General features: G+C 37.9%; 43 protein-coding genes and 2 long non-coding RNA genes across 62 annotated transcripts; 23 read left to right on the forward strand and 22 right to left on the reverse strand.

Annotated features, from left to right (window-relative positions):
• Positions 1-5055: 5055 nt before the first annotated feature.
• Positions 5056-12823, reverse strand: LOC134661001 (thiamine transporter 2-like). Its single transcript, XM_063516896.1, has 7 exons — positions 12448-12823; positions 10813-10943; positions 10365-10509; positions 9134-9273; positions 8514-8705; positions 6788-7005; positions 5056-5296 (listed from the first exon to the last, which is right to left on the reverse strand). The coding sequence occupies exons 1-7, from the start codon at positions 12680-12682 to the stop codon at positions 5056-5058; spliced, it is 1302 nt and encodes a 433-aa protein (XP_063372966.1). The 5' UTR covers positions 12683-12823.
• A 1800-nt stretch (positions 12824-14623) lies between these two features.
• On the forward strand, positions 14624-19096 carry LOC134660759 (zinc finger protein 883-like). Of its 3 annotated transcripts, none has more exons than XM_063516544.1 (6): positions 14624-14763; positions 14847-14972; positions 15429-15634; positions 16635-16796; positions 17439-17513; positions 18292-19096. In XM_063516544.1, exons 1-6 carry the CDS (start codon positions 14645-14647, stop codon positions 18972-18974), a joined length of 1371 nt encoding a protein of 456 aa, XP_063372614.1. In that variant the 5' UTR covers positions 14624-14644; the 3' UTR covers positions 18975-19096. The 3 variants fall into 3 exon arrangements, with proteins under 3 accessions (XP_063372614.1, XP_063372615.1, XP_063372616.1); XM_063516545.1 differs by having other exon boundaries at positions 16635-16790; XM_063516546.1 differs by having other exon boundaries at positions 14642-14763; positions 14852-14972.
• Positions 19097-22762: 3666 nt separating this feature from the next.
• Positions 22763-68271, reverse strand: LOC134660644 (uncharacterized). Its single transcript, XM_063516419.1, has 6 exons — positions 68112-68271; positions 35160-35525; positions 28641-28765; positions 27034-27324; positions 26767-26956; positions 22763-26492 (listed from the first exon to the last, which is right to left on the reverse strand). The coding sequence occupies exons 2-6, from the start codon at positions 35501-35503 to the stop codon at positions 22790-22792; spliced, it is 4653 nt and encodes a 1550-aa protein (XP_063372489.1). The 5' UTR covers positions 35504-35525; positions 68112-68271; the 3' UTR covers positions 22763-22789.
• A 24384-nt stretch (positions 68272-92655) lies between these two features.
• LOC134661906 (MFS-type transporter SLC18B1-like) lies at positions 92656-100938 on the reverse strand. Its single transcript, XM_063518150.1, has 10 exons — positions 100510-100938; positions 99103-99272; positions 98439-98586; positions 97219-97405; positions 96638-96753; positions 96105-96298; positions 95680-95775; positions 95200-95368; positions 94616-94770; positions 92656-92886 (listed from the first exon to the last, which is right to left on the reverse strand). Exons 1-10 carry the CDS (start codon positions 100618-100620, stop codon positions 92715-92717), a joined length of 1518 nt encoding a protein of 505 aa, XP_063374220.1. The 5' UTR covers positions 100621-100938; the 3' UTR covers positions 92656-92714.
• A 1654-nt stretch (positions 100939-102592) lies between these two features.
• Positions 102593-118460, forward strand: LOC134660624 (protein takeout-like). The gene is made up of 5 exons (XM_063516399.1): positions 102593-102989; positions 112904-113144; positions 116054-116187; positions 116613-116762; positions 118278-118460. Exons 1-5 carry the CDS (start codon positions 102890-102892, stop codon positions 118427-118429), a joined length of 777 nt encoding a protein of 258 aa, XP_063372469.1. The 5' UTR covers positions 102593-102889; the 3' UTR covers positions 118430-118460.
• Positions 118461-120072: 1612 nt separating this feature from the next.
• On the reverse strand, positions 120073-137281 carry LOC134660645 (uncharacterized). Its single transcript, XM_063516420.1, has 16 exons — positions 136991-137281; positions 136012-136115; positions 135294-135430; positions 134648-134787; positions 133237-133380; positions 131319-131490; positions 128571-128792; positions 127936-128069; positions 127124-127264; positions 126463-126571; positions 123344-123432; positions 123163-123252; positions 122807-122954; positions 121137-121270; positions 120588-120740; positions 120073-120224 (listed from the first exon to the last, which is right to left on the reverse strand). The coding sequence occupies exons 1-16, from the start codon at positions 137046-137048 to the stop codon at positions 120073-120075; spliced, it is 2127 nt and encodes a 708-aa protein (XP_063372490.1). The 5' UTR covers positions 137049-137281.
• Positions 126385-129464, reverse strand: LOC134661300 (uncharacterized). Of its 2 annotated transcripts, none has more exons than XM_063517299.1 (5): positions 129288-129464; positions 128571-128808; positions 127936-128069; positions 127124-127264; positions 126385-126571 (listed from the first exon to the last, which is right to left on the reverse strand). In XM_063517299.1, the coding sequence occupies exons 1-5, from the start codon at positions 129409-129411 to the stop codon at positions 126420-126422; spliced, it is 789 nt and encodes a 262-aa protein (XP_063373369.1). In that variant the 5' UTR covers positions 129412-129464; the 3' UTR covers positions 126385-126419. The 2 variants fall into 2 exon arrangements, with proteins under 2 accessions (XP_063373369.1, XP_063373368.1); XM_063517298.1 differs by having other exon boundaries at positions 128571-128826.
• Positions 137282-148401: 11120 nt separating the features above from the next.
• Positions 148402-168428, reverse strand: LOC134661304 (protein takeout-like). The gene is made up of 5 exons (XM_063517306.1): positions 168205-168428; positions 160233-160324; positions 150884-151032; positions 149258-149391; positions 148402-148793 (listed from the first exon to the last, which is right to left on the reverse strand). The coding sequence occupies exons 1-5, from the start codon at positions 168269-168271 to the stop codon at positions 148495-148497; spliced, it is 741 nt and encodes a 246-aa protein (XP_063373376.1). The 5' UTR covers positions 168272-168428; the 3' UTR covers positions 148402-148494.
• Positions 168429-170721: 2293 nt separating this feature from the next.
• LOC134661303 (uncharacterized) lies at positions 170722-189223 on the reverse strand. Its single transcript, XM_063517305.1, has 6 exons — positions 189063-189223; positions 181006-181148; positions 180482-180576; positions 172359-172492; positions 171902-172051; positions 170722-170888 (listed from the first exon to the last, which is right to left on the reverse strand). Exons 1-6 carry the CDS (start codon positions 189127-189129, stop codon positions 170737-170739), a joined length of 741 nt encoding a protein of 246 aa, XP_063373375.1. The 5' UTR covers positions 189130-189223; the 3' UTR covers positions 170722-170736.
• On the reverse strand, positions 185465-186004 carry LOC134661311 (uncharacterized). The gene is made up of 3 exons (XR_010097947.1): positions 185962-186004; positions 185784-185824; positions 185465-185505 (listed from the first exon to the last, which is right to left on the reverse strand). It is a non-coding gene; the product is annotated as an uncharacterized LOC134661311 (long non-coding RNA).
• Positions 189224-193573: 4350 nt separating the features above from the next.
• LOC134660646 (uncharacterized) lies at positions 193574-196837 on the forward strand. The gene is made up of 3 exons (XM_063516422.1): positions 193574-193634; positions 193790-194052; positions 195767-196837. Exons 1-3 carry the CDS (start codon positions 193574-193576, stop codon positions 196820-196822), a joined length of 1380 nt encoding a protein of 459 aa, XP_063372492.1. The 3' UTR covers positions 196823-196837.
• A 1738-nt stretch (positions 196838-198575) lies between these two features.
• Positions 198576-201805, forward strand: LOC134661564 (uncharacterized). Its single transcript, XM_063517692.1, has 3 exons — positions 198576-198673; positions 199897-200162; positions 200613-201805. Exons 1-3 carry the CDS (start codon positions 198604-198606, stop codon positions 201666-201668), a joined length of 1392 nt encoding a protein of 463 aa, XP_063373762.1. The 5' UTR covers positions 198576-198603; the 3' UTR covers positions 201669-201805.
• A 994-nt stretch (positions 201806-202799) lies between these two features.
• Positions 202800-217090, forward strand: LOC134661305 (protein takeout-like). The gene is made up of 6 exons (XM_063517307.1): positions 202800-202956; positions 213420-213538; positions 214995-215116; positions 215414-215547; positions 215971-216120; positions 216939-217090. Exons 1-6 carry the CDS (start codon positions 202893-202895, stop codon positions 217088-217090), a joined length of 741 nt encoding a protein of 246 aa, XP_063373377.1. The 5' UTR covers positions 202800-202892.
• Positions 217091-229965: 12875 nt separating this feature from the next.
• On the forward strand, positions 229966-238399 carry LOC134661301 (uncharacterized). The gene is made up of 6 exons (XM_063517300.1): positions 229966-230101; positions 231453-231545; positions 232349-232496; positions 232949-233027; positions 236456-236639; positions 238214-238399. The coding sequence occupies exons 1-6, from the start codon at positions 229987-229989 to the stop codon at positions 238363-238365; spliced, it is 771 nt and encodes a 256-aa protein (XP_063373370.1). The 5' UTR covers positions 229966-229986; the 3' UTR covers positions 238366-238399.
• A 14621-nt stretch (positions 238400-253020) lies between these two features.
• LOC134661286 (transcription factor E2F5) lies at positions 253021-274291 on the reverse strand. The gene is made up of 10 exons (XM_063517278.1): positions 273876-274291; positions 273301-273506; positions 264627-264790; positions 264332-264528; positions 258907-259148; positions 258725-258830; positions 258532-258643; positions 257634-257806; positions 257171-257287; positions 253021-253173 (listed from the first exon to the last, which is right to left on the reverse strand). Exons 2-10 carry the CDS (start codon positions 273502-273504, stop codon positions 253046-253048), a joined length of 1443 nt encoding a protein of 480 aa, XP_063373348.1. The 5' UTR covers positions 273505-273506; positions 273876-274291; the 3' UTR covers positions 253021-253045.
• A 4151-nt stretch (positions 274292-278442) lies between these two features.
• On the reverse strand, positions 278443-284756 carry LOC134661693 (uncharacterized). Its single transcript, XM_063517859.1, has 4 exons — positions 284473-284756; positions 283761-283850; positions 282352-282459; positions 278443-278685 (listed from the first exon to the last, which is right to left on the reverse strand). Exons 1-4 carry the CDS (start codon positions 284698-284700, stop codon positions 278545-278547), a joined length of 567 nt encoding a protein of 188 aa, XP_063373929.1. The 5' UTR covers positions 284701-284756; the 3' UTR covers positions 278443-278544.
• Positions 284757-288006: 3250 nt separating this feature from the next.
• Positions 288007-293525, forward strand: LOC134661933 (protein archease-like). The gene is made up of 3 exons (XM_063518185.1): positions 288007-288173; positions 289562-289586; positions 293114-293525. Exons 1-3 carry the CDS (start codon positions 288110-288112, stop codon positions 293502-293504), a joined length of 480 nt encoding a protein of 159 aa, XP_063374255.1. The 5' UTR covers positions 288007-288109; the 3' UTR covers positions 293505-293525.
• A 7834-nt stretch (positions 293526-301359) lies between these two features.
• LOC134661287 (pre-mRNA 3'-end-processing factor FIP1-like) lies at positions 301360-312487 on the forward strand. Of its 2 annotated transcripts, XM_063517279.1 has the most exons (9): positions 301360-301562; positions 302497-302712; positions 303588-303762; positions 304524-304673; positions 306040-306116; positions 307965-308094; positions 309987-310255; positions 311243-311304; positions 312247-312487. In XM_063517279.1, the coding sequence occupies exons 1-9, from the start codon at positions 301410-301412 to the stop codon at positions 312440-312442; spliced, it is 1428 nt and encodes a 475-aa protein (XP_063373349.1). In that variant the 5' UTR covers positions 301360-301409; the 3' UTR covers positions 312443-312487. The 2 variants fall into 2 exon arrangements, with proteins under 2 accessions (XP_063373349.1, XP_063373350.1); XM_063517280.1 differs by lacking the exons at positions 306040-306116; positions 307965-308094 and having other exon boundaries at positions 301361-301562.
• A 2545-nt stretch (positions 312488-315032) lies between these two features.
• Positions 315033-620561, reverse strand: LOC134661276 (maternal protein pumilio). 4 transcript variants are annotated; one of them, XM_063517263.1, is made up of 18 exons: positions 619658-620561; positions 601289-601786; positions 581915-582047; positions 579901-580050; positions 578783-578978; positions 577922-578108; positions 576238-576310; positions 574780-574880; positions 559672-559845; positions 342630-343152; positions 340868-341051; positions 327940-328037; positions 325761-325965; positions 325429-325597; positions 324113-324271; positions 323655-323849; positions 316882-317087; positions 315033-316681 (listed from the first exon to the last, which is right to left on the reverse strand). In XM_063517263.1, the coding sequence occupies exons 1-18, from the start codon at positions 619889-619891 to the stop codon at positions 316435-316437; spliced, it is 3732 nt and encodes a 1243-aa protein (XP_063373333.1). In that variant the 5' UTR covers positions 619892-620561; the 3' UTR covers positions 315033-316434. The 4 variants fall into 4 exon arrangements, with proteins under 4 accessions (XP_063373333.1, XP_063373335.1, XP_063373336.1 ...); XM_063517265.1 differs by having other exon boundaries at positions 315033-316666; positions 619658-620558; XM_063517266.1 differs by lacking the exon at positions 579901-580050.
• LOC134661573 (uncharacterized) lies at positions 487990-488202 on the reverse strand. Its single transcript, XR_010097979.1, has 2 exons — positions 488120-488202; positions 487990-488086 (listed from the first exon to the last, which is right to left on the reverse strand). It is a non-coding gene; the product is annotated as an uncharacterized LOC134661573 (long non-coding RNA).
• A 13844-nt stretch (positions 620562-634405) lies between the features above and the next one.
• On the reverse strand, positions 634406-644228 carry LOC134661716 (small ribosomal subunit protein eS8). The gene is made up of 6 exons (XM_063517889.1): positions 644102-644228; positions 643760-643866; positions 643451-643550; positions 640449-640624; positions 638970-639099; positions 634406-634551 (listed from the first exon to the last, which is right to left on the reverse strand). Exons 1-6 carry the CDS (start codon positions 644103-644105, stop codon positions 634442-634444), a joined length of 627 nt encoding a protein of 208 aa, XP_063373959.1. The 5' UTR covers positions 644106-644228; the 3' UTR covers positions 634406-634441.
• A 3069-nt stretch (positions 644229-647297) lies between these two features.
• Positions 647298-671052, reverse strand: LOC134660647 (uncharacterized protein CG7065-like). Its single transcript, XM_063516423.1, has 26 exons — positions 670586-671052; positions 665375-665536; positions 664963-665077; positions 664035-664167; positions 663055-663208; positions 662316-662482; positions 661413-661522; positions 659711-659735; positions 659313-659382; positions 658438-658577; positions 657851-658055; positions 657216-657390; positions 656688-657042; positions 655065-655238; positions 654504-654786; positions 653866-654108; positions 653621-653749; positions 653476-653580; positions 653331-653435; positions 653186-653290; positions 652926-653032; positions 652614-652863; positions 651441-651629; positions 649845-649993; positions 648949-649318; positions 647298-648144 (listed from the first exon to the last, which is right to left on the reverse strand). Exons 1-26 carry the CDS (start codon positions 670682-670684, stop codon positions 647368-647370), a joined length of 4896 nt encoding a protein of 1631 aa, XP_063372493.1. The 5' UTR covers positions 670685-671052; the 3' UTR covers positions 647298-647367.
• An 8768-nt stretch (positions 671053-679820) lies between these two features.
• On the forward strand, positions 679821-688820 carry LOC134661283 (uncharacterized). Its single transcript, XM_063517273.1, has 5 exons — positions 679821-680313; positions 681782-682738; positions 683431-683709; positions 684391-684532; positions 688663-688820. Exons 1-5 carry the CDS (start codon positions 679951-679953, stop codon positions 688791-688793), a joined length of 1872 nt encoding a protein of 623 aa, XP_063373343.1. The 5' UTR covers positions 679821-679950; the 3' UTR covers positions 688794-688820.
• A 1740-nt stretch (positions 688821-690560) lies between these two features.
• LOC134661366 (DNA polymerase alpha catalytic subunit) lies at positions 690561-700682 on the reverse strand. The gene is made up of 10 exons (XM_063517406.1): positions 700570-700682; positions 700288-700485; positions 699886-700073; positions 699571-699807; positions 698529-699125; positions 695496-695687; positions 694911-695165; positions 694495-694624; positions 691982-694402; positions 690561-690855 (listed from the first exon to the last, which is right to left on the reverse strand). The coding sequence occupies exons 1-10, from the start codon at positions 700583-700585 to the stop codon at positions 690629-690631; spliced, it is 4461 nt and encodes a 1486-aa protein (XP_063373476.1). The 5' UTR covers positions 700586-700682; the 3' UTR covers positions 690561-690628.
• Positions 700683-701264: 582 nt separating this feature from the next.
• On the forward strand, positions 701265-712867 carry LOC134660771 (DNA replication licensing factor Mcm7). The gene is made up of 16 exons (XM_063516560.1): positions 701265-701354; positions 701432-701535; positions 701616-701756; positions 702890-703017; positions 703183-703274; positions 703582-703808; positions 704649-704831; positions 705224-705408; positions 706094-706262; positions 706880-707032; positions 708097-708263; positions 708722-708888; positions 709773-709884; positions 710193-710291; positions 711359-711479; positions 712711-712867. Exons 1-16 carry the CDS (start codon positions 701324-701326, stop codon positions 712789-712791), a joined length of 2160 nt encoding a protein of 719 aa, XP_063372630.1. The 5' UTR covers positions 701265-701323; the 3' UTR covers positions 712792-712867.
• Positions 712868-720244: 7377 nt separating this feature from the next.
• Positions 720245-794294, forward strand: LOC134661285 (division abnormally delayed protein). The gene is made up of 9 exons (XM_063517277.1): positions 720245-720507; positions 765741-765884; positions 774568-774908; positions 775021-775232; positions 776447-776615; positions 791158-791408; positions 792229-792355; positions 793685-793850; positions 793946-794294. The coding sequence occupies exons 1-9, from the start codon at positions 720375-720377 to the stop codon at positions 794077-794079; spliced, it is 1677 nt and encodes a 558-aa protein (XP_063373347.1). The 5' UTR covers positions 720245-720374; the 3' UTR covers positions 794080-794294.
• Positions 727056-883879, forward strand: LOC134661309 (HIG1 domain family member 1C-like). 2 transcript variants are annotated; one of them, XM_063517312.1, is made up of 3 exons: positions 727056-727060; positions 880580-880679; positions 883641-883879. In XM_063517312.1, the coding sequence occupies exons 2-3, from the start codon at positions 880586-880588 to the stop codon at positions 883829-883831; spliced, it is 285 nt and encodes a 94-aa protein (XP_063373382.1). In that variant the 5' UTR covers positions 727056-727060; positions 880580-880585; the 3' UTR covers positions 883832-883879. The 2 variants fall into 2 exon arrangements, with proteins under 2 accessions (XP_063373382.1, XP_063373381.1); XM_063517311.1 differs by lacking the exon at positions 727056-727060 and adding an exon at positions 880372-880471 and having other exon boundaries at positions 880582-880679.
• LOC134661297 (ras-related GTP-binding protein A) lies at positions 839742-843515 on the forward strand. Its single transcript, XM_063517295.1, has 7 exons — positions 839742-839896; positions 839984-840083; positions 840158-840375; positions 840584-840750; positions 840842-840935; positions 842879-843031; positions 843329-843515. The coding sequence occupies exons 1-7, from the start codon at positions 839885-839887 to the stop codon at positions 843506-843508; spliced, it is 924 nt and encodes a 307-aa protein (XP_063373365.1). The 5' UTR covers positions 839742-839884; the 3' UTR covers positions 843509-843515.
• LOC134661852 (HIG1 domain family member 1A, mitochondrial-like) lies at positions 848696-849612 on the forward strand. Its single transcript, XM_063518064.1, has 2 exons — positions 848696-848829; positions 849337-849612. Exons 1-2 carry the CDS (start codon positions 848736-848738, stop codon positions 849555-849557), a joined length of 315 nt encoding a protein of 104 aa, XP_063374134.1. The 5' UTR covers positions 848696-848735; the 3' UTR covers positions 849558-849612.
• Positions 862383-909269, reverse strand: LOC134661296 (serine/threonine-protein phosphatase 2A activator-like). Its single transcript, XM_063517294.1, has 3 exons — positions 909265-909269; positions 866329-866372; positions 862383-863456 (listed from the first exon to the last, which is right to left on the reverse strand). The coding sequence occupies exon 3, from the start codon at positions 863454-863456 to the stop codon at positions 862467-862469; it is 990 nt and encodes a 329-aa protein (XP_063373364.1). The 5' UTR covers positions 866329-866372; positions 909265-909269; the 3' UTR covers positions 862383-862466.
• On the forward strand, positions 866076-871716 carry LOC134661302 (beta carbonic anhydrase 1). Of its 3 annotated transcripts, XM_063517303.1 has the most exons (6): positions 866076-866317; positions 868262-868346; positions 868440-868627; positions 869101-869289; positions 871487-871526; positions 871615-871716. In XM_063517303.1, the coding sequence occupies exons 1-6, from the start codon at positions 866225-866227 to the stop codon at positions 871668-871670; spliced, it is 651 nt and encodes a 216-aa protein (XP_063373373.1). In that variant the 5' UTR covers positions 866076-866224; the 3' UTR covers positions 871671-871716. The 3 variants fall into 3 exon arrangements, with proteins under 3 accessions (XP_063373373.1, XP_063373372.1, XP_063373374.1); XM_063517302.1 differs by having other exon boundaries at positions 866080-866317; positions 871487-871710; XM_063517304.1 differs by lacking the exon at positions 868262-868346 and having other exon boundaries at positions 866205-866317; positions 871487-871710.
• LOC134661273 (uncharacterized) lies at positions 893293-914101 on the reverse strand. 3 transcript variants are annotated; one of them, XM_063517260.1, is made up of 12 exons: positions 913995-914101; positions 913671-913881; positions 913286-913412; positions 911071-911609; positions 907009-907337; positions 906392-906505; positions 904932-905622; positions 900097-900124; positions 899657-899734; positions 897807-897892; positions 897233-897281; positions 893293-897140 (listed from the first exon to the last, which is right to left on the reverse strand). In XM_063517260.1, exons 1-12 carry the CDS (start codon positions 914061-914063, stop codon positions 893438-893440), a joined length of 6024 nt encoding a protein of 2007 aa, XP_063373330.1. In that variant the 5' UTR covers positions 914064-914101; the 3' UTR covers positions 893293-893437. The 3 variants fall into 3 exon arrangements, with proteins under 3 accessions (XP_063373330.1, XP_063373328.1, XP_063373329.1); XM_063517258.1 differs by having other exon boundaries at positions 910795-911609; XM_063517259.1 differs by lacking the exon at positions 899657-899734 and having other exon boundaries at positions 910795-911609.
• Positions 914102-916457: 2356 nt separating this feature from the next.
• On the forward strand, positions 916458-939881 carry LOC134661275 (probable multidrug resistance-associated protein lethal(2)03659). 2 transcript variants are annotated; one of them, XM_063517261.1, is made up of 29 exons: positions 916458-916567; positions 917084-917178; positions 917748-917898; positions 921267-921338; positions 921585-921780; positions 925210-925347; positions 925928-926012; positions 926086-926242; positions 926595-926808; positions 927015-927147; positions 927937-928020; positions 928930-929021; positions 929374-929530; positions 929773-929969; positions 930053-930135; positions 930516-930639; positions 931273-931428; positions 931749-931915; positions 931993-932172; positions 934231-934378; positions 934977-935127; positions 935568-935795; positions 936037-936200; positions 936713-936847; positions 937189-937344; positions 937656-937776; positions 938190-938428; positions 938698-938838; positions 939846-939881. In XM_063517261.1, the coding sequence occupies exons 1-29, from the start codon at positions 916491-916493 to the stop codon at positions 939867-939869; spliced, it is 4065 nt and encodes a 1354-aa protein (XP_063373331.1). In that variant the 5' UTR covers positions 916458-916490; the 3' UTR covers positions 939870-939881. The 2 variants fall into 2 exon arrangements, with proteins under 2 accessions (XP_063373331.1, XP_063373332.1); XM_063517262.1 differs by lacking the exons at positions 937656-937776; positions 938698-938838; positions 939846-939881 and having other exon boundaries at positions 938190-938330.
• A 234-nt stretch (positions 939882-940115) lies between these two features.
• Positions 940116-954046, reverse strand: LOC134661516 (exocyst complex component 2). Its single transcript, XM_063517633.1, has 17 exons — positions 953771-954046; positions 951308-951460; positions 951012-951204; positions 950685-950796; positions 950416-950575; positions 949840-950054; positions 949626-949741; positions 949143-949273; positions 948493-948677; positions 947706-947876; positions 946742-946894; positions 945805-945993; positions 944603-944763; positions 944096-944324; positions 943510-943700; positions 943178-943237; positions 940116-940213 (listed from the first exon to the last, which is right to left on the reverse strand). The coding sequence occupies exons 1-17, from the start codon at positions 953877-953879 to the stop codon at positions 940129-940131; spliced, it is 2613 nt and encodes an 870-aa protein (XP_063373703.1). The 5' UTR covers positions 953880-954046; the 3' UTR covers positions 940116-940128.
• A 583-nt stretch (positions 954047-954629) lies between these two features.
• On the forward strand, positions 954630-957704 carry LOC134661517 (growth hormone-regulated TBC protein 1-A). Its single transcript, XM_063517634.1, has 6 exons — positions 954630-954777; positions 954857-955041; positions 955152-955418; positions 956241-956423; positions 956845-957098; positions 957432-957704. Exons 1-6 carry the CDS (start codon positions 954758-954760, stop codon positions 957534-957536), a joined length of 1014 nt encoding a protein of 337 aa, XP_063373704.1. The 5' UTR covers positions 954630-954757; the 3' UTR covers positions 957537-957704.
• Positions 957705-961325: 3621 nt separating this feature from the next.
• Positions 961326-962080, reverse strand: LOC134660751 (mitochondrial import inner membrane translocase subunit TIM14). Its single transcript, XM_063516534.1, has 3 exons — positions 961965-962080; positions 961649-961888; positions 961326-961539 (listed from the first exon to the last, which is right to left on the reverse strand). The coding sequence occupies exons 1-3, from the start codon at positions 961965-961967 to the stop codon at positions 961423-961425; spliced, it is 360 nt and encodes a 119-aa protein (XP_063372604.1). The 5' UTR covers positions 961968-962080; the 3' UTR covers positions 961326-961422.
• A 2011-nt stretch (positions 962081-964091) lies between these two features.
• LOC134660724 (importin-5) lies at positions 964092-987224 on the forward strand. The gene is made up of 18 exons (XM_063516508.1): positions 964092-964248; positions 972020-972256; positions 972504-972646; positions 972969-973170; positions 973316-973441; positions 973724-973935; positions 974292-974523; positions 975052-975195; positions 975278-975397; positions 976062-976257; positions 976555-976707; positions 976786-976959; positions 977229-977533; positions 977615-977755; positions 978313-978532; positions 984221-984521; positions 985633-985846; positions 986746-987224. The coding sequence occupies exons 1-18, from the start codon at positions 964168-964170 to the stop codon at positions 986833-986835; spliced, it is 3291 nt and encodes a 1096-aa protein (XP_063372578.1). The 5' UTR covers positions 964092-964167; the 3' UTR covers positions 986836-987224.
• Positions 987225-989630: 2406 nt separating this feature from the next.
• On the forward strand, positions 989631-1054265 carry LOC134661292 (choline-phosphate cytidylyltransferase B-like). Of its 3 annotated transcripts, none has more exons than XM_063517290.1 (9): positions 989631-989735; positions 1035330-1035511; positions 1039789-1040011; positions 1041205-1041302; positions 1041675-1041837; positions 1047891-1048060; positions 1048184-1048479; positions 1048610-1048674; positions 1054111-1054265. In XM_063517290.1, exons 2-9 carry the CDS (start codon positions 1035389-1035391, stop codon positions 1054218-1054220), a joined length of 1248 nt encoding a protein of 415 aa, XP_063373360.1. In that variant the 5' UTR covers positions 989631-989735; positions 1035330-1035388; the 3' UTR covers positions 1054221-1054265. The 3 variants fall into 3 exon arrangements, with proteins under 3 accessions (XP_063373360.1, XP_063373357.1, XP_063373358.1); XM_063517287.1 differs by lacking the exon at positions 989631-989735 and adding an exon at positions 989868-989990; XM_063517288.1 differs by lacking the exon at positions 989631-989735 and adding an exon at positions 1033758-1033774 and having other exon boundaries at positions 1035309-1035511.
• On the forward strand, positions 989641-1021002 carry LOC134661290 (choline-phosphate cytidylyltransferase B-like). 3 transcript variants are annotated; one of them, XM_063517285.1, is made up of 9 exons: positions 989641-989735; positions 990331-990533; positions 1007809-1008031; positions 1010128-1010225; positions 1011049-1011211; positions 1018988-1019157; positions 1019281-1019576; positions 1019707-1019779; positions 1020848-1021002. In XM_063517285.1, exons 2-9 carry the CDS (start codon positions 990366-990368, stop codon positions 1020899-1020901), a joined length of 1245 nt encoding a protein of 414 aa, XP_063373355.1. In that variant the 5' UTR covers positions 989641-989735; positions 990331-990365; the 3' UTR covers positions 1020902-1021002. The 3 variants fall into 3 exon arrangements, with proteins under 3 accessions (XP_063373355.1, XP_063373354.1, XP_063373356.1); XM_063517284.1 differs by having other exon boundaries at positions 989645-989735; positions 1019707-1019771; XM_063517286.1 differs by lacking the exons at positions 989641-989735; positions 990331-990533 and adding an exon at positions 1004297-1004522 and having other exon boundaries at positions 1019707-1019771.
• LOC134660648 (uncharacterized) lies at positions 1026716-1031499 on the forward strand. The gene is made up of 3 exons (XM_063516424.1): positions 1026716-1027175; positions 1027974-1028107; positions 1028524-1031499. Exons 1-3 carry the CDS (start codon positions 1026716-1026718, stop codon positions 1031497-1031499), a joined length of 3570 nt encoding a protein of 1189 aa, XP_063372494.1.
• An 8794-nt stretch (positions 1054266-1063059) lies between the features above and the next one.
• Positions 1063060-1064060, reverse strand: LOC134661913 (alpha/beta-tubulin-N-acetyltransferase 9). Its single transcript, XM_063518158.1, has 4 exons — positions 1063932-1064060; positions 1063671-1063780; positions 1063530-1063586; positions 1063060-1063405 (listed from the first exon to the last, which is right to left on the reverse strand). The coding sequence occupies exons 1-4, from the start codon at positions 1064006-1064008 to the stop codon at positions 1063065-1063067; spliced, it is 585 nt and encodes a 194-aa protein (XP_063374228.1). The 5' UTR covers positions 1064009-1064060; the 3' UTR covers positions 1063060-1063064.
• A 1573-nt stretch (positions 1064061-1065633) lies between these two features.
• On the forward strand, positions 1065634-1068840 carry LOC134660748 (uncharacterized). Its single transcript, XM_063516532.1, has 4 exons — positions 1065634-1065760; positions 1065905-1066263; positions 1066373-1066559; positions 1068543-1068840. Exons 2-4 carry the CDS (start codon positions 1065914-1065916, stop codon positions 1068801-1068803), a joined length of 798 nt encoding a protein of 265 aa, XP_063372602.1. The 5' UTR covers positions 1065634-1065760; positions 1065905-1065913; the 3' UTR covers positions 1068804-1068840.
• Positions 1068841-1082433: 13593 nt separating this feature from the next.
• LOC134661055 (lysosomal acid phosphatase-like) lies at positions 1082434-1085631 on the reverse strand. Its single transcript, XM_063516953.1, has 6 exons — positions 1085302-1085631; positions 1084982-1085077; positions 1084625-1084864; positions 1084247-1084547; positions 1083719-1083936; positions 1082434-1082650 (listed from the first exon to the last, which is right to left on the reverse strand). Exons 1-6 carry the CDS (start codon positions 1085503-1085505, stop codon positions 1082498-1082500), a joined length of 1212 nt encoding a protein of 403 aa, XP_063373023.1. The 5' UTR covers positions 1085506-1085631; the 3' UTR covers positions 1082434-1082497.
• A 6270-nt stretch (positions 1085632-1091901) lies between these two features.
• On the reverse strand, positions 1091902-1094909 carry LOC134661904 (retinol dehydrogenase 13-like). The gene is made up of 5 exons (XM_063518148.1): positions 1094756-1094909; positions 1094039-1094401; positions 1093817-1093938; positions 1093513-1093730; positions 1091902-1092044 (listed from the first exon to the last, which is right to left on the reverse strand). Exons 1-5 carry the CDS (start codon positions 1094871-1094873, stop codon positions 1091903-1091905), a joined length of 963 nt encoding a protein of 320 aa, XP_063374218.1. The 5' UTR covers positions 1094874-1094909; the 3' UTR covers position 1091902.
• Positions 1094910-1102742: 7833 nt separating this feature from the next.
• Positions 1102743-1109686, forward strand: LOC134660649 (retinol dehydrogenase 12-like). Its single transcript, XM_063516425.1, has 5 exons — positions 1102743-1102860; positions 1103683-1104045; positions 1107539-1107660; positions 1108844-1109061; positions 1109515-1109686. The coding sequence occupies exons 1-5, from the start codon at positions 1102743-1102745 to the stop codon at positions 1109684-1109686; spliced, it is 993 nt and encodes a 330-aa protein (XP_063372495.1).
• Positions 1109687-1126629: the final 16943 nt, after the last annotated feature.

Raw genomic sequence — 1126629 nt, forward strand, 5'->3', positions numbered from 1 at the left:
AATGAAAATATATTTTCTGAGAACCTAGAGGCTTAGTTTTATTTAGAGTAGTTACAAGTTAAGGTAAATGTGGTGTATATGGGAAGAGCGTCTACAAGCTCTTTCGTCCCTTTCATCTCACGCGTTTGTACACATGCTCCACTTTTACAAAAGGTTGGTAGAGCTGAAGGGGGAAGCTCTACCTTACTGACTAGGTCTGAGCGACGTACGTACACAAGTACGAGAGTTCTTGCTCTATCACTGTCTTCCCAGCAATCAATTTACTTATAGAGACTGTGCGGAACGAGAAGAGCCATTGAATGTATGGGGCCCAATACATTCCATGACTCTTCTCTTTTCACAACAACATATAACTATATTTTCTTATTAAAATTATCAACTGTAATAAAACGATTGTACCTACTTATTATGTTAAATTACATAAATTAAATATGTGTTACATACTAAATAAATATATATATATTTTACATTTTATAGATAAGTATGTTGTTACAGCCAAATGTTAATTATAATATCTGTTTAGTTGCTATAAACTTCTTTAGACTAAAAGTCGTGTTTGTATTGAGTTTGAACGTAAAGAGTTGTTCAATTTTAGTTTATTTACTTAATTATAAGTACATTTTACACTTAATACAGGATGGGCGAATAACCATAGATTCCACCGTCTAATTAGGAGTAAAATAAGATAGAGTAGTGGCACCAAAAGATGAATGTTTGGCTTTAAAATCGAAAGTGAAAGGGATGTTTAAAGTGAACGAAGTTTATGTATTGTGTTCGAGAAAAACACTAAATTAAAACTGCGATTTGTACTGAAATGAACATTACTGAAAAAATCGGCTCCGTCACCCACTTGCGGAGCACACCATCGAGTCCAGCGATAGCAACGGAGTTGACAGCAGTCGTCGTGGCCGAATCCATCCGGAAGATAAATATTAGAATTTAGATTAGGTAGATTCAGGGCCGGATTAAGCATGTCGGGGCCCCTAGGCAGTGCAATGCTCGGGGCCCCCTTAGGCCCTTACAGTCAATTCTGGATACATAATGTTCATTTTTCAGTTCAGGGAAGTAAGTTTGTGGTTTTAATTTCAACCTTCAGGTGTCGGTTGAGCCGATCCGAACATGCCAAGCGATGTCTTTTTCGCTCTTATTGCGTGGACATAAAGCTTTTTTCTATCAGTTTTTGCCGATTCCTTTTTGCGTCAAGTGTGGGTAGAGCCCTTTTTTTCTCAATAGGTAGTTAAATATTGTGCGAGGCTGAACAGCGATTGTCCGACCATAATACCATACGCCGAGCCACATGATTAAAATTAACGTAATAATAAAGATATTCCATAGGTTTAAATTACTATTGATTCACAAGTCAAGTTAGCATGTAGGTACAGGGTCAACCAGAAAAGCAGCAAAAAACGCGAGCGCAGCGAGCGCGAAATTTTTTGTTAAAAAATTGTGAAAGCGTGTTAAAAAGGCCGGGCCGGACCTAAAAATCCAAAGTTCCACAGTGAGCAGAGCTTTCATGCGAGGTCAAAGCCGTGCTTCAGGATAAGCTCAGCTAGAGCACAGACGCCAACCAATGTCCATTGTATTAAAAAGCGAGACCGCAGGCTAAGCTGAAGAAGAGGAGATTTTGAAGACAAACCAAAAATGGAGGTAAAAAGTGAGGCTGAAGGTCGAGCTCAGCAATCTCCACATTACTTAACAAGCCCGAAGCGTACTTATAACCAGCGAGGTGAGCTTTCATGCGAGGCAAAAGGCCAAGCTTCTTAAATCAATGTTTATATTTGTTAAAAAACGACGCCGAAGGTCGAACTGTAAGAAAGCAGCGCTCTGACACGAACCAATCGTCAAATGTTACTCGACAATAATATGTGCAAGAGTTACTTGGAGATGAAGTATTAGGCCCTCGGGAGCCTGAAAATCGAGCTCGATATTACAGACTTTAAATCTATAAAATAACATAATTTACATAATCATCTAATGATTGTGTATCTGAGAAACTGATATTGGACATTAAGTAGGTATTAGGTATAAATATTTAGGTACAATAAAAACAATATTTATGAATTTTGGCCATATGAAACAAATATTGTTTTTGGCGCGCGCGGGGCCGCCGGGGCCCCCTAGCCGAGGCGGGGCCCCCTAGCCGAGGCGGGGCCCATAGGCAGTTGCCTACTCTGACTTAGGGTTAATCCGGCCCTGGGTAGATTACGAAATACCATCAGGAAAAACGCGGTTAAAGTTTTTACGGTTATTTTCGCCCACTCTGTATACATACATGCCTAGGTATATTGATTATTCCGAACGTAACTGTGCGGGTAACAAGACCTAGATAGTTAGGTGTCGTATTGTAGCGGTACAAGGTATAAAGTGCTAAGTAAGCCGCGGGTGGTTACGTGGTATAAAGAGGCGCTCATAACTTAGAGTGGCCACACCCAGCAGCGAGATGGAATACCTAAGGCCTGGGTCTCCGGTCGCTGCCGTCCGCTGTGCAACAGCAAATTCTATGTAAAACGTGCTGTATTTACACTATTTACAGACACCCTAATTCGACGCTGTACGCAGCGTCATATACCAGACAAGGTCTAAGTTATACATTAGGTATACATCGCAAAACTGCGGGCTTGTCGTTTAGTACGAGGGAAAAATGGAACTTGGTACTTAGTGATTCATATGGTAGGTAAAGGTTCATTACGAAAAGTTTTTCTCTTATCAGCAAAATAAATGTAAGTACTATACCTTATTGAGTAAGTGCAGGTGTATTAAGCTGTCCATTCATTGGGTTAGTTAGGGTTTAGGTCAGATAGTTTGTAAGAAATTATATCAGGCTTGGCAGATGCATATATCCCATCAATTTGTTAGCTACCATAACACTGTTCTAATGCTGCTCAAAAACCTTGTAATAAACTATATGATTATTACAATAAGGTAGATAATAAAATGGACCATAAATGAAAAACCATAGGACAATTCACGACACAAAATAAATAAGTACACTACTACATCTAGATCAAATCTAGATCCTGGTAGGGCCGGTAGAGGGTACTAACATCTACAATAGGGTACTAGTCAAATCAGTTTCTTTTTTCGAACGATCAAAACGATTTTGCTACTATGGAATTTATATGAAACACTGGCATGTGACGTCACAATCAAATTACCTATTCTTTATAGTTTTATACGGGTTTTAAAATAGAAATTGTGTCTAAAAATAACTGCTGTCTACGTTTTTCTCTATTAATCTTCTGGTGCTTTATTTCATGCATGGTGTAAAATAATTTATTTTAAATACAGTCTACACCCTATAGTACTAGTATATAAAATCACATTATATCACAGTGTAATGTTATTTTTATTTCAATTTACAATATCTAATTATCTACACAGATAGGTATCAGGTGTGAAGTACAGTCACGGAATGTGAAGGTTCGTCACATTGGAACCTTATATAATAATATGGAATCGAAAAGTGATAAACGTTCAAATTCCGTCACTGTACATAAAAACCTGTGTACTACAGAGTACAGATGTAGCGCATACATATTTTCCATCGTATTTTCACGGAAACGTACGAACATGTCTTGCTATTTCAGTCAGTCTCGGTACAAAAAGTACTGAGGTTGACTGAAGTAGCATGACAAATACGAACGTTTCCTAGAAAATACGATGGAAAACAATTATGCACTACATCTGTAACAGCAGCACTCTCAACTGACCATCATCGGTGCGTCTTATGCTTTTGCAAAAAAGCTTTACAAATTGTCACTCAATTGTACTTTATGAACAGTGGCGGATTTGCAGTCTTTGCCGCCCTAGGCCCAGACCCTGTAGCCGCCCCTTCAGCATCAGCACCCATCATATTGACTACATTTAGGTCAGGCAACGAAAAGGTATGGAGGGAAATGCTTGGGACACATTTTTAATTTAGTAACTTTGTTTGGACTCGTTAGGAAGTGAAAATATCAAAAGTCCCCGGCCGTAGCCCTTGAGCGGGGGTAGGGGGGTTTGATTTGAAGGTTCCATTTTTCGGTTTTTCGCTTATAATATCTTAGCAAACTATGCGTCGTTGTGACATGATCATTATACAAAATGAAAGCTGATTAAATTTGCTACAAGTTTTATACAGTCGAGTTTTTCGATAGGTATCTGTTTAGTTTTTGAGATAGCCGCTTTTGAATGTCGTTAGAAAAAACGGGGAACAAGGCGCAAAGGCGTGAACAATCTGTGAAATCGACGCCACACTCGCACAACTGTGGAGGTCCCTCAAGATATCGAAAAACTGTACTAAATAAAACTTGTAGCAAATTTAATCAGCTTTCATTTTGTACAATGACCAGTCGTTAGAACGCATAGTTTCCGAGATATAAGCGAAAATCCGAAAAATAGGACCTTCAACAAACCTCCCTCTTCCCCCGGCTCAAGGGCTACGGCCGGGGACTTTTGATATGTTCACATCCTAACTAGTTCAAACAAAGTTACGAAGTCAAAAATTGTGTTCCAGAAATCATTTCCCTCTATACCTTTTTTTGAGAATTCGTTGCCTGGCTTAATTTTAAGTTATTTCTTGTTATCATCAGCGATTTTTTTGTCACAATTTGCCGCCCCTAATATCTCGCCACCCTAGGCACGTGCCCACTGTGCCTTATGGGAAATCCGCCACTGTTTATGAATGCGTTGCATTACGATTACATAAAATAAATACAAATCATTTATCTAAAGCTCTGTTTTCCTAGGATAGCCGTCTCGATACAAAATACTACTACAATTACTACATCCATATTTAGCCGTATTATTTTGTATGGACACGGCCGCTATCCTAGGAAAACAGAGCTTTAATCCATGTAATATTATGCAAAAGGTAGCTAATACTTATTTAAGTTACTAAAGACGATTTCTTGGCTAACAACAGCGACAACCGACACTGTTACTTTATACCTGAAAACGTCACATACAAACGCAAAATTATATTGAAATGCCACCTGTCAGCGTACCCATCGAGTTTGAAAAATATTATAAAGTTGTAGTTGCCTGCGGAAGTTGTTAGGAGGCAGCCGGTGGTTGCTAGTGGTCGGCGGCGGCCTTATTCTGGCGGCAGGCGTGCGCGGCCCAGCCCAGCAGCCAGCCGGCCGCCAGCAGCAGGTAGAGCGCGCCGAGCGCCGCGTACATCGCGTCCGCCCGCAGCGCCAGCGCCTGGTTCAGCACCAGCGTCAGCAGCGACTGCAGCACCGCGCCCGAGAACATGTTGATGCCGAAGATCAGCCCGAAACAGCTCTCGTCGCTCAGCTGACTCGCTATTTTAGTACTGAAACGATATAACAGTATTCCTTGCATGACGCTGGTTTGTTTCAGTTTGTTATTGAGTCGTAGTCGGGTAGCGAGGTACTTTGAGGAGTGAATAGTGATCAAATGAAGCATAGATGTATAGGGATGATGTTGAATTTTATAACAAAATGTAGTAAAATAGATAGCAAACGAGCAGTTTATCACAATAATGTGGATATTAAAATAAAATATTTAAAAATTACAAAAATACAGGACCTGAACATTTCAAAATTTAAGTTTTTTTTTTCAACTTCCAATAACGATAAAAGTAAGGGTACCATTCGATTCCTTACATTTCATCCAAAAAAATATTGTATAGCAACTACGAGTATAGCTACTGTTACACATGCTGATTTCTAGCACGAAAGCATGCCACTATTGAGCAATTGCTACTTAGTAGCATGTGTGTCGAAACATTGCTAATAATGAGCATGCTCGTTTTGAGTTTGCTCAAAAATCAACGGTCGTGCGATTTTTGGGCATGCTACCTGCAGCGCGGGTGGAGGGGGGCGTGCTTTTAGCGCGTGTGAACAGGTTTGCTTATTGAGCATGCTAGTATCGATCAGTCGTTTGCAACAGGTGCGCATGAACAATTTTAACGCCAAAATGTCTCGCTGGGGCGACGAAAAAACGCTCAAATTTGTAAATTTGTATCGAAATAACGAGTGCTTGTGGAATCCCCGCATACCGCAGTATAAAAATAATGTTTTTAGAAATAATGCGTACCAAGACATATTAACGAACATGGAGGATGCGTCCTTGACTTTGAAAATCATTAAAACTAAGATTAAGAATTTAAGGTCTGTGTACCATACCGAATTAAAAACTGACAGAGAGCGAGAGAGCACGCTATAAAATAGCATGTGTATTTGGAGTGTTTGCTTTGAGTATGCTTATTCAGGAGCATACTTAAAACTAGCATGCGTATTGCTAGCAAATGTAAACTGCTCATAAGCATGCTCGTATTGAGCATACTCAATAGCACGCTTTTTAGCATGCTATTTTAGAGCATGTGTAACAGTACCTTATATACATAAACGCAATATTTCACCGACAAAAACGCAATTTTCTTGTTTTGTCCATACTACAAGATGGGTTCCCAGAGACCTTGACGTCACGTTCCCTTATCGTTTTGTTTAGGGCGTTTCGCGAGTGAAGTGCGACTGTCGGCCTTCGACTACAGTTTCTGACTTTTGTGTTACTTTAATGCAATGGGTCCTCCTAAAAACAAACCCGATCGATAGATACCATAAATGAAAATTAGTCATGTAGCCTATATCACTGGCTATTCTGCCGCTGCACCCTGTAGAGTGAGCACAAAAATACCATAAAGTTACATTTATAAGTATAACCTATATGAGCTTAAAACAAGAGCTTTTTCGCAGTGGACTGTTATTATATTGCTTTTATTATGTTTCTACATTTTATTAGAACATTCTATTTTTTATCTGTCACGGTTAACTATACCAACCTGGCCATGGTGATGGTGAAGTGGAAGAGCGTGCCGAGCAGCACGTAGCAGGCGTAGGCCAGGTAGATGTCGGGCAGGTAGGCGGGGAGCAGCGCGGCGGCGGCCTGCGCGGCGGCGGCGGCGGCGGGCAGCGCGCGCCGCTCCGCGCTCGCCGCCGCCAGCGCGCCCGCCGCGCCCGCCAGCGTCGTCGCCGCTTCCACCGCCCCGTTGTAATCCATCTACACCAAATCATGTTTAACCCTTAAATGCATGATTTTTTCTTTTTGGCCGAAATTAATATATGTATCACATAATTGTTTGCCGTTTCTAGGAAAAATAGTAAAAAAAATTATATCATCGATTTTCATTGCGAAATCAGTGTTAAAAGTTGCATAGGCTAAATCATATTTTTGGAAATATATAGGTATTTGTAAAGGGTATAGGAAAAATCTTAACTGCCATCAGAAAGGTACACTATTTATGATGTTCCTATGATAAAGTTTGTAAATATAAAATAATTACAAACCCCGAAAAATCTGCCCAAAATCACATACTAAAAATCATCAACTTCCAGGTTTTTCCAAATTTTCCGACATTTCGTCTATAAACAAATGTAATTTTTATGAATTAAAATACTGCGTAAATTTATGTAATAATTCGGAAAATTTATTAGTTTTACTATTGAAATAATATACAAGAACAAATAGAATTTGTTTAATAATGCATAACATTTGATGTTTATGTTGTGTGTATAAATGCATCACTATGCATTTAAGGGTTAAGAACGACAGATTATACACGGCCCCTCAGGAGCAACGCAGCCATCGCCGAGCACCTGAAGTGGAGCAGCCTGGAAGAGTTCGTCGAGCGTCTTGCGCGGGGCATGTACGACCGCGCGGACAACTGCAGCCACGACCATCTTCGAGGGATCGCGCCGCACTACACGCGGCCACCGGACCAGCCAAGGGCTCGGCAGCTACCCCGAGCCCTCCTACACAAGGAAGAAGAAGACACACAACACTCGGATGACGCCACATAGGCACGACGCACACGCCAGCCTAAGCTGCCGGTCGCCTTCTCTGCGGCCCCGAAACCTGGCCCCGCTCAAACGGTATCACCAGGCTAGGGGTCGCGGGGTTGGATAACGGCCGGTAGTGATAAAGCTGGCACACACTGGAAACACAGCCGTCCTCCAAACGACGAGCGAAAGGACCGCCCCACAAGGTGGGGCGCGACCCGACACAGCCTCCGCAGCCGGAAGGCGGAAGAGGCCACTCGCACCCCCCTCAAAAGGGTGTCGAAAGAAACCCATCATCGGCCCCTCAGTCTCTCTCCTTCTCTCAATAAAATTTTAACTCAGGAACACAACAAAAGTCAGATAAATATTATCTTATTTGGTCTACAACATGTATCGCTCGCAGACGTATCTGCTTGTTAAAAAATTGGTTTCGTGTATACATGTTGTCGGCACTTAGTCCGCGTCGATATTTCATGTCTTGACTGTACCAATACGGGTCCTCGAAATTCGACGTTATAAGCGATATCGTTAGAAACGGGTTAGACTGATGTAGATATAAGTCGGTACTAAGCTAATAATTCTAAATTTCAGATAATGCCGACAGTTTTGTCTATTACATATAGATCTCTAATCGGCATAAAGACAATAGCGCTTTTGTGGATATTCCCATTGACACTTCCATAAAACCGTTCCGTTAGGACTTGGTGACAAGCCCCTTGGTAAGCTGACCTTGTGTTCGTCGTGCTGCTGGATCTGCTGCCAGAGCACCTGCATGTAGTACTGCGCGTGCGTGAAGAGCGCGAGCGCGGCGGCGTACAGCGCCGACCAGGCGAGCACGCGCGGGCGCGAGTACGCGGCGCGCGCGTGCCGCCACACCAGCCGCGCCGCCCTACACACGTTCGCCGTCAGCGCCTGCTTCTGCTAATAGATTACACTCACTGTATTTATTCATGGTCTGATGCACGAGCACAATACAAGCGTAGATCTTTAAAATTAATCATGAAAAAGTCTTAGTTTTCCTATCGAAATAATATATTTAAGTAAGTGTAAGGCCTGAGTGGACGCTCGAAGCGGAGCGTTCGGCGGGGCGTGCAGCGTGTCGTCGGGATCGCAAGTGATTTAAGCAGCGTGCGTGTACTAAGGCCGCTCCTATACGTTTGCATTTGTTTAACATTCACGCCGCACGCCCCGCCCCGCTGCACGCCCATCTCGAGCGTCCACTCAGGCATTACACTAATAGTGATGTACAGACTCTTGATCGTTTGTCGGGAAAGTGAGGGAATCGACGAACAGCATTAGCAAGGAGTCCGCTGCACCTATTTAATATTGTCAAGTTATTTTTTAAGTACCTTAGCTTTTGGTGAAATGAGATCCTTAGGCGGGTGGAGATTCTCCTGAAAGTTGCTTATGATAGAGGAGCGCCGGTGGAAGTAGATCCCGAAGTCAACGGAGGGCAACCAAAATGCCCATATAGTGGCCAGTATCTGAGCTGAAATGGTAACAATAATGTAAACTATGTTAAAGATATAAATAATTCATTTTTAAATAGACGCCTCAAAAGAGTATTCTGCGCTCATTATTTTTGTATTAGGGGCTAGGCATGTAAATACCTAAAGAAGTTTTACGGGACTTTTTGTTTTTAGGGTTCCGTAGCCAAATGGCAAAAAACGGAACCCTTATAGATTCGTCATGTCTGTCTGTCTGTCTGTCTGTCTGTCTGGCTGTCTGTCTGTCTGTCTGTCTGTCTGTCTGTCCGTCTGTCTGTCCGTCCGTATGTCACAGCCACTTTTCTCCGAAACTATAAGAACTATACTGTTGAAACTTGGTAAGTAGATGTATTCTGTGAACCGCATTAAGATTTTCACACGAAAATAGAAAAAAAAACAATAAATTTTTGGGGTTCCCCATACTTCGAACTGAAACTCAAAAATTTTTTTTTCATCAAACCCATACGTGTGGGGTATCTATGGATAGGTCTTCAAAAATGATATTGAGGTTTCTAATATCATTTTTTTCTAAACTGAATAGTTTGCGCGAGAGACACTTCCAAAGTGGTAAAATGTGTGTCCCCCCCCCCGTAACTTCTAAAATAAGAGAATGATAAAACTAAAAAAAATATATGATGTACATTACCATGTAAACTTCCACCGAAAATTGGTTTGAACGAGATCTAGTAAGTAGTTTTTTTTTATACGTCATAAATCGCCTAAATACGGAACCCTTCATGGGCGAGTCCGACTCGCACTTGGCCGCTTTTTTAACAAATATCACCCGTGAAACAGCTTGAGCTGTAGAGTGTAGACCCCGCAAGTCTGTGAATTGTCAAAACCGTATCGCCAAAAAAAATCTTAATTAGTTAATTTATTAGGTATCGAAACTTTCACGAGAAATGAGGCCTGTTAAGGAAAACAGACCTGTTCGAAAGCATTTTAACATTTTTGCTCAAATTAATTTAGTATTAAGCAGAAACGCCTGTAAAATATACTAGCTTAGAAATTGTGTTTTTATTTTGTTGAAAATGTTGAAATAAATGAAAAGTATAAGTAAATGAAAATTCATAGCAAAAGGCACGATAGTTACAAGAGAATGTTATGTAGTTGAGGTCTCGGAAGTCCATGAGGTGCAGGTGCGTGAGCAGCTGCGCGGTGACGCCGGACAGGAAGCGGCCGGTCAGCGCCGCCACGCGCGTCAGCGACGTCACCCGCGCGTACTTCGACGTCTCCACCTACGACAAGGACGAATGTTAGCCCCGTTTCCACACGCTGCAAACATACCAGTGGCCTTCAAAATCACTGAACTACTAGCACTGTTCGAGTTGGCTCGCGAGCCAGCCCGGTATCAATTGCGCGCGGCTGCCGCGCGAGCCAATGTTCGATAGCTTGCCGCGCGATATGGAGACGGGGCTTAAGCATTTCTTTCATTCATTTGTTTCTGTACCTATGCAAGTTCGACTCCAGCGCTACTGACGTCTAATTATCGTTAACAATCAACTACCATAGTTACTCAGTCACTACAAGAATCAAATTACCTTTGCATACATATATGTGTAATATGCGACTTCAGTAGCCATATATAATCCATACAAGAATTGGCTCACGAACAACCATTCTATGCTTGTAGTCCATAGCAGTATAGCATAGATTGATATTCCACACAGCCCTGAAATCAATTAAGCCATCATAATATATTAAACAAACCCGTTTTAATAAAAAAAATCTCTATCTACTTTAATCTATAGCACTAGACAGAGATTTGTGGAGAAATTGGGGGAGGCCTTTGCCCAGCAGTGGGACACGACAGGCTCCAAATAATAATAATAATAAAAGAATGTCCAATATTTATTTATTTATTTGAAAATAATAAACCGGTCAATTGGGTGTCGGACCACGCATAATGCAGGGTTCTGTACCTTCCGTACATAATACCCTCCTTTAAAAGCCAATCAAGCAAAAGGGTGTATCTTTGCAGAACTTAGGCTGATTTAAATGAGAAGTTCAGTTTTTTAAACTTATTAATGGCTCAACTTATCATAATAAGATATAATTAACTGAAATTTGGAACGCAGATGTATTTTGTGAGCCGCTACCATGCCGCTACTAAGTTTAGAAGTAAAATGGCTGCTACAACCAGACAGACTGATGGACACCATGAAACTATAAGGGTTCCGATTTTGGCGTATTGGCTATGCAATTCTAAAAAGAGACTAATAGTATATAAGTCCATAAAATAAATACGACCCAGATTGGAGGTAAATATTAAATCAGTTTTTCAAGATACCTATCAAATGTTACCTACAGTTGAAAATGGTTTCAATTTCATGGAAATTCTTAATACAGTTAGAGGTTCATGGGTCTTATAAGCGAAGAATGATTACCTTTCTCATTACTTCAGTCATTTTTTACAGTCAGATTAGGGGTATAAATAGTTATAAAGTTCTCATTTATCACATACTTGTGTTGTGTGTCTAGTGATGAATTATATGACAGGTATTAGCAGGTGCCTATTGCATGCATTAAAGATAATGTTTGCCTTTAAAGTGTCATTCAATAGAACTTGCGAACTATGTAAACAAAACTTGCTAGTAATTTGGCAATTTCTATTGAATGACATTTTAGGTATAAGATAAAGAGAATTGGAGTTAAAGTACAATCAAGGTATTAAAAATTGGCATGTAGGATATAGGGTGACTGCTATAGTGTGGCTATAGTTATTGGCCACTTTTAACAAAAGGCTTCAATTGGCTTGTTTCTTTCTGATTTCCTCCATATCACGAATGTCGTACACTCTTACCTCTTGGCTACCAGATAGGGTTGATTCAGACGGCGCGCAAACTCGCATGCGATTTTAGTTACATTGCGGACTGTTGGTTACGTCCAATTTAAAATTTAATTTAACAGTGTGGCGAGGGGGGGGTGGAAAATATGCTTGAAAACTTCCGAAGGGCGCCAAACCCTGATCAAGGGCTCGGGCCGGCACTGGCCCTATGCCTGAAGCTATGAGGTTCATGGACAAGTTATACAACATACAACTGCCTCAAGGGCATGCTCCCACTCCGTCTAGCTGGACTGATATGTTAGGTTTGATTTGATGAGCTTATGCAATAGTTAACACATGCCTTATAATTGTTATAATAATGTCACTTAAATAAATAAAGTATACTAACCTGACAAAATTATCACGGGTTTGAATCGCAGAAAATCTGTTATTAAAAATATCACTATTAGGACTGCCATATACGAATAAGTTCCTACTGGGTAAACATCACGAAACAACTGCTCGGAGGTTACATTTCGCCATTCTCCACTTAAAAATTCTGTAACGAAGGGTTCGGATGGCCTAATCTCACGTAATGTCCCAAAAGCGCAAAGTATAAGAGTTATTTTAAACCATTCCAGCATTTTAAATAATATTAAAGTAGAATGAATACGTTATTATAAGTTTGTAAACAGCAGAGGATGAAAGTCACTACTTCAAAGACCAATTCGGCAGTAGACTGTTATGTTAACTCCTCAACTATTTCAATTTTGGTTCGCGCTAAATGCAACAACTACTTATGTAAAGTTGTGACTGTCGTCAGAAGTACTAAACAGACTGAACTCATGAGAGTCATGAGTACAGCTGAATCTATCTGTCATTATTTATTGACATGATTGACATTGACTTTCAAAGACACGCCGCCACACATAGATATGAGATATAGTACTACCGACGAGGGTACGTTCAGCAACTAACGTTTTTTTTTAAATAATTACTTTTTGCCGGTTTTATAGCTGGTCAACCAAATCTTGTCAGTAAAAAAAGGCGCGAAATTCAAATTTTCTATGGGACGATATCCCTTCGCGCCTAAATTTTTCAAATTTGCCGCCTTTTTCTACTGTCTAGATCTGGTTGACCAAGTATATTTATCTATAATACGATTTCCTGATCTACTCCAAGCCAAAAATAGGTCCCCTCCATAGAAGGTAGGATCCTATAGAAGTGGTATACGCGTGCCTCCGCGAGGGACAAAACATAGGCAATGCGACACTATGATTGGTCGAATTTATTTGTTGCCCACCATAATATAGCTGGTCAAGCAGATCTTGTTAGTAGAAAAAGGCGGCAAATTTGAAAAATGTAGGCGCGAAGGGATATCGTCGCATAGAAAATTTGAATTTCACGCCCTTCTATACTGACAAGATCTACTTGACCATCTATACCATAGAGGTAGGATCCTATAGAAGTGGTATACGCGTGCCTCCGTGAGGGACAAACCATATCCAAACGCAATGCGACACTATTATTGGTCGAATTTATGTGTTGCCCACCATAATCTATACTAATTTACGGTGGGGAATAAAAAAAATGTGAGACTGTGACAAGGACAAACAATAATAGCGCTTTCGCTGCTACTCCTACTGAAAGATACATAAGACTATCCCGTTCGGTCATTTCCCCCACCCCTCATGCCAGATCCAGTTAAAATACTATAATAGATTCATGGTCCCTTGCTATAAGCCTGCTATCGGCTGCGACCTTGGTGCGGTGCGGTAGTGTGTTATGGCTTTTAAATAGGGCTTCTTAAGTGGAGTCCAGACGAGACAATTTTTCGCCAATCTGATGAAATTGTCCGATCGAATCAGGCCGTGGGAACGCAAATGCCAATTTGATTCCCCGAACAAATCAGCAGGTGCGGACACAAAAATGCCAATTTTCGAAGTTAGTATCTATGGCATGCAAATTGGTGATTAAATTGTGTACGTGTGGACACTAGATGAGATTGGCGCCAATTATTTTCCTGATCAAATCGGTCGATATGCCCAGCTCGTTTGGACTCTACTTTTTTGCTTCTTATTATATCTGGTCAACCAAATCTTGTCAGTAAAAAAAGGCGCGCAATTCAAATTTTCTATGGGACGATATCCCTTTGTGCCTACATTTTTTCAAATTTGCCGCCTTTTTCTACTGTCAAGATCTGGTTGACCAAGTATATCTATTTATGCTCCATACAGAGGGCCTATCGCGGATCACGTTCGACGTGTTGTCTCTCTGTCGCACTTGTAAATTTGTACGTAAGTGTGACAGGGAGGCAACACGTCGAACGTGGTTCGCGGTAGGCCCTCTGTTGTCAATGTCATTCATTTTGACTTTAACATACTTCTCTCTTCTTAGTTCTTGGTTCTTGTGTTTTTAGATTGTGATGCTATCATAGTTATCATATCGTACCATATCATTTATCGCTATTTCTATTGTTGATATTATTCACAAAATAGGTGCTCTTGCAAAGCGGACGGTGGCAATTTTTCTCTTTATAAGTACTTAGTATTTATATGACTCACATTACTCTTCATTGAGTTTAGAGATGAAAATTATGAAAAATCATGTTGAAGTGCGCTCATTGCGATAAAAAGTTCAAATACGAGAGTGAGCGGAAGAGACACCAGGAAAGTCATTTCCCCCAGTTTAGTTGTAAAGTGTGTGCAAAAAAATTTAGCTTTTTGTAAGTACTAGCTCTGTAGTCACCACTCTGTTCGTTGTTTTATTCCTTGCATAATTTGAATTAATAAAAAAAAATGTTTGTAGGTCAGCATTGCGAAGGCATCAAAAACAACATGAGAGGAAGGGGTCTGTGCGATGCAATGATTGTGGGGGCTGCTTCCGCGACGATAACTTACTTAAGAGACACATGAAGTATGCACATAAAGGCAAGTACTATTATTGTTCTTAGAAACATGACATTTAACTTTCACTGTTTATGTTTTCTAACATTGTTTTAGTGATGATTATGTTAACTTTGTGAGTGTACCTTCTTAACACACAGGAACAGGTAATGCACATAGTAATTTGTAAATGGTTTTGCCCGATTTTAGCTCCTTCCAGTTCTTAGTTTAAAAGTATGATATTATTTATGGTCTAAAGGTGGTACCCAAGAGGGAAAAAAAAGAAAGGCGAAGAAACCTTTAATGAGATGGGACGATGACATCGTGCAGGTAGCTGGCCGTACCTGGAGTAGAGTGGCAATAGATCGGAGAGAGTGGAGAAGGTTGGAGGAGGCCTTTGCCTTTTTTCTTAGGTTAAATGGAGGTAAATTCTCTGACCCCACATAACAGAACTCATCGTCATCAACATTGGCCTGTTACATAGGTATTGTCAATTGGCAGGAAGCTACAGCTGCCCAGATTGTGCGGCGACTTTCAGCAGCGAGCAGGCGCTGCGCACACACTCCAAGACCCACAAACCCGAGTCGGAGCGAAGGTTCCGCTGCGCGTTCGCCGGGTGTAAGAAGAGGTTCAACTTCCCCCATCACTTGAAACATCACGAGCTGACCCACACCAATGCTAAGCAGCACTTTTGTTATGTCTGTGAGAAAGGTTATTCATCATTTGCTCTTTGTTTTTATTCTATTAATGAAGATAAACGCGTAAATCTTAACGCCAATAGCGCTGCAATCGTTTAACCTTCTGAGGCCTGGTGATGTCATTTTTTTCAGACAAATTTTAACTTTAGCACTGTATGTATAGATACCATACTCTATTCTACGAGTATGTAATATATATGACACGGGGCCTCAGGAAGTTAAAAGAAAATCACGTAAATTAATTAAGTATGCCAAATTCAAAGAATCATTAAACACAACCTTTGGGTTCCTGATAGTTGGAACAATTTTGTTAAAGGCTTTTAGCTTATATGTGGTAGTTCTCTAGCTCTCTATTTTTTTTATAAACTGTCCAGCGGTTGACCCTAGTCTCACAGTATAATATCGCGTATATTCCGAGAGATATAAGCGCAAGCGCGAGCAGGCGTCCGTTCCGTAGCAATGCGCGGCAACTATTACTGCTACTGCTATACACACCAAAATTGCTGTGGGCTGCATGTACTAGTAGCGACGCGACGAAATCGCGGAGTGAGCCACGCCTGGTAGAGCCTTAGATGCCCACTGGTTTAGTAACACTCCCAGCCTTATTCATTGTTGTCTTAAAGAAACCTCGGTGATTTTTTCGGAACTATGTATGTATGGTGATGTCCTTCAAAAGTTTCTAAACCAAAATAATCATATCTCCATGAGTAAGAGCGGTTTTCTGTATGTAAGTATAGATAGACTATATGTATTTATGTTACACATTTATGTGATCCTGATCGTTGATGGTCCTTATCTTATTGCAAATGTGTTTACCATTGGACAGTTAACTGCAATATCCATGGTAGATTGGTAGAGTCTGTAAAAAGCTGTCTCAGCACAGTAGTTAGACTAGTTAGATAGGATTTTGGCATTTAAGGTGGCACTTTCTCACCTTCCTTTGAGCAAATCTGTACGGAACTAGTTTGGTCCGACTCTTACCAATATTATTATTTTATTATTTAATGTTTCAGGTTTCATTCAGTCTCATCATTTGAAAACTCATCTTAAATCTCACCACCCAGAAAATTGGTTATATTGTTTAATACCTGATTGCAAAAGAAAATTTACTACAAAACATGAGTTGAAGAAGCATATGTCTACACATAACAAATATGTTGATGTCAATTGTACAGGTAATTCATATCATATCTCTCAATAGTGCACCTATAGCGAAGTACTAGGTTAAGTCAGGATTAGTTGCAGGCAGGTGTGGAAGGAGTATTTTGCTGAGCGATCTCTTACTAAAGGAATTTGGTACCGAACAGTTCAATGTCAGCCCCCTAAGGTCCCATGGTTTGACAAAACGAAACGCCTTCTTTAAAAAAAACCGGCCAAGTGCGAGTCGGACTCGCGCAAGGAGGGTTCCGCACCATCAACAAAAAATAGAACAAAACAAGCAAAAAAACGGTCACCCATCCAAGTACTGACCCCGCCCGACGTTGCTTAACTTCGGTCAAAAATCACGTTTGTTGTATGGGAGCCGCACTTAAATCTTTATTTTATTCTGTTTTTAGTATTTGTTGTTATAGCGGCAACAGAAATACATCATCTGTGAAAATTTCAACTGTCTCGCTATCACGGTTCTTGAGATACAGCCTGGTGACAGACGGACGGACGGACAGCGGAGTCTTAGTAATAGGGTCCCGTTTTTATCCTTTGGGTACAGAACCCTAAAAATAGATTAAAAAAAACTGACAACTTGGTAAAATTGAATTATGCTTGTGTTTATTGTTAAAATTTAATTTAAAATATGTATATATACTTGTATTTTGTAGATACAAAATTAGACAGTGGCATCTCGTCAGATTCTAGTCCAGCAAATGATATTCACGGAAAAAATGACACACGAGGTGAGTTAATGATGGGGTTTTCGTATATACGTATTTGTTAATTTATAGAACAGTGATGATTAATTTATTATTCTTAGTTAAAAGTCCCTTAATACTTCTAAATCCTGTCACTTTAACTATATACCCTCACGGTACCTCAGTCATTATACTACTCGTTCAGTGGTGTCACTCACGAATTCGAGCCAATCGTGCAGTCTAACGCATCACGCGCGCGATTGGTCGCAACTAGTTGCGTTAGACTGCAGTCTGCAGTCGTGCACGATTGGTTGGTGACACCGCTGTACTGGCACCATTCTTAGTGCCCGTAAGCGCCCGTCTTTAAGAAGTAATATATAAGTCAATGACCAACGGTGAACGTTTCGCAAACCCGTTTTCTAATGAAAAAATAGTTTTCGAGTAAAATTCAAGAATTCAGACCAATTATTATATCTTATACCTTTAAACGAGCAATTCTTGTTTATTTATTTATTTAATATGTATATATATTTCGGGGATCTCGGAAACGGCTCTAACGATTTCGATGACATTTGCTATATAGGGGTTTTCGGGGGCGAAAAATCGATTTAGCTTGGTATTATTTCTACGAAAACGCGCATTTTCGAGTTTTTATGTTTTCCGAGCTTTGCTCGGTCTCCCAGATATTCTAAAATGATAAGTAGAAGTTTGAATTACTATAAAAGAAGAAATAGTTTACCACAGACTAAGTACAAATATAATTATAACACTGAATAGTGTTAAAACTAACGTCGCATTTATTAAGCAAATAAATTTGTTGCAGAGAAAGTTGAATGTATAACCTGCGGAAAATTAATAACACGCCTTCATTACTTACATCACACTTTGGAATGTACTACGGCACCTCAAGAACTTACTACACGTAACTCATTGGAGGATGTATTTATCCACCATAGTGACCCAAAACCCCAAAACTCCTCGGATAGTACTTATCAGGAAACTTCAGGTACTTATGCGGATATTGCAAAGGAAGGAATTAATGAAATAAGTAATAATGCTACTACGGGGCCTAAAGCTCATTTTGCTGCCAATTATGACGACAATGCAAGGACCGAGTGTGCTGGGTGTAGGTGCCTCGATGGTCGAGCTCCGCCTTCCCATGCTATTGACAAAACTTCGACGAAATCAGATACTTCCAAACTTAACAATATGCCAGAATTAGAATATCGAAAAGATGGAATTATCAAAATCAAAGAGACATTTGACGCGGATATCATAATAGTAAACAAAGTACCGGCAGAAAAGGAATCTAACGGGAAAATAGAACCCATTGATTTGAGAGATGTACCTTACAATAGCTGCAAAGCGGTATTAGGAAATTGCATAGTCAGTGCTGACGGGAGTGTCGGAGAGGGGTGTCTTTGTGCAAAAATGCTTGTCGACGAGCAAGTGAGCTCTCAAGAAATAGAAGAGTTGACCCCTAATCCATATGCGTTATGGGTTTGAGTATATTATTTTATGTCAGTTGTATACCTTATGAAAAGATGACCTTGTACCTACCTATATATTGTCTGTGATACCTACCAAATGTGGCCATTATCTTAAATATATGTCTATTTTGTTGTTAACAACATGTATTTTATTTTGCCTAACCAAGTTTACCTTATAATGTGCTGTCAATACGGCAACACTGTACACGTGCGGCTACACAGTGTTGTCGTATAGTGTTAGATCGTTGATCGGTGGAGACTGGTGCCGTTGGTCACTGCCGTCATCTGCCGTCACTGGTACCAGTGCCACTACGTTATATCTATAACGTTTGTTAATTAACTTATCTTCTTATCATACCTATACTCAGAAGGAACGATGGAAAGTGAAAGTAAAATAGCATTTTAACTAACTTTAGTTTTATTTACAACATAATTCTTTACAATTTCAACCATATTATACAAACATACAACCATATTCTACGTTAACAAATACTATAATAATAATTACAGTCGGACCTCACTTTCTCACAATATCACTTAGTAATATGTATAATAAAAGTAGTAGGTACCTATCTACGTCCAGCTACTATCCATGTGGCGGCATCTGTCACCGCTACCTATAATATATTTAATTTACTGCGCAAGTTATCACATCACGTAATGGCAGAGATAGTATTCACGCATAGGTAACATGTGCAGTCACGCTCCGTGATTGTTACGCCATTTAGGGTTTTAGCTAAATTGGACTTTCCATAGCATAGGTATGGAACAATCCGAACAACCAATTTAGCTAGGACCCTAAATGGCGTAACACTCCCATGTGGTGGCTGTACATGTACGTACCTATCTTAACAGCATGTTTCGACAAATGAATACAATTTCAGAAAAAATATAAATTTGTAGGTAGGCTGAGGTCGATTTCGATTCGATATTCCATCTATAGAGAACTTTATATATTCGTGTAAACATATATACGTAGCAATGTCATAAATAATCATAAGCTTACATCTTGAACCGGTGACATTGCATTAATGTATGTCAGTGCCAGCCCTAGCAATGTTTCAGGTGCTACGAGATATAAACGCCTAAGAAACTTCGTAAATCTTGCTCTATGAAAACAAATAAAAAATTTGACATTAGGGCCTTCCCCACCTCACCTTAAGTAAATACCTTAATTAAGTTAATTGACGAGGTCATTGACTGACCGTAACAAGAATATCCTCTCCCAGGAAGTGTAGGGAACAAGCATTTGGCTGCATTTGAAACCATATTTTGATAGATACTGTACGTTACAATTTCATTACAATACACTTTAACACGTAGGTGACAATGATAAAGTTAAAGTAATTATTACAATCCACGGAATTAGAAGTAGGTACGAAGTTGACTGGGGTACCTATTGTAATCGGTCATACCTATTGCATGGTCAGCTCTTACGGAGTCGAAGGAATATGTAGGTCACAGTATTCGTTTGTGTTTACTCATACTCATTTGATACAATTATTATATAAGCGCTAGACAAAAGGAATTTCTTGATGATTAACCTAAGGTTTTAATTCGCTTTTATTTTTCAAGACGCCTTTGATTATGATTGCAGCATCCACATACTATCACGAGATTAAATATATTCAAAAACGTATACATACATAATACACGCTTGATCAGATATTATAAAGTTACATTTTAATTAGTTTACCTTTTATTACGTAGGCACAGCTGAAACAAATTAGGGAGGTAGGTACCTAACTTATAACTTATAATGTACCTAGATACCGTACTCCGAATTTACTTCATGCCATAAAAAATATGTTTCATTTCTCATGATCTGAAAGAGGGTCATTGTTGTTCTAAAAAGTGTGTAGAAAGTGATACGTTTCTGCAATAGAGCATTTATTTTTCTTAATAAGATTTTTTTTATTCAATTGAAATTTGGTTTTAAATGGATTTGTTATACAATTTCCATTCTGATATTTCACTCCCCAATCAATAAATAACGATACTTTTAGCTAAATTGTTGATTGAAAGTATCATCAAGCAATAGTATAAAAATTTATACTCATTCATGTTTTTTAAAAACACATGCATTTTACTTTCCTCGTATTCCAAATGAAAGTAAAGTTTAACTCTGGTGAAAGGCATGATTTTAACCTCGGACTATTGGCGCTCGAACCTTGCTAGAAATAAGTGCTTTTGCCAAACCGAGTTGGTGGTAACTACTAGGAATTACATTTCCTAGTAGTTACCAGTGGTAACAACTTGGTGGTAACTAGTGGGAATAACGTTTTTATCATCTGGGGGTTTTCAGATAAAGTGTACATTTTTTTTTCGAAAAACTCATAACTATTGGGTTATTTCGACTGACATGGTAAAGTTTTTGCGGAAAATGCCCATCTGTTTACTTGTCGGGGTGGTAAAAACTGCTTGCACGCTCTCCCACAAGTAAAGGGTGAGAGTAGGTACAAGACTTATTTACAGGGATACTTAAGACACAACGTGTCCATATTAGGGACCATCACTATGATACAGCGTATCACTATGATACAGCGTAGGTACCTACGTAACAGGGCTAGCAAGGCAGCATTTATCTGTGACGTAAAAGCGTCCTTCCTTCCTATCTGGCATTAAATCCCATGTCAGCGATAAACATTACTTTGCTAGAGATTGACTTCAAATGTGACTAGTCTAATGTACAAATAGTTCATTACTTTCTTAACATATAATATATACGTACAAATGTCCGTTAGGCTCGGATTCCTTTTTTAACAAGGATAATAAAATCGATACCCGAATTCGATAGCGGATCGTCGACTGATATGGAAGAAACAATTGAGCAGAATTAGATTCAAGTTTCAAGTATTGTTGTTTACCTACTTATTGCTAACTATAGAGTAGGTATGTGCGGAAAGAGAAGAGTCGTGAAATGTATGGGCTCTGTTGCATTCCACGACTCTTCTCTTTCCGCACAGCTGTATGACTGTCAGTTGTATCGATAAGTCACTACGATTGTGAAAAACTAAATCCCCTATCAATCTGAAGGACTAATGTTTAGGTTTTTAGGTTCAAATGTGGGGTCGCATCAGCAGAAAGCTTGAAAAATTATTATAGAAAATATGTGGACAATTGCATTTCAGTGCACAATAGGCGGAAAGAGGCGGAGAAAAAAATTACTTGACTTGTTTCCACTTCTATTTTTGCTGTAGGTACCTATAAAATCTACATGTTTATCAGTTTTTTGGCTTTCTGCTGGATGGTACACTATTTTCATTGATTGATTTTTGTTAAACAATAACATGGGATATCTTAAAAATGTAATCAGGTTCCTGTTTTAAGTGTTATCATATCATATATAAAATCGGCACAAGTTACCCCCTACCTATTACTGTAATATTCTGCCGCCAGAGTGCAGTACTAGCACATATAGCAAACCATACCAAACTGCCTTGATGCATCAAAAGGGCCAATCAGATCCATACTTGCGAACGAGCCAGATTTCGGGCCTGTGCAAAGAGTTGTTTTCCGTTTCCGTTCGCAAGTGTGGATCTAATTTGCCCTTTTGATGCATCGAGGCAGTTTGTGTACAGAGAGTCTGTTTCGCGGTAGGCCCTCAGTTTGTGCTAGTAGTGCCCTCTAGTTTTGCGTAATATTTCCTATTGCCAAAGGGACCCGCGGTTCTGTATGTTCGTGGCAGGAGCTTTGTTATACAAACTAGAGTAGAGTAGTGTAATCTATGAACCGTTTGTCATTTATGGTCAATAAGCAATTGTATCTATATGTACGTAAGTATGACAACGGGCACCGATTTGCTTATATTGCGTACGTGAGCATGTCATTCTATTTGGTTAAATCTAATGTCCTTATGTCATTAAGTTCCAGTATATTTTCACTTTTAAAGTTTTTCTCAGGCACTTTAGTTTCATTATGAAGAGGAAGAACACTTAATAATTCCATGTTAGTGCTGTCATCTGTATATTTTTTTCTGCTTAATGTTTGTGTTACATCTGCAGATGCTGGATTAGACGCATCATTTTCTAAAATATTTTTTACCATGATAGGATTAGAAACCGTAGTGCGTTCCTTGCCTAAGTCTTCAGTATCAATTAGGAATGTTGAAATGGGTTGAATATCCTCGTTTTGGCTCCCTGATTTCTCAAATACACTTTTATGGCTAAGATTGGTGTTATTTGTAACGTCTGAAGTGTTACTAGTATTTAAATGTTCATTTTTACTATTGGCGAACATTACTTCAGGTGCGATAGTTGTGTAATAATTATTTATTACATTTGGGTTCTCGCTAGAATTGCTTTTTGCACCTGTTTGGCGTTCAGTTGGTATAGAATGATCATCATTGTTCTCATTTTGTTTGTCGTTAAGGTTAGTCGGCTCTAAATCGTGCCCTTCTTGTAGTTTTTTGACGAGACTTTTATTATTTTCTATTTCTGGTAAAAATGGGTTCATTTCTGTTTCATGGTCATCATATTCCGAAGAATGGGAGTTCATGTGTTTTGTCGTAGGGAATGTGTTATTGTCAAGGGCTGATATTTCATATATCGTAACATTGAAATTGTTTACGGGCGTTGTGTTGTCTGGTATACGTTCTGTACTTGCGTTCATATGTGTCTGATTAATGGTCCGTAACGTATTATTTTCGGTAGATTCTATGTTAAGTAAGTGTATGCCATTTTCGGATTCCTCCCACACGGGAGCGGGTTCAGTTTTGTTTATATCTTTCGGAGTACTTGTTATGTCGGCACTGTTACTTAAGAAAGATTCCTCAGTTGTTCTATAAATGTAGTCACTAACAGTGGTGGTTTCACTACGGTCGCTCGTTATTGAAGTTTCCGTCGGTTCCTTGGTAACCAGAAGATTTGTGTTATTTTTTGCTTCTAAGTTAACTCGTTTCACGCGTAATTCTTCATTGTCATAATCATGAGAAATATACATTGGTACAAACTGATCTGGTGCTTTAGTAGTAGTTTTATCCATATTGTTCAAATAATCTGGTTCAAAATCTTCGTTTGACATCCCAGGATTGATTACATCTTCTAATTCGTTGACCGTTGTAGTTTCGGCATCTTCCGGGATTTTGCTGAACGTTTTTGCATAATTGATTTCAGATACTGTTACACGTACCCAATCAGAATCGTTTGTAGTAGTACTTTGTTCAACAGTTGCTTTTGAGGTCACATGTTCTGTAACTGTACTATTTTGTTCTTCAATAGACTTTGATGAACTGTTAATGATATAATCAAAAGAAATATCGGAAGGTTCGTTTGTTGGTTCTTCTCCGTTAGTCTGAGAATCATGTGTAGCTTTTGTGTCAAGAGATTCCATCAAATGCTTTTTTTCTATCATTTCCTCGTTTTTTGGAGGCTCTAATTGGACGTCCTGTGTTTCGGCCCGATTTTCACTTTCAGATATACTATAAACTTGGTTAGTCGACAGTTGGTTTGTATTAAAATCTGCGGTATTTTCACTATCAGCGTGCACTGCAGGGGCTATTGTAGTTTTTGTTTCCTCTTCACCCATTTCGCTTGGAACTTCGTTATTCTTTGCAATGTATTCGAATGACAGTTCGTCGTCGGTTGCATTAGGACGGTCGGTTGCACCTAGGTCAGTCAAATGTATCTTTTTAGTCTCATCATCCTTCAAATTATCATTTTCAGTCGTGGTTATGATCTTATCATACTGAAGCCAATCATTGTCACCGTTGGAACTTATTAAATGTAAGTTATTTTCTTGTGGTTTGTTCTGTTTCAAAATGGATAGTTCTGAATTCGTTTCTAACGATGGTTCTGTTGTTGTAACAACGTTTTTATCATAGTCATTTATTTTAACTTCTCCTAAAACGTTGATAGGGGATAACATCACGTTTGTGACATCTGTGGATTCATCAGACAAGTTTTTTCCACCGTTTTTTGTCCGTTCTGTTTCAGATTCCTTTTCAAAATTGTTTTCTGTGCTACTTTCCACCGTATTTAATTTTGCTTTAGATTCATATATCAAATTAGGGTTAAATATTAATTCAGTCGCTATTTCTTCTGTATTTTCCTTTGTCGTAGTTTCGTATTGTGGTGCTGGCTTAGATTCAACTATTGAAGTATAATTTAATATTAGCATTGTGGACTTAGTTACACTTTCTTCTTTTGCTTCTGATTCTTCACCTTGTCCCTGCTTTACGATATGGTTTGGTTCAGTTATAGAATTTGAAACTATCTTAGATTCTGTTGTGAGATCATTCATACTGTCATTACTGTCTTTTACTGTTTCATGTTCATCTTTTGGTTTAGAAACTAGTCCCGTGTCTATTTTTACTTCGAGATCTGGTTTAGGTACTGCAATTGGTTCTGGTGTTGTTCTTAGTTCAGAGGTATAGTCTTCTTCGAAATATAATGAAGTCTTATTTAGTTCTGAGACTGGAGAAGTTTCAAGTTCTACCACTGCTTTGGGCTCAAGGCTTCCCTCTGTTTTTGAAAGTTTTGGCTGGGAAGAAACTTCCGGTTCCGGTTCCGTCGTAGGTTTGGGTGCAATTTCAGATTTTGTTTGAGATGCTTGTTCAGAGGAAGATTCCGGTTCCGGTACCGAAGTCGGCTCAGGTTCTGGTTCTGCCATAAGTTTAGGGCTCACTTCCAAATGTTGATTAGCCTCTGGTTCAGAAGATTCGGATTCGGATTCCGAAGATTGTTCCGCTTCTGGCTCTGACGATGGTTCAGGCGATGGTTCAGGCGACGGTTCAGAAGATGGTTCAGGCGATGGTTCAGGCGATGGTTCAGGCGATGGTTCAGGCGATGGTTCAGGCGATGGTTCAGGCGATGGTTCAGGCGATGGTTCAGAAGATGGTTCAGGCGATGGTTCAGAAGTAGGTTCTGGTTCGGATGTGGGTTCTGGTTCTGGTACTGCTGAAGGTTCGTGCTCTGCTTGGCTGGCAGGTTTACTTGTGTCTTTATTTTCAGTACTTGAATCCATATTCGCAGTGATTTGTTCATCCTCAGCATTGTTTTCACGGCCAAATATGTGCGAAAACTTAAGATCTGGATCTGTGGCGGTGGTAGTTTCTAACATCACAGTATGAGTTTCTTTCCAGTCGAAAACATTGCCATCTGAATGGCGTGTGTTATGTATATTAGTTTCGATGTTGATGTTAGTTGTGGTGTGGTCTGAATCCGAATTTGCGAAAGCGTTATTTGGTTTATGAGTTTCGTCATCCGACAAATTTGGTTCATCGGTTGATATACACCTGTGAGGGTTTGTGATATCTAGCATTTGATTTTGGGGACAGGTGCATGTAAAATCTAAGGTACTTTCATCGAACTCGCAGCCGTATTCACAATTATTTTTATTGATTTGACAGAGATTCAGAACTCGCCTCGCTTTTATTCCGTCTTTAGCGACATGATAAAGGTTTATCATCCTATTGTGTCTAACCAGATATTTTTCCAAGTCAGCCTTCAGTTCATTAGGGCCTAACTCATTGTTTGGCTCGTTATTAAGCGCTGATTTCCAATGTATTCTGTACATTATGATGCCCGACTCTTTCCTGAAACAAACAAATATATTTCAACTTCTATATCATGTAACAAGAAAAAGTATAGGGTAGGTTAATTAAAAAAGAACGAAGAACAGCTAAGGTGAATCAATAGCTAGGCAAGTGTGTCGTTAGTAGGTAGGGATTCCTCTTTCTCTTGGGTCAGTGCCTTGTGTCTGAGGATCGTGGTCAGTATCAGGGTTGCACCTGGAGCGGAGCGGAGCGGACGCCCGTCTAGAAATCACAGGACGACGTCATGCGCAGGTAGGTATAAAATAATGATTACCTGAGCATCATAAATTCTATTACAATGTCGTCGTTGCCGTCGTTCATCGAGTCTACCCCTAATAGGGCTTCTTTAAGTGCTTGCGTAAAATCTTCTGTAAATTGTTTATATTCGTTACTTCCAGGATCGTAAAGCGCAGCTGGGATTTCTTCGCTGTCTAGTTTTAATTCGCCCTCTATTACTTTAGGCACTGAAAAAAAAAGGTTGTTATCGTCTTGTCACCATACACTATTTAAATAGAAAGTGACTATGACTATTGATACACACCATACATTGAAAAATCATTATTATTTTCGACTTCGGGTTGGTCGTATTCTTCATCACTTCCGTGAGTCGTTGTCTCATCGTGACTGTGGCCAACTTGTTGGGGATCGTCAGGATTTTCTGCGTCCAGAGTTTGGTCGTCGTGGTGTGCGTGATCGTGGTCGTGACCGTGATTGTGGTGATGGTCGTGGTCGCGGTGGGACGCGTGCCCAATGCCGCCGAGCGCCCGTGCTGAGCTGACGGACGCGTTGTACTGTTCCACCGGTGTCGGGGAATTAGTAAATAAAACACCAGCTGCAACAGATAATGTTTTCATGGGAATAATTAAATAATAAATGTATCTCCTGAATCGAGACTGTTCACGATTGTAATAATAAAATTAAGCTTTATAGATAACCAGCATACGTGTGCAAACTTGAGGCACGAAAAATTAAAGAGATGTTTATTAAATTAATTTTGTATTAAGCAGAAACGTCTGCGAACGATGCTATTAAGTTTCGAAATAAATTAAAAGTGGAAAAATTCACTGTCTTGGGTGGGACTTGAACCCACGACCACTGGATCACTAGTACAGTGCTCTGCCATCTGAGCTACCAAGACCGTACCTAATTCAGCGAATATTTCCACCATATATGAGCCCCAGGGAGGCTCTTAGCGACATCTACCGTAAGAGTCCTACACTTCTTAAACGGCTACCAGATGATGATGGGAGATGTTTATTATTAAACTTCATTAAGTAGGTAGAGGATTATCAATGAGCAAATGTATAAGTATACACTAATAAACTTTAATAATAAACATCACTTACCAGCATGGCAAGGTTAAATGTCAAAAAATGGATAAGTAATTGTTTCCCATACCAGTTGTTACAAGAATTTTAAGGCCCAAGATGATATATCTCGTATTGAGTATTGGTAGGACGCGTGAGAAGTGCATAGTTATGAAGATATTTATGCCATGTAAAAGTAGCGGTATAAGTTTGTTTGTTCGTAGGTAGGTACCTATATGAGACAATTGCACAATGATTATTATAGCTTCTTCCAATTGCCATGTTTATCGGTTTTTAAAGATGTGCGAGTTAATCAATGATTCCGGTTTTTGATAACATCAAACATCAAACATCAACATTTATTCAGCAAATAGGCCACAAGGGCACTTTTACACGTCAACATGGAATTTACATACAGCAAAAAAAAAAACACATCTACAATTATAAAATACAACTTTCTAAGCCGCAAATATAAAATCAAACTAAAGTATTACATAGAGATGTATAAAGTCTCTAAATGTCGAATTACAAAAAAAAACGCTATAACAATAGTATTGAAAAAAAAAAGAACACAAAGATACAAAACTATAATCTAAAATTATTTAGAGATGTAAATGTCTCTAAGTGTCATCATAACTAAAAGATTACAATATATAGTAGTTAATCAAATTATCCTTAGAGATGTATAGGGTCGGTTATCTAACAGCGCCGCTCTAATCCTATGTTTAACTTAACACAGAAGTCGAGCGATCTCGTCAAATACGTGATGATATGCAAGTATATAACGTTGGTTTTCAAAAGATATGATATGAACGATAATATTGGCAAGGTATATACTGACTGGCGGCGAGCGCGATGAGCGCCACGACGGCAGCCACTACAAGCCCGAGCAGCGTCCAGCAGAGCGGCCGCTTGCAGCCGCCCTTCTCGCCACGCTTGTCCGCTGTCACGTACAGCTTCTCCCCTCTGAAAATCACAAATGGGAAATCTTTTTCACTAGTTACCTAAGTACCTACCTAATCGAAACGCAATACTAGCTAAATTATAGAGTCTGTGCGGAAAGAGAAGAGTCGTAGAATGTATTGGGTCCCATACATTTCACGACTTTTATCTATCCGCACAGACTCTAGAACAATGTAAAAAAATGCAGAATTATCTATCTATGAAAATCTTATGATAAATCTTATATTTTTTCTGAATGTTTGCAAAATGTGAAAGCTCTGTATTAAATAATCCACTACGCCTCCCTAATTAAATGTTTAAAAAATACATAGGCACCTTATTAAATATGTACTACTATTCTCAGAAAGATACATATCGCCGCGTTGTTAAAACCATATGTATATGTAGTAAATCTAAAGAACTAGGGCAACCGAGCTACAAAACCTTTTTGAAATGACTATGGAATGTCGGTGGTACTTACTTCGCGCGTTGTTTCGGATTGCTCGTCAATGCCACCTAGATTTAAGCCTAATGTCAAACACGCTTACCTAATAAACAATTGTCGCTTTCAATGAATCATAACATTGTGCAGCGGCATTGTGTTGTCATCGGTGGATAGGATTTTTTTCTATTGATACTTACAATCCGTTTTATTCTGCATAGTGGTAGAGATATGGGTAGCAGTGTGTTTAATTTTATCAAATAGGAAGTTATTCAGATTTTAACATGAGTTATAATAACATACAATAAGTGGCATTATCAAATAAGGACTAGGCATCATGAATATAGGTATAGTTAGTACAAGCGTATAGGTAAGTACGAGTATATTAGGTTATTACGCGTTATTCGGCGTCAAATTAGATGTTTATACAGGGTGCTTCCTGTAACAGGAGCAATAAATTAAACTAAAGACTGTACTCCTCAAACTGACCAACATTTGTTCAGCAACTTTTGGTAGACTGTATTTGCAAAGTCAAGTGTCGCGGACAGAGTGCTCTTCCCGTTGGAATAAAGCAATTAAAGGGTATAGCCGGGTAAGCATGGCCAAACTGCCCTTAGCGAAAAAAACAATTTCCTTTTACTGGATTATTAACCTATATATAAGTAGTGCTTTCACCAAATATTAAGCCTCAAATGCTTCAGATTTAAAAAAAAAATGCAAAAAAAGAAAAATCATTATTATTTTATTACAGCCAAAGTACTAATCCGATTTCTTTGTAATTTGGGTATGTTGTATATACAATTAAGGTCGCTTTATGAAAAAAATAATATTGAATTATCTCTTAAAATAATAGTAAAAAATTGAGATGAAAATTTTCATAAAAATAAAAAAAATACATGCGAGATAGCGACAGTTATCAAATTTATATATTTCATGTAGAATTTAATAATGTTTAACATATATTTTTTTCAAAAATTAAAATCGGGATTAACAGTGTTAAAAACTCGAATATGTAACATCCCATAATACCTTCTCTTCATACAAAATAACTTGTACGTTATACTAGAAAGTTATATTCCCAACGCAATTTGAATTTAGAACGCGACTTATTTTGCTGAGCGCGGACCTTAAACTCCGTGGCTGTATGCGGCTAGGGCGAACGGCATTCAGAGATTTAAAAAAAAAGCGCGGGAACAGGAAAATAGGCACGAATTTTATACAGAGCGTTAAGAGGCCCGTATCGATTTTAGTCGCAAAAATGTAAAATTGATAGATTTAGTCGATGAAATTGTACACCTTTTGTTACGTAATAGAAATAACAAGTACTGGTATCTATTAGCACGTCTTCTTATCTTGCATTTGTACAGATCATTTTTTTGAAAACTGACTCACTAAATTAGTAATGTTTTTTTTCTGATGGACGTTTAGGTAAACGCGCGTAAAGTACTGATTTAGTCGATCTTATTTGTAAATTTCGTAAAGTTTGGACTGCTAAAAATGATAATTTTGTATTACACATATCCTACACTCCAACTTGCATAGACTACATTTTTGTTATTTGATACTGAACGAGAGTAAATGAAAGTTATACGAAATCAATTTTCACCAGAAATTACTTCAAAACAAGTGAATATTTTTCGTGAATATCGACTTAATTTCAACGTAATATTGATACTTAAACAATCTACAACATTTCCTGAAACTGTTCTTATACATCATTTTTAGGGTTCCGTAGCCAAATGGCAAAAAACGGAACCCTTATAGATTCGTCATATCTGTCTGTCTGTCTGTCTGTCCATCTGTCCGTCTGTACGTCTGTCCGTCTGTCCGTCTGTCTGTCCGTCCGTATGTCACAGCTACTTTTCTCCGAAACTATAAGAACTATACTGTTGAAACTTGGTAAGTAGATGTATTCTGTGAACCGCATTAAGATTTTTACACAAAAATAGAAAAAAAACAATAAATTTTTGGGGTTCCCCATACTTCGAACTGAAACTCAAAAATTTTTTTTTCATCAAACCCATACGTGTGGGGTATCTATGGATAGGTCTTCAAAAATGATATTGAGGTTTCTAATATCATTTTTTTCTAAACTGAATAGTTTGCGCGAGAGACACTTCCAAAGTGGTAAAATGTGTGTGTCCCCCCCCTGTAACTTCTAAAATAAGACAATGATAAAACTAAAAAAAATATATGATGTACATTACCATGTAAACTTCCACCGAAAATTGGTTTGAACGAGATCTAGTAAGTAGTTTTTTTTTATACGTCATAAATCGCCTAAATACGGAACCCTTCATGGGCGAGTCCGACTCGCACTTGGCCGCTTTTTATAATTTTATGATGAATTTTTAAAAACTGCCCCTTCTCGTCATATATTGCCGGTGACGCACGCTCGGGACCTTATTATTAAAAGGCAAGATGAGAAGACGTGTTAATAGAAACCAATACTTGTTATTTAGATATTAGTATTACGTAACAAAAGGAGTACAATTTCAACGACTTAATCTATAAATTTTACATTTTCGCTCTAAAATCGTTAACGGAGCCTTAACGATTGAAAAATGTCTGTTCCTTTAATGAATAAAATACGTCACATTCTAAATTCAAATTCGTAAAGACTGCGTTCACAATATACTTCATTCGTTTATGACTACTTAGCTTTGCTTGTATGAAGAGAGAGTATTATGGGATGTTACAAATTCGAGTTTTTCACACTGTTAATCCCGATTTTAATTTTTGAAAAAAATATATGGTTAACATTATTAAATTCTACATAAAATATGTAAATTTGATAACTGTCGCTATCTCGCACGTATTTTTATTATTTTTCTGAAAATTTTCATGTCAATTTTCTACTATTATTTTAAGAGATAATTCAATATATTTTTTTTCAAAAAGCGACCTTAGTTATATATACAATATACACAAATTACAAAGAAATCGGATTAGTACTTTGGCTGTAATAAAATAAAAATGATTTTTCTTTTTTTGGATTTTTTTTTTAAATCTGAAGCATTTGAGGCTTAATATTTGGTGAAAGCACTACTTATATATAGGTTAATAATCCAGTAAAACGAAATTGTGTTTTTCGCTAAGGGCAGTTTGGCCATGCTTACCCGGCTATACCCTTTGACTACTAAGATCGAAATAAACAAATGTTCAACATGCCTTTTGATTTGACCATTATATTTGAAAATGAAAGTAGTGAATTTTCATAATTTTGTGCATGACTTTGTTTTGCTGATCAAAATAGAATAGGTATTTGGTGAAACACTGGAGTCTTTGCTGTAAGTAATTTAATTAAAAGTGTTTCGCTCAATGTGCCTTGTTTAGCTAAATATACAAAAAAAATAAGCCGATTGTTGAGAAATGTTTGTTGGTCTTAAGTTGCTGATCGTAATGAGACTATGTTTATTGCTGATCGAATAAACAACTGCCCTAACTTCAACTTACAGAGATGAATCCTAATAAAATAAGCTCGCAAGGGCCTGAGAGAAACGCGTCATAAAATAACGATGAGTTTACATAGTTGTGCGCGTTTAATGCACGATGGAAGGCAGAGAGGTCGAGTCCCAGGGGCGCGCTGCAGAGTGCTCTGGAGGTGAGCGGCGGGGTCGACGGCCGCGCATTGTGTGCTCCTGCCCGGCTCTAACACAATAACATACCACCAATCTCTGCACACTCGCACGTGAGTCCACAGCTCAACTAGTACGTGTATACGAACCGTACAATATCATCAAACATGAAAACCAATAATTCTTGAGCTTTTTATCTTAACCATTACCGATCTATTTTAAATGTAGGTACCTATAGATCTTTGAACAAGTAATATCTATTTCCACAGTTCTCTACGTTAAGGCTAGCAATGTATATTTTGCTATCTTTGCGCAAATACGGCTCTGCATACCTAACTATCTTTTGTTTTTCTTTATTAAGGAAAGAGTGAATTACATACTTAACATGTTCAGGAAATAATCCTAAGGTCAATGTTTGAGTAACTTTGGTAATAATGGCTCTAGTTTGACAATGATATAAAATACAGAGTCACAGAAAACCGCCAGAGTATTCCAAAGATTAAGTAGGTATGGAGTACTCTACACATCTGGACATTTTCTAGCTCACTGTTACAATGTGACCTAAAATATTATATAAGTAAATTGAATCAATTGAAACAATATATTTATACATTGTAAGTTATATTTACGTGATTTTTTTTATTTTGGCTCTATCGGATTTTATGTGACATATGTGTAGGTGGAGTATACGTAGTTAGCGTGACTAGAGCGCGGGGTCTGGGCACTGCACAAATAAAAAGGGTCAAGAGATAATGGAACCCACCGCGTGATGCTCTATTTGTATTATGCTTGGAATTTGTTTCAGTCGATCTCTGCTATTGTCTCGTGCCATCCGCCGCACTCATAAATATGCAGAGACTTTCTCAAAACAAAATGAAATACTTGAAATATAACGCGGCTTACCTACTTATTTGTTGTTTAGACACAATTGCTTAGTAAACATAAAAGAATTCTGATGACTCCTTAGTTCGAAAACTTTCTGCCGGATTTAAAAGAAAAGAAAAACTTGTTAAACTAATACCGTAGGTACTTTCTTGTTGCAACATGCATGCAAGAGACGAATTTATCCAGATCACGTTTACGTCTTAAATATTATACAAGTAACTTTACAATAAGTGCAGTTAACTCGGCCATATTGTAACAGTGGCGTGGCGATTGTTTTGTAGACAAGAGGGTCTTTTCTTAGTCGAATGATGTAGGTAAGTAGTGTTCAATCAAAATCCTATATTACAATTGACCATTCCGGATGAGCTAGAGTTCTATGTGGGTACGCCAGCGCATACGCTACTGATACATATTTGTATAAAAATATATTGGCATTAAGTGATTATCACCTATAGTGTGTCAAAGGTCTGTTTGATTTCAAACATAGACAGAGAGAATCATACTATCTTTGTCTAACACTAGTACTAGCACTCAAAAGAAAAGGATGAGTATAGTTTTTTTTGTTCCTATTTACTGACAAGATTTGGTTGACCCAGTATACTTACTTAAACGTTGTCGGTACCATGTACGAGTATGTAGTTACCATTAAATCTGCCTCTAAATTTAGACACCCTAATAGGTTTGCATGGGTATGGAAGGTAGATAAGTAAGTATTTATTATTATACATATTAATTAAAGCTGGCTACGCCTGAATAAAAGCATCGAGCTTCGGTGTTGCTACTTGCTAGACTAAATAACTTCTGCCGCGCCTTCGTCTGCGTGGGATGATTTCCGTGATATAAACTATCATAATTTGTTGTCCTGCAGGACTAAATTATCTAATTGTTGCCGAATTGCATTTACATCGGTTCAACGCTCGTTTCATTTAAATCCCACCGCGAGCGCGCCGAGATTTCGCCGAGTAGGTACTAAGATAGGTACTGGGCTATAACCGCGAGAATCGAATTTCGCAAATTGCGGGCATTTTTCTCTGTCACTCTAATTACGCCTGCATTGGAGTAAAAGAGAAAGATCCCCGCAATTTGCGAATTTCGGTTTTGGCGGTAGCCCCTCTGGGATTCTTTGAAAATAGGTTAGGTGCGTTTCAAGCTCGCTACGCGCTCGCCTCTCTTTCAACTCGCTCGCAAATCGCCAGTGTGGTTACGAAGTTTTGAGTTGCTAGCTTAAAATAAAACTTGAACCGCATACAAATTTTCGTCTCCTTTTTAACCCCTTCAGGGGTTGAACTTTTCAAAATCGCTTCTTATTTCTTGTCCACAATATAGATGGAACCTGATATGTATATTTCAACTTTCTATCTTTTGTAATAATTTCGGCTCTGCGTTGATATGAGAATGATGAGTCAGTCAGTCAGTCAGGACTTCAGGACATACGCATTTAGATAGAAATATAAATTAATAAACTGATTAGGTGTGTACTTAATTGTAGTATATTGTAAATGAAGATAGGTACCTCATATACTTCCTGTGCTCGTTGACTGGTACAAAATATTCATCATATGGGTTCGTTACATTCATGTCTACTTCAACATCTTTCTTTTTTGTGTTTCCATTTCTAGGTTGCAAATTGATGAGTTCCAAGTTGACCGCCTCTAATGTTTTCGTGTCGCCGTTCAGTTCCTTGGTGTGGCCATTCTGGTGCGTGTGGTTGGAGGCGAAGGAGTCGTTGTGGTTGGGGTCGTCGGGCTGGAAGGCGCTGTTGTCGACGCCGGCGGCGGGCGGCGTCGGCGGTGACGGCGGCCGATGCTGCGGCCGCGCCGGCGCGCCGGGCGACGCGGAGCGACTGTGGCTATCCATTACCCAAGGTGCTGACTGACATCTGAAACAAACAATCTGTTATAATTACGCGTCACTTTTTAGTACGTACCTACCTACTAACTTTTATGAAATATGAGCAATCTAAATAGGAAGTTAAACAGTATAACTTAATAACAACTAGGTACAGTTTATTGAAATTATTTAAAAACTAACTTTTCGAACTATTCATTTGATCAAACTGATATATTTTTCTACAAATAATTACACAATATCAATTTTTTTTTTATCCCGTGTTCGTCTTTTCTTGAGCTAACTCTAATTCTTTAATAAGTACTGTATGTAGGTATGCTTTCATTTATATTTATAATATTTTTTTAATTCGTAGGTATTTACTGGTGTGTACATCAATACGAGCACAACGTACATATATATATGTTCAAATTAGCTACGGTAGGTGTTCGGTTTTGTACTGTACTTCATTGATCGTTTTTTGTAACAAATATAAAGTTTCATTCCAGTTTACAATTAGAGTTATAAAACTTTATGTATTCGTGGAACAGAGCAAGGCTGAAGTAAATAGTGACGTGTGTAAGGTCACGTCACCTTACCAAAGCGCACGATCAAGCCCGCAATAGTAGAGGCGCGCGCGCAGCAGCCGTCCTTAATCCCAATACCGAAGTGGCGCTGACGAGGCAAACAGCCTCTTACCACGAACCATGCAGCCGTTCCTTGCCTAATTGTGACGTAATGTCACAAACACTAGTCATTTCTCTCGCTTACATTATGTTCATATAAAACGGAGCTAACATTTAGCTTTGGTAAATTAGGTATTATCAACATCTGCTAATGTCATTATTTATATATATATATATATATATATAAATAATGACATTAGCAGATGTTGATAATACCTAATGCAGATGCAGATGTTGATATATATATATATATATAATTGTCTATGAAATGGGGACAAAAATAACTCGGTATGTTAATATTGTCAAACAACGATGGACAAACGACCACCGAAGTACATATTTGTACCTACAGTCTCATAAGCTCTACGTTTAGTTGTTTTGCTAACGTTAGTAGGTACAAAACCAAAAAACAACACTGAATCAAATATTTTTATTATATATTTATAGTATCCTGAATGACCTTGGACAAATGGACCCGGATGTGTTGAACCCACGTGACAATATTTATACGAGTATATAGGTAAGTAATAACTATAAGTAAGTAGCTATGTATTTCCGCGGATACTTTTATAATTTAAAATTTGTATATGAGTAGTAGTTTTGTAAAGTAATGTAAGGCCCTTAGTTGATAACTGTTTTTTTCTCTTTGGGTTATTTTTTCCGGTATTCAAACGATATAAAATAAGGCAATATAGAAGCAAAATTTAAACACTGTAAGATATAGAAGCATAGGTATACCTACGCTTATTTTTCATGTTTGGTTCAATAAATCGAATCTCGAATAGCCATGCTTCTCTTTTGTTCGTGTACGGGAGCCATAAAGAATGACTCAAGCTAGACCGGGCCGGAGCTTTCGGCGCTTAGTTTTCTATGCCGCCATAGAAAATGACATGTTCGAGTAATCCTTAAACGGGTAATTCGGAAAGTTTAAATAGCAACTTACAGAAAAAATAGGGTATCATCAATTAAAGATTACAGCCGGCTGCATACATGAATCCTGATAATTCCCTCGAGATCTCGCGAGATACGAGATTGCATTCCCTAAACGGGTTATTACCACTAGTTACCATAAAGTAAAAAAGCGGCCAAGTGCGAGTCGGACTCGCCCATGAAGGGTTCCGTATTTAGGCGATTTATGACGTATTAAAAAAAAACTACTTACTAGATCTCGTTCAAACCAATTTTCGGTGGAAGTTTACATGGTAATGTATATCATATATATTTTTTTAGTTTTGTCATTCTGTTATTTTAGAAGTTACAGGGGGGGGGACACACATTTTACCACTTTGGAAGTGTCTCTCGCGCAAACTATTCAGTTTAGAAAAAAATTATATTAGAAACCTCAATATCATTTTTGAAGACCTATCCATAGATACCCCACACGTATGGATTTGATGAAAAAAAAAATTTTGAGTTTCAGTTCGAAGTATGGGGAACCCCAAAAATTTATTGTTTTTTTTCTATTTTTGTGTGAAAATCTTAATGCGGTTCACAGAATACATCTACTTACCAAGTTTCAACAGTATAGTTCTTATAGTTACGGAGAAAAGTGGCTGTGACATACGGACGGACAGACAGACGGACAGACGGACAGACAGACAGACAGACAGACATGACGAATCTATAAGGGTTCCGTTTTTTGCCATTTGGCTACGGAACCCTAAAAAACCCGTTGGCATGATTCATAGGAATTTGCTTCCGCCCATGTCCTGTCCAAGGTCCAAGGCGGGATGCCACCAGTGTACGGCCCTGTGCGGCAGAAGCATTTTTGTACTGAATATGCTTGTGCCGCACACTGGTGGAATCTCGCCTTTACATGTAGACGTAGTTTAATAGAATCCAGGTAGGCCATTCAGAAGGAAGATCTCACGTCACTACACCTGAGTACACCTTGGGGGCCTCGCCTAGCCAAGATGACAATCGTACATCGACAAACGCAACGATAAGAAAAAATGTAAGTAGGTATCGGGATGACAGATGCTACGAAAAGTCACGTGACTATTACCATACATTCTATACGTTCCTTTGTCATCTCGGCTAGCGGCCTCAAGCGGAGGACGGGCTCACCGGGCTCGGAGGCGCAGGCGCTTCCCGGGACGGGGCTTGTGGGCGCCCGACCACGAGTAGTGCAAGCACGGGGCGCCGCCGTCTCCGTGCGGGGGCGCCACCCTGTAGCGTCCGCGCTCGCTACGCAGGAACCTTCCGCTTGTCGGCATCATGGTTAGCCGATCATACTACTATCACCACTTCACGAATATATAACTGTCTATATTGTAAAGCGAACACTATCCGTATGATAACAAATTTTGCAATGATTGAACTGAGCAAGTATGTAACGCATGTAAGCCGAATCGTCTGCGAAGCACGCAATGACGTGCGAATGAATCTCTACAGAGCAAGGCAAACAACAATATTTTTGCTTTTGTGTAAACAATGTATTTCAGGGTGTTTCTTTTTTAATGATTAGAATATTTTATAAATACCATTTAAATTTTTGATGCTGCTCAATACGTGTTCTTGTGTCACTCGGCTATTATGAAAAGTAGAGAATAGATTCCTCCTTAGGTATACCGATTGAAATCTTGGATTGACGTACATATAAAATTATGATATTTGCCTATATCTTTTTTGCTGAACTATTTATACTTAAGAATATGTACAATTGAAATGCTTTTTATTAGTCGCGGTATTTAGCTGATTTTATTTGTGCATCCTGTAGGGCTATGATGGCCGGCTCTTTATCATTTGTCACCATGGCTGTCACGTTCTTACAAATATGTAAGTGCGAAAGTGACGCATAGCATGACAGGTGATAAAAATACGAGCATGATAGCTGGTCTGTATTATACCGATTGTATTATTATTAATTATGCATAATTGTTATTGCATCACTTCAAAGAGGCAAGTTACTCATTTTTAGGGTTGCGTAGTCAACTAGGTACCATTATAATTTTGTCATGTCCGTCTGTCTGTCTGTCCGAGGCTTTGGTCCGTTATCGTTAGTGCTAGAAAGGTCTACTAATAGCTCCCGTTTAACCTATTGTGACGGAAGGGTAACTATACTAACTATGGAACCCTACACTGACGTGCTCTTGGCCGTTTTTTTTTAATTATAGAACAAGTCAATATACCTACGTCTTATAAAATTATTTGTTCTGATTATTGAAATTGGATTTGTGTCACCGTATAGACATGTACGAGTAGGTACCTATTTAGCCTATTTAGGAATTAGTCGGCACACCTTAATATTTACTGTGGAATGTTTGGTATCCAATTGTGAAAGGCTAAGCGGCCCGGGCCCATAAGGTGGCCTTACCTCACCTTAGCCATTCGTCCACCGGCTATTGTCGGCTGTGGACTTCAATTTGTTTGTTGTTATTATCTCCATAAGCAGTTAAAAAGAAAGTACACCACTTTCTGATATTACCTATACATATGTATTAAACAATTTAAAAAGCGCCATTCAGGCAAATTGGCTTCCCGAAACAGTGCGACGTAATGAAAATTAAATGCGTGCCTATATTTGTTTGTTGCTATCATTTGTGTATGATATATTTACCTAAATTATTTCAGAAGTCGTTACAACTATGTGTGTTGGTAGATAGTAAATATGTTCTTTTGTCATAGCTGATCGGTTTAGCAAAATGGTGTGATGTACGCAAAGCAAGCGGGATTTAGATATTAGCACCTTACCAAAGTAAGCAGATGATGCAGGTGGCAGACAGGTTTTGTATGTTGAATTATATATACATATACACTTCGGCCTTAATGGAGCAGAGGGCGCGTCGCATTTGATATATGGTGAGTGAGTTTTGCATTTTGTCTTGACTGTAGTTAGCTAAGGAGGTTAGTGTAGCTATGCATAATATGTTAACCTGCCAGGAAAGGTCAGCAAAACTCTGAAGTTGTTAGACGAACGAGGAACCGTTAGCGCCACGTTGTGGGAGGTTCATTATGGATTCTTCATGGTAGAAAGTCATTCAAGCATGTCCGAGTGCCTACACTTATTATACATTATAAAGACAATCATCTGTTGTTAAGTATCACTTTTGACAGTTTTTTGTAAAAAATGTTTTTCTACTCGTCGACTTTAATGGTTGAATTAATACTTCGTATACCAAACTTAAATCGCATAATTTCCACTATGGACTTCCGACTCAACTATAATGACTTGAGATTTACGAAACGCTTTAGTTAATAATAATGAATTTGACCAATTAATGATGTGCATACTATAATCATATTTCACTGTGTCAATTAATATTTTATACTGGCAATAAAAAGTCCTAGATCAGAAAAGAGCCACTTTGATCCCTCCTATCAGAGAAGAAAACACCCCTGTCCGAATAGGTGATGACTGATGTGAAAAAGTATTATATTAGTTAACTTATGATGCAAAGGCTGCCCATCGCAATACAACGCGGCAACGCAGCGAGCGTGATGGGCACCTTTGCGTCAGGGACAGCCCGGGACGGGTTTTAGTAAGTATTTATTTTTTATATTTTTAGTTTGTATTTATATTTAAGTTTTTGCAATAAATGCCTTTTTTTTTACTTATAGAAATAGTATTGTAAACAATAGTGATATAATCAAGCTTTTCAATCTCGTACCTTACCCTACTCCACTGAAAAGCTCTTTAATATATGACGATTGTGTAAAATACTACTTTCCTAGCCCTCAATTCCTTCCATCTCTCCGTCTCTCTCTATTCTCCATCATGAGCGCAGCTAGACGGTAGGTTCCATACATGGCAATTCTGATCAAAGCTACGTAAGTATGCAAATTTTAACTTGTATGATTGTTATAAACAAAAGCTAATAATAACAATAACATAACAATAAGCTACATGACTAATTTTTTTTATGGTATCAATCGATCGGGTTTGTTTTTAGGATCAAATATCTATATGGGACCCATTGCATTCAAGTAACACAAAAGTCAGAAATTTTAGTCAAAGGCCGACAGTCGCACTTCACTCGCGAAACGCCTATACAAAACGGCCAAGGGCCGTGACGTCATCGCCCATCTTGTAGTATGGACAAAACAAGAAAATTGTGTTTTTGTCGGTGAAATATGCGTGTATGTATATAGTTGCCATACAATATTTTATTGCATGAAATGTAAGGAATCGAATGGTACCCTTACTTTTATCGTTTTTGGAAGTTAAAAAAAACTTTAATTTTGAAACTTTCAGGTCCTGTATTTTTGTAATTTTTCAATATTTTATTTTAATATCCACATTATTGTGATAAATTGCTCGTTTGCTATCTATTTTACTAGATTTTGTTATAAAATTCAACATGTGTCATCATCCCTATTATATCAGGGCAGCTTGTGGCGAGCTGTTGGGGAGTAACGACCCCACGGACCCGAGTGCTCCAGAGAGTCGGTCAGGGTCTCCGTCTCCGGCGTGTCTTCGTCGGTCGGTGTGGACGCCAAGGGGACCCGCAGGACTCTCGGCTCTGGCTTGCCTTAATTGGCCGTCCAGAGAGGAGTCGTTAGAGCTATATGCTCCAGGGGTGGAAGTGAAAGATGCATAAGACGCGAGTTGGCACAGCAATATAGTTTGGCTGTTAACAACCACTGGGTAGAAAGCGGCGCACACCTCCCGACACCCCTGAGCCGCTCACACCGATGTTGCCCCTGGTCGTCTTTACGACGGCAGTTTCAGGGGCCCATCTAGTCAGCGGCGAGTCACCACCTGCCTCGATAACGTGTGTTAGCATTGTTATGGCAGGTGTCCGGACTTCTTTTACAATAGTCCAGTCTCATTGTCCACCCAAAGTTCAATCCATAGACCGATTTACTGTTCACTTTTTCTACAATAGTTCCAATAGTTCCTGCTGCGGGTGTCCATTGTTGCGCCTGTGACCGGGTTCCAGCAGGCTTTCTACATGACTAAAAGCTCTCCAAGGGGCCTCTACGTGTTGGATCTATATCCCCACGCAAGCCTATCAAAAGACCGGGATTATAGGCCCGTGAAATCTAAGGAGATACAAATAACAGTAACATAATTACATTAACAACGCTTGGCCCTTGTTTGATCTCCGCTCGGGCTATGTGAGGAGTTCCTCATTCTCGTCGCAATAGGAAAATTATCTCAAGGTTAAAGTGCCTCAAAATTTAGGAAACCCTCAATATATGCAAAGCCATGTTGCGTTGCACTGCACCTTGTAAACCGTGACGCATCTGTTTCGTATTTCAAGAAACATCAAATTTCCATGTCATTTACTTAATTAGTTACTAAATTAAAGCTTATCAAGTTTCTAAATTTCTAATTTACTTGCAAGACTACCTTTACATCACCCGGTGTTTGAGTCTTCTTTTAATTAGCGATGTTCTCAATTTAGGGTGTATATGATTTGTTTAATTTAATATAACAGCTAAATATATATACATATGTATTAAGCTCACCAGCTTAAAGTTAACCTACTTTTAGAAAACAACACCATTATTGTGTGAAATACTTAAGCAGGTAGACAGGTAGGTATAACTAAGTAAAATTTTATTTAAAGAATTTTTAGAGAGCGTCATTCCGCCAAATTGGTATTCTGACCGACGACGTTCAAGGTCATACGTTCCATGTTGGCATCAACCTCAAATATACTGTCATATAAATTACTTTTTAAGTGTCCACGAAACGATCAGAGATTCTCCACAGGACGCTTTAAGTAGGCACGAAACATTGATAAAGATAAAGATAAGATAAGATAAAAGATAGTTTATTCAAGTAGGCATAATTACAATGTGCTTATGAACGTCAAATAAAGCTAGGTAGACCGGCTCCAACCCTACACCTCTGCCCCGAGAAGATTTAAATCCCCCCTCAATTGGAGGAGGGTATCCCATTATGGGACCGGCAACAAACTCGGCGGGACACATCTTTTCAAAAATAATTACATCATTGGTAATCGGTTTACCAGTAGCTGGTGAACAGTGTAACTTGATCCCTTGATCCGTGTGTAACAGATCATGCACATTTACACTTGTTTACTTGATTTACTGCGAAACGCTGTAGCTGAATACTTTATAGCCCTTTTCAGTATTAGGTAATTCCGATCGTCGCGCAAATGCTGTGAGGCAACACGCGGTATCTGCATACAATCGTGTCATCGTGTGCCGCCCTCGCCTACTCATCCACTGTGCGCAGCACACACACGACAGCCAGCAATGCCATTTAACAGCAACCAGATATTCCTAAATAATTGGTTGTAGGTACCTGCACTGTAGAATAGATGACAAATTTTAAGGGAAAAAATAAAAATTTGTCTTTTTCTGCTTTCCTATTCTAAATTACAAAACGACCATAAATTCGAAGTATTTATATCATATGTTAGGTCGATTTGTAGGAAAATTTAAGGAGTGATCGACATCAACTTCTCCACATTCTACTAAGATGCTACTATTGGATATTTTTGCACCTAAGTGTAAGTTAGCCTAATTTAGTTAGGTATAACTTTTGATCAACAACAGATATTGCAATCATCGTTTCGTCACAGTTTGTAAACTACTTACGAACGTAAAACAAACAAACATTTATGTTTGGTTAGTAAAATGTATTAAATTCATAACAAAAATAAATATTCAAGATATTATAACGATGGCGAGTAAGATGGCACACTTGCCCGCCTGGATAGAACAACAGGCACGCAATGCTCTGCGGCGAAGCAAGCCGCTCAACGAGCTTTTAGAAATGTTCAAAGACGACCCTCTGAACCAACACCATGCAGTGCCTTAACCCCCCCCCCCCGTGCCTTTTTACTACTGCTGCCCTACCATATTGAGCTAGGTACCTACCAGGGATGTTGCGAACATCCGCATCCGCATCCGCAACCGCGGAACATCCGCATTATTTTCAACATCCGCATCTGCATCCGCATCCGCATAAAATCGATGCGTAGCTTATGCGGATGCGGATGTCGAACAATCGGTATGGATCGTCTTAGCGGCGGCGTAAGTGCTAGGTAATTTCGTCATTACCTATAACGAAATCGTCTAGATCCAGAAAAGTCGGCCTAGTTAATGTTTATTAAATATAACGCACCTATATTCTTGCTCAAATACTAAACGTTTCGTTTTTTTTTAAATAAAAAAATACTAAAAATGTAATATTTGACGTTTTCTAAGTACCTAATCTTGACATCCGCATCCGCATCCGCATCCGCGGATGTGAGCCTTTAAATATCCGCATCCGCATCCGCATCCGCGGATGTCAAAAATTCTGCATCCGCAACATCCCTGGTACCTACCTACCCATAAGACGACAATGAGCCGAAACTTCATAGTAACTATCTAGTATAATTTATTTCTTTATGACTTCGGTGTCCATCACCCATCAATGATTTACGTATAACTCAAGATAGGCGTTCCAAAATTGAAGCGCTTACCTTGTGACAAATTGGACAAGTTTCCTTTAGACGCGGCTGGACAAGCGAGAAATGTGCACGTGCTAACGAGCTTCCGCACACCGAAAGAGAAAGAGACGACCTTATGTTTAACAACGAGTGTGACAAAGATGGATGTAATGAGAAAACTAATCAAAAATAACAGATTTCTTCGTAGGCACAGAAATAAATATGGAAGTATTTTTTGTGCTCCTCAAGTATGAGTATAACCTATCTATGGTTATATAATATCATTGTCACCCATCATCAGACTGACTAAAAGCTATGGTAGTTCGTAGGTACTGTTGCATCTTGCATCTCAGCGGCACTGCGCGAGCGAGTGCCTCCACGGCGCGGCCTCCCGTGCGTGGGATAAGCATGCGATTGTTTTCGCGCCAGCAACGCGTAACGTATCCCCCACAACGACCTCGCGGTGGTTCAATTATTAGCTAGCGCAACCTCCGTAAGCATTAAATACGAGTTCACTTCATGCGGCAATTCAATCCCAAATTATAAAAGCGGAGCACTTGTTACCATGTGCTGTAGACTCTTGTTTTCCTGAAAATGTATACACTTAAAATGTAATGCAGAGTCCTTTATAGTGAATATAACCTGCGAGAGTTGAAGAGCCTTAGGTAGGACCACGAAAGTCTACTCGTAGATAAAAAACCCAATTAAGAACGTATTATATATGAGCTGCGGGAACCTATTAGTTAAGTACGTCAAGCGTAGTTAGAACGATTAGTTCATCAATCTTGGATAGGTACTTATAGCCTTGGCCGTTTAGATAGTGTAACTTTTGGACATGATTATATTTTATAGAAGGGTTACCTGCACTAATAGGTATCCGTTAGGTTAGTGTACGCGAGTCGATCGCGACAAAATACGAAACAATGCAGAGCAATGCAAGGTCAACCGGCGTGGCGTGCTTGCGGCGGCGGCTGATGAAATTTTTCACATAATCGAGCTCGTGATCAGACCAATGACAATTTAATCAAACGTTACTCTACTAGGCAGCATTGGATTAGTAACTGCATTGTTATAAATAGGTAGTTAAATAATTTATTATTTATTTCTAATTTTTACCACTTGTGCTCTGTCCTGTATCTGCTCTCCATTTACTAGGTAAACAAGTGAAGGACCACAGTTGCTCGTGCCCTGACACAAATGCGTCGGAAATAGTTAGTTAGGTGGTACATGTATTTGAAGTTGTACAATATAAAATGCGAAGTAATTCGCGCACAAGAGTCTGCCACACACCGCCAAAGAATTTGAGCTGGAGACAAGTCACGCTTCGAGTGCACGACGCTTGTCATAAGTCAGGTCACGATACATTCAATCTAATGCAGTATAAAGAATATGCACAGGCACCTCAGTTAATAAGGCAAATTAAGGATCGCTTATTCTCAGGCGCGGGTTTTATAGGTCTCCCAGATATTACTAATTAAGTTTCGTAAAAATCATTGGTATGAATGAGCTTAGGTTTGAACCCGCGACCCCCGGCTTGCAAGTCGCACGCTCTTACCGCTAGGCCACCAGCGCTACATGCATCATAAATACATACATATGTACATACACCTTGACTGCATGAACTACATACATGATTTACTTTAAATGTCCGGTCAGTTTTGATTAAGTACCTGCGGAGTGAGCGTAGATCACGCGCGCGCACGGCTTGCGCACGCGACGCCTTCACCGTTACTTCCGCTGCAACCGGATATTCATACCAATATCAATCCAATCTCTCACAGGTCTTTACTACTATTAAGCTCGCTCGAGATACTGTTCGTTGTTTTTTTTTATGGCTTTACTCGTTGCCTTTGACCGGCTTAGAAAAGGCGAATCATTTCAACATTACGAAGACAGACAGTATTACAAATGACATCACGCCTAGCCTTATATGCAGTGTTGCCAACTCGGAATTTGAAAGAGTGCCAGACTTATGTCTAGATTATGCCAGAATTATGCTAAATAATTTGGAAAAGTGCTAAAAAAATGCTAAACAATATATAAGTAACTAAAAATGAGTGTCTTCCACATAAATCAAACAATGCTGTTTCTGAATTTTTTATAGAGTCAAACCAAGCTAACTTTGCACTGACTTAGTTAGCTATACTTGGTCAAGCCATAGACTAGGAATCCTCTAGACGGAGTTAAGACCATTATTTCATGAAACCGATGCTGCCAAAAATACTGGGGTGCGGGGGACGAAGTGAGCGAGTCCCGTGCCGTGATTGGTCCGTTCAAAGACACGGACGTCACACAAAGTCACTTTGACTCGAAGATGGAGTAAAACTACCGTATATTTGTGGCAGAGGGGGTAGCGTAATTATGCTCGGTCTAGAGGATGTCTTGTCTGTGCTTGTATCCAATCTTTAAAATCAGGCAATCTTTCCCACTCGGAGCGGTACATTTGCTTATAATTTGTTGGCGCCATTGCATTGTCTTTGTTTTTCCACTTAAATGTATTTATTACCGACAAAAATAATAACAAACCGGCCGTGAAAAAAGTAACAGATTTTGTTTGTAAACTAAGTTTATGACAATTATGACTATACCAAATACCAAGATAACACAAAACAGATTTGAGCACCAACTCGTCATAATTCCTATAGGCCTCTACAGACGTACTGACCTTAGAAGAAATGTCATGTGATTTTAAATAACTGCGGTGCGTTAGTCTGTTATAAGTTTAAGGTTCGTCGTATGTATAAAATTTCCTTTGACGGTTGTGCCATGAATTACACTGCCAAGTAGGTTTCAAACTTGGCTTAGGGACGCAATTCACTAATTATGCTAAAAATTATGCCAGGTGCTAAATGGATAATTTGGATGCCAAAGAGTGTGAAAAAGTGCCAGATCTGGCATCCATTATGCCAAGTTGGCAACACTGAGTAGGTTTACTCGAATCAGTATATCTACCTATGAAGTGTAGGTATACGTAACTTTTATTTTGTAATCAATGAGGAGTTGGGAGTACATTTTGAAACGGTAGGTATTGAAAGTTGTTTAATGCTTGACATAAATTGAGGTAAGTAATAAAATGAACAAACATTTGCAATGTTACAACATCAGCGAATGATTTCGGGCAGCCGCGCGCGGTTATCTCCGGGCAGTTTCTATTTATTTACTAGGTACCTTTATCTACCTATAAACTCAAGTCAAGCATCAAAATATATAATTACTTGTACTTATATACGTAGCTTATATAAAACTATACATATGTACAGTCAGCTAAAGGGAGTATGTCTTTGTTTGTACTAAGAAGGGAATACTTTTTGCAATACCTAACTCAAAAACGACTTAACCGATCAATTTCGCTATAGTTTTTATTAATATTTTTTGGACCCATGGTTCAAAAGTAAGAGGGAAAAGTATTTCCGAATATATTTGCTGTATACATATTCGTTTTGAAAGACCTATCTAACCCAACGATATCTATCCCACACGATAGGGTTGGAGCGAAAATAGTTATTTGTTTTACAAGGGGGCAAAGCTGTTGTTGAACCGCTGTTGTTGAGCTAACCCGAGCAAGCGAAAGATTCCAAAATTGAACCACGAGAGGAGCGCGTGGTTGGAATAATGGAATCTTGAGAGTTGCGAGGGTTTCAAAGCACGAGGGTTAAACTAAATTTGCCCCCGAGTGAACACAAAAATATTCACCCCACCAACCCGAATAAAAAAAATACTGTAAGATATCAATCAAAATCAAATCCAAATGAAAAATTTAACATTCTAAATCATCATTTAAAAGTCAATTCTACCAGCAAACATAAGACAACAACTCAAAATTTGCATTTGATTACTTTGCCTCACATGTGAATAAAATGCAACTTTGATATCAGTTTTTGAACAATCAAGAGAGCCTTTACCAGTTGGTGTGGTAAAATAATTATTTGTACAACAAGAGATCAAAGTTTGATATTTCTTCGAGTGCGTATTTTGAGTCCCGTGCAAGCGAAAGATTCTATACTATAATCGTATAGAATCTATAATATATAGAATAATCATTCGAATAAACAATAATTCACGATTTTTTTATTCGCGGATGATTTATTCGCGAATGATTTATTCGCGGATGATTTATTCGCGAATAATTTATACGCGGATAAATCATCCGACCACTTTTCAAATGACGAATGATTTATTCGTTATTTCATTCAAATAAATCCACGAAAAATATTTAAGTTTATTAGCTTATTCCATTCAAATAAACAACACGTTTAATATGACTTGTTTTTACTGTAAATTTGGTCTGACAAGTTAAAGATTGTTAAGGGTTAAAGGATAAGCCCAGGTAGTATAATAAACAAAGGATGAGCGTGAACAATAAATTACTCACACACAAAGTTATATTAGTAACTTTCTAGCCAGACCCAGAAAGAGATAGCTATATTAGCTATATACTAAAAGAGTGAGAAAACCAAATTTTCTTAGCAGTTGTTTGCTTCAGAGCGAATCTCACAACGCGTAACTTATATTCACAGTAACTATTTAGGTAGATATAGGACTTGCAGGTAGTTGTATCGCACATCACAAAATGGGATTGCTCACTGTTTTTAAGTAGCAAAGTACCCTTGTTCGAGCTGCTAAGGTGAAAACATTTTTTCCCCACTCTACGTGTAGGGGAGGTACCCAAAAAATTTTTTCCCGGTATTTATGCTACCACCTTGTTGGCATGAATGATTTACCTACATACCTATCCATGCCAAATTGCAGCTTTCTATAACGACCACCGAGCTAAGCCGCGGACAGAGAGACAGCCAAGCAGACGGACATGGCGAAAGTATAAGGATTCCTAGGACTACGGAACCCTAAAAAAGTATGATAACGGAACCCTTCGGGCGCGAGTCCGACTCGCACTTTAACCTATGAAGAGCCTACACGTAGGAAATCAACTACACGTAGGTTATCAAAATTGTTACTAACAGAAATAAAATAAAAAAACATGTTTATCGTTTTATAAACTCAGTTGGTTAGACAAAACACAATATTGTTCAACCTTGGGTGTTTAATTGATGGAATCTCATAATATTTTTTTGGTCCTTCTTCTTAGAGGTACTGTTTGAATCCGTCTAAGGTCATAAAGATTGATATAAATATGTTAGATTTAATTTAATTACCACATGATTTTAACTCTCCTGCCCTAAATTGTGTCTGTCAATCAATAAAAAAATATTTAATCCGTGTACCTGCTTTGTATTTTGTTTTCGCAAAACAAATAACTTTATAACAGAATACTTGACCTGAACCAGTATATTGTTTTGACCACGTTGAAGGTCAATTAATGTTAATTTATATAGGTATCCACTACATTGTGAGTTTTCATTATGGAAAATTTCATAAGTATCCTTTTTGTATGAGGAACGAAACTTTTCATTTCCAAAGTGGATATTTCCTTTATTTCTTTTTTTTCTTGTGAAGTTTCTAGAAATAACCCGAAATCTTCCGTAACGTACTTTAAATATAGGTAATTGAAATTAGCATTTTTTATTTGTGCACGTTTTAGCAAGTTTTTCGAACCTATATCAAGTCATAAGTTAGATACCTACAGATTCCTTCAGACAAATCTCATTGTAGCCGTGTAAAAACACACACAATGACATTTCATTATATTTAATCGTTAGAGAATTGTCACAGAAGTTAAATTGCGTAGTTTCGATGAGCTACGTTTGTCACACTTAATCAACGCGCAATGTCATTGCAATTGCTTTTGATTAGGAAACCTTATTAAGAACAAATGAAATTTACTTAAAAAGTAAGTAAGTAAGTTTACTTAAAAAGGCTTTAAACAATAACAAAAAGTTTATAAGAAAAACCGGCCACGAGTAAGTGCGAGTCGCACCACCCACCCCACAATCAATTGACAAAAGGCACTTTACTTCGTTACTTTTTGCGATATGATTTTAGATTTAAACTTATTTTTTAAATAAGATATGATGATGAGGGCTGCACCGATTGGTACCTACAACAATTTCTATTTCAATGTCTAAACGAAAATCTAATTAGATACGTTGTAAACGATACCTACGTCTTATGGTGTTACGATTAAGTGGTCATCCGACGAAATAAACGTATTACTCGTATGTGACAAATTGATTACAAAATGACAATCGGCATTAATTTAAAGATTCTATCCTATAAGTAATAAAAGGCTAACTGCACGTGCACAAATAAAATATGCTAATAGGCTACATGACTATTTTTTTTATGGTATCAATCGATCGGGTTTGTTTTTAGGATCAAATGTCTATATGGGACCCATTGCATTAAAGTAACACAAAAGTCACAAATTGTAGTCAAAGGCCGACAGTCGCACTTCACTCGCGAAACGCCCTATACAAAACGGCCAAGGGCCGTGACGTCATCGCCCATCTTGTAGTATGGACAAAACAAGAAAATTGCGTTTTTGTCGGTGAAATATTGCGTTTATGTATATAGTTGCTATACAATATTTTATTGCATGAAATGTAAGGAATCGAATGGTATCCTTACTTTTATCGTTTTTGGAAGTTAAAAAAAACTTAAATTTTGAAACTTTCAGGTCCTGTATTTTTGTAATTTTTCAATATTTTATTTTAATATCCACATTATTGTGATAAATTGCTCGTTTGCTATCTATTTTACTAGATTTTGTTATAAAATTCAACATGTGTCATCATCCCTATTTTAATTACCTACTACTTTGGAAATGAAAAGTTTCGTTCCCCATACAAAAAGGGTACTTATGAAATTTTTCCATCTCACAATTTAGTGGATATTACCTATATAAATTAACATTAATTGACCTTCAACGTGATCAAAGCAATATACTGGTTCAGGTCAGGTAACTAGTATTCTGTTATAAAGTGTTACTGAGAGTAGGAAGGCGTGGCCAGAACTTATGGAAACCTCTGCACCTCACGGATGCCTTAGGATAAGAACAATTATTGTCTCTACATTATCACTTCTTTATTCTGCACCGCTGTCTTACTAGAGGTTTGGCGTTGGCACTATCTGTATCTAAACTTAGGTTCGCTCAATACATAGCTTGATTTGAGAAAATCCTTAAGCTACACTTTTTATCTCCTTATGTGGGAACACCATCTATCTATAGTGTAATAATTATATTCTATTGAAGTGTGCAATTACGATATATATTTAAACTGGTATTTCGTGAATTGCACCAAAATGACATTCAGCAAGAGGAGCTGAAGACACTGGTGTAAGTAGAAAGTAACCTGAACTGCTAACTGCATTACGTCACTCGGCGGGAGAGAGCCCGAGCGGACCACATGAAGATGTTGAATTACATAACCCATTAGCCTGATTGATAGGCAAGTGCATGCCAACTGGTGAATATTTGTGCGTCGGACGACTCTTGGCTGAAAATGCTATTCTTGTGTGATATTGTAACAAGTCATTCATCACTTAATATTTCAACACTAGTATTCTTTAGCTTGTATTATAGTAATTAGAATTAGGCTAACTTTAGTATTAAGTAAGCACTGCATCTACTAATGTGAAAATAGAGATTCCAAGATACAGAATCAGCCTAGTTTGGAGTCTGGTGGATTTATCTCTGCACATGTGTAAGTACAACCTTTATGATAATAAATTGTATTTGTAACACGCATAATTTGAGTTATTCTACTCGTTACATCTATTAGAGTAGCTACCATATAGGGGCGAAATATCATTTGATATTTACCTTATTTGGCAAATCTTTTATTTAAGCAAGATTTTAGCATACCTATAAGGTATACTCGTAAACCGACATGGACTTTATTTTATTTTAAACTTTTTTTATTTAGTCGCGCATAGCCTACCTGCTATATGCTTGAATTAGTCGTGTCGTATGTTTGTACCTAACATTACACTTGCTTATTAACGACGGTTAGTCTCCGACGAATGTAGGCTTGTTGTTACATGAAATATATATTATGTTCAGGTTGCTCTTGGTTGAAGGTTGTCGACACGAGGTGAGACGATCACGAGACGGTGCGCGGGCGCAGCGCGACCTACAGATATGTTTGCGATTTCACTGAGAAAATGTGTGCTTTGGCATGAACGTAACTGAGTAACTATTGATTGAGCCACACTATATAATGACTACTGCACGATACTTCGAATTTCGTTCATTATATATATTATGACAAGGATGAAATGGTTTATTTGACGAGATCTAAAGCAATTTCGTATTTTTTATACTTACATAAATATTTTACATGGCACAATTTCTACAAGCTCGTCGTATAGTACTTAACTACTTAAGTAGTAGTTTTCCGAATATTGTCGAAAAAAATCATTTACAATATGTTACAATACCGAAATTATTAAATAACATTCTAAGAATCTATAGTCTAATTCGTTTATTTGATGGGGTTGTTAATCGATCAATAAGTGTGAATCGTCGGCGAGCCGCATGGACAGGCACAGACGGATTGGCTGAGGAACTGTTGCGAAAGCAGTTATGCCTTATTTGGGAGCACAACGACCGTTTACTGTTGACGACTTTCAGTGCACGCCTATCTTGGGATTTCATTTCTGGGGAGTGGTTGACAATGTTGACATTAGATACATTGAACCGAACCATTTTAAAATATGCACTTTTACTGCATTATTGTAATTTTTTGTAAGTGCAAATACTTACTTAAAAACTGCACTGTGCAAATGATACGCACAAAGCAAATGCAAATCAAATAAAAATTCTGAAATCCAGTTCAAAATCAGTGGAGCAAAGTAGATCACTTAGGTGAAGGCGAGCAATGATTGTGATGCACATTGTGCGGCGATGGCGGGCTCGGGGTCAACGCGTGTAAGAGCAGCTTATCGAATTATTGTATAAGCCGTGAAGGTAGGTACCTAGTGGCCACCGATAGTTACTTGTTAGCGTTATTGTATTTCTAGATATTTAAGGTTATCAATCTCTCCTTCATGTGTCAGGCTTGCTTAGTGTGGAGGTCAGTAAAAACTCTATCCAAACGAATATTTTACGGGAATACTAAAACGATTTTTATTTTTTTATTTTTAGTTTATGGCTATTTGAACAGAACGTTTAAAAACATCGTATTGGTTATAACATAAAGGTTGGCTTTATTTTTATTTCAGAGTGCCTTCCCCCTGCCAAGGTTTTTATTTGTCTTAGCATGTCAATGAAAAATATTAATAATGCACATTTACCTATTTATTACACAAGTCAGTTGTTCAACATAATTATGCTCTAAATGCCAACAATAACTAACTTTGCCTGCACGAAAACGGTATTTTATGTTTTGTCACTATTCATTACTGCATGATTGGACAGAGTAAGTACGGCATAGTTATATTACTTACGTATACGTAGGTACATACATTAAGCTACTTAGGCATTATTGTCCCTATACTTTTGAGTCAGACTCTCGCCGGTAAAAATATTTCAGCTTAAGATGGATGCAGTCAGCGAGAGTTGGAATTATGTAAAACGCGGGAACTGGTCCGGGTGGGATCAAAACTGGGTCGGGCAGCTTTCCTCGCAGGTCCCCGACCCGCGCCGGCCCGGCCGGCACGCGCTGCCGCCACCGCGGGCCTAACCTGCGAGTACCATGACACGACTGATACCAGTGATACCCCACAATGCGACATAACGCAAACTAGGTACCTAAACAGGTGAGCGCCATCGGGCTATTTATAATAACAAATAATTTAAGTAGCTTACACATGTACATACTTTCGTGTCGTATCCCATCAAACAATATTAATCTAACAAGCCTTAGACGGACTCGCCCACCGAGGGTTCCGTACAAATTAAACTTTTTTTTTAGTAATGTATAGTTTCCACATTTTTCCCTGTAGGTACTTGTAGTGTAAGACGATATTACTATTTGCTAAATTTCATAGTCCTAGGTCAACGGGAAGTATACCTACCTACCCTATAAATTTTGATTCCCGTGAGAGTGTCGAAATCTACGTTTTTTGTGGCATAAACGGCTGTATCTTTTTTGCGTTAACTTACAAGTTTGACTCGATACCTCCACGCGTTCCCGAGATAAAGGGTCTTGGCAGACGGACAGACGGGCAACAAAGTGATCCTATAAGGGTTCCGTTTTTTCTTTTGATGTACGGAAACCTAAAAAAGCGGCCAAGTGCGAGTCGGACTCGCCCATGAAGGGTTCCGTATTTAGGCGATTTATGACGTATTAAAAAAAAAACTACTTACTAGATCTCGTTCAAACCAATTTTCGGTGGAAGTTTACATGGTAATGTACATCGTATATTTTTTTTAGTTTTATCATTCTCTTATTTTAGAAGTTACAGGGGGGGGGGGGGGACACACATTTTACCACTTTGGAAGTGTCTCTCGCGCAAACTATTCAGTTTAGAAAAAAATAATATTAGAAACCTCAATATCATTTTTGAAGACCTATCCATAGATACCCCACACGTATGGGTTTGATGAAAAAAAAATTTTTGAGTTTCAGTTCGAAGTATGGGGAACCTCAAAATATTATTGTTTTTTTTCTATTTTTGTGTGAAAATCTTAATGCGGTTCACAGAATACATCTACTTACCAAGTTTCAACGGTATAGTTCTTATAGTTTCGGAGAAAAGTGGCTGTGACATACGGACGGACAGACAGACGGACAGACAGACAGACATGACATCTATAAGGGTTCCGTTTTTTGCCATTTGGCTACGGAACCCTAAAAAGGACTTGTGTAATGTCCTCCTAAGAACGGAATGATTAAATTAATGTGTAGACATTACCATTTTTTAAATAGGTAAGTGAAAAGTTGCACTATATTTGTCACAAAAGTGTGTCAAAAATTTGTTTTGTGATACACCCCTTGGAAAAAGTTAGAAATAAAAAAAAGTTTGGTCGCGTGTTATGTTAAAGGAGCCACCCTATGTACGAGTATATGTAGGTAGGTAATAGTACATATTTACCTATAGGTATGCTGGTGTGATGTTGATCAGAGGTCGCCAGATTCACATCCGCCGTCGGAAATGGCTGCCGGAACTGCTCATCATGGTGACAGGGTCAAATCTTTACAAAGTATATAGGTTCTTATGCGGACATAATAACTGTGCTTCATTCGTATTTCAAAGTAGTCTCCACTGGTAAAATAATACTTTGATAACAACACTACACGATTATTTATTATAACTGAACCGGCAGAAAAAGAAAACTAATTATGTTAGTCAATAAATGACCGCTGTCAATACAATGAATGGAGATCTTGTTTTAGAGCAGATTTGATTGTTATCATACGCTTTGCCGTTATTGGACATGGGCGGGGGGGGGGGGGAAGGGGGGTTTTGGCTCAGCACATGTAGAGGTAGGTACCCGCTTAATGGGAAGATTCTACCATTTTAGTGTTTTTAAGATGCCACTTATTATTTAAACGTTGTGTACGCCGATTGGATTGTGTAATGAGTTTAAAATTTGCCCTAATGACGACCGCGTCATTATGTGGATACGTAAAGCCTGAAATGATTCGACCATGTGGTTCTCAGTCAAGGCCATGGACTATGATTTTCCATCACGCGGAAACAATTTTAGTTTGTCATCAACTCTGCAGTAGGTATTAGGTCTGTTTAGTAGTAGACATGTACAGTATATAACAATAAAGGTTTAATCTGTAACCTGGTGTCCATTGTCAATTCGAATTCATATTTACACCCTAAACAATTTGTGTGTATGTGTGTAGTTAAACACTTACCAATACTAAAGTAGACACCAAACAGATGAGCGTCGCCCAATAGTCGATGAGCACTTTCGTATAACTTTCGGTTTCTGTGAGAGCTACGTGAATATGAAATGTTCACAACACACGAGTGTTACCAGTGCTAATTGGTACCAATAAATTATCTAAGTACCTATTAGATTTAGGCTATTCTTGGTTTGTTGGCCAGTAACTGAAACAAAAAAAAGGGTTCATCTTTAAAATGTACCTACGGTAAACACCTAATGGACGTGGCACCGGTAACAAGATGTGTAATTGTGTATGTGTACCTACCACAAATCCTGTAAAATAAGTATGTATTTAACATCAGTTTTTCACCGGCAATATTTTAAAATTCGTACAATTAACAAGAGTCATAGAGCTGCTTAAGTTTGACGTTTGATTAATTTCAGTTTGTATTAAAATATATGGCACCATACTGCCCATGAGTGGAGATAAAAAAGACGGTATTAATTTGATAATTATGTTGAAACCAATTGCAGTATCTTTCATTAAACGCCTCGAAAACATAAAATAAGAGTTGAATTCAACATTATACTTATAACGCGCAAAGCAATGAAAATTTTACAGGTGAAATATTACCTATGGATGAAATATAAAAAATACTCCAAATTTTCTCTTTGCTGTTGCATAATTTGTCTATAAAGGGATGAGGGTAAGGGGTGAAGACAACCAATAACTCTGTTACGAGTATACCCACCACTTAAATACTTTCTGTGCTAATTGTAAGATTAATATAGGTAGTTGTTTAAGCAGATCTTGTCAGTAAAAAAAGTCGGCAAATTTGAAAAATGTAGACGCGAAGGGATATCGTCCCATAGAAAATTTGAATTTCGCGCCTTTTTCTACTGACAAGATTTGCTTGACCATCTATAAATAGCACATTCAAATATAATTTATAATACTTTGAGTAGTCAAGCTTTGGAAAATATTTGGCACTGACACACTAACCACGAAAGTGTTTGTAACCTACATAATAATGAACGAGTAGGTATCTCAACAACGACTGTATTTCGATCATGCTAGGTAAAACTATCAGATACCTATGCAGTTTAGCAATGTGACCTTCCCGTGTTTGTCGACGTGACCGCTGCCGCGCCGGTCAGTCGCGCCATACGCTTAGAGCCCGGGCAGACTATTCGTGTTACCCACATGTGGTGTTACCACTTGATGTACAACAGAAGCACACACAAAGTGACGCGTAAAGTTTAAGTTTATGCCATTGTTTATCCGACTTGCAATAGTTGCTGCGCTCCTTCAGAAAGCGGAATTTGGAACTCCGAAGCGCGCTCTGTCTGCACGGGCTCTAACATGAGTCAGTATACCACGGTCGTATTCGCTAGCTACCTACTGCACAAACTCACTCGCAGTGCATCTCACTCGCTACTATAACTATAAGGATTCCTTATTTGCTATATTGGTTAAGAAAACCTAAAGATGTGGAGGGCCATTTTTAGGTTTTCTGTTTCTTCATAACTCCCGCAACATTTTTTTTTACGCCGTCATCTGAGCTCTGCATACATTTTTTTAGATTAAATAATATTTGGAAACATAATCGCCTTATAGGAGATAATAATTTCCTTATATGTAGTTGATGTAAAAACCAGTAGGTATGCGTCACATGATAGCCAAATATATCCACCTTAGGCGTTAATACATGTCACGCCGTAAATATGTAATTAATTAAATTTTACGGTGACATATATATTGCTATATATATGTCACCGTAAAATTGTAAACATTGGTCAGATTATAATCTCGCTAGTTAAATTATAAACTGACGGTAGGGAGATTATAAACTAACCTAACCTAACCTACGTTAGATTATAAACTAACGGGTTCACAATCTTACGGTGTCATATACAGGGTGCTTCCTGTAACAGGAGCAATAAATTGAACTAAAGGCTGTACTCCTCAAACTGACCAACATCAACAACAGCAACGAAATGTTGTATATAACGTAATTTTTTTATTTATTTATTTAGGAAACAAACAGTCACATACAAATATGTTTAAACTTGTAGATATACAATAAGACCTATAGTTCCATTACGTATAAAATAATGATATTGGTAATAAGTAGAAACAGGGCAAGTTCGGTTATGCCTATTAATGGGAAGATACACAAAAGTAACAATTGGATAGTTGGATACACAACTTAAAAAGTACATAAGTATCGATCATGCTTACAAACATTCATACATTTCATAAGACTGTAAAACAATGACTTTTTTTTACTTACAAAGTAAGTATACATAATAACATTACACTGCTATGGGAATATAACGTAATGTTTATTATACGTTGTTTTTGTTATATTATAATTTAATCTAAATCGTAAAATAAATAACTCCTATTTTAATATATTTTTTACCTAGTATAAAGACATATTGTATAATTTTAGTTATTTCTTTATTTATTTGGAAAGCAAACAGAAATAAGTAAGCAGGAGATAAGTTTACAAAGACTCACTAAGGACATTCACTTATTTCCTTAACAGCCCTCACTAAAACATGTATAATAGAAATATACTACACTTAATGCTATTAGTTGTATTATGTTTTAAAATAACGTAATAATATATACAATTATACTAAGTATAAAGACATATTTTACAACACGTTTTGTCGTCTTGTTTTGTAAAATAATTCTAGACTGTTCTAACCTACCCCAACCTACTTTTTGTTACGTAGGTACCTATGCGATTCTGCAAGGTTTCAGTTTTAACATAATTTAACCAACTTACTCGATTCTGCGGGGGTCGCAGTTCTAACCTAATCTAACCCACTTTTTTTAGATATTTGAATCTGCAGGGTCACAGTTTTAACGTAGCCTACTTTTCAGGGAGAATAGTTAATAATTATATAATTTTCATTTTATTTATTTCCCACAAATGTATAAGGTACTTATCAGTGTTTCTCCGAAACGGTTATACACGTCACTAGTTATAACTAATATATTTGATACTACTTATATGATAATTTTATCAGTGTGTATTAGACCTTTTTTTCCTAAATTAAGCGTCCTATATGCTTTTTATTTTATAGATATTGTTAATACACGTTAGCACTCTTCAATAAAAGATAATTTTGTTCTTAAATCTCACTTTTTGAATATTTTATAAGCAATCGTTTTTACCCACCTAAATGAGTAAATACGGGTATTTATCGGGTGCTTTGAGTAAATACCGAGTAAATACTCAGTATTTACTCACCCCTACCCATCTCTAAATGCACCCCACTTTGGGGTTTATATTTTATTTAAATAGTTAACCTTACTCTAATGTGTCTTAAAATCATTCATAATCTACATTCGACTTGGCCCGTGGAGGTGTATGTTTACTTGGTTATTGCGTCAAACGAATAACCCGTTCGTATATAGCGAATAAATTAACATTTAATGTAGGTGATAATGTGCATATTATTATAGAAAATCATGTTGGATTTATTTCATACGACCTTGTGCTGATCATTTGAATATTAATGTGCAATCTTAATATACAACGTTGTAAGCGTGGCAAGACTGGTATAAGTCGGTTGTTAATTTGAATCAACGTAGGTAGACGGGCATCGGTGGCGCGGGACTCGGGACCAACGTATGCACAGGCTGCGCACTTACAGTTTACGCGCTCACAAAAGTCTTAAGAAATCAAGATTCAGAGCTAACGAACGGAATTACTTTTTAACGCCGGTTGGAAGCTGTCCCCTTTGGCAAATATATGAAACAAAATCGAGCCACGAGTTATCTGAGATAAACTGCTTAACATTTTTTTTTTTATTAAAGAGTTTGTAGAGTCGTTTGTCATGTTTCTCTCGTTAGTTGCCGGTGCTTGGTTACAGCACCTATCGGTGATTCTGATTAGTGACAGTTGTTTGCGTAACGTAGGTGACGAATATGCAACGTAGTGTGGACGCGGCATGCGCGCGGTCCGCCGCCGCTCTCGGAGTGCTGTATCTTCTTCGCACGTGGCGCAACGATCGCCTCTTGATTGATTCTTCCAACTTATATTAAGTACATACATATATGATTTTGGATTTAGGGACTAGTGCAAGTTCAAGGACTTTGCTACTGGTAGAGAATAAATTCGTTATCAGCCAAGAAACAGGCAATAGAAAAGTTAGCCTGGAGTGATTGTCTGTTTGGTTTCGGGTGGTCTACTACTAGTGCTTAATTAGAGTTATTATTTTTGTAAATCAAATAGAGGGCTCCCAAAGAATGTATAAAAAGAAATAAAATTTGCACATTCATATTGATTAATAAAATCATTTTTTCTCACTTCGATTTTGCGTAAGTACAAGTAAATAAGGGGCGACCTAAATAGTAATAAGTAGTATTTAATCGGTCAGCAAGGGTCAGCAACATTTTTAATTTTAGTCAGCAGAAAATTTAAATTAGTCAGCAAAAATATCTAGTTCGTCAGCAGCATACCTACTGCCTAGAGTACCAATTTTAGTTGTACTGGGTGCGTAGCGAGAATAGCAAGCGAAACGCAACTGTCACTGTCGCAGAGTGATAGAGATAGATAACTAAACTATGATACCCTACGGAGAATTAACGATTGGCACGTTGGCTACGCGCCCGGGTAGGTACTTTCTTTTTTTTATAGTTAAGTAATGCAAGTATCTATGAGCTTTTTTGAAGTGAAAACTTCTTTAGCGGCGCTGGGCACTTTATGAGGTGGGGAAAAAATGATAAACTCGAGACAGCGTAAGGCGATCACGTGACCGTAAGGGGCGTAAGGTGGCCACTCATAATTTACCTATTTTCAAATAATTTGACTTTGTCATGGTAGTTTGTAAATAAAAATGTCAATGAAAAAGTGTGATCTTATTTGAGAATGATAATAATATATAATAAATAAATAGAATACCTCCGCTAAACGTATGTATCGTGTTACCGGGCGTCGGTAACATAGTGAGGTGAGTTTTAACTTCAATCGGCACTACCGGAGTGCAACCGTTGTTGCTTGTTTTTTTTTTTTCAAATTTGGAAGATGCAAAAGGTAATCAAGTAGAATTGATATTATTTATCAGCCTCAAGGCATGTTAGGTGTCCATTAGGGGCCCAGAACTGCAGAAAATCTAGACATAAACAAGTTTTTTTCTGATTTTAATAATTGCATACCTACATCTTTGACCTTCAATAACTGCATTTAAAAAACTAAAACATGTTTTGTGAATATCTTGGGAAGTAGATTAGATACACAAGACATTGCAATACGCAATATTTTCAACAATTCTTACATTTGTATACCTACGTAGAACTCCTAATCCGTATTAGTGCTGATTGATGTCTTCATACAGTTTGCCAATTGCAGTAAGCTAATTACAGCATTACCTATCTTTTCTAATTCATACGAGGAAGTACCTACCTACTCGTGACGCTCGAAATAAAACAAAAACGAGCTTAAGTGAGAAACTAAGTAATGTGCATGACCCTGGCTAAAGGTTTGACTAAAGGATGACTCACGCTAGACCGAGCCAGGGTCGGGCCGGAGCTTTCAGCGCTTCGTTTTCTATGGAAAGCACCAAGTGATCACCGTTCAGCCGTCATAGGAACTGACATGTCGGAAGCCTCGGCCCGGGCCCGGCCCGGTCTACCGTGAGTCGTCCTTTCGTCGAACCTTTAGCCAGGGTCATGCACAATTGCACATTACTTACACTCTCTCTTCAATAGTTTCTCATTTACGTTCGTTTCTGTTTTATTTAGATTTTAGAGCGTCACGAGTAGGTAGGTACTTCCTCGTATGAATTAGAAAAAATAATGCTGTAATTGGCTTACTGCAATTGGCAAACTGTGGTGGTTGGCTGGTTGGCATGTCGGCACTTAGCCGCGCGGCGGCGGCGCGCAGTGCTGTGAATGCTGTAATAAGTGTAGGTGCAAGGCATGCGAAAGTAAGCGGGCCGGGCGACCGGTCGGCTGAAGGCCGGCGAGCGCTTTTGTCTAACGTCCTGACGAAAGGAATAAGCGACCACGACATTCCTATCGTACTGATAAACGCTATGCAACTCCCTATAAGTTTGCCGGTCGGAGTATTTAGCAGATGGCGCCATCATAGCTTGCCCTGTCAATCCCTAGAATTGTGCCAAACATTTGTTTTTTTAAGGCCCTGGATGCCAGCCCTTTAAGCCAAATCTCATAGAAAAAGGGGCAAGCTATGATGGCGCCATCTATGCAACCCCATTCTGAAGTTTGGGCCTGGGGCAATGTCCTCTTCACCGCGATCACTTTGCGAAATATGTATTTAGATTTAAGAGGTAATTTTTGGGTAACACACTAGACGTACAAAACGTACCTACGGTTGGTATACCTAAAGAGGTAGTAGGTATACCTATTTACTTTATCTTATTTGCCAATAAGTTATATTCATATTAGAAGGTAATAATTTGGCGTTCTCCCATTAACATTATCATTAAGTGTCAGTTGCCACAATAGTAGTTTGTATAAGGGATCAAAATGATATATTTCCGTCAAGGGCGTACATTGAATCCTGAATGAAGCGATGAATTCTACAATAGAATCCCGAACGTAGTGAAGGGTTTCTAAAGTAGAATCCTGAGCGTAATGAGGGATTCAAGTGTTAACGCCCAAGACGAAATAATTTTGATACCGTGTGAGCGGTGTGACACATACCTACTGCTCTTCACATCAACTATGAGGAAAATAAAAAAATCTTAGTGTTGACACAATCTGATGCTTAAACAGATTATTTAAGCTAAAAAAATAATGTGCATAAAAATGTAAAAACAGTGTGCTAGAACGGAAAAGTGTTACTTTGATCCCTCCTAGCAGGGAGCAAAAGTGCCACTTTGATCCCTCCTAGCAGGGAAGAAAAAGCTCTTTTCCGAATAGGAGGTGTGAAAAACTTATTACGCCACCTAGTTCGGCTGTCAAACTCGAGGGCAAGAGTTTTTCTTAGTTATTTTTCTGTTCTACAATCAATAACTCTATGATAATTGCTTTAAATTGATACGAATGCATGTTCAAGGTTGCCTTGGCGACGGTTGAATAGTTATTCAATATCGCTTTAATCGTGGTCACCTGGAGAAAGGGTAGCAGTTCTTAATGTTATTAGTATTATTACGAAAGCTTTTATACTTATTGCTTTTAGTAGCAAGTCAGAGCTTAGGGGTCGAATAGGGATGATGACACATGTTGAATGTTATAACAAAATCTAGTAAAATAGATAGCAAACGAGTAATTTATCACAATAATGTGGGTATTAAAATAAATATTGAAAAATTACAAAATTACAGGACCTGAAACTTTCAAAATTTAAGTTTTTTTTAACTTCCAAAAACGATAAAAGTAGGGGTACCATTCGATTCCTTACATTTCATCCAAAAAAATATTGTATAGCAACTATATACATAAACGCAATATTTCACCGACAAAAACGCAATTTTCTTGTTTTGTCCATACTACAAGATGGGCGATGACGTCACGGCCTCTGGCCGTTTTGTATAGGGCGTTTCGCGAGTGAAGTCGCACTTCACTCGCGAAACGCCGGACTTTGACTACAATTTCTGACTGTTACTTTAATGCAATGGGTCCCATATAGATATTTGATCCTAAAAACAAACCCGATCGATTGATACCATAAAAAAGTTAGTCATGTAGCCTATTGTTTAAACTTTATACGACATTCGCATTGGAATAGGAGTAATATGACTTTACAAACAAATTAGATATGACAACATAATTCCAAATTCTGACGCTGATGGCACCACTCAATTATATAACTTTTGGTCTAGGATTCAAGTAGGTATGTAATCCTTTTCATGAAAAAAAAAACAAAATATAAGATTAACCCAAATCCACTAATTCAATAGGTACGACGACACTAAAAGGTCAGTGTCGTTCTTTTCAGCAACAGAAAACACTTCGTGGTCGTCTTTACCTACATGTTGAAAATTAGATGTTATTAAATGCCTACGTAGAATGATAGTTAACATATGTTCAATAGGTATATACAGGGTGGCCAAATAAGAGGTATACACTTTATTTTTGAAATGTTATTCTATAAAACATAAAAAATATTAAGTACCTATTCCTTGTTAAATATAATATGTAGGGTCAGCAATTACACATGGAAAATAATGTCAGACAAATGTCCACCTCTAGCAGCATGGCAGACGCTAACCCTTTTCATCGCGTTTTTCATCACTTTTTCACACATTTCTGGCGTTATCTCAGCGACAGTGTTTCGAATATTTTGTTTTAATTGCTGAAGGTTCGTTGGCCTATTAGCATAGACACGTCCCTTTAGATAGCCCCACAGAAAAAAGTCAGCCCTAGTAGCACGGTCGCATTTTTATCGTTTATCACCATGCCTGTCACGTTCTAACAAGTATGTAAGTGCGAAAGTGACGGGCATAGTGATAGTCGATAAAAATGGAACCGTGCTGAGCCCGCAGGAGCTGTTAAATCAGGCGAACTTGGGGGCCAGTCAATGTCACCGTTTCTCGAAATTAATCGACCGGGAAACGTTATTTTTAATGTTTCTATTGTTTTTAATGATTAAAACACGTTGTTCCGTCGTAAAAAGCTCCATAATAAATTTGCCGTATCTACACAAACTAATTTTCATGCAATAACTGTCATATTAGCGCCAAAATAAAATGGCGGCAAAAAAAAGTTGTATACCTCTAAGTTGGCCACCCTGTATTTATAGATCGTTCACTTGTATGCACTTCGCACATAGGTAGCCAATCTTTACAATTATGAATAGTGCGCCTCAGTTCTTTAGCTTGATGAGAACATCATTACATTACTTAAATAGAAAGAAGATTCGTGTGCAAATTCAAGGTCACGAAAAAGGAAGTTATTGATTACCTAACACATACTAACATCTGCGTTATTTATTACCTGTTAAACTACATAGTAGATATGATGTAAGGATGTAACTCTAGTTAAACTATCTGTTTTGTGTTTCAATTACAATAAGCAAGCGGATTTACGAATAAATATAAGTTGGTTTATGAAAACAACTTTAGTTTACTAAGTATATATAGGTAGTGGTCAGGTTGTTATGTTACGTTTTCTGTATAACAAACATTTGAATGTCAAATACGTACCTACCTAATTTACGATTCATAAAAAGCTTAAATTAGTAGTGACATTAGAGAGATTGACAACTACTACTACAACATGCTATATCCAAAGGTACTTAAATGTGAGTCAGACAACTTCAGGAAAGGCCAGTTTAAATTAAAATGCTTTTATAGTAATCGGAACCCGGAATAACTTGTGGCCTTGCTTGTCGTCTGCACCACACTCCGTCGGAATACATATAATATATATTTGGTCACAATATACCCTTACTTATTGTAACTGTCTATATGTTGTATTTTTGTGTTAATTTATTTGTCCAGAAGAAGAAGGAGAATAAACATTACCTAAATGTAGTCAATCAGTTCGAATTTTGGGCTGTTTTGTGAATATAATAAAAAAGTAACATTTTAGCTATATTTCGTAAACTGGCTATACACAAACTATTTTTTTGGGTCATATATAAATGTCAAAACAAAAGTTACCTATGTTTAAGAAAATATGAACGACTAAAAATCAGCTTAAGGTACCAAGTACATATTTACTAACAGATTAATGTGTGTTTAGTGTTGCCTGCTAATCATAATTAGCAACAAAAAATTGAGTGAAGCAAAACGGATTGCAAAATGTTTCTCAAGTGTTAATAAGGTAATTGGTATGTAATTAAAAGTAAGTGCAAGGTGTACAAACAGGAAAGACGGCACATCGGTGCTTCATGTTGCGCATGCGTCGCCTCGACCAATAATGCTTAGTGAAGCATGGCGACTTGCTTACTGACTCTATGACTAACAAAAACGGCTTTTTGGTGCCTATTTTTATTATTATAGATCATTCGGTATATTTATGTTGTATATTACCACACTATGTAGAGGATTTCGTATAGGTATGTATTGCAATCATTGGCAAATATTCCCGGTTATAATGTATAAGAATGTGTGCGTAGTCGTTGTTTATATTTAATTATAGATAGTATGTTACGTTACGATTATTGATTACGTATACACTCGTTAGTAGTAGTCCTGATTTGGAAATCCGACTTCTGTTGCGCGTTAAAATTTAACTTGTATGTATATATGTACCTAAGCCAGAGCTGAAAATTATTTATTTGCCCTACATTAGAAGCCCCGAATAGTGGTTTTGACCGAATACCGAATACAGAAAATTCGGCCCCTCCCTCGCTCGAAGCGCCGAATATTCGGCATATCATGTGTACATTTTGAGTCACATTTATGATGAAACTGTTCGCCAACAAAGCACAACGTTTGATAAGTTTTAATTTTGTTTGCTCAGAACTAATAAATGTAGTCAGAGGCAATAAGATCGACCCTATGATGGTAAAAATAAAATTATTAGTAACCAATAAATGCTCAAAAAAACAGTTTTCGTAATTAACAACTTTCCAAGAAAATACTTTAAATATTAAATACGTAGTGGTTTGCGGTTATTTTTATTGTGTAATTTATATTTTTAGTTAGGTGTAAGAAATATTCGGTATTCGGCCGAATAGTAGGCAACATTCGGCCGAATACCGAATATTCGGCGAAGGGGCCGAATACCGAATAGTTACCGAATATTCGTGGCATCTCTAATAATGAGAAGTTTATGGAAATTTACACACCTATATTAAGTATTATTTCTAAAGCTCTAATATTTTACTGAATGCTTGCATAAAAACAAATAGGTCATAATTATGATTAAAATAAATATGTAAATACAAAAAACAAGTCGCCATGCAGCACATTCGCTGGAATGCAAAATCGCTGTGGCTGACAGTCGCAGGAGCACTTGTCGCGGCGACCCACGACACGAGCCACCCTCCGCGCGGAAAGTAAAAGGAGGTTGCGGCGCGCGTGACGCAACCCGCTGCGCCCCCGCGCCGCGCCCGCTCTGGGCCCGCGTCGCGCCCGCTCCGGGCCCGCGCCGCAGCCGCCGCTGAGCCACGAAAAGCTCGCGGAACTTAACCCGCCTCTACACTCTACAGGCACAGGGCTATTCAGCGGTTATGTCGTCGATATGAAGTAAAAGGCATTGTGTATGCTATTCAGATAACATGTAAGCCGGGACTCATAAAACAAGAATAGTTTTAGTAGTTCTTAAACTAGAATAGACGTTGAACCTGACGTTACAGTTTTTTTATATTCTATAGTAAGTATTACAACGTACTTTGTAGGCAACTACGATAGATATGAATATGCCAAATAAGATTAGGTACATGTTGTAGTTATTGTAGAGGAACTACAGAGAAGTTTATAGTGTAGATATTTTGGTGGTATTCAAAATGAGGCATTTACATTACTTTCTTTGTCGCACCCTTTTAGGGTAGTTGAGATGAGATATATGTACGAGTACATATAGTCAACGTTTAGGTTAGTGAAGGCTAAGTTTGAGCTTGTCTGAAAAGCTTACGCGAAACACGTCTGCGAATCGACACTCGTTGAAGTCTTTTAGTAAGACGAATGACTGATCACGACTGTCCCGCAAACGATACTAGAATGTATCAATTAGCATCTTTGTATCGTCAAAAACTATTGGTATTTAGGATGTAACTAATTATAAAGCAAGGATTAAGGCATATCTACTCTAATTCAGGAAGACACTATTATTCTACGAAAATTGAAGGCACAGACCCGAAATTACGTAGTTACCTAATTAGTTCAACTGTATAAAGGATGCGGGCGGAATCGGCGATTAAATTAAAAAAAAAGATAATCAGTATACTAAAAACATCAACGGACGTCGCAGGTAAAGGTGAATATATATTAAAAAACAAGCACCAATAAATCTCATGACTCATGGATGTAATAAAACCAACCTGTCGAAGAAGCACCACAGAAATCACACGTGCACAGAGAAATCCTTTAAAAGTTCGTTACGCAGGCACTAACCGAATATTGAAATTTGAAATGAGCAACGGTTGCGGTCAGGGCGGCGGAGGCACGACGTGGTCGGCGGCGCGCACACGAATGGCGGCCGCGCGCCCCGCCGGCCCGCCGCGCCGGCCCGCGCCCGCCGCCGGCGCACGGAGCCCTCCTGTGCTTGCCTCCGTCTACTTACTTAAAACTTTAACCATTTCTACGATACTTACTGAGAATTTTCGTAATAAGCATTGTCTACTTAACATGACACACAACACAAAAAACATGTTTCCAACGCATCTTCAGACGGAAAGCTCCTTCCGCGGAGTAGCAAGTTAAAAGCAAAGTACCTAACGGATGGTAATGAGGTAATGGGGAAAAAGCTGTACAGAATCTATAGGTAATTGCGATAGTATTTACAGAATTAACTTAATAATATCTGTACACAGGTAGGAACTTCGGGTTCAACAACAACGGAGGCTGTTCGAGCGAACTCGGGAAGTTCCTTATGCTACAGCAAGATTGTGTGCTAAGCTGGTAAACGTCTGAAATATGTATTACTAAAATACCTCTACCAACGTCTAATAAGAAGCCATATTATTTTTGTAGGGTAAGGAGACCATTAAAATTATAATTCCCTAAAAACTACAGAAAACCCTCACAGAAATCTTACTGGAATCTAGAGTAACTAAATGTAACTATCACCAAGAACCCTGACAGCAGTACTATTTTAATCCTATCGTCCACGGCCATTCACACAAGGGTATAAGGTACACGAATGAAGAGACCGAGAGATAGTCCATATGATTATAGTAGTGTATAATTTTCTATAACCCGTTCAACAGTAGGTAGGTAATAAAGCATAAAATTCAGTTCACCTGCGTATTTAATTAAAACACTGCCTCGGTCGGTGCTTAAATTGGCCGTTCCGTTTAATTACCTTTTCTTAACTTAGCACAAGGATACACTTGAGAAGCAGGCACATTCTCTTAAAATCGTTTATTTGCTAAATTAAGCAGCGTTATTTTTAGAGGTGCGCAAGGTTAGTGAGGTTTGTATAAAATTATATATGTAATTAAAAGCTAACAGCAATTCAGCAGTACATAAATTATATATTATGTAGGTACTTCTTATGTCTTACAAAAGTTTCGATTAATAAGGCCTATGAGCATCACGCAATAATACCTATACATTTAAAAAAACGAATTTTCAGAAAATGATGTTACGTACAAAAATTATAATAACTAATATACCTACGTAGACAACGGTGAGTGCTTTCGAAATAAAGAACTGATCTTACTGAAAAAAAAAACATGATCTCACACTTTTTCGAAATCATACACATGGACAATGCCTTAATAAACTACCAGGTTTTATTAAAAAACGTACTACTCGTATAATATCTAAAACGTGTACTTTATTTGTATATTGGTCTAAATGTACAAGGAGCTACATTACCTTACATTTTTTAATAAATAACGATTTAAAGCGATTTGATAAAGTTAATTTGCTAGCTATAGTCGGCATTGATTACTCTAAAAGCAAACAACACTATTCTATGCACATGCAGCATTTGCAGAGACTTACTTCCATTTCCAACTGCAGTTGCACTACTGTTCATTTTACTATGGAAATTGACAGTAACAGCGACGCATTCAATACCAGTAGTGCAGCTGCGGTCAGAAATGGAATGTTACCCTTAAGGCCCATTTACACGATACAAGATTCTTGAACATTCAATACAATAAAATTGAGGCAACAAAAAACTTGCACTATCTAAACATACGTGACATTCTTGTATTCAAGTAGCAACTTGAATTCAATACTGGCATACGTGTAAACGAAGTCTAGTGCAGTTAATTGAATACAAGAAGTGCCAATCCATATTTTATTTTCGGCATGAATTCCGTACGCGAAGGTGTGTTCCTTGTCGCTGCTATAGTAGCAACCTAGCAACTGTGTTACGAGAAAGACTGTTAGAAAAACGTAACAAAAGAAGCGTTAAAAATGCGTCCATCAAATTGTACCACACAAGTTATTAATATGGCTTATAAACATCAGCACTGCTAGATCCAGTTCCCATTGAATCCTTCACTTTCTTCTTTTGAGCTTGATATTGCGTTCTTATGCCCTTAAGTTTCTTCGTTATTTCTTTGGGACCAAAACCTTCTACCCCAAATTCTTTTGAAAAAGCTGCAAGGGCAATCCCGCGAGCCTCGCGGTTTTTATAATTTTTATTCTCTGTGTCCCACGAACATTGATGAATTCTATAAATTTCTATGAATTTAATTATCTCCGAACTACCTAATTTAAAATTATTTTTGCTCATTTTATCAGTTTTACCACCCACAAAGAACGTTCAATATTGAATGAAAATCTGCCAATGCAAATCGGTTCAATTCTTGCTTCAATATGGCTTCAATACATCATACTTGATTCAACTTGAAGTTTAGACCTGTCAAGACTTGCATGCAATTATTGCCGTTCAATAAATGTCTTTGGTGTAAACGAAATACGGTCAAGCATATTGCCTATCAAGAATTGTATACAATAATTGCATTCAAGATTTTGGTTATTGCTCATGTGTAAACATTTTGATTCAATTCTTGAATTCAATTATTGAACGGCAAAACTTGCATACAATTATTGCCGATTCTTGTTCAAGAATCTTGTATCGTGTAAATGGGCCTTTAGACGAACTACTTATGAAGAAAGGCTGCGTGTCATAACCGCGAAGAGAGGCGGCGGCGCGGCTGTGCCAGGGATTGTGCGGTGTTCTCATAGTGTTACGAATGTGACGTCTCAGATGCGCCAGTATAAGTTTTTTCTCTGATCCGTGGTTATGATGGATGTAGAGGCTGCACTAATGCGTGCCCGGCTGATGCGCGGGAAGCGACGGGAACCACACAGCCTGCACCGGCGCAGGTATGCGCTGTTATCGCCCGCGGCGCGGCGCCGCGCTACTCGGAACTGAGACCGCGAATCATCGAGCTTGCCAATTCGTCCTAATGCCCAAGCCGTTGGCTTCATCGTTGTGAGTGAGATATTCTGCAGTATTCGAACTTCAAGATATTTACAAGAGACGACACGTACTAGATTTAGATTTCAACTAGTTCTATCTCTTTTGCAGCGCAATTCGAGCAACCATGCAATGTCACTTTTCCGTTAGATAGAGTTAGATATCTATTAAGGCTTCGTCACACAGGCGCGTTTTCCGGGCGGGGCGTGAGCGTTTTATATGTCAAAGCGGCGCGCCCCGCTCGCACCCCGCCCGGAAAGCGCGCCTGTGTGACGAAGCCTTTAGATGCGAATTGGATCTCTAAGCTATATATTGTGGAAATCGTTCAAGAGTATCTCCAGAATCGCGCAAATGTGAAATTTGACAGGTTAGATCTTAAACATATCGTTATCGTATCTTGGCGATGTCTAAAAGATATCTAACAGATGTCTATTTCAAAATCCGAATCGGGCCCATTCTGATTAAGATTCGTTTTAAATTTAAATCGTGCTTTTTTAAAATTATTGTAGGATTTAATAAGGTTATGGCTTTCCTGACTATACGGTAGGTATTCAAACAAGAGTGTCGCAGCCATTTCACGCTATATAAAGTATAAAAACTGCTAAGTGAATTAATGGCATTTAACTTTGGCCATTCGCAAACAAAAAAAAAACATTCGTAAGTTACGCGCGCTCGAATATAAGATTTCTTCTAATCTACCTGCTGCATGTTGCAAAGTCATTGACTAATGTAAAGCGTATTAATACAGTTTAAGCACGAGTACCTACTTCAGATTTTAGGATGCACACTCGCCAAATGTTATGATCGTTAAACTACATTGACGAACAGGATAGAAAATTGTAATATGAAACGCATGATCTCTCTTGAGCGTGTGACCTTGGTCAGCGTCGCAATGCGGCGCGGCAGGAAGCGTCGAGGGTGGCGAGCAAGTGGGGCTGCGACGCCGCCAGCGGAGCGCGACCGGGCCCTACACCTTACCACCATCACCTTCTTGCCTTCACATTACACCTTGCACGCATCTTTCATTGATCAAATTGCTACTAAAATTATATATTCATTGATTTATAAACAATAACAATATAGATACATTACATAGAAACGAAATACGTACCTACGAATACGTAAGTACATAGAGGTACGGAGATTTGCGGATAGTTGAAACATAACGTTTTTAATGCTTTATTTATTTTTATTACAGTTTCGTAGGAGTAGGTAAAAGTGAGTGTTATTAATACCAATTAAGTTAGATACCTACCTACATTGTCAAGGTCTACCACGTACAAATACGAAGCGAAAGTGATCGTTGTAAGGTCAACAGGAGTAAAAGCGGAAGCTTGAACGGGGCACTTGCTTGTATACATTTTGTACCTGTTTATCTGTTCATTGCCTATACCAGTTAATACTTGTCAGTTATACTATATCAGTTAATACTTGTAACTGATATTCTTGACTAAATCAAGAGTACAAAAAACGGTTAATTTGAGCAATATACACATTTATAATATAAATTCAAAGCAATTGTAATACTCGTATCGGTTATTTCAATAAAAAAGAGACTCGTTTTCATTGTACTTAAATGTGTTTTAAGCCTTTACTTTATTACTTTTGATGGTGAATGGTCAACGTTTAATGTTTGCACAAATTCATCCTGTATTTGGTTCGGCGGGTTACGATACGACCGTTACGGACCCGAGGCAGGTGAACAAACTGTAGCTACCTAATAGATGATTATAAATTTATAACAGACTAAACATGAATGATTTTTAACAAGCTTTTATTAGGTCGACCTGTATGTAACTACTAGCTGTTGCCCGCGACTTCGTACGCGTGGATTTGTATATTGGTGGTTATATATGGCTGCTATTTAACTGATCACCAAATTTAGTAAAATTTAATACCAAAAAAATGTATTTACCACCCTAAAATAATAAATGATCATCAAAATTATAACTCCATTTTAATGTGAAATGATTACCAATTTTATTACATTTTACTATCCTATTAAAGGAAATGACACCAAACTAATAATTATTAACCCAAAAATAGTAAATGATTACCAAATTTCAAATCCCATTTTAATGTGAAATGATAACCAAATTTTTACATCTTGCTATCTTATTAAAGAAAATGACACCAAAATAATCATTGTAAACCCAAAAATATTAAATGACCACCAAAATTAGAAACCCATTTTAATGTAAAATTATAACCAAATTTTTAAATCTTGGTATCCTATTAAAGCAAATGACTCCGAAATAATCATTTTAAACCCAAAAATAGTAAATGACCACCAAAATTGTAACCACATTTTAATTAAAAATGTGCAAATATTTAATATATATTATCGTTATCCTATTAAATTAATTAATCCACTTCGTCACCTTTTTCTAGTAGCATTTTATTTCTGTAACAGTCGTAGTTCTAACAACCTAACCTAACCCACTTTTCTAGTAGCATTTCGTTTCTGTAAGGGTCACAGTTCAAACCTAACCTAACCCACTTTTCTAGTAGCATTTCTTTTCTGCTAGGGTCGCAGTTCAAACCTAACCTAACCAACTTTTCTAGTAGCATTTCGTTTCTGTATGGGTCGCAGTTCAAACCTAACCTAACCCACTTTTCTAGTATCATTTCTTTTCTGTAAGGGTCGCAGTTCAAACCTAACCTAACCCACTTTTCTAGTAGCATTTCTTTTCTGTAAGGGTCGCAGTTCAAACCTAACCGAACCCACTTTTCTAGTAGCATTTCTTTTCTGTAAGGGTCGCAGTTCAAACCTAACCTAACCCACTTTTCTAGTAGCATTTCTTTTCTGTAAGACCAAGACAGCCAGACAGACAGACAGGGGCTTGTAATTTTGGCATCATTTTACTTTATTTGGTAATATGTATACATTTTTTGGTACCTAATCATAGTGGTTTAATTAGGTGAAAATATCGCATTAATTTGGTCTTCAAGATTTGGTGATCATTAATGATTTTAGGTAATCGTTCAATATATTTGGTATTTGAATACAATTTGAAGTGCAGTCGTAATTAAAACGGTGGTACTTTTGTAATTTTAGGCCTTATGTTTTTGGTGTTCAGTAATTTTTTTTGGTAAGCATGATTTTTTTATTTAGGGTACCAAAGTCTTTTTTGGTGGTCATTATATTTGTAGCCGTTAGCCGTTAGATATTCTACATTAGCTTAGAACATTATGCAGCAAAAGTTCGCAGTAGGACGGTTAATCATTTGTTAATTATTAATATTATACAACGCATGAGACTCTTTCACAACCAACGAAGTTTCAAGCCCCTAACTGAATAAAACTGTTCTCGATATAATCCCTCTCAACCCCCTTAGAAGATTTTCATGTCCTCTATTTAATAAAACCTACTACCTAACTACCTGTTTACGAAGTTTGAAGTTCCTAGCTTTAGGTAAATAAAATTTGAACTCTATACAAACTTTCAACCCCTTTTTAACCATTTTAAAAGATGAATTTTTAAAAACGCTGAAATTACTTTTCTTGTATTCTAATACTAATATGCCTTTATACAACGATTCAAGTCCCGCACTCAAATAAATGTTTGACCTCCATACAAATTTTCAATCCCTTTTTCACCACCATGGGGATGAATTATCAAAAACTCTGAAATTAGTTTTCTTCTCTTTTGATAAAATACCTTTTTACGAAGTTTCAAGTTTGTAGCTTTAAATAAAATTTGAACCCTTTACAAACTTTGAACCCCCTTTCGACCCTTTAAGGGATGAATTTTAAAAACGCTGAATTTACTTTTCTCGTATTTTAATAATATGCCATTTTACAAAGATTAAAGCCCCGCACTCACAAAAATGTTTGATCTCCATACAAACTTTTAATCCTTTTTCACCACCTTGAGGGATGAATTTTCAAAAATGCTGAATTTAGTTTTCTTCTCTTTTAATAAAATACCTTTTTACGAAGTATCGAGTTCCTAACTAAAAATAAAATTAGAATCCCATACAAACTTTCAACCCCTTTTTAACCCTTTTAAGGGATTCATTTTTAAAAACGCTGAAATTACTTTTCTTGTATTCGAATTATATGCCTCTGTACAAAAATTCAAGCCCGGCACTCACAAAAATGTTTGATCTCCATACAAATTTTCAACCCCTTTTTTACCATCTTGAGATATGAATTTTCAAAAACGCTGAAATTAGTTTTCTTGTATTTTAATTTAATATCTTTTTGCAAAGTTTCAAGTTCCTAGCTTAAAATAAAATTTGAACCCCATACTAACTTTGAACCCCTTTTTAACCCTGTTAGGGGATGAATTTTACAAAACGCTGAAATTACTTTTCCATTCTTCTAATAATATGCCCAAATACAAAGATTCAAGTCCCGCGCTCGAAAAAATGTTTGATATCCATACAAACTTTCAACCCCTTTTCACCACCTTAGGAGATGAATTTTCAAAAACGCTGAAATTAGTTTTCTTGTATTTTAATTTAATATATTTTTGCAAAGTTTCAAGTTCCTAGCTTAAAATAAAATTTTAACCCTATACGTTCTTTCCACCCCTTTTTAACCCTGTTAGGGGATGAATTTTACAAAACGCTGAAATTATTTATCCTGTCTTCTAATAATATCCCCAAATACAAAGATTCAAGTCCCGTGCTCGAAAAAATGTTTGATATCCATACAAACTTTCAACCTCTTTTTCACCACCTTAGGGGATGAATTTTCAAAAACGGTGAAATTAGTTTTCTTGTATTTTAATAATATATTTTTTTTACCAAGTTTCAAGTTCCTAGCTTAAAATAAAATTTGAACCCTATACGAAACCTCAACCCCTTTTTAACCCTGTTAGGGGATGAATTTTACAAAACGCTGAAATTACTTTTCCCGTCTTCTAATAATATCCCTAAATACAAAGAATCAAGTCCCGCGCTCGAAAAAATGTTTGATATCCATACAAATTTTAAACCCCTTTTTCACCACCTTAGGGAATGAATTTTCAAAAACGCAAAAATTACTTTTCTTGTATTTTAATTTAATACCTTTTTGCAAAGTTTCAAGTTCCTAGCTTAAAATAAAATTTGCATCCCAAGACGAACTTTCATCCCCTTTTTAACCCCCTTAGGGGTTGAATTTCCAAAAACGTTGCAATTACTTTTTTTGTAATCGGCTATTATGCCTTTCTAAGAAGTTTCAAAGCATTTGTAATGGATTCAAACTTTCAACCCCTTTTTAACCCTGTTAGGGGATGAATTTTCAAAAACGCTGAAATTACTTTTCCCATCTTATAATAATATCCCCATATACAAAGTTTCAAGTCCAACACTCACAAAAATATTTGATCTCCATACAAACTTTCAACCCTTTTTTCACCACCTTGGGGGATGAATTTTCGAAAACGCAGAAATTAGTTTTCTTGTTTTTTAATATAGTACATTTTTACAAAGTTTCAAGTTCCTAGCTTAAAATAAAATTTGCACCCCATACAACCTTTCATCCCCTTTTTGACCCCCTTAGGGGTTGAATTTTTCAAAATCGCTTCTTATCTCTTGTACACTTTATAAATTCAACCTAGTGTGCAAATTTCAACTTTCTAGCTTTTGTAGTTTCGGCTCTGCGTTGATGAATCAGTCAGTCAGTCAGGACACTTGCATTTATATATATATAGATGTAATGGAATCTAAGGTAAGTATCTAATTTAACCATCTTCCAAGGGTCAAGCGTCATGAAAATTGGCAGCTGTATGGTGTTCTGATGACAATACAATAATATATATGGTACTGTCGAACTGATCTGATGATGGAGACAGGAGGTGGCCATAGGAACTCTGTGATGAAACAACGCAACCTAATTGTGTTAGGGGTTTTTAGAATTGTCTCGATGAGTATTCATTGTCTGTCGTAAGAAAAGTACAGTCAGCGATGCGATAAAAGCTTGTACCAAAAATGAAATTTTTGCCAAAAACTTATTGTAATTTGTGTCGCAAAAAACCCAGAAAATATGAAAAAGTGGGTAAGGTATCCTGTAACCCCGGTATGTTGTACGTACACCTACGTTGTTCCCTCGTGTTTGCTTATCTGTCTACCTGAGTAGGTAGCACATGAATGAAAGGATGTGTGCAGAGGAGCGAATCCTTCCTAAAACAACACAATGATATCACGGGCGAAGCATTCCAAGCATTCGGCTTTGTTACTACAAGGACACTAACTCAACTATAACCTCTGTAAATATCTTGACGTTCAACTTGTTCTCATTCAAGTTCTTACCTTAGTTATAAGTCAGCGTTAATCTATCTAGAAAATAATGTAAATCTGTATTTTTTTATCCAAACTGATAGTCCCTCCTAGTCTTTATACCCATATATTAAGGTGGTGTGTACACATTTTTGTTACTTTGTCCGTGTCGATATTTAATGCCGTTACTGTAGATATCATCGGGTGAGAATATGTACGTTTGTGCCTTACGCTGCCACTTCATTGGTTTGCAGGAGAGAGAAACAAACAAAATATGTTGCAAAAAGTTTTCTAATTAGGAAATATTGAACTTATTTATCAATTTGACACACATGTTTACTATTTACATATACATAGTAGTGTTTAATATAATTGCGTATCGGGATGTGAAACGCTCTCTATGAATAATAGACAAAAGAAGCGGCGACCGTGTGACGAGCTTTGCTGGCGAATCTCGCGACGCGCACTGCGCGTGCGACTATGACTCACCGCGGCGCAACGGCTTCGAGCTTCCATAACGCATTCCTGCCTCAATTGCTACAGACAATGCGATGTTCTAGAGAAGATAGGTATCATTTTTTAAGAACTTACCTTTAAATAAAAGAAAACAATTATTTAAGTATACCTACCTACAGTTCATAACCGTTATTTTATGGTCTACATCAGCAGGTCAACTTCGCAAAATGGTACTTTTCGAGAACATTTGTTACACGTGTTACTATATAAATACGAGAAACTCTCTAGAAAGGTCTGTACTGTACCTAAATACATTGAGAAGTTTCCTCGATTTTCTGGCATCCGGTCATCAGATCCTGACTTGATGACAATGGGACCAACTGGAAGGTTTTTCAAACAAAAATTTCTGAAACGGTCTCCGAAAGTTGCGCGATGAAATTGTTTATATATCCTTGTTTTCAAGTCGGCTTATAAAGCAAATGCATTCGAGAACAACTGTATAATCGGTATAGTATAGTCGGTAAATGATAAAATAATGCGCCCCACTACTCATGCACACGGATCTTGCACACCGCTCTTCTCATAAACCTATTGTATTTACCTATGCAAAACAATAGTGGTCAGGTCGCAAATCCTTATCAGTGTTTTTATTGTCACTATGCGTCGGCATCACATCAGAGGTGCTAATTTCACAGTAGGTATCGTTATTTTAAAGATAAGAAAAAATAACAATGCTTTGCAGCTGCACCTTTGTAAATTATTACATTTACCACCGCAAGCTAATAATTTAAATAAAACAATATAATAAATATGTAACCACGTTTCATTTTTAACACCACACTAAGTATCAAAATAATATGAGTGCCGTATCGCTTCGGGGCGGTCTATGGTCCTACACTACCAAAACGTAATATCTAGAATATCAGTGACATTAAATTTGAACCTTAATACTATGACGATACCGGTTGTTTTTCAATATGAATGTTGTACTGGCACGTGCTAACGCTCGAGCTAGCGGCTTTGCGATAATAGAGACAATGGCCTTTGTTTGAAAGATTAAGGTTCGAAGCGAAAAGTTCACCTCAGAAGAGCCATACTATACCTACTTACTCAGATCAATAACACATTAAATTCTTTAAAGGATTGCTACCTTTTAATTTCATTTTGACAGAAAAACATTTTACCTAGGAATTGATTTTATTTATTCTACTCAGATAACATTAACACTCAAATAACGACCAGCATAAAGATACATAAACTGTTGTTAAAATTCTGAATATTAAAGAAGAAATTGCCTAAATTGTATAATTTTTGTTTTGTGTAAATCGCCACGTAGTGAGTGTTACGGCCAAAACAGTGACAAAAAATGGCATATAATTTTTATGTTTTGGGCTAAAATCCAATTTTTGTATGAAAAGGTTAAATGAATATTTGAGAAATGAATTCGTCGTCCCTAATTTATACCATACCTGACCTGAGTGCAGCTCGTGTAAGTAGAAATGCTGAACCGCCGTAGAAACTGGACCGCCGAAAAGCCGCCTTTCCCCCTTCCTTTTTTTGGGGGTAGCCAAGAGTTAATCTCGTGGCTAGGACAATCCAAGGAACATTCGGGATACTTGCTTCCCCCACTATTTACAACACTACGAAGAAGAAGAAGGCACTGTCAAGCGGTGAACATTGAACGACGCACCAACAGATCCTGTGATTTTTCTACCTATCAACTCTACAAAAGCAGTATTCTACAACACGTGACATGGTGACCTTTAGCCCATTTTTGTAAAGAGCATCGATTTTAATACCGTGACTACCTGCCAATATCGTATTACCTGTTCGAGGTATACCTATTATTTAAGCTTAAAAAAGTTGAAATGGACGGTGGAAGTGAATGGGTATTGCCTGATATCGCGGCCATGTGTACAACATTTGCGATGTTATGAGCCGTCAAAAACAACAAATACCGTTTTAAAAGTCTATCTTAGGCTATAGCCTAAACCCTTAGCCGTATTATAATAAAACATGGTCTAAATACCTAAGTAGAGGTACCTGAATAAGTCACACAGGTACCTTCATAATTTTGTAACTATGTAAAGTATGTAATTAGTTGCAAACATGGTGGGCCCCACCTACTTTAAACTAGTATATTGTGATAAAAAGTGTGATATTATGTTGGTTATTACACACGATGCGATGTGTATAATGACCACTGCACACGTGTTTCATACAACGTTTTTCAACGCACTTGCGAGGAAAATATCGGTCTTTACATATTAATAAAATTTTTATTATTAAAATATAAAAGTACAAAATGTGTCATTCTCGACGAGTCCGTGTCCGTGTCGATCCTCGACCTGCCGCAGGCGGTACGCGGGCCGCCGACGCCCTCCACTCCTTGTTGTAAAAGCTCTCGACTCGACTTGCGATAATATAATGAAAAAGCACGCGTTCGAAATATTTCGGTGTATAAGCCTAAAAGAGGTTCAACAAGTTCCATGTTATGAGCAAGTGTGTTGAAAACATTATTATATCTCCTATAATATAGCTTATCTATTTAAACACCTAGTTGAAGTTGTTGACCAAAATGACTACTTATATAGACACTGTGTTTCATCTTAAACTGGTATGTGATATAATAATGATTATGGCCGGTGTGACATTTGTTAAAACAGTAGGTATAATATGTCAAGGTGAGTGCCGTGCGCCGCGCCGCCCGTTCCGTTGGATCATTCGGGCGAGAATAGTCAACTGTACGTACCTACTCAGCGCTTAGACATTCATTAGGTAATTGTGGCACCTCCTTCATTAAAATTCTAGCTTTGGAATGGCCCATTGCATAATATACTTGTTGCTGATTAGTAGTTTTAACGAAAAGCAGTACCTACACTAAAATTAAAAGCTTTGCCTTATGCAATGAAATTTTTAACCCCACAGCACAGGTCATTTATTTAGTTTTATCTCAGTACGTATTAGGTAATAATAAAGACCCTAAAGACGTGCCACACACTGTGTACCTACCTATAACTATAAGTTACATTTGGATGGCGACCCCAGGAACGTTATTGTCAACTGACGTGACGATGTGACTGTTCTCGATGACGGGTTATTCCCACTAGTTACCACCAAGTTCTTACCAGTGGTAACTACTGGGAATTTATTTCCCACCTTTTACCACTGGTAACTACTGGGAAAAATAATTCCCAGTAGTTACCACCAACTCGGTTTGGTGGTAACTAGTGGGAATTTTTATTCCCAGTAGTTATCACCAAAATTTTGTTAGGGTTAAATACTAATAAAAACAGTACAAAAAAATTAAAAATAAATATAGAGTGATTTAATAAATCATTATTAAGTCGATTAGTGTTTTAGTAAACTGCCTTAAAAGTGACGAAAAAATATGGAAACAGTTTAACCGGTACTAGTACAAAAACTATAATATATGCAAGGATAAATTTAATAATCCATTTAGATTATTTTTAAGTGATTTTATTCGGTAATTCAAAATCACTCTATATTTATACTATACTATTTTATACTGTTTTTATTAGTATTTAACTCTAACAAAAATTTTAGTGGTAACTACTGGGAATATTTTTTCCCAGTTTTTTCCAGTTACCAGTGGTAAAAGGTGGGAAAAAAAATCCCAGTAGTTACCACTGGTAACAACTTGGTGGTAACTAGTGGGAATAACCCTCGATGACGGATTAAGGATACATTCGGAAGAAAACTGCAGCAGTATTGCTGTTACAACGATAGTTACTGTGTAGAAACAGGCAATGTCAATGTTAATCTGAATTAATGTTAATTCCGGCTTTTAGACAGAATTGTCGAATGATTTACCCTTTGAGGGCATATAATTATGTCCAAGTGTCAGAATGGCTAGATGTCATAAGGTCCAGGGTCAATAAGTCGGAATGTTATAATGTCCTGACACCGGAAAGCACACGTGTAAAATACAAAGGTGTTTGTAAGTACTTAGTAGATAATTTTAATTAACTGTTGCTTTAACTCACAAATCTCACAATACACCTTATTAAGTAAGCATCGGTGGGACCTGCGACCCGCGGCTCGAAACCCGATCCCGCGCGTGACTCAGGCCCGTTTGGCGGGTTTCCTATACCCATACGTCTAACCGGGTACCGAGGCAAATTGCACCCAACTCTTTGTTGATGAAATACAACTATGCACAACATGCTTTTTTCATAAATTCGTAATAGGTATTCAATGATCAATGTCGAAGTTGTGGGTAGTGTGATTCATTCATTATTATGTAGATATACAAGTAGATAAATAATTCTTAGAGGTGTAACCGCTGACGGTTATGATTTTCCGCCATCACGTTTACACATGAACATAAAGCTTAGGATAAACAGTCGTTAGCTAAGTGAGTTCTGCGGGTTTTGCTTGTGCTACGCATGGAACCCTCGTGGAACCAGTTCGCTGACATAATCCCGAGGTAGCTTTTGTTCACTGTTCAACCGACTGATTCACTGAAATCTCCATTCGTGCGGTCACCGGTGCACAAGGAAACTGGCTTGTTTCTTAAAGCAAAACAAAGAAACAGAGTTGAACACTTGAGAGGTACCCGGATGATACTGGATTAACCTAAATTAAAGGTTGTGTTAGAATTTGCCGAACACAAATAGACCAAGTTGATGGATTGATTTAAGATTTTGGCTTTAACTGACAATATCATCAGGTCTCGTGATATTAGGGTGTCCTCACGTGATTAAGTAACGCTAATTAATTGAGCATTAAGCAATGAGCTAATTATTTGTGACTGGTGCTCCGTGTTAGACTTAGAAATCACTTTTGATAATGTGGTTATGATTCACGACTTCAAAATCAACCAGTGTAAGCCTTAGCATGCCTTAGTCTATTTAGTGACTTTAGGTTTAGGTAGGTCCTTATTTCTATGGTAACAAAGATATTTAACAATAAATTTGACTACTTTAGCCGTATCTATTTGATGTTGACTGTATTAAAGTTAACTAGCTTTTGCCCGCGACTTCGTCCGCGTGGGGTAAGTACCTAATTTGGGTAGGTTATTTTTGGTCCAATCTGCTTTTTATCGATTCCCCGTACAAACCTCCACCCCCCTTTTCACCACCTTAAAGGATAACTTCTGGGATAAAAACTACCCTATGTTCTCCCCGGGGCTCAAACTATCTCTATACCAAATTTCAACTAAATCGGTTCAGCGGTTGAAGCGTGAAGAGCTAACAGACAGACAGACAGACAGACACACTTTCGCATTTATAATATTAGTATGGATTAATGTCGACCTGTTATTATAATTACATATAGCAAAATAGATAAGCGCAAGAGTTATAATAAAAAGAAGATAGCAATCAGGATGACTAAGAAAAGGCAAAATCTGAGTAATCAGATTTAGGCTTCGTGATGTCATTCGCTTAGGTACTGGTCCTTTGTTTCGAGTTCTCGACACAATACAAAAAAAAACTTTTGAAAATATAAGTATAAACAAATGAATACTATATTATATAAAATATTATTATATTTAGGGATAAAACCTTTAAGAAAAGAGCGTATTCCCATATTAAATGCCGCCAATGCACTTACAACTCTTACGAGCGACGGTAACCGCTTACCATTATGGCTCCTCTACACGATGGGCCAACGCCGGCCATTCCAAGGGACGCATTTATGCGTTAGAGGGAGCAAGTAATATTGCTATCTCATTCTACCGCATGGCTGCGTCCCTTGGAGTGGCCGGCGTTGGCCCATCGTGTAGAGGAGCCATTACGTGACACGTCTGCTTGTTTGCCTTTTATATCAAACGAAAATCGAATAAGATTTTAAGGAACCATCCCCAAGGTCATCAAAATATGGCCGCCGCGATTTTAGGGGTCGGGGCCCGTCTCTAATTGTGACGGACGGCTAATTACGGAACCTTACGCTGAGCGTGGCCTGACATGCTCTTGGCCGGTTTTTATTTCACCTTCATTTTAACGTGGCCTTTCGATATTGATAAAATTACCTACTCCGTTTTCCTTCTGTTTAACAGGATCGAAGATCGTACATATGTATGGCACGTTGGCATGGGCAAGCAGACGATGCTTGCAATAAAATATATGAGTATGAGTATGAGTAAGTAGTAAGTATAACTATGCTGCCTAGTCAAGGCAAGCAAGTGGTCCTAACCGTACGGTAGTTAATTAAAGCATGGACTGTGGTTACACCTCAAAGATTACTTCTTTAATCTATCGATTAATATTGGGTAGTTTATTTCTATTTCACACCTAGTTCTCAAGAAACCTCCATTTGGATGTAGATAAAGGTAACCCTACTAGAGTGATTAAGGAAATAAATACTTGCCTACAGCGAAATCAGCCTTCGCGCTCTTCTCCAAGGTGGCGATGATGAAACCTTGAAAAAAAGGGAAAACCGTTTGAATATTGTACAGGGAAAAGTTTCGAGTTTTTACGCAGAATAATAATATATGTTTAAAAGTATCATAGCCTCGGAGTTGTTTTCAACCCGCCGCTGCGAAGTGCTTATAGATAGGTAATAAAATTCAAAATAGAAGAGTAATCTTATGTACCTACCAAAGGATTGGGTCATACATACACACTATTAAATCTTCTCGGGGCAGAGGTGTAGGGTTGGGGCCGGTCTACCTAGCTTTATTTGACGTTCATAAGCGCATTGTAATTATGCCTACTTGAATAAACTACAATCTTTTATCTTATCTTTATCTTTATAGCCTGTAGATTAAGTTAAGAGAATCCAAAGCTAATTTTTACGCTGGACCCTAACAGGCGGGATGAATACATTATTTCAGTACTTTCTTTTGACGCAAATCTGGGGGCACGGCAGTGCCCCCGCCAAGTCGAGCGCGAAGCAAACACTGCTGTACCATCCTTTACTGGAACCATTTCGCCGCATTTTCAGGCCCCTATTTGAGAACCTCTGGATAAGACCAGAACGCAGAAATTTTCGTCATCCAGTAAGCTATAATCACATACTTAAAATCCAAAATTTCAAGTCTGTAGGTCATTTAGTTCCGAAGTTAAGCGAAAGCAAAGTTTCGCATTTATGACACTCACTCACTCACTCATGATCATCAGAATAGAACTAGTACTTCCCATAAACTCAGAGAGCTGAAATTTGGTATAGAGTTAGGGTTTAATGGCCACATAAAGGGAAAACCTAAAAATATTGCAATATCAGTCACGTTTTAAAGATCTAAGAACTGCATAAGTAAGTTTGTAATCCCATATAAATATATGATATTACAAAGTTACTGTTGCAGTTCCTACAAATAGTAGGTAAAGTAAAGGTACACTACGATGTACGATGTGAGTATGAATGAAGATATGTTTAGTTATGATATGCGTATACATAGTATGGGTATGAGTACCCGAAAAGAAGGACTGCCTACAAAAAGAGATGAGATCCCATCAAAAACATTAATGTAAAAAGGCGCAAGTCTCGCAACGGTTTTACTACAAAAAAGTTTTGAGATGTAATGTGAAACCAAGTCGGTTATTTTAATCAGTGCCAGGGGGTGTTAAAACCGTATCAATAAGATATCTTTAATTTGTAATACATATAATGACTTGGCAATCGCACATAATGCTTTACTCATACCGTACTCGTAAATATGTGTAATGCTCAAACTGCAATTAGCGCTAGCGTTATGTTCAATTAGAATTATTTTTAATAGGTGACGATGATCCTTTCGTCATTATGCAGCCGTGCGATGGCCAAGTCATTATACGTATTACAAATTAAAGATATCTTATTGATACGGTTTTGACACCCCCTGGCACTGATTAAAATAACCGACTTGGTTTCACATTACATCTCAAAACTTTTTTGTAGTAAAAGCGTTGCGAGACTTGCGCCTTTTTACATTAATGTTTTTGATGGGATAAGATAAACGTGAAGTGACCTTATTTTTAAACGTGTTTGAACCGAATAGGTATAACTGCAGGGCAAACAAGTCGTTTAGAATTAATACTTTAATACTTAGTTCCGACAGTAAGGAGGTTAGAAGACATTAAGTTATTGTGTCGTTTACTAGTTAGTACATCTATACCAGCGGTCGGCAACCCGCGGCCCGTGAACCTGTCACTTGCGGCCCGCGAGCCTCCCTGGCTATTTTGTATGTAATATTGACAAACGGTAATGTCTGATAAAGTCATAAATATTAACAAAGCGCGGCCCGCGTCAACTTCGTTAACTACTATGTGGCCCTTGGCTGCTAAAAGGTTGCCAACCGCTGATCTATACAGACCGAGATAAAATATTAAAATTATTAATACTTAATACTTAGTTCCGACAGTTAGGAGGTTAGAAGACATTAAGTTATTGTGTCGTTTACTAGTTAGTACATCTATACAGACCGAGATAAAATATTAAAATTATTAATATTTAGATAACAGCTTACCCTGAAGCTTATCCTATTAGCTCCTTTCGGAATGGGTATACGATACGAGTAATATGAGTTTATTAGATCTTACCACGTCAAAGGTCGAGCGTCTTCGTACTTCGTAGTCAGGATCCGCCTCTGACCTTTTCTTAAACGCTTGCGGAATGTAACCTTTTAAAACACCCTATGCATCTTACCTTTAAATAAAGTACCTATACATCTATAGCGAAGGCCTATACTGTACATTGGTACAATATAACTATAGTGTAGGTAATACCTACGCAAATTTCGGAGCATTGGAATGAAAGGATGACTCACGTTAGACCGGGCCGGGGCCAAAGTCAAATGACGTTCTAACAGTTTTAATCTTATGTCGAAAGATGGCAGTAAATTTACTGTGGCTACATAATTTACTTTGACATTCAGCCTCTATTTCAAATTCTCTTTGCTAGTCAATATAGTCATAGCCCACCCATAGCCGAAGCATGCACGCGAGCGACGCAGCGCGCCTTGTGAAAGCGCCATCTGAATTTTGCGTTGAGAAGTACAACGGTAGGTCTAATGTCAATCGGCAAAGAAATCCACGAGTTAGTGTACGTATGATATCGATCGTTCGAAAAGTAGAATATTATTTATCTACTTTTGTAACAGATGGCGTTACATGTTAAGTCTAACCATATATTAGTATACTCGTATGCATCTCTTGGCCAATAATGATTACCATCATGGACCTAGAATATTACGGACGGACTGTCACCTAAGACAAACTGTGACACTGCAATGGCGGACGGTTTGAATGTGTGCGTGTAGACGAGTGTTACCATGTAACACAAATTCTCCCCTAATGGTGAAACAATTATTTTTAATATCGTCCTTGTTTTCAAATAAAAAAATTAGGACAGTTTTACGTTAGACAATAAAAAAGGTGTGTACGTATCTGATTTTATAGGTCTTGAAAATGCGCAATATTGCACAATTACTTTGTGCAAACATTATTTTCAATACCTAATGAATAATGATAGTTAGCATCGTAATGAAATCAGTTCGTCATGTTTTTTTAATTTATACATTTAACTTGAAACGTATATAGTTTTCAACAAAAGAAATATAATACATAAGTTACATAACAAACAAACGTTAACTATCAAACATGCATGTAAGCGTCTAATCTCCTTAGTATCGGGAAATTACCATACCAACCTAGTTTGAAATGCACAATCAATAATTTAACCATTTACCTAAATGATCTCTTAATACATAATTATTTAATAAGAAGGGTATCAATTACCCTACTTTCGGGAAATTACCCTATTCATGTTCGTGGTCACACTCATGTTTTGCAGTTTGATAATTTATAAACAACAAATTATCGTGATTTTACGTACTAATTGATAAACTTAAGTATGAAAAGTTATTCCGTGACTTTTTTTCTTTCGATCGGTACAATTCTAGCAGGATTTAACTACGCATGCCGCGATATTTTATATTTTTCTTCGACATGTTTACTTCAATGACGTTTCGATTCGTCTGACGGCAAACTGGTGGATGTGGGCTGTCAATGTGTGTGTGTCACGCGTAAATACTATGAAACTGGTGGATGTTGGAATCACAGTTGTGTTGTAAGCGAAACTCTGTCCGTAATATTATAGGTTCATGATTACCATGTTCTTCAACATACAGTAATTTGGGCTGAAGAGAGAAGTGCTCACGCTTTATATACCTACAAATGTTTACGAGTATTAGATTTCCCACCGTTGCTCATTATGCTCAAACATATCTATATCTAATCATATGTTTGTAATAAAATTGACTTCTATTCGGCGGACAGCATCTCCGTAGAGTGAGATCTGAGATGAGGACCTACCTACAATACAACACGAAAAACTGTAAATCGACAGAGAGGCAGATAACATTTTTCGATTATGAAATTTAAAACTATTCTGCCAGAATCCGTTCCAATTCCAAATCCAAACTTGAATGATTTATATTTGTGCCTATATGTGTGTGCGTTTAGTATTGAAGACATGGGCACACTTTGTCATTGCAAATGGCATGCAGAGTTATGTAGCTTGGTCCGATTTTACTTAGTCTCCACTACTAGTCTCCAGTCTTTCTCTTTAGTCAGTGAGATACGAGTAGTAGGTAGGTACCTAATATGCGTCAAAATTATTTTACGCCCATAGGTAGGTATAATATATAGGGTTAGTTGTTGATCAATGAAACACTAAAAGTTCAAGCCTTTCTATCTCTGGTGTTTTTAAATTTACGAGTGTGACATTTCGCATGAAGATAAACAATTTAGTTGGCTATCGTATGGCATTCAAGGTTTCTACTTATCTTTAACAGTTTCTGTATTGTAAACCTTTTTTTGAAAAATGAGTTTTGTTTCATTGTGTCCTTGTGCATGTTTTCAATGAAACACTCTAATTTTTACAGTGAAACAGATGTAATATATATAGTCTACCATGAAACATCCTTAATAAACATTGAAACGTTGTAATAAATAAGTTACATTAATACATACATCCTTTCAATCAATTAATGAGAAAGGAAAGGAGAAAATAGTGGTAGGCTGAAATTTGTTATTTAAAAGGTTTCCGAAATATGGAATCGTTATAAGATTGCTGAAATATCTAAAAGCGAAAGACTTGTTTCATTGTACGCACACCTAAGTTTCATTGTGAATCGAAAATCTGGTCGGCACTTACGGCATGCTGCGAGAAAGGCGCCTTTTATGTCCACGGAGCATGTGCCAACTAGGTGGACGCGGGAGGGTTTTAAGCATCTCCATGCTCGATATCATACACTTTCTTGCAACATAGTGTTTATAAACGACTGTTTCAATGTTAGACATGTAACCTTAACCTTGCCATCAATGAAACATTCAACATATAAACTATCCTATCTCAGCCATTTCTAAAGTTAAGTATCTTATATTTTGTCATATGATAGACAAATTATTATCAATTTTCATGGTATTTTAGTTTCACAAATTTCGGACATAGTCTTTAATTAATTAAAAAAATAATGAGTTTGTTTCATTGTGTACTAATACTGATGTTCAGTGAACATCATGTTTCATTGTTTACTACATAAAAATGTTTCATTGTGAGACTAGGGGGTGTTTTTTGAAATCAATTAAAAAAAACTGCACCAAAGAGTGAAAGAAATTTAAAAATATTTAGCTCCAAAGTAACTTTAATACACATAGAACACAACAAAAAATTAAATAACGCCAAACTAGACTCTATATCTTGGTAAAAAATTGCGAAACGTAAATGAAAAATATTACTTTTGTCGCACGAATTCACAATAACGCTCGTAGCAACGTGCTCCTTCTCCGAGGCGCGCTCGCATATTGGGGAGGTGCTGGGGGTCCCTGAGCCTGCCCTTGCTTGACAGACGGCACTAGCTGATAACACCTAGTTTCCGAGATATCGCAAAGTTTCACTGTGTACGATTGTTTCAATGTTCGACAAGTGACCCTACCTATAATAGTATTTTATGCAACCGTTGTTTAAGAGAGGTCAAGAAAGGCGAGTGGCGTGAGTAACAATTTGAGGCGAAGCCGAAAATTGTTAATAAAGACGCCACGAGTATTTTTTGACTCAGTTAAACAACGTTGCGTACAATACTTTTTCTACGACCAAGCACTTACTTTGAAATAAAATTGTAAAGGTAACATAATTTTTAATTCAAAAAGTAGCAAAAATGGAGGGTACGGGCGGGAAAAGAACGAATGAAATTAAAAAAACATGTCTATGGTTCACTTATTTGTCAGAGATGACATTTAAAATAAGGTTGGCAACACTGTATTTCATTCAATATTTTTTAAGTGGTCATTACACGAAGTATCGTAAAATCGTCAAAAAGATACTGCGTGTATGCACAAATTCTTTTTTGGGGAATAGACTAAAGACTTGTCTTGACAACTATAAGGTAGGGTTTTAAAGGTGTGTGCACGACCCTTTAAATGAGAAATAAAAGGACGGGAGTAGAAAAAATAAATAACGATGATAGTATCCCTCAATTTTTATTTTAATATAATTACAACCATATTGACATCAAGCCGAAAGAGATTTCTTATTTATTCTTAGGAAGGTATGTAAAGAATAGGCATGTACGTATTGTAATTCTACATATACTAAATGCCTTATGGCATTTGATTTACTATGTATTGAATTGAGGTAGTCATATCACAACTATTTCTTTGACAAGTCAAATATATAGTCTGTAGTCCGTTTCCGTCAGTAGAAAAAAGCGGCCAAGTGCGAGTCGGACTCGCCCATGAAGGGTTCCGTATTTAGGCGATTTATGACGTATAAAAAAAACTACTTACTAGATCTCGTTCAAACCAATTTTTGGTGGAAGTTTACATGGTAATGTACATCAGGTAGGTAAAATCATTTATTTACAAACAAGATATATACAGTGTATTACTAAAAGAAATTAAAAACTAGCTTAAATCTAAAATAGGCCCTTGAGGCATTGTACCAAGGATGCTGGCGACATTTCCTCGCTGTATCGCAATGCTGATACGTTGTGCGAGGTAGCCGCCAGCTCTTCGGTCACCAGTTACGTCAACCAGACGCTTCGCGATTTCTGCGAACAACTTATGCGCGCTGGGACCCCATGGACCTAGATGTACATGTACATCATATATTTTTTTTAGTTTTATCATTCTCTTATTTTAGAAGTTAAAGGGGGGAGGGGGGGGACACACATTTTACCACTTTGGAAGTGTCTCTCGCGCAAACTATTCAGTTTAGAAAAAAATGATATTAGAAACCTCAATATCATTTTTGAAGATCTATCCATAGATACCCCACACGTATGGGTTTGATGAAAAAAACATTTTAGAGTTTCAGTTCGAAGTATGGGGAACCCCAAAAATTTATTGTTTTTTTTTCTATTTTTGTGTGAAAATCTTAATGCGGTTCACAGAATACATCTACTTACCAAGTTTCAACAGTATAGTTCTTATAGTTTCGGAGAAAAGTGGCTGTGACTTACGGACAGACAGACAGACATGACGAATCTATAAGGGTTCCGTTTTTTGCCATTTGGCTACGGAACCCTAAAAAGCGGCAAATTTGAAAAATGTAGGCGCTAAGGGTAATCGTCCCATATTTTTTTTTTAATTCGCGCCTTTTACTGCTGACAAAGTTATTTGACCGGCTATAGTACATAATTGAATTCAAAATGCAAAGGTAACATTACATTGACGCACATAAAAAGAGCTCTGCTCGCCGTACAAAACGTCGTTCGTCCGGAGCTTAAATATGCAACCGATACCGGATCATAGTCTCGGTGTCGCACTATGCACCAGGTTGGTCATTTGGCCATTAGCCGTATTTCTTGAGGCGAATATACCTATAGGTTTATTAAATAACCTTTACTGTAAGATCATCCATCAACCCCGAAAAAAATCGATCCCGGGTACAATAGTATAAGTAATTCAGCAGCACCAGTACCAGTACCTTCGAGCAGTACGGCTAATATAAACCTTTTAAAACACTCCGTATCCAGAGCAATCATTTTGTTATGGCTGACCAGACTCTTATGGGTGAATATGTACCTATATACATATTCACCCATAAGGGTCTGGTGGTGGTTGACCTCAACAGAATAACTTTTGCTATCCATAGGCTCCAGCAAACCCCGAAAACGCGAAATAAAACCGCCGGTCTTATACATTTCGGCGAATAGTAAGTACGTACCTATATCAATGATAACAGGGAGCCTAGCTAAGATGACCATCGTTTGTGCCGTATAGCGAACGAAACGCTAATGTATCTCTATCACTCTTCCATGTTAGTGCGATAGACAGAGGGAGAGGCGTTTTGTTCGCAACGCGCAAACGATTGTCATGTTGGCTAGGCCACAAGATATTTTTTTTTAGTTGTTTCGGGCTTGGCTCCATAGTAAAAGTTGTTAAGTAGATATGACCCACATATAAACTCCTAAGTAAGAGTATGGTCAGACATAATAAAACTACCTACCCTGTACCCACACAAATAAAGTAGGTACGGTACAAATATGTCGTTTCAGATGATACCTAAGTGCAATACTTATTTATATTACCTATCTGACTCGACAAGTTTAAGCAAGACTAAGATTTGCTGACAACTACAGATTCCAGACTAAGATTTGCTGACATCTACAGACTCAGTATTGTGTGATAAGAGGTCAGTCGTTGGATCAGGTGCCGTAGCCAAGATGACAATAGTTTATCGACAAACGCAAATCGAAAAGTAAAAATGTATCGGAGAAAAATCACGCGACATTTTCTATGTTTTCTATACAATATTTAATTGGTGCCAACATTACTAAAAGAAACTTAACTTTATTATTTTAAATTAAGAATGAATCTCCAATAGCCATAAATGTTGAGATTTGGGCGTATTGCAGGCCAGGCAACGATTTAAATTTGGATTGGCGTTTTCTGTAAAGGATTGTCACTCGGCGAGACCCTCAGGGGTTGTCAGACGACAGACATGGCCCCGCGGAAGCGCGCGTCCAGGCTGCCGTAGGAGGGGCGGTAGCGCCGCGTGCGTTGGCTCCACGGCGAGCGGCGGTTCTTGTAGCTGGAGCATGCGATCAGGCTGTTCATGGCCGGCGGCCGGGACTGCTCCACGCTGATGCCGCGCCGGTGGCTGCAAATACCAATCATAACTGAGCAGTACTTCTTAACTGGCGGTCCATGGAAGGGCCCGAAGCGGTCCGCGAATTTATCAATACCAGGGGGGTTTCACTCCGCAGTTTAGGTACATTTGGCCGGCGCGCCCACCGTACAGGCGTATAGCAGTGGGCTGCCGCTCGGCGCGCACGATAGTCGTGTCACATGGCGCTCGCGCAAAATTGAAAATACACAATGGCTTCGAAACTTACTTCCGCGAGAATCAGACATGCTATATTCGGATAAAAAATGTATGTTTACATAATCAACGTTTGTAATTCCTACATATTTATCTTAAAAACAATAAATCAGTGGGTATAGGTATAAAAACTTGTCAAGTGATAACCCCGTGCCGACACTCACAGCTCGGTCATAAAACTGCGGCGCGCAAAGGAGATTCACGGTTCGTGCGCGGTTATAAGTTTCAATTTTGCTTGCAGGCGGCGATATAGGTGTAATTTTATACCTAAACCTGACTTTTGTGAAGGAGTGAATTTTCTGTACGGTAGTACTATTAGTTATTCTGTGTCAATACAACAGTTTCTAAACAGCTTGTGGAGAAAAAATTGATTGGAAAAAAGAAATTTGCGAATAGTTTTACTAAACGCTATTCCAATTTAGACAGCAGGCTGGCAGCGGCCCGCGCCTAGCAGACGGCTGAGTGCGGCGGCAAACTATCCAACCCAATCGGTGAGAAGGCAAGAACCCAAGAAACTAGTAGTAGTTCATATAGAACTACTATTGAAGTGAAGTCGTCCTCACAAGATCGCACAAGTGAGTTATTTAAAGTTGAACCTACGCATTTTGGTCTAAATATTCCGTTACCGATTTTCATAGATGTTGTATAATGAAGAATCTATGAATAGTTTGAATAATATGGCCGAAATGGTTGCTACCATGGAGCTGTATTTTTACACGACATGAGCCACTCAAACAAAGTGAAGTAAGTAAGCTAAGCAGCCTAGCCTAAGTTGTCTCCAGGGCATGGTATAATAATATACTCCGCCTGGTACTCTCTTCCGAGATTCGCGAATGACCTAACTGTCACTTGCCTACGTCATCATGCTGTTTACAGGTTCTCAAACTTTAAAATGTGGGAGAATTTTAACCAACGGTGAAAATTATTTTAACGGCATTAATTTTAAGTTATTCATGTAGAAACATAGTAAAATAAAACAAATCTATACTGCACTTTTCACTCCTACTCTTACAGTTCCGAATAGAGAGCAGCCAACCATTTTCGTAACAAAACATTAATTACCAAGCTTACGACGTGAATAGTTTGGAAAACACTGCGACTGCTGACACTGAGCGAGAAGGAAATAACAATTAACACGCGTTCGACAAGGACGGTCGGTCAGGGACAAAATGGCAGATTGTCAAATGTGACAGCGCTATCCTGTGTTGCCAGTAGTGTAAACAGAATTACCCGAACGTCTGAAATTTCTTTCGTGAATCGGAAGATATTGCTAACGAATAATTAAAAATGACGTGCTATTGTAAAATTTAAGATAAAATACATATAAATGAAAATTATTAAATCATAAAGAAACAAATTAACTTATTAACCATAGATATAATGTACCCATGTAACATGTTATGTTGAAATAAAGTGGCAACGTTATTGTGACGTAGGCAAGTGACACTCTGGGAAGAGAAGACCATGTTTTATTAGACCATGCTCCAGGGTAAAAGTGCAGGGTAACCTCTTGGCGCGCTGAGTGGCGGGCGGGTACTCGTCGCCGATGAGCACGCTGCCGTCGAGCGTGCCATCGATCTGCAGCAGGTCGCCGGCCGACACCGACACGTCCAGCTTCGACGCGCGGTCCGAAGTCCACAGGAACACCACCACCATTAACATCTGCAAGCGATCAAATTCGTTACAAGCTATAAAAGTGAATGAGTACCTAGTTACGTATTTATGATTTGCTAGTCTATTTTTAATCACTGGTCTAATTGACGTGACACTTGGTAAACGGTACACCTAGCAACAAAAGTCCATGGTTACTTTTTGCTCCATTTTTTATGTGTCCATGCTATTTTGTAGCTCGTTGGACCTATGATGCACTTTCGTAGAATCTATTCTGCTAATAAAGCTTGTATTTATATGGAAGATTTTTTCTAAATTTAATAACTAGTGCGGGAAATCGTTAGTGAGACTGCACTGCACCTGCATCACCCGCAGTTCTTTAGGTGTGTTTTTTATGTTGACAATAAGACTATGACGGAAACGAAAGAATTGATTTGGACATATGGCAGTAGAAGTACTTAAATCAATTTACCAACTAACCACTATCAGATTCAATATGAAAACAAACATCGTAGAACTTCTGAAGCCGATGGAATCGAACAGGAGACCGGACACCGTAGGCCCGATGAACGCTCCCAGCGCAAAGGTGGACGTCCACATACCGGAAACCAGTCCGTACGTCTCAATAGAATTGGGCAGCCCACTCGCACTGAAATACAAGCACATTCCTTAATATTACTAGATTATTCCTATACCTATATATATATATATTATTTATCTACGTACGAATGTTATAAACTAAGACAATGGTAATGTCTGAGTTCCATTTCATAAAGTTCCAAATTTACTGGTGTAAACGTCCTAAAACGGCAACATTCATACTTATGTTGGTTGCGCGCCACCAGTAACGACAGGCGTTTGACTAGTGCTGTCGCTCTACACTTGTAAAATTATAGCTTGTTGCTAATGCAACAAGCTAGGCTATAATTAACATGCCTAAAATGGGTCCCGAATACTTACATGGCTGTACCGAGCGCGTCTGCGAAGGATGCTACCAGTTGACTCCCCATGCCTAATCCGTGTAGTACTAAGCCTAACACTGTTACCCACAGTAACCTGTAAGTACAAATATTCATATTATTTATTTTAAACTTTATATTGCACATCAAAAAATAAAGTACAAAAGGCGGACTTAATGCTTTGGATTCAGGTAATACTAATATCAAAGAAACCGTAATAAACTTATAGCCGCAAGGGGTTGTACTTAGTTCTTTATCCAAGAGCCAAATATGCGTTTGCGGGGTAAACAGCGCGTTGAAGTGATAGACAAAAGGGTGACTTTATGCGATAGTTTTATTTTAAAAAGTCGCCTTTTAGACCTGCACGACAGTGCGGTGCGGTGGTAAATATGATGAATTATTAAAGTGTAAGAAGGTTATATTTACGTCTGATCATAAATAAAGGGTGCCGGTCCGATGAGCAGGAAGGCGGCTGCGATGAAGGCGCAGCCAAGCACTGTGATGTACTTGGGCTTGATGGAGGGCCGGTCGCACAGCCAGCCCCACGCCGGCGCCGACACCGCGTACACGCCGCCGTTGATCACGAACATCAGCCCCAGGATCATGGGCGAGAAACTAAACTGGAAAAATCATGTATAAGGTCAATTTTAGAATAGCGCAATTTTAGATGGCGCTGTGCATTGCGGTAAATGTTTTATTTAAAGTTACACAATCTATAGATGTTACTAAGTAATATACACAATAGTGAGCTAGCTTACTTTTTCATATGGCAATATTTTATTATATTTGTTGTAGCTCTTCTGTTCGTGCCACTGTTGATGTATGCATGTACGCTGTACGCCACATACAGCCTCATGATGTTTAGAAATGTTGCCATCTTCCCACTCAATTTGGCGCTGTACGTGTAGGTACAGCGTCTACATGAGACCTAGACGAAAGGTCTTATAGGGTACACGTACCTGTCGCAGGTGCGGCTCAAGCGTGGCCTGCAAGAAACCGATGCTCATGCTGGTGCACATGATGCTCACGGCAGCCAGCAGCACGCCCGGGACTCGCAGCAGCGTGAAGATGCTCGCTGTACATCAACAACCACCGAGTAAAGCAACAATAATCAAAACCTAGGTAACAAAATTCATACTAATATTTTTACAATTATAAATGCGAAAGTGTGTCTGTCTGTCTATTAATTCTTCACACTTAAACCGCTGAACCGATTTAGTTGAAATTTGGTATGGAGATAGTTTGAGTCCAGCTCCAGGGGAAGGACATAGGGTAGTTTTTATCCCAAATAATAAGTTTGTATGGGGAATCGTTAAAAAGCAGATCGGGTAAAAATAAGCTACCCAAATTACTAACTCCACGCAGACGAAGTCGCGGGCAAAAGCTAGTACAATATAATTAACAATACAAGGAGGTACATTTAATATCCTTAGGTAGCCTTTCCTAAAACGACTCCATCTCGTTAAAATTGTCTGGACTCTGGTCTGGTCCAAAAAAATAAAGAGAGTTCAAATTATAGTAAATATGTTGGTGTAGTTACGTCCGGCGGGGCGCAGGTCCTCGTCGTCGTTGCCCCTTGGCAGCGCTACGCAGCTCATGACGGCTGCGCAGAACAGCGCCGAGCCCAGCACCGCGAACGGCAGCGTGTACCCGCCCAGCGCGTACAGCGCGCCGCCCAGCGCCGGGCCCACGATCAGCCCCAGCCCGAAGAACGTCTCTAACGACGCCTGCAATAGTAAGGGTAAGTGTAAGTAAGTTCAGTGAAAATATATGCACTTTAGTCTCAGGCGATGCCGCTTGGCACGATTGTTCCTTATGTCAAATGAATTACCAAGGCTAGGGTTAATTAATACTGTTTATAGTTATAGTTATTGAAATTAGTCGAATAAGTTAAGAACTTACTAGAATGCTTTTTTTTAATGACAGAAATGACGGAATGTTAATAAAGTGAACGTTGGCAATTTAATTGGTATCATTGTCACGACTTTGTTTCACCACGAGTGCCTTATATTGATGTTTTTATTATTTGTGTTTAGCCCCATCTAAGGAAATACATTAGATTACATTGAAACGTAGTTGTAGATATGGAACAGCTAACAAGAGGCGCGCCACGTGAAGCAGCTTAATTATCAACCGCAAATACTCGTAGCAATCACATTGTATTGTAACTACGAGTATTAAATTATACGCATTACACATTATTATCGTATTCGGCGCTGGCAATGTACCCGTATCGAGCTGTGATTAATTAACGAGGTTCGACAATAAGATAAGCAATGCTATCAATTGTCTCGCTGAAATGTCCATCGCACAGCTATAAAAGGCCCAAGAAAGACGCAAAGCAGAAAATTATAGGTTGACCTTTGCCAAAACTGATTAACAGAACGAATAAATAAATAACTTGATTTTATGTGGGATGGCTACATATTAATAGTAAAAATGTTTTATAATATAAGGCTAAGCAAAATGCAATATTTTTGGTTAGATTTTTTATCGTGTGTAAACAATACTGAATCCACAAACACTACTACTAAATAATGTTACCTATTACCTACTCTTATTAGACTATAAATTAATTGCGTCTCCGAATAATTAAATTAATAATTAAACTGTCTATTGCTTAACATTGCTTAGTAACATTGTAAGGGAATAACGCAACTTATCTCTTGAACGTGAACCGGTAACCAAACGGATGTAACGCTATTGCTATATTGAATGAATGTCTAGTCTTGACTATAACTAGCAATTTAGCAGACATACAAACATGACCGCGACGTTGTTAGGGAACTCCTTGGCGATGATGGCGAAGGAGGCGGTGAGGAAGGCGGCGTTGCCCATGGCCTCCACCATGCGGATGACGAAGCTCAGCGTGATGAACGCGCCGTGTCCCTCCACCTTGTCCAGCATCCTGTTAACAACGCAGCTCTTACTTCCCTGTTCTTTTGTTTCCCAGTACAACTGCAGCCTTAGATGCGATGCAACTCTCATTCCGGAGGAACATGCTAGTACCATCAGTCGGGCCAATTTATCTATTTTAGGTAACAGAATAACTATCACGTTTTCAAAAGTGCCACATGAGAGAATCCTAGTCACCGGTTTATACTGACCCGTTTTCGTTGATCTATGATTTCGACATACAATACAGTCATATCCCCGAGGACATCAGTCTATAGTTCTAGACGTTACCAAAACGAACACGAGAAAAATCACTGTTTTATTTACATACAAGATCTTCCTGTTAGTAATATTTACGTACCTATAAATTATGAAAATATTTATGTACTTGTTCAGAGTGGCTCGATAGTAATTAGTAGTCAGTACTTGGTTTGTTTGTTAACATTATCTTGCGTATAATTATACAGTGTGGGTAAAGACGTGTGCCCAGCGAAGCTTTGCAGATGGAGAGTAAGTATAGCGAGGTTACCCGAATAGAATAGCGCAGGTGCCGGTGGTGAGGATGCCGCCGTTGAAGAGCAGCTTGGGCCCGATGCGGTTGAGGTGCGAGCCGTACAGCGGGCTCACCAGGAACACCACCAGCTCGAACACGCCGAACACGAGCCCGTACTCCGTCGCCGAGCATTGCTTCTTCTCGGCCTGCATACCACAACGTTATTCATCTAATGGTGTGTGGAGGGGTGTGTACTCGATACGTACATTCGCAAATGGAGGCTGTTCATACTGCCATAGGGTTATTGCCACATTTTAGATTTGACTATATATATTCACGCGTAAGAAAGAAAAATCAATTTTATCAAAGTAAAAAAAAACAGACATCAACATACTTATAGTAAAAGAATCAGACATGAATAAGAGGATTATTTAATGTTGAACAGGTTAACACTGCCTGTTGTACCTACTTAAGTAGGTAATCAAGAGAAGAGATAATGCATATTTTTTATTCCTGCCAAAACATAACTATTTAATAAATTTTTATTGCGTAGGTAATTTTAATTAAATCAGTAAGCCGTGCAAAGAACAATCTTGAGGCAGTTGTTCGAAATTAGCGTTAGGTATTAGCGCCTGCACGGTAGGGTAGGCTATTTAATTGTGGCTAAGCGTTATAGAATGCTAAATGCTCAGGAGTTTGAAATACAGTTTCGTAGATTATGGCTCTTTTATAGTTGGTGTGGTTGACTGGCGTGGTGGTTCCCCAGTCAATATAGCTTAGCTTAAGATCAAAGTCTAATTACAATGATAGACAGGTAAACAGTGACAGCAAACTTTCCACCACACAACTGTCGACCACAATAACTGTTCGCGAACCATCTCAAGCAGCGATAGAACTTTTTATCATTTTGATACCTACCTATTTACTTACTTCGGAACTTTTATTCAAATATTAAGTCATGTTATAACGAATAATATGAGTACCTAATTCAACAATAATTTTGGATTTTGAATTAAATATATTTTTCTAGATTAGAAAATTATGCGCCACGCGTTGCGTCGTGTAAGTAAATTTATTACAAAATATGAATAAAGTGAGGCAATGAACAAAAAAAACTTGGATGAATTTGACCGTTATTGGTATGATTGAATTTAAAAAACCCCCAAAGCAAAGAAAAGGATGAATAACATTATTAACGTCTGGGATTGAAAAAAACCTAAGGTATCTACTTACATGCACACACCATAACCAAAGTGATTGACCCTACATTGCAAACAAAACTTTAAATGACGTGAGGCGGACGAATATTTCAGTCACATTCACAATGTTTTGTCACTATCACAAGTATGTATACACATCACATTCCATTAGTCTGTAATTGATGGACGAGACGTTTTACAGTGAATCAAGTCCGGAGGGAATTGACATGCAGCAGATACTGACCTCTTGAGGGTAGAACGGCGCCTGCAGCGCTACACATATTGCATTACAAAAGTCTGCTATTGAAATAACGACTATCGTCATCCACTGCCTTCGAGAAAAAACGTAGCCCATTATTTGTAAAATATATTTCAAAAATATAATAGTATTATTGTACTTAGTACCAAAATGACTAAACAAGACTTATTAAGAGTATAGAACTTCTGAATTTGAAAATTGATTTCATAATGATTCTTAATACTATTAAACAATAGAATTCTCGTATCCGCAAGTGAATTAACGAAATTAATAAATAAGAGACGTTTATGTATCTGGGAGGCGGCTAGGCCACTGACTGTTCTGGATAAGGAGGTGGTGTGATAACCGCGCCCGCGGGTGAACTCTGCCCGTATTAGCTACCTCACCAAACATTCGCTTCATTAGGGTTTGCTATCACGCACATTATGTTTTCTTTTCCTAAGTAATGGTGTTTTGACTTTCGATGCATTCTTGACGTTGTTTGTTCAAATATAAATAGGTTTGAAGTTATAACTACACGCTTGCTACATTTCTTGAAATTTAATCATAATCATAATACTTTATTGCGACGTTTCACATGGGCCCTGCGAAAGACTTTAAGGGGCTCTAAATATGGCTAAACTAGCTTTTGCCCGCGACTTCGTCTGCGTGGAGTTAGTAATTTGGGTAGCTTATTTTTACCCAATCTGCTTTTTAACGATTCCCCATACAAACTTTCACCCCCTTAAAGGGACATTTTTGGGATAAAAACTACCCTATGTCCTTCCCCAGGGACTCAAACTATCTCCATACCAAATTTCAACTAAATCGGTTCAGCGGTTATTGATTGCCCATACAAATTTCCACCCCCCTTTTCACTCCCTTAAGGGGTGAGTTCTGAAATAAAAAGTATCTAATGTCCTTCCCCGGAACTCAAGCTATCTTCATACCAAATTTCAACTAAATCGGTTCAGCGGTTTAGCGTGAAGAGGACACACAGGTAGGAGGTAACAGACAGACAGACAGACACACTTTCGCATTTATAATATGTATTAATATATGGTGCCGTAAACAGATGCCAAGCATACAAAATCGGCAACAATAAGCGCATAGAACTATATATGAAATTTGGCAAGTAATATCGTCTGCAAGTAATATAATACTACAAGCACAGGGAAAAATCTGAAAACTACATATTGTTATAAATTATAAGTCGAATTTGTACGGAATCCTCGGTGGGCGAATCCGACTCGCACTTATCCGTTTTTTTCAAGTCGATACCGATAATACTTTTAACCCGAGGGTGTTGCACTAGACTACCTTCATTTCTAGGCTTTTCTGGGTCCACAAATTATCCATCCATTAATAATCCAAAACTTACTGAATTAGATACTTGATGGATTCAAATACGAGTAGGTATTGTAAAATACACTCGAATACTGACACAGTAAAAGCAGGACCTTGTTGAGAAGGAATTGACATAAAAGCGGTCAAGCGTGATCCCGTTGAAAAAAGGCGTGATAATAAGATAAGACATAAATTGATAATAAAGATCCGAAGTGCACGACATCCCAAGTACGCTAATGTGCAAAAAATAATAATAATAAGGTATTATAATAATAATAATTTGTTTATATTCACATGAACCGTGAGCATGTAATGTAAAAGGTATATATTTTGACATGTTACGATGGTCGATGGTCCGAAGCGATATACACTTGTTTTTTTTAACTAGGATTATAAATAAAAACTTTCAAAGGTCAGATATTATTCATATATTTTCAGATAGCAGTTCTTATGTTTGGCATAGTCGACACGTACATCGTTAATATTTTTTGATTAAGTACCTATATTTAGTTAGTTAGTTTTTTTACCCATCTACTTAAGTAATTGAATGCAAAACAATTATTGAATGTATGTGGTAATTATTTTGAAGACAGGGAGGAGCTTCCTCTATTTTATCACGTTGGGACTGGTGACTTAATTAAAGTAGGCTGACGAGTTATCTTATTACTTATCTCATGTGTAAAGGCGAATTTATTTGACTCATCAAATTATGATTACCGCAATCATAATTTGATGAAGCACGTGGAGTTTGTAATTTGTTTGACAGCGAGGTGGGGAGCCCGCGAGGGATGACGAAAATTACGCGAGAATAAAACACATCGTCTCTAGGGCTTTCACTTCAAACAAAATGAAACACGCGCCCGTCGGCGGCCCCTTCGAGCACACGCCCGCCATCTGCCCAGCGAAACGCCAGCACACACACCACTCCTGCTTCCACTGACGTTACCGACACCGGAAAATATCGAAATACAAAGTAGTGATCTTGTGATTTTGGAATATTACACGCATTTAATCGTAATATAATATTGGTAAATAAACCATGGCGGGACACCTCCTGAAGAGCCTGGTGGTGCTGTGCAGCGTGGCCGGCATGTGCCGCAGCGGGACGGCCGCGGACAACGACAACTCCCTTACCACTCGTAAGTTGTAACTTATAACACTTGTATGTTTTCATTAGTAATTAATTATTATCATAATTTTTTGTGTATATCTATATACACGAAATGTGTTTTGCTAAAATGCATCTTTAATATTTTTTACCAAACCATATATTTTTACTAAGTATGTCCCATTATTATCTTTAGTAGGAAAAGTATTCCAGGGTGGCAGATATATAAATATTTGAATGCTGAATGTACAAGCAAGGTATAGGGATGTACAAATACTTAATATACGTAATATACATTTTGAAAGAAATGTAATCAAGCGTTATTAAATAGCTTTTGGAAAAAATAAAAATAAACTGATTCATAACAATATTGCCGGCTGTTTATTTATTACTATCAATATTAAATAGAACCATAACAGAGCTGAATAGCAATCCACACAAACAACCAACAAGTCGCTAATCGCGCAGTAAGATATAATTTTCATTCTTATAATTTTAATTCTAAATTAAGTTCCTGTAATATTACTTATCATTACTGATGATGACATTACAAGTATTATAAAGTTATAAGTTTATAAAACGTAGTGATATAGGAATCTACATAATTAAGCACTAAGTAGGTATAAATAGCCAGTGCATTTACATTTTTATGATAGATTGTGTTGCTTTTGATAAACACCTTTGAAATAACATTGACCATTATGTGCGTAAAACCGGGTGCTACTAGAGCCTATATACCATACGGCATTTGAAAGATGGATGTACATACACTGATGGATAACTTGAGGTGTGCAGGTACAAAGGTAAAATTATTTAGGCAATGCTATTAGCGAGAGTCCATGAATATTTGCCTATTTATAATGTGGTTAACATTCGTAAATCTTCTACACACACGTTTTATAATATGCTACTTAATCTATTTTGGTTAGTTCAATCAATTATCTTATATGCAAATAATGAAAAATAAATACAACACAAAGTAAATGCAAATAAACTCAAGTTGTAACTCATTAACTAAAAAAAAAGGTTTACCTTTACATACAAACTAAATATAAAACACTTTACCAATCAATCACGTCACATGTAGAGGGTAAATTATTCGTACATTTAGAAAATAGGTTGTAATTGTTGTAGGTACCATGTCATGCCTCTATTGTACTTATATTTTTGAAGTGAAAACTTCTTTAGCGGCGCTGGTCACTGTTTGAGGTGGGGGAAAAATGATAAACTCGAGACAGCGTAAGGCGATCACGTGACCGTAAGGTTTAGAGATGGCCACTGATGGCATTTAAATCAATAAAGAAAAACTCAATGACATTACATGAAAAAGGTTCTAATCTTGTACGGGCTGAAATACGAGGATCTCACAGTTACATTCTAACTTTATATCACTCAAATATAATTCAATAAACCTACATCTTGATGAAACCGCTAGTAAAAGTGAACTCTAGTACTGGTGAGTAAAACTCAAAATATCATGACCAATAGTAGTTTATGCAACAGTGATATAATAAAATATTATTAAAAAAAAGAGTTATTATAAAAAAAAAGAGTTATTATTTAAAAAAAATTGAGTTATTATTAAAAAAAAAAGAGTTATTATTGTAAATGAAAACATACCTCTTTCATCATCAAGATCAATCAAGATGATCGGAACTTGTATCTTTAAAAAAAATAAAGCAGTTGTATTATACTCATAAGATGACTGCTAGCAGTCATCTTATGAGCCTATAGACAAATCATTCAAATGACATTGCTTTAGATATCACTGTCAGTCATTTAATTGACACATTTAAGTGCTGGAGTAGAAAAATATATTTAGATGAGAGGTCTGCAAGGTAACTTTACAATTTCTATTCGAATTTTAAACAATTAACGCTACAAATTTAAGCTCACTGGCCAGCAATTTCGGAACTAAAGTTTTGCAATAGAAAGGAGGATGGGTCAATTATACATAGTGCTGCAGACATTTTGGACTAGTCATTGAGTTTTCACTTCTGTCGGCACTCCCGGAGTGCAACCCGTTGTTTTTTATTTGTGTATGAGCACGAGGGTGCTGAGGTACCTACGTGATATGTAGTCAATTTCCAGACGATTTAACTTACATTTACATAAAATGACTGATGGAGAATTGTGGATAGATCGTTAATAACCTGTAGCTGCCAGCAGTCAGCAATACTTAAACGTACATATTTATATTTAAGTATGTTATGTTTTCAAAAGACATTTATAAACATTTCTAGACGGCTATTTTGAACGAAGCACTGAATGCCCAGAAAAGCCCTATCACTGGCACTTAACGTCATCATTATAATAGCTAAGTTAGCGTCATACCCTAATTACGGGCTCGCGATCGTGAGGTTACTACAAAAATAATAGTTTCACCAGCGTCTGCGCAACTGCGGTGTCAAGGTTGCGTCACAGTTCACCACCGACCCCGCCGCGGCCTGAGCTAAACCCGACACTCCTTAGGAATGTACACATTAGTGTACACTCCTTAGGAATGTACACATTAGCGTCTGTCTAGATTATCTAAATATTAACCGCCCAGGCAGATTACCTTCCTTAAGTAGGTATCTTGTAAAACGTATTTCCCATCTCAGTGCAGTTTCAAAAATATATAGAACTGCTAAACAATTATAGTGTAAAGGTGAGGCCGCATTTTAAATAAATAACCTGAAAGTACCGTATACTTAGATGTCCTTTACTTAAAACTTAATAAGCAACTTCTTATGAAGCTGGTTGTTAACCCCCGACGCAAAAAGAAGGGAGTTATATGTATGACGCTAATGTCAGTCTGTCTGTATGTCTGTCTGTGGCATTGTAGCTTTCCAACGGATGGACCGATTTCGATGCGTTTTTTTACGTTAAAGCGAGATCCTTGCGGTGGTTCTTATTCTTAACTATGTTTGATAAAAATCGATTCAGCCGATTGAAGAGTATTAGCTCTTTTCCAAAATCATGTAAGGCATTTCTGGCATAAAATGGTTTAAAATCTTCTTATGATTACCGTAGGGGACTTTTTAGATACATTTTTAATTTAATAGTTAGGTACCTACAGGGTCAGGTAGGGTAAATATAAGACATGGGTAAAGATAAGACAAAGTTTATAAAACTCAAAAACTTATTCGATTTCATTACTACCTACTCGTATTCCAATTATAAATTACACACAAAGCTTAATTAAGCTTTGTGTGTAAATTTAATAATGTGTCTCGTATATAATAATATAGGGTCAGATGAAATTTCATCTGACCTTATACATTATTATATACGAGTATCTATTAATTTCCAACACCACAACTTTTTATTGATGGCTGATTTTTAACCCCCGACTCAAAAAGAGGGGTGTTACTTGTCTGTTTGAAGCCAATGTCTGTCTGTCTGTCTGTGGCATCGTAGCTCTCTAACGAATAGGCTTACGTGAAAGCGAGATTACTTGCGGTTCTTACCTATGTTTCATAGAAATCGGTCCAGCTGTTAAATAAGTATATATCAGCTCTTTTCCAAAATGATGTACTTAAGGCATTTTTGGCATGTAATGGATTTTGTTGGCGCCTTAAATAGGTTTTTTTAAAATTTTAATTTAATAGTTATCTTTTATTAGATGCCTTCTGGGTTTAAGTCCCTTTTTAATTTTTTTTTACTGTGCTCAAACATACGATACACATACCATACATAATGCAAGGAAGTAGGTACTACACGGTCAACAAATATGGATAATATATTTCATAGGAAAAGATGTAAGAGAAAGACTCGTGATTGACTATTTGATTACTTGATCAGAGTGTGGCCTCCAACAAGCGCGTCCTGATGCGGGTCACGCGCGCTATGAGACCATTTATATTTTAAAGAGTCTATGCATAAGGTTCGTCAAGGCTGAAACGGGCCATCTCTTACCGAAATGACACCTGAACTGAAGTGATAATATTATTCTGCTCAGGCTCGCGCGCACTGTTTGTGTCGTGCTTCAGCATGTGGACGACCGCCCTGATACCGCCTTTTCATACAAACTTAGTCCCCATTTCCTCTCTGGATAAGTATTAACATTATTGACAATATTTTGACAACTTTATGTACCTATATCAACCATCAATTTTTAATTAATACAAGAGTTGGAGCATTTAAAAGCATTTAAAAGTTTGTTTTGAATCGCTCCTAATTCTTATAATAATATAATAATCAAAATATTGAAAAAAGTCAAACGAAGGGGTAAAGCTTTGGTCAATAAACATCACATTGTGTAAACATACTTTCTTTATTATCCAGAGAGGAAAATGAGGACTACTTTTATATAGACAAGCCGCGTCGTACCCTTTCCTTACGTTTAACGCTTAACTAAATATCTTCCGCACAAGTTACCTATGTACTTCCACGCGCTATGACGCATCGAGAACCACAAATTTACATCCATTCTTCTCATTTCGATTGCTCACTCAATATATGTTTGTGTATATTTGCTTAACTTTTATACTCGTATATTAAACTCGTATAAAAATTGTGTTGTGGTTTTCTGTTCTAAGATTTGTCATTAATCAATCTATTTGCAGGTGTTTATTATGGTTTAGAACCGTTTTATCCCCAAAGTAAATGACTGGGATTTGTAAATATGATGATCACGTATAGCTAAGACCTTGATAAATGAGTTGTGTGTACGTTAGTTTTTCCTGATAAATATATGCGCCTGAAGTTTACTCAGACGTCCACGCCGGCGGAAGAGTATTTGCTCGCGCGGTGTTGCGTAGCCGCACCGGCCACGGAACCCAAACGTAATCGTGCAAACTGACCTTGGCACGAATGAGCTTTAAAATACGCACATCCTGGGCGACAATAATGCTTAATGCTGCACATTAACATTGGTACATGATTACAATCATTTCAGATTAATTAGATGTCTTTGACAACGCAATAAATTGATCAGTTAGATGGTCAAGAGCATCACGAGTTGTTAGCTGGTACGTTGCTTTAGGCTTATTAGACCTGTTTTTTACCTTGTAGCGCTGGCGGTCACCGGTTAATTCAGTAAAATGCTGCAAATGATGTTAAAAGTTATGAAAATCGGTACGAGTGATCTTTAGGAAATTTGAATCAATTTGACCCGAAGCACCAACCAAAAAAATTAAAGGAGAGGAGTTATGACGTCATCTTTTTTGTATGAATAAAAAAATCGTTTAGAAACCTATCGTGTGTAGCAGGGATGTTGCGAATATCCGCATCCGCATCCGCAACCGTGGAACTTCCGCATTAATTTCAACATCCGCATCCGCATCCGCATAAAATCGATGCGGATTTAATGCGGATGCGGATGTGGAACAGGTCGGTACAGGAATGTCTTAGCATCGGCGTAAGTGCTAGACTGCTAGGTAATTTTGTCATTAACCAAAAAAACCTATTAGAAATGAGCAGTCAAGCGTGAGTGGGACTTAATGTACGGAACTCTTGGAACAAGATTCCGACTCGCACTTGGCCGGTTTTTTGTAAATAAAAATTACTAAAATGTAATATTTGACGTTTTTTATGGTACTATCTTGACATCCGCATCCGCATCCGCGGATGTGAGCCTTTAAAAATCCGCATCCGCATCCGCATCCGCATCCGCATCCGCATCCGCGGATGTCAAAAAATCGGCATCCGCAACATCCCTGGTGTGTAGTATTAAACGAAAGGTCTTTCTGAGCCGATTCAAAAAATATATCACATCTTTACATTTCAGCCATTTTTTTTAAATTATAATAAAAATAATATTCACAACATATCAAGTTTGTGCTTCTCCAGATTCAATACCGTTCAAATTTTTTTTGTAAATTATACCTAATATCCTCATATCTAATCCTAATAAAGCAATTTTGAAAATATTGACATAAGGTTTTTTTTTTAATTTTTCAATTATTCAATTTAACACCATTTGCAGCGTTTTTTGGCGAACCGCTAGCGCTATTGTATATATGATGATTTGCGGTCCCTATGACGATATCGATGGTTCATAAATGCGTATATTGTCTAACTACGAGTACCTATGGTAAGTATTTACTGTAGGTACGTATATTCACGTATATTTATCGTTAGTCTTCGCTTTCAGATGGAAATGACAACATCTAACCGCGATACTTAACCCTTAAATGCATGATTTTTTCTTTTTGCCCGAAATTAATATATGTATCACATAATTGTTTGCCGTTTCTAGGAAAAATAGTAAAAAAAATTATATCATCGATTTTCACTGCGAAATCAGTGTTAAAAGTTGCATAGTCTAAATCATATTTTTGGAAATATAAAGCTATTAGTAAGGGGTATAGGAAAAATCTTAACTGCCAACAGAAAGGTACACTATTTGTGATGTTTCTATGATAAAGTTTGTAAATATAAAATAATTACAAACCCCGAAAAATCTGCCCAAAATCACATACTAAAAATCATCAGCTTCCAGGTTTTTCCAAGTTTTCCGACATTTTGTCTATTCAATTCAATTCAATTCAATTTCTTTATTCATAACGTAAGTTACATGTCAATTTTATTATACATATTTACATCCTAATTTTATATTAACAATAATAAGTATCTCATTTCAACAAACAAAACAAATAAACATTTTCTATAAACAAATGTAACTTTTATAAATTAAAATACTGCGTAAATTTATGTAATAATTCGGAAAATATATTAGTTTTACTATTGAAATAATATATACAAGAACAAATAGAATTTGTTTAATAATGCATAACATTTGATGTTTATGTTGTGTGTATATGCATCACTATGCATTTAAGGGTTAAAATGCAAGAAGAAAAAAGCTCCACTAGAGAATACATTTTGACATAATACATTGATACGTCATGTCAGAGGGCTTAGCCAAGATGCCAATCGTTTGCGCCGTAGCGAACGAGACGGTAATCTCTCTCTATCACTCTTCCATGTTAAAGCGACAAAGAGAAGTTTCATTCGCTACGGTGCAACCGATTGGCATGTGATGATGTGGGTTTTTCCGGGGACTCAGGGGCATCTGCGTCGGCCAGTCATTGGCATCTTGGCTTGGCACCCAGACCTACTTCAGTAGGTATTGCGATGCATTAAATGTACCTACTCGTACCTATATGCCTTATATGATATATGATAGATTAGAAACTGATGTGAATAATTGATAGGATGCAATGCTGGAGCCATCTTTCAGTCTCTTTCAAGTAGGTAGTTTCACAACGAGCGTAAGTTGCGCGACGAGCGGCGGGGCCCGGAGTACGGCGCGGCATCTCGGCTCGGCGGATTACACTATTACAATGTTGCGTCAAACGATCTGCCTTTATCACATCACTTATCAAATAAACGATCCACTTAACTGCACTATTCATTGCTTTTTTATAGGAAAGGCCTAGGGTACAATATTAGATATAATTTTATGGATGGACGAGAAAAAGTCGGAAAGAAATATTTTTTTCTCGTCTTACTCATTTTAATTTTTAACATAATCTTTGGAGATAACCTAGGTATACATACTTTTTTTTTGTTGACGGAGTGGTAAAATGCGATACGCAATTCCCCGGCCTGGGGAGCCATTGGGGGATATGTGGGACTCCCTCCTGCAGCCCTACTCTCCTATTGAGAGGGGGAGAGGAGGTATACCCACTAAAAGCCACTCCGGCGTCTCCCTTCTTATCGTTTTGAAGGAGCCATGGGATGCCTGGGATTCTACCGTGATTCATCAATAAGACTTTGTTTACCTTAAATAAAATACATATCAACTTAACCAACATCTACAATGGCAGATTAATTCTGAGTATGTACATTACAACGTTTGTAAAAGCGCGTTCATAAGTTTTGTTTATGTTGTATCAATAAATCATTAATTTCATTAATTATTGATACAACATAAACATTCTTTGACAATAACATTTTGTTTTTTTTTGACAATTACAAATTTCGAACTAGCTACTCATTACCTCATTACATACTCTCGTATCATCTCTTTTCTTTCTTTTCTTGAGTTGTTATTTGAGTAGGTACCTACGAATATGAGATGAGAAATGAGAATAAAAAAACAACGGGTTGCACTCAGGGAGTGCCGGCAGAAGTGAAAACTCAATGACTATTGCAAAATACATTATGTATAATTGAGGTTAACGCCATCTAGCGTTAGCGTTAATTACTTGAAACCCCTAAGCACATCACTGTTAGTACTCTAGTTATATTAATACCAGTTAGAGCGAAACTCACTAGATGGCATTTAAATCAATAAAGAAAACCTCAATGACATTACATGTAACAGTTTTTCGATCAGGTCACGTGACCGTCTTACGCTGTCTCGAGTTGAACATTTTTTACCCACATTTTCACTTCAAAAAATCCTTTCCCACAACAAGTAAAAAGGGGTAGAATGTGGTTTTTGTTTGTACCTAATAATAATCGCTAATTGGAGAATATTGGATTAGAGGGAAGAATGTGAGAATATTCGGAGAAATGCTATAAAGTGGGTTTGCAGGTCGCCGCGGTATTGCCACTTACATAACCAGATTTATGTAATCACTGCTGACCTTGTGCAAGAGCTTAAGTATCATACGAAATGACCACTGCCGTTCAAGTTCAACGTTATTCTTATAATCCTTACCTAACGATTACTAATCGATGACAAAGTAAATATGTATAGAGAACTAAGTAAACATTATTTTATCATCTTTTAGTAGGTAGGTACTTACCAAGTGAAGACCTATTGAATATTAGCTTGAAACAGGAGTAGCTTACGCATTCTTACACTTTTCACTAATTATTTAAAGATGGTTGTAACAAATTAAGTTATATTCGTTTTTTTAAGGCGACTTAAGTCACATACATTTTTAGTCATATTATTATAACGTGCGACCCGAGGGTTATCCAAGTGTCGATTAATTCAGCGATATAACAGTCTATATTACTCTCGAATGCAGTGCAAAACTATTTCAAGGTCACGTAACCTAAACGAAAGATGGCCAAATGAGATGTAAGGTAGGTATATCACCGGCGGTAGCATTTCTCGACTCACCTTGCCACCGCTGACCGCTTGCGTCACGGCATGCGGCACACTTCGCGTCTTACATAATCGCCCCACGTGTAATCATTTCTTGCAAACACATTGATTGCTGATTAACTAATTTAGTCATTGTTCACCTGCTAAATGCTGCGCCGGCAGCAATGCGATCCCCGAATCTGTCCAATTATAAAATATTACTATAGGTAGGAACTTTGTGCAGTTTTTATCGGGCTCTTTTAATTGTTAATAATTATGGAATTATCTATGTAGCATGGCCAGTACTTTAAAATTTTACCGCTAAAATAGTGCCCGATTTGAACCTCAAGCTTACTTCTGCGGAGTTCAAAAAAATAAAGTGTAATAATATGTTCTGTTAGCATCAAAAAGAGTGGATGAAACAACGCGTCAAAAGTATCTGTGACCCTGGAATACTTTCCTAAAACAGTCGTGTAATAATCATATATCGCTAGATAACAGTTCACGTTCAAATGTCAATCTGACACAGTATAATTGCTCAACATATAGAGACATAAATATTTTTGTTAAAGTTAAGTTACTTTTGATCCTGACTGTCCGGGACTGATGGTGAACACGGTCGGCCTACACTTACCGCATAGATCAGTTGTGCCCTAATTATTGAAATAAATTAGCAGTAAAGATTTCATTATAAATGGAGTACCTACCTAGGTATGGTGCAACTTGACATTTTGGTTAATATAGCCCACAGTGCAAGGCTCGCCATTTGAAATAAAAAGGCTTTGTATTTAAATGAAGCTTGCTTAACATGATTAAAAGATTGTCCAGAGCAGGTTTTATATTTACGAGTAAACTTCGCTTGTTCGGTGTTCGCCCTGTTTGTACCTATTTAGTTCTGTGATTACCAATCAATATTTCCAGATGCACATTTATCACTTTATTAAGTAATGTATATGTGAACACAATATTTTCAGCGGAGTACATCCTGCCGTGCAGCCGCAGCGACCCGCAGCTGGACTCGTGCGTGAAGCGGTCGTTCAACCACCTGCGGCCGTACCTGGCGCGCGGGCTGCCCGAGCTGGGCGTGCCGGCCGTGGAACCGCTGCGCATCGACCGGCTGGTGATGTCCAACGACGCGGGACCCGTGCGCGTCACCGCCGCCTTCACCAACATCACCGTACTCGGCCCCAGCAACTACACCGTCACTAAGATAAGGTGCGACTTATTGTAATGCACAACACAAACACAACACACACACGGAGGGGACTATCTATACCCGTGTAATAATTAAAAAAAAAAACTACTGACTTGATTCATATCAGAGAGTGAGTAGGTATATAATATATATATTTACGCTGATGAGTTGCCAATCTTATTAGCGTACCTATACCTCTCGCGTCTATTAATATCATATTTATTGTATCACTTACTTTTTAAAATTAAGTCCGGCCAAAAGGTTAATTTATTAGCAAAATCTGGGTGACCGAGCTTCGCTCGAAAAACATAAAAAAACACGAAAATGCGCGTTTTCCCAGAGATAAGACCTAGGTAGATCGATTTTTCGCCCCCAAAAACTCCCATATAGCAAATTTCATCGAAATCGTTAGAGCCGTTTCCGAGATCCCCGAAATATATATATATATATATATATATATATATATATATATATATATATATATATATATAAACAAGAATTGCTCGTTTAAAGGTATTAGATTAGATTAGTCGTAATTATCAAAATAGGTATTACCTAACTAATTCTACGAAAAACTGATTAAATACAGAAAAAAAATGGTTACTTCACCCATTACATTGTTATTAATATTTTGATGTTTAGGTATTTTGCATAAAGGTTACATACATGCTTTATAGTAAGTGTGCTATTGCGATTTGATTTCTGCAAAATATGTTGCAATGCGAATAATCTGGTACTTACCTTGTTTGTAAACTTGAGAACGTCTATTCTACTCATTGATATAGTATAAAGAACTGGATACCCAATCAGCCGCCAAAAATGGCCCCACAAAAGTGATGTCAAAACAGATCATGCATTACTTTTTCGTTTAGTCTTGTTTGAAACGCTCAAATGTGAAGTTGTCAACAATTACGAAATGTGCCGTTAAAATATGTAAAAATAACAATGATAAAACAAGGAAAAAGGATGGAATGTATTTCTTTCGGTTAGTTCTTTGGATAGCATTACATAATTTATGTAATCTGGTGGTAATTTTATGGTTTTGAATAAATTAATTTGTTAGTACCAAAGAAGGGATGTTAAGGAACAAAAATCTAATGAGTCGATGTGAGGTCAATATTTTTTTATATTTTTATATGGAATTCATAAGAAATAATATTATGTTTAAATTCAAGATTTCCAAGAAAACCTATGCGACGTGCAAAGTGGACTGCTATTTAATTATAGCAAGAGATAGGGGTGATGCAGTTTTAAACAAGGCAAAACGGCACTTGTGTGTTCGGGCCATTTCCCTGTTTCCGACATATACACCACCAATAAGGGCTTATATCGACTAACTGTAAATGCTAAACCTGTCGGAACACAGTGACAACCACAGGATTTTTTTTATAAAGTATAGGTAGACTTTATAAAAAAAATCCAATCAGTATCTAAATGTCCCCGTACACCCGCGCTATGAGTAAATGTAGATCTTAGATACACAGTTATTTAATAAGTAGAATTTATTTCAAGGAAATTAGTATTTAAAGACGTATACTTACGAATTAAAAATTTAATTTGTTTGAATTTGAACCACGAATTAATTTTATTTGAGCTCCCGATTAAATTAAATTTGTTTTATTTATTACTTCAATTGGTTTTCCTGTACAGTAATACATATTAAAGTGTACCAAAGTGACTCCATTCGTTCTAGTGATGGGTAGGACATCAATTTAAAATGAGTTTGTATGAGTACCTCATTTACTAAAATGAGGTGTTACAATGTCTTACTTCAAATGAGGTGAGGTACTAGCATATTTTCAGCGTCGACTATTCCATTAATTCCAACGGCGACAAAAATATTTAATGTATATACATATTTATGTATTCATCACTTCCTTTATAAATAAATAAATAGTAACATTTAATTGGAGTGCAATTCTGGAGGTTAAGAATAGAACTTTTAGGAGAAAGATAATTTTAGAATCAAGTAAAATGAATAGAGGAGTGAAGTAAGACATTTTTGCGGTACGAAGTACTGCGACAAATTAACAAAATGAGTGGTACAAATGAGGTGCCTCACGAGTGAGCGACTCAACACTAATTCGTTCATTATTCTCGTTTGACGTTGTTTGACGTAAATACGTTACGTTTAGTGCCATCGGACTAAATTTTTTAACAGTGTTGGTACTTATGTTTGCAAATTTGACACTTAATGCTTACGACATTAAGCTCTTTTCTGTACGAAACATTTATCTTGACTCAAAATTTACGTAAGCGTTTTTATCATCAATGCAAATGGTGCGAAACGTCATTGGGATCCACATTTCTTGACGTTTTTGTTCTGCTTTGTGTGTCTATTTCTTTTATATTAAGTCAGTGATTCTACTTGTAAAATAATGAGATTCGTTTGGGCAATTTGATATTTGACATGACAATACCTTTGTTTTTGTAATCTGTCAGCGTTGTCTTAACGCATCTCGTTCATATTTAGCGCATTTGGGTCGTTGAAATGCAATTCTCGCAGCTGTCGAGCTTGCGCAAACGTCGAGATCGCGCGTAAGATGGCTTGAGCGATTGCAACGCTAGGGACTAATCACGGACGGGCATGCACCGAAACTATCAACGCACACGCAATGTTAAAGTACCTAATCTTACTAATTAGGCTTGGGAAGGGATGTTCTTTACCTAACCATACATTTCTGGCTTTTTTATAATATTTTCGTGATTCACAGTGATTAGCGTTTATAAATGTGCAGTAGGTAGATATGTACTAAAATACATTTCTTTTTTCTGCACCTGTTTAGTGAGAGAGCGTACTTGCGAGGATAAATTCAACAGTGGATTATTAAAATTGAGATGATCGGTTTGTTACATGCGTCTGCCAGTATTAACCTAACAGTATTCTAGGTTTTAGAACAATATAAGAAAATAATAAAATGTGTTGCAGATCGGACCTGAGCAAGCTGCGCATCGACATGGGTCTGGTGCTCCCGCGCATCGAGATCACGGGCCGCTACGAGGTGTCGGGCCAGGTGCTGCTGTTCCCCGTACGCTCCCAAGGAGACTTCTGGGCTGCATTCAGTAAGTTATCGCTTGTTTTTAGTTGATTATATCAACACTTTGATCGAGCAGGTTCCCAATTCTTGGGTTAGGTACCTATTCGTCGTATTTTATGTACCTTCGACAAAATTATTTAGGTACCTATTTGTTTGAAGGGGAATACCTTCACAGTAATTAGACCCGTTGTGATATGGTCAATATCGTATAGGTAATGGAATTATCAAAGCTATTTAAAGTGAATAGTATATTTTTTTAATGACTTACTCTCAGAAAGCACAGTTTGGTAAAGTAGGTACCTAGTCGAGTAAATTAAAACTGCGGATGAAGACCGGCAATGAATGATGGCATTTGAAACTGGATCTTTTTTTTAAATAAGTATAAATGGAAAACCTGCTTACATTACAGATAAAAGTGACCATAAGCTCGTATAATATAACTTGTTATAGTCGATGTGGCCGCCATCGCAAAGGTGTTCGGCAAGGAGGTGGAGCGCGACAACGTCAAGTACATGGCGGCCGACCGGCTCCTGGTCGACTTCAAGCTGCGGAACTCGAGGTTCAAAGTGCGGGACACGGTCAATTATGGAAGCGTCATTGGTATGAAATCTATATTATTCAGCTTGTAAAGATCACCTTAGGCAATTAACTCGTTCGCGTCTTTCCTGTAGACATAGCAAAGTTAAGGTAATATAAAGCTAATTTTGACGCTACACCCTTACAGGCGGGATACTTTTTTCACTTTTAGAACACTGATTTCGTGTCCCTAGACTTCCTAGCAAAAAAAATCGTTTTTTCAAAAACCATGTTGATTTTTTGACTTTTTTTGTTTACGCGGGCATTATTAGATACGTAAATATTTAATTAACACAATAAATTAACAACTTGATGAGATAAAAGTTACATTTTGTACGGTAACGCAGTAGAAAAAGGCAAAAATGGTGTGTCCCTGATTTTTGTATGGGAGATAAAAAAAAATCTCTTGCGTTACCGTACAAAATGTAACTTTTATCAGATCAAGTTGTTAATTTTAATGTGTTCTTAAGTACTTATGGATCTAATAACGCCCGTGTAAACAAAAAAGTAAAAATATCGTCATGGTTTTTGAAAAATCAATTTTTCTTTCGTAGGGACTCTAGGGACACGAAATTAAGTGTTCTAAAAGTTGATTCACCCAAATATTACCAGAGTCGTTAACTTTTATAATGTTATATCCACAGAAGTAACTTTTTTTCTAAATTGTGTTTGACCCAAGTAGCGAAAGCGACGCGATGCAGTTATGCGACCGTATCTACATATAAGAATAAGAATAATATTAAGAATAAATATTATTATTAATAAAACAAATAGCAGAATATGTCAAGGGTCTCCGCACTAGGCTACGCCTGTTTCGCGGGGAACCAGTTACAGTTAACAATTATTGAGCTAGTTACACAATAAAGTAAGTATTGAAATAACAAACTTATTATATAAGTAAGAAGAACAAAATACAATCATATTGCAAAACATGAAAACCAAACTTAAAACAATTTAACTATAATATCTTCTGTCTGGGCATAACTAAGTGAATGTAAAAGTTTTAATAAGAGTATCTTAGCTTCTACAATGGAGCAGTCTTTAAGGTTACAGTATTTAAGCAAGGCATTGTAAGTAGTCACTCGGACTCTTTCCCCAAAACGTTTCCTAAAAGCGGAACGAACTTCTGGAATTGGTAAGTTTATTGATTAAAGGACTATAGCAAGGCAACAATTTTGAGGTTTTGTGTGTGTGTAAAGAGATTTTCATTAAAAATAACTGACGTACGGTTAAGACCTTTGCTTCGGCATAGAGATCTATGGTTGGAAATCGAAAGGGTTTTTTAAGCATCACTTTTAAAACAGAGCGTTGAGCCCTTTCAATTTCCAGCATAGAGGTCTTTTCCGCACTTCCCCAAACTGTGATTAACAATCTGACAAGTAAGACAACTGACATAATTAATTGTCCCTTGGTATCGCGTCATCGGTATTTATTGCGTCGCATATATCGCGCCACATCGCTTTTACCGTTTGACACTGGGTCACCTAGCCTTTATTCTCTGAACAATACTTACAAGTTTGAATTGTGCATACATTTCAGGCGAAGCAATGAACCAGTTTCTGAACAACAACGCGGCTGAGATCATCGAGGAGATGCGGCCGGCCGCGAGCGTGTCCATCGCCAAGCACTTCCAGGCCTTCCTCAACGCCGCCTTCACCAAGGTGCCCATCGACGTTTGGCTCAAACCTTAATGGCCGACACAAACATGTCAATAGAACGACATTGTTCCTAGTTAAGTTTTCTAGTGACTGAAGTGGCTTTAAGGGGGCATGACATGAGTTAGTTACCTACTGCATTGTAATTGGTAGGTGTCAAAAGGAGCAATGTTCTGAAAAGAATATCGAACGATCGCTTTTGATGACTCCTTTATTTTTTCCGAATACTAACAATTTTCCATTTGCTAATGGAAGTTCCAGATTTAAAACTATTGAAATCTGATAATTTTTCTGTAGACGCTAGTCCAAAGATGATTTTATTTCTTTTCGTAAAAATAGTATTGTAGAAACAGAACAATAACTTGGGTGTGTTAAGGCGGGTTTCCACCAGTGTGCGGTACTGTGCGGCACAAGCATAGTTACTCAGTACAAAAATGCTTGTGCCGCACAGTGCCGCACACTGGTGGATTTGCATGTGAAGAAAAGTAGGTAGGTGGTATTACCTTATAATTAATTAAAAAATATAATTGGTATTACCACCACAAATGTAACTAGTTAAGGTATTAGGTATAAAGATCGGGGTTTCAGAGCATGAGCTCTATCACCCAACCTCATAATACATGGTTACTAAAGGGTGACTCCGACTAGCGAGGCATAGCCAGCATAAGCCGTTTATTTTTAATGCATTTAAATAAGTACAACAATACCTAAATGATCTAACATTACAAAATATTATTACACTTTCATATTATTGTCCAATTACTACGAGCATGGCCAAAATGTTTTGTTAATAACTTGATATTTTTCAATTTTGCAAACATGTTAAATCACGTTGAACACGTAGGTAGTGCCTAATATTTACAAACAGTTTTATTCATTTGAATGTTTATTGTGGGTACAAAAATGTAAAAAAGGTAAACGACTATATTCTAAGAAAGACGTTGGCATACTGTATGTCTTTGGATTATAAGTATTATTTATTATAGCACCTATCCTAGTGAATATCTAATAAATAAGGGTAGTGCATATATTACAGTTATGGCTAAAGAAAAATTGTGTATTATAATTATGTAATTTAATTCTTAAGGAAATGTACCTTTTCGTTTGTCTGCAAATGGTTAGAAAAGCATGTTTAGTTTTTATGACTAAATAATAAACAAACAAAAAAAAGTTTAAACCATTTATTTTTTTAAATAATGTTCTTAACCTAGATAATAAATAAACAGGTACCTTTAATGTATTTGTTAATTAAGTTTAATAGAATGTTAAATACATTATGGAATATTTTAATAGTAGTAAAATTTTGAGTACGCAAAGCTACCATCAGTTTGGCACTGACATAAACGCCATCGAGAACGTAATTTACTTTCTATGCATCTCGCTCGTACTCGCATATTAGTGCAAACGAGATGTATAGAAAGTAAAATACGTTCTCGATAGCGTAATATATGTCCGTTTTGACACTGTCAGTGACTCATGGTACGGGCTCTTGTGCCCATTTTGGCTTAGGCTGGTGGAATGTAAACAGTTCACTTGAAGACCCAACTATACTTAGGTTAAATAATTTGAGAATAATTAACGGTACTTTGTGCAGTGTTTTGTCTAAAGAGTATATCAAAGTGGAATGACTTTTAATGAGCGAGTTTATATAGTCAGTTGGTGGGTGTGTGTTGTGGGTATCAGAGAGCCAGCACGTCGTCCGCGCGGAGCATGCCGAAGGCGTGGTCGGCCAGCGGCTTGAGGAAGTCGCGCAGCGCCTCCTCCAGCGGCGCCTGCAGCTCCTCGGCCAGCTTCTGCCAGTTCTCGTTCAAGAACTTGTTCATGGCGTTACCTGCGACACACTCAAAGGCTCACTACAAGAGAAGATACTACTACTACTCTTTATCTACGAAATTCAAGTGTTCAAATGTTCACTCGGACCCGATATGGCCATATAAGTAATCCAAATAAAGTCAACATATTATGAACTAAATTATGCAAGAAAGCATAGTAATAATTAAACTAAACTGCTGATTTTAAGAGACGCACACTGATTAATTTATGATAGATGATATAATCAGTATAATCAGATCAGGAACGTACCTACCAAAACCCTACCGGGTGAGTAGTATATTAGATATACTAAGGTAGAAGCAGTCATCCCTAATCCCCCTGACCTTTAGGAAAAGCCTAATATGATATTGTAGAAACGTACCCAACTCCCCATCTCCACCAAAAAGGTTGTCAAGCTGCAGCTCCGCGTGGCCGATGTGGAACTTGACGGCCAGGCTCTCGCAGGTGAGCGCGTCCGGCGCCCGCCGCCGCGGCGCGCGGCCTAGCGCGATCGACACCACTGCGTCGATATCCGCTGCAAGCCAACACGATATACTCGCACAGTTCTCGCATTCAGAGGAATGGTAGACGAGCCCCGCTAGCCCACCACAACCACAATTCCGGCCTGTGTACAGCGTGACGCACTCCACCGAGTACATATTAATCCTGATCAAAAAATAAGTAGGTCCATTTACTTAATATAATATTTGAACTGAAGTTCGATATACATTTTTTCCGCCTAGAAATTGTTTACCTAGAATCCTCACCGACCCCGACTAACAATTATCATCGCAGTTGAATATTTAGTCATGCAGCTGATAACATGTTTGATACATTTGTTGTATGTAAAGTGTTTTTTATTAAGAGACTGGTCGGGATTTTCACACAAAGTGCCTTTTTTTACAACAAAACGGTATCGAACAGTGCTTACCGTACTTTCCGGAGAATTGTCCCTCTCCTTCGATAGGCAGCATCAGCAGCTGCCCCGACAGCTTGTAGTTGCCCTTCACCCTCAGCTCGGGGATGTACAACTCTGACACTATTTTATGTTGTTTAGAGTCTACTCTAAAATGAAAACATAACAGGTCTTTTATCAAACAAGTGTAAGTTTCTTATGGGGGTAATAATGGGGTAATAATATCGCTTAAGTAACTTTGGTATCTTACACCAATCAGCGAGTTCGAGTAACTATATTATGTTCTTATACCTACCTATAATTGGGCTACGGTTACCAATCCTGTAGATTGCCCGAATGCACTGCTCACACGATGCGCACGCGCTGCATGCGCATTCCGCATTTGTGCTGTATTCGGGTAATTTGTTACGGTACGGGTAATGTAGGTACTCCTATAGAGACTTAACTGGAGAATTACCTGTACATAAGTACATTATAAGTGAAGCCAAAACATTAACAATTGTTAGCTTTACGGAGGCCCCAATTTCCCGTTTCAAAATCCAACCATTAAACATCCCATTAATTTTCATTATCTTAAAATATCTATTAAATTGAATTTACGATGAGGGTCGGGAAGTTCCGACTCGGTATTAGATATTTTAAGACAGTTACATAAGTTTAACAAAAACATTTTTGGGTAAAAAAGACCGAAAGGGCATTTATGTATACCTATGGTGAAAACAAAATAACGTTATGAAAATAGTTTGCATAATGTCAATAGGTACTCAGGGAGAACTAGCTAGGTTTGCGTGGAGAAATACATGACCGTCTGTTATGCTACTCCCGCAATAAAATTATATACATATGTATAATAATTTAGTATCAATTTTTTTAAAGACATCATGTGTTATTAATCAATCAATACTATTAGAATTAGCGCTTTGTCACTAAGCTACTATTATTATAATTGCTACACTTGAGCAAGTTATTCTTGCGCCAGACAATGGCAGTTTTCTTTCGGAAATACAGTGTGGCCAAATAAGAAGTATACAACTTTTTTTTGCCGCCATTTTATTTTGGCGGTAAATATGACAGTTATTGCATGAAAATTAGTTTGTGTAGATACGGCAAATTTATTATGGAGCGTTTTACGACGGAACAACGTGTTTTAATCATTAAAAACAATAGAAACATTAAAAATAATGTTTCCCGGTCGATTAATTTCGAGAAACGGTGACATTGACTGGCCCCCAAGATCGCCTGATTTAACAGCTCCTGACTTTTTTTCTGTGGGGCTATCTAAAGGGACGTGTCTATGCTAATAGGCCAACGAACCTTCAGCAATTAAAACAAAATATTCGAAACACTGTCGCTGAGATAACGCCAGAAATGTATGAAAAACGCGATGAAAAGGGTTCGCATCTACCATGCTGCTAGAGGTGGACATTTGTCTGACATTATTTTCCATGTGTAATTGCTGACCCTACATATTATATTAAACAAGGAATACTTAATATTTTTTATGTTTTATAGAATAAAATTTCAAAAATAAAGTGTATACCTCTTATTTGGCCACCCTGTATAATGTATATCAATAAGTTGTGGGTAATGCATACATAATATATGCAAGCAAATTCGCAGCAAGATGACTTAATGCAAGACAAGTTATGTAAGGCAACAGTCTTAGTTAGAGAAGTGTTACATACTGGACGTCCTTGACGCGCATAGTGGACGGGCCTCGCACGGTGACATCAGTGTAGGAGGAGGTGACGGCGAGCGGGCCCGCCGCCTGTTGCACCGACAGCGCGCCCACCACCAGCGGCTCGCACGCCGGCACGCCGTACTCCGGCACTCCTGCGCCAATTTTTGTTACACCTTGTAGGCATAAGGCAGGGAACATGTGGGGGGCGAGGCTCGTCGCGAACGAGGTGCCCAGGTGTGAGGTGAGGTGTTTCATAATTTTAGGTAGGTAGTTCTCGTTTTGGGGGATTGCTATGATATTACAGGATTAAAACTTAGGTGATTTAAATCGAAGTACCTAGGTAGGTACTAGTATTATTACCTGTAGCTAATTTGGGGATGTAGGCGTTGAGAGCATCACGCAGACAGCGGCCGAGCGCCTTTTCCTCGCGCGGGCACACGAACCCGCCGACTGGAACACACACACACACATGCATTACTCGTCATGTCGACGGTAAAACTTCACGCTAATCAATTGTATAACTAATTAAATTGTACATTACAGTTCACGAAGCCTTTGTCTATTGCTGCAAATACTGTACTGACTCCACTAAAGAGCCATATTATTTTCCACATTTTAATAAAATACTTTCTTTAATGGAAGGACTTCTTCGCTCAAGCTAATAAATAATAAAGGAAACGTGATGATAAATCATGATATTTATCTTAAAATAAGTTGCAATTTAGTAATAGTTATGGAAACACTATCATTAGATCTTATGAAATGATAAACTCATCACGTTTTATTTTCTGTAATAAAAGAGATTAACTTCTTTAAATTATAATTGATATTACGCCATTGTTTTGACCAGGTTACACATATATTAAATATTGGAGCACACTTGCATGTTTAGGTACTTAATTACCTAGTGCTTAGTGTACCTACTGTACACCTACCTAATACCGCTCTAATATGTGCCCAACACAAAAATTATAAACGTTTCATGTTTGTACAAAGTAAACCAAGCATTTTGTACCTACATGTACATTGTTTAACTTGTCCGATACATATAATATATTGCTTATTTTTTTTAACTAAAATCAAGTGTCTCATGTGCACGACTGGTCTGGCCTAGTGGGTACTAGACAGGCAGGGTCACTACCCACTGGGTAGTGACCCTGCCTGTGAAGCCGCGGTCCTGGGTTCGAATCCCAGGGCATAAGGGCATTTATTTGTGTGTTGAGCACAGATATTTGTTCCTGAGTCTTGGTTGTTTTCTATGTATTTGGATATTATATATATCGTTGTCTGAGTGCCAACAACACAAGCCTTCTTGAGCTTACTGTGGGACCTAGTCAATCTGTGTAAGAATGTCCTATAATATTTATTTATTTATTATTTTATTAATAATTAATAATAAACAAAACGTGGTTCATTGACTGACAAAATGAATAAGACTAGGAAACCCATATAGCATTTATATATATATATATATATATATACCCACGTGTTTCTATCGTATAATATCTATGGAATGTGATTGAAATGTCGCCACTTCAATTGGAATTAGCTACTTCTCTGGTATTTGATTTCGCAGAAATTTTGTTAAGTATACTTAAAACTGTGATGTGATGCATTAACGTGGAACTGATCTGATGACTCATATACTCTACTCATCGTCAAATTAACGAGTTTGTGCTTATTAGAAAGATCCCAATTGATAGGCTAGCTACGGACACAGCTAGATATTATTAATATGTAGCTTTAGTAGTATCAATGCCGCCACTTTATTTGTCAATTTCCTTGATAAAATGAGTAACGTTCTCCGTCGCAATACTGTCGCGATCTCATTCAAGGAAATTGACAGATAGGTGCATCGGCGGTATCTGCGCCACCGGCACCACCGCAGCAATGCCGCAACAGTACCTAAATACAGCTGCAGATGCAGTTGTCATCCGAATGTCTCCTTCCTAAACACGATCGTGGCTTTAACTATGGTTACGAGCTTTACCCACCTATCTGTTTTCCATCATTACTGACCATGACGCTAAATGATGGACCCCCATTGGAGTTGATAATAGGTGGTGGAGTGAATAAGGTGAATTAGGTTATCGTAGTTGGATGTTTAAGGGAGCGATGTAAATTTGGTCTTCGGTATGGCTGTGGCGTCAGAGGGCCCGTGTCCATGCAACATTCGCTCTATTTGTTTACACTGTGTTGCAGAAGTGTGACGCGACCGCGCCGGCACCGGCACGGTTACGTCACCCCCCGTTACGTTACGTCGTATTGGCTGCGCTAAAAACATCTCATTTTGATTCACTCTTGCATGATGCGTCAGGCTACTGAACCCTGTTAAAGTTTGATCCTGCCAGTTGAACCCAACAGATACAATGACAATGCTTTTCTGACTCTTTTGAATTGCAATGTTTGTAATACAACCTTGTCCCATTGACAATTTTAAACTATTCAAGAACTTGTGTAGGTAGGTATAGTCACCATCAGATATATCGAGGCGTCCTAGGTGCTCACAAAATTACCTGAACACGCACTCTTAGTCTAGTCGACAAGTTTAAAATGGTGAAGAATAGAGATAAAAACATGTGTGATTGGATTCGGAATAATGTCGCGAAAAAGTACTCGAAGGGTTTCTTAGCACACAAAAAATTGCAAACGTTATAAAAATGTGAAAAATCCGGCCAAGGTTGGAAAATGTGACAGTTATTCTGGCACTCAAATATTTTGTCACCAAAAAGTCGGGGCAGATTTAGCTTATAATTAAACTAATGACCTTTTCTTGGCTAATGCATGAGCTTACAATTAAAAATAATACACTGTTATCGTATCATTATCGCAGTACACTTTATTCAAATCCTAAATTCATAGGTCAACATACAAAAAAAAGTTGACTTTATAAAATTATAGGTCTGTATAGTAAAGCGGACCCCAGGCTCCCATGAGCAAATGTGGCAAATGCCGGGATTACGCGAGGAAGAAGAGGTCTGTATAGTACACATTGTGTATGAATAAATAGGCACCTACATACTACAAGTAATAAATATGTAATGTTAAACCCTTATAGAGAAGCCTCAAAATACTTATTGTTTAAAATATCGAATGTTCAAACACCTCTTTCACTAATTCGATATGTACCTACTAGGTGTACCTATACGAAAGTTAAAGGATTGGCATATCTGTATGATTGATATTTTTCCTACTCTAGAAGGACAACTCAAAGTCATCCAAATGTCTCAGCAAAAACCTCTAGAATAGTAAAAAATGCACTAGGTACCTTTTTATCGTAGTGTGTATTATCCGGTCAACATGAATAGAGTCGTAACTTTGACTTTATCTATTTAGCCTTAAAATTGTTTTGTAAAATAAAATATTTTTTCATTACACACACATAGATAGGCAGGTATGTACCTAGGTACATACATACCTACAATAGGTTCATACATGTACAGCCAGCCACGGCGCACGTCGCGTCGCCCCGGTTCACTCTAGGCCTAGGTCGCTATCCTGTCCGGCGTAATACATTGCGCACGGCCACAGAGCTTATAAAAATTATTTACTAATAATGCTGAAAGCTTTAGCACGGTGCGGTGTCAATGAGGCAATACCAGTGTACATGAATAGTGCTAGTTGGGGAAGACGGAGTCTGCAGGGAGATGCTTGAGGAACTTGTTGGCCACGTCCTCCAGCACCATGGCCAGCGCCGTCTCCAGCGCGGGCTGGACCTCGCCGGCGATGTCGCCGGCGTGCATGCGCGCTATGTGCTCCGTTATCATTTCTGAAAACAACAACATGATACGTGCGCATCAATGTAAATTTCCTCTAAATAAGTACTTGGTATAACTGTTTCGAAATTGTAGGTTGAGGTTGCATAATGGAGAGTTGCAGAGCGCGTCAAATTAGTTTTGATTGTAGTCTTGGGTAGGTATAATCGATATTTTCTTGTTTCATGGAAGTTAGCTGTAAACATTATTTGCCTTCCGGGTAGTAACGTTGCGTAACATTTAGTGTGCATTACTTATGTAGAACCATTGTCATCTACTTATCTTATATATATCGTATACAAAATGGAAATGTATATAGGTAAGTACTTACTTATTGATTCGACATGGGTGGTAAATATATTTATAATATGCAGACCTTTTGTTTCATTTCTGATAGGAATTGTCATTTTTGCCCTGCCTAAATGTAGAAACAAAACCATTTGATTCTTATACCTAATTTCTCCGATGTACCAAAATAATTGCTTCGCCAGAGAACAACCTACAGGTTGTGTAGATACGACGTTTACTATACTACAGTACACAGTGCACAGTGAAGTGTTTGTTACCCATCTCGCCGGTGGAGGAGTGCGCGTCCATGAGGTCCGCGCGCAGCGGGCCCGCGCAGCGCAGGCGCACGGCGGCGTCGCGCACCACCAGCCGCGTGTGCGCGCGCGCGCCCACCGCCTCGATCGACGCCGTACACTGAGCTGCTCACCAAAAGGAGGAAAAGTTAATACTTATTTGTCAATATCAGCTCATTTTGCTTCTCGTTTAATATGTACTTAAGAGGAAAGGGGACGGCTGCTTCTCCATACAAACGTAGTTCTCATTTTCCTCTCATTATAATATAGTAGATTCATGATTGCCATGATAAAAAAACTAACCAATCCCGGGACTCAAACCATCTCCAAACCAACTTTCATCTTAATCGGGTCAGCGTTTAATACTTTTCATTTACAATATTAGCCGTTAAAAGAGAGTCATTTCCTGAATCAAATCAACAGATCACCTGCAACTCTTTATGTTTGGGTAAGTACCTACTCACACTGCCGACTCCGATACCGCCTACATCGCTGACTCTGTAAAATATGTCTACCTACTTTACTGATTATTTTGAAGTCACCGTTTAAAAACTTATTTGGATTGCCGCTGACCTACAATCCAGCAGCATCCCATAATACTAACTGAATAAGTAGCCTACTGACAGATAAATAAATAAATAAATTCATTTATTTAAGGACCATCAGGGATCATTTTTTGTTAGTACTTACGACTATGCCTATGACAGAGGAAAGCTTCCGGTCTTATACGAACATTTTACTTACAGAGATTACAAATGTAATTGTAAGTAGGTATTCGTCTGATTCGGAATACTCACTGAAATTTACAGACATCTTCCCAGTAGATTCAACGGGTAGCATTTGGAATTCCCCCAGTATCACATACTCGCTGAACATGGCCAGCAGCGGCAGGCTGATGTTCGTGGTGACCTTCAGCTCTTCCGGGTAAACACTGCGAAAGGGAAGCATAAATAATAACTGCACTGCGGACTCCGGGCTCCGGCATGTCAACATCGACCTCGACCTTAATATTTTGGCGATATTGTGAATGCATGATGACGACATGCCGGATTTTGCCTACCTGCTAGGTACCTAATACTTAATAACTTATGAAATAATAAATGTGATGCCAAATTACAGCAAATATAATATATTAAATTTCGCAAAGGCAGTTTGGATTCGCAATTCAAAACAGTTAATATCATTTGGCGATATATTATTGCCTACATTTCTCGAAAATAAATTAGCTAGGAACACATGTGATAATTTTTGCTTTGCTTTAGCTTGACCTTCATTTCTGTCAAAAACATATGTAGGTTCCTACTAAGTAAACATCCTAGGGGTAGACAGCCTTTTTGTCACCTGTTAGGTACTGATAGGAGTTACGAGTAGATTGAGGATGCTAATTAACTATATTGGCAGCGTTAAGAGTTATCGTTTTCAGGGCACTTACTCTAATCGGTTGAAGGAGTAGTCTGTGAGTCCGTGGAGCGTGACGTCGGCGAGCCAGGCGTCGTACTTGAAGCTGCGCGCGGGCACGTTGTGCTGGCGCAGGCGGATGCTGGGCACGCGCAGCGGCTCGAGCGGCTGCACGCCCAGCGCGGGCGCGCCGCGAGCTAGCACGCTGCGCGCCGCCGTCGCCACGCGCTCGATGCACTTGCTCACCGCCGGGTCGCTGTAGTGACACTCCGCTAACAAAATAGAACATACTTTGTATTTTGGTATAATTAATCCCTGGAGTCCCTGGAATCTCGCGTCGGCAGAAAAGTTAATTACCTTTAAGACCCACGAACGTACTATCCACGCAGGCGATTTCATACTAAATACTGACAAGTCATAACCACGTTGACAATGGGGACTCAAGAGGTTAATAAATTAATATTTTGTGTGACTCAAATATTAGCCAACTAAAAATCTGAAAAAGTGGATTCCTGGAAATCAGATTCTATATGAAAATTAGTAGGTAACTTAGAGGTGTAAAATAAATTAGTCCAAATAATTTAACGCTACGAAATCGAAAGCTAAAGGAATATATTTACGGTAAAGTTTAGTGATGGTTATTATCTTATTATATTATAAAAATTACTAGGTACAAATTTTCTTTGACGACAAGCTTTTAAATTAAATAAATACTGTATAAAATATGTGTAATGTTGTTGTTTTAACTTACATAACGGGTTGTTTTGATGATCATCAGTTTCCGTGGTGTTCTTTCGGCCAGTCGGCAAGCGCCTCCCGCTGACACTTACAGCACACACCGTGACTAAAATTAACTTCATCAATATTAACCCCATCTTTCATTGAATACGTAGTGTCCTATGTGATATCAAACCTGATCTAAGACATTTATTGAAGGATTCCGTATTTATAAAAGAAGAAAACTAGTTTAGGTACAGTGCGATATGCCATATGTGGAAAGGATTCAACCTCGCGATTAAGGTCTAAGGCAACTTGATTGAAATCAATAAATAAATTGCATGCATACAATCGGAATTTGACGACTGTAATATTCTTTGTATATAATGTTTTTAAGTTTAAGTAGCGTCTAGGTTTTGAAAGAGCCACTTGCATTATTTCTGTAGTTTCAGAGCGTATTTGGTATGAGGCAAATCTTTGTAGAGTGACGGAAAATTTCACTTAAAATAATAAATAATCGTACAAAATTAGTTCCAAACTACCAAAATAATGCAAGTGGCTCTTTCATGCGACTTCTTCCCTGGCTAGGTACACGAAGAATCTTAAGCTTCGTGAAGCCGATTCAACTTGGCCCCGAGGGTTGTTCAGTTTGAAGATGATCGTAGGTAGGTATCATACATTCCATCTGACCCAGGAGTCCCAGGACCATCAGCTGAACAGACAGGGCTACCATCAAAAGGCCAAACATTAAAATTACGGTCCCAATTTATCTGCAGTATTTTTAATTACCTATAGCGTTATAATCGCATTGTAATGTAATCATGAATTGTACGAGTAAATTGTACCTAATGAAAACTATGCAAGGCACAACATTGACCTCAATTCACAGTCAAGATCACAATTAGATATACTTAGTGGTATATACCTAAATATTGTATTTATCTATTTGTTTAATTTAAGTAGGTGAGAAGATTATTGTACCCAAAGGATGATCACTGTTACTTTTCATAAATGTATGTCTGTAGGTACGTATAAACTCTTTATTGTACAAAACACAAATGAATAAATCATAAATCTATGATGTATCAATAAATATTTATATACTTATATAGTAGGTACATGAAAGTGTCTGAATAAGTAAACATTGACAGACTGAGTAGGGGCGCAGTCTCCGTTTCAGCTTGGACAAAATGATTTTGTATGTCCGGATGTTTTCCTCTACATTTCTCAACCCATTCTCATGAAATTTGATGAGCTGGTTCGATAATTAGTTAATTATCGTTGGCTAAGAGTGTAAACATGCTAATACTATTTTTTTAAATAGAGAATTTTGAACCTACTTTGATAGATATTAAAGTAAAAAAAAAAAAATTGAATTTTTAAATATGGCGCAGCCACACTGGGTTCGCGAAATCTACAACTCACACAGCCGCTAGTTTTAAAATAATAGTTTTATATAATTCATATAGGTACCTACTTTTATGATAAATGGTTAGGTTAATTAATCTTGAATCAAGTTATTCTTAGATAGCGTGTGTTCATATCAATTTAAATGTGAGGAGAAGGAGGAGGTGATACTCACAAACTATCAAGCCTTTGTTTGCTCTTACGTACACATGAAATATTTCTTACAATCAGTTCCCACAGGTGAAGAGAGGAGTTAGTTGTTGCTCACCACATAGTATATAACACAAGGATAAAAAAAACAGTCACATTAGAACATTTATTATGTAATTTCTAATCTTATCCTACAATAGCAGGTACACAAGAACTCTTTGGTGTCCTTAAGAAGAGGACAAAGAAAATTTTATAACTAAAAATATTTCTACAAATAACTTATGTGGTAATTTGTAAATGTTGGTAGGTAATGGTTAAATCAATCCTAAAACTGGATACCACTCCTCCAATTTGTTCACGCTTATATTTCGTCGACCAGTGGAGGGAAGGTCTTGCAATTTGGATTAAAGTACTAAGAAGCTTCTTCTATGCAATTTAGATCAGAATTGCAAACCGCGGTGTCGGCGCGTTCATTTTAAGATTGGTTTAATTTTAGAAGGAACTGAACTAAGAGGGCGGCGCATGGTCGTCCTCAAGCAGGAACTCGTGCAGGGGGATCTTGGCCAGCACCTTGTTGAGGAACACCTTCAGGACCGCCGCCGCCGTCTCGTCCACCAGCGGGCTGAGGATGTCCAGCACCACGCCTGGGCTGGCATTGAAGAAGTTCGCCGCTGAAGAAGCTGCCAAAGAATTTTATTTTAAATCCTTGGAACGCATAATACATTTACTTCCAGAAAATTATCTCCCTATTGTTAAATTCTTAAAATCGTTAGGACTTTTTTTAAATACATTCACAATTTATCTAAAACTACAGTACCATTCTCATTTTATAGTATTTTATGCAACCGTTATTTAAGAGAGGTCAAAAAAGGCGCGTGGCGTGAGTTAATAAAGACGCCACGAGTATTTTTTGACTTAGTTAAACAACGTTGCATACAATACTTTTTCTACGACCAAGCACTTACTTTGAAATAAACTTGTAATTTTAACAAATATTTTTCATTCAAGAAGTAGCCCAGATGTAGCCAGAGTAGCGGCTGCGGGGGCGGGAAAAGAATGGATAAAATTAAAAAAACATGCCTATGGTTCACTCATCTGTCAGAGATGACAGTTAAAATTAGGTTGGCAACAATGTATTTCATACAATATTTTTTAAGTGGTGATTACACGAAGGATACTTCGAAGGGCACTTTTACGATAGTACTGCGTGTATGCACAAATACTTTTTTGGGGAATAGACTAAAGACTTGTCTTGACAACTATAAGACAGGGGTTTAAAGGTGTGTGCACGACCCATTAAATGACAAATAAAAGTACGGGAGTAGAAAAAATGATTAACTGTCTAATCGTTTTTTTTTATAAAAGAGTAAGAAGCTATTTTCTTCTTAGTGAAGACCAATCGTCGAGTAGTAGCAGTAGTCTAATCGGAAAGAGAAGAATCGTGAAATGTATTGAACCCCATATATTCAGGTCGCTTCTCTTTCCGCACAGACTCTACCTAGGGGCTGTTCATAATCATTAATTACGTCATCGATTTTTGACGAACTTTGACCCCCTCCCCACCCCAAAACGTCATGCTACCATCATCCGATGTCCATACCCCCCCCCCCCCATTTAAAATGATGACGTAATTTATGAATAGCCCCCTAGGTCAGTTCAATGTTTCAACTGAGAAATGTAATTTGATATAAATAAATGGATTTTATTTATAATATTTATGTCTTCAATAGATCCGAATTAAGTAAGTAATAAGTACATAACTATAATATAATACGTAATTAATGTCGTTAACGGGTCTAACGCGATTTCATTATTTTACCTCTTTTCCGACGTTTCAGCCACCGAAATTATTAACATAATGCGAATCATGGACCTACAACAGTACTAACTAGTTTCCATTACAACATTGATTAAGTGTTACGCTTGTTTTCTCAACGGGGTTACCGTATAGTTTTCCGATTACTGCACGCACGTTCTTGATCGATATATGTAATGTACTAGAAATAGTTAACTAGGTATATAAATACTTGTCCAAGGTTGCAGATTGTATTAGAAACATATTGATGCCACCGTAATATTTTACACCGCAATATAGGCATGTCCTTGTATTTTTGACAAGGGATGTTTCTCATTCTTGTTCTACAGCTTGCCATGGATTGCATTGTTGTTCCACTTTATTTTACGAAACTAAATTAAAGCCTTAGGTTGGTTATTTCAATTTAAAATTACAATAAATTAGTCCGTGTCCTTAAGTTTTGTTTCCTTCACCAATAAGCAACTGATAAATAGTTCTAATTATATTTCACGTCAACATATGTATATGACGTCCAAGATACTAGAGCCGAGAATCAAGCCCACGTAACGTAAGCAGAACACTTTGCCGCTGGGCTAGCTGCTCTCAGGGGATGTTGTTAGAAGCCCATTACCTGCCAGAGGGCGCTCCGTGTCGTCGAAGGCCACCTGCCCGTGGCCAACCTTCACGCGGGTGACGATCTTGTCGGCCTGCAGGTAGCGGACGCCTTCCTTCTCCACCACCTTAGCCGCACCCTTGGCGATCACTGATATTCCAGCTGTGAAAAACAAGCGCACTGAAGTAGGTCCTAATTATCTACAATGCTTCTGGCATATTTCAGGAATAAGTCATTTGTAGCTCTATTTTCATGAGAAATGTTTTCAATTGGATCCAGAACATATGTATGTAGCGATAAGTAACAATTCCATTCCTAATTATAAATAAATTTTATATCTATTGTACGAACCTATTGTGTATAATAATAATATCTGGGAGACCGAGCTTTGCTCGGAAAACGTATAAAAACTCAAACAGAGATAAGTAAGAGTATTAGCTAGATCGATTGTTTGTCCCCGAAAACTCCCATATAGCAAACTTCATCGAAATCGTTAGAGCCGTAGAGCCGTTTCCGAGATTCTCGAAAATTATAATAATAATTAACATAATACGTACCTAATGAAAAAAATAAATTACTTATATAACCCCTTGTTTGTTGCTTAACTTACTTGTTCTCTTAATAAATATTATACTGTGCTTAACGCGTGCACACTGATTTAAATTCTTACTTGTTAACCCAAGTCGTGTTTTAATGAAGCATATATTTATGTTTAGAATGACACATTATTCTGATTCACTATAGTGGCCCTTTGTCTAACACTTGTTATCCTCATTACGGAACACTTCATATTCCGATCTCGATCAGTCGGAATATGAACAACAAATAGGAACATGTATAGATTCAATTGGCGTGGGTTTCCTAACATGATTGTGAATAATTAATTTGCCATTTAGCCGTAATATTTCTGAAACACGATTGTCACACTTCACGAATTACTTTTGACGTAATGCAAGTAAGTACGTTGCCTGCGGCTACGAGTATAATGTAACATATTGCGAGCATTGCAATAAGCGCATGTGGGCACAATAATATGTAAATATAGAAAATAGCGTGGATTGTATATGAGATTTTTACGGTTTATGTATTTAGGCTTTTAACCTAGTGTGCCTCGTACAAGAATACAAGGATCTTGACTTGGACAACCTCTAACATCTTTACTTACAACATTTATCTTTACTAATTGTAAGACCGATGTTGCTCTAACTAAGCACTAATCTTAATGTACGAAGGATGAAGAGCAAACAATAGACACGACAGAACTCGGTTTCGCATATACCCGAAGTGGTGAGAATTATGTACTTAGCTTTTTTAAACAATTTAAATTTAGTCGTGTATTGGCCACCGGGTCCTTATAAAAACAAAAGTCCCTGCGGAAAGTGTTTGATGTCGGGCTTAAGTGTGTACTGGACAAGAAAGCTAGGCTCACTGAAGTTGCCGCGCAGCTTGCCCTTGCCGTCGATCTCGAGCACGAGCAGGCGCGAGCCGCGCACGTCGTAGTCCGCCGTCACGGCCAGACGCGGCAGCGACAGCCGCACCTCCGCCGCGTACTTGTTGTTCAGGTTCAACCTGCAAATACACCACACAAACTTATAAATATACCTACTACATTTGACATACTGGTTAAAGTACTTAAATATATAACAATCGCAGCCGTAATCCCATAGATTACCTGCTAGGAAACTTTCCATTCAATGGGATTCTATTGCAATCCTTCTAAAATAATTTTAGAACTATTGTAACCAATGTCACTCACGATTTGAAACCATTACAACCAGTAATAATGAAAATAGGGTGATCCGATACTGTATCGTTGGTTGACACGTTCAGTCTTAATGCATAGCAATAAACAAGCGACACATGGGATTTAATTAATTGGCAAACTGGAATTATAGAGATTAGAAAACTTTGAGATCTCATTAATATTATATGAGTGTGGGTTCCGCACTTTACTTTCGTGGACACCTTTAATTTGATGGAAATTAGGGTTAAGTATCAAAGGTTTTAAAATCTACTGCTGAATACATAAATGTCACTTATAAGCATTATTATTCTAAGGCCAGGCCGTTACTTACTTAAGCTTCTCAACGACGAAGTTGGAGCCGCCGACGGCGCGGATGTTCTTGACGACAGCCTTTAGCCGCAGGTTGGGCTGCGTGCGGTCCAGCTTCAGTGTGGGCACCGCGAACGGCTCTATCGCTGGGATGTGCACCTGCCGTATGTACACAAGGGTTATAAGAATTTGGTCAGGCTGTTGGAGCGATTCACTAACAAAAGGAAAATTCATGCATGTAACTTATTTCGCTGTCGTACTTTTGAATTAAAAAAAGGCTCCTTTTTTGTGCCCAATACCAAGAATTAATAAATGACACCCAAAAATCAAACTACCATTTATCATAAAGGAAAAGGGGGCCGATTTTTGAAATTCGACCGCTCGATTTCGTGTATTTCGTTCAGTAATATCTCCACTACTAGGCATGTAAATTCTACTAATAGAATTGAAAACAAGTGGTAAATACCACTAGGTTCCCAATTTCTATCACTCATATTTCAAAAATCAGCATTTCGCTGTTTTCCACCGATTTTCGAGTGACGAAATCGAGCGATCGAAGTTCAAAAATCGGTCCCCTGGATTGGATAGGCAATTTAGTTAGGTAAGTACATATTATGACGTAAAGTTCCCAGAGGGAGACATTGCTCTATTAATTAGCCACCTTAGATGACAAACATGCCGTCAACATGCGAATTAGGATGTCAACACTAGGACGTTTGCCTTAAACACCCGTGACCCACCTCAGGAATGCCCTCGCGCAGGCGCGGCCGCATCACCTCGATGGCCTGCATGATGCACTTGTTTATTTCTGGGTCACTCTTCTTGCATTGCGGAAAGTAGTCGGCTGCGAATAAATAGTAATATATATTTATGTAGTATATACCATGGATGTAGGCCATGCGGACGGTATGGACATATAACTTATGAAACACAAAGAGCGGAGAGAATGTCGTTGACGGCTTTCGGTGGACGAACCTACCTTCGGGTTTTTAACAACTTACAACACACACACACACACAACAGTACAAACCTATACTTTTTTGAGATATGCGGCTTAAAAGCTGCTACTTTTTAAATATTCAATTTTACATCTATCTATATGTGTAGGTATTTCTTTAGACGTGAGTAAGTACCTATGTAAGTAGTTATTATAAAAATATAGTGGTAAACCGGCTTTGCAGTACCTACATACGATATGAATAATCATATTAAGAAATGTGCATCGCTGTAAAAGCATCATTTACATTATTATGCAGTAAGTATGCAGGTAATGAAAGGATCGTAAGGATTATTTAACAGAAATAAGCGTTTCATGGTAATCCGGTGCCGAGTAGCGGACACTCGGACAGCGGACAGATGCGGAGAGCGGCGAGCGGAAGGAAACACCTTGGGCCCGTTGCATTTCCTCAGTCATTCAGCCGTACTTGGCACAACCACTCCCGCCAATCTCATGTCATCAGGAAACATAACATAGTCACATAATCAAAACAATAACTAATCTACGAGTATTATCAACAAAGGCACACTAACCTAACCTAACCTAAGCAATGAGCAATTGTTATTTTAGGTTTTAGGTGAATCGTACCTACACCTTGCAGGGGCGTCTGTACTAATCTACTTAATTCATATAGTGTTTATATGTAAATATACCGAAACACAATAATTCTCGTACATAATCCTCACACTATATTTGAATATGCAAATGATGTTGTAACTTACGCGTAACTCTCCCTTGTGTCATAGCCAGACAGAACGTTAAAGCCAGAAACACCTTCATTTTCGCACGATTGTGATCTATTTTGATGCAGAGTTTATTTGCGAAGTTTGCATCGATTGGGTGTCTGTTGGTAAATGTGCGGCGGCGCCGAAATTTCTGTTATTTGTAGCGAGGGAGCGGCGCGGGCGCCGAGCCTGCGTTGCGCCACAAGCGCGCCGCGCCGGTCCTCGCTCCTCTGGGGATGTGCTCCATGCGCCCACAACTATCCTTGAACCTCCTGACTTCCAGAAGGATCTTTTTATTTTATTTGGAACCTTCTAGTATCCAAGGAAAGTTTAAGACAAAGTTTTGTTTACATTTTCAGTTCACTTACGGTTTTTAATGCGTTTACCGGTTTTTAGTTATTACTCTTCAATATCACTTACGGTTTTTATGCATTATTGCCTTTTTACGACACAGTGTATTATCAGTATATTACCTACATTTCTACATGGTTATTTTATGAAATGTCTTCCTTTTTGTCCACGACCCACCACAATGACGCAAAATATTCCATGACTACCTACTTATTTATACTTATCAGAGGGCTAATATACTAAAGATGCCCGCAGTTTGTAAACTTCGGTGTTCGCGGTAGACCCTCTGTTACCTACTAACTATACCAGCGGGCAGCTAATCGCGACTCGTAAACCGCATGCGGCTCTGTCATGATACAATTTTGCGGTTTTTGTAGTTTCACAAAAAAAAAATACATGTACAACGGTTACAGGCCAAATCAATATTCGTGGCTTTTTAAAGGTCAAAAAACTCGAGATTTTAGTTGATCGAGTGTTCCTATGTTTATTTTGTTGGCCGACCCCGGAATTAAACATTGACTGACGCTAGTTACCTATATCTTTTTGTACTTAGGCGGGTCAATCGCATAGGCTACCTATATTTTGAGAACATAAAATGTAGTTTACAAATCACTTATTACTCGTAGGTAATAAGTAGTTTATTTTAAGTACATACATACATAAGCTACTATATAAATTATACTTCCTACCGCCATAATATTTATTTACACATCCAAAAATAACTAATCCGCCAATATAGAGTGCAGTGGAGATGGAGACACTTGATCCCTTGACTAGCTACATTCTACATTGCAGTGGCCGACCAACAGACCCCGAAAAAAGTTGTTCAGACAACCGTAACATTATTGAACGATCTATCCAACTAATGACACTCCTACTTACTACAGACACCCCATCGGGTTGAGGCAAAATAATAATTTCACTTTACCTGTACTAGGTAAGATAGGTAAGTACCAATAAAAAAAAGCTCTATTTTCTAGATTTTATTTTATCGCTTCATCGGAAATTTGTAGGTATCTATCAGGGATGTTGCGGATGCAGATTTATGGACATCCGCGGATGCGGATGCGGATGCGGATGCGGATATTAAAAAGGCTCACATCCGCGGATGCGGATGCGGATGCGGATGCGGATGCGGATGCGGATGTCAAGATTAGGTACTTAGAAAACGTCAAATATTACATTTTTAGTATTTATTTATTTAAAAAAAAAACGAAACGTTTAGTATTTGAGCAAGAATATAGCTGCGTTATATTTAATAAACAGTAACTTGGCCGACTTTTCTGGATCTAGACGATTTCGTTATAGGTAATGACGAAATTACCTAGCACTTACGCCGCCGCTAAGACGTTCCTGTACCGACTTGTTCGACATCCGCATCCGCATAAGCTCCGCATCGATTTTATGCGGATGCGGATGCAGATGCGGATGTTGAAAATAATGCGGAAGTTCCGCGGTTGCGGATGCGGATGCGAATGTTCGCAACATCCCTGGTATCTATATCAAATTACAGTTATCTGGTAATGGTGGTAGGGGGTTGTGCACAAATCACGCGAGGTGTTTTCGGCTACTATTTGACCCTTCCCTCCCCCTTGGTGATATTTGCTGAGGTTTTTGGTTAACCCCCCCTCCCCCCCATAACCTCACGTGTATTTTTTTGAATTTTTACATTCGACCTAATTTTAAGTTACGCGCTCCAAAATTTCGTGAAATAAGATAATAGCGAGCTATTTTGAAGTACGGAGTGAGATTTATGTTTAACGAATCCGAGAAAAAGTATCTACTCATGATGTGGTAGGTATTTTTTCTTAGTTTCGTTCACTGTAGAAAAATACACGTGAGGTCTCCTTATACCCCCCCTCCCCCAACGTGATCTGTCGTGATTTTTTTGTGACTCCCCCCACCCCTATCGAACCTCGCGTGATTTGTGCACAAGCCCTAGATAGGAATTGTACTGCAGGAGGAAGGACGCTGAAGGAACGCTGACGCTGACTTTTCGGGCACCTAATAACAAAGTGTCGCTGTGTCGATGACATGGACGTATTTTACGTCATCACATGTACCTACAGAACAAGCAATTTAATAATTTTTCACATACCGGGTTAAATTGTGAATATTTTTAGCCAGCCCACTAAAACCACCAAATACTTACACAAAATAAAATTTGAATTTTTCTGGAATTAGTAATACAAATCGGTCATTTTCCAAAAAGTCTGCATATGCTTTTTGTATATTATTAGTATTATCACCAGGACCCTAAAACTGCCGGGAGACCATCTCTATAAAAGTATAGTGCCCTAGAATAAAAAAATGACGTCATAGGTGACCACAACCGAAATTTGAATAATGTAAATTGGAGCTATACATAGGTACTCGTACCTGTGAGTTACGTGAAATTAAATGTTATTAAATGTACTATACGCCTATGATTCATTAATATAAGATCGTGTTATATTTATTAAATAAAATTGAATTGAATTGAATTGTAGTGATGGGTAGGACATCAATTTAAAATGAGTTTGTATGAGTACCTCATTTTCTAAAATGAGGTGTTACAATGTCTTACTTCAAATGAGGTGAGGTACTAGCATATTTTCAGCGTCGACTATTCCATTAATTCCAACGGCGACAAAAATATTTAATGTATATACATATTTATGTATTCATCACTTCCTTTATAAATAAATAAATAGTAACATTTAATTGGAGTGCAATTCTGGAGGTTAAGAATAGAACTTTTAGGAGAAAGATAATTTTAGAATCAAGTAAAATGAATAGAGGAGTGAAGTAAGACATTTTAGCGGGACGAAGTACTGCGACAAATTAACAAAATGAGTGGTACAAATGAGGTGCCTCACGAGTGAGCGACTCAACACTATTGAATTGAATTAATACATTTTTTACAAAAATAATGTATTACCTATAATTTAATAGCTAATACGTAGGCCTAGCTCTTAAATATTATTGGTCAATTATATCATATTATTTAATTGCAGCGAATCACGAGGTATTCTATTTTTTCTGTTATATATGTTTTGTTAGCTTGGCAATATTGCGAGGTTGACATGAAAGTTGATTCTTATAGAACACTTCCTTATTGAAATCAACTTTCAAGTCAACATATTTATAAGGCAAAAACAAATCTAATCGATCTAAAGGATTTAGCATATGCATGGCATATGGCTTTATAACCTGGACCCGCGAATTATCTCCAAACGGGGTGGAATGGGAATCCTCAGGGCATCAACGTAATGACTTCTTTGCGCATAAGTCGTGGGCAGAGGATTCGTATTAGTTGTTGAAAAATGTAGTAACTTACTGTATTTTAAGACTAGATCTATAATTCTACTAGAGTCCCGCCCCGGCTTCGCACGGGTTACGCAAAACCTTAACAAATTATACACCCAAAACTTCCTCAATAATCAATATGTTGGTAGGTATAGGGAAAGTTTGAGGCTCGGAGAACGACATACGTTTTATTATTAAAGTAGGTATAAATTCTAAACTTGGAAATGTTGACTACTATGTAATTATATGAGTGACTCGTTAAATTCTGATTTCCAAGTCACTCAGCATAAGTAATCGTCTACATTTGTTTTCGTTAAAATTGCAACAACATATTTACTCATGTGGGTACTCTAGGTACACACACATGACTTTGTAGCAAAAAATTATAAATGGCAAACTTTTTATAACGTAAGCATTATTCATTTAATTTTTTAGTGTTGTCTATAGCCGAACAAAATAAAATTTGTAATAGGTCCGGTGTGAGTGTGATTGTTTGAGTTAGAGAATAATGATTATGTTTGTTTAAAACTAATATAAAATCGCGCAATCGTATTGGACATGAAATGGATCAGGTTATATAACCGCGTTAAGAATTATCTCATTGCAAAGACCTGGCTGGTTAAGTGAAGTAGAACTATGCTGCAATATCCGACGCGCACACGCAGTAGGGCCGGAGACAGTTTTATAAAAGGTTAATTTGTAATACAAGGCAGTCTATTTCAAATAAAGAAAGTTTTAGTTCATAATTAAATTTTGATATATACAAGCTTTTATTTTATTTATTTATTATTTAGAAATTTAATTCAGGCAACTAGGCCCATATTACAAATACTCACTCCTTTATCACTGACTGTACTATATTATATTTAGCTCAATAAGGTTGCGTTGTTATCACTGGCCAACTCCTATATATCTTTTTCATCAGATCAGCACAAAGTATAATCATCAAATAATATAATAAAAACATTAAACAATTAAAAATAATTTTATGCTCAGAGTGTCAGTAAATTTTGTAATGTATTATGAATATTAAGATTTTATTATTTTTACTGTAAATTATGTGTTAAGTTAAGGATGACTCACGTTGGACCGAGCCGTGTCCGGGCCGGAGCTTCCGGAGCTCCGTTTTCTATGAAAAGCAGCACGTGATCACCGGTCATCTGTCATAGAAAAGTAAGCGCCGGAAACTACGGCCCGGACACGGCCCGGTCTAACGTGAGTCATCCTTTAGATAAAAGTAGTAAATTTCCTAAGTAATCCTATCCGGGTTCATGTACCATAGTAATTAGTCTTAGGCAAAATGCATTGTACACTGTACAAGTGTACATGACTCCATAAACGAATATGCGGAATATGAATATGAATTATTCACTGGTTTTTCATAAGCATTGAAAGCAACTTACATACATAGATTTTACATTATAATATAACTACATATAGGTAGTTAATTAGGTACTTGTTAGGAATCTTAACGTCCTATTTAAGTATATGTGGCGAGTTTTCTTCTCGTTTGAGCATAGTAGGTGCCTAGAATTATGGTCAAATTAGGCGTAAAGATTCGACCGGACGACGGTCGAATAGCAGGAAAAATTTACACTGGATACTAAGTAAACGAATGGGTCAACATTAACGCATTAAGTATACCTGATAAATATTCCAAGTAGGTAATATACTATCAAGCTTATATATCTTACTTAACCTTCCGTCTTACCTATTTATAAATAAGTACTCACTACGTATGTTGCAAACATGTTTGTACTTTGGCATCCTCTTAATAAATAATAAATAAATAAGCCTTATATTATTTCTCTTTTTTTACATGCAACTAAAATAAAATTATTATATATTTCCATAATTATTGATTCAAAATATAAGTATATGTATAGAACTCCACGGAACCTCTGTGAGGGCGGCAGCTGCTGCAGAGGCGGCCGAAAATGCAAAGATGAGGAAATATCGCGGTCTCGGTGCCGAATACAGGTTTATTCCTTTCGGCGTTGAGACCCTGGGTCCGTGGGGTCCTGGCGCTCTGAGTCTCTTTGGAGACCTTTCAAAGAGACTCAGGGACGCAACTGGGGACCCAAGAGCTGGCAGTTACCTCGCTCAACGCTTCAGTCTGGCAGTTCAGCGGGGTAACGCAGCCAGGCCAGCATCTTGGGAACCTTGCCGCAGGGGCCTTTTTTTTAAATTTAGGTTAGTTTTAATTTAGAATAGTTTTTAGTTTGTATTTAGTTTAATTGTAATTTTAAATGGTTTTTATATATTGTTTTTTCTGTCATGTTTTTGTTCAATAAAGTTTAAATTATTTTTACTCAAAAATAAAGTATATGTATATACATTTCTATTGTTATCCATCATCGATTATTATTAATTCGAACTATAAATTACATTATCATCTTGCCGAGGGGCCTAGGTTTAGAAGGTAGGTTTTAGGGTTTTTTTTATTAGGTTTAGTTTTAGTTATTTTATTTTGGTACTTAAGTATTAAGTTTGTATTATTTACGTTAAATTAACACAGTGTATTACATCATTATATATCTATTTCAATTTACATCCATAAAAACGATTATTATTATTTCAAAAAATGTTCCTATAAAATCATTTTATTTGCATTTAAAAGTACTAAACTAATCAATCAATCAATCAATATTTTATTTGTTAAACATAGGTACATAGGTGTACAATTAATTACTTAGTATCACTATGTCTTTTCCATTTTAACCTCATAACTAATGAAACTCGCTGTTTCTGTATACTTATTTTTATTATGTGTTTAATAAATTCACTTTTACACCGAAACGTGCCGAAAGTCAATAAGTTCTACTTCGGCGACATCTACCAACCTACCGCCGATATACCTAATAAAGTGTCTCTAGAGCGGTAATCATTAATATAAAACGTGAACGTTTTTATGTAGGAGGTTCAGTAGACGGCTAAAAGATGGCGCTCAATAGCGCAAGGCATTAAGGGCGCTGGCAAACTGGCGAGGGTTATTCCCACTAGTTACCACCAAGTTCTTACCAGTGGTAACTACTGGGAATTTTTTTCCCACCTTTTACCACTGGTAACTACTGGGAAAAATAATTCCCAGTAGTTACCACCAACTCGGTTTGGTGGTAACTAGTGGGAATTTTTATTCCCAGTAGTTACCACCAAAATTTTGTTAGAGTTAAATACTAATAAAAACATAAAAAATAAATATAGAGTGATTTAATAAATCATTATTAAGTCGATTAGTGTTTTAGTAAACTGCCTTAAAAGTGACGAAAAAATATTGAAACAGTTTAACCGGTACTAGTACAAAAACTATAATATATGCAAGGATAAATTAAATAATCCATTTAGATTATTTTTAAGTGATTTTATTCGGTAATTCAAAATCACTCTATATTTATACTATACTATTTTATACTGTTTTTATTAGTATTTAACTCTAACAAAATTTTGGTGGTAACTACTGGGAATAATTTTTCCCAGTAGTTACCAGTGGTAAAAGGTGGGAAAAAAATTCCCAGTAGTTACCACTGGTAACAACTTGGTGGTAACTAGTGGGAATAACCCACTGGCGATTTGCGAGCGAGTTGAAAGCGAGGCGAGCGCGCAACGATATCGCCGCGAGCGCGCAACGATTTCGACATACTGATATGGGAGCGAACTCGAGACCACTCGATCGCGTGCTCGCGGCGATATCGTTACGCGCTCGCCTCGCTTTCAACTCGCTCGCAAATCGCCAGGGTACCAGCGCCCTTAAATACTAGTGTGGGTTTATGAAACGAGCTGAATGCGAGTGTTTTAATTTAATGCCTATGCCTAATTATGTACAGTTAGATACACTGCTTGATACACATATTATAAGCTCAGTGGCGTAACTAGGGGGGGGGGGGGCTGGGGGGGGCACGTGCCCCGGGCGCCGTCCAAGGGGGGGCGCCAAAATGGGCAAAGGACCTCCCATAGAAAATAGACCAGCCAAAATGTAGGAAACAGTCAAATTTTTTTTTCACGACTTAGGGGTTGGTTTCATATTAAAAATTGCTCAGTATAATCCCAAAGCCTCCCTGGCAACGGAAATGCAGTTATTTTTTAGCCACCGTGTATACAGGGTGGTCTAAACCTTGACGTCCAAAAAATTTTTTTGGAATCCTCGTCGTTGGTTATCAGAATATACCCCATGTATGTTAGCCGATTTTTCGTAGAATTCGAGTTTAACTTTTGTTAAGAAATTCCGGGGTGAAGCTTTGCGTTGCTTTTATGCCTTCTAATAATTGTTCGTGGTATTTGCACTGATAACATGAAATAGCGATGGGGAAGTGACCCCATAAAATAATAGTAGAAATAACAATAGAGGATTTTTGTAATGAATTACTAATTTGGAAGCTTTGCAGCTCCAGTTCCTTTGACCGGCGACTCTGACAAATTATGACTATTAAGTATCACTGCGCCGTTTGTGAAGGATTATGTTACAAAAAGAAATATTCAAAAAAGTTCAATAGTTTTTTTTTATAAATAATTGCTTCACCCCGAAATTTCTCAACAAAAGTTAAAAGAAATAAAAAATATACCTAATTCGAAAACTACGAAAAGTCGGCTAACATACATATTCTGATAGCCCACAGCGTGAGGAATCTAAAAAAAATTTTTGGACGGCATGGTTTAGACTAACCTATATAACACATGCCGTGCCAACATCGCTCGTTCTGTGATACTAGAATGCCGTGAAAAACCTGTGTCAGGTATTGAGAGCATTCTATCTAGAGTTTCGGTGTGGGATCGGGAAAATTTAGTCCAATTCAATCCCACCAAGGCTCAATTTTGCGCGTTTACCGCTAAGAAAACCTCATTTTTCAAAGCACAACCCTTCCCATGTCAGGGAGTATTGGGAGCTTCGGTGTTGACATCTCCATCATTGACGTCCAATTTCGTAGCCACCTTGCTGGGTAGGCTGCGCTCGTATCCAAAAAACTCGGTGTGCTCAATAAAGGGAGCCGATACTTTACTCTGGGGCAGACAGATCCATAGGCGTACCCACGGTGGGGCAAGGTGGGACAGTTGTCCCACCCTGGTCTCTGACCATAAGCTAAGAATCTCTGTTTCAACCGTACCCTGTTACAACGTCCCCAACCTCCCCTACTTCTGCCCCACCCCTTAAAAAATGCTGCGTACGACCATGGACAGATCCCATATAATGAGTACTGCTGTCACCTTTGGGCAGGAGCACCTAGATGCCACCTTGGTCCCTTCAAATCAGTCCAAAGGCGCGCTATGAATAGTCTACGATCCCAAACTTACAAGCGAACTTTCAAGTCTAAGGAGATCTCGAAAAAAGAAGTGTATAAGTTTTAAAATGGTCGGCAACGCGCATGTGAGGCCCCTGGAGTGTAGACGTCCATAGGATGCGGTGACCGCTTACCATCAGGTGAGTCGTAAGCTTGTTAGCCACCGATGGACTAAAAAAACACTTATTTGTCTAAATCAAAAGTAAACTTTAATAAGTAAAAAGTAACCCTTTCGTTAGTTCATTTCGTTTGGGAGGGGGGGGGGAGGCGCAAATTTGGTGCCTGCCCCGGGCGCCATATCCTCTAGCTACGCCACTGTATAAGCTCTCTGTGATGTTTTAAGAAACCGTATGTTACGAATTTGATAACACTGTTTGCAATTGTTATTCAAATTTTCACGTAAGCAAAAGTAGTAGCTACTTTACATTGGATTTTTCCTTACCATACAAGTAATTCTAGGTATTGGGTTGGGTACTATAATATTTTTATACTACTTTCTCAGCAAACTGGACAAAATAATCCTTTTGAAGTTAAGTATCTAGTTTTATACTACAAATCACTCGCAAACTGTACCTACGTAGGAACACACGCACTCAACCTAAAAAGGGATTTAACTTTTTCATTTATATTTAGTTTAGCAAACCAACGTTTGTTTGCCAAACTAAGTACTTTGTCCCGTACTAAATTTGACGTACCTACCTAGGCACAGAATAAATAATAGTACTAAGTACATCAGAAGACTCACTCTCTATCAAAACGCGTCTTTTACGTTACGATCAGCACAGATATGGCCGCTAGGTGGCGAAAGCGCCACGCGCGGCTTATGGCTTTCCCCAAAATTGGGGCCGAACGGATGTACTTTTAGCTACCTGTAGCAAAGCGACGAAATCGCAGAGTGAGACACGCCTGGCCTAGGTAAGTATTTTATTACTATAATTAAGATTATTTTTCATTCAAACACAATACTCTTTATTGCACACCTCACACATTTTACAATAAAAGTACTTACAGAAACAAATAAAGACCATTGGATAGAGGTAGCACCAGGCGGTCTTATCGCTTAAGAGCGATCTATTCCAGACAACCTTTGGGTAGCGGAGACAATAAAATTACAATATCTAATACTATATATACTTTGAGAAAAAACCCTAATAAGACATATAATTTTATTTATCTGAAAGGTGTCAACTACGTTTTTTACTTTTCGTTGATTAGTTATTATAAAGTACCTTCAGTCCTTATAGTAATTTATCTTCTTTTAACGTTAACCTTTAATCCAAGGCTACATTCATATACAGGTAGTATACCTGACTGGATACAGTGAGTACTAAACTAGGATTAGAGCAAAATTACTCGCTTTATTGATATCAAATATCGTTGTCAAATACATTTCGTAGAACAGTGTATTCAGCCAGCTAATGGGCATGCAATGTGCATTATCTTTTAATCGATACTCATATGAAAATGCAATATTTTTGGTCTTAATAAGAAGTGTGTGTGAATGAGCACAGCACAGGCACCTTCTGTAAACAGTACCGTAAAACGAGGTGACTTTAGGAAATTTTGGGGATACTTTGATAGTTTTAAAACTGCCACTAAATTATCATTATTCATTATTTTCTCGAACTGTTCGTGTAACAAGTTAGATTATTATACATACTTGTTTACCTACTACTAAAAAATCCGAATAAAAATATGTAACGGCTGAAAAACTGAAATATCGAAGTCGCCCCTGCATTTGAAAGTCACCCCGGTTTACGGTACCTAAACTTACTGTCGTAGTGTGTAAATGTCAAGATTAGGTTTCTGATTTTGACCACAATTTAATATGTTTTAGACAAAAGGACTTTATGGAGAGGGAGCTTTATATTTTTGAACCACCCGTTTACAGAATGGTAAAGATAAGTATCAAATTTTAAGAAATTACTGCATTTATTTTAGTAAAATTGTTTTGAGTTTTTACAACGATTGAGGGTACAGTCGAGTTCATAAATATGTATATACATTTCTTCGCCTTAATAAATTGCAATATAAGGTGAAAAAAATGCACACATACTTATGAATTCGACTGCAATTATAAGTTCCTATATAAATTACATAAAAATAATAGAATTTGCTTTACCGTATACTTAAACAATTAACCTACAAACCACCAAAAAACGAATTCAATAAATAGGTAAGTTCAGGTAAATATTAAGCTTCAATGTCTACTTCGTAATCAGTGTAAAGTATTCTATACACATAGCATATTTATTCGACTATTTAGAGTATTTAGACTGAGTTTAGGGTCGGTTGCACCAAAGCGTCTGTCGCCGTTAAAACGTTCGCTAAATGTTATTGTGTGGGATGTTTCAAACTTGACTGCTGCTCCTGCTGCTGCTGCTGTTGATCAGTCTGCCAGTGCTGGTTTGTGCAACTGGCCCGTATACATTTTATTCATCTTATTTTATATTAAACTAACTTTCTTAACTTTAATCCCGAGTCACTATACTTATTTATGTAAATACATTAAATATAATTAAAGATACATCACATCTTTCATATTGCTACTTAGCTAGAAGCCCTCCGGTAAGAGAGTGGGCACCGCTGCTATGGGAACAGCTCCTTGTAGGTAAATTTGGAAGTGATCTTGTTGGCCATCTCGGTAAAGAGATCGGCGAGGGAGCGCTCGAGCACGGGTCGGATCTCCTCGAGGAATAGCTGCGAGTTGTCGTTGATGACGCGGTTGGTGGCGGGCCCCAGCACGGGGTCGCCGTCGAACAGGTTGGTCAGGTAGATGGAGGACTCGCCCACGCGCAGCTTCACCTTGAACGGGTCGAACTTGAGATACTCTTCGGCGCCGCGCGTCTCCTTGTGCCCGCGCATCGTCACGTTGCACGCGTAGTCTTCTGCAAGGAACGGAACAAACGTAGGTATATAATACACTAAAATGCAAGTACATTGTATTAATCTGACATGTTAAGTACTTATTAGATATGTATGTCAAGACTTAAAACAAGATATAGGTCAGAGGCGCAGAAGTCGAAGCAGCTCTCCCCTCCTCCCACCGACGGTTAGCCGGGAGCTACAAGTATGAGCTAGTTTTATCTCTGCAGGAAAATCAATAACGGTAAAAACACTGTCAGACAATGCACCTTCTCGAGCTCCACTATTCGCGGGCGGAGGCTAGTACCACGTTGGAGCCAACGGGGGCAGCAATCAAAAAGCAAAGGGCAATCAGCAGTTCCATGGAAAACGATGACAAAGTCGCCGAAATGAAAGATATTTTATCACCTTTTCGGAGTTGCCTCAAATATGGCCAAACATAACCAACTACCCTATATAAAAGCTTCAAATAAATGTGTAAACTTACTGAAGGTGCCCGTGATGTTGCCGCGGCCCTGCAGCCGCAGCAGCAGCACTTGGATGTCCATCTTGTACTTCCCGTGGAAGTCCAGGCGCGGCAGCAGCAGGTTGAAGTCGAACCGGTTCTTGTTTAAATCAGACCTGAAACGACACACAATAATATCGCATGTTAAACAAGGTTTCATTTGTAATAGAGTCCCATACCATATAGGAGCACCATGATTGCTTGAATGGCGATTTATGTATTATGGGATACTTAGCATGGTCGGAGTCTAACACCATCTAATTACCGAAATACCGAAGTGATATTCCTGAAGGTAATATAAATAATGTACATGAGAGACTCTACGTGTTGGCTTCGGCTCCAGCTCCCAAATGTCCGGAACAATGTAATTTAATTTAAACCTTTTATTTAGGACGAAAAATGTCTAAAATAAAGGCCGTGGCAGGGTCAGGGAAAATGTTGTGCCTTAATAGATTTTCGGCCTGTTTTTAGGGTTGCGTACCCAAAGGGTAAAAACGGGACCCTATTACTAAGACTCCGCTGTCCGTCCGTCCGTCCGTCCGTCCGTCCGTCCGTCCGTCCATCCGTCCGTCCGTCTGTCACCAGGCTGTATCTCACGAACCGTGATAGCTAGACAGTTGAAATTTTCACAGATGATGTATTTCTGTTGCCGCTATAACAAAAAATACTAAAAATAGAATAAAATAAAGATTTAAGTGGGGCTCCCATACAACAAACGTGATTTTTGACCGAAGTTAAGCAACGTCGGGCGGGGTCTGTACTTGGATGGGTGACCGTTTTTTTGCTTGTTTTGCTCTATTTTTTGTTGATGGTGCGGAACCCTCCGTGCGCGAGTCCGACTCGCACTTGGCCGGTTTTTTTTCTAATGATGTGCCACGTATTAGTAAGTGCTACCTACACTAAATTTCACCCTCCGTCTTTTCTTGTTTTTGAATAATATTTCCGTCTCAATGTGAAAATAGGTATAATTTATGAATTTTATAATTTAATGCATTTTTTTCATGATTTATTAGTGCATAATACATGACGAGGTTGACTAGGTAGCCTGCCCTGCAGACTCCGGCCGGAGGTCAGAAGAAGGTAAACCTAAAACCAGACCTTGATTATATATACCTAGTCCTACATATGTACATATGTATTAATAATAAGTATTGTATAATGCATACTAAGCACCTACTTGTAAGAGGAGGTCTAGCTGGTAGAATACAAATCAGTGACTATGAAGCAATGATGAATCTAATCACCCATTTCAGTCGCGTATCTAAGGGCTACAGACTGAACTACCTGAGGGCCTACCGCTAACCACGTTGCGTACGAATTTACAAGTGCGACAGAGAGGCAACACGTCAAACGGAACGGTAGGTCCTCTGCTCATATTGGTTACCTGACCGACACATGTTGGATACTCGTATAGAGTCATCATCATCTTCCCCGCGTTGTCCCGGTATTTCTGCCACGGCTCATGGGAGCCTGGGGTCCGCCGCTTGGCAAAGGTGGTATGAGTAGGTACTCCCTGGAAATATTTTTTACGACTGGTCTCTGATCACTAACCACTGTTCTAAGCAAACAAAGTCGCGGGCAGAAGCTAGTGTAAAATGTTAGACTGACTTGAGTGTTTGTATGATGAAGTTGCTGGGCCCCTGCACCTTGACGTCGTTGACGACGGCGGTGAGCTTGGCGCCCTGTGGGCCGCGCGCCAGCGCGATCTGCCCCAAGCTCAGCGGCTCGATGCCCGGCACGTCCAGCTCGGGAATGCCCTGCACAGTTACAAGCAGTCATTGTCATTCATCATCATCGAGTCATTCATCAGTACTGAATAAGTGTCTACATGCGCTATGCGATATAGTTACCTACTACCTACCATAAGAAATACATTACTGGTGGCGGTGCCACTTTTTTGAGAAATAGCCGTGCAGTTATTTCTGTTCTTATAATCCACCGAAGGTAATTTTAACTCATCAAATATTTGCAGACTCCATTTATCTTGACATATTAACTTATTGCAAAACGCTCTTGACAATGACATACTTTTCAACCTGCTGTTAAAGCAAATATCTCCATACCTCTCTTTTATTATGTAGTTGCATGTACTAGTATGTACCTACGTATTACGAAGGTTACGACATAAATGGTATTTCAATGTTACTCTTTGGTCTCTAGCTGCTATGTTAACTTATCTTCTAGTCTATTAGATTAAGTACCTATAATTGTTATGCTTATGGAAATCGTTTGTAGGTACCTACACTTTATACTAGTATGATGAATTTACGAATCAGTGCAAATCCTCAATACCTAAGTGTTCAAATCGCAGTGAATAATGGTTCCCGACTGCACTATTATATAGGTACTTACTACTAATAGGTACGCTGTTTTCGAGAACATTTGCGCTTCAACAACAGCTAACCGCAGCTTTCCATGCTAATGTGTATAATTCGTGGGTCTGTGTATACGGACACGGACATAAACAGTTCACATAGCAGCGAGTACCTACAATTATTGGGCGGGTGGTGTAAGCTATACTATGAATAAATGTTACTTAGCCTCTATTATATAGGTACTTAAATGTAAAGAGCCGCCGGCAATAGGATGGTGTTGTAACGGATGTGTTGATAGGAAAACGAATGGTATTTAGCCTTCCTTGCAATGAAAAACGGTTAAATGTTTACGTAGGTGGTTAGTATTGGACGTAATGTTTCCTATAGGTACACGGTTTGTATACAGATAAAACCTAATGTACCTATAGAACTTGAACCATCTTCATTCAAGAGCTTCATTGCTTACCAAAATACTATTAGAGCATTTAGAACAAATTAAAATATGTCCACCCACCCATGCCGCCGTGGCCCGGGTGGCCGCCGAGGGGCTTCGGTACTTGCCGTGATAGCAGAGGACGCTGGTTCCGTTCCAGCCTTGGGCATTGGCGCTTTGGTATATGTCATTTATTTCGGCTTACATTTTTTACAATTTCTCTTCCATTCGACCTAACGGCTGGCTCAAGTCCCCGTTATCTATCGGATATTTTTTTAATGAAGTATGACAACCGTCGTACGTTTGTCATACTTCATTAAAACGTATTTAGAGAGTAATACCTAAGTATGTACATATTAGGCCCTGCATGATAATCAAAGTTCTGAAATGCAATTACATACTGCGAGAATAATCTAAATTGGCTATACTACTTAGATAAATTATATGCTAGTAGTGCCTGTGCTAATAACAAATATAATAATGTAGTTATAATAATATAAACACTGTATGCAGTTAATAGTAATATGAATATTTATCTGTTGACTAGAAACCACATAGTTATTTACGTTTGAAATACACTATTTTAATATTTGTAAATAATAGTTATCACAGTCATCATCATCACCTACGGCGGTGACACCTGTGACGATCGAGTCAACACACTCGTAGCATACTCTTACCTACTCTTATTTACAACCGCAGAACATGTAATTCTACCAAATTTTATAATAAATAAAACCGGCCAAGAGCATGTCGGGCCATGCTCAGTTTGGGTACCGTAGTTACTCGCTTGTCACAAGAGGCTGCCTTGAACTTTTTTTTCTGAACAAATATGTAGAATCAATCATGAATACCTACCACATATTCATGATTGATTTTACGGAAGTACCCTGATATTTTTTTTTTTTACCATTTTGTTTCCATGATTTGATTCACGGAGCAAATTTGATTCATGTACCTATTTGTAATTTTGTATTCAATTTGAAAGATTTTTTCGGCGAGGTACTCCGACTGAATAAACTAAACTACGTATAATAGACAGACTATGCATACATGGCGTGTGGATAGACTATGTTTTATTTAGACCAAATAGGTATGGTAAGATTTTGTATGCTGTGATTTTGCTTATTGATATACCTATATTGTGTTATCTATTATCTATTAAAATATCATTATATAATATATTTCATATCATATATCATTTTATTATAATAATATATCTAGTAGTATAAAATGGCACGAGGAGACATGCAAAATTTAACTAAAATCAGTGGTACTTATTACTACAAGAAGAATAATATTTTCACTAAAATCATAGATCATTCTGGACGCTAAATTTATATTATCGTCATCATCATCATCATCATCTTCCTCGCGTTGTCCCGGCATTTTGCCACGGCTCATGGGAGCCTGGGGTCCGCTTGGCAACTAATCCCAGTAATTGGCGTGGGCACTAGTTTTTACGAAAGCGACTGCCATCTGACCTTCCAACCCAGAGGGTAAACTAGGCCCGTATTGGGATTAGTCCGGTTTCCTCACGATGTTTTCCTTCACCGAAAAGCAACTGGTAAATATCAAATGATATTTCGTACATAAGTTCCGAAAAACTCATTGGTACGAGCCGGGGTTCGAACCCGCGACCTCCGGATTGCAAGTCGCACGCTCTTACCGCTAGGCCACCAGCGCTTCTATTATCTTATATTATCGCTTATATTATCGTATCTATTCAAATTAATAATGACGTAGGAAGCCCGTAGGTACCTACTTTTAATGAGTAAACGTAATCAATAAACGGAGCACGTGTGAATTGCATCAGCTGAGTGAGAGAAATAACAAAGCTGTATGTGCGCGGACACCGGCGCACCTGGCGTGCCGGCCTTATCGCCGAGCTCCTGAACAAAGGGCCTACGTGCCCGAACAATGTTCGGTCCTTCACTACACCAAATAATCGCTTCCTACGTATCACAAAAACTGTTCTATCTAACCACAACAATGTATAAAAGTGCATGTTATAGTTTCCGAATGAGTATTTGTTCAAAATGTCGTGGCTCCAAGCTACCATATTTATAGCCTATGGTTGTCTAATGATGGTAAGTGCTTTATTTTAATTAACACAATATGTAAAGGTACCTAATATTAAGTAATAAACGCAACACATTCATATTTACAGTGCAACTATAGTGAAAACCGGAGCTGTAAACAACAAAGGCCTTCTCTTGAGACACTCTTACGCCTATTGGCAATTCGAAACCAAATGAAGTACCCTTCTCAACAGCAAACGCCGCGTACAATGGTACCTTATCCCTACTGTAAAACATCTGATAATATTGAAACAAAAAAATCAATATCAGGATCTGGTTTAGAGTACAGAATTAAACTGCCTCTATACAAAGGCAAGCCCATCAAAACCAATATATACATTGAACTACCTAGATCTATGTTTCCTTTACCCAAAACATCAGAAAAATCAACCAAACCAGTAGAGAAAAAAGACGAGCCGGAAGAAAAAATAAGCAATGATGATACTAAATCTCCGAAAGATGGGACTTCAAAGGATGCGAACACCGAGAAAGGTGCAAAAGATGGAAAAAATGACAAACCTAATGACAAATCGTCTAAAAACACAAAACTAGAAGAGTCAGTCAAACCGGCTGACAAAAAAGACGATTCGAAAGAAAAAAAACCCAACGATAAGACAAAACCTGCTGCTGATGAAACATCAAAGGAGGCAAAGACCGCGGATGGGGCAAAGAGTGAAAAAAAAGACGAACCTAGTGACAAATCATCTACAGACACAAAACCAGACGGCTCGTCCAAACCAGCTGACAAAAAAGATAAGCCAAAAGAAACAAAGACCAATGATGAGAAAAAAACTGCCGGTGATGAAGCAAAGACCGCGGATGGGGCAAAGAGTGAAAAAACAGACGAACCTAGTGACAAATCATCTACAGACACAAAACCAGACGGCTCGTCCAAACCAGCTGACAAAAAAGATAAGCCAAAAGAAACAAAGACCAATGATGAGAAAAAACCTGCCGGTGATGAAGCAAAGACCGCGGATGGGGCAAAGAGTGAAAAAAAAGACGAACCTAGTGACAAATCATCTACACACATAAAACCAGAAGACTCATCCAAATCAGCTGACAAAAAAGATAAACCAAAAGAAACAAAGACCAATGATGAGACAAAACCTGCCGGTGATGAAGCAAAGACCGCGGATGGATCAAAGAGTGAAAAAAAAGACGAACCTAGTGACAAATCATCTACACACATAAAACCAGAAGACTCATCCAAATCAGCTGACAAAAAAGATAAACCAAAAGAAACAAAGACCAATGATGAGACAAAACCTGCCGGTGATGAAGCAAAGACCGCGGATGGATCAAAGAGTGAAAAAAAAGACGAACCTAGTGACAAATCATCTACAGACACAAAACCAGACGGCTCGTCCAAACCAGCTGACAAAAAAGATAAGCCAAAAGAAACAAAGACCAATGATGAGAAAAAACCTGCCGGTGATGAAGCAAAGACCGCGGATGGGGCAAAGAGTGAAAAAAAAGACGAACCTAGTGACAAATCATCTACAGACACAAAACCAGAAGACTCATCCAAATCAGCTAACAAAAAAGATAAACCAAAAGAAACAAAGACCAATGATGAGACAAAACCTGCCGGTGATGAAGCAAAGACCGTGGATGGGACAAAGAGTGAAAAAAAAGACGAACCTAGTGATAAATCATCTACAGACACAAAACCAGAAGGCTCGTCCAAACCAGCTGACAAAAAAGATAAACCAAAACAAACAAAGACCAATGATGAGACAAAGCCTGCCGGTGATGAAGCATCGAAGGATGCAAAGACCGCGGATGGTGTTAATAGTGAAAAAAAAGATGAAACTAGTGGCAAGTCATCTACAGATACAAAACCAGAAGATTCATCCAAACCAGCAGAGAAAAAAGAAGAGTCAAAAGAAATAAAGACCAATGATGCGACTAAACCTGCTGCTGATGAAACATCAAAGGATGCAAAGACCGCGGGTGGTGCAAACAGTGAAAAAAAAGACCAGCCTAGTGACAAATCATCTACCGATACAAAACCAGAAGACTCATCCAAACCAGCTGACAAAAAAGATGAGCCAAAAGAAACAAAGACCAATGATGAGACAAAACCTGCCGGTGATGAAGCATCAAAGGATACAAAGACCGCGGGTGGTGCAAACAGTGACAAAAAAGACCAGCCTAGTGACAAATCATCCACCGATACAAAACCAGAAGAGTCATCCAAACCAGCTAACAAAAAAGATGAGCCAAAAGAAACAAAGACCAATGATGAGACCAAACCTGCCGGTGATGAAACGTCAAAGGACGCAAAGACCGCGGGTGGTGCAAACAGTGACAAAAAAGACCAGCCTAGTGACAAATCATCTACCGATACAAAACCAGAAGACTCATCCAAACCAGCTGACAAAAAAGATGAGCCAAAAGGAACAAAGACCAATGATGAGACAAAATCTGCCGGTGATGAAGCATCAAAGGATGCAAAGACCGCGGGTGGTGCAAACAGTGACAAAAAAATCCAGCCTAGTGACAAATCCTCTACCGATACAAAACCAGAAGACTCATCCAAACCAGCTGACAAAAAAGATGAGCCAAAAGAAACAAAGACCAATGATGAGACCAAACCTGCCGGTGATGAAAAGTCAAAGGATGCAAAGACCGCGGGTGGTGCAAACAGTGACAAAAAAGACCAGCCTAGTGTCAAATCATCTACCGATACAAAACCAGAAGACTCATCCAAACCAGCTGACAAAAAAGATGAGCCAAAAGAAACAAAGACCAATGATGAGACAAAACCTGTCGGTGATGAAACGTCAAAGGATGCAAAGACCACGGGTGGTACAAACAGTGACAAAAAAGACCAGCCTAGTGACAAATCATCTACCGATACAAAACCAGAAGACTCATCCAAACCAGCTGACAAAAAAGATGAGCCAAAAGAAAAAAAGACCAATGATGAGACAAAACCTGCCGGTGATGAAGCATCAAAGGATGCAAAGACCACGGGTGGTGCAAACAGTGAAAAAAAAGATGAGCCTAGTGACAAATCATCTCCCGATACAAAACCAGAAGACTCATCCAAACCAGCTGACAAAAAAGATGAGCCAAAAGAAACAAAGACCAATGATGAGACAAAACCTGTCGGTGATGAAACGTCAAAGGGTGCAAAGACCGCGGATGGTACAAGCAGTGACAAAAAAGACCAGCCTAGTGACAAACCATCTACCGATACAAAACCAGAAGACTCATCCAAACCAGCTGACAAAAAAGATGAGCCAAAAGAAACAAAGACCAATGATAAGACAAAACCTGCCGGTGATGAAGCATCAAAGGTTGCAAACACCGCGGATAATGCCAATGGTGAGAAAAAAGATGAATCTAGTGATAAATCACATACAGACACAAAACCAGAAGGCTCAACCAAACCAGGTGATAACAAAGAACAGCCCAAAGAAAATAAACCTAGTGATGGGACTAAACCTTCCGTGAACTCAAAGGATGGAGGTAGCACAGGTGACGCAAATGGTGGCAAAACGCCGGAAGCTAGTAAGACAGCAGAAGCAGGACAACCTGCTGCTTGAAGTTCTCCGGATCCACAACGAGTACGTTAGGTTGTATTATCTTTAAAAAACAAAATTGCGTGATAACGTCATAAGAAAACATTGATGAAAAATTGCATACTTTTATACGTTACCATGGAAATCTGTACGGATATGATGGTCGTTCTTGTCTACGTGACAGCGTGATAAAACGGTGTCCGTCACTTTCTTTCCCACGGTGTTAAACAGTGACAGTTATTTTATCACGTGGATAAAGATGGATAAAGCTATCCATAATAGGCTGGCTGATTTAATCATGGAAGTCTTCTCCGAGACTACGGGGACAACGCCGTCCTAGAAACGTCGGAGGTAAATCTTAAAACTTAGATACGCGATTAAGTCCCGTTGTACAATTTAATAATATCATGGAAATCTGTCCACAGCGTTACCAAGGAGATCTGTCCACAACGTGACACTTTCGTGCATGCTACCGGTGTTCATCGATTAATAAGACGTTATCACGTCAAAAATGTTATTACATAATACTTTTAGAAGTGCATTCAGTGGTGCATTTTACTCGGTCGAGCCGTATGATTTTTTCGCATTTTACTTTATTATAAGCATACATCGGGGTTTTCGGTGCGGGAATGTTTTACACTAGCCAAATAACAGGTAAAAATTGTAAAAAACGATACTAATTTAACATTTCTAAGTACATTTGGACCTTACTACCTACGTTTAATTTATAGTTTGGTAATTATATTACAATAAATAAATACACGAAATCATTCCCGCACCGAAAACCCCGATGTATGATTATAAGAGTTAGGAGATTGTAAAAAAATGTATGAAACGAACTCTTACAATAGCATAGATCAGCGGTTGGCAACCCGCGGCCCGCGGCCCGCGGGCCGCATGCGGCCCGTGGACCTGTCACTTGCGGCCAGCGAGCTTCCCTGGCTATTTTGTATATAATATTGACAAACGACAATATCTGATAAAGTCATAAATATTAACAAAGTACGGCCCGCGTCAACTTCGTTAACTACTATGTGGCCCTTGGCTGCTAAAAGGTTGCCGACCGCTGGTATAGATTATAGGTAGATTAAGATTAAAATACATCAAATTGTGTAAAAACATTTTCAATAATGGATTATCCAGAGAGGCAAATGGGGAATATGTTTGTATGGAAGACCAGTTCAAAAGGCGGTCGTCCCCGTTCGTCTTAATTTGATTATCTACTCTAATCAGATCAGAACTTCGAGCTCATTTCGATTTTAATCAGTTTGTCGGTGTTGAACTTCGCTACCATTTTTTTCATATTTGTTTTTGAGTGGACCTTATTTTATGTAGTAGGTAGGTATTTAACATTTATATCCATGCCCATAGCATTTCTAGCACTAATTAATAGTCTCTGATCTCTGAGCTAAGAAAGGAGCGGAAGGACAACCAGGCAGACGGAAACGGCCGAGTTATAAGGTTTAAGTTCCTTGTTTACTACGGAAATTCAACAACCGCACCTACACTCTGAACGTCGAGTTCTTGTTGGTATTTTAAACAGATTTCAAAAAAGAAAGAGGTTTCCCCAATTTACCGGAATCTTAAAAGATTTAATCGTTAAATTTAATGGTTTTTATTTTACCACTTAGTCGGCATGATTGATCTATGTCAAATTGCAATAACGATCACGGAGCAAAACCGCTGACGGACAGACAGACGGACATGGCGAAACTATAAGGGTTCCTTTAAATGCCGATGCACAATCGAAAGTGAATTAAACGAACCGATGGATAGCCGGATGATATGATGAAGCAAAGGACCTTAGTTAAAAAAAGCGGCCAAGTGCGAGTCGGACTCGCCCATGAAGGGTTCCGTATTTAGGCGATTTATGACGTATAAAAAAAAACTACTTACTAGATCTCGTTCAAACCAATTTTCGGTGGAAGTTTACATGGTAATGTACATCATATATTTTTTTTAGTTTTATCATTCTCTTATTTTAGAAGTTACGGGGGGGGGACACACATTTTACCACTTTGGAAGTGTCTCTCGCGCAAACTATTCAGTTTAGAAAAAAATGATATTAGAAACCTCAATATCATTTTTGAAGACCTATCCATAGATACCCCACACGTATGGGTTTGATGAAAAAAAAATTTTTGAGTTTCAGTTCGAAGTATTGGGAACCCCAAAAATTTATTGTTTTTTTTCTATTTTTGTGTGAAAATCTTAATGCGGTTCACAGAATACTTACCAAGTTTCAACAGTATAGTTCTTATAGTTTCGGAGAAAAGTGGCTGTGACATACGGACGGACAGACAGACGGACAGACAGACAGACAGACATGACGAATCTATAAGGGTTCCGTTTTTTGCCATTTGGCTACGGAACCCTAAAAAATAGGCATGATGATGAAACCATGGACAACCCTTTCGTCGATAAAAGCCTATCAATGGGCGTCCCTTTATAACGGCTAACTCAGAATAAGACTTACCAGTACGAACTGCTAGCCCATTCATTTACTTATTTATTTCGGTTTATAAATATGATATTGTGTTAACATTGATAGGCGATAGGTTATTGTCACATAAATAAATTGTTAGAATGACCTACCTTGGATATTTTCGGGCGCAACTCGTCCACTGAGTTCATGATGCATTTGTCCACGTTGGGGTCGTTACGTTGACATATCTTTATGTAAGATGCTGAAACAAACATTAGTGCTTATACAACAAATTCATTTAGGTAGTTCAAAACAAAAAAAAAATATTTGATTACAAGTTTTGTAAAATACGAGTACAACTAAATAACAAAAATACTTATTTTTCACACCTACTAAAAAAAACTTTAATAAGCATATTTCAAAGCAAACTACGCACTGAATACCTACTATTTACTGAACTTTTTACGCCTTATGTTAAGACCTCTAACTAGAGACTAATGTCAGCTCAGGACACAGCTGTGTATTTGGATGAAGCTTATTTCATAATAAGTTGACTGTACTATTGTTGAAGTTTTTACGAAATTTCGTATTATCTATATATATAAATGCAAGTGTCCTGACTGACTGACTGACTGACTGACTGACTGATTCATCAACGCAGAGCCGAAACTACAAAAGCTAGAAAGTTGAAATTTGCACACTAGGTTGAATTTATAAAGTGTACAAGAGATAAGAAGCGATTTTGAAAAATTCAACCCCTAAGGGGGTTAAAAAGGGGATGAAAGGTTGTATGGGGTGCAAGTTTTATTTTAAGCTAGGAATTTGAAACTTTGTAAAAATGTACTATATTAAAAAACAAGAAAACTAATTTCTGCGTTTTCGAAAATTCATCCCCCAAGGTGGTGGAAAAGGGGTTGAAAGTTTGTATGGAGATCAAATATTTTTGTGAGTGTTGAACTTGAAACTTTGTATATGGAGATATTATTATAAGACGGGAAAAGTAATTTCAGCGTTTTTGAAAATTCATCCCCTAACAGGGTTAAAAAGGGGTTGAAAATTTGAATCCATTACAAATGCTTTGAAACTTCTTAGAAAGGCATAATAGCCGATGACAAAAAAAAGTAATTGCGACGTTTTAGGTAATTCAACCCCTAAGGGGGTAAAAAAGGGGATGAAACTTTGTCCTGGGGTGCAAATTTTATTTTAAGCTAGGACCTTGAAACTTCGTAAAAAGGTATTAAATTAAAAAACAAGAAAACTAATTTCAGCGTTTTTAAAAATTCATCCCCCAAGGTGGTAAATAGGGGTTGAAAATTTGTACGGAGATCAAATATTTTTGAGAGTGCGGGACTTGAATCTTTGTATTTGGGGATATTATTAAAATACAGGAAAAGTAATTTCAGCGTTTTGTAAAATTCATCCCCTAACAGGGTTAAACAGGGGTTGAAAGTTTGAATCCATTACAAATGCTTTGAAACTTCTTAGAAAGGCATAATAGCCGATTACAAAAAAAAAGTAATTGCAACGTTTTTGGAAATTTAACCCCTAAGGGGGTTAAAAAGGGGATGAAAGTTCGTTATAGGGTGCAAATTTTATTTTAAGCTAGGAACTTGAAACTTTGCAAAAAGGTATTAAATAAAGATACAAGAAAACAAATTTCAGCGTTTTTAAAAAATCATCCCCCAAGGTGGTAAAACATGGGGTTGAAAATTTGTACGGATATCAAATATTTTTGAGAGTGCGGGACTTGAATCTTTGTATTTGATGATATTATTAGAAGACAAAACAAGTTATTTCAGTGTTTTGTAAAATTAATCCCCTAACAGGGTTAAAAAGGGGTTGAAAGTTTGAATCCGTTACAAATGCTTTGAAACTTCTTAGAAAGGCATAATAGCCGATTACAAAAAAAAGTAATTGTAACGTTTTTGGAAATTTAACCCCTAAGGGAGTTAAAAAGGGGATGAAAGTTCGTCATAGGGTGCAAATTTTATTTTAAGCTAGGAACTTGAAACTTTGCAAAAAGGTATTAAATTAAGATACAAGAAAACAAATTTCAGCGTTTTTAAAAAATCATCCCCCAATGTGGTAAAACATGGGGTTGAAAATTTGTACGGATATCAAATATTTTTGAGAGTGCGGGACTTGAATCTTTGTATTTGATGATATTATTAGAAGACAGGACAAGTTATTTCAGTGTTTTGTAAAATTAATCCCCTAACAGGGTTAAAAAGGGGTTGAAAGTTTGTATGGAGTTCAAATTTTATTTTAAGCTAGGAACTTGAAACTTCGTAAAAATATATGTTATTAAAATACAAGAAAACTAATTTCAGCGTTTTTGAATATTCATTCCCTAAAGTGGTGAAAAAGGGGTTGAAAGTTTGTAAGGATATCAAACATTTTTTCGAACGCAGGACTTGAATCTTTGTATTTGGGGATATTATTAAAATACAGGAAAAGTAATTTCAGCGTTTTGTTAAATTCATCCCCTAACAGGGTTAAACAGGGGTTGAAAGTTTGAATCCATTACAAATGCTTTGAAACTTCTTAGAAAGGCATAATAGCCGATTACAAAAAAAAGTAATTGCAACGTTTTTGGAAATTCAACCCCTAAGGGGGTTAAAAAGGGGATGAAAGTTCGTCTTAGGGTGCAAATTTTATTTTAAGCTAGGAACTTGAAACTTTGCAAAAAGGTATTAAATTAAGATACAAGAAAACAAATTTCAGCGTTTTTAAAAATTCATCCCCCAAGGTGGTAAAACATGGGATTGAAAATTTGTACGGATATCAAATATTTTTGAGAGTGCGGGACTTGAATCTTTGTATTTGGGGATATTATTAGAAGACAGGAAAAGTTATTTCAACGTTTTGTAAAATTCATCCCCTAACAGGGTTAAAAGGGGTTGAAAATTTGTATGCAGTTCAAATTTTATTTTAAGCGAGGAACTTGAAACTTCGTAAAAATATATGTTATTAAAATACAAGAAAACTAATTTCAGCGTTTTTGAATATTCATCCCCTAAAGTGGTGAAAAAGGGGTTGAAAGTTTGTAAGGATATCAAACATTTTTTCGAACGCGGGACTTGAATCTTTGTATTTGGGGATATTATTAAAATACAGGAAAAGTAATTTCAGCGTTTTGTAAAACTCATCCCCTAACAGGGTTAAACAGGGGTTGAAAGTTTGAATCCATTACAAATGCTTTGAAACTTTTTAGAAAGGCATAATAGCCGATTACAAAAAAAGTAATTGCAACGTTTTTGGAAATTCAACCCCTAAGGGGGTTAAAAAGGGGATGAAAGTTCGTCTTAGGGTGCAAATTTTATTTAAAGCTAGAAACTTGAAACTTCGTAAATAGGTAGTAGGTTTTATTAAATAGAGGACATGAAAATCTTCTAAGGGGGTTTAGAGGGATTACATCGAGGACAATTTTATTCAGTTAGGGGCTTGAAACTTCGTACCTAGGTTGTGAAAGAAAAGTCTCATGCGTTGTATAATATTAATAATTAAGAAATGATTAACCGTCCTACCGCAATCTCTTGCTGCATAATGTTCTAAGCTAATGTAGAATATATAACCACCAATATACAAATCCACGCGTACGAAGTCGCGGGCAACAGCTAGTTTGTATATAACACGGTTAGCATTCTGCAGGTATATTTTACTCTCCAAACCTAGTTTTAAATAAAATATCGAATATTATAATTTGTAAATAAAGGATGAGTAAAGTTTTTTTTGTCCTTATTTACTGGCAAATTTGGTTTGACCAACTATTTAATACCTACAGAGGCAGAGGTAAACAACCCGTTGCAAGACTTGCAAGAAATTGAATGCCACGTCATGATTCGTAAAAAACATTTTTTTCCATTTTTCGAGCTTCATAGCCATATAAATAAAAATAGGTTCGCCCTGACTGTGTGTCTGTCCGCCCGCGCCTTAGCTCAGAGATCATTAGTACTACCTAGTAAGTAGAAATTTATTTCATTAGTATTAATTGTAATTTCAATAGTAAGTAGTAGAACAAATTTTACACCATAATAATATTTAGGGTACCGACCTCCATACATGTTTTAATTGAACAGTGGGGCTGTTTTTTTTTTTGCTTCAATCATTTAGTGTGTGGCGTCGTTATATTATTATTGGCATAGTAGGCATATATGTACTCTTAAAATTAATATTAGAAATACCAATCATAACTTTTAGGTAAAAGAAGAGGTTTTAACTAATATTCTGTATAAAAAATATTTTAGAACATAAGGTAGAATCCCTGATCTTGTCACCTTAGTCTAATGTTATCTGGAATGGAGTAGGTATAGGTAACATGTGCTGGATTCATTAATAATGGTTTATGGAATTAAGATCGAGGCTCAAAGGGGGTTGGGGTAAAGGCTTTGTGCCTCTCCATCACTCTTCCATATTAGTGCGACAGTGACAGTTGCATTTCGATCGCTAGATCGCTACGGAGCGTAAGCGATTGGCACGTTGGCCACGCGGCCTGGTTAATACCAAGGAAGGAAATGGTCACAGCGTTGCTTCGGCCATTCTCAGAGGAATTATGGCTCCCAATCCATAGGATTAAGCGAAAAATAGGCGGAGTAGTATTTATTGGCCCGACGATAGTGTATGGTCGAGAGTCGAGAGCCGCCCGCCAACTTGAACTCTGTCAGTTTTGGTTTGATCATGTTGAAAATTGATATTTGAAGATCCGTGAGGCCCTTTATTATGTACCTCAGACAAAATCTCAAATGGCGTCTGCCATCATGAAATTCTATATTTTGGGTCTGATTATGAAAAAAAAATCCATATTCAACGTTCCCAGAAACCTCTTAATTGTAAAAGACGGCTGACATCTTGACTTTCTTCATTTCTGTTGACGATCTGTTGAAGATCGGTCTCTGCGGATCTGCGTAACCTAGCTTTGTTCCGGCTATAAATCCCATGGCGATATCCACAAAATCCTGAAGTAGATTCATCATAATGTCACGGTTAAGGCAATCGGGAGTACGTATACTATTTAAGACTCCCACTTTCGTTGAATGAGAGTAGTGGTGCGGTGGTGGGAGAGACGCGAAGGGAATTATGTCATCGGCGCGTAACATTTAACCTCGATGTAAACACTAACACCGGCCTAACCACCGCATAACTAACCAGGAAAACTAGTGAAATATTCTCGGCCACATGTCTAACAGGACAGGAGCGGTACTCGACGTTGTTTCGAGAGCCTGTGACGTGAATAAATATCGCCCGATTGGCCACTCAATATAATAGGGATGATGACACATGTTGAATTTTATAACAAAATCTAGTAAAATAGATAGCAAATGAGCAATTTATCACAATAATGTGGATATTAAAATAAAATATAGAAAAATTACAAAAATACAGGACCTGAAAGTTTCAAAATTTAAGTTTTTTTTAACTTTCAAAAACGATAAAAGTAAGGGTACCATTCGATTCCTTACATTTCATCCAAAAAAATATTGTATAGCAACTATATACTTAAACGCAATTTTCTTGTTTTGTCCATACTACAAGATGGGCTCCCAGAGACCTTGACGTCACGTTCCCTTGCCGTTTTGTATAGGGCGTTTCGCCAGTGAAGTGCGACTGTCTGCCTTTGACTACAATTTCTGACTTTTGTGTTATTTTAATGCAATGGGTCCCATATAGACATTTGATCCTAAAAATAAACCGGATCGATTGATACCATAAATGATAGTTAGTCATGTAGCCTATTATGGATTTTCCTTGATACATGACAAGTGCCTAAAAATTCGGTTCTACGTCCGTTAGATTTTGAAACTGAAAGCAGCAATGTGGCATATGATCAATGTGGCATATGATCAATTTAGGGAAGTATATGGAAATGGTAAATCGTCAATTTACCTACATTACTAAGTCACAGTCTAAGATAAAACAATCAAATATTCAATTTTTAGTAGCGTTAATTTGAAGGTCTTTGTCAATAGAGAGCGTCTTAAAAAAGGCGAAGAAGCAATAACAGCTGATAGAATGTGCCAATAGATCGAAATTACCTATAATTATATGGCACAAGCCGAAGGCAATAGAGGATTGCATGATTTTTAACGCTCCGTGCCCGTTATTTTAAGCGTTTTGAATTGTAATGTGTAAACAAATATACCTATATTTCCTATGGATACCAAATACCCGTTATACTTTACTATAATAATACTATAAATAACTACGAATGAACTCGTACAGCAAAAATCTATCCAGGTCCAGCGAGAGCTTCGTGTTCCGGAAATTCTGGCAATTCAAAATTTATGCTTACAAGATTAACCCATTCGCTGCGATTGCCAGAAATAAACTTTTATTTCCAAAATGTAAGCCACTTCCCACTTGAACAAAATGAAGAATGCCGCGTTAGGTCACGACGTATGTCTTCCCGAGTTAGGGCCTGACCAGATACACAATTTGACTAGTCCAGCGGTTCTCAATCTTTTTTTTTGACGGAACCCTTTTGGAAAGCGAAATACCTACTTGATGAAACCCTACAATAAAACAATAGTTTTTAAGAGTGTATTTTTTTATTAATAAGCATAATAATTATGCTTATTTTATTATTCTAAATTTCCGCGGAACACACTTTGAGAATGGCTGGACTAGTCAATATACTTACTGTTGTTATGCTTGTATAGGTACACCTACGTAGACCTACACGGTGGTTTTTAATAATTCCGTTAATTACGAGGGTGCATTCCTGAGCTTAAGTTAAGTTACTTTCTCAAAGACACCGGTATTCTATTTAAGTAACTCCATTTCGGAGATAAATCAATAATTTATTTTAGAAGTGTGTACGCATTGGGTCTGTTCACATATTGGCTAGTGTTTAGTACGAGTTCATACAATTGCTACTAAACGTAAGTACTATCAACGTACTATTGGTTTGGTACTATCTCGGATGATCGATGTTCGAAATGACATTGATATGTTTACAGTTTTCACTATGCCCGTGTTACATCAACGCTTTTAATTAATTACTTTTCATCAAAATATGAATTTAATAAAATATTTTTTAAATTAACTATGCCATTTAGTTTCCTTAAACGTACTTACTTATTACCCATACCCCGAAATTAACGGAATTCAATAAAACACAGTGTATAGATAGGGTGACTTTTAAAGACGCTAGACAATCGCATTCCGACATAGAATGTTAACAAAATAGCTTCCAAAAATGTTATTATTCTAATCTACTTATTCCATAATTAATACCTATTGCGGGTCGATTTTCTGATTGCCTTTATTGAAAAAAAGAGCAGGTACAGAGCTTTATTTAACATCTAATATTTTTACCAATTTGTAGTTTTCAGGCAGTAAGTACATAAAATAACTAACCATAGACAAATCGGAATATCTGAATTTTGCTGCCGTAAATAAATAACACATTATGTACTTTTGCCTTTTGTGTATTAGGTAAGATAGGTAATAGTTATTTGTTTTACAAGGGTACAAAGTTGTGGTTTAACCTCTCGTGCTGATAATGATAGGTACCCGAGCAAGCGAAAGATTCCAAAACTGGACCAAGTGCGAAGCTAGTGGTTCAAAAAATGGAATCTTGAGCGTTGCGAGGGTTCAAGGCACGAGGGTTAAACAAATTTTGCCACCGAGTGAAACACAACATTTTTCACCACACCAACACAAGCAAAATACTAACTGTAAAATATCAAACATAATCAAAGCAAACCGATTCAAAATTAATGTTAATAAATATTTATCATTCAAAAGCATCATTTAAAAGTCAATTCTACCAGCAAAGATAAGAAAACAACTCAAAATGTGAGAGCCTTCAGCTGATGTAGTGAAAAAGTCAATGTCATAACTGTTATGAGAAAAGTAAGTTATTTTTAAACGAAAAAAAATATGTATAATCAATTCGCTTCAACTTGCATATTATACATTAATGCTTGCCTATGTGGAATTAAACGAAACCTACATAAACATGTGAGACGCTTTGTTGAAATTAAATCAACTTACATTAACATTTAGCAACCATTTTCAGCAATCATGATTCTATTGCAATCCAAATACGTAAGTAAAAGTAGTCGCCTTACATAGCTACACGTATGTATGTTACCACTGTAATACCGGTGTAATATTTATGAACTCTACCTAAGTACTTACGAATTTCAGCCGATACGAAATGCAGCGCTAGTAAAAGTACGGCAGCGGGCAACATGTCGATCGCCATAGTGACGGGTGCTGATGTACGGGCTCCGTTAGCTGCGCCGGAGTGGACGCGGTCTCAGCCAGCCCAGTCGCGTCGACGGCCGGCACTGTGCGCGCCCACCGCGTGCCGGCCACCTCTCCACCACTCGACCTAAGGACACGCGTGATTGTCCAACCGCCCTGCTATTCTGGATTCGAGGCGACTTGAGTGCTACTCCGCTCACAATACACCGAGTGTGAGCAAGATACAGATACCTTATGTACCTCCCGACTGAAGGTTGTATTGTAGAGAATCGTGTGCTCGGATTGATGTGTTCCGTCGGTTGCGCCAGGGGGAACTACGCGCCTGCGGCTATCCTGGATGCGCGACGCAAGCTCTTCCGATCTTAGCGCGCGATTACGTTGCGCAGCTTCCGCATTTTGCAATTGTCCCACTAAATATTTCATATGTTAGTATTTATTGAACTAAACTAAACTAGGACTAACAGACGTAAAGTAGTCGTCACTGTACCTGTACGAGTACGTGTCTTGTCTTCTTTAAACTTACTTCATTAGCAATATAGGTGACAGCAAAGTGTCAATTATTGGGCATTCGCCTGTCGAGCACAGGGACGTATAAGACTATGAGCTTCGTACCCCCCGTATTCTTAAACTTTCAATTCCTTCGCACCGAAGACCGAACTGGGTTTTGGAATAACTCTTTTGCTATCCTGACAAGCCGGCTCTGGAATTCGCTCCCTCTCAATATACCTAAGTCAAGCCTCAATCAAGTTTGCTTTCAAGCGGTTGCTACGTAAGTACCTATCTGCTGATAAAAAGGGTTTGAGTGTTCATAGTTTTATTTAAATATGTACTTAAGAAATATCGTAGTAGTTGGTCTAGGTATATTAATTATATATGATCCAGTATATTTATTATACATTTAGTCGAACGAGCGAGCGAAGCGAAGCGAAGTTCTTACATTCGACTTTGAACATGCGGCTGGCTAGCGGCACGTCTCGGCATTTCGATGTTTTTAAGCTGAACTGTCAGAAGATAGTTTGATACTCAATAACTTAAGTAAATTTGTTCTAATTTAAATGAAATTGGGTAAACGTGTAGTTGAGGGCATTATATTTTAGTCATTAAATTATGAGCAGGCCCGATCAAGAGGTTATTGAGCTAGAAGAGCTTAGAAGGCCAAAAAGCTGTTTGTGAGAGGTCTTGCTATTCTGGTCATTTTTTGCAAGAAACATGGTCGAGTTTAGTATCAAATGAAAGTGCTCGACTTACACTTTTATAATATCGTTTTTAGATTTACCATTTTGAAATAATTAGCAACATAAAAATAAAATACAATAAACATAATATATGTATTTGACATTTGACAGGAAATATTTCGGCTTAGCACAGATACAGTTTATTTTAATCTCTATGGTGGTGACTTAAATCCAGGGGAGAGACAGCCGTATACGAAGCCCTTTATTCGAAAAAATAGCGCCATTTATATTACTTAACGCTAAACTTGTAAATGGCGCTTCAAAATTGATGCAAAAAAGCAAATCTTGTCAGTAGAAAAAGGCGCGAAACTCAAATTTTCTATGAGACCATATCCCTTCGTGCCTACATTTTTTCTACTGACAAGATCTGCTTGGCCAACTATATTATGCATACTACTCTTTGCTTAAATCAATAAGTTAAGGGCTCCACAGACCTTGCAATAAATCCACGCGATCTTACGCGAGCGACATAAAACAGTAGAAATTAAATAAAATGGAACTCAAAAATGTCCATACTAAATTGTTGCCGTGTGTAAGCATTTTACGTCAAAAATGTGACAGTTACGTAGAAAGTGGCGCCCTCATTTATTTTCTATTATTTTATGTCGCACTATACGAGTACCTAAGTAGGTGCAACAAAGTCAATCGCTATATATTTTTTTGTTAACCGCGAGTTCTCAGTTCGGGGCGAACTACTAGTGTATTCCGTTTTTCAGGTGGTTGTGAAAAAAAGTTATAACTGGAAATGCATCCTCGAATATGACGAATATGACGATGTCACTGTCAATTTCGTTGATCAGTTGCGTTGCCTTATTATTTGTCACTCATTATATCAAGGAGATTGATTGACAGTGACTTCGGCCGTTTCCCGCTGGTGCCTCGCTGCGCTAGTAATGCTGCATCAGCAACGCTGCTGCAGTCGCAATGGGAATGTAACCTTTTTATTATATTTATTTACATCTCGTCGTTTTGTCGCTTTTGTGGCCTCAGTTAAAACAAAGCATTATGTATATTATAAGTGTACCTACAGGTATAATTTAATAGCTTTGTTAGCGGATTTAGATAAAGTTTAGTAGGATCCAATATTAAGAAATTGTCATTCAAATATATATTAGACTTTTGTTTTTAATATAAACTTTCCATTAACATAGTCATTCATTTCATACATTTTCCACAAAGTATGTGAAGATTTGAATTAGGGTAGTAACTCCTTGCAGTGTAGAGTCCGCTACTGCGGTATCAGCTGATCGAAGGGGAATATATTAGCAATCTTATTGGCAGTGTCAAGGAACAGGTTGGAGACAGTTTTCTCGGCGTAGGGCTTGGTGGCTCGGAGGATCTCCTCGCGGCTTTGATTGATGGCTTCATTCGCCGCATCGCCTGGAAAATAATATAATACATATTTTATTATTTAGTTTTAGTATTGTAAAATTTAAATAAAAAGTTAATTCGGGTACCTAAGTACACATTCAATATATTTTTTTTTTCATGCAATTCACCGTAGAAGACTTTTTTCTTATGTTGTCCATGACTTCGTTCGCGAATGGTTTAATAATTTAATAACACGATACATTTGTTTGTCACAACGTGTTTCTAGGAAATGTTAAAGTCGGCCTTCACTCACAATAAATGTCATTCGTTCTCGATACAAACTTGCAACCTGCTCTTGGCCCGCTTAAATAGATAAATATTTTTTGGTACTTAACGCCGAAATTGAACAGAATATAATTATTTGTATTCGCAAGAAACACAAACGATATAAATTACCTCATATTAAAAAACATAGAAAGATGACAGTGCCACGAAATGGCCTCATCTCAGCATCAAATAATAAATAAATAAATAATGTTTGATCCCACTTTTCACTAGTTTTTGAATTCTTGAAAACGCCGAAATAGCTTCTTGTTTTCTTTTTAATATTGTATCTTTCTACCAAGTTTCAAGTCCCTTATTCAAATCGTTTCATTATAAACTTTCTACACTTTTTTTACCCCCAGAATATGAAATTTCAAAAACCCTCAAATCTATTTTCTTGCTTTCTAATATTTTATCAAGTCCGTAACAATTTTTTTTTTATTTCCTACACAAACTTTCTACCACCTTTCGGGATGAATTAAGAAACGCTGAAATTACTTTTCCTTAATATTATTTGTGTTTTTACGACGTTCCATGTTCGAAGCTTAAACTAAAACCTATAGTTGGACTGTTGTTATGGTAGTCGCGTGAGTGAGTGAGCCACACGCACCGAGCGCCTTGTTGCCGTCGAAGAGCCCGTCGAGGCGCACGTCCAGCGCCGAGAACTGCACGTACTCCACACCCGCGCGCCCCACCAGCCGCGAGTGCAGCACTATCTCCGTGTCGCACTGTACTGAAACAACATCGGACACACGCACCGAGCGCCTTGTTGCCGTCGAAGAGCCCGTCGAGGCGCACGCGGTAGTCGCGCACGTCCAGGCGCACGTCCAGCGCCGAGAACTGCACGTACTCCACACCCTCGCGCTCCACCAGCCGCGAGTGCAGCACTATCTCCGTGTCGCACTTTACTGAAACAACATCGGACACACGCACTCAATATCAGTGAAAACAGTCAAATATGCTAAATATTATAAAATCTAGGTACCTACATACAGTAAGCACATTCTTAATTGAAAATCTAGACCTTCCAATTGTGTAAAGAAATGCGTACACCTACCTACATATTTTGTTTGTCGTCAATTCGTTTTTTAAATAGGTAAATAACAAAACCACTATTCCTTCAACCAAGTGGACATTATCGAAGCAACGTCACAGCAAAATTAAAACGCTAGGATGGTCGGAATGGAAGAAAAATGTGTATAAAATAAAACATACTGGCGTCAGCAACGATGGTGCCGGCGCCGTGCAGCGGCAGCACGAGCAGCCGCGCGTCCAGCACGTACCGGCCCACGAAGTGCAGCCGCGGGAAACGCACGCGCGCGCTGATGCGCAGGGACTCCAGGTCCACGCTGCAACACACTCATGTTACAAATGTTATAATAAGTACAACGTAATACTCGTAGAGTCTGTTCGGAAAGAGTCGCGGAATGTATTGCGCCCCATACGAGTACATTCCACAACTATTCTCTTTCCGCACAGACTCTATGTCAGAATTGTCAGACAACCTGCTCTAACATGACATGACATTACGAGATACGAGCTTTTTACACGACTGCCCAAAAAAAGGAGTGTATTGTTTTTATAGTAACTGCCAACAAGCGTTGACAGTTACCTACTTTAAAAAGCTCGTAGCTTGTGTGTTGCTTTACATTGAGGGCCGAAAATAATATGTCAATATAGGTACTTCTTAGGTCCTATGCTGTCCACCGTTTAAAAATATTCGCCCCTATTGAATTTACACACTGTACATAGTGAACAAACCTAATTATAGCTTAAGTAATTAGCTTATGTCTCCCAGCTTTGCATAATATCAGAAGGTGTAAGCAGGGACTTTAAAAGGAGGTTAAACGTTTCCTTTTTACTGATACGATAACGCACGAATTCGAAATAAAGTATGAATTAGATTTACTCATTTAAAGATTGAAATGATAATGATGATGAAACGTATTTCAAACACACGTTACACAGTAGCTAATGAAAACAATTGCAAGTATGTACTCGTAGGCGATGTAGGGAGGGTAATAGTATATTGCGGACGCCGCCGGTGTGCCGGCGCGGCGGCGCAGAGGGCCTACCGCGAACCACGTTCGACGTGTTGCCTCCCTGTCACACTTACGTACGAATTTACAAGTGCGACAGAGAGGCAACACGTCGAACGTGGTTCGCGGTAGGCCCTCTCGACCGTAACGCAACGCTTGCGCAAGCTAGGTAGGTAGGCAGATCATACGATGACTCTAGGCTAAAAGTGATGATTTTGATGAACTAATTCTGAGAACCTATTAAAGGGTAGGATGTTGCCGTACTCTCTGAGGGCGTAAGGTTTGTGATTCAGGCAAAAGTAGAGATAAATAAGTCATACGTTCCAAGTTAAAAAATTACTTGACATTGATAACAATTCCTGATAAAAATTAAATTATTCAATTTAATTCGTTAAATGAATAGGAACAAAATTAAATTCAAATATAAATACTTATAATAAAATTTCTTAGCATAGTAGGTAAATAATGAGTACGTAAATGTTACGTTTATTACAAATTTCAAATATAGAAAGTCTATCCAAAGAAATCACTACAAACAAAAGGGAATAAGTAACTAAGTTTTTACAGAGCAGCAGAAGTTGCTAAGCGGGCGAGGAGTTAAAAACTACCTAGACACGCTCTTATTTTCTTAACAATAAAGTCGCGTCAAGATCATTTTGAACACCTCGCCCGCTTAGCAACTTCTGCTGCTGACTGTACGCTAACATCACTGTTATTGACGTTACTTGTCACATTCAAACATAACAAAATTCGTAATACATTGCGTCTTAGAATAGAATTTACAGCGTAATTAAATCAAAACACTAGTTATTTTTAAAAGTTTCTGAACAAATGTTGGTCAGTGAGTTTAATTTATTTATTTATTATTTAAGTTTAATTTATTGCTCCTGTTACAAGCCACACCCCGTATACCTTTATACTTACTAACATTGCCTAGGCAACGAACATAGCAATTACATGGCTTCATATTAAAAATAAGTTGTTGTCAATAGCCGTACGAGATACGAGTACTACTTACTAACACCAACATACCTTACACTTACCTCTGCCTAAAGAGCAAAAACATTATTTAGGTGCAACGGAGCAAAGGAACTCATATATTGTTTACAATTCCTTAAAAATAATTATCTTATAAAATTCATTAAATATACAGTCATTTCAGATGTCCAGTAAAGGTAAGTAATTTACGAATGCTAATAATTACAGCTAGAAGTTCTTACATATTTAGTTTCACTTCCGCTCCGGTACAATACAACGGAGGTAGGTAAAGTACCTACCATATCTATCATACTATCCATCTGATAAATGTGTAAAATCTAATATTTAATCAAACTAGGCCTACTATCATAACTAGGTACTACAATTTTAGATAGGTACCTACAAAAAATATTAAGCAATGGAGAGTTGCCTCCATAGATTGCGTAAAAAAATTGTAGGGGGAAAATCTTTAAGTATTCTATTTTTTATTCGTGCACCACTTTTATACAAATTACAAATACCTCCAAAAACCTCCGGCTCAATGGAATACTTAGGCACCTAACCAGCTACCTTTAATATGTACCTATTAATAAACCAATTACGAAATAAACATGCTACAGATGGTACTTAATCCAGCTGTGATGAATAATAAATACTTAAAAGGTTATTTTTAGGGTTACGTAGCCAAATGGCAAAAAACGGAACCCTTATGGATTCGTCATGTCTGTCTGTCCGTGTATTTCACAGCCACTTTTTTCCGAAACTATAAGAACTATACTGTTGAGACTTGGTAAGTAGATGTATAGTTAGAACTAAAACTCAAAAAAAATTTTTTCATCAAACCCATACGTGTGGGGTATCTATGGATAGGTCTTCAAAAATTATATTGAGGTATCTAATATATTTTTTTTCTAAACTGAATAGTTTGCGCGAGAGACACTTCCAAAGTGGTAAAATGTGTGTGTCCCCCCCCCCCTTGTAACTTCTAAAATAAGAGAATGATAAAACTTAAAAAAAAAAATTGATGTACATTACCATGCAAACTTCCACCCAAAATTGGTTTGAACGAGACTAGTAAGTAGTTTTTTTCTAATACGTCATAAATCCCCTAAATACGGAACCCTTCATGGGCGAGTCCGACTCGCACTTGGCCGCTTTTTAAACTTTACTGAAGTCGATTAGCCTTAAGACTCTTAAGCCGAGCCGCTAATATTCCATTGAAAGTGACAAAAAAACCTACATGTTTTCAAATTGATTGCAGTGTGCTAATATGCGCGATACTTTGTTCTGAACCGATACAGTAAACTGAGGGGCTACCGCGAAAACCGAATTTCACAAATTGCGGGCATTTTTCTCTGTCAAAGAGAAAGATCCCCGCAATTTGCGAAATTCAATTTTCGCGGTAGCCCCTCTGGGCTATAACCGCGAAAAACGAAGTTCGTCAATTGCGGGCATTTTTCTCTGTTACTCTAATTACGCTTTAATGAGAGTAAAAGAGAAAGATACCCGCAATTTGATAATTTCGGTTTTCGCGGTGAGCCCCCTGATGTTTGAAACGAGATGACTGCGCTATGGTATTTTTATACATAATTTTATGTTTCTACTCCGTCATATTATATTTTTACTTTAAAACTAGAATTTGTATTACATAGAAAGGGTTTATTTACATATGACTTACATCTTATTCTGAATGACATTTTCAGAGTATACTTGTAAGGAGAAGGTGTAGGAAAGGAACAGGTAGGTAGGTAGTGTAACGGTTCACGGGCTCCCGTACAAGTATAAACTATAATATATATATATATATATACATATATATAACAAATACAATTAAACATATGTTAATATACATTCGCAATTAAATAAGTCAAGATAATTTAAAAACATAAAACATTGCTATAAAATTAACATAATCAAAAAGCTTGAATGGAATGTGACCTTGGAGACCAGGTGCGCTCCGAGGAAATTAGGTCAAGGTCGTTGCTATGGGAGTTGGGGATACCAGGGGTCGGAAGATTACTCGAAAAGTCGGGGGAATTTATGCCGAACGACGGGAGAATGAGAAATTTGAAATGGTAAAGTATCATAAGGGTTTTTATATATTTTGTCATTTTAATTACATTGAAATTAAAACAAAATAAAATAATGTAAAAGGAAATAATAGACAAGTACTATTATTTAGTGGAAAGTGGGCAAGGATGAATGTTCCAGGCTCAAGAGTATTTTCTGAATAAGCAGTAGAATATTAGGAAATATACAAAGGCTGTAGTATAAATTAGCTAATTATATTAATAAACATTCTTTATTTTTAAGAAAAAGTTCATAATACAAAATTAAAGATAGCTAAATGAGTAATTAAAGGAGGACAGATTTATCATTAGAAATCGAAGAGATCAATTTAAAGAAAAAAACTCACTAAGCAACTTTAATTAGTGTAAAGTATACTTTGAATAATTAATAATGTGGGGTTTATTCGGGTAATTCGGGATATCGGGAAATTCCGAAAATCATTGTAAAATCACTCATATTCCGTTGTAGTAAGAGTCAGCTTTCGGAATTAACCGCCACTATACATCATTCGGGAGTGCCCGAGTACACCTTACAATATTATTTAAATATGCTCTTGTAAAATAGTATGGATAATATTTTCTAATAAATGCCTTTCATCATCATCGAAACGAGTGGAACGGAAATTTTATTGGATAATTCAAATTGTAGCTGGTAACACCGTACATCAGTGGTCAATAACCTACGGCACACATCAACTATAAAAACTACTATGGAACACTTGATTAATAAAAAGGTTGCCGACCGCTGCGATGCGCGAATGAAGAGCTTACTGCGCATGACCAACAGTGATTGCAGAGATTGGACTATGAACACGATATGCACTATGTGGACTGTTTGGAAGTAAAAGAAAATGAACCATAAATTTAAGGGGATAGGGTTGAATTTCGAAAAACCTCGATCAGAAAAGAAAATTTACCATAAATAGTAGTGGTTTTTTATTTAGGGGTCATTTCAATTTCGGAAATTCAAACGTGTAAGGCGAAGCTCTGTCCGTCCGTACATTGAGCCTAGTCCTAGATTTATTTCGGGAAATTTATTTGTGCGTGTTTACTTATTTAATCTTAATTTAAATTCAAAAGGGTCATTCATTCTCAAACATTCAGACGTGTAAGGCGAAGCTCTGTCCGTCCGTACATTGAGCCTAGCCTATGGATTGTGTGGTAAATTAAACATAGCTCTGCCATCGCGCCGAGAGGCATTGAGCTTCGGTCAGGAGTTGGAGCCAGCAGGGAGCGTCTACAGGGAGCAGCAGGGTGCAGCAGGGAGCGTCTACAGGGTGCAGCAGGGAGCAGCAGGGTGCATTGAAGTACATTTAGAGAAGTTCGGCGGGGTGGTGAGCTAATTTATCTTATTATATTTTTCTTAACAAATAACAGATTGATTAACTAAATTTTATTCTCGTTTAGAAAGACTATTTGACCTTTAAATGTACATTTTTCATAATAAATAAATAAATAAATAATTAAATAAATATTATAGGACTTTCTTGCTCAAGTTGACTAAGTCTCACAGTAAGTAATAATAATTTAAGTCATAAATTATAGATTAATATCCTAACAAGTAACTTAATTTTGATTGAAAGTATCAATGATTATGTTCCATTAATTCCTTGATTTAAATGTAATTTGTGTACTAATCTTTTTATTAGCATTGCTCAACTTGAGGGTGGATATGTATAACGATGCCAACGAAGCTCTCGAGTTAATCAGTGATTTCAGGAGTGATAAGTGTTTTGATTCGAAGTGATAATCAGGCAGATGGCCATTTTAAAGCTAGGGCAGTAATAGTATACTAACGTAAGTCAGATTGACATAGACTTTGTTGTTGAACGAGAAGAAGGGGTCCTGAATCGGTGAGTGAATTTTCATTAAAGTGTGATAGAGTCAGTTGCATCAATCTGTTTATATTATTAAAGAGTTCAAAAAGTTATTTATGGAAAGTCTAATAGTAAAGCGTCAGGCATGCCGGTTAATGATGTTCAGTTTATCAAAAAATGGTTGGAGCAACTGGTTTTAATGTGTGTTTTTCAGGAATCGTTTATATGTACGTTTACAGGCGTACGGAACCTTGAAATTATGTGATTATATGTGTGTGTTTTTTTAGGAAATGATTATTTACATGTACGTTTACAGGCGTACGGAACCTTGAAATTATGTGATTATATGTGTGTGTTTTTTTTAGGAAATGTTTGTTTACATGTACGTTTACAGGCGTACGGACCTTTGAAATTATGTGATTTTATGTGTGTTTTATTTAGGAAATGTTTATTTTACATGTATGTTACAGAGCGTACGGAACTTTGAAATTATGCGATTTTATGTGTGTTTTTTTTTAGGAAATGTTTATTTACATGTATGTTACAGAGTGTACAGAGCTTTGCGAATTAAGTGATTTATGTGTGATTTTTCAGGATATGTTTGTTTTGTGTAATTTTACAAAGTAAACGTAAAAATAGATTTCTTTGTGTATATTTTTCAGAGCGTTTAGTATTTTAGGAATAAGCTTTTACTTCATAAAAGAGTCAATTTGATTTACAATTTACCCTAACCATTAATTTTTCATACCTATAGAGCTATTTGCTCAATTTGTATCTACATTCTTAAACATTAAATAACCATTCTAAAAAATGTTTACTAATGATGTAATTATTTATTCTCTATAGATATTATATATTTAAATTATGTATGCTTATTTCCTCTTGTAGTGAGCTTTCGAAATGGGATTTGGGCTAAGCTATTTTCTGACACTCCATACCATAACAGAACTAGTAAAGCTCTTGAAATAAGTCCATTTGTAACTATGGTAGACATATTCAAATTTAGAATTATTTTTAAGAGTTTAGAATAGATTAAATTATATAGAGTAATTTCGAGTAAACACAATATTAAATTAGACAGGGATTTTAAAATTTATTAAGGGAAGACATACTGTTTCACATAGTAATATTTGTTTTGTATCTAAAGAAGTATAAATTTTATAAATAAAGCTAGTGTTTTGTTTTAAATTCACATCTCTCAGCGCTTAGGCCATTTTATTATGGTAGGTTTTCGTCTCTATCACTGAAAGCTTGTGATTAGATTTCTATCAAACTACAAAATGTAGTTTGTTGATAGTATAATTTACTGATTTTGGCAAGTTGGAGTCAATAGATCCATCTGTTCATTTTATTAGAAACTGGAGAATTGTTCAGGAAAACGGACAATTCAAGCACTGACTGAGTGTAACACAAAGTCAGGTGATGGTCCGCTATACTTGGAACGTGGTATCATTACATGCAATTTGAATTTATATTCCGGATTTTTGAATAATTCATTAAGGCTAAGGCCTATCTATACTTTATTTTTACTTAAGGGTAAATTGAGTCCAAGGACTTGCCATATGACGGAATTGTACTTTAAATGAGTGAATTTCTTATTAGTATCAAAAGATGACCGAATGATAAGGGTCCAAATAGGAATATCCCAAGGGAATTCCACTTTCTTTGCTAGAACGAAAATAGGAATGAAGCAGTCCTCACCCTGATGACAGAGAGTGAAGTTGATGTAAAATAAGATCTCGCAACTCAAAATAACACAAGAGATCATGTGTTCCTTATTTTAGTCTTTATAGTACTTTAAACTGGTACTCACTCAGAAGTGTTAAGACACTTTTCTGAATCTCCTCCTAAGTGTTCTAAGGAACTTAATTACTCAATTATAAGAATGAGAATTGAGCCATCTACTTCATTTGGTCGCACGCTTCAGCTGGAGAAATGCTATAGATGATATATATACCTATAATATGTCTCCAGTAGGTAGGGGACATTAACCCCATTTTATAAAAAACTATTATTCATATCTTATATTTATTTTGTGTACTTCATGTAAAATAATTTCTACAATACTTTACCCTAATTTACATTCATATAAATTAATCATAATCTACTTGTGTCTTACTTGTCATCATGTAATAATTTTTGGTACTTAGTATGGGCTAATCTTATCCTTCTAGTGTAAAAAGAATTTGAGTTATTACACGCAACTTAGGAGTCCTACCATATATTAGACGATCACGATTTTCTTTGGCCAATTGATTTAAATCTAGACTGGGGTAATCTTCATCCTTTAAGTTCGTGGGTTTTGGTCTCGGTTACTGGGGTAGTCGGGTAGTTAAATATTGTTTTAGTTATGGGGTAAGGGTAGTTTTTTAGAGGTTAAAATATAGTGCGTAGGGGTGCGGTTACAGTAGGTACTTAGGTAGATAGGTACTCACTCGACATTTTTAATAGAGAAGTTCCCCGCGCCCGACACCTGCACGTCCTTGCCCACCGCGTGGAACTGGATCAGGTTGCCGCTGTCGACGATCAACTTCAAATCAAAGTTTTACATTTAAAATTATTTACTAACTAGACATTTAATACGTTACTGATTTATTTATTAGTTTATTAAGGATCTCTACAAATAATGTCCGAAACGTAGGTTTGAGTGTGAATGAATGTGCTCTGCTATTTGTTTTATATTTCTTAGGGGTTTGATTTTGTATAAATGTGAAAAATGTTCATGTTTAACTCAGCGAATTAGCGAACAATAACTAAGTAATAAATATATGAAAATAATTAAAATCCATTAATGTCCGCTGCCTTTAACTGTTTAGGTACGTTTGAAAAGATAACAATTAATTACCCAATTTTAAGTAGTTTTATCGAGTTACAGTAATAGGTAAAGAGTTTTAAAAAATCTAAAAAAATGGAATTGGTCATTATTGAACAAACATAACCCTGAGTAAATTATACGTACCTCAGGAATGTAGAAGGGTTCTATGGGCGGCACCTCAAACTCCGGTATGCCTTCAGCTAGTTTTGGTCGCAGCCTCTCGATGGATTTGCGAACGCACGAGTTGATCGTGCTCTGATCGCGCTTGCATACTTCGATATAATCAGCTGTAATGTTCATTTAATATACTTTTATGTTGGTACCTAACTAATGATATTACCGCTTTCTTTTGCGCAATAACTAATAATACATGCACCCAATATTCATCAAAAATAATTATGTAAGTAGTTAAAAATATTTTCATGTAGGTACCCATTGTTATTCAAACAAGAGGTAAACATCAGCAAGCATTAGGTACTTACTAGTGAATACGTAATGCTATAGAATAGGTTACAATCTTAGCGTTATGGGTAATAATGAGTGACCAAGTGATTATGTGAGATGAGCCAACAATGAAGGATGTGGTCGGAGACAAGCCACAATGGCGGCGCCGGCTCGAGCCCAGCGTTTATCCGCCGTGACGTGCCCATCGCCGCTATCTGCCCACTTTTAAATAATATATTATTTATTATAAGCCTATACAGTGTCCCACTGCTGGGCAAAGGCCTCCCCCCTCGATCTCCACTCTAAATTACCTTACCTACCTACTCACTCAAGAAGTTACACGATTCGTTAACCGTATAGCGTTTTTGCTAAATATTCTGCGGAAAATTACCCGCTCAAAATAAGCATTACGAAGTGCAGACCATTGGAATAATTATAGGCGTCATCCATCATCATAAAAAGGATGCATTTTTTGTTTTAACAAAACCAAGAGTAAAAAATTAAGTACTTAGGTACCTTCTGAAATATATTGGTGGATGGTTTTCTTTACCTACATCTTCAGCATTAAGCGGAATAGGTGGCCATTTTTAGATTTATTTTAGTTTAGAGTAAGGTTTTTTTTAAGATTGACTTAATCATGTATTTATTTATTATGAATAAAGCCAGTTTTACTTCATCAAATAGGTACCTACATATATTGATAAATAATAACAATACATATAATAACCATATTAATTTGCAGGGCCGATGAGTTGAAAATGACTTAATTTAACTGACCCACTTCCCAGTTTTCGCCTGCGATAAAATTTAGCATACCTACTAGTAGTTCGCCCCGAACTGAGAACTCGCGGTTAACAAAAAAATATATAGCGATTGACTTTGTTGCACCTACTTAGGTACTCGTATAGTGCGACATAAAATAATAGAAAATAAATGAGGGCGCCACTTTCTACGTAACTGTCACATTTTTGACGTAAAATGCTTACACACGGCAACAATTTAGTATGGACATTTTTGAGTTCCATTTTATTTAATTTCTACTGTTTTATGTCGCTCGCGTAAGATCGCGTGGATTTATTGCAAGGTCTGTGGAGCCCTTAACTTATTGATTTAAGCAAAGAGTAGTATGCATAATATAGTTGGCCAAGCAGATCTTGTCAGTAGAAAAAATGTAGGCACGAAGGGATATGGTCTCATAGAAAATTTGAGTTTCGCGCCTTTTTCTACTGACAAGATTTGCTTTTTTGCATCAATTTTGAAGCGCCATTTACAAGTTTAGCGTTAAGTAATATAAATGGCGCTATTTTTTCGAATAAAGGGCTTCGTATACGGCTGTCTCTCCCCTGGATTTAAGTCACCACCATAGAGATTAAAATAAACTGTATCTGTGCTAAGCCGAAATATTTCCTGTCAAATGTCAAATACATATATTATGTTTATTGTATTTTATTTTTATGTTGCTAATTATTTCAAAATGGTAAATCTAAAAACGATATTATAAAAGTGTAAGTCGAGCACTTTCATTTGATACTAAACTCGACCATGTTTCTTGCAAAAAATGACCAGAATAGCAAGACCTCTCACAAACAGCTTTTTGGCCTTCTAAGCTCTTCTAGCTCAATAACCTCTTGATCGGGCCTGCTCATAATTTAATGACTAAAATATAATGCCCTCAACTACACGTTTACCCAATTTCATTTAAATTAGAACAAATTTACTTAAGTTATTGAGTATCAAACTATCTTCTGACAGTTCAGCTTAAAAACATCGAAATGCCGAGACGTGCCGCTAGCCAGCCGCGTGTTCAAAGTCGAATGTAAGAACTTCGCTTCGCTTCGCTCGCTCGTTCGACAAGATATGATACATTTTATCATAAGTATACAGGGTGCTTCCTGTAACAGGAGCAATAAATTAAACTAAAGGCTGTACTCCTCAAACTGACCAACATTTGTTCAGCAACTTTTAAAAATTATGAATCCTTTAGACTTCCTCTTTTTCATACAAAATAAATATTGCCTTCAATGTACGCTGACATCAGTGTGTTTGACATTGCTTGTCACGCTTTAAACATAACAAAATTTGCAATACATTGCGTCTTAGAATAAACTTGAAAGTGTAATAAAAATCAAAACATGAGTTATTTTCAAAAGTTGCTGAACAAATGTTGGTCAGTTTGAGGAGTACAGACTACAGTTTAATTTATTGCTCCTGTTACAGGAAGCACCCTGTATACATAAATACCTACCTATCCTAAAAAACCGTTAGCAACTTTTTTTAAATGGAACAGTGGGTAAAGATGATAATTGTATTAACTACAATATTATCAAGATACAATTTGACATTCTTTAACTAGTAGATTAATTACCTAATAAAAAAATATGCCTACATATACGAATAATGGCAATACTAGAAATAAGGGTGGATAATAACTAGGTACTTCACTTGTAAATCTCACAACAACTATTTCCGCTTAAAAGGGTCATAGTACCTATTTAAGTATTTTTGCAGCCAACTGTACAAAGTATAATATTAGATATCGGACATGTAATTGGTACATTTACCTTAACCACCCTTAACCTACAGCTTGCATTGCGCAAGTCTAGGGAATTAACAAACACGTTGAAAGCCTACTTGTACAGAACTGATGGGGGGAAGCGGGTGACGGGTGACACCACCCCTCAGCCCTAGCAACGAAGTCCTTAAAATATCTGGGCGTAGCTCGAAAGCGTTTTCTACGAATTACAAGTATTACAGCCAACCATATGGCGTTAGTAAAAAAGTTTACAATTAAATGTTTTCAAAACGGCATAACATACGTGACTAATGAATCTAATGATCCCCTGCTTAGTTACGATTAAATCCTAGTCGGTCCTGATAACCTACACCTACACCCCTGTAGTGCACACAATTTATAAAATGGTAAGAGGTTAAGATATTAGGAATCCTGAGTTTTTGACATTCGCTCAATAAAAAAATATGGTTGTCTGTAAAGTCGGTTTACGGACGATAATTTTGCGTGATAACGTCATAAGAAAACATTGATGAAAAATTGCATAATGATTTTATACGCTACCATGGAGATCTGTACATAAGGTTACCAAGGAGATCTGTCCACAACGTGACACTTTTTCGTGCATGCTAGCGGTGTTCATCGATTTATAAGACGTTATCACGTTAAAAAATCACGAACTTTAAAATATTTGTAACAAATTATGTATGCAATATGAAAATTGCTTCTAAAAATCGGCAATATTATATTTGAGGGAACGTACCGATAACTTTTTTAAATTTACACGTACAAAATATTTAAATGATAAAATATGATATCGCGCCCGGGCAGGCCGGGCACGCACTTCCACCTCGCTCACGCTTACAGTTATAGTAAGAGAAGAGCACGAATTTACTGGGCCTTAACGGATTAAAAGCCCAGCCTGTAGAGATACATAATTGATCATTAAATTATGATGCGATTCGCAGTGGATTTGTAGTGGCGTGGTGGGGCCGGCTTGCCTAATTAGGTAAGTATGACTAATTACGATTGTCACGATTTTGCGATTCTTGTCACAAGAATTTCAATTTTGAATTTTGAGAATTTAACATCCTTGAACCATTAGTGAAATTATCTTAGTCAAATATCTTTAAAAAACTTGTTTTTCTATCTTCGTAGAGTGATATGTAATTACTGTAGGTAAATATATTCAGTATAAGGTACAAATTGATTAAACATACAAATTATAAACTAAATTAAACCTAGGAATGCGTAAAACTAACTTAACAAATAAAATATTACCCCCCACTCTGATTGTCTCCCGGATCAAATGTGCCAGAAATACTGGCGGCATTACCCCGCTGAATGGCCAGTGATATATGTAGGTATATATCTTGTGTATATTTATTTATTTATACAATTAATTCCAACAGCTATGAAATAGTAGTTTAACTTTTTTAATAGCACAACAGAGCTAATTATAGGAACTCGCAATTAGAAACTGAATAAATAATACGTTTTATATGATATGTTATTAACTGTATATATGCTAATAAACATACTTTGCCCTTAGGCTGCAAAAACATTTAACCCCTGGAGCGCCCCAGAATTACCGTAGTATGGAACTCCTATACTAGTTACTAGCACACGTGTCTTGTTATGGTCCACGAGCCAGGCGCAAATTTCGTCAGTCATCGCCTCCCGGGTGAAAACTCGTATACTGGTTAACGGCCATATATGATGAACCCTCGTGGACGTCAGCTGCCGCTACGTTGGTGGGTTGAGGAATGGCAGCCACCGAAACACGTAAAAAAAAAATTTTTTTTCAGTCATCGCCTCCCGTTTCATACTTAGTCAGATGAAAGTTTAGGTGCTATTGTTAATAAAAACAATCGTCAGCCGGTTGTATCGCGGTGGAATCACCGTCAGCTGTACACATGAACATGTAAAAAAAATTTTTTTTTTTCAGTCATCGCCTCCCGCTTGATACTTTGTCAGATGATAGTTTAGGTGCTATTGTTAATAAAAAAACTCGTCAGCCGGTTGTATCGCGGTGGAATCACCGTCAGCTGGTCACATGAACATGTAAAAAAAAATTTTTTTTTCAGTCATCGCCTCCCGCTTGATATTTTGTCAGATGATAGTTTAGGTGCTATTGTTAATAAAACAAATCGTCAGCCGGTTGTATCGCGGTGGAATGACCGTCAGCTGGTCACATGAACATGTAAAAAAAAAATATTTTTTCAGTCATCGCCTCCCGCTTGATACTTTGTCAGATGATAGTTTAGGTGATATTGTTAATAAAAAAAATCGTCAGCCGGTTGTATCGCGGTGGAATCACCGTCAGCTGGTCACATGAATTTATAAAGCAAATAAATAAATACAATCTAAAATTTAAAATAATTGGTTTCAGTCATCGCCTCCCGTTTGATACTTTGCCAGATGATAGTTTAGGTGCTATTGTTAATAAAAAGAATCGTCAGCCGGTTGTATCGCGGTGGAATCACCGTCAGCTGGTCACATGAACATGTAAAAAAAAATTTTTTTTTCAGTCATCGCCTCCCGCTTGATACTTGGTCAGATGATAGTTTAGGTGCTATTGTTAATAAAACAAATCGTCAGCCGGTTGTATCGCGGTGGAATCACCGTCAGCTGGTCACATGAACATGTAAAAAAAAAATATTTTTTCAGTCATCGCCTCCCGCTTGATACTTTGTCAGATGATAGTTTAGGTGCTATTATTAATAAAAAGAATCGTCAGCCGGTTGTATCGCGGTGGAATCACCGTCAGCTGGTCACATGAACATGTAAAAAAAATATATTTTTTCAGTCATCGCCTCCCGCTTGATACTTTGTCGGATGATAGTTTAGGTGCTATTGTTAATAAAAGAGATCGTCAGCCGGTTGTATCGCGGTGGAATCACCGTCAGCTGGTCACATGAACATGTAAAAAAAAAATATTTTTTCAGTCATCGCCTCCCGCTTGATACTTTGTCAGATGATAGTTTAGGTGCTATTGTTAATAAAAAACATCGTCAGCCGGTTGTATCGCGGTGGAATCACCGTCAGCTGGTCACATGAACATATATCAAGCAAATAAATAAATAAAATCTAATATATGTTCATATGACCAGCTGACGGTGATTCCACCGCGATACAACCGGCTGACGATGTTTTTTATTAACAATAGCACCTAAACTATCATCTGACAAAGTATCAAGCGGGAGGCGATGACTGAAAAAAAATTTTTTTTTACATGTTCATGTGACCAGCTGACGGTGATTCCACCGCGATACAACCGGCTGACGATTATTTTTATTAACAATAGCACCTAAACTATCATTTGACAAAGTATCAAGCGGGAGGCGATGACTGAAAAAAAAAATTTTTTTTACATGTTCATGTGACCAGCTGACGGTGATTCCACCGCGATACAACCGGCTGACGATTTTTTTTATTAACAATAGCACCTAAACTATCATCTGACAAAGTATCAAGCGGGAGGCGATGACTGAAAAAAAAATTTTTTTTTACATGTTCATGTGACCAGCTGACGGTGATTCCACCGCGATACAACCGGCTGACGATGTTTTTTATTAACAATAGCACCTAAACTATCATCTGACAGAGTATCAAGCGGGAGGCGATGACTGAAAAAAAAATTTTTTTTTACATGTTCATGTGACCAGCTGACGGTGTTTCCACCGCGATACAACCGGCTGACGATTTTTTTTATTAACAATAGCACCTAAACTATCATCTGGCAAAGTATCAAACGGGAGGCGATGACTGAAAATATTTTTTTTTTTTACGTGTTTCGGTTGCTGCCATTCCTCAACCCACCAACGGAGCGGCAGCTGACGTCCACGAGGATTCATCATACGTAGCCGTTAACCACTATAGGAGTTATCGCCTGGGAGGCGATTGGTCATGGAAACCTGTTCGTGGCTCGCGGTCTATTAGGGCGCTCCACGGGTTAACAAACGCAATAGGTATAATCGATGCCGACTTTATCATACAGGCACACGGGGCCCGTGCCCAGGGCCTCCATCCTCAGGGGGGGGCCGGAAAACAGACAGTAACAATATATTTGATTACTGATTAATAAATAGAAGATCATAGTAGAAAAATGTTAGTTTAATTCCCTTTCTTTACTTTCCAAAAGGGCCCCAAATTATTATGTGACTAAGGGCCCCAGCATAGCTTAATTACCTAACTAATGTAAAATGGAAATGGAAATAAAACTAATAATAAATAGTCTTGGCTAAAGCCCTTTGGTGTGCCAGTATATTAATACTTATACATATAGTACCTATAGGTACTACGAATACTTATTTTTTTGAATTTTGATATTTACGTCTTAGAAAGACATAAAATTTGCAAAAAGGAAAAGTGTAAGTAGCTATCTGCTACCAATATAATGATTTTAGCTAGGTACATAGTTGCTATGTTTGGCAAAGCTGCTCTGTATGCTAGAAATAAACTACTAAACGTACTAAAAATTAAGTATTTTGTTTTATTTGTTTACCCACTTTTAATATCATAATCATAATCACAATAATTAAATCAAAATTAAAGGATAACATTATTTGTAGGTACTTATATTATAATATGTACTTGGTTTATTTAATTAGTTATAATTGCAGACACAAGTTGGTGCAGATTTGATGAATTATGTTAATAATTATTTGATTTACAATTCAGTTATAATCGTATATGTATATAGTAAAGAATATCGATAGGGTGTTTTCCTTCCAGTCAAATCTGCTACTCTACATAAAATGAAAACGATTTGATACTGTATGAGAAGCACAATAAATGCACCTAATTTTTTATTACTAATTTAAAAATCATTTAAAGCTCCAAAACCTATTGTGACTTGTTTTTTTAGTTATTAGTTAAGGTAGGTATTATATATTTAGCGATTTGATTTCATTACTATTTTTTAATACCCTCATTAATATTTTGCCCAGGAAACTTAAGTTTATAAAGGATTAAAATTAAAAGCTCATCTAGTAGGTACTTATTAATTTTGGTTTAGTGGTGTACTTACACGTAACTAGTACCATTTTACTCGTGATATACTCGTATGTATATACAAATATACATGTGTTTTATTCTTTTGGGCGAACTTCGCCCAAAAACCCGTATGACGGTATACTTAAATAAATTACTATTGTACTATTTAATGGACGATTAATAATTATTAACCTGCGGTACGTGCGCATTATGGTTGGATATAGAGTACTGGACTCGCACGATCACTTACGTAAATCCTTCGGGAAAACACTGCTAACGACTTGCAAGAAAATGATTACCGAGAGAGACTTAGTCATTCTGCCAGAACCGAGCTAATGACAAGTTGCGAGGCCATAAGACAATAGGCAAGAGGCAGCCAACGGTGCTCACGCCACTAAGAGTTAGGGCCGACCTTGCCGAGTTATATACTGTACTGTACAGGAATCTAACTGCTACGTCATTGCTAAAGTTCGAGATCGTTCATTGAAATGGAATACATACCTATTGATATATGTATAGCTAATATCACTTAACGTTTGGAGTCCACAATAATAGAACCGTTTACACCAAACATGTTTAAGACTTCGTAATAAATCTCCGACTGATACCGGTACGAGGTAATGATCATATAAGATGACGAGTGAAAAACCCATCATGCATTATATCTTTGAATTCAATGAACACTTTACAAACACATACACAACTACATATTTAATTTAAACGTATGTAAGTACATATGTGGTACGTGCCGGTCCTTCTGTAAGATTATGATCAGCGCTTTATGCTACAGGTGCATGGGGTTTACAAAACCAAGAAATTAATCTAACAGGGAGGGAGTCTTTTTTCAGCATTCCGCTTACTTCTCGCTTAAAACTTTTTGTGAACAATTACGATGGAACCGATGTTCGTCGGTTATCCACAGTTTATTTTGATTAGGCATGTTGAATGAGATACCAAAGAAAACAGTTGACGAGTAACGACACTGCAAAAAGGAACTAAACTTAATGGTTTACTAATGAATGGGCCAAAAACGTTTCCCAAAGTATCACATCCCAAACTATGTTTCCCAAATTATCATTTCCCAAAAAAATGTTTGGCAAAACAACTTATCGCAATTTTTCAGTTAGCAATAGTCTTTTTTGGCAAGTTATTGTTTAGCAAATAACTTGGTCAAGTTTCATTTTACCAAGTATTATTAAGTCAAATGTATCATTAAGCATAACTTACATGTCCCAAAATATTACATGGCGTACAATTTACATACCAATAGAGGGCCTGCAGTATTTTTATTTTTGCTTTCATTTGAAATACTTTATCCCGACCTTGGTTTTTTTATCATTTTGGTTATGTTTTACGCAAACGGATGTAATTTGTTGAACCATGAATTCTATGCATTTCGCTCTTACTGACATATTAGTGCGAGTGGTGCGAGCGAGATGTAGGTACTATAGAATAGTTATTTGTACAACAAGAGATCAAAGTTTGATATTTCTTCGAGTGCTTATTTTGAGTCCCGTGCAAGCGAAAGATTCTATAATAGATTCACGAGCGTAGCGAGTGAATCTAATTTAGAATCTTGAGCGTAGTAAGGGACTCAAAAGCGCACGAGATGTAAATAACTTTGATCTCGTGTAGTTCACAAAACTTTTCACCTCAGCAGTGAGAACATATTAGAGAACCCGAAAAATGTATTCCTTCTTCATCACTTACCTCTATTCACTCATGTTTTCTTAAGATATACCAACAATTAAATTTTCACCTCAGCATCTCGAACAAGGGTACTTTGCTACTTAAAAACAGTGAGCAAAATCGCATTTTGCTCACTGAGTGAGCAAAATCACATTTTGCTCATTTTGTCTCACTCAGTGAGCAAAATGCGATTTTGCTCACTGTTTTTAAGTAGCAAAGTACCCTTGTTCGAGCTGCTGAGGTGAAAAGTAAATTACATGGTTACGTATATGTCAGTGTTGACACTGTCAGTGACTCATGGTTCGGGGTACTTAATAGTAAGGGAGCGTTCAAGTATTACGTAACGAATTTGGGGGGAGGGAGGGGTCTTGTAAAACGTTACGATGCGTTACAGGGGCGGGAGGGGGGGTTTGAACTACGCGTTACGTAACATTGTTTTTAAACCCTTCAGAACTTTTCGCCACTTTACGGTACTTTACGCCACAAATTGTAGCCTTTAGGTAAAACAGTGGCGGTACTTCCATACAAGCCCAAAAGCCGGGCTTGCCTTAGTTGCCTTACCGAAATTATGTAGTGATAAGATCAATATAGATTATTTAAAAACCGCGCGCCAAAAGAACCCGTATTAACATCGTATTATTAAATTCAAGCCACAGCTCTCCGACCGCGGCGCGTGTTGCAAATTTTTGCCGTGGCGCCACTTCCGCGCGAAAGAATTAAGTCGCAGGTTATGCTCGCTATCCTGCTCGCACTCGTCGGCTTGCAACCGGGCTTGCTTTTTCGTCCCGCTCTTAGGCGCTCCAGCCTACAAACCGCCATATAATGAATGTAACAATTTGTTGGTATATATAGCACTTTTGTACGGCGATTTAAGCCTGACTTTTAGTGTGAAGTTAGCTGCATAAGTTTGCTCGAGCGCGAGTTGATGCGGGTTGACTTCAAGTGTATTATTACTTAGTCAAAACAAAAGTTGAATTAGTGAATGTGGATTTGTTCGTTTGTTGTGGCGTTTATAAGTATCTAATTCGTTAACAATGGATGAAGTTGTTGCTTGTGATGGTATGAAATGCGTTCACGTATTACTCAACGAATTTAAAGATCTAATGGTATGACATTTTGATGATAAAACTTTTAAAAAACATAGTAATTTTTTTGGTACTGCATTGTACCTACCTACTATAACTTAATTTATGAAGATTACCCCCAATCTGCATTACACAGAACTGTGATTTTTTGTATTATTTCCAGTTAGAATCACGAGCTCTTTCGACCCTAATACGAGAAAAAAGTGTCCCCAAAATTTCATACAAATGCAGCAAAAACGAACGAACGAATTTAGGTTCAAATTTAAATAGTGATGCATATTTGCCAAATTTGCGAAGTAACAATTTGAGCAAATTTCTTTTTGGAATATAATATAATAATATTAGCCAATAAAAAACGTTTGCTAAATAAGTTTTTGTCCTAATAACATTTGACAAAGTAAAATCATGCCAAATGATAATTTGACCAAATAAGTTATATGCGAAGTGTAACTTTGCCAAAGGTTCCTTTGGGAAATGAAACTATTGCGATAAGTTTGTTGGGAAGTGAAATTTGGCGAAATGTATTTGGGCCAAACGGAAGTACACCAAACTTAATATGTACCTCTGCAACTCGAACAAATGTGTTTTGATGCTTACAAACAGTGAGCGAAATTCGATTTTGCTCCACAAGCCCAAAGTATATAATGTGCACTTCGTGCCTTACGTGTCCCTCGCTACACTAAAAATTTTAATTCCTTGAGCATAGCTAGTGATTTAATTTATAGGATTATAGGATATTATAGGATCTACTACTGAGAACTACGTAGAGATGGGCCCGATATTCGGTAATTATATTCGGCATATTCGACAAGTTTCTGAATTTTCGTATTCGATCGAATACGAGAGAGAGGTTGTTGTTTGAGAGTCCCTTGCTTGCTTCTTGCCTGTTTGCTTCCAGGGAATTTTGCCTACGCAGCGATCCATCTTTTAATGTACGTTGGTTGTCTTCAGTCAAAATTAGTAGAAGTTACAGCTGCATATGAGATCTGTCATTCAAGCGATTTATATTCGTCCTCATAAAACGTAATCTCCTAATACTTAGATTGGTTTATAAGTAGCCCTAGAACCCACCTAGACCTAGAACGACTACCAACCCGCCAACATAGACGGCAAAAACTGGTTAAAATTGAACTCCACGGGTAACAATAACAAGACATTACTCATAATATGACTGGCTCGAGTAACTACAAGTAATTCCCTCTTGGGCTCCCCTATCAGAACACAAGGCGTTCATGGTTTATTGTAAATAAAGTCAATCTGAAGCTATAACACAATTCAAGATGGTATTATATCGAGCAGGTAATTGTTTCAGATATGATACCATTTTGGTAATAAACGTCATATTGTAAAAAAAATATTATATTTAGTAAAGGAAAGGAGATGTTGAGTCCATCACTTTTATCTTAGAAACTATAATGTAAAATATATACGCATTTTATTACGGAAATAGACGTAATATTAGGTGTGAAATGAAACGGGAAATTGAAATACATAAGAAAAAGACAAAGTAGGTATTTCCGTACCGTAAGGTAGGGGTAGTTTAGCCCTTACAAGGTTACTTTGTCCACCCATGAGAACCCATTTCTTGAAATAATAAATTCTTAAAAACATATATTAATCACATAAAGTCGTTTTTAAGAATGTATCAGTTCAAAAAATTAGGATTTCATGGGTGGACAAAGTAACCTTGGAGGGCTATCATCGTACGACTTTATTCGAAAATGAACATTACTTATACGCGAAAGTTCTAACAATGTGATCATGATCATTGTGTTTTTACCTGAACCAAACCCTTCAATATGCATAACCCGAAAATGTTATTTTTATTTCAAGCTTAACTAGGTACCTATTCACGGAATAGATAAGAGATTCAGAAGTATAAGTATTGTATGAATCAATTCTGCGTAAAAAAACATGTGCGATAAAATGTGACCTGCGATAGTGGTACGATGGGAGCGAGTTGAGCAGTAGCGCCCGAGCCGCCGGGATGTGGGGCCCAACGCAGCTGTTGCTCTTCGCCGCTGCCGCCTCCGCCGCCGTCGCGCAAAGTGCGTCACAATGTTTTCAATATATCTGGCAGTAGCATGTTATGTATAATTAACAATGACAGTTATGTGTACATAATTACACCCAGTTGGATAAACGTACCTACCTTAACATCGTGAATACGCAAAGAATAAACGTTTTTTTATTTTATTTTAAGGAGTCGGTCAAGAGCAATCACTGGAATCTGGCCTGGAGCATGGCGAGAAAAAATTAAGCGAAGTGATCCTGGCGACGATGGAGCACTACCAGCAACCGGACCCGGTGGGGCTGCCCGGCGCCGACGTGCCCGACCCCTACCCCGTGCCTGATATGACGCACTCCATATCGTTCGGAACGACGCTGCACTTCAAAAACACTTTTGTCTATGGCATTAGCAAGTTTCGAATTCTACATATCAATGCAGAAATCGGAGACATGGAGGTATGAGTACAATTCCGTAGCAAACTGTATTACACAAAATTCTGTATTGTTTTATGTGATTTTTCCGTTGAAATGACTATAATTATATTAACTAAATACAATAAGAATAACAGCGAATGTTAACCTGAAGCTTTCCTGTACCGAGACCCAGAAGCAGTTGTTTTGTTTTTGAATTTAGAACCATTAGGGCCACTTGCACCATTCATAACAATTTGACACTGAGTTAACGGTTTAACCTCCTAGCCTTGTAAGTCTGTGTTTTTTAACAGCAGTAGTCATATCTGCCGGCTGTACTATACCAAGTACAAAGAATAGTGCTTCAGGCCGAGACAAAACGATGTCGGTTTAAGAGATTTTTTGAAGTAAGGTCTTGTTGTCTGTATTTTTTTTACAGTATGTTTATTATTTATAGCACCCATTATACCATGATAGCACCTTTTTTAGAAGGAAATTAATGATTTTGTACTTGTGTGAGTGCATTCGGTTTTTACACAGTATAATAAAAACAGTTTTCAAAAGTTAAAGGTATTATTTCGTATCAAAAATAAAACATTCATTTCCTTTAAACATCACTTAAGTAAAAAAAAATTACGCTATAATCTTATTATAAAAATAATTATATAACACAGTCTCAAAGACACTATCTTCATACCATTCTACATCTCCGGAGGTTAGGTTTGTTTTCGTTTAATTTATAATTATCACATTTTACAATCTGAAACGTTTGAAATGCGACTTGCGAAATGTTATTTTATTATAGTTACAGTTCATTCTGTATACCTACCTAATTGTAGGTCCCCTGGCATAAGGACCGTTTAAGGATGACTCACGCTAGACCTAGACGTGCCCGGGTCGGAGCTTCCAGAGCTTCGTTTTCTATAGAAAGCACCACGTGATTACCGATCAGCCATCATAGAATAGAAAATGACATGTCGGACGCCACGGCCCGGGCACGGCCCGGTCTAACGTGAGTCATCCTTTATCCTATGCAACCACCTATATATATAACATATTTTTAGTAAGTTATGTGCCTACAGTGTATTCTTACTTCATTCGAATCTTATCAAGTTTAAACTACGACCTTGGAATATGCTCCCACAGTGACTTGATGTTACAAGGTTTTATTGTACCTATACCTCATAATTACCTTAACTGAATACTTAGTCTACTTGCTGAACTCTGAGTTTAAAATAATAAAATAATTTCTTTTTTTTATAGTTTTGTCTAGAGTCTGTGCGGAAAGATAAGAGTCGTGGAATGTATGGGGCCCAATACATTCCACGACTCTTCTCTTTCCGCACAGAGTCTAGTATGTATTATTTTATTTGGCCCGGTTAGGGGCCAAAACTAGTTACAGTCTGTGTAAGAATGTCCTATAATATTTATGTATTTATCAATTTTATCATTTATTTATGAATTTACAGTTTTTAGATTCCTTTCTAACTTTATGAACTCAACACGTGTTACCATCCCTGAATTTCGACAAAAATAGAATGAAATTGGAAATCTGTCTTTTTGAATAAAAACGTGATGACTCAAAAAAAAAAGTAAATTGCAACAGCTCGCAACTAGATCAGGAAAATTGAGCATACAAGGGTGGGAAGAAGGTAATGAGAAGGTTCGAGGGTAAATAGCTGACGTCTTTTCTTAATCTGAGCTAGTTGGGTATAGAAGCTAATTGTACAAAAATAACCGTAATCCGGTACGTTTTCAGGTGACTGCTGCCTTATTGATAGACCATCTGCAAGCCAAGGGGAACTACACGTTATCGACGTGGTTAAACAGAAACAACGGGCCGTTCACAGTGCACGTCAGTGGCCTCCATATCACCGCCAAAGCCAATCTCGGGGTAGAGCGAGACGGAAAGCTCAGGGCTCAGGACATTGCCATGGACATGTCCTTCAGATCAATGGTTGCCAACTTTGAAAACCTTGGCACATTCGCCAGCATGCTTCAAAGCGTCATAAATTCAGCTGGTACTCTATTGTTTGATTCGATCAAACCATTCGTCCTCAAGGAAGCCTATACCAAAGCCAGAAATGGAATTAACGAAAAACTGGAGCAAGTAGCCGGTGATATGCAGTTCCCTAATTCCGTGTCGCCGTTAGATATGGTGATCGCAGACGCCCGAAAGATCGTACAGGATAAGGGCATGGATCCATATAAAGTTAAGGATTACAATACTACAGTCAGCATATTCACTGTGTCCTTGAGTAACATATGGATTACAGGAATATCGTCTTTTCACCGTGTCGGCAATATAACGTTGAGAATGGAAAATAATACGGCCATAGCCGACTTTGAAATAGGCACACAGAGAATGTTGGGTACTTTACAATGGGACTTAGCAGCCATCAGAGGCCTGGTGAAGCGTTCCGGGACTGCGTCATTTTCAGTTGAATATCTGAACGCGAGAATTGTCCTGGCCCAGCCACTAGACGTAAGACTTACTCCCGAATTTAGAGACTTGGATTTAGAATTGGGTAATATACAAGTTCGTTGTGATGGAGCAGGCACTGTGGACTACGTCATTGAACTGTCGGTCAACATATTGCCCAATCTATTACGTTATCAGATTATGGATGCTTCAGAAGGTCTCATAAAGGGAAAAGTGCAACATGAACTAGTTAAGATCAATGTCGAAGAAAGAATTAAAGAGGAATTACCAAAAGTGGATGAAATTCAGCAACAAGGTTTTAAATTATCATCTCTAAAAGATGTACCCTCTGTGACAGAATCTTTTGATGAAGATGATTTTTTTAATTTTTAGTTAAGTATCTACCTTTAAAAACCTAACTTAGTTAAGTAGGTACATATATTGCTTTATAATGTAACCTAACCTAACCTACTCCTAGCTAGGTACATCTATAAAATCAAGCCGGCTGACCCTGTTTATTCTACACCTTATAAAACAAAGTCCCCCGCTGCGTCTGTCTGTCTGTATGTTTGGGATAGGCTCAAAAACGACTAAACGGACTTTCATGCGGTTTTCAAAACATAAATTTGAAATGAGAGCCAAGTTCAATATTAAGAATAGGTATGCGTCGTTGTTGACTTTGCCGGAAAAATAATAGAGATCTATATATAATGAGTGCCAAGTCCAGTTCGCTTGGGATGTAATTAAAGTTCAGGATTTGACTTGGCTAGCTTTTATGTACCTACACGCTATACATTATATTTTTCTATGTTACTTTTCTAAAATTTAGTTTGTTGGTATAAAACTAGCCAAAAAGTATCCATTCATCGTAGTTGATATCGAAACTTAAATTTATTTTTGCTATAACAAATTCGATAGGCGCTTAGTGTGTAAATAAAATCTGTTTTTTTAGAAAATAAGACAAATCGTAAAAAAATCAGTTCCTTTATCTGGGTTTCGTAACGACACAATCGCCCAGCTGGATGCCAGATTTCAACTTGCTAGGTCATCTGGAAGTGGGTTAGGTTTTTTGAGAGTCCTTTGCCTTTTGAACAGTTTGTTTGTAGGATCAGTTGGTTCATCTATAGCTGCTAATGTAATTGAAGCGTTTTCAAATGGTTTATTAGAATGATACAGTTGAACCGAATAATTCAGGCAATATTAGTATTCGGCAAACTCCATATTTGGCCCAAACTACTTTTAAGTAATAATGTTGAACGATAAAATATTCAACGTTCATTTGAGTTTGTTATCAACAATAATTTTATACACAAATATTCCACACACTTGCTATTTAAAGTAGAATTTTTTATTACAATTAAATTTTGAGTTATTTATTTGTTTTTTTTTATTTTGTACGGGATAATGACATCCATTGAACAACACAAATTGTTGTTAATTATTCATACATTTTCCTTTTCTCTTTGCCATTTCCGCCCGCCATTACGTACGTGGGAAGATGAATTATGGAGACCCCTTTCAAAAAAAGGTAATATTTTTGGGATATTTTTGGGGTAATACATAAGTTTTAAAGTAAAGTAGATATAGGTAGATTCACACAAAGAGCTTTATTAATCTTATTATTCCATTTCCATATCCAGCTCAAGTTTTGTTTAAAAGTGATACCTGTTTAATCACATTTAATTTAGGACTGATTCCCTCGGTCGGTATGCTACTAGTAGCTGGTCAAGCAAATCTTGTCAGTAAAAAAAGGCGCGAAATTCAAATTTTCTACAAGACTATATCCCTTCGCGCCTACATTTTTCAAATTTGCCGTCTTTTTCTACTGACAAGATCTGCTTGACCAACTATACATAGGTATTTTGAAATATTATACTTATTGGTAAGCATTTCACTTACTTAATGATATTATTTGCATTATTTTTGTGTTATGGTAATCCACCGGCAGTAACTAGGAATTAAGCAAACAAGAAACAAAGTGCCGCGTGAACATTTTAAAGATAATCTTATTGTCTGCAATGCATTAACTAATGCATATCAAAATAACCACGAGACATCATTAGTACTGAGTCCCTACGATAACAAACTAAGGCGAAATGTGACGCGGCAGACAGATAAACTGTGACCCCTCCCGGATGGCGGGCGAGTAGTAGAGCGTTAGACGGGACGCGAGGATGTGGGCGCGCGCGCTGCTCATCGCAGTCCTCTGCTGCTCCTGCTGCTGCCGCTGCGACCTCGCTCAAGGTACATTTTTATTTTATTTGTTTTGAATAAAAACAATAATACTTAATGGTTAAACATGTCAATAATCGTGATATTGAGACTTCGCTAACTTTGAGAACACACTGCGTATGCAACCATGACTATCTTTGTTTGTCCATTTGCGAATTGCTTGTCTTCTTATGCGAACGGAATTACTGTTCTTTGATAATCAATTTGGATTATAAATATTATATTAACTATTAAAATTAAGTAAATGAGTTAATAGCCCAGTAAGTCCGTGCTCTTCTCTCACTCACACTAAGCGTAAGCGTAAGCGAGATGCTTTTTAATTTAATTTGTACATTTAAATAAATAAATAAAGTAATCGATATGTTCCCTCAAACATAATATTCCGAATTTTAGTTGCAATTTTCATATTATAGCTTTTGAGCATAATTTGTTACAAAATTTTCAAGTGCATTAGGTATGTTCGTGATTTTTTTCGATCGAGCGAATGTCAAACACTCAGAGGGTCTGCCGGGAAAACCATAATTCGCAAATTGCGAGGATCTTTCTCTTTTACATACTTTCATTAAGACGTAATTAGAGTGACAGAAAAAAATGCCCGCAATTGACGAACTTCATTTTTTGCTGTTATAGCACAGGATTGGAATCGACACAGAAAATTCAATATTGCTAATTAATTTATGGCAGCCGTATTGTGATCCAAAAAAGCGCTACGACTTTTTTAAACTCGTTTTCTTAACCCACCTTATTCATAGTTTTTTTATATATGTAATAAAAAATACTGCTAAGCACAACCCAGATGTAAATCGTTATATAAATTATATTGGTTAAGCTCAAAATTTTACCGCTTAACATTTTATTTTAATACTTCTTTGGTCTGTTTTTTTTTACTTTATATTTGTGGTGTCTTTAATCTAAGATACGGATTTACACACCTGTGTAGCTAAGGACAAATAAAAACCAGCCCCGCGAAAGCGCGTTCGTCAGATTTTCGAAAATATACCATTTTCGCTCGATTATCCTAAAATGTTGAAAATATAGATAAAACCTACGTTTTACAGGATTTTTGATTGTGGATTAGACGTCCATAACTGGAGTGTTTAGTGAAAACTTTCATAGGGTAGATACTATCTCATTAAACGCGAGTTTTCACTAGAAAACAACTCATAGGTATACTCAATAAGGAGGCAATACATATGCTTAGTTAAAACTCCATTAAATATTTGTGTTTTATTCAGATGCGGACATACCAGATGATAATACATCGGAAATGCTAGCCGAGGGTGAAGAAAGGATAAGCAAAAAAATAATACAAATCTTAGAACACTTCAAACAGCCGGACCCGATCGGAATCCCGGGCGCCGACATCCCGGAGCCCTACCCGGTGCCAAACATGAAGCAGACGATCTCGTTCGGCACCACTCTCCACTTCACGAACACGGCAGTATACGGAATCAGCAAATTCCGGATACTCCACGTGGACGCTGAAATTGGAGCTATGCAGGTTAGTAAGCTAGCGCAGTGTCGACATTTTCGTTTAGTTTTATTTTACCCTCACTAACAAATGGCCGCAAATTCGTCCGCGAGCGATTTGTATGCACATAGAGCCATTATAGGCACTTTCATACTAACTTCTATTCTAGGTATATTATGTACCCCTATAGTGAAAAAAATGTTGGTTTGAGTCTTTCCTGTGCGTATAACTTAATGTATTGACTCATTGGATTTTGGTACCCAGGATGCAAATTTGCTTAATGTGTTGTCATAGAGCCAGAGCCATATTTTCCATCATTTTAATAAATAAAAATGACTGACTTGTATCTAAGAGCTTTTATAATATAGAGAACGTCAAATCTTGAGAAACATGATGCATACTTCATGAAAGTCAGTCATCAACATGTGGAGACTACCTAAATAGATGTTACTTACACAGTTGCATTCTATTGTATTTCAGGTGAACGCGGCTATGCTGATAGATAAGCTGCAGGCCCGGGGCAACTACACCATGTCGACGTGGGTGAACAAGGCGCAGGGGCCCTTCACGGTGGACGTGACCGGCCTGCGCCTCACCGCCAAGGCCAACCTTGGCGTGGAGCGCGACGGGAAGCTCAGGGCTCAAGACATCCTCATGGATATATCCTTTAACACGATATCCATGAATTTCCAGAACCTAGGCTTATTTGGAGCCATGTTTCAAGGAATTGTCAATTCTGTCGGAAACTTTTTATTCGACTCCATCAAGCCATATATTCTTAAAGAAGCTTACACTAAAGCGAGGGCTGAAATTAATAAAAAATTAGATGAAGTCGCGGGAGACATGCAGTTCCCTAACTCCATATCACCGTTAGACATGGTGATAGCGGATGCGAGAAGAAAAGTACGCGAGATGGAAATGGACCCATACAAAGTAAATGATTATAATGCTACAGTGAGTATATTTTCTGTGTCTTTATCTAACACCTGGGTGACAGGTGCATCGTCGTTTCATCGCGTCGGCAATATTACTTTAAAGATGCAGAACAATACTGTTATAGCAGATTTTGAAATAGGCACTCAAAAATTAGAAGGCACGACGCAATGGGATATAGCTGCCCTCGGCGGTCTGCTGTCCAGAGCCGGCACCGCGTCCTTCTCGGTGGAGTACATCATCGGCAGAGTGGTCGTCGCCCAGCCGCTCGACACTAGGGAGAAACCCGAGTTCAGAAACGTGGACCTAGAGGTCGGTAACATTCAGGTGCGGTGCAATGGTGCCGGCACTCTCGACTACCTTATTGAATTCGTTGTCAATATATTACCTAATCTGTTGAGATATCAGATTATGGATGCCCTAGAAGGTCCTATAAAAGAAAAGATTCAGGCAGAACTAAACAAAATAAACGTCGAAGAAACTATTAAACAGGAGTTACCAGAGTTAGACAAAATGCAGGCACAAGGCTTAAAGTTATCTGCTATAAGAGGCGCTCCCACTACCGCTGAATCATACGACGAAGATGATTTCTTTAATTTTTAATGGAAAACACCCAAAAGTAATTTAAGTAGATACGTGTATAAATTAGAAAAATTATTAGTTTTAGTATATACTTATTATTTTATTTATATTATTCTAAAATGCCTAGAAATAATAAAATACTTACCTATATAAAAACATTAATGTTATTTGTCACCCTTACGTGTCGGAAGCCCGTGTTGATCGAAGTTGTCACCATAGTGCCCATTATCAGATGCCAGTAATCGGGTAATGTAAGATAAATTATTCAGTGCAACTCGAATTAAAATTCTATATCACCGTATAAATAGTATCTAGACTTGTAGGCTTGTCAGGCTACTTAACATATAAAATAAAAGTACTAGAGGCCGATTTACACATTGATTAGTGTTAAGTGCGATTTTACACATTTACTACTTGTGTTTAGTATGTAACTACTCACACTTAACACTAATCAATGTATAAATAAATCGGCCTTATGTACCTATAGTATAACGGTTCGCTTCTTATGTTTTTATGCGACTAAATTAATTGAAACCGGTCGAATTGAGCCAACGGTACCATTAACTGACGAGTGTTACGATCGAACTTATTGAACTTATTGTAAATGGTTAAAATGTAGATAGTGTAGATACATGCTTACAAATTAAAATAAAAGTAGAAATAAATACGGAATAAATTATTTAGGTACTCTGGCAAGCCAGCTTTGTCAGTAGAAAAAGGCAATAAATATGAAAAATATAGGCACGAAGGGTGGGCCTTTTATACACATTTTGAATTTCGCGTATCTTTCTACGGACAAAAGACGGGCAACTATAATATACCTACAGATGTAAGATCTCTAAATACGTCCTGGATGAGTCATCAAAAATCAATTAATCCTTACATCAGTCCATCTTTACAATTATTTTCATTTAGCGGCACAAAGGGATCCATTAATACTTGACCCATTTAGAAAACTTACCTTGAATCATCCTAGAATACATTGTATTTAATAGGTACTTATAATAGTAATAAGGGCCTACATTTATTACTTGATTCTCGTTTCTTACTTGATACCATAGGTAAGGAAGAATGAAAATGCCATCAGGGGGGGTGTGTATCGCTGGGGAGGGAGTGGTGGTGGCGCGCCGGCGCCGGCGCCGCCGCCGGCATTGCCCCAGCTGCTGCATTTCGCGGCGCACGCGCACCTCTCTTGACTTAAAGGTCACCTCGTACGCGTAAACACCTCAAATATACTTCAACGCGATGGATAAGTTACAAAATATTCTTATTTTTGCTGCTGTGCTCGCATCAGGAACTTGTAACACAAGTAAGTACCTACTAAACGTATTTAAAAGAAAACATTGGCTTTCTTTTTTCTCTATGTATGGTGCACTGCAGCACATTGTTACTTTTATTATATCCCGATATATATTTTTAGGGTTCCGTAGCCAAATGGCAAAAAACGGAACCCTTATGGATTCGTCATGTCTGGCTGTCTGTCCGTCCGTCTGTCCGTCTGTCTGTCCGTCCGTATGTCACAGCCACTTTTTTCCGAAACTATAAGAACTATACTGTTGAAACTTGGTAAGTAGATGTATTCTGTGAACCGCATTAAGATTTTCACACAAAAATAGAAAAAAAACAATAAATGTTGAGGGTTCCCCATACCGTAAAATGGGGTGAGTAGGCGCAAAACTGACATTCAAACCTCGATAACATTTTATTTTTACATATGCAAACTGAATGGTGTATATAATAAGTGTTCCGGACGTTTGTATTTTAGTTTTTATTTTATTTTGGGTAGTTCCATTTCATAACTTTAGAGAGACACTTACAAAGTGGTAAAATGTGTCCCCCCCCCCCTGTAACTTCTAAAATAAGAGAATGATAAAACTAAAAAATATATATGATGTACATTACCATGCAAACTTCCACCGAAAATTGGTTTGAACGAGATCTAGTAAGTAGTTTTTTTTAATACGTCATAAATCGCCTAAATACGGAACCCTTCATGGGCGAGTCCGACTCGCACTTGGCCGCTTTTTTGTAGTAACTGAACGCTAGCAACAGGCTGATATCTTCTGAAATAAATTATTTCTGAAAACATGTCTATCAAACCTGGACTAAAATTACCGGCTGCCAATTTTTAACGATCTTACTTTCAGCTGAGTATTAAGCTAAACTGACTCACCGATCAGTTTATTATAAAAAAAAGCGGCCAAGTGCGAGTCGGACTCGCCCATGAAGGGTTCCGTATTTAGGCGATTTATGACGTATTAAAAAAAAACTACTTACTAGATCTCGTTCAAACCAATTTTCGGTGGAAGTTTACATGGTAATGTACATCGTATATTTTTTTTAGTTTTATCATTCTCTTATTTTAGAAGTTACAGGGGGGGGACACACATTTTACCACTTTGGAAGTGTCTCTCGCGCAAACTATTCAGTTTAGAAAAAAATGATATTAGAAACCTCAATATCATTTTTGAAAACCTATCCATATACCCCACACGTATGGGTTTGATGAAAAAAATTTTTTTGAGTTTCAGTTCGAAGTATGGGGAACCCCAAAAAATTATCGTTTTTTTTCTATTTTTGTGTGAAAATCTTAATGCGGTTCACAGAATACATCTACTTACCAAGTTTCAACAGTATAGTTCTTATAGTTTCGGAGAAAAGTGGCTGTGACATACGGACGGACAGACAGACGGACAGACGGACAGACAGACAGACAGACAGACATGACGAATCTATAAGGGTTCCGTTTTTTTCCATTTGGCTACGGAACCCTAAAAAGTGCATTTAATTTCCAAAAAAATGTCATGGCCTGCATAGTACAGTTAATAATCCATGCACTCGCGAAATGTACCCTGATGGAGCCGCCCTATTTACCGGCCGCACCTGACCCAGCGCTTGATATTATAATGCACAAGGTCATCGTTCTCTAAATATCAACAGCCTCCTTAAGAAGACCAGAATGCGACTTAGAACGGACCAACTGTGCCAAGTAATAAATTAAGTAAAAAATTATAGTCAGTTCTGCGATGTTTTGCACTCGAAACTACATAAAGTGTGTATTATTAACGGCCGTGTTCTATTCGGTATTGTCTTACTATCAGGGTGGTATTCCGCGAGGTGCTGTTTTACTTGCCTGATAGCCAAAGAGACCGCAGAAACATTTTTGGGCATTATATTTTAGGCTTGATTACGTGGTTCAGGTGGCTTACAAGCAAACAAAGTTATTGTTTGCTCCTTGTGCTCATTTTGAGACCTGACCATGCGAAAGGTTTCAAAATGTAAACACGAGCAAAGCGAGTATAAAACAAAGTATAATTATTTTGAGCGTTAATTGTTAAACAAACTACCTATGCTATGCTCACCCCATCATCGCGTGAAAAACATTACAAATCAAACCCCGAAATAATTTGTTTTTAAATGTTTACTTAGTTTTTTAGGATTAGTCAGAACTCTGCCGAAGTAGGTAGGTACACATAAGGCAGTTCCTTTAAGCAGGCAGTTCATGCGTACTTAAGTAATGAGCACCTCGTGATAGTTTGAGGTCAAGTCATTACCTACTACCTAAACCTACTGCATTAAGTGCCCGATAACAGTCCTCATACTTAGTCTTTTAGGTACTTCTTCTAAATTATTGCTAAAAACCCAAGTAAAGAACGTACCTATAACTAAAAATCAGCGGTAATAATAGTTTATTTAAGAAAAAAGTCGTTTCAACCGTGTCCCTTAAAACGGAACAGGAATGCTTGGCAAGAAACAATATTAAATTATGAAATTATAATAATAGTACATTAATATCGAGGCGGGGAATGGAGCCTTAAGGAGGGAATTACCATTCCAGCCGAAACCTTTTTATTTCTCAGAAAATATTTATTCATGCTAAAATTAGCTCTGTTTATTAGTTCTAACAGTGTTTAAATTATAACGTAAATACAAGTCATTTCCTTTATAATCGTGAAATTTATTTGTATTTATTTCGCGTTATATAATGCCAATTGCAAATGGCAATTAATATAATGGCAATTTTCCGCACTGCAAGTGTATTTTTCGTACCTAAATAATAAACTTCCTATTAGTTGACATCGTTGACTGACTTTTTACATGAGAGTTTCAACTTTAACACAAATAATGGAATTCGTAGGTATGCAAATTTTCTTTTAAGCTCCCTCCTAAAACCTGCAAAGTCAATTTTGCCACCATATCTGAAAATTAATACGTAATGGACCCTATAATGGACGTGGAACCGGTAATGGGACATAAAACCACAAATCCTCTAAAATAAGTATGTAAAAGTAGTTTATAAACACTGGCAATATTTAACCATAAATAAGAGTCATATTAGAGCTGTTTAAGTTTGACTTTTTATTAATTTCGGTTACTTTTTAAGAAATTGGCGCCAACCCAAAAGTTGCCGTGTCACTGAAAAAATAACCAGTAAGAATTCTTAACAACTTCGCTAAGAGAGGTGAGTTCATATATTAAATTGTAATTAAATATTTCTTGGTGTAAACTAGAATGTGTTTTGTTAATTGCATTTACCATGAGATAAGGTATACAACACACTATGTTGTGACTCTAGATATGTATAAAAAATAGTGGTATTTTGCCCAATCCCATTATAGGAGCTGTAAAACTGCATACCTCCTATGATGGGACAATTTACATAATGATGCTTGCCATGGCGTAATTTCATGTTTAAACAATACAGAAGTATAATGTAGTTACGAACTATGTCAGGAGGTCTCCTCGGACCTGATCTTATGATGGAGACAGGAGGTGGCCATAGGAACTCTGTGATAAACGCAACCTAATTGTGTTTGTGTTTGTTAGAATTGTCTCGATGAGTATTAGTTGGCTGTCGAAAGAAAAATACATTCTTACATAAAAGCTTAAAATACCAAAAATGACTAATAACTAGTTTTTTGCCAAAAACTTATTCCCTTTTCCAATATCTTATACTGATCGGGTATGTCCATTATGGGGGGCCCATTACTGGAGCTTTGCTGTCCATGACTGGAGAAAAAAAACATACTTTTAATTTATTAATTATGTGGAAACTAATTGCAGTATCTTTGATACAACACGCCTTAAACATGAAAGAAGGATAGGATATTCATCTTTTAACAAGCTAAGCGGTAGTACTTTTACATGTGTCAGGGAAATATCACAAATACTCCAGATTTCCTCTTAAATGTCCCATGACTGGTGCCGTTACTATATACGTATGTATATATTTTTTAATTATTAAGGCACTATTTTAATTTTAACAGGTTGAAGCATAGACTAATCAGATGGTACCTAAACACGTTAGGCTCTAATTTTAGATTAATAAGTCATTGAAGAATCAAACAAGAATAAATTTAGGTCAAAAGTATACCGCGAAAACCCGACGGATACCTTTCACTTCCAATACTGAATTAAATCTTACCACTTTCTTCCATTTTGGCCCCGTTATGGCATCGCATTGAACATGTTTACTTACTCCGTTAGCATTATGCATCTAAGTGGGCCACAAATGTCGATATCAAGTTGTATGTGTTTTCAATCTTACAGACTTACCTTATCATTCCATGGACCAGAGTTTCAACTCCAAATGGTAGAGCCTGTGCGGAAAGAGAACAGTCGTGGAATGTATGAGGCCCAATACATTCCACGACTCTTCTCTTACCGAACAGATTCTACAAAATGGTACTATCTACCGAGGCTTATTTAAGTATTACAGGTCATTACGCATACCTTTCTACACGCGGAACTTAACATAATGACAGCGACAACACAGAGATGGTTAGATTGTACGTACCTGTCTCACTCAAGACACTCTGAAATTGTTGTAGGTATTACATAAATTGAACGCGGAAGAGTGGAAAATGTAGAAAACGCATTTCGCGCATGTGAAAAGTGGACACCGAGTTGAGTAACATGGGAAATGGCGATGCCCATGCACATTGGCCCAGCCAGGCACTGGCGCCGCCGCCGATCATCGCGCGGTCGCTGCCTCTGCTGTCTCTTCTCTGCACACCGTTGTCGATGTCGACTAGACCATCGTTATATTGCGACAAGTGACTTATTTTGTCCCCACTTCATTTACAAATTTTGGATGTGTATATAAGTACCTACCTACAGCAATTTAGTTCTTCTGCTTAAAGTAAAATGGGTAACAGGCACAGACCGAAGTCTGAACGGCCGGAATTAGGTACCTTTACCCGTGTTATTTCTCTATACATATATGGGATCTATACTTTTGCATTTCATAAGTTTCAGTGTACCTATATTACAAATATGTATGTATTGATAATAAATGTATATGTATGTATACGTACTTCCTCATTCTTCTCATTAATTACCGGTTTCCCGGTTGTATAACTAAGAACCTGAGATCTGCTCGGCCTAGGTACTAATTTCATAAATTGGAACATACTCAAAGGTCATTGGTGCAACTACTGTACCTACACGTATACCTACCTATATAAGGACGTGCAACCTATTACCGAGGTTCCGAAAAACTCTTTTTTAGCAATAAGTACCTATATGGCAATATGTAATTATACAGGGTGTCCGGTGGCAGATTTCTAATTTCAAAGTCAATTTAAAATAAAAAACTAAACAAATACATTTTGACGTTTGATGGCGTTAGAAAATTCAATGTTGTGGAGTTGCGGATTTTCTTTTCAATATGTCTCAGTGTCCAGTATCTCACCGTGTTTACGCAATTGAAGCATTTTTTAAAGCCAACGATTCGCTAGTTTTTGCACCGAACATTTTGTTCACATTACAATATTCGTCGTGTAAGTGATGGGCCGAGTGTTAAATTTGATTCGGTCATGGGTGCAAAGGTTTCGCAAAACGTCTTCGATCCAGAATATCCCAAGACAAAGCCCCAGCCCGTACACTCGGACGCCGGAAAACATATTGAGTGTGCAGCGGAGTTCGGAAAAAAATCCACGAACCCTATTTTTTTGAGAATTGCAGAGGCTAAGCAGGTTACTGTCAATAGTGAAGACTCTAGACAAATGATAAGTGGATTACTTTTTGCCAAATTTGCTAGCACATCCCTCATACTTGTCACACACCTGGTTTCAGCAAGATGGTGCTACGCTCCATACTGCCGGAGTGTCCATGAACATGAATGTGCTTCGCGAAAAATTCCCTAGAAAATTGATATGCCGTTTTGGTGATATCACGTGGCCACCGCGATCGCATGATTTTACCCCTATGGATTTTTTTCTATGGGGGTACCTCAAAAGCAGAGCAGAGCAGAGCAGAGCTTTATAATAACAACCCACAGTCTATAGCTGATTTAAAAGAAAATATCACCAATTAAATCCGCAACATTTCGCCGACTATGCTGCAGCGTGTAGTGCTAAACGAGAGGCTCCGCTTCGAAGAACGCGTACGTGTTCACGGAGGTCATTTAGAGGATATAATTTTTAAGTAACTAAATCCGCATTTGTGCTCTTTTCTAACAGATGTAAATAAATTTTCTACCTTAAGCCGTTGTTTTTAGGTTCCGTACCCAAAGGGTAAAAACGGGACCCTATTACTAAGATTCCGCTGTCCGTCCGTCCGTCCGTCCGTCGGTCCGTCCGTCCGTCCGTCTGTCACCAGGCTGTATCTCACGAACCGTGATAGCTAGACAGTTGAAATTTTCACAGATGATGTATTTCTGTTGCCGCTATAACAACAAATACTAAAAACAGAATAAAATAAAGATTTAAGTGGGGCTCCCATACAACAAACGTGATTTTTGACCGAAGTTAAGCAACATCGGGCGGGGTCAGTACTTGGATGGGTGACCGTTTTTTTGCTTGTTTTGCTCTATTTTTTGTTGATGGTGCGGAACCCTCCGTGCGCGAGTCCGACTCGCACTTGGCCGGTTTTTTTATTTCATATTAAAAACATAAATCTGCCACCGGACACCCTGTAGGTACTATCTAAGAAATAGTACTTATTTAATTTTTAGACAATTTACTCCTAAATTTTCTGTTTCTATATTTATTAAAATAATATCAATAAAATAGTGGCATAATCAAGCCAAAAATACTAAATTAATTACTATAGATCATTTCGCAAGTAATTGCTTAGCTATAGACAACCAAGACTTTGCTTGGAAATTGCAGTTACCTATTTCAAGAACGTCTATTAGTAGGCTGTAATTTGACTAAATTATACTCGTACACTACTGCAGATATATACTAGTTAACCCTGTGCAGTGTTCCAAATACATAAAATATAAACTTACTATAATGATATAATTATATTATAGGAGGTATAGGTAAGTAAACAACTTAGCTAAAGACCCTTTTGCTTGTGTGAGTATATATAGTATTTTACACAATATTGGAGATCATTTCAGTCGAGTACCGTGTTAAGGCCACGAAGCAATTGCAGATAATAGGTACGAGATTGAAAAGCTTGATTATATCGAGACGGTCCTTTGGCCACCTTCCCAGCAGCTTCATCAGATGAGCTCCACATTATAAGTAGGTAATAGGTACATACGTCCCTGCCCTACCATTACATAGTCACCAAAATCAGGGGAAAGCCAAATTTTACCTCAATCATACAATGAACGTGATTCAAATTTAACTCAAGCTCGGTTATTGGAAACTAAATAATGCTAACGTAAACTGTCGGGAGGTAGACATTAGAATAACTTTAGTAGGTTATTAGATTTGTCTACCTAGTTACCTAGTAGGTAGCAAACTGAAATGATAGTCAAGATTTTTACAAAAAAAATCAAGTACACTTCACATTCCAGTCCAGTCCAATTTATTCCAGTCCAGTAAAGATACGATTAACCGTGAAGGATCTCTTTCATTAATAAAAGAATTAATACAGAGTTCAAGAGCTAACAAGGACCCGCCGTGCCGTGACACGTGTAGAGTTTAGATAAACGCGGTGAAATCATTAGTGCGGCGGTTAGCCCGGAACATGGAAGCGAAATGCATTCCTGTAATAAGGAGAAACAACATAGGGAGTTGGTAGAACAACGCAAGCCCATCCAGATTTTTACCTGTTCCCAAAGCTTATTCCAGTATACAGTCAAGCCTCGCGCCTAGCGTGTGCAAAGAATTAACTGTATTGTGGAACAGTAAAGTGTTTTTGCGGGTGCCGAAGGAACTGGCGGGCCGGGCCGGCTGCGGCGAGGGTCATCGCTCTCGACGCGCGTTGCGGGCATGATGCGCTCCCATCATAAACCAGTTGCTTTCTTTATCACGTACATTTTAAAATTAGGCCTTGCATAGGTAATACCAATGTAATACGAGGGGAGACTGAAAAGTTCGCAGCCTTAGAAAAAAAAATGAAAGAGAGTATTAAAGTAAATGTTAATTAATAATCGTTAGTAATGGCGGCAATATTTAAACTGTCAAAGAGGCGGGGAAAAAGTAGCATTTTTTTTCTAGCTTAGGCCGCTAATAATGCCTCTCGTACAAGGCGCAATCGTAGCTAACGAGAACCTCTCCGGAGCTACAGCATCCGCAAAACTATAATAATATTAATACTACATTAGTATTAATACTAATGTATAATATAGAACATGGTGAACTGGGGAGACGTCTACGGGAGAGGGGTTGCGACCCCCGCTATGGGTTCTAACAAATAGGTAAGTGCGAAAGTGACGCATAGCATGACAAGTGATAAAAATGCGACCATGATACGCCGCCTGGTTCAACAGATCTCCATTGCAGTGCAGCGAGGAAACGCTGCAGGCATCATGGGGACTTTTGAGCCGGGTACGATGCAGGGTGGAGGCGCATATTAGACGTTTTTTAGTTTATTATTAGTTTTAATTATTATGTTTTTTTTATTATTAATGTTTGTTGAATAATAAAAATCTATAAGAACATTGGCCACAAAATTCTTGTCCTATGCGTTACAAAAAGCCACTCAATATTTTTGAAAGAATGAAATACCGTGATAAAGTTGATTCTGTTATTGATAAAATGGTTAAGTATTATTCCTATCTAAAACCACGTCTTCATGGTTTGTTTTGTGGATGAAAAACACTGCGGCCGGCAGCCGGGTCTTTTATCCCTTTGGTTTATCCAAAGCAGACAAGGGGTTTCATCTCAGTAAAACCAGACAGACAAGACAGACAGACAAGTGAATTTACAAATTAGGTAATTCTTGTACCCAGGATCATATGAGCTGATACAAGTGCAGACCAAACCGCCGGACCCATCTTAAAAAAAGCGGCCAAGTGCGAGTCGGACTCGCCCATGAAGGGTTCCGTATTTAGGCGATTTATGACGTATTAAAAAAACTACTTACTAGATCTCGTTCAAACCAATTTTCGGTGGAAGTTTACACGGTAATGTACATCATATATTTTTTTTAGTTTTATCATTCTGTTATTTTAGAAGTTACAGGGGGGGGGAGGGGACACACATTTTACCACTTTGGAAGTGTCTCTCGCGCAAACTATTCAGTTTAGAAAAAAATGATATTAGAAACCTCAATATCATTTTTGAAGACCTATCCATAGATACACCACACGTATAGGTTTGATGAAAAAAAAAATTTTTGAGTTTCAGTTCTAAGTATAGGGAACCCCAAAAACTTATTGTTTTTTTTCTATTCTTGTGTGAAAATCTTAATGCGGTTCACAGAATACATCTACTTACCAAGTTTCAACAGTATAGTTCTTATAGTTTCGGAGAAAAGTGACTGTGACATACACGGACAGACGGACAGACAGACAGACAGACATGACGAATCTATAAGGGTTCCGTTTTTTGCCATTTGGCTACGGAACCCTAAAAACTCATTCAGAATGATTACATTATCTTAGATATTTAGTAGATAAAAGTACCTATTATTTAAGTCAAAAAGACGCCCATTTATTTATTCCTTGTATTTAAACAAAATAGTCTGTTAGAATTAATCCAACCCCAAACCCTAGCTATAACCTATAGTTAATATAAATACTAACGGTATAATATTACCGTTTACAATTAGAGACGACCTTAACAGTGACGATTATTCACCTCAATCACCAGGATACCTATCATAAAATAATTATCATCGGGGATATAACTGTGCATTATACCTAATTCATTAGTTTTTAGTTTTAATTTAGTTTTATTTAGTTAAGTTAGTTTATTTATTGATGAATGTACATTCAAGAAGGATAAAGGAGTCACAGACTCATCAATAATTAACATACGAATATGGAAAGATGAGTAAAGCTTATCTTTCCTAATCACAAGACAAGAGACAAAGGCCATCCTCGAGGCGGGTTAATCATCAAAGGTTAACGCTGGCACGCGACGGGTGCAAGCATTGTGCGCCGCGGTCAAAGCCAAGCCAAAGCCGCGAAAGCCTCTACCGTTATGCGCGCGGAGGATCCTCTTGCATACTGATGCCGCGCGCTCCACATTACACGTTCACTGAGTCAGCTGTCCAACATGCATAAAAATTATATTACATTCAAAGTGATCCGTGGTTTTGAAAATCTGACGCGTTCAAATATGTCAAACTGTGTAGTTTATCCATGTAGATACGCCCTTTTCCTTACCGCACGCTGAAATCGTCTGATTGTTTATCTTAAGCACTCGAGTAATCATTTTACTAATGGGCTACCCCCTACCCTGAACTCGCAGCCCTATTATAGGGCTCTATATAATATAGAGCGCTTAAATTTGTTAAAGGTGATCAACAGGGTGCACGTTTTTTTAACGGGGGATACCCCATATGGTTTGTCTGCTGCGTCCGACAAATCAAAAATCCTTTTTAGGGGGAGAATACTATAGTTTTGTTTTTTTTTTGTATCAGACATGTTCGGTGGGCGCTGCTCGCGGCACGACCCCGCCGTGGACGCCTGCCTACTACGCGGTTTCAACTCGCTCGCGGAGCACCTGAAGGGCGGCGCACCGGAGCTGGGCATCGAGGAGGTGAGCCTGTTGTGTCCGACATGTTCGGCCATGTCATGCCTGCTGAGGGTTCAACTCGCTCGCGAGGGAGACTGACCTGTTCGGCGGTCGCTGCTAGGGCTTCCAATACCGGGATCCCGGGATCCCGAAATACCGGGATACCGCCTTTTTAAACGCATTTTTCAATACCGGTATTTTTAAATGCAATACCGGGATCCCGGTATTTTAAAAACGAGGGAAATGTGCAGTATAAACCCTTTAAATCCATTATATTTGGCTGTATCAAAAAGCTTACTCAACGTCAGACGCATCTTTAGTTAGACCAAGAAAAGTCTGCAACGATTTTGATAGCACACGCAGTGCAAGTGTTATTTTAAACGTCGGACTTCTATGAAATTATGACGTACAAATAGCACTTGTACTGCATATGCTATCAAAATCGTGGCAGACTTTACTTGGTCTAACTCTAACAACTAGCCTCTAGCCCTCATTTTATAATTGAACCAAGATCGTTGCCTATGCGTCAGATATATAAATATTTGGTGGTTGGTGATGGACGAATCCTGAAGTTTTGTGAGTGATGAATATGATGATAGCTTAGTGACATTAACATAATTAGTTCTTATAATTTTATCAAATAATAAAACAAAATAGCAAGGATAACTGTAATAATGGCAAACCAATTTTGACGGAAATTTGAAAAAAAGTGTTCTGGTTGGTTAAGTTGGACTAAAAATGTGACTGGTGACGTGAAGTCAACAAATTGGGTAAAATTATTGCCAACCTGGAGTGTGAATTAAATTATTGCAGATGGCGGCATTGTTGTAATAGCTTTTAGGACATATCTGGTATTCCAGTGAGCCTGTTAAAGTCCCTTTTTTAATAAAACTATATTTTTTTAAGCGATTCATATCCAATACCGGGATCCCGGGATCCCGGTATTGACGAAGACTATTTCGGTATTAATACCGGTATTGTGAGAAGTCCGGTATTTGGAAGCCCTAGTCGCTGCCCAGCCCTAGACTGCCAGACATAGCAGCTGGATTTTCTCCTAGGGGTTACAATTTAGAGGTTTACTTTCTGCCGAATGTAAATGTCTCTTCGTGCATCCGTGAACTCAACCCGGATGTATTATCATAACCAAAATGGTCCAACACGGAACAAATACGTGGTCCAACACGGTACATAAATATACGAGTACCTACTCACCAAATATTTACTTACTGTTCAATCTGCGTATGCAACGTCCCATGTTTATAAAACAATGTTAAATATTTATTTATCCAACTTGTAGGTAGGTAAGTAAATACGTAGTAGGTACCTGCTTTTGAGATTTGATATAGACAACTGGCAGAAATTAATCAAATATTATTATATTTATTATGTATAATACATATCAGTAGATGTAACCAATAGAATATTTATGTAGGTATCGTACCGTACAACTTGGTTCAAAATGGTCGGTTAACGTTTTCAGGACGAGCCGATAGTGATCGACGAGTTATCGATAGCCCTGGGGGGCGGGCCCGACGGCTACCGAGCCACCTTCAAAGACATACATGCCACTGGAGTCTCCAACATGACCATCACTAATGTCAGGTGCTGTATCTACTGTACATACATATTAAAACACAAAGCGAGAGAGATAGTCTTTAAAAATAAAGTTATGTCAAAATAAATATAGTCATGTCTAGTCTGTTACCCTCCGTGATTCTTCTCACTTGATTGTGTCATCGGAAGACCAGCGCTGGAAGCCACCAGCAACATGCTGAGATGAGGCCATTTCGTGGCACTTTAATCTTATTTTGTGTTTTCTTTTATATTATGTATTGTCTCGTTTGTTTGTGCTTACGAATAAATTCTATTCTATTATGCAACAGAGTTTTGAAAGTGCAGGTCCGACCTGGAGACTCACCAGTTCCAGCTGACGCTGTTCGGGCCGCACATCAGCGCGCGCGCGCGGTACCGCTCGTCGGGCGTGCTGCTGCTGGTGCGCGCCTCCGGCGGCGGCGACTACTGGGGCGAGTACGGTGCGTACATACTTACCTACCGACAGTTCGAGCTAACCCGTGCCGGTCTGGCCGCACATCAGCGCGCTCGCTAGCGCTCGTCACACTTGTAAACATTGGTACTGAGCCTAGGAATTACTACCTCATGGGGACTTACGCCGCTTTTCCATAGGAGTTCTAGTAAAATGGTTGGCACTTTAAACTCTGTATGGAGCCTGGCCCAGAAACAAATCCTCCTATAAGGGTTCCGTTTTTTCCTTTTGAGGTACGGAACCGTGAAAAAAACTATAACTCCCTAATGGAGCTTTATTTTTCACAATTCATAACTCCCGCGGGAACAATATAGATAGGCATTTGTCCTTCATGAAATAAGTGTGATGAAAAAGATTTTATGCTTGTTTAAATTTGTAATTAGACGACACACACCATACCTATTTATTACAGAGGGCGTGAAGGCTAAGGTGTACTTCCGCGGGGCGCCGTACGAGCGCGACGGGCGCACCTACCTGCGCCTGCAGCAGCTCAAGCTCGACTTCTCCGTCAAGGACATCCAGATGGGCGTCGAAAACCTGCAGAATGGGAACGCAGTGCTGCGTAAGATGCATTTCCTGTTTTTATTGCCTGTAACTTAACGATAAATACCTTATAATATGCCATTTGTGCAACGATAGGCATCGTCCGTGGCATCTAGGAAGTAAACAGTTACTTTGGTGATTACATAATAACCCCCAATAATACCTACTTTTATGTATGATTCTAGCGTAAAGTTGCCTGATTAATGTACACTAGCACTAGTATATGTAAGTACAGTGTGCAAATCCAATACAGGCAATAAATTAAACCAGATATAGAATTTTGAGAAGATTTTTAGAATGTGTAAAAGAAATAACTATATCCGTGTAATCATTAATTCAGAAGGTTTATTAAGTTACACGTGATATTAAGTTACAGATGCCAGCTTTTTATAAGTAAGTAGGTAACTGCTAACAAGCGTTGTCAGTTACTTTAAAAAGTGTATGTGTTGCTTTACATTGCGGGCCGAATTATTGCATGGTTAAAATTTTCATTGTATTTTTAAACAAAATCTTTCTCAATATACTTCGTAGGTCCTATGCTAACCACCGTTTAAATATTTGCCCGTACCTATTGGATTTACACACTACCCCTCCTACTTTTCCCATTCTGAATATTGTCTTTAGGCTGCATAGCCGGCTGATTATAACTAACCCTCCCCCATCCCAGAACGTGTCACTCTCCTAAAATTTCGTCCCCTGATGGGTATGCCGGCTGATCCGGAGCGGGCATGTACCCGGATGGGTGTGATGCATTCTTGTCTTGTCTCTTGTCTTGTATATATCTAATTACATATGTGTAGGATATAGGTAGGTAATGTTGTTGGTATGTACGTACAGAGGCGGCGCTGAACCTGTTCATCAACACGAACGCGCAGGAGCTGCTGAAGGAGATGAAGCCAGAGCTGAAGCGCGACCTGGCCGACAAGATGGCGCGCTTCCTGGCACGGATCCTCGACCACATCCCCTACGACGAGTGGATCCTCGACTGACCTGACCTCACCGCACGTGCATACTTGTAACCAACTCCTAACTTAACTATTCGCAACATTTTATTAATCACTTGTTGGAATTTAGTTTTTAATTTTAAGACTACCATTTATTTAGTTTATCTAACGTTATCTTGGCATGGGTAGTGTCACAGAATGTACTACCTAGATTACACCAAGTAAAAGTTTATATCATAACATAACACATATCCACTACTTTTGACGTGACTTATTAGTTTACAAATAGAGGTCACGTCAAAAGTAAGTTAATATACTCGTACCTACTTCAAATTGTGTCAAGTGCACACTGTATGTACTACGTACTTAGATACGCACAAAAATTAGATCTAGATATCTAATTTTTGTACGCAGTACCGATTACATGTTAAAATTATAAATAAAATTTAAGATAGGTAATTTTAATTCTTAGGTTCTTCTAATTTACTCATGTATTAATACCATTAATCACGATTGTATATCTAAACAGTATCTAAAGATTGAAGTTATTTTTTACTTATTAATTTAAAGTAAAAAGTTCAATACTTTTCTTGGCTGTGTCGTATGATGTATGTACATAGATACTAAATGGGATTTACCAAGATCCCTTGTATTTTGAACGAGACTTATTGATGGACCATCGATAACTGTTTTGGAACCTAATTAAATAGTTAGCGTGATTTAAGGATGACTCACGCTAAATAGAACGCAACGGGCGCCCGGGCCGAGGCCTCCGACATGTCATTTTCTATGACGGCTGATCGGTGATCAGACTGATCAGTGTGATCACGTGGTGTTTTCCATAGAAAACGAAGCGTTGGAAGCTCCGGCCCGGACTAGCGTGACTTATTCTTTATGATTTGATGGATAATACGTAATTGAGAGTAATTCCATAATGCCAAGATTTTACAAGTGGAACTTTGTACTTTGTACAGACCGAGTTTGTACGTTAATTTTAACGTCTTGAATGTCGGAACGTGGATACGCGCAGTAAGTATTGAATTCTAAGTAATTAATAATTAGAATTCAATACCTACTATCGTGGATCCGCGTTCCGGCATTCGAGAGGTTAATACAGTCCGTCTAAACTAACTCTGCACCGACTACAGCGACAAAGTGATACTTGCATAGGAACCTACTAAGTATAAACGTTTTATTATTTTCACGGTAATTTGATGTTTCTGTTGGCACTGCCACATTCTGCAGGTGCTTGAGGTGACAGAGAGTCGGTGAAGAGTTATCTAAACTTATCTTGAAGAGACAGCATTTAACATCTGTCGTATATTTTAAGTAAAATGATATGTGTAGGTACAAGAATAGCGCGTCTTATCTAAAATAGATCAGCCACCTCGGTATCATCAGATCAAAGGCTAATAATAATTAATATAATTTACGTATTATATTATGTTCAATAAAACCTTTAAAAAAAATAAGTGTAGGTCGTCTTATTCACCCTCAGACACTAGTTTAATATCGCCCAAATATATATGTACTGGCCACATACGGGCCTTATTACATCTACTCTTCCTTTTTCATGTCACTTTCTAAATATAGGTGTTAAACAAATGGATGGATTTCCGATGGCGGGGCGGAGCTTCTCCTACAGCAGCAGGGTTACTGGACCAGGCCAGGTCGAGGTCCAGGTCTAGGTTCCGGTCCAAGTCCAGGTCCCGGTCCGGGTCTCCATCATCAGATCAGCTCGATAGTATTGGAAGCTAGCTATAGCTTCATTGGAAGTCGCGAAGTGGGTCAAATTTAACTTGCAAGATTTGAACCGTACAAACATGACATTACATAGGTACACACCTACATTGCAAGTTAATAGAGTCGGACCAAAAAAAGTCTGCAGCGGATTTGATAGCCCACGCAGTGCAAGTGTTGTTTATAAGTCATAATTTCATAGAAGTTTGACGTTTAAAATAACACTTGCACTGCGTGAGCTATCAAATCCGCTGCAGACTTTTCTTGGTCTGACTCTACAAAGCTTGTAAAATTTCTAAAGTTGGGGTAGTCGCTTAAGTTAAACTTTTAGCCTGTGGGTACCTTTTTTTTTTCAATGTTAAAATTCCAGTCAGACATGTAAAGAACAGAATTTGTATATATATACCTAATTACCTAATTAATTAACATCTTAAATAAAACTAGTATTTTATATAATATAAAATTATAAACTATTATCCATCTAATCTATCTATCTAATCTAATCTAATCTATCTAATACCTTTAAACGAGCAATTCTTGCATATTTATATTTCGGGGATCTCGGAAACGGCTCTAACGATTTCGATGAAATTTGGTATATGGGGGTTTTCGGGGGCGAACAATCGATCTAGCTAGGTCTTATCTCTGGGAAAACGCAAATTTTTGAGATTTTATATGTTTTCCGAGCAAAGCTCGGTCTCCCAGATATTCTTATATGTTCATTTATTGGTGCCACTAATGCCCTAGGCAGCGTCACGTAGGATAACGGGATCTGTTTGGAATTTACATGATTCAAAGTGTTGCGTCAAAATATGTAACGAAATATGAATACCATACCATGATTACCATGATACCATAAACAGCGACGGACGGCACCGACGCGACACCCTGATACGATTGTTTGAGTTTCAGTCACGAATGTTGCATGATTAGAATCCGAGAAGGTAAGTAGGTAGGTAGGTACCTGCGGAGTGTAAGTGCTAAGTACTGTGGTGGGTGGCACTTGTGGCTGCAACCTATTTTGTAGCGCCATAATAGCTAACCATAATCACTGTGCGTGGTGAAACATCGTAAATAAACACATTGCAATCTTGCGCAGTGCCATATGTTGTATTACTAATGATAATGAATGAACTAATAAACGATCATTTATCGATTTAGGTAGGTAGATTAGTTACGAGTAGGGGAAGTCCGGGAGACTTGAACCATTGTGTTTAAAGAAGTGCTAAAATCAAAATAGGAATTTATTTATTTCATTAGCATTAAATATGAGAATATGACCTAACGATGATTACTTTTTCACGTCACCTATTTGGAAAAGGATCATTTCTCGAAGTGGCACTTTTCTTCCCTGCTGCGAGTGATCAAAGTGGCACTTTTCTGTTCTTATTTAGGACATACATATTTGTTTTCTTTTATGCATAGTTTTTTTTTCAGTTTAAATAATATTTTGAAACATAATAATTTTCTAATGATATAAAAAGCAGTAGGTATGTGTCACATGGTAGCAAAATAGGGTATTTGACTGTATTTAAAATAATTTACAGTACATATGGGGCTACTTTTCCGCACTAGTGCGTAAAATAGCACTTTTCGTGCGTATGTCGAAACTTTAAAGTGCCATATGTACTGTAAAACGTTGTTCGATACACGTGCGAATAGGTAATTCGCAACTCGTGTCGATTTAAAACACTCCCTTCGGTCGTGTTTTAATTTATCGCCACTCGTTTCGAATTTCCTCTTTTTCGCACTTGTATCGAAAATAACTATTATTTTACACCATGCATCAAATAAAGCACCAGAAGATTAATACAGAAAAGTTTTTAGACACAAGACACTAGTGACATAACTTTTATTTTATAACCCGTATAAAACTATAAAGAGTAGAGAGGTAATTTGATTGTGACGTCACACGCAGTGTTTCATATAAATTGATCGTTTTGACAATTCGAAAAAAACCGGCCGAGTGCGAGTCGGACTCGCGCACGGAGGGTTCCGCACCATCAACAAAAAATAGAGCAAAACAAGCAAAAAAACGGTCCATCCAAGCACTGACCCCACCTGACGTTGCTTAACTTCGGTCAAAAATCACGTTTGTTGTATGGGAGCCCCACTTAAATCTTTATTTTATTCTGTTTATAATATAAAATTACTAGCTGTTGCCCGCGACTTCGTACGCGTGGATTTGTATATTGGTGGTTATATATTCTACATTAGCTTAGAACATTATGCAGCAAAAGATCGCAGTAAGACGGTTAATCATTTGTTAATTATTAATATTACAACGCATGATACTTGTCTTTCACAACCTACGAAGCTTCAAGCCCCTAACTGAATAAAATTGTTCTCGATATAATCACTCTCAACCAGAAGATTTTCATGTCCTCTATTTAATAAAACCTACTACTTAACTACCTATTTACGAAGTTTGAAGTTCCTAGCTTTAAATAAAATTTGAACCCTATACAAACTTTCAACCCCTTTTTAACCATTTTAGGGGATGAATTTTTACAAACGCTGAAATTACTTTTCTTGTATTTTAATAATATGCCTATATACAAAGTTTACAACGATTAAAGTCCCGCACTCAAATGAATGTTTGACCTCTATACAAATCTTCAACCCCTTTTTCACCACCATGGGGATGAATTATCAAAAACTCTGAAATTAGTTTTCTTCTCTTTTGATGAAATACCTTTTTACGAAGTTTCAAGTTTGTTTGCAACTTTACAAACTTTCAACCCCCTTTCGACCCTTTAAGAGATGAATTTTAAAAACGCTGAATTTACTTTTCTCGTATTATAATAAAATGCCATTTTACAAAGACTCACAAAAATGTTTGATCTCCATACAAACTTTTTACCCTTTTTCACCACTTTGAGAGATGAATTTTCAAAAACGCTGAAATAAGTTTTCTTCTCTTTTAATAAAATACCCTTTTAAGAAGTCTCGAGTTCCTAGCTTAAAATAAAATTTGAACCCCATAAAAACTTTCAACCCCTTTTTAACCCTTTTAAGGGATGTACTTTTAAAAACGCTGAAATTACTTTTCTTGTATTCTAATAAATGCCTCTGTACAAAAATTCAAGCCCCGCACTCACAAAAATATCTGATCTCCATACAAACTTTCAACCCCTTTTTCACCACCTTGAGATATGAATTTTCAAAAACGCTGAAATAAATTTTTTGCAGTTTTAATTTAATACCTTTTTACGAAGTTTCAAGTTCCTAGCTTAAAATAAAATTTGAAACCCGTACAAACTTTCAACCCCTTTTTAACCCTGTTAGGGGATGAATTTTACAAAACGCTAAAATTACTTTCCCTGTCTTCTAATAATATCCCCAAATCCAAAGATTCAAGTCCCGCGCTCGAAAAAATGTTTGATATCAATACAAACTTTCAACCCCTTTTTCACCACCTTACAGGATGAATTTTCAAAAACGCTGAAATTAGTTTTCTTGTATTTTAATTTAATAACTTTTAACAAAGTTTCATGTTCCTAGCTTAAAATAAAATTTGAACGCTATACGAACTTCAACCCCTTTTAAACCCTATTAGAGGATGAATTTTACAAAACGCTGAAATTACTTTTCCTGTCTTCTAATAATATCCCCAAATCCAAAGATTTAAGTCCCGCGCTCGAAAAAATGTTTGATATCAATACAAACTTTCAACCCCTTTTTCACCACCTTACAGGATGAATTTTCAAAAACGCTGAAATTAGTTTTCTTGTATTTTAATTTAATACCTTTTTACGAAGTTTCAAGTTCCTAGCTTAAAATAAAATTTGAAACCCGTACAAACTTTCAACCCCTTTTTAACCCTGTTAGGGGATGAATTTTACAAAACGCTGAAATTACTTTTCCTGTCTTCTAATAATATCCCCAAATACAAAGACTCAAGTCCCGCGCTCGAAAAAATATTTGATATCCATACAAACTTTCAACCCCTTTTTCACCACCTTAGGGGATGAATTTTCAAAAACGCTGACATTAGTTTTCTTGTATTTTAATTTAATAACTTTTTACAAAGTTACAAGTTCCTAGCTTAAAATAAAATTTGAACCCTATACGAACCTTCAACCCTATTAGGGGATGAATTTTACAAAACGCTGAAATTACTTTTCTTGTCTTCTAATAATATCCCCAAATGCAAAGATTCAAGTCCCGCGCTCGAAAAAATATTTGATATCCATACAAACTTTCAACCCCTTTTTCACCACCTTAGGGGATGAATTTTCAAAAACGCAGAAATTAGTTTTCTTGCATATTAAAAATATATCTCTTTAAGAAGTTTCAAGTTCTTAGCTTAAAATAAAATTTGAAACCTGTACGAATTTGTAACCCTTTTTTAACCCTGTTAGGGGATGAATTTTACAAAACGCTGAAATTACTTTTCCTGTCTTCTAATAATATCCCCAAATACAAAGACTCAAGTCCCGCGCTCGAAAAAATATTTGATATCCATACAAACTTTCAACCCCTTTTTCACCACCTTAGGGGATGAATTTTCAAAAACGCTGACATTAGTTTTCTTGTATTTTAATTTAATAACTTTTTACAAAGTTACAAGTTCCTAGCTTAAAATAAAATTTGAACCCTATACGAACCTTCAACCCTATTAGGGGATGAATTTTACAAAACGCTGAAATTACTTTTCTTGTCTTCTAATAATATCCCCAAATGCAAAGATTCAAGTCCCGCGCTCGAAAAAATATTTGATATCCATACAAACTTTCAACCCCTTTTTCACCACCTTAGGGGATGAATTTTCAAAAACGCAGAAAATAGTTTTCTTGCATATTAAAAATATATTTCTTTACGAAGTTTCAAGTTCTTAGCTTAAAATAAAATTTGAAACCTATACGAATTTTAAACCCTTTTTTAACCCTGTTAGGGGATCAATTTTACAAAACGCTGAAATTACTTTTCCTGTCTTCTAATAATATCCCCAAATACAAAGACTCAAGTCCCGCGCTCGAAAAAATATTTGATATCCATACAAACTTTCAACCCCTTTTTCACCACCTTAGGGGATGAATTTTCAAAAACGCTGAAATTAGTTTTCTTGTATTTTAATTTAATAACTTTTTACAAAGTTTCAAGTTCCTAGCTTAAAATAAAATTTGAACCCTATACGAACTTTCAACCCCTTTTTAACCCTATTAGGGGATGAATTTTACAAAACGCTGAAATTACTTTTCTTGTCTTCTAATAATATCCCCAAATGCAAAGATTAAAGTCCCGCGCTCGAAAAAATATTTGATATCCATACAAACTTTCAACCCCTTTTTCACCACCTTAGGGGATGAATTTTCAAAAACGCTGAAATTAGTTTTCTTGTATTTTAATTTAACACCTTTTTGCAAAGTTTCAAGTTCCTAGATCAAAATAAAATTTGCACCCCAAGACGAACTTTCATCCCCTTTTTAACCCCCTTAGGGGTTGAGTTCCAAAAACGTTGCAATTACTTTTTTTTGTAATCGGCTATTATGCCTTTCTAAGAAGTTTCAAAGCATTTGTAATGGATTTAAACTTTCAACCCCTTTTTAACCCTGTTAGGGGATGAATTTTCAAAAACGCTGAAATTACTTTTCCTGTCTTATAATAATATCCCCATATACAAAGTTTCAAGTCCCACACTCACAAAAATATTTGATCTCCATACAAACTTTCAACCCCTTTTTCACCACCTTGGGGGATGAATTTTCAAAAACGATGAAATTAGTTTTCTTGTATTTTAATTTAATACCTTTTTGCAAAGTTTCAAGTTCCTAGATCAAAATAAAATTTGCACCCCAAGACGAACTTTCATCCCCTTTTTAACCCCCTTAGGGGTTGAATTTCCAAAAACGCTGCAATTACTTTTTTTTTTGTAATCGGCTATTATGCCTTTCTAAGAAGTTTCAAAGCATTTGTAATGGATTCAAACTTTCAACCCCTTTTTAACCCTGTTAGGGGATGAATTTTCAAAAACGCTGAAATTACTTTTCCTGTCTTATAATAATATCCCCATATGCAAAGTTTCAAGTCCCACACTCACAAAAATATTTGATCACCATACAAACTTTTAACCCCTTTTTCACCCCCTTGGGGGATGAATTTTCAAAAACGCTGAAATTAGTTTTCTTGTTTTTTAATATAATACATTTTTACAAAGTTTCAAATTCTTAGCTTAAAATAAAACTTGTTCCCCATACAACCTTTCATCCCCTTTTTAACCCCCTTAGGGGTTGAATTTTTCAAAATCGCTTCTTATCTCTTGTACACTTTATAAATGCAACCTAGTGTGCAAATTTCAACTTTCTATCTTTTGTAGTTTCGGCTCTGCGTTGATGAATCAGTCAGTCAGTCAGTCAGTCAGTCAGTCAGGACACTTGCATTTATATATATAGATAAACTGTTATGTTTCAAAGTTCTGGTTTACCTATACTTAATTAAATAAAATATATAGAGATGAAATACGCCAAACTGTCCCGCCCTCCATTACTATTTCAATGTGTGTAGTATTAAAATAGTAATGGAGGGGCGAGACAGTTTGGCGTAGTTCATCTACTTAATACTTGATTTATAATTTTTTTTACTGAGGTGTGCCAAAAAATAAAAAGTAATATTTCGGAATAAATTGAATTTAATAATAACAATGTAAAAATGTAAAATATCTTATTTGGATTATTCTATTATTATTCTATTCTATTATAAATTAATATTAATCTATTACAATTTAGCGGGTGAATAATGTACATAGCTGTAAAGATAAAATTTAGATTAAGTATTATTTAAGTAAAATGTTGCTATGCCCTAACGGGTGCATGTTGTAACCTAAGATATATAATAAAAGAGTATTCTGTCTATCTATCTATCTATTATACCTTTCGTTTTTGCAGCTGCCTTTGCATAATTATGCTGCATTGCACTGTGCAGGATAGACCCATCCTCCGACACGCGCAGCGCGTTGTTTCGCAGCCTTTTTTATTTATGGTCCAGGTATGATTATTTACGCCATATATCCCTGGCTTCAGACTATTGCGGTGTTCAATTGTCATTGGTTGACTTTCAACCCCTAGAAAATAGCAATGGCACAGAAGCATCATCAAAAATAAGGGCATAGTGGGATGCTGGTTACCAATTTATTTTGAGTAGCAAATAGTTGCGTACCAGGTTGACCTACAAATGTGCTGTTTGTGTGTCAGATAGATAGCAGGTGTCATTTTCCAGTATAGCCATGAATTATTCAGGAAAACTTTCTAATGACTGCGATATTTCTTTCAAAGCTGGCGTAACTTCAGGGTGTGATAACCATGTTTTGAAGCAAGACTTCTTTCCTTTTGTACGGAAATAAGGAGTAGTGTCACAACCTGTAAAGGTGTGAACGCCACGAAGAGCAGGACCCAAAGTATTAGCTATTTTATGAACTTCAACATAACGGCGTTTATTTGCAATCCCGATCAACAGCCATATTTTTTCAAGAGTACCAGCAGATCTCAGGCCTCATATCTACAACTGGTACAAAAAGTAAATTCGAAGAGAATAGACCTTGTATGGGATCTTTATCTGCCAAATAGCCGAGTTAGACAAGAACGAAAAGGAAGAGGGGCAGGCATTCGACGAGCCGCTGACCGGGCTGGCCTGCAAGAGTGGCCTGCTCTTGACCGGGACTGCAAATAAACGCCGTTATGCCGAAGTTCCTAAAATAGCTAATACTGAGTCCTGACAGATCGACCTCTTCGTGGCTTTCAAGCCTTTACATGGTGTGACACTACGAGGGGTATTCAAAATATTCTCGGTATGAGAATGAAAACAAACAAGTACGAAAAGTTTGATATTTTTATTTTTCAATATACTCCCCCCCTATGTTCATACACTTAAAAGATCGATCAATTATTTTTTTTAATCCCTCGTAAAAATATTTTTTATCTTTCGTGTAAAAATGCTCCTCCACTGCCGCCTTCAATGCTTCATCGTCAGAAAATTTATTTCCACGCAGATCCTTTTTAAGATTGGGGAGCAAAAAGAAGTCGCTGGGGGCTAAGTCCGGACTATACGGTGGGTGAGTAACAGTTTTAAACCCACATTCAACAATAGCTGCCTTGGCAATATGAATATCGTGGCCATGACCTTGCCAGCTGAAGGGATGACCTTCAACTTCTTGGGATGAGCTGAACCCTTAATGTGCCACTGCATGGACTCTTGTTTACTCTCTGGGTCATAATGATGAACCCAGGTTTCATCTCCAGTAACTATTCTTTGCAGCACCTCATCAGGATTTTCACCGCACAGGTCAATAAAATCGGAACAACAAGCTACACGCATGTCTTTTTGAAGCCGAGTCAGCATTCGCGGAACCCATCTTGCACTTACTTTTGACATATTAAGATGGTCATGTATAATATCATGTACGGTACCAATAGAGAGATTGGTTACTTGTGCTATAGATTTTACCTTCACTCGACCATCTTCCAATATAAGTTTTTCCACTTTATCAATATTTTCTTGTGAAGTAGCTACTACAGGCCGGCCAGGTCTAGGGTCATCTTCAATACTCTCCCTTCCGCGTTTAAACTCGCTTGACCACTTTTGAATGGTAGATAAAGAAGGAGCAGACTCACGGTAAACACAATCCATTTCCTCTTTTATGGTTTTTTGATTTTTATCCTGTTTTGTCAAGAATTTTATCACGCATCGATGTTCTAATTTAGTTAACATTGTCAATTCGCACAGGATGTTCATGTTTGTTCAGCAATTGCAGAAAAACAAAAGACTATCTCGGTTCGAATTATACTTTTTTTTAATGTCAATGAATAAACCTTAGCGGCCAGTAACGAAAGAAATTTTAGAAGAGGTCGTAAGATATCAATACCGAGAATATTTTGAACGCCCCTCGTACCTACTTCTTATTTCGACAACTCCTCCGATACAAAGATGTTCAGAAGCGACACATGAAAAGGTGCAACATCGAGCCCTCTCAGTGGGAAGGTTTGGCAGCACAGCGTCCTGAGTGGCGCTGGTGCAGGACAAAGTGCGCGATTTCGAGGAGCAACGTAAAGTTGACCTCGACGCTAAGCGCGACGAGCTGAAAACGCGCCAGCCTGCTCCCATTAGCTACCACTACGTGGCTGGTGTCCTCACGTGCCCTCAATGTGCGCGGGAGTTCACCTCGAAGATCGGCTACGTCAGCCATCTTCGGGCGCACGAGCGCCGAGCAAACTAGGAGTCGTAGTGGTCGCCATGGCCGTAATCGGCCGGAAGGATCATCATCATCATCATCATCATCATCATCATCATCATCATCTTATTTCCATACAAAAGGAAATAAGTCTTGCTTCAAAACGTGTTTGTCAAGGTTGTCACACCCTGAAGTTACACCAGCTTTGAAAGAAATATCGCAGTAAATAAAAATGGCTGCGAAACAATGAGCTGCACGTGTCAGAGGATGGGTCTACCCTGCACAGTGCAATGCAGCACATGCAAAGGCAGCTGCATAAACTAAAGGTACCTATAGATGATCTACGCCACACTGGGCGGGACAGTTTGACGTAGTTCGTCTCTATATATTTAATTTAATTATATGTATATTTTGTTCAGATTTCATATGAATTTTCTTTTCTTTTTACAGACTGTATTTGCATAAAATATATATACAATGGTACTACTGAAATAAATTCATAACTAGCTTAAATCTAAAATAGGCTGTTGAGGCATTGTACCAAGGATGCTGGCGGCATTTCCTCGTTGTATCGCAATGCTGATACGTTGTGCGAGGAAGCCGCCAGCTTTTCGGTCACCTCTTTTCTGTAAGTTCAACCGAAGGAGTAAATAATTAGCGGAAATATATTTTTTATTTATTTCTAGCTCATTAAAAGTAAGTAAATATATTTTGTCCTTTTTTACCTTTGAAAATAAAGAAAATTATCAAAGTTGTCAGTTTTGGCGCGAGCGGGCCGTTTCGGACGTTTTTTTGTAATGCATATAGTTCAAAAACTACTCAACGGATTGTCAAGCATTTTTTTTATTTTGTAGATAATAATATCAGGTTTCCTTGAAAGTAAAAAATATGTGATTATAAAATATTTAGTTGTTATTTTTAATAGAAAAAACTAGAAAATGTCATAATTTTCTTAATATTCGGCCGCCATCTTTAATTTATCAAGCGGAAATATCAAAAACTATTTATTTATACCCCATTAAATAAAGTAAATATATTTTCTATTGTTTTTTTTACCTTTGAAAATAAAGAAATATCATCAAATTTGTCAGTTTTGGCGCGAGCGGGCCGTTTTGGGCGGCTGTTACGCGCTTTTTGTAATACGTATAGTTCAAAAACTACTCGACGGATTGTCAAGCATTTTATTTTATTTTGTAGATAATATTATCCGGTTTCATTTAAATAAAAGAATATGTGACCATATCATAGAATATTTAGTTGTTATTTTTACTAAAAGGAAAAAAATGAAAATGAAAATCACAATTTTCTTAATATTTGGCCGCCATCTTTAATTTCTTAAATGGTATATTTTTTTTACAATTACAGGTGTTAATACAAATTGATTGATATATCAATCACTAAAATCGGTGCAGCCAATTAGTGTCTAGCATTTTTTTTAATTTTGCAGCCGCCATTTTGGAAAAGGTCCGCCATCTTGAATTCTGGTGGATGAAATTTGTGTTTCCTCGGATGAAATCATTCAGATTGGTCCCTAGTATCACTGAGTAAAGCGGCTTGCTTTCTGCATAAAATGCAGTTTTATTTTGCTAAGCCCTATCACTAGTACTAGCAGACCCCTCGAGACTGGGCTCATATACCTAATTCGTTTTGATAATGTCGATTTTTTGGGGGCAATAAGTACGGGTACAGTGTGTTGTCAATAAAAAGGTAAGTGGGTATGCTTTGTGGTCAACTAAAAGTGTTTTTAAATTGAAATTATTGATTATTTAGATATTTCTATTAGGATACTAGGACCTTCCGAGGAACAAGCTTTGGAGTAGGTAGGTAGAGGTCACATCGATGTCCGCAATCTGCGGCACTTTCGCAGCGCCTCGCACCTCACCTGTCCGCGCCTCGCGACGGACGGACGGACGGCACGGATCGCAATTGCACTTTACTAGTAGAACACGAAGCAGTGCGCACCTAGGCTTATAGATTGAATAACCAACATTTTTTTAACGTTATCATATGTTGTAGGCAAATAATTAACATTTCAATGCAAGTATTTAAAATAAACATGGATGCAAAATATGCACTATTTCAAACAATATTAATTATTCTCTGTGTACTTACTGGTAAGACGGAAAGTAACCACGAACTACAAGACATCGGTAAGTAAGTACTTTTAAAGTAGGAATGTAAGTCACACTCTACACATAATTAACTTAATCTTAATATACCTACATTAATGTTACATTTTTACCAAACCCTTTTGACTATATAACATAGTACCTGCTATCTATAGCCACGTGGAGTATAATACTAAAACATACAACCGAATTGGTAACCTCCTCCTTTTGAGATTTTGAAGTCGGTTAAAAAACGAGGTACCTAACTTATATAGGTAGGTACAGTGTGTAAATCCAATACGGGCAATAAATTAAACCTGGGGCCCATTTCTCGAACGGTACCTATTAGAAGACTAATAATATTAGTCCACGAACTGTCAAGTCGTATGGGTTACATGGTAACCCATGGGGCAACACAATAATAATATTAGACTAATACTGTTCGAGAAATGGGCCCCAGTGCCTCAGATATAGAATTTATCCGTGTAATCAAAAATTAAGAAGTTTTTAGGGTTCCGTAGCCAAATGGCAAAAAAAGGAACCCTTATAGATTCGTCATGTCTGTCTGTCTGTCCGTCTGTCCGTCTGTCCGTCTGTCTGTCCGTCCGTATGTCACAGCCACTTTTCTCCGAAACTATAAGAACTATACTGTTGAAACTTGGTAAGTAGATGTATTCTGTGAACCGCATTAAGATTTTCACACAAAAATAGAAAAAAAAACAATAAATTTTTGGGGTTCCCCATACTTCGAACTGAAACTCAAAAAAATTTTTTTCATCAAACCCATACGTGTGGGGTATCTATGGATAGGTCTTCAAAAATGATATTGAGGTTTCTAATATAATTTTTTTCTAAACTGAATAGTTTGCGCGAGAGACACTTCCAAAGTGGTAAAATGTGTGTCCCCCCCCCCCCTGTAACTTCCAAAATAAGAGAATGATAAAACTAAAAAAAATATATGATGTACATTACCATGTAAATTTCCACCGAAAATTGGTTTGAACGAGATCTAGTAAGTAGTTTTTTTTTTATACGTCATAAATCGCCTAAATACGGAACCCTTCATGGGCGAGTCCGACTCGCACTTGGCCGCTTTTTTTAAGTTACACTTTAGAGTCTGTGCGGAAAGAGACGAGTCGAGAACGTATATTACTGCCAACAATAAAGCTCGTATCTCGTAACTTCTTCGAGCAACACCGGGAAAGGGAGTCGGCATTCGCACTATTCAGGGTTTTCCCCTCTGCCGAAGCACATGCCCATCTAGGCATGCACACAACTCGAGGAATTTCCTCCCTCCGGCTGTGGAATGAGCTCCCATTCCGAGGTTTTCCCGAGGTTTCAATCTTGAATGGTTTCACCGTAGGTACTGATTCATGATAATTACTTCTTTCAGAAAAAATATTTTCAAAGTGCGAGAAGCACTCGGCACAATTCGATGCTTGCATGAAACAGGCTCTAAATGATCTGAAACCTTATTTTAAGCGAGGTGAGTTGAAGAAATGCTTGCATTATTACATTCCTACTCAGGGCCGGATCTAGGGTAGAGCGAGTGGAGCGGCCGCTCTAGGCGCCGGATGGCAAGGGGGGCGCCAAAATGACCAATTTGAAAGCGCTGGTGGCCTAGCGGTAAGAGCGTGCGACTTGCAATCCGGAGGTCGCGGGTTCGAACCCCGGCTCGTACCAATGAGTTTTTCGGAACTTATGTACGAAATATCATTTGATATTTACCAGTCGCTTTTCGGTGAAGGAAAACATCGTGAGGAAACCGGACTAATCCCAATACTCAGATCAGAAGGTCAGATGGCAGTCGCTTTCGTAAAACTAGTGCCCACGCCAATTACTAGGATTAGTTGCCAAGCGGACCCCAGGCTCCCATGAGCCGTGGCAAAATGCCGGGACAACGCGAGGAAGATGTGTAGATTGTCGTAAGTACATAGGTATATTTAAGGTTTGGTGCCATTTGTTGCTTTAACACCTCAAGGGCATTCACACGTAGAAATCTGAGTTTTCATACAAACGCAAAACTCAAAAATAATATAGGTTAGGTCAGCGGTTCTCAATAATTTTTTTTGACGGAACCCTTTTGGAAAGCGAAATACTTGATGGAACCCTACAATAAAACAATAGTTGTTAGAAGTGTATTTTTTTATTAATAAGCATAATAATTATGCTTATTTTATTATTCTAAATTCTTGCGGAACCCCTGCAGGGGTGTCGCGGAACCCTAGGGTTCCGCGGAACACACTTTGAGAATGGCTGGGTTAGGTAACTACTTGACGTTTATTTAAGGTATACCGGAAATTGGCGTCGCTTCTTTTGATCCCCACACGGCGAAGGAAGTCAAGCAAACACGTACAATGCTTGGACTTAAATACACTATCATTTTGCGCGATGTTTTTGAATATGGCTGGACTCAATCTACCGTTACTAAATTCAAGCGAGTACCAATTTCAAGTTACTTTTTGCTCACGTAAAGGTGACAGTCCATTTCCAACGACAGCTGCTCTACTGTTCATTTTACTATGGAAATTGACAGTAACAGCGACGCGTTCAGTACCAGTAGTGCAGCTGCGGTCAGAAATGGAATGTTACCCTAAAACTTTTACTGACTATTGATTGGATACATTACATTAAGCAGTAGAAGTAGTAATAAGTACCTACCCGGTTGAAATGTTAAACATAATTCTAATTAAACTCTAGAGGTATAATATTATTGCTAGTTCTGCTGCTGACTGTGCCAAACCGTCAAATGTTATTAAACATTTTCGTTACTTATCGATTTCCCTTAAATAATAAATAAATACATAATAAATTCCAATAGTTGTGGTTTTACAAAGTGATTTACATACTTAAGTATTACTTATGTAACTAACATCATGTATGTTTCAGGACTAACTGGGCAAACGAGTCGATTATCTATTCGCAGTATTTCCCAGAAAAATACTTAGAAGGACAATATGAATTCAAGGTAAGGTTCAAACCAATTATATGCACTCGTAGATACCTACCTAGATCTAAATACATACATCTCAACTGAGGCGATTCAGGCGATAAGTAACAAAATACGAAAGTTGGTCATTTTGCACCGAAGGCTTAGTACTTATTAGAATCAACCATTATTTATATTTACGGGAAATGCCGCTACGCGCCTCCCTGAGGTGTACACACAACGAAGGAAGTTATAGAATAATTCAGTTGTAATATAGTTCCTGGAAGCACCGTAGCAGCATCGTAGTGGTCCTACTTGCACCATTCGCACTTGACAGACTGATCAACGTCACCCGGCGTGCCGCGGCAGTTTACTGTGAAACTTTTCATACAATAAAATTCAGCGAACTCTTTAACGATGATAAACAGTTTGGTGCAACCAACCCTTAGTAAAATAGTTATTTGTACAACAAGAGATCAAAGTTTGATATTTCTTCGAGTGCTTATTTTGAGTCTCGTGCAAGCGAAAGATTCTATAGTACTCGCTACGCTCGTGAATCTAATTTAGAATCTTGAGCGTAGTAAGGGACTCAAAAGCGCACGAGATATAAATAACTTTGATCTCGTGTAGTTCACAAAACTTTTCACCTCAGCAGTGAGAACATATTAGAGAACCCGAAAAATGTATTCCTTCTTCATGACTTACCTCTATTCACTCATGTTTTCTAAGATATACGAGGGGTGTTCAAAATATTCTCGGTATGAGAATGAAAACAAACAAGTACGAAAAGTTTGATATTTTTATTTTTCAATATACTCCCCCCCTATGTTCATACACTTAAAAGATCGATCAATTATTTTTTTTAATCCCTCGTAAAAATATTTTTTATCTTTCGTGTAAAAATGCTCCTCCACTGCCGCCTTCAATGCTTCATCGTCAGAAAATTTATTTCCACGCAGATCCTTTTTAAGATTGGGGAGCAAAAAGAAGTAGCTGGGGGCTAAGTCCGGACTATACGGTGGGTGAGTAACAGTTTTAAACCCACATTCAACAATAGCTGCCTTGGCAATATGAGCAGTATGGACGGGGGCGTTGTCATGCAGAAGCAGAATACCTTTGGTTAACTTTCCTCGCCTCTTTTCTTTAATTACATCCTTTAATTGACGTAGAATGTTAGCGTAGTACTGTCCTGTGATATTTACACCTTTTTCTTTATAATCGATTAGTAATACTCCTTCACAATCCCAAAATATCGTGGCCATGACCTTGCCAGCTGAAGGGATGACCTTGAACTTCTTGGGATGAGCTGAACCCTTAATGTGCCACTGCATGCAGGGCCGGATTAACCCTAAGTCAGAGTAGGCAACTGCCTATGGGCCCCGCCTCGGCTAGGGGGCCCCGACGGCCCCGGCAGGGCCCGCGCGCGCCAAAAACAATATTTGTTTCAAATGGCAAAAATTCATAAATATTGTTTTTATTGTACCTAAATATTTATACCTACTTAATGTCCAATATCAGTTTCTCAGATACACAATCATTAGATGATTATGTAAATTATGTTATTTTATAGATTTAAAGTCTGTAATATCCAGCTCGATTTTCAGGCTCCCGAGGGCCTAATATCTCCGATTGGTTCGTGTCAGAGCGCTGCTTTCTTACAGTTCGACCTTCGGCGTCGCTTTTTAACAAATATGTATAAACATTGATTTCAGAAGCTTGGCCTTTTGCCTTGCATGAAAGCTAACCTCGCTGGTTATAAGTACGCTTCGGGCTTGTTAAGTAATGTGGAGATTGCTGAGCTCGACTTTCAGCCTCACTTTTTACCTCCATGTTTGGTTTGTCTTCCAAATCTCCTCTTCTTCAGCTTAGCCTTTAGCCTCGCTGCGCCAAGCTCGGCCTGCGGTCTCGCTTTTTAATACAATGGACATTGGTTGGCGTTTGTGCTCTAGCTGAGCTTATCCTGAAGCACGGCTTTGACCTCGCATGAAAGCTCGGCTTACTGGGGAACTTCGGATTTTTAGGCCCGGCCCGGCCTTTTTAACACGCTTTCTCAGTTTTTTTACAAAAAATTTCGCGCTCGCTGCGCTCGCGTTTTTTTGCTGCTTTTCTGGTTGACCCTGTACCTTCATGCTAACTTGACCGGTGAATGAATTTTAATTTAAACTATGGAATATCTTTATTATTACGTTAATTTTAATCATGTGGCTCGGCGTATGGTATTATGGTCGGACAATCGCTGTTCAGCCTCGCACAATATTTAACTACCTATGGAGAAAAAAAGGGCTCTCCCCACACTTGACGCAAAAAGGAATCGGCAAAAACTGATAGAAAAAAGCTTTATGTCCACGCAATAAGAGCGAAAAAGACATCGCTCGGCATGTTCGTATCGGCTCAACCGACACCTGAAGGATGAAATTAAAACCACAAACTTACTTCCCAAACTGAAAAATGAACATTAAATAAATGTATGCAGAATTGACTGTAAGGGCCTAAGGGGGCCCCGACATGCTTAATCCGGCCCTGACTGCATGGACTCTTGTTTACTCTCTGGGTCATAATGATGAACCCAGGTTTCATCTCCAGTAACTATTCTTTGCAGCACCTCATCAGGATTTTCACCGCACAGGTCAATAAAATCGGAACAACAAGCTACACGCATGTCTTTTTGAAGCCGAGTCAGCATTCGCGGAACCCATCTTGCACTTACTTTTGACATATTAAGATGGTCATGTATAATATCATGTACGGTACTAATAGAGAGATTGGTTACTTGTGCTATAGATTTTACCTTCACTCGACCATCTTCCAATATAAGTTTTTCCACTTTATCAATATTTTCTTGTGAAGTAGCTACTACAGGCCGGCCAGGTCTAGGGTCATCTTCAATACTCTCCCTTCCGCGTTTAAACTCGCTTGACCACTTTTGAATGGTAGATAAAGAAGGAGCAGACTCACGGTAAACACAATCCATTTCCTCTTTTATGGTTTTTTGATTTTTACCCTGTTTTGTCAAGAATTTTATCACGCATCGATGTTCTAATTTAGTTAACATTGTCAATTCGCACATGATGTTCATGTTTGTTCAGCAATTGCAGAAAAACAAAAGACCATCTCGGTTCGAATTATACTTTTTTTTAATGTCAATGAATAAACCTTAGCGGCCAGTAACGAAAGAAATTTTAGAAGAGGTCGTAAGATATCAATACCGAGAATATTTTGAACGCCCCTCGTACCAACAATTAAGTTTTCACCTCAGCAGCTCAAACAAGGGTACTTTGCTACTTAAAAACAGTGAGCAAAATCGCATTTTGCTCACTGAGTGAGCAAAATCGTATTTTGCTCATTATGTCTCACTCGGTGAGCAAAATGCGATCGATTTTGCTCACTGTTTTTAAGTAGCAAAGTACCCTTGTTTGAGCTGCTGAGGTGAAAAATCATTTGTTCCGGTGTCGGTTATTATTTGGCAGAGCGGGGTGTTGGGAGCGGGAGCCGAGTGGGCGCGCTCCGGTCGATGGAACCTCACGCTGCGCGACTACGCGCAGACGACGCGCGTGGAGCGGCGCGGCGCCGCGCTCCACGTGCGGGTGGAGATCGACCGCATAGGGGACATGGACCTGCATATCTCTAATCTACTTACTGGAACCGGATTAGGTAAACATGTTTGTTAACAATAGAAATAAATAGTCTTTATCTTTAACCAAGGGCCCATAGGCGCTGGAGCCTCTTAACATAATTTGTTATCTAAGCGGCAAATAATCAACTTATCATATTTTTTCAGATACATTTGCATATATTTTTTAATAATTTCTCAAAAACGTATGAATACGACAATACGATTAAGCTAGGGTTAATTTTGAAAATAATTAGTTTGCACGAGTTTTCGTGGTAGCCCGGTGGGTAGGTACTAAATTGTAAAGTACTTACCTTATGATGCGATTTAATTTTTAAACGAGGCAGGTAAATCGATCTAGATTTTTTTGTTGGTAAGATTCGATTTTGAGTGTTTTTTAGGGTTCCGTACCTCAAAAGGAAAAAACAGAACCCTAATAGGATCACTCGTCTGTCTGTATGTCTGTCTGTCTGTCCGTCCGTCCGTCTGTCACAGCCTATTTTCTCCGAAACTACTGGACCAATTAAGTTCTCTGGGAAGAGAAGACCATGTTTTATTAGACCATGGGTGTTTTAAAGATATTTTACTCACTTTTCATAAAAAAAAACATATTGTTAAAAATTTTGTAATGTACGGAACCCTTGGAACGCGAGTCCGACTCGCACTTGGCCGGTTTTTTAAATAGGTACATTGGGGTGTGTAAAGAAGTCCCCAATCCGCAGATCGGGGTTGATTGTCGGGAGGGCTTCCTTCGCCTACCTGCAAGTGCCTAGGTTAAACCTAGGGTTGCCAGATGGTCGGGATTTGGCGGGATTCTCCCGATTTTTAGCATGTGTTCCCGATTCCCGACCAAGTGCAAATTGTCCCGAAAAACAGGTTCACATTATAAGACAATGATTTCAAGTTACGAACTGTCGTCGAGCGAGCGTGCGTGGCGAGAGATTGTGCGGTGAGGGAGCGATGGTTTTTTCCCCGACTTAAATCCCAAAATCCCGAAAAATTGATATTTTTTCCCGATCATAGCGCCTTTCGATCTGGCAACCCTAGTTAAACCAGTATAAGATAATGTACACCAAGTTTTGTAACTTTATCTCAACTACAAGGGGGTGCTCAACCACTTTGAAATTTTTACCTTGCTGCTCCAAATGGATTTTCTTACAAAAAATATATTTTATGCAATAGTATATTCTGCATTATATAACAAAAAATTGAGGTTGTCGCTATCTCACAAGTATTAAAAAAAAGTTTAAAAATTAAAAATATGTTTTTTAGCCTTTATAAACAAGTTACAACCTTGATTTTTTTTTTTGAAAATGAACTATTATTAGGTGCAATTAACATCCAAATTTCACAAAAATCGAACCACTAGTTTAGCTATAAAAAAATAAAAACGATTAAAAAAAAAATTTTAGCCAAACCAAGGGGATTCTAGCCTTGAAATTTGGTAAAACGGTATCTTATAATAAGACAAATAAACGCACCTAAGAAAGGTATTTATACACTTCAGCCAGGGGCAGTTTCACTATGGGATTGCGGCTAGACCCTTTTCGGCAAACTTATTAAGGATGTTTTCAAAATCTGTCGACATATTATTATTTTGTTTTCTTTGTTTCAGAACAACTAGTTGATGGTGTGATTAAGACGTTTTGGAAACCGGGGTTCAGACTAGTCAGACCTGTGATCAATGACCTTGTAAGCAGTGCCTTTACCAATATCTGGAGTGAATCCTTTAAGAACTTCAATGTCCAAAACTTCATTAAAAACTAACTTCAGCTCGATCCACATATATTCACATAATACATTCATACACAATTAGTCCGCTTTAATATCTAAACTGTTTAGGATTTTGGTGGATTGTAGGTACCTATACATGCAGTACTTACATTCTTTGTAATGTGTCAATAATCCAAACTTGCTAAATTTATATAATATGTATCAAAAACGGTCATTCTCGTGTTTTAAGTCGAAAATCGCTCGATTTGTTTCATACGGCGCCGGTCCGCCAATGCGATCTCCCGATGATACTACTCTGTACGGAGTGAAACATGTCGAGCGATTTCCGACTTTAAATACGTGTGTGATCCGTTTTAATGTAATACTAATAATATCTTCCCTTAGCTTCCCTCGGAAAACGTATAATAACTCGGAAATGCGCGTTTTCCCAGAGATAAGACCTAGCTAGATCGATTTTTCGCCCCCGAAAACCCCTATATAAATTTCATCGAAATCGTTAGAGCCGTTTCCGAGATCCCCGATATATATATATATATATATATATATCGTAAATAAATAAACAAGAATTGCTCGTTTAAAGGTATTAGATTAATATATACCTGATATAACTCATTTCTGAAGAGACAAATTGGTTTTTAGGGTTCCGTAACTAGCCTCTATTAATCTTCTGGTGCTTTATTTCATGCATGGTGTAAAATCATTTATTTTAAATACAGTCAAATACCCTACCCTATTATGCCCTTAGTTAGCCTAGTACGGCAGAAGTCTGCAGATCTTCACTGTAGGTATGTAGGTACATTTATGTTCAGAAAATAAAACAACTGCTTAAATTACATATTTCAATATTATTATTATTTATTAAAAATATAACCTAACTATATATGACTTTAAATTTAAATTCAATTATATTGTAACTCAAACAACAAATAACTCGTACGTTTGTCGAAACTGGAATAGTAAAACCTCAGTCTTCCAACACAAATAATACAAATGAAACAGTCTTTACACCGAGAGCAACTGGTGCAAATGAGCACAGATGTCAGAGCCAATCTAGTCGAGCCTTTGCCGTGGCCTCGTAGGTTAGGTTCGCCGTATTTGTATATCCCCTTGCTTAATATAAATACCTACTTACGTATCTATAACATTGCACCTTAATTTCTTATCAATATATTAAATCAGAATTCTACAAACATTTCGAAAAGGCTACAGATGACAGCCAAATAGTGCTAGGTTTCATACATATGCAGAGCTCTACGTGTTTACATTATTTTATGAAAACGCGTGTAATAATAATTGTGAAGCCTGCCTTGTGTGTTGATGCTTGTCGCGGCTGTAGAGCCCAAATAATTGATTAGGTACCTATATCATGAACGTTGTCTCATTCAATGTGTCCTTCACTCAAACATTGTGGCGATTACATTCATTATTCGACCTTTTTTAGTAGGTATTAATAACAATAATAACGTTATTTTTGGCAGAAAGTAGAAAGAAACAAATACTATGACAAGATACATATATCAAAATGTAACGTCTCTTATACACATCCACGTTTTTAGGGGTCCGTACCAAAAACGTACAAAAGGAACCCTTATTTTCTATTGCATTCAGTTTATTACAACGTATTATTCATTTACAATCAATCAATTCACGAAGTACGATTCCCACCGCATGGGCCGAATCGGCGCGCATTTGACATCTGTACGGCCGCAAGCCGGTCGGCTGCTCGCAGACGCGACCGGCTCCAGACGGACGCCATCGCTTCTGCCATACATAATGTATCTAGGCACATTGAAAATGCGCTCCGGCGCGGCCCGACTCCAGCCGGTCGGTGGGAGTGTGCATTTAGATAAAACCTAATTGTTTTTTTTTTACCAAGTCTTTATCCGAAGGTTCGAGTTATTTTAAGTTGCGCGTAAAAGACTCAATAAAGGACTTAAGACTCGGAAGGTTTTTAAGCGCCGAGTCGTCTAAAAACAAGTAGTTATTCACATTTGGACTCAAAGACTCGAGTTCTTACCAACACTACGCGCGTCCCGTTGTATGTTATATATTTTAATGAGTGTAATGACTATGTGCGTGTATTTAAATGACGGTTTAGATCTGACTAAAGGTGGCGCTCAAAACAAATTATTCTATGCGACTGAACCTATTGATGGGTATATATGTATCTTTTTGTTTCAATTTAATCTAGGTACTCGTACAGTCTTTGCGGAAAGAGAAGAGTCGTGGAATTTGGGGCCCAATACATTCCACGACTCTTCTCTTTCTACTCTATAGGTACTATGTTTACTTTGTCGATTATTACTAATCTATTATTTTGAATTTCTCGATTAATAAATCGATAACGAACACCTCTAATGCAGCGCCACCTGCCGGGTACCATTACAAATCTAATATTCAGGGCCCTTTAATAGGGGGTACCTATTACTGAAATGTTCCGCCGCCAGAGTGCAGTACTAGGACATTTATTGTAAAATACCTACTATGCCTTAAACAGATTTTTGACAAGTATTCAGAGATTATTGGTTACGAATAAAAATGGCATTGATGCATCAAGGCGGTTTGTTTAAAGGGGGCCTACCGAAACGTGAAAATCGAAATGTCGTTATCTGCCTCCTTATCACTCTAATATATAAGACTGATAACGAAATTTCGATTTGTTTCGCGGCCAGCCCTCAGTATGTGCTAGTGGCGCCCCCTACGAAGAGTTTTGCGAAGTATTCCCTATTCACAAAAAAACCATCAGTCTTGCGAAATATAGCAGGTACAAAAAAAAATCCTTAGTGCATGATTACCCATAGATAACGTATGCGAAATGAAATCTGGACAAAGTTTTGGACAGGTAAATAAACTGAAATTATATCCATATATCCAACTGCCAATTTAAAGTCTATCGTCTTCCTCGCGTTGTCCCGGCATTTTGGCACGGCTCATGGGAGCCTTGGGTCCACTTGGCAACGAATCCCAGGAATTGGTGTCCCACTTAGATATGAGCGCCGATAGGCATTTAGACGGCGGCGGCGCGCCGGTCAAAATTGGTCGGCGGCGTGGCCTTGAAACACCTTCGATTAATGAAAAAGAATTCAAACCAAAATTTTACCGAAAAAACATGTTTTTGCTGTAGAAAGTTATGAAATAAATGCATTTTTTATTTTCAAGGTAAATTTATTGAATAATGGTACGAAAAAAATGGATATCGTATAAACTGTGGATAAGCGGTATCGCGCGGCATCAGAGGCGGTCTTAATCTTGGCAAGGCTCTGGCCAGAAGATCTTAGCAAGGCCCTTATCTTATGTGCTAAGTTAAAAATTGCGGATTGACTGTATCAGGAAAACGTCTTGTCGACAGTCAAAAGAAAATCGAGCTCCGTCATTAACCAATATCGACCCAACAAAACCGATTTATGTCAAAAAGTGAGGCCCAACGCCGAGCTCCATGTAACACCGAAGACTTGATTTCGACGCCTCCCAACCCAATGCGAGGCCAGAGAATGAGCTGCAGGTAAGCATACAGATAAGAATCGAACGCCAAGTGTAAGCTTGGCTGACGGCCGAACGCCTGGAGTGCCGATTGCGGCGCGCTTCTGTGCGAGGCCGAGCTGCTCTTGAGCAGAGCGAGGGTGCAGGCCGATAAAGACTGAAGCCATAGTATTAAAGTTCTGGAGCTTTCCTGTGGGCGCATTCGTGCGACGCCAAAGGCCGAGCTGCAATGGAGCTAAGATCGGATAAGGACCAATGCTCAAGCGTTTTAAAACAGGCCGAAAGTTGAGCTCCAAACAGGGCCAAAAACTTGCAGGTTCAGTTTAGCGGCTTAATTCCATGCGAGCGATGCAAAGTTTGAGCTGCGAGAGAGCAAAGCTTGAAATTTGAACAGTGGCCAAGTTTAATTGAGACCCGATTCCGACGCCCTTCCGTGCGAAGCCAACGGCCGGACATTTGGACGTGGAAACGCTCTCTAAAGGTGGCGACTGACGTGAGCATTTGCTCGATGCGAGCGCGTTACAAGTCGAATATTCGGCACGTCAGTACAGCGAGCGCAGCAGCTCGATGGCGAGCGCCGAACGCTCGAGCGCGCTCCACCCGGCTGTCGGTTTTTTGGCGAATCCCTTTGAATGTTACATTACACATCAGTCGCTACCATACCATACCATATCATACGAGCTATTCAAATGTCATTTTACATAACTACTGTCAAAATTATTTTAGTCAAATTGCATAACGTAAGAAATTCATATCATAAGTTTAAAATCATAATCACAAATGTCAAATCATAAATCATAAGTTTAAAATATATACAGTCATTTTTTAGAATATTCATCAAGTTCAATTCGCCAATTTCATTTCGCTTTTTGAACAAATTTGTTATCCATACAGGCTTTCTTCTTTCCTTTAAATAACAGTAACGTATTAAAAGGAACGCAGCACACACCACCTCTACGTCCGCCATTTTGCCTACTTCTAGATGAATGTATGGAGCACAGGCGAACATATAATCGAGGCGAATATTCAGGTGTTTTGAGCATTTGCTCACAACGAACAAATGCGAATATTCGCATCGTGCAAATGCTCACGTCAGTCGCCACCTTTATATCTCAAAATTAACCCCATTTTATACCTTTTAAAGACATTTAACCATGCTTGCAATGGTTAAATTCGCGGTAAATGACGGATGGTTAGCTGGCAAAATTAGTTATGCATTGGATCGGTAATCCAAAGATTGAGTCTCACGTTAGCCAGAGTTGATCACAGTTAATTTTTTCATTGTGATTGACATATCTAGTGTATATATACAATCTATAAATTGGAATGTGGAACGTTCCACAATAAAAATGGAAGGAAATCAGTATGTTTATTACAAGCATATTGATGTTAAAATTGATATTAAATAATTTCGTTTCCCCAAGACTAGTAGCGCGGTTACTAGACAGATAAGTTTGCATTTGCCTTCGATATTTTTGAATTATATGATGAGCCTAAAATACCTTTTGAATGCCTATAAACTATTCGAAGTGGCGCCGTTAATGATCTAAACTCGATTAAAAATATATTATCTGATTCTGAAAGTAGTAGTAACTACCAAGGTCACGCCGATGCCACGCCGATAGCGCAGCGTCGGCGGCGGCGGCGCGAAAATTTTGTCGGCGGCGGCGGCGCGCCGGCGCGGCGCTCATATCTAGTCCCACTAAGTCACAAAATCTTACAAAGAGGTCACGAGAACATTCGCAGAATGTGGCAGAAAAACTGATAAAAAATGTCTTGAAGATATGGGCATCGGCAAACGTTCAAGGAAAGTTAAGCCCACCATTTCCAAAAAAAAAACTCTGTAAGCTACGTCATTTGGTTAAAATGCAAAGAAAAAAAAACTTGAACAAAGTTTCCTAAGGAATATAAAATTTCAAAAATGCCAATATTTGTGTTTTCGACAGCGAGGGCCATAAAGTACCACACCTGCCGTTAAAAATCTCGCATTGGAGTAAACTTTTCTTGCAGTTAGCGTTGTTAAATACATTATTAAAATCATGAAAATTAATAAAAAATACTACCATGTTGTTTTTATTTAATACTACATTGAATTTTGACCAGATTTCATTCGGCATAGGTACGTTAGTTCGAGCTCGTCGTCAGGTCATCACTTCAAAGAATTTAGAAACCTCGTCAGAACTTTTGTTGTCTCTAGTAGGTATGTAGTTTATTTACTGCCGGGAGGACCATATCGTCAGTTTCGCCACAGAATAAATAATAGTACTAGGTACAGAAGACTCACTCTCTAACAAAACGCGTCTGTTACGATCAGCACAGATATGGCCGCTAGGTGGCGACAGCGCCACGCGCGGCTTATGGCTTTCCCCAAAATTGGGGTGGAACGGATGTACTTTTAGCTACCTGTAGCAAAGCGACGAAATGGCGGAGTGAGCCACGCCTGGTTTCGCTGAGAATAGCCAAGCCGGCATAAAAAGTTTCCCCATTACAGAGATTTTGTAAATATGATACTAATATCATATAGGTACCCATCTCAGTGCACCCTTGCCGAAGGAAATAAAAACAGTTGCTAGGGCAGGCTAAGAGTGGTGTGGTGTGATGTATCTCTTTTAAACCTCTTTAAACACCCCTTTATGAATAAATTCTAACCAAGCTAACTCTGCATGGCGTTTTCTAATATAAACGTCAAATTTCTTAGCAAAAATATGACATTTGTAATGACACTACGACACTTTGATGTCGGTGTAGTTAGCTTAAATGAGCTTTAGTCCAAATATATTGAGTATGTACCTGATTTCTCCATGATTTCACTTATTTAAACGAAGATTAAGTCACATCTGGGCTATGGGCGCTATAATACGTCCGATACGCCTTTGTAAATAAGTATGACAATATACTTTAATATAAGTATGTAATTGCTTATTTATGATTTTCCTCAATTTTTTACTACACAAACGACCTTTTTATGTTACATTATGAACATTTTTGTTTATCACATGATTACTACAGTTGTCATTAAGCAATTAAAGTAGGTAATCTATAAACTGAAAATTAATCAGAAAACGTCACAAGTCTTTGCAGAGCTAATCGTGATAAAATTTAAGAGCCCTACAACCGATAACTTTTGTGGAAGAATAGGTAACTATGCGTTCCAAATAATATTAAAACTGTTAAGACGGTCATCTTGTTAGACAGTTTGACATATTAAGGAAAGAGATGCAACACAAACACAACACAATACCTTAAAAAACCAGATTCGTAAACCACGATAAGTCTACACATTAATCGCAAAAAGCTCGACAAGTCCTCACCTTTTACACCACATGATCCCCCGTGCTAATATATATGTACCTTACGTCTAACATTTAAGATTATGTTGATATGCACTTAGTTAAGATTTATTACATTGACATTTGTGCCGCACCGAGGAAACGGCGGGGCGAGGACGAGTGTTGGATTGCGGCGGTGGTCGCACTGGCGCCGCGTCCAGCAGAGGCGCCACGCCAGTGCGACCAGTAGGTACCTACGCGGAGACGGCGAATGAAGTTACACGATAACCATATACATGTATAAACAGCGTATAACAGTTGTATCACAAATAGCATATCATTTTCGGGTTAGGTAGCTGTTACCAGCTGTTACCACAGCTAAGAGAAAATTCTCCGCTGTTACCAGTGGTCACAACTTGGTGTCTGAAATAAATAAACTTGGAATTTTCCGTTTTCCCGGCGTCGTCTGTGATTCTAGTGGAACACGTCACCTGGCGCCCAGCCGTTTGATATAACACTATGTACAAAGCTAACAAAACAAAGTACTTGTATTGAAACAACATAATTATTGCAATTACACTCTGCTATTATTTAGGTATATCAAGATATTTGGCAATCTTCGGTTACTTCGCAGCTCGGTTCATAGTTATAATTAGCATCATAAATTATTCATATTTATTATTCACAGTGATCCCAGCACACTTGCACTTGTTGTGATAATAATAAATAAAATACATTTAGGTACCCAGAAGTAGTACCTATAACAGTCGCTTTTATCACGATGGGTAGATCGTAAACGTAGTGCACATTATTTTGCATCCAATACCACACATGTATGAAAAATTTAAAATTCAAAAAATTGTATAGTCGGCATCAAATAGTACAACAATTTAATAACTAAAGTCAGCATTTCATTTTAGTTTGCTTCAGAAACAGCAATACTTGGCAAAATAATGGCAATAAATCCATCAGAATCTGGGATATCTTTCTTTTGAAGCAATTTTTCTTCGACACCTTAATTTATTAAGCACCACTTGCACCATCTCACTAACCCGGGGTTAACCGGTTTAACCGTTAACCCAGTGTCAAATTGTACTGGCAACCATGGTAACTCCAAGTTTAACCGGTTAACCCTGGTTAGTGGGATGGTGCAAGTGGCGGTAAGGTCCATTACTTTTTTCTTGCTTATAAAGCTTGGTCGAATTGTACTTTTTCAGACGGTCAATGGTTTATTTCTACAAAATTTTTAGATTTGAATTAAGGTGGCTGTTTGACGCAGGTACCTTATATCGGAACGGGTAAGTTTCACTCCATGTTGGGGAGCCGATGAGAGGATTTTTGTAGTTACTTGAGCGTATCGGCGTAGGGTTATTAACTATGTGAAATCAATACAGGGTGTCGTGTTCAGTTTCAGTGCGGATTAAATGACGCCCAATGATAGAGGACCTTTTAAGGTCTACCTATTTTACCCCTATGTATGTTTAGCGAGAGTTAAGGGCTTCAGAGAAGTTTATATAAATTAGTGCAATTGTTCTCTCTCGTTTTGGAAAATTTCATTGATATCAATGGCCAGGCGTCTCTAGGATCACCGTGAAATATTTTATGCGGTGGCACGAGTCTACATTAATGATAACATTAGGGCTAGCTTTACATATAATATCGAAGGCCGCTAAAATATCACTGTTCATTAATAGTAATATGTACAGGTTGGCAGCGCGCCCGCAGTTTGAGCGAGTCTATGTACAAAGCGGCCGCGGGCGCAAACAATCCGCTATTCATTATTCATTATAAACCTTCACTAAAACGAGAGCCTTGCCAGCGCAAGGATTGCTTTATAAGTTTCCTTACAAAATCTACCCGGCTTACTACGTCGATTATGTACATTAAAGTGCACAAAAACAACTGACATTCCCAAGCCTCACAACTTGACTTGTCGAGTACATACTTATTAATGAAATTACTGAAAAATATAGTGATATACGATTCAACACAATCGCAAAATTAACATGTGATTCATTGATTATCTATACCGTATTACAGTAAATCTATACCTTCAAATTCAACAGCTTACAGATCTCAACTTAAAACCTGACGTCTCTGAGATGACAAAAAAACGGTTTAAATATTACTAGACGATAAATTATACACAACACGCTAAAACGACACTGTACGCATGTAGCTTGTAGACCGACGGTTCACCCCAGATACAGATATTAATATAGCGTCACAACTTATAGTTTAGGCCTATTAAACTCCTCAAAGTAAGCTATATATGTATATGTCATATTTTAAGTATGGAGTCGCGCGCGACAATGCAATTCATGCTAAGCGATTTGGGTGTGCATGACAGTCTACTGATAATATTAAACCGCACCACACATGTCAAAGTAGATCACTATTCTAACAATTTGGTTAACAAATTATGTAAGTATAAAACAATTATAAACGAAAGCTTGTAATACATAGCTTGTTGCATATTCGTAATTAATTTACTGATGTTATACATTATAAGGTTATGTAGGCGGTTGTAAGAGGTTTGATCAATTATAAACATCCGGCAAACACGCCGCAATGCACGCCACGTTTCAACCTCGACAAACAGTAAGAATTTTTGATATCAATTCCAACAATTCATAACAGTAATATTGTTGTACCCTAACGCAGGGTATACAGCTAAACAGCTATTTTATTAAGATGCCAAGTAAGGTATCAAGTAAACGCAATTTGGCTATTTGTTGTTTTAAAATGTTAACTTAAAAAACTGCCTGCCAATGTATTTCGTCACTTGATGATTCAAACTACTCAAGACTTTTGGTCTAAGAGCTAGCCACGTAAATAGGTATGCAATTTATAGAGCAACGAAACCCCTCTAGTTATTATGCCATACTATCATTATTAATTAATCCGGGCGCCTGGCAGCTGTCTAGCGGTGGGTGCGGGAGTGGTTGGGCAACAAAGGGGTTGTAAAATCAATCGAAGGTGTGCAATTTATAGAGCTCTGATTTTGGTGTGATATAATAGCTTATTATGTATTTAATTCAAATATAAAAATGCCAGGCGTTTTAATTGGGGGAAAAGTAGTGCCAGGTGACTTACAAGATTTCGCGAAAAAGTACCAAAATAGGTTTGCATATATAGAGCAACGAAATCTTTCTAGTTAGTGTGCCATACTATCATTATTAATTAATCCGGGCGCCTGGCAGCTGTTTAGCGGTGGGTGCGGGAGTGAATGGGCAACAAAGTGGTTGTAAAATCAATTGAAGGTGTGCAATTTATAGAGCTCTGATTTTGGTGTGATATAATAGCTTATTATGTATTTAATTCAAATATAAAAATGCCAGGCGTTTTAATTGGGGGAAAAGTAGTGCCAGGTGACTTACAAGATTTCGCGAAAAAGTACCAAAATAGGTTTGCATATATAGAGCAACGAAATCTTTCTAGTTAGTGTGCCATACTATCATTATTAATTAATCCGGGCGCCTGGCAGCTGTTTAGCGGTGGGTGTGGGAGTGGATGGGCAACAAAGTGGTTGTAAAATCAATTGAAGGTGTGCAATTTATACAGCTCTGATTTTGGTGTGCAATAATAGCTAATTATGTATTTAATTCAAATATAAAAATGCCAGGCGTTTTAATTGGGGGAAAAGTAGTGCCAGGTGACTTACAAGATTTCGCGAAAAAGTACCAAAATAGGTTTGCATATATAGAGCAACGAAATCTTTCTAGTTAGTGTGCCATACTATCATTATTTATTAATCGGGGCGCCTGGCAGCTGTTTAGCGGTGGGTGTGGGAGTGGATGGGCAACAAAGGGGTTGTAAAATATGATGATAGTATGGCACTAGGGCTTGCAATTCGAATATTCGAATATTCGAATTTGTCGAATATTCGACCTGTTTTGATATTCGAATATTCGGCCGCTCAGGTTTCGAATATTCGAATATTTTTTATTACTATAAAAAAATCTATGTCATCCGCTGTAGTTACAGTTTCTGTGTGTTTTACGGGTATTTACAGTGAATGAGGAACGGTAGGTACCCAAATACGAAGGAAATAATATTTTTACTGTATTCCTCTCGATAGACTTCGTGAATACAGTGAAACCTAACTCAATTTAAAAGAAAACGAAATCAAAAAGTATGTTATTTTTACGGTGCGTAAGTTTTAAGTTAAAGGGTCATTCTGTTTATTCAGTACAAGCGTACGTTAAGCGAATTTTTGAAGTCTACGCCTTGCCACTTATCGCAATTCTCAAATTTAATCATACCAAACCTGCCCAACTTGGTAATCTAACCATGCACCTTTAGCTGACGAATAATCCACCCAGTACTCAACTAACTTTTTCCCTTAAATATTCCAATATTATATAATTAGCCGACCATTAAGAATAATAACTTGCCAAAACAAATAAAGTCAATAAAGATTCAAAATACAATGAAAATAAAGGCCTTTTTACAGGCCTCTGAGTGATTACAAGTTAATTTAAATCGGAAAATAATTACCTAAATAAAAAAATATCTTACATACCTAGGTGTTTGGATGGTTAAAGTTATATTATTTCACGCACCGACGCATTTATAATAAGTTTTATCTAGAAATATTAAATACGTCTAATTTTGGCGTTTTACTTGTTTTTATAAATGTGGGCATCTTATAAATAGTACGATGATAAAATCTAGTCAATTAAGTGGATTTCTGCCAAATATCCTTAGTTTTAGCAATATGTGAAAAAAGCTTTTGAATAAAACGATAATAAACCGATTTCTCGTTCCTTTTCTTATTTTTTATAATATTCGAATAATTATTCGAATATTCGAATACGTCGTCAGAAAAAGTCGAATATTCGAATATCTGAAAGTTTCGAATATTTGCAAGCCCTATATGGCACACTAACTAGAAAGATTTCGTTGCTCTATAAATTGCAAACCTATTTTGGTACTTTTTCGCGAATCTTGTACGTCACCTGGCACTATTTTTCCCCCAATTCAAACTCAAACTCAAAATATACTTTATTCATGTGGGCCTAGCAACAATCACTTATGAATCGTTAACATAAATATTATCTTAAGCTAATTATCAGAGCAATTTATTGATGTTATTATTCCATAATAATATTGGATTATTATACAAATCAAATTTAACACAAATTTAAGAATTTCACAAAAGGATCGTCAAATATGAAAAAAATTGTATAAAAAATACTAGTCTAGAATGTTTCTAGAATAAAATCTAAATGTCAAATAAATAAAAAAAAAACAAAAGAAGCACATACCTACATATTAAAACGCCTGGCATTGTTATATTTGAATATAATACATAATTAGCTATTTTATCACACCAAACTCAGAGCTCTATAAATTGCATACCTTCAATTGATTTTACAACCCCTTTGTTGCCCATCCACTCCCACACCCACCGCTAAACAGCTGCCAGGCGCCCGGATTAATTACTAATGATAGTATGGCACACTAACTAGAAAGATTTCGTTGCTCTATATATTGCAAACTTATTTTGGTACTTTTTCTCGAAATCTTGTAAGTCACCTGGCACTACTTTTCCCCCAATTAAAACGCCTGGCATTTTTATATTTGAATTAAATACATAATAAGCTATTATTGCACACCAAAATCAGAGCTCTATAAATTGCACACCTTCGATTGATTTTACAACCCCTTTGTTGCCCAACCACTCCCGCACCCACCGCTAGACAGCTGCCAGGCGCCCGGATTAATTAATAATGATAGTATGGCATAATAACTAGAGGGGTTTCGTTGCTCTATAAATTGCATACCTATTTACGTGGCTAGCTCTCCGGCTATTTGATCACTATTGCTTGTGCATCGCAGCGGCCGCAAACTCATTGAGAATTGAGACTAATTTAAGATTGATAGATAGATACCGCAATGAGACTGATAATTTCAGAATTCACCACTTGAGATGTGCCAGTAAAGGCTTGTCGCCGTGCAAGTTATCTTCTTCTGTATAGAGAAATATAAGTGAAGAGAAATATAAGAAAGAGTGGTAACTCCAAACATCAGTTATCTAACCAAAACGCGAGTTATTTTGTAGTCTACATCTAACGTCGAGTAGTGGAACTATCAGTACCGCTACTTGACACCAGATGCCACAAGTTTCGGTACTGACGAAAAATTTACTACCATAGAGAAAAAAATACCATACATCATCGCAGTATTGGTATCAAAAAGACTATTATTTTTGTAGTCAACATCTAGGATCGAGTAGCGGAATTATCAGTACTGCTACTTGACAATAGATGTAGTTGCACCGACCCAAAAGTCTAATGCTCAACAATTTTCAGCTGATAATGTAATCGGATTAGCCGGAACTCGATTTTCAACTCCTGCTTTAATATTAGTTGTAAATTGTTGTTCACTACAATTTTCGAAGTCTTGACTCTCTAGACATCTAGTATCAAGTAGCGGTACTGATAATTTCGCTATTCGATGCTAGATGTCGACTACGAAAATAATAGTCTTTTTGGTACCAAAACTTTGTATGGAGTAAGCACTCTATTCTTACTATATTTCTCTATATGGTGCTACTCTGTTACTAAAACAATTTACAACTAATATTATAAGCAGAAGGAGTTGAAAATAGAGTTCTGGTTAATCCGATTATAATATTAGCTAAAAAAAATTTGAGCATTAGTTTTATAATAATTTTATATTATAAATTTTATATTTTTTTTTTTTCATATTTCAGACGGAATTTATAAATCGTATTTTAATTGTAACCAATAGTCCTAATTGGAATCCACTAGAATTAAAATTATAATGTTCTGGATTGTTATCGCGGTGAAACTAACCTTAATACATGAGCTTTTGATTAAGGTATTGTGATTGAACGAAGATACATTTTCTTTAGACAGTTTGGAGTAAACTCTAAAACCACTGGCGCCCACAACAAATCTGCTGAATATAGCCATGTTTTATAAACTCACAGGTGACGTTATTTATCATGTAATTGTCAAAATCATGAAATTGTGTCCAATGAACTACAGATGTAGTGCATAATCCTTTACCATCGTATTTGTCATGCTACTTCAGTCAACCTAAATACTTTTTGTACTCAGACTGACACGTTCGTAGGTTTCCGTGAAAATACGATGGTAAAGGATTGTGCACTACATCTGTAACAGGCGTTCGACATAGATAAGACTCAAAATGTGGAGTAGGTAGATATTAAAATATACATTATAGATTTAAAATTAACATAAGTAGATCTATGTACCTATACTTATCTTTCTTTTCCTATAACTATAGGAAAATAGAATTTGGCTGTTAACTTTTAACGATAAAATCCTGTACACGATCAAAACATTTAGAACGAAACGGGTTACCACATCTCATAACAAAGTAATTGAACAAAAACACCGCTATATTGAGGAATACTTTCTACTTTTCCTTGCAAAGTACTCACTTGGGCCTGATTTCCGATCTAGTTATATTTTAGTGAAGGAGAGACACATAACAAATTTAGAAGGGATAAACGTCGTCTACAAAGAGTGCACTTAAATACAGTTGGTTGACGGCCCATTCATCTCCAGGAACAAGTGGCATTAATAGCTCGACACGTCTGTACGAGTACCTAACGGTATACTTTACTACAAACAAAAACACAAATCAATACTAATTCCTAATAACCATTTTAACGAAATTATTACAATTCATTCAATCATATTTTCCTATAAACTTTATATAAAATCAATTTATGTCAAATTCTGAACTACGATTGTGTAGTACTAAATAGCGCCCCATTGGAAGTGCTCAGTGTAAAACAGGCTCGACCGTAAAGCGAAGCCGCGCTCGTGGAGTCTCGCGTAGGCTATATCGCAACGAAAATAATAATAACCAAACCAGCTAGATTGAGCTGTTTTCACTAATCGATTGTTCGATACGCGTGTTTATGTGAGATAATAAGAGAGTTTGCTATGAGCCGGTGCCGGTCACTCGGGCAGCTTGAGATCGAAGTCGAAGAGCTCCGCCAGCCCCTCGTCGTGGTCGAGGCAGAAGCCGTAGTCGGTGGCGGACATGGGCGGCTCCAGCGCCAGGAACGGCTCCAGCTCCAGCGGCTCTGCAACACACCACCCCACATTCAACCCCACTACTCGCTTTGTCTATACTATCTATCTACATATACAGTGTGGAAAGATAAGTCGGGCCCTGGAGGGAAACTACCTTAAATGCTTAAGCTGGCTCATTTTACTTAAAGGAGACATTCCTTTATTTTTAAAAAGAAACAAAACTGCATTCAAAGATTTTCTAAAACTCGCTTGCCTCGCCCGGGACTCGAACCGTTTAAAAATTCCAAAAAATAAAAACTTGCAATTTTATTCTACTAGTCGATACAGTTAATGTTAATGATAACATTTCTCCAAGAAACATTAGGTCTTAAACTCGTCTGTCGTACAAAAAATCCATAAAATGTAATATTTAGTACTCAAGATTTTTTTAGACAAGCCAAATTGAAGAAAAAAAGAAAAATACTATGAATGCAGTTTTGTTTCTTTTTAAAAATAAAGGAATGTCTCCATTAAGTAAAATGAGCCAGCTTAAGGATTTAAGGTAGTTTCCCTCCAGGGCCCGACTTATCTTTCCACACTGTATACTTACTAAACTACTTTTATCCACCTACATATATGTTTCAAGGCACACTTTCGGTGATTTAAACAAAATTCTCTAAGAAATTTTGTCATATAATAGGCTGATTCGGTGGTGTTACCTAATTAGCCTATTGTATGCCAATATAACAGTCACTAATCAAACTTTCAAGAAAGCAAAACATATCGACCGAACCTGATATTTATGATGAAGGTCAATGCCATTACTTATGACTACTTAAAACCGATAGATAACTGTATAGCGGCAAACGACGCTACGTTACGCATTGATAAAACAATCATTGTGGACAGATCCCCGTGGCTTGCGTTTGTGCGTAGCGGGTTAAGTTAAGGGATTATTCCCAGTTGCTACCATCAAAATGTTACCCCTGGTAACACCTTTTTTTTTTTCAAGTTACACTGAAAATTCTAAATGAATCTGTTCACCTATCCACATATTAAAATAAAAATTGAACATTATAAAGAGATTATGGTTATAAATGTTATAACTACTAGGTCTATTTTGTTTTATCTGTTATCTATTGCGAAAACAAAATCCCCAGTAAAACGAATTATTACCAGTGGTAACCACTTGGGATAAGAGCTGGGAATAATCCCGTTTTTACACATTGACAAAAATCGCATAATAATAGATCGATTAATACGATTACTTCAAGTTTGAGTTTCGTTATGTCCCGGTTTAGTTTGTAAGGCTTTATTACATAATATATGTCAAAGAGAATTTATTGTAATAGAGTTGTAAAGTCTAAGAAAACGAAACGTGCCCCTTAGTTTGACATACAAAACAGATGGCGCTGTGCTGCGCCATGTTTTGCGGTCACTGAATTGTCAAACGTCAACTATTGACAATCAGAGTTACCGAAAAATGTATAGAGCTGTACAGCGTCATCTCGTTTACCTGTCAAATGCGAAGCACGAAATTGTCTTAGATTAAAGTATATTACTCAATCTATGTATCTTTGATATACTAAAATCGAGATAGCCCGTATCTCAAAATAATCGTACTCCCATCGCTCTAACGCACCTATCACATTTCAAATACAATAAAGTCAACAAATCACAATAACATTAATACAAATTAGAACTTGTCATACTTCAATTTGCTTACCATTTGCGATGTCGACTACAAATACGGAGTTGCGCGCAACAACGCAAGTCATGATAAGCGGTTGAAGTAATAAATCGACAAAATTGATTTAATTTATTAGATATCTTCAGCATAATGAGCACCATTAACAAATTCATGGTGGTAATAACAAATAAGTAAAAAATATTGTTATGAGGTTAAGGTGATAATAGTTAGAGATGAGAGCGCTGTTACCGAAGTAAGTATTAGTGGATGAGTCTGATGTTAGTGGGGCCGCCGTGAGCTGAATCCCATGGTGCTACACGGTAGCCACTAGACTGCAGCCGCACGAGATACAGCGCGCGGCGCGCCCCGGTCCCGTCCCGTCCCGTCCCGTCCGTGCCCGCCACGTGTACTTACCAAAACTGTATCACTAACAGTAACGCCCTCTAGTCTAGACACCTCGCACCAACTACTCTTGTTTATTCTCTCTCTCTCTCTCTCTTACCTATTCATGTCGATCGAGAAGGTGTCGCTGCCGCAACATGTCACGGATGTATCCCCTTTGGTTGAGTTGGTATTTCGTATTCACACGTTAAAGACGAACACATTACAAGATTATACATCATATACAAGGTAGGTATTAATCATTCGATTATTATTCTTGCAAGTTGGCAAATTTGATGGACTCTTATGTGGAGGTGTGCGGTGCAAAAACGATAGTTGTACTTTCGTAGCATTCGTTCAATAAGAGAAGCGATCGTGTATAAGCACTATTGGTTCATTAGAAACAGGACTGAAAGATGAGTCATAAGTCAGACAGAGTCAATCGTAGGTACACCGACCCGACACCGACAGTGTCATCATCATACCTAGTCACCTGGGTTACTCCCACTAGTTACCAACAAGTTGTTACCAATGGGTTTCCATTGGGTTACTGGGAATTTTTTACACACCTTTTACCACTGGTAACTACTGGGAAAAATAATTTCGTATTTTAATGCCTTTCATTATATAGCAGTCCCATAAACTAGTTAGGTATGTACTACTAATTAATCTAATTATGGACTCGGCCAACAATAAAGTTACAATAGGCTTCAGTTATAGTTACATTCTCATATTATTATGATGAAGTCTAATTCTCGTAATACTGTTTGCAATGAATACTACGAATTTAATCGCTTTCGTACTTCTTTAACAAATGATCACAAAGAAGCATATCATTGAACAGCGATGTCGAAAGTGAACATCGCGGTAATGCGGTTACAAAACAACTGACGAAACCGCTGCATGTCAGCACATTCTGACATCCCTAAGATTTCATATAACAGCAGTAAATAAAATCTTACGCGAAATCTTACCTAAAAAGACTGATCTTGATAGGTACCACCCCCTCACGATTTCCATACAAAGTCTACGAGGACCCAGAACCGCCATACAATGAAGTCGGTTAAAAAGGCTTTGGGAGAGTGAGCCGTGTGCGTTTCAGGGTGATTCCATTCTGATGAAAATGTATGCACTTGTTCAGAAAACGTTTAAGCACGCATAAAAGACTGCCTACCAAATTACCTACAAAATGTTAGTACTTTCTTACTAGTTTCCCCTCTTTTTAACTTCAGCATAATATGTCCAAGCAGTTTTTAGGTCCCAGTAGGACGTTATTTTAGAGTTCCAGAGCCAAAACTATTTGCCATTATCGATTCGGAAATGTTATTTTACTATAAAGTTAGTACGGAAGCTAGATGATGAAAATGAATGACGACCCAATAAGCATGCCTTGTTACTTGTAGTGTCCAGGTAGGGTCCGGGTCGGGGTCGGAGGGCGGCGGCTGGCTGCGCCGTGTAGCTAGAACTCCGACTGTGATGTGAATGAGCACACAAATCACAGTCTGAGGGCTAGCCACAAGACGTGATTGCCTCCTCGCGGTTTCCTCCATGATGCAATTCAACCTGCATACTTAAACATCTACTAAAAACCACTCTACTCATACCTACCCACTTGATGAAGCGACAGTAAATAAACCAATAGCAATAGGGAATATTACGCAACATTCTGCATAGGGGGCGCCACTAGCACAAACTGTAAACTACCGACTTGATGGATCAATGTCATATTTATTCATAACAAATAATCAGTGAATACGTGTTAAAAAAACTTAAAAGGTATTGTATATATAAGTTACAATATGGTTTACGGTTTGTGCTAGTGCTGCTTCTGGTGTCACGGCAGAACATGCAGTATTACTCCCTATTGGTAAACTTTTATTTTGTTAAAACCTACACCTATACAATAATAGACGGTGTTACTGGTCTGTCTGGAAAATAAGCCCGTGAATACACAAGTAAGTGAGTTTTGTGTTTAAGTACAAATCGTATTTACTTACCTGACTCGGTATCTTGGTCTTCCGTTTGCATCTGAAAGCGGCCGCTGCCCATGATCGGCGCAAAGTCGTCGCTGTCGGCAATCAGCGCGTTGCGTAGTCGACCCCGCGCCGTACCATCTACAAACACAAAAACGAAAAACATCTACAAACACGATTCAGAGTACTCAGATTGTCCGCTGAAGAGGCGTAGTCCAAAAGATCCCGTACCGCGCGCTATCCGAGAGTAACTCCGCGTTGAAAATGAAATACGCGCCTTGAAAACAGCCGATCCATTCTTGTTGAATCGCTGTCATTTTTGACAATACATACTCAAAGAGTCATGAGCAAGTGTGATGAAACTGATGAAATAGTATTTATGTACAAAACTTCTTAATCATGGTACCTTATAATGTGATAGTTGGACGTAATTTCCTACATAATGGGTTGATGTATGAAGTGTGGATACAGTGGACCGGATACTCACTGTCAGGCGTGGTTTGAGGGGTGTGCGGTGCGTCGTCGGTCGCGTTGGGCGCGGCTCGCGCGCGGCCCGCGGCGGCGAGCGGCAGCGTGGGGTCGGTGACGCACGGCGAACACACCACCAGGCCGCGCGACCCGCCCGCACTCTCCACGCCGGGCTCACGCTTAATAGGCGTCCTGCGGTCATCAACACAACTTCACTGCTTTCACATTCCACATAAAAATCCTTTGCCCCATAGGCTACAGTGTATACTTACCATCAGGCGGAGTAGGCGGACCCTTCAGTGGGTAAATATATTGCAACACACCTTTATAGCAATGAGGATGTGTTGCGATATATTTGTCCAGTTCGGCTGTCACCTTGCCTCCAACAAGGTATAATAAAATTACATGCAATAACCTCTTCACTAATAGATACTAACTAAACTAATAATCAACTATAACATTGACCAGTTGAATACCTTATAATAACATAAGTCCACTTTTTGTACTCTAGGATCTTACAATATATGTTTTGTTATTAAAATCTCTATCAATAACTCTTTGACTGAAATTGTGTTAACGCAAACGCAGTGTGCAAAAAATAAATCACGCAAATATTGGCGAAACGTGTTATTCCGCAATTCAGTTCAATGGGTCACATAGCTTCTTCTACGCCTCTGTGAATTACAATTTCGAGAAGCTACAACTTTTGAGTTACAGGGTACACCCATGAGCCTGGGGTTCTATTTTATAAAGCTACAAGTCATATTATTTTACGGATGTAAATCGCTCACATGGATACAGTTGAAATGCATTTGACCAATGTCAAGCGTCCAGTGTCACTGGTTCCGAGTGCAACAATTGCAACAACACACTCTACACTAGGGCTACAAGAATAAGTAAAGAAAAATGGTAGTTACGAGAAGTTGGCGGCGAAACAGGCGGGCGGCGCGGGCTGCATCTGCGCCACGAGCGGCGCCAGGAGCGCCTTGTTGTCCTCCAGCAGCGGGTCCGCCGGCAGCACACCCATAGCTGCAATCACAACAACAGTGTGCACGTCTCACCTGCACTTGCACGCACGTGACATAATCATAACAGCATACGATAACTTACGTGGAGGTGGAGATAAAGGTCGTTCTTTGGGACATAGATACACCTCAATTTCGCCCGATAATGACTTCAAATGTATCATATATCCCTTTTCGTCAGGATGGGGAACCTAAAAAAAAATACTATATATAGCCGCTGTAAGTACGTGTAGCAAAATTTCAAGAAAATATTAGAGTTAAACTTACGCTTAATCTTGTGTCCGGCGGCGCCTTAATAGGAATAACCGTTTGGTTGCGGAAATCCTTAATAGAGCGTAAGTCGGCGTAGGTGATGTAGGCGAGCGCACCGTGGTCGGCGGAGAGGCGGCCGAGCGCGAGCTCTGCGCTGGCGACGGCGCGCGACACCCGCGCCTCGCGCGTCGCCAGCGCGCGCACCTCGCGCCGCAGCCGCCGCGCGCGCGCCTGCTCGCCGCCGCACGCCGCCGACCCTGCTCCACGCACAACACATCACAAACATTATACATACATACACCACTAATACTATCGACAGTCCTACATTTCAAGTGTGTTGTTCATGAATAAAACATTTCCTTTTGATTTGACGTGTTTATTAACAGATTTCAAAGTGAAGATTATAGATTCGACTAGATATTGGTTATTTTTGTTTTTATTTTCAATTTGTCGCTTTATTAAAGACTTATTTTTTTAGGGCTGTACTTCACAGTTCATCAAGTCCGGTTCTCATAACGGAATCTATCCCTATTTGCCTCCGCCCGTTGTTCCCAGTGCAAAACAATGGACGAATAAGTTCCTATTACTTTATTACCCAAAATAGTTAATTGGCCTGATGACAAATTTTGAAATCCCTTTTATTATTGACGGTACAGTTGTACTAGTTCCGAAAAACACAATATTTCAGCTATACTCTTAAGATTTAACATAAACAATTGCATTTTTTTATAGCTAGTTTAAACCTCGCCCGAAAACGCCTCGCAAGCCATTTGTGACGTCACGAATTAGTTGGTGGAAGGGTGATAGACATTGTTTACATACTTACAGTTACGAATTTTCCCTTGAATCCGAATGATATTGTCAATTCAGCACCATATATTACGATTAGGGATGATAAATACATTACAAACATGAATCACAATAACTCATTTTATACAAAAACTCTCACACGGTTGCAATTTAAGATGAATTATTTAGATACATGCAAATTCTGTGTGAAATCACGGAGCGCCGGTTTTACTTTTTAATTTTTCATTTTTTCTGGTTCCAACAGCCAACATGGCAATGATAGTTCCATTCAGCCAAATAATTAAAAAAGTTTTTTGGTGAAATATCGTATTATTTAGCATTTTATTTGATTACAAATAAATATTTACTTTATATCGTGTAATAATATTTTTTGGACCTAATAAATGTTTAGTGGCGAAATAATACTTTTTTTGAACCTCCAAACTCTTTGGTGAGGATTTATGGATTAAGGTCAATGAGAATTGATGACGTCACCCTTTAGCTCGCTTCTGATTGGCGTTTCAGTCAAAATGGCTGATTGGAGAATTTTGCACTTTTATTTTATTAAATATATTAATCATCCTAATGTTTATACTGAGATTGGGGCATTTTTTAGAACTATATTAACATATATGTTTCTTTGAAACCATTATTTCCATGATTCTTTGTTACTGTCATCAGGCCAATTGTACTTCGTGCTTATTTCATATGACTGAATGCATGATTGATATATGTACAGTCAGCAGCAATAGTTGCTAAGCGGGCGAGGTGTTCAAAATTATCTTGATGCGAATTTATTGTTAAGAGAATAAGATCGCTTCAAGGTAATTATCAACACCTCGCCCGTTTAGCATCTATTGCTGCTGACTGTATATACTTATAGGTTAGATTCGGACCAAGCTAACTCCACATAACCAAGTGTGGTCATCATAAACGTCAAATTTCTATGAAGTAATGACGTTAATAATGACTCTCCCACACTATGTTCTGTCAAAGTGTGCATTTGTCAGGGCAGAGTAAGAATAGACGCACTGACAATCCAACCTCTAGACTGAGCTTAGGCCAATTTTTTCATGAAACCGATGCTGCCAAAAATACGGGGGGACGAGGTGAGCGAATCCCGTGCCGTGATTGGTCCGTTCAAAGACACGGACCAATCACGGCACGGGATTGACTCGAAGATGGAGTAACGCTACCGTATGTGTGGCAGAGGGGGTAGCGCGACTATGCTATGTCTAGAGGTTGGATTGTCTGTGGAATAGACGTTGTTGTTGTTATTCCAATTGCAATTAAATAAAGTCGTTCAGTTACCACGTTTTTGACAAAATCTCTTAATTTTTTACTGGCAAATTTGGCACTGATACATACGCATGTTGCATAGGTAGGTACACTACCGAGTCAGTAGTACCATAGAGAAATAAAGACAAGAGTGCTCACTCCATAAATCAGTTCAGACTATTAATTTCAGTGTCTACATCTAGCATCGAGTAGCGGAACTATCAGTACTGCTGCTTGACAATAGATGTAGCACCGACCGGAAAGTCTTATCTCAACAGCATAAGACTTTCCGGTCGGTGCTACATCTATTGTCAAGTAGCAGTACTGATAGTTCCGCTACTCGATGCTAGATGCTAATAGTCTTTTTGGTACTAAAACTGATGTATGGAGTGAGCACTCTATGTATTTTTTTCTCTATGGTAGTACTGACCAGCTGCTCGACAAAGGCACCTTGTCAAACTAACATCTAGACCTTCATGCATATGAAGTCGGTGCTAAACGGCTGCCTTAGCACATAATTGCTATTCTAAGAGAATAGAGTGTTTACAGGCTTATTGTCATAGTGAATTTTGTAGTCACAGTTAATCTACTGCCATCTTTCGACACAGGATTAAAACTAAAACTTAAAATGAATAAAAATATGTATAAATCAATATCAATCCTGTGTCGAACAAAGTACAAAGTTTACTATGACAATGGATAAATGATTTTCATATTTTATTATTTTTAGAAAGCCATATGAATTTGACCCATGTTCTTTCACTGATATGTGTTAAAATGGTTAAATATCAAACGATGTCGCCATCTACACGAGTAGAGGCCAAAGGTATGGCGCCATCTATTCTAGCATATTTTTTCTTGATTTTCCGAGGTACGTTTTTTTCTTTTTTCTTAGAAGTAGGTACTTATCACATTCGGAGTTACATATATTTTTGATAATGATTGAATTGGGTGATGATTTTACATTCTACAAGTGCTCCGGTCAAACCGATTAATAATTCCGCTTCAGAAACCAAGATAACAGAACCAAACAAATCCAACGATTTTGAAAAGTCCACACATCTATAAAATAACAATTTAAATAAAAATAACCCTTTACCAGGCCAAGGGATATAATATATTATATTTCCCACGTACGGCACTTCAAACATGTGTTCTATTTTCGATTGTCATTTTTGAACTGTCACACTGTCAAAAGGGATAATACCTAATTTGTAAATAACTTATTTCGCAGAGAAGCCAAGTAGGTAATCATTCGCTTTGCCGCAGGCAACATGCATGGCATTTAACAGAGTTAGATTAGGTTTCCAGTTAGATCCATTGTTTTAAATAGACAAGTAAACTTTACTTAACACATTCACTGCCCCCGACGCACATGTGCGTCCACCGTCATACAAGTTTGTTCCTAGGCCACGCCCCCTGGCAATGAATGCGTTAATAATATAGTCTGCAACAAACTAAGGATTTGGCATAATTGGTGTAAGTTTCTCCTAGTTTTACAAAATACCCCTCTCAATCTTAGGAGACAACTATTGTAAAGATACTGAAATGCGTTCGCAAAGCCAAGATTGAACAGTAGTAGGTATTGCTGTAGAATTAACATTCAGTGAATCACATCATGGATGACGAGAGTTAACGCGCCCTGAGAAGCCTAAAGGCGGCATTTTTGTACTTTTTGTACTGAATCTGCTTCTGCCGCACACTGGTGGAATCCCGCCTTTACCCAGAACTAATTAGCAAATGCGTGTGAGAGCCTCCTTAAAATTTCATGAACTAGACTAGATTAACTGGCCCTTCAACCAACGACTTCCCAACAATAATAATAAGTAAAAACAATCGATTTCACAATACAGTTTTGAAACTATGACATGTTAATAATAGGAACTGTGAGGTACATGTACCCTTTCAAACATTTTTTTTTTTATAAATCATAACATAACAGAAACAGTTTTTTAAATCGTAATAGTCGTAATACCCAGGGCAATTTTTAGGGTCTCGAATTTGGAACTTTGTTTTATTTCTACATATAAAGAGTTTAATACTCCATTATAATTTACTTCCCTATTGACAAATATCAACTTTTGACAACCAAAGTTACCGCACACTCTACGGGGCGATACAGCGACACCTACTTCAGCCGTCAAATTCGAGGTAGGATTTTGTCTCAAGACATTACTGTTAACCTTTTCGACGCCGTGTCAAACACAAAAGCTGTCACTCAGACGCCACGTCATTGAAGTGTCAAAACTGAAATTGAACTTTATGCATGTATGTCTATGTTGCTCTGTGGTCTGTGACCGATTAATCGGTCTTTGGCGTTGAACCATCGGTGCGGATATATCGGTCATTGGCGTCCAAAAGGTTAATTAATTACACTTTTGACTTTATGACGCGTGTCGATAACCGTTGAAATGTTCCATTTTCATCATTATCAATAACTCACGTGTGCCAAACTCATCTATGGATCAATGGGAATGCCTCACTTCCAGTCATTCCTTAGGATTTTTTCCGCCGTATTATCACTACCTACACTTTATAAAACAAAGCCGCGTCTGTCTGTGTGTATGTATGGTCGCGATAAACTCGGTTTTCTTCGCAAGTTGCGATTAAAAACATTGTGTATAACTCCGCGGGTAAGAATATTGCAAACTCGGGTCTTTTATTTACTCCAGCCTGCGGCTGTCGTAAATTAACACCCGTTTCCAATATTTCACTTACCCGCCACGTTGTACAATGTACTATTGTATTTCAGACGTTGACTTCTGAAAATTATTGTTAACTTCTAGTCTGTGTCTTATCTTATAAGAATCCTGGCAGATATTTAAGGAATAGTTTTTTTTTAGAGAACGATTTTTTCTGATCTTTTATTATACCTACCTATCATAACCAAGATTGGAACCCATGAGTTTTAGCCACCACACACATATGAAGGGTTAAAAACATTCAATATGATTAAGGGGATAGATCGATCGTTTTTTTAGCGATTTTTGAACCACTAAAAACATGTACGGCGTGAAATCACGTAATTTAACAACGATGTATTTCTTGGTCATAGTCATCATTTAACATTGTGTAGATTTATTTAAAATAACTCTAATTTAAGTTTGAAATATAACTTAGACAAAATCAATTTTCACTTGTTACGGCTTGCCTCTAGTAAATTATTTAAAACTTTCGCGTTTTGAACACATATGCTTTGTTTATGTTCGTTTATGCTATGTTTTGCTGGGACATCAGTTAGCCGCGACCATGACCAGTGAAACCTGTGTCGAAACGTCGGTAAATAAAGGTATGTGAATAAATTTCTCTAGTAAATTAGTTTACTTTCGATGTATCCCCTTGAGAGTTAATTATGAATGAAAAAATAACTCACCACACTTCCATTGAATATTATTTTTGGATCGCTTCTCTAAAATTCCTATACCCTCTAAAACATTAGTGATGTCGTATATGCGGCGTTTTTGAACCGAGAGGTGCTCCGCGGCTATATTCAAGTCGAGGACGCCGTTTGGGGAAGACTTCAGCAAAGCAACAAATTTTTTTGTAAGTAATCCTAATGATGTGTCGAACCTGAAAACATTTATTCCCCAGTGATGAATAGATTCAACACGGTGAACGACTTTACAATATCTAAACGATTATTCTTATATACCTATATTCAATCATACCTTGATCTTTCGCTGTACTTTTTCATAGAACTGGACGGTCGGCTGTACGGTGTGAGAACTTTGACTCGTTTTTGCTTCGGCGTCTTGAAATCTGCCTTCATAGGTACTACATGGCCTTGGCTACCGGAACTACTCTCACTCAAATTCAGTCTTCTTTTCACCGCCTGCGCAAAATATACAATTGTTGTTATCACATTTGAGATACAATGACCTGTAACCAAATAACTGTACATAAATAACATTCTCTATCGGGAAAAAGGTTAGTTTATGGCGATACAATGGCTTTAGAACATAAAGTAATTTACTAAAATAGCATAATTATTCTAGTAAATTACTTTACATATTAAGGGCCCACTGATTACCAGTCCGCCGTACGGTATCAGCCTTTCAGTTGTTCGGAGCTGTCAACTTTTTGTTCTAACTGACAGGCCGATATCGTCCGGCGGACTGTTAATCAGTAGGCCCCTTTACAATCATTACATTTTGATATCTCATCAAGTGGACGTGTATGGAGTACCATTAGTAAAACTTAAAGCAAGCATGTCATTTTATTCTAAGTGTAAGAGAAGCTTACATTTATAGAATACTAGCGTCTGCCCGCAACTTCGTCTGCGTGGGGTGATGATGGTGATGATTGATAAAACTTTTCTTATGTCCTTCCTCGGGCCTCAAACTATCTCCACAACAAATTTCGCAGTTTAAGCATGAAGAGGTAACAGACAAACAGACAGAGTTACTTTCGCAGTTGTAATATTAGTAGGAATTTAAGGAATTTATATATTGAATTCCAAAACGGGCTTTTATAACGGTACGGTATTTTATATAGGTACTTATTTTTTTGACTATATCACCAGGTTTCGGCGTACATGGGAGAGGGGTGTCTAATCTAATGGCAATCAATCGAACTGTAATTAATTAATTATCTAAGTATAAAGCCAGATAGGTTGGGCATCTGAATGTAATATTAGGAAAATTACATTAAACTGGTAGTTAATAAGATAAAAGTTATGGCAAGCGAAAGGCAGTTTGCCTGTTCGGTAAAACATTACAGTTCAATTACGTAATGAGAATACGAAGAACATATGTATGTAATCTTGAAAATACACCCTTCTTAATCATAGACAAACATTTCACGGCATGAATTAATGACTGATAACTATGAGAAAAAAAATACTGTTTAAAATTTATATCCGATGTAAAATACCCATCCACCTAAGGGAAACATAACAGGTAAAACATAACTATTTAACCGATTAACATTGCGTATAATTACTTAATGAATTAGTAGCGTACGTATGTACTCGCACTGTCACTAAACACATTATCATTAAACACTTTATACGTTTAAATAGTTTTATTGTGATGCAATGAGTACAAAACAAGAACTTAGATCCAGGACACTGCATGAAGTTTCGTGACGACATGCAACTTGATAATGATAGGTTAAATTTTCACTAGCAGAAAATTATGATTAAATCACAATTACCATACAAACTGAAGCGTCCCAATAGATCTAAGTATGTTATATGATTATAAATATTATATTTCTTACTGTCAACGCGAAAACGGTCATTTTTTAAAACTTCCGCAAATCCATTTTAATTTATCTGTAGGGTACTTAATGCTTAACTTGATTATCTAATCACTTAAAAGTGGAACACACTGGGGATTGTCAGCGAACTCGGTAAACAACAAATGCAACTGGAAGCCCACGCGGGCTCGAGCCGGCCCGGGCGAGTGGGGAGGGACCCGATGCCAACAATGCGGCACATAAATTACATTCTACACAAAAGGTACCAAGCTCTCGGAAGGGACTTCGAGCAAAAGAATGGCATCTTTTGGTCTTAAAATGAGTATTATTATTAATAGATAGCTATTGTCAATTGACTCGTTCGTAAGTTCCTTTTGCGCATGTGTGGAGCGCGTAATCAGAGCAGATGTGCCTCCGCGCTACGGCCTCAAGATAACACACAATAAGCACACCCCTCTCGGTGTTCAGTTTATTTTATTAGCATAATCTAATGAGCGCTCTAAATTAAACTACATTCATTAAAAAAGTATAATATGGTTCTTAGGGGTTCTTAAGGACCTTTATATGGAAGTCAATCTGCAGGAAATTTAATAAATGTGCTGCCCCGGGGCTGCAGTACTAACAGGTATTTCAGGAGAACAGAGATTTTGAATCATTTTTTATAGCTAATATTTTCAGAATTTCCGTTCATGTCACCTCGGATATGGGTAATTAAATCAATGCATTCAGTATGATGTCCTGAATACAAATATATGAGATGAGAAGCGCGAAAACGGCGGAGGTAGTAACTGCATACAGAAATATAAGCCAAGAAAGAGTTGCAACTCCATACATCAGTTTTCTTACCAAAACGCGAGTTATTTCGTAGTCGACATATTCGGCCAGCATGTCGTCAGTACGCATATACCTACTTTATAACTAACACACCATTTTCGACTACATATCTCGCAAATGAAATGATGTCTAACATCAATATATACAGGGTGGCCCATTTAGATTGGTCAGTATGGGAAAATCTGAAACTATAAGACATACGACGATCTCTTCTTAGGAACCATGTCATCGATTTTAGTAACAAGAAAAACTGCATTCATACATTTAAAAAAAATGTGTACTCAGCTCGAGAATCGAACCCGGACGTTTTGAAAAAAAAATCTAAAATTATTTCTATTTAGATATCGACTGTGTAGGTCTTAAGCAGTAAATGTTACTATGAAACATGATGTCTGAAATAAATAAAATGCATTATTTTCATATCCTTTAATTTATTTTAGTATGTTTTCGGAATGGCCACCATTTTTTTCAATACATTTTACATAAAAAAAAATTAAATGTATGAATGCATTTTGTCTTGTTACTAAAATCGATGACATGGTTCCTAAGAAGAGATCGTCGTATGTCTTATAGTTTCAGATTTTCCCATACTGACCGATCTAAATGGGCCACCCTGTATATGGTTAGTCCTTGTATGAAACATGTGCTTCTCAGACAATTTAAATACAGATTGATTGTCATCTTATACCTTTAAACGAGCAATTCTCTTATATTTATTTATTTATATATATATTTCGGGGATCTCGGAAACGGCTCTAACGATTTCGATGAAATTTGCTACATTCGGAGGCGAAAAATCGGTCTAGCTAGGTCTTATCCCTGGGAAAACGCCTATAAATAAACAATGCCTCTTTACACGTGTCGGATATAATGCCATTATGCCATATATTCACTATCCGTACTGCTCGGGGCAATATGCTACATGACTAATCTTCATTTATGGTATCAATCGATCGGGTTTGTTTTTAGGATCAAATGTCTATATGGGACCCTTTGCATTAAAGTAACACAAAAGTCAGAAATTGTAGTCAAAGGCCGGCAGTCGCACTTCACTCGCGAAACGCCCTAAACAAAACGACAAGGGAATGTGACGTCAAGGTCTCTGGAAGCATGGGAGCCCACCTTGTAGTATGGACAAAACAAGAAAATTGCGTTTTTCTCGGTGAACTATTGCGTTTATGTATATTTGCTATACAATATTTTTTTGGATGAAATGTAAGGAATCGAATGGTACTCTTACTTTTATCGTTTTTGGAAGTTAAAAAAAAACTTAAATTTTGAAACTTTCAGGTCCTGTATTTTTGTAATTTTTCAATATTTTATTTTAATATCCACGTTATTGTGATAAATTGCTCGTTTGCTATCTATTTCACTAGATTTTGTTATAAAATTCAACATGCGTCATCATCCCTATTAGTACGTTGGGTTATTCCCAACCTTTTACCACTGGTAACTACTGGGAAAAATTATTCCCAGTAGTTACCACCAACTCGGTTTAGTGGTAACTACTGGGAATTTTTATTCCCAGTAGTTACCACCAAAATTTTGTTAGAGTTAAATACTAATAAAAACAGTATATATAGTAAGAGTATAAATACAGAGTGATTTTGAATTACCTAATAAAATCACTAAAAAAATAATCTAAATGGATTATTAAATTTATTCTTACATATATTATAGTTTTTGTACTAGTACCGGTTAAACTGTTTAACTATATTTTTGATCACTTTTAAGGCAGTTTACTAAAACACTAATCGACTAACAATTATTTATTAAATCACTCGATATTTATACTATACTATTTATACTGTTTTTATTAGTATTTAACTTTAACAAAGTTTTGGTGGTAACTACTGGGAATAAAAATTCCCAGTAGTTACCACTAAACCGAGTTGGTGGTAACTACTGGGAATAATTTTTCCCAGTAGTTACCAGTGGTAAAAGGTGGGAAAAAAATTCCCAGTAGTTACCACTGGTAACAACTTGGTGGTAACTAGTGGGAATAACCCGTACGTTGTCAGGCGTGGCTCACTCCGCGATTTCGTCGCGTCGCTACAAAGTACCTACAAGTACATGCGGACCACACCAATTTTGGTGTCTAGCCATAGTAGTTGCCGCGCACCGCTACGGAACGGACGCCAGCTCGCCCTTGTGCCACCTACCGGTCATATCTGTCGTAATAAACGCGATTTGTTAGAGTGAATATTCTGTACCTAGTACTATTATTTATTATGTGACTTTGTTTAGGACTCTCCCAAGAAACTATGGAATTGTCTAAATTAAATACATAACCAGTGTAAAGGGGCCCACTGATTAACAGTCCGCCGGACGATATCGGCCTGTCAGTTGTTCGCAACTGTCAACTTTTGTTCTGACAGGCCGAAATCGTTTATAAAGGGCCTACCGGGAAACCCAAAAATCGAAATTTAGTTACCTGCCTTTATCGCTCGAATATGCTAGACTTGCTAGAGCATAGTTTCCCAAAGTAGGCAATACCGCCCCCTAGTGGGCGCTGAATAGTTTCAGGGGGACGGTCAGGGCCGCGGAAGCGATTGAGGGGCGTTCATGCTGCCCAGGGGGGCGCTTCCGCAAGTGAAAAAAAAAACTGAAATATTAGATAATACAAACAGATATATACCTGCGTATACGGTTTATTTATGTTTCCTACCTAGAACAGCATTTGAGGAATGAATTCTCAGCAAGCTGAAAAATCGTTTTAATACCTTCATTAAATATTTGGTTCTAAAATAAATGCGTGTAATCGGAGTTTGCTCGATTCCAGGAGGTGTGCATAAATTTTGTGAGCCTTGGAAGTTAAATTTTTCTTGGATTTCCAAACCACTCGATGTAGAAGGAATCATCAATTACAATGTCACGACCAGCAAGATTTTGTGGATCGGATACTGGCGAAAAATAATTTCGGATTAAACACAACTATACCAAAAAAACAGAAATTCAAAGTGGCAGCCAATTTTACAAACTTTGACTACGAATTCATATTTAAGATACTTTTCGGATCCTCAGATATCAATTTTTATCATGTTTAGACGAAAATTTCCGTCAGACGTAGGTACACTAGGTACCGTTTTCGAGCTACAAGCAAAAAACTGAAAATGAGCTAGAATTGTATGCACACCACCTCCTAGGATTGCGCAAACTCGGATTACACGCAATTAGGACCAAATGAATGTTTTAAAATGGGTTCCAGCTTGCTGGGAATTAATTCCTCTAAATGTTTTTTTGGTGGGAATCACAAATAAACTGTATGCTTAGGAATACATCTATTTGTATTGCCTAAAATTCAAATTTAATATAATTTTAACAAGATGAAAAAGTTATTCAATTAGGTTTCTTTAAGTCTTTCAGGCCAATTCGAACGTGCCCCTGACATCAAACCGTAATAAGTGTAGACATTCACAGTTATTCCGTGAATTAAAAATACGTTAATTCCGTTTTTAAACTGTGATGGTGGGCGCTGAAATTTTTTTGACACCTAAGTGGGTGGTGGCCCAAAAAAGTTTGGGAACCTATGTGCTAGAGTAATACTGCCCTGCTAAGCCGAAGAGCGCTATGTCAAAACAAAATTCATTGCTAACTTATACTTTAGTTTCTATAGCTGAGAAATCCATTTTCAAAATCATTTATTTTTGAGATAGCACACTTGGCTTAGAAGGGCAGAATAGAGAGATTAAATAACTAAATTTAGATTTTCTTGTTTCGCAGTATACCCTCAGATTGTGATGGATTGTGGTAGTGGCGCCCCCTACGCAGAGTTTCGCGTAATATTCTCTAATGATAAAAACTATCCTATCCTATATCCTTCCTCAGGCTTCTATCTCCATACCAAATTTAATCTTAATAGGTTCCACGGACTTCGCACAACAGACAGACAGAGTTTATTTACCTATACGAAACATTCGTATTTATATTTATAATTATAATACTAGTTAAAAATCCATAATACAGCAGAAATTAGAAATAAATCATACAGATAGTTCCATTTTGGATTTGACTTTACCGTACATATATGTTTATTGTTACTTCTGTCCCCTTTCCACCCCCCTATAAAATGTACAAAGTCTTTATTTATGGATCTTAAGATTGACTCTCATTTCACATATGTACTTGTAATGGGTATATCCAATCACAAGTCGACCCGTATGTCCAGTACAGGAGACAAATATTATTAAGGTCATTGGACTCCTGAGATAATACTTAACAAAGTGACTTTCCTGAGTCATGGATGTTTACTAGGTATGTATTATGTACACTTTACATATATCTAAACATTATATACATATATCATTGTCAAGTACCCACAACACAAATTAGCCTTCTTGAGCTTATTGTGGAACTAGGTTGGATTATGTAAAATGTATTATTGTATTTATTGATACCATAGGCATAACATATTATATACATTGCATAGTTAATAGTGATATCACTCTTCCAGGGTACTTTTTGCTGAACAGGTGTGGGTTACAAGAAGATGCTAATGCTAAGATGGGATGAGAAGATGGGATGCTAAGAAGCTACAGTAATACACTGTTTAACAGTATTATATAAACTTCAATTAAATTAACACTTAACCTTTTCGACGCCGTGTCAAACACAAAAGCTGTCACGCTGACGCCACGTCACCGAAGTGTCAAAACTGAAATTGAACTTTATGCATATGCATGTAGGTCTATGTTGCTCTGTGGTCTGTGACCGATTAATCGGTCTTTGGCGTTGAACCTACGGTGCGGATATATCGGTCATTGGCGTCCAAAAGGTTAAATACTGCACGTCAAGCTTCCTATTATACACAGGGCAGCAAATATTATTTGACATGTTAGAAATAAACACTAATGTTCCTAACATTAAAGTTATGAACTTCATAATAAGTAGGTACATATATAGGATATTTATGACTTTTATGAGTATGATATCTCTCAAAATGAAAGTCAGTTCCTTGCCATTTTTATCTCAACTCAACTATTAGAGTATTAGACTATTTATCTCTACTATTAGAACATAAATTTAACCTGTTCCCATGGTTACTGGTGCACAAATCCATTCTGCATAGTTTACAGTCAGTCATATATGTATAGTGTCTTACTCGTAGTAGTAGTAGAAGCCATGGTGTCACTTTCAGTATGCTATGCTAGAGGACCTTAAGAGCTACCAATTTGGCCCCGTGTATGATCAGGGAAAATTAATAGTTTCAGAGAAATCATTAATGTTGTATTCATCTGAATTATAGTAACCTAATGCTTATTAACTTGAAAAGTATGAATGTGCTGGTATGGACTAGATAATTGTCACGTCAGGAAACCAGAATGTAGTTAAAAACTGTTGTGATGGCTATCAATGTATGGAGCATTTGGCTCCATGCAACAGTGATTTCTTTGAAGCTACTAGTTTTCACTGAACATAAATGAGGATCAGTGCCTATATTATTTGGCTGTCTAGTACAGTCAGCATCAATAGTAGCAGATGTGCCAAAAGTATTTGCCACCCTGGAATACTTTCCAAACAGAGATAAATCTCTACAGCTCTGGTTCAAAAGTATTTGTTACAGACTGTTACAGTCTAATTAGACTCGGACATTTGTTAATCCCCATTGTTTCATTTTTTAATCTATCTAGACATTGGTTAAACGGTTAGAGAATGTTTTGTCATACATGATCTACCACTAACATTAATTTAAAAAAATATTATCTCACTAGAATATTAGCACTGGAAGTCGCCAGCAACATACTAAGATGAGGGCATTTCGTGACACTGTGTGTGTGACACAAATAAAAATATTTCTATAATTTCTAAAATAAAAAGTTATCCATAGCAGCTAGTGCCCGCAATGATATAGCCAAATCATGAAATCAAACTCCTAAATATATTAAGCAAGTATTTGTTATGCTTATAATTTTACCCGATTAGGCAAAATATATACATTTAATAAATTATGAAAACCCTTTTCTTTATTTATCCAACTACAACGTCAATCAATTGCAATTATCCTGCATATTAAAGCAGTTGGTCAGATTATAAAACTTATATGAGTGCATATTTTGTTATATATCTATGTAATTATAAAGTATACATGCGAAGTTGATTTAAACAAAGTCTTCGTTGTATCAATTTTTTGTTGCTAAAAATCGATATTGTTTATGTATCCAAATCCCAAGCTAATTGTCAGTCATCCTCCTAAGAGATTATTGTTTAAATATAAGTTTACCATTGTAATAAACTGGTTATAATTTACCCATCTGAAATTCACTATCATAGTGCTTAAGAAAATTTACAAGGTAATATAAAGGTACTAACTTCAGATGTCTTTGGTGGTGCAGAAGGTGCCTCCCTTCTGATCTGATGTTGTGGCGTGGCGCCATAGCCGTGATCAAGCAGATGGTAACTGATGGGCTGGCCTGGGCTGTCATCCAAAAGCGTAGTTTGCGACGGAGACGCCCCAACGCGTACCACCACCTCGCCCTCACCCTCCGCCGACCCTCGCTTCACCCCCCTCGGCATCTCTATTTAAAAAGGAATAAAAGGAAATAGAATATCATACAAACTCATAGCCTACTTTTTAATGAACGGTGTTGTAATCGTGACAATTTGATTAGAGTAGAGGTTAGAGGCGCCTTGCGCGCGGAAATAACTGACAAGAACCTCCGAAACGGAGTGGGTCGATATCAAATAAATTAGCTTTATGTAATAGGTATAAAACTTTTATATTATGGAATGTTTAGATTGCCTACGTCACTTTTAATAAAACATTTTTTCCGTAAAATGTCGACATCCTTAGGTACGGCAATACGTTTGCAAAACCGCTTTTTACTAGCGGCATCTCATTAAGTTATATTACAAAACTAAAACCTTTACAAAAGCATTATACTTACGAAAGGTGTAAGCGAACGATATCTTAAGTTATAACCATAAAACGACATGAATGTTTTCGACGCAACGCTACATTATCGAATACTCAAAATAAAATGTCCGCCGCTTTGTTAGTCTCGAACGAACTCGTGGACATTAAGACGCCAGATAATTTTCAGTTAGACTCACAGTTCACAAAGTACACATTGTTTTAACTATTCTTTAGACCTTTGACTTCGAAATAAAAACATGATATTAGTCCAAATGCACATTTCACTTAAATAATTGTTGGAGCGTTAAAGTATCGACAGAAAGCTTTTCTCAACATCTGGCTAGCTAGTGTGGCTACTGGCTAGCAAGCGACGTAGCCGAGTGGCGCGAAGTACGCGCGCAGGCGCGTAGCAGCTAAGCAACCCCTAACGGACGCACCACTCTTATCCGCTCCAAACGAAATTCCACCCCTCAGTCGACGCCGTTTGAAGCCATAAATAAAAAATACAGTCAACGATTTTTTACATCCCTTGGGCGAATGTAGCTCTAAATTATCTTGTTGGGTTTGTAAAACTCATTGGCACGATAATGAAGTAGGTACCCTTTAATTATTATCCTTTTGGTATACGGGTATTATAATTAGCAATATATGTATATATGCTTACATAAAATACCTAAAAACTGTTACTTAATGGAAAAATTAAGTATAATGAGGTAGGTAGGCTAATTCGCCTTAATCACTTTATAGTAGTTACCTAGCTAATAGTATTAGTGTACCTACCTAGTATTTAGATACTTATATGAGTTATATGACAAATTTTCATTAATGGTATCAATCGATCAGGTTTGTTTTTAGGATCAAATGTCTATATGGAACTGGAACCCATTGCATTAAATTAAAGCAATACAAAAGTCTGAAATGATAGTCAAAGACCGACAGTCTTACTTCACTCGCGAAACGCTTCTAACAAATTGATATGCGAACGTGACGTCACGGTCACATAGAGCCCATCTTGAAGTATGGACAAAACAAGAAAATTACGTTTTTGTTGGTGAAATATTGCGTTATGTATATGTAATGTATTATATGTATAGTTTTAATACAATATTTTTTTGGATAAAATGTAAGCAATCGAATCGAATGGTACCCTTACTTTTTACCTTTTTGGAAGTTTAAAAAAAAATTATGTAACTTTCTGTTCCTGTATTTTTGTGTTATAACTTCCATTATTATTTTAATATCCACACTATTGTGATAAATTGCTCATTTGCTCAATATATTTGAGTACTATACTTTGTTTTTGAAAATTGTTGAGCATTAGACTTTTGGGTCGTTGCAACATCTATTGTCAAGTAGCAGTATACTGATAATTCCGATACTCGATGCTAGATGTCGACTACGAAAATAATAGTCTTTTTGGTACCAAAACTGATGTATGGAGTGAGCACTCTATGTATTTTTTTCTCTATGGTTATGTTGATGGTATGGTGCTGCTGTGCACGTGCTGTGCCCATCAATCAGTGCGTTTGTCAAGCTGCTGAAAATATACATGTGAGGAGTATGCCGGGACACATGGACTAAAGTACAACACTAGCAAGAGTGAGCTTTTAATTTTGAAAACAAAAAGTAAGTCCCTAGATATGGTACCAGTGTCGCTACCACCAGTTTGGCACTGACATAAACACTATCGAGAACGTAACTTACCTTAAATGCATCTCGCTCGTACTCGCGTGTTAGTGCGAGCGAGATGTACCTATAGAAAGTATATATTATATTAAGGCCACAATGGGCCAGCGCCGGCCACTCCAAGGGACGCATTTATGCGTTAGAGGGAGCAAGTGATATTGCTATCTCATTCTACCGCATGGCTGCGTCCCTTGGAGTGGCCAGCGCTGGCCCATTGTTGTGTACAGGGGCATTGAGAGAAATGGCAGCCTCTAGGGCCTTTGCCAGAGTCAGCGAGAGGTAGAGAATATTAACAAAATTAATTATATATTATATTATTAGCAAGAAAAATCGTTGCACTCCCACCACCAAGATGGCGGCAGGAATCCTCCTATCTCCTATAGAACATAAATTACGCAGACGTTAGCGTACTTGCATGATGCATATGCTTACTTTACTCTTTGCTCCATAATACATCAGTTTTCTTACCAAAATCCAAAACGCTTAGTTATTTCGTAGTCGACATCTAACGTCAAGTAGGTAGTGGAACTATCAGTACCGCTATTTGACACCAGATGGCATATATTTCGCTACTGACGTAAAATGTACTTAGTAATAAAATAAAACTAATTATAAGCTGAAGGAGATGAAAATATAGTTCCGGTAATCCGGTTATAATATTAACTAAAAATTGCCGAGCATTAGAGTTTTTGTTTGCCGCTACATCTATTGTCAACTAGCAGAACTGATAATGTCCGCTACTTGACGTTAGATGTAGATTACGAAATAACTCGCGTTTTTGTAAGAAAACTGATGTATGAAGGGTATGGAGTTACCACTCGTTCTTTACTTATATTTCTCTATGATTGTACATATGTAAAGTTTGGTGGGATAGGGTTAGGCCAAGGCCCGCTTCGTTGCCCCTTCGGCGAGTCGCGCTCGACCGCCTGTAAACCCTCGACCGCCTGTGTGCGCTTTGCTCGTTGGTTTCGTTGGTCGCTGACGCTGCCCTCGATGCTCCTCCACAACAATGATATTATATAACCATAGGTTATACTCATACTTGAGGAGCACAAAAAGTACTTCCATATTTATTTCTGTGCTTACGAAGAAATCTGTTATTTTTGATTAATTTTCTCATTCCATCTTTGTCACACTCATTAAACATAAGGTCGTCTTTTTCTCACATACACATTTCTCGCTTGTCCAGCCGCGTCTAAAGGCAACTTGTCCAATTTGTCACAAGGTAAGCGCTTCAATTTTGGAACGCCTATAACCTATCTTGAGTTAAAAAAACATTGCTCCACAAGCGCTCGCTCGACCTAACCGTTAACCTCTCCGTAACAATGAACACTTCCAGTGCCAGGCGCCCTATTTCCCGATGTTCATTTTTATATTGGACCGCAGCTTCGCCTTATTGGGGACCTTGGGCAACCAGTCTAGTCGGTCCTCCTAGCAAAAGGGAATAATAAATCTATTATTTATCTGGACATTTCTACTAGGAGAGACACTGAGACAGCACAGTTGCCTCAGCAGCAAAATATCAGAAAGTGTCCAGCGAAAGGATAAAGCTAACTTTGCAGTCTTGCAAAGCATGAAACAAAGTGAGGGAAAGTGTCATTATAACGTCATATTTTCATATAAAATTGACATTTCCACATTTTGTCATTGCAAATGTAAACGAGCAAGTAGCAGAAGTAGCATTCATTTTTCTATGGCGTATTTACCAGTATATGTTGCCGATTTGTCGTATTCAGCGAAAATCGAAGTTCGCAAAATGCGGGCATCTTTCTCTGGCACACTAATTAGGTACGGCTTCATTGGAGTAAAACATTAAAAGGTCCCCGAAATTTGCGAATTTATATTTTCGCGGTAGCCGGATTCCTGATTCGTCGGATTTTCAATATTAAACTATGCAATTACTGTGACTCCACTTTTGTTTTTAATATTTACTTAACTAGACGGAGCCCCGCCGGAAAAAAGCGTAGGTATGTAGGTTTTGTTCGTTAGGTAGCTTCAGATGCCCGAAGAGCAAACCGCCCAGGAATAGGCTCCGTCTAGTTACGTTGTGAAGGAAATTATTTTGGAAAAGAAACACTAATTTGCAATCTACCTTCGTTTCACTTTTGTAAAATGACGACGCCGTTTGAAACGGCGGATTCTTACAATTTGCCTGCGACATATAGATAATTCCGACGAAACAAAAATACGACGAATTAGGAATCCGACGAAACAGGAATACGACGAATCAGGAACCCGATGAAACAGGAATACGACGAATCAAAGGAACATTTCCAAGCCACTGCGCCAAGTATCACGGAATGCAGTTTACACGGTTGCTTTCGGTCCGACCGGCTCGGCTCTCCCCTCCCGCCAACACCTCCTGCTGCCACGGACTAACCCCGCCTTCACCCGCTTGATGGTAGAAGGGTAAAAGCAGAGAACGGCCGTCATACTCTGCGAGATATGTGTATATTTTATAGTCATGTGCAAGTCATGTCTTATAATAACTTACACATCGATTAGGCCCGATTTTATAGAGCTACAAAACTAGTAATATTACCTAAGTCTAGGTAACACCGGTCATAGGTCGCATTGCTCATCATTGTGTGCAGATTGTGTGTCAATCGCATGAATGTTGTCATATTCCACCTAATTAAGTATAATTTCTAAATGTGTTATACTCTGCTAGTGTAACAGGCTATTGGCTATGTAATGCAGGAAATTCGTGTAAATAACAGATATTTTATGTTACAGAATAATTTATTTTATCATTTTAGTCAAATAGAGTTAGGTCAAATAAACATAATACAATTTAAATAATAACCATTTTCAAAGCTTTAACGATTCGTAAAAAGCACGTCAGTTGGAAATATATGACTGACAAAACGAAGAATGTAGACAAATCCAATAAAAGTCCAGATTATTCCGAAATAAGTCCGGAAAAGCATAAAATCGACTAGATAAAGAACCAAATGCAGTAAAGCAGTGGTGGAGCGTAGAGTGGAAAGTGGAGAACCGAGGGATGGGCTCAGCTAATCCAGGCCGTTCCTGCGCTGCGGGAACAGCTTCTGCTCAGCCTGCTCGACGCGCCGCGCAGCGCCCGCCAGCTGCTCCGAGGCCGCCGCCGCAGCCGCGCCGCATGTCTCTGCTATTTCTTGTATTCCAAGCGATACCTGCCCCAAAAGAAATCATGATCAAATCTCTCATTTATAAAAGTACACTGAAACTTTACATAGTACATACCAACTGGAAGATTTCGTTCTAACATCAACTTGACCAATGGTGGAAATTTTCTTGGGTGAATTAGGGCAGCGTTTAAGGGAGAGAGGTCATGACCCTCGTTCCGGGTCTTTCCTGATGCAGAGGCTGTCCATCGCGGTTCAGCGTGGCAATGCGGCGAGCGTGATGGGCACCTTTGCGTCTGGAAGGGCGCGGGACGAGTTTTTTGACTGAGTTATGGCTTTGCTGAGTTTAGTTTTAATTTAGTTTATAGTTTAATGTATTTTTGATGTAAATTGTATAAATAAAATATTGCTAAATAATATTACATATTACTTATACATACTATGCACTATGTTTGCACATTCATTATAGCTATAGAGGCTTCAATCCCTCGCTGCGGAATTCTAGATGCGCATGAGCCACTTCGTGAATGGCGATTTAGCGATGGGGTTACCAGTTATTTTACATTTCTCAACATACATATATCAAAAATCAAAATGAACAGAAATTTTATATAGGTTTTATTGTAGTATGAGCACGAAAATGTTATTTAATCAAATATCCTATATATTTTTAAATATTTTTTATAGGTTATGTATTTAATTTTTCAAAAATATAGGTACACTTTTTGAACTACCTGTTATTATACGGCTTAGGGCCCGTGTAAAAAGCTGGGAGCGCTAGGAGGCCTAGGAGCTAGGAAGATGACGAGTTATTAAAGTATTGAAAGTAAGCAAGTGGTTGTTATTTAAATTCAGTGGAAATAGTAATTAAAGTCCGTCAACCAAATCTTGTCAGTAGTAAAAGGCGGCAAATTTGAAAAATCGCGGGTTAGCAACACTGTGTTCAAATAATTCCAAAACGCGTGTCATCTGTGTTTTATCTGTGGAATGTGGATCGTGAATGACAGCCGTCACCTTATTTGTTTTCATTTGGTTTTCATTCTGAATCGTTTCTGTTTCAAGAGATATTTCTGCTGTCACCATTAAATACCAATACATTAAATAAGAATAAGCAAAGCTAAGGGGCCTACAATGTACAATCATGCTCGTTGATGGTAAACATTACTAAAAATTGAGGTTATGACAAGTATTGGAAGAACTCTTTCGAACTTTTAAGATTATGTTCAGTTTTTTTGTTTTAGGGTTAAAAGGCATAAATAAAATTAAAACGTATGCCTAAATCTATCCAACAAGACCATAAATTGTGTCCTGGAAACCGTCCATAGGCCCACATGTCTAATATTTTCAGCAATCAGTTGTGACTATTTACAAAGGTAAACCTTTTAAACAGTATTAAGAGCCTTGATTTATATCGCCGTTCTTTCGCAATATCTACCTAATCCATACATGTTTGTTGCAGGATTAAATCTTGCCCAATATAAGGCGTTCGTAGTAGGTAGTATCTTTTCAGACAATACTTACCTATGGCGGTTTATGTACGTGTACAACGCAACCAAGTCGAAAAGTGACCCTTATCTTATTTACCTTTAAATTAAATAAACACCCAAATATCAGTTGTTTTATTTTTAATATGTATATTGTACAATATATACCAATCAAAAAAATTACACAGGTATGTCATATTCATCCAGAACAGTACACTAATTTACATTAACAAGTGGCATATTATATTGTAAATAACAAATATATGCACTATCTAATTATCTGCATTTTGATATGATTTTATTTTAGTAAACTTAGAAGACATAGATAGGGAACAAAGAGAATATAAGCACTACGATAGGGAGTTGTTTTTGATATCTTCAAATTTGTTCATCATTTTGATTAACATTGTTTTAACATCGCTTTTAAATTGTCCGTCCATGTTTCAATTTTTTTCAATAAACCGCGAGTGACAATTTGAATTGACGTACGCAGGGCGCGCTCAGCGGAAAAAAAAATGTTGATTCGATGTACATTGCTGCTTTTCTTAGCGCAATACTGCTCTTTGAGTGTTGCCCTACTTTAGTTTGCTTTACATTGCTACTGACAAGATTTGGTTGACGGACTATATATCACAATTTGTTTGTGTCACCTGCTAAATTTACATGTATGATTACAAATTAACATAGGTACATTCACCAAAATAAATTAAAAATGGTGGAAATTGTCAGTAACAGTTTGGAAGATGGTAATTTCATACAATATGAAAAAACCTTGTATCGGACAGGGACCGGCCCGATATCCCCTTATTATGGGATTTTGGACGGGGTATTTCGTAAGCTTTGCTTAACAAAGCCGTTGCTCTCTAAACCCTTTCATTCGGGGTTTAAAGCGCTTCATAATACGGGTTAGCAGCTCTCTTTGAATTTGAATGCCTGATACCCGTTCCTAAGCGTTGAACAGGTATCCCTAAAGGGATTACCAGTTCGCCGGACGATATCAGCCTGTCAGTTAAACGCAAAGGGTGACTGTTCCGAACGACTGACAGGCTTATGTCGTCCGGCAGACTGGTAATGGTATGCCATTTTGAACGTTCTCTTCATAAAAATATAACCAATATTGATAATTTATGTTTAAAGTGAAGGACTGGGTGTCTAGCGCGTTAACAGCACAGGTGTCATACTTTTTTGAATTGAAAAGGGGATACCCTTTCATTTGTAGCGGTAGCTCTGAAAGGGAACCTCTTCCTTGAGCTAAGCAAAATGAACGGGTAGTCAATTCAAAGGGAAAGCAAATCGTTGAGCTATTCGATAAACGACAGCCAGTTAAAGGCTCTTTTCGGTGTTGGGGTGGACGGGTCCCTGGTATCGGATCACTCACTCTCACCGTACCATCGAATCGTACCTATGATAAGGAAAACCCCAAACAAGCAAAACGGTGTTTAGACGAGGCACTTTTGTACTAGGTAGTTTTCGATGACAAAATGGCTGTATAAAATACCAACAAGTATGTATCCGGACAGACAGGCAAGACAGAGGACTTGACGAAGGTGGTTTGTAGGGTTCCGTACCCAAAGGGTTAAAACGGGATCCTATTACTAAGACTCCACTGTCAGTATGTCTGTCACCAAGCTGTATCTCATGAACCGTGATAGCTAGACAGTTGAAATTTTCTAAAGAAATTAATAGGTTTATTAGAAAACACAATTCCCTCAATGAGGGCGCCACTGGACGGACGATATAATCTTAAATGTACTTAGCTATAACCGAAGAGAAGGTATTATGGGATGTTACAAATTCGAATTTTTAACACTGTTAATCCCGATTTTAATTTTTGAAAAAAATATATGTTAAACATTATTAAATTCTACATGAAACATGTAAATTTGATAACTGTCGCTATCTCGCATGTATTTTTTTTATTTTTCTGAAAATTTTCATCTAATTTTTTTACTATTATTTTAAGAGATAATTCAATATTATTTTTTTCAGAAAGCGACCTTAATTGTATATACAACATATCCAAATTAGAAAGAAATCGGATTAGTACTTTGGCTGTAATAAAATAAAAATGATTTTTCTTTTTTTGCATTTTTTTTGTAAATCTGAAGCATTTGAGGCTTAATATTTGGTGAAAGCACTACTTATATATAGGTTAATAATCCAGTAAAAGGAAATTGTTTTTTTCGCTAAGGGCATGCTTACCCGGCTATACCCTTTAACATATACTTACTGCGTCTGCTTCAGCCTTTACTTCTGCTGCAGCTTGGTGCATGTTATCAACAGTTGCCTGCATTTCAGGAACATGCTGTATTGGTTCAGACTCTAATACTGGAACAGCCTAAAAAATAATAATTTAAAAAGTACAATAAAGACTACACTTAAAAAGAAATGTTCGTAAATTATTATTTCTACATATTAGATTCTTATCCTTTAAAATTAGATTCTTATTCAATGGTCAAATGGTGAAAAGCTACATGAGATAATTGAAAGTTTGTACTTTGTACGGAAACCTCGGTGCGCGAGTTAAACGGAGCTGCGCGTTAGATTTGGTTCGATTCGTGTCATATCAAAATATACATAAATACATTCACATTTTGTCGCACATAGAGTCTGTGCGGAAAGAGAAGAGTCGTGGAATGTATAGAGCCCAATACATTCCACGACTCTTCTCTTTCCGCACAGACTTTATCGGGCCGTCAAGGGAAGAAATTAATATAGTTACTCGGCATGGATTCTTTTTTATAAACCTGGTTTATAACACTTTCAGAAGGTTTTTTAATTAGGTAACACATTGGCTGCCATGAACATCACCAGTGGGATCAAGAGCTCATTACCTCTTTATTACCCTCAGTAATAATCCAATGCTGTGAGCAACATTAAATTTGTTTGGGGTATGGGAGCAACACTTCAACTTCAACTTCAACATTTATTCAGCAAATAGGCCACAAGGGCACTTTTACACGTCAACATTGAATTTACATACAAGCAAAATAATAATAATAATACATCAACAATTATTAAATACAACTACCAAATCAAACTAACGTAATACAATTACTTAGAGATGTATAAGGTCTCTTAATGTCGAATTACATAAAAAAACTATAATAATAATATTAAAATAAAAACAAAACAGATACATGGAAAAAAAATCTAAACTTATTTAGAGGTGTAAATGTCTCTAAGTGTCAGAACTAAAAAATAACATAGTTTATCAAATTATCCTTAGAGATGTATAGGGTCTCCAAGAGTCACAATCCTGTATGATTAACACATTACAAGAAAAAAAAACATACGAGAACCGAATGAGGCATCTCACTGCAATTAAATTAAAAAATAAAGTTACTAAATATATTTGTGTTAGCTTAAACAGACCCGTCTCCACAAACAGCACCCGTTCACGAGTACAACGCGTATCTCAGCCATCGCCTCACTTTAGGTGAAGTATGGTGGCCAACCAACATGTTAAAAACAAATTACTAAATCCCTATAAGCATGGTAATAAACTTCCATTGACATACCTAGGTACTCAATGTACACTGCTTATGGTTATACATGTATATTATAATATTAATATTAAAAAATACAAGCTGTGAACAAAGTAGGTTGTGCATATTATTTGGTGTATTGATCAGTGACCTGTTTGCAGCGGTGCATGCAGGAGCAGTGGTGGCGCAGCACGGGCTCCGCAGCTGCCACCGCCTGCTGGTGCTTGTCGCTCTGCTCGCTCTGAACCAAAACAAATATTTACATTTCTAACAGCTACAATACTTTTGTTTAATGATTCTGAAACTAAAAAAAAACATAAATATTGAAATAGGTATTGTTTTTGTAAAAGATCAATTTTGGGATTTATTTCGTAGTAAATTCATACAATCTTTAACTATGGTTATCTTCATAACCATGGGGTTCCGCGCCATAGGGGTTGGACTCACGTCACCCTCACGAGTAGCCCTTTGCTTCTCTACCCCCAACACCCCCTCCAAATCGAAGGTCCATAAAGTAAAGTTTATTTTTGACACATATTTGATGGCAGATAAAACTGGAGTGGACACTACTTCATAAATTGTGGCGGCGCGCCAGATGATGCTCAGGCGGTCTAGCACAACTTGCGTTCTCGCGCGCGAGTCCATACTTGAAGTCGCGCCTGATGTATGGAGTCGCGCGCGAGAACGCAACTCATGCTAGACCGCCAGGTGACATTAGAAAGACGGCAGAGCCAACCTGTCATACAACCTCCACAATCAATAGTACATGCCCAAGAAAGGGGCATATGTCGAGCAACGGACGTGAATATACAGAAAAGAAGAAGCGAGAGAGTTATAAATTATACGTTTTAAAATTCTCTTACCATTTCAACGAAATTTGGGTCGGTGTAATTATTCAGTTCATTGGCCATATTCACAGCTTCAGTGAGCTTTTCGTGTCCCACTGTGGCACTGTTCATAGTTTGAGCCGCGTTTAGTAAATGGCTGGTAGCAGAATCTCCCTGTTGACCGTCTGGAGTCGAACTCACAGCTAAACCTAATTTTGCTTCAAGTTGTTCAATTCTACTTTGTAAAACTGTGATTGGATCCATTTCAGAAATGATCGAAACAACTCAATATAAAAAAACGAAACCAATATAATTTGTTACACCGAGGACTGCAAGTAATGTGATAAATTAAGTATAAAAAAGTAGCAGGGAATTGATGAATTCTTATATTCTTTTCTTGAATTAAATATGACACATGACACTAACATAAACCAAAAACAAAAAAGGTAGGGTTTTGTTTTCCAGCTGGTCATACGATTTGCAATTAGGGTTGCCAGATCGGAAGGCGCTATTATCGGGAAAAAATATAATTTTTTCGGGATTTTGGGACTTAAGTCGGGAAAAAAACATTCAAATTAAAGTAATTGTATTAAAAACAACGATATTTTACATTATTGGCACTACGTCAGCTGCTCTTCCCATTACGGCTCGACGCGGGTCGCTCGCTCGCTCGACGACAGTTCGGAACTTGAAATTATTGTTTTATAACGTGAAGCTGTTTTTCGGGACAATTTTCACTTGGTCGGGAATCGGGAACGCATGCTAAAAATCGGGGAAATCCCGCCAAATCCCGACCATCTGGCAACCCTATTTGCAATACATTGCGGCATTCGATTGTTGAAAGTTTTGTTTGTATTCGAGGGGCTACCGCGAAAACCGAAAATCGCAAATGCGGGGATCTTTCTCTTTTACTCCAATGAAGGCGTAATTGGAATGACAGAGAAAAATGATACGGTCAAAATATCTCTTTCTAGCTCTAACTTATAGCTGCGTCTTTAAACGCATGTTCGGCAACCACCACTACACTACCGATACGTGCGCCGCATCGCACCAAATTGCGGTGATCTTTCTCTTTTACTCCAATGAAGGCGTAATTAGAGTGAAAGAGAAAAATGCCCGCAATTTGCGAACTTCGACTTTCGCGGTTAGGGTATGCACACACGGGCAACTTAGTCGCCAGGCGACTTATTTGTCTCTTATGGCTCCTCTACACGATGGGTCAACCAACGCCGGCCACTCCAAGGGACGCATTTATGCGTTAAAGGGAGCAAGTGATATTGCTATCTCATTCTACCGCATGGCTGCGTCCCTTGGAGTGGCCGGCGTTGGCCCATCGTGTAGATAAGCCATTACGACAAATTAATCGCCTCCTCGCCGTGATGCGCGAGCGAGAGCGACAGCAACACGACTTTTTTCTACGCAGCATCAACATGGATTGCGAAGAGACGGCTGTGGTCGTTGCACTCGTATAAAAAAAACCGATGAAAACGTCGAAAAAATCAATATTGGGTCACATTGGGTGCATCCAATTATGACTATGTTGTTTAAGTTAAATAAAGGATTCTACTTAATAAATAATTATTACAAAATATATAGAGGTCTCCATTCCACTTCTTCAATTAGCCTACTATTATCGATTATCATCTACGACCGGCATTTTACTTCGTATTGAATGCGGGCGCGTATCCGCACATGTACGTACACATACAAGCTCTCGCCGCGGCGGTCGAGTGGCATCGCCGGCCGGGTACTTATTTGTCGCCCGTGCGCGCACTAGCATTTAAACCAATAGGGAAGGAGACAGTTGCGTCGCGGACTTGTCTCTGAGGGCCTACCGCGAACCACGTTCGAAGTGTTACCTCCCTGTCACACTTACGTACGAATTTACAAGTGCGACAGAGAGGCAACACGTCGAACGTGGTTCGCGGTAGGCGCTCTGAACCCCGGACAAAAAAGTCTCCCGCGAGTCGCGTCGCTACGTGTGCGCACTTCCATACTAACCCTTATACGCGGATTATAATAGGCGAATTATAGTCGATTTAGACTCTCGCGCGAGCCACGAGACGAGCCGCGAGCCGAGCCACGAGACAAGAGTGTAAGCGGTGGGTTCGCGGCTCGTCTCGTGGCTCGCAAGCTCGTCGAGCTAATATAATTTAAACACTAACGGCACGGCATAAGGTTTATAACCGAATGACAAGCCGAACGCGAGTGTAAACGGTGGACTCGCGTCTCGTGGCGAGGCTCGCGGCTCGTCTCGTGGCTCGCGCGAGAGTCTAAAACCGAGTGTTAGACATAGCCTTATTTATTCTGTGGTTAGCTTAGCCTAGAAAAGCCATAACACACTACCGCACCGTACCAAGGTCACGATGCCGATATGGTGCCGATAGCTTTGAGTATATAGCCTAAGGAGATGTGATAACGTAAACTCTTCGAACAAATTTTTTCGCCACTTTTAGCGGGGGGCGAGGTAAACACCTACAGCACACCACCAAAAGATAAGTAACTCAACAGACACAGATTTTGCTGTTGCGACAAACGCACACTACAAAAAAGTTCAACACATCAAAAATTACACGCACACAAATAGAGTTTTCACATAACTATGCAGCATACATACGAACATGATAGTGATGGGACACATCTGAAGAATGAGTCAAATCAGTTTGATGAATGAACTGAATTGTCTTATACCTACTACTATTTATTATAAAATTGTAAAAGTGAAAATTCTGTACATTGAAGATATTAGGTAGCCAATAAAATGATTGTTTGTATGTATGGCTGTCTGTATTTATGTGTCTTTGTGTCTTAGCCAGCACGCACAGCTAAACTGTGGAATGAACTGTCGCCCGCAGGTTTTCCGGGCTGATACATAGGTAAAGATATCGTCCCATAGAAAATTTGAATTTCGCGTCTTTTTTTACTGACATTATTTGCTTGATCAGCTATATTAAACAAACTGCAGTGATTGAATGAATGAATGATTCATCCAATCATTCAAATGTTGAGTCGCTTTTTTGACTTTGTCACATCCCTTAAGACCGATTCGTCCCCGTACCACTGTATTCATGTTTACATTTTTCTGTCGTTTATGTATCGCAACGGTTTTTTCTTTAAATGGAGATTGTACTTCAATATACATTTAATAGTTAGTATAAATACTTATATATGATAGGAAACGCGATCTTGTTGCGAATTTGAGCTATCAGATCGCCTTTTACACGATAATACTGCACAAGTCATCATTTTTTAAGAGAAATGTCTCGCGACACGGAACGATGCAAAATGGCGGTGAAGCGACTTCAAGTAGTTTTATATAACGTGTTTGAACAGTTGACCAATGTACTTTGCCGGAGGGGGTCGCCCGTGTATCACATCTCCTTAGGCTATATACTCAAAGGCCGATAGTGTGGTATCACATTTACTTTTGGCTATAAATAAAAAAAAACTCCACTTCCACTGTCAAAGCTGTCAAAACTATCTCTAATTAATGCCCATATCATGCCCATGTTTCAATCTGATTCTGACTACAAACGTAGTGATTATATTCTCTTTGCTGACTACGATCATATTGTAATTGGAAATTTTGCAATCCAGTAATAAAATAGTAAAGATTATATATACATTATACATTTAAGACAATATCTAGTACTAGTACATTTGAATAACAGTCATGGATGAAGAATTAGGAGAAGTAATGCAAGAGAATTATGATTTACCTCCAGTGAAATACGAATGTAAGTTGCAGTTTATTTAAATTTAGAAAGGATTTCATTTCTCCCTTAAAATTACCTTCCAAGTGCAAAGAAAAAAAAGTGGTAGGCAGAATATGCATTTATTTATATCGTTTACTTTGGCTGCTTATTCAATTTAAACATTAGCTAGACATTATTTTGACATTTACTAAAGTCTGGCTGAAAATTTAGCCCTTGCTACACGGTCGCCGACAAGCCTTCAGACCGCGTGGCCTTGGTCCGTCCCGGATCATGTAGACAGTTGTTTCCAACAAAATTTGACCAAAACTGACCAAGGTCAGACGGTTAGAAGGCTTTTCGGCGACCGTGTAGCAAGGGCTTTTGTCCTCAGCTCATAGTTGGAACAGGATAAGACACCAGAATTGCAAGATGGTGCAAACCCTGTAGGGTTTTAAAACATATATTATTTGCATTCCCTAGGTGCACAACTTTTGTGGGCTTTTCTATGTTAAATCTTTTGAATTTGAAATAGCCTTTATTCCCTACACATAATTTTTTGTTACATTTTCTTCACTATGCAAGTAATGCATTTATTAATTTATGTTTTTATTTCTTTCCTTTTCTGTTTCTTCTTCTTTGTCAGGCTGTCTTTGACTGACACTCCTCGCGGTTTTTTTAAAGTCTTCTCCAGTCTTCAGGAAAGTCATCTTCCCATCTTTTGTATGGTTTACATAGGGTCTTTTCTTTCCTCTTGGGTACCATTTTGTCCATTAGTCCTTTTGTGAGCATCATGAGCCCTGTCCATTTCCATTTGAGTGGTCGGATTCTCTGGGAAACGTCTTCTATTTTCGTTATTTTCCTAATGTCTTTGAGTCTGCATCAATTCCTTAGTTTTATTCCCAGCATACTCCTCTCCATACTTTGTTGACTTTGTGCTCATTTTCCTTGGTTAAGGCCCAGGTTTCACAACCATATGTTAGTACTGGGAGTATCTATACATGAGTTCTAAATTTTTCTTTTCCTGGAGGTTGGCATTGAATTGGATTTCATAACTTCTTTTAGAGATAAATCTTTTGGACTAAATTTAGTTCCAACGGCTGCCACTAGCATTAATGTGCGAAATTCCATAAGATTATGTGCATTTGTGACAATAAGTGCAACTTTTCCCTCCACTAACTTTGCAAATTGCCAATAAAATCATCTTGTTATTGGAGATATTGCATGAAAAATATTTTATCATTTGTAACTGTTTGTCTAGTGCTCTAACATAGGTAGGTCTCTAAGAAGAATGCCATACATTGCCTGCTAACACCGTTGTGGCATAGCACCACAGGCTCTTGTAACTGCTCTCAATGCCCAATTTAAGAAATTCACATGTACATAGGTATTTCCTGCATTTGTAAATATCTATACATTTATATTGTTCACAGATTTGGACCACACTGCTGATGTACAGTAAGTACATTAGTGCTTCTTACATTTATATGGCTGCTGACCATATATTATGACCTGTTAGATACCAATAAGTATATTTAAAAATAAAAAATTATGCACTTCCACAATAAACATTTCTGGCTACTCGCAACAATAGTAGATTGTACAACAAGGGTATAAAGTGACCCATTATTACCCGAGGCAATTTTTTGGTCTGAGCGAAGCGAAGACCAAAATAGTAGACGAGGGTAAAAATGGACATTTATGCCCTTGTTGTACACTCTGCTTTTCACTTCGATTGCGAGGAAAATAAAACACATTTTTCACGGCAATTTCCACCACGAAATTGTCGTAAAGCGAAAGAACATAATACATAACCAATAGGCTACATGACTAATTTTTTTTATGGTATCAATCGATCGGGTTAAATGTCTATATGGGACCCATTGCATTAAAGTAACACAAAAGTCAGAAATTGTAGTCAAAGTCCGACAGTCGCACTTCACTCGCGAAACGCCCTATACAAAACGGCCAGAGGCCGTGACGTCATCGCCCACGTTGTAGTATGGACAAAACAAGAAAATTGCGTTTTTGTCGGTGAAATATTGCGTTTATGTATATAGTTGCTATACAATATTTTTTTGGTGAAATGTAAGGAATCGAATGGTACCCTTACTTTTATCGTTTTTGGAAGTTAAAAAAAACTTAAATTTTGAAACTTTCAGGTCCTGTATTTTTGAAACTTTTCAATATTTTATTTTAATATCCACATTATTGTGATAAATTGCTCGTTTGCTATCTATTTTACTAGATTTTGTTATAAAATTCAACATGTGTCAACATCCCTATTCCCGCCAACTAACTTTTTCATTATTTTTTAATTTTCAACATGTGAAAACGTCTGAAACTCTAGCGAAACTCTGAGTTTCAGACGCTTGGTTTTCTGCCAAGTCAAACATTTCGGAGCATTTTTGAACGATAATCGACTCCTATTTTATGTGATTTACTAAATTTAATGACAGAAAATACGGATTTCTAATAAATTGTAGCAAAAATAAAATAATATAACAAGTTTTACACAATTTTATTGCTCAGTAAAATTGATATGTTTTAACTGTTTGGCTGTTGAGACCGATTACCTTAGTCTTAGATGAAAATTTTACTTTTATGCTCTAGAGCATAAAATGCGATTTTATGTCGTCTACGCACGACAAAGGTGCACTTTTTGAGCATGAGAAGTGAAAACTCTTTTTATTAATTTTAAGTATTGTCATAGAGAAAAAAATACATAGAGTGCTCACTCCATACATCAGTTTTAGTACCAAAAAGACTATTAGCATCTAGCTTCGAGTAGCGGAACTATCAGAACTGTCCGGTGGCAGATTTATGTTTTTAATATGAAATAAAAAAACAACGGATTAAGGTAGAAAATTTATTTACATATGTTAGAAAAGTTCACAATTGCGGATTTAGTTACTTAAAAATTATATCCTCTTAATGACCTCCGTGAACACTTACGCATTCTTCGAAGCGGAGCCTCGCGTTTAGCACTACACGCTGCAGCATAGCCGGCGAAATGTTGCGGATTTCATTGGTGATATTTTCTTTTAAATCAGCTATAGACCGTGGGTTGTTATTATAAACTCTGCTTTTGAGGTACCCCCATAGAAAAAAATCCGTAGGGGTCAAATCGGGCGTTCGCGGTGGTCATGTGATATCTCCAAAACGGCATATCAATTTTCTAGGCAAATTTTCGGGAAGCACATTCTTGGATACTCCGGCAGTATGGTGCGGAGCACCATTTTGCTGAAACCAGAGTGTGTGACGAGTATGATGGATGTTCTAGCTTTGGCAAAAAGTAATCCATTATCATTTGTCTAGAGTCTTCACTATTGACATTTTGACACTATTGGCCTCTGAAATTCTCAAAAAATAGGGTTTGTGGATTTTCTTCCAAATTTCGCTGCACACTCAATATGTTTTCCGGCGTCCGAGTGTACCGGTTGGAGCTTAGTCTTGGGATATTCTGGACCGAAGAAGTTTTGCGAAGCATTTGCACCCATGATCGAATCAAATTAACACTAGGCCCATCACTTACACGACGAATACTGTAATGTGAACAAAATTATCGGTGCAAAAACTAGCGAATCGTTGGCTTTAAAAAATGCTTCAATTGCGTAAGCACGCTGAGATTCTGACCACTGAGACATAATTAAAAGAAAATCCGCAACATTTTGAATTTTATAATTTATAATGCCATCAAATGTCAAAATGTATTTGTTATATTAAAATTGTAAATTGACTTTGAAACTAGAAACCTGCCACCGGACACCCTGTAGTATTTATATGCTTTTACCACAGTGTAAAAAGTAACAGTGGACCCACGCCTTTGATGTTTGCGTAAATGTCGACACCGCACAAGAACACAGTAAGGGTACAGACTTACGCAAATGCCCAAAAAACTGCACATTTCAAATAAGACACCCTAGCCCTGTAAGTAGTACCAAGCTAATAACAATGGCGATGTATGCAACTCGGGTGCGCGCGACCTACCCCTCCCACCCCGCACGATTGCGCTGTCTAGATGGCTTCATTGTTTTACTCGTATAGACTGTGTTTTTACCATGGTACCAGCTTTCTTTAGAATGTGACTTAAAAAAAGGCCTATAACAGGATACATTCACTTTGCTGCCAATATATTGCAAATTTCCTTTTGCCTTCTCATTCCATAACTTTATATGAAAACAATAATGAAGTATACTATATATTATTATACTCTTTGAGTATGTCTTTGAGTATACTAAACTCTGATTTGTAATTCGAGACCAAAGAATTTATGGCAGATACGTCACTGTCAAGTAAACATTTTAGGTTTAATCATTTTAACCAACCTTTTTGTGATATGCTTCTTTATAGGGTCTGCGCGGAAACAGAAGAGTCGTAGAATGTATGGGCTCCCCTACATTTCACGACTCTTCTCTTTCCGCACAGAATCTATTAGAGAACATCATCATCGGTAGCTTTCAAGTTTGTACAAAGTGAACGTGATCAGTGTACGCTCTGACCACGTCCTCTATAGCGTTCAAAATTACCAACAAATAAATGTGGCTTTCCACAGGAAGGGTCCTTGTGCTTCTTGTGCACCGGTGCACGTGGAGCATGTGTGCTACTTATGCACGTAAAGCATATTAGGACAAAAGGTCCTTATGCTTTATGTGCATTTGGATATTTTATTGCAGTTGTATAACTATCGATTTTTTTTTGTCTTGAACTATAAATCAGAGTTTAGTATGAACTTTACTCTGGTAAGCCAACTTTGTAAGTAAAAAAAGATGAAATTCAAAATTTGTATGGGAGATAGATCTTTCGCGCATACGTGTTTCAAATTTGCCGCCATTTTCTACTGACAAATTTATGCTGCCATACTAAATTTTAGTAGTAAAAAGTGACATGACCAATTCCTAAAATTACCTATATCTAGTAGGGTAGGGAGGGATACTTTTATAATACAATGTACGGTTCTACCTCTGCCATTTGATTATTTTCAGATTACATGCCTGGGGCGACAGTCTGAAAGAAGCTTTTGAGCAGTGTGGAATGGCAATGTTCGGCTACATGACGGAGCTGAACTATGTGACCATCAGAGAGGTGCACACCATCGAGGCCAATGCTGATGACATGATGGGTCTTTTGTATCATTTTCTTGACGAGCTGTTGTTTTTGTTTTCAGTTGAACCATATTTAATCTGTAAGAAACTGGTTATCACAGAGTTTAATGTGGAAGAGTTTCGGATTGTTTGCAAGTGTTATGGTGAAGAGTTTCAGATTGGCAAACATCCCCAGGGGACAGAAGTAAAAGCTATAACTTATTCGGCTATGCAAATTATTGATGAACCAAAAGATAATAAATATGAAGTATTTGTTATAATAGATATATAACTAAATAAATATTGACTGCTTCATTCTTTTTAATCATACACAATTTAATTCCTATCCTTTTTATGTGCAGAGTCGCGTTTTAAAAAGGGTTGTAACCTGTAATCTGTAATCGTTTGCCTTTGCCTCATTGAAACAACCACATTTATGAAAAAGAGGCGGTTTATAACGCTATTCTGGCAGTGGCCAAGGTATCTCGGCGCCATTTTCTTGAATTGTTGTGTACTTAGTCGTCCTCTAGCTGGCGCGGGAGCACGGAGCGGGCGCATGCGCGCGCACCCCCGCAGGCGCAGGCGCAGGTGCCATTCCAGGTCAAAAAGTAGCCGAAAACACCTCGCGTGATTTGTGCACAACCCCTTAGTAGTCTAGTCGAAAAATTCAAAATGGTGAACGATAGAGATACTACTTCTAAAAATACGTCCGATACCTCATTGGATTCGAAATGATCTGTAAAAGAAAATTATTCGAAGCGTTAATTAACACACAAAAAATTTCAAAAGTTAAAAGTTTGAGATCCGGCATATATGGTCGACCTTCACCGATCTGTCTGACGGATGAAACTTACATATTATGAAAGAAAACATGTTCCTGAACATAAATAAATAGGGTTGCCTAAAGAAATATGGTCACGGCTATTTTTAATTAATTTTTGAAAAAAAAAATTCTTCAAATTTCACCGATCTGTCTGACAAACGAAATAAGTTCCAATGGAAAGTATACAACTTGTACAACATAAATCAACTAGGTTGCCTATCTTTTTCCGGTCACTATTATGTGGTTGCCTAGTTTAAACAGGTGAGTTTTTATCGATAATTGCACTCATCTGTCTGACGCTTGAATTATACATCAAAATGATGGTAATTTTATTGCGAATACAATGGCATAGGGTTGCCTGCGAAAATCCGGTCACAAATAAGGGTTGCCAGGCTTTTAAATAAAATAAGAAGGGAAGACTTTTAGCGATAACTCATAAACGGCTTAACTTATCAAGTTTGATTTAATTTTGTTTGAATGAGTTTTTTAAGCACTATTTTTATGATTTTTTTTCATATTTTTTTGGATCGATTTTTCAAAAGTTAGAAGGAATAACCGTTTTTTGTTTTTTTTAAATTATTATTTCCGAAATAATACACTTTATCAAAAAATGTTGTTTGCAGACCCCCATTTATTTTTAAAGACCTATCCAACGACACCCCACACTATAGGGTTAAAACGATAAAAATAAAATCACATACATTTTGTTTCTTTCAAAGCGATTATTTTCGAAAACATTCACGTAATCAAAAAATGTTTTTCTAAGACCCCTATTTATTTTAAAAGACCTATCTAACTATATCCCACATCGTAGGGTTGAAGTGAAAATAAAAAACCTCACATACATTTTGTTTCGTTAGAAGCGATTATTTTCTAAAATGTTCACTTTATCGAAAAATGTTTTTTTAAGACTCTTATTCATTTTAAAAGACCTATCCAGCGACATCCCACACATTAAGGTTGAAACGAAAAAAAATCGCCACATACATTTAGTTTCTTTCGAAGCGTTTATTTCCGAAAATTTTCACTTTATCAAAAAATGTCTATAGAAAACCCCCATCTATTTTAAAAGATCTATCCAACGACACCCCACATTATAGACTTGAAACGATGAAAAAAATTTCACACACATTATGTATCTTTTAAAGCGATTATTTCCGAAAATATTCACTTTATCAAAAAATGACTTTCTGAAACCCCTATTAATTTTAAAAGACCTATCCAACGATATCCCACATCATATGGTTGAAACGAAAAAAATAATGCTCACCTACATTTTGTTTCGTTAGAAGCGATTATTTTCGAAAATGTTCACTTTATCAAAAAATGTGTGGGGTGTCGTTGGATAGGTCTTTCAAAATAAATAGGGGTCTGCAAACAACATTTTTTGATAAAGTTAATCATTTCGGAAATAATAATTTAGAAAGAACAAAAAACGGTTATTCCTTCTAACTTTTGAAAAATCGATCCAAAAAATATGAAAAAAAATCATAAAAATAGTGCTTAAAAAACTCGTTCAAACAAAATTAAAAAAAACTTGATAAGTTAAGCCGTTTATGAGTTATCGCTAAAAGTCTTCCCTTCTTATTTTATTTAAAAGCCTGGCAACCCTTATTTGTGACCGGATTTTCGCAGGCAACCCTATGCCACTGTATTCGCAATAAAATTACCTTCATTTTGATGTATAATTTAAGCGTCAGACAGATGAGTGCAATTATCGATAAAAACTCACCTGTTTAAACTAGGCAACCACATAATAGTGACCGGAAAAAGATGGGCAACCTAGTTGATTTATGTTGTACAAGTTGTATACTTTCCATTGGAACTTATTTCGTTTGTCAGACAAATCGGTGAAATTTGAAAAAAAATTTTTTTTTTCAAAAATTGATTAAAAATAGCCTTGACCATATTTCTTTAGGCAACCCTATTTATTTATGTTCAGGAACATATTTTCTTTCATAATATGTGAGTTTCACCCGTCAGACAGATCGGTGAAGGTCGACCATATATATGCCGGATCTTAGACTATAAAGACAAAAAAGGGGTATATATAGCTGGTCAACCAAATCTTGTCAGTAAAAAAAGGCGCGAAATTCAAATTTTCTATGGGACGTTATCCCATCGCGCCTACATTTTTCAAATTTGCCGCTTTGACCTTGGTGGATGACGGTGTGTTATGACGCCGTGGTACTTTCCACATGTCGCCACCGTAAAGACGGCCGTCTTTTGCTGCCGCTATATGATGCGTCATATGACGGCACCGTTTTCGGAGGAATCCAAAGCTTAACTGGATCACAAACGCTCAGCTCGTGATTCTGAGTAGCAATAACAAATAAATTCACAAATTTAAAAAGAAGTGTAGGGGACAACTTTAAATAAAATGGCCCATATAGATGGTAGGATACTATTTATAGATTCATGATTAAAACGTACTTGAAGACTGCAATATTTTTATACGCTGGTAAAGCAAACCTTGTCATTTCAAATTTTCTATGGGACGATATCCCTTCGCGCCTACATTTTTTAAATTTGCCGCCTTTTTCTACTGACAAGATCTGCTTGACCAAGTATATTAATTTTTTGACTGACCATAAACTACGCACTTCGCGACCTATTTTTTAACCGGCAACGACGACTGTCGTCCATTTAAGCCCCCTCCACACTCACGCACGCGTGTGGAAGGGGCTTGAGAAATGCCTGCAACCCTTCGAGCGTACCGAAGCCGGATAGGGATACGCGGCCAGCAACCCCGTTTCTCATCCGAAATTTGTATAGTGCATTTCTCAAACTTGCAATGAAATATACATAGGCTACGGTGGCATTTGTTTGTCCGGTACGCCCGTCTACAGTACCTTAAAAAATTTAGTGACCATTAAGGCCTCAGTACACAATGGGCCATCGCCGGCCACTCCAAGGGACGCAGCCATGCGGTAGAATGAGATAGCAATATCACTTGCTCCCTCTAACGCATAAATGCGTCCCCTGGAGTGGCCGGCGATGGCCCATTGTGTACTGGGGCCTTAAAAGACGTATCCAGATTAGTCAATTTTTCGCCAATCTGATTCAATTGCCCGATCGAATCAGTAGGTGCGGACGCAAATACCAATTTGGCTCGCCGAATTCAACCGCCGATAATGACCGATATTACCGATAAAATGAGGTGCGGGCGCAAGAATACCAATTTGTGAGGCCAGTATTTTCGTTCTGGGGTATTTTTTCAATTTAGAGGGCTCTAATATCTAAAATTGGAGTTTGCGCCAATTTCATTTCTGATCAAATCGACCGATTTGATCAGTCCCGTCTGCGTACCAAAGTCATTGCCAGATTGTACTGCCAACCATAGATATAATTAAATAGTAGTCTGTGTAGGCTTTTTCATTTTAAGTTTGATGTTTTGTCAAATTGTCAAGTCAATGCCAATAATGCTATCTCCATTGCGTGAAGTTTGCGGTTTTTAACTCTCAATCTTTTAGCGCTAAGAGATGATAGGATAGATGGGTGGGATGGTTCCGCCCTTTTAATTCATAACAAAATCCCCTTCCACCACATACAAATTCCCGTTCACTCTAACGACATTTATATTGTTGCAGCCAGCATTAATAATATTTCTTATGTCTCAATTTACATTCCACATCCTTCTATAGCCAATCTGAACGAATTCTACTCTATAATAAAGAATATTCCCAATCCGATTGTTATTATGGGTGATCTGAACTGTCACCATACGTGTTGGGGTTCAGGCACTTCTGATAGAAATGGCAGGTATTTACTTGGTTTATTGGATAAATTGAACCTTTGTTGTCTGAATGATGGCAGACCAACTAGACGTACGGCCCCAAATCAGTTTTCCTCAGCAGTGGATTTAACTCTATGTTCCTCCAATTTAGCCCCTCAATTATCATGGAATATCTCTTTACTATCTCACAATAGTGATCATTTCCCTATATTTATTTCCTTACCCGGAAACCTTAATCCTTCAGCCTCTCTTCCTCCGTTACTAAAATATAGACTAGGGAAAGCAGACTGGGATAAATATTCTTCCACTTTGGATGACAACATTCAGATCCTGTTCTCTGTCACCCACCCAAGCTTAAATTCTGCTCACGAGTCATTCGTCTCTGCTATCCACAAATCAGCAGAGGAATCTATCCCTCTCAAAAAACCCTTTGTCCGTCGTAATAATAAACCTTCTCAACCATGGTGGGACTCAGAGTGTTCTGCCGCGGTAAAAGAACGAAATAAGGCTGAATTAGAATACGCTAAAAATATAACTATTGAAAACTACATCAAGTTCAAAAAAATTAGAGCGAAATGTCGTAAAATTCTCTCAACCAAGAAATCTGATGGTTGGAACTCGTTTTGCGAATCTATTTCCCCCTCCACTCCCTCTACGACAGTATGGAGGAATATACGAAGATTTCGCAGAGGCATTGCTCCTGTAACAGCCTCTGGATCGTCTCTCAACTGGACAAATGATTTTTTAAATAAACTAGCTCCTCCTACTGCTCCTAATGAGCTCGATATTCCAGCTACTTACTCTTTTAACAAATCGGACAATTTATTGGATAAGGATTTTAGTTTAGATGAACTCAAAACGGCTCTTGCTGCAGTAACTGACTCATCCCCAGGCTCTGATGGTATTGTTTACTCTTTCTTGAAAAAAGCTGGCCCAGCGTGCCTTAATTTCTATTTGGATTTAATTAATAAAACTTTTGAGTCAGGTGATGTCCCTGAATTGTGGAAGCTTCAAATCATTCTCCCTATCCTGAAACCGGGAAAAGATCCTGAGAACTTCAGCTCTTATCGTCCCATTGCTCTCTCCTCGGTTCTATGCAAGATAGTTGAGCATATGCTTAAAAACAGATTGGAATGGTATGTTGAGAGCTCGGGGCTTCTCTCGGAGACCCAATTTGGTTTTAGAAAAGGAAGAAGTGTTACTGATAGCCATGCTCTATTATCAACAGATGTCAGAATAGCTTTTTCTCAAAAGCAAGCCGTTGTTGCTGCTTTCCTTGACATATCCTCTGCCTATGACAATGTTCTTCTCCCGGTACTCTGCAGGAAACTGCGTTCCATGAGAATTCCGGAGAAAGTTGTTCTTTTCATTAATAATCTCTTATCAGGCAGGAAAATTTCATTAAGAGTAATTAACATGCATGATAATTCAAAACTTGTTTGGAGAGGTCTTCCACAGGGCTCGGTTTTAAGTCCATTACTTTACAGTATATATACCTCTGACTTAGATCAGTCCATCAATCAGCATTGCAATATCCTCCAGTATGCGGATGACATTGCAATATATTCGGCTCATAGGAACGTCGTTGATGCGACCCATTACATAAACAATTCTCTCGCCTCTCTGGGTCTTTGGCTAGAGGCCCATGGTTTAGACTTGTCTCCTTCTAAGAGCTCAGCTCTAGTCTTTTTCAGAGGCCGAAATTGCCCTCCTATTAATGTGTTTTTTCGTTCTCAAATCATCCCGGTCCATAGTAATGTAAAATTTCTAGGTGTTATCTTTGATTCCAAATTATCATGGATCGAACATATTAAAAGTTCAATTGGAAAGTGTGAAAAAAATTTAAATATAATCCGGGCCCTATCTGGCTCCTGGTGGGGAGCCCACCCATATTCTCAGAAATTATTATATAACGCCTTAGTCAGGTCTCTTCTCGATTTCGGTTCTATTATAATTGAGCCGTGTCGCAAAAAAGATCTTAAGAAACTAGATAGGATCCAATCTAAAGCCCTCAGAATAGTTACCGGTGCCATGAGATCTTCCCCCATTAGAGCGCTTCAAGTAGAATGCGCTGATCCCCCCTTAAAGATTCGTCGTCAGTATCTAGCTGATAGATATTTATTCCGTGTTGCTCAATTAGAAAACCACCCTATCTTCCCAAAGCTTCAAATATTACAATCCCATGTTGATGTGAATCGGTTATGGCTGAGAAGACCAAAACCAAATCTTGTTACCAGTCTAGTTAGATTAAATAATATTGAGGTTCCCTTAACTAAATTCTCTAAGATCCCCATTTATACAGTTCCTTTCGAGGCCCTCACGTTCCAGCAGAAATCAGTGAACATTGGCGTCAACCGTAGTTCGACTGACGTCAATGACAGATTCCTGTCTTCAGTAAGAACTAAGTGGCAGGAATGGGATTTACTCTTCTCGGATGCTTCAAAATCTAACAATAGTTTAGTTGGATGTGCCTTCATTCATGATAATTTGATGACAACCCGCAAATTTCAACTTCCCTCAGTTTGCTCTATCTTCACCGGAGAATGCGTAGCCATTTTGAAAGCAGTTAAATATATAATAGAACTCAAGGTGCCCAAATCGGTAATCTTTTCTGATAGTTTAAGCTCGATCCAGGCCATTACCTGTAATTCTATCAAAAATTGCTCAAAAGCCCCTATAATTTGCCTAATTAAAGAAGCTCTTTTTTCTTGCCACTTGTTAAATTTAGAAGTACAGTTATCATGGATTCCAAGCCACAAAGGAATCCACGGTAACGAAAAAGCAGATGAAGCTGCCAAAGAGGCGGCTACAAATGGTAGTAGGTCCTTTTTTAAATGCTTCAGTAAGGACTTGGACGTAGTTTCGTCATCAAAGCTACTTTCTGTTTGGTCGGATCTTTGGGTTTCTAATAACAAATTACAATTCTTTCAAATTCAAAAAAATATTTATCGTAAACCTTGGTTTTATAAACATAGGTTCAAAAAAAAAGTAACAAGTGTTCTGATTCGCCTTAGAATGGGTCATGTGTGCTCTCCGGAGTTTCTATTTAGAATTAATGTAAAAGGTAGCCCGGAATGCCAATGTGGGTATGGTGTAGGTACAATTGAACATATATTTTTCGAATGTCCGTTGAACCGTCTTTCTTTATACGATCTCTTGATAAAATTCAAAGTCTGCCTCCCCTGTAATGTCAAATCTCTTCTGGCTAGTTCTGAACCCAATGTATTAAAACTGTTGGCATATTTTATTGATAAAAATAATATAAGTCTATAAATATTTCTTATGTATGTTCAGCTATATATGTGTTTATTGCTAATGTTATATTATTAAAACTATTTTTATAAGTGTATAATTCTCTAAATTCAAAATTCTGGGCTAAATCATATTAGGTGCACTCCTCAGTTTGTCCTTATATTATAACTAAACTTGACATTGGCAAAGTGCCCTGGCAGCAAAAGCCATTCTAACAAAAAAAAAAAAAAAAAAAAAAACTCTCAATCTTTTTATAGGCATTGGACCACTAAATGTAATAAACTGAATTATTAACGTCTTAGCTCAATTACTTTCTTGTTTTCATTTAGTTTTACTTATTTTTAACGTCTTTCGCTCGTGGCTCGTGGCCTCTCAAGTCAGACGAAATGGCAGACGCCGTGGTTGAAAGTGCGCCAGGCGAAGACAATGACGATAGCTGGTTGTACGGAGACGGTCCAGGGGAGTTAAGAGAGGGTACTCCTCCCCCTCTCAATGAGAAGGGCCCGGCGGAGACTGGTCGCAACCCAGATTTGCCTGACGTGAGTGTTTAAAATTAAATAACCTTTCATGTTTCTTACATCCGAAGAAGAAACTCGGGTGGTTTGCTAATTAAGGGGCACTCTAACGCCAATGACCTGAATCCCTTAGTGTAAGGCCTGAGTGGACGCTCGAGTTGGGCGTGCAGCGGGGCGGGGCGTGCGGCATGCATGTTAAACAAATGCAAACGTATAGTAGCGGCCTTAGTGCACGCTGCTCAAATCACTTGTGAGCCCAACGCCACGCTGCACGCCCCGCCGAACGCTCCGCTTGAAGCGTCCACTCAGGCCTTACACTTAGATTTCTAATATTTTTTGTAGCTTATCAGATGAACAGCATCGGCTTTAGACAATATAGTAACCCATTTTTCTTCAAATTTCATTTTTTGCTGATTCACTGTTTTCTAGATATTTGGCAATTAATTTAAAGTTAAAATCTCTGACACATTTTTCGAGACGTCAAAGACGAAACCAAATATGTAGATTTCGTATATGTAACATCCTTCACAGTGACGAAAAGTGTTTTTTACAATGTTAAAAAAATCATAAAAAAATAAGTACTTATTTTTTTCAAAATCCGATAGCCGTTTGTCTTATAATTCTATCTGTAGTGCAAAATGTAGGTCAAAATCAAATTTTCAAATCTTCTCAAAAAACGATTACCATTGCTATAGATAGCTATATACATATATACAACACTAATCAAGGAGGAAACAGGTCCTAAAACAGTATGGAGACAGGTCGGTCAGTGGTGCGGATGTTAGGTATATTTTTTAATTTTCACTATTTTAGTAACTGCAGCAATCAGGTTTAACTCTAAATGTTTAACGAAAGAACTGTTTCTTATCCAGCTGTCATAGACAAGCTCAGTTGCATGATTAGTTAATGGTGCTATGTATTTAGTGAATGGCAAATTTGAAGTTAAATTATCTTTTAGGAAGACAAAGAAAAAGAACAAGAGAATGAAAATGATGACTCTCATTTTAATGATGAACATTTTGCCGATGTGGGAGGAGAAGAACAAGACAAGACTAATGGAGATGCTGCTAGTCCAGGCCATGCTGACTCCGACTCTGATGACAGCGATGATGTTAAAGTCACCATTGGAGATATTAAGTCAGGACCACAAGCTTATGCAAGCTTGAACATAAAAGTAAGTGAGCTATGTTCTTCTGGCTGGACTATAAAATGACTATACCCCCATGATCATAAAACTTTACAAGCCTCAATTAGTTAATTTAAGACAAACAATTGATTGTAGCGCGTATGTGATAACGCCATTAATATTTTATGTGTCACCTGAGCCAGCTGGCCAGGATTATATTCAATCGTAACAGCATAGTGCAGGTAAGAGCTCTGTTACAGCAGTTCTCAGGGTCTTATATACTTAGGATTTCAGCATAACTGCTTGTTGGTTTCATGTAGCATATTACAATGCTGGTCATGATAAATACTTAGTACTATACATAATATATATTTATTGTTGGAAAACTATATTATTGCACATTAAATAACAGCTCACCTATTTAGTACTAGCTTTTGCCTGCGACTTCGTCTGCGTGGAGTTCTTAATTTGGGTAGCTTATTTTTACCCAATCAGCTTTTTATTGATTCCCCATACAAGCTTCCACCCCCTTAAAAGGTGATTTCTGGGATAAAAACTACCCTATTAGGGTAGGGTATGTGATATGTGCGCGATTTTAATCAAATGAATTAATATCTTATGTATTTTATTGCTAGGTAACTATTTGTTAATCAAAATTTGAGCACATATCAGCTTTGGAAAGCGCAACGACGCTACGTCCTTCCCGGGACTCAAACTATCTCCATACCAAACTTCAACTAAATCGGTTCAGCGGTTTAAGCGTGAAGAGGTAACAGACAGACAGACACACTTTCGCATTTATAATATTAGTATGGATTTCAAACATTAACAAAAACAATTGAACCATTACGAAAAATAGAAAACGTAGATATTGAAAGAAGTTATAAGTGAGGTTGTTTAATAATGAGGTGTGGTAATGTCAGCGTGGCGTGGGTTTGGTGGCGGCCGGGGCGGAGAAGGCGCGCGGCCCGACGCCGGGCAAGGTGACGCTCGAGGACCTGGAGGGGCCCGGCAGCATCAACGGCGTCCCCGCGCTCGAGTTCAACATCGACACCATCGAGGACAAGCCCTGGAACAAGCCGGGAGCTGACATCTCAGGTGAGCGCCCTCTCCTACACACTGCACACCACCTCTAGGCCATCGGCTCGGAACCTGCTCAAGGGTAAACAGTTTTCCATGGGTGTAGCAGAGTTATAGAATAGTGGACATGTGGATAGACAAATTTGGGTTTTATTTTGCAAAAGCAATTAATCTAAAATTTCCCCATTAAATTCCTATTCCTATTGCAACCTGAACCTGAACATTTACATTACAGCCTTAAAAACATGATGGTATTTTTTTTGCATTTCTCCGTCTTTATAATAATCATGAGATGTAGTAAGATCTAGGAATCCCGGTACAGACCATGCTCAGAACTGGGAAATGAAATTGTTGGTACTGGGACCGGTACTGCACGCCCTACTTGAAACCCTCGGAACTCTCAAAATTCCACTTTTTAATTTTAGAATCCTTCACTTGCTCGGGAATCAACAGCAAGGGCAAAAAAAATTATTAAAAGTGTCCATGTAGGTCATAGGGCGGCACCATTAACCCTTTAACCGCTAGAGTCTAATATATATAAGACATTACATATCCAGCTCATTTCGCCACAGTCTGATAAATAAGACGAAGATCTGATTTGGTTTTTACAACACATTTATAACTCTCGTAACTATGCCAACCTTACTCTGCGTGGTACAATTACTGTCGGTGGCTACACGAGCACGCTCGATCAAAAATTGCTGGCGGTTAAAAGGTTAAAAAGATTGCGCTGTAGTTGGTCAGTGAAGGAATAGTGTAGTTGTCTGTGATGTGCACAGATTACTTCAACTACGGGTTCAACGAGATGACGTGGAGCGCGTACTGCGAGCGGCAGCGGCGCGTGCGCGTCAACGAGGCGGGCGTGTCGCTGCTGCTGGGGGCGTCGCCGCGCACGCCGATGCCCGACATGCACCGCGCCCGCATGCCAGGTATACCATCATTACTATGTACTAGAGAAACTAAACTAATTCTAATTTATTAAATTGTACAACGGGACTTAATCGCGTATCTAAGTTTTAACAACAATCTAGACACGCGGCAGCGTGTCCAGCCAAGTTCAAAGAAAAAGGAACTGGTGACGCAGCAACCGTGTGTAATATTACACGAACCATTTCGAGCTACTTTTGACCCCTTCACAACTTGAAACCTACTTAACCTACACACATGAAATTTGGCACATGTATTCAAGTCCCTTAGCTTGTATAAAATACAAAATTTCATAAACATAGCTCAAACAGTTATTGATAAATTACCGTTTAAAAACCGGCATTTTTGTGACTGACTGACATATAGATCAAAAACCTAACCCACTTCCAGATGACCTAGTACTTTAAATTTGGCATCAAGGTCTATTAGGTGTATATAGAGGGAAAAATGTGAAAACTGGAAATTATTGATATTTCGATGGAAAAAATAATAATTAATACTTATAGACCAAAAACCTAACCCACTTCTAGAAGACTTAGAAACTTGATATTTGGCATCAAGGTAGACTATTAGGTGCATATAGAGGGAAAAATCTGAAAACTGGAAATTATTGATATTTTGATGGAAAAATAATAATTAATACTTATAGACCAAAAACCTAACCCACTTCTAGATGACTTAGAAACTTGATATTTGGCACGAAGGTAGACTATTAGGTGCATATAGAGGGAAAAATCTGAAAACTGGAAATTATTGATATTTCGATGGAAAAAATAATTAATACTTATAGACCAAAAACCTAATCCACTTCTAGATCACTTACAAACTTGATATTTGGCATGAAGGTAGACTAGTAGGCGTATACAATAGAAAAAATCTGAAAACTGAAACTTTTTGACAATTAACCGCGCGTTAGCGAGGGGTCTCCTTTTCAGCTTAGGCAAACTGCTTTCATGATGAATACTATAGTAATTTCTGTACAAAAAGTAATGATATCCCCACTAAAACATAAATATGAAATGAGAGCCAAGTTCAATATTAAGAATATGTGTCGTGTTGACTCGCCGACAAAAGAATTGAGATCTATATGGGTGCCAAGTTCTGTGCTGTGTAGAAAATCCTGAAATTATAAAGGATTTGTCTTGGCTATACTCATCTCGCAGTATATGGCTAAGGCTACCTTTCTCACTTAGCTGTTTCTGAGGGGCTACCGCGAAAACCGAAATTCGCAAATTGCGGGGATCTTTCTCTTTTACTCCAATGAAGGCGTAATTAGAGTGACAAAGAAAAATGCTCGCAATTTGCGAACTTCGATTTTCGCGGTTATAGCCCTGCTGGTAAATGTATTATGGATATCGTACGTTACAGGCCCGCCGAGGAACGATGAGAGCATACTCTCATCGCCGATGGGCGGCAACTACCAGGTGCGGGAAAATACAATACAGGTATAATACTCATCCAAAATAATATATACGCGATGACTTTACAATAGACACATAACAGGTACATTATAGCGTTTACTCGAGACCAACTGTCAAGAAACTAAGCCTTTACAAAAGAGATGAATTGTTTTAATGGATATTATTTTATACTCGTAAATAGTCGTAGTCTTGGATTGGCTTCGGCGGCTCGTGTCGTCAAATTATTAGTACCCGACCCGTAAATCAAAAACATTATGAGTAAAACCTGGTTGATGTTTTTTTTGTATACTGCCATTTATTTAAAAACTACGTACAAAAATTAAAATACAATTACACAAATTGCATTACCTACGCAATTTCAAGCTAAATATTTTTTTGATGTACATAATCATATTAATCATGTTATAATTCATGTCTTTTTAGGGTTCCGTTGTCAATTAGGAACCCTTATAGTTTCGCCATGTCCAACTGTCTAGAAGGCTGCAATGTGGCATGGACATACAATAAAATCCAAACAATGTGGCATGGACGTACAATAAAATCCAAACAATTTTTTTTGGGTACCTACACGTAAAGTGGGGATGTAATGTTTCGCGTCAACCCTACAGTGTGTGGTATCGTTGGTAGGTCTGTATGGGTATTTCGAAAAGAATAGGTGTCTTCAACAATCATTTTTTGATAAAGTTAATATTTTCGGAAATACTCTCTCCGAAAGAAAAAAAAGTCTCTCCTTCATAGTAAAAAGACGTACCTACAGCCACAGATCAACGTTATTACGACATTAAATGGGGTTTTCAAGATATTTGGTATTATTCATATAAATAAAATGTAAGATAAAAATTGCTTATTATATTCATTCAATTGTTATTTAATATTTAAATTCTCTAAAACGTTTCACTGGCTGAATTAGTAATGCCGTTGCCTATTGGCAGTTTTAGAACGAAAAAGTAAAAAAATAAAGTAAGTGGCAATCCCGCTGATTTTCACACTTTCATTAACAATTAATTTTAAATTGACTGCAGTTTTTTTTAAATATGTGTTTTTTTATAAATGTTGCAATTTAATTAGTTTTACGCTATGGATTATTATGACCAGACATGCAGTCTCCGATTAAAAGTAAGTTCTAAGGAAAAAATCATGGCCATATGTCTATTACTTTAAAATTAATTTTAGTCACTGATTCTGCAAATTTGCCATGTCTTTTTGATTTCCTCGTATTCGATTTGAAAAGTAGATTTAGGTAATAACTCGGGTGAAAGGCACAAAGCATCATTTTATCCCTTCGTTAACAATCTTCTATACCTACTAATAGCTCCAGTTTAGCATATCGTGACGGAAGGGTAACTACGGAACCCTACACTGAGCATGGCCCGACATGCTCGTGGTCGGTTTTTTAACTATACTTGGTCAACCAGATCTTGACAGTAGAAAAAGGCGGCAAATTTGAAAAATGTAGGCGCGAAGGGATATCGTCCCATAGAAAATTGGAATTTCGCGCCTTTTTTTACTGACAAGATTTGGTTGACCAGCTATAGTACCTAACTTTATATTCTCTGTCTCAACGGGAATAGGTAAAACTTTTAACCGCGGGCGTTCTGACAGTTCTGACCGCCGCGATCCGAATGCCCGTTGTGTGTGAGATGTCGGTAGGAATTCTAATGTATAATGGCTCCTCTACACGATGGGCCAGCGCCGGCCACTCCAAGGGACGCATTTATGCGTTACACTTGCTCCCAAGTGATATTGCTATCTCATTCTACCGCATGGCTGCGTCCCTTGGGGTGGCCGGCGCTGGCCCACCGTGTGGAGGGGCCCTAAAAGGCCTCTGTCCGTAATACTGAAATGTCGTTGAGTGGGCAGTGTTGCCGGCAGGTGATGACGGCGGAGCGGCGCGAGTACGGGCGCGCGCACCGCGACGCGCCGCCGCCGGACTACTTCGCGCCGCCGCCCGACCACTACTTCGCGCCGCCTCACCCTCACCAGCCCTACGACGAGCCCTGGGGTTAGTACCTATGCTGTTGTATGCCGCCAGGTTTATCATTTTTAGACCAATCGCGTACTTACATGGTTAAATGGGAAGAAATCGTTGCCGTCCATGCCGCTTGGGGCGGAGACGGATGGGAATACACCGGATTCGGCATTAAAATTAACAATGTATTATTTGTTAATATCTCATTAGAATGAAATAAAATAAAATTAGGTTATTATCATTTTGACTGCGTTATGGAATAACGAACCAAGCTACAAAATCGAAATAAAGAAGTAAGTATGCAGGTCGAATCTAGGTATGAAAATCTATCTACTCTACTATCTCTGTATTCAATAAAATCATGTATATAGTTTTATTATAAGGTGTAGAATCAAGCGAGACATCAAATATTTAAGGGCTTATGCACTAACTCCTTACGTAAAACCGAATTGAGCGCCAAAGTTACATTTAAAAATTATAATAAACATCTTAAATTGCAAAAAGTAATTAAACGCTTAAAATTTGTCGTTATGTCTTTAAGTTTCAAAGTTTCAATGATTTAATAAACGCAATATCAATTTAACCTCCACATTATGTGTCGTTTAATTCGTTATTACATTATCTCAAATCGCATTATTGAGGACTAAATGGCAATTTTTGACTTTTTGATATACAGGGTGTTTGGCACATGTACCGACAATTTTTTTTGGGGGGTTTGTGGTGTCATTTCCTTCCCTTTCTTTCTTGGAACCTTGGTCCTAGGAGCCACGGATCTGTAGATACGATTTTTTTTTTCATAAATCATCCAAAATCTGATTTTCGGAGCCCCATAACTTTTTTTTATGGTCTTAAATGCATACTTTGTTTGTTAGTCTTACATTAGGCCTGTCTGCTTTCAAATACTAGTTTTTTGTTACAAATTTCAGCATAAAACGAACCATGGGCTTTTTTTATTACAAATAAACTGAATTTAAATTTAACCTAATTTTAATTTAGCTGATACTGGTAGCTTCGTCGTGTACCTAATTGTGTTTCGTTAAAAATTCGATTATCCGCTTTGTAATCGTTGCTCTAAAAAGTTACGCACACATGGAAACGCTCCAAGTCGCACACATGGAAAGTCTAGGTTTAGTTTGAAATCTGAGGGTAGTCAAATTTTAAGTGGCGTCACGGAAGTGCATGTCGTTGTGCTGCGTCGGTCAATTGTTAACTACGTACCTACGTTGTGTTTGCTACGTTGCTATTATTGACTTTTGTTACCGTTGTTTTAACTTTGCTATTGTCATGCCTAACTACACTAACGAAGAGTACTATGAAAAAAATAAAAAAATCGTATCTCCAGATACGTGGCTCCTAGGACCAAGGTTCCAAGGAAGAAAGGGAAGGAAATGACACCACAAACCCCCCAAAAAATTTTGTCGGTACATGTGCCAAACACCCTGTACATAGAAGAAAAATAAACTGAACAAAGAATTTTCTTAGTTAAGCCATGATAACGTTTTTCATTTCATTCTCGAAAGTTTTTTTTTCTGTTTATAAATAATGTATATTTTAATATTAAGCCAAATTGTTATCTGTATTCAGGTACATATTAGGTATTCTAACAATTATTGTTGTGGCTCAAAACTGTACATTTGACTTATTTACATTAAAACAATATACATATTAAAATGTCTGGATTAAATCTTATTCAATTATTCATCTCACCTCAAATAAATTGCATTAAAGAATCAAACGACAAATACGTCGCTTAGTACATTACTACGAAATAAATTACCCTCATCGTAGATTAAGTGGAAAAACGAATTAAGCGGAAAAACGCTTATAATTTAAACACTTAAACATGTCAGTAAACTGTGTTGTAAATCTGAAAATTTTAGGGGAATAGTTGTTATCAACATATAAAGTCGTGTGTGTGATTTCAGGGCACCCGGAGCAGAGCGGGTGGGCGCCCAGTGACATAAAGGAGCTGACACCTGGTCCCATGGGCCCGCCGGCCATGGGCCCGCCGGCCATGGGCCCCCCGGCCATGGGCCCGCCGGGCGTGGGCGCGCCTTTGCCGCACCTCATGGCCACGCCGTACGTGTCGCCGTACCGGCAGCACACGCCGCACGCGCTGGAGCGCCCGCGCGACCGCGACCGGGACCGAGAGCGCGACGATCGCGACCGTCGAGACCGCGACAGGCGAGACGATGTATGTATAATACATCCTTAGTTCTACTATTCTCCGGGGGCCTGGCAGCATACACACTGCATAATACCGGCTGGCATGCGGCTTGGCTTATTGAGGTTGTCTACGAAGCGTATCGAGAATCGGACCCTACTATAGTATTTTTCAAACTCGATGGGTAGGATGACAGGTGTCATCTTTATATAATTTATAACCTAAATATGACAAATCTCGCGAAATTGTATTAAAATAAGAATAATTTATTGAGAAAACCTTATTGCTAATGTTTTGCGCGAACTTTTACAAATTACGTACATTGTTACGTGCACCTGTACTAGGAATATAATCCTGTATCTCAGGCAAAGATATAATATAGTTAATTAGTTACCTAATTTAAAGAACGATGAAACAAATTAAAATCATGAACATAGAGACATAAATAGGTATTGCATTATCTTACACTTAGCTGACAAATGACTGATGTCATCCTACCCATCGAGTTTGAAAAATACTACATGTAAGGAGACGTTATTTATTTATTTATCCAACGCATAGACTAGGAATCCTCTAGCCGGAGTTTACAGCAATTATTTCATGAAACCGATGCTGCCAAAAATACTGGGGTGCGGGGGACGAGGTGAGCGAGTCCCGTGCCGTGATTGGTCCGTTCAAAGACACGGACGTCACACAAAGACACTGACTCGAAAATGGAGTAAAAGTACCGTATATTTGTGGCAGAGGGGGTAGCTATTATGCTCAGTCTTGTCTGTGATCCAACGTATCTGAGAAGGCCGTTTATGAAAAATACATAGTAACATTTGTAATAATGTACAACAGCCAATACCTGGGTAAACATTACATTATAAGTGATTGTGTGAAAATGCTTTACGAAGCCAAAATTAGCAGTTTGTTTCCAAATACCGATGTTTGTCGTGGGGCAGCATGTAATCGCGGTTTGATATTAATAACGAAGATTAGAAATAATAATTGTGTTTTTATTGCTGGTTTCAGGAGGATAGGGAACGGGAACGTGAACGGTCGCGTTCTATAAAACCGGACAGAATACGAGAAAAGTAAGTATATGGAGAGTGATATTATCCTGTTCCTTTGTGGGAACATAGTCCAGGTCCGGTGACCGTTATCAACTTTTTGACTAGGCTTGTTCGGACTACGTTAGTAATTTAGACGAGTAGCGATTATTTTAGTTACTGAAATCGACCAACTGACAAAAAACGTTCGCACTGCAGACGAGCGAGTTACGTAAAAAATTAGGAGAGTACGTAACAAAGATAAGGCCGGTTCGGACTACGTAAGTTAGTCAACAGCTATAGTTGATCAAAACAATTAGTAAATAAGAACCAAAAAAACCGGCCAAGTGCGAGTCGGACTCGCGCACGGAGGGTTCCGCACCATCAACAAAAAATAGAGCAAAACAAGCAAAAAACGGTCACTCATCCAAGTACTGACCCCGCCCGACGTTGCTTAACTTCGGTCAAAAATCACGTTTGTTGTATGGGAGCCCCACTTAAATCTTTATTTTATTCTGTTTTTAGTATTTGTTGTTATAGCGGCAACAGAAATACATCATCTGTGAAAATTTCAACTGTCTAGCTATCACGGTTCGTGAGATACAGCCTGGTGACAGACGGACGGACGGACGGACAGCGGAGTCTTAGTAATAGGGTTCCGTTTTTACTCTTTGGGTACGGAACCCTAAAACTATGCTCATCCTTTTCTTTTGGGTGCTAGCAGTGTTGGCCGAAGCGTTAATGCAATTGAAAATGTTGGCCATTAACCATTATAAATTGAACTGTAAACTGTAATCGTCCGTTACGGTTTAAGGTTCAATTTATAATGGTTAATGGCCAACATTTTCAATTGCATTAACGTTTCGGCCAACACTGGGTGCTAGTACTAGTGTAAGGACAAAGATAGTATGATTATCTGTCTGTTTGAAATGAGACAGTCCTTTGACAAATTATAGTATTGCAAATGCCTTGTTTATTTTTCTCTAGATCGTACAGACGCGAACGGTCACGGTCTCGATCCCGGCGTCACAAGTCTCGGTCCCGCTCGCCGCGGCTGCGGGACCGATCGCGCGAACGCGAGCGCGAGCGGGACCGGTCGCGGGACAGAGACAGGTCCCGGGACAGAGAAAGAAGTATCAAGCCTAAATCGAAAGAATCCAAGGATAAAGAAGAAGATAAATAAATTAATGTAGACAGATGTTAAAACATTTTCTCCTACTTCGATTTACTAGTATGTAAATCGAAGACACAGGTAATTAACAGACAATCATACAGAGACTCCTTTCACTAACGAGTGAAGTTATTGAATAAAATAAAATAAATACGATCTGTGTTTTATTTTTACATCTCTGAGTACCTTCGCAGTGTTAAATATAAAACGTAGACAAAAAGAGTTGGTACGCAAGATTTCACGCTTTACGTGTTTTATTCCACATAGGTAAACAGATTTTTCTCAATGTTTGATTATAATAAAAGTTAAGAGGGTGCTACCGCAAAAGTATAGTTTTTCATAAGTATTGAATTTTATTCAAGGTCAAATATACCTACGAGGAAAAATTCACTGACTATACTTACTTCCGTTGGCAATACATCCCGTTGTGGGTGTTGGCGTCCTCCACTGCCTTCCTCCAGGTGGTAGAGTCTGTGCGGAAAGAGAAGAATCGTGGTATGTATCGGGCCCCATACATTCCACGACTCTTCTCTTTCCGCACAGACTATACTTCCTCATCCTCTTCCACGCAGTCCAGCCACCTTAGCACATTCAGTGCCGAAAACCCGAGTATTGGGTATTTTATGATTTCGTTCCCAGGCCGGACGACCCGATATTCGGTTTCGTGGTACTACAGCTTTATATGACGAAATTTTTGTGGCCTGGCGCGGATGTCCTGATTGGCTGGGTGGCAATGAATGTGTTAACCCTTAAATGCATTATGATGTAGATCTACATCGTATATTTTGTGCCAGTGGCTCAATATGCATATATTATTTTTTAATTACTGATTTATTTCTTTATATTTCCCACAATCTATACAACATTACCCATCTATTTCAATTTATTAGGAAATTATACAAAAAATCATGCTAATGGTTAAGCTTACCACTATAGGCCTTTTCTGTTGTGGCGTCCACCTTGTCATAATTTTTGGAGCTCTCAAATGGGGCATTCTTTTTAGGTGATCCGCCCATCTCAGCCGCTAGGATTTGCAGAATATAACAATGGTCTCCTGTTTGATCAGAGCTTCCAGTTCATGGTTCATGTGCTGCCGGTAGCTACAGTCAGGTAAACAGGAGACCGTTGTTCCTCTAACAAGTTGAAAAGAACTTGAGTTTAGAATTAATTATAAGAGTCTGAAAGGACTCTAGTCTTAACCAGCACTATAATGAAACAATAATAAGCCATATAATGAAATTTGTATGTAACATTGCTGTCGTAAAGTCAAGACTGCAAAATGTTTCTATTTCTGCAGGACTTCATTGGCTTCCACTATAGAGATGGCGCCGACCCCTAAAATCGCGGCGCCGGCGCGTAGGCAAATAGAGGCCGGCGGCGGCGTGGCCATATTTTGATGACCTATATGGCTCCTTAAAATCTTATTACACTTTTTATGACATACGAGGCAAACGAGCAGACGCTCTTTCCGTAGATTACCGTCGCGCGTAAGTGCGTTTCCGGTCTTTTATATGGGAATATACTCAGAGTTTCAAAAATATAATGCCATCGAGTGGTAAACCACAAATTAGGATAACTACCACGTAGTCAAGAGCAGATTATAATCGCCTTGAAATGTTAGTATAGATTAACGACTCTATTTCTTATACAATAGACTACAAAGTAAACTAACTAAATAATGGATAACATAACTTTTTTTGCATTTTGCACCAGACTACTTCCCTGTCGTGGCGGTGGATATGACTTTACAAAAGATTGAATATGATATTATCTTTTTAGACCATTTAAACTCTATTCGACAAGGAATAAGGTTAAAAATTCAATATACATGCAATGTACTTTTGTAAGTAAACCAGTTGGCGCCTACGAGAATAAAAGCACATAATAGCATTGTAATATATAAAACAATGCCATTGTTAGTACAGGTAAATGAACAAGCTCACTTCAAAAAAATTGTACTATACATGCCATAGAAAATGGAAAGCAAGTCTACATCTGCCCACAGATGAGAACATTATTCCATTCCATTGGCATAGGGCCTTGCCAAAGCTGTAGGAGTAGGTGGGCCGGTGTGAAATACTATCTCGATCTGTTGAGCACACCGATGCATTTATGAGGCTAATTTGGCCTTACCCTCTAAAAGGGCGCGGAACTGAAATTCACCCGAGATGTCGTCGAAGTAAAGAAGTGCACCGATTGTTTTCAATAGGTACGTAATAGACAGCATTAGTACATCAATTTACATAAGAAAAAATAGCTAATATAATTTCTATCTATGAGTACGAGATGCGCGCGCGAGATGTAGCGCCGCTGCAGAGTATGCTCCCCAGCGGCGCCACTTTCAATGCCCATTATTTCGTTTCCTGTCACAGGTACTTTACTGTACAAGTACAGCCTTATGGCTGGCTGGCTATAATGTTTATACATTATAGGTAAATGATGTAAGTTTCAGGTACATCATTTAACCATATAATTCATTGATATTCATTATGGTGGCGCCGCTGCAGAGTAGCACACCATTCTAGATAGTCTGTGATTGATTACTAACGAAACGAGATTTTTGCCCCTTAGTAGTTAGGTAATTAAAGAATAAAACAACATATACTTTGTAATATTATTACAGAAATGCTTTATTATAATTAATGTCTAAATAGATGGATCATCATATAAATGTTATCTAGTACAACCTACAAAGCGGAACGGCGGGAGCCGCGACCAGTTTCACCTCGCCACTCTTGACGTTCCGCCTTATTCCATCACATACAGGTTTTACAAATCATTTGTAATCATTTTTGTACAGCCATATACAATAATTTTTAGTTACCTCTAAATGTAAAAAATCTGAGGTGTCATAGGAAACTACGCTTCCTATAAAATTAATTACACGGGGGAATGAGGAGCAGCTAGCTACGCTTGTGACGTGCATCCGGCAAGGTAGACCTCGGAACTACAACTATCAGTACAGGACTTTACAATCATCACTATAACCTAAGAGAGCGCGGGCGCGACGCGACACGTCCGCGGACCTTCGCTCCCGGCGAGAGGCGTCGCCTTCCAGCTTCCGACAAGGCTAATTACATAACTAAATAACTTAAATTAGTTACATAAAAATATACAAAAATATCATTTTCACAAAATTAAAGTAACTATACATTCCAGCATTAAACAATATTCGATAAGTATGATTTAAAAGCCGGGTTTAACTTAAACGAGAGCTTGACTTGAAAATACATTACTAAATACATAAATTACAATTATAAAATAGAATCACGGCTATAGTGCCGATTGTCTAGAACTGCATGCGGCATTTCTCAATCACTCGAAGATTCAAGGTCCCCTAGCCCAGCTAATAGTTATTCTACAACGAGCTAAATTACGGAAACGTTTCGGTCCTTGTGACCACCGTTTCCCTTCGATTCATAAATTACACGAGAATGAGAGACGTTCAAATATTTATACATAGATCATACGAACAACGAATAATACTAGAACACTTAAGAGCTAGAAACGCAATAAATCTACGCCACAGTGACGCGACGGCCGAGCACCAGAGTCGGCGTCAACGCTGTACAACTATTGTTACAGTAAGTAATCGTATCATTCTTTACATCAGTCTGCTGCTACGGTATGTACAGAGGGCGCCTCACGCTGCGCTGAAGCCACCCGCGCCCGCCGGTGCCGTCGCCGTCGCCTCTCACAACACAACAATACGACTAACACAATAATTATAGGTAGGTACTTCACGAGCTTACCATACACAGACACGACGCGGTGCACGACAATATTAATACCTAATCAGATTTTATGCGGCTGTTGTATGCCGCTACTTATTCTACGAGAGGGTCGCAGCGGGCGGCGTGATAATGCCGGTGAACGGTGGACGACGAAGCGGCGAGCTCTTAGTTACAAATGTACAATCTCAATATTCACAAAATTTATAATAGGCGGGGACACCCGCGCCGTCGCATCAGCTTGAGCCCGCGGACGTTAATACTTTACACATACTACAGGACAGGGTTTGGCGGCGGCGGCCCGATAGGTCCTAGCTCCGGCGCTTTCATAAAGAATTTCTCCAATTTGGCAATAATGTGTTTCCCGTAGGTATACTTGCGCAGCGAACCGATGTGTGGGCGTATCTTGTGCATTAGAACTTTGCGCTGCGTAGGTTCCGCTACGTCGATCATTTTCTGTACCACGTAGTTGGCATATTGATCCTTCATCATCACGTGAAGTGCACTGAAAAACGCACGACTGCGATCAATATTACAGACCGAACTAAGAATCGATCGAAAGGAATCGTATAGAAATTAAATATGATCATATATCAAATCAAAACCATTCCTTGATGATGAGACGCACATTGTGTAAATATAAATGAATGAATGGCAGCACCTCATCAAGGACAGTTTAAATGATTTGCGCAATGTAATGTAAGCAATGCAGATACTGACTTATCATTGAACCCGCACAGTTCATCAATGAGGAGCGCGCGTTCATTGCGCGTAGCGTGCGTGACGCACTTCTCGACCACGTTGGAGGCGAACTTGTGCTGCGACAGTTGCAGCACCTTGCCGCGCACCGCCGCCACCAGCCGCGACCGGTCCTCCGCCGCGCCGTGCTCCAGCACGTGTTGCACTACGTAGTTGCCATACTGATCCTGAACACACAACACACAACTGTCTGCTTACTCATTTTTGACCACACCAACTGGTAAAGTCTCACTTGATTGTTCAAAAAAGTTGTATATAGACATGTGAGATAAAATAAGCAAAGGGTATAGCCGGGTAAGCAAGGCCAAACTGCCCTTAGCAGAAAAAACAATTTCCTTTTACTGGATTATTAACCTATATATAAGTAGTGCTTTCACCAAATATTAAGCCTCAAATGCTTCAGATTAAAAAAAAATATGCAAAAAAAGAAAAATCATTTTTATTTTATTACAGCCAAAGTACTAATCCGATTTCTTTGTAATTTGGGTATGTTGTATATACAATTAAGGTCGCTTTCTGAAAAAAATTATATTGAATTATCTCTTAAAATAATAGTAAAAAATTGAGATGAAAATTCTCAAAAAAATAAAAAAAATACGTGCGAGATAGCGACAGTTATCAAATTTACATATTTTATGTAGAATTTAATAATGTTTAACATATATTTTTTTCAAAAATTAAAATCGGGATTAACAGTGTGAAAAACTCGAATTTGCAACATCCCATAATACTCTCTCTTCATACAAGCAAAGCTAAGTAGTCATAAACGAATGAAGTATATTGTGAACGCAGTTTTTACGAATTTGAATTTAGAATGTGACGTATTTTATTCATCAAAGGAACAGACATTTTTCAATCGTTAACGCTGTGTATAAAATTCGTGCCTATTTTCCTGTTCCCGCGCTTTTTAGGGTTCCGTACCCAAAGGGTAAAAACGGGACCCTATTACTAAGACTCCGCTGTCCGTCCGTCCGTCCGTCCGACTGTCCGTCCATCCATCCGTCCGTCCGTCCGTCCGTCCGTCCGTCTGTCACCAGGCTGTATCTCACGAACCGTGATAGCTAGCTGAAATTTTCACATATGATGTATTTCTTTTGCCGCTATAACAACAAATACTAAAAACAGGATAAAATAAAGATTTAAGTGGGGCTCCCATACAACAAACGTGATTTTTGACCGAAGTTAAGCAACGTCGGGCGGGGTCAGTACTTGGATGGGTGACCGTTTTTTTGCTTGTTTTTTTTTGTTGCTTGTTTTGCTCTATTTTTTGTTGATGGTGCGGAACCCTCCGTGCGCGAGTCCGACTCGCACTTGTTTTCTAAATCTCTGAATGCCGTTCGCCCTAGTCGCATACAGCCACGGAGTTTAAGGTCCGCGCTCAGCAAAATAATAAGTCGCGTTCTAAATTCAAATTGCGTTGGGAATATAACTTTCTAGTATAACGTACAAGTTATTTTGTATGAAGAGAAGGTATTATGGGATGTTATAGATTCGAGTTTTTAACACTGTTAATCCCGATTTTAATTTTTGAAAAAAATATATGTTAAACACTATTAAATTCTACATAAAATATGTAAATTTGATAACTGTCGCAATCTCGCATGTATTTTTTTTATTTTTCTGAAAATTTCCATCTCAATTTTTTACTATTATTTTAAGAGATAATTCAATATTAATTTTTTCAGAAAGCGACCTTAATTGTATATACAACATACCCAAATTACAAAGAAATCGGATTAGTACTTTGGCTGTAATAAAATAAAAAATGATTTTTCTTTTTTTGCATTTTTTTTTAAGTCTGAAGCATTTGAGGCTTAATATTTGGTGAAAGCACTACTTATATATAGGTTAATAATCCAGTAAAAGGAAATTGTCTTTTTCGCTAAGGGCAGTTTGGCCATGCTTACCCGGCTATACCCTTTGGAGTTGTTTTCTTATGATTGCTAGTAGAATTGACTTTTAAATAATGATTTTGAATGATATAGTATTTTTTCTACTCCCGTACTTTTATTTGTCATTTAAAGGGTCGTGCACACACCTTTAAACCCCTAGGTACCTTATAGTTGTCAAGACAAGTCTTTAGTCTATTCCTCAAAAAAGTATTTGTGCATACACGCAGTATCTTTTTGGCACTTTTACGATACTTCGTGTAATCGCCACTTAAAAAATATTGTATGAAATACATTGTTGTCAACCTAATTTTAATTGTCATCTCTGACAGATGAGTGAACAAGGTGGTTTGTTTAACCCTGTTTTGAAACCCTCGCAACGCTCAAGATACCATTTTTTGAAAATTAAAATGGTTCGCTTGTGCACCTATCAATATTAGCACGGGCGGTTAAACTCCAACTTTGACCCCTTGTAAAACAAATAACTATTGTACCTTATAGTCGATACAAAAAACATAGAACTATCTATTTTGATCGGGGCAATTTATTAGTCCGTGTTGTACTAAAACTAATATAAATCGAAAAGTTCATTACAAAAATGCATTTGTTAACTTCACTGGTTGCCATCAGTATGAACTAACAATGCATTGCAATATAATACAATCTTCAAATCTATGTTTACGGATTGGTAATAGTCGTACCGCAATGAACCTTAGCAAGTTATATGAAATCTTAGAAAGTTACCGTAAAGCTCTAAAATATTGCCCACTTTTTTCGATCTTTTCCTTTTTTTTTCGAGTTTATCCTTCCATATTGTATTACTTATCTGTGGCACTAACACATTAACATACTTTTCTTTATGTGAGTAAGCAAACTACAGTAAATTCAAGTTTAAGACTAGAAAATGGATCTTAAACAGGCGAGCCAAAAAAAAAGTTATAACTTTGACCAGTTTTGCATAATTATATTCTTAACTTTTGGCTTAACACATTTTATGGTCACGAATCTTGCAGACTATAATCTAGAATAGTTATGGCAAACTTGTATCGTATTAGAAGTCCTTTAAGTATAGGTAATATTCATACCTCGCAACCGAGCTAGCAAATCTGTAGCAGTTGTACGTCAGGGTTATCACTACTACGCATAAACTAAAGTACAAAAAATATATTTTCTTTGTTTTCAAACACACCAATATTATCAAGCAATAAAAATTCCATGTTAATATTTGAAATAAATGCGAAAAAAAAAACGTGATTTTATAAACAAAATAACAGATACATTGAGACGCATCTAATATTGACATTGACCTGTTAATTTATATTATTTGACAGTAAATTGAACCGGGTTATATCGGAAGAGGGTCAACAAGGTTCTCGATCAATTTTATTAATCTTACATACAATAAAGTTAAAGCAAAATGTTTCATCATAATCGCCAACCCTGACACAAAACTGTCATATGCTACGGTTTTGCTAGCTCCGTGGCGGGGTATGGAATATTTCACCTCCAAAGTTATGTGGGCAAAGTTCTAAATAAATATGGTGAATCCTTCATACAATATCCTGAATCTGATAGGGTTTTCAATTATTGCTTTTAACCGACTATGACTAAAAAGGTTAGTATGAGGATAATTTGGTGGATAATATAAACGGTGACAGGCCGGTAACGATTTTAGCCGCAAAAATGTAAAATTGATAGCTTTCGTCGGTGAAATTGTACACCTTTTGTTAACTAATAGAAATAACAAGTACTGGTTTCAAGCATGTCTTCTTATCTTCCATTTTAATGGATCAAATTTTTAAAAACAGACACTAAATTAGTAATGATTTTTTTGTCCCACCCATCCACCTTTCGGGTAACAGTAGAACTCCCCAGGAACACTCGGGTACGTGGGGTCGCTACTCCTCAACAGCTCGCCACAAGGTTGATTGAATGTGCTGGTGGAACGAGCGGGCGATGGTGTCGTCATACCTCTACGCCCGGTTATTATTATTATTAGGACGTTTTGAAAATGCTTCCCCTCAAGTCATTTGTAACATACGAGTGACAACCCTAAGGGTAGAATTGTGCGGGGCAAAGTTGTAAATACCCAAATGTGTTTTTAACATTGCCCACTGCCATCATTGCAAAAGTAATACAGATAAGGTGTTGAAATTTCGTCTCCAGCGTGTCTGAACTGCATAAGAGTTACAGTTAAAATTACAAACATGTGGGACTTTTGTAGACCGAGATACTATCGAAGTTTTTAGATCCTTTTTGGCCCACCAAAAACACATCCGCACTCACAGCTGGCAGCTGGCTCACGCGTGACTGAAGTTAGATTTAGATACGCGTCAAACAATAGGCCAGTATTTCCACCAATATTATGTATTACAGTGAAACCTGGATAATTGCAATCTCAAGGGACCGGAATTTTTTTGCCAATTAACGAGGTTCAAAAAATCGTTGTGTCAATTATAGAGGTTCTCATTAATAGAGGTGGCGTTCTGAGAAATTGCTTTTATGGAGGTGCAAATAACAATTGAAAGAAGATTTACAAGCTTACATTCTGGGTTTCTGGTCTATATATTATGTAACTTGCACTTTTACACTACATTAATTACTACTTTATTTTCTTATAGTCATTTGGGTTTTAAAATAAAATCCATTGAATTGTAGAATAAAGTTTAATTGGAATGTAAAAAGCATACTATGTTTTTGATTTATAATCAAAACTATTTCACCTACTACACTCTGTGATAGATAGCCAATAAATAAATTTACTTCCGGATGAAGATTTAAAATAAAATTATCATTGCTATTAAAATATTGTTTCTGTTCTCTACAAGTCTACATTCTTTCAATTACAGAGGTAATAAGTAAGACTTGTTTCAATAATAGAGGCAATGAGAAGAGCTAAAATAACGGGTTTTTTTAGCACAGTGTCAATTATAGAGGTCTTAGTTACAATGTGGTCAATTACAGAGGCAAAATTCCGAAAAGCAATTAAATCTAAATTGCAATTATAGAGGTTCGATATTTTCAATTATAGAGGCCTTTTGGTCTCAAGGGACCGGGACCGGATGGACCGGAGTCTTACTTATTACCTCTGTAATTGGTAATAAGTAAGACTTGTTTCAATAATAGAGGCAATGAGAAGAGCTAAAATAACGGGGTTTTTTTAGCACAGTGTCAATTATAAAGGTCTTAGTTACAATGTGGTCAATTACAGAGGCAAAATTCCGAAAAGCAATTAAATCTAAATTGCAATCATAGAGGTTCGATATTTTCAATTATAGAGGCCTTTTGGTCTCATGGGACCGGGACCGGATGTTTGGTTGCAATCATTGAGGTTTTGCATTTATCCAGCGGGCTCAGCACGGTTCCATTTTTTATCCACTATCACTAAGCCCGTCACTTTCGCACTTACATACTTGTTAGAACGTGACAGGCATGGTGATAAATGATAAAAATGCGACCGTGCTACTAGGGCTGGTGTCAATTAACCAGGTTTCACTGTAGTTATAAAACACAGTTTAAAAAAGAAAGTGTATGTGTAACTACTTTTAAGTTATTTCGCTTTTACTGAACTGTGACCCGGTGAACAAAGTTATGCTGAATGGGCAAAGTTTTAAGCTTCTACGGTATATGAAGTCATCGTTCTGAATATTGTATTTTCGGAGGGATTAATTATAAAACCATTCCCATGAACAATTGTTTAATCGTTGTTAATTAAAGTGACTATATAAATTATGTAAGCTTTTTGATTTGATTGATATTTAATTTTTTTTAAATTTTAATGAGAATCGTGTACCTAGTCAATAAAACTACATTTTACCTATTTTCATTCACAACAGTTACAAGTATTTTTTTATACCTGAAACTGACGACATTCCAATATTTGGGAAATAAGCTAACTCGGAACTCCGGCAAATATACTAGACTTAAACCAGGATAAGTCTGCAGTGTTATTTTAAACGTCAAAATTCTATGAAATTATGACGTATAAAGAACACTTTCACTGCGTGTGCTATCAAAATCGTTGTAGACTTATCTTGGTCTAAATCTATCTGAATGTATGACAGTTCTTAGTTTTTCCTTACATTTGTATCCAAGAAAATTGCTATAGAATTAAAACTGGAACTGTTACGTCAAGGCGGTTAAAAAGTTAAATCCTCTTTGGTTTTTAATAACAAAACTTCCGTGAGACACAAGACATATTAAATATATTAAAAACGCACTCACGTATTTTAAGTCGAAAACGCTTGATATGTTTCACTCCGTACCGAAGAGTGTTATCAGGAGCGTGCGTTAACGGTGACGGTCGCCGTACTACGCGCGGCAGAGTGTGGACGAACCATTACCGAATGCCGTAGTGAGTGTTGTGTGCAACCCATCATTTGACAATAATGCCGTAAACGAGGGTAGTTTTTCGCTCCCCCTGCCGCCACCGGCGCCCGCGCCTAGTCAGTCATCTTAATTCTTAACACAGGATTTTGACTCTTGGAGACCCTATACATCTCTAAGGATAATTTGATAAACTATATCATCTTTTAGTTCGATACTTACAGACATTTACACCGCTAAATAATTTTAGATTTCTTTATGTATCTTCTGTGTTATTTTTTAATATTGTTACTAAAGTTTTTTCTTAGTAATCGACATTAACAGTTCTTCTACATCTCTTAATAATTGTACACAATACTTTAGTTTTAATTGATATTTGCAGTTAGTTGAATTTTATAATTGTTGATGTATTTTTTTTGCTTGTACGAGGGGTAAGTTCCATCAGTTCCATGTTGAGAGTGATTGTTATGTTATGTTATGGGTGGTTGGTTGGTTGGTGTAAGGCCGGGCGGCACGAACCTGGATGAGCTGGTCGGTGTGAGCGTGCAGCTCCGACAGCACGGGCGCGGTCTGCTCGGGCGTGCAGTGCTCGAGGATGCGCTGGATGACTCGGCAGCCGTATGGATGTGTGGACAGCGCATACACCTGCCCTGAGAACGCGTTGATGATAAACTGCAGCGCCGTCGGCTCCACGCACTCGATGCACTTCTGTACCTGAACACAAGTACAATAAGCACTATTGACCTAACGCGCTCCTTGTAGCCATCGAACACGCATGTCTTATCGTATAAATACTTATTACAAAAAAAAACAGCAGTTCGCAAAGCAGCACATTCGCATAGTTAAAACAATTCGCGATACAATCGCTTATGCATATTCTTTGTAGGTAACAGGTCATTAAAACAACACATATAAGAACAAAAAAATATTGATAATTATAATGCATTTAGATTGATATTCGACGTTGAATGACTTACAACATGGTTTCCGTTCTGGTCCTTGACGCATTTGAGAACGTGTCCGTCGAGTTCACGCACCACCTCCTGCTGCTGCTCGGCGGGTATGGACTCGAGCGCCTTCTGGATCACCCGGCACCCGTACATCTGCAGCGCCAGCGCTAACACATGCCCGCGCACCTGCGTACACAATGTTCCATTAACGGACATACACATTAGGTACCATACTGACAATTATCTTATGACAAACAGTCAATCTGTAAGGTTAGCAAAAGTGCCATTTCGACCAACGCTGCGCGAGAAAAATATTTTTTTTAACCGCCTTCATTACTCGTCGACTAATGGTTATTTATATCAAATATTTTATGTACTTAGGCATTTCATAACAATCAGTCAGATTTATATAATATGTATTCTCATTTCTTTTTTGACTTTTTCCCTTTTTCATTATTAAAAAAAAAGTTAAAGGCAAAATCTTATTCTGCCATTCAGTACCCTTCAATATAACTGCAATACAAAATATAATTTGTCAAAGGACTGTCTCATTTCAAACATAGAGAGAATCGTACTATCTTTGTCTTACACTAGTACTAGCACCCAAAAGAAAAGGATGAGTATAGTTTTTTTTGTTCTTAACTAGTGCCCACGCCAATTACTGGGATTAGTTGTCAAGCGGACCCCAGGCTCCCATGAGCCGTGGCAAAAATGCCGGGATAACGCGAGGAAGGAAGAAGATAGTTTTTTTTTGTTCTTATTTGCTGACAAATTGGTTTGACCAACTATAAACTATAATAATACAGCTTTGTACACTGTAACTATACTGTACTAAACAAACTATCCCTTGGTTAACAACTACTATTCCGTGTCTGTATGTTTCTTATGCATATTTTCTCTATTTTCTGTGCCTTCGCATTCGTTATGGTACGTTTACACGCTTGGCAAATCTCGACAAGCTTCCACAAACACAAGCGTGTGAACGGGGTTGTTTGGCTTGGCTTGCGTGAGTTTGCAAGAGCTTGTCGCGATCCGGGCTAGTGTCGGTTTTTGGAGACAGATCAAAGGGAGCTTGCGGGAAGCGCTTGCGACGTATTTACACGTTGGCGCGTGTTTAGTGTTTACTTAGAGCAACTGCCGACACAACTTCAACGTCCACGTCTGCCATGCTTGCTTGTCCGGAACACAGTAACACACTCGCAAGCATGTAAATGGCATCCAAGCGTTTGTAAAGGCTTGAAGCTTGTAGACGCTTGCCAAGCCTCGGCAAGCGTGTAAACGTATCATTAAAAAAGCGCGCGCGAATAGGTAATTAAAGAATATGAAATGAGAAATGTTCGAACCTTTTGTGCCAAAGTCGTTTTCTGTTCTGTTGTCCCGAACTCGAAGAATTTTTGTATTACATAATTTCCAAATACGTCAGTCATGAGGCTGTAGGCAGCTCCAATGATTTCATTGAACACCATCTGTTTTTCCTGAACTGTTGCCCTTTCTAATTTTTGTTGAATGAATCTGCAATAAGGAACAAAAAACAAAATGTTTATTTACCTACATTAAATTACCTAGCGTATAGCGGTATACAAGAGCTGGCCCGAATAATTTCATTATTAAAAATGTAGCCAGGTGTATGTTCTAATAAAAAAGTATAGGATAGTCACGGGGGGAAGCAAATTACCTAGAACCGTGCTGGTCTTGTGAGAACTCCACAATGTGATTAGCGAGATCCCGTAATTGTAAATTAGGAAATCGATTGTTTCGGAAGTCCTCAAGAAGGCGAGAGCGGCCGGCGGGCGGCTTGTCCGCGACCAGAGCGCCCACTGAGACACCGCCGACTCCCACGCCGCTCACGCCACCCACACCAACACCGCCACCCACCAGTTCTGTAAGGAAACAATGCAATGACATTCCCTTATCCTACGGCACGGCGCTAGTGTGAACACGATTTCCTATTCGTTTTCACACCAGTGCCGCAAACGAATGCGTAAAAACTAGCGTCCCGTAGTGCGAAAACCGCCTAAAACGCAACGCTCAACGCAGATGATGCTAAACGATTGAAAGACGATGCAAACTAGACAACGTCTGAAGTCATTTCCTATAAATGAACTACTTACTAATTGAATCTAGCTCTGCAAAAATGGGCAATTTTGCCCAGTGAAATTTTACGATTTTCGACCCCGAAATCGGGAAAGATACTCATTTTACGGATAAAATCATAAAAGGATGTTGTAGAAAATGTAATTACGTTTCATTTAAGCATAGAACGACATCTGCGTACCCGTTTTTTACTCACATATCCTAAACATCATGAAAATGGGAAAACTGCATTTTTTGTTATGTTTACTTCCTACAATTTAGCTTTAGTAATAGTTTTTTGTTTTACAAGGGGGCAAAGTTGTTGTTTAACCGCTCGTGCTAATATTGATTTCCGAGCAAGTGAAAGATTGCAAAATTGAACCACCAGCGTAGCGAATGGTTCGAAAAATGGAATTTTGAGCGTTGCTAGGGTTAAACAAAATTTGGCCCCGAGTCGAAACACAAATTTTTCACCACACCAACCCGAAGAAAATATTAAAGGCTTCGGCACACAGGCGCGTTTTCCGGGCGGGGCGTGAGCGCGGCGTGAGCGTTTTGTATGTAAAAGCGGCGCGCCCCGCTCACGCCGCGCCCGGAAAAGGCGCCTGTGTGACGAAGCCTTAACTGTAAGATATCAAAATTATGAAACAAAACCAAACCAAATCAAATACAAATTAATGTTATTAAATATTTATCAATCAAAATCAGCCAGCAGAAGCAACCAGCAAACATAAGAAAACAACTCAATATGTGCATTTGATTACTTTGCCTCACATGTGAATAAAATGCAACTTTGCTATCAGTTTTTGAACAATCAAGAGAGCCTTTACCTTTGGTGTAGTAATTTATTTGTGTGGTTCTTGAGTCATGGCTGTTTTCTTTGTAAATAAGTATTTATAATTTAAATAAGTATTAGGTATAAGTATATATCGTTGTCTGAGTACCCACAACACAAGTCTTCTTGAGCTTATCGTCGGGCTAAGTGTAAATAAATTATTATTTATTTTTTAATTTATTTAAGATTTTCCTCGCGTTGGTATGATGAATATTGTGTTTCAATAAGCGCCACTTGCACCATTTTACTAACCCGGGGTTAAGCGGTTTTTGTTTTTGTTTGGACCCTCGTGAATGACACCCTGGCAACGCTAGTTTCCGCTTTTAGAATCACTCGCTTAAATTTTGGAATCTTTCGCTTGCTACGGTATCAGTATCAGGTTACACCACAACTTTCGCCCCTTGTAAAAGAAATAACTATTACTGTTATGTAGATATGGTGCTACTTTCCCGCGCTAGTGCGGGAATGAGTACTTTCCGTGCCTATGCCGAAAGTTTAAAGGACCATATGTAGGTATGTACTGTAAAACGTTGTACGATACAAGTGGGAAAAGGTAATTCGCAAATCGTGTCGATGTAAAACACTCCCTTCGGTCGGGTTTTAATTTATTGCCACTCGTTGCGAATTTCCTACTTTCCGCACTTGTATCGTAAATAACAATTACTTACATGGCCTAGTTTTGGCGTGTTCTACTTTAATCCTAAGGGCAGAGATACATTGATTGCGTACAATCTAAGACAATTTCGTGTTTCGAATTTGACAGGTAAACGAGATGGCGCTGTACAACCCCACACATTTTGTGGTAACTCTGATTGTCTAAACACATGGCGCAGTACAGCGTCATCTGTTTTGGATGTCAAACTAAGGGGCACCGGGCACGTTATTTTCTTAGACTACCTCTCCCGGAAGAAACGGCTAATACCTCCAAAGGTGGTGAAATATTTACCTGATATAGTGCCGACTCCGCTTAGCTTGCTGAGCAATGACGACGAGGAACCAAACATTGCATTTGAACTAAGTCCCTGTGCTAAACTGCTCACCGCTCTGAAAATATATTAAACACTGTAAATAATATATCATTAGCAATTTATAAAAATATCTATTGGGTTTGGAGTGGAATTCTACCAGGATTGAATAGAGTAAAACATTATATGTTCAGACAGTAAAACGATATATATTCATTTGTTCAAGTACACTGACAAAATAGAAAACCACAGACAAAACCAAATAGTCGCCAGCTCATGGCATAAGGTTTACAACCTGTTTGGTTTATAAGTTCCAACAATATCAATATCTTTTTTAATATTGATCCTAGTGAAAAAAAAGCGGCCAAGTGCGAGTCGGACTCGCCCATGAAGGGTTCCGTATTTAGGCGATTTATGACGTATTAAAAAAAAACTACTTACTAGATCTCGTTCAAACCAATTTGCGGTGGAAGTTTACATGGTAATGTACATCATATATTTTTTTTTAGTTTTATCATTCTCTTATTTTAGAAGTTACAGAGGGGGGGGAGGGGAGACACATTTTACCACTTTGGAAGTGTCTCTCGCGCAAACTATTCAGTTTAGAAAAAAATGATATTAGAAACCTCAATATCATTTTTGAAGACCTATCCATAGATACCCCACACGTATGGGTTTGATGAAAAAAAAAAATTTGAGTTTCAGTTCGAAGTATGGGGAACCACAAAAATTTATTGTTTTTTTCTATATTTTTGTGTGAAAATCTTAATGCGGTTCACAGAATACATCTATTTACCAAGTTTCAACAGTATAGTTCTTATAGTTTCGGAGAAAAGTGGCTGTGACATACGGACGGACAGACGGACAGACAGACATGACGAATCTATAAGGGTTCGGTTTCTTGCCATTTGGCTACGGAACCCTAAAAAGTAGCATTTATTTTATAAGAAATCTCAAACAAATTATTTACGTAACAGATAATTTTCTGCTGTGGGCTACCGTTTAAGAGTTATTTACGAAAAACTAAAAAAATATTAAGGCCGTGCATCGAAAAATAACAGGATCTTAGAAACGTGGCAGTGGCTAGCCCCGGAAACAAACAGTAGTGATTTTCGGATATATGTTTCTTGACTATATGATAAGTGATTTCGTAGTAGTCGAAACACGAATGCTTAAAATTTTCTCGATAGAAAATAAATCCAAACTTACGTGTTCATTTTTCGGTTTTAGCTTCGTGCAACTAGAAAACACATCCATATCCAGCACAATCCACCTTACAGCAAAGGTTTTCATCTCGTCTTAACTTTCAAAGAACTAAATATTAACTTATTATCCTTTACCGATGGATTTATTATCGATTTTTGATTTTATGAATTCAACAGCAAACGCCCGTTTTACGCAGTTCGGTTTCTCTTTCTGTCATGCGTCAAAGTCATAAATGCATCCTTTATGCCAGTAATGTTAGATGGCCGTCGTGCCTCAAAGAGGTAAGACCTATGTCACTTCGCGCAGCGCTCCGAATTACGTAAAATTTTAATATCCAATAAACGTTGAGTCGTAACTCCATTGAGTAGTAACGGAATCGAAGGTAAACCTATGATGGTGCCTTCTTACAGGCCTATACGTTACGCATGTGTGCGTGTTTGCTTAGCTACGTCATGCTACGTCGAAATCTATACTCTTTGTCAGTTACAACGGGTTAGGAAATTTCGACAGATATGGAAATGTATCGGTAGCTGTTTGGTATTTAGCCATCAGAATCTAACCGTAACTTTTTGCTTTATTTTTGTTTGAAAATAAAATATCTATAAGAATATATTTTTTGCTTTTTTCTATTGTAATGATAAAAATAAATCTAGTATTTTTCATGCTCAAATAATTTAAAATAATTGAATAAATATTAAAAACTAATAGATATTATTCGTTTTAATTATTATATTATTAAGTTTGAATAAAATATTTTATTTCAATAATACGAAAAGTTATTATATTTAAGTACCACTAAAAAAGGTCCCTACTTACAAAAGCTCACTTGCACGGGCCGGGGTTCGAACCCGTGACCTCCGGTTTGAAAGTCGCACGCCACTACAATTTCACATAAGTAATTTACAATGACATGATACCGTGGAAAAAGTGAATATTACAATGTACTGTGTTACTATCATTTTATAGTTTATTTTGGCTTGACAAGGAGGAATGAGAAAAACGTGCAGAGCGAGAGGATTAAATCTCTCTGTCCCTTTCTTAAAGTAGCCAATCCTAATTATGACATCTGTTTTGATATTAATTCTTTGAACATAATTTGTCGATGTTCTTTTTTATATCATCGAGATAGATTTTTATTAAAAAAAATTGTTGAATTTATATGTTTTATTTATGTTTTTTTGGCATAAATTTCATTACTTTTGACAAATTTTGATTGTGATGACAAACGATTTGATGTGATGTGTGAAACGAACCATGTGATCAACGATTTATCTAATAAAACTTCATTTAGTCGAAAAAAATAGTTGTCTACTACCGGGTGGAAAAAAATTATGGGCCCTGGAGGGAAAGTGCCTTAAACCTTAAGTTTGCTCATTTTACTTAAATGAAACATTATTGTTTTTTAAAGAAACAACTGCATTCAAAGATTTTTGAAGTGAAAACTTCTTTAGCGGCGCTAGGCACTTTTTGAGGTGGGGAAAAAATGATAAACTCGAGACAGCGTAAGGCGATCATGTGACCGTAAGGTTTAGATGGCATTTAAATCAATAAAAACTCAATGACATTACATGAAAAAGGTTATAATCTTGTACGGGCTGAAATACGAGGATCTCACAGTATTATAACTTTATATCACTCAAATATAATTCAATAAAGCTACATCTTGATGAAATCGCTAATAAAAGTGAACTCTAGTACTGGTGAATAAAACTCAAAATATCATGACCAAATATATTTAGATGCGAGGTCTGCAAGGTAACTTTACAATTTCTATTCGAATTGTAAACAATTAACGCTATAAATTTGAATTTCGAATTTTAAACAAGCTCACTGACCAGCAATTTCGGAACCAAAAGTTTTCAATAGAAAGGAGGATGGGTCAATTATACATAGTACTGCAGACATTTTGGACTAGTCATTGAGTTTTCACTTCTGTCGGCACTCCCGGAATGCAACACGTTGTTTTTTTTTAAATTCGCTTAGTCGCGCCCGGGAATCGAACCTACTTTTTCCACACTGTATAAAAGAACACAAATGCTTTTCTTCTGGTAACTTAAATGTTCTATCTATCTTGGTGATATGTCAATGCAATCAAATAATCTGAAAAAATAATAATAACCCAATTTATGAATTCCGTTCCTTCAGAAAAATGCGAAATGTACGTACAATTTTTAGGGATATCTTACTTTTCCCAGAGACAAATTTAGTTGGCTAAGACACATTTTCACTGATTTGGGGTCTGTACTAAAAATCTAACATAATATGATAAGGACTTAATCGTTTTAAGCTCAAGAGTGAGTTTTCCTAAAGCTTTTTCTAAAAATTATGTCTTTATTAACGTTAGGAGTGCACTGCAGCATGTCAAATGTATGCCAAAATGTCAAGGGAGAGAACAATAAATTAAGTTTAAATTCCACTTCCACTCATCAGCAAAGTGATATAAGTATATCAGCAGTTTAAAGTTATTTTATATTACAAAATTAGCGCATCAAAAAAATCAAAGTGCATAGAAAAAAAGTCTCCTGAGTCATAATAAAATTGATGTCTCTTGGGTCACCAGAAAAGTCACCAGGGAGAACGATGACCCAAATCAGATTTAAAAGAAAATGTAAATTTTGTGTACTACCTACGAACATTTTTCAAAAAACTATGTTTTTATAACATATTAGACCCAGGATAGATCTAATACCTCTTTTTTAGGTTCACGATGCTGCGTTGTACCCTTGCCTTCGTTGCGATATGTTTGGTAAGTCAGGAGACTTAAAAAATGAGCCATGATTTTGGGACATATTAACAAATATTTTTTGAATATATATTAATTTTAGCGGACTTTAATAATTTACCAGTTAAATTAGATGTAAATACCTTTTTAGTTAATCGTTAATATGATATATTAGTAGCAGTAAAACACTTTATTGTACAAAAAGACACATAAAACATGAAAAAACACACATCCTTCGTATATGGTAGAATATATTTTTCACACTTATAAGTAAAAACCAAAACCGATACGCGATTGGGAGACGCTCTTTTTGTATGGGATAAAAAAAATTTCTCCTGGGTCACCAAGAAAAAACGACATATTAAAATAATTCAGTTCGTTTTTAAGTTCTAGTCACATTGACTTTTTGGTTATTTGAGATAAACATGATTTGAAAAACATGATTTTCTATTTTGTTGCGATCGACCCGGGTAATAAAAATACGGCGAATTTTAACTTTTGTTTGTTGTCGTTGTAAAATGTATTAAAAAATAATGTAGGCACCCCTGACAATTGAAATTCAAAATTATCCAGAAAAAGCGGCCAAGTGCGAGTCGGACTCGCCCATGAAGGGTTCCGTATTTAGGGGATTTATGACGTATTAAAAAAAACTACTTACTAGATCTTGTTCAAACCAATTTTCGGTGGAAGTTTGCATGGTAATGTACATCATATATTTTTTTTAGTTTTATCATTCTCTTATTTTAGAAGTTACAGGGGGGGGGGGGGACACACACATTTTACCAATTTGGAAGTGTCTCTCGCGCAAACTATTCAGTTTAGAAAAAAATGATGTTAGAAATCTCAATATCATTTTTGAAGACCTATCCATAGATACCCCACACGTATGGGTTTGATGAAAAAAAATTTTTTGAGTTTCAGTTGTTCTAAGTATGGGGAACCCCCAAAAAAAATTTTTTTTTTTCTATTTTTGTGTGAAAATATAATGCGGTTCACAGAATACATCTACTTACCAAGTTTCAACAGTATAGTTCTTATAGTTTCGGAAAAAAGTGGCTGTGACATACGGACGGACAGACGGACAGACAGACATGACGAATCTATAAGGGTTCCGTTTTTTGCCGTTTGGCTACGGAACCCTAAAAATGAGTGTTTCAAAAAGGCACCCTGTATTCCTTACATACCTAAATAATCTCTTATTCAATAAAACATATACATAATTACTAAACACTGTGATTTATTTCAAATAAATTCAAATCGATCGGATAAAAGATATTAATACCTACCTATACAATGAATACGAGTACAGTCAGCTGCAATAATGTGTTACACACCGAAGGCCGTTTTGCGGTAGATCGTGTTAGATCTTATTTGTAGAGCCATAAGAGCGTGTCACATATTTTTGCGGCCGTCGAAGAGTAACATATTATTGCAGGTGACTGTACCTATGAAAAATTCGAGGGTTCAAAAGCATTTCAACCAAAGCATTTATAATAATAACGACTATGGACGCCTGCAACCCCAGGGGTATTGTAACCCCATAACAATAAGGTTGAAATTTGCATTTAGTGACCGAAAAGTCAGGTGAGCGTAATCAAGTAAGTAAATCTGTTTTCATCATATTTTATGAAAAATAATCTCTTTTCTGTTCTTGTGCTATTTTCTTATTATCAATAGGTACTCTTAACTTATATGCTATCTACGCTGCTGCTTCTATGCTGTTAACATCTTCCAAAACAACAATAAAATATGCAGGTTTATGAATTAATTATTTTATTGTTTGCTATTATGAACAAGTAACAACGCCATCTGTTTCAATTTTTTCCGAATTTAAGTTTCTGGCCGACCGCAGCGACCGCGTATAATGGTAGTTAACTTCTGTAACGTTAGATGGTGCTAAAAGGTAACACAAACTTCAAGTGCGGCGCGAAGCGTTTCCATGTGTGCGTGTTAGCGGGGAGGGAAGAACTAGCGGGCGTGGTTTACAAAGCGCCAGACGCGGCTGCAGTAGGCCCTTAACTACTTATCTAAACGTGTGCTGTACAGGCAGTATTCAGGCAGGCATATTAAACTTTGCTGTCAGACGAGCTTTCGCTGCATAGAATGCCTGCCTGAATACTGCCTGTACAGCACACGTTTAGATAAGTAGTTAAGGGCCTACTGCAGCCGCGTCTGGCGCTTCGTAAACCACGCCCGCTAGTTCTTCCCTCCCCGCTAACACGCACACATGGAAACGCTTCGCGCCGCACGTGAAGTTTGTGTGACCTTTTAGCACCATCTAACGTTACAGAAGTTAACTACCATTATACGCGGTCGCTGCGGTCGGCCAGAAACTTATATTCGGAAAAAATAGAAACAGATGGCGTTGTTACTTGTTCATAATAGCAAACAATAAAATAATTAATTAATAAACCTAAATATTTATTGTTGTTTTTGGAAGATGTTAACAGCATAGAAGCAGCAGCGTAGATAGCATATAAGTTAAAGAGTATTGATAATAAGAAAATAGCACAAGAACAGAAAAGAGATTATTTTTGATAAAATATGATGAAAACAGATTTACTTGATTACGCTCACCTGACTTTGCGGTCACTAAATGCAAATTTCAACCTTATTGTTATGAGATTACAATACCCCTGGGGTTGCAGGCGTCCATAGTCGTTATTATTATAAATGCTTTGGTTGAAATGCTTTTTAACCCTCGAATTTTTCATAGGTACAGTCACCTGCAATAATAAGTTACTCTTCGACGGCCGCAAAAATATGTGACACGCTCTTATGGCTCTACAAATAAGATCTAACACGATCTACCGCAAAACGGCCTTCGGTGTGTAACATATTATTGCAGCTGACTGTACTCGTATTCATTGTATAGGTAGGTATTAATATCTTTTATCCGATCGATTTGCATTTATTTGAAATAAATCAGTGTTTAGTAATTATGTTTTATTGAATAAGACATTATTTTATGTAAGGAATACAGGGTGTCTTTTTGAAACACCCATTTTCTGGATAATTTTGAATTTCAATTGTCAGGGGTTTTAATTAAAATTAATTTAAAATGTATTATTTTGTATTTGTATTAAATGTATTAATTTAAAATTAATTTTTTAATACATTTTACAACGACAACAAACAAAAGTTCAAATTCGCAGTATTTTTATTACCCGGGTCGTGTCGCAACAAAATAGAAAATCATATTTTTCAAATCTAAGCGTTATTGTAATTTATCTCAAATAACCCAAAAACCAATCTGACTAGAACTTAAAAACGAACAGAATTATTTTAATATGTCGATTTTTCTTGGTGACCCAGGAGAATTTTTTTTGTATCCCATACAAAAAGAATGTATCCCAATCGCGTATCGGTTTTGGTTTTTACTTATAAGTGTGAAAAATATATTCTACCATATACGAAGGATGTGTGTTTTTTCATGTTTTATGTGTCTTTTTGTACAATAAAGTGTTTTACTGCTACTAATATATCATATTAACGATTAACTAAAAAGGTATTTGCATCTAATTTAACTGGTAAATTATTGAAGTCCGCTAAAATTTATATATATTCAAAAAAATATTTGTTAGTATGTCCCAAAATCATGGCTCATTTTTAAGTCTCCTGACTTACCAAACATATCGCAACGAAGGCAAGGGTACAACGCGGCATCGTGAACCTAATAACGTAACGTTTCAGTTACTTTTTTAGTCGCCGACCATTTTATCCGGGGTACGAAAAGAGGTATTAGATCTATCCTGGGTCTAATATGTTATAAAAACATAGTTTATTGAAAAATGTTCGTAGGTAGTACACAAAATTTAAATTTTCTTTTAAATGTGTTTTGGGTCATCGTTATCCCTGGTGACTTTTCTGGTGACCCAAGAGACATCAATTTTATTATGACTCAGGAGACTTTTTTCTATGCACTTTGATTTTTTTGATGCGCTAATTTTGTAATCTAAAATAACTAATTGACCTATCCTCCTTTCTATTGAAAAACTTTAGTTCCGAAATTGCTGGTCAGTGAGCTTGTTTAAAATTCTAAATTCAAATTTGTAGCGTTAATTTTTTAAAATTCGAATATAAATTGTAAAGTTACCTTGCAGACCTCGCATCTAATATTTGGTCATGATATTTTGAGTTTTATTCACCAGTACTAGAGTTCACTTTTATTAGCGATTTCATCAAGATGTAGCTTTATTGAATTATAATTATTATTTATATTTGAGTGATATAAAGTTATAATGTAACTGTGAGATCCTCGTATTTCAGCCCGTACAAGATTATAACCTTTTTCATGTAATGTCATTGAGTTTTTCTTTATTGATTTAAATGCCATCTAAATGAGTGGCCATCTAAACCTTACGGTCACGTGATCGCCTTACGCTGTCTCGAGTTTATCATTTTTTCCCCACCTCAAAAAGTGCCCAGCGCCGCTAAAGAAGTTTTCTCGTCAATAATCTTTGAATGCAGTTGTTTCTTTAAAAAACAATAATGTTTCATTTAAGTAAAATGAGCAAACTTAAGGTTTTAAGGCACTTTCCCTCCAGGGCCCATAATTATTTTCCACCCGGTATAGTAGACAACAATTTTTTTCGACTAAATGAAGTTTTATTAGATAAATCGTTGATCACATCGTTCGTTTCACACATCACATCAAATCGTTTGTCATCACAATAAAAATTTGTCAAAATAATGAAATGTATGCCAAAAAACATAAATAAAACATATAAATTCAACACATTTTTTTAATAAAAATCTTTCTCGATGAAAAGAACATCGACAAATTATAGTGTGTCAAAGGTCTGTTTGATTTCAAACATAGACAGAGAATCATACTATCTTTGTCTTACACTAGTACTAGCACCCAAAAGAAAAGGATGAGTATAGTTTTTGTTGTTCCTATTTACTGACAAGATTTGGTTGACCCAGTATATGTTCAAAGAATTAATATCAAAACAGATGTCATAATTAGGATTGGCTACTTTAAGAAAGGGACAGAGAGATTTAATCCTCTCGCTCTGCACGTTTTTCTCATTCCTCCTTGTCAAGCCAAAATAAACTATAAAATGATAGTAACACAGTACATTGTAATATTCACTTTTTCCACGGTATCATGTCATTGTAAATTACTTATGTGAAATTGTAGTGGCGTGCGACTTTCAAACCGGAAGTCACGGGTTCGAACCCCGGCCCGTGCAAGTGAGTTTTTGTAAGTAGGGACCTTTTTTAGTGATACTTAAATATAATAACTTTTCGTATTATTGAAATAAAATATTTTATTCAAACAAACTTAATAATATAATAATTAAAACGAATAATATCAATTAGTTTTTAATATTTATTCAATTATTTTAAATTATTTGAGCATGAAACATACTAGATTTATTTTTATCATTACAATAGAAAAAAAGCAAAAAATATATTCTTATAGATATTTTATTTTCAAACAAAAATAAAGCAAAAAGTTACGATTAGATTCTGATGGCTAAATACCAAACAGCTACCGATACATTTCAATATCTGTCGAAATTTCCTAACCCGTTGTAACTGACAAAGAGTATAGATTTCGACGTAGCATGACGTAGCTAAGCAAACACGCACACATGCGTAACGTATAGGCCTGTAAGAAGGCACCATCATAGGTTTACCTCCGATTCCGTTACTACTCAATGGAGTTACGACTCAACGTTTATTGGATATTAAAATTTTACGTAATTCGGAGCGCTGCGCGAAGTGACATAGGTCTTACCTCTTTGAGGCACGACGGCCATCTAACATTACTGGCATAAAGAATGCATTTATGACTTTGACGCATGACAGAAAGAGAAACCGAACTGCGTAAAATGGGCGTTTGCTGTTGAATTCATAAAATCAAAAATCGATAATAAATCCATCGGTAAAGGATAATAAGTTAATATTTAGTTCTTTGAAAGTTAAGACGAGATTAAAACCTTTGCTGTAAGGTGGATTGTGCTGGATATGGATGTGTTTTCTAGTTGCACGAAGCTAAAACCGAAAAATGAACACGTAAGTTTGGATTTATTTTCTATCGAGAAAATTTTAAGCATTCGTGTTTCGACTACTACGAAATCACTTATCATATAGTCAAGAAACATATATCCGAAAATCACTACTGTTTGTTTCCGGGGCTAGCCACTGCCACGTTTCTAAGATCCTGTTATTTTTCGATGCACGGCCTTAAGAAGTGCGAGTCGGACTCGCCCATGAAGGGTTCCGTAATTTATGACGTAGGTATCTAAAAAAAAACTACTTACTATAGTTTTTTTTTTTAGCATTAGAAAGAACTTGGAAGAAGGTAAGCGATTTTGACATGTCTTTTAATTGAAAAACACATTTTAAAAACCAATAACTATTACTTATGAAAGCAGAAGACTACCTATAAAAGATCGTATTAGATTCATAATTGTTACATATTTACCGTAACTTATTTTTAAAATGTGTTTTTCAATTAAAAGACCCATCAAGATTGTTTACCTTATTTCTAAATCTAAAAAAATGAACTATAGATCTCGTTCAAACCAATTTTCGGTGGAAGTTTGCATGGTAATGTACATCATATATTTTTTTTAGTTTTATCATTCTCTTATTTTAGAAGTTACAGGACACACATTTTACCACTTTGGAAGTGTCTCTCGCGCAAACTATTCAGTTTAGAAAAAAATGATATTAGAAACCTCAATATCATTTTTGAAGACCTATCCATAGATACCCCACACACAGCCCCAATTTTTGAGTTTCAGTTCTAAGTATGGGGAACCCCCAAAAATTATTGTTTTTTTTCTATTTTTGTGTGAAAATCTTAATGCGGTTCACAGAATACATCTACTTAGAGTAAGACCAAAGAAAGTCTGCAGCGCTAGATTAAAAGTAGTTTTTAAAAATCAGTATGCGACAACACCACAGAAAATGGATTAAATAGTCTTGATGCTTGTGAAATTTCTACCATATTTACCGTCTATGAAAAAATTAAGCTGTATGCACAGCTTAATTTTTATGGTAAAATATATTTCATTCCAACAATAGATGTCACTATTAATATGTAGACATATACTAATATTGATAAATAATATTGGGAGAATGTGACATTTCGCTTCATCAAAATTAATAAGCTTTTGTAGGTAATATCCGCGACGGCGGTAAATAGGTACAGAGGGTCTACCGCGAACACTGAAGTTCTCAATATGCGGGCATCATTCTCTTTTACTCCCATGAAGGCGTAATTAGATTGACAGAGAAATTGCCCGCAATTTGCGAACTAAAGTTTTCGGAAAAACGAAATAAACCATTAAAACAATAAACATATATTAAAAATAAATTTTAGCTTTAACTAGTAGGTACCCATGTCGTAAGCATAAGCATGGAGGTTGTGGGTTCGAGCTCAAAACCCGGCTAGTACCAATGAGTTTCTCGAAATGTTAGAGTAAGTTCATAAGTATGCCTATACCTATTAGGTGTGTTCAATTTGCTGTGAAACCTTAGTCTAAACCAATATTATATTATCTAAGTAGGTACATATGGTGAAGTATTAAGATGTTTCATTCCACTTACCCGTCATCAACTCCAAATTTTGTAAACATTGTCGTTTTTCAGCTTGAATCGCCTCGTGCTGACTTTTTACAAGTCTAAAATTATTCGTCATGCGGAAAAGTAACTCCCGCACGCCGGTTTTGTGAGGTTTCACCATGTTTATTCCGTTCATCACAAAACACAACGAATATTTAAACGATTTTGACAAACACATACCATAGTGCATGACATTTACTGACTGCTAAAAAACATTGCCATATGTAGTTTTTTAATTCGCCGTTAAATTATTGCGCTGCAGACTTTCTTTGGTTTGACTCTACTAAGTTTCAACAGTATAGTTCTTATAGTTTCGGAAAAAAGTGGCTGTGACATACGGACGGACAGACAGACAGACGGACATGACGAATCCATAAGGGTTCCGTTATTTGCCATTTGGCTACGGAACTCTAAAACGACCTTAGAACAAATTACGGGTGTTTCCTGTAACAGGAGCAATAAATTAAACTGTAGGCTGTACTCCTCAAACTGACCAACATTTGTTCAGCAACTTTTGAAAATAACTCATGTTTTGATTTTTATTACACTTTAAAGTTTATTCTAAGACGCAATGTATTGCAAATTTTGTTGTTTAACCTTTTGGACGCCAATGTCCGATATATCCGCACCGTAGGTTCAACGCCAAAGACCGATTAATCGGTCACATATCACAGAGCAACATAGACCTACGTGCATATGCATAAAGTTTAATTTCAGTTTTGACACTTCGGTGACGTGGCGTCAGCGTGTCAGCTTTTGTGTTTGACACGGCGTCGAAAAGGTTAAAGCGTGACAAGCAACGTCAAACATACTGATGTCAGCGTACATTGAAGGCAATATTTATTTTGTATGAAAAAGAGGAAGTCTAAAGGATTCATAATTTTTAAAAGTTGCTGAACAAATGTTGGTCAGTTGGAGTTTGTTGGTTTAATTTATTGCTCCTGTTATAGGAAGCACCCTGTATACAGTGACTTTCCCACCTTAATATATTATAAATATAGCGTGTCAAAGGACTGTCCCATTTCAAACATAGACAGAGAGAATCATACTATCTTTGTCTTATACTAGTATTAGCACCCAAAAGAAAAGGATGAATATAGTTTTTTTGGTTCCTATTTACTGACAAATTGGTTTGACCATCTATATTAATCCTAATAGTGAAAAAGTGTACTGAATATTTTTCGTAGAAAATTTTATGTATTTACATAGATTACTTATGTAATAGAACTTTTCTTGCTACGGGCCACCGTTTAAGAGTTATTTACGAAAAAGGGACCTTAAACAATTTTTTCTGCCGAATTTCACTAATAAAAAAAAAATGTTTTGCTTCTTATACGACCTCAGGAATGAGTGGTTAAGATTTGTTGGGTTTTAACAGCCCACGGTGTAGATCTTACCTGTACTTAGCGGTTTCAGCTCCGGGTGCAGCAGAGACGGGGCGCAGGCCGACTGGGCCGAGCGCAGCGCCCAGCGGCGGCGACAACGGAGACGGGCCCCACTTGCGGGCGTACTCCTGTAGCGCGGCAGCCGGCCCGCCACCACCGAACTCGAGAGAGTCTCGACGCGTACCTCCTGCCCCGCCTGCAACACGACACACCCGTGTGCTGCACATTCTGTGTATTTACAGGTATGCAAAGGATGACGCGTGTGATTTGAATACCATTAGGATGGGGCGTAAAGCCACAAATTATAAAAGACTACGGCTTCTCATTAAAAAAGCAGGGAATGCCTGACTTGGCTTCATGCTATATTACTCGCAACGCAAGTGACACGGGAATGGTATAACCCCCACAGGTTTGTTCACAGCCTGACAGGGTTAATAAATACGGGAGGGGTCTTACTAGAGAAAGTGTCATTTTTTAGTATATCTTTTGTTTCATTTCTGATCATAACTTAGTATTAACATTGTATGACTTTTTAACTTGTCTACTTCATTTTCGACAATTGCCAGTCGCTTTACGGTGAAAGAAAACATAGTGAGGAAACTGGGCTAATCCCAACAAACCCTAGGTAGTTGCAGATTACTTGCAGAGCGGACCTAAGCTCCCATGAGCCTCAGCAAAAATCCAGAACAACTCTAGGAAGTTGATGATATGATGATCTTCGTTGTCCTCGCCATTGTCCCGCTACAGGGGGTCGGCTTTCTTAACCATGCCACGCCATTTGTTGCGGTCATATTCGTCATTGCATTCTAATCAGAGAATGTTCATGTCCCTTTGGACTGCTACCCCTTTTGCATGTTGCGATGGAAAGGCACTTCTTCACGACATAATCATCTGGTCTACGCATCACGGCCATTTATGGCCAGTTGCACCAACCACAATTAACGGACTGAGTAACGTCACTCAGCACTGAAATATTTGACCGTAGCGTAGCGAATCTCTCCGTTCAAACTGACATTTTGGTTCCGTATATTCTCCTCTATAGGTCGCAATTCTTAACAGATTCTCGTGAAATTTTGTGACCAGATCTATGATTAAAGAGAATTTTGTTGTCGATCAAGTAAAAAAAAATGCTGAATTTGGCATAAAAGACTTATTTAAGCGCCAATAGCGTCTATTGCGGTTAAGACTAGAGATGCCCCGAATAGTGGTTTTGGCCGAATACCGAATATTCGGCCCCTCTCTCGGCCGTATACCGAATATTCGGCCCCTCTCTCGGCCGTATACCGAATATTCGGCGACCGAATATTCGGCATGACATGCGAACATTTTGAGTCACAATTATTATGAAAACTGATAGCTAACAAAGCTCAACGTTAGATGACGTGAGCTAAAATATATTTTTGTTGAAGAGCATTAATGAATAGAGTCAAACAAAACAGACTAATGATAAAAATAAAATGTTTTTTAATCAACAAATGCTCAAAAAAGGGTCTTCGTATTTAACAACTTTCCAAGAACACATTCTAATATTTGGTTATTTTTATTGTGCAATTCTTCTTTTTAAGTAGGTGCAACAGATATTCGGTATTCGGCCGAATAGTAGGCAACATTCGGCCGAATACTGAATATTCGGCAAAGTGGCCGAATACCGAATAGTTGCCGAATATTCGTGGCATCTCTAGTTAAGACCATTGTGAGTTTTTATTTTATTTAGTTTATAGTAGCAGCAATACATCAAAGGTACATGCAAGAATGAACTTGTGTAGGTACATACCAGGTTGTTGCTGTGGTGGTTGGGGTTGTGCGCCGGCGGGCGGGGCGGCAGAAGCGGCTGGGTGGGTAGGTGCCGGTTGATACTGTCGCGGCGCTAGCACACCGCCTGGTGATACAAGTCTTAACGGCGTGCCATTGCGTCCACCCATGACCAGGGATCCGGGGTCATAGTACGGGATAACGTATTGCCCTTGTCCGTTCACTTGCTGCTCCCCTTGTTGGGGCGTCAGAGGTCGGCGTGGCTGTTGACCCTGCTGTTGGGCGGGTTGGGCGACTAGGCCTGGATAAACTCCCCATGGGGCTGCCACGCCGTAATAAGGGGGTACTCCGGCGATTAACGCGCTCACATAGGGCGCACCTTCCTGCCCAGCATTGATAACATAAGGCGCCTGCGTAAACGCCTGTTGCGCTGCTAACTGTTGTTGTAATTGGAACTGCTGTTGCTGCTGCTGTTGTAAAAGCTGCAATTGAGCTGCTGCTGCTTGTCCGCCGGCTGCCGCTGCTTGTTGTGATCGGAACAGTTGCTGAAACAAAGGTTAAATCCCATTCATTATTTAAGTTATTTTTTAAGCAATTATAATCAAGTAAAACAGGTAGTATACCATATATAGGTATTATTAGGGCGACATGTGTCATCTCCACATAATGTATAACCTAAAAATGCCAAAACTCGCAAACAGTTTTAAACTCGCAAAATTGTATTGAAATTACACCTGTCAGCGTACACATCGATTTTGAAAAATACTATAAAGCGCTTAACAATTCTACCTAAAATGCGCTCATAACTACTAAGCAAAGCACAGTCATTAGGACTCGTATAAGGGTATAAAGTATGTACTTAAATTATTCAAGGGTACATTCCTAAGCTTAAATTAAGTACCTAACTTTCTTAAAGAAACCTACACTTTTTTCAATATCCTATCTAACTGTATAGTTTTGCTTGCTTTGCGGGCTGATTCGGCTGCCGCTACGTCGCGGTGGATGCTCGAGCACCCGACGGAAGCCGAGCGCGTCCGTCCAAGCGCTCTTATATGCTAGATGCTAGAGCGATTTTAGACCAAAAGTGGTGCCAGTAACATTCAAATATGGGATCTGACTACTGTGCAGACGCTCTAAATTCTAAATTCCTTTAGCAACTCGTAAAATGCGCTTGGGCGCGCTCCGGCTCGGCCCGTTCGGTGGAAATAGCACTTTATGAATGCTATTAACTCAAGATCAAAACAATACACGATTCATCCTCATCGCCAGTCTTAAAAAATGACAATAAGAAAAATAAAATACAAAAAGATATGTTAGATGTAATTTTTTTGGTATATTGTTATAAATACCTATGTGTGCCATATAAAGGGTTAAATAAAACGAAATAACACACATATAGTTATACTCATATACAAATTTAGAATAACGCAAAAAAGGTTTAATTACTGGATTACAGCACCTAGTCATTTAAAAATTACATAGTAATTAAAAGTAGCTCTTACAAAAGTTTCCGCCGAAACCAAAACTTTTGGAGACTTGTTAAAATCGTTGAGAAAATGTCAATAAAACCGCTTTTAAACACATTATTAAGACGCCTACATAAATCAGTAGGTATATTAATATTGTTGTCCTACTTGTTCCCCAACTTTTGGTCCTTGTCACACAGTTTAGTTTCATACTTTCATAGTACGAAGTAGGTACCATTTTGTAAGTTTCGGCCCGGCCGAAAGGAAAAGCGTCGTCACTATCACAAAGTTTTACTTACGTTTCTTTAACTTAAGTACCTATTGATTACTTTCTAGGATTAGGTAAATAAAGGCTAATTAGGTAAATCTTAGGTGTAGGCGTACGAGTGAATATATTTTGTAATTAAGTGGCGGCAGCTGTGAATAGGTATTGGTACATTATTAGTATTACAGTGGTGTCATGGGCGCTAGCTCTCTAATGAAAGCAATGGCTTAAACAAATGATAACAAAGCTTAGCCGCAGACCGGCGCACATGCTGTTTCAAACCACGGAAGTACACTAATTATTCTTCGTGTACCTATAGATAGAACCCAGCAAGATCTTTTTATTAATAACTTCGCGTATTTGTCTCAATAACTACCGGGTGAGGCGTGTAACAAGAGCAAAAAATTAAACTATAGGGTCTGTAGGCTGTATCCTCAAACTGACCAACATTTGTTCAGCTACTTTTAAAAATAACTTATATTTTGATTTTTAGCACACTTTAAAGTTTATTTTAAGACGAAATTTATACATTTTGTTATGTTTAAAGCGTGTTAAGCTACGTCAATTACAATGACGCAATGTTATAAAACATAATAATTACAATGATGATGGCGTACATTGAAAATAATATTTAATTTGTATGAAAAATAGGAAGTCTAAAGATTTAATAATTTTAAAAAGTTATAAAACAAAAGTATCACCGTTTGAGGAGTAGGTACAATCTATGTTTTCTCAAAACGGCAATGAAATGTTGACATGACTTACTTCAAATTAGGTCCGGAAATACAACGTAGAGTCTGTGCGGAAAGAGAAGAGTCGTAGAATGTATTGGATCCCATACATTTCACGACTCTTCTCTTTCCGCACAGACTCTATCCAGTGTAATGAGTGAAGATGATATGTAAAGGAATTTCATACAGCCTTAAACACCTAGGCCTGTAATGCAAACTTCCTTTGTTTTTAAACGTCAAATCGTAACAACGTCTTGGCATATATCAACCATCAAAAAACCTATAAGCAATATATTTGGTACGTTATGTCATTCTGCCATTACGCTTTTTTTTCTTTTTTGTATTTTTATTATTATTACTTAGGTGTATTAAAGGGGAACCGGTGGGTATTGAATTGTAAAGTAGGTAATGATTCGATTTAATTTTCAAACCAGAAACTAACGAGGGCGAAACATATCCATCTAGGTTTTATCACCACAGATGTACAATATACCCCATAAAAAGTAACTAAAATACAAAATAGTATTTGGACTAGGAAGTCAAGTATCTAACATTTCAGATACAAGATACTTTTGGAAATGGTATTTGAAATACAAGATACGTATTTTAAGATACTTTTTTTAAGATAAAATACTTTTTGAAAGAAAACACTATTTGTTTCCCAAATCGGGACTTAAGTAACACCAAGCATAGATTTCTTACGCCAAAAGCAAAGTGAATAAAAACAAACTCTTTTATTAAATTATAAATTCGATTTTTTATCAAATTAAGCATTTTAGGCATTTAGACTTCGACTTTTTTATAAAAAGACCGTTCAAATCAAAATCGTCCGAATTCCGAATCGATTTTGGCAAATACTAAATCCCTCCCTAGTCATATCACTGTGACGTGCGGTCTCTTTCGCTCTACGGTTAAATGACAATATCAGGGAGACCGAGCTTTGCTTGGAAAACATATAAAAACTCAAAAATGCGCCTTTTCCCAGGGATAAGACCAAGCTAGATCGATTTATCGCCCCCGAAAACCCCCATATAGCAAATTTAATCGAAATCGTTAGAGCAGTTTCGAAATCCCCGAGATCCCCGAAATATATATATATAAATAAATATACATATAACTAAATAAATAAATAAACAAGAATTGCTCGTTTAAAAGTATTAGATTTAGGTGAGCGAGTCGGGCAGATACGAACTTAGACTTTTTCATGCTTTTTTCGCGATGAACCGCGAAAATTGAAACCGCCTTAAAAGACGGTTACAATATTCAAAGTTGATGGAAAAGTAAAGCTGCGTTTAGTTACAACATGCTGCGTGCGTTTTGAAAATAAAACTGCGAAATTAATTATAAAAAGTATCTTAGTCAAAAAAGTATTTACAAAATACTAAGATACCAACAGAAAGTATCTAAATACAAGATATAAGATAAATTTCTTAAATGTATCTAAGATAGATACGTGTTTTGAATCTTGTATCTGTATCTTAGATACTTTTATCTTAGATAAGTCACATCTCTGTTTATCACTACATAGTATAAAACAAAGTCGCTTCTCGCTGTTTGTCTGTCTGTCTGCTTAGATCTTTAAAACTACGCAACGGATTTTGATGCGTTTTTTTTAAATATTCTTAAATATTTTTAAAAATTCAAGTGGAAGGTTTATGTCGAAAAAGTGACAAAAAGATACTGCGTGTATGCACAAATGCTTTTTGGGGAACATACTAAAGACTTGTCTTGACAACTATAAGGTAGGGTTTTAAATGTGTGCACGGCCCTTTAAATGACAAATAAAAGTACGGGAGTAGAAAAAGATATTTCTATCGATTCGTCATTATGTTGAAATATGACTACTAAAACAGATGTCGTCGAACCATCTCCGTAATTTTAATTTCATTGCTTTTAAGTATCGCACCCTCTTTTATTTTTCATTAGCTAATTGACACGGAATCATTATCTAATGTCGTAACTTTGCGGTGGGTAAATCCAAAGTCTCATTTGGGCCGGAGTTACGTTTGATCTTCTAACTGATTCCGGCGGCAGCCTCTCGGCTCCACGGCAATTTAATTCATCGGGGCAGTGTAATTGAGCGAGGCGCCGGTGCAAGCGTCAAGCGCGGGTTGCGCACGTGCACACGGCGCAAAATAGACCAACTTGACCGCAACAGAATTAAGTATCTACTGTCGTAAGGTATGGCAGCGAGGCGCCGTGGCAGTGGCGGCTCGCATTCAATTAGACGCTCAGTAATCCGACTGCACCGAGCTTCCGATACCAATTACGAGGTTATTAGTGACGGGCTCCGCTTCTGTCCCTCTGGCTCATCTGGTAGATCCCGGCAGTGTAAATACTCTGTGTCGACATTATTTTGTATCTAAATAATTACGTTTTCATAAATATTCTGTCCAACATAAAGGTGTCTGTCTGCTCGTAATTTCCTGGTGTATTTATACATTCAAAGAAATTCGATAATATAACGATAAAATAGAATAGAATAATATTGTCCAGGGGAAGAAAATAGGCATTTCCTGGCTGATTATTAATTAAACGGATGAACCTTATGTGCATGTTGAGCATGTAATGAGGAGGGATGAAAGCCAAGTGACGCGAAAGGTAACTTATTATGAATAAATGTGGGTTAGGAGGGATGGTAGAGGAAAGGAATAGACTAAGAAAGATGATATGAAATAAAGCAGGTGAATATGACGAACGGCAGAAAGGTGTGGAAGAAAAGGACAATGCTGCGCCGACCATAAGTGAATGGGAAAAGGGCAGGTGAATAATGATGATGATGATGATGAATCTGGCTTGTATACGCTTAAAGTACAGTCTCAACCGGACGAAAGCATGAGAACTGACAACGTACAACGTTTTATCTAGTTGAGTAAGTAATCAGCTAATTATCGTACTAGTGCGCTAAAGTAGCACCATTATGTACTGTAAAAAGTCTAACTATTTTTTCACCACACCAGAACGGAAAGGCTTACTTTGCACTTCAAAAACTGATAGCAAAGTTGCATTTTATTCACATGTGAGGCAAAGTAATCAAATCCAAATTTTGAGTTTTTTCTTATGTTTGCTGGTAGAATTGACTTTTAAATGATGATTTTGGATGATAAATATTTAATAACATTCATTTGGATTTGATTTGGTTTGATTTTGTTTGATATTTTACATTTAATATTTGCTTCGGGTTGGTGTGGTAAAAAAAATTTGTGTTTCACTCGGGGGCAAGTTTTGTTTAACCCTCGTGCTTTGAAACCCTCGCATCGCTCAAGATTCCATTTTTCGAACCACATGGTTCAATTTTGGAACCTTTCGCCTGCTCGAGTATCAATAATTAGCACGAGCGGTTAAACAACAACTTTGCCCCCTTGTAATGTACGATGTACATTAAAACCACGTATCTAAAAGTTCAATTCGGAAAAAGATAATTTAAATTAGGTATATGAAATGTGTATCATAATAAAAACCGGCCAAGTGCGAGTCGGACTCGCGCACGGAGGGTTCCGCACCATCAACAAAAAATAGAGCAAAACAAACAAAAAAAAACAAGCAAAAAAAACGGTCACCCATCCAAGTACTGACCCCGCCCGACGTTGCTTAACTTCGGTCAAAAATCACGTTTGTTGTATGGGAGCCCCACTTAAATCTTCATTTTATTCTGTTTTTAGTATTTGCTGTTATAGCGGCAACAGAAATACATCATCTGTGAAAATTTCAACTGTCTAGCTATCACGGTTCGTGAGATACAGCCTGGTGACAGACGGACGGACGGACGGACGGACGGACGGACGGACGGACAGCGGAGTCTTAGTAATAGGGTCCCGTTTTTACCCTTTGGGTAGGGAACCCTAAAAATCGTGATCACAGGAGTAAATACAACCCTGTCAAACATATGTAACAGAATTAATGATGGTGATGTAAGCGCCATCGACAATAAGGTCCCTTTTCATAGATAACGTCACAATTAAACTCGTACATATAAGTCAACGTGACAACTTGAAAAATAAGCCCCCCAATGTATTTAATTTTTTATATCAGTATTTACTTACTTCGAGTATGTTATGTGATTTTAGTAATGTAATGGATGACCAAAATTTTATCTAATTAGATTCTGATACATTTTGAATTTTAAACGTTACTCGATAGAAATGTAACTTCTGTTATTTGTTATTTATTTGTCATAATCTTTCACTACTGTCAAATCGTTGTTGCTCCCGCGATAACGATGTATTTTTAAGTACCTATACAAAATATGTATCGAAAGTATCTTCTGCAATAACAATATGTATTTCTAAATTTCGTAACTATAGCAGATTATGAATTGATATATGATAATATTGATAATGTTTTAAGATTATAAGAGATTTTTATTTTTAGTCGCCGTAGTCGACACTTGACGAAATAATGTTTAATAGTACCTAAATATATTAAACTGTTTACAAAACCTATAACAAAAGGGACGGTAGCACGCGACTCCCCTGAGAATCTCTCGTCCTATCTTGGAAGGCGTTGGCAAACAAATTACGTGACAAAGCAATCAATTATAAATACAAGAATACCTGTAGCCGTGCCTCTACAATCGAACGCTCCGTCAACAAGAAGCTTTTAGCGACAACGGCGAAGCGTCACGTGCTTTACAGCAAAATACTACTCCACCACTGTACAATTCTGTACAAGTATCGTTTGGATGTTTGTCCAAGAGGTAAAAGTATCAGAAATAGAGAAAACTCACTTTGGTAGCAAATTAGATTGTCGATCAAGTACAAAAGGTAATTTGGGGAGAGAATCAGAGTCGACGGGAATGGGAATCACAACGAGATTACAAAGATACCGGCGGCTGGCGTGTTCTCGGCTGCCGCCACGCCGCGCCACCCGCGCTCGGCGTATCCTGATGTAACGAGTTTATCTGCCCCGCGGGTTGCGGCCCCGACCAGGGACGTTTATCTCTCGCTTTCAGCCGTTAAATGTAATTTCACTAAACATAATGAATCTTCAACATTCCATCAGAAAATGTTAGCATAAAAATGTAAACAAATGGCATCAAAAACCTTAAGAAAGATGGCGATAAGGATAACAATTAAATATATTTCGATTTATGAAATTGTTACCTAATGGTTGTCTGGAAGAGATCGCTCTTTAGCGATCAGGCCGCCTGTTGTTTACCTCTGTCTTTACGTATTATGTGAGTTTCCTTGTTGATCTAAGATACGTTATAAGGAATATCTACCCTCAGCTGTCATTTAAGGACCGTATCGAAAAGAAAGTAGACAACTACTTAGCGTAAAAGCTATATTCTAAGATATTGTTTTTGAAAAATAACAAAAGTAAATAGAAATATGTAATCTGTAAAAGGATTATTTTATAGATAAACAACTTGCAATGCCCCTACTTTGCCTGCAATCTGACTTTTCTTTTGATGTTCTGCATCAGGGTTTTGGACGACTTTCTTGGTCACGCTTTTAGAAGCCTTATTCCACTTTTTTTTAAAGTCAGCAAGGGAAGTTGCAGCCTTAGCATTTTTTTGAAGACATTTTTTAATAAAATGTAAGGAATCGAATGGTACCATTATTTTTTTCTTATTTGGAAGTTAATTTTCTTTTAAACTTAAAGGTGTTGACTTTTTTTATTACATATTACCATATATTTTTTATGTTTCCAATGTATTGTGATTAGGGCTTGCAATTCGAATATTCGAATATTCGAATTTGTCGAATATTCGACCTGTTTTGATATTCGAATATTCGGCCGCTCAGGTTTCGAATATTCGAATATTTTTTATTACTATAAAAAAATCTATTTCATCCGCTGTAGTTACAGTTTCTGTGTGTTTTACGGGTAGGTATTTACAGTGAATGAGGAACGGTAGGTATAGTACGGCTCTTCTGAGGTGAACTTTTCGCTTCGAACCTTAATCTTTCAAACAAAGGCCATTGTCTCTATTATCGCAAAACCACTTGCTCCCGACTTAGCACGTGCCAGTACAACATTCATATTGAAAAACAACCGGTATCGTCATAGTATTAAGGTTCAAATTTAATGTCACTGATATTCTAGATATTACGTTTTGGTAGTGTAGGACGATAAACCGCCCCGAAGCGATACGGCGCTCATATTATTTTGATACTTAGTGTGGTGTTAAAAATGAAACGCGGTTATTTATTATATTGTTTTATTTAAATTATTAGCTTGCGGTGGTAAATGTAATAATTTACAAAGGTGCAGCTCTTTGGTGCAGCTGCAAGCATTGTTATTTTTTCTTATCTTTAAAATAACGATACTGTGAAATTAGCACCTCTGATGTGATGCCGACGCATAGTAACAATAAAAACACTGATAAGGCAAACGTGGAGCTTTGAAGCGTACAGCTTTTCTAACAAAACGTCACGTGTCAACGGTCAGAAGAAAGGTCGGTTATAATATAAGAAAGAAATTGATTATATCTGATTTTTTATGACACGATTTTATCTAGTACGTATAACTGTTTATATACCTACACGGAAACATTTTGATTATACCTATGTTAAACTTATTAATCTTAAATTTACATTGTTACCTTAGATTTTGTTATATAACAAATATACAACGCTTTATCATAAATAACCGTGTTTCATTTTTAACACCACACTAAATATCAAAATAATATGAGTGCCGTATCGCTTCGGGGCGGTCTATCGTCCTACACTACCAAAACGTAATATATAGAATATCAGTGACATTAAATTTGAACCTTAATACTATGACGATACCGGTTGTTTTTCAATATGAATGTTGTACTGGCACGTGCCAAGTCGGGAGTAAGCGGTTTTGCGATAATAGAGACAATGGCCTTTGTTTGAAAGATTACGGTTTGAAGCGAAAAGTTCACCTCAGAAGAGCCGTACTATACCCAAATACGAAGGAAATAATATTTTTACTGTATTCCTCTCGATAGACTTCGTGAATACAGTGAAACCTAACTCAATTTAAAAGAAAACGAAATCAAAAAGTATGTTATTTTTACGGTGCGTAAGTTTTAAGTTAAAGGGTCCTTCTGTTTTCAGTACAAGCGTACGTTAAGCGAATTTTTGAAGTCTAAACCTTGCCACTTATCGCAATTCTCAAATTTAATCATACCAAACCTGTCCAACTTGGTAATCTAACCATGCACCTTTAGCTGACGAATAATCCACCCCATACTCAACTAACTTTTTCCCTTAAATATTCCAATATTATATAATTAGCCGACCATTAGGAATAATAACTTGCCAAAACAAATAAAGTCAATAAAGATTCAAAATACAATGAAATTAAAGGCCTTTTTACAGGCCTCTGAGTGATTACAAGTTAATTTAAATCGGAAAATAATTACCTACTAAAAAAAATATCTTACATACCTAGGTGTTTGGATGGTTAAAGTTATATTATTTCACGCAACGACGCGTTTATAATAAGTTTTATCTAGAAATATTAAATACTTCTAATTTTGGCGTTCTACTTGTTTTTGTAAATGTGGGCATCTTATAAATAGTAGGATGATAAAATCTAGTCAATTAAGTGGATTTTTGCCAAATATCCTTAGTTTTAGCAATATGTGAAAAAAGCTTTTGAATAAAACGATAATAAACCGATTTTTCGTTCCTTTTCTTATTTTTTATAATATTCGAATAATTATTCGAATATTCGAATACGTCGTCAGAAAAAGTCGAATATTCGAATTTCTGAAAGTTTCGAATATTTGCAAGCCCTAATTGTGATAAATTGCTCATTTTTTATCTATTTAACAAGACTTAGTTATAAAATTCAACATGTGTCAACAACCCTATTGCGTACGGACAGAAAAAAACATTTTTTTTTTACCTTTTTTTTGTTATTTAATCATACCTATAGGTACATAACGGGTTGGCTTAAAGTAATGAGAATTTTTATTTTCAAAAACATCAATAAAAACTCAATTTATATAGGTTTAAGGATTTTAATATGGTAAACTCAATCGTGTTTTATGTTTAAATTTAATATTATAATATTGCAAAAGGTCCCGCATCTTCGATTTTTCTTAGCTTACTTTTCACCGTAAGCATCATACTTTAAACGACATTCAAAAATGGAAAAAAGCGGCCAAGTGCGAGTCGGACTCGCCCATGAAGGGTTCCGTATTTAGGCGATTTATGACGTATAAAAAAAAAACTATTTACTAGATCTCGTTCAAACCAATTTTCGGTGGAAGTTTACATGGTAATGTACATCATATATTTTTTTTAGTTTTATCATTCTCTTATTTTAGAAGTTACAGGGGGGGGGACACACATTTTACCACTTTGGAAGTGTCTCTCGCGCAAACTATTCAGTTTAGAAAAAAATGATATTAGAAACCTCAATATCATTTTTGAAGACCTATCCATAGATACCCCACACGTATGGGTTTGATGAAAAAAAATATTTTGAGTTTCAGTTCGAAGTATGGGGAACCCCAAAAATTTATTGTTTTTTTTCTATTTTTGTGTGAAAATCTTAATGCGGTTCACAGAATACATCTACTTACCAAGTTTCAACAGTATAGTCCTTATACTTTCGGAGAAAAGTGGCTGTGACATACGGACGGACAGACAGACGGACAGACGGACAGACGGACAGACGGACAGACAGACAGACAGACAGACAGACATGACGAATCTATAAGGGTTCCGTTTTTTGCCATTTGGCTACGGAACCCTAAAAAGGGATTTCGAGGGCAGTGGTCAGAGACTCGTCGGGCCCAGCAATAAATGCCGACGTGTATCAACGTGACTGCTTACCTATAGTTCGACAGTTCATTACTAAGTATCATTCTGATGGTAAATATATATTTTGGCCTGATTTAGCTAGCTCTCACTACGCCACGAGCACACAAAACTGGTTGAAAGGCCATGGCATACATTTCGTACCAAAGGACGCCAACCCTCCGATCGTCCCTAAAGCTAGACCGATCGGAGATTTCTGAGCAATCTTGAGTAGACACGTATAGTGATGGCTGGGAAGCAAAATCATTGCAACAATTGAAACGAAGGATACAAAGTCAATTTAAAAAAAATGACTTAAATGTCGTCCAAAGTATGATGCTATCGGTGAAAAGTAAGCTAAGAAAAATCGAAGATGCGGGACCTTTTGCAATATTATAATATTAAATTAAAACATAAAACACGATTGAGTTTACCATATTAAAATCCTTAAACCTATAGCAATTGAGTTTTTATTGATGTTTTTTAAAATAAAAATTCTCATTACTTTAAGCCAACCCGTTATTACATCAAATAAAAGCTTATTAATCTAACTGTAATAGATTGCCTTATTAAAAAGTTGATCCAGTCCATGATTGCCTAGATTTTAGATTAAAATCGGTTAATATACAATAATTGCCTTATTTATTAGTGTTCAAATTGTGTGGCCCTAATTTTCAGTAATTTTGACTATATATATTTTCTACCGTTCGACGCTATTTAGGCAACGGAGGAGATATAGGCCCAGAAAAAATACTTTGGACTTCCAAGGAAAGTAATGAAAATCAATATTTACCGATAGTGTCAGTTTCTTTCCTTGACATATGTATAAAGCCTTCTATAAAGTTTTTGATCATCCAAACTCTTTGGTGTGGATGTATCGATTACGCTCAGAATTAAATTTAAAAAAGCTGGAAAAGTAAAAAGCAAAAAACAACTTTGCGAACGCTAAACAGCTACGTAAAGTAGCACTTCTTGAGCAACTGTATTAAATAAAAACCGGCCAAGTGCGAGTCGGACTCGCGCACGAAGGGTTCCGTACCATCAACAAAAAATAGAGCAAAACAAGCAAAAAAACGGTCACCCATCCAAGTACTGACCCCGCCCGACGTTGCTTAACTTCGGTGAAAAATCACGTTTGTTGTATGGGAGCCCCACTTAAATCTTAATTTTATTGTTTTTAGTATTTGTTGTTATAGCGGCAACAGAAATACATCATCTGTGAAAATTTCAACTGTCTATCACGGTTCGTGAGATACAGCCTGGTGACAGACGGACGGACGGACGGACGGACGGACGGACGGACGGACGGACGGACGGACGGACGGACAGCGGAGTCTTAGTAATAGGGTTACCCATTGGGTACGGAACCCTAAAAAAGCTTTCTTCTACAATATGCTCGGAAAGGTTCGGCAATACTTGGTTATTTTTGTTTGTTTGAAGCTCTAAAGTACTTGAGGTACACCCATGACAAACCAAGTAGTCGGTCAAAAATCAACAACAAAGTCCGAATGAATTGATGGACTTACTTCACTCTGGGACGAAGATCGTCTTATAGAAAACTTTTTTTTTCTGGATGATATGTAAAGGTTTCATTGGAAATAATAGGCAAGATACTAAATTACAATTATAGTACACAATTGTATTTCTTTTTGTAGGTTGTTAAAGTTTTGGTATCGACTTGGGTCGTCCCATTCGTTTTTTTTTCGTCTTAAATTAGTCGGTTATATAGCATAATTTCTAAAATCACATTTCCTAAGTACGAAATTCCTAAAACAGAACATCGAAAATCAAAATGTCTAATGTACGAAATTCCTAAAGACGCATGTCCTAATACACTTTTAATCGAACGATCTCATTTTCGAAAATCAATATTCCTTTGTACACAATACCTAAGGACAATACTTTGAAAGTCAATATGTCTAGTGCTCAAAATAGCTACGTTCAAAAAGCCTAATGACGATATATTGAAAATCAATATTTCCGAGAACATTTCCTTCTTACCCTAAGTTGACGGACTCCTATTTCTGGGCGGTTTGCCCTTCGGGCATCTGAAACTACCTAACGAACCTAACCTACCTACCTATTGATTTAGTTTAGTGTGACGTCCGTGAAAACAGTACACTTTGGGGAAAAAAGCGTAGGGAGGTAGGTAGGTTAGGTCCCTGCGAAGCGGGGCTCCGTCTAGTTAAGTTGTAAAGGAAGTTTTTTGAAAATAAAGTTGCGTACGTTTGACTCTTTAAGCTATGGTCAACTAATAAATAAAATAAAATAAAAAAGCCTTTAATTCCACACAAAAATACTTAAAAAATAATAATAATATAGTTAACATACCTAATTATTGATATTATAATAAAAAATAAAAAAACTTAATTACTATAGGTATATGTTTATGATTTGTGGACCTCTTTGCGAGTAAAGGCCTCCCCCAGCCTCCGCCATTCTGAGCGGTCCTGCGCTACCTCTTGCCATTTGTGCGGTATGGTGTCGGTGACGTCATCAACCCATCTTGTGGTTGGTCTTCCAGATTTTCTTTTCCCTTGTGGCCCTTTCCAAAGTGTCACACGTTTGGTCCATTTTTCGTCGCTCATCCTAGCTATATGGCCTGCCCATTGCCATTTAATTTTCAGACAGTGTTCTAATGCGTCGATGACTCTCGTTCTCTCTCTTATTTTTGTGTTCCTCACTCTGTCTAGTCTTTTTAAGTTTAGTATGCTTCTTTCTTGGGCTCTTTGGCAAGTTTGAATCTTGTGTCTTATGTCTTTGGTGTAGGTCCAAGTCTGACAGCCGTAGGTCAAGCACGGCAACAAACTAGAGTCTAGAACTTTTTTCTTTAGGCTTATTGGAAGATTACTTTTTAGGACCTCTTTCAGGCTCCAAAATTTGCTCCATGTTTTTGTTATTCTTCTGTCCAGTTCTTTAACTCCTCTGTTCTTATCGAATGAGATTTCCTTGCCTAAATATATATAGCTCTCTACATATTCTATTTCTTCTGTATCGATGTATATTTTGTCTCTTCTTCCGTTAGTCATTATTTTGGTTTTATTGATATCAGATACCAAAGTTTTTAAGTTTTTTAAAGAATTTCCGCGAGGTAGTAAAAAAGCCCATTTTCATGATATTTTTTTACTTCCAATGTTATTAAAGTAAATATTACAGTTAATTTTTGAAACACTGAAAAAAATATGATCTATCGAGCACACATTAAAATGATTTCATTAAGATTAACTGTTTTTACAATATCAACAAATGTACGTACGTCCGTACGTAACGTACAAACAGTAAACTTTACTGCTTGGTTCGATAGGCTCATATGGAAATGTTTAAAGCATTAAATGTTAATGCAATTTCGATTGTTTTAAACGATTTTTTTTTCTCAGTGAACAATGTCAAGTAATGAAGAAGAATTTAAAAATAAATCCGGCCAAGAGCATGTCGGGCCATGCTCAGTGTAGGGTGTGTAGTTACCCTACCATCACAATTTGCTAAACTGGAGCTATTAGTACCTATAGAACATTGTTAACAAAGGGATGAAATGATGCTTTGTGCCCTTCACCTGAGTTATAAAATCTACTTTTCATATCAAATACGAGGTAACCAAAACGAAAATTTGCAGAATCAGTAATTAAAATTCCGTAGTTACCCTACCATCACAATATGCTAAACTGGAGCTATTAGTACCTATATGGTGCTACTTTCCAGAACTAGTGCGGGAAACAGCACTATCCGTGCGTATGTCGAAAGTTTAAAGTGCCATATGTACTATTGTAAATCAATGTACAATACAACTCGCAACTCATGTCGATTTAAAACACTCCCTTCGGTCGTGTTTTAATATATCGCCACTCGTTTCGATTTTCCTCTTTTCTTCACTTATATCGTAAATAGATTTAGATAGAATTAGATTTTTACATTGATTTGTCACAACAATTCAGATTATTTGTATGAATTTTCCATTAGAATGTTAATATAATTTTGAGAAATGTCCAGTTGCCCACTTGTATATTATTACGTCTCTACTCTACGCATTTTGTCGAATACGCAGAATTACCATTTTTAGTACATTACGGTACAAGTGTGATTCTTAGATATCTGATGTCTAATAAGCACAGCTGCATTTGACATCATGAATTTAGTCTCTTAATCAGTTTCATCAATGTGAGCCATTTCTGTAGCAAGTATCCCGGGACCGCACCTAGGAAGGGCAGGATAGATTTTGAAACAACGGAAATGATCATTTTACTGACTGACTGGAACGTATCCCTTAAAGGGATAATTTCGGTTTTATACTAATGACGAATGCTATTCTTCCTGTTTTGTTTTGATTTTTGTACTATAAAGTGTTTTACTATTACAACTATCATCTTACGGAGTCGAAGTGGTATACATAGGTACTCGTACTAAGGGTTTGTATGTTTTGAGGACAACTCTACAAGTATGTTTTAAACAGAGCAAAGGTGGTAAAGGGCGAAGGCGGGTCGTACTTGGGCGGGGCAAAGACACGCCCACATGGCCCACGCCCTTCTTCTACCTAAATTTGTAGTATTGACGAATTATTACAAAAATGCAACTATGTAATCTTTTGATCGTTTGTAATTTAGATATTTATGTCATAAGCGAATTTTTACTTAGCTAAATACGACACCAACGATAATAGTACCTACATACTTAAAACTTGTCCCAGAAAAAAATGCCGTTTTGTACTCTCACTGGTTGCACATCAGACTTCTGACCAAAAGTTTGTTTTGAAAGACCTATCCAACGATATCCCACACTATTGAGTCAACGCACAAAAAAAATATCAAAAAAAAAACAGGGGAGGTACTTACCGTAAAAAAATCTTTAGTTGTAGTTTTTATTTTACCGTTCTGTCGCTATGCATGATTAATGTATCCATGAAAATTTGCAACTTTCTAGCACTACCGAGTCTACCGATCACGGAGCATACGGTACGGTGGTGAAACTATAAGGGTTTTAGGTGACTACGAAACCCTAAAATGGTAAAAAAAAAAACACTTAAATCGGCGTTTTAAAAGTATGAATATAATGTTTTCGTCCCTCAACTATCGCAACTTAATCGCTTAAGTATTCCATAACACGTCCAATTATGTAGTTAAATTTGACATAGGTACTAGGGATGTTGCGGATGCAGATTTTTTGACATCCGCGGATGCGGATGCGGATGCGGATTTTTAAAGACTCACATCCGCGGATGCGGATGCGGATGTCAAGATTAGGTACTTAGAAAACGTCTAATATTAAATTTTTAGTATTTTTTTATTAAAAAAAACCAAACGTTTAGTATTTGAGCAAGAATATAGGTGCGTTATATTTAATAAACAGTAACTTCGCCGACTTTTCTGGATCTAGACGATTTCGTTATAGGTAATGACGAAATTACCTAGCACTTACGCCGCCGCTAAGACGTTCTTGTACCGACTTGTTCGACATCCGCATCCGCATAAGCTCCGCATCGATTTTATGCGGATGCGGATGTTGAAAATAATGCGGATGTTCCGCGGTTGCGGATGCGGATGTTCGCAACATCCCTGATAGGTACCTATTTAATACTTAGTCCGAATTTTTTTCCGGATATGTTAGTGAATTCTGTTCTGAATGCTGCAATAGTCGCCCATGATGCCGACGGTCAATGCAGTTATGCGAGCGAGACAGCAATACAATTACGCGCGTGCAATAGAGACAAACTGGCGGGTCAATGCGCGAAATTCCTTGTGTTAAACTCCTTTCTTCACACTACGACAATACGAAAACGCATCAATTACATAGATACTTAACAACATTTTTACAATTTCAAATTAGTACGATCCCTAAAACCAATTTAAATGTAATTATAAATACTGATAGCTTTTTGATGAATAAAACTATAAGCAATGTCAGGCGTTAAGTAAGGCAGGAGCGGCCCCACAATGCTTTTATCAAAATTAACAGGCGCGCCCCTGCTCGACGCACCCAACTCGTAAAATGTGAAAACATCACGGTTTCATGGCGTAGCTCCCAGCACAGCGGCGCCGCCTTTTGACCACACCTTGCAACCAACACTAGGTACTCACCCCCTTCATGTCTGTGCCAGTAACGGTTGATTCTCGAAACCTGACACGGACTGACAATTCCAATAGCTCAGTACAAATTTAATCTCGCCGGCTTTATGAATCTTAACTATAGTTCTCTAACTAAAGGCTTATTATTATTATTATTATATAAATATCTGGGAGACCGAGCTTTGCTCGGAAAACATAAAAACTCAAAAATACGCGTTTTCCCAGAGATAAGACCCAGCTAAATCGATTTTTCGCCCCCGAAAACTACCATATAGTCAATTTCATCGAAATCGTTACAGCCGTTTATATATATATATATATATATTATATAAATATACAAGAATTGCTCGTTTAAAGGTATAAGATTCTTAAAGGCTAACTAATAGAGGCGAAGTTAACTAGGGGCACAAGTGAACTTACAGATTATACTGGTTCCAATTGTCTTCTTCCAACGTCCGAAATTAATATTGGTTCTTATTTCATACTACATATTTATTTATTTATTTTCAGATACATACGTGCTCTGCTTACTCGTACAGTGGTGATCAAACCTCAGAATATGGGAAAAATATGTCACACAATATAAATTTTACAATTATGCAAGCCAAATTAAAAAAGAAAAGTATATTATTAATTATTTAAAAACATTAAGTATAATTAGAAAATGTTATACTCAGACATATCTCCCAACTACCTACCTTGAGACGTCTGACAAAAACTTTTTCACCACACCAGCTCGGAAAGGCTTACTTTGCACTTCAAAAACGGATTTCGTTTGAATTTGATTTTGTTTGATATTTTACATTTAATATTTGCTTCGGGTTTGTGTGGTGAATGAAAAATGTTGTTTCACTCAGGGGCAAATTTTGTTTAACCCTCGTGCTTTGAAACCCTCGCAACGCTCAAGATTCCATTTTTCGAACCACTCACTACGCTCGTGGTTTAATTTTGGAATCTTTCGCTTGCTCGGGTATCAATATTAGTACGAGCGGTTAAACAACAACTTTGCCCCGTTGTAAAACAAATAACTATTAAATATTGGGATAGTTTGGAGCACAAAATCACACTTAACATTAAAAAGGTCAGCATCTAATCATCATCATTACCTCATCATCATCAGTGATTATGACGAAAAAAATAGGTATATAATGGATACCTACTCCACATTCTCGTACTCGGGTGTGATAATAAAGACAAATAAGAGGTGTGTACTACATAACAATAAGTAATGAAAACCGGACTACCCGAATTAGTTATAAAGAAAAAACATTGTATAAAAAAAAACCGGCCAAGTGCGAGTCGGACTAGCGCACGGAGGGTTCCGCACCATCAACAAAAAATAGAGCAAAACAAGCAAAAAAACGGTCACCCATCCAAGTACTGACCCCGCCCGACGTTGCTTAACTTCGGTCAAAAATCACGTTTGTTGTATGGGAGCCCCACTTAAATCTTTATTTTATTCTGTTTTTAGTATTTGTTGTTATAGCGGCAACAGAAATACATCATCTGTGAAAATTTCAACTGTCTAGCTATCACGGTTCGTGAGATACAGCCTGCTGACAGACGGACGGACGGACAGCGGAGTCTTAGTAATAGGGCCCGTTTTTACCCTTTGGGTACGGAACCCTAAAAATCGTGTTATGAACCCTAAGGGCGAGGATCCAACTCATAATAGGCCATTTCTTTGCCAGTGTCCAATTATTTCTCCCTTGCATTTCGCCCTTAGAATGGTCTTCCGCTCCATAATACTACTGGGAGAAAATTTGCCTAAATGCCACATGATGCGGTTTTTTTATTAAGCCTCTTACAAAACAGCATATGATTTTATATTTGAGCTCATTTGGTAGTTTACACATTTATAACTCATAATAATTAAATACAATATAAAAAAAATACCAAACATTTCATAAAATTTATTTTAGTTAAATAAAATGTATTTTTAGTACAATAAAATATTTACATATTACACATACCTACCTACTTAAAATATACCTCGTTTGTTCATCAATACTACACAATTATTCAAGTACTTGAATCACAGGACGGTCGGGAAGTGAGCAAATGCTGGCTAAGTACAGGTGTCTCGTGGCAAAACCTCCGATTTCAAAATCAAATATTTTTCGAACGTGTAGAGCGAGGGAGACGTGAGGTGTTTTTTAGTTTCGTCAGTGTTGCGAATTAATTAGTGACAATGGATCGCTATCCAGCAGAGCAGTCGAGCTTATGCTATTGAGACATAGATATTTTCTTTACTATAAAATATTTGCTTTGCCTACACTGAAACAAGATACAATTATACCCTAAAAGTTTGATCTGGTTTTTGTATTCCATAGCCATTTTAGTGTCCCTCTGCTAGGCAAGTTAGATTTTCACCACTAAAATTGTGTCGTATGTAAATTGTTCAGTCTTTGTCGAAAATACGAGTATCAAGAGGATAAATAAATAAGGTTAGCGATACTTTTACTTATCTAAAGTGTAATGTGAAAAACGTCGGAGTTATAAAGGAAAATCGGGAGAGCCGAAAGGATTTTTAGGATCAAGAATGACAGTTCAAATAGCTCTTTATGTATTCGGGCACGTATTAAAGATCAAGCCGGGATTGCAAGCATTTTGCATACACAAACTTAGCACAAACAACAACTTACAACACTAAATTCGACAACAAGCCAAAATATTAGAATGAACAAAACATTAAGGATGCAAAGGTGGTGAAAATATGAATACATTACTACAGCATGCAAGCAAAGCAATCATACGCACGCAAGAAATGGCTTCGCGCCCCGGAAAACAATATTTTTTTAAACCAATAATTCATCTTTCCTTCATAATTCAGGTTTTTATGAAAATAAAAGGGCTCAAAATGAACGGAATGAACGATAAATGAGAAGTTTCTCGTTACATAAGCGTAAACAACTGTGAGCTTGTGCACAAAATAAGCAGGAAGGCGGGTAAAATTTGTATTTTTCAAAGGGTCTAGCCGCAATCCTACAGTGAAACTGCCCCTGGCTAAAGTGTATACCTTTCTTAGGTGCGTTTATTTGTCTTATTATAAGATATCGTTTTACCAAATTTCAAGGCCAGAATCCCCTTGGTTTGGCAAAAAAAAAAATTTTTTTTTAATCTTTTTTAATCTTTTGTAGCTAAACTAGTGGTTTGATTGTTTTGAAATTTGGATGTTAATTGCATCTAATATTAGTATATTTCCAAAAAAAAAATCAAGGTTGTAACTTGTTTATAAAGGCTTAAAAAATATTTTCAATTTTTTAAACTTTTTTTTTAATATTTGTGAGATAGCGACAACCTCAATTTTTTTGTTATTTAATGCAGAATATATTATTGGATAAAATCTATTTTTTGTAAAAAAATCCATTTGGAGCAGCAAGGTAAAAATGTCTTACTAATGCATACAGGCCGTCCTTCTTACGTACTTTAGGGTGGTTCACGTTTGTATGGGAAAAATTCAAACTCTAGCTAGAAGAAGCGGCACCCCCTTATTTGGTTACACTTATTATGCTGATAATGTACACCAAGTTTTGTAACTTTATCTCAACTACAAGGGGGTGCTCAACCACTTTGAAAATTTTCAACGTTGTATGAAATCCAAAACTAAATTAATTAATTTATTTAGATTTTTATATAAATAGTTGTTCTCACATTATTTGTAAATGTGATATATACGTTATTAAGTAAAAATAAAAATATTTATATTTTTCATAATTTTTCAGATTTTTTTTTAATTCACCTGAAAAATTCTTAAAAAAGAAATATATTTTTTTATTTAATAACTTATAAATCACATTTACAAATAATGTGAAAACAACTACTTATATATAAATGTAAAAAAAATATTTATTTATTTTTGGATTTCATACAACGTTGAAAATTTTTAAAGTGGTTGAGCACCCCCTTGTAGTTGAGATAAAGTTACAAAACTTGGTGTACATTATCAGCATAATAAGTCTAACCAAATAAGGGGGTGCCGCTTCTTCTCGCTTAAGTTTGAATTTTTCCCATACAAACGTGAACCACCCTAAAGTACGTAAGAAGGACGGCCTGTATGCATTAGTAAGACATTTTTACCTTGCTGCTCCAAATGGATTTTTTTACAAAAAATATATTTTATGCAATATTATATTCTGCATTAAATAACAAAAAAATGAGGTTGTCGCTATCTCACAAGTATTAAAAAAAAAGTTTAAAAAATTAAAAATATTTTTTTAAGCCTTTATAAACAAGTTACAACCTTGATTTTTTTTGGAAATATACTAATATTAGATGCAATTAACATCCAAATTTCAAAACAATCGAACCACTAGTTTAGCTATAAAAAAATAAAAACGATTTAAAAAAAAAATTTTTTAGCCAAACCAAGGGGATTCTGGCCTTGAAATTTGGTAAAACGATATCTTATAATAAGACAAATAAACGCACTTAAGAAAGGTATACACTTCAGCCAGGGGCAGTTTCACTATAGGATTTCGGCTAGACCCTTTGAATTAAAAGATAAATTAATTAGCTTCTTAGCTCACAATGGATAACATGAATAAAAAATATTTCATTATAATTTTATCAGTGTTATGTACAAATTAGGAAACCCGCTTTAATAGGGATGATGACACATGTTGAATTTTATAACAAAATCTAGTAAACTAGATAGCAAATGAGCAATTGATCAAAATATTGTAGATATTTAAAAAAAATATGGAAATAAACGAAATAAGTAAGCATACCATTCGATTCCTCACATTTTATCCAAAAACAAAATCGCAATTTTCTTGTTTTGTTCATACTTCAAGATGGACTCTCTGTGACCTTGACGTCACGGTCACATATCGTTTTGTTCGGGGCGTTTCGCGAGTGAAGTAGTCGACTGTCGGACTTTGACTATCATTTCTGACTTTAGTACTATTAGTTATTCTGTGCTTTAGTATTGCTTTAATGCAATGGGTCCCATATAGACATTTGATCCTAAAAATAAACCTGATTGATTGATACCATAAATGAAAATGATTATAGTCTTTTTTAAAGAAAAAAAGTATTTTTTTTAGTACAAATATAAATTATATATAAACTAAAACTACTAATAAACTTACAGTAGTGTAATAAAATTACAATATAATAGCAAAACTATAACTTTAGATCAATTAAATTGGATCTTTTTTAGGGTTCCGTACAGGGATGTAACGGATGGATGTTTTCAGTTTAGTTTATCGGAATCGGAAACGGAAGCGGAAGCGGAACCGGAACCGAAAATGGAACCGGAACCAGAATCGAACCTGAGTGATAGATAAGTAGGTGGACGAGATGTTATAGTCCGTGGTGTTAACGACATAAAAATGTGCAATTTACGGGAAATGATGATGATGGAATTTCCTTTTGCACAGTTACTCCATTTGACTCACAGGAAGGGGAGCCAACCGAATTTCTGATGCAAAATTGACTTAGGGGGCGGGGGGGTGCCCCCCGAAATTTGTAAAAAATTAAATTTTGCTATGTGGTATCGATATTTTCGTGTAACTCAAAGATGCAATAAAGAATTCAATTGGCTCCCCTAACCTAAGTCAATCTGTGAGTCAAAAGGAGCAACTCTGCAAAAGGAAATTCTATCATCATCATTTGCCGTATAATTAAGTGAACACCACGGACTATAACGGTCGGTCTAATAAAAACAAAATTCCAAATCGAACTTTGAAACTGACTTTGATTTCATTGTTCGTTTTTTTACTCACTATCATTCACCACACACAGTAGCCTGTACTGTCCGTAGGTACACATTACGCAACACAACACATACGAATACGTAGGTAGTTTTAATTTCAATAGGTAACACGAATAATAACTAAACAACAAATTAGTGCAGCACGTGGCAAGCGGCGCGATGAGCGAATGACTGGTATAAACCTGTTTGTTTTTGATGCCGCGCTAAGCATTGACATCCGATATACTTCCGTTTCAAAAGTAACGGAACCGGAACAGAAACGGATGTGTAATACCAAACGGAAGTTCCGACTTAACGGAAACGGAAACGGAGCTCCGTAACATCCCTGACTTCCGTAGTAAACTAGGAACCCTTTTAGTTTCGCCATGTCCGTCTGTCTGTCTGTCCGAGGCTTTGCTTCGTGATCGTTAGTGCTAGAAAGCTGCAATTTAATAAATCCGACAAAGTGGTCCAATAAAATATAGACAATAATTTTTTTTGAAGTACCTTCGTACCCGTAAAGTGGGGATGTATTTTTTTTTCGCTTCAACCCTACAGTGTGGGATATCGTTGGATAGGTCTTTCAAAACGAATAGGGGTCTTCAACAAACAATTTTTGATTAAGTGGTTATTTTCGGATATAATCGTACCGAAAGTAAAAAAAAATGTGTCCCTCCCCTCTAACTTTTGAACTATCAATATCCAATACAATCGACGTCAAGGAATTGAAGTCAAAATTTAACAGTACGTATCGAAAGATTCCTCAATGGTAGAGTCTGTGCGAATAAAGAAGAGTCGTCGAATGTATGGGGTCCAATACATTCCACGACTTTTCTCTTTCCGCACAGACTAATACTTAAATCGCATATAGAGAGCCGGAGCTAATAAAAACTTTGAATCGGCCGTCAAAGTTTATTTATTAATTTATTGAAGGAATCCTTAACTGGAGATATGTGAAGCATTAGGTAGAAAGTATTAGGTCGTAAACTTATGCAAAGTTCGTCGACCGGGTATAGTCACATTTCGACGAACGTTCGTGTGAAGTGCCTAACAGATAAAGTTCTGTGTTAAGAAGATCGAGTGCCGTTATAAAGCGATGGCAGAGGTGAATGTACGCACGAAGTGTGCCAGGCGCAGAGAAATTCTTCGGAGTGGATACCGTTAGTGGAACGCGGTCAAGCCGGCAGCCGCACACTGGTGTCCGTGTATAAACTTTGACTATCCGGAATCTTGAAAGATATTCTTTGACATCAAAATACTGATGCAGTACTTTTTTATCGCTCTCGGCTGTTTAACCCCTCATAAGCGCTTAGTAACAAAGGTAATTTTAATATTATGAGCATGAGATTAGAGATTTAAAACAACAGGTTTCAATCCCTACGGTACCTGGTATTCGTGTGTAAGGGTGTCTAAACAAGTGACTAAATATTTAGGTTTCATTTCACTAGTTTTTCAACTTTAAGACGTTTCTCTTTGAGCGCAAAAGAGTGAGACTATGAGCGCCTTATTTGAACATATGACTTCTCACGATTCTAAAAGTAATATTGCTGACGCCATCATTGATTGATTTTGTTGCAATTTTCTCTTTTGTTAAGTTTGAAATCCGAAAATGTAAGACTAATCCACGAATTGCTATTCCCGCCGAGGCATTATAGGGCAGACCGGTACGGCTACCATCAGTTTGTCACTGACATAAACGCCGTCGAGAACGTAATTTACTTTCTATACATCTCGTTTGCACTAATATGCGAGTACGAGCGAGATGCATAGAAAGTAAATTACGTTCTCGACGGCGTTTATGTCAGTGACAAACTGATGGTAGCCGTACTGGTGTGGTTGTCTAACGGGTTGCTTGTCACAGTGGCGTAAACAATTTAAAAAACAACTGAATTAACGAACGAGTTCATCGACCGGTTAGAAGAATCTGCAAAGACTTCCTCCGAATGAGTCGATGATTTTATCACAGAGTTCCACGGCAACTTACTGTCTTCTTCAACAAATCAGTTCGGTGTCGTCATAGTATTGTATTGCCGTCAGTCTCATATATGTACCAAATTGCAGCACAGTCGGATACCAAATATTGCTCGATTTGTTTGCAAATATTGATGACAACTTTCACACACATAGCAATATAAAATGTCATTCAATAGAATTTGCTAACTATGTAAACAAACCGCCATACTAAAATTGACACTAAATGTCAAATTACTAGTAACTTTTGTTTACATAGTTCGCAAGTTCTATTGAATGACAGTTTATGTAGATAAACAAAAGTTTGTGAAAAAAACAAACGAGTACATCGGTCTGGCCTAGTGGGTACCCTGCCTATAAAGCAGATGGTCCTGGGTTCGAATCCCGGTAAGGACATTTATTTGTGTGATGAGCACACATATTTGTTTCTGAGTCATGGATGTTTTCTAAGGATTTTGTATATTATATGTACAGGGTGGATTTTCTTTTTGAGTCCGCGAGGGCAGCTACCAAATCCCGTGCTGCTACGAGAAAACGGTCGAGGACCTTCCCTCGATTTCAAATTAATGAAGATTGGCTTTTAAAGATTTTGGATAAAACATACAGGGTGCGAGAAAAAGGTAATTTTTGACAAACTTTTTTTTTGATGCCAATCGATCCCATTCCTATTGAGGATCAAAAGCTTGTATGGAGCGAAAAGAAAACCGGCTAGAATATCCACAAATCGAGGAAAACTTTTCCCATACAATTTGTATGAAAATAAAAACTTATTTTTTACATGTTTTTTATTTGTATGCCAATCGGTTCCATTCCTATGTAGTTTCAATAGTTTCTCAGCACGGCTAGCACATGATGGGCGCGACAGTCGACAGGCGAGAAAATGCCGCGACATAGAGCTCTCTCGCGAATCGGTAGCATAAGAGCCGCGCGACAACCCGCTGTCTCGCGGACAAATGTCAAAGCGACATAATTTTGTCGTTTGACAGTTCCACGCGGGATACTCTCGAAAATCGTAGCACGAGTGTACTATGGGAGACAAAATGTCCCGCGTTTGAACGTCAAAATGAGAGAAATTGTCTTCGAGGCTAGAGGGTCGCGACTAGGGTTTGCTCCCGGTACTGAGTTTGGCGACAAGCGCATTTGGTCGAAGTTTTGTTGACTTTTGTTCTAAAAGAAAGATAATTTTCCATATTTTATATTTATTTCATACTACAACACTTTTTTGTTTAAGTATAATTTGAATCTTGAGTTTCATGATCATGCTATTAATATCAAAATTATTATATTTTTTCACAATGACTTGTTTGTTCTCTTAAGTTAAACGAAAATCCGGCAGAAAAAAATCTAAGCCTAAGATTGTACGATCACGACCACATCAACAAAGCAAACCTTTGGTGGCGAATTGACTGGGGGATAATTAATAGAAACATAAATAATTGATACAAAAATATTACATTGCTAATCCGGGAAACAATTACGTGCTATCAATCAGTGCTAACCCGTTATATTTACACGCGTATTTTTACATGCAATTATTGTTGATAACCTATATTATGTCGCTCCTTAGGTGTTTCCATTCATTGTGGGATATAAACAACACAATCCCGACCTGAATATTGCGATCAACCTCACTTATAATAAGTAAATGCAAAAGTAAATCTGTACCTATGTACAGTCAGCAGCAATAGTTGCTAAGCGGGCGAGGTGTTCAAAATGATCTTGACGCGACTTTATTGTTAAGAGAATAAGAGCGCGTCAAGGTAATTTTGAACACCTCGCCCGCTTAGCAACTATTGCTGCTGACTATATGTTACCTCTTGACGCTTAATCCGCCGAACCGATTTAGACGAAATTTTGTGAAACAACATTCCACAAAGAATGCAAATAATGAATCTGGCAGCTCAACTCAAACTCCACCTCACAGAAGACCACAGCCGTAATACTTACTTTGTAGTGTACGAGTTGGTACTAGCCTAATCCTTAAGTTACGATTCCCACCGACCGGCTGGAGTTGGGCCGCGCCGGAATGCTTTTTCAGTGTACCTATTTACATAATGTGTGGCAGAAGCGATAGAATCCGTCCGGAGCCATCCGATCCGCAAGCAGCCGACCGGCTTTGGGCATACAAATGTGAAATGCGCTCCGACTCCGACGAATCGTACTTAAATCTGAGTACCTATCTCAAAAAGGTCAAAGTAAATAAAATCATTTAAAGTTTTTGGTACTATTTATTTAAAAGTCACATTATTTGAGAAGTGTTATCAACACTCGACTGTCCTTGCACGGAGTAGGTTCCCAACTTGAGCCCTTCTATGTCCTCCGTGATGGCAGGAGGGCTGCGGTTAGCAGCAGCATGCTTAGGTGTAGAGAATACCTCCGTGTTTGATGATAGGCTTGTGCATGATTGTCATTCAATCTATCTTCGAAGCCAGCAATGCAGCGGCTAGCCAGCCATAAGGGAGATATGTCGGGGATTAGCATAAGATATTTAGTCTGTAAATAAGATTTAAAAGGAATGTAATTTTTTTGCAAAAGACAACGGAAAAGAGCTTTATGAAGATTGAATTGTGTACGTAAGTACTTACAACTTGACTTCTTCGTAAAGATGGTATTTTGTTAGCCAAAACTTTTAACAAAACGCCAATTATTCGTAAGGAGTTGTATTTTAATGATTAGGTAGGTAATCTTTAGATAATTATAATAATATATTCCAACTTGTAACGACAAAGCGAATCAAATTTTGATTGACAGTATTGACACTGACATTTTCGACTTAAAAATAATATTTGCTATTTCTTATTCTTCATACTGCGAGAAAGAGACAAAGTTATCGTGACTAGGGACGCTCCGTTTCTAAGGCTGACTATTCATTACTTATCCGATTATTATTTTACCGATTCAGTGTTGCCACGAATGAAAAGTTTGTTCCATGTATAAATGGCCACATTGGCTAAGTCGCGCGCGGGATGGCTCTCTCTCGTGGAACTCTTTTCTCGATGTGCGAACTCATGCTGCCAAAATCGAGGAATTGACAGATAGAGATAGAAATTTGTGACGGGCGACTGCCGTCTCTCGCGGCGCGAGCTATCCCGCGGGTAATCATGTGCTAGCCGTGCAGGGGTCAACTTACAGTAATGTACTAAAAAGCCACAAAATAATAAAAACATTTTCCATACATTTACCATGGACAAAATGTGAAATTTTATTCACAATTTTCTATCTAGCCCATCAGTCCTACAGCAATGTCTTCATACAGTATTATTATGGTCCTTAAATGTAACAGGACTTTGTACGGCGACTCCTCCAACTGTTCTTAATCAGGAACATGGAATGCTTTGATGACTTGCGAAGCCAAACTTGGCTTTGAAAATGCGATTACATGGTGCGCAATGGAGCTGGCCGGCTGAGTTGTAGGTGTAGGTATACGAGGGCTTCGGTCGCGTCTTACGGAGATGGCGCTTAGCATCCAGGTCTTCTAAACGCCGCTGCTCGTATTGGTCTACTCTTTTATGAACAGTTGCACGCCATCCATTCTACGCATCGCAACTTCCTCCTAGGAATCACTTGGTATACCGCAAGTGGTTAGGTGACGTTTGAGGACGTCTTTATGGCGCAGGTACTGACCCCCTTGTTTCCTTTTTTCGCTGGAGAGTTCCGAATATAACACAGCTTTGGGTAATCTGTTATTGTTATTACCCATGCGCACGACGTGGCCACCCCACCTCAGCTGGTGTTTGATGATGAGTGCCTCGATCTGCACATCAAAAGCATACTACTCGGTGAAAGAATTCCTGGATGAATGATTAAATATGTCGAAACCATAAAATAAATTTATATAATATAAGCTAAGCTATCTTATAATAATTGTAAATAATGTTTGAGTCTTGACGATGTACAATTAATACAAATAAATATATTATATTCTATTCTATTCTACCAGGCAGGCAGTAAGAATGACTCATGCAAAGGTTAAATAATAAGACCAGTAGTCTAGGCAGGTGAGAGTCAGCATACCTATGTGTTCTATGCTTAGGCCGTCGTGTCCAGGAGATTTTCCCCGAGCCATTGATTGAATGACTGCAGAAACGTCGCATTAAATCTAGCTGTCATTTCCTGTCCGAGCATCCATTCATCACCTTTTGACGGCGATGCCACCAAAGGTGACGATACAGTGAAATGAGATTTAAATATGCTGGGTATACTGTTATGATCGCTAATGCCATTAATACTTGCCGGAAGACTAGGTTTGAAATTCAGCCTCTTAGTTGATTTCCAAAAGCTACAAAAGTCTTGATTTTTATGATGACTTGCCAAGATGTCCATTTTCATTGCGATTCCGATGCAGTCCGATAGACGAAGCAACGGGAAAAATAAATCCACGTCGTCCGACTAGTAGGACAAAGCAGTACGGAGTGACCAGAGGGGGTTTAGACACCACTTCAAACGCTGTATAAAAACATTACGGCATGCATGTCATCATAAACGCGTCCGGCTTTAGGTTTTCCATACCAAACCCATAACTTAAATTTATCCCTAGCCTCCAAATGCGCCGCACGGACATATTTGTTCCATCCAATTACTACTGGCTTCTTTTTAAAGGCACGTTTCAAAGAATAACAACTAGTTGCCGCATCGCTCAAAACCTCTATTATATTAACATATAATGCATTTATAAGTTTTTTGTGCCTCTTGTTATCACAACAATTAAGATTAGTACTATTTATTTTTAGATTAAGCTTTTAAGTTGTTTAGTTTAGTTATCTATTGGAGTTGTGGCAAACAAAATAAATGTATAAATACAGATTTACATATGTATTCATTTTAGACTAGTTATAATGTCACACATGAGGTGAAAAACTAACACTAAGTATGAAAAGTGACAATAATCGAAGCGAGTCGGTAGCAACTAAGCTGCCCGATGCCCGCGAAAAAAACAATTATTAAATTCGAAGTTTAAGTTACTAAAAATCGATTAAATCAAATACTTATCTCTGTGTTCACCTAGAGAAGTTGAACTAGAAGTTCCGGCGATCGAAGTAATCGGAGCGTTTCTAATACCCCACGCTCTGACTTGGTTTCACTGCACGCTTCTTACCTCGGGTCCTATTTATTCGTTTTGCGAAATCGTTTGAAATATGATAACGTTTTGTGCCAAGGGAATCAGTTATAGATATCTTTTCGCGATACTTTCACACAATCTTTTAAATGTCTAGTAGGTTGTGGGCTATAATAAAAACCTACCTTCTTACAATTTAACTACGAGTACTTTGTTGTAGGCTTACGAAAAAATCCAAACAATACTAAACAAGATGGGTTAGACGAATATTTTTAGCAATAATTACAGCGGTTGATGCAAGGCGTAAAGCAAAACGGGCGGCGCTGTGAGCGCTACAATTTGCATTACAAATGCACCCGCGATGCACCAGCCAGCCCCTTCGCATAGCGGTGCCAGTGGCGGACAATGTGATAATCAACCCCGCGTGGACGCTTTTTGGTCGTTAAATGATTGTCGATTGTAGTACACTATTACTGCAATGAAAAAAATCATCAACATATAAATAAATAACCTTCCCATGATTTTTTTGTGGACACTTTTTTTCTTTTTTATTTCGATACTTCTTGCGATTCTGAGTAGAATTAACCTAATGGTTTTTCGTAAAAAGTAATTTTACACTTTTTAGGGTTCCGTACCCAACGGGTAAAAATGGGAACCCTATTACTAAGACTCCGCTGTCCGTCTGTCTGTCACCAGGCTGTAACTAATGAACCGTGATAGCTAAACAGTTGAAATTTTCACAGATGATGTATTTCTGTTGCCGCTTATAACAACAAATACTAAAAACAAAATAAACTTAATATTTAAGTGGGGCTCCCATACAGCAAACGTGATTTATTTGCCGTTTTATGCGTACCTAATAGTACGAAACCCTTCGTGCCCGAGTCCGACTCGCACTTGGCCGTTTTTTTTTTCTTAAAATGCCCACATAAAAATTTTGCACGAATTCATTGTCTTGATTTTCATAAATGGTAATAGACAGTCAGTTCAAAGACACAAACACACATTGCGTCATTCTATACTATTTCATGACCATTTGTTTATTCAAATTGTATTCACAAATTGTACCTAAACCAAGTAATAGGAATTTGTTCTTCTTTAACTTTCCCGGCCTAATGCCAGGGAAACCTTATATCACACTACACCTTATAAAACGAAGTCCCCCGCCGTCTGTCTGTTTGTGTGTAGGTATGTATGTTCGCGGTAAACTCTAAAACTACTGAACGGATTTTCGTGCAGTTTTCACCTATCAATAGAGTGATTCTTGAGGAAGATTCAGGTGTATAATTTGTTAAGGTTTTGTGTAACCCGTATGAAGCCGGGGCGAGTCGCTATAATGATTAATATAAATAAATAATTCGGGAGACAATCAAAGGCCACTGACAAACTAACAGTAGTTATTATATTGGACATAATTATCAGGATTGATAGCCTAATTAATCCTCTTTTTTTCATTACAAAACAGAAAATGAAGTAACGGCCAAGTATTCTAAAATATAAATAGGTATGTATTTTACGAAAAAGAGTCAAAAACTTATGTACAACAATATATATATATATATGTATATATATATACTTAGAGATAGAGATATATCTAGGTATATATTCATATTGTGTAAACGAAACTTGAAAGACGGTGAATTAATAACAAAGTTCTTGAAACGCGTGATGACGGCTAACACGAGTACTGCATTAAAAGGGACGGTAACGTAAGAAAAAAAAATTGGCTTTTAAATAAATAAATATTTTGCTCGAAAATCCCGCATTTCTTTAGTAATCCGAAAACGTGAAGTGCCCATACTTTGTTTTCAAGTTTAAAAATCTGGGAAGTATTTAGCTTGACACAGGGTACATTAATCCCATGTAAATTCATTATTGTCCGCTGCGTTAAAAAATTTAAAAATCAGAAGGCTTTCGTAAAAATCAATACTCAGCCGAAAAAACCCAAAATGCATTAAATTAAAAATAAAAACATTTAGAGTATTTCGGGTTGACCTAAATATGTAATTATGAAATATGGCAAGAGCACAAGTATTTTCACAGTACATTATTATTATGGTGCTACTTTCCCGCACTAGTGCGGAAATAGGCATTTTAAAGAACAACAGAAAACACTCCCTTCGGTCGTGATTTAATCGTTGCGAATTTCCTACTTTCCGCACTTGTATTGTAAATAACTATTTCATCACACTTGCTCGAAAAATTCGTATTTCATACATGTGTCTTACTGAAGGACAAATGCCTATATTGTTCCCGCGGTTATGTAATGTGAAAAAAGCTATAACCCCTTAGGGAGCTATAGCTTTTTTTTATTATGTCATTATTTATTTTACTGTTTTTAATTATTTTCTGTTTATCTTATTTCTTTCCTCAAATAAATAAACAGTTAATGTTAAGCGTAAACTTTTCAGCAGTTTGTTACGGAGAAAATAGTTACAAAATACAAAACTATTTGAAATATAAATCTCTATATCTCGGCTAAAACAATAATAAGGGTCGTAAATTGCGATAACAAATGGTACTACAGTTTGTATAAATCCAAGTCCGAAGTCCGGACTAAAATATGACGACTATTCCCGCGTAATGGATACAATCACTAGCGGATTTAAGGGTTTTATACATCGCTCTCGTCAAGTTAAGCCTTCAATTGAACTCAACCTTTGGACTGGTGTGAAATAGTGGCCATTGCTGAAAGTTTGCGATTTGATCTTATTTTAACAGCATATTTTAACCCTGTATAGGGTAGGTACACTTAGAATATTTATAGATAATACGAGTATATGGCAAAAATTACCATCATAAACAAGTCTCCAAAAAATTGGAACTACCGGATTTGACGCAAACGTATAAATTACTGTATTAGTAGGGTCAAAAACCGATAAAGCGCTATTTTTCTATGTGTTCAAATATAATAAAATTTCTTGTAAATTGTGAGCAGATATTAAACAAATTTCATAGGTTAGATATAGATTGAAATAATTCTGGCGTGTAAGGGTGGTACGAAATGAACCGGGGAACCATTTGAAGCGTTAGATGGGAAGAATGGGCGGTAAAACAGCTCTTAATTAAATCAAGTGACACGTCTCAAAGCCTGCCTCTAACACAGGCACGACCCCAATAAACCCATCCTATGCGTCTACTACATCTTAAACACAATTTACACAATTCTGCATGTATGGAAATGAGATTAATTTAGCTAACATGGTAAAATAAGTAATTCAATTTGGATATTAACCTTTTATTTTATGACTAAGGTGTATTCGGGTAATTCAGAGTACCCCAAAATATCGGATAAATCCCAAAATGTTACCCTTATATGGGATGGGTTGATAACTTAACGGATGAAATCTGGTCAAAATTGAATGTTGTATTAAATATACGAGGGCTGTATATTTAATATCCCTCACAATGGTATAGTCCGTCAACCAAATCTTGTCAGTAGCAATGTAAAGCAAACTAAAGTAGGGCAACACTCAAAGAGCAGTATTGCGCTAAGAAAAGCAGCAATGTAAGTACATCGAACCAACAGTTTTTTTTTCCGCTGAGCGCGCCCTGCGTACAATTCAAATTGTCACTCGCGGTTTATTGAAAAAAATTGAAACATGGACGGACAATTTAAAAGCGATGTTAAAACAATGTTAATCAAAATGATGAACAAATTTGAAGATATCAAAAACAACTCCCTATCGTAGTGCTTATATTCTCTTTCTTCCCTATCTATGTCTTCTAAGTTTACTAAAATAAAATCATATCAAAATGCAGATAATTAGATAGTGCATATATTTGTTATTTACAAATTTTACAATATAATATGCCACTTGTTAATGTAAATTAGTGTACTGTTCTGGATGAATATGACATACCTGTGTAATTTTTATGATTAGTATATATTGTACAATATACATATTAAAAATAAAACAACTGATATTTGGGTGTTTATTTAATTTAAAGGTAAATAAGATAAGGGTCACTTTTCGACTTGGTTGCGTTGTACACGTACATAAACCGCCATAGGTAAGTATTGTCTGAAAAGATACTACCTATTACGAACGCCTTATATTGGGCAAGATTTAATCCTGCAACAAACATGTATGGATTAGGTAGATATTGCGAAAGAACAGCGATATAATCAAGGCTCTTAATACTGTTTAAAAGGTTTACCTTTGTAAATAGTCACAACTGATTGCTGAAAATATTAGACATGTGGGCCTATGGACGGTTTCCAGGACACAATTTATGGTCTTGTTGGATAGATTTAGGCATACGTTTTAATTTTATTTATGCCTTTTAACCCTAAAACAAAAAAACTGAACATAATCTTAAAAGTTTGAAAGAGTTTTTCCAATACTTGTCATAACCTCAAGTTTTAGTAATGTTTACCATCAACGAGCATGATTGTACATTGTAGGCAGGCCCCTTAGCTTTGCTTATTCTCATGGTCTAATAAAACATGGTCTTCTCTCCCCAGAGTGTCACTTGCCTACGTCACAATAACATTGCCACTTTATTTCAACATAACATGTTACATGGGTACATTATATCTATGGTTAATAAGTTAATTTATTTCTTTATAATTTAATAATTTTCATTTATATGTATTTTATCTTAAATTTTACAATAACACGTCATTTTTAATTATTCGTTAGCAATATCTTCCGATTCACGAAAGAAATTTCAGACGTTCGGGTAATTCTGTTTACACTACTGGCAACACAGGATAGCGCTGTCACATTTGACAATCCGCCATTTTGTCCCTGACCGACCGTCCTTGTCGAACGCGTGTTAATTGTTATTTCCTTCTCGCTCAGTGTCAGCAGTCGCAGTGTTTTCCAAACTTTTCACGTCGTAAGCTTCGTAATTAATGTTTTGTTACGAAAATGGTTGGCTGCTCTATTCGGAACTGTAAGAGTAGGAGTGAAAAGTGCAGTATAGATTTGTTTTATTTTACTATGTTTCTACATGAATAACTTAAAATTAATGCCGTTAAAATAATTTTCACTGTTGGTTAAAATTCTCCCACATTTTAAAGTTTGAGAACCTGTAAACAGCATGATGACGTAGGCAAGTGCCAGTTAGGTCATTCGCGAATCTCGGAATAGAGTACCAGGCGGAGTATATTATTATACCATGCTTATTCTTATTTAATGTATTGGTATTTAATGGTGACAGCAGAAATATCTCTTGAAACAGAAACGATTCAGAATGAAAACCAAATGAAAACAAATAAGGTGACGGCTGTCATTCACGATCCACATTCCACAGATAAAACACAGATGACACGCGTTTTGGAATTATTTGAACACAGTGTTGCTAACCCGCGATTTTTCAAATTTGCCGCCTTTTACTACTGACAAGATTTGGTTGACGGACTTTATAAATAATATTGTAATCGCATGAGTAGAGCCGGAGCAACCAACAACTTTCGGAACGTAATGGTTATTTTTTTATAAATTTTCATGTTTTTACTAATTTTATTAAGAGCCCGTTAACGATTTTAGAGCCAAAATGTAAAATTGATAGATTTAGTCGTTGAAATTGTACACCTTTTATTACGTAATATCTAAATAACAAGTATTGGTTTCTATTATAGTACGGCTCTTCTGAGGTGAACTTTTCGCTTCAAACCGTAATCTTTCAAACAAAGGCCATTGTCTCTATTATCACAAAAGCGCTTGCTCCCGACTTGGCACGTGCCAGTACAACATTCATATTGAAAAACAACCGGTATCGTCATAGTATTAAGGTTCAAATTTAATGCCACTGATATTCTAGATATTACGTTTTGGTAGTGTAGGACGATAAACCGCCCCGAAGCGATACGGCGCTCATATTATTTTGATACTTAGTGTGGTGTTAAAAATGAAACGCGGTTATTTATTATATTGTTTTATTTAAATTATTAGCTTGCGGTGCTAAATGTAATAATTTACAAAGGTGCAGCTGCAAACATTGTTATTTTTTCTTATCTTTAAAATAACGATACTGTGAAATTAGCACCTCTGATGTGATGCCGACGCATAGTAACAATAAAAACACTGATAAGGCAAACGTGGAGCTTTGAAGCGTACAGCTTTTCTAACAAAACGTCACGTGTCAACGGTCAGAAGAAAGGTCGGTTATAATATAAGAAAGAAATTCATTATATCTGATTTTTTATGACACGATTTTATCTAGTAGTACGTATAACTGTTTATATACCTACACGGAAAAATTTTGATTATACCTATGTTAAACTTATTAATCTTAAATTTACATTGTTACCTTAGATTTTGTTATATAACAAATATACAACGCTTTATCATAAATAACCGTGTTTCATTTTTAACACCACACTAAGTATCAAAATAATATGAGTGCCGTATCGCTTCGGGGCGGTCTATCGTCCTACACTACCAAAACGTAATATATAGAATATCAGTGACATTAAATTTGAACCTTAATACTATGACGATACCGGTTGTTTTTCAATATGAATGTTGTACTGGCACGTGCCAAGTCGAGAGCAAGCGCTTTTGCGATAATAGAGACAATGGCCTTTGTTTGAAAGATTACGGTTTGAAGCGAAAAGTTCACCTCAGAAGAGCCGTACTATAGCACGTCTTCTCATCTTGCCTTTTAATAATGAGGTCCCGAGCGTGCGTCACCGGCAATATATGACGAGAAGGGGCAGTTTTTAAAAATTCATCAAAAAATTATAGTGGTAAATTATACAAAATGATGTAACAGTTTCAGAAAATGTTGTACATTCATTAAAATTCAAAATTACGTCCAAATTAGGTCGATTTTCACGAAAAATTGTCTCTTGTTTTGAAGTAATTTCTAGTGAAAATTGATTTCGTCTAACTTTCATTTACTCTTGTTCAATATCATATAACAACAATGTAGTCTATAAAAGTTGGAGTACAGGATATTTGTAATACAAAATTACCATTTTTAGCAGTCCAAACTTTACCAAATTTACAAATAAGATCGACAAAATCAGTGCTTTACGCGCGTTTACCTAAACATCCATCAGAAAAAAAATCATTACTAATTTAGTAAGTGTGTTTTGAAAAAAAGAAATGATCTGTAAAAGTGCAAGATAAGAAGACGTGCTACTACCAGTACTTTTTTATTGTTATTTCTATTACGTAACAAAAGGTGTACAATGTAATCGACTAAATCTATTTTACATTTTTGCGACTAAAATCGATACCGGCCTCTTAATTACCTTTTAACTTTGAGTAGTAGTGTGGGATACAAGATTTTATCAAAGTAGTGCCGCCGATATTATTAAATAATATTAGTCACCCATAAATCCCATAATGCAAAACACAGGTGTTTTTTTTTTTTTAATTTTTAGCAAAACAAAAATATGCTGAAACCCAAACTAATCTAAATGTATAATTGATTTTAGCAGCTGTTTGAAAACCGTTGTTGATTATTTAATATACATTGTGTGCGTTATGCATTTCCTGTCAAATGATGACCAGCACACATTATTGCGGGTGTATACTGTATAACCAACGACATGATTGGTGAAGAGTAGCGTAAACATCATTAAGTAAAACACGATACCGTTTAGCTAGTTTAATTAATTGCCCTGACCGAGAGCGAGCCTAAGTGCGGTAGGGTTCGCCGCTGCCGTCGCGGGTTCGTTATGGAACTAAGTAATGAGTGCGACGAAAACTGCATCGCAGTGGAAAAAGTTTTTGGAGTCTGCGCCCCTGTGCCCACTTAGGTTTATTATTGTTGCTAGTTCTTTACGGTCATATTGATTTCCAACGTTGAACCATGGTACACATGGTTAGCTTGGATAAGTAATCCAATCCAATGCAGTAGTTGACTAAGTTAAGAGATGGCTTAGACATAGGATGTGTAGGTGCTAATTTGTACGACCTGTCGTAGGTACACGTGCATACAGTCATGACCAATTAAGTAAGTGAAAACAAACATTGTATTGTATTAGTGATAGCGGTACACCCCGAAATTCAGTAAAATGGTGTATTTGGTGTTAAAAGTATGAAAATCTGGAATTTGAATGTAAAAAAAAAAGATGACGTCATAATTCCTCTCCTTTTTAGGGTTCCGTACCCAAAGGGTAAAAAACGGGACCCTATTACTAAGACTTCGCTGTCCGTCCGTCCGTCTGTCACCAGGCTGTATCTCATGAACCGCGATAGCTAGACAGTTGAAATTTTCACAAATGATGTATCTCTGTTGCCGCTATAACAACAAATACTAAAAATAAAATAAATATTTAAGGGGAGCTCCCATACAACAAACACGACTTTTTTGCTCTATTTTTTGTTGATGGTGCGGAACCCTCCGTGCGCGAGTCCGACTCGGACATGGCCGGTTTTTTTTTGGTGCTACGGTTCAAATTGATTCTAATGGCCTAAAGATCAATCGTACCGATTTTTTTATGCTTTTACCACAATTTGCAGCATTTTTTGGCGAACCGCTAGTATGTATGTTATACAGTGTGGAAAAAGTCGGGCCCTGGAGGGAAACTGCCTTAAATCCTTAAGTTGTCTCATTTTACTTAAGGGGCCCATTTTAGATTTAAGCTAGTTTTTAATTTCTTTTAGTAATACCACTGTATAAGTATATCTTGTTTGTAAATAAATTATTATTTTATATTAAAAAAAAGGATACATTCCTTTATTAGAGAAATTTTATCCTGAATAGTAATCCTATCGATTAGTATAATAAAATAGCGAGTATTTGTTTTTTTAATTTTGGTGTGAGTCCCAGGCGAGGCAAGCGAGTTTTAGAAAATCTTTGAATACAGTCGTTTCTTTTTAAAAATAAAGGAATGTCTCCTTTAAGTAAAATGAGCCAACTTAAGGACTTAAGGTAGTTTCCCTCCAGGGCCTGACTTATTTTTCCACACATAGTGATATTATTCAAATGGAAAATTGTACATACGTTGACGGTATGTATTAATTCCAAATATAGATAATTATCTACAGTTCTCATTCTAAAGTATCTGCCACAGTATAATTTTACTGTTCTCTAAGTACATAAAAATAAAATAAATAATTAAATTAAATGCAATATACGCAAATGATTTTTGATGTATGGCGGACATCAAACGGTATTTAAATTTATGGTAGGCGACATAAATGTACCAGTGCTAGTACTGCTAGTTATTAATTAAATATCGACTCATGAGTCATGTGTTATCGATATCGATAGCAAGCAATTTCTATATCATAATAAGAGAAATGTTCATCCTAAGAAGAGAAGTATAATTATTTGTTTTACAAGGGGGCAAAGTTGTTGTTTAACCTCTCGTGCTTATATTGATACCCTAGCAAACGAAAGATTCCAAAATTGAACCATGAGCGCAGCAACTGATTTCACTGATGAGAAGAGGGTTTAACAAATTTTTCACCCGAAGGAAAAACAACATTTTTACCACTCCAACGCGAGGAAACTGGCAAACATCAAACAAAAACAAATTCAAATGAACGTTATTAGATGTTCATTCAAAATCATCATGATAGTCCACATCTAGTAACGTAGTCAAAAACTTGAATTAACAAGAGCATATTATTACATATGTATATATATATATATATATATATATATATATATATATATATATTTCAATGAGCTAATAATAAGTTACTTAAAAAAATACAATCAAATTTGATTTCTTCTCTACAATGTGATGTCACTGATGTCGTAACATCTGGCTGAGACTGTTACTTAAATTAGTTAACAATGACACATATTGCTGGCAAACAAACGCAGGACTCCTAAATAGAGCGCAAGCTATTCTTAACCCAACATCGTCACACCGGTGAGCGAGTCGTCTGCTGATTCATACACACCTCAAGGTAGTCCACAAACATACGTCCATCTTACAATTTATCACATTACAATCTTACACTATCACCGATTTATAATACAGTAACTTTAAACATTTAGCGTTTGCGTCAAATCCGGTAGTTCTGATTTTTTGCTGACTTGTTTATGATGTTGGCCCAATGAAGTTTGACACGTCGACCGCCGAAGCGCCGAACGCAACTTTGTCAAAAATCGAAAAAACTGCGAAAATTTCGGACTTTGTTTCGATTTGGGCGATTATAACCCTATACTTGGTCTAGTTTTTAATAGAAGTTTTCAAAACGTTTTTAAAGTAAACTAAATCTGCTACAATAACTACTATACTAGAATTGTCTCTGTAGATGTGTCTAATAGTTTCCGTCTAAGTAATTTACTTTCTATACACCTCGCTCGCACTAGTACCGTCGCCATCAGATATATCACAGCGGCCAAGGTGTTCACAATATCTGAAGTATCTACACGCACTCTAGCGCTCTGACAATAGAGGCGTGTTCAGATATTTGTGAGCGCCTTAGCCGCTCCGATATATTTAATGGCGACTACCTACACGAGCGCGATGCATAGTAAGTTACGTTCACGCTAGCGTTTAAGTCAGTGCCAAACTGATGGTATCAAATATTAGATTCCTTATTTATTTCATAGTAGGTGCCTTTCAAATTTTACAAGTCAATCTATGATAATGAAATGGCTGCTTGATGAAAATGGCTAAGTACGTTGTAATTATTATGTTTTATTATTCTGGCCGTGCAATGTATAAAGTAGAAAAATGATAAATATTCATATGAGAGATGATGAAAAACAAACGATATCCTAAAAACCGAAACAATTTTCAGAGCCGTACGAATACTCCACACGTTGACCGGAAATTAGAGGAAATTGCAAGATAAAATTAATTCTACGGAGTCGGTTCGTATTACCGCAAACATTTTGGGGTTTATTCATAAACGGCTGCTAACTTAATCAGTTGATGATCGTCGTTTGGCCCTATCTGTCGTTATGTCATAGAGAGGGAGAAACGATGATCATCAGCTGATTAACTTACCAAACGTTTATGAATAAGGGGGTAAGACGGCGTTATAACAGACGGCCTTATTCATTAAAAATAGGCTAGTATTTAACTGATCACCAAGTATAGTAGGTAGGTAGTTTAACATAAAAATAAATCATTTTTACCACCAAAAATAATAAATGATCACCAAAATTAGAACTCCATTTTAATGAAAAATGATCACCAAAATTTTAAACTCCATTTTAATGTGAAATGATAACCAATATTTTTACATCATGCTATCCTATTAAAGAAAATAACTCCAAACTAATCATTGTTAACCCAAAAATAGTCAATAGGTAATCGCCAAAATTTAACCACATTTTAATTAAAAATGTCATGCTAACGTTTAACATCTCGTTATACTATTAAATTAATTAATCCACTTGGACACCTTTTTCTAGTAGCATTCCGTTTCTGTAAGGGTCGCAGTTCTAACCCAACCCACTTTTCTGATAGCAGTTCGGTTCTGTGAGGATCTCAGTTTGTGAGAATCTCAGTTTAAACCTAACCTACTAACCCACTTTTCGGATATGGGATTGAGTGGGAGGGGCTAATAATTTTGGCATCATCTTACTTTTCACCACACCAACTGGTAAATAAGGCTCTCTTGATTGTTCAAAAACTGATAGCAAAGTTGCATTTTATTCGGTTTACTAACGAATGGGCCAAAAACGTTTCCCAAAGTATCACATCCCAAACTATTATTATTATTTATTATTGCGAGCCTATTGTGTCCCACTGCTGGGCAAAGGCCTCCCCCCTCTTCTTCCACTCCTCCCGATTTTGAGCTACATCTGGCCAGTCGCTCAAAAAGGAGTCTAAGTTATCCCGCCATCGCCGACGAGGTCTGCCGGATCTCCGGTTCGACTCACGGGGCACCCACTCTGTGGTTATCTTGGCCCATAAGTCATTCGGCATGCGGCAGACATGACCAGCCCAGTCCCACTTTAACTTGGCCGCTTTTCGAGCTACATCTATTATTTGAGTTTTAGAGCGCAGCGTGGTGTTCCGGATGCGATCCCTTAGTTTCACACCTAATATGCTGCGCTCCATAGCTCTCTGACAAACCCCGAGTTTGGACTTCTGAGCTTCCGTCAAAGACCAAGTCTGAGCACCATAGGTGAGGACTGGAAGTATGCACATGTCCATGAGCCTACGATTGAGAGACAGAGGTAGGCCTCCCTTCATGAGGTGTTTCATGGACCAATAGCTCTTCCAGGCGTTCTCGGTCCGTCTATCGACCTCTTTTTCTTGTCGCGCCTGGAAAGAGACTATTTGGCCCAAATAAAGGTATTCATGGACATATGCAATGTGTTCTCCGTTTACCTCAATCCTACGTTTTATGCCGTTCGTCATGATTTTGGTCTTTGACATATTCATCTTCAGTCCAACCTCGAGGCTTGCGTTGCTAAGGTCTTCTAGCATATGATGTAGCTCGGATGCCGTTGGGGAAAAAAGGACAATGTCATCGGCGAAACGAAGGTTAGTTAACCTTTTCTCGCCGACAACCAACCCCTTGTCTCCCCAATGCGGCGCAAGCTTCTGGAAGACATGTTCTAATGTACTGGTGAAAAGTTTCGGCGATAGCGGATCTCCTTGTTTCACTCCCCTTTGCACTTCGAAGGACGGGCCAGAAGACTGTAATTTTATGGCCGCTGTACTATGTTTGTATATGGTGCTTAGAAGTTGGATGTAACTAGGGGCTATGTTTTGGTGACTTAGAGCTGTAAAGATGGCATGGTGCGATATGCTGTCAAACGCTTTTGAATAATCTACGAAGGCTAAGTAGAGGGGGAGATTATGTTCGTGGCATTTTTCGATAACTTGGTTTAACGTGTGCAGGTGGTCGGTGGTAGACATGCCGGGGCGGAATCCCGCTTGTCCGGGTGGTTGGTGCAGATCAAGTTGACCCGAAATGCGGTTTTCTATTATTTTTATAAATATTTTATAAAGATGGGATACAAGGCTAATAGGGCGATAGTTACCTATATCAGCCTTGTCGCCCTTCTTGTGCAACAGGATTATGTTCGAGTGGCACATATTTTTGGGAAAAGTTTGAGTTACTATAATTTTATTAAATAATTTACAAATATGTGGAATTAATGATGGCTCCCCAACTCTCAATGCTTCAGTTGTGACGCCATCCTCACCCGCGCTTCTGCTGTACTTCATTTTCTGAAGTGCTAGGAATACATCATGCTCTGTAATTGGTGGGATGGCGTTGAAGCTATCGTCTTCGATTGGTGAATCTTGGGTTCGGAGGGAATCAGAGTAGAGAACCTTATAATATTCAGTAGCAATATTCAAAATTGTATTCCTGTCTCCCTGTTTTATTCCTCTGCTGTCCCTTAGGCTAGTTATCCAGTTTTGCCCCTGAGATGCACCTTTTTTTGCGGCCTTGAGGGACTTGTTTTTTGTTAGAGCTATTTCTACCAGTTTTGTATTATGGTGCCTGATATCTGCACGGATACTACGTTTTACCAATTTATCTTTTTTTTTTTACCAATTTATCTTTTTGTCTATATTCTGGGCTATTTCTTGCGTGGTGTAAAGACTGTCTCTCATCTATTTCCCAAATTATCATTTCCCAATAAAATGTTTGGCAAAACAACTTATCGCAAGTTTTCAGTTAGCAATAGTCTTTTTTGGCAAGTTATTGTTTAGCAAATAATTACTTGGACAAGTTTCATTTTACCAAGTATTATTTAGTCAAATGTATCATTATATCATTAAGCATAACTTATGTCCCAAAATATTGCATGGCGTTAATACGAGAAAAAAAGTGTCCCCAAAATTTCATACAAATGCACCAATAACATGGGGATATTTTTTCTCAGTAGGAATGGAGAAAGCTACTGATACTGAGTAGAAATATTATATAAAATATCTGGGTGACCGAGCTTCGCTCGGAAACCATATAATAACTCGGAAATGCGCGTTTTCCCAGAGATAAGACCTAGCTAGATCGATTTGTCGCCCCCGAAAACCCCTATATAACAAATTTCGTCGAAATCGTTAGAGCCGTTTCCGAGATCCCCGAAATTTATATATATATATATATATAAACAAGAATTGCTCGTTTAAAGGTATTAGATAGATACAAAATTCTAACAGAACAAATTTAGGTTCAAATTTAAATAGAGATGCCGGTCAGACTGTACAAAGGGGGGCGTTTTTGTGACAGATTTTTTTTTGAGAAAATGAAAAAAACATAGGTTTTCAAAACAGAATAATTTACAAGATGTTGATGAAAAAATCTCTTTTTTCTTAATAAACTCTTTAAAATTTAAAATGGCCGAGTTATACGCGACCGAAGATGTTTTAAAGGGAGCTGGGACTTGTAAAATTTTATTATTATAAAAAAGTCGGTTCTGGCACTTCGCCGGCCGCTGCCGCGGCACGCTCGCTTCGCTCGCTCGGATCGTGCGCTGTAAGATCACAGTTCTACCTAACACTCCTCCTCGCTTCGCTCGTCGTCGTACCTACACCGACCTGCCTTAAAAGAGAGATGTAAAACGCTCGATCTCCGCCATTTTCAATTTTAGAAAAAAGTTTTCCAAGTAAAAGTAGCCTATTTTGACGTGTTCTATACGTATAAGTACAATCATTTAAAATATATGTCATAAGTCATAAATTCATAATGACACCACTTTGTCAAAAAACTTCTAAGTCCCAGCCCCCCCTTTGCTAGTTAGTGATGGGTAGGACATCAATTTAAAATGAGTTTGTATGAGTACCTCATTTTCTAAAATGAGGTGTTACAATGTCTTACTTCAAATGAGGTGAGGTAAAGGATTACTGTTTCTAAGCAAGCTTCGTAAATGCCTGTTTGAGAGCGCGTACCGCGAACCAAGTTCGTCATGTGGCGTCCCTGTCACACTTACCTACGAATTTACAAGTGCGACAGAGAAGCAACACATCGAACTTCCTTTTAGTGACTGATTTCTCGCGCCATTTTGACAAGTAAGAAAGGATCAAAAAGGCGTAAGATGTATGACAGCTTGCAGCGCTTACGCTTGTTGTCTTTCGTGTTTAATTGTTAACGTATTTTCGGTGGTGACGCGAAGCGATATTGAAGTACGTTGCGTGTCTGTCTCACTCCCTCTTTGGGTATTTCTAATTCATTGTTTCATTTTGAAAGGATTTTTGAGGGGTTCATGTCACAGAGAGGCGGTGAGTGGTACAAACTCAACGCATTTCTCGGTGGACCTTTTGTCGTTGCAATAAGGTTTGTAGTTCGGCAGTTGACAGTGTGAACCATTATTCGTTTCTTCATTTGAGACATTTGAGTTACGAGTGTCGGCGAGCAGGCGAGCACCTAACGCCTCGCGCGATCCAGGGACTGGCAGGGACTCTCTTGCGAGTTTTGAGGAGTGTATGAGTTTTGAGGGTCGCGAGACTCGCGAGTGAATTAGAACGGATAAGCGTTTTTTGAAATTTGAAGTATGTGAATGATTTGTGTGGCAAGAGGTGTTTGTGATGCGCGCGAGTAAATGAGTAAAATGAATAGAGGAGTGAAGTAAGACATTTTTGCGGTACGAAGTACTGCGACAAATTAACAAAATGAGTGGTACCTCACGAGTGAGCGACTCAACACTATTTGCTACAGTCCAACCAAAACGTTTGCTAAATAAGTTTTTGTCCTAATAACATTTGACAAAGTAAAATCACGCCAAATCATAATTTGACCAAATAAATTATATGCGAAGTGTAACTTTGCTAAAGGTTCCTTTGGGAAATGAAACTATTGCGATAAGTTTGTTGGGAAGTGAAATTTGGCGAAAGGTATTTGGCCTAAACGAAAGTACACCATTTTATTCACATGTGAGGCAAAGTAATCAGGTCTCTATTGTTTCCCAAATAGTTTTAAGTCATAAATGTCATAATGTATTGTATCCCCTCATTTTCGTTAGTCATAATTCATTTGGTTCAAAAACGCGTCACTTTTCAGGATTGCCATAAAACAAACCTAACCCTATCTATAGGATATCCCTACGAAAATCCTGAAAACCCCAAAGTAATCAAATGCAAATTTTGAGTTGTTTTCTTATGTTTGCTGATAGAATTGACTTTTAAATGATTATTTTTAATGATAAATATTTAATAATATTAATTTGGAATTGATTTGGTTTGATTTTATTTGATATCTATTTTGTTTCACTCGGGGGCAAATTTTGTTTAACCCTGAAACCCTCGCAACGCTCAAGATTCGCATCGCATCGCATTATTTTGCTCTTCAAGATTTGGTGATCATTCATTATATTTGGTGTTTGAATACAATTTGAAGCGCAGTCGTGATTAAAACAGCTGGTACTTTTGTAATTTTAAACCTTATTTTTTTGGTGTTTAGTATTTTTTTTTTGGTAAGAGACTTTTTAGGGTTCCGTAGCCAAATGGCAAAAAACGGAACCCTTATAGATTCGTCATGTCTGTCTGTCTGTCTGTCCGTCTGTCCGTGTATGTCACAGTCACTTTTCTCCGAAACTATAAGAACTATACTGTTGAAACTTGGTAAGTAGATGTATTCTGTGAACCGCATTAAGATTTTCACACAAAAATAGAAAAAAAAAAACAATAAATTTTTGGGGTTCCCTATACTTAGAACTGAAACTCAAATTTTTTTTTTCATCAAACCTATACGTGTGGGGTATCTATGGATAGGTCTTCAAAAATGATATTGAGGTTTCTAATATCATTTTTTTCTAAACTGAATAGTTTGCGCGAGAGACACTTCCAAAGTGGTAAAATGTGTCCCCCCCCCCCCTGTAACTTCTAAAATAACAGAATGATAAAACTAAAAAAAATATATGATGTACATTACCGTGTAAACTTCCACCGAAAATTGGTTTGAACGAGATCTAGTAAGTAGTTTTTTTTTAATACGTCATAAATCGCCTAAATACGGAACCCTTCATGGGCGAGTCCGACTCGCACTTGGCCGCTTTTTGACCTAAGTTAAGCAACGTCGGGCGGGGTCAGTACTTGGATGGGTGACCGTTTTTATGCTTGTTTTGCTCTATTTTTTGTTGATGGTGCGGAACCCTCCGTGCGCGAGTCCGACTCGCACTTGGCTCGTTTTATTTTATTTCGGGTACTAAAGTATTTTTTGGTGGTCATTATATTTGTACCCTTAAAAATATATCAGAGGTTTAAAAAGATTCAATTCAATATTCATATTGTGTGCATGAATTGGCTAACTTAAACCATGTACAGTCAGCTGCAAAGAAAAGGTACCCTCTCCGGCATAGAAGTTTGTATGCAAAGGTGCTAAGCTAATAGCATTGCTGACTGTACATATTACTAACGCTATTGTCGTCTACGTGTTATCTACCTACATCCCATTAGGTATCGACACTATTTAACCTTTTCCACGCCGTGCACAAAAGCTGTCAATCTGACGCCACATCAGTGTCAAAACTGAAGTTGAACTTTATGTATATTCACGTAGGTCGATGTTGCTCTGTGGTCTGTGACCGATTAATCGGTCTGACGTTGAACCCACGGTGCGGATATATCGGTAATTGGCGTCCATAAGATTAAAGGAAAGTTTTGCTTCAGTAATTTGGAGCAACCTGGCAAAAATGGGACCTAAATAATATTTACCGTTAATGAATATTGCTGTATTTTCTGTTACACAGTAATGTTTAAATATAGACAACTGAAAGCGACTATAACGATTCTCGCTCGTTTGATTGATTTTTGGGTAGAGATTAAAATAAAAATTATTATTATAAATAGAGCAAAAGTGCTCATTCTCGGTCGAGTCTAAATCGCGACACCGGGATACCAGCCCGCTGCTCTACCAACGCAGAAGCATAGACGGCTAGCCAGTCTGTTGTTCAGTTGGTAGAGCGGCGATGTGACTTTGACTTTCTCCCGGGATAAGTAGCGAGTTTTTCCATTTTTCCTTCATTTGTAAACATTGTGTTAAGTTATATGAAAATGACATATAACTTGCCCTAGCTCCTAAGAGTAGGAAGAAATATATTATAGATTTATTTAATTATCGTATGGCATTAAAGTTACTGGATTTAATTTAAATATTATCCTAGAGATTGATGTTTGCACTCTTCAGATACTCGATGGCCCTTTCACTGAGGTTCGTGAGGTCTTCGATCCGTCCGTTGAATTTGGTGAAAGGGCATTCTAGAACAATGTGTTCGACTGTCTGCTCAGGGTCACCACAGGCGCACTGGGGGGAGTCACACCAGCCCCATTTATGCCAATGGTAGGCACAGTTTCCCACGCTTGTTCTGATGCGGTTCAATTGGCTCCATACCCGGCGCTGTTTGTCGAAGCCAGGTGGACGTGCTTTTGGGTTGAGTGTGAAAAGTTGTCCACCCTTAAGTTGTTGGGCACTCCACTCGGTCATCCATGAGTCGTGTATGTCCCACTCGTTGTCAATATGCACCATCCCAAGAGCTGGCGGGTTACGAGACTTGAGTCGTTTCTCTCCAAAGTCAGTGAGGTCTTTATGGATAGGCAGTGTGGGATGACATTTGGTTTTTATAGCCTCTCGGAGCTGGCACTTTTTTCGTCGCAGGTGTGGTGGTTCTATCGCGCTAAGAGCTGGGAGCCAGAATGTTGGAGTGGGTTTGAGGCAATAGTATAGATTGGACCTGGGGATCCAACCCTTTCCCCTCCCTTTTAGGGGGGGTAGGCACGGTACGATTTCATGGCTACCGGGCCAAATCAGCGTTGTTTGACCTTAGAAACAATCGTGCCAAGCGGCATCGCCTGAGACAAAAGTGCATACTCACTGCACTTAGCCTACAAATTCAAATTCAAAAAATTAAAAACTTTTGAAAGACTATCTCGGAAACTATTCAATCTACAGAGATAATTCTAGTGTCGTATTGTAGCAAATATAGTCTGCTTTAAAAACGCCCTGAAAAGGTACTATCAAAAACTAGTCTTTTAGGGTTATAATCGCCCAAATCTAAAAGAAAAATGACATTTTCGCGGTTTTTTAGATTTTTGACCATGTTGCGTTCGGCGCTCGAGGTCACAAACTTGGATTATTAATTGGGCCAACATCATAAATAAGTCTGCAAAAATCAGAACTACCGGATTTGACGCAAACGCTAAATGTATAAATTTACTGTATTATTTGTCTTAATTTGTCATTTTGACTAATGGGGTAGAGTCGGACCAAGCTAACTCTGCAGTTTGCAATGATAAAGTGTGGTTATGTCATCATTAATGTCAAATTTCTATAAAAAAAAACTTTTATAATGACACTCACTTCGTTCTATTCAAGTCTGTGATAAGTCAGCTTAGACTGGCTAAGACGGACTCTATGTCACTAAAATGTATGTATATGCATAACTGGCGCCTTTTGTTCCCCGCGAAACCTATACCTACATATACGGAGCCTAAAGGCATTCTTAGAAAAAAAATACGTTTTTATAAATCTATTTGTGTAAATTATTTATGTTAAAATTGGCGACATATCATAATCAAAGTAAAAAGTTAACATAAGTGGTTTCCATCAATCACACCAACAGACCCCGCGTTTCCGGGCTCGGGCTAGTGGAGCGAAACATTTCTTTGAATAATGAATGTGAAGGTAGGAAGGTAGGTATCGTGCTCCGTAACTGGACGTGATATACGCCGTCGTCGGCCGCATGCATAATTTCACTTATTTTATGTGGTTAATTGTCGAAAATGACCGCTCGGAAAATATATTACAACGCTCCCACACTGGCACTGTTGGTGGCAGCTAATGTATTCCAGCGCTCGTGCGCTCCGCCCTCGCCTTCGTGTTACCTCGTTCTTTGTTTAGACACATGTATTGTGTGTCGGTGGTGCCTGTCCGCACTCTACGATATTTTGTATCAAGAGTTTTCTAGCTTTATGGCTTTTTTTACAGCTTTTACAGCTTCTGCTCGTGATTGTCTTAATGTCTTGTTTATCGACACACATATCACGAACCCTCTATAGTGCGTACCCTCTACAAACCCAACAAATTACGCCCATCAAAGATAAACCTGTTTTGTAAGGACAAATTTTTTATCTGTGAAAATGTTATTATTCCATAATTATTTATTAACATAAATATCGATTTTATTATTAGGTATAAAAAGCAACACTCTTAACTGTCCATCGGTGGACCCTATACTTATAACAAAGGCATAAGGTCCACCGATGGCCAGTTAAAGTGTGGGCGATGGTACAGTCTGCATCAAATAAATAGTGGCGGCTGAAGTTGCCAAATATATCGTGATGTAATTTTTTTGCCATAGAAATAAGGATGCGTTCCGATATATTTGGCCACATTTGCCGTCACTATCTATTTGATGCTGAATGTACAGTTGGACACTGAAATTTCGAACAACTCAACTTTAAATAATAAAACCGGACAAGTCTGAGTCGGACTCGCCCACCGAGGGTTCCGTACTTATTAGTATTTGTTGATATAGCGGCAACAGAAATATACCATTTGTAAAAATCTCAACTGTCTAGCTATCACGGTTCATGTGATACAGCCTGGTGACAGACAGACAGACAGACGGACGGACAGACCGACGGACAGAATAGTCTTAGTAATAGGGTCCCGTTTTTACCCTTTGAGTACGGAACCCTAAAAAACTACGGTTGCGTGACATGCATTAAAAATATTTTCATTTACCGCTACTGAACGTCATTCAGTGTATCTTTTAATTAGTTGTATAAAATTAGTTTGCTTTGTTGTTTATAAACGAATTACTTATAGCAAACTTTCGTGTAGAACGAGCAATCTTAATATTTCGGAGACGTCACCTCATATCCGCGAGTTCTGCGACAGAGCAACTACTTATGCCGCAATGCCGGTCGTAACATGCTGTCCTTAATAGTCAACAAATCATAGAGAGCTTATTATACCTAATATGTGTCTAGATAAAATAGTGAATGTACATAATTAAGCACTCAATTACTCGTGTGATCCTATTTTGACCCCACACTAGTTAATGCGTTTCATTATGTAGCAATCACATAATAGTATTTTATAAAATCGTGATATGAGAGATTATAAACTGAAAAAGAAAAAGAAAAGGAATTCGTATAGGAAGTGCAAGGGCATATTGCTTGCCCTTAAAGTTGGTCAAAGACGTCTACTCTTAGTAAGATGCATATAGCATATATTCGAGAAATTGGGACGGGTTCCACCGTGGCTGGGTGGCCAAGGGCTTCCAGGCGTTAACCCGGATTGCTAAAGACGCCGGTTCGAATTCGGCCTTCACCACTGGAGGGCTTTGTCACTTTTTCTTTAATGTACGACATCTATTTCAGTTAATAATTTATATTTAGTACTGTGACTACTTGCAAAACACAAATCAAAAATGATTTTAATAAAATGATTTGATTTGTTCCCAACGTTGCGTGATATGAGAGCTTTACAGTCGACTACCGTGTTAAGGCCACGAAGCTGGCTGAGTGATCTTAATAGGTATGAGATTGAAAAGCTCGGAAATCATTATTGTATACAATAATTTATCAATGAGTCAACTATAATAAATAATAATACTTTAAACTAATTGAATCATATGACTGTGACATTCCACGGGTACCTAAAGGTGCTTATGTTATTAATATCGACGCTCCAATACCAATGCGGTGCTACGCGACGTAAGCGCCGACCGCAATAACGTACCTTTATACGTGGAACGTCACATATAGGTAAACAAACCATAAGTATACAGCTAAAATACGCGAGCAGCCGCTATACCTTCATACGCGCCCAGCCAGCTGGTCAACGACACCTCAAATGGAGACTAACATGAAACGATAAGCTGTCTCCGTAGTCCATGGATATTGCTATTTTAAGGGTGTCACATGCGCGTTTCTAACATATGAAGCAATTGTTTCTACAATACAACCTAAAATAAATAATTAATATCAGATCGTTTTGTTTCGTCCTCTGGAACGCGGCGGCACGTGATTGGTCAAATTTATTAGGGTAATTCCGGGGTAGATGGCCATAAGGGGGAGATTGCCCATCCAAATATTTCATGGTTCTGATGGCTAGATGTCGCTAGTTCTTGTTTAGTACGCTTCACGTCATGCTTGGAAGCAAAGATAAGGCCAAAATTTTGGAGGAAAAACTTGCAAAAGTACGTAAAATCCTTGTTGATTGTTTTGACTAGTGCAAACATTTCTTAGAGGCTTCATATTTTACATGGTGGTGATGCTAGTGTCTTATTCTAATGGCGTTATTTGCTTTTAGTGCAAAGTATACGGTTGTAGTATTGTTCTAACCTAAATAAAAATGAAGCTTGAGTCTCAACTTGTTTTGATTTTAGGCGTGGTCTTCTCTCCCGGACGAAAAGGAGAGATGGCCAGTTGAAGTTGGGGTATTATGGCCATATGGCCGTGAAGGCACACAGTGATGAAGATGTATCTATCACGAATTAGGTATTCCAAAGGTTATCAGATATCAGTGACAACATCCCCCTATGCATAATAACGATTAAAAAAGGAAAATGGAGTTCATTTAGAAAGATAACTATTGCAGGTGTGGGGAAAAAATATCACGTGCTTCTCCTCCATTATTGCGTTGAGTGCGCTGCTTGCTGGTATTAGGTGGCCTAGGCGGGGTCTTGAGAAGAAAAGGTACTTGGGGAATAAAAATGAAAAATAAATTATACTCAAATGAAGAGTTATGCTATGGCCATCTCTCCTGTAATGGTATGATCATCACTCCCGGATACCTCGAGAGAGATGGCCAATTTTAATTTTTTTTTAACAAGCTGTTCGCAATATGAATATTTTTTTGTTTCTTTCATTTTCGAAAGTCAATTAATCAAGGTTTATGAAGAAGTAAATATTTCTTTAATTACATGTATACTTATTTTTTTATCGAGTCCTAAAAAAACAGATTTTTGATATTTTTACATGCTAGTATGTACTATGTAACACTTGTAATTAAGTAAGATTCAAATCTATTGGTCGAGATTGACTAATCTTTCAAGCTGTGTATCTGAAATATTTCTCAAATCTCATGTTTAGATTCGAGAGCAGTACCTAAGGAACATTCAATAGTGAGTGCTTTACGAGGTTGTACATTGAATGTATGAGATGGGCCAGCGAGATACAGGCAGTAGCGGCAGCCGGCACGATGCGTTGAAAACTTCACGCATCAAATCAGGGAATGAGCCCCAAAACCTTTTCGTTACCTGCTAGTAGTGATTTACAAAATTCACTTTACACGTGAAAAACTAATAGAAGCTAAGGGTAGTTTAGATCAGTTAAATTACTTAGTATTTAAATTAGTAGCGCATTATTATTATTCTTATTATATATTATTACTTGGCAACTTTACCAATATTTACATCAAATCGAGGCAGGAATAATATCCAGAGAGGAAATGGAGGAAGGACGTTTTTACCAAACCTAAAAATACAGATTACAGACTTCTTAAATTTTTTTTCTATCGAGCGATAGTAATCAGGTTTCGAATCGAAATTACTAGAAAAAGACCTCAAGATTGCTAATAAAATTTTTGGCAAACGTATTGTGATCTAAAAAAGCACTACGATTTTCAAAAACTCTTCTGGCTGAACCTACTGCACCTTAATTAGGTCGAATGGTATATTTACCATGCCTCTACAATAAGATATTATTCATGTTCAATACTAAATAAACCTATGTATGTATCTATGTATATACACCGTCTTTTTAGGGTCCCGTACCTCAAAAGGAAAAAACGGAACCCTAATAGGATCACTCGTCTGTCTGTCCGTCCGTCTGTCACAGCCTATTTTCTCCGAAACTACTTGACCAATTAAATTGAAATTTGGCACACATATGCAAGTTTGACCCAAAGATGGACATGTAACGTAAATAAAACTAGCAACAACGGTTGCACTCCGGGAGTGCCGATAGAAGTGAAAACTCACCTCACTATGTTACCGACGCCCGGTAACACGATACATACGTTTAGCGGAGGTATTCTATTTATATATTATATATTATTATAATTCTCAAATAATATCACACTTTTTCATTGACATGTTTATATACATACTGCCATTAAATGGTCGCGTACTGTGCGGTTTAAGAGGAATTTCCTCCCGCTGACGCTCCGGCTGTGGAATAAGCTCCCTTCCGAGGTTTTCCCGAGGGTCTACGCTACGGTATGGGGTTCTTCAAAAAAGGACTGTACAGGTTTTTAAAAAAAGGTCGGCAACGCGCATGTAACTCCTCTGGAGTTGCAGGCGTCCATAGGCTACGGTGACTGCTTAACATCAGGCGGACCGTATGCTTGTTTGCCACCTATGTGGTATTTAAAAAAAAAGTCTTGAAAAGGAGTCCGCAACATAAATGTCAAATAACATTGAGTTTTTCTTTATTGATTTAAATGCCATTTAAATTATGAGTGGCCACCTTACGGGGCTTACGGTCACGTGATCGCCTTACGCTGTCTCGAGTTTATCATTTTTACCCCACCTCAAAAAGTGCCCAGCGCCGCTAAAGAAGGTTTCACTTCAAAAATATTAAATATGGAGGCAATTTTTGGGGGGTAAATGAGAAAATTAAAAAATAAAGTTTTTCAAACTATATCGTGTAAATCGTGTTACATATCAAATTAAACAGCTCATTGTAAGGATCTCAAATTTTATTTTATAATTTTAGGATTAATAGTTTAGCAGATATGAAGCGCTGGTGGCCTAGCGGTAAGAGCGTGCGACTTGCAATTCGGAGGTCGCGGGTTCAAACCCCGGCTCGTACCAATGAGTTTTTCGGAACTTATGTACGAAATATCATTTGATATTTACCAGTCGCTTTTCGGTGAAGGAAAACATCGTGAGGAAACCGGACTAATCCCAATACGGGCCTAGTTTACCCTCTGGGTTGGAAGGTCAGATGGTAGTCGCTTTCGTAAAAAAAACTAGTGCCCACGCCAATTACCGGGATTAGTTGCCAAGCGGACCCCAGGCTCCCATGAGCCGTGGCAAAATGCCGGGACAACGCGAGGAAGATGAAGATGATGAGTTTAGCAGATATTCTAGAAAATAAGCAAAAACTGACTATTCCCCCCCTTATCTCCGAACGAAACTACTGGGTCGAAAATTTTGAAAAAATACACAAAATAGTTCTTTATCTATAGATGACAGGAAAACCTATTAGAACTGTGCAGTCAAGCGTGAGTCGGACTTAATGTACGGAACCCTTGGAACGCAAGTCCGACTCGCACTTGGCCGGTTTTTTTTTTATTTCATTTAATTTCAAGGGTGCATTCCTGAGCTTAAATCGAGTAGCGTTCTCAAAGACACCGATATTCTAATTAAATCTATTTCGGAGATAATCAATACATTATTTTTTCCTGATAAGGCCCCTACGAGCGTGTAAACTTGCCTTAGGGCCTGTTGATATGTGACAGTTTTCAATTATTTGGTGGAGTTGCCAGCCAGTAAAGTGCGGGTGCCAGACTTTGACCATCATTTGTGACTTTTGCATTGCTTTAATACAATGGGTCCCATTCCCATACAGACATTTGATCCTCAAAACAAACCTGTACGACTGATACCATAAGCATTCCTAGACGAAATAGTTTTTTATGAAGGTACAAATTCACGTTTAGGTAGGACTCATAGTACATATTCTATAGTTTCAAAGCAGCTTATTGGCGGTCTAGCAGAGTTGCGTTCACGCGCGCGACTTCAAGTATGGACAACCGTAGACCGTCTGAATGGAATGAAAACGGTGTGTAGACGTATTAAAACAAAATAGGAACCCCAGTACCAGTACCATGAGTTAATGACAGTGTTAAAACTGACATATTTGTCGCGCACTGATATGCGAGTACGAGCGAGATGCATTGAAAGTAAGTTACGTTTTCGATAGTGTTTATAAATGTCAGTGCCGTACTGGTGGTAGCCACACTAGTGTGAATTTAATTCGATAGCGTTTGCGTTGTCTCATATTGTATGTGATTTTGAACAGCGTTTTGGAAACTCAAAATCCAGTGACGTCACGTCACGCTATCGAATGAAATTTATACTAGGGGGTAAGGGTATATTCAGTAGTAGTGAACATTTATAAACTCTTGTTGGCAACTACTGAGAAACAAAAAAAATCCCGGCAGTTAATATAAGTGGTAAGCCTGAAACCTTTCGCTTGGCAAGCAATGCATTCATATTTAAAAAAAAATACAAAAATAATTAGAACAAACTTATTAGATTATTCATAAGGGAAGAGGTTTATACTTCAAGAGGTTTATACCTTTGCGAACTGCGGTGGCCAGAATAACAGGGTAAAATGACAGCAGTTGTGAAAATACAAATTCGCAAATCAGACGTTCTTTCGTAAAAAATAAATAATAAGAAGTACTAGTAAAAACAAAACAAAATTTAATTAAGAAAAAGTAAGTATTAGCAATAGACGCGCAGTTTTTTTTAATACCTACACGTCAGACATCTATAAGGCTACCATCAGTTTGTCACTGACATAAACGCCGTCGAGAACGTAACTTACTTTCTATACATCTCGCTCGTACTCGGATATACTCGCTCGTACTACGTTCTCGATAGCGTAAATATCAGTTTTGACACTGTCAGTGACTCATGGTACGGGCTCTAATACACCATTCCACATCTAAAATACCTAGGAGTAATAGTATTTTTCCAACAGGAAGAGTACGGTGACCGGTCTATCGCAATACAATTTTGCGATGACTGACGTTTTAAGGTTATAAATTATAGTGAGATGACACCTGTCACGGTATACATCGTGTTACCAAAATACTATACATACGTCTTTTAAGTGTCATTTGTCACTTAGCTACTATAAATACTGGTACGGTCGACGTCAAAGATATATTCACACGTTTGGACCTTACTCTCTTGTATATAGGTAATACGAATATGGCGAAAAATGTTAACTTGTTAATAATTTCAAAACATCGTAATAAATCACGAGCCTTTATTACTTGCTACATATATTTGTTTAGGCCATATCTTAAATGCATGATAAGAACCATGGTGATCGGATCAGGTACTCCGAATTAATATAAAGCTAAACAAAACGGTTTAGCAACGGAATCAACGAGAAGGATTCGTTAAAACATCGCAATAAGCTGTACAAAGATATTATGTACCTATAAAACAGGCAAGCAAAACTTGCACTCATCGATAATGTAATTTTGACTGAAAGCGAAATAGATCTAATAACTATGAAAGTAATAATTAAAAAAAAAACCCTACGCTATATGCCATTAAATCCATTTTATGTCATAAATGCCTTACATGATTTTGCTAACTGCTGGATCGACTTCTATCAAACATAAGTAGCTAAGAACCGCCGGAAGGAAACTCGCTTAAACGTAAAAAAAAAACGCATCTAAATCGGTATATCTAAATCGTATGTTTATCTATATTGGTGTTTTGTGTTCTTAGGTTATATTCAATTCGACCTTTCATAGTTTTTCTTTGCGCCACCTACCGTATATTTTAATTCTGTTGTCTCCGATACCCAAAGGTTGTCTGGATGAGATTGCTCTTAAGCGATAAGACCGCCTGACCGCCACCTCAATCTAATTGTCTATGTTACAGTACATTTATTGTAAACTACGAGTATGTGATGTGTTCAATAAAGAGTATTGTATGTATTTATATATGTTGGATAGCGATGCCAAAGACAGGACATACGACATTGGCGTCAAACATAAAACACTCCTTTTTTGCGTCGGAGGAGGATTTATTTATTTATATATACATATATATATTTCGGGGATCTCGGAAACGGCTCTAACGATTTCGATGAAATTAGGTATACGGGGGTTTCCGGGGGCGAAAAATCGATCTAGCTAGGTCTTATCTCTGGGAAAACGCTAATATTAGAGATTTTATATGTTTTCCGAGCAAAGCTCGGTCTCCCAGATAGTATGTCATTGACAGTGATGTTAGATATTGGTTGTTAACAATTACTAGTAGTATATAATACATGAATATTTAACATAGTTAAATTATTACGATTACATCTGTATTTTTACTTGAAGAACAGTTTATTCAGGTTTAAATATCTAAAATATATACATTTTTCTATGTTTTATTTACTTACCTATTATGTACTTTAATACGCATATCGACAACATTATATCGCTGTCGTGCACTCGTTATTGGCAGAAACAAATCTAGTCTAATACCTATGTAAACACACTTTAAAATAAATAACACAGGTCAGAACATTTTTTATCATAAGTGACCCTTTTTAATTTACTCTTAACTGTGTGATAGTACTAATAATATCTTATGTGACGACCCTAACAAGACATTTAAACATGCAATAACTTCAATAGTCGATGAAATTACATAGTTAATGAAATATTTATGGCATATAGAAAAGATAACTAGCTTCCGTTCTATAAAATAACAGCTTAATATAGTAGATTTTTCGAGAAAAAAAAAAACAAAAATGCTGTTAGGACTGTGCTGATTATTCCGTTCCATAGTATATTGATAGTTATAAGTTTTTTTTTTTAACTATTTTTTTATAATCGGTATCGATCTCAGCATATTTTGAGTTTTAGTCAATACCGGGGTACATTATTCCCGACTTTCAAAAAATGGTTTCTCATAAACTAGTAACATTTGGCAATTGCGAGCTTTAGTGGTAGCATTGTTTTGGTCTAGGCTACCGGTTATTACCATCAACAGAACATTTCAAAAAATGAGGCTACTTGTCACAATGTGAATCGGTTAAAAGGAGCGTCATGAGAGAGAAGAAATACCTAATAGATGTGTGTATAATTATACAAAATAAACGGTTGTTTCTAATCAAGAAAGCTTACTATTTGCAATTTAAGGTCTTTTCCAGCTGCAGCTGCAGCAGTTGGTGATGTCGCCACAGGTGACAACCATTGATGAAGGTTAATATAACGCTTAGGTAAAAGTTTTAGAGAAACGTCCGCTTGCGCGTAAGCTCGTTCTAGACAAGCGGCTGCCGTACCATCCAGCGCGAGCGCCGGTTCAAGTAAAGCGCCACCACTTTCTAGCACTACCATGATTGTAACAGAATAGTTAACAATCAACAACACAACACAAGTCACTTAGTTAGCGGTAGATGCGAAACGGGACTACATTGTCTGTTTTGCAGCACGTGCCGACACAGCGGAGAGAGTCGCGGAACTGGCGCGGCGCGCACCTGCCATCGCGGTCACCGCCCGCGCCCCGCTTGCGCCTCCCACCGATTTGACAACAAACACCGCTTCTGCACCGCACCAGGCGCCCTGCACTAACGCTGCATTTCTACTACCACAAATTCATGCTTTTAATTTGGTAATGCCGTATCCTGTGTAATAGGTCAAATAAGGTGGAGAAATTAATTTGCTTTAAAAATAAAAAGGACGAATGTGGGAGTTAAACACTCTAATTTTTATTTCGAATACGTGGAAAGTAAAATGCATATTATGTTTGTTTACAATTTTATAGTATTTGTTGAGGGTACTTTGAGGGCAAAAGTATAGTTATTTAGAGCATGATAAATGAAAACATTGTTATACTGTCTTGCTCCCTAAACCTTCCTCAAGAATCACTCAATTGATATATGAAAACCGCATGAAAATCCGTTTACTAGTTTTCGAGTTTATCGCGAACATACATACATACAAACAGACAGACGCGGGGGGAGTTTGTTTTATAATATGTAGTGATCTTTTGGCAGCATATTAACCTTTTGTTCCTTTATTAAATCGTACCAAGGAGTTGGCGAAATAGTCTCAAATTAAGCTCGATAGGCATACTTTGTCAAATGTCGATCTAGTCAAGATTAGTTAGTAATATTGTCTTCGGTTACCGCGATAGTTACTCATGAAATAAAACTATTAAAACGGATTATATCGCGTATATTGAATTTATACCACCGTATCGAACCCTTTACAGCGTTCGTGGTCAACGGGTGACTGAGGAAAAAGTAGACTGTGCAAATCTACCCATTTACAAAATAATGAACCATCATAAACTATACATTTTAAGGCCAGTTAAAATTATACATGCAAAATTGGTTCATAAGGCTAGGTCTACATTACAACTATTTTCAAGTCGATAAAGCTACGCCGGTTCTAACCCTACACCTCTGACCCGAGAAGATTTAATTCCCTCCTAAATTGTAGATACCCATCCCAATATGGGACCGGCAAGAAACTCAGCGGGACACATCTTTTCAAAACATTACATTAAAGAAGACCAAATTTTTTAAAGAAGACTGAATTTGCTACAATACGAGACTAGAATTGTCGGTGTAGATCTAATAGTTTCCGAGATAAAGTCATTCAAAATTTATATTTTTTTCGAACTTGCAGTTCATTTTACCATGCCTCCTATAAGTACAAGTTATTATTTATCCTTACTACTACTTAAGTAAGTTATTATTAACTGATGGAGTGAGCACTCGAAGCTTATAGGCCGGTTACTAAACTTTAAATTGTTCGAGAGCATCACATTATATCCTACAGTATATTTGTGTTTGGAATATAATAGAACACTATTTTGTGAATGTATGTGTAAAGTAATCTCTAAAAAATATATTGAGATTTTTGGAAAAAAAAATTTAAAAAATTTAGTTTTTAAAAAGATGTAAACATCAAATTCTACAGTAGCGATTTTTTGTTCAAAAGGCATAACTAAATATTTTACACTGTAAGTAAAATATGCACCACTTAAATAAATAATTACAATACAACATTAATTAAACACTTGGTGATTTTCCACTATATTGTTACGCCAATTATTCTACTCAATCTAATAAAATAAAAAACCAGGGGATTTTATTTTTACTATTTTTTAAACAATTATAACGTATTTTACCCCACGCGCATTAATTCTACAGTATATTTTTTTAATGCACCATACAGCCTGTAATTAATGTTATCACAACGTCAAAGAATCTCCTATTAATACAATGAGCTTTTGTCACAATTGTAAAAATGGCTATCGTTAAATTATTTAAATGATCGGCGCGGGGCGGGAGGGGAAGCGATGGCGATACCTCAAGGCCGCACGGCCGCAAAGCAACGGATTGGATAGGATGAAGGTATCTTAGGGCGGTTACAGAGTAGCGTTTTATACGAGCGTACGCGTACAGTCACCAGCAATTAAATGTCTGCTAGTGCACGAAAATACTAACGACCTTTTTTCCTACGTCCAGTTGACCTAAGTTTAAAATGTATAAATTGCGAAACTTGTAACGACATGTGTCCCACGTTTAGCTGACCTAAGTTTAAAAAGTCTACCGTACCGCGAAGAAATTCAAAGGTGTATGTGAAGTCCCCAATCCGCATTGGGCTAGCGTGGGGACTACCGTACGAAACTGATAATTTTATTTAACATCACGATTTTTGGTCGTTCATGAACTGTCAAAAGTGACGTTTCTTCAAATAAAAACGTCACTTTTGACACTTGTATGGATGGGATATGTCAGTGTCAAAGAAGTGACTAAAGTGACGTTTTTTTTTAGAAACGTCACTTGACACTTGTATGGATGGGATATGTCAGGGTCAAACAAGTGAGAAAGGTGACGTGTTTTTAAGAAACGTCACTCTTGACACTTGTATGGATGGGATATGTCAGTGTCAAACAAGTGACAAAAGTGACTTTTTTTTAAAGAAACGTCACTTTTGACAAGTATGGATGGGCTATGTCAGTGTCAAACAAGTGACAAAAGTGACTTTTTTATTTAAAGAAACGTCACTTTTGACACTTGTATGGATGGGCTATGTCAGTGTCAAACAAGTGACAAAAGTGACGTTTTTGTAGGAAGGTCACTCTTGGCACTTGTATGGATGGGATATGTCAGAGTGAAAAAATTGACTTTTTTTTAAAGAAACGTCACTTTTGACATATATGGATGGGCTATGTCAGTGTCAAACAAGTGACAAGAGTGACGTTTTTGAAGAAACGTCACTCTTGACACTTGTATGGATGGGATATGGTCAGGGTCAAACAAGTGAGAAATGTGACTTTTTTTTTAAGAAACGTCACTTTTGACACTTGTGTGGATGGGATATATGTCGTTGTCAAACAAGTGACAAAAGTGACGTTTTTTATGAAATGTCACTATTGACACTTGTATGGATGGGATATGTCAGTGTCAAACAAGTGACTAAAGTGTCGTTTTTTTAGAAACGTCACTCTTGACACTTGTATGGATGGGCTATGTCAGTGTCAAACAAGTGACAAAAGTGACGTTTTTGAAGAAACGTCACTTTTGACATGTATGGATGGGCTATGGCAGTGTCAAACAAGTGACAAAAGTGACGTTTTTGAAGGAACGTCACTCTTGACACTTGTATGGATGGGATATGTCAGGGTCAAACAAGTGAGAAAGGTAACGTTTTTTTTTATAAATATTGACTTTCAAAGTATTGTCATTAGGCTTTTTGAACGTAGCTATTTTGAGCGTAGCTATTTTAAAAGTATTGGTCTCAAATTATTTGTTATTTATTTTGATTTCTCGCAAAGCACTTGTTATTATTCCAATATTTTTTTGATAACACGTGTTAAATAAACAGATAATTGTAGAAATATAAAATTTTCAAGTGAAGGATGAATAAACATATTTTTTAAGCATAAAATAAAAAATAAAAAATCATAATAAATAGATCTCACGGTATCCGAGTGGTGCAAATTTCCATATCAATTGAGATTAATATTATGACCTAATCATCAAATTTTCGAATTGTGTAGGAATTTTTAAGTTACATTTATATCGATTATTTAAAAAAAAACTATAGATTGAGCTTACTGTACACAGCTCACAGGAAACTCTCGGGATTTCTTTGTTATTAATCATGAACTAACTTAAGACATATAATTGATACATTATCCCGACTGTATGACTTAGTCTGTATAGTGTTCTAGATATTGACCCTAGGGTCATTAATTTCATGAAGAGCTCAAGTACGGTACTGGAGATAATCGTATCGTGGGCATCAGTAAACCCTAAATATTGATTAGAAAAAGCTTTCGAAACTGTACGAATTAATGCAAGCAAAATTTTTTCTTCCCCCGCCTATTACTTATTTATCTAAGCTCAGACGGACCGGACCTTAGCTAGAACAACCAAAATAAGATTGCTTTAAAAAATATGTAACACCGGGTGCGTTTTATTTTGAAATCTCGGGTGACCTACGTAAAATTAGTAGGAATAAGGGCCCCCCCACATCTAGCGTCTCCCGAACGTCGACGCCTCACCAACGCCCGCGCAGCGCCTCCGCGACGCCAGCGGCGACCAACGTCCAGTCAGACGCTCCGACGCTCGACAGCCGCCACTGACGTCGAGGAGGCGCGGCGCTAACGCGGCGCCGACGCCGCGCGGACGTCACTGCGACGTCGACGTTCGAGAGGCGCCGCAGCGTCGCGTCGGCGCTGCGGAAGCGCGGCGTCGACGCAGCGCGGGCGTTGGTGAGGCGTCGACGTTCGGAAGACGCTAGATGGGGGGGGGAGCATAAATAGCGTTTTAATATTAAACAACCGCTAATACAAAGCACATGGATATAATAGGCGACCACGACCGATTATCCGAATAAGTTTTAAGAGTCGCCGCCCCCCTATGCCAAAACACAATTGTTGTAGGTGTACCCCTTCAGCTATAAATTCCAATCTACAAAACAATTAAGGGGCTACCCGAGGTTTTTGATCGATTTTTGACAAGTTTTGAATCGTATCTATTTACTACTTTTGCACTACCGATAGAATTATAAGACAAACGGCTATCGGTTCTTTAATCTTTTATCTCCATTTTTGTCGACCTGATTTTGAAAGAAATGAATACTTATTTTTTTAATGATTTTTTTTAACCTTGTCTAAAAACACTTTTTTCTTAACTAGATTTCTCGTCTCGTCTCGTACGTCTCGAAAAACAAAAGTCATGGCCAGAAAACCAGTTTTGTGGCCTAAAATTCTTCAACTTTGATGCCAAATATCTCGAAGACAATGAACTTTGAAGTAAATATGGGATACTATATCTATATTGCTTAAAGCCGTTGCTGTTAATATGGTAAGCTACAAAAAAACATTAGAAAACTAAGTGATTCAGATAGAAGATCATAGCGTAGCCCCTTAACAAACAATCGACTATCTATTCATTCAGTAAAATAATTAATAATGTTGTCATATTTTCAAGAATATACGATTTAACAAATCTGGACTAGGAACAAAGAAAATAAATGTAACCATAGTGTAATTCTAACTTCCATCCAATTTATAAGAACGTCCCCGAGAGGGATATGTGGGAACAATGATAAAACTTGTCAAAATTCGATTACATATCTGGCTTCCAATGGTGAAGATTGTGCTATTCAGAATGAAATAGGCATTTATCAAATACTCTGGAAACAACATATTGAAACAGCATTCCATCCGGGCTTATTATATTAATCATCAACATACAATACAGTGAAAAGGTAAAACACTATATAGAGGACAGTTTTAGAAACTGAAAGCAACGTGATTCTTGATGATTTACAAAGCGGACACACATAGGTATACAGTAAATACCATAAACTCAGGTAACTTTAGTCCACAACTTACAAAACTACTATGGTCCAAATTAAGTTCCAGTAAAATATGTATATATATTTTTCTAATTATGTTGAGTATCTAATCTCGAAAATACATTAGTTAGTATAACTAAGCTCCAAATTAAATGTAACGAATATAAATAAAAAATGCTTTATATTATGTTAATTGATGTACTAATTCTGTTTATTACGTACGTATTGAAATAGTACATTATTGCAGAGGCCGGGAAAGGGCAATTTGTGGATGAGTTTCGACAAAGAAGACGAATCCACGAATTGCTATTCCTGCTGAGGCATATATAGTGCTTTTCTCCAAATCATGCGAGGAAATAAAGTAAAATAATAATTATTTAAGCATCGAGCATCACTCAAATCGAAACTTCACATCAAAAACGTCAAAAACAATTTCCCTCTTTAATTTATTTTTAAAAGTTAAAGGCACATACTTATTCTGCCATTCAGTACCATTCAATATTCGTTCATTGAAAATATAGTTGGTCAAACCAAATTGTCAGTAAATAAGAACAAAAAAAAACTATACTCATCCTTTTCTTTCGGGTTCTAGTACTGGTGTAAGACAAAGATAGAAACTATAATTGTGCAATATAAGCTTTATGAACACGGATGAGATCCTTAAAAAAAATATAAAAATAATCTTTGATTTTATTAAGCAGTATTCGCACGATCATACACGAGCACAATGGTCTTGTAAGAACGAGACATGTAAGGTCGTTTATATTACTATCTCACTCTATCCTATAGCTTGAAATGATAGCTGATCGCGGGTCGTGTAGACGCGGCCCGCGGCTATAATAATTGGCTGTTTGCGTTTTTTATTTAAAAAAAGTAAAAAACACTACAGTAATAAGTTATTACTGTAGTGTTTTTTTACTTCCCGTCCGCTAGAACAGGACAGCGATAGTTTTATTTTTTTAAATTAGAGTTTGTCAATAAAGAAGTACTTCCGGTACTATTTTTGCTACAATAAGGTGAACATTTCCGAGCATATTGGAGAAAATAATCATTATTCTGGTTATTGATTGGTTAAAATAAAACTCGAACTTGCAGCTGACAGGGTTCATTTAGACGGCGCGCGAACTCGTACTATGCGATTTCAGTTACATTGCGGATCGTTGACGCTACGTTAATTCAGCCGACCGATCAAATGACCCAATGTAATGAAACTCGCATGCAAGTTCTCGCACCGTCTAAATGAGTCCTTAGGTAGGTGATAGGTACTATATTTGGCGTCAAACTGCGCGCTGTACAGTTGAGTAGCTCTCGGTCGCGGCACAATATATATATATATATATAGGTTGGGGTCATTTTTGAGCTCTGCCTGACTGGCTTCCGCTAACCTAACCGCCGTTCCTAATGAAAAATGTAAATATCATCTAAGTCAATAAAATAAATCGAATTCTCAAGCAACCATATAAGTGATACAAAACAATAAAGCAATTAACTCTTTCTAAGGAATATTTTTCCTTGTCGACCGCTTCACATTGCACGAAGCGGTTCAGGCGGAGCTTTTCGTTTGTACAGTTAAGGGCCACGGAAAAACAGGCAGCGGTTCGCGTACAATAGTGTGCACGACAAGTTAAGCACGCTTCCTAGTTTACAAACTATGCCTACGATCATACTTTATGCTAAGTACCCACACAAAAAATACTAGTCTTTTTAGACATTGTTAAAGATCATTTCTCAATTTGCTCTTACTCTTTTACAGTAACGAACAACGATACGAAGTAATATATATGTCCATGGTAACGAATCGTTTTCACGTTTCATAAATAGAGGCTGGTTTGACTGGTTAGTTCACGGTCGTTATAACACGGTGGTTAGTTTTATAGTTTTTTCGTTGTTTTTAATCAAAATATGCGTTTTATTTATGATTAAACAATTTAAAAGTGTCTCTGCGATAACTCCAATAATAGAAGCTGATTAAAATCAACAATCACAACCTTTGTTCAAATGTGTAGGTAGACCATAACTGATGACCAAGGACATCCATCCCCTGGCAATATAAAGCTTAGTGCAAAAGCGAATCCAGGATACATTATTACAGAAATTGTTGCTTGGTTGCGTTTTTCAGAGGTTTGCTGCAATTACTGAAAACCAATATCTACTCAAACTAAAGTTACAAATTTTCCCTATTTAGTTTAAATATGGTAACATAACCTAAAATATTGGATAAATTTGTATATTTTACTCACAATCGAAGTGAAAACCAGGGTGTATATATAACTCAGGCATAAATGTCCATTTTTATCCGAGGCAATTGAGTTACTAGAAAATTTGCTGGTGTAGGTACTAGATACAAATACAATACAATTTTTGAAAATATACTTAAGAAGTTCAACAATCGAGTTGGGACACCAAAAAATATTACGTTTATATCACAAAATATTTTATTATTAATATTACTAGTAAATGAACACTAAATACTGAAAACTAAATTTGGATTTGATTTTAAAAATCTTCATTAAATAAAGCCTTAAATTTGCATAGGTATCATTATATCAAAAGTATGGGACAGCCCGTAAACGCTGTGTACAACTTTGAATAAAATGGCCCATATTTGTTTACATTATTTGCCATTTCTATTGAACCCACTTTAGTGATGTTTACTCTAGGGACAGGTAGGGGACCATTGGGCAGTCGGGGGGTTCGGGCACCCCCTTGTAAATCGTCCTGATTCATTCGTACAGGTCACATAGATATTGGCGGACCTTCCTTATGATGTGACAGTGGACTTTAACCACTTTGGAACTTCCATCACAATGTATTGTGTATTTTGCTTGGGGGTGGGTAAGTAAGAACAGATTCAAATAATTAATGATGTTACAATTCAAAGGAACCTAATGACGTCGTCTATCTTACAGTCCTTGCCATTCGCGACGAGGTAATTAACTTCTTTCGACGAAAGTCAAGCGGAGCATTTTAAATGAAGTTTGTAATTGTTCCTTCCGTACCGTACATTGATATTTGTCATTGTTTATTTAGGAATATCGAGCTCCGGATTATGCCAACCCTTTGCAAAGAAACTGGCGATGTTTGATGATACTAAGGTAAAAATTATACGTATGTTTAAATATAATAGGTATGCATATTTCGCTAACGGTTGCTATTCACTTCTACACATTTATATAGTACGACTACCACCAGTTTGTCACTGACATATTCGCTAGCGTGTGCGTAACTTACTTTCTACGCATCTCACTCGTACTCGCCTATTAGTGCGAGCGACTTGTTAAGAAAGTAAGTTACGCAGAGACACGCGGGAACGATATAATACGGGTTACTCTCGGAGACTCTAGTTTTCATACGTTACCAATCTTGTTTATATTTTCAATTTATCCGGTTAGTTTCGTTTTATTGCAGAAAAATGAACAACTTTTCAAAAACGTTGTCCCAATCATATTGTCCTCTCCCACAGCACTGCCACAGAATAAGTAATAGTATTATCATACAGAACGGACACGCATCGCCCCGCCCCGACTCGGATTACCTCGCCCCTCGACAGCAGTTAGCCGAGTTTTAGCCGCGCGCTCAGTTCGGTTAGCGACGCGATGACGGACGGAACGTTCAAAATGCCGGTCTATTGTGCTATGTACGAGTACCGAGTGTACCCTGTGTGTGTTATTTTAGAAATAAGTAATCAAGTTTAAATTTAAAGTACATGAAATGTGTATAAGGCTAAACTTTTGTATAATAACATTAATAACAGGTAATAATATCGTACATCACATACATACACGCCTACCGATTTTTTGTTCGTTGAATTTAGGAATGTTAAGTTAACATTTTAATACCTACCTACCTATTTTAATACCTACACAGATATTACTTGTAAATGTTTTATTTTTAGTTTTACACTCTTTTCACAAAAAAGAATTTATGCTCGGAATATTCGCGTTTCTATTGATTTATATATTTATATTTTGGAGATCCAACAGCTATCTATACAGAGTATCCCAAATTAGGTAAGAGATTAAGAAGAGATGTTTTTTTTCACCTCAGCAGCTCGAACAAGGGTACTTTGATTCTTAAAAACAGTGAGCAAAATGCGATTTTGCTCACTGAGTGAGACAAAATGACATTCAAGAACAGTAGTGAATCTTATGTGCCGCTGCGTGTACGTGCGCGCCGGGCGCCGTGTACGCACGCGCTGCCACGCACACATTCGCATAATATACGGGGGAATACGGTGGCGGCAGTGTGGGCCGTACCGCGACTGTGAAACTGTGATCGCGCGCATTCGAGTACGCTCGCATTTACCTGCTCTTACCGGCCTTAATTTATACCTCATTTATGAATTGATAGAACATTTCATTATATTATATAAATAGAAACCTAGTGCTACTCATAATACGCAAATAATATTTAACTAAAAATAAAAGTGACGACCCTAAGCGCCAACGCAAGAGTAGGTAAATAACTTGCCGAGCGGCCTTAGATTCACTACTGTTCTTAGTATACTGTGCCTTTATAGTCAAATGTCATTTCAACATGCGGGGTCTAATAAAAGTTCGAAATACTTGGGTTCTATTATCTCTGTCCTTTTCACACTGTTAGCAAAAAGAAACAGACAAAAAAAAGTTAAAACGACATTCAACGGTATATTCACGGTTTATATTAGACCTCCGAAAAACTTCAGACCGCATCGTTCCAAACCACGTACGAGTATGAATTCTTAATAATTAATTAATAAAAATAAAGTTTATTAATTTTAGGTATTTTATTGTACAATTAAAATAATGAACTCAAAAAAATACACAGATCATCACGCAAAATTAATTATTTTACTTTTAAGAATTTCTACCATAGTTAACAAATAGTACGTATCCGCAATTCGGACCGTATCTTACAAAGATTTTTTTTACAAAAAAAAGTTGACGATTGAAGTGTCAGTTAATGTTTGTTATTTCTATATTATTTTACTGGAATTTATTATTACGTTTTGTTTTTATGTTCCATTGCGGTAATTAAACTTATTAATTGTATGTATATATTAAGAAAACATGAGTGCAGGTATTAAGTGATGAAGAAGGATTACATTTTTCAAGTTGTCTAATAGGTATGTTCTCACTGCTCAGGTGAAAAATGTTGTGTACTACACAAGATCAAAGTTATTTACATCTCGTGCGCTTTTGAGTCCCTTACTACGCTCAAGATTCTAAATTATTATAGAATCTTTCGCTTGCACGGGACTCAAAATAAGCACTCGAAGAAATATCAAACTTTGATCACTTGTTGTACAAATAACTATTTATTGTAATATAATAATTAGGTATTTTGCCCAAAAACTCAGCCTCACTGTGCAGAGGGGGAACGCGGCCAGTATCCTGGGAACTGCCTCAGGCTAATTTAGGGTTAGATTTTTGATTTATTTTGTTATTGAATCTCTGTTATTAATAACATACCTATTGAAATTTTCCATTAGGTACGTATGTTATATAAAATCAATAGGTATCAACAATAACGTAAATATAATAATGGCGTAACAAAACAATTGGAGCGTAATTAAACTTAAACATTAGTTAACATATTTCGGTTGAATTATTCAACGCAGCGGGCGGCTCGTCGCCGTCGTCGTGTCACTTCGGCCGGCCTTGGCAAGCATCGGCTTAGCCTTCCCCGCGCGCCGCACGAGAGTCAGCCCTAAGCGACTTACACAATGACGCGTGTACAGACGTGCCGTTCACACATATAAACGCCAATGATTTTCGATGTATGGCTGCATGGATGGGCTCGAAACAAAATTGTCAGTACTTACATTGCAGAGCCGTGTTGTTTTCCCTATTTAGTAATAGCCCTTTTCACTTGTGTTATATTCCTACCCGTCAAATAGAAAATAAAAAAATCGTTATTATTGTTTTTTCGGTACAAACGGTATTTTTTGTATTTGAATATAGTTTTTGTTGAATATTAGCATATAAAATTAAACTATATTAGTATTAGCATTAAATATTAGTGATTATTAAAATAAAACATTATTTTTGTACAAACGCGAGAACCTCAAACAATGGTCTGGTCTCAAAAAAGGGGCTAGAATGGGCAATGCGCGCAAACTGTTTTCAAGTAATGCATTTTGACCAGTAGTCAGCGTTTTTGAACACTTTATAACATCCCGTTCTAAGGTAACATATATTTTATGTAGGTACTGTTTTTTTTTTTCAAATTAGGAATGAATATCTGGGAGACCGAGCTTTGAAAACATATAAAAACTCATTCATGACATTCGTGACATCCCTGAACTCTATCACTTATCCATATTAGTAGGACCGAGAGTCCTGGACTGAGGATCCATATTAGTAGTATCGTTCGCTTAGGAGCGAACGATTGGCATCTTGGCTAGGCACCCGGTTCTTTAAACGGTAACGGTATATAATATCGGTATATATATCCCTATCCTACCCCTCAACGAACGATATAAGTATCATTATTATTAAATCGGGATAATTATTGCTCGCAGAATACTGACGTGGTCATAGGCTCGTCGCTGTATTGGTTCAATTATTCACACGACATGGCGCTCGTAGCCGCATCATCCGCTTGCTGCCAAATTAAAAGTAAATAACAAAATGAAAACAAGCGCCCTCGTGCCGCGAGGGACTTGCAAACCTTTTACCGCTGTCGAGTAAACAACTATAGCTAACACTATAATTTTAACGGAAATCTGTTAGTCAATGTCACAATACAGAATACAGATAAGTAGTTTAGCTTAGCTATTAAATGTGTCTGGGTGCGTACTGTGCGTATCTAGTTAATGAGCCGAATAGTATCCGAAGGTCCGACCCAGAGAGTGCGACCCTCACCTCGGGCAGATACATTGGCAATTTGGCAATCGCGGCGACTCGGCTCACGGTTTTTGACCAACTAAACATCTGGCAGAACCTGATAACTGCTAAATGGGGTAACTTCGAAATGCACGGATGACTTTGGAATTTATGTTTTTAAGCCAATAGTTAAATTATATATGTATGTACAAAAAAAGAGCTAAGTTCGTTTTCGAGAAATCCATACATCCAGGTTCAAAATTCGATAATGTATTCCGTAAGTAGACCACAAGGACTCTTTTCACAAGTCGTATACAATACGCAAGAAATTGTGTTAACGAGTTATCGACTTAACCGAGAGTCTCGTATTAGAGAGGGTTTCGTTAGACTTATAAAGAGGTTGCGATTCGCGTTCCGCAAATTTCAAGTAAGGGCCAGTTGCACCAACATCAATCAGAGTGATCTCGTGACTCAGTAAATACATACAATAAAATTTATCGAACGCTTTATCGGTGACAGACGAGAGTTAAAACACAGAATAAGTAATAGTATTATCGTACAGAACGGACACGCACCGCCCCGCCCCGACTCGGAATACCTCGCCTCTCGACAGCAGTTAGCAGAGTTTTAGCCGCGCGCTCAGTTCGGTTAGCAACGCGATGACGGACGGAACGTTCAAAATGCCGGTCTATTGCGCTATGTACGAGTACCGAGTGTACCCTGTGTGTGTGTGTGTGTTATTTTAGAAATAAGTAATCAAGATCAAGTTTTTCAATTTAAAATACACGAAATGTGTATAAGGCTAAACTTTTGTATAATAATAGGTAATAATATCGAACGTCACATACATACACGCCCACCGATTTTTTGTTCGTTGAATTTAGGAACATTGTTAAGTTAACATTTTAATGTAAATACCTACACCAGTGGTTCCTAACCTGGGGGCACAGACAATCCAACCTCTAGACATAGCATAGTCGCGCTACCCCCTCTGCCACACATACGGTAGGCGTTACTCCATCTTCGAGTCAATCCCGTGCCGTGATTGGTCCGTGTCTTTGAACGGACCAATCACGGCACGGGATTCGCTCACCTCGTCCCCCCGCACCCCCGTATTTTTGGCAGCATCGGTTTCATGAAAGAATTGGCCTAAGCTCAGTCTAGAGGTTGGATTGTGAGTGCCTGGGGGTAAAACTGGTATTTTACGGGGGTAATAAGCTAACCTAATTTAACAATACAACAAACGTACACGTTTTATTTTTTATTACCACATTGGGAGTAGGGGTAAAATCAGGCTCCCTACTTAGTCATAGGGGTAACCGGACTGAAAAGGTTAGGAACCACTGACCTACACAGATATTACTTGTAAATGTTTTATTTTTAGTTTACACTCTTTCCACAAAAAAGAATTTATGCTCGGAATATTCGCGTTTTTATTGATTTATTTATTTATATTATGGAGATCCAACTTAGGGTTAATTTAGGGTTAGATTTTTGATTTATTTTGTTATTCAATCTCTGTTATTAATACATACCTATTGAATTTTTCCCGGAGGTATGTACCTATGTTATATAAAATCAATAGGTATCAACAATAACGTAAAAAAATATAATAATGGCGTAACAAAATAATTGGAGCGTAATTAAACTTAAACATTAGATAACATATTTCGGTTGAATTATCAAATGCAGCGGGCGGCTCGTCGTGTCTAGAGCTCCCGATACACGTGTTACACGCTGACACGGGTACCCGTGTTCTTAAGCCCGGCGGTATTAAGAACCCGAACTACACGAACCCGCCCGGATTCGGAAACGTTTACCCGTGTACCCGTGTATTTCGCGATCTTATTTACCCGCGGGTTCGACCCTTCACTCTCGTGTTGGGGAGATTCGTGCTTGAAGACATACGATTGAATTGGAAAATTCGATTACTTTGCAGTTTTACCGGATTTTTTTTGTTAATTTCTAATAGGTAGGTAAGTACACTTTGTTTCAATAATTCATATTTTTAGCTTTACTCTAAATAATATTAAAATTAACAATAGGTATCTTAGTATCCGTTGATTTCATTGATAGCTCGTTTTCTTCATTGTAGTTTTTTGATAATGAAAGTAAACCTAAATGATAATCTAATACAAAAGTAGCTAGTTATGCTTACTGAAACTACCACGAACGGATATGTCATTATTTTCCTTTGTAGCGCGAGTGTGGGCAATTCTGATGCTTGAACAAACCAGTATAATAATACTATCAAGACCCGAGACATAAGTATAATAATACTAATAATATAGCCATTGATTTCCATGCAAATTTACATTTAGTCGTTTTTTCCTTTACATGGCCCCGGTTTGGGTAAAAGCCTCCTCCATTTGTTTCCTTTTTATACTGTCTTGTGCTTTAAGCTTCGTCTCTACCAGCAATTCTTTGGATTTCGTCAATCCAGCGGTCTTTGGGTCTCCCTTTGCCTCTTTTTTTCCCGATAGGGCCCGCCCATTCAGTTACCCGTTTTGTCCCTCTTCTGTCTGTGATGCGAGCTACGTGTTGCCCTACGCGTGTTGTCCTGCGTCTATTAATTTAGTTTTCTCGCGAATGTTTTTGCTATTACATCTGTCACTGAGCTTAATGCCCAGGTTACTTCGTTCAATAGCTCGCTGATATGAACGTATTTTTGTTTTTATTATGTCCTTTGTGAAGAACCATGTTTGTGCATCGTAAGATAGACAAGGCAATAAGCACGCATCTCTGACCTTTTTACAAACATAAGTAGGTACTAGGTAACCTAAAAGCCCTCTTACATCGATTAGCGTGATCGATCAATTCGCCGCCGCTCCAGTGTATTTACAATCGTGCTGATAAATAAACTGTGTTGTTTTATCTAAATGTTGAATAGCATGAAGAAAATGTACAAGAATTCATACATACAGTTCATCACAAAAAGGGATTAAGTATTTAAAATGGCCATATGGTATGCAATAAACAAAGTGCAAGTGTTTCATTCAATATACCGTGTTGTTTTTACAATATGAATTGGTGCTTTTGGTGTTATCTCTTTGTAACAAGCTTAACACGTCTGCAAAAAATACAACAACTAATCATTCAGGTAGAATTATCTCATTGTTTTGTTGCAATGCGGCACTAAAGAGCATTTTGCTAATGACAAAGACAGCAAGAAATGAATAATATCTGTGCCTAAGATTTATAAAGTATCTCATCACGTACGGTATGGTCTTTATTTTATCTATGCATGTTATTCTACGTCTACGACGATAAAGAACTAAACCGTAAGTACATGTTTTTGGTGTAGCTACCTAATTATTACTTGAATAACGAGTTATTTTGTATAGGGGCTGTTCATAAATTACGTCATCGATTTTTGACGTTTTTTGACCCCCCTCCCCCTAAAATCATCCAAAAATCATGCTTCGAATGACCCCGTTTCCTTCTACATCATCCGATGTCCAGACGCCCCCCCCCCCCCCCCCAATTTGAAATGACGTAATTTATGAATATCCCTATATCTTAAATGATCGTAATCTCCGTAATCTGCATGTTTAAAAAATTGATTTAGTACGGGTTAGCACATTGTTACTGGTGAATTCTCAATGCAACTTGAGACTACGGTGCCGTTAAAGAGATGTAATCGTCTCAGGTAGATGTCGCTATACGCCACCCCAAAGGCGTGTGCATGAGGGAAGGAATGGAAAAATTCACAATATCCAGGTAGGCTTCCGTAGCTCAATTGGCAGAGCTAACGCACGGATTGCGGAGGTTGCGGGTTCAAGTCCTGCCGAAAGCGTAATTTTTCCATTTTTTCCTTTAATATAAAATTTGGAATATCGCTCGCAGACGTAATCTGCATGTTTAAAAAATTGATTACTTCAATCTCCGCTACACGCCAAGACGGGTTAGGCCCGCGTGTATTATTCCGTTCCTGTTCCCGTTATGTTCCGTTCACCGTGTACACGGGTACACGGATCTTAATTACACGGGTACCCGACTACACGTGTAGAACGGGTCAGAAAACCGTTTACGTGTAGTTCGGAAACGGGTACCGAACACATGTACACGAAACACGGACACGACCACGAGCCCTAGTCGTGTCACGGTGTCACTTCGGCCGGCCTTGGCTTCGGCTTAACCTTCCCCGCGCGCCGCACGGCACGAGATTCAGCCCTAGCGACTTACTCACACAATGACGCGTGTACAGACGTGCCGTTCACACATATAAACGCTAATGATTTTCGATGTATGGCGTGTCCGCCCTGTGGTTAAAATCACAATAATTACAATACCTACATAAAAGTACCCACCTTAATTGTTTTCATCGAGTTGCAGAGGTTAACAGGATCGATTAAGGTGAATTTGGGTAGGTACTTGAGAAAATCACTAACCACACTACACTAAGGTACTAAACCAGAAGCACTTAATAATATTTAGGCAACACTTATGCTATTGCATCATAACGGCTGCTAAGACATCTTGCTTACTGGTGCTGTAGACGAAACTGCTTCTGGTTTAGTAGATATTTGTTATTTTCTAAAATACCTCTTTTTAGGGTTCCGTACTCAACTAGGAACCCTTATAGTTTCGCCATGTCCGTCTGTCTGTCCGAGGCTTTGCTCCGTGATCGTTAGTGCTAAAAAGCTGAAATTTGGCATGTATACCAACAGGATACAGGATGGCTAAAAAATAACTGCAATCCCCTTGCAAGGGAGGTTTTTGGGATTATACCTACTGAGCAACTTTTACTATGGGGTAAAAAATTTGGCTTTTTCATACATTTTGGCTGGTCCATTTTCTATGGGACGGCAATGATGTATAACTCAAGATAGGTCATACATAGGCGTTCCAAAATTGAAGCCCTTAACTTGTGACAAATTGGCCAAGTTGCCTTTAGTCGCGGCTGGACAAGCGAGAAATGTGCACGTGCTAACGAGCTCCCGCACACCGAAAGAGAAAGAGATGACCTTATGTTTAACAACGAGTGTGACAAAGATGGATGGAATGAGAAAATTAATCAGAAATAACAGATTTCTTCGTAGGCACAGAAATAAAATATGGAATTATTTTTTGTGCTCCTCAAGTGTGAGTATAACCTAAGCTATATTATATAATATTATTGTGGGACGGTAATTTTAATTTCGCGATTTCGGGGTTGGTTCCATACTAAAAGTTGCTCAGTATAATCGCAAAACCTCCCTGGCAATGGGAATGCAGTATTTTTTTAGCCACCGTGTATAAATCAACCAATCCGTAAAAGTCATAAAAAAATGTAATAGTAGATTGTACAACAAGGGCATAAAGTGACCCATTTCTACCCGAGGCAATTTTTTGGTCTGAGCGAAGCGAAGACCAAAATAGTAGACGAGGGTAAAAATGGACATTTATGCCCTTGTTGTACACTCTGCTTTTCACTTCGATTGCGAGGAAAATAAAACACATTTTTCACGGCAATTTACACCACGAAATTGTCGTAAAGAGAAAGAACATAATGCATAACCAATTCCCGCCAACTAACTTTTTAATTTTTTTGTTAAATTTTCAACATGTGATCAGTTTCAGATGCTTGGTTTTCTGCCAAGTCAAACATTTCGGAGCATTTTTGAACGATAATCGACTCCTATTTTATGTGATTTACTAAATTTAATGACAGAAAATACGGCTTTCTAATAAATTGTAGCAAAAATAAAATAATATAACAAGTTTTGTCATCTACACAATTTTATTGCTCAGTAAAATTCCGCAATATGTTTTAACTGTTTGGCTGTTGAGACCGATTACCTTAGTCTTAGAAGAAAATTTTACTTTTATGCTCTAGAGCATAAAATGCAATTTTATGTCGTCTACGCACGACATAAAGGTGCACTTTTTGAGCATGAGAAGTGAAAATATATTTTTTTAGGTCATCCTCCCATACAAAATTCCCTCAATCAAATTCTCAAGCGTCGCTAATACTACTAGGTTACAGACTACGAGTTTGCGGCGCTCGCAGTAGCAACTTTGGGTCCCTGGTCAGCCGATATGAAGAAGGCTTTGTCGCCGAGGCTGGTCGATTCCACGCGGGACCGTAGGGCTGGCGCGTACCTCTCTCTCTACGTATCGCCCTAGCGGTACAGAGGGGTAACGCCGCCAGTGTAATGGGGTCCATTCCGCAGGCTGACCTGTTGGATGGGGTATTCTTTCTAATGATTGGGGTTTTATAGGTAAGTTTTAGTTCAGATTTTTTATTCTATTTTATTTACATTATTTTTGAATTGTAATTTAAGTTATATTAATTTATATAATTTATAATGGTAATTTAATTATAAGTTAAAATTAGTTTTTGTTATGTAATTTAATTTATTTTATTTTAATTTTTTAATTTTTATTTTATTAGATAAAATAGGCTATATAAATGAATATCTGATTAGGTTACAATATTTATTTCACGAAGGCTGATATTTGCTTGTAATTTCATACAACATTTTAAGGACAGTTGGATAGTAGATCTTATTAACCTTAAAATACGGTAACGTCAAACTCTTTATCTGTCAAATTCTACGGTGAATGGCAAATAGTCGTGTCATAATAGGTGTGTGTAGGAAGTATACATTCACATACATACGACTTTTTGTTTTCGAACGTCACGGTAAACGTCCCAACGGTTGGCTACTCGCAATCGTGTAGACATCTCGAAGATGCCAACTTGTAACATGACCGTGAGATCCGTAACAACTTACGCGTAATTGGAGAGCTTACATATACTTACAGGTTTCTTTAGCCCTTTTCCGAATATTTTCAGTTAAGTGCCTATACATATCTACAATCCGAAAAAAGTTTCACATGCATCGTGGTTTCATAGAACCACACAATTACTTTTTTTAACTAGGTACATAACTTACAAAAATTACAAACGTCAGTGTATATACAAGACTATTTTTTTTTTAAATCACTAATGGCGTTTTATAGTAACGCTTAGCGTCATACACATAGAGTGAATCAATATCATACCTAAATAAAACAACGCCGGTATATAAAACTACACTGTCTGTTTTTCACGTCATTATCAGAGTACAGTGTTCCACAACACGAAAACGTAGCATCATTAGCAGCTCCGACCGTCAGCAGACATGTAGTGTAGTGTCACATTAAGACAGGTGACATAGTAACGAGCGCCCGTAGAACCGCGTCATCGTCTTAACAAGTAGCCTCTCGTAGCAAAATTGTCACCACAGAAGACTATTTACTCGTAGTAACAATCTTTACGCCCACCCATTAGATTTATGTTGAGGAATTATGTATTTAACAATTTTTTATAAAAGAGATACATCTGCGAACGATATAACATATTTTTATATTAAAATAAATTTAATGGAGAAATTCACCGATTCTGACAATACGTTCGAAATGTCACAAGGTCGGAAGCTGTATTTTTTAACCGACTTCAAAAAAAAGGAGGTTCTCAGTTTGACCCGTATGTATTTTTTTCTTTAAATATAAAAATTTGGATGTTGCATCACTGTCACTATCACTACATAGTATAAGACGAAGTCGCTTCCCACTGTCTGTCTGACCCTATGTATGCTTAGATCTTTCAAACTACGCAACGGATTTTGATGCGGTTTTTTTTAAATAGAGTGATTCAATAGGAAGGTTAATGTATAATTTGTTAACCCGGCGAAGCCGGGGCGGGTCGCTAGTTAATAATAAATAGCATAAGCTAGTGCCGACCACTGTGAGGGTCGCTTTGAATACTCGTACTACATGTCTGTTATTGGATGCGTACAAAATCCACCAATAATTAATTGAAATACGCTTTAATATTTGGAGCTAGAGCTAGAGCGCTATACTTAAATTCGAAAGTAATGAATGTAGTCGGAAGTAATGGTTCTAAACAGCAAACAGTACTGTATGGGTTGAACGCCCGCGGGGGCATCGAAGCGTAGCTCTCACGGCTTTGCACTTTTAACTGCTTTACTAATTATATAAACAATATACTTCTCAGAGACAGAAAAAAATGGATGGGGGCTTAACCTAGCAGTAATATGTCCATATAAAGGTGACAATCACGCCCAGCTATGGATTCGTGAATAGTTCCGTGGCATTTAAACATTGTAATATAGAATTTGTGAGTAGGTAAGTAAAAAATGCACACGATAAAATCTGGCTATGATGAACCTTCGGCCGAAACAAAATTTGTAAGGTGAAACCTGCCGAAACCGAAACTCATTCTTCCAATGCCATTTTTGTATGGCGATTTTAGGTTCTTGGAGGTTTTGTATGAAATCCATGAGGCCATCCATGAGGGATCCATGATACCTATCGAGATTTAAGTTTCTTTTACACAAATATTTATGCAAATTTATTTTAAGTGTCATGTGAATACTGAGGGATCTCAGAAACTGCTAATATACAATTTTGTGTCAGTATTTTTTATTAACTGCACAACTGCGATGTAATCTATTGACGTCGCTCTTGAATGACATGCTTCTCTATGATCATCCATTAACCCGTGGAGCGCCCTAACAAGACACGTGTGCTAGTAACTAGTATAGGAGTTCCATACTACGGTAATTCTGGGGCGCTCCACAGGTTAAAGAAGTAAAAAAGCGATTGAATTAGACATTTTACGAATAAACAGATGTACGAGAACTAGGCTTCAATATGAAAATGTAACTGAAGCCTATTATAACTCTGTTGTTGGCTGAGCCCACAATGAAAATCGTTTAAAATAGTGACACGAAAAACTTATTGGGTCGAAATTGGAATAAGGATCGACGTAAAATTTCTAAATTGCCAGCTATCCTGAAACACAAGTCACGACCAAATGGCCATACCTCAAAAAATTATAAAGACATATATTTTCATAAATAATATGCCTCTTCTTGTTATAATATGAGGGATATCTAAATAGCATTTATAATATGACAATTGCTCATTTAAAAGTATTAGATAGATATGATCTCTAAGCAGTCTTTTCTACGAACTTTTAAGTTTAGTTTTAACTAAAAACCGCTAAGATACGTTGAGAGTAGTCAGCGCCAGCCCTACCGTCCCCTGTGGTGTCGACCAGCCGCACCAACAATGCTCACATAAATGTCAGGTCTGTGAGCAGGGGGACCCAAAGTCTCAACTGCGAGCGCCCCAAATTCATTGTCACTAAGGCCGAAAATTTGGGGAGCTTGAGAATCTGGGCCTGGTCACCAAATCAGTCACAATGCCGTGGCGGTATAAGAAAGCCCTTCTTGCACAAGAGAGGCAAGTGGCAACGGCAAGAGGCAGCTAGTACTTGCTGTCCTTATGCTACTTAGGTCCCGAACAGACTACTTAATTATTAATTTCCATAAAGAAAGTTAGGTTAAGCTATCTCATTATTTGTTAATTTTTACAGTTGTTATACTCAAATAGCATTTCATAATATTAAGTTTATTACAAAAATATGTTTCGCATATAGGAAACTATCGGTCTACATGTTTTATAATACGGTTTCTAAATAAAAAATTGTATTTTATGCAACCGTTGTTTAAGAGGGGTCAAAAAAGGCGATTGGCGTGAGTAACAATTTGAGGCGAAGCCGAAAATTGTTAATAAAGACGCCACTAGTATTTTTTGACTCAGTTAAACAACGTTGCATACAATACTTTTTCTACGATCCAACACTTACTTTGAAATAAAATTGTAAATTTAACAAATATTTTTCATGTCATCTAGTAGACCTACCTACGGTATCTACCTGTTTTTAGTGATTCTTGTGCTAATTACTGATATTTCTTCAGGCGTAGACACTAAGTTTTTGTCTTCATCCATTTTAACTTGAAAGACACACTGTTTATTAACACAAAAGTTAAGTTTTCATTCGACAGGCACAATCAATAGTATTCATATTCAAGAAGTAGCAAAGAATGGAGAGTACGAGCGGGAAAAGAATGAAAGAAATAAAAAAAACATGTCTATGGTTCACTTATTTGTCAGATATGACATTCACACCCATAAGCGAGAGCGAGAAAGATATATTTCTTTCTCGCTCTCACTTATGGGTGCTACGAACCAAGGTCGCGTTGCGGTGCGACAGTGTGTTACGACTATAAGGTTGGCAACAATGTATTTTTTAAGTGGCCATTACACGAAGTATCGTAAAAGAGCCAAAAAGATACTGCGTGTATGCACAAATGCTTTTTTAGGGAATAGACTAAAGACTTCTCTTGACAACTTTAAGATAGGGTTTTAAAGATGTGTGCACGACCTTTTAAATGACAAATAAAAGTACGGGAGTAGAAAAAATATATAAATAAAGTGTCGTAATGTCGTAATCCAGTAAAATTGTCGAATTTTGTTAAGGGGCTCGTTTGCGTCAAATCCCTTAGTTCTGATTTTTTGTAGACTTATTTATGATGTTGACTCAATGAATAATCCAAGTTTGTGACTTCGAGCGCCGAACTTTGAACTTCGAACTTTACCGCGAAAATTTCGGGTATTTCTTAGTTTTGGGCGATTCTAACCCTAAAAGACTTTATAGAATAAGGAAGCCCTCAATTATATGAAAAGAATATACAGTGTGGAAAGATAAGTCGGGCCCTGGAGGGAAACTACCTTAAATCCTTAAGCTGGCTCATTTTACTTAAAGGAGACATTCCTTTATTTTTAAAAAGAAACAAAACTGCATTCAAAGATTTTCTAAAACTCGCTTGCCTCGCCCGGGACTCGAACCGACTAAAAATTCCAAAAAACAAAAACTCGCAATTTTATTCTACTAGTCGATACAGTTAATGTTAATGATAACATTTCTCCAAGAAACATTAGGTCCTAAACTCGTCTGTCGTACAAAACATCCATAAAATGTAATATTTAGTACTCAAGATTTTTTTAGACAAGCCAAATCGAAGAAAAAAAGAAAAATATTTTGAATGCAGTTTTGTTTCTTTTTAAAAATAAAGGAATGTCTCCATTAAGTAAAATGAGCCAGCTTAAGGATTTAAGGTAGTTTCCCTCCAGGGCCCGACTTATCTTTCCACACTGTATAACTTGCCCTATTTGCTAAGAGTAGGAAGAAATATAGCTTATATTGGACCTGGGGATCCGACCCTTTCCCCTCCCTTTTTGGGGGATAGGCACGGTACGATCTCGTAGCTACTGGGCCAAATCAGCTTTGTTTGACCTTAGGAACAATCGTGCCAAGCGACATCGCCTCAGTCAAAAGTGCATAGTCACTGCACTCAATTAGCATACGAACTCAATTTCAAAAAAATCTACATTTTGAAAGCCTTAATCTCGGAAACTATGCAATCTACAGAGACAGTTCTAATCTCGTATTGTAGCAAACTTAGTCTTCTTTAAAAGCATCTAAGGAAGGTACTATAAAAAACTAGTCCTTTAGGGTTAGAATCGCCCAAAACTAAAAAAAAAACGAAATTTTCGCGGTTGTTTCGATTTTTGACAAAGTTGCGTTCGGCGCTCGAGGCACAAACTTGGATTATTCATTGGGCCAACATCATAAATAAGTCTGCAAAAAAATCAGAACTAACGGATTTGACGCAAACGCTAAATGTATACTGTATTTAGTTAGAAGTTAAAAAATATATATATATATATTAAAATTAAAATGTTAAATAAAATATTGCTTATCGTCTTATTGCTATTTTACAGTAACTAACAATACCTTCTATAAAGATGATCAAGCTTCGCCCGTCAGTTACTCTTACCTGAAAAAAATAAATAAAAATGTTGTAAGTCAGTCGTTATTTTTGTCTAAAACTCTTCTAGAGATCGATTTTCGCTCGGATATGAGCGAATGGAAAACGTCCAAAAATTTCACAATGCAGAGTTGGTTTTGAACTACTTTGTGAGTAGACCGAGTAGATTACAAATATGCATACCTATAACATACTATAACATTTCCACTACTTGAGGGTACATTATATTTTGTGAAGAAATTAAAGATTATTCAAGAGCATCTTATTACAGACCTAGTCTGGCCATAAATATTGCGGGGTTGCGTAATACATCGCAACCATGATGTGTGTAGTTTTTAGTTATAACATTTTTTTTTCTACTCCCGTATGATTGTAATTTAAAGGGTCGTGCACACATCCTTAAAACCCTACCTTATAAGCCGGGTACTCATTAGCGAGCTGTAACCGTAACCGTTGCATGTACTGTAACCAAAAAACATAGTGTGTAGGTACTAGGTACGTGGTTCGCCAAACCTGCTGAGAGCGGTACGCGAGCGGCTTGCAGCGCGCCGACGTTTACAACGCACTCACACGCGTACACACTAGAATCTCGTTACTGTATCACGCATGTTACGGTTACGGCTCGCTAATGAGTACCCGGCTATAATTGTCAAGACAAGTCTTTAGTCTATTCCCCAAAAAGCATTTGTGCATACACGCAGTATCTTTTAGGCACTTTTTTGATACTTCGTGTAATGACCACTTAAAAAATATTGTATGAAATACATTGTTGACAACCTTATTTTAAACTAGATTTTGCCCGCGACTTCGTCTGCGTGGAATTAGTTCCAGCAGTTAAAGTATAGCGCCTGGATAAAATCTAATAGCAATAATTTTGAGAATAATACTTTATTGCTTACACCAATTAACAGACAATTCATTTATTTTCTCACTTCCACACCCTCTTCATGGATGACTTCCGACATAAAAACTATCCTATGTCCTTCCCCGGGACTCAAACTATCTCTATACCAAATTTCAACTAAATCGTGCATCAGCGCCGGTGCTACACCGCGCGAGCGGGAGAGTTCCTATCGACAAAGTTTGTTATGCAGTTCTTGTTAAGTCCCCGTACAAAATTTCACCCCTTTAAGGGATGATTTCTGGGATAAAAACTATCATATGTCCTTCCTCGAGACTCAAACAATCTCTATGCCAATTTTCATCTAAATCGTTTCAGGGGTTTAAGCGTGAAGGGGTAACAGACAGACAGACAGACTTCCTTTTATAATATTAGTATGGATGTCATCTCTGACAAACAAGTGAACCATAGAATTTATTTTTTAATTTCATTCACTCCTTTCCTGCCGTGCCCTCCATTCTTTGCTAAGTACTTCTTGAATGAAAAATATTTGTTAAATTTACAATTTTATTTCAAAGTAAGTGCTTGGTCGTAGAAAAATTGTATTGTATGCAACGTTGTTTAACTGAGTCAAAAAATAGTCGTGGCGTCTTTATTAACACCACTCGCCTTTTTTGACCTCTCTTAAACAATGGTTGCATAAAGTACTACTTATTCATAATAAGTATGTATGCTAGTTTTAAGGAATGTATCTATGGACCATTAGTCGCCTTAAAATAAAGTATTTCATTTTATTTCACCGTCTCTCATTACCTATAATTTTAATTAGCCTCAAAACTGAAACAGCTCTGTTGTAGCGGAGTTTCATTCTGAGCATCATAAGCAGTACCAAATTTTTTAATGTAAATGCTTGGTTTGTTTACGATACAAAAAACAGTATTATGTATGCCTGTTAAATTTGAGGACTTCCATAGATTTCTCATGGATCCCATCATCAGAACTTGAACACTTACTAAAATAATAATAAATGTTCGTTTAAGAGCTAATGACTTTAATTTATATTTATTTAGCACCACCTTCGCAAATCGAAATTCCCGGCCGCAGGCAATGTGTACTTTTTACTAATAATACCTATTACAAGGCTTTAGGAGTTACATAGAAGGAACCAAGATTATTTTTTTTGACAGTGTTCCACCTTTACTAGGTTTATGAAACTTGATTATTATGTAGATTAGATGTTGGATCATATAAAAAAATGGTGTTTGTACCACTAGACGAAAAAGTTTAGAAGGCTCGTTGTGTTGTTTTATCACCGAGTTCCTAGTTCCTTATGACCACCTCCTGTCTCTATCATCAGATCAGCTCGATGGTACCATAATATTGCATTGTCACCCGACTTACATGTGTATCCAAATGTTCCGGAAACTAGGAAGTGCGTTAAATTTAACTTGCAAGTTTTGCGATTATGATTACAGGCCTACACAGACAAAGGGACAGGTAAATCTAAATAAAAGCTTGTAAAATCAGCAGCAAAATAACATTGATAACCTGCATAAAACCAGGCTAATGAATTCTTGGAACAAACAAAGAACACAGAGGATTATAACGGCTTTGGCGAAGAGCAGCTTTACAGACTTATGTGACAAAGCATTTTATACACAACAAAACCGCCGATTCAAAACAACAATTATGCGAGTCAAAGCAGGTATCTTAGAAAAGGCGCTACGGAATATAACAAATCGCTGCCGCAACAAAAGAGGCTTTCTCGCGGCCATTACAGTGTGATGCACGGAGAAAGACGTAACGGGCGAGTAGCGGACGGCGCGAGCGACACGAAAAACGAGGGGCTTACAAACATTTGCGATTAACGTATGTAGCGCGGAAGAGACGGTACTGGAGGCAACGGCGGAGCTGGCGTCACACCCGAGGGACGAGCCCAATTTACGATTGCCGCAAAGTGTATCTTCGACTAAGCATTTTTGCGAGCCACTCGTGGCCGAATAAACCAGTTGATTGCCTACTACATGCTAATTCTTAAGAGAATCTAGTCGGTTAGAGTTGAAGGCGAAAATAAATGGAATAAATTTCTTATCGCCCATACAATCCAAATTGTCAGGGATAGGTCGGTGAGGGATACGTAATAAGGACTACCATAAAATGTTACATTAGGTAATAGCGGCTTCTGGGGCGGCTATAAATATCTCCGTTCGAAAGTACGGATGTTGTCCCGCGGGAGGACGGCACGTCGCCGTGTTGGGCGGTTGCGGACGTGTCGCGCGAATAAAAACATCTCTCTTACCATTTTTACGGTACTTCAGACTCGCACACGTGCTTCTTTATCAATATTACTTAGCAACATGGAATACTTTGATGATAGTTGTTTAAAAATGTCAAAAATTATCAAAGTATAAAACTTGGGGGTATTGGGGTTTGATAACATTTTGTTAACAATTCATTTTATCATGTTTTTGATATCTGTAATTTTCACATTAAATTAAAACTTTGTTGTAGACTGCATACAACCTGTTGGTTGTATCACTACACCTTGTAAAACAAAGTCCCCCCGCCGCGTCTGTCTGTTTGTGCGTATATGTATTTTCGCGATAAACTCAAAAACTGCTGCACGGATTTCCAAGCCGTTTTCACCTATCAATATAGTGATTCTTGAAGAAAGTTTAGGCGTATAATTTGTTGACGTTTTGTGTAACCCGTGCGAAGCCGGGTCTGGTCACTGGTCAATTTTACTTAGGGTAAAAAAAGTTTGGAAAATAGACTGGTTTTGAATTTAAATAAGTGCCATCCAAAATATTATTTTCAGATCGTCGTCGACTATACTGGGCATTTTTATTTTTATTTGTACTTTAAAGCGCGACTTAATCGTCTTTCAGTAAAGTCTAACCGTTACATTCCTGACAAAATGTATGGGATTTGACATTGACTGTCAGTTTTGTAACGATTGCTAACAGGCCGTTAATGGTACACAGTTAAGTACAAATGCGAGTCGGACTCGCCCACCGAGACAAATTTAACATACTTCTTTTTTTTTTACAAATTTATAGTTATGTCATTATTTCCTGTATTTATAGTGTAAGGCTATATACTTGCTAAATTTCATAGTTGTAGGTCAACGGGAAGAACCCTATTAATTTTGATTCCTATAAGGTTGATGAGTGTCGAAATATACGTTTTTATCGGCATGAACGTCCGTATTTTTTTTGTACGTTAACTCAGAAGTTTGATTTTTTTACAGTTCCAAGGGACCGTAGACCTGAGTAAAGACCGTATCGTTAACTATGGGGACAAAATTACACATGTGTTTAATTAACATGCTTTAATAAGGTACACATTTCTTCCTGGGAGCTCGACGTAAAGCATAATTATGGTTTGGACGAAATTTACCCAATCCTCTCGAGTAACAATAACGACTGTGGACAAATACTACAAGAAAATTTGCAGTTGCGAACAAGACAATAACACACAAAAAAAATCGTAAAAATAAATACAAAATAATACACATGCCAACAGTTAGACCAGGTTTTATCTGTCCCTATACTTAACGATACGGTCTTCATATGGTTTAAATTTCAACTCGGTACCTCCACGCGTTCCGGAGATAAAGGGTCTTGACAGACAGTAGACGCACGGACGGACAACAAAGTGATCCTATAAGGGTTCCGTTTTTTCCTTTTGAGGTACAGAACCCTAAAAATTAAACAAGTCTGGTCGAATTCGTTGCGAATGTTGCGATGTACATGGAATCAACACGCCAAGAATGTTGACAAAAGAGTTGTCCAATGTGCAGATTACAGAACATATTAAAGAGGTTAGAAAGGCTATCGCGCGCAGTTAGTATCGGAACCGGTGTCGCCGATCGTTCCTCTCCACATTTCCACATTTCTCGCGCAACGGTAGTAAAAACTTGTGTGCCTGGTGAATGGATACGCCTCCTTTAGACAGATTTGATGTCTGGCTTCTTAACCTGAACATTATTGTGGCGCAAAAGGCATGTTTACGTTTTTCGGTCAGCGCGGGCGAGTACTAGCATGCGAGCGTTTGCTCATAACCGGCGGCGACACGTACCCTGCTCGCATCGCCATTCTACTTGTTCTGTGGTGCAGATGATGATGGGGTGGGGTACATTACGAAAAAAGTTCGCTAAGTACTAATATTTATGTCGGCGGCAGATCATAAAGTCGGGCATATCGAGATATTCCTAGGCATATCATGAAACGCCGCCATTTCATGATCTGACCAAGATTAACCCAGGCGTATCACGATCTGCCTTATAAAAGGGGCGGCCGATCGGTCAGACCAATGTATTCGTTGATATTCCTAGCTTCATACCGGGCGCATCGTAAAATAATTGATGAGATATTCCTAGGCATATCATGAAACGCCGCCATTTCATGATCTGACTAAAATTAACTCAGGCATATCACGATCTGTCTTATAAAAGATTCGGCAGATCGATGGGAGCAATGTATTCGTCGAATTCCTAGCTTCATTCATACCGATCGCATCGTAAAATAATTCCATTTTTTGCCACTGGTGGCGCTGCATTCTATATGGCGCTGCGTCCGAGTCCAGTGTTGCCAGATCGTACCTTTTAATACAAGTTTACGTTCCTTTTGAGCCTTGAGGTTTGCTCGATATGGCTGGTGGTCGCTAGGCAGATCATGAAACGCCGGCATTTCATGATCTGCCTAGCGACGACCAGCCATATCGTGCCAACCTCAAGGGGTGATATTCCTAGGCAGATCATGAAACGCCGGCATTTCATGATCTGTCTAGCTCGACCACCAGCCATATCGTGCAAACCTCAATGGCTGATATTCCTAGGCAAATCATGAAACGCCGGCATTTTATGATCTGCCTAGCGACGACCAGCCATATCGTGCAAACCTCAAGGGGTGATATTCCTAGGCAGATCATGAAACGCCGGCATTTCATGATCTGCCTAGCGACGAACAGCCATATCGTGCAAACATCAATAGGTGATATTCCTAGGCAGATCATGAAACGCCGGCATTTCATGATCTGCCTAGCGACGACCAGCCATATCGTGCAAACCTCAAGCGGTGATATTCCTAGGCAGATCATGAAACGCCGGCATTTCATGATCTGCCTAGCGACGACCAGCCATATCGTGCAAACCTCAAGGGGTGATATTCCTAGGCAGATCACGAAATGCCGGCGTTTCATGATCTGCCTAGGAGTATCACCCATTGATGTTTGCACGATATGGCTGGTGGTCGCGCTAGGCAGATCATGAAATGCCGGCGTTTCATGATCTGCCTAGGAATATCAACCTTTGAGGTTTGGACGATATGGCTGGTCGTCGCTAGGCAGATCATGAAATGCCGGCGTTTCATGATTTGCCTAGGAATATCACACATTGAGGTTTGTACGATATGGCTGGTGGTCGCTAGGCAGATCATGAAATGCCGGCGTTTCATGATCTGCCTAGGAATATCACCCCTTGAGTTTGCACGATATGGCTAATGGTTGCGCTAGGCAGATCATGAAATGCCGGCGTTTCAGGATATGCCTAGGAATATCACACCCTACTTATTTGATATGCCTAAACGTCGCTAGGCAAATCGTCAAACGTTGATGTTTGAACGATATGGCTGGTAGTCGCTAGTCAGATCATGAAATGGCGGCGTTTCATGGTATGCCTAGGAATATCTCGATATGGCCGATTTTACGATCTGCCTCCGACATTTACAACAGAAAATATTTTTTATTAATTTATATTATACATATTTAAATGCTAAATACATTACTATTTAAAATTCACCATTAATACCGTAGGGTCGAAGTACTTTAGCCCTTTGAAGGTTACTTTGCCCACCAATGAAAACCCATTTATTGAAACAATAAATTCATAAAAACGACCCTAAACGCTTACCCAAAAAAGATTAATCTATAATGTCGTTTTTAAGAATTTATCAATTCAATAAAATAGGTTTTCATGGGTGAATAAAGTAACCTTGGGGAGCTAAAGTACCCCGACCTTACGGTAACTTTGTTTTATTACTTATTTACTTACGAAAATAATAATAAAAAATACACGTCAAAGAATATTAAAATGGGACATCTCAGCAATCTTGAAGTGAATTATTAAATCGTAAGCGCGGACTTCAACTTCAACTGACTGCGGCCAGCAATCCCAACAGTTTGAATAAGTCAAAATCATCAAATTACCTTAGTAAAGCAAGCGAGTAAACAAGGGGAGACCCACAAATCGCCTTTGTTATTAAGCGGGCCTTTAAAAGTTTAGGGAGGGTTTGCAAAGGTAAACCCGAGGTTACCTAGGTGTGTTTGCTTTGTTGGCAATGTCAATAGTACAGTTGATCCCACTTTATTCGACATTATAATGTTTTAAACGAATATGATTGTGTCAAAAAACCAGAAAAAGTTCGACTTGACCGAAGGTGAAGTGAGCCGACTCAGATCGCAATCGCAACCTGTCCTACGCAAACAGAACGTCGTAGCCGCCGTAAAATTCAAGGCACTTACGCGTTTAGGTCGCGAGACTTACGCTCTGCTTCTATGGTTTGTTGACAAAACAACATCAACTCATAGCGCCAAATACTGGTTCTGTGTGCCGGTTCTATACGTTAGTAATAATACTTCTGGAATCAAAATATGATTGATTTTGTTCATACGCAGTCCTGAAATCAGCCCATTATCAACACACGATCAGATCGGCGAGAATACAGACTTGGACTGAAAGAAAGATCCAGACTTGAAGACCAAAGAAAACCAGATCGGTAAAAATTTCTCAGCGGTTCGTCAAAGGAAATACAGGGTAAGGCGAAAAATAAATATATGTGACGTCCCACGCATAAAGGTACCTTATGGCGGTTGGCGCCTACGCTATTATTAACGCCGCTCCAATACAATTGCGGTGCTATGCGACGTAAGCGCCAGGTGCCATAAGGTACCTTTTTCCGTGGAACGTCACATATTGTTTTATAATCGTTCGTAAGGAGTACACTCCAGTCGTGCGTCGGACCTGACACACATATTTTTTAATATAATTATTTGAGAAAACTTACACTGATAATTTTACAATAAAATCTTGCCTAATTTAAACAATCGATGGAAATATAATAAGCATCTAAAAAGAAGTAGTTATTTATCACCCTAGGCTGTACTTATCTTTTTCTGTTCCGTTTTTCGTATTATAGGTGCACTCGTATTTATTCATAGCGCAACCCTTACAGAAAAGAAATGCTACTAGAAAAGTGGGTTAGGTCACAGAATAAATAATAGTACTAGGTACAGAAGACTCACTCTATAACAAAACGCGTCTGTTACGATCAGCACAGATATGGCCGCTAGGTGGCGACAGCGCCACGCGCGGCTTATGGCTTTCCCCAAAATTGGGGTGGAACGGATGTACTTTTAGCTACCTGTAGCAAAGCGACGAAATCGCGGAGTGAGCCACGCTTGGTTAGGTTAGGTTAGAACTGCGATCCTCACAGAACCGAATTGCTACTAGAAAAGTGGGCTAGTTTAGTTTAGAACTCAGATCCTCAATTTACAAACCTAACTATTAACAACAAGTTTGGACTGGCCAGCCACATAAGAGCCAGTCTACAGAACAATAGTCATTCGACGAAGCCGCCTACACAGGGCAATCGAGCAGGGTGCGAGGGGTAGGTACGAGTAGGCGCACCCGACCTGCATAGAGCGCCATTGTTCGTAACTCGGTACTACTTACAGGGCTAGTGTGTCTTATGTCTTATTAATTGTCACATATTATTTTGTGCAGTTGTGTACTTCTTGTGCGGTGTCGGCATTTAGCAAACATCAAAGGCATCGGTCCACTGTTACTTATTATAATATGTAAGAGCTCATAAAAGGATTTTTCCTTCATTGCTGAGGTCGTCATCATCGAAATCGATGTGGAGGACAATATGAAAGACATTTATTAATTTGGTTACAAGCATTATACTTTTTCTATGGCCCACCAGCTCACCACACCGCGCCAGTACACAATATTAACTTTATTTGGAAAACTTTGTAATCAAGTGCAGTGTTAAGATAACCGATAGACACGTTGCCCCAAGAGACACGCCACAAGGCTATTAAGCCGGCTCTACGTCTACGTCTGTCACATGTCATTATCAATAACTGGAAGATGTGTAACGAGATAATTTACTTTTATATAAACAAACGACGTGTTTTACGTATTGTGTAAACATAAATAAGATTTTGAGGTATGTGTGAACACATTGTACAGTGTTATCAAATACTTGTATTGTAGTTCGGGCGACTTTCCGCAACTCGACGTCTTGCGCCTATTTTGCGTGATGGGGGGTGGGCTAGTGGGCTAATGTGGTCAAATACTTATCAATAAATAAAATACTAGGTTTTTGTTTACATTGCCCTTTTTAGGGTTCCGTACCCAAAGGGTAAAAACGGGACCCTATTACTAAGACTCCGCTGTCCGTCCGTCTGTCACCAGGCTGTATCTCACGAACCGTGATACAGATGATGTATTTATATTGCCGCTATAACAACAAATACTAAAAACAGAATAAAATAAAGATTTAAGTGGGGCTCCCATACAACAAACGTGATTTTTGACCGAAGTTAAGCAACGTCGGGCGGGGTCAGTACTTGGATGGGTGACCGTTTTTTGCTTGTTTTGCTTTATTTTTTGTTGATGGTGCGGAACCCTCCGTGCGCGAGTCCGACTCGCACTTGGCCGGTTTTTTTGTTTTATTTAGTACAAGGGCGAATCAACTTTTTTAGGGTTTCGTAACCACGTAAAAAAAACGGAAACCTTATAGGATCACTCGCGCGTCTGCTTGACTGTCCGTCTGTCACAACCTATTATCTCGGAAAGTACTGGGCCAGTTAAATTGAAATTTGGTACACACATTGATATAGTATTAAGAACTGGATACCCAATCAGCCGCCAAAAATGGCCCCACAAAAGTAACGTCAAAACAGATCACGCATTACTTTTTCGTTTAGTCTTGTTTGAAACAATTACGAAATGTGCCGTTAAAATATGTAAAAATAACAATGATAAAACAAGGAAAAAGGATGGAATGTATTTCTTTCGGTTAGTTCTTTGGATAGCATTACATAATTTATGTAATCTGGTGGTAATTTTATGGTTTTGAATAAATTAATTTGTTAGTACCAAAGAAGGGATGTCAAGGAACAAAAATCTAATGAGTCGATGTGAGGTCAATATTTTTTTATATTTTTATATGGAATTCATAAGGAATAATATTATGTTTAAATTCAAGATTTCCAAGAAAACCTATGCGACGTGCAAAGTGGACTGCTATTTAATTAAAGCAAGAGAAAGGGGTGATGCAGTTTTAAACAAGGCAAAACGGCACTTGTGTGTTCGGCCCATTTTCCTGTTTCCGACATATACACCACCAATAAGGGCTTTTTCCTGTTTCCGACATATACACCACCAATAAGGGCTTAATCGACTAACTGTAAATGCTAAACCTGTCTGAACACAGTGACAACCACAGGATTTTTTTTATAAAGTATAGGTAGTCTTTATAAAAAAAATCCAATTAGTACCTAAATGTCCCCGTGCACCCGTGCTATGAGTAAATGTAGATCTTAAATACACAGTTATTTAATAAGTAGAATTTATTTCAAGGAAATTGGTATTTAAAGACGTATACTTACGAATTAAAAATTTAATTTGTTTGAATTTGAACCACGAATTAATTTTATTTGAGCTCCCGATTAAATTAAATTTGTTTTATTTATTACTTCAATTGGTTTTCCTGTACAGTAATACATATTAAAGTGTACCAAAGTGACTCCATTCGTTCATTATTCTCGTTTGACGTTGTTTGACGTAAATACGTTACGTTTAGTGCCATCGGACTAAATTTTTTAACAGTGTTGGTACTTATGTTTGCAAATTTGACACTTAATGCTTACAACATTAAGCTCTTTTCTGTACGAAACATTTATCTAGACTCAAAATTTACGTAAGCGTTTTTATCATCAATGCAAATGGTGCGAAACGTCATTGGGATCCACATTTCTTGACGTTTTTGTTCTGATTTGTGTGTCTATTTCTTTTATATTAAGTCAGTGGGTACACATATGTAAATTAGTGACCAAAAGACGGACCATGTAACGTAAACAAATGAATTTTAAACATGAAGGCCATTTTTGGGGGGTAAATGAGAAAGTGAAAAAATAAAGTTTACCGAAATTATATCATGTTATAATATATGATTTCAAATATATTTTTATAATTTGAATATAAATAGCTTAGAAGTTATTTACGAAAATAGCAAAAATATCCATTTTATCCACCCCCTTTATCTCCGGTCAAAATAATTGAATTAAATACACAACAATACGCTATCCGTGTTAAGCTCTGATCCAGCTGAACCTTCCGCATTGACGCCAGCTCATTTTCTTAATGTTACTCCATTGAAATATCTTCCAGCTGCGTCTGTTGCGGAGGTAACATCTGATCATCTTTTGCAAAGATATCAATTATTAGATCGTTTAACGCAATCGTTTTACGCTACGCTCGTGAATCTATTATAGAATCTTTCGCTTGCACGGGACTCAAAATAAGCACTCGAAGAAATATCAAACTTTTATCACTTGTTGTATAAATAACTATTTATTATATACATATATTTGGCTACAAATATAATGACCACCAAAAAATACTTTGGTACCCTAAATAAAAAAAAGCGGCCAAGTGCGAGTCGGACTCGCCCATGAAGGGTTCCGTATTTAGGCGATTTATGACGTATAAAAAAAAACTACTTACTAGATCTCGTTCAAACCAATTTTCGGTGGAAGTTTACATGGTAATGTACATCATAAATTTTTTTTTGATTTATCATTCTCTTATTTTAGAAGTTACAGGGGGGGGACACACATTTTACCACTTTGGAAGTGTCTCTCGCGCAAACTATCCAGTTTAGAAAAAAATGATATTAGAAACCTCAATATCATTTTTGAAGACCTATCCATAGATACCCCACACGTATGGGTTTGATGAAAAAAAAATTTTTGAGTTTCAGTTCGAAGTATGGGGAACCCCAAAAATGTATTGTTTGTTTTCTATTTTTGTGTGAAAATCTTAATGCGGTTCACAGAATACATCTACTTACCAAGTTTCAACAGTATAGTTCTTATAGTTTCGGAGAAAAGTGGCTGTGACATACGGACGGACAGACAGACGGACAGACAGACAGACAGACATGACGAATCTATAAGGGTTCCGTTTTTTGCCATTTGGCTACGGAACCCTAAAAATCATGTTAACCAAAAAAAATTACTGGGCACCAAAAAAATAAGGCCTAAAATTACAAAAGTACCACCGTTTTAATTACGACTGCACTTCAAATTGTATTCGAATACCAAATATATTGAATGCTTACCAAAAATCATTAATGATCACCAAATCTTGAAGACCAAATTAATGCAATATTTTCACCTAAATAAATCACTATGATTACCAAAAATGTACACATATTACCAAATAAAGTAATGTGATGCCAAAATTACTAGGTTTGAACTGCGACCCCTACAGAAAAGAAATGCTACTAGATAAGTGGGTTAGGTTAGGTTTGAACTGCGATCCATACAGCAAAGAAATGCTACTAGAAAAGTGGGTTAGGTTAGGTTTGAACTGCGACCCTTACAGAAAAGAAATGGTACTAGAAAAGTGGGTTAGGTTAGGTTAGAACTGCGACCCTTACAGAAAAGAAATGGTACTAGAAAAGTGGGTTAGGTTAGGTTTAAACTGCGACCCATACAGAAAAGAAATGTTACTAGAAAAGTGGGTTAGGTTAGGTTTGAACTGCGACCCTTACAGAAAAGAAATGCTACTAGAAAAGTGGGTTAGGTTAGGTTTGAACTGCGACCCATACAGAAACGAAATGCTACTAGAAAAGTGGGTTAGGTTAGGTTTGAACTGCGACCCTTACAGAAAAGAAATTCTACTAGAAAAATAAGTTAGGTTAGGTTTGAACTGCCACCCATAAAGAAACGAAATGCTACTAGAAAAGTGGGTTAGGTTAGGTTTGAACTGCGACCCTTGCAGAAAAGAAATGCTACTAGAAAAGTGGGTTAGGTTAGGTTTGAACTGCGACCCTTACAGAAACGAAATGCTACTAGAAAAGTGGGTTAGGTTAGGTTTGAACTGCGACCCTTACAGAAACGAAATGCTACTAGAAAAGTGGGTTAGGTTAGGTTAGAACTGCGATTGTTATAGAAATAAAATGCTACTAGAAAAAGGTGACGAAGTGGATTAATTAATTTAATAGGATAACGATCTATTAAATATTGGCCTCTTTTTAATTAAAATGTGGTTACAATTTTGGTAGTCATTTACTATTTTTGGGTTTACAATGATTATTTTGGAGTTATTTGCTTTAATAGGATAGCAAGATTTAAAAATTTGGTAATAATTTTACATTAAAATGGAGTTCTAATTTTGGTGGTCATTTACTATTTTTGGGTTATACAATTATTATTTTGGTGTCATTTTCTTTAATAGGATAGTAAGATTTAAAAATTTGGTTATCATTTCACATTAAAATGGGGTTTGAAATTTGGTAATCATTTACTATTTTTGGGTTAATAATGATTAGTTTGGTGTCATTTCCTTTAAAAGGATAGTATAGTGTAATAAAATTGGTTATCATTTCACATTAAAATGGAGTTACAATTTTGGTGATCGTTTATTATTTTAGGGTGGTAAAATATATTTTTTTGGTATTAAATTTTACTAAATCTGGTGATCAGTTAAATAGCAGCCCATATATTTATATGATACTTTTCGGCACAGTGAGGAAAAACGAAATTAGGCCTTAAATCTGTCCTTACCCAGGCATGGCAGGCATGTCGTATGAGATGCCATATTATATCATACTATCTTGTATAGACATTTGTTAACCAGGAAAATAAGAAGAAATTTTCACTAGACAGTAATGGAGTTTATGTTTGTTTTCATTACGTAAAGCTTAAGTTGCCTGAAAACAATCTGCGAAGCGGGTAAATGAATTTTAAATAAAACAGCGAAAAGTCGAGTGCCGATGGCGACTGACTTGGGTCCAAGTTTTGTCATTGTTTCTATATTGCGCGAGGCAATTAGCGCTGTCGGAGGCGGCGCGGGTCTTCTTCCCTCTGTTGCCAATCAAATTACGGGAGCACCGCACCGCCCCCCTAACCATTACGGCAAACCTTTCCAATTCATATCGCAACATCGACACTCCAACTAACAATCTAAACAAATCAAGTCAGTTCGTTATTTTCAGGGATGGGAATTGTTTAAACTGAAGTGAAGTGAAGGTATAAATATCAGAATCTATTTTTCGCTACTTAGTTAATTCAGACCGCCTCGATTTATATTACGGGTTCTTTCTGTTTATTTTCAATTAACGATATAGGAACAGATTAGAAGAAAAACGAAATATACACATTGATGCATATTATTGCATTGGGAATATACGTATTGGCGTTTAATTATAGCAAATAAGGGTAAGAAGTTTATATCTAGGAGCCGGAGACGTCGCCACTGCACACGGCCCGGCCTATGCGATAATTACCAAAGTCGGTCGAAGGGGAGCGCACAAGCGATCTTCTGTCAAAAGGATCGCGTGCTGTGTGGCGAACGCCCGTATTAAAAGCTAGCGAAGAACCCGTGCCGCATCAGATAACATGCAATCAATTTCGCAATCTACATGCCTCTACGTCGGCACCGCCCCTGGACTGACGTCACGCCGATAAGCTCATAGTGCCAGCTAACTACTGGTACCACTTCGTCTAGCATACTCAAAATTCATGAATTGAATTCAATTTTGACGTAATGTTATGCTTTCTCCAAGGCCCAATTTCTGGTAAATCAAATATATGTAGCCAGCAAAACTATTACCTAAGCACCCCTTCATACTACTTATTTGTATGCAGGGATGTTAAGCTAATAATTTTGCGGATTGGACTACCTATTGTTGATTGGAAAGCTACACATTGTAAACGCGTAGAAACTGGAAGTGTGAGTCAAGCTAGCAAATAAATTAAGAGTGGAATAAAACCGGACGAGTGCGACTCGGACTCACCCACCGAGGGTTTCGAACTTTTTTTTATAGCTACCACACGAAAATATGTCCACCACGCGGGTTTTTATTTAAATTATTCTGAAACTATACCTATCTACTTTTGTTTAAAAGTTTGCTCGTCATACCATCCTTACTTTGAATCTCCCATAGATCCGATCGATCATATGATTAGGAAATAATCCTTTGAGTTTCAAACAATCGTTCTTATATTTGACCAATCATTTTATTACCGATCGGTCTTCGGGCGACAAATCCAGCATCGGCTGACAGATCGAGTATCGATTAATCGATCGGTACAAAGTATTCCAGCCAGCCTATTATGGATAGCTTTATCCATCTTTATCCACGTGATAAAATAACTGTCACTGTTTAACACCGTGGGAAAGAAAGTGACGGACACCGTTTTATCACGCTGTCACGTAGACAAGAACGACCATCATATCCGTACAGGGGGCTCAGCACGGTTCCATTTTTATCGACTATCACTATGCCCGTCACTTTCGCACTTACATACTTGTTAGAACGTGACAGGCATGGTGATAAACGATAAAAATGCGACCGTGCTACTAGGGCAGGACTTTTTTTTGGTATCAGCGTAATTCGTCCCATTCGTTTTTCGTTCATTTCTTATGTCCGTCTCATTCTGTGTTCGTCACTCATTCTTTATTCGTCTCGATCGCTATATGTCCCTATCGTCTTAAGTACAATTATGTAACCTGTCTCTTTCTTAACAAGTCTTTTTCGTTTTTCGTCACGGTCTTCCTAGGACTCATTCTTTCTTATTCCCTTTCGATTTTTGTCTCATTCACTTATTCGTCTCATTTTTTTTCATGCATTCGTTATTAGTCACATTCGTGATTAGTCTCATTCATTTTCAGTCTAATTCTAAGTTCGTTACATTCGTTTTGCGTCTCGGTCACTATTTGTAACTATCTTTTTCCGTCAATCTTATTTTTTTTTTTAATTATATCTTATTGACCGAGTGATCGTCATAATTTCATGTAATTTCGTAGTAGTCTGACATTTAAAATAACACTTTGAATTCTGACAGTTCATTTGCTTGGAAATGCTAAGGAGGTATGACTCTATTTATACAATCTGCGTACTTAATATTAAGACCTACTAGTACGGGACGATTAGCGAACGTGCCCAAAAAAGAACGGAACGAGTTACCATTAAAGACAAAAAAAGAGTGAGACGAATAACGAAAGTGACTAAAGATAAAGTGCGAATGGTACCAAAAAAGAGAGACACAAACAAAGACATAGTCCTAGGAAGACCGTGACGAAAAACGAAAAAGACTTGTTAAGAAAGAGACAGGTTACATAATTGTACTTAAGACGATAGGGACATATAGCGATCGAGACGAATAAAGAATGAGTGACGAACACAGAATGAGACGGACATAAGAAATGAACGAAAAACGAATGGGACGAATTACGCTGATAACTTTTTTTTAACCCTAAACGATAAAACGGGAGCTGTACGCCTCGGCAACCATGCAATGATTTAAAATGATTCTCAATTGTCTTTTTCTCTTTTTTGTACAAAAATTGTATAAAATATAAACATCTCCTACAACTAATATTCTGGGGAGGAGTGCTGTTTACCCTAAGTACAGGTTATAAGCTATTTAGGAAGCAGAGTTTCTAGTCTTTAAGGCAATCACTGTAATATGATGTTTATAAATAAATTATTATTATGCTCTTTATTCATTTGTCTTCTCTAAGTTAGGTTATTTTATAATATGGATATAAAAATAAAATACAAAAACATTTACAAAAACAATACAAAATACTTATAAACATATTATAAAAAACCTAATCTAGGGTGCCGCCAGCAGCGGGGCAAGGCCCAAGCTGCCGGTGGTCAGGGCTGCAGAGAGAGGAACCGGCGGACTATCCGCGCCGTGTCCAAGATCACCGCCTTCTGCATCTGACCCTTGATCCAACCACCTAGCGAGAGTCTCTCAAGATGTTGGTCGAGACTCTTCGCTATTAGACCGTTCGCTGATATAACTATCGGGACAATGATCGTCGAATCAACATCCCACATGGCGGTTATTCCGTGAGCCAAGTCTAGGTACTTACTGGACTTGTCCTTCTCGGCTTTCACGAGATTCTCATCATGGGGGATGGTGATGTCAACGAGCACGGCCCGGCGTTGCGCTCGATCTATTATCACAATGTCAGGCTTATTGGCTACAACAGTCCTGTCAGTGATGATAGATCGATCCCAATAGAGAGTGGCACGACCATTCTCGAGAACTGGCGCAGGTGAATACTTGTAGTACGGTACTTCGCGGTCCACAAGGCTGTATAGAAGAGCAAGCTGCTGGTGAATAATCCTGGCTACGAGATTATGTCTGTGCAAGTACTCGCCGTTAGCAAGATGAGAGCAACCGGAAATGATATGCTTGAGTGACTCTCCGGGACGGCGGCATGCCCGACAAATGTCGACCGTACCGTCCTTCAGGATATATTTCCGATAGTTGTTCGTCATCATTACTTCGTCCGCAATTGCACAGGCAAAACCATCGGTTTCTCCGAAGAGGTCCCCGAATCGTAACCAGTTCACCGACGCGAGCAGGTCCACATCGGGTCCCGTGAGGGCCTTGTAGAACCGCCCGTGTAGCACCTTACTCTCCCATGCCGCCTTGCGATCCGCAGTACTTAGTACCACAGGTTTGCGCCATTATTATTATTATTTCACTCTATTTATTTTTCATCACAAGTTACGAGGGGCGTTCAAAATATTCTCGGTATTGATATCTTACGACCTCTTCTAAAATTTCTTTCGTTACTGGCCGCTAAGGTTTATTCATTGACATTAAAAAAAAGTATAATTCGAACCGAGATAGTCTTTTGTTTTTCTGCAATTGCTGAACAAACATGAACATCCTGTGCGAATTGACAATGTTAACTAAATTAGAACATCGATGCGTGATAAAATTCTTGACAAAACAGGGTAAAAATCAAAAAACCATAAAAGAGGAAATGGATTGTGTTTACCGTGAGTCTGCTCCTTCTTTATCTACCATTCAAAAGTGGTCAAGCGAGTTTAAACGCGGAAGGGAGAGTATTGAAGATGACCCTAGACCTGGCCGGCCTGTAGTAGCTACTTCACAAGAAAATATTGATAAAGTGGAAAAACTTATATTGGAAGATGGTCGAGTGAAGGTAAAATCTATAGCACAAGTAACCAATCTCTCTATTGGTACCGTACATGATATTATACATGACCATCTTAATATGTCAAAAGTAAGTGCAAGATGGGTTCCGCGAATGCTGACTCGGCTTCAAAAAGACATGCGTGTAGCTTGTTGTTCCGATTTTATTGACCTGTGCGGTGAAAATCCTGATGAGGTGCTGCAAAGAATAGTTACTGGAGATGAAACCTGGGTTCATCATTATGACCCAGAGAGTAAACAAGAGTCCATGCAGTGGCACATTAAGGGTTCAGCTCATCCCAAGAAGTTGAAGGTCATCCCTTCAGCTGGCAAGGTCATGGCCACGATATTTTGGGATTGTGAAGGAGTATTACTAATCGATTATAAAGAAAAAGGTGTAAATATCACAGGACAGTACTATGCTAACATTCTACGTCAATTAAAGGATGTAATTAAAGAAAAGAGGCGAGGAAAGTTAACCAAAGGTATTCTGCTTCTGCATGACAACGCCCCCGTCCATACTGCTCATATTGCCAAGGCAGCTATTGTTGAACGTGGGTTTAAAACTGTTACTCACCCACCGTATAGTCCGGACTTAGCCCTCAGCGACTTCTTTTTGCTCCCCAATCTTAAAAAGGATCTGCGTGGAAATAAATTTTCTGACGATGAAGCATTGAAGGCGGCAGTGGAGGAGCATTTTTACACGAAAGATAAAAAATATTTTTACGAGGGATTAAAAAAAATAATTGATCGATCTTTTAAGTGTATGAACATAGGGGGGGAGTATATTGAAAAATAAAAATATCAAACTTTTCGTACTTGTTTGTTTTCATTCTCATACCGAGAATATTTTGAATACCCCTCGTAGGTTATTTATAATATGGATATAAAAGTAAAATATAAAAACACTTACAAAACAATAAAAAAAATACATATAAACACATTATTATTATTATTTGTATCTCCTTTTTTTGGGATCACGGGCCTATAAATCCCGGTCTTTTGATAGGCTTGCGTGGGGATATAGATCCAACACGTAGAGGCCCCTTGGAGAGCTTTGATGTCATGTAGAACGCCTGCTGGAACCCGTTCACAGGTGCAACAATAGACACTCATGAACCGGTCGCAGCAGGCATTGGGACTATTGTAGAAAAAGTAAACAGTATATCAGTCTATGGATTGAAGTTTGGGTGGACAATGATACTGGGCTATTGTAAAGAAGTCCGGACACCTGCCATAACAATGCTAACACACGTTATCGAGGCAGATGGTGACTCGCCGCTGACTAGATGGGCCCCTGAAACTGTCGTCGCAAAGACGACCAGGGGCAACATCGGTGTGACCGGCTCAGGGGTGTCGAGAGGTGTACACCGCTTTCTACCCAGTGGCTGTAAACAGCCACTGTGCCAACTCGCGCTTACGCAAATTTCACTTCTACCCCTGGAGCATATAGCTCTAACGACTCCTCTCTGGCCGGCCAATGAAGGCAAGCCAGAGCCGAGAGTCCTGGGTCCCCTTGGGGTCCACTCCGACCGACGAAGACACGCCGGAGACGGAGACCCTGACCGACTCTCTGGAGCACTCGGGTCCGTGGGGTCGTTACTCCCCAACAGCTCGCCACAAGCTGCCCTGCGGGCTTATTATTATTATTTGTATCTCCGTTATAAAACTCTCGGGTCTTTCGAGCCCGGTCATTTATAAGGCGTGCGTGGGGATATAGATCCAACACGTAGAGGCCATTTGGAGAGATTTGATGTCATGTAGAACGCCTGCTGGAACCCATTCACGGGTACATCAATAGATACCCATGAACCGGTTTCAGCAGGCATTGGAAGCTATTGTAGAGAATATGGACAGAGTACTGGTCTATGTTTTAAGTTTGGGTGGAAAAAAGACTGGGCTATTGCTAAGAGTTCCGGACACCTGCCATAACATTGTGTTATACAGTATTGTCGAGGCAGGCGGTGACTCGCCACTCGCTAGATGGGCACCTGATGCGCCATCGTACAGACGGCCAGGCGCAACACCGGCGTGAGCGGCTCAGGGGTGTCGAGAGGTGTGCTGCGCTTTCTCCGAAGTTACTCGCGGCGTTATGCCCTTTAACACTTCCACCCCTGGAGCATATAGCTCTAACGACTCCTCTCTGGACGGCCAATTAAGGCAAGCCAGAGCCGAGAGTCCTGCGGGTCCCCTTGGGGTCCACTCCGACCGACGAAGACACGCCGGAGACGGAGACCCTGTACGACTCTCTGGAGCACTCGGGTCCGTGGGGTCGTTACTCCCCAACAGCTCGCCACAAGCTGCCCTGCGGGCTTATTATTATTATAATCTATCGATCCATCGACGACAGTTGGCTTATAGCCCGACTATAGTTCGTTTTTTTTTAGGATTAGAAATAAGGTAAACAATCTTGATGTGTCTTTTAATTGAAAAACACATTTTAAAAATAAGTTACGGTAAATATGTAACAATTATGAATCTAATACGATCTTTTATAGTCTTCTGCTTTCATAAGTAATAGTTATTGATTTAAAAAAAGTGTTTTTCAATTAAAAGACATGTCAAAATCGCTTAGGTACCTTCTTTCAAGTTCTTTCTAATGCTAAAAAAAACGAACTATAAATAGTCAATCATTTTAGTAATACCTAAAAAACTTGCCTAGAAAAATAGGGTGACTGCTATAGTTCTTGGTCACTATATATGTACTAATATGTAGTAATTGGCCGCTCTTAACAAAAAGGTTTCAATTGGTTTGTTTCTTTCTGATTTGTTGGGAAAGGCCAATTACTATGCATTGGCCAATAACTATAGCAGTCACCCACCCTACAATATGTTTTATTTCTAGTTAACAAGACGTGGCGCGAATTTGCACGTATGTCTTTTGTAATATTGTTTTTTTAGTACCTATTGCATGAAGGTATGGAACCGTCCAAATATGCATTAATCGGAACACGCACGGTTTTTTACAGTTTTACTCCAACGGTATATTGCCCGCAAAAACTAAGTTTGGTGTTCTAGATGAAGAAAAACAAGTAGGTAGTTATAAGTAGTACGACAACGTCTCGCCTAATCAAGGCATTCGCCGACGCTACAATGCGAGTTAAAGTCACGCGATCGTTTTATCGCACTCCTTTCTGTTTTTATAGGAAGATAAAGTTTGTTTAAAAACATCGCATGTCTGTTCAACATCGGCAGTATATAGTCGTGAGAAGTGGTATGTTACCCTTGACGTGATAAGTTGAACAAAAATAAGCAATTTTGTCAGGTTGTCACCATACTGAAACCACCAATAATTAGGTAGTCGAGAGTGGACTACCTAATTATTCGTGGTTTCAGTCAGCCAGGTGGTACCTAAACGACGGCGTTGCATGAACAAAAGATTTCCTTTGGCAAGATTGGTCCTTAGGACACAAGGATGGATTTAAGTGGAAGTGGGCTCTCAACGTTATCTTGATATCTATATGATTTTAGTTACTAGTCCAAGTTTGGTATTGTTTTCGTATAAATCGGGGATGCCGAATTCATTTATTGTATCATAATGACACCATTCCGAAGTAAAAACACATAAAATATGAAAAAAAAAAACTTTTTTTTTTCAATTCCTCTTCACGCTTAAACTGCAGAACCAATTTAGTTGAAATTTGGTATAGAGATGGTTAGAGTGACCAATCCTGCCAAAGGAAATCTCTTGTTCATGCAACGCCGTAGTTGACCTTTTTATGCTCTGAGCACACTCGACTAAATAGGTAACAATACCGATATGTAGGTTCAGAACGATTCCAAAAAAATAGTTCCCTTTGGGTTCGTATGATATTGGTAACTAAAAATTGGTCACTAGATTCGAAACGGAAAACAATCTCAATCGGTACCTGACTTCATGGTGAGACTTATCCATTACCGATACGTAACCACGGTTAACAATGACAGCACAAAAAACCGTGTGACACCGTAACAGTGTCTGTGTGAAAAAACTGGTTAGAAAATGGGAATTTTCTATTACCTATTTCTAACCACGCTTGGTAACCAGCTTCAAAACGAGAAAAAAATCCCGTGTTGTAACTGGATACAAAATTAAGAGTTTTCTATTGCCACGCAGGCCACCGGGATCTAGGATTCCCATTTAGTAATGGAACGAATGAACCGATTTTGATAAATGCTAGACTTATATAGACCGGGATATGAACCGTAATTACCTTTAGCAAGTCTAATGAAACTAACCGTGAATCATTCAAAACTGTTATTAATAAATGCTCTCACTAGATAAACATTTATGAATCCGCGTTACAAATAACGGAATAAATCTCTTTTGTTTGGTTGTATAAAAAAGGTTACACATTACGTTAAATAACAACTTAAGCTCACATTAAATAACCTAGGCCTATGTACAAAAAATTCTTTGCAAGTCAATTCGTATTATGAGTTAATGGAGAGTAACACGGGCATGATTTACGCGCTGCTACCGATTCTGCTCGCGGGCAGGAACAATTATTGGCCCGCGGGCGCACTCAATTACAAAAAGGAGGGCCCGCGGGAGTTCACCTTCGAGCTCCATCCCTATAAGCCTTCTCTACGAACATTTATTAAATGGTATAGCGTTAGAAAGTAAAAATGAAACATAAAATAATTCATGCAGGTTATCAGATAAACGAATTCGCGTTCGACTAAGTGAAGAGCTGCGTTTTAATTTGCGCGGCGACACACGAGTGGACTCTACGCTATGGTTTGTGGGAAGCGACGCGTCGAGTGCTTTGCTAATTGCAACGCCACGCTACGCTATCCTATCCTCGGCCAACACCACCTATAGCAGTGTTCCTTGTTCGAATCAACATCAAATATTTTGCGGTTAGTATTTATTTTTTCTACTCCCGTACTTTTATTTGTCATTTGAAGGGTCATCCACACACCTTTAAAACCCTATCTTATAGTTGTCAAGACAAGTCTTTAGTCTATTCCCCAAAAAAGCATTTGCGCATACACGCAGTATCTTTATGGCACTTTTTCGATACTTCGTGTAATGACCACTTGAAAAATATTGAATGAAATACATTGTTGCCAACCTTATTTTAAATGTCATCTCTGACAAATAAGTGAACCATAGACATATTTTTTTTTTAATTTAATTCATTCATTCATTCTTTTTGCTACTTCTTTTTTGCTACTTCTTGAGTAAAGTATGTGCTTGATCGTAGAAAAAGTATTGTATGCAACGTTGTTTAACTGAGTCAAAAAATACTCGTGGCGTCTTTATTAACAATTTTTGGCTTCGCCTCAAATTGTTACTCACGCCACTCTCCTTTTTTGACCTCTTTTAAACAACGGTTGCATAAAATACTATTCTGTACTCCTCTTGCCACCAGGCAGACCCATGCTTAATAAAATTAATAGACAACCCTAACCACCGACAACCTACGTTAAGCTGGTCTCTGTCTGGTAATAAATAAATGTTTGGAATGGAGACCAGTGTGTGTGACCATCTTTCTAAAAATTAGTTTACCTAATACTTATAGAATGGTAATAACACACGCTATTTATATCTTTAAAAATAAAGATATGGCCTACATTGTCATTAAAGAGAACTAGGGTGATGGCTACTAAAAACGAAAGAAAAGTTCGTTTATCTCGAAAAACCATAACACCTTTACTTCTAGTTAAATAGATAGAAAGTCCCCAATCCGCTTTGGGCTAGCGTGGGGAGTATAGCCCAAGCCCTCTCGCGCATGAGAGGAGGCCTGTGCCCAGCAGTGGGACGTATAAAGGCTGAATTATTATATTATAAATAGATAGAAAATTAGCAATTTATCAAAATACATTAGAAATAAAAAAAATGGGAATAAAAAAATACAAGACCTTAAAGTTTCAAAAATATATATTTTTTTAACTTCCAAATATGAAAAAAATTATGATACCATTCGATTCCTTTATACGCATAATGCCAAAAACGCAAAACGCCATTTTGTCGTTTCGCGTAATTAAAAAAAATACGCATAACGCCAAATACGCTTTATGACATAAACGCAGAATACCAAAAAACGCATAATGCCAAAAACGCAGTAAGACAAAAACGCTTACATATAATGTTAACAGGAACTATATATAGTAATTAGGGCAGTATGGGCAATGGGCTTGCATGTTGCGGTAGTTATATGAAAAAACATTGGTTATTTATTTTTGAATCGAGGAAGGTGTGAATGGTGTGATGTAATACCCGATAATGTGAAAATAATAGAATAACAAAAGTACAAAGTTCTGTATTCGACTTAGGTATGTAACTATAGTTTGTCAAAGAACTGTCTCATTTCAAACATAGACAGAGAGAATCATACTATCTTTGACTTAGACTAGTACTAGCACCCAAAAGAAAAGGATGAGTATAGTTTTTTTTTATTCTTAATTACTGACAATTTTGTTTGACCAACTATAGGTAATTATATAACAGAGGGGCTACCGCGAACCACGTACGATGTGTTGCATCTCTGTCGCACTTGTAATTTCGTACGTAAGTGTGACAGGGAGGCAACACGTCGAACGTGGTTCGCGGTAGGCCTTCAGATTACATTTATGTATAGAAGGTTTGGGATGATATCAAATAATTTGTTGGGTGTCATTAGCTTTTGGCATTATGCGTATTTGCGTATTATGCGTATATCACATCATTACATTTGAGTCATCTTTTTTAAATTATAATAAAAATATTTTTCAAAACATACCAAGTTTGGGTTTCTCCAGATACAATACCGTTAAAATTTTTATTTACACACATGTCATTAGTGGTCTATAATGCGTTCAGAAACCGTAGAAAATGACCAGCTTTATTACAACCAATTTTACTATGAAAACTTTCTTATCTGTGGTAGTAGGAAAATTTGTACTGTAATGTTATAAGTAGTTATAACGTTACAAATTTTTAGTATCGTTATGAGTTTAAATTTGGAACAGCAGTCAAAACTCAAGTGGGTCTCTATTCTAGTATCCATAGATATTAAAACAGTAAACGATATGAAACGTCAGTTTAGTATGTTTTTTTAATATTAACCGCACGATATTTGATCTCGAGTGACATGAGAATAGGAACTTTATTCTTTTGTCTAGGAATTTAAAACAAACTATGGATGCGTGACATGCGTGAAAAAAGTTTTCATTCACCGTCATTTGGCGTACAGTTTATCTTTTAATTAGTTTTAAGTATGTGTTTAGATTCTGGAGGGAAACAACAGGTTTGAACCATTCCAAAGCGCTTAGAGACAAACCAAAGAAAGTCTGCAGCGCTAGATTAAAAGTAGTTTTTAAAAATCAGTATGCGACAACACCACAGAAAATGGATTAAATAGTCTTGATACTTGTGAAATTTCTACCATATTTACCGTCTATGAAAAAATTAAGCTGTATGCACAGCTTAATTTTTATGGTAAAATAAATTTCATTCCAACAATAGATGTCACTATTAAGATGTAGACATATACTAATATTGATAAATAATATTGGGAGAATGTGACATTTGGCTTCATCAAAATTAATAAGCTTTTGTAATATCGGCGACGGCGGTAAATAGGTACACAGGGCCTACCGCGAACACCGAAGTTCTCAATATGCGAGCATCTTTCTCTTTTACTCCCATTAAGGCGTAATTAGATTGACAGAGAAATTGCCCGCAATTTGCGAACTAAAGTTTTCGGAAAAACGAAATAAACCATTAAAACAATAAACATATATTAAAAATTAATTTTAGCTTTAACTAGTAGGTACCCATGCCGTGAGCATAAGCATGGAGGTTGTGGGTTCGAGCTCAAAACCCGGCTAGTACCAATGAGTTTCTCGAAATGTTAGAGGAAGTTCATAAGTATGCCTATACCTATTAGGTGTGTTCAATTTGCTGTGAAACCTTTGTCTAAACCAATATTATATTATCTAAATACTTCACCATCTTGGAGGATACAACTAAACGGAGTAGCCATTAACAGGCTTTCCCCTCTGTCGAAAATAGGCGGCCAACGGTCATACACAATGTATGGACTGACGTTTATCTGACATGGCTATTTTTACGTTACGCATACATTTGACGTTCCCCTCCCCCGCAAAAATCGGCAGACTGTTTTGTACAGAAAATTACAGCCATGGCGTCTCCGTTTGATTATATCCTCCAAGTTCACCATATGTACCTACATATGGTGAAGTATTAAGATGTTTCATTCCACTTACCCGTCATCAACTCCAAATTTTGTAAACATTGTCGTTTTTCAGCTTGAATCGCCTCGTGCTGACTTTTTACAAGTGTAAAATTATTCGTCATGCGGAAAAGTAACTCCCGCACGCCGGTTTTGTAAGGTTTCACCATGTTTATTCCGTTCATCACAAAACACAATGAATATTTAAACGATTTTGACAAACACATACCATAGTGCATGACGTTTACTGACTGCTTAAAAACATTGCCATATGTAGTTTTTTAATTCGATGTCAAATTATTGCGCTGCAGACTTTCTTTGGTTTGTCTCTATCAAGGCCTTCAGCAAAAAGGCGTCCTCGAACGCCTTAGCGCTGTCTAGGAACCAACTGCACAACTTGGTAAGGGTGCTTACTGGGCACTGTTGCCTAAATAAGCACATGCACACCATGGGGAAACGTGACATGGGGCGGTGCAGACTCTGTATGGAGGCAGAGGAGACGCCCTTGCACATCCTCACAGAGTGCCCTTGCCTAATGCGTACTCGTGACTTAATCCTGGGCGGGCACATATTGCGCCCGGAGGAGGTAAAGTCTCTCGAGTTCAAAAAGATCCTGCAGCTGTTTGAAGTTGCAGGTTTGGATCGAGAGTTGTAGTAGGTGGCGATCACAATAGATCAGCGATGGTCGCAGTGATACATAGGCTTTGGAGCCTTATATAGCCCCTAACAAGAAGAAGAAGAAGAATGTGTTTAGATAAAGTAGTGTATGTAACTGTACATAATTAGGCATTAAAACTCGTGTGATCCTATTAAGAAACTCACTAACGTTCGTTTCTTAAACCTACACTCGTATATTGATGCCTCTCATTATGTAGCAGTCACATAAACTACTATTTTTGTTAAATATACCTCAAATTATACCTAAAATATCCTCATATTTAATTCTAATAAAGCAATTTTGAAAATATTTACATTTAGTATATTTGTTTTAATTTTTTCTACTCCCGTACCTTTATTTGTCATTTAAAAGGTCGTACACACACCTTTAAACCCCTATGTTATAGTTGTTAAGACAAGTCTTTAGTCTATTCCCCAAAAAAGTATTTGTGCATACACGCAGTATCTTTTTGGTACTTTTACGATACTTCGTGTAATCACCACTTAAAAAATATTGTATGAAATACACTGTTGTCAACCTAATTTTAATTGTCATCTCTGACAGATGAGTACTAAGTGCATTGCTGCCAATTTACAAAATTGGCAGCAATGCAAGTGCATTACTAACAAAAACTCACCTTTAACTAAGTAGTTAAAGGTGAGTTTTTTCTGTTAATTCTTACATAGATAATTTTTACTACGACTTATAGATTCCGAGATATAAGCGACTTTCTGGAAAAATCGTTATACTTATATTAATTTTATGCTTTCTATTTAAATATTTTATTGAGAGATTCATAGATCACACTTTGTAAAATTTAAAATTTAAAAAAAGCATATTTCATGTAATTATTTTCAAAATTGCTTTCTTAGGGTTAGATATGAGGATATTAGGTATAATTTGAGGTATATTTTACAAAAAAATATTGATCGGTATTGTATCTGGAGAAGCCCAAACTTGGTATGTTTTGAAAATTATTTTTATTATAATAAAAAAAAATGACTGAAATGTAATGATATGATATTTTTGGAATCGGCTCAGAAAGCCCTTTCGTTTAATACCACACACGATAGGTTTCAAAACAGTTTTTTTAAATTCCATACAAAAAAAGATAACTCATCTCGTTTTTTTTTATTTAATGGTGCTTCAGGTCAAATTGTTTCAAATGTCCTGAAGATCAATCGTACCGATTTTCATACCTTTAACATCATTTGCAGCATTTTACTGAATTTCTCGGTGTACTGCCAGCGCTATTAAGAAGGCGCAGAAATAAAAAAACAATTGAAAAGAAAATTTTGGGTGAACCCATATCTTCCTATAATGAATGAAGATGCAAATCATTTCAAAAGAAAATACCGGCGCGGCACCGCAGAAATCTGTGGCGCCGCACGCCGCTCGGCGGCACCGCGCGCGGCGAATCTCACCGCTTTGCGGCACCGCGCGCGGCGCCGCGCACCGCTAAATTTTGCGTTGCGGCGGGCGTCGCCGCAGAGCGGTTTGCGGCGCCGCAGATTTCTGCGGTGCCGCGCCGCGCGGCGGCGGCGGCGGCGCCGCACCGCTGACATGTGGCCGGGCCCATAGGTTTTCCTGTCATCGATAGGTAAAGAACTATTTTGTGTTTTTTTTTAAATATTTTAGCACAGTAGTTTCGGAGATAAATTTTCCATGTGTCTAAATGACTATTCATTGACCAGTCAAGCTACCATGTAGGTTCAGGGTCAACAAGCTAAAAACGCGAGCGCAGCGAGCGCGAAATTTTTTTTTTTTTAAATGTGAAAGCGTGTTAAAAAGGCCGGGCTGGGCCTAAAAATCCGAAGTTCCCTAGTAAGGCGAGCTTTCATGCGAGGTCGAAGCCGTGCTTCAGGATAAGCTTAGCTAGAGCATAGACGCCAACTAATGTCCATTGTATTAAAAAGCAAAACCGCAGGCCGAGCGGTTAGAGCTTAAAAATTAAGCGACGCCGAAGGTCGAGCTGTAAGAAAGAAGCGCTCTAACACGAACCAATCGTCAAATGTACTCAACAATAATATGTGTCATATGTACAAGAGTTACTCGGAGGGCCGAAGTTCCATTGATGAGGTTTTAGGCCCTCGGGAGCCTGAAATTCGAGCTCTACATTACAGACTTTAAAAGCTATAAAATAACATAATTTACATTACCATCTAATGATTGTGTGTCTGAGAAACTGATATTGGACATTAGCTAAAAGTAGGTACCATAAAACATTTTTTTTTTAAATTTGGCCATATGAAACGTAGAAATGTAGGTATAATTATTATTATTTACCAAGTCCAGCCCCCTACTAAATAACTATGATTTTTAAACCGGGACAATTTTCTTATCGGCCGGGACGCCGGGACACCATGCTTCAAACCGGGACATGTCCCGGCGTACCGGGACGTATGGCAACCCTACGTTAGGTTCATCTTCATACCATACACTACATACTCGTATCTGGGGGCACGGCAGTGCCCCCGCCAAGACAAGCAAAGCGAAGCGCAAGGGCACTACCTACCTTTTCTCGAAACGCTTCGTCGTTTTTTTGTCCTAACTCTTTATCCTAAAAAAAATTGATTTAATCACAATGAGCTCTTTCATTTGATATGTTTCATTGATATAGTTTAAAAAACCTTATTTTTTAAGTTTCCCATTTACCTCCCAAAACCACTTTTGGGGGGTAAATCCCATGTTTAAAATTCATTTGTTTGCGTTACATGTCCGTCTTTGAGTCACAAACTTGCATATGTGTACCAATTTTCACCTTAATTGGTCCAGTAGTTTCGTAGAAAACATTTTAAAAAAACCCGTAGGGGTAGGGTCAAAGACTAAGTAATTAAGTTCGACTCACGCTTGACTGCACATTTCTAATAGGTTTTCCTGTCATCTATAGGTAAAGAACTATTTCGTGTATTTTTTTCAAAATTTTAGACCCAGTAGTTTTGAAGATAAGGGGGGGGAATGGTCATTTTTTGCCTATTTTCTTGAATAACCGCTAAACTATTTATCCTAAAATTATAAAAAAATACATTTGTGATTCTTACAATGAGCTCTTTAATTTGATATGTAACACGATATAGTTAGAAAAACTTAATTTTTTAATTTTCTCATTTACCCCCCAAAAATGGCCTCCATATTTAAAATTCATTTATTTACGTTACACGTCCATCTTTGGGTCACAAACTTACATATGTGTACCAAATTTCAACTTAATTGGTCCAGTAGTTTCGGAGAAAATAGGCTGTGGCAGACGGACAGACAGACAGACGAGTGATCCTATTAGGGTTCCGTTTTTTCCTTTTGAGGTACGGAACCCTAAAAAGGACTTTGAAAGCAATGAATACTATTTTTTTGTATTTTATTTAAACGTTGTCTATAAAAACATTATTTTCGTGAGTAACTGAAGTGCTGTAAAGGATCTTACGTAGGTATACGAAATCTACATATTTGGATTCGTCTTTGACGTCTCTAAAAACTGGTCAGATTTTTTTAATTTTAAACTAATTAACACAAAAGTTATGGCCAGAAAACCAGTCTTTTGGCCTAAAATTGTTCAACTTTGATGCCAAATAAAAGAACTTTTAAGTAAATATGGGATACTGTATTGCTTAAAGCCGTTGCTGTAATATGATAAGCTACAAAAACCATTAGAAAACTAAGGTATTCAGATCGAAGGTCATTGGCGCCAGGGAGCCCCTTAAAATACCTGGCGGCTGTTCACCATGACTACGACACTCCATCGATTCCCTTTTAGAGAGGGGATCATAGTATAAAATCATTGTTTCATCACTTTCATCCCCAGGAACAATTGACTCCAAAAACTCTGTGTATTTTATATGCATCTAAAACTTCCTGAGAGCACGCCTTTCGTCCTCCTAAAATCTATTTTTTTATTCGGTAGACTGAAATGACAGTTAATAGTATGAAATGACATTTCATGTCCATACAATTAACTGTCATTTCAGTCTACCGAATAAAAAAATAGACTTTACAGTAGCGGCAAATAATCTATCATATTTTTAACAGACTTCCAAATCTAAAAGGAGGAGGTTATCAATTCGGTTGTATGTTTTTTATTTTTTTATGTTTGTTACTCCATATATCCGTCATTACTGGACCGATTTAAAAAAAAAATTATTGTATGTATATGCATACAGATTGGTCCCGTTTTTGTCAAAACCCAGTTCTGATGATGGGATCCATGAGGAATCAAGGGAACTCCTCAAATCTTAAAGGCATACATATAGTATTTTTTGTGTTTTTATCAACAAATCAAGCATTTACATTCAAAAAAGTGACATTTGATGAAGTGGAACTGCTGATGATCATCAGAACAGAACTCTTTTCAACGACACAGTTCACGTTTGGCGATTTTGCTTTTCGATTTTGACTTGGACTGGGGCCCGGATCCCGGACTCGGGCCCCAACCCGGACCTTGACCCGGAAAACCACTATGATACCTAAACTAAATAAACCACTATGATTACCCAAAAATTTATACATATTACCAAATAAAATATAAGCGCCGTTAAGTGGATTAAGTTAGTAGTTAGAGAAGTCGGTTTTTTTTCTATTAAAGATTATTTCAGATACATTTGCATATATTTTTTGGTAATTTCTCAAAAATGGCTTTAGCGATGTCGATGAAATTTACGATATAAGGACGTAGGACAACGACAATTCGGGTACATTTTTAAAATAATTAGTTTGCCCGAGTTTTCGCGGTAGCCCGGTGAGTATTAAATTGATTCGATCTAATTTTCAAACCAGAGGCTAACGGGGGCGAAACATCGATCCGTCTAGGGTTTATTGTTGGTAAGATTCGCTTTTGAGTGTTTTCAAATAAGAAAGGTCAATATTTATAACTTATAACATTGGTGTGTGTAAAGTTCCAATAACTTGACGCAGTCAACGGCGAGTTTGGTCGGAGTGAGGTATTTTTTTAGGGTTCCGTACCCAAAGGGTAAAAACGGGACCCTATTACTAAGACTCCGCTGTCCGTCCGTCCGTCCGTCCGTCTGTCACCAGGCTGTATCTCACGAACCGTGATAGCTAGACAGTTGAAATTTTCACAGATGATGTATTTCTGTTGCCGCTATAACAACAAATACTAAAAACATAATAAAATAAAGATTTAAGTGGGGCTCCCATACAACAAACGTGATTTTTGACCGAAGTTAAGCAACGTCGGGCGGGGTCAGTACTTGGATGGGTGACTGTTTTTTTGCTTGTTTTGCTCTATTTTTTGTTGATGGTGCGGAACCCTCCGTGCGCGAGTCCGACTCGCACTTGGCCGATTTTTTTAAACCACCAAATCTTTTTAGTTAGAAATATTTATACCACATATATTATTATATATTATATTATTCTATTACTTAATCCGACATAATTATTATCTTGTAAGTACAACACTTCTCCATTTTTATAATTAACTCCTGAGTATCATGGCGGATTTATGTAGTTCATCTAAATAGGTACCTAATAAAACGTAATCCGCGAAAAAGACGGGTGAGAGGGGCGTTTTTTTTTGTTGTCCCCTACACTTTTTTTTTCTAATTTGGGATTTATTATGTTATTTCTACTCAGAATCACGAGCTCTTTCTAACCTAATAGGAGAAAAAAAGTGTCCCAAAATTTTCATACATTTTTCGATCTTTCCATTGCGCGACCGCCATACAAAGTCTATGAAAAATGGTGACGTAATGGAAATAAAAACCTTAGGACACTTTTTTTCTCCTATTAGGATAGAAAGAGCTCGTGATTCTGAGTAGAAATAACATAAAAAATCCCAAATTTGATAAAAAAAAGTGTAGGGGACAACAAAAAAAAACCCCCAGAGGCCAGTCCCGATATTGTAAAGCTAGTATACAGTAGGTAGTAGTAGGAACAGCGCTAGTAAAGTAGGCTCTAAATAACGTTTCATTATCTGCGCTTTGAGCCTTGAGCTCCCACAACGGACCGATCTGATAAGCTCTTACAACTGTAATCATATCGGACTGAACATTAATAATTTGTCGTTAAAATCGTATGTTACAAATATATAAAGCTCTGTGGAAATGAATGAAACGTGAAAGAATACAATATAGTCTGTACCAAAAAATCCCAGTAGTTACACCAAACCGAAGCAAACTAAGTTGAGCATTTCTTTTATTTTTTGCCATTTTTATATACAGTAGAATCCGTTTATAATGACATCGAACGGATGTGACAAACACGTCATACTAAGCAGATGTCATATAAAGCAAATTTGATTAACTTCTTATTTTAGTTGATTTTTCCAAATTAATCTCAAATTAATTTGTGGGAGATGAGTTTTATTAACCTTGTACCAATTATTTATTTATTTAAACTTTATTGCACAAAAGAAAAACTTATCGTACAAAAGGCGGACTTAATGCCAAAAGCATTCTCTACCAGTCAACCTTAAGGCAAAGCAGAGAGACTGCGGGCGGTGCAACTGCTACTACTACTAACAAAATTTAAAATAAACCGCAAAACAATAAAAAAAAAAATTACACACATATGCAAGTACATCAAAATAAACACGACACATATAATATATATACATATACCTAACATATAAATATATACAATAAAATACATATATAAATTAAATAACTAAAACTAGGAATCCTTCATTCTACCAGCAAAGAAAGCACGTACCGATTTCTTAAAATCGAACTTGTTTGGGGCATTTTTAATACTAAGGGGGAGTCGGTTCCAAAGGCGCGCTACCTGCACGCAGAACGAATCTGACATGAAGCCAGTGCGATGTGGAGGGATGGATAAAGCAATATTGCCAGAAGAGCGAAGCTGACGGTCGCGAGAAACGCCGTAGTATTGAAAGAGGGACTTGAGGTATACAGGAGAGAGTGGGTCGTTGAAAACAGAGTATAGAGAACAAAGCATGCGAAAACTGCGTCGTTAACGGATGGGAAGCCAGCTAAGCTGGGAGCGGTATGCAGAGACATGATCGTATTTACGCAGGCAAAAAATGAAACGAATGCAGTTATTGAGAAGGCGATCCAACTTATTGAGAAGTTCTTCAGAAAGGTCCGGATAAGACACATCACCATAATCGATTATAGGTAGAATTAGTGTGTTTATAAGGAGAATTTAAGTCTTAATGGGCAAAAAGTGCTTTAGCTTGTTTAGTGAATGAAGAGAACCCATAACTTTTCGGCTGACCTCAGAAACCTGCGCTCTCTAATCCAACGAACTGTCGAGCATAATGCCTAGGTCCTTAACACTGTGACTAAAGTTTACTGGTGCAATAGTGTCAAAATCCAGTCTGGCGACCTGTCGAGAACTACCAATAACGATGGCTTGGCACTTAGACGGGTTCACAAAAAGGCCATACTGTTCAGACCACTGTTGGATGTGCAATAGATCCAGGTTGAGCCTATCAATCGAACTCGACATATTAGTCACTTCACACTGGTCGTAAAGCTGCAGATTGTCGGCATACAGGTGGTGGGAACAACGAAGGCCAGAAGTGATAAAATTTATGAAAGTGGAAAAAAGGAGCGCAGACAAAATTCCGCCTTGAGGCACGCCAGTCGCAAGATCACACCAATCAGATAGAGACTTGTCAAGCCTAACCGCTTGTTGGCGACCACCCAGATTAGTCGCGAACCAGTTAAGGGCTTTCGGAGACATATTCAGATGATTATCAACTTTCATCGTGAATAAAACTAAAACAACTTAAACACCACGCACGCAACAAACGTCCTCGCAGTGAAAGATGCGGGGACGGCCACGAAAACCAGCGAATTTGTCAGTACAACCGGACATAATTCCATAAAAATAGGATTTATAGGTCATAGTAAACGGTTTGTCACTATAAGCGAAGTCATCTTATCCGACTTTGTCACAAAGAATTTCACATGAAAACCAAACTTCGCACAGTAATTGCGTCATAGTAAGCGGTTGGTCAGTATAAGCGGAGTCATAAATTCATAATAAACGGATCTCACTGTATTGTGACCTTTTTTGCCACTTTTGTATTATTTCTAGTCAGGATCGCGAGCCCTTTTCATCCTTATAGGAGAAAAAAGTGTCCTAAAATTTTCCTTTTTGTTACCGCCATACAAAGTATATGGGGAAATGGTAACACAATAGGAAAAAAACTCTGGGACATTTTTTATCCCATTAGGATTGAAAGAGCTCGTGATTCTGAGTAGAATAACACAAAAGTAGTAGAATACGGTGCGTCATATCAAAAAAATGAATATAACCTTTTTTGTTAAGAATTTAATAGGGATTATTTCTTTCCCCAAAAAATAAAAAAAACTGTCAACCGGGACATATTTCATGCTAAAAGGGGGGGGGGGGGGGGGTTGCGTCAGGGGGAGGGGATTGGACACTAGTGTGCGTAAAGCACCATACCCAAAGGTATCATACTACATTCATTGAATGCTGGATATAATTTGTTTTTTTTAAAAACACAATTTGACCGAATCACAAAATCCAATCTGTACTGACGACACAAATACATAGAAAGTGACACACTACACAGACAAATCTTGCATAGAGAAAAAAACAATAAATTTTGGGGGTTCCCCATACTTAGAACTGAAACTAAATAAAAATTTTTTCATCAAACCTATACATGTGGGGTATCTATGGATAGGTCTTCAAAAATGATATTGAGGTTTCTAATATCATTTTTTTCTAAACTGAATAGTTTGCGCGAGAGATACTTCCAAAGTGGTAAAATGTGTGTAAATTCTAAAATAACTTCCCTTTCCCCCCCCTGTAACTTCTAAAATAAGAGAATGATAAAACTAAAAAAAATATATGATGTACTACCATGCAAACTTCCAACGAAAATTGATTTGAACGAGATCTAGTAAGTAGTTTTTTTAATACGTCATAAATCCCCTAAATACGGAACCCTTCATGGGCGAGTCCGACTCGCACTTGTTTACTGTTTTTGTAATTCAATTACTTTTTGCCAAACGGGATATATTATGTTATGTGAGAGTCGGGGTAGTCTATGGTAAATAATTGTATTTCTTTCAGGACAAATACATGTATGTGTTTGACTCATGAAATGAAAGGCCGAGTTTCCAAGAGCAGAGATCGTGTGAAGTAATTTCTGAAGAAACAAATGAAACAGCTCCCCCTCACTCTAGAGAACGCTTTGCAAAGCGCGCGGCCCATGTAATCGGATAATAAAAAGGGCAAACGCGGTAAATATAAGATGAGGAAGACAGTTTTACGAGCAGTACCTAATTAAGTGGTGAACCAAACAGAACGAAGAAAACGTTTACAGTACCATAAGTATCCATATTTAAACTAAGCGATGAAATTATTATTTAGCTTCCCCTTTTTATAGTTTTTCGTAGATAACTCTTAAACGGTGGCCCGTAGCATAAAAACGTTCTATTATAAGTAATCTACATAAAATTTTCTACAAAAAAGATTCAGTGCACTTTTTTGCTACGCTCAATATTTTAATTTAAAATATATTAAGGTGGGAAAGTTACGTATTATTTGTTCTAAGAGCCCGTACCATGAGTCACTGACAGTGTCAAAACTGACATTTACGCTATTGAGAACGTAATTTACTTTCTATACATCTCGTTTGCACTAATATGCGAGTACGAGCGAGATGTATAGAAAGTAAATTACGTTCTCGACGGCGTTTATGTCAGTGACAAACTGATGGTAGCCGTATAGGTCGTTTTTAGGGTTCCGTAGCCAAATGGCAAAAAACGGAACCCTTATAGATTCGTCATGTCTGTCTGTCTGTCCGTCCGTATGTCACAGCCACTTTTCTCCGAAACTATAAGAACTATACTGTTGAAACTTGGTAAGTAGATGTATTCTGTGAATTGCATTAAGAGTTTCACACAAAAATAGGAAAAAAAACAATAAATTTTTGGGGTTCCCCATACTTCGAACTGAAACTCAAAATTTTTTTTTTCATCAAACCCATACGTGTGGGGTATCTATGGATAGGTCTTCAAAAATGATATAAACTGAATAGTTTGCGCGAGAGACACTTCCAAAGTGGTAAAATGTGTGTCCCCCCCCCCCTGTAACTTCTAAAATAAGAGAATGATAAAACTAAAAAAAATATATGATGTACATTACCATGTAAACTTCCACCGAAAATTGGTTTGAACGAGATCTAGTAAGTAGTTTTTTTTAATACGTCATAAATCGCCTAAATACGGAACCCTTCATGGGCAAGTCCGACTCGCACTTGGCCGCTTTTTTAATAGTTTTTCGTAAATAACTTGTAAAAGGTCGCCCACAGCAAAAAAACAATATTTTACATAAATAATCTATTTGAGATTCCTTATAAAATAAATGATACTTTTTTCGCTAGGATCAATATTAAAATAGTATTTTATACAACCGTTGTTTAAGAGGGGTCAAAAAAGGCGAGTGGCGTGAGTAACAATTTAAGGCGAAGCCGAAAATTGTTAATAAAGACGCCACGAGTATTTTTTGACTCAGTTAAACAACGTTGCATACAATACTTTTTCTACGACCAAACACTTACTTTGAAATAAAATCGTATATTTAACAAATATTTTTCATGTCATCTAGTGGACCTACGGTATCTTCCTGTTTTTAGTGATTCTTGTGATTCACTGATATTTCTTCAGGTGTAGACACTAAGTATTTGTCTTCATCCATTTTAACTTGAAAGACACACTGTTTTTTGAACACAAAAGTTAAGTTTTCATTCGACAGGCACAATAGTATTCATATTCATGATTCACAATGTTCAAGAAGTAGCAAAGAATGGAGGGTACGAGCGGGAAAAGAATTAATGAAATTAAAAAAAAAAAAACATGTCTATGGTTCACTTATTTGTCAGATATGACATTCACACCCATAAGCGAGAGCAAGAAAGATATATTTCTTTCTCGCTCTCACTTATGGGTGCGACGAACCAAGGTCGCGTTGCGGTGCGACAGTGTGTTATGACTATCAGGTAGGCAACAATGTATTTTTTAAGTGGCCATTACACGAAGTATTGTAAAAGAGCCAAAATGATACTGCGTGCACAAATGCTTTTTTAGGGAATAGACTAAAGACTTGTCTTGACAACTTTAAGATAGGGTTTTAAAGATGTGTGCACGACCCTTTAAATGACAAATAAAAGTACGGGAGTAGAAAAAATATATTAAAGGGGGAAAGCGTGACAAGCGTGGTTTAAATATTGATCCTAGAGAAAAAGTTTGAATAACCTTTTTGTAGGAAATTTTATGTTAATTATTAATGTAATAAAATATTTGCTATTCGCTATCGTTTACGAGTTATTTACGAAATACTAAAAGGGGACCTTAGAATTTATTTTCTTAAACTTTTTCACAAACAAGTACAAATTTCATAAACTTGATTTATTAACTGCTATGAATACTATGGTACAAGTATTTTTTTTCTATAGGAAACTAGCCTATTTTGAACTAAAGCAAAGTTAAGGGTTTAGATCGCAATGAGGTCCTTTTATCTAATTTATCACAAATATACCTAAATTGTTATGATGAATAATGAGTGTAACAGTGTTAACAGAGAATAAATGCCAAAAATAAACATTGCGCGTGTGAGTGAGTCGTCGAGCTATGCTATCATCATTCGCGGAGTATTTTGGGCGCGCAGGTAGGGCAGAGCGCTGCGGAATGCGACCTCACCTGGACGAAACTGATTCACTCGTGCTAAATCAGTACCGTCTACTAAGTTATTTGTAGTTGCTCTCAAAAACGATTGAAGCATTACGAAATGTAGTCAAAAATCACATTAATTTGGGTTTTCTTTTTTTACTAGTTTTAAAATCATAACAAAATAAAACCCTACAAAACAATAGAAACATGAAATTAATTAATTTACCCATTTACAGTACTAGTGCGATAATTAGCACATTTAGTAACTATGTCGAAAATTTAACGGGCTATATGTACTGTAATAGTAGTTTATATGACTGCTACATAATGAAATGCATTAAGATAGAGTCTGGGTTTAAGAAACGAACGAAGAGAGTTCGCAGCAAGCTCGGTTCTCCATACAAACGTAGTTACGCTCTTATTTTAAAACGACTATCTAGATTGCTATGCAACTTTGTACTTACAACAGGATACGGTATATCTATGCCTATAATTACTAATTATAGGCATAGGGGGTGGGAGGGGGTCAAGGAATGTGACCTGGGGGAGAGGGGGAGTCACTTTAACTTCACCTGTAACCGAACATTGAGGTCACGTCACACATACGGGGAGGGGTCCCTCCCCCTAAACGTGTGACGTAATTTTATTAATGGATGACCCCTGAGAAAAAATGCCACTAGTATTTTACTAGGTACTAGGATTTTTTTTCAGTTTTTACCAGTGGGAATAGGTGGGGAAAAAAATCCCAGTTGTTACAGCTGGTGTCAATTTGGTGGTAACTAGTGGGAAATAGCCGAAATAATCAGATACAGCCATTAATAACACTGTGTATTTAAGACCTTCGATCTGAAACCCTTAGTTTTCTAATGTTATTTGTAGCTTATCATATTAGGGAACAGCAACGACTTTAAGCAATATAGTATAGTATCCCATATTTACTTAAAAAAAAGTGTTTTTTTTAGACCATGTTTAAAAAAATCATAAAAAAAAGCATTCATTTCCTTCAGAATCCGGTCGACAAAAATGGAGATAAAAGATTGAAGAACTGATAGCCGTTTGTCTTATAATTCTATCTGTGGTGCAAAAGTAGGACATACCGTAAAATGGGGTAAGTAGGGTTCGCGGGGAGAGTTGGGTTATGAATGGGGAGAGAATGGATGAAAGGGGGGTGAGATGGGATTTTAAGGCTACTGCTACAAAAATAATGTATTCCAATTTAAAATGGAGCTATAGTAATACTCATAATAAAACAGTCGATCCAATTATCTTCCAAAATCACCTTTGTATGAAAACCCAACTCACACCAAATACGAGGGACTACGGGGTGAGGTGGGATTTCCTGTTTATCGTCAAAGTTATGAAATGGAATTACCCAAAATAAAATAAAAACTAAAATACAAACGTCCGGAACACTTATTATATACACCATTCGGTTTGCATATGTAAAAATAAAATGTTATCGAGGTTTGAATGTCAGTTTTGCACCTACTCACCCCATTTTACGGTACTATTCAAAACTCAAAAATCGGTGATAACCGCAGGAAGCCCTTTAAAATGTGTCATCGTAACTATGGACGGAGTGATGCTACAAAAGGGCTGACGCCGCATTTTGGTATTGTTATTCGTATAGTAGGCCACCAAATGAAGACCAAAAACAGCCACACAGGGGAAATAATAGGTGTATGAGCGAATTTTGGCACAGTTGTAGGTAAAAGTGCCTTACACAACATACTGAAAGTACTGGTGGATGGGGGTTGTGCTAACGGGTGGGGGGGGGGGGGTTTAAAGGTCCATTTTTTTAGTTTTTTGTAAATAACTCGTAAACGGTGGCTCATAGCAAAAAATGTTCTTATACATAAGTAATCTACATAAAATTGCCTACAAGAAAGATTCTATACACTTTTTTGCTAGGGTCAATATTCAAAAAGATATCAACACGCGAACGTTAATTAAAATCAATACAGTGATCTGTTTTTTTATATTTTCATATATAACTCGTAAAGAGTGGCCAATAGCAAAAAATGTTCTGAAACGGAAATAATCTACACAAAATTGCCTACAAAAAAGATATAGTACACTTTTCGCAAGGATCAATATTTAAAAAGTTATTAAAGGGGGAACGTTAGGTAATTATATTAAATTCTACTTTAGTCAATTTTATATCATGTATGTGTTTATTATCTACGTAAGAAAAAAAAAATGTCTCGGGCGAGATACGAACTCACGACTCTGGAACCAACCCATCGCTCTGCCAAGCCAACTGAGCTACCGAGACTTACCCGAAGACAACGAAAATTTCTACTACTACATCTTTCATATGTGCCTTAAGGTACCGTTTGGATTCAGACTACGTCAGCATTACTGCTACAGTATTCCACCAGGACATTACAGGACTGCAGCGCATCGGGGATGTTTGCTGACGCTAGGGTAGACTGTTTCTACACCACAATGCGGAAGCGGTGCACAACCCCGTCGCGTAGGGTGCGGGACAGCTCTAACATTATCCTGAGGGCATTTGCGTCAAGGTTTGACTGTCAGTACATAAACCATTGCCATATGATACATGTACTGACAGGCAAGCCAATATACTGTATGTAACTATGTAGAAATAGTCTGTTATGTCCTGTCTATACTAACCTTAGTTGTAGGATGATTAATTATGTATTTCATACTGCTACTAACACATGTAATATATAGTCCGTCAACCAAATCTTGTCAGTAGCAATGTAAAGCAAACTAAAGTAGGGCAACACTCAAAGAGCAGTATTGCGCTAAGAAAAGCAGCAATGTACATCGAACCAAAAGAATTTTTTTTCCGCTGAGCGCGCCCTGCGTAAGTCAATTCAAATTGTCACTCGCGGTTTTTTGAAAAAAATTGAAACATGGACGGACAATTTAAAAGCGATGTTAAAACAATGTTAATCAAAATGATGAACAAATTTGAAGATATCAAAAACAACTCCCTATCGTAGTGCTTATATTCTCTTTGTTCCCTATCTATGTCTTCTAAGTTTACTAAAATAAAATCATATCAAAATGCAGATAATTAGATAGTGCATATATTTGTTATTTACAATATAATATGCCACTTGTTAATGTAAATTAGTGTACTATTCTGGATGAATATGACATACCTGTGTAATTTTTTTGATTGGTATATATTGTACAATATACATATTAAAAATAAAACAACTGATATTTGGGTGTTTATTTAATTTAAAGGTAAATAAGATAAAGGTCACTTTTCGACTTGGTTGCGTTGTACACGTACATAAACCGCCATAGGTAAGTATTGTCTGAAGAGATACTACCTACTACGAACGCCTTATATTGGGCATGATTTAATCCTGCAACAAACATGTATGGATTAGGTAGATATTGCGAAAGAACGGCGATATAATCAAGGCTCTTAATACTGTTTAAAAGGTTTACCTTTGTAAATAGTCACAACTGATTGCTGAAAATATTAGACATGTGGGCCTATGGACGGTTTCCAGGACACAATTTATGGTCTTGTTGGATAGATTTAGGCATACGTTTTAATTTTATACCTTTTAACCCTAAAACAAAAAAACTGAACATAATCTTAAAAGTTCGAAAGAGTTCTTCCAGTACTTGTCATAACCTCAATTTTTAGTAATGTTTACTATCAACCATCAACGAGCATGATTGTACATTGTAGGCCCCTTAGCTTTGCTTATTCTTATTTAATGTATTGGTATTTAATGGTGACAGCAGAAATATCTCTTGAAACAGAAACGATTCAGAATGAAAACCAAATGAAAACAAAAGAGGTGAAGGTGACGGCTGTCATTCACGATCCACATTCCAAAGATAAAACACAGATTACACGCGTTTTGGAATTATTTGAACACAGTGTTGCTAACCCGCGATTTTTCAAATTTGCCGCCTTTTACTACTGACAAGATTTGGTTGACGGACTTTAATATATGAATGTTATAATTTAATTTTTTCTACTCCCGTACTTTTATTTGTCATTTAAAGGGTCGTGCACACACCTTTAAACCCCTCTCTTATAGTTGTCAAGACAAGTCTTTAGTCTATTCCCCAAAAAAGTATTTGTGCATACACGCAGTATCTTTTTGGCACTTTTACGATACTTCGTGTAATCACCACTTAAAAAATATTGTATGGAATACATTGTTGCCAACCTAATTTTAATTGTCAGTTCTGACAGATGAGTGAACCATGGACATGTTTTGGTTAATCATCATCATCATCAGTTTTCATCTTTATAGGGCTGTATCTCTTAAACCGTGCGTCGTAGCGCAAAAATAATAAAATTTTCGTTCCCCTTAGAAACCCGTAAGTAATATTTAAAAAACACGAAAAACAAAAAAAAAATAAAGAAAAATGTTTATGGGTTGTATCTCCTAAACCGTGCGTCGTAGCGCAAAAATAATAAAATGCTCATTCCTCTGTAATAAACCCCTAATTAATATTTAAAAAAAAAACAAAAAAGAAATAAAAAGAAAAACAAAAAAAACTTTATAATGCTGTATCTCCTAAACCGTGCGTCGTAGCGCAAAAATAATAAAATTTTCGTTCCCCTTTGAGTCCCCTAAGTAATATTTAAAAAACACAAAAAACAAAAAAAAAAAGAAAGAAAAATGTTTATGGGTTGTATCTCCTAAACCGTGCGTCGTAGCGCAAAAATATTAAAATGTTCATTCCTCTGTAAGAAGCCCCTAATTAATATTAAAAAAAAACACAAAAGAGAAAAAAAAAAGAAAAAAAAAACTTTATAATGCTGTATCTCCTAAACCGTGCGTCGTAGCGCAAAAATAATCAAATTTTCGTTGCCGTTTGAAACCCGTAAGTAATATTTAAAAAACACGAAAAACAAAAAAAAAATAAAGAAAAATGTTTATGGGTTGTATCTCCTAAACCGTACGTCGTAGCGCAATAAAATGTTCATTCCTCTGTAAACCCCTAATTAATATTAAAAAAAAAAAAAACAAAAAATAAATTAAAAAAATTATAAAAAAAATATTTATAGGGCTGTATCTCCTAAACCGTGCGTCGTAGCGCAAAAATAATAAAATTTTCGTTCCCCTTAAGAATCCCACGCACTGAACAACCTATCATATTAGGAAATTAAACAATCATCATCATCCATTTTTATTATTATTTCATTGCATTTCAAAGTAAGTGCTTGGTCGTAGAAAAAGTATTGTATGCAACGTTGTTTAACTGAGTCAAAAAATACTCGTGGCGTCTTTATTAACAATTTTCGGCTTCGCCTCAAATTGTTACTCACGCCACTCGCCTTTTTTGACCCCTCTTAAACAACGGTTGCATAAAATACTATAATTTAAATGTGTAATTATGGACCTGGTCTGAAATAAAAAATAAATATTATTATTATATTACTGTCAACAGCATTACTGTCGCAAATGACGAAAATCGCCCAGTAACATTGATTTTGACATTTGCGCTGTAATAGTGTTACAGTCGACTGCACGAGTGCAGGAAAAATCAAAAATGTAATGCTGGGTAACCCCTTACCACCTACCCAATGCGGATTAGCGAGAGCGGACGATGGCATCCGAAAGCCGGTGACAATCAACGACCCAGTGGCACCCGACTCCATTCTCAACACCATACGAGGGGCGTTCAAAATATTCTCGGTATTGATATCTTACGACCTCTTCTAAAATTTCTTTCGTTACTGGCCGCTAAGGTTTATTCATTGACATTAAAAAAAAGTATAATTCGAACCGAGATAGTCTTTTGTTTTTCTGCAATTGCTGAACAAACATGAACATCCTGTGCGAATTGACAATGTTAACTAAATTAGAACATCGATGCGTGATAAAATTCTTGACAAAACAGGGTAAAAATCAAAAAACCATAAAAGAGGAAATGGATTGTGTTTACCGTGAGTCTGCTCCTTCTTTATCTACCATTCAAAAGTGGTCAAGCGAGTTTAAACGCGGAAGGGAGAGTATTGAAGATGACCCTAGACCTGGCCGGCCTGTAGTAGCTACTTCACAAGAAAATATTGATAAAGTGGAAAAACTTATATTGGAAGATGGTCGAGTGAAGGTAAAATCTATAGCACAAGTAACCAATCTCTCTATTGGTACCGTACATGATATTATACATGACCATCTTAATATGTCAAAAGTAAGTGCAAGATGGGTTCCGCGAATGCTGACTCGGCTTCAAAAAGACATGCGTGTAGCTTGTTGTTCCGATTTTATTGACCTGTGCGGTGAAAATCCTGATGAGGTGCTGCAAAGAATAGTTACTGGAGATGAAACCTGGGTTCATCATTATGACCCAGAGAGTAAACAAGAGTCCATGCAGTGGCACATTAAGGGTTCAGCTCATCCCAAGAAGATGAAGGTCATCCCTTCAGCTGGCAAGGTCATGGCCACGATATTTTGGGATTGTGAAGGAGTATTACTAATCGATTATAAAGAAAAAGGTGTAAATATCACAGGACAGTACTACGCTAACATTCTACGTCAATTAAAGGATGTAATTAAAGAAAAGAGGCGAGGAAAGTTAACCAAAGGTATTCTGCTTCGGCATGACAACGCCCCCGTCCATACTGCTCATATTGCCAAGGCAGCTATTGTTGAACGTGGGTTTAAAACTGTTACTCACCCACCGTATAGTCCGGACTTAGCCCCCAGCGACTTCTTTTTGCTCCCCAATCTTAAAAAGGATCTGCGTGGAAATAAATTTTCTGACGATGAAGCATTGAAGGCGGCAGTGGAGGAGCATTTTTACACGAAAGATAAAAAATATTTTTACGAGGGATTAAAAAAAATAATTGATCGATCTTTTAAGTGTATGAACATAGGGGGGGAGTATATAGAAAAATAAAAATATCAAACTTTTCGTACTTGTTTGTTTTCATTCTCATACCGAGAATATTTTGAATACCCCTCGTATCTTTTTAAATATTGATCCTAGCGAAAAAGTGTACTAGATTTTTCTTGTAGGAAATTTTATGTTAATTATTTATGTATAAGAAACATTTTTGCTTTGATTGAATAATTTTACGGTTTAGACTCACTTGTTTTAAGTCACTAAAATTATTCAATGTTAGCATGTCTCACAACAGTTTAAATTCGATTTTTGCTTTGGGCCACCGTTTACTAGTTATTTACGAAAACCCCAAAAAAATAACCTGCAAATTGATTATAATTAACTTTTCCCCTTTAATATCTCGTGAAATATTGATCCTAGCGAAAAAGTATAAATAATATTTTTTGTAGAGAATTTTATCAGGATTATTTAAATATAACGTTTTTTTGCAATGGGCTACCGTTTACGAGTTATAGTCCGTCAACCAAATCTTGTCAGTAGCAATGTAAAGCAAACTAAAGTAGGGCAACACTCAAAGAGCAGTATTGCGCTAAGAAAAGCAGCAATGTACATCGAACCAAAAGATTTTTTTTTTCCGCTGAGCGCGCCCTGCGTACGTAAATTCAAATTGTCACTCGCGGTTTATTGAAAAAAATTGAAACGGACGGACAATTTAAAAGCGATGTTAAAACAATGTTAATCAAAATGATGAACAAATTTTAAGATATCAAAAACAACTCTCTATCGTAGTGCTTATATTCTCTTTGTTCCCTATCTGTCTTCTAAGTTTACTAAAATAAAATCATATCAAAATGCAGATAATTAGATAGTGCATATATTTGTTATTTACAATATAATATGCCACTTGTTAATGTAGATTAGTGTACTCTTCTGGATGAATATGACATACCTGTGTAATTTTTTTGATTGGTATATATTGTACAATAGGATTACATATTAAAAATAAAACAACTGATATTTGGGTGTTTATTTAATTTAAAGGTAAATAAGATAAGGGTCACTTTAGCTTACACTATAATTCAGGTCATTAATTGAAAAAATATAATGAAGTTACCAATGTTACCGGGTCACTTCAACCAAGCATAATACTCTGTAGTATTCTATTGCATCTTTGTAAATAGTCACAACTGATTGCTGAAAATATTAGACATGTGGGCCTATGGACGGTTTCCAGGACACAATTTACGGTCTTGTTGGATAGATTTAGGCATACGTTTTAATTTTATTTATGCCATTTAACCCTAAAACAAAAAAACTGAACATAATCTTAAAAGTTCGAAAGAGTTCTTCCAGTATGTACTTGTCATAACCTCAATTTTTAGTAATGTTTACCATCAACGAGCATGATTGTACATTGTAGGCCCCTTAGCTTTGCTTATTCTTATTTAATGTATTGGTATTTAATGGTGACAGCAGACATATCTCTTGAAACAGAAACGATTCAGAATGAAAACCAAATGAAAACAAATAAGGTGACGGCTGTCGTTCACGATCCACATTCCACAGATAAAACACAGATGACACGCATTTTGGAATTATTCGAACACAGTGTTGCTAACCCGCGATTTTTCAAATTTGCCGCCTTTTACTACTGACAAGATTTGGTTGACGGACTTTATTTATGAAAAACCAAAAAAAAGGGACCTGAGAAGTGATTGTAATTAACATTCCCCCTTTAATATCTTTTTAAATATTAATCCCCGAGAAAATAGTACATTATTGCAGAGGCCGGGAAAGGGCAATTCGTGGATGAGTGTCGATTTTGTCGGACGACGCGAAGCGAGTCCGACAAAGAAGACGAATCCACGAATTGCTATTCCTGCCGGGGCATATATAGTGCTTTTCTCCAAACATGCGAGGAAATAAGGTAAAATAATAATTATTTAAGCATCAAGCATCACTCAAATCGAACCTTCATATCAAAAATGTCAAAAACAATTTCCCTCTTTAATTAATTTTTAAAAGTTAACGGTACAAACTTATTCTGCCAGTCAGTACCATTCAATATTCGTTCATTCAATATAACTGTGCAATATAGTTGGTCAAACCAATTTGTCAGTCAGTAAGAACTATACCCATCCTTTACTTTCGGGTGCTAGTACTAGTGTAAGACAAAGATAGTATGATTCTCTCTGTCTATGTTTGAAATGAGAAAGTCCTTTGACAAACTATATAAGCTTTATGAACACGGATGAGATCCTTAAAAAAATATAAAAATAATATTTGATTTTATTAAGCAGTATTCGCACGATCATACACGAGCACAACGGTCTTGTAAGAACGAGACAAGTAAGGTCGTTTATCTTACTATCTCACTCTATCCTATAGCTTGAAATGATAGCTGATGTCGTGTAGACGCGGCTCGCGGCTATAATAATTTTTAAAAAGTAAAAAACACTACAGTAATAAGTCATTACTGTAGTCTTTTTTTCATTCCCGTCCGCTAGAACAGGACAGCGATAGTTTGATTTTTTTTAATTAGAGTTTGACAATAACGAATAACTTCCCGTACTATTTTTGGTACAATAAGGTGAACATTTCCGAGCATATTGGAGAAAATATTTATAGTGTGTGTATGTGATTTTTATAGAAAATTTTATGTAGATTATTTATGTTTTAGAATATTTTTTGATATGAGCTAACGTTTAAGAGTTATTTATAAAAAACTAAAAAGAGACTTTAAAATTAATTATAATTAACTTTATCGCTTTAGTATCTTTTTTAATATTGAGCCTAGTGAAAAGTATTCAGTATGTTTTTTATAGCAAATTGTATGTAGATTATTTATGTTGTAGAACATTTTCTGCTATGAGCTACCGTTTACGAGTTATTTACGAAAAACTAAAAATAAATGAACCTTAGAATTGATTATAAATAACATTCTTTCTTTAATAACTTTTTAAATATTGATCCTTGCGAAAAGTGTACTATATCTTTTTTGTAGGAAATTTTGTGTAGATTATTTCCGTTTCAGAACATTTTTTGCTGTTGGCCACTCTTTACGAGTTATACAACAAAATGAAAATATAAAAAAAACAGATGACTGTATTGATTTTAATTAACGTTCGCGTATTGATATCTTTTTGAATATTGACCCAAGCAAAAAAGTGTATAGAATCTTTCTTGTAGGCAATTTTATGTAGATTACTTATGTATAAGAAATTTTTTTGCTATGAGCCACCGTTTACGAGTTATTTACAAGAAACTAAAAAAATGGACCTTTAAACCCCCCCCCCCCCCACCCGCTAGCACAACCCCCATCCACCAGTACTTTCAGTATGTTGTGTAAGGCACTTTTACCTACAACTGTGCCAAAATTCGCTCATACACCTATTATTTCCCCTGTTTTTCCTTCGTTTGGTGGCTTATAGCTCCTAAACTATTTTGCGGCCCACTACGAAATTTTGCATAGAGTATAAAACATATTACATATGTATAAGCTTTCAAAACAATTCAAAAATAATGCGAACTTTGTAAATAACTAAAAAAAGCGGCCAAGTGCGAGTCGGACTCGCCCATGAAGGGTTCCGTATTTAGGCGATTCAAGACGTATAAAAAAAAACTACTTATTTTATCAGTCTCTTATTTTAGAAGTTACGGGGGGGGGGGGGACACATTTTACCACTTTGGAAGTGTCTCTCGCGCAAACTATTCAGTTTAGAAAAAAATGATATTAGAAACCTCAATATCATTTTTGAAGACCTATCCATAGATACCCCACACGTATGGGTTTGATGAAAAAAATTTTTTTGAGTTTCAGTTCGAAGTATGGGGAACCCCAAAAATTTATTGTTTTTTTTCTATTTTTGTGTGAAAATCTTAATGCGGTTCACAGAATACATCTACTTACCAAGTTTCAACAGTATAGTTCTTATAGTTTCGGAGAAAAGTGGCTGTGACATACGGACGGACAGACAGACAGACATGACGAATCTATAAGGGTTCCGTTTTTTGCCATTTGGCTACGGAACCCTAAAAATTAATTAAGTTATAAACGAAATGGAAATTTGAGGAAATAAAGGCTATTTGGTTAACTAAATGTAGCAGTTCGTTTGGTTCACTATACTACCTCTAAGTCGTGGCATTTAAAGAAGTATTAATCTCGCTTTTAGTCTTCTAAGACCCATAATTTGTGAAATAGGCTTCCAGTTGTAAAACTACTATTTCTTCCCTGCTAGGAGGGATCAAAGTAACACTATTTTTACATTTTTTTGCACATTATTTTTTTAGCTTAAATAATCTGTTTAAGCATCAGATTGTGTCAAAACTAACATTTTTTTATTTTCCTCATAGTTGATGTGAAAAGCAGTATGTGTCACACGGTATCAAAATTATTTCGTCTTGGGCGTTAACACTTGAATCCCTCATTACGCTCAGGATTTAATTGTAGAATCCATCGCTTCATTCAGGATTCAATGTACGCCCTTGATGGAAATATATCATTTTGATCCCTTGTAACACAAACTACTATTGTGGTCGTGTCGAAAACTCGTATATGCGTATGTACTCGAATATATCCGAAATCGGAAACCTCAACCATTTTACCCTGTCCGCTTCCCGTGAAATGACCCAACTATTAAATACAGTCAACATATTTGAGCTTTGCGATAACTAAACGATATCGGCCTGTCAGTTGCTCGGAACTGTCAACTTTTTGTTCTAACTGACAGGCCGATATCGTCCGGCGGACTGTTAATCAGTGGGCCCCTTAACTGGTGTGATATATAACCAGAGATCGGACAAATTTGCGTCATTGCTCGCAATAATGTGGACATGAATCCAAAATTGATTAATAATTAATCATTTAATTAATTTCTTACCTGAGGTTTAATTTTGTTTCATAATCAATAAATAACACAAAGATTTCTTATAAAGTAAATTTATTAAAAAAAATCAGTATGTTTTCCGAATTTTTTAAAGGTACTCATTTTTTTATCAAAAATATATTTAAGTGCTATTTAGCGACTAGGGAACAAAATTAAATCTCAGGTAAAAAATAAAATAAAATAATTTTATGATTAATTATTTAATCAAATTTGTAGCATGTCCACATTATTGCGAGCAATGACGCCAATCTGTCCGATCTCTGTATATAACTAACCTTTATTTTTGTGGATAAGTATAGTGATTAATGGTATGTTTACAGGTCTGTAACAGTTTAGGCGTGTAAACGCAATTTTGTGTGGGTCCTGGACAAACCCATGTCCCGAGACGATTCATTAGCTCGACCGCGTAAGAACAAACAAATTAAACCGTCCGGTGTTTTACTCGGTGAAAGGGCGCAAGGGCAGCGGGCTATGGGCGATGGGCGGTACGCCAGCTGCGTGCTGCCGCACAATAAATCTCGAGTGAAGCGCTGATCTGCCCGCGCCAATGTGACCGTAGGTAGATGATCGCTGCGGTCGTCATTCAAAATGAACCAACCTTAAGAGCGCTCCAACAAGAAAAGTCAAAATAATGCAAAATTGATGATATTCCTCGATGACATTCAGTACTTTAGGGTCATTATTAGAAACAATGAGTACTTATTACGGTAAAAGCGTCTTCTTATCTTTAGGAATTACTTTTTAAATATTAGAAAAAGGATTTATTAAATTAGTAATGATTTTTTTTCTGATGGTCGTTTCCGAAAAACCACGTCTAGTGCTGAATTGTGAGCTCGTATTTGTAAATGTTGAGAAGTTTACTCTGGTAAAGCTGGCTATTTTGTATTACTAATACCCTGTACATTAGGAATTACTTTTGACATTTTTCCTAAATACCTTTGAGAAAGAGAAAATCGAAGAAAAACAAACTCAATTTTCTCTCCGAAACAAGTGTCAATTCCTACGAAATTCTACTTAATATCGAAGTCATTTTCATACTCAAGCAATCTACAGCGTTTGCTTATACTGATGGTATACATTAGTGTTTATGAAATTCTACTATAATTTTTTGGCAATTTTTTGAAAACGACTCTAATATTACCGATGACGCGCGGTCGTGAGCTCAGTGCCGCGGCAGAGCTTGTAGAGGTAGGACGTGTGTCGGTCGGCTCCGCACGTTTTCAACGGCGACGACGAGGTTTTTTATCATTGTGTGCGGCAGGCGCCGTGTAAAATGCTATACTGTGTGCGTGACAGTGCGTGTATACGGCGACTGAGAAACTTTGATCCTAGTACTGTGTATTTGGTTTTATAGTATAGTATGTAACTACCGGACAGCATTAAAGATATTTGAAATGATCTGATATTTTATAGGTACTAAATTAAAAAATGGCTGAATACAAATGCTTTTGATGACATGTCAGAATCAGAATATATAGGTCTGATAATGGAGCTGGGAGGTGGTCACCGGTACCAATCAACCATGCAACTAAACCACTTCGTGTTTCGGCTCGTTTGATTCGTCTCAACAAGATCTTTGACACAAGATAGGATTCAGGGTCTGATGATGGAGCTGGAAGGTGGTCACCGGTACCAGTCAACCACGCAACTAAACCACTTCGTGTTTGGGCTCGTTTGATTCCTCTCAACGAGATCTTTGACACAAGATAGAACTCAGGGTCTGATGATGAAGCTGGAAGGTGGTCAACGGTACCAGTCAACCATGCAACTAAACCACTTCGTGTTTCGGCTCGTTTGATTCGTCTCAACAAGATCTTTGACACAAGATATTACTGAGGGTCTGATGATGGAGCTGGAAGGTTGGCACCGGTACCAGTCAACCACGCAACTAAACCACTTCGTGTTTGGGCTCGTTTTATTCCTCTCAACGAGATCTTTGACACAAGATAGAACTCATGGTCTGACGATGAAGCTGGAACGTGGTCAACGGTACCAGTCAACCATGCACCTAAACCACTTCGTGTTTGGGCTCGTTTGATTCGTCTTAACAAGATCTTTGACACAAGATAGTACTGAGGGTCTGATGATGGAGCTGGAAGGTGGTCACCAGTACCAGTCAACCATGCAACTAAACCACTTCGTGTTTGGGCTCGTTTGATTCCTCTCAACGAGATCTTTGACACAAGATAGAACTCAGGGTCTGATGATGAAGCTGGAAGGTGGTCACCAGTACCAGTCAACCATGCAACTAATCCACTTCGTGTTTGGGCTCGTTTGATTCCTCTCAACGAGATCTTTGACACAAGATAGAACTCAGGGTCTGATAATGAAGCTGGAAGGTGGACAACGGTACCAGTCAACCATGCCACTAAACCACTTCGTGTTTCGGCTCGTTTGATTCGTCTCAACAAGATCTTTGACACAAGATAGGACTCAGGGTCTGATGATGGAGCTGGAAGGTGGTCACCGGTACCAGTCAACCACGCAACTAAACCACTTCGTGTTTGGGCTCGTTTGATTCCTCTCAACGAGATCTTTGACACAAGATAGAACTCAGGGTCTGATGATGAAGCTGGAAGGTGGTCAACGGTACCAGTCAACCATGCAACTAAACCACTTCGTGTTTCGGCTCGTTTGATTCGTCTCAACAAGATCTTTGACACAAGATAGTACTGAGGGTCTGATGATGGAGCTGGAAGGTTGGCACCGGTACCAGTCAACCACGCAACTAAACCACTTCGTGTTTGGGCTCGTTTTATTCCTCTCAACGAGATCTTTGACACAAGATAGAACTCAGGGTCTTACGATGAAGCTGGAACGTGGTCAACGGTACCAGTCAACCATGCACCTAAACCACTTCGTGTTTTGGCTCGTTTGATTCCTCTCAACGAGATCTTTGACACAAGATAGTACTGAGGGTCTGATGATGGAGCTGGAAGGTGGTCACTGGTACCAGTCAATCATGCAACTAAACCACTTCGTGTTTGGGCTCATTTGATTTGTCTCAACAAGATCTTTGACACAACATAGTACTCACAGGGTCTGATGTGCAGCTGGAAGGTTGTCATCCCAGACACGAAGTGGTTTAGTTGCATGGTTGACTGGTACCGGTGACCACCATTCAGCTCCATCATCAGACCCTGAGTATCACCTAGTGTCCAAGATCTTGTTGAGACGAATCAAACGAGCATAAACACGAAGTGGTTTAGTTGCATGGTTGACTGGTACCGGTGACCACCTTCCAGCTCCATCATCAGACCCTGAGTATCACCTAGTGTCAAAGATCTTGTTGAGACGAATCAAACGAGCTCAAACACGAAGTGGTTTAGTTGCATGGTTGACTGGTACCGGTGACCACCTTCCAGCTTCATCATCAGACCCTGAGTCCTATCTTGTGTCAAAGATCTTGTTGAAATGAATAAAACGAGCCCAAACACGAAGTGGTTTAGTTTCATAGTTTACTGGTACCGGTGACCACCTTCCAGCTTCATCATCAGACCCTGAATATCACCTAGTGTCCAAGATCTTGTTGAAACGAATCAAACGAGCTCAAACACGAAGTGGCTTAGTTGCATGGTTGACTGGTACCGGTGACCACCTTCCAGCTCTATCATCAGACCCTGAGTATCACCTAGTGCCAAAGATCTTGTTGAGACGAATCAAACGAGCTCAAACACGAAGTGGTTTAATTGCATAGTTGACTGGTACCAGTGGCCACCTTCCAGCTCCATTATCAGACCCTGAGTGTCACCTAGTGCCAAAGATCTTGTTGAGACGAATCAAACGAGCCTAATCATGTTATTACATGGTTGATTGGTATCCGTGACCACCTTCATCATCATCATCAGGCTTCATCATCAGATGCTTAGTATCAGCTCGTTTCTAAACTTAAGATATAAATTAAAGGTTTTATTATATAGCTAAAATAGTTTCACTATACAACCTATACCATATGCAATGACGAAAAATGAAAATAAGCGAGTACCTAAGTATGTATAATTTCTTTCTAGTAATAATGACCTACATAAGTATGTATATTTGCACTGGATTTAGTATTTTCGTACCAAATAACATTTTTAGGACTTTGATATTAAAGTACAGTTAGTGTTGTTATGATTGATTTCAATATGCTTCACGATCGGATCAAGAATGTTTAATCCATCATTGTAGTGCGACCGAGGGAAAATGCGGTGGAAGGGTTCGGCGACCTGAGATCGCGGGGCCTGCCGCAGCGCGTAAAATACCTAAACTCGCTCATCCCCGAAATGTAATAGCACTCTTAACATTAAAAACACTGAAACAATCTGTATTATTTTTTCATACTGCCGTAAATGTGAGAGGTCTTATTATTTCTAGCGATGACATGGTATCATACGAAATTCAAACTCGCATCAAAAAATGTACAAGTCATGTACGAAATTGTACGCTAATAAACAATGTACTAAACCTTACGAGAAAACAATGATCAATCTGTCACCGCTAGAAAGCATACTTTCTGGCGGGCGCTATACTCGTACACCGTTTTAATTGAATTCCGTTAACTTCAGAGTATGGTTAAGTATGTTTAAGAAAACGAAATTTACGAAATGGCAATGTTAAGTAAAAAAATATTGTTGTTGTTTTTTTTTCCTATATAAAAAGTAATTAAATGTTGCATATACAGGTTATCCCTAGCCATTGGACAAAGCCGAAATGTACATATGCATTAGGGTATTTAGAACCAGTAAACAAAGTATCATCATAACAATCGGTGTAGAGGTTACGAAGAAATTAACAAATTACGATTGTTTACTTTGGAGCAACCTGTATGTGTTAGTAGCTCCTGAGGTAATAAATAGTATGAAACCTTCTTCGACATTTTTAATTGTCTTTTTTATTTATGACACTTTAATAAAAATATCTGGGAGACCGAGCTTTGCTCAGAAAACATAAAAACTTAAAAATGTGCGTTTTACCAGAGATAAGACCTAGCTAGCTAGATCGATTTTTCGCCCCCGAAACCCCCATATAGTAAATTTCGTCGAAATTGTTAGAGCCGTTTCCGAGATGCCCGAAATATATATATGTATATATAAATAAACAAGAATTGCTCGTTTAAAGGTATACGATTCAGAGGGCCTACCGCGAACCACGTTCGACGTGTTGCCTCTCTGTCGTACTTGTAAATTCGTACGTAAGTGTGACAGGGAGGCAACACGTCGAACGTGGTTCGCGGTAAGCCTTCTGACTTTTGACAAATGTCATCACTGCCGCATATTTTCGAAAGCACTGCCAATGATTAATACAGTATGTTTCTTTTTGTTGTCGATTATCGGAAATAACTTTTGTTTACAAAATTATCCCGAACGTAGTGAGGGATTCTAAAGTAGAATCTTGAGCGTAATGAGGGATTCAAGTGTTAACGCCTAAGACGAAATAATTTTGATACCGTGTGACACATACCTACTGCTTTTCACATTAACTACGAGGAAAATAAAAAAATCTTAGCGTTGCGTTGACACAATCTGATGCTTAAACAGATTATTTAAGCTAAAAAAATAATGTGCAAAAAAATGTAAAAATAGTGTGCTAGAACAGAAAAGTGTTAATTTGATCCCTCCTAGCAGGGAGGAAAAGTGCCACTTTGATCCCTCCTAGCCTAGCAGGGAGGAAAAAGCTCTTTTCCGAATAAGTGGTGTGAAAAAAATATTAACATTAGAGCATTCCTGAGAAGTAACCCTACGTGGAATTTCAGGGTTTGTCCAATGGCTAAGGTCACCCTGGATAGCGTTGTTGTAACACGGGCATTACGTTTAACTCAGCCAAACAATTGAAAACTGTGTCATGTCGAACATCGATCGTCCGAGATAGTACTTAAGTTTAGTAGCAAATGTATGAACTCGTACTAAACACTAATCAATATGTAAACAGGCCCTAAGGCTCGTGGGGACTTATCATAAAAAAATCCGAGAGTGCCGACAGAAGTGAAAACTCAATGACTAGTCCAAAATGTCAGCAGGACTATGTATAATTGACCCATCCTCCTTTCTATTGAAAAACTAGTTCCGAAATTTCTGGCCAGTGATCTTAAATTTGTAGCGTTAATTGTTTAAAATTCGAATAGAAATTGTAAATTACCTTGCAGACCTCGCATCTAAATATGTCATGTCATGTCATGACATTTTCAGTTTTATTCACCAGTACTAGAGTTCACTTTTATTGGCGATTTTATCAAGATGTAGCTTTATTGAATTATATTTGAGTGATATAAAGTTAGAATGTAACTGTGAGATCCTCGTATTTCAGCCCGTACAAGATTAGAACCTTTTTCATGTAATGTCATCGAGTTTTTCTTTATTGATTTAAATGCCATCTAAATGAGTGGCCATCTAAACCTTACGGTCACGTGGTAGCCTTACGCTGTCTCAGTTTATCATTTTTTCCTCACCTCAAAAAGTGCCCAGCGCCGCTAAAGAAGTTATCACTTCAAAAATTTATTGATTATCTCCGAAATGAGTTAATTAAAATACCGGTGTCTTTGAGAAAGTTACTTGATTTAAGCTCAGGAATGCACCCTTGAAATTAACGACAAAAACACGGTGTAGTATATTTTACTACTCGGGCACACCGAAATTGACGGGAATTGAGTAGTTTAGGCTGAGTTTGTATAAAACCTTTTTTGATACATGCATACTGGCTATTTACAATCACGACAATATTTCCTTAATTTAAATAAATATATGAATATATTATATTTATTACAGCGCTTTAAAAGGGTCTGGCCGGAATCCTATAGTGAAACTGCCCCTGGCTGAAATGTATACCTTTCTTAGGTGCGTTTATTTGTCATATTATAAGATACCGTTTTACCAAATTTCAAGCCCAGAATCCCCTTGGTTTAGCTAAAAAAAAATATCGTTTTTATTTTTTTGTAGCTAAACTAGTTGTTCGATTTCTTTGAAATTTGGATGTTACATGCACCTAATAGTAATTCATTTTCAAAAAAAAATTAAGGTTCTAACTCGTTCATAAAAGCTTAATTTTTTTTTATTAAAAAAAACATTAATACTTGGAAGATAGCGACAACCTCAATTTTTAGTTATATAATGCAGAATATATGTGACGTCCCACGGGTAAAGGTACCTTATGGCCGTTGGCGCTTACGCTATTATTAACGCCGCTCCGCTGCCGCGCCCTATTATTATTGCGGCGCTATGCGACGTAAGCGCCAAGTGCCATAAGGTACCTTTTGCCGTGGAACGTCACATATTATTGCATAAAATATATTTTTTGTAAAAAAATCCATTTGGAGCAACAAGGTAAAAATGTCTTACTAATGCATACAGGCCGTCCTTCTTACGTACTTTAGTTCACGTTTGTATGGGAAAAATTCAAACTCGAGCTAGAATAAGCGGCACCCCCTTATTTGGTTACACTTATTATGCTGATAATGTACACCAAGTTTTGTAACTTTATCTCAACTACAAAAGAGTGCTCAACCACTTTGAACATTTTCAACGTTGTATGAAATCCAAAAATAAATAAATAATTTCTTTTAGATTTTTATATAAGTAGTTGTTTTCACATTATTTGTAAATGCGATTTATAAGTTATCAAGTTAAAAAATAATATGTTTTTAAGAATTTATCAGCTGACATTTTAACACGTTCAATGCGAAGCTGCATTTTGTGAACTCGCTCTCAGTGCGTTACAACCCATGAGAGTCCTGTATTGAATTTTCTCGCTGTGCGGTACAAGTCAATTACAGCCTGTATCCGAGGGTTTTATAGTTTACCTGAAATATCTTTACTAAATATATATACAGGGTGTCCCAAGAAGTAGTGATATACTGAAGCTGGGAGGTAGAGGATCTAGAGGGCTATCTGAATCACCCCCATGTATGTTCCGCGATTTTTCGTATTTTTGGAGTTATGAATTTTTTTAATTTTTCACCTATCGCCGAGTACGATGAGATTTTTATTTATGGTGACGTGAATTATTGCGGTAGATGCTTGATTTTTTTTGTGTGCTAAGCTGATAGATAGTATCTCTGAATGGAATTAAAAAAAAAAATAATGCCAAGAAAGATAAAATTACCCAGTATGTTTTATTTTTTAAGCGCCCTTGAAGTTGTGAACATACTGGGTAATTTTATCTTTCTTGGCATACATTTTTTTTTTTAATTCCATTCAAAGATCTAACGATAGTAAATGTTACCATACTGAATTGGCCTATCTATCAGCTTAGCACACAAAAAAAATCAAGCATCTACCGCAATAATTCACGTCACCATAAATAAAAATCTCATCGTACTCGGCGATAGGTGAAAAATTAAAAAAAATCATAACTCCGAAAATACGAAAAATCGCGGAACATACATGGGGGTGATTCAGATAGCCCTCTAGGTCCTCTACCTCCCAGCTTCAATATATCACTACTTCTTGGGACACCCTATAATTGAATTATGATAATGTTTAGTCTAATAACTAATCTACCTTATATTGCCTTCGCCGAAGTTGATGACTGTTGGTTGAGCTTTTATAGAATAATTAATTAACAGGTCAAAATTGACATGTAACGCACAGCCAGGACGGGCTCAGGTAAAAGTGTCGATGATTCAGTAGTGATGGGAAAGATATATACGAGCAAATATATCGAATCATTTTTATTTTTATTTTTTACTATATATTTTCAGGCAATTCTTACTGATTTTAATGTCTATCATTAAAACAGTTTTTTTAACATTCCAGAACGTAAAAACTTTCTTCGCCCTTTTGTCCACTTTACAGATAATCATTGTTTGCTGTGTACCTAATTATACATTTCTGTATTTGATATTTTTAATTCAAATATTTTGTCTAACATTCTTTGTGACCGCTTTCTTCTAGATGCATTCATTTTTATGCACAAAAAGAAATAAACGCGTGTATTGATATCAGGGTAACAAGACTAATGCATTCAGTCCTTACCTGCAGTGCTATACAAGGCCGTACACAACAGGTCATATAGGTCCTGTTCCGCACTGAATAGCAAAAGTTTTAATCTGGTGCGCACAGGTCATACGTGACCTGTTAATTAATTTATATTCTGTCAGATATAATGTTAAATGACAAATATAAATGTATACTTCACTATATAAAACAATTAAAATATCACAACATTATCGCCCTCGCACCAAGGGGATGTTTCGTATTTCGGACGCCGCACCAGGCGAAAGTCCAGTACAGGTTCAAAATGACCTGTTTCGCAGTGAACGTGTTAAAAAAAATCTAACTTGAAAATTTATGAAAAATATAAATAAATATATAATTTTTTACTTAATAACTTATAAATCACATTTACAAATAATGTGAAAACAACTACTTATATAAAAATCTAAAAACAAATTATTTATTTTTGGATTTCATACAACGTTGAAAATTTTCAAAGTGGTTGAGCACCCCCTTGTAGATGAGATAAAGTTACAAAACTTGGTGTACATTATCAGCATAATAAGAGTAACCAAATAAGGGGGTGCCGCTGCCGCTTATTCTAGGTCGAGTTTGAATTTTTCCCATACCACCCTAAAGTACGTAAGAAGGACGGCCTGTATGCATTAGTAAGACATTTTTACCTTGTTGCTCCAAATGGATTTTTTTACAAAAAATATATTTTATGCAATAATATATTCTGCATTATATAACTAAAAATTGAGGTTGTCGCTATCTTCCAAGTATGTATTAAAAAATTTTTAATTAAAAAAAATTAAGCCTTTATGAACAAGTTAGAACCTTGATTTTTTTAAATGAATTACTATTAGGTGCATGTAACATCCAAATTTCAAAGAAATGGAACAACTAGTTTAGCTACAAAAAAATAATAAAAACGATATTTTTAATTTTTGTTTTTAGCTAAAGTCTATTTTTTTATTCGGTAGACTGAAATGACAGTTAATAGTATGAACATGAAATGTCATTTCATACTATTAACTGTCATTTCAGTCTACCGAATAAAAAAATAGACTTTAGCTAAAAACAAAAATTAAAAATATCGTTTTTATTATTTTTTTGTAGCTAATTTTTTACTTAATAACTTATAAATCACATTTACAAATAATGTGAAAACAACTACTTATATAAAAATCTAAAAACAAATTATTTATTTTTGGATTTCATACAACGTTGAAAATTTTCAAAGTGGTTGAGCACCCCCTTGTAGATGAGATAAAGTTACAAAACTTGGTGTACATTATCAGCATAATAAGAGTAACCAAATAAGGGGGTGCCGCTGCCGCTTATTCTAGGTCGAGTTTGAATTTTTCCCATACCACCCTAAAGTACGTAAGAAGGACGGCCTGTATGCATTAGTAAGACATTTTTACCTTGTTGCTCCAAATGGATTTTTTTACAAAAAATATATTTTATGCAATAATATATTCTGCATTATATAACTAAAAATTGAGGTTGTCGCTATCTTCCAAGTATGTATTAAAAAATTTTTAATTAAAAAAAATTAAGCCTTTATGAACAAGTTAGAACCTTGATTTTTTTAAATGAATTACTATTAGGTGCATGTAACATCCAAATTTCAAAGGAATCGAACAACTAGTTTAGCTACAAAAAAATAATAAAAACGATATTTTTAATTTTTGTTTTTAGCTAAAGTCTATTTTTTTATTCGGTAGACTGAAATGACAGTTAATAGTATGAACATGAAATGTCATTTCATACTATTAACTGTCATTTCAGTCTACCGAATAAAAAAATAGACTTTAAAGCAAGGGGATTCTAGGCTTGAAATTTGGTAAAACGGTATCTTATAATAAGACAAATAAACGCACCTAAGAAAGGTATACATTTCAGCCAGGGGCAGTTTCACTATAGGATTCCGGCCAGACCCTTTACTAGTCGATAAACAGAATGGGGTTCACGCGTGAAAATTTCCGTGCCCGAATTTTACACAACTTTCGCCGAGGGTTATTTCGTGATGGATGTCTCATCGAGCTTATTTCTTTATATGATGTTGAAGCACCTAGCCAAATGATAATATATCGCTGGTCTGCGGAGTTTTGAGGGGGTCGTGCCTCTCTCAGTACTCTACCTTCTACAAGTCGACCAAAAACAGCGGTAAGACTTGAAAACGACACGGCTGTGCAAAAAATAATTGAAGGTGACAGACATATGACATACGAGCAAATCCGGACAACTATAGGCATTGGAATGACAGCAATCCAATCCTATTTTGCATAGTGAATTAGGTTTCAGAAACCTGTATGGGTACCACATAATTTGGCAGAAGAGCAAAGTATGGCTTGTGTTGTTTGGTACCGATCTACTCTGAAACGCTTCAACGGAGTGAAATAAAAAGCCGTGTATAATATCGTCTCTGGTTATCAATCGAGGGTTTATTCATATGAATCTTTAAAGGAAGCATCAATCGGCAGTTTGGGTCTTCGAAGCCAAGGTCAAGCCAATGAAAGTCGTGCGTTCTCGTAGCGTTTCCCAGAATATGGGAGCTTCGTTGGTTTCAAAAAAGGACTTGTGGCCACTATATTTCCTTACAAGAATGAAGAACGGTTACCGCTGATTGGTACACCTCTGTTTTATTACCAGAGATGATGACCGATCTTCGCAGAGGCAACCCGACACATCGCGTCACCTTACATCACGATAATACGAGCTCCCACTGCGACCATAAAAAAATAGTATTTTTTCTACTCGTCGACTGCAATACTTGAATTAAGACTTCGTATACCAAAGTTCAATCGCATACTTTTTTCACTATGGGACCCCAACTCAACTATAATATTCATTTCGATACTGTTTAAGCAACTATAATATTCATTTCGATACTGCTTAGGCAACTATAATATTCATTTCGATACAGTTTAGTCAACTATAACGAAATTGACCAATCGAAAGCGCGGAGCAAGTACGAGGGCCCCATGAGTTACGAGAAGGTGTCGTTGACCAACCGGCCGGGGGCGCGGGTCGCGGGGCCGGGTCGCGTACGAGTATGAAGGTATCGCGGCTGCTCGCTAATCTTAGCTGTATACTTTTGGTTTTTTTACCTACATATATGATTCTTCTACTAGTTTTAAGTAATTTTTTTGATGACTCGTAGAAAAAGTATTGTATACAATAGTGATATAATCAAGCTTTTCAATCTCTTACCTTACTTAGGCAACTCAGCAAGCTTCGTTGCTTAAACACGGTACTCGACTCAAAAGCTCTCCATTATATCACGATTGTATAAAATGCTATTATACAATCGTGATATTATGGAGAGCTTTTCAGTAGAGCTTTTCAACGACACCTTCTCGTAACTCATGAGGCCCTGGTACTTGCTCCGCGCTAAATTAAATTTTTAGACAGTTTTTTTCTCGATTTTGGCCGCCGTAGCCTATGGAGACTAACAAGCAACGCTAAGCGGTTTTCGTAGTCTATGAATGTTGCTATATGAAGGGTGTCACATGCGCGTTTCTTTCTACTATACAGCAATTGTTTCTACTATACAAGCTAAAATAATTAATTTGAGCTATCGTTTTGTTTCGTCCTCTTGACCGAGGCGAGCTGGGTCTGGTCAATTTCGTTATAGTTGACTATCTGTATCGAAATGAATATTATAGTTGAGTTGGGGTCCCATAGTGAAATAAGTATGCGATTTCTCTTTGGTATACGAAGTCTTATTACAAGCATTGCAGTCGACGAGTAGACAGGTGTAGAGCGGCCGCTCTAGGCGCCGGATGACAAGGGGGGCGCCAAAATAAGCAACCGTTGTTTAAGAGAGGTCAAAAAAGGCGAGTGGCGTGAGTAACAATTTGAGACGAAGCCGAAAATTGTTAATGAAGACGCCACGAGTATTTTTTGACTCAGTTAAACAACGTTGCATACAATACTTTTTCTACGACCAAGCACTTATTTGAAATAAAATTGTAAATTTAACAAATATTTTTCATTCAAGAAGTAGCAAAAAATGAAGGGTACGGACGGGAAAAGAATGAATGAATAAAAAAAACATGTCTATGGTTCACTCATCTGTCAGAAATGACAATTAAAATTAGGTTGGCAGCAACTTAGGTTAGGTTGTATTTCATACAATACTTTTTAAGTGGTGATTACACGAAGTATCGTAAAAGTGCCAAAAAGATACTGCGTGTATGCACAAATACTTTTTTGGGGAATAGACTAAAGACTTGTCTTGACAACTATAAGATATGGGTTTAAAGGTGTGTGCACGACCCTTTAAATGACAAATAAAAGTACGGGAGTAGAAAAGAATTTTTGAAGTAGGAAGACGTTGATTTGATCTCATCCCCCTTACAGTGCTGATCTGAGTACAAATGATTTTTTACATTCCCTAGAATTAAAGTTTATTGCCTGGCCAGAGATTTGAAGACCCAGAAGCTGCCGTGGAAGTCTACAAATCGGCCATTTTGGTAATGCCTACTTCAGAGTAGAAAAACTGCTTTAATGAATGGTTCGAAAGAATGCAGAAATGCATTAATTGCAAAAGAACATAGGTACTTTAAAAAACAATAAATCATAATTTATGTATAACCTGCAGCTAGTTTTTTTATTACCGACCATTACGGTGTGCCCCTCGTATGTAGCAGCCGGGTATTCGACTATCTTGTGAATCAGAAAATATATACGAGAAATGTACGAAATTGTACTCTAATTAAAAAAAAAATAGTGCGAGTCAGACTCGTGCACGAAAGGTTCCGTACCATTACTCAAAAAACGGCAAAAAAATAACGTTTGTAACTTTGTAGTATGGGAGCTCCACTTAAATATTTTATTTTGCTGTCCGTCCGTCCGTCCGTCCGTCTGTCACCAGGCTGTATCTCACGAACCGTGATAGCTAGACAGTTGAAATTTTCACAGATGATGTATTTCTGTTGCCGCTATAACAACAAATACTAAAAACAGAATAAAATAAAGATTTAAGTGGGGCTCCCATACAACAAACGTGATTTTTGACCGAAGTTAAGCAACGTCGGGCGGGGTCAGTACTTGGATGGGTGACCGTTTTTTTGCTTGTTTTGCTCTATTTTTTGTTGATGGTGCGGAACCCTCCGTGCGCGAGTCCGACTCGCACTTGGCCGGTTTTTTTAGTTTAGGGTGGCCAGTTACTGGCGAATTACCCCATATAGATTTCAATTAGTTTTCCGGCGAAGTCAACAATTACGCATACCGTTAGGGTACGAAACTTTTGGACCATTTACAAAAACAATAAATTACCTTCTGGATTACCTATTGATGCTTGCTGATGTCGAAATCTCTATGCCACTGTACAACCCATCTGACTTAGGGCTCATTTAGACGGTGCGAGAACTCGCATTCGAGTTTCAGTACATCGCGTGAATCGCGTCGTTTGATCGGTCGGCTGCTTTGTTGTAACCTCAATGGTCCGCAATGTAAAGGCTTGGCCAGACACAGAGCGCGACGCAGCGCCGCGTGATGCCGACGCGATGACTGTTCAAACAGGGCGCGCGCGGACCGCGCTCTCAACACGCCCTCATCGCGCGCGCGAACGCGGCGCGGCCGCGCGCCACCGCTCGCTACCTAACGTCCGATCCGACTGATGTGACCCAGCGCGACGCGGCGCAGCGCTGCGCGGACGCAAGGGGCCGCGCGGCGCGGGGCGCGACAGAAGCGGGGCGTGATACCGGCGCGACGCAGTCTGTTTGACGTCGGTAACCTGTTAGCATGTGCCGCGGTCGCGGCGCTGCGTCGCGCTCTGTGTCTGGCCAAGCCTTTAAATCGCACCGCGCCGCCGCGCCGTCTAAATGAGCCTTTAAGCTCCAGACAGATACTGATAGCGTATCGATAGGGTGTTATTGACACCCTACATCTTAACACAAGTAAATGTGCAGTATTAGAATCACTAATGATGCCACGTTATTACCCTGCTATAAAATGTCATTCAATAGAACTTGCTAACTATGTAAACAGACTGCCATACTAAAATTGACACTGAATGTCAATTTACTAGTAACTTTTGTTTACATAGTTCGCAAATTCTATTGAATGACACTTTAGGTACGTATATCTTTTCTATCTAATAATAAAATTGTCATTATAAAGTCCATATTTTGTTAATATTCAATTTAGTGGAGTCTTTTGTGAAAAGGTGTCTGTGCGAAGTTACAGTGAATAGTTACAATAATCATTTTAAATTTTATACACAGCGAAAATATCGACTCATGAAGACATGAATTGAAAAAGGTCTAATCATATATCTTTTTTTTTATAAATATAGTTTACAGACACTGAATACATCAGAGTATCATATTTCCTAAAAAGAGATTATCATGGACTTGTAACTAAATAAGTGGGCGTCCATCGACCGACAGATGGTCGTCGGCCGCGCGGCACGTCACGGCTCTGATTAAACTTAATTAACTGAAGCCATTTGCACGCGGGGGGCTAGGCGCGTCCGCGTTTCTCACTACCGGTACCGTACCGCTATATGATGAACACATATATTTTATGTGTCTTCGTACGGTATCGGTCGCCGAGTCGCTGACACACTGCGCTTGACGATGACGACATCGTTTTGTGCCTTTCGTTGATTTCCGTACCATACTTACCTACCAATTATGTTATGTCCCGCGTATCTTGATTTTCAATATTAAAGAAAGTAATGCAAACACGAATATTTTTTAGACCAAAATGGCCCTCAGCGGCAGCTGAATGGCATCTACTCGTACAGTTGTCAATTTATTTGTTGGAATGTAATTTATAAACAGTAAATCTATTTGTTATAAGTAGGTAGTTATTCTCATTAACGGTTACACATGTTGCATGTAGGAATTCCCTTAATTCCTCGTGGATCCCATTATCAGGTCAAAAACAGAGTAAGTAATATGGGACCACGTTGACTTAACTCCTTTAAATAAAAATTACTCAAATCGGACAAGAGGGCTCGGAATAATCGGTGAGCATGCCTACATAAAAAACCGGCCAAATGCGAGTCGGACTCGAGTTCCAAAGGTTCCGTTATCCGTAGATTAAGTCCGACTCACGCTTGACTGTACAGTTCTAAAGGTTTTCCTCTCATCTCTATAGATAGATGACCTAAGTAAAGAACTATTTAGTGTATTTTTTCTACATTTTAGAACATTTTTAGAAATTTTAGTAGTTTCGGAGATAAAGAGGCGAATGGTCATTTTTCGGGTATTTTCTTTAATAACTTAAACGCAAACAATTGTGTTTTTACAAGAGCAAAACGTCGAATTATTCGACAACCAGCCGTACAGCCCTGACTGGAGCCCTAATGATTTCTTTACACTCCCAAAAATCAAGCAGTCTTCGTGGTTAACACAAGAAGATGCGGTTGACGTATACAAAACGGCCGTTTTGAAACCCCAACTTCGGAGTGGAATAAGTGGTTTCAAAACTAAATCGACCAAATGAAAAAGTGTGTTAAATATCACAGCAAGTTGTTAAAAACACAATAAATAGTACTTGAGGTTTAAATTGTCCTTAGATTTTACAAACGACACAACTCAAAAGGCACCCCTCGTATAATATGTATTACGAACGCAATGACGATAAATATGTCCCAACATGTTGAAGAAAAATCCTCCCCTTAAGGTAAGGTAAGGTAAGGAGAATTTTGACAAATTGGTATCGCTAAAGCAAGCTAAGGCGCTAAAGATAGTAAAGAATGGCGTGCCACGGGAACATTAACGCAGCGTGACGAATCGTCCGGTGGAATGGAGTTCATCGGCATGGGGAGGAGCGCGCCCGCACCGCTTGCCCTCCTCTCACGCGATCTTATCGCGCCTTCCGCGAACATAGCTTCGCGCTCTGCCCGCAACTGTCTTTTCCGTGACTGTCTATAAGCGTTATCTTCCCATGCTACCAACACATCAACTGTGAACTGGCCAACAACTGTATGATTTGGACTAAACAATGGATTCGGATTTGCTAGCACAGGGGGATAGTTTACTTTGCGTGGATACTACTCTACTGCGCGTAATGAACGGGGAATCCTTTGAAACGCTGTAGCGTGCAGCGGGACTGGCGCAAACGCCGACTAATTAGGCAACGCAAATCTGAAGCCACGACCGCGCGTTTGTGTTCATTAACATCCTCCCGTAAAAATATGTACGAGCTCAGTTACAAAAGTGTTATTTTTTCAACTAACTATTACCTAATTTAAACTTTTAACGAATAAATTAGATTTGATGGTGGCAGTAACAGCTATAGTACGGCTCTTCTGTTTTTCAATATGAATGTTGTACTGGCACGTGCTAACTCGGGAGAGCTAGCGGCTTTGCGATAATAGAGACAATGGCCTTTGTTTGAAAGATTAACGTTTGAAGCGAAAAGTTCACCTCAGAAGAGCCGTACTATAAATTTAACGACGAATTGTTTTTGCTCACTAAAACTGTGCAGCAAGGTTGACTTTGCTGGTTAACAATTTGGTGGCCAAGTGCTCAACTATGTACTTTCCATAGTGGGTCATATTAATACAATTTTTAACGTTCTCAATAATAGGGGTTTTAGCCGAATACCGAATATTCGGCCACGCTTTCGGCCGGAGCGCTGAATTTCTAATAAAGTTGCAGTTGTGTACATACACAACTGCAACTTTACTGCAACAACATAGAATAGCAAAATCTAGGCTATGATAAACAATAAATTGATTGAAATAAACAAATTCTTTTTTTTCTTCATATAATTTAGAGAACTATACGAGCAATTTAATGGAAGTCTGTCCTCCGCCTACTCCTTGATATTCATTCAATAATACAAGTTCGTTCGTACCCATTCAAATAATAGGTACCTTAATAAATACGTGGGGCAAACTGAAATTGTTTATCTGGGGGCATCTCACAGCTCATTCTTCCAATGCCAACACGAAGTGGTTTAGTTGCATGGTTGACTGGTACCGGTGACCACCTTCCAGCTCCATCATCAGAACCTGAGTACTCTTGTCTCAAAGATCTTGTTAAGACGAATTAAACGAGCCCAAACACGAAGAGGTTTAGTAGCATAGTTGATTAGTACCGGTACCGGACATTTAGCTTACGGTACGACTAATAAATACAGTTTTGTTTGTGTTTGTTTTTTAATAATCTGCAATAATATCTCAAGTAAAAATAAAAATTTAATATAAAAATTTGTTAAAAAAATTTGTTAATAATGTGACATACATACATAATAAGGATAACTTAGTGCAAGTTCATTGTGACAATAATATATAACCTCTTTTTTTGTAGTCGGTTAAAAATGAGTATGTACCTATTTTATGATATAATTCGTAATGAAACAGTTGATAGAATTGTATAATCACAGAGAGATTAATATATAGAACTGTAAGGTATAATATTCGAATGTATATTGACATGAAAATAATACTAACAACACTATTAGCACGTTAAAGGTTTATCTGTAAGTGCTAGTATGTGTAAAATCAACAATAGGTAAACAATAAACTATAATAATTTACGACGTGAATATTGTATAGGTAGGTCACTAAGGGACAAACCCCGAATTTGCGATAAGTAAATGACTCTCCAAAAGAAAATATCAACATCAGACCAGCCAAAATGTATGAAAACATTTTTTTGTTTCATGATTGATGATTATACTTAGCCTTTATTTATAGCTAAAAATGTATGTAATGTTTTGAAATTATTAAATGACAAATAAGTCACGGGTCGGCAAAAAGCCTCCTCTTTACCCATGCAAATACCAGAGTGAACTTTAAATGTCAGAAATCAATGTATTGTGACGCGATGGGTCAGAAGGAATTATCAATAACCCTGGCAAAATACCAAGCTCCACATTTTTTTATACAAAGTTCATGAGGTTTATTTTATGGGGTTTAGTTTATGAATGACAAACTCCTCGCCCTCGCAAGTTAGGTGGAAAGACAATAATGGAATCTACAAAGGTAATGGCTTATTCCACCAAAATATTTTTTTGTACAAATGTGGCTAAGACAAGACCATATAGCTCGCACTGTTCAAAAGTTAGAGTGCTGTTACTTAGTATTGGATCTCGTGTAGAGCAAAACTTCTAACTCTACAAGCCCTAACTTTAACATATCACAGAGCAAAACCTTGGACGTACACACAGACAGATGGACATGGCGAAACTATAAGGGTTCCTAGTTGACGAAGGAACCCCAAAAATCTAAGTAAGCAGAGATGTAAGACAGAGAAGCATTGGATGTACTTTTGATGCTACAGAGGAGGATGCAGTACATTTATTTTAGTTCACAAGTGACATTGTAATTTAATTAAGATAATGAATAAATCTTTTTTGTTTTTTATTTATAGTTCTGTCACCAAAAATCATTCAACCGATGCGTAATCGCGAAACCAATCATCAAAAATATATATCCATTTTTTTTCTGAAAGTACAGCCCAAGCTCCGAAAAGTTCCTCATCACTGGTAAATTATACACCAATTAGACCAGACAGTAGAAGAATTGAATCATCGCTCCGATGAATTAAGAAAATTAGAATTAAAGTTGATAAGCCTAAATAATAGAGACGAACTGTCAAGTAAAGCGTTACAGGAATAATAATAATGAAAAATAAATTATTATTATTATGAATAATGTTTTAGAACCGGGCAGCGGCTACCATCTGCGCATGGACTCGCCGCGGCCCCCGCCGCGCCGGAGTCGCCCGCGCTGCGCGCCGTCCTGGCCGCGCCGGGCTCGCCCGCGCTGCGCGCCCTGTTTGCGTGGCGCGCCTTCCTCGTGTCTGAGCTGCGCAGCGACTCCGAGCCTGCCCCCAGCCGAGTGGATTCGGCGCCCCCGCTGCCAACATCACCGCCGCGCCTAGTCGAGCAGGTTCCATCGTGGCCGGGCTTCGCTGAGCCGGCTCCATCGCTGCCGGGCCTTGTCGAGCCAGCTCCATCACCGCCGAGCCTTGTCGAGCCGGCTCCATCAGTTCCATCACCGCCGAGCCTTGTCCAGCTGGCTCTATCGCTGCTGACCTACGTCGAGCCTGCTCCACCGCCGCCTCGCCTCCCCTCCAGCACCATCGCCGCAGTGCCTTGTTGAGCTGGCTTCATCTCCGTTGCGCCTTGTTGAGCTGGCTCCATCGCCGCCACGCCCTGTTGAGCTGGCTACACCGCCGCCTCGCCTCCCCTCGCCAGCACCATCGCCGCAGAGCCTTGTTGAGCTGGCTTCATCTCCGCCGCGCCTTGTTGAGCTGGCTCCATCGCCGCCACGCCTTGTTGAGCTGGCTCCATCGCCGCCACGCCTTGTTGAGCTGGCTCCATCGCCGCCACGCCTTGTTGAGCTGGCTCCATCGCCGCCGCGCCCACGTATCCCCGCGCGTACCACCCTGTACTCGGACGAGGGGGGCGCCGGCCTGGGCGCGCTGCTGGCGGAGCGCTTGTCGCGGGGCGTCATCAACAACTGTCACCCGGGGGCCTCCGTCGATCGTCTGGTCGAATGTATTGCCGCAGGCGAGTTTGACCGCGACTCGACGCTTGTAGTTTTCGTAGGGAATAGTGTCGACTGTACTAAGCGAGATATCTTAAAATTATCCGCTACGCTCTCGGCGATTGATCGAGGAGGGGTTGCAAAAATAATTATCTGTGCGCTCCCATATAGAATGTCGAGCAAGGTCAATAAGAGGGTGTTTAATTACAATTCTTTATTGTATAACCTTTCCTTGTACAGTAGTACGATTTCGTATTTTGATACGAATAAATTTATAGAAGATTTTGTTATGCCCCATAAAAGAACCTACCTGCCGAGAAGATGTCTAGTAGATTGTGCTAACCTGTTAGCATATAATATTGAAGACCCCGTCGGGGCTAGCACGGCGTCTAGTAGCCTTAAGTCTCGTAGTATTGTACGCCTTGGTAGCGTAGGTTTTGAGATGGAGCCGCCTGGTGATTTGAATTTAAACTAACCGCTCCGACAACGTGTGCACCAGCCGGCTCCGTTCCTATTGGTCACTGTGATGCTAGTATATTTAGTAAAGCCGATGTACTGTATTTAGTTCATCAAAATATCCAAGGATTTACCTGTAAGGAACTTGAAATTGATCTGTTTTTACAGTCCACGAATGTTGACATTCTCTGTGTTACTGAGCACTGGCTTAAAGGTCATGAATTTATGTTTAATTTTAATAATCATAGTATAGTAAGTTCTTTTTTTAGGAGATCCTGCAATCGCGGCGGGTCATTGATATTAGTGAAACATAATTTAAAATGTAAGGAACGTAGAGACATTGTTGACATGTCTGTGGAACGGCATATAGAACTTTCCTGTGTTGAGTTGGAACAATTTATAATTGTATGCGTGTACAGGCCCCCTTCGGCGGACTATAACTTATTTGAATCTGTGATAGATGAAGTACTTAGTAGTGTTTTTAGAACTCAGAAAATTTGTGGCGATTTTAATATTAACTTGAAAATTCGCCAACTTGTGGAAGCTTACTAAATACTTTCAAATCTTTTAATTTAGATAACTTATTTTGTGAGCCCACTCTAATCACAGCAACCAGTGCTACATGTATAGATAACATCTTTAGTAACAGGGATGCGATTAGTAAATCTGTTATTAACAACCTAAGTTCTGACCACTGTGGACTAAAAGCTTCTTTCAGCGGGAAAACTGAAGAAATTCCTCAAGATGTGCAGGCCGATTTCCGAAAGGCGCCTAGATTTATTCAATCGTAATATCACTAAACAATTATGTTATCTTTCATGTACTCAGGAAGACCCCGATTGTTTGAGTTCCGAGTTGTTTAACTGTATTAAAAAGGAATTTGATGCCTGTTTTATTCAGAAGAAGGTTCAAGGTAAGGCCAAGACTAAATTTAGCGACTGGGCTACGCCGGATATTCACGAGAAAAGACGCCGGCTCTACGACTTATATGATTTAAAAGCAACTGATAAAAGGCCGGAATTTCTGGAGTACGTTAAGAATTTTTCTAAATCTTTTAAGATGATGTGTGTCGCCGCGAAAGCTGATTTTTGTCCAAAAAGATCCTAAATTCTAGTGATAAAGTTAAAACTGTATGGCAATTAATCAGCAATGAAACTGGAAAACGTAAAATGAAGGATCCGCACTACAACCTACGAATTGCTGACACTTTAGTAAGTTCCGATCGTGAAGTGGCAGATCATTTTGAGCGGTTTTTCTCGAATATACCGGTAGAAACGACAAAGGCTCTTAATTCATCGCCAGACGTCGCTGAAGAAATTTTGAAGACAAATGTGGCGGAATGTACAGAAATCTTCAAATTTTCATATGTCACTCCGAACACTGTTCTTAAGACTTTTAGGTCATTAAATTTAAAGAAAACAGAAGATCTTTGGGGCCTGTCAGTCAAAGTATTACATTCCATTATTGAATCGATTACACCATACTTGGCTGAGATTTTCAACAGATGCATTGATGCTGGTATTTTTCCAGATATTATGAAACATAGTAAAATCATCCCGCTGTTTAAATCAGGAACGAAAACAGATCCAGCGAACTTTAGACCAATTTCAATACTACCGGCATTAAGCAAAGTATTCGAGAAACTTATTCTGAATCAACTATTGTCACATTTCAACAGAAATAAACTGCTGGATAGCAATCAATTTGGTTTTACCAGAGGTCGATCTATTACTGACGCCGGTGCGGTACTTCTAAAACACATCTTTGACGCCTGGGAAAAAGCTCAAGATGCTGTGGGAATTTTCTGTGATCTGTCAAAGGCATTTGATTGCGTTGATTACGAAAATTTAAAGAGAAAATTAAGCCGCTATGGGATAAAGGCTAGTGCCCTTGACCTAGTCTCATCGTACCTTTCGGATAGAACTCAGCGAGTAGTTATTAATGGAGCTCAATCAGCGGGGTCCCGGGTAGCCCTCGGAGTGCCTCAAGGTTCAATTCTTGGTCCCTTCCTGTTTTTGGTATACATTAATGATTTACCAAAAGTTGTGCAAGATAGACATGATATAGTGTTATTCGCAGATGACACTTCCCTTATATTTAAAGTGGACAGAAAGGAAAATAGCTTCGATAGCATTAATGAAGCGCTATCTACTGTAGTAAACTGGTTTACGGCAAACAATTTGCTTTTGAACGCCAAGAAAACCAAATGCATCAAGTTTACGCTACCTAACGTCAAGCAGGTAACTAACAGCAAGATTAAAATAAAAGGTGATACGCTGGAATTTGAAGATCGAACTGTTTTCCTGGGAGTCACTTTAGACTCAAAACTGCAATGGCATGCACATATAGCCACTCTAACCGGCAAACTCAGTTCAGCAGCCTATGCAGTGAGGAGAATCAGACAACTAACAAACGTAGAGACGGCCAGGCTGGTATACTTTAGTTATTTCCATAGTGTTATGTCGTATGGAATTCTGTTGTGGAGATAAGCGGCAGACATTCAGACAATATTTGTGCTGCAAAAACGAGCTGTACGTTCCATCTATGGACTGGGCGCTCGAGTATCTCTAAAAGAGAAATTCAAAGAGGTTAACATTCTTACCGTTGCATCTCTATACATACTTGAGAATATTATGTATGTTCGGAAAAACATCCCCGAATTCAAGCTTAACAGTGACATCCATAACTATAACACTAGAAACAAACATAAACTTGCTGTGCCCGCCCACCGCCTCCGTAAGGTTAGTGTACGTCTTTCGTCGGGAACTGTACACGTTTTTATAACAAAGTCCCTACTGACATAGCGAATTTACCACTTACCAAATTTAAGTCACACATTAAGCGCTCCTTGTTAAGTAAGGCGTACTACACTGTAAATGATTTTATACATGATAGAGATGCCTTTAAGCCTGTAGCTTGATTTCGATAGTATGATAAGAGTTCAATAAACATTGTTTTTTCATTGTAAATTAAATATGGTAGTGTCCAGTAGAATTGACACATGAGACAATCATGTTCTCGCTTGATTATATTGTTTAATTTAATTTTAGTTTTGGACACTTGGAGACCATATACATCTCTAAGTAATCATTTATTTTATTTTTAATGATTCTGAGACTTGGAGACCTTTACATCCCTAAGTATTTATTCATTTTATTATTTTTATTTTATTGTACATACTTATATTTTTAATGATTCGGACACTTAGAGACCTTTACATCTCTAAGTCAATTTAGGCTAGTAATTATGTGAAGCTATACCGTCTTTTATGTAACATACGATACGAGCACAAAATGCTGTGTCTCACAGCTAAGTGTTATCACTATTTTAATATTAATATAGGCCGGTAGCTTGAACATGTCATGCTCGCTTAAAAGTCTTTGCTTACGGTGGCGTCGTTGATCGGGTCGCCACTTTCCCGAATGAAGGTTGAGGGAGGCGATGGCTGAGATACGCGTAGTACTCGTGAACGGGTGCTGTTTGTCGAGACCAGGGATGTTGCGGATGCCGATTTTTTGACATCCGCGGATGCGGATGCGGATGCGGATGCGGATTTTTAAAGGCTCACATCCGCGGATGCGGATGCGGATGCGGATGTCAAGATAGGTACATAAAAAACGTCAAATATTACATTTTAGTAATTTTTATTTCAAAAAACCGACCAAGTGCGAGTCGGACTCGCGTTCCAAGGGTTCCGTACAATAAGTCCCACTCATGCTTGACTGCTAATTTCTAATAGGTTTTTTTGGCTAATTACTAAATTACCTAGCAGTCTAGCACTTCCGCCGATGCTAAGACGTTCCTGTACCGAACTGTTCCACATCCGCATCCGCATTAAATCCGCATCGATTTTATGCGGATGCGGATGCGGATGTTGAAAATAACGCGGAAGTTCCGCGGTTGCGGATGCGGATGCGGATGTTCGCAACATCCCTGGTCGAGACGGGTCAGTTTAAGCTAACACGAATATATTTAGTAACTTTATTTTTTAATTTAATTGCAGTGAGACGCCTCATTCGGTTCTCGTATGTTTTTTTTCTTCTCGTAATGTGTTAATCATACAGGATTGTGACTCTTGGAGACCCTATACATCTCTAAGGATAATTTGATAAACTATGTTATTTTTTAGTTCTGACACTTAGAGACATTTACACCTCTAAATAAGTTTAGATTTTTTTCCATGTATCTGTTTTGTTTTTATTTTAATATTATTATTATAGTTTTTTATGTAATTCGACATTAAGAGACCTTATACATCTCTAAGTAATTGTATTACGTTAGTTTGATTTGGTAGTTGTAGTTGTATTTAATAATTGTTGATGTATTATTATTTTGCTTGTATGTAAATTCAATGTTGACAAAAGTGCCCTTGTGACCTATTTGCTGAATAAATGTTGAAGTTGTTGAAGTTGACAAAAAGCGGCCAAGTGCGAGTCGGACTCGTCCATGAAGGGTTCCGTATTTAGGCGATTTATGACGTATAAAAAAACTACTTACTAGATCTCGTTCAAACCAATTTTCGGTGGAAGTTTACATGGTAATGTACATCATATATTTTTTTTAGTTTTATCATTCTCTTATTTTAGAAGTTACAGGGGGGGGGGGGACACATTTTACCACTTTGGAAGTGACTCTCGCGCAAACTATTCAGTTTAGAAAAAAATGATATTAGAAACCTCAATATCATTTTTGAAGACCTATCCATAGATACCCCACACGTATGGGTTTGATGAAAAAAAATTTTTTGAGTTTCAGTTCGAAGTATGGGGAACCCCAAAAATTTATTGTTTTTTTTTCTATTTTTGTGTGAAAATCTTAATGCGGTTTACAGAATACATCTACTTACCAAGTTTCAACAGTATAGTTCTTATAGTTTCAGAGAAAAGTGGCTGTGACATACGGACGGATAGACAGACGGACAGACAGACAGACAGACATGACGAATCTATAAGGGTTCCGTTTTTTGCCATTTGGCTACGGAACCCTAATAAAAACGCACAGCGTCCTCAATTACCACGACTACTATGAAAAGACCATACCATACGACTAGGGCTCGCGGTCGCGTCCGGGTTTCGTGCACCCGATGCTGGGGCCCCGTTCTCATGCTACACGAAACCGGATTTGTGGCCCGTTCGGAACGGGTAATTAGGGTCCGTGTAATTAAAGTCCGGGTACCCGTGTTACCCGTGTGTCCGGATCCACGGATATTAATTACACGCGGGTCCGGCCCGTTCTCGACGTACAGTGACGATCGGACGCGTTCTTTATAAGAGCGAAGAACGAAAATTAGTCTCAATAACGAAAAATAAATGTTTAATATAAACCTCATGGACAAATTTAGAGGCACGAAAAAAAAAGGTTTTAATTACAGCATCAAAATAATTTATTTATTTATTTTTATACTTTATTGCACATAAAAAAGAAAAAAGAGTAGGTAGGTACAACAGGCTGACTTAATGCCGCTAATGGACCTAATTTCAAAATTAGTAATTAAACTTTATTTTGCAACTAGGTAAAACTATACATAAATGTATACAACTGAATTCAGATTAGAAACGTTGACCGGCGGTGTGGCAAACTAAAACCTTATTAATGACTAATGAGTACTTGTGAGTTCAAAAGCTGCCCCCTCTAAATCAACCGAAAAAATACCACTCTTATCTTGTTTGTAAAACAGCACGGCTAATTCTTCAACTTTCCAAACAAAAGGTATGCCTGGTAAAATACCAGTGTCAAAGGGAATTTAGGGAATCAAGGTGTCAAGTGTCAATATTATCAGTAAAAATTGCCACGGCGAACCATCTCTTTATCTGCACGTGCGACGTTAATCCTACTTACTTCTTTACTACAAAACAAAAGGCTGCTGCCCTAATTGATAACGAATAACTTAATAGTTCTTTCACTTAACACGACTTCAAAGACGTTTTATTTATTTTAAGTATCTCTATCAATATTTAGTACAAGTAGTTAGGTACCTAAATACCATAAAAATAATTAATAATTATGAAGACGCTATCCAGTTGCACCTGTCTGCCTAATCCTGATTATAATAGTAGTAGCCGAGCTATTTGCAACATAATATACTGAGCCTTCTTAAACTTGGTAGTAGACAACCTAGAGAGGAAACCTCATATGATTAAACTAATACAAAAAAACCACTACATAAATAATAGGCGTTAAAGCTGTAACATAATTAAAAAAAAAATCTTTATCTTTATCTTTCTCTTAGGTAATCTATATATAACAATAAAAATCTACACATGATTTTTCTAAGTTGTAAGCCATAAAGTTGTATTTTTCTTAGTTTTTTTTAAATAAACAGTTTAATTTTTTTAATAAAACCAGTAGTGTGCCGAATTCCATAATTGTCATCTTACAATACAAGAATACTGTAGGTACTAGTTTTGTATTCAATAACGCCCTTACTCGAATACATATAATCATTATAAATGTAACCGGTGCAAAAAATATAACTCGACATTGATTCAAATATATTTAAGTACCTAACCCCTATTCGTACGCAATATAACATAATTTTTAACATTTTATAATGAATTAATGATACCTAGGTACTTATTTCTTTCAACTCAAAACTCAAACCGGCCCGCGTGGGTCGGTCCACTCGGTCCGTCGGCGCCGTGTATTCAATACCTGAACGGAGCCGAGATCCGGATCCGAACGCACTACACGGGGGAACGGACTACACGGGAACGGACTTCGACGGGTTCGGGTAGTTCGGACGCTTAGCACCGCCGGGGCTAAGAACACGGACGCACGGGTTGGCGGGTAGAACGGATATCGGGAGCCCTACATACGACTAAGGTGTTCTACAAAACCTTTCTAGTATATTACTTGATTTCTAAAACAATTACGTGCTACATTTACAAAGCTCCTACAATCACACACATGTAAATTAATTTTGTATTAAGCAGAAACGTCTGCGAACGATGCTATTAAGCTTCGAAATAAATTAAAAGTGGAAAAATTCACTGTCTTGGGTGGGACTTGAACCCACGACCACTGGATCACTAGTACAGTGCTCTGCCATCTGAGCTACCAAGACCGTACCCAATTCACCGTGACCGTACTACACACATGTAGTATTCATTATAAATGCAATAACAAATGTAAACTTTTATATGCTAGTCTTATTGTCTTAGTTCCTATAAGTTTTTACCACTCATTTTAGGTAATAATCCATATAGGACGGTAACTACTTTTGATGACATATAAATACGAGGGCTGTTTGATAAGTACCCGTTTATGAAAAAAATAATCAGTTGTTTTTGTTTATATGCATTTATTTTTCTTCATAGTCTCCTTTTAACTCTATACACTTGTTCCACCTATATTCAAGCTTCAATAAACCATCCAAACAGTATGATTTCGGAAAGTCATTAAAATAGGCCTCTGTGGCGGCAATGACTTCGTCATTTGATCCAAATCGCTTACCACCGAGCCATTTTTTCAGGTTGGGAAACAAAAATAAATCGCATGGGGTCAAATCTGGAGAATACGGGGGGTAAGGCAATAGGGCGTAGCGTAATTGTGTCAATTTAGCCATCACAACTCTAGACGAATGAGCTGGTGCGTTGTCGTGATGAGACAGTACTTTTTTATTTTTTAAATGGGGTCGTTTGTCCTTCAACCCAGCGTCAAATTCATCCAATAAATTGGCATAGTACTGCCCTGTTATCGTTTTCCCCTTTTCTAAGAACTCAATATGTATAATACCCTGCGAATCCCAAAAAACGGTCGCCATGACCTTTCCAGCCGATGGAACGATTTTTGCTATCTTTCGCGCAGGTTCACCCAGTAAAATCCACTGCTTCGACTGCCCTTTCATTTCCGGGGGGTAGTGGTGACCCACGTTTCGTCTACGGTCACGAAACGACGCAGAAACTCCTTCGGGTTACGTTTGAACACGGCCAAACACTGCTCCGAAGTAGTCAGTCGGTTCCGTTTTTGCTCCTCCGTGAGTAAACGCGGCACCCACCTCGCCGATACTGTCTTCATACCCAATTTTTCTTCTAATATGTTTTGTACCCGCTCGATTGGAACATTTACAGCATCAACGATTTCTCGAAGTTCAATTCGGCGGTCGGCTAAAACGATATTTTCAATTTTCTTAACCATATCGTCTGTAGTCACCTCAATTGGGCGGCCTGGGCGATCCTCATCAAAGACGGTTGTTCTCCCCCGCTTAAACTCGTTAAACCAGTATCTGACGGTTGTCATAGAAGGAGCACATTCATGGTAAACCGCTTGCATTCTAACTTTTATTTCATCACATGTTTTTCCTTCCAAAAACAAGAATCTAATTACAGACCGATACTGCTCTTTCTCCATTTTCACAATTTTAAGTTCACGCTTTCACTGAATCGCTGTCAAATGAGAAAAAAACAAAAGAATGCTGTTTTTTTTAAAATTTTCCCACCTCTGAAAAATGGCTTAAAACGATTGTATACATATTTTCGGCCCGTGATATTAATACATTTGGAAAACGGGTACTTATCAAACAGCCCTCGTATCATATGATACCACTGACTTAATATAAAAGAAATAGACACACAAAGCAGAACAAAAACGTCAAGAAATGTGGATCCCAATGACGTTTCGCACTATTTGCATTGATGATAAAAACGCTTACGTAAATTTTGAGTCAAGATAAATGTTTCATACAGAAAAGAGCTTAATGTCGTAAGCATTAAGTGTCAAATTTGCATACATAAGTACCAACACTGTTAAAAATTTTAGTCCGATGGCACTAAACGTAACGTATTTACGTCAAGCAACGTCAAACGAGAATAATGAACGAATGGAGTCACTTTGGTACACTTGAATAGGTATTACTGTACAGAAAAACCAATTGAAGTAATAAATAAAACAAATTTAATTTAATCGGGAGTTTAAATAAAATTAATTCGTGGTTCAAATTCAAACAAATTAAATTTTTAATAAGTAAGTATACGTCTTTAAATACTAATTTCCTTGAAATAAATTCAACTTATTAAATAAAATAACTGTGTATTTTAGATCTACATTTACTCATCGCACGGGTGCACGGGGACATTTAGGTACTGATTGGATTTTTTTTTATAAAGTCCATACTTTATAAAAAAAATCGGGTTGTTCCCACTAGTTACCACCAAGTTGATATCAGTGGTAACTACTAGGATTTGTTTTCCCACCTTTTACCACTGGTAATTACTGGGAAAAATAATTCCCACTAGTTACCACCAAAGCGAGTTGGTGGAAATAACCCAAAAAAATCCTGTGGTTGTCAGTGTGTTCAGACAGGTTTAGCATTTACAGTTAGTCGATATAAGCCCTTATTGGTTGTCGGAAACAGGGAAATGGGCCGATCACACAAGTGCCGTTTTGCTTTGTTTAAAACTGCATCACCCCTATCTCTTGCTATAATTAAATAGCAGTCCACTCTGCACGTCCCATAGGTTTTCTTGGAAATCTTGAATTTAAACATAATATTATTCCTTACGAATTCCATATAAAAATAAAAATAAATATTGACCTCACATCGACTCATTACATTTTTGTTCCTTGACATCCCTTCTTTGGTACTAACAAATTAATTTATTCAAAACCATAAAATTACCACCAGATTACATAAATTATGTAATGCTATCCAAAGAACTAACCGAAAGAAATACATTCCATCCTTTTTCCTTGTTTTATCATTGTTATTTTTACATATTTTAACGGCACATTTCGTAATTGTTGACAACTTCACATTTGAGCGTTTCAAACAAGACTAAACGAAAAAGTAACGCGTGATCTGTTTCAACGTTACTTTTGTGGGGCCATTTTTTGCGGCTGATTGGGTATCCAGTTCTTTATTCTATATCAATGTATGATACTAATAAAATAATAGGTAAATAGCGTTAATTTAAGAAAATCAATTGAGACAGCAGGTAATAAAATTACAAAACATAGAATTTGATTGAAATCAGTTCCTATGACCCTTTATCAAGTAGTCGAATCAGAACACAAAAGCTACAGCTTATGTTGTTAGTACGTGCTCTATTGTAAACTTTCCATCGAAACGTAATCCAATAGAGGTATAAAAAAGTAGCAGCCTTTATGTTTATTAGACGCCTTTGTTTTCTTTTTATAAAAGCATAACTACCAAGCCATGTCGATTGTGTCGTGATAACACTATTTTGGAATTTGTATTTAATTGGCAGCTACTTGAGAACTATAATACTAAAACAAGGTTTTCTTTGTGGGCAGCAATGTATAGGTAAGGTCAATGTGGCTAGTTCCGTCATAGGGTATATTCCGTCTACGAATAGAACGTAATTTCTTTGATTTTCAATCGTAAGAAAAAAACATTTGCTTTTGATTGCTGAAAAAAACTAAAAGCAATTGGACGGAATAGCCCCTATGACTTTGATAGTTAGTGTGGGTTTGTTGGAAGGTAAATTTGACTCGCTTCCCAATTTCCGATTGAACTGAAATTTTGCATACTTACATATGTAACGATTGGTGTGGGACGCCACCTGTGTAGACACCATAGCCCCGTCTCATCTCCACGGTACTACCCCAAAAGCCGGCGCGGCAGCAGACCAACTATAGGAGTCTCGAATATGTTTTCGTACCTTTTGGCGTCGAGACCCGTGGGGTCCGAACGAATCCAAAATAGCAGACGCCACTGGTGATCGTAGAGCTGCGATTAAATTTTCAAACCAAAGGCTTATACGAGGGCGAATGCGAAACGCAAGGGCACTACCTACTATAGTTCGTTTTTTTTTGCATTAGAAATAAGGTAAACAATCTTGACGTGTCTTTTTATTTAAACACGTTTTAAAAATAAATAATGGCAAATATGTAACAATTATGAATCTAATACGATCATTTATATTAGAGATGCAACGGATAGTTGTTTGGCCGGATACCGGATATCCGGCCTGGACACTGGCCGATTATCCGGTATCCGGCCGCCGGATATTCGGCTGGCGAAACTATACCTATATTTTGAGTTTTGCAGGTACGCGTCGTGCAGGTTTCGACCTGTTTCGTAGTGAACGTTCGCCGGACACATTTCTAGGATCGTAACGAGTTTTATCATGTCATTACGTAGTAAGTTCGTTTATAGTTACAAGTGCGCGCGCGTATTTTTGTGTAAACAAATAAGTGTATTGTGTGACATTGGTTACGTTTTCATTTCTATCTACTGTGTCGTTAGTTTTGTTTTTTTGTTGTTTGCGAAGTTGTTTCCGAAAAACCACGTGAAGCACTAAATTGTGAGCTCGTATTTGTAAATGTTGAGAAGTTTACTCTGGTAAAGCTGGCTATTTTGTATTACTAATACCCTGTACATTAGGAATTACTTTTGACATTTTTCCTAAATACCTTTGAGAAAGAGAAAATCGAAGAAAAACAAACTCAATTTTCTCTCCGAAAATTCCTACGAAATTCTACTTAATATCGAAGTAATTTTCATACTCAAGCAATCTGCAGCGTTTGCTTATACTGATGGTATACATTAGTGTTTATGAAATTCTACTATAATTTTTTGGCAATTTTTTGAAAACGACTCTAATATTACCGATGACGCGCGGTCGTGAGCTCAGCTCAGTGCCGCGGCAGAGCTTGTAGAGGTAGGACGTGTGTCGTTCGGCTCCGCACGTTTTCAACGGCGACGACGAGGTTTTTTATTATTGTGTGCGGCAGGCGCCGTGTAAAATGCTATACTGTGTGCGTTACAGTGCGTGTAAACGGCGACTGAGAAACTTTGATCCTAGTACTGTGTATTTGGTTTTATAGTATAGTATGTAACTACGAGGGGTATTCAAAATATTCTCGGTATGAGAATGAAAACAAACAAGTACGAAAAGTTTGATATTTTTATTTTTCAATATACTCCCCCCCTATGTTCATACACTTAAAAGATCGATCAATTATTTTTTTTAATCCCTCGTAAAAATATTTTTTATCTTTCGTGTAAAAATGCTCCTCCACTGCCGCCTTCAATGCTTCATCGTCAGAAAATTTATTTCCACGCAGATCCTTTTTAAGATTGGGGAGCAAAAAGAAGTCGCTGGGGGCTAAGTCCGGACTATACGGTGGGTGAGTAACAGTTTTAAACCCACGTTCAACAATAGCTGCCTTGGCAATATGAGCAGTATGGACGGGGGCGTTGTCATGCAGAAGCAGAATACCTTTGGTTAACTTTCCTCGCCTCTTTTCTTTAATTACATCCTTTAATTGACGTAGAATGTTAGCGTAGTACTGTCCTGTGATATTTACACCTTTTTCTTTATAATCGATTAGTAATACTCCTTCACAATCCCAAAATATCGTGGCCATGACCTTGCCAGCTGAAGGGATGACCTTCAACTTCTTGGGATGAGCTGAACCCTTAATGTGCCACTGCATGGACTCTTGTTTACTCTCTGGGTCATAATGATGAACCCAGGTTTCATCTCCAGTAACTATTCTTTGCAGCACCTCATCAGGATTTTCACCGCACAGGTCAATAAAATCGGAACAACAAGCTACACGCATGTCTTTTTGAAGCCGAGTCAGCATTCGCGGAACCCATCTTGCACTTACTTTTGACATATTAAGATGGTCATGTATAATATCATGTACGGTACCAATAGAGAGATTGGTTACTTGTGCTATAGATTTTACCTTCACTCGACCATCTTCCAATATAAGTTTTTCCACTTTATCAATATTTTCTTGTGAAGTAGCTACTACAGGCCGGCCAGGTCTAGGGTCATCTTCAAGACTCTCCCTTCCGCGTTTAAACTCGCTTGACCACTTTTGAATGGTAGATAAAGAAGGAGCAGACTCACGGTAAACACAATCCATTTCCTCTTTTATGGTTTTTTGATTTTTACCCTGTTTTGTCAAGAATTTTATCACGCATCGATGTTCTAATTTAGTTAACATTGTCAATTCGCACAGGATGTTCATGTTTGTTCAGCAATTGCAGAAAAACAAAAGACTATCTCGGTTCGAATTATACTTTTTTTTAATGTCAATGAATAAACCTTAGCGGCCAGTAACGAAAGAAATTTTAGAAGAGGTCGTAAGATATCAATACCGAGAATATTTTGAACGCCCCTCGTACCGGACAGCATTAAAGATATTTGAAATGATCTGATATTTTATAGGTACTAAATTAAAAAATGGCTGAATACAAATGCTTTTGCTGACATGTCAGAATCAGAATATATAGGTCTGATGATGGAGCTGAGAGGTGGTCACCGGTTCCAATCAACCATGCAACTAAACCACTTCGTGTTTCGGCTCGTTTGATTCGTCTCAACAAGATCTTTGACACAAGATAGGACTCAGGGTCTGATGATGGAGCTGGAAGGTGGTCACCGGTACCAGTCAACCACGCAACTAAACCACTTCGTGTTTGGGCTCGTTTGATTCCTCTTTACGAGATCTTTGACACAAGATAGAACTCAGGGTCTGATGATGGAGCTGGAAGGTGGTCAACGGTACCAGTCAACCATGCAACTAAACCACTTCGTGTTTGAGCTCGTTTGATTCGTCTCAACAAGATCTTTGACACGAGGTGATACTCAGGATCTGATGATGGAGCTGGAAGGTGGTCACCGGTACCAGTCAACCATATAACTAAACCACTTCGTGTTTGAGCTCGTTTGATTCATCTCAACAAGATCTTTGACACAAGATAGTACTGAGAGTCTGATGATGGAGCTGGAAGGTGGTCACTGGTACCAGTCAATCATGCAACTAAACCACTTCGTGTTTGGGCTCGTTTGATTTGTCTCAACAAGATCTTTGACACAACATAGTACTCACAGGGTCTGATGTGCAGCTGAAAGGTTGTCATCCCAGACACGAAGTGGTTTAGTTGCATGGTTGACTGGTACCGGTGACCACCATTCAGCTCCATCATCAGACCCTGAGTATCACCTAGTGTCCAAGATCTTGTTGAGACGAATCAAATGAGCACAAACACGAAGTGGTTTAGTTGCATGGTTGACTGGTACCGGTGACCACCTTCCAGCTGCATCATCAGACCCTGAGTCCTATCTTGTGTCAAAGATCTTGTTGAAATGAATAAAACGAGTCCAAACACGAAGTGCATGGTTTAGTTGCATGGTTTACTGGTACCGGTGACCACCTTCCAGCTCCATCATCAGACCCTGAGTATCACCTAGTGCCAAAGATCTTGTTGAGACGAATCAAACGAGCTCAAACACGAAGTGGTTTAATTGCATAGTTGACTGGTACCAGTGGCCACCTTCCAGCTCCATTATCAGACCCTGAGTGTCAACTAGTGCCAAAGATCTTGTTGAGACGAATTAAACGAGCCTAATCATGTTACTACATGGTTGATTGGTATCCGTGACCACCTTCATCTTCATCATCAGGCTTCATCATCAGATGCTTAGTATCAGCTCGTTTCTAAACCCTCGTTGATACAAATTAAAGGTTTTATTATATAGCTAATACCATATGCAATGACGAAAAATTAAAATAAGCGAGTACCTAAGTAAGTACGTATAATTTCTTTCTAGTAATAATGACCTACATAAGTATGTATATTTGAACTGGATTTAGTATTTTCGTACCAAATAACATTTTTAGGACTTTAATATTAAAGTACAGTTAGTGTTGTTATGATTGATTTCAATGTGCTTCACGATCGGATCAAGAATGTTTAATCCATTATTGTAGTGCGACCGAGGGAAAATGCGGTGGAAGGGATCGGCGACCTGAGATCGCGGGGCCTGCCGCAGCGCGTAAAATACCTAAACTCGCTCATCCCCGAAATGTAATAGCACTCTTAATGCCAAACACGTGGAATGCCAAAGCTGTATAAAAACCAAATACGCATAATGCCAAAAGCTAATGACACCCAACAAATTATTTGATATCATCCAAAACCTTCCATGCATCACAGTAATACTAGAACTACTACCTAATACTTAGTACTTTCCTACTAGAAACCTACATCTTACGTAGGTTTTATTTATCGCCGTTACTGGCCACTTATGATTAATATTATTAAATGTAATGTGTTATATAATTACCTAGTTGGTCAAACAAAATTGTCAGTAAATAAGAACAAAAAAACCTATACTCATTCCTTTTCTTTTGGGTGCTAGTACTAGTCTAAGTCAAAGATAGTATGATTCTCTCTGTCTTTGTTTGAAATGAGACAGTCCTTTGACAAACTGTAGTTACCTACCTAAGGCGAATACAGAACTTTGTACTTTTGTTATTCTATTTTTTTCACATTATCAGGGTATTTATCACACCTTCCTCGATTAAAAAATAAATAACGAATGTTTTTTTTTTCATAATACCTACCGCATACCGCAACATGCAAGCCCATTGCCCATACTGCCCTAATTACTACATACAGTTCCTGTTAACATATAATTATATGTAAGCGTTTTTGTCTTTCTGCGTTTTTGGCATTATGCGTTTTTTGGCATTCTGCGTTTATGGCATAAAGCGTATTTGGCGTATGTGTATTTTTTTTTAATTACGCGAAACGACAAAATGACGTTTTGCGTTTTTGGCATTATGCGTATAAAGGGAAGGTCACCCCATTGTATTTTTGTGTAGGTATTAAAATGGTAGGTATTTCCGTTTTCTTTGAGAGATAAGTATCTGTTCGTAAGAACAATTTATACATATAATCTGTGCCTATACGCCCATATGACGGTAGCGAAACGGCCATGCCACATATTTTGACTAAGATGTAAAGTTTGTGAAGTTAGGGATTGTAGAGTTAGAAGCTTGGCTTTACAAGAGATCTGATAAGTTTTTGACGGATCTATATCTGAATCCCTAGTCTTTTCTCCTATCTTTGCATTCCCTAATCAATAATAATTAATTTGCATCGTTAGAGCATGTGCCCATTAGGACAAACCAGTTCGGGCAAGTGACTTTAGGACAAACGTTGTTAGGGATTCAGAATGACACCCGTTTTTGACAGTGCGAGCCTTATGGTTTCGTCTTGGCAACATTTTACATGAAAATGTTTTTGGTGGGATTCAATATTTCTTATTAATAATAAATATAAAATGCCAATTTACAATCAATGTAAAATGATGATTTAGTATCTGACAAAAATAAACATTAAAACCGTATAAAGCTGGAACAACGACTTCTGCCAACAGGCACATTTCATTAATCTGGGTTTGTACATTAAGCCCAGGCTACGCCAATGGTGACACGGGAAATCCTCGCGGCGACCGTAGGTTGGGGGATAGCAAATCCTTTTGTAAGATCTACGCGACAAATATAAAGAGCCCGTACCAACCAATATTAAACTCAATTCAACAGGATGCTGGGAGGTATCAAATATCATTAATTACTTTTTACTATCATTAATTCATTACATTAATATGTAAGAAACGTAAACTAAGGAAATTTAGTTCGTGTACCTGCAATAATAAGTAACACAACGAAGACCGCAAAAATATCTGACATGATTTTATTTGTAGCGCCATAAGAGCGTGTCACATATTTTTGGAGAATTCGAAGAGTAACATGTTATTGCAGGGGGCCTGCCTACTGCGAAAACGAAACCCGAAATTCGCAAATTGCGGGGATCTTTCTCTTTTACTATCATTCAGACGTAATAAAAGTGACAAAGAAAAATGCCCGCAATTGACGAACTTCGATTTTCGCGGTTATAGCCCAGGTGACTACGTACGTAACAAGAGAATTTGCTTATTTTGGAATTAAACGGGAGCACTGAAATAGTACAAGTGTGAATCTTTTGAACTGAACTAGTTTACTCAAAGAGTCTCAAGAATACAATACCATTGAGTGGTAAATCACAAATTAGGATAACTACCTTCACATCTTTTTGTAGGTTGATTATGACAATTTTCTGATTTAAAAGGTTGCGGGTGATTTACTATTAAAAATCCTGAAATACGTATTTTTTATATACAATCTGCTTTTTACTGATTCCCTATACAAACTTCAACCCCCTTTTCCCCTAACGCCTTTTTCCACCCCTTTTCACCCTTACGGGGTGATTTTGGGGTTGAAACTATTTTATATCCTTCCCCATAACAATAACTATCTACATACCAAATTTCAACTAAATCGGTTCCGCGGTTATTGATTTCCCATACAAAATTCCACCCCCCTTTTCACCCCCTTAGGGGCTAATAATTTCAAGTTTTTGAATTATTTTGTTGTTTGTGGACTAATACATCTCACATACCAAATTCCAGCTTCCTAGGACTTCAGGAAGTACCCTAGAGGTTTTGATGATCAACAGTGAGTGAGTCAGTGACGAAATCGGGGTTTTTTAGACATTAATAAAATCTAAAGTATAAGAGCTATGCAATTGAAAATTTTTATGCTTAATAAGTCCACTATTGACATCATATCCCGAAAGTTTTGTTTATCTGGTATAATCCAAACCCAAGTTAAGAGGGTTCAAAAAAACGACGAAGCGCTTCGAGAAAAGGTAGGTAGTGCCCTTGCGCTTTGCTTTGCTCGTCTTGGCGGGGGCACTACCGTGCCCCCAGATTATAACCGCCTTGAAATATTAGTATAGATTAACGACTCTTATTTCTTTAAACAATAGACTACAAAATACACTAACTAAATAATGGCTAACATAACTTTTTTTTGGATTTTGCACCAGACTACTTCCCTTTCGTGGCTAAGGTGGATATGACTTTACAAAAGATCGAATATGATATTATCTTTTTAGACCATTCTAACCCCATTCAACAAGGAATACCTAAGGTTAAAAATTCAATATACAGGCAATGTAGGTACTTCTAACTTATTTTGTAAGTAAACTGGTTGGCGCCTACGAGAACAAAAGCAGATAATAGGATTGTAATAAAACAAAGACATTGTTAGTACAGGTAAGTGAACAAGCTCAGTTCAAAAAAAAATTACTATAAGAGAAATTTTGCATACGAGGTAGATGCACGACAGCCACAGACTGGACTGGAGTGCATGAAAGAGTCGAATTTGCAATATACTCCCGGAGTTTTTAATACTGGAACCATTCTGAGATGATGTGTGTACTGTGTACATGTAGTTATGTACTTGTAAAAGGTAAATATATGTTGTAAGGTAATCATACTAATCATAAATAATAATAAATTGTAAAGTGACAAGGTAAGGTCGCCATCAGTTATATCGGGGCGGCCGAGATGCACAAAAATACACCGTGTTTTTATTGAATTCCGTTAACTTCGGGGTATGGTTATTTGGTTAAGTACGTTTAAGAAAAAAAGTTGAAAAAGTAATTAAATGTAGCATATAGCGTTGTTGTAACACGGGCATTACATTGAACTCAACCAAACAATTGAAATCTGTGACATATCAATGTCATTTCGAACATCGATTGACCGAGATTGTACTTAAGTTTAGTAGCAAATGTATGAACTCATTCTAAACACTAATCAATATGTAAACCGGCCCTAAGGCAAGTGTACACGCTAGTAGAGGCCTTATAGGAAAAAAAAAATATTGGTTATTCCGAAATGGAGTTAATTAGAATATCGGTGTCTTTGAGAAAGTTACTTGATTTAAGCTCAGGAATGCACCCTTGAAATTAACGGAAATCAAAAAAAACACGGTGTATAACTATAGTGGGATTATTCTTATTTGCGTCTTTTGACACATTATGACTGACGCATATAGAGATGTAACTAACCCAAATCGATTGTCACACAGCAAGCGATTACGATTGGATGGCACCTAGACTGAGGTATCGAATTGTGACGTTTAATGAATTTTTCTACTCCCGTACTTTTATTTGTCATTTAAGGGGTCGTGCAGACACCTTTAAATCCCTATCTTATAGTTGTCAAGACAAGTATTTAGTATATTCCCCAAAAAAGTATTTGTGCATACACGCAGTATCTTTTTGGTACTTTTACGATACTTCGTGTAATCACCACTTAAAAAATATTGTATGAAATACATTGTTGCCAACCTAATTTTAATTGTCATCTCTGACAGATGAGTACTAACTAGTAGAAACAATAAAATTGCTTCAGAAGTCAGAAACGCGCATGTGACACCCGTAATATAGCAAGATCCATAGACTACGAACACCGCTTAGCGTTGCTTGTTAGCCTCCATAGGCTACTGTGGCCAAAATCGAGAAAAAAACTGTCCAAAATTGTAATTTAACTAAAAGCAAGTACCAGGGCCTCATGAGTTACAAGAAGGTGTCGCTGACCAACCGGTCGTGGGGCGCGGGGCGCGGTGGCCGGGTTGCGTATCTTAGCTGTATACTTTTGGTTTGTTTACCTACATATATGTCCTATATGATTCCACTTGTTTAAAGTATTATTTTTGTTGAATGAAAAATATTTGTTAAATTTACAAATTTTTTTCACCTCAGCAGCTCGAACAAGGGTACTTTGCTACTTAAAAACAGTGAGCAAAATCGCATTTTGCTCACTGTGTGGGACAAAATGAGCAAAAGGCGATTTTGCTCACTCAGTGAGCAAAATGCGATTTTGCTCACTGTTTTTAAGTAGCAAAGTACCCTTGTTCGAGCTGCTGAGGTGAAAATTTAATTGTTGGTATATCTTAAGAAAACATGAGTGAATAGAGGTAAGTGATGAAGAAGGAATACATTTTTCGGGTTCTCTAATATGTTCTCACTACTGAGGTGAAAAATGTTGTGTACTACACGAGATCAAAGTTATTTACATCTCGTGCGCTTTTGAGTCCCTTACTACGCTCAAGATTCTAAATTAGATTCACTCGCTACGCTCGTGAATCTATTATAGAATCTTTCGCTTGCACGGGACTCAAAATAAGCACTCGAAGAAATATCAAACTTTGATCTCTTGTTGTACAAATAACTATTTCAAAGTAAGTGCTTGGTCGTAGAAAAAGTATTGTATGCAACGTTGTTTAACTGAGTCAAAAAATACTCGTGGCGTCTTTATTAACAATTTTCGGCTTAAAGTTACTCACGCCACTCGCCTTTTTTGACCCCTCTTAAACAACGGTTGCATAAAATACTATTTATTTGAGATTTAAATAAAGCTAGAATTATATGGTTAATAAATAATAATAAGAAGATATAATAAATTTAATAATGCTTTGTTATAAATATCGAATAACTATTGTAATATGAATGATTTATAACAAAATTTATCTAAATTTAATGATGTTTAAAAATTTGACGTTTAAAATGTATATTTTATGAATAAAACATTGAGTTGAATTGAATTGTTGCGACCTAAAATGAAAATGTATATCGATTTACTTAGACGACTACCGATTTATAACGGTGGTGTCCGGCCAACCCTAAATTAAAAAAAAAAGACGTAGAACGTAAACGTTCGCAGTGCAATTGTCTTCCTTTGTAATTTCGACGTGCAAGATATTTTACGTTCTATTGCTCTTGTCAGTGGCATGTGTCAAATGACGCAAATACGAGTGCACAAGGTATAACCACGCCACAGATATTAGTTAGCGCCTTCCGCCGAGGCTTCTCCGATAGGTATAGGTATATTTGAAGGCAACTGTACAGACATCTATTTCCTTTACTGTATCAGATTCGGGTTAACCCCTTAACCAATATTTTTTTCAAAGCAATAATTAAAAAATTTGCAAGCACATAAAATTTAGGTTACATATTATTTTTGTAAATTTTAAGCGAAATTAATTTTTTCACATCACTAGTTCCAAAGTAGTATCTACATTATTGCAGAGGCCGGCAATTCGTGGATGACCTTCGATTGCATTTGAGTCCGACAAAGAAGACGAATCCACGAATTGCTATTTCTGTCGAGGCATATAATAAGTGGTTTTCTCCAAACATGTGAGGAAATAAGGTAAAATCTGTTTTGTGAGCTATGTCAGCACGCTTGGGGGAACGTGGTCAAAGAACCCGAAGGCGACGGTGGACTTCGCGGGGATCTCTGCAGCCGCGGCGCCTGGGATGCACAGAGAGAGGCGTTATTTGATATACGTGTCGTAGATACCGACGCTCTCTCTTATATCTCACGTCCAGTAGCATCCGTCCTAAAATCCGCCGAAGAGGAAAAAACGAAAATACTCGAACGACTGTGAAAAGCGTCACGCAACTTTCACTCCCCTCGGCACATCCGTCGATGGAGTCTTCGCTCCGCAAATGTTCACCTTCATTAAACATCTCGGTGAAGCCATTGCAGACCGTTGCGACAGATCCCTTAGTGTAGTCATCTAAGATCCAAATTTATGATTTCGATAATGCAGCATGTGTATGCGTGGGAAACGGCAGATTCAAATCGATCCAACATTTCTTCGGTCTCAATGAATGACGGTGCAGCTCTACCTAACCCGTCTACCTCCGTCCGTTTACAAGAATTGCTCTTTTATAGGCATTGATATAGAATAAAGAACTGGATACCCAATCAGCCGCAAAAAATGGCCCCACAAAAGTGATGTTAAAACAGATCACGCATTACTTTTTCGTTTAGTCTTGTTTGAAACGCTCAAATGTGAAGTTGTCAACAATTACGAAATGTGCCGTTGAAATATGTAAAAATAACAATGATAAAACAAGGAAAAAGGATGGAATGTATTTCTTTCGGTTAGTTCTTGGGATATCATTACATAATTTATGTAATCTGGTGGTAATTTTATGGTTTTGAATAAATTAATTTGTTAGTAAGAAGGGATGTCAAGGAACAAAAATATAATGAGTCGATGTGAGGTCAATATTTTTTTATATTTTTATATGGAATTCATAAGGAATAATATTATGTTTAAATTCAAGATTTCCAAGAAAACCTATGCGACGTGCAAAGTGGACTGCTATTTAATTAAAGCAAGAGATAGGGGTGATGCAGTTTTAAACAAGGCAAAACGGCACTTGTGTGTTCGGCCCATTTCCCTGTTTCCGACATATACACCACCAATAAGGGCTTATATCGACTAACTGTAAATGCTAAACCTGTCTGAACACACAACCACAGGATTATATTTATAAAGTATGGACTTTATAAAAACAAGCAACAACGGTTGCACTCCAGGAGTGCCGATAGAAGTGAAAACTCACCTCACTATGTTACCGACGCCCGGTAACACGACACATACGTTTAGCGGAGGTATTCTATTTATTTATTATATATTATTATCATTCTCAAATATAATCACACTTTTTCATTGACATGTTTATTTACATACTGCCATGACAACGTCAAATTATTTGAACATAGGTAGAGTCTTGAAAAGGAGTCCGCAACATAAATGTCAAATAACATTGAGTTTTTCTTTATTGGCCACCTTACGGGGCTTACGGTCACGTGATCGCCTTACGCCCCTTACGGTCACGTGATCGCCTTACGCTGTCTCGAGTTTATCATTTTTTCCCCACCTCAAAAAGTGCCCAGCGCCGCTAAAGAAGTTTTCACTTCAAAAATTACCCACCTCTCAAAAATCCAATCATTACCAATAAATGTCCCCGTGCACCCGTGCGATGAGTAAATGTAGATCTAAAATACACAGTTATTTTATTTAATAAGTTGTTTTTATATTTAATAAGTTATCTGATTAGGTTTTTACAGCACATTTATAACTCCCGATATCAAATACTTAAAAAAGAACAGAATGGATTTCAAAAAAATAAAAGCACCACACTTGCTACGTTCAATCTAATAAACGACGTTGTTCGAAGTATTGATAAAAAGAAGCCAACAGTTGTAGTGTTCTTTGACATGTCTATGGCATTCGATTTTGTGTCTCATGAGCTATTAATTCAAAAACTTCACAATCTTGGGATAAGAGGACCTACATTAGAATGGCTTAAATCGTACTTAGCAAACAGACAACAATGTGTTGAAATAGGAAGCTCTAAAGACTCAACTATAATCCGTCATAGATCCACATACATGGAGAACAGCCTAGGAGTCCCACAAGGTAGTGTACTAGGACCACTACTTTTCTTAATTTATATTAATGACCTGCCAGATATCACTACACACCAATGTACACTTTTTGCTGATGATATATCAATTTTAATTACATGTAAAGATGAAGAACAGTACAATACTGATATTAATAATACAATTAAAACAGTAATAGAATGGCTTAAATTCAATAATTTATCGGTTAACCTTAATAAAACTCAATACATCCAATTTCATAACGCACAAAATAAAGGTAAAAAGTTAAACGTCACTTATAATGAATCACAAATTAATGAAGTAGATACAGCAAAATTTTTAGGTATTACTGTTGATAAAAACTGTAATTGGAAAAACCAAGTAGATACTGTATGTGAAAAACTGATCAAATTCGCATATGTTTTGAGAAGGTTGCGTAGCATTTCAGCTTGGAGGACAATCCTGATGGCGTATCACGGATGTATTGCATCAAATTTAAGGTATGGCCTTCTTTTATGGGGTAACTGCAGTGACATAAACAGGGCATTTATAGCACAAAAAAAGTGTATAAGGGCAATGTGTGGGATAGGTCAACGGGAATCATGTAAACCATTATTCGATAAACATGAAATTTTGACACTACCTTGCATGTGCATTTTTGAGACTACAGTTTTTGTAAAAAAATATCCAGATCTATTTAAAAAGGCCAAAGATGTATACAATAGAAACACGAGATATCCCAATAAACTTGTATTAGATTTTATTCCGAACAGTTCCCTTTTTATGAAAAATAGTTATTATTTATGTATGAAAATATTTAATGCCCTTCCGGAAAACATCAAACCCCTGCCTATAAACCCGTTCAAAGCACAACTATATCGTTGGCTTAAAAAACAGGTGTTTTACTGTGTAAGTGAGTTGTTCGATATGTAATACCTAGCTAGTATTAAGTAGAAATATTAATTTTAAGTTAACAATGTACCTACCAAATAGATGAAGACTAATACAACTATGAATAGCTTCAAGATAATATTTGCATGCTTAACAAAATATGTCTCTGTACGGGAATATCTTTCCAATAACACCTTGTTATACCATATTTTAAGCGAATAAAGAATTTTTCATTTAATTTTTTTTTCATTTTCATTTTCATTTCATTTTTCATTATGCACACACACCCTGTAACTATGTAAACAGACTTGTAACCATTGTTACCAATAAACTTTCATTTTCATTTTATGCCAACCTTACTCTGCGTGGTACAATTACTGTCGGTGGCGACACGAGCACGCTCGATCAAAAATAGCTGGCGGTTAAAAGGTTAAAGACGTATACTTACTTATTAAATATTAAATTTGTTTGAATTTGAACCACGATTAAATTTTATTTGAGCTCCCGATTAAATTAAATTTGTTTTATTTATTACTTCAATTGGTTTTTCTGTACAGTAATACCTAATAAAGTGTACCAAAGTGACTCCATTCGTTCATTATTCTCGTTTGACGTTGTTTGACGTAAATACGTTACGTTTAGTGCCATCGGATTAAATTTTTTAACAGTGTTGGTACCTCTGTTTGCAAATTTGACACTTAATGCTTACGACATTAAGCTCTTTTATGTACGAAACATTTATCTTGACTCAATATTTACGTAAGCGTTTTTATCATCAATGCAAATGGTGCGAAACGTCATTGGGATCCACATTTGTTGACGTTTTTGTTCTGCTTTGTGTGTCTATTTCTTTTATATTAAGTCAGTGTTTATAGGTAAAATATCTGGGAGACCAAGCTTTGCTCGGAAAAGATACAAAAACTCAAAAATGCGCGTTTCCCAGGGATAAGACCTAGCTAGATCGATTTTTCGCCCCCGAACGCTTTACGCCCCCCATATAGCAAATTTCATCGAAATCGTTAGAGCCGTTTCCGAGATCCCCGAAATATATATATAAAAATAAATAAATATACAAAGAATTTCTCGTTTAAATGTATTAGATAAGGTAGTAAAATAATCTATATTTAAGCATCAAGCATCACTCAAAACGAACCTTCACAACTTCACATCAAAAACAATTTCCTTCTTTAATTTATTTTTAAAAGTAATAGGCACAACTTATTTGCAGTGCAGTAAAAAAATAATAGGGTTGTTGACACATGTTGAATGTTATAACTAAGTAACTGTTTATAACTAAGTCTAGTTAAATAGATAGAAAATGAGCAATTTATCACAATACATTGGAAACTTAAAAAATATATGGGAATAAAAAAAAAATACACAACCCTAAATATAAAAAAATATAAAAAATTTGAACTTCCAAATAGGAAAAAAATAATGGTACCATTCGATTCCTTACATTTTATTTAAAAATAATATTGTATAGGAGCAATATACATAAACTCAATATTTCACCGACAAAATCGCAATCTCCTTGTGTGCAATACATAAGCAATACTAAAGAGTATTGATTTAATACATAGGGTCCTAATAGATGTGGTATACGCGTGCGTCCGTGAGGGACAAAACATAGGCAATACGACACTATGATTGGTCGAATTTATTTATTGCCTACCATAATCCATACTAATTTATGGTAGAGAATAAAAAAAAAAGTGAGACTGTGACATGGACAAACAATAATAGCGCTTTCGCTGCTACTCCTACTGAAAGATGCAAGACTATCCCGTTCGGTCATTTCCCCCCACCCCTCATGCCTGATCCAGTTAAAATACTAGATTCATGTTTTAATACAATGGGTCCCATACAGACATTATTTTGATCCTCAAAACAAACCTGATCGACTAATATCATTTATAAAAAATTGTCAAATACCCTATTGTGCAATATAAGCTGTATGAACACGCGTGAGATCCTTAAAAAAATATAAAAGTTAGTCTTTAATTTTATTAAGCAGTATTGGCACGATCATACACGACGGTCTAGTAAGAACGAGACAATTTATGGTCGTTTCTCTTAGTATCTCACTCTATCCTGTAGCTTGAAATGATAGCTGACCGGCCGGGGTCTAGTGGACGGCGTACGAACCCAATTCCAAAGAAAAACAGCATATCGATACGCATACTAGAGAGGTCAAAACAAAATTTGTGACCCGCAGTGCTTAAAAAGCTTGGGCCCCTCCCAAGTGCTGAAATCCACTGGTGGATGGAGACAGTGGAGTGGATCCTACAGGACAGAGAGCACTAACTCAAACGAACCAAGTAGGTTCTAAGTAAAATACATACTTGTTAAAATTCAAGGTATAAAATGAGTTTTACTTTAAAAATACTAACGTCTATAAATTAATTATCTTGTTTTTGTTTTAAAATATTTAATTTGATTAATTTAATACCCGTTTAAAATATTTTTACACAATTTTCAATCGTGGCTGAATGCCATATTGCTCTGTGCCTTGAAGGCACTGCCTTCGATGACTAACCTGTCAATAAATGGCAATATGTCGGACGAATGTTTGAAATGTCACCGAATTTAGGAATTATTAGTATTATTACGCTTAAAATTTAGTTTTCGAAGTACTTTTTAACGAAAAATAAAATGTGACTTTCCATGTAGAGTCTGTGCGGAAAGAGAAGAGTCGTGGAATGTATGGGGCCCAATCTTGGAGGATACAACTAAACGGAGTAGCCATTAACAGGCTTTCCCCTCTGTCGAAAATAGGCGGCCAACGGTCATACACAATGTATGGACTGACGTTTATCTGACATGGCTATTTTTACGTTACGCATACATTTGACGTTCCCCTCCCCCGCAAAAATCGGCAGACTGTTTTGTACAGAAAATTACAGACATGGCGTCTCCGTTTGATTATGTCCTCCAAGGGCCCAATACATTCCACGACTCTTCTCTTTCCGCACAGACTCTAACAAAAAAAATCTAATTACATAATCGATACTTACATTAGGTAAAAAACCGGCCACGTGCGAGTCGGACTCACGCACGGAGGGTTCCGCGCCATCAACAAAAAATAGAGCAAAACAAGAAAAAAAAACAAGCAAAAAAACGGTCACCCATCCAAGTACTGACCCCGCCCGACGTTGCTTAACTTCGGTCAAAAATCACGTTTGTTGTCTCGGAGCCCCACTTAAATCTTTATTTTATTCTGTTTTTAGTATTTGTTGTTATAGCGGCAACAGAAATATATCATCTGTGAAAATTTCATCTGTCTAGCTATCACGGTTCGTGAGATACAGCCTGGTGACAGACGGACGGACGGACGGACGGACGGACGGACAGCGGAGTCTTAGTAATAGGGTCCCGTTTTTACCCTTTGGGCACGGAACCCTAAAAAAGTAATGATTTAAGTTTAATTCGGGAACTAGAGACACATCTTTGAGAGAAACAATTTATAATAATAAGCCCGCAGGGCAGCTTGTGGCACAACATAAATAATAGTACTAGGTACAGAAGACTCACTCTCTAACAAAACGCGTCTGTTACGATCATATCTGTATATGACCGCTAGGTGGCGATAGCGCCACGCGCGGCTTATGGCTAGCCACCAAAATTAGTGCGTGGTAAAAAAAAAAAGCGACGAAATCGCGGAGTGAGCCACACCTGCTTGTGGCGAGCTGTTGGGGAGTAACGACCCCACGGACCCGAGTGCTCCAGAGAGTCGGTCAGGGGGAATGCCACGGGGAGCCGCAGGACTCTCGGCTCTGGCTTGCCTTAATTGGCCGTCCAGAGAGGAGTCGTTAGAGCTATATGCTCCAGGGGTGGAAGTGAAAGATGTATAAGACGCGAGTCAGCACAGTAGCTGGTAACAGCCACTGGGTAGAAAGCGGCGCACACCTCTCGACACCCCTGAGCCGCTAACACATATGATGCTCCTGGTCCTCTTTACGACGTCAGTTTCAGGGGCCCGTCTAGTAAGCGGACAGTCACCGCCTGCCTCGATTACGTGTAAAACATTGTCATGGCAGGTGTCCGACCTCTTTACAATAGCCCAACATTTTGACCAGCCAAACTTCAACACCATAACCGGCCCTCTTTCTTTGTTTACAATAGCTTCTACGCCAGCTGGGACTGGTTTACGGGTATCTATTTGTACCCGTGAATGGGTTCTAGCTGGTGTATTACATAACATAAAAAATGTCTAAGAGCCTCTGTGCTGTTGGCTTCGGCCGCACGCATGCCTCCCAAAGGTCCGGGACCTTATGGTCCCGAGATATGGCAAATGGCAAGGACAAACAAATAATAATAAAATAATTTCTTTATTTAGATAACTTATGATCCATTGGGGTTAGGTACGTAGTAACTTAAAATCTATTGTTAATATTTAAATATATGAAAGAAGAAATAATTACTTATGTATTTTTATTTAAAGCAAACTCTAATTCAAGTCTGTTTTACGCTACGATAACAAAATAGAGCCAACGATTAATCTAAGTTTAAAGAGCAAACAAGATGGTGAAGTGATCAGCAGGAGCGTTGTTGAAGTTTAATAAGCGTTAGTTAGCGGTGGAGGAGCGCGGCGCGGCGCGGCTCTGGCTGGTAATAAGGAAGGAGAATGTTATCTCCGGTGTTGTTAAAGCGACGGAGGTGGCCGAATTATTGCATCGGCGTTCTCGATCAAAACTATATCATCATATATGTATGTTTCATTTTTTAAGTAAACGAGTGAAAGAGTGGTTGACTCGCAAGCAATTTCATTAGATACCTTCTGGTATCGAATGAAAATGTTCGATTAGACGAGAGGCATTATCCAATTATCATATAAAATCATGAAATAACGACATTTATGACCACCACTTGATGTTTGGGGAGGGACCTCGAGGAACCGCTGTCATCTTGGAGGTACCATGGCAATGCAAGTGTGGAAAGTGTGTTATTATTAAGATGTCCCGGGATAAGTAAATAATAACACGTTCACGAGTACATTGAACGACGTTTTTTAATACATTTGCGAAAAAATCACAATAAAATAATTATTGGTGACATGAGTTAACACTTAAGTTACGAATTTCCCCTTGAACTTGAATGATATTGTATATTACATATTATTCAGCACTATAATATAAACTACGTACCGCGTTGATTTACATAGCAAAAATAAATCACATTAACTCATTTTATACAAAAACACTCTTAGAGTTGCAATTTAAATTAATTATTTTCATACAAGTGAAAATAGCGGGCGCCTGTTTTACTTTTTTCCGTTCCCCCACGCCAATGACCTTCGATCTGAATCCCTTAGTTTTCAAATGTTTTTTGTAGCTTATCATATTAACAGCAACGGCTTTAAGCAATATAGTATATACTTCAAAGTTCAGTCTTCGAGATATTTGGAATCAAAGTTGAACAATTTTAGGCCAAAAAACTGGTTTTCTGGCCATAACTTTTGTGTTAATTAGTTTTAAATTAAAATCCTCGACACGTTTTTCGAGACGTCAAAGACGAATCCTGATTTCGTATATTATCTAAGATCCTTCACAGTAAACTACATACGAAAATAGTGCAAGAAATATGTATATTTTACAGAAGCAACGTATATATAATATTTATATTTTCACAGAAAAAAGTAAAACCATTGCAAAGATTTGCTTTGCCGCCTTTTTTTTTAATAAAAAAATAGAAGTGTATTTTTCTGCTGAAAATTCGCCAACCTATTTGAGACACCTAAATAGTCGCGGTACCAACATTATATTAATAAGTACTGTGATCATCTGTTTGGCTGTTTAATGGACCTATTCAACTTTTCAACTTTTTATAAGTTTCGAACTCGACAAATAATGGAATTTGTATGCAACATTGCAGTCCCGAAATCGAGACTGCAATGTTTTTACTATATAATTTTTTGACTGACCATAAACTACGCACTACGCGACTTTTTTTTTAACCGGCAACGTCGGGGCTTTGCCGTCCATTTTTGATAATAAGTGTTTTTTTAGACAATGTTTAAGACAATATTTTATTTTTGCATTTTTTGAGTCCTGTCATCCTTACGCTAACGTTCCAGCGAGGGCTTAAAACATGTAAAAATTCTATACAGCACGAATCCTGCGTGACCTTGTTATCATTGATTTCATTGAAACATAAGCAAGTGCATGTAAAATAATAAAGTTACACGTGATTTGTTTTAATATCACCTAAACTTGGTCAACAGTAGAAAAATGCGGCAAATTTGAAAAATGTAGGCGCGAAGGGATATTGTCCCTTAGAAAATTTGAATTTCGCGCCTTTTTTTACTGACAAGATTTGGTTGACCAGCTATAGTACATTTTTTTTTTTGAGAAATAGGACCACTGATTCGTCTCAAAAACCAACCCAACTACGAGCGCCTATGCCTCTACCCTCATTTCATCCGATCGGCGGCATTCATTAACTCGTAACTAAGATTATTACAGTTCTTATTAATTGCTTGGATAATGGCTTAATGGCTTAACTAAATTTTAGAAAAGTAACATAGATAAATATAATGTATAGCCTGTAGTAAGTAACTAGAGGGCCGGCCGCACAGGCTTTAGGGTAATTTTCGCTCATGTCGGCTCGGATATGGGTAAATATGGTATCGATACATTCAGTGTAATGCCCTGAACACAAATATATGAGATGTCAAGCGCCAAAGTGGTGGGGGTAGTTGCTGTGACGTCATAAAGTCGGCAGTACAAACTTTTTTTAATTTTCTTTAAATATACCATGTGGGGTACCAAATGAAAGGGCTTCGTGAGTAGATCACAAATATACAGTGTGGAAAGATAAGTCGGGCCCTGGAGGGAAACTACCTCAAATCCTTAAGCTGGCTCATTTTACTTAAAGGAGACATTCCTTTATTTTTTTAAGAAACAAAACTGCACACAAAGATTTTCTAAAACTCCCTTGCCTCGCCCGGGACTCGAACCAACTAAAATAAAAAAAAAACAAACACTCCCTATTTTATTATTCTAATCGATAGTATTATTATTCAGGATAAAATTTCTCTAACAAACATTTGGTCTTAAAAATAAAAATGATCGTTAAATCTAACATTAACTTTATTTTAGTATCAATTTGTTACAAGATGGTGCACCTGCCCATAACAGCAGAATTGCCAGGGCTTACCTCAATGAAAATTTCAATGTCTGCATAGGTACAAACGGGACAATTAGATGGCAAGAAGTCCAGACCTGACGCCCATGGACTTCTTTTTATGGGGTCATGTAAAAAATGTAATTTATGAAACTTGCTATGAAACCGTTCAAGAGCTAAGGGTTGCGGTAGAAAATGTTATTAGGGGCATACACCACAAACACTTTGCTGCAGGCTACAAGAAATTAATTTCAACGGCGACTAAAATTTCTCTAACGTAGTAAAGATATGTGACGTTCCACGTCAAAAGGGACCATTGCCCCGGCTGAATATTGGAGCGGCGTTAATAATAGCGTAAGCGCCAGCCGCAATAAGGTACCTTTTGGCGTGGAACGTCACACATCTTTACTACCTATTTCATATCTAGTGAATCTCTAATTCACTTCCCGAATCGCGCCGTAATTTTGTGTAGCCGGAACGAGGGGGCTCATTTCGAATAATTTATCAGTTAAATAATTTAAGTGTAACAAATTGATAGTAAAATAATGTTAGATTTAACGATCATTTCTATTTTTAAGACCAAATGTTTATTAGAGAAATTTTATCCTGAATAATAATACTATCGATTAGTATAATGAAATAGGGAGTGTTTGTTTTTTAAATTTTAGTTGGTTCGATTCCCGGGCGAGGCAAGCGCGTTTTAGAAAATCTTTGCATGCAGTTTTGTTTCTTTTTAAAAATAATGTCTCCTTTAAGTAAAATGAGCCAGCTTAAGGATTTAAGGTAGTTTCCCTCTAGGGCCCAACTTATCTTTCCACACTGTATAACATACTGTAACATTTTAACTACTTGGTCAAACAAATTATTAGAAAACGTTCAAAAATAGTGCTCTAAATTGAAAATGGCTAAATGGATTAGTCCAAAATACATACCTACCAAGTGACTGTGTATATCTTCTATATAATGTTAAAAAATAACTAACCAGAATAAAAAAAAAAGTACATCAAGTTGAAAAACAGTACAATATTCTGTAACATTAAACTGCAACTATTATTAAAACAACAAAAAATCCGACTGCTTACATATATTTTTGAAATGGTCTTTTCACTAGCTTTCATATGAAAAATGAAAATACATAATTATGATGATAGACTTTCCTCACAACTGACCAAGATATACCGTCTGTAACATTAAAATACAAGTCTAGAGGCATAAAACTCATAAAGTCATAAAGAAGCTAAATGTGCCATTTTATAAAACTGAAATCCAACTACTTTCAACTTAACAAAAATGCAAATAAGCTTTAATACGAGACTTCAAACAGCCATTTAGGATTATAAAAGAGCTTGTAGGATTTGATAAAGGAGTAGTCTTTCATCATATTCTTTTCTACGAATTATTCCACTTACGTCAGCTACCACTTAAGTAATGTAAACAACACTGAAAGTTTTTAGAAAAGGCTACTTAGAGATCATATTACAAAGAGGCATACAGTTTATGAAAATATAACTCTTGACCATTTTGTGTTTGTTGTCCTGTGTGTCAGGATTGCTGGCAATTTGGAAATTGTAAGTCGAGCGTTATTCCAATTTTGATCCAAGAATTTATTCGTGTCACTATTTTTAACGATTTTCATTGTGGGTTCAACCAACAACAGAGTTACAATAGGCTTCAGTGATGATGAAAACATCCAAAATTAAAATGCTGTATATATTTGTGTTAAAGTATGTTCTATATTTATAAAATTAATGCATTAACTCAAAACGTTCTCCTTTGGTTCGTATAACTTTACGCAACCTCTCATAAAATGTCTTGCACGCGGCACGCACGACTTCGTCAGGTATCTCCTCCCATATTTTAATCAACCGATGCTTAAATGAATTCAAATTTAGTCCTTCCAGTCCAAGGGGTTCAGGTCTGGTGACGACGCAGGCCATTCTTCCCATAGTACGAAATCCGTTAAATTTTGTTGACACCAGTCCTGTGTACGTTTGGCTTTATGTGATGGGGCACTATCCTGTTGGAAACAGTAATACTCGTTCCCATATAACTTTTGAGCATTTGCAAGCAGATGATCTTGTAAAACGTTCTGTATGTAGAAGTCTTGGTTGATTTTCACTCCGCGGTCAATAAACAGTAGTGGCAACTTCCCTTTAGGACTTATGGCCCCCCATACCATAACTGCCGACGTGTTCTGGAATCGTTGTACTGCTAGTTTGTCCGCTGGAATATCCCGTGAACTAACTCCGTACACCCGGTTATTTTGTTGATTGTGGCTGTCTTGTAGCACAAACATCTTTTCATCCGAAAAAATCAACCTAACATGTCGCTACATTTTTTAACTCTAGCGTTTTTTTTAGCTATTGTCAAACCGTGTATTTTCTGTTTTTTGTAGGCCTTGAGGTTAAGGTCAATTCGCAATATTCGTCCCATTGATCTTCTTGAGACTTTCATGTCCTTCGCAAGTTTACTTGCACTTTGTGCTGGATTTCGCCTAATTCTCTCACGGACACGTTTTATTAGATTTCCTACACGTACCGAAGGTTTTCGTCCAGGTTTGGGCCTCGGTCGGCAAGATTCGGTTTTCATAAATCGTTTTATGGTCCGCGATATGAAATTTATATTTATATTTAGGTGTTTCAGTTTCCTAAGTATCTCGCATGGCCTGTTTTTTTGTACAAATCTATTACGAGTTCGCGTTTTGCGTCCATCGTTGACAAATGTAGAAAACAAAAGATAATCAATCTGTCATTATTATTTATAAAAATAAAATAATAAATACGCAATTTAAAAACTATAATAGTACAAAAAGTTCTGAAGTATTTTAAGAAAAAAAAAGTTATTTAAAACCAGGACACTTATTATGCCCAACCTGTATATTTATATATTTCAGGAATATCTGAAACGGCTCATACGATTTCGATGAAATTTGCTATTGTGGGGGTTTTCGAGGGCGGAAAATCGATCTAACTAGGTCTTATCATTGGGAAAACGCGATTTTTTTCAGTTTTTATGTTTTCCGAGTCTCCCAGATATTATACATATATTCACGCAAATGGTATAAATCGATGAATTGTAGTAAATGGCCTAACGATGGAGGAACAATTAAATTACTTGAAGTTTTGTAATTCGCTGCAAACATTCTAGAGGATCGTAGACTTCAATTTCTCCGCGTTCTCTGAAGCGTAACGACGTAATCGGGCGCGGCTGAGCGACTTCGATCTGATTCGTGTCGTTGCGACACTCCTGATGATCACTAGCAGTTGCGCTACCACTGCGAATGTACGCTTTTATACCAAATGTCCTTTTTATTCAAAATAAATAATTATTAATTTATAGTAAACGATCCCGTAATAAGGCACCTTCACCGATCTGCCTACCGTATGAAAGTTATATTTTATGAACTAATATGTTCCTGAACATAGGGGGAGTCGGTTTATATCGTACCAGTTTTTACTTTTAAACGTGGATACTTTGTTTTTGGAGGTCTAGGTACCTAGTTACAAATGAGTTGGACTGTGCATATATTCACTAATATAGTGCCAATACATATATACGAGGGCGGGATGATAAGTTTCCGAAACGGCACAGAAATAAGACAATATATATAAATGTTATATTTTATTTTTCAACGTAGGTCCCTTCTGAGTCCACGCACTTGGCCCAACGTTTCTCCAAGGCTATTATCCCATTTCTAAAAAACGATTCTTCGAGTCCCTCAAAATACCTATTAACAGCTTCTATGACTTCAGAGTTCGACGAAAATTTTTGTCCGCCTAGCCACTTTTTGAGATTTGGGAACAAATGGAAGTCGCAAGGGGCCAAATCTGGTGAATACGGGGGATGAGGTAACAATTCGTAGTGCAAATCTTCGATTTTAGCCATTGCAATTTTAGCCGTGTGAACAGGGGCGTTATCCTGATGGAGTAAAATTTTTTTCTTATTTAAATGAGGCCTTTTCTCTTTGATTGCGTTATCGAGGTTTTGTAGCAGATCAGCATAATATTGGGCGTTAATGGTTCTTCCCTTTTGAAGGTAATCCACGAAAACCAGTCCTTTGGAATCCCAAAATACGGTTGCCATTACTTTACCGGCTGACAAAACCACTTTTGCTTTCTTAGGGGCAGGTTCACCCCGATTTGTCCACTGCCTAGACTGTTCTTTTGTCTCAGGCGTGTAGTGGTGGATCCACGTCTCGTCAACCGTTATGTAGCGACGTAAAAACTCGTTAGGATTATGCCTGTACTTCTTCAAACACTCCGTCGAAACATCCTTGCGGGTTAGTTTTTGCTCGTCTGTTAAGAGACGCGGCACCCAACGAGCACAGAGCTTGTTCATTTCCAAGTGTTGGTGCAAAATGTTAAAAACACGTTCTTTTGAAATGTTTACCATCTCTGCTATTTCCACCAACTTCACACGGCGATCATCCAATACAATTTTTTTTACTTTGTTGATAATTTCCGGAGTCGTTACCTCATTGGGCCGTCCGCTGCGGGGAGCATCTGTACAGCTCTGCCGACCACGTCTGAAGTCGACAACCCAAGTGTGAACTGCGCTTAAAGAAGGCGAAGAAGATCCTAAAACGCGATCCAGTTTGGTTTTAATTTGTGTTGCAGTTTTGCCTTTCAAAACATAAAACTTAATTACCGCACGCACTTCCGATTTTTCCATTTTCACGAAAATGAATACAGTTTTTCTTTAGGTCGCTTTAATATATTATTATTTATATTATAAAAACTTGATATTGCTTCCGCATTAACGTAAAAGCCAAGAGGTTAGAATGACATTATTACTTTTTTAATTATATTTTTTTTAATCTTTCATTTCGGAGACTTACCAGCCAGCCCTCGTATTTACTAAGACAGTGTCAATACTATAATTAATCTTCTTATTTGTCACAAGTAATACTTATAACCACACAGCAATAACTGGTGCCGTATGAAAGTACGTAACTACCTACCGAAAAGTGTTTTTTCTACTCCCGTACTTTTATTTGTCATTTAAAGGGTCGTGCACACATCTTTAAAACCCTATCTTAAAGTTGTCAAGACAAGTCTTTAGTCTATTCCCTAAAAAAGCATTTGTGCATACACGCAGTATCTTTTTGGCTCTTTTACAATACTTCGTGTAATGGCCACTTAAAAAATACATTGTTGCCAACCTTATAGTCATACACACTGTCGCACCGCAACACGACCTTGGTACGTCGCACCCAAAGGTGAGAGCGAGAAAGAAGTATATCTTTCTCGCTCTCGCTTATGGGTGTGAATGTCATATCTGACAAATAAGTGAACCATAGACATGTTTTTTTTTTAAATTTCATTCATTCTTTTCCCGCTCGTACCCTCCATTCTTTGCTACTTCTTGAATATTGTGAATCTTGAATATGAATACTATTGTGCCTGTCGAATGAAAACTTAACTTTTGTGTTAAAAAACAGTGTGTCTTTCAAGTTAAAATGCATGAAGACAAAAACTTAGTGTCTACGCCTGAAGAAATATCAGTAATAGCACAAGAATCACTAAAAACAGGTAGATACCGTAGGTAAAAGTCCACTAGATGACATGAAAAATATTTGTTAAATTTACAATTTTATTTCAAAGTAAGTGCTTGATCGTAGAAAAAGTATTGTATGCAACGTTGTTTAACTGAGTCAAAAAATACTCGTGGCGTCTTTATTAACAATTTTCGGCTTCGCCTCAAATTGTTACTCACGCCACTCGCCTTTTTTGACCCCTCTTAAACAACGGTTGTATAAAATACTATTAAAGAAAATAGGTAAACGTTGACCACTGGCATTTTATAAAAGTCTATGTCTATGTATGTACTGACGACACTGTTCCAAAAAACATCATCTAATAATTATTTTGCTTAAAATTTAGTTTTTTCTTCGCAAGTGTGATCAAAAACACTGTGTAACTCCGGGCGTAAGCCTGCGGCTGTCGGGAATTATAGACCTTGTCTACAAAATCTCGCTTACGCCCCCCCCCCCTTTGTACAATGTACTATTTTTTCACAATCCATAACTCCCGCCGGAACAATATAGGCCTTTTGCCTTCAGTACACCTGCATCAAATAAGATCTTTTTCGAGCAAGTGTGATGAACTGATGAAAAAAAAGAAACAACTGCCTTTATTCTTATTCTTATTTTCATGCAAAATGTCAGCTGTAGGAAAATAAGACTAATTACAATTCTTAACTATGTAAAAAGTTGTTTGCAATTTACCCACACACAAAACCAGCAACAAGCCTTGCGGTCATTGGGTGACTTAGATAGAGGATACTGTGAACACCGTACTGATTACAGATGCATATTTAATGGCCCGCTCGTATGGGGAGAGGGCTCCCAAAGCAGCAGTGCCACCAAAAACTGTTTAGATACCTATACACTGTTACGACAATCAATAATGTAATAAAACAAAGTCTGTTTGTGTGTGTTCGCGATGAACTCAAAAACCGGACAAGTGCGAGTCGGACTCGTCCACCGAGGGTTTCGTACTTTTTAGTATTTGTTGTTATAGAAATACATCCTCTGTGACAGACATACAGTGGAGACTTAGTAAAAGGCCCCGTTTTTACCCTTTGGGTACGGGGACCCTAAATCTACTGAACGGATTTTCAGTTCACCTATCAATAGATTGATTCTTGAGGTAGGTGTAGTACTTATTTAATTTGTTAAGGTTTTGTGTAACCCGTGCGAAGCCGGGGCGGGTCGCTAGCATAACAATAAGATACATACCTAATTTATGAACAATTACGGTACTAGGACAAGACTATTCTTTTTTTTCTTCTGTTTCTTCTGTATTGCCTATATTTTCAAGATGCTATCTCTCAAAAACAGGCATCGTAAAAATCTGCTTATCACTTATATGTATAAAATAGAGCGGATTTATATTTGACCTGATTAATTTTTTGAGTAATATTGTTATTTGCTTTCCCGCTTAGAAAAAAAAAATTACATGTGATTTCTTCTCTGACCCCCCTCCCCCATCGTGATAATTCGTGATATTTTTTACCCCCCCCCCCCCCTCCCTAAACGATCACATGATTTCTGGACGACTCCTTTACGCGGATTTTCATAAACGATCATCAGGAAAAAAAAACATTAATTCAGACTCCTATTTTAAAATTGTGATCTAATAAAAGGAAAATATCTGGGAGACCGAGCTTTGCTCGGAAAACATATAAAATCTCAAAAATTAGCGTTTTTCCAGAGATAAGACCTAGCTAGATCGATTTTTCGCCCCCAAAAACCCCCATATACCAAATTTTAGCGTTTTTCCAGAGATAAGACCTAGCTAGATCGATTTTTCGCCCCCAAAAACCCCCATATACCAAATTTCATCGAAATCGTTAGAGCCGTTTATATATAAATAAATAAATATACAAGAATTGCTCGTCTAAAGGTATTAGATATGATATAAGAAAACGCGCTAATTGGAACAATTACTGTTTATTTCTATTAGTTAACGAAAACCGTGAAATTTCAACGATGAAAATGACCAATTTTAACATTTTTCAACTTTTTTCGTGAACGGACCTTAACTACTTCTCGAGACCTTTTTAACAAGCTTTTATTAGGTCGACCTGTATGTAACTATGTAATGGAATCTAAGGTAACTAATTTAACCATCTTCCAAGGATCGTAGCGTCATGAAAATTGGCAGCTGTATGTAGTTCTGATTAGAGATGCCCCGAATAGTGGTTTTGGCCGAATACCGAATATTCGGCCCCTCTCTCGGCCGAATACCGAATTTTCGGCATGACATGCGAACATTTCTTTTTTATTTATGAGTTTTATGACACTAATATGATTCTGACTTATGAAGTTATGACAAATGTCATCATTGCCGAACATTATTAAACAAATACTCAAAGACGTTTCCCATGATTAATACAGAATGTTTACTTTTGGTGTCGATTATTGGAAATAACTTATTTGAAAATTTATTTTTTTATAGTTTTTTTTGGTAAGGGAAAAATCGATTATGCAATGTTTTTAACTTATTAATTTTTAACTGACTAACAACATGCATTTCGCCTTCTAATTTTAAATCGGCGACTCAACCTTTCCGTCCACTTTTGAGAAAATTCAACTATCTATGTAATAAATCAATAATAATAATACCTTTAAACGAGCAATTCTTGTGTGTCTATTTATTATATATATTTTTTTTTTTCGGGGATCTCGGAACGGCTCTAATGATTTCGATGAAATTTACTATATGGGGGGTTTCGGGGGTGAAAAATCGATATAACTAGGTCTTATCTCTGGGAAATTCACTCATTTTTGAATTTTTACATGTTTTCCGAGCAAAGCTCGGTCTTTCAGATATTTTTTTATTACAAGAAGAGGTTATCTATTCTTTTACTATCACAAGAATGTCATATCGGTGCGAACTGACGGTTCTAAGAGAAAAGAGAATGTGACGGCAAAGTGAAAAGGTAGCGACACGTATACTAATTCATAATAAGAAATGAACACACACACAAGTCTTTGCCAAAACATGGTATCCCTTCGTCGCATACGAGTTTCTGTGGAATACCGAACGCCATTATACCAAATATTATAGGTACACATAATTAACGGTTGTTCACTTGACTATTCATTACTGGCAATTAATTCCCGCGGGTTGAGCACTGCGGCGCTGAGATCGACCTCGTGGGAAATTAAACTGCGCGGGCCGTCTTCTACCGCCCACCGCCGCCTCTCACCTCGCCCGGCCTTCCTTCACACGTGAACACTTTCTCCTCCGCTCCGCTACTAACCATAACATACAGCTTTTTCTTATTTTGTTTAATTCAGACAAATTTAACTGACTACCGTCAAATGGGGTGAATATGGACAATTTTGAACTTTGAGGGAGTTTTTAAAGGAATTTTTCCTCGATGGCCACAAATGTTAAAGTTTATATAAACTTTTGTCTTATGTTCCAGAATCGATTTGTAATAAAATAGTTCTTAATCATTTAGTTTTAATTACCTTTTTAGGGTTCCGTACCAAAAAGGTACAAAAGGAATTATGGTGCGACTCTGTCCATCCGTCCGTCCGTCTGTCATATTGCTAAATATCTCGAGAACTTGAAGCTATAGATTTGAAATAGTTATGAACAAATTTAATTTCTTTTTATTAATAGAAAATTACCAATATAAAGAGGGGGCAAAACTTCAAAGTCTAGTAACAAGGTCTAATTCGTTCAAGGTCCTTTAAAAACCAAATAAACTTAGAACTAGAAAGAAGAGTGGCATCCGCGTGGAAAAGATTTTGGTCCCTCAAAGAAGTACTTCACTTCCCTATGTCAGCCAAGAGAAAAGTGTTCAACTCATGTATCCTACCCTGCCTCACGTATGGATGCCAGACATGGGCACCGACTCAAAAACAACTCCTTAAACTGAGAACCTGTCAGAGAGGAATCGGAAGGAGCATGCTTGGTGTTCGGCTAAACGACCGCAAACGAGCAGAGGAAATACGGTCTACGACAAAGGTGGAGGATATAGTAAAGAAAATAAGACAGCTAAAATGGCGATGGACGGGACACATGACAAGAGATAGCAGGACAAAATGGACCAAAATTATAACGGAGTGGTTCCCACGGGAAAAAAATGTGACATGTTGTGACAGGGGGAGTCATAAACTTTGTGACGACACTAACTTATTTAAATTATTTAATTAGCTGTACAGTTAAATAACAAGTTTATGGAACGATAATAATTTTTATTCGTTTAATTTTCTGTCCTAACCAGTTTTAAGTTATGAAATGACATCCCAAGTAGCATTTCAAGCTGTATAAAAGCTGTATATAAGTTTATTTGTATACTATAAGCTGTACACTTAGGCTGTACAAAGTCTGTATAAGCGCTTATACAGCCCTTATAAGTTAAAAAAGGGCCCAAATTATACAGCTTTTCGCGTTATTGGAGCTGTAGAGTAGCTGTATATAAGCTGTATAAATTGTATAATAGCTGTATTATAGCTGTAATTTGGTGTAAAGGAAACCTTAACACTACAGATAATATCTTATAAGTACGATTTAAGAATATAAGTTGTAAATAAGTTTTTAAAAAGAAATACAAGAGATTAAAAATAATTTAATAAACTAAAATGTCTTCTTGTTCATTCGTAATATTTGTAATGGCGACAAATGTTATAAGTGGATGTGATAAGTAAGGGACTTTAAATATTAATAAAGGATCTCGGGAGCGGATATTATATTATATAGGTACCTAAGTGCCGATTAATATTTATTGTGAACCTGTGTATATTTATTTACCGGCAAAATATTCACGCGCCTGCAAAATAATCAAGAGAAACACAAGAAAAATAAAAAAAATTGCTAAGTTAGTGCTTGTTTTTAAGGTTAGAATGTATTTTTTTTATTAAATATAATTTCTTTTGCTATAGTCATTATAGTCAATTTATTTTAAGCTGGTAATCTTAAAACGGCTTTAATTTTTGCTAAATATTTGCAAGTATTTCTTTAATTACATTTTTAAATATGTTTTTATTCATTGTAAAATGGCGACAATTTTTAAACAGCCTACAAGATAGTTGGAGAGCATTATAATCTTAGTAGCTTTACTGTGTAATTAGTGGAGTAACTTTTATAGCTTTTGGATTCGAATCAGCTTTAAAATAGAATATTTTTAATCGTTTGGCTGTATTTTGGTTCTCCTTACATAAGGTATAATCCTTCAGTTTTATATTACACTCAGTGAGAACTCGTAAAACTATACTATACGAGTGTCAAATTACGCCACAAAATTGCTTTAATCGGCTCTGTCAGTAATACAGAAAAAAGCTGTACTATAGCTATCATTTATTCTTTTAGTTTTATAATACCCTTATAGGCAGAAGTTATACAACTACTATACTTATAGGAGAGTAAAACTACGCCATAAGAAATAATTTTAAAACGGAGTTGACGGATACTTTTGTACAGCTACAAGTGCCAAGTGATACTACAATACAGCCAATATACAGCTTTTACGCTAAAATTAGCTTGTAGTGTCTCACAACTCTTAAAGTTTTAAAACGGAGTTGACAGATACTTTTGTACAGCTACTAGTGCCAAGTGATACTACAATACAGCCTGTATACAGCTTTAAGGATAGAATTAGCTTGTAGTGTCACACAACACCTAAAGTTTTATAGTAAATTTTTTTTATTCTGATAAAGCACCTCATGCTTACGCAGTATCCTTTATAATGCTTTTATACAGCTTGAGCTGTATAATAACTGTAAAATACCTTTTATACAGCTTAAATCTTTTCTGACACCCTTATACGTCCCTTTAATTACTCTAAGTTCTAAATTGGCTGGTATATTGATTTTGCCGACACTTACATGCTACTTGGTATACATATATTACTTTTTCCAAAATTTTTGCTTGCCGCTTGCGTTGCCGATTTTGTTGAAAAAATGTGACGTCACACCAGGGGCGAAGGGTTTGCCAAATGTGACCAAGTGTGACAATAAGGGGGGAGGGGTCTAAAAACCTAGAAATTCGTGTGATGTAATTAATGGATGACCCCTAAATAATGATCTATGAAAGACCGATATACATACAGGTCGCGAAAATTAGTTAGTCAATTTGCCGATAAATAACGCTGTACTTGTATACAGAATACTAAGCGTAATTGTTTAAGCTTAGTACACTTCTCATCAAAAGTCTTACGTGCATATTGTTATATGGGAAAATTGAAAGTTTGTACGGAACCCTCGGTGCGCGAGTTAAACGAACTCGCACTTGACCGGCTTTTTTTGGGGGAAAACAGGCCATTTTGATGCATACTGGATCCGGGGTGAATAGGGACGAGAACGACTAAGGTACGAATAGGACAAGTGATCAGGGTTGTGAAAAATATAATAAGTTGACAAGTAAGTACCTACCTGGAGCCCTTTTCTCAAAAGCGTGTGACTTGTAATACAAGTGGAAGTCCCTTTCTAACAAAAGCTGTCAAAAGGTGACATCCGCTTATATTACAAGTTACAAGCTTTTGAGAAACGGGCCCCTGGTCTAGATAGTTTATTGTACATAGGTACTTTAGAATGATTAGGTAAATATTATAAGTTCAAACCCGAATAAAACGATGACTAAAAAATAAACTTTTAATTATTTGTTGTAGGTTATCATAAAAATATATAGGTACCTATAATGTCATTCTATGGAACTTGCTAACTAGGTATGTAAACAAAAGTCAGTATTAGTAAATTGACATTCAGAGACAATTTTAATATGGCGGTTTGTTTACATAATTAGCAAGTTCCATAGAATGACGCTTTATACCACACTCGGAATGATTACTCTTAATTGTTATTTAATTATTAAGCGGGGCTTGTTATACGGACGAAAGTAGTAATAAAAATCCTAATAATTAAAAACAGTTACTTAATATATTTATATATAATATATATATATACAAGTGTGAGCGTGGTTTTAACAATTAAAATTGAAATATGTCGAAAACAACTGTAGAAGCTGTAGAAAAAGTGATAAAAAAGTTTTTGGAAACATTAGAAACCATTATGATGGATCTAAAGAGATTAGAAGGAAAAATATGGAAGTTAGAAGTGACTCAACAACATTGCAAGTATTGCAACCGCGAGTGCCATCCGCGAGCTTCCGAATGTTAAAACCAATTTTTGGCAGCCCTGTCCCTATTTCCACTTATTGCGTCCCTATTAACTACCAGAGGCGTCCCGCTCCACTCTTCAGTCATCCCTATTCACCCCTATATTGCGTCCCTACGCACCTCGTGCTTTTTCGGTATTTTCATGGATCTCTATTTTCTCACATTTTTCTAACAAAACAAGATTACTACAGGGTGGCCAACTTAGAGGTATACAACTTTTTTTTGCCGCCATTTTATTTTGGCGGTAAATATGACAGTTATTGCATGAAAATTAGTTTGTGTAGATACGGCAAATTTATTATGGAGCGTTTTACGACGGAACAACGTGTTTTAATCATTAAAAACAATAGAAACATTAAAAATAACGTTTCCCGGTCGATTAATTTCGAGAAACGGTGACATTGACTGGCCCCCAAGATCGCCTGATTTAACAGCTCCTGACTTTTTCTGTGGGGCTATCTAAAGGGACGTGTATATGCTAATAGGCCAACGAACCTTCAGCAATTAAAACAAAATATTCGAAACACTGTCGCTGAGATAACGCCAGAAATGTGTGAAAAAGTGATGAAAAACGCGATGAAAAGGGTTCGCATCTGCCATGCTGCTAGAGGTGGACATTTGTCTGACATTATTTTTCATGTGTAATTGCTGACCCTACATATTATATTTAACAAGGAATACATAATATTTTTTATGTTTTATAGAATATAATTTCAAAAATAAAGTGTATGCCTCTTATTTGGCCACCCTGTACTAGAGCACCTATTAATTATATACTTAGCATATAATTAATAGGTGCTCAACTCCTCTTGGTACTATACTTGCCCAACTATAATTGCGGTTTAATCCTAAACTAAATGTGATATTTTTACTATTCTTGTTGAAAAACAGCGGCAAAACCTGTATCGTGGCTCAATAATATCATCAATCATCATTTATTTTAAATGTGTAAGCCGTTTCGTGATAAAGGATAAGACATTTAATAATTAATCATTTTGGCATTCGTTCAAAATGGGCTGTGGCAGGGATATCCACTTTTCAACGATTTTTGAGTTATTACAAAATGTCTTCTCTCTTCTTAGTAAAAATACGTACAACGCTGCGAAAGCAGAGAGCATGGGGGTTAAAGCTCACAGTCTCCAGTACAAAATGAATATACTCGTGACATAAATAAAATAGGTATCTTGATATGTCGTGTGAAAGCAGAATCAATTATAAACAGAGTTGGTGCTCTACAAGTGCTCCGATTTTCAAACATGCAAAAACTATATTAAATGCTAACGCAATGGCTTTCATCAGCGCTAACCTGATTTCTGTTTTCGCACGACTTGCATTCATTAAGAACAATACAAGTCGCAAAGACCCGTTGTTGTCGCTGGTGGTTCATTGAACTCTACTCGGTCGTAAAGCCTAAATGATATATATAAAATAAACCCTTACAAGGTTTGAAGCAGTATTTGTTAAAATCCTGATTTATATTTCGACGGTTATGAAATAACGAGGGTAACACTAAAAGTTCTTAGGAAAGGCTGCTTAGCGATCATATAATAAAAAGAGGCATATTATTGATGAAAATACAACTCTTTATAATTTATTTTGAGGTGTCTGGGACCCGTTTCTCAAAAGCTTGTAATACAAGCGGATGTCACTTATTGACAGCTTTTGTTAGAAAGGGACTACCACTTGTATTACAAGTTACAAGCTTTTGAGAAACGGGCCCTTGGTCGTTACTTATGTTTTAGGAATGCTGGCAATTTGGAAATCGTACGTCGAGCGTTATTCCAATTTAGACCCAATAATTTTTTCGTGTCACTATTTTAAACGATTATAACGACTATGGGATAGTGAACAAGTGAATTCAATGACCTTACTTATCTCTTTCTTAGAAGACGGTTGTGTATAATCTTTTGCTTTTTTTGGTTGCTTATAAAATCCCCTGTGGCCACGTAGTCCGACTGCTTTGTCCTACTAGTCGGACGACGTGGATTTATTTTTCCCGTTGGTTCATCTATCGGACTGCATGGAATCGCAATTCCATGTCGCCCGAGTGATCGGTCTACCTGGCCTTTTTAATTCCTGTTAGATCGACTAATCGGCCTGCATGGATTCGCTTAGTTCGAGTAATCGGTCTACCTGGCCTTTTTTTCCTGTTAGATCGATTAATCGGACTAGAAACTCTCACCATAAAGTCATTATAATAAAAACAATTAAGTTAAAGTAAGTAAGTATATATATCTAACTGAATAATTTAACAACAGGAAAAAAAGGCCAGGTAGACCGATCACTCGGGCGACATGGAATTGCGATTCCATGCAGTCCGATAGACGAACCAACGGGAAAAATAAATCCACGTCGTCCGACTAGTAGGACAAAGCAGTCGGACTACGTGGCCACAGGGATAAAATCAAAGACTAATAATAACATTTATATTTTTTAAAGATCCCAGGTGTGTAAAAACAGCGTGCACGTGCTGTGCGTATGCAATATAAGTATGCTATAGCGCTTACTTATAATGCGTCATTATTTAGAAAGAACATGACAGTGTGCGTTATGCGGGTTGTGCCTTATGGCTCCTCTACACGATGGGCCAACGCCGGCCACTCCAAGGGACGCATTTATGCGTTAGAGGGAGCAAGTGATATTGCTATTTCATTCTACAGCATGGCTGCGTCCCTTGGAGTGGCCGGCGTTGGCCCATCGTGTAGAGGAGCCATTAAACTTTAAAAAAATAATTGATGTGAAGGTTCGATGTGAATAATGCTTGCTGCTTAAATAATCAATTATTTTACCGTATTTCATCGCGTGCATGCTCCTGCAGGAATAGCAAATGCGTTTTTGTACTATTGTGTTATAAAGCGTGCAGATGAGCAAACAGTCTGCACATCAACTTTATACGTACCTAATGACAGATTTTTTTTTTAGAAGTACCTAGTGTTATTCTTTCGTACCCATAGAAAGTTCAACAAGCAAGATATACCAAAGAAGTCTCTTCAAGGTACTTTATCTTACATATCTTGCACTTAACCCTTCGTAGATCTAAGTACAGATCAGTTAAGCATGAATCTGATTTCTTCATTTACTACCTAATACCTATATAAGTACCTTTTTAGGGTTCCATACCAAAAAGGGACAAAAGGAACCCTTATAGTGCGACACTGACAATAAGGTGAGCATTTCCGAGCATATTATTGGAGAAAAATACATTATTCATTAATTTCGACAATGCTTGACAAGATTCAACCCTATCGCTCTCATCTTAAAGAAGTGTAAGAAAAAGAAGTTTACTCGTGTTTATAACGAGCGACTATCTCCGGGCGCGTTTCCACGGCGCTTGCTGGAGGAAGCAATAAACATACACCTTAACTACAGTTACCATTACTGCCTGTATGTGATAGCATCGGGCCGATCGCGTGAACCTATCAACGGCGTCTCAGACGTGTCAATAATGTCTTATCGATTTTAGGTGCGGATGCCGCGCAAGGCACATCAAATGCTTACTTTTTATATAGCCACCAAAATTGTTTAAAAAAATCAAAATCCTAATAGTAGGGCGGCGGATACTTTTCGTCCATATGTCATCTCGGATATGGGTAAATATGTTATATCAATGCATTCAGTATAATGCCCTGAACACAAACATGGGTAGTTGCCGTGACGTCATAAACTCACGGCGCACGAACTCGCATTTTTAATTACATTGCGGACTGTTTGTTATGTCCAATTCAACCGACCGATCGAATCCCGCAATGTAATGAAGCTCGCATGCGAGTTCTCGCATCGTCTAAATTAGCCCTTAGTAAATTTATTTAGTCCTTTTTTTTTAAACATACCATGTGGGGTAGGTACCAATGAAAAGGCTTTGTGAGTAGATCACAAATATACATATATAATAACATACTGTAACATTTTCACTACTTGGGGCCCGTTTCCCAAAAGCTTGTAACTTGTAATACAAGCGGATGTCACTTTTTGACAGCTTTTGTTAGAAAGGGACTTCCACATGTATTACAAGTTACAAGCTTTTGAGAAAAGGGCCCTGGGTCTAACAAATTATAAGAAAACGTTCACAATCCACAGTTGACTTTGAACTGCTCTACATTGAAAATGACTAAATGGATTATTCCAAAATACATATGTACTAAGTGACTATGAATATTATTGAATATCCTCTATAAGTATAATGTTTAATAATAAATAAGCAGATATACCAAATAATAAGAAAAGTACATCAAGTTGAAAAATAGTATAATTTTCGGTTACACTAAACTGCAACTATTGTTAAAACCAACAATATATGACTGTTTACCCTCTAGCCGCCCATAAGTCAAACCTTGCCAAGCAAAATGAAATGTTATTTTGTCAACACGAAGTTCAAATTGGAATGGAACAGGAGACCTTTTTATTGGGACCGTGCACGATGGCAGCGCCGCCTAGCGTTCGCAACGTGGTCGGCGCTGTCAAATAACGAGCGCAACAAAATAAAGATTATTCCTTAAAAATATTTACTATAATATACTTAACAATGTGCGGAATCTATTCCTATTTCATGTTAAATACACTTGGTTTTTGCTTTAGTGAAAACAGTAAGAATTATCTGTGTATTTTATATTATTCGGTCAATTTTCTTCGTTGTTGTTTCGTTACAAATTCAATGAAAAAATGTATGTTTCGCTATGTTTTGATGACTTACTTAGTGATCCTCATCCTGGGGATACGTACGATGCTTGCAATTATAAAAACTTTGACCTTTTTCACAGGTTTTAATCAACATATTTTGTGTTAAAAATGTATGTTCTCCCGCTTTAGGCACAATGTCTGTTGTGACACTTGTGACAGACGACAGATAACCCTACGTGCGAAAAGTGTGCCTTTGACGGGCTTTCAATAACTAATATTACATTCACTTAATGTTGGTACACTGTATTAGCCATACTATTTTATTAACATACAAGAAAAACTCTTGTGTTGACATAGACTAGATAAAATGTTTAGCCATTACGTTGTTAAGCCTGGAATAGTACTATATGATATAAAAGGCTAATATCTAGCTCGGCGTTGAAAATATATAAATTTTAATATTACTGTTTCGTCCAGTATTATTGCAGTTTACCACACAATAGCTATCGTGACCCATTTTTATCGTAAGTGTGATTATAAAGCTAAAATAACTGAGAAGTATGGGAATTGACAGAAACAAAGTTACCAAACTTGTCAGTATTGGCCACATCAAGCGCTGCGATCGTTTCGGCTTCCCCTACCAGGTGCTTTGCACGGAGCGAATAGGCCTCTGGGCGACTAGAGGTTAAATATATTTTTGAAAAGCCGCAGACTTCGCTTTTAGCTTAAAATATGTAATAGGGTAATTCGCCAGTAACTGGCCACCCTAAACTAAAAATGAATTCTATTCACCTATAAACAGAATTTATTTTAGTATAAGGTTTCAATAACTGGCCAATATGCTAATTATAATGTGTGTATTTTATTACTTATTATGTTAGAATGTGTAATGTGAATTTGTAATATTTTGTAAATTGTAACCCATTTATAGAAATAAAAGAGTGTTATTAAGGTTGTATAACTGGCCACCTTATACTAAAATGAATTCTGTTTATAGGTGAATAGAATTCATTTTTTGTTTAGGGTGGCCAGTTACTAACAGATGGCCAGGTACTGGCGAATTACCCTAGTAATAAAACTAATAAATAATTAATTTGTCGAGTAATTAATTATCACAGCAAACTCACATTAGTCGTTAATGCCATATATGTACCTTATTAGCGCTTAACCCTTAAATGCATAGTGTTGCCAAATGTCTACAAAGCATTAGACATCTCACAGATTAAGGGTTAAACAAATTCTATTTTCTCAAAAAATGGACGGCAAAGTCGACGTTGCCGGTTAAGAAATAGGTTGCGAAGTGCGTAGTTTAAGGTCATTCAAAAAATTAAAAAGTTAAAAACATTGCAGTCGCGATTTCGGGACTGCAATGTTGCATACAAATTCCATTATTTAACGAGTTCCAAACTTTTTAAAACTTTAAATGGCCATATCAAATGAAGGCATAGGTCCATTAAACAGCCAAACAGATAATCAGCACTTATTATTATAATGTTGGTACCGCGACTATTTAGGTGTATCAAATACGTTGGCGTATTTTCAGCAGAAAAATACACTTCTTTTTTTTAAAGGCGGCAAGCAAATCTTTTTAATGGTTTTACTTTTTTCTGTGAAAATTAGAACGTTGCTTCTGTAAAATATTTCTATTTCTTGCACCATTTTTGAGAGAAGCACTATATATGACTCGGCTGGAAGGCTACTTGCTGGCTTCGGATTCAATTAATCCTCAGCCTGCAAGTAGCTACTTCCGAACCTCTACAATAATGTACTATTGTTCCTTATATTATTTCAATAGTAAAACTAATACATTTTCCGAATTATTACATAAAGGCCATGGCAGGATAAGCTAAGTGAATCTGCCCCCAGCGAGTTTTGGCTTGTAATTTTTTTCGATGATGTGGCTTTGTATTGGTAACAAGTATGCAAAATTTGAGCCCCTCATCAATTTATAGTTTTAAAATAAAAAACGAAATATGATCTTTTTTCAATATATTTTTTTCTAGCCAGCCGATTTTGACGTGCGTCACGTATAATGTGCATATAGTAAAGACAGTTAATTATATGACATTAATTATAGGATAAATTGCCATACAAACAAAAAATACAATTACTTTTTTCAAAAAAAAAAAAATTACTTTCACGTCAGCGACACCTCCAAATTTTTCACCAAAGCTAGCCTCTTTAATAAGTTACAAAATAAATGCATTCACTTAATTTTATCTGTGGTAGAACACGGTGTTTTTTTTTAATAGAAAATACATCACTATACATTTTCTATACCCGCTCGTCAAACTACTCGATTAAAAAATCTTTATAGAAACGTGCATGCTTATACTGATGAACACTGACCACTTATACAACGACGAGCGGGTATAGAAAATGTATAGTGACGTATATTCAATTTAAAAAAACACCGTGTTCTACCACAGATAAAATTAAGTAAATGCATTTATACTTGGTCAACCAGATCTTGACAGTAGAAAAAGGCGGCAAATTTGAAAAATGTAGGCGCGAAGGAATATCGTCCCATAGAAAATTTGAATTTCGCGCCTTTTTTTACTGACAAGATTTGGTTGACCAGCTATATTTTGTAAAGTATTTGTATTTTTTTTTAATTGGCTGGCTAGGAAAAAAAAAGATCATATTTCGTTTTTTATTTTTTATTTTAAAACTATACATTTTTGGGGGCTCAAATTTTGCATACTTGTTACCAATACAAAGCCACATCATCGAAAAAAATTACAAGCCAAAACTCGCTGGGGGCAGATTCACTTAGCTTATCCTGCCATGGCCTTTACGCAGTATTTTAATTTATAAAAATTACATTTGTTTATAGACGAAATGTCGGAAAACTTGGAAAAACCTGGAAGTTGATGATTTTTAGTATGTGATTTTGGGCAGATTTTTCGGGGTTTGTAATTATTTTATATTTACAAACTTTATCATAGGAACATCATAAACAGTGTACCTTTCTGATGGCAGTTTAGATTTTTCCTATACCCCTTACTAATAGCTATACACCGCGGGATTTAATAACCCGAAAGATTTAAACCAACGATTTTAAAGCCTAATTAGAGTATATAAAGTTATATAACATATAGTCCAAAAACCCATAATTTAAGAGATATTAATTATTTAAAACAAATCACAAGTTAAAAAATCTCAATTCTAACACACCCTAATGCGTGACGTAGCCACCAACTAATTTTACACGCAGACGCACTAACTGCATGGTTATTACTTATTACTCTTATTAGCACGTTTGGTATCTATCCTACAAAAAAGGTTTCACTACCGAAATTTTGTTCTGTTCTCAATCGCGAGAGTGCAAACTATTTACCTTCACGATAACTGGCTGATAGTTTGAAATTGATGTCACTAAAATGACATTTTTCATTAGTACTTAGGGCATACTGATAATTCCTGGAACTGGCCACTTAGAAAACGAAAATTAAAAAAAAAATTACAGGGTTTGAAAAAGGAACTCTCTGGCAGTATATTACTTTTTAATTTGTGAGACTGTCATTTGTTTTTTCATCGTGACGTTGGGTTGAAATTCGTGTGTCGTTGTTGCAATGAAGTTAAGTCGTGAAAATTTTCGAAGCATGATTTTTTACGATTTTCGATATGGTTTAACTCAGCAAGAAAGTTGTCAAAGACTTCAATTAGCATTTGGCGATGAAGCCCCATCTCGTAGCTCTGTTTATTCGTGGTTTAGTGAGTTTAGACGAGGACGTGACCATCTCCATGACAATGAACGTGAGGGCCGGCCGGCGACAGCGGTTACCGATTGTAATATTGATACTGTACGACAACTAATTGAAACTGACAAAAAAATTACCTGTCAGCAAATTCGTACTACCTTAGGCATCGGAATGAGTCAGGTTCAAAAGATACTGCATTTGCACCTTAAGGTTCGGAAACTTTGTACGCGATGGATACCGCACGATTTGACGGAAGACCAGAAAGGACTGCGTGTAGAGTGGTGCCGTAAAATGATAAAAAAATTTGACGGCGGACAATCAACGGCTGTATATAATATCGTGACAGGTGACGAAACCTGGGTTTACTGTTTTGAACCAGAAAGGAAAAGTCAATCGGCGGAGTGGGTCTTTCCTTTTGAAGACTTGCCGACGAAAGTTAAAAAAAGTCGAAGCACTGGTAAGAAAATGGTTGCTTCTTTTTTCGGAAAATCAGGGCATTACACCACTATACCGCTTGAACACCAAAAGACAGTAACTGCAGATTGGTATGTAAACACGTGCTTGCCCAGAGTGTTTGACAAAGTTCGTGAAAAGCGTCCCCGTAGCAAAATAGTCCTCCACCACGACAACGCGTCGGCACATTCCGCCAAGGTAACGAATGCGTATTTGAAGGCCTCAAATGTGGAATTAATGACTCATCCGCCATATAGCCCCGATCTCGCACCATGTGATTTTTTTTTTCCAAAAATTAAAGATAAACTCAGAGGTTTACGATTTACAAGCCCGGAACTGGCAGTGAATGCTTTCCACGAAGCCATCGAAGAGGTCCCTAAGGAAGACTGGACCCACTGCTTTTCACAATGGTTCCAGCGAATGCAAAAGTGTGTAAATAGTGAGGGTATATACTTCGAAAAACAATAAATATGTCATAAGGATAATAAGTCGTTTTATTTATCAGAATCCAGAAACTTTCAGTATGACCCACGTATGAAGTAATAATTAACTGATTGTCACGCAAGATAAAATCTTAAAAATTTGATTGACTGTAATAAATAAAATTCGCCATGCCGCATTATCCTCCGGCTCATTTAGCGGATATTCACATTGTGTACGGAATTGGAAACCCGAAGAACTATGTGGTTCCGGCACGACGGACCCACTTCAGCCTAGAAGTTCGTAAATTGGCTAGACGAACAATACCCTGAGAGGTGGATTGGCCGTGGAAGCAACGTCCTAACCTGGCCCGCCCGGTCACCCGACTTAACACCATTAGTTTTTTTTATGGGGAACTCTGAAAGATAAGGAATACTCAACACCAGTGAACTCTGGAGAAGATTTTTTAAGAATTCGAACGGCTTCCGAAGAAATAAAGAACATTTTTGTAAACCTAAATAATGAAATCCGTTTAAAAATAAATCTTTGTGCAGAATACGGTGCACAGACAGGTATTGTGCCTCAGAAGCTGGCCAAAATCCATTTTTTTTATTTACGCTGTACCCCTTCTCAACCATTGTTTCTTAAAACTAGGATAACCCCTCCACACAGTAAAAAAAAATACCACGTGCTAAGGCCATCCACCACCCGCGCAGGCTTAGTCGAAAGTTACCGTTCGCCGAAAGTGTCCGCGTGATTGTTCGATGCGCTCAAATTTCATAGTTTTCAAATATGTGTTATTCCTTGATCGGGAAGTTTTGTGTTGGTTTTTAATATGGATCATGAAGAACCAGGTATGTACTTTATTTAACACTAAATTTTACTTAATAATTAATTGATTTTCTTCATTAATACCCTTGAGAAGTGAGTACCGGGAAATTTTATATAAAAAGACAAGTTTTTCAAGAACATTGGAAGTTTTAATAAGTTTCCAAGCATTTCCAAGCAAACATTTGAATGGCATGTGATAGAATGGACTTTCCTTAATAATATAAAGTGAAAAATAGCCACCCCAATGCACCCCTCTATTTTTGGTGATTTTTTTCTCCGTAAGCACATTCGATACTCAGTACATGAGATTTTACTTATAGTTGTGTTTTTTTGTTTTAGGTTCTTCTGGAATGCGGATATTATCTAGAAATGATTTATTTGCTATAATTGAACGCTCAGATAGCTCAACTTTTAACGAAAAGTTGCAATTTATGGAGCACGAACTACTGAATCAATATACAGAAAATGACCACAATATTCCTGACATAAAGCATAAACTGTCTCAAATCAAGCATCAATTTAAACAAAAATGGTCAGCTGCTCGCAATACAAAAGCCAGATTCCTAGATAACAACGTCGAGTGGCTCAAAGGATGCATATCTCTACCGAAAGCAGGTAGGTGATACCCAAATTTCGTTAATTCTTTTGTTTCGATTTTCTACATAATTAACACGTGGTTATTTACTTAAAAAAATATTTCGTGTAAATTATGATGAGATGTATTGCCAAAAAACGGCTGAGTTATACGTGAACTTGTATGAGTTCTACCCAATGACTCCGACCTTACACAAAGTGCTACGTCATGGGTCCCAGGTGGTAGCGGAAGCCATTCTTCCCATTGGACAACTTTCCGAAGAAGCGGCAGAAGCCCGCAACAAACATATAAGGATGTTCCGACTGAACTATACACGGAAGTTTTCCCGGGTAGCCTGCAACGTAGATGTTTTGAACAGACTGCTATTAACATCTGATCCTGTCCTGACAGGCATGAGAACCAGGAAAAATAAAAATAAACATCCACTTTCTGCTGATGTCCTGAATTTATTGTTAGAAAGTGACATTGCCAATGTAAGCTTTGAAGAAAATGACCAATAAAAGTTGAAATATAATACTTAATGTCTTTTTTTTACCTTCTTAACTCTAAAACCTAAATAACAAATGGTTAGGAGGCCATTGGGACAAAAAAATATTTTTGGCCAACTTTTAGGGTCAAATACCAGTCTGTGCGGTGGTACACACTTCGAAAACCTAATTCATTAAATTAATAAAAATAGCGTAATTGTTTAACATAGTTGTTTATTTTACTTTACTCAGTATAAATCAACACATCGCGAATTTAAAATACGTACTGATAATCATGATCGATACCTATTTTAACAAAAGGTCATTGATTTTAACAAAGTAATCATCCCTTTCCAGCTGTAGTATGAGTTAAAACAATAAGAGGCATGATTTCTTTCGGATAGAATCATAGTTAATGGCTTTGGTTACCTCAGTCAAAGGAAAAGATTTTATCGCAAAGTTTCAACAATAATAACTGCACTGTACTGTTGTAGTAACTAATAAAGTTTTGATACAATTTGTAGTATTATGTGGTGCCAATAAATTGAAATAATTTCAACGTAAACATCATCCTAACTAGACATGTCCTAGACATAACTTGACACTTCTTGTCATGGAACACAAGTCACTGCATTCGCCGTGCATCGTATGATATCGGAGTGATTCGTGAAATGTCATACTCGCTCTCTGTTTCTCTACTTGAGATTAATTAAACTCGCTCACTCCCTGGAGTAAAGGTTTGTTCACAAAGAAGCGGTAAATTAATATGATTTAATTTGTACTGAAATAGTAGTTTAATTAAAACACATAATTGGACCCATGTTGATATAACATTATTTACTCGTACTGTCGTCAAAAATACGTGGTTTAAATCTTTCGGATTATTAAATCCCGCGGTGTATATTTCCAAAACTATGATTTAGCCTATGCAACTTTTAACACTGATTTCGCAGTGAAAATCGAGGATATAATTTCTTTTTCTCAAATATGGACGGCAAAGTCGAAGTTGCCGGTTAAAATATAGCTCGCGAAGTGGGTTATGGTCAGTCAAAAAATAAAAAAGTTAAAAACATTGCAGTCTCGATTTCGGGACTGGAATGTTGCATACAAATTCCGTTATTTGTCGAGTTCCAAACTTTTTAAAAGTTGAAATTGCCGTATCAAATGAAGGCATAGGTCCGTTAAACAGCCAAACAGATGATGAGTACTTATTATTGTAATGTTGGTACCGCGACTATATCTCAAAAAAGTTGGCGTATTTTCAGCAGAACAATACTCTTTTTTTTAAGGCGGCAAAGCAAATATTTTCAATTGTTTTACTTTTTTCTGTGACAATTAGGCCGTTGCTTCGGTAAATAATTTCTATTTCTTGCACTGTTTTTGAGAAAAGCACTATGACTCGGCTGAAAATCTACTTGCTGCTTCGATCAACACAGAAGGGATGCGGCATTCGCACTATTTCCCTTCTGCCTAGGTACAAGATCAACTGATCTAGCGCGGGTAATAAAACTAGTTGCGCTCGGATTTTTAACTAGACCGAGTCCAGACGCGCGAGTGAACACAGCAGCAGAAAAAATAATAATTGCTCGGTTTTTTGTTGTAAAAAGAGGTCGGGGACATCAAATTTACAAAAAGATGGTGTTACATTTCACATGTAATATTTTTTTTTACATATCATACGTTTCATTACATTTAAACACAATTATTATATTTTAGTCTCATGTAATTGTTGGATTTATCGATTTTGCTCGCCCAGTACAAATTGCGGATCGGTCGAGCGACAAATCCGACTTCTCATCTTTCAGAATACAATAACATTCTTCGACGAAAATGTGTTAGTGTGCGTGTTGTGACACTTGTGACTCATCCGCACTCAAAAAGAGATCGAGGTTTGCAAGATTTGTCTTTGACGTGTGTCATTTTCTATGTATTTGTGTCGTCATTACAGATTGGATTTTGTATGTAAGTGAGTGAGAAGTGCGACTGTGTGCACGTTCCCTCCCGCGAAAAATGGCAAAATGATTTGAATGTCAAGATATCGCTTGGGCCTATCCCTTCCGACGTGTCGGAAGCCCGTGTTGATCGAAGACTTGCTGGCTTCGGATTCATTTAAACGGAATCCCAAGAAACGAATCCTCAGCCAGCAAGTAGCTACTTCCAAGCCTCGACAATAATGTACTATTACTATTTTTCCTAGAAACGGCAAACAATTATGTGATACATATATTAATTTCGGGCAAAAAGAAAAAAATCATGCATTTAAGGGTTAAATCCTTTATGTCAATTTCCGCGCGTTTGAATATTTTTTATTTCTTTTCCCTATATATTACAGTATAACCTATAAAGAATCAAATGCGAGTCGACTAATCAAATCAAATCCGGTATTTTACATGCGCCACGCCTCTAGCCGCGTCTTATTTGCGTCTAAAAACGTAATGGATCGCGCCCGCGCCGCGCCGCGCCGCTTTGCCATCGCGTCAAGACCGCTCACCTCTCACCTAGGACACTTACATAATAGGTATGTGTAAGAATGGTTTGTTGTACCTTCCGCGCCCCGTTCTCGCGATTTGCTGCATGTTAGATGAATTTCGCGAACGCCTTATTTAGTTGCAGCAAATTTTAAACTCGCATATTTTAGCGAAGCAAATTTTTATGTTGGTTATATTTTGCGAATGCCTTATTTAGTTGCAGCGTATTTCAGGATCGCATATTTTAACGAAACTAATTTTTGTTGGATAAATTTTGCGAATGCCTTATTAAGTTGCAGCCTCGGAGTAATAATCCAATATGGAGTGGTGACACGCACTAATTTCTATGTGAAAAATTCTGCCGTTTTCGGCGCGGGGGGCGAGGAACGCACACAAATAATGTAAACACTAATGCATTTTTTGCATGCGTCGCTACACACGCACACGACAAAATTATCAAACACTAGCATAAACTATATTCACACAAATACAAGAACAAACACAGACAACCCTGTCCGTGAACGAGATGATGTCAGTTCTAAGTAAACGTAGAAGTGCGAGGGACTTGTCGATAATATTGTCGATATTTTATTGACTGAATTTTAACTGTCTTCTTTAGTCAATTATAACCATCAAAAACATTACATGTAAAAAGGTGCAAGTCTCGCAACGCTTCTACTACAAAAAAGTTTTGAGATGTAATGCTAATGTGAAACCAAGTCGGTTATTTTAATCAGTGCCAGGGGGTGTTAAAACCGTATCAATAATATATCTTTAATTTGTAATACGTATCATGACTTGGCCATCGCACGGCTGCATAATGACATAAGGATTATCGTCACGTATTAAAAATAATTCTAATTTGAACATAACGCTAGTTGCAGTTTGAGCATTACATATATTTACGAGTACGGTAAGAGTAAAGCATTATGTGCGATTGCCAAGTCATGATATGTATTACAAATTAAAGATATCTTATTGATACGGTTTTAACACCCCCTGGCACTGATTAAAATAACCGACTTGGTTTCACATTAGCATTACATGTCAAAACTTTTTTGTAGTAGAAGCGTTGCGAGACTTGCACCTTTTTACATGTAATGTTTTTGATGGGATCTCATCTCTTTTTGTAGACAGTCCTTCTTTCGGGTACTCATACCCATACTATGTATACACATATCATAACTAAACACATCTTTATTCATACTCACATCGTACATACATCGTAGTGTACCTTTACTTTACCTACTATTTGTAGGAACTGCAACAGTAACTTTGTAATAGCATATATTTATATGGAATTACAAACTTACTTATGCAGTTCTTAGATATTTAAAACGTGACTGATATTGCAATATTTTTAGGTTTTCGATGGCTTGATAAGCTGAAAACTGCTTATGTTTAAAATTTATTGCATCTTTTGGAAATCTAAAAAAATAAATCAAAATAACAATATATTTATAATGTTCATATAGATTTTATCGATATTGGTTTTTATGGTGTCCCATCACTAACTATGGTAGAGTGATACCAGAGTAATAAATTAAAAGTGCCTATTTATGGAAATTGACGGCAGTAAATACCTTAAAATAAATAAATTACAATACAAACATTGGACATGTAAAATAAAAAATATACGATAGAAACTAAGAAAAAATGAATTTTCAAACAGTAGTAGGGTAGGTGCGTTAGTTTTCGACCAGCTTTAGTTTTCGTCCACTTGACGAAATTGAATATAAATCTACATTGCTGCACAAATTTGGACTTAATGCAATCCTTAATGTCGAGACAATATATCTATCTACATAAAAAATGTATTTGGCAAGTAGCAAATTAAATATCAAATATGTAATTTGCTAATCTGTCATGTGGACGAAAACTAGAGACTACCTAGAGCATGGACGGAAACTGCACAATGACCCTATATCGGTAATACTTATCACGTTATTTATGATTTATACTATTTATTTCATTGAATGGATTATGTTGATATAAAAATAAGGTGTTATAGAAAAATAATGTGTTATATAAATTATATAACAATAAGCAACACAAATTAGAAGTTAGGTATACCTAATGAATATTTAGAAAGTCTTCTTTAAATTTTACCCTAAATTAGATCTAGTACCATGAAGTGGTATCACTTTCAGATTGACAATGTTTTTTAGTTTTTTGCTAAATTAGTGTACTATTTCATAATATTTACATGTAATAGTACTTACATATGAAAAGAAACGTGTTTTTTAAGTACGCTAGATGTTTCCGATCGGTTTTTACAGGAGAAAACGCTACAATTCGGCATTTTCTGCTCCTAACATTCCGCTTAGACTGACGTTTGCTGAATGGCGTATGACGTATGGCAACTAGTTTTATATAACCTCCTTGACCGGCGGCCGCCGACTTTTGGCAGAGGGGAACGCCTGTTAATGGCGGTTCCTGTTGGTTTATTATTCCGAGGTTGCAGCAGATTTCAGGGTCGCATTATTTAACCGTAAACCGAAGCAAATATGTAGTATTATTATGTGTCTTTTCCATATCTCCTGGCAGGCCCTTCAATTTAATCTAAAAGCAAGGGATACACACGTGACGGATACCATCCCCGAGCTGACAATATGATACATCCGGAGATGGTCCCCGCCAGGTGCAGACTATTGCAGTGTAACACTTTTGTGCTGCGAAGGGATCTAAGGGGCTGTCAATAAATTACGTCATCTATTTTTGACGTTTTTGACCCCCCCCCCTTCCCTTCCCTTAAAATCATCCAAAAATCATGCTTCGAATGACCCCGTTTCCTCCTACGTCTTGCTACCATCATCCAATGTCCAGACCCCCCCACCCCTCCTAATTTGAAATGACGTAATTTATGAAGAGCCCCTAAGGTCATGGGCTATGGACTTGGAGGAAACAACTAAACGGAGTAGCCATTAACAGGCTTTCCCCTCTGTCGAAAATAGGCGGCCAACGGTCATACACAATGTATGGACTGACGTTTATCTGACATGGCTATTTTTACGTTACGCATATTACAGCCAGCCTATTATGGATAGCTTTATCCATCTTTATCCACGTGATAAAATAACTGTCACTGTTTAACACCGTGGGAAAGAAAGTGACGGACACCGTTTTATCACGCTGTCACGTAGACAAGAACGACCATCATATCCGTACTGAATCGCGATTAGAAAGGGATTGAGATAGCTGTCAATCCATATTGATTTTGACGTAAGTGTATGGAAATCTGTTATTTCTAATCCCTTTCTGATCGCGGCATGATAATACATTTGACGTTCCCCTCCCCCGCAAAAATCGGCAGACTGTTTTGTACAGAAAATTACAGACATGGCGTCTCCGTTTGATTATATCCTCCAAGGCTATGGATATGCAAGTTGGATGGACTGGATAATGGGCTATGGGAGGAGATTGGACATAATAGAGACTACGTTAGCAATGAAAAGCAAATTCAAGAAAGTGACCTTACGCAGAAAAATACGATTAACAAATTTTACATAATAACTATAAATAAAGCTTAAGCTGAAAATGAGGCACACAAAATTTCAACAAATAAAAAAAGGAAGTTGCGTAATTTATCTAATAATAAATTATTAAAACATAAATAAAGCGTTCGCTAAAATATGTGTCTGAAATTAACTGCAACTAAATAAGGCGTTCGCGAAATTCATCTAACAAATCCTCGCCGCGCCGCCCGACATTCGCGTGTATATCGCGCCGCATCACCCCGCCTCGCGTTCGCAACCAGATCATTCACGTAGGACACTTTTATAGTTACAAAGGATTGATTCATCCGCGTCGCTTGGGGTTCGCGAGTTGGTCGCCTAATGTTAACGTGTATTAACAAAATGTATACCATAGAAAGTAAATACGACGCTTATTTTTTGCAAAAATAACGTATTTATTAGAGATGCCCTTTTTTGAGCATTTGTTGTTTAAAACATTTTTTTTTTAACATATTGGTCTGATTAAGTTGACTTCAAGAAAAAATATATCTGCGCAAACGATGTGCTTTGTTAGCGAACATTTTTCATAATAATTGTGACTGAAAATGTTCGCATGTAATGCCGAATATTCGGCGCTTCGGCCGAGAGAGGGGCCAAATATTCGGGATTCGGCCAAAACTACTATTCGGGGCATCTCTAGTAATTATCAGTAAGAGGCAATTTGTGATATTGCATACGTAACAATTTTTCTCCAATATGCTCGGAAATGTTCACCTTATTGTAGCAAAAATAGTACGGGCAGTTCTTCGTTATAGTCAAACTCTAATTTAAAAAAATCAAACTATCTCTGTCCTGTTCTAGCGGAAAAAAAACACTACAGTAATAACTTATTACTGTAGTGTTTTTTACTTAAAAAAAAAAACGCAAACAGCCAATTATTATAGCCGCGAGCCGCGTCTACACAACCCGATCAGCTATCATTTCAAGCTATAGCTAGTAGCTATAGCTATAGATAGTAAAATAAACGACCTTACATGTCTCGTTATTACAAGACCGTTGTGCTCGTGTATGATCGTGCGAATACTGCTTAATAAAATCAAAGATTATATTTATATTTTTTTAAGGATCTCATCCGTGTTCATAAAGCTTATATAGTTTGTCAAAGGACTTTCTCATTTCAAACATAGACAGAGAGAATCATACTATCTTTGTCTTACACTAGTACTAGCACCCAAAAGAATAGGGTGGGTATAGTTTTCCTGGTTCTTATTGACTGACAAATTGGTTTGACCAACTATATTGCACAATTATATTTATTGAATGGACGAATATTGAATGGCAGAATAAGTTTGTGCCTTTAACTTTTAAAAACTAATTAAAGAGGAAAATTGTTTTTGACATTTTTGATGTGAAGGTTCGATTTGCCCGTTCGCGGTCTCTGCAATAATGTACTATTGTTTTAAATAAGAAGGTACTTTAAAAATATGGGACTTAAATTGTATCGATGTTCTAGATTACTTCATGTCGCACCAAAGTGCGTGTTTACGCGGCCCTTACCACCTTTTATTTAGGGTTTTTAACAGACTTCAAAAGGAGGAGGTTCTCTTTTTGGTTGTATATTTTTTTTGTATCGTTGTATCGGGTCGTCTCTGGTCTCCCAACTAAAATCACTTTTAAAAGCAATTCATGACAATTGTCACACGTTTTTGCGTTTAGAGTCTGCCACATTTCTATTGTTAAAAACATTCTTTTAATAATTTAATTAACGTATTTCCTAAAAATATAGAAATTTAAACATAAATTCATGAAATACGGACAAGTTCAAAAAAGTGCCTATTTATCAGGCGATCTGATGATGCTTCGATCAACACGGGCTTCCGACACGTCGGAAGGGATAGGCCCTAGCGATATCTTAACATACAAATCATTCTGCCATTTTTCGCGGGGGGGAACGTGCACACAGTCGCACTTCTCACACACGTACAAAATCCAATCTGTAATGACGATACAAATACATAGAAAATAACACTACACAGAAAAATCTTGCACACCTCGGATCTGTTTTTGTGTACGGACGAGTCACAAGTGTCACAACACGCACACTAACACATTTTTGTCAAAGAATTTTATTGTTTTCTGAGAAATGAGAAGTCGGATTTGTCGCTCGACCGATCCGCAATTTGTACTGGGCGAGCAAAATCGATAAATCCAGCAATTACATGATACTAAGATATAATAATTGTGTATAAATGTAATTATACGTATATACGTATAAAAATATTACATGTGAAATGTAACACCTTCTTTTTGTAAATTTCATGTCCCTGACCTCTTTTTACAATAAAAAACCGAGCAATTAGGCATTTTTTCTGCTGCTGTGTTCACTCGCGCGACTGGACTGGTCTAGTTAAAAATCCGAGCGCAACTAGTTTTATTACCCGCGCTAGATCAGTTGATCTGGTGCCTAGGCAGAGGGTAAATAAATAGTGCGAATGCCGCATCCCTTTCGTGTTGATCGAAGTGATGATGATTTGATGTTAACCGGTTAAGGGCAGCGTAACTATTTAACCCAAATATACAGTTAGCGTTCGCTAGCGCCATTTTTAACCATGATCAGCACATCAAATGGGCATTGTGCAACCCGCGCTTAGTCTATCACCCGGACCCAAAACTAGTGTACAACTCACCTGCACATCGAAAGGTTGGTGATGTTGAGAGGAATCGGGCGCTGACTGCACGACCGAGGCTCCATTGACGAGATTAGGACCCGCTCCTGCGCCGACGCCGCCGCTGGCGCCCGTCACGCCACCCACGCTCCCGACGCCGCCCACGGTGCCTACACCACCAACACCACCGCCATACTGTCGAAATAATATTTTTCTCAAACATGCAATGAAATGTCATCGCTCCGGGCGTTATATCAGGCTTCGAAGTATCACGTTTAGGGCGGAGCAACTCCAGAGAACTGTAAAGGAATTTCATACGAAATTGAAGGCCTAGGCCGGGAAGTATTTTTTTTAATTCTAATGTAAACATGGGGTCTGTGTCCATGAACAGGCTAAACAGCCGAATTATATTTTTTTATTTTATTTTTAGTGAATGAATGGTTATCGGACCAAAATATCCGTGTTAACGCCTGTTATACACGAACGTACTGATATTAAGAATACGAATCTGTATGATTCAATGTGTTGATGAATAAAGGACCCCGCAGCAAACACAGGGAAAAAGTGGTTTCAGTTAAAACTCACGAAATTTTAGTATGACGTTAATTTGGCTCTCCTGATTATATTTTTGTATGGGCACAACTCTCTCAGAAGTATACTTTCAGAAATAATTAAGTATATAATTTTCTATTTACGCGACATGTTTTCTAAAATCGATATATTGTTATGACACGCACTGACAGTTACTGACGTTATAAGGTGCAGCCACCAACTGTCAGTCATGTACGTTTGTTTAAGCCCGTCCGCCCGTGTATTTAAGTCTCAAACCTCGAGGAGCGATAAGATTATTGCAGACAAAGCAAGGATTTCTTGCTGCCATCATCTGCTACTTATAAGTATTTTGCTTATTTTATGTCATGTGCTTATACCTAATAACGTAATTATCAAAGATAAAATATGATCATTATAATACATATTTCTGTCACGTTGACATTCAGTGGCGGCCGGTAGCTATGTATTATGGGTGTTCACTCACAATAAAAAACAAAAACTAAACCTACACATTCAATTAACCGTCGCAAAGTACCTAGTTGTCGGTTTCCGTCCACCCGGTCATTGAACTCTCTCATAGATTTTCGGTATTACGAATATCTTGACGACCGATAGACGCCAACTGCAGTTCATTTTACAAATGGATATAATGTTTTTATTTCAATTTTATGAAAAGATGTGCTAAATTGTTAATAACACACCTGTTTCGCTCCAAACAAAATCACCGCACAGCCGCAGCCGTCGCTCGCGCCCGCGCCAAACACAAAACATATACTTAGATAACACGAAAAACAAAATAAGCTAGTTACTTTTATGACATTCACACAACACAACCACGGTGTTTTTGCATATTGATCTGATTTAAAAAATATATAAGTTTTTGTTTTTGACTAACATTGCTACGAAAGTTCAAGGTCGTCCATAATTTAACTCGAGTCGATTTTGTAAACTTTTTCACATTCTCACGTTAAATTCATTAATTTTTAAACACCTCACAACAAACAGATTATGTGCTTTAACTGTTTAAACTCTTGTTTCATTATTTAGAATGAAAAAAAAGCCAAAATTGCATTCCCGCACATAATTTAAAATTGACTAAGGTCTGTTTAGAAACACGTGACAACATCAACATGGCGCGCGGGATGCGCGCGCAAGGTCAACCGGGCTTGGCTCGGAGCGCCGCACCGATTTTGCCTCTTCCCTCATAGAAAATCTTCCGTTTCACGTGCGGACCCACAGTGAAACTTCTCTTTCGCTCTTATTGAATTTCCTATTGATCGAATGTACTAAATCTTTTTCCATAGGAGCGCAATCCAAAGCGCTCCGCTTCGCGCGTTACCTTTGATTTCTATGAAATTATAGGAGTACGCCGTGTAGGTAGTGGTGAGCTGTCTATAAACTTATAATGAATAATAGTATTTTTTCTACTCCCGTACTTTTATTTGTCATTTAAAAGGTCGTACGCACACCTTTAAACCCTTATGTTATAGTTGTCAAGACAAGTCTTTAGTCTATTCCCCAAAAAAGTATTTGTGCATACACGCAGTATCTTTTTGGTACTTTTACGATACTTCGTGTAATCACCACTTAAAAAATATTGTATGAAATACATTGTTGCCAACCTAATTTTAATTGTCATCTCTGACAGATTAGTACTAACTAGTAGAACCAATAAAATTGCTTCAGAAGTCAGAAACGCGCATGTGACACCCGTAATATAGCAAGATCCATAGACTACGAACACCGCATAGCATTGCTTGTTAGTCTCCATAGGCTACTGTGGCTAAAATCGAGACAAAACTGTCAAAAATTTTAATTTAACTAAGAGCAAGTACCAGGGCCTCATGAGTTACAAGAAGGTGTAGCTGACCAACCGGCCGGGGGCGCGGGGCGCGGTGGCCGGGTCGCGTATCTTAGCTGTATACTTTTGGTTTGTTTACCTACATATATGTCCTATATGATTCCACTTGTTTAAAGTATTATTTTTGTTGAATGGAAAATATTTATTAAATTTAAAAAAAGTTTCAAAGTGCTTGGTCGTAGAAAAAGTATTGTATGCAACGTTGTTTAACTGAGTCAAAAAATACTCGTGGCGTCTTTATTAACAATTTTCGGCTTCTAATACGTTTAATAATGTTTTTAATACGTCATAAATCGCCTAAATACGGAACCCTTCATGGGCGAGTCCGACTCGCACTTGGCTGCTTTTTTTTTCTCGATTTTGGCCAAACGCGCCCCGCGCCTCACGGCCGGTTGGTCAGCGACACCTTCTTGTAACTCATGAGGCCCTGGTACTTGCTCTTAGTTAAATTACAATTTTGGATAGTTTTTTTTTCTCGATTTTGGCCACAGTAGCCTATGGAGATTAACAAGCAACGCTAAGCGGTGTTCGTAGTTTATGGATCTTGCTATATTACGGGTGTCACATGCGCGTTTCTGACTTCTGAAGCCATTTTATTGTTTCTACTATAGAACCTAATAAATATTTTGTAAACAGGCAGCAATGCACTTAGTACTCATCTGTCAGAGATGACAATTTTATTAAAATTAGGTTGCAACAATGTATTTCATACAATATTTTTTAAGTGGTGATTACACAAAGTATCGTAAAAGTACCAAAAAAATACTGCGTGTATGCACAAATACTTTTTTGGGGAATAGACTTAAGACTTGTCTTGACAACTTAACATAGGGGTTTAAAGGTGTGTGTACGACCTTTTAAATGACAAATAAAGGTACGGGAGTAGAAAAAAATGGTTAACAAACACATATTTTGTATAAAACAATTACATTGATTATTTCTGAAAGTATACTTCCGAGAGAGTTGTGCCCATACAAAAAAATAATCAGGAGAGTCATTTTAATATCATACTAAAATTTCGTGAGATTTAACTGAAACCACTTTTTCCCTATGTCTGCTGCGGGGTCCTTTAAAATCTTGTCTATACGTAAGTCACCAGAGACCATAGACAATATTTAAAATCCTCTGCATTTATTTTATTTATTGAAATTGAGATTCTTATTATCAGGTTGTGTATAATGGCCCTAATAGGGTCTATTCGAACACTACACACGCGAAATACAGACGACTTCCGTAAAAAAAAAGTCATTATGGCAGGATTGGAAGGAAAATTAAAAAACTTTTGTCGTGTAGCTATTTGTGGTTGATATTTATAATTTGTTTTTTTTTTGAGTGGTGAATTTTTTTATTTCATTGCATATGTTTAAGAAAATCACTATACATGCCTAGCCGTGAAAAGGTCTTGCCGACTTCGTATCACTATACTCCCTACGGTCGGCCGTCTATACCTACTCACCCGGCAAGCCCTTCTTTCCCGGCGTCTGCAGTAATGTACTATTTTTTCTACTCCCATACTTTTATTTGTCATTTAAAGGGTCGTGCACACACCTTTAAAACCCTACCTTACAGTTGTCAAGACAAGTCTTTAGGCTATTGCAAAAAAGCATTTGTGCATACACGTATCTTTTTGGCACTTTTTCGATACTTAAAATAGTATTTTATGCAACCGTTATTTAAGAGAGGTCAAAAAAGGCGAGTGGCGTAACAATTTGAGGCGAAGCCGAAAATTGTTAATAAAGACGCCACGAGTATTTTTTGACTCAGTTAAACAACGTTGCATACAATACTTTTTCTACGACCAAGCACTTACTTTGAAATAAAATTGTAAATTTAACAAATATTTTTAATTCAAGAAGTAGCAAAAATGGAGGGTACGGGCAGGAAAAGAACGAATGAATGAATGAAATGAAAAAAAAATCATGTCTATGGTTCACTTATTTGTCAGAGGTGACATTTAAAATAAGATTGGCAACACTGTATTTCATTCAATATTTTTTAAGTGGTCATTACACGAAGTATCGTAAAATCACCAAAAAGATACTGCGTGTATGCACAAATTCTTTTTTGGGGAATAGACTAAAGATTTGTCTTGACAACTATAAGGTAGGGGGTTTTAAAGGTGTGTGCACGACCCTTTAAATGACAAATAAAAGTACGGGAGTAGAAAAAATATTGAATGAAATAACCAACCAACCAACCAACCAATAGCCAACCTTGTTTTAAATGTCATCTCTGACAAATAAGTGAACCATAGACATGTTTTTTTTTTAAATTTAGAATTCTTTTTCCGTCCGTACCCTCCATTATTGCTACTTCTCGAATGAAAAATATTTGTTAAATTTACAATCTTATTTCAAAGTAAGTGCTTGGTCGTAGAAAAAGTATTGTATGCAACGTTGTTTAACTGAGTCAAAAAATACTCGTGGCGTCTTTCGGCTTGGCCTCAAATTGTTATTCTTTGGCTTCGCCTCAATATGTTACTCTGCGGCTTCGCCTCAAATTGTTACTCACGCCACTCGCCTTTTTTGACCTGTCTTAAACAACGGTTACATAAAATACTATTATTAGTACAGTTAAATGCCCTTTTATATGATCATAAGATGTAAGACTTTTCGTAAATTCACAATTAATGATATTAAAAGTTGTAAGTACATTTCTTATTTGCAGATACACATGATTTTTTGTTAATTTTTACATGGTTTAAAATAATAATACTAAGATGTCTGGCTTACGTAAGTTAAAAAATAATTAGATTAAAAAATATACATTTCTTATTGACAGAATATATTCGGTGAAATATACCTATTTTATCGTGTACAGTATTTATAGTATTTCTTGCTTTTATTTTTTATTACTAGCACTTTATATTTATGGCTATCAAGTTATACTCGTATAATAAACCATGAAGTATTAGTATTTGAAGTCTTATATAAATAAAATACCAATATCTGGGACACCGAGCTTTGCTCGGAAAACATATAAAAACTCAAAAATGCGTGTTTTCCTTTTACTAGATCGATTTTTCCCCCTAAAAACCCCCATATAGTAAATTTCATCGAAATCGTTAGAGCCGTTTCCGAGATCCCCGAAATATATATATGTATATATATATATATATATAAATAAATAAACAATAATTGCTCGTTTAAAGGTATTAGATTAGATTTTGATAAGTAGCATAGGTACCTATACTGTATTTCTAATTTTCTACTCGTATTGCAACATTACAAGCAAAAACTACCCGCTCAGAAAAGGGTTTTGTAAACTATTTATTAAATTTCGTCTCTATAAACCACGGAATAAGGTTAAATATGACATAAATTGGTCATGCATCTTTTGTCTATTCCTTTGTAGCTCTTAAGTACGCTGGTTCGTTCCTTCGCTACTCGTCAAGGACGTGTCCGGAGCTACGGGTAAATAAGATCCGTTTCTTCGAAAATCCGTTTATCCGTGGAAAAGGATCTTAATTACACATGCGGAACGGGCCAGAAAACCGTGTACATGTTATTCGGAAACGGGTATTCGAAACGCGTAAACGAAACACGGACTCGACCGCGAGCCCTAATCTGGACACCACAAGGTACACCTGTACCAATTTTAAAAACCACACGAATTATTTCCGCAGATTGCTTAAATTCGGCTTAATTTGACGTGGCTATCGCGAATAAGGAATCAACATAGCATTCAAACTTCGATCAACACGGGCTTCCGACACGTCGGAAGGGATAGGCCCAAGCGATATCTTGACATTCAAATCATTCTGCCATTTTTCCCGGGGGGGGGGAACGTGCACACAGTCGCACTTCTCACACACTTATATACAAAATCCAATCTGTAATGACGACACAAATACATAGAAAATGACACCCTACACCTCGGAGTAATAATCCAATATGGAGTGGTGACACGCACTAATTTCTATGTGAAAAATTCTGCCGTTTTCGGCGCGGGGGGCGAGGAACGCACACAAATAATGTAAACACTAATGCATTTTTTGCATGCGTCGCTACACACGCACACGACAAAATTATCAAACACTAGCATAAACTATATTCACACAAATACAAGAACAAACACAGACAACCCTGTCCGTGAACGACATGATGTCAGTTTTAAGTAAACGTAGAAGTGCGAGGGACTTGTCGATAATATTGTCGATATTTTATTGACTGAATTATAACTGTCTGCTTTAGTCAATTATAACCATCAAAAACATTACCTACATGTAAAAAGGTGCAAGTATCGCAACGCTTCTACTACAAAAAAGTTTTGAGATGTAATGCTAATGTGAAACCAAGTCGGTTATTTTAATCAGTGCCAGGGGGTGTTAAAACCGTATCAATAAGATATCTTTAATTTGTAATACGTATAATGACTTGGCCATCGCACGGCTGCATAATGACATAAGGATCATCGTCACCTATTAAAAATATTTCTAATTGAACATAACGCTAGCACTAATTGCAGTTTGAGCATTACACGTATTTACGAGTACGGTACGAGTAAAGCATTATATGCGATTGCCAAGTCAGTATATGTATTACAAATTAAATATATCTTATTGATACGGTTTTAACACCCCCTGGCACTGATTAAAATAACCGACTTGGTTTCACATTAGCATTACATGTCAAAACTTTTTTGTAGTAGAAGCGTTGCGAGACTTGCACCTTTTTACATGTAATGTTTTTGATGGGATCTCATCTCTTTTTGTAGACAGTCCTTCTTTTCGGGTACTCATACCCATACTATGTATACACATATCATAACTAAACACATCTTTATTCGTACTCACATCGTACATACATCGTAGTGTACCTTTACTTTACCTACTATTTGTAGGAAGTGCAACAGTAACTCTGTAATAGCATATATTTATATGGAATTACAAACTTACTTATGCAGTTCTTAGATCTTTAAAACGTGACTGATCTTGCAATATTTTTAGGTTTTGGATGGCTTGATAAGCTGAAAACTACTTATGTTTAAAATTTATTGCATCTTTTGGAAATCTAAAAAAATAAATCAAAATAACAATATATTTATAATGTTCATATAGATTTTATCGATATTGGTTTTTATGGTGTCCCATCACTAACTATGGTAGAGTGATACCAGAGTAATAAATTAAAAGTGCCTATTTATGGAAAAAAGTCGGCAGTAAATACCTTAAAATAAATAAAATACAATAAAAATATTGGACATGTCAAATAAAAAATATACGATAGAAACTAAGAGAAAAATTAATTTTCAAACAGTAGTAGGGTAGGTGCGTTAGTTTTCGTCCAGCTCTAGTTTTCGTCCACTTGACGAAATTGAATATAAATCTACATTGCTGCACAAATTTGGACTTAATACAATCCTTAATGTCGAGACAATATATCTATCTACATAATGTGTTCGTATCATTAGCGGAAAGTCATTTGATCATCCCGCAAAAAGTTTATTTAAAGAGTATAAGATTCTCACTCTTCCAAGTGTTTTCATATTAACCGCATGTAAGTATGTTAGGGCTAACGTGGATCAATACGCTACCCATTCGCAGGCCCGTAGAAATAACCGGTTAATTGTCCCGCGGTGCAGGCTCGCAAGGGCCCGGAAGTCACTTGGGATCTTAGGCCTAAAATTATATAACTTGCTACCTGAGGAAATAAAACTATCAAAAACTGAAAAAAAGTTTGAAGGAAATCTTAAAAAAATGTTAACTGACTTAGCATGCTATAGCGTCGACGAATTCGTTGAAACGTGCACTAACCCTAAGTAATTTATGTACTATGTATAACCTGAGATGTATAATCAAATGTATACCATGTATGTATTAGTTGAATACGTACCTACCTGACCTGTAAAACATTGACTTTTATGAATAAATGTCTTGTATCTTGTATCTTGTATAAAAAATGTATTTGGCAAGTAGTAAATTAAATATCAAATATGTTATTTGCTAATCTGTCATGTGGACGAAAACTAGAGCATGGACGGAAACTAGCACAATGACCCTATATCGGTAATATCACGTTATTTATGATTTATACTATTTATTTGATTGAATGGATTATGTTGATATAAAAATAAGGTGTTATAGAAAAATAATGTGTTATATAAATTATATAATAATAAGCAACACAAATTAGAAGTTAGGTATACCTAATGAATATTTAGAAAGTCCTCTTTAAATATTACCCTAAATTAGATCTAGTACCATGAAGTGGTATCACTTTCAGATTGACAATGTTTTTTAGTTTTTTGCTAAATTAGTGCACTATTTGATAATATTTACATGTAATAGTACTTACATATGAAAAGAAACGTGTCCTTTAAGTACGCTAGATGTTTCCGATTGGTTTTTACAGGAGAAAACGCTACAATTCGGCATTTTCTGCTCCTAACATTCCGCTTAGACTGACGTTTGCTGAATGGCGTATGACGTATGGCAACTAGTTTTATATAACCTCCTTGACCGGCGGCCGCCGACTTTTGGCAGAGGGGAACGCCTGTTAATGGCGGTTCCTGTTGGTTTATTATTCCGAGCCCTACACAGACAAATCTTGCACACCTCGATCTGTTTTTGTGTACGGACGAATCACAAGTGTCACAATACGCACACTAACACATTTTCGTCAAAGAATTTTATTGTTTTCTGAGAGATGAGAAGTCGGATTTGTCGCTCGACCGATCCGCAATTTGTACTGGGCGAGCAAAATCGATAAATCCAGAAATTACATGAGACTAAAATATAATAATTGTGTTTAAATGTTATTAAACGTATGACATGTAAAAAAAATTATTACATGTGAAATGTAACACCTTCTTTCTTTCACCGTCTTTACTTAGGTACTCGCCATCGTCTTTGACAGTGTTAACCACTGGCCTCCTTTTATGAAAAGCGTTCCATTGAAAGAAGAAAGAGAAACAATACATCTAATCTTACTTTCCTTGTCTGTTCATGTGACACTCACGCGTGACGTATTTAAATTCTAATAATTCATTTGAATGTTGGCAATTTTCTACGTTATGGCTTTGTCGAGATACGCGTTTTCTAAAGTTAAACCGAATAAAACCAGATGTACAATTTTATTTACTACTCTATACGACTTTTCATAAGGCGCAAAATCAATTCAATGAGAATTTAAATAAATAAAGTTCCGCCAGGGTGCAAAATTTCATTAAGGCGGACAAAATAAAATTTGAAAATATATGGAAACAGTGTTGGCTAATGTACCCCTTATATCTTTACCGATTTACTTTTATGTGGTATATTCGCCTTTTGTTTTGCTATTAAATTAATAAAATGAAAATAAAAAATATTATACCGGTGTTCCACCGGTATTATTTCAGTGCTGATTATCTTCGATCGTAGCCTTGATAATGTAGGTGTTGATAGTTACTTACGGCGGTAGGAGCGGCAATGAACTCCATGCAGAGTAGAACGTGAGGTGCGTTGGGATAAGTGCATATATCTACTTATAATTCTTTGGCTGGTTGGTAACCCTATATCTTTTATTTTTTGTTTTACTGTTATCAGGTTAAGGGAGTTTTAGGGAGTGTAAAATAATGATTTTTCGATTTATGCGCTTGCGTGATTGCCGATCGATTATAATTAGACAAAAGAACTTGTTTTTCACGCATCGAATGTAGATCCCTATGACACTTCCTCCAAGTCTCCTCCAATAATGTTTATACCGTATTTTAATTACCTACCTTAAATGTTACATTTCGAAATATTTTTTTGTGCTATACATACTTCAAAAAAGTCGCTGGAGGCCTAGGAACCACTGGTAGCCTAGCGGTAAGAGCGTGCGAATTGCAATTCGGAGATCGCGGGTTCAAACCCCGGCTCGTACCAATGAGTTTTTCGGAACTTATGTACGAAATATCATTTGATATTTATCAGTCGCTTTTCGGTGAAGGAAAACATGAGAGAAAACCGGACTAATCCCAAGAAGAGTCTAGTTTACCCTCTGTGGGTTGGAAGGTCAGATGGCAGTCGCTTTCATAAAAACTAGTGCCTGATGATGATGTGACACATACTTCCAAAAAAATCTACAAATATTTTACGTGACAACTGCTTATAAGTAAATATTATGTCGGTACACTTATAAAGTATAAAGTAGAAAATATCTTATAGGTACATAAATATAAAAACCGATCATGTACGAGTATACCCAACTAACATTAGGCGCTAAATATAAGGGTTAAAAGAGATCTACATAAGCGTTTATTTACTCCAGAGGTTCTATTGATGTTCTAAAAATAAGAGTTATAGCCGGCTATAACCCCGTAATATCCCCGGATTGGGCACAAATTTTAACACCTGAGGTTGCAAAACGGCGGTTACAATAGAGAAATAAGAGGTAGACGAGCGCTAAAGTAGTGCTGTAATAGCGTTGATTAAGTACTTAGGGTTTAAAAGGGTGCCAAATAAGCGACTAATAACTATTTGAGTAGTAGTGTAGGGCCATATAGATGATATTTTCAGCTTTAGATGGTATATTAGCATTCAAAGTCAATATTTGTAACACCCAAGAAGGTAATTGGGCATTTTTTCCTTAGGCCATATCTGCTTTGGTTGCAATGTTTCCATTTTGTATTATTACCTATTCGTAAACTTGCACTGTGACAGCTTGAAGTGAAATGTAATGGCGGATAAATAAAAGCAAATAATTATTTTAGTTCACTGATGCCGGCTTTATCTGCGGATTTATGATGGCGAAATTAATTACACTGTCAATAACTATATGTATTGATAACAAAATTTTAAAGGGCCTCTGATCCTTTGCATATTTATCTGAATATAATATTTTTTTATTTGTGGTCCACCGTATTTAATTTTCGAAAAATTACACAATATACGTGAAGTCTGGTTTTAAATATAACAATACTAACATTAGGTCAATATTGAGTAAAAGTATCGATTTTTATTCAGTATTTACGTTCTAATCAATAGTTTTTGTTTTGCTTATTGATTCACCGGTCATCTTAACATGGCGCTATAGGCTTAGGTTGTAAGTAAGACTCTAATAACAGTATAAGATGCAGAAGCGTACTCGTCTGCGACTACATGATCTATAATAGTGACTCATAACTTCTCTTTTCGACTGTAAGTGATACAAGAGAGTTAAGTAGCGATTGCGATACACGGAGCTATAAAAGACTTTTTATCGCCTGTTTAGAGCCTTAAGTGAAATTTGCAGCTGTACGATAAAGCGTTGTATATTTGTTATATAACAAAATCTAAGGTAACAATGTAAATTTAAGATTAATAAGTTTAACATAGGTATAATCAACATTTTTCCGTGTAGGTATATAAACAGTTATACGTACTACTAGATAAAATCGTGTCATAAAAAATCAGATATAATCAATTTCTTTCTTATATTATAACCGACCTTTCTTCTGACCGTTGACACGTGACGTTTTGTTAGAAAAGCTGTACGCTTCAAAGCTCCACGTTTGCCTTATCAGTGTTTTTATTGTTACTATGCGTCGGCATCACATCAGAGGTGCTAATTTCACAGTATCATTATTTTAAAGATAAGAAAAAATAACAATGCTTGAAGCTGCACCTTTGTAAATTATTACATTTACCACCGCAAGCTAATAATTTAAATAAAACAATATAATAAATAACCACGTTTCATTTTTAACACCACACTAAGTATCAAAATAATATGAGCGCCGTATCGCTTCGGGGCGGTTTATCGTCCTACACTACCAAAACGTAATATCTAGAATATCAGTGACATTAAATTTGAACCTTAATACTATGACGATACCGGTTGTTTTTCAATATGAATGTTGTACTGGCACGTGGGGCATTTCATATGAAGCGGACAGGAAAAAAAAAGTGAGGTTCCCGAATTTGTTTATATTTGGTTTAGTTCTTCTTCTAGTAGGTATAAAACCGGACGCCAAATATTTTTTATATATGACGTTTATTTTAAAAATTATGAGCTTTTCAAAAATTACCGTAATTGAAATTCCGATTTTTTTAAACTCGAATATCGAATAATTTAAATATATAACTTATTATTAAACCAAGCGTTTTGTATAGAATTTTTAATGATCTTTTCAGCGAAGAAATCAATTTTGAAAAATAAATAAAAAATAATGGTTAAAACCGGAAGTAAACTTTTCGAAACTATTTTTCGAAAACTTTGACCAGTTTTTTTTTATTTATTTTTATCTCAAAATATAGCCCTAAGTATGTACAAAATACACTAGAAGTTGCAGAATGGGATCTCCATTGGTTAAGACAATAGGTCAATAAATGTACATACATGTCGCCCTGAGTGCGACGTACCGTACTGGTATACATGTCGCAGGGAAATGATCAAAACAGAGATTTGAACAAATCTCTAAGGGATATGATCAAATCACGCAGGATGTTAAAATGGCGAATCCATATCATCGTTTCCCTAGAAAAATTCAGTCATTTGACCAAATAACTGACTCTGTTTAGTGAAAAGACAAAATCGGCCAATAAACGCGAAACGCTTTTTCATTTCACTAGATTTGTTTAGGAATTTGACAAAATCCCTAACCACGACAGTAAGTTGACGAAACGAACTTAAAAAGTCAACTGGTTTTATCATTTCGCTAAACAAGTTTAGTGAAATGAGAAAGTCTCAACTGGAAGATGGTATATGGTGATTTGATTAAATCTCTGAACGGCGGTTTAGTGAAATGACGAAAGCAAGTACAGAATACAACAGTTTACTCTACAGTTAAGCGATTTGATCAAAGCTCTGACTAGATTAAGTGAAAATTTTTGAAAATATCGGCTGAAAAAATGAAAGAGACTTCTCTGCACAAATTTAAAGAGTTGCTAATCAAATCAAGCGTGTTGATGGACGTCCCTAAGGTAGACAGAGGTTCATTAGATGGAAGTAATGTACCGGGGATTGTTTTAAATAGGTATTTAAAATTATCCGTACCAAATCGGTACATCTGTCGGCATCATAATTTCAAACATTTTCACTTAATCTAGTCAGAGATTTGATCAAATCGCTTAACTGTAGAGTAAACTGTTGTATTCTGTACTTGCTTTCGTCATTTCACTAAACCGTTCAGAGATTTAATCAAATCACCATATACCATCTTCCAGTTGAGACTTTATCATTTCACTAAACCTGTTTAGCGAAATGATAAAACTAGTTGACTTTTTAAGTTCGTTTCGTCAACTTACTGTCGTGGTTAGGGATTTTGTCAAATTCCTAAACAAATCTAGTGAAATGAAAAAGCGTTTCGCGTTTATTGGCCGATTTTGTCTTTTCACTAAACAGAGTCAGTGATTTGGTCAAATGACTGAATTTTTCTAGGGAAATGATGATATGGATTCGCCATTTTAACATCCTGCGTGATTTGATCATATCCCTTAGAGATTTGTTCAAATCTCTGTTTTGATAATTTCCCTGCGACATACATACATATAGCACCTGTTTTACTTATAAGAACATGTATTCAGTAAGACTGCTGGTAAATTCTAATCATAACATAATGAAATAAGAAAGTCAACAATTCTAACCAGTTTATTTCATAATTTTTATTATTTTACAATAAGAATTATAAGCTAAACAGCTGCTATATGTATGTATACCAGTACGGTACGTCGCACTCAGGGCGACATGTATGTACATTTATTGACCTATTGTCTTAACTAATGGAGATCCCATTCTGCAACTTCTAGTGTATTTTGTACATACTTAGGGCTATATTTTGAGATAAAAAAAAATAAAAAAAAACTGGTCAAAGTTTTCGAAAAATGGTTTCGAAAAGTTTACTTCCGGTTTTAACCATTATTTTTTATTTATTTTTCAAAATTGATTTCTTCGCTGAAAAGATCATTAAAAATTCTATACAAAACGCTTGGTTTAATAATAAGTTATATATTTAAATTATTCGATATTCGAGTTTAAAAAAATCGGAATTTCAATTACGGTAATTTTTGAAAAGCTCATAATTTTTAAAATAAACGTCATATATAAAAAATATTTGGCGTCCGGTTTTATACCTACTAGAAGAAGAACTAAACCAAATATAAACAAATTCGGGAACCTCACTTTTTTTTTCCTGTCCGCTTCATATGAAATGCCCCACGTGCTAACTGGGGAGCAAGCGCTTTTGCGATAATGTTTGAACGAGATCTAGTAAGTAGTTTTTTTTTATACGTCATAAATCGCCTAAATACGGAACCCTTCATGGGCGAGTCCGACTCGCACTTGGCCGCTTTTTTTTTTAGTTTTTCGTAAATAATTTTTAAACGGTAGCCCACATCAATAAATTATCTGTTACGTAAATAATCTATTTGAGATTTCTAATATAATAAATGCTACTTTTTTTCGCTACAATCAATATTAAAGGGAGAATATTAATTCGAAGGTCCCCTTTTTTAGTATTTCGTAAATAACTCGTAAACGATAGCCAATAGCAAAAAATGTTTTATAACATTAATAATAAACATAAAATTTCCTACATTTTTTTTACTACTTTATTTTATTTTATGGTTTGTATATTTTTATTATACCCATATATTTTTTAAGTTTCTAGCGTATTTTAATAAACTGCTCATTTTCTATCTATTTAACTAGATTTAGTTATAATTTTCAATATCTATCAACAACTCTATTTTTTGGTGTTACCGGTTTTGACTTCCTTTGGTCGTTGGGCAGATTTAGTGAATTTTCGTTTCTTAAATACGAATAATATATCAATACCTGTTGAGTGCTTGCAAAACTGTTGTTGTCAAATTGAGGATGTTGTTCCATTTGTAACACCAGCTCTATGTGCTGGTTCATGGAATCGTTCAGAGTCATACCTGAAATGCACCAAATATAACAATATTTTATAGAATCAGGGTCAATTTAAATATACAGACTAATATACAGATAATATCTACAATTCCACATAGACCGCGAGGCAGCAACAAACACATTTTCATGTCATGACCAAGTTGGTCCCCCTCGAAATATCAATTACAAAATTATGAACAACAATCCAAGCTGCGGCCCGGATGCACAGAATAAATAATAGTACTAAGTACAGAAGACTCACTCTCTAACAAAACGCGTCTGTTACGATCAGCACAGATATGGCCGCTAGGTGGCGACAGCGCCACGCGCGGCTTAAGTCTATCCCCAAAATTGGGGACGAACGGATGTACTTTTAGCTACCTGTAGCAAAGCGACGAAATCGCGGAATGAGACACTCCTGCCGGATGTTAATTAGATTTCCTCCACTGTATAGGTAGGTATATTCAAGGGGGTTGTTTGTTTCACATAAAGTTTTAAGTCATAAGCAAACCCTGCAACGGAGCTAGCAAAACCGTAGCATATGACAGTTTTGTGTCAGGGTTGGCGATTATGATAAATAATTTTGCTTTAACTTTATTGTATTCTAGCACAATCGGATTACTACTTTTCCTGGCAAGTGTGATGTCATAACTTAAAGTATGAAGGTAGAAACTAAAGAGCGTTGATGCGTTTTTAGGGTTCCGTACCCAAAGGGTAAAAACGGGACTCTATTACTAAGACTCCACTGTCTGTCTGCCTTTCCGTCTGTCTGTCTGTGACCAGGCTGTATCTCGTGAACCGTGATAGCTAGACTGTTGAAATTTCCACAGATGGTGTATTTCTGTTACCGCTATAACAAACAATACTAAAAACAGAATAAAATAAATATTAAGGCTCCCATACAACAAACGTGATTTTTTTTGCCGTTTTTTGCGTAATGGTACAGAACCCTTCGTGCGCGAGTCGAACTCGCACTTGGCCGGTATTTTACAATAAGACTCGATAGCCGGTACCTTTGGACTAAGGTGAGTACACATATTGGACCAACGTAGGCCAATCGACACAACCAATCTCGGCAACACATAACCGCGTCCCTTACGATTGGCCTACGTTGGGCTAATATGTGTACTCGGCATCAAACAAAGCATTTAACTTTTTTTTTTTCATTTTATCATAATAGCGACCCACCCCGGCTTCGCACGGGTTAACAAATTAAACATAAACATTGCGTAGTTTTAAAGATCGAAGCATACATACAGACAGGCAGACAAACAGCGGGAGGCGACTTTGTTTTATACTATGTAGTGATAGTGATATGTACGCTTTATTAGTATCCCAAAAACGAGTTTAACGGTATCGTATAATAAGACTAACGTTACATACCAGGGTGAATTTGAGGATGTTGTGGATGCGGCAAACCCTGCAGTGGTGCTACTCCCAACATCCCAGGATGGTGCTGCAACATAACCTACATTGTATTCAAGCAATAGTACATTACTACAGAGGCCGTGAAGTAAGGGGTTGCCGGCCGAATAGCATAGACGTAGCGAGACAGGATAGTTATGAGGCCGGCAACCCCTTTTCAAGCCGAGGTATGTATAGTGCTTTTTTTCAAAAAAGTATTAAAATATTTTTAACTTATATTAGGTTCGCGAAACGTACGTTTAACGCCGAAATGGGGCACTAATTTTCAACGTTAGTACCTCAATCTAAATTACTAAGGTTAATACATATGTAATCATATCATATGAACACAGTATAAGTTGTATAAATATTTACTTATCCTATTTATTCAGTCATGCGTTGTACCTATTAGCAACTTCTTAATTTTGAATTGAAGATGTTTTTACTACCACATTCGTCTTCTATTATTGATAAATTGTTAAATATTCGCGGTGTGATATAGCTGCGCGTCCTTTTACCATAGTAGTTGCTGCGGTTGGTTCCATGAAATGAATGAATGAATGAATAACTTAACATTATCATGCACAGGCAGGACGTTCAATTTCTTAACTAATACCATTGAGAAGTATAGTAAGACAAGAGTGCTCACTCCCGATGTTACATCTATTGTCAAGTAGCAGTACTGCTAGTTCCGCTACTCGATGCTAGATGTAGACTATGAAAATAATAGTCTTTTTGGTACCAAAACTGATGTATGGAGTGAGCAATCTATGTATTTTTTTCTGTATGCTAATACTGTGTAAGTAATGTTTAATACAGTTTGCATTAGTTTTTACCCAATTTTTTTTAAATCACAATTGTAAGTTTAATATTTTGTCCAAATAAGTTTTTAAGGTGCGTCCATAAGCTATTAAACCGTATCCAATAATATTCCAATTACAGCGTCAGCCAGTGCATGGTATAAAATTTGTAATCTTTTATTATTATTTAACTATATTTTTAAGCTAATAATTTTACACAGTATAGACCTCAGTCTATTAAATACTGTATCTATGTGTTTTTTTCAGTTAATGTGTTCTAATGTTAAAAAAATGTCAGGTTCCGGATTTTGTTTATAGGTGAACGCGCATCTACGTTAGTAGTTATTGAACTCTAATTAACAATTATGTAATTAGAATTCAATACTTACTGCGCGGATCAGCGTTCGATACGAGAGATTAAGCGTTTGTTGATCAAGCTCGACTATAACTTATATTGTAGTTTCAAATAAAGTTTTTCACTTCAATCACATGTATTTAGTTGACGTAATTTCGTAATTCCAATTCAGGCATTTTGCGCTTTAGAAATTACATAGCTTAGGCCGTAGGCAAGCAGAGATTTAATCATTATGCTACTTATTCTGCTCATTAGGTATATAGCTTCTTAGACATTCGTTTGAGGCAACTTAGGCTTTTTGCTTTTTTAGAAGACCTTTTCATGAGCGATCTATCTCAGCGGTCGGCAACCTTTCGCTTGCGGCCCGCGGGCCTCCCTGGCTGGCAATATTGATAAACGACATATTGATAATGTCACAAATATGAACAAAGTGCGGCCCGCTTCAACTCCGTTAACTACTATGCGCCTGCTAAAAGGTTGCCGACATCTGAATAAGCGATAATCAAACCTGCGGGTGGGACAGATGTGGTAAATGGTGTAATTGTGCTGGTGCGGGAGCCGGAGCCTGCATCGCGTGCGGAGGCAGCAGCGGGAATGCGGCGGCCTCTCCGTTGCGGATGGCGCCGCCAACAACACCGCCTGTTCCGCCGCCTTCCTCCTCAGCAGGAGATGGTTGCCGGGAACCTGGAGTGCGACTGGAACAAATATAACGAACGTCATACTAACACATACATCACATTACATTGTATCCAGGCGTTTCGACTTTTATTACGTTTAGACTAATAATGGAATTCATAGGCAACATTATTGTCGCACGAATCAAAACTTGAAATACTATTTCTACTCGTCGACTGTAATGGTTGCATTAAGACTTCGTATACCAAACTGAAATCCCATACTTTTCACTATGGGATCCCGACTCAACTAATACTATACTATTCATATCGAAACGCTTTTAAGCAACTATATAATTTGACCAATCACATGGCGCCGCGGTCAAGAGGACGAAACAAAACATAGAAAATGTATTGTATGCAATAGTGATAAAAACGTAATGTGTATATTATATTGCAAAATATTATAATGAGTACTCCATGATTTCATCATTTTATCTTGTCGCAAAATAGTTTTGTTGTTTAGAAACTATTTGCTATTGCGCCACTTTCATGTAAAATGAGCGATCGATATTTCGGAGACGCTACCTGATACTTATGTATAACATGGGAGTCATGGGACTGAACATCGCCACAATGCCGGTCGTAACATGCTGTGCTTGAGCACATCATAAAGAGTTTCTATGTTAGACGTCCGAACACTGCCAACTAAAGTGGTCAATAAAAACTGACTGAATTAAGTTAGGTGTACTCACTTGAAAGCCTTATCATCTTCTTGTCCATTATGAAGACCATTAGGTAATGGACCATGCTCGTGCAATTCGTGGAGATCTTTTTCGAAAGGTGACGCAGATTTATCCTCTGGTCTTTCTTCTAAAACCATACCCCGCAGTCCCGCAACTACGCCAGCCACTTTTTCCCCTCCTCCAACGGTTGAAACTCCACCAGCTTCTGTACAAATTAAATGTGTACATAAGAAAGCCAGTAAAAGAGTTTTAGTCACAAGTTGTTATGCAATCGGCCCCTGGTTATTCAGTTATAAATTTAAATGAAACACCCGACTTATTTTTAACAGACTTAAAAAAATGAAGAGGTTATCAATTCGACCGTATTTTTTTGTTTTTGTTTGAATGTATTTAGTCCCTAGTTGGTCCCGTTTTTGTCAAAACCCAGTTCTGATGATGAGTGAGGAATCTAGAGGACTCCCCAAAATCTTAAGAAGATTATTTGAATGTTCAAATTTCGAATAGATACCGTAAGTATACATGCCAGTATTTTTTTGACTCTATGCCAGGAATTTGTACTTACTATGTACTTCATTCTAACTTATTATTATTGAACGCTCCTCGTAATTACGACTAAACTTGTGTTAGTGTTCAATAAAATATCAGCAAGATTATCTATTTCCTTATTTAACCTTCACGTTTTAGTTTAGCCTTAAAAAAAACCGGCTATGTGCGTGTCGGTCGGGCCACGCATAATGGAGGGTTCCGTACCTTACCTTCATACAATATTAAAATTCATGTCAAAAAAAGAGCGTATCTTTAAAATGTCTCTTTCTTTCATTTTTCATCACGGTCTTCCAATGCTAGTAGTGTACGAGTACAGCATAGTAAAGAGTATAAAGACCTTATCAGATATAAGTAATTTTGATTAATTTCAAACATTGAATTAGAGTGTTAGTGTCTTTGGGAATATAACTTTATTTAAGCTCAAGAATCCACACTTGATAATAGAGTTAAATTAAACGTTGTATTAAACAAACAAAGAAAACTATAATTTGACTAACTGTAATAACAGGCCAGACAAAAAAATACAATTGCAGTAACACATTCCCGGAAGAATGTCTACCTTAATAACGTCCTTCACATACCTGTAGGAGATCCTCCCAAGACGTATTCGACCATCTTTACGCCAAGGCCAGCTGTATCACGTGGCGATAAGATACTTCCAGCATCACCGCCTGGAAATGCGACTCCCCTACGAGTGCCAATCATCGGAACGCCAACATTATGTTCTATGGCTAGAAATATTAAAAAAAAACGTGTTTCAGGGATCGATAGTTTTTTTTTTCAAAACTAACCTTGCTTGCTAACTAACTTCGTCCACGTAAGAAAAAAACTTTTTCACCTCAGCAGCTCGAACAAGGGTACTTTGATTCTTAAAAACAGTGAGCAAAATGCGATTTTGCTCACTGAGTGAGACAAAATGACATTCAAGTGACCTTTATAGTCAAATGTCATTTCAACATGCGGGGTCTAATAAAACTTCGAAATACATGGGTTCTATTATCTCTGTCCCTTTCACACTGTTAGCAAAAAGAAACAGACAAAAAAAGTTAAAACGACATTCAACAGTATATTCACGGTTTATAATAGACCCCCGAAAAACTTCAGACCGCATCGTTCCAAACCACGTACGAGTATGAATTCTTAATAATTAATAAATAAAAATAAAGTTTAAGATTTGATAAAAACTGATAAAATACTATATTTTAGGTATTTTATTGTACAATTAAAATAACGAACTCAAAAAATACACAGATCATCACGCAAAATTAATTATTTTACTTTTAAGAATTTCTACCATAGTTGACAAATAGTACGTATCCGCAATTCGGACCGTATCTTACAAAGATTTTTTTTACAAAAAAAAGTTTGAAGTGTCAGTTAATGTTTGTTATTTCTATATTATTTTAATGGAATTTATTATTACGTTTTGTTTTTGTGTTCCATTGCGGTAATTAAACTTAATTGTTTGTATATCTTAAGAAAACATGAGTGCAGGTATTAAGTGATGAACAAGGATTACATTTTTCAAGTTGTCTAATAGGTATGTTCTCACTGTGCTGAGGTGAAAAATGTTGTGTACTACACGAGATCAAAGTTATTTACATCTCGTGCGCTTTTGAGTCCCTTACTACGCTCAAGATTCTAAATTAGATTCACTCGCTACGCTCGTGAATCTATTATAGAATCTTTCGCTTGCACGGGACTCAAAATAAGCACTCGAAGAAATATCAAACTTTGATCACTTGTTGTACAAATAACTATTAATGCTAGTTTCACCCCCTTAACTGACGCTTACGTTCATTAATGTTTTATCCCTGACTTATAAATCTTATAATATAAATATTTAGTCAGGTCATAAATCTTAACACTAACTGCCAACTTTAACTTTATTAACTGCCAGCGACTCGCTAGGGGAGTTCACTGTCCGTAGGCGCTTTTCGCTACATACGGTTTTTCCCGTGTTATCGGCTACGCTCGTAGCGCGTAGCTCGCGCTGGCACTGAATGTGTTAATGTTTAACTTGGCTCTCATTTCACATTTATGATTTTGATAGGATTATATGTATATTAGGGTCTAGGGTGTTGCTTATTTCGTCCAAGTTAAAATTTTCTACGTCAAATACAAAATACAAATTATTTATTTGCCAGAATACAGTGGGTATGTACGTAGATGATGACATAAAATCAAAAGTACAGTGCGTGCGTGCGTGTGGGGCCCTCTCGCCCCCTTAAGGGCCCATAAGTCATGTAGTCTCCAATGTAGATTTTTTTCTCAATTTTCAGTTACGTTTTAGAGTTCGCTACCGCACTTTGGAGTTTGGACCCCTCATACAAAATTATCATAAATCATTTATTCGCTCGAAAAGGGTACAGTGACTATAATTATCTGGATAATTTCGAACCCTGATTTTATTACAACTAAAATGGACCTTTACACAGACTACGTTAGGTTAGGACCCGCCGCCGACCATTCACACTGCACCGCGGGGCCGCTTGGTCACGCTGTCACGCTCACGTCGTGTGTGCGTTAAGCTTAAAATTGAATAAACATAAAGTGAATATAATACCAATAGTTACGTATACAAATATTACAGACCTTGAGCTGACCACGTCGGATCGCGCCACATTTGCTCAGGATTTAGTTGCAATGGAGGAAGATGTGGCGGACCCTTGCTGTCTCCACCAGCACCCGGCCCCTTGTCCCATAGCTTTTTTGCAGCAGGTGCAATCTGTAAACAAAAATCAAACTTGCTAAAATCTATATAGGTCCAGAAAACCACTAAAGTCAAAACTTCTGAGGGATACATAGCGGAATGTCTAAGTCGCAAAATGTCCAGGCTACGTAAAATGAGCAGACGGCAAAATGTGCAAATCTCATAATGAGAAGATCGCAAAATGTGCAGATCTCATAATGAGCAGATCGCAAAATGTGCAGATCTCATATTGAGCAGATCGCAAAATGTGCAAACAGATCGCATAATGAGCAGGTCGCAAAATGTGTAGATTTTGAAATAGAGCTCGGATTCTACAGGTCCAAAAAGCGTAATCCTTGCCAATAACGCTTCTGTTGATTACCGAATGCTAAAATATTTTGAAACAAACCAGGTATCTTTTTTTTATTATTATTATACCTTATCGTGACCTTGTTTTATGAGCAAATAATGTATGAGTGCTTTGAAATATGCCCGTCGGCCTTTCTACCATGCAGTTAAACTAGGGACGACACACAAAGCAAACGACATTACGATATGCACCTTTCGCGACCTGCACTTTTTACGATTTGCACATTTCGCGACCTGCACTTTTTACGATTTGCACATTTCGCGACCTGCTCGTTTTACGATCTGCAAGTTTTACTACCTGCACCTTCTGCGATTTGCACTAGTACTCATTTTGCGACTTGGACATTCTGCTATGTATCCCTTCTGAGGTGAGCATGTAATAATTATCATGTGTCATTGATTACGGCCTATTGCTATCAGTCCCCACCAGAAGTCGCTAGTGGGACAAATGGGGTAATTGCCTGTTACCACTATTGGGATGATGAAATCGCTGCCACTTGTCACTGTGTATAACTGGGAAATAATCTAATAGGTAGGTAATTCTAATAGGTTTTCCTGTCATCTGTAGGTAAAGCACTATTTTGTGATTATTTTTATTTAAATTTGGACGACTGGTGCAGATTTAAGGGTATAAAAATTGGAAAGCTCGATAAAAGAGTATAAGTTCAGTCCTACAGGCATACACAAACCAATAAGTAAATAAGTCGTACACTATAAATACAGGAAAAAATCTGAAAACCGTAAGTTTGTAAGTAATAAAATAGACAGGTGGAAATCGGCCTGTTTTGAGAAAAGTCGTCGACATCTCTTCTAAATACCTAAAACTGGTATGGATGTGTTCCTCGTGATCTCTAGAATACGAAATGACCGGTTTTAGTTTATGGAGTGGGGGACGGGTCGAAAAAAAGGGGGCAAAGATGGCGGTCGACCATCATTGATATTTGTTCACATCTTGAGTCCTATGGGACCGATCGGTTCGTGTGAGGTGTCGTTTGAAAGAGTATTAAACGTGCTATTATTGTTTCATAATAACCGTAGTCATAACTGTAGTCGTTTACAAAATATTTGATTTTATACCGTGCATGGATGGCATAAGTACTGATTAAATATGCGCCTAACTCAATAAATTACAACCAAACCGCAATTATTTTATTACAAAATATACGAGACATTTCATTAGCTTACCAAAAACATAAGTTTTATTGGCGTATGATATTATATAACCAATTAATAACGAATTTTGTTCAGCATGGGTCACTCCGCACCGTCACGTAAATGGCGGGCGACCGACGTAAACTTTTCATTATTTCTCGGGTTCTATTTTATTGATCAATTGCTGATAGGTACCATTTGAAAGGTTATTAAACGTACAATAAATGGTTTCTAATAGCCGTAGTCATAACTTTAGTAATTTACAAAATATTTTAAAATATTTGATTTTTTTACCGTGCATGGATGGCATAAGTACTGATAAAATATGCGTCTAACTCAATAAATTATAACTTTACTCCAATAATATTCTTACAAAATGTACGTGAAATTTCATTAGCTTTCCAAAAATATAAGTTTTATTGGTGTATGATATTATGTAACCAAGTAATTACGAATTTTGTTCAGCATGGGTCACTGTGTGCCGTCACGTAAATGGCAGGCGATCGGCGTCAACTTTTCATTATTTCTCGGGTTTTATTTTATTGATCAGTTCGTGATAGATACCATTTGAAAGAATATTAAACGTACTATAATTGGTTTTCAATAACTGTAGTCATAACTTTAGGCATTTTCAAAATAATTGAAAACATGATTTTTTACCGTGCATGCACATAAGTACTGCTAAAACATGGTTCTAACTTAATAAATTATAACTTTATCGCAATTAATGTATTTACAAAATATACGAGACATTTCATTAGCTTTCAAAAAACATAAGATTTATTGGTGTAAGATATTATATAACCAAGTAATAATGAATTTTGTTCAGCATGGGTCACTGCGCACCGTCATATAAATCCCAACAAACAATTAGGCGACACTTAGCACCTATTTTCTTACCTAAAGACAGCCTGACTCTAGAATAGCTACATCTATAGTCTTAGTTTACAGTTTACAGGCTCTGGTGAGATAAAAGTGTTTAAAAGGTTCATCTAAAGATTTAAGATCTACAGTAGCAGTTTTGGGCGCTATATTGCATGTTAAGCTGCTAGTATTATAGCTTATAGCTCAAAGTGAATTGAACAACCTTAACATCTATATGAGTAATAATCTGCAATTTGCACTTGATATGTGTGATAAAGCCTTCTACTTATAGCTTTTTATATCGCAATCGCTACTTAACTCTCTTGTATGACTTACAGTCGAACAGAGAAGTTATGAGTCGCTATTATAGATCTAAGATCATGTAGTTACAGACGAGCGTTATTTAAATAGGTACCGTAGTACATCTTATAACTGTCAATAGAGTCATACTTACAAGCTAAAACTACAATGTCAAACGCCAATGAATCAATAGGTAAGCAAAAACTATAAATTGGACCGTAAAATAAAATAGTAAATAAATATAATATAGATAGTTTACTCAATATTGACCTTATCTTACTATTACTATACTTAAAACCGGACTTCACGGATAGTTATTATGTGGACATACGCTGCTACTCAAATAGTAATCACTTATTTTGCATCCTGGAGCGTGCGGCGACAAATATCTCTTTAACGCCACAAGCCTCAGATCTCACTAAAAAGGTGATTTTAAATTATTAACTACGGAGTGTGTTTGAAAACGTTTTATGTGTAGACGCGTGAGTCAAATAACAACACAGATATTAAGTACTTCATATGCAGTGGTTTTGCAATCATGAAACCTACGAACTTAACGATGTTATGAACCTAGAACTGGGCTTTTGTCAAAAGAGTTAAAATATACTTATATCATTTTGGATACCTACATTATAAAATGTACTGTCAAACAATAATAGAATGCTGCTGGTCTACCAGGCGCTCGCCGCGCCGTGTGTTTGCTTGCTTGGCGAAATTGGTCCTGGCATACCTACATATATGTTTATAGTTGTACGGTAACTAAACAATATTTTTGGAAAGTTAATAAATAGTTTGTTGATTTTATTCTAAAAATTTCACGCTATATTTACTACATTATCTCTTTCTCAAATTATTTCAGTCACTAAGCAAACCTCTAAGGTAAAAATTAAACATTTTCTTTAATATTTTTAAAATGGTTATTTTGGGCCTCAGATTTCAAACAATCGAGTATTCACAGAAAATTTAATATGCTTGCAAATGGTATTTACCATGTATCAGAAAAATAGAACCCGAAATATAATGAAAACTCAACGATGGCCGGGCTCCATTTACGTGACGGTGCACAGTACCCATGCTGAACAAAATTCATGATTACTTAGTTATATACAACATTATAAAGCAATAAAACTTATATTATTGGATAGCTCATAAAATTTTCCGTATATTTTGAAAATATTTATTGCGGTAATGTTATAATCTATTGAGTTAGAAGCATGTTTTACCAGTACTTATGTCCATGCACGGTAAAAATCATATATTTTCAATTATTTTGTAAATGACTACAGTTATGACTACGGTTATTAGAAACCAATTATTGTACATTTAACATTCTTTCTAATGGTATCCATCACCAATTGATCAGTAAAATAGAACCCGAGAAACAATGAACAGTTGAGGTCGGTCGCCCGCCATTTACATGACGGTGCGTAGTGACCCATGCTGAACAAAATTCATCATTACATGGTTATATAATACCATACACCAATAAACCTTATGTTTTTAGAAAGCTAATGAAATTTCTCGTATATTTTGTAATAACATTAATTGCGGTAAAGTTATAATTTATTGAGTTAGACGCATGTTTTGTCAGTACTTATGCCATCCCTGCACGGTAAAAAATCATATATTTTAAAATATTTTCTAAACGACTACAGTTATGACTACAGTTATTATGAAGCAATAATAGCACGTTTAATACTCTTTCAAACGACACCTGAAACGAACCGATCGGACCCATAGGACTCAAGATGTGAACAAATATCAATGCTGGTCGGCCGCCCACATTCCCCCCTTTTTATCGACACGTCCCCCTCTCCATAAACTAAAACCGGTCAATTCGTATTCTAGAGACCACGAGGAACACATCCATACCAGTTTTAGGTATTTAGAAGAGATGTCTACGAAAATCGTGAAGGAGACGACTTGTGTTTAATTTACCTCCAGCCTAAAACAGGGGTACCCAAACTTTTTTTTAGGCACGCTCCCCTGCTGCATAAAATGAAGTTCCAACGCCCCCCTTTTCGCTTCGATGCAAGGGAACGGAGAACTATTAGTTAATCGTGTTCAAAATTCTCGAGGCCCAGCGCCCCCCTTAAAATGTGGTCGCGCCCCGCTATGGGGGCGCGCCCCCCACTTTGAAAACCCGTGCCTCAGATGATGATGATGATGAGATACCATAAGATACGGCATCTTACGATATCTTTTACGTACTATTTGACAGAGTCCACACACGAACCTGTAATATAATATTTTGGTATCTTACGATATCTTATCGCCAGGCATCTTAAGATACCCTAAGATGTTATAGCTCGGTATATTAGGATTTATTTTGGTATATTTCGGCTCTCTCACAATGTAGGTGCTAGACAGAGAGCGATATATTATATTTTGATATCGTGGGCGTGTGGTGACTTAGCGATACACTGATATCTGTCAACTTCGATTAAAATTATATATAACTTGCCCTAGTTGCTAAGAGCAGGAAGAAATATAGCATAGATTAGACCGACCAACCCTTTCCCCTCCCTTTTTGGGGGGTAGGCACGGTACGATCTCGTGGCTACCAGGCCAAATCAGCTTTGTTTGACCTTAGCAACAATCGTGCCAAGCGGCATCGCCTGAGACAAAAGTGCGTACTCACTGCACTAACTTAAGGCTTCGACACACAGGCGCGTTTTCCAGGCGCGGCGTGAGCGTTTTATATGTAAAAGCGGCGCGCCCCGCTCCCGTCTCGCCCGGAAAACGCGCCTGTGTGACGAAGCCTTTAAGCCTACGAAATCAATTACTTACAAAAAAATAATTAAATTTTTGAAAGGCTTTATGTCGGTTGATAATTCTAGTATGGTATTGTAGCAAATTTAGTCTTCTTTAAAACACGCCCTGAAAAGGTACTATCAAAAATTAGTCTTTAGGGTTATAATCGCCCAAATCTAAGAGAAAACCGAAATGTTCGCGGTTTTTTCGATTTTTGACAAAGTTGCGTTCGGCGCTCGAGGTCACAACCTTGAATTATGAATTGGGCCAACATCATACATAAGTCTGCAAAAAATCTGAAGTACCGAATTTGACGCTCGAATACCACGTTACAAAATTCGACAAATTTACTGGATTAGCTGCTGCTGCGGTTTGTGGTTCAGAAAGTAACATCAAAACAATGCCGTTTTTAATACACATTAAATAAGAAGTTCTGAAACTATACAATTATATAAAAATTATGTGGTTTGTTTCATACTTCTCTGTTAATATTTTACGAAAAACCGGCCAATTGCGAGTCGGACTCGCGCACGGAGGGTTCCGCACCATCAACAAAAAATAGAGCAAAACAAGCAAAAAAAAACGGTCACCCATCCAAGTACTGACCCCGCCCGACGTTACTTAACTTCGACGGTCAAAAATCACGTTTGTTGTATGGGAGCCCCACTTAAATCTTTATTTTATTCTGTTTTTAGTATTTGTTGTTATAGCGGCAACAGAAATACATCATCTGTGAAAATTTCAACTGTCTAGCTATCACGGTTCGTGAGATACAGCCTGGTGACATACGGACGGACGGACAGCGGAGTCTTAGTAATAGGGTCCCGTTTTTACCCTTTGGGTACGGAACCCTAAAAACCGACCAAGTGTGAGTCGGACTCGCGTTCTAAGGGTTCCGTACATTACACAATTTTTAACAATGTATTTTTTTATGTGAAACGTGAGTGAAATGTCTTTAAAAAACCCGTAAGGGTCGGATCAAAAACTAAGTAATTAAATCCGGCTCACACTTGACTGCACATTTCTAGTAGGTTTTCCAGATCTATAGATATAGACCTATTTTCTATAAAAAAAAATCAAAATTTTAGACCCAGTAGTTTCGGAGATAAAGGGGGGATGGTAATTTTTTGCCTATTTTCTTAAATTACTTCTAAACTATTTATCTTAAAATTATTAAAAAAAAAAATATTTGAGATTCTCACAATGAGCTCTATGATATATAACACGATACAGTTTGCAAAACTTTGTTTTTTAACTGTCTCATTCACCCCCCAAAAGTGCCACCTATGTTTAAAATTCATTTAATTACCTTACATGTCCATGTCTTTGGGTCACAGACTTACATATGTGTACCAAATTTCAACTTAATTGGTTCAGAAGTTTCGGAGAAAATAGGCTGTGACAAACGGACAGCCAGACACACGAGTGATCTTACAAGGGTTTCGTTTTTTTCCTTTTGAGGTATGGAACCCTAAAAATCACAATTTGGACATGTCTACGCTCTTTTATTGACTTTATCACATACAAACATACACTACATGTCAAATTATAAGGTAAAGCTCACCCCCGCAGATCTCTGATTATTATGGAGCATCTTTTTGTATATGCCCCACTTAGTATGTGAAAAATAAAGAAATCACCATTGCAGGGACCAAAAAAGAGGATTGGGTGTTTGACAGAATTATTTTTAAAAATCCCTATCAGTTTGGGAACCATATTGTTAATACCCAAAAAAGTCAATAGAGTTTCCATATTGACAGCCTTACACAATTTAGATTAATCAAATGAAGGGGGATTTGCAGTCCCTGAAAAGTCTTTAGTAAGCCAATTTTCAACCAGTTCTGTTATTCACTAGGCAGGTCTCCACACAAAATAAGCCATATAACGTAACTTGGTCTGTGTAAATTTGGCATACCTAAAATGATGTAGACAACAATCAAGCTGATCTGATGATGAAGATCAAAATTCCTCTTTACAACTTTGTGACAAGAAATGCAACATTATTGAGTTTGTGCTCCTTATTTGCCTTAATGAGCAGATAAAAAAGTACAGTCACCTGTTTTATCTCGGATTCTAAAATAAAATACCTATTTCTACCCATTCTTCAAGTTATATATTTTCTAAAGTGATAGATGGATATGGAAATTGATCGACCAAACTGTCATAGTATAGTAGTATCTCACATATAAACACAGAGCTTAATATACGAGATATAAAATCACAGTGTAGCACCCACAAACATAATTATCATTCAGGTATGCATCAGTACATCACAGAGCTAGAGTCCGACTAAGCTGTTTAACTTAGCACCAATTTGAACAGAACAGAGTGAGCAAGTGTCAATATAATAATTATAATCGTGATATTTTCATAGAAATTTTACATTATCATTCGAAATGCCGTGCAGAGTTAGCTTGGTCCAACTTTAGCATCATATTCTATCTGGCAACAGTGGCAACACTCGTTCGTGATGGCGACGAAACCGATCCATACATTTAGGCATTCCGTGTTTTGTAAATTTTATGAATGAAATTGTGTATAAAAGCCTATATCGTTTGGCAAAATCACATTCTAATAAGTAAAAGGTTTACAAAAGCACCACTTATTAGGTTTCAATTTAGCACAGGTAAATTGAAGTCTACCAAGAAATGGCCGACGCCGGTGACAAGTAAACAAAACAAAAACTGACCTGTTGCGTTAAAAATGTAATAATAACCAGACACCATGAATTAAAGCAACATTCCATTAGTGTTATCTATCAAATATAATGCTCAAACCTACCATGTCGGGGCCCATATCCTTAACATCAGCTTCAAAAAAAAAATCACTCAAAGGTTTCATACGAACGAACTAAAAGCTCAATCATGTACACCAATACAGTAAGCTTATACTAAAAGAAACTTTACACTCTTCACATTTGACTGCACTAGATTTCCACTATAAACACTGTGAATAGCTACTTTACGGCTTTCCTTACACTCCAACGTAAAAAAAGCACAATTTATTCAAGCTGAATAGGCAAACTATAGCCTACAATGTTGATTTGTTTCGAACAAAGGACGTACGCCGACCACAGCGCCTGCGCTAAAATGGTCCATACACAAACACTGAAATGTGGGCGACATTGGGTGAAGCGGAGCGTCCAACGAATAGAATAGACCTCTACCCGTGTACATAGAGGGCGTGCAAATCAAAAATTGATAGGTAATAGTTTTAGGGTTCCGTAGCCAAATGGCAAAAAACGGAACCCTTATGGATTCGTCATGTCTGTCTGTCCGTCCGTATGTCACAGCCACTTTTTTCCGAAACTATAAGAACTATACCTACTGTTGAAACTTGGTAAGAGATGTATTCTGTGAACCGCATTAAGATTTTTACACAAAAATAGAAAAAAAAACAATACATTTTGGGGGTTCCCCATACTTAGAACTGAAACTCAAAAAAATGTTTTTCATCAAACCCATACGTGTACCCTATCTATGGATGGATAGACCTTTAAAAATGATATTGAGGTTTCTAATATATTTTTTTTCTAAACTGAATAGTTTGCGCGAGAGACACCTCCAAAGTGGTAAAATGTGTGTCCCCCCCTGTAACTTCTAAAATAAGAGAATGATAAAACTAAAAAAAAATATAAGATGTACATTACCATGCAAACTTCCACCGAATATTGGTTTGAACGAGATTTTTTAATTCATTTTTCATCAGTTCATAGTAGTAAAATCTATACTCTTTGATAGTAGTTTATAAATGACTGCTACATAATGTAAGGCATTAAAATACGAGTGGACGATATTATCAAGATAAAGTATTCATTTAACTGTGTAATTTAGTGTATTTGTAGTTTTCGCTCTTTAAGCAGATCTTGTCAGTAGAAAAAAGGCGGCAAATTTGAAAAATGTAGGCGCCATGGGATATCGTCCCATAGAAAATTTGAATTTCGCGCCTTTTTCTACTGACAAGATTTTTTTTATAAATGCTTTGGATAGCATTCCCAACCAATAAAAACCGGCCAAGTGCGAGTTGGACTCGCGTTCCAAGGGTTCCGTAAATTACACAATTTTTAATGTACCGCATAAAACCGTAACCGTTGAGAACCGTAGAGATTTACTAGATTTAAAATTTCTCACTAAGCTTATAAGAAATAGTATAGATTGTCCACAACTCTTGAGTAGCTTTCGTTTCTCTGTGCCTAGAAGAATACCGCGTTTTGCTATCAATCCAATGTCTCGCCCCCAGCGCCGGACTATGTTAGGGTCAAACTCCCCGGTACCACGCTTGAGCAATCTACTTAATAGATATTGTAACAGGTTTGATATTCACTTTGACTCTCTGACCAAAATTAGAAATTTATTCATTAGAAGTTAGTATATTTAGTTTTAATTCCATATTTAGTTATATACCTACTTAACCAGTCTACATCGTGGTTGCGCTTTGCTCCTTATTCTATAGTAATAAGGTGTTCAAATGTGTTGGCTTTGTTGTTGACTTTGCTTTTTTAATCTTTGCATGTGGTGTTTACCAGTAATTAGTTATTTATTTATTTATTTATTTAGAAATTTAATTCAGGCAACAAGGCCCATATTACAAATACCTTACAGACTAACATACTTACATATGTATTTTATAAACTTAAAATTAAACACTAGTTATTTAGTCGATAAAACGGCGTGGCTCCGTTGCATCGGCTGCTCCTGTGTGTAGTTATACATTCAGCATGTTATTTAAGTTTGTATTGATGTAAGCCTCAATGTAATAACTGTTGGTGAACCTTAAAATAAAATAAAACGAAAAAACGGAACCCTTATAGGATCACTCGTGCGTCTGTCTGTCTGTCCGTCTGTCACAGCCCATTTTCTCCAAAAGTACTGGACCAAGTTGAAATTTGGTACACAATGTACACATGTACATTCGTGACCCAAAGACGGACATCTTACGTAAACAAATTAATTTTAAACATGGAGGCCACTTTTGGGGGGTAAATGAGAAAATTAAAAAATAATGTTTTATAAATAATAATTAAAAAACTATATCGTGTTAAGAGGGCTCCAGCCAGACTATGTGCGCACGATTGTGGAGGGGGCTTTACATATCAAATGAAAGAGCTCATTTTGAGGATCTAAATTTTATTTTTTTGAATTTTAAATTAAATAGTTTAGAAGTTATTTAAGAAAATAACCAAAAAAATTACCATTCCCCCCCCCCTTTATCTCCGAAACTACTGGGTCAAAAATGTTGAAAAAAAATATACAAAATAGTTCTTTACTATAGATGACAGAAAAACCTATTAGAAATATGCAGTCAAGCGTGAGTCGGACTAATTACTTAGTTTTTGATCCGACCCCTACGGGTTTTTTATAGGCAATTCACTCGCGTTTCACATATAAAAAATACATTGTTAAAAATTGGGTAATGTACGGAACCCTTGGAACGCGAGTCCGACCGCACTTGGCCGGTTTTTCATTGACGTATATCCCAGGACAGGCCTTACCTTACGGGCATTAAAACTGGTACTATTTCAGCGGTGTCACTCACGAATAGGGAGTATTACTGCAATGTTTTGCCGCCAGAGTGCTGAGGGGCTACCGCCAAAATCGAAATTCGCAAATTGCGGGGATCTTTCTCTTTTACTCCAATGCAGGCGTAATTAGAGTGACAGAGAAAAATGCCCGCAATTTGCGAAATTCGATTTTCGCGGTTATAGCCCAGCACTGGCGCCGTTAGTACACCATAGACTGTCCGACTCGCACTTGCCCGGTTTTCATTGACGTATATCCCAGGACGGGCCTTACCTTACGGGCATTAAAACTAGTAACACTGATTTAAACTTTCACGATTTTTACACATTATTAAATTGTACAACGGGACTTAATCGCGTATGTAAGTTTTAAGATTTATACAATTATAAAATTGATTGCAGTTGTGGTAGTTCCTATATCAGAGAAACAAAGCGCACAATAGCAGAAAGAGTTAAGGAACATATTGCAGCTGTCAAGAATCGTCAGGTGAACAAGTCTGCCGTGGCTGAGCATTTACTGGAGTCAAGACCAAACCACTGGATTGAGCTGCATAACCCTAAAATCCTGTCCACGGATCGTCATTTCTACAGCAGGAAAGTACGGGAAGCCATTAAAATAAAATAAAAAATTGTAATTTCAATCGGGACGAGGGTTTCAAGATCTCATCCACATGGAATCCAGTCATTAGTAAATGTAAACGTAAACGAATATCGATAGTCGATAAATCGAATATCGTTAGTATTGTGTGTCGACAGAGTGACATCCCTAGTGCGCAAAACGTTCAAGTTGATAAACAAGACCAAGTGCGGGTAGTTCGAAAAACTCGCGCGGTTAGAAGATGCTGATGTCAACTTAAGCCAGTCTTCTCCGAGTCCACGGGGACAACGCCGTCCTCGAAACGTCGGAGGTAAATCTTAAAACTTACATACGCGATTAAGTCCCGTTGTACAATTTAATAATTAAAACTAGTACTATTTCAGCGGTGTCACTCACAAATAGGGAGTATTACTGCAATGTTTTGCCGCCAGAGTGCAGTACTAGCGCCATTAGTAAATCATAGACTAACTTATACACACTGTGCCTTTAACTGTTTTTAGACAATTTTTCACAGAAAATAAAATATGGCATTGATAGAGTCTGACCAGCGAGCCGTGTCGTGTCACAAGCTATTTAAAAAAAATCTTTATATGGCAACTTTATTCCTATCAAATAAGCTGTCAGTTTCAAGCTGTCATTTAATCTCAAAGTTATTTTATTGCCAGGTGCGGTTTTTACTGAAATTCCCGCGTTTTTTTGTGACACGACTCACTGGTCGGACAGGTCGGACTCTAGTATTGATACATCAAGGCGGTTTGTTTACAAAAGGCCTACCGGGAAACGCGAAATCGAAACATTCAGCTATCTGCCTCTTTATAGCTCGAATATGCAAGAGTAATAGAGAGGTTAGATAACAGAATGTCGACTCTCTCGTTTGCTCATTTTTAGGGTTCCGTACCTCAAAAGGAAAAAACGGAACCCTTATAGGATCACTCGTGCGTCTGTCTGTCCGTCCGTCTGTCCCAGCCTATTTTCTCCGAAACTACTGAACCAATTAAGTTGAAATTTGGCACACATATGTAAGTTTGTGACCCAAAGACGGATATGTAACGTAATCAAATGAATTTTAAATATGGAGGCCACTTTTGGGGGGTAAAAGAGCAAATTAAAAAATAAAGTTTTTCAAACTATATCGTGTTACATATTAAATGAAAGAGCTTATTTTGAGAATCTCAAATATATTTTATTTATAATTTTAAGATAAATAGTTTAGCAGTTATTCAAGAAAATAGGCAAAAAATGACCATCCCCCCCCCCCTTTATCTCTGAAACAACTGGGTCTAAAATTTTGAAAAAAATGCACTAGATAGTTCTTTACATATAGATGACAGGAAAACCTATTAGAAATGTGCAGTCAAGCGTGAGTCGGACTTAAGTACTTATTTTTTGTTCCGACCCCTACGGGTTTTTAAGACATTTTACTCACTTTTCATTTTAAAAAACCTATTGTTAAAAATACATGTAACGTTAAAAATGAATTTTAAATATAGAGGCCACTTTTGAGGGGTAAAAGAGCAAATTAAAAAATAAAGTTTTTCAAAATATAGCGTGTTACATATCAAATGAAAGAGCTCATTTTGAGAATTTCATATATATGTCGGAGTGAGATCTATCAGAATGATAACAATGCGTAAACCATGAACCATGGTTAGTCGATTTGTAACTTAAGAAACGTCAGGTAGTTGCCTGGGTGAAATCAGAGATGGCGTTGCGGAGCTGTCACCTGGACAGTGACAGTTGGCGGCTATATAAGAAGGGCGGGAAAGACCGGCCCGGGGTCATTATGATATTTATGATTGAGGCGATCGTGCAAAGCGGTTGTGACGTGACGTCATCTCTGGGATCGCCACGTTTCTTGATAACTGATTTTTGTAATTCATGACAATCGAAGTGATCTTAAGTTATTTTGATGCGTAATCGATACTGTTAATTAAAACCAACTATCGGCTATCTCGACGTGTTATTATTTCATCGTCCACTTGTGAATCTATCGTCACGTGTGCATATTTCACCGGTAGAAGATGATCCTGCCGATATCTACCAACGGTTTTCCTATCCTCTTCTACACTACTGCTTCGTTATATATATATTTTTTAATTTTAAAATAAATAGTTTAGCAGTTATTCAAGAAAATAATCAAAAAATGACATTCCCCCCCCCCCCCCCTTTTATCTCTGAAACTACTGGGTCTAAAATTTTGAAAAAAATACACTAAATAGTTCTTTATAGCTATAGATGACAGGAAAACCTATTCGAAATGTGCAGTCAAGCGTGAGTCGGACTAGTACTTAGTTTTTGATCCGACCCCTACGGGTTTTTTAAAGACATTTTACTCACTTTTCATTAAAAAAACATATTGTTAAAAATACATGTAACGTAAAAAAAAAAAAAATTTTAAATATGGAGGCCACTTTTAATTTTAACTATATCATGGTACATATCAATTGAAATAGCTCATTTTGAGAATCTCAAATATATTTTTTTTATAATTTTAAGATAAATAGTTTAGCAGTTATTCAAGAAAATAAGCAAAAAATGACCATTGTCAACCCCCCCCCCCCCCCCCCTTTTATCTCTGAAACTACTGAGTCTAAAATTTTGAAAAAAATACACTAAATAGTTCTTTACCTAAAGATGACAGGAAAACCTATTAGAAATGTGCAGTTTTTGATGGGTTTTTTACAGACATTTTACTCACTTTTCATTAAAAAAAAACATATTGTTAAAAATTGTGTAATATACGGAACCCTTGGAACGCGAGTCCAACTCGCACTTCGCCGGTTTTTTTACGATAACTAGAGAGCTGTAGAACTTACTGACCCTTTCCTGTACTTAAATGAAAGGTAATTAAATTTGCTACAATTTTATTCATCACCATATATCTCATAGCATGAGCGGTTGTGCCGATATTTGTCTTGAAATATAGGAAAAACTAAAAATTTCATTTTAAGGAAAAAAATACCCTTTTTTCCATATCTCATGAACTATTTGACATACGGCGCTGTAAATGGGCTTAAATTGTTCCAAATTTAATGTTCTTACAACATTACGGCCCCTCGCCCACGGCGACTAAACGCGCGACAGCATCGCTACTAACGCGCGTTAGTCGCATTTGCAACGCGCTACAGCATCGCTACTAACGCGCTCAGCATCGCTACTAAGGCGCGTTAGTCGCATTTGCAACGCGCTACAGAAGCGATGCTAACGCGCTCAGCATCGCTACTAAGGCGCGTTAGTCGCATTTGCAACGCGCTACAGAAGCGATGCTAACGCGCTACAGCATCGCTACTAACGCGCGTTAGTCGCATTTGCAACGCGCTACAGAAGCGATGCCAACGCGCTACAGCATCGCTACTAACGCGCTACAGCATCGCGACTATCGATGCAAACGCGATACCGTCGCGCTTTTGTCGCGAATGTCGCGATGCAAACGCGATACGGTCGCGCTTCTGTCGCGAGGGCACACAGCTAGCAACCGCATCGCGACTGTATCGCTACTAATGCGCGACAGCATCGCTACTGCATCGCTACAAAAAGTCGCCGTGGGCGAGGGGCCTACATAGCAAGTTTTGACCATAAACCCAGTTTTATAATAAAACCGGCCAAGTGCGAGTCGGACTCGCGCACGGAGGGTTCCGCACCATCAACAAAAAATAGAGCAAAACAAGCAAAAAAACGGTCACCCATCAAGTACTGACCCCGCCCGACGTTGTTTAACTTCGGTCAAAAATCACGTTTGTTGTATGGGAGCCCCACTTAAATCTTTATTTTATTCTGTTTTTTAGTATTTGTTGTTATAGCGGCAACAGAAATACATCATCTGTGAAAATTTCAACTGTCTAGCTATCACGGTTCGTGAGATACAGCCTGGTGACAGACGGACGGACGGACGGACAGCGGAGTCTTAGTAATAGGGTCCCGTTTTTACCCTTTGGGTACGGAACCCTAAAAACTGAAAATAGTCCGAAATTTTTGCAGTTTTTCGCAAATTACGCAGGGCGCACAACTTTTTTTTACTTGAAAACATAGTTTCACATTCCTCCAAGGACTCTAAACAACATACAAATAAATACAGAACTACATCACGCACCACGCATTGTTTTTTTATTGTAAGATCTTCCCGTTAAGGGATCTCTTCCAGCTAACCTTTAAGTAACTGAGAGATACATTATGAAATGGTAGACAAACTAAGATAAATTGTACATGCCGGCGAGATTTAAAAGAAGTAGCTAACCCTAGAAACATAACTAAATACGATGCGAAATAGTTTAGCAGTTATTCAAGAAAATAGGCAAAAAATTACCCCCCTTCCCCCTTTATCTCCGAAGCTACTGCGTCTAAAATTTTGAGAATAATACACAAAATAGTTCTTTACCTATAGATGACAGGAAAACCTATTAGAAATGTGCAGAATGTGGGAACATGAAAGAGACCTTTAATTAACATACTCACCAAATTTCAGGATTCTCCTAAAGTCTATTTTTTTATTCGGTAGCCTATAATGACATTTCATAGTATGAATATAAAATGTCATTTCATACTATGAAATGTCATTTTAGTCTACCGAATTAAAAAATAGACTATAGAGATTTCGAGGTTAGAGCTAATCCGATTGTGCTATATTTGAGGATCTCTGACACGTCTCTTAACGATTTCGATGAAATTTGCTAGATGGGGGTTTTCGGGGGCGAAAAGTCGATCTAGCTAGGTCTGATCCAATCTTATCTCTGGGAAAACGCGCATTTTTGAGTTTTTATATGTTTTCCGAGCAAAGCTCGGTCGCCCAGATATTATACCCATATTCAAGATGACTTATGCGAAAATCGATTTCTATTAGAAGACTTTTAGACAAAGTATCGACTGATGACCCGTGCCAAAATCGATTTCTAGAAAACTTTTAGACAAAGTACCGAACTGACTATTTAGAGTTCTTATCTAGACTAGAATATTTGATATTCTTAATAGTCTTACTGGTTATGAAGCTTTTTTGCCCGAAAGCTGCATTTTGAGAGGAAAGCAAGCCGCTTTGCACGATGATAGTGGAGACCCAATAAAACGATTTTTTTCGAAGAACCCGTAATTTCGTCACTTAGGAGCTGAGGTGAAGCGAGGTCTGTTATAAACTGAAAAAAAATCTACAAATTTTACGGATCCTCCGATTTCGTTAAATTTTGGTGTCAATTGTAAAAAAAAATGACTTTCTTTATCGTAAAAAAAATTAAAACAAAATATGTCAATACAAAAATATTGTAAAAAAAATTGAAAACCTAATTTTTCCTTTTACACTTTATTTTTGCAAATAGTGTGTTTCAATATAGAAAAAAGTCTACAAAAAGCACTAAATGCTAAAATCAAACATATTTCTTATCGTATATTGAAAACCGCATCAAAATCGGTTAAGCCGTTTATGAGATTCAAGTTTTCGAATTTGGCTAAGTTTTATTTACATGTCGATTTTTAGTATTGGGCTTCTGTTAATGACCAAGTTTATGCGCTGTAGGTTGTTAGGATAAGCAAGGATACACATGTTGAAGTGTTTGTGTTTTGATGCCAGTGGAAGATGGCCCTTCGTGGACCAGAAGCTCTTCCAGGCATTTTCGATGCGTCGATCGATTTCCTTGGACTGCATATTATCGAAGGATTCTATCTGGCCCATGCAGGTATATTCGTCAACGAAATTGTATATCCTGCCCATCTACCGTGACCCTACGTTTCACGCTATTGACTATTAACTGGGTTTTTGTCCTGTTCATTTCGAATCCGACTTCAAGACTTGCTGGTCTAAGGTCTAACATTTTCTCTAAAGGAGGTGCAGTGTGGGAAAACAACACTATGTCGTCGGAAAAACGCAGGTTTTTGAACCTTATTCCGCCGACGTCAATGCCCATTGTTTCCCATTTAGCCACCAGCTTCTGGACGATTTCCTGTAGGCAAGAGGTAAACAGCTTTGGAGATAGTGGGTCGATCATCCTGTTTGACTCCTTTTTGGATTCAGAATTAGGGCCAGGAACTTGCAGTACTTTTGCGGTAGATGGTTCCGATGAGCTTGTGCCTATAACGCTGCTCGCGTTGCTTCGCTGTGTGGCTAACGACGTGTCTTGCACTAAATATGCGCCGGACCTGGGGTCGCCCCTTTTTTCACGTAGGCGTCATTGTCCTAACTTATTGATAGTTTTTATTTGCCTCAGCACACTAAGAGCCGCTTGTCTCTACGGCTACTGGTACCTATGTACAAATTCGTAGGCAGGCTCCAAATTGGAATATTTCGATCGTTTAAGTTTTGCTGCATTTTCGGCGGCTGCTCCGACGCGCCCTGTGGCTGAGGTGTGAAGCGGCAAGTGTGCTTACACACGTCGCACTCGCATCCCAAATGGGGCTGCGTTTTCAGCAGTGTCAAACCATCTGGCCTTTTTCCGTCAGCCCTATTTAGGCCTGAGACTCCAACACGTCCAGCGTCTAGTAGCATTTTGAAGTACCTCCTGCCTTTATAAGCTTATTTGGTTTCCTAGAAACCATTTTATTAAATTGTATGATACACATGCAGAGCACAGAACGGTTTTTTAAAGTAAAGAACAAACTTGTAACTAACCTTCCCTCAACTCAAGCTGCACTTCACAAACATACCTACGTTGCGTGCAGCGTACCATGTGAGCCAAGTACGAATGAAGGCGAATAGACCTTTTCAGGGTTCCGTACCCAAAGGGTAAAAACGGGACCCTATTACTAAGACTCCGCTGTCCGTCCGTCTGTCCAAACGGAACAGAACTGGTAAACATCAGACTGTATCTCATGAACCGTGATAGCTAGGCAATTGAAATGTTCACAGATGATGTATTTCTGTTGCCGCTATAACAACAAATACTAAAAATAGAATAAAATAAATATTTAAGTGGGGCTCCCATACAACAAACGTACATTTTTTGCCGTTTTTTGCGTAATGGTACGGAACCTTTCGTGCGCGAGTCCGACTCGCACTTGTCCAGCTTTTTGTGAATATATACACATATTTTTAAAATATATAAAGTAAATTCCCACAAAATACTTAAAATTTACTATGATTTACATGCTATTTGGTCTATAAAATAAATAAATAAAACTAAGCCAACTTCTGAAACATGGATCTCATAAACTGCTTAACCGATTTTGATGCGGTTTCCAGTATATGATAAAAAATGTATTTAATTTTATGTTACAGTACTTTTTTCTAAACATTATTCAATGTGGAAGACACTATTTGCACAAATAAACCGTAAAAGGAAAAAATTGGTTTTCAATCTTTTAACACTATTTTTCTTTAAAAATATTTTGTTTTTATTTTTTTTTATAATTAAAAATGTAATTTTCTTTCAATTGACACCAAATTTAACGAAATTGGATGATGATCCGTGAAACTTGTAGATTTTTTTTTCTGTTTTTAACAGACCTCGCTTCACCTCGGCCACTAAGGGATGAAATTACGGGTTCTTCGAAAAAAAATGTTTTAATGGGCCTCCACTATCATCGTGCAAAGCGGCTTGCTTTCCTCCAAAAGTGCAGCTTCTTTTTCATAACAAGCATGACTATAAGGCTTCGTCACACAGGCGCGTTTTCCGCCTAAAACGCGCCTGTGTGACGGAACCTTTAATGTCAAAGGCATGTTTAGTTGCACGGTGGCTGCATTCGGCTACTACTCACGAATCTCACGATATACCGATTGTATCAGGAAACTTAATTTGCACCTACCTGATTTCGGATGGCAGCTACAGGTGTGAGGCCAAGCTGGTTTTGTCCTTGTTGTAAGAATTGATTTGTGCCCGGTGCCAACATTCCCGCCTGACTTAAATACATGAGGTGTTCCGCACTTTTGCCCATACCATTCATGGCTTGCATGGGATTCCCGTGATGTTGATGTATGTCATATAGACCCTGTTGGCCTAATTGCGGCGCATTTTGTATGCCCTGAAGGGGTGGCATCATCATGGCATTGCTTTGTATAGTTAAGTTGTTCCCCATGTTGTGATTCTGTAGTGGAGCCAGTTGGGTGTGAACCATATTGGAGGTCAAGTGCTGCGGGTGACTACCAATAGCTGACGGATTTATTGCCAAATTTCCAACGGATGAAGCAATAGCCTGATTTATAAATTGCTGCGGGTTTGTTTGAGTATTTTTTATCTGCACTGGAGCTTGGTGATGCATGTTATTTATGGCCACAGGAATGGGATTCTTCCACTTGTCTTGATTCTGTAAAAAAATTGTATATTATTCATTGAATTAAGAGGAAATACCAGCTGAGCCCATTCTCTGATTTGAGAATTTTAGGCAAAAATCTACGTCGCGCTGACGGGGGCGGTTCCTTAATTTAGTGGTATAAGGACAACTGCAGCTTATAGGCGAAAAATCGTGCGTAAAAATCTCGAGGTTTCGTTCTCGACATTTTCCTCCTACTAAACTTAACCAATCGTAACGAACATCTTCTTACATCTGTTGCAAAAGTTGTCTCCACTGAAAGCCATTATTATCCTCGAGTTGTGCGAGAAACAATTGAAATTAAAATCGACACGAGTTGTGAATTACCTATTCGCACGTGTATCGTACAACGTTTTACAGTACATATGGCACTTTAAACTTTTGACATACACGCGGAAAGTGCTATTTCCCGCACTAGTTCGGGAAAGTAGCACCATAATTATGTACTGTAAAGTATTGTACGCAACGTTGTTTAACTGAGTCAAAAAATAATCGTGGCGTCTTTATTAACAATTTTCGGCTTCACCTCAAATTGTTACTCACCTTTTTTGACCTCTCTTAAACAATTCTTATTTTTTTACTTTTTCGTCTAAAACGCGCTATGCTATGCTCGTGGTCTCGTGGTTCAAAATAGTTCAAATTTAGAATATTTCGCTTGCTCGAGTATCAATATTAGCCCGAGGGTTTAACAAACAACCTTATCCACTTGTACTCAAAATTCCCTCGTGTGTCGTGGAAGTGGTCACTATTGTCACTACTATAAGTACTTGGGTTTAAAATTTAAATGTCGATAGTTGTTTTAATTGGAAGCGTGTGTAGTCACTTATTCATACAAACCAATAAGGAGGTTATAAGTAAAATACATACTTTGTTTAAAGTCAAGGTATAAGGTATAATATAGTTTTACTATTAAAATACTGACGATTACAATTTAATATCTTATACCTTTAAACGAGCAATTCTTGTATATTTATTTATATATACATTTCGGGGATCTCGGAAACGGCTTTCGATGAAATTTGGTATTTGGGGACGAAAAATCGATCTAAGTCTATTTTTAACCGACTTCAATTTCATAGAAGGAGGAGGTTCTGTATTCGGTTGTGGGTAAGTGAAAACTTCTTTAGCGGCGCTGGGCACTTTTTGAGGTGGGGAAAAAAATGATAAACTCGAGACAGCGTAAGGCGATCACGTGACCGTAAGCCCCGTAAGGTGGCCACTCATAAATTAAATGGCATTTAAATCAATAAAGAAAAACTCAATGTTATTTGACATTTATGTTGCGGACTCCTTTTCAAGACTCTTTACCTATGTTCAAATAATTTGACGTTGTCATGGCAGTATGTAAATAAACATGTCAACGAAAAAGTATGATCTTGTTTGAGAATTATAATAATATATAATAAATAAATAGAATACCTCCGCTAAACGTATGTATCGTGTTACCGGGCGTCGGTAACATAGTGAGGTGAGTTTTCACTTATCGGCACTCCCAGAGTGCAACTGTTGTTGCTTGTTTTTTTGACATTTCATATTATTTATTTCAACACTCTGCTAAACAACTGTAGGGTAAATCCACGGTGACTCACGTTACTTTGTAGTCACTATTCCTAACAATCTTGTCGTATATTTGAGATCAAGAGCTTTCTACGTCGAAAACTTGATAATAATATCACAGAGTACATTACTGCAAATCATTTATCGAAGTACTTTTTCTCCATCAAATTATAAAAATTGGAGAAAAGTGGAAAATAACTCCATGACTCACGTTACAAGAAATGGACACGGAGTTTTACGCCTTTTGTGTTTATTGATTTCCCTTTGATTATTGAATGAATTAGTTTTAACAAAATAACAAAACAATGACATAAATATGCAAGCTTCTTTAATAGTTAACCAAATAAAATCAAAGATACACCCTTATTTAAATAAAATATAAAACCTTACGAACTCACGTTACAGCGATTTCGTGAATCACGTTACTTGCGACTACCTAGAATATTTTGATATTTTTTATCATTTCTAGCAAACAAATAGCATATTTATTACTTATTATTATTAGAATTAGAACTTTTCTGATACGTTATTTAGCTCTACCCAAAGCTTGGCGATTAATTAACATCGAAGATGAGGATGCAATTGAACTATCTAAGGCTCTTGCTTATTCAGCTTTTTTCTTTGATCTATATGTTTTTCAACTCTTTTTCTGGTTTTTTCTCTTTCATCCTTTATAAATTGGTTTTTCTTTTTTTGAGTCATGTTATCTAGCAACTTCTTCTTTTGCCTGATTTTTTGGCGGCAAGCCTATGTTTTTTCTTATACTCTTCGTACTTTCCGTCGTCTTTCAGCTTCTGTCTTCTTCTTTTTGCCCTTTCTGCCGCTGATAGAGGCATTGTAGCTACAAAATACATTCAAATATTTAGTTACTCGCTTTACAGTTGCAACAACGCGATTCACTGTGACTCACGTTACAAGTATCTCAAGTCATGTATTTCTATAAAATAACACTTATGCGGAGAAATAAACCGCGAGAATGACACCATCTAAGCCCAATCATACACATAGTTCAATATAAGTTCGTTTGTCCAAAACTTCAGTACAGTAAATGAAAAATATTGTTTTTTACGTTACTCACGTTACTCAACGACATGCAATTTTCATTCACCTCTTACATATTTTTCTTTCAACTTATGATAATTGTAATCAAAGTAACGCGTGAATAATTTAATAGACAACAGATAAATAAAGGTTACTTACCTCTTCTTTGCGTAAAAATCAATTAAAGTCGTAATATTTATAATCACTTATTTTACGTTCGTAGTTGATTCCGCAAGCAGCACTTACAATGTCGGAAATTATGACAACCGTTGACTTATTATTGACTTAAGGTTATAAAATTTGTTCTGCTACCCTCATTTGATTATTCTACATTCAAACACATTCTAAATTCAATAGTTTATTTTTTCGTTGTCATGTCCGAGTTACGCGGAAAGACCCTGTACAGGTCCAGATCGCGCGAGGCTTTTGGTGGTCGGAACCCGGGAAGCCGGTTACTGGCTACATGCCCATCCTTCGCCCAATACTCGTACTTTCTTGGATCCGACCTCCCTTCAGACTGGCGACTGGTTTGCGGTTCGGGGTTTCGGTGTGTACGCCACACATATGCTCTTGTGGCATGGACGTGGACCGACTGGGACGCCATGGATTATCTTGTCAAAAAAGTGCAGGCAGTTTTTCGAGACATACGTCGCTAAATGACATAATCCGTCGGTCTCTTGCCACCATCAATGTGCCTGCTTTTCTTGAGCCGACTGGGCATTATCAGAGATAATGGCAAGAGGCCCGATGGGGTGTCCTTAGTTCCTTGGAGCTTGGGAAGGATGTTAGTGTGGGATGGTACCTGCGTAGACACACTGAAACCGTCCCACCTCCAACGGACTAATGTAAAAGCGGGCGGGGCCATTTGGAGTTGAAACTCTAGGTCCATGGGGTCCCAGCGCGCATAAGTTATTCGCAGATATCGCGAAGCGTCTGCTTGACGTAACTGGTGACCGAAGAGCTGCGGGCTACCTCGCACAACGTAACAACGTATCAGCATTGCGATAGAACGAGGAAATGTCGCCAGCATCCTTGGTACAACGCCTCAAGGGCCTATTTTAGATTTAAGCTAGTTATTAATTCCTTTTAGTAATACCACTGTATATATCTTGTTTGTAAATAAATTATTTACCTACATATAATGTCAATAACAGAAAAAAAAGTTATTTTAAGTTCATATTATGAAATGTCATTTTAGTCTACCGAATAAAAAAATAGACTTTAGGTTTTCTTTGTAAAAACGCGCATTATTGAGTTTTTTATATGTCTCCCAGATATTTATTGTTTATGTTTAAAAATATCATTTGATTAATTCAATCGTGGCTGAATGCCGAAGGTCTGTGCCATCGACGCCTAACCTGTCAAGAAATGACAATATGGCGGACGAATGTTTTAAATGTCACCGTATTTAATAATTATTTCGCTTATAATTTAGTTTTTAAGCAAGTGTGATGAAAATCATTGTGTGTAACTCCGGGGGTCAGAATATTGTAAACTCGAGTAATAGACCTCGTCTACAAAATCTCGATTACCTACCCCCCCACGTTGCACAATGTACTATTGTCTTTGGGTTTGGCACCGACTTCAAAACTAAGTAATTACCCGGATGGTTTTTATAAGAGATAATTATGAACTTATTAAAATTACAATTTACCTCTATATCTTATACCTTTAAACAACGAGCAATTCTTGTATATTTCGGGGATCTCGGAAACGGCTGTAACGTTTTCGATGAAATTTGCTACTCGTAGGTCGATCTAGCTAGGTCTTATCTTCAGAGATAAACTCAAAAATACGCGTGTACTCAGGTACACGCGTATTTTTGAGTTTCTATATGTTTTCCGAGCAAAGCTCGGTCTCCCAGATAACCGGGTATGTCATACTACGTCCAAATTATAGGAGATGCCAACTTTGAAATGTGAAAAAAATATCTTTAAGTACTCTTATTTAAATGTGTTATATTTGTTTGTATTGCTCATTTTGTCTATTTTAGGTTAATATTACTTGACCTTAAGTAATACTTACGGTTTATTTCATAAATAATATCATTTGAATAAGAAGTGTTATGTCAGTTTCCGACCACCTATGAGCTAGTGGTCGTCCACGTATGAGCTAGTTTCCGACCACTGCATTATTGAGTTAAAAATATATTATATATTTCGTTTTTAGTTCTTATGTTATACAATAATCATTTTTAGTTGGTTAAAGCTTCTGCCTGCGACTTCGACCGCGTATAATGATTATTTTCGTGATAAACCTAACCTATGTCCTGCCTTTCTCTCCTTTATTTTTAATTAGCTAGACGGACGGAGTTTAGAGCAATTATTTCATGAAACCGATGCTGCCAAAAATACTGGGGTGCGGGGGACGAGGTGAGCGAATCCCGTGCCGTGATTGGTCCATTCAAAGACACGGACCAATCAAGGCACGGGAATCTGACACTTTGACTCGAAGATGGAGTAAAACTACCGTATATTTGTGGCAGAGGGGGTAGCGTTACTATGCTCAGTCTAGAGGATGTCTTGTCTGTGACGGTAACACAAGACAAGCTTTCCAAATAATAAATGACATGAATCAAAACAATAGGGACGATGACACATGTTGAATTTTATAACAAAATCTAGTAAAATAGATAGCAAACGAGCAATATATCACAATAATGTGGATATTAAAATAAAATATGGAAATGTTACAAAAATACAGGACCTGAAAGTTTCAAAATATAAGTTTTTTTAACTTCCAAAAACGATAAAAGTAAGGGTACTATTAGATTCCTTACATTTTATACAAAAAAATATTGTATAGAAACTATATACATAAACGCAATATTTCACCGACAAAAACGCAATTTCCTTGTTTTGTCCATACTACAAGATGGGCTCTCAGAGACCTTGACGTCACGTTCACTTAACGTTTTGTTAAGGGCGTTTCGCGAGTGAAGTGCGACTGTCGGCCTTTGACTACAATTTCTGACTTTTGTGTTACTTTAATGCAATGGGTCCCATATAGACATTTGATCCTAAAAATAAGTTTTTAGCAAAATTTTAATTTTTGGTACAAGCTTTTATCGCTGACTGTACTTTTCTTACGATAGACAACTAATACTCATCGTGACAATTCTAAAAACCCCTAACACAATTAGGTTGCGTTGTTTCATCACAGAGTTCCTATGGCCACCTCCTGTCTCCATCATCAGATCAGTTCGATAGTACCATATTATTGTATTGTCATCAGAACTACATACAGCTGCCAATTTTCATGACGCTACGATCCTTGGAAGATGGTTAAATTAGTTACCTTAGATTCCATTACATGTTAGTTACATACAGGTCGAGAGTTCCTATGGCCACCTCCTGTCTCCATAATCAGATCAGTTCGACAGTACCATATTATTGTATTGTCATCAGAACTACATACAGCTGCCAATTTTCATGACGCTACGATCCTTGGAAGATGGTTAAATTATGTAGTAACCTTACACGGAGAGAATTTTTTTGTAGAATCAAGTAAAAAATATTAATCATTAGTAAAATTTTAGTGAATCCCATGACAAGTAGATTATACTAACGGTTATGAACCAGTTTTACTAATTGTATTTACTAACACCAAAAAAATTGATCTTTTTGAAACAACAATACTGTTTACTAAAAACAAGTAAACTTTACTAGAAATTACAAAAAAAAGTCATGGAATTTATAAAGCTGAGAAGTTTTATCTAGTGTTTTGTTTCTTGGTTTTACTAATCCCGTGACTAAAATTCACAATAGTTTGCTTGGAAATAATAAAGCAGCACTCTTATTTTCAGTAATATTTTTACTAGAAATTACAAACCTATAGAATAATTCATGGGATTCAGTAAGCTGCGATTTGATTTCAAGTAACCATAATTGCAATGTACAGATGCGTCCGCACCTGAGCCTGATCCAAGCGATCCAAACGCTATCGAAACGTACCAGACATATTTAGATCCCGTAAGGAACGATCACTTCTTACGTGATCTAAATTTGCGTGGCACGCTCCAATCGCGCTTGAATGGATTGGATCAGGATCAGGTACGGGTGCATCTGTAAATTGCAATTATGGTTACTTACAAGTCCCTGGCCCAATTTTACAGGTTTCTTTAGTAGCTGTAGTTAAAACTAGACTTAGTCATAGTTCCATTCAACGACACACCACATGCACCAAACATAATTTCTCCGATGAGCTCCTTTCGCCGATGAGGTTACAAGCAAAATGGACGAGTCAAAGATGGATACGGAGTACGCGTGCGGGGGAGGGGCGGCTAATGCGTTTAGGAATCTTGTTATTAGTACACTTTACTAATATCTATAAAGCTATTTACTATTTACGGAAATAAGAATAAAACTCATAAGAATAAGAAAGGGACTTGTTATTACAAGATTACCAAGTATAGAAATCAGAATTGACTTATAATTATTAATACTGATTTGTAGCCACCGATTTTAATAAATCCCATTTGTATTATCTAGTAATCTTTACGTACTGTAACTAGTACACCATTTATAAACTCAAGGAAAGTTTTATAGAATTTATACAAATCTGTTATTCCGAGTAAAGAATATTAATTTCACGATTAAGTAAAACCGTTTTGTATTTCCTATACTATGAAATTAATAAAACTTACTTGAAATTATATTATTTTCTATCGCCTAGAAAAAAAATGTAAAAATTAATAAAGTTTGATAATCCCGTCTTTTAGAAAGCAGGTTTTTAATTCGAACAATATTTTTTCTCTCCGTGTAGATTCCATTACATAGCTAGTTACATACAGGTCGACCTAATAAAAGCTTGTTAACAAACCCGATCGATTGATACCATAAATGAAAATTAGTCATGTAGCCTATTGCAGGGCCTAAATTTGAAAATATGTTGTAAACTGCGATGCCTAGTCGTCATTAATCTGCTCTCCATTACGTATAATTCCCACCGAACGGGCAGAGTCGGCGCGCATTTCACATTATTACGGCCGCAAGCCTCCGCAAGCTCCTCGCGGGCGCGACCGGCTCTCTCCATCTCCATCGCTTTTGCCATACTCGTACATAACATAATGTATAGGCACATTGAAAATGCGCTCCGGCGCGACCCGACTCCAGCCGCTCCGTGGGAATCGTACATTATAATTATAATCATAATAATATTTTTTTATGCCTGCCTGTGTATTTTTGTTTATGTTTAAAAATATTTTATCTACACACATATCATAAACCCTATATGATGCCTACAAAATCCGTAAATAATAATAACAAAAAAAAAAGGACACCCCTACCCCCCGGTACTTTTAGTATCTTGTTCAATACACCATTCCCTACAACTATGCCAAAATTTGCTTATAAACGAATTATTGCCCCTGTAATTCCTTCGTTTGGTGGCCTATACTTATGGAAATACACAAATGCTACTATAAACTAAATTATGCTTTTATGATATTCTTTATCTTAATAAAAAAATAACTTTTCACTTGACTTATTCGAAAATGGGCCTTTTCTTCCCTGCTAGGAGGGATCAAAGTGGCACTTTTATGTTCAAGGACGTTTTATTGCCAGTTTAAGAGTGCTATTACATTTCGGGGATGAGCGAGTTTAGGTATTTTACGCGCTGCGGCAGGCCCCGCGATCTCAGGTCGCCGAACCCTTCCACCGCATTTTCCCTCGGTCGCACTACAATGATGGATTAAACATTCTTGATCCGATCGTGAAGCATATTGAAATCAAACATAACAACACTAACTGTACTTTAATATCAAAGTCCTAAAAATGTTATTTGGTACGAAAATACTAAATCCAGTGCAAATATACATACTTATGTAGGTCATTATTACTAGAAAGAAATTATACGTACTTACTTAGGTACTCGCTTATTTTCATTTTTCGTCATTGCATATGGTATAGGTTGTATAGTGAAACTATTTTAGCTATATAATAAAACCTTTAATTTGTATCTTAAGTTTAGAAACGAGCTGATACTAAGCATCTGATGATGAAGGTGGTCACGGATACCAATCAACCATGTAGTAACATGATTAGGCTCGTTTGATTCGTCTCAACAAGATCTTTGGCACTAGGTGACACTCAGGGTCTGATAATGGAGCTGGAAGGTGGCCACTGGTACCAGTCAACTATGCAACTAAACCACTTCGTGTTTGGGCTCGTTTGATTCATTTCAACAAGATTTTTGACACAAGATATGACTCAGGGTCTGATGATGGAGCTGGAAGGTGGTCACCGGTACCAGTCAACCATGCAACTAAACCACTTCGTGTTTGAGTTCGTTTGATTCGTTTCAACAAGATCTTGGACACTAGGTGATATTCAGGGTCTGATGATGGAGCTGGAAGGTGGTCACCGGTACCATTCAACCATGCAACTAAACCACTTCGTGTTTGGGCTCGTTTGATTCCTCCCAACGAGATCTTTGACACAAGATAAAACTCAGGGTCTGATGATGAAGCTGGAAGGTGGTCAACGGTACCAGTCAACCATGCACCTAAACCACTTCGTGTTTCGGCTCGTTTGATTCGTCTCAACAAGATCTTTGACACAAGATAGGACTCAGGGTCTGATGATGGAGCTGGAAGGTGGTCACCGGTACCAGTCAACCATGCAACTAAACCACTTCGTGTTTGAGCTAGTTTGATTCGTCTCAACAAGATCTTTGACACTAGGTGATACTCAGGGTCTGATGATGGAGCTGGAAGGTGGTCACCGGTACCATTCAACCATGCAACTAAACCACTTCGTGTTTGGGCTCGTTTGATTCCTCCCAACGAGATCTTTGACACAAGATAGAACTCAGGGTCTGATGATGAAGCTGGAAGGTGGTCAACGGTACCAGTCAACCATGCACCTAAACCACTTCGTGTTTCGGCTCGTTTGATTCGTCTCAACAAGATCTTTGACACAAGATAGGACTCAGGGTCTGATGATGGAGCTGGAAGGTGGTCACCGGTACCAGTCAACCATGCAACTAAACCACTTCGTGTTTGAGTTCGTTTGATTCGTCTCAACAAGATCTTTGACACTAGGTAATACTCAGGGTCTGATGATGGAGCTGGAAGGTGGTCACCGGTACCAGTCAACCATGCAACTAAACCACTTCGTGTCTGGGATGACAACCTTCCAGCTGCACATCAGACCCTGTGAGTACTATGTTGTGTCAAAGATCTTGTTGAGACAAATCAAATGAGCCCAAACACGAAGTGGTTTAGTTGCATGATTGACTGGTACCAGTGACCACCTTCCAGCTCCATCATCAGACCCTCAGTACTATCTTGTGTCAAAGATCTCGTTGAGAGGAATCAAACGAGCCAAAACACGAAGTGGTTTAGGTGCATGGTTGACTGGTACCGTTGACCACGTTCCAGCTTCATCGTAAGACCCTGAGTTCTATCTTGTGTCAATGATCTCGTTGAGAGGAATAAAACGAGCCCAAACACGAAGTGGTTTAGTTGCGTGGTTGACTGGTACCGGTGCCAACCTTCCAGCTCCATCATCAGACCCTCAGTACTATCTTGTGTCAAAGATCTTGTTGAGACGAATCAAACGAGCCGAAACACGAAGTGGTTTAGTTGCATGGTTGACTGGTACCGTTGACCACCTTCCAGCTTCATCATCAGACCCTGAGTTCTATCTTGTGTCAAAGATCTCGTTGAGAGGAATCAAACGAGCCCAAACACGAAGTGGTTTAGTTGCGTGGTTGACTGGTACCGGTGACCACCTTCCAGCTCCATCATCAGACCCTGAGTCCTATCTTGTGTCAAAGATTTTGTTGAGACGAATCAAACGAGCCGAAACACGAAGTGGTTTAGTTCCATGGTTGACTGGTACCGTTGACCACCTTCCAGCTCCATCATCAGACCCTGAGTTCTATCTTGTGTCAAAGATCTCGTTGAGAGGAATCAAACGAGCCCAAACACGAAGTGGTTTAGTTGCGTGGTTGACTGGTACCGGTGACCACCTTCCAGCTCCATCAACAGACCCTGAGTCCTATCTTGTGTCAAAGATCTTGTTGAGACGAATCAAACGAGCCGAAACACGAAGTGGTTTAGGTGCATGGTTGACTGGTACCGTTGACCACGTTCCAGCTTCATCGTAAGACCCTGAGTTCTATCTTGTGTCAAAGATCTCGTTGAGAGGAATAAAACGAGCCCAAACACGAAGTGGTTTAGTTGCGTGGTTGACTGGTACCGGTGCCAACCTTCCAGCTCCATCATCAGACCCTCAGTACTATCTTGTGTCAAAGATCTTGTTGAGACGAATCAAACGAGCCGAAACACGAAGTGGTTTAGTTGCATGGTTGACTGGTACCGTTGACCACCTTCCAGCTTCATCATCAGACCCTGAGTTCTATCTTGTGTCAAAGATCTCGTTGAGAGGAATCAAACGAGCCCAAACACGAAGTGGTTTAGTTGCGTGGTTGACTGGTACCGGTGACCACCTTCCAGCTCCATCATCAGACCCTGAGTCCTATCTTGTGTCAAAGATCTTGTTGAGACGAATCAAACGAGCCGAAACACGAAGTGGTTTAGTTGCATGGTTGACTGATACCGTTGACCACCTTCCAGCTCCATCATCAGACCCTGAGTTCTATCTTGTGTCAAAGATCTCGTTGAGAGGAATCAAACGAGCCCAAACACGAAGTGGTTTAGTTGCGTGGTTGACTGGTACCGGTGACCACCTTCCAGCTCCATCATCAGACCCTGAGTCCTATCTTGTGTCAAAGATCTTGTTGAGACGAATCAAACGAGCCGAAACACGAAGTGGTTTAGTTGCATGGTTGACTGGTACCGTTGACCACCTTCCAGCTCCATCATCAGACCCTGAGTTCTATCTTGTGTCAAAGATCTCGTTGAGAGGAATCAAACGAGCCCAAACACGAAGTGGTTTAGTTGCGTGGTTAACTGGTATCGGTGACCACCTTCCAGCTCCATCATCAGACCCTGAGTTCTATCTTGTGTCAAAGATCTCGTTGAGAGGAATCAAACGAGCCCAAACACGAAGTGGTTTAGTTGCGTGGTTGACTGGTACCGGTGACCACCTTCCAGCTCCATCATCAGACCCTGAGTCCTATCTTGTGTCAAAGATCTTGTTGAGACGAATCAAACGAGCCGAAACACGAAGTGGTTTAGTTGCATGGTTGACTGGTACCGTTGACCACCTTCCAGCTCCATCATCAGACCCTGAGTCCTATCTTGTGTCAAAGATCTTGTTTAGACGAATCAAACGAGCCGAAACACGAAGTGGTTTAGTTGCATGGTTGACTGGTACCGTTGACCACCTTCCAGCTCCATCATCAGACCCTGAGTTCTATCTTGTGTCAAATATCTCGTTGAGAGGAATCAAACGAGCCCAAACACGAAGTGGTTTAGTTGCGTGGTTGACTGGTACCGGTGACCACCTTCCAGCTCCATCATCAGACCCTGAGTCCTATCTTGTGTCAAAGATCTCGTTGAGAGGAATCAAACGAGCCCAAACACGAAGTGGTTTAGTTGCATGGTTGACTGGTACTGGTGACCACCTTCCAGCTCCATCATCAGACCCTCAGTACTATCTTGTGTCAAAGATCTTGTTAAGACGAATCAAACGAGCCCAAACACGAAGTGGTTTAGGTGCATGGTTGACTGGTACCGTTGACCACCTTCCAGCTTCATCATCAGACCCTGAGTTCTATCTTGTGTCAAAGATCTCGTTGAGAGGAATCAAACGAGCCCAAACACGAAGTGGTTTAGTTGCGTGGTTGACTGGTACCGGTGACCACCTTCCAGCTCCATCATCAGACCCTGAGTCCTATCTTGTGTCAAAGATCTTGTTGAGACGAATCAAACGAGCCGAAACACGAAGTGGTTTAGTTGCATGGTTGATTGGTACCGGTGACCACCTCCCAGCTCCATCATCAGACCTATATATTCTGATTCTGACATGTCATCAAAAGCATTTGTATTCAGCCATTTTTTAATTTAGTACCTATAAAATATCAGATCATTTCAAATATCTTTTTTCTACTCCAGCACTTAAATGTGTCAATTAAATGACTGACAGTGATATCTAAAGCAATGTCATTTGAATGCTTTGTCTATAGGCTCATAAGATGACTGCTAGCAGTCATCTTATGAGTATAATACAACTGCTTTATTTTTTTTAAAGATACAAGTTCCGATCATCTTGATTGAAAGAGGTATGTTTTCATTTACAATAATAACTCTTTTTTTTTTTAAATAATAACCCAATTTTTTTAAATAATAACTCTTCTTTTAATAATAACTCTTTTTTTTTAATAATAACTCTTTTTTTTTTTTTTTTTTTTTTTTTTTTTTTTTTTTTTTTTTTTTTTTTTTTTTTGCTGCAGCTGTCATAGAAAAAGTAATGTATGCAACAGCTCATAATTGGTTCTTAAAATTCTCGGGTCTTTTTTTACAAAACTCGACTACGTCTCGTTTTGTAACTTCGACCCTTGAATTTTAAGAACCCTTATTATATCACTGTTGCATAAACTACTATAATGCTGTCCGGTAGTTACATACTATACTATAAAACCAAATACACAGTACTAGGATCAAAGTTTCTCAGTCGCCGTATACACGCACTGTCACGCACACAGTATAGCATTTTACACGGCGCCTGCCGCACACAATGATAAAAAACCTCGTCGTCGCCGTTGAAAACGTGCGGAGCCGACCGACACACGTCCTACCTCTACAAGCTCTGCCGCGGCACTGAGCTCACGACCGCGCGTCATCGGTAATATTAGAGTCGTTTTCAAAAAATTGCCAAAAAATTATAGTAGAATTTCATAAACACTGATGTATACCATCAGTATAAGCAAACGCTGTAGATTGCTTGAGTATGAAAATGGCTTCGATATTAAGTAGAATTTCGTAGGAATTGACACTTGTTTCGGAGAGAAAATTGAGTTTGTTTTTCTTCGATTTTCTCTTTCTCAAAGGTATTTAGGAAAAATGTCAAAAGTAATTCCTAATGTACAGGGTATTAGTAATACAAAATAGCCAGCTTTACCAGAGTAAACTTCTCAACATTTACAAATACGAGCTCACAATTCAGTACTAGACGTGGTTTTTCGGAAACGACCATCAGAAAAAAAATCATTACTAATTTAATAAATCCTTTTTCTAATATTTAAAAAGTAATTCCTAAAGATAAGAAGACGCTTTTACCGTAATAAGTACTCATTGTTTCTAATAATGACCCTAAAGTACTGAATGTCATCGAGGAATATCATCAATTTTGCATTATTTTGACTTTTCTTGTTGGAGCGCTCTTAATATATCTTAACACAATGAAATATGAAATTAGTATGCACATAATTGATAACAATTTCTTTATAATCTTTACTTGCTAGGTACTAGGTACTATATTTCTAACTTAATAATATTTTGTCGTAATTGTAATTAGCGTATTTTAAATTAATGAATAGCATATATTAACTTAATTTTATTAATTAGCGTAATATTTACGAATAACCCTAAACCAATTCTTTTTTTTATTCATTTAATGTTTATTTTGACATTTTAGGTGTCCCAAAACGCAGCCATATTTGACTAAATACCTATCTATATAATTGAAAGTTTTTTTTTATTTAAAGTTTTGTACCTACAAATGTTTCACAAAAGCATATGCGGAATTATTGTGTATCTTAGGGTAATTCGCCAGTAACTGGCCACCCAAAGGTACATTATTGTCGAGGTTCGGAAGTAGCTACTTGCAGGCTGAGGATTCGTTTTAAACGGACGACCTTGGGAGTCCGTATAATTGAATCCGAAGCCAGCAAGTAGCCTTCCAGCCGAGTCATATATAGTGCTTTTCTCAAAAATGGTGCAAGAAATAGAAATATTTTGCAGAAGCAATTTTCACAGAAAAAAGTAAAACCATTAAAAAGATTTGCTTGCCGGCTTTAAAAAAAAAAGAAGTGTATTTTTCTGCTGAAAATACGCCAACGTATTTGAGACACCTAAATCCCGAAATCGAAACTGCAATGTTTTTAACTTTTTATTTTTTTGAATGACCATAAACTACGCACTTCGCGACCTATTTTTTTACCGGCAACGTCGACTTTGCCGTCCATTTTTGAGAAAATGAATTTTATTCACCTATAAACAGAATTCATTTTAGTATAAGGTTTCAATAACTTTACTGGCCAGCCTTCAATAACTAGCCACCTTATACTAAAATGAATTCTGTTTATAGGTGAATAGAATTCATTTTTAGTTTAGGGTGGCCAGTTACTAACAGGTGGCCAGTTACTGGCAAATTACCCTATAAATACTTAGGTAAAATTAAAAACATTACATTATATACTTGGTCAACCAGATCTTGACAGTAGAAAAAGGCGGCAAATTAAAAATGTAGGCGCGAAGGGATATCGTCCTATAGAAAAATTGAATTTCGCGCCTTTTTTTACTGACAAGATTTGGTTGACCAGCTGTAATAATTAATACAAGTGATAATAAATCTTCCTAGTGTACTTCCGATGCATTTGGTTCAAAGGATAAGTAAAGTCAAAATATACTTTATTCATGTAGGCCTAGCAACAAGCAGCAGCAGGTGCAAGAAATAGAAATATTTTGCAGAAGCAACGTTCTAATTTTCACAGAAAAAAGTAAAACCATTAAAAAGATTTGCTTGCCGGCTTTAAAAAAAAAAAGAAGTGTATTTTTCTGCTGAAAATACGCCAACGTATTTGAGACACCTAAATCCCGAAATCGAAACTGCAATGTTTTTAACTTTTTATTTTTTTGAATGACCATAAACTACGCACTTCGCGACCTATTTTTTTACCGGCAACGTCGACTTTGCTGTCCATTTTTGAGAAAATGAATTTTATTCACCTATAAACAGAATTCATTTTAGTATAAGGTTTCAATAACTTTACTGGCCAGCCTTCAATAACTAGCCACCTTATACTAAAATGAATTCTGTTTATAGGTGAATAGAATTCATTTTTAGTTTAGGGTGGCCAGTTACTAACAGGTGGCCAGTTACTGGCAAATTACCCTATAAATACTTAGGTAAAATTAAAAACATTACATTATACACTTGGTCAACCAGATCTTGACAGTAGAAAAAGGCGGCAAATTAAAAATGTAGGCGCGAAGGGATATCGTCCTATAGAAAAATTGAATTTCGCGCCTTTTTTTACTGACAAGATTTGGTTGACCAGCTGTAATAATTAATACAAGTGATAATAAATCTTCCTAGTGTACTTCCGATGCATTTGGTTCAAAGGATAAGTAAAGTCAAAATATACTTTATTCATGTAGGCCTAGCAACAAGCACTTATGAATAGTAACTAGTTATTACATACATTATCGTATACCTTTATACGAGCAACTCTTGTTTATTTATTTATTTTTTTTTTTTTTTATTGAAAATTTTACATAAAAATACAGCATTTTAGTACCTTAATCTAATGTTTCGCCAAACTGTGAGACAGTTTGTTGGCGGTGAGACAGTTTGTTGGCGGATTTATATATATATTTCAGGGATCTTGGAAACTGCTCTAACGATTTCGATGAAATTTTCTATATGGGGGTTTTCGGGAGCGAAAAATTGATCTAGCTAGGTCTTATCTTTGGGAAAAAGCAAGTTTTTATGTTTTCCAAGCATAGCTCGGTCTCCCAGATATTATTATCTTAAGCAATGGATTATCTTATCTATACAAATCAAATTTAACACTAAGAATTTCAAAAAATGATCGTCAAACATGAATAAAATTGTATAAAAAAAATACTAGTCTAGAATGTTTCTAAAATAAAATCTAAATTTAAAAAAAAATAAAACAACAAAAGAAGTACATACATTGGAATATCCATTTCCTCATCATTAATCAAATGTACCTAATAAATAATTAAGCATTTCGAATCACAATTAATCCCACATTGATTTATTATTCATGTAGTTTTGTGTGGTATTAATAAGCTTTAGAAATAAGTTTATGCTTTACATAATTCTTAAATTTATTAATTGATAATTCAGTAATATGGTTTGGAAGTTTATTATAAAATCTCTATCTAACAATTACCCATGAATAATTTTTTAATTTTATGGAGGTGTGTGAAGGGCACTGCAAGCTTATGTTTATTTCTATTATTAATATTATGAAATGAATCTCAAAATTATTCCTAAAATAACAATATTTTTATTTACACTCAGAATATTCTCATAAATGTAACAATGTAACAATTTCCTTAAATTGATCTCTAAGTGAATTTCTGTGGTTCATTTTATATATTGCTTGAATAGCCCTCTTCTGCAGAACAAAAATGGTATTTAAATCTCAGAAGCACCACCCCACAGTAAAATACCATATGGTATAATGCTATGAAAGTAACTAAAATATATTAATTGAGCTGTTTTAAGAGCTAATTTGTTACCAGAAAAATCTGCAAAAATAATACACTTGATTTTCATGATATCATTTCAGGTGTTTGCTGCTGTCTTAGGAATATAATTATGTGCCACGGGTACATTTGAGCTGTACTACCTATGTAAGTATAGTATACTTCCTAGTATAGTATAGTAATGCTGAAATAATGTTTTGAAACCTATATGTAATTTTCTCATAGGGGATGGGAAAAGCTGTGTTACATGGTAGCAAAATGGCATTAACACTTGAATCGACTTTTCATCACCACACTCAGTAAAATTTACAATATTACATAAAATAAGTCTTTGTCAAAAATGTTATTTTTGATACAAGCTTTTATCGCTTGTGATGGTTAAGAGCACACAGTATGGAATGGATGGGCCATGGGTAGATGCGTACCTGCCATTGCTAGCCCACTACCTTCGATGTGCAGATGAAAAACCAACACCATGGCCATCCCGATGCACCATAAGCCATCCGCCACCACTACCTTTGCTACATGCTGGTCCATCTTTGTGGGCCACTATAACACCAAGATGCTCTCTAATAGATATGTAGCCCTTAACATTGCATGTCAAATAAAGGCTAAATATCTGGAAGACCGAGCTTTTCTCGGAAAACGTATAAAAACTCAAAAATGCGCGTTTTCCCAGAGATAAAACTTTGCTAGAGCGATTTTTCACCCCCGAAAACCCCCATATAGCAAATTTCATCGAAATCTCTAGAGCCGTTCCCGAGATCTCCGAAATATATATACATTTATATGTATATCTATTTCGGGGATATTTATATATATAAATATGCAAGAATTGCTCGTGTAAGGTATTAGATATAGATAATAGTATATGTATAGATATAGAGTATAGATACCTCCAGGCATGCGTCGTCCCCTACTGCCCAGCGTTGCTTTGGGGCTAGGCAGGGTAGTTCCGGGTCGTGGGAGTCGCGCTCACGCTGGAACACGTAGTGCACGCCGGCATCGTCCTGGGACTGGGACTGGGAGCGGGCCTGCGCAGTGCGCGCGCTCTGCAATCCTGCTTCGCCACTCTCTTCCTCCGCTCCCGACCCCGGCCACTTCATTGGGCTACCGTGGGGCTCAAGCATTCAGTTTCACTTCACTTGTATCTTTTACAGCCGTAAACACGAAGCCTTCGTGAAATTTCTCCGCTTCCCGATAAATCGACAATGATGCTCAACCCCAACACAATGAGTTGGCCAGTAGACGATTTACATGATCATAAAACACTGAGTATGAAGAACGTAGTTCAGGTAGTTCTCACTTGTAACCATTGATTATCGTTTATTAGGCAGCCTTTTTGTCTGTGTGAATGACAGCTAGCAAAATCGAAACTACGATGACAGCCGCCGCTAGGGCCGACCAAAATATTGCAGGCGCTTCTGGTATCACTGACGGATCCGAACACAAAGGCAACGGGATGAATCGATGATGAGGCAAAACATTTTTTTATCGTTTAGACTATGAACGCAAACTATTGTATTCACTAGATTCCGAAATTTACTATGTCGGCGTCAAAAAAATTAATCAAGTAAACACTCTAAACAAAAACACTATTCACAAAGATTCTAAACAAAAGGGCCACAAATATAATAACTATATGTACACGGGACTATTTACAATATTAAATTTTAAAAAATACCGAACTTATGCCATTGGATACTATCAATAATTTCCGATTCAGAAAAGACGACCAACATCCTTCCCTTCACTGCTTACTTATCCGCCATATCGGTAGGGTCGGGCAGATGCGATGCGCGCGCAACGCGCAAAGCTATATAAACATAACATTGCCTTGGCATACACATACTTGTACGTTACGTTCCGTTGCGTTCCGTACACTCAACAGTAATAGTTATTTTCGATACAAGTGCGAAAAAGAGGAAATTCGAAACGAGTGGCGATAAATTAAAACACGACCGAAGGGAGTGTTTTAAATCGACACGAGTTGCGAATTACCTATTCGCACGTGTATCGAACAACGTTTTACAGTACATATGGCACTTTAAAGTTTCGACATACGCACGAAAAGTGCTATTTTACGCACTAGTGCGGAAAGTAGACCCATATGTACTGTAAATAGAATTTTCATAATACTTGCTGGAAAAAGATCTTATTTCATGCGGGTGTACCGAAGCACAAAGGCCTATATTGTTCCCGCGGGAGTTATGGATAAAAAAAAGCTACAACTCACTAGGGAGTTACAGTTATTTTTTTAATTTGAAAAATTCACTGTCTTGGGTGAGACTTGAACCCACGACAACTGGATCACTAGTACAGTGCTCTACCATCTGAGCTACCAAGACCGTACCCAATTCAGCGAATATTTCCACCATATATGAGCAGTATATGAGCCCTAGGGAGGCTCTTAGCGACATCTACCGTAAGAGTCCTACACTTCTTAAACGGCTACCAGAGTTCCAAATCATATTGGAAATTCACCAGTAACGATGCGCTATCCCATACTAAATAAGCTTCGAAATAAATTAAAAGTGGAAACATTCACTGTCTTGGGTGGGACTTGAACCCACGACCACTAATTCACCACCACCACCACGACCACTAATTTAATTTATTTCGAAGCTTAATAGCATCGTTCGCAGACGTTTGTGCTTAATACAAAATTAATTTATACTTGGTCAACCAGATCTTGACAGTAGAAAAAGGCGGCAAATTTGAAAAATGTAGGCGCGCAGGGATATCGTCCCATAGAACATTTGAATTTCGCGCCTTTTTTTACTGACAAGATTTGGTTGACCAGCTATAGTATGGGATAGCGCATCGTTACTGGTGAATTTCCAATTTGATTTGGAACTCTGGTATCCCGCCATCCCACGCCGGCGCCATTGTGTACAGCACAGACCTAGAATTTTCGCGCTCGCGCTGTTCACACAGTCGCTATTGTTTGTTTAGTTTGACGTAAATACGCTGTCACTTTGACAGCTGGCTGGAGAGACCCGTTGTCATGAACCTATAGCTGGTCAACCAAATCTTGTCAGTAAAAAAAGGCGCGAAATTCAAATTTTCTATGGGACGATATCCCTTCGCGCCTACATTTTTCAAATTTGCCGCCTTTTTCTCCTGTCAAGATCTGGTTGACCAAGATAGTATTTTAACTGGACTGGACCAGGCATGAGGAGTGGGGGGAAATGACCGAATGGGATAGTCTTATGTATCTTTCAGTAGGAGTAGCTGCGAAAGCGCTATTATTGTTTGTCCTTGTCACAGTCTCACATTTTTTTTATTCCCCACTATAAATTATTTAGTATGGATTATGGTGGGCAACAAATAAATTCGACCAATCATAGCGTCGCATTATGTTTTGTCCCTCACGGAGGCACGCGTAGACCACTTCTATAGGATCCTACCTTCTATGCCCGCTGTTGTGTATATTGTATGCACCATTGTGTGAATGTGAACACCTACGTGATGTTAGCCTACAGTTGCGCATTGCAAAGCGTGGCTTGGCATGGACATTCCTTCACCACTGTGTACTGGGGCCTTTAAGAATCGCGGCGCGTTTGGCTCGCCTCGATACACTCGCGTTCGGCTTGTCATTCGGTTATAAACCTTATGCCGTGCCGTTAGTGTTTAAATTATGTTAGCTCGACGAGCTTACGAGCCGCGAGACGAGCCACGAGCTCGCGCGAGAATGTAAACCGCTTGATAGACAATTGGTGATAGAGTTAGACCAAGAAAAGTCTGCAGCGATTTTGATAGCCCACGCAGTGCAAGTGTTATTTACACGTCATAAATTCATAGAAGTTTGACGTTTAAAATGACACTTGCACTGCGTGGGCTATCAAAATCGCTGCAGACGTTTCTCGGTCTGACTCTACAACAACGAAATATCTGTCAACGTGGTCTATTCGGAAAGAGAAGAGTCGTGGAATCTATTGGGCCCTAGGAGGATATAATCAAACGGAGACGCCATGTCTGTAATTTTCTGTACAAAACAGTCTGCCGATTTTTGCGGGGGAGGGGAACGTCAAATGTATGCGTAACGTAAAAATAGCCATGTCAGATAAACGTCAGTCCATACATTGTGTATGACCGTTGGCCGCCTATTTTCGACAGAGGGGAAAGCCTGCTAATGGCTACTCCGTTTAGTTGTATCCTCCAAGATTGGGCCCCATACATTCCACGACTCTTCTCTTTCCGCACAGACTCTACACAAATTTGAAAAGCCCCCTCCACACTCGTCGAATCGCGGTGCGAAGCCGCGAACGGTCGATTTTCGCCGACAGCGAAATCGACTCCACACTCGCGTTCGCGGCTTCGCCAGGGGGGGGGGACAGTCACATATAAAGCCCTTTATTCAAAAAAATAGCGCCACCTTTATCATTGAACACTAAACTTAGAAAGCTGCAATTCGGTACCTATGGATACAAAAATCAATGATGCCGACTTTTTTTTGACAGAAGGGTAACTATATACGGAGCCCTACACTGAGTATGGCCCAACCTACTGCAGCAATCTTGCAAGCTAAACTAGACCCACTAGTATTTTGTTTCTAGATAAAAATGGATTCAATCACCATCATTTATTTTTAACTTGCGACCCGCCCCGGCTTTGCTGTGGTTAACAAATTATACATAAACCTTCCTCTTGAATCACTCTTATCAAAAAACCGCATCAAAATCCGTTGCGTAGTTTTAAAGATCTAAGCATACACACAGACAGACAGACAGCGGGAAGCGAGTTTGTTTTATACTATGTAGTGATTAAAATACATATACGTATGTGAGAAACATGAATAGAAAATATTTGTTAGTTTTTATTTTTTGGAGTCTCGATAGAATTGTAAGATCTCCTAAGTTATGAAGTACGCGCGTAAACAATGATTTTGTAGATTTCTTTGTATTCTTCTAGTGACACCTGCCACACAACATTCTGAGATGCCTACCATCAACAACATAACTACAGCAGAGTCTTCTGTATTGGCAGAATATAATTATAGTGGGATGACCCGTTCCAAAAGGAGGACATTAGATCAAGGTAAATGGCCCCCAAAAGTGGCCTCCATATTTAAAATTCATTTTTTTACGTTACATGTATTTTTAACAATATGTTTTTTTTATGATATGATAAGTAAGTAAATAGTAGATTGTTAATAAAGGGGTGAAAGGCACTCATTCCTGCCGAGGCAGTAGCTCGAACGCAGTGAGAGCGCCAATAGTCCGAGGCTGAAATGATGCCTTTCACCTGAGTTAAACACTCTACTTTTCATTTCGAATAGGAGGAAAGTAAAATGCATGTGTTTTTCAATAACATGAGTAAAAATAAATTTTCATAGTATTTCTTGAGGGTACTTTCAATTAACAATTTAGCCAAACGGATCGTTATTTATGGAATGCGGAGTTAAATATCAGAATGGAAATTGTATAACAAATCCATTTAAACCCAAATTTCAATTGCCAATTGTATTTTTTTTTTAAATCGTACTTGGAACGTAAAATGCTCTATAGTCCCTGGTGCAGACTTAATTATACGGCAAATGATGATGATGGAATTTCCTTTTGCAGAGTTGCTCCTCCTTTTCCTTTTGACTCACAGACTGATTTAGGAAGGGGAGCCAATCGAATTTTTGATGCAAAATTTGACTTCAGGGGGGGGGGGGTGCCCCCCGAAATTTGTAAAAAATAAAGTTTTGCTATTTGGTCAAGTTTGGTATCATTTTCGTGTAACTCAAGGATGCTCAATTCATTTCTGATATTTAATTTATATGGTTTCATATAAATCATTTGAAAAAAATAAAAATAAATCTACTTTATTTTTTTCGGAATAAATGCCAAAATCTTCCTTATTTTAATATATACACAAAAAATTTAAATTTCATGAAATAGCCCTACTATTCCTTGTTATAAAAAGTATACACATGGAATATATATTTCTCAAAAATGTGAAGAAAATAAAATAAAATGTAGACCTACTTTCGACCACAAGCTCACCGAATAGTAGGACTCATTATGCTAAAAGGTATCTATCATCATCAAACGCCGTAATTCTAATGGCTGTAACACACATCGTTGTATACTATTCGGTGAGCTTGTGGTCGAAAGTAGGACTACATTTTATTTTTTTTCTTCATATTTTTTAGAAATAAATATGCCATGTGTATACTTTTTATAACGAGGAATAGTAGGGCTATTTCATGAAATTTTTATTTTTTGTCTATATATTAAAATAAGAAAAATTTTGGCATTTATTCGGAAAAAAATAAAATAAGAAAACAAAAGCAGATAACAGCATTGTAATCTATATATATAAATGCAAGTGTCCTGACTGACTGACTGATTCATCAACGCAGAGCCGAAACTACAAAAGCTAGAAAGTTGAAATTTGCACACTAGGTTGCATTTGTAAAGTGTACAAGAGATAAGAAGCGATTTTGAAAAATTCAACCCCTAAGGGGGTTAAAAAGGGGATGAAAGGTTGTATGGGGTTCAAGTTTTAGTTTAAGCTAGAAAATTGAAACTTTGTGAAAATGTATTATATTAAAAAACAAGAAAACTAATTTCAGCGTTTTCGAAAATTCATCCCCCAAGGTGGTGAAAAAGGGGTTGAAAGTTTGTATGGAGATCATATATTTTTGTGAGTGTGTGACTTTAACCTTTGTATATGGGTATATTATTATAAGACAGGAAAAGTAATTTCAGCGTTTTTGAAAATTCATCCCCTAACAGGGTTAAAAAGGGGTTGAAAGTTTGAATCCATTACAAATGCTTTGAAACTTCTTAGAAAGGCATAATAGCCGATTACAAAAAAAAGTAATTGCGACGTTTTAGGAAATTCAATCCCTAAGGGAGTAAAAAAGGGGATGAAACTTTGTCTTGGGGTGCAAATTTTATTTTAAGCTAGGACCTTGAAACTTTGCAAAAAGGTATTAAATTAAAAAACAAGAAAACTAATTTCAGCGTTTTTAAAAATTCATCCCCCGAGGTGGTGAAAAAAGGGTTGAAAGTTTGTACGGAGATCAAACATTATTGAGAGTGCGGGACTTGAGTCTTTGTATAAAGCCATATTATTAAAACTCAAGAAAAGTAATTTCAGCGTTTTTAAAAATTCATCCCTTAAAAGGGTTAAAAAGGGGATGAAAGGTTGTATGGGGTTCAAGATTTATTTTAAGCTAGGAATTTGAAACTCTATAAAAATGTATTAAAAAATAAGAAAACTAATTTCAGCGTTTTCGAAAATTCATCCCCCAAGGTGGTGAAAAAGGGGTTGAAAGTTTGTATGGAGATCAAATATTTTTGTAAGTGTGTGACTTTAAACTTTGTATATGGGTATATTATTATAAGACAGGAAAAGTAATTTCAGCGTTTTTGAAAATTCATCCCCTAACAGGGTTAAAAAGGGGTTTAAAGTTTGAATCCATTACAAATGCTTTGAAACTTCTTAGAAAGGCATAATAGCCGATTACAAAAAAAGTAATTGCGACGTTTTAGGAAATTCAACCCCTAAGGGGGTAAAAAAGGGTATGAAACTTTGTCTTGGGGTGCAAATTTTATTTTAAGCTAGGACCTTGAAACTTTGCAAAAAGGTATTAAATTAAAAAACAAGAAAACTAATTTTTGCGTTTTTAAAAATTCATCCCCCGAGATGGTGAAAAAGGGGTTGAAAGTTTGTACGGAGATCAAATATTATTGAGAGTGCGGGACTTGAGTCTTTGTATAAAGCCATATTATTAAAACTAAAGAAAAGTAATTTCAGCGTTTTTAAAAATTCATCCCTTAAAAGGGTTAAAAAGGGGATGAAAGGTTGTATGGGGTTCAAGATTTATTTTAAGCTAGGAATTTGAAACTTTGCAAAAATGTATTATATTAAAAAATAATAAAACTAATTTCAGCGTTTTCGAAAATTCATCCCCCAAGGTGGTGAAAAAGGGGTTGAAAGTTTGTATGGAGATCAAATATTTTTGTGAGTGTGTGACTTTAAACTTTGTATATGGGTATATTATTATAAAACAGGAAAAGTAATTTCAGCGTTTTTGAAAATTCATACCTTAACAGGGTTAAAAAGGGATTGAAAGTTTGAATCCATTACAAATGCTTTGAAACTTCTTAGAAAGGCATAATAGCCGATTACAAAAAAAAGTAATTGCGACGTTTTAGGAAATTCAACCCCTAAGGGGGTAAAAAAGGGGATGAAACTTTGTCTTGAGGTGCAAATTTTATTTTAAGCTAGGACCTTGAAACTTTGCAAAAAGGTATTAAATTAAAAAACAAGAAAACTCATTTCAGCGTTTTTAAAAATTCATCCCCCGAGGTGGTGAAAAAGGGGTTGAAAGTTTGTACGGAGATCAAATATTATTGAGAGTGCGGGACTTGAGTCTTTGTATAAAGCCATATTATTAAAACTCAAGAAAAGTAATTTCAGCGTTTTTAAAAATTCATCCCTTAAAAGGGTTAAAAAGGGGATGAAAGGTTGTATGGGGTTCAAGATTTATTTTAAGCTAGGAATTTGAAACACTGTAAAAATGTATTATATTAAAAAATAAGAAAACTAATTTCAGCGTTTTCGAAAATTCATCCCCCAAGGTGGTGAAAAAGGGGTTGAAAGTTTGTATGGAGATCAATTATTTTTTAAGTGTGTGACTTTAAACTTTGTATATGGGTATATTATTATAAGACAGGAAAAGTAATTTCAGCGTTTTTGAAAATTCATCCCCTAACAGGGTTAAAAAGGGGTTGAAAGTTTGAATCCATTACAAATGCTTTGAAACTTCTTAGAAAGGCATAATAGCCGATTAAAAAAAAAAGTAATTGCGACGTTTTAGGAAATTCAACCCCTAAGGGGGTAAAAAAGGGGATGAAACATTGTCTTGGGGTGCAAATTTTATTTTAAGCTAGGACCTTGAAACTTCGCAAAAAGGTATTAAATTAAAAAACAACAAAACAGATTTCAGTGTTTTTAAAAATTCATCCCCCGAGTTGGTGAAAAAGGGGTTGAATGTTTGTATGGAGATCAAATAATTTTTAGTTTGCGGGACTTGAGTCTTTGTATAAAGCCATATTATTAATTCTCAAGAAAAGTAATTCCAGCGTTTTCAAAAATTCTTCCCTTAAAAGGGTTAAAAAGGGGTTGAAAGATTGTATAGGGTTTATATTTTATTTTAACCTACGAATTTGTAACTTCGTAAAAAGTTATTTCAAGAGAAGTTTTTCAAAATTCAACATTCAAGGTGGTGAAAAAGGGGTTGAAAATTTGTATGGAGGTCAATATTTTTTGTAAGTACGGGACTTGAGTCTTTGTATAATGACATATTATTAGAATACGAGAAAAGTAATTTCAGCGTTTTTAAAAATTCATACCCTATAAGGGTCCAAAAGGGGTTGAAAGTTTGTATAGGGTTCAAATTTTATGTAAAGCTAGGAACTTGAAACTTCGTAAAAAGGTATTTTATTAAAAAACAAAAAAACCTATTCAGCGTTTTTAAAAATTCATCCCCCGAGGAGGTGAAAAAGGGGTTGAAAGTTTGTATGGATATCAAATATTTTTGAGAGTGCGAGACTTAAATCTTTGTATACAGCCATAGTATTAGAACACAAGAAAACTTATTTCAGCGTTTATAAAAATTCATCTCATAACAGGGTTCAAAAGGGGTTGAAAGATTGTATAGGTTATAATTTTATTTAAAGCTAGGAACTTGAAGCTTCGTAAAAAGGTATTTTATTAAGAGAAAAGAAAACTAATTTCAGAGTTTTTGATAATTCATCCCCCAAGGTGGTGAAGGGGGTCGAAAATTTGTATGGAACCCAAATATTTATCGGAGTGCGGGACTTGAATCGTTGTATAAAGGCATATTATTACAATAGAAGAAAAGTAATTTCAGCGTTTTTAAAAATTCATCCCCTAAAAGTTTAAACAGGGGTTGAGAGTTGGTAGAGGGTTCAAATTTTATTTAAAGCTAGGAAGTTCAAACTTCGTAAATAGGTAGTTAGGTAGTAGGTTTTATTAAATAGTGGACTTGATAATCTTCTGGGGGTTGAGAGAGATTATCGAGAACAATTTTATTCAGTTAGGGGCTTGAAACTTCGTAGCCAGGTTGTGAAGACAAATCTTATGCGGTGTATAATAATTAACAAATGATTAACCGTCCCTACTGCTATCTTTTGCTGCATAATGTTCTAAGCTAATGTAGAATTTATAACCACAAATATACAAATCCACGCGTACGAAGTCGCGGGCAACAGCTAGTCAATATATATTATAAAAGAAAGTGTACAATGTGCGTGCCGCTAAAACTCAGAAATGAGCCCCGATACGATCGATGAAGTTGTATGGTGTGGTAGCCCTCTATCTCCCGTCCATGAAGAAGTTTCCCGTTTTTACCTGAAGCATGTGCTTTTGAAGATATAAGGGCTGAAAGTTTCGCCCACACCCAGACTTAGAAGCAGTCATATTGTTATTGAATATTGAACCTTAACTTAATAGACGAAAGTTCAGAATCGATCGTGAAACATATACCTTCAAAAATGTGTACCTGGGGTGGTGTCTCGGGTCTCGGAGGCTAGACATTTCTAGAACAGTCCAGAACATTCGGGGAAATTCGAGAGCATTCCACAGCATTTCAGAATATTCTGGAATGTTTTCAAATGTTTGAGAACAGCCTAGATCATTGTGGAACATTCCAGAACACTTTCGAATGTTCTGGAATATTCTGGACCATTCGAACGCTTTTTTATAGGGTCCGAGCGGAGCTACCTATTGGTAGGGGTATATAAAGCAAGATCCGTCGTGAGGTTCGAATGTTCGAGAACATCCCAGAATATTCTGGAATATATTTCCATGATGAAGGTTCCTCTTTTTACCTGAAGGGTGGTGCTTTTGAAGATATAAGGGTAGATAATTTCGCCCTCTAGACATTTCTAGAACACTTCAGAGCGTTCGAGAGTATTCGAGAGCATTCCACATCATTTAAGAACATTCTGGAGGGTTGTCGAATGTTCCAGAACACTCTCGAATGTTGTGAACTCTGGAATATTGGGCGCCATTTGATTTTTGCAACTACCACACAGTCACATGTCTACTTTCTGAGCGAAGCCGGGTACCTCAGCTAGTAAACTAATAATACAATGCCATTATTAGTGCAGGGAAGTCAATGAGCACTGTCCTACTGATAGAACCACGGACAAAAAAATTGCCCTTGGTACTACCAGTAGGACCACGGGCAACTAAAAAAAACCATTTTGTATAAGAGGTACCACCCTAAAAAAAATTTTTCACACCACCTATTCGGAAAAGAGCTTTTTCTTCCCTGCTAGGAGGGATCCAAGTGGCACTTTTCCTCCCTGCTAGTAGGGATCAAAGTAACACTTTTCTGTTCTAGCACACTGTTTTTACACTTTTTTGCATATTATTTTTTTGGGTTAAATAATCTGTTTAACCTTTTCCACGCCAAAGACGTATATACAGGGTGACACCCAAGACGTAATACAAAATAAGTAATTCTGACTTAATTGAAGATCGAGAACACGATGCACTAACTCGTTAAAGTTAATCAAAATTATTTTTTGTAATTTTCTAACAAAATAATTAATTAAAATCTCGTAGTGTGGACACACTGTCGTGTGGCACCTATTTGTCGTGTTAACTAATTCTGACATTTAAAACATAAAACTACACTCATATGATGTAAACTCGAAAGCAATGAAAATGGCTAACTTTTTATGGTGATTCTCATAGAAGGATACCGTTTTTGTTGCTCTTGAGTGCAGTAACATTCTTTTGTACATTATGTCTAATAATGTAATAATTAGCGATAAGTAGGTACTTGTTTAAAAGATTTTATTGCTAAATCAGACAAATCCAAAGTTTAGACTTATTTCAACAAATGTTCGAAGTGACCACCAACTTGCGCTTCACATTATTCTGCACGACGTCGAAGATTCCTCCCGACTGATTCTACCAAGTACAAACTGGTTGGCATTCAGAATTTCCTATCCAACGCTCAGGAAAAGTTCGGTCAAGGTAATTTCGTACCCGCAAAGAAAAATGTGCTGGAGCCCCATCTTGTTGAAAATACAGATTCTGTGGCTTCTGGGGGTCGGATAAAATACGTAAGCACCTGTGTTCGAAACGCCTCCGAGTATCTTGGGCGTCGACTTCTACGTTGGACATGAACTGGGACTGTAAATTGCCCATGGTCTCTCAGATTTTATGCGAGTATGTAGGAGTTGATCAATTGCCGTGTTGGAATTGGGCACTCTGTACCGTTCGTGAAAAAGTGCTTGCGTCCGCACCGTACTCCGCGATGTAAAGTACATTTCTGCCATTACAACTCGCTGGATATTTGTAAATGGATATGGAGGAGGCATTATTCATTTAATAACACGAGTTCGCTACAATGACAGGCTAACCAAAGTTTGTTATGACAAGCGATTTCAATAATGTGTCAAAATGCATTTTATTCATAAATTATCGGTCGAGATAATCAAAAAAGGTGAGTGCTTACTACAAAAGTGGTTACAAACTTTTTTTTCCATTTTAAGTAGGGTAACCATACCGAGCCTAAAAATTAGAGATAAAATTAAACCAATAATGTTAATGATTACTTTAACAACACGAGACCTAGCAGGGGCTTATAACACCAGGAAAATGATTCCGAAAAACATTTTGTATTACGTCTTATGTGTCACCCTGTATTGGCACCGTAGGTCCAACGCCAAAGACGGATTAATCGGTCACAGACCACAGAGTAACATCGACCTACGTGCATAGACATAAAGTTCAAGTTTTGACCACAGACTTGTCATTTTCGCGCTCGCGCTTGACAGACAGCTGAAGTGTGCGAAAGGGAAGCCATCAAGTATATGAACATCGCATGAGTGCGAAAGAGTCAGACTACAAATGAGAAAACGTGACCATTTTTGAGTTTGACGACGGCCGCGGACGGCCAAGAGCGTATCACCGTAATTTTCAATTTGAAAAATATACACAAATTCGGAAGAAAACTATTTGATAAAGTAATACAATGAAGATAGTGTCTTGTAGTGTACCGGATTTCAGTGTCACGGGGCCAAATAAACCTAGCAAATACTTATTTCAGAGGAATAATGATATTCCGAGCGAAATTTTCTTAACGATATTTTGTCAAATTAACAGCATAAAAAGTGTAAGAAGCCGGTTTATACAGTTGATTATAAGTTTTTCTTCCTTTGTGTGCTAATATTTTATCATATTACTCAATAATTTAAAATATATTGTGTAAAAACATAAACTGTTACTTTACGCTAGGGCTTGACAAAATGTTCAGATGACAGTATCGATAACTTGTCGGTATATTAATAGCTATGTAATCATTTCTTCACGAGACATAATTAAGATATTAACCTTTATAACCGACTTCAAATAATAACGATTGTTAAACCATTTTGAAGGTGCAGATGTTTAGCAGTAAATTTAAACTTCACTTTTTCAACACAGTAAGAGTTAGACTAAGATAAGGCTGTAATGATTTTGATCCGCGAATATTCGGCAACTATTCGGTATTCGGCCTATTCGGCCACTTTGCTGAATATTCGGTATTAGGCCGAATGTTGCCTACTATTCGGCCGAATACCGAATATCTGTTGCACCTACTTAAAAAGAAAAATTGCAGAATAAAAATAACCAAAAACTATGTAGGAATATTTATAATGTGTTCTTGGAAAGTTGGTAAATACGAACACCCTTTTTTGAGCATTTCTTGATTAAAAAACATTTCATTTTTATCATGAGTCTGTTTTGTTTGACTCTATTCATTAATGCTTTTCAACAAAAATATATCTTAGCTAAGGTTGAGCTTTGTTAGCGATCAGGTTTCATAATAATTGTGACTCAAAATGTTCGCATGTCATGCCGAATATTCGGTATTCGGCCGAGAGAGGGGCCGAATATTCGGTATTCGTTATTCGGCCAAAACCACTATTCGGGGCATCTCTAGTTTATTTTATACATCATAATGTCGTAGAATTTTAACGTTTAAAATAATACATTTGAAAAAGTAGTCGATAAAGCAATCAAACACCGACAGATTATTAATATGTTGTAACATGACATCACTATTTTTGATCTCACATAGACAATTTACGCACACACTTGCATTTCATTTTTGGTCGCACTTTTGAAGATTGACAGTTGTTCTTGTCTATTCTAATTCTATGGTTTTGACACTACAATGACGTGGCGTCAGAGTGACAGCTTTTGTTTGACACGGCGTCTTAAAGGTTAAGCCAAAGAGTATAATAATATAGGTATATGGGTTAAGCCTTCGATCAACACGGGCTTCCGACAGGTCGGAAGAGATAGGCCCAAGCGATATCTTGACATTCAAATCATTCTGCCATTTTTCGCGGGGGGGAACGTGCACACAGTCGCACTTCTCACACACTTGCATACAAAATCCAATCTGTAATGACGACACAAATACATAGAAAATGACACGCGTCAAAGACAAATCTTGCACACCTCGATCTGTTTTTGTGTACGGACGAGTCACAAGTGTCACAACACGCACACTAACACATTTTCGTCAAGAGATGAGAAGTCGGATTTGTTGCTCGACCGATCCGCAATTTGTACTGGGCGAGAAAAATCGATAAATCCAGCAATTACATGAGACTAAAATATAATATAATTGTGTTTAAATATAATTAAACGTATGACATGTAAAAAAAATATTACGTGTGTAATGTAACACCTTCTTTTTGTAAATTTGATGTCCCCGACCTCTTTTTACAACAAAAAACCGAGCAATTAGGCATTTTTTCTGCTGATGTGTTCACTCGCGCGTCTGGACTCGGTCTAGTTAAAAATCCGAGCGCAACTAGTTTTATTACCCGCGCTAGATCAGTTGATCTTGTACCTAGGCAGAGGGGAAATAGTGCGAATGCCGCATCCCTTCCGTGTTGATCGAAGGGTTAAGCATCAGATTGTGTCAAGCGCGAGCGGGAATTGTATGTCTGTGGTGTCAACACTAAGATTTTTTTATTTGCCTCATAGTTGATGTGAAAAGCAGTGTGTCACACGGTATCAAAATTATTTCGTCTTGGGCGTTAGGGCGTTTTTTTTTTGTTGTCCCAAACACTTTTTTTTCAAATTTGGGATTTTTAATGTTATTTCTACTCAGAATCACGAGGTCTTTCTATACTAAAAGAAGTGTCCCAAAATTTCCATACATTTTTCGATCTTTCCATTACGCGACCACCATACAAAGTCTATGAAAAATGGTGACGGAATGGAAATAAAAACCTTAGGACACTTTTTTTCTGCTATTAGGATACAAAGAGCTCGTGATTCCGAGTAGAAATCACATAAAAAACCCCAAATTTGAAAAAAAAGTGTTTGGGACAACAAAAAAAAAACGCCCGTTGACACTTGAATCCCTCATTACGCTCAGGATTCAATATACGCCCTTGACGGAAATATATTATTTTGATCCCTTGTAACACAAACTACTATTCTAGGTTTTACTGTACGACTTTGTCCGATTTATTATTTATATACATATATCCATGCCAGAGTTGACTATGGAACCCAAAAAATGCCAAAACGCAATTCGTCATGCGTTAGCATAACGTCAAAAATTCGATGTGTACAGATAAATGAAACAACATGAATGTGGTTTAGTGTTTTATTTCTACATTACATGTCCCTTATTTTGCTCTCTTGGACTTGATCTTCCTCAGATAGAACTCCAACTCCTTGCCTTCAAGCACGTAACCATCGGCGCGGCCGCACTGGCCCGGGCGGCTTGCAACGCACGCTGCATTAAACAAACAACAATTACAACAAGCCAATACAAATACACTTTCACAAATAACATTTTAAACTATCAGAGTAACTATGACAAGTAGATCATACAACTGCTAGACTGGCCCCAAAACGGGAACAGTCAGAAATGCAGATTCAAAACTTTTTGATTTCATCATATTAATTGTATCCTTATACATCCCGGTTTCCTGTATTTAAAATTAATCATTTCAAACCATGCACGAAATAAAGTACCAGATAATTATTACAAAAACATAGGATAAGGTCAATGTGGTTAATTCCGTCCACGAACGTACATTTCTTTGCTTTTCAATCGTAGGAAAAAAAACATCTGCTTTTTGATTGCTGAAACTAAAAGCAACCGCTGCTTTGTTGATGAAATTATAAATTTTGTTCGTTGTTCGAGAAAAAACGCTAGTAGACGGAATAGTCCCTATGACGGAATTATCCACATTGACCTTACACTTATTTTTTGACACAATTTCTATGTAATAAATCGGATAGAACTAAAAAAAGTTTATAACCGCAGCCGCGGCCCGCGATACTCTCATACTCGTGCGCGCCCCGGACGCTGGGGCCCGGCGATGCACAGGCCTTTATATTAACCTTGTCGCTTGTAACTACTAGATACATGACATACAACAATTAATAAGCACTGTCATAGAAGATAAAAAAATGGATTCATTATTACCCCTCCAGTACCATCGGTCCATTTTCCCAATCTGTCTACTTTACCAAACGGTCTACTTTCCCGATCTGCCTAATTGCTTTTCTCAATCCGTCTAATTACCTATCGGTCCACTTTCCCGATCCGTCTAATTGCCGATCGGTCCACTTTCTTCATTGGTCTACTTGACCAAATGGTCCGCTTTTCCGATCCCATGAAAAACATTTCATGTAAAATGTTGCCAAGACGAAACCACAAGGCTCGGACTGTCAAAAAGTTATCAGATATCTTGTAGAGCCAAGCTTCTAACTCTACAAGCCCTAACATCACAAACTCTACACCTTAGTCAAAATACGTGGCTTGGCCGTTTTGTTAGTACAAAAACAATTGTATAATAAAAAATTATGAATAGATTTCACCTTCCGCCCATCACGCCCATGTGACGGTAGCGAAACGGCCAAGCCACATATGTTGACTAAGATGTAGAGTTTGTCATGTGAGGGCTTGCAGAGTTAGAAGCTTGGCTCTACAAGATATCTGATAACTTTTTGACAGTCCGAGCCTTGTGGCTTCGTCTTGGCAACATTTTATATGAAATGTTTTTCATGGGATATTGTTTACTGGAATGATCCCAGACATTTTGTTCGTTGTAGTCACAAAACGGTAATTTGCTGCAACGCAATCAGTTATATTTGATTAAATACTGTCAGAACAATGACGGTGTCTCACTCGCACCTGTTACAATACTGATATGTCGGTCCTCTGAGGTTGACACATATTGACTTGGCATTATGCTGGCACTAAGCGTTTTTAGTATTCAGAGAAACTGGTGGTTTGCGTGTATAAAAAATACATTTCGCGAATCGCCAAATGAAAGTTCGCGAAGTTGGTACTATGCTACGAAACGAGTGAACCAATGGCGAAAGTAGACAACGTGCTCAAGTAGACAAATCGGGAAAGTGGACCGTTTGGCAAAGTAGACAGACCGGGAAAGTGGACCGATGGTAAAGTGGACACATCGCGAAAGTGGACCGTTCGGTAAAGTACACAGATCGCGAAAATGGACCCTTTGGTAAAGTAGACAGATTGGGAAAGTGGACCGATGGTACTGGAGGGATTATTACATGGTTCTATAGAGGCCTATGAATCAAATTGGTTGACTGTACAAGTATACAGTCAAGTTAAATGTAGACACGGACAAAGTGCCACAAATGTGTACATGTCGTAGTCAGATCGTATAATCCGCCGTATTACATTACGGCTAGCCGTTTTACAAAACAGAGGAGTTTTGAAATGCGGCGGTTCGACGATTAGCCGGATTGTCATTGCGATACGTTCTTCAATAAGGCGGCCTACGTTTAGCCGCATCGTATCTACTATTTAGATTGTAGAGTGACCAGTTCTTTCGGTCGCCTACGTAACCGGAGTTTGACAATGTTTGCAATTTAATTTATTTTTACCATGGTCCCACCGCACCACATGTGTTTCTTTTCCAAAACGTTTCCTTCACAACTTAAATAGACGGAGCTCCTATTTCTGGGCGGTTTGCCCTTCGGTCATCTGAAGCTACCTAACGAACCTAACCTACTTACCTACCTACGCTTTTTTCCCCAAAGTGTAATGTTTTCACGGACGTCTCACTAAATCAATAGGTAGGTTAGGTTCGTTAGGTAGCTTCAGAAGCCCGAAGGGCAAACCGCTCAGAAATAGGAGCCCCGCGTCTAGTTAAGTTGCGAAGGAAACGTTTTTTGAAAAGAAACAGTCCGACGAACTCCAGATTTGATGGACACCCCAGCGTTTTTCATAGTTTGTTGTTATGTCAAGCAGCGCCACGAGTGTTAAAAATGGGAACTAAAAACTGTCAAAGCGGCGGCTAATGACTCGCTGTATTACATTACGGTTAACCGTGTTGAAGAACGTATGGCACGTCATGCTCCGTGGAAACCCCACTGTCTGTTTTGTGATTTATTGAAACGTAATGCTGATGTACACAATATGTACTGAATTAGTACATACTTAAAAATAATTGTACCTCAATAGATCGAGAGTACAATTAACTCAATTCGGACTTGCTGTAGAGCATCTCCCCAGCAACCCCAAAATTTATTTAAAGAAAATTCACGTAAATACCTACTTTTTAGTAAATAAGACACTGAAAAAAATTGTACTGTGGTTTTTAACGTTGAATCAGTTAGCCATGGCTAGTTAAATTACCTAATTGTCGCCAGGACGCAAGCGCATCCAATCCAGCCGACTTCTCAAACGTACGAAACTTTGTATTTTTATATACAATGGGATACACACATTTTATTTATGTTATGAACTTGGTTTCTGGTGAGAGTTCCAATGTTTTCTTGTCAACCAGCAATGGTGCATTGATCATAAACGTACCTATTTATTTTTAGGGTTCCGTACCTCAAAAGGAAAAAACGGAACGGAACGGAAACTGCTGAACCAATTAAGTTGAAACTTGGTACACATATGTAAGTCTGTAACCCAAAGACGGACATGTAACATAATTAAATGAATTTTAAACATAGGGGGCACTTTTCGGGGGTGAATGAGACCGTTAAAAAACAAAGTTTTGCAAACTATATCGTGTTATATATCATATTAAAGAGCTCATTGTGAGAATCTCAAATATATTTTTTTTGTTCCAGGGTTCCATACTGAGGTCTTATGAAACAAATGAGTTCTTCACTAAGATACATACAGATTTTAAAATGTGGAACTCAAGCCCTTTCATAAATGATACCCCACACTTGACCTAATAATAGTACCCAGTAACATTGCTGGTTGACAAGAAAACATTGGAACTCTCACCAGAAACCAAGTTCATAACATAAATAAAATGTGTGTATCCCATTGTATATAAAAATACAAAGTTTCGTACGTTTGAGAAGTCGGCTGGATGCGCTTGCGTCCTGGCGACAATTAGGTAATTTAATTAGCCATGGCTAACTGATTCAACGTTAAAAACCACAGTACAATTTTTTTTCAGCGTCTTATTTGCTAAAAAGTAAGTTTACGTGAACTTTCTTTAAATAAATTTTGGGGTTGCTGGGGAGATGCTCCACAGCAAGTCCGAATTGAGTTAATTGTACTCTCGGTCTATTGAGGTACAATTTTTTTTAAGTATGTACTAATTCAGTACATATTGTGTACATCAGCATTACGTTTCAATAAATCACAAAACAGACAGTGGGGTTTCCACGGAGCATGACGTCGTATGGCGCCGAATACATTCCGTCGGATTTTCATTCAGTCGCATTCAATCCGGCTAATCGTCGAACCGCCGCATTTCAAAACGCCCGTTTTGTAAAACGGCTAGCCGTAATGTAATACGGCGGATTATACGATCCGACTGCGACATACACACTACCTTAATGTATGGGCAAGAGCGTATCGTAAACCTTGCCTGTACATGTCATCAAACTTCATGTTATTACAGAAGGAATTTTTAAAAGGAGAGCTAAGTTAGAGTGTATCGCGGCGGCTAGGTGCGGTGCGTGCGACTATTAAGGTAAGGTAAACAGTTATTTCAGTCCAACGGTAATGCTTCTGTAAATGCATCAATAATTGATATTATACTAGCGACCCGTCTGGGCTTCGCACGAGTACCTTAACAAATTAAACTCCTAAACCTTCCTCAAGAATGACTATTGATTGATAGATGAAAACCGCATAGTAAGAGCTCATTTGATACGGATCGACATAACATTAGGACTTGATATTAGACTTGCCCAATAGTCTGCCAGTGTGGAACTGTTCCTCTAGCGCAGCTTCGACTTTGGAGAGACGCTGTCTTGAGATGTACTTTTTGGCGGTCTTCTTGCTACGCTTCTTATTGATGATGGCATCCTCAGCTTCAGTCTGGAAATAATAGTCATATGATACAGTATAAAGCAATTTATTACTCTATACACCATTCTTAGAACTGAAACCATAGAAAACCCCCAACAGATTTTTGGGTTATTCGCAGGCATTGTCATCAAGTTGTTACCACTCGTAACAGTTGGGAATAAAATCTGTTTCTTTTTCCTTTCAGTACTTGTTGTCAGAAGGCGGCACTACCTCGCTTATGATGACTATTATCGAGTTGTCAGACGGTTAGGGCGAGTTTTTATTTTCATTTGCAGTTTTGCAAGATTTTGAGAGGATTGCATGAATTCAGTTTTGCATATTTATCAAACACATTTCAAACGAAACGCAAATCATCATTTTGTGCAACCCAACTTAAGTTCATACTATAATAAAATTTAATTTGTTCATAATTACTAAAATTTACTTTTATATATTTATTGAAACTATTGTACAGGTGTTGACATTATTTACCAGTCAACCAATGGGCCAAACAAGGTTTGTAAAATTTACATACATATTAACCCTACAAAAATATGATGTCATGTACATATTATTATATTTTACAAAACGTAAGACTAATTATTTTAAACTCAACTCTAGTTTGATCGAATTGCCGTTCTCATACGCCCCTATATTGTAAATTTCATTAAAATCGGTAGAACCGTTTTTGAGAAATCATTAAAAAATGTATGCAAAAGTATCTAAAAAATTTTATGATTTGCCACTACTGTAACTGCATCTTTAAAAATTCTTACTATTTGAAGGATCTTGCTCGAACGATTCTATTTGTAGGTTACTTTCAAATATCATGCAATACCAACTATTTTGTGCGATGCAAATATTTAAGACAAACAGTTGTGTTATTTATTATAAATAGTTAAAGATAAGATAAGATAAAAAAGATAAAAAATATATTTTATTGCACGGAAAGGATACAACAGTGGTTACAACACGAGTTACTGGTAAGAGTTGTGCATAACTAAATTGACATGCCGAAATTCCAGGAGTCCCCGCACTAGGCTAGGCCTGTATCGCGGGAGACCAGATGTACATTGTATGTCATGCAAGTTAACTTAAGAGGAGAAAGATACCTAATTCTAATTTTAACAATTGTGTAAACTATGTAAGTCTGTCTGTTATTACATTACTACTAATTTTTGTTTCTAGGTTCACCTTTAGTATCAGTTATAATATCTCAGTCTAATCAGTTATTTTTATATCTATTAAAGTTTTCAGTTAAACAGTTTTTAGAGTTATACAATTTTAGTCTAGTTTAGTTAGTTTTACATTTATTCGAGAATTGTGTTAAATTTTTAGAAGTAATGTCTCAGTTAAATGTAAACTATCTGCATACTTACTAGTTTAGCACCCTTCTTCCTGCCTAGCGGCAACAAGTAGTGTGACTCGTACCACTGACGGAAGGGAGTCGCGTCCACCACAACAATGGCGTTCTTCACCAGCGTTTTAGTACGCACCAACTCATTGTTAGACGCATTGTACACAACATCGATGATGCGAGCCTTTCGGGTGGAACCTGAAACAAATCCCAATCAATATAGCTAAATACAACTTGGGGCAAGAGGGCTTGCATGTACAAACAGCAACACTCTTAACTGTCCATCGGCGGACGTTATGTCTTTTGTAATAAGGATCAAATAGTGACGGCCAAACATATCGTAACGTACCTTCGTTAACATAGAAATTAAGATATGTTGCGATTTATTTGGCCCCTTTTGCCGACACTACGTGCGCCGCTCTAGTGCTAAGCCTACACAAGTACAAATAGAAGCGGTAGTCTGACAAGCCATTTCCGGCAGTAGAAAATGCTGCTTTTTTCTACTGCCGGAAATGGCTTGTCAGACTACCGCTTCTATTTGTACTTTTTTAAAAAATGTAGGCACGAAGGGTCAGCTTCCCATAAAAAGTTATCATTTTGCACCTTTTTCTATTGACAAAGTTTTTTGACAGACTATACATTAAAATTACTGTAGACCATTAATATTCATATCAACCACAAAAAATGTTTTATATCAATCATTCACATCGCATGTAGCATGAACATTCGCAAGACCAAGCCAAAACAATTTAATGTTTTACTATTCTACCTAGCCTAACCTTTTTAGGGTTCCGTACGCAAAGGGTAAAAACGGGACCCTATTATAAGACTCCGCTGTCCATCTGTTTGTCACCAGGCTGTAACTCATGAACCATGATAGCTAGACAGTTGAATTTTTCACAGATGATGTTGCCACTATAACAACTTAACAACAAATACAAAAATAGATACTTTGATTTTATTTACCATTTAAGGTGTTTGCTGCTGTTAGAAAAAAAGTATTGTGTGCAAGGGTTGCACTGCAACAGTACATAATAAGTTTCAAGCCTGTTTTGAACTTCTGCCCTTGGACATCAAGACTCATCAAGATCATGAATTCATGACACTTATTATGTACAGTCAAAGAATTTCCTACCCATTTTGCAACCTATACTTAATAATAATGTAGTGGTGTAAGTAATGCTACGCTTCTACATTATTACTTGATGTCACTACAGGGGTGACAGTCACTGTTTGACAAAACCCCTTTAAAAATTAAGAAAAAAAAAACATTTTGTACTTTGTCGGACTTCCGGTTCGAGCGCCATCTTGATGGTTAGCCTCGAGATTCATTCCTTTTTTACAGTAAACTAATGTGGTGGTGTTGTGAATGGAGTAATTATCTTGAAGCGCGTTTAACCACCATTTTGGAGTCAACGGCCGCTAGTCCACATGGACCATTTTATTTAAAGTTGTTCCCTATACTTTTTTTTAATTTGTGAATTTCTTTGTTATTTCTACTCAGAATCACGAGCTCTTTCTATCCTAATAGGAGAAACAAAGTATCCCAAGGTTTTTTTTCCATTCCATTACCATTTTTCATAGACTTTGTATGGCGATCACGGAATGGAAAGATCGAAAAATATATGGACATATTGGGACACTTTCTCCTATTAGGATCAAAAGAAGTTGATTAGGAGTAGAAATAACATATAAAATCACAATAAAGAAAAATTATATGGGGGACAACTTTAAATAAAATGGCCCACATGCTTCTTATAAGGCCGCTATCGCTTGACAAGAGCGAATAAAATCACCATACACTGTCTTGTACTAACCGTACAATTTTAGTTGTATTACCTTGCTCCTAATACCTTGATACTGGCGAAATGGTCCCACTGGACTGAAGCCATAATTTTAAAAGAATGAATGAACTTTCACATTGATTGGCTTATCTCTGTGCAATATCCTCCTAAGGCCCAAGGCATACAAATGCAAAACCAAGAAGCACTAATAACAACATGACGTTCGTTCTAGAAAAACCTCTACATCCCCATACAAAATGATATGACAATGTAATTATGTCCAAAGTGTGCTTACACTTTGAAGTTGTGAACCTATAGTGGAAGCACGGACTACTGAATATAAGTTTAATGACCTCCCATTGGAGGCACCCGGACAGGGAACAAGTGAAAAGGTATTCTAATGTAAAACTGACTCCTATTCATTCCCAGCTCCCAACAACCACTAAACTTAACCCCTCTATGCGGCATGTCAAATTTGGTCATTGAAAAAGTGACCTTGACATTTAAAACAATAGATTTAATTTCTCAGGCACCGTACGAAGGGTTAAGGAACTAAAAGACCAATTGACCCGAAGTGGAACACTATTTAGTGAGCTTCAATTCTGCAACCCACTTGTGTAATTTTCTCACAATGCATACAATTTTCAACACGAGAATAAAGAACACTAACATTTTGATTAATAATTCAAGTCATTTGTAGTTTTTAAGCTAAAGGTACTGTGGCTTAAGACATTTGTCCCTCAGGTGCTACTGAGCACTAGCACATGCTTAAAATAAGCTACAGTGACAACATGTCTAATAGATAAATACTACATAAAAATACATGCATAAATCTGGAACAAATACACATGTAGTGTAACCCGTGTAACACTAACACTAGGCAGTGACACTACCATCTAAGCTAGGAGGCCGTTATACCCACGGAACTAAAAAGTATTTTAAGATTACAATGTATTAAACTTGAAAATGGCAAGCCGGCAAGGTTTCCAGATGATTGAGCCAAATGGATTATCAATATTCAGGGGGCTATGTAAACTTTCTTTCGCAAACCTTGCTTTTAATGCCTCGCGATCATAACAAGTGAAGTAGCAACCAAGTTTGCCACATCATTTGAACCTAATAGAGGCATGACTCCAACTTACTCAGGTTCAAATTACGAAGCATTTGATAAAAAAAAATATGAGTCAGGGTCAGCGCAGCATGGACAAGCAAAAAAGTGCAAATAGCATGGATAACTTACACTCAGATCCCCAAGAGAAGTTGCCTGTGTCAAGGCGCAGGGCTCGATATTTCACGTTGCCACCACGCGAGCGCACTAAATGAATACGCTGGGAGCCAAGCTGCAATTAAGGAAAAGTAGCATTTAACAATGGTATCCACTTAGTGCAGATATGACTACGTTAATTAAGTCACATGTACACTTTTATAGGTTATAATATACAAAACAACTCGCATTAACAAATAAGTACTTATTAAGGCACATCACTGTAACTTTTAAAAGGTATTTGGCTTGGCATTCAAAAAAGATTAATTAACACACAATCCTTACCTTAGTGTTGGCTGCCGGGCGACCCAACTCATACTTCCTCTTCTTACGAATGGGTGCACGTTTGCCGCCAGTGGCTCTTCGCTTATGCCAATGATCACGACTGATACCTGATAAAACGGATAACACTCACTTAAAACTTAGAATATACACTAAAGACTTGCAGCAGTAAAGCTACAGGATCCGGCATGAATTCACATAGTGATTATGGACTAAACCCGAAAATATTAATACGAAATACGTAAAGGAATTAATGTCACATTTTACACCGCTCTTTAAAGAAAACTGAAATAAGAAACACGAGATTATAAGAGATTAAATATAAAACTACACGGAGGCACTCACCCATCTTTGCTGGATCGCGAAAGAAAGGATAAGTGGTAAGTTTGACGGAACCAACTCTACTTCGTCGAGTCTGTAGTCTATGGTATATTACTTCTATAACGGCGTTATCACACGGGTTTTTTTATGCACTCCGATATTGGATTGCAGAAATAAGAAATAATATGTACTTTTTTTCGACAGTTCTTATAATATATTGTAACAAATAAGTATTCTTTCGAAGACATTAATTAGTATGTTAAGATGAAAACGTTTAGGACCGCAAAGAAAGGCGCCCTTTTCAAATATGAATACTTCACTATCTTGAATTGTGGTTTATCTGAAAGAAAACATAATTGAACTCGGAACTTAAATTAAATCACAATTGTGTTCACAATCACTTCAAATCTGAGTAATTAATTATAATAACTTGAAACTATTTCACTGAAATCCACTAGATCAAAGAAATGTTATAACTTATAATAATTGAAAGAGTATGCGACCTTTCAAATAAGGAATTCGTTATTATTTGGATTTAACAAAAAATATCAGCCAGATACTCGCTATTCTATTAAAAAAAGGCGCGACACTGAAAAATACATAATAGTGTTAACAGACGGCCGCACCGGACCGCAACGTCCGCGTCGTTAGTGCAGTCCGGTACGATCGTGTAAAAGCCAAAACAGACTACCGCACCGCAAGTATACTTGGTCAAGCAGATCTTGTCAGTAGAAAAAGGCGGCAAATTTGAAAAATGTAGGCGCGAAGGGATATTTCAAATTTGTCGCCTTTACCTACTGACAAGATCTGCTTGACCAGTATACTAAAGGGGTTTCCAGATTAGTCAATTTTTCGCCAATCTGATTCAATTGCCCGATCTAATCAGGAGGTGCCAATTTGGCTCGCCGAATTCAACCGCCGATAATGACCGATATTACCGATAAAATGAGGTGCAGACGCAAGAATACCAATTTGTGAGGCCAGTATTTTCGTTCTAGGGAATTTTTTTTCAAATGACGTGTAAATAACACTTGCACTGCGTAGGCTATCAAAATCGCTGCAGACTTTTCTTGGTCTAACTCTACAGAATTTAACCCTTCGTATGTAGCACTGACCAGTGCGAACGAATTGAAACCTATTGTATTCAACAGGATTTAAATTCGTGCGCACTGATCAGTGCTTAAACATACGTATAGGGTTAATCACCAATTTGCATTCCATAGATACTAACTGATAGTAACTTAAAAAATTGGCATTTTTGTGTCCGCACCTGCTGATTTGACCGGGGAATCAAATTGGCGTTTGCGTCCGCACGGCCTGATTCGATCGGACAATTCCAACAGATTGGCTACTGACTTAATATAAAAGAATTACTATATCAATGAGATTGGCAAAAAATTGTCTCCATAGTAAAGCCGAATATATGATCACGAGCCATGTTGCGGAATTTCATTGAGAGTACTGCGACGGGATAACGCCAGGAAGATGACTGACCTGTCACCCTATAAGTACATGAGAATAACAGCGCCCTCTTCACAATAATCACTGGCATATCACTGGTTACGGAACGGACGCCTGCTTGCGCTTGCTTTTGTTAGAGAGTGAATCTTCTGTACCTAGTAGTCCTAGTACTATTATTTATTCTGTGCTACTTACTGCTTCGTACAAGCCACTATATTATTTACTTAGGTAAGTACCTAATTGTGACGTTATCTATGAAAAGGGACCTTATTGTCGATGGCGCTTACGCCATTATTAACGATGCTCCGATATAAATACAATGCCGTGCGACGCTGTGCGGCGTAAGCGCCATCGACAATAAGGTCCCTTTTCATAGATAATGCCCCAATTATTTTTCTAAGGAGATACAACAATAACAAGTTGTTTGTATGAAACATCTAACTATACACTAAAACATGCATAATTTCCAGTAGTTACATTAGAGTCGGCCCACGCTAAGTTTTCATGCCAAGTGTTACGCATGTATTTTTATTATATACCTATATGTATGCGTTCTTACTGCCAATATTGTGCAAAGTTAGCGTGGTCGGAGTCTACCTAATAGCCGGTTTAAACTCTCGGCTCGCGGCGCGTCTCGTGGCTCGCCTCGAGCGCGTAACGCTACGGCTTACGTAGGCGGACAACGCGCGAACGCGGCGCGGCGCGGCGAGGATGAAACAAACCGATGATACGTATAGGTATGTCCTACTCGTACATGAGCGATTTAGACGTGAATGCCGCGCGGCGTTCGCGCGTTGTTCGCCTACGTAAGACGTAGCGTAAGCCCGTCGAGCTACTGATTACACTCTCGCCTCGTGTCTCGGCTTGTGGCTCGTCCCGTGGCTCGTAAGCTCGTCGAGCTAATATATTTTAAACACTAACAGCACGGCATAAGGTCTATAACCGAATGACAAGCCGAACGCGAGTGTGAACGCAAGCGCGCGTCCCGCGCGAGCCCCTTTGGCTCGTGCCCAAAAAACCGCTCCTCCACGCGAGCCGCAAGACGAACCACGAGCCCAGCGCTTACTCTCGGATGCTCTCGGCTCGTCTCGTGGCTCGCGCGCGAGTCTAAACCGCTTTTAAAGAATATTCTGATGGAATGAAATGAATAAAAAAAATAGTTAATGCTATGTTTAAGTTTATTTTGTCATTGATAAAACATTCGCGACTTGGAAACACGCGTTTGAGGGTTTGCCATCTTGTGGCCTGAATCGGAAACAAACTGTACATTGACACTTCACGCCAAAGCAAGTGCTGCTCTCTACATTTCACGAACGTTTTCTTATGCATTTGTAGGCTCTGCATCTGCCATTGAAAGCTTAAACTTGAGATTTACACTTCGCGCCAATAAACAGGGGGCTCCTATGCTGCCTGCTACAGTTCATGCACGTTCCCTATACACACTCGCCGACTCTACAGTAAACTGTCATTCAGTTAAAAAACATTTACACAATAACGCGGCAATCCCATGAGATACACGCCCGCCCGCAGTTTTAGCTGTCAGTTTACTTTTTTTAATTCTGGATTGGAGGATACATAGTTTCAACAGCTACACGCAAGTATCAAGTATGGAGTCACAAAAAATTCAACATGTACAAAAGTTTTTTTTTTATGCCCTAAGTACATAAAATATTGGGAGCATTGCAAAAAAGGATTTTAACTAACATAGGAATTAAGTTTCATAAAAATCATGAATAAAGTAGAGTAAATAGTAACTCCATCAATCTATGAATAGAACCACGAGTTAGGTATTCTTCTATTATGAGTCAATGAAAATTTAAACTCGAAATTTAGTAATAGCCGCGTCCTCGGCCCCTCTTGGCACCCCCAGGACCGCCGAAATGACCTCGGCCTCCGCCGCCTCCTCTACGACCATAATTGTTTTGATCATACTGGGCTCGCTCGAACTGTTGACTCATCCCATCCTGCCTCGTATCGTAACTGTCCTGCATTCTACCGTTCATGAAATTACCCCTGGGTCCTTGTTGGTTGTACGGATTGTTTTGCCCATAATTACTATATCCGGGAGCCCTTAACATAGAACCTCTTACGTCTGGCATATTATGCATCGGTCTTTGATCCCAAACATTGATATGAGAATTGTTATTTCCGCCAAAATTGGGCCTGTCGTGTATAGGTACCGCTAATGAGCTATGGTGATTAGTGAAGGGAGCATGGTGCTGCAGGTTGTTGTAGCCGTCGAGTTGGTGGGCGGGTGGAGCGGCCAGTGTCGTTATGGGAACGGTTTGCATTTGCGGTTTGTTCGGCTCGCCGTGAACCGGCGGGATCGGCATATCGCCGAAAGACCTCGGCTGTAGGGTGCTGGCGACCACGCCCAAGGGAGGTGCGAGCGAGCCCGTGGCGGCCGCCGAGGACTGGATCGAAGCTTGCACTAGTGCCAGCAAGTTGGCCGCTGACGACATGTTTTTGGATACATCAGTCAGAGGAGCTCTCACTACTTCGCTTGCGACCGTTTCTGGTTTCGTCTCTTCCAAAGATTTCTTGACAATCTCCATTTCCTGACGTATCTGGTCTTCTTTTACTTTTTCTGTTACAGATTTGAATACCTAGAACAGAAAGTAGTTTTAAATATGTGAGTATTTCTATTGAGTTCCCTGAAATACAATTTTTCCAGGAATGCACGGATATGTACCGAGCATAGATATCTAGAGATACGCCGTCCTGGAGTATTTTTATTTGAGTGCTGCAGTGCTTTAAACGTTTATTAACACACAAATCTAAAAAAACAACATAATAAAACTTACTAAATCTACAGGTAAAAAAATTGCCCTAAACCGCTGTCAACGGGCAGGGTGCCCAGAAGGCTGGCTGCCTTATACAACCGACGCGCGCTTGGCCCTATGACTTTCGAACTACATGGGTCCAAAAATATGACAAAAATCGTAGAAATAGAGCTTAAGAAAGACATTAAATGAAAACTATAGTGAGCATGATCACTTTAGCCGTTTTTGAGTTATTACAAAATAGTATTCTCTTCTCAGTAAAAATTCGTACAAATACAAAGCGCTGCGAAAGTACTCCTTTCTGCTTGTAATGTACCTACATGATAATAACTCCCATTTAGCCTATTCTGACAAAATAGTAACTACGGGACCTTACACTGAGCATGGCCTGACATGCTCTTGGCCAATTTTTGTTTTTACATACGTAATCTAGTGATGCCAATTATAAAGTAAATTTAATATTTAAGTGTCTGTTAATGTAAATTCTACAAATTCTTGTCGGATTGTATTTGCTTTCTCTTTCTCAACTGTTTTTATCAGTCGGTTATACATAATGATAAGTGTTACTAGGGTTTATCAGCCTCCCAACGGAGCCTCAGTCAATACTACTGTGAATTCAAAACTTGCCTCCTCAACGGTGTAGTCGTCATCATCGCTGTCGATGGCGACGGGTTTAACGGCGGCGGCGGGCTCGGGCGCGGGCGCGGGCTTGCGCTCGGGCGCGGCGCGCGGCGTCTCGGTGCGCGCGGGCGGCTCGTCCGCGGGCGCGCCGAGGGCTTCGGCGGCGCCGGCGGCGGGCGCGCCGGGCGATGCGGCTGCGCTCACGTACTGCCTAAGTCGCTCCACCCGCTGAGGCTCACGCGCTTCTAATTTCTTCAGGTATGCTATGAGGCTGTGCTGTTCCTCCGCCGAAAGCTCGTTAAAGTTTTTTAACAATGTCTCCAGATCAGAGTCTGATAATCCGTCCATAGCGTCTGGTGCGTCCGCCTTTTCCGCTCTGCATTAAATTAAACAAAGCAAGTATTCACTTTTAAATTATTTACTATTTATTTATTTACCAGGACTGAGGTACTTAAATGTCTAAAGTAAGTACTTCGCAGTACATAATATGTTTAAATCTCCCGAGCGCGTGCGAGCTGTAACACGGCAGGCGTGTAAGTTGTGAAAAGTTACACAAGAAATATAGAAAGCTTCGATTTTTGAAATGGACAATTTCGAAAATAAGAGAAAACTTGAAGCTCATAAGTATTTAAAACTCAATACTCAATAAGTCGAATGGAGAGAGTGCACCTCATGTAGGTACCTATACTTTATTTATATATTCATTTATCATTTATACTATATGGCGCAAGCACATAAACCGTGTCCATCGCCGAATGTCAGTTGGGTATACCATCGCCTTAAGTTAATAGTAGGTAAAGGTCGGCGTGCAAATTGGCATCAGTGTGAATTAGCGACTATTAGACCTTTAAAATAGGTATTATATTATAATGCATAAGTTGAGAGAGATAATGTGGTGTTACTTCTTGTCGTTCTCGTCATAAGCTGACTGCAACATTTGCAAGGCCGAAGCGGTTCCACTGACGGTCTTGGCGGGTGGAGCAACAGTCACTTTTTGTTCCATCCTTTTCTTGGATTGTTCTTGTCGTTTCTTTTCTTCTGCTATCCCGACCTGCAAATAAAATTTAATATGCATCAATCTAATTTTTGCGTTGGTAGTCTACAGATAAGAAATGATCACTGGTTTAAATTAAATAAATTTTACATACTTAATATTGGATTTCTAAGCGCTGGTGGCCTAGCGGTAAGAGCGTGTGACTTGCAATCCGGAGGTCGCGGGTTCAAACCCTGGCTCGTACCAAAGAGTTTTTCGGAACTTATGTACGAAATATCATTTGATATATACTAGTCGCTTTTCGGTCAGGAAAACATCGTGAGGAAACCGGACTAATCCCAATAAGGCCTAATTTACCCTCCTGGTTGGAAGGTCAGATGGCAGTCGCTTTCGTAAAAACTAGTGCCAACGCCAATTCTTGGGATTAGTTACCAAGCGCCCAACTGGACTCAATATGTAGGACGAAAGTGCACGTACGGATGCATATGTAAATGTGTACATAGTTAGTTTCGGGCCATTCCATACGAAAACACCAATGAAATAGGGGCGCTGCATGATGTCACATTTTAATGAAAAAAATCATGGATGATTATATTGATTATACAGTACATAAAACCTTAGTTGTTTACTTTTTAAATCACCTGACATACTCGTAAGCTATAGGTAGTGTACGATGCCTTAACCTTGTTTACTGGTTAGCTAGATTTAGTTATAAAATTCAACATAATGTGGCAAATAATACCCTATTACCAAAATGTCATCATAAGCAGAAAGATAGTAGATCCCCATTATAGGTAAAATAAAAGAAAATATGACGTCGGCAAAAGATGTTTTGAGGGGAACATTGTCTTACAAAAACCTGTCTCTGCCATGTTACATGTTATGTAAGAAATATATACATATTTTTGTTGAAAATGCTATTTCATACTGATCAAATATGCCGATATTTGATAATTATTTTGATGTGTTCTGAATAAATATTCCCCTACCATGTACGAATGTACCCCCTCCGCGGGGTCGATTCGTAAACATTCGAAGGATTCTACTTAAATCCATTTATTTATTATAAAAGTTATAGGCTTCTAACTTTTTGGCAACCAAGCAAAATGTTATAAAATATTGATTGAACCATCTATCTGTAATACATAAGACAAATTTAAAGAAATCAGTCTAAAAGTGCCCATTTAGCCCTAAGGTTGGATGAATTATTCCACTTACGTTCAGCTGCCACTTAGGTCAGAGAATGTGTTATGATACTTATGATTGAGAGTATAAGATGAGGTGGGTATCGTCTTGGGTCGTCCCATTCGTTTTTCGTCAAGTTCTTAAATTAGTCCTATTCTTCTTTCGTCACTCATTCTACATTGAAAGCCACCGACGATTGTGATGAATGTAGAATGAGTGACGAAAGCAGAATAGGACTAATTTAAGAACTTGACGAAAAACGAATGGGACGACCCAAGACGATACCGATGAGGTGTACATGAATTGTATTAGTACTGACCACGGCGTCGACGAGCTGCGCGAGCTCCTCTGAAGAGACGTCGGTCTTGCCCTGCGCCACGAGCGCGGCGGCCATCTGCTGCGCGATCTGCGCGCGGTCCACGGACCCCACGCCCGCCACCGACACCCCCGCACCCGCGCCCGCGCCCGCGCCGCCTGCCTGTGCTGCGCTCGAGCCGCTCTTTAAACCCTGAATATCACAAGTACCATAGAGAAAAAAATACATAGAGTGCTCACTCCATACATCAGTTTTAGTATCAAAAAGACTATTAGCATCTAGCATCGAGTAGCGGAACTATCAGTACTGCTACTTGACAATAGATGTAGCCCCGACCGGAAAGTCTTATGCTGTTGAGATAAGACTTTCCGGTCGGTGCTACATCTATTGTCTAAAATTTCTACATAAATAGGTATGTACTATATATAATATGTCTAATTATACCTTACGACTAAGAGTACACTAAATAACCTTTCGTCGCGGAATGTCACATATTCATTACATAAATACTAATGTATAGCTGGTCAAGCAAGTCTTGCCAGTAAAAAAAGGCACGAAATTCAAATTTTCTATGTGCCGATATCCCTTTGCGCCTACATTTTTCAAATTTGCCGCCTTTTTCTACTGACAATATCTGCTTGACCAAGTATATTAAACAATGCACAATTTATTAATATAGTCTAAATACATGTTTGTGAACGCACTGAAACAGCAACATGCGTTATACTCTTTTCGTGGAATTACCCATCTGCAATCTTGTAATGTCGTCGTGATGACTTTACAGTTTTTTTCTTTCTAATTTTTCTGTATTTGTTGATGTCAGATTTTGACAATAAGCACTCGTTTTTTCTACAAAACGTTCTGGCTTATTATGGTAAGCGTGCGTTGTTTTTGTTTTTTGGAAATTAAGTTAGTCTATCTACCCGGGTTTTACATTTCAATTTCGTTAACCGTTTCGATGCGAATGGCACGACAGGCGTGTCATCAATGTTTTTAACGTGTGGCGTATGACACGATAGGCGTGCTATCCGCAACGAATATTGGAATCGCCGCTACAGTCAAAAGTTTCCGAAAATGGAACACGCAACGAAATCCTTAACTTTTCTATAAAACGATACACAATACCGTTAAGTTGTATCGTTTTGTTAGCAGGTCGGGCTCTTGCAGTAGGTATACCTTGTTGTGTTTGTGGGCGCGCGTGTCGGCCACGTGCAGCGTGGCGGCGGCGCGCACGATGGCGCCGCGCACGGCGCCCGCGGCGGCGGCGGCCACGAGCCCCGCCTGCACGGCGCCCTTCAGCTTCTCCTTGCAGTAGGTATACCTTGTTGTGTTTGTGGGCGCGCGTGTCGGCCACGTGCAGCGTGGCGGCGGCGCGCACGATGGCGCCGCGCACGGCGCCCGCGGCGGCGGCGGCCACGAGCCCCGCCTGCACGGCGCCCTTCAGCTTCTCCTTGCAGTAGGTATACCTTGTTGAGTTTGTGGGCGCGCGTGTCGGCCACGTGCAGCGCGGCGGCGGCGCGCACGATGGCGCCGCGCACGGCGCCCGCGGCGGCGGCGGCCACGAGCCCCGCCTGCACGGCGCCCTTCAGCTTCTCCTTGCAGTAGGTATACCTTGTTGTGTTTGTGGGCGCGCGTGTCGGCCACGTGCAGCGTGGCGGCGGCGCGCACGATGGCGCCGCGCCGCGGCGGCGGCGGCCACGAGCCCCGCCTGTACGGCGCCCTTCAGCTTCTCCTTGCAGTAGGTATACCTTGTTGTGTTTGTGGGCGCGCGTGTCGGCCACGTGCAGCGTGGCGGCGGCGCGCACGATGGCGCCGCGCACGGCGCCCGCGGCGGCGGCGGCCACGAGCCCCGCCTGCACGGCGCCCTTCAGCTTCTCCTTGCAGTAGGTATACCTTGTTGTGTTTGTGGGCGCGCGTGTCGGCCACGTGCAGCGTGGCGGCGGCGCGCACGATGGCGCCGCGCACGGCGCCCGCGGCGGCGGCGGCCACGAGCCCCGCCTGCACGGCGCCCTTCAGCTTCTCCTTGCAGTAGGTATACCTTGTTGTGTTTGTGGGCGCGCGTGTCGGCCACGTGCAGCGTGGCGGCGGCGCGCACGATGGCGCCGCGCACGGCGCCCGCGGCGGCGGCGGCCACGAGCCCCGCCTGCACGGCGCCCTTCAGCTTCTCCTTGCAGTAGGTATACCTTGTTGTGTTTGTGGGCGCGCGTGTCGGCCACGTGCAGCGTGGCGGCGGCGCGCACGATGGCGCCGCGCACGGCGCCCGCGGCGGCGGCGGCCACGAGCCCCGCCTGCACGGCGCCCTTCAGCTTCTCCTTGCAGTAGGTATACCTTGTTGTGTTTGTGGGCGCGCGTGTCGGCCACGTGCAGCGTGGCGGCGGCGCGCACGATGGCGCCGCGCACGGCGCCCGCGGCGGCGGCGGCCACGAGCCCCGCCTGCACGGCGCCCTTCAGCTTCTCCTTGCAGTAGGTATACCTTGTTGTGTTTGTGGGCGCGCGTGTCGGCCACGTGCAGCGTGGCGGCGGCGCGCACGATGGCGCCGCGCACGGCGCCCGCGGCGGCGGCGGCCACGAGCCCCGCCTGCACGGCGCCCTTCAGCTTCTCCTTGGCCGTCTCGATCAGCACCACCGCCGTCTCTCGCTCCAGGAGCTCCTCCGAAGAGTTCGCTTTGTCCTGTTTCGGAATGAGGCCACTAATTCGTAAGTGCGGAAGTACCTAACAAACATTTAGGCGACAGGGAAAGATCCAACAGTTGTTGTATGTACGCATAGCTTAAATTCGAGCGGACTACCGGAATTTAAATGAGCAGTTTACCCATGATTACTAAGGAACGTTATTCTGTTGTACACAGCAGTGGGGCAATTCTATTATCTATGACCTTTGTGAACAATTTGTAGCAACCAATGCGCCTGTAATTGTTTCTAATAATTTAGGATTTTTTTTTGTCAAACATGCAATGAAATATTGATGTTATGTTGAATTAAAGTATAAACGTAGTAAAAAACGAAAATGATTGCAGGTGATAGGTGTCAGGGGCTCAGAGGACTAAGGGCAATGCCAATTCATACCTTTTCCATTCGGATAGCCTCGGTGAGCAAGTCTACTATTTTAGGTCCAAGACTACCGAGGTAGTCCTCTAGCGCGACCAGCAGCCGCAGCGTGACCACCACGTTCTCGGGCGGGCCGAGGTCCTGCGGCGCGGCGGCGGGCGCGAGCGGCCCGCGGTACTCGCGCCGCGACCGCGACCCGCGCGACGCCACGCTGCCCGCGCGAGTGCCCGGCGACCGCGCCTCCGGCACTGACCCTATTGAATCCATGTCGTCCGAATTCCACGGTGATATGTTCTCATCGCTGAAATGAAACACATCAGTGTATTGACCTCTCAATAAACAAGTATTAAAAGTATGGTGCCATCCAGACGATCTTAGGCTTATGTAGGTAGGTACAAAAGATATAAAAGTAGAAACCGCTAATCAGTGTTGGCAGTTTTGTTGTAAGTTGTAACAATTGCCACAATTCCACAAATATATTAATTTTAAACTTATAAAAAATAAACTACATTTCTAATGAATGCTTATTAAATGGACCTCAATTCCATTTCGTGATGTTACAGATATAATAAAAGTTACATCTTAAGTTCGTCATCGGAGATGGTGACGGTCTGCATGCTGGGCGCGGCGTGGTGCGGGTGCGCGGGCGGCGCGGGGCTGCGGTTGCGCAGCTCGGCCTCGCGCCGCGACAGCGGGCTGCGGCTGCGGCGCACCGACTCCAGTGTGAAGTTGGTACGCACGGGGCTGCGCGCTCTACGCATTACACACAACATTCAAATCCTTCCAAAAATATATAACAAAATTCCGAATGACATTAAATTTACAGAAAGCGATTCAATATTCACTAAAAAACTTAAATGTTTACTTCTAGACCAAGCATGTTATTCTGTTGAAGACCTTATGTTATGACATTATGAAAGAGATTATTTAAAAAAATATATATAATTTATTAACGACTATTGCATGATCTTCATTTTATGGAATTGTAAACTTTTTACCATTGTATTTTTATCTAGAATTGTATTTAACTACCTATCATATTTCAAATGTACCTGTGTGACCTGTAAAATATTTTTTACCAATAAATAAACTGATTTGAACCTTAATAATAGTACATTATTGCAGATGCTGGTAAAGGGCAATTCGTGGATGAGTTTCGATTTTATTAAGAAGACGAATCCACGAATTGCTATTCCTGCCGAGGCATATATAATGATTTTCTCCAAACATGCGATAAAATAAAGTAAAATAATAATTATTTAAGCATCACTCGAATCGAACCTCCACATCAAAAACGTCAAAAACAATTTCCCACTTTAGTAAATTTTTAAAAGTTAAAGCCACAAACTTATTGTGGCCATTCAGTACCATTCAATATAATTGTGCAATATGAGCTGTATGAACACGGATGAGATTCTTAAAAGAATATAAAAATAATCATTGATTTTATTAAGCAGTATTGTATTCGCACGATCAAACACGAGACCCCTGTATCCGGAATCCCTGGGTGAAACAGTGATATTTAGCCTTAACTTTAAAGTAGGTGATAGTGTGAGCAAACATACAGTGATTGAGCAAGATGCGTAAAATCTAAGAAAATTTCGTGCTTCGAATTTGACAGGCAAACGAGATTACGATTGTAAACGTTGACGTTTGACAATCGACCGCAAAACAGATGGCGCAGTACAGCGCAATCTGTTTTGTATCTGAAACTAAGGGGCACGTTTTATTTATTAGACTTTACCTCTATTACATTCAATTATGTTTGGTGCAGGGATGTTGCGGATGCAGATTTTTTGACATCCGCGGATGCGGATGCGGATATTTAAAGGCTCACATCCGCGGATGCAGATGCGGATGCGGATGTCAAGATTAGGTACTTAGAAAACGTCAAATATTACATTTTTAAATTTTTTTTATTAAAAAAAAAACGAAACGTTTAGTATTTGAGAAAGAATATAGGTGCGTTATATTTAATAAACAGTAACTTGGCCGACTTTTCTGGATCTAGACGATTTCGTTATAGGTAATGACGAAATTACCTAGCACTTACGCCGCCGCTAAGACGTTCCTGTACCGACTTGTTCGACATCCGCATCCGCATAAGCTCCGCATCGATTTTATGCGGATGTTGAAAACAATGCGGAAGTTCCGCGGTTGCGGATATTCGCAACATCCCTGGTTTGGTGTGTGTATTCTGACCTGCGGTGATGCCGCGGGTCCGGGGACACGCGGCGGGCGGGCGACTTGCGGCGCGGCTCGAAGTGAGGCTCGCGGCGGCGCGGGTCGGGCGAGCGGGCGCGCGCGCGCTCGCGCGGCTCGGGCGAGCGCCGCTTGGGCGGCGAGCGGCGCCGGGCCTCCGGAGACCTACGCCGCTCCATCGACTTCGCCTTCAGCTCGGGCGACCGCGGTCTCATGTCGGGTGGTGAGATACAAAGTTTTCGGTAGATTTCGTTCACTACCACCTTCAATTCGGCGTCGTGCAATTCTTTCATGCGCGCCGTCCAAAACACGATCCATTCTGGCTTAAAATCGTGTTTCGATGGATCCTTGCCCTCTGTAAACAATTATAAAAACGTATTCAACAAACGAAATCTGTTTGAGCGTAGTAGAGCCAGCAGAAGTAGCTATTAAGCGGACGCGGCTTTCAAAATGACAATATTGAAGAGCTACGTGTGTGTAGGTATGAATAATTTAACCTTAGCCGAGTGTGCACACGGCGATACTGACCAGCTTGTATTTCTTTGTACCGCCTGTTCCAGAATTTCTTCCACTCCTCGGGGTAGAGCGGGTGCTTCTCCGGGTTCTTCTCGTGGTAGGCGAGGGTTTTCTGCGCCGACTCTTCAGCGATCGTGCGCTTGTCTTCAGCGAGCTTTAGCTTGTATGCGTAGTTCGGTGGTCTTTGCTGCTCAACAAACCAGAAGGTATATTAACTATATCTAGTTTTCTGGCTTTAATATGACTAACCTAGCTAATTCCTAATCACAAAAGTAATAAGTTTCAAAGGGTCCCAGAGCCAAATCAAGATAACCCTGGAGCGATTTTTAAAGTACAGAGGTGCAAGTGTTATTTACACGTCATAACTCATAATTGTATATACGCCATACGATTAAATAAACTCATAATTTCATGGAAGTTAGAGGTTTATTTAAAATAACACTGGCGCATCTGCGCTGTAACAATCGCTGCACAGTTATCTTGGTCTGACTCTAGCGAGTTGTAAATATAGTCAGTATTGCTAACATTGGAGAGTAGATTGGAGACTAAATTAAAATTCAAGACTGAATATATACATATTTTTTAGACATTTTCAAATAATAGCTTTCAATATAGGTAAGTGCCGCTGTGCTGGCCGGCTGGCGTACCTTGTCGCTGGGGCGAGGCTTCTCGGTGGGGGGGTTCCGGATGGCGAAGCGCGAGCGGTAGGGGCTGGTGCGCCGCTTGTCCGGGTAAGGCTCGTAACGCGGCCGCTGGTGGTCGTACTTGCCCCTAATATTTACAATTATGCATTCAATAATTTTAACTTTAAGGCCGACTGGCGACGGTCGGCAAGTAACATCGGGCAAGTGTAAGAAAAACCATCAATATTTACTCACTTTACTGTCGCTGGTCGTACAGATACTTTAAAAATAACATACATATAAACTGGAATTATTTACATAGGTGATGGTACAATTATTGTGACTCTGAGCCAATATAAACCCGAGGCTAAGAAGGCAGAGACACTAAGTACCTAGTCGTGCTGTTTCATACATTTCGGCTGATGGATACCGCTGAATTTTATGGAACAGCCAACATTTTTTTCGCGGTTTTGGCATTGGTTCCATCCCATAATAAAATTGGTTCAATATGACCTATAAAGTCACTACGCAGAGTATGGCTGGTGGAATAGTGGTGTGAGGTGAGTAATGCACAGATTGAAGGGCTGGAGTAGTTATCATTAGTATGTGACCTGGGCGGGTCTCGGTCGTGCGGGGGCTCGGGGCGGGCGCGCGGCGGGGGCTCGAGGCCGCGGCGCCGGGGCTCCGGCTCGTCGCTGATGTCCGACAGCGCGTCCAACGACCGCCGCCGCTCCTGCCGCCGCCCCTGTCGCTGACAATTACACCACATTATAATAGGGATGATGACACATGTTGAATTTTATAACAAAATCTAGTAAAATAGATAGCAAACGAGCAATTTATCACAATAATGTGGATATTCAAATAAAATATTGAAAAATTACAAGACCTGAAAGTTTCAAAATTTAAGTTTTTTTTAACTTCCAAATACGATAAAAGTAAGGGTACCATTCGATTCCTTACATTTCATCCAAAATAATATTGTAAAGCAACTATATACATAAACGCAATATTTCACCGACAAAAACGCAATTTTCTTGTTTTGTCCATACTACAAGATGGGCGATGACGTCACGGCCTCTGGCCGTTTTGTATAGGGCGTTTCGCGAGTGAAGTGCGACTGTCGGACTTTGACTACAATTTCTGACTTTTGTGTTACTTTAATGCAATGGGTCCCATATTTGATCCTAAAAATAAACCCGATCGATTGATACCATAAAAAATATTAGTCATGTCGCCTATTATAACTCTAATAAATTATAAAATATAAATATGTAAAGTTACAAAACTAGGCTCATAATATGACATAGCACCGGATTAGTTGCTGGCGATAAATATACGAGTGAATTTGATAGATGGTAAACTACACGAAAATGTCACCAACGTACCAATACGCCACTACCGACGACAGGCCCACAAACCCGAACAACTTACGGGTCATGTTTTAATGCGTGCTTTAAATTAAATCCTAATCTACGTTACTAACCGTGAATGCGTTGAAATGAGGTTTAGACGGCGCAGCCACGTGAGGCGGGGATGGATCTTTGTCTCTGCTCCTGCAGTTATAACAAAATACATATACCTATCAGCAGATACGTGTTATCCTACTAATACTATGCCCCTGATAAATAATTAATAAATTTAAAAGCTGTTTATGTTTAATACAGAGCAAAAAAGAAAATGTGCCGAGCGAGACAATTTACACAATTCATTTTCAAGACTTAAGGGGCTCACAGATTACCATTTCGCCGGACGATATCAGGCTGTCAGTTGTTCGGTACTGTCACCTTTTGCATTTAAGTTTAACTGACAGGCTGATATCGTCCGACGAACTGGTAATCTGTAGTCCCCTTTAATAAAACAATATAGCCAGTAGGCACTAACCTCAATGCCAGTTTTGAGTCGTTATCTGAAACAATAGTATATGGTTAAAATAGTGTCCGACCGAAACCAGATTTGCCGAAACCGAAGGTAATGGTTTACTCTGTTTCCATACAATACAATTTAGCGAACTCTTTAACAATGACACACAGTTTGGTGCAACCGACCCTTATAGTTCGTTTTTTTTAGCATTAGAAAAAGACTACGCGATCTTGACTTGTCTTTTTATTGAAAAACACTTTTGAAAAATAAGTCACGGCAAGTATGTAACAATTATGAATCATATACGATTATTTACATTATTTTGCTTTCATAAGTAATAGTTACTGATTTTTAAAAAGCGTTTTCAATTAAAAGACACGGCAAGTACGCTAGTCAGTCCTTGTTGTAAAATCTACTCGACCAATTTAAAGGCTCCGTTTCTATACGTATTTTTAGCAATCCTCTTAAGTCAGTCGGATTATCATTCATTACCTAACACGTGCTATAATATAATACCTATAAGGTGTAGCGGAAATTTGGATAAGTGGGAAACCTCTATAGCTGGGACTCATGGTGCGGTCCCGACACTTTGCCATTGAATTACCTCTATTAGTGAGACAAAACAAACCTCTATAACTGGGATTAGTATTCTCGATTTTATGGTCACATTTACCTCTATGATTGAGATGGAAAGTGTATTTTAACTCTTTTACTGAGACTATTTGGACGAACAATTTTGATCAATTGTTTTTCTTATATCTTATAGGAATTTACCTTTGTATCTGAGATAACGTCAATCTATGACCTCTCTAAAGTCTATTTTTTTATTCGGTAGACTAAAATAACATTTCTAGTATGAACATCATGTGTCATTTCATACTATGAAATGTCATTTTAGTCTACCAAATAAACAAAATAGACTTTAGCTGGAGCCTTATTGCAGATTAATTTTCGTTTATTTACTAATTCTAAGGGCCAGTTGCACCAACCTTTGACAGACTGATCAACGTCAGCCGGCGCGCCCCGGCGCTTTACTATGGAACTTTCCATACATAAAAATTTAGCGAACCCTTTAACGATACGAACAATTTGGTGCAACCGGCCCTTAGTCTACTTACAAATTCCGGATTTGGTTAAATTTATTGTCTTAACGTGTTTGTTTTATTTTGTTAGTGTTAGTAGTTAAAACCATTGAACCGGATGCTCTTCGTAAGTAATATGAAAAACCACACAAAATTGTATGTGACATAATCCATCCTTTGTAAAATAATTCAAAAATAAATTCGATATTTTGTAAACAGACTTTAAAAAATTCTCAATGTTCTGAAGGACAAGGAATATTTTACCTTTTTTATTGTTAAAGATTACAATGATTACAATCATTTCTCCTCTATTCTCACATTTCTCACCTCTATTAATGGAGCCCTCTGGAAATGAGACAGAAACTTATTTATACCTGGCTAATGCTCTGGTATCCTAGGATAGCGGTGCCGTCATATAGCGGCCGTCTCCATACAAATACTACGACATCCATATTTAGCCGTATTATTTAGTATGGAGATTGCCGCTATATGACGGCACCGCGATCCTAGGAAAACCGATCTTAACTGAGACCCTGGGTAAGTGGAAAACCTCTTTAGTGAGACAAATTTGCTTGCCCCTTGAGATGCCATGCACTTACCCAGGTTTCACTGTCATTGTATTGGTAATTATTCGCACTCACCTGATTTCAGTAACGTGTTGATTAGATCGATGTCGACCACTTCTTCGAAGGTAGGGCCGTTAGTTTCAGAGAAATGGAAGCCTTTGAATATCCACTGGTGAATACTCTCCCTGTTGAAGAGGAGGTTAGAATGTTACAATCACAGAAGCTCAAAAAAAGGAAGGCATGCAACGAGATCATTAAAAAAAATGACGTCGAGACGAGATTCATGATTGACATCGTATTCGAGTTCAGGATACAGTTACATTACTTATTGTTATACGCACGAGTAAGATGTCCTTTTTTACCTGCGGTGCGCTAGCTCCTAGCTAGCTGCAGCAAACAGTAATTCGAATCTTACCAATGCACAGTTAATTCATCGGCACCTACAAGTCGAGTTTTGCGAGAAATCGTGCTTAACCCCTACGCTGCGTCTTATATAAGCGAATAACTCACGAACGCTAAGCGGCGCGGCGAGCCTACGGCGTTCGCAACGAGATCGCCCACATAGGACGCTTCCATAGTTATCAAAGGATTGATTCCCCCGCGCCGCATCGCTTCGCTTCGCGTTCGCGTGTTGTTCGCCTACGTACTACTAATATTTTTATAAATATGCTTTCAGATATAAAACCTACCCCTGCCACAAAAGGACGCTTTTAAAACTCCGTCCCGTCCGGACGCTCCGTGGACGGGCTCTAAATTAGGATTAATAAGATAAAATCCGTTCGGATGGAAATTCTAGCCATATTAGTCTCGTCTCTGTGGGACAGGCGATATTGGGAACCAATTTCCAAAAAGGAGGAGGCTCTACGAAAATACCCTTGTCTATGGATTTTTTGAGTTTCTGTTACCAATAAATTATAGGCTATAATGATGGAGGCGGAAGTTTTGAAAGCGAAGTGATTAGAGCAGTGCGGTTCTAACTTATCGTTGTCATATTCCTCCTTGTCGATGTGCACGGGCCGCTGGCGGCCGTACTTGTCCTCGATGCGCTGCGCCAGGCGGTTCATGATGACGGCCACGCCCTCGCGGTACTTGGGCTGCGCGCGGTACGGCGTCATGAGGCTGCATGCCTTCGCGAAGTGGCGCACCTGTCACACCATCCACTCTCACTAAACTTATCCGGTATACATACTGCATTATTATGCTGCTATGTATGGAAGGTCACTTTTCTCAAGTTACTTACTTACTTAGTTACAAGTGAAATAGTGAAATCAATAATACATAACTACGCAATTTAACGTTTCCGGAGGTCAAAGCATGTTATACGAACATTAATTCTTAAAGATCGGCCTTATTCGTTAATGACAAACCCCCTAAGCTGCGTAGGCTACGCAAAAAATAGGTACTTATATAAAACTCATTAATTCAGCATGTGATAGAAATAGCGGATTATCGTGCGGTGTCCGTAAAGTACAAAACCAGTTGAAAACCTAAAAGTGATCTCCACTAGATAAATTAACATGGTACAAATTTATAAGTATAGTTTGCTTTTTTTTTAATTCACTCAATACATTGTCTCTCTCTGCACCAATTGTAGGTATCTGTTTGGCCCTATGGTTGACTGGTAGAGAATGGCATTTGGCATTAAGTCCGTCATTTGTATATTGTTGTATATATTTTGTGCAATAAAGTTTAAATATAAAAAATAAAACATTCTTACAAGATAATTGTATCTGTGCCAAAAGCATGTCATGTGGTTGATGATGGTGCGCGGGTGGCCCTGCTTGGAGCACAAGGTGCATGTGTAGGAGGGCTCGTAGTGCGCCTGCTCGGGCGGGTGCTCCACCAGGTACTCCAGCCCCAGCAGCGGCGCCCTGCGACAACACAACATCAAACCGACTGTCGAACACACAGGAACCTACCCGTTACGGGTAACCCGTACCTACTCCGTCCGTGCCAACTACGAGGATTCGTTCATCACCTGATCGGCAGCGAATACGAATATTCTCCTTCGTCAAATATTATATAAATACTAGATACTGCCCGCGGCTTCATCTGCGCGGAATGATCTCTTTCAATATTCAACTAATACACTTCGAGACAATTCTAAGAAACCCAAACACATTAAGGTTCCGTTGTTTTATCACAGGGTTTCTGTGGACACCTCCGGTCTCCATCATGACATCAGGCGGTCTAGCATGAGTTGCGTTCTCGCGCGTGACTCCATACTTGAAGTCGCGCAAGATGTATGGAATCGCGCGCGAGAACGCAACTCATGCTAGACCGCAACTCATGGTACCATAATATTGCATCGTCACCCAATTTACGTAAGTATGTGAACATTTCAGCTCAATCAAATAATAAGAAGTATGTATATAGATCTAAATTTAGCTTGCAAGATTTGATTACATAGGTAGGTATATACAACGGGACAGATGAATGAAACTAAATAAACGATAGAAAATACACGAGATTCACACGCAGCATCATATACATACAGGCCTTACGCATGCTTTACGTTTTAATCCATTAACCCCATACTTATTGCGATTTCAGGATAACTAGGATAAGTTTCATAGTAAATGTAGGTTCAGTAAAACCTACACTACCTAGTACCTACGTATGTATTCCCCAGCTCGCAATATGGCTGAAAGTTGAGAAACGAAGTATTTGTGTAAGTAGCGAAATATATTGACTCACGTGACATTATCTACTATGCTTTGTATGTGACATGTGACATCTCTGTATTTGCCGTACTTCTTGTCAAACTCGGAGGCGTTTTTGTTGTGCATGTCCACTTCCTGCGCCATCTTTTGCAACACCTTTTCCGTTGCTGGAATAAAATAATTATTCTGACTAGACCTCGTAAGTGCATGCGTACTTATATCACCTACTAGTTTATTATAAATCAGAAAACATTTATGAATTTATGACTGTTAAAATATTTTGTTTTTGAACACTATGGTTTATAATCCTGATGATGCATATAGGGGGCTTCCCATCCTATGAAAAATGGCCATGAAGTTTGTGGAAATAAGTTGCGAGATGTGCCCAACAGTATTACACAAACCTGTCGAGCCATTAGCCCACAAAAACAATAACTAGAGATTAGAGTTGAACCACGCCAAGTTTTGATGCCAAGTGATACGTCAAGTAATGCGGGATATGTGTACATTGTCACTTACTGCCAAGTCTGTGCAAACATAGCGCCGTCGGAGTAGTACATACAAGTACTTACTAAAGGTACGGCGGCGTGATACGCGCGTGCCGCGGGGTGCGGCGGTGCTTCGCCGCTACATGAACTCTTTGACTTTCGGTAACGGCAAGTTCGATATAACACTTATAACGGCGTTCCCAATTATAAAAAAGTTCGGACTGCGTCAAATAATGGAATTTGTATGTAGTTGTCGTGTAAATCGAGACTTCAGCATGTTACTGACCATACTATGCACTTCGCCAACAAATTTCTACCAGCAAAGAAACCTTAGCGGCCATTATAGAGAAAAGTAAATTAACATTTCATGGTTATCGTCAATAAAATAGTTTTTGACAATTTACAACGTTTTATAAATCGGTCAATGAAACTTGCGCTATTGTTAATCCTACCCATCAATGACAATCGCCTCACCTTCTGTTTTAGTCCCTCGTTCCGTTTGTATGAAAGGGTGGTCGTCGAAAAGACTTAGCGGCCAAACATTTCTCATTGCTATCTTGATCTTGTGTTTTTTCCCCGAAATGTGTGTCTTAAAAAACAGATAAGTTTAAATTAAAGCCATTTGTAAATAATCCTTCAATTTAAACACGTGTATTTAGTACATTCGCAGCATAATTACATAACAAAAAAAATGGAGAAGCCTTTTACAAATACAAAATATATAGTACTTTAGTTACAAAAAAAAACAATAAATTAATATTAACATCTTGAAAGAACGTTAAATAAGAGCAGTAGACGTAAAGCAATATTAGGTATATGAAGTTAGGCAAGCATTGGATACCTACAGTGAAAAGTAAAAGATGGCGAAAGATGGCGAATAGTTTACCTGCAGAATAGTCTCGCCGCTGCAGACGGCGGCACACGGGTAGCAGAGGTAGATCCACTTCCCGGACACGTCGCGCCCGCGGCGCTCCACCATGCAGCGCTGGTTGCCATCTTCGCAGCTGATGCGCAGGCTGTTCAAATGCTCTTGGAATTCCTGCTCCGCCTGTAAACACCCCTCTCTATTACACACCCACTCTACCACTAGATATTGTGTGCGACACAAAACCCGTACCGCATAACCTAACTTGTATAATATGTAGTTCCTTCAGATCACGAAATCGTTTGTGTTAATATACGTATAATTTAACAGTCTTATCACACTGGCGATTTACGAACACTCACCACTTCGTCCATCCGCTTCATAACCGCTAGTGTGATAATGAACAAAAACGCGCGGTCATTCGTGAAATGGTAAAAACTATATTGGTAGGAAATATCACAAATAAAACAGTTCTAATCGTTTATTACTTTATTCATTAAATAAATAGTTATGTTTTTTGTTTTGCCAAATGTCATACTCACCAAGAACTGCATCACCATATAAGTAATGGTAGGTTCACACACACACTTTTCATCATAATTAGGTACTAATAACCAAAATCGGATGTCAAATGAAAACACGTGAGAACTGAGGTTGACTAGAGAAAACTGTATATGTAGAAATACGACAGAAAAATACATATACGGAAAACCGGCTTATTTAGGTAAACCTCCTAATTGTAATTGTTCTTTGACATTACAACTAACTCTATTGTAAAGTGCGGTAATGAGACCAATTCCATAAAAGGGTTAGTGGGGCCAAAGAGTAATTACTCATTATGTAATTTTAAAGTCGTTAAACTTAAGAAAAAATCTTGGTTCGAATTTGACGGCTGCTGCAGAAGGCGTTGTACCTTCAGCTGCTTACAAAACTTTACACTTTAGTTATCAAAAGTTAATGTTGGACACGGGCAGTCCAGTTGCTGCAAAACATATGGCACCGTACAACGCCTACTTCACTATCATACTCGGGGCAAGATTTTTCCTTAGACTACAACTCTTCCACAGTCAATAACTATTTGGTTGAGCTATTTTGAAATTATTTAAGCCCGTCAAATTGAAGTCTAATAAAGTTGAGTGATTATCATGTTACTAGATTTTTTTTATGTGGAAATCGTAGAAAAATACTGTAAATATTAATAAATCGTCCGGAATAACATTTGTACACCCCTTTTTTTCTGATAGATGATTAAGATAATAAATGAACGACTATTTCAGACAAAAAACAACCTCAGACAATACATTGTTTAATAACAATATTTTTTTTTCATCTCGTTTCCGTCGTGATAATAACTACACTTGCTTGGCGTAAAAATTATCGAAATACCTATATGCTTCTCTGTTCATAAAGCCCAATTTAGACGGTTCAAGACCTTGTATGCGATTTACGTTACATAGCGGTATTTGGTCGATCAACTGAATTTATTGCAGGTACCTATACTCTGTAGTTAGCAATGTATTGTAATTTGCTTGCAAGTTCTTGAACAATCAATGGAGCTTAAGTTTTTAACTGTTGACATTTTATCGACATTATCGATCGATACTAATAATAGCAGAGCGAGTAGCTAAGTAGTTTGCTGGAAGTGTACCCCGTTGTAAGGAGTTTGTTTGTATATATTTTGTTTTTTTTGCACGTTTCGTTTGCCTTCGGGAAAAACGAGCAGGTAAGGTAGGTAAGTTACACTTGGACATGTTTGTTGTTGAGGTCGCCACTCACCACCAAAGCGTACTTAATCTAATTACACAGGAAGTGATCAGGCCAATTCCTTTCATTTCTACTGAAATCGAAAGACTGAAGAATCGTTCTTATCTATCGCAATTATCTACTTTTTATTAGATAGTTTACTTGTACCGTAAAAACGCATAAACTGATGTAAACTTGTATTGTACATTGGCCAATTTCATGAAAGTGGAATAAGGAGTTACTTATTGTATTTTCTGTATGTATACATAAATACGAATACAGTGAGCTATGTTTGTTACATGAAAATTCCGTCTGACCGCACATGACCAGCTGATATCGTCAACAAAGTATTTCGCCTACGGCTATTAAATTAATTTGTTAAAAAATGATATTACTCCTAAAAGTCTTGTGGTAAAGTTGATCATCATGAAGACCATACGATCATTATCGGAAATCCGCAAGAAATCCAGAATTCACTTTAACTGTGTTTGGGTTAATGGGGATCAACGCGAAAAGTTTGACGCAGAAAAACGTTATTAAATATTCCAAATCCAAAGAAACAAAGCATTTATTAACAATATTAGATCCGAGGCTTTTAAGAAAAGGACCTGGAAGGGACCTTCACTGTTTTGATGGTCCATCTGTATCTGTAGGTACGATTGTATGGATCTTTCTCATAGGCCTCTTAGGCAATTTTCCTTCTGTTTTAATATAATGCCTTTTAAATAAGTTTCATTTTCCTAGCTTAAAAGAAAACCTGTACCACATAAAAACCCCATTCCCTTTTAACCTTCTTTGGGGGTTTAATTTACAGAAACGTTGAAATAACTTTCTTGTCTTCTTACATTATAATGCATATGCCATTCTAAGATTGTATTGGATTATAACTTTCAACCCCATTTTATGAATTTTTAATATGCTGAAATTACTTTTTATTGTATTCGTATAATATGCTTTTATACAAAGTTTCAAGTCTCACACTCATAAAAATAATTGATCTCCATACAAACTTTCAACCCTTTTTTCACCACCTTAGGGGATGAACTTTCAAAAACGCTGAAATAAGTTTTCTTCTATTTTAGTAAACTACCTTTTTACGAACTTTTTAGCTCCTAGCCTAAAATAAAACTTAAACTCCATACAAACTTTTACTTTCATATTTCTTGTACACAATATAGATAGAGCCTGATGTTAAAATTTGATCTTCCTAACTTTTGTAGTTTCTGCTCTGCGTTGGTGAGTCAGTCAGTTAGAACACACGCATTTATATATACCTATATATATAAATACAATTGTTTTAATACCCACTTAGTCTTTATCTTTAAGCTGTCAGTGTCACGCTTTCTTCTCTAAGATGAAAACACACACGTATGGCTCTTGCATAGCTTATGTTACTCGTACATTCAGTCGTATATGCAATAAACAGGTCGGGTTATACAGTGACTTGAGCATATCAGCGCGAGTCACCCGAACAATTGTACCTAAAAGCGCTAGCTAATAGAGTCAGACTAGGATAACTCAGCACAAACTTTGAAGTAAAATTCAAAAGATACGGTGACACTCCACTACACGATCTTGAAGTCTTTTTATTGAAAAATGCTTTAAAAAATAAGAACTATATCACTTATGCCACCAAAAGAATAGAAATGAACATAATATGTATATGCTATAGAATTATTATTATTACGTTTGCTGTGACTTATTTAAAAGAGCGGTTTTAATAAAAATATACGCCAAGATCGCTAAACTTCTTCCTAATGCTAAAAAAACGAAGTCACATCGTCAGGTGACAATCAAAACTCACTAACTACCACAAAAGTTCATACCTAATTATAATATAAATTTATTTAATTAAGTATAGAATAGTGAGACTCCACAGTCAAACAAATGTAGTTTTGTGCAGCTTTGTCCTTAACAAAAAAGTTGTAACTTCTGTGTAATAAATAACTAAATAATAATAAACCGTATTAGTTCCATGATAAGGTTGATTTATGTTTAGTTATTTATTAGTGAGTTTTGGTTGAAATCTGAGAGTAGTAGTAAGGTACATAAAGTTGGATAATTGAAGTGTAACCTTATTGCGTCTTTATGGTGGCATAAGGTGGTCGGTAAAGCGCTGGTGGCCTAGCGGTAAGAGCGTGCGACTTGCAATCCGGAGGTCGCGGGTTCAAACCCCGGCTCGTACTAATGAGTTTTCGGAACTTATGTACGAAATATTATTTGATATTTATTACCAGTCGCTTTTCGATGAAGGAAAACGTGGCGAGGAAACCGGACTAATCCCAATAAGGCCTAGTTTACCCTCTGGATTGGAAGGTCAGATGGCAGTCGCTTTCGTAAAAACTAGTGCTCATGCCAATTACTGGGATTTGTTGCCAAGCGGACGTGGCAAAATGCCGGGACAACGCGAGGAAGATGACAAGGTGGTCGGTTAAGCGTGGGCTTGTGAAGATAATATTATGAGCTGCCTCTAAAAACTGTGCAAAGGGCCATTGATGATGTGAACAGCACCACCCGCTTTGTAACAGACAGAACGAACGCATGATCGTGGAACCAGCTTCCTTTTTTTCCAACAATCATTCCATCTTCATGCTAAGATATCATGACGGAATCTAAAGTTACTTGCCAAACCAACATGACCCTTAGACCCTTACCTAAGTGTTACAGGTACCTAACGCCTATGATCATGAAAACACATAACCCTCCTTCAGCAGTGAGATAAAAACTATATCGAGGGTTTTAGAAAATAGAAATCTTAAATTATGTTACGCCATGCAAACATCTAGTTTGGGAGTACCAGATATTCAGTCTTATTTTTTAAAACAATTCACCCAGAAGTATAAGGTTTGTAATACCTATAAACTTAATAATGAGTACCTACTCAATAAACATGTCATGATAAAAAAAGGTAAAACTTGCAAAAACCGTCTGCCCATCAGGAATTAGACATATAATGTATAGTAAAGGTAATTTTTAAATGGTTTTATTTTGTTACAAGTTAGTAAGCAAGGATGTCATAAATAGCTCCAACATATGTCAAAGCGTAGTCCACGGAAGCTATTTGCCATCTTGTTTAAAACCTATGCCAAACGATCAGCAATAACTATAGACTAAAGTTCAGAAAAATAAAATGTATTTCAGAATTCAGTTCTAGCTATCAAACTGCATCACAAATTATTGTAAGAATGATGACGCTACGATGGAACCTAACATTATGAGAGATAAAAAAAAATCCTAAAATCTCGTAAACCTTTATACAATGTTCCGAAGTTCAGATCACACACGTTACAATGGCTTTAAAAAGCATTTGTAGATAAATAGGCCACATATCTTAAGACCATACTAATTTGCTCTTAACGATTAAAAATGTTTACTGAAATTACTATTCCTGTTAAGGTTTTCAAAGTTTGTATTTGTATTGTCTCTAAATAATAATAATGTTAGTTATTTTTAAATAACTAATAAGTAAATATTGTAATAGATATTTACCTTAGTGCATGATGAGTCTTCAAGCTCCGGCTTCTTGGGAACTTCAGTAACAGAGTCTTGGTAGCCTTCAGCTCCAGGAGGGCAGTCGGGCAGGTCCATACTGACGCACTACACTTGACAGTTTATGACCTCAAACGGTCATAAACTATTCCTTATTAACCTAATTCCACTCAAGCACAATCTTCAATCTTCTGCTGCCGTTACTGTAACACAAATCACAAAGCTAAGAATAGTATAGCTTTTTAATTAAGTTCAACAGATCACGTATTAAGTAAATTGATACTTACAACATCCTTAGCTCAAAATACTTACATTATTGTGTCCTAAATTCAAGGTTACACAATCATATGATCACCAACTTCTTACTTAAACTACTTCTCCACATATAATTTGTATTCAACACATCAATTGTTTACAAGTCAATTAATGCAACTGGGACTTGCAAATATTTCAATGTTATATCTGCATCTTCACACATAGAACATTATAAATATACTAAAGAATTACTTTGATACATATAATAATACTTAATGAAGTAAGATAAGTAAGTGCACAACACACCTTTGGCCTAACATACTATGTATAATTTTTTTTTATATTATAAGATTTATATTTCTGACGTCTATTGAAGAAGAAGTAAAAAAAAATGTAAGTAACAAAAAATAAGGTCCAATGGAGAAATTCTCAAAGCAATAAATTTGGGAATAACTTGATAATTTAACATCATATCCCACTCCTTGTCAATAGATATATTACAGCTTTAAAAGTCAATACTATAATATGGGCATCTATAATTTGAAACTGTGAGACCAAGCTTCCATGGTCGCACAGTTTATATCTATTAGAAATAGGTAGATATTGGACGTAAGCTAGCAACAGATGTTTATGATTAATAGCGTCCCAGGCAAGAACTCGTTAAGTGCTTTAAGGAGATATACAGCTGCTGCTCCCTTGTTGGGTTGAGGAACCATAGAAGACACCCAAAAACTTGAAAAAGAAGTTCATATTTTAAGCTGCCCGATTGGACAAAAGGAAACCCTCCTTTTGTACCTTTTTATATGGTGCGACGTCTGTCACAACGCTAAATATTTCGAGAACTACTTAAGCCATCGATTCGAAATTATGAATAGTCATTAGTAAAGTTAACCCAAAAACATTGAAAGTATTTTTTTGTATTAAATAACCATTATTAAAAGGGGGCAAAATGTCAGTCTAGATACTAAGTGGAATATCATTTGAAAGAGCGCAACTTCAACATTCCGAAAGATTTTTTATTTTTTTTTCATAGTGAAATCTACTTTGGTATTTTTCAATCAGGCGAAGCTATGATATGATATGACATGCTTTTTTTTGTGTTTGGGTTGCTACTGTTCCTCAACCGACCAACAAGAGGCAACTGATGTTCACAAGGATTCATTTATAGTATACTATACATCTTCCTTAACCAGTTACACTTATCGCTTGGAAAGCCGAGTAAAGGAAAGCTTGTAAAGGTTGTTGTTGTTGTACATTTGGTGGAGCGCAATGTATAATTGAACTTAATCTACCGCTCGTCGCCCTGCCAATCACTTGTGTGCAGCCCGCGGCCTTAGGCCAAGTAGAACAATAATAATAATAGTCAGATTTTGCGTAATCCACAAAAGTCAGGTCATAAGTCTGACTAAGTATATGTTTCTAGAATTGACAACTTCATGAAGTTGACAGCAAAAATTTTCGGGCCAAAGTTTATTCTTTCAAAATAATTTGATTCATTTTCCACTATATGAGTTGGCTACTCACTACAGCTATTTGAAGAAATAAAAGTGTGTTTACTGTTGTTTATTGACAACTGCAGACTATTGAGTATTTGACCAGAGGTCCTACCGCAAAAAACGAAAATTTATATGTGTCTATCGCTTAAATAGCCGACTGATCTGATTATGATTTACCCACTGCTTTTAAGCACTGGCCAAAATTGGAACAGTATTACCATAGTCCACGGAACGATATTGTTGTAATCACACCAAACCAAAATATTTTATGTAATAGTACTAACTTGTTAAAAGTGAACTAGATAGGAACATCCTACCAAACCTGCTATGCATGTAAAACTTAATTTTTGTAGAATATAGAGATGGGCCGATTATTCGGTATTCGGCATATTTATCAATGTTCGTGTTCGTCCAAATAGTTCGGTTTGAACTGCTAAATATTTATCAAATTAACAAATTCTTTATTAAGGGCGTCCACTAGCTGGCGCGGGTGCACTTCGCGGTCAGGCGTGAAACAGTATTCGTCTGTATATTCGGTCTGGTATGATCTGAACCGAATATTCATAATCGGCAAAGTCTATATTCAGCCCATCTCTGGTAGAATATAATAGTAGTTTATGTAACTGCTACATAATGAAAGGCATTAAAATACGAGTGTGGGATTCATAAAATGATTACACGAGTATTTTAACGTATTATAGACCTCGTCTACAAAATCTCACTTACCCCCCACGTTCCACAATGTACTATTTATGTATACTTTCAAGTTCATTAATATGGCATTGTATGGAGAGGACTTTATTCTGCTGACACAATATTTGCATTAGTGAGATTTGAGGGATAATGCAGATAATAAAAATATTGACAGCCAATCACTTTGGTAAGTCACTTCATCGTATTTCCTTGAATACTTGTGTTACATGACTTAGAATTGAAAATAAAAGAGGTGTAGACCAATTATTTGCACAAATAAAGTGAAGTGCAAGAGCTCAAACAGAACATGATGAGTGCTACAGAGGGACATGTCCTGTTCATAATATTCAGCTATCAAACTTAAGTTTTGTTAGGCAGTATACATTGGTACTAAGTTCTTTTGTAGCTATATATTATTCTAATTCTATTCTTGTACCATATTTTCTTAACATAGGTATATTTTAAGAGAACAATTGATCATGATGAGAATAAATAACTGTTTAGTAGTAGAGCATTAAGTTATGAGTTCCTGTAAAACTTGTATTAACCACATTCTAGTAAGTAAACAGTATACTAGTTAAAACATAGTTGTAAGACTAGCCTGTGACCACGTGCTGATAGGACTTTAACTGGATACACAATTTTAGGCCAAAATTCAGCGGACTAGGACAATTGTATGTGCGTGAATGTACTCATATTTCAATTGCGTCCAACACAGTGCGTACGAATGCAAAAATATTACGGATTGTTAACAAAATAAGCCGAGTAACAACAAATAACATGAACTTTAGCGGTAAATAAGGAGTGAACAATATATAAGTATGGTAACTTAAGCACGATTGAAGTACTGACCTGTGATTTTTCAACCTGCAGTCACTTAATTAACGAAATCATCTTTTAACTTCCTGTAAACAGCAACAATCATATTATATTAAACGCTAAGATGATAACATATTACTTATTGGATAAATCTAAACGAGAAACCACCTATATTAAATACAAGAATTACAAGATGTAACCTAAGCGTCACTATCACGATATAATATGACATGACATTTTGTTTTAATGCTGGTGGCAAAAATTGAAACTAACTACGCCACGTACTGGATTACGGTCAGTTGTATTACAGTGGCGCCCTCCTTTAGCGATTGACTAAATTGACTCCATTTTCTTTTCTTGTTGTGAGACATATACCATAAAGAAATCCATAAAGTCCCTTCTACACGGCTGCCATCAACGCAATTAAAGCTTCCGACCAAATCTTGAGTTTGAGATCCTGAAAGAACAGACGGAATCTTTCGTGCGACGCGATTTTAAAATCGCGCTGTAATACATATTTTCTTGTCGCATGTACGCGCACTGGCATATAAACACATACGTTACATTTCTGCGACAAAAAATCGTGGTGCGTTCTTGTCCTAAGGTAGAGAACTGCCAGTCGTCATATATAGTGGAATCCAGACGAGACAATTTTTCGCCAATCTGATGAAATTGTCCGATCGAATCAGGCCGTGCGGATACAAAAATGCCAATTTTCGAAGTTAGTATCTATGGAATGCAAATTGTGTACGTGTGGACGCTAGATGAGATTGGCGCTAATTACTTTCCTGATCAAATCGGTCGATTTGCCCAGCTCGTCTGGATACGGCTTTTTTTTTCCTATCATGGCTTTTACTCCTTGCTAAATTTAGCAAGGTGGATTCTGCCAATGTAGAGGTGTAGACTTTTGACTTGCGCAACGAGAATGTTCGGTTAAATTTTGGTTTTTGTGGAAGGATAGGCTGGGAACCTAAAACAAACAAATATTATGGACTACACAGCCAAACACATGACATGACACAATTGACATAGTACCAACATTAGTGAGAAAGAGCGGAAGGCGGATGACAGATTGTTAAGGCAAGCAACATAGCGGATGAAAGGCAGGAAAAAACGTAGGGGTTTAAGTATAGATAGATAGAAATAAAGTAATAATTAAAGTTTTATATTTTGTTCCTGTACATATTTAATAAGAATAGAAGTTAGGGGCGGCTCTATTAGAGTGAGTAAAAATTAATAGGTCGCGGAATATGTGCAGGTAACACATCATACAAAGAGTAATTGGATCTCGGACAAGAGAAAAAAATGTGATCTACGGTGCCCTCGTCTAAAGCTCTGGATTCCTCCGAAAACGGTGCCGTCTGCCGTCATATAGCGGCCGCAAAAGACTGGCCGTCTTTACGGTGGCGACATGTGGAAAGTACCACGTCGTCATAACACACCGTCATCCACCAAGGTCAAAGCGGCAAATTTGAAAAATGTAGGCGCGATGGGATAACGTCCCATAGAAAATTTGAATTTCGCGCCTTTTCCTACTGACAAGATTTGCTTAGTTAAGTGGTATCCAGATGAGACAATTTTTCGCCAATCTGATGAAATTCTCCGATCGAATCAGCAGGTGCAGACACATAAATGCTGCATAAATGCCAATTTTCATAGTAATTATCTATGGAATGAATTTTCCTGATCAAATCAACTGATTTGATCAGTCCCGTCTGGATACCACTTTAGAAGAAGAAAGAAGAAATTATATTTAGCATCAGGTACAAGTAACACACAAGACAAGTAACACAAACAACTTAGATGCTAAACAGGATCCCCACTCAGCATAATGCCACGGCAAGCCATGACGCTGATTTTCAGTGGGTACCTGACTTAAAACTAATCTACATCTAAACTAAGACTAAACGAGTGGCAACACACAATTCAGACACAGATTACAAAATACATACCATAAAAGAGGGAAACTACAACCAACAATAAACTTAAATTAAACAGTAGTTCAGCATTTTAGCATGCTTAACGTTGCGGACCGTTGTGGACCGTAGCTGGAATGATTAAAGCCAGTGCCGGCCCGAGCCCTTGATCAGGCTATAGCGAAATCGGGTTTTGGCGCCCTTCGTTGAAGCTTTTTACCCAAAAGCAAAACAAAAGCGTTAGGGCAATATATTATTTAGTAATGAAATATTTTTTTTTTTTTAATCAACGTTAATTTCAAATAATACTCATTAGAGTCACTGGAAGGTCCGGGCATGGTCATTATGGTTATCGTCATTTTCTTCATGCAGCGACTGCTGTTTGACTGGACTGGAGCTAGATTTGTCTTCAACAGCCAGGGCCGGATTAAGCATGTCGGGGCCCCTAGGCAGTGCAATGCTCGGGGTCAACAGTCAATTCTGCATACATAATGTTCAGTTGTTCAGTACAGGGAAGTAAGTTTGCGGTTTTCATTTCAACCTTCAGGTGTCTGTCGAGCCGATCCGAACATACCGAGCGATGTCTTTTTCGCTCTTATTGCGTGGACATAAAGCTTTTTTCTATCAGTTTTTACCGATTCCTTTTTGCGTCCAGTGTGAGAGCCCGTTTTTCTCAATAGGTAGTTAAATATTTTGAGAGTCTGAACAGCGATTGTCCGATCATAAGATTAAAGGCGGAGCCACATGATTTTCCATGTGTTTAAATGAATATTCATTGACTATATTAGCCAAGCTAGCATGTAGGTACAGGGTCAACCAGAAAACCAGCAAAAAACGCGAGCGCAACGAGCGCGAAATTTTTTGTGAAAAATTGTGAAAGCGTGTTAAAAAGGCCGGGCCGGGCCCAAAAATCCGAAGTTCCCCAGTGAGGCGAGGTCAAAGGCGTGCTGATATTGGATATTAGGTATAAGTAGGTACCATAAAAAAATTATAACAAATATAAATAATATTTTATTAAATATTATTTGTTTTGGCGCGCGCGGTGCGGCCGGGGCCGGTGGTTTGAATAACGGGATCTTGAGCGTTGCGAGGATTTCAAAGCACGAGGGTTAAACAAAATTTGCCCCCGAGTGAAGCACAAAAATTTTCACCACACAACCCGAAGAAAATATTAACTGTATGATATCAAACAAAATCAATTCCAAATAACAATAACAATAACAATATTTTTATTCATAATTGAAGTTTAGCAGGAAGGTTACATTGAACCCCGCACTAGGCATGGCCTGTATCGCGGGGGTCATGATCATCACGAGTTACCAGAAATAAAATTTATAATTATATTAAACATAAGAATAGGAATAGGAAAAAGAGAGGAGTGTGTACTTGTATGTGTAAGGTTGTTGTGAGGTGGTAGTGAAAAGTGTGTGAATCAAATCTAAGAATGTGTGAGTGTAAAAGTTTGTTAGATTTAAGTGTGTTCGAGCGTTAATGATTAAAAACTGAAACTGAACTCGAAGAGGAATGAAGAAGTAATCCTATGAATCCTACGTGGAGTTAGGAGTTACTTGGGAAGGATTCAGAATTTCTTCTGATTCGTCGAAGTTCCAAGACTTTAGCAGGTTTAGTATACGAATTTTTGCCTCATTTACGTTACAGTGCCTAATGTCACAAATTTTAACTACTTTATTGTAGATGTGCGGGAAGAGAAATGCTGAGAAGCGCTGCGCAAAAGAAGTGAGAACACGAGGTTTAGGGATACTGTAAACTCTACTTGAAGTGAGCGATTGATGTTCCGGCAGACGACTGGCCATAATATGAGTATATAAAGTAACACGTAGCAAATACAATTTGCGAACACTCAGGACTTGGGCTTCTTTATAGAGGACAACTGTTGGATATCGACGGGGTCGCCCCAAACAGACCTTCAGAACCGCTCTTTGTGCGCGCTCCAAAATTTTCATAAACGATTTACCAGAGCCTCCCCAGGCTAGTATACAATAGTTTAAAATTGATTGACAGAGGGCTAAGTACACAGCTTTAAGAATGAATGTTATTAAATATTTATCATTCCAAATCATCATTTAACCTTTTCGACGCCATGTCAAACACAAAAGCTGTCTCTCAGACGCCACGTCATCGAAGTGTCAAAACTGAAATTGAACTTTATGCATATGCACCTAGGTCTATGTTGCTCTGTGGTTTATGACCGATTAATACGTCTTTGGCGTTGGACCTGCGGCGCGTATATATCGGTCATTGGCGTCCAAAAGGTTAAAAGTTAATTCTACCAGCAAACATAGGAAAACTACTCAAAATTTGATTTGCCTCACATGTGAATAAAATGCAACTTAGCTATCCGTTTTTGAACAATTAAGAGAGCCTATATCAGTTGATGTGGTGAAAAATCACTAGTGTTCTTGTATTGAACTATCCTGATGTAATCAAAGGCTTAGAAAATTAGGAAGAACGTTACGTTTTCAGCGCCTTTATCAGGCTATGTTTCGCGCCTTTCATGATGAAAAGCAACGATTTAAAAAATAAGTAATAAAAGGTAATCTTTTTAAAAATAAACAAAATAAATTAACTTTTTCGGCGCCTTTATCAGTCTTTTCTCGCGCCTTTCAAGATCAAAAGCAGCGATTAAAAATAAATTTTGCGAATTTTTTTTTCTCTAGCCATTTTGGCGCCCCCCTATGCCATCCGGCGCCTAGAGCGGCCGCTCCACTCGCTCTACCCTAGATCCGGCCCTGATCCGAGGTAACAGAAATGATCGAAAGACTGATGCGTTACTTGATCGAGGGTGACTGCTGGGGGTACATCGGTGTCCTGGACCATAATAACAGTTTTCTTGGTGTTCACGCTCAATGAAAAAGATCTGCACGCATGGCTAAAGTATTATCAGCTCTTGTAGTTCTTCTTCTGAGTTGGCGACAAGTGCAGCGTCATCAGCATAAAACATGTTCCCGGGCTACCACACCCATACCGTTTCCTAGTTGGTTTTATATAGGAGGTTAATGTTGGATAGCTCGCACGCATAAAACAAAATTCCAAAGAGCGTTGGCGCCAAAACGCAACCTTGCCTAACACCGCGCGGGACGAATGATGATCCATACGGCAGCACAGATTATATAATAGTTCTAAAAGTAATTACTGTAATTAGCATTCGCTTCTAGGCGACCGCGACCCACTGTTTTGTATGGATTACTATGAAATACTGACGGATGCAAGCGACCGCATTCCGCGCGACGGTAGCCCCTACCGCGATAGGTAACCGAATTTCGCAAATTGCGGGGATCTTTCTCTTTTACTCCAATGAAGGCGTAATTAGAGTGCCAGAGAAAAATGCCCGCAATTTGCGAAATTCGGTTTCCGCGGTAGCCCCTCGTGGGTCTCGCCAGCGAGCGACACGAGCCGCGCGTGGATGAGATAAGTATTGGTGGAATCAGTGTTTAAAAACCCACCCCACCTATATTGATGTGAGGCTGATATCTTATAACTTAACTTATAACTTTGTGAGAGAAAATATTTGGGAAATGCGAGTAGGAGAAGCATTGAATAAAACAAGTACAAGTCGATAAACAGATATGTATTAGTTACATTCATCTTCTATTCGTAGTTAAAACTTCCGACATCTTGAAACACTACCGTCCTTTACAGCAAAAGTGAGCTTGGGTCGTCGGTCGCCTCACCTTTGGTCGCGTTGATCCTATGCTATCAGAAGGCCTACCGCGAACCAAGTTCGACGTATTGCCTCTCTGTCGCACTTGTAAATTCGTACGTAAGTGTGACAGGGAGGCATCACGTCGAACGTGGTTCGCGGTAGCCCCTCAGTCGCCTACCGACAGGGTTCGAAACGTCGGGATGTAGTATAAGGTTAGTTTTAATACTTTTATTTCATGAGTACCTAACTATCGAGACAATATTATGTTTTTAAGTACATAGTCTCATAGAAATTTCAAGTATAATAAACACTCGAAACTTCTTTATATAATATTAAGTTTATTCATGATCTTGAGTTTGGAGTCAGTCAGAAAACTTAAGACGTGAAGTTCGACGAGGTCGCAGAGGGCGTTCACCGGGTTTGAGTTCCATTTCAATTTCAATGGCAATTAGACACGAAGATTAGCCCAAACCGTTGGGCAGTGCCAGTGGCCAGCGTAGCGTGGTCAGAATTGCGGACACCATGCGACCGGCCGGACGCGCAACCCTCCTCCCGCACCTGCTCTGTGCGCTCTCGATCGGAAACATCGTCCTTGGCTCCGAGTATGGAGTACCAGTCGAGATTAAACTATGGGACACCGGGAGGACCCCCTTGTCGCACATGGTAGACGTGACTAATGAATTCGGTTTAAAAGTCTTGGCAGAACATAATTTTTTAAATGAAAATAACATTGCCTTCTCACCCTATGGTCTTATGGGTATACTAGTGGCGTTGTATGAGGGAGTCGACGGCGAGAGTTCCTACCAAATTCAAAAAGGAATGCTGCTGCCTTGGAACAGAAATGTCATGAGAATAGGCTTTAGAGATATCCATCGCACTTTAAAAGTGAGTATGTGAATACATTTTTACGCCATTATCGGCGCCTATTTCTTAGCCTTTTAATTTTACAAGCCTCTGTAAATATTAGATCCCTACAAGGGATAAGTTCGCCTTTGTAAAAAATGATGTGTTTTTTGTACCATAAAGTGTTAATTTTTAGTGTTCCCTATAACTTTGTTCACGGAACACTTATGGGATCACTTTGGTCTTTCAATCAGTTAATTTTTATTATAATAATTGAGTTGACTTAAAATCGCAATAATTAAAGTACGAGTAAGTATGATGTAGAGTGTAGGTAGACTGACTGTTTTTTGTGTCCCTGTCTTCTGTTTTTCACGCTCGGTTAAAATATGGCCTATTCGGGAAATAAAATGAGGTAGGAGATAAGGCTACGGCGCAAGCGACGACTGTGACGCAACACACTATTATACTTGAATAGGTAGGCATAAGTAATAAGGTGCCTATTTACATAAACTGTTTAATTTTATAACCCATTTCCATCTTGTTGTAGATGGGCAAATAAGGGCCAGTGTTGAGGCGGCCACATAGAATCCAATTCCTACAACAATATGTAGGATAAATGTGTACTACGTTTTTAGTCTAAAGGAGTATAAAGGAGTAGACCCTCGCACTAAGTCATTCGTAAAAAATAACTTTGCAGTATGGTAGTTTGTGAGATGAGGGTAATACATTTAAGAAAAACAATACAATGCAATTAAATATTATTATTCGATATTTTTACCTGAACTTTCCAATAGCCTATATATTCGATCGGATGAACTAAGTAGGTACCTACTTATGCAATAAATATTTAAATTGTGTACAAAACATTTCCAGGACAACTTGTTGTTGTTTAGATAACCCCATCAGTTTGATCGATTAAAGTACTCATTAAACTTTGACCACGCTAACTTTGCATAAACTTTTCAGCAAGAACGCTCGCGTACATATCCCTATATGCTCATATTTGACGTGGCACTTGGCATCGAAACTTAGTCTAGTCCGTCTCTAGTGCTGGTGGCTACAATATCTACAACGAACCGCCAGGTCATTTTCACCACACCAGCTGGTACATGCTCTCCAGACTGTTCTAAAACTTATGAGAATTTTATCCATATTTGGGGCAAAGTAATCAAATAAACCTTTTGAGTTGTTTCCTTATGTTGGCGCGTAGAATTGACTTTTAAATGATGATTTTGAATGATAAATATTTAATAATGTTACAATTGTATTTTCCTTGTATTGGTGTGAATAATGTTGTTTCGCTCGGTAGCAATAGTAGACATTCGCAATTTCACCTCCAACGAACCGCAGATTGCCGACCCTTCAGGCTTGCGTGGGGAGTTGGGGACCATAGCTCACTGAGAGAGAAGGCCAAGGGTCAACCGTAGAACGCATATACATATTAGGTATAGGCTGGTGACTGGTGTTAATGATGGATGACTCACTTTTATTATTTTAATATTTTTTCCAGACATATTTTGTTCCAGAAGAAGGTTTTCTCGCAGGACTGGCATTAAACAACGAGAACGTGACATTTAATGAAAGTTATAAAAAAATCTTACGGTTTTATGGGTTTGATCTGGACAACGACCAGTTGCCGACTACACCTGCAAACAATGATACGAATGTGTCGTCGACACCAACCGCCGGGGACGGCGCGGCGGCCGCCACCGCCACCGCCGCGCCCGCGCCCGCCACCACGGCCGCGCCGAGCACGCTGGCTCGCGAGGACCTGTCCACCTCCGCCGTCGATACAACTACCAACCCTAATGCGGAGACTATCAACGACGTAGACATCCGAATGCCCACCTCGTCGCCAACCACTGGCAATTCAGCGGCGCCTAATGCTGAGAGTACTACACTTTTTAGTACATCACAAACGGAAACCACAACCAGTGCGACCACTGCAGACTCGAGCAGTACAGCCTCTACTAATGTAGGCACGACTAACATTGAGCGTGTCACTGAAAATGTACAGTCTACAATGATAGACAGTACAACGTCAACGGCAGCAATTCCAAATTCTGTTGATATTGAAGTGACGACTGCTCCAAGTTCTTCTTCCACGTCTGTATCATCAACATTTTCAACAAATGAAGAATTAGAAATGCCATCGATAAGTGGTCAATTGTCAACCTCTGCCGCAGTCGACGACACTACTAGCACACAAGTACACGAGTCCGCGACTACGGAGCAGCTTAATACTGGTGCTTTCGACACCACCACACAAACAACAGAAAATAGTGAATCCACCGTTGAAACGCTAGAGCGCCGTAAAAAATCTATTGTTAATTTTATTTTTACGAATCCACCATATATACACGAAAACGTAATTTACAGAGGATTTGATATACCGATACCTGTACAGAATAACCCTAATCTTGGAAATGACCAAATGTTTTTAGCAAATGGATTGAAAAGTGTTCAGGTCAGTAAGTCATGTTATTCAACGTATTTGATAAGCGCTTAAGCGCTATGTTACTGTTGGTGCCTATATCATCTTTAATTTAACTTTCACCACACCATGCAGCTGGTAAAGTAAAGGCTTTCTTGATTGTTCCATATGTGTGGCAAAGTAATCAAATGCAAGTTTCCTTGGTAGAACTGACTTTCAAATGATGATTTTGAATGATAAATATTTAATAACATTAATTTCGAATGGATTTTGTTTTGATTTAGTTTGATATTTTGCAGTTAGTATTTTCCTTGCGTTGGTGTGGTGAAAAATTGTGTTTCACTCGGGGGCATATTTTGTTAACCCTCATGCCTTGAAACCCTCGCAACACTCAAGATTCCATTTTTGGAATCTTTCTCTTATAAGGTACATTTGCGTTAACGACAGCGTGAACTCGATCGCATTCCTTCTCTATCCCACATATACATCAGTGCGAGTGAGATGCACTGCGATCGAGTTTACGCAGTCGCTAACGTCGTCAAGTGTCAACTCGTGGTACGACTACTAGTAACTATTATTAGGAAATGCACACTTAGTTAACTATTCTAGTCTAGAACAATGCTAGATTAGGTTAGGCATATACTATTTAAAAGAAGATAATTTAGAAGTAAATTGGAATGAATGTGTGTAAGTATGTACATATCGTGTGTGTGTACACTGTGCAGGTGTCTTACATGCAATACGACGCAGTGCTGGAGCACGCGTACCTGCCGCACCTGGAGGCGGCGGCGCTGCGGCTGCCGCTGGACAGCGAGCGCTACTACCTGCTGGCGCTGCTGCCGGCGCGCGCGCACCCGGCCGAGCTGGCGCGCCTGCTGGCCCGCCTGGCGCGCCACTCCGACCTGCGCGACGTGTACGCCGCGCTGCGCCCCAGACAAGTGCGCGCTACGCTACCCAGCTTTACTGTCAAAGGCCATGTCACGCTCACTGCTGACTTGCAAAAAGTAATTGAACACAAGTACAATTTGACACACATTACATTTATACATACACAACATAGTTTAAAATTTCCAAGAAATATTTTAGAAATGAAGTTGTGCTAACTACATAACATAATGAAAGAACATAAAGAGAGTATTACTGCAATGTTCCGCCGCCAGAATACATCCCTATTTATTAGCACAAACCGTTAACCATAGAGTAAGTTATAATTATATATTATGCCATAAACAGTTTTGAGACAAGTTATCATTATCACAGATTGTTTGTTAACCCCTGGAGCGCCCCGGAATTACCGTAGTATGGAACTCCTATACTAGTTACTAGCACACGTGTCTTGTTAGGGCGCTCCACGGGTTAATACGACATTCAAGCATCAAAGCGGTTTACTTGGTTGTGGTGTTCCCTACGCAGAGTTTTGCGTAATATTCCCTGTTGAGGGAATCTCAAACATTTTTTTATAAATAGTTTCGAAGCTATTTAGGAAAACAGGCTGAAATTTTTACCACTAGATCGAAATAAATACATATTAGATATTTATCTTGCAGTGTATGTGATCTGTTGTTTCCTACAAGTACATAACACCTATTTTTTATTTTTCCTAGTTCGAAATTTCTTTTTATCAATGTGTTGAACAAACAATTGAATTACAGAAGGGTAAATGACGGACGAGATGTTTTTTGTAGCTGGGCATCCGAGACGTGTTCGAGCCGCGGCAGCGCGACTTCACGCCGATGACGCCGCAGGCGGGCGTGTACGTGCGCAGCATCGAGCAGGCCGTCTCCGTCGCCATCCGCAAGTACGGGACCGACGACCGCAACACCAGTAGTGAGTGCTTACCTCACATATACATACATTACTTTATCTACTTACTCGTCTTTAGGTAGGTGGTACCCGTACAAAAACTGATCTCCGATGTACTCGCCTGTTAGTACCAATCATTATTGGTATTATTTAAGGTAGGTACATAGTTGGTAAGGTGTTTTAAAGCACCGCCCACACACGAGGCTGGACGGCTCGTAGAAGCGCGAGTCATGCTTCCAATGAAAGTTCCGTCGTCGGTAAGAAGGGTCGGTCCGAATCATGAAATAAAAACCTAATAAATATTTTCAATGTAAACTATAGCGAACATGATCGGTAGGTCCAGCCGTTTTTGAGTTATTGTATAAGTCTTCTTTTCTTAGTAAAAACTCTACAAAGCGCTGCGAAGGTACCTACTCCCTTATGCTTATAATGTACATGATACTTACTAATAGCCCCCTTTAGCCTATCTATTCTGACAGAATGGTAACTATGGAACCCTACACTGAGCATGACCCGACATGCTCTTGGCCGATTTTTTTTTAACTTACAAATGTCTTGCGTTAGGTATCCGCCGTGCGATGTTCTATGAAATCGATTTTAAAATTGACTAAATGATATGCTCTTATTTTCTTCATAATTTAAATACTTAATAAACTATGTTATTTTGAAAACTTACTGATTGTGGGATGGCTTAAATACGTACCAGTAAAAAGTGACATGAGCGAATTTGCCCGATACTTTTGTTATAAAAAGAAACAAATACTTTATTTGAGAGTTGTGAGTTGTTACATTGCTTAGGAAATAATTAAGTCACAATCCGGTAGGTAACTGTTTAGCAAAGAGATATATAGGATAGATAGGATGGCGGAGGCGGGCGGCGTGCGCGCGTCGGTACGCTGGCGTCCTTGGTCCTCGCCCTGGTATTTACATCGCGCAGCCGAGGTGTGCCCATGAAGTGTGACCTGTCGAGGGCGTAAGTGGCGTAACGTAAGACGTAAGGTTTGACCAACCTCGACATCCGCAAGACAAAAACTTATTTGTGCAACATGAGAGCAAAGTTACTTCGAGCAAGCAGAGATTTTTATTTATACTTAACTAAAGTTGATACACCTAATGCTTGAAATACCTAATGAAAACCTATTTAGATGATGACACAACACAGTTGGTGGTGGTAGTAGAGCGCGAACGGCGCCGCCGCGCCGCTGGGGTCAGCGCGACCGCGGCCGCGCGGTCACGCTTCCGCGCCTTCCGCCAAACATCCTTCACTCACATACATGTACGTACCTAACGTAGATACGTTTACTAAATTGATTTTACACTATTAATTAAATTGGCAACCGTGAAGGTCGACGTTACGCGTCGTCGTGCCCCAATCATTTTAGCTACAGATAATTTGTAGGCGTATTAACTACAATAACTACAGTATCAACGAGTTGTTCATGCCCATGATTTTGTCTATACATTTCTTATTTAGGTAAGGATATGATAGGATACAGGCCTCAAAGTTTCTACAGCTCAGTAAGACTAGGTATATATTTTACATATAATCATGGGCATGAACAACTCAGGTGCTTGTTGATACTGTAGTTAATACGTTTAATACCATTTTTGTAAATATAAATACCTATACGAGTACTGATAGAGTTAGTTCGAGTCATCAATCTATATTATATCCCATCAAAAACGTAAATGTGAATGTTGTTGACTTCGCCGGAAAAAGAATTGAGATCTATATGGGTGCCAAGTTCTAGTTCGCTTGGGATGCAATTAATAGGCTATAAGGCTAGTTTTTACGTACCTATTTATTCTTAATATTGAACTATAGGCTCTCATTTCACATTTATGATGAATGTATGTAATATCCTTACTTTTTGTATTTCGAAACTAAAATTTATTTTTCACCTCAGCAGCTCGAACAAGGGTACTTTGCTACTTAAAAACAGTGAGCAAAATCGCATTTTGCTCACTGAGTGAGACAAAATGAGCAATATGCGATTTTGCTCACTCAGTGAGCAAAATTTGATTTTGCTCACTGTTTTTAAGTAGCAAAGTACCCTTGTTCGAGATGCTGAGGTGAAAATTTAATTGTTGGCATATCTTAAAAAAACATGAGTGAATAGAGGTAAGTGATGAAGAAGGAATACATTTTTCGGGTTCTCTAATATGTTCTCACTGCTGAGGTGAAAAGTTTTGTGAACTACACGAGATCAAAGTTATTTACATCTCGTGCGCTTTTGAGTCCCTTACTACGCTCAAGATTCTATTATTATAGAATCTTTCGCTTGCACGGGACTCAAAATAAGCACTCGAAGAAATATCAAACTTTGATCTCTTGTTGTACAAATAACTATTTGCTATTACATACAGATTCGTTACTCGTTAGGCGCTGAGTGTGTAAATAAAAACTGTTTTTTTTTTGGAAAATAATACAAATCGAAAAAAACACTGATTCTTTATCTCAGTTTTGTAACCACACAATTGAACAGAGCCAGGCAACTTTAAAGTTGTGGTTTCGCAGTGGGTACCGCCGGCGAAAGCGTAAGTCAAACAAAGCGGTGTAGAAAGAATAGTCGAGATAGTGTACTTTGATTGAATCCCTCCATTGTTATGATTATGAGGCGTGATGTTCAAGTAAGAGTAGCGCCGGCGCGGGTGTGACATCAGCGTAGCGGACATCGTCTACGGCCAACATCAGCACAGACCCCTAGATTTGTAATAGGTAAGTATTGTTACCTAGAGGCGGTGACCAGAATACTAACTGGACACTGTAAGTTGAACAAGCACATGTTTCAAATTGGCAAGAAACAAGATGCGATATGCAGGTTCTGCCAGGAGTCAGAGGAGACTTCAATGCACATTCTCTGTTCCTGTACTTAGGGCGGCATGTATTGCAACCCTATGAGGTACAGAACGTTACGGCCCAAAACATCTGTAATTTTCTGGATGCAACGGGCATTAGTAATGAACTTTAAAGGGCCGTCACAATAGATCAATACCTGGTCGACGTGACACTCAAAGGCCCAGTACCACCCCCATAATAATAATACCTAGAGGCCAGGTTACTCTGGACCATGGAACCATGACGCGGCAATGCTTGTTGTGTGCGCTCGCAGCGCGTGCGCAGCGGCGGCGCGGCGCGGCGTGGCGATGGCGCAACGCGGCGACACGCGCGTTTGCGTCTATTGAACCACTCTCGCGTGCTTACCAATCACCATCATGATAACGATATTACTCGGCCTGAATGCTTAATCGCGAGTTCAAATTGCGATTTGCAAATAGCTTGTTTTGTGCATGCGCCTGAAATGAATCGGTAGGTACCTATTAGGAAAATATTGGTCACGTAATTGTTTCCGGTCTGCTATAGTTTGTTTATTTTGTTTCACCAATTGTGATAACCATCGATACTCGATAGAGGTCACTTACCATTTATGAAATTCAATTAGGTAGATTGTGGACAACGCGGATGACCTCAATAGTTTGTGCAGGTAAACAATGTAAAAATCAATAGATACCCTTACCTAAATAAAAGCGGCCAAGTGCGAGTCGGACTCGCCCATGAAGGGTTCCGTATTTAGGCGATTTAAGACGTATAAAAAAAAAACTACTTACTAGATCTCGTTCAAACCAATTTTCGGTGGAAGTTTACATGGTAATGTACATCATATATTTTTTTTAGTTTTATCATTCTCTTATTTTAGAAGTTACAGGGGGGGGGACACACATTTTACCACTTTGGAAGTGTCTCTCGCGCAAACTATTCAGTTTAGAAAAAAATGATATTAGAAACCTCAATATCATTTTTGAAGACCTATCCATAGATACCCCACACGTATGGGTTAGATGAAAAAAAAAATTTTTGAGTTTCAGTTCGAAGTATGGGGAACCCCAAAAATTTATTGTTTTTTTTCTATTTTTGTGTGAAAATCTTAATGCGGTTCACAGAATACATCTACTTACCAAGTTTCAACAGTATAGTTCTTATAGTTTCGGAGAAAAGTGGCTGTGACATACGGACGGACAGACAGACGGACAGACGGACAGACAGACAGACAGACATGACGAATCTATAAGGGTTCCGTTTTTTGCCATTTGGCTACGGAACCCTAAAAAGACATACATAAACCGTATCAATAGATTAATTATTTTGTTTTCAGGGTACGTCAATCGGCCCCCAGTTCATTTCTCGGCGACGTATCCCTTCCTGTACTTCGTGATGGACGCCAGCATTCACGTCGCTCTCATGGCTGGGAAAATGGTGGATCCTCTCAATTCAAGAATATTATAGTTAAATCTAAATGAACCTTCAGCTAGGTTTTGAATTGTGATTAATTGCCACGCCACTGTGTAGTTATCCCGCAAGTGACATTAATGCGCAACTCACAAAAAATCACGGATGTACCGGGCTCGCAGTTGGGCAGACATTCTCGGTCACCGACCGGTTAACTTTAATACCCGAGTATTTGTCAGTGTACCTACTTTTAAGAAGTTAATTGTTTTTTAAACTAGATACATGATTTAGTATTCCTTTTTTCTTCCATTTGAACGTTGTTAAGTAGGTACCTATTAGGTACATATGCACAACACAATTGTGTAATGTAACATGTCTGGTGAAGGTTACTTAGAAATTATTATTACAAGTGTTAAGATACTACGAAAAAAATATAAAACCTGTACAAATCCAAAATTAGTATTTTTGTTACTTTGCCCTTCTGTGTTTAGTCTCGGCACGCTTTTTGTTGAAGGTGCAATAGATAATAAGAATTATGAAGTAGAGTAGTGTGGGTGCCTGCACCTAGTGTAGTGGGGTAAGGGAGTGGAGTAGTAAAGTGGGGGAAGTGCGGTAAATAAGTGCAGAAATGTGTGGAACAGTATGCACTTGTCTCAGGTGACGCTGACGCCGTTTGCTCTTTGGCTCATAAATACTAAGCTGATCTTTAAGGACCACGGGTCCAAAAAATATAAAAAACCTCGTGCAAGTAGGTAAAGCTCAGTAAATACTTCCAATGAAAACTATAGTGGTCATGATCGGTTAAGCCTCTTCCCTTCTTAGTAAAACGGCCTGGCCGCACATTGCGCGACTGGCTTCACAGGCAGGGTCACTACCAGACCAGGCCAACACCACTACTAGGCCAGACCGGTCGTCAAAAACATGAATCTACACTACAGCTTTTGGCGAACCGCAAGTTCTCAGTTGGGGGCGAACTACTAGTATTTATTACCTACCTTGCTGGCTTCGCTGATACTCTTGTACAGTTGTACATACAACAAATGGCTTCCATTGAAAATAAAATAAAAAGTAATGCATTATTTATTTATTACTTACCCATTCTCTCGGTAATAGCTTCGCGTGGTCCTCGTCATCCTTATTGGTACAGTAGGTAACCAGTATTAACATGGCCGCTCTTCTTACTTCTCGTTACCATAAATGAATGACATTTTAGAATCGGTTTCGTAATGGAAACACTCGCCTTCGAGCGGTAATCTAAGTAAATTAAAAATACTTAATTAAGATACACTGAAATCAAACGAAGGGCGGGCGTATCTGTTGGTAGTTAATACTGTTAATAGGTATGTACCTATATCAAATTGTGTAATAAATTATTACTAATAATATTTTACATAATGTCAATTAATGTCCAGGGAGGAAACTGGGGAGACTACGTTTGACTGCGTTTTTGAGCGGTCTTCCACTTTCGTCTTAATAAAAAGTACTAACTTAGTACCTACTACTATGACAGGGCGATTAGGGCATGAATGTTTAAAACTTTCAAGTATAATCGCATAACGTTATACCGGGTGTGGCCTGTAACACGAGCAAAACGTGACAAGCAACGTCAATGGCGTACTAACATTGAAGACAATATCTAATTTAAAAAATAGGAATTCTAAAGACTTCATAATTTTAATAAGTTATTGAACTAAAGTGTCACCGTTTAAGGAGTACAATCTATGTTTTAATTATTTATTACTCATGTTACAGGCCACACCCAGGTTATATGTAAACCGATTTTAATAATCTAGTGTATAAAATGAGTATCCACTACATGATACGTCTACAAATAAGTTTATTGAATAATATTAAAATAATAGATGATAAAACATAGATCGGGTGCAGGTACACTAGTAGGAGCCTAACTCCATGAACGCATCTATATGTTCAGTCTCTGGGAGAATGTCGATCTCGAGGGCTTCCGCCTTCGCCTTGGTGCCGAGTCTCGGGTCCACGCTGAAGAAGCGGAACAACTTTGAAAGGTTTATTATGGAGTAGGCGGAGTGAGCCAAGTAATCCTCTGTCATCTCTTTCAATACTTGGAAAGCTGAAGCCACGTGCGACGCGACTCGGACCTCTGTAACAAGAGCGGACGTTCACCGTCGTTACCTATAGATATACCTACATTATGTGTTACTACAAGTACCTACAACCTACACTGTCGGTTGATCACGTAAATTCATTAGGCTGCGTTTTATAAAAGACCCATAACGTGTAATCGCTGTCAGAGTCAAACATATTTGGTAGTTAGAAAGAGAGGCAAATGAAGATTACAGGTTGCGGGCCTATATAAAAAGCAACCCCGGTGTTGCTGTCAAATGTTGGTGTAAGCTTTCAGTAGTTTCAGTGCAGACAAATGGCGTTAGAGTCTGTTTGGAAACAGAAGAGTCTATGGGGCCCCATACATTCCACGACTCTTCTCTTTCCGCACACACTATTCATAAACGCGTTACCGGTCATATTTAAACATACATAATGTAAGTTGGGTAACAATGCAATATTATGATATGTACTATCAAGCTGATCTGATGATGGAGACAGGAGGTGGCCATTGGAACTCTGTGATAAACCAAAGCAACCTAATCGCGTTTTCGGGTTGTTGGAATTGTCTCGATGAATTAGTTGCAAAAATGTTGCAGTTATCAAAAATGAATTTTTTGACAAATAACTTTATGTGTACAATCATCTTCATAACCTATTCACCAACACGATACTAACGAGCCTAACCGTGATGATTTTGTATTCGTTTATTAGAGTTCCTGCGGCTACTTCCGGTCTCTACATATCGGTACATTACATAAGATAAAATAAATGTTCCAGTTTCAATTATAAATATTACTCCAGGTTTATAGTTTGGTACCATACGATTACGTTTGCCTCCTAAAATAAGTAAAATTATGAGAAACTGGGAAAACCACTCCGAATGCAGTGCTGATTAATAACTTGAGCTGTGGTAACAGCGGGTCGCACGTGCTAGTCCGTCCGTATGAAGTTTGAATGAATGGCCGAAGTATGACATCATGTGTCGGGTATATAATTATATCACTCAAATTAGTAGCACTCTAAAGCGGGATATTCTGGCAACCCGATACTTAGCATGCGCGACCGACCCAGTGTAATTGCGTCATTATGTTTTCCGGTCTGTCCTCTTTCGTGCATTAAACAACTATACAAAAACAAGAAGTACTCTGAGCCAAACTTACTTAAGTTATTGTTTCTGTTGATGTCGAACAGGAAGAGGAAGAAATTTATTTGTAGATAGAGGTCTTTCTCAGTGTACTCTCTAAACATGACGCCCTTCTCGCAGCGCGGGCAGAGCGGGAAGCCGCCGGCAAAGGCCTGCGGCAGCCGCGGCGAGCGGTGCGCGCACGCGGGGTCCTCGCACGCCAGCCAGCCGCCGTAGTACTGCGCCGCGTACCCTCGCAGCTGCCCGCTCAGCGCGTTCTGGACGCTGGCCAAGTAATCTACAGGCTTCGCGCTGCACTTAGAGTTCTGGCAGCACTCCATGAACGATACGGTCTCCTTGTCCATTTTGACAAAAGACTCCCTGATTTTGTTCTCCATCTTGCAATTTTCACCGACGCACGTAAAAACGAATTCCCTGCAATGTCTATATTTTTCTTGTTCGTTTTCGACTTCGAAGGTGTCCGTCTGTGTGGCGTCCTTTTTGACGGCTTGCCTGTAGCCCGAGGGGTCCAGGCCGAGGCAGCCGGCCACTCGCGCCGGGTCCACGCCCTCGATGGGCTCGCAGATTCGCGATATCACCGGGTGAAGTTGGTGCGCCAAGTAGTATTGGTAGTCTACCTTCAAATGTTCCGAACTTTTTAGTTCTTCTATATGATACGCTCTTTGCGTCGCCGAGTTCGCAGTCCCGTCTTCACAAATAATGTAAGGAACGATATCGCCTTTCTTGAATCGTCTACTATTTTTCATATTAAGTCTGAGGGCAACTTGGACGTGCGGTTGCGTATGTTTGTCTGCATATTCGCTAGGGTTTTTCGTCAGCTGCTTCGTTATGGTCAACATAGAGAGAGGTATTTTGCCACCCACGAGATCTTCTTTCAGTTTATTGAGATGGGCCTGGATGGTCTCCAGGCGGTCGTCGGCGTTCTGCTCGGACAGGATCTGCGTGAGGATGAAGCGGCCCGCCTCGGCCGCTAGCTGCGACCAGTCGCGCCGCACGATGTCCAAACCTTTGTGTTCTTGAGTCATTACATATTCTCCGCTTTTGTTTTTACTAATGACGACTGCTGCGTACTTTTTCTTTTTTAACAGTAATAGGTATCGAAACACGCCGTCAATATCTAGCTCGATCTGTTTGTACTTTTTGTTGATCTCTCGTTTCAAGTCGTTGCCGATCTTGAAGACGTAGTCGTATTCCAAGCAGTTGGTGTTGATCATCAAGCTGTCGGTGTCGCCATAGACGACCTCGTAGTTGAGCTTGTGCACGATGTCCTTGGTGTCGAGGAGGATCTCGCGGCCCTTCATGGTGACGAGCGCGGCCAGTGGCTTGGCGTAGAAGCGCGAGTGCGCGAACCCGAGACACCCGTACATCGAGTTGGCCGTCAGCTTGAGCGCCGTTTGCCGGATGTTGTATTGCACGTACTGCTCCGGGGGCAGATCGCTCGCCTTCATCAATTTCTTCACTTCTCTTCTACTCTCTACCAATTTTCGAATTTGCGTCGGTAGCACGCCAAACTCACTATTAGGTCCCGGCAGCACTAGGTTGTTCACATCGTCATCGGGAGCGGAAGCGTTCTTCCGTTTTACTGTAGTAAAGCAGATATTGTACTCCTGTATAATACTGGGATACAAGGAATTGAAGTCCATCAGCAGAATGAGTTTATCGTAGAACCCTTTTTTAGGATCGAGTACCAGGCCGCCGGAGTAGGCGGCTTTCTTCTTGGTCTGTTTGCCGGGAGGCGCGTCCCCGTCCCCGGCGGCGGCGCGGCGGCCGCCCGCCTTGTCGGGCACGATGTACTCGCGCTCCGTGAACGCGTGCAGCAGCAGGAACTCGTTGCGCTCGGAGCGCCCGCCCAGCAACGTCCGCGACATCACGTTGCCGGCTATTTGCGTGATTTGTAAGGCGAGCGGAATCACATTCAGTTCGCACATGATCTTGAGTATGTAGGATGCGTCTTGCATACTCAGCGACACTAGCTGAAGCAGGTCGCCGCTGTTTTCGTAATATCTGGGTAAATCTTCGAGAGCCACGTCGACACGTTCGCCTTCGGCCATTTTGAGAACGTTTACACAAAGCGTGTCCATATCGAAACTCCTCGACGAGATGAGTTCCATGGCTGAAACTTTAATGTCGCAGACCAGCCGCCCCAAAAAAGCGTCCTTACTTGCGAATTTTCTTTGAGGCACCGTAGACCTCTTTAGGCGTCCCAAACGAGACCAATTTGGTATATTCAAGTCTAATACGTTTCCTATTAATAAATCTTGTTGGAATCCCTGTAGGTCGTGGCCTACGACCAAATCTGGATCTAGTTTCCAGAATTGTACCATGAAATAGTTTAGCAGTTCCCTCTCCGTGTCGCACTTAGTCAACTTGGTAGCTTTGTACTGAGACAGCGCCTGCTTCAGGTCCATCGGCCACAGGTCGTCACACTTGGTGATCACTGCAACCAAAACAAATACATGTCACACACACCCGGAACGGACCCGCCGTATTCAAAGAACTACTACTATCGAGACGAGATGGGTTACTTGCCACTGAAATGTTGCTGGAAGGGCGGGTTTGGTGGTGGTTTGTGCACAGGGAAGTTGTTATGTACCAAACAACTTAGCATTAGTATTTTTTGTTTCCTAGTTTTTACATTCATAATTGTTCTCATGTTAATCTGAAAAAAAAAAGAAACATTTTTTCAATAACAGTCTGTTACGTCGAATACAACTAATAATAAAGAGTCGTAGTTAGCGCATGATAGATAAACGGAGGCAGGGTTGCTAAGACAAATGTTTGACTTCGTGACTCAGCCGATTTTGCACTCACTGGGTTTGAGCCGTTCACCGCTCAGCCATTTGCGTCAACAAGAACAAATAGACGTGTTATGAACAAATAGATGTCTTAGAGACCCTACTCCTGGTAGCGTTCGACTCTGGTGGTTATCTAAGATGATGTATTACCGTGCATATAACTATTGGTGGAGGTTCTAAATCACCAGTCCTGATGACGCTTATATTTTCCATTTTTTCTGTGGCCCCCTCAAGCTTACACCAGGACACTTTAGCCTGTGGTGCGGTGGGCTGCCGGACCTCCAGCCAACAAGGCCCTTTAATCTTCCTCTCCAGCAGAAATGTCTCCAGTGAACATGTGTTGGACCCAAAAATATGCGAGAAAGTCAGATACTTCTTACCCACTGGGGGCGCTGGAAATGCTGCCTGTAAATTGTATACAAATAAATGACACCAATTAATATGGAAACTATCGAAAACAGGTTAATAAAATTTTCGAAGCCCCTTTATTTATCATAAAACGCTAAAAGAATCCCTATAGATGAAGAACGTGTGGATGAATTTGTGTAGATAATAAAACGTTACGTTTTGCTTAGATTTTAAAATAAAATATTCCTGGGGACAATCGACCTATCTCCACACCTAAGTAAAGCTATATATATCCATAGTACCTACATGCTGTTCTGCTGCTTGCATAATGCGTATGGGTAAAATAGTTTTAAAACATATGTGTACACGAGTTGTAGTATAACTGACCGAGTATTTGACCTCCAGATAGTCGGAGACGGCGGGCACGTCGGGCAGGCTGAAGGCGTAGCTGCGCGCCACCTTGCGCGACTTGAACTCCTTCAGGCCGAGCTCGGCCGCCACCGAGTTGTTGAACTCCTCGTAAACATCCATCATGCTCACCTCTTGCTCCGTTGCCTCCAAGGTGATCGAGTCTAATTTCTGGAAATATAAGAGAAATCATCATGAACATTGCATGGTTGTCTGTTAACTCTTCAGGCTTAAATCGCTGTAACGATTTTGATGAAATGTGGTAGTTTAGTCTGATGTTAATCATCTCTTAATACATAGGTAGTATGAAAGTACCAGAGTGTCAAGTATCATCCATTAGGTATCTGTAGTGTATTCATTTATTTATTATTATTTTATTTGCTGGGCTCTCTCTCTTATTGTTTTTTAGGGTTCCGTAGCCAAATGGCAAAAAACGGAACCCTTATAGATTCGTCATGTCTGTCTGTCTGTCTGTCCGTCTGTCCGTCTGTCTGTCCGTCCGTATGTCACAGCCACTTTTCTCCGAAACTATAAGAACTATACTGTTGAAACTTGGTAAGTAGATGTATTCTGTGAACCGCATTAAGATTTTCACACAAAAATAGAAAAAAAACAATAAATTTTTGGGGTTCCCCATACTTCGAACTGAAACTCAAAAATTTTTTTTTCATCAAACCCATACGTGTGGGGTATCTATGGATAGGTCTTCAAAAATGATATTGAGGTTTCTAATATCATTTTTTTCTAAACTGAATAGTTTGCGCGAGAGACACTTCCAAAGTGGTAAAATGTGTGTCCCCCCCCCTGTAACTTCTAAAATAAGAGAATGATAAAACTAAAAAAAATATATGATGTACATTACCATGTAAACTTCCACCGAAAATTGGTTTGAATGAGATCTAGTAAGTAGTTTTTTTTTATACGTCATAAATCCCCTAAATACGGAACCCTTCATGGGCGAGTCCGACTCGCACTTGGCCGCTTTTATTCATTTTTGTCATTAAATAAATAAATATAAGATTCTCTTATACACAGAACCCCCAATAACAAACACTTGTATTTGAAGTCATAATTATATATCTTGATGATGTCAAAACATGCACTTTTTCTGAAAATACTAGACACGAAAGTTCAGAATTGATTGGGATTCATCTGTTCTGTTTAAGAAACATTATTGAGTTGAGAATTATTTACAATAAAATTACTTCTGGGTGCCTATTCGTTTAATATTCTTGCCGTCACATGAAGAAAATTACTTACCAATCAATCGGGGCTTAAGATAAACACAAAGCAAAAACAAACAAATCTAAGATAAACAAAGAAACAGAAAAACCAAAAAGTACAGATGTATGTCAACCACAATCGCAGTGAGGCAGCCAAGATAGCACAGCAAAAATGTATGATAATAAGGGTGGGTGGTAGTCCATAGCTGAGGAATGCATATGCATGATAATGAGAATACATATACAATCGCATTATCTTTATAAATATTCGCTATGCAGGGTCTTGCTAAATACATTTGTAGTACACACATCAACATATATATTTTCAGCACACCAGCTGCTAATAAAGGCTCTCTTGATTATTCAAAAACTGATGAGAAAGTTTATTTTTATCCACATGTGTGTCAAAGTAATCAGATGCTTGCTTAGGTATCAATATTAGCATAAGCGGTTAAACAACAACTTTGCCCTCTTGTAAAACAAATAACTATTATTTATTTATGCAAAATAATGTTCAATAAGCCTTACTTTGAATAAACCAACACAATAAATATTACTACTACAGAAATCACCTATAATTATTGTCTCATCCATTATTAGGTACCTACCTATTGAAAAAATATTGTTTGGTAGATAAACACTATTTTTAAGACAGTAACCAACTGAACCAACCATGAAAAATAAGTGATTAAAAAAAGGACAACAGGATCCTACAAATATTTGCATAGTAATAAATTAAAAGTTTATATGAAGCAGGTATCCCACCAATCTCACAAATCTATCTATCTAATACCTTTAAACGAGCAATTCTTGTTTATTTATATATATATATATATATATATATATATATATATATATATATATATATATATATATTTCGGGGATCTCGGAAACGGCTCTAAAGATTTCGATGAAATTTACTATATGGGGGTTTTCGGAGGCGAGAAATCGATCTAGCTAGGTCTTATCTCTGGGAAAACGCGCATTTTCGAGTTATTATATGTTTTCCGAGCGAAGCTCGGTCACCCAGATATTTAAACTAATACAAGAATATAAAATTGACCTTCATCTAAATTAATGATGCTCTTCCAGAATTAAGGTTAGGTATGGCAACTTGGCAACCAGCAAAGCAAATTGTTTTACTAGACAACATTTAATACATATTTTGCTGACATTCTGTGAGTGCTTACTGAAATTTCATTAAACATGTGAAGCTCAATGGAGCTTATACTTCACTGGCTTTACAAAGAATTAACACGGCCCTGAATGCATGTTTGTGTCTTACTGACTGGATAGAATACAAATAAAAAAGGTTACAGAATCGGTGTGAAAAAACACTTGATTCATAAATATAGAAGCAGACAACATACAATGTTGTCACTGAAACCAACAGCAATCAAACAAAACTTAAAAAATTGCGTTCTCGCTCATCTCAAGATGAATGGAGTCGCGCGCAAAAACGCAACTCATGCTAGACCACCTGTGGTCTGTACTCTCTGTAGTTATCATGAAATTAGCGAGTTATTTTTTACTTTGCACATGTAAAAAAGCCGCATGGCTGCTGTACAAATAAAATATTCTTGTCAAACAGAATTATGGATATATGTATATGAGTGGAGACAAGAGAAACACTCTAGCTCATAATTTGCATTTGCATAATAGGTTTCGCACGAACAAACTATCATATAACCCTTATTGTCCATGATAGAATTTTTAGCAAAGCATTTAATCAACACAGTTGCTATTTTATGTAATTTATACTACTTATGTGATAAAATGTTAAACTCACATATTCTCTTGGTAGAAGAAATAACTGTCGTTGAATGTTCTTGACCACCAAGCAGCAAGACACACTTCCTGCAGACTTATTGCCAGGCTTGACATACACGCGCCCAAACAGGTAAACCACCCCGGGTTTCACGTAGCGGTCCTCCCATGCATCCAGCCAGAAGAACCTCAATACTTGCTCTCCATTCTCATTGGTCTGCAGCGGCAACAACCCATCAGTTTGGACAGCCAGGCTGGCTTGGTTGTCACCCATCTCATCCATCCAGTTATTAGATAATTCTTTTAGCTTCATGGGGGAAGGCTCTTTCTTTGTAGTAGAAAAGATTTCAAATTGCTCAGTAAGAAATTCATCCGCCACATCAGTTATGGTGGCAGCAGAACTGGGAATGTTCTTATCATCTTTTGCTACAGCTTCAGTGCAAGTTGGTAAAGCATCATTATGAAAATCATCATCAAAGTCAATATCTTGTGTTGGAAACTCTTCAATATTTTGTGAAGCACTGTCATCCAATTCTTTTTTTATATCTTTGTCAATAGTCCACTCAGGCTTACTCAATACTGTTTTATCATACGACTTAGGAGCCTCACTGTGTACAGCCTTGAAAAAATACAAATACATATCATTTACAATCAATTTATAATTATCTTTCTCATTTCAAACATAGACAGAGAGAATCATACTATCTTTGTCTTACTGACAGGCAAATTGGTTTGACAAACTATAACATTCATACCAATATCTATCTATCCAATACCTTTAAACGAGCAATTCTTGTTTATTTATATACATATTTCAGGGATCTCGGAAACGGCTATATCGATGCAATTTGCTATAGGGGGGTTTTCGGGGGCGAAAAATCGATCTAGCTAGGTTTCATCTCTGGGAAAACGCTAATTTATGAGTTTTTATACGTTTTCTGAGCTAAGCTTGGTCTCCCAGATATTAATTAATTGAAAAGAGGTGTCTGCTTAGTTTAAATTGTCCAGCCCTTAGGTTGGCACAATCAAAAACATGCAAATAAATAAATAGGTTGTGTACTCACATTGTCATCTTTCTCTGTTTTGACATCAGAACTATGCTGCTTACTGAAAATATTTGAAGACTTTTTGACTGAAGAGGACAGGCTTTTGAAATAGTTCTGAGCATCTTTCTTGCTTGAGTCCACAGTGATAACCTTGTGAGCTATCAGAGGTTTGGGTTTGACAACTGCTGAGGCCACATTGCCATCCAAATCCGACATTATATCTGATAATATATTATCTTCTGATATTTTAGTGTCCTATAAAAGAAATTAATAATTGTATTATTTTATTGTTTTATGCAAACTTATACTTAAATAACTGTATAATCATTGTACCTCTTTTTTCTTAGTAGGCATAGCTCCCAGTAAGTTTCTTATATTGCCTTTGGCCGAAGGGGCTGCAAGGCGAGCCTTCCGTTTCTGACCACGGCCACTCTCTTTGTTTGTGGATGATACATAAGTATCATCAACATCTTCATCGTCATCAAAAATTTCACGGCCATCTTCTACATATCCTGTTCCATCTGGAAATGTGAACCAATGAATGAATGATGATTATCATTTCTACACAATCAAATATTTATAAATGAAAAAGTGTACAATGAACACATATCGGTTGTAAGCTGTGGTAGTCCACTCGCACACAAGACAAGACAACCAATAACAGATTCCCAGTTTCATGATATGTCCCTTGCAATCATGTACACAGAAACACATTCTTCACCACAACACGCTCACCGTCCTCGATCCAGTCCTCGTCCTGGCGGCGCTGCACGCGCGCGCTATACTCGCGTTCGTCCACGGTATCGTACACATTTTCCATATCGTCCACATCGTATTTGTTTTTTGAACCTTTTCCTTTCAAATTTTTTAACTTTTCCAGTGCCGATAATCTTCCAAACTTATCAGTTTTTTGGCGTTTAGCCCTTTGCCCAGCTAAAAGTTAAACAAGCAGTATAGTAAGGTTAAAAACACTTTTATGTAAATACGGTGTATTAACAGATCTTATGTGATATTTACCTAACGATTCCGACATGTTTTAATATTTTATTTATTAACAATCTTCATTCGTAGAGTATTTACAATGTAATTTAAGGGTAAAAGGTTTTTGGAATCGCTTGACGCTGACAGAGACTTGAGAGACTAGCTTTTTAACTGGAGTTGGAGTTTGACGTTTGATTTGGATTGGCGCGAAAACTTTTTTTTTAGATACAATGACATGTTAGGTACATGACATTTAGCACTATCATCCACTCATCGCACGAAGGATTTCCGGATTGTGCGATCCGTTCCTATCTAAAGGCGTATCCAGACGAAGACAAATTTTCGCCAGTCTGATTAAATTGTCCGATCAAATCAGGACGTGTGGAGATCGACGCCAATTTCTTTTCGATCAAATCGGTCGTCTGGACTCCGCTTAATGGCTCCTCTACACGATGGGCCAACGCCGGCCACTCCAAGGGACGCAGCCATGCGGTAGAATGAGATAGCAATATCACTTGCTCCCTCTAACGCATAAATGCGTCCCTTGGAGTGGCCGGCGTTGGCCCATCGTGTAGAGGAGCCATAATACTGTCGGAACAAAGAGCACGCGAGCCTAACGTCTAGCCATAGACAATAAATTACACCATTGTCCATTTTCGCGGTTCGCGCCGTTTTGTACAACTGTCATCACAACTCAAGAAGAACAAGTTGCTTGTTGGGCATTTCTGCATTTACTGCCGGCTAAATACTTCTAATCTTTTAATAAAACGTTAATTCTCTCAAGATTACAATGGCTATGCGAGATTACGCTGCAGACAAAGGTATTTATTACTTTAATTTCATTAACAGATCTTGTTTAGACTTACGTTGTCGAGGCTTGATAACATCTTTGTTGCAGAAACACTGAAGAACTTCTTCGTTGATTTCTGCCAGACCGATGACGAGGGGCATAAGCTCTTTAAATATGCTGAACAACTCACTAGAGTCGCTCACAGGGAACAGGTAAAACAGTTCTTATTGTATTCTTTATTATTAGGTTATGTATGACGGTTTAATAGCTGCAACGTTATGGTTTTGTACAGGTGGCATTTACTGTGGAGCTGGATGACCTGCACGAAACAAATGAGGATCTGGCTGAGGCGGTGCGCCAGAACACGCGTCGGTACACGAGCATGGTGTCGGATGTAGTGTATGAAATGCTACCGGACTACAAACACAGAGAGGTAGGTATCCAAATGTATTTCACTCTACAAACACTTTGCAGTGACAGAGTGTGCTTTAAATGCAAGTTCACCATAACATCAAATCAATGTGGGTAAGGGTTGTTTGCACCCATTGTTTGTCATTGTTAAAGAGTTCGCTAAATTTGATTGTGTGGATTGTGCAACTGGCACTAAGACAGGTATATTAAACATGGTTCAGAAGACTATAACGGGACAAGACTCCTCGTACATACATCCATACATATGGCTCTTAGACACAGCCAGAAAAGTGGTAATTACCATCTGTAAGTCTCTATGTGTACGAACAAAAGAGTTGCCAATATGACATTTATAATGGCATTTATTATTTTATAATAGCGTTTTTGGAACAAACTTCCGGAAGAGGTTTCAGCACAAAATGTGAACCAGTTTAAAAGTAAATTAGACAAGTATATTGTATCTAATATATATAATACTCATTCATGATAACTGATTACTGGATACAGGCCATATCAGTTGTCAAACTGCCTGCCTGCTTATTAAATAATAAATAAATTTCCACACTTAGCTCAAAAGTACTCTAGAAGCTGGGGCCTATTGCATAAAAAATACAAGCTAATATCAGCTGTTATATTGGTGAATACTTAGTTTACATACAAAATCACTAATCATATTAGCTTGTATTTATATATTTTATAGTACATATAAGCATCTTAGGGTAGATTGTCTTCTGACTAAACCCTGTTTAAGCATTTTTATTGGTAACAGTGTATTCCCATTTGTCCTCACCTCATGTGTGGCAAACACATTTTCAGTCTGTTAGTTAGGTTAGCTGGAATACTAAACCGTTCAAAATGTTCCTTAACTACAAGTTCAAGCAAGACTAACCTAGGATTACTTGGGACTAAAGTATAAGCCTTTGTTTGAAAGTATTTCTGTTCTAGTGTCTCTCTCACACTGCCTTTGAGTTGTCAGCCATATATGTACCTCATTTTTTGTTATTACACAACTTGCATACAATAAGTCTAGGGTATTTGTTATGTGTAGAGTTTAAAGTTTTTATATATGTTTCTTATCATCTAATACTAACACTACAAACGCATACTTAAAATCATTATTACAAGTAACAAATATTTTAATTTGTCTGTCTTCAGGTTACTGCTAAAGATGCATTAGATGTATATATTGAGCACCGCATTGTGCTGGAGGCAAGGAACCACCGGATCCCAGGGGAGATGAGGGATCCCAGGAATCGGTACCCTCCAGAGCTGATCAGACGATTGTAAGACCCATCTAACCTTATACTACATTTATAAGCATGTGACAATAGTAGGAATGTTGCTGTTTTATAGTTCTTGTTTTTAAGGACTATCAACCACTTTAAACACTAATCAGCTATTGATTTTCCATGTATTAAACATTTCCAAAAGATATTCTTTTGTTGCAGTGAAGTGTACTTCAAAGATCTGTCTAGTGCCAAATCTGTACCAATTAGAGAAGTAAAGGCTGAACATATTGGTAAATTGACAACAGTAAGAGGTAAGATTTGAATCACCATAATTCCTGTAATACTTTTTGTTCCAAGTTTGAAAGGGTTCCACATATAGACCTTACAGATCTCCAAGCAGCAAAACCCCATAGACCTACTCCTACTCATGTATACTGCAAATGTCATTTCAATCCATAAACATAATTGCATTTCTTTTGTTAAAATAAAAGCAATACAACAATTTGATTATACCATTGACTTCAAATTCAACTGCCATTATATTTTGTCACAAGGAAACGTCAGATATATTTTTATGAAGATTACGTTGAAGCAGAGTTTTTGTGGGGTGTTGTGCAGGCATAGTGACTCGTTGCACGGAAGTGAAGCCGCTGCTGGTGGTGGCCACGTACTCGTGCGGCGCGTGCGGCGCCGAGACGTACCAGCCGGTGCGCGCGCTGCACTTCACGCCGCCGCCCGCCTGCGCCGCCGACGCCTGCCGGCTCAACAACGCCGCCGGGCAGCTGCACCTGCAGACGCGCGGCTCGCGCTTCCAGAAGTTCCAGGAGATCAAGATACAGGAACATGTCAGTATCAAATACTATAGTACATTATTGTCGAGGTTCGGAAGTAGCTACTTGCTGGCTGAGGATTCGTTTTAAACGGACGACCTTGGGAGTCCGTTTAATTGAATCCGAAGCCAGCAAGTAGCCTTCCAACCGAGTCATATATAGTGCTTTTCTCAAAAATGATGCAAGAAATAGAAATATTTTACGAAAGCAACGTTCTAATTTTCACATAAAAAAGTAAAACCATTAAAAAGATATGCTTGCCGCCTTAAAAAAAAAGAAGTATTTTTCTGCTGAAAATACACCAACCTATTTGAGACACCTAAATAGTCGCGGTACCAACATTAAGCCTGTAACAGACTATCGTACCGCACCGTGACCTTGGAGCACCCATAAGTGAGAGCGAGAAAGAGATATCTGTTTCTCGCTCTCACTTATGAGTGCGACGCTCCAAGGTCGCGGTGCGGTGCGATAGTCTGTTACAGGCTTTATATAATAATAAATGCTGATCATCTGTTTGGCTGTTTAAGGGACCTATGCCTTCATTTGATATGGCCATTTAAAGTTTTAAAAAGTTTGGAACTCGTTATATAATGGAATTTGTATGCAACATTGCAGTCCCGAAATCGAGACTGCAATGTTTTTAACTTTTTAATTTTTTGAATGACCATAAACTACGCACTTCGCGACCTATTTTTTAACCGGCAACGTCGACTTTGCCGTCCATTTTTGAGAAAAGTAATGCACAGCTTACTAATAATAAGACTTGGCTGTCGTAATGTGAAATAATTCAAATAATGAAATGATAAATGTGTCAGCCAAAATGAAGAAGTATAATAAATGGTATTGCGTGTACAGTCGGAGCAGGTGCCGGTGGGTCACATCCCTCGGCAGCTGGCGGTGTACTGCCGCGGCGAGCAGTGCCGGCGCGCGCAGCCCGGCGACCACGTGGTGGTCACCGGCGTCTTCCTGCCGCTGCTGGGCGCCGGCTTCCGCCAGATCACGCAGGGGCTGCTCTCCGATACATACCTCGAGGCGCACGTCAGTATAATATCTTTGCAATCATGCTACGGGAGTTATACTTCATCATTTCAACAGATGTAATTTTTTTTTGCTACATTTTCGTTTGTACACTAAACAGAAAATTGAGAGTCAATCCGTAAATAACGAAATGTTAAGTGTAATTTCAGTGTATGCACACAAGATTTATACCGTGTAGTCTAACTTCGAACAAAACAAGTGACGACGCGACAGTTCTAAGCAAGTTTGCAGCGGCCCGCGCCCGGGCGGACCGTCGCCAGCGACCAAATGCGTCCGAAATTATGAATTTCAAACGAGGATTATAAAATGTTCGAAGTTGGACTACTGGGCCTAAAAATCCACCTTCCTTATAGTGTGGTAATTAAGTAGAGGTGTTGTATGTGCGTGCGCAGGGCGTGACGTGCGTGAACGCGAGCGACGAGTGCGAGAGCGCAGAGGCGCTGTCCGAGGAGGAGCTGGCCGAGCTGGCGGAGGAGCAGCTGTACGCGCGCATGGCGCGCTCGCTGGCGCCCGAGATCTACGGCCACGAGGACGTCAAGAAGGCGCTGCTGCTGCTGCTGGTCGGTGGCGTCGACAGGTGGGCACACTACGCTACTACTTATTGTAAGGCCTGAGTGGACGCTCGAAGCGGAGCGTTCGGTGGGGCGTGCAGCGTGGCGTCGGGCTCACAAGTAATTTGAGCAGCGTATACTAAGGCCGCTCCTATACGCTTGCATTTGTTTAACATGCACGCCGCACGCCCCGCCCCGCTGCATGCCCAACTCGAGCGTCCACTCAGGCCTTACACTAAGAGTTATTGATAAGAGAAAATCGTTCCCCCTGTGAAATGAAGTGACTACTGTAGTAGATGGCACTGTATTGTATGTTTTGCGGTCATTGGATTGTGAAACATTAACTTTTGACAACAAAGGTCCCACATAATGAACGGAGCCGTATACCCTATCAAATACAAAGCACGAATTTGTCCTAGAGTCCTTGACACTTGTCAAAGTGGGTGCAGAGTTAGCTTAAACTGTCTTATATAATCAACTAGCGACCCGCCCCAGCTTCGCACGGGTTAACAAATTATACATAAACCTTCCTCTTGAATCACTCTATCTATTAAAAAAACCGCATCAAATCCGTTGCGTAGTTTTAAAGATCTAAGCAGACAGACAGCGGGAAGCGACTTTGCTTTATACTATGTAGTGATAGTGATGAATCCATTTATATCAGCAGGCGCGTGTAAAAACATGGTAAGTATGTACGATTGGTTTATGCAGGCGGCCGAACGGTATGAAGATCCGCGGCAACATCAACATCTGCCTGATGGGCGACCCGGGCGTGGCCAAGTCGCAGCTGCTCAACTACATCGACCGCCTGGCGCCGCGCAGCCAGTACACCACCGGCCGCGGCTCCTCGGGCGTCGGCCTCACTGCCGCCGTCATGAAGGTACCGCACTGACCACTTCTCATTTAACAACTTCAAAATATTTAGGAGGTTCTCAATTTGGTTGTATGCTTGTTACTTCAGAACTCGGAATACATATTTATGCAAAATTTTAGCTAAATCGTTAATCGGGAAGTGGGTTTTAGCTTCCAAGATTTGACCCACACTGACTTACTAACAGGGCAAGTTAAATAAAAAAAAACTTGTAAAAAAGTTTTTGGCAAAAATTTCATTTTTGGTACAAGCTTTTATCGTTGACTGTACTTTTCTTACGACAGACAACTAATACTCATCGAGACAATTCTAAAAACCCCTAACACAATTAGGTTGCGTTGTTTCATCACAGAGTTCCTTTGGCCACCTCCTGTCTCCATCGTCAGATCAGCTCGATGGTACCATAATATTGCATTGTCACCCGACTTACATGTGTATGCAAAATTTCAGCTCAATCGGAAACCGGGAAGTGGATCAAATTTAACATGCAAGATTCCATTACATAGTTACATACAGGCCGACCTAATAAAAGTTTGTTAAAAAAAGGAAACAAAGATACCGACGTATTGTGAAAACCTTCATCGAAATTTGTAAGTATGTTAAAAGCTAGTTGTGTCGGTCGGCAGGATCCGTTTACAGGCGAGATGATGCTGGAAGGCGGCGCGCTGGTGCTGGCCGACCAGGGCGTGTGCTGCATCGACGAGTTCGACAAGATGGCCGACGCCGACCGCACCGCCATCCACGAGGTCATGGAGCAGCAGACCATCAGCATCGCCAAGGTGACGCCGACGCCTGCAGCCTCCACTGGGCCAGTTGCACCAGCCACAGTTAATAGACTGATCAACGTCACGCGGCAGAGATCTGACGAAACTTCCCATACAATAAAATTTAGCGAACCCTAACGGTGACAGACGGTTTGGTGCAACCGATCCTTACTCTGTTGTCTTGGACAATATACCACCTATCTTATACAGCGTGTCTCCCATCATGGGGCTTTAAATGCAGGGCTCGATTCTATTCGCTAAATCGAGCTACTTTTACTATAAGACCGCAATTAGATTTTTTGGCTTTTCCATAGAAAACATCGACATCTGATCAGCGAAATTAACGTATGAAAAAGGTAATATCGTCAGGTGACAAGCAAAAGTCACTAATTACTATAAAATATTTAAACAAAAATCAACCTTCTATTCGTACTAATATGGTTCACTATGGCTATGAACTTGTGGTGGTACTTAGTGTCTTTTGCTTGTCACCTGACGATATATTTTTAGCGATTTCGGGGTTCCCTATTAATAGAAGCTCAGTTTAGCGAATAACACCTTATATTCAAAGCCCTATGGTGGGAGACACGCGTATAATGAGAAAGGAACATTAAGAAGAAAGAGGACGGCCGTTTCTCCATACAAACGTAGTCCCCATTTTCCTCTCTGGATATTGACATTATGGAAAGTATGTTTACATAATTAGATGTTGTATATTAATCATAGCTATGCCCCTACGTTTGACTTTTTACGATATTTTGAGTATGGTAAAAATTAAATTAGGTAAGCGTCCTTATGGCAAGCGCCAAAATGGGACTTTTTGCGGGGGAACGACACAAATAGAGGGTTTATTTAATACGTACAATTTGAAGAAAAAACACAGTTTGCCTGATCGGGAGATGCTCTTATCAGCTACGGCGAAGCCATAGCGCAGTGCAGATTACAAGCATTACGGTTGTGCAATCATTTCAATATAACCTTACACTACATATTATAATACAATATTTGCCTGCAGCCGGTTCCAGTGTTTGTATTGATTGATTATCGTTGTGTGACGTTGCATGTGTGTGTGCGCGCAGGCGGGTATAATGACGTGCCTGAACGCGCGCGTGTCGATCCTGGCGGCCGCGAACCCCGCCTACGGCCGCTACAACCCCAAGCGCAGCGTCGAGCAGAACATCCAGCTGCCCGCCGCGCTGCTCTCGCGGTTCGACCTGCTGTGGCTCATCCGCGACCAGCCTAATCGGTGGGTACTAGCACAGTTCCCACTCACTCATACCTTTTGTACCATATCAGTTCTGATAATTGTGACTAGGGCTCATGAAGTTAGATCGAATCAGATTTAGTTTTGGTTGCTCTTAGTACATAGTAAATTGTTTTTGATAAACTGATGTACTAATGGCAGACTTAATGCCAAAAGGCATTCTTTACCATTCAACTACAGGACCAAATAGAAACACTTAAAGTTGGTCCAAGGAGAGACAATCAATTTTAAGATAATTGACAAAAACAGCAATAATATAATAAATCATCATAGTAATCATACTTGGAGATAACAAGCAACAGAAAGTTAAAATTTCTAACTTGACCATGATTTTATTACAATTACATAAGTATGCCTAGTCTAACACGAGAGTGGAAAGGTAGCTCAATAGGGGAAATAGAAATACAAGTGTGAATGTTGTGTGTTGTATGTACGTACAGCGAGAAGGACCTGGAGCTAGCGAAGCACATCACGTACGTGCACCAGCACGGCGCGCAGCCGGCGGCGCAGACGCGCGCGCTGCCCATGCGGCTCGTGCGCCGCTACGTGGCGCTCGCGCGGCGCAAGCAGCCCGTCGTGCCGCGACACCTCGCAGACTACATCGTCTGTAAGTTAATACTTACCATAGAGAAAAAAATACATAGAGTGCTCACTCCATATATTAGTTTTAGTACCAAAAAGACTATTAGCATCTAGCATCGAGTAGCGGAACTATTAGTACTGCTACTTGACAATAGATGTAGCACCGACCGGAAAGTCTTATGCTGTTGAGATAAGACTTTCCAGTCGGTGCTACATCTATTGTCAAGTAGCAGTACTGATAGTTCCGCTACTCGATGCTAGATGTAGACACTGAAATTAATAGTTTGAAATGATGTATGGAGTGAGCACTCTTGTCTTACTATATTTCTCTATGATACTTACCTACCGTACAAATTAACATTACACCCTGCGACCTAGATATATGTAATCACTACAGAAAAGTAATTGGAATCTAGTGCCAAAAAAGAAGACGAGATTTTTAGGAGATTGATAACCAAGGGGTGAAAGGCACTCATTTCTGATGAGATATTTTTATAGAAACATATCACTAACTGTTCGGTGTAAATACCTTGCAGAAGATCTTTACAGGATAACGTCACACCAAATGTATTTTAAATGTCTTGCTACTCTTGAATTTCTCGCAGCGCTTGTCGCGACGTAGCATTGTAGGACTGACATTCCTTTAGCCCGCACTCTTTGTAAACGCGGTGAAAATGAATGAAAATGAAAATGAAAAATGTTTATTTGTTAACAAAGAGGGTACAGTTGTAAAGGTTGGAGTCTTCTAGTAAGTATAAAATACTTGTAACAGAAGACACCGCTCTTCCATATTATCTAAGGCTTAGAACTTAATTAACAAATTTAACAAACAAAAAACAAGCGGTGTATGTTTAGTCTGTGATCAAAAGTCATCAGCAGTTCCTGTAATACCTGTTGTTTTATCCCCAGCGTCGTACGTGGAGCTGCGGCGGGAGGCACGCAACGCGCGCGACGTCACCTTCACCTCTGCAAGGAACTTGCTGGCAATCCTGCGCCTCTCCACCGCTCTAGCCCGTCTCAGGTATTACTTCACTTATTCACGTCCGTGTCCGTATCAATCAACTATGTTTATTAAATACAGGATAATTTCAACCTCAAATAGACTTCGGTGTAAAGCTTATTAAACCTATAACCTAAATATAACATCAGAGTTTTATAATAAAGAGTCTTGTGGTACGCGAAACTCTCACGGGAGATGGTAGAGCATGGTTTAATAAATTAAGATAATGTCTGTGTTATTTTTTTATTAACAACTATAAAATTAAATATTTGGTTTTAGATAGCATTCGTTTTTGCGTCCATACTGTATATATATATGTATTGTTTCAGATTGTCGGACGTAGTAGAAAAAGAAGATGTTTCAGAAGCCATCCGCCTCGTGGAGATGTCTAAACAGTCACTACAGCATGTTGACGAAAATTTCCAAAGGTAAGTTTAATAGCGGGCGGTACGTACAATAGGTCGCGTCGCGCCCCCCCCCCGACTCACTATCTCGGCAGTTGTATGTATCCCTAAACACATTACATATTAAATGTTGCAAAATTCATAAGGACTAATATCAGTCGCTTTCCGTTAAGGCCCGATAACAGACAGACACAGTCCACAGACAAAGGGGGAAACTAGCTATAACCAAACAGAATAGAGTGTATAGAGAGTTACTCGACAGTAGGCCAAAGGTATGGCGCCAACGCTCGAAAAGAATGCACCATACCTTTGCCTAGTCTCGAGTAGATGGCGTTAATTTTTGACATTTAACAAATTGACACATATCTGTGACAAAATAAGAATCGAAGTCAAATGGCGTTCTAACAGTTTTAATCTTCTGACCAAAGGAGGCAGTAAATTTACTGTGGCTACATAATTGACTTTGACAATCGCATCTATCTCAAATTCTTTGCTATATATGTATAACCAAATGCAGATTAACCAAGTCTACCAAAACCAGCTATGTAATCGATCCGAAAATCTACAATGCTATCCGAAATGGCATTCAAAACGTAGAAAATAATAATTGATTTTATAGGAAATCAAAGAAATGGTTAATTAATGATGCATTTTATAACATTCGTGAAATTAAATTTTAAGTCTATTATATTTTTTCTTATTAATAATCTGACATTGTATCATTTGAACGTATTCTCCTTATTATAAATTCTTGATAATGTATCAATAATTATTGTTAAATTCATCTTTACAATGTTTTGACGTACACTACACGTCAAAACATCTGTGCATACACGAAATAAATAAATATTAATAAACATAATATTATTAATATTAATAAACACTTACCGGACCTTTTGTGGACCTGTCTGTTATGTAACAAGGTTTACAAATTATCTATATGTCAATCAGGTAGATACTGCTCGTCATTCGGACTTTACACGAGTTGCAAGTATTAGAGAGACTTGTTCGATAGTGAGAGCGGTGATCGGTGACAACAGACAGTAAGTTTACATGGATATTGGGATGAACAGTGTAATGTTTGTGCGCAGGGGCATCAGCTCGACGGACCGCATCTTCGCGGTGGTGCGCGACCTGGCCGGCGCCAGCCAGACCGTGAAGATCGCCGACGTCATAGAGCGCTGCGTCGACAAGGGGTTCAAACCCGACCAGGTGCGTACTCTATCCCGCCACAACCACAATCCACATATCATATTGCCATTTTTATCCTGATCCTTTAACGGTCACACGAATCTACCCACCCACCGCCATGCTATTTCAATCAGTCTCCGTACAAAAAGTAAGTAGGTTCACTGATACGATGGGAAAGGATTATTCACTATCTGTAAAACACTAACACAACGAGAGGGAGATAAATAATACGACAATATTCGTACAAAATCGATCTTATGACTCATCCCTTTAAGCATCTCTGTCAGTTAACCAATGAGCAATAGGGTATTTGACTACTAGTCAATTCAGTTTCTTTACTCGAACTGTCAAAACGATTTTGCTACTAGATTGTAAAATAGATTGTTTTAAAATAAAAATTGTGTCTAAAAATAACTGCTGTCTAAGTTTCTTTATTAATCTTCTGGTGCTCAATTTCATGCATGGTGTATAATCGTTTATTTTAAATACAGTCAAATACCTTATTGGGGGAGAGACAGGGATGTAAAAATTGTAATTAACTTACAGCAACTGATAGCTCATGACCATAAAATATTGATTGAGGAAGAGGTATAAAGTGTAATAAAGTTGTGCCCCAGACCGACAGCCGAACTAGGTGACACTATACGGCGCCATATGATTTGTGCCACTGTATAACGTGAAGTATTGACAAGCTGATACATCGACAACGCACTTAGGTTCCTCATTTCACTGCTGTCAAGTTTGAGGCATGATTTTTTCTAAATACCTCATACTTCGACTCTTTGCTTATAACTAAAATTAACATTTAGCATACTTATTAATTTCGGGTGGAATGCATATAGTATTTTTTTATTTTTTTTATTGGTATTCAGGACAACAACAGCCGTAAATATAACTAAGACATATTAATGCTTACATAAAAATAAGGCCAATAACAGTCATCCATTGAATTACATTGTATAACGATTAAAAATAGCAAAGATAAGAAAACAACGACAATGTACAATACACACAAATGCTCGATACGCTAGAAATACTATAAACCGGTTGTACAAAGTTTAAGTAATGTAGTTAAAAAATGTAGTTAAATATACCTACTTCTGATACAAAACAAAACCATGACATTGCATCAGTTGTAAATCAGACACCAGCAGACATTCACAAAAAATATTAAGATAAACACCATAATGTAGTACTAGTAGTAGTGATGTAGTGAGGTACATATTGACACAGCGGTTACCTGTTGTCGCAGGTGGAGGCGTGCATCGAGGAGTACGAGAACCTGAACGTGTGGCAGGTCAACCAGGTGCGCACCAAGATCACCTTCATGTGATCTGGGAGTCCCCTAATGTTACATTACGAGTACCTTTTATATTACCCACCAAGTTATTTTCGTTGCATTTAAATTGTCCACGCTTTACGATGTTACATCACTTTAATTAAGAAGTGTAAACATTATGTTCTCTCGTTCAAATATGTAATTATTAAATTATGAAACATCGAGGGGCTGCAGTCGTTAAGACGAGAGTGGAGGACCCGCTCGAAATCTTCATTTTCCTCTCTGGATGTTAACATTTCGACAGAATTTGTTTTCTCTCAACCACAGCTACGTAGGGGACGTTTGATTTTTTTGAATTTTACTATAAAAGTTAGGATCATTTAAAAATTTGTATGAAATCTGTTTTTCCTAATATTTACAAAAAAAGCGCCCCCTAGCATAGCTATAGTTAATAATAATTATGCATCAAGTCATTCAAAAATATTTTGCATTATGTCAATATCCAGAGAGGAAAATGAGGACTACGTTTGTATGAAGAAGTGCCTTTGCTCTGGACAAGGCGTATAAATAAAAGCCATCGATCACGTCACATTATCTGGACAAATGAAATGCAACCAGAATAATTATGATATTTTTAGTTTTTTAGAGAGCATTATCATTTTACCGACTTCTACCATTTATTCATGTCATGAGTGTTGTACGTATATTGAGTTAAAAATATTGGTCTACCTTTAACCGCCCAGCCATCATAACTTGCCAAAACAAATTTTATTTTGATATGTCAAATTTAAGATAAAATTGATATCGTTTATTGGTAAATTAACAGGTAATTGCACATTAAAAAGAAATAAACTAACTTAACTAAATAAAACTAAAAACTAATACTAAATAAAATTAAAATAAATTTAAAAAATTGGACCCCTTTGGCATGGTGCCGAGGACGCTGGCAGCATTTCCCCGCTGTATTTAACTTTTTTATAGGCCTCCGGGCGGCTAGAGGTTGCTTTGGTTTAATTAACAATTTGTATTGAATGTCAATATTTTACTACAGCTACCGACACTCAATAAAACGAAGAGGTATTTTTACTTTTAATGTTTTATCAATTTGTCATAATTCAATTTTTGTATTGTTAAATAAATGTGATTTGTAAAAAAACTTGTATAGTCAGTTTGTCATAATGGGGAATATTACGCGAAAGTCTGCGTAGGGGGCGCCACTCCCCCAATAAGTCACAATCTAAGGGTCTACCGCAAACGAGAGAGTCGAAATTTTGTTATGTAACCTCTCTATCACTCTTGCATATTGGAGCGAATAAAGTGTACGGTTTATGGGAGCCCCACTTAAATATTAATTATATTCTGTTTTTAGTATGTTGTTATAGCGGCAACAGAAATACATCACCTGTAAAAATTTCAACTGCCTAGCTATCACGGTTCATGAGACACAGCCTGCTGACAGACGGACAGTGGAGCCTTAGTAATAGGGTCCCGGCAAAAGCCCTTTGGGTACGGAACCCTAAAAACATCGAGAAAAAATGAGTAAACAGAACAAGTTCCACCACGACAACGCCCCAGCACACCGGTCCAGCACGCTATAACAACGATAACGTGTTTTCCGTATTTTGCGTAACGGCACGGAACCTTTCGTGCGCGAGTCCTACTCACACTTGGCCGGTTTTTATTTAAGAACTTCGCGAAGTTTTTTACGTTGTCCCGGACCCGCATACAAAGTACACGGCGTAGATTTATGCACGGGCCGGGCCCGAGCTTCCGGAGCTTGTTTTCTATGGAAAGCACCAGGTAATCTCCGATCAGCCGTCATAGAAAATGACATGTCAGATGCTCCGGCCCGGGCACGGCCCCATTCATTCATTACGTAAGACGGTTTTAGGCAGTTTGTGATCCCCTTTCACCCTTACGTAAGAAAAAATAAGAAAAACCGCACATCCTGTTTAATATTTATTAGTTCATTCATTACGTAGAATTTAAAAATGGTTATAATTTTATAAGAACAAATTCTTAGGAACGTTGGTTTGTAAAAAAAATTTTGTTAAGCTAATAGTCTCCGTTCTGTCAGGGGCAAAAACCGCGCTGAATGTAGTTAATTTATTTAATGTAGGTAGATAAATTTGGATTCTTAGTCACCGAAAATAAGTTAGGTATTTTACGGGCAGCTTATTCTAATACAAATTAAGTTTAAGTAGGTATCTAAAGAGTTAAGAAACCAGCTTTTGCAGGGGCTGATAACCGGTTAATGTATGGCCAAATGTCCAACGAGATTTCGTTGTAGGTACATATGTATCTATCTAGGTATACCGTCAGAAAAAAAAACGAGAAATTAAATACCTAGATTGCTGTAGATACAAAATATTAACGGGGCGCGAGGGAGTTGGCGGGTCCCGTCCCGCGTGTCCCTTTCTGTTCACCAAACATTGTCTCCTCTGTACCTAAGCTCATGCCTAAATAACTTGACCCCGAGATTCTCAATAACTATGTGTGATCGGAGGTCTGAGCTACAATGTTTCGCCTGGGACCGAGTGGCCAGTGAGCGTCGTGAACGAGGACGCATTCCAATCGCGTTGCTCACGCCGCCTTGCGCGGCTGCGCCTGCGCTCCTGCAGCGCGGCGCATACATTTGTTTCCATCAGGGACGGGGTGCAGTGCAGTGCGCCCACCGATAATTACGCTGCGGTCATATACATACGAGTATGTCACCCGGCTTTCCAGCATAAATACATAAATTTGTATTTAAATATTTTGAAAATGCTTAGTATTTATTTAGGTACACTAACAGGTTATAAAACTTAGGTACCTACTTTTTTGAATTCGACGGTAACGATCGTAGTTTTTTCTAAGGTCTTCTTCAAGGTACAAGAGTCACAAGAGCTATAGACAGGTGCCATCAGCATCCATTTACCTAACATAATGCGTAGTGCGTACCTAGGTAATTGATATATGTATTTACTTAGGTAGGTTGCATCATAAAATTATTAAGTACGTACTTACTTAGGTACCTCACCTTACATGTAGTACGTAAATAAAGTAGGTACGTTTAATGATTAAAGTATTGGATAAGTACCTACATATGCACGTTGTATCAAATATTCAAATCTTGTTCACGCCAATCTGTAGTTGTTTTTTTTTTTTCATTTTTTAGGTTGGTTTGGTTTGGGTCGGTCTGTGTTAGTCATGCCGACTTGTGACGACAAGACGAAACATGCCCTGTAAGATTTCATTCACCTTTGTCGCTATACAACGTTTGTATAATATGTATAATGCCGTGGCGACCGTTTTCATACTACATAGCTTTTCCAGGTTCGTAGTTCACAAATTAGTGACAACAAGCTCTGCAGATAATATTATATTTTTCCTACATTGAAAATCATTGACAACTTGTTTGCCGAGGCTCTACCCAGCTACACAAGTACCTATTAAGCCATGTAGCACTTTTCACTGCTCTCAGGTCACAACTAACTCAGAGATAGTACCTACTTATCAATGATAAATATTTAGTTATACAGGGTGCTTCCTGTAACAGGAGCAATAAATTAAACTGTAGGCTGTACTCCTCAAGCTAACCGACATTTGTTCAGCAACTTTTGAAAATAACTCGTGTTTTGATTTTTATTACACTTTTAAGTTTATTCTAAGACGCAATGTATTGCAAATTTTGTTATGTTTAAACCGTGACAAGCATGTGACAAGCAACGTCAAACACACTGATCTCAGCGTACATTGAAGGCAATATTTATTTTGTATGAAAAAGAGGAAGTCTGAAGGATTCATAATTTTTAAAAGTTGCTGAACAAATGTTGGTCTGTTTGAGGAGTACAGCCTTTAGTTTAATTTATTGCTTCTGTTACATACAGGAAGCACCCTGTATAGGTACATATTATAGTATTATATTCTACTTAATTTATTTGATTGTTTTAAAAATCGTCCCATTAACTTATTTTGATTAATTAAGTAATTGGTTAATGTTGACTTTGCAATAATTGATTACTAATGGGAAATAGTGACATATTAATGAACTGGGGCACCATGAAAAAAAGAGCATTAAAGTAACAAAAATGTTCTTGTAGGAAACACGTGGTGAAGGTACAAGTACCGTGCCTACAGTCCTACAATGGCTACAATGTATTTGCAGTTATTGTAAACCGGAAGTCGAATTTATAGATGCGAAGTGTCTAGAAATGCGTCACAGCGATCAGATTTAGATACCATTCACATAAAAGGCAGCGCGCACTCATCGATGTTTTGCCAACCACCTCTAACCTTTTTGCTCCACCTTACCTCAGCAGTTAGCAGAAAAACATTCCACCATTCTGATCTGCCGACAAAGTGCCTTCTTAGTCATTGTGATCTACAAATACAATAAAAATAAACCAGGCGCCTTCCGTTAGGCTCTTTTAATTTTTTTCTATGCGTAAAATGTATCAATAATAAATGAGACATCCCTTTTATAACAACAACGTTGGTAGTTTAGGGGTAGGTAGTTTTAAGTAAATATTAAGAGTTGTTAACTCGGTTTTGGCTCATTGCTCGCTCTACCTCAAATCAATAAATTTTATATATTATAAATATAGGTTTCGGATAGGTATAAGTAGTTTATATTCAAACTCTGCGTTTGGTCATTCGATTAATTCGATGATAGTTAATTTGGGAGGCGATTCAATGAAAAGCATTAGAATCGTTCGCTACGGCATCAGGTCGATTCGGCCCTTAAAATATGCTGTTAAGTTACTTTACTCAGACAAAAATCACTTTTGTTACTTGTCTTGTAGTGTTGTGTCACTTCACGCTACCGGATACTGGTTGTGTGTTTCAGTCAGTGTTCACTGGCGCTTGTGACTTATCACAAGCGGCGTGGCGATGGCGCGGCGGCGCGAGCGCGGCAACTCTCAATGAAGCGCCTACCTGGAACATCAGGTGGCGATAAATTATAAATATCGCATTTATCACAGCTATATGACATTTTAGAATTTTGCTAGAAAGAAAAGGAAGCTCGAAAGCGAATAATAATATCTCAAATAAATTGAAGAAGTCATAGCTAGATAATACATACCTATCACGTCTTCTTATCAGGTTGAGTTTCATTTTAGTTTCATTAGGGCCGGGTTATTAATGATTAAAATTGTAATGGCGCGTATGTGGTCGTTAAATCGTACTAATTATGCCCGGAATAGGGTTAAAAGTGGTACCCGATTTACGGATTTTTTCGAACCTTGTCCTTGTGGCAAGTCGGTTAAAAATGTACTCTCTCACCCAGGCCATAAATCGATCAACATCTCTTTCATCAAGATCGGCTCAGTGGTTTCGATTCTATGGTGAAACACACGGGATACCGACGCAAGACCTAGGTACGTAGAGTGCTACATTCTCCTAGTCAGCCGTCGTGTTAAATGATGGTTTAGTGACTTAGTGTAACGGAGGCGTATTCTGATTGTCATAAGAGGTAAGGAATTAGATATGGAAGTGTCACTTTTGACACTGACAGCTTTCTTCAACCAGAAACGTCACTTTTGACACCGACAGATCATATCTATATCAGATTCTTTACCTGTTAATACAATCAGAATACGCCTCACGTAGTCGTATCGTACGCGCGTAGCAGCGGGCGAGCTCCGGCAGAGTGGAGTGGTGGCCGCGCTCGATACATTGCGCGCGCACCCGCGCCGCGCCGCGCCGCGCGCCGACACTTCGCCCTACTTTATCCTAGAAAAGACTTCTTATATGTACCTATAAAGTTATAACAGTCGTAGGCACCGCATTCAAAACACTTGGTAAATCTCAAGCAAGTAACAACATTTGGCAAGGCACACATGTAAAGTTACGGGGTCTGTGTGCTTAGACTGCTAAGTGCTGAAATATCATAACACAGGGTGTTTGGTACATCGTTTGCCAAATTAAAACGGCAGAGAGTATAAAGGTTCCGTCACACAGGCGCGTTTTCCGTGCGGGGTGTGAGCGGGGCGCGCCGCTTTTACATATAAAACGCTCACGCACCGCCCGGAAAACGCGCCTGTGTGACGGAACCTTAAGAGCCTCGGTAGAGAGTACCATTTTGTAGCATTTGGAGTTAAAACTCTAGGTCCATGGGGTCCGAGCGCGCATAAGTTTTTTCGCAGAAATCGCGAAGCGGGTGGTTGACGTAACTGGTGACCGACGAGCTGGCGGCTACCTCGCACAACATAAAGTATCAGCATTGCGATACACCGAGGAAATGTCGCCAGCATCCTTGGTACAATGCCTGATGGGCCTATTTTAGATTTAAGCTAGTTTTTAATTTCTTTTAGTAATACCACTGTGTATATCTTGATTGTAAATAATAAAATAAAACGGCAGATAGGTTGAGTCATTTGCTATCTTCTCATGCCTAGAAAAAAAAATGCCCACTGTTTTTCTCGCTACTGCGCACGTAACAATTTGAAATTTACGAATTTATTAATTTAGAGATCAATAAAATACTATTTAATCTTCTTCCTCGCGTTATCCCGGCATTTTGCCACGGCTCATGGGAGCCTGGGGTCCGCTTGACAACTAATCCCAAGAATTGACGTAGGCTCTAGTTTTTCCAACCCGTAGGGGAAACTAGGCCTTATTGGGATTAGTCCGGTTTCCTCACGATATTTTCCTTCACCGAAAAGCAACTGGTACATATCAAATGATATTTCCTACATAAGTTCCGAAAAACTCATTGGTACGAGCCAGGGTTTGAACCCGCGACCTCCGGATTGAAAGTCGCACTCTCTTACCGCTAGGCCACCGGCCACCGCCCACCAGTGCTTCCTTTAATCGAGCAATTCTTATGTATGAATATTTCGAGGATCTCGGAAACGGCTCTAACGATTTCGATGAAATTTGCTATATGGGGTTTGCCCCCTTGTAAAACAAATAACTATTTCGATAGCCCACTGCGACATAATAATATGACCATGATTCTTTACAAGTTCGCACAATCTAAGAATTTGCGTTGATTTCGTCATTTTAGTAAGATAAGCTCTACAAACGGTAATCGCGTAAAATCGCATGCCATTTATTCCTAACGCCTGAAGTGACAATCGAATGGTAAAAATATGGCCTTGATTTGAAATTGATGTACTTAACATGAATCAGTAAAACTCGCTTGCACGAATATAGGTAAATGCACATATACTTGTATACGCAAAAAGTGTCTTTTCAGATGCTTTGGCCGACTTGACGGAGCTTAATGCACTGTTTGGCATTTGAAGTAAGTTGTGCAAGGTGGAACTATAAATAAAATAAAATTAACTGTAGGTATTAGTAGTTCTTTGATAGACGTCAAAAACAAGTTGTTTCGGTGTGTGATAGATGGAAAAATCGTGTTGTTCGGAAGGCTGTGCTGTGCCCAGCAGTCTGTACGTGCGTGTTTGCGCTGAGCTCGAGGAGAGGTGTGCTATGCGCTCGCGGGTCGCCGCCACACGCGAGCAGGCGTGCACCCGTGTCGTCGCCCCGCCGGCCCGCCGCCGTACCGCTCCGCTCCAGCCTAATGTCAGTCCGGGACGGCGCTCCAATGCGGGCGCACGCAATCTGCGCGCTATCGACCGGTCCGCGAACGAGTACTCGCACCAATTAAAACATATCGTACTCGATCGGATTATTGTGCGAGTGTGAACATGAGGTGCTTAGTGCTGGTCCTGGTGGCGCTGACGGGGGCCCGGGCCGTCGCCGCGGCGGCCGCTCCCTGCGCCTTCTCGGAGGAGTTCTTCCTGAGGCATAATGTATCAGCTGATGATAGCGATGGACCAGGTGCGGATTGTATATAATATAAACACTTCATTTACACCCAGTCGAGTAGCTAACTATTTCAGTTTACCGTAGTGAAGTAGGTAGCATTACGTTCAGCAAAATTTGAAGAATACAATACAAATCCTCTTTATTGCACAACCTCAATAAGTACCTAAAACATTTACAGAGAGACACACATAATACCTACATGAATACAGAGTTTTTTTTTATAAAAATACATTTGTACCTACGTACCTAGTTACCTAATAGAATACGTATGTATTTTCTACTATTGGTATATTTCTTATAACACCTACCTATTGAGTGGTTTGTAAGTACACTTCGTGCTCACACGATAGGTACCTACTTCCTAGGGGTTTATTTATCTCTACATTACATGTATATTGTCATTTAAGAGTTTGTAAGTAGGTACACTAGGTACCTACTGTAGGAAGGTACTAATTACCAATCTGGAGTAGGTAGAGCTTTAAACAATCTTGTGAACCTATCCTATAGAGAAAACTTTTGAAGTACTTACCTATAGACTACTACAGATAGAGTAAGAAAACTTGCAAAGAAATAGAGATCTTCTAAAATCTAAACTAATTCTTTGAAATGACAAAGTGTGGGTGCCAATGTAATCCATATTTTTATAAGATGTTTATGGTAGTATACTACTTGTACTTTGTCACTCCCACTGCAAAGTCTGCAGAATTGCCGACCTTGGTCCGACTGATATTTAATTTAGGAAAATAAATAGGTAGGTACCGTAAAATGGGGTGAGTATGGGTCAAAACTGAAATTCAAACCTCGATAACATTTTATTTTTACATATGAAAACCGAATGGTGTATATAATAAGTGATCCGGACGTTTGTATTTTAGTTTTTATTTTATTTTGGGTAGTTCCATTTCATAACTTTGACGATAAAGAGGAAAACCCGCCTCACCCCGTAGTGCCTCGTATTTGGGGTGAGAGGGGTTTTCATACAAAGGTGATTTTGGAAGATTGTTGGATGGATTTTTTTTTATTATGCGTATTACTATAGCTCCATTTTAAATTGGAATACATTATTTTTGTAGCAGTAGCCTTAAAATCCCTTCTCACCCCCCTCTCAAACCTACTCTCCCCATTCATAACCCACCTCTCCCCGCGAAACCTACTCACCCCGTTTTACGGTACCTAATAAATAAGAAGGGGATTGTTAATCAATTTACTTACACACTGCGCTTACTGCAGTGTCGCGTGGCCTTTCTTCGAACCTAGTCCGGCACACTGCCGAAGTGTCTAGAGGTAGATATAGGCTTAAGTGGCTATCATTATTTATGTAGCATTAACACAATTGTAAGATTTTTTTATCATACCCAATTTTAAGTAGAATTTAAATTTTTATTTGAAATTTATTGTCACATTGGTTTATACCTATCGAATGGTCTAGGTATATATGCTAATTGCTAATGGTCTTAAATCGGGTAGCAATTTCGTAGCAGCGTCCCTAAAGGACATGGGTGTATAAATGACAAACATTATTAACTTTGATGAATCATGTGAACTGAAATTGGTATTACCGATTCCCTTAAGTACGTTGCCACAAATTGCGAATGATCGCTAGGTAAGTAATAGTCGGGAGTCTCGCGCAGAATGCATGCAGCTGATCCGTAGCGACTGATTGCAGAGACCTAGGCTAGTGTTAACACTAGTAAGTAAGTACTTAAGTACTTCATTGCGATATGTTGCCTTTTCAGCTGGTTTCCTAGATTTGCTCAAACTTCTTAACCAAAATCAAAACGCTATCTGACACAAAAAGGAGGCTCTGCAAGCTTATTAGCTTTTGGAAATGAAATAACAATCAATTGGGTTGCTAGACCTAGTACTCGTAGTATGCGCCGTTTTCACAGAAATTATCCATGGGGTTTTGGGGATTACCTACACGTACACGGGGTACGTTTTAACTTTTAGGGTTCCGTACCTCAAAAGGAAAAAACGGAACCTCACGGAACGGATCACTCGTGCGTCTGTCGGCCTGTCTTTCCGTCTGTCACAGTTCTCCGAAACTACTGGACTAAGTAATTAAGTTGAAATTAGGTACACATATGTAAGTTTGTGACTCAAAGACGGACATGCCGCGTAAACAAATGAATTTTAAACATGGGGGCCACTTTAGGGGGTAAATGAGCTAATAAAACAATAAAGTTTTTCAAACTATCGTGTTTCATATCAAATGAAAGAGCTCATTGTGAGAATCTCAAATATATATATTTTTATAATTTTAGTCCAAACAGTTTAGAAGTTATTCAAGAAAATAGGCAAAAAATAACCATCCCCCTTTATCTCCGAAACTACTGGGTCGTAATTTTTTAAAACAAAAAAATTACACAAAATAGTTCTCTACCTAGATGTAGATGTCAGGAAAACCTATTAGAAATGTGCTGTCAAGTGAATCAGGCTTAAATACTTAGTTTTTGATCTGACAGTCTATTCTAATTCTAACTGTAAGATATATAAGTAACCCGCCGCGGCTTCGCACGGGTTAACAAATTATACATAAGTAAACCTTCCTCTTGAATCACTATCTATTAAAAAAAAACAACGGGTTGCACTCCGGGAGTGCCGACAGAAGTGAAAACTCAATGACTAGTCCAAATGTCTGCAGCACTATGTATAATTGACCCATGCTATATGCATGAGTGCTAGGACACATGTTGTGAGACGGGTGGACACTGGACATGGAAAGGTATGAGGTCGTAGCCGTTGCAGGCGCGTGTAACCACACACAAGCTTGACCTGTCGTGCGGGTCGCTCCCGCAGGCCGGCGCGGCGCCGGCGCCGGCGCGCAGGAGTCGAATTGCAGCGCGGCGTGATCGCGATCGCCCGTGTTCCGCTCCGCTTCCTTCCGCGCAGGGCCCACTACTTTTTCCGTATTCCGTTTTCTATTCTGGGGATGTTTATTTGTTTCAAATAGGTAACAGCAAACATAAGCTAAAAATGTATCTGTTGACAAAAATGTTATTAATAATTTCAAAGCGAGCTCTTGTACCAAGACGAATTTATTTGCCGTAGCAAGTACGTATACCTACTTACTGTAGTAAGTATACATTCTAGTCATGCGGTAGTAATGAATACTAAGCTTATAATCTAAAAAAAAATACTGTTTCGAAAATAGAGGTACCTATGTATGTACATACATACATTCATAATATTATGCATAACTGTATAGGTATGCCTTGTGCCGACAAGAAGATACTTTAATTAGTATACATAGGCAACTTGTAATAATTGATTTGAGAAATTACCTTTTGTCGTTAGGGACTAGGGTTAGTTAAGTACCTAGGTAGGTATCAAGTCGCAGGTAGAGCACCAGCAGATCCATGCATTGATGAATTTTTGGGATCTATCACGTCCGGCTTTTTTGAAAGCTACTTGGTTGTAAGTCGGTAAAAATGAAGTGTAGTTTCGGGGCACGGTACACGGTACCGCTAGCGCTACGAGGCGGCAGCGGGCGAGGCGGCGGCGGCGAGGGGTGAATGGCGGCGCGTAGGCTTTGTTAGTCGTGCTTGCATTCCTCGCCTGGGAACCGGGAACAGCCCCCCGCCCCGCCGCATTCCTGCCCTCTCTCACTTTCATTGTTCCCGCCGGCGCGGGAGGTCGCGATCCACCTACGAAACCAGTCCGCACCCGCAGGAGGAAGGCTCTCGGCGGTTGTCCGCACAAAACACGTCTGACTCGCTATTACATTACTCGAGCCGAGCGCCTATGTATGGTGGTGCCACTTTAATCGCGTTATGAATTTTTAGCACGTGAGAACATTTAAAGTGTATTTGGTATACGTTTGGGCGTAATGTATGCGTGTAGGTATAATCCTGGCGGACGGCGGCGCGAGCTTGGCGCGAGAGCTGCTGCAATGAATTTTGATTCATTTCGGATGGTAGGAATGCCATTGTGGGTCCGCGACCGACCGGTACCTGCGCCGGCGGCGCTCGCAGGTACTGCGCTCAAACTCATTCTGAGCCGCGTGTAACGTCTTCATGCTAGGTATTTCAAAATATCCAAGTGCACACTCCAAAATAATTCATCATTTATATTGTTGTAGTAGAATTGTGGAAGTTAATAATGGCGATTGTATATTCATACATACATGTAACATAATTAGTTTATTAGAAAACACAACTCTCCCAATGAGGACGCCACTGCACTGGACGGACAATGCAGCAGATAGCTATTATAGAAGACTTATGAAAATTAAATGTTTATGAAAATTCTTTAAACTAGGTCCGCTACCTAGTTGAAGTCAATCTTTCTAATATCTACAGTCAGCTATACCTACTATTAGCTTAGCACCTTTGCATACAAATTTCTACTTACCTACAGGGGCGGTGGGTACACCTTCACTGCAGCTGACTGTACTTCATTGACTCCTTAAAACACTATCCCAGACCGACGACCAGGAATTGTATCTCATATCTACAATTATCACAAAAACGGCTATCTAGGACAGGTCCCACATCGTCTTATTCCGGAGTTCCGTGGCTCATTAAATTGTATATGTATGGTATTCATAAATTCATAATCAGTACCAATTCACATCAATGACATGCACCAAATGTAAAATGCTTACGAGATTTTCGTTTTGGTCTTCATCCGTTGTACCTATACATCAAATGGCACATTTAGTAAAGGTACAGTCAGCTCAGTTCCTCGTGGATCCCATCCCATGCCAGAACTTGATGTATAGGTAATTAAAAAAACGAATATACAATACAATACAGTCAATACAATACTCTTTATTGCACACCTCACATACACGTAGTTAACGTAGATGTAGAATATAAAGAACTATACACAATTCGGATTTAAAATTAAGACGTTTGTGGACAATACATAATCACTTCCGTGTGTCCTATGAAATTTGGGAGTCGGTAAAGAAAGTGATGGCAAAGCACGTATTGGCATAAATATAAAGAACTAGCGACACATGATACATAAACCTTCCTCTTGAATCACTCTATCTATTAAAAACCCCGCATCAAAATCCGTTGCGTAGTTTTAAAGATCTAAGGATACATACAGACAGACAGACAGCGGGATAAGCGACTTTGTTTTATACTATGTAGTATGTAGTGATAGTGAAGCCAGTCGCAGCGGCTGGTTGGCACGCAGCGGTCGGGATCGGGCTCGGGAGCGGCCCGCGGTATTAACTAACAGCGATAAGGCGCCGAGCTAATTATTCTCGTAGTCCAGTCCAGACATTTGCTGGTCGCTCCCGAGGGGTTATCGCCGTGTTACACTCGCGATTCGCCGTTCAATGCACGCGGTTCTTCTCCACTGTTTTAAACTAGTCAATTTGTCCATTTTAATTAATTATGTAGGTACCTACGTAAATAGTGTAAATACACGCCGCCGTAGGTGAATACACGCAGTGAGAAGCAATATTATGTACCTATAGGTCTTTATACGTACCAACTAGGTATGTACCATCACGCTCCGCGATTGTTGCGCCATTTAGGGTCCTTGCTAAATTGGTTGGTCAATACTAACGATATAGAATTTCCAATTTAAAATTTTATATTAAAGGAAAAAAGCGGCCAAGTGCGAGTCGGACTCGCCCATGAAGGGTTCCGTACTTAGGCAATTTATGACGTATAAAAAAAAACTACTTACTAGATCTCGTTCAAACCAATTTTCGGTGGAAGTTTACATGGTAATGTACATCATATATTTTTTTTAGTTTTATCATTCTCTTATTTTAGAAGTTACAGGGGGGGGGGACACACATTTTACCACTTTGGAAGTGTCTCTCGCGCAAACTATTCAGGTTAGAAAAAAATGATATTAGAAACCTCAATATCATTATTATCATCAGCTACGGAAGCTACGGAGCTACGTGCATGAGGGAAGGAATGGAAAAATTCGCAATATTCTGGTAGGCTTCCGTAGCTCAATTGGCAGAGCTAACGCACGGATTGCGGAGGTTGCGGGTTCAAGTCCTGCCGGAAGCGTAATTTTTCCATTTTTTCCTTTAATATAAAATTTGGAATATCGCTCGCAGACGTAATCTGCATGTTTAAAAAATTGATTTAGTACGGGTTAGCACATTGTTACTGGTGAATTCTCAATGCAACTTGAGACTCCGGTGCCGTTAAAGAGCTGTAATCGTCTCTCGGTAGATGTCGCTATACGCCACCCCAAAGGCGTGTGCATGAGGGAAGGAATGGAAAAATTCGCAATATTCTGGTAGGCTTCCGTAGCTCAATTGGCAGAGCTAACGCACGGATTGCGGAGGTTGCGGGTTCAAGTCCTGCCGGAAGCGTAATTTTTCCATTTTTTCCTTTAATAAAAAATTTGGAATATCGCTCGCAGACGTAATCTGCATGTTTAAAAAATTGATTTCCAATTTAGCAAGAACTTTAAATGGCATACCAGTCCCGTGTGGTGACTGTACTTAATATAGCCATTATCATTTTTATATTACAGTTCAAAGTCGATCCCTGTTTTTTATTATTTATGATGTTTTTAATATTTTCTATGTTATTTTTGAATTTGGAACCTTCTTTTGTTCCAATTACAGTTCATAATTCGATTTGATTTTGTTCTTTTAAAAGACATCGGGACTTAAGATTCTTAAGAGGATATAGGTATAATACCTAAATAAGGTTGTGAATTAAATGGCGGTGTGAGCGGTCTGGCTCGGGGTCGGGGCCCACGCCGAAGCGGTGCTTTGCTTGGCACTCGGGGAGTCGGGGCTTCCCGCGTCGGGTTACCGCGCGGGCGACAGCGTCACGTGACTCATCCACCACATCACACCGACCTATTATAACTATATTATATCTATTTAAATATAATTATGCTTTAATTACACTGTGTAGTGTGTACTGCGTACAAATTGACTTCAAGTTGCACTGAATTTACTAGTTATTCTATTAGTTTAGTTCCTTATTATTTGTTAATTTTCCAGTTCTAATTTTGATTATTATTTCCAAGATTCGCCTCTAGTAATGACAGAACCAATTTATTTCCTTCGACACTATTTTCTTTCGAGTAAAACAGGCAACCCACTGAATATTCATTGTAGCTAAGTAATTACAAATAAGAGATAATGCACATCACATCAATAGGTAAACAAAAAAAACCATGCCTATAAAATAAATAGTACCTACCTAGAGAAAAAATAATGATTAAATGTTAGATAGAGATTAGAGAGAGCTATATATAGGTAGAGATAGAGAACCAGGAGTCGATAATAGGTTATTAAATATATAGAAAAAATCCATAACTTACATATACAGTACAATCCGCTTATAATGACATCGAAGGGAAGTGACAAACACGTCATACTAAGCGGATGTCATATAAAGCATAGTGGATTAATTTCTTATTATTGTAAACTTTTCCGAATTAATCTCGAATTCCTTTGTAAGAAATGAGTTTTAATAACCTGGAACCAATTGTCAACTTGTCACCGAGAGTCAAAACTAAATCAACGTAAACGCCACGCACGCACCAAACGTCCTCGCAGGGAAAGATGTGGGGACGGCCACGAAAACCAGCGAAGTGTCAGTATAACCGGACATAATTTCATGAAAATAGGATTTTTAGGTCATAGTAAGCGGTTTGTCACTATAAGCGAAGTCATCATATTCGACTTTGTCACTAAGAATTTTATATGAAAACCAAACTTCGCACGGTAATTACGTCATAGTAAGCGGTTCGTCAGTATAGGCGGAGTCATAATAAACGGATTCCACTGTACTTTAACCCTTAAATGCATTATGATGTTGATCTAAATCGTATATTTTGATGGCCCGTGGCTCAATATGCATATTATTGTATATATAATTTTTTAATTACTTTTATTTATTTTTCCCACAATTTATACAACATTTCCCATCTATTTCAATTTATTAGGGAATTATACAAAAAATCATGCATTTAAGGGTTAAGTTACAAACATACATACACATATCTATGGCCATTATAATTGTCTCACCTAGATTTGAAGTTTGAAGTGGACCATCACCATCAGCTTTGTGGGCAGAATCACTTCGCTATCACTGCCTACGGAGTAAGCGGCTATCGGGACTCGGTCATTACACACCCAGTCCCAGTACAGAATCACTTCGCTATTCTGTCAATAATGTCATTACACACCCAGTCCCAGTACAGAATCACTTCGCTATTTAGTCAATAATGTCATTCATTATACACCCAGTCCCAGTACAGAATCACTTCGCTATTCATTCAATAATGTCATTCACTATACACCCAGTCCCAGTACAGAATCACTTCGCTATTCAGTCAATAATGTCATTAATTCATTATACACCCAGTCCCAGTACAGAATCACTTCGCTATTCAGTCAATAATATGTCATTCATTATACACCCAGTCCCAGTACAGAATCACTTCGCTATTCAGTCAATAATGTCATTACACACCCAGTCCCAGTACAGAATCACTTCGCTATTCAGTCAATAATATGTCATTCATTATACACCCAGTCCCAGTACAGAATCACTTCGCTATTCAGTCAATAATGTCATTACACACCCAGTCCCAGTACAGAATCACTTCGCTATTCAGTCAATAATGTCATTACACATCCAGTCCCATCACTTCGCTATTCAGTCAATAATGTCATTCATTACACACCCAGTCCCAGTACAGAATCACTTCGCTTTTCAGTCAATAATGTCATTCATTACACACCCAGTCCCAGTACAGAATCACTTCGCTATTCAGTCAATAATGTCATGAATTATACACCCAGTCCCAGTACAGAATCACTTCGCTATTCAGTCAATAATGTTATTATACACCCAGTCCCAGTACAGAATCACTTCGCTATTCAGTCAATAATGTCATTAATTATACACCCAGTCCCAGTAGAGAATCACTTCGCTATTCAGTCAATAATGTTATTATACACCCAGTCCCAGTAGGTACAGAATCACTTCGCTATTCAGTCAATAGTGTCATTCATTACACACCCAGTCCCAGTACAGAATCACTTCGCTATTAAGTCAATAATATGTCATTCATTATACACCCAGTCCCAGTACAGAATCACTTCGCTATTCAGTCAATCATGTTATTATACACCCAGTCCCAGTAAAGAATCACTTCGCTATTCAGTCATTATTACTCATTATACACCCAGTCCCAGTATACGAATTACGAACACATAACGATTAAATCTTATAATCAACATGCATTACTTTAAGCACTTTATTCTAGTCTGTGCGGAAAGAGAAGATTCATGAAACGTATGGGATACAATACATTTTAGGACTCTTCTCTTTCCGCACAGACTCTATAGTTTGATGCAACCATAGACTAGGAATCCTTTAGACGGAGTTTAGAGCAATTATTTCATGAAATCGATGCTGACAAAAATGTTGGGGTGCGGGGGACGAGGTGAGCGAGTCCCGTGCCGTGATTGGTCCGTTCAAAGACACGGACATCACACAAAGACACTTTGACTCGAAATGGAGTAAAATTACCGTATAATTATTTGTGGCAGAAGAGGTAGCACTACTATGCTCAGTCTGGAGGATGTGTTGTCTGTGGATGCAACTAGCTTACTTGTGCAGGACGGACGTTACCATTGTAATCCCTATACTCGGGGAATTAGTTTTTGACTGACAACTGATATTTAAATTAAGAGCGTACAATACGTTGTACGCTACGGCCACGCTACGGCTCGGTAACATATTTCATATCATCCTATTATATATAGAGTAGGTTTATTAATGGAACTTTAATATTTAGGTAGGTACTATACAGAGTGCTTCCTGTAACAGGAGCAATAAATTAAACTGTAGTCTGTACTCCTCAAACTGACCAACATTTGTTCAGCAACTTTTGAAAATAACTCAGGTTTTGATTTTTATTACACTTTAAAGTTTATTCTAAGACGCAATGTATTGCAAATTTTGTTATGTTTAAAGCGTGACAAGACTGACAAGCAACGTCAAACACACTGATGTCAGCGTACATTGAAGGCAATATTTATTTTGTATGAAAAAGAGGAAGTCTAAAGGATTCATATTTTTTTAAAGTTGCTGAACAAATGTTGGTCAGTTTGAGGAGTACAGCCTACAGTTTAATTTATTGCTCCTGTTACAGGAAGCACCTTGTATAATAAATTATTATAGTACATACTTAAATATTAGGGTTCCATACAGTGGAATATTATATATCCATACATTATACATAGGTATTATTATGAGAAAAACAGTGTTATAAAATGTTGATGCTCAATTATGTTAACATTTTGGTCTCTAGTTTAAACAATACAGCGCGTTATTAATGGTCGTAAACAAACGACCCTAATGTACCTGTCCGTGCGTACCTGCCTGGCTGCCCCGCTCCCGCACTCCGGTCGCACCTGTCATAAAATCGCTTCCTTTACTTACTGTAATACCGACTAAACCCTACGAGCTTAGCACTTAACTTTCAAACAATTATAATTACTATTCAATTTTTTGTACATTTCTCGGAGGTCGTCTAAAGAAGCCAGCCGTCGTAATCTCATGGCTAAAATTTGACAAAACAAAGTTTCCCGAGAAACACAAAACAGTTTGGTAGCTAATAGGAGTAATATATTAAGATCGGTAGGTAATTAGGGATTAGTAGGGGACAGGTGTTCTGGGTGCGTCACTCGCAAAATGCTTAAGGGCCGCTAGCTAGACTGACGCCGAATAAAGAACATTTACCCACTACATATTTACTTATAAGGTTATAAGAGATCAGCTGGTAATGCTGGAATAGCCGGTACGTTGCCCCAGGAAGTGATCCATTGCCCTATTACAGACAATTCGATATAATTGAATAGATCCAACAATTTGTCAATTTGGTAATACGTAGATACTAGGTATGTTAATTTAATATGGGGATTGTTTAGGTATGTTTTAATTTTTCACCTTATGACAAAGGAGTAAGGTGCAAAAGTGTAAACTTACCTTTGACGTCGATTGTACATGCTCGGCTTAGCAAATAGCCCAGCCATTAAAATTCATATCATTAATCCGCATTAGCGCGTCCTGTAGGTTTTCTATTGCTTTTGGTTTGGAGCCTTGGCTCGGTTAGATTTGATCTGAACAAACGTCGGTTAACCAGTGTGAATAATTGGTTAAGTAGCCGGCTCGTTCCAATCGGCACAGAATGACAGGACTACCACTAGTGTTGTGCCGGTGAGAACATTCTCTATCTCGATTTGTAAAAGCTAACTTAATCTACAGTGTGTAAATCCAATACGGGCGAATATTTAAACGGTGGTTAGCATAGGACCTAAAAAGTATATTGAGATAGATTTTACTTAGAAATGCATTGAAAATTATAACCATACAAAATAATTCGGCCCGCAATGTAATACACCACACACGTTACGGGATACGAGCTTTTTAAAGTAACTGTCAACGCTTGTTGGCAGTTACTATGAAAAGCTCGTATCTCGTAATGTCATTATCATCTTGTTTCTTAATGTTTACAGTACATTGCTGCTCGGTACATGTGGAAAAAATTAATCACGGGGTCATAATTAAGTGTAACTTAAAAAACATCTTAATTAATGATAAGACCGGTAAATTCTATATCTGGTTTAATTTATTGCCCGTATTTGACTTACACACTGTATAATATCTAAGGTAAGTACAATTTACGTAGTTACCAATAATGTCACAGATGTCATTACATATAAAAAATATATTTATTCCTTTTTTGAAAAATATCATATTAGACGGATCTCTAGACCTGTGTCGTATGCATAATTGTTAGACCGCAGTTTGACTTCTGATCCTTGTAGCGGTGCTCCCAAGCTTCAAGGAACTCGATGTTGCCGGGATGAAAAGTGGTGCAGTTTCCACCACCAGCCCCTTGAATTTTCCCCTACCCCACAATTCTCATACAATCGCTGTAGAAAAAATTAAACTTTTTTCACAAATAGGACTTATGTGGATCTAGATCTTAGTGTATTGGCACTACCTAATTAAGATTGGTATTAATTGAAAGAACGTTTATTTATCTTTACAAAGACATATTTTAAGTTTACAGAGAATATTATCCTATTAAGTTTAAGATGTTTGAAAAAAACATGAAAATAACTGTTTGAAGGGTGGCGCGTTATGCTAATTTCTAAAGCGTCTCCGTTATGGAAAAAAACGGCCTGAAAATGGTCAGGATCATACTTATGCACTTAACAGATGTTAGATAAAGTTGTGTTTAATGCTTGTTTCATAACTCAAGCCAGAAAATTATCATTAATAATAGAAACTACTGGAGCTATATCAGTTAAAATGGTGGACTAGTTCTAATAAGAGTTGGGTCGTGTAATATGTTTATGGTAAGTGAATTCAGCCGTTTTGGCATTTATCAGGTTTTTCAGTGGTCTAAATAAATTGAAAACTACATTTCAAAATGCTAAAAAAAGGTTCCTATGATGCACATTTCATACGGGCCTCTGCTTTTGCAAACATACACAACACCGGCCCTTCAAACTTGTATTTGCAACTTTTTTTTTAAAGTCCAAAATTCAAATAAATAATATTTTTTGCAAACAAAAAAATATGTCATTGTAAAGGTAATTAAACGTACTTTCAATTGATATCATTTTTAATTAGGTAGTGCAAATACGCTAAGAGCTAGACCCGCATAAGTCCTATTTGTGAAAAAGTTTAGTTTTTCAACAGCGAATGTATGAGAATTGAAAGGGGAAAATTCAAAGGGCTGGTGGTGGAAACGGCACCACTTTTCAGCCCGGCAACATCGAGTTCCTTGAAGCTTGGGAGCACCGCTACAAGGATCAGAAGTCAAACTGCGGTCTAACAATTATGCATACGACACAGTTCTAGAGATCCTGGTCTATATGGTCTGAATACTTTTACGTGTTAGGGTCGAAAGTGGCAAAATGGAAACGTGTTCGGTATGACTTAAAAATTAGTTTAAATTATTGTAAGTAACTCCTTTAAACTACAAATTCCTAAGCCAACACTCACTTTAATTTAAAGTAATCAAGTAAACAGTGTTACTTGCATTGAATCTTCAGTTTTACGGTGCAACTACTTGGTTCCGCTTTTTAAAAAACTTTCAAGAATATTATTAGCCTTTCAAAAACACTCAATAAAGGCTGTCAGCATCAACGTTTCTGTACTAGGTCTGTCAGGTGGGGTAAATATAAAACACGGGTAAAAATAAGACTAAGTTTTTAATAGTCAAAAACTTATTCTAACTCTACTTATTTGTTAACCCGTGCGAAGCCGGGGCGGGTCATATTTTATATGTATGAGTTGTATACAAAACATATTGTATTAAATCATGTACGTGGACCTAGAAGATAACTTTAGAGTACAATATTGACTACATTTTAATTGAAGATAAATGTGTCTTATACGGGCTAATATGTAGTTGACTTCACTGCGTGTTAGAATAATACGTATTAAGAGTGCCAGTTACGTCATCGGCTAAAGAAGACCACATGTGCGGTCATTGTTACGTGGGTACATAGTACATACTAGGAGTATCATGAATATCATGATCTAATCTAATAAGTCAAACGTAGGAAACTAAGCATAAATAAGATCGATCCATCGTTAAATATAGGTAGGTAGGTAGGTACCTTTAGTTAGAGTTGCTAAATTAGGTAAAATCTAGCTAAATTAGGTATAATAATAATACAAAAAAAAAACAATACGAGGAAGTAGGGTAGGTGTGTCAGATTACGTCCAATTATAGGAGATGCCAACTTTGAACCCACATTTTATTTATCTGGCTCATTTTAAGTAGTAGAGTTAAGGATGACGCACGCAACGGTTCGGATCCGGGCCGTGGCGTTTTCTATGACGGGTGATTGGTGACCACGTGATGTTTTCTATAGAAAACTGAAGTATCGGACGCTTCGGCCCGAACCCGAACCGTTTAAATGATGACTCGCGCTAGACTCGTGTCATTCGTGTTTTCAAATAAGTTTGTTATACATATTTGAAATATGTTTGTGTGAGCAGAGCACTCGCCGGTCTGAATCCGTTACCCGTTGCCCCAATTAGGCCGCCGCGCCGTAGCGAGTTCTTACGTATTTATCACAAGGCTGAATGTGTCACCTATATTTTAACGTAACCGTGAACTTAACAATAAATATTCGGACTGGCAGGTCAAATCAGAAAAACTTACTCGTACAGTAGCAGTTGTAACGAACCGTTGAATGAATTCGTTAGTAGGTATATTGTTTGGCATATTGGACTGATTGTGACATTATGTTACCTACAGTTAGCTTTATTTGACGTTCATAAGCGCATTGTAATTATGCCTACTTGAATAAACTATCTTTTTTATCTTTTATCTTTTTTTTACATATTATACCTACCTACTGTTCGAGAATAGTTATTTACGATAGAAGTGCTGAAAAGAGGAAATTCGAAACGAGTGGCGATAAATTAAAACACGAACGAAGGGAGTGTTTTAAATCGGCACGAGTTGCGATTCGAATTACCTATTCGCACGTGTATCGTACAACGCACGTTTTACAGTACATATGGCACTTTAAACTTTCGACATACGCACGGAAAGTGCTATTTCCCGTACTAGTTCGGGAAAATAGCGCCATATGTACTGTAAAAAAAGTTGGCTTCATTCTACATATTTTCGATTGATTGTTTCACTTATAAATACATATTAAATTACTTATTTTAATTACAGCCAATTGATTAAATAAGTAGCTATACTAGCTATAAGTAACTGACCTGCTAGCATGAGTTCCGTTCTCGCGCGCGACTCTATACATCTAGCGCGACTTCAAGTACCTAAGGAGTCGCGCGCGTAAACGCAACTCGCTGATATCGGAGCATGGCAACAGTAATGTGGAATTGTGAAGCTATGCACCGAAGTAGGCGGGCAGGAATAGGTCGGAACGGAATAGGAGCGCATTGTAGCTGTCGAGCGAAGTAGCATGCATCAGAGATAAGCAAGTCCGCGGCGCGGTAACGAGATCAGCGGCAAGTTCCACACATCTCGGCGGCGCGGCGCCTCATTAAAACTTGCGTTATCAGCAGCCGGCGGTCGCGCGGCACTCAGGTGCTCAGCCACTCCGCCGCGACGGCCTGCGGACTTGTTCACAATTAACGTTTCCTTTGCCATGCCACATGCAGTCAATATTTCTAAACTACATATTAGGAGCCGATTGCAACGATGAGTGATGCGGAGAGGATGCATAGAACAAATTAGAACGACTGTGCATGTCGCAATTGTCGCAACACGGATAATTAGGATAAAGCAGACAGAGCCCCTAAACCTATATATGATAGGGTTGAAGCGAATTGAAAAATAATTCCACTCCCACTTTACGTGTAGGGGAGGTACTCTAAAAAATCGGTTCAGGCGGAGTATGTCACTTTCTTAGGACGTCACATTCTGAGTTCGTCACTTTCTGACTTTGTCACTTTCTGAGATCGTCACATTCTGAGTTCGTCACTTTCTGATTTTGTCACTTTCTGAGATCGTCACATTCTGAGTACGACACTTTCTGAGGACGTCACTTTCTGAGTACGTCACTTTCTGAGAACGCCACTTTCTGAGGACGTCACTTTCTGAGTTCGTCACTTTCTGAGTTCGTCACTTTTTTAGCATAGGTACGATTTAACAGTATAATATACCTGCACGAAAGATGTATACTGCCAGCAACCAGATTAATAGCTGTTTGACATACGGTCGCTTTTATAACCTACATACCAATACCAATCTCTGTTTGCCTTACGCCTGACTCGTAGAGAATTCCATTTGGCAAAACGTCCTATGTGTCGTGCAATAAAGTGAAAATAGAGAAATAAATAATAATAAAAAACAATCTAATTATGTTTCAATCAGAGTATTTAATTTAGAATAAGTACTTAGAAACTACAAGCACCAAAACATTTAGCCACAAATTGGAGTTAGGCCGGCAACAGCTTCGATTCAATACACATAAATGTATCGCACAGTAGGAACCATGATTTTATCATTCTCCGCTGTGATTAGCTCGTGAAGGTATCACGGCAAGCTCGCTGACACCAGTAGAAGGTCATAATTCCAACATATTTACATTTAAACGGACTGCCGCTCCTTTCGTGACAACATATTCTTCAGCATACCGCGTCTTCTGTCATGTCTCCATAAACTCAAACGTCTTTTTTTCTGATGATAGTGTAAATTTTGGATACCTATCTGCGTATAAAATCAGCATTGCAGTTTTGTTTCAGACAATATTTCTTCTCGTGTCATCTGTGGAGAATAGGCGTCAATGGATTTTTTCTTCAAAGCGTTGCCGAATTTCAGAATATATGTTCAGCCATCAATCACTTCTGCGTATGGAGTGATCCATACTCTCATAGTTCTCATGTTTTTTATTTGTTTGTTTTCTTCCTATATAGGTTACACGATGAATTTTTAAATTATTATTACATTATACTTTTAGCCTGACAATAGAAATCTAGCATGTCGCCGATTTGACAACGCTGATTTTTTTTCTATTTAAAATGCGAAACTACAAAAAGGTTATATATAGTTTGAGGACTGTCTCATTTCAAACATAGACAGAGATAATCATACTATCTTTGTCTTACTCTAGTACTAGCACCCAAAAGAAAAGGATGGGTATAGTTTGTATTGTTCTTATTTAATGACAAATTGGTTTAACCAACTATAATTTGATAATATGGTGCGCTAGCTTCGACCCGTGACTTCATCTGCGTGGAAATATGGTGATAATAATTATAGCTGGTCAACCAAATCTTGTCAGTAAAAAAAGGCGCGAAATTCAAATTTTCTATGGGACGATATCCCTTCGCGCCTACATTTTTCAAATTTGCCGCCTTTTTCTACTGTCAAGATCTGGTTGACCAAGTATATGTCCTTCCCCGGGCCTCAAATCTTGGGGAACGAAAATTTGATTATTTTTGCGCTACGACGTACGGTTTAGGAGATACAGCATTATAAAGTTATTTTTTTGTTTTTTTTTATTTCTTTTTTGTTTTTTTTTTTATATTAATTAGGGGTTTCTTACAGAGGAATGAACATTTTATTATTTTTGCACTACGACGCACGGTTTAGGAGATACAACCCATAAACCTTTTTCTTTCTTTTTTATTTTTTTCTGGTTTTTCGTGTTTTTTAAACATCACTTAAGGGTTTCAAAGGGGAACGTAAATTTGATTATTTTTGCGCTACGACGCACGGTTTAGGAGATACAGCATTATAAAGTTTTTATTTTGTTTTTTTTTTTTTTTTTTTTGTGTTTTATTTTTAAATATTAATTAGGGGTTTCTTACAGAGGAATGAACATTTTAATATTTTTGCGCTCGGTTTAGAAGATACAACCCTATAAACATTTTTCTTTCTTTTTTTTCGTGTTTTTTAAATATTACAAGGGGTTTCAAAGGGGAACGAAAATTTGATTGTTTTTGCGCTACGACGCGAAGGACCTAATTATTGTTTATAAATCATCATCATCATCATTATACAGGGTGTCCCAAGAATGTTGTGTTGAATGGAATTAAAAAAAAATAATGCCAAGAAAGATAAAATTACCCAGTATGTTCACAACTTCAAGGGCGCTTAGAAAAATAAAACATACTGGGTAATTTTATCTTTCTTGGCATTAAATTTTTTTTAATTCCATTCAGAGATCTAACGATAGTAAATGTTACCATACTGAATTAGCCTATCTATCAGCTTAGCACACAAAAAAAAATCAAGCATCTACCGCAATAATTCACGTCACCATAAATAAAAATCTCATCGTACTCGGCGATAGGTGAAAAATTAAAAAAAAAAATCATAACTCCGAAAATACGAAAAATCGCAGAACATACATGGGGGTGATTCAGATAGCCCTCTAGGTCCTCTACCTCCCAGCTTCAGTATATCACTACTTCTTGGGACACCCTGTATTTCCACGCAGATGAAGTCGCGGGTCGAAGCTAGCGCAACATATTATCTACAGTCCGTTAACTCTAATGACCTTCGGATTTTAGAAAGATACTTACATCGAGTATCGGCGGTAACACGCGAAGGTGATACTGCTATTCTGCTTTCTTACTCACTCGAAAAAGTTTTAAACTTACCGCAAAAAGTTAGGGATACCTATTGTCTCAATGTAAAATAAGCCCTAATTTAATGACGTTATGCTTAATATTTGGTTGATGACTATATTGCTATTGGACTTTATGTCATATTCTATATAAAATAGAATCATAATTTGAAAACAGAACGTCACACCGTCATTTACTACTTCTGGCTGAAATTATATAGAGTGGTAATAACAGTCACATTTTTTTTGTAGGTAAGTAAGTATATTTTATAGTTTGTGTTTTTTATTTTATCTCTAGTTTTAATTCAAATTTACTTTAAAATAAAAGAATAAATTAAAACAATAATTTTAAATTTAATTTGTAAATATACAGTAAGTACTTAAAAGTCACATATTTTAATGAATTTAAATATTTACTTACCTATGGTGGTATTCACTACTCTATACAAGGTGGTACAAACCTCGATGTCCAAACATTTTTTTTAGATTCTTCACTACGTGGGCTATCAGATTACTAATTTGGGAACTTTCCACCTCGATTCCTTTGACCGGCAACTCTGTCAAATTATGATGTTATTATGGTGTTAAGGTCCCTTTTTAGAGTTTTTCATAAATAACTCTTGAACGGTGGCCCGTAGCAAAAAATGTTCTACTACATAAGTAATCTATATAAAATTTCCTACAAAAAAGATTCAGTACACTTTTTCGCTAGGATCAATGTTTTAAAATATATTAAAGTGGGAAAGTCACGTATAATTTATTCTAAGGTTGTTATTTTTTAGTTTTTCGTAAATAACTCGTAAACGGTAGCCCACAGCAAAAAATTATCTTTTACGTAAATAATCTATTTGAGATTTCTTATAAAATAAATGCTACTTTTTTTCGCTAGGATCAACATTAAAAAATATATTTTCTATTACGCGATTACGTCCGATTTTACCCGAAAAACGAATTTTATTCTGAGAGTTAACGGACTGTAAGTATAGTTGGTCAAACCAATTTGTCATTAAATAAGAACAATACAAACTGTACTTATCCTTTTCTTTTGGGTGCTAGTACTAGAGTAAGACAAAGATAGTATGATTATCTCTGTCTATGTTTGAAATGAGAGAGTCCTTTGACAAACTACTTATATATAACTTCTTTTAGAGAAAAAATCAGCGATGTCAAATCGGCGACATGCTAGATTTTTATTGTCAGGCTAAAAGTATAATGTAATAATAATTTAAAAATTCATCGTGTAACCTATACATATAGGAAGAAAACAAACAAATAAAGAACATGAGAACTATATTCTGAAATTCGGCAACGCTTTGAAGAAAAAATCCATTGACGCCTATTCTCCACAGATGACACGAGAAGAAATATTGTCTGAAACAAAACTGCAATGCTGATTTGATACGCAGATAGGTATCCAAAATTTACACTACCATCAGAAACAAAAAACGTTTGAGTTTATGGAGACATGACAGAAAATGCTGAAGAATATGTTGTCACGAAAGGAGCGGCAGTCCGTTTAAATGTAAATATGTTGGAATGACCTTCTACTGGTGTCAGCGAGCTTGCCGTGATACCTTCACGAGCTAATTACAGCGGCGAATGACAAAATCATGGTTCCTACTGTGCGATACATTTATGTGTATTGAATCGAAGCTGTTGCCGGCCTAACTCCAATCTGTGGCTAAATGTTTTGATGCTTGTAGTTTCTAAGTACTTATTCTGAATTAAATACTCTGATTGAAACATAATTAGATTGTTTTATTATTATTATTTATTTCTCTATTTTCACTTTATTGCACGACACATAGGACGTTTTGCCAAATGGAATTCTCTACGAGTCAGGCGTAAGGCAAACAGAGATTGGTATTGGTATGTAGGATATAAAAGCGACCGTATGTCGAACAGCTAATCTGGTTGCTGGCAGTATACATCTTTCGTGCAGGTATATTATACTGTTAAATCGTACCTATGCTAAAAAAGTGACGAACTCAGAAAGTGACGAACTCAGAAAGTGACGTCCTCAGAAAGTGGCGTTCTCAGAATGTGGCGTACTCAGAAAGTGACGTCCTCAGAAAGTGTCGTACTCAGAATGTGACGATCTCAGAAAGTGACAAAGTCAGAAAGTGACGAACTCAGAATGTGACGATCTCAGAAAGTGACAAAGTCAGAAAGTGACGAACTCAGAATGTGACGTCCTAAGAAAGTGACATACTCCGCCTGAACCCCATACAGAGTAGCATCATCGGGAGCACGCGTTGGCTGTTGCTAGAGCAACGCAGATTCGCGGTCTGCGGTCGCGGTCGATATGCCAGCGCCCCTAGGTATGAAGGTAAACATGTCCAGCAATTTTCGATTTAAAAACGTGACGAGAGTGTCCCGTTTTAATATTAGGTTTTAGGTATTTAAGAGCATTTCTCAAATAATTTGTACATTTCGATCACATCTTAGATTTCTATAAAACTTGGTATGATGGTAAAGTACATGAAGCTGAACAATTTCCACCATATTTCCCAAAATGTCTAAGAAAGTTTGTATGAAACATTCCTTTTTTGTTACCAAATGTGTAAGGAAATCTGGTAACAAAAAAGGATGTTTCATACAAACTTTCTTGGACATTTTGGGAAATATGGTGGAAATTGTTCAGCTTCATGTACTTTACCACTTTTACCAGCATACCAATTTTTATAGAAATCTAAGATGTTTCGATCACATGTAATGTACAAATTATTTGAGAAATGCTCTTAATATTATGACTAAAGGGTCACGGAAGTATTGTTTTTAAAGTTTCGGTGCGATTATTTCGTTTTTTTTTTATACATATCGAGTCATTTATTCGGTATTGCATTGTCATGTACAGTCGACGTCAAATATATGTTTACATTTTTCGCCTTATTACAAAGGCATAAGGTGCAAAAGTGTAAACATATCTTTGACGTCGACTGTACATAGAGTCAGACCTAGAAGTCTGCAGCGAATTTGATAGCCCACACAGTGCAATGCAAGTTTTATTTTAAACGTCAAACTTCTATGAAATTATGACGTATAAATAACACTTGGACTGCGTTGGTGTAACTCTACATAATAATTAGAGATGCCCCGAATAGTGGTTTTGGCCGAATACCGAATATTCGGCCCTTCTCTCGGCCGAATACCGAATATTCGGCCACCGAATATTCGGCATGACATGCGAACATTTTGAATCACAATTATTATGAAAACTCATCGCTAACAAAGCTCAACGTTAGATGACGTTAGCTAAGATATATTTTTGTTGAACAGCATTCATTAATAGAGTCAAACAAAACAGACTCATGATAAAAATAAAATGTTTTTTAATCAACAAATGCTCAAAAAAGCGTCTTCGTATTTAACAACTTTCCAAGAACACATTCTAAATATACCTTCATAGTTTTTGGTTATTTTTATTGTGCAATTTTTCTTTTTAAGTAGGCGCAACAGATATTCGGTATTCGGCCGAATAGTAGGCAACATTCGGCCGAATACCGAATATTGGGCAAAGTGGCCGAATAGGCCGAATACCGAATAGTTGCCGAATATTCGCGGCATCTCTAATAACAATCATGACAACCTGTAAGGGCACACAATAGTAGGTACTTATATACAGTTTTATACGACTTTATTAGACAGGTCTATGGTCTAAGAGTGTGCCATTATGTAACGTTGATTTTTGCAAGTACATGTTCAGAATATATTGTTATTATTCATATAGTGCGAGTCATAGAGTAAGAGAAATATTTAAGGGCAAGATTTAGATATTACTAAACTAACTGGGTAAGGACTCACAAAACAAATCTATATTACTATACATTTTATTACAGAGTAAACATATGTACCTGCCTACATACGGACAGGACAGATGGGCCGGGCCTACTCTGTTCCTCTGAACCCTAAAATCAAGCTAGCTATCAGCTAGGCCAGCGGTTCTCAATATTTTTTTTTGACGGAACCCTTTTGGAAAGCGAAATACTTGATTTTAGTAGTAGTTAGTATTTTTTTATTAATAAGCATAATAATTATGCTTATTTTATTATTCTAAATTATTCTAAATTATTCTAAATTCTTGCGGAACCCCTGCAGGGGTGTCGCGGAACCCTAGGGTTCCGCGGAACACATTTTGAGAATGGCTGAGCTAGGCAATACCTGTAGTGGTTATTTATGACTCTTTCCGTGATTGCCAATACCGAAAAGTAAACTATCAGTGTATACATATGTATGGTAGCTCTACACGTAATATATTGTTAGTTTATTACCACGCACGTATTACGTCCGTAGGTAACGGTGGGCGAGGCGATGATTGATGGATGGGAAATAAAGATATTCTGGAAAAAAGTGGCTGTACTATATGTATGTTAATATGGCAAAGTATCCGCATCCGTAGAGCGCGTTTTAGTAGATTTCTGCTGATCCACTTTTGTAAAGCGACGAGTAGTAGTTTTGTCGCCGTCGGAGCAATGTATATTTAGGAAGCAACTCGAGGCTACTGTAGTTTGCAATACGCTCGAGTGTCTAGGCCCGCGAGCTGGAGCCCGCGCGGGCCAGCCGGCCGCCGTCGCGCGGCGCAATGCGGCTCGAATGCAGAATATGTATTTGCATCATTGCGACTGCCGCCGCGCCGGTCACGCCGCATCGGCAACGCGCTTTTTTCTACCCGACGATATTGTCATCACATACCTTTCAATTGGTCAATGCAGTTAACAAGGCTGCATATCGCATCGGCAGCAGCATCCAGAATTTAGGTACCTGCTGTTGAAATTTGTTTACTTGTGGAACGATACTTATTTACAGAAACAATTTATTATTATTTATTTATTTATAATGAGGGTAGGTTTCGTAATATTCGTTCAATCATTTATTGAAAAAGAGTCATCTCCTCTTTACCGTTTAACCACTGTTGCCAGTGCACAAGTGCTCATACCGCTCATTACATAACGCATGCGGCATCACTATGTGGTACGTGGAAGGCTATGGGCAATTTTCTGTCTAATTCTAGCTACCTATTCCGACTATCGGTCAGTAACTAACTGTCATTCATTGCACACAGATCAATCGAACCAAATACGAGGGCTGTTTGATAAGTACCCGTTTTCCAAATGTATTAATATCACGGGCCGAAAATATGTATACAATCGTTTTAAGCCATTTTTCAGAGGTGGGAAAATTTAAAAAAAACAGCATTCTTTTGTTTTTTTCTCATTTGACATGCGATTCAGTGAAAGCGTGAACTTAAAATTGTGAAAATGGAGAAAGAGCAGTATCGGTCTGTAATTAGATTCTTGTTTTTGGAAGGAAAAACATGTGATGAAATAAAAGTAAGAATGCAAGCGGTTTACCATGAATGTGCTCCTTCTATGACAACCGTCAGATACTGGTTTAACGAGTTTAAGCGGGGGAGAACAACCGTCTTTGATGAGGATCGCCCAGGCCGCCCAATTGAGGTGACTACAGACGATATGGTTAAGAAAATTGAAAATATCGTTTTAGCCGACCGCCGAATTGAACTTCGAGAAATCGTTGATGCTGTAAATGTTCCAATCGAGCGGGTACAAAACATATTAGAAGAAAAATTGGGTATGAAGACAGTATCGGCGAGGTGGGTGCCGCGTTTACTCACGGAGGAGCAAAAACGGAACCGACTGACTACTTCGGAGCAGTGTTTGGCCGTGTTCAAACGTAACCCGAAAGAGTTTCTGCGTCGTTTCGTGACCGTAGACGAAACGTGGGTCACCACTACCCCGGAAATGAAAGGGCAGTCGAAGCAGTGGATTTTACCGGGTGAACCTGCGCGAAAGATAGCAAAAATCGTTCCATCGGCTGGAAAGGTCATGGCGACCGTTTTTTGGGATTCGCAGGGTATTATACATATTGAGTTCTTAGAATAGGGGAAAACGATAACAGGGCAGTACTATGCCAATTTATTGGATGAATTTGACGCTGGGTTGAAGGACAAACGACCCCATTTAAAAAATAAAAAAGTACTGTCTCATCACGACAACGCACCAGCTCATTCGTCTAGAGTTGTGATGGCTAAATTAACACAATTACGCTACGCCCTATTGCCTTACCCCCCGTATTCTCCAGATTTGACCCCATGCGATTTATTTTTGTTTCCCAACCTGAAAAAATGGCTCGGTGGTAAGCGATTTGGATCAAATGACGAAGTCATTGCCGCCACAGAGGCCTATTTTAATGACTTTCCGAAATCATACTTTTTGGATGGTTTATTGAAGCTTGAATATAGGTGGAACAAGTGTATAGAGTTAAAAGGAGACTATGAAGAAAAATAAATGCATATAAACAAAAACAACTGATTATTTTTTTCATAAACGGGTACTTATCAAACAGCGCTCGTACATGCAATATCTATCAACACGTGTCAATTTTATAAATGGAGCTGTGGGTTGGGTACGCGTGAAGGCGTTGCGATCGTGGGACTGACCGCGTCCGAAACCGTTTGTCGGCCGACGTTGATTGAAATTGATAGCGGGAAAACTGTCTTACACCGCCGCTGAGGCCGATCGCCCGGATAATAGCTGGCTTCCATTTTATCCGATATTCAAATACAACCATCGTTTACATGGCTCGGTAGGTATTTAACTTTGATCGTATTGTGGCGGGTAGGTTCGTCTGACTTAAGATAGGGTGCGGAATTGCGGATTCAAAAAACGTTTTATTTCTATACAGGTATATTCATCCAAATACGGATCCAAATACGAGCTCAACCGCTCATGCAATTTATTTCTTAAATTACGTTCTAGCCAATTTAATAACCATTCAATTAAGCCTAAAATCGACGCTTAAATAAATGCCAAAAATGCATATTTTATTTAGTTCCTAAAAACTCTTCTAAAACGGAAATAAATAACCAAAGTACCTAGTACAAAAACAAAAGTACTATTTATGGTATAAGTGCATACTTAGTACATATCTATATCTCAAGACTCAAATACTTTCCCCATTATCGTCAATTATTATCTATATTAGGTACCTGCTATATTATATATTCTTTCACTGTCCAGGCTATCAGACTTTGGAACGTTCTCCCACTCCCTATCAGACAAGCGCAGACCAAATTCACATTCAAGCGCAGGCTGCGCAAGTATTTCCTTGACAAACTTTCCAAGCATTCTATAACTTAAAGATTCACACTAGGTATATAAATATGTAGGTATAGTAGCTATGTAGGTTTATATGTATTAAGTATATGTGTAAGTTTATCAATATATGTCGTTTATATTCATAATTATCTACTCCTTTTACAAATTAATTTACTTTACGAGACACTGCACCACATAATCTTTCTGGTTTGACCCATTGGTTGACTGGTAGAGAATGCCTGAAGGCATTAAGTCCGCCATTTGTACCTTCATTATCAAATATTATCATGCAGAGAGCAGGTGGCCTAGCCACGATTGTTTGCGCCGTAGCGAACGAAAGGCTAATGTCTCTCTATCACTTCCATAATAGAGAGAGAGAGAGAGAGAGAGAGAGTGAGGCGTGTCATTGGCCACGGCACAAACGATTGACATGTTGGCTAGAATGGCTAGGCCCCAGGGCACGTCTTAAAATTTTTGAGCTACCTGCTTCCTACATATCTATATACATATATAAATGCAAGTGTCCTGACTGACTGACTGATTCATCAACGCAGAGCCGAAACTACAAAAGCTAGAAAGTTGAAATTTGCACACTAGGTTGCATTTATAAAGTGTACAAGAGATAAAGCGATTTTGAAAAATTCAACCCCTAAGGGGGTTAAAAAGGGGATGAAAAGTTGTATGGGGTACAAGTTTTATTTTAAGCTAGGAATTTGAAACTTCGTAAAAAGATATAATATTAAAATACAAGAAAACTAATTTCAGCGTTTTTGAAAATTCATTCTCTAAGGTGGTAAAAAAGGGGTTGAAAGTTTGTATGGATATCAAACATTTTTTCGGGACTTGAATCTTTGTATTTGGGGATATTATTAAAAGACAGGAAAAGTAATTTCAGCGTTTTGTAAAATTCATCCCCTAACAGGGTTAAAAAGAGGTTGAAAGTTTGAATCCATTACAAATGCTTTGAAACTTCTTAGAAAGGCATAATAGCCGAATACAAGAAAAAATAATTGCACTATTTTTGGAAATTCAACCCCTAAGGGGATTAAAAAGGAGTTGAAAGTTTGTCTTAGGGTGCAAATTTTATTTTAAGCTAGGAACTTGAAACTTTGCAAATAGGTATTAAATTAAAATACAAGAAAACTAATTTCAGCGTTTTTGAAAATTCATCCCCTAAGGTGGTGAAAAAGGGGTTGAAAGTTTGTATGTACATATATCAAATATTTTTTCGAGCGCGGGACTTGAATCTTTGTATTTGGGTGTATTATTATTAGAAGACAGAAAAAGTAATTACATGGTTTTGTATAATTCATCCCCTAACAGGGTTAAAAAGGGGTTGAAAGTTTGTATGGGGTTCAAAATTTATTTTAAGTTAGGAACTTGAAACTTCGTAAAAAGGTATTATTTTAAAACGGCAAAAAACTAATTTTAGCGTTTTTGAAAATTCATATCTCAAGGCGGTGAAAAAGGGGTTGAAAGTTTGTATGGACATCAAACATTTTTGTGAGTGCGGGGCTTGAATCTTTGTACAGAGGCATATTATTAGAAAATAAGAAAAGTGATTTCAGCGATTTTAAAAATTCATCCTTTAAAAGCGTTAAAAAGAGGTTGAAAGTTTGTATGGAGATCAAATATTTTTGTGAGTGCGGGGCTTGAATTTTTGTACAAAGGCATATTATTAGAATACAAGAATAGGAATTTGTAACTTCGTAAAAAGTTATTTCATTAAAAAAGAAGAAAACTTATTTTAGCGTTTTTCAAAATTCATCCTTTAAGGAGTTTAAGGTGATGAAAAAGGGGTTGAAGATTTGTATGTAAGTCAAACATTTTTTTAAGTGCGGGACATCATCTTTGTAAAATGGCATATTATAAAAATACGAGAAAAGTAATTTCAGCGTTTTTAAAAATTCATCGCTTAAAGGGTCGAAAGGGGGTTGAAAGTTTGTATAGGGTTTAAATTTTATTTAAAGCTACAAACTTGAAACTTCGTATAAAGGTATTTTATCAAAAGAGAAGAAAACTAATTTCAGAGTTCTTGATAATTCATCCCTCGAGCTGGTGAAACAGGGGTTGAAAATTTGTATGGAGGCCAAACATTTTTTTGAGTTGAGACTTGAATCGTTGTATAAAGGTATATTATTAGAATACAAGAAAAGTAATTTCAGCGTTTTTAAGAATACATAGTTGAAAGTTTGTATAGGGTTCAAATTTTATTTAAAGCTAGGAACTTCAAACTTTGTAAATAGGTACCTAGTTAGGTAGTAGGTTTTATTAAATACAGGACATGAAAATCTTCAAAGGGGGTGAGAGGGATTATATCGAGAACAATTTTATTCAGTTAGGGGCTTGAAACTTCGTAGGTTGTGAAAGACAAGTCTCATGCGTTGTATAATAAAAATAATTAACCAAGTATTAACCGTCCTACTGCAATCTTTTGCTACATAATGTTCTAAGCTAATGTAGAATATATAACCACCAATATACAAATCCACGCGTACGAAGTCGCGGGTAACAGCTAGTCCTTCATAAATGGCAATCGTTCTCTACTTGCCAGCAGCGTAACTAGATTAGTATTGCAGAACTGTTACTTATTGAATAATAGTGGTCTAGTTGGTATGCTCAGTTCAGTACGGTGTGAAGTTTGATGGGCTGCGAATTGCCGCCTCATTGAGTCACCGAGGTCATGATGACCGGCGAGGGTGACTCACTGTCCCCACCATATCACCATTTTTAAAACACATACCTACTTACAAAAGTTTATTAAAAAAATACTTTTCGACTTTTTATTTATAAAATGCACGCAATATTTAGTAGCAGCTAACGGGTATTTTATTTGATTGTATAATACGTAATAAATAGCAAATAAAGAAAATCCTACTTTTATAAGTTTTTTTTGGGTTTCGTTGTGAAAAGGTCTCATGGGGGACCTTCTCATTCTCACTAAGACCAATAAATACGTTGGCCGTCCGTACATCGGAGCGGACGCAGCGGTAGATACAGCCTCTAACTATATATAGTAATGGACCCTATAATGGACGTGGAACCGGTAATGGGACATAAAACCACAAATCCTCTAAAATAAGTATGTAAAAGTAGTTTATAAACACTGGCAATATTTTACCACAAATAAGAGTCATAGAGCTGTTTAAGTTTGACTTTTTATTAATTTCGGTTACTTTTTAAGAAATTGGCGCCAACCCAAAAGTTGCCGTGTCACTGAAAAAATAACCAGTAAGAATTCTTAACAACACCGCTAAGAGAGGTGAGTTCATACATTAAATTGTAATTAAATATTACTTGGTGTAAACTAGCATGTGTTTTGTTAATTGCATTTACCATGAGATAAGGTATACAACACACTATGTTGTGACTCTAGATATGTATAAAAATAAAAAATAGTGGTATTTTGCCCAATCCCATTATAGGAGCTGTAAAACTGCATACCTCCTATGATGGGACCATTTACAAAATGATGCTTGCCATGGCGTAATTTCATGTTTAAACAATACAGAAGTATAATGTAGTAGTTACGAAATATGTCAGGAGGTCTCCTCGGACATCGGATAAAATAATATCGTTTTAACAAATTTTTATTTAACTTGCCCTGTTAGTTTCTACTCGTATGTTAGTTAGTGTGGTTCAAATCTTGGAAATGGCATTTGAGCCACTTTCGGATTTCCGATTGAGTTAAAATTTTGGATACGTATGCAAGTCGGATGACAATGCAATATTATGATAACATGGACCAGATCTTATGATGGAGACAGGAGGTGGCCATAGGAACTCTGTGATAAACGCAACCTAATTGTGTTTGGGTTTGTTAGAATTGTCTCGATGAGTTAGTTGGCTGTCGAAAGAAAAATATGTACATTCTTACATAAAAGCTTATACCAAAAAATGACTAATAACTAGTTTTTTGCCAACAACTTATTCCCTTTTCCAATATCTTATACTGATAGGGTATGTCCATTACGGGGGACCCATTACTGGATCCACGTCCATTACCGGGTTCCATTACTGGAGCTTTGCTGTCCATGACTGGAGAAAAAAAACATACTTTTAATTTATTAATTATGTGGAAACTAATTGCAGTATCTTTGATACAACACGCCTTGAACATAAAAGAAGGATAGAATATTCATCTTTTAACAAGCTAAGCGGTAGTACTTTTACATGTATCAGGGAAATATCACAAATACTCCAAATTTCCTCTTAAATGTCCCATGACTGGTGCCGTTACTATATACAGCTGTAATCTGTATCTCTGTATGTAGCTAAGTAGGTAATGTGATACGATATGGGTATTGCTGGTTCAGTTACAGCAACTAAACATTTATTTTACATAAATAATGGTAGAATGATGGCAAATGTAACAATTAGTAGGTAACTACACGGAGTGGTGGCGGAGACAACCATGTGTCACGTATGCGTCGCGTGCACTAAACATTTTGCGCAACTCCCGCCCCGCCTCGGCGGCTATTTCATTGCACTACCTAAGTGCATTTATATAGTTACTAGCTGTTGCCCGCGACTTCGGACGCGTGGATTTGTATATTAGTGGTTATATATTCTACATTAGCTTAGATATATAAGATTAAAACAAAAACAAATCCAAGGCGGCTGAACACGGCACTTTTCAACCCTTGAGACGAAAGCACCTATCACTTTCAACCCACGTCTCAGATAAACAAAACGATTCACTTTCAGAGTATGAGAGATAAAAAAATATGACATCGGACAGGAAAAGCAGTGATTAGTTGATGCATCAAAATTAGATCGCAGCTCGTTCTCGGAACTAGCAATTGTTTAACAGGCTTGATGAATGAGAATAAAGTACACCGAGTTAACCTGAATGTGTCCGCGGAGCTCATACTTATTCGCGAAAAATACATGTTATCATATACGAATTAAATAAATATTCCTGTTACATTTATTTAATTACGGATTTTTTCTAATGTGTGGCAAAAGTGGCGTAGCTTTTAGTCGTTAGCAGTTAGCAGACCGACCGTATAAGTCTCATTTTCTTTCCTGATCCTTAATCCCTTTAATATCAGGTTTGTGTTTATGTTCCGTGTGGAAGATAAATAACGAATCAAACCGACTCTACGTGTCTACACAGTTGCATTAGGTACTTCAAATAGTAGGTGTTTAAAAGGTACCTCAACTATACGCACCCAGGAAATGAGTACTAAATAATAGTGTTTAAAACTAGTAAACTAAAGGGTCTAGCCGCAATCCTATAGTGAAACTGCCCCTGGCTAAAGTGTATACCTTTCTTAGGTGCGTTTATTTGTCTTATTATAAGATATCGTTTTACCAAATTTCAAGGCTAGAATCCTCTTGGTTTGGCTAAAAAAATTTTTTTTTAAACCGTGTTTATTTTTTTGTAGCTAAACTAGTGGTTCAATTATTTTGAAATTTTGATGTTAATTGCATCTAATATTAGTATATTAAAAAAAAAATCAAGGTTGTAACTTGTTTATAAAGGCTTAAAAAATACAGTAGAGTCCGATTAGTACGACTTCGCATATAACAACCAACCGCTTATAGCGACGTAAGTATAAGCACTTGTTTGGTTTTAGTATGAGCTACTATGAAAGTACAACCGTTTATTACGACTCCGCTTATAACGACCGACCGCTTTTAACGACGGAAATTGACACAAAATCCGTCCGTCAAGTCCGGTTACAACGACGAGCGACGTAATTTTTACATATAAATTGTTGGTAAGAAGCTTACTTCGTCCCGCGCACCCAACTCCCCTTCTCCCTTTGCCTATACGCAGCAAGATGAAAAACTGTGACTTTATGTAAACTTGCAAACTAAATAAAACCCAATTCGCATTATTCAATTGAGCTTAAACTATACATACATAATTATGTAAGTTGGGTGACAATGCAATATTTTGGTACCTTCGAGCTGGAGGTGGCCATAGGAACTGTTTGATAAAACAACGCATCCTAATTGAGTTTGGGTTTGTAAGAATTGTCTCAATAGAGTATAGGTTGCTTGTTGAAACTAACGTAAATGAATATTTTAATTAAAATGTTTTTTTTTTCGTTGATTGTCGCATAAGTGTTAATACATACAAAATGATGTCATTATTTTGATTAAAAAAATACATTAAAATTGGCAGTTCGTTTAGTGCGACGTCCGGTTAGTACGACGTAATATCAGCGGTCCCTTGGGCGTCGTTATAACCGGACTCTACTGTATTTTTAATTTTTTAAACTGTTTTTTAATACTTGTGAGATAGCGACAACCTAAATTTTTTGTTATTTAATGCAGAATATACTATTGCATAAAATATATTTTTAGTAAAAAAATCCATTTGGAGCAGCAAGGTAAAAATGTCTTACTAATGCATACAGGCCGTCCTTCTTACGTACTTTAGGGTGGTTCACATTTGTATGCGGCACCCCCTTATTTGGTTACACTTTTTATGCTGATAATGTTTTGTAACACCAAGTTTTGTAACTTTATCTCAACTACAAGGGGATGCTCAACCACTTTGAAAATTTTCAACGTTGTATGAAATCCAAAACTAAATTAATTATTATTTTTTAGATTTTTATATAAGTAGTTGTTTTCACATTATATGTAAATTTGATATATAAGTTATTAAATAAAATAATATATTTATTTATATTTTTCATAATTTTTTAAGTTTTTTTTAATTCACCTGAAAAATTCTTAAAAAAGAAATATATTTTTTTATTTAATAACTTATAAATCACATTTAAAAATAATGTGAAAACAACTACTTATATATAAATAAAAAAAATATATATATTTTTGGATTTCATACAACGTTGAAAATTTTCAAAGTGGTTGAGCAACCCCTTGTAGTTGAGATAAAGTTACAAAACTTGGTGTACATTATCAGCATAATAAGTGTAACCAAATAAGGGGGTGCCGCTTCTTCTAGCTAGAGTTTGAATTTTTCCCATACAAACGTGAACCACTCTAAAGTACGTAAGAAGGACGGCCTGTATGCATTAGTAAGACATTTTTACCTTGCTGCTCCAAATGGATTTTTTTACAAAAAATGTATTTTATGCAATAGTATATTCTGCATTAAATAACAAAAAATTGAGGATGTCGCTATCTCACGAGTATTAAAAAAAAAGTTTAAAAAATTAAAAATATATTTTTAAGCCTTTATAAATAACTTACAACCTTGGTTTTTTTTGGAAATATACTAATATTAGATGTAATTAACATCCAAATTTCAAAACAATCGAACCACTAGTTTAGCTACAAAAAAATAAAAACGATTTAAAAAAAATATTTTTTTAGCCAAACCAAGGGGATTCTAGCCTTGAAATTTGGTAAAACGATATCTTATAATAAGACAAATAAACGCACCTAAAAAAAGTATACACTTCAGCCAGGGGCAGTTTCACTATAGGATTGCGGCTAGACCCTTACTTATACATACTTAAGTAGGTAGGTAAAAGTGCCTACTTCGCGGAATTACATATGTACCTAGTTGCAATATTAGGACTGGGACAGATGGTTAGATTTCAGTCAGTAAGAACAATACCAGCCCGAAATTGGGTAAAATAAGTAGGGCTTATTTTTGCGAAATTGAGCAGTAGCATGCAGTAGGAAGGAATGTCGTGCTAAATATGCTACGTTATGAACTTTAAACCCGTAACATGAGATGACGTATAGCTAATTAAAACGATTTGTGGAATGAGGACAGTGAATAGACGCGAGACGTGCGTGTTCACAAGTAGAAACGATTATGTTTCTGTGCATATATTAAATATTATCCTTCGACCTAGCTGGCTGACACATAAACATTAAAACGAGTACCTAGTTTATTCAATACCTACAATGCACCTACCGACTTCGACCTTTGATGACTGCAGATATGATTTAAAAACGAGAGATCATCAGCATGTGAAAGGCAGCTTTTTCCACGTGATAATTCAGCTATACCTATTGTATATATTTAAAAAAAAAAAATAGTTATGTTTGAATCACTTATTGTACCGAAGTCTAGAAAAAAATTAAAAATTTAAAGCAAATAATATTTCTGAACTGTTACTGGTTAGAGTATCTGAACGATTCATTATAATTTCGTTGGGGGTCTAATACCTATGAAAGTGCATACCTATACCTATTCATATAAGATTCAACGACGCACGTTTAAACTAGAGATGGGCCGAATATGGAGCTCTTCTTACTAACGATGTGATTCAAGCTAATGTAATCCAAGAAATTCGAATGTGTATTAGGTTCGAAATGTTGAAATGACATTTTCTAAAGGTCGTTTATGAAGTTCTATATGCACAAGGGCCCTTTAGCCTACGAACACCACATTTAGTCTCGTGCCCGCAGCAAACTCGAAATTGCTTTCTACATATTTATAACCGAAGTACCCTTTAAACTTTAAAATTCCGACTTTCCAAATTCGAGTTCTTGAGGTGAAAAAATAATAATAATGAGTTCACCTTATTTCATACTTATCAAAGGACTTTACACCTACTCTGTGCTGTTAAGTTCTTTTGTAATGCTGAAAACTTGTGCCTATAACTACTACATTTTGAAAATTTTCCGTAATGTGTAAACCGACCAAAAATCCACATACCTAATAGGGATTTGACTGTATCTTAAACTAAATTATTTTACACCATGCATGAAATAAAACATCAGAAAATTAATAGACAAACGAAGACAGCAGTTATATTTTTCGACACAACTTCTATTTTAAAACCCGTATAAAATTAAATTAATTTAAATCATTTTTATTTCGACCAACTAGGATCATAATTTACACAAAATTATAACAAACAACTAGTAAACAACACACTCATATTATATAACAATAAATATCCTTAAAATTACTATAAATCTAAATTAATAAGTTTATAACTATAAGAGTAGGTTATTTGATTGTGACGTCACATGCTAGTGTTTCATATAAATTCCATAGAAGCAAAATCGTTTTGACAGTTAAAAAAAAAGCGGCCAAGTGCGAGTCGGACTCGCCCATGAAGGGTTCCGTATTTAGGGGATTTATGACGTATTAAAAAAAACGACTTACTATATCTCGTTCAAACCAATTTTCGGTGGAAGTTTGCATGGTAATGTACATCATATATTTTTTTTGTTTTATCATTCTATTATTTTAGAAGTTACAGGGGGGGGGGGGGACACACATTTTACCACTTTGGAAGTGTCTCTCGCGCAAACTATTCAGTTTAGAAAAAAAAGCGGCCAAGTGCGAGTCGGACTCGCCCATGAAGGGTTCCGTATTTAGGCGATTTATGACGTATAAAAAAAAACTACTTACTAGATCTCGTTCAAACCAATTTTCGGTGGAAGTTTACATGGTAATGTACATCATATATTTTTTTTAGTTTTATCATTCTCTTATTTTAGAAGTTACAGGGGGGGGGACACACATTTTACCACTTTGGAAGTGTCTCTCGCGCAAACTATTCAGTTTAGAAAAAAATGATATTAGAAACCTCAATATCATTTTTGAAGACCTATCCATAGATACCCCACACGTATGGGTTTGATGAAAAAAAAAATTTGAGTTTCAGTTCGAAGTATGGGGAACCCCAAAAATTTATTGTTTTTTTTTCTATTTTTGTGTGAAAATCTTAATGCGGTTCACAGAATACATCTACTTACCAAGTTTCAACAGTATAGTTCTTATAGTTTCGGAGAAAAGTGGCTGTGACATACGGACGGACAGACAGACGGACAGACAGACGGACAGACAGACAGACAGACAGACATGACGAATCTATAAGGGTTCCGTTTTTTGCCATTTGGCTACGGAACCCTAAAAATGATATTAGAAACCTCAATATCATTTTTGAACACCTATCCACGAACGTTTGTATGAAAATCTTAATGCAGTTCACATAATACATCTAATTACCAAGTTTCAACAGTATAGTTCTTATAGTTTCGGAAAAAAGCGGCTGTGACATACGGACGGACAGACAGACGGACAGACAGACATGACGAATCTATAAGGGTTCCGGTTTTTGCCATTTGGCTACGGAACCCTAAAAAGAAACTGATTTGACTAAACTAAACTCACCAAACTTTACGAGAATCGGTCGAGAAATGCACTTGTAGAAGTTGTAGAAGATAACAGCCGGACGGCCGGACAGACGTAAGTACATATTAGATTAGAAACCATTTGTTGCCCAACTGAAACACTTCGCTCGTCACGCTCGTGCTTTGCGTTTGCACCTTGCAGTTTGCACGGTAAAACATAGTATTGTACAATGTACCTTTTTGATTAATGATTTATTGTGGTAGAGAAAAGATACTCGTAAAGATACTTTAAGTAATTGTTGGTTGGTAATAAATAGGTGTGTATGCTGTATGCGAGCATGCAAATTGAAAGTCCAAAGTTAGCAAGGGCTAAGCGCCACGCCGTATTACAAGTGTTTTCTTTTTGTCGTTGTGTAGCTTTATTTTAAATCGCGGCATTCTCGGCATAACCAAACCAACCGTGTCGCTTTTGTGCCGCTCATGCCTCGTACCGGCCGGCGAGGGCGCACCGCGCCTGCGACTCTGCCAGCGACACTCAATCTAATCGTTTCGTACACTTCACCCCAATTAATCCTCTGTGATTTCACATTTCTGTTGAAATGGATAAGTAATTAATACTAAGTTTAACTCATGGTAAGTACCTACACGAATTTCGCCAGGTTTTACACCGCGTAATACCTATATAACGTATATTACCGTTTATTCTCACGGACTAAACCCGTTTCTTTACCGATCGCCCGCGGTCGCGCTCTTGTTGTTCCTTTGCAAGTCAGAGTATAATATTGCTTCGTATTTATTGCTCGATGTTCAACGTTCAAATAAAGCGTCGCCGTTTGCGCCAATACGAGAAAAGTTGCAGCCTGGCGACTGCTCTTGTGCACCGTAAGGTAGGTATATATATATCACACCTCACATCACACCTCGTACGTGTATGTGCCATGCACAGTTATCAAAAATTTGCGCTTTTTGCGGCTATTTTAATGAAGCCGTTATGCCAGTGTCTCCTGGCAGATTTTAGGTATATACTCGTACGTACCATGCACAACAACATGTTTAACTGTTTAAATATTTATAACTAAAATATCTTTCGTACTAAAAGTTTCTCTTAAAATCTAGACCATTTTTCATGACACGACGAAGGCGATTGGTATGCTCATTTACTGAGTGTGAAGCATGATGAAGTACTCTCTTCCTGAAAATGACCAAAGCTTTGCTCTGTGAATATTGATGTGTAGATAGTTAGCTTGGTATACCTAAATAAGTAAAGTTCCAACGTAGGAAATTTAAAGTAGGTAGAGTGTGAACTGTGAAGCAAATGCTGCATATTATGACGAAACAATCACAACATGAGCTTGGTAATGTGTAAAGTTTCGTCAATTGATGCGATAGTGGCAGCACGTGTAGGTGCTGTAATGTAACGCGCTCGAAATAATGTATTTTAATGTGTCGGCAAGAAGGACTGCGGCTGGCGAGCGCGGCGCTGGCAAGCTAATTTCGCATGCAGCTGCGTCGGCAACTTCGCGACCAATTTAGAACTCCGTTCCGTAGGAATGCCCTCCACGGGGCGCCGCCGCCGCCATGCCATCGCCACACTGTCTGCCTTGCTGCCACTCCTGACACTGACAATATTACTAGCATTTCAAATACATTAATAAAAAAAATTGTGGCTGTAAAATATATACATACTTCGAATTGCATTACGATTTACGATTATACAACGAATATGTTTGACTGAATATGAAATGCCTCAATAATTTGCTTAAAACCTTTCGAATGCCTATGGATATTTTTAGTGATCAATATTGTATTCTCATTAGTAAACGTCCCACTGACTTACGGCCGGGCGGCAGGTATGAATTCGTGTGAATGTGAATGACCGGGGGCAGCGGGTTTCAAGGCGCTTCAAAATTGCGACGATTCAGGATTTGTTTTCACATTTCGCACCTAATATCGTCGGTTTTATGATTTACTATTAAATGGTATGTGTCCGGAACAGGGATGTTGCGAATATCCGCATCCGCATCCGCAACCGCGGAACTTCCGCATTATTTTCAACATCCGCATCTGCATCCGCATCCGCATAAAATCGATGCGGATTTAATGCGGATGAGGATGTGGAACAGATCGGTACAAGAACGTCTTAGCATCGGCGTAAGTGCTAGACTGCTAGGTAATTTAGTCATTAGCCAAAAAAACCTATTAGAAATTAGCAGTCAAGCGTGAGTGGGACTTAACGTACGGAACGCTTGGAACGCGAGCTTACTAAAATGTAATATTTGACGTTTTTTATGTACCTATCTTGACATCTGCATCCGCATCCGCGGATGTGAGCCTTTAAAAATCCGCATCCGCGGATGTGAGCCTTTAAAAATCCGCATCCGCATCCGCGGATGACAAAAAATCGGCATCCGCAACATCCCTGGTCTGGAACGCAGCCTAAAGGGGCCCACTGATTAACAGTCCGCCGGACGGTATCGACCTGTCAGTTGTTCGGAGCTGTCAAATTTTTGTTCTAACTGACAGGCCGATACCGTCTGGCGGACTGTTAATCAGTGGGCCCCTTAAGAGCAGTAACAATATCCGATCTGGCCGTATTCACCCTACAAATCTGTAGCAGATTGGGTTGCATAGTCCTATACCATCAGATACCTTTGCTTAGTGATCTTTCATTAAAATATTCTTTCCACATATCAAAGCACTAATTATTTTATGTTATATCGTTTTTAGGGTTCCGTAGCCAAATGGCAAAAAACGGAACCCGGTCATGTCTGTCTGTCTATCTGTCTGTCTGTCCGTCCGTATGTCACAGCCACTTTTTTCCGAAACTATAAGGACTATACTGTTGAAACTTGGTAAGTAGATGTATTCTGTGAACCGCGTTAAGATTTTCACACAAAAATAGAAAAAAAAAACAATAAATTTTAGGGGTTCCCCATACTTAGAACTGATACTCCATTTTTTTTACATCAAACCCATACGTGTGGGGTATTTATGGATAGGTCTTCAAAAATGATATTGAGGTTTCTAATATCATTTTTTTCTAAACTGAATAGTTTGCGCGAGAGACACTTCCAAAGTGGTAAAATGTGTCCCCCCCCCCCCCTGTAACTTCTTAAATAAGAGAATGATAAAACTAAAAAATATATATGATGTACATTATTACCATGCAAACTTCCACCGAAAATTGGTTTGAACGAGATCTAGTAAGTAGTTTTTTTCTAATACGTCATAAATCCCCTAAATACGGAACCCTTCATGGGCGAGTCCGACTCGCACTTGGCCGCTTTTTTCTAACAAACATGTTCAAAGTGAACGCACCCTTACTAGCTTAGTACATTTTTGTAATACGTCAAAACAGTCCCAAATGTCCCAATATATACATAATTAACTTCGAAAAATCTTAGCAAAAGGTTACCCCACTCCATTGTCTAACTTGGGACAGACACATCACTATCACTACACCTTATATCCTCGTAAGGCCCAATATAGTACTTATTCAGTTTGATGACATTTAAATCATATCCAATTGTAACAGAGTTGCATTTGTTTTGTTTCGTAAAAAAATTATACAAAGCAGTCTTTACTCTATTTCTTACAATATAACTTATAATTGCAGCGTCAAATTTTGAATTTTTCATTTGTATGGATATGGATGCCTTAAGAGGATATAAAACAAAGTCCCCCGCCGCGTCTGTCCGTTTGTGTTTGTATGTTCGCGACGCGATAAACTCAAAAACTACTAAACGGATTTTCATGCGGTTTACATCTATCGATAGAGTGATTTTTGAGGAAGGTTTGTGTATAATTTGTTAACCCGTGCGAAGCCGGGGCGGGTCGCTAGTATAAAATAAAATACTCTTTTTACATAGTATATATATGTTGATATTATACGTAAAAAACAAAATATAACGAGGGACTGGAGTCCACGACGACACGAGTATACAGTTTATCTTTTCATTTATTTAATTGTAAAATTGTATTCGTGCAATTATTAAGTCGAACTAGAAAACTGACTTAGCGAGGGTCAAAAAGCAACTTTTGTGGCTTACATTTTTAAAAATAGGCATCTGTACATACGTGAATGTAACACTTTATCTGACAGGTAAACTAGTATAAAGTTAGGTCAAGGGCTATGAGTAGATGAGACGTGTTACGTGATCACGGACGGGGGGCCAGTGATTGTGCCGCGACTCGTGTTACATAAATAATGGCGTGGCGTGGCGTGGCGTGGCGTAGCGCCGTAGCCGCTCTACTCGTAGCGGCGGTGTGTGCTCCCGACCCGACCCGACCCGATCGATGAAGCCGCTGAATTACTACCCATCCACACAAGGAAATCATTTTTAAGGGCACCTAGCTTTAAACTGTAGGTTTAGTTAGTAGGTACAGCCTATCCTATATTCATCCATCTTTCTGCCCTGTCCCGTAGTTTTGCTGTGACTTGCAAAGTGAAGGTGTTAACGCACCTTGAAACTAGTTATGTATATTGTTATTGAACAGGGAACATGTCGCCCGTCGGTCGTTATATGATGTTAACGTTTACAAAAACTGATGTGAATTAGTAAATATAAGTAGATACATATAAATTTGCAGATTTTTTTTTTGTAATTCTTATATAAAGAATCTTATTTTTTATTGTGTTACTATATTATTTTGTACATACCTACTAGTATGTACCTTATAGTAGAGAATATTAGCATATTAAAATGTAATATGTATGTGTAAATAAAATATGAACTATATGAAGTTACCTCTCTTCACTTCACTTGTAAAAGTGTTAAGTGTAGGGTGACCGCTGACTGCTAGTTCTTGGCCGCTCAATTGACAATAAGATTTCAATTGGCTTGTTTCTTTCTGATTTGTTAGGAGTGGCCAATTACTATATACTATATAGTGGCCAATAACTATAGCAGTCACCCTACTTAACCTTTTTTTGTGATTCAGCCAGGATTAGGAGAAGCCTTAATGCCTAAAAATAAAAAGCTAATTTAATTAAACGCACTTATTTGCATTTTCAGAGCATTTAATTTCTCAAGAGAAAACACGTTTCCTGATTTTCTTATTTGATACATTTTGTAATTTTTTCGTTTATTTCTTGTACGAGTTAATAAACTCACTGCATGTACAGTCAGCAATACTATTCGCTTAGCACCTTAGCATACAAACGTCTATGCAGAGGGGGAGGGGGGGGGGGGGTACGTTTTCTCTGCAGCTGACTGTTTGCCACAACCCGGCCGACGCGTGCTCGTACATACTGCATGCCCAGTGGCCAGTGTTGAGTGCCCACGTAAGTAGCGGCCACGACGGCGACACGTGACCCGCGGTTCGTATAGAATGTTGCACGGATTACGTATTTGAAGTTCCGTTCCGCGCGTGGGCGGATGGGCTACTGTGACAAATTTATCGATATATTCAAAGATAATTGGTATAATAAAATAATTTTATTACCGTCGGATTACTTTACGTGTTATTCAAAGAAATATGTAGTTGCAAGGCAGTTAGTTAAATAAATTTAAGTACTTAATTAGAAAATGAATGGTAGGTACGTGGTTAACGTGGTGGGATTAAAAAGTAGTGGCTCAGTTCAATATCTGAGTCTCGATTGTACAAATTTCCATATATACCTGTTACTCATTTAAGTACCTAATATAGATAACAAGTAGTGTCACAATATTATGCAAATGCGAGTTTTGGTCCCTTCAGAATGTTTGTAAGCGCATTTCACTGTTAGTACATAAGAACAAGCAATAATGTAGAGTAGAGATTTTGAAAACTTAAACGGTAATCTCGAGCAGTAAATGGAATGTAAATGAGCGGTGGTCGAGCTGTACTGGTGCCGCATTGCATTTTGCGATGGTCTCCGCGGTGAAGCGGTAGTGCGTAGGTTAGGTTTAGATACTGAGCAGGCGTAACCTTCCACCATTCCTGCTGGAATGCTTGTACCTTCTCTAAGAATAATATGTACTGACTCTGCGGCGATATATATTACTAATTTACTTTCCATACATCTCGCTCGCACTAATATGCGAGTACGAGTGAGATGCATAGAAAGTAAGTTATGTTCTCGATAGCGTTTATGTCAGTGCCGAACGTGTTAACCACACTATATATTTAACTACCTATTTACTCGTGAATTTGCTTTTGGTTAGCAGCACTGGTGACTGGGTGTAGTGGAACACCGGTCGATTTTTTTGTCTGAGTTAGATTTTAGAATTACAAGAATATACAATTAGAGTATACAAGATTATACTGTAGGTAGGTATATAATAATGTCATAATCTTTGTCAACCTTTAGAACAAACGGTAGCTTGTGTTTATAGTGTCTGACACAAAATGCAAATACCTATGCCAACACGTTTATCGCGACATCATTTAAAAACCGTAAAAAGAATTAATAGCGGATGCTGTCGATGTTCTATTTTAATTTTATAGCAGTTTAGAGACCATGATGAGGAATATTCATAAGGCCAGCGCGGCAGGGCGCGGGCGGGCTCACGCGCGCCCGCGTAGGCGCCGCGCCGCCGTCGGCTCGACCCGGTGCCACCTTTGCTGCAATCTTTTTCTGGGCTTCGATAAGTTCGATAGCAGAAAAATAATGGAGTTCAAAGGTCGAATACGAAAGTGGGAATTATAATCTAACGTTGCGGTGATATTTTTGCTGGTTTCCATTTTTTCTCAATGAAAGCGAATTTAACAATTAAAAATATGTAATACTCCGAGCTTTAAGCTACTGAGTAAGTGATAAAACATGTTAGGTTTCCGTACCTCAAAAGGAAAAAAACGGAACCCTCGGAACGGAACCGTATGTCCGTCACAGCCCATTTTCTCCAAAACGATTGGACCAATAAAGTTAAAATTTGGTACACATATGTAAGTTCGTGACCCAAAGACGGACAATATGTAACGTAAACAAATGAATTTTAAACATGGGGGCCACTTTTGGGGGTAGGACAAAATTTAAAAATTAAGCTTTTCACACTAGGTATATCGTGTTACATATCAAATGAAACTAATGAAAGAGCTCATTTTGAGAATCACAATTTTTTTTTTGTAATTTTAAAATAATTAGTTTAGAAGTATTATTTATTTAATATTTAACTCGCACCAGAAATTTGTGCCACCCTACTTCTATGGAAAGAAGACCAATTGAAGGGTGACCGTTCACATAAATGTGAGAATGACCTACACTTTTTACTTTTTATGAGCTTTGGCTGGCGCAGTTTGTCTAGGTAGAGTAACGTCAGCTGCGAGCCATATTTAAATAGCCCATGGATAGCCCCTTCATTGCCCTAGAGACCACTCAGGCCGCTAAAAGTACGGCGATGTCGGGAAATCGGGATTACGTTGCAGCGAATACGATTATGCCTGTACGCAGTTACGGATTATATGATTTAATTTGAAAACACGTACATAGGTATCTCCGAGAATATTGACGGCTTCTTATTGTAGAGCTCACGCGGTGCGTCTCTAAGAAAGAAGTGGTTCGAGTCAGCGCGCCGAGACGCGGCCTCAGTTCATTGTTCAGGCGAGGCGAGTCGCTCCACGCCTTTGTAGCGTTTCTACTCGTATACTTTGAAAAAAATATCGGATAGCCCGTTGTTCTGTCCCGCTCTGTCCACTGCGGTGTTCGGGCCGAGTGAAAGCGATCGCACGTTTCGCATTTTGTTATTGAGATAGCACGTCCAGTTTGGCACAAGATATTTGTAGTGTTTATTATTGGGTTGTCACACCAACTCCGATGCAGCCTTGAACTCGCGAGGCGTGCCGGCGCGGTCACCCGCTGCCGGTACCTCTAGCTCTGCCAAAACTAACAACTACTCGTACGAGTATATCTCCGCTTTTTGGCCAAAATACGGGCCTTAATTATTGATATTTTTTTAAATAATAATGTGATCGCAACTACTTTGAAAAAGTATATTTCACGTATTAAATTTTAATGAAATTTACCTAATATACATAGGTAAAGTTACCGAAATATAAAGTGAGCCGATCTTGTACAAGCTTGTTCGAGAGATCGGCTCACTTTATATTTCGTCAACCCAGTTGCTCAATTGTGCTAACGAGCTGTAAAATTGCATGGACACATTATGAATGGAATTCATTCATTATGTGGCCCCACTGGCCATGCACCTTTGCATCCAGCTGTCGGTATCCACCTACGTACGACAACACTTTTTGTCGACGATCTGCATATTCCATCAAATTTCCATGATTCCATGGCAATATACATATAGATATTGCAATGTATAGTTATTCCTAAGTTAGGTATTAGGTTAGTGCTTTTTGTTAATTTATGAATTACTAGCGACCCGCCCCGGCTACGCAAATTATACATAAACCTTCCTCTTGAATCACTCTATCTATTAAAAAAACCGCATCAAAATCCATTGCGTAGTTTTAAAGATCTAAGCAGACAGACAGCGGGAAGCGACTTTGTTTTATACTATGTATAGTGATTCCTCATCCGGCTCACCAATAATATACAAATAGAAGTAGTATATGAATTATCTTTGGAATGCTTGGATTACCTATTGTATAGTAATTGATATAAAATGTAAACTGCAAAATACACTTTACAAACCTGAAATACCTTACATACATACATACATCACTGGCTCAGTGACCCAAAGAGGATCTTGGCCTCTGACACAAGAGAGCGCCACTCTACCCTATTCTGTGCCAAGCTAAATATTTCTATTAGTAGGCATACGTAAGTATTATGAAGTATGCCTTTAAAGACATAAAAAATAACTGATCTGCACACAACCCGTATCACCTATTAAATATACGTAGGTATAAAATCTGGTTTATTTAGAAAATAAGGCTTTATATACGAGTAGGTAAACCTTAACTTTGGATATGCTCTAACTTAATTGCTGTGTACCTATGACCGTGATCGCTTTTGAATCACATCGCCGAAGAAAAACGATTAGTCGGAGAGGACAATGAACGGTTTTTATTGGCCATTTAATGTTTAGCAGAACCAGGACTGGCCTTATGGGCAACAAGAATGGGGTATGAACGCGGGCAGTAGGTACTGCGGCGTGACAACGCTACAACGCGATTGGTTGATGAGTTCGCATCACCGCTGAACTAGTACCATTTTTAGTGCCCGTAACAGAACACTTAAGGAATTCGCAAAATTTAAGAATACCGTGTACCGCAAAATGGGGTGAGTAGGGTCAAAACTGAAATTTTTACATATGAAAACTGAATGGTGTATATGTCGGCGGCCGATCGTAAGATCAGGCATATCGTGAAATTCCTAGGCATATCGTGAAACGTGAAAATCTTTGACCCGTTCCCTGAGTCGACGGAGCCCCGCTACGCGGGGTTCCTATTTCTGGGCAGTTTGCCCTTCGGGCATCTAAAGCAACCTAACGAACCTATCCTACCTATATATTGGTTTAATTAATGTCACTATCGTCAAAACATTACACAGGAACATTACGATCTGCCTGATCTAACGATCGGCCGCCGACATATATAATAAGTGTTCCGGACTTTATTTTATTTTGGGTAATTCCATTTCATAACTGACGATAAAGAGGAAAACCCACCTCACCCCGTAGTGCCTATTTGGGGTGAGAGGGGTTTTCATACAAAGGTGATTTTGGAAGATTGTTGGATCGATTTTTTTTATTATGCGTATTACTATAGCTCCATTTTAAATTGGAATACATTATTTTTGTAGCAGTAGCCTTAAAATCCCTTCTCACCCCCCTCTCAAACCTTCTCTCCCCATTCATAACAATCATAACCCACCTCTCCCCGCGAAACCTACTCACCCCGTTTTACGGTATCTTTTTTGTCTCCTATGATCTTAAACAACCTTTCAAGGATTAAAGAAAATAATTAATTCCTTAGTATCGTTTATTTTATTTATAAATACCGGTATAGGTATTGAGTTCATATTTAGCCTTATTTTGTGAGAATGAAGCCTAAGGTAATATTATAAGGTTTTGTAAAGTCAATGTTAGAGCCTACGACATAATTTTATCCTTTGATGAATTTTGATTTTGTTTAGTATGAAAGATGAAAATATGTGTTGTTGGTTGTTGCAGGCGCGGCGTGCGGCGGGCAGTGCTGCGGGCGAGGCCGGGAGGCGCGGCTGCGGGACGCGCTCCGGCGGGCGGCGGTCGCGCGCGCCGCCGCCGCCACGAGACCCATCGCCACGCTGCTGCTCTCCACGCGAACTACGCTGCAAGGTGCGCAACTGTCACTAATACAATACACAACTTACCCTTTAATAAGAGGCTCGACGTGCTTATTCAAATACAAGAAAACTAATTTCAGCGTTTTGTGAAAATTCATCCCCTAAGGGAGTTAAAAAGTGGATGAAAGTTTACACTGGGAACAAACGTTTGTATGAGTAAAGGACTTGAAACTTCGTAGAAAGACACTATATTTTCAGCGTTTTTTAAAATATTTCCCCAAAGGGGGTAGAAAATCAGTAATGGGTACAATTGAGTAAGTATCTACATTCTACACACTAGGGACTTGAAATTCGTAGGAAGGAAGACTCAATAAATATCGGGAAATAATAAATCCAAACGAACGAAGTCGTGGGCAACAGCTAGTAAGTTATAGTTGTCTAACATCTAGAGCAGCTCTCAACTAGTAAGTAGGTAATAATGACAACGGAGGTTGACACTTTGCTCCATTCTATTAGTATGATTGATGAGGGCTTTCGGATCGTTCCACGGCCGATGTTATATTATGGGCATTCGTGTTGATATGTTTCGTTTTTTATATCAAACTACTTAGGTATGTATAGGTATGTACAAAAGTTTTACATAAAAATCCCGCTGAATACCTCTGTGTATTTTAATTTCTATTCTATGCACACTATACAGTTAATCAGAAATACCTATGTATGCGTGCATGTGGTATCCTTCCGGTTTGATCATCAGACCTTCTAGGTGCGTAAAGATCTGGCGGGGGCGCCACGGAGCCGGATCGCTGCTAGGGTTAGCGTCATTCATGAGTCCTCGACTCCTCACACGCCGCAAGCGCGCTGTTCGTCCACGTCGTTCTGCGGAATGCTCACGAGCAGTACGCGAGCGTTTCTCTAACAGGCATAGTTCGCCAAATGAGATGGTACGACATTAGGGAATGAAGTTATTTATTTCATGAGACAAATTGATCAAAATAAACTACTTATCGATAAACGAACATATATTAAATGCCTTATAAATAAATAAGTAGTTTCTCGAGATAGATATTTAGCGACGTGACAGACAGATGGCCTGAGCGCACCATTAAGATTACTTTTTACCTTTTTAGTACGGAACCCTAAAAACGTCTAAACTCTGCTTATGAGGAGTGTGCTCAGAAGGCTGTCATTATTGCATTGTATCTTTATTTATATTTATAAATATTATATTTATTTGAATTAAAAATTAAATAGATTACTTAATTTAAGAGACATGAATGCCGACTTCGTGAAATGAAATACTCCATAGTTTAATATAATATATTAAGAGTAAATATAAGAGCGATTACAGCGGCAGTTAAGCCTCAGGGGGCTTTGTTCGCTGTCATAATTTTTTGAATGTAAATATTTTGTTAATAAATAAATGAAAAAAAAAAAAAAATTTGAAACTGCGGAAACTAATTCAAATAAAAAGGCAAAGATACAGATACCACCAGGTAGGTACCTACGTGGTACCTATTTTATTAAGTACCTATTTTGCTAAGCGATTGAATAATAGCGCGAATGTTTGTTTTTAATTTTAATGTTAAGGCTTATTAGTCTTATTACTAATGTGCTATGCGATTTTAACTAAATACTAAAATAATATATTAGAATTTATTTGAAGTTACTTTCACGTACTTACCTACCCCGTTTAATATAGGCAAATTTACTACCCACGAAATGCAAGTTATAATATAACTTATAATAGAGTTGTTGACACAATATGTTGAATTTTATAACTAAATCTAGTTAAATAGATAGAAAATGAGCAATTTATCACAATACATTGGAAACTAAAAAAAAAATATGGAAATAATAAAAAATACAAGCCCTTAAAGTTAATTTTTTTTTAAATTTCAAATAGGCAAAAATAATGGTACCATTCGATTTCTAAGATTTTATTTAAAAAATATTGTATGGTAAAATATACCTAAACGCAATATTTCACCGACAAAATCGCAATTTCCTTGTTTTCCATACATCGAAACGGCTTCTAACGTGACATGGTGACGTCACGATGTATTAGTATGTATTACCATTTTGTTAGAAGCGTTTCGTCAGTAAAGTGCGGCCGCGGGTGCCTGACTCTGACTATCATTTGTGACTTTTGTATTGCTTTAAGACAATGGGTCCCATACAGATATTTGATCCTCAATAATACCTGATCGACTGATACCATTCATAAAAAAAAATCAAATTCCCTATTAGAATTAGATATGAGCGCCGCGCCGGCGCGCCGCCGCCGCCGACAAAATTTTCGCGCCGCCGCCGCCGACGCTGCGCTATCGGCGTGGCATCGGCGTGACCTTGGTAGTTACTACTACTTTCGGAATCAGATAATATATTTTTAATCGAGTTTAGATCATTAACGGCGCCACTTCGAATAGTTTATAGGCATTTAAAAGGTATTTTAGGCCCGTATAATTCAAAAATATCGAAGGCAAATGCAAACTTATCTGTCTAGTAACCGCGCTACTAGTCTTGGGTAAACGAAATTATTTAATATCAATTTTAACATCAATATGCATGTAATAAACATACTGATTTCCTTCCATTTTTATTATGGAACGTTCTACATTACAATTTATAGATTGTATATATACACTAGACATATGTCAATCACAATGAAAAAATTAACTGTGATCAACTCTGGCTAACGTGAGACTCGAACCCACACCTTTGGATTACCGATCCAACGCATAACTAATTTTCCGTCCGTCATTTACCGCGAATTTAACCATTGCAAGTATGGTTAAACGTTTTTAAAAGATATAAAATGGGGTTAATTTTGAGATATTAAGCGTTTCCACGTCCAAATGTCCGGCCGTTGGCTTCGCACGGAAGGGCGTCGGAATCGGGTCTCAATTAAACTTGGCCACTGTTCAAATTTCAAGCTTTGCTCTCTCGCAGCTCAATCTTTGGCCTTGCATCGTTCGCATGGAATTAAGCCGCTTTCTGAACCTGCAAGTTTTTGGCCCTGTTTGGAGCTCAACTTTCGGCCTGTTTTAAAACGCTTGAGCATTGGTCCTTATCCGATCTTAGCTCCATTGCAGCTCGGCCTTTGGCATCGCACGAATGCGCCCGCAGGAAAGCTCCAGATCTTTAACACTATGGCTTCATTCTTTATCGGCCTGCGCCCTCGCTTTGCTCTCTTGCAGCTCGGCCTCGCACAGAAGCGCGCCGCAATCGGCGCTCCAGGCGTTCGGCCGTCAGCCAAGCTTACACTTGGCGTTCGATTCTTAGCTGTATGCTTACCTGCAGCTCATCTTCTGGCCTCGCATTGGGAGGCGTCGAAATCAAGTCTTCGGTGTCACATGCAGCTCGGCGTTGGGCCTCACTTTTTGACATAAGTCGGTTTTGTTGAATCGATATTGGTTAATGACGGAGCTCGATTTTCTTTGGACTGTCGACAAGACGTTTCCCTGATACAGTCAATCCGCAATTTTTAACATAGCACAAAAGATAAGGGCCTCGCTAAGATCTTCCGGCCAGAGCCTCGCCAAGATTAAGACCGCCTCTGATGCCGCCCGATACCGCTTATCCACAGTTTATACGATATCAATTTTTTTCGTACCATTATTCAATAAATTATTCTTGAAAATAAAAAATGCATTTATTTCATAACATTCTTACAGCAAAAACATGTTTTTTCGGTAAAATTTTGGTTTGAATTCCTTTTTCATTAATCGAAGGTGTTTCAAGGCCACGCCGCCGATTCGCCGCCGCCGCCGACCAATTTTAACCGGCGCGCCGCCGCCGGCTAAATGCCTATCGGCGCTCATATCTAATTAGAATAGAATAAAAGCGAAAACACAGTAGAGAAAAATATACAAAACAGAAAAACAAAGGAAGGAGAAAGTGCCTCGAAATGGCACTGGAAATGCCCTAAAAAATTGCTAATTGGCGTTTAATTATGTTTTTTATCGGCATTGGAAATGGCTTATGTAATGGGAATTACTTCGCAAATCTTGCTCTGTACCTACCTACATTAAAGCTGCTACAAGTAAAGCTAGGTACGTATAATATAGGATGGGTGTAGACAATTGCAGAAAAGAGGAAAACAAAACAAATTAACAAGCACACATATGTAAAGGATGAATCACGCTAGATCGGGCCGGAGCTTCCGGCGCTTCGTTTTCTATGGAAAGAACCACGTACGTGATCACCGATCAGCCGTCATAGAAAATTACATGTCGGACGCCTCGGCCCGGGCCTGGCACGGTCTAGCGTGAGTCATCCTTAAGGAGATCGACACGACATCGTTAAAAAAAGAGGGAATAAAGACGAAATATACGTATATATTGAGTCTCAGATATAAGCAAAACATTCTAAAAATAGGTAAGCCACACGTTAATAAGTAGGTATAGGGGTAGGTTGGTAGTATGGTAGGCGTGTGTTGTACGATTAGGTACCTATGTTCATATTTTTCATGTCGCTAGATGGGTAGATGTAGATACCTACTCGTAACACTACAAATACAAATAAACCCTTAGGTGGCTTGGAAAAAAGCGAGATGGTCAGTTTAGAACCTAGGCAATATTTGCGATTCACAGCAATTGAAATAAAATCACAATTTAAAGTTTACTTAAGCTTGACAATTTTGCAGACAATTTAGAGACATTGTAAAGATGTAGAGAGTAGGTACCAATAGGAGCGATGACCTCTGTTCTAAGCTAACAAGTACGTAGAACGAAGAGCACTCCCAACCCCTCCATTCTCGGAGACGAGAGGGCACACGGGGAGAGTGGCGCACTCGTCGGCAGTCAGTGTGTCCGCGGAGCGGGGGTCGCGGGTCGCGGGGCCGGCCGTGACGGGCCCTGCACCAGCCCACCACGTCGACTCGACTCGCCGCTCATTACTCCACTAAAATAATTTACAATTTCTGGGAGACCGAGCTTTGCTCGAAAAACATAAAAATCTCAAAAATCCGCGTTTTCCCAGAGATAAGACCTAGCTAGATCGACTTTTCGCCCTCGAAAATTCCCATATAGCAAATTTCATCGAAATCGTTAGAGCCGTTTCCGAGATCCTCAAAATATATATACCTACATATAAATGAATAAATATACAAGAATTGCTCGTTTAATTACTCCACTCAAATAATTTACATATATGTCATTATGTCCCTTGTCACGATTAACGTATTTAGTACTCATGTTAATGCTCTATGCAAAATTAATGGAATTGCTAACAACGGATCTGTCATTGTGTTGTGTGATGTGATTAGGGTTGTTGGGACTCATTGATACGCTGGAATCGCTGGATTGGATGGAGTGAGTGTCCGTCGAACGTCGTGTGTTCCACACCTCTCTCTACAAAACAAAGCGGACTGCGTGCAGAGCTCTGAACTCTCTGACCTACTAAACGTATAGGAGGAATAATAAAAAAAAGTAATCGCTGAGTTCCCTCAAACATAATATTGCTCATTTTCAGAAATAATTATCATATTTTTATATAGATGTCGCAACATATGTCGCGTTGTGAGAGTAGGGCCGACGGTGCGGCGAGCCGGAGAGACTGAGCGGCTCCGCAGCGCAGCGGCGGTAGCGGCGGCGGCGACGACGCGGGCGCGGAGAAGGGCGTCTGGAGGTCTCGCGCTCGAGTTCGCCACCCGGCTCCCCGGCAACCCGGCATGAACGCCCGCTCCTCCACACCCTCCCCGCGATCTCCTTCTATCGCATTGACATATGTATATCTAAAGACGGCCTTACGGGCAATAATTTAATGTACTTACTGCTGTGGCGCAACGTCCTGAAGTGGATCTTGGCCTCCGACACCAAAGTCCGCCATGCTACTCTGTCCAAAGTCTACTCTGCGCCGAGTTCGCTAGTCTTTTTGCGCTTCGTCTCTCTAGCGGTACCTAGGGCGTCCAGAGTCCAGACGGTCTTCGGCCAATTGGAACTCCAGAGTACGCCCTCCTCCTAAAAAAAATAATTTAAATTAATTGATTTATTTAAAAGACAACAATGGCCCATAATTGTTAGTAACAATAAAATTAAACACTAGGTAGGTGTTCGTGGAAAAAAAACAGAAAGCGACAAACAAAAACATACAGCCTATAACAATAACTACCTATATGTATATATATATATATAAATGCACGTGTCCTGACTGACTCATGAACGCAGAGCCGAAACTACAAAGCTAGAAGGTTGAAATTTGCAAACCAGGTTACATTTTTATAATTATACAAGATATAAGAAGCGATTTTGAGAAATTCAACTCCTAAGGGGGTTAAAAAGGGGATGAAATTTTTTATGGGTTTCTTGTTTTATATTAAAATAAAACATAGCTTCAAAGCTAGGAAACTTCGTTAAAATACATAATAAAATACAAGAAAACTAATTTCAGCGGTTTTTAAATTCATGCCTTAAGGTGGCGAAATAGGGGTTGAAAGTTTGTATAGCGAATTGGCGATAAAGTTTTTTTCTAGCGCGGGACTTGAAACTTTGTATACTGTAAAATGGGGTGAGTAGGGTCAAAACTAAAATTCAAACCTCGATAACATTTTATTTTTACATATGAAAACTGAATGGTGGAAAACTGAAATTTGTATTTTAGTTTTTATTTTATTTTAGGTAGTTCCATTTCATAACTTTGACGATAAAGAGGAAAACCCACCTCACCCCGTAGTGCCTCGTATTTGGGGTGAGAGGGGTTTTCATACAAAGGTGATTTTGGAAGATTGTTGGATCGATTTTTTTTATTATGCGTATTACTATAGCTCCATTTTAAATTGGAATACATTATTTTTGTAGCAGTAGCCTTAAATCCCTTCTCACCTAGGGGTTTAGGGGTCTCAAACCTTCTCTCCCCATTCATAACCCACCTCTCCACGCGAAACCTACTCACCCCGTTTTACGGTACCTATGCACATATTATTAGAATACAAGAATAGTACCTAATTTCAGCGTTTTTAAACATTCATCCGCTAACAGGGTTAAAAGGGGTTGAAATTGTAAAACCATTAGAAATGCTTTGAAACTTCTAAGAAAGACATAAATAGCTGATAAAAAAAATTATTTACAATATTTTTGGAAATTCAACCCCTAAGGGGAGTTACGACGAAGTTTGATGTTTAAAATAACACTTGCGAGTGCTATCGAAATCTACTTTTCGTGTTCTAACTCTATCTGATCTGTGTAAATCAACTGCTATTTTTCGCTGTGAAATATGTTCAATGTTCATGTTGAATTACAGCAACCAACATCGAAATCCACTTGACTTAAATCTTCATACAACTTGCAAAAAAAGAAAGGAGCTTATTATTAACCGGTAGTTAGGTACTTACAAGTCTACTTTAATTTAAATAGTTACCTGCCTATACAATTTCGCTACAATTAGTAATGTTGAAAGACGTTTTGAGTACTTTTGAGAACTCCCGGGGTTTATTAGCCGCGTAGGTATATCAGTGGCGAGGAATGCGGGCCGGCGTGATCTCGCGGCAGGTGCCCGCGCCGCCGCCGCCGCCGCGCCGTCCTTCCGTAGCCCCATGTTTACTTGCCCACTATTTCATTTAACCCGCGTCGCTGTGTCAACTCTGTTTGTGTCTTACTTAATTCTAGTTTAAATAGGTACCTTATCTGTCATAGACTCTAGAGCCACATTCTTGCGCAGATGCCTATAAGTATAGCTATAACTACGGTGTATGTACACCTGTATGCATTTACAGTCTGCTCTTGAATACTTTTGAAATAGAGATATATCTCTACAGTTCGCCTTCGAAAGAACCTAAATATGTATCTGTAACAGTCTGATTGTTCTAAGTACAAGTGCCCTCTATGTACATGCTGCATAGAGGGCACTTTCTTTTTTGTTCAGCTATTAGAGAAGGGTAAGTAGATATTTTACTTTTGACGCGTAGTCTTTTCCGTTGTCCGCTTCTTTTGATGTGAATGTACTGTACCCCTATGTAACGCATGTGATTGAAAGCGATTTTATTTTCATCAAATCCTCCAATGAATACACCGTAAAATGGGGTGAGTAGGGTTCGCGGGGAGGGTTGGGTTATGAGTGGGGAGAGAAGGGATGAAAGGGGGGTGAGATGGGATTTTAAGGCTACTGCTACAAAAATAATGTATTCCAATTTAAAATGGAGCGATAGTAATACTCTTAATAAAAAAAATCGATCTCACCCCAATTACGAGGGACTACGGGGTGAGGTGGGATTTCCTGTTTATCGTCAAAGTTAAGAAATACCCAAAATAAAATAAAAACTAAAATACAAACGTCCGGAACACTTACACCATTCAGTTTGCATATGTAAAAAAAAATGTTATCTAGGTTTGAATGTCAGTTTTGCCCCTACTCACCCCATTTTACGGTAATCAATGTCTAATAGAACTTGCTTATAGATACATGAAACATGCTTATATTTTAGCGACAATGGTTCAACTATTTCCGTGAAATATTAGTGCAAATAATTAAACTCTGCGAGCCCAACTCTTTGTTCATACAATAATTATGATCAATTTATCACGTCTCCTTCTTTTGCGCACATTTGTTACCTTTCTTAAGTGTTTTTTTTAACAAAGGCACATATAAAGGTTTAATTATTATTCGAAAGCTCTAGCTGCCACGATTATCAAAGTATATCTACATACCTGGTCTCTTGTGATTATTACTCACACCTAATGTTGAATAAGATTCGGGCAATGATTTACGGTAATGACTATTTTTTTTTTGTTATACAGAGCACCTAACGGCGCTGTCACATCAGTCACAAAACAAAACTGCGGTGTTGTTAGCGCAAGTGTACCGCGCGCAGGGGCCGCGCGCGCACGGGCCGCTGAGCGCGCTGTACGGCGAGGTGCGCGCGGCGCTGCGGCCCCCCGCGCCCGACCTGCTCGACGCGCTAGTCATCGACCCGCCCAGGGACCTCGCTGTTGCTACTGACAAGTTCTTTCGTGAACTTTTCCCCTTGGCCTACCACAACATACTCAAACTAGATACCAAACAATTCACAGTCCAGCACGAAATGTGTCTTAAAGATGCTTATGATGCCGTGCAGCCTTTTGGAGACGTTCCGCAACAGGTGAGCCTGACTTTTATTGTTACCTAAGTAGAATGCGTATTGTTCTTATACAAAACACCTAATTTCAAGTAAAAAAGTTATGAGAAACTACAACGTATGTTTTGTGTGACAGTTGGGTATGACGCTGTCGAAGTCTATGGAGGGCGCGCGGGCTCTGCTCGTGGCGCTGGGCACGGGCGCGAGCGCGCTGGCGGCGGCGGAGCAGGCGGTGGCGCGCGCGAGCGGCGCGTGCGCCGCGCGTCTGCTGCGCGCCGCCGGCTGCGCGCGCTGCCGGGGTCTCGATGCGCCGCCCTGCCGACATTACTGCCTCAACGTCGTGCGAGGGTAAGATCACTATGCCCCGCAATAGTTTACTATTCTTGATGTACGCATGCGCTTAGCGAAAAGCTGCTGCCGTGGCGAATAGATGAAAGCTGGTTTAATCAATTGATTAATACAAATGATATCTTTATACAGATTAATTTCCGACGCAGAAAGAAGGGTGTTGTAAGTTTGACGCCAATGTCTGTCTGTCTGGTGCATTTGATTATGAAATATGTCCCGGTTGACGGATTTTTTTTAATTTTTGAGAAAAGTATTAGAGTTAAGAAATAAGTGTCAAGGTTCGAAATAATCCTTAATAAAACCTTTTTTGTCAATAATTTAATAAGAATTATTTCTTTTAAAATAATATAAGTAAGTAGCCAGTATTCTGCTTAAGTTTTTTAATAAGAGAGTCTAGTAGTGTTGTCTGCGCAGTAATGCTTTATTAATTAAAATATTTCAATAGCCGAGTGAGCGAGCTTGAAACTGTGCTAATTAAGCTCTTAGCTTGAGTTAAGAACTTCCCGCAGAGACTTGCAAAGGCTTCTCGGATCGTCTGGGGTAAACTGAGGGAATTCCTGTTAAATGTAAGATATAGCTATTTACTTCAATTGCACGTCAAGTGTAGGAAACTGAGAAGTATAGGTACTTAGTATAGTACTTATATACCTAAAAGCACAGGTAGGTATAGGTAGGTATGTATCTTATTACTTACCTCACTCACTTGTAATATGCAAAACTTAGTAGAGTCAGACCAAGAAAAGTCTGCAGCGGATTTGATAGCTCACGCAGTGCAGTGTTATTTTAAACGTCAAACTTCTATGAAATTATGACGTATAAACAACACTTGCACTGCGTGGGCTATCAAATCCGCTGCAGACTTTTTTTGGTCCGACTCTAAGTATTAAGTATGCCCGATTATAAAAATATATATTCATATAGTTAGCTAATTCCAAATAATGCTGAAAGTATGTATCCCGAGAATTTTGTTTTTCTGGTATAATTCAAACCAAAGTTATGAGGGTTCAAAAAAACGACAAAGCGCTTCGAGAGAAGGTAGGTTGCCCTTGCGCATCGCTTTGCTCGTCTTAACGTTTACCTACAAACATTAGGTAGAATCTTATAAGAATAATTTAAAGGTTAATTCATTAAGTACAAAATAAATAAGCGGTTGAATAATGTTAATAAATAAAGCAGTAGGTAAATAATGAAAAAAATATGTAACATTGTTGTAGATGTGTGGGGGCGCCGGTGGCCGAGCTGGCGGGCGCGTGGGCCAGCTATGTGGAGGGCGTGGAGGCTCTGGCGCGGGCCGACGCCGACGCTGCGCTGCGCGCGCTCGACGAGCGCGTCTCACGCGCCGTCATGCACGCGCTCGAAAACAAAGTTCAGCTTGAGAAAAAGGTCAGCACAATACTCACAACCGGCTTTATGCCTTCCACACTCCCAACCCCAACACATTCCTCTTATGTATCTAGCGCGAGACACTTACACCGACTGTAATCTAACAAAATCTAAAGAGCCGAACACCACACTTAGGCTAAGCGTATGCTGAGACGCAGGCGACGCAGTTCCACGCAGCGCAGATTTTGTGAAGTATGGAACGTCCCGTCCTTGCGCCGCAACGTGCGTATTTAAAGAACGTTCCATACTTTACAAAATCTGTTCTGCCCTGCGCTGCGCGGAATTGCGTCGCCTGCGTCTCGTGGTCTCAGCATACGCTTTATGGTGCGCTGCCGTTCCGCCACGCATATTAGCTTACAACATTATTTATTAACTTTACTGGCTATTTGTGTGTATTTTAACATAATAATATGTAAGTAGTAAGTACTAAACCAAGGAAAGAACGCACTGATATTTCTATCCTAAACTTAAGTACAATCCGATTGTAACCACCATTTTCTTTTACGAAGTACATAGATCATATTACCTAATATCAACATGAGTTTCGCATCTGCACTGCACACAGTGCATCTCGCTTGCACCAATGTTAGTACGAGGGAGATCCATAGTAAGTTAGTTTACGCTGGCGAACATGTCATTGTCCAACTCATGGTAAGTGTTTCTTAGAACGTCACATTTTCAGTATTTAGGTATGTCACTATACATTCTAATAAATAAATAAAATATTACACAAATAATTTGGGGACAATCTTACCCTCATCGACCTAGTCCCGAACTAAACAAAGCTTGTACTATGGGTACTAGGCGACGATATACCTACATACTTAAATAGATAAATGCATATTGCATACGTAACGTATATGTATACATACATGCATAACATCCATAGTTCACATTCGTAGACAGGGTCACTTGAGTTAGACCAAGACAAGTTTGCAACGATTTTGATAGCACACGCAGTGCAGGTGTTATTTATACCTCATAATTCGTAGAAGTTTGACGTTGAAAGTAACACTTGCACTGCGTGTGCTATCAAAATCGTTGTAGACTTTTCTTGGTCTAACTGTAACGGGTAGGAAGCCGTCAAACGCGGCCGCTCGGAGGATATTTTATTGTATCTTAGATCGACTCAGTTTCGTTCAAAGATCGTTTCATTGTTTCGAAGAGTTTTGAAGGGAGTGCAGAAGTTGGTAAATTTGATAGGTAATTAATAACAACTTAGTTATACATAAGACTACAATTTAAACTGAAATTTGCCTGACTTCTGATGTTAAGATTTTTGTCTAATTAATTTTTCTCTGGCTCCCCTAATTTATTTAATAGAATTTAGGTTATTGTGTATCTAAATATAAAGGTGCAGAGCAACAACAGTAAAAGGTAGAATGTTAAGGCGGATGTTAAGCACATATCTACTAACATTATTGAATTGCATAGCGACGTGCTTTGTCGTATCCGACCCGAGATGCAATGAGCTCCATGCACATAACCAACATGCGATATAATTATAATACATGCTATGATTATGAGATGCTATACCAGGACACTCTTGTAATTTCATATACCATGTGTTAGTTGCCTAGAAAAGTGGCATCTGGCACATAAGGTAGGGAATGCAAATCGGTTATAATTATAAATATAACCGTAACCGAAATAATCGGTTATAACCGATTGTTTTGACAAACATTCATAACCGATTATTGAAAACTCGAATAACCGGTTACGGTTATTTTTTGAATTGACCTTCTAATGACTACAAAATTCTGCCTTTTTAGCTGTGACTATAACTTTTGTCATTCGTGTAGGTAATTTAATAACAAAATATGCCTAATTTACTTGCCTTATTTATAAAATATTTTGATTGAATATTGTATCACGTCCAAGGTCATATTTTCACTTTTACTTTTGTGTGTTTTATTAATAAACAAAGTCACATTTTCTAATACTGTACCTTTATTTTCGTATTTTTAAACTTGGTTGTAAATTTTGTCATTTTTTGTCGAAAATAACCGTAACCGATTACAACCGATTATCGGTTATTTTTCGGGCATAACCGTAACCGAAACCGGTTTTGAACTTTGGTCGGTTATTGCATTCCCTACGCATAGGGTATAGGTAGTGTACACGAATGGTCTCTCATCGGATGTTCATCGTGGCGATCCAATAGTGTGTTTCGCCATTATGATCGTAAAGTCAGGACAGGAATCTGCCCGATATGGGGTCACATGTTACAGCGAGAGCAGCGTGGGCGCCTCGCCCACTTGGCCCCTGCCACAAACATGATAATTAATACGTACTTTTAAAAGCTTAATGGCCAAAGGGCCATCGGTCCATCTTATTTGGATGAGTTTGGCAATCAACGCCAGCGCACACAATTTTAATAATAATTTCCTACTCAAGCGATTGTATAATACCTAGGGAAACAAAAATGTTGAATACCAATCTACGACTGAAATAGTTTAGCGTTTCTGAGTTTTTGCACGAATAGACGCCTACTTTTCAGCAAACAATAAACTATAGATGCTGACAAAAGTTCAACTGGAATAAGTTTGACTGTACATCAAAGAGTAGTAAATATAATACAGGGTGGCCAAATAAGAGGCCATTTTATTTTTGAAATTTTATTCTATAAAACATAAAAAATATTAAGTATTCCTTGTTAAATATAATATGTAGGGTCAGCAATTAAACATGGAAAATAATGTCAGACAAATGTCTACCTCTAGCAGCATGGCAGATGGGAACCCTTTTCATCGCGTTTTTCATCACTTTTTCACACATTTCTGGCGTTATCTCAGCGACAGTGTTTCGAATATTTTGTTTTTATTGCTGAAGGTTCGTTGGCCTATTAGCATAGACACGTCCCTTTAGATAGCCCCACAGAAAAAAGTCAGGAGCTGTTAAATCAGGCGATCTTGGGGGGAAACGTTATTTTTAATGTTTCTATTGTTTTTAATGATTAAAACACGTTGTTCCGTCGTAAAACGCTCCATAATAAATTTGCCGTATCTACACAAACTAATTTTCATGCAATAACTGTCATATTTTCCGCCAAAATAAAATGGCGGCAAAAAAAAGTTGTATACCTCTAAGTTGGCCACCCTGTATATACATACGAGTAGGTGTTTAGTTTCCTTAAAGTGACGGTAATATGAACTTATAGAAAGTAGGATCCTATAGAAGATGGTATGTTACGCGTGCCTCCGTGAGGGACAAAACATATTAGGCAATGCGACACTACGATTGATGAAATTTATTTGTTGCCCACCATAATCCATACTAATTTATGATGGGGAATAAAAAAAAGAAGTGAGACTGACAAGAACAAACAATAATAGCGCTTTCGCTGCTACTCCTACTGAAAGATCAATAAGACTATCCCGTTCGGTCATTTCCCCCCACCCCTCATGCCCGATCCAGTCAAAATACTAGATTAACTAGATTCATGAGTTATGAACAATTTTTTATTTATTTATAGATAAGTGACACTTTCGGCTGGTTTTAAAAGCGCGAGCGCGACAATTTTATGTCTGGTTTCAAAGGAAAACATTCGAAAGACAAACTTCATTGTCTTGATTTCACAAGCCAACACTGAAATCCTGTCCAAGGTTTAGGTATATTACACAATGCAAACACATCCCGTTCATGCTTTCTTGCTCTTATACTGATCCAAAATAAAACTGTTCATAGGGAAGAATCGAGGTAACTTAATATATATAGGTAAGTAATACATTTAATTGTAAGTGTACAAAGTGTGTCATTATTCTGCAAATAACACAAAGTGCAAAATATGACAATTGCACACGTATAATAAACGACACCTATAACACTTTACTAATAATAAAAGAGTTAACCGGGCTTTATGAAATGTTAATAAATTCAATTTCAGTAACACACTTACACATCCTTTAACATGCGCAATATGAGCATGTTTAACATACGGTCTGCATCAACAAGAATTGTGTGAAATCTCCCCTAACAAACATTAAGGGAAATAGGTAGTGGCTGGGGCACGGCACGCAACAGCATAAGAAGAGTTTACATTTCCACTCGAGAGCATCGAGCACCCTTTGGTGGTGCGGCGTCTGTACAGCAGCCACAGATTACGACTCAACTACATGTTTGCTTACTACTCCGCAATGCTGCCTGAAACCTGAAACTGTATTACGTATATAGTGTGTCAAAGGACTGTCTTATTTCAAACATAGACAGAGAGAGTCATACTATCTTTGTCTTACATTAGTACTATCACCTAAAAGAAAAGGATGAGTACCTATAGTTTATTTTGTTCCTATTTACTGACAAATTGGTTTGACCATCTATAACAAAGCAACGGTGGTTATACACCACTACGTCCTGCTTCTAGAATGTTTCATTTCAAAATTGAATGCAAATATCAAATATGTAGCAGAAGAATATGTATTATACATATAGTGTTTCATATTTATTTTATTATGTTACCTCTATTAGTTATTAGGCGAGGCAGATACCCGCGATATTTGATTCGTATAAATACTGTAAATGTAAGTCGTTAAACTGCCTAACCAGCCCTCTTTATTACGCTGAATAGCATCTGAATCGGTTAGGTGATAAGTTTTTATTAATGGTAGCTTGGTAGCATTTGATCTGGTGCTTTTATCGCTAAAACCTTGTATGGGCGTCGTATTAAGGTTTCAGATTTCAGAGGTGTACGCCTGTCGTATAAAAGCGTTCGGCAACACCTTTTTGCTCTATAGGCTTATACAGAGCGCTAATATGTTGTATTAGCAATTGATGTAAAGGTTTACTTCAACATTTTATAGAGCCGTTATACTATTACGTTATAGAAGAGGAAAGGTCAGTGACACAAATCACTAGTGGAACTCGATCTGAACTGTGATCTGGTCGAGCAGCGCGCGCCGCGCCGGCGCAACGACCGGCGCCTTCACCGCCCACGCCTAGCCTAGCTTTCACTTACAAGGCGGTTAGGAGAGGGTAGACCTGGCAGCATTTCTTCGCTGAATTCTTAGCTGTTATATTAATCGAGGATGCTGCCAGTTCTTCGGTCTCCTGTGGCGACTCCGAGTGTCTTCGGAAGAACTTTGGAAATGTCAATTATTTACATTTCCATTGTTTTGTGCTTACCACAAATACCGGGAGCATTATTATGTATTTTCAGATAAGATACAAGTTGTTACCTGGTGTGGTTTATTGTTTATGAAATGAAGCATTGAAGTCCGGCTGTGTTGACAAGGCAACATAGCTCACGGCTGCTAGCTCCGATGCAGCCTGCCAGCGTGTGCGTGCGGAGTTGCCGATATGGTGTGGGCTCTCGTGGAGTAGGTATCGTTCGATAGGTCTTTCAAAAACTAAGGGTTTTCAAGTTTTTTTTTTCATGAAGTAAATATTTTCGTAAATAATAACTGAAAAAAATGGTTGTCTGTAAAGTCGGTTTACGGACGATAATTTTGCGTGATAACGTCATTAAGAAAACATTGATGAAAAATTGCATACTTTTATTTACGAATTGAATTGAATTATTATTCAATTATTATCGTGGCCGTACGTTACCATGGAGATCTGTCTACAACGGTGTTCATCGATTTATATGACGTTATCGCGTCGAAAACAAAAATGTGTGTGTCCACGTTGAACTGTTGAACCACGGGTCCAAAAAATATGAAAAAAATCGTAAAATAAAAGCATAATAAATACTTTCAATTAAAACAATAGCGAACATGATCCGTCTAGCCATGGCATGAGTGGTGGGGATAACTGACAGAACGGGATAGTCTTATGTATCTTTCACTGGGAGTAGCAGAGAAAGCGCTATTATTGTTTGTCTTTGTCACAGTCTCATATTTTTTTATTCCCCACCGTAGTTTATGGTGGGATACAAACAATGCGTAAACGTCAAATTGGTGTGAAACATATGAACAGTGCAAAGATTATCAGGAAAAATATTAAAATCAGTGTTTCGTGTGCATGTAGTAGTACTTAACAATTCAACAAATATGGTGAATTGCTCAGTTTTGCGCTGTACAAGTGACTGCCGGCGAAAACAGGACAACCTAACATTTCACAGGTAAATACAGTATTTTATACTTCGGTCACATTATCATGCTTAGTAACAGCATCCTACAATCTATATCAATTAAAATCTGAGTAGAAAAAGCATTTACATTAAATAATAACTCGGGTAAAAAACCGGCCAAGTGCGAGTCGGACTCGCGCACGGAGGGTTCCGCACCATCAACAAAAAATAGAGCAAAACAAGCAAAAAAACGGTCACCCATCCAAGTACTGACCCCGCCCGACGTTGCTTAACTTCGGTCAAAAATCACGTTTGTTGTATGGGAGCCCCACTTAAAACTTTATTTTATTCTGTTTTTAGTATTTGTTGTTATAGCGGCAACAGAAATACATCATCTGTGAAAATTTCAACTGTCTAGCTATCACGGTTCGTGAGATACAGCCTGGTGACAGACGGACGGACGGACGGACGGACGGACAGCGGAGTCTTAGTAATAGGGTCCCGTTTTTACCCTTTGGGTACGGAACCCTAAAAAATTAACCTATAAATATCTCCTGATAAATTAACCGACCAAATTACGTACGCATATTGACAGTAAGCCGTCACCCTTTTAATAACGAGTATTCAATTTAGTAGCATTGCTATTATTCGAGGGATACCAGCCCGTGATGCATACAATTACCCCAAAATTCGGGTATTTTGTATTTTAATAACATTTTTATAAATAATTTTGCTGTAGAACTGGACATAATATACGAACAATAAAATTGAACTGTGTTTAAATTAGAATGTAAATTATATTTATTTAAGCATTACGGATTCTTTCTAACGTTATAGGGGGTTTTGCCACGACTCAGAGAATCTAATTCTATGATATGCTGCAGGCACTAGTTCTTAATTTTGCAATAAGAGTGACAGATTACAAAATGAATATTTCGTTTATTACCTCCAGATTTCCACAAGATGCAGGCACGCGTGCTAAATGGATTTTAGCAACCGGAAGGAGAAACTGGGCACCGACGCAAAACTGCCGGATATGCTCAAAGCATATTATGAAAACCTACCTTTTCTATTTCTTCCTGTGGCACACAGTACGCTAAAAATTCTTTCTTTAGGCGTACTTGTAATATGTATAATGAATCGCTTAATGATATAGACATTTTTGTTCATAGTTTGTCCGTTTTCAAGAACAAAGTTCGGCATATTTTGTTTACTAGTAATTGAAAAATTGTTTCAAGTAAATATTTTGCATTATTTTCTTAATTTATTTGCGTGTTGTACTCACAACTATACCTACGGGTAATTTATAATTTAGTAACCTATTTACTTTTCATTGTAATAGTCAACTTAGTAACGTATGAAACTTTAGGCCTATTTCAGTAATTTTTGTAAGACTTATTTGTAAAAGGCTGTTTGTTTTCTAAATAAATTAAAAAAAAATTGGCCCATTGATATTTTATTTATCGCTGCGTCTTACGTAGGCGAACAACTCGCGAACGTGATTAAAATTACCCCAATATTTGATAATATTGGGGTAATTTTTACCTAAATGGTATCTCCGGGTTTGTGACGTCATCTATGTCTATCCCTTACGGGGGCACGCGGTAGGCCACATGCAAGTTATCGGTCCGCAGTAAGCTGCACATCTACAAAGTGTGTATCCGCACAGTATTCTCATATGCCTCGGTTGCTTTCGCCCAGGCCTCCCCCCGCCAGCTGAAGAGCCTACAGGTGCTCCAAAACAAATTCTTGCGGAAGTTGGTCGGGGCGCCGTGGTATGTGAGAAACAATGATTTGCACAAGGACTTAAGACTGACAACTGTGGCTCAACACTTTAAAGTGTTGAGCAGACGCTACTTTGACAAAGCGTCCAATCACGTCAACGATCTAATAAGTCATGCCTCGGAGTCATTGATATAGAATAAAGAACTGGATACCCAATCAGCCGCAAAAAATGGCCCCACAAAAGTAACGTTGAAACAGATCACGCGTTACTTTTTCGTTTAGTCTTGTTTGAAACGCTCAAATGTGAAGTTGTCAACAATTACGAAATGTGCCGTTAAAATATGTAAAAATAACAATGATAAAACAAGGAAAAAGGATGGAATGTATTTCTTTCGGCTAGTTCTTTGGATAGCATTACATAATTTATGTAATCTGGTGGTAATTTTATGGTTTTGAATAAATTAATTTGTTAGTACCAAAGAAGGGATGTCAAGGAACAAAAATCTAATGAGTCGATGTGAGGTCAATATTTATTTTTATTTTTATATGGAATTCAAGATTTCCAAGACAACCTATGCGACGTGCAAAGTGGACTGCTATTTAATTAGAGCAAGAGATAGGGGTGATGCAGTTTTAAACAAAGCAAAACGGCACTTGTGTGATCGGCCCATTTCCCTGTTTCCGACAACCAATAAGGGCTTATATCGACTAACTGTAAATGCTAAACCTGTCTGAACTGAACACAGTGACAACCACAGGATTTTTTTGGGTTATTTCCACCAACTCGCTTTGGTGGTAATTAGTGGGAATTATTTTTCCCAGTAGTTACCAGTGGTAAAAGGTGGGAAAAAAAATCCTAGTAGTTACCACTGATATTGTAGTAATTACTTTTAGTATTAAGCACTGTACCTAAAAAATTGAATATAGTTGTTGTCAATCGCTCTCGCAGACTTCCAAGATACAGGCTCAGCCTAGTTTGGAGTCTGATAGATATTTTTCTGCACATGTATACAACTCTTTTATGATAATAAATTATTTGTATTTTGTATTTGTATTTGTATATCAACTTGGTGGTAACTGGTGGGAACAACCCGATTTTTTTTATAAAGTATGGACTTTATAAAAAAAAATCCAAACAGTACCTAAATGCACCCGTGCGATGAGTAAATGTAGATCTAAAATACACAGTTATTTTATTTAATAAGTTGAATTTATTTCAAGGAAATTAGTATTTAAAGACGTATACTTATTAAAAAATTAATTTGTTTGAATTTGAACCACGAATTAATTTTATTTAAACTCTCGATTAAATTAAATTTGTTTTATTTATTACTTCAATTGGTTTTTCTGTACAGTACCTAATACCTATTCAAGTGTACCAAAGTGACTCCATTCGTTCATTATTCTCGTTTGACGTTGCTTGACGTAAATACGTTACGTTTAGTGCCATCGGACTAAATTTTTTAAGTGTTGGTACTTATGTTTGCAAATTTGACACTTAATGCTTACGACATTAAGCTCTTTTCTGTACGAAACATTTATCTTGACTCAAAATTTACGTAAGCGTTTTTATCATCAATGCAAATGGTGCGAAACGTCATTGGGATCCACATTTCTTGACGTTTTTGTTCTGCTTTGTGTGTCTATTTCTTTTATATTAAGTCAGTGCTCGGAGTACACTCCCGAGCTTCCGCCCAGGAAACGTGTGCGTCGTCCGAGACATGTCTTGTTGGATCCAGACGATCAAACAACGTTGGACCAAATAAGAGAGGCAGAAATTGACAAAGGCGGGTTTGTGACGAATAGTGGGAATAATTCTCCTACTATTCGTTACAAACCTAACCTGCGCAGACCTGTGGGGTACTACTCTACCCGCCCCCATTGGGAAAAGACCAGGAACTCATAAGTCAAAACTTCTGTACAACTCAAAACATTCTGTACCTAGGTACTTTACTGAGTTTTGAGCCCTTCCGGCCACGTCACCAATCTTCTCCCAACAAGAGCAGTCGCTGGTCACAAGGTCGACCAAACTGCATACTAATTAAAAAAAAAAAAAGGTAGGCCACATCTATAGAAATACTACCATCTATGGTCTAGCCGGTTTTGGTCATGTTTTGGTGACGTTGTTGACAGATCTCCAAGGTAACGTCACTAGTACGCAATTAGTTGGTAATATGCATTGATATAGAATAAAGAACTGGATACCCAATCAGCCGCAAAAAATAGCCCCACAAAAGTAACGTTAAAACAGATCACGCGTTACTTTTTCGTTTAGTCTTATTTGAAACGCTCAAATGTGAAGTTGTCAACAATTACGAAATGTGCCGTTAAAATATGTAAAATAACAATGATAAAACAAGGGAAAAGGATGGAATGTATTTCTTTCGGTTAGTTCTTTGGATAGCATTACATAATTTATGTATATAATCTGGTGGTAATTTTATGGTTTTGAATAAATTAATTTGTTAGTAGGTACCAAAGAAGAAATGTCAAGGAACAAAAATCTAATGAGTCGATGTGAGGTCAATATTTTTATATGGAATACGTAAGGAATAATATTATGTTTAAATTCAAGATTTCCAAGAAAACCTATGCGACGTGCAAAGTGGACTGCTATTTAATTATAGCAAGAGATAGGGGTGATGCAGTTTTAAACAAGGCAAAACGGCACTTGTGTATTCAGCCCATTTCCCTGTTTCCGACATATACACCACCAATAAGGGCTTATATCGACTAACTGTAAATGCTAAACCTGTCTGAACACAGTGACAACCACAGGATTTTTTTTTATAAAGTATGGACTTTATAAAAAAAGTCCAATCAGTACCTAAATGTCCCCGTGCACCCGTGCGATGAGTATTTGATCTAAAATACACAATTATTTTATTTAATAAGTTGAATTTATTTCAAGGAAATTACTATTTAAAGACGTATACTTACTTATTAAAAATTAAATTTGTTTGAATTTGAACCACGAATTAGTTTTATTTGAGCTCCCGATTAAATTCAATTTGGTTTATTTATTACTTCAATTGGTTTTTCTGTACAGTAATACCTATTAAAGTGTACCAAAGTGACTCCATTCGTTCATTATTCTCGTTTGACGTTGTTTGACGTAAATAAGTTACGTTTAGTGCCATCGGACTAAATTTTTTTACAGTGTTGGTACTTATGTTTGCAAATTTGACACTTAAGCTTACGACATTAAGCTCTTTTCTGTACGAAACATTTATCTTGACTCAAAATTTACGTAAGCGTTTTTATCATCAATGCGAATGGTGCGAAAACGTCATTGGGGCCACATTTGTTGACGTTTTTGTTCTATATGCAATTTTTCATCAATGTTTTCTTATGACTTTTTTTTTTATTAATAGGGAATATTACGCGAAAGTTAGCGTAGGCGGTAGGGGGCGCCATACCAACAACAAGTAAACAATCTAAGGGTCTACCACAAACGAAGAGAGTCGACATTTTGTTATCTAACCTCTCTATCACTCTTGCATATTCGAGCGATAAAGAGGCAGATAGCTGAGTTTTGATTTCGCGTTCCCCGGTAGGCCCTTTGTAAGCAAACCGCCTTGATGTATCAATGTCATATTTGATTGTCTGTGAAAACTTGTCAAAAAACAGTTTAAGGTACAGTATGTAGGTATAAGTTACTCTATGGTATACTTAAGTCACTAGTGCACTCTGGCGGCAAAACATTGCAGTAATAATCCCTATTACACAGTTTGGTCGACATAGTGACCAGCGACTGCTTTTTATTGTGAAAAGATTGGTGTCGTGGCCGAAAGGGCCACGTCACCACCAAGGACGAGTTTTCTTATGACGTTATCACGCAAAATTATCGTCCGTAAACCGACTTGACAGACAACCATATTTTTTTAAGGATTAATTAGCGTGTTACCAGGACTCATGACAAGTATAATATTTAAAAGTTTCGCGTTTTGAACACATATTAACTCACATTTGTAGACTGGTCTATCGCGAAATTGAGATACATAATTATTTTATTACCTTTATTTACCGCGGGTAGCCGCGACCACGACCAGTGAAACATGTGTCGAAACGTCGGTAAATAAAGGTAATAAAATTTATTTCATGACAAGTAGTTTTGTACTTAAGTGTTTAGGTATTCGTCACGTACGAGTATGGACAGTATTTGTCTGCGCTGGAGCAGCGTGGTTATTTGCGTGCGTCGCGCGCGCGGCGCGGCGCGGCGGCCGTTCACACGTGCCGCGCTCGCTCGCCAGTCGCCACGCCACTCCAGATACTTATAGCAAGTGCCCTACGCGGAATGAGCTGATAATTTAGGCCGCGCAAATGTTTCAGGTGTCAGAGATCTGTTCCTACTTTAATGTGCTTGCGTGAATTTTAACATTGTCAATTTCGTTTTGGTTATAACATAACTAAATCACATAGTACTATACAATAGGTACTATGTATTATATATAACATTATTACGTTCGTGTTTTTTTAAAGTCGGTACCATGGTATTCCTGGTTTCTGTATTTCCAAAGTCGGATAAAAACGTAGCCTAAGTATATACAGATATTTCACCTGTAGGGCAAATAAATGCCCGGCTCTTTATCATTTGTCACCATGGCTATCACGTTCTGACAAATATGTAAGTGCGAAAGTGACGCATAGCATGACATTGACAGGTGATAAAAATGCGACCATGATAGCTGGTCTGGGCCACCATTGGGCCACAAAAGGAACCGGCCACTAAGTAATAAAATATTGACGCTACAATCACACGTTACCAAAATATACCTTCCCAGTCACTGACTTAATATAAAAGAAATAGACACACAAAGCAGAACAAAAACGCCAACAAATGTGGACCCGAATGACGTTTTCGCACCATTTGCATTGATGATAAAAACGCTTACGTAAATTTTGAGTCAAGATAAATGTTTCGTACAGAAAAGAGCTTAATGTCGTAAGCATTAAGTGTCAAATTTGCAAACCTGTACCAACACTGTTAAAAAATTTAGTCCGATGGCACTAAACGTAACGTATTTACGTCAAACAATGTCAAACAAGAATAATGAACGAATGGAGTCGCTTTGGTACACTTTAATAGGTATTACTGTACAGAAAAACCAATTGAAGTAATAAATAAAACAAATTTAATTTAATCGGGAGCTCAAATAAAATTAATTCATGGTTCAAATTTAAACAAATTTAATTTTTAATAAGTAGTAAGTAATTTTTTAATACGTCTTTAAATACTAATTTCCTTGAAATAAATTCAACTTGTTAAATAAAATAACTGTGTATTTTAGATCTACATTTAGGTACTGATTGGATGTTTTTTATAAAGTCCATACTTTATAAAAAAAATCCTGTATTTGTCACTGTGTTCAGACAGGTGTAGCATTTACAGTTAGTCGATATAAGCCCTTATTGGTTGTGTATATGTCGGAAACAGGGAAATGGGCCGAACACACAAGTGCCTTTTTGCCTTGTTTAAAACTGCATCACCCCTATCTCTTGCTATAATTAAATAGCAGTCCACTTTGCACGTCGCATAGGTTTTCTTGGAAATCTTGAATTTAAACATAATATTATTCCTTACGAATTCCATATAAAAATATAAAAAAATATTGACCTTACATCGACTCATTAGATTTTTGTTCCTTGACATCCCTTCTTTGGTATTAACAAATTAATTTATTCAAAACCATAAAATTACCACCAGATTACATAAATTATGTAATCCTATCCAAAGAACTAATCGAAAGAATTACATTCCATCCTTTTTCCTTGTTTTATCATTGTTATTTTTACATATTTTAACGGCACATTTCGTCATTGTTGACAACTTCACATTTGAGCGTTTCAAACAAAACTAAACGAAAAAGTAACGCGTGATCTGTTTTAACGTTACTTTTGTGGGGCCATTTTTTGCGGCTGATTGGGTATCCAGTTCTTTATTCTATATCAATGTTCCCAGTGCCAACAGTCTGGCCTAGTGGGTAGTGACACTAATATTAGTGACCCTGCCTATGAGGCCGATGTGCAGCAAGGGCACTTACTTACATATTATATTTGTGTGATGAGCATGGATATTTATTCCTGAGTCATGGGTGTTTTCTATGTACCTCTTTAATAATTTGTATATTATATGCAGCATATATCTTTGTCTATAAGTCCCCACAACACAAGCCTTAGGTATTAAGCTTACTGTGGGGCTTAGTTAATTTGTGTAATAATGTCCTATAATATTTATTTATTATTTATTACATATACATATGTACACTGTGCCAGCTAAAATCGTAATTTTTCGCATTGCTATAGTGGAATAAAAACGTGTCAACGTCCCGTAACTTAAAATAAAGAATACCGACTTTAAAAAAGATAAATCAAGTATTACCTCTTTTACATAGGTAGGTACTCTAGCAACTGATATGTTTGAATTCGGTGCCGAGCCTGTACCTATGTACAGAATATGTAAAATTCTAAATAGATATTCTGTAGAGACCATTGATTGAGTTGATCGACTGTTAGAGACTAATAAATAATTATAGTTTATAAAATTTATACTTTTACTCGTAAATAATTTATACTTTTCTGAATATTGTCGCAGTACTGATCGCAGTCGCTACGTCAGTATTAAGGTGGTATTGAGGCTGACTTACGCTAGACCGAGCCGAGGCGTCCGACATGTCATTTTCTATGACGGCTGATCGGTGATAACACTGATAACGCGTTGCTTTCCATAGAAAACGAACCGTCAGAAGCTCCAGCCGGTCTACCGTGAGTCATCCTTTAACCGTTTAACGGGTGCATGTTGACCAGGTGCGGCTAGAGTGTGGCTCCCCTGACACGAGGGAGGGCGGCGGCGCGGTAGGCGCGAGCGCCGCGCCGGCGGGCGCGTCGCGACGCGAGGCGTTGCGCGCACCGCCGCCCGACGCGGAGCTGCTGCAGTTCGCCGCCTCGCTCGCCGCCAGCAAGAGACTCTTCTCGGCGCTGCCCGACTACTTATGCGACGAACCCGACTTCGCCCATGACGACAACGATCACTGCTGGAACGGGAACACACTTGGAACGTAAGACATTAAGTATTATATACCTGCCGAAGTTTTCATTTCTATTTCGTTGTCATGATAGCTTAGTAGCTATCGGATATAGATTCGGGCCATTTCGGGCTAATGAAAGTAGAGACGTACCTATTTCAACACCGTGTATAAAGCAATAATAACATTATCGTAGGTCATACTGAACATCTTTTTCTATGTGACCAACCCCGAAATCCCAAAAAAAGATTTGGCCTTCCCATAGAAAACGTCCACATTCACTCGACCAAAATGTATGAAACGGCCAAAAAATTTTTTGTGATTTTGGAGTTGGTCCCATAGAAAAAGTTGTTCAGTATATGGCCTACCTAATCACCTCGCACAATACGAGTATGGCTAACGGTCCAAATATAACCCTGTAGGTATATCTTGTTTGTAAATAAATGATTATTTACGTTAAAAAAAAGCAATAATTCATTAATATAAGATATTAGATATGCCAAATTAATTCCCATTTAAATATCTTCAATGCAATAAACCGACATTAATTTTCTTAGTACTTACTTATCAGCTCTATTAGACTGAATCTATACGACCTTCCTTCCTTGAGCCAATTTATGCCGGTTACGTACATATTCCTTTCCTCTAGCTGTGTTAAGCAAATATCTGACGGTTATCAACTAAATATCAAGTAGGTACTTACTTGGTCTGTAACTTCCGAGAAACTCATTGGACAAGTAACATTTCTTTCGAAGGCTGTAGGTATTCCATTAAGTGTTACTAGTTTGAGAACGCGGTAAAGAGATTGACGTGATCCATTACCGTTAAATATTACTTAACTCTAATTATCCAGGTACGAAAAACCCCTTGTGGCGAGCTCTTCATTGAGCGACCAGAAATACAACTCTGAAGTTGAAGGCGCCGTGCCGCAGGACCCGAAGGTGGCGGCCATTGGCGACCAACTGCGGCAGGCCAGACAGGTAATTTTACGCTTACTTCGTACATTGCACATGGAACGTACGCCTTTTCAATCTTCATATCGGTGTACGTTCCAAATAAATTATCCCATGCCATATTTATTTATTATGAAACCCCGGTAATGCCGGCGCCCCGCCGACCGCCTGCCGCGGCCCGGCCGGAACGCCCAAAGAGTAAAGTAAGTATATAGGTAGGCCCGCCAGTGTAGTATGACAGATTTTAAACTTTTACTAAGGCCCACTTGCACTATTCCACTAACCCGTGTTACCGTGGTTACCAGTACAATTTGACACTGGGTTAACGGTTTAACCGCTTAACCCCGGGTTAGTAGGATGGTTCAAGAGGGCCTAACTGTTTTAACAATTAAAATGTGAGTGTCATGAAAGTTTCTTTTTTTTCCTCGCAAGTGTGTTGAAAAACGTCGTATGAAACGCGTGTGCATTAGTCAATACACACATCGGCTTTCTTATCGCGCGCACAATATCGCCTCGTGTATAATGACTAAAGTAGCACTCACGCCTGTATCACAATGTACTGTTATAACTTTGTGTAACATTACCGTTTTTAACAATTCGTTAACATGGTAAAGTCTATTTTTTTATTCCGTAGACTGAAATGACAGTTAATTGTATGAACATGAAATGTCATTTCATACTATTAACTGTCATTTCAGTCTACCGAATAAAAAAATAGACTTTAGAGGCTTGTAATACAGCTCTTACAATACAGAAACAATGATCATTCACATTTATCTTTTCATTTAACAGCTACCTATACTACCGCAAATTCGTATCCTCAACATAAACATAACTCGTTTCTTAAGGATGCTGCTATGATAATAATCCTATTTCCAATTATCGCATATCTAATTATAATAATGATTTGACGTCTAGAATTATTACTCACACATAGGTATAGCTGCAATTACTTAGAACCAGTATTAATAACAAAACTTAGTAAAATATGTAAATAATATTGACTATGCATTCATATATTTTCTTGAGTATTTATTTAATCGTATTATACCTGCAGTCAAATCTTAGCAAAACGCCTACCTTGGTCTAAAAATGTAAACTGTGTTGATCCACTGATAAGGATAAAACGCGTCAACATTTTTTAGGCGTTTCAACCTACTTTAGGTATAAATTAAAGAACTATGAGGCCTCACTACTATATACCTACCTAGTGTGCACAAGGAATAAGAACATGCAAAAAAAATCTAGGGTGTGCCACATCCGCCACATATACTTATACAATGATTAATTTCCTGGGTATTTAATGTCGGAATCAGGGATTTCTCAGAGCAATCGATAAGTAATGAATGTATGCAGCTGCTGGCGAGCAACACGTGGAGCAGAGCGCCGGCCGCCGAGGCGTTCATGCAGGGCGACGAGGCGGGCGAGGAGGGCTCGGGCTCGGGCCGCAGCTACGCCTACGACGACGCCGCGCTCGACGCCGAGGGCTCCGGCGAGGAGGGCTCCGGACACGTCGCCGTCGGTAAGTTACCCAACCTTTAGACACCGTGTGTGGCGCCGAGCCGGTGCTCCTTCTTGCCGTTCTCTTTCAATTGAGGTATCATATTTTGTAATCAGGAAGCCGGCCGGACGGGGGAGAGGGGCCTCGGGCGCAGCCGCCGCCGACGCCGGGCGGGGCGGGACGCGCGTGCGCGTCGGCGCTGCTAGCGCTGGCGCTGCTAGCGCTGGCGCTGCTCGTGCTGCTCACCTAGGCCGCGGCCGCGCTGCTCGAGATCCCGTCGCGACACTTCCGCCCCTGAGGAGTCCGAACCACCTACCAGAATTCCCATATCATTTTGTGTAAAGTCACGACTAGGCAAAAAGCCTTGCGCAATAATCGTAGTGTGAAAAATTGAAGACTCCTTAGTTTTTCGTACCGTTTATTCGGTGATACTTTATTTAGCGGATTCCTAAGAACTTTATTTACGAAGAATATTGTCTGACAGTAATTTGCTCCAGAATTATTGTCAGTGTGTTTGCTCTTGTTTAAAAATAAACTGGTGATAGAATAATGCATTGCCGTTTTATATCGTACGAGTTATGCATTTAAATTAAACATACCTACGCGATAGATTTTAATGGCCTGCAATTGTCAAATGCATATCAATATTTTATCAATAAACGTTTTTGTAAATATAATCTATACCTATTAGATACGAGTACATTTATGAAATGAAACATTTAACATTTTTTTTGCATTTAACGTGTTCAAAACGTCATATTTGCTGTCGTAGCCACGAATTCACTGTTGAATTGTACTAGCTGATTGGCAATTTATAAATATATATATATATTATGTAAAAGAAGAACGTATAACGATTAGAAAAAGTGATAGAATTATTAAGGGTTTAATGTACAGATGTAAATATCTAAAACTCTGACGGTCTAGGTGCTTAGCTAGTAAACATATTTTGTTGCCATATTAAAATTACGGATATTATTATTTATAACACTAATTAAGTCATAATTTAATGTATTAATATTTTATGTGATACTGATTTAGTTAAGTCGATAAGATTTATTGCATGCGAATTAAGTTATTTATAAATTGTAAATTGGTCCTGAGGTTTACTGTGGCAAGTGTTATTGCGGTGTACGGTGTACCTATCTTACAGTAGTGTATGAGTAGGTACACTTGCATTGCACAGCACAGCAGGAGACAGGACGGGAGGCGGGCCCGCGGGCCGAGCTCGCCAGCTAGGGGCGCTCACGACTACGACTGGCCCCAATCAAAGTGCTGGTTTGTCAAAGCCAACAACGGCTGCCCGATGCAGCGTTACCCTTTGGTTCTTACTTTATTAAGGGATCTAGTTGCAGTTGTCTACGTCGAAGACGAAATTTAAATGAGAATACAATTCAAGAGCTAAATTCTATTGTTAGAAGTCAGCAAAATTTGTATTGTGCCCGGATGCTGGAATCGCTGTACGCCGGCAATCTAGCGATGGCCCTCTGTTGGGAGCCCTCGTAAGCTCGTCAGCGGACCTACTAAATGTCTAAAAGTAAAAATATGTATATGACATCATATTAATCATAATAAACCGTGTGTACGTATGTAGGTATTATGTAGGTACCTAAATTCAGACACCATGTAATGGTGCGCTGGAGTTTTTGTAAATGTGTTGTAGGTTATATGGAGGCGTAGAATGGAGAGGACCAGAATTGGCACGTGGAATATATATTGTTAAAGTGTCGTTTGAGACGACGCGAATGTTCATGTTATGCCTTTACTCAGCAGCGGCGAGCACCGCACTTCGTAGTCCATAGATAGTTAGGTATTGTTTCCGTTCACCGACAGCCCGCGACACAGGCTTCGGACTCTGTCGGAAATTAACTCAAACAAATTGTAAATACATATATTGTTGGAATGATGGTAGTGATCAAAAAAAAAGAAGACATCTTGCTGTTAAATCTGAATATATATTAAAATAAATATTGTACCACGCATGATTTCATTTCATTTAATACAACCAACCTACCTTTGAAGCCTTTGACTCCGCGAAATGTAAACAAATAAATAGGAATTTAACTATCTAGTTACCTAACCTAATCTAGGTACCTGAATTCCAAGCCTTTAAACCATTTTTTATATTTTCTTACGTCATATCTTATTTTAGGCAAGTTATTCAAGCCAAACACCTTCTTATTACAGATAGGCCCGAAAAGTGGTAAAAGGTAATGACCGACCCTGATGACTTATCCTTATTACTGGAAGCAGGCATCTGGCAGCTCTTCAATATTGAAGGTCAATAAAAAAGGATAAGTGCGAGTCGGACTCGCCCACCGAGGGTTGCGTACTTTTTAGTATTTGTTGTTATAAGCCCGTTTCTACACTTGTAAGTTTTACTTACGTAAGTAGGGACACAGAACACACACACACACAGAAGTACGGAGTACTAGAGAAGAAAGACGCCACGAGTATTTTTTGACTCAGTTAAACAACGTTGCATACAATAGGTACTTTTTCTACGACCAAGCACATAGATTGAAATAAAATTGTAAATTTACAAATATTTTTCATTCAAGAAGTAAAGAATGGAGGGTACGGGCGGGAATCCCAAGTAGCATTTCAAGCTGTATATAAGTCTATTTGTATACTATTAGCTGTACACTTAGGCTGTACAAAGTCTGTATAAGCGCTTATACAGCCCTTATAAGTTAAAAAAGGCTAAATAAAGGTTAAAGGGTTAATTATACAGCTTTTCGCGTTATTGGAGCTATAGAGTAGCTGTAGATAAGCTGTATTATAGCTGTAATTTGGTGTAAAGGAAACCTTAACACTACAGATAATATCTTATAAGTATGATTTAAGAATATAAGTTGTAAATAAGTTTTTAAAAAGAAATACAAGAGAATAAAAATAATTTAAGAAACTAAAATGTCTTCTTGTTCATTCGTAATATTTGTAATGGCGACAAAAGTTATAAGTGGATGATAAGTAAGGGACTTTAAATATTAATAAAGGACCTTCAGAGCGGATATTATATAGGTACCTAAGTGCCGATTAATATTTATTGTGAACCTGTGTATATTTACCGTGCAAAATATTGACGCGCCTGCAAAATAATCAAGAGAAACATAAGAAAAATAACAAAAATTGCTAAGTTAGTGTTTGTTTTTAAGGTTAGAATGTATTTTTTTTATTAAATATAATTTCTTTTGCTATAGTAAATTTATTTTAAGCTGGTAATCTTAAAACGGCTTTAGTTTTTGCTAAATATATGCAAGTATTTCTTTAATTACATTTTTATATACGTTTTTATTCATTATAAAATGGCGACAATTTTTAAACAGCCTACAAAATAGTTGGAGAGCATTATAATCTTGGTAGCTTTACTATGTAATTAGTGGAGTAACTTTTACAGCTTTTGGATTCAAATCAGCTTTAAAATAGAATATTTTTATTCGTTTGGCTGTATTTTGGTTCTCCTTACATAAGATATAAGATATATGTAATCCTTCAGTTTTATAATACACTCACTCAGAACTCGTAAAACTATACTAAGTATACTTATACGAGTGTCAAATTATGCCACAAAATTGCTTTAATCGGCTCTGTCAGTAATACAGAAAAAAGCTGTACTATAGCTATTATTTATTCTTTTAGTTTTATAATACCCTTATAGGCAGAAGTTATACAACTACTATACTTATAGGAGAGTAAAATTACGCCATAAGAAATAGTTTTAAAACGGAGTTGACAGATATTTTTGTACAGCTACAAGTGCCAACCAGGTGCCAACTGATACTACAATACAGCCTGTATACAGCTTTAAGGATAGAATTAGCTTGTAGTGTCACACAACACCTAAAGTTTTATAGTAGATTTTTTATATTCTGATAAAGCACCTCATGCTTACGCAGAATCCTTTATAATGCTTTTATACAGCTTGAGCAGCTTGAGCTGTATAATAACTGTAAAATACCTTTTATACAGCTTAAATCTTTTCTGACACCCTTATACAAAGCCCTTATACGTCCCTTAAATTACTCTAAGTTCTAAATTGGCTGGTATATTGATGTTGCTGACACTTATATGCTACTTGGAAAGAATGAATGAAATAAAAAAACATGTCTATGGTTCCCTCATCTGCCAGAGATGACAATTAAAATTAGGTTGGCAACAATGTATTTCATACAATATGTTTTAAGTGGTGATTACACGAAGTATCGTAAAAGTGCCAAAAAGATACTGCGTGTATGCACAAATACTTTTTTGGGGAATAGACTAAAGACTTGTCTTGACAACTATAAGATAGGGGTTTAAAGGCGTGTGCACAACCCTTTAAATGACAAATAAAAGTACGGGAACAGAAAAAATACTATAAATGTATTTTGTTTCTTTTCGCAAAGTCGTTATGAATACGTAGGAAATTGTTTGGGAATGTGACCGAGGCTGGCCCAGAACAGAGGTCGCAATGCATCAAGTACCGGGCGCGGCGGTCGGGGCGGGGGCGCTGGAGCCGCACATCGCGGGCCAGACGGAGCGCCGCGCCGCGCCGAGCGGCGCCACCGCCGCCACCCACCGCTGATGCGATCTATTGTTTCGCCACGCTTTTATGTTCATTATTTATAATGACTACGGTACTGCATTCGAGGCACTGTAACACCTACGCAAACCGTGCCTTCCAAAATGATGCCAAAACACGTTACTTTGAGGTTTAGAAAGTGCAGTTTGAAGATATTAATGACATATATCTACTTATTAAAATACGCCTCTGCCTTCAGAGTTGACGAATTATTGGTATTTTATTAAGGCGTGCTTTTTTTACGCCTAACGTAGGACGTGTATACATATGTAGGTACAGTAGAGTCCGATTAGTACGACTTCGCATATAACAACCAACCGCTTATAGCGACGTAAGTATAAGCACTTGTTTGGTTTTAGTATGAGCTACTATGAAAGTACAACCGTTTATTACGACTCCGCTTATAACGACCGACCGCTTTTAACGACGGAAATTGACACAAAATCCGTCCGTCAAGTCCGGTTACAACGACGAGCGACGTAATTTTTACATATAAATTGTTGGTAAGAAGCTTACTCCGTCCCGCGCACCCAACTCCCCTTCTCCCTTTGCCTATACGCAGCAAGATGAAAAACTGTGACTTTTCGTAATCTTGCAAACTAAATAAAACCCAATTCGCATTATTCAATTGAGCTTAAACTATACATACATAATTATGTAAGTTGGGTGACAATGCAATATTTTGGTACCTTCGAGCTGGAGGTGGCCATAGGAACTGTTTGATAAAACAACGCATCCTAATTGAGTTTGGGTTTGTAAGAATTGTCTCAATAGAGTATAGGTTGCTTGTTGAAACTAACGTAAATGAATATTTTAATTAAAATGTTTTTTTTTTTCGTTGATTGTCGCATAAGTGTTAATACATACAAAATGATGTCATTATTTTGATTAAAAAAATACATTAAAATTGGCAGTTCGTTTAGTGCGACGTCCGGTTAGTACGACGTAATATCAGCGGTCCCTTGGGCGTCGTTATAACCGGACTCTACTGTATATATTTATGTACTTGGCGTTCCTAGGACCTAAGATAAATACTTCAAGGATTGGTAGGGCATGCACTGCTCATCATAATACGAGTAAGCCATGTGTTATTAGAGTTATATAATATAAGTAAGAGCTACTAGAGAAATTAAGTATAAAGAAAGAGTATTAGTAACTCCATACAATACTTACATCAGTTTTCTTGCCAAAACTCGAGTTATTTCGTAGTCGACATCTAACATTAAGTAGTGCAACTAACGGTACCACTACTTGACACACACACAGATGCCACAAGTTTCGCCACTGACGAAAAATGTACCTACTACTATAACAATTTACAACTAATATTAAGGTCTGTGCGTAGGATTTGCAATCCGAATCCGAAATGTAGGAAATTATCCGGATCCGCGGATCTCCCCATACATTTGGGATCCGTCGTGCAAACCCTATCTGTGCGGAAAGAAAAGAGTCGTGAAATGTATGGGATCCAATCCAATACATTCTAATACGACTCTTCTCTTTCCGCACAGACTCTATAAGCAGGAGTTGAAAATAGAGTTCCGGTTAATCCGATTATACCTAATAATAGCTAAAAATTGTTGAGCATTAGAGTTTTCGTTCGCCGCAACATCTATTGTCAACTAGCAGTACCTACTGATAATGTCCGCTACTTGACGCTGGAATCGCTAGATGTCGACTACGAAATAACTCGCGTTTTGGTAAGAAAACTGATGTATGGAGTTACCATCACTCTTTCTTTAGTTATATTTCTCTATGGTACCTGCCTCCTAACCTAGTCGAGTCGGTATATAGGTACGGTAGAGTATATAGATAACTAGCTGTTGCCCGCGACTTCGTACGCGTGGATTTATACATTAGCTTAGAACATTATGCAGCAAAAGATAGCAGTAGGGACGGTTAATCATTTGTTAAGTATTATACAACTTAATTATTAGATTTGTCTTTCACAACCTGATGGCTACGAAGTTTCAAGCCCCAAACTGAATAAAATTGTTCTCGATACCCCCAGACTTAGAGGATATAACCAAACGGAGTTGCCATTAATAGGCGTTCCCCTCTGTCGAAAATAGGCGGCCAATGGTCATACACAATGTATGGACTGACGTTTATCTGACATGGCTTTTTGTACGTTACGTATATATTTGACGTGCCCCTCCCCCACAAAAATCGGCAGACTGTTTTGTACAGAAAATTACAGACAAGGCGTCTCCGTTTGGTTATATCCTTTAAGCCCCCAGAAGATTTTCAAGTCCACTATTTAATAAAACCTACTACGTAACTACCTATTTACGAAGCTAGAAATTCCTAGCTTTAAATAAAATTTGAACCCTCTACCGGTTGGTAGAGGGTTCAAATTTTAAGGTTTTACAACCCCTTTTTAGGGTTCCGTAGCCAAATGGCAAAAAACGGAACCCTTATAGATTCGTCATGTCTGTCTGTCCGTCCGTATGTCACAGCCACTTTTCTCCGAAACTATAAGAACTATACTGTTGAAACTTGGTAAGTAGATGTATTCTGTGAACCGCATTAAGATTTTCACACAAAAATAGAAAAAAAACAATAAATTTTTGGGGTTCCCCATACTTCGAACTGAAACTCAAAAATTTTTTATTCATCAAACCCATACGTGTGGGGTATCTATGGATAGGTCTTCAAAAATGATATTGAGGTTTCTAATATCATTTTTTTCTAAACTGAATAGTTTGCGCGAGAGACACTTCCAAAGTGGTAAAATGTGTGTCCCCCCCCCCCCTGTAACTTCTAAAATAAGAGAATGATAAAACTAAAAAAAATATATGATGTACATTACCATGTAAACTTCCACCGAAAATTAGTTTGAACGAGATCTAGTAAGTAGTTTTTTTTTATACGTCATAAATCGCCTAAATACGGAACCCTTCATGGGCGAGTCCGACTCGCACTTGGCCGCTTTTTTTAAACCTTTTAGGGGATGATTTTTTGAAAACGCTAAAATCACTTTTCTTGTATTCTAATAATATGCCTTTATACAACGATTCAAGTCCCGCTCTCAAATAAATGTTTGACCTCCAAACAAATTTTCAACCCCTTGTTCACCACTTTGGGGGATGAATTATCAAAAATTCTGAAATTAGTTTTCTTTTCTTTTTATAAAATACCTTTTTACGAAGTTTCAAGTTCCTAATTTTAAATAAAATTTGAACCCTATACAAACCTTCAACCGTTTTTTAACCGTTTTAAGGGATGAATCTTTATAAACGCTGAAATTACTTTTCTTGTGTTCTAATAATATAGCTTAACAAGGACTCAAGTCCCGCACTCTCAAAAATATTTCATTTCCATACAAACTTTCAACCCCCTTTTCACCACCTCAGGAGATGAATTTAAAAAAACTCTTAATAGTAGTTTTCTTCTCTTTTAATGAAATAACTTTTCACGAAGTTTCAAGTTCCTAGCTTTCAATCAAATTTGAACCCTATACAAACTTTCATCCCCTTTTGGACCCTTTTAGGGGATTCGTTTTTAAAAACGCTGAAAACATTTTTCTCGTATTCTAAAAATATGTCATTATACAAAGATTCAAGTCCCGCACTTAAAAAAATGTTTGACCTCCATACAAATTTTCAACCCCTTTTTCACCACCGTAAAGGATGAATTTTGAAAAACGCTGAAATTAGTTTTCTTCTCTTTTAATGAAATAACTTTTTGCGAAGTTACAAATTCGTAGCTTAAAATAAAATTTAAACCCTTTACAATCTTTCAACCCCTTTTTAACCCTTTTAAGGGACGAATTTTAAAAAACGCTGAAATTACTTTTCTTGCGTTCTAATAATATGGCTTTATACAAAGATTCAAGTCCCGCACTCTCAAAAATATTTGATCTCCATACAAACTTTCAACCCCTTTTTCACCACCTTGTGGGATGAATTTTTAAAAACGCTGAAATTATTTTTCTTGAGTTCTAATAATATGGCTTTATACAAAGATTCAAGTCCCGCACTCTCAAAAATATTTGATCTCTACACAAACTTTCAACCCCTTTTTCACCACCTTAGGGGGCGAATTTTTAAAAATGCTGAAATTAGTTTTCTTGTTTTATAATTTAATACCTTTTCACAAAGTTTCAAGGTCCTAGCTTAAAATAAAATGTGCACCCCAAGACAAACTTTCATCCCCTTTTTAACCCCCTTAGGGGTTGAATTTCTCAAAATCGCTTCTTAGCTCTTATATACATTTTATAAATGCAACCTAGTGTCCAAAATTCAACTTTCTAGCGTTTGTAGTTTCGGCTCTGCGTTGATGAGTCAGTCAGTCAGTCAGTCAGTCAATCAGTCAGGACACGTGCATTTATATATATGTCGTAGTCAAATTGTATAATCCGCCGTATTACAATACGGCTAGCCGTTTTACAAAACACGGGCGTTTTGAAATGCGGCGGTTCGACGATTAGCCAGATTGTCATTGCGATACGTTCTTCAATAAGGCGGCCTACGTTTAGCCGCATCGTATCTACTATTTAGATTGTAGAGTGACCATTGTTTCGGTCGCCTACGTAACCGGAGGTTGACAATGTTTGCAATTTAATTTATTTTTACCATGGTCCCACCGCACTACATGTGTTTCTTTTCCAAAACATTTCCTTCACAACTTGAATAGACGGAGCCCCGCAAGCGGGGCTCCTATTTCTGGGCGGTTTGCCCTTCGGGCATCTGAAGCTACCTAACGAACCTAACCTACTTACCTACCTACGCTTTTTCCCCAAAATGTAATGTTTTCACGGACGTCTCACTTAATCAATAGCTAGGTAGGTTAGGTTCGTTAGTTAGCTTCAGATGCCCGAAGGGCAAACCGCTCAGAAATAGGAGCCCCGCGAAGCGGGGCTCCGTCTAGTTAAGTTGCGAAGGAAATGTTTTTTGAAAAGAAACAGTCCGACGAACTCCAGATTTGATGGACACCCCAGCGTTTTTCATAGTTTGTTGTTGTTATGTCAGGCAGCGCCACGAGTGTTAAAAATGGGAACTTAAAACTGTCAAAGCGGCGGCTAATGACTCGCTGTATTACATTACGGCTAGCCGTCTTGAAGAACGTATGGCGCCGAATACATTCCGACGGATTTTCATTCAGCCGCATTCAATCCGGCTAATCGTCGAACCGCCGCATTTCAAAACGCCCCTGTTTTGTAAAACGGCTAGCCGTAATGTAATACGGCGGATTATACAATCCGACTGCGACATATATACAGGGTGTCCCAAGAAGTAGTGATATACTGAAGCTGGGAGGTAGAGGACCTAGAGGGCTATCTGAATCACCCCCATGTATGTTCCGCGATTTTTCGTATTTTCGGAGTTATGATTTCTTTTTAATTTTTCACCTATCGCCGAGTACGATGAGATTTTTATTTATGGTGACGTGAATTATTGCGGTAGATGCTTGATTTTTTTTGTGTGCTACGCTGATAGATAGGCCAATTCAGTATGGTAACATTTACTATCGTTAGATCTTTGAATGGAATTAAAAAAAAATTAATGCCAAGAAAGATAAAATTACCCAGTATGTTCACAACTTCAAGGGCGCTTAGAAAAATAAAACAATTCAATTTTTTAAGTTTAATGCATTGTTAAGAGCGCGACGCATGAATGAAAAACGAGATCACGTTTAACATTAAATTCGTGTACCTATTACTTTAATAAATATGTAATCAGGAATTTTCTCGAGTCCGTCTGGGAAATTATAATTCCTGTCACTATCACTACACTAAATCCATCCTCCGCCCCGCCACTGACCCAATCCCTCAACCCCCCCGATCACTCAACCTCACAGCGCATCAACCCCTGATCCAGGAACCCCTCGACCCTGAAGCAACAGCCCTTCAACCGCCAGTCCCCGACCCCTTAATCCCTAACCCTAACCCCCGATCAGTAGCCTTACCAGCTTACCACGAGTTTGACATTAATATATTCGCTAGCGTGTGTGTAACTTACTTTCTTTGCATCTCGCTCGTACTGGCATATTAGTGCGAGCGAGATGCATAAAAAGTAAATTACGAAGACGTCAATAGCGAATATGTCAATGCCAAACTTGTGATATGGCTACTGATCAGGGGTAGTGTCGAACTCATGGTAAGGCTACATTCGCACTACGTCGAATTGGTGGTTTTCCGAAGCAAATGCTCGAGTTACTTAGGAAACAGCGAAATTACTTTACACGTGCCTTTAAAAATTGAGGAGTTCCCTCATTTCCTCGTGGATTTCATCATCAGACCAGAACCAAAAATAATACGGAAACACCTTGGAGGTAACTTCTTCCAAACAAAAAAAGAATTACTCAAATCGGATCACAGGTGCCGGATTAATCGCTGAACATACTACATTTTTTAAAATCATCATCATTATCATCAAAACAATCATCATCATCAGGTCTACTTCATCAAATTGGTGGTTTTCGGGAGAAAATGCTCGAGTTGCTTAAGAAAACACCCAAATCACCATGCATGTGCCTTTAAAAATTGAGGAGTTCCCTCAATTCCTCATGGATCCCATCATCATAACAGAACCAAATTAATATGGGACCAACTTGGAGATAGCTCCTTTCAAACAAAAAAAGAATTACTCAAATCGGACCACGAATGTCGGAGTAATCGGTGAACGTACATAAAATAAAAATAAAAATAATTTTTAAGAAAAAAAAACCGACTTCTATGCGGCCCGGTGAAAGATTATTGTAGATGGTGCGCTATGCAGAAAAGGAGGTAAAACCACCCACTTTTCTAGTAGCATTTCGTTTCTGTAAGGCTCGCAGTTCTAACCTAACCTAACCCACTTTTGTTCGGTTCTGTGAGGATAGCAGTTCAAACCTAACCTAACCCACTTAACGGCGCATGCGGTGCGGTGTACGGGGGTTTGAGCGGGAGGGGTTTGGCCTCATCATACTTTATACCTACATTTTATGGCAGGTAATCATAGTAGTTTGTTTAGTTTAGGTATCATAGTGGTTTTCCGGGTCAAGGTCTGTGTCCGAGTCCGGGTCCGAGTCCGGGTCTAGTCCAGGTCCGAGTCCGAGTCCAGGTCCGGGTCCGGGTCCGAACCGGATCCGGGTACGAGGCCGGATCTGGATCCGAGTCCGGGTCCCAGTCCAAGTCAAAGTCGAAATTCGAAATCACCAAACATGTACTATGCGTCGTTGAAGAGTTCTGTTCTGATCATCATCAGCAGTTCCAGTTCATCAAATGCGACAGTTTTTAATGTTAATGCTTTATTTTATGATGAAAATACAGAAAATTCTATACGTGTGCCTTTAAGATTTGAGGAGTTCCCTCGATTTCTCATGGATCCCATGTTCAGAACTTGAGCTTGACATAAATATGGCTTAAAAACCTAACTTGCTTAACAAACATAACGAAAAGGAAAAATCGCCAAACGCGAGCTATGCGTCGTTAAAGAGTTTCGTTCTGGTCATCATCAGCAGTTACACTTCCTCAAATGTTACTTTTTAAATGTATATGCTTAATTTGTTGATTAAAACACAACAATCACTATATGTATGCCTTTAAGATTTGAGGAGTTCCCTCGATTCCTTATGGATCTCATCATCAGAACTCGAGCTTGACAGAAATGTGGCTTAAAAACTAAACTTGCTTAACAAACATAACGAAGAGGACAAATCGCCAAACGTGAAACGTGGTCGTTGAAGAGTTCTGTTCTGATCATCATCAGCAGTTCCATTTCATCAAATGCGACAGTTTTTAATAAAAATGCTTGATTTTCTGATGAAAATACAAAAATCTCTATACGCACGCCTTTAAGATTTGAGGAGTTCCCTCGATTCCTCATGGATCCCATCATCAGAACTCGAGCTTGACAAAAATGTGGCTTAAAAACTTAACTTGCTTAAGAAACATAACGAAGAGGACAAATCGCCAAACGTGAACTATGCGTCGTTGAAGAGTTCTGTTCTGATCATCATCAGCAGTTCCACTTCATCAAATGTCACGTTTCTGAATGTATATGCTTGATTTGTTGATAAAAACACAAAAATCACTATATGTATGCCTTTAAGATTTGAGGAGTTCCCTCGATTCCTCATGGATCCCATCATCAGAACTGGGTTTTGACCAAAACGGGACCAATCTGTATGCATATACATACAATCAAAAAAAGAATTTTCAAAATCGGTCCAGTAATGACGGAGATATGGAGTAACAAACATAAAAAAAAATAAAAATAAAAAAAATAAAAAAAAACATACAACCGAATTGATAACCTCCTTCTTTGAGATTTGGAAGTCGGTTAAAAATAGCCTAACCCGAATACAGAACCTCCTCCTTCTATGAAATTGAAGTCGGTTAAAAACTATAGGTACTCATTCTTTTCTTTGGGGTGCTAATGCTAGTGTATGACAAAGATAGTATGATTCTCTCTGTCTATGTCTGAAATGACATAGACATTCATTATTTAAGTTTCGATTGGCGGTTTCTGTCAACGATAGTCATCTTGGCTAGGCCCCCTGGGTTCGAATCCCGGTTAGTTAGGTATCTATGTGTTTTTCCTGAATATTTATTCCTGAGTTAGCGCCATGTTAGTGCCAGATTTTATATACATATCATCTAAGTAAACGCCTAAAAATAAACGCCTTTTACGCCCTATAAACTATAAATAAAACAACGGCCTCCAAGTCACAGTAGAGAAAACTTGTGTGTTCGCGCAAACTGTACAGTTTTCTCTCCTGTGGGCAATAGTTAACACCTTGTAGGCACGGGCATGTAGGTAATGATTTCATCATACTTATCCAAATAAAAGGAGTAGGTACCTTTTCATGTGGAAAAGGGTTAAATAAGAAAATTTACCTTCATAGCCCTTAACTTTAGTGTATATGTCTACAGGAAAGACGCGAACACATGGTTAAATGTCACAATTTGTATTATAATGAAATTGACATTTTCATGATGTCTGATAGTGTATATAAAAAGAATTTGATTCAGTTGCTTCAAACTAAACATAATTAAAAGTCCCGTATTTTGTAATCGTTAGCTTTGTTACTTTTAGCTTTATATTGTTACCTAGCGCTATATATTTTAGATTTATCAGTAGGTAATCTAGTAATCTGTGGACGATGTTGTTGGTCTCACACTTTATTATCCTTTGTACTCTATTTCTGTGTCTTAACCCTGTACTGTTTTTTGTCCCAAATAAATTGAAAAAACACAGTTTTGTGTTTGACCTTTAGACAACTAACATCATTGACGGTAATCAATACGTACACAGCGTCCACTGCTCACCAACGAGTTTGGTTAATTGTTATGTTCAAAACAACTGTTTAATTATCGATGTAGGAATTGTTAAATATTCGTCTCATCTAGGATACGAGAGTTTAATAAAAGCTATATCCTTACCGTAAGGTTACCCCGATTTTGCCGATTCACCAAATAACTGATAAACTTGTAAGTTCCCAAGTTTCCTGATCTACGTATCTGATAAAGATGAAACACAAATTATTCAATACAATTTACTACAAGTGACATGACATTACCTTATTAGGAGCAGACAACGCCAGAATCTGAGATGTTATCTCGCATCAAATGATGCGAGGAGTCGCTGCCAGCGACATTCAATGCGGAATTGAAACCCGGGTCAACGATCGACGACTAAACGGCTGACGAGACGATGCGTTTCCTCCTGCGACCATGGCCATAAGTAGATACCTTACAATATAAAACGCCGCGTATAATCGATTATATATTCAATCACTTACTTGCCTAAAGTGTTTTTATTACATCATATGTACCTATCTTGAAACTCATCATCGCCTATGTTTCAATGTAAGAAATCCTTCGCTTACTAATGCAAACATCAACTTTAGCACTGCTTAATGAATAACTATTATTGGACCTCTTGCAACAAAGTACCTACATCACAAGCCTTAAACGAAATACAATCTACGTCAGTGAGGAAGTTTCGCAATAGACTGCAGTTTCGAAAGTTTTCAAATGAAATCATGAGCATTGAGGGAAAGCTTCGCTGGCCTACACTTTGTTACATTAATTAAACGTCGTCAGCTATTAATACATCAGCACAAATCGTGATGGAGTTTATTTATTTCATCCAGTAGATTATTTAAGTACCTTCCCGGCTTCAAAGTAAATAAATGTGTGGTGGGGCTACTTACGGTAAGTACCTAAACGAAAGGCTACCTACGGAACGGAACAAGACATGGATACAGAAAGTATTTCTCTCAACATTAAGTAGGTACCTAACCTATATGTACTTAGTTAAAATAAAGTGGATCATTATCAGATACCTACAGATATTTATTTGTTCCTGAGTCATGGTTGTTTTCTATGTATTTAAGTATTTGTATATTATATATAGGTATCGTTGTCTGAGTAGGTACCCACATCACAAATCCTTCTTGAGCTTACCTTGAGGTGGTGCTTAATAGTCAGTTTGTATAAAAATGTCCTATAATATTGTTTTTTATTATCATTATTCAAAAATAAATTATAATTCAGATTGAGTTACTCTTATCTCAGCCTTTCGCTATTTTCACTCTAAATATGTAAATGGCTCAAATAATGCCCGCATAGGCAGGTACTTACATCTCGATTCTCGTAGGATATTTGCAAAGGGTGTTACCACCAGTCACCAGTGGAAGTGTCCGTCCAGGCAGCAAGATGATTGTATAATCGAAAACGCAAAAACCTAAAAAATAAACCTACCTATTCATCATATATACTTACCTAGTAGTCAGTGCCCGAGCCCTTGATCAGGATAGAGCGAAATCGCCACACTCGCGTCTTTTAAAACGTTTTTTCCTCATTTGCCATTTTGGCGCCCCCCTTGCCATCCGGCGCCTAGAGCGGCCGCTCCACTCGCTTTACTCTAGATCCGGCCCTGCTAGTAGTGTATGTGATTGCTGCGTAATTCAAACTAGCGGTGTGACGAGTCCACTTTTTTTCAATTCGAATCATTCGAATTGATTCGGCCGCTGATTCGAATTCAAAATCGAGTTGACTCGACTCGACGATTCGCGTGGTTCGCGACAAGGTCACAGGCATAGGCGCGGAGCGAGTTGAGACGGCGAGTTACGCGGCAGTTGTTGTAAAAAGAACCTTCAGGGCACGGAATTAAGGTTTATTTTTGAATGGCCATACTAGCAGTGAACTCGAGTTGGGATACTTGGGATGGCGAATCAAGCGGCAGTTGTTGTAAAAAGAACCTTCGGGCCACGGAATTAAGGTTTATTTTTGAATGGTCATAGTACCAACTCGAGTTGAGATTGCGAATCGAGCGGCAGTTGTTGTAAAAAGAGCCTTCGGGCTATGGTATTAAGGTTTATTTTTGAATGGCCTTAGTAGCAGTGTTATAGCGTTGACTCGGCTCGGCGAGTTGGCGAATTGGCGATTCATTCGCCGAGTAAGCTAGTGGTCGAGTTGATTCGAATTGCCAATAGTCTTGATTCGAATTAACTCATCTGTAGGCTGATTCGAATTATTCGAATCAGATAACTCGACTCGCCCATCGCTTTCAAAGCACGAGTGTTAAGGATCCCACGAGTGCTGTGTTCGCAATATCACCCTGCAGCGACTGAGGGTAGGGGATTTTTTTAAAACAGCAAAAAACATTACTTACGCTTCATTGTGGTATCCTTATCCTGGTAGTAGGTACTAAATTCTTCATTATGACGATTATTCAGAGAGTTGTTCAAGTCTGACGGTAGGTATACGGTTTAAGTATGAAAACATATTTAAGATTGAAGAAATAAATAGGGTTTTTTGTTGTTAATTTATCATTAAAAATACACACTATAAACTTTGTTTTAATTCCTCTGTTACCGTAAATCGAGTAGGGTCAAAACTGAAATTCAAACCTCGATAACATTTTATTTTTACATATGAAAACTGAATGGTGTATTGTATATAATAAGTGTTCCGGACGTTTGTATTTTATTTTGGGTAGTTCCATTTCATAACTTTGACGATAAAGAGGAAAACCCACCTCACCCCGTAGTGCCTCGTATTTGGGGTGAGAGGGGTTTTCATACAAAGGTGATTTTGGAAGATTGTTGGATCGTTTTTTTTATTATGCGTATTACTATAGCTCCATTTTAAATTGGAATACATTATTTTTGTAGCAATAGCCTTAAAGTCCCTTCTCACCCCCCTCTCAAACCTTCTCTCCCCATTCATAACCCACCTCTCCCCGCGAAACCTACTCACCCCGCTTTACGGTACTAAAATATCAATTTTCTATGGTAGGGTAATTTTTTTTTGTGATTTCAGGGTTGGTCCCCTAGTAAAAGTTGCTCATTATAATCCCTAAACCTCCCTGGCAACGGGTATGCACAGTAATTTTTTAGCCACCGTGTATAGAGAGTAGTAGGTAAGTTCTTCTACCCATTCTGACTTATTGAACCGTTATTTTAGCTTACGGTTGTCTGATGCGCTCGATTAAAAAAGCACCACTTGAGCTTCCCGACTAATTATTTTCAAGACTTATATTTTTTACACGAGTAAATCCAGGAACATTCACGACTACTCTGTATGTGTATACTCTACTATGTAATACGTCCCTTTAATATTAATGATCTGTTACTGACATTTTAGAACTTTAATAACTCGATGATAATTAGTCAACCGACTGATATAATAGCAAGTAGGTACCTGGTTACCTGCATTAAAATTCTATGGTTGTACAATATCGTAAAAATATAATTACATATATGATTTAATCCAGAAGAGTTTAGCCATGAAGTATTTCAAACTGACCATGCAGGCATGCACGGCTGCACTGCACCTACCTCATGTAGCTAGGTAATTAGGTACCTACCTACGGTAAGTTGTAGGTACATACCTATATATAACATTAAGTGATTGGTCAAAACTTCTGAAAAAACTAGCCAAGTGCGAATCGGCTCCAAGGGTTTCGTGGCGTCATCTTTTTTTATTTACATTATTTACATTACAACTTATTTGTTGTTTATGTAGAATTATAGACTGACTCACAAAAACTTAAACGGTTAATAATAGTTATTTTCACCACACCAACTGTTAAAGGCTCTGTTGATTATTCAAAAACTGATAGCAAAGTTTCATTTTATTCACATGTGAGTGATGTGAGGGAACAATATTTATTTGTTTTACAAGGGGGCAAAGTTGTTGTTTCTTAACCGCTCGTGCTAATGAATATTGATACCCTCGCAAGCGAAAGATTCCAAACATGAAGCACGAGCATAGTGAATGGTTCGAGAAGTGGAATCTTGAGCGTTGCGAGGGTTTCAAAGCACGAGGGTTAAAAAAAATTGCCCCCGAGTGAAACACAAAATTTTTCACCACAGCAACCCGAAGAAAATATTAACTGTAAGATAGGTATCTAACAACAACCAACCAAATCAAATCCAAATAAATGTTATTAAATATCTATCATTCAAAATCATTATTTAAAAGTCAATTCAACCAGCAAACATAAGAAAACAACTAAAAATTTTGCATTTGATAACTTTGCATTGCACCACATGTGAATAAAATCGGTTTTTGAACAATCAAGAGAGCATTTACCAGTTGGTGCGGTAAAAAATTATTTCTTGTGACGAATGTAGTACTATTCTTCTCTGTATTTATCAGTTATAGACATCAACAAATACAAAAAATCCTTAATATTATGGTTCACAAGAAAGGTTGAACGACACAACAACCCAGTCCCGCACAGGAGACCCTGTCTGTTGTAGGGGACCTACCTTCTGATTTTATTTCATTCTGTTCATGCTGCTAGACAACAACGGAGGCTTATTAAAAAGGGTTTCGCTTATTGCGATTGCGGATATGGAACCCTAAACCTATCAACTTAACGTAGTCATAGGGGAAAATAATTGTATACAGTTAACCAGAGTAATTACCTAACCGTTAGGTACCTACTTGCCGGGCTGGGGGCCTCAGGATTAAACAATCTTGGACGAATTGGGTTCTTATTACTTCTTATAGGAAAGATTACCTACGTAAGTGCCGATTCAAAATTATACATATATTAAAGTTATATGTACTTGTAAAATATAGATATGTGGTGGTATCGGTCAAATGACATATCATATCAATTTAGTAGCTATTAGCTAGTCTTAAATGAACGCGCGCGAGACGCTGCGCGGACGCCGCGCCGCCGACGCGGACCGGTTCTCGCCGCGCCGATAATCTCAATTACCTACACACTCATTTTCGCAAATCGTTCAAAGTACCTACTTCTTACAATGTACCTTTTTGCCATCCCACGCACAAAACTAAACAAGAGTAAAGATACATTATTGCCTGCTAATTAATAACCATGTAATTAATTGTATTGTTTATTACAATATATATTACATATTTACAATATTTAATAACCTAACTACTTCTGAAAATAGTTAAAAATTAAATTTCAAATTAAAATTAAATTCGTATTTCGTCCGTAACTTTTCTAATAAGTAATCAAAAAATCTAAAAAAATAATCGAAGGTCTAACTAAAAGAATCAAATCGTGTAAATGTCATGTAAATGGGGGTTTTCAGATAAAAATATCATTATTTACCTTTTTCCAAAAACTAACAATTGCTGGGTTATTTCGACTAAGAATCACGAGTAGGTACTGTCGTTCATATACCTACACATTTTAGTTTCGGAGTAAAATGGCATGACACACGGACGGAAGGACGCACAGACCAATTCGACGATTTTAAAACGGCTCCGTTTCCATAAGTACATATTATTAGCAATCAGTTACATTCAACGCAATATTTCACCAACAAAAACGCAATTTTCTTATTTTGTCCATACTACAAGATGGGCTCCCAGAGACCTTGACGTCCCGTCCCTTGCCGTTTTGTATAAGGTCGTTTCGCGAGTGAAGTGCGACTGTCGGCCTTTTGACTACTATTTCCGACTTTTGTGTCACTTTAATGCAATGGGTCCCATATAGACATTTGATCCTAAAAACAAACCCGATCGATTGATACCATAAATGAAAATTAGTCATGTAGCCTATTATGAGCCTAAAAGCGGTTCAATAACTCCCACGTCACGAGCAAGTGTGTTGAAAACGATTCTATATCTAAAGTTCATTATTCATTATACATTGTACAATTAAAGGTACATTTTGTTATTACTTATTATGCATTTGGCACGTTATACGACATACCGTTATCATACAAAATTAATCAAATCGTAATTTTATCTTTTAAGCCATATAAGTACTTATTTTAAGTTTGTATACGTTCTAAATCAAAATATATTTATTGTATGGTTATGGGTTTACAAAGGTGGTACAAATTTTTCATGTGAAGGCGTACAAATTTTTTTTTTGGTAAGTTGTTTAAAAGAAATCATTTATTTCAGGCTTTTAACCCATAAAACACAGAGACAAATCACACAATAGGTACATAACACAAGTACTTAAACGACACAATAACAAATTATATAGATACTAACAGAACAATACAAAATAATGAAAATAAAAATGAAGATAAAAATGTCAACAAATAAATTATATGTATAATCTAACTTAACTAGGTACATCATTTGGTCCAGTTATGGGACACTGGTGCATGCAATGACAACAAGTGTCTCATAAATAGTCCGTCAAGCCTGTCGGCGACGACTGCCAGCAGGGCGCTGCCGCTGGCGCGCACACGCCGCGCCGCTGAGGTTGCTCTCTTGCACATGGTGGCGTAAAATGGGCGTAAAAGCAATCCACACGCGCCTCCGCGAACATTCCCGAGGCACTGCAAAACCTCGGTAAATGCAGCAGCGCCCTTAACGCGTTATTATATTGAACACGGAGAGCGTTGTATACCTTCTGTGTGTATTTAACCCACAGGCTGCTCGTGTAAAAAGTGGTACAGTATTATGCACGAAACAGTGTAGTTTTGACGTTAAAAGAACAACGAGCAAACCTGCGGGCTATCATAAATATTGGCTCGGACTGACAACGCTCTCCGCTCCCGTTCAATATCTTTGTCATCCTTAAGGTCGTCAGTTAACACATGGCCTAGATATTTGAACCGGTGAACACGCTTCAAGGGGACCCCGCTGAGACGTACAGGAGGTACCTCGGACGGACATTTAGTCCCCGCTCTGAAAATCATTAGCTCGCTCTTCTTAGCGTTATATTTAAGGCCGTGACTACTGGCAAACTGCTCGCAGAGACTAATGAGTTCGCGGAGACCTCCAACAGATGCACTCAGCAACGCCATGTCGTCTGCGTAGCTAATATTGTTGAAGCATACCCCGTCAATGTGACAACCGACATGACGGCTGCTGAGTACCTCAATCAGATCGTTAACGTACAGGTTGAAGAGTGTGGGCGAGCTCAGCCCCCCTTGTCTCACGCCACACTCCAACCTGTACCCCTCCGAAATACTGCCCCCCATCTGACATGATTGATCTGGTTCCCATACCAAAACTGGAATATCCGGATAAGCTCTGGAGGTAACTTAATCTTGTCGAGCTTTTCCCATAGCTTATGATAGGAAACCAGATCAAATGCCTTCGACAAGTCGAGAAAGCAGGCGTAAACGGGCGTATTCCTATCGGTATAGTATTTGACGGCATTCTTCAAACATACAATGGCGCTTTCTGTTGAGAGTTTGGGTCTAAACCCGAACTGGTTGCCATGTAGCGTAGCATGAATATCTAGGTGTTTATTAAGCATGCCGTCAAACACTTTGGCGATAACGGTAGCCAATGTGATAGGCCGGTAGTTGGATTTATCTCCAATATCACCCGTCTTGTCCTTAATAATCGGCACTACTACCGTTCTCATTAGCTCCGTTGGTAGGAATGAGTGTTTAATGCACAGATTAAACAGCATGGCCAAAAGTCTAGGCAGATGTGAGCCTGCATACTGCAAATGCTCAAGGCTGAGCCCGTCGTGACCTGGAGACTTGCCTCGAGACATTGTCTTAATAGCTTTAGCAAGGTCTTCAGGAGTGAACTGTACTATCTGGTCTTCATTGACGAGCTCAGCACCGGGCACCCGACTATCCCTAACAAGTCCCGTGAGGGGTGATTTCATGGCAAAGTTAGACTTAAACACTACTGTCTTAGAACTAAATTCATACCAGTACTTTTAACATTAACAGTTACATAGATAGACATATCATTAAATTGTACTCAATAACTAGCTAACTTTGTAAAAAGTCATTTATGCTATAAAAGCAATGTTTGATTATGATTTGATTAGCCAATCAAACAATCTTTTTTTGAAGGGTAATGATGCCAATTTTTTAAGGTGTGTGGGAAGTTTATTAAATATCTTTATAATCATACATATAACGCTTTTTGAAAATAGTGCCGATTTAGGGTTAGCGCGTATTATATCGTACATGTATTTGGTTCGGATTGGTTGAGTAAGTACTAGATTTTTTTACAGGAAACAAATCTGGATTTTTTTTTATAATATGCAGATTTCATATATATCTTAAAGTGATGAGAAAGGAAGCATCCTGTTGTTGATGAAATATGATCTACAACTAATTCCATTTGATTGATACCGTGTTTCCCCACATAACGCAGATTTGAGTGGAAGGCAAGTAAGGCTGTTTGTTCTGATGATATATTTTTTAGTCTACGTAGAGGGTATATGAATTTGGCTAATTACTTACCCTTCCATAATATCCAGATGTATTCCAGAGAAGAAAATGGCGACTACGTTTGTATGGAGAAGCAGACGTCCACTTTCCTCCTAATGTTGCATATATATATATATATATATATATATATGTGTGTGTGTGTGTGATGATGTACATACTTACTTACATACCTACTACGGTACTTTACTACCACAGCGCATACAGTTTTAAAATGCTGACCGGTGCTTCGAGCCGCTACTTATTTGTGGCCTTACTTATTTAAAGTGACTGTGCATAATTAATTAAAATCCAAAATCCTTCCATTGAATTGACAAGTCATCGACTCCGTGACCTTGACGAATCATGTAGCGACTGTTATTCCTGAATGAACGTCCAAACGCGTTCGCGTGACTTAATTCGCCAACACAATAGAACACGCCGCGCTGTGTAACATGCTGATAGCTATATTCCTGCGCGAGCGCACCACAAATGGTCGCAAAATTGAATCATCCGGCTCATTAACACTAATCAAGCAGTTGAGTAGTTATGAGTCAAAATGTGACCGGCATTCTAAGTGTATGTGTGTGTGTGTGTGTGTAGTGTGTGTAAGTGTGTGTGTGTGTAAGTGTGTATGTGTGTGCCTCGCTCGTGTATTTATATAATTTAATGAGTAATAAGCATATGAGAACTGGAGATTTCAGTGAGGAGACAACACAGTGATGGAACAACACTTGAAAAAAGCAGTGGGTCTAACGCGTAAAGTATCTGCTTGTCTATCACTCTTCCATATTCGACTTATATTCGAGCGAACGAAATATCTATTTTCCACGTATGCCCTCTAGTTTTAGATTAGTCAATATAACTGTCACTGTCAGTAGTATCAGTCAATTTAGTATCCGGGATATCATTCGTTTACGGGCAGAGTTTACGTCGCCTACACGTACCCGGGCAGTCATCCTTTATGGCTCCTCTACACGATGGCCCAGCGGTGGACCAGCTCGATGGCCATGCGATGGTTGAGAGCACGCACTATGGAATGGGACACGTGTACCTATATATGCGTAGGTACGCGCCACCGCTGGCCCACTATTACCTTTGATGTGCGGCCGAAAAACTGACACCGCGGCCATCCCATCGCCATCCCGCCGCGCCATAAGTCATCTGACACCACTACCCTCTCTGCACGCTGGCCCATCTTAGTGGGCCAGTATGATGGGCCTGCATCGTGTAGAGGAGCCATTAGCAACAAGGTAAGTTAGTTTGTTCTACACAAAACGCCCCTAATTGTGCAGTGCCTATTTCTGCTTGAATAGTACACGTAATTACGGAACGGAAGATTAACATCGACACGCTCGTCACAGATTAAAAAGCACGCCAACGCAGTGTCAATTACTTTAGACGTCCTCCTACGAGTAGGTACGTCTGATGCTGGGACGCAGCGCTTTATACTGGCTACACGGAGGCCCACGCTATTGTCTAGCACGATGGGAAATTTGATTTAATCATCTACTATAAAAATACTTATAAAAAAGCACGACACAAAATTGGTAATAAAATAAATTCGTATAGCAAGCAAATAAATGTACCACACAATTGTTAAATAAAAATATCATACAGGTCGCACAAATCAGCCAATTTGCCGATAGATGGCGCTGTACACAATAGTTTTTATTTGTTTATTTATTTATTTTATTTTACAATTAGTACTAACAGTTAAACCTTACGTACTAATCGGTGTTGTGTTACTTAAGTCTAACACGCAGACAGGTACTCAATTAAGATGGATTAAATTACAATATATTACTTGGGGGATATAATTACAATTGCAATAAAAATAAATTACCATAAATTACTATAAATTAAATAAAAAAAAAACAGGTCCAGGAGCAAAATGTCAGAAATTAATGTTAATTCTATTACACTATGGAGCTTTCGCCACTATTGACTCAAGGTAACGGTTGGATACTGTCAGAAATTGGTTTTCAGAGAGAGTGGGGCCTGTGGGGAGAAAGAGAGAGCACGCGTCCTGGCCGGCGGGACGGCAAAGAAGCCGCGGCAGTGTATTTGACTACTAGTCAAATCAGTTTCTTTTTCGACCTGTCAAAACGATTTTGCTACTATGAAATTCATATGAAACAGTAGCAATATGTGACGTCACAATCAAATTACCTACTCTTTATAGTTTTATACGGGTTTTAAATAGGAATTGTGTCTAAAAATAACTGCTGTCTACGTTTCTCTATTAATCTTCTGGTGCTTTATTTCATGCATGGAGTAAAATCGTTTATTTTAAACACAGTCAAATACCCTTTATGCTTAGCAAAGGCAAAGGCAAGGCATTCTGGCAGAGATATGTAAATCATGACCAGGAATATATGATCACGCGCCATGTTGCGGAATTTCACTGGAACTATTTTTTTCATACTATACTGAACTGTCACCCTATACATGAGAATAATAGCGCCCTCTTGACAATGGTCATATATTTCTGGTCAGGCTTTAACTCCGTATAAGATAAGTAGAGTTTAAGGAAAGAGCGTACCGAGGTACGAGGTTTCCGAGGAAATGAAGAAAATGAATCTGCAGCTGCAGACCGCACGTCCAATCTGTCACCTGCACTGAAATCATACTATATATATATTATTATACTCTTTGACTGAAATGTATTTGGTTACAGAGGGCCTACCGCGAACCACGTCCGACGTGTTGCCTCCCTGTCACACTTACGTACGAATTTACAAGTGCGACAGAGAGGCAATACGTCGAACGTGGTTCGCGGTAGGCCCTCAGATACTAGTAGTTATAAGCAAAGAGGATATAACCACTACGTTTTAAGGAGTTTGTTACACCCACGGATAAACAACCCCGATACTCCCGATAGTACCTAATGTCTTTTAATTAATTTAATATCTGGGTGAACGAGCTTCGCTCGGAAAACATATAAAAACACCAAAATGCGCGTTTTTCCAGAGATAAGACCTAGCTAGATCGATTTCTCGCCCCCGAAAACCCCCATATAGTAAATTTCATCGAAATAGTTAGAGCCGTTTCCGAGATCCCCGAAATATATATATATATAAAAATAAATAAAATATCTGGGCGACCGAGCTTTGCTCGGAAAACATATTAAAACTCAAAAATGCGCGTTTTCCCAGAGATAAGACCTAGCTAGATCGATTTTTCACCCCCGAAAACCCACATATAGCAAATTTCATCGAAATCGTTAGAGCCGTTTTCGAGATCCTCAAAATATATATACATATAAATAAATAAATAAATATACAAGAATTGCTCGTTTAAAGGTATTAGATATATAAATAAACAAGAATTGCTCGTTTAAAGGTATTAGATTAGATACATCTGACACATGAGATATTATTCATAACTTGACATTGACAAGCAACTATTTAACGAACGCTGCTGCGACCGCACGACACAACAGCAGCAGTCGCCGTCGCTTTCGCCGCTGCAGTAATGTCGCACCGGTAACCTCGCAACGGTAGTGCAGCTGTGGTTGGAAATGGACTGCCACCTTTAGCATATAAGTTTAGAATGTCACGCCGTTGTAAACGTGCTGAGTTCGACTTGTGAAATTTCATTTCCTTCTCATTTCCTAGCAGTCACGGCAAGTCCCTTTTCATTACTACTCTGTGTTCGATTTCCGTTAACCCTACAACCTAATAAATACAATAATGTCTAGCGTAGCGAGTGAGCTAGACGCTGAAGCTACTTCGTATGTCGTCTAGATAAACGAAATGTTGCAATTTCTGCAATCCGCTAAGAAACCCCATTGCCACACCACACCATAGCATAGGGCAAATGTACCTACTAATGGGGTTGGCCAGTCGAAGTATTTAGCAGATGGCGCCAGCATAACTTGCCCTGTCATTCCCTAGAATTGTGTCAAATGTTTGTTTCACGTTTGTTTTTTAATGCCTTGGATGCCGGCCCTTTAAGCTAAATCTCGCAGAAAAAGGGGCAAGCTATGATGGCGCCATCTATGCAAACCTTTAACAGTTGCCAACCCCATTGAAGTAACCACTCTGTCATGGTAAAGTAGGTATTCTTTCATAGGGTGCAGGTGCGTGTTCCTGCAGTGAAGTGCACCTATTTATAAATACCGGTCAAATGCGTGTCGGACCACCCATAGTGGAGGATACCTTCATATGATACGACAAATGCCAAGCAAAATAATTAGGCGTATGTATTTTAATATGTAACAAGATAAACTCAAGGTTCAACCGCTCATGTTCAAAACAGATGTGTGATTATAATGCACTGACTTTGGATCCTATAGGGCTTAGGGTCATTGCGCTGTGGTTCGCCGTCCAGGTCTAGTTCTCGTCCATTTGAAGGAGATTGCTAGCTACAATAAATTTGGATACAAGATTGTTTTCTGTCGGGGAGATTATTTCCGAAAATATTCGCGTTATCAAAAAATGTTTGTTAAAGACCCCTACTGGTTTTGAAAGACCTATCCAACGACACCCCACACCAAAGGGTTTTTATTTTACCACTTTGTCGGCATGTTTGATTTATAATAATCTATGTTTAATTGCAGCTTTATATAACACTAACGATCACGGAGCAAAGCCTCGGACAGACAGGTAGATAGACGGACATGGCAAAACTATACTAAGGGTTGTTAGTTGAATAAGGAACCCTAAAATGTACAGACTGGAAATGATCATGGAAGTTTAATTACCTCGCCTTTTAGCTTTTTGGCACATGTCTATTTAGAAGTACATACCTATAATAAAACCTATACCTAACCAAAACCTTTTAATTTTCAACAGAGTTTGTGTAGAATTCCAACAACTATATAGTATTTTAAAAAGTTTGATAGGGCGCAATGATGATTGCTTGAAAATGTTATTTTCGGAGATGATCTTATGTTGATTTCAAATGGCAAGTTCTGAATGTCCAACCAAACCGACCACTCCTAATTGGGTTTATGACTCAGGATTGTCGCAGTTTATTAAATCCAGTAGGTAATAGTAACCTTTTACGTACCATAGGATATCGAAGCATGTAAGTATAATGCGTTTTGTTTGCATTTACAAACTGATATTTAATTAAATCAAAATAATCTGAGCACAATATCGAAGTATGTATATAAGTCCCAGGCATCGAAAATATGCTTAGCTCAACACCAGCATCGGTTGTTGAGCGACCCCGTGTAAAACCCAAGTAAGAGGCAATCCCGCTGATTTTCATACTTTAATGAACAAATCATTAAAAACCCTAAAAATTAGGTATACTGCAGTTTCATAAAATCTGGTTTTAAATGAATATTGAATATTGCAATCTAAATGTTTTCGCTTTGGGTTATCTCTAGACATGCAAAATCTCCGATTGCATTGTATTAAGGAAAAAATCATGGCCCTACGTCTATTACTTTAATTAGGTACTGATTATGCAAATTGCCTTGTCTTATTTGGTTTACTTTCACCCTTTCATCTCTTGGTTAACTATCTACTATATAGCTCCCGTGTATAGTCTATTGTAATAGTAATAGTAATTTATTTGCTTTAAATGTAGTACAATTGTGGTGTTACAATGGTTGAGTGAGCGTACATTCAGACTTTAATAAGTCATGCAAATTATTTCCTTAATAGCTAAATTATTTCTAAACTTATAATTACTATTTACATATTTAGCTTAAACATTAACGAAGATTACATGTAAACAGATAAGAAAGGAAAAGGCAAGAGAGAACCATCTATTTTCAATTTAAAAATAGAATTCAAAATCAATTAACATAATTTAGCAAGTTTATATAATATAATATAATATTTTAAAATATAATGACATTCGTAAAATAAAAAGATTTCAATATAAAAGGAGAATAATAACATTATAACAACAACCGTTAAATTGAATGAAAATACAAACTTTATAAGTAGGTTACAAAGAATGAAAATGTCAGAAATTTAAAATATACTTACAATTAAATCAATCAGTTAGAACAATAAGTATAAGAGGTCTAATCATTTTATTAAAACAACGGTATGTGTGATAAAAATACATTTATTTGGCACAATGAATATAATCTCTTTGAGCCTGATTAACCACACGCACGCGACAGTAGGTATACACTTAGACACATACTATAATTATTATCTCGGGTTCTCACAAAACAAAACGAACTGACCTGCTCACAATTCAAATACCTTCTACCATTTTTAATATTGATCGACCTTATCGTTCGAACGTCACCCCACGAATGATCGTTCAATATTCAAGATGGAGGGATCGATCACGTGACCATTCACGTGATCGATCATTACAAATACTTTTAAAAGTCACTTAGCTTATTTAATCTAGAAAAATGTTTTATAAGTACTAAAAATCTATATAAACCACACAGTATCCTTACAGCTCGGCCATCCTGCTAGAGCAAGTCCCTTTGCTCATCTACAATTACCATTCGATTAAATGTTAGATATACTGGTTTTATAACAGTATATTACAAAATAAAGTATATTTTAACTAAGTTATACGAATTTATATGATCACTTTATTTATTAGCATTCATTTAATTATTTTTAATGAACTCATTGAACAACGTCAAGAAAGCCTAATCAATAGCACTTATATAACACATAATAATCAAACAACATAATGTTATTATATTTTAGGATTTCTATTAGTACACACACACTACCTAATTACAGATACAGATACAATTGAAAATTCGAACTTACAATAGTGCAATATTAATTAAAAAATTATCAATTTATCTAAATTACCTATGTCCTAGATCCTAGACTAACAGCCATGCAAATTAGCCATGATGATTACTCAGACCCATTTGGACTTCGGTGTCGTCACTGCCAAATTCGGAACTACTTACTTACTTTACCATGCTTGTTATCAAACACAACCAAGATTTTAATTTATTTATCGCACTTATGTTTTCATAACGATGGTTGCCCTTTTCCGTGTTAGTGGTGTATCTTCGACTACTTAGCGGTCGTTAGGAAGGCATCTAATAATCCTATACGGTCCCTGGTATTTGCTACCCAATTTCGATTTACCACCACTCGGCACTTCTCTCCTAACGCTCACTAGGTCCGTGATTAATCTAACGGGTGTTCCAAAATAGCTCATGTAGTCGCGGAAGACCTTCACCGTTGTTGAGGTCTTTGTATTTCGAACAGGCTAGATGTTAATGAATTTAGAAAAGCTGTCATTTATAACAAGGAGGTAATCACCGTGAGGGTCTCTAGTTCAAATGAATGCGAACGTTGCTTATCTGGTTTAGTTTTCCGGCTAAAGTACGAGACTGGCTTAAAAGGGCCTTCGTCACTTTTTTTTTTGGAAAAGCAACTGAGTCTTACGTTTCGGGTCATAAATATTGGGAATAGATCTAGATATTAGTTTTCCCTTTAATGAGTTGAATGCATCATCCTGGTCACTGATTCTGGTCACTTCCATTCATTGCCTTTCTTCAGCATGTCTGTCAGTGGTCTGCGTATCACAGCTAAGTCACGTACAAACCTGCTAAAGAAGCTTGCCAAGCCTATAAATAGCTTTAGAGTCAATCCACCTATCGTTATATTGACTTGTACAATATATTATAATCTTTCATATATTCAATCTTAATTTTTAGTGTAACCTCTGTATTTATAATTATAATTTTGTTCAATAAAGATCCTCTTCCCCATATATCTTAATTGTTATTATTTTTATTATTTTATTTTTATGACATGTTTCCCTTAAATCTAAATCTTACGTATTTTAGTAGGTAACATCTTAATTTAATCTATTCTGTATTTTTAATTTAAGTTGTAATTTTAATTTTTTTTTATGTTTCCCAGCCTTTTGAGCCATGTTGCTTGATTAATAAAATATATAATAATATAGGTAATCATAACATCAACTTTTTTTTTTATTCCTGTACGGTCACGTTAGCTTTTGTCTTACCTAATTATCGCTTTACGCGGCCAGCTACACCTACCGTTACAGGCAGGTTGCTAGTGTCAAAATTTAATTCAATTTATTCCCGTCGGTTTTCTATTTAGAGTTAACGCACTACCATTACCCATATTGACAAAACACAAAAGATTTGTATGTATTTTTTTTTATCAGGATATCGATAATAGTTATATTTGGAATTGTTTCTCTACTACTACCTACAGAACACTGGAAGATGACCTAGCTTCCCACAGGTCCGCTGTCTCTTTTACCCAGGAAACTTTTGTGTTCTTCCTCGTTACAATTATGACAAACAATTTCATTAGAGGGTTAATCCGATTGTTTTATAGTAGGGTTATCTAACTATTTCCTATCTTGTCCCTGCTTATCAAATTTTTGACCTATTTCTCTGTTAAACCCCACCTTAACTGTTTCTAAATACTTAAGACCCTCTTCAGGTTCACAAAAGCACGGTCCTCTATACCATCTAACAAGCAGTCAACAACAGCTTTCCAACCCTTAATACAAAATCTGTTTAATAAATATAACTTTGTCATATAATAGTGCTCAAGTGAATCTCCATATTTAGCTTTCTTGGAGAGCATAGTTGTTAAAAGTTCCGCGTAATCATCACAACATGGGAAAGATTCTACAAGTTTCTTTTTCTACTCCGACCACGTGTAGAGGACAGTGCTAGGATCCTGGTACAAAGATTTAGCAGGGCCTGTAAGTTTCGGAAGCGTAAAATGTATAATCTCTTTCTCTGTCCACCCGTAAATCTCAGCACTCCTCTACTTTGTAAGCCATGTAAGAATGGTTTAATCTTTCTACATTGGATCGGACTCGTGAACATTATTTAACGACAATTTAGAAGATAAACTGCCTTTCATATCTTTTATGGTGTTCAAAAATTTACTTATAACATTTTCACCAAATTCGGGTAGTTTACTTACGCTATCACTAGTGATGGGTAGGACATCAATTTAAAATGAGTTTGTATGAGTACCTCATTTTCTAAAATGAGGTGTTACAATGTCTTACTTCAAATGAGGTGAGGTACTAGCATATTTTCAGCGTCGACTATTCCATTAATTCCAACGGCGACAAAAATATTTAATGTATATACATATTTATGTATTCATCACTTCCTTTATAAATAAATAAATAGTAACATTTAATTGAAGTGCAATTCTGAAGGTTAAGAATAGAACTTTTAGGAGAAAGATAATTTTAGAATCAAGTAAAATGAATAGAGGAGTGAAGTAAGACATTTTTGCGGTACGAAGTACTGCGACAAATTAACAAAATGAGTGGTACAAATGAGGTGCCTCACGAGTGAGCGACTCAACACTAGCTATCACGCCGTTAATTAAGACTATGTTTGGGAATTTTTTGAACCGATCGACGCTCGGAGAGTGAGAGTATATATAACCTTTTATGTCCAGAGGTTATGCGATAGTCATCATCAGAACTGTTATTATAAATATATTGCCTATTTCTCTCCATGCGTCCATACCGTCTTGGGACTCACATGATGTCGTGGGTGCTTATATATAATTATCCTCGTTGTCTTCATAAGAGGAATTCCGCGACCTCCGCAATTTCCGTCGGGCTCGTGCGTCCACATATGGTGACGTGCTTCTACTGCGCGGAATGTGGCTTGACGGTCCACCGTGGCAATCTCTAACAGATTCCCCGCGCGAGCGGCGGCGCCAAGAGGCACTACCATTGTAGCCGCCCAAATTTCGTGTTCGCGAACATGAATCTCTCTCAAGCCGTAAATCGCGATCATATGCAGCAAGTGTTTGCGGCTTTGCCTTCCTTTCAGGCTCCCTTCCGCTCCCTCACTTGGCATCGCATGCAGCAAGTGTTTGCGGCTTTGCCTACCTTTTAGGCTCCCTTCCGCTCCCTCACTTGGCATGCCAGATGACTTACGCGTCGGACGTTCCCGAATCTCACATTCGTTAACGTCCACTTCTGTGACATTAAGATCTGAACTTCGCATCTTTATGCCTGCCATTAAAAAATGGACAAACATCAAAGACGCGGCCACGCTAACAAGACTGGCCAAGAATAGAAACGACTTTGCAAAGGTGGCCACCGACGCCCGCTAGGGCATGACAACAGAAGAAGAAGATCTCTCTGCACCCACCATCGCTGACCTTATCGTCATTTACTGTCCATGTACGTACTGACTAAATAAGAACATTTTTTTAATACCATGGCTGCAATAAACGATTATGATTATGATTACGTCCATCACTGAAACTTATGGGCACGTATTTAACCGGTCATCTAATTAATCAAATTTGGGTAGTTTAAAAAATAGAAATGGGTACTAAATTAATAGATTGGCAACAAAAAGGGAGCCTTAAAATATATCAATACGAGTTGTATTTTATTACTGTTACAGCTTTTTGTTTACTTTTAGACAGGTACCAATTATTTATTTGGCATCTGGAGACCATTTTATGAAGCACATTTTAAAAAGAAAATGGCTATCTATTAATTCAAAAATGAAGTTCTTTTAAAATATTTTGTTTGGTTACTACCTTTACACTGACTACACAGTCAACCTAACATGCTCCTCCTCGCCTCGCTCGTCGTCGCACCTACTCTGGCAGAATACAGTGGTAACTATTGAAATAAGTAATTAAAAATTTAAAGACCTAATGGTACAATGGCCATTAGGTGTTTCATGATTAGGGATTTCGACTATAAGTATATCGCTTTGCAATATTTTAGTTATTATTTTAGACGCCAACCTATCACTTCAAGTTCCCTATGTTTTTTTGGTGGCTTGATTTTGCTGCCAGTTTTTTTTTTTAATAATTATCATGCTTATATTTGAGACTAATATAAACTTATTGGCTCTAAACTATTAATGCACAGCCAAATAATATTATTGTATGCCCAATGAAAGTTCCTGTTTAATATTTCAGTTGCCCCGTTAATAATAAGCCAAACTTATATTTGTACGGTTAATTATCGCCGCTCCTTCCAATTTTTAACCGTCCTTACAAACATTACGAGTGTTGTAGCGTCATCTTGCACTATATGGTTAAAAATATGATTAGAATAGTACACGTTGTTTTTTTAAAAGAGCTCTATCAGCTGACAAAGTACCTTGATGTCAGTTAAGTACCTTGATGTCTAACACGATTTAAACCCGTAATATCAGCATTTCCAACAGGTTCTAACAACCCGAAATATTATCATCCCTGCCAATTTATTAAATTTTCACTAAGTTCAGGGAGTTTTCAGGGGCCTGAAAGATCTTTACAGGTTGTTTCTAATGAAGTTCTACACAATATCAAAAGAAATGCGTTCGTGCATTGGTGGGTATCCAAGAACCCGATAGCTGCAAGCCACATTTTTTGAGCATGGCATACTTACGCTGCCATGTCTTTATATTTTAGAATTATGTATTTATGTCAAAAAAAACATACACTTGTTCAAACAGCTGCCAAATCGAAGGCTAAAATACAAACTTGAGCTACCCGCGCCTAAATTACAAATATATAGGAAAAAGCCCTCTTTATGCAGCAGCTAAATGCTACAATCATATTCCAGACTTTATAAAGGCAGAGGAAAGGGATACAACATACGCAAAAAGATTGAAATGGTTCCTTGCGAGAAAAGTGTATTATTCTATTAATGATTTCTTCGCAGATAGCTTTAATATGTAATTTATTAGTTCTATTTATATAATTTAATACGATGCTACTTTTTGTGCTTTATTGCATGACATATGTAAATATTATAAATCTTAGTTTAAGGAAATGTTTGTCATACCCTTTTAGGGTCCATGAGGTACTTACTTGTATAAATGTTGTAACATCTCTTGTTGTAACCATGGTGCAATAAATAAATGATTGATTGATTGATTGATTTGTAGTTATAACAAGTTTCAGCTGCTTTCAGCAGCCTGAAATATCGTTTCAGGTCGTTTCTAATGAAGCTCTACACAATATCAAAACATTTGAAATATTCACAAGTTCAGTCACTTTCAGCAGGCTGAAATATCGTTTCAGGCCGTTTTGAATGAGGCTCTACATTAATGTAGAATTGAAACTTTTACAAATTTCAGTTATTTTCATCAACCAGACATATTTCAGGCCGATTCTAATAATTATCTTCACTGTATCAAAAATTCTAAATTTTCATCAATTATCAGTGTTTTTCAGCAGCCTGAAGCAACGTCGCGTCGCAGGGCGCGTCGAAACGGGTTCATTATTTATTTTATAAAAATGATTTTAAATTCTCCTCATCATGGTTACATTAAAATTTAATTATCCGTACCATTTACGAAGTATTTAAGCATGAATCTATTATAAGGATTTATTTCTTCATTTACCATATCGTTTAGTTTCTTTATACTTATAATCTGGTCATTATTTGAATAAACAACTATTATAAATATAGACTTGTTCACATGAATGTAACACGTGCATACTCAAACTCAATGTAATTCGAAGAATAAAAGAAAAACGAAATGGGAAAGAGAATGGGAAGTTATATTGCATTGCCTTATTAGCATATCATCACGCATCTAGTTTTAGGCAAAACTTGAAAATATAATTATATTTACAAGTACCTACACTAAGATAAGAATAAACACTTAATTGCGAACCAATCAAAACATTATTAAATCTGACCGTCGCAATTGAAATACATTGTATAGGTAATAAAGTAAATAGGTATTTAATAGAATGCAACACCCAACCTTAGGTATTGGAAATTATAATTATCTTTGTAGTGTAAAACTTGTAACTGTTGTTTTTTGTCAAAACAGCTCAGAACAGGACAATACGTTTTAACGTATGCATGCACTCGTTTCATAATATATTTATCACGTAAACAAATTTGAGATCACGAAATCAAAACGACTCAAATTGTTATTACATTACATTATTTTATTATTTCGTTTACTTTCCTAGTTGTATTAAGCTATCATTATTTAAGTGTGAGCACGAACCTCACACTAAAAAAATATTTAGTCAAAATAAGTGGTCAACAAAAACAATATCATTTAATTGTTATGTGTCATTATTGTATTCATTGTGCCAGGGCCGATTAATTAACTTTTGCAGGCGGGATAAACGAGTGATTTGTAAAAATACTCGCCTATCCTCACTTCTGAGATATAAGAGGTCTAATCATTTTATTAAAACAACGGTATGTGTGATAAAAATACATTTATTTGGCACAATGAATATAATCTCTTTGAGCCTGATTAACCACACGCACGCGACAGTAGGTATACACTTAGACACATACTATAATTATTATCTCGGGTTCTCACAAAACAAAACGAACTGACCTGCTCACAATTCAAATACCTTCTACCATTTTTAATATTGATCGACCTTATCGTTCGAACGTCACCCCACGAATGATCGTTCAATATTCAAGATGGAGGGATCTATCACGTGACCATTCACGTGATCGATCATTACAAATACTTTTAAAAGTCACTTAGCTTATTTAATCTAGAAAAATGTTTTATAAGTACTAAAAATCTATATAAACCACACAGTATCCTTACATAAGTCACTAATGAAATAAATATTAAAATATACAAGGTTTTACTTAATAATTTAATTAGGTAAACTACTTTAATAGTCAGTTTGTACATTATCGCAATTTAAAAATTGTGACGGAAGGGTAATCTACGGAACCCTACAATGAGCATGGCCCGACATGCTCTTGGACGGTTTTTATTTACTTTGCAAACCTGTTTGAAGATTGCTTCCAAAGGACGTTTTATCTTTCGAGGAATCTCAGTATCGATATTGCACATCGAATTTAAACTGTTGTGAGACATGCTAACATTGAATAATTTTACGGTTTAGACTCACTTGAACGCTGCTCGCACTGTTAGTGCTTGAGAAAGGAGACCTAGGCTCTCCGAAACATGTCGCGCGAGTGACTTAAAACAAGTGAGTCTAAACCGTAAAATTATTCGATATTGCACATACTTACCTACCTGTTTATACATCCAAGTCGAAGTTTTGCGTTATTGCCTTTGATTGCGTACATACCAGGAGTCAGGCTCTAACGAGAGATACCTACTTTTGCACTAAGTATTTTACGATTAGTGCTTGGGAGAAACCATAAGAGAAATAATAAGTTGGAGTCCTTCAATGGTGGCTGAGCTTCGCCTTACGAGTTGCTTACGAGTTGCGAGCAGCCTGCGACCAGTGGCGTAGCGTGAACTAATCTAGCCGGCGTGGGCGAAATCGCGTCTGCGAGGCCCATTTCTTTCACTGTGCCCGATGAGGCCTCGCGCGAGGCCCCTCTTGGGGCGCGAGGCCGTGGGCGACGGCCCACTTCGCCCACGCCTAGCTACGCCACTGCCTGCGACTCATTGTAGGTACCACAATTGTGGTTCCTTTAGCCAGCTAATAAGTAAATGTCCTATCAACTAATGGTACCACTATTACCACTAAAACAACATTCGCGGCTCTTTGATATTTATAGATTTGATGATTTTTACTGCGGTTGGCTCTTTCTCCAAATGTTACCGACCGACCCCTACAGTAACGGATAGCTATACCTAACCGTTATATACCATGGTTATACCCAAGGTACCTAACCTAACCTAATATTATCTACCCTACTTGCAATTTTCGAATGGGCGCGTTACTCCATGACCCACGAAATATGTATTATGTATATATGTAAGTATGTGTGAAAGTGACTCTACAGCCCCATGGGCGTGCTTGCCACGACTGAACTCAGTTGATTGGATGTACATACCTATATAATACTAGCTGTTGCCCGCGACTTCGTACGCGTGGATTTGTATATTGGTGGTTATATATTTCTACATTAGCTTAGAACATTGTGCAGCAAGTGATTGCGGTAGGACGGTTAATCATTTGTTAATTATTAATATTATACAACGCATGAGACTTTGTCTTTCACAACCTACGAAGTTTCAAGCCCCTAACTGAATAAAATTGTCCTCGATATAATCCCTCTAAACCCCCTTAGAAGATTTTCATGTCCTCTATTTAATAAAACCTACTACCTAACTACCTATTTACGAAGTTTGAAGTTCCTAGCTTTAAATAAAATTTGAACCCTATACAAACTTTCAACCCCTTTTTAATCATTTTAGGGGATGATTTTTTAAAAGCTGAAATTATTTTTCTTGTATTCTAATAATATGCCTTTATACAACGATTCAAGTCCCGCACTCAAAAAAATGTTTGGCCTCCAAACAAATTTTCAACCCCTTTTTCACCACCTCGGGGGATGAATTATCAAAATCTCTGAAATTAGTTTTCTTCTCTTTTGATAAAATACATTTTTACAAAGTTTCAAGTTTGTAGCTTTAAATAAAATTTGAACCCTATACAAACTTTCAACCCCCTGTTTTAACCCTGTTAGGGGATTAATTTTACAAAACGCTAAAATAACTTTTCCTGTCTTCTAATAATATCCCCAAATAGAAAGATTCAAGTCGAGCGTTCGAAAAAATGTTTGATATCCATACAAACTTCCAACCCCTTTTTCACCACCTTAGGGGATGAATTTTCAAAAACGCTAAAATTAGTTTTCTTGTATCTTAATTTAATACCTTTTTGCAAAGTTTCAAGTTCCTAGCTTAAAATAAAATTTGCACCCTAAGACGAACTTTCATCCTCTTTTTATCCCCCTTAGGGGTTGAATTTCCAAAAAATAGCAATTACTTTCTTGTAATCGGCTATTATGCCTTTCTAAGAAGTCTCAAAGCATTTGTAATGGATTAAAACTTTCAACCCCTTTTTAATCCTGTTGGGGGATGAATTTTACAAAACGCTGAAATTATTTTTCCTGTATTTTAATAACGAAATACAAAGATTCAAGTCCCGCGTTCGAAAAAATGTTTGATATCCATACAAACTTTCAACCCCCTTTTTACCACCTTAGGGGATGATAATTCAAAAACGCTGAAATAAGTTTTCTTGTATTTTAATTTCATATATTTTTACGAAGTTTCAAGTTCCTAACTTAAAATAAAATTTGAACTCCATACAATCTTTCATCCCCCTTTTAACCCTGTTAGGGGATGAATTTTACAAAACGCTGAAATAACTTTTCCTGTCTTCTAATAATATCCCCAAATACAAAGATTCAAGTCCCGTACTCTCAAAAATATTTGATCTCCGTACAAACTTTCAACCCCGTTTTTACCACCTCGGGGGAAGAAGTTTTAAAAACGCTGAAATTAGTTTTCTTGTTTTTTTAATTAATTATCTTTTTACGAAGTTTTAAGGTCCTAGCTTAAAATAAAATTTGCACCCCAGGACAAAGTTTCATCTCCTTTTTTACCCCCTTAGGGGTTGAATTACCTAAAACGTCGCAATTCCTGTTTTTTGTCATCGGCTATTATGTCTTTCTAAGAAGTTTCAAAGCATTTTTAATGGATTCAAACTTTCAACCCCTTTTTAACCCTGTTAGGGGATGAATTTTCAAAAACGCTGAAATTACTTTTCCCATCTTATAATAATATCCCCATATACAAAGTTTCAAGTCCAACACTCACAAAAATATTTGATCTCCATACAAACTTTCAACCCCTTTTTCACCACCTTGGGGGATGAATTTTCAAAAACGCTGAAATTACTTTTCCCGTCTTATAATAATATCCCCATATACAAAGTTTCAAGTCCAACACTCACAAAAATATTTGATCTCCATACAAACTTTCAACCCCTTTTTCACCACCTTGGGGGATGAATTTTCGAAAACGCAGAAATTAGTTTTCTTGTTTTTTAATTTAATACCTTTTTACGAAGTTTCAAGGTCCTAGCTTAAAATAAAATTTGCACCCCAGGACAAAGTTTCATCCCCTTTTTTACCCCCTTAGGGGTTGTATTACCTAAAACGTCGCAATTCCTTTTTTTTTGTCATCGGCTATTATGTCTTTCTAAGAAGTTTCAAAGCATTTGTAATGGGTTCAAACTTTCAACCCCTTTTTAACCCTGTTAGGGGATGAATTTTCAAAAACGCTGAAATTACTTTTCCCGTCTTATAATAATATCCCCATATACAAAGTTTCAAGTCCAACACTCACAAAAATATTTGATCTCCATACAAACTTTCAACCCCTTTTTCACCACCTTGGGGGATGAATTTTCGAAAACGCAGAAATTAGTTTTCTTGTTTTTTAATATAGTACATTTTTACAAAGTTTCAAATTCCTAGCTTAAAATAAAACTTGCACCCCATACAACCTTTCATCCCCTTTTTAACCCCCTTAGGGGTTGAATTTCTCAAAATCGCTTCTTAGCTCTTATACATTTTATAAATGCAACCTAGTGTCCAAATTTCAACTTTCTAGCGTTAGTAGTTTCGGCTCTGCGTTGATGAGTCAGTCAGTCAGTCAGTCAGTCAGTCAATCAGTCAGGACACGTGCATTTATATATATAGATTACGTTATTAATCCCAAAAAAAAATAGCGTTGTGGCGAACCTGTTTGCCTTATTCTTATGATGTCAAAATAAAATGTAATTCGTTTTTAATTTACAGAGATTTATTATTTTTCTATCTCAAAATAGTACCTATTACCTAGTCCCACACCGTCAGAAAACTGGGGCTATACGGTACAATTATTGGAGTAAAACATTAATAACTCCAAATTTTATATTTAATTTTACAAACGGGTCAACCAGATCTTGACAGTAGAAAAGGGCGGCAAATTTGAAAAATGTAGGCGGGAAGGGATATCGTCCCATAGATTCCGTACCCAAAGGGTAAAAAACGGGACCCTATTACTAAGACTCCGCTGTCCGTCCGTCCGTCCGTCTGTCACCAGGCTGTATCTCATGAATCGCGATAGCTAGACAGTTGAAATTTTCACAAATGATGTATCTCTGTTGCCGCTATAACAACAAATACTAAAAATAAAATAAAATAAATATTTAAGGGGGGGCTTCCATACAACAAACACGATTTTTTTGCTCTATTTTTTATTGATGGTGCGGAACCCTCCGTGCGCGAGTCCGACTCGCACTTGGCCGGTTTTTAAATAACTTTCGGGACAAAAACATCACGTCATGCATACCGAACAAGAATTCCGAAAATCTTTTTTAGCTGTAAACTTGTAAAAAATGAAATACCTTTAATTTAACTATAATCATATGATCGATATTAAACTTTCGTGAGACATATTTTAAACTGTGAAGGACCCGAAACATGTCGCCAATAGCGACTAAAAATTCAAGTGAGTGAAACCGTTGTCGTATAAACAGTTTATAATCATATGTATAATAACTAGTGATCGTTATTAACGTGCAGTTTTCGTAGCAAAGGGTATGGTTGGCAGAAAAAACAAATACATTTGAATATTCACTTTTGTTCTTAACTATAAAATAAATTACACCTGTAGATAAACTCTTTACGGTACAAAACCTTTTCCGCCCCAACCCTAATATATTTTTAAAACAATGTACGTCAAATGACATTAAATGTCATAATTGTCATAAAAATACAACTATAGTTGCGTGCAATATTTTAGAGACTTAAATTAACCTTCCTGTGACTTCCGTTAACGTAGAAAGGTCAGTTAAGCTTTGGATTCCTCCGAAAACGGTGCCGTCATATGACGGCCGTCATATAGCGGCCGCAAAAGACGGCCGTCTTTACGGTGGCGACATGTGGAAAGTACCACGGCGTCATAACACACCGTCATCCACCAAGGTCAAAGCGGCAAATTTGAAAAATGTAGGCGCGATGGGATAACGTCCCATAGAAAATTTGAATTTCACGCCTTTTCCTACTGACAAGATTTGCTTGATCATCTATAATTTACTTGGAGGATGAAATATCATCAGAAGAGGAAAATAATCGTAGTGCGGAATCATTTATTCAAATCTGGTGTCATTTATTCAAAATGGCGTCACCGCTATCTAATAAAACGTTCACGAAACTATCGACAAGGTCATGACGGCCGTCATCTTACGTTACGTTGACAATCAACGTAACGTAACGCCGTCTAGGAAACCGCGCCATCTTGTTTACATAGACAACGTTCTAGTGACGTCAGTCAACGCTATATAGCGGCCGTAATATGACGGCACCGTTTTCGGAGGAATCCAAAGCTTTTTAGCTATTAAAAATGGTTTTTTTTTTCCAATTGACATGAACAACTGACAGCTAAATATGTTGAGCAAATTTTAGTCGTTTATTCAGTATAATTTGGATAAGTGATTATAAATATGTAATATAAATCTCATAATTTGTGAAATGTATAATGTTTAAAATACTTGCGTATTTGTTTTTTTGTCAAGTCAACCATACTTTGCTACCAATACAGCACGTTGATAACGATCACTAGGTTATAGGTTATAGGTATTCGCGGGCTTGGTTTCCGCAACTCGACGTCATATTATTGCGCCTATTTTGCGTGATGGGTTGGCGGCCTATTCCTGCCAACCCAGCTCTACCAGGAAGCCTAGCAGACCCTTGACGTTGCCAACGACTTCTGGGAGCGACCCCGGTGAGCCGAGGTGTTGTGCCCGGTATTCTGCCACCCCTGGGCATTCGAGAATGACGTGGGCGGCTGTCTCCTCTGCCTCCATGCACGCCCTGCAGAGGGGGCTATCTGTAACACGTAGGGTTAGTAGGTGTTTGTTAAATGAGGCGTGGCCGGTTATGGCTCCAGCTATAAGCCGGAGCTGTGGTCTCTTCAGCTGTCGCAGCCTCCGTGACAGATTGGGGTTGAGTGTCGGGAGGGCTTCCTTCGCCTGCCTGCAGGTGACTAGGTTAGACCAGTATTGTTGGTGTTTTACCTTGGTGTTATGACGCAGCATGTTCCGGAGCCAGGCAAATGGCAGAGGTATAATTGGCTCAGGTCCTGCCACCTTCAGTTCCGAGCCACCTCTCGCCAGGATGTCGGCTGCATCGTTACCTCGTGAGTTGCTGTGTCCTTTGATCCACTGCAGAGTTACGCCATTGGTGGTACATACCTCTGACAGAGCTTTGTGGCATTCGTAAATTAGCCCTGAAGTGAGAGTATAACTTTGTAGAGCTTGCAGTACTGATCGACTATCAGAGAGTATGCGGATGGGGTAGTCCAATACTTCCCTTGAGACGATTGCGTGTGCTGCCATTATGATGCCCATACATTCCGCCTGGAAGACTGTGTTATGGGCACCAAGTGGTGTTGAGATGTGTATGTTTAGGTCCTCTGAGAAAACCCCAGCGCCAGTGCCTGACCTTGTCTTTGATCCGTCCGTGAAGATTCTCAGCTCCCTTGGGTTGAGTCCTTCATGGGGTTCTTCATGTAATTGTATTTTGTATTTCTTGTCGAAGACGAACTGCTTGGGTATCCTGTCAGTCACCGCTTCTATGAGCGGTTCCCTACCTATGGCCTCGTAGAGGATTTCGGTGTGTGACACCCTAGGCGGTCTCCAGAGATTAGATTTTTTAAGACGTATCGCCGTAGCTAGCGCTTCCTGTTGTATAAAGAGGTGCAGCGGCGGCAGGCCCAGTAAGGCTTCCAGGGCCGCGGTTGGTGTTGTCCTCATGCAGCCCGTTGTCGCCATACAGGCCAGCCTCTGGAGTCGTTGTAGTTTAGCCTCAACTGTGGATAGTTTGGTGCGTGGCCACCATACTATCGCTCCGTAGCTTATTATTGGTCTTATAACTGCCTGGTAAAGCCATAGAGTTAGCCTGGGAGTTAATCCCCAGGTTCTACCCACCATTCTACGACATTGCCAGAACGCGACTGTAGCTTTATCAATTTTGCCATTTAAGTGATTACTCCAATTTAGCTTGTTGTCAAGTATTACCCCTAAATACTTAACCTCTGCAGATAGTTGGAGTTCTGTATTGAACAGTTTGGGAAGGCGGTAGTTTCCCAAATTGCGTTTGTTGGTGAACATTACCAGCTCCGTCTTGTGGGGATTGACTGTGAGTTCGTTGTTGATGCACCAGCGCTCCACGATGGCTAGTGCAGAGCGGGTAACGTCGCATACCGTACCTGTGTGGTTGCCGCTCGTTAGTATCACTATATCGTCAGCATAGCCGATTGTGTAGTAGTGATTGTTGTTTAGTGCCGTGATTAGGTCGTTCACTACTAGGTTCCATAGAAGTGGCGATAGAACGCCCCCTTGGGGGCATCCCTTTGCCACTGATGCCTGCTGTGTCTCGCCTGTCCCAAGTTTTATGACCCTCTGGCTCAACATGTTGTTTATCCACTGGGTCATAACTGTATTCGCTCCATGTCTTACCAGTGCTGCTGCAATGCTGCTGAACCTAGTCCTGTCGAAGGCCCCTTCTATATCTATAAAGGTTCCTAAGCACATGGACCTGCTTTTAATCGCCACCTCAATTTTGCTTACCACTGCATGTAGTGCCGATTCTGTAGACTTGCCAGGGCTGTAGGCATGTTGGTTGGGATGTAGGGGCACGTTACTCAGCACCCCCTCCCTCAGATACCTGTCGCACAACCTCTCCAAGGTTTTAAGCATGAAGGAGGTCAGGCTGATGGGCCTAAAGGATTTGGGATCCGAGTAGTCGCTTTTACCTGGTTTCGGTATGAAGATGACTTTGACCTCTCTCCACCGCTTTGGCACGTACCTGTGAGCCAGACAGGCGCGCAGAACGGTGGTCAGCTTCAGAGTGAGATGCCTGATGAACGATCACTAATAATAACAAAACCTTTACGTTTTTGACAGCAGCAAATCAATTTAACGAAGAAAATTTTAATATATATTGTAAAGCATAATTTTCTTTTCCTGTCTCTAAAATCTTTATTAGTACATTATTGTCGAGGCTCGGAAGTAGCTACAGTAGCTACTGGCTGAGGATTCGTTTTAAACGGACGACCTTGGGAGTCCGTTTAATTGAATCCGAAGCCAGCATGTAGCCTTCCAGCCGAGTCATATATAGTGCTTTTCTCAAAAATGGTGCAAGAAATAGAAATATTTTACAGAAGTAACGTTTTAATTTTCACAGAAAAAAGTAAAACCATTAAAAAGATTGGAAGTGTATTTTTCTGCTGAAAATACGTCAACCTATTTGAGACACCTAAATAGTCGCGGTACGCGCGATCATCTGTTTGGCTGTTTAACGGACCTATGCCTTCATTTGATATGGCCATTTAAACTTTTAAAAAGTTTGGAACTCGTTAAATAATGGAATTTGTATGCAACATTGCAGTCCCGAAATCGAGACTGCAATATTTTTAACTTTTTAATTTTTTGACTGACCATAAACTACGCACTTCTCGACCAATTTTTTAACCGGCAACGTCGACTTTGCCGTCCATTTTTGAGAAAAATAATTTACTCTTTGGTACCCTTTGCGCCTGCATATTTTAAATTTGCCGCTTTTTTCTACTGGCGGAAATAGCTTGACAGACTAATCAGACCAAATCAAACTATAAGCCGCCTCCACACTCGTTCGTGAATCGCGGCGCGAAGCCGTGAACGCGAGTGTGGAGTCAAGTTCGCAGATCTGGGAAATCGACTCCACACTCGCTTTCGCGCCTTCGCACCGCGATTCGCAGACGAGTGATAAGGGGGCTATAGATGAGATGAGATATGGCGGGCGGGATGAGATGAGATAAGTAGAGCCCAGACGAGCTGGGTAAATCAACCGATTTGATCAGGAAAATAATTGGCGTCAATCTCATCTAGCGTCCACAAGAACACAAATTTAATCACCAATTTGCATTCCACAGATACTAACTTCGAAAATTGACATTTTTGTGTCCGCACCTGCTGATTAGATCGGGGAATCAAATTGGCGTTTGCGTCCGCACGGCCTGATTCGATCGGACAATTTCATGAGATTGGCGAAAAATTTTCTCGTTTGGACTCTACTATATTGTCCAGACGAGGACAATTTTTCGCTAATGTGATGAAATTGACCGATCAAATTAGGCCGTACGGGCGCAAACGCCAATATGACGCCAATACAATGGTGTTGGCAACTGTCAAAGGTTTGCATAGCTGGCGCCATCATAGCTTGCCCCTTTTTCTATTACGGGGATTAGACTCTCGCGCGAGCCACGAGACGAGTCGCGAGCCGCGCCACGAGACGCGAGTCCACCACCTACACTCGCGTTCGGCTTGTCATTCGGTTATAAACCTTATGCCGTGCCGTTAGTGTTTAAATTACATTAGCTCGACGAGCTTGCGAGCCACGAGACGAGCCGCGAGCCCAAAGAGAATATAATCACTTGCACAAGACCAAGACTGGGATTGACAAGACCCGTCGATTATGACATGATTATGACTAGTAATATTACGGAGGTGCGGACGCAAGAATACCAATTTGTGACTCCAGTATTCACGTTTTATTTTATTTAGAACGCTCAAATATCACCATAAAACTAAAATTGGTGATTAAATTGGAGATCCTCGCCAAAGTATGTTGCGTTCTCGCGCGCGAGTCCATATTTGAAGTCACGCGTAATGGCGTCGCGCGCGAGAAAGCAAATCATGCTAGCAGGGAGTCGGTTCGAAAAGAGAAATCGTGTAATGTATTGGGCCCCATATATTCCACGACTCTTCTCTTTCCGCACAGACTAGAATGAGAATTTTTTTCTGATCAAATTGACAATTTGATCATCCCGTCTGTACGGATATGATGGTCGTTCTTGTCTACGTGACAGCGTGATAAAACGGTGTCCGTCACTTTCTTTCCCACGGTGTTAAACAGTGACAGTTATTTTATCACGTGGATAAAGATGGATAAAGCTATCCATAATAAGGCTGGTATCGTTTAAACAAAAAAAAAAAAAAGAATTGGTGTCTATGACATAAAGTGACTGACGAGTTGACGACTGTCGAACAGTGTTTTTACGCCTACTGTTATTTGTAATTTTTTAGTTTACATATTTTAATTAAATTCTTTAAGGTAATTAAATCACCCCAGGAAGATTAGTTGGTAAAGTGGTATGAGTTTGTTTATGCTTCTAACAGGGTGCATAAAATCGTGTTCCAGATAATACCGTCTATCTTATAAAGTTGAAGGCCTTCGTAGTACAAACTTTGTCAACATGAAGAAAAAGGTACGTCTTAAAATATATTTCTTTGCTCTTTTATTATCATCATAACTGTTCTAGTTCTAAACTAGTGACGATTTTTATATTTTAAAGGTACTGTTAATGGGTAAGAGTGGCTCAGGGAAGACAAGTATGAGGTCCATAATTTTCGCCAACTACATCGCAAGAGACACCAGACGGCTGGGCGCTACAAGTTAGTAGCTAGTAGTATGTGTGAAGTTGTCCAAGGGTTTGTGTTGATGGTTAGAGTGTGCCTGAATGTTTCAGTCGACGTGGAGCACTCTCACGTGCGCTTCCTGGGCAACCTGGTGCTCAACCTGTGGGACTGTGGCGGCCAGGAAGCATTCATGGAAAATTATTTTGCTTCTCAAAGAGACAACATTTTTCGAAATGTTGAAGTACTTATATATGTGTTTGATGTGGAGAGCAGAGAAATGGAAAAGGACATGCATTACTATCAGTCCTGCTTGGAAGCTATTCTTCAGGTAACCTTATTAGTATTTTATGGTATTTTATTTGTTTGAGTTGTCATAAACGCAGAGCATTTTCATCTTACTGTCTAGTTTTAATTGTTACCATTCTCTATCAATACCTTTTCTACTTTGTATTGCACAATGTATAAATTAAAAGTAACTTAAATATAATTAATGAAAAAATACATAGTTCTTAATATTATATTGGTGAATATTCCAGAACTCACCGGAAGCTAGGATATTCTGTCTGGTGCACAAAATGGACTTGATACCCGAAGAATCGAGGGAGGAAATATTTAAGGAAAGAGAAGAGGATCTGAAGCGACTCTCCAAACCCTTAGAGTGCACTTGTTTTCGGACCAGTATATGGGATGAAACATTATATAAGTAATGTTTATATTATTTACTAATGACTGTTATGTATTTTATGAAGTGCCTGTTGTTATATGTGATTTAAACATAATCATGTTTGTTCCAGGGCGTGGTCAAGCATAGTATATAAACTTATACCTAATGTTAAAGCTTTAGAATCTTCATTGAAACAATTTGCCTCAATTGTGGATGCTGATGAAGTAAGTTCAATTTAAAATATAATAACACTAGCGACCAGCCCCGGCTTCGCACGGGTTAACAAATTATACATAAACCTTCCACTTGAATCACTCTCGCGTCAAAATCCGTTGCGTAGTTTAAAAGATCAAAGCATACAGACAGACAGACAGACAGGGAAGCGACTTTGTTTTATACATGTAGTGATCTCTCTCTCTCTCTTTAGCCCTTTTCTACCCTTCGGGTGTAGGCCTCCTTCATTCTTCTCCATTCGTCACGGTTCTGTGCAACCTGGAGCCATCTCATCCCCGCAGCCCTTTTGATGTCGTCTTCCCAACGCATATTGGGTATACTTGGAGGACGTTCTTCCCCCCATGGTCGCCCCTCGAGTATTCTTTTACTCCACGAGTCGGTCTTTCGTGCCATATGACCAGCCCATTCCCACTTCAAACAGTTCAAACTGGCTACGCGTTTTACAACATCCGTGACCTTGCTCTGCTGTCTCAGCCACTCATTCGTTTTACGGTCTCTCAATGTGATCCTCACCAATTTTCTCTCTAGCGCCCGCTGGACAACGCTTAGTTTACGTAATATGCCTTTGGTGAAAACCCAGGTTTCAGCTCCATAAGTGAGAACAGGCAGGATACTATGTAGTGATAGTGATTAATAACTACAACACCTGTTAAAATTTAAAGAACAAGTATAACTATATGTCTACCACTTATCTAAGGGGGTTGGTAAAGGAAATGAGTGGTTATTTTCTAGTAGACATTGTAGAAATTGGGACTAAATCTAATTTATTATTTATTTAGTTAATTAACAAAATACAGATCAGATCAGCTTAATGCAGTCAAGCCTTGAACCAGTCCACAACTGATGATAACAACTTGTTCAGTTCTTACCAACCCCTTCCGCGTAACCCAAGGGTTGAACCTTATAATCAATAGCATTTTACAGTACATGTTGTTTACATATTACCTATTACTGCAATATTAGATATCATAGGAACACAGATCTTTAAAAAGGCGGGGTATATTCAATAGTGACCCTGCCTATGAAACAGGAGCTCCTGGGTTCAACTCCTGTTAAGGGCATTTATTTGTGTGTTTATTACAGATATATTTACCTATTATATCTATTGTTGTCTAGTACCCACAACACAGGCCTTATTAAGCTTAATAATATGGAGCTAGATAGATTTGTGTAAGATTGTCCCATCATATTATATTAACATATATATATATATATGTATTACCCCTCTATGATCTCCCCAGGGAGCTGGTGTATTCCCATTTGTTCACACCCCAATTTTATTTCATTACCGCCATACATGAGGTGGAGACAAATGGGAATGATTTATATGAATTCACCTACTCCCACCTGTGCCCGGCGGGACAATGAGAATACACCAGGGAGCTTATTCCTTCCACTTAATGTTTCGGACAAGTAAGATAGCTTATTGGCACCTTGGATACATATTACCACACAAAATCTGTTTTTATCTAATAGTTTCATCATGTCACGTAAAACTAAGTGAAAAAAAAATCAAGTGGTCCGACACGCACGGTTTTATAAGTGTTATTTAGTGCCACTTATTCTAGAAGTTTGTGCCATATTAAGTTACCATTGTGTTCAGAAGGGATATGATATTACCGAGGATGCGTATACATATTACCACACAAAATACTGTTTTTATCTAATAGTTTCATATGTCACGTAAAAACTGCGTAAAACTAAGTGAAAAAAAAATCAAGTGGTCCGACACGCACGGTTTTTTAAGTGTTATTTAGTGCCACTTATTCTAGAAGTTTGTGCCATATTAAGTTACCATTGTGTTTGGAAGGGATATGATATTTGATTAAGCGATGCGTCAAGTTCCATTAGTATTAGTATGTCTAGGTAGGTAGGTATAGTCGGTATAGGTCTGTAGGTAGTGTGTTATAATATGATGCGTGGTTATCGGTAGGTGCTGCTGTTCGAGCGCGCGACGTTCCTGGTGGTGTCGCACTGCCAGCGGCGCGCGCACCGCGACGCGCACCGCTTCGAGAAGGTCTCCAACATCGTCAAGCAGTTCAAGCTCTCCTGCTCCAAGCTCGCCGCGCAGTTCCAGAGCATGGAGGTAACCTCGCTCATTACTACATACTACAGGGGGAGGGGGGGCTAGCCTAGCCATGGTGTTACTAGACTATGACAACGCTACTGACTTACCTTGCGCGTAGACTTCGTAGAGTGATTCAAAGACTTGGGAAAATTGACAACCAAATTAAAACTAACAATATTTTTATTTATCTTCCGGTTGTTTGGTAAAACCCATCTGCTTAAAATACATAAGGGTTAAACCATAAATAACGTTTGTAATCTTATGGTTTAATTGTTTTTTTTTTTAATATATGAAAATAATAATGGTTTCGATCAGGTCCGCAACAGCGTGTTCGCAGCGTTCATCGACGGGTTCACGAGCAACACGTACGTGATGGTGGAGATGTCGGACCCGCGCATCCCGTCCGAGGCCACGCTCATCAACATCCGCAACGCGCGCAAGCACTTCGAGAAGCTGGAGAAGGTGTCATCCAGCGCGCCCCCGCACTACCAGTGAACCGCCCCGCCCCGCCCCGCCCCGCCGCACAACGCGCTCCCCATCAGGGCAGGCATATGCCCCTTTTAGGAACAATGTTAGGGTACGTTCACTGTGCCTAGGCCCATAATCAGCGACTCCCCCTACCTACTATATTCGGCGACATATGCTCTAGTGCGTATAGCATGAACGCTCGTTTATCTTTCTCTTTTCGCACACCTCAAAGCGCAGGCGGTTAGCCTAATGTGAACGTGTCCTTCACTCATACAAAATTATAGTCCGTGAACGATTTGTCATTGTTCTCCTGTCAAGTACATTTTGCGCAGTATATAGATCGCATATCGTAGTTTCTGGTGAGTTCTAAGTCACAAGAATTTACTGCTACCAAATACCACAATCATATAAGTATTGGCTACTAGCGCAATGCTATGCTGTTCTCGAGCCGGCCCTGGCCGCACTTGGTGGTTCCTTGTTGTTGGAACATCACACCTTCTAATAAAGTTGCTCGCTTTCTTTCTCCCTACACGTTTATATGGAAATGTATTTTCAAACATGTAAAAATAAATACCGTAACTCTAATTTATTTATGTATATTTTTCTTTGATTCTACTACTACGGGAGTTAAATTTAAATGATTATCCTCTTACATTTGTAATGACAATTTGATACAATATGGAATCTTAATTTTATACCTAGATCTCAATTCTTTTTCCGGCGAAGTCAACAACGACGCATGCATATTCGTAATATTGAACTTGGCTTTCATTTCACATTTATGTTTTTGATGATCATTTATATCCGTACCGTACCACCGCCGTCGTTGCTGGCAGCCGGGCCGTGTGTGATGTGTGTGTGCTCAGTGGTAAACCTTGTTACAAATATTTATGATTGTTCCCTTATAGAATCGTACCGCTCCCGGCCATTGTCGAGGCGACCAATAATACTTCTCGTGTAAATTATTATTTTATTACAGGAATTATATATAAAATGTTTAATAATATAGGTATTTTTACTCTTACACTACACTCCATTCCAGATAGGATTAGACAGAAGGAAAAACGGTTCTTCACAGAGCAATTTTTATGTCACATGTCAATCAATGAGTAACATTTCTGACAACTCATGCCCAATCCCATGGCCAACCCCATGACCACCTGATGGCCAACCACATGATGACGGTCATGCGGTACCAATACTAACCCATGATCATCTCCAGGACTTTCCCCACTACCACTGAGAAGGTAAATAGGAGGGTATGGCAATAAGGTATGTTGGGATAATACCTGACGATCTAGCACGAGTTGCGTTATCGCGCGCGACTCCATACATCAAGCGCGACTTCAAGTATGGACTCGCGCGCGAGAACGCAACTTATGCTAGACCGCCTGATGTGGGAAAAGGCCGAATGAATGAATAGATATTTTTTAAATACGAGCAAAAGAAATTGGGAATCTATTGGTAAGTATTTAAATACCTAGTAATGGACATATATTGAAGGGAGCCACACGAAATTTACAAATCGGCTACGGGGCCCTTTTCACACAAGCTTGTAACTTGTAATACAAGCGGATGTCACTTTTTGACAGAAAGGGACTTCCACTTGTACTTATTACAAGCTTTTGAGAAACGGGCCTATGGAGCGAAAAGATGTAGGTGTCTTACCTAGTGTAATTTTTCGATGGCGTCTAGTAAACCCCTCGAGTTTGGATTGGACTCATGTCATTCGTTCTGACGAGTCCAATTCTTTGGGGGTGTTAAGTAGTTTAAAACTGGATATTTTGGCAGAAACTTACTTTGGGAAGTATAATTAATGTGATTAATTATAATGTCAAAAAATATAGGTATCCAAATAAAGAGTATAAAAATCGGAGATCATAAAACTCAAGACCTTGCACTGTAAACAATTTTTGGAACAGATAGTATCTATCTAGCAAGTTGATTTCATAATAGGTCGGCGGCGGCGCAGAGTGAAGAGCCACGACGTCACGCCGCCTCGGGTACATGACGGCGCCGCGTCGACTCGGCGCGTGGTGTGCGCACCGCACTTCACGACGGGAAACAGTCGTCTGCAATACTGTCATTAGCATTAGACACATCATAATCTATACAAAATAATAGTTATTTGTGTTACAAGGAGGCAAAGTTGTTGTTTAACCGCTCCTGCTAATATTGATACCCGAGCAAGCTCTGGAATCTTAAGGGTTACGATTACTATTAGGTACTTACCAAAAAAAAAAATGAAATCCAAATACATGTTATAAAAAATGTATCATTCAATATCATCATGTAAGTTTCACAAAAAAAAAGTAATCGACTACGAGTATTTAAAAAATGCGCATTTTTAGAAGCAAATTTCAAATTTTAACTTTCGTACAAAAAAATTGTACCTACACAATTTTAAGTTGTGTTTTAGACCTAAGTTCGAAATTTTTTTCTATCGAGAGAAAGCCAAGAAATCAGGTTACTAAATAGAGAGAGACCTGAAGATTGGTAATTAAATGATTGGCAACAGTATTGTGATCTAAACAACTTAAAATTGAATGAATGAATGAATGAATGATAATTTATTCGAAACACTCATACACAACAACACTAAAATAGGCTTAAATCTAGGTAAATTAGTAGGTAAGTAACAGTGCTGCGAGGGGTTCCAGAAAAGGATAACACTCAGCATGTGTCGTAGCACATGAGTTGTGTTACGACGCTGATTTTCAGTGTACCCATTGACACTTAAAACAAACACAAAACAACACAGAACATAAAAACAAAACCGAAGCAGAATACAACAGAATGTGCAGTTGACACTGTAATTTGTTTATAAAACCGGGACATGTTTATTTATAAATATTTGTACAATACATAAATAGATACATATGTCTATATAAACTCTATAACACAGAGGTCGGTATAAATACAGGTGAGGGTAGGTCGGCTAGGTGGAGATCGTTTGTTCCTTGAGAAGGTGTAGTTTCAGTTTAGATTTGAACACGTATAGTGAACTGGCATTTCTTATTGGTGGCGGGAGGTTGTTCCAGCACCGCGTGGCTGCGTACCGGAAGCTGCCACGGAAACTAGCCGACCTGTGTCTTGGACAGATGAGGCGGGAGGCTTGCCTTACGTGTTTACGGGAGAACGTGAGTCTTTCATAGAGGTACGATGGTTGTTTGGTCAGCATAATCCCGAACAAGAGGGAAGCAAAGTGTAATTTTCTACGGGCCTCCATCTTAAGCATATTGCCACTATTTAAAAACGGCGTCACATGTGTTCGCGGTGGAATCGGAAAACAGAATCTGGCACAAGCATTCTGAAGCCTCTGTAGCTGAGTTTTTGTACGAGATAACAAGCAGTTTCCAATTACCGTATCCGCGTAGTTTAGTTTAGACAATACAAGGGTGTCACAAAGTTTTATTCGCATGTCAACACTTAAATAGTTCCGAATCTTGTATAAAACTGTGAGGCGGTAAAAACAATTACGTACAGTTTCAAGAGCGTGATTTTCAAACTGCAGTTTCTCGTCCATAATTACTCCCAGGTTTCTGGCTTCTGACACGCGAGGAATGATTTCGTCTAGAATACGGACCTGTGGGTTGCGTAGTATTGTATTTGCCACTTGATGTTTCGTACCTAGTATTAAAAACTTTGATTTCAAGGGATTCAGAACTAAACTGTTTTTCTTAGACCAGTATGCAACCTGATTGAGATCTTGATTTAATTTTGTAATGGCTAAATTAGTGTTTTCAGGCTTAAACGAAATATACATTTGTAAGTCATCTGCATATAAGTGGCATTTACAATTGTTGATATAATTTATTATGTCGGCGCTGTATAAAATGAAAAGGATGGGCCCCAAAATAGATCCCTGAGAAATTCTACCATTGCCTCAATAAATTTGTAAAAAAACACCCTCGGCTTTTTCCACTTCATGATGAAGTGGTAAATTAAAAGCCAAGGCTCAGCAGGAAGTAGAAATATTTCTACGTCGACCTAACACCATCTACTAACCAACATTGTATGTACTTACCATATTCTTGGAGATAAAGTACCTATTGAAATTGATATAAATGCGCTACGGTTTTTCAAAAACTGCTGGCTGAACCTACTCCACCTATACCTAGGTAAGTATGCAACTAAACGCTAACCGTGCTCTTTCCATCTATCTATCTTATCTTGTCTTATCAACTTTGTTGTTAATAGTATTTAATGCAACCGTTGTTTAACAGAGGTCAAAAAAGGCGAGTGGCGTGAGGCGAAGCCGAAAATTATTAATAAAATAAAGACGCCACGCAAACGCCACGAGTATTTTTTGACTCTGTTAAACAACGTTGCATATATACAATACTTTTTCTACGACCTAGCACTTACTTACCTACTTTCATACTTTGAAATAAAATTGTAAATTTAACAAATATTTTCATTCAAAAAGTAGCAAAAATGGAGGGAACGTAGTGGTTATATTCTCTTTGCTTCTTTGCTACTTCTTGAATGGATAATATTTGTTTTTACAATTTTATTTCAAAGTAAGTGCTTGGTCGTAGAAAAAGTATTGTAGGTATGCAACGTTGTTTAACTGAGTCAAAAAATACTCGTGGCGTCTTTATTAACAATTTTCGGCTTCGCCTCAAATTGTTACTCACGCCACTCGCCTTTTTTGACCTCTCTTAAACAACGATTGCATAAAATACTATATCGACTTTGTTAGTTACACGGTATTGCACTATCCCCGACGATATATAATGCTTTCATAGAAAAAAGTACCTACTCCGTAATGCATACAATAAGCAAGGATCAGTAAAGTATGGAAGGTTTACAGGAATTGAAATGAAGGTCACATTTTGTAGCTCGGTAAATACCCCCTTGCAGCTGGTAGCGGCAGTTTCCTCACGAGTCACGGCACCAGTCGTCACATCATTGCATACGTCATCCGCTAATCGCGCTCGCGGTTCCCCGCCCCGCTGCCGCAGCTTGCACGCGCGAACACTCCGTCGCGTCGGGACCCCGCTCGCAGTCTCAGTCGCGTTGTTAAACCTACGGTGCTCGCTTGTCGGTGAATAATTGTTGAACATTTACATACATAGTCTTCACTGTTATTAGCCTTAATCCTTTAGGTAATTTTTAATTACGTACACCTAATTCTGATAAATCAACTCATTTTGGTGCGGTAGTGTTTTAGTGTTAGGTATAAATATTTCACAACATTTCGTGTGAAAGCATTTTAATGTAAGAGCTGTTTTCCTTGCAGATTAATAAAATGGCCCAAGGTAACCCCGTGTTTGACTACCACGAAGAGTCTCAAAGTGAGAAATTGGCGCGTAAATCAAAGGAATCTCCGTTTATGATTATTGGTAAGTACTTACGTCTGCCTCACACCACATAACCTTAACCTTAGTCAGCTGTGCTTATCGATCGACAATGGCATTGAGTTTGCGTTTTCATGTTCATACTGAATATTTTTAACTCTAACCTAACATCCTCCGGGATCGGGCATATGATGGACTAACTTCACTTTATAAAACCGCGCGATTGATAAAGACCTTATGTCGTGTCGATAACCGCGACCATTACATGCCCTCTGGTCTGACCCCTGAGGGCCTACCGCGAACCACGTTCGACGTGTTACCTCCCTGTCACACTTACGTACGAATTTACAAGTGCGACAAAGAGGCAACACGTCGAACGTGGTTCGCGGTAGGCGCTCTGGCCCTCGGATTTTTTTTTATTTATCTTGTAGTGACACAGATTTATGACGAGTCCGTCTATGGCCGGTCCAGGCGGGACAATTTTTCAGGTGTATCTGAGATAAAAACACGGCTTGCATTGTAGATTACGTAAAGTTGTTGTTTGTTGGGCAGGTCTAGGCGGGCTGGCGGCGGCCGTGGGCATGGGCGCGTACCAGTACAAAAGGCGCGGCGCCATGAGCACCAGCGTGTTCCTCATGCAGTTCCGCGTGATCGCGCAGGGCGCCGCCGTGGGCGCGCTCACCGCCGGCATGGCCTACACCCTCTTCAGGAACCACTTCTTCAAGCCAAACAAGGAGGACATCATCGGCGCCATCAAACCTAATGAACACTGATGCTCACATATTGCAAACCTGCTTGGTTAACTCTTAGTTTAATTTAATCGATCCGCAACTAATTATCTACACCAGCACAATGGCGTCATTAGCGTTTAATCTACTTGCGGAACCCGCAATGTCTATTTAAAAAAACGAGTGATTTTATTTGTAATATAAATATGAATTGGTGCTCGATGAAGTGAGAGTACCTACTTACTTAGTGAGCAAGGCAAGGATTGTGATATACTTTTGTTAGTAGGTTCTAAAGTTTCTGTTACTTACATTTCTTACGCCGACGACCATCGCGAAACAAATAGTACTACAGGTTGCTTATTAATTATTTTATAAATTACCAACGTGTTACGTTTGAGTAAAATTCACCACTGTTGTAATGCGTAGGTACCGGTCAGTCATTAATTTCTTATTATAAGTGACGTATTTATATTGCCTTTAATATATAATTATTACCAGGTACTTACCTAAATCCATTTATCTTATTAGTGTTGAAATATTAGATAATTGACGATGATGTGCTTGTTCGTGTGTGTGTGTGTGTGTATGTGTGTGTGTGTGTGTGTGTGTGTGTGTGTGTGTGTGTGTGTGTGTGTGTGTGTGAGGAATTGACAGGGAATTTAGGATTGAAGAATGTTTTATATCCCAGATCCTGAAATGACACTTGAATTGTTCAATTTACAGGTGTCATTTCAGTACAACATGGGAGGCAGATTGGTTGGACGATTGAACCGTCGCCTTTCGTCTTTGTCACTTTAGCACTGACATAAACGCTATCGAGAACGTAACTTACTTTCTATGCAACTCGCTCGTACTTGCATATTAGTGCGAGTAAATTGAAAGAAAATAAAAGACGTTAGCGTATATAGGTAAGTGTCAGTTTTACACTGTCAGTGACTTATGGTACGGGTACTGGGATATAAAAACAATAATTTTAGTGTCGGTTCGGTACCTACATATTATTTGAGCCACAACTATAAGCATTTAGAATTTAATTCCAATCAGACAAACCAAAATGTTATAATCCCTGATGAGGCTCCATACAAGAGGATAGCGGGGAGTTGCTAGAACAACACTGTTTATAGGTAAACAGTGGAAGACGGACGATTATATTTGGCTGGTAGCGTGCGCTGTAAATTTATTTATTTATTGTATTAATTAATTAGTCCTAATGGATGATGAATTGATGATAGATGAGGTAATGATTCGGATTGTTACGAAATGATACCTACCTTCTGATTCAGAGTAGGTACTTAATACTTATGACGAAAGTAATTTGCTAAATATACGCAAGTATTTAGTTGTAAATGGACGCACACGAAAGCTGGCCAATCGAGCAGACCTAGTGCCTCAGAAAAATTATTATCTATAATAGTACCAACATTACGATACAAGTGAGAAAAGTAACAAATTCGCAACGAGTTGCGATAAATTGAAACACGACCGAAGGGAGTGTTTAATATCGACACGAGTTGCTAATTACCTTTTCGCACGTGGATTGTACAACGTTTGACAGTACAGTATATGGCCCTTTAAATTTTCGACATAGGCACGTATTGTGGCAATTACCGTACTAGGGCGCTAAAGTAGCACCGTGCATATGTATTGTACATGTATATTGCGACGTTCGCGTAGGTATATTGTATTCGTCTCTTATACTTACCTACCTATTGGAATTCTGGGGCGAGCCCCCGTGTTAGATGTGTTACTCATACCTACAGCATTAAATTATTATGAAAACATCTTTTTCTTTACTTTTATTTTGACCAGACCATTTATTTTCATTTGCATCCTCTGAAAGTGGCTCATTGTTTATCTATGAAGCGAGCTGAAAGCAGGGTTGGGCAGTATTTCAATTACATGTATTTGAAATACGTATTTGAAATACAAATTAGTATTTTGTATTTGTATTTCAAATACTACCTCAAAAGTATTTTGTATTTGGTATTTCAAATACTGCACTCACATGTATTTAGTATTTTGTATTTCAAATACTTCAAGCTTCAAAATACATTTCTATAAATACATTTTATTAAATTCTATAATCCTAAAAAGTCTAATCTCTCGCACAAGCTGTGAGCCGACCGCGAACCTCCGATCCAGCCGAGATACAATTTTCATTGGCTGGATACTGGATCTATATTAGGTCAACTTCTGCGTGGAACTTTTCGTTTAAATCTAGGGGATAGGGTCATTGCAGTAGTTTCCGTCCATGCACTAGTTTTCGACGACTTGACGGATTATCAAATATATATTTCATTTTTAATTTACTACTTTTTGCGAAATCTTCATCTTCCTCGCGTTGTCCCGGCATTTTGCCACGGCTCATGGGAGCCTGGGGTCCGCTTGGAAACGAATCCCAGTAATTGGCGTTGGCACTAGTTTTTACGATAGCGACTGCCATCTGACCTTCCAACCCAGAGGGTAAACTAGGGCCGTAATTGGAATTAGTCCGGTTTCCTCACGATATTTTCCTTCACCGAAAAGCGACTGGTAAATATCAAATGATATTTCGTACATAGTTCCGAAAAACTCATTGGTTCGAGCCGGGGTTCGAACTCGCGACCTCCGGATTGCAAGTCGCACGCTCTTACCGCTAGGCCACCAGCGCTTCCTTTTTGCGAAATATCATTGTTATATGTAGACAGATATATTGCTTAGACGCCTTAGACATAAGGATTGAAATCAGTCCAAATTTGTGCAGGAATGTAGGTATATATTCAAATTTCGTCAAGTGGACGTAAACTAGAGCTGGACGAAAACTAGCGCAATGACCCTATAAGTTTATATCCTCCTGACACCTGGCGTCCTTTACAAAGTGCTAAATAAATCGTACTCTAAAGGCCGACCATTTTTGAACTTCTTATATCGACAATGGACGACCGACCTACAGGTAGCCTCAATTCCCGAGTGTTTGTTTTTCCCGCAAAAAAATTATTTATCACGTGATTGCTCGCAGCCAATGAAATTTAAGCAATGGCGATAGTTTGTCCTTGAAGTTCGATAGAGATATCCTACCTATTGGCCGCCATTCTTGTAACGCGTGCTCAGGAGTTTGGAACAATGGCAGCACGTGGCCGACGCAGTAAGTAAAACTTAAAATGTTTTTGTTAAATTCACTTGTTTTAATGTAGGGTTGTTTTGTTATAGAATAGCAAATTAGTAAATATTTTTTTGAAATTACGTACTTTTGTGTGGTAATAAAGAATAATAAAGTAAATAAATCGTCGTAAAAATATTAAACCTATAGAAAGGCACATCGTTCGTAGTTTATGTTTTAAGTTTGTGAAATTGATCTTACGTAAATCACTTTCGGCACTTATACCTAAAGTAGTGAATATATTATTTTCAGCGTTACGAGACCGCAGAACTTCTTAATAACTCCGAATTAGAAGATTCGAGTGAAGATGAAGATTTTACTGAGGAGGTACACGCTTTCATAAATGAATCTCGATCTTCAGCTGAGGAAGACTCGAGCGACAGCGACAGTTACGACAGCGATGATGGCAATGTACTAAGAGGTCGAGGTCGTTCGTGTAGCCTCGGTAGAGCTACTGGTCGTCGAGGTCGGGGCAGACGACGTTCTGGATGTCGGGTTCGTACACGTGGTGGCACTATCAGTCAAGGTCCAAGTCGCCCAGAAGATGTTCCTTCATGGAAACGAGATAAGTTCGACGTTGATTTGCCAGGTTTGTCCTCACCATCTTACTTGCCATCCATTCAAGATCCATCAAACATCAACGAGTATGTGGAAGAATACCTGGATGATGATTTAATTACAAACATATTTTATTTAATGAAAATGTTAATTATAGTAAGGCACTTGCACATTACATTGCTCTTGTTCGCAAATAAAGATTTCAGCTAGATAGCTACTTAGAGATGTTACGTTTTTGACTGACTATATTCATAAAAATAAAAAATATGATTGTTTAGTACTTAATGTGTAACATTACATTAAATTTTCTTAAAATGTTAAATTATTTGTTTCATTTTATACACGTAACCTACTTATGCCTTAATGACCTAAAGTCCTTTATAAAGGACAAAAAATACCAAAACAAAAATATGCTCAATGTCTTAATCCAATAATATTAAAACGCCTTTGTTTTAGTGAAAACTCAGGAAACACATTAGTTAAGGTTTTATTCAACATGCGAGGTCTCGGACTTTCCAACAGAAATAGTTTAATGCCTTGTAAAGTACATTCGGTCATAGTGACAAGTTATTTCAGTTAAATGCTCGGTGTCAGGAGGATATGAAAGGATATTCGTTAACGTTAAAACTAAATGCTAAACAAAAAAATAAATAAAGGTATATTTTGTAATTGAAATACATTATTTTAAACACTGTAATTTGTATTTTGTATTTCAAATACCCGTCACCAAAGTAGTTTGTATTTTGTAATTTGTATTTCAAATACTTTTAAAAATGTATTTTGTAATTTGTATTTCAAATACGTGGAAGCCAGTATTTTGCCCAACCCTGGCTGAAAGTGATACGTTCCAGCCCTTGGACATTTTACTTTTAAACTACGACCTACAACTACGAGGTGTGACGACTGGTCTAGCCTAGTTGATAGTGACCCTACCTAATGAAACCAATGGTCCTGGGTTCGAATCCCGGTAAGAGCAATAGCGGGTATTACTGCAATGTTTTGTCGCCAGAGTGCAGCAATAGCGCCTTTAGTAAACCATAGAGTAACTTATACATACTGTATTTTAAACTGTTTTGTGACAAGATATTAAATTTATTCCTGAGGCATGGGTGTTTTCTATATATTTAAGTATTTGTATATTATATATGTAGGTATATCGTTAACTGAGTAGATACCCAGGACACAAGCCTTCTTGAGTTTACCGTTGGGCTTACTCAATTTGTTTAAGAATATTCTATAATATTTCTTTTTAACCGACTTCCAAATCTAAAAGGAGGAGGTTATCAATTCGGTTGTATGTTTTTTTTTATTTTTTTTATTTTTTTTTATGTTTGTTACTCCATATCTCCGTCATTACTGGACCGATTTTGAAAATTATTTTTTTGATTGTATGTATATGCATACAGATTGGTCCCGTTTTTGTCAAAACCCAGTTCTGATGATGGGATCCATAAGGAATCGAGGGAACTCCTCAAATCTTAAAGGCACACATATAGTGATTTTTGTATTTTTATCAGCAAATCAAGCATATACATTCAAAAAAGTGACATTTGATGAAGTGGAACTGCTGATGATGATCAGAACGGAACTCTTCAACGATGCATAGCACACGTCTGACGATTTGTCCTCTTCGTTATGTTTGTTAAGCAAGTTAAGTTTTTAAGCTACATTTTTGTCAAGCTCGAGTGCTGATGATGGGATCCATGAGGAATCGAGGGAACTCCTCAAATCTTAAAGGCATGCGTATAGAGATTTTTGTATTTTCATCAACAAATCAAGCATATACATAAAAAAAAGTGACATTTGATGAAGTGGAACTGCTGATGATGATCAGAACAGAACTCTTCAACGACGCATAGTTCACGTTTGGCGATTTGTCCTCTTCGTTATGTTTGTTAAGCAAGTTAAGTTTTTAAGCCACAATTTTGTCAAGCTCGAGTTCTGATGATGGGATCCACGAGGAATCGAGGGAACTCCTCCAATCTTAAAGGCATGCGTATAGAGATTTTTGTATTTTCATCAGAAAATCGAGCATTTTCATTAAAAACTGTCGCATTTGATGAAGTGGAACTGCTGATGATGATCATAACGGAACTCTTCAACGACGCATAGCTCGCATTTGGCGATTTGTCCTTTTCGTTATGTTTGCTAAGCAAGTTAGGTTTTTAGGCACATTTATGTCAATCTCAAGTCCTGAACATGGTATCCATGAGGAATCGAGGGAACTTCTCAAATCTTAAAGGCATCCGTATAGAATTTTATATATTTTCATCAGAAAATCAAGCATTTACATTAAAAACTGTGGCATTTGATGAAGTGGAACTGCTGATGATGATCAGAACAGAACTCCTCAACGACGCATAGTACACGTTTTGTGATTTTCAATTTCGATTTTGACTTGGATTGGGCCCCAGACTCCGGACTCGGACCCGTACTCGGACTCGGACCCAGACCCGGACCTTGACCCGGAAAACCACTATGATACCTAAACTAAATCAACCACTATGATTACCATAAAATGTATACATATTACCAAATAAAGTAGGTATAAGCACCGTTAAGTGGGTTAGGCTAGTAGTTAGAGAAGTCGGTTTTTTTTATTAAAGATTATATTTAATTATTTCGCTTAGCAAGGATTATGCTTTTGAGATTTGAGAGTAAGTAAATTCCCATTACGTCAGATATTCGCACGTTTGGTTTCAATCAAGCGGACGAGGAATCTATTTAGATGTGTGTGTAGTTCGAGTCGCTGAGTCATGTCATGCTCGTTTCCCCTTCCCGATGCAGCCGCGCCGCGCATCGTGCAGCCGGGGAAGCCCATCACGAGAACAGGAAAATGCGTGCAATTAGGGTGCACAGTTGCGCAACCTATGTACACCCACGTGCAAAAGTGCTTTTGGTGTAGGTATATCCGGTTACGTAAAAGAGTGTTATTTTAGGATTTGGCAAATATTAACCCATTCATGGCCACGAACCGCCGAGCGTACACAATACGCCAGGCCACCATACAAATCGTTTTTAGCTCTAATCTATGTACGTACCTAAGTATTGCATATAGTCATGTTGACAATTTGGTTACCTACATTGGGTGTCATTCTGAATCCCTAACAACGTTTGTCCTAAAATCACTTGCCCTAACTGGTTTGTCCTAATGGGCACATGCCCTAACGATCAATTGTCACTCTGAGGTCATAACGACTATTTTCCATAATGTAAGGTTCTGAAAAATGGTTAGGTTTTAGAACTTGCTGCCACAAAAACGGGTTAGGTTAGGGTTAGAACTGCGACCCTCGCAAAAAAGAAAATATGCTTAATAACATTAGGATAAGTAATCAATAATTAGGGAAACCAAAATTAGGGTTTTTAGTTTTAGGACAACTGATCATTATGACAAACAATATTAGGGAATGCAAAGATAGGAGAAAAGACTTTAGGGATTCAGATATAGATCCACCTACATTTTGGCAGATGGTAAACCACTTGGCTAGAGAAACTTGTGAAGCATTCACATATGCGCCTAGGTATATTGAGGAGGTACTTATGAAATATACAATACATACTTATAGGTAAGTAGGTACCTAACATTTTAGCCTAAAATTGTTTCCCTCAGGTTTCTAATTTTTGCCTCACCCCTCGCTAATAAAAGGCAAATATTTTTGGTGAGGCAAAAATTATAAACAAGCTGGGAGACAGTTTTCATCCGAACAAAGCAAAAATGGACGCCCAAATATAGGTATATAATATACAAGTATTACCCTTAAAAAAGTCTCTTAGGTGGGTAAGGTGGGTGGGTGTACCTAGACTAGGTGTACTCTGCCTAAACTGCACGAGGCGGTAAATACGCAGAAGTTACGCAGCGTACTACGTATACACGTGAACGCGAAGCGAAGCGATGCGGCGCGGGGTGAATCATTCCTTTGATACCTATAGAAGTGTCCTACGTGGGCGATCTCGTTGCGAACGCTAACGCCATGGGCCCACCGCCCCGTGTTCGCAAGTTGTACGCTTACGTAAGTAATAAGACCTTAAACATGCTTGACGGGCCAAAAGGCTTCACGACACATTCATATTATCACTCCATACTCCAACGCTGAATCAGTCTCGGAGAATAAATTTTAACAATAGACCATAATCACTTTTTAACAATAAACCTACTTATAGTATAGTGTAGTTAGTGGTAGGTATACCTACAGTTGCACGGGTGCAACGCGCGCACGTCGCTCACACACAGCACAAGCATAGGTACAAACGTTTATTTCAGAGGATTTTCCTGTTAGCTAATTACAGAGCGCCTACCGCAAACCACGTTCGACGTGTTGCCTCTCTGTCGCACTTGTAAATTCATACGTAAGTGTGACAGGGAGATAACACGTCGAACGTGGTTCGCGGTAGGCCCTCAGATGTCCACGATGTTTCAGTTTCACAGAACGCGTTGATTACGTGCCAGGGTGACGCGCAGGTTGTTTGATAGGTATTGGCACACATCTATGTACCTATAATCAATTAATAATGAAGCAGGTGCAAAAGCATCTTTAACGGGCATAAAGACCGCGTCATCATCGTCTGCGTAGAATTGATAGAAACTATCTCAATACCAAATTTCATCTAAATAGCTTCAGCGTCCAGACGTACCATGACAGACAGACAGAGTTACCTTCGCATTTATAATACGTACCTATACTACATATAATATAATATATTCGTAAGTAAGGGTTATTACTATTTAAGTCTCCCAATTAAATTAGGTACCTATACCTAATCCGTCAAGTCGGTCCTCCTGTATGGATGCGAGACATGGCCCGTCAAGCAAGACATAACCAGTAGACTCCAGGTGTTTGTAAACAAGTGTCTGCGGCGAATCGTAGGAGTCTTCTGGCCACGGACCATCTCCAATATTAAATTATGGGAGTTGACCGGACAAAACCCTTTAGCTAAGGAGATACTTCTGCGGAAATGGCGCTGGATAGGTCATGTTTTACGAAGGCCAAACAACCACATATCCAAGCAAAGGCTGACTTGGAAAATTCCCGGAAAAAGGGGGCCAGGGGGCCGATTTTTGAATTTCGACCGCTCGATTTCGTGTATTTCATTCAGTAATATCTCCACTACTAGGCATATAAATTCTACTAATATAATTGAAAACGAGTGGTCAGTACCACTCGATTCCAAATTTCTATCACTCGTTTTTCAAAAATTAGAGTTTCGCCGTTTTCCACCGATTTTCGAGTGACAAAATAGAATGATCGAAATTCAAAAATCGGCCCCCAGGTCGCCCACGTACCACCTGGAGGCGCACAGTGAAAAAGGAGGCCGCACGAGTCGGCCTCGGCTGGGCGGAGCTGGAGCAGGCCGCGCTGGACCGCGAAAAATGGAAATCCCTTCTGAGAGCCCTATGTCCCTGATGAGGGATAACAGGATACCATCCTCATCATCATCATACCTAATCCGTTACGAAAACTTAAAAACTGTATTATGCGCATTTTATGCTTTGCCATTTACCGTCTTTTATCGTAGAAGTCTATAAATTATAATATATGGTACCTAAATTACCGGTATTCGCATGGCATGGTAAATAATATTCGCATGGCAAGCCTTCAAAATTACGTTTATTACTTATACAAATCGCCTTGCAGTGCTTTACCTACTGCGAAACAAAAAAAATGGGCTTGACGACCACTTAACGGTTCCAAGTTCACAGGGAACCATCGAATAACTTGAATGAGGGCCGCGCACGACTAGTGGCTGTGGAGATCTTTATAGAGGCTTTCGTCCAGTAGCAGAATGTGTTGAGCTGTGCTGCGATCTACTACTACTGCCCTTTGGCGTCAATTAAAGTTACGCGCGCGGCTGCAGCAGCCGAACAACTTTCGTGCAATCCGACAAGGTTCACGTCCTGACGCGCCCCGCCCGCACGATATGCGTGGCGTTCAAAAGGTTAACATGTTATTACAAATAAATTTGTAGAGTGATTCAAACCAAAACTAAATTATGATAATAAGATAGTACTGTACATGCATTGGGAACTTGCGCATGGGTTGCCTTGCTAAAGCAGGTCCCAAAATGAATATTGAAATACCACTGCAACGGTTTGGCAAAAATCAGAGATAAAACGCATTATTTCCCCACTTGATATCTGATATACAAACGGCAACCCCCTTAGCTGTCCATCGTTGGACCGTATGCCTTTTGTAATAAGGTTGACGAACTGTCAGTTATAACAGTGTGGGCAATGTTACTTACTAGCCAACCCTCTGGTGAAATTTCTTTATATCGTCAGGTGACCACCAAAATTTCGCACATTAATTATCACCACAAGTTCATAGCGATAGTGAACGATATTAGTACGATAATAATGTCGGTTTTTGTTTATTTTATAGTACTTAGTGAGTTGTGGTTGTCATCTTAGTCTTATTATATGTATAATATTTTTTGTTTGAAAGATATAACAGATGAGGGTTGTAAATACTATCCCTCCAATGAATTAGAATAAATCCCCTGTTTAGTTTAGTGTAAGAAATGAATTAAGCTTGATGTGGCAATGCACACTACTCGATCACATTAGTCAATAAAATAAGCAAAACATGTCAGACGTAAGTATTTTATTTATTAACCACTAACCCACTAACGGCAAATATTTTGCCATTACTGGGTAACGGCAAAATATTTGCCATCATACAACTCGGACATTTTTTTAACTCAATGAATGCGTTGTTAGTTAGTATACATTTTAGTTCGCATTGGAGAATATACTTACTCGTACCGACGAATCTACGAAGAAAAGGAGAGCGGATAACAGTTATTTCATCTCTTGTAAAATCTTAATTCTTTGGCAAGACTCATATATTTTGATATTGTCTAGTTTGTCTAATTTTGAACAAAAATATCTATGAATAAAATTGGTTAAACGCTTGATTTTGTCGATAATCATAATTCTCATATTTCAAACGTCAAATTAATGCTTAAAAATATTAAAATATATTTCAGTTTCAGTCGTAACGTAAGCACTATGAAAATAGGTACCTACTTCCTACTTTGACATTCATTGACCGGCAACAATGGAAAACATATTGCCGTCTTGTAACTTGGAAATGACAACAGACGGAAAATAGTTATTTGTACAACAAGAGATCAAAGTTTGATATTTCTTCGAGTGCTTATTTTGAGACCCGTGCAAGCGAAAGATTCTATAATCGCTACGCTCGTGAATCTAATTTAGAATCTTGAGCGTAGTAAGGGACTCAAAAGCGCACGAGATGTAAATAACTTTGATCTCGTGTAGTACACAACATTTTTCACCTCAGCAGTGAGAACATATTAGAGAACCCGAAAAATGTATTCTTTCTTCATCACTTACCTCTATTCACTCATGTTTTCTTAAGATATACCAACAATTGAGCAAATCGACACGAGTTGCGAATTACCTATCGCACGTGTATTGAACAACGTTTTACAGTACATATGGCACTTTAAAGTTTCGACATACGCACGAAAAGTGCTATTTTACGCACTAGTGCGGAAAAGTAGCCCCTTTATTTAATAGGCCTAAAACATGCCTATACCTAAACTATCTATCTCGAACTCTTATTTCCATATACTCGATACCGTACAGTATTTAACTATTTACTATTCAACGTCGTGTGCGAACATTTAGACAATCCAGTGATAAACCAACCTAATGACTCCCAAGTCTTGTAGCACCGATTACCCAATACGTCGTAAGCGCCGTACAACGTTGAACAAAATATAACCTTTTAAGGCCAAGTGACAGTGTCGTATAGCGTAGCCAAAAGGGCGTAAGCGCCGTGATTATTTGAAACAATGTCACCTTTTATAAGTAAGTGATACAACGGGCCAGTGTGCCACTGGGTGCGCTGTATCCTTCTCCGCTAACGGGAATTAGTGGTTTGTGGTAAATAAGCGAGGAGCGAACAGCGGGTAACGTTTTGCGTCAATTAAGAGGGGGCTAACGCAAAGTTGTAGTTTTTATATAACCTTTTACACGTTTAAAGGAGATTTTCCATGTAAATTTTTTGAATGACAAATTCAACCAATTTACAATTTATTTGGCAAGGACAGACTGTAACCAAAACCTTAAAAAGTTGACCCGATAGAAAACATCGCGAAAGCATGTATAATTTTCATTTATTTTTAGTATTATATCATTGATTTCCCTGCATACCATAGAAGTACAATTTTATTATAGTATAAAATAGCTAGTGATATAAAAAAAAGAAAAATGTAAAAGACAAAGTAGAGGGGTCGTGTCGTATCAAAAAGTCAAAGAGCTGGCGCAAAATAGGAAAAGCTGGAAGATACTCCACCGACAAGAGAGTAACTCTTAAGTTAATGATGATGAGATTGATGAGCTAGAGATATAGCCGAGGGATATGATTAGAAACATTTTTGACCATCCCGTTAAAAAGCTTCCAGCTGGTGGCGTAGACACTAGTGTGAAAAATGATAAGTAAAAAGGTTCACTCTACTTTTCCGCACTATATGTACTGTAAAATTATTTTTCATCACACTTGCTCGGTAAAGATTTTTTTTTCATGCAGGTGTACTAAAGGACAAAGGCGTATATTGTTCCCGCGGGAATTATGGATTTTGAAAATAATGTTGCAACTCCTTAGGGACTTATAACTTTATTTATTTATTTTGTCTCTAATTCATACAAACCAAGTAGCGTAAATGAGTTTTACTTTTAAAATACTTATTATTTATAATTTAATATGTTTGTTTGGTTAAAAAATAGTTAATTTGATTAATTTAATAGCCATTCAAAATATTTTTACATAATTATCTATGCCTATCCTGTTCATCGAATCCTTCAATTCCTAACGTGTCGAGAAATGACAATATAGCGGACAAATGTATGCTATCTCACCGTGTTTAAGAATGAATTTGCTTAAAATGTAGTGTTTTCTTCGCAAGTGTGATGAAAAACACCGTGTAACTCCAGGGGTAAGAATATTGCAAACTCGGGTCTTCAATTCCCCCCAGCCTGCGGCTGTCGGGAATAACCATCCTCGTTTTCAAAGTTTCACTTACCCCCCTTGTTGCACAATTTACTATTATTACATTTTATCCCTGTCAATAATGTCAATTACGACTATATGATATTTTAATAATTAATACGTACAATACAGTTGATTATAATTATGTAAAGTTTTCTAATCGAACAAATAATAATAATAAAACTGACTGACATACACGGAACACATATTGCAGTTTACACTTTTACAGTCCAAACTTTTTGTTTACTGATGAAGGGGGAACCGACGTATGGGGAGTAGGGACCCGAACATGATGTGCTGCACCACAGGGAACTTGCTGAGTACTTCTTTTTTGTACATCTTAATTAAACCTTGATTGATTTTTGCCCATGAGCCGACAGAGCTTATGCTCCATAGTTGGTTAGAATGCTCTGCAAATGGACCTTTCTTTACTTCTTTTATGTACTTAATGCATGAAAGAAACATGTATTCATCAGCATATTTATCAATGATGTCATCCTCTAGAAACTTGACAGGAGGATATATCTTTGGCTGATCAATTAGCTGAGCGCTTCCCCAAATAAACGGCACAAATTGGTAGTCATCTAAGCTCCACACACCATGACTGCCTGCCGGCTCCATTCTGTATGTTTTCTGCAATTCTCTCACTATATTTAAGTACTTGTTAAATACCAGGAATACTGTTGCCACATTATCTTCCGCTTGAAGGAAACCTATTTTGTATAAACAACAGAGAAACATTATGAAAGCCATTTCGTGACCGGTTCCATAATCGATCCTGGTGGCGTTGCCAAAGCTCTCCTCCAGGTAAGCTTTGATTTCTGCTATGGCACTGTAGAGAGATTCAGGCATCATTTTTTGTAGCAGTGTTGTGGTGTTGGATTTGACTTTATCAAGCCAATCCCTAAAAGCTGTGTTTCCAAATCTTTGAGGCTGTTCAACAGGGGGAAACTCGTCTATCATTTTATTTATCTCTTCCAGCACATGTAATAGTTGCTTGACATTGTTGTTCACTTTGCAGTCAACTGACAAAGGTTTGCTTTTGATAGATTCATTGATTGTCGCAATAAATCCTGTATATTCCATGTATGCCTCAGACTTCTCCCAAACAGCCATATCGGTGATAGTTTTAACAGCCTTCTCTGGCTCTCGGAAGCGATGGTTAGGGGGCACAGATGTAACTATGTGACTTTCCATTTTTTTTCCATCACCAATTACACACTCCGAATTCATCTGAAAGGTATACATATGTATGTGTACTTATATGTATTTTAAAAAGAACTAATGGTCAAGTGCAAGTGACTATGTATGCATAAGGATAGTTCCATACCTTCTTAAGACGCGTTTTCAATTAGTGTTCTGAGCATACATTTTGTTTTGAGCAAATATTTGCTCTGCCCATTTACTATTGAAGCAAGTGTTCCATAAACCGAACAAATGAATGGTTGCTAGCTCAGCACTGTTCAGAACACTAAGTGGCTTTGACGCGGCTGTACAATAGGAAAAAAGAAGCCACAAACAAACACACAAAAGCCTTACGTTGTTTTAAAAAAAGGAGTAATATGACGAAAACAAAAATTAAAACTGCTTAACCCAAAATATTTTGTAAAGACTAAGTATCCCGAGTCTAATTTCCTTGAATTTATTTTTTGATCCCTCTTTTTTATTTGTAAAAATATTTGCATAATAAAAAAAATATTTCATATAATTACATTAATTACCCCAAAAAGTAGTTTGAGAAAGTGAACAAAAAACCATTGATTCTGTTATTAAGACAATGTGCACAACATTTTCTATCTACTAAATATAATTGGTGAAACAATCAAGTCACATATATTATGTTGTTTTTGTTTACATCCTTAAGATTCAATAGAGTAGACTGCCGGGAATAGAGAATGACTAGTTTGTTGTTCTTGATTACCATGACAGTGTAGAAATAGATGTTAAACTGAGGCACACTACTGCTGAATATAATAACTACCACCAACAGCCAACAACTAAACTAAACTTAGGTATGGTATGGCAGGTAAAATTACAGTATGAGGAGAGGCCACATACTGTAATATTCAGTGATCGGAATAGGCAGAGTATATTTACCTACACTTGGTAGAACAAAGTCATGAAGTGGAGACTTCCTTGCGCTATTATTTTTTTCCGGGACTTCCCGGATTTAAAATTCGGTAAAATAAATAAAATCTCATAATGTATCCCCAATGTACGTAAAATTAAATAGTAACCACAACACTACAAGTTTGTACTAGTTTACGATAATATAACATTATTGTATTTATATTATTTCAAACTTGTCCGTCTCTTTTACGCCAATACCAGCTGTGTTTAAGTGAAAAAGATAGAAATAACAGTATTACTATCTACTATGTTAATTGTACTTTCCATTGTTATCGTCTAAAAGACAAAGCAGATGTCGTTATCACTTATCGCTGTTACCTGCAACCCTTTTTATGCATTAAATAGAAAGTTGACATCAGTTTCTTACTATCCCTTGTCGAGTACGTACGGAAGTGTAGATACTGTGTTTTTTGGATATTTGACATTTGCTTGTTTACTGGAATTTCGCCTGCTATACTTGATTACACACGGCCTGAACTCGGACACCGATTTTGCTTTGATTGGATTTGGCGATTACTGGATACTGAAAACACCACGGATACTGCAAAACTACCAAGTTTCAAGGTAAGATAATGTATTTATTATTTAACATTTTTATCCTTTTCATTGTATAATCGAAAGTAAGAAAATAAAGGCTGAAATATAATTATGGTCACGAACTATGACTATTGACTTGAGTCACTTGCCTATGTTCATAATTTGGCCGTGTAATGTATTAAACCTACATACATACATTATTACAAGTGCGGGTAGTTCTAAAAACTCGTATAGCTAGAAAATGTTGACACAACTCCCTACCCGTATGCCTCTGACCACGGACGTAATGTGACATCCGAAACCTTGGGCCAAATATTAAATATAAGTGTTACGCGATTAAGTCCCGTTTTCATTTAATAATAGGTATGTGTGAAAATGGTGTTAGTTTAAATCAATATAATAATTTTGTATTTGTAGATTGAGTTGCAATGTTATTTATATTTAGACTTAATAAAATAATAATAACTTTGTACATAAAGAGAGTTTATTAAAAATAAATATAGAAGAATCCGTTTATTTATTTTATGCCTATTTATTGTATTGAAGCAGTTTGCATTGTTTTTTGTACTATTCAGAACAATATTAATTATTCGGTAAGTTCCCGGGACTTTAGTCCCGCAAAAAAATTTTGTCGTAAGGAAGTCTCCACTTTTTATCTATGTTCTACCAAGTGTAGGTAAATATACTCTGCCTATTCCGATCACTGGTAATATTCACAATACTTTTTTTTTTACTAAACTTACAAAACACCTATGACTTTTACATATAATAAATAGTTGTCTAGTACCCACTACAAAAGCCTTATTGAGCTTAGTGTGGGACTAGGTTGTTGATGGCTGCTGAAACTAAAAGCAGTTGCTGCTTTGTGAATGAAGTCAACAATCATAATATACTGTATGTTGTTTTAGATAGTTCTACAAAATGTCTTCTTTCTTTCTCTTTGCACCATTTTTCAATAATTTCAAAAGTAAAGATAGGCCAAGGATTCATATAATTCCGAGCAAACATGCGCACCAACAAACATTACTAAGTATTTAGTAGTAACGAAGATCATAATCATAATCTTAATCGCAATTAACTTGAGGTTATAATTTATATATAATGAATGCTATAGACGTTTTCTCATGCGCTCTACTTACACGTAAACTACAGCAATGATTCGCCACCGCACCGCGGTCACTCGCTTAGCTCAGCTGCGATACGATAAGCTCACTAACGAAGGTCATCTATGTCAATCTTACCCGACTACAACCCGGCCACAAACAAGTTTAAATACTTGCAAACGTAGTTATAATAAAAGGAATTCAATGTTTGTGAGTTAATAATTAATCGAAATGGAAAGGATTCTTCGAGGCATCATGAGATATCGTGTGTTGGACCGATCGAGCATGGTGAAACAGTTTCAACAAGTCAAAGACAATCCAGTGGTAAGACTAACCTTGTAGTTGCAAGCCTCACAGGTTCCACAGAAGTTTTTTCTGCAATTTGTTAGAAACTTTTAATTACGATCAAGTCTTTGTTAAATAGCACTCAATATTCTGGTTATTCTGAAATATAAAATTGCATGTACATTGATAACATGACATTGACAATACAATGTCATCATAAGCATTAGCATTCCTGCATTATCATTGGTAGGTTGGTTACGAGGGAAAATTCATTGGTTGGTTACCTGTGGCTGTGACAAAAGCTGTATTTTTCTTTAGTAAAGGCCATAGATATAATAAAGCCAGCGTTGTTTAAGCGTCGTCTATACGCATCTATGACTCATATCAACTATTAATACAAGCGTAGGGCTTATTCTTATTATACATATAGCCGTAACACACTACTGCACCGCACCGTGACCTTGATCAGTGTTACGGCTATTATCCTGCCTTTCAGGGCCCTTCACACTCGATGTGGAGGTGTGTGGAGTCGATTTCGCAGATCTGCGTGCGACAGAGAGGCAATACGTCGAACGTGGTTCGCGGTAGTCGGTTCGGAAGAGAAGAATCGTGGAATGTATTGAGCCCCATATGAGCCCCATACATTCCACGACTTCTATTTTCGCACAGACTGATCTCTGACTGCCCTCTGATTGGCTAAAAATTGTACCCCGTTGTGACTGGCGTTAAGGCCCGACAGCAGGATTAGTGTAATAAGCCCTTAGGGTATGTTTATAAAAGTGTGATTAATTTAATTTAATTCAGTAGCTTGTAAGTTAAATTTCCGACATGATTGTAAAATTGTTATGGAATAAACTATCTTATCTTATCTTATGCGCGCACGGGCAACTTAGTCGCCAGGCGACTTATTTGTCTCTTACGACAAATTAGTCGCCTCCTCGCCGTGATGCGCGCACGAGAGCGACAGCAACACGACTTTTTTCTACGCAGTCATCAACATGGATTGCGAAGAGACGGCTGTGGTCGTTGCACTCGTATTAAAAAAACCGATGAAAACGTCGAAAAAATCAATATTGGGTGCATCCATTATGACTATGTTGTTTAAGTTAAATAAAGGATTCTACTTAATAAATAATTATTACAAAATATATAGAGGTCTCCATTCCACTTCTTCAATTAGCCTACTATTATCGATTATCATCTTCTACGACCGGCATTTTACTTCGTATTGAATGCGGGCGCGTATCCGTACACGTACACATACAAGCTCTCGCCGCGGCGGTCGAGTGGCATCTGGCCGGCCGGCGACTTATTTGTCGCCCGTGCGCGCACTAGCATTTAAACCAATAGGGAAGGAGACAGTTGCGTCGCGGGCTTGTCTCCGAACCCGCGGACAAAAAAGTCGCCCGCGAGTCGCGTCGCTACGTGTGCGCACTTCCATACTAACCCATAGGCCCATAGACTTGACGTGAGAGACAAAATAGTCGCGGCGACAAAAGTTACCCGTGCGCGCATACCCTTAAGCGAAGCCAACGTACGACGTGGTGGGACGACTTCTTCATACGTTTGTTCATACTTGGTTCATATGTACCTATTTAACTATTTGGCAGCTGCCAACTGTTGCAATATGTCTCACTATGGCGGCGCCACTCTTCAACCCATGTTACGGCAAATACACAAAATAAACACTCCCGCTGTCGCTGCGCGGGTCACAAGCATGTTGTCGAGATAGTACGTGTGTCCGGCACTAGATGCCGTCAGGCGTTACGGGACTTCCCCTTATGAGTTATGAGCTACACAAAATCAACATAAGCATCGACACTAAACAGTCAGCTAAAATACTATAGGTACTTACAGAAAGATCCCAAAGCTAAAGCCTCCACACTAGCGAAAAAAGCCCAATGCGGATTAAAGGATTTAATTATATTAAGTTTAATAGTCGTTAGCTTGTTACAAATTATTGTGTATCATGTATTTTTTTAGCCTAAAGCAGTATTCTACACATGCATGGACAGTCGAATGATTCCTACTAGATTTACGGAAACCAGTGTAGGCGACATGTTTGTTGGTTTGTAAAAATATGACTTAAAATTTTAAAATATCATTAAATACCATATATTATCGCTTGGTGGCGGTTCTTAAATAAAATGTATTTTTGCAGTTAGAAACGCCGGAAATCTGATCCCACACTCTCAGCACTTTGTAGATGAGATGACAAGCTGTGAACCAGCTGCGTTGGAACTTGGCTGCATCATTAACGATATAAGACACATTATTGTGTGCGGCCATAGTGACTGTAAAGCTATGAATCTCTTATACAAGTTAAAAAGCAAAGAAGAGTCTAACACGGTTAGTCGACAACTTTTGTTGTTCTTTGCACTTCGCATTTGCAAACGTTTATACTTTAACCAGTTTAAATATTTAAGATGGTACCAGTAGGTACCTATTTTATGTTACAAGTTAAGTATTGTCTATCTCTATTTCTTACCTTTTCACGGCAAAACTATAAAGACCTAGGAATGAACGAAGGCTTCTTAGCGGAGGGAGGGGTAAAAAACCATATAGGTATTACTTATACCTAATACAATCTAAGTTTTGACATCAAGGATTGCGATACGTACAAATTTGTGTGCAGTGTAGGTTTATATTCAAATTTCGTCAAGTGGACGAAAACTAGAGCTGGGCGAAAACTAATGCACCTACCCTATATGATTTCTGATACCTAACGAATACGAAGCAGGTATATACCTGCTTATTAGTTGTGCTTGTCATATGACAAGCACAACTAATAACAAATATATGATATACATTACAATTTACAGGAACAAAGAAGAATGTCTCCCTTAAGATCTTGGTTGTGTAATCATGGGCAAACAAGCTTGGACAAATTCATCGCGATGGACGGCGATTTCTCAAAACCGATGTTGTTTACAGCTGAAACACCACAAACTAAATTTGTAGCATATATCGATCCTGAAAACAAATTTAGTACAGAAGACAAATTATCGCAGGTAAGTAACAACCACTTCAATCTATCAAAATTATAAAGCTATTTTGGAGAAAATACTTTTTTATCGTGTAGGTGTACTTTTTACCCAGTCCGGGTAGGTGTGGTGCAATCCCGACTCGACCATTTGTCTAGCTGTTATATCATTTTGAACCAAATGATAAACTGTAAAATTGCTTTTTATACGGGCTTATTATTTATCGCTCAGAACTTAAGCCGTCCTTTCGGTAGCCAACCGCACGGCATGAAGGGGGGTAGGGCATTGTTTAGTTAGTCTGAGCTTGTTAGTCACCTAACTTTATCTACGTGTACCTACTATTTACCGAAGCGTTAGCGAAGGTCTCCGTTTTGACTCGCGGTAATGTCCGGATGTTCTCCTCTTCAGGTCGTAATTCTCAGCAACTGATTCTCGTAAAATATTGTGACCAGATCTAAGTCGAGCATAAAATATACTTGTTGATCTAGTTTTTGGATTTTTTTAATGCGGAAATTGTCATAAAGGACTTAAGCGTCTAATGCGCTTCGGACCATTGTGAGTTCACTCACTGTGATACGAGGGGTATTCAAAATATTCTCGGTATGAGAATGAAAACAAACAAGTACGAAAAGTTTGATATTTTTATTTTTCAATATACTCCCCCCCTATGTTCATACACTTAAAAGATCGATCAATTATTTTTTTTAATCCCTCGTAAAAATATTTTTTATCTTTCGTGTAAAAATGCTCCTCCACTGCCGCCTTCAATGCTTCATCGTCAGAAAATTTATTTCCACGCAGATCCTTTTTAAGATTGGGGAGCAAAAAGAAGTCGCTGGGGGCTAAGTCCGGACTATACGGTGGGTGAGTAACAGTTTTAAACCCACGTTCAACAATAGCTGCCTTGGCAATATGAGCAGTATGGACGGGGGCGTTGTCATGCAGAAGCAGAATACCTTTGGTTAACTTTCCTCGCCTCTTTTCTTTAATTACATCCTTTAATTGACGTAGAATGTTAGCGTAGTACTGTCCTGTGATATTTACACCTTTTTCTTTATAATCGATTAGTAATACTCCTTCACAATCCCAAAATATCGTGGCCATGACCTTGCCAGCTGAAGGGATGACCTTCAACTTCTTGGGATGAGCTGAACCCTTAATGTGCCACTGCATGGACTCTTGTTTACTCTCTGGGTCATAATGATGAACCCAGGTTTCATCTCCAGTAACTATTCTTTGCAGCACCTCATCAGGATTTTCACCGCACAGGTCAATAAAATCGGAACAACAAGCTACACGCATGTCTTTTTGAAGCCGAGTCAGCATTCGCGGAACCCATCTTGCACTTACTTTTGACATATTAAGATGGTCATGTATAATATCATGTACGGTACCAATAGAGAGATTGGTTACTTGTGCTATAGATTTTACCTTCACTAGACCATCTTCCAATATAAGTTTTTCCACTTTATCAATATTTTCTTGTGAAGTAGCTACTACAGGCCGGCCAGGTCTAGGGTCATCTTCAATACTCTCCCTTCCGCGTTTAAACTCGCTTGACCACTTTTGAATGGTAGATAAAGAAGGAGCAGACTCACGGTAAACACAATCCATTTCCTCTTTTATGGTTTTTTGATTTTTACCCTGTTTTGTCAAGAATTTTATCACGCATCGATGTTCTAATTTAGTTAACATTGTCAATTCGCACAGGATGTTCATGTTTGTTCAGCAATTGCAGAAAAACAAAAGACTATCTCGGTTCGAATTATACTTTTTTTTAATGTCAATGAATAAACCTTAGCGGCCAGTAACGAAAGAAATTTTAGAAGAGGTCGTAAGATATCAATACCGAGAATATTTTGAACGCCCCTCGTAATTATTCAACGAACTAAGAATTTTTCACTTTTACATTATCTAAGCTTAACGCGAGGTCTACAGCTCACAGAGCCACTAGCCACTAGTACCTATAAATAGTACTTCTAAATATTCTCTCTTCTTATTATTGTTGGAGATCTGCAAGCTCTAAAATGTCTTGGAACCGAATACCACTTCTACAGCACTTCTATAATTAAGTAGGTAGGTAAGTAGTTAAGTTATATCGTAGGTACAATTAGATTTAAAATTACGTGGGATCTAAACTGGCACCTGATACTATATGTAGATATGTAATTATTTAAATATGTAGGTACTTTGTGTTTGGTTAATATTTCATCTTTCTTTTTAGGTTAATACATTACAACAACTTCAAAATATTGCATCTTATGGTATGTTGAAATCAAGACTGCAAAAACACGAGTTGCACATTCACGCACTCTGGTTCGACATCTTCACCGGGGACATATACTACTTCAGCAGACGAGCCAAAACGTTCGTGGTCATCGACGAGTCTACCTATGAAACAATATTAGCTGAAGTAACAAGATATTATTCCTAAAACATATTTCTTGAACCACACGGGTCATACAACTCATGCAGTAACATGTTTCGTATGACATATCGACCATATCGTGGCAGAAATAGTGGCGACGGAACACGCCGATTAATTACTTCAACAGAAATTACAGACCTAATAATAATTAAATAGGTACCTATTTAGTTAATATTATGAATGCGAAAGTAACTCTGTCTGTTACCTTTTCACGCTTAAACCACTGAATCGATTTAGATGAAATATGGTATGGATATACTAGTTTGAAGCCCGGGGAAGAACACATAGTTGTTTTTATTTTATCAATCACCTTCATCGTTCCACACAGATGAAATTGCCGGCAAAAGCTAGTACCTATAGCAAATGAAAAGTAAAAACGTCGTGGAAATCAGAAAAAAAAGAAACTGAACCTGAACTCCTAGTCGCAACGCTTGATTCGGCTATATTTGACCTGTAAACCGATATTCTCGCTATAAGCCCTATATTATTAATTTTTCTTAGTTGTTCAGTTTTCGGCTACGGCATCATTTTTTGCTCAATATGTATTACTAGTTCAAAAATGTGTTCTCAAACATATGTATAAATATTGTCAATACGTTCGTAATACCTACATTGATTCGGATTATTTCCACTATATACAAGGTGTCCCAAGAAGTAGTGATATACTGAAGCTGGGAGGTAGAGGACCTAGAGGGCTATCTGAATCACCCCCATGTATGTTCGGCGATTTTTCGTATTTTCGGAGTTATGATTTCTTTTTAATTTTTCACCTATCGCCGAGTACGATGAGATTTTTATTTATGGTGACGTGAATTATTACGGTAGATGCTTGATTTTTTTTGTGTGTTAAGCTGATAGATAGGCCAATTCAGTATGGTAACATTTACTATCGTTAGATCTTTGAATGGAATTTAAAAAAAAAAAATGCCAAGAAAGATAAAATTACCCAGTATGTTTTATTTTTTTAAGCGCCCTTAAAGTTGTGAACATACTGGGTAATTTTATCTTTCTTGGCATTATTTTTTTTTTAATTCCATTCAAAGATCTAACGATAGTAAATGTTACCATACTGAATTGGCCTATCTATCAGCTTAGCACACAAAAAAATCAAGCATCTACCGCAATAATTCACGTCACCATAAATAAAAATCTCATCGTACTCGGCGATAGGTGAAAAATTAAAAAAAATCATAACTCCGAAAATACGAAAAATCGCGGAACATACATGGGGGTGATTCAGATAGCGCTCTAGGTCCTCTACCTCCCAGCTTCAGTATATCACTACTTCTTGGGACACCTTGTATAGTTACTATCAAGTTGTCACCAGTGGTAATAACAGAAAAAAAAACCAGCACTTAGTTAAATCGGACCATGAATATATGATCACTCGCTATGATTTACTGGAACAATTATTTTCATTCTATAATGAACTGTCGCCCTATACATAAGAATAACAGCGTACTGGGACCACGTCGAGCACCAGTACTTTTACCTTAGTAGGAGTAGGTGATCTCTTCCATGGACAGCTGATTCAGTCAACTGCGTTAAAACTAAACAAACAAATGGGTTATTCCCTCTAGTTACCACCAAGTTGTTACCAGTGGTAACTACTGGGAATTTTTTTCCCACCTTTTACCACTGGTAACTACTGGGAAATATTATTCCCAGTAGTTACCAACTCGGTTTAGTGGTAACTACAGTGAAACCTGGTTAACTGGGACCTGGATAAGTGAGAAACCTCTATAGCTGGGACTCATGGTGCGGTCCCGACACTTTAGCGCTGAATTACCTCTGTTAGTGAGATAAATCGAACCTCTATAACTGGGATTAGTTGTTGTGATTTTATAGTCACATTTACCTCTATAATTGAGACTGAGAGTGTATTTTACCTCTTTTACTGAGACTATATTTAGAAGATTACATTTTCCTAATTGTTTTTTTTTTAATTTTATAGGAATTGACCTCTGTATCTGAGATAACGTCAATCTATGACCTCTCTAACTTGGAATTTATTGATAAATTTCCGTATTCATATTAACTCTTAGTCTATCCACAAATTCCGCATTTGCTTAATTGTGTTTAAACGACTTCAAGTTTCATTAAGTTACTTTATATAGTTAAAACTATCGAAACGAAAGCTGAAATCTTGATAAGTAACACGAATAAACAAATGTTCATTTAATACATTTCTAAGACGCAATGAAGTCCGTATCAAATTTAATTGAAAAAAATCTATCCTTTGGAGAATCATTCAAAATTAATTCAAAGAAATATTTTTAACAGACTTAAAAAATATTTAGGGACAAGGATTATTTTACCTAATTATTAACCACCTCTATAACTGAAATGTATCCTCTATTCTCACCTCTATTAATGGGACCCTCTGTAAATGAGACAGAAATTGATTTGTACCTGGCTAACTGAGAACCTGGGTAAGTGGAATACCTCTTTAAGTGAGACAAATCTGCTCGTCCCTTGAAGTTTCACTTATCCAGGTTTCACTGTACTACCAAAATTTTGTTAGAGTTAAATACTAATAAAAACAGTATAGTATAAATATATAGTGATTTTGAATTACCTAATAAAATCACTTGAAAAATAATCTAAATGGATTATTAAATTTATCTTACATATTTTATAGTTTTTGTACTAGTACCGGTTAAACTGTTTCAATATTCTTGGTCACGTTTAAGGCAGTTTACTAAAACACTAATCGACTTATAATTGTTTATTAAAACACTCTATATTTATACTATACTATTTTATAAAGTTTTTATTAGTATTTAACTCTAACAAAATTTTGGTGGTAACCAGGGATGTTGCGAAAATCCGCATCCGCATCCGCAACCGCGGAACTTCCGCATTATTTTCAACATCCGCATCTGCATCCGCCATCCGCATCCGCATAAAATCGATGCGGAGCTTATGCGGATGCGGATGTCAAACAAGTCGGTACGGGAACGTCTTAGCGGCGGCGTAAGTGCTAGGTAATTTCGTCATTACCCGTTATAGGTAATGACGAAATCATCTAGATCCAGAAAAGTCGGCCAAGTTACTGTTTATTAAATATAACGCACAGCTATATTCTTGCTCAAATACTAAACGTTTCGTTTTTTTTAATAAAAAAATACTAAAAATGTAATACTTGACGTTTTCTAGAAGTACCTAATCTTGACATCCGCATCCGCATCCGCATCCGCGGATGTGAGCCTTTAAATATCCGCATCCGCATCCGCATCCGCGGATGTCAAAAAATCTGCATCCGCAACATCCCTGGTAGTAACTACTGGGAATAATTTTTCCCAGTAGTTACCAGTGGTAAAAGGTGGAAAAAAATTCCCAGTAGTTACCACTGGTAACAACTTAGTGGTAACTAGTGAGAATAACCCAAACAAATGAGTTTATCGGTACAAATATGAAATAATTCTACACCCTACACTAGTTATAGCCGATTTACCCTAACCTCGCGCATTTTTATGTAACCATAATCATATTTAGTTTACTTTAGAAAAATAAGCTATTATTAGTTTTAACTGGTTTTATAGAATTTTTTAAAGTTATTTGTTATAATACCTATAAGAAATATTTTGTTAGTTTTTTTTATCTTTTTATGTGTTACGTACCTACTAGTACTAGTCGTGGGCTAATAAATTGTTTTATATTTTTTATTTTGGAGATAATTAGTAGGTAACCTCTTTTTAAGAATATATTTATATTAATTACAAATCTAAGGCTTTACGATGCTATTAGTGGGACCACAATTTTAATATAAGTCATAAAATATTAGTCTGGCAATGGCAGACCAATTTTATCAGTAGAAAGTCGTTAAATTTTAAAAAGTTACGCGTGAGGGTTTTCCCGTAACATAATTTGAATTTTGCGCCTTTTTCTACCGACGTGTTATTTTGATAGACTAAATGTTTATATTTATTTTCACCACACCAGCTCGGAAAGGCTTACTTTGCACTTCAAAAACTGATAGCAAAGTTGCATTTTATTCACATGTGAGGCAAAGTAATCAAATACAAATTTAGAGTTGTTTTCTTATGTTTTCTGGTAGAATTGACTTTTAAATGATGATTTTGGATGATAAATATTGAATAACATTAAGTTGTACACATTTGATTTGGTTTGATTTTGTTTGATATTTTACATTTAATATTTGCTTCGGGTTGGTGTGGTGAAAAATTTTGTTTCACTCAGGGGCAAATTATTGTTTAACCCTCGTGCTTTGAAACCCTCGCAACGCTCAAGATTCCATTTTTCGAACCACTCGCTACGCTTGTGGTTCAATTTTGGAATCTTTCGCTTGCTCGGGTATCAATATTAGACGAGCGGTTTTCAACAACTTTGCCCCCTTGTAAAACAAATACATAACTATTATATTTCTAAATGGGGTTGTAACAGTGAGGATAGGAAGCGAGTGTAGTATCAAAAATAATTAGTGTGTTTATGACAAATATTTATTCCTGAGTTATGGATGTTTCCTATGAACCCATGCACAGAACATATTAAAGAGGTTAGAACGGCTATCGCGCGCAGTTAGTATCGGAACCGGTGTCGCCGCTCGTTCCTCTCCACATTTCAACGCCTCCTTTAGACAGATTTGATGTCTGGCTTCTTAATCTGAACGTTATTGTGGCGCAAAAGGCATGTTTACGTTTTTCGGTCAGCGCGGGCGAGTACTAGCATGCGAGCGTTTGCTCATAACCGACACGAACCCTGCTCGCATCACCATTCTACTTATTCTGTAAAGTTGTGAACCCATGTATGTATCTTTATATTTAAAGAGGCATCTCTAGATGGCCCGAATATTGATTTTGACCTATAATACCAAATATTCGGCCCCTCTCCCGGCCATGGCTCATGACATGCGAACACTTTGAGTCGCAATTATTATGAAAACAGTTCGCCAATAAACCACAATCTTTGCTAAAGCCCCCTCAACACTCGTGCGCGAATCGCGGTGCGAAGCCGCGATTCACGCACACAGGGCTGTCTTAAACTATGCTGGGGTCCCTGGGCACATAAGAATTTGGGGCCCTTTTGGAAAGTAAAGAAAGCTACGAGTAATTAAAGTAAGATTTGTCTACTATGATCTTCTATTTATTATGGGTAATCAAATATACTTACTATCTGTCCTTGGGGGCCCCCTGAGGATGGGGGCCCTGGGCACGGGCCCCGTGTGCCCTTATGGTAAAGACGATACTGCACGCACGTAGTCTGGAGGGGGCTTAAGATATTTATGTTTTCGGATTGCTTGGCCAAGCAGACCTTGTCAGTAGAAAAAGGCGGCAAATTTGAAAAATGTAGGCGCGAAGGGATATAGTCCCATAGAAAATTTAAATATCGCGCCTTTTTTACTGACAAGATTTGCTTGACCAAGTATATTACCACTGATAAGTATTACAAAAATGCTGTTTATTTATAAAGATGAACTGTTTGTATTTCCTATAAATTATAAATGTATTTACCTTTACGGTTTTATAACAAAAACATTTTGCTGTTTAGTATTTCGGTACCTAGTATAGTAGTTTATGCAACAGTGATATAATAAGGGTTCTTAAAATTCAAGGGTCGAAGTTACAAAACGAGACGTAGTCGAGTTTTGTAAAAAAAGACCCGAGAATTTTAAGAACCAATTATGAGCTGTTGCATACATTACTTTTTCTATGACAGCTGCAGCAAAAAAAAAAAAAAAAAAAAAAAAAAAAAAAAAAAAAAAAAAAAAAAAAAAAAAGTTATTATTAAAAAAAAGAGTTATTATTTAAAAAAAAAAGAGTTATTATTGTAAATGAAAACATACCTCTTTCAATCAAGATGATCGGAACTTGTATCTTTAAAAAAAATAAAGCAGTTGTATTATACTCATAAGATGACTGCTAGCAGTCATCTTATGAGCCTATAGACAAATCATTCAAATGACATTGCTTTAGATATCACTGTCAGTCATTTAATTGACACATTTAAGTGCTGGAGTAGAAAAAGATAATAATGAGTTTAGCCGGCTGATTTTTTTATAGATGACGCCAGCAAGTTTCCCGGCTTTCCCCATCTCGTAGCAAATTTTATATCTTTGGTTTTATCAAATTTAATTATTTTATTGTTCAACAAGAGTATTAAGACGTTTTTGTATAGAGTGCTAATTCGGAGTATTGAGGAAACTAATAATTATGGCCATGATTCAAATTTAGAATCTTGAGTATAGCGAGGAACTTAAAAGCACAAGAAGGTAGGGTAGGTGCGTTAGTTTTCGTCCAGCTCTAGTTTTCGTCCACTTGACGAAATTGAATATAAATCTACATTGCTGCACAAATTTGGACTTAATACAATCCTTAATGTCGAGTCGAGACAATATATCTATCTACATAAAAAATGTATTTGGCAAGTAGTAAATTAAATATCAAATATGTTATTTGCTAATCTGTCATGTGGACGAAAACTAGAGCATGGACGGAAACTAGCACAATGACCCTATAATTAATAAACTATTTCTTTGTGTCTTTTTGACATAAGTCATCATCTTTCTCGCGTTGTCCCGGCATTTTGCCACGGCTCATGGGAGCCTGGGGTCCGCTTGGCAACTAATCCCAGGAATTGGTGTGGTCCCTAGTTTTTACGAAAGTGACTGTCATCTGACCTTCCAACCCAGAGGGTAAACTAGACCTTATAGGGATTAGTCCGGTTTCCTCACGATGTTTTCCTTCACCGAAAAGCGACTGGTACATATCGTCGGTATACTTCTAAAACATGATAACTAACTGAAACATAGTTTCGAGAAAACGCGAGTTGAAAGTTTGACCCTTAAATGTGTGAATTTAGAAACGCGTTTTTACTAATTTAATTCTAGACATGAAATTTTTGAGATGTTAAAATTGCCTTAAATTGGTAAAATTGATATTTTCAATTTGAAAAATGTAAAATATTGGCCGATAAAAAAATGGGATGTGTTAGTTATCATGTTTTGCCTGTATACAAAATGGACTAACATTAATGTATTACGTATAAAATATATAAAAATGTATATTTATATAATTGAAAATAATGAGAAAGATAATAAATATCCTTTTACCGGGGATTATAAGCAAATTATAAAAACTAACGTAGCAATAAAAAGTAATAAATGACATGCAACGTGTTACTATTTACAGGTAAAGAGTTATAAGTGAATTATTCTTGCAATTTTTGACTTTTCCCTCCTTTAGTAAAGAAATATGGGTGACAATATACTCCTTATTAATTAAATAACTGTAAAAAATGTATATTACTGTTTGTTTTGCAATTAACGAACATATTTGAATCAGTTTTAAGTGAACTTAATATTATCTAATTGTAAACTACATAATGTTTTGAAAGAAATGTGTACTTACAAGTAAATAGTGATAAATAATGTTATAGTGTTTTACCAGATGCTGTAACTAGGTTCTTAATTATTTACATTCAGGCAAAAAATGTAAAGGTTACTTTATATATTTTTTCTACTCCCGTACTTTTATTTGTCATTTAAAGGGTCGTGCACACATCTTTAAAACCCTATCTTAAAGTTGTCATTGTCAAGACAAGTCTTTAGTCTATTCCCTAAAAAAGCATTTGTGCATACACGCAGTATCTTTTTGGCTCTTTTACAATACTTCGTGTAATGGCCACTTAAAAAATACATTGTTGCCAACCTTATAGTCATAACACACTGTCGCACCGCAACGCGACCTTGGTTCGTCGCACCCATAAGTGAGAGCGAGAAAGAAATATATCTTTCTCGCTCTCGCTTATGGGTGTGAATGTCATATCCATAGAAGGTAGCATCCTATAGAAGTGGTCTACGCGTGCCTCCGTGAGGGACAAAACATATAAATTCGACCAATCATAGCGTCGCATTATGGTGGGCAACTCAATTTACGGTGGGGAATAAAACAAGATGTGAGACTGTGACAAGGACAAACAATAATAGCGCTTTCGCTGCTACTCCTACTGAAAGATACATAAGACTATCCCGTTCTGTCAGTTATCCCCACCACTCATGCCCAATCCAGTTATACTCACGGTTATACTAGATTCATGGTCATATCTGACAAATAAGTGAACCATAGGCATGTTTTTTTTTTAAATTTTACTCATTCTTTTCCCGCTCGTATCTCCATTCTTTGCTACTTCTTGAATATTGTGAATCTTGAATATGAATACTATTGTGCCTGTCGAATGAAAACTTACCTTTTGTGTTAAAAAACAGTGTGTCTTTCAAGTTAAAATGGATGAAGACAAAAACTTAGTGTCTACGCCTGAAGAAATATCAGTAATAGCACAAGAATCAATAAAAACAGGTAGATACCGTAGGTAGAAGTCCACTAGATGGCATGAAAAATATTTGTTAAATTTACAATTTTATTTCAAAGTAAGTGTTTGGTCGTAGAAAAAGTATTGTATGCAACCATGAACATAGGTCCATGACTTCAGTACCTATTCGTGTCCAGGTCCCTCCACACTCGTGCGCGAATCGCGGCGCGATGCCGCGAACGTGAGTGTGGAAGCGATTCACTCACATAGTCTGGAGAGGGCTTCCCGAGAAGCCATTGCGTGCAAAACTTGGAAAAACGTTTCACTGAACGCATCCTTTTTTTTTTCACTGAACGCATGCGTTCATTCCAATGTCAGAAAATTGAGAAAATGACGTAACGTACTGACGTCTAGTCTAACCTTGACCATACATAGATTTGTAGTGATGCAATGAAAAGATTTATTTAAATATTATATAAATTACCTACCAGTCCACAACTTAATAATAAGGTAAGTAAGTTTGTTTACATGCTGTTTTTTTTTGTCTGAAGTCTTAATATATTTGTAATAGGAGCACAATAAATATTTATATTAATTCTTTTATTTTATACTTTTTACAGAATCATGGCAAACTCACGGCCCGCTTTTAACTATAATGATGAATCTCAGTCGGATAAATTGGCCAGGAAGTCTAAGGATTCTCCTTTCATGATTATAGGTAAAGTCAAAAGCACTCATGTTCATCTTATGAATAATAAACTCATTAACATTATCACTAATATCATTATTTTATATAGTTTGTCAAAAGACTGTCTCATTTCAAACATAGACAGAGAGAATCATACTATTTTTGTAACTTTGTCTTAAACTAGTACTAACACCCAAAAGAAAAGCATGAGTATAGATTCTTTTTGGTTGGACTGTAGCAAAGGGGGGGCTGGGACTTAGATTTTTTTCTGACAAAGTGGTGTCATTATGACACTATTTTTAAATGATTGTAATGTGTATATCACGTCAAAATAAGCATCTTTTATTGGAAAAACTTTTCTCTAAAATAAAAAATGGCCGAGTTAGACGCCTCCAAAGATTGATATTTTTAAAGGGAGCTGGGACTTAGAAAATTTTCATTGAGAGTGGTGTCATTATGACATATATTTTAAATGATTTTAATGTATAGAACACATCGAAATAAGCAACTTTTACTTGGAAAACTTTTTACTAAAACTGAAAATGGCGGAGATAGAGCTTAAGGCAGGCCAGGCTTTTAAGGCAGGTCGGAGTAGGTACGACGACGAGCGAAGCGAGGAGGAGTGTTAGGTAGAACTGCGACCATACAGCGCGCGAGCCGAGCGAGCGAAGCGAGCGTGCCGCGGCAGCGGCCGGCGAAGCGCCAGAACCGACGTTTTTATAATAATACAATTTTACAAGTCCCAGCTCCCTTTAAAAACATCAATCTTTGGTCGCGTCTAACTCGGCCATTTTTTATTTTAGAGAAAAGTTTTTCCAATAAAAGATGCTTATTTTGACGTGATCTACACATTACAATCATTTAAAAATAGTGTCATAATGATACCACTTTGTCAAAAAAATTCTAAGTCCCAGCCCCCCCTTTCGTACAGTCTGACCTTTTTTTGTTCTTATTTACCAATGATATTATATAACCATAGAAAGGTTATACTCATACTTGAGGAGCACAAAAAATACTACCATATTTATTTCTGTGCCTTGTAAAAAATTTGTTATTTTTGATTAGTTTCCTCATTACATCCATCTTTGTCACACTCGTTGGTAAACATAAGGTCGTCCCTTTCTCTTTCGGTGTGTGGGAGCTCGTTAGCATGTGCACATTTCTCGCTTGTCCAGCCGCTTCTAAAGGAAACTTGTCCAATTTGTCACAAGTTAAGCGCTTCAATTTTGGAACGCCTATAACCTATCTTGAGTTATAAATCATTGTTATTTACTAACAATTTGGTTTCACCAACTATATATCTGCACTACTTTAAAAAAAAGCTTGTATCTTGTTCTGTTAATCAAAAGAAAAATGTGTTATCTATGTAGGGGACGCATACAGATTTACTGCCTTTCAACTTTGAGTAGCAGTGTGAGATACGAGATTTTTTCAAAGTAGGGCCAATATATAGTTATGTTCAGTACTCCCTAGGAACTTTGAATAATAAGATGACAATTAATCTGTCTCTCTAATAAGTAGAACATAGGTAGCTTGGTTTTGAACACTATCTAATTAAGGTACCAATTTACTTTTTACTTATAGAGCATAAAAACCATCAATCACAATCTACATCCACACAGTAGTAAAAAAATAAAAAAAATAAATGGTCACTAATTACTAGTCAGTGGGAGATGGGTTATCAATTTACAGAGAGTTGTTGATGTGCAAGTGTTATTTGTAATGTCATAATTTCATACAAGTTTGTTGTTCATGAAAACACTTCCACGCTTTGTGTTACTAATGCTGCAGAGTTAGGATAGCCGTGAGAAAACACACATTTCTAATGCTAAACTATTATTAACCCCATCTCCCACTGACTAGTAATTAGTGACCATTTATTATTTATTTTTTTGACTGCTGTGTGGATGTAGATTGTGATTGATGGTTTTTGGTGGTATTGTTAAGTAACAATACCACCAAAGTTTTTATATGCATTAAGTAGTGCATATATGAGGTGCAGTCCAAAAGTCTCCGGCCTGACATAGAAAATAAGAGCATACATTTATAAAACTATTTTTATTATTCGATATATTTCCCTTCTATTTCAACACACTTTTTAAATCTGTAAATTAGCTTTTCTATCCCCTTGTAAAAGTACTCTGAAAGTTTGTCCTCAAAATGAGCGTAAACCGCATGGGTCACTTCACCATCTGAAGAAAATCGTCTTCCCCTTAAGTCTGCCTTAAGTTTCCAAAACAAATAGTAATCACTAGGGGCCAGGTCGTGACTATACGGTAGGTGGCGAATTTCCTCAAAGCCACACTTTGCAACAGCAGCCTTGGTAATTAAAGCAGTGTGAATGGGGGCATCATAGTAGAGAAGGCGCACACTTCTGCTAAGTTTTCCCCGAAGTGTGTGCTTGATCACCTCTCGTAACTGTTGTTTAAGTAGCCTCTAGTAGCTGCCAGTCACCGTGGTATTACTTTCATTTATGTTCATCAACAGTATTCCGTGACAATCCCAGAACATGGTAGCCATGGTCTTTTTAGTGGATTGCGTTACGTTCGCCTTCCGAGGCCGCTGTTCACCATGACGACGCCATCTTTCGATTCTCTATTATAGAGGCAATCATAGTACAAAACCATTGTTTCGTCCCCAGTAACAATTGACTCCAGAAAACTCTTTCCATGTTTTTTATAGGCATCCAAAACTTCCTGAGAGCACGCTCTTCGTCCACTTCGCTGTAAGCTTGAAAAAAAGTTTACACTTTCTGTTGTTGTAATCGCCGTGAAATAAAAACCGCAAACAATAGAAACCCAAAAACTATATCTAAAAGAACATGATAAATGACAATAAAAATGACATATTTTGTTCTTTTTTTGAAACGGCCAAATCATTCCAGCCGGAAATATTTGGACCGCACCTCGTAAAAACTAATAGCCTATATTGTGTCCCACTACTGGGCAAAGGCCTTGCATTCATTAACTGGTGTTTTTTTTATGTTGCTAGGTATCTTAGGACTGATTGGCGTTTGTGGTGTGGGGGCGTATAAATTCAAAACACGAGGTAAAATGAGTACAAGTGTATTCCTCATGCAGTTGAGAGTAGCCGCCCAGGGGACCGTGGTGTCTTGTCTGACCATAGGTGTGGCATACACATTAGCCAAGCAACATCTATTTAAGGATACTAAAAAAGATTAATAAATACAAACAGTGGTAAGCTTTCCTTGTTAGTATGGACTGTAGACTTAATAAAATCAGTTTTGTAAAAAAATGCTAGGGATACCTATATTTTGCATCCACTTTTTATAAGACAGCATAATCAGATTCAAGATGTATGGTCCAAAGAATGGCATCTAAGGTTCAGTTGTTACAATTAGTTGTTTTTCTAGTTTGTACCTAACCCTATCTGTAGTCTGCTATGCTATCTTTAAATTAGTAGGTACCTACACCTGTTACTCAAGTGTTGTAGATCTGAATCAAAAAGTACTGGAATAATTAGCTAGCAACTAAGATGTCATTGTTTTTGTTTTACCTTATTGTACTTATTCCAGACCAGACCAGAAATTTCAATAGTTTTGATTACATATCCAAAAACTAATATGGCAGGTAGTTTGAAGTGTGACAGTATTTATATTATGTTATGAAGATTTCTTGATGTTTATTCTGTAACTAAGCCATGCTCCCTTTGGTACCGATTTTATATGGCCGGAACCGATATTCGCGGATCTTTCATACAATATCAGTACTGGGAGCATGCCGTAGGTAGTTGTAACATAATCTGACCAAATTACCATGTGGGAAGGAAGATTATTTTCCATGGTCGGGTCTTTTTTTATTAGTTCCAGCAAAATGACAAACATTTATGCACTTCGTTTTGAGCGAAATATTGTTATATGGGGTACAGACTTTCTGTAGTATGTGTAGTACTGCAATGCACCCAACGTGTTTCAATATAGTAAACTTAAATACCTAACATAAACTATGTTGTTATTGTGTAGATTAACTGTGATGATCTAGAATATCTAGATTAAAGTTACTTAACTAGTGATCCGTTTTTAGATTAAGAATTGCAATTTAATTTAAAAATGGGTCTATTAATGTGATTAAATACTAGTCCTTTAGATATAAGCGAAATGTCAATCACTGATCTCTTCTATGAATAAAGTGACTGTTTAATTTATTGGACCATAAATGTTAATCCATCTTTGTACACATACCTACATAATGGGTTAGTATGCAACATTCGCCACCGCATGTAGTCCTTAACTGCCAACAGTGCCAACTCACCTATTATACAAAGCGGTTACGACCGCGAGTGCATTTGGCTCCTACCTTTTGGTACCTACTTCTAACGTCTCGGTTACGACCGCAAGTGCATTTGGCTCCTACCTTTTGGTACCTACTTCTAACGCCTCTTATCTTATTTGGTTATTTATTTTGTCCTCTTAATTAAGGACTCACTTTATTGGTCTAAAACGGGCCTCGCCTCGACCAACTGTATGAACGGCCTTGTTTTGCCGCGTTCATCCAGGCCGTGACCAACGCATAGATAAGACAGTGAACTCGCCTCCAAAAAACATGCTGAGCGAAACGAAAGAAAAAAAAGCAGGATGATTATGACTTGTGTTAAAAATAACTCATTTAGAACCAGTAACGTTTTACATACCCGCCATTTATAAACGTACAAATATAGATTTGATGATTGAAACCAAACAATTATGTATTATTTCACTGCCTTATTCACTTAGATAGGTATACCTAACGCTAATCCGGTAAAAATGTGCCCCCCCCCCCCCTGCTCCGACCCATCCCCATCAGGGCCCGGTCAGGGGGCCGCATTTTTTGGCAAGAGAAGTGCATTTTTTCCTTTATGAGGCTATAGAGTTGGGCAAAAATTAACTTAAATAAGAATAATAATAAAAACAGAAATTTTATTCTTATTCAAATCGATTTGAATTAGAATAATTCTTGCACTAGTTATTTTAGAATAGAATTACGGTGAATAAATAATGTGAAATTTATTTTAAATGCGGAATAAAAAACAGAATAATTATTCTAGAAGTGGGACTATTCTAAATAAGGTTTTATTCAATTAAAATGTTATTTAGAATTAAGTTAATTTTTGTAGTACAATCGGATATATTTTGTAAGTTGATTTTCACCCTTCTATTTAAAAGTCGGATTTAATTGATATTTGTTACTTTAGTTTAGGTACAGTACCCATTAAAGAATTCCGCTATACACAGTATACACTGTCTATCTAGTTCTATCATCCGATCAGGGTGCTTAGCCAACATGCCAAAGGTTAACGCTCCGTAGAGTTGCGTATAGTCTCTATCACTCACATATTAGTGCGATAGAGAGACAGAGATAGCGTTTCGTTGTCGTAGCGCAAACGATTGGCATGTTGGCTACGCACCCGAGGTGCCTAGCCAAGATGACAATTTTTGTTTTTAATTTAGTACCTATAGGGTACCCAGACTTCATTTTTATTCGTGGAATATTAATTTCAATAAAAATCATGATTATATTTATTTGATTAAGAACAGAGATGCGATTTATTTGAAATACTTCTATTTAAAATGCAAATACAAAATGCAAAATACCTATTTTGTATTTTGCATTTAAATGCCTTTTAGTAAAAACCATTTTGTATTTTATTTGAAATACTTTTCGAGACGTATTTTGCATTTTTAATATTCATTTCAAAATGCAAAATACTTTGTGATTAAGTTTAGCCAACATTACCAGTCAAACAAAATGAAATGAACGAATGACGCTTGTATTGCCGAATTTGACCGATAGAGGCGCCTGCTAGCGCCTGGCGCCAGCGCCAGGAGGCCGATTTTTGAAATTCGACCGCTCGATTTCGTGTATTTCGTTCAGTAATATCTCCACTACTAGGCATGTAAATTCTACTAATAGAATCAAAAACTAGTGGTCAATACCACTAAATTCACAATTTATATCGCTCGTATTTCAAAAATCAGCATCTCGCCGTTTTCCACCGATTTTCGAGTGACGAAATCGAGCGATCGAAATTCAAAAATCGGCCCCCTGGTATTGTTAAAAAGCGTAATAAATAAAAACTGATGTTTTTTTCACTTTTTAACAATACCAGTCCAGTTGTTATTAATAAAAGAAAAGTGTAATAATAATAAAATAAGAACTAGATGCACAATCAACCGAAATAAATGGCCACACAAGTCACAAAATGGAGCAATGGCTCTCTTTTCGTTAGTCTAGTTTTTTACATTATTTTAAGTGAGTATTATTTCCTTTATTTATTTCTCTTCTTAGGTTGGTTTTTTACAATATGTATATAAAATTAAAATATAAAAACACTTACAAAAATAATATAAAAAAATATTATAAACACATTATAAAAAACCTAACCTAGGGTGCCGCCAGCAGCGGGGCAGGGCCCAAGCTGCCGGTGGTCAGGGCCGCAGAGAGAGGAACCGACGGACTATTATTAATACCATAACAGAATTTATTGATACGCGTACTGATAAATATGACCAAAATGTCATGCATAAGGTGCCATGCCATGATATTAGACGTTTTTGTTCGGCTCGGCATTGTGTCTCTATTTCTCATGATAAATACCTAAAATAAATAAAAATATCTGAGATTTGCTCAAAAGGTATTTTATTTTGAAAAAGTATTTTGAAAATACCTATTTTGCATTTAGCATTTGAAATACAAAACGCAAAACTATTTGGTATTTTGCATTTGAAATAGTAAATCTGAAAAGTATTTTGCATTTTGTATTTAAATGCTTTTTTAAAACCATTTTGTACATCTCTGATTAAGAATAAGTTAGTCTCATTCAATTTTTTCTCATACGAATTATTCCCGATCAAAATTATGTGAATATTTTTGACGGGAATAAAATCAAGATGATTTTATTCCTACGAATTCTTATTCAAATAATGATTTTATTCTTGAATGCCCAACACTAATACATAAGTACTAACCCAGAAATATACAGGAAATAGAGAGTAAATTGTCAAGTTGTTGAAATTAGGGCTCCCGATATCCGTGCTACCCGCCAACCCGTGCGTCCGTGTTCTTAGCCCCGGCGGTGCTAAGCGTCCGAACTACCCGAACCCGTCGAAGTCCGTTCCCGTGTAGTCCGTTCCCGCGTGTAGTCCGTTCCCCCGTGTAGTCCGTTCCCCCGTGTAGTGCGTTCGGATCCGAATCTCGGCTCCGTTCGGGTATTGAATACACAGCGCCGACGGACTGAGTGGACCGACCCACGCGGGCCGGTTTGAGTTTTGAGTTGAAAGAAATAAGTACCTAGGTATCATTAATTCATTATAAAATGTTAAAAATTATGTTATATTGCGTATGATTAGGTACTTAAATATATTTGAATCAATGTCGAGTTATATTTTTTGCATCGGTTATATTTATAATGATTATATTCAGTAAGGGCGTTATTGAATACAAAACTAGTACCTACAGTATTCTTGTATTGTAAGACCATAATTCGGCACACTACTGGTTTTATAAAAAAAATTAAACAGTTTATTTTAAGAAAACTAAGAAAAATATGTATTATGGCTTACAACTTAGAAAACTCATGTATAGATTTTTATTGTTATATATAGATTACCTTAGAGAATAATAAAGGTTTTTTTTTTAATTATGTTACAGCTTTAACGCCTATTATTTATGTACAGTGTTTTTTGTATTAGTTTAATCATATGAGGTTTCCTCTCTAGGTTGTCTACTACCAAGTATATTATGCTATAATAATATTATGTTGCCAATAGCTCGACTACTACTATTTTAATCAGGATTAGGCAGACAGATGCAATTGGATATCGTCTTCATAATTATTAATTATTTTTATGGTATTTAGGTACCTAACTATCTGTACTAAATATTGATAGAGATAGGTACTTAAAATAAATAAAACGTCTTTGAAGTCGTGTTAAGTGAAAGAACTATTGAGTTATTCGTTATCTACATATTAGGGCAGCAGCCTTTTGTTTTGTAGTAAAGAAGTAAGTAGGATTAACGTCGCACGTGCAGATAAAGGGAATAATGGTTCCCCGTGGCAATTTTTACTAATAATATTAACACTGACACCCTGATTCCCTTTGACACTGGTATTTTACCAGGCATACCTTTTGTTTGGAAAGTTGAAGAATTAGCCGTGCTGCCCGTGCTGTTTTACAAACAAGGTAAGAGTGGTATTTATTCAGTTATTTTAGAGGGGGCAGCTTTTGAACTGACAAGTACTCATTAGAGTCATTAGTCATTAATAAGGTTTGAGTTTGCCACACCGCCGGTCAACGTTTTTAATCTGAATTGCATTTATAGTTTTACCTAGTTGTTGATGTTCTGTTTTTTTTTTCGTTTTGCTTGTTATTGTTCATTATAAACTGTGAAAAATGAAATATTTATTTCTTTCCACTCATGGAAAAATTTAGAGGAACGCAAAAAAAGTTTATTTACTAATTTTGAGGTTAGGTCCATTAGCGGCATGAAGTCAGCCGGTTGTACCTACTCTTTTGTTAGGGCATGGCAAATAAAGAAGAAGAAGAAGACTGCTATCTTTTGCTGCATAATGCTCTATTTTCATGTAAAATATATTACCGCCAACATACAAATCCACGCGAACGAAGTCGCGGGCAACAGCTAGTATTAAATATTTATCTTTCGTTCTTGAGACTAATTTTCGTTCTTCGTTCTTAAAAAGAACGCGTCCGATCGTCACTGTACGTCGAGAACGGGCCGGACCCGCGTGTAATTAATATCCGTGGATCCGGACACACGGGTAACACGGGTACACGGACTTTAATTACACGGACCCTAATTACCCGTTCCGAACGGGCCACAAATCCGGTTTCGTGTAGCACGAGAACGGGGCCCCGGCAACGGGTGCACGAAATCCGGACGCGACCGCGAGCCCTAGTTGAAATAGGCGCCATGTTTTTATAGCACTTAACTTTTTAATATTCGTTTATAAGTTAGCATCACAGAATACCGCATGCAATATATCTGGGGCCACGGTAGTGCCCCCGCCAAGACGAGCAAAACAAAGAGGCACGGCCGTACCATCCTTTTCTCGAAGCGATTCAGGCCATTTTCGACGTCCTGTAATTTTGTGCTGGCTGAAGCTAGAACCCTGAATTTTTAGTGACATATAGGGCTTAACATGCTTAAGATACATTCTCAAAAACATTAAATCTGAACTTGTAGTTTAAAAATTATTGTACGTCAAATTTCCTTAGTTTCGACACTGACACACTCACTCATGCACTCACTCACCGATCATCATTCTCGATCTCATACTTCTAGCATACCCACAAGTTTCAAATTTTAAACATAAGTAGTTTTTAGCTTATCAAGCCATAGAAAACCTAAAAATATTGCAATATCAGTCACGTTTTAAAGATCTAAGAACTGCATAAGTAAGTTTGTAATCCCATATAAATATATGCTATTACAAAGTTACTGTTGCAGTTCCTACAAATAGTAGGTAAAGTAAAGGTACACTACGATGTACGATGTGAGTATGAATGAAGATGTGTTTAAATATGATATGTGTATACATAGTATGGGTATGAGTACCCGAAAAGAAGGACTGTCTACCTACAAAAAGAGATGAGATCCCATCAAAAACATTACATGTAAAAAGGTGCCAGTCTCGCAGTGATTAAAATAACCGACTTTTAAGATGTAATGTGAAACCAAGTCGGTTATTTTAATCAGTGCCAGGGGGTGTTAAAACCGTATCAATAAGATATCTTTAATTTGTAATACATAAGTATAATGACATGGCAATAGCACATAATGCTTTACTCGTAAATATGTGTAATGCTCAAACTGCAATTAGCGCTAGCGTTATGTTCAATTAGAATTATTTATAACACATTCATTGCCACGCAGCCAAACAAGACATCCGCGCCAGGAGGCCACAAAAATTTCGTCATATAAAGCTGTAGTACCACGATCCCGACTATCGGGTCGTCCGGCCTGGGAACGAAATAATAAAATACCCGATAGTCGGGTTTTCGGCACTGAATGTGTTAATAGGTGTCGATGATCCTTATGTCATTATGCAGCCGTGCGATGGCCAAGTCATTATACGTATTACAAATTAAAGATATCTTATTGATACGGTTTTAACACCCCCTGGCACTGATTAAAATAACCGACTTGGTTTCACATTACATCTCAAAACTTTTTTGTAGTAAAAGCGGTGCGAGACTGGCACGTTTTTACGAGTGTATATCATAGTTTCGGACACGTACTCTCGGAGTATCCTGCTGTCGAATGTTCGTTGATTCGACTGTCGCTGGATCGAATGTTCGCTGGGTCGAAAAGCGTAGAAATAATCAATTGTAGAATCGAATTTGAGGTTTCGATTGTCATCCCATAGAAGATCTCGGGTACGAATGTTCGTTGATTTGACTGTCGCTGGATCGAATATTCGCTGGGTCGAAAAGCGTAGAAATAATAAATTGTAGAATCGAATCTGAGATAAAATGCGTTATTCACCAGTAATAAAACTGATGTTTTATCGAAAATTCACGGGAGCACTGATTGGCTCAATGTTGCCCTACCTACATGAGCATTCCTTAATCCCTTAGGTCGCATGGTCCGATTGACTAGTCCGATCAATCGGAATACGAATATTTTTTTTTTCCTGTTGGCTCGATTGATCGGACTATAAGAACTTCTCAAATCCTGTCAGTCCTACTATCGGAGTAATGGGATTTTAAAAGTTCGTCTAGTTCGATCGATCGAGCCACGAGAGCTTGAAAAGTCCTCTTAATCCGATCACACAATTTTTATTTTTCCTGTTTGTCCGACCGGTAGTTTTATGGTTAATTTTGTATTCTACCAACATCTCAAAAGTGTTTTCTCACTTTCGACGCGGAATTTTACTACCACGAAATAGTGATTTCGAGGGAAATATCTAACAAATAATCTTAAGAGCCCTTATTCTCTAAAAACCGCCATGGATTTAGCCTGTTTTCGGTGTGAATTAGAATTAGTAAATTTTATATATTGTAATAATAGGCATATTCTTTGATAATAGTTTATTTTTACTCTAAGGCAGATGCTACAGTGATTTGTGCTAACTTCAGAACACTCTTATATATTTGTACTATGTCTGATGAGTGATGTGTGAGTTTCGTTGAAACTCGTGACAACAGTACTAGCGTTAACCCATTCATGGCCACGAACCGCCGAGCCTACACAATACGCCAGGCCACCATACAAATCGTTTTTAGCTAAAACGCATGACTCAGCTTATGGGTCTCGAGCCTGGCGCGAACGGTAAATAAATCGCCGCTTATGAAGCCGGCCAGTTGGACAGCATTATGCAACATTTTTACTAACCACCGATTTTCTGTGCCTATCAAAAAAGAAACTAATTATTGCAGTTTGTAGGAGTGAATATTTTTACTTTCTACAAGCGTTTAATGTCTGACCAAGCTAAGTTGGTAGCAAATTTTATAGCCCAGCCTGTGGAAGTGTTAATTTCCCTTACGCCGCGTGGTCCGATCGGCTTGTCCGATCAATCGGACTACGAATATTTTTTTTTCCCGTTGGCTCGATTGATCGAACTCTAAAGTTCTCGTAGCCCGATTATCGAATTATTAGGAAAATTGATTTCCTTGTAGTCCGAACAATCGGACCACAGGGACATTTTTTTTCCTGTTAAAGCGATTGATCGGACTATTTTTATAGAAACTGTTTTGTTAAGAAGTCCAGCTAAAAATACACGAAGGCTATCTCATCTTAGCTTAGGTACTAGAAACTGGCATGAGATAATCTTTTCTAGGTATATTGTCTCCGATACGACGTTAGTTCAAAATGTCAACTTGATGGCAAAATATAGTGAAACTGTTTGATTTTACCACCAATGTAACCACCTATATTTACAAATAAACATTAGTTACTTACGTGTTACTATGATTTAGATTATTATTTTTTTATTCGCTCCCTTATCGTAAATAAAATAACTAATACAGTACATTGATTACTTAACTAAGTAAATAACACTTTCGACATATGAACAGAACATAAAATTCACCACGAAAGGATCGGTCGAACCACCAGGAAGAATAAAATTTGTGTAATCGTATTAAGAGGATTTTACAAAGTCTCGTGGCTCGATCGATCGAACTAGATGAACTATTAAAATCCCGTTAATCCGATAGTAGGACTACAAGACTTCAATAAGTACTTATTGTCCGATCAATCGACCCAACAGGAAAAAAAAATATTCGTAGTCCGAGTGATCGGACAAGCCGATCGGACCAGGCGGCGTAAGGGTTTTTGATGGGATAAGTATATGACGCCAAGCCGGTCTGATGATGGACACAGAAATTATTAATAAAGTAACCAAGACGGATACACTGTTGTAAGTAGGTACATTATTTTTCAGGTAGGCCTTGTTACCTCCAAGTACCTTACGAAATATAAGTAATATACGAAATTACGACTAGGTACTATAAACATGGCTTATAAAACCGCAGATTTCATAATCTGTTGGATTAGCGTTTTCTCGTTTTTAAATCGACTACGAACTGTAACTAATTCGTTATCAGTTGAGTGTGGTGGAGGTGGAACCAAATCGATTGTGGGTGGGTGTTATGTAGGGTGTAAGTTTATAAAAAAAATATATATTTGTTCTTAATACTTTTATTTTTTAATATTAAATGCAAATATAATAGGCACGTAGATCGCAATATGTATAGAAAATTCAACCATTCTTTAAAAATATTTCTGTAAAAAACTGTATAACATTGCCACGGGTGTAAACTAAATGATTTAGCAGGAATCTGTTTTGCTACAATCGGATATAGTTTTACGCATTTTTAGACTGCAATTAGGAATAGTTAGTTCATCCTTGTCAGACACGGACTGGTGTCGCGCCGACGCCGAGGTGAGTTTGACAGAGGACAATTCGTCGGCGTTACTAAACAGCCCGTTAGACATATTGGAACTGGAGCTAGAATGATACGTCACAGATTTAAAAAGCTTGACGGGCGTGGAAGTTCGCGCTCTGTTATTGCCACTCGGTACACTTTCTCCAGAATTATCATCCAACATAGTTTTTGATGAATTTTTAAAGTTTTCTGGCAATTTTGTTTCGAACAAAGACACGAACTCCTGATTAGTATCGTTCCTATTAGACTTGTCTGTGAAAGTTATTTTTTTAGCCAGTTCTTTAGTTAAAAATTCTTTAACTGTCATGTTATTGGTAAATGAAGTCTGTTGTTCTGCATGTTTTGATGTATCTAACCGACGCTTCAAGGCAGACTTTTTTGAAATATTAGATACGGACCAAATTGCATCTGTGCCTTGTTCATCTTGTTTTGCTGAGTTTTTGAACTTGACCTGGGAAAAACTAGCACTGGACGTGTTTGAAGAGGAAGATAAAGCTAATCGCTCTTTAGTCCTTTTCAAAGTTGACGAAGCCCAACCCATTCCAAGCTTTTTAAAAGCGTTTTCTAAATCAGGATTCGACGAAATGCTTAACGAGTCTGATGTCTCACCCAAGTTTTCTTTATTTGCGGCAAATCTAGATTTACTCTTATCTTTCCGGACTTTTGACAAAGCCAAGACAGATAGTGTAGATTCGGAAGATAACGTTGTAGAATTCATATTAGACGCAGTTTCAAATCTAAAAGGTTCAGTGATGAGTTTTCTTTTAAGCAATTCGGCCACTACGTCTGGCAAACTGCCGTCTGAATGAAGAGAGCTAATGTCGTCTGTTATACCGAGGTCATTAGATACATTTTCACGCTTCGTATGCGTACTAATCTCATAATGATCCCGAGCATATTCTTGAAGACTAACAAATGGCTTTAACATGATTTCATTAAACTGATTAAGATCCATCATCTGCAACTTGGAGTCTTCAGGCGAGTCACTGTTCACTTTGCTTTTTTCATTACTCGATTTGTTAACAATGTTTAGAACCAACTCTGGGTGTAACTGGCGTTCCACTGTACATTCTTCGTCCTTGTTTGGATCAGCAACACTGCTAGTAGATTGGTTTGTGTTGATTGGTGATTGTTGTTTGAATTTCACGCTCAAAGGAGAATCAACTTCCATGACAGTTGAGAGTTCATGCGGCACAACGTGATCCTGAGGGCGTTTTAAGTTCATCCGCAGCAACGCGGGTGGGGGCCTGTTCCGACATTTCGTATTGTTAGTTTCACGACAATCTCCATTCGTAGAAATTGATGAAGCCGATTGGCTGATGCACTCAGAATTACTGGTTTCATATAAATCGGAATTTTTGTCTTGTGGGAATTCATTACGACCAGTGTTTGGTACACCTGATATTAAAGATTCATAATCAGTGGAAACAATATTATATTGATTATTATTATTCTTCGCAATGTCATCTCTAATATTTAAAGGAATTTTTAAATCAACATTTTCAGCAGAAACCATTTTGTCTGACTTTTGATCTGAATCCGATGTCGAATCTGCTGTTGAAACTTGGCTGTAGGCTAATGATTTATTTTTTCTAACCTCTTCCAATACCTTGGCTAAGTTTGATAATCGTTTAGTGCACTTTTCCGTAAGATCTGCTATCTTTTCCATATTTTGAAGTTTACCTTCTGCTAACTTTATAAAATTAATTTCACCGTCAACTGTACAACTCGTTTGCGTTGAAATATTGAGGGGCTTTGAAGGGATTTCAACATTACTATTGCTATTAGATGATGCTGCTTTCGGTTGTTCTGAACAAAAAACATTTCCGCCATATTGATTCATTTGATGTTTATTTACCTCAGTACTAGTTGTGCGAGTTTTTATAATATTATTTTTCTCACTTGATTTCCAGTTGTTTTTAATATGATCCGCCGGAGGAAGAGAATCCTGTCCGCTCGTAGCAACATTAGACAAAAGTTTTCTTGCACACTTGTCTACTTTAATCTTCGTAGATGCCTCGCTCGTCTTTACGATAATATTTTTCGATATATTCAAAGACTTAATTTTGTGCACTCTTTTATTTTTCATATTTCTTCGTGGTTTTATATTATGTGCTTTTCTGTTTCTATCTTTGGTGGTGTTGTCTGACCTATTAAACATAGCATGTGTAGCATTATTATGAAGAACTCGCTGGGTCAGAACCCTCCCAAATTCTTCCCAATCACGATTGCCCATAACCAAGTGACGTCGTTGGCAATTATCATTACTAAAATTGGTAGGTACATTAATGATTGAACTAGCTGGAGTATTCACGGAGCTGCAATCCTGATTCATTATTTGAATGGCTTTAATACCCTCCCGATTCAAAGAAAGAAGTTTCTGAATATACTGTTTAATCATAGGGCTAATACAAGATTTCCTAGATAATTTGCTCGCATATGTGCTTGTTCTATTTCTTTTACTATACATGACAGCGTTTTTAGTGTTACACGTAGACATAGTTTTTTTAGCGGCGTTTCGGTGATGTTTTATTTTACGAGTGTGGTGTTTGCAGCACAACTCAGAAGCGCCTCTCGTATTGCGCTCAGAACATTTATTCCCCACGTAACTAAACGGTGAATATTCATTTTTATTACTGTACATATCGGCACAAAAATTTAATCGATCAATTTTCGGTTTAGTTAACAGTTTTTCGAATATTTTACAGCTAGAATAGCTTTTGCAATGATGTTCATGACGCATAACATTTCTTTTTTCTTGTTTTTCAATGTTTCCGGCAGCCCGGTGCGTTTTTCTAGACGGCTTGACGCCTCGCTTAAAGAAATGAGGTAGCACCACTTCCGGAGGACTCATGTAAGCAGTAGATGTCGACGAGCTCATGTGAATATAAACCGGCCTCGGGTTTGACGGGCTAGGCGTAGTTTGGGTGCAGGTAGACATCGCTGGTCTGGCAACCGGCTCACTTTTTGCAAAAGATTCGGGGATCGGTGCGTTGAAAGACGTGGAAACGCTTTTATCCTGCGTCGTCTTTATGGATTGTACATCATCACTAATAGTTTCACTCACAGACTGTTTTCCGTTGTCTTCTGTCCCATTCACTCCGGAATCCTGTTCCGTGACAGGTGGAGGTGGAGCGGTTGCTGCCAAATAATTATTATCATTACTCAATACTTTTTGCTGAACATCGTCTTTATGTTCCAACGATGGAGCTCCATAGGATGAGGATACTTCTAATTTAGTAATAGTGGTGTTTTCAGTCCTAGTATCTGCTGTTACAAGCTCAATCGGCACATCTTGCGTTTTCGCCACTTCTTTCGATCTCTCTCTGATCGTGTCGTTTTTCCTGAGTTGTATGATAACTTCGTAAGCATCGTTTTTGAGAAACCCTGTGGCTCCGATATAAAAATTACCTTGTTGCTTTTGTTCATCATCTATGAGCTTGACAAAGCCCGCGTCCTGCGCCGAGGCGGTGGCGGCGGCTGCAGTGCCGGCAGCGGGCGCCGCAGGGCCGCTCTGCGACGATTCTACCGTCGGCTGACTCTTCGGACTATGCCCTTTGCATTTAGCGGAGGAGCACTTTTTTCTGAAATAGAATTTTCCGAAATATATACAATCATTTTTGGCCTACATTACAAAAATGAATAAGATGGAAGTTAAATTAATTAATTTCAATACCTCGAATGGTGAAGACTGTCCCCTGCGTCAGTTCTGCGGGAACATGGAACTGTGGAACCAACACAAATAGAACTTGACTCAATATGAAACGAGAAAGAGTATTAACTGATAAATTTGCTAAAATTAGGCCGTAATAAGTTAATTAATAATGACGCACTATTGAACTATGAATGCTATTAATAATATATACAGGTGTTAAATGGCCTTGTTTGATTAATCCCCATCAGTTATATGTATAGTCACCATCTGGTACGAATGGAAAAACATCAAATGTGTACGAGCACCACTGGGGACAACAGGGACGAGAAATTTCCCACTTGTTACGCCTAGCCTAGGACCACTGGAACGAAATAATTCGTACTAAAGGCGTCCGCGGGTGAACGCGTTAACAAAAAATAGTATGAGCAACGCTAACTTGCGCAGACGCTTGTGACGGATTTTACCTAAATACACCCGCGTATATTTATGACCATACAAATTTAATGAATTAGTATGTATGTATACATAAATTATTCGTTTTATTATCTTGTTGTATTTACAATCTATTTTTTTCTTACGATCTAAAGTAATTTACCTTTTTTACGTTTGTCGCATTTGTTGTCACTACTGCTGGATTGATTCTTATCCAGCCCCGAGTAGTACATTGACTCTAGGTTGTCCCTGTAACAGATTACACTAGTAAACGTGGTTCCCCTTTCGTGGTTTGATATTTAGTTATAAAAAAAAACTATTATTCGCTGTTGTATCTAATATTGGGGACTAACTAATAATTTGGTTAGGTTAGGATCCTTATCATACACAAACGAGAAACTAAAGCACGATTCTATACATGCTCACTTCACTTTTTATTAAATACAGTTGTCTAAATATGTATAATGTACTTAATTTAATGGAATAAATTTGTGCTTAATTAAATTACCAATGCGGTCCCAGTGATATGCAGACAAGTATATATAATTGCCCTTTTTAAGCTAATTTAAATTTTACGAGAAGCATTTTTAAGCCACAGATAATTTCGTCAAGATGTGAAGGCATATCATTTAATAAGCCTAGCGGTCATTTAAGTGAAGTGCTTTGTGTGAAGTGTCAAACTTTTCTCTCCATAATAACTATACCTACGCACTTACAAACAAAACTTGGAGTAATCACTAGTATATGGGAGAAATACCGATACAGGAAATCATAAACGTGGTCCTTAGTCATCACTACATAGTATAAAACAAAGTCGCTTCCCGCTGTCTGTCTGTCTGTATTGTATGCTTAGATCTTTAAAACTACGCAACGGATTTTGATGCGGTTTTTTTAATACATAGAGTGATTCAAGAGGAAGGTTTATGTATAAGTTGTTAACCCGTTCGAAGCCGGGGCGGGTCGCTAGTTTGTAACTAATTACTTAGTATGGTCATAAGTTCTGTCACAAAGTTTTTTATTTAAATATAGTTATAGGTCAGTTTATAGGTACAGATAGATTCCTTCATATAATGTGTCAGTCAATAAGAAAATGAAAATTAGGTGAAAACTATAACTTTAGACCAATTATATTGGATCTTTTTTTATAATTCTTCTACATTACTTGACATTGTTTTAAATTAACTGTAACATTTATTTAGATAATATTGGAAGTAAAATTGCACCTATTTTATTAATGTGACACTGAATTTTACTCCCTTTTGTGAAGTATAACTTTTCACAATCTAGCCGCGTATTCGCGTCTAACACAATCCCAAAGTAAACAAATATGTAGTTAATAAAGTCGCGAACTAAATTCTAAAATAATTATATTACGTTTTGATCTGTATAAAACAAGCTTTCAAATCATGGCTTTCAACGTTTTTTTAACTAAAAGCTTTGTATATTACGTCAAAACCTGACAGAACTTCTGACCTGACTAAGTAGAGTATGTGCGGAAAGAGAAGAGTCGTGGAATGTATAGGGCCCAATACATTCCACGACTCTTCTCTTTCCGAACAGACTCTACTTATGGACACTATAATGTTGCTGTCAAGGGCCTAAATAGGCTAGGTTCACACGACGTAAATAAAGAACGACACGAGGTTTTGAAAGTTTCTATACAAATTTTGCTGTCACTAGGGTATTCGATAAAATTCCGTATTGTATACGGGAAAAATTAATCATACTGTTAATTGTCAAAAAATATATAATGTATAATCTAATACCTTTAAACGAGCAATTCTTGTTTATTTATATATTTATTTATTTATATATATATTTTGGGGATCTCGGAAACGGCTCTAACGATTTCGATGAAATTTGCTATATGGGGGTTTTCGGGGGCGAAAAATCGATATAGCTAGGTCTTATCTCTGAGAAAACGCGCATTTTCGAGTTTTTATATGTTTTCCGAGCGAAGCTCGGTCACCCAGATATTAATAATATTAATAATGATTGTTTTGTAATTATTACCACCAATTATTACGATGGGATACTGATTTCCATGGTTCCACATTTGTACGATAACAGTCCAATATGTTGCAAGATAACCTGGTAAACGAACATTATTAGGTACAGTCAGCAGCAGAAGTTGCTAAGCCGGCCAGGTGTTCAAAATTATCTTGACGTGACTTTATTGTCATGAGAATCTGAGCGTGTCAAGGTCATTTAGAACACCTCGCCCGCTTAGCGACTTCTGCTGCTGACTGTACTATATAATGGCGTTATTCATAAACGGCTGCTAACTTAACCAGTTGATGATCGTCGTTTGTCCCTATCTGTCGTTATGCCATAGAGAGGGACAAACGACGATCATCGACTGATTAACTTAGCAGACGTTTATGAATAAGGGGGAAGTATCCAAATCAATATTAACATCAATTATTAAATTACATGCTTGATGATACACTTACTTATTTTTGCCAGCCACTTCATAGACTCCTGAAACAAAAAAAGTTGCTGATCAAATGCATCTAATACAATGATTTATTTTAAGTATTTTATTTTAGGACTCTATAGGAATTGACACAAAACGAAATTATAATTACGAGGGGCGTTCAAAATATTCTCGGTATTGATATCTTACGACCTCTTCTAAAATTTCTTTCGTTACTGGCCGCTAAGGTTTATTCATTGACATTAAAAAAAAGTATAATTCGAACCGAGATAGTCTTTTGTTTTTCTGCAATTGCTGAACAAACATGAACATCATGTGCGAATTGACAATGTTAACTAAATTAGAACATCGATGCGTGATAAAATTCTTGACAAAACAGGGTAAAAATCAAAAAACCATAAAAGAGGAAATGGATTGTGTTTACCGTGAGTCTGCTCCTTCTTTATCTACCATTCAAAAGTGGTCAAGCGAGTTTAAACGCGGAAGGGAGAGTATTGAAGATGACCCTAGACCTGGCCGGCCTATAGTAGCTACTTCACAAGAAAATATTGATAAAGTGGAAAAACTTATATTGGAAGATGGTCGAGTGAAGGTAAAATCTATAGCACAAGTAACCAATCTCTCTATTGGTACCGTACATGATATTATACATGACCATCTTAATATGTCAAAAGTAAGTGCAAGATGGGTTCCGCGAATGCTGACTCGGCTTCAAAAAGACATGCGTGTAGCTTGTTGTTCCGATTTTATTGACCTGTGCGGTGAAAATCCTGATGAGGTGCTGCAAAGAATAGTTACTGGAGATGAAACCTGGGTTCATCATTATGACCCAGAGAGTAAACAAGAGTCCATGCAGTGGCACATTAAGGGTTCAGCTCATCCCAAGAAGTTCAAGGTCATCCCTTCAGCTGGCAAGGTCATGGCCACGATATTTTGGGATTGTGAAGGAGTATTACTAATCGATTATAAAGAAAAAGGTGTAAATATCACAGGACAGTACTACGCTAACATTCTACGTCAATTAAAGGATGTAATTAAAGAAAAGAGGCGAGGAAAGTTAACCAAAGGTATTATGCTTCTGCATGACAACGCCCCCGTCCATACTGCTCATATTGCCAAGGCAGCTATTGTTGAATGTGGGTTTAAAACTGTTACTCACCCACCGTATAGTCCGGACTTAGCCCCCAGCGACTTCTTTTTGCTCCCCAATCTTAAAAAGGATCTGCGTGGAAATAAATTTTCTGACGATGAAGCATTGAAGGCGGCAGTGGAGGAGCATTTTTACACGAAAGATAAAAAATATTTTTACGAGGGATTAAAAAAAAAATTGATCGATCTTTTAAGTGTATGAACATAGGGGGGGAGTATATTGAAAAATAAAAATATCAAACTTTTCGTACTTGTTTGTTTTCATTCTCATACCGAGAATATTTTGAATACCCCTCGTAAATGGGTGAATCAGGAGACTTTTCAGGGTCCGTAGTCAACTAGGAATCCTTATATTTTCGCCATACCAACACGACGATATAAAGAAAAAATCAAAGATACAAATATTTAGAGATTTAGTTTAGATTAGTATTCACGTAAAATATTTTAGAGCCAGTTAAGTATGTATAAGTTTTGATTACTAGATTATATGTCGACTATTCTAAGCCATTTTTGTATGTTTTACATTATTTAACCTTTTGAACGCCAATGACCGATATATCCGCACCGTAGGTTCAACGCCAAAGACCCTATTAATCGGTCACAGACCACAGAGCATCTTCGACCTACGTGCATATACATAAAGTTCAACTTCAATTTTGACAATTCAATGATGTGGCGTCTGAGTGACAGCTTTTGTGTTCGACACGGCGTGGAAAAGGTTAAGTACTATTTAAGTGTAAGTATTATGAATATTATGATAGTCTTCATTGTTGGATATTTTTCCATGAAATAAAATTTATCTTTACCCACTCAGATGATTGATATTTTTCAGTGAACTCTATTATTATTAATAAGGGTGACCGTAATAAGATAAGGGTGATTTGATTCTCGCCCTATTCCCTGTCAAACAAGACCCATTATAACTATACATATTTTATAATGTTTATTGACAAGATCGTATAAGACGATGTTGCTTTTTACGGGTTATTCCCACTAGTTACCACCAAGTTCTTACCAGTGGTAACTACTGGGAATTTTTTTCCCACCTTTTACCACTGGTAACTACTGGGAAAAATAATTCCCAGTAGTTACCACCAACTCGGTTTGGTAGTAACTAGTGGGAATTCTTATTCCCAATAGTTACCACCAAAATTTTGTTAGAGTTAAATACTAATAAACACAGTATAAAAATAAATACAGAGTGATTTAATAAATCATTATTAAGTCGATTAGGGTTTTAAAACTGCCTTAAAAGTGACAAAAAAATTTTGAATCAGTTTAACCGGTACTAGTACAAAAACTATAATATATGCAAGAATAAATTTAATAATCCGTTTAGATTATTTTTCAAGTGATTTTATTCGGTAATTCAAAATCACTCTATATTTATACTATACTGTTTTTATTCGTATTTAACTCTAACAAAATTTTGGTGGTAACTACTGAGAATAATTTTTCCCAGTAGTTACCAGTGGTAAAAGGTGGGAAAAAAATTCCCAGTAGTTACCACTGATAACAACTTGGTGGTAACTAGTGGGTATAACCCCTTTTTACAAGCTTTTATTTAACTTGCCCTGTTAGTATACTATGTTGTACGTAATGTATTTATGTTAGTTAATGTGGATCAAATCTTGAAAGCTAATTTTGACCTACTTCCCGATTTCCCGCGTTATCCACGTTAATCACCTGAGCTCGATCACCCAGGTGATTGTATTGGCCGATTATGACTTCTGAGATCCCCCAGGTGATCCTATTGGACCACGTGTCTGTCATGCTCCCCCGGGTGATATCAGTGGACAAAATGATGTCCATTAGGATACCCCATGAAATAATATTATTCCACGAGTGATCCTAGTGGAGAAACTTATCCAGCAAGATCACCCATGTGATTATTTTGGATTATGCCGTATATTATAATCACCCAGGTGATTTTGATGGACATCATAATGTCCATCAAAATCACCCGGGTGATCTATTTACACTTTTTATATTTAATAAACGTCACGTCACACTAATTACAGTCTGATTACAGCAGGTGGATGATTTTTTTAAATCGGTCTATTAGGTTCGGAGCATATTCCAATCAAACAAGCAAATAAAAAAATAAGGTAATAAGGTCCAAAAGTGTAAACATATTTTTGGCGTCGACTGTACCAATTACTTGATAAGATAATAAGTCTAAGTGCCAGTGATGTCATTGTAATCGTTTTTAAAAAGGTTTCTATGCAAACTATTAGATATAAGCCAATGTCATTGTGACAAAGTCTGTTGGATTTGTTTGTTCTTCGATTGTCGAACATAAATAATATCAGATCGAAAAATGGCAAACGCGGAAGGAATTTCTGTTAAAGAAATAAAATACGTAAATCATAAAGGCTTGTTGTTGCTGTATGATGGACACCAGTTAATAGAAGATTATCCATTTACAGAATCACCCGGGTGATTTTGATGGACATTATGATGTCCATAAAAATCACCTGGGTGATTATAATATACAGCATAATCCAAAATAATCACCTGGGTGATCTTGCTGGATAAGTTTGTCCACTAGGATCACTCGTGGAATAATATTATTTCATGGGGTATCCTAATGGACCTCATTTTGTCCACTGAAATCACCCGGGGGAGCATGACAGACACGTGGTCCAATAGGATCACCTGGGGGATCTCAGAAGACATAATCGGCCAATACAATCACCTGGGTGATCGAGCTCAGGTGATTAACGTGGATAACGTGCGATTTCCGGTTGAGGTGAAATTTTGCATACATATGTAAATCGCATGACAATGCAATATTATGATGACATGGAGCTGATCTGATGATGGAGACAGGTGGCCACGGTAACTCTGTGATAAAACAACGCAAGCTAATAGTGTTTGCAGTTGTTCGAATTGTCTCGATGAGTATTAGTTGCCTGTATTAGGTCATCGGATAGATCTTTTAAAACGAATAGGGGTCTTCTTAAACCGCAGGCACATAGAAAAATAAGAATCGAAAGTGGTTCCTTGGAACTGAACGCACAAAGCTATCAATCAACCATTCGTGTGTAAATTTTGTTCCGATAAAGAAAAAGTATGTCTTTAACCATTTAAAAATATTAACCCTTAAATGCATAGTGTTGCCAAATGTCTACAAAGCATTAGACAGCTCACAGATTAATGGTTAAACAAATTCTATTTGTTCCTGTATATTATTTCAATAGTAAAACTAATAAACTTTCCGAATTATTACATAAATTAACGCAGTATTTTAACCTATAAAAATTACATTTGTTTATAGACGAAATGTCGGAAAACTTAGAAAAACCTGGAAGTTGATGATTTTTAGTATGTGATTTTGGGCAGATTTTTCGGGGTTTGTAATTATTTTATATTTACAAACTTTATCATAGGTCAAATAGTGTACCTTTCTAATGGTAGTACAAAAACACATATATCTATTACTGAAAATTACATATTTACATAAATATGAGTTAGCCAATTCAACTTCTAACACTGATTTCGCAGTGAAAATCGAAATTATATTTTTTTTTACTATTTTTCCTAAAATTGGCAAACAATTATGTGATACATATATATTAATTTCGGGCAAAAAGAAAGTCATGCATTTAACTTACAACAATTATCATCGACATTCACGTTTTTTTAACTTTATCATGAGAATAGTCTACAATAATGTCGTTAAAGATAGCAGAATATTACCTTCAGTAATGTGGTCAGCGCCGAGTAGGTTTTTATCTTCTCTAACATGCTCATCATCGCGTTCGACGACTTGGCATACTGCTTCTTCTGCACTAAATGGTTCTGTTATATTTTCATCTCGAGTGCCTTTCGACCCTCCATTATCTTTAGCAACATCATCAGTATTATTTACTTTAGTGGATTTATTCTTTTTTCTGTGTTTGTAGTTTAATACTTTGTAAATAATGATTCTCTCCGTATCTGTGAGCTCTCTTCTTTTTAGGCTGTCGTCAATGTTCACGTTTTGTTTGGGATCGGATTCTCGGCCGTCGGTGGAGCTAGTGTCGGAGGCGACCGACTCATCGGACAAGGTGTCGTCGTCGTTCTGGAATATGACAGTTCGCACGGCGTTCCTGTCGGCGTGACCGGGGAAGCCGGCGGTGTCCTTGGTGGGCGGGGTGTGCTTGTGGCGCGACCGGTACTCGTGGTAGCTGTCCACGCCGAACTTGACCGAGTGCGGGTGGGACGCGCGGCCCGCCCGCCCCTCGGCGGGGATCGTGTGCACGGCCAGCTTGCTGTCGCTCTCCGGAACAGGCATCCACGAGTATCGGAAATCTCTTTCATTCCAATTATTATCAACCTTCGAATCTGCCGGTGATTTGGATCGCTGGGACGGACTCCCACTGACTAATCTGGATTTTGATCTGCACCCCTGGAAAGAGCGTGATTAAAAAATGTTACATGTAAATGACTAAAAAATGTGCGTTTGAATGACAAAAACTAGTTTTATTTTTTATACGGTCTATGTTAATATATTTCTGACTGACTGAGGACTCTAGGAATGAGACCTTATGCGCGCAGTTGTTTTATGCAAGAAACGAAACGTTAAACGCGATGCGTTTGCCGCACACCCATTTCACATCAGATAATCTAATGACACTACATTTTTTTACGGCATTTTTTTAATGCGGTAAGCGCATTATCATTTTTCCTACATTCCGTTGATCGCATGCGTTCAACGCTGCGTGTATCGCATAAAACAACCGCGCGTTTTACTGCGAACATGTGTGCGCTTATTGCGATGGTGGGTTAAGAGTTCTGATGTTAGTAGGTCACAATTAAATATCAGTATAACAGCATAAGCATACCTACTTGGCTTACTTTCAGTCGAGACATATTATATAGGAAGTTCTATTAGTTCAAAATACTTTTTAATAAGATTTCTATGGACGCCCCGCGACTGATATGTGGGTATTGTAAGTACCTACAAATACAAATCAAAATAATTCAGACCAGGATACGGACAGCGTAGTTTAATATCAGGTGATGTATCCTAGCCTCCAGGATGTGACAAAGAACGGTGATTTATCAGGGTATATTATATACGCTTGAATAGCATTATGCTGTAGCAAAGTTTTATAAACGCATCTATGAGAAAAATACATTTGAAGATAGTGCATATTACATGTAACGGTGGGTACCTGAGAATCTTGCCTCCTGCTATCTTTTGCTATATTTCGAAATTCTTGTTGCAATATTCTTTGACGACTATCTCTCTGTTCTTGAAGACGTTGATCATCTTTGAAAGCATTGTACTGGAAAACATAGAATTACCAATCACAGAGAGTATGAATGAGAAATCGACATAAGTTATAAATAAATAACTATAAATAATTAATACCTGATAATACGAAATCCATGACGAATAAAACTTGAAACTATTATAAATTACTTAAACATTAAATAACATTTAAAATACAGTTAAAAAATGTATTCAACTGTGATGAAACAGTAATACTTCATTAATAAAAAGTAAGTTATGGCATTATCTCTGGTCTGGAGGCAACTCGATAAAGCAGTGGTGTTTAAACTCCGGCCCGCGAGAACGTGTAAAGGATGTGGGAGAACAATGTCCGGAACACTATTGTTCCGTGATGGGAAAGAAAAAGCATGTACACTAGCTTCTGGCCGTGACTTCGGCCGCGTAGACTGATTATTTCCGTAACAAAAATTATCCTATATCCTACCCCGGGAAACAACATTGTTTTGCGTTAGAGTTTCAAAAAATAACATTTAATTGACTAAATGCTTTACTTACGATTGGTCTAGTTTTTTTATTTTTGGGGAGGCTATTTAAAAATGCTATTGTATCCTTATATTCCTTATCAACGTTTTGTCTCGTGACAGCAATTTTATTAGCCGAATCTTGACTCTTCTTCTGTCTGTCGTGGTTACACGCAGACATGGACTCGCTGAGCGCTAGCGAGTAGGCGTCCTGCTCGAGGCTGCGGTCCCGATATACTATGCGCTCGTCGGCGCGCGGAACATCCCGACTGTCTCTTGTAGAGTGATTATATGTCGTAACAGATTTTTTCTTGCTTAACAGTTTGTCGGCCTCTTTACTCCTCAGCAATCCATTGGCACGACCTATAACATAAATTACATGCCGTTAGTTTATTATATAATCTCGTAATTTTTTATAACTAAATTATAGAATACGGCAATATGTACAAGCATGTGAAACTCAATATGATTTAGTAAGCATTCAGCTTTAATGGATTGCAAATTAACAAAATCATATAAGGTAGATCATATGAGGCGACGACGATCACTGTTAGTGTTATGTAATATGCAGACATGTAACGGATAGTTCCTTCGTTTGGACCTGTGTGTGGACGAAATTAAGTCAATATTATAGTCGGTAGGTACCTAAGGAGATAGGTATCCCTAATTTAAAATGGCTCTGTAAGTATCATAAACGACAGGTTGTTGAGTGCGGCATCTTTGCCTCGCGCAATACCTATATCTCGCAGCTGACAGTACTGATAAAGTAATTGTTTAGTACGGTTGAGTTCACGAATATCTTTACAAGCCAATGTTTCAAAAAAATATTTAAGTACACCTTATTGTCAATGTTTTTGAGGCGTGTAAATATATTTTTAGAATGTTGGCTTTTAAAGATGTTTGCGAACTCGACTGTACACTTCCTACTTGATTACATCTGTACGAAGATTAAATCCTTTTTGAGTGAGAAAAAAGTTTTGCGAGTTTTTATCTAAATTTTCATTAATTTTTACGGATTTCGTATCAGATAACATATCCGTTACATATCATAATAAAACAGTTAACGTAATGGACCCTATAATGGACGTGGAACCGGTAATGGGACATAAAACCACAAATCCTCTAAAATAAGTATGTAAAAGTAGTTTATAAACACTGGCAATATTTTACCATAAATAAGAGTCATAGAGCTGTTTAAGTTTGACTTTTTATTAATTTCGGTTAATTTTTAAGAAATTGGCGCCAACCCAAAAGTTGTCGTGTCACTGGAAAATATAACCAGTAAGAATTCTTAACAACTTCGCTAAGAGAGGTGAGTTCATATATTAAATTGTAATTAATTATTACTTGGTGTAAACTAGAATGTGTTTTGTTAATTGCATTTACCATGAGATAAGGTATACAACACATTATGTTGTGACTCTAGACATGTATAAAAAATAGTGGTATTTTGCCCAATCCCATTATAGGAGCTGTAAAACTGCATACCTCCTATGATGGGATAATTTACATAATGATGCTTGCCATTGCGTAATTTCATGTTTAAACAATACAGAAGTATAATGTAGTTACTCGTACGAACTATGTCAGGAGGTCTTCTCGGACTTCGGATAAATTAATATCGTTTTTACAAAATTTTATTTAACTTGCCCTGTTAGTTTGTATACAGGGTGGATTTTCTTTTTGGGTCAGTGAGGGCAGCTACCAGATCCCGTGCTGCGACAAGAAAACGGTCTTAGAAAACCTTCCCTCGATTTTAAATTAATGAAGATTGGCTTTTACAGATTTTGGAAAAAACATACAGGGTGCGAGAAAAAGGTAATTTTGACAATCTTTTTTTTGATGCTAATCGATCCCATTCCTATTGAGGATCAAAAGCTTGTATGGAACTAAAAAAAATTTCCGGCTAGAAAAGCCACAAATCGAGGAAAACTTTTCCCATACAATTTGTATGAAAATCAAAACTTTTATTTTTCACATGCTATTTTTCTATGCCAATTGATTCCATTCTTATCTAGTATCAATAGTTTCTTTGGGGTCAACTTACGATAATGTACTAAAAAGCCACAAATTAATAAAAACTTTTTCCATAGGTACATTTACTACATGGAGAAAATGTGAAATTTAATTTTGACCCCAAAAAAACTATTGATACTGGATAGGAATGGAATCGATTTGCATACAAAAATAGCATGTGAAAAATATAAGTTTTCATTTTCATACAAATTGTATGGGAAATGTTTTCCTCGATTTGTGGCTTTTCTAGCCGGAATTTTTTTTTGTTCCATATAAGCTTTTGATCCTCAATAGGAATGGGATCGATTGGCATCAAAAAAAAGTTTGTCAAAAATTACCTTTTCCTCGCACCCTGTATGTTTTTTCCAAAATCTGTAAAAGCCAATATTCATTAATTTGAAATCGAGGGAAGGTCTTTTAAGACCGTTTTCTCGTAGCAGCACGGGATCTGGTAGCTGCCCTCACTGACCCAAAAAGAAAATCCACCCTGTATTAGTGTGGTTCAAATCTTGGAAATGGCATTTGAGCCTCTTTCGGATTTCCGATTGAGTTGAAATTTTGGATACGTATGCAAATCGGATGACAATGCAATCGGGTGACAAAAATGACTAGTAACTAGTTTTTTGCCAAAAACTTATTCCCTATTCCAATATCTTATACTGATAGGGTATGCCCATTATAGGGGGCCCATTACTGGATCCACGTCTATTACCGGGGTTCCATTACTGGAGCTTTGGTGTCCATGACTGGAGAAAAAAAACATACTTTTAATTTATTAATTATGTGGAAACTAACTGCAGTATCTTTGATACAACACGCCTGAAACATGAAAGAAGGATAGCATATTCATCTTTTAACAAGCTAAGCGGTAGAACTTTTACATGTATCAGGGAAATATCACAAATACTCCAAATTTCCTCTTAAATGTCCCATGACTGGTGCCGTTACTACGTAAAATAAATGTATTCAACGACAAACAGCTCTTCTATAGCATGTAATGTGACCAAAACATTATTGGTAGGTACAAGCAAAGGCCATCAAGTGAATCAAATTAGATTTTTTCCCAGCTAGCCCAGCTAGCTGGAAATTGTTTGAATACCTTCAATTGATCCTAAATGCGTGTAATCAGAGTTTGCTCCATCTCCATCCAAAGAGGTGTGCATACATTTTTGCTTTTTTTCCGTTTTTTGCTTGTACATCGAAAACGCTACGTCTGACGGAAAAATTGTTCTTATCATGATGAAAATTGATATCCGAGGATCCGGAAGGTCCCTACCTTAAGATGAATTTGTAGTTAATGTTTGTAAAAATGGCCGCCACTTTGAATTTCATTCTTTTGCATTAATCATGTTAAAAATCCAAAAACGCCTTTTTACCAGTGTCTGATCCACCAAACCTTGCTGGTAGTGCGATTGTAATTGATGGTGGGTTCCTTCTAGATCAAGTGTGGTTTGGCTATATTTATCTCCTAAGGCTCCCAAAATGTATACACCTCCTGGGATGAAGAACTCGGATTACACGCATTCAGAACCAAATGAAAGTATTTAAACGATTTCCAGCTTGCTCGGAATTAATTCCTCAAAACGCAATTTTTGGATCTAATTTGATTGGCCTAGCAAGGCAATACAAGATTTACTAGAAAATATGAAGGTGTAGGCATATATTACAAGGTTTTTAAAACAATGATAAATAAATGAAAGATATGTTAAAAGTGACGTATTGTTAAAATCCAATGGATTTAGCGTAAGATACAGTATAATGGAAAGCTAAGCCGTGATTTCAGACATCGATTAGGACTTGTCACCTGCTAGTTCATTATATTCGCAACACCTATGCGGTATCAAGGGTCTTGCCTTTCTCGAAACAGGACTAGGTACCGAGTTCTGTTTCACAGGAGCAATCGAACCAAAAATCTTATTTGAATGATATACATTAACTGGAAAATGCTTTCTTTCTAATGCTTGATTGTTGTGTGTAATTCTAAGGGACTTTCGGGGACTTAAGGGGGTTTCGGGTTGCCACGCGGGCACCGGAAAAGCTTGGCCTTCAACTACGTGGCAAATGTTGCTAATAGCACTACCTTCAGGCCTTAGAGGTCTGCTTCGAGTTATGGTCTGCCTTAAATTCTTTAGATCATCTGATTGTTGCTTGCTCGTGTTATTTTCAGATTCTCTGAGTCGAAGCACCCGATTTTGAATGTATTCTGAAACTAATGTTGAAGAAAGCTTTGAATGTCCAGTATGACAAGGTTTAGCAGTTCCTCCACGCAGGCTTAACGGCATCTCATCGCTAATCGCAAACAAATCACTTTTCTTTTGTTTGTCCGCGGCATTGTCTTTGCCAACAGCAGACTCTTGCATGTCATCCTCTTGTGGGAGAGCTAGTGCGGGGACACTGGGCTCCCATTCGGTAGTAAGTAAATCAATATCCCACTGGGTGCCCATGTCTGTCCTTGACACTTCTTTGGGTAACTCCTTGTTATTTATGTTTACATCTCCATTAACATTTTCAGGGGTAGTTTTGGTTTCTTCATTAACAATATTTACTTTACTGGATAGTTTGGACAGTTTGTTTGCTGCACTGGTTGACTTTTCACGGCTCAATTCATTTGCAGCTTCCCTAAAAATTTACCACATAATATTTAAGCTCAGTTTTTTATATGGCAGACACTAAAATTACAGTTGCATTGTCTTATCTATTGACTAATTGTGTTGCTTTCGATCAGTTTGACTAATTAGGCCAATAAAACTATAATTTTAGAGTATGGGACATAAAAAGAAAGTTTAAAGGAATTAATTTTGTTTTCACCAGCTTCATAATGGGTTAGTGTTGGCAGACTTTAGATCTAAATGTAGTGTTAGTATTTACACAAGGCTATACACACTATTAAAATCTGAAAAACAGTCCAATACATTACCCATCTTCATTGTTCTTGTTTAGAATTAAAATATCCTAATGTTCCTAACGGGTCACTATTGTTTACCAAAAAATTTTAAGTCATAATGTATTTGTGTGTCTGCATTTTCCATAGTTATAATAATTTGTCTGGTTTAGGAACGCGTAACTTTTCAGGATTGCTATAAAACAAACCTAACCTATTTATAGGATAACCTTACGAGAATCCTTAGTTTTAGAACTAATGACAATATGACAAACAATACATTATGACTTCAACTTTATGTGGAACAAAGGGACCCTAAAATAAAAAAGATAGGAAGTATATCAATAACTGCAGTGCGGCAATGCTACATAATACAGTAACAAATTCGCTATAGGCCATTAATAAATAAAATAAAAAACGCTTTTATTTCTGGTTTTGGCTACAGGCTCAACCATTCTCATCACACAATATAATATCACTACATAGTATAAAACAAAGTCGCTCCCTGCTGTCTGTCTGTCTGTCCCTATGTATGCTTAGATCTTTGCGTTTAGATTGATGAGTTTTTTTTAAATAGAGTGATTCAAGAAGAAGGTTTATGTATAATTTGTTAGCGAAGCCGGGGCAGGTCGCTAATGTCGGGTTGGTAATGACTACTGTGACAGATAGATGGGCGGACAGAGTTACACACACACACATAAGGGTCCCGTTTTACCCAGCAGTTTGTTAAAGAATCCTAGAAAGAATTGAAATATTGAGCAATATGGTGCAGAATGAATGCTGGGCATATATAATTAAGTAATAAAATCCAATGCAGTTGAACACAGAACTTCCAAAGTACAGGTTCCTCTTTAATTATTATAACTGTAATTAGCCTTAATCTACAATGTTCAAAATAATTCATGCTAAAAAGTTATATAACAGCAAAGGCCTCCCAATGTGTGCATTAGCTTTTTGAACATGAAATTAAATGCACAACAGTAGTTAGGAATGCTGGGTTTGGAGGTGACCACCCTATTAAAGTCTATTTTTTTATTCGGTAGACTAAAATGACATTTCATAGTATGAACATCATGTGTCATTTCATACTATGAAATGTCATCGAATTTAAACTGTTGTGAGACATACTAACATTGAACATTGGCTTTCCGCATTGGCGTGCCGCAGTACGCGATACACCGCCGTCGTGAACGCTGCAGTTAGTGCTTGAGAAAGGAGACCTAGGCTCTCCGAAACATGTCGCGCGAGTGACTTAAAAGAAGTGAGTCTAAACCGTAAAATTATTCTATGAAATGTCATTTTAGTCTACCGAATAAAAAAATAGACTCTAGAGGTGAAGCAATGAAAATGAGAAGGATAGCATGATGGTGATGGAGCTGACCCACACGCTGCAACACACGGGGAACTTATTTACCTTGCTTGCAGCTTTCTGTCCAAAACCTTTTTCAATTCATCTAATTTTTGTTGCTTCTGCCTTTTTACCTCTGCTGCAGCCTCTCTCCCTCGTAGATGGGACAAGTCAACTTTTTCAGCAAGATTCACTGAAAATATCAAAATTTATCATTTCTTTCTAACATATGAACGTAAGTGAACAAATTACTTATAGATAACAATAAAGTACTTTTACACAAACCAATAAGATGAAGCAAAAATAAGGAGATCAAAGTGCAGGCACTATTTGTATAATAACGTTCAAATGTTAGGTTTAAAAATATTAGATAGTATTTTAGAAACTGCAGTGGCCTGTAATCTTCTCTGGCTTGTAGTAAAAGTATTAGTCTAGTGGATTTGTTAGTAACCTGATTGTATCTGCCCACGAGCCAGCTGGTGGCTGCTCCCTACGTTGCTCAATCCTCTGGAATATAACTCTTCTAGTTTTTTAACGACTTTCTCTTGATTCTGCTTGTAATCCCTTTCTTTCTTCTCGTCAAGTTCAACCACTTGACGTAGTTTCTCAACTTTCGCGCGTTGTCTTATTTTCTTAGCGATATCTTTAGACTGTTCTCTAACCTAAAATGAACAAAGTGGCTTCCGTTATAACTTAGTTTGCAACTAAATCGCACTAGACACAGTTTTATGAATATGGTATAAGTATTAAATTTCTACGAGTCAATGATTCAAACCTGCTGGAGTCGTAACTGACGACGACGGAGGAATTCACTTGTTTCCTGTGATTCACTCTTCGAAGTCATATTGACGTATGGTCGTAGTAAAAAGTTTATTTTATGAAATAAATTATATTGATAAATTGTCAATTCAAGGCACAATCAGACAATCACTTCGACTATGCTTCGACTGCAACGACTGCAATGTGAACTCAAACACTCAAACTCACAAATGTTTGAACAGCTTACGTCAACGATTCAACGAACTTGTAAACCAAAGAGAATATAACCAGTAACCACTACTTGTAAACCAAAGAGAATATAAAGGCCATAACACACTATCGCACCGCACCGCGACCTTGGAACGTCGCACTCATAAGTGAGAGCAAGAAACAGATATCTCTTTCTCTTATGGATGCGAAACATCAAGGTCGCGGTGCGGTGCGATAGGGTGTTACTCACTTAAATATTTATTTTATTATGTTTTTAGGGTTCCGTAGGCAAATTGCAAAAACGGAACCCTTATGGATTCGTCATACCTGTCTGTCTGTCTGTCCGTCCGTATGTCACAGCCACTTTTTTCCGAAACTATAAGAACTATACTGTTGAAACTTGGTAAGTAGATGTATTCTGTGAACCGCATTAAGATTTTCACACAAAAATAGAAAAAAAAAAACAATAAATTTTGGGGGTTCCGTTCCCCATACTTAGAACTGAAATTCAAATTTTTTTTTTCATTAAACCCATACGTGTGGGGTATCTATGGATAGGTCTTCAAAAATAATATTGAGGTTTCTAATATCATTTTTTTCTAAATTGCATAGTTTGTGCGAGAGACACTTCCAAAGTGGTAAAATGCGTGTCCCTCCCCCGTAGCTTCTAAAATAAGAGAATGATAAAACTAAAAAAAAAATAGGACGTACATACATTACCATGCAAACTTCCACCGAAAATTGGTTTGAACGAGATCTATTATAGTAAGTAGTTTTTAGGGTTCCGTACCCAAAGGGTAAAAACGGGACCCTATTACTAAGACTCCGCTGTCCGTCCGTCCGTCCGTCCGTCAGTCCGTCTGTCACCAGGCTGTATCTCACGAACCGTGATAGCTAGACAGTTGAAATTTTCACAGACGATGTATTTCTGTTGCCGCTATAACAACAAATACTAAAAACAGAATAAAATAAAGATTCAAATGGGGCTCCCATACAACAAACGTGAATTTTGACCGAAGTTAAGCAACGTCGGGCGGGGTCAGTACTTGGATGGGTGACCGTTTTTTGCTTGTTTTGCTCTATTTTTTTGTTGATGGTGCGGAACCCTCCGTGCGCGAGTCCGACTCGCACTTGGCCGGTTTTTATTTTGTAATACGTTAGAAATCCCCTAATTACGGAACACTTCATGGGCGAGTCCGACTCGCACTTGGCCGCTTTTTTGTTGTTAATATAGCAGCAACAGAAATACATCATCTGTGAAAGTTTCAACTGCCTAGCTAGCACGGTTCATGAGATACAGCCTGCCCTAGTAGCACGGTAGCATTTTTATCGTTTATCACCATGTCTGTCACGTTCTAACAAGTACGTAAGTGCGAAAGTGACGGGCATAGTGATAGTCGATAAAAATGGAACCGTGCTGAGCCCGCTGGTGACAGACAGACAGACAGACAGACAGACAGACAACGGAGTCTTAGTAATAGGGTCCCGTTTTTACCCTTGGGTACGGAACCCTAATAACGAAACATTGGCAATAAATAACAGTAAGTAGGTAGGTAGGTAAAGTTTGTCGAAGTCTAGTTAAAGGTCCCACTTTGTAGTTTACCATAAGGATGAGATTTAGTTATTATACGAATAACCTGTCAAATCGTCCTTATGGCAAGCGACAAAGTGGGACTTTTGCTTGGAAACGACACAATTTATAATATTCAGGTGGGTGGGACTCTTTAAATTGTGTCGGTTGTTTATCAGAAAACGGCAAGGTAGGTACCGTAAAATGGGGTGAGTAGGGGCAAAAGTGACATTCAAACCTCGATCCTATAACATTTTATTTTTACATATGCAAACTGAATGGTGTATTGTATAATAAGTGTTCCGGACGTTTGTATTTTAGTTTTTTATTTTTTTTATTTTGGGTAGTTCCATTTCATAACTTTGACGATAAACAAGAAATCCCACCTCACCCCGTAGTGCCTCAAAATTGGGGTGAGATGGGATTTCATACAAAGGTGATTTTGGAAGATTGTTGGATCGATTTTTTTTATTATGAGTAAGTATTACTATAGCTCCATTTTAAATGGGAATACATTATTTTTGTAGCAGTAGCCTTAAAATCCTATCTCACCCCCCTTTCATCCCTCCTCTCCCCATTCATAACCCAACTCTCCCCGCGAACCCTACTCACGGTAGGTACAAAATTATAACATTTATAATATAACCTTCCAATGCCCACATGATTGAATCCGTAGCCAATGAGGCCATGACCACGTTGATTTAAAGTATGTATCATTATAGCTAGCTAATAATGGACACAGGACCAAAACAGAGGCGCCACGTAAATCCACGCTATACGGCGAACATCTTTTCTATTCTAACATTTGGGTAAGTCCATATTTTTTAGCCAGCGAACCTTAATGAAGGTACGATTCCCACCGACCGGCTGGAGTCGAGCCGCGCCGGAGCGCATTTTTAATTTTTTACACGACTGCCCAAACAAAAAGAGTGTATTGTTTTCAATATGCCTATCCTACACATTACACTTTTTCCGACGCACTCAGTTCACGATTTCTCCGAACAGTCATTAAAGACAGTCAAGTGAGTATGAAAGTTAACGCATCATCAGCGTCATGCACTAGGGACTCTAGGGAGGGCCCGCTTGACCTACAATAGTAGATTGTTAACCAGGGGATGAAATGAAACGCACTCATTTCTGCCATGGCCATAGTGCTAATTGAGTGAAAATGCCACTCATGCCAGTCATGCCACTGCAAAGGGTGAAAGTTACTAAAGTATCCGGATTAAAAACTCCAAAGAAGCTTGTAAAATGTGGATTTAGCAACATTTTCACCTACTTATATGTCTTATCTGTATTAAGTATTATTCCTTTGTTTTTTTCAGATGGACATTGGAGACGTTCAAGTTAGGTTACAATCGTGATATTGGCAGCAACGATTTATATGCGCCTCTACCAGAACACCGGTCGGATGTCTTAGGTTGTACCTACTCTATACTACCTATACTTACCTATTAAATTTAATTCGTCTTGGCACCGATTTCAAACGTACTTATCAGTTGCTAATGTGCATATAAAACGGGATACTTACTTAATAAGTAGGTATTTTATTTTATCGTTTTAGAACTCGGTTTTACTTTTTTTAAAGATTCATTTTATATGCATGGTGCAGATTCTCTTTAGTCTTCGAAAACGGATGAGTAATTGGCAGTTTATCCACAAGAGTGGCAAAGTAATTTGATTCAGATTTTGAGTAGGATTTTGCACGAACTGTGCACCGTGTGTTATATTATAGTGCGGCGTGTTCTGTTGTGTGGGCGAAGTGGCGCGGTCGCTAAAATTGAACCATAAATTTAGGTATTCGACACGAACAACTATGTGGTCGTCGTGTACGTCTTGAACAATATCCTTTAGTTTCATTTAATTTGCGTCCGCACCATACAATTAAATTGTCAATTTAATAATATGCTTGCTTTGCCTAATGGACTACTGGCCTTATATACTTCAGAAAATGGTCGCCTCGTCGAGATAACTGTTGTTAGTTCGTAGGTGATGCTCTCCAGAGGGCATGGGAACACGAAGTGCGCACGAGCACCGCGGCAGAATCCAAGCCTAGCTTATGGAGGGCGCTGCTTAAAGTCTTCGGAGCAGAGTTCATGCTCTATGGACTGATCCTTGCAGCTATGGAGTTTATTATACGGTACCTATCTACGAGTAAAGATAAGAGTCATTAAACATTAATTTAGGTATATATAGTAACGGCACCAGTCATGGGACATTTAAGAGGAAATTTGGAGTATTTGTGATATTTCCCTGATACATGTAAAAGTTCTACCGCTTAGCTTGTTAAAAGATGAATATCCTATCCTTCTTTCATGTTTCAGGCGTGTTGTATCAAAGATACTGCAGTTAGTTTCCACATAATTAATAAATTAAAAGTATGTTTTTTTTCTCCAGTCATGGACACCAAAGCTCCAGTAATGGAACCCCGGTAATGGACGTGGATTCAGTAATGGGCCCCCTATAATGGGCATACCCTATCAGTATAAGATATTGGAATAGGGAATAAGTTTTTGGCAAAAAACTAGTTATTAGTCATTTTTGTCACCCGATTGCATTGTCATCCGATTTGCATACGTATCCAAAATTTCAACTCAATCGGAAATCCGAAAGTGGCTCAAATGCCATTTCCAAGATTTGAACCACACTAACTAATACAGGGTGGATTTTCTTTTTGGGTCAGTGAGGGCAGCTACCATCCCGTGCCGCTACGAGAAAACGGTCTTAGAAGACCTTCCCTCGATTTCAAATTAATGAAGATTGGCTTTTACAGATTTTGGAAAAAACATACAGGGTGCGAGGAAAAGGTAATTTTTGACAAACTTTTTTTTTGATGCCAATCGATCCCATTCCTATTGAGGATCAAAAGCTTGTATGGAACAAAAAAAAATTCCGGCTAGAAAAGCCACAAATCGAGGAAAACATTTCCCATACAATTTGTATGAAAATGAAAACTTATATTTTTCACATGCTATTTTTGTATGCCAATCGATTCCATTCCTATCCAGTATCAATAGTTTTTTTGGGATCAATGGAAAAAGTTTTTATTAATTTGTGGCTTTTTAGTACATTATCGTAAGTTGACCCCAAAGAAACTATTGATACTAGATAAGAATGGAATCAATTGTCATAGAAAAATAGCATGTGAAAAATAAAAGTTTTGATTTTCATACAAATTGTATGGGAAAAGTTTTCCTCGATTTGTGGCTTTTCTAGCCGGAATTTTTTTTTAGCTCCATACAAGCTTTTGATCCTCAATAGGAATGGGATCGATTGGCATCAAAAAAAAGATTGTCAAAAATTACCTTTTTCTCGCACCCTGTATGTTTTTTCCAAAATCTGTAAAAGCCAATCTTCATTAATTTGAAATCGAGGGAAGGTTTTCTAAGACCGTTTTCTCGTCGCAGCACGGGATCTGGTAGCTGCCCTCACTGACCCAAAAAGAAAATCCACCCTGTATACAAACTAACAGGGCAAGTTAAATAAAATTTTGTAAAAACGATATTAATTTATCCGAAGTCCGAGAAGACCTCCTGACATAGTTCGTACGAGTAACTACATTATACTTCTGTATTGTTTAAACATGGAATTACGCCATGGCAAGCATCATTATGTAAATTATCCCATCATAGGAGGTATGCAATTTTACAGCTCCTATAATGGGATTGGGCAAAATACTACTATTTTTTATACATCTCTAGAGACACAACATAATGTGTTGTATACCTTATCTCATGGTAAATGCAATTAACAAAACACATTCTAGTTTACACCAAGTAATAATTAATTACAATTTAATATATGAACTCACCTCTCTTAGCGAAGTTGTTAAGAATTCTTACTGGTTATTTTTTCCAGTGACACGACAACTTTTGGGTTGGCGCCAATTTCTTAAAAATTAACCGAAATTAATAAAAAGTCAAACTTAAACAGCTCTATGACTCTTATTTATGGTAAAATATTGCCAGTCTTTATAAACTACTTTTACATACTTATTTTAGAGGATTTGTGGTTTTATGTCCCATTACCGGTTCCACGTCCATTATAGGGTCCATTACGTTAGGTATGTAATTATGGAACACTTAGATTTATGTCAAAACATCTCATATGCTTGAAACAGAGGGTCTACCGCCAGAGATGTGACTTATTTGAAATACTTGTATTTAAAATGCAAATACAAAATGCAAAATACCTATTTTGTATTTTGTATTTAAATACCTTTTGAAAAAAACTATTTTGTATTTTATTTGAAATAGTTTTTGGGACCTATTTTCTATTTTCAAAATACAAAATACTTTTATCACGACGACGTTTTTATCACACTAACGAGAGGCATTATTGGCAAGGTGCGAAGTCGGTGGAGGGGGAAGTGGCGCTGATCGTCACAAACACAGGTAATCTTATGGAATGGCCGCCATTAGTACTAGCGGCAGCCGCTTGAACTAATTTTACTCCATAAGATTTAACGTAGAAAGTCTGCCAAAATGAGGGCAGCACCAGTCGTGCACCTAGCGAATACTAACTGTAAAACATTATAAATCTAAATTAATGCTTTTAAAATTTGTCCGTTATAAACCATCATCCTTCCGGTTAATATGAGCAAACAACTAGAAATTTTCACTTTAGATAGAGGACTATTGACACACTGTTTTCAAAGAATAAAGAGTCTTCAATTCGGATATTCTGAGTAATACTTTTTAATTCAGACTAGGTATTCACTATTCAGAGTACCTTTTATCGCAAAGTATTTGTATTTTTAAAAAGTATTTTGAAAATACCTATTTCGTATTTTGTATTTTAAATACAAATTCAAAAACTATTTTGTATTTTGCATTTGAAATAGTATATCAAGGAAGTATTTGTATTTTGTATTTAAATACTTTTTATAAAGTATTTTTCACATCTCTGTCTACCGCGAACCACGTTCGACGTGTTGCCTCCCTGTCACACTTACGTACGAATTCACAAGTGCAACACGTCGAACGTGGTTCGCGGTAGGCCCTCTGTGCCCAATGTTTTTTTTTTTAATAAAACCGGCCGATACACTAGACTAGACAAACTTAAAATGGGGATTTTTGTAAATTTTACTGCAGACTATTATTATAATTAATATCTGGGTGACCGAGCTTCGCTCGGAAAACATATAAAAACTCGAAAATGCGCGTTTTCCCAGAGATAAGACCTAGCTAGATCGATTTTTCGCCCCCGAAAACCCCCATATAGCAAATTTCATCGAAATCGTTAGAGCCGTTTCCGAGATCCCCAAAATATATATATAAATATAAATAAATAAATATGTATATAAATAAACAAGAATTGCTCGTTTAAAGGTATTAGATTAGATAGATAGATAGATTAGATATAATTAAATATTTTATAGTATTTGTCAAGGTCTCCGTGACGCCGTAATAATGTTTATAGTATCCATCCATTCAATAGTTTTCTTGCCACATCTAGACGTTTATACTTATTGTAAGTAGTTAATTTGAGTATTTTGTTTCTGCGCAGGCTGCAGCAGCCGTTGTTCTTGGGTCTAGTGCTCCGTTACTACAATCCAATTCAAGATTCCCATAACAACACGTAAGCTACCATTCTGGCCAAATACACCTACCCTATTATTAGGTATATACTTTACTAGCTTCTGCCCGCGACTTCGTCTGCGTAAGATGATCATGATGATGATGATGATTGATAAAAACTACAGGTCATGTCGCGAACATTGGGAAATTGGTCCCGATTTCTTAATACCGCACAACAAGAACCCTAGTATGTACGAGTATATATCTATTTAATGCTAGCGGAGATCCCCTATTAATTCGTTCGCAGGAATCGATATTTTTCCCGGCTGTTCCACTACTACGACGCGGCGGGAGGGGTGAGCTGGGGCGAGGCGGTGTTCTTCTCGCTGGGGGTGGTGCTCACGAGCGTGGTCAACGTGCTCGTGCAGCATCCTTTCATGATGGCCGCTATGCACATCGGGATGAAAATGAGAGTTGGTGTTTGCAGCTTGATTTATAGAAAGGTTACTAACGTTTATTCTTTTTCTAAAAAGCACATGAACTTAGTTAAGTACCTATCTACACTAGATAGATCGTTCTATAGCTACCTACGTGGCCTAAACCGACCTAAATGGAAATATTTATAATTAAATAATCTTTAATAGAAAAAAACCGACTTCTCTAACTTCTAGCCTAACCCACTTAACGGCGCTTATATGTACTTGATTTGGTAATATGTATACATTTTATGGTAATCATAGTGGCTTATTTAGTTCAGGTATCATAGTAGTTTTCCGGGTCAATGTCCGGGTCCGGATCCGAGTCCGGGTTCGAGTCCGAGTACGGGCCCGAGTCCGGAGTCCGGGGCCCAGTCCAAGTCAAGCTATGCGTCGTTGAAGAGTTCTGTTCTGATCATCATCAGCAGTTCCACTTCATCAAATGCCACAGTTTTTAATGTAAATGCTTGATTTTCCGATGAATATACAAAAATCTCTATACGCATGCCTTTAAGATTTGAGGAGTTCCCTCGATTCCTCATGGATCCCATGTTCAGGACTTGAGATTGACATAAAAAACCTAACTTGCTTAACAAACATAACGAAAAGGGCAAATCGCCAAATGCGAGCTATGCGTCGTTGAAGAGTTCCGTTATGATCATCATCAGCAGTTCCACTTCAACAAATGCGACAGTTTTTAATGAAAATGCTCGATTTTCTGATGAAAATACAAAAATCTCTATACGCATGCCTTTAAGATTGGAGAAGTTCCCTCGATTCCTCGTGGATCCCATCATCAGAACTCGAGCTTGACAGAAATGTGGCTTAAAAACTTAACTTGCTTAGCAAACATAACGAAGAGGACAAATCGCCAAACTTGAACTATGCGTCGTTGAAGAGTTCTGTTCTGATCATCATCAGCAGTTCCACTGCATCAAATGCGACAGTTATTAATGAAAATGCTTAATTTTTTGATGAAAATACAAAAATCTCTATACGCATGCCTTTAAGATTTGAGGAGTTCCCTCGATTCCTCATGGATCTCATCATCAGAAATGTGGCTTAACAAAAATGTGGCTTAAAAACTTAACGTACTTAACAAACATAACGAAGAGGACAAATTGTCAAACGTGTACTATGCGTCGTTGAAGAGTTCCGTTCTGATCATCATCAGCAGTTCCACTTCATCAAATGTCACTTTTTTGAATGTATATGCTTGATTTGTTGATAAAAACCTTGGAGGATACAACTAAACGGAGTAGCCATTAACAGGCTTTCCCCTCTGTCGAAAATACGCGGCCAACGGTCATACACAATGTATGGACTGACGTTTATCTGACATGGCTATTTTTACGTTACGCATACATTTGACGTTCCCCTCCCCCGCAAAAATCGGCAGACTGTTTTGTACAGAAAATTACAGACAAGGCGTCTCCGTTTGATTATATCCTCTAAGATAAAAACCCAAAAATCACTATATGTATGCCTTTAAGATTTGAGCAGTTCCCTCGATTCCTCATGGATCCCATCATCAGAACTGGGTTTTGACAAAAACGGGACCAATCTGTATGCATATACGTACAATAAAAAAAAGAATTTTCAAAATCGGTCCAGTAATGACGGAGATATGGAGTAACAAACATAAAAAAATAAAAACATACAACCGAATTGATAACCTCCTCTTTTTGGATTTGGAAGTCGGTTAATAATAATAACAAGTACCCACTTACAAATGAACTGACTGTTGAAATTCGAGGTAAATCCAATTTTATATGGGGATAAACAGTCTTTATAATTTAGTCATCTTTGTATTTATGATCAATCAAGCAATAACTTTTAGCAAAATAGTCTTTCCTCTTCCCACTTGTTATACTTATAAGCTTAACGTATGTACGAGGGGTATTCAAAATATTCTCGGTATGAGAATGAAAACAAACAAGTACGAAAAGTTTGATATTTTTATTTTTCAATATACTCCCCCCCTATGTTCATACACTTAAAAGATCGATCAATTATTTTTTTTAATCCCTCGTAAAAATATTTTTTATCTTTCGTGTAAAAATGCTCCTCCACTGCCGCCTTCAATGCTTCATCGTCAGAAAATTTATTTCCACGCAGATCCTTTTTAAGATTGGGGAGCAAAAAGAAGTCGCTGGGGGCTAAGTCCGGACTATACGGTGGGTGAGTAACAGTTTTAAACCCACGTTCAACAATAGCTGCCTTGGCAATATGAGCAGTATGGACGGGGGCGTTGTCATGCAGAAGCAGAATACCTTTGGTTAACTTTCCTCGCCTCTTTTCTTTAATTACATCCTTTAATTGACGTAGAATGTTAGCGTAGTACTGTCCTGTGATATTTACACCTTTTTCTTTATAATCGATTAGTAATACTCCTTCACAATCCCAAAATATCGTGGCCATGACCTTGCCAGCTGAAGGGATGACCTTCAACTTCTTGGGATGAGCTGAACCCTTAATGTGCCACTGCATGGACTCTTGTTTACTCTCTGGGTCATAATGATGAACCCAGGTTTCATCTCCAGTAACTATTCTTTGCAGCACCTCATCAGGATTTTCACCGCACAGGTCAATAAAATCGGAACAACAAGCTACACGCATGTCTTTTTGAAGCCGAGTCAGCATTCGCGGAACCCATCTTGCACTTACTTTTGACATATTAAGATGGTCATGTATAATATCATGTACGGTACCAATAGAGAGATTGGTTACTTGTGCTATAGATTTTACCTTTACTCGACCATCTTCCAATATAAGTTTTTCCACTTTATCAATATTTTCTTGTGAAGTAGCTACTACAGGCCGGCCAGGTCTAGGGTCATCTTCAATACTCTCCCTTCCGCGTTTAAACTCGCTTGACCACTTTTGAATGGTAGATAAAGAAGGAGCAGACTCACGGTAAACACAATCCATTTCCTCTTTTATGGTTTTTTGATTTTTACCCTGTTTTGTCAAGAATTTTATCACGCATCGATGTTCTAATTTAGTTAACATTGTCAATTCGCACAGGATGTTCATGTTTGTTCAGCAATTGCAGAAAAACAAAAGACTATCTCGGTTCGAATTATACTTTTTTTTAATGTCAATGAATAAACCTTAGCGGCCAGTAACGAAAGAAATTTTAGAAGAGGTCGTAAGATATCAATACCGAGAATATTTTGAACGCCCCTCGTAAATCCGATGACAATGACAATACAATATTATGATAACATGGAGCTGAACTCATGATGGAGACAAGAGGTGTCCATGGGTAAGTACCTACTCTGTAATAATATGGGGTTGTTAGAATTGTCTCGATGAGTATTAGTTGCCTATGGAAAGAAAACTACAGTCAGCGACAAAGGCTTGTAGTACCAAAATACCTAGTAATTTTTGCTAAAATCTTATTTCCAGTAGTTAAGAAAATACAGACGTGCGTGATGTTGGGTTTTGTTTCAGGCTTTGAGAGTGAGTCTGCAGACGATGGCTGACAACGGCGCGGGGCTGGTGGTAAACCTGATGGCAAACGATGTCAATAGATTCGACACGGGACCTTTATTCGCACACTACCTTTGGATCGGGCCCCTTGAGACCTTGGTTAGACATACACAATAAGGTCAGGTGCAGTGAGAGGAGGCGGAAAAACGAACACACTCTAAAAAACTCTAGCTGCTCTTACCCTAGATGAAATAATCTATGTCACTATACCAGCACTATACTAATAGGTATGCCCCGCCTACTCCACCTGAGCTTAAACTTGCATACTTATTTTAATTTTTAACAAGCAGAAACGTCTGCGAACGATGCTATTAAGCTTAGAATAAATTTAAAAGTGGAAAAATTACTGCCTTGGGTGAGACTTGAACTGACGGCCTCTGGATCGATACTCCAGCGCTCTGCCATCTGAGCCACCAGACAGACAACAACACACACACACACACACACATTTCCACTTTTAAATTTATTTTAAGCTTCACTGCATATTTATTGTTAGTTTGAATCTTAATGTGTACCTAGACCTGCTAGGTAAGTACCTTATTCTTTCAAAGTTCACTCCGTAGGTAGATGGAACTGATGATGTGTAATATTTTTCTGAATTCTTTTTGTCAATACCCTACTACCAGATATTATTGAACTAGGTGCCTTATTCTATAGTTTTAAGCAAATGCTATTTCAGATCATGACGATGTTCCTGTATCGAGAGCTGGGTATGGCAGCCGTATACGGAATCCTTACAATTGTAGCAGTAATTCCATTTCAAAGTATGTTTGTATCAGCGATTTTCTTCTACTAATTTTGAGGAATCAAGAGTCTGCTTAAATCCCCTTTGTTTAGTTTTCCTGGGAACACGAACGGCATACTACAGACTGAAGACGGCTTTGAAATCGGACGAGCGAGTCCGACTGACGAAGGAGATCGTCATGGGAATAGAAGTGATCAAGATGTACACGTGGGAGGAACCGTTTCGAAGGCTTATAGATGATGTCAGGAGGTAACATCCCAATTACCTAGTCTGTATATTATGAACTATTACCTACTACTACTACACTTTACACATTTATTTCTTATAGTTACCGGTCCCGGTCCGGGCCCTGTTTTGAAATTTACAAATAGTTCCATATTTAGGAGTGCGTACAAGCCGACATTATGGACCTAATATTTATTATGATATTTATGAGTATTTTATTGGTTGATAATATATGATTATGGTGACTAAAGATGACTATGACAATGTGAATCTGGTAGGCATCAACTTAATTTTGAATGTAAATTGTAGAGTAAAAAATATGTAAATTCGCGTGACTAAACCAAATTAAGTGCAATGCCCTTAAAAATGATCGCAGGCAAGAAATCCACAACATCAAGATGACTTCGTACATCCGCGGTGTGATAATGTCGTTCATAATGTTCACGTCCCGGTTCGGCATCTTCGTGACGGTGCTGGTGTACGCGGGCGCGGCGCCGCGCGTCACCGTCGAGACTGTGTTCTTCCTCACCTGTTATTACAACATCATCAAGCAGACCATGACACTATTCTTTCCTCAGGGCGTAGGACAGGTAACTACTAACTACTACGACGCACACACTTTCTCTTTCTGTTTAAAGTTATCAATTTATGATCTTGTCGATGTCTCAAAAAAGTTGTTGTAGACTAAGGGTTTTTTTTATTTGGTCTCTATTCTACTTACCTAGTTCTAAATAGAATGCCGTATAATAGTTTACAAACGAGCAATATTTAAATGATTTATTCTTCTGATTAAAAGATAGCGGAAATGAATGTAGCGGTACAAAGGATAAGAGACTACTTGATAAGTGAAGAATGCCAGTTTCCCCCAAAAACGTTTGAGCCGAGTGCAGGACCTACCGAAACCATCAAAAAACGTGTAACAATCGTTGGTAAATAATAATTTGGTGACTTTATTAAGGTGAGGTGGGGTCAGGAGGAATCCAGTGGAAAATGGTTTTAATCTTGTTTGAATATTTATTTTATACTGTTCCAAGAGGCCTGGGAAAAAAAAATATTACTAGATTTTTTCATATCGTCCGATCCGATATCCGATGTAGGATCCAACACCCATGTGTCAGGCCGCGGGGGCACCGCCTTTAGCGGTCATGCACACTACAACAAACATTATGCCTGCACACAAACAAATATTATCGGTCCTGCAGGTGACGGGAGCTCCGAAGTCCTTCTCTAATCTATGTCTGCAGTCTAATTTCCGCGACCCATACAAAATGTATGAAGTATTTGCAATTTTTTTATAAATACTAATACTTTTAGGGTCCCGTCCGTACCCACAGGGTAAAAACGGGACCCTATTACTAAGACTCCACTGTCCGTCTGTCAGTCACCAGGCTGTACCTCATGAACACACATACTATAAAGTAGGTATTTACTTGTGGTTATAGGCGGCAACAGAAATACACCATCCGTGAAAATTTGGGGGATGAATTTTCAAAAACGCTGAAATTATATTTTTCTTTCATTTTAATAAAATACTTTTTTTTTTAAAGTTTCAAGCTCAAAATAAAACCAAACACCAGTTTAGTAATTTAGACTTAAATTCAGGGAAATTAGCATTTGTAGTTTCGGCTCTGCCTTTGTAGCATTTGTAGTCAGTCGGGACAGGACACACGCATTAGAAAATTTAGCCAGTGAATACGTAATAAATTGGTGTTATGCAGTGGACCCGAAAGTACCTCCTCGTACGCCACCACCTCACAGCCCGGCCAGCACCTCAAACATTCAAGATAACGATAAAAATCAAGGTAAGTTTCGGTATTAATGTTCTTTTTAGGGTTCCGTTGTCAACTAGGAATCCTTATAGTTTCGCCATGTCCGTCTGTCCGTCCGGGGTTTGCTCCGTGATCGTTATAGTGGTAGAAAGCTGCAATTTAGCATGGATACATAAATCATGCATGGCGAGGGAACGGTAAAATAAAAAGTACCTATAATTTTTTTAGGGTACCTTTTTGAAACAATTTTTCGCTCTAACCCAATGATGTGGGGCATCGTTGGATAGCGTAGGTCTTTCTTTCGTGATTATACTTTCATGGGAAAATTGAAAGTTTGTACGGAACCCTCGGTGCGCGAGTTAAACGAACTCGCACTTGACCGTTTTATTATCATAGGTTAGACAGAGGGGAATCGGATCAAGGTAAAAAATCCATTGATATTTGAAATATAAAATATGGAATAGATCGTGAATAGATCACTGAAATTGCACCGAACATCTCTCTCTACAACGCAATGCGATTTGTCTCGGTCTACCAAACTGAAGGCCGGACCAGACGGGAACAATTTTTCGCCAATCTGATTAATTTGTCTGATCAAATCGGGTGATGCAAGACACCTATTTTATTTAGATCGCCGATTTCGACCGCCGATTATAATAATATGTGACCGATACTAATACCTACCGATAAAAAGGAGGTGCGGGCGCAATAATACTACTTAATTTGTGACGTTAGTATTCGTCTTTGGGGGTATTTTTTTAGGGTTTCGTACCCAAAGGGTAAAAACGGGACGGGGTTGGTCTGTGGATCAAATCGACCAATTCCATCTGGACTTTGGCTTTACTTGGATACGTACTAGGTATTTAATTTAACCCTACTACTTATTCATCTTATTCCCATTTGGAAATTCCCCAATTCCAATGAATAATGCTGTAAATTTAGGTAAAGACAAGGTGATGGTAAATTTCGAAGGAGCGTCTAGCAGCTGGATTAAGTCGAGCGACCAGTATGATGCCGAGGACATTCATATTCAGGTAACGTTACCCGTTGTGTACACAACATACCTACAAACTTAATATAGATATTTCTAAACAATATGACCCGTTTTCATTGACCAAAATACAGTGTAGTTACATACCTAATATCATGTAACTTGTTGTAGATTTTAACAGGGTTTTTAATAGGGTTATAGGAGCTACTTAAAATAGGGTCACGTGGGGTAAATACTATAAAACACGGGTAAAAATAATAGGAAAGAAATATAACAAGTTTATGAGTGTTAAAAATTTATTTTTATTTTTACCCGTGTTTTATATCTACCCCACCGGACCCTACACAGTTTATATTAAATGTCTGAACAGTGTTCAAATTAGATATAATGTACAGATCTTTTCTTGTTCGTTGACGACGATAATCGGAGCAGTGGGGTCGGGCAAGTCCACGCTGCTGCATATGATTCTGGGAGAGCTCCCGTGCCGCACCGGCTCGCTGACCACCGCCGGCACCGTCAGCTACGCCAGCCAGGAGCCCTGGATGTTTGTCGGTGAGTACCAGTACGGTTACCATCAGTTTGTCACTGACATAAACGCCGTCAAGAACGTAATTTACTTTCTATACATCTCGCTCGCACTCGCATATTCGTGCAAACGGGATGTATAGAAAGTAAATTACGTTCTCGACGGCGTTTATGTCAGTGACAAACTGATGGTAACCGTACAGGTACCTACACCAACGCACATGAATAACTTTTACTTCTTCATTTTAATCTAAAGCGATGTGTGTTAGGATCCGTGCGCCAGAATATTTTGTTTGGCCAGCCGTTTGTAAAATCCCGCTACATGGAGGTGTGCAAAGTGTGCGCACTCGAGAGGGACATCTCGCTGTTTCCCCACGGAGACAGAACCATTGTGGGCGAGCGCGGCGTGTCTCTGAGCGGCGGGCAGCGCGCGCGGATCAACTTGGCCAGAGCCATTTATAAAGACGTGAGCTTCCACATTTTTCCAACTACTTATTGGCTTGTATTCTTGTAAGTCAGCATTTTTAATACCATTATTACAACTTTCAGGCGGATATTTACTTACTGGATGATCCACTTTCAGCGGTGGATACTCAAGTTGCTAAACATATATTTGAGAAATGTATAAAAAGGTAGGTATGAAGATTATACACATAACATACCGACCAATATTCGCCACAAAATAATGGATCTTGCACAAGGGCGTCGCCAGCTGATGGGCTAGGCCGCAGCGGTCGGCAACCTTTTAGCAGCCAAGGGCCTCATAGTAGTTAACGAAGTTGACGCGGGCCGCATTTTGTTAATATTTATGACTTTATGAGACATTGTCGTTTGTCATTGCATACAAAATAGCCAGGGAGGTTCGCGCGCCGCAAGTGACAGATTCACGGGCCGCAGGTTTCCGACCGCTGGGCTAGGGGGAGAGGGACACTAGGCCTTCTTGGAAATATTGTAATTAACAGGGTTTCCTAGCGGTTTTTAAGTATAATATAAATCGACGTTCACTTTACAGGTACTTGGCGAACAAAACCGTCGTTTTAGTTACCCATCAAATTCAATTTATTAAGTCTGTGGACAAAATAGTAATAATGGACAAAAGCAAGATACTCGTCGAAGGAGCTCTCAAAAATTTAAGTGTAACGTATCTTATCATAACATCACTTCACTAGATAGTATAGAACAAAGTCCCCTGCCGCGTCTGTCTGTATGTTCGCGATGAAATCAAAAACTACTGTACGGATTTTCATGCGGTTTTCACCTATTAATAGAGTGATTATTGCGGAAGGTTTTGGTGTATAATTTGTAAAGGTTTTGTGTAAATTCGTTGAACTACCCGTGCCAAGCCGGGGAGGGTTGCTAGTAAGATCTATAAATATATTTTGTTTTTTTTATTTGATTTTGATTAGATAATTACCGCACACTCCACACAGTCTTCCGAAATCACAGACCAATTATGGCAGACACCCACTTCATTATACCGTCAAGATAAAGCTTGGGTCCTCGGGACCTAAAGGTTATATGCAGTTGATTTTAAATTACCGTGGATGTTGACATCTTGTCTCTCGCTGAGAAAATATATCGGGACCGACCAAATAACTACAATGACTGATCACGATTATTCGTCAATTGTTATCTATGTAATACTTGCAAATAATTTCCCGTTTCTGTATGAGAGTGGCTTACCTGTCTGCTCCATCAGTCTGACTATTATTTCTGGTATATAAGAAGGTAATACATATATTAAGATTGTGTAATATAATATGTTCCAGAAGCAGGAACTGAGCCTGATCCGCGTGATGACGGACAAGGTGCGGGAGGTGCATGAGGAGGAGCCGAGCGCGAGCGCGGTGGCCTCGGTGGCACAGCCCAGCACCGTCAGCGCCTTCCGCAAGCACTGGTCCATGCTGCTGGACGACAAGCACGCGGTACGGCGCAGCACCCTCCTTACTCATAGCTTGTTCATTGAAGCACTAAGTAGGCACTAAATAAATAAAAAGTTTTTGTTACAATTACCTACACAAAAAACAATTGTACACCTAAGCTGGGTAAGACATAGTGACACTAAGTAATAATTTGGAACGCCTATTATCAACTAATAACAAATTTGATTGATGATTGATTAACTAAAGATTCAAATAAAATAAAACATACTTACGACGTTTCCTCCGGGTGCTACTGTGCCACCCGCCTATTTACTTACATATGCATGCTTAAAAATACACTCGATGCCATCTGCGTCACACAGGATCTAAAACCAGAAGTAGAAATGCAATCTGAAGGGAGAGTAAAAAGTTCCGTGTACAGAGAGTACTTCTTGGCCGGCGCGGCGTGCCCGTACGCAGTCGGTGTTGCGCTCATGTTCGTGTTCGCGCAACTGTGCGCTAGCGCCAGCGACGCCTGGCTCTGCAGATGGTATGTCTAGGTACTCTCCGATACTACCAAAATTGGGTACAATTAGTCAAAACTTATAAACATTGTGTTGTCCGCAGGAGCGACGCTGAAGACCGCTTGACTGGTGATGCCACTGTTGACAACATTATTTGGTCAGAGAGCGGCATGACCCGACAATTCTTTGTGTTAATATTTGGAATCCTCACTTTGGCTACTGTGATTGTCGCTTTACTAAGAGCATGCATGTTCTTTTCATTGTGCATGCTGTCGTCTATAAGGTGACAAAGTGAAATCAATTGATAAGTTAAGTAGTGGCGAAAAATAAGTACCTACCTAAGTTATTTGCTTTACTTGTTTTTTCGCTTGCTTCGCTTTTTGTCGCTGTGATCGCAAATTAATTTCACAACATTTTTTTTTTAATTTTCAATATTTTACTTTAGGTACGCTAGAGAAACTAAACGTTAAAATTAAAACTAAAATAAAACAAATCTTAAACAAAACTTATAAGTAAAAAATGCTCCCCAGGTCACCTTCATCATGCGATATGGTACCCAGAAGGCTGGCAGCGTTACCTTTTTGGATGGCCAGGCTTATCCTCTGTCCGAGGTAGCTGCCAGCCCTCCGGTCACCTGAGGTGTCAATGAGACGCTGGGATATTTCCTTAAAAACAGTCCTTCCTTTTTTTAAATTGGTACTTATATTTTTACTAAATATTTGTTTATTTAGGTGCTTACAATTCCTGTATCGTTAAATATTTAGGCAGGAAATTAAGCTTTACACAATGTTTTGATGGTTACACACGTAGCACGTTTTTCCACTTTTTTAATATTTTGAATATGATGCGGAGGCACAAGATGACATCATAAAAAAATCACACAATATACTCTCACCATATGGCAACTTTTCCGCACTATTAGATTAGAATCTACAAAAAAATCCATACACGCGCGCTCTACCCTACGAGGGGCGTTCAAAATATTCTCGGTATTGATATCTTACGACCTCTTCTAAAATTTCTTTCGTTACTGGCCGCTAAGGTTTATTCATTGACATTAAAAAAAAGTATAATTCGAACCGAGATAGTCTTTTGTTTTTCTGCAATTGCTGAACAAACATGAACATCATGTGCGAATTGACAATGTTAACTAAATTAGAACATCGATGCGTGATAAAATTCTTGACAAGACAGGGTAAAAATCAAAAAGCCATAAAAGAGGAAATGGATTGTGTTTACCGTGAGTCTGCTCCTTCTTTATCTACCATTCAAAAGTGGTCAAGCGAGTTTAAACGCGGAAGGGAGAGTATTGAAGATGACCCTAGACCTGGCCGGCCTGTAGTAGCTACTTCACAAGAAAATATTGATAAAGTGGAAAAACTTATATTGGAAGATGGTCGAGTGAAGGTAAAATCTATAGCACAAGTAACCAATCTCTCTATTGGTACCGTACATGATATTATACATGACCATCTTAATATGTCAAAAGTAAGTGCAAGATGGGTTCCGCGAATGCTGACTCGGCTTCAAAAAGACATGCGTGTAGCTTGTTGTTCCGATTTTATTGACCTGTGCGGTGAAAATCCTGATGAGGTGCTGCAAAGAATAGTTACTGGAGATGAAACCTGGGTTCATCATTATGACCCAGAGAGTAAACAAGAGTCCATGCAGTGGCACATTAAGGGTTCAGCTCATCCCAAGAAGTTCAAGGTCATCCCTTCAGCTGGCAAGGTCATGGCCACGATATTTTGGGATTGTGAAGGAGTATTACTAATCGATTATAAAGAAAAAGGTGTAAATATCACAGGACAGTACTACGCTAACATTCTACGTCAATTAAAGGATGTAATTAAAGAAAAGAGGCGAGGAAAGTTAACCAAAGGTATTCTGCTTCTGCATGACAACGCCCCCGTCCATACTGCTCATATTGCCAAGGCAGCTATTGTTGAATGTGGGTTTAAAACTGTTACTCACCCACCGTATAGTCCGGACTTAGCCCTCAGCGACTTCTTTTTGCTCCCCAATCTTAAAAAGGATCTGCGTGGAAATAAATTTTCTGACGATGAAGCATTGAAGGCGGCAGTGGAGGAGCATTTTTACACGAAAGATAAAAAATATTTTTACGAGGGATTAAAAAAAATAATTGATCGATATTTTAAGTGTATGAACATAGGGGGGGAGTATATTGAAAAATAAAAATATCAAACTTTTCGTACTTGTTTGTTTTCATTCTCATACCGAGAATATTTTGAACACCCCTCGTACATAGATAATTATGCTAATCCTGCGAAGTGGATCTAAAAATTATGTAGAATGATATTTGATTATTTCCTGTTTTCAGGCTGCATGATAAAATGTTCGAATGTATTTCCCGGTCACCTATGAGTTTTTTCCATGCAAATCCTTCAGGAAGAATTCTTAACAGATTCAGCAAGGACTTGGGGGCCGTGGATGAATTACTACCACAAGCTATGATCGATTGCTTTCAGGTACCTTAAGCGCTTATTATTACACTTTCCTGCCGTCGGGCCTGACGATCGTGGGCACCCAGCACGTTGCGCCCGAGCAAGATCGTTTTCCGTTTCACGAAATATAAGAACATCGTTTGTAATATTTGGCATGTAAAAATTACATACTTATTTAAATACTATTTTTTTACATCAAGAAATATTGTAAACGATGTGCTAGTTAATATTTGGCCCGATTTGACCCTTTGGCCCGTTAACGGGATTTCGGGACCGACGTCGCGGCCGATCGTTCGCCGTTATAAGCCCTAAAGGCGAACCGCTTCGCCGGACATGTAATACATTGGCGTTACAACGCATTTTACTATATTGAGTGTGAATAACCCTCGATAATTATTGGATAGTACCTACCCGTGCACAGCTTGGCAGTGGGCCGAAATTGGCTGCACATTTTAACTAAACGATTACCTACCTACAGTTTGCAATAAGTACTAAACTAACCAGCTGCACTGTATATTCAGCATTGTACAGTCGACGTCAAAGATATTAAAGGAGTAAGGTATAAAAGTGTTAACATATCTTTGACGTCGACTGTACTACAATAGTAGCGAATTTGTTACAGATAATCCTAAATCTGGTCGGTGTCATCGTAGTCATCCTCGTGATGGACATCACTTTACTGATACCAATAACAGCCGCAATCATAATATTTTACATATTAAGAGTTATTTATATCCGAACCAGCGGTGCAGTAAAGCGTCTTGAAGGGATTAGTATGTATTTTATTTTATTTATTATTATTATACATGAAAAAACAACAGCTATAAACATTTATATAAGCTACATATAAAAATATCCTTTTGTTCTAGTATTACCCAAAAAACTAGAAGAATATGTCATTTAATTAACGTCCCTATACCTTCAGAAAATCAGTCTGCTTTGCAATCCCTAGTCACTACCCACTAGGCCAGACCGGTCCGTCGTATCGACTAAAACCTATGCCGTTGAGGTTGTGGTGTAGTGTAAGTAATAAAAATGTAGGAAATTAAAAGCATAGCTCTTCCGAAACTCTATAGTTACGTAGTTGTAGTTCTGCTTGAAGCATTTTGCTCCAATGGTACCTAATACCCACTGCAGTTAAATTCAACTGCAACACAATCTCCAATGTTTAAACCAATTCTTCGGACACAATTCGGTGTGTTTTTTTGCGCAGCGCGCAGCCCGGTGTTCGGGCACCTGACGGCGACGGTGCAGGGCCTGAGCACGGTGCGCGCGTTCGGCGCCGAGGCGCTGCTGGCGGCCGAGTTCGACCGCCACCAGGACCTGCACGGCGCCGCCTGGTACCTCTTCATCACGTGCAGCCGCGCCTTCGGATACTTCCTCGACATCATTTGTCTGCTCTTCATCGTTTGCGTCACCTTCGGTTGTATAATGAAAACCGGTAAGCGGCTGGCTAAATGTTCAGTGACTGCAATGCTATATGACTTATGACGCTTTTAGAAAGATTTGATCGTGATCTTTGACAGATACCTACTATAGAAGCAATGGCGCGTAGTACCATTAGTTGGTGTGGCTGGTGTCTCTTTGTGTTCTCATGAAACTATACTACTACCCTGAGCGACACGTCTCCATAAATGTTAAGCTAATAATGTTGTACCTAACATTTGCATTGGTTTATTTAGACATAGATGCAAGTACCGTGGGGCTGGCGATCACGCAGTCGATATCTCTGACCGGCATCTTCCAGTGGGGCATGCGCCAGTCCGCCGAGATGGAGAACCAGATGACCAGCGTGGAGAGAGTGCTGGAGTACACTAACCTCACACTAGAACCTGCTTTGAGAGCCGTAAGTCGATATCCCTAAGCAGCATCTTGTTGCAGTTGATCAATCCGCAGAGATGGAGATCAAAAAGATCAGCGTTGATGTTACTCAAAAACCTGTCTCGACGGCCGTAGGCATTTAAGTATGTATCTACCTACAGTACCTACAGATGTTACAAGAAGTTTTAACGTGACACGTCTTTAAAATTGGCCTGAAAGGTCAGGTGCAAAAACCATATGTAAAGACGGGTTAATCAAATTGACCTATTAGATCAGATAAGAAATTGGCGTCAATCTCATCTAGCGTCGTGAATTTCGTACTCTAATAGATACGCAGATTGAAATTAAAACTTATAGTGGGATATCTTGTCCAGGCACTATTGATTTCCCATTATCATTCCCATTTTCCATTATTAAGTTAATATTGTAATACCCTAAATTGAATAATTTTCCTAAAATATTCACTTGCATCACTTTTTTCATAACATTATTAAGATGAAAGAAATATAGACACACTCACACCCTTTCTACTCTTAGGAAGAAAAAGATAAACCACCTCCCGACTGGCCATCCGACGGTGCCATTCACTTCGACCAGCTGAGCCTGAAGTATGCGCCGGAAGGCCATTACGTGTTGCATAAACTGCAATTCAACATACAGCCTCACGAAAAGGTAAATGTTTGCATACTTGCGAAGCAAGGGTAGGCAAGCATTCCATTCAGCGCTACCTTTTGTTCCCAAGTGTAACTATCTATCTCCTCGAAATTCATCTGTGATTCGCCTCTGGCGATACCTCAGTATCTCCTCTACGTGATGATAACAACAGCCCCTTTCGTCAAGGGCAGGGTTGCAAATAGATTTTTGCACTATTTAGATAATTGTGTTTCCTTGTTATAAGTTCATTGCCTTTTTGGTATGCCCTATTTTGACACTCAAATATGATAATTCACTTCCGCTCACCTGGCTACCCTGCCCTGAGCGTTGGAGTATTTAATCGGATCTTGTCCCTTCAGATAGGAATCGTGGGCAGAACTGGCGCCGGCAAGTCATCCATCATTCAGGCCCTGTTCCGGCTTGCTTACTTGGAAGGTGTAATCAGCATCGACGGTGTGAACATATCTTCTATCGGCCTACATGATTTGAGAGAAAAAATATCCATCATTCCGCAAGTAATTTATATTTATTAGTCTATGATTTTGGCTTTCACTAGTAGAATGTATTGGATCCCATACATTTCACGACTCTTCTCTTTTGCGCACAGACTCTAGGCAGCCCGTAAAGACAAGGTAGAATATATGCAAATAAGTTTTATCAGAATTATTAGGAGCGCAGTCTGAGAACATTTGAATAGATTTATTGCACCCCACAATTTATTATTTGACTAAGAACTCTTTCCGGCGTTCCGGTCGTAATAAATAATGTTCGTGTCAATGTGAATTTAAGCTATAAGTAGCAACATTTCTTTTGTTTCCATTATAAGGAGCCAGTCTTGTTCAGTGGCACCCTGCGGAAAAACTTGGATCCGTTTGGCGAATACACTGACGATATTATGTTAAGTGCGTTAAGTAAAGTGGAGCTTATATCTGATGAAGAGGATTCTGGTTAGTGCATTAATTCTCCGTTAGATATATAGGTAAATGTTACAAATGGTCTTCTAGCTCTGGAGAACTAGTCGTTAAAGATTAGGATATAGACAAAGCAACTTGGCAGTTTTCAAGGCACCCTAATCTAATTCATTTTAACGACAAATGTCATAAGAGACCATCCGGATAAGCAAATTGTAGTGTTTTCAAAAATAAGTACTGAAGAAATCAGACAGTGTCACTAAAAGTGATCTCCCGTCGTTGAAATTCTCGATTTACACGTGCGGCTACTCTATACATATAAGTAACATTCTGTCTGCAGAGTCCACCATCATTTTACTGGCATACTGTTTAACATTTAATCAGCAGTAAGGTTGAGTTGAGCAGACGCGATAAGCCTACCCACCCAAAACTATCACTGCATTTACCAGATGCGCTGAACAAGGTGGTAGCGGAAGGCGGCTGCAATATGAGCGTGGGGTCGCGGCAGCTGGTGTGCCTGGCGCGCGCCATCGTGCGCGCCAACCGCGTGCTGTTGCTGGACGAGGCCACGGCCAACGTGGACCCGGCCACCGACGCGCTGGTGCAGGCCGCCATCCGCACGCACTTCCAGCACTGCACCGTGCTCACTATTGCCCACCGGCTCAACACGGTCATCGACTCCGATAAGGTAGGTATACTGGTGTGAAGAGCGCAATATTTCCTCTCAAGTCGTGAGTGTTGCATTGACATGAGCTTACTAAGGGCATAGGACGCTTTGTGTAGGATTGTCCCAAAATGAGTCATATTATATATATATTTATTTATTTTTGCGAGCTAGGTGCTAATTATTCGTCTTTCTTATCATAAAGACGTAACCGGTTTCGGCCGGACACTAGTATCTACACAATTGTCCAATATTGAATGAACGAACGGGAACAAGCGTTTGTATGTTGTCAGATATTAGTGCTGGACGCCGGGCGCCTCGTGGAGTACGCGCCTCCGCACCTGCTGCTGCAAAACGCGAAGGGCGCCTTCAGGCGGATGGTCGAGCAGACTGGCGCGACCATGGCGGCGGAGTTGCGCCAGGTGGCCGAGGAGGTACTTATAAGCTGACTTCAACAAAACGCGTAGGGCGCCTTCAGGCGGATGGTGGAGCAGACTGGCGCGGCCATGGCGGCGGAGTTGCGCCAGGTGGCCGAGGAGGTACTTATAAGCTGACTTCAACAAAACGCGTAGGGCGCCTTCAGGCGGATGGTGGAGCAGACTGACGCGGCCATGGCGGCGGAGTTGCGCCAGGTGGCCGAGGAGGTACTTATAAGCCGACTTCAACAAAACGCGTAGGGCGCCTTCAGGCGGATGGTGGAGCAGACTGGCGCGACCATGGCGGCGGAGTTGCGCCAGGTGGCCGAGGAGGTACTTATAAGCTAACTTCAACAAAACGCGTAGGGCGCCTTCAGGCGGATGTTGGAGCAGACTGGCGCGGCCATGGCGGCGGAGTTGCGCCAGGTGGCCGAGGAGGTACTTATAAGCCGACTTCAACAAGAAGGAGGTTCTCGATATTATTAATTTAGTATTCGTTGAGATATTTGTTTGTTCCCCGATTTCTTAAAGACTTTTGAACATGGTATATTATACAGTTGGTCCTATTGCAGGTCAGGGTCTGATGATGGGATCCTGTAGATATCGAGGACTCTTGTATATTGTAGGAACACCACACCTGTAGTGATTAAGATATTTTAGGGTTCCAGAGGCAAAATGTCTGTACGTAACAGTATTTTTTTTATAGTAACCCGTACATTTGCTCTCGGAAACCGACATTTGGTGAAGTGGAACTGCTGGCGAAACGCTTATTAAGATAACCGTAAATAGCGTTTCGCTTTCTGCAAACGATTGCCACCTTGGCTAGGGCCCCTGACCTTAGCCTAACCCGTACAAGTCCCAAGCTTCATATCTTCCTTCCGCCAATTCGGCAAACTAACTGGTGTAATCGCAAAGTAACAAGGTCAACTAATTAGTTTCCCTCTTAATGTATATTACGCCCATTTACTCAAGTTCTTGCTACATTTACTTACATGTTTATTAGCAAACTACTATTTAATTTTCAGAGCTACAAGAAGACACGAGATTGAATAAAACTTCATCAAATAAAAATAAAATAAAATTTCATTGAATAAAATTTAAATAAGGGTTATTTATAATAATATAATATTATCTCAGTTGTATTCTCAAATATTGGTTGATTATAATTAAATAATAATTATTAATGTATACGGGAGAATAATTGATTAGCCTTATAAATATTAGTGTTGATTTAAAGCTTGTAATGTATCTATCTACATACATGTGTGTACATACTCGTTGGACCGCGGGCGCACCGGGCCGGGCGCGCTACACAGTCTCCACATTACAGCTCAGGCACGTCAGTTGCAGTTCCATCCTCTTTTTGAAGTCCGCTACTAGTTTGTCTAAACGCCTGAAACAAATAATATGTTTTACCGGATCTCTGTCTTTTGAGCTCGACATGAATCTAAAGACGAGTAAAGTAGTGCAGATATTCTAGGTGAAGGGAGGCACTTTACTAAGTATCCATACGTTTGGATACATAGTTACCACACAATGTATAGAGCAGTACCTACAACTCAACTTTGCGGCTAAAATAATTTGCGCTACTTTACGCTACAAGTACTAAGTACTCGTATTCTTTTGTTTATGCCTGACACCAAAGAAAAGAGAGAGTATCGAGAGTCATTGTCATGGTAAATTATGTAGCCACAGTAAATTTACTGTCATCTTTCGACAGAAAATTAAAACTAGATTAGAACTCTATTTGATTTTGATCCTTATTCTTTCACATATACAGGGTGATTCAGGAGACGTGAGCAGGATTAAGCATACGCATACAGTAAGTTATAAACAACTGTTTCGTACCAGTATTTGTGAGATTAACTTTAATTTAATTTATACTGTTTAAAAAAAAGTTTTAATTTATTTACGACATTTATGGTCACCCTCTTTGTTTTATCCATAACAAGTGCCAAATTGAATATCATCGGAGTCTGGTTACTTTTGAAACATCGTATCTCACTCAAGTGTGACATTTTATTTTCTTCATACTCAAAGTGCTGTCATAACGCTTAAAAAGGTTTTATCTTTGTTAATTAAATGTTGTAGGGTATCCATGATTGTAGATAATTAAATTTGTCCTTATCAAAAAGTATAACAACAGAAAAAAGCTTGACTGTTTTACTTAAATATTGTGGTCAACGATTCTTTTACATTTACTGATTGGGTAGGCTTAGTCCTGCTCACGTCTCATGAATCACCCTGTATGTGTCAAATTTGTTAAATATCAAAAGTGTCGCCATCGCTCGACAAGATTGCACCATGCCTTTGCCCGAGTCTCGAGTAGATGGCAACACTTTTTGATAAATTTACTGTGGCTACATAATATACTTGGACAACCCGCCTCTATTTCAAATTCTCTATGCTGAATCTATACTATGACTTCCGGTTTGAGCGCCATCTTGTTGGTTGGCTTCGCGTTTAATTCCTTTGTTTTTAGCTCATTAATATGGTTTAAAGTGTAATATCGATAGCTTATTATACAGTAAACTAATGTGGTGGTGTGCTGCGAATGGAGAATTAATCTTGAAGCGCGTTTAACCACCAATATCTGGGAGACTGAGCAAAGCTCGGAAAACATAAAATCTCAAAAATTAGCGTTTTCCCAGAGATAAGACCTAGCTTAATCGATTTTTCGCCCCCGGAAACCCCTATATACCAAATTTCATCGAAATCATTAGAGCCGTTTCCGAGATCCCCGAAATATATATCAATCAATCAATCAATCAATCAATCAATCAATCAATTTATTGCTTACTTTTACATAGGAGCTTAACTTAGGTACAAAAATCGGGTGTGGTACATTGCTATACATATAGATATATTTATACGAGTACTTGTATGGATGTGCAAGGTATAGCGAAAGCAAGCTACCCTCCGTACTAGTGTACACTGTATTACGGCAAGGTACCCCCTTCCCCTTCTGCCCGCGGTCCATGATGTCATAGTTGGTCACCCCATATAGGTAATGAATTTGAGTGTAGGTATACGGTAAAATAATAATAATAATAAAAAAGGGCTATGTTATAAACTTAAGTACTAGATTGACATACAATATTTTTTTTTTTTTTTTTTTTAAAGTGCTATTTAATGTATGTTGTGCGTGTGATATGTATGTGAAGTCATTGTGTGTCTGTGAGTGTGTGTGTGTGCGTGCGTGTGCTATATGTGGTATGGAAGTTTAAAGTTATAAAGCAAGAAAATAAATGTGAGTATGTATATAAGCGCAAATAAATCTTAAATGGTCGGCAAAGCGTAACAATACACGGTATAGACAACAGTGCTCAGAAGGAGAACAAACTTTCCTAAGTACCTACATAAAATCACCTATATAAATAAATATGCAAGAATTGCTCGTTTAAAGGTATTAGATTTTGGTGTCTACGGCCGGCCGGTTGTCCACGTGCTTCTTGTAAAGTTTGCTATCGCTTTACAAGAGCGAATAAAATCACCGTACACTGTCTTGTACTAACCGTACAATCTAAATCGTATTACCTTACTAGTATGACGGATAAGAAGAAGAGCGAATGAAAACACCGTACACTGTCTTGTATTAACCGTACAATTTCAATCGTATGACCTTGCTACTACGACCTTGATACTGGCGAAATAGGCTACATGACTAATTTTTTTTATGGTATCAATCGATCGGGTTTGTTTTTAGGATCAAATGTCTATATGGGACCCATTGCACAAAAGTCAGAAATTGTACTCAAAGGCCGACAGTCGCACTTCACTCGCGAAACGCCCTATACAAAACGGCCAAGGGCCGTGACGTCATCGCCCATCTTGTAGTATGGACAAAACAAGAAAAATGCGTTTTTATCGGTGAAATATTGCGTTTATGTATATAGTTGCTATACAATATTTTATTGCATGAAATGTAAGGAATCGAATGGTACCCTTACTTTTATCGTTTTTGGAAGTTAAAAAAAAACTTAAATTTTGAAACTTTCAGGTGATTTTGTAATTTTTCAATATTTTATTTTAATATCCACATTATTGTGATAAATTGCTCGTTTGCTATCTATTTTACTAGATTTTGTTATAAAATTCAACATGTGTCATCAATGTCATCATCCCTATTGTCACACTGGGCAGAAGCCATAACTTTGAAGAAGAAGAACTATACTACGCTTGTTACAAGTTGTTGTTTGTGTTTATTAAAGTTGTACATTGGATTAAAAAGTAATGTAAGTAATAGGATGATATTTGGAAACAAATGATAATGGAACGCGATAGGTAGCCAAAAAAGTTTTAATTCATTGTGTTATGAATTTCTGCCAAATACTGTAAAAAGTATAGAGTTACTTACTGTTTATCTTCTTCAGACTCTAACGGCGGAATCCCTGCTAACGCCTCCATCAGGTAATCCCTTTAAATTTAAAAATTAGAATTTTAACGGCACTGTTAAATTACATATACATACTTAAGTACCATAACTCTTGCAAATATAATAAGTGTCGATCTTAATAAACATATAATGTTAAAACACAATAAATTGGCTATTGCTAAATTACCAGAATAGGATATTCAACTAAATGAGGTGTACATTTTTTATGAATGGTATCAGTCGATCAGGTTTGTTTTGAGGATCAAATGTCTGTATGGGTCCCGCCCTTAAAACGCCATTATATCAGGACTTACTCCGCTTTCCTCGTGAGGTAGTGGTGGCAGGCGATGCGTAGTAGCGTGTACTCGAGGCGCGCCTGGAAGGCCGCGGCGCGCGCGGCGGGGGCGAGCGCGCCGCACGCAGCCAGGCGGGCCAGCTCCTCGCACACCGTCTCGCATATGTCGCGCACGTAGCGCGCGGACGCCGCGCCGCACACGCTGTCCACCTGCCAACGAACACAACTACTTTGTAACGTCTCGCCTTTTAAAGGACGGCCACACAATAATTATGTGCACACAGGATTGGCTTTTGTAGATTTTGGAAAAAAGTGCACTCAACGTCAATTTTGACCAAAAAAAAATCGTCTGTATACGCATCGCATCAATGTGTGTAATTTGAAAATATTTTTGAATAACCATGGTACAAAAAAGTTGTTATTTACTGAAATCGACAAGCATCCATACTCGGTACAATAAACGTGGCGGCATCATGAACCTTCCTTGATCTTGAAATCTGCCGCCACGGAGTAAGGTGATCCCATTTGAGGCGGGGTGGAGCGACTCCATTCTGGATGAAATAGGTGCTGTTAGATATTCTGTGGCGTGAGTGTAGTGTCGTTACCTCGGCGTGCACAGCAATGAGGTTGTTAATGATCTCGTAGACGTAGGGGCGCGCATCGTCGGCCAGCGCGCCGGCCGGCCGGTGCCGGCCCAGGAACATGCTGGGCTCGATGGTGCCCACTAGTGGGTCTCCCTTGTGCTCCAGGTATGTCTCCGCGATGTTGCTCTCGAGGGTGCACAGAGCGTCCTGCGTGTCCTGAATGGCTTCTGTGGGCTCTGGCATCCCGTAACTGTAATGAGGTGTAGGTTTCCAATTAATGCACGCGACCCTCATGGTGTAATTACGGAATTACTGAACTAAGAAAAGTAGAGTAGAGAGAAAAGAAATTATTAAATTAATCACTCGAAATAAAAACTTAAATTTGTTACTTAAATTTCTGACAGTGATATTTAAATCAACTTCATTTGAATGGTGGCGCTGTAGTCTATTTGTACATACTATAGGTTCCATAGGATCATAAGACAATCGCTTATCAGCTGGTGTCGTCAGTCATCCCACTGAACGTACCTCTGGAAGGCTCGCGCGATGTTGTCGAGAATGACACGGCGTGTGTACTGCGCGTTGGCGCCGGTCATGAGCAGGCGCTGTTGCCAGCTCGGTGCGCCACCGCGAGGCTCCGCCTCTAAACGCGCCTCTAGTGCCACTGACAAGGACGTATTGTTCAAGTCCTGGAGACAAAGCACAATACAGATGTATAGTGACAATCCTTTACCATCGTATTTTTTCTTGAAATGTTCGTATTTGTCATGCTACTTCAATCAACCTCAGTATTTTTGTACTGAGACTAAAGACATTGATTGTTATAGAAAGGTAAAGGTCTAAGAAAAAAACGTGCCCCTTAGTTTCACATCCAAAACAGATGGCGCTGTACTGCGCCATATGTTTTGTGGTCGATTGTCAAACATCAACTTTAACAATCAGAGTTACCGCAAAATGTATCTAGCTGCGCGCCATCTCGTTTACCCGTCAAATTCGAAGCACGAAATTGTCTTAGAGTTCACGCATCTTATTCAATCAATGTATCTTTGACTGAGATCAACTTAAATAGCAAAACACGTTCGTGCGTTATCGTGAAAATACGATGTTAAAGGGTTTTTCACTATATATGTACTGTATTATTTACTATAGATATTTAATACTAAAACGAAGGTATCTGCAGTGTGCTGTAAAACTCGTCTATCCCTACGGCTCCGCCATTTTGAAGAGATTAAAAAAACTGAATCGATAATATACCTAAATCCAAAATGCATTATTATAAAACCACACGCAAAATTTCAAATTGAGAAATGCCACCTGTAAAGGAGAGCAACGGAGGCGCTTAGGTGGCACTGACCACTCGCTCGGGTAATAAGTTGTATTAGGTATTGTGCAGTTAGCATGCTCTCAATGTTGAGTTACAAAATGGTCAATATTTTGACGCATATTTCACAATTAGACTTTTATATTTATACATTTTTGTAATTACTTATTAAACTTTTATCAAGTTAATATTATTTGCACCAAATTTTAATGTTATATGTTAATTTTTTTTTATTCAAGAATAGTAGTATCATGTAAATTATTAGATATAAGATATAATTATAAGATTGCTATGCCCTAACAGGGTTCATGTTTGATCCAGAAATGAAATACCTTAACACCTTGTAAAAAACAACATGAAGATGCAGTAAATATACTGAATACTGGTTGAGTGAGATAGCAGATTATACCTGATCGGCGTGTTCGTTGGTGAGGTCGCGCAGCACGTGCACGAAGGCGAGCAGGGTCTGGCGCGCCAGCCGGCGCAGCGCCGCCGCCGGCTCGCCGGCCAGCAGCGCGCGCTCGCGCCGCCCCGCCGCCGCCACGCACCTCGAGATGCAGTGCAGCGCCTCCTTCACGTAGCTCTCCAGGAGCGAGGGCTGCTCACAGACAAGTTTGCTGTTGGCTAACTGTTACTATACTAATGAGATAACATTTTTTTTTTTTGTCGCTTTCTGAAAAAAATTATATTGAATTATCTCTTAAAATAATAGTAAAAAATTGAGATGAAAATTTTCAGAAAAAAAAAATAAAAATAAATAAATAATATATATATATATATATATATATATATATATATACTCATAGGTATCAAGTCCGAACTAGATGGTCTTGTTGTTATGGATTTTTTAATACGAGTAGCAGAGAAAGCGCGCGCGTCTCACTTTTGATTTATTCCTTCTACTAAAAATCCTAGGTGGGCAAAACGGTGGGCATCCTGTTGTTCCCCACCAAATCTTGATGAACAAACAATAACCCGATTCATTTACGCAAGTTCTTTTTGGTGTGTTACCAGCAGTTTTAATTATGTCGCACTTTATGGTCATATTTTGTTCTAGCGTCTGGTTCTAGAGGAATGTAACTGTCTTGTGCAACGTTGTCAGTTGGTATGCCGAGCGCGCGATATTCGAAGATCACCTCCTCTAAGCGGAACTGCTACCGATTAGTACCGATAGATGATTACAAGTAGACGAGTATAGTTACGAGGTTGGTACCAGTGCCGTAGTCGCTGAGGTGGTCGACGCGCCAGGTCTCGTGGTCGCCGAGCGCATTGATGCGGCGCAGCAGCGCGCGCTGCAGGAACGAGCGGCTACCGAGATACGATCACAAGTAATAGAGTATAGTTACGAGGTTAGTGACGGCGCCGTAGTCGGAGAAGTGGTCGACGCGCCAGGTCTCGTGGTCGCCGAGCGCCTTGACGCGGCGCAGCGCGCGCTGCAGGAACACGCCCATGCCGTGCGCCCGGTACTCGAAGATCACCTTCTCCACTATGCTGAGCGGCTGGCGGGAAGCAACCACATATTACGTAATAGTTATACAAATGCTAAGAGCTCAAATAAACATGGTAGCGGAAAAAACAAGCAATTGACATTGTGTTTACATGGCGAGGAGTTGCTTCTCTTAGTGACATGCGGTCAACCTGGTCCCGCGCAGTTTGCTGCTTGTGGCGTAGTCAGCGGTGAAAATAAATGCCAGCGAGTTGTTCAAAATGGCGTGGACACCACTTCATTAACCGTTACATACGATCACAGAAGCGTACGGTTACAGTCTAATATTAACCCTCGTCACAGAATAAATAACACGTCCTACAAGACCAAAGTTTGACAGTGATTCAGGGACGAATCATGTTGTCGCTTCCTAATGTATGACACTATCCTTTTCGGCTATTTAAGATTGTCAAGTTTTCGCGCTACCAACGTCAAGCAACGCCACAGACTTTTATAATACAAGACCAAATATTTAATATTATTTTATCTGTGGTTGTGACGCAAAGGCACGTCAAGTTTTACCAGCCCTAATAATTGCTCGTAGCAACGCTGACCCGAACGGAGCCGAGAGCGCCCGAAAGGTCCAGTGTCACCCCACGGCCCTCGTGCATTCCGATAAGGATTATTAAAATATGAGCATGTCAAGTGACAATCGTTTATAGAAAACGCCAAAATAAACTTAAATAGTGGCGTTGTCAATTTTCGTTGCATATATGTCATCCCGATAAATTTATTTTCGTTTAGCCTTTCGATATAATGATTGTGATCGTAGTTACTGCCCTTGGTCGCTAACGGATGCCTGTGCCTTGTTATATTACGCGCACCTGCGACGGCAGGTCCAGCTTGAGCAGCGAGTCGTAGGCGTCGCGCAGGCTGCGCAGGTTGGTGACGAGCCGTGCGCGCAGCGCGTCCGAGGGCACGGCGCCGCCTCCGCCCGCCAGCAGGCACGCCCGCATGTGCACGGCGAACACCTCCACGCCCGCTATTATCATCTCCTGCGATAACAATACAATCATCATTTCGAGGGGGCGGGGACTCGCATGAGACATTCGTTACATTATGGTAGGTGAACATGGAATTGGCTGTATTTAAAAAAAACTGGACAAGTGCGAGACGGAGTGGCCCACCGAGGGTTCCGTATAAATGTATTTATTAAAAAAAAAATTGACATATTTAGGTAGTTTTCAGTAGTATAAGACGTGATTACATGCCAAATTTCATAGTTATACGGTCATATATAATATGTCATAGGTAAACGGAAAATTCCCTAAAAGTTTGATATTGAGTGTCGAAATATACGTTTTTGCGGCAAAAACGGCCGTATCTTTTTTTACGTTAACTTAGAGAAGTTTGATTTTTTCACAGCTTCATAGAACTGTAAACCGGAGCATATGGTCTACACCAAAAAAAGTTTACGTTACGTTAGGTACGTACTCTTCTTAGGGTTCCATACCTCAATATATAGAGTAGGTATATACCTACGGTCATGCATTTTTTTTGCAAGCGTGCGGTTTCCTAGCGCGTCCTTTGACATACGAGTTATTTACTGCTGCGTTTTATTAATTGCGATTAGTGTAGAATGGCACGTGTAGAGAGTTGTAAAGCCATCACCTTTAGTTCGGCGTGCCGGCTCGGGTCCGCGGGCTCGCCCGCGAGCTCCCCCGCGAAGTAGCGGCGCGCCAGCGGCCACAGCGCGTGCAGCTCGGCCGCCAGCGCGCCGCACGCCGCGCCGCACCACGCCGCGCGCGTCGCGCTCCACGCGTCCGAGCCCTCCGCCTCGCGCGCCTTGCGCTTGCCTACACACAATACTAATTTTATAAATTTAAAAGTGGAAAAATTACTGTCTTGGGTGAGACTTGAACTCACGGCCTCTGGATCGATGCTCCAGCGCTCTGCCATCTGAGCCACCAAGACCTCATCCATAGCCAGCAAATCTTTCCACCATATTATAATCATATTAATAGCATCGTTCGCAGACGTTTCTGCTTGTTAAAAATTAAAACTAATTTTATAGATTGTGACGCACAATTCATACTACTCTAGTTCATAATACCTATCTGTAAAACTAAGACCATGTTAAAAAAATAAATTATGGGCTCTGTCACACAATTGATAAATATAATGCAAAATAACACAAATGTTATAGGATTTTCGGTTGTTTATGGTAAAGAGCAAAATTATAAAACCAAATGTTCCGAATCAGTAGCTGATAATAATGGTAATGCAACGCCGATAAAATTAGGTAAATATGTATAATTCACCAGCATTTTCCTGGTCCTCGATCTGTTTAAAGTGATCCTTCACTTTGTTCAGAAGACTGAGCAGGTACTCCTTGCGGCTGGTGATGGCCACCCACGCCGCGTCGCCCTCCCAGTTTAGACTGATCAACAATCTGTACACAATTACCAAACAATACGTTACATTTAAATAAAATGTATAACAAATATTCTGATTCGCATGTTAGTGTAGTTAGGTATTTATTGTAGTATCAGAGTCGTAGTACATTACGAACTGTATTTTCGGACCCATTTCCTTTGTCAGAACACTCAACAAACAACGTGCAGGTCCAAAACTCCAGTGCAATAATAGTGTTGGATGATAGTGTCGTTCCTAAGTTGAAGAATTTCTCCATGTCGTCGACAGAGGGGACAAGAGGTTCATCGGACGTTTGTTAGCTCTTTATGTAATATAATGCGTTTGTTGGAGGCTTTATATTTCTAGAGTTAACTTAAATAAATACTTACTTTATATACTTTATTTGCTCTTGGACATTGACAGGCATCGTTTTCATTCTGTTATATAAATTTGCCTTTAGGTCTTCTATTTTCTTGTCTATTTCAGCGAGAATTTTCTGAAACAGCTACAACAAAAAGCAAATTGAACAGTACCATACTATATGATATATATTTACCACCTTAAAAAGTAATAGAGCATTGGGTACAGAAATCGAATAATCACCTTGACATCGGTGTTGCCGAACAAGTTGTTGACCCTGGTGTAGTCGTTGACGACGAGGTCGTACTCCTTCTTGCGGATGTTCTTGTCGATGGAGGCGGGCAGCTGGAACAGGAACTTGTGCCGCGTGAGCAGCAGCAGCGCCTCGCGCGTGCGGTCCGCGTTCTCCTTGCGGGCCAGGATCTCCGAGAACAGCGAGTCCGCCAACACTATCGACTCTACACACACATGCACAACACAACTTGAGCCGAGCGACCTGCCTTGATATCGTGCGACTTGTACCGGCACCAAATTCAAGCAGAGTCGACTCAGTTCATTCAGTTGAATCAAACTTTACTTGAAGTATCGTGACTGTTTTTAGAACTACTTCAGGCAAAGCCGAGCGACTTTCGGATATATATATCCGCCACATTTCAATTACCAATATTATTTCTACAGTAAGATATAGGCAATTTTTATAGAACTGGTGTAATAATTTACAGATAAATAAAAGAGCGTCTGTGTTTAGTGACGACAAGGTCGACAAGTCTTCGGAAACGCTTCACATCGAGGAGTCAAGTCACACTAAATATAACATACCTTCAATGGCAGTCTGCAAACTAGGCAGGGGTTCTTTTCCACTCTTTCTTTGATCCTCTTCGTACATGTTCTTTAGGAGCACCAAGCGATCCAATTGATCCATAACTGCCCCTGTGTTTGCTTTTAGAAAGCTTAACTGCCCCTCCTTTTGGCTCTCAACCTTAACAAAACAAAATTACAATAAGTAATGCAATCGAAATATTCTTTTTAACAATACTAATGCGAAAAAATATTGAATTCAACAAGACATATTATATAATATTAATTACCTTCCTTTGTAGGAACACCATTCCAGCCCTGAGATCTTCGAAGGATGTGTTGCTATGGTGTTCCAGTAGATACCAACCCGGCTGGAAGTTCTCATCGGAAAGTTTTCCAGAACTGTATGTAACAGATATATATGTAAATGTATTTGTGGCTTTCCATTCCAGAAAAGGGTCCTCATGCCTCATACGCACAAGGACCTTTTCATCTGATGGAAACCAAATGCTTGTGATGGCATTTAAATTATGTCGAAAAGCGCAACCTATGCTTGGCTCTGCTGTATATATAAAAGAAGGTTATAATACAATGAAAAATTGACTAGTTGTAGTTACCCATCAGGGAACAGTTCAAGCAGTTCTTCCTCAGGAAATTTGCAGTCATCTCCCTCAGTGGAGAGCCCCAAGGGGTCGGGCGGCGTGTAGGCGGCGGGCGACATGGGCCGGCGCCCCCAGGGCAGCGACGGCGGCGCCGACTCCTCCACCCACACGGCACTCTCCTTCACTGGCCCAATGGATTCGTGATAGCCTACAAAACGAATTTTATTTTATTACGTATATACTTCTAGTGTTCCGTACAAAACAGTTTTTATACCACTTTACTTCATCATGAACTGAATAGCATACAAAACCTCTAAATTGCACAGTAGAGGTCCCCTCTCCTCCAGATTTGGTAGTGACAATAATGTCTCCACGCCCTTTGCATGGTCCTGAACGCGCCACAATTTTGTTTTTACTCTTCCATTCCGCAGAAAGGAGACAGTCACAGCCACATATTATGAGACCTGGAAAATAAATACAACATGTATTAACTACCATAACATTCAACTAAAATTAATTGACATTTTAGTCTTACTACTAAAATTTATCATCATATCGGCCAGAGGACGTCCACTGCTGCACATAGGCCTCCCCCAAAGAGTGCCACAATGACCGGTCTTGCGCCACCCGCATCCAGCGGACTCCCGCGATCTTTACCAGGTCATCAGTCCACCTTGTGGGGGGTCTACCCACGCTGCGCCTTCGGTACGTGGTCGCCACTCGAGAACCTTTCCGCCCCAACGGCCATCGGTTCTACGTGCAATTTTCCCCACGTGTGCGTGCATTTATTAAAATTGGAGCAATATAATGCACGAATAACAAAACACTATCCTAAGCAGTCAAATCATTTGCTCTGAAATAATTTTTGCGAACTATGAGTAACATCATCTATGTGACTATTTGATACTATGAAACTGTAAGATTGATTGGAGGATTCACTGGGAATTCCTGTTATTGCCATACATAATAAGTTCTGGGCGCATTCTCTAACCAGAGGTAGAGCAAAATGTATGTGATCAGATCTGAGTGAGTGTAAAGGGGCAACATTAAGTAGCACAATGTTTGTCAAAGTTTGTTCAGTGTTCATTCTTCAACTAAACATTGCATGCCAAAATTGTTGGTGTTTGGTACACATATTTATTGTGACTTAAAATGTCAAGTTAAAATAGTTTGTCTCTGGTGGATGGCTGGCTGTCTGTCTGGATTCAAAATAGGCAACACTTTCTCTGCAGCTTGTTTTTCTAGTAGCAAATGCAAATGAGATCTTTCAGCCTGATGACTATTATATAGGGTGCCCAGTAATTAATGGATTACTTGCTAACCACCAACAGGGCACCTAAGGCCGTTCCAGAAATTGCACTTATAGGTATAGTAAAAGTTTCATAGTTATTTTTACATAACTTCAATCACCTCTATTAAAAAAAATTATATTAGAAACCTCAATATCATTTTTGAAGACCTATCCATAGATACACCACACATATGGGTTAGATGAAAAAAAAAATTTTGAGTTTCAGTTCTAAGTATGGGGAACCCCCAAAATTTATTGTTTTTTTTTTCTATTTTTATGTGAAAATCTTAATGCGGTTCACAGAATACATCTACTAACCAAGTTTCAACAGTATAGTTTCGGAAAAAAGTGGCTGTGACATACGGACGGACAGACAGACAGACAGACAGACATGACGAATCCATCCAGGGTTCCGTTTTTTGCCATTTGGCTACGGAACCCTAAAAAGACAGTGGAGTTCAATTATTTCGAAATCCACAACATTTTTACTGGACCTATAAGTGCATTTTCTGAACCAGCCTAACGTGCCCAGTCGGTGGTTAGAAGGTTACCCATTAATTACTGGGCCCCCTGTATATGACAATATTAATTAGGGCCTATCAATCAATCAATCAATTATTTATTTCGAATCCATAAGATCCATAATTGTTAGTAGGTACAACAAACAAACACGTTACACCTATACACTATGTGTAGAAAATGGTGGAAATTTGCCAATTGACTGAAGGATTTAAGTGCCAATTGGGTCTAGGGCCTTAAAGACCATCGTGATGTAGCTGTGATAATTGTTGAGTACAATGTAAGTTTTTATTGTTATTTTAACTTTTTTTAAGCTTAAACCTTATCGCGAGGATTGAGAGTTGTAGTAGGTGGCGATCACAATAGATCAGGAATGGTTGCAGTAATACATAGCCTGTGAAGCCTTATATATCCCCTTACTCATAATAACAATATTGCGAGGTCTAAATCTCACAGAGCCACTAGTACAGGGTTATCTAAAGTATAGGGTTTCTTATAGGTCCGCAGCATGTTTATAAGGGGTCCGCCGTAGGTCACGTACCTACTGTATACATACTTATTAGGAAATCTTGTAGGTAATCTTGTAGCTTGACAAGTGTAATGAAACTTATAATGAAAGTAATTTATTAAATATAAATAAGGGATTTATTATTTTCCTAAAATATTATTAACGAGGGTCCGTGAAATTGTTTTAATAGTCAAAATGATTCGTGATAGCGAAAAGTTTAAGAAACTTTGCTCTTAACTCTAATATTAACATTGATTAATACCAATCTTTCCTGGCTTGATTCTTGCTGTTACAAAACTAAAACTGTACTCCTTGACTGTGCGAGGGAAAGGAATATCGGATAAATTTGAGGCAACGTAGTTTAGACCTAGACAGTCAAATACTAGAAACGCCCCTGGAATTACACATAGTAAGTGAAGACTTAATAACATATTATCATGAAAAATCATTACTTGCCTATTAAATCTGTCGCACTAGTTCCTAGAAATTCGCCACGAATAGTAACCCTGGTGCCAGGGGGACCTTCTTTTGGAGATATACCCGTGACGACGGGTGGAGGACCCATTGCTGATTTTTTCTTCAAATTTTAGTTGTTTAGTACAAACATGTAATTGCAGTTAACTTTAATTTCGGCACAAAAGCATAACTCCCAATCCAGAATGTCAGTGCAACCTACTTTAAATAGTACAATATTATTAATTAAAGGAAATTCATAACACAATCTCAAAGCAACTACAACTAGTGACAAGACATGTCAAACAAACGTCACCGTTGTCACAATTTTTTTTTTAACAATAACGGCCTGGATACGAGTCTTTTAAGCCAAAATATTAATTTTATAGTCAAAACAGACTACCGCACCGCATCGCATTTTGGTGCGGTGCGGCGGTGCGGCGCACGTATGGATAATTATTATATTAATAATCATATTAATATGTAAAGATCGGTTTTCCTAGGATAGCGGTGCCGTCATATAGCGGCCGTCACCATACTAAATAATACGGCTAAATATGGATGTCGTAGTATTTTTATGGAGACGGCCGCTATATGACGGCACCGCTTTCGGAGGAAACCAAAGCTTAAGGTGGTCGCCGTATGTGCGTTAAGGATGCAGCTATAAGTAAGAACGAGCAAGAGGTATTTTGACCGCATCAAGGTCGCGGTGTGGTACGGTAGTCTGTGGAGGTTATTACATTCTTACTTAAGGGGGATCCACACTCGTGTGCGAATCGCGGCGCGAAGCCGTAGTCTGTAGAGGCCTTTAATACATTTTTGACATTATTGACAGAACTATTGTGCGATTGACATTGTGGGTTATGTGCCAATTAAAAAGAAGTTGAATATAGAAATTGAGTTATTTTGGGGGCGTAATAAGAAATTTCAGTGAACGTATATATTTCGGTACTGTTTAAAAATGATATAATTGCACAAACATACACAGAAATGGCAGAATCAAACTTCAGGTAATTAAGTAATTGGTCGTAAATGTTCATATTTACAGCCCGCGGCGACCTACTGACTCACATCCCTGCTTTATTTCAGTAAAGTTGATGAATATGGATTTGAGAGGCACGAAGATTTCGATTTCGAGAGCTATGAACAATTCATGTCAGTATACTTACGAGTTCTCGCAACGCGAGCTCAGAAATGGGCCTCACTCCTCGGCGAAGGAAAGTCGGTCAAGCGAACTAATACCGTCAAAAGATACGTTCGCAAAGGAATCCCAAGTAAATATTGATAGTTTTAAATACTTTAACAGTTTGCTAATTGTATATCTAGACTATTTTAGATGGGTTTGCAACACATCTAAATTACAATTCATAATTTATTTTTATAGGTGAACATAGACCTGCGGTATGGATGGCAATATCGGAAGCAGAAAAGATGAAAAATCAAAGCCCTGATTATTATCACAAAATTTTAGACAGACCCTTTGAAAAAGAATTGGTAGATTTAGTTAAAACAGATTTACCTAGGACATTCCCAGATAATATATATTTCAGTAAGGAAGCTAATCATCAGACACATCTGTTTCACATACTTATAGCATATGCACACAACAACCGTGTGGTTGGCTATTGCCAGGGACTCAACTACATTGCAGGTATTTCAAATATTGTTACTTAATAGTTAAAGAATCAAGTTTATTTTGCTCTTTTATTAAGAGGAAAGGGGATGGCCACTCCTCCATACAAACAGAGTCTCTTTGGATATTTACATTATGGAAAATCTTTTTGCATAATTTGATGTATATTATCTATAGCTGTGCCCCTTTGTTTGACTTTTCTGATTATTGTAAAAATTAGGAGCAAAAAACAGATTCCATACAAATTTTAAAATGCTCCTAACCTTTAAAAAAATTAAAAATTCGAAAAAAAAAATGTCATAGCTGTGCCCCTGAAAAGGCCTGTTGTGCTATGAAGAGGTGATTTAGAGCAGGTCCTCCATTTTCGTCTTAGAGCTAATATGCCCAACGGGCTGGTGGAGGGCAAAAGTTCACCTTATAATAATTATCTCTACTATAATCACTAATCAGTGGGTATCAAATAGATAGTGAGAGCCCAAGTGGCTAAATATATATCAACACACCTTGGTTACAATAGGAATAAGGTTGTGTTGCCAGGGATTGGATACCGGTATTTTTTGTATGGGAACGAAAACGATATTTTTTCGTTCTTTGCTAATTATTTCATTTCTAATTGGGCAATCTAATAATACGAAGTTGTTACCTAAAAACACAACAGTCCTACATATTGAGTATAAAAAATATCGAAAAATATGGTTATTTTGAAGTTTTTGCAAAAAACCTGTGTCTTGCAATATATTTGGCCACTTTGGCTGTCACTGTCTTTTTATATATTTGATGCTAACTATGTATCATGGATTGTGGATGTTACAATTTTTGATGTATATAAAACTGTTTCAGGTTTATTGCTGCTTGCAACAAAAAGTGAAGAAATGTCATTTTGGTTGTTGAAAGTGCTTGTAGAAAAGATTCTTCCAGACTATTACACCAAGACTATGGATGGATTGATTGTAGATATAGAAGTTTTATCTGAGCTTGTCAAATCCAAAGTACCAGATGTTCATCAACATGTGATAAACTTGGGTGTGTTTCAACAGAATTTGCACCATTATCAGTTATCTGATAACATGTACATGATAATCTTCATTTATCAATACTTCAATATCATACAGCTAAAAGATAAAGATATCAATAACATTCCTTAATGAAAATCTTATATTAGGCGCTGTAAGTTCTATACAGAGTATAATCCTTATTTTACTCTGTATAGAACTTACAGCACCTAATATAAGATTTTCAATATGTGATTCTTTATTTATAAGTTGTTTAACTACCTACCATGGACACGACCAATAACAAATGCAAGAATATGACAGAAACAAAGGTGTACCAAAACTATCAAAAAACACATTGAACTGATTTAAAAACTAGTATTTTTTTAAATTAACTTCTGATTTAAACAATTTCCCTTTAGTTTGACCCTCACATATTTTTTTCATTTCAGGACTTCCCTGGGCTGTCATTACCACCAAATGGTTTGTTTGTCTGTTTGCTGAAGTTCTGCCCATAGAGACTGTGCTAAGGATATGGGATTGCCTATTTTATGAAGGCTCTAAAATTCTGTTTAGAGTCTGCCTGACACTAATAAAATCCAACCGGGCAGCAATAATGTCGTGTAATGACTTTACATCCCTAGCAGAATGTTTTAAAGCAATTGTGAAAAATGCTAGCGCTCTGCACTGTCATGAATTCATGCAGGTTGGTGCAACTGCTAGAGGCGTGCTGTTTATCTAATAAACATTCTTTTATTTCTTAATGTGTAACCAAAATATCGGTTTTGGTTAGTTTTGGCCGAAATACCTACCTGTTCTCTGCCGAAGTTGCAGTAGCAACCTAGGTGGCTTTAGAAAGATGTGATAATTATCATCGTCATGGATGGTATTCCTTCGCGATCATCGCAGTTTCTTCTATTCGCCACCTTAATTCACAATAAACATTTTAAATAAACTATTTTGATCAGACAATAATAAGTAATATTTATTGATATGACGATTTACTCACTAAACTTACCTATATCCTTTTTTGTTGCAGGCAATATTTAAAGTACCTGGTACTCTGTCAAACTCGACTATAGCGAAACTCAGAGCCCGATTTGCAAAACAACGACGTGAACAGCTGCAAAAAGAGCAGCGGTAAACTTTTGCGGAGTTTTCCCACACATTTTGATCTCACCTTTTTTTTAATACTAATCAGACTTGTCTTGACTACAACTGATGTGTTGGTTAGAGTTAAGTATTGGGTGGCCAAGACCATCATCTTATTGTTCTAGGTAGACTCGGTTAGACTAAGTAAAACTATTGTTAACTAAAGCACAAGTATCTTGTGGCATAGCTGGTCATTGTCTCGTTACTTGTGCACTGTATATTTTTATTCTCTATGTGAGCTCTTTGCCTGTGTTTGAGTACCAAAATAGAGCTATTCTAAATTCAATTTATCCATAGGAACGCATTTATGCAGTGCAGCCTACATCATGTATACCTACATAGTATTGATATGGGGCCTAGGAGAACATTTAGCATTTTGAATGGAGGACAAGAAACCCATTGTGCTAAATATTTGCTACTATTTATAGCTATTGAGAAAATATTTTTCTTTGTTTTAAATGTACATATTATTATTATATACATTATAGAATTTTCTAAACTCTCTTTGTAATTATTGTTACTTGTAAGCTAAGTGGAGCCATTGTTCAGGAGTGGCATAATGAGATATTTGTGTGGTTTCAAATAATGTGAGAGGAGCCGTGTAGTGTTCAGGTGACAATGAATGACAAACCTATACTATTCCGCAATGTCAGACTAGTGGTCTAAGAGCTAGCCACGGAAATAGGTATGCAATTTATAGAGCAACGAAATCCCTCTAGTTAGTATGCCATACTATCATTATTAATTAATCTGGGCGCCTGGCAGCTGTCTAGCGGTGGGTGTGGGAGTGGATGGGCAACAAAGTGGTTGTAAAATCAATTGAAGGTGTGCAATTTATAGAGCTCTGTGTTTGGTGTGATATAATAGCTAATTATGTATTTAATTCAAATATAACAATGCCAGGCGTTTTATTTGGGGGAAAAGTAGTGCCAGGTGATGAAAATACACAATCACTTTGTGCGCCTGCAGGAAGTACTCACAATTGCTTTACGCATAGATTGTGAGTCAGGTGCAATTTGTTCGTGATCTTCCTACAGGCGCACAAGTAATTGTGTATTTTTATCACCCGGCACTACTTTTCCCCCAAATAAAACGCCTGGCATTGTTATATTTGAATTAAATACATAATTAGCTATTATATCACACCAAACACAGAGCTCTATAAATTGCACACCTTCAATTGATTTTACAACCACTTTGTTGCCCATCCACTCCCACACCCACCGCTAGACAGCTGCCAGGCGCCCGGATTAATTAATAATGATAGTATGGCATACTAACTAGAGGGATTTCGTTGCTCTATAAATTGCATACCTATTGCCGTGGCTAGCTCTCCGGCTATAGCCTCCTGGATCCCAGAGGACAAATTCCAATAAGTATGTGTTTATATTTTTTCATTCACGTTTTCCGATTGGCCTCGCTGAAGATGGCTGAAGACGGTTAGAAACTGCTTCGTTTGTGAAAGGGCCCTGGAGAAAACAAGATATAGGGTAGGGCCGTTAGTTTTCGTCCACTTGACGTTGAATATAAACCTACATTGCTGTACAAATTTGGACTTATTACAATCCTTATTGTGTAAACAATATATCTATCTACATAAAAATGTTCAAATCAGTCAAGTGGACGAAAACTAGAGCATGGACGGAAACTAGCGCAATGACCCTAGGTTTGGTCGAGTCTGTGCGGAAAGAGAAGAGTCGTAGAATGTATTAAATCCCCTACATTTCACGACTCTTCTCTTTCTGCACAGACTCTATACGTAGTACAGTCCTTCCTCCTATGGTAACAAAGGTACCTTTGTAATATACATATTTGGCTACTTTGTCTGTAGCTGTCTTTTTGCTGTTGACTGTATAACTGAGTATAAGTTTCATACAGTAAAATATGTAAAGGTATATTTTTTCCGCTTTGTGTAAATACTACTTAGGTAAACTATTTTTGTAAAATTTTGCTTATATTAGTATGACTTATGTGTCACTACCTATAATCATGAACAAATTATACTATTATATGGTCCTTGGTGAAACAAAAACCTGAACGAAAGAAGCAAAGATAGTTGACCTGCCTGCTAACAAATTTCTATGCAGGGAGGTCAGTTATCTCTGCAGCTGGGACAAATCAGTATAGTCTAACCAGCCCTGGTTTACTGTTGCATGGAATCTGTGCGTCAAGAACTTTTTTATTTTATCATAAAATCCATTTTAGTATTTACAGTTGCATCAGATGTGGTGCAGCAGTCAAGATATTCACAAATATCTATTATCATATTATCAAGATGTTAAAAGTGCCTGTTCAGATTTTTTACATTTGTTTGAATTCCTGAACCCCTTCGGCTGCTAGAGGAGTTATGACGTCATCTTTTTTTGTGTGAAATAAAAGAAAATGTTTAAAAAACTGTCATGTGTGGTATTAAACGAAAGGGGTTTTTGAGCCGTATCTAAAATATATCACAATATTACATTACTTTTATTATGTACCTATATTCAAACTCTTTGAATAAACGTCTTTTATTATTATTATTATATATATTTTTTTAAGTATACCTCAAATTATACCTAATATCCTCATATCTAACCATAATAAAGCAATTCTGTAAATATTTACATTAAGTTTTTTTTTTTTTATTTCATAAAGTCTGATCTATTATCATTTATCAATTAATTAAATATTTAAAAACAAAGCATAAAATTAATATATAAAAGCCTGTATCGCGTCATTATTGTTACTTTTAACTAATCTATCTATCTAATACCTTTAAACAAGCAATTCTTGTATATTTATTTATATATATATATATATATATATATATTTAGAAGCGCTGGTGGCCTAGCGGTATGAGCGTGCGACTTGCAATCCGGAGGTCGAGGGTTCGAACCCCGGCTCGTACCAATGAGTTTTTCGGAACTTATGTACGAAATATCATTTGATATTTACCAGTCGCTTTTCGGTGAAGGAAAACATCGTGAGGAAACCGGACTAATCCCAATACGGGCCTAGTTTACCCTCTGGGTTGGAAGGTCAGATGGCAGTCGCTTTCGTAAAACTAGTGCCCACGCCAATTACTGGGATTAGTTGCCAAGCGGACTCCAGGCTCCCATGAGCCGTGGCAAAATGCCGGGACAACGCGAGGAAAATGATGATATATATATATTTCGGGGATCTCTGAAACGGCTTAGATTTCGATGAAATTTGCTATATGGGGGTTTTCGGGGGCGAAAAATCGATCTAGCTAGGTCTTATTTCTGGGAAAATGCGCATTTTTGAGTTTTTATATGGTCTCCCGAGGTGAACATGTTAACTAGTTACTTGTTTACATTTCTGGTCACTTCTATTTGAGCTTGTTTTAGATTTAGGTACTTACAAGGCATACATTATGTTTAAGATATAAAATAAACTATATTAAATGTTGTATTTGAATTTATTTTACAGAGGTTATTTCATGAGGTTACTAATAACACACCCGATTAAAAGGCAAACAACATTAGCAATGAATGGCATCAACATCAAATAATAACAACACAACAATTAACTATAAATTACATTTGGTACTCCAACAAACTACATGTTTGCTTTCTACAGTAGTGCTGTAGCATTCATCAGACAAGAAAATATTTGTACCACATGTTTATCCTTACCAGATACATATACTTATCTAGATATTGAAAACATTAGTACACGTATGGCTTGCCTGTACATGAATTTAATTTATAGGATAGTTATTCTGTGTTGACAGCAATTAACACTTTCATGCTACTAATCTAGTGTTACTCATACTAACAGTCTGAAATTAAACAACCCCAAGGCATATCTGTAACTAATACACAATTACTTTATGCAAAGTCTAACATGTATGGATGATAATGAACTAATATCCAAAGTTATGATTTGCCACCCTCCAGGACATCTTTGGCTTCATTAATCTTGGCAGCAATGAGTGGGGATCCTCCTCGGTCGGGATGGTTAAGTAACATAATTTTTCGATGAGCATCTCTTATCTACAATACAAAAAAAATATGACCAATTAGGCTTTTTAATTATTTTAAACAAATCTACCTGCAGTGTTAATTTTTAAACAATATTAGTTCCAACAATATTCACACTAACCTTGGCTTTATTAGCTGTAGGACTTACACCCAAAATTAAAGATGCTTCTCTTTTAGTCATCTTTTGTTCAAATCCACCTTTATAATATTTTGATGTTGCTAAAGATTCTGCATCAAATTTCGGAAAGTTTTTAACAGCCTCCGCAAATTTCACAGAGGCATTAGGCACTTGCTTCAAGACGTACCGACCAGCAAAACCGACTGCAGCCATCCCAAGACCAGCAAGGATAATGGAGCTCGCCTGCAATTACTAAGGAATTAATATTACGCTCACAATGACTCTTGTGTTATGAAATAAATGAGGTTATATTACGCACCATAACTCAACCGTTCACTAACTTTGAAAACTATGTTAGATATTTAAATAAAAATGGATAATAAATCATAAACACATCGTAGAAAATTGATAGCTTAATTACAACAAGTTAACCAAGGTATATATATTATACTACTCTTTGACCAAGGTTCGCACTAAATCGATACAGTTCACATTTGATTTGATTCGACAATGACATATCGAGAGATATCAAAACATATAACCATAAACAAGTCAATTTTTTTTTAATATACGTCAAAGGCACACCACACGAAAGCCGAAAAGCATGGGAATGTCTCAAAGAGTAGTATAATATGTTGTAACGGTTTTTATCAAAACCGTCAAAGTCACACATGTCACTCATAACATAATATAAATATAAATATAGCCTTCGTTCAAATGTTACGCTCCTCGCTCGCAAAGGTTTTCGTTTTTGATTATTGATTAAATATACCTACAGTAATTTTAGTTTCCTTTAATATGTTAGTAAATACGTTAGATGACGTAAGTCAATTAGAAAATATGCGTTTTATTCTGTTAATGCTTCGTTTAACTGCTATGGCAGTTTTGGTGGCGCTGCTAGTGTTGCATCTGCGTTCAGTGCGGGTATTTCGTTGGGAGCAATCTGTGTCTGGCGGTGTCTTAGTAACGTATTTCATCGTGGCTGCGGGATTAGCTCTTTGTGCAGGATCTGTTGAACGCAGAATCACAGGCATTGTAGTTCAATGCTACTTGTGTTGCACGGGGGCACTTTTACTAATCCTTAATGCTATAACTTTGTGGACTCGGTGGCGCGCAGCTGGAGACCTGACTCAAGCTGTAGCAGACTTGCTTTCTGCCCTTGGCGTACCAATCCGAAGACAGGTTTTAAGAATACATTATTATTCACGTAGCGCATCTGTAATTAATGAATAAGTAGGTTAGGTATGTAAATTGTAACGAAGTGATCCATGATATAAAAGCTAATAGAACTTAATTATGTATGTATATGGTATGTATGAAATGTTATTAAGTACTAAGTAATAATTATGTGCTTATGTTCACAATTCACAATCCCAATTGATAGTTACCATTGTAGTTTATAAAGCTGCAAATTCGTTGTTTGCCTCTCTATGTAACAAATATGATAGGGGGCTTAAGAAAGATAGGTAAACAGCGAACTTGTAGCTTTACGTCCCCAGAGTTTCGGTAAAAAATGATCATTGGGGAATGAGCCTTATAATACTCATATTAAGAAGGCCTGGAAAACAGTCCAGTTTTTGACCGCCAGCTGATGAGGATAATTTTATTATTAGTTTATTAGATAACCCCATGATAGATATTTATTAGCACCTATATCATTGGTTGATTAATTGCACAAATAACTTAATAGAATGTTTATTTGCACAGATGCTGGCAAAAATATTTCTTAGCACTGCAGCGGCCTGTATCTTCATAGCAGACATGGTATTGGTATTAATTTACAAGGAAAATGTTCAAATTGGCGGTTGATTACACTGGTCGGATCAATAAAGTGGTAATAACAATTTCTGTTTTCATTTTCAAATTTTATGGCTCCTCTGACCTCTACACGATGGGCCAGCGCCGGCCACTCCAAGGGACGCAGCCATGCTGTAGAATGAGATAGCAATATCACTTGCTCCTTCTAACGCATTTCCAGGCCATCGTGTAGAGGAGCCATTAGGTTATAAAATATTTATCGATAGAGGGCCCTCCACACTTGTGCGCAAATCGCCCGTGCCCTCTGTAGAGTCTCTCCAGTCCTCTACACAATGGCGATGGCTTTTCTCGCTCTCACTTATGGGTGCTACGCACCAAGGTCACGGTGCGGTGCGATAGTGTGTTATCACTATAAACGAAACGAACCATAAAGCCCCCCCATACTCGTACGTGAATCGTGACGCGAAGCGTCGAACGCGAGTGTGTAGTCGATTTCGCAGACAGCGAAATCGGCTCCACACTCGCATTAGCGGCTTCGCCCGCGATTCACGCACAGTCTGGAAGGGGCTTAATAACAAGGTAATAGCCATAACAAACTTCCGCACTGCATCGTGACCTTGGTGCGGTAGTGTGTTATGACTTTCATTCTACCATAGACAATCCATTATAGGTGTTTTTTTTTTAAAGCACTGGCAACACGTTCTATTTATTAGCCACATATTTTTTAAAGAAAAAAGAACGGGCCTTTTCTTTTGAGGCGCAACATGGCTGGAGATCAAGCGCAATTTTACCAGTTATTAAATACATTACTATCTACAGATAATGACATTCGATCCCAAGCAGAGGTATGTTTCTACTTAAATTTATGGAGATAAATGCATTATCTCACTTAACACTACTTATATATTAATATATTTGTTAGTTAACTCTACTGGCAGTCACAGCCTCGTGTCAAAACGTGGTCATGGAGGATCTTTGCACGTTCTCGTAGTCTAACCAAACTTTGTCTTATTATTATTGCTTGGTAGAATTAAATAGTGTAGCACTTTGTGTTCATGATGAAAAATACCTTTTTGCACTTGCTTTGTACCCGATAAGCTGTTTTATCGTTCCAACAGTACTTATTAACGCGTGGCGTCAACTTCCACACAAAAGCCAGTTTAGTGCCGGAACAGACGGACTGCAACTTGTATGGGACCTACACGCCGACGTTGCAGTTGGCGTGCAGTTCCCATACAAATTGCAGTCCGTTTGTATCGGCCCTGAGAGCTGGTGTTTTTAAAACTTCTGTAAGCGTTTGCCCACTAGAAATATTGAATTAATTGTACCTATAAATATTTTAAAGTTATCTTCTTACACATTAACCCTTGTAAATTGTTTTATATGCCTGAGCTGCACGTCTTTCACCCCATTTTAAGCATTATTTTAATGCTTATGTAAATAAACCCTTGATTTTATTGACATATTTTGGGTCAATATTAGAAAAATATCAAATGCATATTCAATATTGTTTATACTACAGTGTTAAGTATTCCTAATGACTAGGTCCTGTTTAAAAAAAAATGTAATCCCACTGTAAAATTTAAAAAAACTTGCGTTGTGGTTACTAGACAATAAATTTATTTTATTCATGAAACACAAATGGGTAAATACATGAGAAAACACTTCAATGATTTTTTTTTTAAATTGTCCCGAGTCCTGATCTCTTGGTAGGGTGCCCAGTAGGCTGGCCGCATTACCCTCCTCTGGATACCAATGCTTATCTGCTCGGTGAAGTACAAGCCAGCCCTATGCCACCCGAGGCCTCTGTAAAGAGCTTTGCTAACTTGTACTTGCAACAAATGTACAAGTAACAATATAATACAAATACATTTATTTCATTACTTTTTTTACAGCTGCTCTTAGTTATAATATTATTACATATTAAATTTATATTAACTGGGATACGGGGGTTAAAATTCCGGTCAATATAAGTCTAGTGAAACTATAACCATGAATCATTCAAAACTGTTACTATTATTATTAAATTACATTTTTCATCAAGTTGGGGTTAGTGGTAAAGCATTCAGTCCCCTTATTGCCTTTAACATGTCCCAGTTCCAGTGAATATTTTGTATATTTTTAGGGTTCCCCATACCTCAAAAGGAAATAAAGTTTTTGGCAAAAATTTCATTTTTGGTACAAGCTTTTATCACTGTCTGTACTTATCTTTCCATAGACAACTAATACTGATTGAAACAATTCTAAAAACCTCAAACACAATTAGGTTGCGTTGTTTTCTTACAGAGTTCCTATGGCCACCTCCTGTATCCATCATCAGATCAGCTTGATGGTACCATAATATTGCATTGTCACCCGACTTACATATGTATGCAAATATTCAGCTTCATTGGAAGTCGGGAAGTGGGTCAAGTTTAACTTGCAAGTTTTGACCCGTACAAACATAGTTAACTACATACATACTGACAGGGGTATATTGCAAGTTAAATAAAAGCTTGTAAAAACGGAACCCTTATAGGATCACTCGTGTGTCTTTCTGTACTCTGTCTGTTTCTGTCACAGCCTATTTTCTCAGAAACTACTGAACCAATTAAGATGAAATTTAGTACACATATGTAAGTTAGTTTTTGATATTGTTCAAAATTGTTTAATGTATGGAACCCTTGGAACGTGAGTCCGAGTCGCACTTGGCTTGGTTTTTTAATATAAGACTGTTGTATTTGGGTTACCTGTAAAGACTGTGATTAAAAAATAACTAGGTATAAGCAATATTTTTGGTTTGTTCGGCCATTACGCTTTTTTTCTTTTTGTGTTTTTTTTTTATTATTATTGAATAGGTTATTCAGTGCGTGGTTATTCAGCCCTATAAAGATTTCTGCATGATTAAATAACTTTGAAAAATAAAATCTTTATAGGGCTATAGGTAATATGTATCTCCTAAACCGTGTATCGTTAGCGCAATAATAATCGAATATTTGTTCCCCTTTAATTCCCCACTCACTGAATAATCACATTAGGACATGAAATAATCATCACCATCATCATTATTTTATTATTCTTTCATTGCATGTTTCATGTTTGAGAAAAACACTGTACATTCCTCAGCGTGAAAAGGGGTTGTCGGCCCCGTCCGTCTATGTGTATTCGGCCAGTGAACGCATATAAACCATGGAAGTATTCTGTCCGCTCAATTATGACCCAACGTAAAGTATTCGATTGTAGGCGGTGCTTACAGACTGTTCGATTGGCAACTTCAGTGCGGCCGAGATGACAGTCAGTGACGGACGGCTAAATTGGTTTATAAAAACTACGTTTTTTTGTAATTAAAAATGTCTTCATGTGTCGTGAAGTGGTGCAGAAGTTGTTTTAGTTCATATCAAGGACAGTGGAATCACTTTTCACTTGTAGTAAACAGATAACTTCAGTAAAATTTGGAATAAACATGACGACATTTTTTCAATACTACCGTGCTAAGCTAAAACGTAACAACTGCATACGACTTTCATAACAACATACGACTTTTTAAATTGCGAGGATAATAGGGATGGTTTTATGCCAAATGAAGTAGACTATTTTATTAACTTATGTTTGGTTTAGGTATTTTCTATATACAGCAGAATCCGCTTATAATGACATTGAAGGGAAGTAACAAACATGTCATACTAAGCGGATGTCATATAAAGCATAGTTAATAAACTTTTTATTTTATTTTTTCCAAATTAATCTCAAACTATTTTGTGAGTGATGAGTTTTATTAACCTTATACCAATTATCAACTTTCACCGAGAGTAAAAACTAAAACAATTTAAACGCCACAGACAATTCATGAGATAACCCGTGAGATAATCATACCCGGTCTCCTATATGTAGATACATTTTTTTCTATCACGCTTTCACTGAATTAATTTAACAAATACACACATTATCTCAATGTTGATCATTTGAATCCACCCTCTACTGTCACATATATGCAGGGTTGGGCAAAATACTGGCTTCCACGTATTTGAAATACAAATTACAAAATACATTTTTAAAAGTATTTGAAATACAAAATACAAACTACTTTGGTGACGGGTATTTGAAATACAAAATACAAATTACAGTGTTTAAAATAATGTATTTCAATTACAAAATATACCTTTATTTATTTTTTTGTTTAGCATTTAGTTTTAACGTTAACGAATATCCTTTCATACAAACTTATAGGGTCATTGCGCTAGTTTTCGTCCAGCTCTAGTTTACGTCCACTTGATGAAATTTGAATATATACCTACATTCCTGCACAAATTTGGACTGATTTCAATCCTTATGTCTAAGGCGTCTAAGCAATATATCTGTCTACATATAACAATGATATTTCGCAAAAAGGAAGCGCTGGTGGCCTAGCGGTAAGAGCGTGCGACTTGCAATCCGGAGGTCGCGAGTACGAACCCCGGCTCGAACCAGTGAGTTTTTCGGAACTATGTACGAAATATCATTTGATATTTACCAGTCGCTTTTCGGTGAAGGAAAACATCGTGAGGAAACCGGACTAATTCCAATTACGGCCCTAGTTTACCCTCTGGGTTGGAAGGTCAAATGGCAGTCGCTATCGTAAAAACTAGTGCCAACGCCAATTACTGGGATTAGTTTCCAAGCGGACCCCCATCCCCCCCCTCCCATGAGCCGTGGCAAAATGCCGGGACAACGCGAGGAAGATGAAGATTTCGCAAAAAGTAGTAAATTAAAAATGAAATATATATTTGATAATCCGTCAAGTCGTCGAAAACTAGTGCATGGACGGAAACTACTGCAATGACCCCCTAGATTTAAACGAAAAGTTCCACGCAGAAGTTGACCTAATATAGATCCAGTATCCAGCCAATGAAAATTGTATCTCGGCTGGATCGGAGGTTCGCGGTCGGCTCACAGCTTGTGCGAGAGATTAGACATTTTAGGATTATAGAATTTAATAAAATGTATTTATAGAAATGTATTTTGAAGCTTGAAGTATTTGAAATACAAAATACTAAATACATGTGAGTGCAGTATTTGAAATACCAAATACAAAATACTTTTGAGGTAGTATTTGAAATACAAATACAAAATACTAATTTGTATTTCAAATACGTATTTCAAATACATGTAATTGAAATACTGCCCAACCCTGCATATATGTAGGTTCTCTCTCAAGCCATTTCCGTCAGTAGAAAAGAGCGGCGAATTTAGAAAATGTAAGCGCACGAACGGTTATGGTCCCATACAAAATTGTAATTATACGCCTTTTTCTACTGATAAACTTGCTTGACCGGCTATATACATATAAAATATTTCCATTGGAACTGAAAGTGGGGATTTATTGTGACTCCGCCTGTTCAAATGTTTTTGACCCGATTCATGTACCTACCCATGTAAATTTTGCAGGCTGTATAGCCTGTCCGATTTTTAAGATCAAGTTCACCATACATTTACTATGGCGTACTTGATCTTAGAAAAAACGGACAGACTATACCAGTACGGCTACCATCAGTTTGGCACTGACATAAACGCCGTCGAGAACGTAATTTACTTTCTATACATCTCGCTCGTACTCGCATATTAGTGCAAACGAGATGTATAGAAAGTAAATTACGTACTCGATAGCGTAAATGTCAGTTTTGACACTGTCAGTGACTCATGGTACGGGCTCTGAACGTGACTTCGCACTGCCATACAGATTGATCATAAAATATACAAAATACTTATTATAGCGGAATACATTTAATACAACAATGAATATTTAATTATGTTGAGTTAGTCTGTCATTTAATTTCATAACAACATTTTAACTAGTTATCTTTTAATCTGCATTAAATTATTATACGTGAATTATTTGACTGGTTCTTCAATGTATGGCATAAACCTATCCCTGTCCAAGTCATATTCTAATCAAATATGAACCGCGAACTCTCAGCGGCCAGTACGTACAGCAAGAAGGTTATTAGCGGATTAATGTCGCTGATTGGTAGTTATTGACATTATATGCATTTCATCTACACTTAGCTGTGTACGTTAGTGTAATAGAGACAGGCTTTGTAAACGTATCGTCTTTTTAAATGTAGGCGTAATTGTGTATGTGTGCTAATTTGGCCCGAGAATTTGAACGGTAATGTTCCCAAAGGCGGTTTCCAGTTATATGCTTTCACTGTATTCGGCCGGTAACCCCTTATGCCAGGATCGCACGTACCGAGTAGAGTGGCGAGACAGTAAAACGAAGTATGGAATTTTTACTCGGCCGAGTAACAATTTCATACTTCGTTTTACTGTCTCGCTACTCTACTCGGTACGTGCGATCCTGACATTACTTCCCGGCCTCTGTAGTAATACTAGTGATGTACTTACTATTGCACAACTGCCCAAAATAATATGTGACAAAGAAGACATGCTAGCCCTGTAAGTAGTACCGAGCTACTACAATGGCAGCTCGGGTGCTCGCGACCACCCCTCGCACCGCAAGATTGCCCTGTCTAGACGGTTTCGTCGAATGACTGTATTGTTTTATAGACTGTGTTTTTACTGCCATTAGAAAGGGGATGTTACTAATGGCAGTGAGTACATAGTTGCCAGTATAGGTGGTTGTCCTCTATTTGTTGTAGCTCCGTAAAACATGTAAGTTTTCTTTGTAGGCTGCACTAAGCTATCGCAGTGTAGTCTTGAAAACTTACAAAAAGTAACTAACAAGGTAATTAGCTTCCATATGATTCATATTCATTTGGATGTCAGTCCCTTGCTAACATTTATACCTATGTATACCATTGTATACATATTGTATACACATTACATTCATATAATACTTGTGATGCATTGCATTCATTACAAACATCAGTACATTTCTATAGAGGCTGTCAAGGGGTTGCCCCTTTTCACGCCGAGGTATGTATAGTGCTATTTTCAAACATGCAATGAAATAAATTAAAATCATAAACTCCACGAAATCACAGTTTTATTTATACCAAAACTAAAAGTAAACACTGAAAAGTGAAAATATATCTAACACGTATATTTTTATTACCCGTATTATATATCACACGTTTATTTTTATTACTCGCGCGTACACGTTTTTTTATGTATCTTAGATTTTTTCGCCTTGCATCCGTCTTGACTGTCGCTTTCGCCACATTGAGTTAGACCAAGTAAAGTCTGCAACTAATTGGATAGCACACGCAGTGCAAATGTTATTTATACATCATAATTCCATAGTAGTTTGACGTTTAAAATAACACTTGCACTACGGGTGCTATCGAAATCGTTGCAGACTTTTCTTGGTCTAACTCTAAGTTTACATAGGTGGTTTCATGTTATGCTTCAAATACCTACATCGTTGCCTTAAGCATGGAGTATAATTCCCACAGTGTTGGCGATTTTGTAGTTAGGTACTTTCAGTTCTTTAAAATATGCCACAAAAACTGTTTCTGATAAACTGGGGACATTTATATTCATTTTTCAAATAATATAATTGCCTTAAGCAACCACACTTCGCCTTTGACTTGGCGGCATGCAGCAAGTTATTTAAAGTAAATTCTGCTTCCTCTCTCAATTCCAACTCCTACGACTACAATTCATATTCATTTAATTTTTTCATCAACAACGCACAATAAAATCGATATACAAAATGAAAAAATGTCAACCTTGCTCCCATAAAAAAATACCTACACGAGTAGTAACTTTTACCGCTAACAGATGAAATATTTTAAGGCCTGCAATTTTGTATGAAAATTCATTAAAGACCGCTAGTCTTGCTGCGCCTGAAACGTGAGACTTCGCGGGTTATTCCCACTAGTTACCACCAAGTTGTTACCAGTGGTAACTACTGGGAATTTTTTTCCCACCTTTTACCACTGGTAACTAATGGGAAAAATAATTCCCAGTAGTTACCACCAACTCGGTTTGGTGGTAACTACTGGGAATTTTTATTCCCAGTAGTTACCACCAAAATTTTGTTTGAGTTAAATTCTAATAAAAACAGTATAAATAGTATTATCTAATAAAATCACTTAAAAAATAATCTAAATGGATTTTTACATTTATCCTTACATATATTCAAGTTTTTGTACTAGTACCGGTTAAACTGTTTCAATATTTTTGGTCACTTTTAAGGCAGTTTACTAAAACACTAATCGACTTATAATCATTTATTAAATCACTCTATATTTATACTATACTATTTATACCCTTTTTTCATTAGTATTTAACTCTAACAAAATTTTGGTGGTAACTACTGGGAATAAAAATTCCCAGTAGTTACCACTAAACTGAGTTAGTGGTAACTACTGGGAATATTTTTTCCCAGTAGTTACCAGTGGTAAAAGGTGGGAAAAAAATCCCAGTAGTTACCACTGATAACAACTTGGTGGTAACTAATGGGAATAACCCGACTTCGCAACCTATTTAAGGAACAAATTATCAATATTTCATTGCATGTTCGAGAAAAGAAATTTAAATTATGGTAATGGATATGTGTGGTTAAAAGCAATGAAATTCATGTGTATGGTATTTGCTAATTAAGTAGTAATGTGCTGATAATTATTCTTAAAGAGCAATCTAAAATGTATATTAAATTTTTACCCACTGAAAATACAGAATCTATTTGTGCTCTAGGAAGCATACAACAATATCGCAACCGAGACAAAAGTAGTGTATTTGGTGGGCGCTATACAAAATGCGGCGGATGTCAGTGAAGATGGCCGTCAAACGGCAGCCGTGTTGCTGCGGCGGCTCTTCAGCGCAGACTTCTTCGACTTCTTCCCCAAGTTGCCGTTTGAACAGCAAAAATTGCTCAGAGAACAACTCCTTCTCACTATACAAATGGATCTCAGCCAACAGTTACGCCGAAAAGTGAGTTACACTACACCTAATTTAATCTGCTACATGTATATGTGTAGTTTTTATGTTCCTACTTATTATTCTATTAATTACGATTTGATTGACCATTCAATTAAGATTCTATATTGATCAAGTTAATAATTGTTTATAAGTGTTGCTGACTCATACTTTGACTATGTATGACTCACACTAGTCTAATACTGTACAAGAGTATTGGACAAATTTTAGGAACAGAACCCTATAAAGATTATTTTTCCAGATATGTGATGTAGTGTCTGAATTGGCCAGAAGCCATCTTGATGATGATGGGGCAAACCAATGGCCTGAATTCCTACAGTTTATGTTCACATGTGCTAATGCACAAGACTCTAACATGAAAGAGGCGGGCATTAGAATGTTCACGTAAGTTTCTCAACCAAATATGTATTCATTTTGTATTCCATATATCAATTGTTTATAGGTGCATTCCCTTGGAGGTCTGGAAGCCTCCATACGGGGTTCAGGAAGCCGTGAAACATCAGTAAAACCAAATAATAACAAAAACTGGCTTACAAAGAACATTTTTTAATGTCTATAGGGGGCATCTTCGAAAGTGCCAAGTAGTCTTTGTCAGTGCCTCTGATCTTAGTTGGTACTGGTACTTAAATACTTTGCCAAACACATGCTTACTATGTTAGAGAAATATAAGTGCGTTTTTATTTTATTAACAATATTATCATAACAGTTCAGTGCCTGGAGTATTTGGAAATCTACAAAACCAAAATTTGGATGCCATCAAGAGGATGCTATTCACAGCATTGCAGCCAACTGAGACAGCGGCTCTCAGGGTGCAGGCTGTGAAAGCTGTTGGTGCCTTTATCTTGTTGCATGACAAGGAACCTGCAATTCAAAAACATTTAAGTGATTTACTCGATCCAATGATGCAGGTATGAAATTGCTATGAATGAATTGCCTTTCAATATATATTTTAAGCTGGTATGTCTCACCTGCCTTTTACTTTAACTATTCTATGAATGTAACCATGAAATACGTGTTTTATAAATAAATTGTTTGTTTGTTTATATATTACAGGTTGTCGTCCAATCAATGGAGAAAGCTGAAGATGATTCAGCATTGAAAGTTTTGATTGAACTGGCAGAGTCTGCGCCGAAGTTTCTACGACCACAACTCGAAATCATTTCTCAAGTGGCCATAAAGGTTTGTGTTGTAATCTAGAACTTCATGAATTGCGTGTTTTAATCAAGTTGTGCATTGCAATACTTATAATATTCATATGGACTGATGCATTTCATACTGTTAATTTTCGAATAGAAACAGCAAAAATACGAGTAAGTGTTTGTGTACGCTAGTAAATCTTACCTCTCATCCCACATGTGTAAACAGAAAAGTGAGAGTTCAAAGATACTATTTAAACTAAAAGCATGGCAGTACGTAGGTAGTTGTTTGTATCACGATTGACAACATATTTCCCCTTGATAGATGGTTGGAGACAAAGATCAAGAAGATACATGGAGGCAGCTTGCCCTCGAAGTGATGGTAACGCTGTGCGAGACGGCGCCGGCGATGGTGCGCAAGCAGGTGCCCATGGCGGTGCGCATGCTCACGCCGCTCGTGCTGGAGATGATGTGCGAGATCGAGGACGAGCCCGAGTGGGCCACGGAGGATGAAGTCGCCGATGACGACAATGAGAAGTAATCATCTTCTTTAGCTTTGTGAAAACTTCAAGTGTAAGATTTCTTTATAGACTGCATTACATAGTGCAGTCTTTACAATCTTACAAATACTAAAATAACAAGATAATTAGCATTCTTATGATTCATTTTCATTTGGATGTCAGTCCCTTGCTAACATTTATACACAGTGATCGGGGTTTTGGATGCCTTTGAAACTGCTAGAAAAGAATGCTGTTATTACAACAATAAATAAAATAAAATTTAGGTCATTTTCCCCGAGTGGCAAACGTACCCCGATCACTGTTTATACGGCATATTTGTATCCACAAATCTTGTAAAATATTGATATGTTAACATAGCTCTTGATATTCCAGCAACAACGTAGTAGCCGAGTCGGCACTGGATCGCATGTGTTGCGGTCTCGGCGGAAAGATAATGCTCGGGCTAATAGTGAGCGCGGTGCCCGTGATGCTGCAGTCGGAGGACTGGAGACGGCGCCACGCGGCGCTCATGGCGGTCTCCTCAGCCGGGGAAGGTTGTCACAAGCAAATGGAACAGATGCTGGACCAAGTTGTATCTGCAGTACTTAACTACCTGGCCGATTCTGTAAGCTTTTTGCGTTCATTCTGTCATTTTATGACATAATCGAACGAGCGAGCGAAGCGAAGCGAAGTTCTTACATTCAACTTGGAGCACACGGCTGGCTAGCCCTAGGGGCACGTCCCGGCATTTCGATGTTTTTAAGCTGAACTATCAGAGGAAAGTTTGATACACAATAACTTAAGTAAATTTGTTCTAATTTAAATGAAATTGGGTAAACGTGTAGTTGAGGGCATTATATTTTAGTCATTAAATTATGAGCATGCTCGATCAAGGGGTTATTGAGCTAGAAGAGTTTAGAAGGCTAAAACGCTATTTGTGAGGGGTCTTGCTATTCTGGTCATCTTTTTTGCAAGAAAGTATGGTCGAGTTTGGTATCAAATTAAAGTGCTCGGCTTATACATTTATAATATAGTTTTTAAATTTACAATTTTAAAATAATGATCTAATATTTTGACGAACCGCGAGTTCTCAGTTCGGGGCGAACTACTAGTAACTATGCTGCTTGTGAAATGACTAGGTTTTTGTTTGCAGCATCCCCGCGTGCGTTACGCTGCTTGTAATGCTGTGGGGCAGATGTCAACGGATTTTGCGCCAGTATTTGAGAAGAAATTCCACGACAAAGTGGTTCCTGGACTATTCCCAGTGCTTGACGACAATGCTAACCCGCGTGTACAGGTACTGTTAATAAATCACTTCAAGTCTATAATGTGCTAACAATACAAGTGTTTAAAATAACGACTTATTTCCTCTCAAACAGGCTCATGCTGCCGCTGCTTTGGTTAACTTCAGTGAAGATTGCCCAAAATCTATTTTAACTCTGTATTTGGATCCATTGATGAACAAGTTGGAGGCAATTTTAACTGCTAAGTTTAAAGAGGTAAATATTCTCATTTTGTAGCTATCCCTGTCCCAGTGTTCGTTAGTGATACACTAATATTCTTAGGTGCATCACTTCCATAGCATTGGTAGATTAAGTGTAACAGAAATCCTGAGTTTTCTCTTTAGAGAACTTGCTATATCTGTTTACAAACATTTAATTCTGTATGCAACTTGGTTGAACAGACCCAAGTGCAAACATTAATTGCTAATACATATAAATAATTTTACTACATGCATATGGTACAACCTAAGTCACTTTTTATCAATCTTTTTACACGGTCATACTTACTCAAACATGCGTTCATAATATTAGGCTACGAAAGTTACGAAACATATAATCGACAAATGAGCTGGAGCAGCGCGTCACGTGCCGTGCCGCGACGTTCATTAAACTTTTGGCTGCCTATCGGTTTTAAGTCTGAATCTCCATGCATTTATTTGAAGAAAAAAAAACACTATTATGTTATGCATGTAATATTCATCGATATTAAACTTTCGTGAGACATATTTTAAACTGCCAACATGCCGCCAATAGCGACTAAAAATTCAAGTGAGTGAAACCGTTGTCGTATAAACAGCATGTAATATTAGTGAAATATTACTAATATATCATTAGTGAAATAATTAGATGTGCATATGAATAGCTAGGAATTCTGTTTCAGTTGATTGAACACGGCAGAAAACTCGTGCTTGAACAAATTGTGACTACAATTGCTTCTATTGCTGATACAGTGGAGAAAGATTTCGTGCCGTATTACGACCGTTTCATGCCGTGCCTTAAATATATTATCGCTAATGCGACCACTGCAGAGCTGAAGATGCTTCGAGGAAAAACCATTGAATGTGTTAGTCTTATTGGTAAGACGTCAATGGTATTCATTGTTTTACCTATGTAAATTTTGTTAATCTGTGCGATGTCAGTGTGCCAGTGGCCCTCATGTTAATGTATATGTCAGGTCTCTCACACTCGTTACCACACATTATCATTACCATTAGAGCCATTGTGAACCTTACTGGTAGCAAAAACAGTTTTATTGAGTTTTGGTTGCCACTTGAGTAGGCATCGCTGACATCGCATCCCCCATGCGCATTTTGAAATCTAGATGTACTTATAAATATAATATAATTTAACTTAAAAACATTCTTGCATCGCAGGTTTGGCTGTAGGTGAAGAAAAATTCTTAGCGGATGCTTCTGATGTAATGGATCTCCTTCTGAAGACCCACACTGAAGGCGAGCAGCTGCCTGCTGATGACCCGCAGACCTCATACCTTATATCAGCTTGGTCACGTATTTGCAGGATTATGGGTATATTAAAACTTTTCACTTTATTCTTTATGTTTTTAATAAAAATACTGAGCTAAACAATAATGCTGTTAATTTTAGGCAAGAACTTCGCCCAGTACCTGCCCATGGTAATGGAACCAGTGATGCGCACGGCGGCCATGAAGCCGGAGGTGGCGCTGCTCGACAACGACGACCTCGAGACCATCGGGGGCAACCTGGACTGGCACTTCATCTCCCTAGGGGAGCAGCAGAACTTTGGCATCAAAACTGCAGGTACTCAACGCCCGCGTTCCGTGCGCATTCAGGCGGGCATATTGTTACGTGCACACTTTAGTTTCCAGGTGTGTCACTGCCAAGATATGCAATATCAATTAGAGGATTTCGCTAACACCAACCTTCATAGGATGGAAGTCAGATAGTAGCCCTCTATACATTTTAACACTAATTAAATCATATATTAATTAAATTTTATTACGTTACCTTGTATTGCTTTGCTTTTTCTGAATTAGATATATGCATAATTAGTTATGAAATGGTCCCAGGGCTTGAAGATAAAGCGTCCGCGTGCGACATGCTCGTGTGTTACGCTCGCGAGCTGAAGGAGGCGTTCGCCGAGTACGCCGAGGACGTGGTCAAACTAATGGTGCCGATGTTGAAGTTCTACTTCCACGACGGAGTGCGCACGGCCGCCGCCGAGTCCTTGCCCTACTTGCTGAAGTGCGCGCGCATCAGGGGACATCAGTATATAGAGGGCATGTGGGCTTACATTCTGCCAGAACTGCTCAAGGCTATTGACTCTGAACCAGAGCAAGAAGTACAAGTCGAACTTCTTAACAGCTTGGGCAAGGTTGGTTTATCACAATACTTTGTTAAATAATAACTTGCAGATGAGAAAAGAGAATGTTAAATCATTGCATATTTGTTACAGTGCATAGAACTTTTGGGCACTGGTTGTCTTGGTGAAGACACAATGGCAGAAGTGCTTCGCATCCTCAATAAACTGCTAACCGAACATTTTGAGCGCGCCACAGAACGTAGACAAAAGCGCGCGGACGAAGATTATGACGAGGTATTCGACACATTTTTTGTTTCTGAGCTATGGATGTTTTCCATGGTATATAAATATTTATATGTATAGTCCCAGTCAAAAGTTTAAGTTCAAACTTTGTTTTCGGTACAAATGAGTACTTTGTTTGGGGTTCCGTACCTCAAAAGGAAAAAACGGAACCCTGATAGGATCACTCGTGTGTCTGTCTGTCTGTCCGACCATTCCCCCCAAATTTTGAGAAAAATACACAAATTAGTTCTTTACCCTATAGATGACAGGAAAACCTATTAGAAATGTGCCGTCAAGCGTGTTTGATTAGTCGAGAACTCGAGACACAATTTACGTACATTTCTAAACAACTAATTCCCTAAAATCATATATATATATCGTCTAGTGCCCACAACACAAAGCCCTATTGAGTTTACCGTGGGACTGGTTGGTTTGTGTAAGATTGTCCTATAAAAATTTGTTGATTGAAAATATATTATTTGAACACGATAGTTCAACTATTATAGTATTTTTGACATATGTTGGGTACGGTGTTGGGTACAGCAATAACATGATAAACAACGTGGCAGGTGGTAGAAGAGCAACTGGCCGACGAGGACAACGAGGATGTGTACGGGCTGTCCCGCGTGGCCGACGTGCTGCACGCGCTGCTCGCCGCGTACCGCGAGCGCTTCTTCCCGCACCTGGACGCGCTCCTGCCGCACCTGGTGGGGCTCATGGCGCCCGGCCGCCCCTACTCCGACCGCCAATGGGCTATTTGTATATTCGATGACGTCATCGAGTTCGGAGGTATGCTTTCTTCAACATGTCATTCGTTACATATACACTATGTACGATAAGAGCGTGATCGGTAAAACTTGTATTGCGATATTTTAAACTATTTTCATTCAAACTCCTTCTGATTGTGTCTAGAGAATCTACACACCTTTTTCTTTAGTTTTCTTGCCCAGAAGGCCCAGAACGCAATGATACAAGTGATTTTTTTGAAAACATCTGCAAGACCCATTTTAAATTCTATGTGGAGGAGGTCTTTTTTATTTTTTCCCGTGTTATGGTAAATCGTTAACATTTTTATACTCCATATAATGCTTCACCCACTTAATTACAAACGCCTTCGATTTATTTATATGCAATCAGCTTGGTTTCGTAACATTTTGGGCCCTTTCGGGTACGTACAGAAGAACACTGCCTCATAATAACGTGAATCGTAAGCGACATTTTTAGGGTTCCGTAGCCAAATGGCAAAAAACGGAACCCTTATAGATTCGTCATGTCTGTCTGTCTGTCTGTCTGTCCGTCCGTCTGTCTGTCCGTCTTGTCTGTCCGTCCGTATGTCACAGCCACTTTTCTCCGAAACTATAAGAACTATACTGTTGAAACTTGGTAAGTAGATGTATTCTGTGAACCGCATTAAGATTTTCACACAAAAATAGAAAAAAAAAATTAATTTTTGGGGTTCCCCATACTTCGAACTGAAACTCAAATTTTTTTTTTCATCAAACCCATACGTGTGGGGTATCTATGGATAGGTCTTCAAAAATGATATTGAGGTTCCTAATATCATTTTTTTCTAAACTGAATAGTTTGCGCGAGAGACACTTCCAAAGTGGTAAAATGTGTGGTCCCCCCCCCCCCCTAACTTCTAAAATAAGAGAATGATAAAACTAAAAAAAATATATGATGTACATTACCATGTAAACTTCTACCGAAAATTGGTTTGAACGAGATCTAGCAAGTAGTTTTTTTTTAATACGTCATAAATCGCCTAAATACGGAACCCTTCATGGGCGAGTCCGACTCGCACTTGGCCGCTTTTTTTTTTATTGAAGTTTAGGTGGGAAACTGTCAAAATATTTTTATTATTTTTTACGAAGCATTGTAGGCAAAAGAACATTCTATTCAGCTAGTACTTTTTTTCTGTGCCACATCCTTAAAATATATAATGTACACTGGTCACGCTCTTGTCAAACACACTGTACATACCTATTATGTGAAATTCCTTTAAGGTGACGGTAGAGGTGGGTAAATTTTCAGATTCTGTCAATTTACCCCATTTCACACACAAGCGCACTTCACGCACACTACCTCACTTTACTGGGATAGGTCACTGACCCATCAAGTTTTTTTTAAGATAGCGTTTTGAGTTTAGTGGCCTCCTTTTAGGAAAAGCGTTCCATTGAAAGAAGAAAGAGAAACAATACATTTAATCTTGCTTTCCTTGTCTGTTCATGTCACACGTGACGTATTTAAATTCTAATAATTCATTTGGTTGTTGACAATTTTCTACATTATGGCTTTGTCGAGATACGCGTTTTCTAAAGTTAAACCGAATAAAACCAGATGTCATTAAGTCAGATGTAAAATTTTACTTACTACTCTATACGACTTTTCATAAGGCTCAAAATCAATTAAATGAGAATTTAAATAAATAAAGTTCCGGCAGGGTGCAAAATTTAATTAAGGCGGACAAAATAAAATTTGAAAATATATGGAAACAGTGTTGGCTAATGTACCCCTAATATCTTTACCGATTTACTTTTATGTGGTATATTCGCCTTTTGTTTCACTATTAAATTAATACAATTAAAATAAAAAATATTATACCGGTATTCCACCGGTATTATTTCAGTGCTGAAGCGATTATCTTCGATCGTAGCCTTGATAATGTAGGTGTTGATAGTTACTTACGGCGGTAGGAGCGGCAATGAACCCCGTGCAGAGTAGAACGTGAGGTGCGTTGGGATAAGTGCATATATCTACTTATAATTCTTTGGCTGGTTGGTAACCCTCTATATTTTATTTTTTGTTTTACTGTTATTAGGTTAAGGGAGTTTTAGGGAGTGAAAAAAAAATGATTTTCGTTTTATGCGCTCGCGTGATTGCCGATGGATTATAATTAGACAAAAGAACTTGTTTTCCACGCATCGAATGTAGATCCCTATGACACTTCCTCCAAGTCTTCTCCAATAATGTTTATACCGTATTTTAATTACCTACCTTAAATGTTACATTTCTAAATATTTTTTTGTGCTATACATACTTCAAAAAAATCGCTGGAGGCCTAGCGGTAAGAGCGTGCGAATTGCAATTCCGGCTCGTACCAATGAGTTTTTCGGAACTTATGTACGAAATATCATTTGATATTTACCAGTCGCTTTTCGGTGAAGGAAAACATCGTGAAAAAACCGGACTAATCCCAATAAGAGCCTAGTTTACCCCCTATGGGTTGGAAGGTCAGATGGCAGTCGCTTTCATAAAAATTAGTGCCCACGCCAATTTATGGGATTAATTGCCAAGCGGACCCCAGGCTCCCTTGAGCCGTGTCAAAATGCCGGGACAACGCGAGGAAGATGATGATGATGTGACACATACTTCCAAAAAAATCTACAAATATTTTACGTGACAACTGCTTATAAGTAAATATTATGTAGGTACACTTATAAAGTATAAAGTAGAAAATATCTTATAGGTACATAATATAAAAACCGATCATGTACGAGTAGGATTCACTATGGGTTCCACAGTTACACATTTTTATTGCATATTTTTTGTTTAAGACCAACTCACCTATTATAGGACATAGGTCTTCCATTAATCTTTTGGCGTTGAACTATTTTTTGTATATGTATTTATGTAATACAATTCTGAGTTAGGTTATGGTACATTTTTGCTCACCTACTTATAATTATGTATTATATCTGATATGTCACATGATACCAAAAATCGCCGCAAAGTTAAAAGTTCATTTATTTACGTTACTCATCTTCGGATCACCGACTTACTACTTCCTTACTTGACATATGTGTACTAAATTTCAATTGAACTAGTCCAGTAGTTACGGTGAAAATTGGCTTTAACAAAATGGCAGACACACGAGTGATCTTATAAGGGAGATTATTTTCCTTGAGTGAATGGTATGCATTTACCCCAATGCACCTCACGTTCCACGCGGCGCGGCGTAATCTGGCCCCTATTTCACCACGGTGACAGGTACGACAAAAACATCACTGTTATTGACGCCATAGGCATCCATGGACTACAGTTACCGCTAACACTGATTTAAACTTTCACGATTTTTACACATTATTAAATTGTACAACGGAACCGCAAAACGTTCAAGCGGATAAACAAGACCAAGTGCGGGTAGTTCGAAAAACTCGCGCGGTTAGAAGATGCTGATGTCAACTTAAGCCAGTCTTCTCCGAGACCACGGGGACAACGCCGTCCTCGAAACGTCGGAGGTAAATCTTAAAACTTAGATACGCGATTAAGTCCCGTTGTACAATTTAATAATACAGTTACCGCTTACCATCGGGCGGGCCGTATTCGTGTTTGCCACCGTCATTGTACCTATTATTAAAAAAAAACTTTATTATATCGGATAAAACAGACATTTCTCTCGCGAAAAAATCTTGTGACAATTGTCACAAGATTTTTCAAAGAATTTTCGGTAAGTCTTGACAGGAAATGAGTTCTGTGTCGCAATTTCGATACAGTTGCCGTGTTTCTTGTGACAATTGTCATTAGCTTCGCAAAATAAGAATTTTTTAGTGGCAATATAATGGAGTTTATTTATTTATTAAAATGTTGGTGGCAAACAAGCACATCGCCCGTCCGATGGTAAGCGGTTACCGTAGCCTATGGAGGCCTGTGACGTCAGCAACAGTGATGTCGACAACTGTCGCACCTGTCACCGTGGTCGTGGTGAAATAGGGGCCAGTAAGTACCTAATAATCGCAGTGGTCTTAAGTGTCACAGACCCTACTGGCGCTTAAGTCCTTTATGACAATTTCTGCCTATTTTATATTGTTCAAAAAAAAAGAAACCGAATAATTATATCGGACTACCAAATTTTCACGAGAATCAGTTGAGAAATGTGATATGCAAAGGAGAAGAATTCGGACATACGAAAGCATTTTTGCCCAAGTTGAAACGGAGACCTTCGCCAACGCTCGGTCAATGATGGTTTAGGTACAGCTAGCTGCAGAGAAAAGGTACCACCCCTGCATACAATTATCTATCTGGTCGTACCTTTTCTCTGCAGCTGACTGTACACCTATAAAAATGGTTGTCCCTGCTGTAATTTTATACCGGTACCGTACTTTGTATTTCAACCGGTATAGTTTTACCTTCAAAACGAACCGGTATTGATAAATAATAACGGTACCATACCGCTTATACCGTAAAGAAAGCATGATGCAGTCTCTGCTTTGCACAATTATTGTGTGGACAAAATTCTTATAATCATCGAAACATACATACCTACGCACATAATGTCATTGAAATAAAACATTGTTATTTTATAGTAAATTTATATAATACTCGATATATACACATAACAATAACCAGACCGCAGCGGTATTAGCCTGTAAGCTTCATCTCTTGTCTCCAAATCCGCAAAAACTAGTTAGTACTAAATGCTGGTCTTGCTGTTATTTTATTCTTGAAGATTATGGCTTGTTTCTTGATTATTGAGAACAGCACGTAATCGCACACATATAGACGGAACGAACGGCAACAAAGTAGGTGTAGACACTAAGACTTTCAGGTATTAAACGAATTACGCTTCGTATTAATAGGTAAGTAATATTTAAATGAATATATAATATTCTCTAACGTAAATACAAGATTACAATTGACATCAAATGTCATTGACGTACAGAAGTCATATACTTTTTTTTAATGACGCAAAATTAATACCAGCATAATGAAAATCAATCCCAATCAGTAAAACGAGTCTTTAAACTTTTTTCATTTTAAGCGGGTTTTGAAGGAACAAGTTACTTAAATTCAATTGTAATCGTATTGTTTTAGGATAGTTTACTGCTGTTTTCGATCGTTACGACCTGTAAATAACAACAAATCAAATTTTAAATAAATTTATTTACCCTATTTTTTGAAATACAATTTATCTACTGGTATACATTTTCGTATGCGTATATGATGAAATGTCTAAATAATGTCAAAAACGAGCTACGACGAAGTACACGTCTGCTTCGATCCAAGGCCAGCGGCCATCTGACTCGAAGAAGAATTTTGAGTGATGTCGTCAATGTATGGAAATTGTACGAAAGTTTACATTTGGGATTGAATTTCTGTGTTGTATTTGTGAGTAAAAATATAAGTAGATAATAATTTGCTAGTTTAGTTATCTAGCTTTCAAAATCACACAACAACTCAATTACTGTTAAAGGCAAAACTGTAATGCGTGTTGCTCAAACGGAACTCCATATTTTGATTTTTGGATACTTTTAGTGTCGATTTGTAGAGAATTACAGCAAATAAAAAATATTATGCCGTGAAGAGCCGGTACACGGCTTCTTCGTGAACAAATTTACGTATAATTTAATGCAGTTATTAAACATTTCTTGAACAAATTGATTGCACAAAGTGAGCTCTAAATCGAAAACGTCATATACCGTCCCCTTAACGAGTAATTCCCTATATTCTGTTTGTTTGACATTGGCCCTTTCTCAGGTCCAGCATGTGTGAAGTACCAAGACATTTTCCTCGAGCCGATGCTGAATGGTCTCTGCTCTGCGGAGGCGGAGGTACGGCAAGCGGCGACGTACGGTTGCGGGGTGCTGGCGCAGTTTGGTGGCCCACAGTTCGCAGACGCGTGCGCTCGGGCAGTACCGCAACTCGCAGCTATTGTAGCCGAGCCCGACGCCCGCTCTGTTGAAAAAATTAACGCAACCGAAAACGCTATATCTGCGGTCACCAAAATAATCAAATACAATCACTCTAAAATTAACAGGGATGAAATTATCAGGCATTGGTAAGTTGAAACGGATTTTTTTTTTAGTTGGCATCACCTTTCTATTAAGGAGCGTATCGTTTATTATGGATACAGATAAAACCTGGTCTAGCTGTTGACGTGTGTATTATTTTGTATTACTATGTTTTTAAGGTAGTATGTAGTAGGTAGTTGTATGGAGTGAGCACTCTTGTCTTACTATATTTCTCTATGGCCTAACGGACATTCATGGCGTTGAACCATGGCTAGAGCAGGTCGATAGAAACGCTCCATGATGGTTATATTGTATACCAAAGTCGGGGTTGTCGTAAGTAACATGCCATATTCTTTAAAAGGCCACCATGCACAGATTCAAAACTTTTTTCCAACTAAAAGAAATGATTAGACTATGCCCAGATGTTTCGCTTTACGAATCATGTGTAATTGCTGTTTATATAGTACGATTTTTTTGTGTAATATCTCGTCTTGTTCGCAAACCGCAAATTTTCTTGTAGTATTTGTCCACAATCGTTGTTGTTACTCGGGAGGATTAGATAAATATTGTCCAAACCATATGCTTTACGTCGATCTCCCAGGACGAAATGTTACTTATTATTAAAGCACTAATTAAACTATATGTGTAATTTTTAAATAAAAATATAATGCCAGAAAAAACGGCTAAGTTGTACCCATAATAAACGATACGGTCTTTATATCTATTTAAATATTAGAACACTCGATTTTAGCCTTCAATAAACTTAACCCGTAGATCGCCCTAGTATCACACGTATCTCAATTTGGGTCGTAGCGGCTCAGTATCATACGTATGTTACTAGTAGTTACTACAGATCAAATTGGGTCAAATTGCTTTGCATTAATTTGTTGTATGGTGGTCGTTCGACGGCTTAAAATGTGCATGTAAAATAGGTATCGTCTTGGTTGTCCCATTCGTTTTTCGTCAAGTTCTTAAATTAGTCCTATTCTGCTTTCGTCACCCATTCTACATTGAAAGCCACCGACGATTGTGACGAATGTAGAATGGCTGACGAAAGCAGAATAGGACTAATTTAAGAACTTGACGAAAAACGAATGGGACGACCCAAGACGATACCGGTGTAATTAAATAACAAGAGAGCAAATCAACAAATTGTAGGTTAACATGGCTGCCAGTGGTAGAGGACACGGAGGAAGCGCCGCACGTGTACTCGCTGCTGTGCGAGCTGGCCGCCAGCGGGCACCCGGCGCTGGAGGCGCCCGACGCGCCGCAGCGGGTTATAGCCCTGCTGGCAGAAGCCTTCCTGCGGGACGCCGTGCCAGATGACAACCCCGTTTATGCGCAAATGATTGCCCTACTCAGGCAAATTCAGGTCAGCAACATAAACATATTATTCTTTTTTTTAAAGTACCTACTTTTAACCCTTAAATACATGATTTTTTCGTTTTGCCCGAAATTAATATATATATCACATAATTGTTTGCCGTTTCTAGGAAAAATAGTAAAAATATATATATTATCGATTTTCACTGGGAAATCAGTGTTAAAAGTTGCATAGTCTAAATCATATTTTTGGAAATATATAGCTATTAGTAAGGGGTATAGGAAAAATCTTAACTGCCAACAGAAAGGGTACACTATTTGTGATGTTCCTATGATAAAATTTGTAAATATAAAATAATTACAAACCCCGAAAAATCTGCCCAAAATCACATACTAAAAATCATCAACTTCCAGGTTTTTCCAAGTTTTCCGACATTTCGTCTATAAACAAATGTAACTTTTATAAATTAAAATACTGCGTAAATTTATGTAATAATTCGGAAAATTTATTAGTTTTACTATTGAAATAATATACAAGAACAAATAGAATTTGTTTAATAATGCATAACATTTGATGTTTATGTTGTGTGTATAAATGCATCACTATGCATTTAAGGGTTAATATATTAATTAATAATTTATTATTAGCAGGATAATATAACTTCTAAGTTAACGTAACGGCCGTTTATGTCGCAAAAAACGTATATTTCGACACTCATGGGACTCAAAATGTACGTAGGGTCTCTTTGACCTAGAACTATGAAATTTGGCAACTACTTAATCTCGTCTTTCAAGTCTAAGGAAAAATATCAGATCTAAATTTGTTAAAAAAAAATAGAATTTGTACGGAGCCCTCGGTGGGCGAGTCCGACTCGTTCTTGTCCGTTTTGTTTTCTAATGATTTATTTGAAATATATGTTCAGTACCTTGTGAATGATTTGTTTGCAGACCAATGCTGAATTGTTCAACTCGTGCCTGGTACAGCTGAGCAATGAGCACAAGGAGGCATTGCAGATTGCGCTTTCGCACGTCGCCTAGTACCTCTCCGTTTCACGGTTTCGACACTTAGATTTGTAATGGCACGGACATGGGCTTGCATAAGTACCTTGACGTATTAAGGTAGACTAGCTGTGCCCGCGGCTGCGCCCGCTTGGGGATTTGGTCTGAGTCAAAGCCGGATAGAGTTTCCCTCTGGTCTGGGTGGATTTACAAAAATAATGTAGCCTTAGATCACCCTAGGACCTTAATCTTGCTACGCGATTATTTTCAACAATCATTGTTTTAAATGACAATAAGGTATAAATCGAAAACTAATGTACAAAGCCCCTATTCGTGCCAGACGTCTAGGTATGTGCCTATTACTCATCACCGCGATCCTCTACCGCCCACTACTCGTACTTTTTTGTAGAGCACTCCGCCTTATTATCGTCATTTTCCGTAGCCTGTAACGCTGCCTTTATGTCTGCCTTTTATCCTTCATCGTTTAAAAATGTCATATCATAATGTTCCTTGTGTTAATCTGTTGAAAATATTGTGTTAGTAATTGTGTTAACTACAAAGACGATAAAACTCATCTAGAATATTATAGGAACGCAAACGTTTATACCTATTTACCACCTGCAAGTTTTTTTCGATCTCACATTAAAAAAAAATTGGCTGACAAATAAATTACTGTGATATACTTTTATATAAACGTTTAATTTCGACTTGCAGCCATTATTAATTATTATAGAATCGTAACACATCTGAGATGAATACATTCGACGTAGACTTCTTTTGTTAAAATACTTGCTTTTTATATTTTTCGTATGTAATGTATTTTATAAGGACATTTTTTGATGCAGAAAAGGCTGTTATTTTCATAAATATGCAAACATTTGGCTACCATAAGGTAGCGGTTTCTGGCGATGGACTCTTTGTTGTGTAATAACTTTGACATCAACGTCTTGTTTATAAAGAATTATTATAACCAATAAGTACAGTAGAACATCGGTAGCTTCTCGTGCTGAGATAAATACCATTGATTGATGAATAAAACAGTACATCAACCGCTAAATTATATTTTTGTATTAGGTAGTATAACAGGCTGTGATAATTTTTGCAACTATGATAATTGATACCTATCTTTGTTATTGAGATCTATTATTAAAAAGGAATACAATTTTTTGTATTATCTCAGCATAAAGCAATCTAAGAAATCCGTTAGCCAATTACATAATTGTATTTAAAGTTTACATTCTCCTAGCTATCGGCTTTCTACTGTGCCGGTTCCAGGTGCGCCGGTTAGCTGATACGTGCCACATGTGCATGTGTGGGCCGAGAAGTACCTATGTAATAATAACAAGCAGTCATTTATTTTATTTGACTAGTCGTGATTCAGACTTCATTCACATTCTAAAGATCTAGAATAATAATAGTAACATGCGTGTGCATAAATTTGAGTAGTGTCTTCCCGGCCCGCGTCGCTATTGCACGAAACGTCTCGGTTAAGCAGTAAGCCTGCATATATTATTACGCATTTGTTTGACTAAAATTAAAAGTAATTGACATTTTACATTTGTTTTATTTTGTTATTGATTCTAGGGAACCTACTGTACCGCGGTGCATTTCATGTAGTTTACACGTGGGGAATAAGAGTAATCTCACGTCATGCTATCTGGTACCTATTTCACCACGGCGACAGTTCGACAAAGGGCAGGCATCCATGGGCTACTGTTACCGCTTACCATCGGGCGGGCCGTATTCCTGTTTGCCATCATCATTGTGTACATATTTAAAAAAACTTAATTATATCGGCAAAAAACAGGTATTTGTCTTTCGACGTTTATGATGATGACAATTGTCACACGATTTAATAGAACTTTCGGTAATTCTTGACACGAAATGAGTTCTATGTCGGAATTTCGTGACAATTGCCATTAGCTTCGCAAAATAAGTACTTAATTATTGGCGATATAATGGAGTTTTTTTTTTAATTACATAATATGTTGGTGGCAAACAAGCACACCGCCCGTCCGATGGTAAGCGGTTACCGTAGTCTATGGAGGCCTGTGACGTCAGTAACAGTGATGTCGACAATTTTCGCACCTGTCACCGTGGTGAAATAGGGGTCTGGAAACCCCACATTGCGCGTTTAGGCGCCTGTAGATATTTGAGAATAATACTCGGTATTATCAGGCCTATGGAACTCTCCGCGCGAGCTCGGAGCTGGCCACACACACTAGGTTTTGTGTGTCCAACAGGCACGACCGAGTTCCATAGGGCACACACACGTAACGACAAACCTGCACAAACTCTCAGTTCAAACCATCATGGCACCGGTAGCGGTGGTTGTCGTAAATACTACCATCTATGGGGCAAACATACAGAATTTTCGTTCGGTTTCCATCCGTACGGAATGACAGGTGCAAGCGAGACAGCCTAACAGGCATAGAAGGTAGCATCCTATAGAAGTGGTATACGCGTGCCTCCGTGAGGGACAAAACATACGCAATGCGACACTATGATTTTTCGAATTTATTTGTTGCCCATCATAATCCATACTGAATTTACGGTGGGGAATAAAAAATATGCGAGACTGTGACAAGGACAAACAATAATAGCGCTTTCGCTGCTATTCCAACTGAAATATACATAAGATTATCCCGTTCTGTCAGTTTTCCCCACCACTCATGCCCAATCCAGTTTAATACTAGATTCATGCTAACAGGAGATTGACGCCAATTTCTTTTCTGATGTAATCGGCTGATTTGATCATCCCGTCTGGACTGGCCTGAAGTTTATCATTTGGTTGACGTTGGGTTGACGTTTCAATACTTGCACGGCTCGCACCTTATTGAAAGTATTGCAACATTTATGATTGTGATTTTGTATAATTCTCATCTTAAAAATTCAAATTGTTTTTAGTTTTAAATTACTTCTGCAAGATTTTGACTATGGTGCGTGACATTTTTGATGATGATATTCATGTTTTTTTTATAATACAGCATCTTGTCTTGTGTTTCTGCTACGATTACTGTAATTATACATGTTGTGTTCGTTTCCTTTATTGATATGAATTAAATTCAGTATTATTTAGAACCATTACGTATTAGAAAATGCATATCTTTCTGAAATAATTCTTTGCTGTAAAGTGCGTAAGTACCTATAGTATATAACTGCAGCCTTAGTATTCTTCAATTGGTATTATTTCGGTAAGCTACTTCAGTAGTTGCTCGTGCCTTCTGGTTTTCACATTTTTCAATTAAATCACTTTGATAACGTAGGCAAACTTAAATTACCGAGTCGTTCCGGTCAACGAGATTTATCAGTGTAAACTATATGGTGGTTATTTGCACATTATTTGTGTCATGGGTCAGTTTTGCAATAGTAATTTAAGTTTCATAGACTGCTATATGTACTATAAATAATATAATAATAATGAACAATCATAACTCACGCATAGTTGACCCTCCAATCCAGGGGGAAACTAGGCCTTATTGAGTTAGTTCCTCATGACTATTATGTATAAGTTCATGTTCAATTTCGATTCAGGTGGCAATTGACATCTTCCCGTACTTCATAGTATAATGTCGAGAAAGAGGCTGCGAGGAGAAGACAATATAAAGTTGAATATGGCGGATGCCATGAGCACATGCAGCGCGGGCGCAGGCGAGGGGCAGGGAAGTGCGCTGCAGGCGCAGAATGGCAGCGACACCAGCTTCTGCAGCTCCAGTCGGACCCTCGAGCTTTCACAGGTCAGTGAAACAATCATCAGCAAATAACTTGTTAAATGAAACAATGTGTACTCTAAAAGAAACCGTCATGGAAAGCATTGGAGAGGATTTTCATTAAGTAAACAGTACTTATGCAAAAGATGAAAATAAGAACATAAGTGCAGCAATACAAATAGGTATAAACATACATAATATATAATATTGTTTAGGGTATTTTACAGAGTATTGGGGACACATAATATTTTTGACTTTTGGAGCGCCTAGGTATGTTAAAACTGTTAAAAGTATACACTGAATCAAAAAACATTCTTAGCGACCTTAATGTTGTCTTTTAAGACCTTGGGCCTATACCACGAAACTTTACAAGTGTACAATTTGACAATATTGTTAAATTGTAAACAAAAATACGTACCACAATAATTTTACATATGTCACATGTACAATTCTACAATTTACAAATATTTTGCATTCGAAGACCCGTAACACAAAACATAGAGGGTATGTCAAGATAACATAGGTACATAATTAGCAAGTCAATTGAAAAGTTTAGATATGAAAGTACTCCAGCAGAATGCATCTACAATCATTGTATTATGCTCTTGACACACGCTGAGAGAATTGTCAAATTGTATTTACATTTCCACAAATATGTATACATTCTTATACAATTACTTGTAGGGTCATTATTTGATTTGGTGTAAATTGGCATGTCCACGGTAAAAGTCAGAAAAATCTTTAATTTAGGTATTTGTTTGCCCATAATCAAATATTTAGGATGCAAGGATTTTGAAAAACGTTTTGGTCCCTTTCTGTGAAACTTATCTCCGAAAATATAGACCTCGGAATTTTAAAGTGTCATGGTGATGACATTTTATGTGATTAGTATGACATTAATACATGGTAATGACAAATTATCATTTTTACTTTATAAATAATAATGTATTTTTTCTCACTTTAAGTGAAATATTATAGAATATGAATAAAATACAAAATAATAATAATATCTCTCCTTAGGCAGATCCTTTTAAAAGTGAACATAAACAATAAAACAAGCGTTCCATGTCCTTACCGTGGAGGAATAGTCATTACCATGGTCGAAATATCCACGGTATTCCATGGTAATGACTACCACTGTGATGACAAAAGCTAACATTTTGTCTCATAACCCTGAACTAGACGTGTGCGCCGATTAAAAAATGATCGGCGGCGGCGTTTGCCAAAAAATCGGCGGCGGCGGCGTGTTTTCGGCGTGAAATCGGCGTGACCTTGACTTTCAGGTTTCTTAAGAAAAATCATTAATTTGTTGTTTTTCTTGAAAATTTTATCAATCCAGGTTGCTGGTCAATGAACTACGTATTGTTTTGAATAGACTGTGAGTAAATTAGGGTTTGTAAATGAATATAGCATAGCTATAATAACTTAAATTTCTCTAGTAACTGGCTTGCATGAAGGGGTTACCTGGTCCCAATGACCTTCGATCCGATCGGTAACTCTCAATTTTCTCATGATTTCATTGCCATTTTTAATACGATAAAAATGACGTAGGTACTTAAACAAAACAGAACTCCAAATATCCTTGAAGTTTGCTAGACATAGTGGACTGCTATGGCTTTTATTTATTGGTTTTCTTGTCGTACAAGCAGGAAGCACCAGGTTCACTGAGATGTATCTTCTTTCTCGATTTCACATTGCTGAGGATTACAACCACATTTACTTTGTCTCAATTTCGCGAGGTCAGACTGCCGCAAGCCGACCTCTTCATAGCGTTCTCTACCATCTCACAATGCTCCAACTCGAGCACGTTTGCCATTCATTCCTAAATTGTCCTTCACACTTTTTGAGGCTCCACGTTTCGGCACCATACTGGAATATTGAAAAGACGAGAGCTCGTATCAAGCGCACTTTAGTTGCAGGTCGAATACCTCTGTTCTTCCAGATCTTGTCGGGGTTAGCCTTAGCCATAACACTCTTAGCCATGCCAGCTTTGCGGCGTATCTCGGCGGTGCAACCACCGTTACTGGTTATCAACCCAAGATATTAGCTCGCTTTTTCGTAATCGCCTTACTTTGGTTTTGGAATTGTTAATCTTAAGACCTCTCTAGAACTCTCATCTTCAAATTTCTTCAGAAGAGTCGCCATTTCAATGTATTTCTTCTTGTTAATGATTTGTTAGACAATTTTCACAAAAGCATATTTTCATAGTAGCAAATTTTCACATCGCATTTTATCACGATCGCAGATTTCATTATTCGTCTTTTACCTGGCGACAATAGTAGCACAGTTTGTTACAAGAAATAGCATCGAGTGACATGATAATGTTGCTTTACCCATTTACAACTTGCATATTTCCGCTGGGCAAGCATTTGCGCTGTTCGCCAGATTGACAGTGAATCTACAGTGTTGTCACTCTGTCGCTCTCTTCTCGACATTTTTGGCACACGACTTTTTTTTCCCTGCCCTGTTTTCGTTGCCTAGTTAATTGTAAGTCTTTTTATGATGGAGCATTCTGCCTTCGTAATCTTCGTATGTGACTCACATACGAAGGCAGAATGCTCCATCATAAAAAGGGAATTCATAATGTGAGGCAATGTGAATTCCCAATTAACAGGAACAAATCATACTTTATAATTATTGCCCCCTCATCTTTTTTGAATACTTAGGATTACTCAGTTATTTTACTTGGTGTGTCAAATAGTTTATGCATCTTGGCTATTCTGTTTCATTTAATTAATAATTGATGTATATTTGACAACTGTAACTGTATATTATACAAAAATCCATATTGTAATCCAAATACCAACTCGGAAAAGCTAATTAACAACATTCAAGGTCACGCCGATTTTACGCCGATCATTTATCGGCGGCGGCGGCGTGGCAAAAAAGGCCGGCGGCGACGGCGCGCCGGCGCGGCGCACACGTCTACCCTGAACATAGTTAATGTTCCAGAACATTCTTCCAATTACGTCATAACATTTCGAATAAGTCATCATATCAAATAGGATTCGTATCAAAATGATTTCCACTTACCGAGAAATAAGACACACAGAACCTGACAATTTTTTTGAACGAAACCACGGTAATCGACTTATTATTTGAAAATAAAATATATGCGGACACAAATGTTGAAGTGTGTTCCCACTGTCTAGTAGTCGACAGTGGGGCGACGAAGGGCACGCGGGGGCAGCGGCAGGATCTCAACACTGCTTTCTATTGGTCAGCTATATGATGTGCAAATAGCATCCACGGAATGACGGTACCGCGAGGGCCGGTAAAGTTCGATGGTGCCATTTAGTTCTGGAGGACACAATTTAATTTGTGCAATCAATAATGAATGTACTAACTAATATAGTTTAAGGCACTTAGTAAATTCTAGCCATAAATTTACATTTAAATTGACTTTTAGCTCATGTTGTGATGAAATCTGATCAGGCGACACGCGTTGGTAGTGACATTTTGACCCTTTGGAGCATTAAAAAACATAGATCTTCTAAAGATATCGTGAAATGGAAAACGGCATGTATAAATATTTTTTTATTTACTACTTATAAGTATAAGTCATGGTAAAGATCCGAGTTCGTTTAGTACCGAAAAACACCGGCGACATGCGATTTACACCAAATCAAATAATGACCCTGTAACACAAATCTTTTACGTACAATTGTCAATTACTAAATTGTCAAATTTTCCGGAAAATTGCTTGTAAATTGTAATATTTTGTGATACGCGGAATTGGAGATTTGTCGGGACAATTTAATTTACATATTTGTATAAATTTTCCGTTACTTTTGTGATTTGTAATTTTGTGATATGCCCAGTTGTACTATACGTAAATACATATTTGTAACTTGTCACTTGTAAATTGTAAGTTTCGTGGTACCGGCCCCTTGTTTAATGTTGTTTTGAAAATTATTTTTATTATTATTAAAAAAATGACTGAATTGTAATGATGATATTTTTGGAATCGGCTCAAAAAGCCCTTTCGTTTAATACCACACACGATAGTTTTCTAAACAATTTTTTTTTAATTCCATACAAAAAAAGATGACGTCATAACTCCTCTCGTTTTTTTTTATTTGTTGATGCTTCGGGTCAAATTGTTTCAAATGTCCTAAAGATCAATCGTACCGATTTTCATACCTTTAACATCATTTGCAGCATTTTACTGACGGTGTACCGCCAGCGCTATAACAAGCAAATTAATTAGTTAGTATGATGTTTACATGATGCGGTTGTGGCGCATTATAAAAACAGCTACAGGTCAACAATTGATACGAAATTATAATTACGTTGACCGATACTATACTTCCGGCTTATTATAAAAAGGAAAGCCAAATGAATCAATAGTTGGGCTCGCGGCCAACTATGTGGCGTGATCACTGGCCATGCCTCTGCATAAACATGTTACTCCACCAGTGGGTACACTAGTTCTATTTTCGGGTATTTCGTTTAATATTGACGTGTGAATATGATTAGTACTTGAACAGTTATGACGAACGCAATAACCATGTCTCCTTTGAGCCTCAATGTTATACTCGGAATATTATATTCCTATAATAGGCCAAGATAACTTATTACAAGTTAAAAACCGGACAAATGCGAGTCGGTCTCGCCCACCGTTAAATTTATCTTTTTTTTTTACAAATTTTTAGTCTTGAGATTTTCCCTGTACTTTTTTTTTTTTTATTTATTTAGAACACAAACAGTCGCATAATGCAAATGGATTTTTAGTACAATGTAGTGTACTTAACATACTTAAGAAACAGACCTGGAGGTTCATTAACCCCTCATTTCCCAGGACCTCTCAAATCCATACAATTCCGACTCATATTGGAGCCACTGGGAACTGAGAGGTTAATGAGTACATAATGTTAACATACATAATAACCGCAGAAAGAAAAAGAAATTTGAAATTATGAGCCATACCTACTTAATAGTAGTTTATGCAACAGTGATATAATAAGGGTTCTTAAAATTCAAGGGTCGAAGTTACAAAACGAGACGTAGTCGAGTTTTGTAAAAAAAGACCCGAGAATTTTAAGAACCAATTATGAGCTGTTGCATACATTGCTTTTTCTATGACAGCTGCAGCAAAAAAAAAAAAAAAAGAGTTATTATTAAAAAAAAAGAGTTATTATTTAAAAAAAATTGAGTTATTATTTAAAAAAAAGAGTTATTATTTAAAAAAAAAGAGTTATTATTGTAAATGAAAACATACATCTTTCAATCAAGATGATCGGAACTTGTATCTTTAAAAAAAATAAAGCAGTTGTATTATACTCATAAGACGACTGCTAGCAGTCATCTTATGAGCCTATAGACAAATCATTCAAATGACATTGCTTTAGATATCACTGTCAGTCATTTAATTGACACATTTAAGTGCTGGAGTAGAAAAATTATATTTACCAGTCTTCAAAACAAACAGTATTGTGTGAAGTTATATAGAGGGTAGGTACGTAGAAGATTGGAAAATAGGTTTAACATCAATATCTAATTTAGTGTTATCGGATAAGACAAGTAGTCATCCATTTATTTCACTATTTGGAAGGTAGGAAAATCAGAAAGTTACGTTTATACCTACTTATTTATAACAATTTTTAATATCTAAACTAATATTTAAACTAAAACAATTTACGTTTAAGTTCAATTTTGAGACTAGACAAGGAAGAGTGAAAAGGATCAATATCATGTAAGTGCTTATTAACATAACAAGGGACTCGTCTGAAAAAAGTGTGCCGAGAGTAATTCTTACGAGCAAAGCTGATATGAAATAGAGATCTGGAACGTAGGGGGAGGTGCGGACAACTGAAAGTGACTAATTCTAAGAGATTCGGACATTTTATTATTCCATTTATAATTTTAAATAAGAACATTACATCTAAATAGTTTCTTCGGTTATAAAGGGAAGGAACACAAAAATGCTTCGCTGCTAACGAAGTACGTTCGAAATAATTGCCCGTTCTGTAACAGAGAGATTTTAGAAAAATATTTTGGTCCCTTTCCAGGCGATCAATATGAACTTGATACTGAGGTGTCCAAACAACACAACCAAATTCAAGTATACTCCTAACAAAGGAATAGAATAAAAGTTTATAAGTATTGGGGCGCCTGAAGGGCTGTCCGATCCTGAGAATCATCCCTAACTTCTTATAAGCTCGCTTACATATATTATTATTAGTAGTGTACTTGTAGTGTATGACGATATTACTTGCCAACGTTCATAGTTCTAGGTCAACGGGAAGTACCCTATACATTTTGATTCCTTTGAGAGTGTCGAAATATACGTTTTTTGCGACATAATTAATTATCTTTTTTTTTCATGCAGGCGTACTGATATCGTCCGGCGAACTGGTAATTTGTGGGCCCCTTAAAATCGCATAGGAGCGACTGACTAATTTACTCGTCTAAAGGCATCGTGTAAGAGGTGGGGCTGCATAAGTGCATAGTGCGTGGTGACCATGGTGTCGTGTAGTGCACCGACATTAGGGTAAGCGGAGATCGCCCGCCACGGGCAGGCTTGTGCCAGTTGGCTCGGCGAGGCGGCGCCGCACTCAGATCGCCCACGATCCACGAAATGTCGGTCAGCGGCTCAGCGGGCCGGTCGTTGCCTCCCTTTTGCCGGGAATAGGTGTCGCGTAGACCAGGCGGGCTGGGCTGGCCTACTATCGCATCATGCTCAGTTTTTTCGCCGATAAAGGAACAAAGCCGCCAGATAGCATTGCAGGATTATGAAGCCTACTTATAGCTGGAGAGCTAGCCACGACAATAGGTATGCAATTTATAGAGCAACGAAATCCCTCTAGTTAGTATGCCATACTATCATTATTAATTAATCCGGGCGCCTGGCAGCTGTCTAGCGGTGGGTGTGGGTGTGGATGGGCAACAAAGTGGTTGTAAAATCAATTGAAGGTGTGCAATTTATAGAGCTCTGTGTTTGGTGTGATATAATAGCTAATTATGTATTCAATTCAAATATAACAATGTCAGGCGTTTTATTTGGGGGAAAAGTAGTGCCAGGTTATAAAAATCGATAAAAATACACAATTACTTGTGCGCCTGTAGGAAGATCACGAGCAAATTGCACCTGACTCACAATCTATGCGTAAAGCAATTGTGAGTACTTCCTGCAGGCGCACAAAGTGATTGTGTATTTTCATCACCTGGCACTACTTTTCCCCCAAATAAAACGCCTGGCATTGTTATATTTGAATTAAATACATAGGTAATTATATACCATGCCATACCCGATATCATATCACGCCAAACACAGAGCTCTATAAATTGCACACCTTCAATTGATTTTACAACCACTTTGTTGCTCATCCACTCCCACACCCACCCTAGACAGCTGCCAGGCGCCCGGATTAATTAATAAAGAAAGTATGGCATACTAACTAGAGGAATTTCGTTGCTCTATAAATTGCATACCTATTTCCGTGGCTAGCTCTTAGACCATTAAGGGTAAAGGGCGAACACGTTACAAGGGACCTGGCAAGTTACTATCGCTGTGGTCATCAAAGCACGCGAAGCGAAAGTCTTATATTAAACTTGGAACACATGATGGGCACATCCGTGCATTTTAGAGCCGATTAGTTTTTGTTGATAGTTTGTTTCGCGTCAACTTTAGTAAAGTTTGTCTGATCTTTATGAAATTTGGTAAGATCATGATTTTTTAAAAGTTCTAACATGATCTTCATTCCTCATTTATCGGGACTCGGGGGGGATAATATACTTTTACCTAAATTGTTAATTGAAAGAAATACTATAAAAGTTTATACTTAATAGTCACGCTTTTTAGGGTTCCGTACCTCAAAAGGAAAAAACGGAACCCTTATAGGATAACTTGGTTGTCCGTCCGTCTGTCTGTCAAGAGTCTTGACTCAAGACCTTTTATCTAGGGAACGCGTGAGTGTGGGGGGTATACCGAGTTTAAATTTAAACTATATAGGGTAATTCGCCAGTAACTGGCCACCCTAAACTAAAAATTATTCTATGCACCTATGAACAGAATTCATTTTAGTATAAGCAGCCTTCAATAACTAGCCACTTTATACTAAAATGAATTCTGTTTATAGGTGAATAGAATCATTTTGAGTTTAGGGTGTCCAGTTACTGGCGAATTACCCTACTTACTCAAGTCTACGGTCCTTTGAAGCTGTGAAAATATCAAACTTCTAAGGTAACGTAAAAAAAGATTAAGAGAAAGATGCCGTAAAAAACGTATATTTCGTTACGACACTCTCAAGGGAATCAAAATTGATAGGGCACCTACCACCACCTAGGGGACCTAGAACTATGATGGGAAGTAATATACATATACCTATACTAGCGGTTGCCCGCGACTTCGTACGCGTGGATTTGTATATTGGTGGTTATATATTCTACATTAGCTTAGAACATTATGCAGCAAAAGATAGCAGTAGGGACGGTTAATCATTTGTTAAGTATTATACAACTTAATTATTATATTTGTCTTTCACAACCTGGCTACGAAGTTTCAAGCCCCAAACTGAATAAAATTGTTCTCGATATAATCCCTCTCAACCCCCAGAAGATTTTCAAGTCCACTATGTAATAAAACCTACTACATATGTAACTACCTATTTACGAAGCTTGTAGTTCCTAGCTTTAAATAAAATTTGAACCCTCTACCAACTTTCAATCCCTTTTTAAACTTTTTAGGGAATGATTTTTTAAAAACGCTGAAATCACTTTTCTTGTATTCTAATAATATGCCTTTATACAACGATTCAAGTCCCACACTCAAATAAATGTTTGACCTCCATACAAATTTTCAACCCCTTGTTCACCACCTTGGGGGATGAATTATCAAAACTTCTGAAATTAGTTTTCTTTTCTTTTTATAAAATACCTTTTTACGAAGTTTCAAGTTCCCCTAGCTTTAAATAAAATTGGAACCCCATACAAACTTTCAACCGTTTTTAACCGTTTTAAGGGATGAATCTTTATAAACGCTGAAAATTACTTTTCTTATATTCTAATAATATGGCTTTGTACAAAGACTCAAGTCCCGCACTCTAAAAATATTTGATTTCCATACAAACTTTCAACCCCCTTTTCACCACCTCAGGGGATGAATTTTAAAAAACGCTGAAAAGCAGTTTTCTTCATTTTAATGAAATAACTTTTCACGAAGTTTCAAGTTCCTAGCTTTAAATAAAATTTGAACTCTATACAAACTTTAATCCCCTTTTGGACCCTTTTAGGGGATTAATTTTTAAAAACGCTGAAAACACTTTTCTCGTATTCTAAAAATATGTGATTATACAAAGATTCAAGTCTCGTACTTAAAAAAATGTTTGACCTCCATACAAATTTTCAACCCCTTTTTCACCACCGTAAAGGATGAATTTTGAAAAACGCTGAAATTAGTTTTCTTCTCTTTTAATGAAATAACTTTTCACGAAGTTTCAAGTTCCTAGCTTTAAATAAAATTTGAACTCTATACAAACTTTAGGGGGATTAATTTTTAAAAACGCTGAAAACACTTTTCTCGTATTCTAAAAATATGTCATTATACAAAGATTCAAGTCCCGTACTTAAAAAAATGTTTGACCTCCATACAAATTTTCAACCCCTTTTTCACCACCGTAAAGGATGAATTTTGAAAAACGCTGAAATTAGTTTTCTTCTCTTTTAATGAAATAACTTCGTAGCTTAAAATAAAATTTTAACCCTTTACAATCTTTCAACCCCTTTTTAACCCTTTTAAGGGACGAATTTTAAAAAACGCTGAAATTAATTTTCTTAAGTTCTAATAATATGGCTTTATACAAAGATTCAAGTCCCGCACTCTCAAAAACATTTGATCTTCATACAAACTTTCAACCCCTTTTTCACCACCTTGGGGGATGATTTTTTAAAAACGCTGAAATTATTTTTCTTGAGTTCTAATAATACAGCTTTATACAAAGATTCAAGTCCCGCACTCTCAAAAATCTCCATACAAACTTTCAACCCCTTTTTCATCACCTTGGGGGGTGAATTTTTAAATATGCTGAAATTAGTTTTCTTGTTTTATAATTTAATACCTTTTCGCAAAGTTTCAAGGTCCTAGCTTAAAATAAAATGTGCACCCCAAGACAAACTTCATCCCCTTTTTAACCCCCTTAGGGGTTGAAATTTTAATAACGTTCAAATAATGTTATTTTGCTATCTTATGTTATGCCTTTATAAGAAGTTTCAAAGAATTTGTAATGGATTCCATCTTTCAACCCCTTTTTAACCTTGTTAGGGGATGAATTTTTAAAAACGCTGAATAATATGCCTTTTTACAAAAATTTAAGTCCCGCGCTCAAAAAAATGTTTGATCTCCATACAAACTTTCAACCCCTTTTTCACCACCTTAAGGGATGAATTTTCAAAAACGCTGAAATTAGTTTTCGTGTATTTTAATAATATATCTTTTTACGAAATTTCAATTCCCTAGCTCAAAATAAAACTTGAACCCCATACAAACTTTCATCCCCTTTTTAACCCCCTTAGGGGTTGAATTTCTCAAAATCGCTTCTTAGCTCTTATACATTTTATAAATGCAACCTAGTGTGCAAATTTCAACCTTCTAGCATTTGTAGTTTCGGCTCTACGTTGATGAGTCAGTCAGTCAGTCAGTCAGTCAGTCAGTCAATCAGTCAGGACACGTGCATTTATATATATAGATATATCGTCTTACACTACTTAGTCTACAAAAAAATCGGAAAAAATAGTTTGTAAAAAAAAATATAAATAAAAAATAGTTAAATTTATACGGAACCCTCAGTGGGCGAGTCCGACTCCCACCTGGCCGGTTGTTTTTAGGGTTCCGTACCCAAAGGGTAAAAAACGGGACCAAAAAAATATAAATAAAAAATAGTTAAAGTACGGAACCCTCGGTGGGCGAGTCCGACTCCCACCTGGCCGGTTGTTTTTAGGGTTCCGTACCCAAAGGGTAAAAAACGGTACCCTATTACTAAGACTTCGCTGTCCGTCCGTCCGTCCGTCTGTCTCCAGGCTGTCATGAACCGCGATAGCTAGACAGTTGAAATTTTCACAAATGATGTATCTCTGTTGCCGCTAACAACAAATACTAAAAATAAAATAAAATAAATATTTATGGGGGGCTCCCATACATCAAACACGATTTTTTTGCTCTATATTTTGTTGATGGTGCGGAATCCTCCGTGCGCGAGTCCGACTCGCACTTGGCCGGTTTTTAAAAACTCGTGTATTTTACTTTCTTCCTATTCCAAATGAAAAGTAGAGTGTTTAACTCGGGTGATGAAAGGCATCATTTGAGCCTCGGACAATCTACTATTACTACAGGGTGGCCAACTTAGAGGTATACAACTTTTTTTTGCCGCCATTTTATTTTGGCGGTAAATATGACAGTTATTGCATGAAAATTAGTTTGTGTAGATACGGCAAATTTATTATGGAGCGTTTTACGACGGAACAACGTGTTTTAATCATTAAAAACAATAGAAACATTAAAAATAACGTTTCCCGGTCGATTAATTTCGAGAAACGGTGACATTGACTGGCCCCCAAGATCGCCTGATTTAACAGCTCCTGACTTTTTTCTGTGGGGCTATCTAAAGGGACGTGTCTATGCTAATAGGCCAACGAACCTTCAGCAATTAAAACAAAATATTCGAAACACTGTCGCTGAGATAACGCCAGAAATGTGTGAAAAAGTGATGAAAAACGCGATGAAAAGGGTTCGCATCTGCCATGCTGCTAGAGGTGGACATTTGTCTGACATTATTTGCCATGTGTAATTGCTGACCCTACATATTATATTTAACAAGGAATACTTAATATTATTTATGTTTTATAGAATAAAATTTCAAAAATAAAGTGTATACCATACCTCTTATTTGGCCACCCTGTATTAGGTATTTAAAATCATGTTTACAAAATCGCTACCCAGTATAAAACAAAGTCGCTTCCCGCTGTCTGTCTGTCCCTATGTATGCTTAGATAGAGTGATTCAAGAGGAAGGTTTATGTATAATTTGTTAACCCGTGCGAAGCCGGGGCGGGTCGCTAGTTTTTTTTTCTGCACAGGGTGAATTTGCCAATGTTGGTGTTGATTTTCACACGTGAGGAGAATGTTCGGTATAATAATTTTGTATTTTTGGGAAGATGTAGTTGGGAAACCCTAAAAAGGGTCGCTAGTTCTGATATAAAATGCAATTGTTGTGACAAGTCAACTGGTGTTGCCATTGCCACTATGTTTCGTTCGCCTTTTGTTCCAATTTATTTAATGTCTACAATTTCATGTACCTACTGTGTTCAAAATACATAATGTATTCGTTACGGTGTGGCGTTTAATAGCGATTGTAAGTATTTGATAAGATTAATATACTCAGTGAAAAAGTGGGTATTACTTATTTAAGTTATAGTGATAATGATAACTTATACATATGCTCAAGTTCGCAACCGTAATAGTATGGTTGTATGCTAATCAGCAGATGTTATTATAATAGTCCTCACTACTATAATATTTAAAAGCGAAGATAATAATAGCAATGCAGTACATATAAGAAAATGAAAATTAGCGGAAAACTATAACTTTAGATCAATTATATTGGATCTTTTTTTTGTAATTCTCCTGCATTACTTGACATTATTTCAAAATTAACTGTAACCTTTCCGTAAATAATATTGGAAGTAAAAAAAAACATGAACCGGGTTTTTTTTACTAAGCCGCGGAAATTCTTATAAAAACGTAAACACCCGACGAAAAAAATACAATTGTGTACTATAATTGTAATTTAGTATCTTACCTATTATTTTCAATCAAAGCTTTACATCTTAATCTTTAACCCATGTCATCGAGTAAAACTTAAATATTTTTCTCTGTCTAACTACTTAGTTTGCCTCTGAAATCTCTGAATACAAAACTACGGCTGGGCGGGAAATGAACACCTTTTTCCCCATACGCAGAAATAGTTATTTGTACAACAAGAGATCAAAGTTTGATATTTCTTCGAGTGCTTATTTTGAGTTGATTTTAAGATTCGCTTGCACGGGCTGTTATTATAATAACTCGCTACGCTCGTGAATCTAATTTAGAATCTTGAGCGTAGTAAGGGACTCAAAAGCGCACGAGATGTAAATAACTTTGATCTCGTGTAGTTCACCCAATAAGTTGTTCATTGATTGATGATTTTTGGAGTCGACTGGATTATTTATAAAGCAGCAATTGTGTACGATATCGCTTGGATGACGAGTGCGAGGAAATCGAGAGTACAATCGCGAGTTCGCGACGATGTTCACGTCCGGCCGCTCGAGTCCACTTCGGAGCGACTCGTGGCGCGTCGCGTGTCTAACGAGCCTCCACGTCGGCGTCGCGCCACCGTCGCCCGCCCCGCGCGCCGCGCCTCGCCCTGGCTTCCCACTGCCTCTTGCTCGCGCTAGTTAACCTTACAACCAACGAAACACGAGTATTATATTTATCATTCCGCGCTTATACAACACACTGACACCACGCCTCTCCACTTAACTAGTGACCAGTCGAGCAAACGGAATAAACGCGTTCTATTCGCGATCCTCGTCTGCAGGTTCTTAGTTAAATTTTAACATTTCATCTGTTTAACTGAGGAATCAGTGACTGGCGTCGAAACTTACAATAGTTAAACATCAAAATATGCGGATAAAACCCTAAAGTTAATCAATGTTTGGACCACTAGAGTGTGTGAAAAATATTAAACATAGTTTTATGAAAGTGCGAATCTATCCATACAGAGTTATAATCAGCTAATAGTAGCTAATAGGCGAATCGGTCGCCATCAGTCTACAAAGCAATGAAATTGTTGACAGTAGTTTGACACGGGTTAGAGTGTTGTCGGTGAGTTAAGTTAGGTCGGAAGCAGAGGAGAGTAGGAGTGTGTACGCGATGTCGCTGACGACCACAACCACGACGATGTTGAGCGCGCGGCGCGGCGCCGGCCCCGAGCCGCGCATCAACGGCCTGCTGAAGCACCCGCAGCCGCCCACAGACCTTCCCGTGAGTCACTCCACCACACCACAACTCCATATCAACCACCACAACCACAAGGAACCAATTTAATGCCTAGGATTGACCCGGTCCTCAGTTGATACTGACGTCCATAGCACCTACAGTATATTCAGTTTCCTCATGCTTATCGTATATGGGTTGATTTACATTAAATATGAATCAAATATGAGTTTTTGATGTGATACCTATAGTATTTTTCACATAGCTTGGGTACGGCGACAGCTGTCATCTCAATCAATACATATTTTATGTTTTAATAAGGCTAATAAATTGTACAGAGATGACAGCTGTCACCGTACGCAAGCTGTATGAAAAATACTGACCTTATGCCTTTTGTAATAAGGTCCACCGACGTACAGTTATGAGTGTTGCTGTTTGTACCTGATGACGACTAGACAACGTCAAACATTGACTCATTTGTTTAATACTCTGAGTGAAAGTGTGCCCACGATGAAGTGGGTACTCAATAACCCACTACTGCTTGGAAAGTTCAGAAAACGGCCAGTTTTTTTGGCATGTTCATGAGATAGTATTCCTACTATGTACTAACAAAACATCCGTTTGTTTTGTGCTGTAAGTACTACAGTTGTTTTGTGATTGCATATGAACCTACGCCTGGCCTCAACAGCTCAATGGTTTACGATTGTATGCAGCGCTTCCGTACGAAATATCAAAAGTGTATGAGGGTTCCATCCTATTTAGCCTATTCATTAATCATTATATTATCGTATCAATAATGTAGGTAGTTAGAGATAAACTTACCACACCGGGCGAGCTACAATATACCTGCATGAAATAAGATCTTTTTAGAGCAAGTGTGATGTGATCAAGTAGGTATTAATTAATGTTTTGTATTATCAAAATAATAAGGAAATAACAAAACACATATTCTAGATAATTTACAAAATATACCGTATCTGACGTTACTGGAAATTTGTAACTGATGTTACCATAAAGTCATAAAAATCACCAGTAACATACTACATACACATCTATATTCCGTTATATTTTAAACCATATTAGGATTGCCAATGTGTCGGCCGTCGTCGGGCTATTCCTAATCGACTAGTAGGAATGGGAATAAACCTCAGTAATAGGTCGATGTTTTTAAAAGGAAGTAAATAAGGGTACCTAATTTAGGGGATGCTCCCGGTACTGGTTTTCTATACAAATACAGTACCTGATTCGGGAATTCCCGGTTCTTGTCATAGAAATTCAGTACCGGGAGCATTCCATAGTACCTACCTATAACCGTGACGGTTTCCTTACACTGGGTTGCTCATTCTTACAATGAAATAAGTTTAATTTATGATGAATGATGTGTCTGCATTTTTTTTATTTAGCTGCTAATACCTTGATACTGGCGAAATAGTCCTACTGGATGAAGCCATAATTGAAGAATGTATGAATGAATGAATTTCATTTCGAATAAAACGTCAACTCGCTCGACTGATATTATATAAAAGAGGCCAAATCAAATGTCTTTGTTTCTCAGAGATGTTCTAAATTGGAATGTAATTTAATTTCATTTTTTGTAAGATTAGGCTGGCTTAAAGTACAGTCGACGTCAAAAATATGTTTACATTCGCCTTATTACAAAGGAGTAAGGTGCAAAAGTGTAAGCATATATCTGACTTCTACTGTACCTATGTGTTTTGAAGCAATTAGTTTACCTACGCTGTTTTTCGTTCGGCATTGAAACATTTGAAACCCGTCGAGAGTGTCAGTAGAACCATTCAAATAGCATTCAGCTAATACTAATTTCTAGAAACTCGTTGTAGGTCAAGACTGTGTATAAAGTTATTTTTAAGCCGTAAAGGTACTTACATGTACTTAAAGAGCTCTCTAATTACCGTAACTTGAATACTTAAATTACAGGCGAACGCGTGTAATAATTGAGTTAATTGAGATATTCTTTTAGTATGACTACTGACTACTTGAAGCGCTGGTGGCCTAGCGGTAAGAGCGTGCGACTTGCAATCCGGAGGTCGCGGGTTCGAACACCGGCTCGTACCAATGAGTTTTTCGGAACTTATGTACGAAATAATTATCATTTGATATTTACCAGTTGCTTTTCGGTGAAGGAAAACATCGTGAGGAAACCGGACTAATCCCAATACGGGCCTAGTTTACCCTCTGGGTTGGAAGGTCAGATGGTAGTCGCTTTCGTAAAAACTAGTGCCCACGCCAATTACTGGGATTAGTTGCCAAGCGGACCCCAGGCTCCCATGAGCCGTGGCAAAATGCCGGGACAACGCGAGGAAGATGATGATTTTAGTATGACTACTGACTACTATGATTTATGAATTTTATGATGATTTGACTAAGACGAGCGTGGCATTACGTCACATGTCACATCACGCCACTCACGTCATTATCGCACAGTGCACACCACACGGCGGCGGTAATCGCCGCGCTGAACCTTGACACATCGCCTGACAATCCGACTCATTAAAGCGTTACACGTTTTTCGCTTTGGCGGGTGACTGGACTTTGGTTATCGTTATCAAATTTCGGAACTCACTTAAAATTCCAAGAACAGTAACGGTTAATTAACATAAAAGATGATGCAAGCAGGAATGGCCAGTTTGGATGACATCCGAGAATTTCATAAACGTTACTATCTAGTGGTTTGATATTTTTAAAGGTCTGGATATATGATATGACGGTAAATGAATCAGAATCAGAATCTTTTTATTTGTGAAAACATAATTATGGTGTTAAATTATGTACAGGTTTCTCTATGTCTTACCCACGGGTGCCGGTATACAAATATTTGATCGCATGCAGCATGCATCTTAACTATAGGGTAGCAATTTATATACAGCATAAATTATACCAAGTTAAAATAAGTAATGATAGGACAGGACAGGAGTCACGTCACACAATAATGTTACAAATTTTGGAAAGCGTTTCAAAAATTTCCTTCTGAAACTGAAATAGAAACTGTTCTTATGAACATTGGAAAAGGCTTGAAATAAAAAAGGGAAAACAACAAAATGGATGTTTCAGACTGTTGTATTTAGTTAGATGAACCCAGTTTGACTTTTAAACCGACTTCAAAGGAGGTTCTTAATTCGATTGTATGATTTTTTTTTTCGTTTCTTTAGATCCTGAATCAAAACTGATGATTTATTGGTAATTTGTTACAAAACGCGAAGGTCGAGGTGTTGAGTTAGTCCTTGAGGTGAGAGCAGAGCAGTGCTTCAAACAAGTCGCTTGGTAATGGCGGCATGGACAGGAGTGTTGTTATAGATGTGTGTGGTTGTTGCAGTCGTTGAGGTTCGCGGCGCCGTTCAGCACAGACCCTATGGCGGTGGCGGAGCGCGAGCGGTGCGCGTACGGGCGCGTGTCGCGCGCGGCGGCCGAGGCGGGCACGGCGGGCCGCCGCGTGCGCGTCTACTCGGATGGCATCTACGACGTGTTCCACCAAGGTCACGCGCGCCAGCTGCAGCAGGCCAAGACTGTCTTTCCCAACGTCTACCTCATCGTCGGAGGTAAGTGTCGACAATCCATATAGCATCAAGTCAAAAACAAATTACCCTGCCACGTATCATCCATTCCTCTATTAGTTGGTTGACAGCTATCTGATCATGATCAAATATACATATAGGTTGGGGCGGGGCATGTTGAGCAAGCGGGTAAGTTGGGCAATCAAAATATCTCCAAAAGTAAACATGCGACGCGGGAACTCAATATGGCGAAAAGTGAGGCCTGTAGGAGGGGAACAGAATTCGCCATTAATTACCAGTTGTCAAGCAGCTCAGGTGTTAGTAGCATGTTTCTTTTTTTTGGACTCAAACTAAAAAAGATAACTAAGTAGTATTTTTCTTCTAAAATTGCAAGAACAAATGTCTCATGGAATTTATTAATGAATATTATGTTATGTAGCATGTAGCTGGTGCCAAAAACGTTTGTAGTAGTATATAATAAATAATATCGCTTATTAATAATTGTGCATAAATTCGTTACCCAAACATCTTTCCAAAATTACTTTTAAAAGTCTCGTTTATCCATTTATATTTTTTCCTTGCTCAACTTACCCTCATACCCGCCACGCTCAACTTGCCTCACTATCGATCGAGGCAAGTTGAGCAATGAGCATGTTTCAATTTTGTTACTTGAGATTATTTTGCTGTTTATTAATACGTAAAACAAGAATTTAGTGTGAGGCTGAGGACGTTTCGTCCCAAATAAATGTTCAATCGAGTTCAGTAGATTTGATTTTTCTAATCTAAGACCAACTGTTTTGGTACTACAAAGCGATGAATACGAGTATCATTGTTTTGAATTATTATTTTTATTGGTGCGTTTTAGATCTAAGTACGTGATTTTTCTTCTATAGAGCGAAAGTTGTTTAATCAGGTTTCAATTTTTTTATTGTAACTATTCATATTTTTTGGCAACCGTATTATTTGCTGAACACACACTGCACCTTAAAATGCCAGATTAGGCCAATGATTAAAACTATAATTGGTTCTTGTAGTGGACACACGTTTATTAACACCATTGATCTTTGGATGTGTAAGTGAATATAAGGAAAGTGAGAGAAATGAGATGATATAATAGTTTTTCCTTTTTGTTCAGTATCGAGTCATAGTTTATATGTTGGTAATTAGTGCATACTGCGATGGTCTATTTATATAAATAAATCTAGCAGCAGCAGTATAAACTGCCGATAAAAAGGCAGTCATGCTCCTAGAGTCCTGAATTTAAAACAAACAACACCAAACCTCTGCATCTGCGATCCATTTTGTACCTAAAACATATAAAGCGTCTTAACTGCATGTGCCGTGTGGTGTGGTACTACGAGTATACCTCTTCCTACAGTGATTCGAACATATTACGAGCATCTCCACCCTTTGAAACTGATATCTTACTAAATGTGCTCATAATATTTAGTAGAACTGAATCATGTGCACTGCAATTTATTTCCGTCGTGTGTATTCCCTTGTCACGTGCAATCATCATTGCGATATCAACATCGAACCATATTATACTAATCATCAATCTTGCCTATTGCCTGTCAGCTTACCAGATAGGCGTGACTAAATTAGACTTCTAAAGAAACAAATCAGTGGCCAGAATAAGTAGCACGATTCAATAGTGAGATAAAAGCAAGAATGAAAATAACATTCCTGCAATGTGTACAATTTACGCAATTACGAGTAGATACGAGTGTAATATCTTAAGCTTACTTTGATCCTTTTAATTTGATTTCATGAAGATCTAATGATACTTCCACTCTGCGGCTTTTCTGCGAAGGTCAATTATAATGTCGAGTGTGTGACACTGTTTTTCTACCTGAGATGTGCGAGGTAGCTAAACGGAGAGTACGGTCAATACTGGCTGTGAAACTAAAGTGACCATTTTCAATAAAACTTAAGCGTAGCTCGCATCGGTCGGTACCTACTATTCATCTCATTCTTGGCTTGAATCACTCCATATACCCTCGGTGAACGCGGTTCCGAATTGTAATTTGCTGTACACATCCTTACCTACGTCGCTTAGCGCACCGCTGATGGAATCTCGGTGTGTATGTATTCGTAGGTACATGAGCACAATAGTGATGCAATGTTTGTCTAACTTGCAGTGTGCAACGACCAGCTGACGCACAGCCGCAAGGGCCGCACGGTGATGACGGAGGACGAGCGCTACGAGGCCGTCCGACACTGCCGCTACGTCGACGAGGTAACCCCCTCTTATTCCTCTTTCAGAATCGGTCATGACATATAATGGGATGGCGTGAGTTGGTTCTCGATCACGGAATAATTTCGCTTGCTGATCCGTACGTAATAATTTTGAATAATACATACCTAGTTTAAGGTGGATGTCAATGGTGGTCATGCCGATTAGCGACCAAAATTTGGCCTAATTTCGCACAACTTGCGTTTTCACCATTTAGCACAAAACCCAAATCATTTATTAATACTATTTTTAATGTAAAGTGTGTTTCATAATGTTGTTTCTTGTATCTTACGTTATTCTAACGTAATTTAAATGTATCAACTGAAGGTGTCGCTATAGTAGTTACATTGTGCAAAGAAGGGGGTAAGTGAGATTTTGTAAACTAGTTTCTGGCTTAGGTCTATAACTGACGGATGTCGGGTCCAGGTCGTAATCGGGTGTCGGCGCCTCTGTACTCACTAGTCGGTTGTCGGACACGATCGCAGCTACTTTGGGAATATTTGGCAGCAAATTTCTCGCCATGCAGATATTTTGAATTGCTTATGTTTATATTCATTAAAAGTTTTATCCCCCAAGATTCCTATTTCCTAAACTCTTGTGATCAGATCTTCAGGATTTACGAGTATATTTATAACCACATAAATACCAAAAAGTGCAATAAAAACACACCAACTTCGCTTGCGCGCCGCGAGGTCTGTGCGATATCTACAACGCGGTCAGCCGATTCCGATTAAAATCCGGATCCGACATCCAACAACAAGTGGGAACGAGCTTGCAGGAAGTTTGCAAACTATAATAGGTTGTAAGTAATATGTGTGTATCTCAGGTGGTGCGGGACGCGCCGTGGGAATACGACGAGTCGTTCATGGAGACGCACAAGATCGACTTCGTGGCGCACGACGACATCCCCTACATCACCGAGGACTGTGACGACACCTACGCCATATTCAAAGCCAAGGACATGTTCGTCGCCACCGAGCGCACCGAAGGTCAGGATCTGTCATGAAACATACTTCCATTTATAGGATTAGAGAAAACAAAGTAAAATAGGTCGGATCCGGCCATGTTTCTTCATTTACCTACTTCAGCCATCACAGGAAAATATTAACACACATTAACTTGTTTCCGTTATTTATTAAGGATTTCAATGCGAGTTCCCTTCCCTTTTCGAAAACTTTTGGATGTGGCGGCGATTCCCGTATTCTTTGCGGATGGCACGCCTATCGTGTCATACGCCACACGTTAAAAACATTGAACACACGCCTGTCGCCTTGCTTTTTGCCCGAAATTAATCTATGTATCACATAATTGTTTGCCGATTCTAGGAAAAATATAACTTCGATTTTCACTGCGAAATTAGTGTTAGAAGTTGAATTGGCTAAATCATATTTATGTAAATATGTAATTTTCAGTAATAGATATATGAATTTTTTTACTACCATTAGAAAGGTACACTATTTGTGATATAGGTACCTATGATAAAGTTTTTAAATATAAAATAAATACAAACCCCGAAAACACCATTCTAAATCACATACTAATAAACCGGCCAAGTGCGAGTCGGACTCGCGCACGGAGGGTTCCGCACCATCAACAAAAAATAGAGCAAAACAAGCAAAAAAACGGTCACCCATCCAAGTACTGACCCCGCCCGACGTTGCTTAACCTCGGTCAAAAATCACGTTTGTTGTATGGGAGCCCCACTTAAATCTTTATTTTATTCTGTTTTTAGTATTTGTTGTTATAGCGGCAACAGAAATACATCATCTGTGAAAATTTCAACTGTCTAGCTATCGCGGTTACAGACGGACGGACGGACGGACGGACGGACGGACAGCGAAGTCTTAGTAGTAGGGTCCCGTTTTTTACCCTTTGGGTACGGAACCCTAAAAATTATCAACTTCTGGATTTTTCCAAGCTTTCCGACTTTTCGTCTTAAAACGAATATAATTTTTATAAATTAAAATATTGCGTAAATTTAACCCTTAAGGTGACGGTAGAGGTGGGTAAATTTTCAGATTCTGTCAATTTACCCCATTTCACACACAAGCGCACTTCACGCACACTACCTCACTTTACTGGGACAGGTCATTGACCCATCAAGTTTTTTTAAGATTGCGTTTTGAGTTTAGTGTTAACCACTGACCTCTTTTGAGGAACAGAAACTGTAAAAACGTTCCATTGAAAGAAGAAAGAGAAACAATACATTAAATCTTGCTCTCCTTGTCTGTTCATGTCACACGTGACGTATTTAAATTCTAATTTAATTCATTTGATTGTTAACTATTTTCTGCATATTATGGCTTTGTCGAGATACGCGTTTTGTAAAGTTAAACCGAATAAACCCAGATGTCATTAAGTCAGATGTAAAATGTTATTTACTACTCTATACGGTTATTCATAAGGCGAAAAATCAATTCAATTAAAAATTTAAATAAATAAAGTTTCGGCAGGGTGGAAATTTAATTAAGGCCGACAAAATAAAATTTAATAATATATGTCGGCTGATGTACCCCTAAGATCTTTACAGATTTACTTGTACGAGTATCCTATATTCGCTATTTATTTTGCTATTAAATTTATAAAATTAAAATAAATAATTAAATATTATACTGGCATTCCACCGCTATTATTTCAGTGCTGAACTGATTATCTTCGATCGTAGCCTTGATGATGTAGTTGTACTTACACTTACGGCGGTAGGAGCGGCAATGAACCCCGCGCAGCGTAGAACGAGAGGTGCGTTGGGATAAGTGCATATACATATAATTCTTCGTGCGTCTGTCTGTCTGTCCGTCCGTCTGTCACAGTCTATTTTCTCCGAAACTACTGGACCAATTCAGTTGAAATTTGGCACACATATGTAAATTTGGCACACAAATGTAAATTTGTGACCCAAAGATGGACGTGTAACGTAAATAAAATGTATTTTAGAGAATTTGAAATACGGTAGCCATTTTTGGGGGGGGGGGGGGGGGTAAATGAAAAAATTAAAAAATGTTTTTTAAACTATATAGTGTTACATATCAAATAAAAGAGCTCATTGTAAGAATCTCAAACATAACTTTTTTTATAATTTTAGGATTAATAGTTCAGCAGTTATTCATGAAAATAGGCAAAAAATGATCATTCTCCGCCCACTTTCTCCGAAACAACTGGATCTAAAATTTTGAAAAAAATACACAAAGTAGTTCTTTACCTATATATGTCAGGAAAATCTATAAGAAATGTGCAGTCAAGCGTGAGACGGACTTAATATACGGAACCCTTAGAATGCGAGTCCGACTCGCACTTGTTTTTGTTTAGCTCTTATTAGGTTTAAGGAGTTTTATGAGTGAAAAAAGAAGTTTTTTGTTTTATGTGCCCGCGTTATTGCCGATCGATTGTGTTTTAAACGATAATTAGACAAAAAAACTTGTTTTTCACCCAACGAATATAGATCCCCATGACACATCTTCCAAGTCGCCTTTGGATAGGCTTAATTTTAAAAATAATTGAAATAATGTTCTATATCATTCATACTTGCAAAAAAAGACTAAAAATAATTTACGTGACCAATGCTTATTATTAGTAAATATCTTACAATTTAATATCTGATATATCACACGATACAAAAAAATGGCCGCAAAGTTAAAAGTTTATTTATTTACGTTACTAGTCCATCTTTGGATCACCGACTCTTTGTCATATGTGAAAAATGTGTACCAAATTTCAATTGAATTAGTCTATTAGGCGCAGACACACGAGTGATCTTAAAAGGGATTTTTTTCTTGAATGATTTGTATGTACTTACCCCAACGCACCTCACGTTCCACGCGGCGCAGCGTAATCAGTAAGTACCTAATAATTAGTGTCCGACCGAAACACAAATTTCTGTATATATAAATATTGTTGTCCTACTTGCTCGCCAACTTTTGGTCTTTGTCACATAGTTTAGTTTCATAATACGAAGTACTATTTCGTATGTTTCGGCCAGGCCGAAAGATTCGGCCGTTTTTTGGCCGAAACCGAAACTACGGCCGAAACATGATTTTATGGCCGAAACCGAAACCGAAACCGAATCTTCGGTCGGACACTACGAATAATCACAATGGTCTAAGTACCACAGACCCTACTGTCGCTTAAGTCCTTTATGCCAATCTCTGCCTATTAGAACTTATAAAAAAAAAAGAAACCGAGTAATTATATCCAACTACCGAACCTGCTTACAAATTTTCTCGAGATATTTGAGAAATGTGATATGCAAAGGAGAACATTCGAACAAACGAAAGTATTTTTGCCCAAGCTGAAACGGAGACCTTCGCCTACGCTCGGTCAGTGATGGTTTAGGTACAGTCAGCTGCAGGTCACCCCTGCATAGAAGATTGTATGCAGGGGTGGTACCTTTTCTCTGCAGCTGACTGTACACCTATAAAAAATTGTTGTACCTGCTGCAATTTTATACCGGTACCGTACTTTATATTTCAACAGGTATAGTACCTTCAAAACGAAGCGGTATTGATAAATAATAACGGTACCGTACCGCCTATAAATAATAATAATAATTCAGCCTATATACAGGGTGGTCCAAACCTTGACGTCCAAAAATTTTTTTTTAGATTCCTCACGTCGTGGGCTATCAGAATATACCCCATGTATGTTAGCCGATTTTTCGTAGTTATCGAGTTATGATTTTTTTTTACTTTTAACTTTTCATATGAAATTCCGGGGTTCCCATACAGAGTGGCTAAAAAATAACTGCATTTCCGTTGCCAGGGAGGTTGTAAAAGTTGCTCAGTATAATCCCAACACCTCCCTGGCAACGGAATGCAGTTATTTTTCAGCCACTCTGTATGGGAACCCCGGAATTTCATAGGAATAAGAATAAGAATAAGAATTGTTTATTGCCACATACATGAACATAAAATAGAGTTAGAATTACTTACATAATAAAATAAAACAGTTGTTATCATATACAAAACAAAAGTGAGAAGATCTTTGTATTAGGCACAGGGTTCCAGTCTCAGCGTGTGCCGGGCCTAGGTGCCCGGCGCTGGTTTTCAGACCGGTCCCAGACTATGGACGGTCGGAGAATATTACCTACATAGGAAAAGTTAAAAGCTTAAAAAATCATAACTTGAAAACTACGAAAAATCGGCTAACATACATATGGGGTACATTATGATAGCCCACGATTTTTGGACGTCACGGTTTGGACCACCCTGTATAGACAATAATCTCAACGCTAGCCCAATGCGGATTGGGGACTTCACACACAGCTTTGAATTTCTTCGCAAATGTATGCACTACGAGTATGCAGGTTTCCTCACGATGTTTCCTCCTTCACCGAAAAGCTAGTGGTAAATATCAAATGATATTTCGTACATAAGTTCCGAAAAACTCATTGGTACGAGCCAGGATACCAATGAGTTTTTCCTTACCGCTTATACCGTAAAGAAATAATGCAGTCTCTGCTTTGCACGATTATTGTGTGGACATAATTCTTATAATCACCGAAACATACATACCTCTACGCACAGAATGTCATTGAAATAAAACATTGTTTTTTATAGTAAATTAATATAACATTCGATTTATACACATAACAATAAGCAGGCCAGGCCGCAGCGATATTGGCCTGTAAGCTTCATCTCGGTCTCCAAATCCGCAAAACTCGCTGGTACTAAATGCTGGTCTTGCCGTTATTAATTATCTTGATTCTTGAAGATTATCAGAACAGCACGTTACGTAATCGCATACATAGACGGAACGAACGTAGGTGTAGACACTGCAAGTCTTTAGGTATTAAACGAATTACGCTTCGTATTAATAGATGAGTAATATTTAAATGAACATATAATATTCTCTAACATAAATACAAGATTACAATTAATTGACATCAAAAGTCATTGACGTACAGTAGTCATATACATTTTTATAATGACGCAAAATTGATACCAGCATAATGAAAATCAATCCCAATCAGTAAAACGAGTTTTTAAACTTTTTTCATTTTAAGCGGGTTTTGAAGGAACAAGTTACTTAAATTCGATTGTAATCGTATTGTTTTAGGATAATTTACTGCTGTTTTCGACCGTTACGACCCGTAAATAACAACAACTCACATTTAAAATTTGACTGGAGCTCGACGTGATTATATTTATTTACCCTATTTTATGAAATACAATTTATCTACTGGTATACATTTTCGTATGCGTATATGATGAAATGTCTTTATTAATGTCAAAAACGAGCTATGACGATGTACACGTCTGCTTCGATGCAAGGCCAACGGCCATCTGACTCGAAGAAGAGTTTTGAGTGATGTCGTCAATGTATGGAAATTATACGAAAGTTTACATTTGGGATTGAATTTCTGTGTTGTATTTGTGAGTAAAAATATAAGTAGATAATAATCTGGTAGTTTAGTTATCTAGCCTTCAAAATCCCACAACAACTCAATTACTGTCAAAGACAAAACTGTAATGCGTCTTGCTCAAACGGAACTCCATATTTTGATTTTTGGACACTTTTAGTGTCGATTTGTAGAGAATTACAGGAAATAAAAAAAAATATGGCGTGAAGAGCCGGTACACGGCTTCTTCGTGAACAGATTTGCGTATAATTTAATGCAGTTATTAATCATTCATTGAACAAATTGATTGCACAAAGTGAGGTCTAAATCGAAAACGTCATATACCGTCCCCTTAAATCATCACCCTACTACTTGACGTTTGGTATAAAGGTGCATTCAAGAACGTAAGGCATTTTTTTTAAATCTGTGAGCTGTCTAATGCTTTGTAGACATTTGGCAACACTGCATTTTAGGGTTAAGAGTATATCAGATGCAAAATAGCCTGTGTGTGTTGGTGGTTTTAAATGTTGAGTTTTCCTCATTATTTCATTGTTTTTAGTAGGTAAACCGACTCATGTGTGTGTATGTGATGCGTGTTACTTAAGTATACATATGTTTTTATTACATATCTAATTGTGAGTTCCTGTAATTGGCTCTATATATCTATTTAAGATTCCATTGTCATTTAGTTAGCTGTTGGATCTTCTTATGTAAATAAGTAAATAAATAAGTAAGAAAAACGTGGTACAACAGTTCATCTATCTGTGCTACTATTTGGCCCCTGGATGATGGGACAGAATAACAACAAGAAATGGATCGACCTACATACATGTAGTGCATCGATAAAAAATTACTGCCATGCATTTCTTAAAATTAATAGGGTATTTTCCTATTAGTCAAATCAGTTACTTTTTTAGAACTGTTAAAACGATTTGCTAATATGGAATTTATATGAAACATTACATCGTGACGTCACGGTCAACTTACCTACTTTTTATATTTATCCGATTTATTAAAAATAGAACTTGTGTTTAAAAATAACTGCTATCTGTGTTTTTGTAAATAATATCTGGTGCTTTATTTCATGCATGGTGTAAAATAATCTATTTTAAATACAGGATATAACCCTAACATAATGCTGAGCCCCTGAGCTAATGGATGGGCCAAACTTTTTTGACTTAAAAACTACTTATACATGTTATTCTATATTTCATTTATTCAACCTAAGAACAATTTAATGCAATTTACTTTTTTTTAATAACATCATCCAGATGACCTCCTTGCCGTAAGCACGCCTGCAATCGACTATGTAAACTTTGGAAAACTCGCCGACACATACTGCAGGCTATCGCGGCCATAGATTAGTATATGTTATTACTGTATCGCGGCTATCGGCTATCTCAGGGTGAATGTTTTGTTTTCATTGGGGTATTTTCATTGGTTTCCTAAGGTACACATGACTCTTTAGCTATCCAAATAAGAAAATAATCGCAAGGTGTAATATCTGAGCTTTTCGGAGGCATGGGATGTTACCTCTGCGAGAAATCAATTTAATGGGAAACATTTCTTTGACTACCAGTAAACTCGTGACATGTTCGACATATGGCATATGGCATGGTGCTACATATTGTTGCATCCATGTCCTGCTGTTATATCCTTCAAATTTCAAACCAAAACTTATTATCTATTTTTCCTATATATTTTTCTGTGAGGATGTAGTGTACCTACCTTAATAAACTGATGACAATACTCTAATTAAAACATAATTTACGTCGAGATGGCCGGGATCCAAAATAATTCCAAAGTATACAGTCGATTTCAGGAGTGCCAACGACAACACGGAGATGATGTAATTCGATCCATCTGCATTAAATCTGCATATGCAAAAAAACGCATGTAATTATTAATAGGAATAATTAATAAATAACATGTACCTATAGTTTTATTTTTGTCAATGTTTCATAAGTGCAAACAGTGTTGGCCCACCCTGTACAAATTGTGAGGAAGTAGATTTATTTATCGCCCCCGAAAACCCCCATATACATAGCAAATTTCATTGAAATCGTTAGAGCCGTTTCCGAGAACCCCGAAATATATATATTATAAATAAATATACAGCTCGCTTAAAGGTATAAGATCTACATAAACATAATTCACGAGTTTAACTTTTCTGTGTATTCGATTTGAAACTAATCTGATAAATGTAAAGACGCAAACATATGTTTAGATATATTCTTCATCAAAAATTAAAATTGGTACTGTTTTCTATGTTCGGAATGTACCTACTTAGTTAATGACCTGCATTCACGTTGGCACAGGTATGTGGTTAGTCTGCCACTGTGCTGCCGTGAATACGTGTTGGAGTAGTGGTGACGGGAGTTGTAGGTACCTACTACTACTACTACTACATGTCGCTGCGTCGTTATTGCAGGCGTGTCGACGTCGGACATCGTGGCGCGGATCGTGCGCGACTACGACATCTACGTGCGGCGCAACCTGGCGCGCGGCTACTCCGCCAAGGAGCTCAACGTGTCCTTCCTCAACGAGAAGAAGTTCCGTCTGCAGAACAAGATGGACGAGCTCAAGGACAAGGGCAAGAAGGTACCGCGCGTTCGATCATTGCTTAAGAAATGTAAACGGCATTCGTTCCGCTCCGATGTCCGGGCGCCACTTGACTAGATTAGGTCGGCGAGAGCACTCTGTATTCATGTAATCCTCGTTTAGGTAATGACGAACATCGGCGAGAAGCGCGTCGACATCCTGACGAAGTGGGAGGAGAAGTCGCGCGAGCTGATCGACGCGTTCCTGCTGCTGTTCGGGCCGGACGGGCGCCTGTCCAGCATCTGGAACGAGTCCAAGGGGCGGCTCATGCAGGCGCTCAGCCAGCCGCCGTCGCCGCGCGCCTCGCCGCCGCCCAGCGAGAACGGCGACGACTCCCAGGACCGCGCGCTCGCGCTCGCCTCCGCACACGCCTCCGCGCCCGCGCTCGCGCGCGCCCTTGCGCACGCTCGCGCGCACAGGTAGCGTGCCACTGATAACACTACATTACGAGTGCTTTATGCCTATTGACAGTTTATTTGAAACATCTACAATAGATACATACCTACTCTTGATTATACTGGACTGGAACCGACATTCTTTACTTTTCAGAAGCTCAGCATCGCCGCCACCGCCCAAATCGCGCCGCTACGAGACGCTGTGCGAGCCGCAAGCAGGTAACTGGGTAATATGCTCTGCTTAGCTAGTCTAGCCCTAATTACGCATTCACATCAACACGCTACTCACTAGTACTCACCGCACTACGTGTCTCACAAATCGCGCCGCTACGAGACGCTGTGCGATCCGCAAGCAGGTAACTGGGTAATATGCTCTGCTTAGCTAGTCTAGCCCTAATTACGCATTCACATCAACACGCTACTCACTAGTACTCACCGCACTACGTGTCTCACAAATCGCGCCGCTACGAGACGCTGTGCGTGCCGCAAGCAGGTAAAATGTTAAAATCACAATTTTGGTAAGATTCGAGTTTGAAATTTGTAACATACTTAGGTAGGTAGTTTACTTATTGCTCATTTATAAATATATTTATTCGATATCCTTGTATTATAACGAGAAAAAAATGTACACATTTTGCCGCACCCACGCGACCCCAGTGACGTCGTTTATGTATACGCCGTTTTTGCTCGCGGTTCACGTGCCCGGTTTTTTCACATTATTACAAATTTTTGGGGTGCAATAGATAGTAGTTTTATTAGAGAAATTTAAATCTCACGGGAAATAGAAGGGATTGACACCGTCCAATAATATTTTTCGGACCCTGCCAACTGCCGCTTTAAATCTAGGTCATGCTTCCTACAGTGTCGTGGACATCATTGATGGCAGGGAAATAAGCTTTGGAATAATTCCAGGTGCCTTAATTAAAGGGTGGTATTTCCGGCTTGCACTTGTGGGGCGGCTGCACTATCAATCCAGCACATTATGTGTGTCAAATCTAACAAGCCGTTGATAATCGGTTAGTCGATTTGAAATATGTGTTTCTAAGGGTCGTTTCGCACTAAACCATCTGTCACCGACAAAACGTACCTACGCTAAAATATTAGTGTATGACAGGTTTCATAGTTCTCGTGAGTCCTCGGCCTCCGACGAATCCACTGTTAATAGCGCTAGTTTGAGTATGTTTTATTGCGCTAGTCATGTTTCATTCCACAACATATCCAACTAATATGAGAGACGCGAGAGAGCATTCACATGAATGCGTTGTTAAGTGGTGTTTGTTTGTTTGTTGTGGCAGATGCGTCGAGCCCTGAAGGTCTGGGGGCGGAAGCGGCCGTGCTCCGCCAGCTGACGGACGACGGCTCGGACAGCGACGACGACTACCAGGACACCAGCGCCTACCCCTAGGCTCCGCCACGGCCGCAGCCGCTACCGCCACCGGCACCGATGTACGCTATTACATCTACTTATAATAACTACCTACCTGTAAGAACGAACAGCGTTATATCACTCATGTGTCTTGTTCTGACGGATGACCCGGTCTCTAAATGTAAACGGAGTTAGAAATACTTAGCGCCCCCTCGAGTAACAAAAAGTAAAATGTCTAGTCTAGTAAAATGCCGTCACGTTGTACCTGTAGCAAGGTTCCACGTGCCTTTCGTGACTGACATAAGAGTGTCCCCGCTCCGAGATCCAGAGCCATAAAGCACATTTAAAGAGTGTACACGATGAGTTGATGTGAGCAGAGTACAGTCTTTATACTGCTAATGTAATAGAACTCGGCTAATCTGTGAAACCCACTGTCCAGGTCGAGTCCGTCCGGACATGTCCAGATCACTGTATTTTCATGGTTCCGGATTAGCGAGGTTCTACTGTAATAGTGTTCATAGATCAAGTACGCTTACTATGTATTTATAGGTTTTTATATTTTGGGCATGATAGGTGTTATGGCCAGTCCAGTCCAGACGGGTTCTAATCAAATGAGGTGGTGTGGACGTAAACGCCAATTTGTCCAGCATATTATGCCGCCGATTATTACCGATAAAATGGAGATGCGGACGCAAGAATACAAATTGCTCAAATATCACCATAAATCTAAAATTGTAAGACGCCAATTTAATTCCTGAATCAAATCGGTCGATTTGATCATCCCGTCTGGACTTGCTTATGATATGATAGGAGCATAACGCCCCCTCCACACTTGGCGCACGAGTGTGGCGGGGGCTTATGGCTACATATATTATGGCTAAGACAATAGGTACAAAGGATAAACTGACAAATGCGAATGATCAGTCCCTTTAACCTTATTTTAAGGCCGCAGCGAAGTTATTCCTACAAAACAGGCGCCAATATAGCGCTTTTACAACGCGCGTTAAAAAAGCGTTTGAATGATAGAAATGGATACATGAGTGGGGCTTTTTATCAAGCGTTGTTGGATTTTCGACTTTAAGCGTTGGTCACTAAATCGAATTTAGCGTGTGGACGGATTCAAGCGCTTTTTAACGCGCGTTGAAAAAGCGCTCGTTAGTAGGAGGCCTAAGGGTGGTCCACCTGTCCAATGTGTATTTGCGTCTCACATTTTGCTTAGTGAGAGTGAGACGCGATGCAGATTGGACCAAGAAATTGGACAGGTGGAATACCAACCTTATTTATAGGCCCATCAACGCGTAGTTTACCCTTATTCCTATGTTTATAAAAGACCAAGTCTGTCACATCTCATGGGTTACCATTACAACACACTAATAATAACAGTCTTCATGGTGTTTAGAAACACCATTCAAGATATGGGGGGCCGAGTTTCAGACAAAACGGTTTCAGGGAAATAGTAAGTTGAACTTAGGACTACAATGTAGGTTCTTACTTATAACGTTTGAGTAATGTACATCGCTGCCGCTCGTGGGAGTTGTACAAGTTGACGTACGATTGATGAGAAGATATTTTCGAGCTGTTATTTAAAATTTTATAGAGTATGTTACATCTGGAATTTTTGTATGAATACTGTTTGAGTACAATTGAGTGAATGTATTTAATCCTTTTAGTCTTAACGTATTATTTATGTTTCTATGATAAAAATCTCTTTATAACCCCGTTAGATATTTGCAGGTTGCATATACCTGTAGTTTTTAAGCACCATGAAACATTAATTGTAAATGTTTGTCAGTTAATTAAAAGGTGCTTATTATTAAGAAATGATTGTTTCATTACCTTCCTTTTTACACGAATGCCCAAAAAAAGCAGTGTATTGTTTTTAAGGGTCGTCATTGTGAGTTTATTTTCTTTATTCCACTTAGATGGTAGGATCTTACTTTACTCCTAGGGTAGGTTCCTATAGATGTGCTATGCGCGTGCGTCCTTGAGGGAGAAAAGATCAAAACATACGCAATGCGACGACACACCATAATCCATACTCAACTTACGGTGGGGAATAAAAAAAATGTGAGACTGTGACAAGGACAAACAATAATAACGCTTTCGCTGCTACTTCTGCTGAAAGATACATATGACTATCCCGGTCATTTCACCCTACCCCTCGTGCTCTATAATATAGCTGGTCAAGCAAATCTTGTCATGCGAACATTATTAGAACATCATTAGAACGTGACAGGCAGGGTGACAATATCCCTTCACGCCTTCTTCACGCCTACATTTTTCAAATTTGCCGCCTTTTTCTACTGACATGATCTGCTTGACCATCTATGCCATCTATAGATTCATGATTTTCTAGAAACCTGCTCTGTTAACAGTGTTAAAACATGGTTAAAACCATGTTAAAACTACAGCAATGTCACATGGAATTTGCATGGAATATATAAATTAAAGCCCTAACACATTACCGCACCGTTCAAAATCTCTTTCTCGCTCTCACTTATGGGTGCGGTGCGTGTCGCGAATTTACGCGATTCCCAATAAAAGGTGAGTGACAACCTTTAGCATGATATTTTGACGTTGGTAACACTAAATAGACAAAGTTGGCGGGAGATAGAAAAATACTTGACATTATAATGAGAGACTTAGCGAGGAACGCGTTCTAAGCTGCTTTTAATAATATATCGATGATTAAGAACCTGTAATGGCTGTTAGAGAGTGTGTAAGAGTTTAACCAGAAGATCGCCCCCTGGTGAGTGTTTATATTTCATTATGACGAGAGAAGTACGTTGAGAGGTTATGTAAAAGTAAGAACACTAAATATGGTGGAACGGGAAGGTCTATTGGGGAAGGTGGTAGGACCTCCAGGGACCTGCGGGTCCCACAGAATAAGGTGAGAGTAGAGAAATTGTGGTGGCAATGGGTCTGATCACTATAGAGAGAAATTTACCACGGAGCGTGGCTCTCGATCAGACTCATGGTGCCATCTACAACTCTCACCGATTGTAATTAGTAAGCTCTGGAAAGCTATCAACCCCTCAACGTACGTCACTCGACTTCTTGTCGCTTATATGTAAACTAGGAAAATGAGGAAACATGAAATATGACAATATATTATGTGTAATCATAATAATCATATACATATTATATTACAAGTGGCGACAAAATGGTGTAGAATGCTGGGATATTGTTTTGCAATTACGTATAGAGTAAAGTATATGAAATTGGAATCTGATTTACCAATCTAAGAACTCAGAATTTCAGTAGTAACATTGTGTCCTTGTAGAGGATACCTATACTAAAGTATTAATCTATAACTAAGAGCCTTGTATTAGGCATAGAAAAGAACTGATGATTTAGATAAAGAGTGTATGGCAAAGTATGTGCAATTATTAAGAGCCTTGTATTAGGTACCTTTGATGTATTAGAGAAGAGTCCCGCTGGTGGGCATGCTAATGTATTTGCAATTAAGAACCTTGTAATAGGCATAGTAACATTGATGAGTCTTCATAGAGTAGAGGACAAGTATTAGAAAAGAACCTTGTAATAGGTACTGTTGAAGTGTTTTGAGTCCTCAAAGAGTAGAGGTCATACTATTGTGAAAGAACCTTGTAATAGGTACTGTTGAAGTGTTTTGAGTCCTCAAAGAGTAGAGGTCATACTATTGTGAAAGAACCTTGTAATAGGTACTGTTGAAGTGTTTTGAGTCCTCAAAGAGTAGAGGTCATACTATTGTGAAAGAACCTTGTAATAGGTACTGTTGAAGTGTTTTGAGTCCTCAAAGAGTAGAGGTCATACTATTGTGAAAGAACCTTGTAATAGGTACTGTTGAAGTGTTTTGAGTCCTCAAAGAGTAGAGGTCATACTATTGTGAAAGAACCTTGTAATAGGTACTGTTGAAGTGTTTTGAGTCCTCAAAGAGTAGAGGTCATACTATTGTGAAAGAACCTTGTAATAGGAACTGTTGAGGTATTATGAGTCCTCGAAGAGTAGAGGGCATACTATTGAAAAAGAACCTTGTAGTAGGTACTGCTGAGTTAACAGCATTTATGAGTCCTCAGAAAATAGAGGTCATACTATAGAAAATGAACCTTTAAAGGTACTAATTAATTATTATGAGCCTTCGTAGAGCAGAAGGCATGGTGTTGAATAAGAACCTTGTATTAGGTACCGCAAAAATATTAGCATGAACAAGTCCTAGTAAAGGGTATAAAAATAGATTTATTAAAATATTAATTCTTTAGATGTTGCAACCAAATGTATGTAACAAAATGAGATTAAAATGTCAAGTACTCCCAGCTTTGAATCGAGCAAAACGTCAATCAGCTAAAGGTTTTAACCAATAAAGATAAGTGTATGGTTATATCTCTCTCTCTCTCTCAGACATGGGTACTCCAATATTTTCAGCCAAAAATTGTATTGTAATTCTTCTTCCGGAAGTTTACCTGGTAGAATTTGTGTGTTCAGATTTATTAAGGTATAGAAGCATAAATAAAAACGGTATACTTGTGTTTTATTTCGTTTTAAGTACTTTTAAGTACCTATCGATTGACTGTCAATCGATAGTCGATAATCGATTGATTATTATAGCGCCGTTACCTTGTAAGTAAGGCAACACTGAAAATTCAATAATCGATTAAATCGATTCACTAATCGATAATGAAGTTTGTAGTGGCAACACTAGAAGGATTGTTGTCTATGTACAGTTTCTAAAATGTCAAACTAAGACCGCTTCTCTCATTGGTTAAAATGAACGAAGAATTTTCTTAGTGGATGTTATCTACTTTGAGTTCTATCGGAATACCCAGAATGTAATAGCAAACGAACTCTTGCGACTACCTGTTTGTTTGTTTTGCAAAGTAAAAGAAAAAATATGCCTTTACCGCCATTACCGGTAACGTTCTATAAGTTTTGAGCGAGTTTATGTGAGTAAAACTGTGTTAAAAGTTCGTGGAAGAGGAATCTGCAATAAGGAAGTGGAATACGACAATAATACAAAGGTCGGAAGCCGACACATTGCCATTTGTTGTAAATATTGCCGTTAAGAAACCTCACGAAGGTACGTAGCGAAAAGTTTGTTGATTATGATGTTAGAAGTTGTAATTAGAACTTGAGAAGAAGTATTTTACTACTTCCGTGTCAGTCTTAATATTGTCAGTCAAGTCTCGGGCACAAAATACACGAGATATGAAATAGTAACTTTTAAATAAAGAATAAAGCGTACACCTCACTGTAGGTACATACTTGATACCGCCATTTTTTCTTTGCGTTATTTACAGGTTAATGCAACAATAAATAATGATGAATGGATGTTAGGCGAAGAAATTTAGTAAAATGGAGCAATTTTTGCGAGAAAGATTAACATTAAGACGAGAAAAGCTAGAAGATGTAAAAAGCTCGGAAGAGTTAATATCGTTATTTAAAACAGGTAACGCGATCTCAGAACAAGATGTTACGAGATTACGACTAAAGCTAAAACAATCCTTAAGTAACATCCAAAATGATGTGGACAATTACATCAAAACAAACTCGGAGGACACAGAAGTGCTGCGTATATGTCTCAAGCAACAAGTTAAAGCCGAAGACCAATTAATTGAACTTGATTTATTAAATCAATCGCTGTGAATATACCTCAGAAGATTGCAGAAAAACTTTGAATAGTATTGAAACCCATTTAAGAGTACTGTCATCTTTAGGCGAGAATATTGAAAGTAATTTCTTAAGAAGCCTCATTATCGATAAATTCCCGGAAAAGGTAATATATGAATTGAACTTGCTCTCAGCCAACGATCAGACCATAATGAGTATAAGAAGTACTTTGGATGCCATTGTGGTAGCATTAGAAAAGTCCAAGGTAAAGGAACCCGTTCAAAAGGAAACACCTGCTGCTACTACCGATGCATTCATCTCAATTGATAGTAGACCTAAATATCACAGAGGGAAGAGGATATCAGGCTTCACACCACATAATAAACTGTCGTCGCAGCCGCGAAACTACAACAAGAGAAGAAATGCTAATCCTGTGACTGATAAAGGTGCGAAGAAACCTAAATTAAGTTGTATTTTTTGCGCTGGACCACACTTCAATGACGAGTGCACCTCGGTAAAGACAATAGAAGACAGGAAAAAGAACTTAGTGAACCGATGTTACGGTTGCTTAAAGAAAGGGCATTGGGCACCCGAATGTAAGAGACACAAGCAGTGTTTCCACTGTAAAGGCAAGCATAATCGTGCCCTATGCCCAAAGCGAGAACCTGCAGGTAAGAAACCCCCATGGGATCCATCAACATGGTACTTGCTGGGTCAGTGTTTAAAAAAGAAATCTTTTTTGCAGACTGCAACAGTGCAGGTGACTCACAAAAACAAAAGACTAACATGTAGACTGCTTCTTGACTGTGGAAGTCAAAGAAGCTATATTACTACCGGATTGGCAAAAAACCTGGATTTGACTTCAAATAATGTGGACTCCTTACTAATCTTTACCTTTGGAGCAGAGAAACCTACTGAGACCTTGAGCCCTTGCACGGATATTGTAATTAACACAAAACGAGGAATAGAAAGAAATATCCATGTTAACATTGTCCCTCGTATTACTAATAAGATACCCATACAAAACATTCCTGAGACAAACCTAGTTGATATAATGGCAGACAGTGGCTCACAAGGAAGTGAAGTAATAAATGTGCTCATTGGTAATGATTATTACTTTTCCTTCATTAGGAATAGTATTATCCAAATTGATAGTGATCTATACCTAGTAGACACAGACTTCGGATGGGTGATATCTGGTCGCCTCAGTACTGATAATCAAGAAGACGACAATACTTTGACAGTTGTAACCTACCATCAAAGCAATAGAGGCTGTAAGTGTTTTACAGAACCTGATCTACCTTTAAGACAGTCCGATGTGAAATTCCTTTGGAGTTTGGAGAATATTGGAATAACTGATTCGGTAAAGGCCACCAGAGAGGAAAGTGCAGTTCAACACTTTAATGACACTGTTGTGTATCAAGGAGGTCGTTATTATGTGAAATGGCCATGGACAACATATCCACCAGATGTGCCTACTAACTATGGCCTAGCATATGGCAGGCTCAAGGGATTAGTGCAACGACTGGATAAGCCTACACTACAAGAATATAACGAGATACTGATGGAACAACTTAAGGCTGAGATAATAGAAGTTGTTCAAGTAGACTCAAATGTGCAATGCCAGACTGTGCCTCCAGTTAACTACCTTCCGCATCACATTATCAAGCAGAGTGCCAAGCGTGGGCGCATAGTGTATGATGGTTCAGCAAGATTAAAAGATTAGCAAAGCCTTAATGAATGCTTATATAGAGGACCTTGCATGCTTCAAGATCTGACGGCTCTGCTCTTGAACTTTAGAGTTTATAAAATAGGTATTATAGCAGACGTCAGAAGGCTTTCTTGCAAATAGGCCTACAGGAAGAAGACCGAGATGTGACAAGGTTCTTATGGCTGAAGGATATTAACAAACCATTGTCCGATGAAAACATACTACACCTAAGATTTTGCAGAATGCCTTTTGGTATTATTTCAAGTCCTTTCTTACTGACGGCTACCATACGTTACCACATTTCACAGAAAGATAGTGAGTTGCTAAAAAAGGTAGCGAACAAGTGTTATGTTGATAATGTTGTGACTGGCACTAACACTTCAGAAGAGGCTGTCCAATTATATGATGAAACCAGAAAAACATTTGAAGAACTCTCAATGAACCTAAGAGACTGGACATCAAATGATGAATCTTTTACACAGACTGTACCTGAACAATATAGAGCAAAAGAGACAAACGAAATAAAAGTTCTAGGCCTGCTGTGGAATAAAAAAGAAGATGTGCTTACATTGAACATAAATAAAGAAGTTTTTACCGATGGACCCTCAGAAGAAGTGACAAAAAGGGAAGTCCTAAGAATATTGGCATCAGTATATGATCCATGTGGCATAGTCTCTCCATTACTCGTGCCAATCAAACTGTTTCTACAGGAATTATGGAGAAATGACTATAAATGGGACTCGCCACTGTCACAGGAACTATTACAAAAGTGGAAGAAAATTGAAAGTAACCTAGGGGATATAAAAGAGGTTAAAATACCACGATATGTTGAAACCAATGTCAGTGAAGGATCTGAAAATGAATTACATTGCTTTGCAGACGCTGCTAAAGACTCTTACGCAGCAGTAGTATATTTAAGATCAAGCAATGGTTCCGAAGTAAAGACATCCTTTTTATTATCAAAAGGTAGAGTTGCACCATTGGAAAAGAAAAATAAAAATGGGAAGAAGAATGAAAGAAAACTCACTATTCCACAACTGGAATTACTCGGATGTGTAATCGGAAACCGTTTATTGACATACCTGAAAGAGACCATAGAGTTACCCATTGATAGACAATACTTATGGACAGACAGCTTAGTGGTTCTCAACTGGATTCACTCGAATAAGCTTCTACCACCTTTCATAGCCAACAGAATAGAAGAGATAAAGAGAAATGTTGGACTAGAGACATGCTATGTAAATACGAAAGAGAATCCAGCTGATATTGCAACCCGACCTGAGCTCTGGATGCAGAAGAAAAATGTATGGCTAGAAGGACCATCTTTCTTAGCTAAAAGAAAGGATGAATGGCCGAAAGATATCCACCTCGCTAGCCACCAAAACCTAGCTTCCTTTCCTGCTGTAGTGGAGGGTCTGAAGGAACAGTCTTCAAATAATGACATGTCTGTAGAACCTTCAGATAATGACATACAGGTGGAACTTTCACAGAATTACATACCTGTGGAACCTGTTAATGATGATGATCCAAGGCCCAACCAGTGTGAAGTAAGATCTCAGGTTCAGGAGATAAAAAACCTGCAACAAAGATTCTTTCCCGATGAAATAAAAGGCAAAATGACGAACCTTAGTAGAAGTCTTGGACTATTTACAGATGTTGACGGACTATTGAGATGCAAGGGAAGAATGATGCATGCTAATTGGTCATACGACATGAGGTATCCGATTCTATTACCTAGAGACTGCGAATTCACAAAGAAAGTGGTACAAGAAATACATGAGAAGAATTACCATGTAGGAGCACCTCATACTCTCGACCTAGTTCGTCAACAATTCTGGATTCCAAAAGGAAGACCGGTAGTGGAGAAAATACTAAGAAAATGTACTCAATGTGTCAAGCATGGTGGTGGCCCGTACCCACTGCCTACAACACCGGCCTTACCAGCAGAACGTGCCAATTATAGCACACCGTTCACTTATACTGGAATTGATTATTTTGGACTTGTCTATGTAGATACAGAGAATGGACAGCAAAAGAGATGGATATGTCTTATGACATGCTTAGCAGTGAGAGCCATACACATGGAAGTCGTTAAGAACTTAACTACAGATGAGTGTCTTATGGCTCTGAGGAGGTTTATGGCTACAAGAGGTGTACCAGTAGCAATAGTTTCCGACAATGCACTGTACTTTAAATTGAGCTCTGAAATCCTTAAGAGTGAACACTGCGTCAAGAATAATATCAAATGGAAGTTTATTCCCCAACTAGCGCCATGGCATGGTGCATTTTATGAAAGACTAGTGGGGTTAGTGAAGCATTGTATGAAGAGAACCTTGGAGAAACTGTTACTTAATGACACACAACTTCTTACTGTCATTAAAGAAATTGAGGCTGTTGTTAACAGTCGGCCTTTGACACGAGTAGGCCCTGACATGGATATAGTTCTTAGACCATGTGACTTTTTATCTCTAGGACGGTGTCTAAATTTGGAGATCTCAGAGAATTATAAACCTGACCAAGCTGACACTCAAGTGAAACAGAACGTCTTAGACAGTTGGAAGAGAAGTCAGAACATGTTGAACCATTTCAAGAACATGTTTATAAACCAATATTTGATGAGCCTAAGAGAAAGGTATCAACACAGTCACAAGCAACCAAGAGTAAAATCACACAAGGAGCCAAATGTTGGTGATCTAGTTCAGATTAAAGGCGAAACTAGCAACAGAAACAACTGGAAGGTTGGCAAGATTGTCCAATTGATAAGAAGTTCTGATGGATACTGTAGAGTAGCACAAGTTAAAGTAGGAGACAGTATCTTCAAACGGTCGATTGGACACCTATATCCTTTAGAATTGGAACATTCACCTTCGGCACAGGGACATGTTGAAACTGTTGAGTCAAGAGAACCTCAAGACAGAGTTCAAAGATGTATACCAAGTGAGTCCGACACAAGTCAAACGATTGAAATACCAGAGGCAAATGAGCAAATTGAGATTGTAAAGGAGAGTCAAGGAAGTTCAGAGGTAATACCTATCCAATCTATAGAAGAAGAGAGAGGGATTAATGATGATTGTCTTAATGAAAGAGTATCCACAACACCCTTACAAACATTACAAGGAGAAACTGATGAGATTTCTCACCCAGTGGAAGATGTAAGCCATAAGACCGAGATAGTCATGCAAGATGAAAGTCAGCCACGAGAGGAGGTAGTGAGACGAGCCGCAGCGATACGAGCAAGAGAAAAGATCGCAGAGTGGACTCGTCAACTTTTCGCTATTCTATAAACAAGCCTCGTTATTAGGAGTGTCGCGAATTTACGCGATTCCCAATAAAAGGTGAGTGACAACCTTTAGCATGATATTTTGACGTTGGTAACACTAAATAGACAAAGTTGGCGGGAGATAGAAAAATACTTGACATTATAATGAGAGACTTAGCGAGGAACGCGTTCTAAGCTGCTTTTAATAATATATCGATGATTAAGAACCTGTAATGGCTGTTAGAGAGTGTGTAAGAGTTTAACCAGAAGATCGCCCCCTGGTGAGTGTTTATATTTCATTATGACGAGAGAAGTACGTTGAGAGGTTATGTAAAAGTAAGAACACTAAATATGGTGGAACGGGAAGGTCTATTGGGGAAGGTGGTAGGACCTCCAGGGACCTGCGGGTCCCACAGAATAAGGTGAGAGTAGAGAAATTGTGGTGGCAATGGGTCTGATCACTATAGAGAGAAATTTACCACGGAGCGTGGCTCTCGATCAGACTCATGGTGCCATCTACAACTCTCACCGATTGTAATTAGTAAGCTCTGGAAAGCTATCAACCCCTCAACGTACGTCACTCGACTTCTTGTCGCTTATATGTAAACTAGGAAAATGAGGAAACATGAAATATGACAATATATTATGTGTAATCATAATAATCATATACATATTATATTACAAGTGGCGACAGTGCGGTCATAGATATAATATTTGTAAAGATGGACCCTAAGCGAGCTGTCACTGTTGCCACTTTGTTTTTATGTACGATTAACAAATTGTAACCACCTTGCTGTGGCCATGTCGATAAAGTCATATCGATAAACGATCGACATTTCTTGCAATTTGAATTTTACTTGAAAAGTTTACCGATACCTAAAATGAACAAAAAACGCTTTTACTCTTTTATCGTGGTTATCAGATCACGATTTTATCGTCACGCCACAGCAGGGAACGAAGGGAAAGTTCAGATTATTAATTAAAATACATAAATACGTACTAAAATATAGTGCGTCAAGCAAATCTTGTCAGTAGCAATGTACTGCAAATTAAAGTAGGGTAACACCATGTAACACTCAAAGAGCAGAATTGCGCTAAGAAAAGCAGCAATGTACATCGAACCAAAACGTGTTTATTTTTCCGCTCTTCATACGTCAGTTCGAGTGAATTATCATAACCTCAAATTTTAGTAATGTTTACCGTCAACGAGCATGATTGTACATTATAGGCACCTTAGCTCTGCTTGAGCTCATGCATAATCTTGGTATTTAATGGTGACAGCAGAAATTTCTCTTAAAATAGAAACGATTCAGAATGTAAACAATAAGATGATGGCTGTCATTCACGATCCACATTCCACAGATAACACACAGATGACACGCGATTTTGGAATTATTCGAACACAGTGTTGCTAACCCGCGATTTTTCAAATTTGCCGCTTTTTACTACTGACTAGATTTGGTTGATCCAGTATATGTGTTTCGCAATAATTGAATCATTTTATTATATTATAATATATTCATAATCCATTAGCATTTCAATTTTGTTTATTTTTAACGAAGAAATTGAAGCTTTATTTAATTAATCGCTTTTCCGTTCCGCTGTGTAGCGTTTATCGATATATAACATGATTAAAATCGACTTTTCACGTCCCTAAAAATGCACACATAGACTTTTTACGCACACATACACAGCTTTGTAACCACCAAAACGGCAACAACTGGATTTGAAGTTCGTCTTGTCAACAGTATAGTTGTCCTTTTTTGACAAGTGGCATTTTCACAAGAGGGAGGAGAGAGAAGTGATACTAGTTCCTGCGCCGTCAAAGAGAACAGACACGTTGGGGCCTTGGGTGCGGTAGTGTGTATTGTCAGTAAAAAAAGGCGGCAAATTTGAAAAATGTAGGCGCGAAGCACCGCGTTCATAGAAAATTTGAATTTCGCGCTTTTTTTTCTGACAAGATTAGGTTGACCAGCTATAATAATAATTATGTGCGATGGAAGTTTATAATGATAACACACTATCGCACCGCACTATGTTTCCCCCAAAGAGTAGTATAATATATATATGAGAGTTTCCCCTCAAGTTCCCCTCTGACAACGAACGTTTTTTTCATTATCTACATTGTTGACGTTTCATCGTCATCAAATTGTCATCAAGTCACTCAAAAGCCTCAAAAGTATTGAGAGTGTTACAACAAATTTGTGATTGTGACTTCTCATAACTCATAACGGATTCACAAGACCGAAGTCAAACCGAAGTGATCACATTAGTTCTCTGTGAACAAAGTTTTGTACGGAGTAGGTACTAAAACAAATTGTTGAAAATTACATCTCCGAGATTTGACCATGGTGCGTGACATTTTTCATGATCTTTTTTTACTCAGCATCTTGTTGCAGTATTTTTACTCAAACTATAATACATATTAGGTTCCTTTATTGAGATGATTTATTATTATTATTTCAGTATCATTTGGGAACTATTTCATATTAGCAAAAGCATTTGGTACTTTCCTACTTCTCAAATCTGCTTCTTTTTTAGAACTTTACAGTTTTGCTAATTAATACTAGATTCATGGCTAATATGGTGAAAACATGTATGGTGACGCCACAGTCAACTCACATACTTTTTATATTTCAGTCCGATTTATTAAATAGAAATTATGTTGAAAAATAACTGCTATCTATGTTTTTCTAATCATTATCTGGTGTTTTATTTCACGCACAGTTTGAAGTTTGAAATAATTTCTTTTTCACCACTCCAACTGGTAGAGGCTCTCTTGATTGTTAAAAAACCGAGAGCAAAGTTGCATTTTATTCACATGTGAGGCAAAGTAATCAAATGCAAATTTTGAGTTGTTTTCTTATGTTTGCTGGTAGAATTGACTTTTAAATGATAATTATTTAATAACATTCATTTGGATTTGATTTTGTTTTGTTAATATCTTACAGTTAATATTTTCTTAGGGTTGGTGTGGTATAAAAGTTTGTATTTCACTCGGGGGCAAATTTTGTTTAACCCTCGTAACGGTAAAGATTCCATTGACCCCAGCAAGCTTTATTAACCATGTCAATCAACAACATTTAAAAACAAACAAATTATTATCATGAATATACGACTATTATTTTCTAATTTCAGAGATAATCTTTTAAGAAATTATCAGGTAAATGTCATTCCCGATTTTTATCATAATTCACCCTGGTTGTTCATGTTAATTAAATTAATTAGTACGAGTAGTAAGGTAATACCTCAGATTGTCAGGTGATTCCAAAAATTATGTATCATTCCACCATATTAAATCCATTTTTGGAGTCAGTAACTTCTAAACATTCGGAATTAATCTGATGATGATGATGGTATCCTGTTGTCCCTCATCAGGGACATAGGGCTCTCAGAAGGGATTTCCATTTTTCGCGATCCAGCGCGGCCTCCTCAAGCCCCGCGCAGCCGAGGCCAACAGGTGCAGCCTCCTTTTCCACTGTGATAAGTGCGCCTCAGGTGACAAGTGGGCGAACTTGTCCCCTTTTTCCGGGAATTTTCCAAGTCAGCCCTTGCTTGGATAGGTGGTTGTTTGGAGAAATTAATCTAATGCACCTATAATACTATTATAAGTTTAATTTAAAGTCTAACCTGGAATTGACATTCTCATTGAATGCATACTCATTTGATGATGTGACCTTAGCTTTGTTTATGTGAAAGAACTGATCTACTTCTGAATTTAAATAATAGGTAATGATCTCAGTGGGGAAAGTAGCCCTTAGGGGTTTAATCCTGTTCCCTCATGATTATAATATTTATAATTTACCTATAACTTCATGTTAAATTTTAATTCAGGTGACAATTGACATCTTCCAGTACTTCATAATATAATGTAAAGAAAGAGGCTGCGAGGAGAAGACAATACAAAGTTGAATATGGCGGAAGCCATGAGCACACGCAGAGCGGGCGCAGGCGAGGGGCAGGGAAGTGCGCTACAGGCACAGAATGGCAGCGACACCAGCTTCTGCAGCTCCAGTCAGACCCTCGAGCTTTCACAGGTCAGTGAAACAATCATCAGCAAATAACTTGTTAAATCACTAATCAGACTATGTAGTCCTTCATTGGAATAAAATTGGATTGGAAAAAATTGAGTCATGGAAAGCTTTGGAGAGGGCTTTCATGACAATCATCACTCTAACCAGGGGTCATCCATTAATTGGGTCAATCAACTATTTCTTGTTGTTATTCTGTCCCATCAGCGAGGAGACAATAGTAGCATAGATTGTTAGAAGAACTGCTGTACCATGTTCTACTAACATACTTAGTACATGTCCCATTATGAAAAGGTCTTATAACTACCACAAAATGCACCCTTCGGCCGTGTACGTAACCGACCTTTCGTAACTGGTAACGAAGGAAGAAAAAATGCAAGTTTGGTTCATTTAAAAACGAAAAACGCAGAGTTTTAAGAGTGACTCAGGAGACCGTAACCATAACAACGTGTGACAAGAAAAAGTTGATTAACCTAATTACATCACACGTATAGGACGGTGGGTCAAAACAATGTGACATGTTGTGACAGTGTGTGCGGAGGGTGGAGTCACAAACTTTGTGACGTCACTTTAACTTAGTTATTTAATTTAATTCACTGTACAGTTAAATAACAAGTTTATGGAACGATAATCATTCAATCGGATAGAAATATAGAAAAGTAGATGAGTTGACCGTGACGTCATCGTGTAATGTTTCATATAAATTCCATATTAGCTAATATGTCGATATTGTCGATTTGACGAATTAGATAATCGTTTTTACAGTACTAAAAAAATAAAAACGGCCAAGTTCGAGTCTGACTCGCGCACGAAGGGTTCCGTACCATTACGCAAAAAACGGCAAAAATACCACGTTTGTTGATGGGAGCCCTACTTAAATATTTATTTTATTCTGTTTTTAGTATTTGCTATTATAGCGGCAACAGAAATACATCATCTCTGAAAATTTCAACTGTCTCGGTTTATGAGATACAGCCTGGGCTATAACCGCGAACATCAAAGTTCGCATATTGCGAGCACCTTTCTCTGTCTCTGTTTCTAATTACGCCTTCATTGGAGTAAAAGAGAAAGATCCCCGCAATTTGCCAAATTCGGTTTTCGCGGTATGCCATCTAGTGACAGACAGACAGATGGACAGACGGACAGAGGAGTCTTAGTAGGGTCCCGTTTTTACCCTTTGGGTACGGAACCCTAAGAAGAAACTGATTTGACTAGTAGGAGAATACCCTATTCTTAGACTATCAGTATCATTCATTACGTGTCATACCTATGTAATAAGAACAGACTGCTGACATAACAGTTTGGAGATTTAGTTAAGTTTGAACGGGACATACCATCCAGTGGACAATGTAGATAGTTAGGCAAGTGTCTTCGAGCTTCGGAGCCTTTTCATGGGAGCGACTCGTGGCGCGTCGCGTGTCTGGCGAGCCTCCACGTCGGCGGCGCGCCACCGTCGCCCGCACCGCGCGCCGCGCCTCGCCCCCGGCTTCCCACTGCCTCTTGCTCGCGCTAACTATACAATCAACGAGACACGATTATATTTATCATTCCGCGCTTATACAACATACTGACACCACGCCTCTCCACTTAACTAGTGACTAGTCGAGCAAATGGAATAAACGCGTTCTATTCGCGATCCTCGTCTGCAGGTTCTTGGTTAAATTTTAACATTCCATCCGTTTAACTTCCTGTGACTGGCGTCGAAACTTACAATAGTTAAACGTCAAAGTATGCGGATAAATCCCTAAAGTTAATCAATGTTTGGACCACTAGAGTGTGTGAAAAATATTAAACATAGTTTTATGAAAGTGCGAATCTACCCATACAGAGTTATAATTAGCTAATAGTAACTAGGCGAATCAGTCGCCATCAGTCTACAAAGCATTGACATTGTTGACAGTAGTTTGACACGGGTTAGAGTGTTGTCGGTGAGTTAAGTTAGGTCGGAAGCAGAGGAGAGTAGGAGTGTGTACGCGATGTCGCTGACGACCACAACCACGACGATGTTGATCGCGCGGCGCGGCGCCGGCCCCGAGCCGCGCATCAACGGCCTGCTGAAGCACCCGCAGCCGCCCACAGACCTTCCCGTGAGTCACTCCACCACACCACAACTCCACATCAACCACCACAACCACAAGGAACCATTTTAATACCTAGGATTGACCCGGTCCTCAGTTGATACTGACGTCCATAGCATAGATCCGTGCAGGAGAACGGTACAACACCTAATACATCGTTGATACGTCTACCATTATAACTTTCGCCACGCTTTTCGTATTCAGTACCTATCATAAGTATTTGGTTTGGTTTCTCATATGAATCAAATATAAGTTTTTGGTGTAGGTAATACTACCTGATGACTAGACGACATCAAACAATGAATAATTTATCTAGGACTCGTTTACTCACGAGTCGTAGATAAAGTGTGTCCAACCAAACTGTCTTTTCTTGTCACATTTTTATGGGGAGATAGTATTCGTATAGTACCAAAATATACGAAGTATGTGCTGTACCTACTATCTATAATACAATTAAGTTATGCGACTGCATATTTTAGACAGCCAAATTTTGTCTTCATGTAAGACGTAAGTACATGTTTGATGTCGTTAGGTAATATAAGGGGAGTCAAGCATGACAAGGTCAGTGGCTTTTATAACTATCAGACTGCCTTTTTTCGGCTATTCCAACTCCAAGATTAATATTCGACAATCCATTAGTTACAGTCAGCCTAATGGTGTTTGACATGGTTGACAATGTTGACATACAGATGATTCGTTTGTAAACAGGAGCTGTAGATGATATAATTAATTAACAGTTACTGTTCTTTGAAGCTTAATACTGAAGTGAGTTATAAAAAATTATAACGATAAGAATGCAGTGAGCCGGCGAAGCTAAAAACGTGTAACGTTACAATGAGTCGGATTGTCAGGCGATGTGTCAAGGTTCAGCTCGGCGATTACCGCCGCCGCCGGGTGCGATAACAAAGTGGCGCGATGTGACGTATTGCCGCGTCATAACTCATAAGGCACATTAAAACAATAGGTATAAAAGTTTACACTAAGGTGATCCATACTTATCACTGGATTCGGAGAACTGGGTCCTATATACAGGAGATCGTCTCCGTTTTTACAAGGTTATGTGGTTCTCAAGTGACTGAACAAAATTTATGATATTTATTCGGCAACGTTATGAAGAAAAGCCTTTTACGAATTCTATGTACTAATCACTAGAGATGCCACGAATATTCGGCAACTGTTCGGTATTCGGCCGAATGTTGCCTCTTATTCGGCCGAATACCGAATATCTCTTACACCTACTTAACTAAAAAGATAAATTACACAATAAAAATAACCGCAAACCACTACATTTAATGTTTAAAATGTTTTCTTGGAAAGTTGTTAAGTACGAAGACTGTTTTATTGAGCATTTTTGGTTACTAATAATTTTATATTTATCATAGGCGCGATTTTATTGACTCTGACTACATTCATTAGTTCTGAGCAACCAAAATTAAATCTAACCAATCGTTGTGCTTTGTTGGCGAACAGTTTTCATCATAAATGTGCCTCAAAATGTACAAATGTTATACCGAATATTCGGCGCTTCAGCCGAGGGAGGGGCCAAATATTCGGTATTCTGCCAAAATCATTATTCGGGACATCTCTAGTACTGACCCCCCCTGCATATACGTTTGTATGCAAAGGTGCTAAACGAATAGTATTGCTGACTGCACATACCTACATGTATTTTGCTGATCTTAAAAATCTTGAAATTATCTTCACGGTATCGGAATTCACCAGCCAAGCAATTCAAACGCGAGAAAAGTAGCATTGTCTGAGACAAACAAAACTCCCAGAGCTGATTTTGCAAGCATATCTGCGTGTACTCAACAATGCCGGTTACTGGTTAGGTTAGGGTAAGCGGTTCCGGTCTCGAGGCCGGGCGGCAACCCTTCCTGTTAGGTAGGTACTCATTCGTTTTTTAGTTAGACGCTTGTAAGACGATAAGTAAGCTGATCTTGTGTGCATTGGAAATGGAATGAAATAAAGAATGATGTTGGTTAGTTACAGAACCAAATTTGATGATACATATATTGGTAATTTGTTAGAAAATCTTCACCACAGACCATAATAGATCTGTGATCTACCCTCAGAGAAATACCAAATATAAAGTAATAGACCTGGAGGTTAGGGCAACAGTTTCTTCACCAAGCCGGTTGGTGATGAGGACATCGAACGGACAGGTATGTTACAGTATGTGTGTGGTTGTTGCACTTGTTGCAGACGCTGATGACGGCGGCGCCTTTCAGCACGGACCCGATAGCGGTGGCGGGGCGCGAGCGGTGTGCCTACGGGCGCGTGTCGCGCGCGGCGGCCGCGGCGGGCACGGCGGGCCGCCGCGTGCGCGTCTACTCGGATGGCATCTACGACATGTTCCACGAAGGTCACGCGCGCCAGCTGCAGCAGGCCAAAACTGCCTTTCCCAACGTCTATCTCATCGTCGGAGGTAAGTTTCAACATCTTCCTTATACTTAGCATGAAGTTACCTTGCCCCTTATCTTACATAAAGGAAAAATAAATTCCATTCCTATCCAGTTGCCAGTTGTAATTAGAATAATGAGTATTTCAAGCTTTTTCTATTTAAAGTTTAAATGAGAAAATATCATTACATAACGCATATTATACACACAACAAAGCATTCCTACATATGCTTATAGTTTCCTTTTGTTTCCGAGTTTATATGCTTATGCATTCCTCCATAGTTTATATGTAACTATATATTTCATTTAAGGTGTGTAGTGGAAGTAGATTTGATGAAAAATGGCTCCAGACACCAGAGTCTCCAGACCATACCTTTTTTTGGGTTAGTGTAAAACATTCCCGCACATAAAACCCCGACGTATGCTCCAGACTGAAACAAATGAGATGATGTACAATTGTAGTCAGCATCAAAAGTAGCGGATCAGGCTACGCGGCTTATTAACTGTGCTTATCTACCAATAGCATTTAATAGAATTTAATCATGTGCACTGCAATCTATGTCCGCTGTGCGTGTGTTTTCCCTCATCTTGTGCATGTATAATTAAGGGTCAAATATCACTAATGATTACATTATTATATTGCGATAGCAAATATCGAACCATTAGGTATATTATTCATGCCTGTCAGCTTACCAGATAGGCGTGACTAAATTGGAATTATAAGGAAACCACTCGTTGGACAGAATATGTCGTAAGATAAAAGCAAGTGTGAAGATGACATTCTTGCAATGTGTACAATTTACGCAATTATCTTTACTACCCCTTATCAGCTGGCGATCACAAGAAGATACTTAAGCTTACCTTGATTTTATGAAGAACTAATGATACCTAATATTACGCTCTGCCGCTTTGCTGCGAAGGTCAATTATAATTAGAATGTGTATAATGTTTTTTTTTTCACCCGAGATGTGCGAGGTAGCCAAACGCAGAGCAAGACCAAAGCCTAACCAAACCATTTTCATTTAAGCTGATGTTATGTAACTACGTGGGTATCATGGATTCTTATAGCTCAATTGCGTCTGAAAAACGTCGTAAAACATCCGATTGTAATTTGTTGACAATACACATCACACTTAGCGCATCGCTGATGGAATCTCGGTGTGTATGTACTCGTAGGTACATGAGCACAATAGTGATGCAATGCTTGTCTAACTTGCAGTGTGCAACGACCAGCTGACGCACAGCCGCAAGGGCCGCACGGTGATGACGGAGGACGAGCGCTACGAGGCCGTCCGACACTGCCGCTACGTCGACGAGGTAACCCCCTCGCTGTCTTTCAATCTCGAGCCTTGATTACTGAATAATTTCGCTTGCTAATAACAATAAATAGGTTGTCCTCTAGTTTCCATTTATTTAATACTTTAAAGTGACTTACCTTACTAAGCTTGCGACGGTCCAATGTTTGTTACCTCGACATTGATCGGGGTGCAATACAATTTGATCGCAAACCACCATCTACACGCTAGCAAGGTCATCTTGGACGGAAGCCTGGTTGCCTGTCATGTAGGACAAATAAATGCCCTTACCGGGACCTCCAGCTTCGTAGGCAGTGTCACTACCGACTAAACAACGGATTTGATGTAACTACAGACTCCAGTACATGTAAGAATGTATAATTATGTGTCTCAGGTGGTGCGGGACGCGCCGTGGGAATACGACGAGGTGTTCCTGGAGACGCACAAGATCGACTTCGTGGCGCACGACGACATCCCCTACATCACCGAGGACTGCGACGACACCTACGCCATGATCAAGGCCAAGGACATGTTCGTCGCCACCGAGCGCACCGAAGGTCAGGATCCGTCAGAACTTTTTTAAATTTCGGAATTAGACAAATAACAAAGTAAAAGAGGTCCGATTCACCCGCGTTTCTTCATTTACTTTACTACTCTTTTCCAATATCTAATCTAATACTTTTAAACGAGCAATCCTTGTTTATTTATTTATTTATATATATATTTCGGGGATCTTGGACCGGCTCTAACGATTTCGATGAAATTTGCTATATGGGGTTTCCGGGGGCGAAAAATCGATAGCTATACGTCTTATCTCTGGGAAAACGCTCATTTTTGAGTTTTTATATATTTTCCGAGCAAATCTCGGTCTCCCAGATATTTTATGAATTAAGAGCGTACACTTCAGAATAGTTACTTTAAAAATGTTTTTTCAGACAAATCGCACTATGGATAAACCACGATTTTTCTAATATTGAACCATAGAAGATAAAAATACCATTGTGCAAGATTGCTGTCCCTGCATGCCGCAGATTGCCGGTTGCGTCACCCTTCCCGCCCTTTGTACCTTCTTCCTGCCAGTTCAACCACTAAACATTTTATTTGGATGTAGAGCTGGTCCCTAGTATAATTTGGCCTTTTAATCAGTAGTCGAGCATAGTTGGAAATAACAATTGTTCTGGTTTCGCTCAGCGATGGACCGTGTCAGCATTGTGAATAAACCATGCCCTGAATGTCACGGTCCAAACGGATGTACATGATATGTCGTTATCTACGTATGTAGCCGCTTCCTTGCTCCTATTATTTGAATATAATTGAGTAAGTACATTATCCGGGAGGAACACTGGGATGTCTACATACTAATGACAGCTAGCTTTTTGTGACATTGTTTATTTCACTGACAATCGAATATCAAAATTTGGACACTTCAAAGTTAGCGATTAAAGGGGACTCTTCAAATTCTGCTTTACGATGCGTTTAGGGTGGAATCATATCTGTCAGCATCGAGCCGCATTTTATATATGAGAAATCGCTCGTTAGTATGAAGATGCGTACGCATCGGAAAGCTGAAAGCATGCGTACGCATCTTCATACTAACGAGCGATTTCTCATATATTATATGCGGCTCGATGCTGACAGATGTGATTCCACCCTTAGGAGCACTCCCAGACTCGCAGTCACATTTCAGTTAGGTTTTTACTTGGAAAATAGTAGAGAATATCCTTAGAGCTCATAAGTCATCACTTAATTTTTTACAGTAAGTACATATGATGCTGAAGTTAGCAACCCTGGCCTTGTTCATTGTTAGTCGAGGTGAAATCGAGCACAAATGTTAATCAAGACTAATTCAACTGATACCTACAAATCTTGATTTGATATAGGTTCCCGTGATTTAATCTCAGTGAACGCATATAAACCATGGAAGTATTCTGTCCGCTCAATTATGACCCAACGTAAACTATTCGATTGTAGGCGGTGCTTACAGACTGTTCGATTGGCAACTTCAGTTCGGCCGAGATGACAGTCAGTGAGGGATGGCTAAATTGGTTTATAAAAACTACGTTTTTTTGTAATTAAAAATGTCTTCATGTGTCGTGAAGTGGTGCAGAAGTTGTTTTAGTTCATATCAAGGACTGTGGAATCACTTTTCACTTGTAGTAAACAGATAACTTCAGTAAAATTTGGAATAAACATGACGACATTTTTTCAATACTACCTTGCTAAGCTAAAACGTAACAACTGCATACGACTTTCATAACAACATACGACTTTTTAAATTGCGAGGATAATAGGGATGGTATTATGCCAAATGAAGTAGACTATTTTATTAACTTATGTTTGGTTTAGTTATTTTCTATATACAGTAGAATCTGCTTATAATGACATTGAAGGGAAGTAACAAACATGTCATACTAAGCGGATGTCATATAAAGCATAGTTGATAAACTTTTTATTTAATTTTTTCCAAATTAATCTCAAACTATTTTGTGAGAGATGAGTTTTATTAACCTTATACCAATTATCAACTTTCACCGAGAGTAAAAACTAAAACAATTTAAATGCCACAGACGTCCTCGCAGGGAAAGATGTGGGGCCACGAAAACCAGCGAATTTGTCAGTATAACCGGACATAATTCCATAAAAATAGTATTTATAGGTCATCTTATACGAAGAGCCGTCAATGAGATCGGACGTGTTTATTAAAATAATTAATTATTCACGTGCATAATTTCGTGATTGTCTGCATTTCCAGTCGTGCATTATCTGGGTTATTAGTCATATACCCCGACCTCTGGCTACAGTATAATGTATAAGTGTAGTAAACAAGTGTAAGCGAAAAATGTCGGAGAATAGTCCATTTAATCGGAGTGGACTAACACGCCGCAGCCCGCCCTCAACGCCCACGCCGCAGCCCGGCCCGCCCGGGCCCGCACCAGCAAACATGCCGCAGGAAGAAGAGCCTCCGAAGGTATTTCCCACGAGTGACATCCAGACCTGGCTGAAAAAGATCGAACTGAACCTCCACGACGTATGCTCTACATCTGCAGAAGGTAAACTTAACACTGACCAGAAGATCAGAATTAACAACTTGTGTCGCAACGTGAGCCATTTAGCCTCACAAATGGCTATTGAATACCAATCCCTAAAAAGCCACGCAGTCCAAGCATATTAGTCTCGCCAAGCACATCAGGAAAAAATGGACCTCGTACAACGCATCCAAGAACTAAAGGAGTCAATTGAGGAATCCAGCCGACAAGTTTCAGAACCTGTATCGTTTGCCGACGCCCTTAAGAAAAATGGAACGAGGTACGTTCAACCGTCTAACATTAGCTCAATCGCAATTTATCCGGTTGACAAGTTGAAATCGAGTGAGGAGACAAAATCTCTCGTTCAAAAGATTATTCGGCCCGAAGAAATGAAGCTGCACTTGAGAGGGTTGCGCAAGATCAAAAACGGCGGTGTAGTGATAAGCACTGACTCAAAAGAAGACGTAATAAAACTCAAGCAATCGGCGCAGCTTATGACCTCTGGACTCACCGTTGACCAGCCACAAAAACGCAAGCCCAGAATTGTAGTCATTGTCTGAAGTCCTCAAGTGCATATTCCATCAAAACTTAGCCGATAAATTACAAGATTGGTCGCTCGAAAAATGTATGGCTTCCACTAAGCTCAGTCACAAATCCGGAAAAAAGGACGCCGAGACCTGTAATTATATAATTGAAGTTTCTGGAGCGATACGCAAGGCCTTAATTACGAACGACAGAGTTTTTGTGAATTGGTCATCGTGCCCTGTTAGGGATTTCACCTTGGTTACGCGCTGTTTCAAATGTCAGCTTTACAATCATGCAGCGAAGACCTGCAAAATGGAGACTAACATCTGCGGCCACTGCGGCGAAGCGGGTCACTCATTTAAGGAATGCACAAAAAAGGACGAAGCACCAAAATGTGCAACATGCTCGTACTACAAGAAACCATGCAACCACCAAACAGGCGAAGCCGACTGCCCAGCTAGAAAAATGGCCGAAAAAAGGTATTTAAACTCTATAGATTATGAAGGCGCCTAGGAGCGCTAACTTTTCACATACTTTTATAGCACTTCATTCACTTTTAACAATACCTATGAACAATAGCATATTTTCTGACCTAGATAGTTTCTCTGTATCAGAGTCTAAAGCATGCGATGTCGAAACCTGCAAACATCATGTTCGCCGCTGTTTAAATATAAACAAACTTGGAGATGATTTACGCAATATTGACTTTGGCCCCGTTTATAATTCTACTGATGCAGAAAATAGTATGCTGTACTTGACCAAAAATGTCCAGCAATCAATTTTACTTAACACCAATAAGACACGTCTTAATAGCAACGCCCTTCAAAAAAATTACGTACGATGATACAGAGAACTGACTAATAGTCGTAAAATGATTACCTACTGTACTCTGATATTTAATGGTACTTAAGAATCCACTTTTTGTTTAGGTAATAAGACTTATATTGTGTACCATACCTATAGTTTATGATTTAGTGAATAAGTAATAAATCATTAATATTGTCCTTTGCTGCCTGAAACACAGGGAATCCTAGTTCAGGCATTTGTAAATCACTTGTCTTTATAAATTATTAGTCTTTAAGAGCAACCACTGTACTATACTTCTCTCAATAAATTATTTGTATTTGTATAGTAAGCGGTTTATCACTATAAGCGAAGTCATCTTATCCGACTTTGTCACAAAGAATTTCATATGAAAACCAAACTTCGCACAGTAATTGCGTCATAGTAAGCGGTTGGTCAGTATAAGCGGAGTCATAATAAACGGATTCCACTGTAATTATAAATATAGTAATAAATTCCTTCTTACAGATTTGTATTTTCCTTTTTTATTTCATGAGATGGAGCTATAAAAAAACGACCTAGTTATTTCAAATTAATAATCAAATTTGGTATTGTCATTTTACATTACTATCCATTCAAATTCCCACAAGATGCTATTCGCAGAGAACTATGGAAAAAAACTGTCCAATTAGAGAGACATGAAATTGAGTGGATGCCTGGCAAGATATCTAATGTTCTATTCATGACATAACCCGTGAGATAATCATACCCGGTCTCCTATATGTAGATACATTTTTTTCTATCACCTTTCACTGAATTAATTTAACAAATACACACATTATCTCAAAGTGTTGATCATTTGAATCCACCCTCTACTGTCACATATATGTAGGTTCTCTCTCAAGCCATTTCCGTCAGTAGAAAAGAGCGGCGAATTTAGAAAATGTAAGCGCGCGAACGATTATGGTCCCATACAAAATTGTAATTATGCGCCTTTTTCTACTGACAAACTTGCTTGACCGGCTATATACATATAAAATATTTCCATTGGAACTGAAAGTGGGGATTTATTGTGACTCCGCCTGTTCAAATGTTTTTGACCCGATTCGTGTACCCATGTAAATTTTGCAGGCTGTATAGCCTGTCCGATTTCTAAGATCAAGTTCGCCATACATTTACTATGGCGTACTTGATCTTAGAAAAACGGGCAGACTATACCAGTACGGCTACCATCAGTTTGGCACTGACATAAACGCCGTCGAGAACGTAATTTACTTTCTATACATCTCGCTCGTACTCGCATATTAGTGCAAACGAGATGTATAGAAAGTAAATTACGTTCTCGATAGCGTAAATGTCAGTTTTGACATTGTCAGTGACTCATGGTACGGGCTCTGAACGTGACTTCGCACTGCCATACAGATTGATAATAAAATATACTAAATACTTATTATAGCGGAATACATTTATACAACAATGAATATTTAATTATGTTGAGTTAGTCTGTCATTTAATTTCATAACAACATTTGAACTAGTTATCTTTTAATCTGCATAAAATTATTATACGTGGATTATTTGACTGGTTCTTCAATGTATGGCATAAACCTATCTCTGTCCAAGTCATATTCTAATCAAATATGAACCGCGAACTCTCAGCGGCCAGTACGTACAGCAAGAAGGTTATTAGCGGATTAATGTCGCTGATTGGTAGTTATTGACATTATATGCATTTCATCTACACTTAGCTGTGTACGTTAGTGTAATAGAGACAGGCTCTGTAAACGTATCGTCTTATTTAAATGTAGGCGTAATTGTGTATGTGTGCTAATTTGGCCCGAGAATTTGAACGGTAATGTTCCCAAAGGCGGTTTCTAGTTATATGCTTTCACTGTTTAATCTACATAAACATAATGCACGTGTTATTTTTTTCTGTGTATTCGAAACATATCGCCGCTGTACTTACTCAACCTCGTATCTGCAACACTCATTTGATGAAAGAAAAGCGACATTTCCATCAAATGATTGTTGCAGATATGAGGTTGAGTAAGTATAGCGACGATATATGTTTATCTTCTTCGTCAAAAATTAAAATTGGTACTGTTTTTTATGTTCGGAATGTACCTACTTAGTTAATGACCTGCATTCACGTTGGCACAGGTATGTGGTTAGTCTGCCACTGTGCTGCCGTGAATACGTGTTGGAGTAGTGGTGACGGGAGTTGTAGGTACCTACTACTACTACTACTACATGTCGCTGCGTCGTTCGTTATTGCAGGCGTGTCGACGTCGGACATCGTGGCGCGGATCGTGCGCGACTACGACATCTACGTGCGGCGCAACCTGGCGCGCGGCTACTCCGCCAAGGAGCTCAACGTGTCCTTCCTCAACGAGAAGAAGTTCCGTCTGCAGAACAAGATGGACGAGCTCAAGGACAAGGGCAAGAAGGTACCGCGCGTTCGATCATTGCTTAAGAAATGTAAACGGCATTCGTTCCGCTCCGATGTCCGGGCGCCACTTGACTAGATTAGGTCGGCGAGAGCACTCTGTATTCATGTAATCCTCGTTTAGGTAATGACGAACATCGGCGAGAAGCGCGTCGACATCCTGACGAAGTGGGAGGAGAAGTCGCGCGAGCTGATCGACGCGTTCCTGCTGCTGTTCGGGCCGGACGGGCGCCTGTCCAGCATCTGGAACGAGTCCAAGGGGCGGCTCATGCAGGCGCTCAGCCAGCCGCCGTCGCCGCGCGCCTCGCCGCCGCCCAGCGAGAACGGCGACGACTCCCAGGACCGCGCGCTCGCGCTCGCCTCCGCACACGCCTCCGCGCCCGCGCTCGCGCGCGCCCTTGCGCACGCTCGCGCGCACAGGTAGCGTGCCACTGATAACACTACATTACGAGTGCTTTATGCCTATTGACAGTTTATTTGAAACATCTACAATAGATACATACCTACTCCTGATTATACTGGACTGGAACCGACATTCTTTACTTTTCAGAAGCTCAGCATCGCCGCCACCGCCCAAATCGCGCCGCTACGAGACGCTGTGCGAGCCGCAAGCAGGTAACTGGGTAATATGCTCTGCTTAGCTAGTCTAGCCCTAATTACGCATTCACATCAACACGCTACTCACTAGTACTCACCGCACTACGTGTCTCACAAATCGCGCCGCTACGAGACGCTGTGCGAGCCGCAAGCAGGTAACTGGGTAATATGCTCTGCTTAGCTAGTCTAGCCCTAATTACGCATTCACATCAACAAGCTACTCACTAGTACTCACCGCACTATGTGTCTCACAAATCGCGCCGCTACGAGACGCTGTGCGAGCCGCAAGCAGGTAACTGGGTAATATGCTCTGCTTAGCTAGTCTAGCCCTAATTACGCATTCACATCAACACGCTACTCACTAGTACTCACCGCACTACGTGTCTCACAAATCGCGCCGCTACGAGACGCTGTGCAAGCCGCAAGCAGGTAACTCACTAGTACTCACCTCAAATGTATTTTTTATTTATTTAAAAAAACGTAATTTAATGTTGGATATAGCGTTGTTGTAACACGACACGGGCATAACATTTAACCGATTTTAACCCAACCAAACAATTGAAAACTGTGACATATCAAAGTCATCTCGCACATCGATCGTCCGCGCATTGTATAAACTAGTACTAAAGACTAATCAATATGCAAACATACCGTTAGTTCCAGGGGTATAATGAGTCGTTATATAATTACTTCTATAAAAACCGGCCAAGTGCGAGTATTTTGTGTTTTTTTTTTTCAATATTTTAGCACAGTAGTTTCGGATAGAGATGGGCGGCGGGTAAATACCCGGGGTAGATATCGGGTATTTATCGGGTATTTACCCAATCTACCCGGTATTTACCTTTTCTACCCAAATGAGTGGGTATAAATAAAAGTTGGAAACGGAGTAATAAATTGAACTGAGATAATGTAAATAACAGTTTTTTTGATACTCATGTAGTTCTATAGTTCTATAATAGTAGTTTATGCAACAGTGATATAATAAGGGTTCTTAAAATTCAAGGGTCGAAGTTACAAAACGAGACGTAGTCGAGTTTTGTAAAAAAAGACCCGAGAATTTTAAGAACCAATTATGAGCTGTTGCATACATTACTTTTTCTATGACAGCTGCAGCAACAAAAAAAAAAAAAAAAAAAAAAAAAAAAAAAAAAAAAAAAAAAAAAGAGATTATTAAAAAAAAAGAGTTGTTATTTAAAAAAAATTGAGTTATTATTTAAAAAAAAAAGAGTTATTATTTAAAAAAAAAGAGTTCTTATTTAAAAAAAAAAAAGAGTTATTATTGTAAATGAAAACATACCTCTTTCAATCAATATGATCGGAACTTGTATCTTTAAAAAAAATAAAGCAGTTGTATTATACTCATAAGATGACTGCTAGCAGTCATCTTATGAGCCTATAGACAAAGCATTCAAATGACATTGCTTTAGATATCACTGTCAGTCATTTAATTGACACATTTAAGTGCTGGAGTAGAAAAAATGTATAATATTTGTATTGACTAAGGAATTTGTCAAATGTTTAATATCTTAATACATACATTCTACAATACGTGTGTTTGTCACTCTACTCCTCTTAAACGGCTGGAACGATTGGGATGAAATTTTGTGTGTATATTTCAATGGGCTCCTGAAGAGTTGGGAAAAACAAATGAACCCGGTAGGTGGCGCTGCTATCGGTATATAGCCAAATTCGATTTACTGAAACCGATTTGGGTGAAATTTTGTGTATATGTATATTTCAACGGATACCTGGATTGTTTGAAAAAACTATTGGACCCGGTAGGTGGCGCTGCTGTCGGTATATCACCTAATTTTATTTAATGAAACCGATTTGGATGAAATTTTGTGCATATATTTCAACCGGTACCTGGATTGTTTGAAAACACTATTGGCTATAGATATGAGCGCCGCGCCGGCGCGCCACCGCCGCCGACAAAATTTTCGCGCCGCCGCCGACAGTCATTTACATTTACCGCGAATTTAACCATTGCAAGCATGGTTAAACGTCTTTAAAAGGTATAAAATGGGGTTAGTTTTGAGATATTAAGCGTTTCCACGTCCAAATGTCCGGCCGTTGGCTTCGCATGGAAGAGCGTCGAAATCGGGTCTCAATTAAACTTGGCCACTGTCCAAATTTCAAGCTTTGCTCTCTTGCAGCTCAATCTTTGGCCTTGCATCGCTCGCATGGAATTAAGCCGCTATCTGAACCTGCAAGTTTTTGGCCCTGTTTGGAGCTCAACTTTCGGCCTGTTTTAAAACGCTTGAGCATTGGTCCTTATCCGATCTTAGCTCCATTGCAGCTCGGCCTTTGGCGTCGCACGAATGCGCCCGCAGGAAATGGCTTCAGTCTTTATCGGCCTGCGCCCTCGCTTGCTCTCTTGCAGCTCGGCCTCGCACAGAAGCGCGCCGCAATCGGCGCTCCAGGCGTTCGGCCAACAGACAAGCTTACACTTGGCGTTCGATTCTTAGCTGTATGCTTACCCGCAGCTCATCCTCTGGCCTCGCATTGGGAGGCGTCGAAATCAAGTCTTCGGTGTTACATGGAGCTCGGCGTTGGGCCTCACTTTTTGACATAAATCGGTTTTGTTGAATCGATATTGGTTAATGACGGATCTCGATTTTCTTTGGACTGTCGACAAGACGTTTCCCTGATACAGTCAATCCGCAATTTTTAACTTAGCACAAAAGATAAGGGCCTCGCTAAGATTTTCCTGAGAGCCTCGCCAAGATTAAGGCCGCCTCTGATGCCGCGCGATACCGCTTATCCACAGTTTATACGATATAAATTTGTTTCGTACCATTATTCAATAAATTATCCTTGAAAATAAAAAATGCATTTATTTCATGACTTTCTTACAGCAAAGACATGTTTATTCGGTAAAATTTTGGTTTGAATTATTTTTTCATTAATCGAAGGTGTTTCAAGGCCACGCCGCCGTTTCGCCGCCGCCGCCGTCCAATTTTGACCGGCGCGCCGCCGCCGGCTAAATATCCATCGGCACTCATATCTAATTGGCTATATACCTATAGCAGTGCCACCTACTGGATCATATTGTGTTTTCAAACAATCTAGATACAGACAAAATTTCATCCAAACCGGTTTCAGTAAATCAAATTTGGCCATATACCTAACGATAAAATTACTGTATTAAACAATAAATAAAATAAAATGTAGAAATATCAAAACCAAATTATGAAAATAATTTAAAAATAGTAGGTAAAATAAAAATAAAGGAAAAATATAAATACATAAAATAATAATAGGTACACAAATTAACAAAGAAATGTAAATAATACGGTATACAATAGCTTAATTAATTTAACATTCCTACAACACAAATTACACAAATCAGTGAACAACATGCAATCGTCGAAAAAAATTTACATTAATTTTGTACAAAAAAGTTGTGTGATTGTGATTTGTGTACTTTATTTTAACTTATTTTCATATTTATACGATAATAATGTTGATATATCTTATTTATATAATGAATTTCTTCAATTATACGAACAAATTTTAAATACCCAACAATTTGGGTAGATACGGGTAAATATCGGGTAGATTGGGTAGTTTTGGGTATTTTCCCGGTATTTACCCGCCGGCGCCCATCTCTAGTTTCGGAGATAAATTTTCCATGTGTCTAAATGACTATTCATCCCGTTTTTTACCCTTTGGGTACGGAACCCTAAAAAAAAAGCGCTGGTGGCCTAGCGGTTAGAGCGTGCGACTTGCAATCCGGAGGTCGCGGATTCGAACCCCGGCTCGTACCAATGAGTTTTTCGGAACTTATGTACGAAATATCATTTGATATTTACCAGTCGCTTTTCGGTGAAGGAAAACATCGTGAGGAAACCGGACTAATCCCAATACGGGCCTAGTTTACCCTCTGCCCTTAAAACTAGTGCCCACGCCAATTACTGGGATTAGTTGCCAAGCGGACCCCAGGCTCCCATGAGCCGTGGCAAAATGCCGGGACACCGCGAGGAAGATGATGTTATATAATTACTTCTGTTAAAACCAAAGTTCAGTTGAATGAATAAATGGATAAAATATGTGTTTCCTGATTTTCAAGGCTTTTTCAATAGAGAATTGTCTTGTAGTAACAGCACAACCTTTTGTCGATTGCCCTCGCCTGATTTCTACGATAAACTCCCGCAATCGCTTCAATAATCTTGTTTAATACTTTCCACTCTTCCCAGTCATAGTGACACCCTTGTCTTTGTAGTCAATCATCAATATTCCTTGACAGTCCCAGCTAGATTAACTTTGAATTGAGGGCACCATCAGCCAGCATAGTCATGGAGTTCCGCGTTCTGCTGACCGCTTCATTTAGGAAACCGTTCTAACGCACACAGGGTGGCGCCCAAAACTTGCGTTCCATTTTTAGGGTTCCGTAGACAAATGGCAAAAAACGGAACCCTTATAGATTCGTCATGTCTGTCTGTCTGTCCGTCTGTCTGTCCGTCCGTATGTCACAGCCACTTTTCTCCGAAACTATAAGAACTATACTGTTGAAACTTGGTAAGTAGATGTATTCTGTGAACCGCATTAAGATTTTCACACAAAAATAGAAAAAAAAACAATAAATTTTTGGGGTTCCCCATACTTAGAACTGAAACTCAAAATTTTTTTTTTCATCAAACCCATACGTGTGGGGTATCTATGGATAGGTCTTCAAAAATGATATTGAGGTTTCTAATATCATTTTTTTCTAAACTGAATAGTTTGCGCGAGAGACACTTCCAAAGTGGTAAAATGTGTGTCCCCCCCCCTGTAACTTCTAAAATAAGAGAATGATAAAACTAAAAAAAATATATGATGTACATTACCATGTAAACTTCCACCGAAAATTGGTTTGAACGAGATCTAGTAAGTAGTTTTTTTTTTATACGTCATAAATCGCCTAAATACGGAACCCTTCATGGGCGAGTCCGACTCGCACTTGGCCGCTTTTTGTTTTTGCTATTGTTCGTGCAACATGTCGCTAAATAGTTCATCTTCCGGAGATGAAGCGTTGCTTTTATGGAGCCTAGAGGCAACTAAAAAAATTAAACACTTAGTTCACACAAAAAATGCAACGCGAGAAGATCATACATATATTATAGGTACTTAAAAAATGATTTTTTTTGTAGTTACTCTCCTCACTTTCATAATATCAAACCAAGCCTAAATCATGATGACTTAAATCATATAAAATACGCCTTTCTCTCACCAGCTCAATAAATGTTTCTATGTCAATGGCGGTCGATATTGTGGCGGTCTGGCGTTCTCTGTCTCGGCGGGAATAGAACTCTTGACCGCCGGCCGGCGTTCTGTCTGACCGCCGCGGTCTGAACTGAACGCCTCCTGTGTGCGTTATAGTTAGGAGCTACCTACATTGTATAGAACGCAGAACTCCAGACTGCACCCTTTGGGCGCTGGCTCTAAGTGGTGTTTGTTTGTTTGTTGTGGCAGATGCGTCGAGCCCTGAAGGTCTGGGGGCGGAAGCGGCCGTGCTCCGCCAGCTGACGGACGACGGCTCGGACAGCGACGACGACTACCAGGACACCAGCGCCTACCCCTAGGCTCCGCCACGGCCGCAGCCGCTACCGCCACCGGCACCGATGTACGCTATTACATCTACTTATAATAACTACCTACCTGTAAGAACGAACAGCGTTATATCACTCATGTGTCTTGTTCTGACGGATGACCCGGTCTCTAAATGTAAACGGAGTTAGAAATACTTAGCGCCCTCTCGAGTAACAAAAAGTAAAATATCTAATGAGCGTTTTCCAAAAAAAGTGTACATTTCATTCATGTCTTCTAAATATTAACTTCTTGGGCTCATTTTACTCAGAATCATTTGTACGTTCACGCCTCATGCATAAAAAAATGTGTCCAAGAAATTCCTTTCCAGATCGTTACATTCTTGTCTGAAATTATTTTTTATTTGTATGAACGTGACGCACTGGAATTTTTTTTTTCATACAAAGTTTTGGGACACATATTTTCATGTATGAGGCGTGAATGTACAAATGATTCTGAGTAAAATGAGCCCAAGAAGTCAATATTTTGAAGACATGAATGAAATGTACACTTTTTTTGGAAAACGCTCAAATGCCGACACGTTGTACCAGTAGCAAGGTTCCACGTGCCTCTCGTGACTGACACAACAGTGTCGCCGTCGTACTTGATCTCAGAGGTAGAATTGACTTTTAAATCATGGTTTTGAATGATAAATATTTAATAGCATTAATTTTGTTTGATAGTTTACGGTTAGTATTTTCCATGCGTTGGTGCCTGGTGGTGAAATTTTTGAAGTGAAAACTTCTTTAGCGGCGCTGGGCACTTTTTGAGGTGGGGAAAAAATGAACTCGAGACAGCCATTGATATAGAATAAAGAACTGGATACCCAATCAGCCGCAAAAAATGGCCCCACAAAAGTGATGTTAAAACAGATCACGCATTACTTTTTCGTTTAGTCTTGTTTGAAACGCTCAAATGTGAAGTTGTCAACAATTACGAAATGTGCCGTCGAAATATGTAAAAATAACAATGATAAAACAAGGAAAAAGGATGGAATGTATTTCATTCGGTTAGTTCTTGGGATAGCATTACATAATTTATGTAATCTGGTGGTAATTTTATGGTTTTGAATAAATTAATTTGTTACTACCAAAGAAGGGATGTCAAGGAACAAAAATCTAATGAGTCGATGTGAGGTCAATATTTTTTTATATTTTTATATGGCATTCGTAACGAATAACATTATATTCAAATTCAAGATTTCCAAGAAAACCTATGACACGTGCAAAGTGTACTGCTATTTAATTATACCAAGAGATAGGGGTGATGCAGGTTTATACAAGGCAAAACGACACTTATGTGTTCGGCCCATTTCCCTGTTTCCTACATTGGTATACACCACCAATAAGGGCTTATATCGACTAACTGTAAATGCTAAACCTGTCTGAACACAGTGACAACCACAGGATTTTTTTATAAAGTATGGACTTTATAAAAACAAGCAACAACGGTTGCACTCCAGGAGTGCCGATAGAAGTGAAAACTCACCTCACTATGTTACCGACGCCCGGTAACACGATACATACGTTTAGCGGAGGTATTCTATTTATTTATTATATATTATTATCATTCTCAAATAAGATCACACTTTTTCATTGACATGATTATTTACATACTGCCATGACAACGTCAAATTATTTGAACATAGGTAAAGAGTCTTGAAAAGGAGTCCGCAACATAAATGTCAAATAACATTGAGTTTTTCTTTATTGATTTAAATGCCATCTAAATTATGAGTGGCCACCTTACGGGGCTTACGGTCACGTGATCGCCTTACGCTGTCTCGAGTTTATCATTTTTTCCCCACCTCAAAAAGTGCCCAGCGCCGCTAAAGAAGTTTTCACTTCAAAAATTACCCACTTCTCAAAAATCCAATCAGTACCAATAAATGTCCCCGTGCACCCGAGCGATGAGTAAATGTAGATCTAAAATACACAGTTATTTTATTTAATAAATTGTTTTTATATTTAATAAGTTATCTGATTAGGTTTTTACAGCACATTTATAACTCCCGTAACTATGCCAACCTTACTCTGCGTGGTACAATTACTGTCGGTGGCGACACGAGCACGCTCGATCAAAAATTGCTGGCGGTTAAAAGGTTAAAGAAGTATACTTACTTATTAAAAATTGAATTTGTTTGAATTTGAACCACGATTTAATTTTATTTGAGCTCCCGATTAAATTAAATTTGCTTTATTTATTACTTCAATTGGTTTTTCTGTACAGTAATACCTAATAAAGTGTACCAAAGTGACTCCATTCGTTCATTATTCTCGTTTGACGTAAATACGTTACGTTAGTGCCATCGGACTAAATTTTTTAACAGTGTTGGTACCTCTGTTTGCAAATTTGACACTTAATGCTTACGACATTAAGCTCTTTTATGTACGAAACATTTATCTTGACTCAAAATTTACGTAAGCGTTTTTATCATCAATGCAAATGGTGCGAAACGTCATTGGGATCCACATTTGTTGACGTTTTTGTTCTGCTTTGTGTGTCTATTTCTTTTATATTAAGTCAGTGGAGACAGCGTAAGGCGATCACGTGACCGTAAGCCCCGTAAGGTTTAGATGGCCACTCATAATTTAGATGGCATTTAAATCAATAAAGAAAAACTTAATGTTATTTGACATTTATGTTGCGGACTCCTTTCCAAAATCTATACTTACCTTTTTACACACTCTTTACCTATGTTCAAATAATTTGACGTTGTCGTGGCACTATGTAAATAAACATGTCAATGAAAAAGTGTAATCTTATTTGAGAATGATAATATATAATAAATAAATAGAATATCTCCACTAAACGTATGTATCGTGTTACCGGGCGTCGGTAACATAGTGAGGTGAGTTTTCACTTCTATCGGCACTCCCGGAGTGCAGCCCGTTGTTTTTTTTGTGTTTCACTTGGTGGCTAAAATTGTTTAACTCAAATTGATTAATTGTTAGACAACTTTTTCAAAAATGAGATGGTAATCTCAAAATGTAGTGCTCTCAATGAACATCTACTCACAATATTTGTTACAGCTTCTGTTACCTCTGTAAAAGGGATGTTGCGAACATCCGCATCCGCAACCGCGGAACTTCCGCATTATTTTCAACATCCGCATCCGCATCCGCATAAAATCGATGCGGAGCTTATGCGGATGTCGAACAAGTGGGTACAGGAACGTCTTAGCGGCGGCGTAAGTGCTAGGTGATTTCGTCATTAACTATAACGAAATCGTCTAGATCCAGAAAAGTCGGCCAAGTTACTGTTTATTAAATATAACGCACCTATATTCTTTCTCAAATACTAAACGTTTCGTTTTTTTTTAATAAAAAAATACTAAAAATGTAATATTTGACATTTTCTAAGTACCTAATATTGACATCCGCATCCGCATCCGCGGATGTGAGCCTTTAAATATCCGCATCCGCGGATGTCAAAAAATCTGCATCCGCAACATCCCTGCTCTGTAATTATAATTAAAACACCTTTTTTTCTCACTTTAAAAACACCCACACACGAAAATTATAATAATATGGTTAATTATGTACATCGTTCTTTTCAAACCGCGAGTACTCAAAATGTTGTCAGAGTGACTAGTGTAACAGTGTGTTGTCATGACCAATGATCGTTAATTTTCCAACAATTTTGGTGCAGCATAGTAAAATTAAAGAATTTTCTTCAATTTTTTTCTAGGGAGAGGATTGGTTAAGGTTAATATTACTGTTATTAACCCCTCATTATCTATTCCATCTAGAGTAGGGCATACAGATACTTTTAACGAACAATGCTGCACCAAAATTGCTGGAAAATTAACGATCACTGGACTCATGGCATACGATTTGACAGGTCGTGGAATAATAATATTAAGGGCTTATTTAGACGGTGCGAAAACTCGCATGCGAGTCTCATTACATTGCGTCATTGGATCGGTCGGCAGAATTGATGTAACCTCAATGGTTCGCAATGTAATTAAAATCGTATACTCGCATGCGATTTTTGTTACATTGTGGACTGTTTGGTTACGTCCAATTCAACTGACCGATCAAAACCCGCAATGTAATGAAACTCGAATGCAAGTTCTCGCATCGTCTAAATAAGCCCTAAATCTAGTACCGTTCGAGAAATGGGCCCATGACCTATCTATTGGTTTAATGTGACTGATCGTCAAAACATTACACAGGAACTTTACGATCGGTCGTGGACATATATATATAATAAATACTTAAGGTTTGAGAAGTGGACCCGTTTCATATAAACAGAAGTAAATAAGTAACTTAGAACTAAAATGTAGGTTTTTATGTCTGAGTAATGTGGGTAGGTACATCGTATCGCTGCCGCTCGACTGGGAGTTGTACAAGTTGACTGATAAGAAGATATTTTCGAGCTGTTATTTAAATTATTTTATAGATTATGTTACTTATAGAATTTTTGTATGAATACTGTTTGAGTACAATAAACTTGAGTGAATGTATCCAATCCTAAGTCTTATTATCGTATTATTTATGTTTCTGAAATAAAAATCTCTACAATAACGTTGTGTATGTACGGGCATGTTAGTTTTTAAACACCATGATTACCATGAAATATTAATTTTATTTGTTTTGAGTTAATGAAAGGTGCTAATTACTAAGAAATTATCGTTTTATTCCTTACCTTTTTTTCTCGTTTGTGGCGCAAGTTATCTGCTAGCGCGATGTACTGCATATGCATAGCAAATATACAGCTTTTAATTTTATACCACACCATTGGCAAAAATAACTTATTTTTCTCCACACAGAGGCTCCTTTTATTCTTCAAAAACGGAGGTGAGAAAGGTGTATTTTTATCTACAAGAGTTTATGCAAATATTGTTTCCTCATGTTGGCTGGTAGAATAGGGAGTATTACTGCAATGTTTTGCCGCCAGAGTGCAGCACTAACGACTTAAGTATACCATAGAGTAACTTATATAGCTGGTCAACCAAATCTTGTCAGTAAAAAACGGCGCGAGATTCAAATTTTCTATGGGACGATATCCCTTCGCGCCGACATTTTTCAAATTTGCCACCTTTTTCTACTGTCAAGATCTGGTTGACCAAGTATACATACTATACCTTAACACGTTGCCTGTGTACCTAGGAACCAGAAATTGAGTCCTCACGTGCAACGTGTTTTTTGTCAAAAGGTTCATAGCCAGTATGTGCATGCAAATAAAAAAGACCTAGCTCACACGTGTAAATTTAGACAATGCTTTAAGTTTATATGGGGTCGTGCATCATTAGTGGTGCATGCAAGTATCATATGTACCCTAAAATGCTACACATATGATGCATGCACAGGGAACGTGTTAAACTGTTTTTTGACAAGTTTTCACAGACAATCAAATATGACATTGATATAGCTAATTTACATTCGCGGCTCGTCCGTGTCTCGCCTCGAGCTCGTCGAGCTAATGATTACACTCTCACCTCGTGACTCGGCTAATGGCTCGTCTCTTGTCTCGGCCACAGCTATTAAGCTCGTCGAGCTAATGGAATTTAAACACAAATAACACGGTATAAGGTTTGTAACCGAATGACAATACCAACACCAAGCGCGCTCTCGCGCCAGCTCATCGCGAGCCCCTTTGACTCGTGCCCAAAAAATCGCTCCAGACGCGAGCCCAGCGAGCGCGAGCCGAGTCACGAGCGCACCGCTTAAGATCGCTTTTCCTAGGATAGCAGTGCCGTCATATAGCGGCCGTCCCCATACTAATACGGCTAAATATGGATGTCGTAGTATTTGTAAGGAGACGGCCGCTATATGACGGCACCGCTTTCGGAGGAAACCAAAGCTTTACACTCGCGTCTCGTGGCTTGGCTCGCGGATCGGCTCGTGGCTCGCACGAGAATGTAAACGGATAAGGCGGCCGCGGTTTGTTTACAAAGGGCCAACCGGGAAACGCGAAATCGAAACTCAGCTATCTGCCTCTATCGCTCGAATATGCAAGTGATAGAGAGGTTAGATAACAAAATTTTGACTTTGGTTTGCGGTAGACCCTTAGATTGTGACTTATTGTGGGAGTGTCGAGTGGCGCCCCCTACGCAGACTTTCGCGTAATATTTCCTATCTATCTATCTAATACCTTTAAACGAGCAATTCTTGCATATTTATTTATTTATTTATATGTATATATATTTCGGGGATCTCGGGAACGGCTCTAACGATTTCGATGAAATTTGCTATATGGGGGTTTTTGGGGGCGAAAAATCGATCTAGCTAGGTTTTATCTCTGGGAAAACGCGCATTTTCGAGTTTATATATGTTTTCCGAGCAAAGCTCGGCCTCCCAGATATTTGACTTATAAATGATGATTTTGAATGATAAATATCAAAGTAAATATTAAATAACGTTCATATGGATTTGATTTGTTTGAGAGTGTACGGTTAGAATTTTCCTCGCATTGGTGGTGAAAAATTTTGTGTTTCACTCGGTGGCAAAATTTGTTTAACCTTCCTGCCTTAGTGTAAGGCCTGAGTGGACGCTCGAAGCGGAGCGTTCGGCGGGGCGTGCAGCGTGGCGTCGGGCTCACAAGTAATTTGAGCAGCGTGCACTAAGGCCGCTCCTATACGCTTGCATTTGTTTAACATGCACGTCGCACGCCCCGCCCCGCTGCACGCCCAACACGAGCGTCCACTCAGGTCTTACACTTAAAACCCTCGCCACGCTCAAGATTCCACCAAGGCATACCAAGATTGGAAATTTGTCAAAACCCTTGAGAGTGTCAAAAATATACGTTCTTTGTGGCATAAACAGCCGTAGCTTTTTTTTTTCGTTAACTTAGCTTAGAAGATTGATTTTTTCACAGGTGAGGTTCCGTTTTTTTCCTTCTGAGGTACGGAACCCTAAAGACCAGCCGACCCATATTGAATGCAAGGCGGAATGTAGCAATTAGGTAAGTGGGCTCATTGTGGGTTATTCCCACTAGTTACCACCAAATTGTTATCAGTGGTAAAAAATTCCCAGTACTTACCACCGCACTGGTAACAACTAGTGGGAATAACCCACAATGAGCCCAATTACATAGATTTTTGCATATTACAGCAGTTATTTTGTACATAGCGGCTTGAGTAGCACTCAATATTTAAAGTGAACTTTTATTACCCCTTTTTATTATTATTGTTATCGGCAGTCATTTTTAGGGTTCCGTACCCAAAGGGTAAAAACGGGACCCTATTACTAAGACTCCGCTGTCCGTCCGTCCGTCCGTCTGTCACCAGGCTGTATCTCACGAACCGTGATAGCTAGACAGTTGAAATTTTCACAGATGATGTATTTCTGTTGCCGCTATAACAACAAATACTAAAAACAGAATAAAATAAAGATTTAAGTGGGGCTCCCATACAACAAACGTGATTTTTGACCGAAGTTAAGCAACGTCGGGCGGGGTCAGTACTTGGATGGGTGACCGTTTTTTTGCTTGTTTGTTGATGGTGCGGAACCCTCCGTGCGCGAGTCCGACTCGCACTTGGCCGGTTTTTAAAAGAGCGCGTGGAAACATCTAATCGTATTCAAACGTTGTAATGAAAATCTATTTGTTTCAATATTATTTAAACGCAATACCGTCAACTTTGCTCAACTTTCCTTACCATTACAAACATTGCATGGCTGCTAGCTGCTAGGCTAACTGTAAATGTCTTATTTCTATAATACCTACCTAATATTGGGAGAAGACCATTTTTTCGCATAAGCATTGAAATAGTTCTTAATTATACATATACTACAAAATCTTGTTGAAATCAAGTATTTTGTGATGAATATTTAATTATATATAAAGTAATATATTAATAAAGTATATACCTTCGCTTTGCCGTTTTGACACATGTATTTACTATGGAATATCTGATGGAAATGTAAAACGCTATTAAAGCTGCGACTGATACAACAATACAAAACACTTCAGCAATTAAATGACAGTTTGCAGTTGCTATTTCAAAATCCATTGCCAGCATTTGGCAAGAGAAAGTAGTAACAAAAAAACGCTTTTATATTTGCTGTAGCTAAAGAAGCAATTGAATCAAATATAATTTCTAATCGAACAAAAAATAAACCCTTGCTATTAAGAGACAATTCGCAGTAGCGAAAATTGATATGTTGTTACTACTTGTTACAATAAAGATTAAAGAACAAATTTGTTATTCATATGGTAAATTATATGGAACATTTTTTGAGATACATAGTGCACATATTGTTAGCTACTACAAGTTTAGTAAATATTTATACACAATTTGCATAACCAAGCAATGCCAGATGTTACTTTAGCTATTTTTTGGAGGTTTAAAAACTAGTACATCCTATTAGAGTTTAACAAATTCTGCCCTCTGAATTATCATAACTAGTTTTTACGAAAGCGACTGCCATCTGACCTTCCAACCGAGAGGGGAAACTAGGCCTTATCGGGATGAGTCCGATTTCCTCGATGTTTTCCTCCAAAAAAGCGACTGATAAATGAAATAATATTTCGTACATACCGCTAGGCTAGGCACAGCACTTTGATGTATGAATAATTATTAAAATACGAAAGAAAACAACATAACACTCCAAGTTGTGTAAAAAGGATACTCTCTGCTTTGAAACAATGGCCTCAACCTGCAAATCTGTGAGTGCAACAGGATGAAATGATAAATTGATAATCTGTAAAAACATGTTAACATCTCTGGCGCACCATATAACCATGCTATTATGCTCATGTCAAACTAAAGGTAGGATGATGAAATGTATCTTGTGAACATGTTAATGTGATAATATAAAACCTTAGAGAACGTAGAGGCCTGTCTTTGGAATAACGTGGCTTTTCTTTCAAGCAAAAAAACACAGTACATCATGTTAATGTGGTTGTATTTGATACAAATATTGTTTCTGTAACCATCCGGTCCACTCCTCGCTTACAGCCTTTGCTAGTGTCACTTCTTCAAATACATCACTTCTAGATATTTCTTCAAACCCTAACTTTTGAAACATTGCAATACTTATTAAATTCTTCATTGATATTTTGGCTTCAAAATCTTTGAGGTTTATATCTTTAATTCCATACAATAACATGAGAATGACAGCTTCCCATCCTAGCCTTTTACCCCTGGCCGTCTTTTCAGCTATCATTATTTCTATTTCTCCTGTTGAAGAGTCTGAGTCTTTTATAAATATATTTGTGTCTCCTATCATTGCATCTGTAACAATTCAATTCTATATTGGTAGCAGGGGGGATTCATAAGTTCCAAGGTTAGTCCCATATCTAAGTAACACAATACTTTTACTCGATCTCTCAACCTTTTGATATGTAGAGAAACTTACCTATTTCATCACCATCCTTGATGAACTTGACTTTATCCAGGATAATGAAAGTGCATTCTGCGGATGTAAAATCATCAGATTAATAGCACATTGTAAGAGGTTGAGCACAATGCAGTGAACAACATTAAGTAACACCCATACTATCTTCATCTTCTCTCCAGGATTTTTGCATTTCATACTCTTGCTCCAGTGATAAAGGCTCTGATGCCGTGAGCATCTGAAGCTCTTCAGATTTCATCCATGAATGGTATCTGAAAGTTGTTATAAAGGGGTTGTATAGTAAGCAACAATGCCTCTCCATAAATCATAAGAATACAATGTTTTAGTAAATTCAATGCTCATGTGTTCTATTACGGTACAGCGGCAGCGTACGGCCTGTTTTAAATATAAATACCAACTTACTTATCTACATGAAGCTCCCTATACGGCACTAATACGACATGTTCACCAAGTATTTTTATATTACAGTTTAACTTCATTTTTTCTGTTTGAATTTCAAAAACCAATATAAAATATAATTGAAACAAAGTCATTCACAACACAACACAAGATGAATGTAAAATACCAATAAATATCGCCATCGGATCCTCGTGGATCTTGGAGGATATAATCAGTTGTATCCTCCAATCCAAGTCGTGGATTATTGAAACCACAGATTATTAACCATAACACACTACCGACCGCACCTACCTACCTACCTCATATATATATTATACTACTCTTTGCCGCATCGCACGCGACTTGAGTGCGCGAAATTTAAAGCCTTTACGCACTACACAAGGTCACTGTGAGCCGCACCCATGTGAGAGCGAGAAGGAGATCTGTTTCTCGCTCTCACGTATGGGTGGACCAAGGTCGCGGTGCGGTAGTGTGTTAGTAGACTTTTAAGTGGTATCCAGACATGACTGATCAAATCTGTTGATTTGATCAGGAAAATTCATTCCATAGATAATTATTATGAAAATTGGCATTTATGTGTCCGCACCTGCTGATTCGATCGGAGAATTTCATCATATTGGCGAAAAATTGTCTCATCTGGATACCACTTTAGATTTACGTTTTTCGCGTAGGCACAGAATATGTAATAGGATGTGTAGGCCCTATGTTAGGACGCAGCTATAAGTAAAAGCGAGAAAGAGATATTTTACCCGGACTAAGTTTCTGGTGTGAGTCAGGGCAGGCCTATGGAACTCTCCGCGCGAGCTCGGTTTTATACCTACGAAACTGTTCCCGTTCACGGTAGAAAAGCAAGCCAATTGGTTGCCACACGCGCTCACGCACGCACGTCACCGCGCGCCGCACTGCCAATTTTTACGATAGTTACAAGCTAGTCAAGCTACGTAGGTAGGTAGGTACTATTGAATTTCTTTAGACGTGTAGTGTTTATTATGACACATATATAGTTCGATATCTACATAGTTGAAATAGGCAGCAAACTTTTAAGTTCTTGTTGGTAGGTAAAGTTCATTTTAACGACAGTACGTTCTTATCTTTACAGCGGAAAGTACTCTTAGAGAAGGAAAAAAAAACATGCATTACATTTTTATGTACAACAATTGTAAATTAATGATAAAATACATAATTTTAGCTTCAGATTTTGTTATTTCACTCCGCTGTTTAAGTAGGTATTGTATTTATAATTTCTAAGCGTCGGCAACCCTAGCGTTGAGCCGGCGCGCGCAGTGCGGGGTGCGGCGCGTTGAAGGTCACTCCATTGTATTTTTGTATAGGTATCAAAACGGTAGGTATTTGCGTTTTCTTTGAGAGATAAGTATCTGTTCGTAAGAACTATTATATAATCTGTGGTCAGGGCTATAACCGCAAAAATCGAAGTTCGCAAATTGCGGGCATTTTTCTCTGTCACTTTAATTACGCCTTCATTGGAGTAAAAGAGAAAGATCCCCGTAATTTGGGAAAAACGGTTTTCGTGGAAGCCCCTAAGGAACGTTAAAAGTTAAAATTATGCGTATGTTGATCCCTCAAGGGCGCATGCGTATAGCTGATCTATAGGATCCGACTATCTATGTATGTACACGCTCTCACTTTGGGTGTGTTTGGTATTTTGTCTATAGTAATATATTTATTATCTGTGCGTAAACACTTGTCAAGTTGTCAGTAAAGTTGCGAAACTTGTAAAGAAAGTTATTTTGTTTGTTGTCCTAGTTTCATATATGAACGCAATAGTTCTAAAATATAAATTTCGTACTTACTAGGACGTTACGCTTGGTAAGGTAAGTAGATTCTTCTTCAGCATATTGGCAGGTTGCCCTATCATTTGCAGGATCACACCTATTTTTTAAAGTGAATCGTTATCTTTTTCTATTACTCACTGTTGTCAAAGTGTTTGTGGTTCAATTAGTTACGTTTGTTTCCAGGTGATCATAATGAATCAGTTCGTAATCGAGAGACGCCTGTGCATGTGTTACGGGCTGCTGGCGCTGCTGCTCACTATAGCGGTGGTCTTCGTCGCCATCCCTTTTAACCATTGGCGCACGACGCTTAATGTCTGTCCAGGGAACTATTTTGAGAACACTAATTGTGGGTGTATATTTTATGGCGTGACTACATATAGAAACTTTAATGGGGGCCACCACTCCAGGTGCCTGTATGCTACCTTGGCACCGGTACCTATATTAATATATGCTATAATCATGGCTCTGTTTCATATGTACAGAGTTTGTATAAACAATGTTGGCAGATATGAGGATGAAAAGTCTACCTCTATGCAGGAAATGTGAGTGAAAATATTATATTCAAATATTGTTATATAACAAAATACTAAGAACTAAGGTTTTAGCCCAATTTAACATTGCAATTAAAATAAAATTCAAACTATGTTACAGAGAGGGACAATCAATAGTAGTGACATCGAGGGCTAGAGTGGCTCAACGCAATGATTCTGTGATCTACTGCTGGGTTCCGTCCGCTACTATTGGTGCAATTTTTTGTATTTACAACTTGGTTCATGCAGCTATTATAACAGATGGATTTGTTAAAACCTGTAACCAATATCGGAGCTACCTTGTTACGGTATTTATTTTTAAATGTCTTATTACCCTTATCATTCTTGGCTTTCCTACAATAGTATGAAAATAATATATGTATTTTAACACCTTTGTTCTGGCAATTTTATGGATAACTAACTTTAATGTTTTCCTCATTTTACCAATACTTCTACCTAAATAAATATTCAACACCTTGCAAAAGTCACATAAGATCAGTCATACTCAACTCCAATAATTTATTTAGCTATAAGTGCCCCATCACACAAGCACTTTTTCGACGCGCGTTAATAAAGCGCTTGAACCTGTCTGCACACTAATCGAAAATCCAACACCGCTTAGTATAAAGCGCCAACGCCATCGTGTGAATAAATACAAATGTATCCATTTGTGTCATTCAAACGCTTTTTTACCGCGCGTTGTAAAAGCGCTCGTGCAATGGGGCCTAAGGCCACAAGGGCACTTATACACATCATGTAGTTTAACCAAGTTGTTATAGAAGCAGAAAAAGCAAATCTCAACAAATACACAAACTATAATTTAATTATAATTTAACTATAATTTATATAACAGAAAGACATAAGTATATAAATCTAAAGTTAATTAGAGGTGTAAAAGTCTAGTAGTCAAAAATGTCTTGTCAGTTAGTCATAACAGCAGTTTTAATTGGACCTAATTTAGTTGTAGCCTTGTCCAAATAGCATCAGTTAAGTAACCATTAGTGAACCTCATGGTGTTGCAATAAGGGCCAGGATTGTTTATTTAGCTGCACTGTACAGGGCACACCCACACGGGTATTATGCAATTAAGAGAGCTGTCCGTTTTTAAGTTCAAAGGGATATAGCACAGAACAAGTAGTAAAATACAGTGTGGATTAAAACAAATTTTATAGTACTGCCCCATTTGCGACGAAATACATAAAATATGTACATTTAGAACCAGATAAAAATAATGTATTAGATAAAAAGCCCACATTAATAGACTGGAGACCTTGGAGGAGACTTGGACTCAGTAGCAATATTGACAGATATGCCTAATATTTAGTGCTTAATCAAATGGTGTTGTTTGCTATAACAACAAGTTACAATATTTTCGTCACGAATGCAAACACTATAGCCGTTCGGTTGGCGCAACTTGCTAAGTTACGTAAACTTGACACATGCCATTGAAATGTTCATATTGTTCAAATAACGCCACATAAGAAATCAGTCGGCCCCTCGTGTCCGTGTGTGGAAACACGTCATCAACTTGAACAAGATTTGAATCTTCAACAGATACAATAACTTTGCCCCTCTTGCCGCCTTTGGCGATTTTTATTATTGTATGTATGTTAGTTGGTAAGGTATGTATCTATGGGCCTTAGTTGCCTGATAATAAATGATATTTGATTTTGATTTATTTATTGGCTGCGATTAATCATTCATGATATTACGGATTCTCGTATAACATTTTGCATTATCGGTAGATGTTTATTTGCGAAATCAACCGGCTGCCTGGCCCGCCTACTAATTTACTAAAACCCGTAGGACGTGCGTGTTTCATTATAAATATATATGTATTTATGTGTACTCTTATAAGTAAATATGTATTACATGAATGCTGATATTTTACTCACAAATCTTATTTTCACGAGTTAAAAAAAACACCTACCAACCTAAAAACCTGTAGATAATTTGATATGACACATTTAACCAGTAGATGATTCCCGTAAGGTACCACGGTAACAGGAAGTTACATACCAGTACCACAAGGGCTATTCGGTCGCTGAACCCTCATTTTGTATGAAACTAGGTCATACCATTAGTTAACTAACAGCAGGTTTCCGTTATATCAGGACACTGTTGCCAACATATATAAAAAAAATCTACTTCCACAAATCCACAATCTTTATAAAACAGTGAATATTTTAGGCAATTAAACTTAAAATGTACTAAGCAGAGGACTGAATATAAATGAAAGTAGGTAGATATTTAGTCTTCTTTATTTTCTAACATGAATTAAAATGTTGCAGGAACTTCGTGCTGCTGGAGACCAAACAACCGCCATTCACTTCCGTCTCAGCTGTCAAGCTATTTACGATTATATGGACTACATACAGAAGAACCCGAACGGCATAGTCACTCAAGGGGAATATTACATAAACACAGGTTTGCTCCTGCAGTTGGCCATCATAGCCTCCTGGGTGTCGGTAGCCATTTGGATGGCGGTGGTCGTGTTCACGACCATGCGGGCATACAAGGAGCGTCACGTGCTGACATGCTGCGGGAATTAAGTTTTTATATTATTCCTATTATTTTCGATAACGGTATAAAGGGATTTCCCTTCTCCTACCGTAATTTAAGTCCGTAGTCTGTTACGGCTTTTAATCTTATAAAGCATCTTTATATTGCATCTAAATAGCAATTTAAACATGGCTTTCCCCTACCTAGTGTTATTATTTGGATGATTATCTAATGAAGGTCAACAAATCGATATATCGCCGCGACACTAGTACTTATTTATGATATTAGTACTAGGTACTAATATTATAAATAGCGAGGTAACTTTTCCTGTCTGTACCTTGTCACTAATTCAGGAAATGTATAAGTACTCAAGAAGCTATAGCCCAGGAGATTGACATTGGCTAAATTGTTTTTTTAGAAAGCTATCTCGGAAGAGGGGAGAGAAATGAAACATAGGGCCACCCCATCCCACACTAGCGTCTCCCGAGTGTTGACTAGACGCCACGCCGCCGCTCGGGAGACGCTACGCTAGTATGAGTGGCTCTTACCGAACGTCACGTGCGGACGGAACAGTGTTCATACTTTGTGCCAGTTGCACCATACGCACTTGACAGACTGATAAACGTCACCCGGCGCGCCACGGCGGTTTACTATGAAACTTTCCAAACAATAAAATTTAGCGAACTCTTTAACGATGGCAACAGTTTGGTGCAACCGACCCTTAATAAATAAATAACTAATTATTATTCCATACGATACAATTCATACAATATCTGTTACGACTGTTACATTACTTACATTGTACCCATTCAAATATTAGGTTCGATTATTTCTCACCACATGTCATTTCATCTTCCTCACGTTGTCCCGGCATTTTTGCCACGGCTCATGGGAGCCTGGGGTCCGCTTGGCAACTAATCCCAGGAATTGGCGTCGGCACTAGTTTTTACGAAAGCCACTGCCATCTGGCCTTCCAACCTAGAGGGAAACTAGGCTTAATTGGGATTAGTCCGGTTTTGTTTGTGTTTTCCTTCACCGAAAAGCGATTGGTAAAATATCAAATGATATTTCGTACATAAGTTTCGAAAAACCCATTGGTACGAGCAGGGGTTCGAACCCGCGACCTCCGGATTGCAAGTCGCAAGCTAATTTAGCCCTACACAATAGATAACACTGAATGTTTTTAAAATGGACCACTTTGAGAAAAGAAGCATTTAATGTTTGTAATTGTATGATGGGTAAGTGCGCTAAAAAGGGACAACTGCGGTTAGTCTAAATGTAACCGTAGGTAGGTAAAGGCTTAACGCCCACTCATTTACTGCACACGTTTTCGTAACGGTACACGCATCGCCGATTCTATCGTTTTCCCGCTTTGTAAAGGAAAGCGGGTTTTAAAGATTATTCTACCGTGACCGCCTTACGCTTTCCTTAATGGAAAAAAGTGGTTACAAAAGGATTATTTTTAATAAAGATTTACGGTCATATCTAGTCGTATATCCATGTGAAATCACTGAGGTCCCATACTTGTTTACCCACACTAAATAAAACCGTACTTATGTTTCATTTGAAAACTCATTCAGTGTTTACTGTATTTTATTTATAAACATTATTATTGCACAAAAATTATTAATGTACAAAAGCGCGATCTAAATTGTAGGTTCCAATCTAGTCAGATTGTGCGTGAAAATGTCGTATGGAAACAAACAAAAAGTGTGTTCAATTGAATTCATGACGTAACATATAAGCTTTACTTGTCGTGTTGTGCTTTTTAGCGTCCGTATTTAATAATAAGTTACCGTTAGGTAGGTATCGTAGGTAGTTAACCACGGGCTCGCATTAGACTGTCTCTATCATACTCGTATGGCACACATCCAATGTCTATAATGCAGACTACATGAGCTCATATTTACGTTACAGACTTCTATATGTAAATTAGGTATCACGCAAGGAATTAGTTTATCACCACACCAGCTCGTAAAGTTTATTCTTCAATAAGTAAGTGATTCTTACAACGGAGAAAGTTGCATTTTATCCAAAAGCACTTGGAAGAGTAAGTAAATGTAAATTTTGTGTTGTTTCCTCGTGCCGCTTGGTAGAATTGATATTTAAGTGATCATTTTGAAATTTAATAGCGTTCATTTAGATTAGATGTACCTATAATGTTTAAGATAGTTTCTTCCTCGCATTGGTGTGGTGAAAAATTTTGTTTCACTCGGTAGCTAATTTTGTTCAACCCTCGTGCCTTGAAATCCTGGCAACGCTCAATATTTAACTCTTCGAAGCACTTGCTCCGCTCGTGGTTCAATTTAGGAATCTTTCGCTTGCTCTGACGTCAGTATTAGCACGCGGGGTTAAACAACCACTTTGCCCCCTTTTAAAACAAATAACTATTGTATGATGGTGCAGACCCGTGGACGCTTCCCTTTAAGACGTTCACTGCCGGCAGCTACACTTAGGCCCACTTGTACCATCCCGCTAACCCGGGGTTAAGCGGTTTAATCATTAACCCAGTGTCAAATTGTACTGGTAACTATAGGTTTTACCGGTTAACCCCGGGTTAGTGAATGGTGCATGTGGTCCTTACAGTGTGGTTAATCGTGTGTCAATTGGCTAGGATGAAGAACTTACGTACCTAATTTATTTGCCACCCGGCCACGGCAGTGTATGGTGTTTATTGTTTATAGTCTGGCTATTCACTGTTCAGTAGCAGAGCAACATAATACATGTTGTATGTATCCTTATATAAAAGTAGAAACGAGTGGTTTTCTCCGTGATATAATCTTTATAATGAATGATTAGCCAGACTACTTATAATAATTAAATATTCGTATTAAATATAAGCTAAACTCTAAATAACTAATATGATTTGCCAAAACTCATCAGTCAACTATTAAGAGTCGACATCGAACTAGAGGTTATTCCTTTAAGTAGGAATTATATTTTCTGACACATACGAGGGGTGTTCAAAATATTCTCGGTATGAGAATGAAAACAAACAAGTACGAAAAGTTTGATATTTTTATTTTTCAATATACTCCCCCCCTATGTTCATACACTTAAAAGATCGATCAATTATTTTTTTTAATCCCTCGTAAAAATATTTTTTATCTTTCGTGTAAAAATGCTCCTCCACTGCCGCCTTCAATGCTTCATCGTCAGAAAATTTATTTCCACGCAGATCCTTTTTAAGATTGGGGAGCAAAAAGAAGTCGCTGGGGGCTAAGTCCGGACTATACGGTGGGTGAGTAACAGTTTTAAACCCACATTCAACAATAGCTGCCTTGGCAATATGAGCAGTATGGACGGGGGCGTTGTCATGCAGAAACAGAATACCTTTAGTTAACTTTCCTCGCCTCTTTTCTTTAATTACATCCTTTAATTGACGTAGAATGTTAGCGTAGTACTGTCCTGTGATATTTACACCTTTTTCTTTATAATCGATTAGTAATACTCCCACAATCCCAAAATATCGTGGCCATGACTTTGCCAGCTGAAGGGATGACCTTGAACTTCTTGGGATGAGCTGAACCCTTAATGTGCCACTGCATGGACTCTTGTTTACTCTCTGGGTCATAATGATGAACCCAGGTTTCATCTCCAGTAACTATTCTTTGCAGCACCTCATCAGGATTTTCACCGCACAGGTCAATAAAATCGGAACAACAAGCTACACGCATGTCTTTTTGAAGCCGAGTCAGCATTCGCGGAACCCATCTTGCACTTACTTTTGACATATTAAGATGGTCATGTATAATATCATGTACGGTACCAATAGAGAGATTGGTTACTTGTGCTATAGATTTTACCTTCACTCGACCATCTTCCAATATAAGTTTTTCCACTTTATCAATATTTTCTTGTGAAGTAGCTACTACTGGCCGGCCAGGTCTAGGGTCATCTTCAATACTCTCCCTTCCGCGTTTAAACTCGCTTGACCACTTTTGAATGGTAGATAAAGAAGGAGCAGACTCACGGTAAACACAATCCATTTCCTCTTTTATGGTTTTTTGATTTTTACCCTGTTTTGTCAAGAATTTTATCACGCATCGATGTTCTAATTTAGTTAACATTGTCAATTCGCACATGATGTTCATGTTTGTTCAGCAATTGCAGAAAAACAAAAGACTATCTCGGTTCGAATTATACTTTTTTTTAATGTCAATGAATAAACCTTAGCGGCCAGTAACGAAAGAAATTTTAGAAGAGGTCGTAAGATATCAATACCGAGAATATTTTGAACGCCCCTCGTATTTAGTAATGAAATTTGAACCAATGTTACAATTCATATGTAGGTAAAGGTAAGAACATTTGTCAATATTCATCACAGTCTGCTATCAGCAGATTGTAATTGGGCAGACATCTGCACAAATACTTTAGTTAGTTGACGTCAGTTGTTTCCTCATAGTCACTTATATAGCTGATGGCATTTTCAAACCCTTTTAATTATTTGACAGCAATGCAATGTTAAGTAAAAACCACCGATATAATGTGTATTGTTAGCAATGTAAGTACCTACTTATATGTTAGTTTTATGTTGACATTCCATATCCTTGTGCCGTCCAGTAGCTGTAAGGAATTAGGTACGTAGTTATACAAAGTACCTAAATTATAATACATATAATAATATTATAATGCACTTTTTTGTATATTTTTTACTGATGAGTATTAACACGGGAGTGCATAGTAATAATAAATTTAAATATACACTACTGATTGTTTTTTATTTTTTAACCCTAGTTTTACGCGTGCTGGCGTAACATCGTCGGTTTTCTTTGTTCTACGCTGCCGGAATCGAAGGTATCTCTACATTGAATCGAAGAGTAAGACAAGTATTTGTTGATAAATAATTATATCAATGTTGAGCTTATCATCGGTGTTCTCTGTAAGCGAATTAACGCTCGCCAACATCGCTATGAGAGGCTATACCTGATTTCGTGCTTATCAAAATTATATAATTTATAAAAGGCCCATATATACGCCCATAACCTATAGGTAATCGCACTAATCCCTGTATGTGTCTCTGACAAATATAGTTATTAGAAACAAACCCGCGTGGAGTTTCCATACAAGTTGCAGTCAGTCTGTATTGGCCCGCAGGTACGCAGGTCTTTATAAAGGGCAGCCCTGGCAGAAGTAAAATTAAAAATATACCTACGAGGTAAAGGGTAGAGAAATTATTACATCTTTGTCCACATAAAATATAAAGATATATTTATAACAATCACATTTCAAAAACAACAATGTAGCCTTAAGATTGGCTGTTACATATTTACTAACTAGGTATATCAATACAAATATTTGACCGAAGACGATGGTAACAACGTAACAATAAGAGTATAACTCTTAAACTACAAAGACAAATAGGTAGTTTCGCTTACAAGAGGAACCAATTCGCAACTACATTGTAAATTCAGTACTTATAATGAAAACTGATATAAATTAAAGGGTGCTGCCATATTCGAATGTACGCCCCATACTATGTTAACACATTTAGTGCCAGCGAGTGCTAATACTAGCGTAGCCGATAACGTGCGAAAACCCGTATGTATCGAAAAGCGAACACGGACTGAGCGCCCGCCTGGCGGGTTGCTGGCAGTGAATGCGTTAAGAAGGTACTAGTACTACAATTTCATAAGGTCAATAATTTATCTATTTACATATTTTAGAAGCAACAAAAAAAATCCTATAAGTAATAGCAACAGCAAATAAATTTGAATGAGAAACATGTTATAATGATATGATTTATAAAACGGTTGACTGTTCACGTTAGAATCGGTGTGCGGTTATTTCCCTACTATTTGAACTAAATCTCCTGTTTGCATTAAGGGTGGAATATTGGAAATGAGAGATTACCACCAATAACCAATCGACCCATGTGCAACATGTCTTCTAGCTACCTTCTTCTTAAGCGGATAGATATAGGCTATTCACAATACAAACGTACGAACGTGATTATAAATCCGTTAACTAAGAAAACGTAACTGTAAACTTGCTAAATCAATTTCATATTGGGTTAGTAATCGATTGCGAGCGGCGCGGTGGCGCCTCACTAAACGTCGCACCACACTCGTATACTTAGTGTATCATGAATCCTAGTGAAAGTCAACTGCCGCACTCCGTTGGTAGATTGAAGAGCCGTACCAGCCAACAATGATTTTACAAGGGAAACACACGGCAAGACAAGACAAGACAAGAATGCGCCACACCCAGCCGGGGACATGCCCGCTCCGGACTAGCCGGCATACCAGGGGACGAAATTTGTGGGGAGTGACACGCTCTGGGATGGGGAAGGGATCATTAGAATCAGCCGGCTATGCAGCCTCAAGCCAATATTGGAAAGTTAGGAGGGGTAGGTTATGTCGTCGAAGGAGAGCGTTGGTGACATGCTGCTCGTCGTTTCCGCTTCGGTCTTCGAGATATCTTGTATCAAGTAGGGTCGATGTCGTCTTGAGGTGCCGTTTGCTCGTCGATTCGAGGTGTTGGTTCTTCTTCGTCTGATTCGCTGGCGGTTTCGTCCAGTTGATATATTTCTCCTGCTGCTTTGATAAATTCTCCTCTATCATCTGCCATGTTGATCCACTCAGAGGGATGCCTGGTGTAATACGCCATGTCCTGTGTCAGTGAGTTTTTCCAAGTGTACCTAGATTGGTCTGCCAACTTTAAGTTCACTGGCTCTATAGCTATAGGCGGCTTCTAGAAGGTGCGGTTTTGGCCGTCTTAGGATGTGTCCTAGGTAGCAATTCGGAGGCATTTAATCCTTTTGGTTATTGTTTTGCCGTTCAATATATCGCGAACCTTGGGTCGCGGCGTTGTTCCTGACATTTACTAACCGTACCCGATATTTAGTGACCATCTGTTTTATTATGTTCACGCCGGCGTCCTGTAGATGAAGACAATGGCAGGCAAACAACCGTTGCGTCCTATGGTCTTGGGTAATGTATCGCTGTTAATGACCGTATTTTGTAGAAATATTATGAATGGTGCCAGATGTGTACTCTTTTCCAACTAAATTGCGTTGGTATTCTTTAAAACAATTTATCTTGATAGGTACTGGGGAGATAGTTTCAAAGAAATAGCCCCTTTTTTTGAGCGGCGGATGTGAATATTTCGGTATTTCCAGGGAGCGATATGCCTTCGGGTGGTGAGTTGGTAAAGTAGGTAGGTACCAAAGATCGTTATTGTTGTGTGTCAGTTATAATATAATATAATGTATTTTATGATCATTGGTTCTCTGGAATACAATGTTGCGGTGTAATCTTGCGTTATATGCTGACTGCGTATATATTATTCTGTATAGTATACGATTGATGCCTTGATAAGGTAAAATAGTTTAATCTTTTTTTAATGCAGAGCAATAGAACAAAACTATGTTCGTAAATAAAAACTGACAAAATTGGCTATGCTCTGATAGGCTAGATCTGCTATCCTGCTAGTCTATATATATAAATGCAAGTGTCCTGACTGACTGACTGACTGACTGACTGACTGATTCATCAACGCAGAGCCGAAACTACAAAAGCTAGAAAGTTGAAATTTGCACACTAGGTTGAATTTATAAAGTGTACAAGAGATAAGAAGCGATTTTGAAAAATTCAACCCCTAAGGGGGTTAAAAAGGGGATGAAAGGTTGTATGGGGTGCAAGTTTTATTTTAAGCTAGGAATTTGAAACTTTGTAAAAATGTACTATATTAAAAAACAAGAAAACTAATTTCTGCGTTTTCGAAAATTCATCCCCCAAGGTGGTGAAAAAGGGGTTGAAAGTTTGTATGGAGATCAAATATTTTTGTGAGTGTTGGACTTGAAACTTTGTATATGGGGATATTATTATAAGACGGGAAAAGTAATTTCAGCGTTTTTGAAAATTCATCCCCTAACAGGGTTAAAAAGGGGTTGAAAGTTTGAATCCATTACAAATGCTTTGAAACTTCTTAGAAAGACATAATAGCCGATGACAAAAAACAGGAATTGCGACGTTTTAGGTAATTCAACCCCTAAGGGGGTAAAAAAGGGGATGAAACTTTGTCCTGGGGTGCAAATTTTATTTTAAGCTAGGACCTTGAAACTTCGTAAAAAGGTATTAAATTAAAAAACAAGAAAACTAATTTCTGCGTTTTCGAAAATTCATCCCCCAAGGTGGTGAAAAAGGGGTTGAAAGTTTGTATGGAGATCAAATATTTTTGTGAGTGTTGGACTTGAAACTTTGTATATGGGGATATTATTATAAGACGGGAAAAGTAATTTCAGCGTTTTTGAAAATTCATCCCCTAACAGGGTTAAAAAGGGGTTGAAAGTTTGAATCCATTACAAATGCTTTGAAACTTCTTAGAAAGACATAATAGCCGATGACAAAAAACAGGAATTGCGACGTTTTAGGTAATTCAACCCCTAAGGGGGTAAAAAAGGGGATGAAACTTTGTCCTGGGGTGCAAATTTTATTTTAAGCTAGGACCTTGAAACTTCGTAAAAAGGTATTAAATTAAAAAACAAGAAAACTAATTTCTGCGTTTTCGAAAATTCATCCCCCAAGGTGGTGAAAAAGGGGTTGAAAGTTTGTATGGAGATCAAATATTTTTGTGAGTGTTGGACTTGAAACTTTGTATATGGGGATATTATTATAAGACGGGAAAAGCAATTTCAGCGTTTTTGAAAATTCATCCCCCAAGGTGGTGAAAAAGGGGTTGAAATTTTGTATAGAGATCAAATATTTTTGTGAGTGTTGGACTTTAAACTTTGTATATGGGGATATTATTATAAGACGGGAAAAGTAATTTCAGCGTTTTTGAAAATTCATCCCCTAACAGGGTTAAAAAGGGGTTGAAAGTTTGAATCCATTACAAATGCTTTGAAACTTCTTAGAAAGACATAATAGCCGATGACAAAAAACAGGAATTGCGACGTTTTAGGTAATTCAACCCCTAAGGGGGTAAAAAAGGGGATGAAACTTTGTCCTGGGGTGCAAATTTTATTTTAAGCTAGGACCTTAAAACTTCGTAAAAAGGTATTAAATTAAAAAAAACAAGAAAACTAATTTCAGCGTTTTTAAAACTTCATCCCCCGAGGTGGTAAAAACGGGGTTGAAATTTTGTACGGAGATCAGATATTTTTGAGAGTGCGGGACTTGAATCTTTGTATTTGAGGATATTATTAGAAGACAGGAAAGGTTATTTCAGCGTTTTGTAAAATTCATCCCCTCATTTAAAAGGGGGTTGAAAGTTTGTATGGAGTTCAAATTTTATTTTAAGTTAAGAACTTGAAACTTCGTAAAAATATATGTTATTAAAATACAAGAAAACGAATTTCAGCGTTATTGAATTATCATCTAGGAGAGCTGGTAAAAAGGGGGTTGAAATTTTGTATGGATATCAAACATTTTTTCGAACGCGGGACTTGAATCTTTGTATTTCGGGATATTATTAAAATACAGGAAAAATAATTTCAGCGTTTTGTAAAATTCATCCCCCAACAGGGTTAAAAAGGGGTTGAAAGTTTTAATCCATTACAAATGCTTTGAAACTTCTTAGAAAGGCATAATAGCCGATTACAAAAAAAAGTAATTGCTACGTTTTTGGAAATTCAACCCCTAAGGGGGATAAAAAGAGGATGAAACTTCGTCTTAGGGTGCAAATTTTATTTTAAGCTAGGAACTTGAAACTTTGCAAAAAGGTATTAAATTAAGATACAAGAAAACTAATTTCAGCGTTTTTGAAAATTCATCCCCTAAGGTGGTGAAAAAGGGGTTGGAAGTTTGTATGGATATCAAACATTTTTTCGAATGCGCGACTTGAATCTTTCTATTTGGGGATATTATTAGAAGACAGGAAAAGTTATTTTAGCGTTTTGTAAAATTCATCCCCTAACAGGGTTAAAACAGGGTGAAAGTTTGTATAGGATTCAAAATTTATTTAAAGCTACAAACTTGAAACTACGTAAAAATGTATTTTGTCAAAAGAGAAGAAAACTAATTTCAGAGATTTTGATAATTCATCCCCCGAGGTGGTGAAAAAGGGGTTGAAAATTTGTTTGGAGGCCAAACATTTTTTTTAAGTGCGGGACTTGAATCGTTGTATAAAGGCATATTATTAGAATACAAGAAAAATAATTTCAGCTTTTAAAAAAGCGGCCAAGTGCGAGTCGGACTCGCCCATGAAGGGTTCCGTATTTAGGCGATTTATGACGTATAAAAAGAAAACTACTTACTAGATCTCGTTCAAACCAATTTTCGGTGGAAGTTTACATGGTAATGTACATCATATATTTTTTTTAGTTTTATCATTCTCTTATTTTAGAAGTTACAGGGGGGGACGACACACATTTTACCACTTTGGAAGTGTCTCTCGCGCAAACTATTCAGTTTAGAAAAAAATGATATTAGAAACCTCAATATCATTTTTGAAGACCTATCCATAGATACCCCATACGTATGGGTTTGATGAAATAAATTTTTTTGAGTTTCAGTTCGAAGTATGGGGAACCCCAAAAATTTATTGTTTTTTTTCTATTTTTGTGTGAAAATCTTAATGCGGTTCACAGAATACATCTACTTACCAAGTTTCAACAGTATAGTTCTTATAGTTTCGGAGAAAAGTGGCTGTGACATACGGACGGACGGACAGACAGACGGACAGACAGACAGACAGACAGACAGACATGACGAATCTATAAGGGTTCCGTTTTATGCCATTTGGCTACGGAACCCTAAAAATCATCCCCTAAAATGATTAAAAAGGGGTTGAAAGTTTGTATAGGGTTCAAATTTTATTTAAAGCTAGGAACTTCAAACTTCGTAAATAGGTAGTTAGGTAGTAGGTTTTATTAAATAGAGGACATGAAAATCTTCTAAGGGGGTTTAGAGGGATTATAACGAGGACAATTTTAATCAGTTAGGGACTTGAAACTTCGTAGGTTGTGAAAGACAAAGTCTCATGCGTTGTATAATATTAATAATTAACAAATGATTAACCGTCCTACCGCAATCTCTTGCTGCACAATGTTCTAAGCTAATGTAGAATATATAACCACCAATATACAAATCCACGCGTACGAAGTCGCGGGCAACAGCTAGTACAATATAATCGCGCTTTGAGCCAAAGTTGACTCGGTGGTGGTAGCTAGAGGTGCTGAAATGAAGGCTAACAAAATAAGGCGTCACTAATGCTAGATTAGATGAGACTAGGTACGTAACTGTAATAAACTAGTAGGTAGGTATAGGTGGTGGACTACTTACATTAGATACCTATGTAAACTAGAGTTAGAAAAATAAGGCGTAGGTAAGTACAGGGTTAGATGAAATAAAGTATATAACTGAAATAAACTAAATAGTAGGTAAGTGATCTGCCTTCCTTACCTAAAACGATATGATCGCGGCAGAAGCCAAGCCCAGTAGGTGGTGGTGTAAATTAAAGCTACCAAAATAATGCGTCGCAACTAGATTAGATGAAACTAGGTATTTAACTGAAATAAATTCATTCAATAATGAACTAGTGAATTTTATATTCTAAAAACTGTGTTTTCCTAGGTGCCATTGCAAGATATTTGCCTGTGTGCAATACCTGATCTATATTTGATCTATATTATACTGTTTATGGACTGCTAACTACTGGTAGTCGGTTGAAGGTGATACCTACGTGTGTCTTCCTATGTTATTTATTCGCTTATTTAAGGGTATTAAGATTCACGGGCGATTGTCGATGAGTAGTCAAGTCAAAATATGTCTAGGTTATAATATTATGTACCTCTAGATCAGTGTGGTATTATGGGCCTAGCTACTTAGGGTATAGGAATATAGGCTTAATACTTGGGCACATCTAGCCTTTGAGCAAACAGATTTGGAGCGATCTCACCAAATTTGGCCGTGGTGTAGGCGGGGACGACAGTCACCGCGTCGCGACGTTGGACCGCTGATGCAGCAGCGATCGTACGATTGTCGCGGTTGGCTTGCGTAGGCACGGACGGCACACAGATTAACGCACTTCACTTAAATATTATATAATTGGGATGCACTGATAAACGAAACTATAAACACTTTCACGGAATGCTGGAATTGAGTAAGCAAGCGTCGCCAAAGCTATGGTTAGCGCGAGACGACTCTTAGGTGTTAACGCGGCGAGAGTTCGACCATCTGGCGATGCGATTTTACAAGGGAAACACACGGCTCAAAATATTACTTTTCTACGTGTTTGGATCGCTACCGTTCAACCGTTCCGCAAAGCATGATACGTCTCTAACATCTCTCTTAACCACTTTATGAAATGACTGACGCAATTTGTGTGCCAGGCCCAGGTACCTACCTACGGTACAACTACCCAGGGTCTAAAAGCAAATAGAGTCAACTGATTATGTGATATAAGCGAAAAATTAAGCAGATAGGTACTGATATTCTATTGAGATAATTATTATTATAGGTAAGTACCAATTTTAATACAATATGAAACTTTGCACATAGATTCTATAGTCGTTCGAATTAAAAACGAGGCATATCTAAAAGTCGGGTACACTACAACATATCGTAATAAATGCTCCTTTCTATATACCTACAAGCGAGTCTCTAATCTTATGTTAACAGAGTTGCCTCTTGGCACAATTTGTCATAGGTAATTATATTAATATAACACGTAGGTACCTATATATGTATACTATAGTATCTAGTAGGCCACCAAACGAAACAAAAATAGAGGAAATAATTCGTGTATACGCGATTTTGGCATAGTTGTAGGCGGGGGTGAAGCTAAAGGGTAGGAGGGGGATTAAAGGTTCCTTTTTATAGTTTTTCGTAAATAACTCGTATACGGTGGCCCGTAGCAAAAAATGTTCTGTACCGTAAATAATCTGTATAAAATTTCCTACTAAATAGATATACCTACAGGTTGTCCCAAAAATACCACACCCTTACACCCTAAGAGGATCCAAATCAAAACCAGCTTAACATGACCTTTTAAAAGTTGCACGGTTTTCGAGTTATAACCGGTTTAAGTTTTTATTATTTCAGGAATCGGAAGTTTCTACAACGATTCTTTTATTCATATTTTATGAGCGTTTAACAACAAATTTGAGAGGATTACATGCATCTGATGAATGATAATAAAATAATATAAATATTTAAAATTATTATTGGTAAAAGACTTCGGATTTTACAAAAATACATAAATTACTGTCATAATCATAATATGGATGGAGTAATATCTATCACATAAAAAATCGGTGTAGTTTGATATTACAACACCACAATTAGATTTTCGACATTTCGATTAACAAATATCATTAAGTAACACAAGATTCTCTACTCTGCTTTGTTACTGGGTAGTAGATACGTCTACTAGTAGTACATAGTAACTTCTGTAAAGTAGGTATGGTCAGGTGACAACCAAAACTTACGTAATTAAATAACCCCCTCGTTTTGTTACTAGTACGGTGCAATATATATGGCTCTGAATTTGTAGTAGTAAACTAATTACTAAATTTTAGGTGTCACCTGTTTGACGGAATGTCTCGACCTAATCCTGCAATTCAGCACGCGGAAGGTGCCAAATTCCATATAATCCGTTGCCAAAGCGCGAGGCTTGTCGATGACCCCCCGATCAAAAAAGCTTGTAGACACAAAACATGTCATGTTTACACAAAAATGTTAACTCTGAGCATCATCCCTTATAACAATACTCGCTGCGAAGACGATGACGAAAAAACGGCGTACAAACGCAGAATATTTACCCAGAGGCAGTCTCGCGCGGCACTCGAGGCATGGGTCGTTCAGTGCGGGGTGTTTTGGCACTCGGCGTCCCAGTCCTCGGGGATGAGCGTGTCGATGTACTGCAGGAAGTCGGCGTAGCGGCACGGCTCCTCGCAGAACGACAGTTTTAACTCCATTGGTACTTCTATCTTGGTATTGTTGCGATAAAACACCTGCTGAAGTGAAACCAACATTTTGTAATATTAAGACCGTATTAGCGTACCTACCTATACTATACTACAGGAGGAGATAAACTGTAACAGCCAGCAGCAGAAGAAACCAAGTGGGCGAGGTGGTCAAATACTGTTAAGACAATAATAAAGTGTGGGATACCCTCGTTTTACATAATTTCACTTGCACTAATTTCATTTGCCAGAACTATGTTATGTCATAATTTTGTTTATCATAATTTCATATGCCATAAATTTGTGCGCTACAATAGTCACTTGTCATAATTGCCATATACCTTCATTTCAAATGCAATAATATTCAGTACTAGTAACTACTGTATAAGTCATAATTATTTTTTTGCATAAATTGCTTACAAAACCGAACCAGCTAGAGCACCCGACGATGGAATATAATGTGTATGGATATGGAAATTTAATAGAATATCAAAATTAATGGCTTATGAAATTATGGAAAATGAGATTATAGCAAATGGAATTATGGATTTCATTAGTAATCCTTTAAGTTTTCATAATCATAATTCTCTAGACCAGCGGTCGGCAACCTTTTAGCAGCCAAGGGCCACATAGTAGTTAACGAAGTTGACGCGGGCCGCACTTTGTTAATATTTATGACTTTATCAGACATTCTCGTTTGTCAATATTACATACAAAATAGCCAGGGAGGCTCGCGGGCCGCAAGGGACAGGTTCACGGGCCGCGGGTTGCCGACCGCTGCTCTAGAGGGTTGGCTAACGACCAGATTTAGAGTCCCATAATATTTTTTGGTTTATTTGGCTCCAGGATTGCATGGTTAAAAATGATCATTAATGGATTTGATTAGTGCTATCCATGCACGTTTTACTTACATAGCATTGTAAGTATACAAGTATGTACTTCAATAATGGAAATGAAATGAAATCCACCAAATCCATGGGGGGTCACATTAAATCGAATGTCAATAATTGAGTCATTAAATTTACTTTTAACGGCTACGAAATGCAACCCTTTATGGTTCTCAGAGTAGTCCAGCATTATATGGATTAACATTAGTGGAAGTGAATAGAGATTGACCTTGACGAAGAAGCCTTGATCGAGTTCCTCGTGCAGCTCGAAGACGAGGCTGGCGCCGTACTCTGGCTCGAGGGCCTCGGTGTAGTTGAGTGCGCGCCACAGCGCCACCACATTCACGTCGTGCCCCGAGTACACCAGCAGCGAACGCGGCGCGGGGCCCTCGCCGCTGTAGCTCACACTCTTTTCTAGGTTCTCCCTCATCTCACTCAACAGCGGACCTCCAAGGAAAATACAATATCAAGTCGACCATTTTGATCATACACTTTTTTACATAGGTTTTTACCGCGGTTTTGCATATACATTTAAAAAAATACAGTGAGTCATATTGGGCCAGAGAAAACCGTGGCTTGTAATGCTCTATTATTTACAAATATGTAGGTATACTAATTCAGTTAAACCTAGTAAATTACTACACATTCGAAATATTACGTAACCATAATGAAGTTATATCATACTGTATGATAACCTCAATGTAAAATGAAAACAAACTAAGATAAAGCTTAGTGATTAATGACTATGGTTGCTTACCTACTTTGAATCTCTGTAAAGTGTGGTTATGGGAGAGCAGGGCCAGGCTGTGCATGAATGCAGACCTCATTTGATTTGGGAAATAATTTTTAGTCCACTCGGGAATCTTGAGCCCGGCCTCTTGCTGTGACAGGAAGGTGCTATACAGGAAATCAACTTCCAACACACTGTGCATATCCTGGCCTGTGTGATTGCTCAAGTATTCAAAAAGTTTTGTGTATTTTGCATCTTTATTAGATTTCTCAAGTAATTCTTCATACATAGCTTTCCAAACTTTGCAAGGTTTAGTACTAGCAACAATCTGAAAGAGATATAAATCATCAACCATTAAAATGAAGCAGATAATAGTTTGATCAAGGGTGAATCAGAATCACTTACATTATCTAAGTGTCTTGGTAAGGAGTGAATGGGGATAGGTTGCCACAGCAGCTCGGGGTTCCAGATTTGTCGCTCTGCTGGAGGGTACAGGCCGGCCAGGAAGGTAGCAGCACTCATCAGACACCTAGATTTGTCACTGCTTCCAACTTGCACATCCTTTTCATAGTATTCTTCATCAATAAAATTAGCATAATAACTGCGGTACTTCTTTCCCAACTCATATAATTGAAGTTTTCCAGTCTGCAAAAAGTATTTACCTAGTATTCTAACCAAGAAACTGACTACTAGAGTTATGCTGCAATTTACTGATTTATTCAGTGTGTAATATGTAAGTACCTACATATATATTATGCTTACATTGGTCAGCCCTCCCAAGCCTTCTGGCCATTGGTATGCTTTGAAAGGGTCAGTCTTATAACTTGTATTAGGAGTCCGAGCTCCATGGCGAAAAAACTGTAAAGTAACATCATTTATCAAATGTAACAATTTCAATAGACAAAAAAGTTTTATACAATTGTGTATAGGTGCGTAATTTTATAATTATTAAATAAACATCTGAATTATACATATGAATATATATAATTGCCACATATTTCCAGATATTTAATCAATACCCTGGTGACATATTATGACCTAATAAGCAATAACATTTCAAAGAGAATATGAATATTTCTTACAATAATAACAAGTCGTAAAGTCCTCGACTCGTAGGGTAGCGTCTCGCTGAGCACGCAGTAGCCGAGCAGGCAGCTCATCACGGCCAGGCCCAGCACCACCACAGCCACCGTGCTCGACCGCTTCGGGATCTGATTGCACTTCGACCGGTCCACCTTCTGCGCGGAGGGTCGGCGCCAAGTGTTCTCCTCATTGTCGTACTCCATTGTGTAAACACTAATAAATGTAATCAAGTGCGCGAATCACTAACGTGATATTGATAAAAACATCAATAACTTCATGAATTTATTAATACCGTCTGTCCCGATCGAAGTAATTATCACTCAATAAACCATCATTCTTAAACACTTTTTATTTCTTTTTTATTGTTATTATTTCTCAATTTAAACCAAAAATTCAATAGTTATTTAGTTATTGCATCGCATTCTCGTTGATTTGCAAATTTGATTTGACAGACATATGTGTATTGAACTATGGGAGCGTTCGGAATTCGGATATTAGCTAGACTGACAGTTGTGAGTTGCGTGACAGCGTTCGTTCGGAATAATTTATTTCGTGGGTTGTTAAAGTCCTAACACACTATCGTACCGCACGCGAACTTGATGCGCCGCACACATAAGTGAGAGCGAAAAACATATCTATTTCTCGCTCTCACCTATGGCTGCGACGCACCAAGGTCGGTGCGGTGCGATAGTGTGTTACGCCTGTTCCACCTATCTCTACCGGGTTATCTCCACTGGTAGGGATAGTGAGGTTTATGAATCATTATTAATATCGCATAATACTTATCATACGCGAGTCAAGGGCTAAAGCAACTCCAATTACGCTTAGGTTGTTACGGATCTCACGGTCATGTTACACTGGTGCGAGTAGCCAACCGTATTCTCTTTTGGTTGGGAAGTTTACTGTGACGTTAGAAAACAAAAGGTCGTAAGTATGTGACTTATCATTCTCTTGCCCTTTTCCGATTCACTTGGGGTCGGCTGGCGCAGCGTCTTTTTCTTCCATACCTCTTCCTATTAGAAAAAACAAGCAACAACAGTTGCACTCCGGGAGTGCCGATAGAAGTGAAAACTCACCTCACTATGTTACCGACGCCCGGTAACACGATACATACGTTTAGCGGAGGTATTCTATTTATTTATTATATATTATTATCATTCTCAAATAAGATCACACTTTTTCATTAACATGTTTATTTAAGTATACTGCCATAACAACGTCAAATTATTTGAACATAGGTAAAGAGTCTTAAAAAGGAGTCCGCAACATAAATGTCAAATAACATTGAGTTTTTCTTTATTGATTTAAATGCCATTTAAATTATGAGTGGCCATCTAAACCTTACGCCCCTTACAGTCACGTGATCGCCTTACGCCCCTTACGGTCACGTGATCGCCTTACGCTGTCTCGAGTTTATCATTTTTTCCTCACCTCAAAAAGTGCCCAGCGCCGCTAAAGAAGTTTTAACTTCAAAAAACCCAGTATTTAGATTTACGAACTCGGTGTGGTCGGAACTCTTTCTCCCAGTAGTTATCACTGGTAAAAGGTAGGACAAAAAATCCCAGTAGTTACTACTGGTCACAACTTGGTGGTAACTAGTGGGAATAATCCAATTTTTTCAGGGTATTTGTCCTTGATTTACAAACGTAAAAATTCAATATAAAAACAAGAATTTTTGCGTTAGCCCCCTCTTAAAACGTAAGTAATAGGAATAGGCTCGTAATGGGTAGGATATTTAGTAGGCTTGTAAGGGAATCCTCTTATATTGGAGAATACTAGAAATAAAAAGCACTGTTGTTAAGTATAAAATAAATTTATATTTGTATATACTTATAAGAAAGTTAAACATATCAAATCAAAATAACATGTATTAGCTTGGAGGATATAATCAATTTTCGTATCATTTCTGTACAAAACAGTCTGCCGATTTTTGCGGGGGAGGGGAACGTCAAATGTATGCGTAACGTAAAAATAGCCATGTCAGATAAACGTCAGTCCATACATTGTGTATGACCGTTGGCCGCCTATTTTCGACAGAGGGGAAAGCCTGTTAATGGCTACTCCGTTTAGTTGTATCCTCCAAGTGTATTAGGTACCTACATATTATATCATATGAAATACAGGATGGTCCAAACATAGACGTCCAAAAATTTTTTTTAGATTCCTCCCATCGTGGGCTATCAGAATATACCCCATGTAGGCTATGTATGTTAGAGTCAGACCAAAAAGTCTGCAGCGGATTTGATGGCCCACGCAGTGCAAGTGTTGTTTATAAGTCACAATTTCATAGAAGTTTGACGTTTAAAATAACACTTGCACTGCGTGAGCTATCAAATCCGCTGCAGACTTTTCTTGGTCTGACTCTAGCCGATTTTTCGTAGTTTTCGAGTTATGAATTTTTGAACTTTTAAATTTGTTAAAAAATTCCGGGATGAGCCAATTAATTTATTTAAAAAAAAATACTGTACTTTTTTTTTGAATGTTTCTTTTGTAACACAATCCTTTACAAACGGCGCAGTTGCTAAAAAAATCAGCATACACACTTGACTGCGAGTTCGAAAAAAAAAGACAAAAGTCAAAGTTTTACGTTCAAGCATGTCAAGTTTAGATTTTGCGCTTACCTAAATAAACAAAATTACAAGCTATTTCCAGGACTTTTGGTTATTTTAGCTGCTAAACCATAATTTTTATTAAAAGGTCAAAAAAATTTACACTTAATAGTCATTAATTTGTCATGCTTGAAGGTGAAACTTTGACTTTAGTCTTCTTTTTTTCCAACATGCAGCCAAGTGAGGATGCTGATTTTTTTTAGGAACTGCGCCGTTTGGGAAGAATTATGTTACAAAAAGAAACATTCAAAAAAGTTCAATAGTTTTTTTTAATAAATTAATTGGTTCGCCCGGGAATTTCTTAACAAAGGTTCAAAAATTCATAACTCGAAAACTACGAAAAATCCTTGGAGGATACAACTAAACGGAGTAGCCATTAACAGGCTTTCCCCTCTGTCGAAAATAGGCGGCCAACGGTCATACACAATGTATGGACTGACGTTTATCTGACATGGCTATTTTTACGTTACGCATACATTTGACGTTCCCCTCCCCCGCAAAAATCGGCAGACTGTTTTGTACAGAAAATTACAGACATGGCGTCTCCGTTTGATTATATCCTCCAAGGAAAAATCGGCTAACATACATGGGGGGTATATTCCTATCGGAATATGCCCACGATGTAAGGAATCAAAAAAAAATATTGGACGTCTCTATGTTTGGACCACCCGCTGTATTGTCTGTGCGGAAAGAGAAGAGTCGTGGAATGTATTGGACCCCATTCATTCCACGACTCTTCTCTTTCCAGTCTTTCCGCACAGACTCTACTCGTAATATAAAAGTTCGCATAGTTCTAATGCCTTCTTGGCTCGACTACAATACGAAAATAATAGTATTTTATACAATCGTGATATAATGGAGAGCTTTTCAGTCGAGTACCATGTTTAGGCAACGAAGCTTGCTGAGTTGCCTAAGTAAGGTACGAGATTGAAAAGCTTGATTATATCACTAATTGGGCGTTTTTTTTTAAGTTTCCCCTACACTTTTTTTCATATTTGGGATTTTTTATGTTATTTCTACTCAGAATCACGAGCTCTTTCTATCCTAATAGGAGAAAAAAAGTGTCCTAAGGTTTATTTCCATTCCGTCACCATTTTTCATAGACTTTGTATGGCGGTCGCGGAATGGAAAGATCGAAAAATGGACCAATGGAAAATTTGGGAATAACATAAAAAATCCCAAATTTGAAAAAAAAGTGTAGGGGACAACTTAAAAAAACAAGCAACAACGGTTGCACTCCGAGAGTGCCGATAGAAGTGAAAACTCACTATGTTACCGACGCCCGGTAACATGTTACATACGTTTAGCGGAGGTATTATATTTATTTATTATTATCATTCTCAAATAAGATCATACTTTTTCACTGAAATGTTTATTTACATACTGCCATGACAACGTCAAATTATTTGAACATAGGTAAAGAGTCTTGAAAAGGAGTTCGCAACATAAATGTCAAAGAGTTTTTCTTTATTGATTTAAATGCCATCTAAATGAACCTAACCTAACCAAACCTAATCCTATTGAAGCGCGGCACCCTACCGCGGCGCGCGAGGCTGCCCGCCTCCGCGCCGGGGCGCCGGGCCCGAGCACCGCTCCCCGATTATGAGTGGCTATCTAAACCTTACGCCCCTTACGGTCCTTACGGTCACGTGATCGCCTTACGCTGTCTCGAGTTTATCATTTTTTCCCCACCTCAAAAAGTGCCCAGCGCTGCTAAAGAAGTTTTCACTTCAAAAACGCCCTCATCATCATCTTCCTCGCGTTGTCCCGGCATTTTGCCACAGCTCATAGGAGCCTGGGGTCCGCTTGGCAACTAATCCCAGTAATTGGCGTGGGCACTAGTTTTTACGAAAGCGACTGCCATCTGACCTTCCAACCCAGAGGGTAAACTAGGCCCCCGTATTGGGATTAGTCCGGTTTCCTCACGATGTTTTCCTTCACCGAAAAGCGACTGGTAAATATCAAATGATATTTCGTACATAAGTTCCGAAAAACTCATTGGTACGAGCCGGGGTTCGAACCCGCGACCTCCGGATTGCAAGTCGCACGCTCTTACCGCTAGGCCACCAGCGCTTACTTCAAAAACGCCCTATTGTATAAAATATTTTTTCTACGAGTCAACAAAAAAAAAATACGTAAAACTAGTAGAGGAATCATATTATATAGGTAAAAAAACCAAAAGTATACAGCTAAATGCGCGAGCACGCGAGCAGCCGCGATACCTTCATACTCGTACGCGACCCGGCCCCCGCGCCCCGCGCCCCCCGGCCGGTTGGTCAACGACACCTTCTCGTAACTCATTAGTCATTAGGCCCTGGTACTTGCTCCGCGCTAAATTCAATTTTTAGACAGCTTTTTTCTAGATTTTGGCCGCCGTAGCCTATGAGACTAACAAGCAACGCTAAGCGGTTTTCGTAGTTTATGAATGTTGCTATATGAAGGGTGTCACATGCGCGTTTCTGACTTATGAAGCAATTGTTTCTACTATACAACCTAAAATAATTAATTTGAGCTATCGTTTTGTTTCTCTCATGACCGAGGCGAGCTGTGATTGGTCAATTTCATTATAGTTGACTAAACAGTATCGAAATGAATATTATAGTTGACTAAACTGTATCGAAATAGTTATTTTTTTCTACTCGTCGACTGCAATGCTTGAATTAAGACTTCGTATACCAAAGTGAAATCGCATAATTTTTCCCTATGGCACTCCAACTCAACTATAATATTCATTACATATAATTTTTTTTATGTAATTAGGTACATTGTGCGTTTAATCGTCGGTTTTTTCCACAAATACTCCTAGGAGTGCTGTAGGTAGGTACAACAGTCAGTGTAAGGCCTGAGTGGACGCTCAAGTTGGGCGTGCAGCGGGGCGGAGCGTGCGGCGTGCATGTTAAACAAATGCAAACGCATAGGAGCGGCCTTAGTGCACGCTGCTCAAATCACTTGTGAGCCCGAGGCCACGCTGCACGCCCCGCCGAACGCCCCGCTTCGAGCATCCTCTCAGGCCTTACACTCAGTATTTGTCGGGAAGAGACCCACGGTTCCAGGGATTATAACACTGAAAGTCAGCGTTAAAGGCCCCAGTACACAATGGACCAGCGTAGGCCATTCTGGGGGACGCATTTATGCGTTAGAGGGAGCAAGTGATATTGCTATCTCATTCTACCGCATGGCTGCGTCCCTTGGACTGGCCGGCGATGGCCCATTGTGTACAGGGACCTTAACAATTTAATACATGTGTTACCATCGTGTGCCGGCAGTGTTTTAGGGTTCCATAGTAAACTCCCTTACACCTAGGGCTGCCATCCGTCCGGGTTTCCACGGATTTGTCCGAGTTTGGAGGCCGTCCGGGGGCCGTTCCCGTTTCAGAAAGTATTCGGGCAAACCCCGGACACTTTTTGGAATGAAAAATAAAGCGAAAAATGCGATTTACGCGAAATGTCCGGGTTTTTTTAAGTCTATGTCTGTGTTCGGCGAACTTAGAGATGGCAGCCCTACTTACACCCCAACCCCAAGTCCCTTACAGTATCGCCATGCCCTTTATCTAAGAACAGACCGTCAGTTTGAAATGTCAGTACCATTTATAGGTTCTATCTATACTTAGTTAATTATCTCTACGAGTCACTTTTATAACGCCTTAGTTTTATATTTATTTCTATGTCGTATCGTGCTGTCTCTGTAAGGGTCGATACATACGGACTGCAATCCGACTGCAATTTGCAGTCCAAATTGCAGTCGTGTTGCAGTCTGTTTGTGCCGGAACTAACGATAAGTACATGACTTACGTAATGCTTACTTTAAATTGTATTACCTATCAAGTCTTATTTCGCCGCCTATGAGTATTCACTTCAAAAAGAATCAAGATAGATATAAACACTTAGGTTAAGACTAATTTAGTAAAAAAATATAATATAATCGTTTGTTAAGATAATGCCAACGCGACTTACAAGCACCCACCACCATATTAGCCTCTTCTAGTTTTGCTCTAATTCTGCTTTGGAGCAGAGTCCTCAGCTGTAAACGGGTTGTAATTCTTTAGTCCAACAAGATCCATCGATACTTCCCACAGTTTCTTAGCGTATTCGTCGTTTAGAGCCTTTCTGGCGGGAGTTTTAACAACACAGTCACTGGAACAACAAACGCACGAATTATAAATATTATGATACATAATCAAAATCATTATATTAAAATGTAAATAATTTTCAAGCTTATTCTCATAGGTTGGTATAGTCCGCAGATTTGAAGCTGGCCCCGAACGGCTTATCCTTTGTCTATTGTTAAGTAAATCGGCACGTGCCGCTCCCTGCATAAAAAATGGTTCAGTCACTTTAACTGGTTATTGAATTATAGTTTGTAGCTTTCTAGTAGAGCCCGAAGGCTTATCCTATTATCTATTGTTCAGTAAAACCGCACGTGCTACTTACCTGCAAAAAAGGGTCTTCATTATTCTATTTGGCACCTGAGCGCGGGCTAGTCCAACGCTCAAAAAAACAGTGTAGGTGCGCTCTCCGATAACGCGCCTTTGTTACGCATCTCGATGACACATTTTAGACTGGTTCTGTAGCGTTCGACTCGCCGGCACTCTGTAACCGAAGTACCGATTTTTTATGCAGGTGGTTGTGGCACGTGGCACGAGCGGTTTTTCTTAACAATAGACAATAGGATTAGCCTTCGGGGTCTATTAGAAAGCTACAAACTATACAACTCCAATGGAAATTGCAATAAGATTCAGAATGAGCAAATGGAAAAATAATTTGCAATTTCTTGTGTGGCAGGGACCACCCAACTACGGTTACTGAGTACAGGCGAGTCGAACGCTGCAGAACCAGTCTAAGGGTAACATTCCATTTGTGACCGCACCTGCACTACTGGTACTGAACGCGTTGCTGTTACTGTCAATTTCCATAGTAAAATGAACAATAGTGCAGCTGCGGTTGGAAATGTACTGTCACCTTAAAATGTGTCATCGAGATGCGTAACAAACCTACACTGGTTCGTTGAGCGTTGGACTAGCCCGCGCTCAGGTGCCAATTAGAATTTCACTACCCTTTTTTCGCAGGTAGCGGCACGTGCGGTTTTACTTACCACAATAGACAAAGGATTAACCTTTCGGGGTCAGCTTCAAATCTACGGACTATAGGTAAATTTAAAGAAGAATACATAGTTGTAATGTAAGAGATTATATATATATATATATATATATATATATATATATATATATATATAACAATCTCACGTATCATAACTAGCTTGTAAAAGTTGTATTGTAAAGGATTGTGTCAAGTAAGATTCATTTTTGCATGGATGACACAGGAGACCACAGGGTGGATTTATTGTCACCTAAGTTATGATCCACTTATAAGCATTTTATTTTATCTTTGTGGATTCAGGCACAGTAGTACCACTTTTCAGCACATCTGTGGAAGACTGGGTACCTTGGCACAGAGCCCCCACTATTTTACGTTTTGCACCTTATTTACAACACTTCCTTGCAACTACACTACACTTATGTGCAAATCAAAAGTGTAAACATATCTTTAACATCAACTGTATGTAAGTTAACAATTAACTGTGAGTAACTGTCCACAGAACTACCTGTAATATAAGCCAGTTTCATCTGCACATTTTTCATCAACAGAACAATATATGGTTGTTTGAGCACCAAGTTCAGGAGACTTAAGGAATGGCATAAACATTATGCCAATTAGTCGACGGGCTCCCCAAAACAAGCTGTCATCCAAATGTCTACCCAATTCAGTTTTTATTACACCTGGATGCAAACTGTATGTATATATACCATCAATGTTATGTTCCTGCAAAATAAACAGGTTAAACCTTAATTAAGACACCACATTCAATACTTATTATTTACACATCTGACCAATAACTATTGGTTTACCTTCAATTTAGAAGCCAGTTCCTTAGAGAACAAAACATTGGCTAGCTTGCTTTGAGAATAAGCTTCCGCAGGGCTGTATGACCTAGTTTTATAATTTAAGTCATCAAAGTTGATATCATATCCTAAAAAAATCAAATAGAGGGCAACATTAATAATCATGAACCTGAAATTCAATTTCAAGTATTTATCTTTTGAATTCACCCCTGTCTTAGCTTTACTTACTGGTATGGGCTGCGGAGGAGACAGTTACAATCCTTGCTGGAGTGCTGTTCCTCATGCGGGGCAGAAGGAGCATAGTTAACAAAAAGTGTGCCAAGTGGTTTGTCCCAAACTGCATTTCAAACCCATCTTCTGTGTAACTCTTAGGGCACATCATGACACCGGCATTGTTAACTAAGATTTTAATCTGTAGTTCCGTATCTAATATTGTTTGAGCACATTCCCGGACAGATTTCAAAGAAGCTAGATCACATTTAACAAGTACCAGCTTGCCTGACTCTGCAACATTCTTGCATTTTTCCTCTATTTCAGACTTGACAGCTGCTGCCTTTTCTAAATCGCGACAAGCCATAATTACTCTTGCTCCTGGAATTAGAAACATTTTTTTTTATGGAATGGAAACCTGAAGAGTGATATGGTTTGTAATTAAGGCTGCCATTGCCATTACTAAAGTAGCCAACCCCAGACAAAATGTTCAAAAACATTTCAGAGCAGTATGGTGTTTTTCTTCAAACATCCCAGGCAATTGTTTCTATTGCAACAATAAAATTGTTTTCAGGGATAGTCATGACTCAATTACTCAATAAGTGTCCAGTTCTTAAATGGACGGTCTTGAACACCACAAACCTCTTTCCAAATGAGTACCAAACTATGACAAAACCAGGGAACCCGGTCAGATGGCCGCCCTATTTGCGATAAACTATATTGATGATAACATACCTCTTTTATAAAAGTCTAAAGCAGTCTCTTTGCCAATTCCGGAACTACATCCCGTAATTACAGCAGTCTTGCCGACCAACTTGGCTGTGCTCAAGCAGCGTCCACTAAAGAATGGCATTTTAATTTACTTAGCGCAAAATAAGTTAACTGCAAAAAAAAACAATAAATTACAACACGATAATGTTAACTAAAGGTTTTTTATTTTTTGGACAGTAAACCGGTTTTAAGCATTTTTCAACCGCCACAGAAGTTATACTGTTCTTGGTAAATTTAACTTCTTACGTACAGTATATATGTATAACAAATAGAACTTCAGTCTTCAGTAACACGTCAGATAACAGTTTTTTCTTTACTTCTTAAGTTTAACTCAATAAGTAAAGTAACGGTACCTCTTCTCCTAACTCATATGTCAAGTGTCAGTGTCAAACAAATTATAAACCGGACCCATAGATGGTAGTATTTCTAACCGGACCGGAAGAACGCATGTTCGGAAACGTAAAAAACTCTGGTGTTTCGCGCCTTTTTTTACTGACAAGATTTGCTTGACCAGCTACATATATAAATTTTGTTATGACTGAAATTCATAAAAGTTAATCTTTACTTATTTTTTCATAATATGTTTTTTAGGGTTCCGTAGCCAAATGGCAAAAAAGCGGCCAAGAGCGAGTCGGTATCGCCCATGAAGGGTTCCGTATTTATAGAGACAAACCAAAGAAAGTCTGCAGCGCAATAATTTGACATCGAATTAAAAAACTACATATGGCAATGTTTTTTAAGCAGTCAGTAAACGTCATGCACTATGGTATGTGTTTGTCAAAATCGTTTAAATATTCATTGTGTTTTGTGATGAACGGAATAAACATGGTGAAACCTTACAAAACCGATGTGCGGGAGTTACTTTTCCGCATGACGAATAATTTTACACTTGTAAAAAGTCAGCACGAGGCGATTCAAGCTGAAAAACGACAATGTTTACAAAATTTGGAGTTGATGACGGGTAAGTGGAATGAAACATCTTAATACTTCACCATATGTACCTACTTAGATAATATAATATTGGTTTAGACTAAGGTTTCACAGCAAATTGAACACACCTAATAGGTATAGGCATACTTATGAACTTCCTCTAACATTTCGAGAAACTCATTGGTACTAGCCGGGTTTTGAGCTCGAACCCACAACCTCCATGCTTATGCTCACGGCATGGGTACCTACTAATTAAAGCTAAAATTAATTTTTAATATATGTTTATTGTTTTAATGGTTTATTTCGTTTTTCCGAAAACTTTAGTTCGCAAATTGCGGGCAATTTCTCTGTCAATCTAATTACGCCTTAATGGGAGTAAAAGAGAAAGATGCTCGCATATTGAGAACTTCGGTGTTCGCGGAGGCCCTCTGTACCTATTTACCGCCGTCGCGGATATTACAAAAGCTTATTAATTTTGATGAAGCCAAATGTCACATTCTCCCAATATTATTTATCAATATTAGTATATGTCTACATATTAATAGTGACATCTATTGTTGGAATGAAATTTATTTTACCATAAAAATTAAGCTGTGCATACAGCTTAATTTTTTCATAGACGGTAAATATGGTAGAAATTTCACAAGTATCAAGACTATTTAATCCATTTTCAGTGGTGTTGTCGCCTACTGATTTTTAAAAACTACTTTTAATCTAGCGCTGCAGACTTTCTTTGGTTTGTCTCTAGGTAGTCAACCAAATCTTGTCAGTAAAAAAAAGGCGCGAAATTAAAATTTTCTATGGGACGATATCCCTTCGCGCCTACATTTTTCACATTTGCCGCCTTTTTCTACTGTCAAGATCTGGTTGACCAAGTATATCTCGTTCAAACTAATTTTCGGTGGAAGTTTGCATGGCAATGTACATCATATATTTTTTTTAGTTTTATCATTCTCTTATTTTAGAAGTTACAGGGGGGGGGGGGGGTTTATCATTCTCTTATTTTAGAAGTTACACATTTTATCACTTTGGAAATGTCTCTCGCGCAAACTATTCAGTTTAGAAAAAAATTATATTAGAAACCTCAATATCATTTTTGAAGACCTATCCATAGATACCCCACACGTATGGGTTTGATGAAAAAAAAATTTTTGAGTCTAAGTATCGGGAACCCCCAAAATTTATTGTTTTTTTTTTTCTATTTTTGTGTGAAAATCTTAATGCGGTTCACAGAATACATCTACTTACCAAGTTTCAACAGTATAGTTCTTACTGTTTCGGAAAAAAGTGGCTGTGACATACGGACGGACAGACAGACAGACATGACGAATCCATAAGGGTTCCGTTTTTTGCCATTTGGCTACGGAAGCCTTAAACCAACATGATTTTCGCGATTCGTTGATGATGTAATGTTCGTTGTTCGAAACTAAATTAAAAGGCCTCTTGTTGACTATACAATAATGTAATATTATAAATCCAATAGAGGTACAACTGTTCTAAAAGCTTAACAATATTTAGTACCGGCCAGACGTCATGTTTCTCGGAAAAATCTTAACAGTGCGAACTAGGATTTTCAACACACGGTACAGCGACATCTAGCAGGCAATTTGACAACTAAAATTAACTTCTTGCAAATAAATCAAACTCTCAAAGCAAAATTTTGGTGCTTCTTCTTTGAACTAGCTTTGGTTCTTGACTGTATATTGAAAATATCAAACCAAGAATTTATCGCTCTTGTCTAAAAACTTAAAAGTCTCAAAGCAAAATTTTGGTGCTTCTTCTTTGAAATAGCTTTGGCTCTTGACTAAGCTGTAGGTTGAAAACATCAAACCAATAATTAATCGCTCTTGCATAAAAACTTAAAAGTCTCAAAGGAAAATTTTGGTGCTTCTTCTTTGGAATTGGGTAATATTTTTGGTTTGATGAAGAGTTACTCAAGCTAAAACCGTTTTTAAGAGCGTGCAATATCTCATGCTAAGACTTTTTTTTATTGCGGCGAATAATTAATATCTTAACTCAAAACTCTAACATTAGCTTTAAAAATGTGTAAACATAAAACTAAACAATTTTTATTCTCCTTTAAAAAAATATGATGTTTTTCACTCAAGACATATTTATTGGACTAATAGTCTTACTGGTTATGATTTATGAAGCTTTTTTGCCCGAAAGCTGCATTTTGAGAGGAAAGCAAGCCGCTTTGCACGATGATAGTGGAGGCTCAATAAAACGATTTTTTTCGAAGAACCGGTAATTTCGTCCCTTAGGAGCCGAGGTGAAGCGAGGTCTGTTATAAACAGAAAAAAAATCCTACAAATTTTACAGATCATCCGATTTCGTTAAATTTGGTATCAATTGTAAGAAAATGACTTTCTTTATCGTAAAAAAAATTAAAAACAAAATATGTCAATACAAAAATAATGTATAAAAAATTGAAAACTTATTTTTTCCTGTTAACACTTTATTTTTGCAAATAGTGTGTTCCATATAGAAAAAAGTCTACAAAAAGCACTAAATGATAAAATCAAACATATTTCTTATCGTATATTGAAAACCGCATCAAAATCGGTTAAGCCGTTTATGAGATTCAAGTTTTCAAATTTGGCTAAGTTTTATTTACATGGCGATTTTTAGTACTGTCATATTCTTGAGTTGGGACTATTATTGGGCTTCTGTTAATGACCAAGTTTATGCGCTGTAGGTTGTTAGGATAAGCAAGGATACACATGTTGAAGTGTTTGTGTTTTGATGCCAGTGGAAGATGGCCCTTCGTGGACCAGAAGGTCTTCCAGGCGTTTTCGATGCGTCGATCGATTTCCTTGGACTGCATATTATCGAATGATTCTATCTGGCCCATGCAGGTGTATTCGTCAACAAAATTGTATATCCTGCCCATCTACCGTGACCCTACGTTTCACTCCATTGACCATTAACTGGGTTTCTGTCCTGTTCATTTCGAATCCGACTTCATGACTTACTGGTCTAAGGTCTAACATTTTCTCTAAATGAGGTGCAGTGTGGGAAAACAAGACTATGCCGTCGGAAGAACGCAGGTTTTTCAACCTTATTTCGCCGACGTCAATGTCCATTGTTTCCCATTTAGCCACCAGCTTCTGGACGATTTCCTGTATTAGGCAAGAGGTAAACAGCTTTGGAGATAGTGGGTCGATCATCCTGTTCGACTCCTTTTTGGATGCAGAATTAGGGCCGGGAACTTGCAGTACTTTTGCGGTAGATGGTTCCGATGAGCTTGTGCCTATAACGCTGCTCGCGTTGCTTCGCTGTGTGGCTAACGACGTGTCTTACACTAAATATGCGCCGGACCTGGGGTCGCCCCTTTTTAGGGTTCCGTAGCCAAATGGCAAAAAACGGAACCCTTATAGATTCGTCATGTCTGTCTGTCTGTCTGTCTGTCCGTCTGTCCGTCTGTCCGTCTGTCTGTCCGTCCGTATGTCACAGCCACTTTTCTCCGAAACTATAAGAACTATACTGTTGAAACTTGGTAAGTAGATGTATTCTGTGAACCGCATTAAGATTTTCACACAAAAATAGAAAAAAAAAACAATAAATTTTTGGGGTTCCCCATACTTCGAACTGAAACTCAAATTTTTTTTTCATTAAACCCATACGTGTGGGGTATCTATGGATAGGTCTTCAAAAATGATATTGAGGTTTCTAATATATTTTTTTTCTAAACTGAATAGTTTGCGCGAGAGACACTTCCAAAGTGGTAAAATGTGTGTCCCCCCCCCTAACTTCTAAAATAAGAGAATGATAAAACTAAATAAAATATATGATGTACATTACCATGTAAACTTCCACCGAAAATTGGTTTAAACGAGATCTAGCAAGTAGTTTTTTTTTAATACGTCATAAATCGCCTAAATACGGAACCCTTCATGGGCGAGTCCGACTCGCACTTGGCCGCTTTTTTCACGTAGGCATCATTGTCCTAACTTATTGATAGTTTTTTTTTGCCTCAGCACACTAAGAGCCGCTTGTCTCTACGGCTACTGGTACCTATGTACAAATTCGTAGGCAGGCTCCAAATTAGAATTAGAATATTTCGCTCGTTTAAGTTTTGCTGTATTTTCGGCGGCTGCTCCGACGCGCCCTGTGGTAGGTGTGAAGGGGCAAGTGTGCTTACACACGTCGCATCCCAAACGGGGCTGCGTTTTCAGCAGTGTCAAACAATCTGGCCTTTTTCCGTCAGCCCTATATAGGCCCTGAGACTCCAACACGTCCAGCGTCCAGTAGCATTCTGAAGTACCTCCTGCCTTTATACCTAAGTAAGCTTATTTGGTTCCCTAGAAACCATTTTATTAAATTGTATTATGCACATGCAGAGCACAGAACGGTTTTTTACAGTACTTAAAGAACAAACTTGTAACTAACCTTCCCTCAACTCAAGCTGCACTTCACAAACATACGTTGCGTGCAGCGTACCATGTGAGCTAAGTACGAATGAAGGCGAATAGACCTTTTCAGGGTTCCGTACTCAAAGGGTAAAAACGGGACCCTATTACTAAGACTCCGCTGTCCGTCTGTCCGTCCGTCTGTCCAAACGGAACAGAACTGGTAAACATCCGACTGTATCTCATGAACCGTGATAGCTAGGCAGTTGAAATTTTCACAGATTATGTATATCTGTTGCCGCTATAACAACAAATACTAAAAATAGAATAAAATAAATATTTAAGTGGGGCTCCCATACAACAAACGTACATTTTTTGCCGTTTTTTGCGTAATGGTACGGAACATTTCGTGCGCGAGTCCGACTCGCACTTGTCCAGTTTTTGTGAATATATACACATATTTTTAAAATAGATAAAGTAAATACCTACAAAAATTTACTATGATTTACATGCTTCTTGGTCTATAAAATAAATAAATAAAACTAAGCCAACTTCTGAAACATGGATCTCATAAACTGCTTAACCGATTTTGATGCGGTTTTCAGTATATGATGAAAAATGTGTTTAATTTTATGGTACAGTACTTTTTTCTAAACATTATTCAATGTGGAAGACACTATTTGCACAAATAAACCGTAAAAGGAAAAAAATAGGTTTTCAATCTTTTCACACTATTTTTCTTTAATAATATTTTGTTTTTATTTTTTTTATAATTAAGAATGTAATTTTCTTTCAATTGACACCAAATTTAACGAAATTGGATGATCCGTGAAACTTGTAGGATTTTTTTTCTTTTTTTAACAGACCTCGCTTCACCTCGGCCTCTAAGGGACGAAATTACGGGTTCCTCGAAAAAAAATGTTTTAATGGGCCTCCACTATCATCGTGCAAAGCGGCTTGCTTTCCTCCAAAAGTGCAGCTTTTTTTTCATAACAAGCATGACTATAAGCAATTTATTATTTTATCTAAGCAACCGTGCACAGAGTTTTGCGTTTTGAATTAAGATATCTTTTTTATCTGTGAAGGGACCGGGACCGGACCTTTGGTTGCAATTATTAAGGTTTTGCATTTATCCAGGTGTCAATTAACCAGGTTTCACTGTACAAATTAAATTACAACTAAAGCTTAAGTATATGGTAATGGAATAGGTATATTATAATTAGCGTTTATGTTATCGTTCTGAACTAAAATATTTTTCCATTCTATATCATTGTAGAGCCGCTTTAAATTTAAGTATGTTATTTGTATTAAACATCCTTTTATAACTATATATATATGTTGTTTAAAGTAGTTTCACTTTGCTTAAATTTATAGATAAGGCTTTTAGATGTTATAAGCGAAATCCGATTTATCCAACAAGTTACCCACTAGGACTGTTTGTTAATAAATTAGTTGAAACAAATAGGAGTTCTAGTTGCTATTTTAAGACCTTTACGATAATGTTTAAATATAGAAAGATCTTGTTTCTAATAGAAGCCTCGTCGTTATTAGTAGTACAGGTAGTACTACACCGTAAAATGGGGTGAGTAGGGTCAAAACTGAAATTCAAACCTCGATAACATTTTATTTTTACATATGAAAACTGAATGGTGTATATAATAAGATTAATAAGTGTTCCGGACGTTTGTATTTTAGTTTTTATTTTATTTTGGGTAGTTCCATTTCATAACTTTGACGATAAAGAGGAAAACCCACCTCACCCCGTAGTGCGTCGTATTTGGGGTGAGAGGGGTTTTCATACAAAGGTGATTTTGGAAGATTGTTGGATGGATTCTTATTATTATGCGTATTACTATAGCTCCATTTTAAATTGGAATACATTATTTTTGTAGCAGTAGCCTTAAAATCCCTTCTCACCCCCCTCCAAAACCTTCTCTCCCCATTCATAACCCACCTCTCCCCGCGAAACCTACTAACCCCGTTTTACGGTACACATATATGTATGCCTATATTTATGAACAACGCTTTCTCTAGTTTCTATTCTTCCTACTCTGCCTTATTTCGGTTTAACCAGTACCTAATTACAGTATATAGGTATGATTGTATTCGACGATTTCTTATATCACGTAATGAAACCGGTTTTTCTAGACACGCGGTGGCGTGTCAAGCCAAGTTCAAAAGAAGAGAACTGGCGACGCAGCGGCGGTGTGTTACGTAGGCATTTGGAGCCACTTGTGACCCCTACGTAACTCAAAATCTATTTAACATACATAACATATGAAATTAGGTTCATTTATTAAGGAATACCTACCTAGATCTGAATTCTTATTCCTGCGAAGTCAAGAACAGCGCATGCATGCATAATGAACTTGGCTCTTTCACATTTATGTTTTTGAGGGGATTTTAAATATTACACACATGTAGACATTCGTGCTCGACGTACGTAGGTATCTTAATAGCTGGACGTCAGTTATACAGCTTCAGCCGTGCTCCGTGCTGTTACGAACAGTGTTTATAAATTCAATTACTTAGTTCACCGCCGCTTCTAGTTGCCGCGTTCGCCGGATAAACGTTTCCAAAACTATTAGATAGTTCACTTTTATCGTCTGAAACAACGGTGACAGTGGAAATATTACAAAAAAATATCCTTTTTCTAAGCGGATCTAACTATGGATTACTTAAGCGGGTGGTGCAAGAGTGCCAGGAGGCTCGAAGGGATGACGGCTATCGTGACAGGCAGCAACACAGGCATCGGCAAAGAAACGGCTCTAGATTTATATTTGAGAGGTACGTCATGTCATAAATCATCTCTTTCTTATTAACGCGGAAGGAATGCACGCTGACCTTACGTTGTTGGTGCGCAATTCCGTATTGATTTTGACGCACGCTAAGTGTGTTAGACATTTATGACGGGTTCCACGAATATAATGAATTAATAATATTATATTACGTAGGTTTACGGGTCATATTGACAAGAAAATTAGTTTTATTTCTAATCTTATAAGGATAGGTACAGTACAGTACACTGGCGTTAGATATAATAATAGCCATGTGACGAGCTGTCATTATAACAAGTCGAATTTGGCACATGTAGTCGGACAAGTAATGATCACGGAAGTAGACAAGGATGCATCGAGAATGAAAGGGAATGTTAACGAAATTAAAGAAATTCGATACCGTTCTATATCCGTAACGGGCCAATATTATCTTTTAGACTTACCATCATGCTATCTCAATGATTATTATATTACATACTATACTAGTTAGTTAGGTAAGTACCTTAAGTAGGTAAGTCATAATCATAACAAATATAATTAGGTACCTACTTATTTAATAGTAATTAAGTAAGTCATAATCACCACAAAAATAATTACTTTATTTACTAGTAATTAAGTAGGTAAGTCATAATCATAACATATATTAATAGGTAGGTACCTACTTACTTTACTAGTAATAATAAGTACCTACGGTACGTATAGCTTATCTAAATTGGACTCTAGATTGAATGCCGTTGAATATAGTATTTAACATTATTTATACGATTTTTAACTAGGTAATAATAGCCGTAATAGTGTTTATAAATACCTCTTACCTAACTCTATTTCGCAGGCTGTCGCGTTATTATGGCATGTCGCGATACAAATAAAGCAAATGTGGCCAAAACCGAAATTGAATCATTACATAATAGTACAGAAGGAAAAGGAAGTCTGCGTGTTCGAAAACTGGACCTCTCCAGCCTGAGCTCTGTGCGAGAGTTCGCATCGATGATGTTAGCCGAGGAGGCAAAGATCGAGATCCTAGTGAATAATGCTGGAGTTATGATGGCACCGCGGGGTATCACGGGTGACGGCTTCGAAACGCACATGGTGACGAACCACTTTGGCCACGCTCTCCTGACGCTCCTGTTGCTGCCAATGCTTGCTAATTGTAGCCATGCCAGAGTTGTCTTCGTGTCCTCAATGGTACATGAGCGTAAGGATTGGATTGTTGATATATTGCTGTCATATACTCAGTGTAACCGACTAACCGTTGCCTGTAGATTAATCAATCATCAAATTACATATATAGCCGCCGCCGCCGCCGCCCTACCCTTCATATAGGTAACATGAAACAAGCATCTCTTCGATTACCTCAGCGTAGCGTAAAAATAATAATAATTTGAGCCTATATATCGTCTATATACGTCCCACTGCTGGGCACAGGCCTCCTCTCATGCGCGAGAGGGCTTGGGCTGTAGTCCCCATGCTAGCCCAATGCGGATTGGGGACTTCACATACCGTAAAATGGGGTGAGTAGGGTCAAAACTGAAATTCAAACCTCGATAACATTTTATTTATACATATGAAAACTGAATGGTGTATATAATAAGTGTTCCGGACGTTTGTATTTTAGTTTTTATTTTATTTTGGGTAGTTCCATTTCGTAACTTTGACGATAAAGAGGAAAACCCACCTCACCCCGTAGTTCGTCGTATTTGGGGTGAGAGGGGTTTTCATACAAAGGTGATTTTGGAAGATTGTGGGATGGATTCTTATTATTATGCGTATTACTATAGCTCCATTTTAAATTGGAATACATTATTTTTGTAGCAGTAGGCTTAAAATCCCTTCTCACCCCCCTCTCAAACCTTCTCTCCCCATTCATAACCCACCTCTCCCCGCGAAACCTACTCACCCCGTTTTACGGTACACCATTGAATTTCTTCTCACGATGTTTTCCTTCACCGAAAAGCTAGTGGTAAATATCAAATGATATTTCGTACATAAGTTCCGAAAAACTCGTACCGTAATATTTTACTTTTTATGTTAGGATCATCAACAATATCAACATAAGTTACATAAGTCATACATAAGTACAACTTGGTACAACTTACGTAACATGAGTATCCCCCGATGTGTATGTGCAGTCCTTACTGCACGTTCACATTGCTCCAGAAAAGTAGAATTGAAGTAGGTACCTACCTACTTAAATTCTATTTTTCTGGAGCAACGATAAGCAACACTGTGCAACAGAGGTAAGTATCTACTGCAACTAGATATTTAAGTTACCAACCTACCTAATAATACCATGTTGATCCACTGCGGTGTGGTGTGGAGTGTGGATGCACATTTTAGGGCCAGAGATGTGACTTATTTGAAATACTTGTATTTAAAATGCAAATACAAAATGCAAAATACCTATTTTGTATTTTGTATTTAAATACCTTTTGAAGAAAACTATTTTGTATTTTATTTGAAATAGTTTTGGGACCTATTTTCTATTTTCAAAATACAAAATACTTTATAGTAGGTAGGTAATGTAGGTAGGAGTTACAATCTCTTCTGATGTTACAATCCTGGCAACTCTCTCATTCTTTTAACATGGAACTGTTGAATCTGTTTAGTAACGTCGCACATAAAGTGTAATCTTGAGTGTTGGGAGGGTTTCAAGGCACGAGAGGAGAACAAACTTTTCTGCCCTGGTGAAACACAATCGAGACGTTTTCATCACACTAACGAGAGGCATTATACTAGCTGTGAAACATTACAAAGTAATGCTTTTAAAAGTTGGCCGATATAAAACATCATTCATACCTACATCCTACCGGTTAATATGAGCAACTAGAAATTTGCACTTTAGATATGGGATTGACTTCAAAGAATAAAGAGAGTCTTTTCAACTCGGAAATTCCGAGTAATACTTCTTAATTCAGACTAGGTATTCACTACTCAGAATACCTTTTATTGAAAAGTATTTGTATTTTAAAAAAGTATTTTTAAAATACCTATTTCGTATTTTGTATTTAAATACAAATTCAAAAACTATTTTGTATTTTGCATTTGAAATAGTATTATCAAGGAAGTATTTGTATTTTGTATTTAAATACTTTTTATAAAGTATTTTTCGCATCTCTGTTTAGGGCCACCCCACATCTAGCGTCTTTCGAGCGTCGGCGTCTACAACTCTATGGCCGCTGCTCGACGCAACGTCGACGCAACTGCGCAGCGACGTCATTTTTCATAGCGCTGACTAGGGCTTGCAATATCGGACGGTTTCCAATTTTGAACTGATTTTCGATATTCGTTCCCAATTCCGGAATTCCGGAACTGGTTCCGGAATTAGGGTTTATCATATTTTTATAACTATAAAGAGTAGGTTTATTAATGAAAAACTTAATAACACTTAAAAAATAAGAACTTATAAATAAAAAATTTGGCCTAGGTTGTGGTCGCTCGGTAGGCTACCCAGAAGGCTGGCCGCATTGCCCCGCTGGATGGCAATGCTGATCCGCTGGGCAAAATATTGGCCAGCCCTCTGGTCGCCAGAAGCCTCTATAAGGCGCTTTGAGAGCTCCTTATAGAGGCTTTATTAGATTTTTTAATCAAAAACAACAAAAAATACGAATTACTGATACTAGACGTTTATTAAAGAAAGTATTGTTTTAGAGAAATTTAATCTGACGTATTATTAATCGAAAAATATCAATAAATTGAGTACTTAGTGCCGTCTTTGCACCTTATTACTATTATGGTCACTTTTATTCACTTCAATGATACGGTGTATTTATTTGGGGAAACTACGGATGCTAGAAATCGGTTACATGCCCAATTTTATATAATGTCTAAATATAACGGCTTCGCAGCCTAGTAGGTATGTAGGAAGTGGCCCTGTTTACGAAGATGAAGGTCCTGGGGTTCCAATCTCGGTAAGGTCATTTATTGTGCTATGACGATTATTTGTTTCTGAGTAAAGGTTGTTTTCTATGCATTAAAGTAGGTATTCAGCTATAGGTACATATTACCTTTATGCATTGCCGACTAGTGCCAAAAACGCCAGCCTTATTGAGATTACGCTTTTTAAGTATGGTTTTTTCCTTACTAGTTCCTAAATTCCTAATTCAGAATATAAGCTTCTACAGGATCCAAAAATTCCATCGAGGAAACTTCTTTCTGAATTGAGAATAAAATATCCAAATGTTTATAAATTTTAAATCAAAAGTTTCGCGTTGGTAGGATTCTGGGCAAGTAAATATATGGCTTTGCTTCATCAAGTATCAAAAGTCAAAAAAATATGGTTACGTTAACGGGGCATGTTAATGCATGCTGCTAGACTTCAGACTTTTATCAGTGACGGCTAATAACACCAGCATATTGTAGTTTTCTTGGAAATGTTCAGTAGTATACGTATTAAAATCTAATACAAGTACTTAAATCTAATTCCGGAATTTTCGATATTCAGTGGTCTCAATTCCGGAATTGTAATATCAGAAAATTTGTCCGAGATTCCGGAATTTCGGAATGCAAGCCCTAGCGCTGACCAGACGCCGACGCTCGAAAGACGCTAGATGTGGGGTGGCCCTTAGTCTATCCAAGGCTTTTTGGCCAATGAGCCAATGGATTTTTCACCCTGATTATCTTTGTAGGTCGTTGTTGCGTTCAAGTTACATTGTGCTGAGTGTACCAAAATACCTACTTGTATGTTTCAGGTGCAGAGCTCGATTTTGGTGATATTAATTTTGAGACTACAAAATATGATCCTCTAATGGCCTATTGTCGCAGTAAGGTTGCAAATATATTGTTTGCACGAGCCCTTTCTCAAAAACTGCGGGTAATTATAGATCTTCGCAGCTTAGACATAAGCAAATTAAATGCCATGAATGATGAACTGAAATACAATATCTGTAGGTATACGTTGTTTTCACTTTTTAACTGAGTACCTACCATTAACGGCCTGACTACTAATCCCAAGAATTGACAAGTTTTTATTAAAGCGACTGCCCTTCTGACCTGATTGACTGACTGATCTGACCTTCCAACACAGAGGGGAAACCGGCCTTATTGGGATTAGTTCGGTTTTCTCACGATGTTTTCCTTCGCCGAAAAGTAACTGGTAAATACATATCAAATGATATTTCTAGAAAAACTCATTGGTGATACGAGCCGGGGTTTGAACCCGCGACCTCCGTATTGAAAGTCGCAGGCTCTTACCGCTAGCTAGGGCACCAGCTTTTACCTATAGCAGCGGTCGGCAACCTGCGGCTCGTGAACCTGTCACTTGCGGCCCGCGAGCCTCCCTGGCTATTTTGGTATGTAATATTGACAAACGACAATGTCTGATAAAGCCATAAATATTAACAAAGTGCGGCCCGCGTCAACTTCGTTAACTACTATGTGGCCCTTGGCTGCTAAAAGGTTGCCGACCGCTGACCTATAGGTAGGTATATTATATAAAACCACTATACCCTTATATACCTACGTTATGGACACTGAGGAAAATTTGAAATTACAGAAGATGGGTACTTACAGAGAACTGTATTTTACTTAGATAGCCTTGTTGCTTTTTAACCGCCTTCATTGCGACTTGTTATTGCTAATATTTTTTGAAGTGAAAACTTCTTTAGCGGCGCTGTGCAGTTTTTGTGATGGAAAAAAAATGTTAAACTCGCGACAGGTCACGTGACCGTAAGATTCGTAAGACGGACACGTGACCTGATCGAAAAACTGTTACAATGCCATTGAGTTTTTACTACTGCCGGCACTCCCGGAGTGCAACCCGTTGTTTTTTAAAGCTAATTGATTCAGTTTCGCTCATAATTTCTATTGTATTCTTTCATGACTAATGTATACGAGGTGGCGTCTTAAATTTGTTTTGGAAAAGCGTATAACATTTACCTTATTCTAGGTCTTTAGGAGAACTTTAAATGAAATAAAAAAAATCTACATTACCTACAAGCTACAGGTAAAGCTACTAACACAATAGGTACACAGCTACAGCCCTTTTTTGTGATCAGGATCACAACATAGCCAATGTGAGCACCTACAGCCTGCACCCCGGCGTCATCAGCACGGAGATCGGTCGGCACTTCAGCGACACGTTCATCCGCGGCACGACGTGGCTGTTCAACAACGTGTTGTCCTGGTTCTGCAAGTCGTCGCGCTGCGGCGCGCAGACCACCCTCTACTGCGCCGTGGATGAACATTGCGCTCATCAATCTGGACTTTATTACAGGTTCATGTTTTATTTCATTATTGCCTCTTTCTCCTCAACTTAGCGCTTGTTTAATATGAATTGAAGTTGCGACTATGTCCTAAGAATTGGCGTAGAAAAGCTACTGAAGGAAAATTGGGATATGTCCGGTTTAGATGTTTCCCTCATCGAATGCCCATGTCATCCTATATGAAAACTGTTTCGCCTAATAACTAATGAGTTCTTTCCAAACAACCAGAACCCGTTATTTCGGTTATTTGCAGTAGGTGAACAGAGACAATTAACTAATAAAGACTAGTAAATATGTAGTTTCAAGTTATATACATATTAGCGTTAGCGATCCGGGCACGGCACGCACCAGCACAGCCATCTCGCTCACGCTTACGCACAGTGAGGGTGAGAGAAAAACCTGAACCCCCAGCCCTAAAAATGCAAGATATTTTTTAAGATCATCATATTTTGTTTTCTTTTTAGCGACTGTGCGGTAACAGCCTCGTCAGAATATAGCCAAAACTACGATAACGCTGAAGAACTTTGGAAGGTGACCTTGGCAGGTCTACAGTTACGAGAAGATACCTTGTTCGGCGATGACGCTCATCAGTTACCTATACAAACAGAGAATGCTGGTAAAATGATCTTCAAATAAGAATAAAAAAAATAATGTAGGAAGAAAAATCATAAGTATCGTAAAATCAGGAAACTATAATATTTATGTTTTGTACTCGTTACATTTATTTTAGGAGATATTATACGATGTATACTCAACATATAACATGTTACATATTTATTCGCAATTCATGTCAACATCCCTATTTGCAAAATACTTACAAATACCTACATATTTTACTGGAACTTAAATTTGGACTATAGTTGCAATTGACCTGATTTTACGGTACCTATACTTATTGCAAACGACGTACCTACTGGGATTTAGCTATTAAACTAAAAATATTCTATAAATAAAATATAAGTTTGTATTGCTGTATACTTATTAGTATTTCTAATGTTCTAATTTAATTTGTTTTTCTTTTTCCTAACTTATCTATCTATATATATAAATGCAAGTGTCCTGACTGACTGACTGACTGACTGATTCATCAACGCAGAGCCGAAACTACAAAAGCTAGAAAGTTGAAATTTGCACACTAGGTTGCATTTATAAAGTTTACAAGAGATAAGAAGCGATTTTGAAAAATTCAACCCCTTAGGGGGTTAAAAAGGGGATGAAAGGTTGTATGGGGTACAAGTTTTATTTTAAGCTAGGAATTTGAAACTTTGTAAAAATGTATTATATTAAAAAACAAGAAAACTAATTTCAGCGTTTTTGAAAATTCATCCCCCAATGTGGTGAAAAAGGGGTTGAAAGTTTGTATGGAGATCAAATATTTTTGTGAGTGTTGGACTTGAAACTTTGTATATGGAGATATTATTATAAGACAGAAAAAGTAATTTCAGCGTTTTTGAAAATTCATCCCCTAACAGGGTTAAAAAGGGGTAGAAAGTTTGAATCCATTACAAATGCTTTGAAACTTCTTAGAAAGGCATAATAGCCGATTACAAAAAAAAAGTAATTGCAACGTTTTTGGAAATTCCACCCCTAAGGGGGTTAAAAAGGGGATGAAAGTTCGTCTTTGAGTGCAAATTTTATTTTAATCTAGGAACTTGAAACTTTGCAAAAAGGTATTAAATTAAAATACAAGAAAACTAATATCAGCGTTTTTGAAAATTCATCCCCCAAGGTGGTGAAAAAGGGGTTGAAAGTTTGTATGGATATCAAATATTTTTGTGAGTGTGGGACTTGAAACTTTGTATATAGGGATATTATTATAAGACAGAAAAAGTAATTTCAGCGTTTTTGAAAATTCATCCCCTAACAGGGTTAAAAAGGGGTAGAAAGTTTGAATCCATTACAAATACTTTGAAACTTCTTAGAAAGGCATAATAGCCGATTACAAAAAAAAGTAATTGCAACGTTTTTGAAAATTCATCCCCTAAGTTGGTGAAAAAGGGGTTGAAAGTTTGTATGGATATCAAATATTTTTTTCGAGCGCGGGACTTGAATCTTTGTATTTGGGGATATTATTAGAAGACAGGAAAAGTAATTTCAGCGTTTTGTAAAATTCATCCCCTAACAGGGCTAAAAAGGGGTTGAAAGTTCGTATAGGGTTCAAATTTTATTTTAAGCTAGGAACTTGACACTGCAAAAATATATTAAATTAAAATACAAGAAAAGTGATTTCAGCGTTTTTAAAAATTCATCCCCTAACAGGTTTAAAAAGGGGTTGAAAGATGGAATCCATTACAAATTCTTTGAAACTTCTTATAAACGCGTAACATAAAATAAAAAATGACATTAATTAAACATTATTAAAAATTCAACCCCTAAGGGGGTTAAAAAGGGGATGAAAGTTTGTCTTGGGGTTCAAATTTTATTATAAGCTAGAAACTTGAAACTTCGTAATAATAAAAGAAAAGAAAACTTATTTCAGCGTTTTTGAAAATTCATCCCCCAAGGTGGTGAAAAAGGGGTTGAAAGTCTGTATGCACATCAAATATTTTTTTGAGTGCGGGACTTGAATCTTTGTATAAGGGCATATTATAAGAATACAAGAAAAGTAATTTCAACGTTTTTAAAAATTCATCCCTTAAAAGAGTTAAATAGGGGTTGAAATTTTGTATGGAGATCAAAAAATTTTTTGAGTGCGGGACTTGAATCTTTGCATAAAGGCATATTATTGGAATACAAGAAAAGTAATTTCAGCGTTTTTGAAAATTCATCCCCCAAGGTGGTGAAGAAGGGGTTGAAAGTTTGTACGCACATCAAATATTTTTTTGAGTGCGGGGCTCGAATCTTTGTATAAGGGCATATTATAAGAATACAAGAATAGTGATTTCAGCGTTTTTAAAAATTCAACCCTTAAAAGGGTTAAATAGGGGTTGAAAGTTTGTATGGATATCAAACATATTTTTGTGTGCGGGACTTGAATCTTTGTATAAAGGCATATTATACAAGAAAAGTAATTTCGGCATTTTTGAAAATTCATCCCTCAAGTTGGTAAAAAGCGGCCAAGTGCGAGTCGGACTCGCCCATGAAGGGTTCCGTATTTAGGCGATTTATGACGTATTAAAAAAAAAACTACTTACTAGATCTCGTTCAAACCAATTTTCTGTGGAAGTTTACATGGTAATGTACATCATATATTTTTTTAGTTTTATCATTCTGTTATTTTAGAAGTTACGGGGGGGGGGGACACACATTTTACCACTTTGGAAGTGTCTCTCGCGCAAACTATTCAGTTTAGAAAAAAATGATATTAGAAACTTCAATATCATTTTTGAAGACCTATCCATAGATACCCCACACGTATGGGTTTGATGAAAAAAAAATTTTGAGTTTCAGTTCTAAGTATGGGGAACCCCAAAAATTTATTGTTTTTTTTTTCTATTTTTGTGTGAATATCTTAATGCGGTTCACAGAATACATCTACTTACCAAGTTTCAACAGTATAGTTCTTATAGTTTCGGAAAAAAGTGGCTGTGACATACGGACGGACAGACAGACGGACAGACAGACAGACAGACAGACATGACGAATCCATAAGGGTTCCGTTTTTTGCCATTTGGCTACGGAACCCTAAAAAGGGGTTGAAAATTTGTATGGAGGTCAAACATTTATTTGAGAGCGGGACTTGAATCGTTGTATAAAGGCATATTATTAGAATACATGAAAAGCAATTTCAGATTTTTTTTTTAATTCATCCCCTAAAAGGTTTAAAAAGGGGTTGAAAGTTGGTAGAGAGTTAAAATTTTATTAAAAGCTAGGAACTTCAAACTTCGTAAATAGGTTGTTAGGTAATAGGTTTTACTAAATAGTGGACTTGAAAATATGCTGGGGGTTGAGAGGGATTATATCGAGAACAATTTTATTCAGTTAGGGGCTTGAAACTTCGTAGCCAGGTTGTGTATTTATAATAATTAACAAATGATTAACAGCCCCTACTGCTATCTTTTGCTGCATAATGTTCTAAGCTAATGTAGAATATATAACCACCAATATACATATCCACGCGTACGAAGTCGCGGGCAACAGCTAGTCTTTCATAGTCTTTGATGCTGTCCCGGTACCATTCTCGAGCCAGGTAAAAAACCTTGGAGTAATCTTGGATCGCACACTGTCTTGGGTACCACAAATAAGTGAGATCAGTAGGAAGATGTTTGCGTCTCTGGGGTCACTTCGCAGGCTTCGTAACTTCTTGCCGCTCGCTACCAAAATTGCGCTTGCTCAGTCTCTTCTTCTCCCTATACTGGATTATGCCGATATTTGCTATCTTGATCTTACAGAGGACCAGCTAAATAAACTTGAGCGCCTCCAAAACGCATGTATAAGGTTCATATTTGGCTTACGCAAATATGACCACGTCTCTGAATTTCGCACCCAGCTCAAGTGGCTCCCTATTCGCCATCGCCGCAACTCTCATATTCTTGTTCTTCTTTATAATATTCTCTTCAACCCTACTACCCCCCTATATCTTAAACAGCGTTTCAGCTATCTTTCTTCTGTCCGGTGTGCGGAGAAACTTCTCCTTGCTCCACCATCTTCTTCATCAAAATTTTATATAAACTCTTTTACTTTTCGTGCTGTTCGGTTGTGGAATGCTTTGCCATTAGACATTAGACGTGCTAAATCCCTTCCCATTTTCAAATTTCTTTCAAAATCACATTACCTTTCGCTACCTTAATTTTGCCTTTATTTATGCCTGTATAATATTTTATGTATGTATGTATATATGTATTTATTATATTTGTATTTATGTATTATATTAAAGTATGTAATGGTTTTCATCTTGTTTTATTTTAGTTCTATTTTTTATTAAATGTATATCGGCACTACCCGTTCAATGTTGTTAGTCCTTAGTTTCCTGCTACTGAAAGGTTGTCTGGAAGAGATCGCTGCTTAGCGATAAGACCGCCTGTTGTTACCTAGCTTTTAATCTGTATTTAATTTCTGTGTATTTTTAATTGTATGGTGCACAATTAAGAATATTTATTATTATTTGTATCTCCTTTTGGCTTTCACGGGCCTGTAATCCCGGTCTTTTGATAGGCTTGCGTGGGGATATAGATCCAACACGTAGAGGCCCCCTGGAGAGCTTTTATGTCATGTAGAACATATTTATTATTATTATTATTATTTGTTGTGCCTTTTCGGGTCTTATCTATTTACTCGCCATCGCCACATAAAACAGGTAACTGTAACTGGGCCGGTTTTTAGGGTTCCGTACCCAAAGGGTAAAAAACGGGACCCAATTACTAAGACTCCGCTGTCCGTTTGTCTGTTACCAGGCTGTAACTCATGAACCGTGATAGCTAGACAGTTGAAAATTTCACAGATGATGTATGGAATGTGTACTGTCTTTTCAGAAAATCGTTTTTCCAGATTGCGATCTTTGCCATTCGCAATTTTTACCATTTATTTTTTCTCAATAGCTTCCTTTCCCTAAAGCATTTCTAACCATTCGCATATTTTCCCATTATTTTAATTTTCCAATAGCTTATTTTCCTGATAGGTTTCTAAAAAACGATGTTCGTGTGTACTTGTACACACTCGATGTATTTCTGTTGCTGCTATAACAACAAACACTAAAAACAAAAAAAAATAGTGTGGCTCCCATACAACGAACGAGATTTTTTGCCGTTATTTCCGTAATGGTACGGAACCCTTCGTGAGCGAGTTTGACCCACACTTGGCCGTTTTTAGGGTTCCGTAGCCAAATGGCAAAAAACGGAACCCTTATAGATTCGTCATGTCTGTCTGTCTGTCTGTCCGTCGGTATGTCACAGCCACTTTTCTCCGAAACTATAAGAACTATACTGTTGAAACTTGGTAAGTAGATGTATTCTGTGAACCGCATTAAGATTTTCACACAAAAATAGAAAAACAACAATAAATTTTTGGGGTTCCCCATACTTCGAACTGAAACTCAAAAATTTTTTTTTCATCAAACCCATACGTGTGGGGGAATTAGCGTATCGCCGGTCAGTTTCCTAATTCGTCAATTTTGCTGATTCAACAGTTTAATGATTAGACTGTTTCTTAATTCGCCAATTTCCTTTTTTGCCAGTTTCACTAAATTGTCAGAGCCCCTATTAAGCCAGTTTCTTGAGTCGCAAACTTCCTTATTCCTCAATTATCTTAAGTTGTCAGTTTTGCTATTTCGTCATGTTTATGATTTGCTACTTTTTTGGGGTTCCGTAGTAAACTAGGAACCCAGCTGTTTTTAAGGCGATCTTAAGGCGATACAAGACATATTTTTGTACTCGGCTAAAAGTCACGAAATGTAAGTTTAATATTTTTTTCTACTCCAGCACTTAAATGTGTCAATTAAATGACTGACAGTGATATCTAAAGCAATGTCATTTGAATGCTTTGTCTATAGGCTCATAAGATGACTGCTAGCAGTCATCTTATGAGTATAATACAACTGCTTTATTTTTTTTAAAGATACAAGTTCCGATCATCTTGATTGAAAGAGGTATGTTTTCATTTACAATAATAACTCTTTTTTTTTTTAAATAATAACTAAATTTTTTTTAAATAATAACTCTTTTTTTTTAATAATAACTCTTTTTTTTAATAATAACTCTTTTTTTTTTAATAATAACTCTTTCTTTTTAATAATAACTCTTTTTTTTTAATAATAACTTTTTTTTTTTTTTTTTTTGCTGCAGCTGTCATAGAAAAATATTTTTAAATCACATTGCCGTATTCTTTAAAAAAAAAAACATAGTCATGTCTTATTGACTGTACCTACAGGAGAATAGCAGATGACATAACTTTGTATGGTGTCGGATAATAGTTTTAAAATAACATTTAATAAGGTGACTAGAAACATCAATGAAGCATCAATAGGTTCATCTTTTGATTCTGCATCAAGCCTTGGTGTAACGTTATTTATAATAATACGACTACATTTTAAGAAGAGACGTTTAATTGGGAGCGTGCCATAGATAGCGTGCGAATATAATATGACAGACATGGCCGACGACCACAGATACTACTTTACATCTCCCTTTCTTTACAGAGTAACTAAAAGCTAAACATAGGTACTAAAACATTAGTTTGAGAGAATCTGATTAAAATGTCATTTTCGTCTAATTGACATATGACTTTCTTAAAATCAACTAAGCGATTTCTGAGATAGTAAAATTAACAATACAAAGATATTATAATGATTTAAGTAGGTATTTTTAAAGATCAAGCCTATTTATTGGTTTTATTATCCTGCCAAATCTTGATGTTTGTGGAGCTGGAACATTCACTGGTTGAATGGGTTGAGCCTGTCTCTGAGTCTGATTAGAAGGGCCTGGTGATGAATATGTGGATGCTAGAGGTGTCGACTTAGGGGCTTCTGGTAACTGGGCTTCTTCTGGAACCTGGAGTATTGCTGGTTCATCTATATAATTAGTTTCTGGTACTACCACTCTCTGGCTAGTTATGTCTGCTTGTGTCTTGTGCAGATGGCTGTAGTTTCTTCGAAATGTTTGGCCTTTGTTTGTTTCAATTATGACTGATCTTGGTAGATCTTTTGGCTTTTCTAGCACTCTTGCTTCTTCCCAATGTCGATGACCAACTTTGTGTCTGACTTTATCATTGATTTCAAAGTTGACCGGTCTTGTAGTATGTTTATTACTATACATCGCTTGTTTCTCTCTTAATCGTTGCAGTTCATCTGTGACTCCTTGCATTATTCTCGGTTTTAAATGATTATCAGTTGTAGGTATTTGAGATCTAGTCACTCTGCTGAAAAGACGTTGGTTAGGTGAGCCTAAATTATCATTTCGTGGTGTATTTCTCCAATTTAATAATGCCAGTTGAACATCGGACTTGTCAATGCTACATTTTCTTAGTAAGTTCTTTGCTGTTTGAACTGCTTTTTCAGCAAGCCCGTTGCCCTGATGGTGATGTGGACTGGATGTAACATGGTTAAATCTCCACTCTTTTTGAAAGATCTTAAATTCTCTAGACATATATTGTGTTCCATTGTCGGTTTGTAGCTCTTCTGGTACTCCATGTACCGAAAACCATCTTTTTAGTTGTTCAATTACTTCACATGATGACTGACCTTTTAGTTGTTGAAAATCTAGATATCCAGAGTAACTGTCACAGATTACTAGGTAAGTTTTTCCTTTCAATTCAAATAAATCTGATGCAACTATTTGCCATGGGAGTGTAGGAATCTTATTAACTAGAACTGTGTCTTTGGTGTTGTCTCTTTGTGTTTGTTCACAGACGGAGCAGCCTCTGACTAGTTTTAAAATGTCATCATATTGTCCTTTCCAGTAAAGAAATTGTCTGGCTCTTCTTAGACAACTTTGGATGCCTAAGTGCCCTTGATGAATAATCTTTAGCATTTTAGGAATTTGTGATTTTGGCACTACAATCTTGTCACCTTTGAAAATGATTCCTTTGCAATAACTTAATTCTTCTTTAAAGTTAAAATAATGCTGTAGTTCTTTAGGGAGTTCGTTAAGATTTTCTGAGAATCCTTCCATGATTGTCTTAAGGAGCAATTGTAGATGAGGATCTTCTTTTGTGTCTATAATCAATTGTTCTTTGGCATCTAATGACATAGGTAGTATAACTGCGATGTTCAGATTTTCTTCTGGTTCATATTTCAGGTTAGATGTATCACAGTCTCTACTAAGAAAGTCGGCTAAGGGTATTTCTGTGCCCTTCTTGAATATGACTTTTGGTGAGTATGGTGCAAGGTTAAACAATATGCGCTGCAACCTAGCTGGAGCAGATTGTATATTTTTCTTGAATATTGTCTCAAGTGGTTTATGGTCCGATTCCACTGTTAGTTCTTTACCATAAACATATTCATGGAACTTCTTACAAGCAAACTGTATAGCAAGTGCTTCTTTTTCTATCTGTGGGTAATTCTGTTCAGATTTTGTTAAGGTTCTTGCTGCGTAGGCTATTGGTTGTCCTTCTTGAAGAAGTGCGGCTCCAAGATTCTTTGAACTCGCATCTACTGATAAGGTTACCGATTTATTCACATCATATAATCTCAGTACTGGAGGGCTCTGAAGTACTTGTTTTATTTTCTTGAGAGCTTCATCATGATGAATTTCCCAGGTGAAACTTGTATCTTTATGTAACAAATCTCTTAGTGGATTTGTTAGATCTGACATGTTGGGAATAAATTTGTTTAAGTATGTAATCATCCCTAGTAGTCTCTGTAGCTCTGTTTTGTTTGTTGGTGTTTTCATTGCTTGTATGGCTTCTACTTTGTCTGGATCTGCTTCTAGTCCGTTGGCTGAAACAATATGACCAAGGAATTTAATTCATTTTGCTTCCAGAATGCACTTATTTTTGTTTAGTTTAAAGCCTGATTTCTTGAGCACTTCAATTACTTCACTGACAGTTTTGTGTAGTTCTTCTCTAGATTTTGCATGTATGAAGATATCGTCAATGGATACTCTCACATTTTTGAATTTACTGAGCAAATTTGTTAATATTTCTTGAAATATTTCAGGTGCTGATGAAACGCCAAAAGGGAGCCTCTTGAAGGAATATCTTCCCCATGGTGTAGCAAAAGTTAGAATTTTTTGAGTTCTTTCTGAAAGTTTGATTTGCCAAAATCCTTTTGTGCAATCTAATAATGCGAAGAACTTAGAACCTTTAATGTCAGCAGAAATCTCTTCTATAGTGGTTAGTGGAAAATGACGTCTCAGAATATTTTTGTTTACATCAGAAGGATCTATACAAATTCTTATTTTGCCTTTCTGTTTAACAATTACCATAGGACTTACCGCAGGAGTAGGCTCTGTTTCTGGTTTTATGACATCTAACTTCACCATTCTGTCAAGTTCTTGCTTTACCTCTTCTCTTATAGCATGTGGTATTCTTCTTGATGGTTTTATCTCCAGCTTTGGATTCTCTATCAGGTCTATATCATACTCGTAGTCTTTATAACACCCTAAGCCTTCAAATATGTCTTGACTTTCCTTCAGGGATCTGATTCTAGCGACAAGCCTTAGGTTTTGGCAGGACTTACGTCCTAGAATTGGTGTGCGTCTTTCTTTGATGACTTTGAATATAATGTTTACCCGCTCATCTCTTAGTTTGCATGGCAAGTCCACCTCCCCTAGAACCGTCATTTCATTCTCTGAATATGATATAAGATTTCTAGTCCGGCTTGGTTTCAAAATTGCCTTCATTCTGTCCAGCAAATATTTAGGTATAACATTACATTCTGCCCCTGTGTCCAGTTTGACTTTAAATTTCACACCGTCAGCTTCTAATTCCTCATACCAGCTTTTCTCTCCATCAGTGCTTACTGCAGATATGTATAAATCTTCTTCAGAATCTGAGCTTTTTTCTAACGCATTCACTCTATTTTTCTTTTTAGTATTAGATCTCTTCTTAGTTCTGCACATGTTAGCAAAATGACCATTTCTGTTGCACTGTGTACATGGTTTGTTAAAAGCTGGGCATTCTCTGCGGCCATGGTTTGTACCACATCTCCGGCAGTCGAATTTCTCATTTTGCTCTTCTTTTGCGTTTTTACTTTTCATCGCTAAGACTTTTTCTGTTTTATTTTTGCCCTCGAACTCGTCCAGTTGTTTAGAAGCTTGTTCACTTGTTTTGCATATAGTTATTGCTTTTGTCAAATCTAGTTTATCTTCTGTTAATAATTTCTCTCTTACTTGACTGGACCTGATACCAAATACTATTTTGTCCTTCAACATTTGGTCTAGTAAGGTACCAAATTCGCATTTACTTGCTTGAGTTTTTATTCTGGTCAAAAATTCGTTAAACATTTCTTCTTCATTTTGTTCGATCTTGAAAAATATGTACCTTTCAAATGATATGTTTGTTTTTGGCGCAAAATACTCTTTAAACTTTTCTTTTATGGTTTGAAGGTTATCCTTCTCCGCTTCGGCGAGATTGAAGCCGTTGTATATCTCTATAGCATCTGGGCCTATTACGGCCATAAATGTTGCTGCCTGAACATTAGCTGGCTTTTTATCTAGTTGAATCGCAGTGGCGTACCAATCGAATTGTTGAGACCATTTTTTCCAACTCGTAGATATGTCAGAGTCAATTTGTAGGTTAGCTGGCGGCTTTATACCAGACACTGCATCGTTTGTGGCCATTTTCACAATCTTTATCACTATAGTCCTCTTCGTTTACACTTTTTTAAGTTCTTTTTTCTACTCCAGCACTTAAATGTGTCAATTAAATGACTGACAGTGATATCTAAAGCAATGTCATTTGAATGCTTTGTCTATAGGCTCATAAGATGACTGCTAGCAGTCATCTTATGAGTATAATACAACTGCTTTATTTTTTTTAAAGATACAAGTTCCGATCATCTTGATTGAAAGAGGTATGTTTTCATTTACAATAATAACTTTTTTTTTTTAAATAATAACTCTTTTTTTTTTAAATAATAACGCTTTTTTTTTTAAATAATAACTCAATTATTTTAAATAATAACTCTTTTTTTTTAATAATAACTTTTTTTTTTTTTTTTTCTGCAGCTGTCATAGAAAAAGTAATGTATGCAACAGCTCATAATTGGTTCTTAAAATTCTCGGGTCTTTTTTTACAAAACTCGACTACGTCTCGTTTTGTAACTTCGACCCTTGAATTTTAAGAACCCTTATTATATCACTGTTGCATAAACTACTATTATTTCAACCTTTCTGACACCATGTAACGTTATTTATAATAATACGACTACATTTTAAGAAGAGACGTTTAATTGGGAGCGTGCCATAGATAGCGTGCGAATATAATATGACAGACATGGCCGACGACCACAGATACTACTTTACACTTGGTCTCTTGCTACTTGCCACACGACCCTGAAATCACCTTGTATATTTGATACACCGAAACCTGACCGAAACACGACTATAAGACCCTGGCAACTAGTGAAACTGGCGAATATAGAAACCGATTATCTAGGGGAAATTACCATTTGACCAAACTGACGAATAATTAAATTAGCACATAAGGAAACTAGCAAATTTACGAAACTGAAGCCTAGCAAAACTGGCGAAAGAGTAAACTGAAGGTTTAGGAAAATGACCCACTAGCGAAATTGTCAACCTAGTGAAAATGACCAGAAGGTAAACTGTTGAATCAGCAAAATTGACGAATTAGGAAACTGACCGGCGATACGCTAATTCGTGTGGGGTATCTATGGATAGGTCTTCAAAAATGATATTGAGGTTTCTAATATAATTTTTTTCTAAACTGAATAGTTGGCGCGAGAGACACTTCCAAAGTGGTAAAATGTGTGTCCCCCCCCCCCTGTAACTTCTAAAATAAGAGAATGATAAAACTAAAAAAAATATATGATGTAAATTACCATGTAAACTTCCACCGAAAATTGGTTTGAACGCGATCTAGTAAGTAGTTTTTTTTTATACGTCATAAATCGCCTAAATACGGAACCCTTCATGGGCGAGTCCGACTCGCACTTGGCCGCTTTTTATTTCTATTGTCGATTCTTCTGGTTCTTTAGATTTTGATAAAATTAGGTAAGTTTGTAGAGCTCTTCATTCAGGGCACAGACAAGACATCCTCTAGACTGAGCATAGTAACGCTACCCCCCTGCCACTATATACGGTAGTTTTACTCCATCTTCGAGTCAAAGTGTCAGAATCCCGTGCCGTGATTGGTCCGTGTCTTTGAACGGACCAATCACGGCACGGAATTCGCTCACCTCGTCCCCCCGCACCCCCGTATTTTTGGCAGCATCGGTTTCATGAAATAATTGCTCTAAACTCCGTCTAGAGGATTCCTAGTCTATGATTCAGGGTAGAATCCTAAACACGAAATCCCAATTAGGGACAAAATAATGAATGTAATTTTCCGTTGAGTTACGATAATTCCATAAGTTTTCTAATCAAGAGGAAGATTATTTAGCACATACGGGTTGCGCTTATATTGCACCGAATAGAGAACTCTATCTGTTCACCAGATTTTGTCAAAATCTAACGAAAAAGAAAACTACAACAAATTAAAAATCGACCTACTTACATGTATTGTTCAGAGCTGGTTGAGAGCTCTCCAGTTTAGACACTGTTCATGGAGAACTACTAGGTCAGTTATCATGAGTGAAAGGTGTTATTTTTCGTTTCAAACAATATTTTATTATTAACTATTGCACATACATTTATAGGTAACGTCTACCCAGCAGGTGGTAGTGATATGCGGCAGTTGTATTATAAATAAATACCTAATTGATTGGTGTATTAACACAGGACCGCGGGTGTTTTCTAAAATTGTTAGTGTATATGTATAAAATACTCTCACCAATCTCACCACTATATATATCTATATCTCACCACTATTATATACTAAATCTGATTTTATTTATACCGGCACACCGTGGCTATAAGCAGGAATTTTGCACACAGGGGGTTCTTATCGACACAATGTCGTGCCTGTGTGTGTAGGTACCTACTCTACTCGTGCGTACAGTGGCGGCAAGTCAAAAATATTCGTAGACAAGTCTGTAATAATTTTTGAACTCCATATTTTTTTTATTTGTAGGAACTTAACTGTCTCTTGTTGTCTGTGTCTTCTTCAACTCTCTGAAAAGCAAGCTAGCCGTTGGGGATCGAGTTCTATGACCCCCGCCACTGGTAGGGTAGGTAGTAGGTACCAATACGCGAACAATTGAACAGTAGGTATGGCTTCTAATTAAACAGCGCAGTTGACATACGGAAGTTAAACAGTTGGAAAGCATGGAAAGAGTAGACAAGATTTGTGTGCCAAGCATTTACCAGTAGATAGTTAATATTCACATTTATTAGTCTCGAGCTAACGCACCCGTCTTCGCACGATTTGCATTAACGTTTATTGAGGAATTCCCATTTGGCCCATGAAACAGACGTATTACATTTAGGTCAATGTGGAACAGTGACGTCAATAAACCAAATTCAATATCGATAATCCTCAATAAAAAACAGGTTACGAAAATTCGGCAGTGGGTGGCGAAAAATTTTATGCTAGGGTGGGAGAGGTACCTTCTTCTTCTTCCTCGCGTTGTCCCGGCATTTTGCCACGGCTCATGGGAGCCTGGGGTCCGCTTGGCAACTAATCCCAGTAAATAGCGGAGAGGTACCGCTATTTTGTTAATGCCAAGGGCGTTTTTAAGCTGGTCGCGAACACTTGAAAAACGCTGTCGTAAACTAGGTAATTAGAATCCTTCCATTTACGATATAGGTACTATGCCACGCGTGACGCAAAACGTGACCTTGATATTGAAACTGTCTATATTATGTATTGGCTATGTGCAATGTGCACAGTCCATGGTGGGGGAAATACAAGCTTCGATCACGCAGGCTATAAGTGTCAGCGACGAAAGTTAGGAAATATATTGGTGGGTACATATTTGGAATAGGGCTTCCAATACCGGGATCCCGGGATCCCGTCTTTTTAAACGCACTTTTCAATACCGGTATTTTTTAAGGCAATACCGGGATCCCGGTATTTTAAAAAATGAGGGAATTGCGCAATATAAACCCTTTAAATCCATTATATCCGGCTGTATCAAAAAGCTTACTAAAGGTCAGACGCATCTAGAGTTGGACCAAGAAAAGCCGGTAACGATTTTGATAGCACGCGCAGTGCAAGTGTTATACACAAGTGTGTACGTCAAACTTCTATGAAATGATGACGTACAAATAATACTTGCACTGCGTACTGCGTATGCTATCAAAATCGTTGCAGACTTTACTTGGTCTAACTCTAACTTTACTGGTCTCTAGCCCGCATTTTATTATTGAAACAAGATCGTTGCCTAATGCGTCAGATAATATTTGGTGGTTGGTGGTGGATGAATCCTGAAGTTATGTGAGTGATGAATATGATGATAGTGACATTAACATTAACATAATTAGTTCTTATAATTTTATCAAAAAATAAAACGAAAGAGCAAGGATAATTGTAATAATGGCAAACCAATTTTGACGGAAATTTGAAAAAATGTTGTCTGGATGGTTAAGTTGGACTACAAATGTGACTGGTGAGGTGAAGTCAACAAATTGGATAAAATTATTGCCAACCTGGAGTGTGAAATAAAATTATTGCAGATGGCGGCATTGATTGTTTATTGTTGTAATAGCTTTTAGGACATATCTGGTATTCTAGTGAGCCTTTCTAATTCCCCTTTTTAATAAAACTATATATTTTTAAGCGATTCATATCCAACACCGGGATCCCGGGATCCCGGTATTGATGAAGACAGTTTCGGTATTAATACCGGTATTGTGAGAAGTCCGGTATTTGGAAGCCCTAATTTGGAATGACCACTCTGTACATGTGAAATTTAAGTCACGTCATGAATATATATTTATACGACCTATGTTATGACTACTGAATGAAATATGTTGTAAGAGTGGCCTTTGTCTGATGTCAGTCTGCAATTACAATGCTAACGAATCTATTCTGTACATTAAGAGTACGATAATCAGTGTAAATATCTAAGAAAAAATACTTCGGAAGGTATAGGTACCAGGCTACCAGGGATGTTGCGGATGCAGATTTTTTGACATGCGCGGACGCGGATGCGGATGTTAAGATTAGGTACTTAGAAAACGTCAAATATTACATTTTTAGTATTAAAAAAAAAAAGAAACGTTTAGTATTTGAGCAAGAATATAGGTGCGTTATATTTAATAAACAGTAGCTTGGCCGACTTTTCTGGATCTAGACGATATCGTTATAGGTAATGACGAAATTACCTAGCGCTTACGCCGCCGCTAATACGTTCCTGTACCGACTTGGTCGACATCCGCATCCGCATAAGCTCCGCATCGATTTTATGCGGATGCGGATGCAGATGTTGAAAATAATGCGGAAGTTCCGCGGTTGCGGATGCGGATGTTCGCAACATCCCTGATAGGTACCTAAACGTCACTAGGATCTGGTATGTTTTAGCACTCATCAATGCAATTCAACTTAATGTTAAGTTCATGTTTTAACAGCCAACATTTTACAGAAGCACACGAAAGGATAAGTCATGACTCATGATAGACTTTAGGTATAGTGTTTGTCGATTTTGTTCGCAGACATCTAAAAACGTCCTCCACAGAATTTAACGAAATTTAACAAGTATGTCAATAATTTTAAAGCCCGGGTAACAAATAGGATAGCTTAAGTTGATTGAACCCGATTAGCAGATATTATTTATCTTATCTATACGTATACATTGGCGTTAGCTGTATACAATGTATGCGCGCGGTACTGGTCGAATGGAACTGGATCAACTGCGCGGAGGAAGGCGCAATAGTTATTATTTGTTACTTTTTACAGTTGTTATACCTACTCAGATAGCATTTCATAGTATTAAGTTTGTTACAAAACATGTTTTGCATATAGGAAACTATAGGTCTACATTATAAAAAATTCTAGCTGTTTAGCTTATTTAAAAAAAAATAGTTATAGTTCGCTCGTGTTCGCCAGCCTAATGCTCGTAACCAATCAAATTTTCTAAGTTCCTAATTAACTAGTAAGTATGCCTTCAACGGGTTCAACTCGTCACTGTGAACTTGATTTTCTAATCACGGTTTGGTTGGTGATGGGCGTGGCTAGGCCGGCGGACAATGATGATTTTACAGCATTCTTAATGCGAATGAACTATAGTATACAATAATAAAGCTAAGCAGCCTTTAAAGAACAAACGTTTTAATATTGATTTTGAAAAAAAAAGGGTATCTTCATTTAACTAAATCACTATTTAAGGCTTAAATGCCGCCCGTTTGTAGTACATTGGTAGATTGATATTAATCATTTACATAATTTGTGATTAAGGTACATATGTTATTACTATGCATAACGGACGATATAATATCAACATAAATGCCTTTTGTTAAAAAAATTGCTACTTAAAATAAACTGTGCAATAACACACCTAATAAATATATATACAACAGCACCAAAAGGTCTTGCTTAGATTATACAACATACAATAAATTAAGAAAAATAATCATAAAACGACAATCATTATGTCTATTAAATAACAAACTTGCACAAGTTTAAAAAGAGCTTCTAGTAGCAGCGGATTGTTACTCTGCAGGAATACTACAACTGGCCGCTAAGACCATGACAAAAGCCGCGTGCGCATCATCTGACACTATCGCACAATACCAGTTAGAAAGAGATAGAAAGAGTAACTCACCAGCCACTAATCTCCAGTTGCGCTGGACCTGCTGGTTGACTGAACTATGATAACCAGACAGAACTTTACCTGGCCAAAAAGAGTGATTGACAAAATGAAATATCGACATGTATGTTACTCGTATCAATGTTATCCCAACGTTATAGAAAATTTGCTAACGTAAAATACAGGATACGGCCGCTATCGTCGTCGTATCGTCAAAGGGTTAAATTGGTAGTTTTCTGTGATTTTGGCCCTGTAGGTATACTAACAGTGCTCATTTATATAAATTATAATATGTAGGTACTTAATAAGGAAAATATATATTGATTTGTAAATGAATTACACAATTTACAGTCTTGAAACTTCTCGATGAGTTACAGCACATTATATGCTCTTCTAT

The sequence above is a fragment of the Cydia amplana genome, chromosome Z, assembly GCF_948474715.1.
Source record: "Cydia amplana chromosome Z, ilCydAmpl1.1, whole genome shotgun sequence".
Lineage (NCBI taxonomy): Eukaryota > Metazoa > Arthropoda > Insecta > Lepidoptera > Tortricidae > Cydia > Cydia amplana.

Excerpts from the sequence above, each read along its gene's own strand:
- LOC134661302 (XM_063517302.1), top strand. The coding sequence starts at position 866,225 with ATGGAAAGGATTCTTCGAGGCATCATGAGATATCGTGTGTTGGACCGA. Across the intron at positions 866,318-868,261 it reads AAGTCAAAGACAATCCAGTG|CCTAAAGCAGTATTCTACAC; the intron begins GTAAGACTAACC and ends GTATTTTTTTAG. Across the intron at positions 869,290-871,486 it reads CAGAAGACAAATTATCGCAG|GTTAATACATTACAACAACT; the intron begins GTAAGTAACAAC and ends CTTTCTTTTTAG.
- LOC134661517 (XM_063517634.1), top strand. The coding sequence starts at position 954,758 with ATGGCAGAATCAAACTTCAG. Across the intron at positions 954,778-954,856 it reads ATGGCAGAATCAAACTTCAG|TAAAGTTGATGAATATGGAT; the intron begins GTAATTAAGTAA and ends GCTTTATTTCAG. Across the intron at positions 957,099-957,431 it reads ACTGTCATGAATTCATGCAG|GCAATATTTAAAGTACCTGG; the intron begins GTTGGTGCAACT and ends TTTTTGTTGCAG.
- LOC134661303 (XM_063517305.1), bottom strand. The coding sequence starts at position 189,129 with ATGACTAAGTCTCTCTCGGTAATCATTTTCTTGCAAGTCGTTAGCAGT. Across the intron at positions 172,493-180,481 it reads TTCTCTATTAAAAATGTCGA|CGTGGACCTGGAGTCCCTGC; the intron begins GTGAGTACCTAT and ends AGTGTGTTGCAG. Across the intron at positions 172,052-172,358 it reads CACCATCGTTGCTGACGCCA|TAAAGTGCGACACGGAGATA; the intron begins GTATGTTTTATT and ends ATGTTGTTTCAG.
- LOC134661716 (XM_063517889.1), bottom strand. Across the intron at positions 643,551-643,759 it reads GCCCGGCAGCCAACACTAAG|CTTGGCTCCCAGCGTATTCA; the intron begins GTAAGGATTGTG and ends CCTTAATTGCAG. Across the intron at positions 640,625-643,450 it reads CTTCTCTTGGGGATCTGAGT|GTTCCACCCGAAAGGCTCGC; the intron begins GTAAGTTATCCA and ends GATTTGTTTCAG.
- LOC134661904 (XM_063518148.1), bottom strand. The coding sequence starts at position 1,094,873 with ATGCCATTCTTTAGTGGACGCTGCTTGAGCACAGCCAAGTTGGTCGGC. Across the intron at positions 1,094,402-1,094,755 it reads TTTAGACTTTTATAAAAGAG|GAGCAAGAGTAATTATGGCT; the intron begins GTATGTTATCAT and ends TTCTAATTCCAG. Across the intron at positions 1,093,731-1,093,816 it reads AACTGGCTTCTAAATTGAAG|GAACATAACATTGATGGTAT; the intron begins GTAAACCAATAG and ends TTTATTTTGCAG.
- LOC134660748 (XM_063516532.1), top strand. The coding sequence starts at position 1,065,914 with ATGAATCAGTTCGTAATCGAGAGACGCCTGTGCATGTGTTACGGGCTG. Across the intron at positions 1,066,264-1,066,372 it reads TCTACCTCTATGCAGGAAAT|AGAGGGACAATCAATAGTAG; the intron begins GTGAGTGAAAAT and ends ACTATGTTACAG. Across the intron at positions 1,066,560-1,068,542 it reads ATCGGAGCTACCTTGTTACG|GAACTTCGTGCTGCTGGAGA; the intron begins GTATTTATTTTT and ends AAAATGTTGCAG.
- LOC134661913 (XM_063518158.1), bottom strand. The coding sequence starts at position 1,064,008 with ATGAAGTTAAACTGTAATATAAAAATACTTGGTGAACATGTCGTATTA. Across the intron at positions 1,063,781-1,063,931 it reads AGGGAGCTTCATGTAGATAA|ATACCATTCATGGATGAAAT; the intron begins GTAAGTTGGTAT and ends AACAACTTTCAG. Across the intron at positions 1,063,406-1,063,529 it reads CAAGGATGGTGATGAAATAG|ATGCAATGATAGGAGACACA; the intron begins GTAAGTTTCTCT and ends GAATTGTTACAG.
- LOC134661283 (XM_063517273.1), top strand. The coding sequence starts at position 679,951 with ATGCGACCGGCCGGACGCGCAACCCTCCTCCCGCACCTGCTCTGTGCG. Across the intron at positions 680,314-681,781 it reads ATATCCATCGCACTTTAAAA|ACATATTTTGTTCCAGAAGA; the intron begins GTGAGTATGTGA and ends TATTTTTTCCAG. Across the intron at positions 684,533-688,662 it reads CGACGACCGCAACACCAGTA|GGTACGTCAATCGGCCCCCA; the intron begins GTGAGTGCTTAC and ends TTTTGTTTTCAG.
- LOC134660771 (XM_063516560.1), top strand. The coding sequence starts at position 701,324 with ATGGCTATGCGAGATTACGCTGCAGACAAAG. Across the intron at positions 703,018-703,182 it reads CCAGAGCTGATCAGACGATT|TGAAGTGTACTTCAAAGATC; the intron begins GTAAGACCCATC and ends CTTTTGTTGCAG. Across the intron at positions 703,275-703,581 it reads TAAATTGACAACAGTAAGAG|GCATAGTGACTCGTTGCACG; the intron begins GTAAGATTTGAA and ends GGTGTTGTGCAG.
- LOC134660645 (XM_063516420.1), bottom strand. The coding sequence starts at position 137,048 with ATGAAGGTGTTTCTGGCTTTAACGTTCTGTCTGGCTATGACACAAGGG. Across the intron at positions 136,116-136,990 it reads GACACAAGGGAGAGTTACGC|CCGACTACTTTCCGCAATGC; the intron begins GTAAGTTACAAC and ends ATTTATTCGCAG. Across the intron at positions 126,572-127,123 it reads CTCCTCCACCGGCGAGATGG|AAATGATAACGGAGCACATA; the intron begins GTAACAAACACT and ends TGTTGTTTTCAG.
- LOC134661273 (XM_063517258.1), bottom strand. The coding sequence starts at position 914,063 with ATGACTTCGAAGAGTGAATCACAGGAAACAAGTGAATTCCTCCGTCGT. Across the intron at positions 913,882-913,994 it reads GTCAGTTACGACTCCAGCAG|GTTAGAGAACAGTCTAAAGA; the intron begins GTTTGAATCATT and ends TGTTCATTTTAG. Across the intron at positions 899,735-900,096 it reads GAAGTGGCTGGCAAAAATAA|GTTATCTTGCAACATATTGG; the intron begins GTAAGTGTATCA and ends TTCGTTTACCAG.
- LOC134661290 (XM_063517284.1), top strand. The coding sequence starts at position 990,366 with ATGTCGAGAAAGAGGCTGCGAGGAGAAGACAATATAAAGTTGAATATG. Across the intron at positions 990,534-1,007,808 it reads GGACCCTCGAGCTTTCACAG|TCGTTGAGGTTCGCGGCGCC; the intron begins GTCAGTGAAACA and ends TGGTTGTTGCAG. Across the intron at positions 1,019,772-1,020,847 it reads GCTGTGCGAGCCGCAAGCAG|ATGCGTCGAGCCCTGAAGGT; the intron begins GTAACTGGGTAA and ends TTGTTGTGGCAG.
- LOC134661516 (XM_063517633.1), bottom strand. The coding sequence starts at position 953,879 with ATGGGTCCTCCACCCGTCGTCACGGGTATATCTCCAAAAGAAGGTCCC. Across the intron at positions 947,877-948,492 it reads GCCGGCACGCCGAACTAAAG|GAGATGATAATAGCGGGCGT; the intron begins GTGATGGCTTTA and ends TTGTTATCGCAG. Across the intron at positions 943,238-943,509 it reads TACCTCACGAGGAAAGCGGA|GGATTACCTGATGGAGGCGT; the intron begins GTAAGTCCTGAT and ends TTAAATTTAAAG.
- LOC134660624 (XM_063516399.1), top strand. The coding sequence starts at position 102,890 with ATGGCGGGACACCTCCTGAAGAGCCTGGTGGTGCTGTGCAGCGTGGCC. Across the intron at positions 102,990-112,903 it reads CGACAACTCCCTTACCACTC|CGGAGTACATCCTGCCGTGC; the intron begins GTAAGTTGTAAC and ends CAATATTTTCAG. Across the intron at positions 116,188-116,612 it reads AGACTTCTGGGCTGCATTCA|TCGATGTGGCCGCCATCGCA; the intron begins GTAAGTTATCGC and ends AACTTGTTATAG.
- LOC134660648 (XM_063516424.1), top strand. The coding sequence starts at position 1,026,716 with ATGAGTATAAGAAGTACTTTGGATGCCATTGTGGTAGCATTAGAAAAG. Across the intron at positions 1,027,176-1,027,973 it reads CCCAAAGCGAGAACCTGCAG|ATGTGCCTACTAACTATGGC; the intron begins GTAAGAAACCCC and ends CATATCCACCAG. Across the intron at positions 1,028,108-1,028,523 it reads AGATAATAGAAGTTGTTCAA|AAAGATAGTGAGTTGCTAAA; the intron begins GTAGACTCAAAT and ends CACATTTCACAG.
- LOC134661906 (XM_063518150.1), bottom strand. The coding sequence starts at position 100,620 with ATGGGCTACGTTTTTTCTCGAAGGCAGTGGATGACGATAGTCGTTATT. Across the intron at positions 95,776-96,104 it reads CCCTTTATTTATGATCAGAC|GTTACTGTGGGTAACAGTGT; the intron begins GTAAATATAACC and ends TTGTACTTACAG. Across the intron at positions 92,887-94,615 it reads GCCACTCAGCGCGCCAAGAG|CCACCGGCGCGGCATCAGCG; the intron begins GTTACCCTGCAC and ends TGGTATTTGCAG.
- LOC134660649 (XM_063516425.1), top strand. The coding sequence starts at position 1,102,743 with ATGGATTACTTAAGCGGGTGGTGCAAGAGTGCCAGGAGGCTCGAAGGG. Across the intron at positions 1,102,861-1,103,682 it reads TCTAGATTTATATTTGAGAG|GCTGTCGCGTTATTATGGCA; the intron begins GTACGTCATGTC and ends TCTATTTCGCAG. Across the intron at positions 1,109,062-1,109,514 it reads CAATCTGGACTTTATTACAG|CGACTGTGCGGTAACAGCCT; the intron begins GTTCATGTTTTA and ends TTTTCTTTTTAG.
- LOC134661301 (XM_063517300.1), top strand. The coding sequence starts at position 229,987 with ATGCAAGTATTTAAAATAAACATGGATGCAAAATATGCACTATTTCAA. Across the intron at positions 231,546-232,348 it reads GAAACCTTATTTTAAGCGAG|GTATACCGGAAATTGGCGTC; the intron begins GTGAGTTGAAGA and ends CGTTTATTTAAG. Across the intron at positions 232,497-232,948 it reads TCTACCGTTACTAAATTCAA|GACTAACTGGGCAAACGAGT; the intron begins GCGAGTACCAAT and ends TGTATGTTTCAG.
- LOC134661286 (XM_063517278.1), bottom strand. The coding sequence starts at position 273,504 with ATGCCGAGGGGGGTGAAGCGAGGGTCGGCGGAGGGTGAGGGCGAGGTG. Across the intron at positions 258,831-258,906 it reads CGCCGGACACAAGATTAAGC|GTTCCCCATCCTGACGAAAA; the intron begins GTAAGTTTAACT and ends ATTTTTTTTTAG. Across the intron at positions 253,174-257,170 it reads AGACCAAGATACCGAGTCAG|AGCCGCTGGAGCTGGAGCCG; the intron begins GTAAGTAAATAC and ends GGTGTGTTGCAG.
- LOC134661305 (XM_063517307.1), top strand. The coding sequence starts at position 202,893 with ATGGATAAGTTACAAAATATTCTTATTTTTGCTGCTGTGCTCGCATCA. Across the intron at positions 215,117-215,413 it reads ATGACCATCACTAATGTCAG|GTCCGACCTGGAGACTCACC; the intron begins GTGCTGTATCTA and ends TTGAAAGTGCAG. Across the intron at positions 216,121-216,938 it reads GAATGGGAACGCAGTGCTGC|AGGCGGCGCTGAACCTGTTC; the intron begins GTAAGATGCATT and ends ATGTACGTACAG.
- LOC134661055 (XM_063516953.1), bottom strand. The coding sequence starts at position 1,085,505 with ATGGAGTACGACAATGAGGAGAACACTTGGCGCCGACCCTCCGCGCAG. Across the intron at positions 1,085,078-1,085,301 it reads CTTTACGACTTGTTATTATT|TTTTTTCGCCATGGAGCTCG; the intron begins GTAAGAAATATT and ends GTTACTTTACAG. Across the intron at positions 1,083,937-1,084,246 it reads TTTACAGAGATTCAAAGTAG|GTCCGCTGTTGAGTGAGATG; the intron begins GTAAGCAACCAT and ends TTTTCCTTGGAG.
- LOC134661001 (XM_063516896.1), bottom strand. The coding sequence starts at position 12,682 with ATGCTGGAATGGTTTAAAATAACTCTTATACTTTGCGCTTTTGGGACA. Across the intron at positions 10,510-10,812 it reads ACACATATATGTATGCAAAG|GTGGAGACGTCGAAGTACGC; the intron begins GTAATTTGATTC and ends TCCTTGTCGTAG. Across the intron at positions 5,297-6,787 it reads TTCACCATCACCATGGCCAG|TACTAAAATAGCGAGTCAGC; the intron begins GTTGGTATAGTT and ends ATATCGTTTCAG.
- LOC134661287 (XM_063517279.1), top strand. The coding sequence starts at position 301,410 with ATGGCAGACGCCGTGGTTGAAAGTGCGCCAGGCGAAGACAATGACGAT. Across the intron at positions 304,674-306,039 it reads GCACCGCGCCCGCATGCCAG|GCCCGCCGAGGAACGATGAG; the intron begins GTATACCATCAT and ends CGTACGTTACAG. Across the intron at positions 311,305-312,246 it reads CCGGACAGAATACGAGAAAA|ATCGTACAGACGCGAACGGT; the intron begins GTAAGTATATGG and ends ATTTTTCTCTAG.
- LOC134661852 (XM_063518064.1), top strand. The coding sequence starts at position 848,736 with ATGGCCCAAGGTAACCCCGTGTTTGACTACCACGAAGAGTCTCAAAGT. Across the intron at positions 848,830-849,336 it reads ATCTCCGTTTATGATTATTG|GTCTAGGCGGGCTGGCGGCG; the intron begins GTAAGTACTTAC and ends TTTGTTGGGCAG.
- LOC134661304 (XM_063517306.1), bottom strand. The coding sequence starts at position 168,271 with ATGGCGATCGACATGTTGCCCGCTGCCGTACTTTTACTAGCGCTGCAT. Across the intron at positions 160,325-168,204 it reads TTTCGTATCGGCTGAAATTC|CATCTTACATAAAGATATGT; the intron begins GTAAGTACTTAG and ends TGTTTGTTTCAG. Across the intron at positions 149,392-150,883 it reads TTCATCATACAAACACTCAA|GTCTGATTTAAACAAGAACC; the intron begins GTCAGTCTAACA and ends GTGTCGTTTCAG.
- LOC134660646 (XM_063516422.1), top strand. The coding sequence starts at position 193,574 with ATGTGGGGCCCAACGCAGCTGTTGCTCTTCGCCGCTGCCGCCTCCGCC. Across the intron at positions 193,635-193,789 it reads CTCCGCCGCCGTCGCGCAAA|GAGTCGGTCAAGAGCAATCA; the intron begins GTGCGTCACAAT and ends TTTTATTTTAAG. Across the intron at positions 194,053-195,766 it reads CAGAAATCGGAGACATGGAG|GTGACTGCTGCCTTATTGAT; the intron begins GTATGAGTACAA and ends GTACGTTTTCAG.
- LOC134661300 (XM_063517298.1), bottom strand. The coding sequence starts at position 129,411 with ATGGGGTTAATATTGATGAAGTTAATTTTAGTCACGGTGTGTGCTGTA. Across the intron at positions 128,827-129,287 it reads TCATCAAAACAACCCGTTAT|TATGTTCTATTTTGTTAGCG; the intron begins GTAAGTTAAAAC and ends CAAAATACAAAG. Across the intron at positions 128,070-128,570 it reads TACTCCTTCAACCGATTAGA|TGTTTACCCGGAAGAGCTGA; the intron begins GTAAGTGCCCTG and ends TCCCTTTCGCAG.
- LOC134661564 (XM_063517692.1), top strand. The coding sequence starts at position 198,604 with ATGTGGGCGCGCGCGCTGCTCATCGCAGTCCTCTGCTGCTCCTGCTGC. Across the intron at positions 198,674-199,896 it reads CCGCTGCGACCTCGCTCAAG|ATGCGGACATACCAGATGAT; the intron begins GTACATTTTTAT and ends TGTTTTATTCAG. Across the intron at positions 200,163-200,612 it reads CTGAAATTGGAGCTATGCAG|GTGAACGCGGCTATGCTGAT; the intron begins GTTAGTAAGCTA and ends ATTGTATTTCAG.
- LOC134661297 (XM_063517295.1), top strand. Across the intron at positions 840,084-840,157 it reads CAGACGGCTGGGCGCTACAA|TCGACGTGGAGCACTCTCAC; the intron begins GTTAGTAGCTAG and ends TGAATGTTTCAG. Across the intron at positions 840,936-842,878 it reads CAATTGTGGATGCTGATGAA|GTGCTGCTGTTCGAGCGCGC; the intron begins GTAAGTTCAATT and ends GGTTATCGGTAG.
- LOC134660751 (XM_063516534.1), bottom strand. Across the intron at positions 961,540-961,648 it reads CTACAGCTAATAAAGCCAAG|ATAAGAGATGCTCATCGAAA; the intron begins GTTAGTGTGAAT and ends TTTGTATTGTAG.
- LOC134661276 (XM_063517263.1), bottom strand. The coding sequence starts at position 619,891 with ATGCTTGAGCCCCACGGTAGCCCAATGAAGTGGCCGGGGTCGGGAGCG. Across the intron at positions 582,048-601,288 it reads TAGCTGCCATCCGAAATCAG|ATTGCACCTGCTGCAAAAAA; the intron begins GTAGGTGCAAAT and ends TTTTGTTTACAG. Across the intron at positions 578,979-579,900 it reads CTTGGGAGGATCTCCTACAG|AAGCTGGTGGAGTTTCAACC; the intron begins GTATGTGAAGGA and ends TAATTTGTACAG.
- LOC134661366 (XM_063517406.1), bottom strand. Across the intron at positions 699,808-699,885 it reads TGCCTACTAAGAAAAAAGAG|GACACTAAAATATCAGAAGA; the intron begins GTACAATGATTA and ends TTTCTTTTATAG. Across the intron at positions 695,166-695,495 it reads ATCTGGAGGTCAAATACTCG|GCAGCATTTCCAGCGCCCCC; the intron begins GTCAGTTATACT and ends TACAATTTACAG.
- LOC134661933 (XM_063518185.1), top strand. The coding sequence starts at position 288,110 with ATGGATGAAGAATTAGGAGAAGTAATGCAAGAGAATTATGATTTACCT. Across the intron at positions 288,174-289,561 it reads ACCTCCAGTGAAATACGAAT|ATTTGGACCACACTGCTGAT; the intron begins GTAAGTTGCAGT and ends TATTGTTCACAG. Across the intron at positions 289,587-293,113 it reads GACCACACTGCTGATGTACA|ATTACATGCCTGGGGCGACA; the intron begins GTAAGTACATTA and ends GATTATTTTCAG.
- LOC134660759 (XM_063516544.1), top strand. The coding sequence starts at position 14,645 with ATGTTGAAGTGCGCTCATTGCGATAAAAAGTTCAAATACGAGAGTGAG. Across the intron at positions 14,973-15,428 it reads AAGTATGCACATAAAGGCAA|CTACAGCTGCCCAGATTGTG; the intron begins GTACTATTATTG and ends ATTGGCAGGAAG. Across the intron at positions 17,514-18,291 it reads CGGAAAAAATGACACACGAG|AGAAAGTTGAATGTATAACC; the intron begins GTGAGTTAATGA and ends AATTTGTTGCAG.
- LOC134661285 (XM_063517277.1), top strand. The coding sequence starts at position 720,375 with ATGAGGTGCTTAGTGCTGGTCCTGGTGGCGCTGACGGGGGCCCGGGCC. Across the intron at positions 765,885-774,567 it reads CACGCGAACTACGCTGCAAG|AGCACCTAACGGCGCTGTCA; the intron begins GTGCGCAACTGT and ends TTTGTTATACAG. Across the intron at positions 774,909-775,020 it reads TTGGAGACGTTCCGCAACAG|TTGGGTATGACGCTGTCGAA; the intron begins GTGAGCCTGACT and ends TTTGTGTGACAG.
- LOC134661275 (XM_063517261.1), top strand. The coding sequence starts at position 916,491 with ATGGACACAGGACCAAAACAGAGGCGCCACGTAAATCCACGCTATACG. Across the intron at positions 926,809-927,014 it reads TTCCTCAGGGCGTAGGACAG|ATAGCGGAAATGAATGTAGC; the intron begins GTAACTACTAAC and ends TCTGATTAAAAG. Across the intron at positions 938,429-938,697 it reads CGGTCATCGACTCCGATAAG|ATATTAGTGCTGGACGCCGG; the intron begins GTAGGTATACTG and ends GTATGTTGTCAG.
- LOC134660647 (XM_063516423.1), bottom strand. The coding sequence starts at position 670,684 with ATGGACCTGCCCGACTGCCCTCCTGGAGCTGAAGGCTACCAAGACTCT. Across the intron at positions 651,630-652,613 it reads GCGCCCACAAACACAACAAG|GGTTTAAAGAGCGGCTCGAG; the intron begins GTATACCTACTG and ends TGTGATATTCAG. Across the intron at positions 649,994-651,440 it reads CGCAGCTCGTCGACGCCGTG|GTCGGGATAGCAGAAGAAAA; the intron begins GTCAGTACTAAT and ends TTTTATTTGCAG.
- LOC134661693 (XM_063517859.1), bottom strand. The coding sequence starts at position 284,700 with ATGGATCCAATCACAGTTTTACAAAGTAGAATTGAACAACTTGAAGCA. Across the intron at positions 282,460-283,760 it reads GCATGCACCGCTGCAAACAG|GCTGTTCCAGTATTAGAGTC; the intron begins GTCACTGATCAA and ends ATTATTTTTTAG. Across the intron at positions 278,686-282,351 it reads TAAAGGCTGAAGCAGACGCA|GTATCGCTTGGAATACAAGA; the intron begins GTAAGTATATGT and ends CTTTTGGGGCAG.
- LOC134660724 (XM_063516508.1), top strand. The coding sequence starts at position 964,168 with ATGGCTGGAGATCAAGCGCAATTTTACCAGTTATTAAATACATTACTA. Across the intron at positions 974,524-975,051 it reads TTAACTACCTGGCCGATTCT|CATCCCCGCGTGCGTTACGC; the intron begins GTAAGCTTTTTG and ends TTTTGTTTGCAG. Across the intron at positions 977,756-978,312 it reads CGGACGAAGATTATGACGAG|GTGGTAGAAGAGCAACTGGC; the intron begins GTATTCGACACA and ends ACAACGTGGCAG.
- LOC134661296 (XM_063517294.1), bottom strand. The coding sequence starts at position 863,456 with ATGAATTCGGAGTGTGTAATTGGTGATGGAAAAAAAATGGAAAGTCAC.
- LOC134661309 (XM_063517312.1), top strand. The coding sequence starts at position 880,586 with ATGGCAAACTCACGGCCCGCTTTTAACTATAATGATGAATCTCAGTCG. Across the intron at positions 880,680-883,640 it reads TTCTCCTTTCATGATTATAG|GTATCTTAGGACTGATTGGC; the intron begins GTAAAGTCAAAA and ends TTATGTTGCTAG.
- LOC134660644 (XM_063516419.1), bottom strand. The coding sequence starts at position 35,503 with ATGGATAGCCACAGTCGCTCCGCGTCGCCCGGCGCGCCGGCGCGGCCG. Across the intron at positions 27,325-28,640 it reads GCTCATCGCGCTCGCCGCCA|CTGGTGTTTTATTTACTAAT; the intron begins GTCAGTATATAC and ends TATCTGTTGCAG. Across the intron at positions 26,957-27,033 it reads TAATGATTTTTCAATGTATG|TGCCTAAAGTAATAGAGGGC; the intron begins GTGTGTATCAAT and ends TTTTTTTTTCAG.
- LOC134661292 (XM_063517290.1), top strand. The coding sequence starts at position 1,035,389 with ATGGCGGAAGCCATGAGCACACGCAGAGCGGGCGCAGGCGAGGGGCAG. Across the intron at positions 1,040,012-1,041,204 it reads CGTCTATCTCATCGTCGGAG|TGTGCAACGACCAGCTGACG; the intron begins GTAAGTTTCAAC and ends TCTAACTTGCAG. Across the intron at positions 1,048,061-1,048,183 it reads TCAAGGACAAGGGCAAGAAG|GTAATGACGAACATCGGCGA; the intron begins GTACCGCGCGTT and ends ATCCTCGTTTAG.